The sequence below is a fragment of the Lissotriton vulgaris genome, chromosome 2_1, assembly GCF_964263255.1.
Source record: "Lissotriton vulgaris chromosome 2_1, aLisVul1.2, whole genome shotgun sequence".
NCBI lineage: Eukaryota > Metazoa > Chordata > Amphibia > Caudata > Salamandridae > Lissotriton > Lissotriton vulgaris.
This window is the reverse complement of record NC_141687.1, coordinates 1,664,114,212-1,665,267,644: the sequence shown is the minus strand read 5'-3', so window position 1 is coordinate 1,665,267,644 and position 1,153,433 is coordinate 1,664,114,212. Positions and strand designations below refer to the sequence as shown.

Here is a 1,153,433-nt window from a genome sequence, read left to right as displayed (position 1 = left end):
CTACAGCGCAGGGCGCTGAAGAAGGCAGACTGAGCCGAAATGCATTCGCCGCGCTGTTAATTTGGTGAATAAAACTTGCTGCATTCCCTGAAACCCCCTCTGGCCTCCGATTTCTTTTCTGGAAGAAATGTTCTTTGATGTTATCTGCGCCGGCCAGAGACGCAGTGCGGATGGCCCCACAGCACAAAGAGTCATCGGACTAATTACTGGCACCGGGCTGCTTGCAGCTGGTTTGACCGAGGGATCGATTATCCGATGGACCACCAGGAAGCACGAGACGGCGAGAGCTGACCGAGGTTTTTTAACTCCACAGGGCGGTGTGTCTCTATTTTGGCAGCCCCTGCTCTATGGCGTGTTCATGTGAACTGGGAGCTGCGGACCGAGGGGACTCAAGGGTGCGGCGGTGGACTTCACCTGAATCAGAGGCAACCTATCCCTCCCTCCAGAGTGCTCACACAGACCTACTGTCTATTGTCACCCCCCTACGCCACCTACCCAGCTTGCCGCCACAGTGCCTGATGGGAGTTGAAGTTCCTTCATTTGCCACGAACTTCACCAGGTGTGTCGACTGCATTAAGGGGAGGGGCATACTGTGTGTGAGCCAGTACTTTACAGGGAGGAGCACAATTTTGCAGAACTCACTACAGCGCAGGGCGCTGAAGAAGGCAGACTGAGCCGAAATGCATTCGCCGCGCTGTTAATTTGGTGAATAAAACTTGCTGCATTCCCTGAAACCCCCTCTGGCCTCCGATTTCTTTTCTGGAAGAAATGTTCTTTGATATATATATATATATATATGTATATATATATATTCCCTACTGGTGGTCGCCAGTAGGTAGTTATAGTTAGGACCTAGCTACCATAGGAAATCTGCAACATTCTATTGGGAATAACTTTGGCGCCGGTTGAGGAATTTGCGTGCAATTTTCCAAAATTTTGGCTAGCTCCGCTCCGCTCCTTTCCTGAAAGTTTCGGGGGGATTCATGAAGTGGGGGCTGAGAAAAAAGGGGGTCCCAAAACGTGTTTTCCCCATGCAATTTTCCATAGGACGTTCTGACACGGCTACAGCCCGAACCGCTGAATGGAATTACGTCAAACTTTGCAAAATTGTAGGGACTGGTACGCAGATGTGCCTTTGCTATATTTGGTGAAATTTGCTCCGGTGGTTTTTTTGAAAATTAACTTAAAAAACACATATATATCTATAGGCGCGCTCCGAGCGCTCACCAGTACGCGTACCGGGGAGCGCACCCGGCGCGCTATGGGAGTGCGCGAGCGGAAAGCTGATTGGCTGTCGAATGTCTTAACATTCTAAACAGTCCGGAGAGTCCGCCATCTTGTGTCTCGGTAGAATCGAGACACAAGAGGTGAAAATAAAAAGGGGGAAATGTTTAAAAGGGGGCAGGGTACACACCCTCTGACCCCCTAGGTTTTCTGAGTTGGACCTAGAAGGACCTTGAAGGGTAAAAAACCTTTTTTTTTTTTGCAATTTTCGCGGGGTAAGCGCTGGGTATATGGCTCTTTTTGGAGAATTGGACGTAGTTCTAAAAAGAACTGTTTTTTTTCTTCTTTTTTAGTTTTTTTTTCTTTTTCCGAACGTTTTGAAAAATTTTTGGTATTTTTATCAGAACAAAAACAAAAATAGGGAATGCCAAACTGCTCAACAGGAGCAAAAAAAGGGGAAAAATTAGGGCTGGGAGGGCAGCGGTGTTCTTCCCTTTTGCGAACAATCAGGAGGATACTCTACTCTCCAACACAAAGCAGTTCATTACACTGCTTACAACGAAGGCTGATGTCGCTGAAAACAGGCTGAATGTTGGGATCAGCTCCACTGATCTTCCTCTCCCCGATGTTGTTGCTCCTCCAGTGGATGTTGAGGCGCTACTCTCTTGGGGGATTACGTGCCAGGTCTCTGACACTCTCCCGGGCATAGTTCTGGTGGTGCCTCCGTTGGACATGGCGAATCATTGTTGAGGTGCCAAAACTATATTTTTTTCTAGGGTCACCCCTTGAAAGAACAGTTTGGCAAATTTTGCACTCCACTTTTGGAGCATTAACCTTTTTCTCTCCTGGTGGAATAGTAAAAAATTTCCAGATAAAGTGCTCCTTCACCTTTGGCTGAGGAGTTTCTTCCTCGATAAACCCATCAGAGTCCTAACTGCTGCTAGGTGGTCTTACAGCCATTCTTTCTAAAGTAATGAAGAGAAACATGGAACAGGTCTTGCTCTCTCCAAAGTGAAAGAGGTACTGGAGGAAATGGGTGGGGTTTTCATTAGTTGTAAAAAAAGCTGTAAAGAACCAATGAAAAGTGTTATATTAATGTCACATGACTTGACGCGCTTACGCTGCGCGCACCGGACCGCTTCCGGGGGCGCTTACGCGGCACGAATGTAGGCGCTTCCGGGGGCGTTTACACGGCACGAACGTAGGCGCGCCTAAATGACGTTTTGCTAGCTTTTCGGAAATACGTTTAAAGTTAAAATACGGGTATTAAAATTCCCAAATACTACTTTTAGAAGTATGCCACTAAATGTCTTGCATTATTTTTTACTTTAAATACAAAGTTTTTTTTTCTCGCACGTGGGAATAGCGCTCTCGGGTAAGCTCACCGGTGCGCGCACCCTGAGCGCTCCGAGACAAAATGCTTTAAAAAAAACCTGAATGAAAAATACATTGAAAAATAATTTTAGAAAAAAAAAATAATAATTAATAGTTATAAAAAACAGGTACTAAAAAAAAATTCTATTTAAAAATCGTAGGTTACAAACTCAATATAGTAAGGAATTAGCTTTTAAAAAACCTTTGAAATTCACTGAAAAAACCATAGGTTTCACAATCGTTATAGTTAGCTGAACATTTTACTCATACAAAACCATTGAAATTCCCACGTTATAGTTAGTTGGACTCACTATAACTTGCGCGCCCGCAATCCACCGCTGATGATGTCACATATTACATCATTCATGACATGGTCAGTGACATCACTGATGACATCACTGATGACATCATCCATGTGATAATATAATGCACCTCCTCACACTCTAATCTAACCTTTGATACATCCAGTGTTGAATACAGACTACCATTCCTGAAACCATTGACACACCAATACTAGTTATTACATACACACTCACTGATTCCTAAGTCTACACACACATCCACTCATTCACCCATACAATCACTCATACATACAGTCACTCATCAATACAACACAATCATATACACTCATACACCTATACAGACACTGACACACTGCCACTCATCCATGGAGTTACTCACAAACCTAGTCAGTCATGCAAAGAATCAATCACACTCCCATTTCCTCATCTATACATTTATACACACATAACCTTACTTATTAAAACATATACTAATACATACTTACTCTCTTCTACAATCACTGATACAAGTACACATTGATACTTACGCAATCACAGACTCTCATGTATAGTCATTGATATGTGCCAACTCTCACATGCACTGTGTTTTACATATGTACTTACTTGGACATGTAGCACTGAGATAGCCATTCACTCACCAACACATCCATGCACACAGTCAACCGCCCATACAGCTGTTTCCACATGCACTCTTGAACCCATACACCAAGTGAATCAACTGCTTACACATCTATGCACAGAGTCACACACCTCCCAGCCACTCCCACACACACTCAACCTCACATACAAATACTTGGGCAACCAATCAATAACCTATATAGCCACTGATATAGCTACTAATCAACACATGCAGCACCTTACACAACAACAGACATAATGATGCACACATACAGACAGTTTAGTCACTAACCCATGCATTCAGTAAGACACATTTAATCACTCACTCATACAGTCAGTCACGCACCAACTAAATCCTTCATCCAGACACTTATACATCCACTCATTCTTGAATATGTAAAACATATTTAAACTTTACAGTAACACACAAATGTTGTATAGAACTTTACAGAAACACACAGACACTGGATGATGTCATCAATGATGTCATCAGTGATGTCACTGACCATGTCATGAATGAGTAATATGTGACATCAACAGCAGTGGATTGCGGGCGCGCGAGTTATAGTGAGTCCAACTAACTATAACGTGGGAATTTCAATAGTTTTGTATGAGTAAAATGTTCAGCTAACTATAACTGGTGTGAAACCTATGGTTTTTTCAGTGAATTTCAAACAAAGGTTTTTTAAATGCTAATTCCCAACTATAACAATTGTGAAACCTATGTTTTTTTTAGTATATATATATATATATATATATATATATATATATATATATATATATATATATATATATGAATGAATAAAAATACCAACTATGGAACACAGGGAGAGGGAACTCCCTGTGTCCAAAGGGTCGAGAGGCTGTCTGTAGTGGGAGTACGTCCTCCTGTGTGTAAACACTTCTTCACAAAAAAGTGCACTACACTCTTATGACCAAAGTCCACGAATTCCTGAGGGTGACCCTGGTTAGTATGAGATGAGACAGACCATCTTTTTTTTAAATAAATCTTTTTATGAAACAGTCATCGATATATAACAAACATTACAGAGGAATCTAGTACAGCACATTCAGCAATGGCAGTAATGAATGACAGTTAGTGTAGGAGTGCAATGGGTACAAGTTATGGGGTTGGGGGGTCATCAGGGTCAATTGCAATCGGACGGGTACAGATATGTCCTCTCTAAGCGTTCCAGGGGTCCCATATCCTGTACCACTTTTTGGGGAAGCCATGAGCTGTGAAGACTGTCTTTTCTCTGTACATGCACCAGTCCAGGTCCTCTTTCCAGGCACCCACTTCAGGTGCATGTGTCGCTCCCCACTTCTGTGCTATATTCCTTTTTGCCAACATAAGTCCTAGCGTGGCCCAATGCCTGTGATGAATATTTAGATCAGTTGGCTCCCAAATATTTAAGAGGCATCGCCGTGCATCCGGGTGTATGACCACTGAGGGCACCACGCCCAGAAGGTCATGGCTCCTGCGCCAGTTTGCTTGTAGATATTCACATTCCCATAGCATGTGGAGAAATGACCCTACCCGCCCGCACCCCCTCCTACAATCTCCCGTGTCGGATCTAACCATTCGGACCAGAGTAGGCCCTATAAGGTAGACTCTGTGAAGAATTTTAAGTTGAACCAGCCTAAGTCTCACTGATATTGCTGCTACTCTTGGTGAGGATACTGCCTCCTGACAGCCTTCGTATAATTCGAGGCCATCTCTTACCCATTTCTCACGTAGTGGCCCGTGTGGGTCTGTCATGTTGTTTATTAGTTTTTTTATAGGTTAGCAATATGGCTTTTCGGGTAGGTGTCCGTCTAACAACCTATCTTCAAATGGAGAAGGTGCCGGAGGGGAGGAGCTGGCAGGGAAGTGGGATTTTAGTGCATGATGAATTTGGGTACATCTGAAACGTTCCGAGTTAGCTAACTCATACTGCTGCAGCAGAGAGGTAAATGATTTTACTTTGCCCTTTTACCACACATCTTTAATCAGTGAGATTCTGATAAGATCCCACTTATTAAATCCTTTTGATTTCCATAAGCTGCCAAGTTGCTCAGAGTTACACAGGGGGGCTGCCAGAGTGAGTTTGCGCTCCCAGCCCAGATTCTTGTTAACTGCGTGCAAGATGTGGACAGAGTGGTTAGATGGACAGGTTAGGGGGTATCGCTTGGGTTTGGAATGTATTACCCGGTTGTAGTTCCCACCCGGTAGAGTCCATCTATCCATGGCATAGCCGGGGTCGTCAAGTCGACCACAGGTGCCCTGATTAATGGCTGCAAGGTGTGCTGCCCAGTAGTATTTTTTAATATCCGGGAGGCTGATCCCCCCGCCATACTAGTTAAGTGTGAGTTTGGTCAAAGCGATACGAGGTTTCCTGTCCCACAACAGGTCTCTCTGTAGTCTTTCGACCTTTCTGAAATACCCAGCTGGGGTAGGGACTCACCTCCCCCCCCCCTTTCCTGCACCACCCAGGGAGGATTGTACTCTAAGCCCTGAAGAAAGTCCAGGACCAATTTGGCCAAGATAAGACTGAAACATGTAGGCACTAGGGTCATAGGACCATAAATCTCCTGTTTGACCCCCAGTAATTATTTTTTAATATCCCCGCCAGATCCACGAATAAAGGGAAACTGGGGGTCTGATGGCGGATGTTTAATCTATAACTCCCCCTGGCCATATCTATTTAAGAGCTCCCTGAAATACGGTTGAGCCCACCCTGACTTCTAGGCGTCAGGGTGACCCGATGATTAAGCATGACACTACTAGGGTGTGTGAAGGTAATATAAACATAAGGATGTGTATCCTTCCCCACTTTCTAGTGGAGTTCAGCTCATAACATCGAGAAGGTCCGTCCCATATCATAATATATATATATATATATATATATATATATATATATATATATATATATATATATATATACACACATACATACATACATACATATATATATATGGTATCTCCTTGTTATACCTTAATGTTCCCCCCCTCCCTTCCTTTCCCCTAATGGCATGACCTGTGTCAGAACATTGTAACGCAGAACAACTGTTTGGCAGTTGCTGCGACTTGAGGTTGTGTAAAGGTGCATGTGTAAAGGTGCATATTAAACAACTTTCAACCTTTAACAATTGTACGTTGTGAATTACATCACTGGGGCGATTTTCTAGGCTATGGAGTCGCTGGCCAGGGGACAGCAGCACAACCTAACCCCTGTTCGTTTCGCAATACTACGAAGGCGCTGTTCCAAGCTTCGTGGTCAGCGTACGTGCGAAATCTATGGATAGGTGGAACCAGTGAAGAGTAATTCTGCTTCAGAGGTTACTAAGTTATCGGAACTGTCAAGCAAGTACTTTTGTTTCATATGTGCACCTGGACATGTATGACCTATATAACGTGTGTGAGTGAACCGCACAGCCGAGCTGTTCATCTATGTCAGTCTCTGTCAGTCCGTAGTCCCATACTCCTCCTGCAAGTTGGCCTGACAACTTGCAGGAGGAGTATGGGACTACAGACCATCCCCTGACCTCGATTTTCCGTGAATTTTACGGTCTATAGATTTCTGGCCATTGCGCTTATCTGTTTAAGGCTGAGACTTCCGGCCTTCAATTTTGGACGGCCTTCAAAGTATCTTGTCCGCGCCCAGCGCCCACCTCTGTCTTGATGAAGACCCGCCGTGACCACCCATTGGGGCACCATAGGGTCGAAACGTCTACGCTTTTCATAGGTCCAGTGCCGCTGGGATTCTATACTAGGATAGATAGGAATCCTTGGACTAAACTGAATATCTGGCCTATTCCAACACCTGTATATATATATTACAAAAATATTTCCTATTACATCCGGAGAACCCGAACATACGTGACATTGGACCAGTGACTCCATCAGTAGAGGAACCGCTATCAGTTAGGAATTTACAGGGCCTACAAACCCCGATTTCCTTAGCTAATGAAGAAAGTTCAGAAACTGAACCTACAGTCAGTCAAATTGTTACAGTTAATCAATCACCATCTACGGCCTTTCGGGGAAAATCAACATTTTTACTGCTGATGCCTAAGGATGCTGTTGATGTCTTTAGTGACAGGGTCGTTACAGAACTCAAGACTCTTAACAGGACGGTACTGGGAAAGAAAAAACAATGTGGTTTCAATAATCTGCAGTATACTAAACTTGTCAAAAAAATCCAGGGTAACAATCAGGTAGTAGTGAAGAGTGCTGACAAGGGGGTAAACACTGTATTGTGGGCGAAAATTGATTATGATTCAGAGGCAGCCCGCCAACTTGGTGATCCCCTTTGTTATTCTAAAACCACTAAATTTGCAATGCTTAACAGCCATGAAAAAACCAGAAAGGATATCAACACCTGGTATAGACATGGTTTATTGACAAAAGAGGAGTCAAAATTCTTGAATGTATAGCATCCCATCACACCTTTGTTTTATTTGTTACCCAAAATTCACAAGTGCACTGTCCCAGTCCCAGGTCGTCCTATTATTTCAGCCCAAGGCAGCATGAATGAGAATATTTCAAAATATGTTGATTTTTTTCTACAGCCCCATATGATTTCTCTCCCTTCTTTTCTTAAAGATACCACTGATTTTCTGGGTAAGATTAATCACATCACGTGGGGTCCTGATTTGTGTTTCCTGGTGATGGATATTGAAGCACTTTACACCAGCATCAACCATCTACAGGGTTTGGAAGCTGTCCAGTTTTTCTTGGATTCCCGGGAGGCTACCATGAGAGATCATAATCTCATGTTATTGGATATGATTCGCATTTGCCTCTTTAACAATTATTTCCAGTTCGGCAGGGACTTTTAGAATCAGGAACGCGGGGTGGCAATGGGTTCATGCTTCTCCCCCAGCTATTCATGCTTGCATGTTGGCTGGTGGGAGAGGCATGTTCTTGGTGTCACTCACGCCCGTTGGCTCCCTCATCTGTTGTCTTACTGGAGATTTATCGACGATATTTTTATCGTCTGGAGGGGTTCACAGGCTCTGGCAGCTGAGTTTGTCAATGAGATCAATGTTAACAATAGGAACCTTAAATTCACTGCGAACATTTCAGCCACTTCTGCTGAATTTTTGGATGTCCTAGTTTACATTGATAATAACACCATACAGACAAAACTTTTCAGGAAAAGCACTGCGGGCAATTCCATCTTGCATGCCCGCAGTGCCCACCCCCCTCATACCATCAAAAGCATACCGTTGGGGGAGTTCATCAGAATTAAATGCATATGTAGCAGCCCAGATGTCACCCAACAGTGTCTATTAGAATCCAGAGATAGATTCCTTCGAAGGGGTTATAATAGAGCCGTATTGGATCGGGCATTGAACAAAGTAACAGCACGCCCCCGTGAGACACTGTTATCTCCTAAAAACAAATTGGATACTAATGTGACCAATGTGGCGACAGCTAGATTTATTACTACATATTGTTCCCAAAGTTCAAGGCTTAGTCAAATCATTAGATCAGAATGGCCAATTGTGCTGACAGATGTCATTTTAGGCCCGTTTTTGCCCAAAACACCGGCTATTACTTTTAGGAGAGCTCCCTCCATGAAAGATTCCAGAGCTTCAACTCAAAACCACTTGGCTCAATAAACCTGGCTTCTACAGATGTACTTCGTGCCGTGCCTGCACTTTTGCAGTCAATGGTACGCATTATACATTTGCTTTCAATGACCGTGTTATTTCGATCAGGGAACATTTGACATGTCGCAGTGACTTTGTAGTCTATCAATTAACCTGCACATGCTCTTGGTCTTACATTGGGAGCACAAAGTTTCAAGCACACCACGTATTCTGCAACATATCCGGGCCATAGTTAATTCTGATATGAATTATCCTGCAGCACGCCATTTCAAATCAGTGCATGACAAAAAATTGAAAGACCTTAAATATACTTTGTTGTCCTCTGTGGCTAACCCTGGTAGGGGTGGTGATCGGGAAAAACTTCTCCGCCAAAGAGAAGCCTTTTTTATTCTTTTGCTCGATACCAGATCCCCCAATGGATTGAATGCTTTTGATGAATTACACCATTATCTGTAAAGTCTGTAGTTTTCTTCTAAGTCTTTATTAAATGAATTATGTTCCTTGTATTTTGATGTTTATCTTTGAATTCCACTGGCTTTTGACATTTATACATCTTGATTTTGATTAAAATGATGAAATAGCTGTTGATTAATTATAGATGACTAGTAGCCCTTATAATATGTATATTTATATATGTTTATACGATGTATTTTTTGTATGCATATATTTTTTTACAAAGATAATTATGGTAGGTTTTCATGAGAGTCTTCTGTTGCTTAGTTTATTCCATGTATTTAACATTCTATTCTTTGGTCTATATGTCTGCACTTTTACATACAAGCATTTTTGTGATGATCAATTATTTATCAGGCCAATGTGTTATGTTAAGGAACCTCATTTTGCACTTGCAAGGGATTTTCTTGAGGGGTTCTTAATATTTGTCCTTCTGTTTTATGACGGATTGGACGGGTTGATTGCGTTGCCATTCTTCTTCCAGACACACAGAGAGGGTTTCTTTTATTAATTATGGACTCGTTTCTGTTATTTGAAATGTATTGCACTTGGCCTGTTTGAGCACTATGCTTTGATTCATCTTTTGGCATATGAATTAGGTATGCGTTATTGTTTTGATGTCACATTCAATTCATTGCTTGTTTGTATCATTGTAACACCCATGCGGCCTGTTTCTTTAGGCGCTTGGGCTTTTAATCTCAATTTAACTCACTGCCTACTCCTGACGCGTCATGTGACCAAGCTCCGTTCGCGGAGCGAAACGCGCCAGGGAGGGCACTTGCTCTTGCACTTTTGCACAATAAAATGCACTGCTGACACTGGATCATTGTGCTGGCTGGATGATTTAACATCGTAATTTGCTTTCAGAGGAGTATGAGGTCTGCGCCCTTTTGAACCGCTACCAGGAGCGGTTGGGATCTTGCTTGTCTATATATATATATATATCTTCACTGAAAAAACCATAGGTTATAGACCATATATAGTTAGGAATTAGCTTAAATGTCATGTCATGAATGATGTAATATATGACATCATCAGCAGTGGATTGCGGGTGCGCGATATATAGTTATTGCAACTAACTATATATGCGAATTTCTATGGTTTTGTGCGAGTAAATTAAGGTTTTGTAAATGCTAATTCCTAACTATATATGGTCTATAACCTACGGTTTTTTCAGTGAATTTCAACGGTTTTTTAATAGCAAATATGAAAAGCTGTAAAATGTCAAGTACGTGGTAGGTAAAAACATTTTCGTATTTATGCATGCTGATGTGCTTTGAACGCTGCCCCCCCCCCCCTCCTCTTTTCTTTTAGGAGTATTCTCTCTTTGCAGATAGTGAAGGGTAGGTAACGTAAGCCTTTGCCCCCGTTGTAACCCGTCGTGCCTGCTTCCCTCTACATTTGATTGATTGTTATCCAAGCATTTACTGTTTTAGAATTGGGTGCTCTCATGCTGACGCCAGCTTCAATCTGAAACATCCAGAAACACTGTAGACTACCAATTCAATCAGTTCCGGTGGAGCCCCAACGTGACCCGGTAGAGAAGAACTTGCCCTCCCCTCTTTGACTGATTGTTCTTGTTGCCTGTCCCTTCTCTTGTCATTTAACAGAACTTTTTGGACTGCTGAAAGGGGTTGTATTCCGACCGCTGGTTGGTGGAGACATTTTGACTATATTCTGGACCTGCGTTGTCGCGTAATGCGTCATATGACGCGCCGCGTTTGCGCACCCGGAAGTGCTCCGATGCGCAAGGCGCAGCTTCCCGGAAACGATCCAGAGCGCGGCGCGCAGCGCGTAACGTAAGCATAACAGGTCATGTGACTTGTTAATAAAACTTTTCATTGGTTCATTTTACTTTTGTTATTCTAATGATGAAAGGCTTGGTTATATGACCTAAAAATAACGCTTTTCATTGCTTTCGAACATTTTTTTTTTCACAAATGATGAAAGCCCCACCTTTTTTTTCTCACTCTGACTTGTAAAGCAAAGGACCCAGATGCATTTACAGTTTATCACTAACAATGTTCCAGGCTAATGTATTTTCCCGGGAAATTTACAACTGTCCTGCAAGTAAAATATTCCTTTTTCGAGAAAAGGGCCTTTCTTCGTCCCATCAGGGAGCCGTTGAGCAAAAGAGGCTCGGCCTGCTGTTCTAATCGCTGATAGGCATGAATATCAGATTCTTATCAATCACTTTATGTTGCAGGAGTAGAAAACACAACAGCCCTTGACCATTTTTCTTTACTGCGTTCCTGCGTATTATACCTTTTAACAGTCATGTAATTGGACTGCTTTATTTCACTTGCCTTTTACTGATTCGAAAACAGTGGCTATTATTCAAAACTTTACCAATGTAGGTACTACTACCATGTTTTTTTTAAAAAACCTTTATTGTGAAAATGTCAGTATATAAATACGGGCCTATAACCACGTGGGCCGGCCACGGAGCAAACTGGAATCGTATATGATGAGGGCACATTTACACTGTAGAAGAACGTAACGGGCGACCCATTAGATTTCAAGAACTAAGGTGTCTACCATTTACGGAATCGGTGGACGTACATTTTAGAATTAAAGTACGACAGGGCCAGTTACAATAAAATTATCTAGATATACATTTGCGGGCAAGTACCATGGGTGACGTTAATTCGAACTTTCAATAGTACAGTAATCAATAACACATCAGAACTTCATATCAATAGGGATGTCAAAATGTTCAATCAATTCTCGTCCCTGCTCGCCATGTGCTTCAAAACTGCATACGTATCTCGTGATATCAAGGTTGGGCAACCAGTACACAACAAGGAGTTACGAGTCCCATTTATAACGGCGCCATTTTGGGCGCGGCCGGGCAGGTCCAGGATATAGTCAAACATAACAAATGAGGCTGACGTCTCTGAAGCAGTTGACGCACAGCAGGACATAGCAAATAAACATGAAGTCTCTTAAGCTGTTAACTCACTGCAGGACAAAACAAGTAAACCTGAAACCTGTGGAATAATTGTCGCTCAGAAGAACAACACACAAAACTCTGTAGTGTCTGAGGAAAGTAAAACAGAGAAGGGCACTGTAGTTTCAGACACACTTAACACTAATGACTTAACAAAGATATCGTCTGTCTATGAAGCAGCTGTCATGTTCACAGAATTGACAAAGAATTGTGCAGACACCAATGCTATTAAGAAACACAAGGAAATCCCTAACGCATCTGCATTCTCGGAAGAGGTTGACACAGATGACATCTTAAGGAACAAAGAAAGACAAATTAAGGATGAGGAAGTTGTCACTTTAGTTTTTTCATCAGGTAGCGACAGCAACAAACACATTGTAATGGAGATTAGAGAGGCTACGGATGGGTGAATAAATTATCAAAAGAAATGGCGACTCCCCCCTTTAGCAGATTAGCTAAATCTTTGCGTAATTTGGGCATAAAAGTTATATTATTGGAAGTAGATGGTTATAGTTCTGGTTAATTTCCATTCAGAGTGTCCTACACAGCACCACTCTAGGTAAACACTACTTTATGTAAAACCTGGGACATAGCACTCATTGGAATGTTTGTGATCTTTCCTGTTAAGTTGCATCATAAGTTATTTTAACCATTCCATATAAAGTCATGCATAAAAATGAATACACAGACACAAATAACATGTGTATCCAAAAACAAAATACAGATTTCGGCCTTATTTATTGCCTCTAGTTTTCAAAGGCAAATTTCTGTGGAAAACATGCACATTAAGGGTTGCCTTTCCTTAAACCTTTGTTTTAAAAAAAAATTGGAAGAAACAAAAAGTCTTCCCTTCCATAAATAACCCAAGACTTTTATTTTGTTATGGCAAGGGAACGAAATAGAGAATAAACTATAGTTGGTCACCATGGGGTTTAAAGAAGGGATGGTTCTTCACCAGATTAGATATTTACCCAGACCCTCATTCTCCAATGTGATGAACTAGGCTAAAATTCTTCTGGTGCCTGCACCCTGTCACAGAATATCACCCCAAAACATGGAAGCGCCCAAACACCAGATTGAGTTGAACCCCACAGTAAGCCTTATTTCTTCAGGGCCTCAGAATTTCTTTTGCTTTGCTCATGGAAATTGTGGGATATAGGAGAGATAAGGTGTCACCATTAAGAAAGGGTAGTATTTAAATTTGCATATCAATTATGTTTAACCTTTTAGACATATGATATGCTAGCTTGAACTTATGCTTTACATTTGAAGCCAAATTCAACAGCTTAAGTAAGTAGGTTTTCGTAGTTGTAACTTTAAAGGGTGATCTAGCAAGCTGTAAAGATTTTCTAAAACAGTGGAGCGTATTTAGTTTTTTAATGTACATGTTTATGAAACGATTACACAAATGAAACATTTGTGAGTTTTAAATTTCCGGAGAAGTATAATTCACCAATAGTTTTCTCTGTAGATGTTTTTCCATTAACAATCCCAGTTCCATCACCCGCCCAGGATATCACTACTGTTCCCCATGTCATAAAACCTTAGGATGTTCAATAACTGAAACAGCTAATATGGGTTTACTTACAGGGGACATCTTTTCTTCTGTTTTGTAAAGTAAAACTATTGTGAACGCAAGTATTATACACAGTAAGTATTTAATATAGCATTTGTCAGTCATTGGTTAAGCAGCTAGGACCTGTTCACTCTTGACACCCCAGGTGCTGTGTATGTTGCACTATAGTGCTACATCGGGTACATTGTTCTATTTTTTTCTACAGCACCCTCAGTGCATGAACAACTATAGCAAGAGTAGAAAATATGATCATTGCCTTTTAGTCTAGACTTAATTTTATGTGTTTTGATTGCAAATTGGAGACAGTTTGCATTGATATGCTTTGGCACCAATGTTCTACTTTTTTATTAAAGTTTTTTTGCTGAGAAAAAAAAAAATGTCTCCACCAACCAGCGATCGGACCAGAACCATTTTCGGCAGTCCAAAAATGTTCCGTTAAATGACAACAGAAGAAATAGGCAACAAGAACAATCAGTCAAAAGAGGGGACGTTTTCGTGAATGGGGCCCATGCCCTAGCAGGCAAGCGTTTGAGTTCCAAGTTGTCCCAGGGCCATTTTAGTGGACCAGGCCCAAATCCAAAGAGCTGGCCACCATTTTGAGGGTCCTGTTGCAGCCGGCTATCGCTGCACCACAAGAGTAACCGCAATTCAGCTAGATGGCGGGTGAGTCACTGTACCGCAAGAGCGGGCGGAACTCAGCTGGAAGGCGAGTCAAGCGCTAAGAGGCACCCCACTGCAGATGAGGTGCCTCCACCTGGGGAAGAGGGAGATGCCCGTTTGCGCTGCCTCCCCCCCCCCCCCGGGCACCCCACGCAGTCTTTCGGCGCAGCATTGTAGGATGGCCACACCAGTGAAACTTGCTGGACACCACCTCGGTGCCATCAGGATCTCAGCGTGTTCGAGTCACTGTACCGCAAGAGTGGGAGAAACTCAGCTGGACACGCCGTCTTTTGGGGCAGCATTGTAGGATGGCCACACCAGTGCGGCAACTTGCTGGACACCACCTTGGTGCCATCCGGATCTCGTCGCGTTGTGCTGCCTTCGGCGTACTGTAGCAGCAAGAGTGACTGCAACTCAGCTGAACACGCCGTCTTTCGGCGCAGCATTGTAGGATGGCCACACCAGTGCGGCAACTTGCTGGACACCACCTCGGTGCCATCCGGATATCGTCGCGTTGTGCTGCCTTCGGCGTACTGTAGCAGCAAGAGTGACCGCAACTCAGCTGGACACGCCGTCTTTCGGCGCAGCATTGTAGGATGGCCACACCAGTGCGGCAACTTGCTGGACACCACCTCGGTGCCATCCGGATCTCGGCGCGTTGTGCTGCCTTCGGCCTACTGTAGCAGCAAGTGCGGGCGCAACTCGGCTGGAAGGCGTGTGAAACGCTAAGGGGCGCCGCACTGCACATGAGGTGCCTCCACCTGGGGAGGCGGAAGAAAACCGTTCGCGCCGCCTCCCCCCGGGCACCCCACGCCGTCTTTCGGCACAGCATTGTAGGATGGCCACACCAGTGCAACTTGCTGGACACCACCTCGGTGCCATCCGGATCTCGGCGCGTTGTGCTGCCTTCGGCCTATTCGCACATCGGTCCGCTACTGACGCCGCCTCATGGGCCAACGGGTTTTGTATGCTTTTTAACAGGTCATGTGACTTGTTTATAAAACTTTTCATTGGTTCATTTTGGTTTCCTAATGATGGAAGGCTTGATCATATGACCTAAAAATAACACTTTTCATTGGATTAAAACATTTTTTTTTCTTAAACGATGAACGACCCACCTTTTTTTTTCTCACTCGGCAATCAAAAAAGGTTCCGTTAGATGACAACAGAGGGGACAGGCAACAAGAACCATCACTCAAAAAAGGGGAGGGCAAGTTCTTCCCTACCGGGTCACGTTGGGGCTCCACCGGAACTCATCGAATTGATAGTCTACAGTGTTTCTGGATGTTTCAGACTGAAGCTGGCGTCAGCATGCGAGCACCACCATCTCGTAGCTCCGTCGTGGCCATTCCGCAAGCAATCATGGCAGCCGCTCCCCACCGGAAGCCTGCGGGAGTCGGGGGCCCCCAAGACTTTTGTAGAATCTTCAAGGCTGAGGGGACGCTTTCGAGAATGGAGCCCAAACCCTAGCAGACAAGCGTCCGAGTTCCAAGGTGTCCCAGGGCCATTTTAGTGGACCAGGCCCAAATCCGAAGAGCCGGCCGCCATTTTAAGAGTCCTGTGGCAGCCGCCTATCGCTGCACCGCAAGAGTGGGAGCAACTCAACTACATGGTGAGCGAGACGCTGTAGCCGCAAGAGCGGGCGGTAAACAGCTGAATGGCGGAAGAGGCACAGTGTAGCAAAAGCGGGCGGAATGGCAACTGAAACGGTAAAGGGGCGCCCCACTACAGCAGACGAGCCTCCACCTGGGGAGGCCCATTCACGCCGCCTCTCCCCCCCCCCCCCCCCCCCCCCGGGGCGCCCCACGCCGTTTTTCGGAGCAGCATTGTAGGATACCAAAACCAGTGCGGCAACTTACTGGACATCACCTGGGTGCCGTCCAGATCTCAGCGCGTTCTGCTGCCTTGGGACTATTCGCACAACAGACCGCTACTGACGAGGCACAGTGCAGCAAAAGCGGGCGGAAAACCGCTGAATGGCAAGTGAACCGCTAAAGGGGCGCCCCACTACAACAGACGAGCCTCCACCTGGGGAGGCCCGTTCATGCCGCCTCCCCCCCACCCCCCCGGGGCGCCCCACGCCATTTTTCGGAGCAGCATTGTAGGATACCAAAACCAGTGCGGCACCCAGGTGACATCACCTGGGTGCCGTCCAGAACTCAGCACGTTGTGCTGCCTTGGGACTATTCGCACAACAGACCGCTACTGACCATTGTTGCTTCTGTTTTAATAAAAAAAATGTTAAGGTGTTTACTGTTTTTGTTGCGATGTATATATTTATAAGTTATTAAAGTGTTATAATCCTACTACTTTGTTGGAGTGCTATATATTTTTAATGTGACACATAATTGTGAAGACTTTGATGTACAAAAAGGCATCCCTGGAATCTTCCGCTTCAGGCTCGGTCCCACACACCCTCACAGTGAGAATCCCCTCCCCAATCACAATACAGGATGGTTATCAGATAGTAGGAACGCGTCTGGTGTGACTGATCTCATCGGGTGGGGGCCTTGATCTACTGTAACTCCTTTGAAGAGCGGTGATTCTTTACAGTTGAGGCCATAAACTACATCCGCAGGGCCAGGTGATAGCCTGGGACCGGCCTGGACAATCAGACACAAAGGAAGAGGAATGTCAGAGGGTGCGGTAGTGAATAGGGTGAAAGGGTGGTGTCGGGCGGGCACAGGGTGTGATTCTCAGGGAAGAGCAGCGCAGATGGGGGGAGGTTTATGGCCCATGCATAAGACAGAGAGCGGGGGTGACCAGTGCGTGGGGGAGATGCTTGCGAGGGTGGGGAGCCATGCTGAGGATCGGCGGCGTGCAGAGAGTGGGTCTGGTCAAGGCATCTAAAATGGCTGCCGTGCACGACAAAAGTGTGACATTGGAAAAAAAGCAAGATGGCGCAGACAATGTTTATCAATACGAATTAATTTATAACAATTAGTTTTAACAATATATTTACTCGCAGTGACAAAATGGCGGTCAACACTTCCTGATTTCCTTCGAATCGAACGTTAACAGACGTCACGCAGCAACAAAAAAAAAAAAAAACGCTCACGCGCAGCCGCTGGAAGACAAGTATAAACATATATGAGCCTCCTCAGCCACCCTCAGAAAACATAGGGGGTCAGGATACGTCTCCCGTACCCCCTTATACCCATTTCTCACATTGTTTTTCCTCCATCTTGTAATTTCATTAAATCGAAACACAAAATGGCGAATTCCCGTTTCGCGTCCCGGTTCACTTCCCGGTTCGCGAACCGGAAAGCGCTTCTACCGCAAAAAAATCGATATTTTTTTATTTGCCCCACGGGACCCTTTAATAACCTCAACATCATTCCTAGGGGGTCAAGAAGGGTCTACCTTGCCCCCTTTCATTAAATTCCCCCTTCGTTTTTCTCCTCCTCTTGTCTCTCGATCCTACCGAGAGACAAGATGGCGGCCGCTCCAGACTGTTTAGAATGTTGACAAACACCGGAGAGCCAATCAGCTTCGCAAAGCTCCGTTACGCGAAAAGTACGCGAACTGGAGCGCTATCCGGGACGCTGTCACAGATATATCTGTTTTTTTAAACGTTAATTTCTCAAAATCCACTGGAGCACATATATTGAGACCCAGCAAAGGCACATCGGGCTAACAGTCCCTACAATTTTGCCAAGTTTCGTGTAAATCCATTCAGCTGTTCGAGCTAAAAGTGAGGCCAAACGCCCTATGTAAAAATGAATGGGAAAAACGCGTTTTGGGACCCCCCTTTTTTCTCGACCCGCCCTTGACGAAACCCCCCCAAATTTTCAGGGGCTGATCGGAAACAAAATGTGCCATTTTCCTGAAAATTTCAGCCGATTCCGTCCACAAACGCCAAAGTTATTAGACATAGAATTTTCAAAAGTTCCATAGAGAAAAAATCCTAACTATATATACCTACTGGCTCCGCCAGTAGGTAATATATATATATATATATATATATATATGGAAATGTTTTCACTGTATATATTGTTCACCACTTGAGCACCTTGCACAATCGTCACCCATTCTCACCACCGTTCCACGCAACCACCGATCGACCACCGGTGGCAGATCTTTCTCCCACCTCACGGCCAAGACATGGAACACCCTCCCCATCCACTTGCGACAGACCCAGGACCTGTTGACCTTCAGAAGACTTCAAGACCTAGTTGTTAGAGCAGTAGCAGCATTTCCTCCCCCACCCTTAGCGCCTTGAGACCCTCCCGGGTGAGTAGTGCGCTCTACAATTGCACTGATTGATTGATTTTAGCATGTTTTTGGGGCATTAAACAGTTCAAATTCTTGTTATGTGATCTTCCATTCACTTTAAAGACTTATCATAAACCCTTGACGTACATTTTATCTACCAAAGAGAGGGAACATACCCCTCCCTATTTAGCAAAGTAGGTGTAGGGTCTGGAAGGATAACATTTTAAAATCAACTTCATCCAAGGGAACAGGAATTGTGTGGCTGATTGTCTTTCACGCTTTCCGTGTAAGGGGAGTGAAGTGGAAGACAGAGGCAAGACGGATGATGTTGTGGTATTGATTGATCATCCTGGCATTACTAAGGAGGAGTGGGTTGTATGTTCCACTAATGGTTCCACCATTATTGCTTTAAAATACAATATTGTCAAGGGATGGCCCACCAAATCCAATGGATTGAATAAAGACATCTGTTGTTTCTGCAATGTAAGGCATGAGTTGTTCATTTATAAGGACATGATCATGAAAGGGGAGAAAGGGGTTCCTCCTGAGAAGTTATGGGAGAGAATTATTGATCTGGCACACAAGGCACACCTTGGGCGTAGCATTACCAAATCTAAGGTGGGAGCAACTTACTGGTTCCCTGGTCTGGACAGTCTGGTGGAAGAAAAAGTCTAAGAGTGCATGACATGTTCCATGAGTGAGAAGAGTAAAAACTCAAGGAAAGCGCTGTGGTCTCCTGTGATGATCCCCACCAAACCTTGGGATAAACTGGGACTAGATAACTTGGGCCCCTTCAACCGTTCAGCATGGGCGGGGAAATGTATCATTGTATTGGTGGATTACTATTCACACTGGATTATGGTGAAGACTGTTAGTCACATCACTCCAGAGGATAGGATTGAGTTTTTATCTGACACTTATGACAGAAGGAATACCTGGTTCCATTTGTGACTGATAACGGTGTCCAATTTACATCTGAAAAGATGAAAGAATTTCTCACAAATGTGTCCATTGCACACCTTAATACTGCTTTGTATTGCCCTAAAGCTAACAGTTTAGTGGAAATGGTGAACTGTTTGATAAAGGAGTGTATTCAGTTGGCACAGGTAGCAAAGGTACCTGTGGACATGGCCATAAAGAAATTGTTGTGTTCCTACCACACTGCTCCCAACTGTGTCACAGGGGTCTCACGTTTCATGATGCTTAAAGGTCGCCTGCCTGATACTAAGTTGTTTCCTAGTTGGAGGGGAGGTGGGGAGACCAGATAGTTCTTTGAATCGGGCCCTTGGTGAACCTAACTTACTACAAAATCCTAAACTTACTACCATTTTGGTATTCACAGAAGGCACTTACTCATTCTAACTTTACATCCGCACTCGGGCCGGAGAATCCGGCCCGGTGACGGAGATTCCGGTCCAATGGCGGAATTTCCGCATCTGGGCCGGAATTTCCACCTCCGGCCCGGAAACTCCGTCTCTGGGCCCGAATAACCACATTTTGGCCATTTGAGCATTTCAAGTGCCTACCATCCCCCACCATGCTCCAGCTGAAGTCAATTAAAACTAACTGCAAAACCAGCACCACAAACCACAAATGCTGCACACATTCAAGGACCAGGTTTGGCCACAGAGAGTTCCTGTTTGCTTTGCTGTTCATCGCTACTGCAAAATGTACAAACTGAGGAGGAAGAACTTCACAACTAAGGAGAATACCATGATTGTGGAGTTCATTGTGAGGCACCACAAATGCCTACATGGGCTCCCACCTTACAGCACCAGTGGCACACAGAAGGCAGTTCTCTGACAGCAGTTAGCCACTGCTGTCACAGCAATGGGGGAGGATGTGCGCACAGTCCATGAAATAAAGAGGAAGTGGCAGGTTGAAAAGCAGAGTGCGAAGGAGAAGTACTCCAGGATCGAGCTGAACAGGATTCTCCCTGCTCCACACTATGGAACCCACCTACGTCTCACCCCAGTTGAGGAGGCTATCCTCAGTACAATACACCCCCACCTGATCCATGGGCTGCCTGTGAGTGATATCTTTCCAAAGGGAAGAGAATTTAAGACACCATGCCTTAGCCATGAAGATGATGGCGGGCATGATGAAAGTGATCCAAAGTCTCCCTTCATGGTCAACGTAGGGAGGCGAGCCATCACATCTGCCTGCAGCACATCACACCCACACACCTGTACCACAGACTACAAAGGACCACAGCAAGGGTACCTATCCACCACCACCCCACATCCAGGCACTCCCCCCACTTGCACATCCACCACCACCCCTGAACAGGCACTATCACCACCGGCACAACAACCCCCTGTCCATGCACATACAGACACAATCCGCCCCTGCACATGAACTTCACACTGTACAGGCACAACACCAACCTGCACCTCAGGGTCAACCCAGACTTAATCCCGCACAGTGATCATCACCCCCAAGCACGATCCCCATTGATCACATCCCAGGAACTTTTTGACCAGTGTGAATATGTGTAAATAAAAATAAAATCTGTTCTCAAGTCAAAACTCTGTTGCGTATAATGTCCCGATAGGCTAATGTTCACCAAGTTTGTTGGCGTAGAAATGTGAGGATGTATGTGTGTGTGATACGTGTACATGTGTAACCCCGACATTGCAGAAAGCCCTCCTGTGCAGAGCAGATGACTCCCAAAATATCTGTGCATATTTTGTACAAGACATTCACAATGAAGTCAAACAAGATAGAGAAAGTATGAATCAAAATACGTTTTTATGTAAAAAATATGTGGGTTAGAAAAACAAAAACAGTCCGTTTGGAAGGGAGAAAGGAAATCAAATGATGTCCTTACTGCAGAAGGAGAAGGGAACTTGGATTGGGGTGGGGCAACAAATACAAAACGTCAGGGAACGTCAGGGAAACCTGTCTATTTACGGGAGGGCTGTGGTCCCTCAGGTTCGGAGCAAATGTCGGTGTCAACCTTGCAGTTACGATGAGGGGAACAGATTGCAGGGGATGCAGCTGGAGGCCCCAATGGAATGGGGGCCTCTGGAGTTAGGAAGGGGCTGATGGCAGGCCCAGGTTGGGTAGTGGCTTGCCCCGGGGACACCTCAGCAAAACTCACAGATGAATGGTCCGTGGGAGAATGGCTCTCCACCCCCCCTGGCCAGAGGTGTCCAGTTCATCACCCCCAACCCCATCAATGTCATCAGCTTCCACCCGGTCCGTAGCACCAGAGTTGTCTTCCTGGTTAGTCCGGGTGGGCGCACTCCCCATGCCTCCTGGTATTGAGGGTCCCGCATCATCGTCCTCTTCCTCAGTTCGGGAAAAAGGTCATAGCCGCCGGCTCACCAGAGATGTCCTGCTCCGAACCGGGTCCTCTTGGCCAGCTGAGTCCACTGAAATGTAAGACAAATCATTATGTAGTTGTTGTACATGTCAGGACAAGACACATATCAAGATGAGCCTAGGTCAGACTTTGTTCTCCTCTGATCACACTATAGAGTTGTCAGTGTTTATGAGCTTGAATTATGTGCATGTTCACTGTCATCTCCTGATTTGAGTCTGACATGGACATCTCCCAAGAATATTGGTGTCTTGCACCTCTGAACTGCCAACCCTCAACTATGGCATCTTGTGACCTGTGTGTCCTGTCACTGCTACATGGGCAGGTTCCACAACCCAGTCCACAAAAGGAGATCAGAGAGAGTCCAGATGAAAATAGAAAGGGCCTGTGATATGGAGTGTTTGCACTTTCACGTCTGGACAAATGTTATCTGCTGTGTAGCATTGGATGGGACAACACAAAGGCCAATTGAGGGTAACACATCCATATAGGGTCTGTCCAATTAGGTTTGCTAAGTTGTGAGTCTAAACTTTTGATATCCTCTCACAAAAGCGGACAATCCAGTGCCACAGATTGGCTTTGGAAGCGGATCAGGTAGTGCTGTGCCCTGGTGAACAGTAGTGGTTCGTTGTTACAGCTACCTGTACATGGAAAATGGCATACAAGCTACTGGGGGTAAAACGTATGGCTGTGGACACAATTGGAAACATTTGAAACACTTATGAGTGTGGCAAGGGTCTCAAAGTCTGTCTTGACTCCATGGCACATGATGATCTGTCTTAATCAGAACCCAAACTCACCGAAAGCAATGCAAGTCACAGCATCCAATTCCCATCGGCCTCGCATACACACACTGGACAGTGTCTGTACCATTCCTCATCCAATGCACACATCAGTTATGATTCTGTTGGTTCACTGCTAGTGGTGCTGGCAGTGCAAATTTCATTAGTAATGCAACTGTGTGTGTCAAATCCCCAGCAGTCATGATGACACTACAACTCCCAGAATGAACTCTGCCCTGTACAGTTAATGCGCTGCAGGGAGCTTTTTGCTTTGTGAAGACTGCTGCATAGACACAGAACAGGTGACTGGAAGTATGATGTGAGTGCAGACAGAGCTGTACCATTCTGTGTCCCATGTCTCCAGACACATTTTGCATATAATGCACTCACTAGGGCTCTGCTGCTCTTGCTCCTCCAGCTGAGCATGGAGGATTGGATGAGCTGCACACAGGACCCTCCTGTACGGTGGTGAGAGGCGAGGACGATGCACATGGTGCTGGAAAGACTGGCCCAGTAGTTATTCAGCCTTGATCCAGGCCCAGCGTTTCAGGTCCTCCCAGCACTTGCGCCATGCCCTCACGTTCCTGGTGTGAACGCCCACTGCACTGCAGTGCTCACCAATGTTGGCCCATAATCTGGCCCGCGCTGCATTGCTCTGCTGTTTCTCTGGCCCCCCTTATAGCTAAGGATATTTCAGTATCACCCCCTCAGCTAGGATGTCTTATTCCCTTTCACTGAAAGGGGGAGCTTGCTTTCTCTTCATAACCCTTAGCCATCTTGGGGGAAATAAGGTTGATAAGAGAAGCAGGATCGCAGAGGATCTGATCTGTGAGAGAGGATGACTCAGAATGAACACAAAATGGCTGCCAAAAACATCCTGTGATCTATTTCCCGTCTCCCACTTACTGTATATCATTTCCGGTATGAAATGATAGGTTCCAGTCATTTTCCGAGTTTACTGCCCGAAAACTGAATTTCTGCGACCCCCACATGCGCAGAGTACGCTACTGTGCCGGAAGTTGCGAAATCGACCAGGAACCCATTATTTCATACAAGAAATGACAGACAGGAAATACATCACAGGAAGTAGTTGTCAGCCATTTTGTGTTCATTCTCATTCATCCACAATCACAGAACAAATCCACTACCATCCTGTTATTCTGTAGCAGAGAAACCTGAAATGACAGTGTAAGATTAAATCATAGACATGAAACAAAAAGGGAGAACCGAACATGTTATGAGATTTGGGCTGGGATAAGGGGGGGATGCACATCATCACACACCAGTTTACTTTTAAACTGCATTGCATCATGGTACATGTAGTCCATATTTAGTGCTCAACACAAGAGTTGTCTGTTGTGTTACAGTGTATCAGGGGGTAGCAGTGCTGTGCATCCCAGACACACAGTGGCAGATTCAGCCACAACACCATCACTCATGTTGGGGCCCAACGTTCTTGGTATATGAAATTCATTTGGGGCCAAAAATCAACAATGCTATAGTCATGCACTTTTTAGATACAGACACCCATTGTCAAAAGGTGAGGGAGGGTCTCTCAGAACATATACATCTCATCCTCCACTACGCTGATTGCTGAAATTGGCACATAACCTGATGCACGGTCAATCTTTTGACTCCTATCAACAGTTGTGGTTCACATACAGTTAGTGTGGTTTGCAAAGTAGTCTCCGGATGGAGTTTTTGGACAGAGTCGTAAATATACATTTTTCATCATTGACAACAGACAGCAAACCACATTTTGGCCATGACATAACAGGTTACTCGCGTGAAAAACGTGGCAACCAGCTGATCACGGACTTGCATACCCTGACCTCGGTTATGTGCAATCGCCCGGTTTCAGAGCTAGCCGAGGTTCAAGAGGAATGTGTAAGCCATGCGTTAAAGAGATATTGTGCAAAACACAACAGGCCATAATGATCTTGCACACAACTTTAGGGGAGTACGTCAGCACACCCCCACCTGTACGTCTGAGACATCTGGAAAGCGACTTCAACAGACCAAAAGTACGCTCTATTATGGCTCGAGTTCGGATGTGTGCACGATTGTACCTACGCTGAGGTACAGTGGTTGGATGTCTGCAAGGTGTATGGAGTTGAGGGGAGAGTGCATACCCAGCATCGCCTGAGGAGGGAAGATAGAGCAATAGGTTACATTTCCATCTTAAATTTGAACACAACATGATCTATACTTAGTACATGCAGTGTCTGTTGAGATAGTGTATGTGGCTAGGTGATTCTTATTGTAGAATGGTTGTTGATATAAGGTGGCATTCATTCATTACTGGGCTTCTTGACAGGCCCCTTGCGCCACCAGTGTGTCACTTTTCATATGTGAGAAAGGGACGTACCGGCAGCGCAAGGGGCCTGTAAACGAGCCCTTTCATAAGCACACATCACTCTTTTTTAGTGCTTGGTACTTACCTAGTTCCCACATGTTGCCAAATTCTCCTGCAGCTATCCGCTGGGCAAGAGGTGACATGCGGAAAACGAAGCTGTCATGGGTACTGCCTGGAAACGCTGCATGCACATCTATTAATCTCCCACTGGCAACACAGACAGCCTGCACATTGATGGAATACTATAGGTGTCTGTTGCAGTATATGTGTGCAATGTGGCAGGGTGGCTGAAGGACCACATGGGTACAGTCAATTGCACCCAGCAAACGTGGGAAGCAGGAGATGAGAAAAAAATCCCTAGCTGCCCTTGGTCTGCTGGCCAGTGTATGGGGCATTCCTATGTGAAGATGGGCTCTAGAATTGATGCAGCTCAGTACCTGATGCACGCACCGCGACTGGCTAGCTTGGGAGATGCCCACAACATCACTGGTGACCCTTTGGAATGACCCAGTCACAAAAAAATGGAGAGCAGAAAAGACCTTCGGATAAGCTGGAATGGCATGGGAGCAGCAGGTAACCGAGTCAAGTACCTCCTCCCATTGACATACCTTCTCCAAGATGACTTCTGGAGGGAAGCAGTATCTGGCCCTTACATCTTTGGCGGACATCCCAGATATGGTGATCCTCTGTCTGAAGATTCTCTCTCTTCTCCTCAAGTCTTCTTGCCTAAGCTGGACCTTACGAACAGATCCGCTCCTTTGACTAATCAGGACGTCAGCGACTGACTTGAAGGGCTTGCGAACAGGGGAGGGGCCAAGATGAACATATTGAATCAGCATAAAAAGAATCTACTGGACCCCAGGACATAGCAGGAGCACGTACCCCCATTAATGGCTTTGGGAAGGGGCAGCTCGGACCCGCCCTTTGGTATGCACCGCCGGGTGCTGGGTTTTAGGGGCCCCGGGTTCGAACGCAGCCCAAAGTGGAGGACAGCATGGATCACTCTTCCCCATTTCTTGTAAGGCCTGGCCCGGGGTATGGGGGTTCCCAGGGCCAAAATCGGCCTGGGAGGGGAGACTCACAGCCATCCTACCAGTTTCTAAATCAGCCGGGCCCCAGGGGATGGGGTCTACGGGGCTGTAATCGGCATGGGAAAGAGCCACGTGCCCAACCTAGCCCAACCGGGAGCAAAAATAAAGCACTGGTAAGTGTGCTTGCGTTTTAAACAATTTCATGTGGATCCTCTGAGAATTACCGGGAAAATCTAAAAAGAAAAAAGAAAATGTTTGCCTCGGCAGGGTCACCATGCCTAGGGGGAGTCAATGTATTCCTAGCCTGACCCCTTATGGAGTTTTTTGTCATTCTTTCTTGGGGGTTTGCTGAGTCCAAGTCCCAAGACGGCTGCCAACAGTTCCTAGTTGAAGTGTGGGTAGCCAATCAGATCTCACCAAGAGATCGGTCGGAATTGCTGAGAATTTGCATCCCTGAATATCTAGAAATCTTTTTTCTTTAATAACTCCAAAATTACTGAACAAGTTTATACCAAATTACAAAAAGGGTTCTTTCTGGGCCAAGAGCTAACTTTCTGACAAACTTGGTGTCATTCTGTTCAAAGGTACAGGCTGTAGTGTTCCAAACCCCGATGGGGAAAATGCGTTTTGGGACCCCCCGCTTTTCTTGGCCCCCGCTTGGCGAATCAACCTGAAACTTTCCAAATAGCAGCTGAAGTGAGTTGTACACTTGTATTGAAACATTTGTGAATATTCATCAAATGGCACCAAAGTTATAAGCAAAACAAAAAACGCTTAGTGTACGATAATTGAATATATCCATATATATTCCCTGATCAAAACAAAAGGTTCAAGTAACGTTATAGTTAGGCGATATGTTCAGTAACAATCTGACGTTTTAAAAACTCAAAAACATGTAGATATTCCCCATTTATACTCATCTCGAGTAACTATACCATGAGGTACCTATAACTCGCGCCCCGCCATGCAGCTTTCTCATCAATAATTTGATTGCAAATGTTGCAGTGAGATTATAACTATGTCCCAGGCGATGTCAAGAGTGATGTAATATGTGGGGGTAATTAGCAGTGCATGGCGGGCGCGCAAGTCGTTTGAGAAATTAAGGTTAAAAATGTCTAGATATCTGGAAGGCTGGGTTCGCTGGACTTCAGAGGGAGTTCTGCAAGCATACAACTTTAAACGAGCATTGGCATAGCCAATAGGTCTCGCCTTCGGGACCGTATAAGTTTAGCCATGCAGCAGATTATCCCCTATTAGCATGCCCACACACATGCATGCTGTATTAATGCTGTTGCATGGTGCAGCACTGCTTACTATTTACTTATAGTTGATAGTTAGAGGCTTGCCTGGTCTTGCCCCAAACCCCTTCTGTTTGTTTCTGGATTTTAAGAATGAAAAGAAAGTATATGCGATGCGGAGCATTTAGCGCCATGTGTGCAGTGGAGGTAATCAGTGCCCTAGTGTTATTTCTGCCTCAGAATATGGAGGGGAAGAGTGTCGAACAGTATGAGGGGGTTAAGAGAGAGGAGTAGAGAACTGGAGTCAAAGATCCCAGGGAGGCGCTGCAACAAACAAGCCTTCCCACGCTGTTCACGGAGAAGGATCCACCTCAGACTCATGTCCGAAATGCAAAGTCCGGCGGAAAGCGAAAGCTATAAGCTTGCCCTGATGCCAGGGTGCGCAATAAAAGGGCTGCTTGGCGGGTCAACATCTGGGCGTCCCAGATGGGAGCAAAAAATACCCTGCAGACGGCATACTGTAAAAAGTTCAGGGAAGTCGTCCTCCATCGCCGAGCATTCTGTGCAACCAATTATAAACTGCCTGATTATAAAAGGGCATGAGAAATTTTCTTGCAAACCAGTGTGCTCTGAAACCCACAAACACAATTTTCACAACTTGCCAAATGGTCTAGTTACAGGGGGGGTTCTTATGCCCTATTTCTATGCTGGTGCAGGTGAATAATTCTGAAAAATAACTTCTGTAAATCATATATCAGTATTTAAAGAGCAGTGAAATCAAATTGGCAACAAATCACCAAACCAAAGGAAGCAGCTGAGTCATTACGTTCTGAAATCAAACACGAGCAGGCTGCCCTCTGCTGTTCACAGAGAAGGATATCCTTCAGACTCATGCCCGGAATGCAAATTCCGGCCGAAAGCGCAAGCTAAGATTAGAAGGCAGAAAATGCAGAAAGCAGGAACTAACAAGAGCTGGAAGAGATGGCTGTAAAACAAGAGAGACCCAGAGAAATGAGGACAGACAGAGTGAGCCACAGAGACCAAGCAAGGGAAAAAATAAATAAGGAAGATAGAGAAAGGGAAAGCGGGAGGAAGATAGAATGAGAGAAGAGACGGAGAGAAGGAAAGACCAACTGAAGAAAAGGTAGCAAGAAAGTGAATGGGAATAGGATAGAGGGTGAAAAGACAAAAAGAAACAAGAAGAAAGTAGCACAACTAGAGAGAGAGGCAGTGGGCCAGGGAAAAGATGAATAAGAGAGCTGGAAAACAAGTATTTTGAAAAACAAATGGCCCCTGCGCGCGCTGCTGTTTAAAACAAGCCCAGCAGTGGTGTGTGCGTGCGCAGTCTGCTCTTTTTCGAAGCACTGCACTCGTGCTTGTGGCGCGCTCCTGCTCGCTCCCGCAAGGTGGGTGCCACCACAAGCACGAGTGTGTGCTTAGAAAGAGAGCAGAAGATGGCTAAAGGTCCTCCTATGCAGCGCATGCGCACTGCGTAGAAGAGACCTAAAAATAGAGTGAGCAGATTGGCGGAGAGGGCGTTTTTCTCCGTTATCAACCGCCTCGCTCCTGCATGACCAAGAGATTCTCGCTATAGCTTATGCTCTGACTTAAGAGAAGTGTTGCAGCTGCCATTACAAGGCATGGGACCTCTGTCCTAGTGTCCTGAAAATGAACACAAACTGTAAGAGGACTGGGTAGAGTTCCCCTGAATGCTCGGGCCTTGTGGGACCACATTTAAAAAAAAAAAGTTATTGGGGCAGTGCCGTAATCCTGTGGAGTGCTCGTGGGAGCCAGCATGCCCCTGGAGTTCCCGAGGCAATCTCGTAGGATCACTGGCTTTCGTGAGAGTCTCCTGCAGGATCAGAAAACCATAAAAAAAAGGTTGGGTGTCTGTAGTGGGTTGGCAGTGTATGGGCTGTAGCAGTGTGTGGCGTTGGAGGCTGCCTGTTGAGAAGTGGGTGTAGAACCCATCCAAAGCCTTGCACAGTGGCTTCCTGCAGGCAGATTGGTATGTGGGATGGTCGCAGGCCCTGCACCCATTGGCATAGTTATGTACGGTAATTAAATCTTACTTTAGAAATTCACACCAGATGGGAACACAAGCAACCCCAGAATGTTTTCAGCTTATTTAGGCCTAATCAGTGCAGTGTCCATATGGGTTACGTCTAAAGCCATTAATAGAGCCTGCCTCTCCACAGCCCTCATTATTTTGTTATTGAGATACACTCAGTTCACCCTTTCCATACCACAGTGGGAAACCCTCAACAAAATCTCCTTCGAGGCGCTACTTTTTCTCATCAGGTTTCTAAAACAGCACTCGTGGGGTCCGTGACTGCCGCCGCAGATCCTGTGATGCAGCCTTGGGTGTGGCTGCAGACTTTGTGGCATACGAACGGAGGGCCAAGTGAGTCGACCTGCTGCCCCGACGCAGCTGCTTTGAGGAGGAGTGACGGCCTCTTCATTGTGCCAGAGTCAGACTGGTAAGCAAATCACACTCAAGGTGCTGAACCCTAACTTGGCTGAAGCTTTTCAGTCAGAATATACCTCCAATGGGTGAGTTAGACTTTTGAAAGCTGAATATCATCCTTTTGCTGTCAACAGGCCCACAAGACGTCAGTAAAAAGAATGAGTGTGTCCTTTATGCATGCAAAAGATGTCCCAGGTCCCAGAGAGGCAAGACAGGTGGCTAAAAGTCAACAGCAGCGCCCCACCATGGAACTCTCCAGACAGGTTCAAACAAAGGCGAAATCCAGAACAGGATATGGGCCAATAGGGACATGCTAGGAAGATATCAGTATTTACGCCCGGCCTAGCGCATGCAGATCCCTTCACAGCAGGACAGCTTCAGTCTGCTGTCTCTCAGTGACCACCCCTACAACCACCATTTGCTCTCACAAACTACAAAATTACAGCCACATTTTCGGTTCACTTCCACACTGTCTTTTCCACCCTCACACTGCGATAGTTGTAGTGTAGACTTACTCTGCCACTCGCATAACTGTAACTCAGTCTAACTCCTGGATACTTGTGTATATCTAGCCGTTGTATTTTGTATGTACACTGACAGTGAGGCCGTAATAAGCCATCCCTTCGTAGTAAGCGTGAGAACCCACTGTTACTCTCATCTCAGGTTGTACCACTCTGGATATGCATGATCATTTGACACCACTCGCACCATAACATAGGAAGTTCGCTTTAGGATCAGCCTTTGGTGGCTCTCCTGGCACACTTGATAACCTCTACTCTTTTACAGCTATGGAACAGGAGACCGTGGTTTCACCCACACACATCTCTCATTTCACAACCAATATGTTCACATAATTACACATAAATACATGCACATTGTACAGCTTTGTGGTACCCGCCCTCGCCTCGCTAATTCCCTACCTCATGTTGATCCATTCCCAAGAAAGGATTATATGTTCACATATCTGAACATAACACTGATTTCTAAACAATTATGGGAACTTCCACTTTAAAACTTCTCTTCAGATAGTCCTTATGAAAATTACAAACTAATTTGTATAAGGACTTGTCTAGATGTCCAAACACTTTTATTTGAGTTTTCACTTTCTTTTCTAGTTACACCTTTGCTTGCCATCACACTCCAGCACACATTACATGCACACAATATGCAACCATTTTGTAATGATTCCTGGGATCCGCATTTCTTGTTCTCTTGATCCTTGCCATTGCACCAAATGGACTGCGTTCCTCATCAGCTTCTCTTGGTGCTTCTGGTAATCTTGGGTGGTCTGCACGGCACCAGAACCCATTGGTGTCCATGGTAGGGTGACCAACTGGCATGGGTGCAAATTCAGGAGAGTGAGTGTAAACATTCAGGACAAAGGGTCAAAACTCAGGACAAAAATTCAGGTCAGAATTCAGGACAAAAATTCGGGACAGAAGGTATGCTTTACAGACACATTAGAGGAGGTCGGGCAATATTACATAAGTAAATAGACAACCAACACAAGCACAAGGCAAAATACGTTTATATGAAGATAAGATAACCTTGAACTGCATCTGTTGTGTGTGCATATAAACAAAATAAAAAAAATGAAGAAAAAGATCAAAGCTGAAGGCTTCCCTGATCTTACATGACCCCTCTCCCCCATTGAAAAAAAGACACATGATCAGATCAATCAAAAGTTAAGGGGGCTCGGGGGCCAGGGTAAACACTAAAATAATAACAGCACAAATGTAGAAAGTTTGCACTATTGGAGCTAAAGAAATAAATAATAATGGACATTGTATTTGTATCATTATCACTGCATGAGTAACAGTTTACGAGGCTAACAGTGGATGCACCTGGATAACATGGGCCAAAATGAAACCTCCACATTCCCAGAGCTTGGCCCCTGGTGAGGTGGCAGAAGCCCATAAACAAAAGCAGTTTGCCATGACCTGGTCTCTGGCAGGAGGAGGCCCAGCAAATGCGGTCACTGTGAAGAGGCCCATTATAATTCTGTATGTGATAATTAGGCCGACATACACAATTATAATGGGACATAGCAGCCTGTGCCAGGTCGGGGAGGGGCTGCAGCAGGCCATTGAACACAGCAGGAGCGAGAGCTGGCCCCTGCAATGAGAGTTACAGGAATCTCAGGCTGCTTTAAGGGGTCAGCGCCCTCCAATGTCTGAAATTGGGGACAAAAGGCGTCCATGGAAGAATTCCTCACTGACAAGAGGCCCAAACAACGGGCAGTCGGTGAAATTTACAGACGGTTGGTCACCCTAGTCTACATGAGGAAGGTCAGTTTCGCCCTTTGTGCGTTCGAGGAGTAGGCTGCTTCTCACGGAGAATGGAAGGATGCTCTAAGAGCAGAGCCACCAGGATCATGGAGAAAAATATACTAAGTACAAATGTCTGTCAGAGGCTCAGTGGCAACAAAGCATGTGGCAGCCATCTTTAATTTGAAACTTTTTTTCTCAACTGCTAACCTCACAAACCAGATTATAAAGAAACATGGCACCTATACATTCAATTTCAAAATCATAGGGACTCATCAGGCCAGGACTAGGGCCGTAGTCCCATACTTGCACATGGTATATCAGGTAACGTATAGTTTCTTACCTGTCGGTGAAGTTTTGCAGCTTGTAGAATTTTCTTGATTCAAATGCTGTGCATTATTCCGCCATCTAGTGGTTGGGTCTGAAATTGTAGTATTTCTTTTTTTTTTGGTAGGCATCGACGTACCACCATTTGGTGCCCTTCTGTGACGTCGACAGGCTTCCTCCAGAAGCTCCCACATTGAGGCAATCATTCTTAGTAATTTCCCCACTTTCCTCACTGTCAGGTGATGCCCCCTCTGGTATAGATGAGTCTCCTTCAATACGGCTAATCTCCTCTTCTTGCTTGCTTGGGAATGCTCTCCCTAACACTTTATTTCTGCACCTAGCAACACCTTTATAAGTTCTGGCTCTGGTGATGATTTCTCCCAATGTCTGGACAACCCTAGTTGAAGTAGTGCCTCTATCACGTGTTGTATATGGTGTTTGCATAGACTGTACGAGTTTGCTCTTACTAACAAATCGTCCAAGTAGGGGTAAACTGAGATGTGCTGCTACTGCTGCTAAGCACTTTGTAAACACTCTTGGGGCCGATTTCAGACCGAAAGCCAGTACTTTGAATTGATAGTGTCTTTTGTTTACCACAAATCTTAACAGCCTCTTGTGTCTTTTGTTCATCGAGATGTGTAAGTATGCATCCTTTAAGTCTATTTTGGCCATGTAATCTCCTTTTTGCAACTGAGGTAGCACCTCTTGCAGTGTAGTCATTTGAATCTTTGTGTCTTTATAAATGTGTTTAGAAACATTAGGTCTAATATCTGTCGCAATGTTTCATCTACTTTTGGAATTGGGAAGTATGTTGAATATACTCTGTTCTTTTCTTTGTGTGGTATGTGCTCTATTGCACTTTTCCCCTGAAGTTCCTGCAGCTCTTTCACTAGGTGAGATAATTCTGCTTTTGAATGTATCTTTTGCCTTGGTCTCCTGTTTGGAGGTTGCTTAGTTAACTCTATGCAGTAACCGAACTGTATTATGTTTAAAATGCATTTGTCGGAGGTTATTTCCTTCCATTTTTGCAGGAAAAATCTTATTCAGCCTCCTACTGGAGTGGTGTGTTGGAGGAACTGAAAACTGGTAGGAAAACAACATATACAAAAACCTGTGTTTACCCTCACTGCTGTTCTTCGTGAGTGTACCTTTTCTTGAGTGCAGTCACTTAGTAGAGGTTTGTTGTCCACCTCTTTGTGGCTATCCTCTGCCACTGGGACACCCTCAAAAGGACTGCCTTCCTTGTTGATAGTGCCAGCTCTGCTGCTGTCCCTGCTATGGACTCTTGCTTGCCCCTTGGTATGTTTGCTGGTAACTTTGATGTTAGGTAGCAGGTTGGTTTGTACCTCACCTCACTGGTCTATTTGATAGTGTGCCTCTACACATGCCTTTGAATTGTAGAGCCCCCATGGATCTAGCTGTCTCGTTGTCCTTTTTTAATTGATTGAGTTTCTCATCAACCATACTTCCAAACAGTTGTTTCTTATTGAATGGCGAGTTAATTATGATAATTTGCACTTCTGGCTTGAAGCCCGATATTCTCAGCCATGCGTGCCTCTTTTCTGCGATACCAATCATCATTTGTTTGCTTGATGTTTCTGCAGCATTTAGGGCTGATTTTAAACATGTATTCGCAATGTTTTTACCCTCTTCTACCAGGTGGCTAGCTCTTCTTTGAAAGTATTCAGGTAGATTTTTTAACAACTCTCCTACCTCTTCCCAATGTTGATAAGCATGTTTGTTTAGCAATGCATTGGAATTAGCTATGCGCCATTGGTTTGCTGCACTTCTTTCTACCTTCCTTCCCACAGGGTCCATGCTCTTGCTTTCTTTGTCTGGAGGTGGTCCCACTGTTGTTGGTACATTTGCATTTTTCCTTGCTGTGTAAGTAATAATAGAGTCAGCTGGTACAAACCCTCTGATGTATATAGGGTCCTTAGAGGAGTGCTTATATTTCTTTTCTGCTCCTGGTGGGATAGCCTTGCATGTTGCAGGCTCATTGAATGCCTCTTTCCCTGGTTCAGTACACATGGCAGCATTGGAAGGAATTGATTTCTTGATTGCGTTGGCATCAAAGTCTCTAATGAAAAACACGATTGCAGGTTTTCCTCTTCCAGCTGAGCTCCATAGGTTTCTGCTGCTTTTTTAATCACCTGGTTATACAAGCCAGTGTCATCTGGGGGTGATGGCCTCAAAGGATATATTTCCACAGCCTCCTCAGGTGATTCAGCATCGAGATCTTGCCATTGGAAGTCTTGATTCTCCGAGGTCGCCAATTCAGCATATGTTTGTTCATCATCTTCGACGTCTTCTCCGAAGAAGAATGATTCTTCCTCTTCAATTGGCTCAGGTGTTGTCAGCATTATTAGTTCCTCGGCGAACTTTTCGCCTTCAGTACTTATTATTTTCGCTGTATCTTGAATTGTTTCAAGCTTTCATCCAACTCTTTTATGTTGTAAAATATTAGCCATTTCGGCTATGGGCCTCTTCCTTTTCTTCTCCATCTCGGCCGCACGTGTTTCAGCGCCAAGACTTTGGCTTTCCGATTCTCACTCGTTGATGCTGATCCGGTCGTCGACGCTTGTTTGGACCTCTCATTTTTCGATGCCGAGGCGTCCTTTTCCAGACTGTCTTTCGATGTCTTTTCGAGGGTCTTTGCCGTTACAGAGTCCTTATCCAGGGATTCCACGGTGTGTTTTTGCTTGGATGCAGCTGTGGTCTCCAAATGCTTTGACGCCGAGGCTCCCTTTGAAAGTCTAGAGTCTGATTTTCAAGACTCTTCTGTTTTTTTTCCCAAGGTCGACCACTCTCTTACCTCCTTCAAAGTCTTCTTCTCGACCTCCACGACCTCTGTCCTCGTTGCCTTCTGGCCATTTGTCGATTTTATCTTCCTCCTCACTGGAGAGGCCCAGGTCTCGCACCGATGGCAGTGGTTCTTGGCCTAGTATGTTGCAGTTGGCTTGTGGCTGCCTTTCTCTCATCCCCGGATGCTGATCCTTCTGAGCGTACTTGTGGTGACAGTTCTTGCAAAACTTGAACACTACTGCACACAGAGAGCTCCCTGCATGTGCATTCTCCGGTCGTTGTCGAAGATTTGGTTTTTTACCTCTTGTCGATCACTGGTCCTTTTGGATTTAACCTTGAAAGTCGAAAACGTCCTGTTTTTTCCTTATTTTTGTTGATTCTTCTCTCCGATCTTAGGAGCTCCTGCCATATCGATCCTGACCCAACGACGGGAAAAAAGAATCTGAAGATGGCAACCAAAGGTGGGAGCTTCCGGAAGGACACCAAATAGTAGTACGTCGACCCCCACCAACAACAAAAAAAGGAAAGAAATACAATTCCGGACCTAACAACTAGATGGCAGAATAATGCACAGCATGTCAATCCAGAAAAGAGTCACGCTGCAAAAATATTACGATAAAGTATGTAGATTTAGGACCTGATTTAGATTTCAGCGTATGGGTTACTACGTCACAACAGTGACGAATATCCCATCTGCCGAAATATACATCCCATAATATCCTATAGAATTGGTATTTAGGCGGGCAGGATATCAGTCACCGATATGACGGAGTAACCCGTCTGCCGAAACTGAAATCAGGCCCCAAGTTTGATGTACTTAGTTTAACTTTTCATGAGGATGTTTTTATCGCTCTTACTTATCTACAAACAGAGGGAGGGAGACTATAAAAGAAAAATCCATCACTTGAAGAGTGGAGTGGGTGAGTCTGGCATTGTGTGCATGACATTGTAGGAATTGCAGTCACTTTAAGGTCTAGTTGTTACAGCTCAGCTGTCAAACATTCCTAGTGCTAACATTGTATTTAGAGGAGGCTTTGGGCCCACAGCTTTCAGTGACTGGCTTTCTTCTGCCAGCCTCATTCAGCCACCGGGTTGACACTTGGTCAATCACCTACTGGCACAATTCCGTGAGTATTCATCCCTCACCTAATACTATTGGCCATTTTTATTGTATTCTTCCGCCTCAAATTGAGGACTTGCACTGAATTGCATAGGGGACTGCTTGAGATATCTGGTGGCAGAGCTTTCAATATCTATCAGTGATCCATGAACTTACTGAACAGGACCACGTGCCGCTACTATTAGAGCGGGTGTGAGTGGGTTGGCCTGAGAGTCCTCAAGCTGTGTTGCTCGAAAGAGGAGACTTCAAATTTTGAGAGATAGGCTCAGACGAGACAACAGTACACCCTGCTGTGTGTCATACTTTTGTACTTATTTACACATGTACTTCGTTACCCCATTAAGAAAAATATTAACCAGTTCTGTTAAGGACGAAGAAGTTGTCTAGTGCTGAAGACATTTCTTTAAAGGAGTTAACTGCTGGTCCAATACAACAACTGTAGCATCCTTTGTCTTGTAAAGCAGCAAGTGGAAGTAAAAACCAGCTATTTTACATCTTCCTTCTTCGACTGGGTAGGATCGTTCTAACACCAGTGTGGATTTGCTATATAGTGTGATTTTCGCATCCTCAGAGGAGGAGAATACTTAGATCCCTTAATATTACATACAGTTAGCACTGGATTGGTAACTGCTGAATGCCTGGAGATGTACAGCACAGCAAGGAGATGTGCTTCTTTACTAGGACGAAATGTTAATAATTAATGCTGCAATATCATCTCTAGCCAATTTCCTGGTGTTCCTAGAATCTCTTGTGGGCCTTGTCTGTCCCAAGCCATCTACTGTCATCCACTGCTTAGTCTCTGCCATGTTTCCATTGGACATACTTTTAAAGGCACAGTCCACATGTACAGTCTGTCTGAAATGGTTACTGCTACTTCTCTTATGTTAGCCCCTGAAAAAAACCTGGAACAAAATTGACACTCCCCATTGGCCATCTAAGTAAAGAGGTCAATGATGGAATCTAGTAGCACACAGTGGTCTAGCACACTAATTTTACAAGTATATTCCAATACTTCAACAATAATTACAAATAGAAAAACTATTTTAGTTGTAGTTGATGAAGACAGCAATTCAGTGGAGTTATTTACAGTTCCCTTTATTCCTTTATTTTTCTTCAGATAAAACACTGTAGCAAACGCGTTTCGTCCTTCACTGACTTCTTCAGGGCAAAAAAATTATAATAAAGTTGGGATTTGATCTTTAGCAAGTATCTTAAGTCTCTCCCCAGTGGCATCCAACTTGAATTCAGTATGCCTTGCAAATTCTGTCTTTTCTTCTTTTCATTAAATTCACAATGAAGCAGTTGCCACGGTCCTCCTATATCAAGGGGGCTCCTATATCCAGTTTTTGATCCTATTCTGAAGTCCCTAATATTCATTAGAGATTTCGGGCCGGCTCGGTAGCGTGGTGTCCTCAGTGGATGCCAATGGGGAGAGACCTAAGATACTCGCTAAAGATCAAATCCCAACTTTATTATTATTTTTCTGCCCTGAAGAAGTCCGTGAAGGACTAAACGCGTTGGCTACGGCTACAGTGTTTTAGCTGAAGAAAAATAAAGGAATAAAGAGTGAACTGAAAATAACTCCACTGAATTGCTGTCTTCATCAACTCAAACTAAAAGAGTTTTTCTGTTTGTAATTATTGTTGAAATATTGGAATATACTTGTAAAATTAGTGTGCTGAACCACTGTATGCTACAAAATTGTAAGAAAGACTTTTGTCTTAGGAGATTTAGGGGCTTGTGAATCTCCGGTCCGTGGCACCTAAAAACCCTCACTGAACAGCACTAAGGATAGGTGCAATTGGTTGTGAACCCATTCCCCGCCTTCCTTTTTTCAAATGATGGAATCTAGTTCCTCTCACCCTTCTTGGCATGATTGATGCAGACAGTCTAGAAGCTTACACGTTCATAGAGGGGGTTAGGCTTCAGTACTTCCCATCAGGAATATTTCCAAGCTGGACCCCAAATTTACTGTAACAGAGGAGACCGTTTGCAGTTTAAGTTGTACAAGACCTGATTGACTCAAGGAAACAAATGTATTGCTCCCAGCCATTGTCTTATCTACTCCATGCCACACTGCCCTTCTCCTCCCCCACAACTCTGCAATTTTCAGTAAATCATCTTAATGACAAACGGATTGATGTCAGGAGTCATCCTCATCCAGTCTTCTAGGACTTGTAGTTTTCACTTTGTCAAGGATATCTTTATATGTTTGAGTATGATAGGTGTTGCTGGCTAAAAACTAGGATTGGCTGAACGTGGCCCTTATGATATGTGGTTACTTGTCCATATTTGCAACTGTTCATCGGATTTCACAGCCAAAATGAGCAGGTAAGACCTATCTCCCACAGCCTCCCAATGCATGTCCGACGCTTTGATGATGCAACAACTTACAGCACTAAATTATGTGGTTACTGCGTTCTTGTCAGCTAAGCAGCAAATAGTGTAAGGAGGTGTTTTACCATTATATTGCAGATTTCATATGACACATTATTGCAGCCACCACATCAAAGCCAAGTCTAAATAAGTGAATGTAGAGGTAAGTATGGTAAATATTTACTTACCTTCAAGATGTAGTGGTAAGCAATGCAGTGGATTCAATATTTCTGTAGGTTTATAAAGTGCCAGGCCACTGTACACAAGGATAGCTCTTTTCCACACTTTATTGCACAGGTCACCCTCTTACACGGGTCCATCAGTATATTCATTGCGATTAAACACACTGTTTGGTAACATCAAACTCAGCAGATGGCCCCTCCAGCTCTCAAGTGTAAGGAAACAAACACATAAAAATGAACATGATTTATTGGAATATTTATGAAAACAGTAGATGTATCTTCTTATACATGGATGCTTTAACTTGAAGTCAGGCTGCCATGTTCCTGTGCCAGTGGCAGAGCTTTTTACACTCACACTAACAGACACACACAGAGGCTGGTAGACAGACAGGGAGGCCAGATGAGCCTGGCACTTAACATTGGTCTATATTGCACAATCACTGAAAAAGCAACGGCCCCTATATATTCCGCTCCAACTGCTCAGCACCACTTAGGCTCCTGAATGAGCAAGACTGAGCTCCAAACAATTAAGTGGGGACTTTGAGGAAAATACTAATGAAGATGCTGCGAGACTCTTCCTCACTAGTTAACCAGGTGTGGCGGGTAGGATAAATCAGGATGCTTCATAATTGGCCTGCCCGCCTCCGTTCACATCAAAGCCACCAGTCCAGCTATAGATACTGCGGGAAAGGCCTGCAAAGGCCATTCCCAGGAATCAAAAATATTTTCCTGTATCGTGCCCATGGAGGTAAAGCGGTTTGCTCAATATCACAAAGTGTAAATGGGACAAAACTCAGGATTTTGGTGCTTCTCACTCCATCAGTAGAGAACCTGAGATAAGAAAAGCATCTGTACAGCCAGCGAGGGAGGCCTCGAACTCGAAAGCCAGTTTCCACACCTCTTTCAAGGATCTGACTGACCAATGGCACGGAGACAACATTTCATGGTGAAAGGTGGACATATTATTGAACAAAACTGCAAAATGTGGTCCAGGAGTCACCCTCCAGAGTAACTGCAACCGTAGGGTGCTGCTGCAAGCAATTCCAGCATCCCTGATTGCGCCTCTACTGGATCCTGCCTTGCCTTGTGGAGATTTTCAGGGCTATTCCCAGGAAGGTGGATGCTGGCTTCAGAGCAACTTTAAGGCAAATAGTACAGCAAGAACACAAAAGGCCCGCGCTCAAGCAGACATGCAATGCTGAAAGGCACGAAACGGACTGACATGAATAAGATAAAGGCCAGAAATGGCACAATAAAGCTCTGTCCCCACCCACAGAATGACAGAAAAATTGAGTAGCACAACTTGCAATGTCTGATCGCAGGGCACTTCATTTGAGCTGAGGTGCACTAGCTGGTGAAGAGTGGAGGGATAGTTCCTATAGATGTAAGAGGGCACGTAGTGTCAAAAACAGTTCAAGCACAGTGTGGGTGTCCCTACACTATGGGCTTTTCAGAGACCGAATTGTATGGAGTGCAGTCTCTGCAGAAAGGTGGCAGACGATGAGTGAGCCTGTGGCGTATTCTCTACCTTCACCTGTCAAAGTCAACCCATGTTGCACCAATGAAGATGGTGTTCATTGGGAGATGTTCTCGGTGGTCACCCAAGAGAGTCAGTGTTCACCCAGGCATCTATTTTAAAAAGCCTAATCTACAACGGCAAGATCTGCATGGTCCACACTATCACCCATTCAAAGAGGATGCCCTGAGATAACAAGGAGATCAGTTTCTGTGCTGACACCAGTGAGACACTCCTGGTACCCTTGGCATCACATTAGCCACCTTGGAAGACTCTTGAAATGATGTTTGTCAAGCCACTCATTCTGCAACCACTACAGTCCCACAGAGCAAGGCGTTCATATCGGAAACTAACCAAGCTCAGTGTCTATCCCAAAACGTGGCCTAAGAGGACGCCACAGAGTGCACTGCCACTCCAGATCGCTATTCTAGAAGGCCACCCGGAGCATCGCTAAGTGAAGCGCCCACCCTACAATGCCATGTAATCTGAGAGGGAAGGTAGACAGAGGAATCAATCCTGCCACTTATTTCTAAAGAAAACCCTCAGATAAAACGGATGGCAGTGTACACACTCTGATGCCTCTTCTAGTAGGCTACATTAACAAGGTGGTCACCCGTCAAAACCCCTTGGGCCCCACAGAGTGCATTATCCACATCAACACCGATTCTAGGAGGGGGGTTTAGCTTGGGGATCCATGGAGTGAAGGGATCACCCTGTGACTCAATGGAGCAAGCGTTTCCACATTGGGCACCACAGAATGCAGACTATTTCCAAACAAGTTTTCTATCAGGACCATACTAAGGCACCATGATGTGGAGACCACCAAGTGAGGGATTCTTCTTAGGAGGCCATAGGATAAAGACCGTATACCAGCTCTGCACAGCACATGGTCACTAAAGTTACCTATCACAGTAGGCCCATTCTGAGAGTTACAGGAGCTTCTGTTTACCTGGCACACATCCAGGTGATGGCTATTTTTTTCTAATGCAATATTATGGTGGTATCTCTTGCAGTAAAACTAGACCACTGGTTCTCACAAGACAATATTGGAATGACTCACTCTCAGACCCAATCTTGGATGTCAACACGCTTGCCTGATTTGCATCAGGCTCATTCTGTAAGAGTAGCAGGACTGCTCCTGCCAAACATACCCTTAATGTAATGGGAAGAAGAAGGCTTATTGCTAAGAGCGACATACAGCGAACCCTTGCAGGGAGGATGATACAGAAGGAAAAAGGAGAAAAAAAGCAGAGGAAAGCATAAATATTTAGGGGGTTCCATTGATGACCCCTTTTGCACCTGTGAAAAATAAAAGGCTTTTTGAAGTGATATTAAAAATAAGATGTCCTTCAAAACTTCCAAGTGATACACCACCAGACCCACCTCGTAATGATAATGTAGAGTGAAAAAATAATAAGTAATACATTATTTACAATCCATACATTATTCTTTGGCTATAAATGTAAAAGATAGAAACGTAAAGCAACGAAAACAAAAATAACTGATCCTTGAGGCGCAACTGTGTAGGCATTGCTGCATCTACAGGCTTTTCTACTCCTTGGAGTACATAGGGCACTTTAAGAGAATGGGTTCGGAGTGGGAGCAATGTAGGGAAAGACTGCTTCAAGAAAGTTAAAAAAGGCAAACAATTAAACAGTTAGTACTTTGCGTAGCAACAATTCTGCAGGCCAACCTAGAAGCGACTTTGGGGTGTATAAAATCACACTGCTCTGGAACTAGCTCAGCAGCCGTACAGGAGCATACACAGCTCTGCTCCTGCCCACCCACTTCAACTGTTGCCACAGCTCTTAAAATGGTTGCAGTGTATAAAGGAATATGAAGCACTTCTGTGGGAGAACAGCGGAAATCGTCTCGAGGGACGGAGAAATGTGCAGCCCTAGCAGCATTCCTGCGACAGCACTGAAGCACATGTATTGAATGGACTCCAAGGTACAGAGGAGCACAGCTCTGGAAATGGTTCCAAGTTGTACCAATCTTGGAATGGCTCGAAAGTGCACATGAGTATGTAGGCTTGGTAGGAGCTCCAGGAGGTCTGTGGGATGCGCTGAAGAGCAGAGCTCCAGCCAGGTGGGTGTGCAGAAGCACAGCTGTGGAAATGACTGCAGGGTACACACAAGGACACAGCTCTGGAAGCAAGGTGCAGGTGGAGCACTGGCATTATGACCTCCCAAAGGAGCAGTCAGAGGTCACAAATGGTCCAGAGTGGGAAGCCTTTGCTCAGGTTGGATATTCTTAACCTGGTCTGGTGGAAGAATGAGTGGGCGGGGAATCGCGAGCCAGACCAGGCAGCACTTGGTTCCATGGAGTAAATAAGCAATGTCCTCTTGAGGCGAGGGCAGTTCACCTGCTTTAAGGAGTGCAGCAACACAGTTCACTAGGGTGAGTCAGCAGCAGGTAGAATGTCCTCACCCACCTACCCGCTGACCTGTGGCTCAATATTCCTATTCATCAGTCATCGTTAAAATGCCCAGAAAAAAATCCAAGAAAAAGCAGCTCCATCGAGATGCTGAAGCGTCCGATCCCCACGCTGAAGCAAGTTGGCATATCCAGATCTACTAAAGTGACCTGCCAAGGACCTAAAAGCAGCAAAAGAACCCGCAGCGATCAGCTATTTCCCCAGCACAGGAAGGTTGCTCAGAGCCAGAAACTTCAAAAACCTGCCTCACTGCTGGGGAGGATCCTCAACAATGAGGAACGGTTTCTCTGGCTAAGAACACGAAGAAAATATCCATGCTGGAAAACGGTTACAGATGAGCAAATTACCCTTAACAGAGCAGAGTATTTACAGGCAACTATACTCTGGCCCCTAGTGTGGCAGATCCTCACCCCTTTAGTTTCATTATTGCAAGGTGAAGTATTCACTTTTCTCGTTATCCGTTGGTTCCTGGTGGGGGTCCTGCATTTAACCACTTATCACAGACCCGTTGTCTTCCGTTTGGAACGCTAGCGGTCTATGGTTGTTCACAGCAGTTCCACCATAGTGTCTTCCTACTCTGCAGTCCTGGGAGCGCCAGTCTGCTGTCTACTTCCCTTTTGGGATGAAGGGTTGCTGCTCTTCAGGCTCTGGCTGTGGCCCAGGGTCACTAAGACAGCGCATTAGGCGCTGGTTAATCGCACTATCCCCTGCATCAGGGGTGAAGACATCATCTGTGCCTGGTGATGGAGGTTCCTTTGCAGTGATCACAATGCCCTCCTCCTCGTCATCCTCTTCTTCGGCCGGCAGCCCCTTCTCCTGCTCGTTGATCATATCCACTGACTCCGGTGATGCAGGGTCGATAGTGATGGTGGGCAAGTTAGTGATGGTGGGGAAGTTCCGGGAATTCGCTTTGGGCTCATAGGCCATGGGATCTGGGGGAAGAGAGAGAAAACAAGAGATTCATATTACAGACAAAGTCAAGGATCCACGAGACAACCACAGCCCAACCTCAAAACATTAGGATCAGAGGACCCCTAAAAGCTCTCAATGTGGTTAGGCTGTGAATATTTCTTTACAGGCCTTTTTATTTCTGTTCTCAGCAGTTTCAGGGAAGTCACATAATTGTTCCCTTTCTTTCCAATGTAATGGCCAAACCTAGTGCTTACTTGGAAAAAGATGGAGCAGAATTTTTGGCCCGTAACTTAGACGACCACAGGCAGCACTATCGTAAGTCTGTAGTCTTGATCATACCGTATGCATCTTTCATCCACCACCTGTAACTTCCTATTCCATTCTGTTACTGTTGAAGGTGCTTTTGTATCCCTACTTTTTCTTGGTCACTGTTTTTCGCTTTCATTTTGTGTTTTCTCAATCTTATTCTGGGTCAAAGTCTCTTGAGGAAAGACAAGTGCTGGTGGGCCCCAATGCAGCCACCAGCTCAAATTAAGCACTGGCCAAACCACAAAGCATTCACTACAACTAGTGCATATGTGCTGGAGAATTGCTGTGAAGCGAGAACTGCCTCATTAGTTCAAGGCAAAGGAGCCTTCAAGTAATGGCGTTTGTACTCGTCAATCAACTTTGGTTGGTTGCTCACCTGAAGATATATGTTCTAGGCATCTGAAAAGAGCTCTAGCTTGGCACTCCCACCCATAGAAGCCATGCCACAGTGAGGCGATATATGGAATCCTTATGACAACAGTGATTGCTCAGGTGACAAGTAAGCACAAAAGGGGATGTTCTCAAGCCACAGCTAGTGTAACTTTTATTTGAACATTTAATATTCTCTGAACGTCCTCCAGGTTAGAAAAGGATGTCCAAAGGATATTAAAACATTGGAATGTTGAGCGCTCCATTAAAAACAATGGAGTGCTCCGGATTTCTAATGGCCGGTATAAGCCCGGAGCTCCTACATTCCAATGTTTGTTCAAACTGTTCCTGTGAACAAAGGCCACACAGAGCCCGAGGGGATTTCAATCCCCTCGGGCTCCGTGAGGGCTTTGTTTTAAAAATTAGAACATTCTGCCTCCTCGGGGTGAAATGTTCTAATAGCCTTAGAGCCCTCCATAGCAGGCTCTACCAGCCATTAAAGGCCTGCTCCCTTGTTATAGGCCCTCGCCTTTAACACTGGAGCGGGCCTTTAATGGCCGGTAGAGCACGCTACAGAGTGCTTTAAGGGTTTAATACATTTTCAGAAGGTATTAACAATAAGCTCTATTATTACAGGTAAAGAACTGTTCATTCTCCACGGCCAGAACAAACTATGTCCCAGGAACCCTTTATCAATGGTTTTCACACAAAAATGAAGCAATTGCTGAATGGATGCACACACTTAGGGATACATAAATAGGGGTGCCTCTGAAAATGTATGTGTGCCTTAATTCTGAAGCAAACTTCTTTGCTATAGGTCTTGAGTATTTGTGATGAATTAGAGTTAATAATTTGTCACCACACCCTTCAGTGAATCATGAAGAGAAAGAGGTATTGGAGGCACCTTCACACCTCCTACACCATTACCTCTTTTCTTTATGATAAGTGTACATCAGAGTGGGCAACTGGCACTATAAATGTAATTTAGCACTGGGCATTTGAACTCCTGCTCGCCCTCTCAGTATCTTACCACTGGAAGGATTTATTCTTGTCAATTTGCTCAACACTATATATAAACAAAAAAGGAGTATCACCAAAGAGCCAGGAAGTGGACAATAATAAAAATCCTCGAGAAGTCGGCGGGCAGCATCCAGGCACAACCTACCCAGTCCCTTCCAGGTCGCAACAGATTCTGGATCGCGTCCTGTCCCCGATCTCCAATGTGGCATTACTCACTCGATTTCGAGTGTTTTTTTCTGACCAAATAATTTTTGTGAGTCAGCCCATATTTGACTGTGATTTTACATTCAAACAATTTTTTTCACTTAGCATAGGGTTGGGTGCGCCTTAGTGTGCGCAGACCGCCCAGGCTTATATGGTTCTGACGAAAACCTGACAATCCCGCTCAGAGGTTGAAACATGTAGACCCTTTCCTTTTTTTCCACATAGATATAGTCGGCCATTGTAACCCTCTTTAATATCTTACACTTTGTTTTTATTATTGTCCAGTACCTTCAGATTAAGGTTTTATTGAAGGTATACTGTGTCAATTTTTAAATCACTTTTTTCTGTTTCTTTTACCCCTTCCACACACAAAAAAAATTACCAGCTCCACTGTAATTCAGGTGTCGCAGCACACCTGGATGGCACTCGGCAATCCGGGTGGGCCCCGATGATGAAGCATGTCACCAACCAGGTTGGTGAGTGAGGGGTTTATTAAAACAAGGAACAATTCTCCTTGAGTCTTCATATATTTCCCCATCCCCAGTAGGGCCACTTCCTGGCTCTTTGGTGATACTCCTTTTTTGTTTATATATAATTAGTCTAGGGGACCAGGAGTACCCCCCTCCACTCCTGGGGAGAAACCCTTACTCTCCCATTGTTTTTTGGTAATTTGCTCAACACAACATTGAACTAGTGTCCTTGTGCAACAAATGTATTTGTTAGTTGAAAAATACTGTTCATTGCAATATTTTACATGGGAGACCGAAATATATGAAAAACAAACATTTAGGCACAAAGGGAGTTGGTAAAAAGATTGCCTATTCATTTGTTTAGTACTCCCTCCATTAGTGTGAGATGGTGTGGGCTTGCAGGGGCCGATCTGCTATAGCGCTATTTTAGCAAGATGTAGCTAACTCAATGCGTGACACAAATTTAAATCCAACCAAAAAGTACTACTAGGCTCCCTAGGAAGTACTTTGCTGAAAATTTAAATAATGTATTTGAATGTTCAAACGTAATTAATAATGTACTAATTCTTTTGTAGGTTGCTGAGGGAATAACATGGGTTTAAATATAGTCAATCACTGTATCCCAGATGAGAATTTTATACAGTCTGTATTTGTTTGGTGCTAATAATTTACTCTCTGGAACAAGCAGCCTGTTTACAGGCTCTGGATCTACGGGGAGAGTGGCAGTTGGGTGCGGGAAGAAGATGAAGCGAAATCCACTTCAGCAAATCCCACAACAGAAGGCTGCTAGACCACTTTTATGGCAATTGAGTACATTAAAAGATTTTTAAGGCAAACTGACTGCAGTAAATAGAAACCAACATGCACACGTTTTTTTTCACGTTTTGGGATTCATTTATAATTTGGTAGCTTAAAAGACCACGAGATAATGGCAGGGATCCAGCAGCATCTTACAAAAAGGTTTTTTAATTTGTTTTGGGGGGGGACCATAAATTAAGGAGAGTGTCTGTCCCTTTAAGGGCAATAAAGACACATATTACAAAGTTACCCATTATGTATTGTGTGTGTATGTATATATATATATATATATATATATATATATATATATATATATATATATATATATATATGTTTCAGGAAAGTTATAGTTAGTTGGACATTGATATATATGTTTCAGGAAAGTTATAGTTAGTTGGACATTTCACTCGTACAAAACCATAGAAATTCCCCCATCATAGTTAGTTCAGCTAACTATAACTCGCGCCCCCGCAATGCACTGCTGATGACGTCACATATTACATCATTCATCACTGATGATGTCACCGATTACATCATCCAGTGACTGTTTCTCTAAAGTTTAAATATGTTTTATATATACACCAAGGTGTATTGAAAAATGAGTGGGTGTATAAGTGCCTGGATGGAGGATTTAGTATGTGCGTGACTGACTGTATAAGTGAGAGATTAAAAGTGTCTAACTGAATGCATGGGTTAGTGACTAAACTGTATGAATGTGTGTATCAGTATGTCTGTTATGTAAGCTACTGCATGTGCTGGTCAGTAGCTACATGAGTGTCTATATGGGTTATTGATTGGTTGACTGAGTAGTTGTATGGTAGACTGAGTGTGTGTGTGGGTGGGAGGTGTGTGACTGTGCATAGCTGTGTGAGTGGTTAATTCACTGGGTGTATGGGTTCAAGAGTGCATGTGGAAACAGCTGTATGGGCGGGTGAGTGTGTGTATGGGTGTGTTGGTGCGAGATTGGATGTCTCAGTGGTACATGTCCAAGTAACTACATATGTAAAAGGCAGTGTATGTGAGACTTGGAGTATATAAATGACTATATGTGAGAGTCAGTGACTGTGAGAGTGGCTGTATGGATGAGTGTGTACTTGTATCAGTGATTGTATAAGAGAGTAGGTATGTGTTAGTATATGTTTGAATAAGTGAGGTGGTGTGTGTCTAACTGTATAGGTGAGGAAATGGGCGTATGATTGATTCTTTGCATGATTAACTAGATGTGTGAGTACCTCCATGGATGAGTGGCGGTGTGTGTGTCTGTATGGGTATAGGAGTGCATATGATAGTGTTGTATTGATGAGTGACTGTATGTATGAGTGATTGTATGGGTGAATGAGTGGATGTGTGTGTAGACTTAGGAATCAGTGAGTGCGTATGTAGTTACTGGTATTGGTATTTCAATGGTTTTGAAAATGGTAGTCTGTATTTTATAGTGGGTTATCAAAGATTATATTAGAGTGTGAGGAGGTGCATCAGATTTTGACGTGGATGATGTCATCAGTGATCTCATTTGTGATGTCATCAGTGATGTCACTGACCATGTCATGAATGATGTAATATGTGACGTGATCAGCAGTGCATTCCGGGGTGCGAGTTCTAGTTAGCTGAACTAACTATAACAGTGGAATTTCTATGCTTTTGTACGAGTGAAATGTCCAACTAACTATAACGTCCATGAAACCTATGGTTTTTCTGTGAATTTCTAAGGTTTTTTTAAATGCTCATTTCTAACTATAATGTGCCTGAAACCTATGGTTTTTTTCAGTGAATTTCAATGGTTTTTTAAATGCTCATTTCTAACTATGCCTACAAAGTTAGGACATGTGAAGAAAGAAGAAGAAAAGCGCAGCAAGAAGCAAGACAAATGCAGAAACAGGCAACAGAAGTCCAGAAAGACGAAGAAAAGTGCAGGAAGAAGCTAGAGATGGTCTGAGGGCACACCCCTTTTTACACCTCTCTGCAACGCAGCTTTTTGGCGCTTACTGGAGGTACCTGGTGGGCTAGCTGGCCCCCAGGGACCCTCAGGATTGAAGGGGACTTAATCCCCCAAATTACAATGTGCCAGGGGGTGCATTTGCACACTTGGTATGTCAGGCCCCGCCCCCTCTGTGAACCACTGTGCAAATGCGCGCCCTGGAGCGTTGTAAATTGGGGGATTAATTTCCCTTGAGTCCTGAGGGCCAACTAGCCCACCAGGTACCTCCAGTGAGCGCCACAGAGCTGCGTTGCACAGAGGTGTAAAAAGGGGCGTGGCCTCTAAACACCTCTCTGCAAAGCAGCTCCCGGGCGCATACTTGAGGTACCTGGTGGGCTAGTTGCCCCTCATGGACCCTCAGTATTCAAGGGAAATTAATTCCCCCACCTACAAAGCGCCAGGGGGGGTGTTTGATGAGTGCTGCAGTTAGGGGGCGTGGCCTCCGCTGCAATGACGGCTCTTTTTAATTATTATTTGGCTGTGTGGACCCCCTTTTTCAAAATTATTTGGAGCCCTGGGGACCCCATCCTCCAGGGCCTACATAAAAAATAAAAAAAACGGGAAAGGGATCGCGCGGCCTGCCTCCAGAGGCCAATTTCGGCCCGGGGCATGGCCACATTTTTTTTAATTAAATCTTTTTAAAGGAGGGTTGTGCCTCATTATCATTCATGGAGGGGTGCCGTGTGGCCCCCCTCCTAGGCCGTGGGGGGACACCCAATTCCCCCACGGCTCCCGCCCTGCCATAGCAAACAGGAGTGTCCTGTGGGTGGGAACCCCGGGACACTGCAGGAGACTGGCGGTCCCCAGGACCATGAAGGGCTCCAGGAGGATGGCCCCGTGGCCCCCCTCCCACCTAGTGCACAGCCCAGGGGAGGTGGTGGTCCCCGGGGCTCGGGGGTCTGTAACGGACCCCAACATTTGCATATTAGTGCCCCGGGGATGTAGCAGCCCCTGTGGCGTTTGTGGGGGCTTGAGCCCCCCACACAGGCTTATTTATTTGATTCAAAAGCCCCGGAGGTGGCAGTCCCCGGGGCAGCAGGGGGGCCGTGTTCCCCCACAAATAATTAATAAAAGCCCTGGGGGGTGGTGGTCGCCGGGGCTTGGGGGCCTTTGAAGGCCCCCCACATATTTAAAAATTAGCCCCAGGGGATGGCAGCGTGCCCCCCGCAACTCAAATCAAGCCCCAGGGAGGTGGTGGTCCCCAGGGCATTGTGTGGGGAATTGGGTCCCCCCACACATTTTTTTCAGTGCCCTCGGGACCTGGCCCACCCGCGGGCTACAATAGAATGAAGTGCGGGAGATCGCGCATTGTTTTTTTTTTCTCTGCCGGATTCGCGCACCCAGCGCGAATGTGGCTGATTATTGATTTTTTTTAATGCTTTTTTAGCCCTGGGGGTCCTTGTGGGACCCCCTGAGCAGGCCTAGGGGGTCAGGGTGTTTCTACCATGGCCCCTTTTCTTGTTTTTCGCGTTTGTTTCACTGTTTTCTTGTGACTCGGTTCTACCGAGTCACAAGATGGCCGCCAACACTTCCTGGTTAGGAGTGTTGGCAGCTAATTCGAATAAAGCTCATGGTTAGGAGGGTCCGCGGATCCACTGTGCCACTAGATATCAATATATTTATTTTTGGGATCACTCAGCAACTACTTAACGTATTTACACCATTTAAAAAAAGGTCGCTTTCTGAACCAAGCGCTACCTTTTTGCAAAATTTGGTGGGCTGTAGCTTTGGCTAAAGTTTCCTATGGAAATGAACATGGAGGAAACACTTTTTGGGACCTCGTTTTTTCTCAGCCAGCGCTTGACGAATTATCCCCAAACTTTCAGTATCGGAGCTGACCTGGATAGACTTTCTTTTTGGAGAATTTCGCGAAGATTTGTCAAACACCACTAAAGTAATTAGCAAATCAAAAAATGCTTTTCCTATGGAAAATAGGTTCTAACTATAACTACCTGTAGGTAATGTATATATCTATATGCACATATATACACTCATATATACACACACGCAAAAATACAAAATGAATGGATAACTTAGTTTGTAATGTGGGGCCATTAAGAGGTTCTTGTGGAGTTTAAAAAACGCAAGGCTGAGTGGTTTACAAATGTCACCTGAACTCTGAGATGGCAATGTAGGACCATTTACATATTACTCATCATGTATTGTTTATCTTGCAAGATTAATTAGTTTTTATTATGGTTAAAATTTGGAGTTATCAATTTAGTATTCATTATTTTCCTGAGACTGCAGCTGTGTCTGTCAATTTTTGGGGAAATGTGTATTTTTTGTTGCCACTAATATTTAAAATGTGTCTTATGCATAAATGAGCATTATTAGAAGTCCGATTTTAAATGCAAAGCACATTGTAAGTCAATTAAGAAGTCATTGTAAAATGTTCTTTTCTCATGCAGTACATTGATACTATGAAGTAGGTTTAACAAGACACATATAAAGAAAGAAAAAAGTACAGTGTGAGACTAACTTTTTTCTGACATGGCTGCATTCACAATGTTTATTGTCACACAGTTGGGAGGATTCATGGTTAGATGCTTGATTCAAGTATTAGTCTGCAATAGTGAGTTTGTCATGCTTGCTGATGAATGCTCTCAAAGCAGCTTTAAGCATTTTTAACCAGCATTGAAAGAGACAAAATGCGGCTATAACCAGCCATCTAACTTTGTATTTGTTTAGAGAAGCTAAATATCCTGTCAATTTAATTCAGCACCGTGAAAGATAGGACATCATTCATGAAAAACCTTCATTAAGAAGGCTTAACCACAATCGATATATTTGGAAAATCCATTATAACATTGAAGGGGGTGGGAGGTGGTATGGTGTGAGTATCTCTTCCAATTACATCTCCCACAATCTAAGAGCAAATTCTGTTCTATTAATGAGACCTTTCATTTGATTTCAAGGAGAAACTAATTACAATTTGAGGGGGTGAATGACCATGGGCAATATTTAGGGCCAGATATTAGAGTTTGGTGAGCAGTCCGTCGTGTGTCAGCATGACGAAGGTCATTACCTAAGGTACCGGCTGGACTATGGCCCACCATATTTAGAGATCTTCTCTGGTCCAGCGGAGGTCTCTAGGCCTTCAGAGCAGCGGCTGCTGCAGAGGTCCCCTGAGTTATTCCTAGTATTTTGCCCCGAGCTGTGCCATCAACCATTGCTAAAAAAAATACTTAGGGAATTTAGAACTTTCCTCCAAAATATCCTAGGCCTGGAGTTGGAATACTAAATAAGCATCCTGGAATATTAGGTGGAAAGTTGCTTGTTCCCCAAATATTCTAGGACTGGAGCGAGAATCATAATTTTGACCTTCCAGTGTCTGCCAGGCCCACCACTGCCATTTCAAAGCAAGAAACACCAACAAAACTCCCCTGAAAGCACTTAAAGTATGCTGAGGGGCCACCATATGTGATGCAGCTACTAGGTAAAGTCTTTTGCTTTTCAAAAACAAACTCCCAAGGTGTTTTTTTTCTCAAAAACATACTAATGACTGGCACCAGGGAGTTTTCTCCCAGGCTATGGGCGTCATTTCAATTTGCTTCTCTTCAGTACTGTCAGCCTTTCCCTGGCAGCACCGAACAGAAAAGAAAAGCCCATCTGACACTCGCTGTAAGTAGGTTGGACAGTCTGATGTACTTCTACTGCCAGCCCACACTCCACTGGACCATCAGTGTACAGTTTAAGGTGGTGGAGCCAGAGGACCACTGCCATCACTATCAGGACAGTGTGCCTGACTAAATCAGGCCCTTAGTTTCTAAATGAAATTAACACACTAATGTTTTCTTACCCACCACTTCACTGTGTTACTATACAGTAATATTGTGTGCTCTTATGGTACAGGGTTTTCACCTTCTAGGGAAATGGATCTGCTTGGTACATTATCTCTCATGTATCCAAAAGGTGATCTCAGTTAGCCTTCAGTGGTGGCCTGAGACGCACCACACACGGCAGGAATCAAAGCATTATTTGACCTAAAATCACTGGCATGATTTTCAGTACCTACTTTCAATGCAGCCGGCTACTACAAGGTGTTCTGGTACGTATTACATTCTCTACCTATGGTCATGTCTGCTTATCAGATATCAGTTAAACTACTTCAGGTTAGCGCAATATTTGGTCTTTCTGGTGGTATTGCTTCAGGTCTGTTAGGAGACTCCTAGCCACAGTTATTTTCAGCAGGCAGAGGAGATGCATCACTTCATATTCTCTCCTCCGTCTACGATGCAGACATGAAGGTTAGCAATTTTTGCAAGTATGGATACTAGACTCCGAATGCTTCACTTAACAGCAATACATTTTATAAGGTAGCCATTTTGTTTCACTGTATGGGCACATAGTCTTGCTTCCTTTTTTGCTTCCACTTAGAACGCAGACTGTAGACAGTTCTGTTCGTGATGTTAGAAGTGACGAAATCCCGGAGTTAACCATGCACAACCTGCAATGTCCCACAAGCATGGTTTTCGGTTGGAAAAGTGTTCCGCATGGCATGGTGTTCAATGCTGTGCAATTAAGAACAGTCCTGGTCTAATTTACTCTATTAACTGTGGTGGTGGGGAAAAAAGAGGGTCATGGGAAATGCAGCTGGGGCTCAGGGCCCATCTGGTCCCACCATTGCAAGACTACCCGCTTCAAATTCATGGTTCCCTGCCTCATTTAAAGGTTGAAGAGCCAAAATGTTCCGATGGCCGAGCCTAAGCAGGCTCCATCCTGGCACACCTAGGACCAGCGAGCCATAGGCCATACGGCTGCTGATCTATGCGTATCAGAACAACTGATTTATTTAGGGTGGTCCTTTGGACATTCATTTTTCCTGCACAGCGCCACCCTGAAAGTTTGGTGCACTTGGCAACAATTCCCCTCCCCTAAACATGGCTGGGATCTCTAATTTGGTGGCAAGGCGGTCAGAGATGGGGCCTCCATTGACCCAGTGGGATTCCACAAAGTCTAAATATATCTATATGTCTATATGCGCATTAAGCGGACATGCAATAGTTCTGGAAGAGTTACTGCTGCATGGTAGGTGGAACCACTTAACACTACAAACGGTCACTTATATTCATAGCTCCAAGGACTGTGGACTGAAGTCCTGCTCTTTTGCGCTACCGCCCAAGCAGCCCTGTATGAAGAGCGGTATTAGTGAACCGAGTTGGGGAAAACACCTCTAGTTCCCGAAACGGCAATACCAATGTGGCGCTTTTGACATGCACCCTTTCAGTCACTGGGATAAAACAAGCATAAAGTAAGCAAGCACTCATAGGCTACGTACTCGTTTCGCTTTATCATTTATTGTCATAATTTATCAATAATTTGTCGACTCTGGTAGACACAAAAGGTGCCTGTAGGAAATACATTGATGCAATCTGTGCTAGGAAACAGGGAAGAGTATGCCCATGCAAGAACAGAGGAAAACACTGTTACCGAATACCCCACAATCCTGCAAGAGGGGACTAACCCAAATGGAAATTTGGGGATTTCCACAAGGCTTGTGCCTCTGGAAGATCAGGAGGGCTTAGGAGGCAGCCAACTTTGCACATACCTGAGCCAACCCGGGCGCGGGACATGGTGGGCGAGTCCATCTTGTGCGCAGGAACAGTCAGATAATTGTTCATCTGCAAGAGATAAAAACACCTCTCTGGTTAACTCTGTACTCCTATTAGAAGGGAATCAAGCTCCATCCAATCCAGTTACTCAGTGCGCCATAGGGACGGGGGGGCGGGGTCAATCATTAACCTTCATTAGTGAAACCCCTATATCCCCCTGGGGCTAAGGGGTGAGGGAGGCAGAGTCAATGCCATACCTGCCTCAGACTCTCCCCACTGCACCATTAAGGACTTCATCTAGAAGCGTTGTTGAGGACCACGCCTGCACCACCTCCTTAGTAACATACTCAGCAGCCTCCCCCCAACACATGGAGGTGGAGGCCTGATGAGACTCCCATCACAGCCCTTATCAGGATAGAAGATGCTGAGGGCTCTGTCCATGCCCCCTCAGAGGTACCACCCCTAACCACTTACAGAAAAAAGTGCTCTGGATCTCTCTGCCTACGCTGAAGAGACTCACGCTTGCCACTGAGCCACAGGTGAACGATGATAGCTCCTCCCATTGTGTACCTCAACAGTGAGGCATCCCCTGGTCCAACCTCTCGATGAAAGGATGCCAGAGCTTTGGTCCATGCAGTGCCAACCTCTCAGGTCAGGCCTTACCTTCTGCTCCAGCTGGTGGGCCTTCTGTCTCCTCAGCAGCATCTGGTTCCAGGCCTCCTCGTAGGGGTCCGCCACCAGGGTGTGCCGGTTGTAGGACCGCAGCTGGAAGGGACAGACAAGGGGCAAAGCATTAACCCAGGCTGCCCCTCGAAGGAGCGAGAGCTCAAATCAGATTAGGGCTCCCGGATTCACTCTGCATTTTCCACAATTCCCTATTTATTTAGCCATATTTCGTTTTTGCTTTCTTTTCTGTGCTTATCCGTATTTATTTTGGTTGTGTGAAAAGTTAAGGGGACAATGATTTATGCATACTTGTAATCAATACATGTTCATTCACACTTGAATACCTGCAGTTAGTGACCTTGCAGTCATGACTGACAGCATGGAAATATCACTGAAAGAAAGGCCCACTTTTCATTTTTATCCTTATTTAAAAGTAAATACAGGCTGAGAAAGAAGAGGTGTTTCGGTCTGTAGCTATCTATAAACATGAGTAAAAAACGTAGACCTTAATTCAGACGTACAAGCTTAGAATTATAACAGATAATGCGGATGTAGTGCCCTCTTTCTTAGGTAGAGAACATAAAGGGATAGTCCGCCAAAACGAACAATCATCTTCTGTTCCAAAGACGAATGTGCTTTTAAAAACATCAAATGTACAGAAAACATACACATACCACACTTTCAGACTATATAAGGTGCGAAAAAAATATTCCAGAAAGCCCTCAGAAAAAAGACAATGACAGCTCAGCTCATCAGGTTAATGCACCCACAGAGAAGATCCGTGAATAACCTTAACAGAGTAGGCAGAGCCGGCCTTTTGGTGGGATAGCGCCGTGGGCGTGGCGGAGAGGAACGTGGCGCCCTTGCTGATGGTAGTGAATGCAATGAGGCAGTGGGGGCCCTTTTGTGTTCACTGGTCTGTACTTGGATGAGCAAAGACTGGCCCCTGAACACGAACACCCCCCGACCTCCCCCAGCTCACCTAAAGCACCGATAGCTTAGCTGCCTATCACAGATGATGGTTTTGTTGATGTGTGAAGCAGTGGCCAGAGGGTGATTAGAATGCAAGAAAGGGGTAATGGGGTGTTAAAAAGATCGCCCGCAGTATGATAGCGCAGGACTAAAACCACTGTCAAATCAGGCAGAAACGAGCAGGCAAGGACAAGTCTGGAGCGAGAGTTGAAGGGCGCTGCTGTTGGCATAACCTTAATGCACACGGCTTCGTGACCGGCGCCCCTCAGAAAATGGGCGTCCTGGGCCCAGCTCACCCATACTAAAGGCCGGGCCTGCCTGCGGTGCAGAGAGGACCCGAGAACTACCACATACGCGAGGTAAGAAGTTACTCACCTCCTACGCTGGCTTGGCATCTTTTGAAAATTGACTTGCTTACTACTGCCATCTAGTGTTGCAATTCGGGATACATTCTTGGTGCATCAGCAGAGGGAGTGCATGTATTGAACTGTAATACAACATTTATGTAATACTTACTACCCCTATGTGGGACGATGAAGCACGTGCCCCCACAGGTAGCACAATGCAGGGTGTACGGAAGTGTTACCATGTTGGTTGTCCAGTTAGACATATTTTGTTTAAAGTTTATGGTCTTGGGCAGGCTGGAAGGAGAAATGTTAGAGATCACCTGGGACAGACTTTGTTATTATCATCCCATTTCTGATTGTCACTGCGAGATGCCAAGAAGCACTCATAGTATGCAGCTTGTCGGGGCCTCGGACATTGGTCGAGACCCTGGAAACCTCTTGAATTTGATGCCACCCTCACTTTATGTAAAACCATAACTTAATTTGCTGTGTGTGTGTTGGGGGGGTGGGGGGGGCAAGTGACCCGTAAATCTACCAACTTTCAAAACTAATCAAATCAATCTAGTAGTGGTGAAATAACATTTCGAAGCTGGCAACCATCCTAGATTGCCACACACTCACTGCTTTAATAGGTGTACGTCATAGTATTCTCTCTTTTCCCAGTGTACCTATGCAGTCTAGTAAAAGAAACCAGCAATCCAAGATAATCCAGAAGGGAACCTTTGTAGTCTGAAGCAAATAAGTAAAAGACTAGGCCTCTGTCCAGTGACTCAGTCACCCTTGACTTGCAGTTAAACTTTAAGCTATAGTATTCTCAAGAAGTGGTGGAGTTCTCAGAATATTCAGTTCACTGGCTGAAGTCTGCCAAATTCAAATTACGTGAATGTATTATGCAATAAGCCTCATTGTTTGCATATTGGCAAAGTTGCTACTGTATATTGCTCTGTTAAAATACCAGAGTCTCAACCTGATCATGACGAGTGATTAAAGTAAGTACATCTATGACTGATTCAATGTTGAAGAACCAGACTTGCATGCGAGTAACTCCTTTACTGGATGGATCCTTCATTTTCAGGACTTAAGATATGTCAAGTGATACAATTCACGCAAAATAGGGCTAGAGAGAAAGACTTCCTATATGGAAAGATTCTTTAATAGTATCTCCCCTTTCTAAGTCGCTCGTCAACCACCAGAATAAGAGTATGAATTCCTTGCTAATATATGCACAGTCATAGGCTGCTTTACAGTGTTCCTCTAACTGAGCTGTTCCGAATTTTGCAGCGGCAACCACTCTCTTGCAGAAAGGGCTCTTGAATTTAGTAGGAGTGTTGCACTGCTAGGGGGAAACCCGGCTTCCTGAATGCTACAATCCATTCAAGCAGACTCATTTCCATACAGTATCGTTATATAGAAATAGAACCATTGGGCAGCTCTCTCCAATCATACATTAAACTAAGCAGCATCAGATTGCCCATTGATTTTGGCCTTGTTGGTTCACAGGACCACCTTTTTTTGTCAGTCAGTACAATCCTTGATGGCCAAAATGTGTTTTTTTTTTATTATAAACTGATATAAGCTTGGTGCACAGTGCCAATTACAATGAAAATACAGGGAATGGAGCAATCAATCCAGGTTGCTTCCTAACACAATACATTAATGTTTTGAAGAAAGTTCTAGATTTACAAATAGGCACGGCACAATGTTGCGTACTGATAGTGCAAGAAGGATCAGTTACTCACACAGTGCTGTAGTGCATGCAGCATCGTAGCAACCACATACAAACCGGTATCAATCAGTCATTTCCACCTGGTGTCAGGGATGGAAAACCCAAGGGTCTACTCTGTTCTAGGGAATACCAAACATTGTTTCAGCCACAAATGTTGGCATACACTCCCATTTGGGTTGCACGCCTAAAGATCCTTATATTTGTTGGATGCAAGCGACTAAATAGTTTAATACTGTAATCACAATTTCTCACCCATAGATTAATTTTGTAACTTCATAAAGGGGCATGTCAGTTTGCGTCTTGGGGCAAACCGAACAGACCCCGAGGTTTTAGCACAAGCATCTTCCCTGGGTATAGAGTACGGAACTGAGCAGCTTACGATACAGACCTATGTGATCGCATTTTACACAGTACATGCTCGTGTTGAACAATAAACGTAAGCGACACTGGGCACTAATGTTATAGAAATTAAGATTAAAAAAAAAATGTTTAAACTATCTAGGACTATACCGACAAAAATATAATGTAAAGAAACAATGTGAAAAATCAGTCAGCAATCTAGCTGTACTTTGTTGAATTTATAATTTACAGTAACCACAGTAACTGAGTCGAAACACTCAGTGGAACACCAGTGGGTCTCTAATAGTCAGTATCCATTTTTTTCAAATTTGTATAACTGATTTCACTACAACCTAAACAGACCCAGCAGGACTGAAGCTAAAGTAAAATATGTAGTTTTAGACAGTCTTGGTCTGTCCACCTAACCTGCTTTTACTCATCCCCTCCATCTCCCAGTCGCTGGCTCTTTAGACAATATCCTAAAGCTCTGCAGTGTTAGGGCTGGCAGTAAACTGATGTGTGTGGTAGATTGACACTTGTGGAAAGAGGAAAGGTAAGGCAATTGGTTCAATTATGTGAAAATCGGAAATGGCTTCGTGTGAAAAAGGGCAGTATGTGTTTGAAGAACTGGTTAGTCTCTACAAAACATTGAAGGTTTCAATGGGAACTAAACTTCAAATCCAATCCCTCAGCCGAAGGATGGCTACAAATATCTTTGCACAGACTTTGAAGGCAGTACATTCTGTTGAAATCCAGGAGTATTAATATTCCAGGAAGCAGTTATCTGATAACCTTGAGCATTTCTTTCAAAACATCGATGGACGTATGTACAACTTTCAAAGTAAACAACGAAGAAGGGGGAAGTTTTTTTGTCTTTTTTTACAGCAACATTCTGTAGCCACTAGATGAACTGTAAGGTCCTCATTACAGGCCATGCACAGTGGTATCTCTGTGGAAGGCAGCACAATTACAAATGTAATTGTACTAGTTGTGGAATACACTGTGAAAAATGTAACCAATTTCCACGCACACTGTACTCTTGCTCAAATCAGGAGGAAGATATGTCTGGAAATCGGCCGCAAAGTGGGGACCCCATGCATTAGTGACCCAGTAATTCTGGATCCAGCATGTTATTTCCCATTCCAGACACAGGAACGCGTAATAGCCAGACACTGGTGTGGCGACACCAGCCAGAATCAGTAACTCTTGCCCTGGTAGGACCTCCTCTAATTATTGGCAGTTTCAGAATTGGGCAGAGGACTCGTAACAAAACAGTTGAGCAGCAAAGCTTCCGAAAAGAAGGCCCTGCACACTTTTATTAGCTCTACCAGCCTGGCAGTCTCCTCTACAGTCATTATTCTCAGCCTGAAGTTCTTATAAGTAGTGCATCCAGGCAGCTAATGAACACACTGCTCAACTGTTTGCCACATTCATTCACCAGACAGAGGACAACTTGTAATGCTTGATACAAGTTAAGAGCCTTAAGGTCAGCCTAACCTATAAATACGTAATTAGAACCTGCAGAAACAAACATTGGCCGTGAAAAAACGTAACAAAAAACAATTGCTTGCTTTCCTAAATGACGAAGATGTACAATTTAATGAGTAATGATTCAATGCATTTTTAAGATGTAAAATAGTCCCCGTACTGCAGGAAATCCATAAGAGACGGAATGATGCATCAAACAGCCAATAGCATGAGATGAGAGATATACTCGTCTGGGTGACTTCAAAACCCACTTTTAAAGGATTGGTGACAAACTGATAATAGGTCATAGAGACCACAAATATCACCCTTCAATCACAGCAGTTTAACAGAGAGCGAAAACATTATGCGCAGTCTGATTTTTCACTCAAACAAGCTGATGGACAACAGTATCAGAGGGTTGGTGTAGTAATTTCAGGTGTTTGGGGTGTGATACCTCCTAAATAAATGCATTCTTGGCTTGGTAGTTGGGTCTGAGGACCCTGAGCCGGGTCTGCCCTGTCCGCATCGATTGTTCTGGTCATTCTCATTCCACTAAGAGATTTTAACTTGTTCATTTTTCGGATCAAAAAAGTAGCAAATTTGCACTCATAGAAGTACTCCTTGAATGGATGTAACTTTACTACATTTTAGAATGCACAACATTGCTGTAGCTTCCCAAGCCTACTTGTTCCAGTCTCTGGCTTTTAGGCATAGTACTGGCAATCAAACATCTAAAAGATGATCAGATGAATGCCTGAAAATAGTCTAACCACAGGAAAACACTTGGGGTAGCATTCCAAACCCATTTTATTCCACCCACTATACCACTTTAGACAGAGAACTAGATTTGGGTTTGCCAAACAAATTAAAGGCAGAAAGGGTGGCAGAAGAGTTTCCTGGCTTTACTCTGTGCACCAAATTTAGAGAAGCCCGCCAGCCCCATAGATATCTCTATACATTGGCAGGAAATACCATTGTGGAAGTTACTCTCAATGTAAGAAAAGTTTGACGAACAGCTCCATTAAACAGGATGGCTGGTAGCAAACTTTTCCAAAGGTTTTTTTTTTTTTTTTTATCAAACAATAGTTTTTTTATTTTTCAAAAACAAACTCCCAAGGCAGGAGTTTGTTTTTGTAAAATTAAAAAATACTTATGACCTCGAAACCATGTTAGTATTCTCCCATGGTGTGGGGATAATTTTTCTTTTTTAATGTCGCTCACAGCTAGAATATAACTGGCGGGCGGCATAGGAATAAAGAAAAAAGTTTTATCACGGTTCACTTTAAATAAGGTGGATGATTGGATGGTTTACCTCCAACGGCGCCTGCTGCGTCTGGCCGTCGGAGAAAGGTGAACGACAATGGACTACCTTTTACACCACTGGCGTAAAACTTGTGATTCACCCAAATCAGGCAGGTGGACCTTGAGTTTGGCAGAGAAGATACTCTGTCGTCAAGGCAATGGAATACCTGACTGCCAACCTTTAAACCAGCCCCATCGGTCCGCCTAACGAAAATTCGGTACAGACCCAGCTCCTCAAAGGAACAGTCCATCACAAGCTTGGTCACCTCACCCATTCATCCTGCGGCCCACTGCTTATTTGTGTGCTTTTTTTACAGATAGTCTGTTTATTACTTTTTTGAGTCATGAACATACATCAGAGCAAAATAAAATCTGTCCTCGTTAGTCTCATTTGCCTACTGCTTTTTTAGTTTGGAAATTTGAGAATCCCAACAGCCGAAACTCACAGACTAAGCTACGCCCCTACGGAGGGTGGATTCTAAATGAGATTCTGGAGTTGTGCAGTGGGGATCATCACAGTGTCGCTACAGGTAAGCCATATGCTAGGCATATTCAGCCTGATTCATCAAAGACCCGTTCTGTGAGTCTTTATTAGGGATTCATAAGGAATCGCTATTACAGGCTCAGAAAACGGGATTCATGTAGGAATCGCAAAAAAAAATGCGATTCCTACATATTCCTTATTTGCGATTAGCAAATTGCTAATCGCAAATAAGGAATAACTCCCCATTCATTCCTATGGGCCAAAATGCCCATAGGAATGAATGGGGAGTATTCCTTATTTGCGATTAGCAATTTGCTAATTGCAAATAAGACAGCGATTTAAAGGGTGCCAGGGGTGTCCAAAGGACACCCTGTAGCACCCCTTAAATGCAAATTTAAACAGGTGTTGCACACACATATGTCCAAATGACATGTGTGTGTGCAACATGCAACTTAAATGCTTTTAAAAGCATTTTTCTAAGTTTTCGCTATTTACCACGAGGTTTGACCTCACGGTAAATAGCGGCCATAAATAGCGAATTTGCAATTTGAAAATGGATGATGAATTGCATTTAAGGAATCTCAAACAGAGATTCCTTAAACGTAATTCCTCGCAAATTTGCAAATTCGATATTACAGATTTTTGCATTTGGGATGATGAATCCCAAATGCAAAAATTGCGCAAATTCTGAGAATCTGGCCCTTTGCGAGCGCAATTCAGCTTCATGAATCTGGCTGATTGTTTTTTACTACAATTCGTAAACAATTTCCAGCCTCAACTACAAGGTGGCAGAAGAATCCAAAGCATACTGAAGTAAACGGAACCTTTGAAAAATCTGAATGGCAAATTGGGAGTTTAGTTGTAAAACTTTTCAAAGACCATGTGCCCGGAAACAGTTACACTGTGTCTGCATTCTAGGGGCATGATGTACAAAGCTTTATTGAGGTTGCAAACCACCCAATTACCGGAATCAGGCAGTTTGACTGCAAAAAGGCAGTTTTAAATGTACAAAAGGCAAATTGTGAGTCAATAACTTGTTACCTAACAGCAATTTGCATTTTTTACCCAAATCCGATTAAGTATTTGGAAGGGGTGTGATTAGGGCATCTTTTCCAAATACTGAATCGCAGTGAACTGTATTAAATGTTTTGCGACCAAATTCTGGCCACAAAACAGTAATACTTTCACACTAATTCAAAAAAATAGTGGAAACCCATTCGCAAATGGGAAGGGGACCGGCCCCATTGAACGTCCTTCGCCTTTAAGAATGTTAAACAAAATATTTTAAGAGTAAGCTGTGGTCATTTTCTTTTTGAAACATGGGCTGGATAAAAATTAAAAAAAAGAATTCTGTATTCAAAATCGATCACAGACATGGTGACCCAAACAGGCCACCATCCCAGTAATGGCTGCGATTTCTGGTGGATCGTAAATTGCGACCTATCTTATTAATATTTATGAGGCAGGTCGATTTGAAACCCACTAGGAATCTCTTTTAGGTTTAAAGCATTTTATTAAGGCAAAAACATAGGAGGTAAGGGAACATGAGGGGTAGGGTTACATACATTCAGGCGAAAATAGCTAGGTAAAAATCTAAGAGCGCGATGGTGGACTAGGCCGCTGCAGAGAAAGAAGTCAATTAGCAAAATGATAAGGGCTAAGTACGGTTGCCACCATCAAGCAGATCAGAAAATGAAAGGCAATGATGCAAGAAACCAACCCCACCATCCCCCGGAACCCCTCCCTTCAAACACCCCAACTCACCCCAACACCCTCCCACCTCCCCCCCGTCCAGTACTCGGCCATAACGCATCCTGCCCTCCCGCCACACCCCCCACCCCGTGAGCCCAGATCCTATGTCCTCCTAGTCAGTTGGGATCACCGGTGGTGTTAGTCTCAGGAGTCTGAGGTACCTCGGACAGGTGAGTTCTCTAAATTCTGTGGTTAAAAGCGCATGAAAGGGTTGCCATAACTCGTCAAATTGTTCCACGTCCCCCGCCACCATAAGCGATAATTTCTCCATGCCTAGTACATGTCAGAGCCTATGTAGCCAGCCTGTGATGGAGGGGACCGTGGTGGTTAGCCAATGAATCAAGATGTTCTGAATCGCCGAACCCAGCGCTATCGCAATTTGCCTGCCCCTGCGGGACTTCAGCGGGTACATCAGGCCATTCGGTAGACCCAGCAATACATACGCCGGGAAGCGTGGCAATTCAGTCTCAAAATGAACATATATCTCATCAAGAATCTCCTTCCAGTATTCCTCTAACAAGGGGCAGTCCACATCCCCTCCAGCACTCCTTCCCAATATGCCTATTCATTTCGTGTAGCCTCTCCGGGGTATAATACCAATACGTGGACACCTTGGTGAGCGTTTCTGTGAGACCTGTATGATATGCAGAGTGTCTCGCCCGATGCGCAATTTGATCCCATTCCTTATGACTAAGCGTCCTTCCCAGTTCCCTATTCCAGCGTTCCCTACCCGGATTATAGAAATGAAACGGAGGGGGTTGCAGGAATTTGTAGAGGTCTGTGATTAGCTTAGCATCAGAGGTGCGGGTTACCAACCACCGCTCGTATGGCGTTATCTGGCGATCAGCAGTGCCTCGCACCTGAGATTGAAGCGCCCAGTGCCTGACCTGCATGCATCGTAATCTATCCGTCTCAGGTAGTTGGAACTCCTGCTTCAATTGCTGAAAAGGGACCACTCCCTCAGATCCATATATCTGGAAGAGCGCTCGGCAACCCGCTGCCCTCCAGTGTGAGAAGGCGCCTGGTTCCATACCGGGGGAGAAATCAGGGTTATCCACTATCGGCGTGAAAGGCGAAGGGAATGTGGTGAGTTCACGAACTGCATTGACCGTATCCCACACCCTCAAGGGGACTCGCGTGACGAAGGAAGCATATAGGTTGGGGGGGGGGGGGGCCATGAATCCGTCGCAAGAATGGAACCTCCTGAAGGGGACGCCCCGCCACTGCCTGGTCCTGAAAGAGCCAGTGCTTGTCGGATTCCCACCTACTCCACTCCACCAGGTAGCACAACTGCGCCGCCTGGAAGTATTTCCGGAGGTCCGGGATACCAAGGCCTCCCGCCTCAGGGGCCAGCGTGGAGATAACCCTCTTCATTCTCGGCTTGCGGCCCTGCCAGACGAAGCGTGCAATGTCGGCTTGTGTCTGTCTAATCCAGCCCGTAGGTGGCTGGAGCGGCAAAGCTCCAAAGAGATACAAGATCTGGGGCAGGACCGTCATTTTGACCGCCGCAATCCTGCCGAGCCAGGACAGCAGGCCTTTACTCCAGCGGCCCAGCTCTTCCTTGATTTTCCTACTAAGTGAGGCATAATTGGCCGTTACCATCGCTGGCAACGTTGGCGCTAGCAGAATTCCCAGGTAAGGCACCAGGGATGATGACCACTGCATGGGGAAGAGCCGCTGCAGATCTTGTCTGGTATCCGCGGCCAGGGACACGTCCAGAGCCACCGACTTGCCCATGTTCATCTTAAAACCCGCCACCTTCGAAAAAGCGTCTAGTTCCTGAATACACGCCGGAAGGGCCCGTCTTGGATCGTCCAGGGTCAAGAGGACATCGTCCACATAGAGACTGATCGTATGGACATACTGCCCCATCTTGATCCCAATCGCGTCTGGGTTTTGACAAATTCTCTGGGCAAACGGCTCCATATAGAGAGCAAAGAGGAGGGGGGAAAGCGGGCATCCCTGCCTGGTACCCCTTTCGATCTCAAAGCTGCGGGAGCTGCACCCATTAACTCTCACTGTCGCCGAAGGGGATTTGTAGCAGTTGAAGACCATCGAGCAGAATTTTTCTCCAATACCCATTTTCCGGAGCACCTGCTCGAGATAAGGCCAGTGAACGCGATCGAATGCCTTCTCGGCATCTACCGCTAGCAGCATCCTCTCACCTGGGATCCGCGAGGCTTTCTCCAAGATGTGCGCCACTCTCTTGGTGTTATCGACGGTTTGTCTGCCGGGGACAAAACCAGCTTGATCAGCCTCAACCAGGCCCGGTAGATGCAGGGCCAATCTAGACGCCAGAATCCCTGTGTATAATTTAAGGTCAACATTCAGGAGGGAGATAGGCCTGTACGAGCCGCAGAGGGCCCGGTCCTTCGCAGGTTTCGGGATCACTGAGACCGTTGCCCTTAACAGGTCCGGCGGTATAGCACCCGGCACGGAAAAGGAGTTAAACAGGCGGGTAAGAATAAGAGCTACAACCGGGCAAAAGGTTTTATAAAACAGGGACGTGTAGCCGTCCGGGCCCGGGGCTTTCCCATGTTTGAGCCTGGCTATCGCGGATATCACCTCCTCCACACGAATGCTTCGCTCGAGGTATTCCGCCTGCGCGGAGTCCAGCGCCGGAAGGGCCACTGACTCCAAATAATCCGTTGCATTCTGCGACGAGGGGGGTTCCCCTGTGTAAAGCGCCTCATAAAAACTACAGAATGTTTCTGCCACAGCCGCGTCATCAGAGACCGCCACCCCATTAGAACCAAGCAGTTCCTTCACCACGTTACGCTGATGCGCGATTCGGAGCCTATTCGCCAAGAGTTTGCCACACCTATCCCCACCCGTGTAAAACGCGTGTTTTAGACGCAGCGCCGCGTATTCCGCCCTATCCATGTCCAACGCCGACAGGAGCTTCCTGGCAGCTTTCAACTGTTTCCACACCCTAGGAGCTCCGGTACGGCGATGGACCTGTTCCAATTCTCGGACCTGGGAAGTCAGCTCCTCCCTCTTACGCTGTCTCTCCTTGTTTTCTGCTGAGGAGATGGAAATGAACTCCCCCCTTAGAACCGCCTTTCAGTGCCGCCCACTGCGTCGCTAGCGAGGTGTCCGAGTTATCGTTGTGTGCCTGGTATTCCCGGATCGCTTCCTCAATGTGCTTCACAACCGTTTTTTTATGCAGGAGGGTGTCTCTAAGACGCCACACCCCACGAGAGGGGGGGGCCGTCGGAAGCGCAAATGTGCCTATGACCGGCGCATGATCAGACAACAACAGGACCCCGATGTCCGCCGCCGTAGCGGCGGCACACATCGGTCCGCTGACCAATAAGTGGTCCAGCCGCGCATAAGTCCGGTGTGCATGTGAATAATAAGAATAGTCCCTACTCGTGGGGTGGAGGGTGCGCCAAAGATCATGCAGGTCCATATCAGTGATTCGAGCCTTCCCAGCCTGTGAGAGTTCCCCAGTCTGCGGGTATCGCTGCGCGGACCTGTCGAGTGTGGAGTCAAAAACTATATTCAAATCACCCCCTAAAATGACATGTCTATCAGGGGAGGCAGTCACGTCCACCAGCGCCGAGTCTAGAAAACGCTCCTGGTGGTCATTCGGGCTATATAAGGAGCCAATAGTGAACGTTGTGTCCCCCAGCCTGAGGCGGTACGCTAATAGCCTCCCCTTCTGTTCTGCAAATTTGTACAGCACCTCCCCCCTGAAGGAACTCGCTATCAAAATGGCCACTCCCCCGGTCTTAGATGCAGCAGAGGAGAAAAACTGTGTTGGAAACTTGTTAGAGCGCATCCTGTGACAATCCCGTGGTAGTAAATGGGTCTCCTGCAGGAGGCATATATCCGCCTGTGTCCCCTCCAGCAAAGATAAGATTGCCCTTCGCTTTACTGGGTTGTTCAGACCCTTAACATTAAGGGTCACTACTTTCAGTGTCGACATATCCCCAAGTGACTGTAAGTGCCAGGCCGTGGGTGGTCAATCAGCGGGGGAGGGGCATGGGACAGCAGCGCAGGACAAGCAAAATAAGACAAAGCAATGACATTTAAGATACTGGACGGTACTCCCTCTACCCCTAAACAACCCCCAACCCCCTCCAAAACAAACCCGTGGCAACTAGCCAACTCCCCACCCATGCCCAAACAACCCACTGTCCCAGCCATGTCCCAAAACGGACAAGTCCGTGGAAAGTACAAAAAGTGGACGTCCCACCTCTCCCCCGACCCCCCTTCCAACCTCCAAACCTGTCGTTGCAGAAGCTATGTCCATCTCCCCCCGGAGTGAATCTATGCCGTCATGGCGGCTCCGTTCGTGGCGGCCGAGTCCCTGGCCGCTTCTCTCAGGGCGTTGGCCATTACTGCCCTGATGGTGGGTGAGTCCGGCCTTCCAGCACTAACCGTCGATCTCCGCCTCGCCGACCGCCGTCGTCCTCCTCGATCAGGACGCCTCCAGCCCGGTGTCGCTTCACTCTCTTCCGTGGACGTGAGGCCCAGGACACCACAGACATCTTGCAAGGAACGCAGTTGGTGCAGCACGCCATTCCAGCGGAATATTAGGCGAAAGGGATGTCCCCAAGAGTACGGTGTCTCATTCTCTCTTAGGAAATCCGTCGCGATTTTGAAGGACCTGCGCTTCTGTAGCGTGATGGCAGACAGGTCCTGAAACAACGCCACAGGCCGTTCGCGGAAGGTCAGCGGCTGTTTCTTGCGGGCCTCAGCCATTATGCGTTCCTTCACTGGGAAATCCGGGAGGTAGGCCAAAATGTCCGGTGGAGGTGCCGTCGACTGCCGCTGTCGGCCGACCCTATGGGCCCTGTCGATTCGGATCGGGAAGTCCGCGGGCTCACCCAGGATCTCCCTGAACATGTCCTTCAGGTAGCCCGTCAAATCAGTTCCCTCTTCTGCGGACGGTACACCTCGGACTCTAATGTTATTTCTTCTCGACCTGTTCTCCAGGTCTTCATTGTGTGCCTGAAGTTAGACATGCTGCTCCCTGAGACGGAGAACGTCTTGCTGTAAATGGACAATCTCCTCGTCCCTACGTTGAGCCGCTGCCTCTACCGTCTCCATCCGCTCACCCAGGCCCTCCACCTCCCTGCGGACCTCTCGCACTTCGCTGGCCACCTCCTGCTTTAGTGTCTGAAAGTCAGCCTTAAGCGAGCTGAACAGATCCTCCATGAAGGATCTTGTGACGGGGGGCTCACCCCCGGCCGGTTCCACTGTGGTTCTGGAAGAGCTTGGGGACGGTTGCGCCCTGTCGCGTTGTTGCTGGGCTCTGCTGAGCATGTCCGGCAGGGTGCGGTCCCCCTTCTTCGCTCCCCGGTTCCCCGACATTCGTGCACTATAGACTACCGCACTCTACTCAACCAGATAGGAGATCCCAAGCCACTGGCAGCAGGTCCCGGCGTCGTTGAGTCACCAACGACTGGCAGAGCACCACCGAGGGGAGAGTCCGTTGCAGTAGGGCCACTACGTGTTCTGCACCACTGAGGACAAAATGGCGGGCCAGCTCCGCCGTGGTGGTCGACCCGCACTCCAACGAAAGTTCAAGTCGCTGACCACTACAAAGACGACCCAGACCGCAGCATCCCCTAGGACGAAAGTTCTGTGCAGGGCCAGGGGTGCAGGAGCTGTCCCCAGACGGCACTGTAGGAGGTCCTCGTCACCGTTAAGATAAGATGGCGGCTGGGCGTAGCCGGGCAGACCCTCCGAGCCTGATGGCGCAGCCGAGGCCGTGCAAAGAGTCAGTGCCCCAGAAATGAGCCCCCCCCGGGCTCGCTGAGACGAGGAAGGGTCAAATGACCTGGCCCCCACTCCTGAGCACCGTCCCAAACTGGCGATGGGGCCGGGGCTCACGCAATGTGTCAAGCTACCGCAGCAGATCCAAGCGCCTCCACGGTCAGACAATAGGCATCCCTCTTCTTGGCACCTCGTGGTAGCTACCCATCCGGCGTACCAGACTGCGCACAGTCCGATGCGAGTATGCAAGCAAACTCCGTGCTAGGCCACCAGACACTGGCGCCAGGGTCCACTCAGGCCTCCCGGCCGGTGCTCCGCTCCACTTCGCTTCCATGGCGCTCCGCAGCTAGCTTATCGGCCCCTGAGCGTGCCTCCGCAGAAGCGTTCGGGGCCAAAGTTGTGCACCGATGTGCGCCCCAAGGTCTCCGCCACCCTTCCCACGGCCGCCGAACTCCAGCGGGGGGAGAAAAGCTGTTGAAAAAGGGCTCGGGCCTAGTCGGGCCGGAGGAGCTGCGGGAAGAAGCGTCCGCTCACCCCGCCATCTTGGCCACGCCCCTAGGAATCTCTTTTAAACAAATAAAACTGCCAAACATTAGGAATTGCAATTTCTAAACTGCAATTCAGTAAGAATTCCTATTTGGAAATCGCAAATCCTAATGTTAATACATCTTGCCCTGAAGTTTCCAGACATAGTGAGTCTTCGATGTCTTAGTTGGACGGATATTTCAGCGAGTTCAGTAATATGAAACTAGTTATATGTTTTTCCTTTATATCAGCCTACATTCTGAGTTAGCTCAGAGTGACTGTCGGGCACACTAACAGTATTGTTCTATTACAATTTCTAGAGGCCATATGTAGCTCCTTCTGAAATCTGCGACAAACAGTGGTGGTGTTAGAAACCGTACTGTTGCTCTGCTCGCCCAAGCTTTCCCTTTGGGACTTTTTAGGGCGAGCCCTCGTGACGCACTGCGTAGCAGTGCTCGCATTGGCATGCCGTTTTGTAGGGGTTTTCAAAATGGACCTGGAAATTCCACATGCTCATGCATGTTCATTTCCTAGGTCCAATTTGATTGTGCTTTGAATGCGTGCTCTGTTTTAACAGAACACGCAATAGGCCATAGGCGGTCGCGTAGCTCCGCCTATGGCCTATTGGTGTCTGTTACGCGCACCAAAGCCCATATGTTTTCAATTATCGTGCCCACACGGGCGCGATAATTGAAAACATACGCCTGGCAGTGGCACGCGCGCACCACTCTCTGGCTTTTTTTCGCAAATGGACCTGGCCGGCTTAGCTTCGAAATGAGACACAAATCGCCTTTGTTACTGTAAACTCTGTAGGAATCTTTTAGCTGTGTGCCTTTGCCTCGCTACATGTATAGCATTTTTCTGTTTCCTTTCTGCATTGGAACTTTGATTGAAAGTGTCCAGCTACACTGATTGCCCTTAATGCCTTTCTGGGGCGCATGCAGCCACACAACGTCAATATTGTTCCTCAGAGGCACGCACTGCATTGTCCTCGAGTCTGGAACCATTTACATGGCAAAAGAGTGACATCAAGCCATGATGATGTGCCGCTTGGATTTATTCCTTCCCGCCTCCCCTTAGAAGTGTAGGCACTCTTGAAATGATGTATTTTAGTCCAGCTGTTTATCAAGCTCTGAGACGCGTTGCATTTTGTGGGGGAGGGCAAGAGTGGCTTTGACATTACAGGTGCAGATGTCCCTATGCTGTGCAGGATGCTCAACAAAGTTTCTTACCCGCTTGTTATGCAGGCTGCTATATCTGCAGTTGGTAGGAGAGAGATTTCACGGCAAGAGTGCTTCACCTTTCAATGGGATAGTACCGGCACTTCTCAGTGGAACCCCTATACCTTCACAGTGAGCTGGCGCGCTCCGCCCTGCAGCTCAGCGGTGGAGTTTAATGTCAGCGAGAGCCTGCACCTGGCTCCTGCTGCCACCATGCTGGAATCCAGCGAGATAACTCGGCGGGTTGAGTGCCTGTTGCTGAGAAGTTTCCAGGAGCGGCGAATCCGCCTTTGTACCTTCTGTGGTCGATAACGTGATTACCATTAAGGAGGACAATAGTTCAGTTGTACATAATGCTTTTTTGGTCATATCTAAGGTAACAAAAATGCTTCTGACACTTCTTTGTTTATAATGTACCCTAAATGCTTCCAGAGAAGGAAGTGACTTCATTTATGACGCAATAGCATTCCACAATTCGTTGCCTTTAGCACTAAGCAATCTATTACCAGGTCCTTGGGATCCTGTTTTTGTTGGGTTCAGATGCAGGAGCATGTTTCATGCAGAGGTGCTTTTCTGGTTTTTGTTGCAGTTAATATATAGCGGAACTCAACCTACAGGTATTGGAGTGCTTCACATGAGCACGATGTTGAGCCCATGATAGAAGTCGCCAGCTCCAAAGTCGGCAGCTCTGTTCATTACTGCCGATTTTACTTTTAATTTACAGAGCCTTGGAGCAGCTGAGTTGACCAACGTTTTACAAGCACTTTCACTTTTAATTTTGCAGCCTGCGCGGCTGTCCGGGCATAATAACGTCTGTATCAATAGTGCAATGCAAGAAATCAGAGAAAGATAAAAAAAACACAAAAGAGAAGGGAATACACAGTGGATCTTTTTTGGAAATTATTCTCTAACTTTGCAAAGCTGAAAACAAATCTTATCTCTGCTGTAAAAAATAAGAATGAAAGATTGGCTTAATCTTCTTTAACTTCCTGCCTCTTGGGTCTGGCAGTGTCTGTTTTTGCTAGCAAGTTGGCATGAAGGCTGCAGTTCCATTAGGGTATATTTAAGAAATGAAAGAAGAGGCCTCTGTGGCCCCTGCCTTCTTTACAGGTCTACCCAGCCCTGCTCCCCAGGGAAAATAGCTCTGTGACCCCTGTGACTCCGGGTGCATTTCCTTTTACAAAGCAGTCCTTGTCCACACATAGCATGAGTAGCAGGGAAAAGAAAACATGCTTCAAAATAGCCAGCCTATCTCGCATGTGAGTTTCCAGATGCGTTCATTTTATGTCATGCTCCCAAGTATAATTATGTAGCTAAGAAGCGTGTTCATTTTTTTCATTAGTAACATTCTGAGTGTTAATAAAATACAGATTCTGACTTCTAAAGGACTGGCATTGTTGCCCCCTCTCTGAATGTTCTGCCACTTCTTCTCATGATTCATGGCTGCATTTGCATAAGCATCGTATCATGAAGAGATACCACCAGAAGTCATGGAATCACAGGGCGTAGGAGATAACATTGTAGGGTGAAGTCTCCAGGATGCCTGCTCAGCCTACTTAATGTATTAAGTCAAACCTCTTACATTATACAGAAAGCAATCAGAAATGAGACAATGCAATAAGTATTCGCTATGCTTTATATTTTAGTTGCAGAGTGGAGCTGCATCTCCCTGTGCCTTTCCATCACCAGCGGCAAATCACAGTCCGTTGCAAATAAAAAAGCAAAAGTAAAAAACATTGTAATTTTCAACACCAACAGCTCTAACTTTAACAAATGCGAGACCTATTGCATTGCAAATGCTTGTTTTTAATGTAGCAGATTACTGCGTCTGGTAAGCAGAGGAATCTCCGACTGTTCCCGAGTTTCCAGGAGTTTTCCTGCTACACAGATGTTTCTTCAGTGGCAATAGGAACATTGACCCACCTTCGCCCTGCACACTGCTTTCCACGCTCTCAGCTCACTATGCCACCAGTAAGCTTGCTTAAATATTGCGTTACGGTGAGAATTTCCACGATAAATATGTATACCATTCTATCAACATTCTTGGTAGGGACTGAGAAACTTTGCTTACATCCGAAAAAGCTGCTTTACATAATCCTAGCTCTCATTATGATCCTAACTCTCAGTATGACCCAAAAGTACGCAAACTTTGATTGATGGAAACTGAAGGTCAGACAGTCTGGCTTCATTATTTCCTGCCACACAAGAAGACATCACAAACCGAGATGGGCCTTTGAGAAGAGAAAATAATATTTTCTGTTACTGAAAGAATTACGTAGGCCTTGAAAATGTGTTGAGTAAAGAATATTTCCAAAGGTTTAAAAAGGTTTTAAGTGATAAATATCCAAACGTGCCTGAGATCAGAGCGCCAGGATCTTGCTTACTGGCACCAGAATAAAGAAGGGAGCTATATGCCCCTGACAACATGACGGGATAATGGTACAGTCTTGCTGCCATGCACAGGCAGTGTCAGATTGCAGTCTATCTTGCTATATTGACCCCTTCTTACTTTGATGTTTCCAAATTTTTTTTTTCTAGTCACAATTCTTTTTATCTAGTAATGTTTTATTTTAGTAGAAATGGCTTTTGTTTAAAGGAATAATTAAGAATTTGGCCAATTTACTCTACTAGTGGACCACCAAAACAGGTGTTTATATAATACTGGCTTGTCTGAAGAACCTTATAATTTAAAAATTAAAAGAATAGCTCTGGGATCATGTGCTTTGGTGGGAGCATTCAGTGATTATGGCTTCAACAGAGATTTCCCATAAGGAGACATACTAGATAGAGTAATGCACAGACCGTGAATCCAGAAGGGATTCACATTGCCATCCTAGGATAACAGGTAAGGAACTTTTCCTTGAGCTTCTGGTGAGAAGCTCGACTGAGTGGGGATCTTCTACATGGAAATTCCCCAAGCGTCGACTGCCCTCTGACCCACGTTGCTGAAGACTGGCAGGTTATTATGGAGCCACACCTTTGGTTGACGGACAACCTGCATTCTGTTAGGTGGCACAGAAGGTAGCCTCAACGACCACCACTAATTATTTTGTGGTCCCATTTCTATCTTCAAAGCAATGGCATATGTCATAGCGGTTTTGGCTCGGCAAAACAATATTTCATGAAAGCAAATCCTTTACCTATGGGCTGAGGACACTGATTATTTTGGTGTTGGGATTTCCAGTTATAAAAGTTTGTACTGCGAGTAGAGCTCTTTGTGGCTCAGCTATGCTGTTTTGCAGGTAGATGCTGCCTGTTGCACGCCAATCACTCAGGGCCGGCCCAAGGCATGTGCAAACTGTGCACCTGCTCAGGGCCGCCAAACCCGAGGGGCCGCCACGACGACCGACCGAGCCGAGGATCGGATTCGGATCTATCACTGGCGGCCCCCTGGCAGGATTTCCAAACTCCAAAATTACTTCCTGGTGTATTGTGCTGGGCTTTATTCAGGGGCGTAACAGCCACAGGCCCCCGCAGCCCACGCATTGCGGGGAGGGGGGGGGCCTCGGGGGCGGGGGGGGGCCTCAGTCAGCTTGGCAGGTGGCTGCTTGATTTAATTCAAGAGGAGGCCGTGCACCATTTGATTTAGAAAGAGGCTTGCTTGCTCCAACCAAGCCTCTTTCATAAATTAAAGGATGCACGGCCTCCTCTTGAATTAAATGGTGTGCCCCAGTGCCAGAGTATTTTGTCAGAAAAGTTGATTGATTACTGACGCCCGTGCTGCTGACGTCACATCCTGCTTCCGTTTGAGGCTGGCTAGAGCTATTTGCGCAAAAGTATGGCGCTCGCAGCAGAGCTGCCTGCTTGCACCGTCCCGCCGCATCCTGTTCAGCTATCAGAAGAGCTGCAATTAAAATCAAACAGCCACCCTCCCCCTTGCCCCTCTCGTGCCACGGAAAACTAATTTGCAGAGAGACCGTCCTCGCCACAGAGAGGCCAGTAATCTTCATTCCTCAATCACCTGAACAAGTTGGTTCTACTACCCGTAACCCGATTCATGCCATGTCTGTTCCAGTGTGAAAGACAATGATCTGTCTCCTAGGCTTAAAGACAATGAGGTAACGTGTGTTAATTTTTTTCAGTGTAATAGGGTTGATTTACACTTATTGGGGCATCTGCAATGTCCTTAAAACGTTAATAGTAGAGAAACACTTTAGAAAAGAGTGATCAGTGGTCCATTGCAGGTCTCAGGTTTGTTCCCCTCGCTCACTGCTGAAAATATAGTGTTAAGAGGCGTGCTTTTCTGAATTGACTTGGAATGAAATGCGATCCAGACCGTGGACATTTAAAAATATTTTATTTCAGCAATACTGAAAGCGGGAACGGGATTACCTGTATTTACTGGCAGCCAGGTGCTTTTCGAACAGATTAAAAGTACTAAGGCTGCTGGCGTCAGATATATGTAAATACAGCTGCATATTAATTTCAAATAAATGTGTGCCTAGGGGTAATTATAAAGCGCTCTGATACCCCATAGGGTCTTGTTCGCGCTATACAAAATGGCAAAGTAAAATAAAAGTATACTTGGAGACTGAACCTCACAATGCTAAACTTAAGCACCACCAGGCCTGTTTCGCTAGATAGCCAGACGCCTGCTGAGCAGCAAAAGCCTTAAACTGGAGCGAACAGTCAGAGACAGGGGTCTTGTGCACACAGAGTCAGAGCCATGGGTCTGGATGATAAATTTGAGGGGTGCTGCACAGAGTTTGGGGCCTGGGCGCACTGTATGCAGTCTGAAGCTTGCTGTACACAGACATCCTGTCGCATGTAAGCAGAGTCTGAGAGATGCGGCCTGAGCCGTGATCTCTAAGGTCTGCTGCACCCAGTTATACAGTACACACAGACGCAAGCCTCCTGCACCCATACATCACAGCACACAGTTCACTGTGCACACAGACGCAAGCCTCCTGCATGCACAGAGCAACATGCACAGCTACACAGTGCACACAAACGCAAGCCTCTTGCACCCATACAGCATAGTGCACAGTTCACTGTGCACACAGACGCAAGCCTCCTGCATGCACATAGCACCGTGCACAGCTAGAGTGTGTACACAGACGCAAGCCTCCTGCACCCATAAACCATAGCGCACAGCTACACTGTGCACACAGACGCTAGCCTACTGCATCTATACAGTATAGTGCAGAGCTACACTGGGCACACAGTTGCAAGCCACCTTCACGCAAACAGCCTCACACTCTATGGTTCCCACTGCTACACACAGAATTAACCTGCAGTCTATTATACATAGAAAGTAAGGCCTGCAGCCAAAAGGGGTAGTGCAATAAATGCTGGACGGTTTCAGGCCTTCTGCTCATGGGGCCAAGACCTGATGCGTGCAGTGCTCCGAGTCATACAGAGATCCGAGGGCACACCAAACTCAGCAGTCATTAGTCTGTCTGCAAAGTTGTGCCACTCATTTAATTTACTTTATTAGGCGCGCGTGGATTCTGACATTTGTTTCCCTTGCCTTCATTGCGTGATTTTGCTTGCGAGAAAGTGTCACTCATAGTTGTTGAATGTCACTCATAATTACACTGAAATTATGAAAATGTCACACACGGCAATCTGAAATCTTGGCAGCTCAACAGATGTTTCCTTGTCTGTGCATCTTCTGGGTGGGGCATAGGGTGGGACTGGTGACCAATGCCATACAGTCATGCGCATTGCGCAGCAGCACAATTAAAAGTGCGCGTGAGGAGTGAGGTGAGGCATCCCAGAACCTAGCCAGACTACTGAGAAAGGTCGTCACCGTGCCGCGCCCCAGCCATAATTTAATTATTACTAGCCCCTGCCTGTGTCCTCTTCTGCTGCCCGCTTGCGCTTGCCACTGAAGCTGTAGGCCAGGCCTCAGGTGAGTCTGTCCGAGCCCGATCAGGAGTGGTCCGTGGTGCAGAGAAGCCTCAGTGGGTGGGTGGGTAGGGTGGGAATTAAACCATCCGCAGCTTCTTCCTCTTGAGCCCCTGCACGCCTATTCTTTCTACCCCTTTAAATCCCTATCTCCTTAAACCCTTTATCCCTGTAGCCCCTCTCACTTTAAACATTTTTTTTACCCCCTTAATTCCTCCATTCCCTGGGTAGCCTCTGCAGCCCCACCTTCACCTCTTACAATGATGGCCTTAGATCAGGGTGTAACACACTGTTGCCACATACCTAGGAAGTAGATACTTTGGTGGTGAATGAGGGGGAGGTGGGGTGTGTGCAGTGCAAGTCCTCGCTTGTACAGTACCTCCGAACAACTAAACTAGAACTTGGAGTTTTAGTCCTCCAGGAACTGAAGAACGCTCCCACTGCACCCGTGCCTCTCCCCTTCTCCCCCACCATGGATGCCAAAGCAAAGTGCTAAACACTCATGTATTGAGGGAGGTACAGGGCGCTCCCACAGGGACAACACATTGGGGCGATCACCCAGAGCTTCGGATATGGTCAGGGGTCACAGAGAAACAAGCGCTCCCACAAAACCCTAAAAGGTCTTCCAAACCCCCTGCCTTCAGATTAGTTGGATCAGCCCATAACCTGAACTCCCCTGGTGGTTTCTCTCACCAGGTATCTAGGCCACTCCGTATGCGAATCCCTGTGGGGTCCTTACCACTAGGGGGGACTACCCGCGAGGAGAACGGGGAATCCTCACATTGGCAGCCAGTGCAGGCATGTATATCATGATGAAGGAACCTGCCTTCTTAAGATGGCGGATCTAGGGAATGGGCTACCTGTTATGCCTACTTCTAGGATACCAGTGCCGGTGTTGCCGGGAGTTATTGCAACCACCCCAGAGAAGGGCACTGTGTTGACCTAGTGCTTTGCCCACCACCAGATTTGGAGCAGTGCTTAATTTGCATAAAAAATAAATGCCAGGGCTGTCATCAGGTGGACACTGCACATTGCCCCTGCCAACTGCAGCCAGTGATAGTGACAGCACAAGTACTAACATTCACACTCTTACAAGAGTGACAGTTCGGACTGTTTCAGGCCCCAAAACAATAAGAATTTCTTGGGTGGCAGGAAATATTCGATTTTAATGTATATCGAGTTAATAATTAACTGTTGCTAGGGTCATCTCTAAATTAGCCAGACTGTATGGTATTTCTGAGCTACGTGCTACATAAGCTCAACCCAGTGAGCGCTATTACATGTCTGCATGTGGTGTACATTATTGTAAAGTGTTTTTGGGTGCTACAGTGCACCACAACAGTCATCTGTATGCTCTGTGAGGTGCACATTCAACATACATTTGTAAACTGCTTACAGAGGCTTAGTTTTTTTCTTCTTCCAGTACCCCCTGGGCCCCCACTCTGCCTATTCCTTGCATTTGAAATTTACATTTAATACTGTAGTGTGAGAATGCTTTTCATGAAAAGGAATATAAAGTAGGTTTGCTAAAAGAAAAATGCCAGCTATGTGTTTAAAGAGCCTGGAATGACCTCGTCTTGGCACTAAATAGGGTTATACATAAAAAAGTATGTATTCATTTGTAATGTGACTTTTGTGTCTTTGTTCCCTTTAATTATCAGTCATGGATCTAATCATTCAGACAGCCCTAGAACACAATTAAAGTGCATTCTATTTATATTTGCTGTTCGGAGTACGCATCGATAAGTGCTCAAAATACGGCTTTAGGTGACGACTTATTTTTGTAGGTGGGGCAAAGTAGTAGGTGGTGCGTCGGGCACTGGGGGGCCCCCTCATTGTGCTTTGCAGGGGGGCCGCCTCACGTTTCGTTACGCCACTGGCTTTATTAATGTCTATTCCGACCTCGCTCCAGCCTGTCTCTGGCTGGCTCGCTTTGTACCTCTCAGCCCCTCCCTTTGCCTTCACACGTCTTCGTGTTCCGCTGCTCCCCGCATGGCTGAGCCTTTCACCTTCTAAACCCCGCCTCTTCTGGGGGCCCCCACCTACGCTCCCTGCACAGGGCCACCATGAGCCTAGAGCCGGCCCTGAATCACTAGTTCACAGTCCTACTCAAGGCCTTCAAACGGCACCTTTTATTTTGACCTTGAAGTGCGTACATTCAACGCCAAGGCAGATGGCAAGAAATCAGGTTTGGGGTCTTGGACCCTGAGGGTGCAGAGTTGTGGTACCTTCCATGCCTCTCACTTTAAAGGATGGTTGACATTTTCCCATGTTATCTTTGTGCATCCCTTCCAGGAGTATGGCTCCCTCAAAGAACCTGGTGTCTACCCCATATTTGGCCCTGCTACAATAACGGTCTGTCTTCTTCAGAGCTTTCTATGCAACATTGTTGATTTAAAGAGAGAACAAGTGAGAAGGAAAACATTTTAAGATGCAGCAGTGATGTGCACCATTCCAGGTTTCAGGCTAGTTTCATAAAATAAAGACTATTCTGGACTAACTCGTCGACAGCAAAATCTTGCACTAAAGATCACACTTCATACGCCTTAACGACTACTAGCAACTATTTAAGCAGCAGGTCTAACAAAACCCAAGGGATGCTGGGAAGCAAACTCAGAAGAAGGTGTTGTGGGAGAATAACAGATGAGACAGAGGAGACACTTGGCAGGTTAGAGAATAAAGACTGAAAAGGTTAGACTTAAGCTAGGAAGATTCAAAAACACCACACCCCAGTGGCATCTCTAATGATGGTCAGTCACTTATCTTCTCCAGAAGAACTGACAATTTTTGTTTAAATGCAGATTTTTATGTGTTCCGCATTTGCCAAAAAAAGTCCTATTCTGGCATGAATTTTTCCCACACTACTCAAATTTCAAACAAAAGCAGACATTTCACAGAAAAAAATATCACTGCAACAAGCGCCAAAGAACTGTAACTGCAATGGCACCATGGTGTGTCATGACGTTCCGTTACATATTTTTCTTTTAAAATAAACAGAAAGGAAAATGCTACTTACCAGTATGCATCTGTTCTTGGCATGTAGAGCTGCAGAGTTGCACACTGTGCATAGATCGCCACCTAGTGTTGGGCCCGGATGTTTACACTTGTTTTTGTCCTGAAAAGTTCTTTGGAAGTCACCAGATAGGGGAGTCATCCTTTGGACCACATTGCGCATGGGCATCGTTTCCATCCTCAGATTGTTTTTCGCCATTAGGGAAATGATGGAGCTTTGCAAGAAAAGGAAGGATGTCCATGTAAGCTGTATCTAATTAAGATAATACTGGCACAGATAAAGGTAGCCGGTGAGGCGGGTGGGCGGGTGCAACTCTGCAGCTCTACATGCCAAGAAAAGATGCATACTGGTAAGTAGCATTTTCCGTCCGAGGCATATGAGCTGCAGATTGCACACTGGGCATAGATTGTATAGCAGTACCCACTCTTAGCGGCGACCACCTGTATCTGTTGCAGTAGTTTGAAATAGTGTTTTGAGAACAGCCTGGCCCACAGTAGCTTGTTGTTTAGTTTGCACATCTACACATTAGTGTTTTGTGAATGTGTGCGGTGTGGACCATGTAGCTGCTTTGCAGATGTCATCTAAGGGAATGTTCCCTAAAAATGCCATTGAAGCCCCTATTTTCCATGTAGAGTGGGCTTTAGAAGGAACAGATAACGTATGTTTAGCTTTGTGGTAGCAAATATGTGTGCATTTGACAATCCATCTAGCTAACCCAGATTTAGATGTAGGGTTACCCTTGTGTGGTGGTGAGAAAGACACAAAAAGTTGTTTGGTCTTACGAAAGGGTTGTGTTCTCTCAATGTAGTAGAACAATGCTCTCTTGACATCTAGGGTATGAAGAGCTCCTTCTGCTACTGTCTGTGGCTGCGAGAAAAAAACGGGCAGTTCCACAGATTGATTGAGCTGGAAGGGAGAAATGACCTTGTGAAGACATTTTGGATTAGTACGGATAACCACCTTATGATGCATTTGCCGAAAAGGCTCTTGAATGGTTAGTGCTTGAAGTTCACTAACTCTCCGTAAAAAAAGTAATAGCTACTTGGAACGCAACCTTCCATGTTAAAAACTGTAGTTCACATTTAGGTAAAGGTTCGAAGGGAGGTCCCATTAGCCGTGTGAGAACAATGTTTAAATTCCACACAGGTGAAGGTGGTACTCTGGGAGGAATTATTCTCTTAAGGCCTTCCATAAAGGCTTTAATAGCAGGCACTCTGAACAGAGATAGGTGCTGTCTATTTTGCAGATATGCTGCTATGGCAGCTAGATGTAGTCTAATGGACGTGTAGGCTAAGTTACATCTTTGGAGGTGTAATAAGTATCCTATGATGTGTTGAATAGACACATCTAAGTGATTAATATTGTTGTTGTGACAATATATTATAAAGCGTTTCCACTTTGCTGCATAGCATGCTCTAGTGGTTGGACGACTAGCTTCTTTTATGACGTTCATGCAGTCAGGAGGAAGGTTAAGATATCCAAATTCTAGGATTTTAGGAGCCAGATCGCAAGGTTGAGCTGAGCTGGGTCCGGGTGTCTGATCTCTCCATGGTTCTGGGTTAAAAGTTGTGGAGATAGGAATAGTTTTTGGTGCGGTACTACAGACAGTTGTAGCAGTGTGATGCTCCAACGTGGGTCAGACAGCCTTGGTACAACTAGGATGAGGGTTAGAGAATGCTGCTGTAGTTTGCATACTACTAGTGGCATGAGTGGTAAGAGGTGGAAAAGCGTTCGCAAATCTGCCTAACCAGTTCATCCATATTGTATTGCCTTTGGACAGTTGATGTGGATATCTGGCGGCGAAGCTTGGGCATTTGGCGTTTTTGTGGGTGGCAAAGAGGTCTATCTGAGGTTCTCCCCACGTCTGAAAGAATGGTTGAAGAACTTGCGGATGAAGTTCCCACTCGTGGATCTGATGTGTCTGACGACTTAACAGATCTGCCATGGTGTTTTGTAATCCTGGAACATGCTGGGCTAATAGGAATATCAGTTGAGGTATAGCCCATCGTCATATGTCCTGGGCTAGTCGAGAGAGTTGCAGGGAGTGTGTTCCGCCCTGTTTCTGTATGTAATACATGGCTGTCATGTTGTCTGTGCGGACTAACACAGCCTTGTTTGATATTTGCTTTTTGAATGCTTTTAATGCCATGAATATGGCTAGTAACTCTAGGTAGTTGATATGGAGTAACTTTTGTTGTGGTGTCCACCTGCCTTGCATGGTGTCATGCAGTAGGTGGGCTCCCCAGCCGGAGAGCGAAGTGTCCGCTGTCAAGACTATCTGAGGAACTGGCTCTAGGAACGGTCTCCCTTTGGAAAGGTTTTTTGTGTTCCACCACTGCAGAGAGCGATGAGTCCGACCGTCCAACACTAGATCTGTCAACTGACCTTGAGCCTGGTTCCATTGGCGTGCTAAGCACTCTTGGAGAGGACGCATTTGTAGTCTTACATGGGGCACTATGAAGATGCAAGAGGCCATCATCCCTATGAGCTGCATGAACACTCGCGCTGGAAGGGAGTGTTGCGGCTGAAACTTTGTGAGAAGAGCTTGCATGCTTGCTATCCGTACTGGAGATGGATAAGCTAGCGCTGTCTAGGTGTTTATTGTGGCACCGAGGTATTGTTGTACTTTGGACGGCTGCAGATGCGACTTGGTGTGGTTTATTGTGAACCCCTAGTCATGAAGCAGTTGGATAGTGGCATGAGTGTTGTACAAACTGGTTGTGGGAGCTGGCTTTTATGAGACAGTCTTCTAAGTATGGGAAGTCGTCGATGTGTTGTCTTCTTAAGTGTGCTGCCACTACTGCTAGGCACTTGGTGAATACTCTTGGTGCTGTTGTGACTCCGAATGGGAGTACCTTGAATTGATAGTGCTGACCGTCTACCACAAACCGGAGACCCTTCCTGTGAGCCTTGTGAATGGGAGAGATACTTCCTGTGAGCCCTGTGAATGGGAAAGTATGCGTCCTTGAGGTCTAGAGTAGCAAGGAAGTTGTTTTGTAACAGAAGAGGAGTGTGACCATGTGAAAATGGTCTGACTGTATGTATATTTTTAGGGGTTTGAGGTCTAGAATAGGCCTTAGAGAACCGTCCTTCTTTGGGATAAGAAAGTATAGGGAGTAAACTCCCTTGTTTTGTTGGTGCAGAGAAACTAGTTCTATTGCACTTTTTTCGAGTAGAGCTATTACTTCCTGGTTTAGCAGTAGTAGATGCTCTTGTGACATTGGACGCTGTTTTGGTGGTATGTTTGGGGGGTAGACGTCAGTTCTAGACAGTAACCTGATTGAATAATTAGTCGCACCCACCTGACTGATGTGATGTTGTTCCAGACAGGAAGGAACTATTGTAGTCTTCCCACCACTGGAGTGGAATGGTGAGGGGGAAGTGGAGGAAAGTCATTGTGTAGGGGTGGAGGCAGAGCGGGAGTTGTTAGCCTTGCCTTTGCCTTTGTTTTTATTACTCCTGTAACCCCCTCTTTGGTAGCCCCTAGTGAAGGTGGATTGGCTAGGGGTCTTGTAAGAAGTGGAGGGGCTATCGGAAGAGTAGCCTCTTGTGTTGCCTCTGTAAGATGAGCGACGAAAGGAACGCCTGGGAGCTTGCGACGGCAAAGCTCCCATAGATTTAGCTTTGTCTGTATCTTTTTTCATCTTTTCTAAAGATACATCGACATTAGGGCCAAATAGGTATTTCTCATCAAATGGCTGGTTAAAACCTGAAATACGTAGCCAGGCATACCTACGCAAAAGGACGCTGGTGTTAATTGCCCTTGAAGCAGTATCTGCTGCATCTAGGACACAGCGGATGGAGGTATTGGTGATAGTTTTACCCTCCTGTATGAGTTCATTGGCCCTATTTTTATATTTATCAGGTAGATGCCACCTCATCATAATGTGCCCTGTCATTTCTTGCTCACAGTGCTTGAGTGTTGGCGATACGCCATATGTTTGTTGCCTGTGACGTTGTTTGTTTGCCAGAGGCGTTAAGGAGTTTAGACTCCTTATTTGGTGGGGAGGCCTCATCTGATGTTTGTGAATTAGCACGTTTTCGTGCATTAAAGACTACAAAGGAGTCTAGCGGTGCGGGGCCCCTAAAATAGGCTGGATCTGTAGGGGGAGCTTTATATTGCTTCTCAATCCGGGGGTTGAGAACTCGAGCCCTGACAGGATCCTTAAAGGCCTCTGGTGCATGCTTAATAACCCCCTTAAGCATCGGCAGGATAGAAGTGGACCTTTGTGTGGTGTCAATAGTGTCCATTAAGAAATCTTCCTGCACAGTGTCTGTGTGTTGGTCAACCCTATGGTATTGGGCAGCCCTATGGACAAGAAAGTTAAAACCTATAGTGTCCTCTGCTGGGGAAGGCCTGGAGGGATATATATCATCCTGAGGAATGTAAGGGACATCAGGGGTATTATAAGCATCCCATGGGTTAGGTGACTGAGGGGGGACTATTGTTCCCTGTTGGGTCATCTGCACCCCCACCTGTATCATCAGTGTCTGTATCTACATCATCATCATCATCATCTGGATTAGGGTATGGTGTAGGAGTATGATGTGGTGGAGGAGGTAGAGGAGGAGAGGTAGGAGGAGGAGGAGAAGGAACCCTTAATGGAGAGGTTGCAATGTCTCTCTTCTAAGGCGGAGGTGCAGGCGCCTCTAGTAGTCTTTTCTTTGAATGAAGAGCCAGTTGACCAGTCTATGGATCCTTTACGAGAGTCTTGAGCAGGATCTGGTGTAAAAAGCTCTTCTGTGGAAGGCAGATCCTTCGGAGTCGAAGTTCTCGGTTCCAGAGGCTTTTTCAGCACCAACTCTATAGCTGTTCTAGGGTCTTTTGGCTTGGAACCGTGACCTTTTGCAGTGTCCTTGGCTGGAACGTGCTTTTTCGGTTCCGAAGCATGGGAGTCGGGGCCTTTACATAGTTTTTTGCTAGGCTCCGAGTGCGGTTTTGGCGTTAATGAGCCGGTGTCAGTCTTCGGCGCAGAGTGCTTGGGTGTCGAAGCAGTGGTCGGCGTGGCTGAAGAAGATGGCTTCTTTTTCGGTGTCGGTGAGGAATCGGCACCGAGGGTAGGCTGACTCGAGCCCGAGCTGCCTGAAGGCTTAATAGGCTTCTTTGCCAAGCCTGAAGCCACGGCGTGGGAAGCAGTCTGTTGGTGTGCAACCGGGCCCGAAGGTGAGGGTGTGACCGAAGCCTTTTAGGAGGGTGTCGAGGAGGGTCGGGCCGTGTGTACTTACGACTCACTGAGCCGGAGTGATGTCCTCGACGTCTGAATCTTCAACATCGGAGGAGCTGGCGCTTTCTTCGGCCCGCTGCTGCTCTAGCACGTCGACACCCTCTTTAAAGAGGTCGTCTGGGATCGAAGCGGACGAGCGAGCCATGGTTCTTCGAGCTCGTCGATGCCGAATCGTCTTCTTGGAGCGGAAAGAGGCACAAGCTGAACAGTCTCTAGCCTCGTGCTCCGGTGATGGGCAAAGATTGCACACCTCAAGGAGATCGATGTGGGGAAACTTCGACCCACATCGAGGACACTTCTTGAATGGCGTCCTTTCCATGAGCCAGAAGATAAGGCCTAGGTAAGCCCGAAGGCCTTCGTCGATGACCGGAATTGAAGACTTCGAAATTATCGAGATTGCGTGAAGATGGGGAACGCATTCGAGACAATAACGTCGGGAACGGGTGAGGGATTGCACGCCGAATGAAAACTCAGTTCCAACCGGAGAGCAGGAAACACATCCAAGCAGTTGGCGGAAAAAAACAATCTGAGGATGGAGCCGATGACCATGCACAATTTAGTCCAAAGGAGGAGTCACCTATCTTGTGACTTCCAAAGAACTTTACAGGACAAAAACAAGTGCAAACATCCGCGCCTAACACTAGGCGATCTATTCACAGTTTGCAAGCTGCAGCTCATATGCCTCGAACAATCAGTTCTTTGGCTGAAATTGCAGCTAAAATCTTATGTAGATTTTTCAGTGCTCTGTTCTGAAGATGTGCAGCAATGGCAGTATTCTGGGTCTGAGATCCAAAGGAAAAAGTATACGAGGTGTAGTGAAAAATCGCCACCATCGCGGAAGAGAAAGGTTGGCTCTGTTTTATGCAACCCTTTTCTCTCAACCATGCGTGATGCCAGAGACTAGTTTCCAGATTTTCACTAGTCCACTTACATTAACAGCAATGAGGGCCCAGATAGGTCAGGTAATAGGTTCATTCAGGACCTTCAAAAAGCTGAAAAAAGCATCCCTGGGGACAAGCACTGGTTGGACAATGACAACGATGGTCTGCTCTGCGCCCAACTACTCCACGCAGAAGATGCTCTCACCCTTTGTCGCGTTTTCTGTAGATTTGTGCGAAGGATTTTCCTGATCTCTTCCTCCTTGACTTTCGAGAGGGCCGGAATGAAGCGGTCGGTGGCTTTGGGTTTTGGCTGTATGTTCCTGTGTAAGAGAAGCACAAGATTAACAGAGAATTAAATCCCTGTCAAAAATATCTCCACCTTATCCTATTAACCACAATTCTCAGTTGCCCAATGCTATTCTGCAGCAACAGAACATCAGATGAGCCATCTATCCATTCATTCATTCATCCATCCATGGGATTATGTAAATTAACCCATTTTATCCTAGCTTAATTCCAGCACTGTTTGGTGTTGTTCTAAGCATGACACAAAGACCTATCACCTTGAATAACCAGTACAGTAATAATCTAGACCTTTATTGCGATACCCAAGCCCGTCCTAGAACAGTACATGGTATCAAAGGTTCCTGAATCTTCAGAGCATAGGGTCCCTGCTCATTCAAAATAGACGCAACCAGAAATCACTTCTGCAACTCAATGCATTCTACAGGGCACCCAGGCAACTGCATCCCACCCATCCTCACAACACTGCATCCTGACTGCTAGGACAACCCATCCTCAATCTGTCCAACATACCACATCGCCTACAACCCCCCTCAAGAAGCCGCCGTTCATCCCAACAATAGCACCAACCCATCCTAGACGTACCTGCCATACTAGTCCGACACCGGGCCTACACACAAAACATGGATATGGCACCATATTGTCAAACCTGTTGCCAGAGTCCTTCAAGTTTCCTAGTGCCCAACCACATACAGATTGCCCTGCAAGAGCCCTTTCTATCACTTGCCCAGAAGGGACCATACCCCCATCTGCCTCAGGCACCCACCCAAACATCAAGGCATTTACTCCAACAAACCATGTCCCCAAACTCCCATCCCTTACCTTCAACCCGGCTGCCGCAAGTCACCCATGGTGGAAGTCACTTAACCAAAGCACTTCTCAGGCATGTACACCAATTGCACAGCCACTTGCTATCCAGTCGATTTCAAACATGGCCACTGCAAAGTGTTCTTCAAGTTACCATTCCATCACTTTCCCGAAGCTCCAGGCCCTCAGAGGGTGCGGTGCTTGGGGGATACGGGGTGGAAGGGGGTGAGGAGTCATAATTCCCCATGGCTCTACTCTGAGGGGACTATGGTTTTGTGGCAATCATGTATTCATAGATATTAGAGAAGAGGGAAGTGCTTCTCTAACGAGGAAGCTACAATGGCTAATACCTCTAGACGGTACCAGCTGCTGGATTTGTTATGTTTCTACTTTCCCTACATGAACTACGAAGGACCCAGCTTCAGTTTGTTTACTCCAGTCATGCACGAGCTTCAGATAGGTCTGTGCAAGCCGGTCTACTCAGTGACAGCATTCCTGAGACATCAAACATGCCTACATCCCCACTACCAGCTGCATAATTCTGCCTCGAGCAGGACACCACCACCTTTCCGTTCACCAAACATGTCACATCTACCACCACTTTGCTTCCAAGAGGGGTTCAGCAAGTTTTCTTAAATGTTGGTCCTAGCTCCTACAACGAGATACTCACTGCATGGAGACAGTGGACACAGCGGAGGGGATGCGCCCTAAGCCTCCGCTCTCCACCAGCTCGATGGCCTGCTTCAGCTCCATCTTGTGGTAGAAGGCGATGAGTTGGGGCTCAGTGGAGCGCTCCCCGGCGATCAGGCACTTCTTCACGTACTTCTTATTGAAGCGATTCAGCCTGTGTTGGAACAGACAAGAAACCATGAAAGAAACAAAGCTTGAGGCAGAATTTCGCATGCAACAATGATCCGCCTTCATGCCCCCCACCTGACAACCCCCCACTCAAGTGTGTTCGAACCTTTGGAATGAATGGCAGAGAGGTGAAAGCGCGTATTGCATGTCCTTTGCGAGTCTAGCATGCAGTTTGCTCGGTCACCTTTTCAAAAAATATCCAAACATGTGCCAAACTGTTGCTCAGGTCTCCTGGATTTACATAGGCCCAAATGTTTCTGAGAGTTAGGCTTCATGATAGACCAGCCTGGCTTTTGCAACAGTAATCAATACGGACACCTGTCGCCGGCTTCTTTGCTTTTGGGTTCCAATTCACACTGCAGATATTTTTTTCGTAGAAATGTGCTTTCTTTTCTTTTAAAGGTTGGACTAGAACGGAATTGAGGCCATGCGCCATCACTTACAGCACCACGGAGTGCTATTCCTGGAGACTCCATGGAAAGACCCAGCTTAATCACTCCTACCTATAAATTCAGTCCCTGCTTCTATCCCCACATTAAGCATAGGTAGTGGACATGGCCACACAGAATACTGTGGACGTCTACAACAAGAAGGATTCTGAAGCACATGAACCAGAAAGCTTTGGGATATTCAACACCTGAAACAGAAGTTAGCTGTTCTTCAGTGGGAACCCCTCCCTTGCTTGTCCTTCCACTCCAGAAAGCAGGACTATGGAACTCTTATTTAGTTTCTTTCAAGCAGGAAAGATTTGTTGGGGTGTGCACTCCCCCTTGGCGATGAGGGGTAAATGGGAGCAGGGTATGGGGGTCCCCTTCACTAATTCGGAATGAGAGAGTGTACTGGGATATCATAAGATTGTAACAAGTAATGCCCGGTTTCAACTGATACAAATCAAGAGATTGCATAGAGCTTATTTTACCCCACTTGCTCTCAATAAAATCTACCAAATGCATCCAGGGGAATGAATGCCCACAATATAGACAGCCTGCAGCGGACCTGCGTCACATGCTATGGTCCTGCCCAGTTATTACATAATATTGGGGTAAGATCACAAAATCTTTAGCCACCATCCCAGGGTGGAGAGTGAATTGCTCTCTGAAGCACTGTGTGCAGGGGGGACATCCTGCGTATAAAAAGGGAAAATATATGTGTGTCACTGGTATTACTGTTAGCAAAGCACAGAATCAAGATACACTGTTCGCACCCAGGAGGCCTCCCTCTAGCACGGTGGTTTGGGGATGTCCAGTAATGGATGGTGGCCGAGGAGCTCCGCCATGGGCTGGCCCGAAGGGATAACCGGGCTCAAGAGGATATCCAGACCTGGAGGATGATGACGGACATGCTCCGAGACTCGGATTTTGATCTGCGAACATGGAATCCCAAGGCGCCGAGTCCCCTGGAACTTTTCGTTCAACCTGAGATGGTGGAACTAATGGGGTGGATATGGGCACATGGGGGAGAAATAAGTTATCGTTAGGAGCAATGTGATGACCTAAATGCGGTTATTAAAAAATAGGGATGTCTGGGGGAACTGCACTGTTGTATCTGTTTTACAAAACAAATAAATAAATGAAAAAAACAAAAGATTTGGTGATGGGGTGCAGTCACCTACGTATCTTTTTTAACATAGGTAGCTTTGGTAGGAGGCCCTCACTTACTTGTCTTTCCAATGGTGGTGCCCGTAGTGACCGCAGATGTCTTCAATGCCAGTCAGCAGGTGGTCCAAGAACTGAAAATGAAAAACACAAATTACCAGACTGAGTCTTTACTACCTCAACCTAAACTCAAGACGAAGGTAGGGCATGAGGTGCAATATCATAACACACACACAATTCCTGTTCAACAGGAAGCACCAAAACAACAACTTCAAAAATCTCTTCCAAGCTCTTCCCCACCTGCTGCCAACCTATAAATGGCTGCAACCCAACATGAGTGGCTTCTCACAACATGGAGGGAAGCATGCCAAAAGAGACAGGGGGTGAACAAAGCAGCAGGCATTGGGGAAACAGCAACCAAGCAAAGAAGGAAAAAAACAGGCAGTAGCATGGGCCTCTCACCACAACGGCATTGTGGTGGCGCAAGCAGCAAGGGATGGGCTGCAAGTGTAAACCCACCAACTACCGAGTTATAACAGAAAGAGAAGGACATACAGAGTGGGTGATTTGAAAGTGACCAGCCCATCCAAAAAATAAGACTTCCCAATCTCAAAAGGAAAGATGCAGTCAACATGTCTTTAATCCACTTGTCTACACCTCCCTTATCTGTACCCCACCAATGAAAAGAGTATGAGTTACAAGGGGTTGACCTAAACAGTGACAACTCTGACAGAAATTGGAGGGCAGAGTGGGTTACCTGTCTGTAAGTGTGGGTGTCTGGGTCCCATAGCAGTGTCTTCTCCCTTCCATGGTTAGTTTTGTGTGTGCAAAGAGCCACAAAGAGGGTGTCTGCTCCCTTGCAGAGATAGAGCTTGTAATAGTGAGGGGTCACATACGTGTGTGAGCCTCCCCTCAGCAGAGACAGTGTTTGCAAGGGAGCAGACAGCATATGACTACTAATGCTCAGAGAGATGGTGTTTCTGAGTGTAGGGGGTCCCTTAGAGGGTGTGAACCGGTGTAGGAGTAGGATTTTGAGTTCAAAGGATCACATAAGACTGTCTGACCTCTTGCAAGGGCACTGTGAGCGTAAGGGGTTAACATATGGTGTGAGCCCCCTAGCACTGATAGTTTCAGGGTAAACCTGTGTTCTGTAGGTGTCTTTCTCTCTATCTGAGAAAGCTTTAAAGGATGAGAAGTGTTCCTTGATTGTCACACCCCGCGCACTGGCAGTCTATGGGAGAAATAGGTGGATTTTATATTAGCCCCCTAACCCCAGCATTGAGGCAGCATGGAGACGACAAGGTGACCTAGGTCTGACCCTGCCTTCTCAGTGACAGTGTCCGACCCTGCCTCCTCAGTGACAGTGTCTGACCCTGCCTTCTCAGTGACAGTGTCTGACCTCGCCTCCTCAGTGACAGTGTCTGACCTCGCCTCCTCAGTGACCGTGTCTGGCCTCGTCTCCTCAGTGACAGTGTCTGACCTCGCCTCCTCAGTGACCGTGTCTGGCCTCGTCTCCTCAGTGACAGTGTCTGAGCCCGCCTCCTCAGTGACAGTGTCTGAGCCCGCCTCCTCAGTAACAGTGTCTGAGCCCGCCTCCTCAGTGACAGTGTCTGACCCTGCCTTCTCAGTGACAGTGTCTGACCTCGCCTCCTCAGTGACAGTGTCTGACCTCGCCTCCTCACTGACCGTGTCTGGCCTCGTCTCCTCAGTGACAGTGTCTGACCTCGCCTCCTCAGTGACCGTGTCTGGCCTCGTCTCCTCAGTGACAGTGTCTGAGCCCGCCTCCTCAGTGACAGTGTCTGAGCCCGCCTCCTCAGTAACAGTGTCTGAGCCCGCCTCCTCAGTGACAGTGTCTGAGCCCGCCTCCTCAGTGACAGTGTCTGAGCCCGCCTCCTCAGTGACAGTGTCTGAGCCCGCCTCCTCAGTGACCGTGTCTGAGCCCGCCTCCTCAGTGACAGTGTCTGAGCCCGCCTCCTCAGTGACCGTGTCTGAGCCCGCCTCCTCAGTGACCGTGTCTGAGCCCGCCTCCTCAGTGACCGTGTCTGAGCCCGCCTCCTCAGTGACCGTGTCTGAGCCCGCCTCCTCAGTGACCGTGTCTGAGCCCGCCTCCTCAGTGACAGTGTCTGAGCCCGTGAGCCCGCCTCCTCAGTGACCGTGTCTGAGCCCGCCTCCTCAGTGACCGTGTCTGAGCCCGCCTCCTCAGTGACCGTGTCTGAGCCCGCCTCCTCAGTGACAGTGTCTGAGCCCGCCTCCTCAGTGACAGTATCTGAGCCCGCCTCCTCAGTGACCGTGTCTGAGCCTGCCTCCTCAGTGACCGTGTCTGAGCCCGCCTCCTCAGTGACCGTGTCTGAGCCAGTGAGCCCGCCTCCTCAGTGACCGTGTCTGAGCCCGCCTCCTCAGTGACCGTGTCTGAGCCTGCCTCCTCAGTGACCGTGTCTGAGAACGCCTCCTCAGTGACCGTGTCTGAGCCCGCCTCCTCAGTGACCGTGTTTGAGCCCGCCTCCTCAGTGACCGTTTCTGAGCCAGTGAGCCCGCCTCCTCAGTGACCGTGTCTGAGCCCGCCTCCTCAGTGACCGTGTCTGAGCCTGCCTCCTCAGTGACCATGTCTGAGCCCGCCTCCTCAGTGACCGTGTCTGAGCCCGCCTCCTCAGTGACCGTGTCTGAGCCCGCCTCCTCAGTGACAGTGTCTGAGCCCGCCTCCTCAGTGACCGTGTTTGAGCCCGCCTCCTCAGTGACAGTGTCTGGCCGCGCACATGGGTTACCTGGGTGTGAATCTCTTCATTAATGGAGCGCTTCGTCTCCTGCTTCTTCTTTACGGCCAGCAGCTCCACCAGAGGCCGAATGGTCATGCCCTGAGAAAAACAACACACTGTGCCTTTAGAAACCATATTAGGCCACAATCAGGCCAGCAATCGTTTGCTCTTTTACAATCCCCCTCTGGGCAACAGACTAAACAAGGACAACAGGTTTATGAGAAAAACTCACTCAGGACACTGACTGACATCATAGTCTCACCACTGGGCATTACTTCCCCAACATTGACTCATCTCAGGCTGGGGAAGTACCTACTGCAGCAAGGCGCTCCAGATCACTAGCCGCAATGGCATTCTCAGTAACACTTAAGCAGGATTTATGGGATGCGCAAGTAGATCTACCAAAGCACCACAAATGTGACTGAGCAACATCTGTCATTGTGCATGCAATGATGGAGATCTATTAAAAGTCTTGACTAAGATATTCCACGGTCACAACCTTCCCAGGGTGAATAAAGAGCTACCTATTGCATTTCACAGGAAATCAACACATGGTCGTTTATGATAATCAGTCTTATACTCTATCCCGGTTTGCTCCCAAAAATGTGACCTTTATGCAGGGCCACTGGGATTATGTGGCAGAGGCGGTACAAATTCTGCGGCAGCGTGGTCTAAATTATGAAACAAGTAAAGGCAAATTAGGCAGAATAAAGCAGCACATTTTGCAATTGTACAATTTGATTATTTTGTAATTTTTACAAAAGGCATCACTGTCTGGGCAGGAGTTTAACCTAATTAGTACCAGTTTAGAAGACAAATACAGCAATAAGCAACTGAAAGGTCGCCATTCAACTTTTGCGAAGGCTTCCCTACTGCGTGGCAGCACTGGTTTCTACATTTTTAGTACATTTTAATCTGTTTGAGCTAGAAACACTTTTCTGTAAAAATATGCATGTTACGCAGTAGTTAATAGATTGTATGGCAAATGAGGAAAATCCATATTTATGCAGCAAACTTCGCAATATCGCATACCTACAGTGGCCCTGCCCTTATGCTTCCATTTGACAGATGAGGAAACTGATATGTAGCTGCAAAAAAAAAACCACAACAAAAAACACCTGATAAATGGGAATGCATGTGCATTACAGTTCAAATCTCTACCCCCACCCCTTTTCTCTGCCGCATATGTCTCGCATGAAATTTTACAAGTTTTTATTACAAGTACACTTAAGCTCACGGTCTTTGGTGCATCTCAGAGAGATGAAACACAGATAGCAAACAATTTAAATAAATGTATACTTAGAATCTGTAGATAAGGGGAAAGGCAAAAAACCCATGGAAGGAGGAGATTTTCGGTCTTTAGAAACCGACCATAGGCCTGTTAACATGCCCAAAAGAGTACAGGATAAACACTGTTTTGGCTTATACAGCCTAGTTTACCAAAGGGCCTTTTCATTTAAGGCAAACAATAAAAAGAAAAAATGCCAGTTCTTATGAATACTTCTAACCGCTGATACCTCACCTCTAGAAAATCCCCAGGTGCCAGGCAATACTTGGAAGAGTTTCCGGCACAGCCCCTGCACCAGTCGGTGGTGTCGTGATTATCTGTTTTGACACCACCCGGAAGTGACATCTGGAGCCATATATAGGCGCCACCCAAGCACGTGGACATCAGTTTCTTTACGCACCTCTGTACAAAGAGCTAGGGCCTACATTTCTTATCAGTTGACAAGTTTTTTCTCTCAAAAGTTCTCGTCCGTGTGAAAGGGAACATGTCCCCTCCTAAAACTAAATGTTTTAAGCCTTGTAGGGACTGCCACAAACAGATGTCTGTGACAGACCCCAAAGAGGCGAGTCTCTGGGGTTTGGGCCACAACTCTAAGTCATGAAAGGAGTATGCCTTGAGGCACTCAAAGACCATACAGATATGTGGAACCAAGCTGTACGCTGCCGAACACTGCCGGAAGTCGCATAAGGCCTGCTCGAAGGACACGGCCTCATCCCAGCCTCGCTACTCTCCATCTGAAAAGTCACAAAAACGTCCAGGAGCCCCTCGATGTGGCTCCCTGCCCCCCTAAAGAGGGGCAGATTCCACAGCTGATACAGGTGACTCCTGAATCTTCCGGGCCATCTGCAATGCCACAACAGATTGAGGCACTTAACCCCTTTTGATGCTCATGACGAGCTCAGCTCGTCATGTAAAAGGGGATTCTGTAAATTTCAGCACAGGAGGGGGATCTGCTTAGCACCCAAGGTGTTAAGGAGGCCATGCTTCGCACCTTTAGCACCTTATAGGCTGCCTCTGGTGCGTCTTTGTGTCCCACAGATCCGCCGAGACCTCCAGTTGGGTTGCCTCCAGCTGGTCCGCCCTCAGTACACTCTGTGCCTCCTGAGCCTGACTTCGAATAGACTCTGCCCGGCACCACTATTTATGCTGGCTCCTGCTGTGTTGACACCGGTCCAGATGCTGGAGGAAACTGATCCCATGGTCCTGTCTTACTCCAAAACAAGATTCTTGACCTTTGCCGATGTTGTGTCCTGGTCTGGCGTGCCTTAGGCTAGAAAAGGCCATCCCATGCTTCAACGACTTTCAGATCTGACTCGGATCAGAGTCCGCGAGCTTGTTGGTGGACCTACAAGAGGTCTACGGACTAAACACTTCCCATGACAAGGGGCAGTGTTCTCTCCCTGGCCCTTCCACATAAGAGTGAGTTTCATTCCCACAGTTATCACACAGATCCGCCCTGGGTCACCTTGCCTTCCCGATGCACCACCCTACCCCTCAGCGCCTGGTACTGCAGGCATCTAATAGCAGGGTTAATCCTAAATCTTCAACAAAGAAAAGTCAAGTATGGCATTTGGTCAGGACGGATCATTACCAACTGTTTCAGTTTGGTCAGAACTAGCCTGGTGCCCCGGAGCAACGCATGGATGATTTCCAAGGACATTTCAGGTATTGTTCAAACTTATGGATATTTATCAGATTTTAGAGAGGGACCCCTTAAAACCAGGGGAATAGGGTACTGTCACACAGTATGAATGAGACTATCCCTTGGCTCAGTTCAATAGGTATTGAAGCCCAAATACTAGTCTTGGACACAAGTATAACTACAGGTTAAATCATAAACATGGCAACAATATTTGTATGAAAATATAAAAAATATTTTATTAAAACAATTAACAATTCCGAATTGTGTGAACACGACACTTGATAAAAATAGAGTTAAACAACTCTATGCAGAAGTAATAAAAAACATCACATAAATCTGTTAAAAAACATGAATGGAACATGTATATGCAAAATTACTAACCAATTAATCGAAAGAAAGACCTGCTCAAGTTATATAAAGACATATAGGACAGACATTTGGTGGGAGAGAAATTAAACAAACACAGACAGTCACAATTTGTCATTAGAATATGCACATTAAATATCCAATCTAGCTCAAACCAAAACCCGACTTCTTTTCGATGTTCTTGGGGCGAGTTTGGTGGTTTAATTGTGCACTAGTATGCGTCGACGCGTTTCGATGGCCTTTTTAGATGATTGCCATCTTTATCAAGACTTGTAATCTTGTTTATGACTCTCCTACAGTGGCACTGGATGGTTGCCTTTATGTATAGATCCTGTTGGTAAATACATTTCAATAAGTATATGGCATAAGGTAACATGTTATTGTCACTGTAAAGGTTGCTTTAGACATGATCAGCTTATGTTGGATAATGTTATCGGCATTTATCATTGGCGTTTTTTTTAAGGTAACATGTTATTGTCACTATAAAGATTGCTTTAGGCATGATCAGCTTATGTTGGATGATGGCAACTTATATCTTTGCAGGCCAAGACAGTTTCAAAACACCATCCATCAATTTACAATGCTTAAAGCGTTAAACCACACAAGAAAGATGATTTAAGGTAATTTATTCTTTTGCCGCACCCCCGAATACATAATGGGAGGAACCTCAGGGCCTGTATAAGTGAGGATTCATGTCCTCATGAGTTACCAATATGATGGGTACCCAGTTTGATAGCTTTTGGGCAATCCTTACAACAGAAGCCCACATACTGGTAGGACATATAAGTTGTGATGTGAAGATGTTTTTCCAAAAGTATATGCGTAGACATTTTCTAGGGGTGATACCACAATAAGATGTACTTGATCATTGCTTTGTCAACCTTGGGGATATAACAAATGTAAAACGCCAATGATAAATGCCGATAACATCATCCAACATAAGCTGATCATGCCTAAAGCAATCTTTATAGTGACAATAACATGTTACCTTAAAAAAAATGCCAATGATAAATGCCGATAACATTATCCAACATAAGCTGATCATGTCTAAAGCAACCTTTACAGTGACAATAACATGTTACCTTATGCCATATACTTATTGAAATGTATTTACCAACAGGATCTATACATAAAGGCAACCATCCAGTGCCACTGTAGGAGAGTCATAAACAAGATTACAAGTCTTGATAAAGATGGCAATCATCTAAAAAGGCCATCGAAACGCGTCGACGCATACTAGTGCACAATTAAACCACCAAACTCGCCCCAAGAACATCGAAAAGAAGTCGGGTTTTGGTTTGAGCTAGATTGGATATTTAATGTGCATATTCTAATGACAAATTGTGACTGTCTGAGTTTGTTTAATTTCTCTCCCACCAAATGTCTGTCCTATATGTCTTTATATAACTTGAGCAGGTCTTTCTTTCGATTAATTGGTTAGTAATTTTGCATATACATGTTCCATTCATGTTTTTTAACAGATTTATGTGATGATGTTTTTTATTACTTCTGCATAGAGTTGTTTAACTCTATTTTTATCAAGTATCGTGTTCACACAATTCGGAATTGTTAATTGTTTTAATAAAATATTTTTTATATTTACATACAAATATTGTTGCCATGTTTAGGATTTAACCTGTAGTTATACTTGTGTCCAAGACTAGTATTTGGGCTTCAATACCTATTGAACTGAGCCAAGGGATAGTCTCATTCATACTGTGTGACAGTACCCTATTCCCCTGGTTTTTAGGGGTCCCTCTCTAAAATCTGATAACTAAAGTACAGTTCGTTGAACTGGAGAGTGTGTGCATTAGGACTCTGGTAAATATAATTTTAGTCTAGAGTCCTATAGATAACACCCATTTGGGTGTACGGGGTAAGTAAACAATGGATAAATTTAAAACATTCGGCTTTACCGAAGACCAACTCAATAGATTATTGAACAAAAACCCTCAATCAGGAGGCAAATACGTGACCGATAAAAACGGACATGAAGAACTAATTAAAATCCTAAATTTAAGGAAAAAACTGATAAGGACCGAGCTACATGCCGAATTCCTAACGGGGTATCTAAGAGCAGGAGTGATACCACTAGGCCTCAGGATAAGGAATGAACCGGGGCTCTTTACCGACAATGAAAATTTTTTAGAAATTTGGACCCACATTGCCAATAGATGTAGTAGAGACTGGCTAATTTTAATTATCGAGACAGCACAAGAAGTAATGGTCCTCGAACATAAACAAATTGAAGAATTGGAGGCTAAAATTTAAAGCAATACAACAATAGAGGATATCAAAAAGAAATTAGATGAATTAATACAAGAAACTGAAGGGTACAGAGAATATTTAACAAATAAAAAGGCAACCAAACTAAGAAAAGATATTGAGAAATTCAGTGCAGAAACAGTGTACCAGTTTCTTAATAAAGACTACTACACGAGCAGAAGTGAGCAAAGGTGGGAAAAGCCCCAATACCCGAGACAGGTCTATTCCAGAGGAGGCAACAACAGGAGAGTAACCTTCTCCGAAACCTCAGGCTCAAGTGATGATGAAGAACACATCAATGAACTTGGAGGTAGACCAATGTCCAACTATCAGAGCGAACCCCAACATTTTTTAGGGAATCGCCAGTACAGGGGCCAAAGGAGCTACCGGAACCACTCGAGACAAGAACCCACGAGGAACCCGGCACCTCCGAACCAGACAACCCCCAACTTTCTAAAAACCAGGAATGCCAGATACTGGAGGTAGATGAATTCCCGATAATAAACCTCTCGAACAAAATTCTGTCTAGAGAGGAGCAAGAAGTACTTAAATTAGGTTTTAGTTTTGCACCAACAGCCTACCCAAATAAATTTGAACTAGAAAAAGACACAAAAAGCTTTTTTAGAAAAATCAGACTTAACAGATTCTTCTCTGACAAAGAGTATGTACCGAAACCCAATGTAACTGGTTTCAAACCAAAATCAGTCTTCACACCAAGCCTAAACCAAATAGACAAGAATGTAGAATTATTCGAAAAAATAGTAGAAATTGAAATTAAGAATATAGTTAGTAACACACAGAGACAATGTAACAATTTGCCAAAATGTCAAAGGGAAGCCCTCAAATCACTGCAAGAAGATGAGTCCATAACGATCAAACCTGCCGATAAAGGCGGAGGTGTAGTAGTTTTTAATACAGATGACTACAATTCACGTATGAGAACCCTTTTGAATGTGAGAGAACACTACATCCCAGTCCATAACAATGTGATCAACAAACTTAAAAGAGATGTATCTACATTCTTAAATTTTGGTAAAGAAAATGAATTAATTTGTGACGAAGAGTACAGATTCTTGTACAACAGTGACCCAACAACACCGGCAATATATGGATTGCCTAAAATTCATAAGAATGTAAACGACCCTCCTATGAGGCCCATAGTGAGCAGTTTGGGCTCCATATTAGAACCGCTTAGTAAATATGCGGATTTTTTTCTGCGCCCCATTGTCCAGAAACAGCGGTCATATCTGAGGGACACAGCACATGCGATTGCGGTATTCGAGGGGCAGAGCTTCGACAAGGTGACCCAGATCCTGGTCACCTTGGACCAGTGGCGTCACTAGGGGGGTGCGGGGGGTGCGGACCGCACCGGGTGACACCAGCACTAGGGGGTGACACCAATGAGTGGTGACCGACGCATACCGCAGTGAAGCTCTAATTATTGTATTTACCGATGCAGACTTTCACGCATAGTTTACTTTCAATAATTCTTTCTGCTGGCAATCATTTATAGTTAAGGATGGTTTCTTTCATTAATAGCATTATAGCAGACTCTGCCCCTTGTGAACCCTGGAGTGACGCCTTGAGTGCATGCATGGTCTGATTGGCCAGAGGCAGACACAGGCGGGCGGCAATTTTACTTCTGCTTTCCACGCACGCAGGCGTCAAAACGGCGCCATTCTTACAGGTCTGATCGTATGCGCGCAGGCTGGGGCCTGTGGATGTCCATCCCTGTTTGGAGCCAGTGCTTGCCCGGTCGCCTCCTCCTTCCACGCAAAGGTCACCAGGTCACTAGGCATCGGAAGATTCATGCCGTGTTTGTGCTACTAAAACGGACTCCTATCCCTGATTCAAGGCAGTGATTCATCACGGAACGTGCTGTGTGGTAAGTACAGTGATGTTGCTACCAGAAAAATTAAAGTTTCATGTGCTGATAAAAGGAGCACAAGTACGAGTTAATGTTTGTGCGAATAAATCTGCTGATTGTGCACCTTCTTTTGGAAGCACTAATCTGTTAACACTTCTCCCGATGCAGGGACCTTCCGTGACGAGTCTGCTGCTTTGATTCCCATACTGAGAGTGTAAAATGTGTCTGCAACTTATAAGGCGCACGTGTGCGTTGCTCTGTCTGACGCCACTTAGACTGAGACATCCGCTCCACTGTGTCGTGAGCATCTAAAACCGAAGTTAATGGCTAGCTGCGCCTTTCGATTTGTATAGATGACAAGATGATTCAGAGTTAACACACATTGCTGACATCAGATTACTGGTTCCATTTGTCGGTCTCATCCCATATTATTTAGGTGCTTACAGACCACTGTATGATGCACTATGCAAAATGTTATAATGAGGAGCCACACATTGGATGGGCGAGGTACTGGCCTGAAATGAAATACAAGGTATTTGTAGGCAGGTCAAAGTTGGGAAAACAAAGGGTGGGAGCGACAGGAAGAGGAGACAAGCTCTGAAGAGATGCAACACAACTTTACCACGGGGTTAGGGAATGAGCCAGGGACAGCAGGGTATATAGGGCAGGTAAAATAAGCTCCTCTTTCTGCATCAAACACTGACAGGGGATATGCTTAATTTGTGCTGCTGGTCAGCACCGGCGCTCATTTTTAGCAACTGGAACTTATTTTTCAATATTAGACTTTAAGCAAGAGAGAGCAAGGTAGAAACAAGCGAAATAATGTGAAAGATAAGGATGGGAAAAAGTAACAAAGGGTGAAAAGTCAGATGAAAAGGAACCAGCGAGAGAGAAGATAAAGGAAGGCAGGGTGTGGTGGGAAAAGGGTAACGGCTTTGGTATTTGAACACACCAGCATTCGGCCACCCCAGCCTTCAGGGTTGCCAGCAGCAGGCTCCCAAAGGAAACTTTGAACCCCTGCACTTTTTTTATATAATGTAATCTGTAAACCGGACTTTAGCCACAAAACATTTGTGATCTTGGTGAGGAGGTTGTGTACCTTCATCTCCAGGTTCCCTGACAATGACTGTTCATCACCAGCTTCTTCCTAGTGTTTATACCCACCAGTCCCACATCATGTTTGGTGCATCTGTAACCTCCCAAAACATGCAAAAAGTGTTATGTTTTGTGTGCTGAACTATTTGGTTAGTTTTGTTTCTTAAAAATCAAGACTTGGATAATACAAAATGTAGTATGTATGTGGAATCGCAATGCTAAAATAAGCATTGGTCCTCTACTCTTGTCAATCTCATTTTCTCTAAAGAAAACCTCTAGGTGAGTGTCTTCAAGCAATGTGAGACTTTCGTTCCTTAAATAAGTTTCGTGGTAATCTTTGACAATTTTCTTTTTCAATATAATTTGTGATGTATGGTGTCTATTCCAATATTTTTAGATGAGGCCTGAATAAAGTTGTGCATTGTGGTAGCATGATTCCTCTTAACATACATTGTATATAGCATTTAAAACCAGGGTTTAATTTGAGCTGGCGGTTTCCGATGCTCGGCACTGGCACTTAATTGTCAGCACCAGCACTTGAAACTGTATTCCACAAGATAGCACTGTCTGCACTGTCTGGCTAATTTAGAGATGACAACAACAACAGTTAATTATTTATTCATTATACATAAAATTAACTTCTATCCCCCTTACCGTCCCACCAAGCGATTCTTATAACTTGGGGGGCCTGGAATATTCCAAATTGTCACACTTGTAGGGTTGTAGGGTGATGGTTAGTAAGTGTATTGTCACTATCATTGGTAGCACTGGCATGGGCAATGTGTGGTGCAAGCTGAAGTGGCCTCCTGATGAGAGCCCTGGCACCAGGCGCGTAGCTAGGCACGCTGCCTGCCAACCGTGGCGGACCCTGACTTTTGCCACCACACGCCGCGTTGAAGAGCTGGGGGGGTACTAGAGAATATTTTTGCCGCTGCCCCCAAAACTCGCGCCGCCGGGTTACGCGTCTTTGTTCTATCTCGCCTCGAGGAACAGGAAGCACAGACAGGCCCCACTAACCAATGTTGTGATTGGTTGGCACACAGGCACCCCAGACCAATAGCAAAACTGCAATGCAGCGTTGTGATTGGTTTTGAGCATCCTGGTTCGACGCTCCAACAGGGAATGGGGGCCTGGGAATGTTCTCCATGCAGGCTGTAATGCAGCCTGCATGGAGCACAGGGAAAGAGTGCATGACTTGTGTGAGCGGCCCGAGAGTCATGACCAAACAGTCATTGTGCACTTAGGAGTCGACAAACCACTCCTCCCTTGCTCCAAGAGCAGCAACCTGCAAAGCAGCAGGAATCATCAAATGATAATAACTGAAAGTCTGTTATTACCATGTTATGTTTCTACTTCTTGCACTGCTTGAAAGCAATGGGGCGATGCTCTGGAGGAGACGCCACTGCCACTATGTGCTCTAAGATGTCACTCTGACTATGAGAAATATACACATCACGGGGCAGTGTGCTGATCACATGTGAACCTTACCTCACGCTAATGATAGGACGCAATTTGCAGCATCATTTGACCTGTTTTTTTTTCGGTCTGTGAGATAGGGCGCCAGTGCATGCGTCTTTCTTTCTGTCTCCGTTCCACCATAGTGACAGTTTACATGTATTGAGTGCAACTAGAGATGATTTTCTTTTTTGTTTGTCTTACTAAAACTCTGACTGAAAGTTACTTTTCTGGCCCCCATTACAAATGATGCGCTACTAAGATAGGGAAATAGCAGGAGTTACCAGCTCCAATGGAAATACCCAACCTGCTGTATCACTGTGGGCCCGGTGGGTCTCGTGCACATTCAGCTGCCGCTGTGTCCACTGGCGGACTCGGAGCGGAGGAGGTCCATGCAGTAAGTCGTGAGGGGGTGACACCATGAGTTACCCGCACCGGGTGACACCAACCCTAGTGACGCCACTGCCTTGGACATCGAAGCTCTGTACACGAATATACCCCAGAATGATACAATAGAGGTTCTGGCCTCTATTTTGGAAACTGAAGATCTCAAGGGAGGTAATATAGAGTTTATACTTGGTTGTGTCGAGTTAGTGTTGAAAAACAATGTTTTTCTATTCAGAGATGAACTGTTCCAGCAGGTAAAGGGGACCAGTATGGGGGCCACATGTGCCCCCAGTCTGGCATGCTTGTATGTCAGCCATTTTGAACGGAAACATGTATATAATGAATTGGCACCGTTCTTTGAAAATGTGACCCACTGGCATAGTTTCATCGACGATATTATTTTCGTCTGGAATGGTACCAGTGAGGAACTAGACTCATTCTTAGAATGGTTAAACCTTGGAGACAGGAACCTGAAGTTTACTGCAAATTACAGTAACAAAAGCGTAAATTTCTTAGACATAAAAATCAAAGAGAACGACGGTCAATTAGAAGTAGAGTTATACACAAAACCGACCGATAAAAATACTCTCTTACAATATAAAAGCAATTACCCCAAAGTCCAGAAAAATAACATCCCATTTGGGGAATTTTTACGCTTACGACGCAACTGTACAAATCTAACTGATTTTTATAAACATGCAGAAACCATGGAAAAAAAACTCCAAGACAGGGGTTACCCCAAGAAATTAATTAGACAATCATTAAAATGTGCTAGGTTCTATGACCGGGACAAATTAATTGATATGAACAAAGAAAAGACTAACAAAACTCAAGACAGAATAGTCTTTGTAAGCCAATATTCTAACATAAGTAACAAAATTAAAAATATAGTATATCGGAATTGGAAAATCCTCAACAGTGGCCTACCTGCACCACTACCCAAACCACTTTTCTCGTTCCGCAGAAATAAAACCATTAAAAACAGACTAGTGAGAACCTACAAAAATCCTTGTGAGACCTTCCAAACCACCTTAACAGATAGTGCAAAGGCAAGAGGAAACTAAGTGTGGATCCTGTGCAATTTGTCCTAATTGCATTGTGACTAAGAAACTAATCTTCAACAATAAAACATTAATACCCAGAAGTTTAAATAATTGCAGGAGTAAAAACGTGGTGTACCTGCTAGTTTGTCCCTGTGGCTTAGGCTACGTGGGAGAGACTGGCAGGGAGCTACGAATCAGACTCCTAGAACACAAATCAGCAATTAGGAATAACAAAGAAAATGCACCACTAACACAGCACTACCAGGAGAAAAAACATGGCTGTGAAGAATTAACGTGGTACATACTTGAAAAAATAACTGTCAATAGACGCGGAGGTAGCATTGAGGCCAAAAGAAAGAAACGAGAACAATGGTTCATATGCTATTTGGAAACCATTGAGAAGGGCCTTAATTCTAGGGAGGAATGGATGAAAATTATTTTGAACCTGTAAGACAAACCTCCATTAAATTTATGACACTCCTCTAGACTAGTACATTGCTTATCTTGGTCGACTTAAACAAGGTGTCAGCTTACATGATCACTACACAGGGTCCGACTTGGTTCAATGTAAACAAGCTGTGAAGTACAGTGTGAATCATACAGTGAAGAAATATTATTATTACACCCATGATGTGCAGTTGATAATTACATTAGTTTTTGTATAAATAGAACGGACAGCCCAAGCGTTGATAAATAGATGTGTCCAAAGCAAAGCCCTATGTTAATAAATACTATTTAAACGAGGCTCGCATTCACTGAAAACGAGGCTTGTAACGCGGTAGTATTCCGCCCGCGCGTTCCAGTTTCAAACAACATGGCCCATCAACTCAAAACGAGGCTTGAAACGCGGCATTATTCCACCGCGAGGTATAGACTCAGATAACATTGACCCTGTATAAACTTGAAAACCTGTCCTACAGAGACGTAAATATCCAAAGGACACTTGCCAAGATAAACGAAAATTGTTTCATTAGAATAAAAATTACAGGGCTAGAATGGCCGAGACTCTCGAGCATGATACACAAAGCGCAGCCAAAACGAGGCGTGCTTTAAGCTAATACGAGGCGTGGAACGCGGAAGTAAATCAATCCGCGACGCATCAGGCAGAAACAAGATCCCGCCCTGACACGGACCCCACACAGCTGTTTTTAATTAAAGATATGCCAATTATCTGCCAATAACGGAGTATAAAAAAGACTGCCACCGCCCACGAGAATTAGCACTTTTCACGGAAGACAGAGAACAAGCCAGAAGCCACACGGACGGGCGGGACGAGATCAGACACAGAGAGACAGGTATGGTCCCACAACCTTGGGAGCCTCGCACTATAGAATGAGAGAGCTAACTAACTACTCTCCCCATCTCCATTACTTCTTAGGCACGCCAGGCTTTTCTGAGAGGGAACTAGGCACTCTGCCAACACCGCCCGATCCCAAGACCCCTCTTTTGTTATTAATAGGTAAGATCCCCTGCAAGCTCCTTATTGAGAATGACTTCAGAACATCAGTACCCCTAATACTACCTACATTTATTTTAGAACACGAAGTAAACGGAGGGTGTCCCCTGCTAAAACAGTAAACAGCAAGCGGAGAGGGACGGAAGTACCAAGCTGAGGATAACATTTCTTCAGGTACTTTTGTACATGTAACCCCATAGTGACCAAGAGACCATAGAATTAAAATATAATTAATGACAACACCATTGTAAAATAATACCTATATTTGGTGTACAGGTGTGATTGCATCCATGCCCCCATATCTCTCAAATCAGGAACAAGAATGTTCAATCAGGACTAACATTTTTCAAAGGGGATACTACTTCCAGGTAATCTAAATTTTTCAAATATCAACCTTGACATAGCTCTATAAATAGAATATGTGAATCCAATTTTGGCAACTTATATCTTTGCAGGCCAAGACAGTTTCAAAACACCATCCATCAATTTACAATGCTTAGAGCGTTAAACCACACAAGAAAGATGATTTAAGGTAATTTATTCTTTTGCCGCACCCCCGAATACATAATGGGAGGAACCTCAGGGCCTGTATAAGTGAGGATTCATGTCCTCATGAGTTACCAATATGATGGGTACCCAGTTTGATAGCTTTTGGGGAATCCTTACAACAGAAGCCCACATACTGGTAGGACATATAAGTTGTGATGTGAAGATGTTTTTCCAAAAGTATATGCGTAGACATTTTCTAGGGGTGATACCACAATAAGATGTACTTGATCATTGCTTTGTCAACCTTGGGGATATAACAAATGTAAAACGCCAATGATAAATGCCGATAACATCATCCAACATAAGCTGATCATGCCTAAAGCAATCTTTATAGTGACAATAACATGTTACCTTAAAAAAAACGCCAATGATAAATGCCGATAACATTATCCAACATAAGCTGATCATGTCTAAAGCAACCTTTACAGTGACAATAACATGTTACCTTATGCCATATACTTATTGAAATGTATTTACCAACAGGATCTATACATAAAGGCAACCATCCAGTGCCACTGTAGGAGAGTCATAAACAAGATTACAAGTCTTGATAAAGATGGCAATCATCTAAAAAGGCCATCGAAACGCGTCGACGCATACTAGTGCACAATTAAACCACCAAACTCGCCCCAAGAACATCGAAAAGAAGTCGGGTTTTGGTTTGAGCTAGATTGGATATTTAATGTGCATATTCTAATGACAAATTGTGACTGTCTGTGTTTGTTTAATTTCTCTCCCACCAAATGTCTGTCCTATATGTCTTTATATAACTTGAGCAGGTCTTTCTTTCGATTAATTGGTTAGTAATTTTGCATATACATGTTCCATTCATGTTTTTTAACAGATTTATGTGATGATGTTTTTTATTACTTCTGCATAGAGTTGTTTAACTCTATTTTTATCAAGTGTCGTGTTCACACAATTCGGAATTGTTAATTGTTTTAATAAAATATTTTTTATATTTTCATACAAATATTGTTGCCATGTTTATGATTTAACCTGTAGTTATACTTGTGTCCAAGACTAGTATTTGGGCTTCAATACCTATTGAACTGAGCCAAGGGATAGTCTCATTCACACCAAACTTATGGATATGCCTTTTGATGGGTCTTGCCTTTTGTGCGAGAATATATATAGAGCCACCGTGCTGGCCTGCAGTCTTGCCACACCTGCAAGTCAGTATCCCCACAATTTTGCCCCTTTGGAAGCATCACCAGAGATGTCGCCGACAGGAAGCATCAAGGCTCACCACCCCAACATCAGGCATCCCAGTCCTTTCAGGGTCAGGGTATAGGGTACAGCGGCGGTCACCATAAACAAAGGGTGGTGCGGAGGGTGGGGGCGGGCAGGAGAGAGGCGTCATGCGTGGAGAAGAATACAATATAAAAAAAGAAATGATCTTTTGCCACTGGCCCCCTCTAGCGCTGCGGTGCATTCGCCACCTCTCCTCTTGCCGAGTCCCAGCAGCCCCCAGGCTTCATCCAACCCCCGTGTTGCAGAGCAGAGCTAGGGTTTGGTCTGAGCAGGCAGGAAAGACTCCCTGCTCAGACCAGGGAGTCTGTGGGGTTTCTCCAGCCCGGCTGCTCATTGCAGCTGGGATGGGGAAAATCTAAGTGCGCAAGTGTGTTTGGTCGGCCTGAGACAGCTGACCAAAACACATATGCACCCTTATGGATTGGAGTGCTCGTAGCACTCCTTCCCCCTCCCATGCCTCCGCCCACACCTCCCAACACCGCTGGGTAAGAGCCAGTATCTGTAAAATAAAACAAGAGCATTGTTTTATTTTATATTTGTTGGCTCTGAGCCAGGCAGTGGGGAGACGCTCCTCTGCCATTAAGGAGAATCCGCCACTAAGAAAATCCAACAAACAACATCCAGCCTCGCAGGTCCAGAAGTTTTCACAATCCCCAGCCCCTCCGGCAGCAGCCTCCAAGATGCTTTAGTTTGCCCTTAGCGACACACTACCACCCCCCCATGGGAGTCAAAAATAAGTATTTTCCTCTATGCTTGGAGAGCCGTAACATCAAACATGTGGGTCCTGCCGATAATCCAATGGGACTACACCCTGCCACTACTTTACATCCCACTTCATTTTCCACACCCAGAGCAGTTTTAGGAGAATGATTCATCCATTTTGCTTCAGTTCAGGAGAAAGAAGCCAAAGATGGTCTCGGCCTCGGAGATTGGTACTGGGTGCTACTCCAGTTATTTCTTAGTGCTGGAAAAGGGCCTCTCAATTTCCTCCTAAGAAAGGAGAAATTAAAGATGCACATGCTGCACAGGTTCTAACTGCTCTGGATCCAAGAGACTGGATGGTAGCATTGGATCTGTAGGACACCTGTGTCCATGTTCCTGTCCCGCAGGCCTTCAAACACGGAGGGTCAAGGTGGGCGATGAGCATTTTCAGTCTGCAGTGCTCCGTTTCGGGATCACACAAAGGTGATGGCTGTAGTCACAGCCAACCTCTAGAGCTTGTGGTACCAGTCTTCCATTTCCTTGACAACAGGCTGTTAAATGTAGGCTCGCCACAGTCAGTCGTGGACCACCTCTAAATGATGACGAACCTCCTTACATTGCTGGGATTCACTATAAACGTTCCACAGTCACACCGGACTCCTTTGCAAAGGCTCCATTTATCGGAGTCATCCTGGATACAGTGTACTTTTAGGTAATACCTGCAGATCAAAGAGCCCAGGCTATGATCCTGATGGTTGAGGCCTACGTCAGGGGTCTCAGTGAGGGAGACAGACTTCTTGCCCTTTTTGCCTTCTGCTTGTCGACCCTGCCAAGTGACACATGCAGGCGGTGCTTTGGGTTCTGAAGTATCAGTGAGCCCAACACCAATAGCGCAATTGGGTGTCGCCTACACGAGGTGCCAGTCATCACTTCTGGGGTGGAGTCAACTCGGAGTCACACAACACCACCTACTGGGGCTTCCAGATACAGTCTGGCACCTGGGGATAATTTAAAGGTAAAGAATCTACAGTCAAATAAGAGCATTCACCAGAAAGAGTGTTACAAAAGGTAAATATGTTGATCAGTATAACTATGAAATTGCAAAGAACAATTTTAAAAGAGAAGCTTTTTGGACCAGGTCTTCGTTTCTCCTTCAATATCGGTCAGACTGTCAGCTCCATAGCGGATAACCACAGTCTTTAGCCTGACTTTGTACCATGATACAGGTTTGCTGAATTGTCCCACGCCCACCACGAAGTATTATTGGCGGATCTTGTTTAACCAGGCTAAATTATTTCCGTCCAGTTCTTTCTGTGGTTCTTATTTTCATGGCACTTTTATTTTTGCTTAAAATTTGTTGATTAAAGGTTTTTCATAAAACAAAACAAAACATGGTTTCAGGTTCAAGGCCACAATGCTTACATTTGGTATGGCACGTTGGTGCACTGGCAATCAACAGTATTTTTACAGCCTGTAAATACCCTTTAGAACAGACTTATGCACCAATGGGTAGGTTCATAAGATTCTGAATTGTAATCCAACTCACTCATCCATAAATGAGGTAGGTCATAAATTGCAACTCACTATGACTGAATGCAATCACTGAGAGTGGCCTGCTGGCGTTCGCAGATCACCATGTCTGGGGTCACTTTTAATAAACTTTACCTAAATGTAGTAAATTTTGCTTAAAGGAAAAGGGCTTTGTTTACCAATAATTTTTGTTCAGACTTGGCAGTGGGCCCACGAAGCAATGCTTATTTACCTAACATTTTTTAGATTAACAAATGGGAAGGGGCCCCAATGGGACCTGTTCCTTTTGCGAAGGGGTTACCAACTCCTTGGGTGTTGGTAACTTTTCAATGGTTTGCAAAAGTATTTTGATTGCAAAACAATGAGACATAGTATACAGATTCTGTATTTGGATGGGGTGCCTGCAACTCACTCCTTCCAGATACCAAATCAGTACATAGTTGCAAATACATTTTGGGAGCTGGAAAAACTTGCCTAAAAATAATAGGATCCCTACCTCTGAAAAAGCATTTACACGTTTGTCAATAACAACCATGTCCTACTTCTGGCCCAGGGACGCGCTCGATGGCCCCCTTGGACAAGAGGGCAATGACTTCCTGCCGGTGAAGCGCAAACTGGCCCCCCGACATGCGGGGGAAATGAGGTGACATGGCTGGAGGGGCAGACTCGAAGGGGAGGGAGTAGCTCCTTCGGACGATTTGCAGCACCCACCGGTCCGAGGTAGAGGAACACCAGTGAGGAAGGTGATGGCTTGGGTGATCCTGCGTCAGCTGTTTTGGTGAAGCCATTTGAAGATCTTGAGGAGCACACATAAGATGTGGAAGAAGTTATGGAGTTTACCTGTTGGTCATCACAAGTTTGTTGTCCAGAATGAGTCTGACTTTCTGGCATGGTCTGCAGGGGTGGGCATGGGTCCCAGTCCAGATGGCCACCAGGAGGAGTCCCATAGAGAGCTTCTGTACCCGATGTCAGGACTTCAGGTTTGAGATTTAGGCAGTTTTGGTTTATCCAATTCGTCACCCTGGACATGTAGGTGGCGAAGTTGGTCCTGGTGGTGTTGGCATTTTCTATGAGGGAGAGGATGAGCTGTGTGTTGTCTGTATATGAGGCAATGCTGATTTCATGGGATCTTATGACGTTGGTGAGCGGTGCCATGTATGCTGAAGAGGGTAGGTCAGAGGTATGATCCTTGTTGGACTCTGCAGATAAGTAATTCTAGTACAGGCGAGGTCTTTGAATTCCGGGGTGGGGCAGTCTCGAGACGAGAGTGCTGTGAGAGTGTGTTGAAAGCTGCAGGGAGGTCAAGTAGGATGAATGCTGCAGTTTCCCCCTGTCTATCTATGATGGTCCGGATGTTATCGTGGCTGCAGTAACAGCAGTTTCAGTGATGTGGTATCCTGACCTAGTGTTGTTCAGGAGATGGTGATGTTCTAGATGGTTGAAGAGTTGTCTATTGATGGCTTTCTCCATGAGTTTGGCTGGGAAGTGCAAAAGCGAGATGGGTTGGTAGCTGCTGAGTTCTTCAGGGTCGGTCAAAGGTTTTTTCAGAGTGTTTCCAGTTGTTTGGGAAGGTTCCACTGTGGATGTGGGTATTGAGGATGGTGGGGAGAATAAAGCTGATCAGGGTTCCTCCTAAGTTGTAAATATGGTGGGGTTATTGGGGTGTTGGTGGGGGTCCTGGAGTTGATAGATTTCATGGTTTCAATGGTGTCCTCCGCGGTGAGGGGTTCCAATCCATCAAGTGATGGTCCTTTGTAAGGGTGGCAGGTAGTTGGTTGATGATATCTTAGTGTGCTGGAGGTTGAAGTTGTTATATAGCTCAAGCTTTTGCAGTGAAAAAAGATCTTTTCCAGAGATTCTGTGATGGAGTGATGGTGTTAGTGGGGACAGTGGAGCTGGAGAATTCTTTGATAGTGAAGAGTTTTTTTTTTAAGTTGTTGGGGCTGGTTTCTAATCGCAGTGCTAGGGCTGCTTTCCTGGCTTCTTTCTTTGTGCTGTGTCTTCTCAGCCCATCTTTGTAGAGATTTCTTGCATTGACATCTGGTTGGATCTCCATTTTCTTTCCAGCTGTTTGTAGTAGCATTTGGATTCTCTTAGGTCTTCAGTGTAGCAGTTGGCTTGTGTGTTGCTTCTTCTCATTCTGACCTCCAGGGGGCTACGGTATTAGCACAGCCTATGATCAAATCGAAGGCCCTAATGTTATTCTGTAGGTCTCTGATCTTCACCTCACCTCTTATAGGGGCCTCCCAAGAACACAGTTGATGCATCTCTCGCTACTGTGTGCTCTCAATGTGGAACTCAGAACGGCTTGCCGCAAGTCAGGTTGGTGTCCTTCACCCACAAGTGTAGATCAAAGGCATCCTTGCCCAATACGTGGATGTTGTCTGAGGCGCATCCTCATTGCTGAGTCCACTGAAGGGAGATGGGCCAATGCCTGTCCCACATGTGGCAACAGGCATGAGACACCAGCAGGATCACCAGGAGACCAAGAAGCCTCAGAACCATCCGGACCAGAACACAGGTCGGAGCCAAAAACATCATGTCATATCCTGAAAATCCTAGACTCAGTATGATGGGGTGTAAAAGTTATGAACGCCACTATGTATAGACTGGCCCCTATGAAAAGTAATCCTCTGCACTGGCTGTAGGTGGGATTTCAGCTGGTTGCTTGAATACCCCAGGCAAGACAGCATTGAGATGGTCATCTGCAGATGGCCTGTTACTGATGATCCCTCATTCAACAGTGAGCCATTGAGAAACTGAAACACTTCTACCAGCAACCTACAAAGATGGGTTGCGACCACCACCATGATCTTTGTAAACATCTGGGAGCAGAGGTGAGACCATTGGGCAGAATGGAGAACTACAAGAGTTCCTTCCCTCAATGAAGTGGAGGAGACGCCTGTGGAACTGCAGGACTGGTACAGGACAGTACGCATCCTGCAAGTCTACGGACACCATCCAATCCCCAGGATTAAGGGCATAGAGGAACTGGGCTACAGTGAGCATCTTGATCCTATCATAACAAAGGCAGGGTTAAGAGCCAAAGATTCTTTGGCACCAAGAAGTAACAGGAGTAGCACAATTTGCTCTTCGCCTTCTGGTGTACTCTCACCATTGCCTCTTTGGGAAACAATGACTGAACCTCTTTGGTAAAACATTTCTCCATCCTTCCCAAACTCTTTGTAAAAGTAGGAGGAACTGGAGAAGGAGTTGGCAGAAAGGGAAGAGAGTAACCATGACAAACAAACGGCACAATCTCCAGGTCCGATGTAATTGCATGCCAGCTGCATATATTCGGCCCCATATTTTCCCCAGATGACTTCCCAAGTTTGAAATCACAGTAGCTTGGCAGCAGAATAGGAGCTGGGGACTGAACTTGTTAGTGGCCCCTTCCTCTGCCACCTCCATGCCCCGGCACATTGGGCTGCTGAAGAGGTTGTGATTGCTCCCTCTGGCAGTTAACCAGGCTCCATGAATAACCCCTGAGCTTCAAGTATTGGTGTTGGAGCTGGTGGGCCAGGGGAAGCAAGACTATCTTTCAACTCCTTCAAAGCTCAATTTGCTTCATCTCTAAACAGCCTTGAACCATCAAAAGATGTACCCAGTAGGGAGGCCTGCATATTCCCGGAGAAAATTATGGTGCAAATTTAGGAACCAGCAAATCAAAATGCTAGTGCCCATAGCACAGCCCTAAAAAACAGGAAGGTGTGCACCTTTAACTATGCGGACAACGAACAGCTCATATTCACTACAAAAAATAATACCCCTGACTCAGCATCAGAATTTCAAGCCACAATCTTACATATCCGGGATTGGATGAATAGCAATGAATTGAAACTCAACCCTGATAAGACAGAATTGATCCTATTAGAAGGCACCAATAACCTCTGGAGTCCTCAGTTCTGGCCATGCGAGCTGGGTGCACCCCCCCCCCCCCCCCATAAAGTCTTCCTCAGCAAAAAGTCCTGGGGAGATAATAAACAACGACCTAGCAATGAAAACCCAAATCACATCTGTAACCACGGCCTGCCATCACCAACTTAGCAAAATCAGCAGGTTGCTCACGAGAGAAGCAGTAATACAGGCCGTTCTTGCCATGGTGATCTCCTACTTGGACTATGCCAACTCATTTTATTTTGACATACCATTGTATCTCATTAAGAGACTGCAGTTGGTTCAAAATCAGGCAGCTAGGCTGGTCTTTTAGCAACTCGGGTGAGAACATGCCTCCCCCTTATGAGGAAGTTGCATTGGTTACCCATTCTATAACGCTCTGCTTTCAAAGTGGACTGCTTGATTTTTAAGTCCCTACATGGCCCAAGCCACAAATTCATTTCCAACCTCATTCAAAGGCATGTACCTGTGCACAATTTGCGCTCATCTCACATGAACCTGCTACTCATACCCGTCTATAAGCGGAAGCGACAAGTTGGTTGCGGATTTGCAGTGTTGGCTCCTGGCTTCTGAAACTCCCTGCCACCCAATATCAGAGCATGCAGGGAACTCATTAAATTCAGGAGGCTTCTGAAGAACTGGCTATTTGCTCAAGCCTAGATTAATTCAGGTGTAGGACAGATTAACAGGGCTTCAGTTATCAGCGCCAAGAAACCAATTGGTGAAAGTGCGCTCTATAAATAATTGTCAACATAACATAATCAGCGGTGTCAAGACCTGCCTGTAATATGTATTGGCTGCATCCTGTCCAACAAGAACTGGCTGGACAAAGGTATTTTAGAAGTCATCATAAAAGGCAGACAAAGCTGTGCCTTAATCAACTCCTAACAAGACATTGGCTGAAAGCTAGCTGAACGTTCTCCGTCTTCACGATCAAGGACCAGCGCCTCTGAAGCCAGGGTAGGTGCTGAAGCAGTGGAAACCAGCGTGGTGGTCAGTAAAGGAGTGGAGGCATGCCTGGCGCCACTGGAGAGCCGGGCAGAGCTCTGAGGTATTAGGCACTGGGGAAGTCACTACCTGCAGAAGAAGGACTGTGGGCCCCAGCAGATTTATAGTGCATAAAGGTGCTCCATGTGGACGTGGGATCATCCGAAAAAGTTGCAGCATTGCCTCCTTGAAGTTCTCTACTGATGCAGAGTGAACGATGACCCGTAAAATTTGGAGCACACCAGCTCGGGAATGGAACTGGAGTCAGATGACTGTCAAGGAGTCAGTCAGGTTTTTTGAGTACTAACTGAGGATCTCTCCACTGAGCAAGAGTGATCGAGAAAGGCCTTCCATCTGGTCTTGTGCTTACGTAGAGACTTATCCTTTGGATTTGTGTTGGAGTCCTGGACAGGGACTGGGACTGGGACTTACAGTGGAAGGTGGCTTGGAGTGCAACAGCTAGGCTGTAACCATCATCTGCTTCCTCATGGTACAGCATGACCTGAAGCCTGTAACTTTCCAGAAGCAACACAACCCAAGAACACTGTTTAAAACAAACATTTGAGAGAGCAGTACAACACCGACAAAACTTCAGGGAGCAAAGCTATGGATATGAGCCGAAAAGCATGGATTTTTTTTATAATAGTCCACAGGCTTTCATGCCCTCTCTTTCGGAGGAGAGGCAAGGCTGCCACAGGGTCTGAAAGCACCGCCTACTTGTGCATGGGAGCAATTGCTTAAAAATGTAGATCCAGTCTGGCACCTGGAAAAAAGTAATCTGCATTTAGGAACAGAGCTTTAAACGAGATGAAAAAAGTAGTGGGGAGGGGGTAGTGTCTATCAAGAGGGCGTGGCCTATGTAATTCTGGGTGTGGCATGAACACAAACCCAGAGCTTTCTGTTATTATAGCCAGATACATAACACAACAACTGCCATTCACCTAAGATCAGCAAGGACTATTTGTTTTGCCAACGGTTAGCTGTTTAAGATAAATGAGTGACAATGATTTTGTTTTAAATAATATTGAAAATGTTTCAATTTTGAAAGAGAAACTAAATTAAACATTACTGAAGCCTGTGGAAAAGGAAGCGGTCTCCAGAGTGTCCCAATCACTCCAATTATGTCCATTCTATTTTACACATGTCCGTACTTTCTCTCCACATCTCATCCCTATGCATGTTACACCTCATCTCTTTCCTCTTCAGCGCCAACATTTCAATCTTTCCTAAATTCACATCCTCGCATCTACTTGACTAACCTCTAAATACTAAACACACCCACTCACCTGTAAGCACTGCATTTTCTTAAATTCTCGTCTTTTGCTTTCGCCTTGTCAATATTTTGAAAATTGTGTGCCTCCCTTGACATACATTTGCATTGAATCACAATTGCAACTGGAATGGGTGACCATAGCTCTGCATAAAGGCCAAGAATTGTATGGCCATCGCAATCATTGTCCAATACAAACACTTTGAAGTGACTCAGTTCAAAAGTATGCTCTATACAAGAGTAATATGCAACACGAAACAAAAAGCACAAGTTACTTAACTTTGGTAACGATATATCTGTAAGAAACAGTAGTTCGTATTAGACTCCTTACCTTAGAATACCCCCAGGCATCAGTCTGGATCCGGAAATTTTTGCGTAGCAGTACCCCTGCGCGTGTAGGCATCGTCTGCGGCTCCGCGTCCGTCGTCGGCGCCAGGATGACGTCGCCGGAGTACTTAGACGCCGCCCTCGCGCGCTGACTTCAGTTCTTATACACAGCTTTTCCGTACCAGAAACGCAGAGCCATGGTAAAAACCAACACTGGTGTCATGACACTAGGGCCCTGAAATGTGATGACCTTAACCCTAGATATTGGTTCGCAGAACTGGGAGGATGGGTGGGGCGGTAAGGAATCTAATACTAACTGTTTCTTACAGATATATCGTTACCGAAGGTAAGTAACTTGTGCATCTGAAAGAAACAGGTTAGTATTAGATTCCTTACCATAGAATAGATACCCCAGCAATACCAACCCCGGTGGTGGGTCTGCAAACCAATAATCACACCAGAAAGTCCTAGGGAAAACGGAACGGCAAAAAAAGCCATCTCTCCGGACTTGGCTGTCCAGGCAGTAGTGTCTTGCAAACGTGTGCAGCGAGGCCCACGTAGCGAGGCCCACGTAGCTGCCCGACACATGTGCTGGAAGGGGACTCCCCGACCCAGGGCAGTAGTAGCCGCCGTGGCCCGAGTGGAATGGGCACGTAGCCCCACGGGAGGCTCCTTTTTAGCCATGAGTCAGAAGGGAGATGTCGCCTCTTTGACTTCTTGTGCCTCTTACCCGAGGACTTGAAGCCAGACGAGTGGTGTTGACTCGCCGAGCTGTGAGGACTCCGGCCCCGCGACTAGTCCCTCAACCTCCTTACAAGGTGCTTACGGGACCGCTAGCCTTCGACTTCAAGGCCCGGCAGTCGGGGCACAACTTGTCATCAGGCACCGCGGATGGGGGTCGGTTGCAGTCGGCACAGGGCTTGAACCCGGGCATCCCTACCGGCACCGATGGAGTAGTTTGACTTGAAACTGATCCAAAAAGGATCGAAAAAGCTTAGTCAAAAAGTGACTAAAGGGTACCACTTTCTCCGGACCTGCGCTTGCTGGCGAGGAATAAAGAAGAACTGACGTCAGCGGCGAGGGCGGCGTCCGAGTACTCCGGCAACGTCATCCCGGCGCCAACGACGCAACCGTGACCGGTGCCTCAACCTTCTTACGAGGCGCTTACGGGACAGCTCCGGCCTAGCCTTCGACGTCAAGGCTCGGCAGTCCGGGCACAACTTGTCATCAGGCACCGCGGATGGGGGTCGATAACCGACTTCAGTCTGTTGCAGTCGGCACAGGGCTTGAACCCGGGCATCCCTACCGGCACCGATGGAATAGTTCGACTTGAAACGGATCCAAAATGGATCGAAAAAGCTTATTCAAAAAGTGACTAAAGGGTACCACTTTCTCCGGACCTGCGCTTGCTGGCGCGGAAAAAAGGAGAACTGACGTCAGCGCACGAGGGCGGCGTCTGAGTACTCCGGCAACGTGATCCCGGCGCCAACGACGCTGACGACGGACGAGGAGCTGCAGACAACGCCTACCGACGCGCAGGGGTACTGCTACGCAAACATTTCCGGATCCAGACTGACGCCTGGGGATATTCTAAGGTAAGGAATCTAATACTAACCAGTTTCCTTCAGATAATACAGATATGCAATGTTTGGAAATAGCTTACTTAATCTTGATTTCCAAAGAGTGCTAAGCTTGGGAAATAGAAACAGGAACTAAATCCCCGACATGGATTACTTTGGTTGATATCTAAACGATGAATGTAAAAATGTGTCACGGTATTTGCCAGTAAAGTTAAAGACATGAATACAAGGCATGACAGTTTATAAATACTACCGGGTCAGAGTCCGGGTCTGGGCTTCACATTGTTTTATCAATGGGTATGCTTACTGTACTTACCTTGTGATGCTTTAAATGCTCCTTCACGTTCTGGAGCAGAATTGTGGTGTTGGGTTCCTGTAGTCCAACGAGTCAGTCTCTGTTGAGACCTGAAACCAGCCAGCTGCTTTCAGTTGTGGGCTACAAGTTACAGAATAAATCCTATATTTAACTTCTTTCTTGAACCTGGCCGCTTTCTACCTATTGGTGACGAGTGGTTGTTGACACGGTTCTTCGGCCTACCAACTCTACGTTGTCACTCATTGATTTTGATGGCCGGTGTATTCTTGGAAATTGCGTCAACGGCTATCTTTAGCTCTTCTCAGGTGGGTCAGGAGAAAAGAATCTTGTGCTGCTTGAGTTTGCCATTTAGGCAGCAGCTTTCAGTAAGTTTTCTTTTACACCTAAATGGTGTCGATAAGTGCTTGTATGTTCAGGCATTGCAAGCCTCTACACCACAACCTCCTCCTTACCACGAGCCGCAATAATGTGAGGTCCTCCTCAGGACTCTATTCACTTTGTGTGCATGAGCACAGTGATGCAAGATGTATGTGGCCATCTTAGCTTGGGCTACAATCTTTGGCAAAGTATGAGTGATTATGCAATAAGCTGGTGGGTATTTTAGGTTGAAATACACAAAAGGTGATGGCATGAATGCAAGCAATTTGCCTAACCACTGGCAATCCCTCAGGGAAGCAGCTTCCCATCACCTTCTGTGTGTTTCATGTACCACCCTAGGTGGCATGGGCATGCCCAGTCATGGGTCCCATGCTCTGTCACTGGAACCAAACAGTCCCGGGCTACATGAGCCCTTAACTATGGCGAAACCGGTCTTGGGGTGCTTGTGTTCCAGTTCAGGGATTACCTAATGTGGGAGTTCGGGCTGGACTATTCCCAAGAGGAGCAGGGTCAAGACTGATCTGCATATGGCTGGGTCCAAACTGAGGTGGCATGGAGAGCAAAAGAACAATGGGTTGGAGTGCTAGTCCGAGCTACTGCCAGTGGTTAGACTAACTGCAAGCAGCCTCCCATCACCTTTTGTGTGTTTCATGGTCATCTTAGGGTTACCTTGTGACGTTTTGAATGTTCCTCACGTTCTGGAACAGATAGGTGGTGTTGGGTTCAAGCGCTCCAAACAGTCAGTTGCTGTTGAGACCCGAGAACAGCCAGCTGCTTCCAGTTATGCGCTAAAAGTTAGAGAATAAGGGCAAGATGTACGCCCCAACAATTTCCGACTCGCAAATTGCGTCGCATTTACGACTCACAAATTGGGATGTATAACATTGTTTCAGACACTGTTAGCGATTCATATTGGGATCGCAAATTGCATGCCTCATGAATATTAATGTGGCAGCCGCAATTTGCGACTCCATTAGGAATGGCTAGCACTCCCAGGGATGGTGAGCTGTGTGGTCAACAGACCACCATGTCTGAGACTGCTTTTAAATAAAGCAGTCGTTTTTTAAAAATGCAACCCGTTTTCCATAAAGGAAAACGGGATTCATTTAAAAAAGAAAAATAAAACTTTTCAGTTTCATTTTTTTTAAGGGCAGGCATTATGTACCAACACATTTTCCCCATAGACACAGAATGGGTAAAACCCTTTGATACATCTGGCCCTAAATCATCTATTCAACTTCTTTCTGTTACCGTATCGTTTACACCGGCCCACTTAAAGCCCTGGTTAGAAGTATCCCTCAGAAAGGATTTGTCGACGAACGAGCATAAATGTAAACTAAGAATCGAAACATCTAACACGAAAATTAAACACAAAAATATCAAAACAGCTGAGAAAAATCTGAAGTACAAAGACAGACAAAAACGGGGTACCTTCCATATGGTGATATGCGACCGGCCTGTAACGTGTAATGCGGTAGTGGCCACACAAGTCGATTAAGAAAACCACTAATGCGATTTCAAAATCTTTTAATGCAGTTTCCAATCCATCCACACGATGGCACGAGGATCCCACAAGTTAAGAAAAAAGAAAATATTTTAACAAACGAGTTATAGTTATGAAAGTTGTCGATGAGTCACCTACTTTCAATTTTGATTTTAAAGAACAAGGTCGAAGGTCAGAGGTCAGAAAAGGATTACGTTAATGGTGATAATGCAATTTCAGCTTTCCTTTAATGGGATATTAGATGTCTGCGACAACGCACGTCATTGAGCACAACACAAATGCCAGCACTGTAAACGAGACGAAAAAGGCGTGTTTGTAGCTACCTATGAAGCCTTTCCAAGGTGCGTGGGCAGTGTAATGACGGCCATGGCCTGACACATGAAACTAAAATCCTGTGGTTCACACAGGTGCCACCTGGCCAGTTTAGGAGTTTATTATTCCTTCCAAACATGTCACACAACGCACATGCGTAAAACAAGCGAGACGTATAGGATTTTGACAACTCGTGTTAGCTGAACAATGATTTTGTTGGGAATATTTAAAATTGAAAATGTTTCAGATCTGAATAAAGGAGGCTGTAAAGTAAACATTACTACGGTCTGTATAATCGGTCGTGATCTTAAGAATGTCCCAGACACTTCTTCCCGCCCCGTCTCCCTCTTATTTCCCCGCATTTTCCTGAAATATCTGCATATCTCACACGTTCCCAGTTACACATGGTACATCAGCGACCATCGCTGTGGGTGCTCTGCAGAGAGGCCAATGCCTGGATGAGCATGTAGGCTGCACACCTCTACGACACGGAGAGGCACTCCAGGAAACAAGCATTGCCTACTGCCTCAACTTCACAGATCTCAATTGTGTACCATCATAAACACAGACACCTGGAAGCGACTCGGTTCAAAGTCTGCACTTGCAAGAGCCATGTAGCATGAAACAAGTAGAAACATCTTGAAAGAAAAAAACAACTACTCTTAGGGAAATTCTATTAAGTAAAATGTATTAAATGTAAACAGGATTTCATCACGGACTACCTTAACGGTTTCTAAAGGCATTGTACAGAAATCGATTAGTGTTTTGCCAGTAAAATTACGACATGAAAAGAGCCCGATAGGGACCAGTTTCAAAGAACATTTTTAATTACTGCCGCCCCACTTGAAGCCCTGACAACAGGAAACAACATAACAGGACAAGTCTCAAGGGCAGTCTTACACAAACCCCTACACAAGCTCTTGGCCTGAGGTGGTCGAGTCAGCAGTCCTTCAGTATAGTGGAGGCTTGCTTAAATGAAAAATGGCGCAAAGTAGGGTGATCACCTGGCATGGGTGCAAATTCAGGACGGTGAGTGTAAAAATTCAGGACAAAGGGTCAAAATTCAGGACAACAATCCAGGACAGGTCAAAATTCAGGAAAAAAGATATGTTTTACAGACACATCAGAGGAGGTCACACAATAGTATATAGGTAATCAAATTGACAACCAACATAAGTATAAGTCAAAATACGTTTATATTAGGTTGAGACAATCGTGCACTTCACGGTTTGTCGGTATATGCACAGATTTGAGCAACTGCAGGTCTTTTTGTGGTATTTCATATGATCATAATCTATCTATATGGTTACTGCACTGGGTTGTCCAGTCTAATATTTTGTTTACAGTTTATGATCCTGAGTAAGCATGTTTCGTGAGAACAGCTGTCGGGAAGATCTGCTGTGGACGTTGTTACTAGCATCTCATATCTGAGTGCTATTCTAAGATGTAAAGAAGCGCCCTTAGAATGTAGCTAATTGGGACCTGGAGTGCAGTCTGCCAAGTGGCCTACATTATGTGTCAGATCGCTTCAGGTGTTCCATGTCTGTTCAGCTGGTGACCACTGGTTTAGGGGCTGGTACAGTACCGAGTGATGAAGAAGACCCATAGCATACAGGTCTTATGCAATGGTAAGAGCATTAACCCGGAAAAATGAGTTATTAACCAGCCTGCATGAGCTATAATTGGCTGCAGACTGCTGAGTGTTATGGTATTATTGTGGGCCAAAGCGGTTAGATAGGAGTTATTACTATATAATACCCTGGCGAGCCATTTATCAGCCCTCCTTACTTTACCTGTCAATGGGGAATAGTATACGGTTTGGGCGGTTTCATTTCTGTGAGCTGTAAACTGCAGATTCTCATTGATGCACAGAAGTGTGCAACAGACTAGAAACTGTATACGCTGTTGAGGCAATATCTTTTACATACAGAACATTTTCCATTGAAATAGCATCAAAATACCAACATGCAGTTTTATTGATAAAACTATATAGCACACTAACAATGATGTGTGGTTTCAGCACACATCATTGTTATGTGGTTTCAGCAAAATATGTATCATTTGAACTTCACTAAGCAAATTGTCTTGATTGTTTGATCCTATTAAAACTCTGTTTCCAGCACACTTCTGAATTACAAACAAGTGGTCCATTTGTGGTTTCCTAACTGCTGATCGGTCTTGAAACATTTGCACAGTTGATTTACAGGGATTTAAAAGTTCTTCTGTGTTACAAAAAATTGACAGCTTCCAGCCTTTGTTTTCACACACTCTTTACCGCCACAACAAGGCTGCAGACAAAGACAGAAGAGTAAAGTAGCCTATTTGACAAAGTTAGAGAACGGACAGGTAGGCATTACATGGGTGGTGCATGGGCGTTCCATGCATATCGATGTAAACACATATTTACAAAGACTAATGAACAAGGGTGTGTGCCAAAATGTTGTGCCCATCGGAGGTAGGTATAATGAGAAGAAATATCTTTATTCATCCTCTTCACTTCCTCTTTACCTGTGTGCTGCATACTGCAGTACACATGCAAAGAGGAAATAGCCACAAAGGCACACAAAATGTACTTGACAACAATGTTTTGGCACTAGGTAGCCACAAGTGCCCCAGTACTTGGAGGAAGGAGACGTGCACTATATAGTGGAAAGGCTGCCCCTTCCCCCGCACTGCAGGGGATGCAGAGGCCTTAATTACACCCCTTCACCAAAGACCTCCCTCTGCACAGATTCCCTCACTATCAACCTCCAATAGTTCCCCTCATCTATATATAGACCCTCGCTCATGTGTATTTCATTTCTTTTATAGTGCTACTCAGCTCAATGTAGGGTGCTGAGCACTTGAGCTCACACACATATTGTTCAGAAACAATGACTTATATAAGTGTGTAAATCAATCTAAAGGAAATGCCTCTTAAGCCAAGGAGGGCTGCACAGTGAAGGAGACACGTCATCCATACTGGTAAGTACTATATGCAGGGCCACTGGAATTACACAGCAAGGGCGGGCCAAATTATGCTGCAAGGTTGACTAAATTATTTGGCAACAAAAAGGAAATTATCCAGCGTAATGTGGCAAATTTTGTGTTAGTACGGTTACATTATTTTCTAATTTTTACACTTAAACTGGCACTGAGGTGCAACCTATGCCCAGAAAGTGTTAAAAAAAAATATAGAAATATGCACAAGAAAGGAGGCCATTCAACCTTTACACAGAGCCTTTGCAACAAATGTCACTGCGGTTTTTGTTATTTTTTTAACCATTTGAGCTAGAAACAATTTTTAAATTAGAATCTTCAGATTATGCAGGGGAGGATGAATTATGTGGCAAACCCACGATCATGCAAAAAAAAGTTGACGACGCAGAATCCCATAATTCCACTGGCCCCCAACTACATGTTAAGAGTGCTTGCCCCGGAGAAATACAAACTCACGATTTAAAACATTACATAGTGGTTCGGGTTGTCCCTACTATAAAATATTCATCATTATCCAAATTAATTCTTTGTTCTGCATGTTACATTTTGTGGCTTGCAAGAGGCGCATTATCCCTCTGTGCTTCTTTATGATGAGTCAAAACTGGGATTAGTGAAAACTCAGATCTTTCCAAGAGATACATTAATGACCAGAGTTGAATAGGCATTTTTAGGTCTCGCCTGTCGATGCGCATGCGCATCGAGCAAGCGAGACTATGGGGGCTTATCCACTCTTTATCCAAATTGCAAGGAATCGTGGCGATTCCTTGCAGTGCCCGTGACTTTTAAGCTCAATGCGCATGCGCATTGAGCTTAAAAGTGCGTGCACATCAGTTCCCTCAGCCGCACTAGGCCCCCGCTCCGCCCCCTCCCCTGCCCGCCGTGTCGCATTTCTCCTCCCCCCTCCCCTTATCTGCCTTCCCTCCGTCTGTTCCCTCTCCCCGCTCCGCCCCCTCCCCTGCCCGCCGTGTCGCATTTCTACTCCCCCCTACCCTTATCAGCCTTCGCTCCATCTGTTCCCTCTTCCCGCTCCGCCCCCTCCCCTGCCCTAAGCTACCATGTTTGCCACCTGCCTAACATCAACATTTACGATCTTGTTGCAGTCAGTCACTCTTTCCGAATCACAGACCTGAATCAGTGCCTCTTTCCTCCCTGCCACATTAAGTATACATGTGCCCTGTATTGCTCTCTCTGCCGTGACTTCTCTACAACGCCTCCCCAACCTCTGCTGCAACTCTGCCTCCTGTTCCAAATTGGCACACTTTTCTATCCGACGTATGTCTTCGGTATTTCTAAATCCCTAGCTCTCCTGTACCTCACTTACCCTCCGTTTACTCAATCGGTTAGCGATAACATCCTACGCATTAACTTTCCGGATCCAGGCGGAATGTTCCTGCATGTAAGCCTTACCTGAAAACTTCCAAATGAAGATCACAAACATCCGGGCGTCTCTACTTTAAGTCCATTTCTATTAAACTTCAATTTCCAAAACAAGAGAAGATTATCGGAAAACTGGTGTTAAACAGATTGACAGGACGATAGGCGGAGCTTGGAGAGTCTTTGTGGCTGTATTTTCCAGTTTACCCTGCCATTGGTTAGAAAACACATAACCCGCCCCAAAAAAGGTGGGCCAGCCAACCTTTCTGCAGCGGAAGAGGTCTCTCTCTAGCTGCCCCGGAACTGACCCTTGATTATCAGGAAAGAACGACCCAGCCGCACAGGGCCGGCGCACGCTGAGGTCTGCGCTGCCACGCACCACTTCCTGACGAATGGCCCTGTGGACTCTGGCATGCGGGAGGGCATTGGGCGTTCTTGTATAGAGGTCGATTAACTCACCGCAGCGAGGCCTCCTGTAGTGCACTGGGAGCTGCTGGCTTCCCGGTGCTTCTCTCGTTCCCTCGCTGACATGGTAGCTGGGGCAATAATCCCGTAAGCTCCCAAAGCGTCAGTGATAGAGTGTCTGACTTGGGACTAAGAGCAGTGTTTAATTTATTTTAAAAACAAAGTGTCTATGCCCGAAGCTCTGCTCAGAAGCCCACGGTTGTACGAGTAAATCTCGTCTCGCCTGATATCGAGGCGGATGGTCTTAAATACTGGTCATGACTCATTAATCCACTGCCAGACACCTTACATTCCAACCCTCCCGGTTCAGATCGAAGACTACTGATTTCAAAGCTACCCCCCAAAAACCGATTTGAACCCTCACTCACCCTCAACCCCTCACCCTCACTCTCACTCACCCTCAACTCCTCACTCACCCTCAACCCCTCACCCACCCTCAACCCCTCACCCTCAACCCCTCACTCACCCTCACTCTCACTCACCCTCACCCCCTCACCCTCACTCACCCCTCACCCTCAACCCCTCACCCTCACCCTCTCACCCTCACTCACCCTCAACCCCTCACCCTCACTCACCCTCACCCACCCTCAACCCCTCACCCTCACCATTACTCACCCTCACTCACCCTCACCCTCACTCACCCTCAACCCCTCACCCTCAACCCCTCACTCACCCTCACTCTCACTCATCCTCACTCACCCTCAACCCCTCACCCTCACCCTCACTCACCCTCAACCCCTCACCCTAACTCACCCTCAACCCCTCACCCTAACTCACCCTCACCCTCACTCACCCTCACTCACCCTCAACCCCTCACCCTCAACATCAACCCCTCACCCTCACTCACCCTCACCCTCACTCACCCTCACCCTCACCCTCACTCTCACCCTCAACCCCTCACTCACTCTCAACCCCTCACTCACCCTCACCCACCCTCACTCACCCTCAACCCCTCACCCTCACACAGTGCAATAGGTCTCGGAGCATTTGAGTTAGAGCTTTTAGAAATGTTTATGGCTTTTTTTTGTAATTCTTTAGCATTGGCTACAGGAAACAAAAATGCTAAAGATTTACAAAAAAAACCCATAAACAATTCTAAAAGCACTAACTCTAATGCTGCGAGACCTATTGCATTTCCAATGCTTGTTGTTATGGACTGAAAATTGCAAGAGTGCAGGGCACTCAGAAGCCTTTGCCTTTAATCCTGTCGAACATTTAAAAATGCAGCATAGTCCTCCAGCATAGCTCCCGAACAAAAGCAGAATGCGTGCCCTAGGCCTATTCACGGGGAGCTGGAACAATACAAGGGCCCATTGTCATTCTATATGTGATAATCAGCCACAGTCAGAATGACAATGGGCCTGTACACAGTCTGTTGCGAGGTCAGGGAGGGAATGCTGCAGACTCTAGAGTTTAAAAGAGAAGTGCGAGCTGGCCCAGATTGTGAGAACTTTTTAACTTCTGGGCTTCTCCCTGGGGAACATTACAGCTTGCTGCAATCCCCAGAATTATGGACACAGGCCGTCAATAAAATAAGTGACAGACTACAGATGTAACACAAAAATAACGGACGTTCCTTGAAATTTTCGGCCGGTTGGTCACCCAAGGGCGTAGGCGCACGACTCAACATAAACTCCGGCACACAATTGGTGCAGCACTTCGGTTTGCTGTCAACAAGCAGGAAATAGAAGAACTTCCTTCCTGCTCGTGGATCCCAAATCCAACCAATCCTGGAGCTGCTCTTGAGCTGTGAAAGCAGCTTCAGGGTTGGTGGGAGAAGGCTCACCCTGCACTCATTTTGAGGCGGGGGTCTCTACTAGTAATCCTAAAGCCGCTTCACAGCCTTTGGATTGCAGGGTCTACAGATCACATGTCGGGTTGGCCGTCGCAAGACAGCCGGACAATCTGACATGTGCACTGTAGATCAGTGCTGTCATCCTGCCTTTGCAGGATTCAGCCTGGCCCCCACCCTCCCGATGTACACAGCGTGAGCCAGTACAGTGACAAATAAAATAGCATTGACAAGCCATTTTATTTATTTGTGTTTGCCTTTTGCGCTCGCAGCAGGCGGGGGGATGCTCCTCCAATCCTGAGGAGGAGCCGCGCCTGCTTGACTATATCTGCATTAACCCTGAACGTGCACTAATTCCAGGTTTACAACTAGACTCATCGCCTTGATGGGACCTACCTGCACAAATACAGTGAAGAAGATGACGGTGATGATGGCTGTGAGGAACATGTTCCTCTTGGGGAAATGATGCTCATCAAGAAGGTACCCGAGGGAGAAGGCAATGGCTCCTCGCAGGCCACCGTAGGAGATGATGAACTGGTCCTTGGGGGTGAGCTTCACAATACGGAACCGGTTGATCATACTTGTGAGTCCCAGAACGCCTGACAAGACAGAATACTACAGTGAGACTGAGGTCATCAACCAAACACAGCACTTAAACAGAGGTGCAAGAGTCAGGGCAACAGGCACACAAATGCCACACTGCCGCATACAAGTGGGAGGAGAAGCAATGAAAGCAGGCAGAACCATGAGCACGGCCATCAGAGAAGCAGGCAGTGTCATGATAAACAAGGGCAGGCCGTGGCACACTGTGTGGCAGGAACCAACCATCGCTTGCAAACAATCTTAGGACAGTCCGGGCCCGCACAGGGCAGGGCACAATGTACAGGCAGGACCCACACATCTGCAACAGGGAGAAGTGAAAGTTCAATGGGCGGGTAACAATGAGGAGGCAATAAGAAATGAATGCAAATAAAAATACAGGTTGTATAACACAACCATGCTTTTCTTTCCCACGTGTTCCTTAACGCGGTGGCGGAACAAATGCGTCTGAACCACGCATTCCATTTAGAACGCAGGTCGTTACAACTACTTTCCTTGGGGGGGCACTGGACTTTGGAATAGTATAATTTAAAAATTGCAACTCCATTCACCGCAACAGTAGGGAAAGAGTTGGATTTTATAGTCCATCGCCGTTTTACCTACGGCATGTTGTTGTAACGTCTTGTGTTGTAAATGGAATACGTGGTTCGGACGCATTCGTTGTTCTGCCTGCATTGTAAAGGCAACGTGTTGGTCGGCGGCAGTGGTATTTGCTGTTTCTCCTTCCATACAGACTTACCTAGCACCCTGGCAATGAGGCAGAAGAGTAGAGTGCTCATCACGAAGGTCCAGTTCCACTCATGTGGTCCCGCCACAGTCGACACCCCGAGGAATATGAAGATGAGGGTCTCACTGACGCTGCTCCACATCTTGAGGAAGTACTTGATGGTTGTGTGTGACTTGTGTGAAATGTTGGCTTCCACATAAGGCCTCATCACGACGCCAGAGGCGATAAGCCTGCATGTGGGAAAAAAGAAGAGTTGGTGACGCAGCAAACCACTCGCAAAGAAGTTTCAGCCTGGCAGGGCAGAGGCATAAGGTGCAGCACAATCACCTACGATCGGACTTCATGAAATGGAAAGACCATGCAATCTAATATCACTAATGCACAGCTTTCACCAAGTATGACTGTACATACAATGTAAATAGGTAATATTTTACAGAGAAAAGAGGCTGGCTTCCCCGGATCGGATGGGTTAACGTTGAAGAGACTTTCAATTAGTCACCACGATTCAGACATCTGGAGTTGTTATATGTAGGGTGTGATACGTTAGCCTGGCATATGATGTCCACTAGTTCTAGTGGGCACCTTGCACCAGTCTAATCGAACCTTATTGATGGTGGTTGTAAAGTCAACCTTATAGAAAGCTATCCTAGGGGTCGCATGGACCAGCAGTCAATAGGCTAAGACTTCAGAGAGCATGTGAAGCAAGCTGTTTTACCAATTATAATCCCTTGAATATCAAATGAAAGGACACCACACAAGGTATATACCAAATATATATGTATTTATTCTCAACACAACCCCTCCAGACTCTGTATGAGGTCAGAGGCAAAAGTACATACAAGTTACTTAATTAGCATACGATAAGTTGCACAAATAAAGTTTTGCCCTAGGGGCCTCACAAACCATATACTAAAATAGTGGTATCAGAACCACATCTGGAATAGAAAGTAGGCCTAGGGAATTGCTGGTGCTACACTAAACAACCAAAGGTTAGGAAGTAGGAGGCCCACGGGAGACGCCTCCAGTCTCTAAACACAGCCGTGAGTTACCATTGAATTTCTATGGGAAACGAAGAAGTTACAAAGTTTCAGATTAAGGGCATAAAGGAGTGGATCACGATGGAGCCCTTTCAGACTAGGACACTAGGAGAGTCAATACCCACAGGAGCACCGGAGTACTCGAGTTACCTCACCCAGGGAACCCGGGTGCATAGGTGTCTTTTCGTGTCAGGGTTTGTCGTCGATTCCAATGGAGAGCTGCGAAGAAGTGCTGCAGGCGACCAGAGGAAAAGTTTCCGGGTGGATCCAAGAGTGGATCGAAGATCTGAAGAACCTGACAGCAGAAGGGGCAGAGTCTGGGTCACTAGTCAGTGACCAGGAAGGAACAAGGCGATGTTGAATGAATTCAGGTGAAGTAGTGAAGCTTGTCTCTGCAGCCACGAGGACCTGGAGGCGTCGACGACGACCCGGAGCTGGATTCGAGCTGTCTTACGAAGGATCTAGGTGACTGTGGCGTCGGTATCCGGATTGGACCCAACAAGCCTTGGCAAACGCAATCCACGCAGGAGATGAAAATTGGCTTTGAGTCAGACCAGCAAGCCTGGAGCAACCAGGAAAGCAAGTTGAAATCAAAAGAAGGTCTTCAGGGGGCTCACTAGCCAACGGACCAGGAACCGGGAAGACGCGTCGAGCTGAAATGCAAGAGCAGGCCCCACGCGGCACTCATGGAGTGCTGAGCTTCGGTGCGAATGGTGCTCGGGTCTGGGGCTTCCATACCCCAATGCACAATGGCGAGGGTACCTAGGGAGTCGAGCAGCTAGCAAAATGCAGGATGTCCAGGGGTTCCGGTCCCACGTCTCTCGTGTCCGCTACGGGTCTCAGCTTTGCTGGAGTCGTCGAGCAGGGTCAGAGATGTCTGGAAGTCCGTGTCCTGTGTCGCAGAGTCTTCGGGTTCCGGCGGGAGCCTTGACAATGCAGACCGGCTAGTAACTGGTGGTGCCTGTGCCGCACAGGGTGGTCACTCCTTGGCCACAAGAGAGATGTCTTCCGTCTTCCTGTCCAAATGAAATGTCGAAGGTCCAGGATGTCTGTCTGTTTCAAAGCTTCGTCCAGGGTAATCTGAAGTCCTAGGGACATAGCTCCTATACTTATACCAAGTTAAGGGGTGGGAATACCTGGGAGGTCCCTCCTATGGGTGGACCTGAGAAGGGGGTAGTTACACCCCTTTCCCTTTGTCCAGTTTCAGGCCAGAGCTGGGCTGGAGTGCCCCAGCAACTGGTTTGAACCAGGCTATGCATGGAGCACCTTGTGTGCCCCAGGCAGTGTCTGGAAAAGCATTTCTGAATGCAGCCCTCTCTGCCCCAATACACTAAAGCCTTCTGGGGTGGTGCCAGCCGCACCCCTTGACAGGAAACCTATTGTTCAGGCCTCCCCTGCCGGAGGTTCGTCCAGCAGCAGGAGGCCAAACTTGTGTCTGTGGCAGCAGCATACATTTTGTGAAGCGGAGGCTCTGTTTAACTTTAACCGGGTAAACCAGTACTTACATGTCTTCTCCCTCTAGAAGGGTGGAATGCTTCCCCCGTCGCCAGGACTGAAGGGGGTGGGGGGGGTAGTATTCCAAAGTGTTTGACACCTTACGCAACATGTTTTGATAAAGCCATACCAAAGTTAGCATTAACCGTGAGGATTATAATGCACTTAAGAGTATATGGTATGGCTATATCATAGAACAGCTATAAGGAGATGGTTCTGAAAGCTGTAGAGGGGCTCAGCTCATGCTAGGGCACCTTCTCACATAAAACCAAGCATTCTGCCTCCAGGATTGACAAGGCCTGCCATAGGAGTGACTTATAAGTTAAGGTAGATACAGGTATACTATATCTAAGTAAGGGGTGATTACACCACCTTGCCCAGGCTGTGTGAAGAGACCTGTGGTGTCAGTTTGGAGGGCCAGCCAGGGGTGGCATAATGCATGCTGCAGCCCCTGGTAGGCCTTGGATGCACCTCTGCTCTGGGTACCTATGGTACACTATACAGGGGCTCACAAAGGTGACCCAATACCCAATCTGGTATGCACCTAAAGTACATGGCATCAATTTAGAGAGAGAACAGCTAGGCTGTGGTCCTGATTAGCGGGGCCACATCCAAACTAAAGTCGAAAAAACAGAAAATCACAGCAAAAAGTGGGGTTGACCATAGGAAGCAGACCCTACTCTCCTACATAAGGTGCAACTTGTTCATCTACCCCAGAATTTCTATGCATTTGGGCACTTGTTATCCTGCAATTATGACACGGATTAACAAAACTATAAGCATAAAAATAAAGAAGACAGACAAGAACTAGGTTAACTTTTCACATTTGATCAGAAACATCTGGAACAGACACAGCTCTACCTCAATAATCGCTTTCCCTGTCAACGAGTACCTTAACATTTGCGGGATATTTTTGGAGCACAGGCACCCTAGGTGCCCTTCTAAGGCGTGTAGATACTGACAATCTCCACAAGGGATGAACACAAATTCAACGCGATGAGGAAGAGCAGGAGTTCTGGTCCTCCACGATTCACCAGGCAGTACTGCACAGAGTAACCATCTTCATTATAACCACTTGCTGTTAGGTAGGGCCTGGTTTAGGCTTCCCTGCTCTCTTCTTGAAGAGATTCCATGTTACCTTCCTGCTCCCTTCAGCCACCTACCCACAACCGGTCCAGTAAAGTAGCGCAAGGGTCCTTCCTTGGCCTCCCTACCATTCAATGCGTTCTCAGTTTAGAAGGAATGATCTTTCATAAATATGTCTATTTCACTGAAGTCATGCTCAAAATCGATAGAAACATCCTTTGACACCATCGGCATCCAGAGGCCTGCTCAAATTCTAACGCTGGGTGACATTGAACCACATTAAACTAAACCCAGGCAAGACAAAGGCTCTGGAAAACATCTCAACATCCTGCCCCAGTTATCCGCTCTTCGTCTCGTCCTTGTGTGTCATGCACCAACCTTCATCCAACACCTCAGAGCTGTGTAGCATCCATCACTCTAGACAGCACCGAGCCATGCAGCAACCATAAGTCAATCCACTACATCACAAAAGGTCACAATGAGGCCGCCCACTATGCAAATACCTGGATTATACAAATATCTGAAGGAATGTGAAAAACATCACTTTTGATGCTCTATCCTGTTAAATTTGGTTTTGTCAGGGTCTGGTGATATACATCCTGGCTCTTTAAGAAATATCCTAGGATTTAGAATTCTGGTTTCCTTAGTTTCTATATCCATGTACTCCAAGTTACCAAACAACTCCCATTGATTGGAGCTTGGTGGAGTTCTTTTTATTTTCTCTCGGCCCCACTGCAGCAGATATGCCTCATGCTCTGTATTTTCCTGCTCAGCTGCCTTTCCTTCCTTCCATCACCTGGGCTTTCATTTTGTTGGAAAGGCATCACCTTGTCGTTTCGGATATCTCTGGCCTACTCTAATCAATATAAAGAGTGGTATTTATTAGCCTCACATAAAACATTCCCATTGCCTTCAGAAGCAGCTACTACTCTCCGATAACACCACCATTTGGATATGTGAAGAAATAGTTGCTTATTGAAGTACCATAGAATTAAAGGTAGGTTGATTTGTTTGCATGCAAATATTTCAGAGTGAGCAACACCTTGCCCAGGACACGTACAAAATGTTAGGGTATCTGTATTGAAAGGCAAAGATGAAGGGAAGTGCCATTGGGCTATTGCAGATAAGCAGCACATCACACAAGTTCTATAGAAGTTCCTGTTCTACTAGAGACATACTCACGCCATAATGCCGGACAGGTGGAACAGTTCAGCCGACAGGTACGCCATGTAGCTGTAGAGAAAGACAAAGAGCGGCTCGATCACCCGAATGTGAGAGGTGAAGCGCGAGGTGAAGGCTGCTATGATTCCATAGACCACTCCCACGAACACGCCACCAAGAGCCACTACGAAGAAGCTCAGAAACCCAAGGAGGATGTCTGGGAATGTCACTTGGTCAAAATTGGCAAATTCCTCGAATAGATGGTACAGCACCTGTAGAGAAAAGGCACATTAAACAATACCTAAAGTTTCCAAAAGAAAAAGTTACTACAGTCCCATATGAAGACCCCAGACGTCACCAAACTGGCTCCAACACGACAGTCACCCCTCAAACAGCAGAGGAGACGTAAAATAATATAAAAACACACCATTGGCATGGCTCAGAAGACTGCTGTAGGCTTGGTCTTTCCTCACACATTAGCATCTTTAACAGATTCAGCCTTCCCTCACGCCCACTCAGGCTTCCACAGACCCAGCTTCTCTTCACACACCTCAGCTCTCACAGGCCATCTCCCCTCACAAACCTTCCAGCTCTTGCATGCCAAGGCTTCACTTTATCACCTACAGACCTCCCAAACCCACAGTGCACCGTAAGGTTTATTCAGTGAAGTTGATAATAAAGCCTGGATCAGTCGGTGTCTGTTTTAGCCGGCACACTAACCACTTTCAACTAAGCTGAACGCTTTTTAGCAGCACTGCTGAGCACCTTATGCTTCCATTTCTAACGATAATGGCATTACTCCTAGTCCTACTCCCTCGCCTTCCTTCAGTACAATTGAGGCCCCGCCTCCCACCCAGACCCACCCCCAGCATAAAAACTCTGCCCGCCCCCACCTCCACCTGTACACAAACAAGCCGAGCTAGCACTCAGTTGAACCGCACCGGGAGGGAGGGAGGGTCCTTGAAGGAAGGCGAGGGAGTAGGACTAGGAGTAATGCCATTATCGTTAGAAATGGAAGCATTACCTCCCGTCCCTCCCTCGCCTTCCTTCAGTACAATTGAGGACATAGCAAGCAGAAGAAAACAGGGACGGACAACTGAGTGACAAAGAGATGCCCGTAGGGTTGCAGATGCGCTTTACAAATGATATAAATAAATATAAATAAAGAACACAAAACAGTGCCCAAAACACAGCAGATCAACATCCCTGGCCTCGCAAAGAGGACAAGACACTGAGGCCCGAACCCCCACCAGAGGAAAAGCCACCAAGACTGGGGACCGAAACCAACAACCCCACGGAGCGGGGGAAGGCAAACACCCGAGTTGGACCAAAGCGAACAAACAGAGGCCACCACCCGGAAGGACACCACAACCAGCAGGCACCACAGCAAAAGAGGCCGGACAGCCAAACTGAGCAAACGAGACTCCACAGCCAAGGAAGGAGCAGGACAGAACACAGGCAAAACCACCCCATGACAGAGCGAAAACGCCGAGCCACCGGAGGGACAAGGGACGGAACCGGACCCAAAACCAGCAGAACCATACAGAAGGGAACGCACAAGACAGGGCCCAAACACCCCCAAGCGCCCCGCAGGGGCAACAGCAACCAAAAAACAAGGTCCAAAAGCCGAGAGTCGCAACCCAAGTCCCCAAGGAGCCCAAAGAGCGGACCGGATAGGACTTCCAACACAAGCAGCAAAGACCCCGAAGGGAAGGACACGACGGGGCGGGGAATCAAACACACCAGACCCGGTAAAGAAAACCAGGCAACAGACCCCAGGCAACATGCAAGGAAGCCAGCAGCACCAAGAAGCAGGAAAGCCGCCCCCTGCACCCGCAGAGGAGCCACCGACAATCCCAGAAGAGCCCCAGAAGGAGCGAACCGCTACACAAAAAGGAGGCCAGCACCATGGGAACAACACCAGAGCAGAACCCCGGGCCGAAAGGGCCAGCAAACACCAAGCATAGGACAGCCGAGAGGAGGACCGACGGGAAGCCCGCAAGCCACCGCCAGCCGGCCGAGAACCCCCAACCCAGCCAAGGCCAGCCGCACAACCGCCAGGCAGCAGGGGCAAGCCCCGCACAGAACCCAGGGGAAGGGCACGGCACATCAAAGGGCACGGAACCACAGGAAGGAACCCTCACCGAGCGCAACAAAACCCGGACAGGAGAGGAAAACAAGGAGCCCAAGGCCAACAGGGAGCAACCAACCCCCGAGAACAGGCCCACAGGGCCCGCACCAGAAACGCCCAGAGCAGCAGAAAAGCAGCGAGGGGGAAGGGAAAGGCACACAGAAAAACCCAGAGGTCAAGGAGAGGGCCAGCCGCCGACCACCCCAAGACCCGGGCCCCCGGCCCAGAGACCAGAACCGGGCCACCCAGGTGCCGCAACAGGACCACCACAGGGAGGCCCCAACGACCCCCCAACAGGCCGGACACAGGGAAGGAGTGAGAAACCCCAGGAGGAAGGAGGGACCCAGCACCACAGAACAGCCAGCACACAGGCCACCCGCCAAAGGCAGAGAGCAGACAGCCCCAGCACCCAGACCAAAGTCCACAGACACAGGACACAGGACGCAGGAAACCAAGGATCAAGGACCAGAACCTGGACCAACCCGACCACGGCAAAGGACTAATCCACCGGACGACATACAGAGCCAACACCCACGGACCCCGCAGAGAGCCCCGAAAGGGCACCAGGGCAAGCCCGAATGCCACAAATCCGTCAGCAAGAGGACCCCCGGGAGACCAGCAGGAACCAGAACCGGAACCCAAACAGAACCCAGCAAAGCCAAGAAAAGGCAGGCGACCGAAGCCACCACAAGCGGAGCCGGAGGAGCCAGTGAACACCCAGCCAGAAGGCAACAGCGGCCGAGCCACCAGGAGAGCACAGCCGGGGACGGACCGACAAGGGCAGCAGGGACAACAGACCCCGGAGACCAACCCAACAGGAGTCTGACGGAGAAGAAGGAAACGAGCCCAGGGAACCAGAAACACCACAGAAGCCAGGCGCCCCAGCACCTGCAGCCACAGGACAGCCGAGGAGCCCCCGGGACCACAAGGCCCGAACTAAAGAAGGAAGAGAGACCAGGTGCCCGCCGGACAAGGGACCAGGGCCGAGCAAAGCCAGAAAACCAGCACCGACAGGGGACCAGGGAAGACAAACCCCGGGACACCAAAAACCCGACCACCAGAAGAACAATCCGCAAGAGGACGACCACAGATGGAGGAAGGAAAACCCCGCCGCAAGAAGGAGAGCCACGAGAGCACCCACACAAGCGGGAAGACCCAGGGCAAAGGACTGAGGCTCAAGGGGAAGGACGCCACACGGAACACGGGCACACCCCACAGAACCGCAGGAAACGCAGCAAGAAGCAGCGACAGGGATGCGGAGCGAAGCGCCCCCAAAACCCAGGGCATGCCAGAAACCGCCAAGCAGGGCCTGCAGAAAGACGGCCCGAAGGACTAACACGTGGAAGGGAACGGACCGAAACCAGGAGCAGACCCCCAGGAGCCCCAGAACGGCATAAAGCCGCCGGACACCCCAGCCCCAGAAAGGAGCGGGCCCCAGACCTGAGCCCCACCTGACAGGAACCCAGCAGATGGACCACATGGCAAGCAAACAGGACACCCAGTCCAGCAGAGCCACCCAGCAGGAACCGGAGACAGGCACCGGAGGCAGCCGAACCCCCGACCAGGAGGAACCCGCACCAAGCTGACCCAGCACCCACGACCCACAGAACCCAAGGACCCAGGAACAACAGAAATGGCCCGCCGTCACTGAGGAGGAAAAGCCAAAGACGATCACCCACAGACAGGGAACCGACCTGACAGCAGCGACAGGGACCCGACAGGGCCTGGCACACAAACAAGGAGGCAGCAAGCCAGGGCGAACAAAACGGCCAAAACCGCACCCCTCCGAATGAAGGAAGGAGACACCCATAGCAGGGACGATGGAGAGGACCCAGCGCAAGGCACGCGAGAAAGGCAGGACGCCCTATTCACGGCAAGGCAAGCAGAGGGCCCAACGCGGCGACACCCAGCCACCACAAACAACCGCCCCAAACGCCACGAAACCCTGCACCAAGGAGGGCACAGAAGAAGCAGAGGGCAGGCCAGCCCCCAGCGCCACAGCAGCATCCAAGCACCACCAAGCAGTGCGACCCGGACAGGCACCAACAGCCTAACGGAAGGAAAGGGGCGACTCCCACCAAGAAGCAAAGCCACTGGAGGAAGAGAGGGACTCGCCGCACCGAAGAGAAATCCCCCGACGCAAACCGAGCGTGTAGAGAAGCCCGAAACAGAGGATCCAACACAGCGCAGAAGGAAAATGGAGGGCTGAGGAGAGACCGCACACGGCAGGCCCCACAGGCAACCAACAAGTAACTGTCAGCAGGCCAGTACCACAGAGGACAAAGACAAGCACAAAGCACATACAACCAGTACGAGCAACGCACGCCACTCTCACCGCACCAGCCCCCACCCCGGGACCAAAGGGCCAGGCCAACCGGGAGGGCCGGAAACATTAAGGAAAGAAACCCTCAGTCCCAGCCCAGCAGGAAAGAGGAAAACCCTGCCGACCAGCACAGGAGCCCAGCGACCCACGTCCTGCACGCCCACCACCCTGGAGCCACAGACAGCCCCAGCGGCGGGAGAAGGATCCACAGCATCCAAGCACCCAGAAGGGAATCAGCCGCCCACAGGATCCGCTGGATGAAGAGGGGATAGAAGGCAGCAACAGAACCTCCATACTCCAGAACACAGGACAGAGCAGCCCCAATCCAGTATAGCACCAACCAGACATGAGAGGCAGAACACCCCCCACGGAGCCCAGGCAACCAGGGCGCCCAAAGGGGGACCGGAGTCCCAGCCGCAGAGGAAGAGGACATCAGCACGCCCCCACCAACCCCAAGCGACCCAGTGGCAGACAGCCAAGGCCATCACACACCAAAGAATCAGGAGCACAGGCAGGACACGAACCCTCCAACCAGAAAAACTGCAGCAGTTTAGCAGGCATTACATCAAGAGAAACGCCAAACCACAGGAAGGGGAAAAAAAAACAACCAAAAACGGGCAGAAACCCGTCCTACCTGAGGATTCCTGAGCCACCACTCCGCCCCCATACCATGAGGGAGACGAGGAGAGGAGGCACAGCCAGGAGAACGCTGCAGAGGGCACCGCCGTAGCAGAGAACCAGACCGAAGACTCCCCGGCACCGCCACAGAGAGGAGCTGAAAAGGTAAGTCTCACTAGGGAGACAGAAAAAAAACAGGTGGGGGCGGGCAGAGTTTTTATGCTGGGGGTGGGTCTGGGTGGGAGGCGGGGCCTCAATTGTACTGAAGGAAGGCGAGGGAGGGACGGGAGGTAATGTGGAATACCTCCTACATGCCAACTTTTAACCGTTTCCTTGATTTATCTTAGGTGCTTGAATGGCTACAAACATATTGCTGTGTGGCAACTTCAGAACGTTTTGCATTTATGCTTGTACAATGGGCTAGTGTACCACTAAGGGTTCGCAAAGCCCTGGCGAGATTTTCACTTCACACCATGCAGGTGGAAGACATTTGTTCTGGGGAGAAGAGGCATACCACTATGCCCATTGGTTAAGCTAGTGCCCTTCTGTGTCTGAAGCCCAGATCAAGACTGGAAACGGGATACAGGGTGGGGGAGGGTTTGGGGGGGGGGGAAGAGGGGTAAAGCAGGCAGGTGATAAAGGTCAGGGAGTACAGACAGTACACCCTAGGAAGAGGGCACTAAATCTGGCCAGTGTAAGTAGGAAGAAACTTATCTTAAGTTACTCAGTCACTGCATCTCATGATCCCTGTAGGCACTTGGAGGATTACTAAAGAGTCTTGCAAAGAGCTGCTGGTGTGGCTGTGCTGTCAGGGCACCGGGCTCTGGAAGTCCCTCAAGCAATCTCTACCTCTACAAAGGACGGACTGTGCTTTTATGCCAAGAACATTAGTTTGCCAGTTTGTGCAGGTAGCTTGGTCCCCAGTTCCATAGGACCCGGGACGTGGTGCAGAGGGCACTGAATTCAATGCTAAATTCACCATAGAGCAAGGTTTCATCTAATCTTGCATTTTTACTTGTTGCAGGGGCAGTTAAGATGTCATTTTGGCACTCCAAGCCACTTCATGAACAATTTGGGAAGGTCAGCTTATATTAAGATGCCAAAGACCCTCTGTGGCACTCGCTGGATGGTTTGTGGAAGTGATATGATTTTACATGCAGCAGCCCTTGCTATGGGAAGAGGTCTAGGAGTAAGTGACACAAAGCGCCCAGTTTGTTTAGTCAGTGTAGTGCTGGATCTGCCCTCAGGAATGTGGACCAGGAAACATCTTTGCTTTCAGTACTTCCACGTGGCAGAATATCTTTTCTGGAGCAAAGGAGGCTGCAGTAATTCTTCATCCAGCAGTAGAGATGCCCCAGGCAGTTTGTAATGGTGCCTTGGCGCCCGGCAGATATGAAGATTGTGCAGCCTGACAACTATATCAGAGGGGCACACAAATGGTAAATACCAAAGGGGGGAATGATAAACCCAGAGGTAAACCAACTTGAATGACCCCAAAAAACGAAGCAATTGTGTTTGGGGGCCGTTGAGCCCCTCTGACTGGACAGCTACTGTCCACTCAAAATGGAACCCTGTCCTATCTTGAGAAAAGAGTCCGCAATCTGGGAGCCCACATTGACTCAGAGGTGTCCATCCACCTTCAGCTCCTCATCTGCTCTCCAGATTGTTTAGTCTATATTTCGATGGTTCAGGATAGGTACATGTGGTGTCTATTTGATTTTGCTCACTTTTTGCTCTTTTCCCACCACCATGGGCTTCTTTTTTTTTTTTTTAAATGTTTTATTGCCAGATGATCAGGTTTACAAGCAAATAATATTCACAACATGAAAAGAAGATAAAAAAAACATAATAAAGAAAGAAAGATCGATAAGAAGGAGATGCTTCAAATATACAACAAAGATTATATGTGGAGTACACAATACTATTCATGAAAAACGTTGACAAACTGGCCTTCTTAACCAGTTCCTCCCTCCATCCATTGCTCTATCGGTTCCCAAATTTTAATTCCCATTTTCCTCCTTTTACTGCCTTTTGTCCTATATATTGCTCGCTCCATAATATATCTTGCCAGCAAGCGAGCTTGCCATGAAACAAAGGAGGGTGGGTCTGGGCTTATCCAGTCTTGCGTTACACAGGAACGAAAGATCCCAACAGAAATAAATAACAATTTTTTATGATCATCTGTCATAGCTATGTCAGTAGTTCCTATCAGTACAAGTTCAGACGTGAGTATTACAGGTATTCCAAATAACAAAGAAAAAAAATGTTGCATTTCTGATAAGATTCTACTTAAATGTGGGCAAGAAAAAAACATATGTACAGAGTCAGCTGCATGTAAGCCACATCTACTACAAGCGACACCCACTGAGGAACCCCATTTAGCAATTTTGGCTGGTGAGTAATAGAGATCATATAACACCATATAGTGTTGAGTTCTGCTTCTACCCGACAGCAAGATGGAGTTAGCCAAATAGATTCTTCCATTTTAATTGAGTTAATACCTAGTTTCTCCACCCATAAGTTTTGCCTAAACAGAATATCATCTGGTTGTTTTGATATCAACTGATTATAAAAGTAGCCAATTTTCCTCCTTTGATACAAAGAGTCGATCAAAAAAATTTGTTGTAACGACGTTCGATCTCGATCTGAAAGTGTATAAAAGTAACTATGCCATTGTAAATATTTGAAATGATCAGCATTGGTAAGTTTATATTTTGTTTGAAGTTCGGTAAATGACTTAAGTTTATTATTCTGTAAGAGATCCCCGAGCTGGGTAATGCCAAGGTTATGCCATCTTCTCCCAGTGCTATCCATACCCACAAATGGGAAAATATGAGAGGAGGTCAAGGGGGTGTATCTTGTGATTCTGGGAATGTCAAAGACTCTCTTGATAGCTTTCCAGGCCCTAAAAGCAGCTTTAACAATTTTAAATTTTGTTTTTTTGTAATAGCTGGGCTCGACAAGTTTTAGTAAGCAGCCCCTGGCCTCTGTCCCTAGAACCAGTTCGTAGATAGATGGAGAGTGTGAGTCTAAAATCGGAGCCTTTTCACTGACAATTAAGGGAGCGATGAACTGCAGTACTGATGATAGGTAATAAAAAAAGAAATATGGTGTACCCCAGCCCCCCCTTTCTTTTGAGATTATCATTTTTTGATAGGCTCTACGAGGTCGTTTATACCCCCATAGGAATCTTCCTGTCATTTTCTCCAGCTGTTTAAAAATAAGTGTAGAGAATTCTAAAGGAATACAACGAACTAGATATAAAAACTTAGGGAGAATCATCATCTTCAAAACATTATTTCTACCATATAAAGAAAGATGTATATGATTAATGCGCTCTAGTAAAGTGTTAGATTCCTTTATCATGGGTAAAATATTTATTTCTGGAATCTGTGAGACTGGCGATGTGATTTTAATACCCAGATATGTTGCAACGGAGACTATGTTATTATGTGTTGGGGGATTTACACCTGTACATAAGATTTGTGTCTTAGCCATGTTTAATTTATACCCTGAAAAGGCGCCGAAACGACTAGCCAGGTCTTCTATCCTTGGCATAGCTTTACTTATATCTGTAGTAAGGACCACCACATCGTCAGCATATGCAAGTGCTCTATAATGTATATCTGCTGCTACTACCGGTGTAATATCATATTCTTGATTCAATTTGTTTAAAAAAACATCGATGTAGATTGCAAAGAGCAAAGGAGAAGCAGGACACCCCTGCCTTGTACCCCGGCAAATTGGAAAGGTGGTCGACTTATTTATTCCAATTTTGATGGATGAAATAGGAGTATTATACAAAGCTTTCAATGCTCTAATCATACTTTGACCAAACCCCTTAAATGCAAGTAATTCCCATAGATAGGGCCAGGCCACTCGATCAAACGCCTTCTCGGCATCTAAAAGAATTACTCCCATTGATGTGTTTGTACCTTCAGCCCGATCAAGCAAGGAGATTACTCTCCGAACATGATCAGTAGTATCCCTTTTGGGTATAAACCCATGTTGCCACCGTGATACTATAGTTGAGACTATCACAGATATCCGACTTGCTAGGATTTTTGAAAAAACCTTGCTATCGGCATTTATAAGTGAAATTGGCCTATATGAAGCCGGATCTAAGGGAGGTTTATCCTTCTTTATAAATGCCATAATGGTCGATTCCGCCCAGGATGGTGGTGTTTCTCCTTTCTGTGCTGTCATGAATGTTGTTAATAGATCTTGTTTTATCAGATTTCTAAACATCCGATAAAATTCTAACGGAATTCCATCTGGACCCATGGCTTTTCCACTAGCAAGGGATAGAAGCGCCGAATTTATCTCTTCCCAAGTAATATCCTGTTCTAAAAACTGAAACTGCTCCATGGAGAGTTTAGACACATTGTCATTTTGAATGAAATTTAACATTGTTTCGCTAGTATGGTCTAAGAAATCTTGGGTGTATAGCTTGAGGTAAAATTGTCGAAAGACCTCTAGGATTTCATCAGGTTTAGTATGTATTAGGCCAAGCTCATCTTTAATTGCGCCGATAAAGGTTGATGCCATCTTTTGTCTTGTTCTTTTTGCCAATATTTTGCCAGATTGCTCTCCGAGCTCAAATATCTGTGCTCTCATGACTGCAGATTCTTCTGCTAATTTAACTGCAAACACTTCATAAAGCTTTGCTTTATGAATAGCTAGTGAGGATTTTATGGATTCAATATTTTGGCTGTTCTTTATAGCATTTATTAATTTCTGTTCCCAATCGCTAACTAGCTTGTATAACCGATCCATTTTATCCCGGATACTTTTTTGTTTATTTATTGAATATGAAAGAGTCTCCCCTCTCACACCCGCTTTAAATTTATCCCATACAATTTTCGGGGGGCAGTACCCCTATTAAATTCAAAAAAATCCGTAATCCAGTTACCCATGTGTTCTATATATTTTGTATCCGCCAGTAACTTTCGATCAAATGACCACTGCCTTACATTGATGGTAGAATATGATGTTAGCTCTATCATAATTGGGTTATGATCCGATATAACTCGGGGGAATATCTCAAATGTGACATTGTCGATGAGGGAGGCTTCAATGAAAAAATAATCAAGCCTCACCATCTTCTGATGAGGAGCAGAAACAAAAGTATAATCTGGTGAGTGAGGATTCTTGGCAAATGCTACATCCAACAGACCATATTCTACTATTAAGCCTTTTAAAGCTTTATAAGTCTTTTTCTTTAAGCCCGTATAACCAGCACTGCCATAGAGATCCAGGCCCTTGTGTAAGTGAATATTGAGATCACCACAGAATATCAGAGGAGATGGCCATTGAGCTAACTCTAAACTTAAAAAATTCAGACTTTCGGGATCATCTATATTAGGCGCATATATTGAGCAAATGGTATAGGTTTTATTATGGATATTAATTTCTAGAATAATCCATCTGCCACATGGATCAGCCTTACTGCGCTTAAGAGAACCCAAACCTCTTCTCATGAGTATAGCTACACCCTTTGTAGTGGTTCCTTGACGGGTACAATCCAGTAGATGCATGCCTAGATCGCTAAAGCAATGCCGGTCATTCCACGTCAAGTGTGATTCTTGTATACATAGCAGGTCTATTCGCATAGCCTGTATCATCTGTGCACAAATCCCCCTCTTCCTTTTGTTATTTAGCCCACACAAATTCCAAGAACAAATCCTCAATTTACCCAGCATATCCTTTCAAAAAGATAAACCATAAAACAGGAGAAAACAGAAAAAGCTATAATGCACCAATTATTTTCTTGACAATTCCAAAAACATTTGAAGTTAAGACTGAACTTCAAAACAATGATTATCACATCAAACGTTATAGTCTCTTCTTCCTTTTTAAGAAATTCGCTCTTCACCTGATCAAACTCGCACCCTTTCCCTCCCATTCCCCCCTCTTGACCCCACCCCTCCCCCGTCCCCACCCCCACCCATGTGAAGGCAGAGGGACTACATAGTCCCTCATCATGATGATAATGTGAGATGCAGCTTCATGGATCTCACCACTTATCTTCAGCAAACCATCAGAGTGTGCAAGATCCCCACTTTCTAAAAAAAAAATAAAAAAAAACAAGAGGAGAAAAACATTAGCTAATATACTAGAGAGCCTAGAGGCCTAGAAGTCTTAAAAAAAAAAAAAAAAAAAGAAACAGAAAAATAGCCATGGGTGATCTTACCAAATGACTAAATGTCGCTATCTATGGCACTCTATGCTAGTTGAGTATTTCATGAGGGAGAACTAAATTTGATCATATTAAATCATGTTAAATCACATTGATACCAATAGCTCTTTAGCTGCTCCCTCTGTAGTTAAGAAATGTGTTTTCTCCTTAAAAATAACCTTTAATTTAGCAGGATTAAGAAGAAAAACCTGTGCTCCCTTTGCTTGAAATGTTGGGATTAGTTGTCGCAGTTGCCATCTAAGTTGTACAGTGGAATGGCAATAGTCGGGCGGACGAAGAACTCATGACCCTTCCCCTTGCGCTTTCTATCCGGTCTGGCTAAATCATAAAGGGCTTCTCTTGCCAAAAAATTATTTAGACAAATAAGGATAGCCCTGGGTTTAGAATTGGGACCACTTCTAGGATGTGTTTGGAAGGGGAATCGATGCGCCCTTTGAAGCTCTATATCCCACTTCAATTGTATGAGCTCCGGAAAGGCTTCAGTAAACAGTTCCACTACAAATTTTCTGATATCATTCCCCTCGCTAGCCTCCGGAATACCTAAGATTCGCAGGTTATTCCTGCGTGATCTATTTTCCAAGTCAACAAGCTTCCAATTGATCTCTTCTTTTAACCCCTCTAGTGATGACAACTGTTTATTCTGATGTGACATTGAGTCCTCAATTGCTGATATCCGAGCTTCTGCTTCTACCACTCTTGCTGATGTCTCCGTACAAGTTTTACCAACACGTCGAAGATTATTTTGGAGACGGCGGACTGCACCTTGAGTGCGTAAGTTCTCAGTTCTGGTCTCTTCACGATGCTGGAGCATAACTTGATATAGCATAGCTAATGTCACTTCAGATGTCTCAGGCATATCAGATGGTAATACCACAGGATTAGGGGCAGGAGATAGCTCAGTGGATATGCCTTGTATTGTGATAACTGTGTGTTCATCATCCCCCCACTCAGGTCTCTCTGGAGATTTATCGTTATCATTGTCAGAATCTTGAGGGGAACTATACACACTTTTTCCACTCTCATCATCTTCCCACTCACCGCCTCCTTCTGCTCCATCCTCATTACAGCTGCCGCCGGCTTCCAGTGCACTTGATAAATCAGACATCGAGTAAAATTGTCCTGCTGAGTCCAATGATTCCGCTTCTACATGCGGGTTGATTGTCACTGTAGTACCCATTACGTCTTGGATAGTAATAACTGGCAATGGAGCCAATTCCTCAGGAATCTGCTGTGCTGTGTCAGCCGATCTAGCTGTAGAGAGTAGAGAGTCATTATTAACTGGAGTAGAAACTGGGGTAGAAATTGTCTCTTGCTCCCCTTTACCTTTGTTGATTTTATTTGGTTTTCTAAATATTCCATGTAATTTCGGGGTTGTACCTAGATTGGGACTGCCACTCCCAGAATGCACCATTGAGACATCTGTTTGATCCCGATCTGGAGCAGAAGCGGGAGCGCTCATGTTTTGCTTTGTGATACCTCCCGGATTGCTTTTTTGAGCCGTTGCAGGTCCTGTGTTTTCGCCGGTGAAATCTGCTTCCTGACCTTGAGCTGCTGCGGCTGTCACAGCGCGGGTCTTGGGTTTCGGCTTCGTTTTTGTCTTTACCGGCATATTTTGCATGCCGGATAGAGCGCCACGCTCTGTTGCAGCTGTCCGCTGTGGCCGGTAATTGAAGCTGGAAACTAGCCGAGGTCCGTGACAAGGGCTCCGGGTAATGCTCTCGTGGAAGTTGCACGCTCCTCCTCTCCTTACAGGACGCCAGACCGCTAAACAAACCCGGTAGAGACTTCGATGGACATCTCTCCGCATCTCCGCATCCCCGACTCCCGCCTGCGTTGATTGCCGGAGAAACTGGAATCTTTAGCACGCCATAGCAGGTTAGTCGGTGAAGATAGTGGTGAGGCCACTAACGCCGCTGCTCACACAGGCGTCCTCACGCCCGCCATCTTGCCCACCATGGGCTTCTTGGCATACGTTTTGGCACACATATCCCAAGAAGGTTTCTCCGAGCTAATTAGGTGGAACTCTGAGTTTAATTTTTTTTTTTTTTTTTTTTTTTACACCATGGGCTTCTTGGCTTAAAAAAAAAAATTAAACTCAGAGTTCCACCTAATTAGCTCGGAGAAACCTTCTTGGGATATGTGTGCCAAAACGTACGCTATAGCATAACAATTCTGGATTCACTGGCTACGGGTTTGGCAGGATAAAATGCACCCACGCCACTTAAAATGTGAGGCCAATATTTTAGACACTTTAGCAAAATCCCATGGTCTACTTCCGCATACGCACTGGAGCAGGTTGTATCTCAGGGCTGCCGAAACAAATCATGACAGAGGTACACAATGTCTTGGTGTCCCTTCTTGACTTGCAATTGATTCATAATTACAAAAATATATTTCCAGATATCCACTAGGAGCTTTGTTCCTTTAAGAATTCAAGGGCATTGCTCTTCCATGAGTGAGGCAACCCAGTTCTGTTTTTTGCAACAAGTTGCTATGAGAATCATGCAACATGAACTGTGATCGCATTTTGGACATTACCGAAATTAAAGGCATTCTTCTGGTCAGATTTCAGGTTTTTCACTATTTCATTTTTTTCCCTTAATACTTTATTTCGGCCTCAAGCGTGTTGTCAAGCCACTTGCGGGCCTGCAACCTCCAAATAAAACTCACTGTGAGAGGAGGTAAGGTAACCTGGAGAGAGGACCGTCCTTGAACCCACTGCATCCCTAGCCATGAAATTGCTTCTGAGGGGGTGTGGCCATTTAGGTAGGAGAGGGACTTTGGGCAGGTCACTGCCTGTGAGCCACTGTAACCCCACCTAAAAAACAAACGTAGCCTTCCAAGGGTCCGGCTGATATCCTGGAGAGGTATTAAAGCCCCTAAGGGCAGCAGTTGAGCTTAGCCACACACCATGAGAATTGGAAAGGGGATTTCCAACTTGCATTGTCTGCCGCAGTGTGATGGTTGCTCCTCACCAGGTGAGGATGTGAAAGGAGCCTATACCTTATGACACACGGTGGCGCCGTGTGAGTTGGCAGGTCTGCACTTGACCCAAGCCCTAAATTCAAGAGTGAAATTAAAATCATCCATGCCTTGGGCTTGATGCTGACAAAGTGTGTCCACTCTCCACATTGCAAGGTAATGCCCCACATGCAGGCCTCACTCCAAATAGGTTCATCTACTCTGTAGTCGCAGAAGCAAGCAATACTACAGCAGCAACAGCCATTAAGACGTACGTATTCTTAACAGGCCACAACGCACACACCGCAATGACAGTGCTCGCTGTTAAACCAAAGGCGTGTGCAAAAAGCAGTGATTCAATTTACCACCTAACCCAGCATGATCAGAGGAGTAGGCGAAAGGATACAAAAATGTATTACTCGCTTGGGAAGAAGTTACATCAGAGAGGTAGTGAATGTAAAAGCAGCACACGGTCTTCCGTTAGTGCTGCAATCATGAGGCAGGTTCCCCTTTAGTCACATTGTTCCTCATTCATAGGTCATGTTTCCGCCACATGAAGTAATCCGCTTACTACAAAACCAGTGATGCACGGTGATATCTTATGCAGAACAATTCCAAGGTAAGCAGTCCACGTATTTTCAAATACAGCACCAGACTGTCAGAGGCTCACGCCCAGAACCAGTGAAACCCACCCTTGTTCTCAGAACCCCACATTAAATATGGCGTCTCTCCGAAACCTGGGCCGCTTTCTGAAAGCAGCTCCCTCTTCACTAAATTTCTTCCAAAGCGATCACAAACACCTTCTAAATAAAGACTACTCAAGATAGTTCTGCGATTAGTAGAAGGAAAACAACGCGCTTAGTTCACAGTGGTTCCATTCAGCACCAAATGAGTATCAGGAGTGTTCACAAAAAAAAGTTGGTGATGAGAGCGAGCCGTTTAAAGGAGGCAAACCCGATCTTAAAATGCTTTCAAAACCTTAAAAACAAAACCAACTACAATTGCACAGGCATATCGAATACTAGTTTAAATAGTAGATGTACGGTTACAATAATCGTAACCGTTTTTGCAAGTATATGTCTCCTTTTAGAGGAGAAAGCGCACATATTTTGCCTACTTACAACAGAAAGAGCAGTAAACGTTCCTGTTTCTACATCAACTTGAAGTGTTCCTGTCCACTCCAGTGAATTTAGAGGGATTTGATACAAGCCTGGTCATCTTTCCATCCCAGAGCAGATTTCAACCAGATTCAGGTATACAGAAAGAGCCTGAAACTTTGGTGAGCATAGCAAGTCCCACCCAGGCCTGGTGAATTCCTGCATTTCTGTTCCAGCACACATGACTGCATCCACACTCTCATCGGGAATTACTGAAATTACAGGATGGTGGTAGAATGGTGTCAAGTCCTCGGATGTGACCAGCTCCACTGCGCACTGGTCATGGCAGCGATGTGCTTACACTACTGCATCAAGAACGTGCGTTTCAGAGCATCCAGTCTGAGGGCCTCTCTCCAGAGAGGAGTTGATGTGGAAACATTCATTCAGGTATCAGGGGCACGTGCAGAAAACTAGTAGGGAGGGGTTGAGGTTTTTCAGGGAGGCAACACTGCATGGCAATGTAGCAGGGGTCATGGCAGTTCCATCTTGTTCGAAGTCTATTCTGCTTGAGGGAAGTACACTAGGAAACCAGTGCAGACTAACATGTCCAGTCGATGGGGACCAACATCCGGTTCCTCCATGCTTCTCTGGTGATCATACATCATTGTTGTACTAAGGACGAGTGGATGAGGATTTAACAAAAAGGGTGCCATGCTGACAGAGTATCATCGTCAACACGAGGAGATGATGGACGGAGCGCTAAACATTTTCAGACACTCACTCCCTGTCACAGATCTGGGTTGAATCCATCATCGTTCTTTAGCTCACTTCGCCACCTCAGTTCAGAACCAGCTATATGCAAATGAGTCTTGATCCTATGCCTCATGGGAACAGTCCAGCCCGACCTGCCAAGCCAGGTCCAACATCGCCAATAGCTTGTTCGTTAGAATGCTTAGTTTTTTAACCCTTTCGACGCTGATGACGAGCTCAGCTCGTCATGAAGTACACCTCTCGTACGCTCATGACGAGCTGAGCTCGTCATGAACCGCGGGATTTTCAAAAAGCGCCGCAGCGAAGCGGTTAATTGGTGGCTGGTGTTTTACGGAAGTTGATTACCACCGAATCTTCAAAAGGTGAGTCTTCACATCTAGGTGTCAGGAGATGAAATCTCAGGACAAGCCGAATTAAGAAATTGCTTTTCAAGTGTCTGATAGTCTGCTTCTTCAATCCCACCATTGCACAAAATGGGGTACAAATTCATAATACAAAAGTAAAGTGAAAATGAATTTGCTAGTCCGGTCGTGGACAAAGGAGATGCATTACCTAGATTAACTCACCAAGAGTTTTCTTGCTGCTCATCCTCTCTCCGGATGAGGGGGTCCAGAGATACTACAATACAATTACCCTAATCTTCCTCATGAACGAATGTTAGGAAAGCTAGAGAGAAATTGAGGGCTGTAGGCTACTGTCTCCCTAACTGTGTCTGTGCAAAATAAGGCTGTAGGATATCTTTAAGCGTATTGCATTCAAACTGTAGGTCATGGCAGAAGGTGATACCTACAAAAAATAGTACTTTTTAAAAAAAGGACCCTCTTGCACTCTAGTAGTGGCATACTTCATCATGTGGTCAGATCCTGGTTCCTAAAAACCATATTGGGCTCAACCATGTTCCAGGGAGTGCTATTATGATTGTCTGCCGGGATCTTCTAGGGAATAAAAAGACCTAAAAAAAACAGGTATCTCTTTTAAAGGTGGGTATTTTTGGTGTGGATAAAACAATTTATACCGGGCAACATCGGGGGTGTTGTTGCTCTACACCCTTATTAAAGTCAACCTGTTTTATCCCTCGTTAGAGTAAGGTCCATAAGGGTCCTGAGCTTTCATCAGAACAATGAATGTGTCCCAGGATTACTTGGCCTATTGAGGTCTGTCAATCATCCTAACTCGGTCAGTCTAGACATATGATATAAAACATTCAACATGCAAAGGGGCTACTCGCCCTAGTACTGAATTTGCCACTCCGGATTCCCTATTTGGGATCTTTCTACTGCAACATAAGAGGGGGGTGTCATGCCCTGTAGTCACACAGTCGTCAAGGCTGTCCTGTTGCCTTTCAACTCCTAAATGTACCCCAACTTTTCCTGGCTGATCCACCTTGGTTGGCCAGCTCTGCCATGTATCCTGAAGTCTTTGTTTTCGTGGGTTTTCTTGAGTGTTTTGCTGTGTCTTGTGAGTCCTTTAGTGCTTTGCTGTGTAGTCTGAACAGCTAAGGTGTCCATCTGTTATTGCTATTCTTAGGTGTCTTGAGTTGTTCCTAAGTTTTACGAGCCCTTAATGAAGCTTGCATCCCATTAGTTGTAGCCCTTCTAGAAATGTTCTCTTCAACTTTTCATTAAGCGGTGTGTTACTGGATTCCTGAGGAATAAAATTGGTCTAGAACCGCTTGGCTAACCTTTGATATCTGATTGAGTGAAACTCCACAGAAGAGTAGAGAAAACCATAGTTTGTGAAATATAATCAAGAAAGAATAACCCCTTCTTCAATGGTTGCATTGTTATAGATTACAAGGTATTTCAGGCTACACACAAGATATCCTATATTATTGTTGCATTCTGGTCTTGTAAGAGCACCCAAGGTGAGCCCAAGAGGCCACATAAGCAGCACAAAGGCAATAAAGTCCCGTAAAAGAAAGCATAGGACATCACATAAGATGCAGCAAAACATTTTAAGCCAGCTAATATATGGTAAAAGCCATAGATGGCCTATGCTGCTTTGCTAAGCACCAAGGCTAGCCAAATAAATCATAACAAACTAACCCAAAACACCAAAAAGCTCACCAGACGCCCAAACACATGGCAAAGCACTTCAAAAGAAATAAGACACTGGAAAGCATCACAGGCCGTCTAGGTTTTGGTTCCGTTCTCCAGGCTGGCCAAGTTATGGCAACCCACCTACAACAACCTCATGGAAAAGCCCCAGTGGCTATCAAAGATGATGCAAAGCATTCGGGCGACTAAATATACGCTGGTTTCCTTTTTCCTGCTCTTGAGTTCTTAGGACCCCTATTAATCACTCTTCAACTCTCTTCTTTCTCTCTCCGAGTTTTGAAGCAACCTTAAAGCAATGCTAAATTTGAGCCGATGGTTTAAAGTGCTCAGCACCAGCATTTAATCTCCCTGTGCCTACCATAAATGAATGTGAATGAGTCCTTAATTAGTGCTTCTAAAAAGAGCCGGTGTTACTATTGTTAAGTGATCTGCCCAGAATCACAGGATGTTGAGCCGGCGCAGAGACTCGAACCTGGTTCTCCAACTCTGAAGTCGGCAGCTCTGGACATTACGCCACATCTGCGCTCCACAATCATGGTTAGTAATTGGCTCAGTTTTAGGCGGGGCAAAGAAGGGAAATGGGGTGGTGCAAGTTCCCTCCTGAAGAGAGACCCTGGCCTCTTAAAAAAATATGATTAAACAAATTAACCTCTGCTTTCAAGTGAATCGTTGCTACAGAGCCAACAACCTTAAAGCACTGCAAGCCACATAAGGAATGAAAAGGCACTATCAATCCCCTTAGCCAGAAAAGGCCGTAAGCTAACCAAGATGTGGATAAGGTGGAAAAAAATCACAGTGGGATACCTAGCACTTGGTAAAGTACTTTCAGCCAAACATGGCACATCAAAGGACAGAGAAGGACACTCAAGATGTGGCAAAGCACTAAGGGCCTGATGTATTGAAGGTTTTTCTCGTTCTGTGTCTATGAGAAAATGTGTTAGTACATATGGGTCAAAGTTCCAAAGCTGATACCACAATTATAGTCTCTTCCTCACACACATTGTGCTGTTAGGCAGCGTTTGTGTAAACCCACTTGTAGGCCTGTAGATGGAGAAGTCTCCAGTGCTTTTAACCTCTCGCGATAGGTCATCATTGTTCTTCAGCTTACCAGTGCATTGTTCCTCAGATCTATACACAGTCTGTGTGAGTGAGCGCGAGCCCCAGCACACATTCTTCCGCCTTAGCCACCTGCACTGCAGTGCTGTTCTTAGACATGCGAGGCTGTGAATAGTTTATTCAGAGGGAACAACTGTGGTGCAATGCACCACGTGCTGCTTGCACAACTACGGGAAAGAGGCCAAGAGAGAAACAAACCTCATCTGGCCTTTGCGAGGGACGAAAGGGACAATGAAGGATATTTGCAATGCAAGCAGCCTCCGCCTCTTGGGGAATCCAACAGCCTTCCGCACTCAGGGAGCCCAAGCAAACACTGCAATAGCTGTAGTGGACCGGCAGAACAGAGCAGTCAAGACCACAGAGGGTGCAAAGCCTTATAACTCAAGGGTTTAGGGATTCACAAGCTTCCTTAACGCAGTATGGCCTGTGAATAATGAGGAGTATGTGACAACACTCAAGCCCCTCAATGACATGAGTGGGGCAGTTGGAATATGCACACAAGACCGCTGTGATATACAAGAGATGGAGAAGTGCTCACTGAGGGAGGTTCAAGGGCTCTTTGCAGATGATTGACAGGAGACTGGAGCAAACACAGATTGACTTCAATTTACAAGTGAAATCTAGCATTCATATGGTTAGGTGCAATGACAATATTGCTTGGTGTGAATCATTCAGTTTTCGTTTACAGGCCTCTAGATACTTGAATCAATAAATCAATCAATCAGATTTATATAGTGCGCTACTCATCCGCTAGGGCAGGGGTCTCCAAACCGGTCCTGGAGGGCCGGATCCGTGCCAGATTTTTAAAATTACTACATGTATCTCAATGGGGATATCCAAAACATCTGGCATGGATCCGGCCCTCCAGGACCGGTTTGGAGACCCCTGCGCTAGGGTCTGAAGGCGCTGGGGGAGGGGTCCGTTACTGCTCGAAAAGCCAGGTCTTGAGTTGCTTCCTGAAGGAGAGATGTTCCTGGGTCAGCCGTAGGTGGGTGGGCAGGGAGTTCCATGTCTTGGCCGCCAGGTAGGAGAAGGATCTTCCTCCGGCGGTGGCTCTGCGAATGCGTGGGACGGTGGCGAGGGCGAGGCTGGTCAATCGCAGCTGGCGGGTGGGCATGTAGAAAGTGAGGCGGTTGTTGAGGTACTTGGGGCCTAGGTCGTGGACAGCCTTGTGTGCGTGGGTGAGGAGCCTGAACGTGATCCTCTTGCTGACGGCGAGCAAGAAGTCTGTGCAATTTTCCTATCACCAATCTTGCTACCAAATTATGGAGCTTACACCGCCATATCGAAAGCATGTTGGAAAGCCCAGGTGGGCGTTAATAAATACTGCATCAAAGAAATAATAGCCTGTGAGATTGTTGCATTTTGCTCCAGATACACTGGAAACTGAGCTAATGTTAAGTAAACCCTCTTTTACCATTATATATATGTGTATATATATGTGTATATATATATATATATATATATATATATATATATATATATATATACATATGTTACGTATAGCTCTCAGAGAGCCTCTATCGTTTATTTCAATTTCTGAAAGTCATAACTCCTTCCTAGGACATCACAACAGCTGATAAAAAAACTGGTTACCCACTGTTGTCATGTCATAAAGGCCTTCCCGTCAGGTGACAGGGCTCTATGAGAGCCTGTCAGCACAGCACTGCTGGTCTGCTTGGACTGAAAGCAGAAACTAAGCACAGCTGCAGGGGGGAGGAAGGCAGTGAAGGTCGTGGGTTTTGGTTAAGGATAGCATGCAAGATATTTATTTTTCACATTTGTGTCAGGGAGGAGAGGCCATGTTATCTATAGATCTCCCATTATCCTCTGCCCCTGCACAGTAGTTGAAGGCAGGGGCAGAGGACTTTGGGGGCCATACATAACAAAATTACAGAAGGGCAACTGTGAATTACGGGGATGTTTTTCACCTCAGGGCTCTGAGAGACATATTAAACAGCTCGAGCTTTGCTCTCTTCTATTTGAAGTCACTCAGAACCCCTGGGTGAAAAACATCACCGTAACTCAGTGTTTCTCATCTATAACTATGTTATAGCTCAGTTGTTCTCTCGAGGTCATTACGGACATTTCCAGTGCTGGATTTTTATATGACAGCCTAATGCATTCTGGGCATTACAGTCTTGTTTTCTTCTATTGAACTACTTAGACTAAAATACCTGAAATCAATGACTTCATAGTGGAAGATTCTCTGGAGACTGGTGCCCACAATGACCCAGAGTGATGTGGTCTCTAACCACAACAAGGGCATAATCAACAGGAACTTCCACCCTGGTCTCTTCAATTGGTTGTTATATGGTTTCAATTTTATTCAAATGATTGTTTGGTCAAAATCGGACTATACTGACATGGTCGATAAGACATTTTCCGTGATGCACACATATAAATAAGATGTATACGTACAATATGATTATTTTGTGTTATACTGAGATACTGTACGGTAGTTGGAATAATTATATTTATATGTTAGACCACGGGTGAGGATAACCCACGCTAATACGAGGGACTGGTATTACTCGTATGTCATTTTGATGTTTTACTGTATTGAATTCTGTATATGCAATTATAACTACTGGTTCTTTGAAAAAAGTATATACTTTAAATATACTACATATGTGAAAATCTAATAAACAGATCAAACCAAAAAAAAAAATCAACAGGAACTTCCATTAAATAGCCCTTCTGCACAGTGCAAGGGGGCTTAACCCTTAGTAGCATGCCTTAGTTCCTATTGTAATGATGGTATCCAAGACCTGGGGATCCATTATCTGGAGAGAAGGGTGTCTATAAGTGTGAGAAAAACCACATAAAGCTTACCTTAGCCCAACTCTACTACCTTAGCCCAAATTGTGTTTACAGAAGACATAGAATAAGAGTTCTAAGGAGCAGCAAATCAACCTTCCCAACCTGGAAGAAAGGCTTTTGGACTCCAACTAAACCCTTACCACTGGATTCTCTATAAAACTGAAAAATGCAGGCATTGTTAGCTTAATGTTTTTCGAAGCAGATGCCTTTTTAAGTCTGGCTTGACAGCACAGCCATCCTGATAACCTATTGTTACCAATTTCTTTAAATAGTAAAATATAATATAACTCTGCCTTCACCCAGTGGAGCATACCGTAGCACTTCTTGCTATTGGATGCTTGGTGTATTATTCCACCTTGTAGGAAGAGGTTTCACTGAAATATAAGCTGGGCTACTTTACATCGGAAAACACCACTGAATTCATTTCTTTATCTCCTATGAGGAATCTATTTTAAAAAGAAATCCTTTCGCCACTATTTCCCAGTATTAGTGCCGCAATGATTGAAACAGCATTTATACATGCCTGTGAGTGCAAAATTTACCGTAAAGCCAAACGTATTTGGTTTACCGATGTTTGTTGCATTTGAAACGTTCAGTGGTGGCAGAAAAAAAAGGTTTGTCAAGTCCTTTACAAGGGGTAGGTGGTACATTGTTTGGTGGACAAGTGTGTGATACACCAGTCCTATGAATGCTAATTAAAATCTGGTTTTGATAATGCAAAAAAGGTTTACACTCACATGTCAAATATTGGTATTGTAAGGTTACATTTGCCAATGTTTCGACCCCATAAATTGACCATTAACAGAGTCATCTTCAGGACAGGTGGCTGTTGCTAACCACCAACACAATGTAGCAATGGGTCAAGAAGAAAAATATTATATATATATCTGTAAGTGCGTGACCTCAACTGTGGATGTTAAACAGCGAAATCAAACCTAGGGTACTTTCTCTATAAGAAAAATGTTCCCATCAGATTACCGACCTGTACCACTCTACATTATCTGGGAGCCTTCACCATGAAGGTAGATTGTCGTACCCTCGGTAGATTTGGCCCGGCTGTTGCTAACCACCATCAAGATTATTACAAAGAAACTATGGCAAGGCAAGTGGGGGCAGGTTCAGAAGAAAGGAGGGGTGAGGGAGGATTGCAGCAGCGCTCTGGGCAGGAAGATTCACTTTTTTTTATCTGTATGAGAAATCGAAAGTGGGATGCTTAGAATGCTAATGCTGCTCTGCGAAATAAAACTGCATGTACAATTTAAAAACAAAATTCCATGGCAATTAGCCACCAATCACAGCACTGCCTGCACCCTGTGAAGCACTTGACCCTTTCATTTTGCCACCCTTATAGCAGTGTCAAATGTAAAAGCAGTAATAACAAAAAAGCACCATCAACGTCTGACCACAGGTTCAGCACATCAAATCCCAAGTTTTCATAAATAATAAGAGTCCTGTGCAAACACTTCCAGAGCTTGCTGCAGTTAAGCTCTACTGGAAGCCAGAAACATAATCCTAATGCGAAAGGGAAGGTGCACCAGAAACAGAGTCAATGCCCTCCAAATGTATCCAAACAGTATCCTTTTATTGTTCTTGATAGTAAAACATGGATATCAGCCAACGCGTTTCGTTCCACTGCGGGAACTTCATCAGGGCTCATAACAAAAAGAGGTACAAAATATCCGCGCTCAGAATCAAATTGTATTCAAAGTCGGAGTAAATAGAATAATCCGAAGTCCTCATATATCAAGACGGGGAATGATCTATCCGTGTTCTAAAATACGGTGAGTCCAAGGTAACAGTAAGTTAAAATGATACAAATATCTTGACACGTATGAAACGAGAAATTAGTACACAAAAGGTATCATATCCAGCAATTATGCTCCTCAGAAAAATGGCACTTTAACAGCCAGTATCCTTAATACGATACATACACCGTCAGCACATATGATACCTTCTGTGCACGGATAGATCATTCCCAGTCTTGATATATGAGGACTTCGGATGATTCTATTTACTCCGACTTTGATTACAATTTGATTATGAGCGCGGATATGTTGTCCCTCGTATTGTTATATGAGCCCTGATGTAGTTCCCCCAGTGGAACGAAACGCGTTGGCTGATATCAAATGTAAAAGCATCACTTCTGCATTAAAAAAACAATCAGCCTAACAATAAATTGCCTTTGAAATGGAATGGTATGGTATACTAACCTAGAGTTTTCCGGCTACTGTGTTGCCTTGCAGAACTCGCGCAATACTTCTATTAGCTGCACATTGCTTCTTGAAAGGCCAGTGAGAAGGTTAGTAGTCACTTCTATTGTCCCAATGTTTGAGCTGGGTCTGGTACTAATTTTGAGATGGTTTTATTTAATTTTTTTTAAAGCATCCGTTTTTTTAGTGGTAGTTATAACTGCCTTGCACTTTATTTGCGCTGTTACCTCTTGCGATCTTAGAATTACGAGAGGCAATAAAGGCTACCACACACAAAAGGCAAAGAAATTGCCTTCATGGGATTTGAAAGCATTTGGTAAAGCTGTGTAACTAGATTCCTAGTTAAGCGTTTTTTTCTCTTATATCAAATGGGAAGAACTCAGTAAAATCGAACAATGCTTCTAAGAGGTATTTGCCTTCATTGAACATTTCCAAAGTAAACTCTGCAAGGTTGTTTTTTATGGTTTTGCTAAACAGCTCCAAATACCTGTCAGAGACAGAATTGTATACAACGCTCCACACAGCCAATCATTGCTCAAGATTAGATGGCTTCTGTGTCAACCTCGGTTGCCTTAATCTTAATTTGTTGTTTTCATCCCTTTCTGTGCTTCACCCATCCAGGGAATCTTTCAATTCGTCCTCTGGAAGATCATCCTGCATTGCAACTAAAACACAGAGGCTCGTTTAAAAATCAGATTTCTGCATAAACCTACAGCAGAAGTGTGGAGGATCCTACATTAATATTGACAGACAACGTTTACTACAAAAAAAATAAGTTCTCGAAATGCCAATCGGTCTCGCTTGTATGCAAGGGTAAGCATGACTGATTGGCATTATGCATAATAATTGCTGCTTCTTGGATGCTGCTCTCATTGGTCCTGTAATCAACACAGGTTTCCTTCAGAGTGCAACTTTAATGCATGGGGTCTACTTCCTATTAAAAGGGATAGGCCATAGCCTTATAGCCTGCTGCCAGGCTACACTGGTTTTAAATTCCCTGAACCAGAGTTAAAGGTCCGAGCCGGAGACGAGGGCCTAAAACGAGGGTGAGAGCCTTTAACAGGTATAGAAGGGATAGAAGGCTATTAGAACATTCCACCCAGCAAGAGTAGAATGTTCTAAATTATGAAGGGAGACCCAGAAAAAAACATTGAAATACTGGAGCTCCGGGCTTCTACCAGCCATTATATGCCCAGAGCTACTCCACTGTCTTCAATTGAGCTCTCAAAATTCCAGTGTTCTAATATAGCTTATAACTGCCTGAGAATATCTAGGGAAGGAAGAAGGGGGGGGGGGGTGACTGGAGCAGGCTATAGTTGCTGAATCCCCTTTGTCTATACAGTGATATGCCAGTAAGAACTAGAGTGTGCAGGGCCTTTGTAGGCCTGTGTTTTGTTTATTTACATTTTGTCACACCTAAAACATCATACAAAAGAAACACAATTCACTGGTTTTAACCCACAAAATGAGCTTATGAACCCTGTAAAGTAGATAAGTATTTCATGCATATGCTGTCGGCTAGTCCGTGGAGACAATCAGTCTTGGTAATGAACTGCACAGACTTTAATTAAGATGCAAAGGCCATGCGTGGGTTTGTCAGGTCTGGGGAAGCGGCCTGAAATTGTAACCCTGGTGCTCAGATTCTGTAAGCTTATCCAGTGAATGAACAGGCGTTTAGTGCCTTAGATGCTTCAGGCCTGGGGAATGAGAGGTCAGCATCTGATCATGTACTCACCACAGTGACAGCATCGTTCAGCAGGGACTCCCCAAACACCAGGATATGCAGCAGCTCATTGATGTGGATCTCCTCAAAAACGGCAAGCACCGCCACTGGGTCTACCGCGGAGATGATGGCGGCAAAGAGAAGGTTGGACAACAGGCCCACACCGTTGAGCGATGCGCCACCAATCTGGCAGACTGCGAACATCAGCCCCCCGATGCAGAAGGTGTTCCAGAGGGTTCCCAGCACGGCAAAGATGAGGATGGTACCCAAGTTCTCAGTAAACTGACGGAGCGGCAAAAAGTAGCCAGCGTCCAGGATGATGGGGGGCAGCAGGAAAAGGAAGAAAAGTTCTGTGTCGAGAACCGGTGGCGTCTCCCCTACTCCCTTGATGAGGCCTCCGACCAGCAGGCCAACCACAATCAGCAAGCAGCTCTCCGGCACCACATTGGACACGGTGGGGATGACGTGGAAACCTGTTGGGGAGGAAAACAGAGCCAAGGTCAACCACGTAGCAAGCTTACAGAATTAAAACAATGGCCAGGCAGCTAATCGAGCAATCGCATTCCCTGACTGAACTGTGCCTCTGAAAGTTGAGCATGGCCAAGGGTCAGCCGAGCACAGTGTCACTGGCCTAGCCTTAAGAGTTATTCAAAGGCATTAGTCACTTGCGAAATGTTCCAATATACCAGAGAGCGGCCTGACTCAGACAGATCTAGGTAATGCGACTGCAAAGCTTCAATACAGATCAGAACCAGAATGAATATTCAAACAGGAAAGTCAACAGTGCAGCAGAACGCTTCATATAGGACACAGCTTTGAAGAAACGTGAAACAGGTTCAACAGCATAAACACCACAATTCCTTTGTACAGTGAAATAAGGACCGCAGACTTTGGGTCGGGGAAAATATCCTGAGATTTCGCCTTTTTTGGAAGGCCAAGAGAGTGAAGGTAACCCCGAGTGCAGTTCAACCCTTGTATACCATCGTTATTCTGTGCACAGAGTCATTAACTAAGACAGCGCTCTTTACACACCCATTCTCAATTCAAATGTTAAGGTTGTTTATTTCCATACAGCGTGATTCAAATGCCACATATGTACCAATTGCAGTAAAGAGATTCTGGAAAATCAGATCATTTTAATTTTTTTAATTTAGCATATATAGAAGGCACCCGAGCTCCTTGTGACCCCAGGAATAGATTTGCGTTTAAAAGTCCTGAGCATGAAAATGTTAAGTAATCCATATCTAGCTTTGCCGTCTGTGGCTTCACCTTTATCAGAGTAACCAAAGGGAGGAAATACTATTACCAGCGTCCACAACTTAATCGCGAACACAGTATAATGATCATTTTAGCCATCTATTACACCAGCTCGATTACTACCGGCCTTCACCTCATTAAAGCCTTTGGACACAAATGGAATTTATAAATGTGGCTACCAAGATTACAGCCATTTACCACACACAAACAAGGGGGAGGAGGGAGAACTACTACTTCGACCCCCTCTACAACTATCCAACCACACAAATAGAAGTAGGAGTAGACTAAAACTTGCTTATAGAGACTTATGGAAAAGCTGTCCTAACGAAAGCCATAAAAAACACAACAAGGGGCTGAAACATGGCGACTTATATGCAGAGATGAGGGGTGAACGGTTTATAACTAACCTAGTTGCCACCATCCTCGGTTTCGTTAAATCTTTTCAATCCTGGCAAGGGAATCCGGGAATAAAATAGGGAATTGGATATCCATGAGCTAGTTTTAATATTCGATTTATTTTCAGCACATATCATTAACTTGATCCCTACTCTTCTTTAAGTTTGTATTGTTTCCCCCAACGATTACTCCACCCCATGCATTGGTCTGCGCAGGGGTGTCGTTTAGCAGCCCAATGATGAAGCATGCCACAATTTTGTGGGTGAGGGCAGTTTTTCAAACATATTAACTTTACCATAAGTCTCTAGAAGCAAGTCTTAGTCTACTCCTACTTCCTTTGTGTGATTACCAAGATTACAGCGCCTAAATGTACACCCCCTCAGCATCATGCTTCAAACAATACCCCTCTTCCCAGGCGAGGAACACCATGAACATGGTAAATGCCTCTCGCCAATTTGGAGTGGTCTTGGTCTTTACTCACTCTAAATAACTAAAACTAAGAAAGGGGAGGCAACAACTCCATGACCATCTTTCTGAATCAGCTTTAGTCCACAGAAGGGAGAAGCTCCTCTTTTCCAAAGACAAGAAATCAGTCCTTATCCTACTCCCTATGGTCTACAATACTACCTGCCACATATCACTCCAATTGATGGCCGGTATATCAGGACCTGCTCTGTCATGGCCTCCCATCCCTTCTTTGCAACCTTCATTAAAACAATCGGCATTAGGAAAATAATTCAGCCCCTGGGGTCCTGCGCAGTCCCACTCCTGCTTTTAGTTCAATATGCATGGATTTTCCCTTATACAGTTACTTGTATAGTACCAGCCAAATATGACACAAATTTACTTCAGAGTAGACAACAGGTCCTCTAATCCATCCAATATGACACTGTACTTGAACCTTGTGCTCCAATGGATGAGATCGAGCTTCCCCTCACTGAGCAAAGACAAAAGGGAGATTCTGGCAATGGGAGAAAAAGAGCCCATCACGTTACCCTGGACTCATCCATAGGCCTGGAAACTCCTTCACTTGTTTTAAAGGTTTGAACCTTCTGCACTTTTTTGTACCCAATATCAATGCAATGATGAAACGCATCAATCTCCAGTCCTTGAACTTGAAAACAAATCAATCCACTTCTCACAACCGATCATAGGATGGAGTTGACAGTAGAAGTTGTAACAACAAGCCCGGACTAAGTCAGCATCATTTACTCTGGTACCACTTGGAAACTCATCGCCAGGCTACAGAACTGGGCTTAAACCGGCACAAATAATCACATCAAACCCACACCGAAAGCCATCCGCTGGCTTCCATTAGAATTCAGGAACAAAGTCCAAGTTCTCTGAAACGTCTATAAAGCCTTCTGGGGCAAAGGCCCAAAACAGCTGAGAAACGAACTCCAGACTGCTACAGCCAGAAACATCTCTGCCTCGAGATCCAGGGCAGAGCGGGGAGGGGAGGGGAGGGGGGCTTTAGAAGTGTACTCATGTGGTTGATTGGGACTTAAATGATGAAGTCAGAAAGTACAATCTTTGACCAGCATGAACTGAATAGATGTATTCAAACTTTGCTCCACCACGGTCCTTGTCAAAAAGCACATAGGTCCCAGTCTAATGCGACCACTGACAATCATTGGCTCTTTGTGCTTCTTTGCACAATTCCTCCTTAAATTATTATTTTTAAATCATATCTATGGTTCCAGTCAATAGACTTTTTGTCATTTTGTTTATTAAATCTTACTCTATTTTTCTATTTTGGTTTGGATTTTTATTGTTTTGCATTTTGACATTAGTTTCGTTTTGATAGGACAATGTGTAAAATAATTATGCATTAAGTTAAGTCTGTCTGCTCTGTGGCATAGCTGCATGGGGGTTGAGCACTGGTTAATTTAGTGATTTTACGGGTTCACACTCACAAGGGGTTTGATTATTCCTTGAGGTGGTTATTCACCCACCCTAAATAATGAAGTAATTTCTCACACACTTCAATAAGGCAGATGGGATTATTTGCCACGTTTTGGGAGAGTATCGGTTTGCCATACTTTAAATAAGGCTGTTATTATTTATTCTTCGAGTCGAGGTCCTCTTTAAGCCATTTTTCAGTAACATAGTACATCAGATGAGAAATTTGTTAAAAGGTCAAATACCTCAGTGTAATGCCTGGCCGGTAAGCGTGCATTAAACCTAATTTCAAACAGGTTTTCTCATTAGGAAAATAGGGGTTTTCCATTTCCATGCAAGGCAAGAATTGTTGATGGATAACATTTTTAAAGAAATGGCCAAATATACCGTTTTTTAATCTAAAATAATTTTTTTGCGTTAAAGGGATGACTTTTGTAATAGTGTGCTCAACCCGGCAAAATACACAAAAAGAATACCATTTGATCGGCCTTTCGGCGCTTAACGTTGCCTATTTTGTCGTTTCTTTTTATATAAATTAGTCAAACGTGTAGTTTAATTTGGTTTTTCCGCTGCGCCATAATTGAAGTGATCCTGCCAACAAGTTATGCAACTGTTTGTTTACAAAATGAAAAAGGCCCATTGTTTATTATTCACGGAACGCAAAGTATGCCGGGCAGCCAGCACAAGCTTTAAGGCGTCCTTTATTCCAGGCAACCTACTTGGGCCTCACGCGCAAAACTATTAAAATAAGAGGCTCTTATCCGGAGAGAGGGACGGAGCTGCTGTCTGCGGGGACGACGAGAATTGGATGGTGGTGGCTTGATCTGTGCCTCAGACGAGACGGCCACAGAAAGAAGGGCTTGGCAGCTGAGCGTGGCGCGCGCCTCGGTGCCACCACACTGCCTTCTCCCCGGACAGCCGCGCGCGCGGCCTCTGCCAGCGCTGCTCATCCCTCGTTACCCTGGGAACCGCGCGCTCTCTGGATACCGCTCCCCTGCCGCCTCTTTCCGAAGCGCGTGCCAAGAGCCGGGGCGCCCGTTTTTTTTTTTGTGGCATATTTTATATAGCGCGAACTCGACCCGAAGGTATTGGAGCGCTTTACATGAGCACCATATTTACATTACACATTTAGGCACGGGGAGATGAAGTGATCTGCCCAGAAACACAGGATGTGGACGAGACCTTGAGGCTCGAACCTGGTTTCCATTCTTTGCAGGACGAACCGGCCTTAAAGTAGAGGCCTCGGGGAGCTAGCTGCAGGCTCCTGAGAGGAGGCGGGAAAAAAACGAAATAGAGGGCGCAATATCTTCACCCCACTAACCCCGGATAAACACCCATTTAAATAAAACTGTCCCTCTCATTTATTATAACAGGCCCGGTTCTAGAGGGTTGACCAGGCCCACCCAGGAACGATCCAGGCCCACCCAGAAACGATCCTGGCCCACCCTGGAAAAGCAGGTGCACGTAACTGGGCTGACTTTACTTCAGGCGCACAACTCGAAAGACTGCAGCTTAGATGAGTGCGACTAAGCAAGCCACAGATTCTGGGTCGCCCGAGGAGACACAGCATGCGGTGCACCCCCACCAGTTTCGAGCCTCAGGGAGTAGCAGCTTTTGAGCAGTACAGTAGCAAGTCTTTGGTGGGGGCCATGGGCTGTTGTTACAACAGTCTGCTATAAAAGTTGCGGGTACCTAGTGCCAGCCTTGCTGTGTTTAAAAATCTATGAAGGTAGAGGTTGAGTTTTTAAATCTTATGAAATTCCATCTACTTACGGAATGGGGAAGGTGCTGTGCACACTCAAGAGTGATGGAACTTCATTAAAAAACACTAAGAACTGTAATTACTTCACATGTAAAGAAACAAGACAACAAACGGATAAAATGCAATGCATTTTTTGACAATGTTGCAGTAAAAAACTAATTTACTTTATATATTGGTGCAAAAGTAGAGGTGAAAGCAGAGTTGAGATAAGCAACAGAGGGATTGATAAAAGGAAATGAGAGACTGGGTGGGGAGTAGAGACAAGCAGAGAGGAAAGAGGAAGACAGAATTGAGAGGGAGAAGAGAGGAAAAGATAGTCTGAGGGAAATAATTCTGGATAAGCACATGGAGGAAGTGAGAGATTGAAAAAAGAGAGAAGGAAAAGGCCAGTGAAGGAAAAGGCCAAGGAAAAGATGAAGTCAGGAAAGATTGAGTGAAGAGAAGGGTAGAACAGGAGATTTGTAAAAGAATGAATGCCATGCCGAAGCTATGCCCAAAAGCCTGCAGCCAGTGCCATTACATACTTTGCACCTAATACCAAGGCTTGCAGTCTTAAAACACTCCTGCCACTTTATTACACTACCAGACACTCCCTGCCCTTTCATGTCACTCTTGCAGGTTCCTGCTTTTTCCCTTTCAGGTGTTTTTTCCATCCATCTCTTTCGCCATCTTTCTGATCTCCGAGTTTTTCTTCTCCTGCGCTTCGTAAAATATTGGAGGTAAAAAATGTTGGTCCCCTAAAAATAAGTGCTATCTTGGTGTAGGGTTTCTGTAACCCCCGTAAATGTGAGAGTCAAAAAACCCACACCAATAATGAGAACACTGTCCTGGGCACACGTAATGAGGATATAACAATAGTAGAAATGTCTCGTATTGTACCAATTTCTGTGGTTCACACCAGTATATTGTTCAAAAGTATTTAATAATGCAACAACGTAAAACAACAACCAACACGTGTGTCACAAAGGGAACTATCCTGTGACTTCTTCAGGGCTGGGGAAGATACAAAACATTCATTAAAGTAATGGAAAATCATAGAGTTGGTTGTTGCCAAACCAAAATAAACACAACTAAGAAAATATGGATCGGAATCACCAATATCAAGTGAAAAGGCAAATGTAGAGGTGACATTGTATTTAAAATGGTCCCGTGGTGTAATACTCGTGACTGCGCAATGTAGAAACCATTGCGGAACAACAAGGTGACACAACGAATAGTGGCGAATAGTGGTATAGAGGTGACTTCAAGAAGGTAAATGTACTCAGTAAAAAGACCGGTTCATTGATAGCTCAAACACACTAAGACGCAAAATCCTATGTAATGGGATAGTTCCCTTGAGTGACGGAGCACGTGTTGGCTGGTTAATTTTCGTTGTTGCATTATTAAATACTTTTGAACAATATACTGGTGTAGACCACAGAAATTGGTACAATACGAGACATTTCTACCATTGTTATATCCTCATTACGTGTGCCCAGGACAGTGTTCCCGCAAAATAAGTGCAGATAAAATAGTGGCATTTTCCTGGGCGGCTGAAAGGTTAGGGGTACTGTTTTGTTACTGGAGGCCAGTTTTGTAGAAGAGCAGCAGTTTTAAAAGCACACACTGCACAGTTCCTTGTATATGCAGCAGTTTGCAGGCAACAATAAAAGTGTCAAGATAACTCTGGTGACTAATGTACCTACTAGAGATAGATCAGATTTTTATAGTGGCAGTTTTGACTCATCTAAGGTAGCACAGAGGGTTAAATATGTCTGCTGCAACAAATGTGTACCATGCAGATCACAGAACAGTATTTTATGTGCATAGATCAGTGAGTTACTGCTTTTGTCACATGTATTCTTTTGTTACTGTGCAGTTCATAAGTTACAATTGTAATCTAGCACTCTGAGGTATTAACGGCCATCAAAAAGCAAGATGAAAACTCCATGGTGCAGGATAGAAAGTTTGGGGAGGTGCTTCTTGCCAGGAGTTCGTCGACTGTGGAGGACACTGCGAAAGAAGATACAGGTGTATTGCTGACGGCGAAGGGCTGAACCTGAACTGGTGTTCCATCTGTGTTGCTTTGGGGACGGAGACTGTGTTGTTACAAAGTCGGGACTGCGAGGACCAGCGTGCCTAGCGGCCCCTCACCTGCCGCAGCTAATCCTCTTCCGGACTCCACCTCCCCGCAGGCTTATTACCTTTCGCGGCCCCCGCTACGCGGGAGCCGCTAATTGCCAGGAGTTCGTCGACTGTGGAGGACACTGCGAAAGAAGATACGGGTGAATTGCTGACGGCGAAGGGCTAAACCTGAACTGGTGTTCCATCTGTGTTGCTTTGGGGACGGAGACTGTGTTGTTACAAAGTCGGGACTGCGAGGACCAGCGTGCCTAGCGACCCCTCACCTGCCGCACCTGGTCCACTTCCAGACTCCACCTCCTCCTATTTAGCACGCCCATTACCGCGTTCGCGGGACATGACCGGGCAAAGCCCGGGCCCGTTTTAGCCCGTTCGAGACCGAAACGGGCCACCCCCCTTGGCTTTGTTTTGGGACATTTTCCTACCAACCATAGGGGTAAGACTCTAAAGTTTACTTTGTCTAGGTACTGAAAACACTCTGGTATAACATGGCGGGCCGAGAAACTAGGAGCAAAGCTGCAAACTCTGCCGCCCATACAGTTGGAGCCATGAATAATTTTATTGTCAGAGCAAGCTCACTTCTGACACATGAAATCGCAACCTTGGAGCGTAGACTTTCCCAGGGAATTGAGAATGCTAAGCGATCCTCCCTAGGCCACATAGCCAAAGCCCTGACTCCCACTAGACAGCCAGTTCCTGTGGAGACAAATGTGATAATTAGTACCCCGTCGAAACATGGGAGTGCCGCTGCACTACTGAGGGACCCTCTGCTGAATGTTTCCGTTATTCAGGAGTCGGCCCCAGCCTCGAGCATTCCAGTAGCCTCGCCTGTAATTGAGAATGCCAGGCCACAAAATCAATTGCCCCAAGGGTATAGAGAAGGAGCAATCCCCAAAAGGAAGCGGGGGCCACATACATCCGGGGGTAAAAAGGCGAAGGTTTCTAAGCACCACAACCTTATAGAGAACAGGGGGAGGAACGACGACGTCGAGCCAATACCACTAGACACTAGTGTCCAACATAGTACTCAGGCAGATCATCAGCCTGTACATCTAGTTAGTTCACTATCAGCTAGTAGTCCCCGGGGGGTGGGTGGAGTTGCAGCAGAGCACAACAAGTTAGTTAGTTAGCTAGTTTGCTGGAGTCCTTAATCCATCTGCTAGAAGCTAGACTTGTTAAAATGGAGACTAGGTTGGGCAAAATAGAAGAGGTAACAGGGGCTACCATAGATTACCTTAAGTCAACTAATCTCCAACAGGGGAACACTGGCAGCAACTATGTGTCTGCTAAACCAGTGGGGTCGTCACCTACAATAGTGCCCCCTCTCCTGAGTATCCTACCCCCACCCACCCAGCCCCCTCCTCCTGTCATTCCCCCCATTAATTCTGCCTCTGGTACAAACAGGACCACGGAGACAGAGGGGTGCAACGCTTTGGAGGGAAAAATACAACACAATAAGCGAGCAATACATCTTCCCCCTGAGGCAGCTCCGTTTGTGGTTGTCCAAAGTGGGGTTCCAGAGCTTGTTGGTTCTGTGAATGAAACATTCTTATCCCTAAAAAAAAAAACAAGGTCCTAAGCTGGCTTAATAAATACAGACCCCTCCCCCCTGGGATTAACAGTGAAATCATCCTAGTCAGACGAGTACCGTGGATGGGTTTTACAAGGAAAAACACCATAGGTGATTGTGTTCTAATAAACTTTAGGGACCCGTTGACAGTGGCCCACATTGGTAAATTGCCTCTACCATCCCCAGACACCTTCATTCAGGCCTTGTCACTGTCCGTCTTCTACCCTGACAAACTCGAGCGGTTTGGGGGAGATGTGTATGAGGGATGGTCCTGGGTAACACCCAGAAGACCACGTAGACAGAACTGGTGAAGGCCGCCACCTAGAGTTTGTGGGAGGGGTGATTGGAATACCCCCTATTACTGTGGTCAGTGTAGCCAATTTTCACATCCCAATAGGTTCAGCCGTCTAGATATGGTTGACTGACATCACAACAGGGATGGGGCTTATCAGCGGCGGTCTACTAGCCCAGCTGAGTACAGCAGAAGTGTATACACAAGGGCACCCACTCTCAATAATCCGAATAAAGGCAAGTCCCGAGATGCTAATACTTAATTATTTAACCAAATAGGGGTATGGGAACGATTACTTCCTGGGTCCAATGACAGGATTACTCACCCAGGTGGTCTGAACTGCTCTCAAGTATCCCAAGCTCCACAAGACTTGGATGCAGTTAGGCCAATTACTTGCATTACGAGCGATAAGGGGGATATGGGTTCAATTTCCATTGTTTCCTGGAATTTGGCGGGGCTACCGAACAAACTTGAGTCCCCAGAATGGGGATCATTTATAGACATGCAAGATGTCTGCCTTTTCCAGGAAACATGGGCCAGGGAAGACTACTGGCGTACAGGATTTGTCACTTTCTCAATCCCAGCGAAATGGGGGGGGAAAGGGTCGTCCGTCCGGTGGACTCCATATTTGGGTGGGCTCCCATCTAGGGTGTAAGGCAAGACCCCTTGAGACAAATTCTGCGGATGTTCAATGTGTATTATTGGAGTGGCCAAACGCTCTTAAATTGGCACTGGTCAATGTATTCTCTAGACCAGTGGGTGTAACTAATGTCTCACCTGCAATTGAGGACTTAGCCCTGTTCCTGAGTACTATCCCACAAGGCACCTCCTACTGGTAGGGGGTGACTTTAATTGCCAATTCGAGCTGTTACCATCATTCTTGGAAAGTGCAACCATGGAGGAAGATGACCATTGGGCGATCCCTCCGTTGGTGGGCCCCCCAGTGACGTCTTGGACACCATTAGCCACCCAAATTACGTCCCTGACTCTTATTAATGCTTTAAGGGCCTGTAACAGGCGGGTCAATGGAGACATCCCTCCAAAACCCACCTTTAACAAGCCAGGGCATAAATCCCGGCTGGATTACATCTTAGTGGAGACGTGTGACTGGGCTAGAGTCATGGGTTTTAATGTAACCCTCTCGAGATGAAAGCGACCATAACGCGCGGATTCTAAAATTTTTGGTGCCAGGTGCAACTACTGCTTCCAGTGGGCTGATGATGTCCCGGATCCTAGAGCGATTCTATCTAGTGACAGACGTAGAGTCAGATGGGCAAAAATTATAGGAAATCCCAAAGATATTCAGCGGCTCAATGCCAAAATAGTCCGAGCCTTACAAAAAGTTGAAATTCTTATCACGCAATCTCCGTGCGTGGAGTATTATAACAAACTGGGGGATATTTATTTGGAACTATCTGGCGCCCTGGCAGAGATACTGAACCCCGTAATGCAGAAAAAGATAGGCAAAGGGATGAAAGCTTCATGGTATAATGCAGCCTGTAGGAAGGCCAAAGCTGGCCTCCTGGAAGCCATGAAGCAACAGGACAATATTGCACTGGTTAGGGCTAAGAGGAAGGAATACAAAGAGCTAATCCAAAAGGCTAAGATCGAATGGGATAACGACAACTGGACGGACATGATGGGTGCTCTCAAATTTAAAGACGCCCGTAAATTTTGGCAGATTGTTAAAACCGGTTCTGCTGACCCGACACCAGCAGTCAAAGCTAACATCGCACCAAGTGTGTGGGAGGCTCATTTTCGATTCTTGTATGTCCAAGCCGCTATAGATCAGCTAGGGGACCCAGGTATTTTAGTAGTGGACCCTCCCGCTATTTCCTCACTGGAGTGGGATGAATTTACTGTGGCGGAGGTTGAGGCAGCTATTTCCAGACTCTCAGCAGAAAAAGCTCCAGGGCTGGATAAACTACCAGGGGATTTGTTCAAACACGAACCAATGGTTTGGGCCCCATACCTTCAGGTGGTATTTAATGCAATCTTGGGAGGGATGGCGGTGCCTAGTACTTGGCTGGGGGCAGAGATTGTTCCCATCTTTAAGAAGGGCTCTTCTCTGCTTCCAGCCAACTACAGGCCTATTAGCCTAATCGATGTCCCACAAAAGATCTTTGCGAGGTTGATTCTGGATCGCCTTTTAGTATGGATGCTTGATCACTCAGTCCTGAGCCCATACCAAGCAGGGTTCAGGAATAAAGTTTCAACTATAGATCAAGTTTTCCGTGTGGCTCTCATATTTTGGAAAACGTTTAAATTAGAGGGTGGCAGCCTCTACACCGTTTTCGTTGATCTACGAGCGGCCTTCGACCTTGTACCCCACAGGAAACTCTGGTCTGTGCTTTCTAATTTGGGGGTTCCGCAACACCTACTAAATATAGTTATTCGTTTACACACAGACATTTTTGCACAAGTCAGATGTGGCAGGGGGGAAATCTTATCAAACAGATTCCCCGTTGACAGGGGGGTAAGACAGGGTTGTGTGCTCGCACCAACCCGGTTTTGCCTCTATGTCAACAGGGTCATTGCACATCTGAATGGGGTGGAAAACAGTGATGCCCCAGGTTAGCAGGCAGCAGGGTGCCGGCGATTATGTTTGCGGATGACACCCTGATGCTGTCTAAATCGCCTATGGGAATCCAAAGAGTGCTTGACGGTTTTGTAGCGTTCTGTGAAGAGCATGGTCTCGAGATCAATGCAATTTTTAATGGTTTTTAATCCACCATCAAAATCTTGCCCCAACCCGCATAAGGGTCCGAACCTTTGAGTACCTGGGGGTTACCCTAAATGAGAAAATGACCTGGGGACACCATCAAACAAAATCACAACTAAAACTGGCCCAATTAGCGGGAGGAATTATTAGGCTTACAAACAGAAATAAATCTTCAACTAAGCCGATTGGGCCACTGTTGGAGATTTACAGAGTTCAGGCCAGGGGTGCGGTTATGTATGGAGGCGAACTATGGGGCCACATGTGTAAATGCGAATTAGTGGCAACAGAGAACAAATTTATCAGGCAGCTATTACTACTACCCCCTAGCACTCCCCTGTTGCCAATGAGGCTCGATTTGGGTCTTAAACCCCTTGATGAAGATCTGGGTGCTAGGCCCTTAACCTTCTGGCGCAGGATATGGACCACACCAGAGCTAGTCAACTATAGGTCAGAGCTGCAGGAAATCCTGACCCTCCCAAATGTGGGGAAAATCCCGTGGTTCAATTACATAAAAAATGAACTAGGGCGATTAGGACTAGCTTCCTTATGGTCGGATCCTCTGTCATCCTGCACTAGGGTATCACGGAAGCACTTGGTCAAAATTGATTATGAAAGTAAACTTGGGGCACATACACAAAATAGAGATTTGGGTACCCTGACTGAATCATATGTAAAGGCTAAGGACATGTACAAGTTTGAACCAGTTCTAGATATTATATTCCCAACTACCACCAGGAAATTGTATCTACAATGGAGGTATGGCAGTTTGCCTATCCGGGCGTATACCAGCAAATGGTCTGAGTCCTCCCGAGCTATTGTCCCAGGTGTAAATTAGAGCAGGAAACTGAGCTACATAGACTGTTCTTCTGCCGTGCTTATGCGCGGGCAAGGAGGCACTGGATTGTCCCGGCCTGCAAAAATTTAGGATTTTCTCACTGCTTGCATGCATACAGGGTTTTTAAAACTGATTTATCTGGTATGATTGTTTTTGCCGTAGCCAAATATTTAGAAAGCATATGGCACAAGAGAAGACATCTACTAATCGAGGAAGTTGTATAACTGTTAAAATTGGAATATGTGTTGGTTTTAAAATGTCTTATAGATGCTTGTTTTTAACCTACTATTCACAATTATTCTACCAATCTGTTTTGTATCTTTTATGACAATGTTTTGTCGAAATAAAGATTGTAAAGAAAGAAAGAAAGAAAGAAAGTTTTTTTCCCCAGTATTTTATTATCCTAATGTCTTCAAAAAGGGTTTGTTTGCGTAGAAGTTAGTTCTTATTGGTAAATCCAACCCTAAGCACTGTTACATTCTGAATCCGGAGTTTGTGCTTCTCCAGACCAAGCACTCTTAAAATATGCCTATCAGTATGGATTACATAATAATCCTACAACTTGTAGTTCCCTTTGTCACATTTTCTATACACTGATTTACACACAGGAGTCATTGTCTCTGTATGTATGCGTGATGTATTATTATGGGTTTTCTCAAGAACCCCTTACCAGGTGTATTTCATGTGTCCTCAAGACATCTGTTTAAGGTGCATAGCATACACCCCTTTGTACCCTCAACTCCTGTTGAGGTTTTTATATTAAATGAGTGGGCTAGCAGAGATATGGAGTGCACGGTATTGTGTTTGGTCTGAGCATGTATATTTTCAGGTTTGTTTACTACAGGGCACAGTAGTATTGTTTGCCTGAATATTTGCAATGTTCCAAAACACCCAGAAAACTCAATACTAGCAGCTCAAGCATGCAGTTACTTCTTTCATTAAGGGTGAGATGGGAATGCTGGAAGTGTCACCACTAGTGGGGGAAGGCTAGAATAGACAAAAAAAGACAAAATAAACATGCTTGACTTCAAAACAGATCGGAGAAAGACAGAGGCCCAATAGAGATTGGGTTACAGAAGGAAGCATTTGCACCAGAGTTAAGAGCAAGATCTAGTTTCCACTGTGTTCAAATGAAATGTTCCACCTAATGCACTATACCAAGATTCAGCTGTGGAAATTTGGGAGAATAACGAAATGTGGATGTGGAAGATTTGAGAGGAACATAATGGTCTTGGCTAAGTGAGGGCAGCAAGTCAAGCAGAATGGGTAGTTATGTACAGTAGTGCTGCTAGCTAAATGCTTAGTAGTTACAAGAACTTATAAACTACCCTATAAATGATCATTTGTAGCTGAATGAAAAGAACAAGTCAAGTGGAGTGGGTAGTTATGTACCATAGTGCTACTAACCTAAAAACTAACCTATATTAAGATTTTGTAGCTGAAACTGCTTACAACGGTATACATGGTGTATTGTACTATTTTGCCTGCATTATATCCATATTTGGTTATTACATTAATAGGTACAATTAGCAGACTTCACATTTTCCTGTTGTAATGGCACAAAAAGTTAGCAGTTGTTTGAATGAACGTAAAAAATGACAAACTTAATAAAAATATAATTTTGAAAGATTTCTTTTCATCCTATAAACTATGAAATCCCTGATCAAGGTTCTCCTAACTTTGTGCATGTAACCAAATGTACATCACAGGGTGGTAGCCGGAATGTAATTAACTTAATTTAAATATTTCAAATGTTTAGCCAAAAAATGATTTTGCTATTTATAGGACATACATAACAGGTAACTAACTGTATAATATGCCCCAATGCTCCCATCCAAATGTTCTGGTGAATTATGAGTCCAAAGGCTGAGTGTTATGTAAATTCCACTAGGACACCGAGATGGCAATAGAGGACCATAACATAAGCAGAACTGTTAAGTCTTTTTTAAATTACATGTTTATTTTTGGGTACTTAGGTGGACTTTGAAGACGACAACTTCTTCAAGCTAACAGTGGACTCGGAGTGAATTAGAAAATTTAGGTTTCGTCTGCATTTCTTTAAAACATGGTTGATATAATCATCAGCAATGGTTATGGTCAATAGATAACTGAAAAACAGAGTTATGGTTCTCACTCAAAAGCAGACAACCAGTCAAATTTGCTGCTTATGGTTACTAAAGCACATCATGCTTGACATAATTTGCACCACCCACAATGTTGCTGCCCTTTTCTTTGTTTCTTTTCTGTTGGGATACTTCTTTTGAGGATAACTGGCAGCGTGAGTTATGGTCAGTGTCAAGTGCGTGGTCACCAAAACTGGATTGTTTCAGTGGTTTTCCGTGTTTGTTAGAACCATCAGTTTTTAACTATGGTTTTTATTTAATATATATGCATTGAAAAGGAGGATAAATACTTAAGTATGTATTATGGTATTAGGTGGGTGTGTGTTAAGTAGTTACAGGGCTTACTGCACTTACATTTTTAAACTTCATTACTTCGCAAAGTTGGTAACGTTTTATTTTTTTAAACTTGAAAAGCTGCAAAGGGAACATGTGCAGCAGGAACATTTCTGCTTCTGAACAGGACCAGAAGCATGCTGTAGTCCATCTGTACGCAGCATCCTTCCACTTCCACTAAACCAAAAGCTCAGAAGGGAAAACAAAATATGTACCTCGTTGGCTGTTGGTAATGGTGTTAAAATGTCAAAATTCGACAGCTTTCAGTACCTAAAATATCAGATCTCTGCATTTTTTTTTGTTTAGCCACTGTCCATTCATCTTCGTGGCCCACCCATCTTTGTTCATGGCTCTTCCAATGCAAGACTCCTAGAGCCGGGCCTGCATTATAAAAGGGTAAACTGGGCAAAGATGGAACAACACCTTGACTTCCTGCACCTCCACCTACAGTGCTCTGGCGGAAACCTTTTTAGGTTTCGCCTGTCGAAAGCTGCGCAAGCAGCCTTTCGCGCAGGCGAAATCTAATGAGAACAGTTTGTGGCTTGGTCATCGCCTCTCTGTTCCATTGGCTAGCTCCAGAAATGGAGGCTAGCCATTGGAACAGAGATCTGTCCGTCATAGCCGGAGCAGATGCGTGGGCGTTCCGGCGATTTTTAGGCTTTTCACAAAGTCATGAAGACGTGTCCACTGTGGGCGAGTACTTTAAAAAAAAAAAATTTTAACATGGCTGTTTTTCATCATTTGCTCGATCGTCCTGGTCCCGCATGGTTGTATCCCGCTGTCTGTCCCACCTCCCGCTGTCTGTGTCTTTGTTCGCCCCCCTCGTGACTCCTGCTGTCCGTGTGCCCGTCCCCGCTGTCACACAGGGCACCTCTAGCCGTATCTCAGCCCTCAATCCCAGTCTTGGTTTTTTTATTATTTCATTGCACAGCCCGACCACGCGGCCAATGCTTTTCCTGTCTCGTCCTCTCATCCCTCTCGCTAATCAGGTTTCTTTTCCTCTTGTCTCATGAGCCATATGAAAGTTCCACAGAACGCTCCAAACATTTCCGCAGTCCTAGCCTTGTACTCTACAGATGTTATCATCAGGTTCTATATTTTTATCCACTGATTAAAGAGCTGTTTTCATAACAGAAAGTGGTTTCGTTCTGCCCGCTACTAGCGAAAGGCAGTGTGCCGGACCACACACCAACGAGGCACGCTCTTACAAATCCCTCGTTTATCTCTAAGACTTACGTTAGGAATACGAACAACTAGACCGAAAGCCCTGGGTGAGTCAATGCTCGGAATAGGACCGATTATGTTTAGTCATGCTGCAGGATCTCGGAAACATTCCATAATTACCAACATTATGTCAAAAATTACAATTACTGCTATGTCGTAATTGAGCCCACTCAGTACTGCAGTAGCTGACATGAAAATCACACTCCTGAATACAACCACCCGGGGCGGGGGTCAGTCAAGCTGCCTTGCAATAGGGGATTCAACCTCGGCACACGCTCACTCTCGCCCTCCACGAGCCTGACTACACAGTTTACAATGAACATGGAGGAAGACGGGGAGATAAACGTTTTGTGCCACAAATGGCCCCATACCATGTGGGTGAATTCAGCCATTACTGGCCTCTCAGATTGTAAATGAAACCAGAACCTATAGCCACCCTTGGCCTCAGAGTGTCTTTCCCTTAACCCCACCAGGCACACCCAGTGGACCGCACTGTTTGCTACCTCTTGTATTTTGTTTGGCCACAATTGTAATTTTTGCCTCATCTAACTTAACGTTTGCTTTTGTAATTTGTTCACTTGTAATGTTCTTCTCATGCATCAGTTCTGTTCCTATTGTGAAGCGCTCTGACACCTTTGGGTAAAGTCTGCGCTATATAAAAACGCATAAAATGAAATAAATAAAAATTCAAGAAGTTTACTCTACACAGTCTATATGAAAAACGGTAGTTTGTTTTAGTTTTTGTATGGCAACCATTCGTATGTCTAAAACGTGACAGTCACTCATTTTCTTTTATGGATTAATTTCGGATAGGAGGGAGCTTTAAAAATATCTTGGCGTTCAGTGATGCATTTTAAAGAACACCGAATGTCAGTCATAACCGCAAAACATAGTGCTTTAAGCCGATATATTTGTGTATGAAGTCAATCAATGGTATGCTACTGCTCACAAGGATACCCATTTCAAAAGTTTATGTAGCTCGAGGGTAACTGTCACCAAGAACATTTCCCACGCCTCAACAAGACTGATGTGCAACATGATCTGTAGATAATAAGTTTGAATGCCGATAGCTCATTGTTTAATCCCACTGAGGCCGATAGTGACCTCGCCAAATTTCTTAAAGTACATAGTTATGCCACGGTTTAGAAACAATGCATCTACAATACTTACTTGTATAATCTTTTGTTCACGAATATTGTCCATGCGGTGCCTAGTTTATTCTGCTGGTCTGTGGTGAGTGTTCCCTGCACTCTGCCCGTTTCATGAAACCTCGCTGCGCCAAGTTACCCCCGAGCTTCTCGCCTCTCGCCCCTCCCCCACACTACCATCACGCAGCCTAGCAGTGTGCCATGCAGGTAGAGTTGCTAGTTTCTCCTTCTGTCAGTACAGAAAAAAATGTATATCTGAAAAGATGGTGGGCGTACCTCTATCACCCACTGATAGTAACAACGATTGAAATGAAACTGAAATGCGCAGCTCACAATGGTGCACGGGGGCAGCTCGCTGGGCGCTGCAGCGGGTCCCCGCGGAGCTATGTGGGTGGCTTGAAGTGCTCTTTTGGAATTACAGGTGACCCGGCCCGCCTCCAACTTGTGAGGGTACATTTAGCTATACACCTACCGCCACCCTGTTGGGCTTCGATATTGCAGCTTCCCGGGCATACACAGAGCTCCAAGGTCGGCACATTAACCTACCGAGATTGGAACAGGTGATCCGCTGAGTACACGTAGAACTCCATTGCCTCACTGCGCTCTCTTAGGGGGACCTAGAACTAACCCACACATGCGTTCCTGCAGATCGTGAAGTAACTGTTAAGGGGAGGGGCAGGCTCCCCAAACGTAGCCTCCAGGAATCAAAGTCTTTTGAACCCGAGCTCCTCTGTTGAACCGCTGCAGCCTCTTTTGGGTGGCCGTAGTCACCTTCTCCACCCTTCTCCTGGGGCACTATTACACTGCAGAGGACCACCGACCTCAAAGTTAGGGAACCAGGTTCAAGTCTCGGTGGGGACGCAAAACATCCTGTAATTGTATATAAAACTGCAAAAAGCACAAATTTCAAATGTTATCGATCTTTGGAGGATGAACATCTATTCGATCATACCACCTAATTCCCCTTCACCCACCCAGCTCTAGAGTCAATGAAAATCGGTTCCTACTCCTTGAAATTTATTACAGCAGGATAGCTTTTTCATGGGGAGGGGAGGCAAAATGATGTAACCAATACAATAGGCTCACAGTGCATTATGTAATACAGTTGTTACAATAAGAGCTACCTCGCGGGCAACTTCTGACTCTGGTTTAGTGAGAACTTCTGGTGACAAAGGGCCCTTGATGCCGCCTCTCTGTGGGCAAAAAGGAGGTTTTCTATCAGTGTACCACAGTTCCGGTAAACTTCTGCAGACAGGCCTATATGTATTTAATTCTAAAACATACACAACCAAGCTATCAACAACGTGGGGTCACACACTGGAATGCGGTCATATGGCCACGATCACACAACCGGTCAACTGTAGGCAGACCATGATGGGTGAATGCAAATGTGGTGCGGGGGCCTTTATCTGTACACCTTGTCTGGGTCTCGGTATGTGTGTTTATCGGCATGCGCGCCTGTGTGAGCATTAGTGTGCTTACCCCTGTGTGCCTTTTGTGTAGATTCATGTGTGTATGTCTTTTGTAGTTTGGTGTCTATACATATGTGCGTGGTTTGGAGTTTATGGACGCTGTGAGTTTGTCTTGATGCATGTGGTTCGGCGTGTGTGACTGGTGTGTGAGTTTTAGCGGTCCAGTGTGTGTGGGTGTATGTAAGGACTAGTGTATTGTTGTTGTGCTTTGGAGAGTTTGATATGTGTTGTGGTTCAGCGTGACTAGGGAGTTCTAGGGAGTGCAGAGTGACTGCAGAGTGCAAGGGAGTGCCGAGTGACTGCAGAGTGCTAGGGAGTGCAGAGTGACTAGGGAGTGCTAGGGACTGCAGAGTGACTAGGGAGTGCTAGGGAGTGCAGAGTGACTAGGGAGTGCTAGGGAGTGCAGAGTGCTAGGGAGTGCAGAGTGCTAGGGAGTGCAGAGTGACTAGGGAGTGCTAGGGAGTGCAGAGTGCTAGGGAGTGCTAGGGAGTGCAGAGTGCTAGGGAGTGCAGAGTGACTAGGGAGTGCTAGGGACTGCAGAGTGACTGCAGAGTGCTAGGGAGTGCAGAGTGACTGGGGAGTGCAGAGTGACTAGGGAGTGCTAGGGAGTGCAGAGTGCTAGGGAGTGCAGAGTGACTAGGGAGTGCAGAGTGACTGCAGAGTGCTAGGGAGTGCAGAGTGACTAGGGAGTGCTAGGGACTGCAGAGTGCTAGGGTGTGCTAGGGAGTGCAGAGTGACTGCAGAGTGCTAGGGAGTGCAGAGTGACTGCAGAGTGCTAGGGAGTGCAGAGTGACTGCAGAGTGCTAGGGAGTGCAGAGTGACTGCAGAGTGCTAGGGAGTGCAGAGTGACTGCAGAGTGCTAGGGAGTGCAGAGTGACTAGGGTGTGCTAGGGACTGCAGAGTGACTAGGGAGTGCTAGGGAGTGCAGAGTGACTGCAGAGTGCTAGGGAGTGCAGAGTGACTAGGGAGTGCAGAGTGCTAGGGAGTGCAGAGTGACTAGGGAGTGCAGAGTGACTAGGGAGTGCTAGGGAGTGCAGAGCGACTAGGGAGTGCTAGGGACTGCAGAGTGACTGCTGAGTGACTGCTAGTGAATGCAAAGTGACTGCTAGGGAGTGCAGAGTGACTGCAGAATGCTAGAGAGTGCTACGGAGTGCAGAGAGACTAGGGAGTGCAGAGTGACTAGGGACTGCTATGGAGTGCAGAGTGACTAGGGAGTGCAGAGTGCAAGGGAGTGCAGAGTGCTAGGGAGTTCAGAGTGCTAGGGAGTGCAGAGTGCTAGGGAGTGTGAGGGAGTGCAGAGTGACTAGGGAGTGCAGAGTGACTAGGGAGTGCTAGGGAGTGCAGAGTGCTTGGTAGTGCAGAGTGACTAGGGAGGGCTAGGGAGTGCTAGGGAGTGCAGAGTGACTAGGGAGTGCTAGGAAGTGCAGAGTGACTAGGGAGTGCTATGGAGTGCTAGGGACTGCAGAGTGACTGCAGAGATTACGCTAATGGTAATATAAATGACAATGCCATTTATTTATCTGCTTTCAAAACCAACACATAAATACAAATTTTGTAATTTACAATGCCAATAGCTCTAACTTTTCCAAAGGCGAAACCATTGCATTGTAAAATCTTGTTTTCTCATTGCGCCGCCTGGCCGTTTCACTCCGTAGTAGCCCTCTTCTTCGTGCTGTTTACAGTCCACCCTCCCACCTTGTAGGTAGCAGACTGCGCCTTGTGGTAATAGGCTAACAAACTCTCCAGACAGGAACACGCCTGATGCTGTAAGACTATTTATCTAGCCTGGGCGGTAAATTCTGTTCCGCTCGCGGAATTTGCGGATTTTTTTGCTTGCTCTTGCTTTCAAAATGCATGTTCTCAAGATATTTTTCCCCGAGCACGCAAACAGCATTTGCAAACAGGAAAAAAGTATTGTGAATGGGAAGAACTGGCAATTCTGCGTGTTCGCTGAACTTTTGCACACTCGCAGAGATTTACCATTTCATGGAGCTTTGCGTAGAGCGACTAAGCAGATTCCGCCCACCCCTAATCTAACCCCTGCAGTGTTGTGGAAACGGAGGCCGTGTCTAAAGACTGAAGGTGAATTAGTCCATACTAAAAAAAGCAGGCCCTACAAAGGCTGCAAACTCACCAACACACATGGGGTATTGGTGACATTACATGCCACTGACCCAAATTCACATGAGAGGATGTGACATCAAATGGCCTTTTGCCCTGGTGCCATCGTTGGAAACGTCACGGAAGGTTAAAAAAAAAAAGAAAAAATGTAGTAATAACGAGAAAAAAAATGACATCAAAGTAAATAAGATTGTACTTTGTCACCAACCATAGCCACACATTACATTGGCAGTATTCATGAATTTGTAGAGGGCATGACCACGAAAAAAATATATAAGTTCAAATCATCAAGAAACCCCTCAGACACCCAGGTAAAGCTGACGCCCTATCCAAAAACATCAACATTATTTATTTTAGATGTAGATGTAGCCTTGAATACAGAGTTATAGCGCCAAGAAGCACAGGCAGAATCTCCGCATGCCTACGCCAAACCAATTCATGCCCAGCCCGGCAGACTCCCATACCGCAGTGCTGTCGCATAATCATTAATAGGCTGGCCTGGCCCGAGTGGTACAAACATGTAGGTTATCTTTGTCAGAACCAATCTTTCACAGACCTACTCCAAGGCACAAGTGAGAGCAGCAACGATGCAGAGACACCGTTCACACACAATCCTCTACCCTTTTACATCACAAATGCCTGCGTCCACCATGGGTGCCTATTCTGACGAAAGCAAACTTAGTCTAAGCACGGATTAGTGTGGCACACACCTAACCTGTAAATGCTATCAATTGTCATAGCCTTTATTTTTTTATCTACTGCAGTAGCACCCATCAGAGGCAGGGGTTCTACATCCATAGCAGACCTTTGGGATAACCCCCAACCAGTGCGGATTTGAGCCGATGGTTGGCGAAGAAACAATACGTGCTGGTGGCCCCCACTGGCAGACAAATCCTGAGAGCAGAAGAAGGACAAAACACCCGAGGACGAAGAAAATGGAAAACCCCTCACCAAGGGGGAGAAGCATGAACCTGCAAGAGTGAATAAAGGAGCAGGGAGCGCCTGGAAGTGGATCAGAGAGGCCCGAGGTGAGTTCAGGACTGAGCAGGCCTGGTATGTAGCGCTCAGATATTTATTGGCGCTGGCCAATGGCTTCTCTGTATAGCTTTGGTCACCAGTATTCATTTGACAAATTAAGCACTGCCTGTAATACATAGCTGTCATTTTTAGTACGCGCTTCGCGCGCTTCTCACTTGTCATTGTTAGAATTGTTTACATGTCTTTGACTGCATGCGCACACTTCTAGTTAGGTGCGCATGCTGTCTAGTTATCTTTTAAAGTGTGCCTTTATTGAAATATGCATTCTCGTGCATGTAACCTCTTCTCTGTTGTACGAGCGGTTTCCTTAAACAGATTCTGTTTGGACTGCAGAGAGGAAGAACGCACTCCTGTGTCGTCTTGATTTATATACGAATAAACTACAAGGAACTTACCAGATTGATCTCTTGAAATTATTTATTTGAAAGAAAACTCCTACTTTACATTTGGCGACGATTTTCTACAGTTTTCTCCGACATCACAAAGTTTGTGCCTTTTTCGTCATTCGGAACAGAAGTTCGTTAAGTAAAACATCGGTCGCTCGCCTGTCCATTGGCTTGGGATTTCTTTTCTTTCGCATCGCAAAGAAAGACACCAGTAATGCTGCATTTCCTGTACTAAATGGATGTTTCCGGTTTAGCGCTGAATGTTTCTACGTGACGTTCCTCTCATAGGGTGAGTCTTGGTTTTTGTGAGAGCCTACCTCATTGGTGCATGTATTTAACCACTCCCCTCTACAATTTCAAAGGAATTTGATTGGTTTCTTTGCTACACTTCCTCATTGACATTGTTTACTGGAGCACGATCTCCGTGGTTCCAAGAGGAATTACATTTGGAAAAATAACTAAGTTATTATTTTTTCTTCAGCAATATATTTGAGAATTACTATTTAAGAGACGTATTAATAAGCTTTAAAAAGTTGCACCAGCTTATTGATTTATAAATACTCAAAGGTAATTCATTACCTTTCACCTCGTGACAGACAAGTTAATTATAATTTTATATCATCATTTACAAATACCACATTTAAATGGCTACTCAGCAAAGCTTTCAATTGGATCATTTCCTGCCAAGACAGGGTAAACCAAAAGAACCTTGGAAACTGTGGTTTAAATCCTTTGAAAATTATTTGGTGGCCATAGATGCAGAAGCATATTCGGCTAAGCGCAAATTAGCTATTCTTTACAACTTTCTAGGAAGTGCTGGTCATGAAACTATTCCACCTCCAGGTGAGGGAGATGGATGCAATGTATATTCAGATGCAGTTGACAGGTTAAACAAAAAATTCTTGAAACAACCAAGTGCAATGTTGGAAAGATTCAACTTCATGAAGAGGAAACAAAATTCAGACGAGTCTGTTGAAGATTATATCTCAGTACTGAGGAATTTAGCTTCAGAATGTAACTTTGGAGCACACTTAGACTATTATATAAAAGACCAATTCGTCTACAGCTGCTTTCACAAGAAGATTCAAGAGAGGATACTAAGCTGTAGAGACCCATCATTATCCGAGGTCATTGTCATTGCGAAAGGCATTGAAAGATCAATTATTACTTCAAAATGTTTAAGTAACGAGAATGTTTCTCCCGTTAACTTGATTCAACAGGATTCTCCTATTAACAATATTTCTTTCACTTCCTGTGCAAATTGTTAAAGTTTCTAAGGGATCCTTATTTCTTGGTCATAAAGGCTGGTGGAGTAGGAGAATGTTAGTCAAGTTAACACCTGACCAAGCAAGTGAGATTATTTCAAAGAAGAACATTCATTATGATGATTTACACTTTTCACACTTTTCAGGTGATTTGGATAAAGATAATTCTGAGCTCTATTCTGGTAATGGTCCTCAAACTCAAGTTGTTGGTGCACAAGATTTACACGATTCGTTATCAAACTCACATGATTCCTTATCAAACTCTTTGATTTCTAATGACTATTCACATGTTGATACCATTCCTTCCAACACTAACACAATAAGACCAATTCGAAATTGTTCTTTTCCGTCAAGGTACAAGGATTTTTACTTATCTTAAGTTTTTATTTTATTTTGTTTGTGAAACGGGAAGGGTGATGTAATACGTAGCTGTCTTTTCTGTACGCGCTCCTCACTTGTCATTGTTAGAATTGTTTACATTTCTTTGACTGCATGCGCACACTTCTAGTTAGGTGCGCATGCTGTCTAGTTAACTTTTAAAGTGTGCCTTTATTGAAATATACATTCTCGTGCATGTAACCTCTTCTCTATTGTACGAGCGGTTTCCTTAAACAGATTCCGTTTGGAATACAGAGAGGAAGGACGCCCTCCCGTGTTGTCTTAATTTATATACGAATAAACTACAAGGAACTTACCAGATTGATCTCTTGGAATTATTTATTTAAAGAAAACTCCTACTTTACACTGCCCCAGAATATCCGGACTTGCACTTGGATAAATCTCATTATTTTTCTATGTGAACATGCTGGGCACCTGATAGCCACGTCTCGGCTGTGTATGCACATTTGCCCCCCCCCCCCCCCACACCCCCCCCCCGTTCTCGTGTCCGTCTATAGATCACACTCTTATTTGTACCTAGCCACGTATCGCTTGTGAGTACCTATCCCCTCTGACACATACAAGCCTTATCCCTTTTCACTGTTTGCTACTACACACTCCCACATCACCTCGTATACCTAGCCCGCACCTGCATGTACCTGGCACGCTCTCACCTGTTTGTGCTCTTAGCCCTTCTCACCCGCTTGAACAGAGCTACCCAGGCTACTATGAAATACATGAAATTACGAGACTGCTTGGACCACAGAGCCCCTCTCATTCGACAGCATGCAGCCTCTTGTGAGCACCAACCCCACTCTCACACGCGGATGCAGTGACTGCCTCCCTCTGTGCTTCGAACCTCCAGTCGCATGCTGGGCTTTGGTCGCTCCCACCTGTCCTCACACAGCGCCGTCTATCCTGTATGCAACAACCCCCCCCCCCCCCCCTTCTCACACTCTGCTGATCTCACCCGTAGGCACCAAAGCCCTCGCTGGTGCACATCACAGCGTCAACCCACCTGTGATCACATAGCTCCCCCCACCCCAACTCACCTGGCTGCAACTAGCACCCTTTCATGTGGGCATCTAGCCTCCGTCCTGTTGGCACGGTACCCTCTCTTACCCATTTGAAGTGATTACCCTCTTGCCGGTGCGTGCCCATCTCTAGACTGCCCTCTCCTCTGGGTACTCTGCCCCTTCAGATGGACATCTGCTCTTTACACACATATTCAGAAACAAGCTCCCACGACGGTCACTGTCCGACTTGTACTCGTTACACAACCAGATGCACAGCCTAATGGTAGAGACACGTACGCATCGGAAGTACATACATTGCCACTACAGAATGCACGGTGCAATGCTGGGGCCTCCAGTTTACCATTACATACATTATGAGTAGCAACACAAGTCCCGGCTTGGAAAGGGAAGAGGGCAAACATGCAGGAATGGCTGTAGATGGCACCTGGAACGCCCACCACCAACTCTCTAAAGCGCTCAACTGGTAAGCTCGGGCATCGAAATGAAGCAACTTGAAGAATAGCACAGCATGCAGTGCACTATAATTTATATATCCGAATACGAATCAAAATGTTGCGCGCTCTCAGAGACCACACCAGGAGTTCCAAAACTCGATTTATTACGTCATAAATCGAAACAGTTTAGATTTATGACGTAATGAATCGAGTTTTGGAACTCCTGATGTGGTCTCTGACAGCGCAAAACATGTTGCTTCGTATTTGGATTGGATTTACCGGGCACTCCACTGGTCTACAGGCCACCTCCCTAGGGTCTACGGTTTCCAGTAGGAGCTCATTGGCTTTTGGAGATTTTATATACACCCACACACACATATATACATACATACATACAGTGGTAGAAGTGGGCAGGATCAGAAGGGCACGGCGTGCCCCTACTTTTTAAATTTAACACAGTCCGTTCCCCTACTTCTTTATTTTAAAAATGCGTCCCGGGACGGCAGGGATGGTCTAATGTAAAAAGTATTGCGAGACGGTCCAGCCCTGTGTGATGCAGATTGAGGATGCCTCTGAAGTCGCCACAACCTCCTCCCCCTTCCCCAATGTATCCGGGGCCAGGGGCCTGCCCAACAACACTGTAGGAGAAGTGTTTCACTGGAGGAGTAATCAATCAGCAGCGAAAACCGCATCCTTGGGTGGCCCTGCTGCTGCAGTCATTTACACCTCATTTAGTAACGGCCCCCCCTGCCTACCCCCACTGTGAACAATTCAATAGTCACATCAGACTGATGAAGCCATAAGGAAAGGAAGAGCACTCAAGGTGTGGATTTGTTACAGACTGTGCCCAACCCTTGGCGCTTTTAAAAACAAGCATTTGCAATGCAATAGGTCTCGCATTTGGGAGAGTTTAAGCTATTGCCATTATAAATGACAGTGCCTTTTATTTATGTTTTAAAAAACAACACGTAAATAAAAGGCATTGCAATTTACAATGCAAATAGCTTAAACTCTCACAACTGCAAGACCTATGCATTGCAAATGCTTGTTTCAGTAGGGAAAGGTTTGAGGCAGTTTTCCATTTTACGTCTTAATGATAGTAATAAACAAAACCGTGAGGACCGGAGCTATCATGTTGGATATACCATGCAATACTTTAGTAATTTCTCCACCCTACAGCTAAAGTTGCACTTGCTGCAATCACACCCCCACAAAAATTAAAAGGCTTAACGCTAACCTGCCTACCCGATGAATTAACCTGAAGCAGCGCTTCCCTAGTGCTCTGCAGTGGTAAAACGTTCAGTTCCACAAACCACACTTGCACAGGGTAAAAAACGAGGCAAACCACATCACCTCAGGTGCACTGCTCCTAAAAGGAGAACGCAGGGGTTAGTGCTCCATTTAAAACATGTGCCAGATCGGATGCACCATGGCCATATATAGGATGCACTGCCCCTCGCTGTGCTGTGGCGCACATTAACTGGGAACACCAGGCGCAGACGGCACACAGCGCCCTTACACATTCATTGCGGTGTTTGGAGTGCAGCCACTAACTCACACCTGCATTGTGAACAGCGCATTAGTGAAAGGCACGGCAGACCTGATATTTGAAGTCGCTGGTCTGTCTTTCATTGCAGGTGGGTGCCCAGTCTACATCTCAAAGGGGGGCAGATATTCCCCTGCAGATGGGTGCACTGATGCCACCTGCCTGCAATCTGGTGCCTGGGTGCCCTGAAACCTTCTTGACCCTCTCACAGGGGGCATCTCTTTGCCTTTGTGCCTGTGGCTGTAACATGGCACCTGTGTTAAGGCAAAGGGTACCCTTATTTACATCTGGATGCGCCTTGTTGGGGTCACTTTGGTTCACCTTTAGTGCCTGCAAGATCTAATTAACAAAGGAGGCGTGCAAGTGTCTGATGACCCTTCAGTAATCAGAGTTGGGCGAGCCACTGAAAGCTTGAGCCAGAGACCTGACTCTGGCTCCCTTCTACTCTTTGACCCTTGATCCCAAAATGAGCTCTGAGCTTTGATGTTGCTTCCGCCTGTCACCACACTAACCTAAAGCGCCAAGAATGAAAGAAAAACACATTGACCTCAGAATAAGTACAGAAGGGGGAAATAGATGCCCATCTGGAGGATGAATGGCACAACGTGAAATCAGAAAACCGAGGAATTTTCCTGGCTTCCTCACTTGACCAAACTGTTTGATCCTAGTCAAATATTTTATTTGACAGTGCTTCTTTTTTCCCCATTGCATTTGAGAGCACTCTGAAATACAAGAATTCAGGTATGTATTATACAAGTATCTTTTGTGTTGTATTTATATAAACCACAATGCTACTCAATGTAAGAATACATGGCACATACAGAGTGCACATGACAAAGGACTTGCCTATTAATTTACTGATTGCATGGAAGGGGTTAGAGGGACATCAATATTTTTTAAGTTCATGTTTTAATATTGTCATTTTTAATAAATCTCTCAAGGCAGTGATAAAATGTAATGTGCTAAACTGAAACACGTGTGCATGTTGAAGAAAGGCACTTTTACATTTTTAGGAATCTTTTTCATAAATGTATGTTTTTTACGCAGTTTACTCGCCAAACATTGTAAGGGATCGGCTCGCACTGGGCTACGCTCGGTTCCCCTTGTTAATTTATTGACTCGCACACCTCGATCTGTAAATCTATAGTGCAAAAATCTGTCCCAAACACATCCGCTGTGCCCCGGAGCACTATATCTATAAAATAGCCCCAGTGGCATGAAGCAGCCTGTTTTTTTTAGGTGTATATATTCATTTTTGAGTGCTATTTCTAGACACAATACCAGGAAACCAGGAGGCAACTAATGCTGGCTTCCTGACATATTGCGTGAAACACATAAAAAAATGTAGGACTACAATTTTGCATTGACAGAGAGGCACAGAATGATGTAATCAACAGTACTCCCCAACACGTCGGGTCTCCTGTCATAGAATTTAAAACCAAATTTTATGTTCAGAAACAGTTAAAAAAAGAGAAGTGCTGATGAAAGAAACGGAATGGCTCTGAACCAACTTGGGTCTGGTTCCACTTATAAGCATATTTGGGACATTCTGTGATTGAAAAAGTATCCCACATTGTAAATGTATTTTAATGTCATTTATGCATATATTAAACCTCAAATAAACGTGTATCCATTGGTTGTAATAAATAACGTTCATTATAAGCTGTAACTGGTCAGTGAAATGCCAAATATACTAAAAGTTGGTATATTTTGCTCTTTTTAGCCACACCTCTGACTCCGCCCCTGACACAATCCTCTGTTATTCCCGCCTCCTGATGCTCCGCCCACAGTTCCCCTACTGGAACCACTCACCATTATTCTTAAACTAGCTAATATCAGTTACCACCTCTATGCTGACGACGCACAACTATACTACAAGATCAAATCCCACCATGACATCCTTCTCCTCAATGATACCTTGAATAAAGTCCAAGCCTGGTTCCATCTTAATCATCTCAAACTGAATCCCCAAAAAACTGAAGTCATCCTTTTCACTCCCAAAAACAGTTCTCTGCCTATTCAACTCTGGATCAATGATATCAATGCTCTCAACTGCTCCCTCTCCACCTCTAACTCTGTCAAATCCTTGGGCATCAGCATTGATAAGAATCTTACTCTCTCAGGAGGAGGAGCTACGACGGCAAACAAAATGGCTGCTTAGGTTCCCGGCTCCGCCGATCTCCGTATTCCGCCGCAAGATCCTGTACGATATCCTGATCTCACGCCCAGCCCCTGCTTGTATGAAGCGTTCCTCACTCCGATGGCGAAATCCCGACGTTTTTATCTGCTGATTTAACGAACTTACACCGTGTTGAAGATTGTGGCCTGTTCCGACGGTGAAGCCGGGGCCTCGAGTATCCGCAAGGCGGGGCTGCAGTTCAACAACATCGGCTGGGGACCTTGGCAGGGTCCGGTCGATTGTATTGGAATCTTCACCTGTGCCCGAATTTGGTGGCGATCGTCTTCCTATCCCAGCATCGAGAAAGAGGTGACCTGCTTGCTGACTGAAGGTGGGGTTCCCCGTCCCACGGACCTGGCATAGATTTCTGCGGGGTCTCTGCGGGTCGGGACCCCGGCCAGCGGTGTTACGCTGAGTCACCGTGGCTGTGGATAACAGTGAGTCACCGTTTACGCTTGCCCTCTTGTGATCCTGTTCGCCCCACCTGGAAATGCCAGTTTCACCCGGGGAGCTAATCGAGACTGGTACCGAACTTGATACGATGGATCAAACGACATCAGGGCTGACGTTGAGATCGATACTGTCGGAACTTTGGGCGTTTCACTCGCAAATGGATGAGTCCTTAACTAACATGGATGCATGCCTAACTGGGATTTTGCTCGAGGCCCCGGACTGTGCCCTACGGTTGAATCAGCATTCTACAGCCGTTCATGCAGCGGCCATTTTGCCTTTGTGTGAGGAACCCGTGAGGGAACGAGTAGAGAAGCGAATATCAGAACCAATGGATGGCGCTCTGGAAGATTGTGTCCCCGAGGTCGTGAGTGTGTCATGGTACCTTACATCGTCATTGACTTTGGAAGTATTGTGTGGCATTCCCCCCCCGGAGACCTGTTGTGTGGTGGTCTCTTCCTCCTTTGGAGATTCTACGATCCCGGGACGAGAAACATCGCGACGGCCCAGCGCGGGGAAGGACACTTTCAGTGCTTGAACTTTTAGTAGAGTTATCAGCTACAAGTGGTAATGGCTTGACTTTCGATGGCTTCCGTCTCATTTATGACTTGTATGTGGTCTCGCTGGGGAGGGTCCGTGTGCTGGTTCGGAAGGGTCAGGGTTAAGTTCATTACATCGGGATGATTTGGAACTACTGTTATTGGCGCCTGAATCGCAACTGTTTGAATAATAAGGCTGGGCGGTGTATCACGGTACCCCCTGTGGTCCTTTGTAGGAGTAGCTCGACATCCGTCCTTCGCTACAGGGGGTATCTGTGTTGGGCGGGGGACTAGGGGTCGGGAACATCGTATGACCATGCCCTCCTCCACTCTTCTTCTTTTCCTTCTTGTAGGGTTTAGATTAGTGGGCGACAGGCACGCTGCTAGTGGGGTTAGGCTATAGCCATCGGCAGGGGTGCAGGGTTGGATTTTTTTTATTTTATTTTGCCTTTCTTATTTTCTATGGCCTTTCTTTTCTCCCTTCCCTTTATTCCTTTGGATCAGTATGGCTTGTGCTCTATTTTGCCTTATCGAGATCTGGTATTTAGTGCCTTGGATTTAGGTCTGTTGTGATCTCTGAATCGTACGTCTTAACGCCGTAGTTCCTTCTTTGATTTAGCTTTTTGATTTTATTCTTATGGTCCTGCTTACTTTTATTGATTTGTTATACCTATACACATTTACTGTAAAGCGCTCTGATACCCGTGAGGGTCTTGTTCGCGCTATATAAAACTTTCAAATAAATAAATAAATGTATTGTTCTTTTATCTACATATCCTGATTTCCTGGCCTGTCCCCTGTGTCCTATTGTTCATAATGTATGGCACCTGATCCGTTCATTTAAATAATATAAAATGAAACCTTTATTATCTCCTGTAATGTATCAATGCGTATTAGTACAAGATCCATTCTTAATCGCTGCCATACCTCAGGGTTGTCGGCTGAGGAGCTGTGTTAAATACTGATAAATCAGGTTTCACTTTTGTTTAGCGGCCGGCCCCCGTGGTTTTAGGCCCATACTTGTACCTTATGAATGCTGCAATAAAGGTTTAAAAAAAAAAAAAAAAAAAAAAAAAAAGAATCTTACTCTCATCCCGCACATTAAAAATGCTACTAAAGGTGCTCTCTTCTCCCTTCTCCACCTTAAAAAAATCAACCCTTTCATTCCAGCGGATGATTTCAAAATTGTTGTCCAATCTCTTGTACTTTCCAGAATTGACTATGGCAACGCCACCCGTGTAGGCACCCCAAAAGTCCACCTTGCCCCGATCAAATCGGTCCTCAACCTTGCTGCCAGACTTATCTCGGATTGTAAACGATTTGATCACATTTCTCTTATCCTCAAAAACCTTAACTGGCTCCCAATTGAAGGTAGATCCACCTTCAAGATGGCTTGTATTACTCACAAAGCCCTACACCAAAACACCCCCTCTTACCTCTCTGACAAACTACAGAAAGCTGGCTGCTCCAGGACCTTGAGAAGCACCAACGCCCTTGTCCTCATCCCCCGAGACTCAAATGTACAAAGACACAATCACGTGCATTCTCTGGTAATGTCCCTACGATTTGGAAACTCTCTCCCCAAAGATCTTCGCTGCAACCCCTCCTACCCTCTCCAAAAAAAGACTCCAGGTGCTTCTTCTCAACAAGTATTGGGGCACCTAACGTCTCTATATTGATTCAGTCCTCATTTTCTCTCCTTTCTTTCAACCGTCCCCATCTCCCTTACCCATTCTTTAATTACTCTCTTTCCTCAATTACCTCGTCTAACTGAAATGCCTTATCCCATGCTAGTTTTTATTCACTCTGTAATTTTGTTTTATTTTGTTTCAAAATGTTTATCTTATTTATCTGTCTGTAAAGCGCTCTGATACTCCTGGGTCTAGTAGCGTTATATAAAACCTTTTAAATAAATAAATAAATAAACATCCATACCTGAACCAGCCAAAATAAGGACAATGTCCACCTCTTGAGGATGTCCCAATGTTCAGGTGACTCACTACTCAAAAAAGTGACTATGTGCATGGTCAAGGCCCTCAACAACTTAAGTCAGTCATAACAGGAAGATGATGTGATTTTAGGCTCCCCCTGCACTGCCCTGAAGGAGGAGTGTTAAAGCCAAGTTCGGGCTAGGATGTCAGTGTATGTACTCTTTGTCTTTGTCTCACTGCCCATTAAGGAGAAGAGGCTAAGTCATTTGTTAAGAAGCAAAAATAAAAAACCAAAAGCGATAGGTGCGCACGTGCGGCTTTACTAGACACTGCAGGAAAACATAGTTTGCTTTACTGCATGAATAGAGGCCGCAAACAGCCTGCCAAGACCCTAAGCGGGGTCGCACCTGCGACCTCTGGAGCTTCCTAAAGCACAGTAATGAAAGGTAGGTAGACCGACCGCACTCCTTCCCTTTCAACAGGTTTTGAACGGGTTTGAATGATGCTCGAGGAAGTCTTTGCGTGCAAGCTCAGTGATCCCTGTCCCTTTAGCGCCAGTTGAACAACAAGGAATTCCTTGTGCATCGCCACGCAGCAGTTTAACGTCCCACTGCATATCAATCGTCACATTAGTAAACGATCCAGCAATCTTGTAAATAATCACTTTCATCCGTTTTTGTCTCTTAGATTTAACGTTCAGACAATGTGATTTAAAACGTTGTAATGCTCCAAGAATGCCCCTCCGGGCTTTTCCCGACAGCTCGCTCTATCAGGTTTCAGTTTGAGTAACCAAATTAATTATTTACCTAATGCAATTCGGCCTACAGGTCCTTCGTCAGGGGTAACTGGGATTTGAAAACAGCCCACCAGATACCATTTATATATATTAAGAACCTCCAAATCCATTTAATATGCTGTGCATACTGTACTCAAACGTCTGTTGTACCAAAAACGTGTATGCCTTTTGTCAATTGATGCGAAATTACCTATGCTGAGAATTTGTGCCTTTACACCAAAAAAAAAATTAATAAAGCACGATAAGTCAATAAAGCAAAAAGTAAATAAACCCTGTGCTAAAATCAAACACTGTGAAAAACACATGCACCGAATAGTGCTGCAAGCATCGGCATTAATTCACCTCTGACTCAACCCTACAACCGTCAGTGAAACTACTTTTTGAGAATGAAAAAATGGAGAGATGATATCTCTGGCTCGGACTCCAGTTCCAAGCCCCAGTCCCAGAAAAACTCCTACCCCCAGCAGGGGAGACCGCCTCGCCTGTGGGGAGGAAGCAACCCAGTCTGACCAGAACGTCTCCAAGGGGTGACAACATTTGCGAAGGAAGAAGCCCTGTGAGTGACTGCTGACCGCTCCCTAAAACCAGTCCCGTGAGAGCGACTGTGCCAGCATAGAGGGGAACCCCAGACTGTGACTTGCAGGGAAATCCAAAGGATAATTACTTGTCTGCTGCCAAACACTTATTTAAGCTCAACTTCATAAAAACAAATATCTTCTCATATCCTAATAATAATACGCCCTGCCCACAGCTGGAAACTTGGATTAAACTAATAAGAAATAAAATCAACTATTGATTAATCCAAATCCCTTGGACTTGTATGCAAATCAACTTCAAATGCAAGGACACACCAATAACTGATGGAAAACCTCAAAGGCAATTGTACCCTATTTACAGACTTCCAAACCTCGTCTCAGAACAGGATCTTCTACTTCTAGTTCAATTCTTAATTCTATCCACTCTGGGCTCTGGCACACCCACTTAGCAAATTCCAGCTCGATTTCCAATAAAAGTTGTACAAACATTGGCAGCAAGACAAATCAAGAACAAGAACAGGGCAAAATGCATCTCACCAACCTAAGATCTCAGACTGGCTCTGTTAGACCTGTCTGGCTTTTTGACGTAGTCCCTCCTATTTATTATTTATTTTGTCCCCTTTTTGCCCCTCATACCCTTGATAATTTTTGTCCACTGACTTTTTCTAGGTGTTGGCCAGGGGGATAGGTGTTCTTTCCCCCCCTCATAATTTTTCACCTCAGGCCCAGAGGCCTGTTCTGACAGGAAAGTTGGAACCACACAAAATGGTGGCTACCAACTGCCCTAACTGTCACACTCAGAACTTGGCCATAGCCTAGCATAGGGCGTTCTAGAACCTTCTGGTCCATTCTGGACCACTGAGGGTCAGCCTATATAAGGCGAAATGCGGGGCAGCCATTTTGTCTTGCCAGAGTGAGTCAGCTGGAGGACAGGCTGTAGCCAAGAGTGGGAAGAGGCTAGACAAAGGGTTGACCTCCTGGATTGGGAAGCTTCCTTATTGATCCACCCCCCCTATCCCCCTCTGGGTTATCTGTCCTGCCCCTGTTGTGGAGGGTTACTGGAGACCCTGGGCGCCTGTCTAATCCCTTGACTGGAGAAGTAGGGAAGTGACCAGGAGAAGGAGACTGCAGCACTGAAGAGTGTAGTCCTCTGCCCAGCATAAGGATCCCAAAGAGACTGTGCCAGCATAAGGATCCCAAAGAGACTGTGTCAGCTTAAGGATCCCAAAGTGACTGCTCCAGTATAGGGATTCCAGTGAAACTGTTGCAGCAAGGGCCCCAAGCGAAGCGGGGCTAATCCTAGTGCCCCCCTTTTTTGCTCCGTTGGTAATTGGTTGCTGATCGACTTCTGGGAACCCCCCTTGCGCTACACCCCCACCGAGCCCCTCTTCCTACCTGTGGCAGCGGAGGTAGTGGGACGAGGAGTCACTCTGCTTGGGAGCCGGTGTGTGCGTGCTGAGGGAGCAGAGGCGGCGAGTTGTCAGGCCGTTCTGCCATTACCGGCGCGAGGTGAGCGGCGCCGTGACAGAGTGAAGCCTGAGGTGAGGAGCCGATCGGCGAAGTCTCCGGACTGTTTCCGGGTGGTCGGAGACAAGGAGAGGCGTCCCCAACGCAGCGCGATCTCCGGCGGGAGACACTCTCTCCCCGCGCATGCCTAGTGGAGCCGCCGGGCGTGGTGAGGCGGAGCCGGCGGAGGAGGCGTGAGGGAATCCAGCGCTTGCCTGCGCAGTCCAGCCTCAACGGAAGGAGCCCCGGGGGTGTGAACGGGGGCTAGGCGCCAACAGTGGAGACGTCCCTGGACCGGGAACTGATTAGAAGATTAACATTTCCCCACGCCAGCGCCAAGTCAGCAGCGCGCTGGGCGTGGAGTCGTAAAATCGCCAATTCGGACTGTTGAGGAGCCCCAGAAAAGCAGCGACGCGTGGAGACTGGGAACACCGTCTCCACGCTACAGTAAGGAGAACGTGGGGGTAGTGTTGACTCTGCTCATTGGCCACAGTTGTGTAGAGTGTGGGAGTAGTTTTGACGCTGATCATTGCCCTCAGTTGTGTATAGGAGGTGGGGCCTGCTGAGTAGAAGAAGGATAACAGTTCCTCTTTGGGTCTGCTAATGCCCATGTGGAATTCTTGTGGGTTTGAATCCTCACAGTATCTGCTTAGTTGCTAGGAGGGTGAGAGGAACTGTGGGAGGAAGATTAAGAGTACCTTATGGAAACTAGAGTTAATTAATACTAAAGTCTAATTGCACATTCCAGGAGTATTCACAGATTGAGTGTGGAATAATAATTCTGGTGTCTGATTCAATGCCTTACTGATATAAAATTATTGAAACAGGTTAACATCTCTGAAAGTGGAACTTTTGACATCTAAATGTAATGTACTGAAGAAGCTAATTGATAATTTGCTTAGCAATTGAAAAGGTATAATTGTTATTTCTGAGAAGAACTGAAATGTCTTACACTGTATAATTTGAAACCGGAGGACAGAAAGATTATTTTTATAAAACAGTACTTATTTTTCCACATTTTGGTGTAGCGTTTTCTTTTTGTGTGCTATTGCGGGGTTTTACTGTTGGGTGGTCTGCAACCTTTACACTGTGCCTCTGAAATGTATGTCTTGCCCTAGGCCAGGCTACCCCAGGTTCTAACAGACTCAGAGCAGAAAAGTACTGGGCACTCAGGGCAGCATGCCTAAAACTTACAAAAGTCATGCAGGGTTAAGTCCCCGAACTGCCCACTGTATATCTTAGGGGAAAGCAAACTCCAGAAGCAACAGCGGGCTGGTGCTTGAAATCCTGATATTCAACAAGCAGTAAAGACAGATCAGCCATCTCTGGGGAGGCACCAAGAATATATAAAACGTCCTCACAGAACTCAGCATGCCTTTGTTATATCTTTTTTTTGAGAGGATTAAAAAATATTGTATTTAACCATGAAGCATTCACCAATCCCTCTCACAAGTTAGTCAGTCCACCAATCTTACTAACACGATCACAGTGCTTTACACAGGTTTATTATGCGCACTTTCCAGCTTGAATTTATAAATATGCATGGGAGCGTTACACTTCAATATTTACTTAGTGAAATTGTATTATGTGTTGTGATTCAAAAAATGTTTCATCACTCACTCAACTGTTCATTTCTGTCTTTATTTGACGTGGTCCTTGCTCTATAAAACTTCAAAATAAACAAACCTTGCACCTAGAGTGGAATAGCCTTCAACTTCAGTTTGTGGCCAAGGCGAGGCCTTGCCACGTCCTGCGCCAAGACATCACAAGGCCGAAGAACAGCAGGAACACAGAAGGCAATAGAGGGCAACCTAAACCCACCGTCTGGGAAGTTGCGACCATACCAGGACCACTCTCCATGCCCTTTTATAGTGCCCAATATTTCAACCAAGATTCCTCAATGGCAGCTATTTTTGCACAGCCATTTTGGATTAAGGATCCTCCATTCATATTGTTAACTAAAACCGGAAGTTAGACTGGTTTTGTTTACCCACGAACCCTGCGGAGCATTTAACTTTCTTAGGTTCTAAGGGCAAGCAGAGGTTGAAGTGGACGCGATTTATGGGGAACAAAGTGCCCATACTATTTTAATTTATCAAAAACAGTTACTACTTTATTTAAAAACAACAGTCCCGAACAGTCAATGCAGACAGTTGAAAGGTCTCAGCATAATGAAAGGGAGGGGTATTCTGTGCTCTGAAGCCGACAGAGTAACTGATAGCTAAACAAGAAATTAGCCTGCTCTACAAAGTGCCCCCTGCCAGAAAACAAGCATTTGCAATGCAATAGGTCTCGCATTAGGAAAGTTTGAGCTATTGGTCTTGTAAATGACAATATTTTTATTTATGTTTTGGTTTTGAAAATAGCTAAATTAATAGCTTTGTCATTTACAATGCCAAAAGTTATAACTTTCGCTAATGTGACAATTATAGCATTTGTAATGCAACATGTTTTGTATTTTCGTGACTTAGATGTATTGATATCACAAATAACGATGGCTTTGAATTTTTTTTAATAATTAATACTTAAATAAAAGTGATTGTAATTTATAATGGGCAGGCCACGCTTAATACTTAACTCGCACCCTTTCAGCCATAATAATGAAATCACATACATATATAATTTGTCTATTCTGCTCTCCTCACGGCAATAGTCCGCGGATACAGGTTTTGTTTTCTGTGTAGAATATTTAAATATGGTCTAGATTAAAACGGCAAAAGAAACTGTGTCTTTTATCGGTCTGGAGTTTCATTACACAGACAACCACCAGATGGCATTAGTATGTACACAACGTGAATTTGTCACTAGTGCTCTAAAGCTAGTTATTGGTAAGAAGCAACTTGCCTGCAGCGAGTTTAGTTATGGGTGTGTTTTTTATTCTTTACTATGGCAGCCATTTCAAAAGCAAAGGCATACAATAGCACCGACAACTCACTCTGTGTGAATTGTGCATACAATAGCAACCTCAGCAGGTGCAAAAACACCCACTGAGACACCCACTGCAAGCTTTCTTCACAGCTGCACAAGTCAGGCAGAAAACTGCCGCAAGCAGGAACAACCCAAGGCCCTGCTGCATGATGAGTCGATGGGTACTGTCCAAACAGGGATCGGCATTTCTGACACTATCTACAAAGACAGCTATACAACACTGTACGACTACAGCTGGGACCAGAAACATTTGCTGCCAAGGGACCCGTGATAGAAAAAAGCAGAAGATCATGCCACTGAGCCACAGCTCCTGGTTCGTCCTGAAAAGAGGGGGAGACTGGTGCGAGTTATGAAGACATTAAAGAACCTGCATCCACACACCCTAAATGCACCAAAAGCCACATACACAAGTGTAACATCAAGTGTGGTGCAATGAAAACGGGGTCTCCAAAAAACAATGAGGCAGTAAAACCATAGAAACTTGGCGGGAGAGAGGACCGGGCATGGCCAGTGACCATATTCACTGAATTCTTAGATTTTTGCTTACCACACCCAGAGAAAGTCACCAACAGCCCACATGCTAGGCTAGACACGCACAGACATATTGGACATATTCACCCCCCCTTCACGTCCACCAAAGGCGCCCAGCAGCCCGGGAGATGCCTAAAACGTACCTCCTCTGCCACCACACCGCAAGCAGGAACAGAGGCGCCGCAGAGCAACAATCGCTCACCAGTCCCACACAAAAGCTGCACCCAGTCCGCATGCTCCGCTATGCGGACAGAGAGCCGTGAGCAGCTGGACAGCCTGCACTGAAACTAATTGGGAGCCTGGAAGAAGAGGGCAAGCAGAGGGTGGGATGGTTGTGGGGAAAAACACAAGAGCTAGAGCAAGTCCAGGAGTGGAGCACACGCACGCTCTAAAAGGAATTTTAAAACAAGGTTTGTGTGGCAGAAAATGCCCCGGAAGTCAGGCAAGGTCGCCTATGACGGGGGCGGGGCCGCGTCCGGACCGAAAGAAGAGGCAGGCGGAGTAAATGCGTCTCGCGGCCCGGGGCTCCTGTGAGCGGTGGAGAGCTCCGGGGCCGCCAGCAGGAGTCTGCGCAACTGTTGCGGGGCTCCCTTGACCAAGAGGGAGCCCGGGGAAAGGAGCTGGCAAGAGCCGCAGCGTGAACTCTGCGGAGGGGGCACGAGGCACATGGCCGGTGCCTGCGCATGCTGAGAGCGGAGTCCCCCGAGATTGGCCCGGTAAGTTTAAAAGGGGTATGGGGGCTGGGAGGGGGGGGCTCCGTACGTGCTGTTGCCCTGGCAGACCATGGCCCGGGAGGATCACGATGAAGCACGCATTGCAAGGGAATTGTGGCCTAACAGAAGCGCGCACACACAGCAAGCAGCCAGATGAAAACGAAACTGATGAAAGCGAAACGGACTCCGCACACACAGCCAGCTGCGCGCTCACGCGGTCAAAACTGACACTGAAAAAGCGCGCGTCCGACTCGTGTCTACATTCCCAGAAACGGGTGACAATAGTTGTAGAGCAGACTGCAGCAATGCTTCGCATTGCTTGCGTCTAGGCTCGACCTAAAAAGTGAATGTGTCCAATGCTTTCATCAGCAAATTTAAGGCTGCCTGGGAGCCATTATATGGCTCTATTTGATGGAGTCATTTGCGGCTTCATGGTGGCAAATATTTATTCTTTTTGAGAGATAATGCAAGTTCTGGAGTGTGTTCTTTTAATGGGCACTTACAAAAAACGTTTGCCCTAGGGACAGCGTCACTGCTGGTTACTAAAATATATATTCTGAAAGTACTTCTTTTATTTTAAATGCTTCCTCATTTTGTGCATTTTGAAACTGTTAATCTTATACGGTGCGTAACACAATTTTAATCACTTACAAATTGCCAGTGCTTTCTGCAACAGGGGTGGGACCTCCTAGCACTATAAATACATACGTCACTTTTCCACCACTGTAACATTCATGATTTAATTATGTGATTCTTTGGTTACACACAGATATCTGCAATCAGACCTCCCAGGATTACACGATTTGCAAATCAAATCGCGAAGTCTGCACTTTTGTCAAAATTCTGAGATTTTTACTAAAGTGCCCGCAAAATACGTTAAAAAATCAAAATAAACTGCTGCTCACCCTGTCTTTACTGGCTCTGTGCTGCCATTGAGCCATTAAAGGAAGGGTGAGCAACAGGCAGGCTGCAGAGGGGATACATTCCGCTGTCACCTGCCTTTGAAATACACCTTCCCCTCCTGAGCAATTAGCCTGCAGGCTGCCTCACACTTTTGTGGGCCCCCTGCAGGCCATTTGAAAGCACAATTCTGCAGTATTTTTGTGGCAGGCTCATATTTTGCCCTCCTGAGCAATTAGCCTGCAGGCTGCCTCACACCTTTGTGTGCCTCTGCAGGCCATTTGAAAGCACAATTCTGCAGTATTTTTGTGGCAGGCTCATATTTTGCCCACCGCCAAAATACAGTGAATTGTGAGGTTTTATACCATGCATTTTTCTTTTTTTGACCGCGAAATTTGCTACCCAAAGCCGCAAAATCCTGGGGGGGGGGTCTGTGCAGTGCATCCAGTATATGAAAACAGAAAACCGTAAATTTCCCACAATTTAGTTTAACATGCGCATTTACTTTTCACTGAAGGTGTGTGAATTATTGTGTGTGCAGTTCCCTGAAAGTGAAAGACCAACAAATAGTTACAGATTTGATTCTTAGGAATAAACAGAATGGTACACCCGCAAAGAAGTCCAAAAGAATATATATATATATATCGATTTTTTTCATTTATTGCAAATTTTGATGTTCTTTCATCAAAAACAGCCAACGGTTACAGCCAACGCGTTTCGTTCAGGCAAAGCTAAACTCATCAGGGTTTATTTCTATACATGTTCCGTTATAAATGGTTTCACAATTGGTCCATTCCTATGTTTGCCATCTCAGAATCTTGTGACACGATATTAACCTATTTGGGCTGGGGTCGAAATGTTCCCCAATCGTAACATCTGAATCCGTGTTTTGTCTCCACACTGTCAAGTATTTCCTCACATGGCAACTATATTTGCTGTTGCCATGTGAGGAAATTCTCCCTTGCGTAGAAGAGAACCAATAATCCAGCACAACCCAGACTGAAAAAGGAGAAGGAACAGAGGAAGGAGAGGTGGAAAAGGAGGAGGGGCAGAATTTGGCCCAAGTGGAAGAACAAGTTCAACTTCAAACAGGTACCCACCACCCCCTGCCTCCCTGGGAAGGGGTGTGAGGGGACTAAATCACATGAGGCCCTAGCGGTACAGCTCTAGCAGGAAGAGCAGCACTTGTTCAAGCAGGGCATTTTACAGTGTGTTGTAAGCAAGCCGCCTATATCACATTAGATTCTAAGTCGAGGATGTATTTCGTAATAGCAATGACAATACATTTTTCCTTTCTGAGGCTCTCTAAACCCTTCTGCTACTGCTCTCACTGTTCTTGTAAAGGATGCATTTTGCATGTTTTCTAAGGAGTTTTAATATTATCCCATTAGCAGGGAGATGCTCGCTATTGCATCTAAAAGACAATCTTGCCCTCTCACCCAATGGGGCTGTTTAATAAATAACAGTCCACAAGAAAAAATATGAAAGCTTGGAACTGAATAATTTTAGTGTACATTTCGCAACTCTGGGCTTTGGTACTATGACACAGGATAGCATCATATATTTTTTCAACCAACAACATGTTGCATTGTGGGGCTTATAGGTTTTTGTTCTTTGTTTAACAGTTTCACCATGGTCTCAAAATCTCAGCATACAAATTGTTATTGGCCAAAACATCAGAATTGGCCATTTGTCAGTGGTTTGTAAATATTTTAAATAGCCGACAAGACAACTTTGTAAAATGGTAAAAGTCATCTTGTCAAGCGTTTACAAATTTGGCAAAGTGGACAACTCCATTAAAAAAAACATTTGTTTGACACATGTATCCAAAAGTAATTCTGCTTGTATATTTAGCGAGGGTTTGCTCGTTCACTCGTGACATGCATTAAAACAAGCATTGACAATTGGAATAGTTTTTTCTTATGTGTAGTAGAAAGCTTTATATCGTGCTTCAGAACACAAAGGTAGCAGTAGCACAACCTTTCCAAACAAATAAGGATATGTGACAGCAGAATAAGGAACAGGACAATTCTTACACATACAGGACAGGTACATCACAAGCAGCTTTCACTCTAAAGAGCGACAGGTGATAAAACAACTGCTATGCAATTTCCATAAACATACAAGAAGTACAAAACTCCTGGAAGAAACCACTAAGTCTCTAATGGAATTAACTTCTATTCATGTGCTCCTTTAGGAGGATGAACCATCAACTCCTTAGGGTGGTATGCTTCGTCAGTGGGGCCCATATCTTGCACTGGAAAGCATTCAAAAGTATCACAGATCACTGATTGCACAGATTCCTTGTACGGGTTCCGTAGTTTGGGTGCAGGTATGTTACTTATGTCACAGTCAGACCTACATTAAAATTGTATGTGGGCGAGATAAAAACGTGTTTACAGGTGTGTCTACTACAAAATGTTTAAAAAAAAGGGGGGGGGGGGGTACTGAGCAACAGGAAGGCAAGTTTTAGTGCTCGAATATTGGCACTTGGAGTCGAGCGTCTTTTCAGGTAATATAGGAAGCTCACATCAAATGTTGTTAAACAGTCCCGGCTTCCTAGTCTTTGTTCAGCAGCCTCAGAAGTGAGGCGTTGAGGGGGGCAAAAGAGCAAGTTTCCACTGGGTACACTGCTTGAGGAAGCCTGCTATTGGTGAGTTTGTCCAAACGTGCAGCAGGTTTCAGAGGGTGAGCCACTGTAAGTATAGCACGGGCTCTGAAAAAGGCTATGCCTACATTGCCAAGACACCCTTGCTTTAGACACAGTGTAGGAAGTGGGAGTGCATTGGCCTTTAGACTGCAAACCACACTCCTAACACCAACTGCTTCACTACTAGTGCCAACAGGGCAGTGGTAGTAAGGCATGGATGGCTGGGTTGCATTAATTCTCTGCAGCCTCATCTTTATGGCATGCTATCAAACAAACAGGCTGAGGAGAACAGCCCTTAGCTTATCGGGAACCTCCTACCCGGCTGAAAGTATCACTGGCCGCTACATATTTACAGCTGAGGTTCAACCGTTTGTAAAAAAAAAAAAAACAACAAAAAACGTATTTTTTTAGATTGTTTAACTTTAGCACCGTAGATTAGATCACTGCACCAAGTTTTATGAATGACTCAAGAGACAAGTCAGCTGTCTTGTTTCCCCTGAATATGTTTTTATTTTATAGATGGAGCAACATTATGGTCCATTAACCAATGCACAAGAGAGACTGTTGTACAGTGTGCATCCTGAACTTGGTAAAATCAACAAAGAATACGGAGGGTGAAAAGGAAAAATGGAAGGAGGAACACAGACCAGAAGAAACAGCAGCAACACAGACAATGAGAAAGGAAGAAGCAGCAACACAGACAAATAGAAAAGAGGATGAAATAGGGGTTGGGTGGGTGGGTTTGGAGCTGTACTTTTCTAGTTGCTTGACAAACACTGATTCCCAGGAATAGAACATCAGAATGACACTCGATGGAATAGCTGTCCCTCCCTGTTGGCTGAAAAAAATAGCCCAAATGGTTGTGAAAGTCCCAGATTAAAAGTGACAGAAAAATCAAGACAGGCTGATCATACAGCGCCAGGAGCAGCAAAGTCAGAGTTGGAAGAGGTGTACCCCGGTCACTGGCCTCTTGTCCCAGTTGCCCGTGCACACCTTCCGGTTTACTAAACCAGAGAAGCCATCTTCCCATCAGCCCCAAGAATAAACTCCGCTTTCCAAGCATACACACTTCGAGGCACTTTTAACAACCGAATGGCAGGGCAAGGTAAAGAAGAAAGCCCTACCTGATTAGCAGAAAGAGCTGGGCCCAAAACGTGTACATGGGAGAAGGTAGAATTGCTGGTAGACAGATGCTGGACAAGTGGATGTGCACGTGTGTTGCTGTGTGAGATGGGCTCACTGTCTGACAAAGAACAAGAAACAAGCTAGCCTTTTTCCTTATACTTTAGTATTGAGACAGCGGCATTTAAACACGTGGCGCTGACAGAACGGATAAAGAAGTCTGTTTTAAAGAGATCAGTTTGCTTTAATTGGGATGTTAAGTAGGATTATTTCTTCATGAGATCAGAGGCAAGCAGCATGCTGGAGGTCAGTGGCTGCAACCCCGCAGCTCCGGTCAATCCCTCCTGGGTCTTAAATCAGTAAAGCATTAGACACTGTGGCCTCGGTTGTGCAGAACAGTCCGTGGGCAAACAGCTTGCCACCCCTCAGGGCTTTAAGTGGGATGAAAAAACTGGGGGTCTCTCAAAGAGGCGTGGCCAATGTAATTAAGGGCGTGGCTTTAAAACACAAACTAAAAATCTGTGCTTAGCCTGGTGTGCCGCCCGACAGGTATTTTGCTGCTATTGTCATTGCATCCAGATATACAATTCAAGTAACATTACACCTATAGCAAGCCAAGACTATTGGCTTTGACAATGGTTGTTCGATGCATAGGATAAATAATCAACTATAGATGTTTTTGTATAGAATACTGAAAATGCTTCTGTTCTGAAATAATGAATGTGAAAGTACTATATAGAGCAGGGGTGCTCATAGTACGGCCCGCGGGCCGCCTGCGGCCCGGCAAGCCTTCCTTGGCGGCCCGCGGACCTTGCCGACAATCGTACCTGGGCTTAAAAAAATTATGTATTAGTGTTAGAAAACACCGCCGCAGCAGCGCTTGACTGAGAGGACTCGGAGACTGATAATTACCGCTCCCCCGGCCCCCACAGAGCAGAGGCTTTGTCGTATTTCACCTCTTATCGCCCCTGCTCTGACAATCACTTCTCCCCCGGCCCCCACAGAGCAGAGGGGAGATGCAGGGGCGCTAAGAGGTGAAATACGACAGAGCCTCTGCTCTGTGGGGCCGGGCGACCCCTAGAAGCGCATTCCTGCTGAGATGTGTGAAAGCGTAGTGTTGACACAGAGGACACACTCATTCTTGCACAGATCCGCCCTCCCCCTTAGTGTACTGCTGGCTGTGATTGTGTCTCACTTTGCTTCATTCCGTTCTGCACTGGGTGTTGCGTGGGCAGAGACGCCCACACCAGAGAGACCCGCCACGTCATCGAAAATTGGAAGTGCGCCTTCATTTCTACGTCCAGGAGAGACAGCTAGCAGGAGAAAGCCGCGAGTTCTGCCTAGTCTGCAGCCGAGGCGACAGAATGCCAGTCCTGACTCCTGAAGAGAGGCCATTGAGAACTATTCAAATGCAGAGCCTGCCATTGTCGCGCCGCGTGCACCCCGCCTCCTCGCCATTAGCTCCCAGGGTAATTAATGTGCCCGAGCACACCCTCCTTCAGGCTCTGTCTTCTTTGTCTCAATTGTCACGGAGCTGTGTGCAATAAACATCAGCTGGTACCTTGGGGTAGTGACGTGCGCACGGTGCGCTGTGAGCCTGCCCCCATCCTGGCCACTTCTCTGACCCCCCACCCCTGGGAAGGATAAAATCGGGGCTTCTTCCGAGTTAAGACTGCACCTCCTGTAACTTAAGTGTGCTAAGGGAGGGACCCACTTAAACAATGGAAGATTCCGAGGATGCTAAAGAGCTCTTAAACTGCACATGTGATTAGGCGCTCACACTTATTCACTGACTTACACGAGTGTCTACAACTTTCACTTTTTAGTGGTGCATAGACATATGTGCAGAATACACTGTGGCTAAAGGCACGGGTCTGTGACGTCCTCTGCAAACATTCCCAAAGGCGCTGGAAGTTTTAGGCTTCGCGGCGGTACCTTGCTCTGGGCTGATATCTGGGTAACTGCTCTGGGTTCAAGGGCTGCAAAGCGAAGAATAAGCCCATGTTTGTCGGCACCCCTCTGTGCTGGGGCATGTTTATTTATATATATTTTTCTAGCGCACAGCCTCCTGCCGTCCGGGCTTCAGGGCGCTGTAGAAGGAATGAGGGGCTAGGCGAGGAGTACAATAAGTATGTTTAAGTCCCAGGGAACAGTCACTGCTTGCATGGGGGTACATGTACACATGCATGTACAGAGGGTCAGCAATTTAAAGCAAGCATTGGCATAGCTAATAGGTCTTGTTGGTTTTACTCTTGGTCCTATAATTATAATATGCTTTACAAGTTGGTCTGATTATCAGAAAATCAGATCCATTCTCTAAGTTAGAGGGATCGAGAGGGAGGGCAGGAGGGAGAGAGAGAGGTCGAGAGGGAGGGCAGGAGGGAGAGAGAGAGGTCGAGAGGGAGGGCAGGAGGGAGAGAGAGATGGAGAGTTGGAGAGGGGGAGAGAGGGCAGGAGGGAGAGAGAGGGCAGGAGCGAGAGGGAGGACAGGAGGGAGAGGGAGGACAGGAGGGAGAGGGAGGACAGGAGGGAGATGGAGAGGGAGGGCAAGAGGGAGAGGGAGGGCAGGATGGAGAGGGAGGGCAGGATGGAGAGGGAGGGCAGGAGGGAGAGAGGGCAGGAGGGAGAGAGAGATGGAGAGGGGGAGAGAGGGCAGGAGGGAGAGAGAGATGGAGAGGGGGAGAGGGGGGAGAGAGGGCAGGAGGGAGAGAGAGGACAGGAGGGAGAGGGAGATGGAGAGGGAGGGCAAGAGGGAGAGGGAGGGCAAGAGGGAGAGGGAGGGCAAGAGGGAGAGGGAGGGCAGGAGGGAGAGGGAGGGCAGGAGGGAGAGAGAGGGCAGGAGGGAGAGAGAGATGGAGAAGGAGGGCAGGAGGGAGAGAGAGGGCAGGAGGGAGAGGGAGGGCAGGAGGGAGAGGGAGGGCAGGAGGGAGAGAGAGGGCAGGAGGGAGAGAGAGCTGGAGAGAGAGGGAGAGAGAGGGCAGGAGGGAGAGCGAGGGCAGGAGGGAGAAAGAGATGGAGAAGGAGGGCAGGAGGGAGAGAGAGGGCAGGAGGGAGAGAGAGGGCAGGAGGGAGAGAGAGATGGAGAGGGAGAGAGAGGGCAGGAGGGAGAGAGAGGGCAGGAGGGAGAGAGAGGGCAGGAGGGAGAGGGAGATGGAGAGGGAGGGCAAGAGGGAGAGGGAGGGCAAGAGGGAGAGGGAGGGCAGGATGGAGAGGGAGGGCAGGAGGGAGAGGGAGGGCAGGAGGGAGAGAGAGGGCAGGGCAGGAGGGTGAGAGAGGGTGGGAGGGAGAGGGAGGGCAGGAGGGAGAGAGAGGGCAGGAGGGAGAGAGGGCAGGAGGGAGAGAGGGCAGGAGGGAGAGAGAGCTGGAGAGGGAGAGAGAGGGCAGGAGGGAGAGAGAGGGCAGGAGGGAGAGAGAGGGCAGAAGGGAGAGGGAGGGCAGAAGGGAGAGGGAGGGCAGGAGGGAGAAAGAGGGCAGGAGGGAGAAAGAGGGCAGGAGGGAGAGGGAGGGCAGGAGGGAGAGAGAGGGCGGGAGAGAGAGATGGAGAGGGAGAGAGAGGGCAGGAGGGAGAGAGAGGGCAGAAGGGAGAGGGAGGGCAGGAGGAAGAGAGAGATGGAGAAGGAGGGCAGGAGGGAGAGAGAGGGCAGGAGGGAGAGAGAGGGCAGGAGGGAGAGAGAGGGCAGGAGGGAGAGAGAGGGCTGGAGGGAGAGAGAGGGCAGGAGGGAGAGGGAGGGCAGGAGGGAGAAAGAGGGCAGGAGGGAGAGGGAGGGCAGGAGGGAGAGAGAGATGGAGAGGGAGAAAGAGGGCAGGAGGGAGAGGAAGCGCAGGAGGGAGAGAGAGGGCAGGAGGGAGAGATAGAGAGGGAAGGAGGGAGAGAGATGGAGAGGGAGAGAGATGGAGAGGGAGAGAGAATGCAGGAGGGAGAGAGATCGAGAGAGAGGGCAGGAGGAAAGGGAGGGCAGGAGGGAGAGAGAGAGATCGAGAGAGAGGGCAGGAGGGAGAGGGAGGGAAGGAAGGAGAGGGAGGGCAGGAGGGAGAGAGAGATGGAGAGGGAGGGCAGGATGGAGAGGGAGGGCAGGAGGGAGAGAGATGTATGTATGATTGGTCTGGTAGCTCAGTGGATGAAGGCATCTGCTGCAGGGACCTGTGTGCAACCTCATGGTCACAAGTTTTCGTTTTGCTTTAGCCCCGCCCCCTCCCCCTCTGACCCCGCCCCCACTAGTGCGGCCCTCGGCCACAACCCACACTGTAAATTTGGCCCCCGAGAGAAAGTTTGTGAGTACCCATGATATAGAGTCTCATTGAAGTTACATCAAAGGCAGTGAAGGGTGGAGCTGCTGAGAAATCATTTTCTTTTCACCCCAAGGGTGAGGGCAAAAATGGACAGTCCGATAGGGTCCCTTCTCAGGACCTATTTTTTAGGACTGTCGGTGCTCACCGGCAGGACCCGCTTAATGCACTGCTTCTCCCCGATAGTCTAGCAGAGATAGCTTCTCAGCAGCATCTCACCAACACAGAGCCCAGGCTCTGCATCACGCAGCCAGTTAGAAAACAAGCAATGATTGGGAAAGAGGGTAGGAATATGGGCAAGCAAGGTTGGTGGGGAGAGGTGGGCGGGAGGATTCAGGGGCAGCACCATGGGGAAGAGGTGGGGGGAGGGGAAAGCCGCAACACAAGAAGGGGCAGGAAGAGCAACATGGGCCAAAGTAGTTAAAAAAAAAGAGAGAAAGAAAGTACCTCAATCACAGTGCACTCAGCTGACAAAAACGAATTAAAAGGACTCTGTGCTTGGTCCGTGCACCAATAAAAAACAGGAAGTGGCACCTGGCCTGTGCTGGCCAATTAGGAGGCACAAAGAAGACGGTCACTGAAGCCAACAAATGGTAAATAATGGTCAGGCTTGAAACCCTATATTGTAAACAATAAGGCTTGTAAACGGGAGCACATGTGCTAGCAGGATTAACCTAAAACAAGTACCTCTCTTACTACACAGGACTAAAGAAATACAACTGCTAACAAAATCATAAAATGAAATGTTGTTTCTTCAAAGTTATCAAACGAACAATGATGGCCAGGAGAACATACTATAGTACAGACTCGTGTAGTCTTAAATCTTCAAAAGGACACCGAAACTAGTTTACAATTGCCCACCTCAGAGTATGGTTTGCCACCAATAAACCACAAATATTAAGCATAAGACAAAAAGCTCTAAGAGGCAACATAAACAATCGGAGTATATATACAGCACAAATGCCAAACACAAGCACTTTGGACAAGAGGAAGTCTTTGAATTTTTGATCCTTTATTTCACATCTTTAAGCAAACAGCAAATACAGCCAACGCGTTTCACCCGTGGCGGGCTTCTTCAGGGCATCCAGAAAGGAGAAATACTCCTCTGGAGATACAATATCAATTTTCATGCAAGTTGCAGGGGTGAACGGACAACTCACTGTGTGTATCAGGAGAAGTCCTTAATGTGAACTAATCCAGACAAGAACAAACTATATTGAGCTGACATTTTCAAATTGGCTCTGGTGTCTTAATGACCGAAAACTTGACGGTGTGTTCTAAGATGTGGAGTACAGTTCCACATTCCTAATGCGGTTTGGGCCGTACTTCAGCCAGAACAGGTTCTCCGCTTGAAAACTTGCATTATTGCTGCAATATCGCGGCGTAAATCTATCAATATAGTTTGTTCTTGTCTGGATTAGTTCACATTAAGGACTTCTCCTGATACACACAGTGAGTTGTCCGTTTGCCCCTGCAACTTGCACGAAAATTGAACTTGAATCTCCAGAGGAGAATTTCTCCTTTTTGGATGCCCTGAAAAAGCCCGCCACAGGTGAAACGCGTTGGTTGTATTTACTTTTCGCTTCAAGATTTGAAATAAAGGATCAAAAATTCAAAGACTTCCTCTTGTCCAAAGTGCTTGCGTTTGGCATTTGTGCTGTATATACTGTTTGTTTGTTGCCCCTTAGAGCTTTGTGTCTTATGCTTAATATTTGTGATTTCTTCAAAGTTGCTTCATCTTCCAAACAATGGCATTGTTTTTTTGTTTTTTTTAAGTCATAGTTTGTGGGATTCTGCATTATTTATATTTTGCACAACTTGAATTGCATAACCAGCTTTGTGGATGACTCACAGTGCAAATTCACAACCGCACAGGACTTTTTAAAAGCCACAACCACTCAAACTGTTTAAAACAAGCAACTGGTGCATTTCATAAAGCTGTCACTAACATTTTTAACTCCTCTCTTATGTATATAAAAATGTGTACAGATCTCAAGCGGTCATATCAGCAATACATTTCGCCTTCTTTTTCTGTAGATTGCAGTTCTGTATTGTCACATTCATAACTACAAGTACTAGAATTTAAAGGAAGAAACCTGAAGGTATGACTGGTATAGAATGAAGCTCTCCACTAGGAGTGGGTGAAATATTCCGTTCCGCTGCCAGAATTTTGGCAACTTCCTGTTTGTCTTGTAAAGCGACGTTCTGGCTAAATTCCAACAATTGTCAAAGGATTTTTATTCTCATGCCTCTAAGACTGTAAGATGGCAAGGGAGATTTAGCATTCCCTAGTACGATTTCCAGTCGCTAGGAGGCCATCCGGCAAGATTTTTCCAATGCGTGTGGTCATGACCTCTAGAAGTCAACAGGTTTTCGCTCGAGTAGAAAATTTACTCCAACGGTAGATAAATCAACTCGAGTAGTTGTGCTCCTTTGTGCACCGCATGGTGCAGTTCATGCTGATTTGTCAGCATGTAACACGCTCCTGGCGCAAACTCACAGTATGAGCAGCGCGACGTGCCTGTTTCGGTCCGTTGGCAGAACTTCACGGATTCTTGCAGAGTTTTTATGTAACTACACGAATTCCATGGAGTCAAATTCTGCGAGTTACACCCACCCCTACTCTCCACACAATCTTAGACACAGAGCAAAGGGAATATTTCTCTGTTAAAGAGAGAATATTAAGAATGAGGACACAGTATTTAAAAATGTAAACTCTCAACATTTTAGGGAAATACGCGTGAATAACCGCATGTTTTTATATAGCGCTTCATACCACTTTTCTAAGCACTCTATATAACATGCTTTACTATTACTTAGTTCCAGAGTACTTGTGAGCCTCAAAGAACGAGTTAACATGCTCCAAATTTGTGAGCTGCAGTTCCTACCATAACAGCAATTACCTTAGCCAAAGGCACAGTTGGCCAACATTTGGGATTGGCTGCAGGTTAACATCTTGATGCGAATCTACATGGGAGTTATGAAACTTGGCCTTAGTCCCATACAGGTTACGGAGAACATGACGGTAAACAGGAGGGATCAGGGCCACTAGAGAGGAAATAGTCCCCCAGCATAAAATCACTGCAAATGTGTAAATGCTACTGTGTTTTGTAATGCTGAAAGCTTAGTGTTTCACAGCTTTCTAAAGTGGAAAGAAAGACAGCATCTGAACCATATATAAACCTTAAATTAAGAAAGCGATTATAACAGATCACCAAGAACAAATCAAAAAATGTTTGCTTCCAGGAACTTCCAATATGTAATCTCTACATAACTGGAACTTGAAAATAAATAAGGCACGCTCAAATGCCCACGGATCAAAGCCTCAATGTCTTAGACAAGAATGGCCTATAAAAAGAATGTCGGAACGCTTCAACGTTAATTGGGTTCAGAAAGTCAATAGAACTTCCCAATTATTGAAAGTTGGCAAAACAAAGAACAAAGCTGGAACACATGGCCGCCTGCAAAGCAAAACTGGGCCACAAAGGCCTCAGTAAGGCCTGGCCGCAGCAGCCTCAGAAAGAGCCAGGACAAATGTACGCGACACAGTCAAGCTAGGAAGTTGGACTGCAGGGCGAGCGAAAGAGCAAACCAGCCCAGAGCGGACAATCATGTCTATCTGCCAGAGTCAAAGGCCCACCAAGAGTAAAACCAAGTGTGGATGTAGACTGCACAACTATATCTAAGTTGGGGCGCAGGGGCTCTGCTGCCACAGCCAAACTGGGCAACGGGGCACTGTTGGCAGAAACAAGCTGGACCTCCACCAAAGCCAATCCAGCAAACACAGACTCACATTGGGGCACTCTGATATAACCAAGCCGTCTGGGCCCCAGGCTCACCATCACTTAGCTGGGCCGCTGGATTTCGGGGGGGTAGGGTAGCTAGGATTCTGCTAGCAGAGTAAATTCAGGCAGCAGTGCTCCTAACTATTACTACAAGAGAAACGTGTGGCTACAGGATGACTGCCAATAGAAACAAGTCAGCAAATATAGACGCTAGCCAGAGTCATTTGTGTCACTGACCGAGCCAAACTGGGCTGCAAGCCCAGAGCCAAGCCAGGCTAGTGCCAACAGGAAGTAGGGCCAGGACCCTACCCCGTGCCACACCTTCTCGACCCAATGGGTGAAGCCAATACAAACATGCAAGCTTGAAAATGCTACATTGTCTGGCTAGACCATCGTTAAATAAGGTAATAGCAACACCTACCTGTAGGAAGGTACCTCCCGACTATGGTTGCCCCCAACTTTTTGCCCTGTGTTTTAGCTGGTTTTTGACATAGTCGACCTGGGGCCCTGCCAATCAGGACCCCAGGCCTACTGCTCTCTCTGTAAAATGGATTCCATGTACCCTAGGTGCATTTTCAATTGGTACTGGGCCACCCTATCAGACCCTGTAACTCAGGGCATGGGTGTACCCAGGGCTGCCAGGGGCTGCAGCATGTATTATGCCACCCCTGGCTGGCCTCCTAAATTTGACACAACTGGCTGCATGACAGCTGGGGCAAAGTCGTGTAATCACCCTTTGCTGTAGATATAGTATACCTATATCTAACCCTAAAATGGACACACAGATTCCTATCAGTCACTCCTATGGCAGGCCTTAACAATCCTGAAGGCAGAGTGCTTGGAATCGTGTGAGATGGTGCTCTGGCATGAGCTGAGCCTGTCTGCAGCTTGCGGAACCAAGTCCTAATAGCTGTTCCATGATATCGCATACCATATACTCTTAAGTGCATTATAATCCTCGCGGTTAAATGCTATCTTTGGTATTGCTTTATCAAAACATGTCGAGTAAGGTGTCATACGAATTGGAATACTAACCCCTCGCCAATTCTGGCGACGGGGTTAGCATTCCACCCTTCTAGAGGGACACGACATGTATGTAACTGTGAACCCCGGTTAAAGTTAACTGAAGCCTCAGCTCCACAAAATGGATGCTGCCACCACAGACACGAGTCTGACCCCCTGCAGCTGGGAGTCCTTCCAGCGAGGGGAGCCTGGACAAAGGGTTTCCTGTCAGGGGCGGTGCTAGCACCGTCCCAGACATGGTTTTGTGTATCCTGGGTAGGCAGGGCTTTACAGGAAGGTGACTGCTGAGTGGCACCCCGGTGCTCACTACGCATAGGCCGGTCAGAACCAGTTCCAGGGGCACACCAGCCCCTGGCCTGGGGAAAGTCCGGCATGGCAGAGGGGTGTAACCACCCCCCACCTAGTCCCACCCATAGGCAGGACCTAGTCACCGGGTCAGCCCCCTTTTTTAGTATAAAGATAGGAGCGGGCCCCCTGTTCAAATGAGATCATCTTTGGAATCAAGACACGACTTTCTGCGAAAGACATCAAGATTTCCTTCTTCAAGATTCTCCCTTGTGGCTAAGGAGTAGTCACCCTGCATCAAGCGGGCACCATCCTAAGAACACTGCGGTCTGCTGCAAGTCCTTCTTCACGAATCCGACGACCCAGCTCGACGAGACCCGGCTTCCCTGGCACCTCTGACCTCTACTCACCTCTACAGCAAAGCTGAGAACTGTGAGTGCGACGAGACCGAGGGACCGACGATCGCCAAGACTGCACGACTTCTTTGCAACAAGCCCACCGTGTGCTCCACTGGTGAGTGCTTTGGGGTCCGAGAAGCCCCAACCCTGAGCAGCTCCAGCACCGAAGATCAGCCCTCCAGCATCTCCATGATCTGCGTGGGGCCCTTCTGCTTTTGCGTGCTCACCGCGCTGTGTGGCTACTAGCCGGCTGGCTTGTGGCCTTCTACACGACGCCCGACGACATCACTGCTGCTGGTCTGGTTGCTCCAGACTGGCCCTTGCTTCCTTCTTCAAGAGAGGCACCCCGGACCCTCCTGGTCCACTCCAGACGCCATTTTGAGTCCACCGCGTGGGCTTGAATTTGCCAAGGCTTTGTTGCCCAATCCTGGGTCCAGCGACGCCGACAGCTTCAATCTTCGTGGGACAGCTCGCTCCTCCATCCTGGTCGCCGACAACGCCTCCTGGTCCGTGAGATCTGCGAGCACAGCGTCACCCACTCACCTAGTCGAGGTGACTACCATCCGGTGCCCTCCTGGTGCCACCTGACTACTGGCTAGTAGTCTCGAACTTGGTCCCCTCTGCTTTCAGGTGTCATCTTCCATCGATCCAGGCTTGGATCCATCGAACTTTCTTCACTGGTCGCCTGCCAGCAACTTCTTTCTTCCAGGCTCCTGGTCCGTCTACGAGGATTCCCGACGTCTTTTCAGACATATGCAGCTGCAGCCCCTGGGCTAGGTAACTTCGGCATTTCGGTGCCCCAGCATAGCCTCACTATCCAAGGGTCAGAATCCACTTTCGTTTTCCTCTTACCAGATCGGGTTCGCCCGAGAACACTAACTTTGTCATTACTAGCTACCATAGACTTTGTCCCGCATCCCGCGTGAGAGTGCACACTCTGCACCCGAGTCCCCTGGGTCTCCTAGAAGTAATCTGAAGATTCTATAGTCAAGATCTAGCGATTCCAAAGCCTATTAGTACTGTACTTACCTGCTAGTAATTTCGCATTCCACTTTCAGAGTATATGGTTTTCCGTGCCCCTCGGGCATTTGTATATACTGTGCTAACTTAAGTATTTTCGTAAGAGTTTTGTTTTGTGCTTAGTACCCTGTCCTCATAAAGAGTACAGGGCTGTTGTGATTCTTAATAAATATCTTGTTTATTTTCATAACACTTGTGTGGTGTCCTTTCACTTGGTATTCAAGGGGTATATGTGTGGTATAACAGCTGGCTTAACCCGCCCTCTCGAGTCTTTAGCCTTAGACTGCTCGTATCCACGCTACTAGGATAGCTGGTCTATAAGGTTGACTTACAACCAATCATCAATAAGGGTTGCTGGACTGATACATAGTGTTCACTAGAATAGTGAGCACTGCATATCAGGCCACCTTCTCACACTACCTACTTCACATGATCTCAAACTAGAAACCGCTTTGCGCAAAATAATAATAAACATCGAACGCCCTGCTACCTCTTATACAAACTCTTAGGATGAATTACCTTTCCAATGTCACTGAGGCAGTAGCGCGCCCATGTGAACTCTTCACGGTGGTGCAACAATTTGCACAATGCATAACCTCTTCCATAGTCAAACAACGAAACTATGCAACACCCTAGCAGGTTTCTTTAATGAAAACTAAAGGACAAATAAATACTACAGCACAGCCAATGATAGCAACAACATAAAATTGGCCAGCCATCCTAAAATCAAAAAAATCACTCCGCCCAACTCTACCTCACACCTGTGAACCACGACAATATCCCCCCACCTCCTTCTGAAATGCCTCAAAGGAAATACATTCGCTATGCGGCTTCCCTTGCAGGCATGCTAGTCAACTAAGTAGTGACATTTGTTAGCTACCTCAAATCATAGCAAGGTCACAGTGACGGCTGGTATGGGAAGGGAAGGGAGGGCGGGAGGGTGAGAAAAAAAAAAAACAGCTACCTCTGCACGCCGCCGTCTCTCCTCCCGGAATCAGGAAACCCCATAGCCAATGCCTATGCTGCAGTCACCAGTATGACAGCAGCGTTGTGACTTGTCTGAGCACTCAGACAGACACTGCGAGCCTGGGCTGGATCTCCACCCAGGCTTTACAGCCCGGTGGAGAACATGCTAAGTGCGCATGGCTGTTTGGCCGGCCCGAGACAGCCGGCCAACCTGTCATGTGCACTTCAGTGCACATATTTCCTCCTCCCGCTGTTGTCTCGGACGACAGCCAAGAGCCATCCAGCAAAACTGGATTTAACACGGAAGTATAAAATGATAACAACAAAGTGTTTTTTTTCTTTTTCATTGCTGAAAAGCAGTGGGGTGACGCTCGTCCACCTTAGCAGAGGATCCACCGCTGCAAGGTCACCATCCCTCCAAGGTACTCTTTCATAACATCCCTTTTCAAAAAGCATAATATTAAACTCAGACACCAATAATTACTGCCTGATAGCAGGCATTCCATGAATCTTTAACCCCTTCCATGCTCATGACGAGCTCAGCTCGTCATGAGGCACAGTTGAGCTGACCACACCCGTTTCCATTGACCTTCAGCACAGGAGGGGGATTTCTCAAGCAGCGATGGTGTTAAAATGCTGGAAAATAGTAGTCACTGACCAAATGCAATAACAGTCAAAGGATATACTACACGGACATAAATCCGGTTTCAGACCCAAATATAGATCCAAGACCACCCTGGTACACTTGTGGGCTGATCCAGCGAAAATTAAGTATTGAACAGGGCCGGACTGGCCATAGCAGCACTGAGAGTTTCCCTAGTGGGCCAGAGGTGTGGGGGCCGGTTTTGTCACTGGTGCTCGGTTTTTCAGCAGTACTGCAATATCGGCCCCCTAAAACAAAACCGGGAGACCCCACCCCACGGCAAAACACAGGAGGGTGATGGAGGGAAGAAAGTCACTCTTGATGACATCATGAAAGCCCTGGCAAAGGTACAGACGACAGTTGGAACGATCTCCACGGATGTCACCCTGCTTAGGGCGGAACTTCACAAAATGGCGGATAGGGTGAAAGAAGTGGAAATAGTGACAAAATCCCTGGTTCAGGACACCTCAGAACTCCAAACATCGATGGCCCGCCTGGAAAAGGAAAACAAGATGCCAACGGAAAAGCTGGACGACCAAGAAGGACGCGCTCGGCGCAACAACGTGAGGATTATAGGTATTCCGGAGATATAGGGGGCCCAAACGATGGATCTATATGTGGAAGAACAACCAGGCTACAGCCTAAGGGACTTTCACATTTTTTCTCGGTCGAACGTGCTCATAGAGTGCCTGGAGGAAGGCCAAAGCCGGGAGCCCCACCGAGACCGGTCTTGGCCCGTCTTTTAAACTTCAGGGATAGAGATGCAATTATACAGGCGGCAAGAATCTCCCCCCCTATCCGGATATTAAACTCATTTGTTTCCTTCTTCCCGGATTACACGGCGGCTGTTTCAAGGAGGCGCCGCAGCTTCTACGAAGTCACAAAATTACTCCGGGCTAAGGAGCTACAATATTCTATGCTCTTCCCTGCAAGACTACGGGTGGTGGCTGAAGGGCAGACTTGGTTCTTTGACTCTCCAGAAGCGACTCACGACTGGCTTGAGGGATGGCTTCCGGTGCCTGGAGCGGGCCGAAGACCGAGATCACACCGCCGCAAAGAGGGAGAAGAAATCCCAGACGACCTGGACTCTGGTAGCCAAAAGACCCAACGTGACTTGCCCCTTGAGGAGGAATGACATTGGCAGTGTTGCGGACAATTCTTTGTGCCTGATGCGGAAATTTGAACATTTACGTTTTAGCTGGCTTGTGGTCTTGGACTGGGGCGAGCCTGGTGGGCTCCGAAAGACTGCTGCCTCGTAGGACTCTTTCCCCCGACATGAAAGTATTGCAGCTATGGGAGGGAAGAAGCACTCTGCTGAGTTGGGGTGGCGGGCAGTTGTAGGTTCGCTAAGCAGGGAGGCAGGGAGGGGCGGTGGGACTTGGGTTGGGAAAGTAACTGATATGCTTAATTCTGTTCATTCCATTGCATATATGGTTTTATTTTTTGGCTTTGTTGAACGCAAGCTGGGCAGGACAGTAATGTGGTATGCTACTTTAACCTTATGGGACGATTGTACTCCTAAATGTTTGATACACCTCACCTTTACTAATGGCTGACACGCAAGAGCTGAAGGCTCCACTTACAACCCTCACTCTACTGACCTGGAATGTCCGTGGGCTAGGGGACAAGGTGAAGAGGGTCTGGTACTGCAATATCTGAAACGCTGCGGTCCCGCGGTGGTCTTTTGCAGGAAACCTACCTGGTGGGATCCGCGGTCCAGGCTATGGATCGATGGGGGTACAAGATGGTAGCCCACTCAGAATTCTCCTCGGGCTCTAGAGGCACGGGGATCCTCATTAGGAAAAACTTCCCACTAGTGGTGCAACAAACACGAGTCGACGATCAGGGCCGATTCGCGGCCCCTGACCTGTCAATGGGAAGGAAGGTTACTTAATCTGGTCTCTGTGTTTGTGCCGCCTTCACTCCACACACAAGCCCATGCAGCTCTCACAGTATATCTGCTGACACTACCGGTAGCGACACTTCTCATAGGGGGCGACTTTAATGATATACTTGACGACGCACAGGACAGATTCCCTGTTAGACAGGACACACAGGGTGGGACCGTCTGCTTGGTCTTGTAGACGCCCTGGGACTTACGGATAGCTGGAGATTCAAACACCCGAATGAGACACGTTTCACTTTTTACTCCTCAGTACACAACTGCCTCACGCGCATTGACTATTTCCTGACATCCGCGGATGCCCTACAGGGTGTAGAGGAGGTCACTAAACGCCCTAGGGGCATATCAGATCACTCCCCAATACTGTTAAAATATACCTATCACCAGATCTGTAGGAGACGTATGTTCCCGATTCACGCTGGTTTCCTCCAGGTGGCACCTATCATGTCGAAACTCACACTTACTACTAACCAATTCTTTCAAGAAAATCAGGACTCGGTGGACTCACCCAGTGTGCTCTGGGAGGCATATAAAGCGGTCCTTCGGGGACAGGCAATGGCTTCAGTCACAGGTCATAAACAAGAGCGACGGGCGGACCTGGACAGACTTGAGACTGAACTGGCCTTGGCCACTGCGGAGCAGGAGGCTCGCCCTTCTCTAGGTACCGCACGTGCGGTTCGACTTAAACAAACTGAAGTCCTGACCCTCCAAAGAGAAATGGCACATACACAGATCCGAGCCACTCGGCATAGGGTGTACGAGTTGGGAGACAAGGCGGGGAAAATGCTGGCCTGGCTAGATAGAAAAGAAAGAGCGAAAAAAGTTATTGCGCAACTAAAGTCACCTGAAGGCTCCATGGTCTCTGACCCTGATGATATAGTCAATGTCTTAACTGACCACTTTGAACAAATTTATGCTCCCCGGGCATCCTATACGATTGCAGAGGCATATGACTATATTAAGGAGCTCACGATACCTAAACTCTCCCCAGAGGCAGCGCTTCTGCTGGAAGCGAACATTACCACTGACGAGGCGCAGGTAGCTACCTATGCACTCGCGTCCGGCAAGGTGCTGGGACCATACGGGCTCCCAGTTGAACTGCATAAGAGAACAGTGCAAACGACGGCCCCCTTTTTCCTGAATATGTTATCCGACAGCCTTGAGAAAGGGGAGCTGCCGAGGGATCAGCGGCTAGCCACAATCGTCGCAATTCACAAGCCAGGAAGATCGAAGACAGACTGTGCTTCCTACCGTCCAATTTCTTTCATAAATGCGGAGCCTAAGATACTGGCCAAATTGCTTGCGACGCAACTGACCTCACACCTCGAGTCACTGGTCCACCCAGACCAGTCGGGGTTCATGCCACATCGGAGCACGGCCCCTAACCTCCGCCGGCTCCACGCGGTCCTGGCACGCATCACAAATATCAAGGAACCTGCAGTTGTCATCTCACTAGACGCTACCATGGCGTTCGATACAGTAGAATGGCCCTTCCTATTCGCAGTGCTCCAGCACATGGGGTGTGGCCCAAAATGTTGCGCCTGGATTAGATTGCTGTATACCAAACCCTTGGCGCATGTCACTGCCAATGGACATATTTCACAAGATTTTCCTCTCGGCCAAGGCACGAGACAGGGATGCCCACTGTCTCCGTTGCTATTTGCACTGATCTTGGAGCCACTAGCGATCTGGCTTAGATGGGAGCCCTCTATCAAAGGGCTCCGTTGGACCGATGTATGGGAGGATTGTATATCCCTATATGCGGATGATATCCTTCTATACCTCACCTCCCCCAAAAAAGCTATTCTCGAGTTACTAAATGTCTGTGAGAAGTTTGGTAGAGTGTCTGGTTACAAGATCAACTGGACTAAGTCTATCCTCTATGTTCTCGTAGGCCCCCCACCTGTCTTGCCCCTGAGCTGCACCCTGAGGACCTCAACGACGGCATTCTAGGTATCTTCATTACACCAGACCCTAACGAATTTTACACTCTAAATCTCCGCCCTCTCCTTGAGAGGTTTAAACGCGACGTCAAGGTGTGGCAGACTCTCCTCACACTTTTGGGCAAGGCCACGCTATCCAAAATGATGGCACTTCCTCGCTTTCTTTATGTGTTTGAAAACACCCCATCAATGGTCCCTGTAGCGTATTTCAAAGCAATAGCAGCAACAGTATCTCATCTGCTGTGGAGCGGGAGGCCACCCCGAATTGCGCAAGACAAGTTAACTAGAAGCTGGTATGATGGGGGGGATAGAGTTTCCAAATATTGAACTATATTATTGGGCGGCACATCTCAAGCAGATTAACTTCTGGCTGCACGCCCCGCAAACCGAACCGGCATACCTCGCTGATAAGACACTCTTTGGAGGGCAAGGGACTGCTTCGTAATCTTTACTGCCGCTAACCCCGCCCGACTTGATAGGTCCGACACAGCATTCCGTGCAGTTATGGTACAAAGCCCACAGACGTCTTAAATGCTTGGGAACCATCACCCAAATGACACCTCTCTGGGACTCCTACCAACTGGGCTTCCTCCGTATTAGTAAGGGGATTCAGGCTTGGGACGCCATGGATATATTGGTGGTTGGTGATCTCTGGAAGAAGGGTAAAGTAGTGGAGTTTGCCCACCTTCAAACACAATATGAGATGTCGCAGACGGAGAGGTTTAGATACTTACAAATTAAGCACGCACTGCAGTCGACTATACCAACGGGCACCATCTTGCAGGAGTCATCTCCCCTCGAGGACAGACTCCTGACAGAACACATGCAGGACAAGGCCACTTCCTTTACTTACAGGAAACTCATTAATAACCTCCCAGACGCGACGTACGCACTGAAACAGAACTGGTCCATGGAAGTGGGCTCCTTTAAAGACTCTGAATGAAAAACAATTATCAGAAACCTATAATGTACAGCACTGCAAAATGGCAAGAGCGAAATGGTAAGCAACCGATACAAATAGACTAGCCATTAACTCTTAGCCACATGGCATCCACAAGGGAGGGTTCAAAGAGTCACGGGCGGTGGATGACCAGTGTCAAAAGCTTTTTTTGAGGAGCAGATTTGTTTTTGTTGAAATAAAAAAAACTAAAAAGGGTAAAATGGCGTTATTCTTAGGTGAAAATGTCTAAACTACTGAAATTTCCCACCACTGAAATTCACCAGTAATAGTGATCTCAATTACTGTGACTAGCGTCCTCACAATGCACAGTGTTCCCAGCAATGAAGCATTTTTAGGCGTTGCAATGAGGTTATCAATTACGTCATAGAACATGTCATGAGTGATGTATTCTGTGTGGTAATTAGCAGTGCATGGCAAGGGCACTACTTCTAGTTACTTCAATTAACTAGTACTGGAAAATGTCAGTGTTTTTTAGGTCTTGCCTACACAGTGCGCATGCACTGCATAGGATACCTTTAGCTGTTGTGCAGCTCTTTTTACAAAGCACATACCCGTGCTTGTGGCGGCATACGTCTTGTGGGAGTGCGCAGCGGCGCGCCACTAGCACGAGTATGTGCTTTGTAAAAAGAGCAGACTGCTCTCTCCAGAGCGCAGGCTCTCTCTCCCGCTGCAGCGCGAGGCACGCGCGCTTATTTGTATAGAAATGCTGTTTTCTATTTGTTGGGATGGATTGTAAAGCACAAGCTGACAATTTTTTACCTGTTTTTATCCTGGCGCATATATCCATACTGGAAGTCACACATGTCTCTTTGGAGAGGCTCTCTTGAATATTATCCTGGAGTTTGTTCAGGACATAAATCCAGCCCATGTAACAGAGAATCGCTCCATGTCGGTTTCAGGAAGTGGGCTATCAAGCAAACACATTAACTACCGCAAGTTTGCTGTGCCGATATTTAAAATAAATAGGGCTTTAGCTATTTTAAAGGAGCGTTGTGTTAGCTGGTGTATTCTTTTCTTTACATTACTAGTATTTTTATAGCGCACATCGGCCACTGGTACGGCGACAGTGCGCTTCTTTAACATGAAATCTCCACCTTGTTAATGATCACACATACACAATGTATAACCAGTGCTTTGAAATGGAGTATTAAAAATAATATTTGTATTACTGCATTGTTCCCTATGCATGACGCACCGGTGACTGCACCTGAGGGCACTCTTGGCACACTGGTACTACTGACCTGGAACGTGAGCGGTCTTAATGACCACCGTAAAGTCCACAAAATATTCAGCTATCTCTACAGACATAATGTAGATTTTGCTCTCCTTCTGGAGACTCCTCTTCACCCGGACAGCCCGATTTTGAGCACTAAAGGTTTATTGGGCAATATTCACACTGCTGGCTTTACCTCGCACGCGAGGGGGGTCATGACGTGGGTCAATCCGAAGGCATCGATAACACTGACGCCCCTTGAGATGGATAGGGAGGGTAGATTTGTTCTCTCCAAATGCTGCGGGAAGGGGCTAGAACTTTAAAGGTTTATGGCCCTAACTATGATCATCCAGATTTCTATGGCTGCTTGACGGCGAGGGCACAACCATATGCTCAGGACCACGCTCTGTGGGGAGGAGATTCTAATTTTACCAGTCACCCTGATAGAGAAAGGTCAGACGGCCCAGACAGATGCCCTTCCGCTTCAGATTGGTGGAGACGTCACTGCTGCGGTTCGACTTATGTGACGTATGGCGACACAGGTACCCACACCAAGGTAGTTACACACACTACTCTGCACCACACAATATCCACACGAGAATAGATTACTGGTTCGCCTCCCGACAACTACTTCAACTTATTCGGGCTTGTACGATACTTCCCCGCACCTACTCTGATCATTCTCCACTGCTGCTCACACTTGCCTCTTCTAAGAAACAAATCCCCCCATTTATGTGGCCATTCCTGCCCTATTCCCTACTCGATACTCTCTTTAAGGAGGAATTAGCCATGTCCATCAAGACGTTTTTTGAAGCAAACGTGGGATATGAAGACTACTTTCAGACTTTTTGGGAGGCATTTAGGGCATATATCAGGAGGATCACCATCTCCAAACACGTGGGGGTTCTTAAGTCGATCCGTGATAGACTAGCGACTCTAGAGCGTAAATTAAAGGAGCTGGAGTCCTCGCGCTTGACAGACCAGAATGAAGACCTTACTCGTGAACTGGCACAGACACTCCGGGAATATCACGAGGAGGCTGATGCGGAAATAAAACATCTCGGGAAGTATGCCACCCCCAGGACCTATGGCGAGGGAGAGCATTTGGGGACCGGTCTCGCACAGATCCTTAAACAACGCTGGGATAGAACTGCGGTACCAGATATTAGACAGCAACCAGGGGACCCCCCCGCTCACTAAGACACAGGTGGTGGAGAAGTTCCGGAAATATTATGCAGCACTCTATTGCTCTCGTGGACCCACTCTGGAGGAACGCATTCTCGATTACTTGACCAATATTGAATTACCATGGCTCTCTAACCTGCACTGTGAGTTCCTGATGCGTCCGATAGAGCATGAAGAAATAGGTTGGGCACTTTCGGGGATGAGAGCGGGTAGTGCAAGGGGTAGTGATGGCCTCACTGTAGTCTTTTATAAGGCGTTCCAGGACCTCTTGCTCCCGCATCAACTCACATTGTTTGAGGATATATGTACTTCTGGAACGATGCCCCCGACTATGCGAGAGGCGGTTTTGGTTGCCATACTTAAGCCAGGGAAACCCCCGAAAGATTGCGCCTCATATAGGCCTTTATCTCTTATGAACGTTGACGCGAAAATCTTTGCGAAGCTGCTAGCCAACCGTCTAAGCCCACTTGTCACAATTCTGGTGGCTTCGGAACAGGATGGCTTTGTTACTAGTCAGAACTTAACCTAAAACCTGCGGATGGTATTTGCCGCCATGCAGCATACCCGCCCGGAGGTCCCTGCAATAGCGGTCTTCCTGGACATGGAAAAGGCATTCGACTCTTGTCGAGTGGCCTTTCATGCGACAGGTCCGTAGCCGAATGGGAGTCGGGCGGCCTTCCTTCAACTCCTTGCGACATTGTATTCCGCCCCCACGGCCCGTATCCGGATCGGATCTCTGGTCACTGACTCGATACGTATCGGCAGGGGTACGAGACAGGGAGGTCTCCTATCCTTCATACTTTACGCCCCGATGGCAGAACCACTAGCCTGAGCCCTACGAGAATATCATGGGTCGAGGGGAATTGGGTTTCTGAACTCCCGACTAATCGTATCTGCGTATGCGGATGACACCCTCCTCTACGTTAGGGAGCCTGAGACCAACCTCTCCCCGGTCCTCCGCGAAGTGGTCCTGTTTGGCTCCCCTTCAGGCATTAATGTTAACTGGAGCAAGTCCACCATGTTCCCCCTTACTCCGGCCACGGTACACTTGGATCCGGAATATCCTCTACAATGGACCACAGACGCGGTGTGTTATTTATGCGTCCGACTGCATACTGACTCGGAGGTAGTTCTACGGGAGAATTACGGAGTTGCCATCTCCAAACTGGAGGATGATATTGACAGATGGATTGGCTTACCGTGGTCATTGATGGGAAGGGCATCTCATGAAAAGGATGTTCTACCCCGCTTTCTTTTCCTCTTTACAAACATTCCCATGGTGCCGTCTAATACCTTTTTTCAAAGCCTGCACTCACTGATGGTTCGCCTGGCATGGGCGGGTAAGCAGCCGCAGGTGGCCTGGAAAACACTGACGCTGTCATACGCGATCGGGAGCGCCTAGGCCCCCAATTTCGATTTATACTATAGGCGGCCCAAAGCTCTCACGCACACCACTGGATACATGGACCCCCTGACGTTCCGCATATACAGATTTAAACCATTGTTGCTGACCCCAGACCCTTACCAGCTCTACTATTCTCGCCTAGAGATAGACATACTGGTATATTAGATTCTTTAAATTCGGTCACACACGCGTGGCATTACCTACTGGACGCCCAAGCCGGGAATTTACTGTATGCCCCACTGGCTTGCCTCGATTGGTGCCACTGGCTGGCTCTGTGCAAAGACCAGGGGGTCATTGTAGCGCTGAGATCGCTCAAGATAAATACACTGGGGGACCTCTTCACAAATAGTACTGCCCGCTCCTGGGGAGATGTCACCGAGGGGGAGGAGACGCACTCTACTTTTGCGCAATACCAAGTTCCACAGGGTGAGACATGCGCTCAGGGGACTACTCGGAGACGACATGACAGACCCACCGGAGGTCACGGCACTGATCGCTATTATTAAAGCTAAATCACCAGCCAAATTTGTGTCTAGGTTGTATCGCATAGCGCTCGCTACGATGGACGTAGAATATACCAAGCCACGGCTGGCGTGGCAGCGAGACCTGCAGGTCGACTTGTTGGATGACAAATGGCTGTACTGCTGCTTAAGCACCAAACGAATATCGCTCAATGGATGGCATAGACTGGTCCACTTCATATTTTTAAACAGGGTGTATTATACGAAGGAACGCTTACATCGGTATGGACTCAGAGAGCCCACAATGTGAAAGATGCAGGACATTAGTCGCCGATTTCCTCCATGTGGCATGGGATTGCGCCTTTTGGGGAAAGGTCTACGCTGAGGTTAACCACATCAGGGATATGACGCTATCTCCGGACCTGTTCCTAGCTATACTGGGCTATTCCAAACCACTCCCTAAAGAAAACAGACGGCTGGTGGACATGGCTTTCCTCTTGGCTAAGAGATGTATTGCCCTCTGTTGGCTACGTGGCCCGACACCTAAACTGACACACTGGACCAGAGAAATTATGTACTCCTGCACCCAAACAGAACACTACAGTGAATTATTGCCCCCATGCAACAGACCCAAACATTTCTGGTCCCTTTTTGTGACCAGGGGACCCACGTGGACGACCCCGGAGTGTGCGGACACCATCACACAGATGACGTCCACGACTGATGACATGTGCCCTGACACATAGACAGACCGCCTTCCCCCTCCTATCTAGTCCTTGACCCTCGTGTCTCCCCCTTCCGCGTCTCTACATTTGGACTACACCGGGCTGGGCAAGGGCCTATTACACTTTACAAAGGAAGTAATTTCAGTGCCTCTGGTGTTATTTGATGTATGTCCTATTTTTCTTGCATTGTATAACTGTGATATGGGTGACAGAACTCCTACTAGTAGATGATGTTAATAGAGCCAAGCCAATGTTTCAATGCTGCGGTCTTGATTTGTCATTATTGCTGTGAAAAGGTCAATAAACAGGTTATAAAAAAAGAAATAACAACATTTGTAAATTATAAAAGCAGGGAGATGATAAATTTGTGCAATGTCGACACTCAAAACCACAAGACTTGACAAAACTGGAGCAACCACAGGTCTGTATGTTGTGCATTCTATCTGTCGTGATGCTGGATGGAGGCTACAGTCAGGTGAGCTAACTGATCAGTGCTGGCCCTAGTCCTGTTTCAATAGTATTGATTAGATTGTCTTCTGATTACTACCAAGCAGGGCACAAACACGGGGAACCGGTATGTATCCACCTGATAGCACTGAGATATCTCTGGCTTTCTCACAGTCATTTGTTTTAACAAGCATTTGCAATGCAATATGCCTCGCATTTACTAGAGTTTGAGCTATTGGCATTGTAAATGACAATTCCTTTTATTTATGTATTGACTTTTAAAACAAATACAAGGCATTGTCATTTACAATGCCATTAGCTTAAACTCTCGTAAATGTGAGACCTATTGCATTGCAAATGCTTGTTGTTTGTTTAAAATGTAGTATTTCAACTGGCATTTCCCCCTAAATTATAACATCACTTTAACCTTTGGTTTTTCCAGAGAATTTCTACGGGTGTTTTTAACGTAAAGTAATATATTACTACCATACCTGACTAGGCCTGTCCCATGAGGGCATGTCAAAAGCCATACATAACATGCGGTTGGTGGCAGGGCCTGGCCTATGGGTAGGACCTGTGCCCAGCCCAGCGGGCTGCCAACTCCACTGCAGGTGGGCAAGACGCCATTGCTGGACAACCTCCATGGTCTTACAACACCTCAAGGCCCCACTGACCGTGGCAGGCAAAAGAAATTAATTTCATTTGTTCCTGGGGTGTCCCTCTTTAACGCCCCATCCCACAAGGGCCAGGGTACTCCTACCCAGGACCTCATTGTTAAGTCTTTGTTGTTGATGATATGGGGACAGAGTCCCCGAGTCATAAAAAGGTGGCTGTAATTTCCTCTTCATGTTGCGGCCAACCAATTGTATCTGGTGGTTTGAGCTTGCAGTGCTGCAGTATTCTCCGGTAGTACTGCGCTGCTAGATATCTGTACATTTGGAAACTTAATTTCTCCAAAACTACTGAACAGGTTAACACCAAATTACAAAAGCACTTTGAGTCAACATCTACCTTTCTGCCAAATTTGCCAAACCCTGTTCTACCGATTTGGCTGTAGCTGCGTCTAAACAAGCATTCACAATGCAACAGGTCTCGCATTTACGCAAGTTTGAGCTATTCATATTACAAATAACAATGCCTTTTATTTTTGTTTTCGTTTAAAAAAATTAAATAAAAGGCTACTACCCTTAGCTACCCACAGTGTGGCTCTTGACAGCCCTTTTTTCAGAGTAACTGCCCAACATTCTACCCTCATTTCTGGCATATCCTTGAAGCGACACCTAGTTTATTTCAACAGAAAGTGCATTGAAAGCAGAATGTTTTTCACGGGTGGCACAAAACCAGTGGCATTTGGATCATGTTAAATTCTCAAGAAGAAATACGCCCTGAAATATTTCCAGCAGCAGTGTTCTAAAAAACACAACTACAGCAGATTCGTGACTGATATCATGATGTGTCCTAGAATATTCATGCCGTATAATTCCAGTGGCCCTGCCTATACAGTTCACATACATTTGCAATTAATCACCTAACATGACTATAGCAGCAGAAACGAACAGCTCTGAGGTTACATCAGAGTAAAGTATAAGTGATAGCGCCATAGCATGACGTCATAGTGCAGGCAACCTCTTTCATGCGATCCCCTCATCCCCCAAGCTGCCCGTTGGCATGGCGTCACAGTCGAGGCAGTTTCTTTCATGCGATCTCTCATTCTCCAAAACTGCACCCTGGCATGACATCACATTGCAGGCAGTCTCTTTCATGCAGTTTATCTCATCCCGCAGAGTGCACCCTGGCATGACGCCATACAGTGTTTTATCAGTCTCTCTTATCTTCCACAACCACTCGGTCTCCACAAATCACAGTGAGTGCTGGATGAGCAGCTGTTGCCTCACCCTCTAGTTAATGTTATATTATTAATTGCCCCTCCTCCCCCACCACGTTCCAGACTTCTGCGGTAGGCGAGAAACTGCCCCCCCCCGCATGATCCTGGCATCACCGGAAATGCTCCAGCCCTGCCAGGATGCTCCCAGTTGGCACCGCACAGCGGGGGTAAGCTTCGGGCCTCGGACAGGCCGCTCTACTAAAGGGCTTTACCACAGCCTGCAGCCTCCTCTGCGGTTCCTGCCAAACCTGCCCAAGTACCACCAATTCGGCCCCTTCTGAGTCTCACAAAAGTGACAAGTGTTGACTTTGACAATGCTTACTTTAAACGGAACAGCTGAGGAGGGGAGGTGTGCAAGTGCTAAACCCACTTGAGATTGAAAGAGGTTTGGAGGGCGGCGGTGGCGAGGCTCCCAAGCACAATACCTGCCCCCCCTCCGCTGCCATGCTTCCAACAGGGCCCCAACAGGTCCATGTCACGTCCCCCCTCGCCCCCAGCTCTAGGGGCCCGGATCCTGACACACAAGGCTGCGTCACCGTCCTTGGGGGAGCCAGGAATGCTCAGAGCCAGATCCACAGAAGAATGTGCCATGGTATGTGCAAAAATAACCAGCCTCCAGGGACAGGAGATGTGCACGTGTACGGAGTGCACATCTCCTGTCCGCCCATGCCATCTCCTGTCTCCCTTCCAGCACCAAAGCGGCAACAAGAGTCTCGCTAGCGAAGCAGCACATACGCTGCGTTCGCACGCGAGACCTAAAAACTGCAAGGGCAAAACACATTTTGGGACCCCCTCCTACCCTTACCCCCACCTGTTTCCCAGCCCTGACTTGACAGATTACTCAAAAACTTTCTAGGAAGGAGCAGAGATAGAGGATTTTGATTTTGTTTTTGGAAAGTTTTGTGATCAATCGTCAAACTGTGTCAAAGTTAGTAGCAAACAAAAAGCTCCATTTCCTTTTAGAAAACTGGTCCTAACTATAACTACACAGTGGCAGCCACCACTGTGCACACTGGGCTATATATATGTATGTGTGTGTCTGCATGTATATACACAGTGCTTTAAATGGGCCGGTACTCACCTGTACTGAGTACTGGCACTTCTCAGATTTATCACTCTGAGTACCGGCACTTCTCTTCTGCCGAGGAGAGTACTGGTACTCACAAAAAGTAAGGCTCATTGCCTGTGCTGGTGAGACGGAGTGAAACGTGTCTCTGGCAGCCAAGGAGCCACTTCTGCAGCCCGGATCGAAGCCCCAGCTGAGCTATTCAGCAGGGCTCATTTGAATAATGTCCGTGGTGCTCACCATCACGCTGTGCTTGACAGAGCAGGGTCCATTCAGGCCCTGTGCTGTCAATCACAGTCACACTATCCTGTTCATTTGTGCAAACAAGTGTCAGATGACAGAGGTTTCCGAGGGAGTAGTCAAAAAGAGCATGATACGAGTCACAACTTTCATGGAGAACCTGATGAGGCAATGAACGTTGTTTTGATAGTGTAAATGTAATGGATGGATGAGTGAACAAGAGTGGATGTATGGATGAATGGATGGATGGATGAGTGAGTGAAAGCATGGATGGCTGGGTGAAAGGGGGTGAATGATTGGATAAAAGGGCCGATGATGGGTGGATAAGTGAAAGATTGGATGGATGAATGACAGGGAGGGAGGATGGATGAAAGGGTGGATGATGGATGAGTGGAAGGAGGGATTGAATGAAAGGGTGGATGGAATGAAAGAGTGGATGGAATAAAGGAGTGAAAGGGTTGATAGATGAGCGAAAGGATTAATGAATGAGCGAAAGGGTGGATAAAGAGATGGATGAATGAACGGATGAACCGATAGGTTTGGAGATGGATGGATGGATAGGTTTGAATATGAAGGATGGAATGGTGAAAACTGAATGATGGATGAAAGACTGAATAGACGACACAATGTAAAGGTTAAATGGCGGACATCAGCAGGTAAATGGTAGGATGAAAGAATGATTGGATAGATCTATGGAAGAGACAAGAGATATCTTCTGGGCAGGGTCATGATGATTTGCTTCATTTACATTGTGCCATAAGAGCTTTGGGTCGAAGTGGGGGTATTTTCAGTGGGTGAGTGAGTGGATGGATGAGTGAGCAAGGGTGGATGTATAGATGGATGAATGAGTGAAAGCATGGATTGCTGGGTGAAAGAGGGTGGATGATTGGATAAAAGAGCGGATGATGGGTAGATAAGTGAAAGACTGGATGGATGAATGAATGAAAGGGAGGGAGGATGGGTGAGTGAAAGGAGTGATTGAGTGAAAGGGTAGATGGAATAAAGGAGTGAAAGAGTTGATGGACAGATGAGCGAAATGATTGATGAATGAGAGAAAGGGTGGCTAAAGAGATGGATGAGTAAAAGGATGAATGGATAGGTTTTAAGTTGGATGGATAGGTTTGTATATGAAGGGTGGACAGACGGAATGGTGAAAAACTGAATGATGGATGAAAAACAGAATAGACAACAGAATGTAAAGGTTAAATGGTGGACATCAGCAGGTAAATGGTAGGATGAAAGGATGAATGGATACATCTATGGGAGAGACAAGAGATATCTTCTGAGGAGGGTCATGGTGATTTGCTTCATTTGTTTGGTGCCATAGGAGCTTTGGTGCGACGTGGGGGTATTTTCAGTTCCTTCCTACTCATGTGCTGAAAAATATATGGTTTTGTGCCAAACAACAGCAATTAACAGTATGGCATTAAGAAGGTGCATCTATTGCAAAAAAAGGAAATGTTAATATAATATAGCATTTCTCTTTCATTTTGTGTAATGAGTTAACTTGCTTTGTTTATATAAACGCATTTTTCATGTGTTTTGGTGTTTGCTGCAACTAATATAGAACAAAACACAAGATGGACGGAATGTTGCACAATGGCAAAACATTCCCCCCCAGTCACAGATCTGGGTTTAATCCATTGTTATTTTGCTCACCAAGCCACCCCAGTTCAGACATGGCCATATGCAAATCAGCCTTGACCCCTGTGCCTCATGGGGACAGTCCAGCCTGAACTGCCAAGCCACGTCATCCCTGGACCGGAATCAATCATCCTAGGACCGGTTTCTGACTATCAGCCGTCTTCAGCCAAGATAGCTTGACTCCAGTGGCGTAGTAAGCACAGGACTGGGCATACCCTTCCCACATAAGGTGAACAGCAAAACACACAAGATGATGGACGGAATGTTGCACAATGGCAAAACATTCACCCCCAGTCACAGATCTGGGTTTAATACAGCTTAATTTTGCTCACCAAGCCACCCCAGTTCAGAAATGTCCATATGCAAATCAGCCTTGACCCTGTGCCTCATGGGAACAGTCCAGCCTGAACTGCCAATCCATGTCTTCCCTGAACCAGGAGCAAAAAAACGATGGATTTAGGCCCAGATCTCTGTACTGGGGTGAATGTATGACATTGTTCTGCATTCTATCCAACTGTTGTTTTTGCATTTGTCACCCCCAGTGGGACGGGTATGCTCAGACGTGAATCCCGTGCTCTCCACGCCACTGGAGTCAAGTTATCCTGGCTGAAGACGGCTGATAGCCAGAAACCGATCCTAGGATGCTTGATTCCGGTCCAGGTAAGACCTGGCTTGGCAGTTCGGGCTGGACTGTTCCCATGAGGCACAGGGTCAAGGCTGATTTGCATATGGCCATGACTGAATTGGGGTGGTGTGGAGAGCAAAAAACGATGGATTTAGGCCCAGATCTCTGTACTGGGGTGAATGTATGACATTGTGCTGCATTCTGTCCATGAACTGTTGTTTTTGCAACTAATATAGAAGTCATGAAGTATCATCATTTCTTGCCTTTAGCCCCACCCCTAGCCCCGCCCCCTCACTACACCTCTAGGTCATTTTAATGAGTACCTGCGCTTATTTTTTCCCATTTAAAGCTCTGTATATACATACATACATACATAGACACACACACATATATATGTATGTATGTATACACACAGTTTCTGCAGCCTAGGGTCAGGGAGTTGCACTCCTACCACCAGCTGTCCCCATCCCCCAATGCACTAGCTCAGTAGAACGTATTGAACAAGATGAGGTTGGGCTCACGCTGCAGAAAAGTGCCCTTTAACCTGTATTGTGAGCAATGGAGCCTCGGCCCGCCATTGGGATAATACCAGGTGTGGTGCAGAGCGGGAGAAACTGGATCCCTCACACATCTCCACACCTGAAACTTTCCCACAGCCACAAAGGAGTGTAGTATCTCGGGTAGGGATCACAGCCTGGGAGGATCCGGTGATACTGTGTCAGAGTGCAGGAGAAAAGGGACCGGTTTGACATGAGGCAGACAATGTGTACAGCCCTAGTCTGGCCTCTGCTCCCAGGGGGGCATGAATGAACGTGCATCAAAGCTGGTGTGGCGACGTGCCCAAACTCACACAGGCTGAAGACGCAACGAGACATGGAAAGGGGGTGAGTCTGGGTGTGGGGGGGAATGAGGCTGGGAGGTCGTCAGGTAGTAGAAGGCGCGGAAAAAAATGCTTGAGTACAGAACGCCTGTACATATAGGGTATTAATGCCCAGTGTGCACAGAGACAGTGTACTGGGAGGGGTATGAATACAGACTGAACATAGGGATCCTGAAAACCTGGCTTTTTAATAATTAAACCTTAATCTATAAAGTTATCATTTGAGCTCAAGGCGTGCAAGCGTCAGACAACCCAGGGTAGACGTGCACTTTATAAATTATTTAACATACCATAACATAGCTCTTGTAGAGGGAGGTGTTGGAATGCTCCCTGATCAACCGCTAGGACATATGAATGAGAAAAGCCATGGTGGTGGGTATATATATATATATAATGTGTATAAACGTATACACCATTTTTCAAAAGTAATCACCTGTACTTCGTTCGCAGAAAGATCTTAAAATCCAGGAACACATTGCATTTATCTACACATCTTGTAAACAAATTCTAATTGAAAAAATGTTCTAGCAAGTTCAAGAAAATGAATTAAAAATAAAAACCTAAATGGTTTGTTTGCATTAGAGCTCATGCCATGTAACAGCAATCCTAACTTAATACAGGTACAACAAATTCCCTAAACAAAAATACATACCACAATAACTGGAATCTACCATTATGAAAATTAAAGGAAGTCACACAATTTTGGCATTCATTCAACAGCTCCTGTAGGTTCTCTACATTTAAAAGCCAAGTCTCCCATGGGCACCAAGGAACTTCCAAACGAACTCCGGAGCAAAGTTATGGAAAAGCAGGTAACAGCAGATGGGCATAACAAAATTCCAAAAGAATGGACTATCCCTTGGAGCATGAGCCAATGCAAATTTTAAGAATAAATTCACCGGGACTCTGCCTCGACCATTGCTCCACACTGTATGGAGGAGCAAACGTAATACTAATCAGAAAGGTGATCAAGTAGCCAATAGCAACCAAGAAGAAGCTACAGATTTTTATGGCTGAAAGTGGTCAAAGGGTGCAAATGGCAAGAATCCGACCTGTATCATTCTATGGCAAGAACAAATTAATTAATCAAGAAAACCCACCTTAGATTCTCTAGCAATGTGGCAAAAGTTATATGGCTTGACGCAAATAACACAGATCACCCAAACAGCACTTTACATCTTGGCCTAAAGGTTCAGTGTGGAGTGTGTGGAGCATGGTGGTAACAATATCATGTTAAGGAGGTGTTTTCCCCGACAGAAACCGGGGGACTCGCTCAGATAGATTGGAACACGAATTAAGCAAATTGCAGAAATGTATCGGAGGAAAACCTGCCATGGCTCTGCAAGAAAGTAACTAGAGGGGGCAGGTCACCTTTCAGCCCGACGACCTGAAGCACATATCCAAAGCTGAACTGAAGCGGATAAGGTACAACAAGATTAACGTCCATGCGTGACTCATTCACGGAGAAGTGTGGCTCAATGGTTAGAGCGGCAGACCCTGATGCAGAGGTCTGGCCGGGACCAGGGTTCAATTCCCGACGCGGCAGGGTCTTGGGCTCAAAATTCCACGGACCTGATAATTGTCGCCTCGGTGCCTATTCCAATCATGTAGTCCCACTCTGCAACTGTGGGCAATAGCTTGCTTAATCTCCACAACGGCCCCCACAACGCTAAGGATGCCTGGCCTCCACCTTGGGGGCACAGGGAAAGCCAGGATGGGTTCCACAGCGGTATTCGTACAAGCGCCTTGAGACCCTTGCGGGTGAGTAGTGCGCTATACAAGTATCAATTTACATTCACAGCCCACCCTAAAACCAATCGAAAATGGGTGGCATAATTTAACGTCTGAAAGCCAACAACTCCCAATCAACTTGACAATTAGATCATTTTTGTTAAGGAAAATGGACAGAAATGCTCAAATCTAGATGTACACGTTGGCAAGCAGACTCAATTGCAGACAAACATGATTTAGCCAAGTTTTAATTCAGCGAGATTAAAACGTATCCACTTATGATATTCTATTTTTAATATTCACTGTTTTCACAATGAAAGCAATGTACCTGGTAAAAGGTATGGTAGGTATGTAGGGGAAGAAGCCCATAATTTAAATACTTGACTCTTTAGCATACTAAGAAAACTAAAACAATTAAAGGGTGGAGTGTGTGACTTAACCTCTGCAAATGGTAAACTCTCTGGGCAATATCCAGCCCATCATCCTTTTGCACGCTTTGCCCCTCCAGACAAGATCAACCTTATACAAATCGTGCTTGGTCCTACCTCAACAGGGATTGGCCAGCCTCAACTGCCAGTCCATGTACCCTCCGAATAAGAACAAAAGCAACAGCAGACTGGCTTCAGACTTGTTGGGTCTTACCAGTGGGGTGCAGCTTGAGATTCATGGTAGAGTGAGCATGATACCCAGATCTGGACTTACCCAGCACAATTAGGGCATCACTAAAAAGTGATGGGAGGAGTGCTTGAACTAAGTTCAGCCACTGTTAATCACTCTGGAATTTCAGGTACTTGCACAACAAAACATGATGAAGGTTCAGATGTTGTAGACTTTCTCTAGGCATTGAAAATATCCAGTAATCACGAAGGCGAGGCAGTGGGAAAATAAATGCTTAATACGCACAGAACCAATTTATTTAACAGGGTATGATGGTTTAGGGAGTGCAATTTCAGGTATAGGCGCACACAGCCAAGAGTGGTGTAGCAATGCTCAAGAAGGAGAGCATAAACCCTCAGCGATCACTAGGCTCAGAGGGTGGGGTTTGAGTGCTTAGTGAGCCTAGAGCCTCTAGCCCTTCTGTGTAGAAGGCCCAGGAAAGTGTGTGAACACTTAGTGATCACGAAGGCACGAATGACTGGGTAGAAATGCATGCTGAGCTCAAAGCCAGAGCAAAAGTCTCATGAATCCTTCAGGAACACAAGGGCACAAGGCCCAAGGAGGCGAATACATATTCTACGAACACTGGCTAGGACACCATATTAATATGCTAGGAGCACAAGGCCTAGGGCTGGGGCTGTGTAGAAGCATCTGACAGTCAAAGGTTTGGACATCTGGGTATGTATGCTTAATGAGGACAGAGCCCATGCAGGGGTGGACATGAATGTTTAGTGAGGAGTCTGTGTACAGGCAGCTTGTGAATGCTGGGGGCACATAGCCTCTGTCCAGGGGAGGGTCCTGCATACCAGGTGCTGGATTAGATACGAATGATTAGCAAAAGTCTCACCTAAGGGCAATGTGTAGCAGGCCAGTGAAGCACAGACTGTAGGAAACAGTCTGGGAGTACGTTTTGGGTGGGTACAGTAGGGGTGGATTGACAGGAGACAGTTGTATGGTGCAGTAGGGAGATTAAATATTTTAAATATGGTGGCTCATCTTGTTAAAGGAACCACGAAGCTAAGTCTCATCCTGCTCAATCAAAAGTGAAGAGATGGGAGGGAAATGAGGAGACAGGGATGAAGGGACAAAGCATAAGGTAGGTTTAAGGTGCCTTGCGGTTGGAGTGATCTTACACAGAAGGTATATATCTGAGTAAGTGATGGTGCATTGGGGGCAGCTGGCCTACGGCGTCCGGCTGGCAGATACCAGCATTACATTCCTCCCATCACCATAGGAGCTTTGAATAAGGAACAGCTGATCATACCTTCCACTGCCCAAGCTAGTAAGGGATACAGAGCTCTTGTGCGGGCTTCCCACTATAGAACTTGTTGCTTCCCATTGTCCAAGCCCTTTAAAAACTCTTTGCCTCAATACACAAGCCAAGACTTGGCTGCCGCCTCCATACAAGATGGTGACTGGTCTCAAAGCTCTTACGTTCTATGCCAAGGTGGTTTTAATAGAAGTTATGGGATTCATAAAGACTGGCATAAAATATTACAAGCAAAACTTGTCCACTGTTGAAGTAGTGTCAGTATAGAACCAGGTCAGTACAAGGTTTACTTTGTTACTATACTTGGATGCCTTCGGGTTAGAATTAAGCCTGGGCGGAGTTTGGATTTCCGCTATGCAGAAATCCGCGAAGTGACAATAAAACCCTGCTTTATGCGAAGTTCTGTGAGTGTCGGAGTGCGTTAGGGTCAGGTCGTTCATGTTGATTTGGAGCGCCGGGTGTTTGTCCCGCGCTGTAATATCATTGCAAAAGGCACCATGCGCAGCACAAAATGGTGCAGCTTCCTTTCTGCTGCTAGAGTAGATTTCCTACTTGAGCTGCAGCTTTCTCAACACCAACAGAAGGTTTCTCAGTGAGAGTAGTCTTAACCTGCAGCGACCACTCGGATTGAGAAATCAGACCGCTCTGAGAAATCTCACCGGGAGGTGGATTTTCCCTTCTCGCGCTCGCCAACTTGATGTTGTCTAGCGTGAGCGAGGAAAAAAAGCTGTTCCCCGGAGCAGAGTTTTTGGGGACACTGCATGCTCTGTGGAGTGCATAAAACTCTGCAAACGGACCGGACTTCAACGCTCAGGTGAAGTTAGAATGCTAGAGAAGAGGGCACTGATTGTATTCAGGCTCTTACAAGACTGTTCAACCCGGTTTCTTCCTGGACCACAACTGGCGGTCAAGGGGCTTCTATTTTTGAAAACTTAGATCCGACAGGATCTCTGAACTCAAGATAGCAACTTGAATTCTATTTCGTTCACCACTGGCTGCCAGTGCGAGTAACACTCTGGCCTAGTTGACCCAAAACGCGGTTCTCTGCATCAAGTTCACTTATTTTGAGGGCCCACAAAGCCTGTTACGGTACGTTTGTACCAGTCAGGACACAAAATAGAATACAATTTTATGGAGAAATAACAGCCTTTGACTACATTATTAATTTGCAGAGTCCTGTGAAACAGCTGCCTGGTGTTTTGAATCGGTTTGGTATGAAGACATTTTCCTCTCAAGGACCATGCCATATATACAAGTAGAATGGTCTGAACCTGGGTTTGCGGTTCAAACCCAGAGTTGCTTTGGAGGGGTTCAGACATCCGCACCCCTATACACCACCCACCTCTTCTCAATTCCAAACATGCTATTCACTAAAGAGGTGTCTGTCGATTTTGTCAAAAAGTGGGATGCACAGTATAATGAATGGTTTCACACAGTTGTTTAAATAATGCAGGAGAAGCTTGTGGAGCCCAATTTCTCCCCAGGAGTCACTCTTTAACTGCAAGAAGTACCAGCAATGCTCTTATAGTGAATATGTGTATTACTAACACAGACAGCCCAAAGACTGGAAGAGATGACCAAACTTTCGACTTGGCCCTCGCCGCCTCAAGATTACCTCTCAAACAGAGACAAACCTTCACTAACCACTACTACTTTTCACCATCATCTGGAGATGCTGAAACGCTGGTCAAAGGCACACCATCAACGCGACTCCATTGAGAAGGGCTCTCTAAGATTCGACCCCACTTCTGTGAGGAGACTCACAGGGATAATCATTTGTTCCGCAAACAAACTCTACCACAAATTACCGCGCTACCAGACCACGTCAGATAGGCCTTCACAGGAGTTCAAGTATATTCTCCTGGACTAGGGTAGAAATTACTCACCTTTGACATATTGGTTTATGGATGCAAGCCACAGAAGTGGAACTCAGTATATAGTCTCAAGGGTAGGTAAAGGGTCACAGGGAGACAAACTGAACTGCTTTATCTCTTTGTGGGTATGCCAAATATTTAAACTGCGAAAGCCCGTTTTGAGAAAAAAAAATCCTTTCATTTCGAAACAGATGTAAAGAAACTCAACTGAAAGGAAAAAAACGCCAGTACTATCACCTTTCAAGGGTGGAGATGGGGCTGGGCTGCTTTACCCAGCTACAGAAAGGAAGAGTGTTAACTATTAACCAGGTACTAGAATGGACAAGCAACTGGGGCTAAAACACGATCCATAGTAAAGGAAACAAGTCAGGTGAGGGTGAGATACTGGATAGCAGGAACTTAGCCAGTCCCACATACCAACACCCTACTGATTAGGGAAGGTGGGGCAGAGGAAACCACACGCCGCCCACCAGGCCCCTCCCGACTCACCGGCCTGGCATGTGAAGGGAGGGTCTTTCAAAATAAGTCTGACAGCACCAAACAGAACACTTTTCCACTTGGCAACCCCAAACAAAGGCTTTGTCAACCCATTCAACTTACACACAATAATGGTAACGTTTTCCCACAGATAAGGAACTACACATTAACAGTGCTTGCACGCCAGCCTCTACTCCGGCAGGTCCGCTTGGACCCTAACGCTCTGTCAACAATAACCATAAGCTACAGTGAAGCGATAAGGAAAGCCATTACTGTGTACAATATGAGTAACTGGGCGCCGCATGGAGTGTGTGCTTGGCTTGTGGTCAAAAAATTGTATTCTAGTAGCAGCAAACTAGCCCGAAGGTAGTCTCCCGTCGGAAGTGAAAAAAGCAGGTTATAGGGCTGGTCCAAAGCCAAGCACCAAGATTGACACAGCTGCTTGTGGGAGGTTGCATCAACTTAGAAAAGCAAATGAGGCACCTATGTCAACTAATACATCAGACATGAGGCACATTGAAACTTATACGCCCGCCATGTTGCCTTTTCTCCAGCTAGAGCAGCCGCCTAACCTGATGTATCCCATACTGAAAGGAAAGCGTGCAGTAATCCTGGGTAAACAAGGACCCGCAGATTCATTGGTAACAAAGGTGTTGTGGAAGGTTTACTATAACCTATTTAAGTGTATGACACTAAAAACGGAACAGGTCCCCACTTTATTGGGAAAGACCAAGCGCCTGCCTACCCAATCAGTCTTGCAACTTCTGCCTCAGAGATAATCTGTGACACCACAATATATTTTATTCTCCACCCCCCCTCCCACCAATTTTCGCCCTCTGTTCTAAAAAATGTCAGTATATTGAGCAAGTCTCGGTTCTCAGAGAGCAAGCAAGTTTTAATGTGCTCTCTTAAAGGATTAGTTAGCAGCCTTTATCAGAAGGCATTTTAAATGGCACAAAGGATACGGTTTCTATAAATCTTATTTAAATACTGTTAACACCTATTGACAGTATTTTGAAAACGTTTAGTTTTAGTCCTTCTGTGCCCTGGATCGAGCCAAAATATTTTAATGTCCAGGTTTCCGATTTTCAAATCTGGCCACCTATGTTCATCCGGTCTGTGAGTTTCCTAGCTCTCCCTTCTCCCGTCCTTCTTCTTTCCCCACTTCCATTTTTCCACCACGCTTCCACGGCTGAATGGGACCAAACAAGGAAGGAGGGAAGGCCATGTGACAAAGGTAGCTCTCACGTTAGACATTTCAACTTAATACGTGTTTTATTTATTTCTGGGTATTGCTAAAGTGCACTTTCATATATAAACTCCAATGGCGTTTAACAGGGTACAGAGCCAGGTTTTGAGAAGTTTATGAATTTTAAAGAGATCAGATTCAGAGAAGATGTACAGATGACTCGAATTCCAGAGGGACGAACCCAGAACCTGAACAGATTGTCCTCCCCAGGGCAAAGCTTACATTTCAGAACTGTGGAAGTAGGGTTGGTAGATTATCTCAGCTGCTGGGGGAGGAAAGTATTTCCTGCATTTAACTTCTAGGAAAGATGGAAGAGAGCATGGAATCCTTTGTACACTAAACAAGCTGCTTTAAACTTCATGCTTTTGTTCACAGACAAATTTAAAAAGAATTGATAGACAGAATGCAGAACAATGTCACACATTCACCCCAGTGCAGAGATCTGGGCCTAAATCCATCGTTTTTTGCTCACCATGCCATTCCAGTTTGAACCCAGTCATGTGCAAATCATTCTTCACCCTGTGCCCAATGGGAATAGTCCAGCCCGAACTGCCAGGCCAGTTCATCCCTGAACTGGAAACTAGCATCATAGGACCGGTTTCGGGGTTTCACCCCTCATCAGCCAGGATAGCTTGACTCCAGTGGCATGGAGAGCATGGGACCCACGTCTGGTCATACCCGCCCCACTCAGGGTGACGAATGCAAAAAGAAGAATTGATGGACATAATGCAGTACAATGTCTTAAATTCACCCCAGTATATAGATCTGGGCCTAAATCCATCGTTTTTTTGCTCACCATGCCATTCCAGTTTCAACCCAGACATATGCAAATCAGTCTTGACCATGGCTTGGGGCAGTTTGGGCTGGACTGTTCCCACAAGGAACAGGGTCAAGACTGATTTGTATATGGCTGGGTCCAAACTGGGGTGGTGAAGTGAGCAAAAGAATGATGGATTAAACCGAGATCTTTGTGACTGGGGGCGAAAGTTTACATTGTCCAGCATTCTGTCCATCAACTGTTTTTGCATATGTCGCCCTTTGTGAGAAGGGTATGCCCAGACGTGGGTCTCAAGCTCTAACCACTGGATTCACGCTAGCCTGGCTGATGAAGGGTGATGCCCTGAATCCAGTCCCAGGATGCTGGTTTCCGGTCCAGGGAGGACCTGGCTTGGCAGTTCGGGCTGGACTGTTCCCACAAGGAACAGGATCAAAACTTTTTTGTATATGGCTGGGTCCAAACTGGGGTGGTGTGGTGAGCAAAAGAATGATGGATTAAACCCAGATCCTTGTGACTGGGGGTAAATGCTTGCATTGCCCAGCATTCTGTCCATCAGTTGTATCTTTTGTGTTTGATCACAGACAACCAATTGATTCCACTATGATATAGTGACATATGAAAGCAACATTTTAGACTGAAAACTAGTCTTGCATTGGCATCATCTGTATTTTTGCCCTGGGTATTTACAGGTCAATTGCAGCGTCTATAGTAAAAGTGGACATTGAAATAGAAAATATACCCATTCATGCCAGTTACACTGATGATTGGGGGCAGTAAACAAGTTGAATGAAAGGTTAACCCTCGTGAAAAGCAGAGGGTTGGTTGGGTCTTCCCCCCCCCCACAAAAAATGGGAATGGGCGCCATCTTTGGTTCCGTACATGGCACTGAGTAAAGGCTAGCCCTGATCCCATTTCTAAGCCTGCTTTATAAAGTGCAGGTATTCCTTTATCAAGGCACTTCTTCATTCAAATTCTCTCTGCGCTTGTTGCCACGGCAGTGCAGGAAAACTGCTTACCGTGATGTTTTGGCTTTCCTGGCTGCATGGTTCCCAGATCGGTAGATCCAGTTCACATTTGCGGCGCACGCAACCACGCAAGTCGGGCTGCCAAAAGTGGAAGGAGTGAATAGCAGCCAGTTGCTCCTCAGATATTACATGGGGACCATGAGTTACATTTTCCGTTTTTTCGAGCAAAAAAAAAAAAGTTAGGACTGAGTTTCTGTTTTTCCTGAGACTGAAGAAAGGCATATTCTTAGAAATTCGCCCTTTCAAAGAAATGAGGAAAATGTATAGACACCCTTTGTTTTCGATGCAATTGAGATTGCACAATGTAAATGATGCTTGCATGAAACTGATCACTTTAAAATCAGTTGCTTAGTCACACTATAAGCGTCGTGAGAAACACGCCACTTTGGACATCTTACTCTTGACGTACCGAAGGGCGGCTAGAAGAAAGTTTTATTTTATTTATTATTTTCATTGTAAATTAAGCTAAAACACTGCTTTTTTTTTGCAAGCGCAAAGTTGTAATTATATATGAAATCGCAGAGAAAATGTAATACTCAGGAGCTTTGACTAAATTGGGGTAGTACTTATTTTTTACATGTTCACTAATCTTCTCAAAATAGGCGATTGGGACATTTTTAGGTCTCACCTAGGCAGTGCTTGCTGTCTCTTCGAGACATGCTGTATTCAGGATATGCAGGATGTGGTGTGGGGAGAATCGTCTGCCCACCGAAATGTGCGCACAATATACGCTGAAACACACCGGTTTCTTCACAAAATTCAATTTATTTTCTTCAAGTTTAAACTTTTTTGAATGATTCTTTTAAATCCAATATTTCGTTCAAAAGCTGGTAGCATACATAATAACAATCTTATGATGCAGTCTTCATTTTGTTTCTATAATTTAGTATACCCAATGCATTTCGGGTGAACAAACGAGGATCCTTCATCAGGGGTATGGGACCGGACAACGCCGCGTCTCACTCGAGGTTCAGGAAGTACCCTGAACCTCGAGTGAGACGCGGCGTTGTCCGGTCCCATACCCCTGATGAAGGATCCTCGTTTGTTGACCCGAAATGCATTGGGTATACTAAAGTATAGAAACAAAATGAAGACTGCATCATAAGATTGTTATTATGTATGCTACCAGCTTTTGAACGAAATATTGGATTTAAAAGAATCATTCAAAAAAGTTTAAACTTGAAGAAAATAAATTGAATTTTGTGAAGAAACCGGCGTGTTTCAGCGTATATTGTGCGCACATTTGGGTAGGCAGACTACTCTCCCCACACCACATCCTGTTATTCAAAGGCACGGTCAGACTACGTGCGACAAATGTGGCGCAAACCAGATCATAATTAAACATTCATCAAGAAAATTGCCTGCTAAAAATTGAGTGCACGGGGATAACATAGTTTCTCATTGTATTCAGGATATGGGCATAAAGCTCCACCCACTTTCTGCCCATCTATTTAATTGGCTCCTGTCCCTTGTAAATGGTGGCTTATCATTGGTCAATAGGCTTAGTAGTCCCTCCTTAGTACCGCCTTGTCTCTTCTTGTAACCGCCATGAAGACACAACCTGTTACATGTGTTGTTACTCCCTAGGTTTTAATTTCAGCTTCATTGCACTATTTTCTAAATGGCTTCTGGCAGGGCACACAATGGGTCCTAAGCTAGGCAGGCAGTGGTTACTCCACTCACTAGGACATCCTACATTTATATGAAACCGTCTATAAATTTCCCTTCATTAGCTCCACAAAGAGTACAACCTAATCCTAATATTAATGTAATAATTCTTTTGTCACATTTCAGAACTACTAATTGTATAACATAGCTATTTGAATGTACTCGTAGTAGTGGTCTTGCATGCATTATGGGGAGGGTGGATTTACCATATCTTCTGCAGGGTGCAGTACCATCCATATGTGACCAACAGAGGTCCCCTTTTGGCCACATATGTTACTTCATCCTACAAAATGGCTAGGTAAAAAACACATTGCAACACAAAAAGATGATGGACGGAATGTTGAACATTGTCAAACATTCACCCCCAGTCACAGATCTGGGTTTAATCCATCGTTATTTTGCTCACCACGCCACCCCAGTTCAGACATAGCCATATGCAAATCAGTCATGACCCTGTGCCTCATGGGAACAGTCCAGACCGAGCTGCCAGGCCATGTCTTCCCTGGACCAGAATCAAGCATCCTAGGACCGGTTTTGGGATTTCACCCCTCTTCAGCCAGGATAGCTGGACTCCAGTGGCATAGTGAGCACAGGACCCACGTCTGGGCAAACCCTTCCCACTTAGGGTGAAAATGCAACACAACAAGATGACGGACTGAATGTTAAACATTGTCAAACATTCAACCCTAGTCAAGGTAAAAAAAAAATCAAGGTAAAAAAACAGTGCCACTTATATTGACAATAACTCCAACTTTGTAGACATGCAGTGCTGGTGCCTTGCTCACTAGGGTGCTCTAGGAGCAGCTTGCGGTACTGCACTGAGACATACAATGCTAGTTCCTGGCTCACTATGCAAACATTTGCAATGCACTAGGTCTCGCATTACTGAAGGTATGAGCTATTGTTGTTGAATTGTTATTTGCAATGCCAATACCTCGAACTATCAGTAATGCGAGACCTATTGCATTGCAAAGGCTTGTTAAGTTGTATGGCTGTGACAAGGACCCCGAGGGGTTGAAACACATTGAAACTGAAGGATTGTGTAGTGCGGGGTTCACTTGTCTCATGAAGTGTGACATGCGTCTCATTGAGAATATATATATCTGTTTGCTATTTTATTCCATGTTGTAGCTAAATGATGCCTTATGTGGACAAGGTGTCTAATTTCAGAGGATTGACTACCTTATTGAGTTTGACTGCTTTCCATTTAAGTTGCCTAGGAGAAACTGAAAATGCTGAATATTCCTTGGGACTTTTAAAAGCAATCGGATCTCACCTTAAATAATTGGCTTGGTTTCTTGATGTAGGCCAATGACAGCTGATTTATTAGACCTCTTCAGGTTAGCCAAATCGGCTGGACCATCTGATATTTCATCAGCAACATTGCCAAACTAAAGGAGTGTTTTCCAAATCAATGTTTCCAGGATTGAAGAATGAATGGAATAATAGGTGAAAATCTTCAGCTGACAAAGTACTTGTAATATCACGTTAACAAAAATCTTAATTGGGACTGACTTGACAAATAGCTGGTGCTTGGGGTGGACTTCAATGAAAGTCAGATTATAAATTTGTTACCCCTCCCACCTAAACTCGAGGGACAACTTTACCTGAAAATAAACTTTGGGGAGTGGATGAATGACAAAAATCAATTTTAAGATTTACAAGCAGGATTTGGATTTTTCCCCAACCTTCTCAGTAGTGCGATTATCAGGTAGTTTATAAGCAAGTTTGCGTTTTGACTGCTCTCACTCTTCATGTACAAGAAATAATTCAATCTATGATTGTGTCTAAATCTTTGAGCAAGATCAGGATGTTGAAAGTGTAAGTGTGGTGACATGGTCATGCTGAAGGGCCAGTTTTTGCAGCATCAAAAGTGGAGTTCTTAATGCTTGATAACACAGTATTTATTACCTCTTAAAAGATTTCAAGACTGAGAAGAATAGGTAAAGCGCATTGAAGCCGCAACTGATCTGCCACTATTTAGCAGTAGAATTTTTGGACAGCCCATGAAGATATTCAAAGGCTTTTCTGGACCATGAAACACTAAACGTACTTAGAAATACATCCAAGTCTGTCCTTTATCTAGGTGCAGCAGAGGCTATGAGGGCATACTAAAGAAAGAAAGACAAATATATATTTTTTCATCTGAAAGTCGTATCATATGTGGCACTTTATTGTCCTACCTTTAGATCTCTGTTGAGGTTTCTTGATTAAATATTTAAATGAATGAATTAGAACAATGAAGAGAAAATGGTGTGTTTGTTGGCAGAGTTAGATTAATACTTTTTAACTGTGCCATTTTTGAATTGTGTTAAATGTATCAATAGGTTTTAAATTAGAATACACTTTGTATTCATTTCAAACAATTAGGACACTGAAAGTTAATTTTAAAATACTGTTTGTGTTCTTTTATGAAAATGTAAGATTAATAAATACTGTACAACAAATATTAATTGATTGAACAGTTTACTTAGCTGCTGTTTTTTCTTTGGCATAGTAAGAGTTTATTTCTACGTTGGTAGAAGGGAACTGAATTAGATCTTGGAGGCTAACACCCATTTTGTCATTTTCAAAATATGAAGAGACAGTCTCCTTCCAGGTCTGCAAGTATCTCTCGTTAACGTCTTGTATATCCGCCGTACAACCATGTCCACTTGTGTGTGGTTAGATATGGCCCCAGCTAAAGGTTTGAGAGAAATCCATCAAAAGTATCAGTTGATTTCCAAATCCAAGTTCATTCTAGACTCTAGACATCACCACTTTAGTAAAGGTTTGAATATTATTCAGCGTTGTTTGAATAGCTCCCTTTCCACGTCTCAATCCCGGGCTGTCGCGGTACCTCTCAACAGGTCCTGATACAACGTTCTTCTTAGCGGGGTCAGATACGTTTCCTTCTTTCACACGTTCCTCTTAAAGGCCTCCTTCCACTTCAAAACCACCCAAGCCATTGTCCTTCAAGAGATTTCACAGCCAAAGCCCCAATCACTTCTCCCTCCGAACCTGGACATGTGCTGTCACTAAGAACCTTCCTATCCATTACCCGGCATAGCCACTTCTGCTCCAGTCCAATGTCTGGTATCTTTTCCCATGATACGTCTTTCCCTTTCCCCCCCGGTCTAGTCAGTCACATTTCCACCCCTTCGCTGCCTGTCATCCAGCACAATTCATTTCTACCACTACCTTTTCAGTGAGAAACTGCTTCTGGGTCTAACTAAGCAACAGAAATACTCACTGCATTTGTAGACATTAAATCAAGGGAAGGTAGTGAGGTAATAAATATCTGTCCTATCAGCATGCGTGTGCCAACCATTTGACATACTTTACCTTTTTCCAGGTTGAGGCCTTGCCTGCAACATCTGAGATGCCAGTTACTCCTTTGCTCTCAGCATTCCTCATCTTCAATCTCGTTTTGCAGAAATGTTAGTTATTTTTCATTCTTTTGGCGATCCATTCTTGTGGGTGTCCTCTAGTGGTGAGGTGCTGTGCTGCCCTGTCCCCAGTAAGCTACGGTACCTCTGGATGGGTGCAACATCTCTTGCTACTTTCCACAGACGAGCACTTATCCAAGGCCTCTTGCCTATTCCTACTTTCAACATCTCATCCAGAGTAGTTTTCAAGGTTTTCAGTCTCCGATCCTACGTCCAACCTTTTCCCTGCAGCCTTTGCAACCCAGATTTGAAAGCTGAGGATCGTTCTCTTGGCATTCAGGGAATAAGGACATGATTCCTGTGTTGTGCAGCCAGATGTGTAAAGGAGTGACCACCACAACAGGCTTTCTCGTAAAAGGCCCAATGCAAAATACAGAGAGCTTTAAAATGGTTCTCTTGGCAACAGGCAGCCAATGCAAATTGCTCAAAGGCCCAGTGATGAATAAGCAGGAGGGAAAGCCAAGAGTCAAATGAGGTATGGTGATTTTAATAATCAGAGGAGTAGTATCAAACTAGCAGGAACTCCAGAGAAGAAGGAGCTCTAGTATCCGAGCTGAGATTGTATTAAATATTAAACAGCCTCTTTCTGACAAGCAGCAGCAGGAAGAGGAATAATCCTAAAGCGCATGTGTAAAGAAAGAACTAAGCTGCTGAAATATTATTGATCGGATCAAAAATATATGGGGTCAAAGATGACTCCACAATTACCACCATTGAGCACACTAACTGAAGTCCACCAGGCAGAAGAGAAGACCAAAAGAGGACCACCACACCCGTGGCACCACATTCATGCAGCTACAGAATCTGGTCTGAGAGGCACCCAAACCACTTGGGGGTAATCGGCACAGGACAAGTGAGAAGCCGAAGGATCTGTTCATGGAGGTCAACGGGTGAAGTATAAATTGAGGGTTACAGCGTTATAGAGTTCAAGAGCTGTAAAGCTCTTCCAAACTGCATGAAGAATGGAACTGAGGAAACTGGACTGTCTGAGCTATTTTAGTGAGGAACGTTTAAGCCTGGCAAAAGCACCATCTCGAATGTCCATAAGATTTTGTTAGATTCTGTATCGGATCAAATTTACAAAAATAGGAAATCCCATTCTCAGGGGAATCTTCAATAGAATTTCTCATCTCCTGATACACACCAAGTCCAGCTCTATTAAGGGGTTGTCTAGCTCGTAGGGTATAACCCTCTATAAGTGTTACTCTTTCTTCTACAGGGGACCCATAGCCCTGCAGAATGGAAAGGGGCGACCACTCGGTCCCCCCGAACGTATGGCAGAGTACCACGATCCCCCCGGGAAGCCATCTTGGGCGGGAGGCGAGTCTCGGCTGGTATGCCCGAAGCGGCGTGGGCGGGAGGCGAGTCTCGGCTGGTATGCCCGAAGCGGCGTAGCCGGGGCGCGCCTTTTCCCGCCCTAGAGTGGGTTGGCCTAGACACTGACGCGGCTGGCCACGCCCTAGGGGCAGGCAGGGGCGGGTTTACGCCCGCCCTGAAGACGGATAAAAGGAGAAGCAAGATCCGAAGGCATCCTCTTGTTCCTGTGCTCTGAAGCTGCACCTCCTCGCTGCACGTGAGCTCGAGACGGAACGAAGAGCCAATTTTGAGCGTTGTAATCGTTCTTGTTTGTTTTGCAGATACTCTGTTGGAGAATGCCGAAGAAGGCGGGAAAGCGCATGACTACTGAACAGATGCTGCGTGTTCTCATGAAGGAGATGACCGAACTAAAGAGGCGAGTGGATAAGAACGAGGAAGGGGGACCGAAACGTCCTTTGGCGGGAGCAGCCCCGGGAGGGAAAAACAAGAGGCCCAGGAGGGGAGCAGCGGGAGAAGACATCCCGGGTCCCAGTACCCCGCTCGAGGCACCAACTCCCGTGCCGAATGAAGGGAATCCGATTCCCGGTGTGGTCACCCCCGGGTCCGAGGAAGATATGCCGCCCGAGCTGGCAGCACAATTGGCAGCGTGGTTGGGAAAAGGTAAAGAGGGCGCCACGGCTGTCGACGCACAGGAGCTGATGAAGCAACTGCGTGAGTCACGGGAAGCAGCGAAGGTGTCCACGCCGGCTGCAGCAGTAGAGAAGCCGCAGGGGACGGGTTCTGTAGCAGAGACAACGTCCGGTGCAGGTAAGCGGCCATTGCCGATTGCGAGGGATGAGTCGGCACCCTCTCGTAGGGAAAAATTGGGTCAGCATGTTCCTTTGGCTATTAAGGAAAAGATATGGGCAGGGGAGTATGTAAACATATTCTCGTTGCTTACTGATCACTATGAGATGGAGCATGTCAAGGGCCAGAAGGAGCTCATGCATCCGAGTGTTTGGCGCGCAAAAATGGCCGCCTTTAAGGTAAATGAAAACATTGGCAATTGGGGCCAAGCGTGGGGGGTTTTTACATCGATCTTGGGGGAGCGAAGGCCCGATCTGTTACCCGAATTGCCGATTTATCAATCACGAATCATGGGGTACTCGGTATCACACGAGGGTAATCATTGGTTCTGCTATGATAACCTGTTTAGAAAAGCTAAAGAACACGATAAAAACTTAACATGGGATTGTTATGATTCTGTGTCATGGTCCAAAATGAAGGAGACTGGTATGTTGAAATTGCCATTAGTGGGGAGTATCGTTGGCGAATCTTCCCGCCAGTATGCGGGGACGCCCTTTCGGTCAGGTACGGGTACAGACAATTACTCGAAGCCTGCCGGTAACACAGGGAAAAGGGGGGTTTGTTGGAACTTCAACCGGGGTAAATGTACTAGGCCCCAGGGATCATGCAAATTTAGACATGAATGTAGTGGGTGTGGGCAATCATCCCATCCTGAGTCCACGTGTAGAGCCAAAACGGGTGATAGCGGGGGTAGAGGAGGCGCCAAACAGGTCTAACATAGTCCGAGGGGCGCCTTTACCTACCCCGATTGATACCTTGGCAATGATTCCTTGGCTCAGTGAATACCCGGATCGTGCTTCTGCTGGGGTGTTGCGGAACGGGTTTTCTTATGGTTTCCGCATCCCAGTGGGGGACTTTCAGGGTGCATCGAAATGTAAAAATCAGCTATCGGTCTTTCAGCATACGACTGTGGTACAGAATAAGATCAGGAAGGAGGTTGCTCGAGGTCGAGTAGCCGGTCCGTTTAGTGTACCACCGGTTCCTAATTTTGTTTGTTCCCCGTTAGGTGTGGTCCCAAAGAAGGACTCGGGTGAGTTTCGGCTGATACATAATTTATCAGCCCCACGTGGGTTCTCCGTCAACGAAGCGATAGACCCGGAAGTGTGTTCGGTGCGGTACGCATCATTCGATGAGGCCGTAGCCATTTTGAATCGCCTGGGGCCCGGGGCGCTGATGGCTAAATCTGGTATCGAGTCAGCGTTCCGGTTGCTCCCGGTACATCCAGACGATCAGCGTCTCTTAGGTTTCATGTTTCAGGGTCATTATTACATGGATAGGTGTATGCCGATGGGGTGCTCTATATCTTGTGCCTATTTCGAAAAATTCAGTAGTTTTCTACAATGGGTCTTCACAAGGAAGACAGGTTTCCGAAATGTGATGCATTACCTGGACGATTTTTTGTTCCTGGGGGCAGCCGGGGACCCGGAATGTGGGCAGGCTTTGGCACAGTTTTGTGACTTGATGAATCAGTTTGGCGTGCCATTGGCACCAGGTAAGACTGTGGGGCCTTCCACGTGCCTCGAGTTTCTGGGGATCGAGTTAGACTCCGCAGAAGGTTGTTTTCGTTTACCAGCTGACAAAGTGTCAAAGTTCAGGACATCCCTGCAGATGTGTATAAGGGGACCTAAGGTTAGGCTGCATCAATTACAGCAGTTAGTTGGCCAGTTGAATTTTGCCCTGAGGGTTATACCAATGGCCCGCCCCTTTTCCCGTTCGATCGCTCAAGCCATGATCGGCCTGAAGGAGTGCCATCATCGCACAAGGCTCTCGGCAGAGGTCCGCCAGGACATGCGCATTTGGTTGGCATTTCTGGCGGATTTCAATGGTCGAGTCGTCTGGAACAAACCAGCCGTGTCCTCTGAGGAGCTGGGGCTGTGGACAGATTCGGCAGGGAGCATAGGTTTCGGTGCCATATTCGGCACGAGATGGTCTGCACAAAGGTGGCCGACATGGTGGCATGACAGTGGACTGACAAGTAACATTGCTTTCCTGGAACTTTTCCCCATTTTAGTGGCCCTGAGAACTTGGCCCGAAGGGTTCAGAGATCACTCGGTGGTATTTTGGTCGGACAATATGACCGTGGTCGAGTGTATCAATAGTCAGGCAGCACGATGCAAATGGATTTTGAGACTGCTCAAAGAAATTGTTTTACTTTGTATGCAATTGAATGTGCTATTCAGAGCAAGACATGTCCCAGGGGTAATGAACCAGGCGGCTGATGCACTGTCTCGTTTTCGTATACAGGCTTTCTGGGGTTTCCTTCCCACAGCGGACCCGGAGCCGGCACCCTTTCCCGAAGCTCTCTGGTCTCTCGGTGCCCCGAACTTCGTAACCTCGTGGGAGAGAGTTTAGCACCCAGGACGAGGAAGGCATATGAAGGGGCGTTCCGGTCCTATTTGGCCTTTTTGGGTACTGATAGGGAGGAGCTTTGGGGCCAGGAAGAGTGGGTGGTGGATTTTCTGATGTCCTTACATCGGGTCGGGAAATCGGTGGCCACGGCTCAGAGGCATCGGGCTGCCATTTCCTTTGTTGCTAGGGCTCACGGGATCCAGGATCCGACAGCGTCTTTCGTTGTACAGAAAGCGCTACGGGGGTGGCAACGCCTTGAGGGTCGCAGAGTAGATGAGAGGCGCCCGAAAGGTTTGGATAGGCTGGCCCAGTTATTATCCAGTCTCCCTGCTACGTGTTCATCTCAGTTTGAGACGGTGTTATTCCGAGCCGCTTTTACGCTGGCATTCCATGGGGCTATGCGGGTAAGCGAATTAGTGGCGAGGAACAAGCAGGATGTGACAGGAGGATTGTGCCAGGAGCACGTCCAGATCAGAGGGGAGACGATGACGGTCTCTTTTGTCAGGTCTAAGACCGATCAAAGTGGGATGGGTGACTGCGTAATCATACGCAGGATTCCCGGGTCCTCCATGTGCCCGGTAAGGTGTCTAGAAGATTATTTAGCACGAAGGGTGGCATCATGGGGGGGGACCTTGTTGAGACACGCTGACGCCACCCCACTGACAAAGTTTCAGTTTCAGCGGGTGCTTGCGATGTCGATTGCCGCTGCGGGCTTGAACCCGGGCGAGTTTGGGACCCATTCCTTTCGGATAGGGGCTGCTACAGAAGCAACAGCCAGGGGTCTGGATGTTGAACAAGTTAAACGGGTGGGGCGTTGGTCCTCCAATTGTTATAAGAGGTATGTGCGGTTGCACATGTTGTGAAGCTGTTGCAATGTACTCACGCTTCTTGTTTTTGTTTGGTTTTCAGTTGCGCAAGCCTACGAGGCGGGGCGGACTTTGCAGTCGACCCTACACCGGGCCAGCGGTCAGACATCACCGGCTGTGAAAAAGGAGGTGTGGGTTGTGGGCCACTCATACGTGAGGCGTGCCGCAGACGTATTCAAGGCAGGTGATATGATTCACGTAGCTGGGGAATACGGGTACAGTATGTCCTTCTACGGAAGAGGCGGGCTCTGTATTGACCAGTTTCAATCATTTTTTGAGGGTTTGCTAGGGCGGACGAGGTCACCGCCGTCTGTAGTGATAGTACATCTTGGGGGTAATGATTTGGTCACCACTGGTAGACGACTTCTTCTTGAGGCGATGCTTTCCACTGTAAGTTGGTTAGCGAGGAGAGTTCCAGGGTGCACAATCGCATGGTCCCATATGATCCCACGAAAGTTGTGGCGGGGGGCTATTTCGGTGCCTGCTCTAAATCATTCTGTTAGGAAGCTTAATAACAAAGTGAGTAGGTTGTTCCGTTCCAAGACTGTGCATGCTATTTCCCATGGGTGTATTAATGATGACAGTATGTATTTGGGGGATGGAGTGCATTTGTCTCCGGTGGGGAATGAGTTACTCATAGGAGACTTCTTAGCATGGCTAAAAACGTTACACCATGACCTTTAGGTAGGAGTGTTGTGGGGGGTCTGGATAGCCGGTCAACTATCCGGCCTGTGGCGGTAAGGTCATGATCGGTGAGCACTAATTGGAAGATCCCTATGAGTGGGCGTCACCCAGCACGGATGGGAGCGCTCGGGGGAGGGGGCCATTGGCCCCTCAACGGGGAGGCGGTCCCTTCTAAGGATGGGTCGCCGAAAGAAGAGGAAAGGCGGTCAAGGCCCCTTCCTGGGTAGGAGGGGTTACAGCCCCCTCCTGGGGAATTTCCCGGGGCCAGGACGTCTGCGACGGCAGATATGGTAAGTTGTGTGGGGTTTGGGGGGAGGTCTACGCTACCTTCTAGATACCTCACACGAGTCCTCGTACGACCTCTAAATGGCGACGAGTTTTATTGGGGCCCCCGTCAAGTCAAGGGAAATTGGTAATTGCACTTGAGGTACGCCTCTGGGCCGCCCCTCACAAGTGAGGGCGATATTTCTGGGTTAGGGATCTTGACACCGGTTACGACCTTGCCGTTGGCCCTTAAACGTTAGGATGTACAATTTCAAAATTTCAAGTAAATGTTTTGCAGGATGTTAGTTCGGCTAGGAGAACCTTTGTATTAGAGACTCTGTTAAGGTTAGCCAAACATCGCAATGTGGTAATGAAATTGTACATAATATGAAACTGTTTATTTAATGTTTTAATTTTGTTTCATATTTTAATAAATACGGCCGGGGGGGTTACTCCCTCCCGTCTTCCAAAGACTTCAGAACTGTTTCCGGTTTCCCATCCTTGGGGATTGTGTTGAGAGGGGGTGGCGGGTATCTCAGCCATATAATGTATTTTATTAGGCAAGATCACCTGTCTTCTTATCAGACACGTACCAAAAGGTTTATTTTAGTCTTATACCGTTGTGTGTCACGAGGAACCCTGAAGCCACCTGCACTTTCCACAGCCCCGCTGCCTCCAACCATTTTTCTGCTTTCTGACCGGGTTAGAGCGTGTGATTCAATTTTTAGGACAATATAATCACATCTCTTCTTTTTCCTCCATTGCTACTGTCCAAGGGGTTTCCAACAATGCGGCACATAGAATGCGCTCTCCAGCAAGGTTCATTGTATTAAACTGCTGTTCTCCAGGCCAGTTGGAGTTTGCAGGCTATAGAGCCAAAACAAGGAGGACAATCAGGTCTTTTATCCTTCTAAAGTGGTTATATTGATGCTTTGCGATTTGTTCATCCTTCTTCGGAAGGAAATGGGATACTACCATTAGTTTCTCCTTCTGAGTCAGTTATGAGAACATACAGACATGCGGTCATCGTTCTGAAGAATCTCCATAGAAAAGCTACAATTCATTTATCCTAATTGAGAAGCAAGAACCATCATCTGTTAATCATTCGGAGGAAGGTAGCCGGCATTTGCCATCCACTCATCCTACTCAGGGTGATGGGAAGACCTTTCCAGCGGCTCATCTTTTAGAGTAAGGTACAAAATCATTGGCATCCATTCATCTTACTGAAGAACGCAGACAGCATTTTTCCATCCTATCATCCTTCAGCGCGGAAGACAAGGACCTTTTGCAATTCTTTTATCTGAGGTAATTACTAAGAAACTCGCCTATTGGAAGTAGGTCACATGAGCAGCTGTGCTCGTCTGTAAAGGTTTCCTTTTCATCATGAATTGTATATCCCCAAATCTCTGGGATTTCTAACATTTTACAGCCAGCATAGTTAAGGTATGCAAGAAGGGCCTGCCCCCATCATGTTTAATTTAATGTTGACTGAAACGGAGTGACAGACTCACACTATCGAACTATCACACCTGTTAATAACTTCCCGAGACCGTGCTATTCATGGAAAGAAATATTCAAGAATGCACTAATTTATTTACAAGCATTATTCCAAGAATGAGACATATCTTCAACCAGACAAGTGACTGCTTCTGACTTACTGGAGCCTCACGGCAGCCCTGGTTAGAATACATCAATACACACAAAAGGCAGGGGTTCCCGGAAAAACCACCAGACATAAGAGAATGCAAAAACAAGCATCCAGGTTGTATGAATCTGAAGAAATGGCCCCACTTCATTCCGGCCTTGAGAGTGACATTTAACTTCCTACTGCAGGGATATTCAAATTCAAAAAGCTCAGAACCATTATCAAACCACATCGTGTAAGGAGCAGCAAGCTGACTGCCCTACCCCGATTCAACACCATGCTACTGGGGTTGCTTCAGAACAACTGGCTGGTGATGCAAATTGTGTAACATGCAACAAGCCAGCCCTACACAAATCAATCAAATACATAATAATGGCTTACATGGTTAAGATACAATGTCAAACGGTTTCAGTCTACCCAGTGGGCTGAAGACTGCAGTCCCTCCCCCTGCCTGCAAACACACAATTAGGCAGCATGGGAACCTCACCCTTTAAAATTCTATCTATAGCTTTCCTCGCTGGAGCTAAACCTTGGTATCACTACTCATGCATTATGAGATTATGATTATAGCACCACCCTTTCTGAGGTAATAAGAAAGCACCATTCATCAACACCAGCCAGGAAATTTTCCAATGAGAATAGAGGGGGCGGGGGAGAGGGCAATCGAGTGAAAGCATTTGAACCCTGTAAGCACAAAATCATGAGCAGGATATCCCCTTGTTGTAATGCAAGAGGATATTCCTTGCATTACAACACAGTTTTCACAAGAAATTGGAGATTGCTATTCAGTAAATTTCCGAATGTGTGTAGCTAAAGGTCAGTGTTCGGTCAAGTCTGGCCAGAATAAGAGACGGAATTTAGGAGCCAACTGCTAATGAATGTTCGTTTCTTGATTTAAAAAAACGGCCGAGCTGGACTCAAACACATAGAAGCCGTGACATCCATATCTCCTGAAAAATAAAAAGTTATTTGAGAACCTAAACAATGTGTTATTATTCAAGCGAATGGGCTTCATCCTCGTTAACTGCGCCAAACAGAAGTCTCCAGTTAAAATATAAAGCACCCAAATCCGACAAACACTTACAACCCTTGTTACCATCACCAAAATTATACTAATCCTACAGCTTCGCAAGTGCCCGGTCTTTCTTGGAGGTTTTCACTATTGACTGACCTCGGGCCTGGCCCTTGTAGCTGCCTAAGGGGGGCCTCTGTGTTAACATCATATCTCCTGGCTCAAGCCTGGGTTTGAAAAGATGTTGATGCCAGTGAAAAATATCAATTTTCCATGTTGGACAAAAAAGGGGGCATATATTAGGACCTACCCATTCCGCTATCGGTTTTCCACTCAATTTCAAGAGTGGATTATCATTTGATCAGGTGCTGGAGGGGGTGGCGGGGAGGAGCATGTGTATACAATGACATACATGTTTCACGAAAGCTATGCAATTAACCCTTTCCATTTATCTAGACCACTAGATATAGACCCTTACAGGGGCCCTCGCCCAGTCAATGTACAATAATCGATTGTAATACAGGCTTTTCTCAGAAAAATTATTGAAAGCTTGATCCCGCACCTCAAAGGGTCATGTGAACTAACAATGTTGGAACATGGTGAAAATGTCTTTCCTTTGGAACCTGAAGGGCTTCCATTGGGGTGCATAAAGAACCACAGATCTACGGCAGCCACGAACAAGCAATAGGGCTGTTTGTAAACTCGAAGGCAGAGTTCAAGTGAAATTATACTGAGATGGCATTTAGAATGATACTAAGAGCAATAATTGTGTGCAAACTTTGTGTCAATATGATGGGAGTCCTGCATGCAATATATCACCCTACGCGAACTGGATAGATAAGGACTCAATACAGCAAAAGTAGTCAGGGAAGAGAATGACAACAAGACCTGGACTCCCTGTCCTGGTGTGTGCTGGTCATGGGCTGGTTATTTTCTGGTGAAGTGGTACACTACAGCGAATGCCATTTCCTGTCATGAGAAACATAGAGCTGCCTTTGTTATTAACTACATCTGCCCCTTTTTATGATCAGCATCATTTTCCTTTATATTTTAACATTTCTGCCCCTCTTGATCCATGCTTACTGGGCACCCCTTGAATAAAAGGCAGTATTGTCCGCGGCCAGGACTCCTATAAGATCCTTAAATGTAACCCCTACTTTGTAGGAAAAGGTAGAAGGGGTGGGTAGAAATTTAGCAAGTCCTACTTTTAGGCTCAGTTAATGCCCAAGCGATCACTCTAAGCAGACGTTACTTGAATTCTTTCAGAAGTGATCTGAGTGCAGTGGCACTGCTTGTAAATAACTGCTGGGTTGAAAAAGAGAAGCAAAGATAAATGTGCTAAAGCATACTTACCCTAATCTAACTACAGTGGATTTTCCAGTCAGCAGAAAATCAATAATTACAGGTGTTGGACTTTGCCCTCTCTGCAGGGTCACCCCCAAAAGCTTTGCCTTCACCATTCCTATTTTTCGGAATTTGTTTTTGCTGACATTCCGACTCTGCACTTTACCACAGCTAACCAGTGATAAAGGGCTTGTGCACTCTTTTAAACATGATGAAACTAGCTTACACCCAAAGGGCACATTTAGTTTACTTGCAAGTCTTAATTAAAGTAGTACTAGGGCCTGTAAATTAAATGAGACTAGTGGGACTGCAGTACTCCGGTCTGCCATTGCAGCCTGTGTGTGCAGTTTATAAACTACCATGTCAACCTGGTAAAATAAACATTTAGCCAAGCCTAAGACATCCTTTTTAACTCACCCCTAGGGTAGGCCCTAAACAACCCTTAGGGGAGGGTGAATTGTATTTTTTTTTAATTTACATTTACTTTTAAGTTTTACATGCTCTGGTAGTGACAAACTCATACGTTTTCCACTATTGCAAGGCCTACCTCTCCCGTAGGATAGCATTGGGTTAGCAGATTGCTTTTAAATAAGTAATAACGTTTGTTTGGGAGCAGGTAGGAACATCATGTTTGGTGTCTGAGGAATTGTAATTTAAAACCCTTGTAGTGGTAAAGTTAGATTTTAAGTCACAATTCAGAAATTGCCTCTTTCAGAAAGTTGGCATTTTCTTCTTCTAACCATTTGGTGCCTGTATCCTGGAACACATGACTAGGTGTAGTTGGCTTTTGTGTATTCCTCCTAGACAGCATCACCAAGAGGCTCTGGGTTTTGGCAGGATGGGCCATCCTGTCTTGATGAGGGAGCCGGAGGGGTCACATGCCACACTTGCACTTTGAAGGCACTGGCCTAGCACACACACCAAAGACTCAACACTAGCCTTTTGTGCCCCCAACAAACTGGCACCACGACAGGGACACAGAATTCTAGATACCTCTGTAAGGGAAAAACTCCAGACACTTCTCTCACTTCAAAGGAGTCACCAGGTATAAAAATATGATCCTCAGACTCACTCTCCAGCATACTCTTGGAACTATGGATACTACCTGAAGTTTTGGGGCTCTTAAAGTCAGTGGACGGGCCAATTTGCAGCCAGATCTTACAGCCCACCAACACACAGCTCTGGTGAACCGGACTCTTCACACTACTGCGACCGCCAGCAACAATATGAGATCTGCACTTAGTGCTACAGCATCGACAGCTCGCGATGACCGCCAATGTGCATCTCCAATGACGACAGTCAGTGACGCTCATCAGGATCTTCGAACTACAGTGACGACGATCCAAGAGATGCTCTCCATGCTCCTCACAACTTCCTCTCCTGCAAACCGAACTCTTCGCGTTGAACTATATAAGGTAATTTTTTCAGCAGGACTAACCCTATACCTATATCTGGCCTGCACTCCATCTGATTTGAAAATTTGTAAAGTGCACGAATACCGGAGGGCGTCTAGGCGCTAGTGCCAAAGCGGCCCGGAAAAGTTGCCAATGAAAGAGAAAAAGCATAGTTTTAGTAGACAAAGAACCACATTTTAAGTAATTTTCTAAAAGATAGCAGTGTTGAGCTGTTTTTTATATTAACCGGGAGAGTTTTCCATGTTTTCACTGTCCCCAGGATGAAACTTCTCCCACCCCAGCAAGCTTTCTTGAATCTGGGGATCTGTAAAAGTTTGCCCTGTGACGATCTTAGGTTTCTGGAGGGTTCATACCAGATCAGGTTTTTCTTTAGGCATTGAAGACCAACACCGTGCAATGCCTGAATATGAAGCATTGAGATTTAAATGTTATTCTTTTTCCAACTGGGAGCCAGTGTAGCGTACTCAGTCCATGGGACACTGGCTCGAATCTAGGAATATCCAGTAGCAATCTTGCCGGTGCATTTTGAAGACGCTGCAGCTTAAGTCAGTGCGGCGTTTGAATGCCCACATACAAGGCATTGCCATAATCCAATCTGGACAGGGCTAATGCTGTCACAAGCGTTTTCACGTTGTTCGCAGTATAAAGGGAAGAACTTTCCTGATTATCTTTAAGATGTAGAAGATTGTAGAGGGAAGACTACTGATCTGGTGTTTAAAGGTCAGATTGTCATCAAATATTAAACCTGGGTTCTTCACCTGCTTGACTGAGACTAAAAGATCACCCAGACTAACGGGCCACTAACTAGGTGACCAAAAGGAGGTGTCAGTACCCAACAGGAGGACCTCAGTCTTTCCGCCGTATAACTTTATGCAGTTGGAGCTCATCCACTGGTTCACCTGGGTCACACAGCAGTTGAATTGATCTGCAGTCTCTTCCACATCACTTGAGATTGACACCACTAGCTGGGTATCATCTGTGTAAGAGACAACTGAGAAACCAAACTGCCTGATAGTACATCCAGGGGGGTAACAAAGGTTAAACAGTGTAGGGCTTCGGGAAGAGCCCTATGGTACTCCACAAGGGAGCATGAGACGCTCGTGGTCGGCCTGAACTTGTGACTTTCGCCCTGGTTTGACAAAGGTACGCAGTGCATTGTTAAGTGTAGAAGTCTGGATTGCAACCAAGGCAATACTCACCCATACACAGAGTGTAAAAGTCTGAAATTGAATATTAACTGAGCCAACTCCACTGCTGGTATTTCTGGGTTGATGCCACATCGCTAACTTTGTCACTAGATCAGAACTACTCACAAGCTGCGGCATGCCTGCTTTTTTTTTTTTTTTTAATAGAGTTATATAGCGTGGACTTGACCCGGTATCGGGTATCAGAGCACTTTACATAGCACCAGTTACGTTACATGAGGACACTTTCATTTTTGTTAGGCACAGGAAGATTACGTGATTTGCCAAGAATCACAGGATGTTCAGCTTCATTGCCGAGCCACGAACCCGGTTTCCCAGATTCGAGGTCGACTGCTCTAGCCATTAGGCCAACTCCTCTCCCCTCTCCGCTCATGCCTGCTTATAAGGTAAGCAGAAAGCTTCCCTCATAGCCCGCTTCCAGAGACAGGCCGGGTGTGATGGAGAAGCTCCTGCTACAAATCCATACTGGACAATGGGCCACTGCCGGTCAACTTGTTCAAGAGGTCCAGCTGCCACATTCTAAAAGAGTGTGGTGCCAGCAAACAGAAGCCAGCAGAACATCTTAGGGTGTTATGTCAGCAAGTGGCCCCATACTGCATCCAATGGAAGTGGGATAAATTGAAAAGGCTCAGAGTTAAAGGTTTGCTGATCAAACCCTACAGGTGAGAATCCCAGAAGGGCCGTCTAAGCCTCGGACTCTGCTTGCGAATTTGGTGAAAGGAACACTTCTCTTCTGCAGCTTTCTAAAAATGAAATAGAGCACTATCCCGAGCTGCATAACACAGTGTTCATATATTCATACATCAAATACACACCTCAGAGAACACCGAGCCTGCCTGGGCTAAAATACCCTCCTTTGATCGGATAGTCCTGTAGAGGTTTTTTTTGCAATATTTGAACGTTATTGCTACCCTTATCACCATGTAGCTAATACTGTGGAAGCGCCTATAGCAGAGATAACAGGCAAAATTAAAAACACAAGAGGGAGCCAAGTAGGTGTACACACACTAACAGCTGTTCAATGTAGGTGTGTGCGGAATAGCGTGTGCTGCTAAAGCCCTAGAGTGAGTTATGTTTGTATGAGCACATAAGCACGAACCATTAACAACATAAGGAGCGCTGTCAATCCATATGTACACAATACATACATACGCCTCCTCCAGCCCCTCCCACCACAGTTCTTCACAGAGCGGTTTGGGCACAGATTTGTCATGAGAAGGTAGATCTGGTGTCAGCCCTTGCACGAAAAATGTATGCAGTATTGCACTGAGCAGAACACACACATTTTAGTGCACACATTTTGCAAAATACATTTAAAAAAAAAAAACATTTTTATGGAGTTCTTGTTTAACCCCCTCCCCCCCTTACAATGAAAGAAGGTGCACCAAATGACTATGGCAACGGGTGTGGGGTTCATCATTTATTAAAGTTGCCAGGATACTAAATATCACTCCGGATATTTAAAAAATACAACAAAGTTTGACCATTAATGGACTATATGGGTTGTCATTGGGATGCACATTCAATGGCTGGGAATGAAGACATCAAAATGCCTAACCCACATTTAAAATGGATGGAGGTTGTGAAAATTCGGATTTTGCTCTAAACTCTGGATGTTTGATACTGTGTTTTATACCCATTGGCTTCTGGCAAGGCAGAAGATCTCCGCCAACAACCTGTTAAGTCTCCGCAATGTATGGCCTCAGAAGCTTCCGAACAGTGAACCTACTGAAGTCCATTTTTTGGCGGATGCTGACTGCATGTGGGATGAACAATTCTGTTGAGGGGTGGCCAGGTCCAAAGAGGATGCAGGTGCACCTTACTAATGAGTGGGTGCAGAGGGTCAGGTGTGCAACTCCAAGCAAACTGAGATACAGGCCTCACCCACCCAACAAGTAATAATTGGTCACACATGCCAACCCTGCCAATTCAGACTGGAGACTACCGATTTCAAGGCTGGTGTACCGCCTCCAGATTCCTGAACACAAACTCGATTGGAAGTTTTGTAAAACTGCCACAAATAAAAAGATGCCCGTCATGCACGCTCCAATCTCTAGACCAATTTGTGCAGATTATCAAACTATTCACTGCGATGGAAACAGCCCAAGGCAGATGCACTCCCTGGCAGATGTGTTTTATGCAGATCTGTTCGCTAGGGATTGAGGAACATAAAGATTCAATTCGATTACCCCGACTGGTGTCATCTTGGGCAAAATCGCTTTACCTTCATGTGCTTCTGTTCCCTTTCCAATCAAAATAGGGAGCTTAAGAAGTTGAGCACCAGCATCTGGCAAAGTGAGGGTCTCCGTGCAACTATTATATGGCAACATAAAACCCAGAATTCCTCGGTGCTAAACTACCAGTCTCTTTGGAATCGACAACTTCAGGAGCGAAATTACTGCTTCCGAAATGTCAATCTACTTGGAATGAGTGGATGGAATTAGTCCATGATGTGATCTACCTCTGAAAGGCAACGCCTACACCCAAAGCAAATAGTGTTGGTCTGGATTTTTCCTTGGTGTGGGATTACCTCTGTTAACAGTGCTGCACTTCCCACTAGGGATTCATGCAGAAAACGGAGTTTTGCAACGTTCCGAGCTGTAAAACTCAAGACTTGTTATTTTTCTTCGCAATTCCTTTTACAGGTATTACCTGGTGGAGTGTGTGAGGAAAAATTGGGTCAGTGTGAAATTAGGGCACATCTGGCGAATGCAATTTAGACGCAATACCCCATTTATCTCAAGTTGGCATTCTCCGAATTAAGGCCTAAATAGCCATGTCAGCAATTCCCCTCAAGCAACCAGCCACAATTCCAAATAAACGCTCTGCATTTTCGAGGCGCGCACAAATGAAACATTCAAACTCACCCATGATACGCAAAAGGGTGTCTGTACTTCTTTTAGCCGAGTGAAAAGGTGACAAAAATAGCACACGTACGTTGCGATTTGTATACAAGCTTTTCTGTATGGATGGGACCCTATAGCCCTTTCTACCACCTGTGCCACTACCCCTTAAGAAAATGTTCTCCTTCTAAGCTTGCTCCATGTTTTTTATCTCACCCGCTCGGTTGCCCTATACAAAGGGGCGCTGAAACTCCAGAGCTTCTCAGCAGAGCCCTGGGCCGTGGCTAATGGGGTGGTGGCGTTCCTCCCCTCAATGCAGGCGTATGAGGAATGCGACCGTGCCTGCTCCCTGTAAATCCCCACTCTGACATATAGTGGGTCTGCACATGGGAGAAGATGGTTTCCTCTTCTGCAGCCACACCACTCTCCCTGGGTTCCTGTTATGGTCCAGGTGATCACGAAGAATCTTAGGTATAGGGAGAAGCTATTTTATGTACCTATCATGTGCTCACGTCTTACTACTTATTACTCCTCTACCCTGAATTTAACACATCTAATGTAAGAATATTTCCCAAGAATGAGCTGGGGAAATCCATACCACCTCAAAGAATACGCTCACTATCACTTCCCAGGGAAATCAAGGGCCTAAAGGGAGAAGCTTGGTCATCTATCCGGAGCGCGGAAGTATTTGTGGCCCTGAGACGGTGCTAAATCACAATACCAACAGACGATACTGCCCAGTAAACATGGATTACCACAGTATCCCCAAGCAAAGGCCGCATTAATCTCCTCTGTTGGGGAAACACTACTTTCCTAACAAAGTAAAGAGAGGAAGTCGAATGGGTGCTGCATATATAGCAACATGGCTACTCACCAAGGTGAGCAAAGACCCCTAGAGCAAAGTCAGTACATGTTGTGGTATTACATTCCTGTGCAAAATCTCAGAACAGAGGGAAATTGTGGTAATAAAAGGATACATTTGCTGCAAAAAAAGAGTGCTTCCGAATAATGAATTCGCAGCGGTCAGCATACGGAAGTGCAAAATCATCCTTGCCCGGACAAGAGCAGGCGTATGGGAATCAAATATACAAAAAGGTGATGGGAGGCTGCTTGCAATAAGCAGAACCACTGGCAATCTCTCAGGGTAGCATTCCAAACCATTATTCTTTTGTCCACCATGCCATCTCAGTTTGGATCCAGCCGAATAAAAATCAGTTTTGACCCTGCCCCAATAGGAACAATCCAGTCCGTGCTTCCTTGCCAGGTCCTCTCTGAACCAGAACACAAGCAACCCAAGACCAGCCACCCTGATTGGGGTTCTGTGGCAAGGTGAGCATAAGTACATTGGGTCGGCTAGCTACCCAGAGCTGTTGTAGTGGTTAGACAAATTGCAAGCATTCTTCCATCACCTAGTGTGCGTTCCTGAGTAGGGGGGATCTCAGTAGGCATGTTTAGCTGTAACCCACAGGATAATAGAATCACTTAAGAACACAAATGCACCCCCACTTCAGTGCACACGTTTTGCTTCTCTGCTCAGGTACTGCAATGGGAGGACCTCCTTAGGCTGACAGACTAACACCCCTTTACCAGTGGCTAATGGTGATGCCTTGATCGGAAAAGTGAATGACACTCTTGAAGTAAAGACAGTAGAAAAGTCTTCCAGCAGCTATCACTGCACGTGTTCTTGCTGTTAATGACGTGAGCTCTGCTAATCTAAAAAAATTGGAGCAGTCTTTAAACAGATCTTAAATTATTTTGTTTTAAAAGGGGGGGGGCAGTTTAGAACAGATTATTCTTACTGGAGGAGGAGCAAGGCTGATCTGCATATGGTTGATCTCTGTATAGGGTAGCATAGTGGGCAAAAAGAGGATGGACTGGATTGCAGAAAGAGTAATTACAAGAGGCTGAGATCAATTCCATTATTTTACTCATCACCTTCTGTTTCTTCATGGCGAAGATCTGAAAAAAGAAATCAGAATAGAGTTGAATTTTTCAATGCAGTTTCATATCTGAACCTACTATGGAGTCTCCTTTCAACACCAACGGCTCTTGTAGAAAGTTACAAAATTGTTTTGTTTTTCATTATTTAGTAGATATGCTCTGCAAAGCATTTGCAGGGCTCTTATTTTCAGGTCTCGCCTAGGCAGCTCATGCGCGCTCTGGAAGAGACATGTATCTAAGATATAGGCTTCGAAAAACAACCATCTTTTTCATTGGTTCCTCTTACTGTCCTTTAGAAATTCTGCCTTTTCATTGGGTACTACACTTAGTCCCTTCTTTTGTTCAGCCCTGGAGACTAACACTACTACATGAATCCTTTCACTATGGACCATATAAGTTTTCCTTCAGTACGCTACTTTGTCTTGAACTCTGTTCTCGCTGCTGCTCCCAGTTCACTTAATTTCCGTGCAGTTCCCAGAACACCACCTCCCACTCCTCACAGCTTGTTTGGATCCAAACAGCTGCTCTTCGCTCTCTCTCATGGGCTGCAGCTGCCTCCTCCTCCCTACTCCCTACCCCAGTTAACAGGAGGAGGAAGCTGGAAATTTGTTTTAATCAAATACTTCCTTGCAGAAGTTCACATTCGCCGAGTGATTGTTTCTGGTTTTTGTGCTTTACAAAAATTCTTGAACTTTGAGCTAGGTGAGAAGTCTTATCGAAATTTTAAGTATGATGGATGCTTCGGTTTAATTTAAGTGTCGATTTTGTTTCCTGAGTGAAGGACAGCAGAATCCAGCTTCCAACTTACAAGAAGAAAGCTATAAGTTACTTTCCCGGTAACTTGCATAAAAATCAGGTGGATTCTGTCGATTTTGTGTTCCACTGTGATGTAAAATAGGCTTAACTTGCCCTAGAATTGTTTCTGTTGGGATTTACAGCGAGGCACTAAATAATAACGGGAGCTTGTGAAAATCTTACATTTAGTGTTAATGGAACTGGTGTTTATGTAAAGCACTCCTAATACTATTGTGTACCCAAAAATTTCCATTATGTTGGGGGTAGGGGTCTTTAAACCCCACTTCCCCCTCTTCAGCCTCTGTGTGGTGGGCTGAAATAGCATGCAAGTATTGTTGCATGTATGGCACTGCTCTCCTCTAAAAAAAGTCTACAGTTAATCAAGCATTTATTATGCATGTGCGATAGCGGCTTTCTGTCCGGGAAATGATCATAATTTTTTCATTTTTTTTATCGTCTTCAGCATATGCTTTATGTCGGTTTGCTTATAATTTTAAATTGACTTTTTGTTTTCAGTCTTTACAAATAGTATGGATTTGTTATGGCATCTTTGTATTTACTTTTGGGTCAAAGAGTAAAACACGCCACATAAAACAGCAGATGCTGTTGCTTTTTACTTTTTTAAAATATTTTAATTTGTTTTGGAAAGACAAATAACACATTAAACAAGGCATTAATACACAATGCACAGTAATTATCATTCCACACTTGTCTCATATGGCAATAGTCCGAATGTGACAGCCAATGTAGGTGAATCTGTCAATGAGTTTTAATGAGCCGAGCAGGCATGAAGAACAATCCATAACAATGATACACTACATTCCCAACAGCAGGGACATACAGAACATCATTAGAGGTTCTTCTCCCCATTGTGCTGATACCAATCCCCTCCCTCTGCTTCCCTTTCCACCTCTAGGTCGCAGTGTTTTATCCACGGTGCCCATATCTTCCGAAAATACTGCCGATAGCCCCTCGCCCTATACGTCACTAGTTTCGACACCATATAGAGACAAGACTCGTCCTCCTTTCCTTGAGTGTCAGTATTTGTGGGCACCCCAATATTTCACTATGTCCCGTTTGGCCACCACTAACCCCAAGTTGGCTAGTAGGAGTTTGCGTCTTGAGATTTCCACATCTGTGGGGATTCCTAAGAGAAGAAACAGTGGCTCGAATTCTATTTGGACTTCAAGGATATTATTAAGCTCCCTCACAATCTTTCCCTAGTATACCTGGATCTTTGTACATTCCCACAGAGTATGTAGGAACTTGGCATCTAAGGCATTACGGACTTTCTGCCCTCCATATTGTATGCAATCATGCTCTATCAAAGTAAGTATGATGGAGGATTTTGTATTAGATGAGACGTAAACGAAGTTTGATTGCAACTTATCGTGGATGCATGAGAGTGGCCTCCCAATCTATATTCTCCAGAACACTGGTGGGTGTTGGCCATTTAGGTCAGAGTGGACCCAATTTGTCTAGCATATTGTTGAGTAACGCCTTATAAGTAAATGAGATGGCTTTAGCCGGGATCTCTTCCTGCAGGAGACAACCCTCTAATGTGGTGTACTTGGGCAGTGTCTCCCCCTCCAGCCCCTCTGCAATCCATGCATGTTTCAGACGAGTGTATGGTATGGCGGATACCTGTCCTGGAGTTTGCTAAAAGAGGCCAACTCACCCCTGTCCAAGATATCCCCTATTTTAGAAATGTCCATCAGGTCCCATTTCTTGAAGCCTCTTAGCTTCTTCACTTCGGTCAACCGATTTCATTCCCAAAGAGAGGTTTACCTAGTACACTTCCGATCCCATTACATTTGACGTTCTGAGCTTTTCCATGCCTCCAGTGATCTCTGGGTTTCCTGTAGCAAGCGCCTGCAGCCCTTATATCCACAAATATAGTGAAGGTGCGTGATTTCCCTAAACTGTAACTTTCCAACCAATATGTCGAGTGACTTCCCAGTGCGTGCATCCAGTCATTGATAACTATGAGGTGGGACACTCTATAGTATACCCCAATGACTGGGAGAGCCAAACCCCCATTGTATGGATTCCTCTGCAGTGTTTGAAGTGCCACATGTGGATGTGCCCCTTCCCAGAGTAGCAAGCGCAATTCACTATCTAGGAGTTTGAACATTGTGTCTGGAATTTTAGGGTACGTGTTTTATATCACATAGCAGTTGGGGCAGTGTGATCATTTTGTACATAGCGGCCCTGCCCATAATAATCTTCTCCATCTCTTGACGTCTTCCTGAAAAGTTAAGAGGACCCGCCTAAAACTTCGTATTAGGCTCGCTGCCTCGTCTGTAGTGATGTAGAGGCCAAGATAGGTCCACCCTTCGGTTGACCAGCATAAGCAACCGGGGTATGTTTGGAGCTCCAACAAACCCCTCCTCCCCCCCCCCACTGGATATAGGATTGACTTACTCCAGTTTATTTTTAGATCCTGCATGGCACCCGTAGGTTGTAAACATTTTGTAGGAGTTGCGGAAGCGTCTCCTTTGGGTTAGTTACATAAAGCAGGATGTCGTCCGCATAGAGGGAAATGCATTCCTCATCTAGCAATCGGGAGTCATCTACAAATTCCCCCATGCCTGGGGAGGCTCGAACGACACAGGCAGAAGGTTCCAGAATGAGCGCAAAAAGCAGAGGGGAAAGGGGACAGCCCTGTCTGGTCCCTCTTTGAATTGGCCAGGTTTCTGATAGAGCTTTGTGAACCCGCACCCTAGCCTCGGGCTCCGTATAAAGCAGTGCCACCCATTTCCTAAAACCCGGGCCAAATACAAATTTCTCGAGAACGTGTCCCATAAAGGGCCAATGGATTGTGTCAAACGCCTTTTCAGCATCAAGGAAAAGGAGCAAGTGCGCCTCCTCCCGATCTCGGACAACATCCATACAATTAGCCACTCTTCGGAGATTGTAGCGGGTGCCTCGTTTTTGGCATAAAGCCAGATTGGTCCTCGTGAATCAGGGAGGTGAGGACTGTTAAAAGGCGTGTCACCAGTATAGTACCTAGGATTTTGGTTTCTATATTTAGTAGCGGAATGGGGCGATACGACCCACATTCTTCCAAGGGTTTTCCTGCCTTGGTTATCACCACCACTGTTGCCATAGGAGATCTACAGGGAGTATCCCAATATGTTTAGAAGCTTGAAACATCTTGAGTAGGTGCAGAGCCAGAAGGGCACCATGTTCTTTAAAAAAAAATCCCCCGGGAGGTCATTAGGGCCCAGGATTTTCCCCTTTTACTCAAATTTGATTACTAATGTCTTTGCTTGGAAGGCCTGTTTAACATCGTGTGATTAATGGGAATTTCTAACTTGAGTATACTTGCAAAGTGAAGTGCTTATGTATCAGTGTGCACATTATTGTAAGTGTTTAAGTGTTCTTTATTACTGTGCTACAACACATAATTAGCAGGGGTCCTTGATTGTGCTGGCAATAATAGATCATTTTTTAAGCCCAGCATTCGATATATTTTCCGAACGCTTCTTCTAAGCACTCCCACTTTGGTAGGGAAAACCACAGATGGAAACGTGGATGAGTGATTAGCTAATATTACACAATTTGTGTCCCGGGCTGAAACCAAAATTTAAATCCCAACTTTCGTGTTTCAATAATAATGTTTTAAGGCACGTTATACTTCGTTGTTATTTAACAAAGATGGATGTACAGCTGCTTAATGAAACAAGCCCTGGTAAATTTAATGAATTTCTAGTTTTATTGTACTTGTAACTAGGCCTGGGCAGACTCCGGTCGCGGAGTTTTCTGCACTCCGCGGAGCGCAGAAAACTCCACGTCGCGATGTGCAGCTGAGTTTTTTCCCTGCTCGCGAACGGTAAGTTTGCGATCGTGAACGGTAAGTTCGTGTTCTGCCGCTCGGGTAGAATTTCTACCTGAGCTGCAGGAATACCAGTACAAACTGCAGTTCGGACTGCACTCTGCCACTTGCGGAACTTTGCAGAATTTTTATGTAAACTTTGTAGAATTCCGCGTAGCAAAACTCTGCGAACTACACCCAGGGCTACAAGTTGTAACTTGAAATGCAGGTATATTTGTGTGCACACAATATTGTATTGTATGTACTTAAAAGTTTTTTCTGAGTGTGCACAATGCATAATTAGCAGGAGCCCTGGTTTTCAATATCAACTGACATTTTTTCACGCCCTACGTACAGTCTACTTCATGAAATCTTCTTTTAAGCACCTCCACTTTTGAGGGAATAACGCCAATAGATACGGGATTAGCCAAAATCACGTAATTTTGGTCCTGTGCTCAATTCAAGATTTAAATCCCGAACTCTGTTCTGTACACAATATTTTGTGCCACCCGTTATGCATTCGTTGTTATTTCACCAAGATGAAGGTACGGCTGCTTTATTATTACAATACCTTTCTATATTGTTTTGCATCAAAGGGAAAAACAAATACAAAATAGCAGATGCAATTTTTTACTTACAAATTTAGTTTCTAGCGTCTTGCCATGGAGGCCTGTTTAACACAATGCTGCCTGCTCCTTGTGTGTCTTAGTGTGCAACAAAATCTTGCTCACTGTACTGCTCTCAGCTTGCTTCCTGCACCATCCCCCCCTTGCACTGCACTCCACTGTGCACTCCTGGTCTTTTCTGCAGGGCTGCTTCCATTTGCATTCTGCATTGCCCCTTGACCAGCCTTTGCTGCCCCTTCCCTGTGCCTTGGACTTCTAGTACCAAATTATTTAGCATTACATAGTGAAAAGGTTCACCGAGCTTCACTTACATACAACAAATGCACATTATGGGCAGCAGTAATACAACTTTCCTTAATACAAAGCATGGGTACAATATTTTGCCAGTATTTGATCCTGACAGCTTGCTTTTATTGCAGATACATGCATGCTTTCCTCGATGGGGAATCGGAGCTGCCAACTTTGGAACTGGGGAACCAAGTTTCAGTCTCGGCATCGGCTCAACATCCTAAGATTTTGGCCAAATCACTTAATCTCCCTGTGCACCAAGAACAAAATATATATAACCTAATTTCTTATTACTGCTCTGTGTTCCCTGTAATATCCGTCCCGTCAAACAATGAGATCACCCTTTGAACATGGTCAGTTGTAGATCTCCCTGGAATAAACCCATGCTGACGTTCGGATACAATTTTATGTATAATAGGAGCCAGGCGGGCAGCTAGTAGCTCAGAATAAAAATTTGGAGTCCCCAGTTATCAACGTAATAGGGCGATCAGGCCCTAGTTCTGTAGGGTCTTTATATTTTTTCAGGAAAACCACGATTTTGGCCGAAGAACAGGATCCGGGAGGTCGTCCCCCCTGAAAAATATGTGCGACCAAATCAGACAATATTTTTTTTAACTGTGAAGAAAATTTAACGTAAAACTCAGTAGGAATCCCATCCATACCCACCGCTTTACCTATAGCTAAACTATTTATTGAAAGAAAGATTCCCTCCCACAGCGGAATACCATCCAAACTTTCTTGATCCTCTGTCTCTAATTTTAAAGATTAATCTTGGTCCATATATTCTTCATTTATATCATCTTGTATATCTGTATCCCCATATAGTTTTAGTTAAAATCTTTGGCACACAGCTGTAATAGCGTCGGGATCTGTCCTTAATCCAAGTTCTTGACAACGGTGTCGCCTGCACAGTAGAGCACGTCTTGTTACAAAGCTCCTTGAGCCGCCATGATCGCTCTGTTCTGCACCCTGGGTTGTCCAGCATTCGCATTGCTAGGAAACTCCTGAAAAAGGAAACATCTGAAAAAGGGCTACACACAGTGAGGGATCATGAAGATGTGCACACCTCACAAACCAGCCTTTGGAGAGCCAAAACTATTGCCAGTTTAGCCTGCTACAGCATATAACTAGGATACACCCTTTCCCCCCTTTCACTGACTGGATCAGGAGACTCTCATTGCCTATCCCAACCTTTAGCAAGCATTTGCAATGCAATAGGTCTCGCATTAGGAAAGTTTGAGCTGTTGGTCTTGTAAATGACACATTTTTTATTTATGTGTTGGTTTTGAAAATAGCGAAATTAATAGCTTTGTCATTTACAATGCCAATACTTTTATCTTTTGCAAATGTGACACCTATAGCATTTGTAATGCAACGTGTTTTGTATTTACGGGACTTAGATGTATTGATATTACAAATAACAATGGCTTTTAATTTTTTTAAATAATTAATACTTAAATAAAAGTTATTGTAATGTAAATAAAAGTTATTGTAATTTATAATGGCAATCGTTTAAACTTTTGTAAATAACTTTTGTGAAGATCATGTTCAGTGTATTTTATTGTGCCGAAAATCCAAAAACAGAAGTGAAATATTAACATCTTTTTGTGACATTTGTAATAAAGCTTGAAACATTGAGAGAACATATTTGAACCAGTTGTTGTTGAATGGTTGCACAGATGGATACTGTGGTGGCGCTAAGTGATGTTGTGGTGGTGACGACTGATGCGGTGGCGTTCAGTGATGCTGTGGTAGCGCATAGTGATGTTGTGGTGCCCCTGAGTGATGCTGTGGTCCCTCTGAGTGATGCTGTGGTGGTGCGATAGATAGAGTGAGGGCGATAGATAGCTAGAGGGAGGGCGAAAGATAGAGTGAGGGCGAAAGATAGATAGTGTGAGGGCGATAGATAGATAGAGTGAGGGCGATAGATAGATAGAGTGAGGGCGATAGATAGATAGAGTGAGGGCGATAGATTGAGGGCGATAAATAGATAGAGTGAGGGTGATAGATAGATAGAGTGAGGGCGATAGATAGATTTGTGTGGTTGTGCTTAGACAACACTAGCAACCTCCTAAAAGGTAGCTAGCTTTGTATTACAGATTTCAATAGCCTGATCCAGACCAGCGAGTTGTCTGGCCTGTACTTGCCTAATTAGTGGATTACCTATGGTTTTCCTCCCTGCGTCTCTAACACTGATCCTGATCACGGAAGGTCTATGCAGGATCAGGCCGACTTCCACTGCTCTCATCTGTATCGTCCCACTCATGTTTCACCAGAGCCAATACTGCACTGCCACCAGAGCTGCTGTAATGAGAAGGTTCCCACTCGTGAAGTACTTTTTCTCTGTGTGCTTTGGAAGCTCTGACCACGGATGCTGTGTGTGGGTGTGCCTTTGCATTAACTGTACTGTGTATTTTATTATATTTATCAAATGCTAATTCACTGAGGTATATTGGCGCTAGAACAGACCAGGCAAGTAATCAGTGCAAAATATAACACCCAACACAAAATGTCACTAATCCAAAAAAGTCACAAAATCATAATATATACCAATCTATGAGCTTTAATTAATTGTGGCTCATCCACTTCTGAAGGTCCATGAGACATTGTTTTAGCCTTCCAATGTAGTATCCTAAATTCTGATCAAATTCAAAAAACTGTTTTGTATCATAAGCATACAAAAAAGTAATGAAGGCGCGTGACTTAATCAAATTGTTCAATGATTATGCATTTAGATTAGAAAGTACAGGAAAACCCTATGGCACTCTGCAAAGCACTGAACGTTCATGCATGCTGAATGTCTGCATAGCCACTGACTGAGAGCTGTCTCTAAGAAGCAGAGCACAGTAGGGCCTGGCTCTTACATACAGCTGAATTAAGCAGATATAACAGCAGTGCATGGTTAAATGTATCAACGGTGCTGATAGATCTGCACACTGTAGCTCTCGAGATCTCATGTATTTACTCCAGTTTTATGATGGACGTAGATTAGAAGAAGTAAAAGGAATAGATGTAACATGTGAGCCATTAGTGGGAACCTGTGGCCATGTTAGCTGAATGAGTAGATAAAGAGAGGTTTGAACGTAATTATGAGAGTCCATTGAAGTTTGAAAGGTTTGGGATGAGTAAACTAGTGGAAAAGAGTGAGATTTGGTCGACAAGAATCTGAGTGCTTGCAGAGAGTGGGCGAGAATGGAAAAGCACCACAGCTGCTGACTTTGGAAGTGGGGAACCTGGTTCGAGCTCCAGGTCGGCTCAACCACCTGTGTTCATTGCAAAATCACTTAATCTTCGCATGCCTTAAATAATGTTACTGGTGTTCATGTAAAGCGATCCAAAGTTCCTGGTCGAGTTTGAGCAATATAAAACTGCAACAAAAAAAACCACAGAACATATTTCCCATTTATGCTTCAGGAAATTTGTAGAATAAATAAGAGGTGTCTCTTACCAACAATCTCCCCTGACGTCTAGGTCCCAGACCGAATTGCATGTCCTAAACCTATGTCTGCAGAGTGCCCCACGTTGTCAAAACTCCTAGAAAGCCCACCGTCCTATTTATTGGCCATTAGTTCATCCTAATATAGCTGTAGAATGCAGCACGTGCCATCGTCTGCGTGGATGTGTTCAGTGAGCTCGGCCTTAGCGCACCTCGCAGCTAGGTAAGGGCAGGATGCTAACTAGAGAGAGCTCCACTCAAACTGCCTTCACAAAGCTTCGTACCGTGGGCATATCTCCACACAGTAAGGCTGCAATGTTATGATGTTTCACTATACAGCCTCTCGCATAGGCTGTTTAACCTGATGTGTTGATCCCCCCCTCCACAAACACTGATGTGCGCGGACCAGGGATTTTTTTTTTTTTTTAAATATATTTTTATTGCAGGAATTAGTAAATCGTTACAATATCGACCAGCATTGTATCACAAGCAATATCAACATAGTAAAACCCTCTGGCCCCCCACCGTAAGTTTCGTACACAGCCATCCGGCCCACAACCCTGGGGTCGGGCGGCGATATGCAATGGGGGCTCAGCAGGATGCTTGAGCTGGTCCGGATGATCCACTGTCCGTCATCTGCTTTTCCAAACAAGCTTATAAACCCAAAAGAAAACCCCCACCCTCAAAATACTGCTAACCACAAGAAACCCCACCCAACCCCGCCACCAGCGCCTGGGAGCTACCGCCACAGGATCTGCCATGGGACCCACGGGGAAAGCAATAGGACTAACAGTGCAAATGTTTACCGGGACTCGGGGCGAGTCGCTTCTTCACCTTCAGAGTCGCTGGGGGCACAATAATCCCTGAGGGCCTGCACCAACATTTCCCACTCCAACGCGGCCTCCTGCGCCTTCTCATTACGCTGCCTCCAAGCCAGTTGATATCGCAGCGGCTCTCCCCCGCCGCCCACTTCAAAAGCTCACTGTGCCATCTGCTGCCTGTCGGACCAACTCGTGCCTTCCAGTTCCTGGTCACCTCTCGTTTAGCAAGGAGGAGCCCTAGGTCGATAAATTCACTAGAAATTTTATTCCTGGGGGGTATGGGGGAACCAGTGTAGGAGCCCCACCGCCGCATCAAATGATAAGGATCTCCCCGTCACCTCCTCCAGGGTCTTCTCTACTTCCTGCCAGTAAGATGACAATCCCGGACAGGCCCATAACATATGTAGGAGGTCCGCTTCCTGAGCTGGGCACCTAGGGCATTCCGCCGAATTCGTGGCAAAATACCGTCTAATTTTCACTGGGGTCAGGTACGCTCTATGGAGAACGTAATAGTGGACCAGCTGGAAACGGGCATTACGTGTGCCCTTCCAGGCTCGTCTCACCAACTGGGCCCAGGTCGTCTCCGGGATCTCCCTGCCAATGTCCTCCTCCCAGCGGTTTCTCAGAGTGGTGAGGGGAGCCAACCCTTCGTTAATCAACCTGCCGTAAAGGCAAGTGACCGCCTTCACCGTGCCCGCAGACATCATCACGTACTGGCACACCTGAGATAAGGGGTGTTCCTCCTGCCCGCTCTTCCAGTGTGCCTGGATTGCTCGGACAATGGCCGAGTGCAGCAGAAAATCACCACGGGGATCTCGAAGCGGTCGATAAGATCCTGGAAGGACAAGAGCGCTCCGTCCTCGTACAGATCTCCAACCAGCTGTAAGCCGGCATCCTCCCAGGCCACCAGACGTGACCAATCCCCTCCATGGGGGAGGGCCGTCAGCATCCCCAACGGTATTTCAGGCGCATATGGTGTTCTCAGTTGGCCTCGGGCGTGAGCCCGATTCCAACACAGGCGGACAGTCCGCTCCTCCATCGACAAATCCCGCAGGGCCAAACGTTGTCGCAGCGCTATAAAGGAGAGAACATGCCTGGCCATGCCCGTTCCCCTCCTGTCTTCCGGGCCCCGGAATTCCCTGGCGATCTCCTGGGTGAAGGTCTGGAGCTGCGCCGCTAGATAATACTTTTCAAAGTCCGGCACCGCGAGCCCCCCCTCGTCCTTCGGCCTCATCAGGGTTTTGAGGGCTACCCGCCGGCGGCCCGACCCCCAGAGGAATCCGACCACCATAGAGCGTAACAGTCGAAACGTGGCCGGTGGGACCCAGATCGGTAGAGTCCGAAAGTAATATAATAGCCGGGGAAGCGCCACCATTTTAAGCAGGGCGATCCGTCCCGCCACCGAAAGAGGCAGCGTGGCCCAAAAGTCCATGCAGCCTCGAAGTGCTCGGATGCTGCGGGCAATGTTCCCATCCAGGAGGTCGGGTTGGTCGTGATAGACGAACACCCCAAGGTACTTAAAGCAGTCGGGTTCCCATCTAATCTCCCTATGTAGGGTAGGGGCGGGAGCACCTTTGCGTACCGGAAAGAGACAGGTCTTGGACCAGTTCACTCGGAGGCCCGAAACCTCCCCAAACTCTGTGAGCGCCACCGCCGCTCCACGTAAAGCGTCGAGCGGGTCCTCTAGGAAGAGCAACAGGTCGTCCGCATACAGCGAAACATAATGCGGGCCCGCAGGCGTCCACAAGCCCGTATAGTGGGCTCCCGACCGAAGGTGCAGCGCGAGTGGCTCCACCGCCAGCGCAAAGAGAAGTGGGGACAATGAACACCCTTGCCGCGTGCCTCGTTCTACCGGATACTGTGAGGAAATCAGTGGACCCGCCCGGACCCTGGCTGATGCAGAGGCATAGAGAACCGCGGTCCACCTGACAAAGCCCTCCCCGAGGCCGAATCTCCGCAGCACCGTGCAGAGGTAGTCCCACTCGAGGCTATCAAAAGCCTTCTCTAGGTCCACCGACAAGACGACCGGGGACGGGGCATCCACAAATGGTTCCCCCAGCAAACGGAACAGCCTGCGAATATTCATAGTCGTGTTTCGCCGTGGGATGAAACCAGCTTGGTCTTCATGCACTAGGGAACTCATGTGTCCCAGCAGCCTCGAGGCCAAGATGCTGCTCAGTATTTTATAGTCCACCGTCAACATCGATAGGGGACGGTAAGACCCCGGGTCGGACGAGTCTCGTCCCGGTTTGAGGAGAGGAACCACCAGCGCCTCACACATCGAGCTCGGGAGTAGCCCCAGCCTCTTCGCCTCCTTGTAGACCACCAACAATCGAGGGGCTAGGAGATCAGCGTAAGCTGCATAAAACTCCACGGGTAGGCCATCCAGGCCCGGGGTCTTGTTTCTCGCCATCCGTTTAATGGCCCCGCGGATCTCTCCCAATTCAATGTCGGACCCCAGGGCCTTCGCCACTTCTTGCTCCACTGCGCGAAGCTCCAGTGGACGTAGATAATTATCGAGCCGGGCAGGGTCTCGTGCGGAGCGACTGCGGTACAAACGTTCATAATAATGCCGGAAGCAGCTAAGAATCTCCGGTTGAGTGTGTACCTGGGTGCCGTTTGCCTCACGCATACTTGTCGTCAATTGGGACTGGCGCGTAGGGTTGGCCAACCATGCCAGCAGCGCGCTCGATCTGTCCCCCTCTGCGATGGAGCGGACCGTATAGGCTTTATAATCAAAACAGCGGAGCCGTTCGACCTCTGCCGCTACCTTTTCCCTCGCCTCCGCCGTTCGTACCTGCAATTCCGGGTGTCCAGGGCGGCGAATTTCAAGCTCGCGGAGTTGCTGGTCCGCTGCATCTAAGTCAGCCAGAATAACGCGCCTCATGCCCACTTTCTTAGAAATACAGTAACCCCTCACCACTACCTTAAAAGCGTCCCATTCTAACGCTCGTGTACTCGCGGTGCCGCTGTTGGACGCAAAATATTCCAATATCTTGTCTCCCAGGTCCGCTCTGAAAACACTGTCCTCAAGAATCTCGGGTCGCAGCTTCCAGGTGGGCACCGCCGACGCCCCGGGGAAGCAGCGAAGGTCCAGCAGGAGCGGGTTATGGTCTGAAATGGTTCTGGACAAGTACTCAGATCGGACCGCTGCCGAAACCAGTTCGGGCGACCCAAGAAAGCCATCCAGTCGGACATGCAACTCATGCAGGCCCGAGAAGTATGAATAATCCCTAGATGCGGGGTGATGCACCCTCCAGATGTCCGTCAAACCCCATCGGGTCTGCCAATCCTGACGACCCTTAGCCGTGCGACGAACCGGAGAATCGGGAAGTGGCGGATGGGAGCGGTCAATATCCATGTCCACTACGGAGTTGAAGTCTCCCCCAAGCAGAAGGGGCCCGGAGAAGAAGTGGGCCAACGAGCCCGATAACCTGGAAAGGAAGGCAGTCTGGTCCACATTAGGAGCATACACACAGCAAACGTTCAAGTCCCTCCCTCCTAGAGTGCCCGAGATGGCCACGTAACGCCCCTCTGGATCTATCGCTATTCTCGTGACTTGGAAGGGGACCCCTGCTCTGATCCATATTAGCGCCCCTCTGGCATACGCGGAGTACGACGTGGAAAAGACCTGCCCCCTCCATCTACGCTGTAGCGCCGCCCCTTCCGCCTTGGTCAGATGAGTTTCCTGCAGTAGCGCCATTTGCACTCCCCTACGCACTAAATAAGCGTGGACTTTGTGGCGCCTGGACATAGTATGGAGCCCCCTTACGTTCCAAGTAACACATTTCAAGTTAGCAACATCAGCCATTGTCCCATATTGTTCTCGCACAGTCTCCCCGTCCGGGCTCCCACAAGGAAAAGACATCATCCATCCCAGCACTGATGGCGGCCATTTTCCCCAACCAAAACCGAACAAACCGAACCCCCACCCACCCACCCCAGAACAGGACCCAAACTGCACCATCCAGATCCCATCCAAACCTCGCCTTCTATCAACCCAATAACCCCTACTACTCCTACGGTCGCCACCGTAGGAAGGCCTTAAGGGCCAGGTGCGGGCCGGGCGGAGGCAGTGGGCCCTCGACGCTCAGGCCACCAGGACTAAAACAAGCCCTAAACAGTACCAAAAACCCCTCGGGGCAGAAACAGGGGCACCCCACCCCTCCCTCCCTCTTTGTCAGCATCAATGGACGGCAACCGCCTCCCCCCTGCCGGGCCCCCACCCAAAATAAGGCAGCACACCCCGTTACCCTTGTCCATCCAAAAGGTCCTCCACCGATTTCGGCGTGATCACCGGTGTATGGGCACTATCAGTCACTGAGTCCTCCGATTCCGAAGGTGCCTCCTCATCACCCGGGTTGTTTTCCTCCTCAATGGCTTCGTCCCGTGCACCAGATAACTCCGACAAGACTTCCAACACTCCCCTCCGTTCCGACGACGTCTCTGCAGTTGAGGGCCCTCCCGTGCGGCCGCGGCGATTCCTGATCCTCCTGGATCGCCGTCTCTGTTCCGGCTCATCTGCCTGTTGGGACGAGGAGCCGAAGCCATCTTTCCCTGTCCTGTAAAGCTCAAGCCAGGCACAGACATCCTCCGGGGTGTCGAAGAACTGAGTTTTGTCATCGACAATGATGCGGAGCCTTGCAGGATAGAGGAGCGAGTACTGGATGCCCTCGCTCCTGAGCTCGCGCTTGACCGCCAGGAAGGAGAACCGCTTGCGTTGAGTCTCGTAGGTGTAATCCGGGAAGATGTTCACCTGACTGTTCGCCACTTTGAATGGACCATTATGTCTGGCGGCATTAAGGATTAAGTCCCTGTCCCGAAAGTGCAATAACCGCGCCACCACCGGTCTCGGGGTGCGCCCCTGTTGCGGTGGCCGCGCCGGGACTCTGTGGGCACGCTCCAGAGTGTAGAAGGAGGATAGCCCCTCCGGGGCCACCGTGTCACGGAGCCAGGTCTCCAAGTATGTCACCATGTCGCCATCCTCGATCTTTTCCGGGAGGCCCACTACACGGATGTTGTTCCTTCTGTTGCGGCCTTCCGCATCCTCCGCCCTCTGCTCCAGGGTCGCAATTCGGGATAAGGCATCCTTCATCGTTGCAGCCAAGGTTCGCTGCGCCGGCTCCAAGGTTTTCACCGAGCTCTCCACTTCCTTGACCCGGTCCGACAGTTTACCGTGGTCCGCTCTGAGGAGGCCTAGGCTCGTCGCCACCTGGGCAATGTCCTGTTGGAGGGCCGATCTCGTGGTCGCTATCGCCTCCAGGACGCGGTCGAACTGTTGTTGCATCGTTGCGCCACCAGAACTCTTTGAGTCCCCTTGTTCCTCTTTGTCCTGGGTTTCCGAGTCCGAGGCAGTCGGGGTAGTCCCCTTGGCTCCTCTAGGTTTCCCCATGTCATCGGGGGCACTCCGTGAAGGTCCCGGAGTAGGCGTCTCCGGGTGCAGCTGCCGACCACGACCCTCCCGGTTACTGGTCTTCAAATCAAGTATGGGAGACCTCCTTCTCCAGGGCCTGTGGAGACTTCTCCGCTTCGGCTCACGCCACCGCCACGGCGTCCGAGGGCACCGATGAGGGGGCGGAGACAACCGCCGCCGAGTCGGGCAGGCCCGCTCAGCCGCTAGAGACCCGGGGTGAGGGTCACCAACTCCACCGGATGATTTGTGGCGCCAAAGTGTCGCGCCTCCCATGGAAGTGGACTGGGCAGGAAAACGTAGCTAGGTGCGGTGTCGTGAGTTGGGCCACCGCCTGGATCACAGGGCGTCCGCTCCCGGGGTCCCCTATACCGTGGGCATCTGCCCAGTCACCCAACCGAGTGCAGACTCGTTGTAAAAAGTCCGATCAAGTTGATATCTAGTGCACAGAGCAGCCGGGGATGGCAAAGCTGGGCGCAAGTCGCTGCTCGCGACGCTCCTCCGAATCAGTGGGTCCGACCAGGGGGACAAAGAAGTCCGGGCGCCATGTTGGGTCGCACTCCGCAACTCCACAAACTTCGGTTTCACTCCGGATCAACCCTCGTCCGAGCCCCATCAGGGGCCCCGGCAGGTCTCCGTCGGTCCGCTCAGCAGAATGCGGGGTCTGGGGTGCCCCGCAGCCTCAGATTTACAGGATAATTTTGGGCTCAGTCCCGGAGCCGAGCTCTCAGGCGACCATCGCCATCGGCGCCCAAGCCACGCCCCATGTGCGCGGACCAGGGATGCTGCTATTCCGTAGCTAATGTCTACTCACTACCAACACAGTTAAGACCCGTGAGAACAAGAGACAAAACAGGCCACCAGTTGTGCCCCGTGAAATCGATATTGTACTTAAAAAGTGCAACGAGAGCGCGTACTGTGCATAGATACTATAATTAACAAGAAGCCACAAACCCTGCGACTTCACCGCCGCAGCTCGGGTGACGTGCGAGACACAGGAAACCAGGGGGGACTGCCAGGGACTTGCCTGCTTTAGGGCGGGGCCACCAGCACAGACAGGAAGGGGACGGGAGCCTACCTTACGCTCCTGTGAAGAGAAGGGAGCAACCGTGTGTCCCAGCGGGGCTCCCGTGCTAAGGGAGAGCCCCGCCTGCTGCTGGGCCTGGACCGCTGCTGCGACAAGTCTGGGGAGAGAAGCGGAGGGGGCTCAAGGCACATTGCCGGTGCCTGCCCCCGCCGCCTACTAACTCGTGCAACCGCCACTACTACGGGACGAGAGGAGTCCGACAGACCCGGTGAGTGGGGTAGGGGAGTGTGTGTGCGTGTGTGTGTGTGTGTGTCTGTGTATGTGTGATCCACTTGCTGGGAATCTGGAACAGGAGATGTGCACGGAGCGTGGGTGAACGTGCGCGCACACATTGTGAAATAGCCTGCGCGTGCCCATGCCCTGTCTCACATTCCCAGGAAGTGGATAACAAAAGAGGGTTCGCTGGACGCAGCGCTTAGCGCTGCTAACACCAGCTCGACCTAAAAAGGGGGGGGTTTGGGGTGGGGTGGGCAAACAACAGTAGAATACTTAGCTGCTCTGCATCGTTATAGCAGGGAATTGTGAGAATCCGAAATTGAAATAAACTATAGAGGCTGGAAGAAACTGGCATACAGTCATATTCTTGGAAAAAACAAGGAGGCATGTACAAATTGAAACTCAACGGTAATTCTGGAGGAATTCCAAGAATATTCCTAGTCAAGGATGGCAATCTGGTAGAATAATCATCAGGCGTATTGTAGAACTAAAGCTATTATCTCCTTTAAGGGCCTAGCAAACTTTAATAACAGCTATTAAAGGTACCACAAGGTTTAAAAAAAAATAAAACACCCCCCTCCCCTCCCCAACCCCGCTGATAAATGGACTGAAATCCCGGGAACAAATAAAACATTGGAGATCTCCTACATACTTTCTAAAATATTTTCTATAATGATTAAAAATGTATTTTACATAGCTGGTGATATCAGCAAGAATCTACTCGGTCACATAAAGGGGTGGAAATACCATTTGGGAGACAGATGTGATTCCAACGGATTTGAGAACATTTATGAAAAAAGTGTAAAGATTTCGGCATTAACCATACTCTAGTAGGTCATGTTTTTATTTTTTCCAGAGTATCTACAGTACAATAAAAAAAAGTGCTGAGAAGTGTATGCAAGAATGATTTTATCTACAGTGTTAGATTGAACTAAATGGCCAGCAGACCTTGCCAGGCTGTGTTATTTGAATTGATCTGGGACTGGCAATGTTAGTAAAAGAGCATCCTCCGCTGATGCGTAGATGGACATTTTAACAACGATCTAGCCCTGTGCTGTTCTTTTGCCCTTGGTACAGTGAGGATGGAGGAATGCAAGAATTTATCCTGGTAATACTTAACAAGTCAGCTAATCCAGAAAGGGAAGATCACATGATTTTCTCCCTTTTGGTGCCAGTCATGCACCTGGAAGTATGCACCAACACTGTTAACGTGAACCAGTATTTTGTGACGTTGCAGCATCATGTTCAACATTGTATAAATCTTTGCACATTTCCGCAAACAAAAATGTATGAGCTTTTGTAAATTTGGAGAATCTGATGTGTCATACTGATTCCTATACTTTTGATTACTGGATAGTTTGTTTTATTAATCTTGCATAGCCAGCGTGGCCGTCCCTTTATCTTAGTAATGGAATTATTTCCTTCTGTTGGACCAAAGACCCTGGCAGCCTCCCTTGAAAGTCAAGCGTTGCCCTCCTCTCTTCCAATGCATCGTTTGGATCCACCTATCGGAAAGCTGCACTCCAAGTCAAGCTTGCCCCTCACGGCTTTCTCCTCAATCAGCCACCTCGTTTTCTAATGAAAATCTTGCCCATCAATGTATTCTCTTGTATCCACCTCTGACGCACGCTTTGCCACTGACTGCATGCGCTTGAATCTGCCTCTTTGGCCACCTCTCTCTCCAAGGTAAACACTGCCCCACTAATGGATTGCCCTGGATCCGCCTCCCTGGCTGCCTTGCTCTCTAAAAAAACCTGGGCCATTGGTGCACTCAATTAGATCTGCCTCCCTCATAGTCTAAATCACCACTGCAAACATTGCCTCTCTTCCAATCCCCATGGATTTTTTGGGGGGATTTGCCTGTGTAGCACCCCCAATGTAAGGGTAATCTTGTTTTGGATCCACCTTCCCAGCTGTCTCTCCCTGCCTTTAAGAGACGATCACTCAGAGAAGAAGATTTAATTAGTGTCAAGTGCCTGCCAACAGCCAACGCTTTAAAAATCAATTGCTGGACAAAATTATTCCATTCTAATGCATAAAAACATACGGCTCAGCAGCACTGACAGAACTGCCAGCTGTTATGCCACGCTTAGCAAAAATCCCAATGAAGAAAGGTCAAAATACCTGTATAGTAGAAGAAAGGACAGATAGTCGGTGCACAGAGAATGTACTGTCATTTTGAAAAGCAGCCTTGTTCAATTTGGGGCAAGGGATGGATTTAAAAAAGGTACAGCGATTGGATTTTAGAAACTGAACGAACCTAGTAATGACACACAGACCTGAAAAAAGAGACAGGTCAGGTAAAAATGATGAGTAAGGATTATGTTACTTTGTAAGCATCTGTTCATGGCATGCATTGCTGTAGATTCACATGCTTCGCATACTCCTGCCATCTAGTGTTGGGTTTAGAGCAGAGCAAGTTTTTTTTCTTCGAAGAGGTCTTTGTTCAAGTCACGAGGTAGATTGACTCCTCTTCTCGGTAGTAGTGCGCATGGGCATCGACTCCTTTGTTACACTCTTTTCTCACCTGCCTGTGAGATAATAATCTAAGTAGCGTGTAAGAATAAAGTTGTCCATGCTAGATGTAAAGCTATCCGAGAAGTATGAAGTGTAATTGCAACAACCACAGGGTCGGGGGAGGAGGGATGGCACATGTGAATCTACATCACTACAAGCCAAAAACAGATGCGTACAGGGTAACAATCCATTTGATGGCATGTGTGGTTGTAGATACACATGCACTGCTAGACTGCAAAGCAGTCCCTCCTTAGAAGGGGTGGCTAGTGTGTGGGAGTTCCAGTGGTTTGAAAAAGGGGTGCGTAGCACTACCCACCCTACATTGGCTTGTTGGCGTACTAAAACATACACACAGTAGTGTTTTGTAAAGCAGCTACATTGTCCACCCGCACACATTTACTAATGTGAACTATGATATTTCCTAAAATGGTCCTAGTTGCTCCCTTTTTAGGAGTGGAATGTGCACTGGGAGTTTCATGTAAAGGTCTTTTAGCTTTAATGTAGCAGATTTGAGTGCATTTGAAAATCCATCTGGTATACTAGACTTTGATATAGGGTTGTGCCTTTATGCGGTGGAGAAAACGCAACAAACAATTTCTCTGCTTTTTCTGAATCTTTCAGTTCTATCCAAGTAGAACATGAGGGCTCAGTCACATCAAGGGTATGAAGAGCTCTTTCTGCTATGATATCAGGGTTAGGAAAATAACTGGGAGCTCAATGGACAGATTGAGGGGACACTGAGAGACTACCTTAGGTAGAAATTTAAGATGAGGGTGAGGCAGCAGCTTGTCTTCATATATTTGAAAGAAAGGTTCCGCCAAGGTTAATGCCTGGAGCTCCCTAAAACACCTAGCGAAGTAGTGGCAACAAAAAATGGTAATTTCCATGAACGAAATTGAAGGGGGCATGAGTGAAGAGGCTCATAAGGAGGGCCCAGGAGTCTAGTAGGTACAATGTTAAGGTTCCAAGAGAATGATGGAGGAACCCACAGTGGAATGACTAATTGGAGTCCTTCCATTAACTTGTAAATGACTGGGTTTTTGGACAGCAATAGATGCAGTCGATTTTGGAGATAGGCAGCCATTGTAGCAAGATGCAACATAATGGGATTATGCTAGATTGAACTTTTGTAAATAAAGCAGGTAACAATGTCCTCCAGCGTGGCCTTTATAGGATTAATTTCTGTAGGTGAACAGTAGCAAACAAAGTTTCCATTTTGCAGCGGAACAGGCTCTGGTTGTGGGTCTGCACCCTTGCTTAGGAATGTCCATACATTCTGGTGGTGACTTAAGTAAACAAACTCCATGACCTCAGGATCCAGATCGCTAGATTAAGTATCTTTGGGTCTGGATTTCTGATTTGTCCTTGATCCAGAGTGAGAAGGTCCACCCTGTTGAGGAGCTTCTTGTGTGGGACTAATGAGAGATCTAGTAGTGTAGTGAACCAGGGCTGACGTGCCCAGGTGAGATCTACAAGGATCATGGCAAGAGATGTTTTCCTGAGTTTCTGAACTAGAAATAGAATGAGAAGCATAGACAAATATCCTTGGCCAACTCATCAACAATGCGTTGCCCTTGGATAATAGGTGTGGGTATCTGGAGGCGAAGTCTAGGCATTTTGTGTCTTTGACTGGCGAACAGGTCGCTCTGGAGAAACCCCCACTTTTCAATGTAATGAAGACTGACTTGTGGGTAGAGTTCCAACTCCTGGGTCTGTTGGTGTGTCCTGCTGAGCAGGTCTGCAAGATTGTTGTCCGTCCCTGGAAGATATTCCACCAACAGATGATTATGATAGTGAAGAGCCTAATTCCATATGGTCCGAGAAAGGTGACAGCTGAGAGTACTGTCCCCACCTTCTCTCCTGTTTTTGTAGATAGTACATGGCTGTCATTTTATTCGTCAGGACTACAACAACCTTGTGGGATATATGTGGAAGAAAGCTTTCAGTGGTAGGAAGACTGCCTGAACCTCCAGTTTCTTAATGTGTAGAGATTTATGTTTGACATCTCAAAGACCTTGTATTGCCAAGTCTTATAGGTGCGCACCCCAACCAGTCTCTGAAGCGCCTGTGGTGATGGTGATGTAAGGCACAGGGTCTAAGAAAGGCCGCCCTTTCAGATTGATGGAATTCCACCATTGCAGAGAATGGTGAGTGAGGCGGTCTATGCAAGGTCTAGAGACTCAAGGTGACCGTGTGAGTGAGATCACTGGAGAGACAGACATTCCAATAGCGGCCGCATGTGTCGTATTGTGGAAAACTATGGCAATACAAGATGCCATCATTACCAGTAGATGCATGACAGTCCGAACTGAGTGTTTTGTTTGGCTGGAGCGGAGGTAGAATGGTTTGAAAGTTATGTATTCGAGGGGGATTGGGGTAAGCTAAACCCAACAATGTGTTGAGGATTGTGCTCACAGTATGGCTGAAGTTGAAACGGTTGAACAGGAGATTAGGGAACATTGATGGAAAACCCTAAATTGTGGAGCCGATCCACTCTCAACTGCATGTGTTGCTGACTTTGCTGATGGGTGCTGGCTTTGATGAGCCAATAGTCCAGGTATAGGAATACATGAATGTTTTCTCGTCGTCGATGTGTTGCGACCACTGCCAAGCACTTTGAGGTCACTACCACAGCACACGTTTTCACAAACGGAAGAACTCTGAATTAGTAGTTGTTTCCTGCTATGACAAACCTGAGATATTTGCGATGACCAGGATGTATGGTTATATGAAAGTAAGCATCCTTTGGGTTTAGTGGTGTTGCCATAAAGTCACCCTGTAGTAGAAATGGAATGAAATCCTGTAGAGCACAGCTTTCCAAACTTTTTATGTTGGGAACACACTTTTTGGAGATGCATCATTTTGGGACACAGTAAGGCAGTGTAGCGAGCAAGAGTAGCGTAGCGAGCCCGTACCACCTAAGGAAGGCTTGGGGGGGGGGGGGTTCTCACTCACTCCGTCTGTCTCACTGTATTTCTCTCCCTCTCTCTCTCTGTAACAGTCTCCCTCCCTCTGCCTCCCTCCCTCTCTCTCCCTCTGTCTGTCTGTCTCCGTCTGTCTCCCTCTCTCTCCGTCTGTCTAGCTTCCTCTGTCTCCCTCCCTCTGTCTGTCTCGCTTCCTCTGTCTCCCTCCCTCTGTCTATCTGTTGCCCTCTGTCTCCCTCCCTCTGTCTCCAACTCTGTCTCCAACTCTGTCTCCAACTCTGTCTCCCACTGTAACTGTCTCCCTCCCTCGGTCTCCCTCCCTCTCCCTATGTCTCCCTCCCTCTCTCTCCCTCCCTCTGCCTATGTCTCCCATTGTCGGTCTCGGTCTGTCTGGCTCCCTTTATCTGTCTCCCTCTATCTGTCTGTCTCCCTCTGTCTCAATCTATCTGTCTGTCTCCCTCTGCCTGTCTCTGTCTGTCTCCCTCTGTCTGTCTACCTCCCTCCCTCTCTCGCTCCCTCTGCCTATGTCTCCCATTGTTGGTCTCAGTCTGTCTGTCTCGCTTCCTCGGTCTTCCTCCCTCTCTCTCTGCCTCCCTCTGTCTCCCTCACTCTCCTTGCCTAGGTCTCCCTCCCGCCGTCTCCCTCCCGCCGTCTCCGTTCCTCCGTCTCCGTTCCTTCGTCTGTCTCCCTCTCTCTCCCCAGTCTCCCTCTCTCTCCCCAGTCTCCCTCTCTCTCCCCAGTCTCCCTCTCTCTCCCCAGTCTCCCTCTCTCTTCCCAGTCTCCCTCTCTCTTCCCAGTCTCCCTCTCTCTCCCCAGTCTCCCTCTCTCTCCCCAGTCTCCCTCTCTCGGTCCGTCTCCCTCTCGGTCCGTCTCCCTCTCGTTCCGTCTCCCTCTCGTTCCGTCTCCCTCTCGTTCCGTCTCCCTCTCGTTCCGTCTCCCTCTCGTTCCGTCTCCCTCTCGTTCCGTCTCCCTCGGTCTGTCTCCCTCTCCTTCCCTCTGCCTCCCTCTTCTTCCCTCTGCTTCCCCCTGACTGTCTCCCTCAGTATCCCTTCCTCCGTCTCCCTTCCTCCGTCTCCCTTCCTCCGTCTCCCTTCCTCCGTCTCCCTTCCTCCGTCTCCCTTCCTCCGTCTCCCTTCCTCCGTCTCCCTTCCTCCGTCTCCCTTCCTCCGTCTCCCTTCCTCTGTCTCCCTCTGTCTCCCTCTGTCTCCCTCTGTCTCCCTCTGTCTCCCTCTGTCTCACTCCCTCTCACTCCCTCTCACTCCCTCTCACTCCCTCTCACTCCCTCTCACTCCCTCTCACTCCCTCTCACTCCCTCTCACTCCCTCTCACTCCCTCCCTCCCTCTCCTGCTCTGCCTGTCTCAGTTTCTCCCTCTGTCCCTGTCTCCCTCTCCGTCTCTGTCTGTGCCTCTGTCTGTCTGCCTGCCCCTGCCTCGATTTGTATCGGTCTGTCCCAGTCTCGGTCGGTCTCGGTCTGCATCTTTGTCTGTTTGTCCGTCTCCCTCCGTCTCTCGCCGTCTCCCTCCGTCTCTCGCCGTCTCCCTCCGTCTCTCGCCGTCTCCCTCCGTCTCTCGCCGTCTCCCTCCGTCTCTCGCCGTCTCCCTCCGTCTCTCGCCGTCTCTCGCCGTCTCTCGCCGTCTCTCGCCGTCTCCCTCCGTCTCTCGCCGTCTCCCTCCGTCTCCCTCCGTCTCTCGCCGTCTCCCTCCGTCTCCCTCCGTCTCCCTCCGTCTCTCGCCGTCTCCCTCCGTCTCTCGCCGTCTCTCGCCGTCTCCCTCCGTCTCTCGCCGTCTCCCTCCGTCTCCCTCCGTCTCTCGCCGTCTCCCTCCGTCTCTCGCCGTCTCCCTCCGTCTCTCGCCGTCTCCCTCCGTCTCTCGCCGTCTCCCTCCGTCTCTCGCCGTCTCCCTCCGTCTCTCGCCGTCTCCCTCCGTCTCCCTCCGTCTCCCTCCGTCTCTCGCCGTCTCCCTCCGTCTCTCGCCGTCTCCCTCCGTCTCTCGCCGTCTCCCTCCGTCTCTCGCCGTCTCCCTCCGTCTCTCGCCGTCTCTCGCCGTCTCCCTCCGTCTCTCGCCGTCTCCCTCCGTCTCTCGCCGTCTCCCTCCGTCTCTCGCCGTCTCCCTCCGTCTCCCTCCGTCTCCCTCCGTCTCTCGCCGTCTCCCTCCGTCTCTCGCCGTCTCTCGCCGTCTCCCTCCGTCTCTCGCCGTCTCCCTCCGTCTCCCTCCGTCTCTCGCCGTCTCCCTCCGTCTCTCGCCGTCTCCCTCCGTCTCTCGCCGTCTCCCTCCGTCTCTCGCCGTCTCCCTCCGTCTCTCGCCGTCTCCCTCCGTCTCTCGCCGTCTCCCTCCGTCTCCCTCCGTCTCCCTCCGTCTCTCGCCGTCTCCCTCCGTCTCTCGCCGTCTCCCTCCGTCTCTCGCCGTCTCCCTCCGTCTCTCGCCGTCTCCCTCCGTCTCTCGCCGTCTCTCGCCGTCTCCCTCCGTCTCTCGCCGTCTCCCTCCGTCTCTCGCCGTCTCCCTCCGTCTCTCGCCGTCTCCCTCCGTCTCTCGCCGTCTCCCTCCGTCTCCCTCCGTCTCTCGCCGTCTCCCTCCGTCTCTCGCCGTCTCCCTCCGTCTCTCGCCGTCTCCCTCCGTCTCTCGCCGTCTCCCTCCGTCTCTCGCCGTCTCCCTCCGTCTCTCGCCGTCTCCCTCCGTCTCTCGCCGTCTCCCTCCGTCTCCCTCCGTCTCTCGCCGTCTCCCTCCGTCTCTCGCCGTCTCCCTCCGTCTCTCGCCGTCTCCCTCCGTCTCTCGCCGTCTCCCTCCGTCTCTCGCCGTCTCTCGCCGTCTCCCTCCGTCTCTCGCCGTCTCCCTCCGTCTCTCGCCGTCTCCCGCCGTCTCCCGCCGTCTCTCGCCGTCTCCCTCCGTCTCTATCTCTCCCTTTCTCTACCTCTGTATCCCTCAGTCTCACTCACTCAGTCTCCTTCCCTCTGTCTGTCGAGTCGGTCTCCCTCCCTCTGTCTCCTTCCCTCTGTCTGTCGAGTCTGTCTCCCTCCCTCTGTCTCCCTCCCTCTGTCTCCCTCCCTCTGTCTCCCTCCCTCTGTCTCCCTCCCTCTGTCTCCCTCCCTCTGTCTCCCTCCCTCTGTCTCCCTCCCTCTGTCTCCCTCCCTCCGTCTCCCTCCCTCCGTCTCCCTCCCTCCGTCTCCCTCCCTCCGTCTCTCTCCCTCCGTCTCTCTCCCTCCGTCTCTCTCCCTCCGTCTCTCTCCCTCCGTCTCTCTCTCTCCCTCCCTCTCCCTCCGTCTCTCTCCCTCCGTCTCTCTCCCTCCGTCTCTCTCCCTCCGTCTCTCTCCCTCCGTCTCTCTCCCTCCGTCTCTCTCCCTCCGTCTCTCTCCCTCCGTCTCTCTCCCTCCGTCTCTCTCTCTCCCTCCGTCTCTCTCTCTCCCTCCGTCTCTCTCTCTCCCTCCGTCTCTCTCCCTCCGTCTCTCTCCCTCCGTCTCCCTCCCTCCGTCTCCCTCCCTCCGTCTCCCTCCCTCCGTCTCCCTCCCTCCGTCTCTCTCCCTCCGTCTCTCTCCCTCCGTCTCTCTCCCTCCGTCTCCCTCCCTCCGTCTCCCTCCCTCCGTCTCCCTCCCTCCCTCTCCCTCCCTCTCCCTCCGTCTCTCTCCCTCCGTCTCTCTCCCTCCGCCTCTCTCCCTCCGTCTCTCTCCCTCCGTCTCTCTCCCTCCGTCTCTCTCCCTCCGTCTCCCTCCCTCCGTCTCTCTCCCTCCGTCTCTCTCCCTCCGTCTCTCTCCCTCCGTCTCTCTCCCTCCGTCTCCCTCCCTCCGTCTCCCTCCCTCCGTCTCCCTCCCTCCGTCTCTCTCCCTCCCTCTCCCTCCGTCTCTCTCCCTCCGTCTCTCTCCCTCCGTCTCCCTCCCTCTGTCTCCCTCCCTCTGTCTCCCTCCCTCCGTCTCCCTCCCTCCGTCTCCCTCCGTCTCCGTCTCTCTCCCTCCGTCTCTCTCCCTCCGTCTCTCTCCCTCCGTCTCTCTCCCTCCGTCTCTCTCCCTCCGTCTCTCTCCCTCCGTCTCTCTCCCTCCGTCTCTCTCCCTCCGTCTCCCTCCCTCCGTCTCTCTCCCTCCGTCTCTCTCCCTCCGTCTCTCTCCCTCCGTCTCCCTCCCTCCGTCTCTCTCCCTCCGTCTCTCTCCCTCCGTCTCTCTCCCTCCGTCTCTCTCCCTCCGTCTCCCTCCCTCCGTCTCCCTCCCTCCGTCTCCCTCCCTCCCTCTCCCTCCGCCTCTCTCCCTCCGCCTCTCTCCCTCCGTCTCTCTCCCTCCGTCTCTCTCCCTCCGCCTCTCTCCCTCCGTCTCTCTCCCTCCGTCTCTCTCCCTCCGTCTCTCTCCCTCCGTCTCTCTCCCTCCGTCTCTCTCCCTCCGTCTCTCTCCCTCCGTCTCTCTCCCTCCGTCTCTCTCTCTCCCTCCGTCTCTCTCTCTCCCTCCGTCTCTCTCCCTCCGTCTCTCTCCCTCCGTCTCTCTCCCTCCCTCTCCCTCCGTCTCTCTCCCTCCGTCTCTCTCCCTCCGTCTCTCTCCCTCCGTCTCTCTCCCTCCGTCTCTCTCCCTCCGTCTCTCTCCCTCCGTCTCTCTCCCTCCGTCTCTCTCTCTCCCTCCGTCTCTCTCTCTCCCTCCGTCTCTCTCCCTCCGTCTCTCTCCCTCCGTCTCTCTCCCTCCGTCTCCCTCCCTCCGTCTCCCTCCCTCCGTCTCCCTCCCTCCGTCTCCCTCCCTCCGTCTCTCTCCCTCCGTCTCTCTCCCTCCGTCTCTCTCCCTCCCTCCCTCTCCCTCCCTCTCCCTCCGTCTCTCTCCCTCCGTCTCTCTCCCTCCGTCTCTCTCCCTCCGCCTCTCTCCCTCCGTCTCTCTCCCTCCGTCTCTCTCCCTCCGTCTCTCTCCCTCCGTCTCTCTCCCTCCGTCTCTCTCCCTCCGTCTCTCTCCCTCCGTCTCCCTCCCTCCGTCTCCCTCCCTCTGTATCTCTCCCTCTCTCCCTCCCTCCCTCTCTCCCTCCCTCCCTCCTTCCCTGTCTCCCTCCCTCTCTGTCTCCCTCCCTCTCTCTGTCTCCCTCCCTCTCTCTGTCTCCCTCCCTCTCTCTGTCTCCCTCCCTCTGTCTCCCTCCCTCCCTGTCTCCCTCCCTCCCTCTGTCTTTCTTCTCTGTATCCTTCTCTCTGTATCCTTCTCTCTGTATCCTTCTCTCTGTATCCTTCTCTCTGTATCCTTCTCTCTGTATCCTTCCCTCTCTCCTTCCCTCTCTCCTTCCCTCTCTCCTTCCCTCTCTCCTTCCCTCTCTCCTTCCCTCTCTCCTTCCCTCTCTCCTTCCCTCTCTCCCTCCCTCTCTCTCTCCCTCCCTCTCTCCCTCCCTCTCTCCCTCCCTCTCTCCCTCCCTCTCTCCCTCCTTCCCTCCCTCCCTCTCCCTCCCTCCCTCCCTCTCCCTCCCTCCCTCCCTCCCTCCCTCTCTCAGTCTCCCTCCCTCTCTCAGTCTCCCTCCCTCTCTCAGTCTCCCTCCCTCTCTCAGTCTCCCTCCCTCTCTCAGTCTCCCTCCCTCTCTCAGTCTCCCTCCCTCTCTCAGTCTCCCTCCCTCTCTCGGTCTCCCTCCCTCTCTCGGTCTCCCTCCCTCTCTCGGTCTCCCTCCCTCTCTCGGTCCCTGTCTTCCTCCCTCTAGCTCACTGTCTCCCTACCTCTGCCGGTCACCCTCTGCCTGTCACGCTCGGTCACCTCACCCCAGCTTCCCGGGCACACACAGCTGCACCGGAATACTTCGCAGGTCTTTAAAGGACCATTGACTTGTTAATAGGGCTTTGTTGTGATTCTCCTGGCCCCCTAGAGCAGAGTGTCTCGGAGTCCGCGCTGCTGTGGCTGACTCAGAGACAGTCTTTCAAAGGAATGCCTCCTAATTAGCAATTATGCGCTAAGTGCCTCATCCAGTGACACACCCACCACTTGCAGGCGACACAGTAGTGTGTCGGGACACCCAGTTTGGAAAGCTCTGCTGTAGAGTGACCATATGAAAGTGTTCTGATAGGATGTAGTGGTTAAGAGGTCTAAGATTTGTCTTAGTGACCTGTTTTTAGGAATCAGAAAGTATGGACAATATACGACGATGCCTTGCTGATGAGGGACTGGTTCTATTACCCCTTTGAGAAGAAGGGCTTTGCCCTCTTCTTTGAGAATTGTTAGGTGATCCTGTGATCATCTTTGAGTGTGAGGGGGAGATTGGGTGGTATGATAATTAGCTCCAGACAGTAGTCATGTTGGATAATGGCTAATACCTACTGGTCTGTGGTGTGGATTCCCGCACCGGGTGAAAAAATTGTAGTCCTCCCCAGACAGGTGTTCTGTGGTCGAGGCAGGGGATATTGGGTAGTCACCATTTTGCAGTGGATGTTGCTCCATGTGCGGAGGCACACCTGCCCCTTCCTTTCTTTATTATTGCCACCTCTGAAGTAGCCCCTGAAATAGCCTTTAGTATTGGCAGATGGACTCTGCTTTTGTGGAAATGTCGAGGCATCTTTGGTGGTGGATTTACATCCTGCCTTGTAGCCGGAGCGACAAAAGGAGCCTTTAGGATTAGTAGTTTGTTAGGAACCCATAGCTTTAGCAGTGTCTGTGTCCATCTTCATTTTATCTACGGTGGTGTCTACCTGTGGACCAATAAGATATTCTTTGTCGAAGGGCATGTTGAGAATTGCTTGTTGGACTTCTGATTTGAAGCCAGAACATCGGATCCAAGCGTGTCTCCTAAGGAGCATGCTGGTATTGATACCTCTAGTGGCTGTATCCACTACATCAATGGCACATCTGATGGAATTAATGGTGATGGGCTGACCCTCTGCAACAATTTGTTGTCCTCATTAACGATGGTACTCAGGGAGATAGTGTAATAGCTCCTCCATCTCATCCCAATGGACCCTAGCATAAGGTGCTAGACGAGCCTGGGGATTGGCACTGCGCAAGCGATTAGCTGCCTGTGTTGCTACTCTTTTTCCAGCTGAGACAATACGCTTACTTTCCTGTTCAGGAGGTATCCCCAGCTGCCTGGCTGTTGGCTCTTTTACGAGAACTAGTGGAAACTATTGAGTCTTTGGTACCTAACTCTGTATGAAGAGAGGGTCTGATGGAGCTGCTTTGTATTTTTTATCTACTTGTGTGGTAATAACTCTGGCATGGACAGGCTCTTTGAAGATGTCAGTGTGTCGTAAAATGCCAGGAATAATAAGCAAAACGGTATCTTTGTATGTGGATGAGAGCGTATCGAAGAGGAAGTCTTGTTCCAAAGAATCCTTGTGTAGCGCAACTCAATGATAACTAGCTGCTCTGGCGATGGGTTGTTGAAAAGAACCGAGTTTAAAAACACAGTGGTCCTTAGACAATGGATTTTTCAGAAACATTAATATAGAACCAGAATCAGCGCTATATTTGAAGCTGTCCAGCCGGACAGATATATTTTTAATTCCGAGAATATGATATCGAAACAATGAAGTGGGACACAAGCATGCGTCCTACTTGGTGCACATACAAGAAGAGGACAAAAAACGAACAGGAAAGCTCAGGCAGAGCGGTTAGCTTGCATGATGTACATTTGATTTGGTGCAAGCAGCAATATTGTGAGACACCGTTACACACAAATAATATGCAGTATAACGTGTTTACGGAGTACATATGGTCAACGACGTTTCGATCCCGTTTGAGCAATAGTGGGATCATCATCAGGACGCAAGTGAATCGTAAGGAGAGGGGTTTCTCATTCAGCTTGTGACGTCATAATGCACAGTCGATCACATACGTCATGCTTACAAGTGCTCCTGATGCAAGGAGAGAGTGTCGAGCGAATGTGATTCACCTGCTTCGGCATGCCCTCTCTCCCTTAGTTTTTAAATTCTTCATTAACTGCTTTCCCTGAAATTTCCTGTCCTGTTTGTGTTCCTGTCATGTCTTCCTTTTCAGGCATCCTTTACTCAGGCATGTAAACACAATGTCCTGATAATGATCCCAATATTGAGCCCCACAGTATTTAACATACACCAGGACCCCTCAGTGTTTGATTGATTGATTCATATGGTTTCAAAATAGATTTGTATGAGGATGATTTTCAGCAACTACTTACCGACGCATTATCGGCTTTTAAATCCGGTCTTACTGAAGTACTGCCTAGGATGAGCAAAAATCATCTGCAATGCAACTCAGACAAAACTGTGATTTATCCCTTTGGTCAAGTAAGAGATAAGTGGTTAAATAACCGGTGGCTTAATCTTCTCCCCACCTCCAGCACCCATGAAAATAGCCACAAATGTGGATGTCAAGTTTGATGACAAGCTCGCTCGCCAACCGCAAATTTTTCCCAGAGTAGAAACTAGTTTTGTCCTTCTCCACTCCTTAAAAAAAGTTCCTAGATTTTTTTCTTCACGCAACACACAAGACCGTAGTGCATGCACTTTGAAAATGGACTACGCCAACATCTTAGATCTTATTCTTTCAGAAAAATTGGAAAGTAAACTTCAAGTTGTTCAAAACTCTGCCACAGGACTCATTCTGGACATCCCTAAATGGAACTCAGTTTTGCAGCAACTTTGAGATCTGCATTGGCCTCCTGTCAAAAAAAGAATTATCTTAAAGATTCTCATTACTATTCACCAAGCTTTCTATAAACGTGGCCATAAATATCATAGACAAGTACCTTCTGCATTGGAAACTCAGGTCTGTATCATTCTTGCCAGTCAATACATCGAGATTCCACCGAGTCACAGTGTCGTCAGTCCTTCACAGTTCTGGCACGCAACGACTAGACTAGCTTCCTCAGCCACTATGGTCTGTTTCACATTCATTATCAGTCAAAAAGGCTCTTAAAACTCACCTATTGTCATTATATTAGTAGTCGTTCATGTAGAGTAGCAGTGCGCTTTACCATTTGCCCATTCATTCATCACCCAATTACCTCATACCTATTTTTATCGTCCTTTTTAAACTGATCATTTAATGAGCCATTAGCCTTAGTGGTTCATTGATTCTGGGACTTGTGGGCAGAAAACTTGAGGGCTGCTCTGGTCAGTGTATTTTCGGAATGCGGTCATATAAGTTTGTTTCATTTAAGTCCCAATGGAGTATATGGACTGATGCCAATTTCCCATGCAAAGTCTCAAACCTACAAATAGATATTTTTGGTGGGTTGCATGGAAAGTTCAGGCGACGTCTCGTTTGTGCCCACTGAGAAACCTCAGTAGTTTGTTTTTCAAAAATTAGATTGTGAATCAGAATACAACTGAACCCTTTGAGTTAGTGTCAGCATCAGTGTCTTCTGGCACAGGTATAGGCATTGAGATGAAGTAACTGAACTAGACCAACATCGCACTGTGGACATTGGGAGGGGAGGGGGGGGGCGGAAGGTTGGGAGAGGAGTCAAGGTCAAAGAGGTTTTACGTATTTGCATTGCACATTTTCCATTGCAAAATTAATTAATTACACACATTTACAATTTTGAGGAACAGAGGTTAAGCAAGTTTTTTTGCCCCGAATCGCACGCTATTTTTCCTCAAGCTTCTAAGCCAGGATCGGAAGCATGGCCTCCAGGTTCTAAGGTCCTGCCTGTGAAGAAGCCATCCTTGTTCCAGAGATAGGCAGGGTAGATGTTGTGTGTTTTACCGTTAAATTGATGGCAAAAGGGCAACAAAGCACTGTAGGAAGTTTCATACCAGGCCATACCTGGGAAAGACAAATAGTTTGTCCTCTCTCCATCCCTTCCTCTAAGCCAGAGCTCGGATCCCCCAGTGGCTAGCTAAGAAGGGTCTCCAAAACACCAATGAAACACAGCAGCAATAAATGCAGCTCTGCAGCTACAAGAAACCAACTTCTGTGATAGATATCTTACCGTTCTGGAAACCAGCACTTAGAGACACTTACAGAAAAAGTGGCGAGTCCGGGAGCCGTAGCAGACACTTTAAAAATAGTGACTTGTCCAGGAGGTATCTAGAGAACCTCGCCTCAGTAGAATGTCCATGGTATCCTAGGATACCTTCCAACTTGGAGGCAAAAATTAGGTGATCAAAGCAAGGCCAACAGGAAGAGAATCATCTCGAGATCCCCCTGAGGCACTTTCAGTAACAGAGGAGAATTAATTGGGACTGCAGCTGATGGGCTATGATCTCTGAAGAGAGTCATAGCAAGCAGCCAGATAAAGACGAGGGGAACAAAGAACAGCGTGCTCGATGATTCTTCTGAACTACCTGGGCTTAATGAGCGCACAGTTTGATCCGGAATGACCGATTAACTTTAAACTCCTTTCATCTGCACAGCTGCTGGGAATCATGTCAAATTGACCATCATGGACTAGATGGGAGCTGGCAAAGCATTAAGCTGCATGTACACAAGCTCAGGCACACATGGGGAAGAGGTAAGTGTGCAGTGTGATCCAGTGGAAGTCTGTCCACATGGCGATGCACCGCCTATGCTGTGGCAATCAGGCCTGGTCGTGTCCCTTTGCTTTCAAAAGAGTGCGTCGAAGATAGACAGCTCAGAATGCCCTCAGAGGCCAAGATGTACAAGCAGCCCTGTACATCTAGAATGCTCAGTAATGAACTTCAGCTGCTCAAGGTGCCATGGAGTCCTGGTGCACATACAGTGCAATGTACTCTAATAGTGCTCAATGATGAAATTCACTGGCTCCATATACCCTTTGAAGCCCCAAAATATTCACGTGACCTCTAGTGGGACTGTGCCCAGAGATGAAGTTTGCGGGTTCTCTGTGCCTAAGGTAGAGAAGACGTATGCTCAAAACCCTGTACTCTGATAGCGTCCAGTTATGATGTTCACTTACTCCAAGTGACTTGGGAAAAACAAGATGCACTCATAGGGCACTGTACAGGAGTTTGCTCCTTTCAAATGGCTAGGGAATAAAAAGGTGCCTACCTAGGGCTCTGTACTCGGTTAGTGCCCAGTGATGACTCACTTGCGCCATGTGCCTGGAGGGAGCCAAGGTGCACATAGTGTCCTGAATCTGCAAAGACCACCGCTGGTTTCATGTACCTCCCAGAGTTTTCGTACACACACAGGGCTCAGTGCTGTGATGGTGCCCTGGTTGACTGGCCCAATGCATCTGAGGGACCCTTTGTTGCAGACACCGGGCCATTCACTGGCAGAGCTTTCAGCTAGAACATTCAAAGGTTTCAATCAATTATGGTAAGAGAAGGTGCATGGACGAAAAACTGTACTCCAACAGTGCTCAAAGTCTGAGATGATGATTACTGGCTCTGTCTGCGTCAGGAAGTTGCTGTGCACAGGGCCAATCAACCAACCAGTGCTCAACAGTGAAGGCCAAAGAGTTGAAGTGCATGCAGGAGGAGGGGTGTGCACACAGACATCTGTTCCAAACCAGTGTTTCAGAAGGCAAAATGATCTGTTAGGTTTGGGTCCTCTGTTCGTCGCCAGCGTTCAAGACACACCACACTGGCTCTTGGTTATCAAAAACGGTCATCTGTGGGGGAATCCTGTTCAATCAAGTGGCCTTTATTAAATTCCTACGGAGAACGACAGTGCATGATGTACAGCTACACTCCTGAACTCCCAGCATAGATAAAACTCTAAAGGTGAGAGACACCAGTCCTGGAAATGGCACCCAACGCATCCTTAAAAGAATTCAAGTGACCTCCTTTTCCAATTTTAGAAGGCACTAGAAAAACAGCCCTTCGCTTACGGGTGAAGGTCATTCCTTTGCATTTTGGAGGCAAACAGTGGCATATAGAAGTAGGGGCGGGGGGGATGTAATTGCCGCTGCGTCAGGTCTCGGCCAGAACTGGACACAGAAAGCACCCAGGCTCCCCTGACCAACTGCAACGCTGAAATGAAGCGTTGTGATTTATCTGAGCACTGTGGCTCGACACTCCGCCATGGAATGGAGGCCTGGGCATGTTCTCCACGCAGGCCGCATGGCGAAAATGCAAAGTGTGCATTAATGTTGGGCCGGCCAAGCATTCATGCGCACTTGGAGTGGGCAAACCCCTCTTTGCCTGCCCTGAGAGGAGAGCAGCCCCGCAAAGCAGCAGGAACAAATCAAATAATAACATTCAGTTATCATTTTATTTTTTCCCTTGTTACACTGCTTAAATCTGTAGGGCTATGCTCCTCCGCCTTAGCGGAGGAGCTGCCACTGAAGGCAAATGTCCTGCAGAACAAGTGAAAGGTGGCTTGTGTCATGAAGATGCACCGGTGCTAGACTAGTAAACTGCTCAGAGGTCGGTGACTGTACCTGGACTATCAGTGAATGGCAGAGGAAGTTGGTAGGCGCCATGCAGGCTAGCACATGGTCCTTATTCCAATGAATCACAAAATCATAGTTGGAACACCATGGTGACCCTACAAGTTCTTGTGCTGTTCTGTCCTGCTGTGCTTTTAAGGCACCTCCTGCTGCAGTTGTGCATTAGTGAGTCTGCAGCTGGGGGTTAAAGATGTTTCTAATGTCTTGTACCTTTACTAAATTGGGCTAGTCTCTCACATTTAAGTGTGTTAGAGAGAACTGGTACATGAATGAATAGGTGGACCAGAGAGAGGCAGTGCTCCGAGCTCACCACTATTGAGAAAGCGCAAATGTGATTGGTGGAATACTTGTTTTAATCTGAACCCATTCATTGTATGGTCCTTAAAAACGACTTTGAGCAAGGGGGATTTCACTTGCCACGGTCAAGAATCTGAATAGAGCGACTGGAAGCACACAAAAAAAAAAAAGTTCAGCGCTCTCTGCCTAAACGGTACCATCCAGTGTTTTTTTTTTATTTCTCCCCTGTGAAGGTTCCTTTGCTTTATGATACTTTTATCAGATGGGTTTCTGCCTGGTCGGGGAAACCCTCAACACTTTGACCTCCCGGCAAAAAAAATGGTAAAGATCTAATTTGAGGCAACAAGATTAAATGGTTTGAATACAGCCAATCTAAATCCCTGGAGGTTGAAACCTACCCGCTGCCACCTGTGGGTAAAATCTACTGTGGTGACCTAGCTTCTAATAGAGTAAGCATAAGATAGAAAGAACAGGTCTCGTTTTAAGAGAATGTTAAATGGTAATGTGAAGCATTACAAGTAAATAGCACGAGCATTAATACGCATATTTGTAGGATAAATGGCAAAATAATATTGGTGTGGTTAAAATGTCTAGCGAAAATTGCACTGTCAAGACAGCCCGGACTCCCCTCCACTCATCTGTGCAGATGAGAGAGAAACATAAATGATCTAGTTATCCAAGACACTTTAATAGCATTACAATGTCAAGTGTGGGCCTCTGAAAGTCCAACTCCAGCAGCTGGATAAATAAGAAGGATAATCATAGTTGTTTGGAGCGCAATCACTTTGTGGAAGCACACCACTTCCGCCCAACCAAAATATGTATTCCTGGGTCCCAAAATGAGGGTGGGGTCAAAGCTCCTCTGTAGTAAAGCTCGCATACAAGTCTGGCGACTGCTGCACTGGAGAGCCAAACCATAAAAAGCGAAACATATATTCACCCATGGCAGAGATGATACTTCATCTGTGACCTTGTTCCGCCTACAGGTCCGTGGCTGGAATATTATGCTTTTCTCTGTCTTGGGTGACTGGTTTACTTCATCTTACTCATACCCTCAAAAACAGCATCTTCTGTAGGGCCTTGTATCAGACTATGGTCATGCCTGCCAAAGAATATTATGGTGCCATTCAGCTCTAGTGTGCACCAATTCAACAGAGCCATGTCCGTGGAAAGACCAGCAGAGCAGTCCTGTACCCAAATCATTTGAAGGCAGAAGCTAGACCTACTGGCGTCGGATCACTTTCCCACCCTCCTACAAACTGAATAATGGGCAGATTCGTGCAGTACTTTGAAGAGCTACAAAAAATCCCTCTACTTCCAGATGACAACAATCTCGGAATAAGCTCTGTAACAAAAGACAGTCTGGTTTCTAAATGCATGTTGATGAGCTGAGTGAAAGCAGAAAAGTACCCTCAACGCCGACAGTGTTGGACAAAAGGCAGTGGAGGAGCAGCTGCAGAGACCCCAGCCATAATGATATGGAGGAGCAGCTTTTGTTTTGTGACCTTGCTGGATGGCCTTGCTCCCCCTAACCAATCACAAGTACCTTGCCTGATCACGCCACTCCTCCAGGGAGCCCCAAAGTATATATCAGAGACCCACTCCCTGCCCCCATATTGCTTGATGTTGGACACAGAACCAAGATATCCCTGGTAGAGTGAGGAAAAAGACGCCTAGGGCCCCTGATATTCATTAAAGGTTCAATGTTGGTGGTCTCAGATGATACGCTAGTCACTCTTTTTGCCTAAGAAAGCTAAAAGGTCCCTGGTGTCCACCAATTGCTAAAAGTGGTTTACGCTCAAATGGAGTCACCTTTGAAAGGTTTGGTTGACCACAACTGGTGCTTCAAGGTATCTGCCCTCAATGTTTGCCTGTAGTTCTAACTGCCTGCAACTAGCTCGATCAAGGCAAAAGCAAGTGAAGATATTGGTACACCAAGGGCAACCACAACCAGCAAGTTTGGGGTAATAGCCTCTGGAGTTTATTCACTACCCCACACCATGAACTGTGAGCCGAATGGTGCTCTATAGCAGCAGTAGACCTTTCAGCAATCATGGACAATGCCAATAGGCCTGGCTTTAAAGAAATATTGTATGGTAGTGTGAAGACTTACAAGAAAATAGCATCAGAATAGATCTGTGCGTGTGGAAGCAAAGAACTGTAGAATAATACTTGTGTAGGTTGAAAGGTCAGGTGATAGTTCCACTGTCAAAGCAGACCTACACATCCATGTAGGTTAATGACTGCCCTCCTCCAATCTATGCTGCTGCCAGAGAAAAACACACATTATATAGTTATCTAAGACACTTTATAATAGCATTCCAATCTCCTGTGTGTCCTGAAACTCCAAGCTTAGGCAGCTTGATAAACAATATGGCCACAGTTTAGTGGAGGGCAAGCACTTGGTGGTAGACAGACTTGTCTGCCCAATCAAAACATGTACTCCTGGCACCCAACATGTGAGCGGAGCCAAAGCCCCTTTCTATTGATGCTCACATAATTGTCTAGCTGCACTGTCAAGCCAGACCACAGTAAGACTACAGCAATAACCAAACGTCTTTTTTAACCACAAAATTGGTCTTTCGCAGTTTGCTTTAACTGAACTTCAGTCCGAGTCCGACACAAACAGACTTAAGCGAATTAATTTTGGCGCACAAATTTAACATGTTGGTGAAGATTCTTCAAGAACTGTTTTACAGACAGCTTTCACAACAACCCTAAGTGAAAACTGCGATTTACTGAGCGGTAACTATTGCGTTGTATTAGCTCAAGCTCAACGACCTATGAGGAAAAACATTGACTGCTCACCCACAGCTACCACTAGCGAGCCAAGGAAACCCAGGGAATCTTGGCTAACCTTTACAATCAAAATTTCTGTGCACCTATAAATGAGGATCAAACAGTACATACCATCAGTACTCCCGATCTACAAAGAAGCACAGGAAGACTGGCAGATCTGCTCATGAATCTTCACCGACCAATGACGATTTCTTTTAACCCTGCATATATAGACATGCCAGGTCAACCCTTGTGGTCCGTAAGGCACCATGACGATCTTGTTGCCATTGTGCTAAACACAGCTCATTGTGGAGCAACCTTGTTCTCCGCTCAAGATACTTTCTATAAATGTTGCCCCTAAACTAAAAATGGCATCAGGCATGCACTGCTGTTGTTCACTTATCCAGTACTAGTGCAACTCATGTGGTGCCTAACTCCAGCCAGACTGTACCCCTTAGGGAGCCTTCCAATCCAATGGGGCTATGGGTCACAACAAGCGCTCATCCCTTGCAATGGTTCATATACAGCAGGACTTTGGTAACTTTAAAGAGGAAGAATTGAGGTACTGCTAGACTCAGAATCCAGGGGTGGACAAATAAGGATTGCACCTGCTTAACCATCTCATACTGCGGGAATGGCCAGATCAGGAACTGCACCCATGAAATGTGTGGACAGAGCTTGCATTCCAATGGATATACCAGTTGCATATACTCCTGTGATCAGGGCTTTAAGTGGGATGAAAACCTAGGGGGGTAGGGGGTGGGTCTCAAAGAGGTGTGGCCAATGAAATTAAGGTTGTGGCTTAAAAACACATAAGCTATAAAATTTGAGTTTAGCATAGTGTGCCGCCCGACTTGTATTTTGCTGTTTCTGTCATTGCATCCAGATAGAAGATACAACAAGTAACATCATACCTACAACAAGTCAGGACTATTGGCTTTGTCATTGGTTGTTAGTTGCGTAAGATAAATAAGCAGCAACTATGGCTTGTATATAATACTGAAAAATCTTTCACGTAAAGCCCTGGTGATACCACAACATTGTTGCTGCGCCGGAATTCCAAAAAGAGAAGGGAAATCCAGAGAGAAAATTGCTCATTAGAGAATTTCCCGTCCCCTACAACGCTCACCTGGCATGGCGTCATGCTGCAATTTCTCCACTAGTGAGAAGTGAGCAGTGTGAGCACGCGCACATTATGTGCCTGCTGTCACTGTAGTCGGAGGAAAAAACGCACCACCTGTGCCAGGGCACAAAACAGAGGCCGATAGAGACCCGTTTCGAGGCCGCCTTTAAAAAACTGCGGGTGCTTAGCACCGGTGAGACCCCGCCCATTAAGAGCCCTGCCTGTGACACACATTACAAGAACTGCTCTTATCTGCCTAGCACACATACTACTACTGGGATGGACAGAGCAGATGTACCCATCTCAAGCAAGCACTGCTAGAAAGGAAACATGTGGCACTGCACTGAGTCTATCTGCCTCGTGTATCCCAGGGGTAGCCTGCCTCATAAGAGCGAGCATTGCTACTCCTGGGTAGGCTGGGTCAGTGCTGCAACAGTCTTGTTCACTACACCCATGAACAGAGCTAGAACCAGCCCCACTGGATCATAATCCTGGGATGGACAAAGGGAGCACAGCACCAAATGTACCCATCGCATGTGTATTTTGGGTGGACACTGTCCCTGTCGTGGCCACAGGCGCGGTTCGTCCATTGGGGCGTGGGGGCTACGCCCCCCCTGCCCAACGCCGCCTGCAGCTCCCTCATGACAATCATGTCAATTAATCAACATGACGTCAGACCGCCGGGCGGGCGTCATGTTGATTCATTGACATGATTGTACAGACGACAACACAAGTACGCATGCGTGGGGACGGAGGGTGAATTTTTACCCGTGCCCACGCATACGAACTTGTGTTTTGGCGGCGTTGCGTATGCCCATCAGGAGCCCTAATGGGCGTGCTGCGGGCGAGAGGGTACCTGTGCCCCTGGCGCCAGGATTGGCCAGGGGCGCTGTGAGCCTGTGACGTGTGCGGGACCGGCAGCAAGGTAAGAGTGTGTTTTTCGGTGTTCCAGTAAACTAGCTTGCACAAATGACTTGTGATAGTTCAGTGTGTTAAAGCATCTGCTGCAGAAATTTGTAATACATGAATGATGGATGGATGGATGGATGGTGGGTGCATTAATGATTGTTCGGTGGGTGGATGGGTGCATGGATGGATGCATGATGGGTGGGTGGATGGATGCATGAATGATGGATGCAGGATGGATGGGTGGATGCATGAATGAATGATGTATGGATGCAGGATGGGTGGGTGGATGGATGGGTGGATGCATGCATGATGGGTGGATGCATGATGGATGGGTGGATGGGTGGATGGATGCATGAATGATGTATGGATGCATGGATGCATGCATGATGTATGGATGCATGGATGCATGCATGATGAGTGGATGCATGATGGATGGATGGATGGGTGCATGAATGATGGATGGGTGCATGAATGATGTATGGATGCAGGGTGGATGCATGAATGATGGGTGGATGCATGATGGATGGGTGCATGAATGAATGCTGTATGGATGCAGGATGGTTGGATGGGTGGATGAATGATGTATGGATGCAGGATGGTTGGGTGGATGGGTGGATGCATGAATGATGAATGGATGGATGGATGGATGGATGGATGGATGGATGGATGGATGGATGATGGGTGGATGCATGATGGGTGGATGCATGATGGGTGGATGCATGATGGGTGGATGCATGATGGGTGGATGGGTGGGTGCATGAATGATGGATGGGTGGGTGAATGGATGGATGCATGAATGATGTATGGATGGATGCTTGCATGATGGATTAATGCATGATGGATGGATGGATGGGTGGGTGGGTGGATGGATGGGTGGGTGGGTGCATGAATGATGTATGGATGCAGGATGGTTGGGTGGATGGATGGGTGGATGCATGAATGATGTATGGATGCATGCATGATGGGCGGATGCATGATGGATGGATGGGTGGGTGCGTGAATGATGTATGCAGGGTGGGTGGGTGGATGCATGAATGATGTATGGATGGATGGAAGGTGGTTCGGGCTCGCTCGCTGCGCTCTATCGCTGAGGTGCAATATGCAAATTAGTTTACGCCTCACCACTTTCAAATGTCACCAGCCGCCCCTGCGTGGCCACACTATGTACTCATGGCATGGACCAACGTGTGGGTGTACATCGAGAGTATTCTCATCAGCAGAGCTAGCACTGCACCCGACTCACGCACTACTCATGACAGATGCAGCAGCTCCTTATTGACTCCTATGGAGGGCAGGGGTAAAGGTATAGCAGTCCCCAATCCCCGATAAGGACTCCTTGGGTGGACTGGAGGAGCGGGAATACGAGCACGCGCCCCCGCCTATTGTTTCCGGGATGAGGATAGGCCTTGCTGCTAGCCGCCACCTTCAGGACACGTGACTGCCTGCTGTCAATCTCTGTTCTGGCAGCGCCTGTGAATTGTCCCCACTCGCCCCCTCCACAGGCGTCAGCCTTTTCTGCTGGAGATGCCGCTGAGCGAGACTCGCATGTTCCCAAAATAGCACCGGATGGCGTCAGCCTCCGGGTACAGGTGCCAGGTGTGCGTGCACTCAGGCGAGCTGTTTGGGAAAGACTCAGAACGACAGGACAAAGTGTGAATATTTTACCGCTACTGCCCCTCCTCCCCCACCTCCGTGCTGGAATTGGATAAAACAAAAAAGGTACTCTAGGAACCCATGAATTGGGTGCCAAGGTGTGGCAGAGTAAAGGGGTGGAGTCACGAGGCTGACAGTCAACTTGCTAACAAGGACATGTGTGAGCTAATATGATCTAATTTACTTCATTGGTCAAAAAGAGGCTGCATATTAAAATATCTTATAGGGTTAAGACACCTGCTGCAGAGATCTGTGGGCCAAGCTATTTTCAGGGGGATTACAATTGTGGTAAGATAACTCTGGTGGCTAATGCAATTCTAGGAGAGTTTTGCGTTTTGTCCAATCATAGCTTTGACTCAAAGCAGCACAGAAAGTTAATCTGCCTGCTGAAAAGCATTTCGTGTAACATGCAGTTCATGTATTTCTACTTTTTATGTAAATAGGTAAGTGGGCTACTGCTTTTAACACGGATATAATGTTGTCACTTCTAGTTCATTAGCTGCTATTCTAACATAGCACATTGTTCTATTTGCCGACATCAAGGGGCTGCATCAAACTGCAAGTCATGGGTTTAGATCCTTCTTGGTTTTTGGTCAATCTGTTGTTTCTCTAAAATTGAAAAGAACTCCACTAGGAATTAGTAAGGTCTTGTTAGTGGAGACAACTCTAATCACTGGATTTGGTTTTATATCTTGGCTTAGAGTTTCTCCTGACTATGCACTCTTAACCCCTTGCCCGCGGGCGGAATTCCGCTCCTGTGTGGCACATTCCAATCACGGGCGTGGTCATGACGGCTGGGAGCAGTCATCAGCACACGAGCAATGTATGCCATGACGGCTCCCAGCCGTCATCAGCATCGAAGGGGTTAACATTTTACAAGTATAAATGATGTGATTACTACACCTTATAACCTCATTCTTTTAAGTAACATTTACATTACTGTACCCTGGGGGCAGCGCATTCACGTGAAATACGGGCCTGCTGCTTTAACGCAGCTCCATGTTTAACAGTGCAGGGGACAACCCGCCTTTAAAAGGAGATACCCTTGCTGGCGAGTGCAGTCAGTGACTGCACCCGCCTGCAAGGATATGTCTGGGGGGGGCATAGGATCCCCTTTGCCCCTGCAGAGGGCTGCTCTAAGGAGGAGCACTGACAGTGCGTCAACTTTTAAATGGCACTCTCAGTACACCTACTGAGGGCTTCTTTGCCTCTGCGACCGAGTTGGCACTACGGCACGGGCACAGAGGCAAAAGGATTCCCTCATTTGCATGGGACACACCCCATAGAAAATAGCGCTGGCGCTTTATGTACGCCAGCACTTTCAGTATAACAGTGGGGGTCGCACAAGTGTCTATAATACTAAAGTACCCCGGGGGTGTGCAAAGCGGACGCAAATGCCTGTTGCGTTCCAGGGGCACTTTATGTAATACGGCCCCAGGACAAATTCAGCTTATTTCTCCGGGTCAGCCAGATCCCAGATCTCAGCTTGAAATAGCTGCCGAAATCAAGATCCGACGCAATCGCCCTAATTTCTAGCACTGCTATCCCTTAAGTCTCCCTCCGGTTGCTCCTCGGTGTATATGCAGGGCTACTCGAATCATGTGACTCTGCCGTTGTGTGTTTCTTATTATGAGTACCGCATTCAACACATAATCCATCACCCCCTGGATAATCTGCAGATTTTAACAAAGAGAATGTTGTTTCCAGCGGAAATGGGTCAATAGTTACTAGAACGATGGTGACACGTGTTCCAGCGCAGTGAAAGGCCCTTCGCAAAGGTGGACTGGTCATCTTCATGCATATTGTTGCATTTGGTTATTAAACATAGTACTAATGAGGCGAAATCTTATAACAGTGTTGCCATGTGTAAAAAAAACATAATGAAGTAATCCCACCATAAAAAAAGTTCTGAATTACGTACGCTGCATAATTTGCCTTTTCTTACTGCATAATTTAGTCAACCCTGCCACATAATGTGGTCCTCTTGTGCTGCATTACAGTAGTTGCCCTGTGCATAGGCTATTTCAAAAACATTAATGCTATGTTATTAGATAGACTACTATGTAGGTACAGATGTAAAGCCCTCTATCACATTTGTCTGGAAAACACTAGAAGACTAATCAGTAAAAGAAAAATCTTAGTCTCATAAACCCAGACTACTAAATCTATGATAGACTACCACGTGCACATACCACTGAGCACAGAAGTGGCACAAGAACTACCCATGTGAAGCACTAGTTCAAGAGGTCAGCACTGTACACTTACCATACACCTAAAAGAGGAGCTGCGGCCCACGCACGGCACTTACATAGGTACACCACAACCAGTGGCCACATGACAGACTGGGTGACAAAGTCTCTTACACACGCCTAATATTTCACACCCCATGCTCATGCATAGGTACAGCAACATAAACCAAGATAAGCACACAATTCTGATTCTCAGACCCACAGCATCTCAAGTACCCACATAGGTCATATAACAGACACAAATATCAAACGCACTACCACATCACTCGTCACTCAAAGTGCTTCAAAGCCTTGTCAGGGGTAGGAAGCGCGATATCTAAATGCCAAAGAATGGCTCTAATTACTCCTTATTGGTCAGCAGTCTACTACCCACAAGAAAGTTTCTATTGCCAGTGAGGGTGAGGGGGTCAGCAATGTCCACTACTCACAAGGCAGACGGTTGGCCATATATAGGTCACCAATGTCCACCCATCAAACCACACCAGAGAGGCCCTAATGTCCATGTGTCTATTAGCAATGCCCACCATGCATTTGAGCGGGTTATGCTAGCCTGGTCGGGATCAGTAACGCCCACCACATGCCAGAGTCAATCCGTCAAGCACAGGTCAGCAAAGGCCACACACCCAAGAAGCTATTCTGGCCAAGTATCGGTGTGTAATGGCTAGCGCGGAAATGGCTATTCTGCCACCCCTGAAGGCAGCAGCAGGCTGGAGGGCTCCTTTCAGAGCAGGATGGACGGCCATGACCCAACGTACTGCCGTGGTCCCAATTCTGTCACGGACTGCGGCAATGTGGGGCAGGTGTGAACCTTTGCCTGGGCAGAGTTTAATTTCCAGGCCTGTCTTGGTAATGTCCGTCCTTCGGCAGAGCGCCCTGTAGAGTCACCCACACATCAGCAAGGTGCACCACGGATGCAGGAGCAGCCCCTCTGGCACTATTTGCTACTTTGCACCCACTCAGCAAACCTCAGCTGGTGCCACCGAGTCGGTACATTGGCAGGCGCAGACGCAGCACCTGCAGCTGGTGATTAGGGGCAGCCGTGAGCTCAGACTCTACCTATAATTTGAGGTGGAGAGGCGAGACTGCCCGTGCCAGGGACAGAGTCGAATCCCCTGGAACAATGACAGGGTTACAGCGCAGCCTCTTCTGGGCAACGCGAGATATGTATTTTTTGTGACCACAACACTGTCCGCCAGTTGCATCACCCACCGTCAGCCCGGCATGCACAGATCAATCGGACCATTGTGCAATGCGGAATGGCTGTCCAGAAGCAGAAGAACGCATCAGAACATTCATCTCTGCTGCTGACACCAGGCAGAGCTGGGGCACTTGCTTAGATACACCCCTCAGCACATTTCTTCAGGTGCTTAGGTAGGGAGGGGCAATGGGCAGCATCAGTGATGTGTGCAGTGGCCGGACCTCACTGTCTCGGGGCAATGGATGCTTTCGCTTGCAAAGTTTAGCCAAAACTGTCTCCTTGCGTCCCAGGGTGCACCTGGGGTCGAGTAGTCAAGACGTCCTCGAGGAGGAGATTAGATGAAACATAGCACAAGGGTTCATCTTCAGCCAGAGAGATTTCTCGGTTAAGCACACAGGACATCTCAGGCTAATACAGACCACAATGGAGAAACCCCGAAGATCCCAGCACTTGCTGCTGAGGAGTGACATCCCTGCGGATGAATTAGCGTTCGTCTCAATGCTCGAACTGCATCTCAATGCTTCGCCCAGAGAACATCGAAACTGTCTCGCGCCTTCTGCCCTGACGTACACAGCAGAATAAAGCGCTGGCACGCGCGGCACTGCAGCCCTTGTGTTCGTCTGTTTATGAGCCTCAGCAGAATGTGGCACCTCCCACACTGGACACTAAACCCAACCCGTGCTCCGCGAGCAGCTATGGATTCATTGAGACGGAGAGGGCTGGGGATCTGTTTTTAAAGAATAGATTTCTCTTCTTCATACAGGAGCAATTCAGGCTCTGACGGGGGCAGTTCCTACTCTATGCTGGACTGTGTATGGGGAATTTGGCCTTTTTCCCACCATACAAACCACAGTAGCACATAGTCGTCGACAGTTACTGGGACTAGCGGATAGTCACGCTTAATAACACACCTGCACCTGGCTTTGGGAATTGATCGATGGGAGGGCTCAACTCATCACTGTAAGCATGCACTGGGTGTTCAGAATGGAAGAGCGCTTGTGAATAGCCCAGGCAGGTGGCCCCTAACGCCAGATTTATGCTGATAAAATGTCACTATTTACATTAAGACCTACCTGGCGGCAGCCAAACTGACGGAGATGTATCTGGCTCACTCAGTTGCTTGTGAAAGGCGCAAACTCCCCGTTGCCGATTTTTCCCCCCTACATATGACAAGTACTTATCCACAACTGACAGATGGTGCTACATGCAATGTCGCATATTTTCGGGGAACTGGAAGTAGAGAGCTCTGACAAACTGGGTCTGCTGAGTGGGATGCAGCTTCGGAAACACTTTCAATTTAAAGTGCTAATGTTGGCCCTTCGTAATGTGCAGTGGAGTGGTCGGAGGAGAATTGCGATACATTCGGTAGCGTCTAGAGCCCCAGTAGTAACCTGCATGGAAGGCGGACTTGTTACAGTGGGCAACGGCAGATGAGCATCATATAATACGTTCCAGGATAGATAATAAAGTGTTTGGGGACCTAGTGATCTGGGGAGAAATGCTCGCAAAGAAAATGGACCAGCCCAATGGTAGACCACCATGAGCAGGAGAGAAGAGCCCACTGCCAAGGTCTGCGGATGGAACTGAGGGGCTGGGGAGATGGACTGCCTGCTGTATTAGGATATTGGACTATGTGTCAAGGTTTTTGTCTGCTCGCGTATCTATGATTTTGGTCTCCGTACAAGTTTGAAAACAAAAAAAAAACAAATAATAAAAAAAAAGATTAGAATGGTAAGGAGGAACTAGGGGCTTCCTACATAAGTGGCCTATAAACGCTTCCCTTTGCTGCAGTAAAACGGACTAAACTTCTGAGGTTAGGGCTTTGATCTGGACTGTTGGTGGTACCCTTTTTCTGGTGCTCCCAGGTTACAAAATAGACCACGTTCAAACTCAAAGCAGTCTGCTCACAATTCATGCATTTTGCAAGCCTGGAGGTCTAGTGCTGCCCTATGGTTGGTGAACGCAAGGTATACCAGGAAAATATACCCATGCATCTGAAAATCACCAAAAATAAAGTGTATTTTGTAGATGGTCCTTTTTCAAACAGGGGCTACTTTTATGATGAGTTGCACGGATCCAGAGATAAGGCATCTTGGAGCTAACAAAGGGTATAAAGAAATCAAAAATGCACAGCATTCTCAAAAATGCACAGCATTCTCTCCTAAAGGCCTGTGGGGTGAACATAATGTCTCCAGCCAATGAGGCTTACATCCCACCAGGGAAGGAGTCAGTCAAAAGGCTTAATATCTGGCATAGAAAAAGGGGGGGGGGAGATCTGTGGCAGAGGGTAGGGAAGCTTCCTACAGATTTACAAAGAGGTTTTTGCAGGTGCAGCAAGTTCATTTAGTGGGTTGCCAATAAAATACCAGATAACCTGCACTTAGTAGTTGTAGAAGTTCACTTTTGCACTTCCCTGGTCTTACTCATGCAGTAGTGACCTCCTGAAGGGTGGGACAGGTCAAAGTCATAAAGCTTAGGTGATTCTGGCTCTCCAGGCAACTGTTCAGTTTTTTAGGCAGGCGGATCTTTGTCCCAACTGGAAATCAGACACAAAGTCTGCATTCATTTAAAGGCTGAGCACACTCAAGGCCCGCCAATGAATGTCCTTTTCATGCACTTCCATCTTCAGTTAAGGAGAACCCAAGGCTCATACGTGGGTAGGGCTAACAAAACCTCTTATTTAGATTCAAATGTAAAGCAGTGAGCGTATTCTCCAAGGAGTATCATTTGGTTCCTTCCAAAAAGATTAGCAAGTGCCAACAAAGTACATCAATAAAAAAAACATTCATTCCAAAAAGGTATATGTTCCTGGTTCTGTAATTTTACTGTTCTTCCAAAATAACAATGTTTTTAGCCAAAACGTGTTTCAAGCATGCAAGCCTAGGGCTTTTTCAAGGCTGTGTACTCCATACATGTCTACTGTAGAAATATTCTACGATACCCATAAGAATTTAAACTCCCAGATCTTATGGTTTCCATTTGGAGACACGTGAAGTTGATGCTTACAGACTAAAACTGGGCTATTAGGTGGAAGTCAACGTTGCGTTTTGATCTGCACGCTAAATAACGACACCTGTGTGGACGACCCACGCATGCAAAAAATTGCACACTGGTCCTAGTCAGATTAGCAGGTCTGTTCGAAAACTGTGTGTGGATTTCCATATAATTTTGAAAGTTTCACAAAATTACACAGCAGCACTTTCAGAGAAAAATGGGTTTGCCAGGAACTCGTGACATTAAAAAGTCTCAAAGATACCATCCAGATACGGTTAATGAGAAAATGTCTCCAGTGACACGTTTTATACACAAACAAATCTCCCGATGGGAAGAAAAAAAAATGGTGGAAAAAATAGCATTATTTTATACCAGCATAGTTAAAATGTTGACCAGACACTATTAATAGGATTATAGAGTAGATTCTGCGCTACACAGAGGAGAGCTGAAAAGGCTCCAACTACGTCTAGCCAGCACTACGCTTCAGCAACTATTAATGTTCATTATTTATTCATCACCCCCAAGGGCACTTTTCTTCTGCACGATCTTCAATGAATCTGACAACTACAGGAGCTGTGAGCTGGTCAGAGACTCTGGAAGCAGTAAACATACTAATAAAAACACATATATAAAGTGCTACGCTTTAACCCGTCTCCTGACGTTTGACTAATTGGAGGCGCTGTGACCCAGTTCAACACTGCTCATCTGTTGACCTTCAAAGATGAAAGACCGAGTGGAGATTTGTAAGTGTGGCATGTAGGTTGCAGAAAGAGGTCAGCTGCAGCAGCAATCAAGCGCCTGCAGGATGTAGGAGGGCAGCTGTGTTGTATATCCGAAAGATGCAAATATTCAAGAATTGTTCAGTGAGAAGTGTCCAGAAGTTCATTACATCATTTGGTTTTAAGTTGAAAACCAGACAATAAAGAGCCTTACACAACTAAAATTTCCTGATATGAGCAAGTTTGACACAAACCCAACTTCCTCTCATATCAGAAGCCCGAGTAATGTCGTCTAATGTGGAGGGAGTGGAGGTATCTGCAAAAAAAAAAAAAAAGTTTCAAAAAAGAACCCAACTCCAACCAAGAACTGGTGGTAACTTGAAAGTAACCGGTCGGGAAATGCGAATTGGACATCACAGAGTTCCTCCTCACTTATGTGATCTGGTATATGGCAAAGACTGCAGACATGGAGCAGGCCGGGCGATGCCCATCCTTCATCAGAACGCTTTCGTTTATTTTCACTGCCTGGTATGACCTATGACAGACTGCAAAAAGCAGACTGGAGGGGTGAGGAGTATGCCTTGCCTCAGGGTACCTCAGCTTGTTAGCAGTTGATCCTACAGCCCTGATGAGGCCAACAGAGCACCACAGTTTGTCACCTTTGGTGTGGTCCGGCCTATGACAAAGATGTAGGCAGGGAGAAGATTATCTCGACCCTTAATGTACCACAGTTTGTCATCGCTGACAAAAAACAGGGCGAGGGTGTATCCCTTTAATCAAAGCACCTCAATTTTTTTTAAATCGCTGGCCTGGCCAAAGCAAGGGTGACATCACACGGTCCACCAGTGGCAACTTCTTGCAATGCAAGCTCAATCCACAGGGAACATGCAAACGCTTCCCAAACCTACATGGTTGGCACTCCAAAGAAAAGCTTCTCCCACTGCCTACCAGCCAGAGCTTCACGTTGCTAACCAGTGAGGAGTAAGCTTCACATATCACCCATAAGTGATTCTCACAGGGCAAGTTTCCGCATGTCAGGGAGGGGGTTCTCCTAAGGCAAGTGTCACACTGCCTACCAGAAACAGCTTCTCATGACGCAAGTTCAGTGAGGGTAGTCTCACTACAGTAGCTCCACACAGCAATGAGAGCTGGTCACCACGTTTAGTTTCCACACTGCACATTGAAGCATCCCTCAAGATGGAAAGCTATCACAACAACCACTAAAGTGAGTTTGTTGATGCAAACTTCTCCCACTGCGAATCAGCAAGCTTTTAACACCAATCAGCCGTGTTTCTGGCACTACAAGCTTCCTACCCCACACAACAATACGCTTTTAGCAGTGCTTTCGATACTATTAGTTCATGTTAACTTTCCTCAGAAGAGTGAAAGAAGGAAGTTGAGGGGAGGGCAGGGCAAGGCCAAAATCCCCCATTCCGACTTCAGAAAAGCACCTAAGCTCCCTTCCATTTCTGATGGGTTAATATTGGATGTGCATAATGCTGCTCCTGTTAAGGGTACTAATACCACTGATCCTGTTAGCGTCCCAGGGGATAATTCACCTAATATATCACCCCCTGTTACCTCTATGGGGAATATAGAATTTTTACTTAGATCACTGCTTCTGCCCATCAGTGAGAGCTTCAAGAAAGTGGAGATCAGACTCACTATCTTGGAGGCAACTATAAGTAGCCTGAAAACCTCGGCTATTAAACAAAGCAGACCCCTTGAGTCTAATCCCCCTCCTAAGTGTCCCCCTAACACTCAAAACCTTTCAGTTAATGCGGGACCTCCTTTGGTTATTGCTGCTGCCCCCCTTTCCGCAACCACTCATGGCCAACTTAGCTCCAACACCATTTAGCAAACCTAATATTCCATCTCTACAACCAGTAGGCCTAGTTCCCCCTGTGACTACCTTTGGGGCTATACCAAATGATAGCATTGCTCCCCTACTCCCTGAGAAGCCGGCCCCCAGACCACGGAGACCCGACTTGCCGCCTGAGGCTAATAGCTTTACGGTGGTTATGGCGGGTGCTCCTCCTCTTGAAGCGGATGAAGGTGAGTACTTCCACTCACTTAAAAGAAAAATTATCAAATGGTTGAACTGGAACAGACCCCTTCCGGCCCATTTCAACAATTAAATTATCATGGTGAGAAGGGTACCTTGGCTGGGGAAAGCTAGAAAATCAATAATAGGGGTCTGTATCATGGTGAGTTTGAGATCCTAGGACAGTTTCACACATATGTGCTGGGTCAAACAGATCTCCTGACTCTACCATACAGACTTTGCCAGTGTCCTTTTTCTTCCCCCCTACCCGTATGCATCACAATTTTTCACTAGGCAATTGGACGAGGCTTGAACGGAGAGCTAGATATCAGGGGTATGCTGCACGTCCGGTTTATCGACCTCCGGAGACACCTTTTTATGACTACAACCAATTTAATTGTCTCAATGGACTGGACGGGGTTGATTGACTGCCCTCAGCCCTTGATTCAAACCCAGTCACTTTTGAAAATGGTCTTGGTGTAACATCTGGCATCAGACCTCCTCTTATTCCCCCTCTTGTAATCCCCCCCCCACTGTTGCTCCGGCGCATCCATCTTCCCAGGGAATGGGAACCATTATTATTAATAACCCAGTTGTAGATATGGGCCAATGCTTAGCAGTTAATTCACTAAACAGGGAAACTGTTAGCATAATGTTCTGGAATGTGGCAGGGCTCAGGTCCAAATATCGAATCCCATCTGGTTAAAAACAATAGAAGAGATTGGGATTCTCTGTCTACAGGAAACTTGGACCTTAGAACCCCTCCATCTTCCAGGCTATAAAACACTGTTTACATCTGCAGTAGAGGTTCACCACGGTAGGGCTAAAGGGGGACTAACGACGTTTGTATCTAACTCCTTAAATTGTAAGAAGATCCACTTTTCTGCCTACAACCCACATTACCAGCTAGTGCGGATTGATGCAAGCAAGGAACTGTGTCTTTTAATTATAAATTTTTATAACAATATCCCTTCTGCTGACCTGGAACTGACTTTTAAGATGCTAGGTAATGATTTAGTTAAAAAAACAGATAAAAATGCTAGGGATGTTTGGGTTGTTTGGGGGGGTGATTTTAAAAGTACCATATGTAAAAAAAGCCAGAAAGGAGTGTGTGGGCTTATGTTGGTCCCGGATACTGACTTAACACACTTTAAACATTCCATCTGTGGAGACCTATTAAATGAGATTCTTCACTCTGAAGATCTAGGGTACGCAAATGAAATTGGTCAAATAGAGCTCCCCTTTGCCCCTACGTTTAATGGCAGGGGTGTTTTGTCCATAATAGATTTTGAAATAACTTCCGTTAGGCACAGACATATGGTCAAAAGGTGTTGGACCCTTGATACCCCTCTTAGCGATCACTACCCGATAATTATGGAGATTATAAATCCCTTTCAGGCAGTGGCTACAGAGGGGAGATCTGTGCAGAACATCTCTGATATTAGTATGGCAAAAAAATGGCTACGCATTAAAGTGGGATAGGGTGGTCCCAAGTGATTTTCTGCGCAACCTGGTAACCGAAGGTTTGCCTAGCTTCTTGACTATTCTGGATGAAAGTGCGACTAGTCAGGAGATCCTTAAACAGTTTGAGGTTATTGCTTCTCAAATTAAGGGTAACCTCTGGGTGGTTTCTAAATCAAGTAAGGAAAAGACGAGAAAATGGTTTGACCACACGTGTACAAAGGCCCACTCTGAGCTTAAGAGAGCTTTACATGCTGTTCCCCGTAATCCTTTATGGGTTAGGGTGGCGCGGAAATCTTATCAGAATGCATTGAAAAGAAGGAAGTTGGCAATTAAAACTGAAGCCTGGGAGAAGCTCTGTGAGGCTCTGTGAGGTCTCATTGAGTAAGGATGTCTGTGCTTTTTGGAAAGCAGTAAATGCCCCCTTCTTTGATTCAGGAAAAGCACGTATTGAAATTGCCATTACTGAGGACTCTTGGGTGGGCCATTATTCCAGCCTGTATAGTACCTCCACCGACGAGCAGATTCCTCCGGTGCAATTACCAATACTTGATCAGGGGGAAATGAGAGCGAATGGTTTGGAATTAAAATTTAACCTAAAAGAAAAAACTGAGAGCTTCAAAGCAACACGGGGCGGTAAAGCCCCAGGTCCAGATGGCATACCTCCAGACCTGTTTAAAAATAATATTGACCTGTGGGGCCCACTCTTAGTGCAAGTTTTTAATGCATCCTTAAAGATGAGCCTACTCCCATCATGGTTTATGTCTGTTATTGTTCCAATTTTTAAAAAAGGGGACAGGCAAAACCCTATGTGCTACCGCCCCATCTCCTTATTGGACAGCACTGTAAAGATATTAGGAAGAGTAATGCTAGGTAGGCTACAAAAATGGTCGGAAGACAACTCTATAATCAGTGACCTTTAATACGGGTTTCAAAAGGGGCAGGGGACAGTAGATCAGGGCCTAAACGTATTTATCCTCCAACAGAAATATACCAAGGCACGACGTGAGCCCATTTACTTCACTTTCGTTGACTTGACGTCAGCGTTTGACTGGGTCTCACACAGCAAATTAAGGGACATTATGGAATCTCTTGGTGTAGAAGGAAACATAATCGACTTTCTTAAGGACTTGTATTCGGGTGCCATTGCAACAGTGCGTTATGGTAAAAAAGGTGAATGCACTAGATTTTTTGATATTGGACGTGGGGTACGCCAGGGTTGCGTTTTAGAAACCTTTCCTATTCCTGGTATATATAAATGGAATAGAGAACGCTCTAGTGGAAACAGCTTGTGATATGCCTAGGGTAGCTAAAAGACCAATTCCTGCGTTACTATACGCAGATGATGCGGTCTTAATGGCTCGCACCCAGGTGGCTCTGCAATGTCTTGTAACATCTTTTAATGCATTCATGACTAATCTGGATTTGAAAATCAACTGCTCCAAGACATTCTCTATGAACTGTGGCCCTGGAGCTACTAGAAGAAGGAGGCGGATGTTTATCAATGCAACCCCCATAGACTATACTGCCACCTTTTCTTACCTTGGTATTTTATTTCACGAAGCAGGGAACTGGATAGAGGCGATAAAAGTAAGGAAAGCCCTGTTCTGCAAATCTATCACTGCCCTTAAAAATTTCGCAAAAAAGATGGGGGAAAAAACCAACTGTAGAACTTTTAAAAATTTACAATGCCACCTGTGTCTCTATTGCGGTCTATGGTGCAGGACTGTGGGGGTATGAAAATGTCAAACCTATACAAGTGGCCGAAAACAAGTTTCTGAGACACATCTTAGCTGTACCTGAGAGTGCCTCTAGTTACCTTTGTCACACAGAATTGGGCCAATGTTATATTGAAGACATAATCAGAATCCAACCAATAGTGCTGTGGCATAGGGCCTGGACTAGTGATGGATGTGTATTGAACCGTGCTATCCTAACTGATGGACTAAGTTTGGATTATGCTGGGAGGATAAGGTGGTTCACGTACATTAGGGACTTCCTTGGAGGTATTGGTTGTATGGGCTATTATGATAATCCCTTGTCCATGTGTAACATCACACGAAAGGCACTAAAAAGAAAGTGTATGAAACACCTGGAAGGACGTTGGATGACAGTGGAACATGAGAAGAAAACTGGCTTAGCCCATCTATCTGTATCAACACAAGGAAAAATCCAACCATACTTAACCCTTTCTTTAACAGAATTTTTGCGGTTCATTTTGACCCGATTTAGGTTAGGCATCCTCTTTAGGGCCCTAAGCTTCCCCGCAATGAATTGTTGGTCCTGCAATCTCACCAAATGCCCATGTGATGACCAATCGGAACAGTCTGACATCCATGTCACTTTTTTCTGTAAATATTATACGTTACCCAGGAAAAGATTGATTATTCTAAGGGAAATGGGCGTGAGACGTTGTAGGGTTGCCTTCCTGGAACTCCAGAAATTAGATGTTATTTTTAATGTTGCCTGTATCTCGGAATTTTCTAGCAATGTTTTTAGATTACGTAAATCAATTTGCACTTAAATTTAATTCATGTTTAACTTGTATATTTCTTCCTGTTTGTATGATGTATTGAGTATGACACTGTATTATTATGAACAGTTTTTTTTATTATGTACTTTTATGGTTATTATTCTTTTAACCGAATAAAGTCATATTGAAGTTCACACTCCATGCCTACTCAAGACTGACTAGTGTGCCTAATTAGTGGTTATGGTCATCGTGATCACGTGACACATGAAGAGGCTGTGCATAGTGATCTAAGAAAGACTACACTGGATAAGAGACACACATAAGTGACACGCAGCAAGCACTAGTCATTTGCAAGGAAGGGGCTTGGGGATAAAAAGATGAGACAGGGCCCAAGCCTATCTGACAACACTGTTTAATGAAGAAAAAAAGCCTAACAAAATCTCAGTTTAATTACCACTAACAGGGAAAACGTGAAAGTAGCAGCTTTCAAAAATGTGGCTAATCGGGTCTTGTGGCTTAAAATGGTCATGATTTTTATTAGCCACTGTTCCTCAGACTTAGCATATTTACAGAGCCTCAGCAAATGAGCTCACACAATACTTCTGCCGACAACAAAGCTAATAAGTGCACATTTTATGCGGAGTCCTAAAAATCACACAGGTCAGGTCAGGTCAGGTGACGCCCCGCCACGTTACAAAGTTGGAGCACATACGTGCTCATTACATGAGGTACGTTTCATTGAACAATGGAATGGTTTTGAAACCCGTAATTCATACATGTGACATCAGTAATGTGAATTACAGGTCATTCCCACGTGTTAGTGTTCCCATGAACTACAGTTCTGACCTCTACTTTTAAATACAAAAATCTTAAATGCAAGTGTGATTTCATTTTAGTTGTCCAGGTATTAAAATAGTCACGTTGCAATTTATAAAGCAAAAAATAAATTAAGTTTAGTAAAAAAAAAAACACTTATCTTTTTATCTACCGAATAACCACAGCGTGAACAATAAATTGAAATTTACAGTGTAAATAGGTATATAAAATGTATTAAACCACATACACGAGTAATTTTGGGAGTGTGGCTTCTAAGGGTCTGGTAAAACCTACAGAAAACATTCAACATTTTGATCCCGTGGTTTATCATGTTATCAGAAGCACGAAACGGCCTTATAGGACAATACTTCAATGTTGCTATTTATACGACCCACCCCCACCCACGCACCGGGAGCAACGCCAATGGATGTATATGACTAAGACACGCTGCCTGGTTCCTAAATGCACAAGTTAGTGAACAATGAAGGAAATGTGGGAGGGAAACTCGAGGTCGTATTAACTAGCATGTCATTTTCTTCGAGCGCCTTAAATCGGTCTCCACCAGAGCTGCGGGCGGAGGTGAATCAGCAGTCTTTCCTCATCTGGGAATAGAACTGGGGCGGTTCCGGGGAGTCTCCCAAGGCTCCCTGGAAACACAGGCAAGCACAATGCGACATGCTACAGTTAGCAACTTCGTTGAGCTGCAGTGTGGGACAAATAAGACAGCACGGCGTAAGCATAGGTACCAGAGCTACAGAGAGTGAGGATTTTAAAAAGACTTCCAACTGGCACATTGACTGCACCCAAAGGCGCAAGAAAGAGCAAATCCAGCAGGAATCAAAGAAGGCACCCAGCACCGGAGGTGCTCAGGCGCTGCGGAGTCACTTCCTACGAGTGGCGTCTCATGACAGGATTTTTAGAGGGGAGGGCAACAGATAGCAAGCATTGGCAGAATCTCGCCTATGCAAGAACAATTGGCTTGCCTGTACCAATGTGTTTTAGCCATGTTGTACACCAGGGTAGGTGCTGTTCAGCATAGCTAAAAGTTAGTGGAGTAGAGGAGCAAGGCATGAAGTATCGTAGAGTTGTGTTTCAGGGTGTTGTGTATTGGAGTGGCAAAGGGTGGCATACAGTGGAATAGAGAAGAGTGGACTGGTGTAGAGTGCATTGGCGTAGTGTTGCAGATCACAGAATTCAGAGGCGTAGAGTGCAGCATCATAGAATGCAGTGGGGTAGATTTGAGTGTAGATTTGAGTGTTGCACAGTAGAGTGCAGTAGCGTAGAGTGGTGCACAGTATAGCGGCATACAGTGCAGTGGCGTAGAGCGGCATACAGTGCAGTGGAGTGCTGCAGAGTACAGTGGGGTGGAGTTCAGTAGGGTAGAATGCAGTGTTGCAGAGTAGAGCGCCATAGAGTGCAGTGGTGTAGAGTGGCATATAGTGCAATGGTGCAGAGTAGATTTCATTGGTGTAGAATGTTGCAGTGTATAGTGGTGTAGAGTGCAGCGGCATAGAATTCGGTGACGTACAAAGCAGGTCATAGAATGCAGTCACATAGATTAGAGTGCCGTAAAAATGCAGTGGCGTAGAGTGGTGCAGAGTAAAGTGGCAGAGTGGAGTGGAGTGCATTGGCACAGAGGGCAGTGGTATAGAAAGCAGTGGCACTGACTACAGTGCTGCAGAGTACAGTACAGTGGTGTGGAGTAGAGTGCGGGGGTAGAGTAGATTGTTGTGGTGTAGAGGTGAGTGGTGCAGGGTACAGTGCTGGCATAAAGTGGTGTAGAACGCAGCGGCAAAGAGTGAAGAGTAGATAATAGTGGCGTACAGTCGAGTGACAAAGAGTGCAGGGGCGTAGAGTGCAGTGGACAGAGTAGAATGCATCAGCGTAAAATGCCGTGTTGCAGAGTGGAACAGAGTGTAGTTGAGCAGAGTGGAGTGGTGCAGACTACCATCATTTGCCCATTATATCAAGGTGTTAATAATCAATATCTATAATTTACCATCTACCAAGATAGCACTGGATATAGAGCTTAGAAGATTCTGCAAAAAAAATTGTCACAGTGGTCCTTCTTGCCAATAGTCCTGCTAGTTGGAGATTTCAACCTACATCCTTGGGAGACGTGCTGAGGAAAGGAAGGATCAGGGACATTTAGAGGGATTAGAGCGGATTCATTTTAAGCACTCAGGCCAAGGTGATAATCTTAATCTTTTGGTCTCAGAGTTAAACCTTATTAATCTTTTATCTAAAGAAGAGTATGACTCACCCATGGCCATCCCGACTTTCAAGGGAAGAAGTAATAATACAACTATAGATAATATTTTGGTACCTGCACGCCTGCTTCAGTCTTTGGTAGATTTTAAGATAGTATGGAATATTTTTAGTGATCACAACCCAAGACTTCTATTATTTATTTATTAAGACCAACTTACACTTACATCTAAAGGGAGACCTATTAGTTGGGGGAGGGGAGGGAGCGTGGGGGGGGGGGGAGGGGGGGGAAGGGGGAAATATTTTGGAGGACTTTCTAAGAAATTTGGTCCAGAAGTATAGCCGTAAATTTGAGGTGTTTCTGAATATTGATGCACATGACCACCCTACTTTAGATTATTTTTCTATTATTAGCATTGAGACCCAGCGAGCCCCAACTATACATAGCAGCAGGACAATTACCCCAGGACCTAAATGGTTTAATAAGAGCTGCTCAAGTCCCTATAATAGATTCAAATATAGCCCTTAAGTTAAAACCAAGGCAGAAATGCGCTGTTAAAGCTGCCAGGAGGGATATGCGTTAGCTCGCAGGGATAGATTAAGCGCCCTGAAGAGGGAAACCTGGACAAGGTTAAAGAGGCATGTAATATAATGAGTAGTGCAGACTTCTGGAGAGTAGTTAGTCAGCCCTTATTCTATGATGGCACAGTACCAGACTTAGGTGTTACCATACCTGTGCAAAAATGGGAGGATAATTTTGGTTGCTTATATGCAGGTGACAGTGATTTCAATAATATTACTTGTCCTCCTACAGGAGCCATAGTCTAATTTGAAGTGGAAGAGGTGAGGAAAAGCATAATGGAACTGTCATCTGGGAAGGCGCTGAGCCCAGATGGGGTTCCAGGTGACCTTTTTAAATTGTGTATAGATTTGTGGGACCCATTGATCACCCAACATCTGAATGTGGCAGTACGAGGTCATAGTACCGATTTTCAAAAAAGGGAATCGAGCGGATCCAGCCCCCTACCGCCCGATTTCTTTGATTAAAAGCAGAAGTAAAAGTGCTGGGTAGAATCTTGAAGCATCTAACAGACTGGGCTAATAACAATATTTTGTCAGAAATTCAATAGGGGTTCAGGCCAGGACGAGGCACTGTACAACAGAAATTGATTTATAGCTTTTAATTAATAAATACACTGTGGTTAAAAAAAGAAAGTATACATTTAACCTTCATGAACTTCAACTTAGCCTTTGATACAGTGGTGAGTTCTAAGCTGTGGGGTGTGCTGAGGGACATTGAGTGGATGAGGCCTTAAGGTGTTTGCACACAGGACTTGAATCATCGGCAAGATATACTCAGGGGAATGCACTAAGCACTTTCAGTTAGGGAAGGGGGTCTGGCAGGGTTGTGTTTTAGCAATAAAAAATAAAAGAAATCGATTAGATCAGTTTAAGGGCACACTGTAAAGATGTCCCAAGGATAGGACATAGAATAGTCCCCGCTTTGTTGTACGCTGATGTTTCTGTTCTTATCTCCTGCACAACTAATGGGCTGCAACTTATATTATGGTTGATTTTATGAAAAATCTGGGACTAAAAATAAAATTTTCTAAATCGTATATCATGACCATACGTCCAAGAGGTACTGTGACTAAAAGCTATGCAATAAAGGACAACAACATGTACTCCGGTCCATACGCAACCGGTTAACGACTCCCGAGTAGGAAATAGGAAGATTGGAGGGGACACTTGGTGGAGGCGGGGGACCCCATGTAGCTTTGGACATTAAACAAAAATCGTCAGAGTTCCAGGACACGGCAAACAACAAGCTTAAACATATGGGAAAGTTTGCTACCACACGGCGCTATGGGGAGAGAGAGAGACCAGGTGACACACTAGTGGGGCTCTGGATACCTAGGAGGGATATAGACAAAATGACAGGCATGAAAGATAACGACAGGCTCCTTTTACACACACCTGAGGACATAGTGGATCAATTCCGCTACAACTATCAGACTTTATACACGTTACAAGAGGAGCTCAATCAATGCTCGTCATATAGACCATTGTCCCTACTGAATGGGGATATGAAGATCTATGCCAAGATCTTGGCCAATAGGTTGGCCCCACTGTTAACAGGCATTATCCGTCCGGAACAAGTGGGGTTTGTCCCAGGCCATGACTTGACGCAAAATCTAAGGACACTGTTTGGTGTAGTGCAGTGACTGAACCCAGAAGTCAAGGCTGCCGCGGTTTTTCCTCGATGCTGAGAAAGCCTTTAACTCCGTGGAGTGGGGGGGTTCATTATTTCTGTCTTGCGCAGGATCGGGATTGGAGACATGTTTTTTCGCCTGGTCTCAATCCTATATACATCGCCAACGGCTAGGGTGAAAATTGGAGATATTGTCTCTGATACATTTAGCATCACACGGGGTACCAGACAGGGGTGCCTGCTGTCTCCCCTGCTGTATGCAATAGTTGCTAAACCACTAGCGTGCACAATCCACTAATATCATGCGCACGGAGGGTTGGGATTCCCAGGTTACACTCTTAATATATCCGCATATGCAGTCAAAACACACTACTCTACATTCGAGACCCAGACAAGCACCTTACCCCTCTATTGCGAGAGGTGGTCCAGTTTGGCTGGCATTCTGGGTTGCGTATTAACTGGGATAAGTCTATCATTCCCTCTAACCCCACCCACCACAGCTCCTGTGTCGAAGTTCGCCTTGCATTGGACCACAGATTTGTTGCGATATTTGGTCATCAAGGTCTATACTGACTCAGCAGTGGTTATTTGGGATAATTACGGCACGGCCACACAGAAATTGACTGGTGATGGTGGACCTGCCAAGGTTTCTCTTCCTATTACAGAATATACCAATTCCGTTTCTGCAAACCCTCTTTAAACAATTGCGCTCACAGCTTACCAGGTTAGCATGGGCTGGGAAGCAGCCTCGCTTCAGGTGAGATTCCCTCATGTTACCTTACAATATGTGAGGGCTGGGGGCCCCTAGACCTTGAAAAGTACCACAGAGCAGCACATACCACATTCGCACACTACTGGGTACACGGCCCAAACAAGTTGCCATACTTCAACTTCGAGGGGAACGCGGCGGATCCGCTCGCCCAGATTCAGACACTTTTCCACCCATTGCAAAGGCGGTACCAAATATTTGATTCCTTGGCCATTACATCACAGGCGTGGCAGGTGTTATTACAAATGCAAGTGGGAGCGCTGCTGTACTCGCCAGAGAACCCTCCGAGCTGGTGCTTATGGTTTCTATTGGGATAAGATTGTGGGGCAAGGTAGGCACTTCAGACTATGGGCATCCGAAAAATGGGAGATTCTTCAAAAATGAGTCGGTATGTGGCTGGGATGGTCTACAGGGTCCAGAAACACAGCCGTCAGGCACAGCACAGTTTCACTTCTTCAGGGTCAGACACACTTGGCACACATTCCTAGGGGACAACATGATAGAGCAACAGGCAGTGACTGCCCTCACCACTCTCATTAAAGGGAGTGACCCTTCCAAATTGATCACTACATTTTACTCCAGCATGCAGGAAACCCGTCGGACGGAAGTGTTGAAAGTCAGGCGGGATTGCAAGCGGGAACTGGGCACCCTACTGAGCGATAAGGAGTGGCAATATTGCTGTACTAAAACGGTCTCGCTGAACAGGAGGCACAGGCTCATTCACTAGAAGTTCCTGCACAGGGCCTACTGCACCCCTGAGAGACAGTTTTGATACGGGTTATCAGATAATTCTAAACGTCATAGATGCGGTAGCAAGGACGCAGGATTTTGGCACCATGCATGGCAATGCTCCGGGATTTATTTGCTCTGGTGTGCAGAGTTTCACGAGTTAGGAGTCATCATAACTGCAGATTTAGAGCCTGACCCCAAGATGGCTCTGCCTGGTTAGCACCGCGGTGTTGGAAAAGCAGCGTGCCCCTTGGTGAGCATTGGCCTTCTTCTGTCCAAACACTGTGTGGCAATCATATGGGTGGGTGGTCCACTACCGACATTAAAAGAGTGGCATGCTGACATGCTCTATTGTGATACATAGTTGGAGGTGTACAATGAATCGCTCCCTCCCACCAGCCTACCCAAATGCAGCTGGGGTCCCTACCAGACATATCTCCTCAGTAAAGATTCCAATGTTGTTCCTAATGTAGCGGACATCGCTGAGCCACAGGATTCTGGGGTACAGGTTAATACTGTATAATTTGGTGATTGGTGTACTTTAGGTATAGAGGGCTAATATGTTACAGCAACAAGGTGTATTGCTAGAAAGGGGAATGTAATCAGCGAAAGTTAACTGCAGTAATGCTGGGTCGCTGAAATCAAGATTGTATCCTTTATGTTCAATTTGGAGGTTGCTCGAATCCAGCTCTCTCACTGTGTACCTCGCTATGACATGTATCAAAACGACCAATGTATTCTGCACTGTTATGCCTGGTCACAATACATCTGCTTGCATTTTGTTTGTCTACTGAAAACTTTCAATACAAAAAAATAAAAGGACAACAACATAGGTAAGGTGGAAAAGTTTAACTATTTAGGCATTCTGTTGGACCACAAATTGTCCTGGGAGCCATTATTAAAAACACATAATCGTTTAATATGGTTGCCTTTAGCACTGATGCTTTTTCCATGCGTTTAGGCTACAGTCACATAAAGTCTATATTACACCTCCATAATGCCAAGTGTGTTCCAACTGTAGCTTTTGGAGCAGAGAGTTAGGGTTACAAATCTTCTGCTTCTATACAAATGGCAGAAAATAAGCATTTAAAGAAAATTGTTACGAATCCCAGAGAAAGTCCCTGCAGAATTAGTACACAATGAGATAGGGGCAGGTTTTATAGCCAATTACATATATTTGCACCCTCCACTTTTAAGGTGTTCGATATGGACCAAAAAACATTTAGAATTTAACAGAATAATATTGAGGGACTTTTTGAACATGGACTACAGCTTGCATATACCCTGGTTGAGTTACATAAAAGTGCCCTGACAAATTAGGGATTACCACATCTTTAATTCGCCAGAGCTCATCTCCAAATCAGATATTGTAGGAGTTAAGATGTATACAAAAGAAGCTAGAATCCTAGACTCACAGCGCAAAGATTGCTATACACATTATGCCATGGTTAAATATATAGATAAATTGGAATTCTATTTAACATTGGATATGCCGGTCACTCACAGAAGACTTAACATTTTTGTTTGAATACGTTCCCTCAACTAGTAGCAGGCTGGCATAAGCCACTAGACCCTCCCATTTTCACATGTACGGGTAAGGTGTTCGCCGCATTAGATACTTTACATATTGTTTCACTTTGCCCCAAATGAACCAATCTGCGACATAAGTATGTTCCCCCTCTGCTCGTACCTTTGAATTTTAACCAAGCAAGACCAGCTCTCTTAGATCTTCAATTTGTACACAATTTTACAGTTTGCTGGTATTTATCCAGATTTTTATCAGACGTGTATTTGGCTTATGTTTGCTTCTGAACCTTCTATTGGACTTTATATTATCGAATGATACTTATTGAGGTTTTATTATACTTTTATGATTGCTGATGCTAATTGACTAAAGTAGATATTGATGGATTGACTGCAATGGTGTACATTAGAGTTGCACAGAGTGCAGTGTTGTGGTGAAAAATAGAGTGCAGTATGCACGGTGCGGTAGTGCACTGCCATTACAGACAACACATTTTTAATTGAAATGACCATTGTATTTGCACAGACAGTTTTACTAATAAAATACAATGCACAAGCGAGAATGTGTGGAAATGGCATAACCTAGTGAATTGATTTGATCACATTAAAGTATTTGTTTCGAACACACTTCAGAACATAAATATGTGCTTCATTTGTGCTTTACTAATTCGGATATATTTTGAAATGCTGGCACAGTGCATTTAAATGAGTGCTATAAAACAATATTTTTACAACAACAAAAAATTCCTCTATCCCCGGTATCCAGGAACATTGTCACATAAAGCCTCTTACAATAAAGTCAGAGAAGAAAAAAAAGGAAATACCAAGCTCCCTCAGAAGGCAGAGCCTAACATTTGACTTCTGTGAATGGACAGCAAATGAGACAAGATAAGAACATGAAGTGTGGATACTAATAGTGTCAAGCGAAGCACTGATTAGCAGCAGCCAACGGGGTGCCCCAAACAGAAGCAGGTCACTCTATACCTCTGCAGCTGCTTAAGGTTCTACCTAATAAGCCAGTAAGATTTCTCAGTGACTTAAAGACTTTCTACTGAAGTCTGCTGGACACACTGCGCAAGGGAATACCAACCCCAGTTGCGTAAAGTGATTAATATACATAATTATATAAAACATGAAGAATTGATCTCTAGCTAGAGAATTCCATGTCAAAGCAACAGACAGGTAGTACAGAATAATCCACCAGCCTCCTAAAATGGATTACAACAATGCCACGTTATCGGTGTTCTCCAGTTACAACTAGTAAAAGATTACATTCAACATGCTGCAGCCAACTGGACAAACCTGACGAGTTCACTGATGTCCTATGCTCTTCACATGGACTGTCAGAACCCAAAGAATGTCCTCTTTTGACCTTCCTAGTATATAAATAATTCAATAGATGGGCCCAGTCTTTTGGATACAAAAGCTGGTGAAATTATCTGCAGCCCAGTCCTTTAGCTCTGCCTCGCAATCGCTCTTCAAGGTTCCAGCCTTCTTATTCAACTTGCCAGAGACTGCATTTTTTGAATCCAGGCATTTCAACTCTGGAAATGTCTCAGTTTATTTTAGGTCTCAAACTGAAAAAGTACGTTTTTAGACTTCTGAAAATGTGGTCTTTGATTCAAAATATTATGTTAAGATTTTATGATAGATGACATACATGTGAGTGCATAAATGAACTAAATATTACATAACAAGAAATATCAGATATGCTAAATTGTGGAGGGGTGGATAAAACAAAAATATCATATGGACCAAAAGAAATACAAACACAAAAAAAGTGTTGCTGACAATCAATAGGTGACCACCAAAATAATTTGCTTGCATCAAAGTTGTTAAAAAGGATATAAGTGAGGACCAGTCCGGGTTTAGGCCGCTACGCTCTACTAGTCATAACATACGACGAGTACATAACGCAGTAGCTGAAGCCCACCGAATGGAACGCCCAGCGACGGTCCTCCTTGCCGACATTGATAAGGCTTTTGACTCCCTGGGCTGGACGTACCTTTTAAATTATTGGAGGCGGTGAACCTGGGACCTCGCTTCAGGGCCTATGTTAAATTGCTATACACGGACCTGACGGCCTCTGTGCAGGTGGCCGGGCATCGTTCGGATCCCTTTTCATTTTGTTGCCGACATGGATAAGGCTTTTGACTCCCTGGGCTGGACGTACCTTTTAAATTATTGGAGGCGGTGAATCTGGGACCTCGCTTCAGGGCCTATGTTAAATTGCTATACACGGACCTGACGGCCTCTGTGCAGGTGGCCGGGCATCGTTCGGATCCCGTTTCATTTCGGAGGGGGACGCGGCAGGGATGCCCTCTCTCCCCGCTCCTCTTCGCCTTAGCGAGGCCTGGTCTGGTCCCCGGAATGTGTGGACAAAATTGCATTATATGCGGATGACGCACTCTTCTTCTCCGACCCGTGGGTCACTGGCCCAAGAGTTTTGGAGATTCTACAGGTGTTTGGGGAGACGACGGGGCTCCACGCAAACCCGTCCAAATCTACGCTCTTTCCGATATGCGGTGATCAGGGTAACCAGGGCTGGGCCGCGCAGCTGGTCATAGCCCGGGAGGGGTTTCGATATCTCGGAGTCCACATTACCAGATGCCCCACTATGGCGTGGTCGCTTAACATTGCGCCTCTGCTTCCGGTGGTTCGCGATGAGACGACTGTGTGGTCACATCTTCCTCTGTCCTTATATGGCAGGTCCACAATTTTTAAAATGGTGTCCCTAACACAGCTATTTTATCGTCTGCAAAATTACCCATTCCCAATCCCGGCGTCGTGGGTCCGCCAAGTGAACGTGCTGCTAAATGGCTTTCTCCGGGGGGGATGGGGAGGGCGGTTTGGGTGGCCCTGGCGACCTGTGTCCTGTCTACGTACTGCAGGGGCATTGTTGCTGCTGATATGCGGTCCTACTTTTGGGCTTCCCAGCTGCTCGTCATTAATGACTGCTGGCACAACCCCCAGAACGACCCGGCGTACGCGGTAGAGAGAATCTTTTTCGAGGTCCACCCCCTGCTTGATCTCCTTTACAGTAATTCTACTTTAGGGGCCCTTCCTCCGGCCTGCCGCACAGTGATACAGATTTGGCGGAGTGCTTCTAAGACCCTGGGTTGGTGGGGCATGCTTACGCATGAGGCCCCCCCTCTGGCAGGGCACGTACCTGCGACCGGTTGCGACCCTGCCTGGGTTACGCAGATGGGATGATATTGGAATTTCAACTTTGGGCGATGTAATGCGCGGGCCCACACTTAAATCTTTCCAACGGCTGCAGGAGGAGTTCGACCTACACAAGTCCCAATTCCACAAATACCTTCAGCTTCGCCACGCCCTGTCTCCCCTGATCAAGGACCTGACGTCCTTGCCAGAATTCCATCCATTGGAGGGTAGGCTGTTGATGGAGGACCTCGGGGAACATAAAATTCGCCAACTCTATCAGACATTGACCACCCATTCCAAGACAAACCTGCATCGGACAAGAGCGGCGTGGGAGGCAGACGTGCCGACCCTTTCGGATGACGATTGGTCAGAGGCCCTCGCTAGCCCCAGGGGTGCTGCGGTGTCATCCAGGCATCGCCTAATCCAGTTCAAGTACTTGCATCGGGTGTATTACACCAGACTCCGACTCTGGAAAACGGGGGCTATTGCGTCCCCTACTTGCTTTAGATGCCACTCTGCTGACGGCACATTTCTGTCTGGGAATGCACGGCCCTGCAACATTTTTGGTCGCGTGTGGTCCTGCCAGGGGCGGGTGCTGGGATGGGACCTTCCTGCTGACCCTCGACTGACTCTTCTCCATAGCACGGACGACATTGGTGGGGGGGGGGGGAACATCTACAAATGTCATCTGTTATTTTTGGGACTCACTATGACCAAGCGCGACATAGCGCAACAGTGGAAGTCCTCCTCCCCCCGGGGTGGGGGCCTGGAAATCCGCCTTAGAGAGGTTTATGTCGGCTGAAGTGGCGGTGTTTCAGGCTCGGGGGTCCCCGCTGAAGCATGGGAAGATCTGGAAGGCGTGGGCTGCCTATAGCGGCATAGACCTCTCCACATTATCACCACAGGTGGAGTCAGACCCAATAGACAGAATTACTATTTAGTGACTCTCCTCCTGCAGAAGTTAGACCAATTAGGAGATATGCTCGTTTGTTTTTAAGCCAGTATAATTTTTTTCAGTGATTCAGTGAGTAATGCGGTGCACGGGGTGGGAGGGGGGTGTTCTAGGCTCAAAGTAATATTGCTCCTTAAATGTTGCATACATCAGCTGTTTGTAACCTATGTCTCGCATGAGCTATGTATGCCCGGGGTCCTCCCAGTTTGTTGCAAAATTTCAATAAAATATTTTGTCAAAAAAAAAAAAAAAGAAGATAAGTGGGTCACACCTCTTTCTGTAAAATGTACAATCCCCACCAAGTGCAAATGAAGTCACTGTAATATGACCTTTTAAAATGCCAATTTTTCAAAACATACATTTTACTGGCATAACGGTTTTTAAATGTGGTCTTTGGCCACAGGTGGAGCCTAGCAAACACAACAAGATGATGGACAGAGTGCTAAAACGTATTAACCACTCACCCCCAGTCAAGAGATCTGGGTTGAATCCATCGTTCTTTTGATCACTATGCCACCCAAGCTAGGACCAAGCCATATGCAAATCAGTCTGGACCCCACTCCTCATGGGAACAGTCCAGCCCGAACTGCAAGGCCAGGTCCTCCTTAGACCAAAAACAAGCATCCTGTGACCAGTTTTGGCACATCACCCCTCATCTGCCAGGCTAGCTTGAATCCAGTGGCATAGCGAGCAAGGGACCCATGTCTGGGAATACACTTGCAACATAGGGCGAACATAGCAAATTGGCTGGGTCCAAACTGGAACAGTGTGGCAAGCGAAAAAACTATAGATTGAACCCAGATCTGTGACTGGGGTTGAATTTTTGATTTGATAAGCATTTCGTCCATCATTTGTTCTTTTTACATTTGTCGCTGTAAGTGGGAAGAGCATGCCCAGACATGGGTTCCGTGCTAGCTATGCCACTAGATTCAAGCTACCCTGGCTGATGAGTGGTGAAACCCCGAAACCGGTCCCAGAATGCTGGTTTTAGGTTTAGGGAGGACCTGGCCTTTCAGTTCGGGCAGGACTGTTCTCATGGGGAGCAGGTTCAAGATTGATTTGCATATGGCTGGGTTAAAACTGGTATGGCAAGCAAAAAAAAACAATTAAACAATGGAATGAACCCAGATTTGTGACTGGGGTGGATGTTTGATTTGCTTAGCATTCTGTTCATCATCTGTTCTTTTTGAACAGGTGGAGCCTATCATGCTTCTTTCCTCAGTACTCTGATTCCACTTGGATAATTGCTTTATAGATGAAAATTCACACCTCGAATCTAGTGTACGGTTCAGGCCTGACAAGACCTTAACACTACTGAAAATCTAATTTTACAAAAAAAAAAAAAAGTAGATTTGGCTACTAAATAATAACTCCCTACTGAGGAGTTAGAACGAGCTCTTCACGGGGTACCTATACATACCCTAAATAAGAAGTGTGGCTCAGGGGTTAGAGGCAGCAGACCCGGAAGCTGAGATCGGTCCTGGACCAGGGTTCAATTCCCCGCCTCGGCGGGTCTTGGGCTCAAAAATTCCACGGACTCGATAATTCTCGTTCCGGTGCCTACTCGACTCATGGGTTCACACTCTGCGACTCTGGGCAATAGCTTGCTTAATCTCCACTACGGCCCCTCGCGGCGGGATGCCTGGCTTTCACCTTGTGGATACCCTGCTGGGGTTATCTCACAGGGGAATACCAGGACGGGTTCCCAAGGCAAGCGCCTTGATGCCTGCGGGTGATACGTGCGCTATATAAATCCCAATACATTTACATTTACTCCTACGCCAACACTTGACTTTCTTTAATGCCATTCACCAAAGCATACATCTGAAGAGACCTCTGGGTATAAGACACAGATCAGCACAACATCAGCAGTCAGAATGTGCTTTTATTCCACCTCTGCGGTCCCAGCTGACACATCTATGTATTGGCCCATTATGATACAGTGTGTCTGCAAGTGTTCTATCTTGTGTTCACCATCTTCGGGTCGGCCAAACCAACCCCCCCTTACAAAAACACAAAATTAAGACTCGTGGATAGGTACTACTATATTAAATTCACTCATGAATAAAATAAATTATGCATTGGCTGGTAAAGTTCGCTTCAATACAAACATCCACAACAAAAATAGGGGCAGCGCAAACTGAGAAAGCATCATACGTAAACATATATTAATCTACAAGAGAGGTTCCAAAGAGTGTACATACTAAGACCAAGCAACTTTACTTTTCAAAAGGTTTTCTTATCATAATAATTTTTCATTTAAAAATAGATAATGAAATAGTTCTACTACACATCTTTATTTGTAGCCCTGCAGGTTCTGCTTCAGAGACTGAGCAGCCTATAAAATAATCTCAACACCGTGGGGTCTTCCAACGGCAAGCATAAGTGGCCTTCTAGGGTTCTGCCTCTGAACACGTAGTATGGTTGCTTCGGTCAATAGCATGCGGGCTAACAAAAATTGCTTGTGCAGCCAACCACAAATCAGTCTTACCTTGACATATGGATACATTTACACCCACCCTATTCCCTTTTCAGTGGCATCTGCTTGATAAGGACTGGTCAACATATTACTACAAATCAGTCAACCTTTGCGCTATTTTATGGCTCTTCTATACTGAATAAAATCCCTTTAAATAAGACCACTGTCGTCTAACAAGGAGTAGCGAAATGGCAGTCAGAAACCAAGCACAAGTACATGACCTGGAATAGAAAATATGCGCCACCTACCCAGCTTCATGAGCGAGGCCAGTAGGATCCAGAGAGAGATCTCAAAGGGGTTACGGACATGTTTGTAGTCGAAGCCCAAAACAGGGAAGAGCTTGCGGTATTTGCCATGGCCGTCAGCCGAGTGGTTGCTTGAGGTGTTCGCTGTTGTGTGGATGGCCACTGTCGGTGCTGGGGTGATTCCAGGGAATTCACCAAAGCCTATGGTGGCCAAGGTGGCATCAGGCTTTGAGGCAGCGACCCCAATGGGCCAGAGAAGAATGCCCAAGAGCAAACCAAAAAAGAAGAAGGAACCCCAGGGCAAGAGAGGACCACAAACGGAGTACTGCAGGCGTTTCTCTGCCATTATCAGGTCACTTTACTGTAATGGAAGGATAAACAAAATGCTGGATCACATGCAGTCACTAGCTTTGAGAGTCACAAGATGAGCCCCGGGCACTGGCTGGCATGGCTGAGACGTTTAAAATAGAGTGAAAGGGAACTGTAGTGATTACAAAAAAAGAGGGAAAAAGAGAAGAGGAAGAAATATTGGTGAAAAGAAAAGTGGACTTTAAAAACAAAAACATCCGATCCCAAAGCAGAACTGGGGTCCCATGGATAGCTGGAAAGTCCAAATATTACAAAGAATTGAGAGAACGTTGCCTCAAATCTGAAAACTGACAGTAAGCACTCAGAGAGCGGGAATGAAAAATGCAGGCGACAGGATGAGTGTGGAAACCAAGGGAAGAGGAAGTGGGAGATGGTAGAACGAGGGGCTCAAAGGAGGAATGTGGTACTCAAAACAGGTACGGGAGATGTGAGCTGTTAGGAATACAAAATAGGGAGAATGTAAAAGAATTTGAGCGTCAAGAACACAAAGCGAAGACTATGTAAGTGTAGTCAATTAGGAGACGTGGGAAAGGTAGGGTATTTCATACATGGTGGAGTGTAAAAGACGGAATGTCGGATGCAGGGAAAAACGTGGGCGACTCCGGAAGACAGCACTATAGAGGAGAGATGCCCTGAGTCACGGGGAAGTCTGGGTGCGCAGGGGACGTAAGAGGTGACCCTGTGAAGGAAAGGTAGGGCAGAGGATGTGTTGCTTCCTGCCTGTCCTCCTTTTGCAGTGTCGCTTCCCAGGCTGGGTTTGCCTCAGCCCGGCGTCCTCCAGCTGACCCCCTTGCCACCGCCCGGAGTCCCCCTGAAGCACTCCGAGACTTGCACTGCCCGGGCGCGCTCAGCCGCCTATGGAGCTGACACGCCTGTATATATAGCTGCGAACAAGGAAAAGCGCGACAAGCAAGAGGGGCGTATCTGACCAGAGAGAGCAGCGCCAGTGGGCTAGAACACACACCTGTGCAATTGAACCGCAGCGCCACCTGCCGGAAAAAAGAAGAAATGCGCTATTGCAGAATAGGAACTCAAGTGGTAATTTACTCTTCGAGAATAAAAGCATACCTGCTGACTCACAAAATACAGGCGAAGCCGGGGCGATCCCATTAAGGTAGATGGAGAATGAACACTTTTGTGGAAGCTAAAAAAAAAAAAGCTTGGAAAGTCGGTGCGCCCCATTAAAGTATTTGGAGGCATTTGTCAAAGAAATAATTTGTATTTGTAATATATTTCTAGAGAGCTGCTCTTACTTAAAAGGCACCCTTGCACCAAGAATCGCTATCAGCAACTTTACGGCCCTGTATGAACATGTATTGGGCAAATAGCCAGTTCTTTAACGCTACTCTGAAAGGTAATAGGTCCTTGATTCCTCCAATCTTATGCAATAGGCTGTTCCAAATTTCAGACACATTACAAAAATAATTCTGTCTCCCTGTAGTATTGGGGAATCTCTAAGCGTCTAATAGCCAATCAGAGTCCCAGAACAGCATCACACTAGGAACTGGGGGCACTGCCTATGACTGCCAATGAGAAGAGAGAGCCGGGAAGAAGCTGCTTTGCACGCCCAGGCTATAAATACAAGTGCCGGGCGCCCCGACTTTATTCAACTTTTAAATTATAATCAACTAGGGACAATCAATGATTTGACAGGAATGAGAGAACCTGAGAAATCTATCTAGGCAGTAATGCTAGAATTCTTCTTACAGATACGATGATAGGCTCGAAAGATAAGACACAGAGTCTTGAGCTTAATTCTAGGTCAGTCCACGGAGGCTCAAATTATGCTTCTCTATCTTTACAGACAAATACAGCAGCAGAAGAGTTAAACTTTAAACAAGCATAACCCGGAAGTACAACCCCTTTCCAGGTCTGCACCAATAGCATCACAGTAATAAGTATAAATGTCTTAAATGACATAGGCACTTCCTCTTTCTTTGCTGCTGCAGCAGCGAGATAAGTGCTTTTCCTTATTTCCTTGATTATTCAATATTTAAATGCTTATTTGTTCATGACTTTTGAGCGCGCTGCCTGTGCTACACGCGAGCTTGCGCGTCTCTAATTGGTGTCGGGAGTAGCGTTTTGCTTCCCGTAACTTCCTTATCTAGTTTTCACATGCACGTTTCCAATAGTCTGTAGCGCTTCTTCGTGCTTTCTTTTGGAAAGTTTTTCGGTCGCTTACTTGAGTGAGGCTTCGGTGCCCCTCCTTGTTGTTTCTGGCTTCAGGGCTGTGGCGAGGGAGCAGAGCTACGCACTTCGGTGCGCGAGGGGAGCAGGCTCTGGCTAAGCCCCGCCTTCGTGTTCTGCGCATGCGCGAGGTGCCGGTGACTGTTTTGAAGCCCAGCTCGTCACGCTGTGTGTGGCACTCGCCCGTCAAATCCCTAGCTCACATTTGAACGCTGACTGGATCGCTTTCCAGATTAATGCCTTGCATTAGGGCAGACTTTTAAGAGCTTGCTCTTGCCACTTATATATATTGTTTTTTGACCCGTCTATTCTTTTTGGCTGTTAAGAGGTCTTTTGTTCTCCCCCCTAGAACTCATTCAGACCTCCTGTCATTATCATGGCATACTACGCTGAGGAGGAAGACAAGTGAGTGGAATATAATGAGTACGGAGAGTATCAGGAACCTTATGATAACACTATGGAGGAGCAACCTACTGAAACCCAGGATGTCCACGTCCGGGTTTTTTTTTAATAAGGCGCTTCTTAAGGCACTGAAGCCTTTAGCGAAGGCTTTAAAGTCTTCTGGTAAACGAAAGTCTAAATCTGCAAGCACTTCTTCCTCTTCCTCTTCCTCTCGGACTTCGGCTGAAGCCCTGTTGAATGTGGCAAAGAGTGTACTTTTAGACGATGGTTCCTTGGCTGACAGGGATGTGCAGGACGATTCATCTCCAACTTCTCCTGATACTTCGGATTCTGATGAGTCAATTAAACACAAAAAGAAGGTCAAGGAGACCAAGCACACGTTTTATGATGCACAAGAAGAGATGCAACCTAAACATTTGTTATTTAACCCTCAAAATTTAATCCATCCTCGTTCCACAGAATGGCAACCTTGTGTAGAAGTGGCACATTATGTTCAAAATAATCTTCGTCAAGGTTTTGAGAACCAAGTCAGAGCCTCCCTACGGTCTGAGTGTCCTAGACTATCTTTATTAGGCAAAGTGACTGATACACCTGATTTGGACCCCAATATGGCTACCTTTATGCGTAAATTCGCTAAGGACCCCAAAAAGGGTCTAGATAGAGCCTGGAAGGGATGCCAGGATAAGCTTTTGGACATCTCTGGCCCACTAACTAAAATTTTAGACGCTGCAGTCGTCTCTAAGGATAAGGGTACTCCTCTAGATCCTTCTGAAATTATGGAGTGGGTGCAACGCGCCATGTGTTTTTTGGGCAATGCAAATGTGGCATTATCCACTGAAAGGAGAAGATCCTTTTTGATGCGTATTGACCCTCAGCTGGCAGAAATGGCAACCACAGAACCAGGTTCCTTAGCCAATGGCATGCTCTTTGGTGAAGATTTTGTTAAGAAAATGGGAAAATATGTGGCAACTTTTTCAGCTTTAGATAAAGCACAAGCCAATATCAAAAAAGTTTTTCACTCTGGTGTTTTTAATAGGGCCGGCCGTTTCAGAGGTCGCAGCTCGGCCGAGGAGGGAATCAGACCTCTAGAGGTTCAGATCAAAGGGGCAGAGGAGGTGCAGAGAGGACCAAATTTTATCCCATCAGAAACAGAGGCGACAGAGGCCTGTGGTCAGCGCGGCAACTATCGAGGCCAGCAGTTCCAGTCTGGAGAATCCTCGTATTCAGGTACCCATTTTGCATTATGGGGATCACATGGTGGGAGGTCGTCTGGCACAGTTCCATCCCCGGTGGGAGGCCCTGTCTTCAGACCCTTGGATCTATCAGACTGTTCGGGGTTTCCAGATAGAGTTTTATTCCACTCCCAATCAAACAGTGGTTCTGAGTTCCCTAAGTTTTTCCCCTGTAGAGATGAGTTTCATCAACGAGGAAATTCAGTCTTTGTTGATCAAAGGAGCTATTGTGCACACGGATCTTCATCCGCACGGTTTTGTGAGTACAATTTTCCTAGTGCCCAAGAAAGACCTTGGCTTCGTTTAGTTCTGAACCTGAAGGACTTCAATGTGGTTGTAGTGTACCGCCATTTCAAAATGGAGGGCATTCATCTCTTACGAGACATGTTGTTGAGCCATGATTGGATGGTTCGGTTAGATCTAAAGGATGCTTACCTAGCAGTTGTCATTTTTCCTCCTAATCGCCGCTGCCTCCAATTTCAGTGGCGCAATCAATAGTTTGAGTTTATGGCCATGCCCTTCGGTCTTTCCTCCGCTCCATGGTGTTTCACGAAACTCATGAGACCGGTTGTTTAGTGGTTGAGAGAGAGAGGAGTCAGACTAATTATCTATCTAGACGACATTCTGATCATGGGTCAGTCGGTTAAGATAGTTCAGCTGGACTATTCTAATAGTCCTGGACTATTCGTCTCTGCAGCGACTCCGGATGCCATCATCGAGTCCGATGCCAGTCGCTGGGGCTGGGGGGCTCGTTGCGTAACATTGGAGACCGGTGGTCGGTGGTCCCAGGAGGAGTTGCGACTTCATATCAACTGCCTAGAGCTGTTGGCTGGTTCTTTTGCTATTCGGACTCTTTCTCCTCAGAAGGCAAGTTGTTGTATACTTCTGCGCATGGACAATGTGTCCGTGGTACGTTACATCAATCGTCTGGGAGGTACCAGGTCCCGACTCTTAGTGGAAATTGCCAAGGATTTTTGGCATTATTGTCTGGACCATCACATCTCAGTGACGGCGGAATACATTCCGGGTTCCTTGAATGTGGTGGCAGATTGGAATTCCAGGTTTCTAAGGGACACCAGCGATTGGAAACTTCTTCCAAGTGTGTTCCAAGCATTGAACTCCAAATGGGGCCCGTGTGTTCTAGATCTGTTTGCGTCTCGACTCAACAAACAACTTCCCCTGTTCTACAGTTGGCGTCCGGATCCGTTGGCGATCAGCTCGGACGCCTTCCTTCACTCATGGACGACGGGCATTTTGTATGCATTTCCACCTTTTGTAATGATCCCAAGGTTGCTAGCCCAGACTTGCCGACAGGGAGCGGAAATAATCCTTGTGTCACCTTGTTGGAAAGCCCAAGTGTGGTTTCCGGGAGCTATGACTCTTTCCTGTGCCCCTCCGATTTGGATCAGGTCCTTTCCGGAGTTGTTAACCAATCCAGTCTGTCTTCTGCATCCTTTGGTCCTACAAGGCCAATTATCTCTCATTGCGTGGAGACTTTCCGGCGATGCTGGCAAGTGCCGGGAGTTTCGCAAGACACTCTCTTCTTTCTCTCCCAGTCTTGGGCACCCTCCACTCACAAGCGTTATGAGTCCGCTTGGCGTCGATGGGTGCGTTGGTGTGGTGAACAACAAAGTGATCCCTTGGGATCTCGAGTCTCTGTGATTGTGAATTTCTTGTCCGAATTAGCCAAATCTGGCATGGCTTACAGAACAGTCAACAATTTTAGATCAGCCATTTCGGCGGGGCATCCTCATATAGATGGTAGACCTTTAGCGGAACATCCCTTGGTCTGTAAAGTTTTGCGCGGTATCAGGTTGGTAAATCCCCCTCAATCTAGGTATCAAACGTTATGGGATGTTTCCATAGTTTTGAGATTTTTACAATCTTGGCCGGCTAATGAAGGTTTGTCGAGCAAACAATTATCGGCCAAACTCACTCTGTTGCTTTGTCTTATTTCATGTAGACGTGTATCAGATGTTCGAGCTCTGGATTTAGCAGGTAGAGTATTTACTCCCTCTGGAGTTTCTTTTACGATTTCTCGTCGTACTAAAACTAATTCTAAATGTGTTTCTTATCCTGCTTTTCCACATCCTAGCAAACTTTGTGTTGTGCAATGTTTGAAAGCCTATGAGGACTGTACCAGAGAATTTAGAAATGATGTAGCAGGTCAACTTTTAATTTCTCTTCAGAGACCTTTCCGCCCAGTCTCTTCAGCTACTCTAGCCAGGTGGGTTACTTGGCTATTGTCCCTAGCTGGTATTGATTCCTCCATTTTTGGAGCACATTCTGTTAGAGGCTCTATGGCTTCGAAAGCCCTTCTCACAGGGTCTAGGTTACAGGATATCATGACTGCGGCAGACTGGTCTTCTGAGTCCACTTTTAAGACCTATTATCACAAACCTATTGTGGATATTGCGTCTGTTGTAGTGGAGCAACTTTAAACTAGCATAATTTGAGCCTCCGTGGACGGACATAGAATGAAAAATTGTCTAGCAAACGCGACAAATAATTTTCAATTCTATTAAGGACACGGAGGCGAGAATTATCCCACCCAGGATGTCTTATTGTATTTTGTATATGCTTTGTAATTATTATTGACATTGACTGCATTCCTTGATGCTATGTTTGACTTCTTATTTTTTCCCCACCCAATTCTCTTTTGTGACTGTTTTCCTCTCAGTCCGGCATGGGTGTTATGGCTGTGTTTTCTTTTTTCAGGTGATCGAGGCACCCAATTCTGAAGGTTGAGCTGTCCTGACGATCTGTTACCAGACCTCTGAGTTCTAGGAGGATACTTTCTGATGTGTTCTACGTCAAGTTCACTTTGATCCTGATTCAGTTTTATGGACATTGCAAAGAAAGAGGAAGTGACAACGTCATTTAAGACATTTATACTTATTACTTTGATGCTGTTGGTGCAGACCTGGAAAGGGGTTGTACTTCTGGGTTATGCTTGTTTAAAGTTTAACTCTTCTGCTGCTGTATTTGTCAGTAAAGATAGAGAAGCATAATTTGAGCCTCCGTGGACTGACCTAGAATTAAGCTCAAGACTCTGTGTCTTATCTTTCGAGCCTATCATCGTATCTGTAAGAAGAATTCTAGCATTACTGCCTAGATAGATTTCTCAGGTTCTCTCATTCCTGTCAAATGATTGATTGTCCCTAGTTGGAGACGATTAGAGATTCCCCAATACTACAGGGAGACAGAATTATTTTTGTAATGTGTCTGAAATTTGGAACAGCCTATTGCATAAGATTGGAGGAATCAAGGACCTATTACCTTTCAGAGTAGCGTTAAAGAACTGGCTATTTGCCCAATAAATGTTCATACAGGGCCGTAAAGTTGCTGTTAGTGATTCTTGGTGCAGGGGTGCCTTTTAAGTAAGAGCAGCTCTCTAGAAATATATTACAAATACAAATTATTTCTTTGACAAATGCCTCCAAATACTTTAATGGGGCGCACCGACTTTCCAAGCTTTTTTTTTTTTAGCTTCCACAAAAGTGTTCATTCTCCATCTACCTTAATGGGATCGCCCCGGCTTCGCCTGTATTTTGTGAGTCAGCAGGTAGGCTTTTATTCTCGAAGAGTAAATTACCACTTGAGTTCCTATTCTGCAAGTTTAACTCTTTTGCTGCTGTATTTGTCAGTAAAGATAGAGAAGCATAATTCTCGCCTCCGTGTCCTTAATAGAATTGAAAATTCTTTGTCGCGTTTGCTAGACAATTTTTCATCCTCTATGCCACAGATAACCAATGACCTCACGTGCTACTGTTTGAAGCCTGGATGGGCAGCAGGAGGCATTTGAAACTGGTGAATAAAGGATTCAGGCGCAACCATTCTGTCTCCGTGGTGATTGAACATGAAAGAACATTGACAAACGACTGTTAAACAAATTTGGTACACTGTGATAAAAATGGTGAATTTTGGAAGAAGTGGTTTACCTTGAGGGATTATCCCCATTCAGCAGTGCGGCAGTTGGGTGCGCGAATGATGTGCCCTTTTTGGTAGATTTAAAGTTACGCTGAGACTTGGGACGTTTCTCAGACAACTGTTTGCACGCACTAGAATAAACATGCATACTTTTATGGACGAATAAAAGAGTAAAGGGAAGGTGTGCACTTTCACACTCATCATTGTTTGCTTAGCAATTTTTCGTCCCAATGAGAGTTGCACCCCACGCAGTTTGAAACTTGGTTGGTTTAAAAATTAAGAGAGAATCGAACACCACAGAGACAGTGGGAAAAGGAAGACTTGGAGTGGATTTCAAGGACGTAACATATCCTGTGTGAACAATAATACTGGAACAGTGAGGCAGCTGCACTTTGACTGCTCGTGTGGTTTTCATTAACAACTTTTTCAACAACGCTGGATTTAATTATGAACTTTTAACACATCATTGCAGTTTATTAGAATGACTTTATTTTCACAGATAACTTGTTATTTTGATGTTTTGGGTCTGACTGGGGTGAACCGTGTATTTTGTTTGACCTGATTTGGTGGTGGCAGCGCAGAGCATTGTTGGATTTCGAGTTTTTTAATACTTTTCTTTTGCATACAGGCACAAATATAGGAGGAATATGTGATTGGCTTGGTTTGAATTAGCGTATTAGAAGGGAGTAAGTGGCACACATGGGCAGAACACACCTGACATAACGGCTTGAGTAGCAGGGAGGGTGAACTGGTTGGTACAAACTGAATGAAGTTCACGGGATGGTCAGGTTGCTGACTGAGGCTCTGCAGAGGTAACTTGTTTAAGCTTAGATTTTTAGGGACACGAGGGAATCATGTTGTTATGGAAAGTGGGATTCAGTTAATGGCGGCAGAGGGGTAACCATGATGGGAGTGGTTGAAATGGGTTTTGTATTTTGCATTTTTCTTTTATGTCTCTAATCATTTCACACATTTGTTTTGCATAATATGGGTTTGGGGTTTTGAGGGATTGAGTTTGGAGGGATCTAGGATACAGAGGGCATGGGAGGGATTGGATGTTGTAGTATTTTACAGTATGATTGAATTGAGCCGTAAGTGGAGTTGTTTTTACATGTAGCAGTGACCCCTGACGAAGAGCCAGCATGGCTCGAAATGCATTGGGTAATAAACAAAGAGCCTTCTTTGAAATATGGTTGACCTCACGTGCTACTGTTTGAAGCCTGGATGGGCAGCAGGAGGCATTTGAAACTGGTGAATAAAGGATTCAGGCGCAACCATTCTGTCTCCATGGTGATTGAACATGAAAGAACATTGACAAACTACTGATAAACAAATTTGGTATACTGTGATAAAAATGGTGAATTTTGGAGGAAGTGGTTTACCTTGAGGGATTATCCCCATTTAGCAGTGCGGCAGTTGGGTGCGCGAATGATGTGCCCTTTTTGGTAGATTTAAAGTTAAGCTGAGACTTGGGACGTTTCTCAGACAACTGTTTGCACGCACTAGAATAAACATGCATAATTTTATGGACGAATTAAAGAGTAAAGGGAAGGTGTGCACTTTCACACTCATCATTGTTTACAGATAACCAATGAAGCATATGTAGAGCCTGAGCAGATGGCGCATGTCGAGGTAGCTGAAGTGGCAACTTTGCTGCCAAATTTTATATTCCATGTAGGCGGGCCATGACACATGCAGGAGCTCCTAAGTAGAGAGCATTGTTATCATCTAGGCTACTTATGATTGTTCCACAGGCATTCACATATTTGCTGGTATTTACGGTAATTTTTTCCTCAAAAACCTAAGTAGCAGAAAATAGTTAGATGATAGCTTATCTCCTAGACTGTTTAAAGAGAGATTAATGTCAAACTGAACCCTCAGGATTAGTACTGGTCTAGGGGCAGGCCCCGATCTGGTTAGTCACCATTCATCTGGTAATTGAGGTAGTCCTTTTGCTTCAGTTACCATCAAAACATGTCTGAATTTAATTTTAATGAGTTCAGAGCTAGCCATTTCGAGACCGCTATCATGCCTTCCTGAAATTTAATAATAAAGCTCAAAGAATCGCAATCAATGGAAAAAATAAGATGGGTGTCAACAGTGTCATTCTTAAATGACTACCCAAAAGAGTAAATCAACATAGCCAACAGGGGAATATAGATGTTAAAGAGTATGGGGCTAAGTGATGAACCCTATAGCACCCCTCGTATCAAAACACCAACTTATATGTGGCCAGTCGTAAAGCCTTATCTCTCCCAGTCATAAATTAAATCCACCAGCCATTTCAAAGCAAAACCTTTGGAGTAGCGCAATTTAGACTGCACCCGTAGATGTCACAGAAGTGCAATTATATACGTGCACCTGACATTATGTACATTGTGTGCCTTCATTTTATTAACACGTGTGAAGCATTTAAAAACATTACTGAAATGTATTCACTGTAGAAACTAGAGATTCATGTATGTGTGTGCACTGATGTTTAGTTTAAACATGAAGAAATGTGTTTCTTTATTCACATTTTCATTTACACTTCAACAGATATTTGCATATGTAAACATGAAATATTTTGCTTAAAGTTATGCATGTGCATGTATAACCATGTATTTGAAAAGCTAAAGTTAGCCTGACTAAAAACCTAAGCTGAAATACTTTTTGCCTCACCAGGATGTTTTCTTTTTCTTGCAGGGTTATTATCATGATTTACGTTAGCTAGAGAAAGGTTTATTGTCTGTATTAGATGGCTGATAGAGAGGCCTGAGAGAAAATTGGCAATGAACGCGGAGAAACAATTGCCAAAAGAAGCCCTCTGTTCATCATGCCACCAACCATGTGAATGGACCAACAGCTACATAGAAAAAAACTTTGCAACTGGGGAAATGAGTAAGTGACTGGCTCATGCCCAGCCTATTTGATGGAAGTAAAGCAAGCAATTCAAGCAACATTCACTGCTGTTCTATGGTCTCAGTAAAATGTATAATTGTATTGTATTTGGATGTTGGGCAAATCGTTTTCATACTTTCATTTTTAAGATCCAGAGGAAGGAATTTTAATTGCATAAATGTAGTTTGAAAATAAAGGGAGGAAAGCATTTACAATTCTTTAGAGTTCAAAATGAGGTGCTTTTTTAAGTGGTTGATGTTGTCCATGTAAACAAAATGATCCTGTGAGTTGTGCTTGTGAAAAATGCTATCACTGGCATGTTTCCTTTACGGGGAGAGATTGTGACTACTGCCAGAGCTGCCGACTTTCGAGTGGGGTACTAGAATCGAGTCATGGCATCAGCTCAATATCCTGTGAATCTGGGTGATTAACGTATTCTCCTATGCTTATAGAAAATGAATGTGTCTTTGTTTAGTGTAACTGGTGCTCATGTAAAGTGTGCCAGTACCTTCGGTCGAGTTTGTGCTATATAAAAGCTGGCACCCCCCCCAAAAAAATATAGGGTGAGAATGTCAGAACTGACTTATTCAAAATTAATTTAATGTTAAGTTTTCACCACATTCAGATATTCCTTCACAACTGATTTGGGGGTCATACAACTAGATCTGAAGTCTGGAAGGCACTGTATGAATTAGTTTTACAGGGTTTCCTTCTCTTTTTGAGCAAATAACACTTGCATTTGGTTTCTCCACAAAGTACCTTTGATTAATCATGAAATTCATTTACACATCTCTGTTGAAGCTTTTACCTGTGCCATATGGAGTGCAGAGCATGCATGATAGTTTTTTTTGCACATGCAATGTCTTCTCAGCAGGATGGTGGTACCTGGCTGTTTTACCAGCCACCTAACTAAAATTGTCTATTAAAAGGCTTTCATTTCAACTGAGATTTTTCTGCTTCTGTTCACCACGACTGTTGTTGTGCTCAATTCCTTGCTGATTTCCTTTAGATTTGTTTTGCTGCAATACAGCAATCTGCCAAATAAATGGCTTCCATTAAGCTGGGAACCACTGAAGTTAAAAACAGCTACTGTTTTTTTTGTCTTTTCATTAAAAAATGTAATCTAATGTTTTAAAACAAAATTTGAACTCCTACCTTTCCAACACCAGCCCCACAACTATCAAACTTCACCATCCACCACTGCAGCTTACCTTTTGTATTGCTGCATTTACTAAATGTGTTTTTTGTTTGCTTATATACTGGATTGATTCACAGTCCGAAATAAAACTCTTTAACCATATTCAGTGATTTTTGGTCCTCATTGTGGGATAACACTGGCTTTACAAGTTAGAAATGTATTGTTGATTTTTGCCCCCTTTCAATGCTTCAAGTCTGCTAATAAAGGTCCATATGCCCAATGAGGAAGACTCTTTGACAACCTGACTAAAAGAGTACATTTCAGGGCCCAGTGCTCCATCAGATGATAGCTTGCCAGATGTTTAACTACTGAAGAAAAGGGAGTAAGTGTATCTTTTGTAGAAATTCTAGACGTGCCCAAACCCAGCCCCAACCCTTAAAGCTCAATTTGGAGGATCAAAGGAGTTCCAGCAGTTCAGAAAAGGGTTGTAACAGCGGAGGAGTATGTATTAATAGGCTTGCACATTGTAGTTGTTAATGTCAAGCTTGTGGTATTTTGCTGAGATTGCATGGTGTGATGTGACGATGTTTTAGTTCTGATATAGATGTGAATGCGCTTAATGTTAAGCAGCTGAAGTTGTTATCGGGCTGGATGTAGCCTGAGATCCCAGGATAGACATATAAAGTTTGCCATACACTAGATTGTGATTTGTCTGGTACGTTTTGTGATGTTAGTTGTGAGGTACCGATGGCTGTGCAATAGAGACAGGGGCCTATACATTTGTGTGAGTGTTAGGTGTGGTTGGTGTAGTGAATCCTGTTTGCGCAAAGCAGAAGCTGCACTGATCCAGGTGATTCCCACTGGTCATGATTTCACTCGAATGTGTGTCTGAATAGGTCGTAAAGTGTTGCTCTGGACCATTTCTTGTGTGATTGAATACTTTGATTTTTTTAGTGAAGCCGACAAAAGTTATTTGTTGAAATTATTTTTGCGTTTTGGTTAGTGCGTGCTTAGTGTTAAGGAAAGAGTGTGCTTGTGAAAATTGTAAAAGAGGGTGAGCCGTAGCAAGGAGTGAGAGATACGTCATAATGTGCTGCGCTAAGATTGGTCAGTTGGTGTTTGTGCCGCATTTTTATTCATTCATACATCATTGAGTGTCACACAGCTATTGATTGTTGTGGCCGAACGGGAACTGTGGGTAAAGAAATTAATTCCTGGTTTGAAACAAAAATTTTACTTGTGGTTGTTGATATTATTGATGAAAAATGAAATTCTTTAAAGGTATACAAGATTTGTTTAGGGGTGCTGTGAGAGTCCCTGTTAGAATAGCAGAACAGGTGCCAACAGAATGTACGGCAGGTCATCATATGCCATAAATGTGGGGTTTCACACATGGATTTGGTTGAGTCACTAGCATAAGATCACTAAGAAAGACGGTGCATTGATGTTTTCATGCTATGGGGCATTTTATTCTAGATTTATTGAAAATCTGAGACAGGTATTGTATGGGATGAAGCCATCTCCTAGACCAGCAAAGTTTGATGTACTTAATGCCTGGATGTGGATTGCCGAAGCACTCTATATCAAGTGAAGGATTGTACAGTGACAAAATTATCAAGAAATACAAACACCAAATTGACAGAATTGAAAAAAGTTCCAATAGATGAGTAAATCTTGGAGTCTTTAATGAAGATTACAGCCAGCCGACACGTGTTTCATCGCCTTCGCGATTCCTCAGGGCTAGATGGCCGTGTCAACGTCAGAAGGTCGCTCAGCTGGTGATATTTCCGACCCAGCCGGGCCCTTGACCTGTTGCACTAGTTCGAGTGCGTCCAGCAGCAGTAAAAATTCTTTGTTTCAATTTGACTTTTCTGTGCGTGGATACCGGTTGCGGTTCCAATTCTGGCGTGTGCCAAGCCGTGTGCACCCACCGGACACAATCGGGAAAGCCGCACACAGCTTGGCACACGCCAGAATTGGAACCGCAACCGGTATCCACGCACAGAAAAGTCAAATTGAAACAAAGAATTTTTACTGCTGCTGGACGCACTCGAACTAGTGCAACAGGTCAAGGGCCCGGCTGGGTCGGAAATATCACCAGCTGAGCGACCTTCTGACGTTGACACGGCCATCTAGCCCTGAGGAATCGCGAAGGCGATGAAACACGTGTCGGCTGGCTGTAATCTTCATTAAAGACTCCAAGATTTACTCATCTATTGGAACTTTTTTCAATTCTGTCAATTTGGTGTTTGTAATTTCTTGATAATTTTGTCACTGTACAATCCTTCACTTGATATAGAGTGCTTCGGCAATCCACATACTAGTTAGTAGTAAGTCTCTGCTTATAGGAGTGGTTTAGGTTTACCCACTCGCCGATTAGCACCTAAGAAACTCAGAGTTATAATCATATGCGTATAAATTGGCAGTGCACCCATTCAGAACTGGTCCAAAAACCTTCATCTCTTTACTTAATGCCTGGAAACAAGTAGCTCATGTCAAAGAAAAAGAGAAATATCAAGGTAGAGTCAGAAAGGCAGTACGTACTTGTGCCAAAGCTAGATGGGCTGCTAAACAAACAAAAAAAAACTGACATGATTGAAGGAGCTAAGTTACACCCTGTATTAATGAGTGAGGAACCTCTTAATCCCAGCAGAGTGATGAATGAGAATCAAGTTCAAAATTCAGGGTTTGTACAGAGACAGGTTAACCGCCCCGTACAGCTACAAAATGTGAAGAGACAGAGAATGCAAAGTTCAAATGGGCAACATGTCCCAGTGATGCAAGTTCCTCAACCCTGATTCCACAGCAAAATGTAAATGGCTCCAGACTTAATTGTAACCAGGTCCCTAATTTCAATCAGAATTCCTTCCAGAACCAAAACTAATTTCAGTATTTTTCCATGTTTGACACACTTCAGGGTTATTGTTCAGTGCTGTCACAATGACGGTGCCTGAGGGAGGAGGAAGACTATGTGCTTGGCGCAATCTAAGAGGTAGACCAGAGTGGTCCATTCATAGAAGGCGAGGTGAATGGCCGCCCAGTATAATTTCTGATTGAAACCGGTGCTACCCGTTCCACTGTTAGAACAGCGAAAGTTCCAAACCTACCCTTCTCTGGATAAAGAATCCAAGTTTTAGGAGTTGCAAATAAACAAATGACAGACCTAGTAACTAGAGAAGTGGAAATTAAAATAGCGTCCTTTGATAAGAACCACCAGTTTGTGGTGTGTGACTCTAGTCCTGTAAATGTTTTAGAATGTGATTTCCTGTGCAACTTAAATTGCACCATCTACTATAGGCCAAAGGGAATGGAGTTTCACACTCATGATGAAAACATCGCTTTTAAATTGGCGAGTCAAAGGCCAAATATTGGATTACCCTTTAATGACAAATTATGATTTGCTTCCAGATCTTAGACATATGGTGAAACCTGAAGTCTTGAACTTGTCAGGAAAGAACATAGGTCTCTAAGGAAGTTGAGCCTAATGTTACGTACAAGTATTTAAGAACCCCTCATTACTATTTGACTCCTGAAAAGATTGCTGGAATTACGCTGGTGATTGAGTCAATGATACAGCACGTCATTTTGAACGAAATAATGGGAAGTACATATAACTCACACATTATGGGCTTGCAGAAGCCTAGTGGTAAGAAACACATAGTTCAAGATTTAAGGAAGATTAAAAACGTTGTTGTTCCCTGTTGTCCTGTGGTACCAAATCCTGCTGTGATTTTATTTCAGATTCCAAGTGAGGCTGAGTGGTTCAGTGTGATTGATTTGTGTCAGACATTTTCTATATTCCCTGGCAGGTGGACAGTAAGTGCCTTTTCTCTTTCTGGTTCTATAACCCTTTTTTTTGCATGGTGCTGAGTCCTACAGGGTTATACAGAAAGCCCTTCAATTTTTAATCAGATCCTTAATAAGAACCTTGAGTCTTTAATAATGCCCTTTAATTCAGTCCTAGTGCAATACATTGACAACCTCTTGCTCACATCAGATACCCAAGAAGCATGTAAACAAGACACAATTGCTCTGTTGAACCATTTGGCTGTGAATGGACCTAAAGTGCTCCCCAAGTAAGTTAAAGTATTGTCAAAAAGAAGTTCTGTACCTCGGTCATCACATTAAGGAGCGAGGAAGGTGTCACAAGAAAGAATCTCTCCGATTTTGAAAATGTATCTGCCAACCACCCAGAGAGAAGTCAGGATGTTTTTGGGAATGGTGGGCTACTGTTGACTTTGGATACCCCACTTTTACCTATTGGCAAAGTCTTTACAGAGGCTGACACACAAGGATGTATCTGATCCTGTACCATGGGATAACGACTGCTTGGTTGCCTTCCTAAAGCCGAGAAAAAGTCTCTGACGAGCACCGGCACTGGAAATGCCAGATTATAATAAAGCTTTTCCTCCTTTCAGCAGTGGGAGGGAGGGCTGCACTCTCTCAGGGAAACAGCCATTACAACGCAACTAAAACAACGCACTACCATTACAACGAAACTTTTACAACGCAGGATCCATTACAGCGCATGCCATTACAACGCAGCTGCTATTACAACACATGCCATTACAATGTAAGTATGGGTAAGTATTTAATTACATTTTAACCCCTACACCATCCAACACTTACCCTACTATTACGCCTCCCTGGAGTTAGAATAGTAATTTTAACCCCTACACTATCCAAAACTTACCCTACTATTACAACCCCTGGAGTTAGAATAGTAATTTTAACCCCTACACTATCCAACACTTACACTACTATTACATTCCCATTAATTAAAAAAAAATACTTACCCATACTTACGTTGTAATGGCATGCGTTGTAATAGCAGCTGCGTTGTAATGGCATGCCTTGTAATGGATCCTGCGTTGTAAACGTTTTTGTTTTAATGGTATGCGTTGTGAATGTATGCATTGTAATGTCATACATCCTCTCTCAGTGCCTACACAAATGCATGGAAATGCACAAAGAGGTTTATTTTTCTGCTACCGTTGACCCTGTAGTCACAGGGCTGCCTGGATGCCTTAATGCTGTGGCAACTGTATTTGTCAGCATAGAGCGGTTTGAAAGTATTGTTATGGGTCATCCCCTTACTGTATTTGTTCCCCATTCTGTGGAGATCTTGTTGATGTATACGCACACTCAACAAGTTACCAATAGTCGATTGACTAAATATGAACACATTATTTTTGCAGCTGTGAACGTGACCCTTAAGAGGTGTGCTTCTTTGAATCCTGCTACACTGTTACCTTTGTCTGAAAATGATGATGGGGAAGTAGAATGTGACTATCTCGATGTCACAGAACTGTGCACAGAGCCAAAACAATATACACTAGATGAAACACTGAATAAGCCTGATTTAATTGTGTTTGTTAATGGGTCCTGCCTGAGAGACGATGAAGGAACCCTAAGAGCTGCCTATGCAGTCTGTTCAGTCACAGAAGTAGACGAAACATCCTGCCTTCAAGGAGTGATATCCATACAAGCGGTTAAATTGATCCCTCTTACTAGGGCTGTGTTTCTGAACAGCTGAAAATGACAATTTTCACTGATAGTCAGTATGGAATTGGTGTTGTTCATGACTTCAGTCAGCTGTGGTCACAGAGGGGATTCATGACTTTTGTCAGGATCTCTAATCGGAAATGGTGGCCAGGTTACGATTTTGCTAGGAGCACTGCAACTGTCTACCAAATTTGCAGTTTTAAAGTGCTCTGCCTATCCGTGCGGAGACAACTATGTGAAATTGGCAACCAAAATGCTGATGAGGTTGCAAGATATTGTGCTCATGGGGCCCAACCATTCAATGGTGAATATGTAAATAAATCTGAACATGAAACTAATTATAACCTTGTGTTAATGATAGTTGATACTTGGGAGAAGTGAAGAGGTTACCGGATGAACTGCAAGAGGCAGAACAGCAACAATGGGTCAGAGCAAGTTGTGTCAAAAGAGATGATGACATTTGGGTTTCAGCAGATGAAAGCCTCGTATTGCCAGATAGCTTGTTGTCTTCCATGTTTAGACATTTTCAAGGTTCTGCACATGTTGGGAGGGATGCAATGGACAGATTATTTCAACAGAATTGGTTTAATCCCGATTTAGGTTGATGGTTGAAGGATTGTGTCACAGATGTATTGTGTGCTAACAGATGAATGTTGACACTGAGCCACACAGGAAGATCAGGTGGGCCATTCAACAGAATGCAGTTGGACTTGATCGAGATGCCTGTGTGCAACAGGCTGAGATATGTCCTGATGATTGTGTGCATCATCTCCCGTTGGGTTGAAGCCTACCCAACCAGAAGAAATTATAGTTTCACAGTAGCTAAGTTGTTGTTGAGGGAGCTCATACCCAGGTTCAGTTTCTTCGATGGAGTCAGACTGAGGGACTAATTTCAATTATGAGGTCCTGAAGATGTGAGCAGCATTACAAGTGGAGCAAAGACTACATTGCAGTTATCGGACAGAGGCTTCTGGTATAGTGAAGCAGGTCATCAACACTTTGAAATAAAGTTCTCGATTGACCATGGTAAACTGAGACAAAAGTCTAACTTTACGACTTTCGGTATTCACAAAGGGTATTTATGAGTAGAAAAGTTGGACATTTGTCTAAGTTTAACTTAAGCTTGCACTTAGTTAGACTTAAGACCAAAACTTAAGTTAAACTGAGACAAAAGTCTAACTTTATGACTTTTGGTATTCACAAAGGGCATTTTTGAGTAGTAAAGTTAGACTTTTGTCTCAGTTTAACTTAAGTTTGCCCTCATTTAGACTTAAGACCAAAACTTAGGTTAAACTGAGACAAAAGTCTAACTTTAATACTCGTAAAGGCCCTTTATGAATACTGCAAGTCGTAAAGTTAGACTTTTGTCTAAGTTTACCTTTTTGAATCGGGCCCCTAGATTGGCCAAAGTGTGTGAGTGAACGTCTTTGAAATGGCCAGATTGTTTGCCTCTTGTGTTAATGAGTCTTTGCAGCAGTTTCTGATTGGAGTAATGGACTGTCCCCCCATGAAAACTTCAAGGGCGGAGCAATGAGACTGCCAGCAGTACCTGCAAATGTGCTTGTGAACATTACAGATGACATAATTCTTGATTACTGCAAAGGACTAGCTGATGTGGCGCATTCTGTGTCTCACCAGATTGGAGCTGCTACCCCCCACCGCATCAGCAGCAGCGCCTCGATCTCAGTTCCGGCAACTTGGTCCTGGTGAAGAAACACGTTCAAAAAACATGTCTGGAACCTCCATGCCATGGACCTTATCAGGCTATCCTCATAACGAACACTGCTGTTAAGTGTAGAGTTCTCCCTAACTGGATCCCGCTGCTCAAACCCACAATGGTGTGACAGTACCTTTCTCAGAAGTGCAAACTGCAACTGAAAGGCAGCGGGAGGAGGTTAAGCAAGTCACAGGAAATCGTCAAGAGCCTGAGACAGCATAAGCCTGGCCTGAGGGGGATCTTGATAAGTCAACAGCTGGAATTGAGACAGGAGTATCTCGTCCTGTGGCACTGAGTCAAATTCCAACCCTGGCGAGGGGCCTAGTGCTGTAGCAAGCTGAGTGGGAGCTGGAGAAGTTGGCTGAGAAGGCAGGAGGGAGAGAGAGAGAGAGAGAGAGAAAGAGAAAGAGAGAGAGAGACTGAGTCTGCCTACAGAGCATGTACCCCACACTATTCCAGAGGATACTGATCATTCTGGTCTGTGTGACAGTAAGGACAAGCAGTCTGCACTCAGGAGATCAAAGACAGCTAGAGTACCCTGTCAGAGGTACTTATCCCCTGAATGGATATATTTTGCCGCAAATTACCATGAGAGAGAACTTTGGGATTTGGAGGATAACAGTGCAATTTCAGTTGAACCTCCATGAGCTAAAGATTGTGGCTGAACTTCGTTATGTGTTTGTCTTGCACTGAATAGGTGCCATAGCGGCACCACCAGCATATTACTCAACCTGACCTCCACCACCACGCCGAAGGATTGTAGATCACCAGTGGTCGCAGCATTCCTGTGGCAGACCGACCACCACACATGTAATACTGCAGGCGGGCCCACAGTGTGGCAGTGGTCATATCGCTGTAATAAGGCCTTATGTCTTACACTTTATAAAAAGTAAAAGCAAGTCTTACACTTTATAAAAAACTTCGTCTTGACACCAAAAAGACATATTTTGGAGAACAGATCAGGAAGGCCAAATCCTTCTCCAAAGAACGTATTAAAACTATCACCAAACTTATGACTGCCATTAACCCTAAGACACATAGCAACCCAGAATTTTGTGAAACACTTGCCTTCCTCTTTGTGCAAAAAGTGGAAACCATCTTCTGCTCCTTTACTCATCAGCCAATAGAGGTTAACAAGGTCTCAACTATGGGGCAGCTTAAGGACATCAAACTCATTCCCACACTAAACTGCTTTATGCTACTGGATTCACAAAGTGCCATTAAACTTTTGTCTGAGATTCAAACAGGATCCCCTTTGGACCAGTGTCCAGCATCTGTGATCAATCAGGTCTCAGACATTATTGGGTCGGCCCTTACCCCTTTGTTTAACACCATTTTCAACTCAGGCCATTTCCCCAAATCCTGGAAAACCGTATCGATCCTTCCACTATTAAAAATATCTAACTTGGATCCAAAAGACCCAAACAATTACCCACCCATTTTGAGTCTTCCTTTGCCGGCAAAGATGATTGAGAAGGCCATGACCGGCCAAATCAGCACATTTCTTCAGACTAATTGTCTGCTGGACCCTAAGCAGTTTGGCTTCCGTGCTGAACACAGCACTGAGCTGGCTCTAATTAAATCCACAGAGATGAGAGAGGCCTTGGACCAGGGAGGCTCCACAATATTGATCATGCTGGATCTCTCGGCGGCCGTTGAAATGGTTCATCATGATGTTTTTGGTGGACCGTCTATCCGAAAGGGGGGGTCTAAGACAAGGCCTGGGATCTCCTGAAGTCCTTTCTTACTGATAGGACTAAAACGGTGGACCTGGGCAAAGACAGATCCAGGCCTTTCTCTCTTCCGTGCGGGGTGCTGCAGGGGTCATCTCTTAGTCCCACATTATTTAATGTGTATGTATCACCATTGGCAGCTCTGATTAGATCCTTGGGTTCCAACTGACCTAGTATGCGGATGACACACGAATTGTGCTGTTTCTTCAGCGTGGTAAAGAAGTGGAGACGTGATTAAAATGCCATGATTGCATGCAAGCCATCGCGCGCTGGATGTCATCAAACTGCTTGAAACCTAATGCAGGAAAAACGGAGGTTATCATATTTGGTAATATCACAAATCTCTGGATGCCTGATTGGTGGCAAATGTAATGGGCATGCCTCCAGCCCCTACTGAGAAGGCCAAGAATTTGGAGGTGATTGTTGATTGTAAATACTCTTTTGGTGACCAGATAAGCGGGGTTGTTTCAACAAGTTTTTACCTCCTCAGGTTCTTGAGGAAAATAAAATTCCTCCTTCCTGAAGATAGCCTGAGGACAGCAGTCACAGCGGTCATTTTGTCATGACTGGATTACTGCAATAGTCTCTATTTGAACATCCAAAAGAGACACTTGAATAGACTTGAATAGACTCCAGTTCGTAAAAAAATGAGGCAGCCAGGCTGCTAACAGGCATACTCAGGTCTGTCTCTGTGAGGAAGGGGCTTCAAGATATTCATTGGCTCCATGTGAAACAATGTGCACAATTTAAGGCCCTTTGCACCATTTTTAAGGCCCTAAAGGGCATACAATGGTACATTCCTGGCAGAGCGCTGCGCTCCTCAGAAGCTAAACAAATTATCGTTCATTGTGTCAAAAAAGCCAGTTGGGGTGGCAGGAGTTTTCTCTATTGAGCCACAAAGGCTTGGAACAGCTTACCCTTGCACCTCAGAAATTCTACCAAGCTCCAATCCTTCAGGAAGGGGCTGAATACCTAGGTCTTCTCTTGAACGGTCTTATCATTTCTATAACCATGTAGGCAGTGCTCAGCACCAGGACACCCTAGGGTAACAGTGCGCTCTAGAAGCTCTATTAACATAACATAACATAACATAACATATGTGTTTTTTGAAATCCCTTTGTTCAAACATGTGAATACCCACCCCAAAGCTTAATAGATGAAAACAGCTGATAGTTTATTTAAACTCATTCTAACGTTAGACACTGCTTATGCTCACCGGCGGAACAATTGGACTTGTTTCTAAATTATGTCAACACACATTTTTGGATTTTGTAGAAGACAGGAAAATATCAATAGATGCTCGTGGGAAAACGGTGGGATCAGAGGTATACAAATGAATGGGCTAAGGTGGAGTTAAATCACCAACAGTCAGGAGTTATGCCTGCATTAAATTTAGATTGGAAGCAGAAAGGAAAGTTGTGTGTGCAAAAACTCAAATCTGCAGTTAACAATAGAAATATGAGAAGAAGTGATTAAGATCACATTTTTGAATGTGAAGAAAATTGCCCATTACTTATGGGAGGACAAGACCTCGTTATTCCTGGAGTCTATTATGTTTGCGGAGATCAAGCCTATTTTACACTACCAAGAGTTTGGTATGGCAAGTTACTTGGCAATAGTCGTCCTAAAGATTTATCATGTAAAGCATTTAGATGATCCTATATGGAGTTCACATACGAGATCCAGAAGAAGCTGTAGTGGTGCTGAAATAGCAGGAGATATTTTGGGTGCATTGATTCCTCCTGTAGGAGTAGTGCTGAATGATATGGAAATTAGAAAGTTGTCTACTATAGTTGATAAGGTACCTACTAGTACTGCAAGTTCATTGTTAGCTATGGATACTGAAATGATAGCAATAAGGTCTATGGTAATGCAGAATCGTCTTGCATTAGACATCCTTCTCGCGAAGGAGGGTTGAGTCTCCAAGATGTTAAAGGTTCAGCAATGTTGCACCTATATACCTGACAAGAATGAAGAGGTGAAGAAATATATCAGGAACCGCACAGACTTTTATAGGAGATTTAAAGGAGTTGGAAGATACAGGTTCTTAGGAAGCAATTGGAAATGGGTTTGCTGCAATTGGAAATTGGTTTCAAAACCTTGGAAGTGGAAACGTTGGTTCTAATTTGGCATGGTGACTCGCTTTTCGGAAGGGACACCCCTTCCTAATAGCGAGAGTCAGTAATGCTATTTTACGAGTCAGTGACTCACAAAATAGCATTTGTACATGCCTGGAACCTTTATTGCGATCGCAATCGGGCCAATATCCCGTTTGCAGCCGCAACTAAGGGCTGTACATCTGGACCTTAATCTTTTGCTCACGTTGCAGTTATTTTAAAGTTACACATATGCATGCATAACTATGTATTCGAAGTGCACATTAAATTCTTAACTAAAGTTAGCCGGACTAAAGGCCTCAGCTGAAATGTTTTTTGCCTCACCAGCATGTTTTCTCTTTTTCTTGCAGGTTTATTATCGTGATTTACATTAGCTAGAGAAAGGTTTATTATCTGTATTAGATGGCTGATAGAGAGGCCTAAGAGAAACATGGCAGTGAACATGAAGAAAGAAGACAAATTCATTCTAGGCGACCACAATCCTTACCATCAGAATGTGGGCCTCTGGAAGCGCTATATAGATGACATCCTAATGATCTGGGAGGGAGATCAATCACAACTATCTGGTTTCCACACCTGGCTGAATCAACGATCATCGGATATCAAATTCACTATCCACTCAGACTCCAAGAAAGTTGATTTCCTCGACCTTACTATCTATGAGGAGGAGGGCTTTCTACTAACCACTCTACTGGAAGTTGGCAGAACGCAAATCGCTCCTCCAATACAAAAGCCATCACCCCAGAGCCCTCAGAGACAATTTACCTTTTGGACAGTTCTTGCGTATCCGCAGGAACTGTTCAACCAAACAGCATTACATGAAACATTCAGGAATCCAAATGGATGTTCCATCTGGACTCAGTACTACATACAAGGCCTTAACGAGAATGACAGCACATTCAGCCAATTAGCTACCCTAAGCTAGCGGTACCTTTGTACAGTCATCTGACATCTGACATTGTAATAACATTTGAACATCCTACAGCTTAGAGACATGTCCAGCCCACAAAACCATATAGCATCCAATGGGGCGTTTTAATCATTTTTTTAATCATGTTTGTTAAGGTTGCCGGTATCCAGATATATGTATATATTGCTAAGTTATTCCATTTCCATCAATACTATTGGTTCCTTTATGTAAGTGTTCTAATGGATCATTGATGCGTTCCCAGGACTATGTAACACTGTGGTGTCATTTTACCATCATGTGTGATAGGTACACCATACCCAGATGTACTGGTGGACATGTTTTTCTCCTAAGCTGTGATGCTACATCAATGCCCATTATTTGACTGCCTGATCTCACATGTACTTTTTCTACTCGTAATTGACCAACCCAGCAATGTAGTCATTTTACCATGCTCCCTCTACCATGTTTGCCTCCACCAAGCCATCTCCGATTTTTTGCCATCCATAGGATCAGGTCTGATGTAAGTTAGTTGAGCCCCCGGCCGATTTTTACTATGTCAACTTTGTCTGACACCAGACTTTGCCATTAGCATGCAAGTCTTTCTTCTCTGCCGCCTACACCGTGCCGACTCACTTCCGGGTCATGTGACTCCGGTTGCTATGAGACCGCACGCGAGCGCAGTGCCGGACACCATCGTGGACCGCGCTTCGACGGAGATGGCTCCCCGTTAACAGGTATGTCCTTCCCTACGCTTAGCTTCTCAATTTCAGACCCAGCACACTCCTGTGTGAGTAGCGGCTAATGTTTTGCTGGCCCGCTTATATCTCCATAGATTTCGGAACCAACGGGATTTACCGGCCACTCCCTGTTGCACTAACAAGCAGGTAATGAACGCGCCACCAATGCGCGGAAACAAGCCATCCTTATTTTAAACTCCCCTTGATGGTTTGCGGGCCTCGGCCCCCACCTTTTTGTGTTTTTCAGTTTCCAGATCCAATGACGTGATCAAGTCTTACTTATCAGCACGCATTTATCGTGGGCTCATAAATATACTGAGGCGTATCCTCGAGTATACTTTTGCACAACCAATGTAAGTCCAAACCCACCGTATTTGCCATGATTTTACTGTACGAATTACACGTCCTTTCACAATGCATTTTTCCATTAAAAATTCTTTTAATTATTTGTCTTTACCCCCCTGTAGTCAACACGCTATGATGTTCCTCGACCAAATAGGAGATACCTACCATGATCCAAGTACTCCTCACTTCATGGTAACTATAACATCCCCCCTTTTTCAACCACATTGTACGAATTCCATGATTAGGGGCCTGATGTAGGTCGGTCGGTAACGGCCAAAAATCGGTATTTTCGGCCGTTACCGACCGGTATTCAAGAATTGGCATGAAGGGGCACAATTTTACAGAATCGGTAAATTTACAGAATCGGTAAATTTACCGATTCTGTAAAATACTGAATCGGTATTTTTACCGATTCGGTAAATCTCAGATGTAGGTGGGACTCTTCTGAATCCCAAAGGCCCTACAAAATCGGTATTTTACCACACAATCCTATTGTGTGGTAAAATACCGAATTCAGGTGTGCATGCACATGTGTGCATGCACACCTAGCCATGTGACAGACAGACATGCCCTTAGGGCATGTCTGTGTGCCACATGGCGCACATGCCTATTTGTGGGGTGCCAGAGGGTGTCAAAGTGACACCCCCTGCACCCTTGCAAAATTCGGTATTTACCGATTCTGTAAATACAGAATCGGTATTTCCCATTGATTCCTATGGGCTTCAAAGCCCATAGGAATCAATGGGAAATATTGATTCTGTATTTACAGAATCGGTAAATACCGATTGTTACAGATTCGGTATTTCCACATCTGGAAATACCTACATATCCACCCTTTAGATTTACCGATTTTTAATTACCGAATCGGTAAAATTCGGTAATTAAAATTCGGTAAATCTAATTTACCTACATCGGGCCCCAGATATTCTATGACCTAAGTCCTCATGTTTATTCAACCCCTTCTTTAGGTAATACGCCCCACCCCGGTCCTGATGAAGACCCCCAAGCAAGGCAGTACCAATTGCCTCAATAACTCGTGGGTCGAAACGTCGACAGCCTTTCCATTTTCAGCTTCCATCCATATATGTCATTAATTGCATTTTTTCTTTGGAAGCATGATGTACAGATAACATTTTCGAACCGTTGGTCCATGTTTTGTGAATTAAACTAGTGTACTGTATATTAAGGTCGATTGACCGTTGTTTATGTCACTTTTCTAAACTACCCTACACTCTCTCCTACACCATCACTCCCCCCTTCCTTTCTGGGGCACGCGATACGTTGAATTTTATTTACCAAATGATCGTGTGACGTAACGTACTTACACATTGTGATTAAACAACAATGTTGTCATCATTTTAAGACTTATGCTCTTAATTATTACATGTATATACTCTCTCCCATTTTTGTTATTTTTGTTTTCTGGGACCCCTCTTCTCAGTACTACGTTCACCCAGGTCCCAGTGACTATAGTTGGGTATAACCCTTGTTTTCTAACACTACACCTAACCTGAGCCATAATTGTGACCCAGTCTCTGATTTGGGACGAACAAGAGGGAGATCTAGGAAACAACCATGAGGGAATATAATGTCACTGATACATTACATTGAAGTGGTGGTATTTTGAAGCAGAATAAAGCTAAAACGGAGCCACTGTTTTTGTAAAACAAATCAGAGGCTTCTCACCCTTAGAGGAATATTGACTTGTATGAACTTGGGCTCTTCCTCAGTTGGCAGGCACTGGGCAGGTAGGTCTGATTTGCCAAATAGTCTCCCTTGAGCCAACAGTGCCACCGACCACCTCACACTGCCATCATGCCTGAGTTGACCTGTCCCACTGGCATTCCACACTGCAGGAGTGTGTGGTGGGCTCCGCCCATTCCCCACTTTGATTCAAGTTATAAGGCAGTGACGTGGATATTTTGTTATGCTCTGTTTACAAGCAACAGCTCCCCCTCAGATTACCATCTCTGCAGCCTTATTGAATGCTTGTTCTGCTATTACGAACAGACCAGCAGTAAATTCCCTTTTCAAAGATCGCAATCGTCAACCGCTGGCTGTTATAGCACCGTTGGGGTCTGATGACTGCTTCCATTAAGTAGATTTGATTCCTACTATTTTCAAATTCTTTAAACATGACAGAGCTGACAGGAGATTTGGGGGAGGGGGGGGGGGGTGATGCTAATCTACCATGATAAACTTTCTATTAACTTACAGTTGTTAATGTTTTTCAGTTTTTTTAAACTTTCAAAAAAAAAGTCCTGTTAGGTCTCAACCTTCATCTTCCTATGTCCTGACGAATTGGTGACACCCTATTCTGCTTCACGCGATCGTCTTAGATGATTTTAATATGTGAGCAGATGATATTTAATGCCCTAGATCGAACTTGAGATCCCTCCTACAAATCATGAAGACATCTGATCTTATACAGAGGATATAAGGCTCCTCACACAATGCTGGTGATGGAGCAGGATTTCACTTAGAGAAACCTGCTCGAATGAATACCCCCATAATACGTACTAACAGTAAGTAGTAGTAGAAAACTACCGTACACCTTACATAAACACAAGGGAAATTGCTTTGCACATGCATAAACTAACACAAAATAATAAATGAAAGACTTAAAACTGTAATAACATTTGTGCATTGAAAGAAACGAGATATTGCACGACTAGGCCGCATGTGTATCAGTAGTTTGCATACTGCATTTTGCTTTGAAATAATAAATAATGCCGGTTGTTCATAAAGCTATGCTAGAAAAGACAATAACAGGGAATAGTGCAAGGGTGGGAGGTAAACAGTGAAAAGTGCATTATCATATAATTAATAAACGTCTGTATTCCTTTTTTGCTATATAGAGCAGGATGAAACCGACATCTTCCTTAAATTGGCCACAGAAGGGAGGGGTCAGAATGAGGAGGGAAAATGTCATGACAGAGTTGTCACAAGTGCTGAATGCTGCAAAGTATGGGCACATGTTGAAGGCCAATGTGGTGATCCTTTGCCAAGAGACGTACTTGACAGTGGGACAAGAAGAACTCTTCGGTGGGCACTGTTTAAAGTCATGTGTATTTGAAACATATAATAAAAGATGTAAACAGAACTATTGTAATTCGTGGGAAAGGGTGTAGAACAATGAATGTGCATAAAGAGTTAATGAAGTCACCGTGGTGTGACAACACCACCTCCCAAACCCACCAATCCCCTTTCGAGTTACGTGAAATGTTGCAACAAATGTGGGACAGACATTTAGTTTTTAGGATATAATTGGGGTGCATTAAGGGTGTGGTTTTAGGCTTAGGCTTGCAGGAGAGAAAGAGGGGAGATGTGACGCTGTCCGTCGGTTTGTAGAGAGTCCTAGCTGATCCTGACCTCTCCTGTTACCTGTCCCTTTAATCTTTGCTCCCTGATCCTATTTTAGGGAACCCCACCACCACCTAGGCCAAGGGGGTGGTTTTCCATTGACCAATAGGTTGGTATCTATTCTGACTCATTACTGAAAACTAAATGTATTTTGTTTCTGGAACTTATGTCTCTTCACCTATCCACTCCGTTATAGGTATATTGATATGTATTATTTAGATGAAACTATTGCCTCTTCATCTATCCCCTCCGTTAGGTGTATTTTGTTACGCATATCATTTTGCTGAAACTTTTGTCTCTTAATCTATCCACTCCTTCATTGCATAAAAGTCATTGTTTGTATAATGAGTCTGTAATCATTGGAAATCGCACATGTCTTCTCTACTTTTGTGAGTTTCATTGTTTGCATTTTGTGACCATATGCAGTTGAGCATTAACCATATAAATGAGATAAAATATTATGAACTTTATCAAGAGTCTGTGAATGTTTAGCTGACTGAATAGTTAATTAGATAGTATTATCATAACCATCAACTATTCACCTAATTGGTCCACCGACCAAATGGAAGGAAAGTTGATGTATAGTTAGAAATGTATCCAAACATGTGACACATGAATCTATGAAAGAAAAAGGAAAGAACGATTAAATAAATTGACCCCAGCGCATCAGGGATTCTGGGTGAATGTGTATGGGCCATTGTCATATGATGTTATTGAGTATTGATCCCTGATCAATTATTGGTTTTGCGCTGGATCACTGGTCATAGAATATATATTCTCTTTAGTGCGGACAATAGACTTTACCTTGGACAACCACTGCCTCATTATGTGGTCTGACCACTACCCCATTGCTGCTTGCATTAATGACTATCAAGAGAGGCTGATAATTTGCAGCAAACGTGTTAAGTCTGCTACGAGGCCCTTAAAAAATCTATATTTATAAGATTTTGCATACCTTGTTACATACAAGTCCTCTATAAACCAGTCCAACTGCAACGATACTTATATCTCTCTAATATTAAGGACCTTCAGCCAGCCATTGGGATACTCTATGTATTCTTTAATTGTAACGGAAACAAAAGTGGTTAAACTAAAAATGCTAATTTTTCCTTGTTTACCCCTTCATAAAACAGAAAAAGCCCTGCTTCAAAAGGTGGAAGCACATTGGCATTGGTAATGTAACAAAGAAAATTAATTTTGTTTTCGAAGACAAATTTAAAAATGTCACCCCTTAGTGAGAGCTGAAAAAAGAAGGTTAATCGTTTCAAGACTGACTCAGTTGCTCACTCTCCAAAAGAACTCTTTAAGACAATCACTATGATCACACATCCTAGGACTTCAGAAACATACATATTTCCTTCCCAAGATCTCGCAGACTCTTTTGGCATCATTACGATGTTGAGCGGACGTTACGGTCTCGGGACCGACACCTCAATTACAAGGCGACCACACATGGTGCGGTCACAAGCTCTCATTTCACTATGGGGGCTTGTGCTGCGGTCGGAAACCGGCCCGTTTGATTCTGACCTCCGTCAACAACCTTGCTCCAAGAGATCTCCCTGGGGCGAATGATAGATAGATAGATAGATAGATCAAAAAGTCAAGAAGTGCTCGTGCAGGCACTTGCATTTCACAACTAACCTGCCTATGTGTCTTTATTTCAGCAGTTGTTACCACCACACATGCCCGTCTAAGCGCAGAACAGAACACTGGCAATGAGCAATAGCATCTCACCTGGCAGTTGTGCCACCTGAAAGAAATGAGAAGAGCAAAACTTGGAAGCAAGTAAAAGCACTTGTACTAACATTGAAAAAGGACAACTTTGGAAGCTGTGGTCAGTTAATCAGGAGATCAGCAATAGAGAGTGTGACCAATCAGATTACAACAACTGTGTGGGTAGGATAAGAACGTGTACAGAGCCAGTGTGATCAGCACCAGTTGTATGCCGCTATCCTGCATGTGTTTAACACGCATGTCATTACAATGACTTGCCTAAGGGAGGGGGTGCTGTACTTTGGTATAGTATCTGTTACTATTCCAACTCCAGTCTGCGCAGCAGTAGGGAAGGTGTTGTACTTAAAATATCCAACACCACTCCACCTAGGCGTCCCCTTAAAGCAAGTTATTGTAACGACTTGCGTGCTAAGCGAATGCGTGCTAACGTCACGTTCGTTCTATTGCCGGCATTGTGAAGGTAAAGTGTGATTCCAGCTTTGTTCTAAAGGATGCCACCCACCACAGACATACATGTATGCATGGATGGGGCAAAACCCATAGCAGTGGTGAGATGGACTTGTAGTCTCCCTAGGCCATGACACAGACTGGAGCACATGTGCCAACAACGGCAGACACAACCTTGGCTTCAGTCAGCTTGTCCTTGGGGTGTTATTCGGTGGTATGTTTTCTCATGTATTTTATGTATTAACTTTATACTGTAATGTCCTCTTCCTTTTGGAATGTCTCTAGTTGCCGAGAGACATTAGAATGCACATAGTTCACTTGAGGTTGTGTCTGTTGGAGCTAGCTGTCTTTAAGCTGCCTCCGCTTCCATGTAGCCTACAATAAATCTCCTCAAGACTATCATCGCTTCTGGCTTCTTTACTACATTTGATTGGCGACGATCCTGGCTACATGGACCACCTAGCGTGCAAAGCATCTCATGGCTTAGATCTACCTACAATCAAGTTCCAGTTCAAGCCTCAATTCTACCTCTTTTCACCTCCACTTCGTTAATATTTGAATTTTAGTTGTTAACATTGTTGATATAATTATTATTCTTTTTTTAAAATATAGTTCGCAATTTTAAGTGATTTCGTTTTTAGGTCTCGCCTGAGCCAGCGCATTCATTGCTCTGCAAGACATTTAGTTAGTGGCTTTTCAAAGTGCTACTAGAGGCTTTTGCTGGCCTCAAGCTTGCGGTTACGTGCGTGTGCACGAGTGCAGCCTCCATCTGCCTTTCTTTCATGGCTCATTAAGCCTTACAGCATGCTCCTCCACCCCCTTGCTCTCTGCTCTCACTACCCTCTCCCATGCAGCCCTCCTCCTCTTTAGCATTCCCCTTCCCTGCCTAGCCTTTCCTCACAACCAACGCATAAACACACAACCCTGTCCCCTCCCGCACACACACAACCCGCACCCCCTCCCGGCCACTCACTACCTATCAGCCTCCTCTCAGCCAGGTCCCTCAGAATACACAACAGCGCACTCAGTTTCACTTACACGGCCGCGCGGCCAATGCTTGTATAACTGGCAGAAAAGTAGATCGAACTTCTAAGGTATTTTGCTGACAAAACCCAGATAACGACTATCACTAACATTAATTACGAAAAGTTTGTGTGGCATGACTAAAAGTGATATTTTGGTGTGCAATAAAAATACTGCAAGCACAATTTTAATTAGTTATTATAATTCTGTATTATGTGCGTCCCTTTTAGAGGTCAAAGCAAAATGAGATCAGGGGTATGCAGACAAAATATTGATTTTTAAATATCGACATACAATAATGTAGATGTTTAAAATTCGAAGGGACATAATATAGAAGGTAAGTTATATCGATAGATTTAATATCGATATTAGTAATATCGATGTTTTATATATCGATGTTAGTAATATTGATGTTAATAATTTCGATGTTACTAATATCGATTATTATATTATTTTTATGTATATTATTATGTTTTTTATTTATATTTATGTAATTTAATTAAGTTTTGTAACTTAGTACTGTAGCGGGTTGTGGATTTATAGGGGAATAGGATGGGAAGTAATTTAATTATACTAAATGAATTATTAATTATTAGGAATTATAAATTAATTTAAATTAATCGGTAATTAATTGGTAATTAATTGTTATTAATTGATTAATTGATAATTATGTTCTGTAGCGGGTTGTGGGCAGGGGCGTAACAAACGTCCCCGCAGCCCCCGCAGTGCGGAGGACCTCACACCCTTCATTAAATAAAGGGGGCCCCGGCCCCCCTCAGCTCTTCTGAGGGCTGTAAGAGAGGCTTGCGCTGAAGCAAGCCTCTCTCCGTCTCGTCTCGTCTGTAGCAGGTGCAGCCTGCAGCCTGCTCAGATCCCTTCGCCCCCTCCCTCTGACTGAAGAGAAACAAAGTATCAACATACATTGTTTCTCTTCAGTCAGAGCGGCGAGGCCCGGAAACAGGATGGGGTGGGGGCCCCAGAGAGCAGGAGGCAGCACCGAGCACTGCTCAGGGCCCTGACAAGGGTGGGAGTGGGGGCTCAGAGAGAGCATTCCCCACAGATCAAGATTTCAGGGACACTGAGCGACTGTGGGGCAAGGCATAGCCAGCGACTGTGGATAAAAGCCATTTCCAAGAATTGGGGGTGAATACTCCCAGGATGTCTGTGGGTTTTAAGTCCCAAAATTTGTAAATCTCTGCAGGTATTTTACAAAAACTCTTCCAGCCATTTCGGACAAGCAGGCCAAAAAAACCTGCGATTTCTTATTCTTCCAGTTTGAGGGGACATGGCCGGGCAGATTGGGTAGAAATGCCCTGTTCAGGCAGGGCCAAGGCTGATTTCTTTTTTTTTTGAAAAACCTTTATTGTAGCATTCAGTAAAAATACAGGTATGGGCCTACAACCGCGGGGGCCGGCCGCTAGACAAATTAAAATCTCCGATATCACAGTATGACACAGCTCATCAGCCGACAACCCAGAGGTCCGGCAGCGATTCAGGATAAAACTTGTATTAGAATGCACAACTGGGTTCCAGGATGAGACAGAGGTTTCATTTTATATTTTATAAGAGAGGATCAGGTGCCATACAATCAAACAGAATGCGGGGGACAGGGCAAGAAACAGGATATGCATGCAATAACCACTATAATGGAGAATTGGCGCCAGAGCATATAGATTGGTACAAAAGAACACACAATATACATTCCATGTTGCGCCAGTACTCGGAGCCTGCCAGCCCAGGAATCATGATATCATAAGAGCATAAGCACGAAATACAAGCACACGATAAGAATCCGAATGATTCGTAGCTATTCTGATCCTTTAAGAAAGAGAGAGAAGGAAAGAAAGGCCATAGAAAATAAAAAAGGCAAAGTAAAAAACCCCCTTCCAGCCCCCCACCCTGCACCCCTGCAAATGGCTACAGTCTAACCCCACTAGCAGCGTGCCTGTCGCCCCTAATAACTAAAACCCCAAAGGTAGGAGAAAGAACGGAGGAGGGCATATCCATGTGGGCTCCCAGCCCCTTTAGGCCCCCTGCCTGAAACAGCCACCCCCTATCACTAAAAGAACAGTTTAAGACAACAATATAGAAGAAATTAGAGGGTACCGTGAGACACCGCCCAGCCTCTTAGAGCAAATAGTTGCAGGTCCAACACTTATGAAAGCCACGCCAACCCTTCTCGACCCAGTCGATCTTAACCTTGGCCCTTCCGAACAAGAACACGAACCCCTCCCAGCGAGACCCAAAGGCACACAAAGAAGCAATAAAGAAGAAGAGAGTCATCAGAAAGCAGCCCATGGCTACCGGCAGGCAGTGAGTCCACAGGAACTGTAGACGCAGATGAACTCTCTCTCCTAGTTGAACAGCCCCAATGTGTCTTGCACAGGAGTCGTAGCGTCACCAGGAAAGGAAAAAATGACCACAAAATTAATGAAAAGTCACAAACAAAAGTCTCTGGGAGGGGAACGCCTGACGTTATATCCAAAGCCGGTGGTGGTGGAAGGTTCAGCAATACCATGACATCCTCGGGAACACCGTCTCCCAGGGCACCATCCGATGGTTCCAATACATGGTTCCTCACGGGGTTCTCGCACGGAGTCAAAATGGCCGCGGTATGAATGGCTGTAGATTCCTGTTCCAACAATAAGGCTGGGCCCGGTTCCACCAGGAGCATTTCAGATAGGCGCGTGTCCAATTTGCTCAACAAAGTTTCCACATGTGAGCGAAATGCCCAAAGTTCTGCCAGTATTGACCTCAGCGATGGCTCATGCACCGTTCGATCCACATTCTCATGCCCGATATCAGTCACAATCGCCTCCCCGGGTGAGTCTGGCATCCTCGGGGTGACAGACAGGACCACGAACGTGCAAATGCGAAGGGTGACCAGTCTGTCCGCAGCCACGGTCAACCCAGTTAAGGCCGCAGGCCAGAGACCCCGAACCACCGAACCCCAGTGGGCGCAAACCGGGTCCGCGGGACGGGCCCCCCACCCGCAGCCGGCAGCAATCTGACTCACCCCTCGGTCGATGCTGAGCAATGAAAACTATCGCTGCCAATTTCGGGCTGAATTAAAGCCTCCACTCCGGTCGACCGGACCCAGCCCGATTCCCTGGCCGATGTTGTTGCACTACAGCCCGGCTGTGAAAGTACTCCAGGCCCCGGCTTCACTGCTGGAGTAGGCCGCAAACTCCAACTCGATGGAACCTCGTCAAACAAGCCGATAAAAGTTTCAGAATTTCACCATCGGAGTGCGGAACAGTTCATGCACACAGAGACTAGGCGTAAAGTCAGGATAATGTACAGGATATCGTGGCGGGTTACGGAGGTCGGCGGAGCCGGGAGCCTAAGCAGCCATCTTGCTTGCTGACGTAGCTCCTCCCCTGATTTCTGTACGACTAATCCTTGTGTATTATGGCACAGATGGAGCTAAAAACGACGGAATAGAATTCAACGTGAGTTATTACCAGTGTTTTTAGTGAGTCAGAAGACCATACATTAACTACATCTCTCATCAGCCAAACATATGCTACTCAAATACAAATACTTTTATATAGAAAGATAGATATTCAACATATGTGGAATGTAAAGAATGTGCCAAAATTAAAACCCTTCTAAACAGATAGAATGAATGAAAGGCTTAAAGTGTCATCCCTTCAATAAACAGAATACACATTAAACAAATCTCACACATCGCCTACTATAAGTTAATGTACTCATGTTAAATGTAAACTATTTTCCACTTTATACTTTGTGTCATACAGTGTCTTAAATGAAGTCTCTTGTTCAGGCTTGGCCATAGCTTACTATTTCTCCATTAATATGTTTTTCAAAAAAAAACTCAACTCTGAAAATGTTTATAGCCACAACCTTTCTAATGATAAAACAATTCCTCCATAATTACAAAAATTCTGATCTTCTCTACCCTTCCAAACGGTAAGAGCTTTCCAACTCTTCCTTCTTGAAAAATAAGTCTGGTCATTAACAAGCCACAGACAGGGGCGTAACAAACGCAGCCGCGGTGGTGGGTGGGGGGGCCACTCTCTTTGGTAAATGAAGGATGAAAGGCGGAGGGGAGAAGGGTGCAAGGCAGAGAGGAGAAGGGTGCAAGGCAGAGGGGAGAAGGGTGCAAGGCGGAGTGGAGAAGGGTGCAAGGCGGAGAGGAGAAGGGTGCAATGCGGAGAGGAGAAGGGTGCAAGGCGGAGGGGAGAAGGGTGAAAGGCGGAGGGGAGAAGGGTGCAAGGCAGAGGGGAGAAGGGTGCAAGGCAGAGGGGAGAAGAGGAGGAGATTGCAGGGCAGAGGGGAGAAGGGTGCAAGGCGGAGAGGAGAAGGGTGCAAGGGGGAGTGGAGAATGGGGCAAGGCAGAGGGGAGAATGGTGCAAGGTAGAAAAGGGTGCAAGGCGGAGGTGTAGGGTGGAAGGCAAAGGGGAGAAGGGTGCAAGGCAGAGGGGAGAAGGGTGCAAGGCAGAGGGGAGAAGGGTGCAAGGCAGAGGGGAGAAGGGGGCAAGGCAGAGGGGAGAAGGGTGCAAGGCAGAGTGAAGAAAGGTGCAAGGCAGAGGGGAGAATGGTGCAAGGTAGAAAAGGGTGCAAGGCGGAGGGAGAGAAGGGTGTAAGGGGGAGGGTGAGAAGGGTGCAAGGCAGAGGGGAGAAGAGTGCAAGGGGGATGGTGATGAAGTTAAGAATGTGCCCCCCCCCCGAAACATTTCTGCGGACACCCATGGCAACGCACACTACTTTGTGAGAGAGAGTGGAGTGAGAGAGATAGTGGAGTGAGAGAGAGTGGAGTGAGAGAGAGTGGAGAGAGGGAGAGTGGAGAGACAGTGGAGGGATAGAGAGTAGAGAGAGAGAGTAGAGAGAGAGAGTAGAGAGAGAGAGTAGAGAGAGAGTAGAGAGAGGGAGTGGAGAGAGAGAGTAGAGAGAGAGAGTAGAGAGAGAGAGAGTAGAGAGAGAGAGTGGAGAGAGAGACAGTGGAGAGCGAGAGTGGAGAGCGAGAGTGGAGAGAGAGTGGAGAGAGAGAGAGTGGAGAGAGAGAGAGTAGAGAGAGAGTGGATGGAGAGAGGAGAGAGAGTAAAGAGAGTAGAGAGAGAGAGTAGAGAAAGAGAGTAGAGAGAGATTGGATAGAGAGAGTGGAGAGAGAGAGGAAAGAGAGAGTGGAAAGAGAGAGAGTGGAGAGAGAGTGGAGGGAGACAGTGGAGAGAGAGTGGAGAGAGAGTGGAGAGAGAGAGTGGAGAGAGAGAGAGTGGAGAGAGAGTGGAGAGAGAGAGAGAGAGAGAGTGGAGAGAGAGAGACCGAATAGAGAGAGTGGAGAGAGAATGGAGAGAGAATGTAGAGAGAGGGAGTGGAGAGATTAGGTAGAGTGAGAGACAGTGGAGAGACAGTGGAGAGAGAGACAGTGGAGAGAGAGAGAGAGAGAGAGTGGAGAGAGAGAGAGTGGGGAGAGAGGGAGTGGAGAGAGAGGGGGTGGAGAGAGAGAGAGGGGAGAGAGAGAGTGGAGAGAGTAGAGAGAGGGAAAGACAGTGGAGAGAGAGACAGTGGAGAGAGAGTGGAGAGAGAGAGAGAGTGGGGAGAGAGTAGAGAGAGTGGAGAGAGTAGAGAGAGTGGAGACAGTGGAGAGAGAGACAGTGGAGAGAGAGTGGAGAGAGAGTGGAGAGAGAGAGAGACTTGGAGAGAGAGAGAGAGTGGAGAGAGTAGAGAGACAGAGAGAGTGTGTGTAGAGAGAGTGAGAGACAGTGGAGAGACAGTGGAGAGAGAGAGACAGTGGAGAGAGAGACAATGGAGAGAGAGAGAGTGGAGAGAGAGAGAGTGGAGAAAGAGAGAGAGTGGAGAGAGAGTGGAGAAAGAGTGAGAGTGGAGAGAGAGAGAGTGTAGAGAGAGAGAGAATGGAGAGAGCAAGAGTGGAGAGAACGGAGAGAGAGAGCGGAGAGAGAGAGAGTGGAGAGAGAGTGGAGGGAGAGAGTAGAGAGAGAGAGAGAGAGAGAGAGAGTGAAGAGAGAGTGAGGAGAGAGAGAGTGGAGAGAGAGAGTAGAGAGAGAGAGAGTGGGGAGAGAGTAGAGAGAGAGAAGGGAGAGAGAGTGGAGAGAGAGTGGAGGGAGACAGTGGAGAGAGAGTGGAGAGAGAGAGTGCAGAGAGTGAGAAAGTGGAGAGACAGTGGAGGGAGAGACAGTGGAAAGAGAGTGGAGACAGAGACAGTGGAGATAGGGTGGACAGAGTTGAGAGAGAGAGTAGAGTGGAGAGAGAGTAGAGACTGATTGACTCAGAGACTGAATACTGACTGACGGAGAGACTGACTGGCTGAGAAACTGACAGAGAGAGAGAGAGACCGACCAACTGACTGACAGACTGACAGAGAGAGAACGAGACTGACAGACTGACTGACTGACAGACTGACTGACTGAGAGAGACTGAATGACAGAGAGAGAGAGACTGATTGACTGAGAGAGACAGACTGACAGACTGAGAGAGAGAGACTGTGATGGAATTTGGGTCAAAGTGTGTATGAAGCTATGCAATGCCTCTCAAGATTGCTATTGTCTACTAATAAAAATGTATTATCAAAATGTGCTCTTTGTAGTTACATCTGCTTTTGAAATACTGCATTGTTGCATTGTCTAATGTTTTAAAACGGAAAGGAGAAGGAGCAGTGGATGCGTTTTTGTCAAAACTGAACGATGAGTGGGCCCGATGTTGTATATCATGACAGGAGTCTGCATCAGGAAACTAGCCTAAAATTGGGCAAACTTCCCCGGCGTACTGATGGCAGGGACCCTGTAATGAAGGGACCACCACCTATGATAGCCTGCTGGCAGACTACGCCCAACCTTTAACTCCACCATCCAGTGTTACTTATAACGGCTGTATTGGTGACAGTGGCGTAACAATAGCCCGCATCCCCTGCAGTATGGCGGGTCGCTGGCCTGATTGCTCTAGACTGGCATGGAGGATGGGAGGGGGGCCCCCTCCATGTAGTTTGCAGGGGGGCCCCCTCAAGTTTTATTACGTCACTGGTTGTGGGTTTATAGGGGAATAGGGTGGGAAGTAATTTAATTATACTAAATTAATTATTAATTATTAGGAATTATAAATTAATTTTAATTAATTGGTAATTAATTTGAATTAATTGGTAATTTATTTTTATTAATTGATTAATTGATAATTATGTTCTGTAGTGGGTTGTGGGTTTATAGGAGAATAGGGTGGGAAGTAATTTAAATGTAATTAAGTAATAATGTTTTTTAGTTAATTGTTTTGTTAATTATATTATTGTTAATTAATTATTAATTGTTAATTAATTATTAATTGGTATTTATTATAATTCTTTTAGTTAATTATTTATTGCTAATCATGTTTTTAATAATTATGTATTGTATTTGTAAATGGTTTATATTTATTTAATGGTTACATTTTTATTATTTTAAAAAATTAATGTATTTATAAGTATGTTATGTTTACCCCTACGCTATCCAACACTTTCCTTACTGTTGCATTCTCTGGAGTTGGAATAGTAATTTTAACCCTACGCTATCCAACACTTTCCCTACTGTTGCACTCTCTGGAGTTGGAATAGTAATTTTACCCGTACGCTATCCAACACTTTCCCTACTGTTGCACTCTCTGGAGTTGGAATAGTAATTTTAACTCTACGCTATCCAGCACTTTCCCTACTGTTGCACTCTCTGGAGTTGGAATAGTAATTTTTACCCCTACACTATCCAACACTTTCCCTACTGTTGCACTCTCTGGTATGGGAATAGTAATTTTTACCCCTACGCTATCCAACACTTTCTCTACTGTTGCACTCTCTGGAGTTGGAATAGTAATTTTAACCCTACGCTATTCAACACTTTCCCTACTGTTGCACTCTCTGGAGTTGCAATAGTAATTTTACCCGTACGCTATCCAACACTTTCCCTACTGTTGCACTCTCTGGAGTGGGAATAGTAATTTTAACTTTACGCTATCCAACACGTTCCCTACTGTTGCACTCACTGGAGTTGGAATAGTAATTTTTACCCCTACGCTATCCAACACTTTCCCTACTGTTGCACTCTCTGGAGTTGGAATAGTAATTTTTACCCCTACGCTATCCAACACTTTCCCTACTGTTGCACTCTATGGAGTTGGAATAGTAATTTTTACCGCTACACTATCCAACACTTTCCCTACTGTTGCACTCTCTGGAGTGGGAATAGTAATTTTTACCCCTCCGCTATCCAACACTTTCCCTACTGTTGCACTCTCTGGAGTTGGAATAGTAATTTTAACCGTACGCTATCCAACACTTTCCCTACTGTTGCACTCTCTGGAGTTGGAATAGTAATTTTACCTGTACGCTATCCAACACTTTTCCTACTGTTGCACTCTCTGGAGTTGGAATAGTAATTTTAACCCTACGCTATCCAACACTTTCCCTACTGTTGCACTCTCTGGAGTTGGAATAGTAATTTTACCCGTACGCTATCCAACACTTTCCCTACTGTTGCACTCTCTGGAGTGGGAATAGTAATTTTAACTTTACGCCATCCAACACTTTCCCTACTGTTGCACTCTCTGGAGTGGGAATAGTAATTGTTACTCCTACGCTATCCAACACTTTCCCTACTGCTGCACTCTCTGGAGTTGAAATAGTAATTTTTACCCCTACACTATCCAACACATTCCCTACTGTTGCACTCTCTGGAGTGGGAATAGTAATTGTTACCCCTACGCTATCCAACACTTTCCCTACTGCTACACTCTCTGGAGTGGGAATAGTAATTTTTACCCCTATGCTATCCAACATTTACTTACTTTTTAAAATTTGTTTTATATTTTTATTAATTGTTACTTATATTATTATTTTATGTGTATAAATGTATTTGTAATTTATTATATTTGTATTTATTTATAAGTTATTAAAATAATTTTTAGAGTTATTATTAATGAAGTATATACTCTGTATTATATCTATATTAATATTTGTTTTTTAATTATTTATTAATTTTAAATATTATAATATATTTTTAACTATGTTTATTACATTTATAAGTATTATTTTGTTTACATTACTTTTTTTTTAAATTAAAAAAACTATATTTTTTTTCAAACAATATTTTGGACACCAATATTTTTTTCCGATATTTTTGTACTTACCTTGTTAGAGATAGGATGTCGATATTTTTGTAATCGATATTTTTGATGCAACATTTTTGTAGGTAGATATTTTTGTAATCGATATTTTGTCATAGATCCGAGATCAGGTAGGTCACTTTTGCTTTGAGGACTTTGAAGGACACTAACAAAAGGAGATGCGTTCCAGTAAGTTTAAAGGGTTCCATTTCATTCTTTGTACTGTCCGAAAATCACTAGTGAATTTGCTTATCAAATGTAACAGCAAAAGCAACAGAGAAACACAGTCTACAGGTGCATATTGGTGCTGGTATTTTTCATTACAGATTCACTGGACTCACGAACCCAGCATGTTGAAATACCCATCTTAGTCAAAACTTATTTTCTCTAAGTTCTTGTCAGTGCTTTTTTGCGCAGAGAAATCACCCAGCCTATTTGGCATATTTTTACCCTTCCCCGTCATTTATCCAGAAGAATCCTACTAACGCCTCTCCATATGCTCCCTCTTTCTTGAAACATCCAATCTGCACCTGTTCTAATCCTTCTCCCTCCGCATTACCTTCCCTCCAAAACTTCACCTCATCCTTTCACTTTATAGTTTTGTATACTTTTAATTCTTTTTTTTACTGTCGAAGTCACAAGGGACATAAAGGTGGTGGGTGTAGTCAGAGAGAAAACTAACGCTATCCACTCGTGAGTTAAACACCAATTCTTTTATTTTTATATTTGCTGTTACAATTTGTAAAACTTCTCCCACTGCCCACACTATTCTCAAACACGAATCTCATTACCTCTAAACATTAATAAATCCTCAATGCCCTGAGAAACAGAACTCCCAGACAGAGGCGGAGACAATTTTTCTTAAACAGCCACATGCATGTTCACCCGAAAATGATATTCTTAATATTTTTGAACATAAACAATCAAGGAAAGTGAAGTATGCTCTATTCAGTAGCACTGCGTCATCCTTGTAAAGCAGGACTGGGACTAAGCGGAAATCCAATTTGGGAAAGTCCTTCCCCACTCTTCACAAAAAACTTTCCAAAACGTTAATATAAAGCAGAAACAGGAATGGGCCACAATACAGTCCTGAGCAACACCCAAGGTTGAATTTATTTGTTGCCCACGTCCACCCTTGTTCCCAAACCAAACCTTTGTAGGTGTATGCCAGTGTAAAAGACACAGGAGAGGGCTATAATGTATGGTCCCTCCATTTGTCTTAACGTACTTTTCTGTGATGAGATGTAAATTCATACACTGTTTAATCGGCGTGAGCCAAATTGCACTTTAGACTTGGCATTATTCGTAACCACTCGTTCTTCTACCCTGGACTCTTCCCAAGATCTTAACTGTGCTATCAAGAAGAGGAATAGGATGATAGCAACTGGGTTGGGACTTACATCCCCTTCCTGAAGATTGTGACAATTGCCTCTCGCCATGTGTTGACCGGTAAATCAGCAACTGCAGCCCTCAAAACATTGGTAACTAAAGGGACCCAAAAGGAAAGATGTTCCTTAAATAAATCCATTGGGAAACCATTCAGGGCATGCGCTTTGCCTGAAGGACTACCATTGATTGCCAGGACCAAATCCTTAATATTGATGAGCTCACCGAGGCGGTTGGCGGCTTCCTGATCATAAATGACATCCTCAATGCTTATTTGACCATGCTTCTGGCTCACTGAGTCAGAGATCCTAGTAAAGTGCTTGCCCCAGGTGTGGACTGGGAGGATAAGGGACTCAGTTTGCGGTCTCTCATAGTCTGAAATAAACGGAAAATTAACAATTTTCCAAAAGGTCGTGCTATCTTTTGACTGCTCTGCTTAGTACAATTCCTCCCATGCTTCTACTCGGATTTCTGCCTCTCTTGTAGCCAAAATATTCTTGTACGCCTTTCTGGAAATGGCAATTTTATTCTCATCTTGTGAGCACTCCCTTAAAAACGCTTTCAGTTGTACATGCGGGTTGAACCATCCAAGTTGCTGTTTTCCCAAACACTTAACCATTGTTAACCTACATGCAATGTACACGCAAAGGGAACGAAACACAGGTAAAATGGCTTAGGGATCTTCCCCGTATTGTGAAGCCAGAATAAAATCCTGCTGGTTATCGCTCATTAAATCGCATAAGAATTGCTCTTTATAAACCATCTCCCCTTTAATTCTAAGCCCATTTTCAGAGCAAATCAATTTCCCCACTCCAAACCTGCACACCTGGTTCCACCATGTCAATTGCAAGATAAGGGGGTAACGGATTGTGATCACTAATACAACTGGCAGTTTCCATGTACTTTACTAAATTCGGGGCAGGATCCAAGAAAAGGAACATGAAATCTATATTACTACAGTTTTCATTTCCTTTGTAGGTTGGAGGTAAAGTGGTTAGTGGCAACTTATATTCACAAACCCGGTAAACCGCAGGTCAAGGAAATGCTTGGGTTACAGATTCTCATATTAAAATCGCATACTCACAAGATCAAACCTTCCTGATTATGTTTTTGCTGGAAGTCTATGATGTGTGCCTCGAGGTCAATCATAGTGGTTTTAGAAACATCACAAATATTGCACTAGGATAGTGTCTTTATAGATCCTAGGATATAGTCTTGAAAAAACGATATCCTTTCAATGCCAGCAGACAATCAAAGACTTGCTGTCTAAAAAAACAAGCTTTGGCATAACCAATAGGTCTTGCCTTTGGGACCTTATAAGTGCTTAGTCTTGCAACAGTTGATGTTGTTGCACCAAGGATATTGTGCTGCATAGCTAAATACTTATAAGGTCCCAAAAGCGAGACCTATTGGCTATGCCAAAGTTTGTTATTAATGTTATTGGTGATTTATAGTGTCATAGCGAGTTGTTGAGTCTGTAGGGGGACAGAGCACAAAGTTATTTAAATTAAAAATATGATTAATCTGTGAATTTATTTTTAATTGATAGGTCATTTTTAATTAATTATGCAATTGTAAGGGAGGACGTGGCTAGGTAAAATGGCTGAAAGAGCGTGAATCCCTGCAGCCCCTGCCGGCCTGCCTGTAATCCTGTTTTATCCTGTAGTCGCCCCAGCCCTGGCGGGGTGAAAAACTGCCTAATGAGTCCCAGTGATTTCGTACCAGATCCTTGGCGTCTACTGAGCGGCGGGAGCACGAGTAGCGGTGCGGGACACAGGGGCCCGAGTCAGATCCTAGCCAATGGAAAGGCACACTTCTTTGAGAATCCTGAAGAGGTTTGGGACTGAATGGAAGTGTGGGACAAGTACCTGCTCGAAGCATGGACAGTGGGGGTCACCCAAGGACACAGCAGGAGTGGGGCATATGGAGGAGCCGCTTCAGGAAGGACAGATCCCGGAGCCGTGCCTCATATGTGCAGAGGTACACAATTCAAGAAGATGGTACTATGCAAGTGGCAGGGGCAGGAGATTGCCGGGCCCCGGGGGAAGCAGAGTCGCAGACTAGTCTTCCCCCGGGGTCTTTCGCGCAGGGGATAGGCCAGGTAGGGGAAGGGGAGGAGTCAGGGGGTGGGTATTTAAGCGCGGGGAAGGAAGGGAACTTCCTCTTTCTGTGCCTGGCACCATCGGGAGGGAGATCAAAAGGAGGTTAGTTTAGGGCTAGTTTTTTTAGTTTACCGTAGCGTCAGGTTTGGGTAGGAGTACGTCCGGAGCTGTTTCACGGCAGCTGGGTTCTTTCTGTACAAGCCTGTAGCGTGGTTTTTGGCGAGATGTCGGGGGTATCCGCGGAACAGGTCCGGGACGCCTTGCTGTTGCTCGCGAGGGCCGGTCGGAATGACCTTATCCAGCCGGGGGTTTTGGACCAGGCCTGGGTGGGGGCCACCAGGGGCTCGCGCGCTGCCTCGGCCGGGGTTAGGCCGCAGTGGTGGCCTGCCAAGATGACGAGCAGGACGCTGCGGGCCGGATTGACGAACATAGGGGGGGCGGAGTACCCAAGGACCCGGCGAGAGGCGGGAAACGCAGGAGCTTGCCCCCGCGGGCCTTCCCTCCGCTCGAGTTTTTGCCTGGGGCCTCGGGGACGCCCGTGAGGGCAGAGCCCCCGCGCTTCCGCCCCAAGGGGCTCTGCTGATGCCGGCCGGCGCTACGCAGGGGGAGGGGCAGGCGGACAGCCTTTCTGGGCCTGCCCTGGAGCAGGTGGGGACCCCGGGTGGGGGGGGGGGCCCTGGGTTTGCCGGGCAGCCGGCTCTCAATGCTCCTGGGGAGGGTGTGCCTGGGGACCCCTTGCGGGAGTCGGAAGGGCTGGAGGAGGAGGCCCCCATTGACCTGTCCACCGGCTCTAGGGCTGGCACCCCGGCCATAGCGAGGCAGGTGGCGGTGGGGGACCTGGGGGGCCGGAGTGGGACCCCCACTCTGGTTCCCATTGGTGGGCCTGGCTGGGTTCCTGGTTTCCCACAGGTGGGTTTCTTCCCTCCGTGAGCTGAATTTTTTGGCTACTACCCGCCCCCTCCCCCTCAGATCTGGGGTGCCGCTTCCTGGGAGGACAGGGCCCGGGGAGAGAGGATTTTGGAGCAGATTCAGGAGGTCAGGTGGGCCGAGGAGACACGGGCCAGGGTGGGAGCTGTGTGGGGCCATGAGGTTGAGGGCCCTCCCACCCCGACCTCTGAGGAGGAAAGGGAAGCGGAGAGGGAGGAAGAGTCTAGGAGGGTCAGGGCCAGGAAGGCAGTGGAGGTCCACCCCCCCGGGGGGGTATGGCAGGTGTAGGGACGGCCAGGACGGCTTTGAGGCCCGATGGTGCTGGGGCCCGCTCAGGTTCGAGCGACCTGAGGGGTGGGAGGGGATCCAAGCCGGCGGCTGTCGGCAGAGGCCGGGGGTGCCTGGCGGGGCGCAAGATGGCTCCAAGACGCAGGACGGAAGCAGTAGGGCAGTCCGCGGCGGCTGTCCCTCCACCGAGGGCTCGGGCACCTGCAGCACGTGGCGAATCTGGAGTGCGTGGGCGGGGAGGTGTGCAGAAAGGTGTGAAGCGTGCGGTGAAGGAGGTGGACAATGTGGGTGTGGATCTGGAACCGGTGCTTGAGTTGGATTATGGTGCCGAGAGTGATGAGCTGGAAGACGGGGAGGTGCGGGATGACTTGGAAGGCGTAGGCGGCGCAGCGGACAACGGCGACCTTGGTGTATTACAGGTCAAAGCGGCGGCGAAGACAAAGGCCGGATCGGCGGCGGTCCAGGTGACAGAGTCCAGAGGACGGCCCCGGGAGCGGACCTCGGCACTCACAGGTGAGGGAGCCTGGTGGGCAGCTTGGGAGGACGCTCCACGGGGGGGGGGGGGAAGGACGGAACAGGACTTGCAGGTCGGTGGGTGTGGGGGGACGGTTCAGTGCGGGAGGCAGTGAGGCCATTGGGCGATCCACCCGGGGATGGTAAGGAGGTGCATGGTAAGTCGGTGACTTTGGGGGTGCAGACGGACAAAGGGGATGGTAAGGAGGAAAAGGGAGTGAAGGTGCCTGAGAAGCTCCCATATATGGGGCTGGCGATGCCTCTGGGGTCGCATCTCTCGGAGAAACTCAAGGAGCGGATCTGGAAACATGAGATTGTAGATGTCTTTAAGTTGCTTCTTAGGGAGGTACAGGCTAAGGAGGGGTCTAAGGAGGAGGAGTGGGAGCTGACGAGGCGCCCTAGGGTACCGGTGACAATGGAGAATTGGACGTCAGCTTTCTTGATCTATGCCAGCGTTTATTGCCAGAAGTATTTGGACAGGGCGATTGCACTTTTTAAGTACATGGATATCATTCGCAAAGCACAGATGCAGTTTGGAGGTTTTGCTTGGTTAAGCTATGATGAGGAGTTTCAAGCAAGGGTTAGCGCGAATGCCGAGAAGTGTTGGGGGGAGGTGGATCAAGAGCTTTGGATGCAGTGGATGGCGTCTTCGCACTCACACGGCCAGTGGCCTACCGGTGGTGTATCGGTCTTTTCCACCGCGTCCCGCCCAAGGCGGGGCGGGGGGTGGAACAGTGCCCAGCACCATTGTCTCGGGGCAGCAGTCCAAGCAGGGGGGTTATTCCACGGGGGCCTGTTGGAGTTACAATAGGGGGTATTGTTCCAGGTATCCCTGTAAATTCAAGCACGAGTGCTCGAAGTGCGGCGGGAAGCATGCCCTTACGCAGTGACTCACGCTTGCCACCCCCTCGGAGCAATGGCGGAACGCCAGGAGGCGGGGCCAACCTGGACCGAAGGGCACCTACACCGGTTAGGGTGGAGGCGATGGCCCCGTGGCTCTCGTGCTACCCGGATCAGGAGGCTGCGGCGCAGCTCTTCTGGGGTTTCACTGAGGGCTTTAGGGTGGGCTACCAGGGTCCCAGGGAGCGCCGTTGGGCCGAGAATTTGAGATCTGCCAAAGAATTGCCGGGGGTAGTGTCTGCTAAGTTGAGGAAGGAGGTTGAGAAAGGAAGGGTGGCTGACCCGTTTACTGACTGGCCGTTGCGGGACCTGATCATTTCCCCGTTGGGGGTGGTGCCGAAGAAGGAGGAAGGGGAGTTCAGGATGATTCACCATCTGTCATGGCCGGAGGGCCAGTCAGTGAACGACTTTATTGCAGTGGAAGATTCGAGAGTGCTCTACGCGTCGGTGGACGATGCGATCCGCCTGGTGAGGGTGTGTGGGACGGGAGCGGAATTGGCGAAGTGTGACATCAAGTCTGCTTTCCGTTTACTCCCTATTCACCCGGTGGATTTTTCGCTCTTGGGAATACAGTTTGGGGGGGCCATCTACGTGGACAAGGTTTTGCCCATGGAGTGCGCCATCTCCTGCACTCTGTTTGAGCTTTTCAGCACTTTTCTGCAGTGGGTCTTGGTGCGGGTCAGTGGGTGTCGTGAAGTCACTCACTACTTGGATGATTTCCTCTTCATGGGACGGTCGGAGACCGGGGATTGCGGCAGGGCCCTGTCGCGGTTCCAAGAGATGGCCTCGGATTTTGGGGTGCCTCTGGCGCCCGAGAAGACGGCTGGTCCCAGCTGTTGCCTCACCTTCCTGGGAATAGAACTGGATTCGGTGCGGTGGTTGGCGCGCCTTCCTGCGGCCAAAGTGAAGGAGATTCTGGCATGTTTGGAGTGGGCTGTGGGAGAACGGCGGATTCCTTTGAGGGCAGTGCAGAAGCTTCTGGGTTTCCTTAACTTTGCGTGTAGGGTGGTGCGGGCAGGGCGGACGTTCTGCAGGCGGCTCGGCATGGCCATGTCGGGGGCAGTGCTTCCACATCACAGGGTCAGGATTTCCATGGGGGTGAGGACAGACTTGAGGACATGGGTTACCTTCTTGCAGGACTTCAACGGTGTGTCTTTGGACTTTGACAAAGAAAGGGCGGTCTGGCAATGCCAAATTTACTCTGACGCGGCTGGGTCAGCGGGGTTTGGTGTCTTCTGGGACGGCAGGTGGTGTGCGGAGAGCTGGCCGGCCTCCTGGATCAAACAGGGCAGGAGCATTGCCTTCTTGGAATTCTTCCCTTTGCTGGTGGCACTGGTGGTGTGGGGGGAGGAATTTCGAAATAGGTCAGTGCTCTTCCACGTCGACAATATGACGGTGGTGGAGCTGGTGAATCATCAGAGGGCAAGGGACCTGAGAGTGCTGCGACTGTTGCGGAGGTTCATGTTGGCGTGCTGCAGTTGAATGTGGTGTTTCGGGCTAAGCATGTCCCTGGGGCGAATAATGACATTGCGGATGCTTTGTCTCGTTCGCAGTGGCAGCGGTTTCGACACCTGGCACCGGGAGCGGATACGTGCAAGACCGAGCTGCCGGCCGGCATCTGGGCCTTGGGGGTGTGAGGATGATTGGTCTGGTGGAAGGTTCGCTGGCTGCGACCACGAGGAGGACTTATCGTTTAGCATGGTCTGAATTTAGTGCTTTCATGGGCTGGATGGTGGATGGTGTTGTGGGTGGGGAGTCGACTGTGGTACAAGGGCTGAGAAGTTACGTGTTGGCTTGCATGGATCGGGGTTTGACTGCTGCTACGATATCTGGAAAGTTGGCAGGGATATCGTTCTACTGTGTTTTGTTCCTGGGCTTTGACCCAACTAAGGATGTGATTCTGGCCAGAATGTTGCGGGGTTGGGGCAGGGAACGTGGGGTTGGGGGGGGGTAGGCTGAGAGAGGCGGTGACGTTTGAGTTGTTGGTCAGGCTGGTGGGGGTGTTGCCGGAATGCTGTTATGACCTGGGTGAGGTGGGTCTTTTCCGCTTGTGCATGGTGTGGATGTTTTTCGGGGCGTTCCGGGTGTCTGAGCTTTTGGGTACGAGAAGTGGGGCTGGGAGGTTGTTTGAGGAAGTTCGTGTGGATGAGGGGCGCTTGGGTATTTGGCTGCGATGCTCCAAGACTGATCAATTGGGCAGAGGCAAGTGGGTGTGGTTGAACGAGTCTGGCGGGGCGGTTTGCCCAGTGTTGGAATGGCAAACTTTCGTGGGGACGGGGGGGGTGCGTTGTGGGGAAATTTTTTGTCACGCATCTGGCGCGAGAGTGACGGCAGGCCAGTTGTTGGCCGTGTTGCATAAGGCCTTGAGGCGTTTGGGCATGGATGAGGCTGGTTTTGGGACCCACTCTTTCCGGATTGGGGCTGCGACTGCGGCGGCCAGGTTGGGTTGGTCCTGGCATAGTATTAGCAGGATTGGGTGATGGAAGTCGCGCTGTTGTGAGAGGTATGTGAGGAAGTAGGTTGGTCCCAGGCAGGATGTTGGTTGTTCGGACTGTTTTTCTTGTTCTAACATCTTTTTCTTCGTAGGTTGCGTGGGTGGACCGGGCGGTAGGACGGTGACTTGGATTGTTGGGCACTCCTTCGTGCATTGGGCATCCAAATATGTGGAGCAGCAGGTTTACGGCCGTAACCTGGGACTGAAAGGACACTTGCACGAGGTACAATGGTGGGGCAGAAGTGGCATGCGATGGGGGGCACTACTGCCCTGGCTCGCGAATATGGTCCCACAGAGGGGATGCCCGGATTTGTTGATCATTCATCTGGGGGAGAACGACCTGGTGCAACTGTCTGGATTGGCATTGTTACAACTCATGCAACGGGACCTGGAGGTTTTGAAATCGAGGCTTGCGGGGACCTGCATTGCCTGGACGGAGTTGGTCCCCAGGAAAGTGTGGAGAGGGGCTGTGAAGCATGGAGCCATAGAGAAGGCTCGAAGGAAGCTCAATAGGGCTATGAGACTCTACTGTGCGGACAAGGACATTAAGGTTATTGCACATGGCGGGATACGACTGGAGGAGCCGTTAGTTTTCAGGGATGACGGGGTGCACTTGTCCCAGCTGGGCAATGCGTACTACATGATGGAGAGGAGAGATGTGGTGAGCAAGTTGTGGAATGAGGCCATCTGGTGTCGCAGGGAGTGAATGGTGAGTGTGTGGTGGATGGGCGGCCCTGAGGGGGGGTGGGGCAGTGAACCACCCTACAGGGGGTTCACTGGTTGGCAGGATTTGAAGGGACAAGGGGGTCAAGAGCGGGCACACCCATCCCTTGGGGGGGGGAGTTCGTAGGGCGGATAGAAGCGTGAATGGCATGACGCAAGGAGTGGGGCTGGATGACTAGTGATTGAGGGGGAGGGGCAAGAATAAAGCGTGGTTGGAGCCTCTAGGGCTTGGTGATGAAGCGGGACGAGTGAAACGAATGAGGGGGGAGTGTGAGTGGGGGTTTGTTGTTATTATTATGTTGATGTTACTGTTATGTACAGATTCGCAGTTCTGGTCTAATAAAATGGCCTTTTACGCTGACACTGCGTGGTCTGTTTATTGCGCGATGCCGGGCCCCGGGGGAAGCAGAGTCGCAGACTAGTCTTCCCCAGGGGTCTTTCGCGCAGGGGATAGGCCAGGTAGGGGAAGGGGAGGAGTCAGGGGGTGGGTATTTAGGCACGGGGGAGGAAGGGAACTTCCTCTTTCTGCGCCTGGCACCATCGGGAGGGAGATCAAAAGGCCACCCACCCACCCGGCAGCTGGAGGTGGTTTTGGGTCGGTCCATAGCGTTGCCAGTTTAGGCCAGAGCTGCTGTAGGCAGGATTTGAAGGGACAAGGGGGTCAAGAGCGGGCACACCCATCCCTTGGGGGGGAGTTCGTAGGGCGGATAGAAGCGTGAATGGCATGACGCAAGGAGTGGGGCTGGATGACGAGTGATTGAGGGGCAAGAATAAAGCGTGGTTGGAGCCTCTAGGGCTTGGTGATGAAGCGGGACGAGTGAAACGAATGAGGGGGGAGTGTGAGTGGGGGTTTGTTGTTATTATGTTGATGTTACTGTTATGTACAGATTCGCAGTTCTGGTCTAATAAAATGGCCTTTTACGCTGACACTGCGTGGTCTGTTTATTGCGCGATTGTAGGCGACTGAGCTGGGTCAGCAAATACCCACAATGGAGCTCCTGGTGTCAGACACTCAGTCTACACATATCAGTGCCATTCTGGACATGGACTAAGGATAGAATGATCCTGCACAACTGTGTTGTGGCCTGTTCAACAGGGGCTGCGGCATGATGATCAGCTTATAGACATGCAGGCGTAATGCAGATTCCTTGATTCCTTGGTTTCTTACGGCATAGGTGGTGCCGGCTGGGAATATATGTCTTTACCACGAATACAAATACTCCGCATGGCATTACCACGCAAATTTTACTTCGCAAGTGGCTTTACCACGCAGCTTTTTAGTACGCAGGTTCCAACATCGCATTTAAAAAACGTTACGTTCAGCAGCTCTTACTTCCATCCACCATGGAAATATGCGTGAAAACATGTCCACTAAAACTAACAAGCATTTGCAATGCAATAGGTCTCGCAGCATTTAAGTTTGAGTTACTGGCATTGTAAATGACAATGCTTTGCATAATTTTTGTTTTTTGGTGTCCGTGTGTGCATGGCAGTGGTGGTGTCTATGTGTGCATGGCAGTGGTGGTGTCTGTGTGTGCATGGCAGTGGTGGTGTCCGTGTGTGTATGGGAGGGGTGGTGTCCGTGTGTGTATGGGAGGGGTGGTGTCTGTGTGTACATGGCAAAGGTGGTGTCCGTGTGTGTGTATGGCAATGGTGGTGTCCATGTGTGTGTATGGCAATGGTGGTGTCCGTGCATGCATGGCAGTAGCGGTTTCCCTGTGTGTATGGCAGTGGTGGTGTCCGTGTGTGCATGGCAGTGGTGGTGTCTGTGTGTGTATGGCAGTGGTGGTGTCTGTGTATGTGTATGGCAGTGGTGGTTTCCCTGTGTGTATGGCAGTGGTGGTGTCCGTGTGTGCATGGCAGTGGTGGTGCCGTGTGTGCATGGCAGTGATGGTGTCCGTGTGTGTATGGCAGTGGTGCTACGTATTTAAGTGTGCTTGGCCTGTGGCCATAGATTAGACTAAGGGTGTGATCAGAGTGTGTGAGTGTTTTGTTTGAGGGGGCAAGTGTGCGTTTCTGTGAGTAGAAAGTGAAGTACGCAGTGTTGTGAATAGGCATGAACATTCGTTCATTTGAAAATACATTTTAAGCCTTGCAGGCATGATTCATCAGCCATGAGCTAAATAAGGCAATCAGTAATGAAGTGCCTTTTCAGCCATTTTATCAAATTGGCAAAATCGGATATTTGAGATCAATAACTTTAATTGAACTCCGATGGCCCATTTTTGATGGATTTGGTGGTTTCTCTGTGAAAGTGAGCACCACTACCATGAAACTGTGTGCGTGTGTGTGTGTGTGTGTGTGTGCGCGTGCATGTGTGTGCACACGCATGTGTGTGTGCCCATGTGTGTGTGTGTGGGGGGGGGTCTGTGTGTACATGTGCATATGTGTGCGTGAGAATGGGTGCACACAAAAGTACTGGTAAAAAGATCACTTTATTGTTAATGGGCTATGAAGGGGGGCAGCGTGGTGCCGTGGGGTATTGTGGCTTGATGAATAAGCTTGTGCCGCACAGACGTTTGCGAAGGACACACTCATGTGAACTCCTACAAGGTGCTCAAAGAAAAATAAATAGTTTGCTGATGTGAGCCATGGAAGGATACAAGTCATCAACTGAATATGAAGATAAAAAAGCCATGCTGCAGGGGCGGGACAAACCCAATAGTGATGAAAGCCAACAAAACAAAAAAACAAGCCATTGTAATAGACATTGGTGAGACCTATTTGCATTGCCAAAGCTTGTTTAATATATGTCCTCCTACTGCAAAACAATTAAAAACTGAAAAAAGTATGGTAGATATATGTAACCACTACGTTTCCTGCTGATGCAAAAGCGAGGGCTACTGCATGTTTCTGCCCTAGGATTCTACTTACCAAATAGTGCATTCTGGGACTTGTAGTCTCAATGTGGTTCAATAGACAATAGCACCTGAAAAAACAATTAATTGCAAAAGGAAAGGGTGAAGACTATAAATGCTGAGGCACTGAGTCACAGAAAACAAAGCAGCAGCGACTCTTCAGATGTGGGTACGGGGCACAATGAGGTACGGGTTGTTCTGTAGATCTAAAACAATATGGACTCCCAATCAGAACAGTAAAGTGAGTTAGAAATGTGCAGAGTATGATTTTCATTCAAAGTGAAAATATTTACACCAGAAAGTGCAGCCGCAATCAAACATGTCGGAAGGTTTAAAGCTATGTCGGCACACGGAAACGACAGGACACGTAAACAAGAAAAACAGAAGACGGAAAGAATCCACGGACGGAATACACGGAGGACAGAGAAATCAGCAGCAGCATCCTAAATGCCCCCGGAAGTCCGCCGCGGCCGCCCCGGAAGTCAGGCACGGTCGCCTGTGACGGGGGCGGGGCCACGTCCAGACCGGAAGAGGAGGCAGGCGGAGTCGATGCGTCTCGCGGCCCGGGGCTCCTGTGAGCGGTGTGGAGACCCGGGGCCGCGCTAGCAGGAGGTTGGGCGCCGCGTGCTGAGAGAAGAGTCCCGACATTGCCCAGGTAAGTTTCAAAAGGCTGGGGGGGCTTGGTGCACTTGTGTGTGTGTGTGCGTGTATGCTCGTGTGTGTATGCGACGGTGACGGCGGGGGAGGGGGGGGGCCTCGGTGCACTTGTGTGTGTGTGTGTGCGCGCGCGCGTGTGTGTATGTGTCAGGGGGGGTGTCTCTGTATGTATGTATGTATGTATGTGCGTGCATGGGCGCTTGTGTGTGTGTATGCGCATGCGTGTGTGGTGCTTGCGCTTCCCAGGAGACAGCGCCTGGCTACAGCGCGCGTTCCCGTTTCAAATCCACTCCAAGGATGCGCGCGGCCGAAACTGTCTCCTGGGAAGCACACTCGCTAACAAAAGATCTCTAGCGGAGACACAGCGCTGACGCTGTGAAAAGGACTACAATTTTAACGTACACTGCCACGTCTTTGGTGCGGCTCTTTTCTTTTACTTTTTAATGACACGCTAGTGCGTTTTTTTAATGTATGTAGCCTGCTCGTTTTTTTTTTTTTTTAATGGGGGGGGGGAGACCCCCCCTACCCCCCCAACGTCACGCAGAACTTACAAGCAAGGCGACCAAAAGGAATACCACTTAAGTGGTAAAGACGGTCGTGGAAGGCACCCGCGTTGAAGAGACGTTTGCGGGGTAAGTGGATCGTTGATAACGTCATGCGTGGAAAAGACTTCGTTGTAAATGATGTTTCCCGCCGGCTGGTGGGTTGCGGGGGGGGGGGTAACTATGTCGGTTGGATAGACTGGGGTACTTATGTGAGCTCCTGGCACATGTGAGGTGGATTTACGCAGACTTTTCTTTTGCTACGTTTGTCCGGGGGAGGTGGTAACTATTTTCTGTTATTCGTTATGGCAGTTTTGGTTCTTATTATTGTGGATACCCGGTCTGATTGTATTGTATTGTCTTGGGGTATATTTATGTGTTGGCGGCATAAATCTTGACCTGGAATGTCTGGGGACTGGGGACGTACATCGAAAGAAAAAAAGTATAGTCCTTTTTGAAGAGCCACAAATTGTCCTTATCATGCCTCCAGGAAACGCACCTAAGTGAAGAGGGAATTGAGAGGGGGCAGAAGAAATGGAAGGGGCAGGTGTTCCACACGTCCTATTCCATTTATGCTAGGGGTGCTAATGTGGGTGGACCCAGGGACCCGCTTTGCGCATACGTATGGGGAGGCAGACGTCGAGGGGTGATATACGTGGTCCTGCAGGCTGGATAGGAGGCCTGTTCTCTGCGCTAATTTGTATGCCCCCAATGTGAACAATCCCAGATGTAATTATAAACTTCAAGAAGCAATGGGGGTGGAGCTGGACGGTCCTATGTAGTGTTTGGGGGATTATAACTATGTCCTGGATGGAGAAACAGACAGGTATCCCCTTGGCTTGACACAAAGCCTCAATATATCGGAGGCATTGAGAGAGCTGACGGATAATTTAGGGCTTTGGGATGCCTTGGAGGGCCCGCCGGCTGCAATATGGGGGCTTCACCTGCAACTCGCTTACACACAACACTTACAGCAGGTTGGATAGGATCTTATTGGCTGATGTGCAGCCACCCGAACTGTGGGTGGTGTGTTTTTTGACGGATCATTCAACGGTGTGTTGTGAGCGGGCTCTAGGGAGGTCGGAAGCGCTGATGGGGTTGTGGAAGCTCTCGGCTGACATGCTAACTGATGTAGTGGGCAATGGCACACTGTCGCAAGCTTTGACGAACTATCTGAAGGGTAAATGGGGCATGGCTGGATTTGTGCCAAGTAGAATGGGAGGCCATGAAGGGAGCGATGAGAAGCTGCTTTCTGATGTTGACTGTTGGGGTGCGCATGCAGCTTCAGCAGGTGTTGTGTCAGGAGGAGATGGAGCTAGATATGTTGCAGGGGTGGACAGCGGTGGGCCAGTTTACCCAGCGGTGGAGCTGCAGCTTCGTAGGAGCATTGTGGGGAAATGGGATAGGCTGTACACATTTACACGCACCCAATATAGGCATATCTTGCACCATGGGGAGGAATTAGTTTGGTAGACTTTTAGCCTGGCTACTGCTTAAGGAGACTTGTGTCCCACCATTTCTTCATCTGAGGGATGAGGCGGGTGCGCTTGCGAGCATTCATATGGCTGTAGTAGAGGTGTTTCAGTGTCATCTGGAGAGGGTGTACTGTGGTGGCACCCATAGCGAGCCGGATAAGGTTTGGGCCTATCCCTGCTGACGAGGGTTGAAAACCCAAAACACGTGTCCAGGGATGGCGAAGACAGCGAAGATAGCAAGATCGAAAGATGATGCATCGCGAACACTCTACTACAATGAGCAGAGTCCTTAGGGGCAACTTCCGCCGGTGTGTGAGTAGTGTGCGACCCCACCCCCTTTTTGTAACTTAAAGCTCCCTTGAGCAGCGGGCTGACGAGCCTGGGATCCCGCACCTACGCACCGGAGTGGTACTATACCTGGCAGATATTGGCAGCCATCGGCGACCCCAGAACACTGCCTATCCCTGCTGACGAGGGTTGAAAACCCGAAACACGTGTCCAGGGATGGCGAAGACAGCGAAGATAGCAAGATCGAAAGATGATGCATCGCGAACACTCTACTACAATGACCAGAGTCCTTAGGGGCAACTTCCGCCGGTGTGTGAGTAGTGTGCGACCCCACCCCCTTTTTAGGGTTTGGGCCTTCCTGGTGCCATTGGAGGTCCCTAGAGTGGGAGCGGTCCGGTCATGGCAGAAGAGTTCAAAGCAGGAATTATGATGCAGGAGCTGTGGGTGGCACTACAGATGCTTCCGAGAGCTAAGTCTCGGGTCTCGGGAGGGGGGAGGAGTGGAGGGGTTCACAGTAGAATTTTATCAAGAATTTCCAGCGGTGCTCACTCAGAAATTGGGTGCGATGTTTTCAGAGACTGAGGAGATTGGACAGTTTTCATCTACTATGAGAGAAGGGCTCATTTGCATGATGCCTAAACCGGGAGGAGGGGTTGGATAGTTCAGACCCTGCAGCGTGTTGTCCACTGACGATGATCTGATATCAAGATTCTGACGGTGATATGATATCAAGATTCTGTGTAAATTGTTGGCCAACCGTTTACGTACTACAATATGTGGATTGGTCCACTCGGATCAATGTGGCGAGTGTCCGTCACGAAGTGGAGGGTGCACGGGAGGAGGTGGCCCCCTCCCTGAGCCTTATTAGGCACTAGGGATTCCATCCCCCAGGGTCCTATGTATTTTTGTAAGGAGATAAGTGGCCCCCTCCCACGCCCTGTTAGGCCCTGTGGACCCCATCCCCCAGGGCCACCCCCCAGACAATTTTTTTAAAAGTGGAGCCAGCCTCCCTCCCAACCCTATATGGGCCCCAGAGAGCCCATTCCCCTGGAGCCCAAAGTGCTGATTAAGGGGAAGGGGGCAACGTCTTCCAGTCCCAACCCTTAAAAAGGCACTGGAGACTCCATCACCCAGGACTGTGTTTTATCAAAGAGGAGGAGGACCATGCACCCCTAAGCCCTAAAAAGGCCCTTGGGACCCCATCCCCATGGCCATAACTTTGGTTTGAGGGAAGGGGCATGCAGCTCTACTCCCCAAGTCTTCTCCAGGCCCCGGGGACCCAATCCCCAGGGGTTCTACCCAGAGCATTCACCATACACTTGTTGAGGGTCATGGTGGGAGCCCCAGGGCCCGCAGTCCCAGCTGGCTCCCCACCACCGGTGGTGTAGCTACCCACATCTGTGGGGGCAGGGAAACAGATCAAAAGTCTGTTTCCAGCTGGCAGGAGCATTTTGAAACTTCCATCCTCTTGGAGAAGACTATGGAGCCCATTATGATGGTGGGCGGATTGCCCCCGCCATCATCTCTAGTTTCCCCCCCGCCATATTAGTATGGCGGGGGGGACCTCGGTGGACGGAAAGACCGTCCGCCGCTTTTCCGCCCCAGTCGCCTGGCAGCCGGGGCGGAAAAGGAATAATATGGTGGCGGTGTCTATCAGACACCGCCAGCCATATTATGATGCCCAAATTTCAATGCCTTTCCGTGGCGGCAATGCAATGCCACCACGGAAAGGTATGCGGACTTCACTCTGGGGGCCCCCTGCGGGCCCCCAGAGTGAAGGACAATAGGGGGGTGCACCGTAGAGGTACCTGTGGTACCCCCCTGCATTTGCATAATCAAAGCGGCAGGCACCGCGCAGTGCCTGCCGCTTTGATTATGCAAATACATCACAAGCATTAATAGCATTGCGGCGGGTGCTGGTGTGAAAACCGCCCCCGCAATGTTATTAATGCATGATGCGCCTGCCACAGTGGCGGGCGCATCCTAATGCCCACATCGGGACCCCCGCCCTTTAGGCAGGCGATCCCGTTTACCGCAAGGCCCCTATCTGTTTGCTTCCACATGGCGGGAGATTAAAAAATGCTCTGGCCAGGGGGGGGCAAACACAAGTGTCCCTGCCCGCACTGGTGAGGGCAGGGAAACCGCTATGTGCCGAGGATGGGTTCCCTGGGGCCATAGAAGGTTTGAGAAAGGTGGCCATGTGGCGCTTTCCCAATAAAATGTACATAGCAGCCCCCTCTCCTTTTAGGAGCATTTTGGCTGTGGGGCTGGGCTCCCCAGAAGGACAATAGGGGGGTGCACCGTAGAGGTACCTGTGGTACCCCCCCTGCATTTGCATAATCAAAGCGGCAGGCACCGCGCAGTGCCTGCCGCTTTGATTATGCAAATACATCACAAGCATTAATAGCATTGCGGCGGGTGCTGGTGTGAAAACCGCCCCCGCAATGTTATTAATGCATGATGCGCCTGCCACAGTGGCGGGCGCATCCTAATGCCCACATCGGGACCCCCGCCCTTTAGGCAGGCGATCCCGTTTACCGCAAGGCCCCTATCTGTTTGCTTCCACATGGCGGGAGATTAAAAAATGCTCTGGCCAGGCGGGGGCAAACACAAGTGTCCCTGCCCGCACTGGTGAGGGCAGGGAAACCGCGATGTGCAACCTTTAATATATATATATATATATATATATATATATATATATATATATATATATATATATATATATATATATATATATATATATATTTCCCAAAGTTGCTTTGCATTCAAAAAGCACTCCGTGAGCAGATGGTTTCAAAAACCTTTATTAGCAAAGTGGTGATGTCAGCACCTCGTAATTCAAGTCCTTCACCTGACACATTTCGGAGCTCTTCTCACTCCTTCCTCATAGGCAGACATACATTCACAGATTTTCTGGCTCCCACAATACCCTGCGAGTCACAAATTTATCGGCCTCCGGTGTGCCTTATCTGATGATGTTCATGTTCATTCTGGTGCATGCCGGTTTTTGTGGTTTAATAGCCCAATTAAAACCCTTTGGTGGGCTCTGTGATTTGAGTTGGATGTCTTTTAAAATTTGACAATATACAGAGCCCACCAAAGGGTTTTATTTGGGCTATTTGTTGAAATCATTAGAGAAATTGCAATAAACAGAACTCACGAAATTGTGGGAGAAAAAAAGCCTGGAAAAGTACAAGGAGGTGGGTCGAGTACCTCGTTGTCTCAGAGTATTAATAGCTCCATGGAATACAGCTAGGAGGTTTTTTGTGAGTATTCCAGAATAACTAGGCGCACAACCTGAGTAACCGCAAAGTAAAAGATCACAAGAAATAATTGGTATAGGCAATAGGGCGAGCGGTAATACCTCACAACCGCTCAGGGTTGGACCAAGAAGATCCACACAATTAGCAAAAAACAACAAAGCCCCTGCACTATACAAAGTTAATCAATACTTGGTAATGTTCATGTCAGTTGAAATGGTTGACTGAGCACATCCAAACTTTCGGAGTGAAACTTCAAGGATAAGAGAACATCAGTAGATACATAAAAGTTCAAGAGACGTTCTGTTCTTGGTGTGGTACGACAGTTTAATGTTCCTTTGTACAGGCCAACACGTGTTTCATCGCAGGGAACAGACTGCGAATCTTCAGGGCTGGATAGAAACATAAAAAGTACATTTGCGAAAATGTTCTATTTGTGAGCATGTTGTGGTGGTGACTTTATCGTGTGCACCATGGTGAAATACGGCATGCCATACAGTGACTCTGTGTCAAAGTGACTCAAGATCACTATCTAGGTGACTTTTGTGAGTTGTGTTGTTTCTAAGTGGTTGGTTAAGCCAAATTTATTTTATTACTTAATCTACTTATTTCTCATTTTTCATTTTTTATATAAGTACAAGAAAAGACATGTATACATACACTGACCGGAAGAAAATAAAGGTGACAAAGTGAAAAGGGGTGTTTATGTGTTTAAAGAGGATGGTATCCCAAGTGACTCCAGTGATGACGCTAGATGTCTAGTACATATCACTAACAACCAGTTCTTTATGTCTATGACATAGTACTCCTTTTGATGAAAAACTGCTATTTCAAAAGTTTACACCTCAATTGTATTTAGAGAAATATACACACTAGATGAATGTGGAACTATGTATTGAAGATTCACTGGTAGTTGGGTCTCATTCTAAGTGGCTAATCAGAGGTATATGGTTATCTGTTTGAGCAAAATTATAGGGACGATGCCAGTCAGTGAGTAAAGTCCGCAATATAACTACAGAAAAATTTACTAAGTTAAATTCAGAAAAAACGGCAAGGGGCGAAGAGAAGAGGATTGGATTGTCAGAAAATCGAACACCAACTAAATTGAAGTAAAATGCAAAAAATATAAATAGAATAGACTGGAGTGTATCACTTGGCACATATTCTGGTTACATCTCGATATATAACGTGAAGGTCAAAGTTCCTAAGCATGCAAGAGCACAAAAGCTCACCCTCATGAGATTTGGGCGTGATTATGTTGGTCACAAAACCACCTGGTTGGGGTGATGTCTGGAATCTTCTATACGGAATTGCAAATCATGCGTATTCGCTGTCTGCGTGATCTGTAGTGTTTAAATGGTATAATCGCATTAATTCTCATTTTAGTCTTAGTACATGTTCATAACATCGATTCACCATCCGTATCTTATCTTACCTCAATGTAAAGCAATGGAGCTGTTACCGGGAGGAGAAGAAAGTTTAGGACGAGATCCAGTTAGGACGGTAAAGTTCGGCGAAGCAATAAAGGCGGGTACACCTAAGTAGGAAGAAAAGGCAAGGGGAATGTGGGTTTGAGGTATTGTGGCCGTCAGAGAAGGTGGATGTTGGATCTAGGGTTTTGACCTGTATACGGGAGCTCGCTTACCTTATTGCTTTCACTCCCCCTCCTGAAGTTCCCGGCGCCGTGAACTTTTATGTATCTACTGATGTTCTCTTATCCTTGAAGTTTCACTCCGAAAGTTTGGATGTGCTCAGTCAACCATTTCAACTGACATGAACATTACCAAGTATTGATTAACTTTGTATAGTGCAGGGGCTTTGTTGTTTTTTATTAATAGCTCCACCATTCGAGAAACCCAATCCATTAATGCTGAAAGAGGGGGCCAACAATAACCTGGAAGCATCCATGAACATGGTGTCAATTTTAATCAAATATGCTGAAATCGATAGGCAAGAGATAGTAAAAGAAATCAATAAATTGTTTATCACACTGGATGCTCATGATCAAAAGGAACTTATTAAAAAAGGCCGAGACGATATTGATTCCAGACTCAAAAAACATGAAGACACCATCAAGACACGCAAGATCTGGAAATTCGCTAGGGACAAAACTGATGATGAAATGGGGAGAGCATTCACTTTCTCAAAAAAGTTTGATAATGCAAAGAGGCAAGCTTTGGTCCCAAGAGCAACAATCAATTCTGTTTCAGCTCAAGGTAATATAGATCCATCAAGTTCAGAGGCCAGCTGCCTGAGTAGTAATTATGAATTGGATGACAGCAGCTCAAATAATCTGTTGGCCAAATTACCCACTGTCATTCTCTGCGCTCATACAATCCAATGAGGAAAAACGGCGACACAACAACAGCAGGAGAAAACAAATGAGAAAAATCCATAGGCAGAGGAGGCAGGGAGAAGAAATGGCCACCCCATTAAGTGAACCTGAGACCCCTGACAGAACGGTGATCAACTTATCAACTTATCAAATGTTGAATTAACCACTGCAGAACTCCAGCTCCTATCATTAGGTTTATCCTTCTGCCCAGGCAATGACTTTAAATACCCCCAAACTCGTGTGGATGTTCTTAAATTTATCAGGAAACTGAAACTTCAGAAACATTTCAAACTCAATAAAGTGAATGAATCTGTGAACATACCTAAACCTACCACTACACTGGATGAACTTGTTCAAAATTGTGATATTCCACTACTCCGCTCTCTGCATGCTCTAGCCCAAGACGAAAGTGACTCTACAACTTATACACAAGAAGATCTGTCAGAACTAGGAATGCGTTCTAATTTAAGCACCCCAACCCTCTTCAAGCCACTGTCATCATTTATACCCATGATGCCTAAAGATGCAATTGACATTTTTAGCGCCTGTGTCATAGAAGATCTCAAACAACTCAACAGAACAGTATTGAAAAAAAACAAACAAAGAAAATACAAGGAAAAGCAATATTCCACACAGATGCGCAAATTGAGGAATAATGAGAATCTTGTGATTAACAAATCGGACAAGGGGGAAATATAGTTCTGTGGTCCCGTGAGGTCTACATGCAGGAAGCGGACAAACATTTGAGTGACTCAGAATGCTACAAAAAAGGTGCATTCAGCTATCTAAAAACGTGTTAAAGAATCTGTGTTCAAAGATTTGTCACAGTGGAAAAGAATGGGCCTTTTGAGCAAAAATGAATTTTTTTTAAATGACTACCCCACTACCCATGTACTTAATTTCATCCCTAAAGTATAAAAAATACTACTCCAGTACCAGGGAGGCCCATAATATCAGCGCAGAAGGGGTTACTAGAACCCACGTCAAAAGATGTCGATTTTTTCCTCCATGATGATGTAGAAATGTTACCTTCTTATATTAGTGACCATGGCCACTTTTTATCTAAAATACAATCAGTAGAATGGAAACAAGATTATGTTTTGTTGGTCATGGATATAAGCTCACTCTACACCAGTGTTAGACATACAGATAAGGTAGCTGCTATCAAATACTATTTATCTAAACACTCTAGTGAATATTACCAACACAATGAAATGCTTCTTGACATGATTAATATATGTCTGACGAACAATTATTTCATCTTTAAAAAAGAGGTGTATCAACAGCTACGTGGTGTGCTGATGGGGGTGTGTTTTTCCCCCAGTTATGCGTGTTTACACTTTGGCTGGTGAGAGGAGCACGTCCTCAGAACCTCCCACAAAAAAACAGTTTGAAACACATGTAAAACAGAAGTGGCGTTTCATAGACGATGTTTGTGTCATCTGGGAGGGGACTAAAGAAACAGCATATGAGTTTGTTAAGACTATTAACTACAATGACCTAAACTTGAGTTTCACAGCAGAAGCAAGCAAGGAGAGAGTACAGTTCTTAGATGTGGATATTTATATAAAAAACAATGCTATCCACACTAAAATACATAGAAAGAGTACTGCAGGTAATGCGGTGTTACACGCCAGTAGTTCACACCCTAGGCACCTGATTAAAAGCATCCCCTATGGGGAATTCTTGAGGATTAAATGCATCTGTAATTCAGATGATGATCGTAAGAACTGTCAAACTGAGGATTTTCAGAGGTTCATAAGTCGAGGAAATAAAGAAAAGGATCTAAAGGTGGCCATGAATAAAGCTAACACTGTAACTACTGGGTAGGAAACCACTGAGCACATTGAAGTAGCCAGTACCAACACAAATGAGTCTCCTAAAATTGATGACATAGTAAGACTTATAACATCATATAGTCAACATGAGAAACAGTTCAGAAAGATCATCTACAAAAATTGGCCCATTATTAAAACAGACCTTACCATGTCTCAGATGATGCCAGAATTACCTAAGATTACTTTTAGATGTGCACCCTCTATGAGGGATGCACTTGTTAAGACTAGCCCAGAAGTGAAGGAAAATTCAAACTGGTTATCTAAGAGAACTGGCTTTTTTAAATGTAGTACATGCAGAGCTTGTAAATTTGGTAAAAATATGAGTGAGATAACTACAGCATTTGATGCCAACCCTATGAACATTTCTAAGCTGCTAACTTGTCGCACAGATTTTGCTGTTTACGTTTTAGAATGTTCGTGCAAACTGAGATACGTGGGCAGCACCAAATTACAAGCTTTTAATCTCATACTGCAACACGTGCGAGCCATAGTGAACTCCGATCCCAGTTACCAGGTAGCTAAACACTTCAAACATGTACATAAGAATGACTTGAAAGAACCATGTCATTGACTCAGTGCCTGGATCCATCAGGGGAGGACACAGGGAAAAGAAACTCAGACAACTGGAGTCACACTACATTTTAACTCTCATCAAGATGCCCAACAGTCTGAATAATGGGGAAGAACTGCACTACTTTTTTATAAATGTATAACTGTTTTACTATTTCTTATATATGTAGCATTTGTACAATTTAGGAACTGTGTATATATATCTTATCTCTGCTTTTATCTTTCTTTTTTAGCTCTCCATTTTTTATTCCATGGTTTTTAGTCCGGTTTTTTAACAGGGTTTTTTCATGGGTTTTTATCTGGAGAGATTCGATTTTTACCTCTGATCTTACCAATCTTTTTACGGGGCAGGAGCCGGGGATATTTATGAGGGTTTTTTTAGAAAGATAATTCGTAAATTAATGTTTCTGTTGAGTTTCAGATTGATTCTATTCTTTTCTTTTGACATGTTGTAGCTGGGGTTATTAAGTTCCCCCCATGAAATAGTTTTTAGAACTTGCTGATGATTTAAGGAAGATCTTACCAAATATCCAACAATATGGCTTATATATGCCAGGCTTACATTATATGCGATAAATACTCAATATCTATATACCTGAATAGGTATGTATGGGTCATATAAGTATAACAATCATACTGGAAGAAGTATATGCATCGCACAGACTTCTCTGATGATTTTTACTTTAAAAACAACTATTATGCTGTAACAATAACCGGTGAACATTTAGGAATGTGAAATATGATTTTTTGCACTAGCACTTTATTGCACATATTTATTTATTTATTTACTGCAATCTTTGCACATATTAAGTCCTTCTAATACTATGTATTTTACTGGTATTCATATGCAAAATGTAGAAGTGTTTCTTCTATTTCTATGATATGTTTGAAAAAGAGCGGGCAATGTGTAACACGACGATTTTATTCACCTATTGCACTTGTATTTAATGCGGATTAGCCCTGAGCACGTCATGTGATCAAGTCAGTGTTTCACTGTCGAAACGGGTAATGCTGGGCACTGGTCATCTCAATATGCTGCATATTTGAATGCAATAAAACAGCACTTTGACACCTGAACAACACGTTGTGGTCCGTACTTGTGTCTTGGGGGATCCCAAGACACAAGTAAGCAGAATTGTGGAATCTTATATATATATATATATATATATATATATATATATATATATATATATATACACACACACACACACACACATATATATATATATATATATATATATATATATATATATATATACATATATACATATATACATATATACATATATATACATATACATATATACATGCATACTGGGAAAAAAGTGAAAGTAAAATTAGGTGTGCGAATTTCAGCGAACTGAAATTCCTAAGTTATACTATAACTCATACCTTAGGTAACTATAACTCACACACGCGCCATGCAGTTTCCTCATCAATAATTTAATTGCAAATGTTGCAGTGATATTATCAATGATGTAATAGAAGATGTCATGAGTGATGTAATATGTGGGGTAATTAACAGTGCATGGCAAGGGGGCGGGTTATAGTTACCTTAGGGCCCAAGTTATAGTTATCAGAGCTTACTATAACTGGTGAAATTCAATGGTTTTGTACATTTAGAATGTTACTTTGTCACTGAAATTCTCACCTAACTAAAAAAGTTACTTTAATCTTTGCTTTTTTTCAGCGAATTTTCAAGATTTTTTAAAAATGTAACATAAAACACAATAACAATTCCTAACTATAACTTCACATTAACCATTGTTTTTTTTAATTCATTTTTCGTTTTTTTTTTAAATGTAAAGTAATATTGTGTTACACTACTTAGAGCCAACCCTTAAAACCCAGGGAAGGTTGAGATATAGACGAGGTTCAAGTGGCAGCCTCAGGCCTTCGAACATTGGCTGTCAGTGGCTCCATTTCTCTCCAGGGAAGTGCCCGATGAGCTTAATGGTCAGTCTGGCCCTGACCAAGCTAATTCTTTGTTTTATAGGGATATAAAATACAAGTCCCTCAAGAGACGAACACCTGCAAGGCACCAAAAGGACATTCATTTGGAAGACATAAATGGAAGAGCACAGAAACCTTTTTACAAATATGTTAGAGATAGAAATCAGCATTACAAATTAAGTAAGCTAGGCCTGTGAGAACAAAATTAACAACAATGTTAACTCCACCTAAATAAATACCAGGGTCGAAGCCAACGTGAAAGGTAAGACGAATTCTGAAGACTCCTTTGTCAATAAGGAGAAAATGTTGAGTGGTCCAACAAATGACAAACTTTGACAGAACGATAAGAAAGATCTTCCTTAAACTTTTCAGTCTGAAAGTTAACTACCTCGGAAAGTGTATAACTACAGTGGTCCTGGTTCCCATCCAGGCCCCAGCTTAACTAAAATTGCTGTGCAGATTCATACTGTTGTCTAGTGCCAAGAGCCCACGATTCATGGATAAGTAGGCAATGGGAATTGAGCATTTGTATGCTCCCAAATATATGCCAGGCAGATGTGAAAGCTGGTGTCATAGTACCAGACCATAGTCAGAAATGTGCCACGTGAAAGTCATTATCATCATCATCATAACTTTATTTCATTCACAAGGGTCTTGAAAAGTGTGCCTAAATCTGAAACAGGAACACAAACATTTTCCATTGACAGATAAAAAATAAAAAAAATACTAAAAATATAACTATTTGAGTAAACAGAAAAAACATTAAAATAGCATTTCAAAGATAAAACCATATAAAAATACATGACTTTATCAAGAGATATAAATTATTAAATACAACATGCAAAAAATATTACACAAGGCACTTTGAGCGTCTATTGCACAATGCACTTCGCACGTCTAATGAGGATCGGACTAGGAACAGCAACCAGCCCTGGCAGATTGCTGCTCGGCCGGCCCTGGGAGGGGGCGGGGGAGTCGGGTGCTGGCAAGAAGCACTGCTCCTGATTTTGTTACAGGGGGATGATAAAACTGGCCCCATCCCTCCAGTCCACTGGGAAATGCCTAGTTCTCGCTACGGCAAGTCCGGACCTGCGTCTAATCCATAATGCCAACAAATATTTTACTAGGCCAAAAACGACTACCCTCCTAGTATCAGTGCTCAGGATTCTTATCACTTCCAAGTAATACCCACGTCCATGAGCCTACACAATGGGATAACCCACTTGGCCCTTAGGTTCTTATAATGCAGACAGAAGAATAACAGGTGGACTAAAGAATCTGGGCTTCCCTTACAGGACGGGCATGTTGTGTAGTTAATATAAAACCTATACAGGATCTGCACGTTCGAACAGCATAACCTGTAGGATTGGTGTCAGACTGTTTCTGAACACCCCCACTGGGTATGTTGGCCTTTTGTATCAGCTAGCTCAAAGTGCCACTAGCAACTCCTCTTACCAAGGAGAGAATAGTTCTTGGCAACTATCGAACATGACAACCCTGATCCCTCAGGACCGTGGAAACAATATACTACTTTTCGCTCAGTCACTCGTGCTCACTTAGTCTGTCTTAGAGAGATACACAGAATAAACAGGCCGGGCGTTTTCAATGCGTATTTATTGAACAGTTGTTATTCTGGTGTAAAATAGAGGAGCTGCAGCAACCTTTAGACAGTGGCAGATATATAGGATTAGAAACACTATAAAAGTAAACAGATGGTACCATTTTGCAGTAATCATGAATACATAAAAGTACATAAAATACATGAAAATAAAAAGATGCTTACTCCTACGATGTCTTCCTAACTAGATGTGCCTAACTGTACCTAGCATGTGTGTAGTTGTTAAGCCAAGAATCCCTCTAGGATAAAGTCTACCCCATTATCTGAAGTGAGAGACTGTGGGACCCCGTCTTGCTCTCGAGTTGGACACCCCACGAGGGATGTTTAGACCCCTGTGAGCTGGAGTGTCCGCATGCAGGAACTTCAGCATCTCTTGTCAGTGTGTCGGCTGGGAAGTCCTGATATCCTCTAGCTATCTTAGCAAGATGTGATGTATACAGCCTGGACTGGCCATAGCGGGCGCTGGGCAATCCCCTGGTGTGCCGCACGGGTGCGGGCCGGTTTTGGGCCCCTGGGGGTCGTTTTTGTTACAGATCCGTTTTTGCAGCAAAGCTGCAAAATCGTCCCTGTACCAAAATCGGACGAAAACCGGCCCCGGCAAAGAGCTCAGGTGCACCTCCAACCGCCCTGGGTGGGGAGGAGGGTGGGGGGGGTCAGCCGAGCATTTTGCCAGGGCCGGTTGTGGCTCCCAGTCTGGCCCTGGATGTATATATACCGATTGGTCTCCCCAGGGGTCCTACCTTGCTGTATTACTGTGTTGGACTAAGGATGACGTCAGGCATGAACTTTATACATAGATATTATACAGGAGATGGTGGTCCTGCTGTGCTTCCAAGAATCTTCAAGTATAATGTATGAGATTTCGAACTAGGGAAAACCCGCATTTTGAATGCAGTGTCGTATCTAGGTAAAAGGTCAGTCCCTGTAAACTGTTATAAATGTAATGTAGGAAAAAATGTATGTGAAGGGTTATGAAGTTACTTGGGCCTATATTATGGTACCTATATGGAATATAACAGGCATATAACATCCTGGGGTACATAATTACTCCATTTACAACAAAACAATTTTGTGGAGGAGTCTTATAGCGGAATTGAAGGAAAAGTTTCCGTGCAAGTGGTGGGACAATTTCATCAACTGTGGTCTCAAAGAAGGTGAATGAATAAAAGCTACAAACTCTTGTGTTAATGTGCCCATAGAGTTTGACACATTCTTTACCACAATGAACTCCCAATAGATAAACTTTACCCTACTCTTCGAGATCAAACATAGCTTCTCCGGATTAGAACCAGGGAATTTTGCTAATCCTAGGTTAGGGGGCAAGCTCCTGAGTTGACCATAGGTGGTGCCAGAACAATAAGTGTTTGTAATCTATCTTTTTTTTTTTGAAAACCTTTATTTCGATAAAAGCAATACAGTTGCAGGCCTACAACCACAGGGGCGGATCACTGACATAATATAGAATGACAAAATATAGACTTACCAAAATATAGTCACCAAAATATAGAATGCCAAAATATCGAATTCCTATCTACAAACAGGTAAGTACAAAAATATCGAATCCAAAATATAGTCTGTAAAAAATATAGTCAGTCAAAATATCGAATTTTTTTAAATGTCTTAAAAGTAATTTAAAATTATTGAAATAATAAATATAATTAACTAAAACATACTTAAAAATACTCAAATAACCTTAAAATTAAGACATAATTAATTTAAGTTATTAATAAAAAATGTACAATATTTTACCGTAGGATAGCAGGAGGGTAACATTTAATATTACCACTCCAGTGAGTGCAACAGTAGGGAAAGCGTTGGATAGCGTAGGGGTAAAAATTACTATTCCCACTCAAGAGAGTGCAACAGTAGGGAAAGCGTTGGATAGCGTAGGGGTAAAAAATACTATTCCCACTCCAGTGAGTGCAACAGTAGGGAAAGCGTTGGATAGCGTAGGGGTAAAAAATACTATTCCCACTCCAGAGAGTGCATCAGTAGGGAAAGCGTTGGATAGCGGGAGTGTGAAAATTACTATTCCCACTCCAGATAGTGCAACAGTAGGGAAAGCTTTGGATAGCGTAGGGGTAAAAATTACTATTCCCACTCCAGAGAGTGCAACAGTAGGGAACGCGTTGGATAGCGTAGGGGTAAAAAATACTATTCCGACTCCAGAGAGTGCAACAGTAGGGAAAGCGTTGGATAGCGGGAGGGTGAAAATTACTATTCCCACTCCAGTGAGTTTAACAGTAGGGAAAGTAATGATTTAATATATTATTAAAAATAAATTAAATATCAATCCCAATAAAACATTAATTGAAATTAATAACCAATGTAATATTATGTAATAATTAATTAGAAATACAACTACATATTAGTTATTAAAAAATTAATAACCTATTCATAATTATTTAACAACTAATTCTTTTTCAATAACAAAAACTAATTAATAATACAAATTAATACCAATTAAAAATTAACAGTAAATTAATTATCAATACAAAAAAAGTATTTTTAACATGTAATTAATTACAATTACATTACTACCCACCCTATTCCCCTATAAACCCACTACAGAAAATACATTAATACAATTATCATAATTATCAAATATTTAATTAATACAAAATAATTACCAATTAATAAAAATTAATTGCCAATTATTAGAAATTAATTACCAATTAAAAATTAATTAACAATAAATTTAAAATCAATACCAATGAATGAAAAAAATGATTTACTTAATTACAATTAAATTACTTCCCACCCTATTCCCCTATAAACCCACAACCCGCTACAGAAAATACATTTAGAAAATTAACATAATTAACAATGAATCAATTAATACAAATTATTTGGCAATGAATAAAAATTAATTACCAATTAAAAAATAACAATAAATTCAAAATGAATAACAATAAATAAATAAAAATATTTAATTAATTACAATTAAATTACTTCCCACCCTATTCCCCTATAAACCCACAACCCGCTACAGAACTAAAAAGCAAAATGTAATTAAAAATTAATAATAATTGCTAAAAAGTAATATTTAATTTAATATAATTAAACTACTTCCCACCCTATTCCCCTATAAACCCACAACCCGCTACATAATTAAATTACGCAAAAATTAAATAACATAACATTCAGTACTTAAAATACATTAAACATACATTACAAAAATTAATATACACTTTTCACACATATGCTAACATACAAAACACTTTAAAAAAATGTATATTATTAAAAAATCGATATATTTAATGCCTATAATGTATACTTCGATATTTTGACTTCTATAATTTGAAAATCGATATTACTTACCTTAAATTCGATATTTTTAACCACTATATTGTGTCCATTTGATATTTTGTCCATTCTATAATTTTACTTCGATATTATGTCCATTCTATATTTTGGAATCGATATTATGACTGTTTACCCACAGGGGCCGGCCGTTGCTAAAACAAAACGGAAACTCAAAATTGCATTGTTACACAGCTCTTCAGCCGACAGCCCGGGGGCCCGGCAGCGATTCCGCATATTATTCTGAAAAGTCCTGTGGTGGGATGCAGGATAAATTCGAGGTTTCACATTTTACATATATATAAATAAACAATGAAAAATAAACTGAAAAAACTAGCGAGGCAAAAAGAGACTATACGGTGAGTGTCCGTCCCAGGGGGGGGGAAAGCCGTATCGGAAAATGATATATACAATGTAGGTAGATGAGATCTTGGGAAGGGGGGGCGGGAGCGAGTGATAACAGCATCAGCACGAATATACACTAAAAAAGGAATGTGCGCTTACGGGGACAGAGGTATTTCAGGGACATCTACAAGAGGAGGAGTACAGATCTCCCCGCGGTATAGGTTCCATTGGTTCCATATTCTCCCCCACTTCTTAGGTCTACCACGTGCAACATATATGGTTTTCTCCCTAAAAATGCACCAATCCATGTTTTCTTTCCAAGCTGAAATCGTAGGCGCTCTTTGGGATCCCCATAGTTGTGCTATGTCCCTTTTAGCTACCATGTTTCCAAGGGTAGCCCATTGCATCTGTGCCACATTATAATCGTTTGGTTCCCACACATTCAGTAAACAGCGTCGGGCCTCCGGCAACAACAAAACTCCTGTAACCTCTTCCATGACAGCATGCACACGATTCCAAAACACCACCACATCAGGGCACTCCCATATGATATGGAGGAAGGTAGCAATCAAACCACACCCACGCTTGCACAACCCATCCACAGAATAACCCATACGCAGCAGCCGGGGACCAGTGATATAGATACGATGTAGGATTTTTAATTGCACCAGCCGGAGACGGGCCGGAATCGCGACCTCTTTAGGAGAAGATATCGCAGCCTGCCAATCTTCATCATCCAACTCCAGTCCATCGCCAGTCCAAGCACCCCAAAGCTGCAAAAGCAAATCCGATCGATCGTTAATAAGTTTTTTGTATGTTAGGGAAATAGTGCTATCCGGGGCGTGCCCGTCAAGCACTCTATCCTCGAGAGGAGAAGATTCCGGGATAACGGTCCCGGCGGGAAAACCGAACCAAGCGCGTGGCGGATCTGCATATAACGGAAATGCTCCTTATCACTAAGCGCATATTCCGACTTAAGCCCGTCAAAAGTCTTGACCCTGTTCTTGATCCAGAGATCCCCGACCCTACTAATACCAATGAGGTCCCACTTCTCGAAGCCCTTCGTAGTCCAAAGACTACCCAATCTCTCCGCAGCGTAAAGCGGGGTCGCTCTAGTCAATCTGTCCGACCACCCCATAGCTGCGTTTGCGCTACACCACACCCGCACCGCGACCCCGGTGGGTCCAGTCAGTTTCTTTCCAGTGGATTTAGAGTATAGCGCCCTGTTATAGTTCCTTCCCGGCAGCTGCCATTTGTCCATTTGGAATGCAGGATTTGGAACGGGGCCGTACATTGCATGATTAATTGCACTCAATTGGGATGCCCAGTAATAACGTTTAATGTCTGGCAGCGCGATGCCCCCATCGTACCAGGGCAAAGTCAACTTCGCTAGGGCAATGCGGGGACGCCCACCCCATATCAACTTCCTCTGTAGGCTCTCAATCTCGCGAAAGTAACTGGCTGGTACAATATCAAGCGTATTCTGGAGGGCATATAGGAATCGGGGTAGGGACATCATCTTAAAAAGAGCTGCCCTCCCGACCGGGGACAGCGGCAGGCCGCACCAAGCCGTCACGTCGGATTTAAGCCGAAGAAGCGGAGGAAGCAGGTTCCGTTCATACCGAGCCGTGGGATCTAGTGATATAAAGATCCCCAGATATTTAAAACCGGCCTGTGAGATCGGTATCGGGCAGACACGTGGCAAGGGGGGTACTTCCCCGGTGAGTGAATAAATACTAGATTTAGCCCAATTGATAACTAGACCAGAGTTCTTCCCGAACGAACTAAGTACATCAAACAGTACCCCCAGTGACTTCCGAGGGGAAGTGAGATATAGCAGAATGTCATCTGCGTATAGCGATATGCGTTCTTCAAAGTCAGGGGACCACCTAATGCCTTTAAGCGACGGTTCCCACCGCAGCCAAGCAGCAAGGGGTTCTAAAGCAAGCGCAGAGAGCAATGGAGATAGAGGGCACCCCTGTCGCGTACCCCTCTTAAGAACAAAGGATTCCGAGACCCTGCTGTTAACCACCACCTGGGCCAATCCGGAGCCAAAACCGAATTTCACGAGGACCGCCCACAAATATGGCCATTCCACAGTATCGAAGGCCATCGTGGCATCCAAGGAGACCAAGATGGCCGGCTCGCGCAACGACACCGCTCTCGCCAGGACGCCATGGAGACGACGCAGGTTAAGCGCGGTGTTGCGATGGGGAATACCGATCCGGGTGTATCAGGTCGCCGATCACCTTTATCAGCCGGTTTGCCAGAAGTTTTGCCAAGATCTTAGGTTCGGCATTCAAGAGTGATATCGGTCGCACATAGGTCCCGGGGTTTCCCTTCTTTATGAATAACAACAATGGACGCTAGTCTCTGATCTCGGGGAAGGGACCCGACATCTCGCAATTCTAGAAACATCTCACGAAGGTGTGACGCCATTTTGTCGGGACACAACTTATACAGTTCGATGGAGATGCCATTTGGGTCAGTAGCTTTCCCCGAGTGAATGGAGCGGATAGCGAGCGCTATTTCATCGTTAGAAAATTCCGCCTCCATAAGCTCTTTGTCAGAATCAGACAAGCAAGGCAATGCGATATCTCTGAGCAACAAGTGCGAGTCCTCCTCTGGTCTGTCTGAGACTGGCGCATACACCTTTTGGAAATGGTGTGCGAAACCCTCCACTATCTCAACAACTCGCACTCCATCCACTCTCTCAATAAGAGGTACAACACAATTCAGTCTTTCCTTTTTATCCAACCAGGCAATCAGTTTCCCCGCTTTATCTCCAACATCATACAGTCGCCCCTGTTGCTCACGGCTCATAGCCTTGGCCGCATCAGTCACCAGAGCTCTATAATCAAACTGTTTGAGGGATAAAGCGTGTGATTTATCCTGTGTGGCACCAGATTGCAGCTCTTCTTCCAAGTCAGTAAATTCAGTCTCCAGTCGTACAACCTCCTCATTCTTACTTTTCTTTGCACAAGCAATCAACGACAGAGTTTGGCCACGGATTACCGTCTTGAAGGCCTCCCATAGTGAAATGGAGGAAGACACCGACCCTACATTTTCAGCGAAATAATGATCCATAGACTTAACCACACCAGCCCTGGTTCTGGGATTGCAAAGGTGCCAGGGATTAATCGGAGCCACTCGACCCTCCGCTCCCAGCTGTATATCAATAGAGAGCCACAGTGGGGAGTGGTCCGAAATACCCCTGGCTAGGTGTCTAACTTCTCTCACCGAGATGGCCTGCGCCGACGGCACAAGGACATAATCAAGCCTAGCAAGGCTCCCATGTGCGCCCATGTGAAAGGTGTATTGTGCCTGTCCGGGGTGCAGCAGCCTCCAACAATCCACCAGACCCAGTGTCTTCAGGAAGTTACCCAGCCAAGATTGTGATCTCGCAAGATCCCTGGGGGGCTGCGGTCCTCCCTACCACAGACAACAGAATAAAAGTCTCCACCCACAACCAAAATACCTTCGGGGGAACCCCAACACCACTTTTCCCAAATCAGAAAACGTCGTAGTTTGTAAACCTGGCGGGACATACACAGAGAGTATGGAGATCCTCTTCCCCTCCCACCTGCCCATGATAGCAGCATATCGTCCCCTATCGTCTGGTATAGTATTGTCTATTTCCAGGGGGAGGGAGTTCCTGACAAGAACGCCAGCCCCCCTCGACCCAGTAATGAATCCCGAATGCGCAACCAGGCGATAACCTCGCCTATTCATTGCATGGCATGTGTTCCTTATCAAATGTGTTTCCTGTAGCAACACTACATCAGGGGAAAGACGTTTCAAGAACTGCAATACTATCCTCCGTTTTATCCTGTCCCCCAGACCGTTAACATTCCAACTTAGTACCCTCAGCCCCCTACCCCTCATCCCAGAGATGAAGACAGATTCCCTCCCACAATGAAACGGACACCAAAGTCAAAATATGCAGTAATACGTAGCCTCGAAACAAAGCAATGTAAAACAAAGTTCCCCCCACCACCCCCAAAGAAATTCTTCGAACACCCCCCCACCCTGCACCCCTGCGTTAGACCAAAAAGCCACCCCATCTTGCAGTGTGCATGTCGCCCAAACATGAAACTAGTCTACAAAAAGAGAAAAGACCCCCTGAAGGAGGAAGAGTCCCGGTTCCCCTACCGCCTCTGGGTATTTACGAATATATATACAAACTCAAAAAGTCATCGAACCACTGCTGCAAAGTCCATACAGCACGCATGCCGGTCGTCACTCACTCCTCCTGTTCCAATGGGCCACCGTCAGCGCCCCCGATTGCTCCGGGCGTTCTCGATGCGTTGGTAGAGTATCAAGCCAGTCGCTAACAACCTCGGGCCGGTCAAAAAAGAGCGCCCGTTCATTGTATTCAATGCGTAGTCGAGCAGGGAAGAGCATAGCGTATTTCAAGCCCATGTCTCTAAGTCTCCGTTTCACCCCCATGAATCCCATCCGCTGCTTTTGTACAGACTGTGTGAAGTCCGGGTAGAAACCAATAGTCACATTCTCAAATTTCGTGGGGCCATTGGCCCGCGACGCCTGCAGGATAGCGTCCCTGTCCCTGAAGTTGAAAATCCTGGCTATTATGGGCCGTGGAGGGGCGCCCGGTTTATGCTTCCCACCTGGGACTCTGTGAGCACGCTGAACCGCAAAAAAATTACAGAGGCCCTTTGGGGCCAGATGGTTCAATATCAGGTCCTCTACAAGGAGATCCGTCGTTAATTCAGTGGACTTCTCCGGAACCCCGATGATACGCACATTGTTGCGCCTAGCTCAACTTTCGAAGTCATCCAGCCGACGGGCAATCAAATCATTAGAGGACCGCAGATTACGAACTTCTGTTTGAAGATCGGACATGTCGGTCGTGAGACTGGCGGTCTTAGTATCCAAAGACTTGACCCGCTCATCGGTCTTCGCCAGATCAGTCCTGATAAAGTTGACATCGATAGCCACTGTGTCAAGCTTTAAAGCCAATGTTTCATATTGCTGGCCCATGGATGTCTTCATGCTTGCAATGGCGCCCATGACGTCTCGCAGGGTCCATTCTTCCGTCGCTGAGGAGCCATCTCCAGTCTCGTCCAGAGCTTTACCAACACCACTGGGGGATCCTTTTGGACGAGTGTAGCGATCCATGATGTTGGATTGGATGGCACCCCCTTGGTGCGTGACTTTGGTGGTCCGCTTCTCGCTGTCTGGCTTGCTCGCCATATTGAGCGACGCGCCCCGGAGGGGCCTTTGGGACCTGGTTTGAATGACTCCTCACAAATCTGACTTGTAAAGTCTAGAGACGAGGCGCAGAGGGCAAGCGCTCAACCAAAGTTAAACCATGGGCCAACAGAGTCAAATGGCGCCTGGTTGCGACAGACAAGGACCAAAAACGAAACCGAAAGTACTTCAGGGGCACCAGTCGACTTCCACCGGCCGTTGTTGTTCAATTGCCACATGGGTATCTCAGGGACTCGAGTCCCGGGCTGCTCATCGGTGTAGGCCGCCAACTTTCGAAGTGGAGTAAGTCCGGTTCCCGGCAGCCAAATCGATTTCTGAAAAGAGCTTCTATGTCAGCAGGATAATATCCATAAGAACCCGTCGTCTATATCAGGATCAGTGACAGGATATATGCGGGAGGCGGCGAGGGTCTCGGGAGCCCTGTGCTCACGCAACCATCTTGGATGCGCGCTAAGCTCCTCCCTGTAATCTATCGTATGGGCTATTTTCCTTTAGGTCAGATCTAAAAAGATGGGGGTCAGCAGAGTGCTAGCTGGCACATTAAAAAGTGGTCTTATAAAACAATGTTCAGTCACTGAAAGGTGATCGGTGTTCTCACTCCCCCATATTTCAGCACCATACTTAGCTGCACCTAGGGCTTTTATGCTATATATTTCTAGCGCTGGAACTACTCTTCTAGATACTATGCTTCTGTGAATCTTAGATATGTTAACTGTCAGCTTGATCAAAGACAGGTGAGCTTTCTATGTATGGGGAGTCCAACACAAGTTCGGAGTTAGAGTGTGCCATGTGAAAGTCAGAAAGCCATAAAACCTGAGAAGTTACTCACTGTGAAGAAGAGATAAACTGCCAAGGCTACTGGAGTTAGACATCATCACACAGACTAGCTTATTCAGTCAAGAGTCAAAAAGATCTGGATCCAAAGGAACCCAAGTAGGCAAAAAAACTAAAACATGCCAATGCTTTGTAGACTTGGTAAGGCTTGTCAGGCAAAATGATTAGAAAGTTGGATCCCTCTGGGCAGAAGTCATAGAATGATCACATTTATTAACCATATTTTCCTAGTTTGTTTAAGTAGTGAACTGCTGTGACAGTATACAAGTTAGGAACAATGCAGTAATGTGGCCTGACCCTTGCTAGGTTTGTTATGTATATGTAACATCTTTGCCTGTACATGTAGAGCACACATTTACCCCTTGGAGCATCATGGCACTGAATGACAGACTTTTATTGTTACCTAGCGTATTGGTTCTCATTCTGTCAACCTCAGATAGAAGACTCAGTGGATCCACTTGGCTGGGAACCTTGGGCCATGAGGTTAAACAGATTTCTGGTATGGATGCATTAGTATACTGAGCCAGCAGAGCCTGCATGAGTCATTAGTATGGCAAATTATTCTGTTAACAATGCTTAACAATTGAGGTAGAGCACTGACTACTCCTTCAACAAAGAGATTCCAGATTTCAGGGGCATGAAAAATGTCACTGCCTTTGGTGACTTAATATGATTCTTGTCTAACTAAAGGCATCAGAGGAACCCAGGGCCTTGGTCATAGTGGACTTCAAAAAGGCCTTTGACTTGGTCCACTGACTATTTATGTTTCATAAACTGAAGGGTGCGAACTTTGACCCTCCCTTCAGGAAGTATGTCCAGATTCGGTATAACTGGCCGCAGGTGAGACTAAATTGAGTAATTATAGGCAGGCCTAATACACTTGACCGCAAGATGGCGATCTTGGGATTGATGGATGAATGGGGAGACTGGCGGGCATGCAATGTATGGTGGCTATGGGAATGCTAATTGTTAAAATATATATTGCCCGCTATTGGCATTCGGACAGGGCTACCCCTGTGGAGTAATGGACTTGATGCATGGACTGTTTTGACAGGGCTAACGAAACTGTTTATAGGGCTAGGGGGATCCCCAGAAGCATTGGAAGATACGGAGGATCTGGTGGGAATATTACCAAAGAATGGATCCATGATTGGCTAATTTATGTCATGAAATATAAGCCCATATGTTTATGCAAGTCAATGATTATGACTTAATTGCTGTGTATCTGCCATACAATATTTTCCACTGTTAAAATATATAAAAAATGATGTAAAAAAACTAAAAGTAATCACAGTTTTCATCAAGTTTCTCCCCCAGTTTATCTATATAGCCGGTCAGCAGTTGAAAGTGTTCCTGCCAGTTCCCATTTAGATGTGGGTTAACCCTCAGTTTACCTTCCCTCTTGAATCCTGATCCACCAGTAAAATAGTAAGAGACATAGCTGATCCCTGATGAAGATCGCCCATCTGTGAGAGAGGTATTAGTCCAAGGGACCCGGAAAGATTGTCTCAATAAAACAAAACAGGGAAATTATTATTTTAGGAAAGTTCATCACAGGGAGCCTCAAGGGTAGATAATGTACATAGTTCTTGCACTGATCCAGATGATTTTATTTCTAGATATTTTGGATACAAGATTTGGTAACTATTATTTCATCTGAGTCTGAGGAGTCTGAAAAATGAGGATACCACCACTGGAGCTCAAAATTCTCAAAGTTGATCAAAGTGAGGGGCAGTGGATAAACGTCATTACAAGCATTACAATTACAGTCTGAAGGCTAACTAACAATACCATCAGTTTTAGCTCATCAATATCACCAGGGCAACTGGGTCTACGGTGGTAGTATAGGCCAGATCATTTTAGAGGCAAGCCATTTCTTGCCACTTGAGAACCACAGAGAGGTATACTTTCACGATGTTGAGTTCTAAATATTGTCCTACAAAAATATCAATGCCAGAATATTGACTACCAAAATAGCATGACCTTTGAAAGTAAGTTCCTCCAAGGAGCAGCAGCAAGGGCTTTGCAGAGAACACATTTAAATGAGGAAGAACACAATGAACAGGAAGTTATGTAATTACAGTTATATAGTGCTTATTAGTATTACCTCTGAAGAGGCGTTGATGTGGAAGCAACAGTCGGTGTGTGCGGGGTCCAAGTGCTACCAGGACACAAGGGGGAGGTTGTCGGCGTTTTCTACAGAGCGCACTAATCCATATTTCTGCATACTTTCAATTTGAGACGATGGAGAAATTTTGAAAGAATCAAGTATTTTAAGCCAAGTGACAAAGGTGGGGCTAGAACCAAGACCAGTAACTTTCATGGCCCAACCACAGATATACTGCACTTAAAGCTGACACATGATAAGCCCTCGAAAGAGGCTGCGTTATGCACAAAACTGCTATGTAGGGGACGTGCAGTCATCAAAGATTAATCCCTTCATGCCACATGTACCTAAAGTGCAAAAGAATGCATTACCACCCATTAGGGCACAAGTCGAGGGTACATGCGGATAGACGGCGTCAACCGCTCTTCACAGGGTGGACGCAGGGCTAGCACTGCAACTGATGCAACAGTTGCATGCACTACACCAAAGGACAGAGCTAGAACCTCATTGGAACTTAATCCTGGGATGGACATAAGCAGCACAGCACTAAATGCACCTACCTCAAGTATCTTTGAGGTGGACACTGTCCTAGCTGTGCCCACTTTATGTACTCCTGGCAAGGATCGATGGTGTATCTGTGAACAGGACACAAGATGAGGATAAATACGGGTAGATGGCAGTGGCAGAACACAAGCCCCCGCAGCCCCTGCGGTGCGGGGGCCCCCAAGCTCCAGAGGGCCCCCTCAGCAGAGAACTCTGTCCAGAGAGCTCCTGATTTAGTCTGGAGGGGGCCCCTCCACATGCCTTGCAGAGCGGGCCCCTCAAGTTTTGCTACGAAAGTGGCGTATACTCACTCTTTTCACAAGGTGGAAGCTGTCTACCCTGCCCTGGGGTTGGACCCCGCAGAAATATTATAAACATGCCCGGTGAAATTTTCAGACACTGGGACACATTCAGCAGCGCCTGCACATTGTCTGCTTTTGTTCCAAGCAGCAACATGCAGGCGAGCAAGGGTCTAATCAGAATCCATCTGGGCCTATAACAAGGGCAGTAGTTCAGGGGCCAACAGACATCCTTTTGTTGATGTATCCTGGCTGGGACCTGTTGGCATACTCACACCTAAATGCAATGGAGGTGAAACAAAGAACACAGCTTATAATTTCACAGGTACTTAAGAGAGGCATGCTTCTGACTTCGCTTAATCCCAGTATATAAGAAATGTGCATGCACTGTAAGAATGTCAGATGTGTTGGTCTGTCCCAGTATTTAGACAAATAACAATTTAAATACACCTATTTTGTTTTATTTCTTTTATAGAACTATAGTGCTACTCATCCCATTGCATGGTGTCAGCTTTTCATCACACGTACACATTATACATTGACAATAAACCATATGTTTAAATTAAAGTACATGATGGGTTACATAAGACAGTAAGGGTAACAAGCTGTATGAGCTACTTGTTTTTCATAGCTCACTGTGCTATATTACAAGGACTACAATTTGTGAACTGCAAGTAACAAAAGGATCTCTGTATTAAAAGCAGCGACCTACTCACCCATTTACATAGAATAAAAAACTGTCATCTGCGTCTCACATATTGTGCTTTGCTGGAGACATATTAACCCTCTATGCTACTTTGATTTGAAATCGGGACTACACAAAACAAAGATCTCTCCTACAAATATGTTAACCTCCAGAGTTATCTTACCATTATTATTATTCCCTGAGATTTACTTGCCACACAAAGATCTCTGCAGCAGGTGCCTTAATCCCATAAGATATTTTAAAACACAGACTTTCCCGCCTGTGGCAACTGCTAAGCTTAGAACGCATGTCTGATATATCTCGAGAGGACTTTAAGAACTTTGAATTCTGGTGGGGCCCTTTGGTTTCATTCCTCTCGAAAGGCCTGCCGTCGGCGGTTTGCCCTCCCACAATCAGGGCCCTTCATCTATTCCAACTCTGAGGAACACCATACGGTTGAAACTCTATTGTATGCAACACCACTGAGGAGGGGGGTGGGAAAGGGAGTTTGGAGGAGGGGGGGGGTAGGGCATGTTGGGGTTTTTAATATTTGATTCTTGGTATAGTATCCACTTTCAATTTTCGTTGAGCTCTTGAGGGGCAATACTTGCTAAGTACACATGCTGGCAACTGGTCAGTCTGGAGAGCATAGAGGGAGTACTTAATGCAGAGACACTCACGGATGTGACACTGCTCCTTGTGATTATCCCTTGTGGTTGATATTGTGACTGTACCCATTCTTCCTCGTTGCTGAACCCTACAATTGAGCTGCGGATAAGCCTTGGGTACACTATGACTATGGGGAGCTCCGACCCCCCTACTTGTCTGTGATGTGAATATTATGCTTTGAATTTCGGGGAGCCCCTGCCAGGGCTTATTGGCGGATTGTGCCTTGAATCTCTGTTGTGGAAAAAGCAATAAAAATGTCTTTGACAAGAAAAACACAGACTTTGCCACCAATTAAGCAGAACATATCTACTGTCCAGTTTCTCATTGCTGTCAATTTCTTTGTGGCAGAGGTTTAAAATATAAATGTATGAGCTGAGGCCCATTGAGGTTGTGCCACTTTTTTGGCACAACCCTGACAGAAAATCTAATTTGTTAAATATTGTAATGCGCTTAAATGTACTCGTGATTGACCTGCTAAAAATATGTGTGAGGTTTTAAGATCTGATTTCACGTCTTGTGATGTCACTTCTTGGGAGGTCATGGGTTGTGATGCTACTTCCTGTGATGCCACGTGCAGTGACATGCACTGTGATGTCATGGGCTGTGATGGCACGCGCCATGATGTCACTTGCATGCTACCTAACATGGTTAGTCCCACAACTTCTATTTTTAGGAGTTGTGTCCTGCTACTCAGGCACAAACATCAGCATTGCAAACACTACACCCCCTGACTTGGGAATTGGGCTCAGTCCTGTTATGGCACGAGTGCAAATGAAGCCCAGGCTGGCACATGTTGTTACCTTCCTTGGGACTCAGAGCGTCGGCTTCCGCCGCAATCAACTCACTTTTAAACAACCATTTCAAAACCCACAGCAGGCTATTAATGAACCGCAGCTTACTTAACATAAATATATTCGCTTTTATAATGGGTCCATTAAAAATGCAAATGCAAAGTGAAGTCTTAAGTGAGTGCCTGCCCTACTCAGAAAGGGAGATTTCTTCTGGCCAGCCGGGGACTGAGAAAAGACGGCTTGGCTGGATATAATCATTGCAACATTTCTGGCACGCAGCCCAGTTCTGGGAGTACTGTGTTCTAGCTGTGAGCGATTGCTGCAGAGATCTATGTACACCTTGCATAGCATTCATGCCAATAAACCCAATTTAGGCGAAGGACTCTGGATTTTTTAAGACCAAAATTAATTCTTTTTTCTGTCTCCCACCAAAAATTGCTTTTGTTTCTAAACAGAGGGCGAAAAGCATAAAAAAATAGGAATAGGGCCTGTGGTCCTAATGAGGGTGGGGTCAGAGAAAATGGTGGTGAGTTCAAAGGCGTGGCTAAAAAGAACAAAATATTCTGTAACTATTTTGTTGATCTTTCACCTTCAAGTAACTGCATATAAAATAATACACACCTTAAATGAAAAATAAATGCAAGTTAAACTAATTAGTGAGAGATTCACTATTTTACGTTGTAAAAACTCTACTGCAGTGTTTACTAAACTGTGGGTTGTAGCTGCTGCTTTTTGGTGGGTCGCTAAATCCAGGCAATGAATAAAAATACCTTTAAATTCTGCATTTTTCATGTTGCGTTTGCTGCGCTTCAAAGTCAGAGGTCAAATGTCAGGCTATGTTTTCTGCTGCTTATTTTTTAACACAGAGACTCTCACTTTACAGTCAGAGAAACAAAAATAAAAGTGAAATGTGTGACAATCATCCAGGGGTACATGAAGTAGGAAAGGAAAGCTGGAGGATCTAATTTTTTCCTAACACACAGCAAAATGTAAATACCTGTTAATTACCTGTATGCTTTCAGCAGTTGGGAAAGCAACATTTAACACTTTTTTGTATTTCTGAAGTGTGATGAAAACAAAGATTTACGTACGATCAGATTAAATCAAGACACTTTACTTGGTGATGCACAAATAATAAATATTCACTGACATCCAATTTCCACACACATTTTAATTTCTATGCAATATAGTTTTATCTATAAAACTGTATGTCTGTGCAAATTTAGTGACCATTTCAATGAATTTGATATCTTCAAATAACAATGCACTACCACACAATGCTTTATTACATTAATAAATCACCTGCCTCATTCCCATTAAAAAGTTTGTTGTACTAAAAAGAGGGTCATGGTTCTAAAAAGTGTTGGAAGCACTGCTCAATTAGTTAATGCGATCACTGCAGATATCTCTGTGTTTGTAACCAGAGAGCCACACAATATATTCTGGTTGGTGCAGTGGGGAGTAGTGACTTGTGTGTTTTTAGTGTTACATGGTCCCAGCACTGTGAATATTTATGTCATTATTTTAAACTTGCATTACTCGCAACATAAGATATACGGCCACAACATGCACAAAAAGATTTAGATTTAAGATAAAAAAGTGCTTCTAAAATATAGATCTAAAATCTAGATCTAAGTAATATGCAGACTGTACCTAGTGAAAACATTTTATAAGTCCATTAAAAGCACACACTCCACAGCTCATCATGTCACCTTACATTGGTCTGGACACTGCTCTAAATAGGAACAGTACAGCCCAAACTGACAAGCAACCTAAAACCGGTTTCACAATGATTGGGGCTCTTCAGTCGGATGTAACTTAGCTCAAGTGGCCCAGTGAGCATGGCTGAAGATCCCCTATCAGAGTGAAACCAGTCTTCGGTTGCTTGTGTTTCAGTTCAGGAAGGACCTGCCTTGGTAGTTTGGTCTGAACTCTTCCTATTGGAGCAGGCGTCAAGATTGATTGCATGTTGCTGGGTCCAAACTGAGGCGGCATGGTGTGCAAAAGAATGATGGCATGGAGGTCTGTCCCGAGTGATTGCCATTGTTTAGACTTATTGCAGTCATCATCCCATCACCTTCTATGTGTTTCTTGTAATTCCCTAAGTGGGCATGGGTGTGCCCAGGCATGGGAACCTTGCTCACTGTGCTACTTGAACCAAGTTGCACCCAACTGAAGAGCCTCAATCAGAGCAAAACTGCTCTTGAGTTCCTTGTATTCCAGTTCAGGAAGGATCATTCCTGGCAGTTCAAGCTGGACGGTTCCTATTGGAGCAAGGTAAAGACTGATTTGCATATGGCTGGGTCCAAACATGGCTGGCTTGATGGGCAAAAGAACGATGGGCTGGAGTGTTCCCCAAGCGATTGCCAGTGTCTAGACCTATTGCAAGCATCCTCCCATCACCTATTTTGTGTTGCATCCTAGAACTCGTCAGCTCAACAACTAAACAAGGAGCCAAACATTATAAGGGTTAGGGAGAATAGTGCCTGACATACCATGTGTCTAGAGATACAAGCACTGGCTGCACCAACAATGGTGACTACTAAAGATTTTTAATAAAGTGAGTATTTTCCTAAACTGCATTTACCACAATGCATGTGGGTGAATTGTGTGCTGGTATGCCAGGCAGAATGCCCCCTCTCCCTTTAGTTGTGATTCTTCTTCCCTAGTCCAGGCTTCATATGTATCCATCCAGTCGTATTGACAAATGTTAATGTAAGACATACTTTATTTCCTGAAAGAAGGTTTCAATCTTAGCTTAGCTATTTGTACCTTACAAGCTCAGCGGGCAGCAGTAAGAGCCTTCAAAAACCTGGACTGTGAACCAATAGCCCCGGTAATTATGAGATTGTTGAAAAGTTATTTTTCTTAAGAAACTGGATTTTAAATCCACAGTCTCACATTGGGGCTTACCTTTGGTGTACAAAGGCTTAACAAAATCCACCATTTGAGCTGTTAGGTCAGGTAAGACTTATAGATGCTTACAGTCAAGGTGATATTTCTGGTTGCCATCACCTCTGCTAGGAAAGCAGAATAGCTGAGAGCTCTTCTGTGCTCTGAAATTTGTCTAAAATTTTTTTCCTAATAAAGTGGTGTGATGCGGCATCTTCCCTTACCACGCTTGGGCCGCATCTCTTCGGACAATCGCCCCTCCCGGAAGCCGACCCCGAGGCGTCCCTGGATACATCCTTAACAACCAGAACCCCACCACTCTGTCCTCTTTTCCAGGAACCAATCGGGAATGTCCTCTCACCGGAAGCACCCCACCATGACCCCGGAAGTCCCTCCTCAAACCCGGACCCGGATGCTGAGAAAGCCGGAAGCAGAGACCAGACCGGCGCGGAGCAGCGATCTCGTGGCAGGAGACTCAGAATGGAGCGGTGGCAGAGAAGGCGACAGAAGAAGAAGACGTGTGGAGCGAGGACTGGTGGAGTACGCAGGAGGTGGCTGGGGAGTGGCCGCAACTCACTGGAGAGTTGCGGCGGAGCGTGTGAGTACCCGAGTACAGCCCCGGTAGCACACTAGGTGCATTGTATATACATTCTCTTTAGTATCACCCTGCCTCGCGCTATCACTGTAATTACTTGTATAGCACTTATTCACCCTGTACAGCACCTGTAGATATAGCGTCTCCCCTCACGAACCCCTCACAGGACACCCTTTCTCTCTGTACTTCCGCCCTTCCTTATCCGGACCTGACCCTTCCTCCCTCCCTCACGATCGTTTCTAAACCCCTCACCATAACCCTGGTGTTGGTTACGGTTCGCGCTCAGTAAAGTCCGATCGGACTAACGGCTCCTCTGTTTTCTTCTTTTCTCCCAATAACCTCAGAGGACCACGCCAGATCCGGACCTCCTCGAAGAACCAAGACCCCAGTGTGACCCCGGACCAGACCGAGACGTCGTCCAGTGGAGCCATACCTTTGTTTCCTCTGCCTTTCCTTACACTACTGAGTGCATCCTTTGAAATAAAATACAGTAATTGCCCACTATATCCGGCCTCCTCGCCTGTTATTCCGGCCTGCTGTCACCCCACGTCCACAAGTGGTTATTAGAACAGGTCCTCACTTTATGCTTTTCACTTTTTTGAAGATTCAGTGCTCACGGTTTTATAGCTATCTCTGGAGTCTGAGGAACAGAAGATTATCCATACATTAATTGTCAAACGAGCAATGTCAATTTACCTAGCTAGGACTGTAAAGCTTTGGATGCATTGTTTAGAACATGTGGCATAGCATGACAAATAATAAAACATACTAAGGCAACTTTTAGTATATGGCTTAAGTGGGCCATCATTGAAGCCTATGATACAAGGATAAAATCTTGCCAAATGGAGTCCACAGAAAATGACAAGATGTTTTTAGGTGGCATTTAAAGGAGCCTCAATGTCAGACAACTGTAATGCTGCCACTTGGGTTTCCCCACACACAATGTGTGATGTATCACAGTACTGAGGGTGGAAACACTTCTACAACTTTTGGTATTTCGTTTTTGAATTGCCTGAAGGAACATTGATGAGGTTAATCATCATAATGATTGCGATTGAATGAAGAAACTTGCATCATTTTTTAGAGAAGTGTTCTTACTGGAGCAGCTGATATGCTTGGCTGTCAGCACAACGAGTAATGGAAGCATTTTTTATTTTTACTTTGTGATCTTTCTGGCAGGAGGTGCCTTCGCTCATAGTGCAATGACTGTGTGTCATTGATTTGATTTGATTTATGATTTATAAAGCGCCTGATTCTCCCCCCTCACCCCCAAGGGGTATCTCCGCGCTAGCAAACTGCTTTTGTAGGCCAGAGAAAAGGAACAGATTAAAACAATGTAGTCTTCAGAAGCCTACGAAACTGTAGATGATTGGAGCACTCCTGTAAACGGGAAGGTTATTGGTTCCAGAAGGTAGGGGCTAAGTGGAAGAATGCTTTACCACCTAGCTGGGATTATTTACAGCGTGGGACCACTAGCAGAGATTTGATCCCTGAGCATAATGCCCTATAAGGCTAGTATTTTGTGAGTTTCTCTGCCAAATATCTGGGGCCTTTACCGTTTAGAGATTTATGCGCAATGCAGCATATCTTGAAACTGATCCGCTTCCACACTGGCAGCCAATGCAATCTCTGCAAGAGGGGAAGGGAGGGAGTAAGGGAGGGAGTGTTGAAGACCAGTCGGGCTGTAGTGTTTTGGACAACTTGCAATTTGTTCAATGATGCTTCACTAACTGAGATCAGCAGAGCATTACAATAGTCTAGGCGACTTAGTACTAGTGTCTGGATATGAGTTTTCCGAGTGGACAAGGGGAGAAATGGAAATACTCTTCGCATAAGGCCTGGGGCGTGGAAGAAGGCGCCAATGGTGCTAGAAGCCTGTTCCTTCAAAATTAATTTCTGGTCCAGCCGGACACCTAGATTTTTGACTTGGGTGCGGATCCAAATTCCATTGCCATCATCTAGGAGCATCAACAAACAGCATAATTTCAGTTTTTCCCGCATTGAGCGAGAGAAAATTGTGCCTCATCCAGCTAACAAAGAATTTCATACCTTTTATACCTTCTGCAAAGATAGACTGAGCATTGGGGTTGTGTTTGTCGAAGGAAAGTAGGAGCTGAGTATCATCAGCTTAGGATATAGGTATAAAACCTAACTTCCTAAGTAAACCTGCCAAAGGAGCAACATAAATGTTAAATAAAGTGGGACTGAAACAAAATGCCTGGGGTACTCCTTTAGTCAGTTTGTGGTCTCTGAGCGGAAGGGGTCTAAATTAATGGTCTGAGTTCTATGCGAGAGAAAACTCAGCATCCATTGTAAGGCTGTTCCTTGAATACCAATTTCACTGAATCTCCTGAGCAAGATCTGGTGTGAGACAGTGTCGAAAGCCGCCGATAGGTCAAGCAGCACAAGTAGAACTGCCTGTCCATTGTCCAAAGACTGTCTGATGTTGTCCATGACGGGAATCAGGGCTGACTCTGTACAATGCCTGGTTCTAAAACCAGACTGAGATAGATCAAGACAGCCGGAGGCCTTGACAAAGTCAGAGGGATGTTTAGTAACATGTTTTCTCTAAAATCTTGCTCAGGAGAGGTAACGGTGAGATAGGTTGATAGTTGGTCAGGTCATTCATAGGGGCCTTAAGGTTCTTACCTATAGGAATTATTTGTGCTGCCTTCCACTCAGAAGGGATTTGACCTTTGTTTAGCGAGAGATTAGGAATTGAACAGATAGGGGTAGCAAGCTGTTTGGACAGTAGTGAGGTGATCCTTGCGGGGATAATATCAAGAGATGAGCCTGTTTTGACTGTAGCGAGTAAGGACTCTACTCATCGAGCGTGATCAAGGGGAAATATTCCAGCTTCTGCACATTAGTCCGAGTGGGTGAGAGGTCAGCAGATAAATCAAATTGGTACCTTCCATCTCGGGTAATATTGTTGTAAATTAAATCAATATTCTTTGCATAGCTATTTTGTTGCATAAGGCTTGCAAGGGTGCTTGCTCATCATTACATGCCTCTGGATGAGTAAAGGTTTTAAGTATCATATATAAGGTTTTGGGGGCATTCCCAGCCTGCTCCAATTGTAGTACAATATGAGCTTTGCGGGCATTTCTTATATTTGTATGATATTTATAGTGTGCTTTATCAAGTGCATTATGGGAGAGATGCCAGCGTCGCTCCAGTTTCTTGCAGAGACTCTTTTCTGTTTTGAGGATGGAAGAGAACCAGGTTAACTGAAAGCGCCTGTCTGAGCTTGTGCAATGCTTTAGAGGGGCTAAGTGATCAATGGCCATTGTTATAATGGACTTGTATTGGGCTAAGCCGGCCTCTATGTTCCTTGTGTCAAAATTCTATGATGTTGGAATTAAGTCCTGAAAGTTATCAGGAGTGATTTTGTGCCACTGTCTGAGCCAGCTCATATAAGTTGAGTACTGAGCGTTATGTGCCCTAGGACCTCTGAGTTTGAACTCAATCACAATTGACTTGGAGTAATGAAGATTACCGGTAAGTAACTGTCTATTCCCAAATGGTGGTTATACCACACTTACTGGTAACATCAGAAACAGCTTCTACAGCAGTATAAGACAGAGTCTTGTGATCCATCACTGCTTATGCATGTGTGTGTTATATGCTCCATGACCCCCTCCTGTGCATGCGCGCCTTTGACAATTGTTTTTTCTTTTGAATTGTTTGGATTGTAACTTGCTTCTTTGGCACCCAGTAATTTTTCTCATGCATGTTCGCACTCAAATACCTTGCAATTTCTTTTTTTAACCTTGATTTCTGAAAGGAATAAAGTGGTAACCTGTGGATAAGATCAATTTAAACATTCCCTCTATTGCTTTTTGTGCTATGTCAATCTCCCAAACTGGGGAGGATATGTGCATTTGTAGGTCCTGAGCTTCATTGTGTTATGGATTGGAACTCACAATGCACCTCACTGAGGAGGTCCAATGGCCCGCATGAAGAATAAGGATGCACTGAACCCTTAAGAGACATAGGATTTCATCAAGTACAAGAGTCAGTAGGTACATTTAAGAGGTCAACCAGCACAGAGCAACCGTACCCTGATGATGTTCTGAGATATCCTTTAGGGGCCACCCCCCTCATATATGGAGAATGGCCTCAGTAGCCCTAGACAAGTGGTGAAAAGAACCATGGGAAGGTAAAAGCATCTGGGTGAAACACCATTTTCCCCAGTCCTGATGACATATATCAGCTGAATCTGTTTGTCATGGTCCAGCAGGAAGCCTTGATGTACTTAGGAGCAGCAGAACATTTTGGGGTCTAGTCTGCCCCCATCACAGCTGCAGCATCAAGTCAAGACCATCTCCTTGTGCCAGTGTGAGTGTTCTGTCCCACGGATGCAATAGTGAAGTCAGTCTCTTTGTCTGGGCACAGTGCTGCAGGTCTTTTGCACTAAGAGACAGACTGTGTATATTACTCGAATGGGCAGATCAAGGTCTTCTCCCATTTCAATTAGGTCAGAGACCTGCTCTATGGAGATAAGCACATTTACTTCAGTTTTCAGTCTCTGTCGTCTCACTAGCCTGGTAGCTTAGATACATCTAATGGCTCCTCTTCAGCTCTGAGTCCGGCATCCATGTCAGTGAGTGGAGATTTTTGACATAAGAAGACGGGAAAAAAAAACCTCTCCCAGTGTTCAGATGCACCCTGAAGCCATTCTGATAAAGAAGAGGCTGAAGAAGCACTGAAAATAACGTACCTGCCCTGCTGAGCTTGATCACCTGGACATCAAACTGCAAAAGTCCTTACAACTCTTGAATCTTGAGGCATATAGTACTTACTTATTTATTTTATTTTATTTTGAAGGTTTTATATAGCGCGAACAAGACCCTTGTGGGTATCAGACCGCTTTACACATGTTAAAGAACAGAGACATATACAATCACTAAATAAATCGCCTTCACGATAGGACAGAAAGTCAAAACAATAAAATAACCAGTGAGCCATATTATGAAAGAAGACAACAGGTTCAGTTAGGCTCAGCGAGAAGAGTTCAAAGGACCTAGGGCAGAAATGTGTTTCTGAGTAGTAATTTAACTTCTTTCTTGAAGGATACAGTTGAGCCATTTAGTCTAGTTTCGGGGAGGGGGAAGTTCCAAATTCTTGGGGCAATGGCAGAGAAGGCTCTATTGTAGGGTTTCTTTTCGGAAAAAATCTCTGAGGTTTCATCTGTAAAGTGCACGAGCTTCTAGAGGATCTGGAGCCCCCAGGGAGTACAAGCTTCTTGGGGTGTTGAAGTGTAGGACTCTGGGGTTAATGCATACTTAGGTGTACATAACTTTCCTGCCTGTACAGCTGACCTACATCATTGCAGAGAAAGAGTTGTCACTTTCGCCCCAGCTGGAACGGTTAGGCTCTCTGTATATCCATCACCAGCAACCTTTCTTTGGGCAGTCCCAGCAGATAACCCCTGATTCTCCTTCCCCTGTGGACTTTGTGGTGGACAAATCAGTCGTTCAATCCTGGGGATCAGGAACAGCTGGACCACAATATACTGCACTCAATGAGCCCAATCTGGCTCTAGAATGTGCCCCCATGTCACCCTCGGTACACAAAAGTGAGCAACCCAATATACCCTTGAGGGTTTGGGCAATAGATATGTTATGGTAATTGAACCTTCAAGGGTTTTAATTGTCTTAATGTTTCGAATATTATTTTAAATATCTACAATTGTACGACCTGATATATTTGATGCCGTTAATGCACAACAACTGTGACAAATGTCTTTTTAAGTTAATTTCTGTTTGTCACTGAACAGTGATCTTTTTGAGACAAAAGAGAGCAAGAGAAAGGGTGTATATGAAAGAGTATTCGGATTTAATATTTGTTACAAGGGTACATGATAGATAAACAACGTTGTAAAAGAACATACAAATAAATTGATCTATAAAAATTCTCTATACAACAATTGCAAAAGCTTTTCTACCTATTTACAATCTAATTTATTATCCGGTAGAAAAAGCAATCGTCGACGTTTCGGTCTCTATTCTTGCGTTTCCGAAACCATCCTCAGGACATAAAAAATCATATCTTGGGAGACCCTCAATCACGAAAATTCTGAATATGGTGGTAATGTGCGACACAGCATAAATCAAAATGATTGTATGTCTCTTAGTAGAATAACCTGTTTGAAGTCCTTATTCGCCTGACTTCATAGATGTATAGAAAAGGAATTGGGCAGATAAGATATCTAAAAAAATTGGTGAAAATCTCCTATCGTATTATTCTGGCGTTTGTAGTTACAACGTTGAGTCTATCACAGTCAGCTCTCAACAACTGAAATTAATTTGCTGCAGCCCGTCACTTCCAAGTCAGTTCAGGAGCATGTCACCCTCAACACTGTAATTAGACGCCCTTCTGGATTCCGTAATAGCAAAGATGAAGACAAGAGAGATACCCTGAGTTCTGCCTCAGGTCCTGGTTCAGCTCCTGCAGTCAGGGGATCAGTTCATTGCAACAACCTGCTGGACCCGCTTGCACTACCAACCTCCATCTAAGCATGGCTTTGACTTTGGGCCCAGTCGCACTGACCTGCCCTTCTGAGATGGCCGATTCCTCCATGGATCCGCCTTCTAGAGCCCTTACATTAAAGACATGCATTGATCCAGATACCAACTACTAGACCCATAATGGGGATCACAAGGACCTGCAATTCAAGTGCTTAATCTGTCAATAAAAAAGAAAGAAAGGAAAGAAGAAACATTGTGGCTCAAAGTTTTTCTTAGGGGTCTGCCACCGGCTTTGACAAATGCTGGGTTCAGCTCACTCTTGCAGGTTATTTTTCATCCCTGTTTTCTCTCTTTGCACGTTTTGCTATATTTCTCTTCCTCCTTCTTTCCCCCTTTTCAGCTTTTTCCTTTCTTGCTTTGGGTCATAATTCAAGGACGAAAAATAAGTCTTGGTCCCCAAAAAAGAGTGCCTATCACCAGCACAAATTATTCCATGATATCAGGCTGCCATGGCCAAGGCTCATGGCATCTTCACTGAGTGGCAAATCAACATATTACTATTTGGAAAACAAGTCTAAGTTTCTTGATGCAAACAAGACGATGTACCAGTCAGGTGGTTTCTCCTTCTTTAGCTTCCCACTGTAGACAAATTTGGTCTTCACCTCTGAGACAATTTTGATTGATAAGTCTCCTTGCTTCCAGACAAATTGTTAAGGAAGAGTGCCATGTTATACTTAACCTGCGTAAGGACGCTGTGTAGCACAAAATGCTGATGTCAGTGACTTTATCAACATGGACACTAGGATAATTTACCACCAGTATTGCCATGCAGTGGAAGTCATGGTACAAGTTCTCAGATCTGAATCTTGAATCGCAGGAAAAAGAATCAGCAACCTCAATAGATGAGGTCCTCCAGTACAACACAGAACTATTTGTGGCCAAATCTTGGAATACCATGAAGCTGTACCATCCTGACCTCTGCTTCTCTTCTAGTTGGCAAAGATCTTCCAGGCTTTCAAGGCAACAGAGTATCTTTCACCTAAAACTCCAGAAGGAGTCTTTCTTCTGCAGCCGGTCGGTAGGCGAAGGGGAGGTGCTTTTGGGAGAAGAGCAAGTCTGATCCCGCAGCCTCAGAGAAGCTCAAGGTTCTGGTGACTGCAAGGACGTCGTCCATGAGATCCTAGTATGTTAATGTATGATATGTATATTAAATAGGACTTGTAGAGCTCACTATCACCATGAGGTCTCTTGGTGCTAAGACAGTGTAACAGAAAACCTGAGCAAAAATCAGATAGTGAAATAGATGTAGTTTCATTTTTTTTAGAAGAGCAGATGGAAAGTAGTAGTGCAGATCTCCAGAGTAAGGCCATTCCCTGGTGGAAGCGTTAATACAGAGAATAGGCTCCCTTGCAATTGAGACAGATGGAAATGAAGAACATATAGAAGCTGCTGATTGGCATAGAGAAGTCTGCAAGTGGGGGAGTAAATGTACAGACGCTTGGATACAAAACTACGATTAATGCCGCCGATGGCTCTGCGGTCTAAATAGAGGACTTTAAACTAGATTCTGATATGAATGGAAGCCACTGCACAGGTTCTAGAATGGGTTTGGTGCTGCAGAACCACCAGACAGATGTAAGGAGGCAGGCCGCATGGTTGTGAATCATTTGCACTGATGAAAAAAGAATAGATTTGTGGCACATACTCAAACGTTTACAATACTCAAGGATGGACCTAATGAGGGCAATGTTGACTGAACTGTGGCCTTCAAAATTGAGGCAATGGAGAATGTGACACACATGCTGTAGGTGGAAGATACAGGAAGAGACACTGAGTAGATCTGGTTTACTAAGATTGGTACCTTTGTACTCCTAGGCTTTTAACACACTTGGATGGCGTGGGGTTGGACCAAGTTCCATTGGCAGATCAGAGACTTCCAGACAGCCTTCTCAGTGGCCACAACATCAGGTAAGCACATAAGTGAGCTTCCAGATCTTTGAATTTTGGAGGCCGTCGCAATATTCCACAAGGACAGGGTCGTCATTGAAACTCACCCTCTATTCCTTCTGAAAGAGATTTGAGAGTTTCATCTGAACAAGAAGGTCATTCTTCCAACTTTCTTACCACATCCCCATGCATGGTTATCTGAGAATATCCAGCTATATTTGAATGTAAATTGTGCCTCAAAGTATTATCTAGAGAGAACCAGGGAACGGCATCCATATATTTTTGTATGTTGGTCGCACTGATGTCGGCCCTGCAGCTGCTACTTCCGATATTTAACACCATGCATCACCAATTGCACACTATTCCTAGAGCCCCAACAGCAATCCCACCCAACGTGCACTCTCTGTCACAACCTTACACTCTGATACCCTAGTATTTCTCTCCTATACACCATTATACCCTTCTATTTCTTTTGTTTTTAGTCTTTCCCTCTGGTCCTCTCTTCACCTTGTCTCTTCAAATGGCCCAGCTTGTGCAGCACCTGGCTCCTTTGGATTGGCCCCATCCTTAGTGGTCCATTGATGTTGCATGGAATACTATTAAAGACATCCACTCTTGCTCCCTCTTTCCCATTTGGTACCTGCCCCCTTGGCTAAGTAATGGCCTTTTCTATTCTAAATTTATTCTAGTAGGAAATGTGACTTGAGATCTTGCATTATTTAAAACAACATTCCAAGAGCACGTGGTAGAGTGGCCGTCTTTATTGATGTACTGTAAATACCATTCCACAGCCAACCCCTGGTTGCTTGGCTTTGTTTCCAGTCCAGAAAGAAATCTTCTGTTGGGCTCCTGCTCAAGAAACTTACCTGTGCATCGGCCACAGTCTTCGTTGACAAACTCCTCTTCTTGAACCTGCACATCTAGAACTCCAGCTGCTTATGAAAACTTTGCACCCCGATTTGACAACCTGTAAGGAAAGAGAGAGATCTGGAACAATGATTCTGACGCAAAGTTAGTGCACTAATCAAAAAGCACAGATACTTGGCAAACACCCTAGACTTATTGTGTTGATATTGCTTGTGAGGAAATTGAAACCAAGACCCATCCTTAAAAAGCTCAGGACAAATTGTTAGTGTTCTAGGGGGAAATAAAATGAATTTATGATTTGGAAACATTTAAATTTGAAAAATTGATGATCAAAAGAGTTGTCAATTTTTTGTGAGCAAGATAAAGTGAAAGAATGCTATTAAACTAAACTCTGTTATTCTGAACTTTAGAAAGGCATGTATGTTCAAGCTCTTAAAATCCTTCTCTTTAATTAAAGTAAACTTGAAGAAGGTGGATCAATCTTCTAGCAATTCTCCCGTGGTGAAGCCAGGAAAAACAAGTGACACGCAGAAACAGGGATTCCTAGACATTCAATAGAAGAGGAGTGCTCCTCTCTTCCCTCCCTCTTACCTCTTGAGGACTTAATGCCGGTGCCCCTGTCAGAGGAGTGTGCTGAAAATAAGCCTTTGAGGGGAGTGGTGGAATGATGGTGCTCCTGTGGAAATCCTGTGGTTCAGGTGAATGGACCTTGACAGTCAGCAAGGATTCAATCAACTCTGGGCTCTAAGGTTTCATCCCAGAAGAAAGCAAAGATGAGCCAGAAAATTCTGCTAAATATATTCACAAGGTCTACACTGCCCAACACTGACCTTCTTCTTTCCCTTTCTACATTGCAAGGGATCTGGAATCTACCCACAGGATGAGAGTGGAGAAGAGCTAGGGTGTAAAATTAGTTTTCATCGATAAACTCTTTCTCATTATCAACTCACTCCCACAAATACCAGTCATCGGTTAGAAAACACACACTGATTAGCTCCTTTCATTTTCTTAAGAAATGTTGTTGAATTAAACTGTTTTGCATTTATGACTGACTAAGGAATAAACACAATAAATCTCTTTATTCTACAACATGTCCCTCCGCACAGCCAGTGATCCCCTTTACATTCTTATAGGACCCATCTTATGCTATCCCACAGAATTCTTTGTATCTTGTACACATCAATTTTCGTTGACTCCCACACCCTCTTACAGGTTCTATCTCTTTTCACGAATCATCTGTGTTTCTTCCATAGTCCTGATATCTTGTCAATTTTTGGGACAACCATTGGCCTTATGTAGCGCCTTTTTCTCAATCATGTACTAGTCCATGTTTTTCCCCATTCATCTCGTTGGTGGGTGTTTATTTTGTCACATTTTTCAGCAATGTTTCTTTTTGCTACCAACTTGTCCAGATCACAGAAAATTCGTTAATATCTGGGTAGAAATTAACCTTCCATAAGCAAAGCATTACCAGTGCCACATGCATTCAAAACCTATTTCAACTGTTCTCCGAATCTGTACTTTTACCCCTTTTCAGATAGCTGCTTCCTTAAATTGAAGAGAACTGGTGAGGACTTGCGTAATCACAGGGATGGGGCATACCAGTTATGGCAAAGTCAAGCAGTACCAATGTGCAAAGCTCTACATCAAATATTCATAGTTCATCCTTTGATTCAACGCCTATTAGATTCCCCATTTGACTCATGTTTTGATCTGTTACCTTCCTTTCCCTCAAATTGTAAAGCGCTCTGATATCCTTCGGGATCAAGTTCATGCTATATAAAACCTTATAAATAAAATAAATCCTTTTAACACCAGCCCCATATTAGGTGTCATACCCTTTACAAAACAATTTGGTGTACTACTACAACATCAAGTATTTAACATAGTCCAGCATCAATATTGAGTGCAATATCGACTACGGCTTAAAAGTCAAACTAAGCATAAGACAGAAATTTACTTTTGTTAACTCCACATCTATGTATGTCAACTATATATATCTTCAAGGCATGTAGAAGTGAAGGAATGAATAGTAAATCTACACTTACCTTGATGACATAGTGGTAGTTAGTGTCCTAGTTCAAGTCTGGATAGGGTTGGAATTCCTCGGCCCACTTAGCCTAGAAACCAGAACCTGGCCTCCAAGACTATCGCAAGGCTGATCCTGAAAAGATATCTCATTGCACTTATTGATTTATGTTTAATAATGCAGATTTAACCCATAGTAGGTCTTGGTCACCTGCTAAACGGGCAGGTGACTGTCGAACCAGCTGCCTCTGCATTTTGCCTTGTGCACGGAGACCTGTAGTATATCTGTCGACCTTGAGTCAACCCTGTTCATAGAATTTCTACTTACAGCCATAAACTCAACTATGTGGCATGGCCCCGCAGATTAAGAGCGCGTTGAAGAACTAAAAATTCCTGTTTAGGTACTTACCCTCCCATCTGCCTCAGATGAGCTGAAGGAAATCCCCAGGGAGAAGCTTGAATGAGATAAATTCAGTCCCTTCGCTTATAGGGCAGAGCTTCGACAAGATACTCTAAGGTAGTAGTCTAGTGTGCCCCTCCCAACTAGAGTATGCACAAATAGAGGTGTGGTGTCCTACTACTGATCAGCCTGGACCTCAATAATCGCAAAACAGAGCAAATTGGCTGATCAGAATTATTGATAGCAAATTATGAAACAACACAGCCAGACTGTACTGTGTAGCCAAGAGGTTGTATATTTCCAAACATATTTATTGTATTCTAGGAATACATTTATATTATTTCATCAAAACACATGACACCGAAAGAGACATTCCATCAAAACAGTTAGTGCAAAAACATGGAAGAATATATACAATATATACAAAAATATTACAATAAAGGAAACATACACTTAAGGAAAAAACTCAGAATTTTTGGTGACACCAACTACTATGCTTCAAAACAAATTAAATAGCACAATAATTGCAATGTGTACAATTTTTACAATTTATGAGTGAAACAAGCCAGTCCTTTGGTAACAAAACCAGTGAGCCAGGCGGATCTAGGATGGATTTGCCTGCCTGTCACACAACACCTGTGGGTAGTGATTTATAAGAAATGACAGAAAGGGCCCACATGAGTGGTCTGAATTTGTCCCTAATTGCACCCTTTGTTCTTGACACAGGCTGGGGGTCAACGCGTTTCGAACCTTAGTGAGTCTAGGTTCTCCTCAGGACGAGGACTGGGTAAAAGTGTACCTGAAAGGGAATTTGGGAAGGGTGTCAGCAACTGTATATATAGTATTTTTTAAAAGAAAGAAGAATACTGTCTGACTTGCTACCCATAAGTAAATTGGTTTACCTTCTCGGCCGACACAATGGCTGCGTGGGGAGAAGTAGAAAAAGTCACCGGAATGTGTTCTGCAAAAGCAAGGGTGGAGGCTGTCAATACAAGGGTGTATACGGTTTAATGGGGCGTAGGGACGGAATAGGTAAGGGTGAACCAAATACCTGGATGCAGTGTCAGTGATGCCAAGATCCGAGGCGCCCTAGGCGAGATGTGTGATTCGTTGAAGACTCACATTCTCTTTTTTTGTAATTGAGGAAGGCTGCGGGGCAAAACACACAATGCAAACATCAGGCTCTATCGCAAGAATGGCACTGCGTCGAGTCATTAGGGAAATACATCACAAGGAGAGCGTCTCCTACCTGCACCAAAAGTGTGCTTGTTTGGAGAAAACCGGGCCGCGGGAGTTCAAAGCGGCGGGGCGGGAATCAATCTGCCGCAACCAGCTGTGGAGAATCGGAGACCGAAGGATTATTTTTTTGGACACGTTAACCAGGCGGCGTCAATAGATAGGTACAGCCTGGGGGCCACTTACTTGAGACCTTCAGTGAACGGAGTCAAAAATTGTTCATGCCTGGAAAACAGATCACGAGTGAACGCCACCCTCGTAGGGAAAGAAGTACACGCACGGGGGCGTAGCGATGGAAAACGGACAAAGACATGTCCCCGGGGTTCTTGGTATTCGTAGTCCACTAATGGTAAAAGGTGCCGGCTGCGGGGGGGGGGAGGGAGCGTGAGAGCGCAGCCCTTACCGTACCGTGGTGTCGCTTCTGACACGGTACATAGATGATTGATAGTCGGCCATGTCCACATATAGCAGGGACGTATTTGTAGTGCTTGGACATTTAAAACGTGCACACCAACTGGCTCACAGAGCATAAGTATTGGAGTTACTTCTTTTTTTTTTTTTTTTTTATAAAAAAATTTTATTTGGAAAACCTCAAACATTACAGCATGTGCAAAGCAAGTATAGGCCAAGGGACCACCAAACAATATAATTCCAGATGTCGAAATGTCGTGCAACAAAAGGAAACAATACAGTGTACCCCGGCCCGACCAGCCACATTAAATCAGGATCGACGTGCAAAATTGTCCACATTATTACAGGATATGGGAGGATTCCAATTTATAATAGAGTTGAAGGATCAAACAGCAAGCAATAGTACGACGTCGCATATCAATCAAAGCACAGGACAGGATATTAGCCTTTAGTCGAACACAGCATTGGGAGAACAATAGGAAGATATTAAGCCAAATACGATCAAACTGAACCACAGTGCCCCACTCACGAAAGCGAGCAATGACAGCCAAAATCCGTAGCTTAAAAGGACACAAGCATTGGTCCTCCCAAGGGACCCGAACCCCCGCCTCCAACTATAAAGAAATATATAAGAAAGGAAGATACACCAAGTGACGTAAATAATTAATTTACTCTCTTAATTTCTATGCAGGTAAGTACTTAATCAATAATAACTCAATCGGAATGAAAAAAGACAGAGTCCGTGGTGTTAGAGTTTCTAAGGGTTTTATTCCTCATAAAGGAATGGTCTTGACCAGGATATCATGTTCTGACCACCACAGGGGTGTCAGAAGGGATAGAGCCAACTTTATTGACATTACATAGCTTATATACTTAATTCACATCATAAGTAATGGTGCAAGAGGCGTAACAGCTGAGAGAAGACAAGATAACAGTATACACGTGGTACTAGTACGTAATCAAGAGGCGTGAACTAGGCGTGAACCAGAGGTGTGTGCTAGAAACGTCACTGATAGGTGACGCAAGTGGGTGGCACCAAGGGGTGGTGCTAACAGAATTGTTGCAATGTCAGCAGAAATCGGAAGCTTGGATGCGCGCGCAGCTGCATGACGTGTGATTGACGGGGTGCAGGGGACTTGACATTTACACTGACGGAAAGAGACAGAAGTCTGGCATGTCAGATCAACTTGTACTTTTATCGTATCTGATATCTGATGTTTAGGAACCATACTATCTGGGCGGAAAGGTCTCTAGGGCAGAAGCTATTCTATGCTAACTGTGGATGCGTGTATAAGCGCCTAGGTGTCTGCGTGAGAAGCGTGGGGGCACGGGGCCTTCCATGGAAGCATGGTAACAGAGGCTATGAATTACTTGCATTGAGACAGGTCGGCCCTTTGGCTCTGCAGCTGGAGAGGATGTTTACTGGAGCTAGTAGGCAGGAATGCATTCTCGAGGAGCAGAACAGATAACTCGAAGGTTATAGTCAGTCTTGGCAGAAAGCAGGCTGAGCTGAGCGCGAGGGGCCGCGCTGAAAGTAAGTCAGAGTTCATGGGTACAGAGGTAGCCTGAGCAGAGGCTGTCAAAGTCAGGAGCCAAAAAAGAGGTTCGATGGCAGAAATTCAGGGCCTACTCTGCTAGAGCAGGAAAACATGTAAAGTGTACTACAAAAAGACGGTGGCATAGCATACTTAGGAACGGACTATATAATCCATTCATGGTGGATCTGAAAGAGGACAAGTTAACGTTGGACGCAAATGTATTTGCGTCTTCATAGCTGGCACAGGAGGGAAGTTACATTCAAGATGAGGGGTGGTTTGCCTTGCCTGAAGTATGGCGGATTTGTCCTCGTCACTTTCCCTGTGACTGGATTGCAGACAGTGGTCTACAAGCCGTGGCATTGGCCGATCTCTGTGTAACGCTAACAGCGTTTATTTATAAGTACTTTAGGTATACTGCCAGAATCCAGGCAAGTGGGATCGGACGGGACCTTTTCACTTTCTACCACAGCCCACCAGTCACAGTAATTTGGGTGGGGTGGCAGGCTAGTGAGCAAACCAACTCAACCATGTATATTTCAGCTATATAGATTAGGTGCAGTTCTTGCTCTCCCTCCTGCCCCATCTGTATCTCACTACTGTGTAAACCTATACCGAACAAAGGGATCACTACTGAATCAGGTTATAGCCGTAGATTCTAAATCCCAGTCAGTGCTTTGGGATTTATTCTAGATTTGTATAGCTGTGCTAGGTAAATGTACAAGTAGTGTACAATCCAATGTAGTGTGGGCAGTCATTCATGCCTGGCTGACTTGAACTGATTCTGAAGTGTGTTTTGGAAGTAGCACTCGGATAAACAATGGGCCCCAGATTTGGAAAGGATACACTCTGTGCAGCTGTGGGCTATGGTGAATGCCGAGTTAATGGAAAATTTGAGCTTGTGTTGTATTAAATAGAAAATTGGGTGACAGATGCTCCTAGGAAAATTAGATGTCTTGTACAAATATGTACGCAGCGCTAATTGTGTAGCACAGGCACTGACTAAGGGAAAGAGCCTGAGGAATGATCTGAACATTTTCAACACACCGTCACACCCCCACACACCGTCACACCCCCTCACCCCGTCACACCCCCGCACCCCGTCACACCCCCTCACCCCGTCACACCCCCTCACCCCGTCACACTCCCGCACCCCGTCACACCCCCGCACCCCGTCACACCCCCGCACCCCGTCACACCCCCCCTCACCCACCCCTGCCATTATAAATTACAATAACTTTTATTTAAGTATTAATTATTGAAAAAAAATTAAAAGCCATTATTATTTGTAATATCAATACACGTAAGTCACGTAAATACAACACATATTGCATTACAAATGCTATAGGTGTCACATTTGCGAAAGTTATAACTATTGGCATTGTAAATGGCAAAGCTATTAATTTCGCTATTTTCAAAATCAAAACCTAAATAAAAAAATTGTCATTTACAATACCAATAGCTCAAACTTTCCTAATGCGAGACCTATTGCATTGCAAATGCTTGTTTCCAGAATGATTCTCATACTATGTAAGGAACCTAAAGCCAGAATTAAAACGGAACTCTATCAATCAACTTATAATGAGAATAACGCAGAGGTGTCCATTCTCCCCCTACTCTATCTATTTACCATGGAACCACTCCTTCTAAAATTTAGAGCGATCTCTATCCCAGGTATCCCATTATCTGCAGGCTCACAAAAAGGTGGCAGCATATGCAGACAACATTCTTCTACTCACAACACAAGCAGACTATGCGATACCCTACATCATGTCAACCATTAAAGATTATGCCCAAGTCTCGGGTTACACTCTAAATAAGGACAAAACAGAGGTCCTGCCTTTAAATTCCCACTGCAATAGCTCAGTCTTTGGGAGTCACGACCTCGAAAGGGCTCCTGACAAAATAAATTACTGAGGCATTTAGTTTAACAAAAACTTTAGAGAATCTTTTGACCATAATGAAAAACACTCTTTATAAAATAAAGGATATACTAGATAAATGGTCAACCAGATTCATCACCTGGTGGGGATAAAAATGATGATTTCTCCTCCCATTGATTTCCTATTTAGCATGTTGCCGCTCCACTTTTCAGACACCTTTTTTACCTAACAATTTTTGTTGGCAATCCAAAAAGCCAAGAATCGCTCTAAAAATCACTACGACTTCATAAAAAACCTTGGGGGCCTAAACCTCCCAGACTACGGCAGATTCCAAACAGCATACTTAGCGAGACAAGGCCTCTCCTGGTTTTTCTTGCCCAATATCGCAACCCCCATTTGGCTCTCCATTAAGAACAATCTTGCCCTTCACACTCTCTCATCTCATTTATTGCAACCAAGAGGATAGTGATGGAACACTCCTCAATCATTCTTTCCGGCAAACCACAGACCCTGCGGAAAATTGACAACAAACTTCACAATAAAATAAGATACTCGGCCCTAGCCTCACTATGGCATAACAGTAACTTCAAATCAGAAGGTAAGACAATATTCCTGGAGAAATGGGCACAAAATGCATCCTCTTAGTAGGAGACCTGGGCTCTCGCTCAAACCATATACCATTCTCTCATCTCAAATCCAAATTGGAGCTAGAGTAGTTAGACTTTTATCACTTTCTAAGGATCAAAGCCTTCCTCGCTAAACATAGACCCCTGAGAGCACTTGATCTCCCAAGCACAATGTGGATCCTAGCTAGAGAGGGAGACATTGATTCTAAATTCTACTCTGTTCTGTCATCTATATCTACCTCCCTACCAAAATGAATTCAAAGTAAATGAGAATCTATTTTGGGAAAAACAAACACAAAATATGACAAGACTTTAAACTGGTAATCTACTTGGTCTAACGGAAGACTAATATGATTACACCCCCCAGCACAATGTAGACTTTGGACTGCATACATGGCACACTCAACCTCCTCTAAACTCTGCAAACTAAGACAGCTGCTGGAGTCGCAGAAAAGAGACAGGAGATCTACAAAATATGTTCCTCAAATGCACTTTCTCTAATAAATTCTGGTCTGCGCTTGGAGTTACCATTTCACAGATCCTACATACAAGCTGGAACCCTGATCTCGCCTTTATAGCATTGGGTGCCCTTCCCCTAGAAAAATCTCATCCGCTAGACAATAAGGAACGTATTTTATGGGAAATACTAGTTTCAATCAGTCTTAAATCCTTCCAGTCGGAATGGAAAGCCCTTTCCAAACTATTGTCCCACACATGCTGGGAATGGGTACAATTTACCAGGGGGATGGATAACTCTCTAAACACTTACTTGAAAACCTCATAAAGAAAAAAATGGTCAAGACTAGACTCATACATCTCTCATCACTAACCAACGTAGCCACCCACTCCCCTTGCCCCCATCCTTTCCCCATCAGAACCCTCCTCAAGAAACCCCCCTCAGATCTCAGCGAACTCAAGAACGACCACCCAATCTCTCTGCACCCATTCCCCGCCAAAGTCCTCAAGAAGGCCATCAACCATGAACTCACCGATCACCTGGTGTGCAATAATCTGCTGGACACCTACCAATCTGTTTTTCAAGCCAACTACAAGACAGAGACCGGCCTAATTTCTGCCACCGGCGACATGAGATCTCTCCTCGACTGCAGGTGGGCAGCAGTCCTGATCCTCCTCGACCACTCTGCAGCGTTTCACACCGTATTCCACCACACCCTTATCAAAAGACTCAGCCACATGGGGACTGAGGAAGACGCAAACACAAGGAGATGATGGACGGAGCGCTGAAACATTTCAGACACTTTCCTCCAGTCACAGATCTGGGTTGAATCCATCATCGTTCTTTAGCTCACTTCACCAGCCCAGTTCAGACCCAGCTTTATGCAATTCAGTCTTGACCCTGTGCCTCATGGGAACAGTTCAGCTCGAACTACCAAGCAAGGTCTTCCCTGGACCGGAAACAAGCATCCTGTAACCGGGTTCCGGGTCACACCCCTCATCAGCCAGGCTAGCTTGAATTCATTGGCAAAGTAAGCAAGGAACCCACGTCTGGGCATACCCTGCCAACTTAGGGCGAACATAGCAAGTAGAAAGACTCCCTCAAATCATTTGCATCCTTCTTCACAGGAGGAATCCTAAAGAGCCGCTTACCACCCTTCACCCCAGAACCCAAGAGCATCATCTGCAGCGTCCCTCAAGATTCATCCTTCACTCAGACCCTGTTCAGCAGGTACATGATGCTCCTGGCCGATATCGTCAGAACCCAAGGCCTCAACATCATGTGCTACACAGACGACACCCAGCTCATTCTATCGCTCTCAGATGACCCCTCAACCACCAGGACCAACTTCCACATCTGAATGTTAAGCATAACCGACTGCATGAAGACAACTGCCTGAAGTTTAACACGGACATAACAGAAGTGCTGAGTTTTGGAAACAACACCTCCCCATGGAACAACACCTGGTGCCCCTCCCAAACTTGGACCCACACAAACATCGCCAGACCACGTCCACAAATGCTGGATCATGAGGGGCGTGGCTTGGACGCCGATCGGGATGGCGGCGTGAGCTCGCAGCTCCGCGCGGAATCCCGCTAATTCTCCTGATTTCAGCACCCTGGGCGACCCGTGGTCAGCGCTCCTGCCCTGCGAAGTGTAGGGGGTCCACTGGGCGTTGATAGAAAGTTGTCGGGGGACTGCTGGCCCCGTGGAGACCCAGTTGGGCGACGGCTGTGGTGTCGCCGAGAGTGAGAAGAAGATGGCGGCGGAGCGGCCGGGCAACTCCGGACATCGACATTGAGCTGACTTGGTGCCCACTGGTGGAGGGCTCTGTAGCTGAGAGATCGAGGCGGCAGGGACTGCGGCGACAGTCCTGAAGATCGGGGGACAAAGGACCCGACCCCGCTCGGGCTTCGAGGACATTTGCCGGCCGCTACCCTTCCCTTTCCCCTTCCTCCTCCGGGCTCACGTGGGGTCGGGTCGGACAGAGCTCACCCGCTTGGCCCTTGGAACTACGGGCACCGGCGGTGGCATTTGATCCTGTTCAATACTGGGAAGGTTGCACCGGCTCACGAGTGCCGGGACCGGACGGGTTTCCTGGCCTGTGACGTAGTACCCTAAGATGGCGGCCAAGGGAGGACCGGTGGCCGTAGAACACGGACAGGGGGACCTGGCGGCGCCGTCCCAGATGGGCGAGACCTCCCCGAAGGAGTTGGACCAGGAGCAACGACTGAACCGACGCCTGGATGCCATACTAGATGCGATTACCTCGACCAAGGAGGCGTTGCAGCAGGACATTGCGCAAGTAGCCACGGGGCTGGGGCTCTTGCGAGCGGACCATGCGAAGCTGGCGGATAAGGTCAAGGACCATGATCAGCTGCTATTGGACCTGAAACCGTCGGTAGTGACCGCGGAGCATAAAATCACGGACATCCTGGCCCGGCTGGACTCGCTGGAACGGCGTGCGGAGGATGCTGAAGGCCGCAATAGGAGGAACAACGTGCAGGTCGTAGGCCTGCCGGAACGAATTGAGGGGGAGGATGCGGTGGCCTACATGGAGGACTGGTTTCGAACTGTGGTGGCGCCGGAGGGGCTTACTCCTTTCTTTACGTTGGAACGAGCCCACAGGGTGCCTGCTCGCCCGCCAGGGCTTGGCCGCCCCCCCCGACCGATGGTGGTGCGGCTCCTCCACTATAAGGACCGGGACCTCCTCATTCAGAAGGCTCGGATGTCGGGCCCGTTTGAGGTAGAGAACAGTAGGGTTACAATCTTCCCGGACTACACCCAGGCGGTCCAGAAAAGCAGAGCATCGTTCCTGGTGGTGAAGAAGGAGCTGCGAGAAGAGGGCATTCAATACTCCTTGCTCTTCCCGGCCAAGCTGCGGGTTATCCTGGATGAGACTACGCACTTCTTTCAGACCCCGGACGAGGCATGGCAGTGGCTGGAGTCGTATAGAGCGGGGACGGATCGGTCCCACAAAAGTAGGCGAGATCGGTCTAAACAGCCTCAGGTCAGACAATCGCAACGCATCCGTTCCCGTAATAGGCGCCAGCGGGAGAAACGGGAGGCTCAAATGGCTGCGGAAAAGAGGGATGCGCTCGCAGCGACGGCGGCCATCACGGGGTCGCAGCAGGACAGTGAACTGGTGGAGACGGACTCCGGCGGAGAGGGCAGCAGGACAGGAGAGGACCTTTCGGAAGCGGAAAGCCCGAAGGGGCCGGTGGTGACCCCCCAGACTTCTGATGGGATATTTCATGGTTGAGACTGTGCTGAGACTTGGACAAGAACTGATGGTAGGGTGGTATCCTGTTGGCGATGGGTGGGTTGCCGGATAGGGTGCCACGTCGGCAGGATGGGATGGGAGCGCGGGGCGTGGGCTCCGCTAGCTGGGGTCGGCGATAACTTACCCCCCTAGGGCCCTTAAGGCCTTCTGTGGTGGAGACCACAGGTTAGGGGAATGTGTGGTTGGACCGAGGTTTGGATTGGGGCTGACACTGGGTTTGTGGGCTCTGTCCTGGGGAGTGGGGTTTGGGGTGTTTTTCTTTTCAGAGTTTGTTTTGGGGGGGGCAACTGCTTTGGGGGGGTTGTGAACTGGTGTAGTTTGACCTGGACTAATTGCTGCTGGTATGGGGAAGTTACCTAGCTTAAAATGCCTAACGTGGAATGTCCGGGGGCTACGTACCATGGTCAAGCGCCACAAGGTGCACGCATATCTGGTGCGAAGGGGGGTGCAGATTGCTATGCTACAAGAGACCCATCTGACAAAAAAGGAGTGTGCGGCGTTGCAGAAAAGATGGCGGGGCCAGGTGTTCGGCGCCACTTACTCAGCATATGCCAGGGGGGTGTTGATTTGGGTTAGAGCAGGGATACCGTTCCAGGTGCTGAACCAAGTGGTGGACCCTGATGGCAGGTTTGTGGCGGTGGAGGGGAGGCTGTATGGTAGAGATGTGGTTCTCTGTTGTGTGTATGCGCCAAATACTGACCAGGCCCGATTCTTCGATGGCCTTTCTGGGTCCTTGGCCTCTTTCCTAGCGGGCCCGGTGGTACTGGGGGGGGATTTTAACTCGATTACGGATGTGGTATTGGATAGGTCTCACCCCCCCCTTGTGGATTCCCCGGTACGTAAGTTGGCCATGCACAGGAAGGACTGGCAGGACAGGTGGGGGTTGCTGGATGTGTGGCGGGAACAGCACAGGGACACCAGGGACTATTCCTTTTACTCAGCTCTCCATGCACTACATGTGAGGATAGATTCAGTGCTCTGTGGCGGATCCCTGGCCCCATTGATTTCACACACAGAATACTTGGCTAGAACCAAGCGAAGGAGGTGGTCGCCACAGAAACGGAACGGTTGAGGTGTTACGATTACAGGCAATACGCCATCAGAGCGCACGCTGAACGGGATAAGGTGGGCACGCTCTTGGCCAGACTCGCTACCCCCGAACTTAGGGGCTGCCCGGTCCTTAGCATTAACAACGCACTGGGGGAGACGGTGTATTCTCAGGCGGCGTTGTTGGAGTGCTTTCGGGTGTATTACGAGGAATTGTACCAGAGTCAGTTGGGAGTTGAGGCTCTGGAAATAGCGGAGTACCTAGAGGCGAGGCAGCTTCCGGTCCTTGATGAGGAGGACGCGAAGGAGTTAGGCGGTCCGATCACGCTCACGGAAATACGGGTGGCCATTAAAAATATGGCTCAGAACAAAACGCCGGGGGTGGACGGGCTGCCAGTAGAATTCTACCAGCAGTTTGTAGACAGCTTGGCGCCCAGACTGCTGGTGGTTTACACGGAGGCTTATGAGTCAGGGGGTTTGCCTGGGTCCATGAGGGAAGCTTTGATTGTGCCGCTCTTAAAACCCGGCAGGGATGCCACAGATGTGAGGTCCTATCGCCCGTTGTCCATGCTGACAGTGGACTACAAAATCCTGAGCCGGATTCTGGCCGCCAGGCTGGCCCCACACATGACGGGCCAGGTACATAGAGATCAGGCGGGGTTTATCCCCACGAGGAGCACGGCGATGAATATTCGTCGTCTGGTTGGGATAATGGACGCCATTTTGGACGAGGATGGGACCCAAGCGGTCTTGTCCGTGGACATAGAGAAGGCGTTTGATAGTTTGGAATGGGTTTATCTGGATGGAGTGCTGGAGAGGTTTGGCATAGGTAGGCTTTCCTGTTTTCAGTTTCTATTTTTGGTAAATTCTGGTGGGGTTTTTTCAGTGTTTTCCAGTGATTTCAATACCTTAAAAAAACAGTGATTATCAGTGGTTACACATTTCCGCACCATAAAAAACAACAGAAACAGTGTTTTTCCGGTGTTTATGGACCGTTCCTGCACTGATAGAGCATGGTATGTCGACATTAAACGTACAGTGTATATGAGGGTCAAATAACTTATTGTAGTACACCATACAATACTTCCTCAGTGAGTCTTCGGTCTTGTGTGCTCGCTCCTTCCTTCCCATGTAAACTTTTATCTGTGAAAAGGCCCTCTCAACATTGACCATCAAATAAGGGCTTCGGCAAACTGTGGCTGAGTTCAGACCAGGGCACATGAGAAGGGCAGGGGCAAGGAGAGGCCCTTTGTGTGCACAAATAGGCTGCCCTACTCAATTGATGTCTGTTCTGCATGTTTTACCAAATTTATTTGCTCCTGTATTCTCAATTTACTTCTCGATTGCAGTAATATTATTACTGCATGGGGGCCCTACCCCCCAAAGTTAAAGCTCAACTGTAGATTAGGGCCTCAGTAGGGTCTGCCTACAGCAAGCACCTCTACCAACCCTTGCGGTCACACACAACAGAGTAGCTACTTACTTGACCCACCAGAAAGCACCTTGGGGCCTCTACAAGATGTAGGAGAGCACTTCAGCAATTCTACAATACAATGCAGGCGAGGGTCTGATTAAAAGGCCTGGAGGCCATGATTTCCAGCAGCCTGGATCTGTCAAGCTCTAGGTGTCCATCGCCCAGAGGACGTGCAGATGTCCTAAGTGCTAGGGTGGTCCAGTATCAAAGCGGGTGCTTGGGGGGAGGGGTATTGGACCAACAGAAGGGGCACAGAGAAACTCAAAACTTATTTCAAATACCCCAGCAACAACGGCCTTGTATCCACTCACACTCTTTCAAATATTATAAAACACGCATACACATTCTGCGGATCTAACAAATGCCCTTATTTTTGTGGATTGTAAAACAGCATGCATGGGAAATCCTCTGTATCTCTGTGTCTTTATCCATTAATAGATGTGAGTTTATCTTTGCATGCAGGTTGAGGTGATTAGAAACATAAACACAGGTACATTCTAGATTGTTCCTGCCGCAGCGGCTAATTTGCCCTCATCTTCTCAGTACAAAGTTAACTTTTTGTGCACATGCTTCGCCGTTTCCCAGCTCCGGACATGCTGAGTGGGTCCCAAAACTAAAAATATCAAAAGAAAAAAAGTCTTATGTGAAGCTGAAGGACTCAGGCCTTCCTTCCTCACTGCCCTTTGTAGAAGCTTTTTTTCTTGCCAGTGTGAAAGACATCACCCACTTAACTTAGCTAATTTACTGCATCTTTGTCCTTTTACATTAGACACACTTAAGACATTGAGTCTGGGCCCTGGTTTTAACCAGAGTACCTACGCCATGATGTAATGGGGAGGTGGGTGGGAAGATATAATCACGAAAATAATAGATTCAATTGGTTGTCACTTATTTTAATTTCCTAAATGTACAAACTAGAATGTGTGGAACAAAAGTGATGTACCCAGGATTACACAATTTGTTTTAAAGTTCTGAATCTGGCATTAGGGATCTTGGCCGACAGTATACAGTCATCATTGGTACATTTTAGATTTGCTTCCAAAGATCTCAAATCACTACATGTAATGTGTAGGCAGCTGAGCCAATTCTGATTTTTTTTAACTAGAAAAGTTAGTGTTCTTTAGCCGATGGATGTATGAATATAGCCAGGCTTTACTTATGTGCTGCGTGTTAAACCTCCTGATGTATGTCACAACTACTTTGTGACTCTGTTTGCCACACTGTGGCCTTTTGTCTTGAGAGACACTTGTTGTCTGATCTGGCTTCATAGGCAACACCATTATGGAACGTGTTGTTTTACTTTCAAAATAAATACAGGCTGAAAAAAACAAGTAAGCGTAGTGCTAAGGGTTTAGAAGTCACGAACACCTTATGCTATGGTACCATATTGTGAAGTCTGTATAGTTTGCAGTACTCCAGCAGGACACAAAGTTACAAGCGATATCTTCCGCCAGTCCTGAAGTTTTTCCCAAAAGCAAATCACATTCTGAAACATATAGCTTTGCTTGTAACAATATAAGTGTGGGCTTACAAATCTTCAGCATAAGCACATATGTTTTTATAAAGCGCTTTGTAGACTTTTACTGTATCTCAGCACTGCACATAATGACACAGTCACACAACTGAATGTAAGTAGTGGTATTGTGCTGACCTACTGGGAAAAGAGACATGTGCACAGAAATAAGTGGACCTAGCAAAAAAACGTGCAGAAAGGCATAAGGGGCCCTATTTTGAAGTAAAAAAAAGAGATTTACACAGCAGTAATGGGGCCTGCCTAGGGGACATAACTGAAGTAATAGAACAGCTTTATGCGGGATAAACTGACCTGCCTATGGCAGTAAAATAGTGACAGGCGTAGAAATAAGGAGACATACCCCGGAAGTTTAAAAAAAAAGCAGCTGTCTACACGGATAAAGGGGACTGCTTGAGAAGTAAAAGAAAACAGTCACAAGAAAAGGGAAGTGAAAGAGAACTGTACACAGAAAATAGCAATTAATGAAGAGAATTTTTTTTTCAGGACACAAAAAATATCACTCTTTCATAGGAACTACTGCGCCATTTATGCATGAGGATTTTCATTTACAAGATTTAATGGTAACAGTTGTTTTTGTCAATTATGTAAAAGTCTAACACCTCTTCAAATTAAGCCGTTTGTCGAGAGTGAACTCAAGAACACACAGTTTATCAGAAGCATGAGAGACCAAGTCATCCCTGCTAACATACCTTTGCAAAACCTTCTTTTATGACAGATTTCTGAGCAACACCCTTCATCTTAGAGACATAAAGGTAAAAAAGAGTAGGCATCATATTAAGTGTGTCGCGGGGGGGTGACTTGAAAACCCTGTGGGACTAAGGCAAAGATTTTCACGAGCCAGTCTGTGTATGGAGAACACTCACCGCGACTCCAGTTGCACAGACATGTCAAAACGTCTCCCTGTTCCTCTCTGTAAGGAAGTCCTCTTGTGTTTGCATCAACATCGTTGTGAGCGTCTAAGAAACTGTAACGGCCAGATCTACCGACTTTGATACTGGGCTGGAGAACCAGGTTTGGGTCTCCGCAGCGGCTCAACATCATGTGATTCTGGGCAAAAAAGTTAATTTCACTGTGCCTACACAAAATTAATCTGTCCTGTCTGTAAAGAAACTGGTACTCATGGAAAGCATTCTAAAGCCTCTAAAGTCGAGTTTGCGCATATAAAACTGCCCAAAAAAAAGAAATACGGTACAGAAACACACGACAAGCAATCATTATATACAGCCAGATGCAACTAGAGCCAAATTTCGGTGTGGGGGGGGGAGGGTATTTTTAAGACAAAATTTCGGGGGATGGGTGCTAATTCTTAAAGCAATCGGCAGAGTGGAGATGGTGGGGCGCTAATTAGGCGTGAAAACAAAACAAAGGTTCCTGAATAAGTAGATGGTCTTTCAAAGACCTGCGAAGTGCTTGCTCGGGTGCGGCTGTGTGTGTGTCCGGGGAAGCTGAAACACACGAAGTGGGGGAGGGAAGCTGAAGCCCTTTCAGCACAAGGGGACAAAAGAATTGTACTTTAGAGTTTTAAACCCATCAAAGTCTAGCATTGGGACGGCTAACAAAAATGTTATGCGTCTGACTCATCTACTTGATCCCAGTAGAGATGTAAGTCATTGGGGCTCGAGCTCTCATGAGCGCGGTCGGTGCACTAGCTCACTGAGCTGCTTTACAATTCGCGCTGCCTGCTAATTGCCTGTGGTGAGACTGCAGAACCTACAAAAGATTTTGGTGTATCCAGTATTTACTTCTAGTGTTGGTGTTTATAGCGTACTAACTACTGTGCTTACTCATAACAAAAGCAATGGTACTGCTTTTACCAACCTCCAAATGATGGACAGGCGAGTCAGCCCCACCAAACTTCAGGCAGATTTCAGCACCTGACTGACTAACCCACTGAGCTTTCTTGCGGAATGGATGACTCACACTGGCCTTTCAACTGCTTGGATGGGAGGGCCAGGGTAGGGCTGCTGTAACTTCTGATTGGCTGACGGGGCCCAGCCCCTCAGAGGAGTCCCAGCACCAGTCCTTCCGTCGGAGTCAGAGGACGGAAATATAATTACGTAATGGGCAGAGACAAAGAGGTGGTGCCAAATCCAAATACGTCACACGTATCATTTTGCTGGACTGGAGAAGAAACGCTGCTGATTTACGGAGCCTGATGACACAAAGGTAGCGTGCTTACACCCGGCTCATATCGCCAGAATCTCCGCTGCAGGCAAGGCTGGCCTGTGTGTATTTTTGTTGGCAAGGAGATAGCAGATGGGAGGGTGCACACGGGGAAATCGGGCTAGTCCAATCCAGCCTCTCCCCATTGAGTTCGAGGGAGGGCGGGGGGCACTCGGGTCCTCAGCTGCTCCGGAGTCTAGATTGCACGGCCGCAAAATCAGTGATAGTCAGTTTAAACCGGCTCAGCTCATTTTCAGCCGGTAGTGTATTGTCGTTTGCAATCGGTTTAAACCGAATTCCGAACAGCCTAGGCATAGGTGACGGGTTCCGCCGGTGGACGAAGGTCTTGTACTCCTCGGTGACGGCGCGAGTACGTCTGGGTGGTTTGGTGTCGGTAGCATACCCGGTGGGTAGGGGCACGAGGCAGGGGTGCTCCCTTTCCCCCCTCCTGTTCGCCCTGGCGATGGAACCCTTGGCGGTCCACGCTAGGTCGGTGACAGATACACGGGGATAAATAGCGGCGGGCGGCTACATCACATCTCGCTATATGCGGACGACCTGTTGCTATACCTAGACGACACGGAGCGGGCACTGGAAGGAGCGATGGACTTGTTATCAGAATTCGGCCAGTTGTCGGGCCTCAAGGTCAACTGGGCGAAGACCTGCGTGTTCCCGCTGAGAGCGGAGACGCCCGGCCCTGCTCGTGACTTAGGGGTAATCTGGGAGCCATCTTGTTTTACTTATCTGGGAGTCCGCATCTACCACGTGACTGCGGACCTATTGGAAGGCAACATTGGTCGGTGCATTCGGGCGCTGAGGGGCAGTATGTCTTTTTGGTCGACCCTCCCGCTGACGGTACTGGGTAGGATTGCTCTCTTGAAAATGGTGGCACTCCCCCGCCTCCTGTACTACTTCCGGACGTTACCCATCTGGATTCCTCAGAGGATCTTTAGGGATCTGAGGACGATGATTATTGGTTTCCTGTGGGGACATGGCCGCCGAAGAGTGGCTCTGACCACATTGCTGCGCCCCCCAAGATTGAGGGGGGGATGGCTGTTCCTGATTTTGAACTGTATTACTTGGCGGCGCAGCTCCAGATCCTTACGCAACATGTGGCCCGGGTGTTTAGGGGACCAAAAGGTGACCGAGAGCTGGGGATACAACGCCATGTACTGTCTTATATCGTCATGCAGCAAAAGCTGGAGCTGCGGGGCCTCACTATGGAGGAACGGACGCTCAGGCTATGCTGGCAGAGGAGTCTTAGGAGAGCGAGGGCGACTCGACCTTATGCGCCGGAAATTCCGATAGGCATGCTAACGGCCCTGCCACATGGGGGCGATTGGTCCCCATTGTTGGAATGGGAGGAAGCTGGACTTCAGGTGGTGGGAGATCTGTATGTCGACGGTACCTTGGTGCCCTTCGGTGTGCTTCAGGAGCAGTTCGGGCTGTCTGACGGGGGGTTTCTGTTGCATGCGGCGGTGGTAGCGGCTATACAGAAGCACTGGAAGGGAGGGCTCATAGAACCGGATACCACTATGGCTTGCCAGTATGTGGTGATGGCAGCGGGCACCTTTAAGGCTGTGACCTGCCTCCATAACAGGATGCTGAACGAGGGACTGGAACCGCTCCAGGGGCTCAAAGTTAAATGGGAGGAGAGTGTGGGCAGACCCATTCCAGACACGGTGTGGAGCCACATTCTATGGCGCACATGGAAAGGTACGAGGAATGCGCGTTTCCAACAAGTGCATTTCTTTGTGCTACATAGGGCCTATCTGACTCCGGAAAAAATACGGCGGTACTTTCAGGTGCAGGACGCACGGTGCCCGAGGTGCTCGTCTCCGGAAGCGGACATGGATCATCTGTTCTGGGGTTGCCCGCATTTGGAGGCCTACTGGGCAGAGGTGGGGGACCTTCTAAACGAAGTAACCGACAGGGAGGTGGACTTCGACATGGCGGCGTGTCTGCTACTCTGGTTCCCGCATACCAAACACACTAAGGTGACGAGCAAATTTATTGATACTGGCACAAAGGGAGATCTCATGGCATTGGAAGTCCAGGAGCGGGCCGTCGGTGAGGAGGTGGAAGAATGAATTGTTGCGGTGGTCTGATTGTGAGAGTGTGCTCCGAATGAAACAGGCTGTCAAGCTTGGTAATGAGAAAGCCTTGGATGCGGCGCGTGCATGGGAATTGGTGGTGCAAGCCTTGCGTGACTCTTTAGTGGAGGATGAGGACTGAGTGCAAGGGACCTGTGGACACCGCGAGGCGCACTAACTCGGAGTCGTCATTGACACTGTAGCGAGATCCATACTACATTTACGGACGGGACACACACCATTAGCAGTTGCCGGGGGGGACACTGGGGGGTTGTTTAGTGGGAGTTCGGGGTGGGTCGGAAGCCAGGAGATTGGTTGATCGCGATGGTGACACTGAGCTGCGAGGGCCTGTGGAACGTGGGTGATGAGCGGGAGGTGGTGCAGGACCACGGGTTAGTTATGGGGGGCCCTACAGAGCACGGGGCGGGTCGGGAAGCGGCTGGTAGCATTGACCTGCGTAAGTAGGATGGCTGACGGTGTTCGTTGTTGTGGGTGGGGGGGTAAAATGCGGATACGTAAAATGACCTTTCGACCATTGTCCCAGTGGGACACTCACCGTGATGCCTTCCTGCTATTTGAGGTACTACGCCGCCCGGCCTCCGGGATGCGGGCTGAATGGCTGTGTATGTAATACGTTTTAATGCTTGAACGGGGGGACATTACGAGTGGACTGGTTGAGCCTTTGTATTCTGTGGTTTCTAATTCTGCAATAAAAACAAATTTAAAAAAAACAAATGCTGGATCATCCTGGACAGCAAACTCACCATGAAACACCAGATCAACGCATTCCTCGCACCTGCTTCCACACCCTCTGCATGCTCTGAAAGATCTACAGATGCCATCACTCAAGCCCTAATCACCAGCTGGTTGGACTATTGCAACATGCTCTAGGGCAGGACTCCCCACCCAACTCCAGGCGATATAGAACTCAGCCTCCAGATTCATTCTCAAACTCACCAAACGGGACCACTTCACCCTTCACCTCAGAAACCTCCACTGGCTCCCCATTCAGAAAAGATGCCAATTCAAGATGTTAACATGAACTTCCACCAACCAACTCTCCAGACACCTGCGCTCAACCTCCCTTGCACACAATAGCCACATTCGCAAAAGCAACAGTGGAGGATGCTCCTTCTCCTACCTTGCCGCCAAGTCCTAGAACGACCTCCCCTGCACCTCCGTACATCTTCCTCGCTCCCTGAATTGAGAAAGTCAAGTCAAGTCAGGGACATTTGTATAGCGCACAAATCACATCTGGGGAGTTTCATGGTGCTTGAAAAGTACTCAAGACCCGGCTCTTCGACTGATCCCAGTGCCTTGATATCCTCAGGGGTGATTAGCCGTGCTATATAAATCTGAGTTGACTAATTAAATGATCAACCCCTCCCTCTTTCCCTTACCTTCCCCATTCCCTCTTCCAATCTACAACTCACCCATCCCATCTCACCCCTCTCCACCATTGCTATCTTCTTTCTACTATATCTGTTGTCTCATTTCTCTTTCCCTTTTACTTCTAAATGCCCCAATACTAGACTGGGGTAATCCAACATATAGTACATTGTCTATATACTTACAATGTCACACAAATTCTTTAGCCTTCCTATAATGGTTGCAATACTATGACTCTACAGCAAAACTTTGATGTACCCTATCCCAATCGTCATACCCCAATATGTGTTTAATACTCATTCGTCTCCCGCTGTACTGCTTGCTTTATTAAATCTCAATAAAAATGACTTGAAATGACAAAAACACCACAGAGGGAGAAACCAAGAAGCTTTGTGAGTCAGATAAAAGGGCAGGGAGTGTCTGGTAGTCAATTAAAGAGGAATGAGGTCGATTCAAGACTACACAACCTTAGTGTTTGGTGTGCCAACATGTAATAGTGTCAGCCACGGGCTTCTAAGCAGAGCTTTGGGCACCAGCACTCATTCTTTCACAAATTAAGCACTGCGGGTAAGTATAGGTTTACATATATGCATCATGGCAATATGTATTTCTTCAAGATATGCATATATGGAGTTCAGAATAGTAAATCTGTACTTACCTATATGAACTTACTGTCTCGATATTTTAGTCTGCAATATTTTGGCAGCAATACTTTGGTAGCACAATACTTTTCAACATACAACTGGCTACTGCCATGAGCATTGTCTGTAGCTTTGCTGCTCTGCTAGGTCTTTAAATATCATCGGTCCCATAGAAATACTGAAGCTTCAAAAAGAGAGGTAAGCAAGAGGAGAGCACAATGTCAGAAAGGACAGCTTAGGAACTCTTTCCACGCTGTGTCTGGCAGATTTATTGCTGCCAGCAAATTTCAAAGGGGTCACAAGTCACATCCAGACAGCATCAGCTAAGAAAACATGACAACTAAGCATGACTAAGCAACTTACCTGCAAAAATCTGATGCTGAATCCAGTTAGTGCCAGATATGGATGTGGACTAAGAGGAGGGCTGTTTAACTAAATAATGATCATTATATTTATTTATCCCTGAATGCAAAAGAATGATGTCACCTAAAGTGTGCAGCGTGAGTAGGCAGGAGTCTCCTCTCTATATCCTTTCCTTTTAGTTGCCTCGTTTGGGCCTTTCTTGGACGATACCCCATCTCCTTCTCTTGACCCCACAGATTTGCTTACATTCTTGATTGTGGTTACTTTCACTTGACTACATTAAGTACACAACAGGCGATGAGCGGAATGCTTGCAAAAAGTCTCACCCACCACTGGCATTCGCTTGGTAGCATTTCAACCCATTTTTCTTTTGCCCACCATGCCACCTCAGTTTGGACCCAGTCATTTGCAAATCCGTCTTGGCCCTGATCCAATAGGAAGAATCCAGCCTGAACTGCCAGGCAGGGTCCTCCATGAACCAGAACACAAGACCAATTTCAATCTGATTGGGGCTCTTCAGTCAGGTGTAGCCCGGTGAAACCTGCTCTTCACAATGACAATGACTGCCGGCGGCGACTGGCCATGCGAGACATGCACTTTGCTCTACAGCAAAGACAGCCTGCGATACCCGACCAGCTCTTTACGTTACAGCAACAACTACCTGCAGTGCCCAACCTCCTCCTCATGCTACAGCGACGACTGTCCATGACGGTAGCTTCCAACATGAATGGAAGTGTTTGCGCTGGACTTGAGAATGGAGCTCTTCAGCAGGACTAACCTGATCCCTGTATCCAGCACACAAGCCATTGCGGTAGGCCTAAACTTGTGACTTTCCCCCAGTTCAGCAGAACCAGATAACCACAATAGCGCTTCCTGCTTCTTGACGCTATTTTCATTTCACTAAAAACTTTAAAATTAAATATCTCCACTCTGCGGATTGGATTTTTGTCGTTCTGGAATTTGTTTTTTTAAAGATCTGTTTTTTATTATTTGCAATCAACACAATAGCATATAAAGCAAAGCATATAACACCAAATATGACAACCATCATATACATTACTTTTGGGAATTCAGCAAGACTTCGCACAGCAGCCCAGCCGGCCGCAGAAAAGACTGTAGATAGTGAGTTGTACACCTCCCACCCACATTTCTCATAGATCTTCATCAGAACTTTCTTCATCATCATCAGGCATAGGCTCACAAATGTTCCCCCGATAGGTGTTCCATGGTGTCCATATTTTGGTCAATTTTTGAGGACAGCCCCGTTTAATGTAGACTGTCCTTTCGGCCATCATGGCTAAGTCAATATCTTTACACCAGGCCGCTAAGGTGGGTAAGTCTCCGGCTCCCCATTTCTGCGCTATATTGCGTTTGGCCACCAGGAATCCCAGCGTAACCCATGTTTGCATCATGCGTGAGAGGTCATTAGGCTCCCATACGTTTAGTAGACGTTTCCGGGGCTCCGGAACCAGTGACACCCCGGTGACCTGCGACAGTGTTCTCAGCACCCTCCTCCAGAAGTCAGCTATCTGGGATCCCACCTCCCCATAACCACTCAGGCAGTATGGATGTTGAATTCTGCCCATTTTGTGCAGGGCACTCTGAGTGTGGTATGTGCGGTGCAGGATTTTTAATTGAACTAGTCGTAGCCATGCTGGTATCCCCACCTCTCTGGGAGAGGCTAGTGCTTCCTGCCATTCTGACTCATCCATGTCCCCCACCTCGTCCACCCATTTGACTCTCAATGGTGTTGTAGGGTCCGGTAGGTTATTGATAATTTTACGGTAAGTGAACAATGTGGCGCGTTTCTATAAAAAGTCTGTAAGCAGCCGGTCTTCCAGAGGGGAAGCCTCAGGGACCTCCGTACCCTGCGGCAGTGCCGCCAATAGTGCGTGCCTAATCTGTGTATAACGGAAGACCTCAGAGGGTGCAAGGTCGTATTGTTGTCGGAGCTGGGTAAACGGTATCACATCACCCTTATCCCATAGGTTGCCAATTGTGGAGATGCCTATGTTGTCCCATTGGTCGAACCCCTTGCTGTTGCGCAGGCGTCCCAATGCTCTGGTATCCCACAGCGGGGTAAGCCGGGTCAGGGTCCCCTTCCACCCGAGTCTCGTCTGCGCTGCATGCCAGAGTGTGGTTGTGTGCCTCGTCGGTCCTAGTAATTTCTGAACCTGGTCTTTGTTGTAGAGCACCTGTTGAGGGGGAAGGAAAGCCCTCTGGGGTGTGGTCACGAGTCACAACCTACAAACAACCCTGCTGTGGTCACAAGCCGTGGTCACAGGTCACCGACGCACACTTCACTGAGGAACAAGGAGCAATGATATGAGGTGACAAAGATCACATTTAAAGTGGCATTTTATTTGTTAAGTCTTGAGTACATCAGAAAAACGCATTTATTAGTTGATCAGCCTGAGCAATGAAATGTTTGAAAGTCTGACTTTAATCTGTCAGGGTTAAAACAAAACGCAAGTTCACATTCAGAATACATTCAAAGAAAACATAGCGCCTACAAAGGTGCTTTTCTGAAGAGTATTACCCATGCAAGTTTTTACATTCCAAAGAGATCCAAGGTGCAAAAAGGACTGGGATCTTTTAAAAGGCACAATAGAAATTAGTTAGGGAAAGCAGAACACTCTATAAAGTCTAGTGCCTTGAAGCACTTTAACTATGAAGACTATCCCAGCAGGGCCTAGTAGTTTAAGGGAACCTAAAAAATGCAAGGAATTGGGTGTGAATGGAAAATACAGAGCAAGGACAGAGATTTAAAAAGACAAAAGTATTATCTGGCTTAGGAAGTCTACCACCTGAGAGAGAGGATTTGAAGTCCCAAGTCAGACAATCGGCTAGCCGGAGAGCTTGCATGCAAAGGTCGCATCAGCAGAGCTCTGGCTTTAGATTTGACGGGCTGAATCTAATATACCTGAAAAATGCAGAACTAACACTGTTCTGACGCCTTTTCTGACGCAGGTGGCTTTGACCGCATTGTCCTAGGACAGTGGGAGTGGTCAGGTGTCCCAATGGTTGGTTGGCCCTGCTTGACCCCAGAACATAGACAAAGACTTCTTGTCCTGTACATTTCTAAAAATATATGTGCGAGCGGAACTTACGTGTTTCAGTGGAAAGTCCCTGAAATGTGTCAATCTGCCTCTGCACCAGCTGAGTCTCGTGTACGTGTGAGAGTGGGGTGTCTTGAAATGGCGCTTGTGAAAGGCTACTGTACTTTTCCAAAGTTGCTCAAGTTACCTCGCTGTGTCCTGCACACTAAAAAGGCACGTTTTAAAAATGATTTAGGCCCAGTGGATTTTGCTAACATAAGGTGTGACCTTTGGCCTTTCGCTTGGGCCCATAAACCTGAAATTAAGGGAATCTGTGGGATCCCATTTGCTGATTATACATAGCATAAATTGTGGGATTTCAAGCATATTTTCAGATTTACTCTAGCAGGGCCAGGTAGGGCCTTCAAGCTACCAGGGTTGATAAAAAGGCCCCTCTATCATCTCCCTGCTCTTGTTCATTCTATGAACACTCTTTTAACTGAGTATCTCTGTGACCCTTCAGCCAGTGGCGGTATCCAGGGCATGTCATTAACATAACACTTAAAGCTACCTTGTTGTTGATCTATTTCATTGGCTTTGTCTTCATTTGGCCTAATGAGTATTTACGCATACTCTGCAACTTGCTCATTAAGCAGGCGTTCATATTGGGCTGCTGTTGGGCTCTTACTCAGACAGTCTCTACCTGGGAGAAGTGGAGGAGCTATTTGTATTCCATCGTGGGTGCTAGGTGCTGCTAACTCGCTCATCTCCATTCGTATTCCAGTCCCATCCCAATGAACACGATCTTTGTCCTCATACTCAGCTATCTGTAAATCCCTATGCTAGTGTAGTTTGTCCCTACTATCTTGGTGCTAACTTTCTTTTCCTACAATGGCACTCATCTGCGGGATGCAACACAAAAAGAAACAGCAAAAAATAAAAACTTTTTAGAACTGCCACAAAGGTATCCAGTCAAAGTTCAAGAAATCTGTGGCTCTCTACTATGGCATCTCCTCCAGCAATCCATTTCCTTTCTATCTTGTTCAAGTTGTTGATGGCATTGGTCAGTTGAGCCATGTTCTTCGTTGTTAGTAATGTACAGCTCACTCCTTACCCAAAGGCATACTCTCCTCTTGGTATTTCGAAGCCAGAGTCCTTCTGCCTTGGTGTGGAGCCTCACAATGATGGTAAAAAGAACTGGACTCTGCTCAACCAGCAAACCTCTTTTGGTGGGACTTTGAACACTGTCCACCCTTAGAACTGAGCACACTGCTCTTGTCCGTGGAGCCAGATAACAGAGCCAGAGATGGGCATCGATGTTGGAGATATTTGCTGGTGGAACCATCATGGAGACTTGGTGCAATGTTCTCTTGAGCTCAGGCTGCTTCTTCGTTAGGGCTGTTGGAGATAGAGCCATTTTCTGCAGGCCCAGAAAAAGTCAATTCGGTCAGAGATGCCATATTTATTGTCTGAAAAAACTGCTGTTTTTAATTTGAGTGTCGCCCCACAGGTAACATGCCATTCTAGAAAAGAGAGAAGAGGTGTCTTTTAGTTTGAAATCAGTTCATGCTTTTGGACATTTTTATTTTATACACCCTAAGTGGACAACCTGTCTATCTTATTTTATAATCCTAGTCTACCCTATGCTGCCCTTTATACACCCTAAGTGGACAGCCTGTCTATCTTATTTTATAATCCTAGTCTACCCTATGTTGCCCTAAGAGCGCTTCTTTATACCTTAACTGACCTCGGGCACTGAATTTTGCCATGGGCGTAACTTTTTGCGAATAACAACAGCGCCGTTCTAATCTGTTATGGGCAATGTAGGGTGTGGCGGATGGAGCAATGATAGTCTAACAGATGCCCTGCTATCATAAACCTATTGATGCTGCAAAAAACTACACAATGGGCCATACCATGAACAGTCATCTAAAAAAGCCTTGTGCTTTCACTTCTATTCTGCATGTGTCAGTGATGACCTCATGCATCATTGAGGTGGAGGAGTTGTCCCTCCCTGTTCTATGTATAAACACTTTAGAGACAGTGGCCTCAATAATCTGACATTAGTTTGTGTATCCTGCAGGAGGTGTTCTATAGTCTGTGGTCGTATCTTCCTAGGTGAGAGAAGCTATCTGTTCTCCCTGCATGGGGAGTGTATGAGTCATGTAACAGTGCCTTAGTCTTCTGTCTACCTATTGTTGTCATCTGACTGTATCTCATACTCTGCAGAGAATCGTGAGCAGGATGCTGTCTAGCTGCTTGGGCACTATTTCTTATTATTGCATTATTACTTCCATCAGAGGAGGGCGATGAGGACACATGTTGCAAATACACTTATTCTGGGGTGCTAACTGTGCTGGTAGAGGGGGTGTTGCACCTTTCTGCATGCTTGCAAGGGCTATTTACTCCATGTGCTAACAGATATATTGGAAGTGACTTTGTTGCTATTGGCAACTTCAAAGATATGAGCAATACAAGTCTTCCTATTAACACAATGAGACAAAACCAATTCAATTTTCCTAATGCCACTTCTGTCAGTATTGCAAAATATTATAATACAAAATACATAACTTTAGATAAGACACTTCTGTGCGGCAGGTGTTGTGGTTACGTCTGAATCCATAAACGACCAAGCTGTCAACGCCTTCTTCCTCTTGGAGAGTCAAATGGAAACAAGTTAGTCTTCTCTGATTTGCAGAGTTGACCCTGAAGTCTGTTCCGTTATTTCTTTCCTCTTGGCAAAGGGGACAGCTGCTGGTTAGTAGTCTATTATTTCCAAAAAGTCTTTGGGCCAAGATCTGTGTTCCATTATTCATATGTCGAAGCCCAGAACTGATGTGGCCCCACTTCCTGGAAACCTGACTTTGAAAGAAACCTCGCAGTGCATGTTAGTGTATACAAACTTTTGTTATTTTTAATATTTTTCATTATTTCAGAAGATTTTTCACTTGTGTTGATGCATTCATAATAATTTTGTGAAACCTTAGAACATTGGTTCTCTGACCGGGAAATACACTAAACACCTAAAACATGATACTGTCATAATTCCAGGGTATTTAAACTTTTAAAGCAGGTAAAAAATATGTACAACCATCTGAAGTCTGCAACTGTACTTCAACCGGCCTGGCAATAGTGGTGCTATTCACTGCTGTATGTTGTGTGTTGGCTAGCTGGGGTATGGAGGGAACTCCAAATGAAGGAAAGAATCTGGGAATTATATTGCCTTTTTGTATAAGTTACTTTAAAGAAAAATCCATTATCTAAAAAAGGAACTTAAAAAATGTTGGGCTATAGCTTGTCTCAACGTCAAACATGTTTGAAAATCTCTGTCACAGTGACACCTGTTCATAACCTGCCCCAGGCTCATAAACCGAAATTCTAAAACATTTCACTAAACTACTTGAATCAGGAACGTACCATTTCTTTGCAGCATAAAAATAAACAAGCCTTGCCAAATCCAGTACGCCTCAAACATTTTGTTAACCTTTTGGCTTTGTCAATGCACAATCAGTATTTCAGTCCCTGGCTTATGTACTGCTTAAAAGCATTTTAGCACAGTCGCCGTACAGTATCTCCTGCAATTTTGAAGAACCTAGAAAAAAATTATTAATATACCTACATATTACTTCTGTTATGCACATATATATATATTTGTATATATACATATGTATATGTTTCTCATTTTGTGTGATCCTGCGATCATCGACGTTCCAACTGCCTCGTTACAGACCACAGGAAATGTATTTCCTGCCTGGCTCAATGCCCAGAATCTTGTGGCTGGTTAAATCCAACGGCAGAGAAAGCCTGTTAACTCTTTTGTCACCTTGTAACATCTAAAAACATGTGCTTTTTTAATTGTAGGCTATGCTGACCAGAATATTTAACATCACATTAAACACAGGCTCATGTTCTCTGTATGTCGTGCACGCTGAGTAAACGCCGTATATTTCATTCCATCATTTTATCCCCCTATTCTCTCACTATTTCTGTGCATAAGAAATTGTGGGAGATTCTTTTATTTCATTATTATCTGCTCCGACATCTACGTTGCTCTAAGGCCAGTGGCATCATTCAACTTGAACGCAAGCCAAAATTTCACAAACCCTATTTTGTAATGGCGAACATCAACTGTCAGTGCCCTGTTGTAACACCCTCCCCGATCTGTTCCTGCATTCAGAACATTGCTTGCCTACTTAAACTGGGACTGAATTCGGATACTGGTACGAATAAATTATTTTGTATTTAGTACCTGGGTGCTGCAGCATTTTTTCCTTTTTGGGGCATTATTTTGTGTATAGGTGTCTATTGTTGCTGTTGCATGGGAACGTGCATTCACAGGAACTATTGTTGGACTTGGGCCACATTCATAGGGGCCATAGGGGCTTAGTCCTTGTTGGGCTGGACTCATAAGTTGCTGGCTTTGGTCTTGAAGCCTATTGCGGCACTGTCTTTGCATGTGACCTATTCTGTGGCAATAATAACAAGTGCGCTGTGTTGGCTGTGATGGGAGCCTCAGTTGCACCATTCCATTTACTCTTCCCTGTATACCTGATTTTCTGGTGGCATTCTTTCTGTTATTTATATAATAATTTTGTTGGTCATTTCTGTAGGCATGTTGTGCTGCTATGTATGGTACTGAGGGCTGTGGCTGTATGTACTGATCAGCTGGCTGTCGTTGGGCCTGAACGTATTGTGCATATTGTTGTGGCTGGGTCTCTAAGTATAATGTGGCAGGCTGTAATGGGGCCTGGATGTATTGCATGGTGAGCTGTTGTAGCAGCGCAGGCGGTATGTTGACTGCTGTCATTTGATTGACAGGTGCAGCTATCATGACAACTTATTAGTTTAGAATGACTATTTAAAAGTTCAAAAGCAATCAGTCAGAAATCCCTAAATGCAGAATTTTTAACCGTGCACGAATTTACAACTTTAAAGCACATACAAATGCAATGAAAGGGTGAACTGTCATGTTCCTGTGGCACTAAACCAAGGCTGCTTTTATTTGAGGGGGTGCTTTGCAAATTTATGACATAAATAGATGTGCACGTTATAGAGAAAAGACCTCATTTATATGGTAGAAGAACTGTTTTCAACATTACACTGGGCATCTGGCAAAGTCTTGGCATTTACATGCACATTTCTAGAGTGCAAATCAGACTCATTCAAATGCAAACAATAATATTTTAAATCAATGGAACTACTTAAAAATGTAACCTACAATGAAAAACACACTACATGCTCATGTCAACCACTACTGCTTTGTAATTGCAACAAGCTTTTCCAACCAGTAGCTCTTGAGCTACTGGTAGCTCTCCAGTATGTAGTTCAATTTACGAAATTAAAACCTATTTAGTGTTTTGTTAAATTAATGTATGTATATCAAAATTGAAACGCATATATTTGATATAAAAGATTGGTATATTCTAAACGCGCAATGTTATTTTTGAAGAAACAATTTTTGAATTTGCCAATATTTGTAAAGCTTATTTTAGAGTAATAAATCATGCAGCATTGGGAGTCTTATTCCTCATACCATTTCCTTGGTGCTAGGGTCATTGAAGCTTTAGCTGCTATTTATTGCCCACCTAGAAGCATTCCATGTTAACCCCCCCCCAGTTAAATGTATAAATGCAGGATAATCTTTTAATGGGGGTCTATGGTGTGACACTCTCTGCCTATACTCTTCCTTCTTAGTTGCTGTAATTGAGATCTTGTATAGGTCCCTCTTCTACACCCTTAATGACACAGGGGTATAGACCGTCTTATAATTCTTGGTCCTGTGCAGCGGCGCAACCAGGGTAGTGGAGCTGGCTGCCACAACTGGCATAGGCAATCGTAGACTGACATGGGTATTTTGTTCAAAAGCTTGATAGAACCAGCAGTCTTTCCCAATTTTCAATTTTAAGATAAAATATATGTCAAAGTCAGTAGGTATTCTTATATATAGTAGAACTCAGTATCTTATTCATAGGGACACTAGTATCTGTGTTGTTCACTGTGAGCCTGTGAGGAGAAATGTTATTTGCTTGCTTGGGTGTGCCCTGCTTGTATCTTTATCCTAGATGTTGGGAAAGTTGGGGAATCGATCTAGTGTTCCTTTCTCAAACACTGCCTGAAGCGTCCGCATGGGGCTATTTGTCTTGGTGGTGACGAATGGGTGGACTTACAACAGACTGCGTAGAATCTGATGAATCTGTTGAGTCTTCCCCATCAGTGATGGCAATGGAGTTTGAGCCGTCTGAGAGACCGGAATGAATCGAATGAGTGGAGTGGGACGTGGGTAGGGCGTCAGAGGTAGACGAGTTGGCTGAGTTGCCAGGCCAAAGTAGGGCAGGGCAAATGGTGTCTGGATATAATGGGCAGAATAATGTATGTGTAGCAGCAAATATGTCAGTCAAGGAAAGTGTATAGATGTGAACCTGGGAGTGAAGATGACCCCAGAAGGTCCGAAGCGGTGGCTAGGCTCTCTTGGCGCTTGTTATCAAGGTCTGTTACTGTGTTAAAAGTGGTGACTGAGATAGGGACGTCATGCACCAGATGGATAGAGCAATTTATAGTACGTGGGGTGGTGTTGGACATCACGGATATAGAGGATGTGATGAGGACGTCAAGGAGCTAGGAGGAATACTTGGATACACGTCCCCCCTTTTTGGCTATCAGTCGCTATAGCTAATGATAGACAAGAACCCTCGTTATTCCAGAGGAAAGGTGAAGCAACGTCAGTGCGTATCTTTAGACGGCTAGCCACCTACCTAGCAGGGCAACCCAGACAGCAATGGGAAAGGGAAGGCCGGGTAGGGCACCTGGCAGCTGTGGGAGATGGTGCAACTAGGACTGAGGCGCTATGTCACTGGACGCACAGAGAAGCACCTTCAAAGCACAACTACTACACAGAGCAAAGCAATGGACAGTTTACATGGAACAAAAAACAAATATCCACCATGACAATACTTTCAAAGACAAATCAAACAGCAAGGCAAAAAACAAATATCAACCATGACAACATATTCAAAGACAAATCAAAAAGATATAAAGATGCATCATAAAAACTGAAAGCACAGTAAAAAGGACCTAGATATTAAATCTCACTAAACACGGTGGAGCACCATGGTGCGCAAGAATGGGCGAGGAAGGAGGGGGGAATCTGAAATTACCACAAGTGACTTCCTCTTTCTGTACCTTCGTGGAACGAGAGAACAAGGCAGCAACTGACAAAGCCAGTCAGTAAAGCAGACTAAAAGTGGAACTGAACAAAAGATATGGACACCCAAACCTTGCTAAAATAGATCGTAAGGAGAAGAAAGTAAACAATGGAAGGGCGTGAAGGCAGCACTCATGGATGAGAACGTAGGGGCACAAGTGGCAGAGGAAGGGCGCAGGAGAGAAGAATGGGCAACAAGGAAGTGCGAAGATGAGAACTGAACAGACCAGAACAGAGGAAGAGCACAATATGCTATGTAAATAGGCAATAAACCGTTTGGAGAGAAAAAAGTAAATAAAAACATACAATATGCAAAGTAGTAATGTGTTATCAACCTAGAACATGGCACAGAACAAAATGCGATTGCACGTCAAACCATAATGCAACAATGGAGAACTAGGGGAGCCTTCAACTCCGACCCCGGACACAGAGGCTCCGGGGGACACCCTGCACACAGACTTGAACTGGAGAGGGATCATAAACCTGCCCACAGATTTGAACTGTAGAAGGGGAGACTCTACCTCCGACCCCGGACACAGAGGCTCCGGGGGACACCCTGCGCACAGCCTTTAACTGTCGAGGGATCAAAAACCTAGAACCATTGACGCTATAATCATTCCCTCCGGACCGGAACCGGCAGGGCAAACAAGAGTGCAAAACAGGAAAACCACCAACCTTGAAGGCACAACTGTTATGAACCAATACGCAGCAGAAAAGCCTATACTGACCTCTGACAAGAAAGTGACAAATCGTGACCTCACAAAGACAGAGAGAGAGAGGGTTCAAATCGTGACTAGAGATAGTGCAGCAGGGGACAGGTGGCAGCCAGAGACAGTCCAAAAAGAGTCAGTCGCACCCTCAGGCAGCAGAGACCCAGGACATTTCAAGGAAAAACAAAAACCTTGTCTTACCCGTGGTCTCTGCCGCAAAGGAGCGGAGCCCGGACCCCTCAGGGACCTGTCGTGGATGTGCACCGGATCCGCTGCAAACAGTAGGTAGTACGATTTTACGTTTGGGCGCCAGCTGTTGAGGGGGAAAGAAAGCCCTCTGGGGTGTGGTCACGAGTCACAACCGACAAACCACCCTGCTGTGGTCACAAGCCGTGGTCACAGGTCACCGACGCACACTTCACTGAGGAACAAGGAGCAATGATATGAGGTGACAAAGATCACATTTAAAGTGGCATTTTATTTGTTAAGTCTTGAGTACATCAGAAAAACGCATTTATTAGTTGATCAGCCTGAGCAATGAAATGTTTGAAAGTCTGACTTTAATCTGTCAGGGTTAAAACAAAACGCAAGTTCACATTCAGAATACATTCAAAGAAAACATAGCGCCTACAAAGGTGCTTTTCTGAAGAGTATTACCCATGCAAGTTTTTACATTCCAAAGAGATCCAAGGTGCAAAAAGGACTGGGATCTTTTAAAAGGCACAATAGAAATTAGTTAGGGAAAGCAGAACACTCTATAAAGTCTAGTGCCTTGAAGCACTTTAACTATGAAGACTATCCCAGCAGGGCCTAGTAGTTTAAGGGAACCTAAAAAATGCAAGGAATTGGGTGTCAATGGAAAATACAGAGCAAGGACAGAGATTTAAAAAGACAAAAGATTTATCTGGCTTAGGAAGTCTACCACCTGAGAGAGAGGATTTGAAGTCCCAAGTCAGACAATCGGCTAGCCGGAGAGCTTGCATGCAAAGGTCGCATCAGCAGAGCTCTGGCTTTAGATTTGACGGGCTGAATCTAATATACCTGAAAAATGCAGAACTAACACTGTTCTGACGCCTTTTCTGACGCAGGTGGCTTTGACCGCATTGTCCTAGGACAGTGGGAGTGGTCAGGTGTCCCAATGGTTGGTTGGCCCTGCTTGACCCCAGAACATAGACAAAGACTTCTTGTCCTGTACATTTCTAAAAATATATGTGCGAGCGGAACTTACGTGTTTCAGTGGAAAGTCCCTGAAATGTGTCAATCTGCCTCTGCACCAGCTGAGTCTCGTGTACGTGTGAGAGTGGGGTGTCTTGAAATGGCGCTTGTGAAAGGCTACTGTACTTTTCCAAAGTTGCTCAAGTTACCTCGCTGTGTCCTGCACACTAAAAAGGCACGTTTTAAAAATGATTTAGGCCCAGTGGATTTTGCTAACATAAGGTGTGACCTTTGGCCTTTCGCTTGGGCCCATAAACCTGAAATTAAGGGAATCTGTGGGATCCCATTTGCTGATTATACATAGCAAAAATTGTGGGATTTCAAGCATATTTTCAGATTTACTCTAGCAGGGCCAGGTAGGGCCTTCAAGCTACCAGGGTTGATAAAAAGGCCCCTCTATCACACCGAAAGCATAGCTCCCGTGCCCAACGGGGCCCTATCTTCCCTATAGGCTGGGCTGTCCTGCGGGGCATGTATGCATTGATTAACAATTTTGAGGTGAGCTGCCCAATAATATAATTGGACGTTAGGGAGTGCTATTCCGCCGCCATACCAACTACGATGCAGTTTAGCCTGCGCCATACAAGCCGGCTTATTGCCCCACAGGAGTGTGGAGACCTGTGTTGCTATTTGCTTGAAATATTTTAAGGGCACAGGGTACGGCGTGTTCGCCAAGGCATATAAAAAACAGGGTAAGGCCATCATTTTAAATAAGGCTGCTCTCCCCAATAGCGTATGCGGAAGCTGTGCCCAGTGTACCACATCCAGTCGTAAACGCTCCAGCGGGGGCGCCAAATTTTTAGTGAAGAAATCTGCAGGTCCTGTTGTGATATGGATACCCAGGAACTTAAATGTATCATGGGAAACTAGAAGCGCACAGTCGCCAGGGAGACGCGGCGAGGGCCCCCGTAGCACGTAGAAGACCGATTTGGCCCAATTAATAGTGTAGCCCGAGACCTTCCCATAGTTGTCGAAGATCTCAAGGAGCATTGGCAGGGAGTGTTCAGGGTCTGACAAGTATACCAAGATGTCATCGGCATAGAGGGACAGACAGTCCTCCCAGCCTTCCGTCCACTGGATACCTTTCAGGAAGGGGTCGCCTCTGATTCGTGCAGCCAGGGGCTCCAGTACTAGCGCGAAAAGGAGTGGTGGCAGGGGGCACCCCTGGCGCGTCCCCCTCGACAGGGGTATGCTGTCCGATATGTGCCCATTGGCCGTCACATGTGCTCGTGGGTTATGATACAAGAGGCGGACCCAGGCGCAGAATTTGGGGCCGAATCCTAGGTGGCCGAGTACTGCAAAGAATAAACTCCACTCTCTAGTGTAGTTCCTAGTTTCCCACTAGGCCCTGCGCATTGGAATAACATAAACAGTAGTATCGACGTGGAACTGCGGATATTGCAGGCCTCCACTGACTATGCTAAACTTAATTGGGTTGTGTTACCAACTAGCTCAGAGGTCACTGGAAACTTTCTTCTCTTATTATTATTATTATTATTTATTTTTATAAAGCGCATAGTCACCCGGAAGTATCCCAGCGCTGAGGAACCTAAGAGACATGACTGAGGACTGAGTTAACGGGAGGAGCATAAGGGCTAGGGGAAAAGATGTGTTTTTAATCGTTTCCTGAAACGGAGGTAGTGGGGTTCCAGACGAAGATCTCGTGGGAGGGAGTTCCAAAGACGGGCCGCATGAACCGCGAACCGTCTTCCTCCTGATCGTGCTTTCCTAAACCTTGGGGCATTGATAAGGTTTTCTGCATTAGAGCGAAGGGTTCTTGTGGCTATGTAAGGGGTAATGAAGTTTCGGAGAATTGGAGGGCCTTGGTTATTCAGGGTTTTGTGCACCAAACACAGGGCTTTAAATTTAATTCTCTCCCTTATGGGGAGCCAATGCAGGAGTTTGAGGGCAGGCTTGGCCGAAGATCTGGCCGGGGTGTTGGTAATGATCCGAGCAGCGGTGTTCTGGATCCTCTGCAATTTAGTCAATGTTGCTTCCGGTGCACCCAAATAGATCGCATTACTATAGTCCAGTCTAGATAAAATAAGACCCTGGACTAAAAGTTTTTGCGATTTCGGAGGAAGAAGGGGCAGGACTTTCCTCAAGGATTCTCTGCATAGGAAGTGATCAGCTTCCTTGGCACAGACAAGAAGGGATTCAGCTTTCCAACAACCGTGCAACATGACAACTTTGCTCCTCAGATCAAGAGTCAATCTCTAGGGTCGTGTGAAACAATAGACATAGATTTCACTCAGTCAGTCTAGTGCAGTTTACTTTCACGAGATGTAGAGAATAGAGAGACGGGCGTTTGTCAATAAAGGGTTAACATTTATTGAACAGTCTTTCTTCTCGTACAAGAGAAATGTATTGCCACAATTGCAATAATTGTTATTATAAAAAGTACGTACAGTAAGATAAGTATTGCGAAATAGAACTGTAAAAGCATTGATATGGTTTCTTAGCCATACAATGGTTTAAAAGTAATAAAACATATATACAGTCATATATACATTAGGCTAACATACTCAACTGGTGCTTCTAACTAAGCCTACCCCAGTGTGCCTGACCTAAGCCTAACACGTGAAAGGGGAGTAAGTAAGTAGCTTTAAGTTAAGTTGGTTTTGCCAAGGTTTGTTTCAAGAATTCTCGTCTAAGGGTTTAGTCAACACCATACCTCTGAATAGAATGTTGGAGGATTGGTATCTCCTTCAGGGGTCTCTCTCGATATCCCAGTCACCCGCGAGGGTAAACCGGAAGCGCCGGGACTGGATTTCTCTACACGAGAAAGGCAGCGGCTTCTCTTCAGCGCGTCGAGGAAGGAGGGGGGGCAGCGTCCGCGGGCAGCTGGATCTGCTGGATGTCTTCGCAGAGGGACGGCTGTTCAGCTCCTTAAGCGTACTGCACCATAGGTCGCGCTTTAGCGGCGATAATGGTATCAGCAGCTTCACCACCACAGGATAGCAGGCTGCAGCGACAGAGTGCTAGAGTTACCAACACAGGGTCGTGCAGGCAGCTGGCTTCAGTAGCTCGTACAACAGGCATTGCTTAAGGCAACGTTGGTAATATTTATACCTGACAGGTGCCGGGTTTGACGCAAGTTTGCTGGACATAAGACGTCAATTAAAGATGTCACTAGGAAGTGATAGTTATCAGTTGCTCATTAGAGTTCCATTACTAATCAAAACATAGCAAGCGGGGATTTCCAGGTTTGCTGAGTTTTTATCTTGTTGAAGAACTCGGAGTGTTATCTAGGAATATCAGATAGTGACTACTGCTCTGTCATTGCACTAATTGGTCGCAAAGGAAGTGGCAGAGGGAACTATGCTGGAATGTGGCTCTGTTCGTGTGAGGCCAGAGATGACTTTTCAGAAAATCGCACTTGAACGGTTATGCCAATATAAGGAATAAATGGATTTATAGCCGAATAGGGGCATAAGGTCACAGTATCGATCAGGAACCTAGATAAACACGCAACACCCACTCCACGGGTTAATGTCCATCAAAATTACTAAAACTAAAGCAATTAGATGCATGTGTAACATTGCCCACCCCAAAATACATAAATGCATTCGAAATAGGCGTACCTGTAATACATGGAATTTAGGTACTGAACGTTTTTTAAAGCATAGAAATCATTCAAAAAATTATTGCATATGAAATCAATGAACGATTATGCAAAAGGAATTACACATGAAGTATCTCTGACAGAAGAAAAGCGAGATAAATCATCACATAAAAATGCATTGTAATAACATGTGCTAGAGGCTGGTGTAATGTTGTTATGTCTCTAGATGAGTTTAGAAATAGAAGTGTGAAGCTTCTGTTCTCTAAGAATAGTTTTTACGTTAAGCAAAGAATTGTTCGTGCCAAAAAGGTCAATATTAGAAAAATTGTCCAATTCAAAGAAAATTGCTTGAACGGGGAAAAATAGATTTCCAAAGCTCTTGGCAGTTTTTTGTTGATCGAAACTGAAGGCCGAATTCAGAGTTCATGGGAACGCTGTGTGTCGGAAAGCTTCTCAAAAGTTATTGTTTCTCTGTGGGTGAGAACATCGTATCAGACAGGCTCTCAAAGAATTGGTCTACAAATTCAGGTGATAGTTCAACCAAATTAGATAGCGCTGTAACTTGGCAGGTGTGAGAATGATTGCTGTCATCGAAGGCAGGATCAGCAATGCTCACAGAACGTTGTACCTGGATGATGTTGCTTTTGTCACTCGCTCCACTGTTACCACTTGGCTGTAGTACAGGAGTCTCCACGAATGCAGTCATCAGGATTGGTAGCCGCTGGGGACAACACAATGCGTGAGCCGTTATTGGACTGAGCAAAGTATCGACGTCCATTGGTACTGCTGATGGAAGTGAAAGACAGATGTCCAACACGCATTCATCGCCGCAAAGCATACACCGTAGCACAGGTAAAATGCAATTTTGCCATATCGGTCTGAATGAAAGGAACCAGGTCATGTTTAGATCTCTCAGCCTGGCCAATCCGAGGACGTTAGTTATCCTGTCCCGGTAGCGCATTGCTAGGATTGTCTCTTCCATTCCCATGGGAGCTATGTCTGAGCCGAGGCTTGCCATAATGTAGCAGGAGGGTCAAAAATAGAATCCCTGCGACGAGTCCCAAAAATAATGGTATGCCGCCAAAAATGGAGTGCACAAAATTAGGAAAGATTCCCAAAATTGCCTGGAAGGGTGTTAGCAGTCCCGTAAAGACTGTCTTAAATATGCCTGGGATGCTTGTAGCACTAGACATGTTAAGGAGTTGGCTGAACATTTCTACGAAATGCACGGGGCAATTTGTTGATAAAAGGTCATGAACCTCAGTAGCCGTCCTTGCGACTAGAAGATCATACGTCTCTTTAGATGACGTTATAGGCACTGTTGTCTGTAAAAGTACAGATTTCATTTTGCTTAATGTATCAATTCGTATAGAATAGAGATTCAGACGAGGCCAGAGGGGAGTCACTATGTCTGGAGGCCCGCTCGGGAACAATGCTTGCATACAACATTTGACCATGGACGTAACTTGTACTAGATAACTTTTCCCTGGCGTCAGGCCACAACATCTGTGATCCGTTCTAAGAATGTAACTCCCGTTTGCGAGTTGCATAAAGAAGGGCTCTATCTGAGTTGCAGGTGTGACTAGCTGGTGGCATGAAAGGTTGTTTGAATTTCCATCACATGCTCCGTGTAAATTAATACCCTGACACAAAAGTATACCGCTTAGTGAATGTTTACAATTCTCACCACTAAGAAATACATTTTTGTCACTGTCACTATAGCAAGAATGAGTGTATGGTAATTTCCATTCGGATTTTACATATCCTTTACCCAATTGTTCATATTGGCCAGCAGGTATGTACTCAAGGCACTTTTTAAATCGGAAAGTTGTTATCGGAATTGTGATAATTCTGTGTATTATCCATTCAATGACAGGACTCTCTGACATTGTCAATGGTAATCTCTCGAGTTTTTCGATGCTCAGGATTGTATAGTCTGCTCCTTTCTGTGCCAAACTGATCTGTTTATCAGTAAGGTTAAAAATGGAAAATAATGACGTTGTGTTGATTAAACGCCAAGGCACATAGCCTGAACGAAGATTTTGCAGCGTCCAGCCTAATTCTATAATAGAGCGTAATTGAGATTGGCCATGTTGTAACATTAGCAAATCTCTGTCTATCACATCAAAGGCAGAGGATACAATATTGTCCAAAGAATATATTCTGGAAGACAGAGTCGTTAACCCATTGTCTACCACAGAAAGTGATTTCTCCAAATTAATACGATCAATTTCTCGTATTTTTTCAGCAGTTTCAATTTGCTTTACTTTCCAAGCCTCGTTGTAAGCAGCATAGATACTGGTCGCTATGAAACGCTTTTGACGCTGTTTGCGTGGTCCAAGAATGAAGTCGCGCAAATCAGCACCATCTTTTAATAAAGACAAGTGTTGCTTAATTTCAGCCAGTGTGGATGTAGTTAGCCATTCTAGGCAGAGTTTCCCTACACTGTATGTTGTTATAATCCCTGGATGTTGTCTCTGGGAATATCTCGAGTCTAATCTGGTCATTTTTAACCCCTGTGTTTTATTCAGGAATCTATCTTGACAGCTATTTGTGTCTGTAGGCCAGATTAACCACTTTTTCCAATCAGGATGTGTTCTGTTGAAATGTAAAATTTGTGACACGTCTAACTCAATATCAGCTGTTGCATTTTCTGGTATTGGCTTCGGTATAGACGGTGTTTTAAGGTCTTTGATCTTAGCTAGGCCAAGACAAGATGTTTGGTGTATTGTGTCATTTAAAAATAACATTTGTTCAGGTATCATGCAGGTTCTAAATAGTGCTTCTATGCCTTGCACCTGCCAATCTTTTGTACCCCAAATTGTTTTCGCTTCAATATTATTTTTCCAATAATCAAAACCAAATGTCATCATTTTGTCATAAAATGCTTCTGAATATATCAATTTAGAATTTGTCAGCATTGTTTTCATTCCTGTTTTATCTAACAGTTTATAATAAAACGTTTCTTCATCACTGGTGTTAAACCCTGAAAAGTATTTGAATTTCTCAAAAAATGCTTTAGAACTGCTTTTAGGTGGTGTAGAACAATGTTCCCATTGATTATACATAAAAACATTTCTAGGCTGTGCAGATTTATGCAAGTAATGATCCCCATAATGGGTGTAACAGAATAACTGCTCATAACTAGATGAACCTTGTAAATAATCATGATCTGTGAATCTAGCTGACATTACTAAATCAGACATCATGTCGTTAATACTGTTAAAGTCCCAATCATCAGAGAATGTACTTGGTGTCACAAAGTCACTTAAGGAAACCTTTAGTTGATGAGGATACTTCAGGATTTCGACCGGACCATAGATCTCATAGTCTGTTTTCTCCCATACTACCCCACCAGGTATTGGAATTGCTGTGACATTTACTGTTGACAGTTCTCTTTTCTTCACGTGGGATGATCTGTGTGGTTTCAGGACTAGGTTGATGTTCTGACTTGCTGTGTCCATTCAATTGTAATGAACTTTCCTAAAATTAAAACTAAAATTAGGCATAGTAGGAGTATGAATACCCCTGAGATAATCCAATGCTCAATCAACGGTGAATCCAGATATAGTTCTTTGATTTGTTGAAGGAGTCCTGTTGTATTTTCTTTAGAATACTTTTTTGTTTCTGGCATCACTTCGGGGTCATTTAAATCTTCAGAGAAGTTGTCGAAGTTGATGAAATAACCAGAGGCAGTTCTGTCAATTGATGGGATTGTTCTTTCAATCTGTCTCTCGGTAGCACTTTCTGATGCTACATCATTGTAGACTGGTGTTGTTTCTTGACGAACTGTTTCAATCTGTGTTTCAAGAGGCACGAGTTCCATGGCATTATTGCATAGTCCTTCATTGTGCACTGCAGGCTGATCGAATGTGATTAGTCTTTCAGTTTGAACCTCTTGGATTGTTGCAAGTTTGGGTATTCTGTTGTTTCTTGGGAGTCCACTGGGCCTACTGTTGATTATAGGCCACATGCTTGTGGTTTTACCAGATCGATAGACACGACTCTGTTCTCCTTTTTACCAGCAAGGGGCGGTAGCACAACTGATCTTGTTCCGGTGACTGCTAAGACAGGTACTGCTTTTCTGTAAGAAGGCCCAAATTCCTTCTTAACCGCGATCTTTTCTCTGACTAGATCCCCAATCTTTGGAATCCAGACAGGCCTTGCTGGGGCTGTTGCGGGTGGTGCCTCGTCAGTGGTACTTGGCTGTTGCTTTAACTTTATGTTGCTTAATGATTTTCTTGTTTCATTCAGTTCCTGTAAAACAGCCAAACGATCTTTTACATCAAAGTGCGTTGTTTCTTCTTGTACCACTGACATCTGACTATCGAGGTCCTGAACTCGCATTCTAATTCCGAACAATAGTTCGTATGGGCTGAAACCTTTTAGAGAATTTCTTGGCATGTTGTTAAGACTAGTCTGGACACTTATTAAATGTTTGACCCACCCAGCGCCTGAACCTAATACCTTCGCTGTTATAGATTGCTTTATGTCACGGTTTTTTCTTTCTACCACACTATTCCCTTCGGGGTGCGACGGACAAGAATACCGCAACCCAATTCCCATGCTGGCCATGGCCTCCTTATAGGCTCGAGAGCTGAAAGCAGGACCCTGGTCAGAATGGAACGTGGTAATTGCGTATGTGCCGATAAAGACTCGCAAATCTTTTATAACCGTTCTAGCGTCAGCCGAGCGCTGGGGGCCTCATTTTTTTAAGTGCTTTTCGTCTTAATGGTGTACACTGGGACGCGCTTCTCTTCTTTGGTTGCGCAGATAGACCGCGTTATGCAGTCTATCAGGATTTCTGAAACTATACTTGCCGGTTCATCACTGCGATCTCTGTCGCAGTCTGGACAGTTCTGAGCAAAACATTGAATATCTATACTCATTCCTGGCCACCAGTACTCTGATTGTAATTCTTTCAGAGAGGCTTTGATTGTTTGGTGTCTCAGACCCAACCCCATGTGTGCTTCCAGTAAGAGGAAGCCCCTCCTGCTCCTGTTTGGAATTACTCTGTCCCCCACTCCAGGGATTCGAGCAAAAGGAACAGAGTTTGCATCGATTATGTATGCATAATTGAGTGGATAGTTCACAGGTAGTGCTGCACAGTCGCCTTTTACGGTCGTTTTTACTGCCAGCATGGTTTCCCCGTCTATGTATTTATCTGTACGCTTTTTTGTGGCTACGGAAGCCGGTTTAGTTGCTTCCGCTTTGGCTGTATTAGTCAATGAATTCCCTGCAACGTGAACGCCATCACGTCGAAGACTCTGTGCGTGAATCACGTGAGTCTTTTGTAGTTCTTTGTATAAAAGAGCTACCTCGTTCCAGAGCAATTTATGCTTTATTGTGGCACCTGTGTCATCTTTGTAGTCGTTTTCGATCCAACTCTGCAGTTTATTGTTGTAAGAGTTGACGCAAAAATGAGAATCGCACACTATTAGTATGGGGAATTCGCGATCGGTATTTTCTAGCGCCATCTTAAATGCTACTAATTCAGCTCGTTGAGCCGAGCAATCTCCTAGAGATTGTGTTTTAGTGACCAATGGTCTAAATTTTCCTTTGTGCCAGCGACCTTTAACAATTGCGCACGCAGCACTGTAAGCTTGCTTACCCCCAACTGCGGGTTGTGCTGATCCGTCAGTATATATAATACTTCCGTATTCTTCGAGAGGCAGGATTTCAATTGGCAGAGGACATTCATATTCATATTGTAAAAATTCCTGTGTTTTTAAGTTAGGATCAAATTCGTAAACTACGTCTGTTGCAGCAAGAGAATTAACCCACTGAATCCATCTCGGATGCAAAGCTTTAGCATTAGGAATGCTTGCTTTAGTTACCGCTTCTAAAGCCGGTATAGGAGTTACGATTATTATTCGTTTACCTTGTGCTAGGGGCCTTTCTTTCGCTACAGCAGTCTGAACCGCAGTTAGAATTTTCTCAGTTGAACTGAATTTTATTTCAGCCTTTGTGTACAAATGTGATTTGTAAGCTATTGGTACCTTTTCTCCCTCATTAGAGGTTAGGTATGTGAATCCGCATCTTCCTGGGATGACTCGGATTACAAGATCACGTGTGTTGTCACGTGTATCTAATTTTGTTTTTGCTAACATGTCTGTTTGCAGTGATCTCAAAATTTCTGTGTGTTTTTGAGTCCAATTGATTTGTTTAAAATCAGGTTTAATTAGTTCGTAGAGAGGTTTAACCCTCTCTGCGTAATTTAGAATGTAAGTTCTTCCGAAATTCAGAAAACCTAGAATGGATTGTAAATTCTTCAGCGTTTTTGGAGCTTGGAGTACAGCGCACTTCTCTAAGAAGTTGTCCGCTAGGCTTTTCCCTTCACTTGATAATTCGTACCCTAAAAATAGCACTGTCAGATGGGCAATTCGAGACTTTTTAAAGTTGAATTTGTAACCCTCTGCTGCGAACCCAAGTATAATGGTGTTCACTCTTTTCAAGTGAGTATCCAAGTCGTCGTCTGTGAGATAAATATCATCTACGTAAGATAATGCTTCATCATCATAGATTTGTAGTAACTCTGTTACTCTAGCTGAGAATAGTCCTGGGCTGTTCTTGAACCCCTGTGGGAGTCGACAGAATTTTTTCTGTGACCCAAATGCAGAGAAAGCGGTCAAATATCTGCTTTCTGGTGCAATGTTTTGACGAAAGAAACCATTAGAAATGTCTAATGTCGTTTTGTATTTTTTCCTAACTATGTTATTCATTAGGGCTGCACTATGCGAGTTTTGTACTGCGAAAGTTTTGCAACATGTATTAAGGTGTCTGTAGTCCAAAACTAGACGATATGAATTGTCTGGCTTGGAGACAGGAAACAAAGGATTGTTCATTTGAGAGGTGCATGTTTCAATCACCCCCTGGTACTCAAGTTGATCTAAGATCTCCCTGACTTGTTTTTTAGCTTCTTGCTTTATGGGATACTGCCGTTGGGCAGTTGGTTCACTTTTTAGTTGGATTTTGTGAGGAGGTGAATCCTCATCCCATCCTACATGATTTTTATATAATGCAGGTGCCTGGGCTACTGCCCATTTCCTTGCATATGTATATTTTTTGTGAATCGGAATGTGATTCGAGAAGGCAGGCATAATTACTTCTTCGCCACGAGGGCACTCCCTGACAAACTCTGGGGGCCAATCTTTTTCAGCTAACAGAATATCAGCCTTTTGAGAGCTTATCCCAAAATAGACCCTTAATTTTCCTAGTCTTATCACCCTCCATACGCAATGTTATTTCGTATATTTTATGGGGCTCGCTAAGTCTGGCGTCGGCAGTTTCAACTTGAATGTATTCATTCGTGTCCACTGTCTCCAGATGACTCATCAAGATCTTGCGCGCTATACTGATTTCTGCTGCACTGTCCAACATTGTCAATGCCCACTCCCCGTTTTTCAACTGTGTCCTCAGTATTCTCGGCATGGTTGATTACTCTAATACTGGCTACTTTCTTTTTAGGAAATTGAGATTTCTTATTTTGAGCAGGTTCCTTGTCTTTGGACTTGGTGTGCTCTCCTGGGTCTGACCGTCCTCTTCTTTCCGAATTCTGTGGAAAAGATCGAGAGGGACGTGTATCAATACTTTGATATCTATCAGGTTTTTTCAGATTATCCCTATTTCTAAGGTTATATCTTTTCTCAGAGGGCTCCCTCTGGGGAGACTGGCGTTCTCGAGTCGGAGTTCTTTCCCTCCGTCGAGGAGACCTTCCTCTGGACTGGAAAACTTTTTCCTTGGGAGTGGATTGTTTATTTCCATCCCAGCTCTTTTTAGGAGTGTTTGAATTATTTTTAATAAATAATTTTACTAACTCTCTATAAGCTTTTGTTAATTCTCCTATGTTAACTAAGAGATCTTCCTTTGACATTTTTGCAATGTCCGGATGTGGTGTGTAGCTGGCTAGAACCGGCCACGTGGCTCCTGGTCTACCTAGTGGACCGAGCCTAGTTATGTGATCAGTATGTTTTAGGGCGCCATTAAACCAGAGCAGGTGCTCTTGAAATTTAAGTGGAATTTCAATCTCCTCGAAAGGAGCGTACTCTTCCGGAGGTTTCTCTATTTTGTAATAGTGAAACTCTTTTGTTCTAGCGTTTACCGCTGGAAAGTTTATCCATGAATAGAATACCTCTGTCTGCCGATACTCGTGAGCCTCTATCACGAAAATTACTGTACCACCTTGAGGTGTCAGTCCGTTTTCTATAAGTTTTAACGTTACAGATCTTCTTAAGTGGACCGGGATGATATTAGCATCCGGGTCTGCCTGTAGGAGACTCGAGTCCTCCTCTATTAGTATGGAAGCCAGCCTAGCTGCTTCCCTTTCTTCTTCACTGTCTGACATTTAAAAAAATGCAGGCTTTGCAGAGTAGGTCTCCAAGGAGACAAAGATTAGGTGCACAATATTTTGGAACACTGTATCCTTCAACGTTGAATAAACCAGAGCTTTACATAGGAATCTCTTCCTACTAAGGTCGGGCGGATTTTAACCTTTCACCCACTCCAGACGTCTATTGGAGTATTTACGGGAGAAAGGGGTGTGAAATATGCACGACTGAGTTACTCTAAAAGTCTTGCGTTAGTTTATCGCCTTACCAAACGTTGGGCGCCATGTAGCGTAGTTCCTAGTTTCCCACTAGGCCCTGCGCATTGGAATAACAAACAGTAGTATCGACGTGGAACTGCGGATATTCCAGGCCTCCACTGACTATGCTAAACTTAATTGGGTTGTGTTACCAACTAGCTCAGAGGTCACTGGAAACTTTCTTCTCTGCATAGGAAGTGATCAGCTTCCTTGGCACAGACAAGAAGGGATTCAGCTTTCCAACAACCGTGCAACATGACAACTTTGCTCCTCAGATCAAGAGTCAATCTCTAGGGTCGTGTGAAACAATAGACATAGATTTCACTCAGTCAGCCTAGTGCAGTTTACTTTCACGAGATGTAGAGAATAGAGAGACGGGCGTTTGTCAATAAAGGGTTAACATTTATTGAACAGTCTTTCTTCTCGTACAAGAGAAATGTATTGCCACAATTGTAATAATTGTTATTATAAAAAGTACGTACAGTAAGATAAGTATTGCGAAATAGAACTGTAAAAGCATTGATATGGTTTCTTAGCCATACAATGGTTTAAAAGTAATAAAACATATATACAGTCATATATACATTAGGCTAACATACTCAACTGGTGCTTCTAACTAAGCCTACCCCAGTGTGCCTGACCTAAGCCTAACACGTGAAAGGGGAGTAAGTAAGTAGCTTTAAGTTAAGTTGGTTTTGCCAAGGTTTGTTTCAAGAATTCTCGTCTAAGGGTTTAGTCAACACCATACCTCTGAATAGAATGATGGAGGATTGGTATCTCCTTCAGGGGTCTCTCTCGATATCCCAGTCACCCGCGAGGGTAAACCGGAAGCGCCGGGACTGGATTTCTCTACACGAGAAAGGCAGCGGCTTCTCTTCAGCGCGTCGAGGAAGGAGGGGGGACAGCGTCCGCGGGCAGCTGGATCTGCTGGATGTCTTCGCAGAGGGACGGCTGTTCAGCTCCTTAAGCGTACTGCACCATAGGTCGCGCTTTAGCGGCGATAATGGTATCAGCAGCTTCACCACCACAGGATAGCAGGCTGCAGCGACAGAGTGCTAGAGTTACCAACACAGGGTCGTGCAGGCAGCTGGCTTCAGTAGCTCGTACAACAGGCATTGCTTAAGGCAACGTTGGTAATATTTATACCTGACAGGTGCCGGGTTTGACGCAAGTTTGCTGGACATAAGACGTCAATTAAAGATGTCACTAGGAAGTGATAGTTATCAGTTGCTCATTAGAGTTCCATTACTAATCAAAACATAGCAAGCGGGGATTTCCAAGTTTGCTGAGTTTTTCTCTTGTTGAAGAACTCGGAGTGTTATCTAGGAATATCAGATAGTGACTACTGCTCTGTCATTGCACTAATTGGTCGCAAAGGAAGTGGCAGAGGGAACTATGCTGGAATGTGGCTCTGTTCGTGTGAGGCCAGAGATGACTTTTCAGAAAATCGCACTTGAACGGTTATGCCAATATAAGGAATAAATGGATTTATAGCCGAATAGGGGCATAAGGTCACAGTATCGATCAGGAACCTAGATAAACACGCAACAACTCCACCACATCAAAAGCCATCCTCGCATCCAAAGACAGGACCACCGTTGGTTCTGTCAGGGTCTGTGCTTTGGCCAGTACCCCGTGGAGGCGTCGGAGATTTAGCGCAGTGTTTCTGTTAGGCATGGAACCCGATTGATCAGGGTGTATCAAGTATGGGAGGTGTGTCACGAGTCTGTTAGCCAAGGTTTTGGCCAGGATTTTGGCTTCTGCATTTATCAAGGAGATAGGACGGTATGAGGTGCAGTCGGTCAAGAGATTTCCAGGTTTCGGGATAGCCACTATAGTAGCCAACTGTTGATCCTGCGGCAACAAAACTTTTTCTAGACTGTCGTTATACATGTTTAGTAAATGGGGGGTGAGAACAGCCGAAAACTGTTTATATAGGTCTATTGGGACCCCTTTGCGCCCCAGTGCCTTTCCCGACTGTAACAAACTTATTACAACGCGCAGCTCATCCTCACCAAGGTCTGCCTCCAATTCTGCGGAGGCCTCCAGAGTGAGCTTGGGCATTGCAATGTCGCCGATGGAGGCCGCTGCTTCCTCCTCTGACACAGGAGACGTTGACGAGTAGACGTTGCGGAAGTGGGGTGCCAGAGTGTCCACTATCTCTCGCGGATCTGAGGTCATTCGTCCCTCAGTCGCCCGCAGTTGCGCAATACTTCTAACACTGTGCTCACGCCTATCGAGCCATGCCAAGAGCTTTCCAGCCTTGTCACCAACGTCATATATTCTATGTCTAGTGGCGGTAAGATTGGACACGGTCTCTTTCCGTAGGTAGTGTCTGTACTGTTGTTGTTTAAGGTGTAGTGCATGTGCTGAGGACGGGGAGGGATCTGCTGAGTGCTGCGCCTCGACCGAGTGCAGCTCCAGCTCCAAGTCAAGTAACTCTGCCTGCTTGTCGCGCTTATATCCAGTGATGGATGCTATGGCCTGTCCTCTAATGACTGTTTTAAAGGCTTCCCACAGGATCGATGGGGAGCCGGCGGACAGGGTGTTCTCTGCAAAGAAATAGTTCACTGCTTTTTTGATGTCCTTGCGTATTTTCGGAACCTGCAGATAGCCGGGGTAAATGGGGTATGTCCGCTTGCGAGCCATGTGATGTGATGAGAATGTCAGCACTATTGGGGAGTGGTCAGAGATGCCTCTAGGCTTTATCGTAACATCCAACATGTTGTGTAGGTTATCAGTGGAAGTCAGGAAATAGTCTATCCTAGACAGGGCATTTGAATGAAATGTGAATTGTCGTGTCGTGCAGTGTTGGTGTCTCCATATGTCGATCAGTCCAAGAGCATCTGCGAAATTCTGGAGACAAGAGATGCCAGGTGTCTGTGTTCTAACCGGGTGCCTGTCCAAGTCAGTGTTCATTGTGGCGTTAAAGTCCCCCCCCAATAATCAGGTCACCCTCCGGCAACGTAAGTATAAACTCACTAAGGGCTGGAAGCGCCACTGCGTGCAGTGACGGGGGAATGTACATTAATAGTCCTTCCCTCCCACTGACCCCGCACCGCTGCAAATCTCCCCTGATCATCCTTTTTTGTCTGTAGCATTATGAAGGAGGAAGACTTCCGTATCAGAATGCCTACTCCTCTAGAGCCGGAGGAGAACTCGGAGTGCACTGCCATTTTGTATCTCCACCTGTCTAGTGCTTTACACGCCGTGCCTGTGAGGTGTGTCTCCTGTAGGAGTGCTAGCGTTGGTGCTTGACGTTTGAGAGCCTGCATTCCCAGGCCCGCTTGATTTTATCACCCAAGCCATGCACGTTCCACGTGAGCAGTGTCAGAGGGGCAATCTGTGTGGTAGGGGTCACCTCTGGGGTGCTGTTAACCAAGGTGTGAGCCGCCATGGATGCTGTAAGTAGAGTGCGTGTACATTGCATTAGTTATGTATTGTGGACGTCCAGCCGCCGGTTGCCGCAAGATGCGTGAGTCATTGCCATAACATATAGAAAACAGAAAACAATTTAAAACCCCAACCATCCACCCTTTTGTCCACCCCCCCTCCCTGCCTCCCTGCCCGACGGACTTTGAACTGCCCGACACCCCAACATAGCAGAGTGCTCAATCCCAAACCCAAACAGTGTACTTGCATGAGGGGGGTAAGAGGTCCAGTGAGAAGCGAAGTCCTTCCAGTTCCCCCTTGGACTGCCCCATCCCAGTGCTCAGAAGCGGCTGAGCTGCAGTTTAGTCCAGGTTCGTGCTCTATGTTCCAGGATATCCTCGAGCTGCCAGCACTATCCGTGACCGAGGCCTTCGTCCAGGGTGTGCTGCAAGGCGTTGTCGTCTGGCCGCTGCTGTTCCTCCCTGCTCACGTCTGCACCCTCTCCACGGCGGCGTTGGTTTCCGGTCTCGCGTCGTGGTCCCTCCGCGTGGCGCCAGCCCTCCAGCCAGTCTGACGTCTCTTCCGGTGTCTTGAAAAATCATGTTTTGTCCTTCGCTACCACTCTAAGTTTGGCTGGGAACAGCATTGCATAGGGAAGACCTTTGGCTCGTAGCACTTTCTTAACTTCTAGAAAGCTGCGGCGACGTTTGGAAACCGCTGTCGTATAATCAGGGAAAAAGGACACTGTTGAATTCTGGACGCGGATCAGTGGGGCCACTCTGGCCGTCAGCAAGATGGCGTCTCGATCGCGAAAGTTAAATAGGCGGGCAAGCACTGGTCTGTGGGGGTGCTCCCGGCCTGGGTCGTCCCCCTGGCACCCGGTGGGCCCTTTCCACTGAGAAGAAGGCAAGAATCCTTTAGGTTGTAGCCAGGTCTTAATAAGGTCTTGCACATAGAGATCCATGGCCTGCTTCCCTTCACTTTCTGGAATTCCGATGATGCGGACGTTGTTTCTTTGTGAGCGTCCTTCCTAGTCGTCCAGTCTTTCCGCCAATAATTTATTCTCTGTTTCAAGCCGGGACACTGTCTTTTGCAGAGAGGCCGTGTCAGACGTGAGGGTTTTGGTGACCTGCTCAACGTCTGTGATGCGGGCCGACATTTTCTGAAAGTCTTCTCGCAAGAGGGAGACGTCCATGAAGATTGTGCCCACCGTTGATTGAACACTTGTAAGAGCTGCCATAATCTCCTCCAAGCTAACTTTGGTGGAGCCATCTCCCCTGGGGACTATTCCTGAGGAATCATTCTTCTCCGGCAGGGGCGGAAAGTCCTTATTGTACGCATATTTGTCTAGGCGCGCTTGTGCATTTTGGTTACGTGGGCCCCTGCCCGTCATGGCGCCTTCAGTGTGTGGTGGGGTACCCTGTCGCGACACGCTGGGTTTGCCTTCAGGATAGTTGGGCACCGCTACCCGATCAGCTTCTCAGGGCCTCTGTGGAGGGTCAGGCCGTCTCTCAGATCAGGTGTTGCCAATAGGAGTTGGGGGGGGGGTTCCGTCGATGTTCAGGCCAGTTACCCCCGGTCCCAGGGCCTCTTCCCCTATGCACGCCGGTGTTCACTCCTACACCCTGTGAAGGGGGGCGCCGCACTGCCTGGCCCCCTGGAGTGGTTGATGTTGCCACTCCCGACCCCCGCCGGGGCACGGGCCGCCGTTCCTCAGTAGTGGTGGGGTCCTGGGGAACCCAGGAACTCCAGTCCTGGGTCGCCCCACTGATCACAGGCCTCACCTTGGTGGTAGTTCTTCCAGGGACCCCACCACGGGTCCCAGAGTTGGCGGTGGTCCTGAGGCGCCCTGAGCCACGTCCCGGTGTCCTCTGGCCCGCCTCCGCAATATGATTCGGGTGCTGGCCGTAATAGAGTCCCCGGCTTCCGCTCGGCCTGTAGGCCTCAGTCAGTCAGCTCCTGCCGCGCACGAACCCGGCTTCGGATTAACGCCGGAGTTTCTCGCGTAGCTGCCGCTTGGCCCTAGGCTGCAGGTCGAGGCCTCGGGGCATTTGAATGAGCGGATTCATCCCCGGATTGATGCGGAAGGCTGCCGTCTCACCGGAGCTCCCTCAGGCGGCAGCCATTTTCGACTGCCGCTAGCCCCGCCCCCCGCCGTTCTGGTATTTTATTAATTAAAATTTACACTATTTTTCTAAATTGGTTTGGGATTTTTCTTGTGTTGTGTTTTCACTTTAATAATGTTTTTGTGCTTCAAAAATGCTTTACACATTGCCTCTGACTTAAGCTTGACTGCTTTTGTGCCAAGATACTTTCTGTTGTTAACCCTGACAAGGATTGTGGTTGCTGCCTGAGCGGGGCTTCCACGCTCCTCCTCCCAAGCCAATAACCCAATTTCTTACAGTAATTATAATGCATGAAACACACTTTCTTTTTCTCCCATAACTCTATAAACATTTGCATGAATTCCAAAAACTTCAAGTTCGCACTGACTCAACCAGACCACATGCCAGGTCTGCACCCTACCCAAAACTTTCTAACTAGCACATTCTACAACAATCCACAGACGCAGCGATGGCACTTTTTGCCCATAACTTCTGAAATTGTGGCAGTTACCCCAATATAGATAACTACGGCCATTATTTTGAATCACATAGAATTATTTTGTGGTAAAATATCATTTGGAGGTAATACCATTGCCACACCCTAGGCGAGGCGATTTTCTCATGCCTTTCCAAGTTAAAAAGGTCAGAATGGAGAATAAACACCAGATCTAGTTTTGTCGTGCACAAAATCTCTTCATTTTGCCCATTACTTACCTCTTTTGCCAGTGGAAAATCCACCTAGTAATACCTTGGTCATACCTTGGTAATTCTGTCACACTTATGACGAGGGCCTAAAACGTTTTCAGGAAGATCAATTGAGTTCTGGGTTGGACACACGAAATAAAAAGTAAAAATAAAACTTTCTACAGGAGTCTAAAATCACTTTGGAATGAACTCTCCAATGGCTTAAGCCATTTGCTGCAAATACTGCTGTTTCTCCAATGCCCATTACCACATTAGACAGAGATGTAGGACTAGAAGGCAGCAGTTAATCACTGCTGGATTAGCTGTATGTTTTATACAGAGATCATCTTGGAATGGGCACTTGAAGCTGTCACAGTTGAATCCCTGGCTAACCAACCTAGGGCACAGACGCCTCTGCATGCTCTGAAGGACCTATGTCATGACACACAATGCTCAACAATGAAGCACCACAATTTTAAGCTGAGATCTCAAACCCACCATGATGTTTTAAATGGCATGTAGTGGGGGTGTGGCCAAAATTGCGGACGGGTGAGACACACTTTTTGCTCTCTCCACTACACGCTGCGGGCCTGGTCGCCTGGAGCCAAATTGCACAAAGTTGAGCCCCCAATCAGCACACCGCAGCTTTGGCTGCCGTGGGGCTCTCTCCAGAGCTGGTTTGGAATCGCTTGCACTTACCTCTCGGACCCTGAAGGCCGAGCAAAGCTAGAACGGGCAGCGGCCTGCTGATCCAGAGCCTGTCGGGCCGTGGGATCACTGTCACACGACCCGGCCTGGCCTGGGAGATCTGGCCACGACTAGAGGAGGAGTGAAACTGGGGCTGGTTGGGACTCGACAGGCGGACCTTGGAGAGCCTGGGGTGTGACGCTGCTGTGGGCCAGCACCCCAGCAGATGCCAGCATCGTGGAGGAGCCTGGCTGTTTGCGGCTGGTTCCCCTGGGCCTAGGCCCTCACTGGGAGGAGCCGCAGCCCGTGACTGAGGAGACAGCGCATGGCCGCGAAGAGGAGGTCAATTAGGCTGCTGCACTCCTGCACACAGAGAGGGGGTGCCTCCTCAGTGACATCTGGGGGGCACAGAGATGTTCAAATCAGACAAATTTATGAAGGAGCTTCCTTGCCCCCTTGGCTCAATCGTCGGATACCGGGAATGTTCTGAGGGTGAGGAGCCCCGCGGACACCGGCCTCAACTTCCTGACAGTTTACTGCATCCCCCTATAGCCTGCTCAGTTCAACTAGGCCTTGCCTTGCAGGTGGCGGAGCCCGAACACCCTGGCCTCCTTTGCATCATTGAACCTGGATTAGGACCTGGTTGGGCGGCGTAGCTCTTCCCTTGCTTTCACCCCGCTGGGCCCTGGCTAAGGCAAGTCATTACATAATATAGTTTCCATTGTGTCTATATTTATTCCGCGCTTGAAATTCCTTTATGCATGAGACCACTGTTGTTCTCATTAATATGTTCCCCGAGGTCCTGTGCTAACTCGATTGGGTGCCCTTGTTGTTTTTTATAATTAGATTGCGCAATCGGTGGATTGCAAGGGCTTTCTTTGTCCTTCCACTTCTAGGAGCGTCTGTCCGGCTGGGCAAGTCAGTACATAATATAGTTTCCATTGTGTCTATATTTATTCCGCGCTTGAAATTCCTTTATGCATGGGACCACTGTTGCATTAGTTCATATCGACCCCCTTGATTGGCCTAGACCGTTGACCTCCGAAGGGAACGGGTGCAGTCTATTGCTTCTTGAAATGGCCACCGGAAGGGGGAAGAGGTACTGGACCATCAAGGATATGCTCCTCAAAACACCTGGGGCCCAGCCCGGAGATTCTGCTGTAGCCGAATGCAGAAGGGGCGCTGGATTAAGTGAGCCCAGAGGCGCCCATTACCTGACCCTATCTCGATGTTCTGTTTGCCTCTTTGCGCAAGGACCTCCAATCATTTAAGGAGGAACTTGCTGGGGAGCTGAAGGAGACCTGCCACGATATAGATGGACAGGGGGACATGGATTAGAACCAAGAGAATCACGAATCAGGTAGAGACAAAGAAATTGAACAGCTCCAAGAAGAAATCCTACACCTAAGAGATCAGCACTTTGATTTGAAAGTCAATGCCGAAGACCTGTAGAACAGGTCCTGTCGCAATAACATTCACATCTGCTGCATTGCATCTGGGGCAGAGGGATCGGACATCGCCTCCTTCATGACAGAGTTATTCCAGTCAATTCTGGAAGCACCCTTGATATGGAGGTCAAGCTTGATCGCATCCACAGAGTTGGCACTCTGAGATCGCCCATTGCTCCCCCTTCAGATACATTAATTTGTGTTCATGACCCACACATAGTGGAGACTTTCTGCTACTTTTACTGGAATCAATACACTGCGCAGGATCGTCAGCCTGATGCTGTGACAGCATACCTCAAAGAGGCCGGTACTGTCGCCCTGACGATGGGACAAACGACCAATTTAGATCGCCCCGTCCAACATAGCTCGGCAAAAGCCGCCAAATCTCCAGACCTGGATGGCTTTCCTGCCTCCTTTTATAAGGCCTTTTGTCAAATCTTGGCACCTCTCCTCACTAGATTGTTTAATGCAATAGGGGATTCCTCCTCTCTCCCCCCTCCATGATCATGGCATCTATCTAGTAATCCTCAAGCCTGGGAAGGACAAAATCCCACTGCTCCTCATACAGGCCCATCTCCCGTTTGAATGCAGAACTTAAGCTCTTTATGGGCATTCTAGCTGCCCACCTTAACCCCCTTACTCCCAGGTCTTATTGACCTGGACCAAGCTGAATTCATGCCACAGTGGCAATGTAGCGATAAAACAAGGCAAATCCCCCACCTCATAAAGCTCAGAGATAAGGCCAGGAAAGGATGCTCCTGGCTGTAGACACTGAGAAAGCATTTGACAGGGTCCACTGGCCATACCTAGTGGCCCCCCTGGCGCATTTTGGTCTTGGGGACTAACAGACACTCCTCCACCCCATTCTCCATTGGCAGAGGTGAGGTACCAGGCAGGGGTGCCATCTGTCGCCCTTGCTATTTGCCTCTTTACATGGAGCCAATGGTGCACAGAGTCTGCACCAACCCTAAAATACAAAGGATTCTATTTGGGGGAGAACAACACACTATAAGCAGATGATGTCCTGACACCCCTCGAGGAGTCTTCCACCTCCCTACCAGCCTTCCTGGATGAGCTGGAGGCTTTGGCCTGGCAGCAGGCTTCAAGCAAATATTAACAAATCACAGGCCCTCACCCTGACCCTTCGGCCGCATACACTAGTTGCCCTTCAACAGCCCTTACCCCTTCAGTGGGTACCAACATCTATTCCCTACTTGGGACTCCATATCACGCCCACAATCGCAGAAACTGTTGCCCTTAATTATCAGACCATTACTCCCCAGTTCAAATCCAACCTACGTCGGTGGCGACCCTACTCACTACCCTGGTTTGGATGAATCACAGCAAATAAAATAATGATGATCCTCCCTAGAGCTCTGTTCCTTTTTCAGGTTCTCCCTGCTGAACTGCCCCTAGGACATTACGGTCCAGCCAGCAGGAGCTTAATCAATTTGTATGGGCCGACATACGGCTTAGTCTCCGTAGAGACCTCAGTTACAGATCCCTAATTGAAGGAGGTCTAGGGTTCCTAAACCTCTATCGCTATTATCAGACTACACGAATGAGGGTCTTTGTGGAATGGTCTTGCGAAGAGTCTGAGAAGTGCTGGCTGTTTATGGATATGGCACCGGCAGGACAGCCCCTGTGGAGAATCCCCTTTCTCTACAAACATGCTCGACCCAAAACCCTTTATCTTTCTCTCATAACGAAGTCATTGTGGGCTGCTTGGAATGGATTGGTGGTACAGGGGGGGCTTACATCCTTCCCTTCTTTGATAACACCTATAGTTGAGAATCCAAACTTCACCCCGAGCTTACCCGACCCTGCATTTCGCCTTGGGAATCAGACTGGCTGTAGATCTATTGGCCACCTGCTTGATCTAGATAATCCAGTCCCCTTCGAATCATTACACACAACCCATGCATTTTTAATGTCTCAGCACTGGCATTACACTCAGTTTCGCCATTGGGTGATGTACCCATCTGTCCGCACTGAAGCTGAGCAGCAGTTCACCCGCTTTGAGTGCTGGCTGCTCTTTAAGACCTCAGATAACCACCTCATTTCAGAGTTATATCGCATGATATGCCCTACTGCAGAGTTTTACAAATTCACTAGCTGGAAGCCCTGGGAGTCAGAAATAGGTAGAGAGTTGATGCTGAAAGAGTGAGAAGACATTTACAACTGTGCACGACACTCTGCTCACAATATGGCTTGTATCAAAATAGCTACAAAAATCATCACCTATTGGTATTCACCGAGTAAATAAATGTAACCCATTTATATCTCCTGAGTGCTGGCGCCAGTGTGGGTCCCCTGGCACCCAATTACATGTCCTTTGAAAATGCCCAAAACTCATGACTTATTGGTCGCAGATACTTAAGGTCATCGATAATCATTTCAACACGGAACTCCTCAGATTCCCTGCCTACTTTATCTTGGGTCTCCCCACTCACCTTCCCACTTTAATCTCGTTGAGACAGGCAGTTTGGACTGGCACTGGGGAAGGCCTTGCAGAATATTTTGGCACACTAGAGTATGGGGCATATTCCCACATACTTAAGATGGCTGAACCGAATGTAATACAGACTAGGGATGGAACACATAACCCTCACTTTGTCTAACCAGGGTACGTCATTTCCCAAGCTGTGGGGACCATTCTTGAAGTTGCTGATGTCCGAATTTCCCACACTTACCTGCCCAAAATACTTAAGACGTCTCCACCTGCCTGAGGCTCTCCCCGCCACTGCTTAAGGAGCTTTAGATTAAGCATGAGCGGATTTTGCGGATTGGCAATCCGCAAATTTGCGGATTTGCGAATTTGCGGATTGCCAAAATCCGCAAAATCCGTGCGGATTTTTTTTTTTATGTTCGCACGGGTTTCTGCAAGTTCGCGAGGGTTTTGTACAATTTCGCAAATTGCGAAATTGTACAAAACGCGTGCGAACTTGCAGCAACCCGTGCGAACACAATTATATGAAGAGAAAGAAGCTCCTGGTCACAGGAACAGCACGGGGATTGCGCTCATGAAAGTCAAGGATGCAAAGGCCTCTACCCAGCATCACAGCTGAATTTCCACAGTAGATTTGGGAAGAGGCACACCTGTCCAGCCTCGAAGACGCTCATGATTGTTTTTGGGCTAATGAATGAGTCACTGATTTTGAGCATCTACTAGTTCGAGCGACCATGCAAAGGCCGCCCTCTACCCAGCATCACAGCTGATTTTCCACGGTAGATTTGGGAAGAGGCACACCTGTCCAGCCTCGAAGACGCTCATGATTGTTTTTGGGCTAATGAATGAGTCACTGAATTTGAGCATCAACTAGTTCGAGTGACCATGTGTGTGTTACTATGCAATCGCCCTGAAGGGCGCAGGGGTCCCTTGAGTGACCTGTGTAAGGCTGTAACTATTTTACAATGGCGCCAGCAAGCTGCCAGCGCCGTTGTAAAATAGTTACAAAGTTAGCTTGCACAGGAAGCACCTGCTTCGTTTTATCTAGTGGTTCCTGTGCAAGCTAACTTTGTAACTATTTTACAACGGCGCTGGCAGCTTGCTGGCGCCATTGTAAAATAGTTGCATGAGTGGGGGTTCAACTTTTGAACCCGTTACGCTCGCGGATTTTTTTTTGCGGATTTTGCGGGAAATCCGCAAAATTCGCGGATTGCGGATTTCCCAAAAATCCGCGAGCGTAACGGATTTCCCGCTCATGCTTACTTTAGATAGGCTATCTTTGTGACAGCGCTGATTTTGTTTTCATGTGCAACTGGGTCCAGGGTTTGGGGGGAGGGAGTTACGGGGTTGATACACAATCCAATGCTCTGTGGCCTGAAAGAAACCAGGCCTTGAATAGCTGATATATTCTGTTTCATGCTAATAATATTAATAAAGAAATGTAAAGCATAATTAGCATTTAGTGTCATTGCGGAAGCAATGTTTTCTACCCCAAACGAACACTTTACATAACCCTAAAACTGTAACCTCTAGACTAGCCCTACACCTCTCCTATTCCCTAACCCTTATTCCATGCATTTCCTTCAACTATCCATAGTGTTATTCTTTTCCTGTCACTTAACTATAACACCACCATAGAGCTAACTCTTAATTTCACACTTTCTCGAAACGTAAGCCTTAGCTTAATCCCCACCTGAACCATTACAATAGAGTAATTATAAAATATCTATCCTTACCCTAAACCTAAACTTTACAGCAGTGCCTTATCCCCCAACAGAAGTGTAACTTGTTTAGGTTGTGAAATGTGAAAGACATATTATGGGCTTAAAGCCCATGTGTACAGAGGCTAAGAGCCCACCTGTTGCTTACTATCGTCTGGCTTTATTGTCACTCCCCTTTGTTGCTGGTTAGTTGATGGCGTTCCTTGTACATCTTGTGTTTGTCCCTCCTCTAGAGCACAGCCTCTTTACCATCCTCTTGATTGGCTGACTTGTGTCCTATCACTGCTCATGTTTAGGCAACAAACACTTTCTTTTTGGTTAAGCACACCATAAAGGTGCATGTTTTCCAGAACTTTCCCTTTTGTGTTTAACATCCAATGGACGGAACACTTCTTGTAGCAATGCCAGATAAATCGCCTCTGGGTTGCCATGCTCAATACCAGTGTACCACAGTGTACCACATCTGCATCTCTTCTCAGTCTTTTGTGATCCTGCTTGGAGAGGAAATCACTTCTGCTGAGTGTGAGGGTCATCTACCATTTTAAAGATGCATTCATCTGAGGAGATAATGAAATTAACTTCTGCAAACTCATAAATGCTGGTTTCCAATATTTGAGTAGATGAATTAACAAAGATCTGAGGTGCAATCTGGCCAAAGGTGCCAGAAATACACATGATGGTGTAATACAAACTTTTTAACCACAGACGAGCAGGTGTTTGTTCCACAGAAAGAAGTTAAGAGTGTAGTTCTCAATTTGACTGCTCTTGCCACGGGAAACATCACTTACAACGCATTTATTACAACGCACTACCATTACAACGCACTACCATTACTACGCAAACCATTACAACGCATTGCGCTGGGGGGCGCTCTAGGATAGGGAATATATTTAATTTACTATCCAACACCTTCCCTACTATCCACGGGGACTGGAGTTGGAATAGTAAATTAAATAAATCACTATCCAGCGCTTAAAAGCACTATGCGTTGTAGTGGTATGCGATGTAAAAACCGCGTTGTAACAGCAGGCGTTGTAATAGCCTGCGTTGTAACGACACCAATCCCTTGCCACAGGTAGAAACACAATTCTGATGTCTGTTCTTAATTGTGCCTCAATAAAAGTCATGTCCTGTGCTGGAACCAATCAACGCTTCAAGAAGTTGGTCAACAACTCATGACTCTTGAAGACAATCCTCATTACCATCCTACCTTCCAATGCCTTGTCTCTCGAGAAACTTCAAGAAGCCAGTCATCCAAATATGGAAAGATGTTCCATCCCCGCAAATAAGACTACACAACTTGGGGAGTCATTGTCTTTGTTAACACTGTCAGGGCAAGTCTGAAGCTAAAGGGCAGAACCCAAAGCTGAAAGTGTTTCCTGAAGAAAGAGAACCTCAAATACTTCTGACCAGCTGTTGCCACTCAAATATGGAAGTATGCACTAATGAGATCCTCAGTTAGGAACACTCCCTCCAGCATTAAGGGAGTGTTTCCTTTTTTAGGTACCGCCTACGCAGCACGCATGCACTGCATAGGAGACCGTTAGCCGTTGTGCAGCTCTTTTTCAATGCACATACTCGTGCTTGTGGCGGCATACAGCTTGGGGGAGTGAGCAGTGGCGCACCACAAGCACATGTATGTGCTTTGAAAAAGAGCTGAATGGGCACGCGGGAACACACTGCAATCGCTTTTACTTTCGTGGCTGCCTCGGCCGCGCGCGCAACCACACACACGCGATTGCTTTGACTTTCCGATGCTTGTTCTCTTTGTTTCATGCACACACACGCGCGGTCGCTTTTACTTTCCAATGCTTGTTTTCTATGTGTGCACATGCCGTTTCCCTTGCTCCCCCACCCAACCCTGCTCATTGTAGCTCCCTAGCACCATTCAGTATGGCCACTTTTAAAAACCCCAGATCCTTTGCTGCTTCATCTCACTCCCCGCCCTCTTATCTGTTCTCTCCCATCACCAACCAGTCCATGCCGGCCATTTGAAAAGGGCAGCGTGTACTAGTGTCATAGCCACTTTGCTAAAAGTTCAACAACATGTAAAAAAAACTTCTGAAAGCTGGTGTACGGAAGAGAAGGCACATACCAGGTCTTTTTGATCCCTCAAGCACCCAAGAAACCCCTTTGTGGCAGAGCAGTGTTTGTATGAATACTAAGTCAACCTCCACCTTCTTCTGTGACTGTCTGTGTGTGTCTCCCTTTTGTCCTAAAGCAGCGCCTACTCCAGGACACCAGTGTTTACTTTTTCTCTAGCCTTGCTTGACACAAACAGACAGAAGCAGCAGCACATTGAACGGAAGACGAGCTATGAGCGAGGAGCAAGGATTTTTAATTGGAGAAACGCAGCCTTGAAAATGAAGAGTCGGAAGTTAACTAATGAGCCATGAAGCTTAAACCGTGTTATGAAAGCATATTTTGGTAACATGTTTCTCCAAATTGTCAGAAAGGTTGAGCAACCTCCACCCCATACCTCCTGGAAAGAGTTTAACTTGACTGCTTATTGCAATATGTGGTATTTAAGGTGCAAAAGCTAACTAAATCACCCCCAAGCACAAGTTCAGACAGATAATGGAAACAAGGTAAACCATTAAACCTTATTTTTTCAAACTCCTCAGCGGTAAAGCGTGAACCTCTAATACCTCTCATGTGGTCCGATTATTATCTGATTAAGTTTCAGAACCCAAAAGATAATTCGTTTGTTAAGACTAGAAGAGTGGCCAGCAGAGTACAGAGGCAATGGAAACTAGTCTCATTGGATTCTTTCTCCAAAGTTTTAAAACCCATACAGAGCAATGATATGAACATGGCTCTTGCCAACTATCACAACTCCCTGACACTGGTGTTTGATAAGATTGCCTCATTTAAGCAAGTACCTACTATCTGAAGCAGAGGCCAGGCTCCCTGGTACTCTGCTGAATTAAGAATTGAAAAAGCAAGCTACAAACAGCTTGAACGGAGATGGCGCCAGACCAAATCCTCTTCAGATAAAGAAGTTGACAAATCAATGCTCAACAGCTACCATAAAAATATTAAATCACCTGCATAAAACAAATAACCAATAAAATTAACCAAGTTGGCGAAAGAACATTTTATAGCTCTTAATGAATCCATTAACCCTTTCGATGCTGATGACGAGCTCAGCTCGTCATCACCCACGGGTGTCGTGTGCTGATGACGAGCTGAGCTCGTCATAGAAGCACCAAAATCGTAATTTGCAGCACAGGGCAAAAATCCCCGCAGCAGCCATGTGGTTAAACCTCGAGCTTGCAATCAGGCCATCCCAGTTTCACAAGGTTTATGTGATTCGTTGGCTGATTTCTTCAAAGAAAAATATCAACACAATTTTTAAGAACTTTCATACTAATCATGGGCAGCTAGAGGAGGTAGTCAATTTCAACTTGCGTCCTCCAAATTCAATCTCCTTTTTAGTTGTTGTGCTTAGTGTTGCAGTGCGCAGCACTGCTTGCGCAGCGAGAGACCTCTTGTAAGGGGGTTTTGAAAGCTGGCCACACGCTTGTGCGTGTGATCAGGCTTTCGCCGGCAACCTTTGGGTTTCGCGTGTTTTTTTTTTAAAAGGCACACAATTGGGAAAGGCGGGCGCATGTCCTGCCTTTGCTCTGCCCATTCACGTCCGTGGCTAGCACACGCAGCAGCGCGCGCTCGCCTCGCTCCCTCACCCCCGCACCTCTGTGGTGCACGCACACCACTGGTTATAGAAGTCCAAGAATAATGCAGCCCATGTATGTTTATCCACAAGAGGAAGTGAGAAGTCAGAACGAAGAACAACTGCATGAGGGGAGACTGTGTGTGATGTCAAACGCCCCAGCTCTGTGAATACATGTAGAATGAGACAGTAGTGTGTGAGTAGAGGCGCGCAGTGGCTTTCTATGTGAGGGTGAATAGCTGGAGCACTCTGTGTGAGGGTGGCACGGTGAAGCTCTCTGCGTGTACCACCCACAGTCCTCGTGAGTGAATGTGGAACACTATTGCCGAGTGTGAGGGTGAGACACCGAGCACATAAGAGTGTGAGAGGTTGATGCTCCCTGTCGAGTATTTCAGTATGAAGGCGAGACGCTGATGCTCTCTATGAGATGAACGCACAGCCTCTGCGTGAGATGCTCAGCCTTTTGAGAATGAGATAACCAGTTCCCTCTGTGCAGTGGAATCTGTAGGAGGGCGGAAGTTAAATGGTCCCATGCCCACCTCTAGTTGTCCTGCCCCCACCCGGTGCCCGACCACCACACAGCTGAATGTGCCAGGTGACACAGAAAAACAGGCCCTGCATGTTGCCGCACATATGGATTTCTTCAACTCCTTTTTCATTACAAAGCAATGTTGTTCGCTTGAAATGTTTAAGTGTGTATATAACTAAATAAGTGTGTGTGTGCAAGCGTGTGTGTGTGTGTAGACAGATATCAGTGGTAGCAGGTAGAGCTTGAAAATGGTGGGGTGTAAGACCAATTAGTGAAATTGGGTAGGAGAGCAAGCTGGGTTTTCTGTTCCTGGGAATATTTTTAAACCTTGGTGTGAAATGGTGCATTTTCCAGCATAATTTCTTTGAAAATGCGGTAAGAACTGTTCTTTTGTCAATTTTTAAAAGGGGAATTCATACATTGACTAAATTCTGTGATCCTTGTGCGATTAACATGCAGAATTGTTTCAGGGTAGTGCAATGCGCTATTCAGGTGCCAGTGGCCAAAGGCACCCAGGGCTGCAATTGAAAATGACACTCCAGCGAGTCATCAAGGGGTGGGTCTGAAGACCACTAAAACAGTAGACCTAGGTTGGGAACAGGCAAGCCCTTAGCCTGATCGAAATACATTAGTCAAAGCCACGTGCTTTGCTGCATGACCCACGCCAAAGCAAGGATCAGGGAATGAAAGCCAGCCAATATGGCATTGTCCTTATGACAGTGGATTGCCAACTTCAAAACTCATTTAAAAATGTCTTCTTTAAAATTTAGTGTTAAAGAGGACAATACAATACCGGTTACAATAATGCAGAAAATAGGCTGGGCGGAGCCCCAACGCGCTGAAACAGCAGATGGGGAGGGGGTCAGTCTGTGTGTGCGCACACATATTTATAAATGTAATTTTTGTAGGAGGCCCTACCAGTTGTATCTGTTGCCCCATGTGTGAACCTCCGCCCCCATAAAATTCAATTCCAGATGCGCCACTGCCCCCGTGACTCATGCCCTCGGCTTGCGTTTGTGGTACTCCCGCACCTTTCGCGTGACCGAGAGATGCTCACGCTGTCTAAGCGAGTCGACTGCTCCATGTGCGCGAGGCAGGCATGTTCACCCTGTGTGCCACAATGTATATATCTGGTATTTGTAAAGCGCAAACTCATTACCCTTAGGGGTCTCAAGGCGCTGGGGCAGTTGGGGAGATTAAGTGAGCTATTGCCCAGAGTCACAGTGTGCTGAGCTGAGCTGCCGCTAGAGCTGGGGATCAAACCTTGACACAGGCTCTGCATGATCGTTCGTGCTTTGGGATGTGTGATTGTGAGGCGCCAGGCTCGTTGTCTATGCTGTTTGTCAGACTCTACTTTCCCCTAGGGCCTAGGCACTTACTCCTGTTCTTATGTGTGTAGGGTACAATGTTAGCCAAATTGTAGTAATTGTAATTAAATCAATGTCACAGTAATTTTTTTTACAATTACCTCCAGAGTGTGGCTCCAACAGCATCACTCATAACTGATATAAACTTCACGCTACGGATTTTTCCTTTCAACCCGGTCATGTATTCTTTATCAATCAAACTGCTCTAAATACGTTAACATGTTTAGATCTTAAAAAAATAGGATACTGTTAGAAATGTATTAGTTCTGATTTTGAGCTCCCATAACTAAAAGGAATTGATTTATTTGTCCTTCTTCCAATGATAAGTAATTCCCCTTCCTGTGATAGGCTATGTTCCCCACCCAGCAATTTTATGGAACTGTCTGGTTTAATTCTAGTGGAATTGTCAATATTTAAATACAGTCTTATTTACATATGGTTAGCACTGTGACAGTGACTTATTCCTAACAACGTCATTTCTTTGAAAACATCACCACAGTTGAATTTCAACCAGATGACATTCTTTTAGACTTACGTCCCCGGAGTACGTTCATGGCTCCCATCAGCCACAAACTAATAGATACCTTCGAAAATCTGGTGAAACAAGATATAGCAACCCTACAGTTCCAGACGAAATTGAAGCACAGTAACTTGACTGTCAAAGAAAGAGCTCTCTTGACAAAGATAGCTGAAAACAAAGACAAAGTCTGTCAAAATGCAGACAAAGGCGGCGCCCTGGTCATAATGGACCGTGAATTCTACAACTAACAAGTATATCTTCACGTCACGGATACCACGACATTTGCACCGCTTGACAGGAATCCCACAGAAGAATTCAAACAAACATTAGAATCCATTCTTTCCAGAGCTCTGGCAGAGAACATCATCACAGAAAAAGCTAAACGGTATTTAACCCGGGAATATCCTAGAACTCCTTCATTATACATGCTCCCGAAGGTGCATAAGGATTTGAGGAAACCCCCATTCAGGCCAATTGTCTCCACAAGGGGCAGCATTCACGAACCTGTGGGAAAACTGCTGGATAAACACCTTCAACCCCTTGTCATTAAAACACAGACATACATACGAGATACTACCTATTTCCTCAATGAACTTGCAAATGTACAACTATCAGACTCTGAAGAATACTGGCTGTGCACTGTTGACGTTAAGGCGCTATACACATCCATTCCGCACAACTTGGGAATTGAAGCCATCGAAAACGCTATCTTGAACTCAGATATCAATCCTGCATTTCAACCATTTCTTATGGAACTACTTGGATTCACACTATATCAAAGTTACTTCACTTGGGGAGAAACATGCTACCTTCAACTCAACGGAACTTCGATGGGCAATTGTGCTGCCCCTGTCTATGCCAACCTTATCATGCATTATTTCGAACAAAACAACATCTTGAATTTACCAGAATGGGCACAATCTGGGAAAATGTACATTCGTTATATTGACGATATTTTTTGTTATGGTCAGGATCGGAAACTAATTTACTACATTTCTTGGAAACATTGAATACCCTCAACGATCGTATACAATTCACATGGACCTATGACAAGAAAAGAGTCAACTACCTTGATGTACAGGTGACAATGGAGAACCAAAAATTTCGAACTACTGTTTACAGGAAAGACACGGACCGCAATAGTACCTTGCATTATAACAGTTTCCATAGGCAAAACCTGAAGAACAATCTTCCCTTGTCTCAACTAATGAGGATCAAACGCATTGTATCCAATGATATGGATGGTGATCAACAAATGGATGTCATGTGTCAACGGTTTAAAGATCGTGGATATCCTGATACCATTGTGAATAATGCCAGATCCAAATGCCAACAGATGAAAAGAGAAGACTTATTGAAGTCTAAACCCAAAACCATTCAAAAATGCATGACTGTGGTCTCCAAATACTCTACCCTGAGCAATAAATATCAGAACATCATCCTCAAACATTGGTCACTATAGCAAGGAACCTGATTTTAGGGGACTCTTTGAAGAAAAACCTATCTTTGCATACACCCGTGGACCCAACATCAAGGAACTTTTAACAACTTCTAAACCCGCAAGTTCACTACTGAAATACAATGGATTACAGCCCTGCTACAGTTGTAGCAATTGTAGCAATGTGATCAGAGGCAACGGGTTACATCATACGATGAAAGGCCACAAAATTAAACTCAAAGTAAATGCGACATGTAACACGTCTAATGTAATTTACCTACTGAAATGCCCGTGTGGCTTATGCTATGTAGGACACACCGAAAGGAAAATAAGAACCAGAATTCTGGAACACAAAAGTAATATAAGAACAGCCAACACCAAGTCATCTGTGGCTTCACATTTTCTTGATCGAAGACACAATGTAGCTCAGCTACAGTTTATGGTTCTTGAGAACGTTTTTAACCAGGAAGGCATGAACCCTAAAAACAAACTATTACAGAGGGAGAACTTCTGGATACGTTACCTGAGTACGATGCAGCCAACGGGGCTGAATGATCGCATGGAATTTCTTTGTTACCTGTGACCTATAATGTATCATACTTGATGACACTGAGATCATGGTTTATCTATTGACTGATTGAGATACGCTTTTTCATTTGTTTTCACATTTGATGACACTATCTCCTTGTTTATGTCTTATCTGATATGGATTTCAGTCTGTTTCACACTTGATAACCCTGTTTCATTTCGTGGTTTGACTTTCCCAACACCTATTTGTTTGTTTTCTTTCACATATATTCACTTTGCCTCCTCGTATTTTACATTGATCTCTTGGCTCTACTGCATGCTCTATTCAGATAACGCACGGAATCCTTTCCCGTCAGCCTACCCCGTTGTTCACTGTGGTTTCCACCGTTCTAACATGGCCCCCGTTCCGGCTTACACTCTTCGGACTATTTTGAGTCTGTTATCTCTGTTCATTATCTGCCCGGCCGGGTTGCTTTTAACTCAAGCACACGCCGACCGGCTATACTGATGCACCCTGAAATCTTCTGACCGGACCGCACATTTAACACAAGTAAGTGCCGACATGTGCTCTCACCCTGAATACTCGCTGCTTGTTCACGAGTCGTGCACATTATAACACTCGCTTTCCCGAACTTCGGCAAGATTAAGTTGGATGTTTTGATAATGACTAAGTCATGAGCAATCCTAGTCTTCTATCTTCACCCTGAAAACCCGCTGCACGTTTATTAATCGCGCACCTTACAACACTTGTTTTCTCGACCTCATTTAGTGCACAGTTCGGTGTTTTAACAATAATAATATCACGTTTAGATTTCTAGCGTCGCTAAACTCGTTTCCTTGTTATTTAGGCTGGTTATAAGCTTAGACCTCGCCACATTCTGCATGTTTCATTCACTTTTGAAGTACGTCATTTGGGCCACGGTTTATTCTTTTGGATGTTATTATTTATTTCACGCGAACATGAGTATTTACAGTCATTGATGATACACAGTGCATGTGTTAACCATTGCAATGTCACATACAATTTTTTTTAACACTTTAAATTGTGTTAGTATGTGGAGAAGTCTTCTCGAAATTTAGTTTGTTTTATTCTTTTGATTTACAGACCCCTCCCCTGACGAAGGGCTACACCAGCCCGAAATGCATAGGGACTGTTGGGATTGATGTTGAAAAAATGCGGATGTATTTTTCTGATGCTTAAGAAATTCTACATTTAAAGCAAAACGGTACTGGAGTTACCTTGCACTGATTGAAAATCACAAAAATTACAACTGATGAACAAATGAAAAACAAACTTTTGTCTGTTTGAACTTTATTATACCTGTCGGTATTACTTAACGCGGTGAGCTGGGGGACCATTCCCATTGGGAATTTGCTTCTCTTGGTATTTATCTCAACGCTGTATTGTTCAGACAGCGAAGCCCTGGCTTGCACGCAACAACCTTTTAATTTTTCAAAGTGACACGTTTAAATTACGGTGCGTGCCTTTCCCAATACACTTATTCCTAACAACGTCATAATACACCTTAAAGATAATTCTACTAAATGAAGCTACATTCGGGGGGAACAAATTTCAGACATTTGCATGCATTTTAAAGTGAAGGCTTAGACCCCCTACCAAAGAAAAGAGATCACATGGTCTTTGAGTCCTTCCAACCTTTTGAAATCAGATCTCCTATCCCGGCTCCTTGAGTGGTGCCTTTACACAAAGAAAGGGAAGGCCATATTAGCAATCATCCTTCAGAAGGGATGGAGCTGAAAAGTTTAATAGAAGGTCTGGAATAACTGTGCAAACATTGATATTCACAAAACCCTTTGAGAACAATGGTTAGACAAAGCAAAAAAAAGACTGCAAGCGAAGGGCAAAAAAAACAAGCCTTTGCAATGCAATAGGTCTCGCATTTGCGAGAGTTGGAGCTATTGGCATTGTAAATGGCAATGCCTTTTATTAATTTGTTTTTAAAACCTGCAATTGATTCATAAACACGCACTTTGAACGTATAGTCCTTGCTTACGAGAAGTAAGGCTGGCAGTAAAAGAGACTGTCAACCTTGCTTCTCATAAGCATGGACCATAAGTACAAAGTGCTTGTTTACGCACAGCTTGTAGGTTTTCAAATGCATAAATAAAAGGCATTGTCATTTACAATGCCAATAGCTCAAACTTTCGCAAATGCAAGACCTATTGCATTGCAAATGCTTGTTACATAGGTCAGAGGTTTAAACAATGCTGAACCAGATTGAACTGCAGAACGCCCCACCCCACCCCAGTGCCCTGAGATCCTAACTGATTGATTGACGCACCCTTGAGTAAATTAAGGGGCTGTTATCTCATGCCAAATCAGGCCCTCCACTAGATTTATGCCCTTCTAGCATCACTGCCTGCCTATCCAACTCTATTGCACTTTCCATAATAGCCCTTTTTAACCTCTCCTCGGACCGAGCTAAAATGCCAGAAGCCTGGAAATCAGTGCAGGTTTCCCCAAATTTGAAGAAACCAAACGCCACCCCGGAAAACCTCTCCAACTATCGTCCCATCTTGCTGCTTAATCTTTTAGGGAAAAGCTTAGGAAGCATTATAAATAAACAGCTAGTTGTTTTTCTGGAGTCAGAGGATGGCACAGCACAGAGACCATGCTGGTTGCAGTCACAGATACCATCAGATGGTCCCTGGACCGCTAGCTTGTTGGATGTTGGACCCCTCGCCACACCTTACAGGTGACCTTTAGGTTTTATATGAAATCTAGCGGTCAGGTTTGATGAAACACTCCTTTTTACCTCAGAGAAAGTCATATCCACATGTATTCAACAATATTCTAGTTACTTTTCCGCTTGTAGTCTAAGGTGGAAGGCACTGTGTAAATTTTGAGACAACCAGGAACTGGAAGAGATGCTCAAATCTCTTGAGGATGTTCTCAACCTGGGAGTCGTCTATATGTTTTCCGAAGTATACCAGGCCTGGGTTTTCTCCTGTGTGGCAACTGAGCAGAGTCCTACCTCCTTCAGTGGTAACATGAAATAAGAGGTCTACAGATTTTCCTCTGTGGTGCTCTTTGCCTTTCACAGTCCCACCAAGGGGCAGTGGTTTTTAGCTCTCACAAGCGCAGATCCACGTGCAGGTATGGTTTCTTTTTAAGTGGGGCTTCAGGGTTTGAAACTGTTGGTAGTACATCATATTCACTGATTCCCCTGTGTCAACTAGAGCTGTAATCAGCATCCTCAGAACCTCAATTTGGCACACTGACTGTGGTTGGCTATTTATGACCCTATCCCTGCATAGAAAATTAGTAATATGTTCACTTCTAATGAACCCACTGTCAGCTGTGGTGTCTAGTTCAGTCTTTGCGTGATGGCTTCCCTGTGCAGTGATGTGCCACACATGTGGGCGGCGCTTCTCTGTCTCAAAGGTTCTGACTCTCTTCCCCCTGCTTGGTATACTTGTTCAGTATAATTCTTTTTCCGAAACTTGCCGCATGTCTTGGATTCTACTGGGCATCGTGATGGAGGGTGAGGGTCTAGTCCACAACTGCTGCACAAGTTTGATAAGGCGGGCCCACTGATGTTCGGGGTGACCTCCTTTTTACCCAATCAAAAACTTTAATTTCCTCTTTCACTCTTGGGTTATAATTGGGTGTTGCTTTACGGATATCTTCGACACTGCCACTTCCATTTATTCTGTTTAGCTATTCGATAGTGCTTGGGAGCGAGCCGGCACCAGCACGTCCTCTAGCTTCATTCCGGACCAGTTACCGCAGCACTGATAACCTGCATCCTTGGATTATCTCAGCCCGGATCTCTTTCACTGAGTCATCATCAGAAGGAGTGCTGGCCATCTCATGCAGGCATGCATAAACTAAGTATATCCTTTCGCCCTCCTGCTGGCAGGTTTTCCGTAAATTAAATCTTTCTCAAGTCCGCATTAATTTATGGATTAAAATGTGCACTGGGGATGGCTACGGTACCCTCGTTGTCGTGATCATCTACAATGTTAGGAAGGTTTTAGAACATATATAGACTTCTTTGCAAAATGGAGAAGCACTAACTTCTTCACAGTCTTGTTTGTTTCGCAAATGGAGCCATGAGTGGACCCACTCATGTTTATATATTATTTCGGGTGTGCAGGGCCTCCAGGTAGGGTTGCCACCTTTCGTGGAAAAAATACCAGCCATTCGTTTACATCTTCCAATTCAGCAATAGTCCACAGCTGGCAAGACAAGCTGGCAAAAACAAATTACGAAAAATTGTCAGTATTATTTTTCAACTGAATTATTCCTCTGTTATGTCTGGGAATTGTTGTGAAAAGTCTTAGCTCTCACATACCTTCAAAATGATTTAGTTATATCTTTGTTAGTTCAGGTTCTAAAAGGGTAAAAATACCTGATTTCAACATATTTGTCAGGCAGGACATAAAAATACAGGCCAGGACGATTAAAAACAAAAAAAAGCATCCAGGTGGCAACTGTACCCCTAAGCGTGTGAAGATTTCCTACTTGTGGCTGGGTGGTTCACTACTACTACAGGATAAAGTGTGGGGGGTAAGTCTCGTTAGTTTCGGTCTATGTCTTTGGGGTCACGTGTTAACATAACATTTATGATGTTATCATTGACAGTTATCAGCTTTAGACCCTTGGGTGCAATTGAGGAGGTGGCTTCCCTGTGGGGGGAGGGGCTTGGGGTTGTTGTAACTTCAATCTGGCCCTCGGGGCAGAAAGCCCACTAGCATCCAAGGAATTAAAGTAAATTTAAAAAATGTGGGACAGCCCACCCTGACATAGACTTTTTGCCCCCTCTCAGGGATTTCTTTCTTTTTCTTTTGAGCAAAGGGATGGGGTCAGCCCACCCTGGAATTTGGAAATGCTACCACCCCAAAGGGGGCGATAAAGTCCTTTTGCCCTCCCCTGGGAAGAAAATTGGGAGGACTAGGCACCATGGAAGAGGAAGTAAGCCACAACCTACAAACAAGCATCGACAAAGCCAATAGGTATTGTCCATGCCATTGTGGATTAGCCATGTTGTACACCAGTGTGGCTGTTGTTCAGCATGGCTAAAAGTTAGTGACATGGGATAGGACGGCCTAGAGTGGGGTAAAATGGAGTGAGGTTTATTGGGGCCGATTGGTGTGCAGATTAGCTGGTAGACTGGAGTGGGGTATATTGAATTGGGGTAGACTGGGGTGGAATGGACTACACTAGAGTGGAATGGGGTAAACTGGATTGGGATATATTGTGGTAGAGTGAAGTGGAGAAGAGTGGACAGTAGTGGATTTGAGTGGGGTAGATTAAAGGGGTAGATTAGAGTGGGGTAGATTGGAGTAGAGTGGGGTAGAACGGAGTAGAGTGGGATAGATTAGGGTGAGATAGGAGTGGGATAGATTGGAGTTGGATAGAGTGGTGTGTGGTAGATTGGGATGGGTGTGGTAGAATGTTGTAGATTGAAATGGGGTAGATTGGAGTGAAGTAGACTGGACTAGAGTAGATTGGGGTAGACTGGAGTGGGCCGATTGGATGGGGTAGATTGAAGTAGGGTAGTTTGGGGCTGGAGTGGGGTAAAGTAGGCTGAAGAGGGATGGTTTTGGGTGGATTGGGTTAGATTGACGTGGGGTAGATTTGAGTGGCATGTGGAAGTATGGTGTGAAGTGGAGTGAGGTAGAATGGGTAGAGTAAAATTAAGTATGGTAGATTGGGGTAGAATGGAATGGGGAAGATTGGGATAGAGTGGAGTGGGGTAGAGTTGGATAGGTTGGAAAGGAGTTGAGATTGTAGTGAGACAGACTAGGGAAGAGTAGAGTGCAGTGGGGTAGACTGGGTGAATTAGAGTGGGTGCATTGGAATGGAGTGAGGTAGATTGAAGAGGGATGGTTGGAAGAGGGATGGTTTGGAGTGGGGTAGTTTGGAGTGGGGTGGTTTGGAGAGGGGTAGATTTTAGTGGGGTAGATTGGGGTGGGGTAGAGTGGGGCGGGGTAAAGTTGGGTAGAATGTGTTAGAGTAGATTGAGTGGCGTAAACTGTGGTGGGGTAAATTGGAGTAGGATAGATTGGAGTAGAGTAGGGTGGGATAGATTGAAGTGGGATGGACTAGTGTGGAATGGGGTAGATTTTAGGGGAGTGTGGTCGGTTGGAGAGGGTTAGATTTGGGTAACGTGGAGTGTGGTAGAGTGGAGTGGGATAGACTAGGGAAGTGAGGTAGATTAAAGTGGTGTGGGGTAGACTAGAGTTGAGTGGGTGTGGACGTGGGTGAAGGGACGACCGTGACACCAACTGTAGGATTTAAAGAGGGTTTTATTTTGATAGCTCTTAAAGGTTTAGTGACCAACGTCTTTCGTGTCCTGAATGTTAGTCTTTCCCGTGCGAAGGTACTGGGGTCCGTGGCGCTGCTCGTCTAGAGGTTCTTTCCCAGGAAGATGAGTCCTCACTTCGGGCACCGGGGGTCTCTCCACATGAAAGAAAGAAGACCAACAAGGCGGAAAGCCGTTAGGACACAGACCTCCAATGGGGTTGCACCAGGGGGACCCAGGGAGTGTGAGGTATACACCCAGTAAATATATCTAATGACTGCCGTGCTCAGTGTAGGAGGTACTGGGAATAGACGGTAAAGGAGGGTAGGGTGCGGGAGAGGAAAGGTAGGACAAAAGGATAAATGCAGCGGGAGGGGAACACACAGTTGCGCTCTAAGCACTAGCGTTACGCTAGCCTATCCAAGCCGCCAAACGCCGCCGTACCTGTGTCAGCCACACTCCTCCCTCGGGAGTGTGGCACGGGGGTCCGCAGGGTCGTTGGCCTACTGGCTCGCCTCGTGGGTCAGCTTCTCCTTCGGTTCCACTGTAGGCTCCCGCTTCGGTTCTTCGGGTCCCGTCTTTGGTTACACTCCGCTTCTTCGTCTCTTCCAGTTCCGCCTTCTTCCGCGCGGTGTTTCCACACCCGGCGTACAAGACTTCCCCTGTTTTAACCAATCTGGAGTCAGCAACGTCATGGAGGGTCGGGGCTTCCCCCTCGTATGTCGACGCCCACTTAAAGGGCTCGTTGTCCTCGAACTCGCTGGTAGTGTCGTTTCTGTGCTCCCACTCGGGATCCTGCGGAGAAGCCGGAAACGACAGATCAGTAGCGGTCGGGTTCCACCATTCCCGACGGGTAAGGTCGCTGGCTTTACAGTGGGGTAGATTGCAGTGCACAGGACTAGAGTGGAGTGGGATAGATTAGGGTGGAGAGGGGTAGATTGGAGTAGGGTAACAAGATTCGGTGGATTATAGTGGGGTAGATGGGGTGGAGAGGGGTGAGTGGAGTGAGATAAATAGGAGTGGGATAGTCAGGAGTTGGGTAGATTGGAGTTGGGTAGATCGGGGTAGAGCGGAGTGGGGTCGATTGGAGAGCAGATGAGTAGATTGGAGTGGGGTAGCAAATAGAAAGGCAGAAAGTGAGAGTTACAAACCACAAAGCCAATGGAAAATCAACAAGCGTAATGCATTCCTAGTCCAGCTTTCTGAAAGTCCCCAAGACGTCTTCTGCAAACCAGACAGCTGCGCTATGTTCTAGGCTGTGACCTAAAACGAGGGTGGCCCACCAGACTTATGGCCACCCCCCACCTCAAAAGGCACAAAGACAGTCTTTCTGCCCCCTCAAGAGGCAGATTGTGGAGTTTGGCCCAATCTGCAACACAGGGGAACAGAATGCCCACTTGACACCAGAGATTTTTTTTGTTTAAAACCAAGTGGTGGCGGGCCATCCTGGTATTGGGTCATGCCCCCACCCCGGTACAGGACCATGCCCCCAACCCGGGATAGGACCATGCCCCCAAAGCCATGGGTGCCAATATTGTATTTTTACGTTCCTTGGGAGAGGTTGGAGGGGGCAGATATGGCGATTTGTCCCTTATCTCTCCCGGCAGGGGTAGAGGGGTGGTGGCCAGAGAAAGCTCACTAGACACCAGGGATTTTAAACGAGGCAATAAAACACAGACATTGGCAAAGCCAATAGGTCTCGCCTTCACAAACTAATGTCTGTGTCAATATGTTTAGCCAGGTTGCCCAGCAGCTTGGCTGCTGTGCAGCATGGCTCAACATTTTTCAGAAGCCCTAGGATGCGCCCTTTTGTCACAGTGCTTTTTAAAAAAAAACTTTCAGAGACTTAGCTAAAAACATTGACAAAGCCAACAGCACGCAAAGGCGGGACCTATCTATTTTGCCATTGCTTTTAATCTTCCCAGCAACTGCCCACACCCAAAAAAATTTAAAATAATGTTGGCAAATACTTAACGGTATCAGCTATTTAAAGATACACAAAGTTACACATAACTAAGGCTCACTGTTTTCCATTTTTACAGATAAATACAGAGGGAAAACCATTTATTTTCTGGTCTATTTATTTTTGCATTTCGCTAAGAATAAAAATTATGTTGTTTTATCAGTGAATCTAAATGCGATCAGTCATGACTGCTAAGCCAATAACGGCCGTGCGAATTAACAGTTAAAGGGGTTAAAAAAAGAAACACATTTTAGTAATGAGGCTTAACCAGCATTAGATATGCACAAAGTTGGTACTAAGATTTGCAATTTTTCATATACGTGGATTGTTTTATCATCTTTGAGTGTTTGTATCAATGAAACCTGTCAGGCATCCAAGTACGAGTGCTCATTAATTGTTTAAATAAATGTGAAAATCTACTAATTGCAACTTCGTCTTTTCACAAAACCAAAAATAAATACAAATAAAATTAACAAAAAAGAAATATGGAAAAATAAAGATGGAAATGTCAAAAAAATACCCTAACACAGGAGCTCTACATATAACACGAAAATATGTCATCACATGCTCCTGTCTCCTCTTGTTTTCAATAGCTGTTCAAGAAAGGTCTTATTTTTAACAAGAATACCTGATCAATATCACTGCCGTTCAGATAATACTTTTTCCTTTATTATTTTAGTCTTATTTCTAGTTCTAGTACGCAGATTAGGCACAAGTTGTCACAGCACAAGATGTACAACGTGCGAACATATATCTTCGACGTTTGTTGTGCGAGTCAGCCATGTAGGAATTAAAAATTTGCAAACATTCATGACAAGAATTTTCAATTCTATTAAGGACACGGAGGCGAGGATTATGCTTCTCATTTCTTCACTGTTTACTCACAGCACACAATCTTAAGACAGATAACCAAACATAGAGCATAGCCCTATATAAGCTCCAACCAAGGTATCAGTGTCTTCTTTCTTTGGATAACCATCCAACAGTTAAGTCAGCTCAACCAAGTAACTTGATCGAGTTGATTCATCTTTCACTAGATAACTCCTCATGAGGAAAGAACTTGTGGCCCAACGGAGCTCAACTCTTGATCCTGCGCTTGGACCCAACGAAGTCCGGTAACAGCCTTGAGTACAGACATTTTTCTACCGCAAACTGCAGAGTATGGTCATCGCAAAGTTGTGATTCATTACGCATTACTTGCCATCTGCGCCTGAAATCGTAAGAGGATAAAACCATAACTCTGGTCTTACTATACATGACTCAACAATCACGATAATCAGAAAAGCGGAGGCAGAATATAGGAACAAACGTATGCAATATATCAATATAGCGTTGTGATGAGGGGGACCCGGACTCGGGTCCTCCAGGCTTGCCTATTCATTTGCACAGCACACGGACTCCTGGAAGACCACGGACGTGGACGGCTGCCATCCCTTGCTGAACTCAGAAGACCCGTGTTACTTTAATTGGGCGGACCCGGACCTGGGACCCGCCCTCCGGACGTCGGTAAAACCCAGCCCAGAATACACACAGGTGTGTGTTACACCCGGAGGAGGAGAGTGGGGACAGGAGAGCGAGGACGGAGCGGAGTGGAGGAAGAGCGAGGACGGAGCGGAGTGGAGGAAGAGAGAGGACGGGGAGGAGTGGAGGAAGAGCGAGGACGGAGAGGAGTGGAGGGAGATCGAGGAGCGGAGAGCGAAGGGGAGAGACCAGGCGGACCAAGGAGCCGAGAACACCGGAGAAAGACCTGAGGAGGAGCGAGACTGCAGCGACACGCCAGGAGGCCGACGGGAAGGCGCATCGCCCAGCCACGCTTCCCGGGAAGTGTGGCTAGGACAGGTACGGTCTCGTTTCCTGGGTTGGGCGGGACGTAAGCGGGACAAGCCCCCTTGACCCGTACTGTGCACAAAGCAAACCCCCTTCCCCTCACTTTCCCTCACAAGTAGCGGGGTATCTAACGTGCACGTGTGCCTCCTCACAACCCCTTCCTTACCTCAGTTCTTCTGGACAGCCAAAGTAATATTGGTTTCCCTTTTCTTTTCTTTCTGCTGTCATCTACTGGCCCTCGTGCAACAACGGCGGAAGCCCAGACTACACCTCCCAGACGACACCGGGAGTTGAGACGGCGGGGAGTTATACGAGAGGTTGCGGAGGACGCTGCCAGTCCTCTTCCATACTATCGAGTCCTTGTTCAAAAACGAAGGCTTTATAAATCAATAAAACCTGCCCTACCTACAACCCCGTTATCCGTGGATTTGTTCGACGATCCCCCTGAGTCCCCACAAGCGTAAAGACATTTAAACTGGGATGGATAATCCTCGCCTCTGTGTCCTTAATAGAATTGAAAATACTTATCACAAATGTTTGCACATTTTTTATTCTATGTTAGGACCGGAGCCTTTGATTACGCTTGTTCAAACCTTAGCCTCCACTACAGAAGCCACATCAACAGTAGGTTTATCATAAAATGATTTAAAAGTGGTCTCTGTTGACCAATCAGCCGCCTTCATGATGGCCGACTGCCAAGGAGAAAGATTTTGAGGCCATAGCCCCGCGAGCTGAGTGGGCTCTAAACTTAAGACACATCAATGCCTGCTTCGCCCATGAGCCAACGCACCCATCTTGACAGGGTGGCTGGGGTCACTGGGCTGAAAGGCTTTTGTAGCAAAATCAATAACTTTTCTCTCATGTCTGAACAAAATTCGGCAGTACTCACCTCGTACTCCTTAAAGCATAGTACAACACACATCTTAGTATTATCTGGAAAAGCTGGATATGCTAAAGAAGAGGTATTATATTTAGTTTGTTTTGTGATGGAAAAGGTAACATCCTCCGTTGAAAACCTGCGTCTTACTAAATCCAAAGCACGGACATCAGACACGCATTTGCATGAAATCAGGCACAACAACATGGTTATTTTGGCAGATAGTTGCTTCCTTGATCAATATTTATTGGAGGGCCATGACTCCAAAAATCTGAGGACAATGGACACATCCCATAAAACAGAGTATCTAGGGCAAGGAAGTCTGACCATCCGGATACCTCTGAGCAGCTTGCAGACCAAGGAATGCTCTCCCACTGGTTTTCCATGCACCGGATCGTATCCAGCCGATATAGCCAACTAGAAATTGTTTACAGTCCTGTAAGCCATGCCAGAAGAAGCCATGGAGGATAAAAAAAATTAACAATCAAAAAGAAATATGTGTTAAAGGGATTAACCTCCCATTCAGTGCACCAGCCACACCATTGTTTCCAAGCTGATGAGTATCGCTTGCGGGTATTTGCTGACCAGGCCTCGCTGATAAATCTGTTAGCGTCTCTCGAAAGGCCAGGGACCTTCCATCCGTCGCGGAAAACCGCTAATGCACCAGAGTGTTGCTCCGACTATCAAGGGATGAGGAGATCCCTGAGGGTCCAACAACAGGTTCCACAGATGTGGAAGGAGGATTGGAGATGCACACGACATTTCTAGAAGTACTGGGAACCATGCCTGCGCTCTCCAGAGAGGGGTAATCAATATTAACTTTGCTCATTGCCGGTGGGTCTGCGCCAACACTCTGGGAATCATCATAAAAGGGCCAAACGCACGCATAACACAGAGTTGTTGGCCAGTTCTGGAGAAAAGCGTCCAACGCATTCGCCTCCTGATCTGGACGCGAGCTGAAAAAGGCTGGAATCTGTCTGTTGAGGCGTGAAGCAAACAGGTCCAGATAACAGGGACCTCAAAGACGATTCAGCTCCTGGAAAATCCGAGGGTGGAGTCTCCAGTCGCTGAAATCCTGTAGAAAACGGGATTGCCAATCTGCCACAGTGTTGTGGCGAACCGGAAGGTATTTCGTTACTACAGAAATTCTGTGCTATAGGAAGAAGTGGCAAAAATCCTTGGCGATCTCCGCTAACACGTGGGACCTCGTCCCTCCCGGCTTGTTCACATATTGCATGGCTGACACGTTGTCCATGCGAAGCAAGATACAACAGTCTGTCTTCCGTGGGGAAAGACTGTGAACCGCAAATGAGCCCGCTAGGAACTCCAGGCATTTGATATATAATGATTGTTCTTTCTGGGACCAACGACCCCCAGTTTGGGATCTGTCCGGAACGGGCTTCCCAACCCCAACGGCTGGCATCCGACTCGATAACCCCTTCTGGAGTGGAGCCAAAGATGGCTCTGCTGTTCCAAGCCTCCATGTGGTTTAACCACCACAACATCTTCAACCTTGCCCTCACAGAGAGAAGAATCTGTTCAGCATAACTGAGGCCTTTCTGGAGATGCTGAATTATTAATCTTTGATGTGCCCGATAGTGAAGGGGGCCCGAAAACTTTGCTTGTATTGAAGACGCCAGAAGACCAACCACTCGGGCTACTGATCTCAATGATACAATCTGCTTGTTCGGAATCCATCGCAATTCTCTCTTGATTAATCTGACCTTCTCTGCTGGTAGGAGTAACTGACATAGACGGGAATCGATCTGAAAACCTAAGAACTCTATCGGCTGTGATGGAATCAGGATCGATTTCTGTGTCTTCACAATGAACCCCAGACTCTGCAAGAGGCTGATCGAACAGTCGAGATGGGAGACTACTTTTTGTGGGAACTTGCCATGATTATTATGTTGTCTAGATAGACTATTAGACGTACTCCTCGAGCTCTCCATGACTACCACTAGACAAAGTAGTTTTGTGAAGCACCATGGTGCTAATGAAAGACCAAAGGGGATAACCTTGTATTCCATTAAAAAATCCCCTGCCAGAGGAACTGTAGGAAGCACCGATGTGGCTCGAAGATGGGGACAGATAGATATGCGCCCTTCAGGTCCAAACGGACCATCCAATCCCCTTCGTGGAGAAGATCGCGCAGAAGATCGAAGCCCTTCATCTTGAAATGACGATAAACTACCCAAGCATTGAAGTCCCTGAGATTTAACACAAGTCTGGATCCACCCCCTTTCTTTTCGACTAGGAAGATACTGCTGATAAACCCTCTGGGGTGAGGATCTGTGGCGACTATGGCCCCTTTCTTCAACAAGGATAGAATTTCAGCAGAGATGAAATCCTGCTCTTGTCAGGAAAAATACATTTGTAGAGGAGGAGAACTCTGGTTGGGGGAGCTGTACATCTCTAACATCCAGCCCTGCACTGTTTCTAGAACCCAAGCATCCTGTTAGATTGTGCGCCATATGTGCAGAAAGGACTAGATCCTGCCCCCCTACATTACTTCTGAACATAGGATCAGTCTCACCTATGGTTCCAGCATCCTAGTTTCCACTCTGGTTTCCTCAGTATCTACCTTATCGAAAGCGATTTTCTGGAGCGTCGGGTTGGGTAAAATGATGAGTTACCATTGTTGGGGTCTTGATAGCCTGCGCATTGTTGGTGATATTGACCACGTGGGGCGCCCCGATTATAACCTCGGCCGAACGATCGCCTTCTATATCGTCTGGCGTTGCCGAAAATCGGTCGGAAGGCTTGTCATAGGGCCCCGTGCTTTATTCAGACCGCTGAATGTAGCGACAAACTTGGTGAGTTCCTTAAGAAAAGCCTGGCCAAAGAGAAGGCCATGAGCTAAGGGACCAGCCTCTGAAGAGGAAAGTTCAGCCAACTTGGGATCCAGCTTAACAGAATAGAGCGCCATCTCTCACTGGACATTGCGCAGTTTGCGTTTCCATGCTGACAAATCGCTTGTTGAGCCCATCCTATTAGTTTCTCAGGGTCTTTAGCTTTGAATCCGAACTCCAAAATGTTGGCCAAAGGGCGTGCCATGTCTAGAAGCTTATCTTGGCACAATCGCCAAGTCCTGCATATACCCTTCTTGGGGTCTTTCGAATACTTCTTTAAGTAGGTCAGCATGGTGGAGTCTACCTCTGGTGTCTCTGCCACCTTACCCGGTAGATTTGGCCATGGGCACTTGGATCGCAGTTGTGCCCCAATGTCCTTGTCAAACGCCTGTATAAGGCGAGATTAGACATACTCTGTCACCTCCTAAGGTGGTAACCAGGCAGTAGAGTTACGGTGGATAATCTCTGCTGGTTCGAGCGTGTGCAGCTTGGGCTTGGAAGGGATCTCCATGTGGCGCTCCTTTTTTGTGCTTTTAGAGGGTCTGGGGGCTTCCTCTAGGTCCAACGTGTGCCATAAGAAGGTTTCCTCTTATCCTTGAGGAGGGGCTCCACGGACGCTGCCTCCGGCAGGGGGGGCGTTATAATCCTGTTCGCTGGACATGATCTTGGCCAGGTTGGCGAAGTCAGCAGTGTGGGTTTTTTTGGTACCTATCCCACTGGGTATGGATCGAATGCTAGGGAAAGGGAGGAGCCAGCCTTGCTGTTGGGTGTAACCGCAAAGGTGTTGCTTCAAAGGCTTTATGGCTCGGATATAGGGCTTTATAAACAGAATGTTGCACCCCTGCATCTAGTAACGAGTTCTTGCTCCAAGGACACAGAGGGTTCCTCTTCGAAATATTACTCCACATAATAGTATTCAGCCATATTATATACTGCAGTGCAGCTGTATATCACACAGGAGGATTAATGACCCCCTTATGAGGGGATAAACCCCAGCTCAGGAGCAATTATATGTATAATATAGTACTCAAGGGGGAGTGGAGCCAATGAAGCCAATTCACTATTACAATATATGAGGTGGAGGGGTGGGCTTGCTAGCACCCACTCTTGGCAAGGCCAATGCAAATGATACAGCCCTGCCAATCAATCGTGCCGGGCATCTCTGGGAGTTGTCACTACATATTAGGATTTGGGATAGACGCTGCTCCCGCGTTCGTTTCATCTCTGTAGGCTAAAAGCCTCCAAAATGGCGGCTGCGCATGCGCGGTGCGAGCAGCTCGTGTATGTAGAAAGAGGACTGTGCATCTATGTGAGGCGCGTCCTCACTCCCCTTCTCCCTCTCCACCGTAAATTGACTCTGGCGCCAGGCACTCCGTTGGCAGGCTGTGCGCTCCCAGGGAATCGTGTTGCAAGTGGTACGCTAGTTTAAAAGCGGGCCGACCTCCAAGCCCGAAGAGCAAAGAAAGAGGACACTGACACCTTGTTTGGAGCTTCCATAGGGCTATACTATATGGTTAGTCAGGTGTCTTGAGAGTGTTCATGGGTAATGTAGTGTTTATAAAACTTTTCTTTCATTAGCTACCATAAACAGTGAAGAAATGAGAAGCATAATCTGAGCCACTGGTCCTGACATAAAATAATGTATTTCTGAGTATGGTACGCCCAAATCTATTGCCACAAATTGCTCCGAAAGTCTCCACTGTACAGTTCATACAGGTATTAATTAAATTGGTTACAGCATTAAATTAATAATAACAGGCATTACTTTAAAAAATGTGTTTTGCGCACAATCCACTCTGAAGGAGTGGCATTAATAAATTCATAAGAAATCGAGCATGAGGTTCCGTTCGTTCGTGTGAATGTCGAAGTACACTGCACTTCTCAGTTACATTTAATAGGATCTTCCTTTTCAGCAAGAAAAACTCAGCTGCGAAACGTCAACCACTGAAGTACCTTCAAGGGGACACATTGGACTGCCATTCTAAGTTCGAGCTCATAAGTCGACGAAGGGTATTAGCAGGCCTTTAAGTGGGATGAAAAAACAGGGGGGGGGGGTTCTCAAAGGGTCGTGGCCAATGTAATTAGGGGTGTGGCTTAATAGCAGGTCAACTAAAAATCTGTACTTAGCATAGTTTGCCGCCTGACTTGTATTTTGCTGTTTCTGTCATTGGATCCAGATATATGATACCACAAGTAACATACCTATAACAAGTCAGGACTATTTGCTTTGTCAATGGTTGTTAGTTGCATAAGTTAAATAAGCAGCAACTATGGCTTGTATATAACATTGAAAAAGCTTCCACTTAAAGCCCTGGTGACACCGCGATGATGTTGCTACTAATGAGTTTGAAAAAGAGAAGGGAAATCCAGAAAAAATGACTCTTTAAAGAATTTCCCTTCCCCTACAATGCTCACCTGGCACGACCTCATGACATGACTTCTCCACTAGTGAGAAGTGAGCAGTGTGCGCACTTCAATGTGCCTGCTGTCACTGCAGTCCCAATGTGCCTGCTGTCACTGCAGTCCGGGGACAAACGCATCGCCTGTGCCAGGGCTCAAAACAGAGCCTGATAGAGACCCATTTCGAGGACCCCATTAAAAAACTGCCGGCGCTCATCGCAGGTGAGACCGGTTCACTTAAAGCCCTGAGTTCAAGTCTGTTGTGAACTCAGTGGAGACTTCAGAAGGGTTGAATGAGTTCTTTATTGCAATATTCACCAGCACAGGCTCCGCAAGGTAAAGTGCTGCACGCGTCATCAGCGGTCAACTGTCACTTCTCAGGTGGCGGTGCCAGCTGGTGAGGACACGAGCAGGACGGTGTCTCAGAGGGGACAATAACAGGGGGCACATATGGTGTAATCGCAGGGACACACTAGTGCCTTAAGCCTGCGTCGCTTTGATTCTATGGCATGCTATTTTTTATTTGTTCCATTCCTGTAACAGTTCTCTCATGTAACGTAACTGGTTCTATTGTACAGTGCTGTGACACCTTCGCTTTATAAGAATGCATTAAATAAAACAAATAACAAAGTCTCTCTTTATAGCGCCTCAAACAGAAAACTACAAATCCCAACTGGTTCCGCACACCGTAAAAGTATTTGTAAGAACGCAACAGCTGCGGACCCTCCTAGCGTCTCCTGGGTATCAAGCGATCCTATTGGTTACTCACCCGCTGGGCCCGCCTGCGAGAGAAGTAGGGATCCTTTCATTGGCTATGAAAGTCCTTGTCCCGTGCTCGGTTGTCAGAAGAATCACAGCAAGTTCGAGTGAGACACTTTTGTAGAGGAGGAGGCTTAAACGTCAGCAGGGAAGAGTTGGCAATAGATTTAGTAGCACAGGTGAGAGGGCAATGATGCTGCTTTTGAGCTTGAAAGGGGAAGTAAGTGCGGAGTTTAACGGCGAGTGAGGCAAAGTGGGAAGACTTGGGATAATTACCAGTGCAGACAAACTCTGATCTTAAGCAACACCGAAGCCTGGCAGATCTGTAGGCGCTATGCTGCAGAACGTGAACTACCCCGTGTTTTCCTTATGACATTACTTGTCTGATAACTAGGCCACGTGATAGTTGAACTGTATCCGTTGTCTCGGAGAAGAACCCGCCTCACTCATGAATATTCAGGGATCCTTAAATGCTTCATTATAGACAGTTGCTAAACGCATATGTCACCGACCTGAGCAGAGTCGGAGAAACGGGGTCAGCTAGGTGATCTGGGCCAACCCCTCGTCTTTTTTCAGTTGTGAGGTGCCCTTCAGTTATCCTATTTCGTTTGTATTGTGCACCTGTTTCATACCGCCACAACACGCCGCTCCACTCCAAAATAGCTGGTAAGTGGCAGCAGGGCCTACACGAGCTGAAAACAACTATGACCGCCTTGCTCAATTTTCTCCCTAATCAACGACAGACTCACCGTGGGTGCCCCCTTCTAAACAAATCCAATCCGCATGGTGCCTGTCTACCGACTCTCACAGTGTGTGTACACAACACAAGGCCACGCGTGGACTCTTAACCAATGAGCACCTCGGGATTGTTTCCTGCGCACTAGGATTGGTTGATATGCCACCAATGCGCCATTCCTAGATCCCCTTACACATTACAAGACCCTCCCAGTGCCAGACAACTCTAACAATATGCCCAGCCATGGAATTGGCTGTCATGCGACCCGGAAGTACTGGCATGGAAAAGTAATGTCATCCGTTAATAGACCAACAACGGGCAACCGACTTTAGACTGAATTCACGGATGTACCTTGTAAGTAGTGGTCAGTTGATCGTGGCGTCTTAGGTTTTTACTAGCTTGGGCTGTAGGGAGGCTTTAATAGCAATGGCGTGTGTTGGTATGTGCAGCTTTATTGGATATGGTGTGGGACTTATAAGCCTTGGGTGATAGGTTGGATAGGGGTTGCAGGGGACTTGTGACAGCCACAAGTAGTTGGTTGCCATTGTGCATGTCATTGGTGCAGGGACATTTTTGCGGTAGCCGTGGGACAAGAGTGGAATACGTGAAAGCCGCAGGTAGAGGTTACTGTAGTAATAGCGCTTGGGGATTTGGAATGTGTGTGTGTCATGGGGGTAGATGGGGACTTTGGCAGACGTATATGGCGAGGGAGTAACCTATGGTAATAATGAGTGGAGGCAAGGAGGCCTGTAGCGATCATGTGTGGAGCGAAGGTGATATGGAAGAGGCAAGAGGCTGTAGCATTCGGGGGTGAACAGAAGAGTGTTGTTAAAGTCAGTTGGATACGGTGTGCCTGGAGTTCTGTTATTGCTACGGTTAAGAGTCTCCGAGTTGATTTTGATCCACTAATAGTTGTCGGTAAACTTGACCTCCTTACAAAGCCCATATTCTGAGACCTAGTGAACAGCCCCCCCTGTTTAAGATGAGAACTACTGTAACTCCAGGGGTAGAGTTAACAGGGGTTACACGAGAGCCAACGAATGGTGTCTTCGAAATCAAGAGTGCTTGAATAATGTGTAACTCTGGGTCTGATTATTTTTTAATTGCTAATTTCTACGCAGAGTTTCACTTGGAGAATGAAGCTCGTTTCGGCAGATTTGCAACAGAAGTCAGTTCACCGATTGCATTAAGAACTGCCTTATGAACCACCATGTTATTGTATCTCTGTAATATCACACGGTATAGCGTTGCCTGCTCATAGGGTAGCACACTGGGAACTACACTCTGTCCCTATGGGTTATTCTCCGTGACACATATCTTCTTACACATGATTATGAGTCACCTGGGGATTCACAATGACATTCCCTGTGTGGGCACCAGGGCTTTAAGTGGGATGAAAAAACTGTAGGGTCTCTCAGAGGGCCGTGGTCAATGTAATTAAGGCGGGGCTTAAACACAGGTAAGCTAGAAATCTGTGCTTAGCGTAGTGTGCTGCCTTACTTGTATTTTGCCGTTTCTGTCATTACATCTAGATATGATACAAGAAGTAACGTCATACCTACAAGTCAGGACTATTGGCTTTCTCAATGGTTGTTAGTTGCATGTGACATCACAACAATGTTGCTGCTCCTGAGTTGCAAAAAGAGGAGGGCAATCCAGAGAGAAAATGGCCCTCTTTAAAGGATTTCCATTCCCCTACAACACTCACCTGGCATGACGTCATGCCGTCACTTCTCTGCTAGTAAGTTGTGAGCAGCGCACAACGATGTGCCCATAACAGCTGAGCATGGAAGGTCCAAGGATTCCAGAACTATATCTGTTTTCACAAAAGTTTTTACGAGGACGGAGGAAACATACTCAAAAACTCTGGACCTTTAAGAGTTTTAAGAAATGAACAGTTTTTAGAAAAGGAGTGTATGTTTTCCAGGTTTATGTGCGTAGTGTTTTGAGGTTGAATCCTGTAATCATTGATTCAAATTTTCACTCAAAAAATAGGGTCGATCCAATTTTAGAGAAGATATAGAATTTTATTGATGCAAGATTGAACATTGACAACCGACACGTCTTTCGCCCTCTATGGAGAGTTGCGCCAGGGCTTTCTCAAGGCTAAATTCAGTTTCTTAGAGACATTCTGTCAAATTCTCTAGTGTACATCATAATGGGTATATCACACAATAAATTCCTTGAATATTTCAGTCTGCTTCCTTCAAAACGCATCACCCTCCGCCTCAGCTCCACAACGATGTGCCCACTGTCACTGCAGTTCAGAAAAAAATGGACCGTCTGTGCCAGGGCACAAAACAGAGCTCAATAGAGACACGTTTCCAGGCCCCCTTTAAAAAAAGTGCCGGTGCTCAGACCCAGTGAGACCCAGCCCACTTAAGGCCCTGGTGGTAACGCATCCCTCCAATCCTCCCGATTATTGGGAACCAGTAGGAGACACAGTCGTTTTGCTGCTTGTCTAGTTTGGGCAACTCCCTGTGGTTAAGGGGGCTGCTCTTATAATGTTTTTTCCCTACCCTGTTCGTTTATTCCTTTCTCTATCAGTTGCAGGGGCCACTCTGGGGGTGCAGGAGATGATGCAGAGCATATCCGATTCGTACTCCAAGGTATAAGCATAGGCAGAGATACATTTTATTTCCTACATAAATCACTGCCAGGATGGATCACATGATAATCACATGGAATGTGCAGGGTCTCCGCACGCCATCCCGCAGATATGAAGAATACTCATACCTTAAGAGGCACAATGTGCTTAAATTGCTCATTCAAGAAACACATTTAAATGCGATGCAAACAGTTAAATTGCAGCGCAAGTGGAAGGGTAAAGTAATTGCCACAGATAATACTTTATTTGCATGAGGGGCCCTAATCTGGATTCTCCCAGGTACGCCTTTGAAGAAGATGAGGTCATTACTGACAAAGAGGGTAGATATGTACTCCTGAAGGGCAGATTAGATGGACGCCATATTCTGATGGAAAACGTATATGCACCTAATCTAGACCAGGGCCAGTTTCTTAGCCTGTTGTCCCAAGAGTTGAAGAAATGGTGCGAGGTTCCATGGGTAATCGGAGGGTACTTTATAGTGTACCTTACACTGGTATGGACAGATCCTGCCACCCGCTCAGAAGTTCGACTGCCAAAGCCAATTCCACGGTGCTCAACGGGTGGTCGAGTGGACTTCTCAGTTCCTCATGAACTACATGTACTCTTAAACCATTTCACCCCCCCCCCCCCCATCTTTATTTCCCAGGCTCAGAGTATTTAACAGGCTCAGAGTATTGAGAACGCACACACTCTGATCACAATCCACACTGTCACACTGGCCTGGCAGAATGGCATTCCTGGTGTCTCTACGTGGAGGTTACAACCAGCGATGCTCGAAGACCAAATCTTCCGGGAATCGATAGGGGAAGCTATAGGCGAGTACTTTACACTCCACTCTGGGACTGCTTCATCCTCAATGGTGGAGTGGGTGGTCATGAAAGTCACGCTGCAAGGGAAGTGTCTGAGGCTGGGCAGTGGGCTGCGGGGGCAGAAAGTCAGACCTGCTCGCAGAAGAAAGGGAGCTGCTGGCACTAGAATCTCAAGTGGTTGCAGACACTGCACCCTTGTTAGAGGCACTTGGGAAACCTGCAGAACTCTTAGAACGGCAGCGATGTCTAAATTTTGCAGCACACTCCGCGTCTGTGCACGCTAAGGCGGACCGATCAGGCCTCTTCTTGCCTGGCTGGCCAAATGGCCAAACAAGAACAGTCAATGGGACCAGGGTTTTTAGTGGGATGAAAAAACTGGGGGGTCTGCCAAAGGGGCAAGGCCAATGTAATTAAGGGTGTGGCTTAAAAACAAATCCGCTAAAAATCTGTGCTCACTCAGCATAGTGTGCTTCCCGACTTGTATTTCGCTGTTTCTGCCATTGCATCCAGATATATATTACAACAAGAAACATCATATCTACAACAAGTCAGGACTATTGGCTATGTCCATGATTGTTAGTTGCGCAAGATAAATAAGCAGCAACTATGCCTTGTATATAATTTGAGAAAGCTTCCACTTAAAGCCCTGGTGATACCACAACAATGTTGCTGCTCCTGAGTTTCAAAAGAGAAGGGAAATCAAGAGAAAAAATGACTCTTTAAAGGATTTCCCTCCCCCTACAACGCTCACCTGGCATGACGTCATGCCGTAACTTCTTCACTAGTGAGAAGTGAGCAGTGTAATCACACGCACATGATGTGCCTGCTGTCACTACACTGCGGGCAAAAAAACGGACCGCGGATGCCAGGGCGCAAAACAGAGCCCAATAGAGACCTGTTTGAGATCTCCTTTTAAAAAACTGCCGGTGCTCAGCAATGGTGAGACCTGGCCCACTTAAAGCTCTGAATGGGACCCATCACCGCTCTTCAGTCTCTGGTAGGGGGCTTAAATATACTGTACACGAAATACATAGTGAACTGACCACGCATTTTACACAACTATATAGATCTGCCCTGAATGTCCCTGAGGCAGCGATACAGGAGTTTGTGGATGACCTTTCCCTTCCAGTCCTTACACCGGAGCAGCGTATTGAACTGGATGCCCTGCTTACACAAAGAGATCAGAGGTACAATGCGGGCTTTGCCGTCTGGCAATGTGCATGGGCCAGACGGTTTCTACCACAAATTTTATAAAACATACGCTAAACCTTCTAAGACCTCAACTATTTAAGGTATATACGGAGGCGCTGGATGGCCATTCCCTCCCGACCTCTATGACCAATGCCACCTTGATCACGCTTCCTAAGACAGGTAGAGACCCTACGTACACACATGCTTATTGCCCTGGTGCTACCGAATGGCGACTATAAAATACTAGCAGGGGTTCTGGCGGGCAGACCGGCACCCGTTATCCCACATTTGGTCCATCGAGGACCTGAACGGTTTTGTGCCAGCACGAAGTTCGTCTCTTAAAATTCGCAGGTTATTTCGGGTGAAGAGCAGTGTCGCATTTTAACTGCCCGACAGCTGGCTGTGTCGTATTGGACTTAGAAAAAGCGTTTTATACAGTCGAATGGCCGTACATGTTTGAGGTACTTCATCGCTTCTGGTTTTGGGCCATACATGATGAGCTTAATTAAACTATCTTATGGGGCACCTGCAGTCAGGATCCGTATGGGAACGGTGTTTTCCGAACCCAAATTGATAGAAAGAGGGACTAGGCAGGGGGGCCCACTTTCCCCATTAATCTTTTCCTTAGTTGTAGAGCCACTGGCAATAGCGCTGCGGCATTCTGCAACAGCCTGTGGGCTACACCTCTGGGACGGTCACCATGCAGTCTCGCTGAATGCAGACGATATTCTGCTTAATGCTAAAGACCCACAGGCACTTCCAAGGGTCATCCTAAAACTATTTTTTTCACTACCCGGCCTGGGTGTGAACTGAGGTATGTCTTATTTATTTCCCTTTGCCCCGGAACAAACGGATGCTTCTCACTTAGAGGTGGATGGGACTTTGGTGACATGACAACCAGTGGCGTTTAGATATTTAGGCATACGTATTTATCACGACTATTAGAATCTTCTAGACGGCAATATACTAAGAGCAGTCATAGCATTAAGATCCCAAATTGAATTTTGGAAAACACTCAACCTCTCAGTCATAGGCAGGGTGGAGTTGATAAAAATGGTAATGTTGCCACCTCTACTTTATTACTTTGCTAACCTCCTGATCTACCTGCCGGCGTCCTTCTTCCGGTCACTGGAGGGTAATATAAGTGACTTTATCTGGAACAACACACAGTGCAGGGTAGCACTAGCAAAGTTATATTTGCCTTGGTCACAAGGAGGACTGGCTCTACCAACATGGATCATTACTATTTGGCATCCCAGATACACAGGGTGTCAAAATGAGTGGCAGAATTACACCTGGCAGACACAGCAGAGCACGGGCCTTCATATGCCCTGAATAGGATTCTTTTTCTCTTCCATCCATGCAATAGATCGCACGAGTCCCTTCCTCTTCTGGTGCAGGTTGCTCTGAATGCTTTTGCAGGGCACTACGCCTTACTCAGCATGTTGCACCATATGCGCCAGCTATCCCATTGGGGAGATGTGTCTGGGGGACGGACCTTGCTGACTGGCAGGGGGCAGACATATCTACATTGGGTATTTGTACATGAAGGGTGCGCTGCGGCCATTCCTCTCTGTCTGAGGAAAAGGATGTCCCTCGGAGAAATTCCTGAGCCATGCTTCCTGGTTGGCCATGTTGACGCGGCAGTGGGGAAATATCTTGCAGGAACCCCTTACACATCTCCCAATGCAGTATGTACATGTGATGGGGACGGGGCGGCGACAACTCATAAAATGGTTTGCAGAATCAATCCAGGAACACACCATGAAGGATTTGACACCATTGAGAAATAAATGGGAAACAGATATGGCGTGATAATCCACCGCTAACCTCTTCCGTGCGTCGGACGTCCCCCGGCCATCTGACATCACGGTGGGCATGTGCGTCGGCCAGCTGGAGGCTGTCCCATTTGCTCATGCGTGGAACTCGCCCGCACAGAGGGGGAAATGTGCACCGCATCGAAGCTGTTAAAGAAAAGTTCATATTATTGGAAAGTCCCAGACAGATCCCCAGTAATGCACTTTTTAGGCTGATCCAATTTTATGTTGTGCGTAAAGCATACCTATCCCCTGATAAGATTTAATAGATATTTCAATAGTGTAGATTCATGTTGCCCGTGATGTAAAATGGTTGATGCTGATTTGCTGCATATGCTGTGGTCCTGCCCCAAGTTGCAAACGTAGTGGGATGAGGTGATCTAATCCCGGACTACAAGCAAGGATAGAGAGTTACCGCAGACATGGGAAGCGTGCCTATCTTGGATATTCCCTAGAAGCAAGAAGCATAAAGCTCTTCTAGATTTTTGGACCTGGGTTTGGTCGTGGCTAAAAGGCTTATTACACACCGATGGAAGGCAGAAGACCCCCTGTGATAAAGGCATGGTTACACTCCATGATAAACTGGGCCAAGGCTAAAGCAGTCTTATTAGTAATGGAGTACATGTTAGGGCTCCGTAAATACCCAATTTCCATGGCATGGAATACAATGTTGTGCCGTCTTCCACGGATGGTTATCTCAGATGACTCGTCTGACATTCCTAACATTGACTAAAATTACTCTAAACGAGTGATGTAATGTGTTTCAAATTACGGTCTGGAATGTGAAATGTGTATTATACACCTCAGCCAAACTGTATTAATATATGCATATAATATATACATATGTGCGAATGTATAATTGATAAAACTGCAATGGTCACTGTCCGCTTTGTCCCCCACTCATATAGGCATTCCTGCTTTCTTTCCGTGTCCTTCCACTTGGTTGTTTTATTGTTTCACTGTTATTTAAACAATTGTTTTGTCGAAATCTAGACGTAATCACATGGTCGAGTGGAGCCCTCCAAATTGTACATATGAAACCAATATGTACATGCACAGTATGCCTACTGTGTATTATAATAAGGAAACGTACCAAAATTGGAATTACTTTACTTATATGTTAGACGAAGGATAAAGATAACCCACGTCAATGAGACAGATCGATACTTTTCTGAGTTAATTTATTGCTTTAATGTGTTGAATTCTCTGTTTTGAAGATTGCCTACTGGTTCTTTTGAAAATGTATACACCTGTCAGATATATTGTATATGTGAAAATCGAATAAACCGATCAAACAAAAAAAAGTGAGGGCATCCAGGTGCTGGCAAGGTCCATATTAGCCAAATAGCCAGATCTTCAGGGACTTTCAGAACTCTGGAAGAGAAGGGGAGGTACGTAGATGAACGGGCTCAATTCCATTTGGATTTTAAAGCACAGCTTATCACCCCGGGGGCTATCCAGGCGCTGGGGACGTGCAGGTCTGTCGAACAGCCTGGCCATGAGTGCTCTTCTGAAATCTCCAAGGGTGGTGGAGGTCCGGAGGTGGAGGAGAAGTTTGTTACAGAACTTGGCAGAGAGGTAGGAGAAGGAACAACCCCCCCCCCCCCAATCTCAGGCTCTACTGATGTGTGGGACGTGTGCGAGGGCTAGATGGGCTGAGCGGAGTTGTCTGGTGGAAGGTCAGTTGGTGGTTGATGTAGGCAGGCCCTATGTTGTGGAGGGCCTTGAAAGTGTGGGTGATTTAGTCTTCTTGATTGGGATCCAGAGTAGGTCTCTGAAGTGGGGAGGTTATGCTTGATCATTTTGGTAGATGCAGTATCAGTCTTTCGGATGGCCTGCAGTCGTGTCAGTAGTTGGTTTGTGATTCCGGCTCAGTGTGTTGCCGTAGTCCTTTTGACTGGTGATAAGGTCCTGTGTTACTATTTTTCTGTCGCTGGGTGGGATCCACCAGAAGATCTTATGGAGCATTTGGAGGATGTGGAAGCTGGAGGAGGGACCTGCGCTCACATGGTTCTTCATGGAGAGCTCACAGTCCGGTATGATGCCTAGGTTCCTGGCATAGGTGGTGGGGGTTGGTGCGGGTCTGACGTCATAGGGCCACCAGGAGTCGTCACAGGGGAGGGGATTTGTACAAGGAGGAGCACTTCCGTCTTGTTCGTGTTCAATTTTAGGCAGTTAGATTTCATCCAATCCGTGATGTGAGTCATGGCAGTCTGGAAGTTTGCTGTGGTGATGGAGGTGTCTTCAGTGAGAGAGAGGATGGGTTGGGGGGTATTTGGCGTATGAGATGATGTTGAGTCCGTAGCTGCGGACGATGTTGGCCAAAGGAGCCATCTAGCTGTTGAAGAGGGTGGCGCTGAGTAAGGAGCCCTGGGGGATGTGGAAGATGGTGATTTTGGATTCGGATGTGAACGGTGGGAGGCGTATTCTTGGAGTATGTCCTGAGAGAAAGAAGATAAGTGTGAGTGCATTCCCGTCAATGTAATGTAGTCTGTTGACCAGGATGTGATGGGATATGGTGCTGAATGCTGCGGGGAGGAGGATGAGAGCAGTTGAATCTCCGCGGTCGAGGATGGTCCCGATGTCATCCGTTGTACCTACAAGGACTGTTTCGGTGCTGTGGTTCGAGTGGAAGACTGATTGGGTGGTGTACAGAAGGTTGTTTATCTCAAGGTGGTCTGTGAACTGGTAGTTGATGGCTTTCGCAAGGACCTTTGCTGGGAAAGGGAGGAGAGAGATGGGGCGGTAGTTCTTAAGGTCGTTTGGGTCTGCAGGGGTTTTCTTTAGTAGGGGTCTTACTTTTGCATGTTTCCGGGAGTTGATGGCCAAGTTGAGGATGTGTGCGAGTAGAGAGCAGATCTCCTCTTGTCCTAGGTTGAAGGCGTAGTGTGGGCAGGGGTCCGTCGGGCTGCCATAGTGTAAGGAGGTCATGATGGGCATGGTGGTGTCAGTGAGGTGATTGTGCTCGGTTTTCTTGGGGGACGTGGGTGGAGTGTCGAACTTGATGAAAATGTCTATCTTGTTGTGGAAGTAATTTGAAAGGGCGTCACATAGGTCCTGGGAGTGAGGGGTTGTGTTTTCGATGGCTGTTGGGGTGGAGAAATCCCTGATGATGATAAAAAGTTATTTTGCTTGGTTGCTGCTGTTCTCGAGGCGAGTGGCCAGGACAGCTTTTTTTGCTTCTTTGAGGGAGTGGTGATAATTTCTGACGACGTATTTTAGAGCAGAGTGGTCTGTAGGGTTTCTGCTAGAACCCAATCGTCTTTCTAGTCGTTAGCCTTCCCTATTTGATTTCAGGAGTTCTGGGTGATACTTGTTGGGTTGTTCGATGATGGTGATGCTGTCAGTGCTGGAGGTGATCCAGTCGGAGAAATTTTGGGCTGTCTGGTTCACGTCGTCCGTGGTGCGGAGGGTTGTGGTGCTGAGGGCGGTTGTCCATTGGTCTTGTGTAACTTTATTCCAGCTGCATTGCGCAGCGGCATGTGGTGTGGCTGTGTGTTGGAGTTTTTCTGCAATTGTGAAATGGACAATGCTGTTGTTTGACCAGGTGACGTCTGAGGTATGGCTGAAACAGATTTTTTCGCTGGTAGTGAAGATGGTATTGGGGGTGTTTTCCAGCACTGTGGGTAGGGCTCTTGACGATTTGTCTCAGGCTGATGTTGTACATGGTCTCTAAGAGGTTGGTGGCGTGGGTGTCAGTTGGGTCGAAGAGGTGGACATTGAGGTCCCCCCCCCCCCCCCCCCCCCCCACCCAGGAAGAGGTTCTTATTAGATTTGATGGCTAGGGAGTGATAATTTCTGTGACTGCATTGCCGAATGCTGAGTCTGAGCCTGGGGGTTTGTAGGCGAGGGTGCTCCAGATAGTTGTGTTGGCATTCACGTGCACTTGGAAGTTGAGATATTCCATAATAGGGGCAGAGGCATCCTGTGTGGTGATGAATCTGATGGACTCTTTGTGGATGATGGCTATTCGTCCTCTGGGTTTGAGTGGGCGGTCTTTGTGGATCCTTTTATAACTGTTTGGGTTTGCTGTGGATATGTCTGGGGCAGAGGCTTGCTTGAGCCAGGTTTTGGTGATGAAGACTGCGTCTGGTTTGGCGGTGGTGTCCCAGATTTCCACGGCATGCTTGCTGAGGGATCTGACGTTGATTAGCATTCAGTATAGCAGTTTCTGTGGTTGTTGTTGTTGTTGTGGAAGGTGTGACATGAGAAGCTCCGTGTCGGCACACGAAGGGACCTTTCGAGTTTCTTGGTGTCTGGGAGCAGCATGCGGTGTTCGGTCCTTTGAGATTGAGGGACTTGAGTGCGGTGCTGGAGTAGCTGATTCTCTGGTGTGGTGCAGAAAGGCTTGACTTTGGTGCGCCTTTAGCGGGCATCGGCGCCCCGTTGCCCACGCCTGCTGCGTGGCTGCACATGCCTGCTGCATGGCCGCTCAGCGTGCTTCATTTTATGGAAGTTGGGCTGGTCAAGGAGGTGGGTGAAGCCTATTGGGAGGGTGGAAAAAGAGGCAAGTGCAACCGAGGGACGCTGAAGGCTCTGACATGGGTCACTAGGCAACACAGGCAAACCGCTACACCAGTCAAGGATCGGGTGGCAGAATTATTAAGCTGTTGGGGCTGAAGAAAACATAATCCGGCAGTCAGGCTTGGGGGTTGCATAGAGCAGTTGGGGGAAGTGGCTGCTCGGTCCTGCAGGAGTATCCACTGCGGGTGCGCAGCGCACTTCATTTATGGAGGACGTGCTGGTTCGGGAGCTGTGCAGGGCCTGGTGGGAGGACGAGAAAAGGAGAGTGCGTCCGAGTGACGCTGATGGCGTAGATTGCTAGGCACTACCGGCGAACAGCTATGCCAGAGTCGGGATCAGGTGGCAGAGGATTCAGGTTGTTGGGACTGAAGAAAACAAAATCCAGCAGCCTGGCTTGAGGGCAGCAGAGAGCAATCTGTGGAAGTGGCTGCTCAGCCCGACAGAGAACGGGAGTACTCGGTCCATGCCTACGGTCCTTGGTAGGAGAAAGAGTGATCTCCGAATCTGTTTTGTTGGATGCGGGGGTGAGGGCTAGAGAAAGGGATGTGGAGCAGAGGTGTCTGGTGGGCAGATGGAAGTTCAGGCAGTGATTCAAGCAGGTGGGACTGCAGTTGTGTAGGGGCTTGTATGCATGGGTCAGGAGCTTGGACTGTCATCGTTTTGATACAGGTAGCCATTAGAGTTCCCTGTGGTAGGGGGTGATGTGGGCTTGTGTGGTCTGTAGTTGTCTGAGGTGAGCTGCTATTACTGCGTAGAGCGTTGCCTTAGTTCAGTTTCCTGGAGTGATGGTGCGTCCTGAGCTTTGGGGTAGCCTTTTGAATAACTTGCAAAGCATGCAGAGGATGAAGAAGCAGGAGGACAAGAGCTGTCATGGTTAGCTTGTTGTCCAGAATGTTGCCTAGGTTCCTAGCGTGGTCAGTGTGTGGTAGAAGTAGGTTCGAGTTTTGAGGGCCGCCAGGATGTCCCATGCAAAGCTTTTGTTTCCAAAATTCTGTACCTCCGTTTTGATCGTGTTGAGCTTCATGCATTTGTCCTTCATCTAGTTGGCGACGCCTGTCATGCAGTTGTAGAAGTTGGTCTTCGTGTTGATGGTGTCTTCGGAGAGGGAGAGGAGGAGTTGTGTCATCGGCGTAGAATATTATATTGAATCCGTGTATTTTGTCGATGCTGGCCAGAGGTGTTCTATAAGTGTTGAAGAGGGTGGTGCTCTGTGAGGATCCTTTGGATACTCCACAGATGACCTCCTTGGATTTGGAGGTAAAGGGTAGACTGGTGTGGTAAATATTTGATTTACCGTCCTAATTTCTATGCAGGTAAGTACTTAAACAAAAATAACTCAATCGGAAAGAAAGACGCAGAGTCCGTGGTGTTAGAGTTCTTAGGGGTTTTATTCCTTAAAAAGGAATGGTTCTGGTACCGGATATCGGGTTCCTGACACCACTAGGGTGCAGGAAGGGATAGAGCATACTTTATTGACAAGACATACCTTTTATACTTAAACCATATAATGAATACCAATACAGTAGGCGTAACAGCTGAGAGAAACAAGATAAGAACACACACGTGTTAGCAATACGTAATCAAAAAGGCGTGAACTAGGCGTGAACATAGAGGTGTGTGCTAGAAACGTCACATGTAAGTGTCACAAGTAGGTGGGTACATAGCAGAATTTCGCAATGTCAGCAGAAATCTGAGGTCTGGATGCGCGCGCGGCTGCATGACGTGTGATTGACGTGGGGCTGGAGGGTGCAGGGGACTTGACATTTACACTAGCGGAAAGAGACAGAAGTCTGGCATGTCAGATCAACTCGTACCTATATCATATCTGATATCTGATGTTTGGGAACCATATTATCTAGAGGGAAAGGTCTCTTGGGCAGAGGCTATTCTATACTGGCTGTGAGTGCGTGTATAAGCGTCTACGTGTCTGCATGAGATGCGAGGGGGCATGGGCCTACCATGGTAACAGAAGCTATGAATTACTTGCACGGAGACAGTGAGGCCGGGCCCTTTGCTCTGCAGCTGGAAGGATGTTTACTTGAACTAGTAGGCAGGAATGTATGTTTGAGGAGCGGAGCAGATAATTCGAAGGTTGAATACAGTCTTGGCAGGCAGCAGGCTGAGCTAAGCGCCGTTAGCCGCGCAGGGAGTAAGGCAGAGGTCACGGGTACAGAGGCAGCCCAGGCTGAGGCGTTCAGAGTCAGAAGGCAGGAAAAGGCTCGATGGCAGAATTCAGGGCCTACTTCGCCAGAGCTGAAAAACGTGTAAAGTACACCACAAAAAAACGTTGGCATGGCATACTTAGGAACGGAATATTCAACCCGTTCAGGGTGGATCTGAAAGAGGACATGTTAACAATGGACGCAAATGTATTTGCGTCTTCATAGCTGGCACAGGAGGGAAGTTACATGCACTTTAAGCTCATACATGGAGACGGTGGGGTACACGTTAGGGAACATTTCTTGACCATAAAATTTATATTTCCTCATTCCCTCCTTGTTCCCTACGGACCCTTCATGATATATCGATCCTCATAAATCGATCAGTCTGTTCTTGTAACACCATTTGCTCTTCTTTCTTCTTTTCGCGTTTTTAGTGAAAACTGGTATGTGGAATACATGATGTGGCGCACAGACCACAAATCGCTGGCCCACACTGTAGGCACAGGCAGCAACTGAATACTATAACAAGGGCAATGCCTAGGAAGGATAGGATCTTCCATCCCCAAGCGGTCAACGTTGTCCAGAACCAACCGGACCAAGTCCAGGTGCCTGGATTCTGATGTATCAAACTTGCAATTTTATGAAGACGTGTGATAGCTTTATATACTGTTGGCGCGTTTTCTGGAATGAAAACACAGCAACTTGACCCGATGACCTTACAAGCTCCGCCCCTATCGGCTAGGATGACGTCAATAACAAGACGATTTTGGAGAACAACAACCCGCATGGCAGATTGCTCCTCTGTTAAGTTGCCTAGAGCGGAGGTAGTTTCATTCACTACTGCTCCGAGGGTTCGAGTTAATCTTCGTATCAGTTTACTATTAAAGACAGTACCTAAGTAGGGGAAGAAACCTTTATTGAAGTCTGTGTATTGCTCCCATGCCGTTTCAGTATAGTCGACAATCGGGAGATCTCTTCGGAGTCTATTCTTTACTAGATTTGTATTTCTGTGATAATCAGGAGGGGCTAGGAAAACAGGTGGTAAAAGAAATGCAATGTAACAGGTACCATCCCAATCTGGAGGTAAGCGTATGTATGCGGTATGGCCACAAACAAAGTAGGAATGACGAGTAGCTCTAAATGAAGACTTGCCTTGATCACTGAATTCGACCACAGTGGTACATTTACTATGGCCTAAGTGTACTGAACCCTTCTTTCTGACACATAAGTCACCTGTGACTGGTAATACTGACATAGCAGGGAGAACTGGTGCAGCTTCGGATTCAACAGTAAGAATCATAAGGTTAATTGTATAATTACCTAATCCATATACTTCATTTTCTAGATCAGTTCCTATTCTAGTGGGAAGTCCCTTCTTGTCAGGATAACAGGCGTTAAACAGAACTAAGTTCAGGTTTCCCCAAACCCAATTTCCTTCGAAAACAGCAATATCAGGATCTAAGGAATTAATTATTCTAAACCATGCTCCACATGAGCCATTGTGAGTGAACGGGTACGGAAAGAGGGGCAGAACTCCCTTGTATTTCTGATAGGGAGGGAGTCGGCCACATATCCAACAGTTTGTAGCATTATTAGTCTGATGGGAGTGATGTAACATACTAATGAATGTGTTGTTGCGCAGCGCAAGTCTATAAGATAACTCATGAGGGGGTAATTCGCTAAAAGAATGTTCGGCAGTGACATTGTAAGCAGATTGTTCACGCTTGAAGATAGGGTAATATATGGGCAGCAATATACTGGCAACAATAATCAAAAGACTTAGAAAAAACATAACCAATAATGTCACTATACAGTGACTACGGAGTGATTTACAATATGCATGTTTCTTGAATTTTCTCTCTCTCTCTCTATCTCGGTCTAGGGGATACATGTCAGAAACTAATTTAACCGATTCACCTAGGGGAGGACTTAAACAATTACACTGTCTGACTTGCTAGACCGTAGTTTCTTTTTATACTCCTCTTGGGGATTTTTCTCTCTCTTGGGAACTTTAAAGTCACTAGTATCGAGGCAGTCCTTTGAGGGGGTGGAAGAGTCAGTCTCTGGCAACAGTTCATTACATTTTTTAATATGACTCGTGTGGATCCACCCCTTTCGGCCCTCAACTTTAATTGCCGTCCTCGTGGTCAGAAGGACGATCTTCGGCTCCTTCCAGCGGGGCTCCAGCGGGCTTTTCCTGTCGAAGTTGCGAATCAACACAGTGTCACCTGGACGGACGTCGTGTGGCTTTACATCCGTGTTGTCGGGAAAGGCTGCGGCAACCTGTGAACGACATGATTGGAGTGCAGACATCAAGGAGGCAAGGTAATCTGTCAGCATATTACAATCAACATCGGTTATTTTCTTAGGCATGGGCGTCCCCCACATATTTGGTGGTCTGCCAAAGACCACCTCATACGGGGATAGTCCTGATCTCGAATGGGGGACCATTCTCATATAGAACAGTGCAACTGGCAGGGCGACTATCCAGTCGACCCCTTTCTCTTTACATATTTTGGCAAGGCGTGTTTTCAGTGTCTGGTTATGTCTTTCTACAAGGCCAGCTGCCTCGGGATGTCGGACGCAATGGAATTTCCACTGATATCCTAGCAGAAGAGAAACCTGCTTCATGAGCTCGGATGAGAATGGCTGTCCGTTATCTGAGTACACGATACGAGGCAAGCCGTACCGTGGGAAGAATTCTCGAACCAGCTGCCTGGCAGTGGTCGGGGCAGTGTAATCTGGGACTGGATATGCTTCGGTCCAACGGGAAAGTGCACAAACAACTACGAGGACATACTTGAATCCTCGACAACGGTCCATCTGGATATAATCCATCTGGAGGACTTCAAAAGGGTGATCGGGAGGATGAAATCCACCTTGCTCTACGGGGACGCTTTTACCTGGATTGAACTGACAACAGATCATGCAGGTACGCACTTTCTGTTTTGCGGCTGCTCGTAAATGTTTGTTGTACCAGAGATTCTGTAAACTGTCTAACATAGCTTTTTCTCCTAGGTGTGCTGGACTATGTGCTGTATTTATTATGACTTGAACCATAGAGTCGGGGAGAAACCATGTAGATTTTCCCTTCGTCATCCATCCCTGATCTGTCTGGATCCCTCCTAGTTCAGTCCATTTCTTGATTTCATCTGGAGTAGCATGTGTCTGAATATCGATTACATCTAGTGTGGGATCCCTAACCGTCATACAATGTGTCGGCACTATTGTCTTTGTCACATCAGTTGTCTGGGTGTGAGTCGATGCTGTATGTTTTGCTGTTTGATCTGCCAGGTCGTTACCCTGGGAAATGGAATCTGTAACTTTAGTATGTGCTTTACACTTCATGATGGATATGCCTGAAGGCAGATGTATTGCTTCTAATAGTGCTTGAATGAGGGGACCGTGTTGGATCTTGGCACCGTGAGAGGTCAAGAAACCTCGTTCTTGCCATAACACTCCGAAGTCGTGTACGACTCCGAAAGCATAACGTGAATCTGTGTATATGTTAACATTTCTGTTCTTGGCTAGTATACAGGCTCGGGTCAGAGCGATGAGCTCTGCTGCTTGAGCGGACAGTGTATCAATACGATATGTTTCTTTGACTTCAGTTTCAGTGGTCACTGCATACGTGGCCACTAATTCTCCTGTGTTTGTTCTCATACATGAACCGTCCACATAAAGTGTCAGATCTGGATTTGTCAGTGGAACATCTGTTAAGTCTCGTCGGGGCTTTGTTACTGCATTAATGATCTCTATACAATCATGCGGGGCTGAATTTGTCATAATCGAAGGTAACAATGTTGCAGGATTCAGAATGTTACAGCGTCTGATTTCTATGTGTGGCTGGAATAGCGTCAATTCATAACCTGTCAGTCGTGCTATAGTCAAGTGTTGAGTCTGGGTTCGGTTTAAAAGAACCTCTACAGAATGTGGAACTTGTACTGTTAATGGATGTCCTAATACGATTGAGTCGCTCTGTCTGATTGCTAGGGCTGTCGCTGCAACTGACTTTAAGCACGCAGGGAGTGCCTGGGCTACTGAATCCAATGTACTTGAAAAATAAGCACAAGGCTTATGTGAACCTGCTTGAGCTTGAGTGAGGACAGACAACGCTGTACCATCACGTTCTTTAACAAAAAGTGTAAAAGGTTTGCTGTAACATGGTGTCGCTAAAACTGGTGCTTGACATAAAGCTTTCTTTAATTCCTCAAAGGACTGTGTATGTTCCTGAGTCCAAGGGAGAACAGTCGAAGTCGCTGCTTCCTGTGTTGTCAACTGAATGAGTGGTTTAGCTAGAAATGCATATTGAGGAATCCATTGTCTGCAGTACGAGGTGAGGCCTATAAAGGCCCGCACTTCCTTTTGTGTCTGGGGTTCTGGCATATGTATAATTAACTGGATGCGGTCAGGTGTGAGCTGTCTCCCCACTTTGGACAGCAAGTGACCCAAGTACACAACTTGCTGAACACAGAATTGTAGCTTCGAAGGAGACACCTTGTGTCCCTTGTCGGCCAGAAAATGTAAAACTGTCAGTGATGCTTGTTCACATTCGGGTTCACTTCGTGCGGTGATCAGCAGATCATCGACGTACTGTAGTAAGGCGGTATGAACTGGCATTTGGATACAATCAAGTTGTCTTTTCAGTGCTTGACTATAGATGCTGGGGCTTTCTGTGAATCCTTGAGGTGCGCGTGAAAATTTGAAACTTCGTCCATTTAAACTGAATCCGAAGAGGTATTGGCTCTCTGGATCAATGGGTACACTGAAGAAGGCGTTCTTGAGGTCAATTACAGTAAAGAACGTTGCTTCTGAATCAATAGCGGTCAATAGGGATGAGATGTCGGGAACCACAGGGTACTGTGGAACAATGCATTTATTCAGTTCTCGTAAATCAATCACCAGCCGATATACTGGCGGTGCATTGGGATCAGTACGTTTAAGAATCGGAATGATAGGGGAATTACAGATATTGGAGTCGGTTTCTACGACCACTCCTTGGGCAATGAGCTCTTCAATGATTTCCAGTAAAGCCACTACAGCATCGGGTGGTAACTTGTATTGTCTGATTCGCGGCAAAACAACTCATGGTTTGAGTGTAACACGGTATGGTGTGATGTGCATGCAACCTACGTCGGTTGGGCCTTGTGCCCACAGGTGTTTCGGTACATTTTTCAATCTGACATCAAACTCTCGTAATACATAGTGACCCTTAAAGTCACGCAGGAAAAGTATAACTCCTTCCGGAGAACAACATATCACTGCTCCTAGAGCCTTCAATGTTTTGATACCTAACAAGTTTTCTGGACATGACTTCGTGAGTAACAAGTCTGTAACGCGTGATAATGGACCCACAGCTAGGGGGACTGGTTTCGATGCCTCATTTACAATAGGCTGTCCTGAAAAACCAAGGGAAACATTCTGTGAGCCTGAGAGGGGTGCCCCTGGGACTTCATTATGGCTGATTGTTGTGCGGCTTGCCCCTGTGTCAATTAAAAACTTTCTGTCTTTTCCCAATACTTGACTGTGTACATAAGGACCCTCTTGATCTACAGGAATCTCAATAAGGGGCAAGCCAACCTCCCTCTCTAGGCTGTTTCATGTGTATCGCTGATAATCGGGATAATCAGATTGGGCATACTGGTTCATCTGTCGTGAAACTTGCTGTGTCGCGGCAATGGGCTGTGGCTGTGGCTGTGATGCAGCTGCGGTCTGTGCTGTATGTGGTGAAGCATGCATAGGTTGGGAATTCTGTGAAGTCTGTTGCTGGACCTGGTCTTGTCTAGGCGGATGCGGTCTTTCTTTAGTTTTACCTGTTGCTATATTGTGTTTCAGGACTGGACATTCATGTACGTAGTGACCTGGCTGCTTGCAATAGTTGCATGTCCCTTTAACGGGAGCTGCTGAATTACCTGTCTGGGTCGTACCCTTTCTCTGGCCGTCGGCTGGAACCGACTGGGCCACTAACATTTTCATTTTCGTGTCTTTCATACGTCTCTGTTCGCGATCCTGTTCTTCTCTAATTCTGTTCTGGTGGTATTGTAACATTTGTAACATCTGGGATGGCGTATTTGCTTGCCATGTACTTTCAACTTTATATACACGGTTCTTAACTGATGTCAGGGAATTCTCGACTAACTTTGTTACAAAAAGATGCGGGTACGACTCGCTACCTGGTTTTAGGCCACTATTAATAATAAAACATTTCTCGAATCTTGAATAGAAGTCACTGGTATCTTCATCATGTTTCTGTTTACATGCTGAGATTGCGTCCCAGTCTTCCTTTTTAGTTGTCAATAATCTTGGCAAGACCTGTACTATTAAACCTGGTAATGCTTTAGCTTTATTCCCAAGGCCTAGCCCTGGGGTACGACCTTTTTCCTCGTCTTCTATTTCAGTCCATATAATCCTTTTTATCTCCCACCTCCCATTCTTTTTCCTTGAGTTTCTCGTAGATGCCGGTGGGCAGCAGTACTTTTAACAATTTCATAATGTCTGTATACGTGTAATCTCCCATGAGTAACATGTCCTTAAGTTCTCGATGAAAACCTGCAGGGTCTTTATCATGACAGGGTACTAGTTTCTTCATTTCTAACAATTCTAACTTTGTTAAAGGTGTGTACACAAACACACGTTCCAAGGCATGATTGGCATTCATAACTGGGTGTACTTCTCGTAAAGGATTCTGCCTGTCAAAATGCTCAAAATGACACATTTTTCTTTCTGGTGGCTGAGCTGAAACATATTGTGGGCCTAAGAAAGCGTTATATTTGCGTCGTTGTTCTAGAATTATTTGAATTAATCTGGTACTTAGGCCTCTCCATCTATTCATAAATAGTGCTTCTAATGTATCAGGTAAGGGACCTGGATCAGAATGTTGTTGTCTGTATAACGTGATGAGATGCTGAATCATGTATACACCAGCTAATTTCTGCTCGTCTGGGGAAAGGTTCAGAAATGTCTGTGCTACTGTATCATCATTGTACGTGTTAGGATTGTCAGCCCATAGTACTGCTGACCGGGCTAGTTCTTGTTCATCCATAGAATTGAGTACATGGTACCCCATTTGTTCTTGAAGCATTTTATCGGTAACTTGAAACAGATGTTCAGGAGAACTTGGTTTTGATATGCCAGAGAGAAAAACTCTCTTGCTTTCCGGACGAATGCCTTTCCTAAGGTAATTTCCCTTAACTACATACGCTATCATTTCTTTAGTCGTTTCTGGTTCTTCAGGTTCGTCCTCCTCGGAGGAGTTGTCATTTTCTTTTTCCTTTTCTTGTTCTTTTCTGTGTATTTCTATTACTTCCTTTCTGATTTTCTTGTACATACTTGCTATACAATTCAGTTTATCATGCTTTCCGTCGGCTATATTTTGACCCCACTTGTTTAGTGCTTCCATTTCTTCCTGGTCTACCCCAGGCCTGTCTCGGTCTCTTATTAAGCAGTTTATGAAAAAACGTAATACATATGCTTGAGTGTCAACTTTCTGGTGTGCCAGGGCCTCCTTAATACTTTCGGGATTTTCCCCAGTCTGAACAAAATGATATATTCTATCTAGGTGATCAGCCATCCCTGGGAATAACACTAGGTAATCTGTAGCTTGTCGCAAGCATAGTGATGCTATCAACATTCTATCGTCTTTACCGGGTACTGGATCGTATCTGCAAATTGGAAGGGGTTCTTTGAGTATGTCGAGACGGGGTGATTGGGGTGTATGTTGCTTCAGCATGTCCCTTAAGTTGAATCTGTGTGTTGCTGGCGGGGTCTGGAGACCCCCTGTCGCACCTCCTGAGCCAGAAGCTTGAGCATTATTTCTCTGTGGAGTCTGTATGTGTACCTGAACTTGTCTCTTACTGGGATCAAGCGCAGTCGGATTCGTTATATTAATCTTAGGTGTGGGAAGTGGTGGAGGTGGAGGAACAAGTGTAGCAGGCTGTCGGTCGGGTGAACCTTGTTGCGGCAATGGCGGGATATGGTCTTGAGGCGGGTTGCCACCTCCGTCACCGTCACCGTCAGTAGGCGGGACGCGGGCACGTGGATTGGTGTAAGCGGGTGCTACATCGTCTAGATAGGAAGCAAGGAATATGTCTTTGGTGGTCCTGTGATTTACTTTAGTCGGAACCAATGGTGGCGGCAGATTTTTCGGTATTTCCGAAGTGGCTTCAGGCAAACCCTCGGCCACTAAGTACATGCCATTTACAAGATTGTTTCGCATGCGGTCTACTTGTTCTGCTTTTACTCGGATCCCTTTGTTAACTAATTCGTTTTCTCGGACTCTATCCGACTCTTCTCTATGTCTGTCTTCTTTACGGAGTGCTCTTTCAGCACGTTTGTGATTCTTTACGCCAAAATTCTATGGCGTCTTTCTGAGATTGTCTGGCTTTCTTTTTCCATAGCGCTTCTTCTACCCTCATGATGCACTCGGCATCCCATGTTCCTGTAACGGGCCATCTGTGTCTCTCGTCTAGGTGCTTGGTATAATCGGCCCATAAATCTAGATACAGTATGGCATCCAAGCCATGCTTATGGTACATAAAATTTCCAGGAGTGTCCCTAGGGGGGATAGGAATTTCTTCCTCTAACATCCCTTTCCTAGTTCCTATCTGTCTTAGTTTATTGAAAAACGGCATCTTGTTACTTAGTACTGGATACTCGATACTTGTTACTTACTCTGAACACAGCTAGTTACACAAAAACACAGTCATGTACATCAAACAGTCACTCATACCACGACATTAATCACATGAAAAACATTTTGAACATATATGACTACCTTGATACTAGATGTGCCGCTAAACAGCACAGATACACTGTCGAGAACAGTGCAAGAACTTGAATGCTTGATATACTGCTAAACAGTACAGATACACTGTCTAAAACAGTGCAGACCGCGTTTGTGTACCCAAACCCGTCTTTACCGGATACATAATAATGCACCCGTCTAGATACGTCCCAGCAATGGTACTCACCGGGAAGCACGGAACAGAAGGCCTCGGAAAACTCGACTGGACTGGACCGGACTGGACTCGACTCGACTCGACACGTGGATACTTCGGAAACTGGTGGGCCTCTTGACAGCTCGGACCTTGCTTCTTTCGACTAGGCTCTGGTCGGGATCCTCCGCACTCCTCACCGCCTCGTCTGGGTGCTGATCGCAGTCTCCGTCACCTCCGTGGGCCAGAGGGAGATACAGGAAATCCTGCGGGTACGCGTAATTGTCCGTCTTGACTTATGGCAGGGGGCAAAGGTTGTAACGCACCAACCGGCGCGTAAGGTGGGGGAGGGGTCCCTGTTCGGGCGCCAAAATAATGTGGTAAATATTTGATTTACCGTCCTAATTTCTATGCAGGTAAGTACTTAAACAAAAATAACTCAATCGGAAAGAAAGACGCAGAGTCCGTGGTGTTAGAGTTCTTAGGGGTTTTATTCCTTAAAAAGGAATGGTTCTGGTACCGGATATCGGGTTCCTGACACCACTGGGGTGCAGGAAGGGATAGAGCATACTTTATTGACAAGACATAACTTTTATACTTAAACCATATAATGAATACCAATACAGTAGGCGTAACAGCTGAGAGAAACAAGATAAGAACACACACGTGTTAGCAATACGTAATCAAAAAGGCGTGAACTAGGCGTGAACATAGAGGTGTGTGCTAGAAACGTCACATGTAAGTGTCACAAGTAGGTGGGTACATAGCAGAATTTCGCAATGTCAGCAGAAATCTGAGGTCTGGATGCGCGCGCGGCTGCATGGCGTGTGATTGACGTGGGGCTGGAGGGTGCAGGGGACTTGACATTTACACTAGCGGAAAGAGACAGAAGTCTGGCATGTCAGATCAACTCGTACCTATCTGATATCTGATGTTTGGGAACCATATTATCTAGAGGGAAAGGTCTCTTGGGCAGAGGCTATTCTATACTGGCTGTGAGTGCGTGTATAAGCGTCTACGTGTCTGCATGAGATGCGAGGGGGCATGGGCCTACCATGGTAACAGAAGCTATGAATTACTTGCACGGAGACAGTGAGGCCGGGCCCTTTGCTCTGCAGCTGGAAGGATGTTTACTTGAACTAGTAGGCAGGAATGTATGTTTGAGGAGCGGAGCAGATAATTCGAAGGTTGAATACAGTCTTGGCAGGCAGCAGGCTGAGCTAAGCGCCGTTAGCCGCGCAGGGAGTAAGGCAGAGGTCACGGGTACAGAGGCAGCCCAGGCTGAGGCGTTCAGAGTCAGAAGGCAGGAAAAGGCTCGATGGCAGAATTCAGGGCCTACTTCGCCAGAGCTGAAAAACGTGTAAAGTACACCACAAAAAGACGTTGGCATGGCATACTTAGGAACGGAATATTCAACCCGTTCAGGGTGGATCTGAAAGAGGACATGTTAACGTTGGACGCAAATGTATTTGCGTCTTCATAGCTGGCACAGGAGGGAAGTTACATTCACTTTAAGCTCATACATGGAGACGGTGGGGTACACGTTAGGGAACATTTCTTGACCATAAAATTTATATTTCCTCACTGGTTACGTTCTTCTGGTGAGTAAAGAGGCAATCCATCTGATAGCGGCTCCTCGGATGTCTGTTGGGCAGCCTTGTAATGATTATGTGAGAGACCGTATTTAAGGCTGTTGAGAGGTCTAGGAGGATCAGAGCTGCAATCTCTCCTCAGTCGAGTAGGGCTCGGATGTCATTAGTAGCTGCGATGAGGGCTGTCTCTGTGCTGTTGTTGCTGCAAAATCTGGATTGGGATGAGTCGAGTGGGAGGTTCCATTCCAGATTTGAGGAGAGTTGTTGTTTTTTTTTTGTGTGAACCTTTATTAGTAGTATAAGCAATTACAAGTATGGGCCTACAACCATCCCGGCCGGCCGCTAAGTTAAGCAAGAGTACAGCAATCAATATGCCCGACCCCACCCATCACCCCTACACCTAGGGAAATCCCAGAAACGAAGTAGTACAGTAAAGCAGAACATCAAGGCCCGGCCATAACAGCGATGAAATCCCGGTCAAACATACCCACTGCACCGTCTGTCAAAAATAAAGCCAATAGACTGTGAACCACATCATCCCTGACCCTGTCTGGCAATGGTACCGCCAGAAGGGCACTCGTCAATCGGTTTACAGAACAGCCCGAAGGGTCCAAACAATCTGGGCGGGTCAGGTCGGGCGTAGCCATAGGAAAGTACAACCATCCAAACCCATCCAAGAATCGACAGCGGAGATCCGGTAATATCGACGCTGACCCCGGAAACTTCCCAGAGTTCACACACAGTAGTACCATCCAGGAAAGGAGAGTCACACAGTCCAGCAAGCACCACGACATAGCTGGGACAGTCCAATAAGGAAAATAGCGTTTTGTCCCCAGCCGCCAGTTGATCATGTGTCCCAAAGAGACATCCACATGTGTAACCATGTCGGCCCGAGCGGTCATGGGAACCGGGTCTTTCAGCGGCTCTTGGTACCTAGGCGGAGCTGGGACTCCCTCCGTGGACTTAGCTGCAGATTCGTCGGCTGTCCCTTGGGATCGGACCGTGGCCGCTAGAGACGGCGAGACAGCAATGGCGGCCATTCTTCTACCCAGGTCCCGGGCCACACAAATCAGGGTCTCGTGCAGAACAGTTAGGGCAGCCAATACATCCTTGGATGTGGGCTCCTGCGTACGTTGCAAGCATCCCGGCCCCATCCGTGTGACAGCCGTCCGACATGGACATGGACCGTAGAGGAGGGCACCAGCCGCCATCATAGTCAATTTGGCCCCGTCCCTCTTCACCTCACTCAGGGACCAGGCCCCAGTGCGGGGCGCCACGGGGCTCAAAACTGTGACGCGGGCTCCCCGGAGGAAAGTCACCAAAAGGCTAAAATCCCTGCCGCACCCCGGGAGTCGCCAGCCTATATCGGGGGCAATCCTTGGTTATGCCCGGGCAAAGAGTTTGGGGAGGGGGCAGGAGTCATGCGCCCCCTCTGATCCTGTTTCGCCACACTGCCCCTCAAGGGTCACCGCCAAGTGGACCGGGCCTTAACCGTCATCAGCGGCCCTTCAAGTCAACGGCACCCTCCGGCCGGCTCCTCACCGCCCCCAACGGCCGTTGTTGTTGCAGTCGCGGCCGGATGCACGTCCAGGTCAACGCCCCGGTCTCATCACCACGTGGGCCGCAGAGCAGTCAGGGACCAGTTCTCAGGGACTGCCACACGCAGGAGCCTCAGGAGCAGACGGTAAGTGCTCTTTCTCCTTCTCCTATTAAAGTACGCCTTCGTGGCTCAGGATAAACGCCAGGATATACGTGTGGGGTGAAAGGGCTCACGGAGCCGAGCGACTATGCAGCCATTTCGAATGCCTGCTTGGCTCCTCCCCGGAGAGTTGTTGGTTGATGGCTTTTTGGGAATGCTTTGACCAGGAACATGAGCAAGGAGATCGGTTGGTAGTTGTTGAGTTCACTTTGGTCTACCAATGGTTTCTTTAGTAGGGTGATGATTTCTGCATGTTTCCAGTCCTCCTGTAAGGTGGCTGTGGCAGTTGAGGTGGTGAGTATATGGCTGATTCTGGCTTTGCCTAGCTTGCAGATGTGGTGTGGGCATGGATTGCTTGGGGCCCCTGAGTGAACCAAGTTCATGATCGACGCGGTGCCCTGTGGGGCGAGCTTGTTCCGTTTGGTTTGGCCGATGGCTGTGCTGTTGTTGTGTTGCTTGAAGAAGTTGGTGGCCTTGGGCTAGTGTATGAAGTTTCTTTAGCTGTTGGCGATCTTGCTGTGGAAGAAGTTTGCAAGGTGGTGGCAGAGTTCTTCTTAAGAAGTAATGTTTTTGTTGCAGCTGAGGGGTTCGAGAATTCTTTGATGTTGAAGAGCTTTGAGCTGCTATTGGAGCATGATTCGATGCATGAGGATAAGGCCTTTTTCTTAGATTCTCTCAACTGTCTATGGTAGAGGTTGAGGGCGGTCTTGTCGATTGTGATCTTACTTGTGCGCCATCTCCTTTCCAGTTGTTTCCAGTGTCGTTTAGAGGAGAATATACACTTGGAGCAGCAACGGGCTGTAACAAAAGCATTTTGTTCAGAGTATACAAAGTCAGTAAAGTGCCGTGGACTGCTCATCCTGTACCATCCGCTGTTAGCTACTACTGGCCAGCAGTATGTAAAGATGATCACAAATGGAGAGGTGCACTTGTGTAAATTCAATAAAGAGTCCAATTTATATGATCAAATACCAATTATTTATTATATCCTCTTAAATCCAAAAAAAAGACAAGGTCCACCCCATCCCAACGCGTTTCATTCCAAACCACTTTAGAACTTTATCAGGGCTCAATCGTGTTGAATACTAATGTATCAAGATATAAATGAAATAAGTAAAAATGGTTCCATCCAATATCCAACAGTTTGTCAAAACACGGGCCAATAAGTATTAAGTCATCAAACTCCGCTGTCACGCTATATATCAATGAAAATTCGCCACAGGCACCTTGATAAGTGTCCATGCGTCCTGTAAACACTGTCCCGGTCTATGGACTGGGACACATTTTCTGCATGTGTGCTTGAATAACTCTCTAGCCTGAACAGTTGCATTATTCGGTGAGCAGCCTTTACAACGCGGGCATTACCACGCTCTGCCATTACTACGCTGCTTTTACAACGCAAGTCGTTACAATGACTTGCGCTGGAGGGTGCTGTTGGATAGGGAATAGTTAAATTTTCTATTCCAACACCTTCCCTACTGTAACGTGGGCTGGAGTTGGAATAGAAAATGAAACTATTCCACTATCCAGCACTTAACAGCGCAAGTCGTTGTAACGACATGCGTTGTAAAAACAGCATTGTAATGGCACGCGTGGTAATAGCCCGGGTTGTAGTGTCATACAACCCATTATTCGTTTTTCTGACATAGTATGCCCACAATATGCAAGTTCTCATTTTGTCTACTTGCTTATGGGTTGCTTACTTATGTTGTGTGTAGTGGGATTGTTAATAATGTAGCACTAGGTTTGAGGTGTGTTTTATGTATGCAGTTACGGGCTTCAGGGGAAATATTTCACTATGTTTCGGATTATAATGTTTTCCAGCGGGTCTCACTTTTTGTTCTCCTCTTGTATCACAATATCTCTTTTAAAGGCACTCCTTGTTTGTCCTGTTTCTTTTCCTGTTTGTTTGGCAGAGTGACCTTCTTTTTTTATTTTTTTATTTTATTGACAATAAAAAAGGAAAATATAAACAAACAAGGCAATGTTTGTGGATACCTGTTCAAGGGAGGGAAAAAAGTGCACATTACAATTTAATACAAATCATCAGTGCAGAAAAAAGGGGGGGGAGCAGGGGGAAAACAGTCACAATACCTTAGGACTAGACAACACTAGGATTGTCGGGCTAGGGGGAAGGAGTCACAACCGGAGTATTGGTGAGGGGAGGTGTGCAAACATCACCCCGGTACGAGTTCCACTGGCCCCAAATTTTACCCCACTTCCTCGGTCTGCCGCGCGCCACATACAGTTTTTTCCCGAAACATACACCAATCCATATTCTCCTTCCATGCCGAGATAGTGGGCGGTCTCTGGGACCCCCACAACTGTGCTATATCTCTCTTGGCGATCATATTCCCAAGGGTCGCCCACCGAGTCTGCGCCACATCATAATCAGTCGGTTCCCAAACATTCAGCAAACAACGCCTGGCTTCAGGCAGCAGCGGAACACCCGTTACTTCCTCCATCACTGCATGCACTCGATTCCAAAACAATACTACCTCCGGGCACTCCCAAATTATGTGGAGGAAAGTACCAGTTAAGCCGCATCCACGCTTACACAACGCATCTACTGAATAACCCATACGAATCAGGCGAGGGCCAGTCACGTAAATTCGATGCAGGATCTTGAGTTGCACAAGTCTGAGGCTGGCTGGAATCGCGACCTCCTTGGGAGAGGATGTCGCAGCTTGCCAGTCCTCATCATCCAGCTCTAAACCGTCACTGGTCCAAACCTCTCTGAGGTGTACCAGCACGTCTGTACGATCGTTGATCAATTTCTTATATATCAGAGAGATAGTGCTGTCTGGAACTTATCCGTCTAGCACTTTATCTTCGAGTGGGGATGATTCCGGGATAGCGACACCGGCAGGAAAAACCGAGCTCAATGCATGGCGGATTTGTACATAGCGGAAGAACTCCTTGTCACCTAAGTTCATATTCTACCTTCAACTCCTCGAAGGTCTTAATCCTATCTTTGGTCCAGAGATCCCCAACCTTACAAATACCAATCATATCCCATTTCTCAAAGCCTTTCGTCCTCCACAAGCTGCCCAGTCTTTCTGACACGTAGAGCGGAGTCGCCCGGGTCAATCGGCCCGTCCACCCCATTGCCGCATTCGCACACTGCCACACTCGCACTGCTATCTTAGTGGGTCCCGAGAGTTTCCCTCCAACCGATTTGGAGTAAAGCGCCCTATTATAATCTCCACCCAGCAGCTGCCACTTATCCATCTCAAACGCAGGGTTTAACGCGGGGCCATACATAGCATGATTAATCGCTCCCAGCTGGGAGGCCCAGTAGTATCGCTTGATATCCGGAAGTGCGATGCCGCCGTCATACCAGGGAAGCGTCATTTTGGCAAGGGCGATACGCGACGTCCACCCCATATCAGCCGCCTCTGCAGACTCTCCACCTCCCGGAAGCAACTCGCTGGAACGACCTCAAACGTGTTCTGAAGCGCGTCCAAAAACCGTGGTAAAGACATCATTTTGAAAAGAGCTGCACGCCCGAGAGGGGACAATGGCAGACCACACCAAGCCGCAACGTCAGATTTTAACCGCTGGAGCAGAGGAAGCAGATTACGCTCGTAACGGACAACGGGGTTTAATGAAATAAAGTCCCCCAAATATTTAAATCCCATCTGCGTCACCTGTATGGGGCAGACGCGTGACAAAGGGGGGAGTGTCCCCCGAGAGTACATAAACACAAGACTTAGTCCAATTAATCACGAGGCCAGAGTTCCTCCTGAACGAGTTCAACACGTCAAACAATACTATCAACGACTTCCGAGGCGACGTGAGATACAGCAGAATGTCATCTGCATAGAGTGAAATTCGATCCTCAAAATCAGGGGTCCACTGAATACCCTTAAGCGATGGTTCCCACCGCAGCCAAGCCGCCAGGGGTTCCAAGGCGAGGGCAAAAAGTGGGGACAACGGGCACCCCTGTCGTGTGCCCCTCCCCAGAACAAGGACGTAGAGACCCGACCATTCACCATAATCTGAGCTAGCGGTTCCTCGTACAGGAGTTTTACCCAGCCGATGAATCCAGGACCGAAACCAAACTTTGCTAGAGCAGCCCAGAGGTATGGCCATTCCACTGTATCAAAGGCCATTGTAGCATCGAAGGAAACCAAGATGGCCGGTTCATGCAACGACGCCGCTTTCGCCAGGACGCCATGAAGGCGCCGCAAGTTCAATACTGTATTACGATGTGGAATGAAACCAGATTGATCCGGATGAATCAGATCACTGATCACCTTTATCAATCGGTTTGCCAACAATTTTGCAAGGATCTTGGGCTCTGCATTCAGGGGCGATATAGGCCTATAGGATGCGCAGCGATCCCGCGGTTTCCCCTCCTTATGAATCACCACAATGGTCGCAAGTCGCTGATCACGGGGAAGGGAACCGATGTCTCGCGATTCCAAGAACATATCACGAAGATACGGTGCCATTTTGTCAGGACGCAGCTTGTAAAGCTGGATGGGGAGACCATTGGGGCCCATAGCTTTTCCCGAGCGGACGGAGCGAATAGCCATTGCCACCTCGTCGTCCGAGAATGCTGCGTCCTTCAGATCCCTATCTGGGTCCGACCGGCGTGGCAGCGCAATGTGTCTTCTCTTAACAGCAGATGTGAGTCTTCCTCTGGTCTGTTGGAAACTGGGGAATATACATTTCGAAAATTTTCAGCGAAACCCTCTACAATCTCAACCGGGTCAGTCACAAGCACTCCATCAGCTCTCTCAATCACAGGAACCACACGACTCACCCTCTCCTTTCTGTCCAACCAAGCAATCAGCTTCCCAGCCTTGTCTCCCACATCGTACAGCCGTCCCTGCTGCTCTCTGCTCAAAGCTCTAGCAGCGTCGTTTACCAGGGCCCTATAATCAAGTTGTTTGAGACTGAGGACATGCACTTTATCATGAATGATACTTGACTCCAATTCCCCTTCCAGCTCAGCTATTTCGGTCTCCAGGCGGACCGCTGCCTCATTTTTACTTTTCTTGGCGCCAGTGATTAACGATAGCGCCTGAGCACGGATAACCGTCTCCCACAGCGAAACAAAAGAGGACACAGACCCCACATTTTCAGCAAAATAGTGATCCAAAGACTTAACCAACTCCTCCCGGGTTTTGGGGTTACGGAGATACCAAGGATTAATCGGAGCCACTCGACCCTCAGAACCCATCTTCATGTCCATCAAAAGCCACAGTGGAGAGTAATCTGAAATACCCCTGGCCAGGTGTCTGACTTCCCTAACCAAAGAGGCCTGTGCTACTGGCATCAAGACATAGTCAAGCCTAGAGAGACTACCGTGGGCACCAGAGTGAAAGGTGTATTGCGCCTGTCCCGGATGCAGCAGCCTCCAACAGTCTACAAGTCCCAGCGTCTCCAAAAAACCACTCAACCAAGACTGTTATCTCGTGAGGTCTCTGGGGGGCTGCGGTCCTCCCTACCGGAAACAACAGAATTGAAATCCCCACCCATCACCAGAATGCCCTCAGGGAGCCCCAACACTACTCTCCCCAAATCAGCAAAGGTCGTAGTCTGCAGACCAGGTGGAACATACACAGAAAGAAATGAGATAGTCTTCCCTTCCCACCTACCAGTGAGCGCAGCATAACGTCCCCTATCATCAAGAATTATGTCGTCCAACTCCAGGGGGAGGGAATTCCTAACTAGGATACCCACCCCCCTAGATCCAGTAGTAAATCCAGAGTGTGCAAGTAGACGATACCTCGCCGATCCATGGCATGGCATGTATTTCCGATCAGATGTGTCTCTTGCAACAAAACTACTTCGGAGGAGAGGCATCTCAATAGCTGCAACACTACTCCTCGTTTTATCCTATCCCCCAACCCGTTACCATTCCAACACAATAACTTCAATCCCCTACCCCCCATCCCGGAAGTAAGTGCAGAATCCACCCCACAGCAAACACAACACCCAGATCAAGATGGAAAATAATGCGTTGCCTTGAAACAAAATGGAACACACCGAAACCCCCCCACCCCCCCAACAAATCCCGGAAACACACCCCTCCACCCTGCACCTCTGCGTTAGACTCAAAAGCCACCCCAACTTGCAGTGTGCCTGTCGCCCTAACATTAAACTAGTCTACAAGAAGAAACCTGGAGGAGGGAGAGTCCCACCCCCCTCGCCACCTCTGGGTATAACACCATAAGTATCGCAAAATGCAAAAAGTCATCAAACCACAGCTGCCAGTTCTGTACATTGTCCGGAAACCAGTAACCACTCCTCATTCATGTTCCAACGGGCCACCTTCAGCATCTCCAGAATGTTCTGAGCGATCACGCTGTGTAGAGAACGTATCGAGCCAGTCACTCACTCTCTCGGGCGGTCAAAAAAGAACGTCCGAGTTGGAAAAAGCATCGCATATTTCATACCCATGTCTCTCAGTCGCTGCTTCACCTCCTGGAACCCCATCCTTTGTTTCTGAACGAACTGGGTGAAATCCGGGTAGAAGGTCACCGCCGTGTTTTCAAACTTCGTGGGGCCACCCACCCGCGATGCCTGCAGGATAGCGTTTCTATCTCTGAAATTGAAAATTCTGGCGATTTATAGGCCGTGGAGGGGCACCCGGCTTCGGCTTCCCACCCGGCACTCTGTGTGCACGTTCCACAGCGAAAAAGTTGCTCAGGCCTTTGGGGGCAAGATGGTTTAAGATGAGGTCTTCCACAAGGAGATCTGTGGTTAACTCTTCTGATTTTTCAGGGACCCCAATGATACGCACGTTATTGCGTCTTGCCCGACTTTCAAAATCCTCCAGCCTGCGAGCAAAGAGATCATTGGAGGATCGTAGGTTGCGAACCTCCGTCTGTAAATCGGACACATCGGTCGTAAGGCTGGAGGTCTTCAAATCTAGGGATTTAACCTTTTCGTTAGTCTTTGATAAATCTGCCCTAATCAAGTTGACATCGATTGCCACAGTGTCAAGCTTTAGAGCCAGAGCCTCGTATTGTTGGCCAATGGAGGTCTTTATGCTAGCAATGGCGCCATGACATCACGCAGTGTCAAATCATCCACTGCGGCTGAGCCGTCACCCGCATCCTCCAGAGACCTACTCGCACCAACGGGGGACCCTTTAGGATGGGTATAGCGATCCATAATGTTCGATTGAATAGTCCCCCCTCGGTGAGTGGTTTTGGTCTTCTGTTTTTCGCTGTCGGGGTTGCCCGCCATGTTAGATGTTGCGCCCGAGGGTCCTTTGAGACCGTGTAAAAATGACTCCTTTCGACTCACCCACAGAGATATCAGAGTGTGAGTCTCACCAGGAGATCACACGACCAGGAACACTCGGCAGTTGGCACACGGTGAAGTTGCGGGGTCCGGCTCACGGACTGCCAGAGTGGTGTGGAGATAGGAGAAGGCAGAAGAACCAAAAACGAAACCGAAAGTCAACTCCAGGGTCTAGAGCAGGACCTCTCAGGCCGCTGTTGTTCAACTACCACCTGGGCACCACAGTGACTCTAGCCCCGGGCAGTACCATGGAGCAGGCCACAAAAGTTCCAAGTATCGTAGTTTCGGTTCCCGGGGTCCAAATCGATTTTTGAAAACAGCTATTATATCAGCTGGGTTGCGTTGTCAATAACCCGTCGTCGTAGTCAGGATAGATGCGGGAGGTGGCGAGGGTCTCGGGAGCCCTGTGCTCACGCGACCATCTTGGTTGCGTGCGAAGCTCCTCCCAGAGTGACCTTCATTATCTTCCCCCATTGGGGTAGAATACAAGATCTCTTCTGATGTTGGACTCCAAATAGCTTCTGTAATATCTGATGAGTAGTCGGCTGTATTTCACAGTGGCAAATGTCATTGCATGAGTGAGATGATACTTATTGTTCAGATGTCTGCATCAGTCTATGGATTTCTTGAAAGGGAAGTCCTTCTGTCCGTCATGTTTCACAAATACAGTTCTGTTAAGAATGTTAATTGCATTGTTGGAATGTTCAAACCCGAGCATTATAGAAGAGAGTAAACATTGTTAAAATATGCATGAACCTGCTCTACTGAGCCATATGTGCCACCCCAGTTAAGGAATATATTGTCTTTGTAACATAGACCAGTGATTTCTGGTGTTCAAGGACTCCTCTTCCCCCTTTATCATGAACGGTTCTGCACATTGTTGAGGTGTACATGTGGCCCATGATCTGCTGAGAGTATTAACTTGTTTTGCGTTCGGATGAATTCAGTGAGTTTTGTTATGTACTAGGCATTTTTATGGCACAATTCTACCACTAGTGTAGTTTAGGCCTTGGTAACGGGCAGAGAGTCATGCATATAGGAGAGTGCTGTGGAAAGTTGTCCTAGATGGGAACCATTTGATGATTGTGTCTAACGTTCTTAAGAGAACTTAGAATAAAGTACACAGACTCTCCACATCTGCATGACTGTGTCTAAACCCATGAGGAAGTCAGATGTAAGTGCATACATACTGATTCATCTGAATGTTGCCTGTGCAAGTAAAAGGATTTTGTATTTGTTAGGTCATTGTCAGCTTAGCAAGGGTATGCCGTGGGCTAATAGATGATTGTGGACGGCTCCAGACTTTGGTGTTTTTAAATTTGAGTTGATGCCCAGGCTGGGTAGGGGTTAGTTGTGATATAGTAAATGGTCACACCCTCTCTTAATCACTATGCTTTGCTTTGATGTTAACTTGTCATCCTAAATGGCGGTAATGTAGTGATGGTGCCTTAACAGCTGGCTGGAGGAGCCAAGGCCTCTTTGGCTCCTCCAGCCTCCTGACCATGTAGTTCGGTTGATTGAAAGAGACATATTTAAATTGTTTGGCAAACGGTTAAGATGGTACTTTTCAAAATTACTAAGCTTTACTTATTATAGCTACGAAAAATTCGCCTGTAGTAGTGTTTTCAAGTATTATAGTTTAAAAATATACATCTTCGATTTTTGACCTGAGGCTCCTTTTGGCTCTGCATAACCTGAATCTGGTTTGCGATGAGTGCAAATCTATGTCATTAATAGCCTTATTTGTGACGCTTGGTGCGTTGACAGATGTTTATGTCCAAACTAGGCACCAATATAGTGTTGTAAGTGTGGTGAGATGAAGCAGTCAATCTCTGTCTGAAACACCAGGTTAAATAGACTGCAATTGGTGGGGAGATCCCATATGTTATTCCCCTAAATCTCTTATCGTTATTTTCCAATTATCTGAAATACTGGGGCCATCTGAATTGGTAATTCTGGGGTAGGCAAATAACTGGGATTAGTCCAAGCCACTCATAATCAGAGCCTTTATACCAGTTATGTTAGGCCTCAAGAAGTATTCTCTTAGCACAGTTCAATCTGTGAGAGTGAAGGTAGCCTCTACATGTTCCAGGAACTCAAGAAAGGAGGAGTTTCTTCATAGATGAATGATTTGTTTACTGCATCCGCTTGCAAGGCAAAAGAGATTTGATTAAAAATTCAGATTTTTACACTAGTGATTCCCTTGGGTGATTTAGCAAATTACTATTACAAAAGTAAATGAAGCTCATTTTCCACATGTAAAGATTTCGATTTTGGAGAGGTTAAGATAGTTATCGCATATAGTGTTGTGAATGCGCCCTTCTGTGTGCACTTTTCTGTGGGAATCTCCCACAAACTGCAGCACTACCCTTAGGTGATTTGGGGTGGTTGTTTTCACATTTGTTGGATTTACTGAGAACACCATTTGCATTTAAAAAAATATATATCTTTTTATTAAACCATCAAAACAACATTTCCATTCAAAATTTGACGAAATCAATTGCGTTACATGATCATAATCAGTCATCACCGTTGTACATTATATGGCTGGTACAGTAATTTAGTGATCTCTATGGTGTTACAAGATCTTCCAAAGAGAAAACTGGGGGTTCACATATATTACCACGGTAGTTATTCCATTTGCTCCATATGTCAATCCATTTTTTAGGGCACACATTAGAAACATGGACTGGAGTATGCTACGGGAGAAATATGTGTACTTCCCTCCCTTCAACCGTGGGCGGCGTTGTGGCCCTCCACAATTTTGCCAGGTTTCTTTTTGCGACCATCTGCCCCAACGTAATCCAAATGCGGCCCTCCACAATTTTGCCAGGTTTCTTTTTGCGACCATCTGCCCCAACGTAATCCAAATGCGATCTTTCCTACCTAAATCTGTGCGCTCCCAGACATTTAAGAGACATCTCTTAGCCTCAATCCCTAACACTAGTCCGAGGACCTCCCCCAGACAGGCATGTATTCCCCTCCAGTATCTCTGTATATACTTGCACTCCCACAGGATATGCAAAAGTGTGCCCTCCTGCCTGCATTTCTCTTCTGCACATGCCCTCTTCCGCCCTCCCGATACTAACGAGCTGAGTCCCAGTGATGTAGATTCTATGTAAGATCTTTAGTTGGAGGAGGTTGCCACTTCCCGCGGGCAGGCCACAGCCTTTTGCCACTCTTCGTCCTCAAGTTCCATACCATCATTCCCCCAGCGTTTCCGGAGCACCTTGAGAGGGTCTAACGCATTATTGACCAGTTTCTTGTATGTCAAGGACACTGCCTTCTTTTGTAGGTACCCGCCAGGCAATCTATCTTCCAACGGCGAGGCATCCGGGAGGGATGCTCCCTTCTGCAAATGCTTCATTAATACATGTCTCATCTGTCAATACCGAAAGTATTCTGTGCTGGCCAGTTCATATTCTTGTTGGAAAGTGGCAAAGGAAATCATATCTCACTTTTGCCGTAGGTCCCCAATTTTCGGGATCCTATTAGGTCCCACCTATCAAACCCCTCTGAGCGCCTCAGTCCCCTGTTGCTCCGAGTCCCACAAAGGAGTCGCCATCATGAGCTTGCGTTCCCACCCCAGGTTCCTATTACTGTGCGCCACACATGCACTGAGTGTCTGGTTGGTCCTGTTAGGGGAATTTTCTTGGGTCTAGAATAGAGGGCAATGTTATAGCTCCCCCATGGCAATAACCACTTGTCCATTCTATAACCTGAGTCATCCCCCTGTCGATATAAATACATTGGTTTATGTCTGGCAGGTGAGCCACCCAATAATACTTCCTGATGTCTAGTAGCCCAATCCCCCGTCATACCAACTCAAAACTAGCTTGGGAAGGGCTATGCGGGGGCGGCCATCCCATAGCAATTCCCTCTGGAGACTTTCCACCTCCTTAAAATAGTTTGGAGGGGGATTCTGGAGCGCATATAAAAAAACGTGGTAGAGGCACCATTTTGAATTATGACGCCCTCCCCAATAATGAGTGGTAAGGTCTTCCAATTGACTACAGTATGCTTCAGTCTTTGCAGCGGGGGAATAGATTCCGATCATAGCTAGCTTTGGGATCTGTTGTAATAAAGAATCCCAAATACAGGAAGCAGTCTTTCTCTTCATTCATGGGACACCCTCTAGGTAGTGGAGTATCTCACCACTGAGTAAATACATCAGGAATTTACTCTAGTTGATCGTACATCCAGAGTACTTCCCAAAGTTGTGAATATATTAAGAAGTCTGTGGATTGACGACTTTGGGGAGGGGGGGTGCAAGAAACAGAATATCGTCCGGATAAAGAGAAATGCGGTTCTCCCACGTTTTAGCCCCCAGATTATTAGATCTCCACGAATCCAGGCCGCCAATGGTTCCAGTGTAAGAACAAAGAGGAGGGGAGACAGAGGACACCCCTGTCGCATCCCCCGGCTCAGCTCGAATACCTTCCTTTTTCTTATTAACGATCACTTGCGCCAGAGGCCTTGCATACTAAAGGCACACCCACCCGATAAAAATTGGATCCAAATCCCATTGTGGTCAAGACTGCAAATAGATACGGCCACTCTGTTGTATCGAAGGCCATCGTGACATCCAGCGAGACTACGACTGCATCGTCTTGAATTGTGCCCTGCGCCCCAACACGCCGTGTAGTCTCCTCAGGTTCAAGGCGGTAATCCGGTGGGGCATGAAGCCCGATTGGTCTGGGTGTACTAGTTTATTATCTGGACCAGGCGTCTGGCCAGAATTTTGGTGAGTATGTTGGGGTCGGCATTTAGCAGCGAGATGGGCCTGTAGGACGAGCATGCATCTCTAGGCTTGTCACTTTTATGTATGGCGACCAATGTGGCAACCCTTTTGTCTAGTGGGACCAGCCCCAATTCTCGACTTTCTTCAAACATATCTCGCATGTATGTGGCAAGTAGGTCTGGCTTCAGCTTGTAAATCTTGATTGGCAGGCCGTTGGGGCCCGAAGCCTTACCGGGCTGGAGGCTTCTAATCGCCTGGGCAACCTCGTCATTAGTCAAGTTGCTTTCTAGCAGGTCTTTGTCATCAAATGTCAAGGAGGGAAGCTTTATATCTCTAATCGGGGCTTGCGAGTCCTCTTCTGTGAAGGAAGAGCTCGCACTGCATATGGAGCGATAACAATCAGCAAACTCAGTAGCGATCTCTTGCGCGTCCGATACAACTTCCCGGATCTCTCCAGTAGTTCCGGGACCAGTCTGCTTGCGAGTCCTCTTCTGTGAAGGAAGAACTCGCACTGCATATGGAGCGATAATAATCAGCAAACTCAGTAGCGATCTCTTGCGCGTCCGATACAACTTCCCGGATCTCTCCAGTAGTTCCGGGACCAGTCTGCTTGCCAGCTCTTCTTCTTTTAAAATTTTTTTTTTTATCCAGCCATGTCAGTAATTTCCCGGTCTTATCCCCCTGGTCATAGAACCTACCCTCTTTGTCTCTACCCAGTGACTTTGCCATGTCAGTCGCTATGGCTTTATATTCAGTTTGTTTAAAGCTCCAGGGTGTGCAGCCTGTCTTGTATCATTGGCTCCCCGCCACCGTCTTCAAGGCAGAGGATTTCATCTTCCAAGCGAGTCAAGTCCTTTGACTTTTCCACACCCCGCTATTAGCGAGAGTGCCTGACACTGCACCACAGTTTTGAAGGCTTCCCAGAGGGTTTGAGATGAATTCACTGTTTCCCTGTTATCTAGGAAGTAATTTTCAATAGCTGCTACTACCTTGTCTTTCACCACTGGGTGTCCTGAGGTACCACGGGTTGACAGCCGCCACTCACCCCACCCTCCTCTTACCTATGACAACCTCTGCCCACAGTGGGGAGTGATCATATATACCTCGGGCGAGGTGCCTGATTTTCCCGCTTGGTGTGCCGGAGTAAGGAGGCAGTCTATTCGAGATAGGCTGTTGTGAGCCCCGGAGTGAAAGGTGTGTTGAATGTGACCCGGGTCGAACACCCTCCACGTGTCCACAAAGCCCATAGCTTCAAGAAAGTCTGGGAGCCAACTCTGTGAAGGGCTGAGGGTACGGGGAGGACAGCGGTCCAGAAAGCCTGACACTACTGAATTAGAATCTACTCCTACGGCCAGACAAATCTTGGGGAATGACACTATTTTACCCAGATCTCCAAAAGACTGGCCCTGTAACCCAGGTGGGATATACACTGATACCAACGTGAGTGCCTTACCCTCCCACTGCACAGAAATTGCTGCATATCTACCCATCCTGTCAGTCCACATGTTTTGTATTGACATTGGGAAGGAGTTTTTTTTATTAAAATGCCTACTCTCCTGGAACCCGTGGTGAAACCAGAATGCGCCACCAGACGGTAGCCCCAACTGCTTATGGCCTTGCAGGAGTTGCCTAGAGAAAAACTACCTCTGGCGTGGCATTTGACAACTAACACTCCGATACTAGGGCCCGTTCACATTCCAACTTAGGAGCTTAAAGGTCTTTTCCCAGTGCATCCCCATGTGTAGGTTCAAAGATTACATATCACTAAAAGAGAGAGGAGATACGTAATGTCGCTCTGTCAAACAAAACCTATAACAACCCCACTCCACCCAAACTCCCCCTCTACGTGCTCCCATGCACCCTGGGCCTAAAACTGCTCATGATTCAACTATGCAGAGTGCCTGTCGCCCAAACTGGAACTAAAAGTAGAATATAATAGGGGGTGGATGCTCCACCACTCCGACCCACTTCTATGACAAACAATACTGTGTCCTGCCAGATTGGCCCTTTCAACACCAAGAAAAAGGAATACATGGGACATTCAATTAATGCAGTCAGACGAGTGTGCGTCACATAAGTTCCGCCCTCGCTTCAGATCAAAGCCACCTCCCGGGCGAGGCGCAGATACCTGCCTCCAGGCATCAGGCTAAGCCCGCAGATGAGCCGGCCTGATCAGCCACCTAATGGGCCTTTTGATCCTTCGCAGCTCTCCAGCCTTCGAGCCAGTCCGCAGCCGCCTCTGGGGCATAAAAAAAACCAGACCCTGCCCTCTGCTTCAACACAGAGCAGGGACGTAAACAACATAGAATATTTTAAACCTTTGTCTCGAAGACTCTTCTTCACCTCGTAGAAGAATTGTCATGGTCGATGTATGTTCAAAGTGAAATCTGGAAAAAAGGTGAAATCTGGAAAAAAGGATATCATGGAGTTCTCATATTTCAAGGGGGGGCTTGCACGTGAGGTCTGCAGATTAATATCTCTGTCTCTGATATTTAAGAGTCTTGCCAACATTGGGCGGGAAGGTGCCCCAGGTTTCGGACTGCCCCCCCCCCCAGGAACTCTATGCACCCTTTCGACTACAAAGAATTTTGACAGTTCTTTGGCCTGAAGATGCTTGAGGATGAGTTCTTCCACGAGTATGTCCGCGGCTGGTCCCTCCGCCCTCTCCGTCACGCTTATGATCCTCACGTTATTCCGTCTGGAGAGTCCTTCATAGTCCTCAAACTTGTCCTCTGCAAATTTGCGAAAGGCTTGCAGGTTCTTGATGTCTTGCTGCAATTGCGCTTTGTCTCCCATGAGGCTAGCAGTGATAATTTCCATTTGTTTAACTTGCTCTTCAGTTTTAGTCAGGTCTGCTCGGATCAGCATCACTTCAGATGTGATTGTGTCCTTACTCTGTTCAAGGGATGCCCGCACACCAGAGATGACATCCATTATATATATTTTTTTTTTTCACAACAAATTATCCATTATATCTTTTAATGTCAGGTCCGGAATTTCCCCCTCAGACCCAGGCATCTTTTTCCCCTTATAGCCATGTTCAGGGTCGGCCTGTCTTGGCAGCGCATATTTGTCAAGTTTAGTTTGCTGCGTTACTTTTGCGCCCTTGGCACTCGACGTTTTTTCGGAAGACCAGCAGGGACAGCCCTCATGTGAGTTCAAGGTCCCTCACGCCTAGGCTGGAATCCCTTCTGCTCTGCAACGGCCAGTTGCGCTTCGCAGTTCACTTAGTGTCTCTATACTGCTGGCGTCCGGGTGGGGGGCACACACACTCCCAGGCACCGCGCGATAGTGACTTGCGCCTCCGGTGTTCAAGGCGCCCTTGCTGCCTTCTCCGCCGCTATACTGGGTGCAATAGTTCTGGGCTTCTGAGATTGTGTGGTCAGTTGGATTTTCAGCCAGTTCCTGGCTCTCCACGCGTACTTGGGAAAGCCCGTGCAGTAATTCCACCAGGCACTGGCCAGCCCTCTAAGGGCCGATGGGCTAAGTTCAAACTTGGCACTCCGCAGCACCAGCCCCCGCTTTGCCATCTCTATGCAGCCTGATATGGCACCTCAGGTCGTCTACTACCTTGCAGCAGCAGAAAGGCCAGCGTATTGGCGCCCGGGATGCCGCAGGGTCCTGGGCACCGGACCGGACTTCCCCTGTACTTCTCCCCGTGGCTACCTCCTTGGGCTTTAGTGGCACAAGCCTGCCTGGACCACTTCCTCGTCGGTCGCGGGTGATCTGACCGCGACCACCCACGTCTGGGACAGGATTCCAGGAACCGGGCAGACTCGTCTCCCTGCACAGGCTCAAGCGCTGAGTTGTCCGTGGACTCCTGTCCAAGATGGGCTGGATCTTCAGGGCACCACGCCAACCCCCTCGATACAGCAGCTCCCGGCCTTCGATCCCGTGCAGGCCACTGCCCGGGACTCCGGTTTCTCTGCTTTCTGGGGGTTGAGCGAGTCCCCCTTTCGACGTTCCGGCTTCAGTTTTGATTTTGGTGGCCTTTCCCCTGCAAGGGCGGCAGATTATTAGGCGGATATACGGAAGGCTGTCTGATGTGCTACAGAGCTAGATTAGTTGGTGGCAATTGCGTTCCGTGGCGAAGCCATACCCCCAAACCATTTGTATTTTTGATGAGGATTTGAAACCAGGCAATTTTAAATTGGCTTCGAGAAACTTTTTTTGGTGTTTTTTTTGTTTGTTTTTTGCTCAAGAAATGTGTTTACCCGGATATTCTGGCTTGCGTGTCTTCAGGTGCAGATAGGAAGTTCTTGGAATAAAAGTTTAGAAGACTGACTTCTGCCGCAAGCTTTGGAGATTGGTAGACAAAAATACAAGAGAATTTCAAGTATTCATTTATATTTCTTCGTGAGATTTTTGACGAGCTGTTGTAGTTGATCTTCAGTCGCTGATTTCATTTATTATCCCAGCCGATTTTACTAGTGCACCATTTCTACTAGATTTACTGCAGTTTGTGTGTCCATTTTGAGATTTGTAACTCTTCTCTCTGATATACACTTGGTTACAAGTTTCCTTTGTTGGTTGTATGAAAATGGTTTATAGCAAGGTTCTCCAAACATTTATGTAATAGGAGCTAGTTATCTTCAATGAAAATCATCCAGAGCTACTAATATTATTAGCACTGTATTATTACTGTAATAATGAGCACATCAGACAAGATCACATTATTGGCCACCGCAGGCAAGATTGGTAGCAGTGACCACCTCCGTGCATTGGGCAGGGGTTGACAGCAGTAACGTAAACAACAAAAAAAACTATCATTTTGGAATGCTTTTATATGGCTAATACTTGGCAGCCATAGCTGCAATGCCCCTGGCACGAAGATAATATTAGTAATAAGTATCTCCAGAGCTGCTTCAATGTTTGAATAATAAATGAACTTCAAATATATTTTGGAAAATGAAAAATCTTTCTCTAAACATCAGCTAATGAGTTTTGAAAATGCACACCTTTATTTCTCAAATACAGGCTTTTCAGTTTTGGTATATGTATATAAATTCAGCACAGCATGTGTCTCTGAGTAGGATGGGCTGCACCCGGGAGATCTACTTATAAGAAGCTGAAGAGCTACCAGTACGTCCCAAACTCCTTGTTGGAGAAATCTGGTTTATAATCTTTGGGCAGGGCGACTAGAATTATGCAGCTGCGGAGAAGCATGCTGCAGGGTTGTCTAAATTATGCTACAAGAAAATGCAAATTATGCAGTGTAATGTGTCATATTTTGCAATAGTACTACATCCTTATTGTTCATATTTTTAGATGTTAACACGGACCGGGCACACCATTAGTACCAATTTAACACCAAAATACAGCAACTAACAAGTGACCAGTCAAGTTTTGTGAAGGGTCTTCCACTGCGATGCAACACATCTCTCCGGTTTTTTAGGTCTCGCCTACGTAGGCACATGCGGTGCATAGGAAAAAGACCTTAAGCTATTGCTTCGGTTTTTGTTCTTTAAACGTGCACGCGTTCCATTGCCTTCAATGACCACGCGTGCACGTTTGGCGATGCCCTTGCGGGAGCGGGCTTGACACCAAATGTTTGTAATTAACTTACAAACACATGGTGCCCCTGGCGCGCTCCCGCAAGGGAAAAGCTTTGGCTGCACTCCTCTCAACTCTCCCACTTTTAGCGCGGGGCGCTTGTGCATGTTTTAGTTATTACTTTCGTTTCTCGTCCTTGTTTTTTCTTGCTGGTGCACAGTACAACCAACTGGTAAACAGCGCTTTATAAGCATCACATTCATAATTTTGACAGTGTGTATGGTGAGGTCCTACTTTTGTCACGCCGTAACCCTTGATCTGCAGGTTTGAATTCTACTTTCTATCACTTTAGAGTTAGACACTTTTTAACGATTAAAGAGACTAAAAGGCATTTGCTGCTAATTATGAAAAGCCACAACAGACCAATTACTTCAACACTTTTTGCATGATCAATGTGGAATCAGGCCTATAGTGTCTGCCTCTTATCAGCCCCTTTAAAGCGACAGCCGCCATAAAGTAATGGTTTCCCAGACACAGATCTTGAATGGGAGCTACTCACCGGGGCAATGGCAAACAAGGGTGTCATTTTGCAGCTGGTCAGTGCACCACCATGCAATCTAGGTGAACGGCTCTAGAAAAGCTTCTGATCCCAGCCGTCCACACGAGGGGAAAATGATTTTGTACCCGTGTTGCGCTCTTGCCCGTTTTCATAAGCAAGAGTACGGCAGTTAAGTCATTGTACAGTTAAGTAGTTGGTTGCCGACGTGAACTAGAGTGCCGGCTGTACAGGTCTTGGCAAAGTGGCGTTGTTTGCTTCTGTCTTTGAGATTATTTGAGGTGCGGAGCGTGCCAGTTTATGGATGTTCGCTCCCCCACAATCCCGCTCTGTAAATCTTATAAATGTGTGGGGGCGGAATGTGTAGTAGAAAAGTTCATGGCCCTATTTTGGGCCAGCCCATGGAACGGTTTGTGTTTCCTGGTATGTCTTTAAGTCACACAGAGACCCAATTCTCCGAGTTCACAGTGGTCGGGTTACAAAGGAGTTGTTGACCTAAAGCCACAGCAGCCGCATTTAGAACCTCGGATTCAAATGTGAGCATTCTCATTTACTCAATATTCTGTGATTATTGGCAAATCAGTAAATCACCCTGTTTCTTAAAAATAAATCTTAACGCATGTATTGTAATCGATTGCTCCAGGATGGAATAAAAAAAAAAGCAGTCTGCATTTAAAGAGGAGTACCTAAAATGTGTAAATATCGAGTAGTAATTTAGCAATTAGGCGCCCTCTGTGCATGCGACATCAAATGAAGCTCTTCTCGAATGTGACCTAATGGTATGTTGTACTGAAGAAGGGATTTTTAAAAGACCCATTCTGCGCAAATTAATTGTGCTCTTCTACAGGTGTGCTGCTGGTATCATAGTTTTATTGTAAAGAAAAAAACTTTATGGGAAAGCGATCCCTCTATAAAACCCCACTCCCTTCCCCCATGCCCTCCAAAAATACTTAACCACTTTTAAGCAAACCCACACATTAACATTCTACCTCTCATAACTCTAAAGATATAGTTTCTTTGTGAGCCGTGTCAATGTCGAGAGAGATGTGCACACGTATATAATAAATTAAGCGGTTTGAAGTAGCTGATGAGTTACACGCAGCGGTTATAAAACATCAGAAATTTATAAATTGACCTAGATAACTTTTCTCCTTGGGACAGTGTTAGATTGATGTTACGAAAGTCACTGCCCAACGACCAGAATGGTTTATGTTGCAATGAGTAGTAATTGTTTGGTTTAATATGCTTTTGTTTCTCAAGCACATCCTCATGGACATGGCGCTATAAAAGCCAAGCACTAGTACATGAGGCATGGTCAGCCGAGGCAAATAACCCTTCAGATGCTGCGGAAATGTATTTTGTATTAGGAGGAGGCGGATTCTTGCAGGGAAGAGCCAGCCAAAGGTGGTTGCTCTGAGCGGGGCAGGGTAGGGGCAGGCACAGACGACTTCAAGAGAGACGGCTCTTCAAACAGACATGGAGCGCCTCACGATTTAAAGAGTTGTAATGACTTGCTAAAATGCAATTTTTAAGAGTATTCGATGGTCGGAGAAGCACAGGGTATGCCGCCAAGGCCAAGCGACAGCTGGACGAGGGTGATTGGGGGAGAGGAAACAAATCAATATAAGGACTTGATTTAAACCATCAGCTGAGCACGTTCGGATGGCCAAAAAACACAACAATCCTAATAAGCGAGCAGAGGCAAAAGAAACAAGCATTTGCAATGCAATAGATCTCACAATTACATTAATTTGAGCTATTGACATCGTAAATGGCAATGCCTTAAAAAAATTAAAAGGCATTGTTATTTACAATACCAAAAGCAACACCTATTGTATTGCATAGTGCGGTGTCCGTGAAGACGGCGCCGGGCTTATTAAAGTTTTTTTTTTTAAAGTGTGTGTTGGGAGGCAGAGAGCATTGGCATAGCCAATAGAACTCACTTTTTGGAACTTATACGTTTTTAGTTATGCAGCACAATATCCTTGGTGCAACAACTGTTGCATGTCCAAACACTTATAAGTTCCCAAAGGCGAGACCTATTGGCTATGCCAATGCTTGTTGTACCTTTTGATGTGTACAAAATGAAAAAGTTTTTGTTAAAGTCTGTAAATTATGCAGCAAACAATAAATTATGTGGAAAATGCACAATCATATTGGGAAGACTGCTGCTGCAGACTTGCATAATTCCAGTGGCAGCGTCTTTGGGCGTTCTTGTCATCTAAAGTACTCTCCCATCTCTCCACAGAAGCCAATGCCATCACAGTACACTTTCCTGGGGCATTCTTTGAGTCTAAAGTACTCTCCCATCTCTCCACAGAAGCCAATGCCATCACAGTACACTTTCCTGGGGCATTCTTTGAGTCCCCTAAAAGCCGCCAGTGTCTTGGCTGTGGTCAAATATGTGTTTTGAGAGTTTTTCCTCAGGTAAATAAAGATGTAATGTATGTTGTACCCAGTTGTTGGTTTCCAGGTTTTAACTTGTGTTAACTTTTGTTGGTGTGTTTGCTCTTGCATAGCTGAAAGTTTATTTTCCTGTTAAAGAATGTCTTCCCTTTGTATTTTTGGTAGTCGTCCAACTTGTTGTTGAGGTTAAGTGTTTTATGTTCTAATTGGTGGTTCTTCTAGGCATAAGCTCCTAAAAGTAACTTTATTAATATGCATTCCGCTCCATCGTAATGGGATATCGATGTGTACAACGTATTTATGGAATGTACTGTATCTGGTAACTGTCCTGCTTTTTTGGGGAGATACATTCAGTTTATGTAAACATTCTCGAGGTGTGTACGGAGAAAGGGAGTATTCTACCACTCGTTTTAAATCGGTCTTGGATTTATGTAAATGTAGAGCAGTCTGTTATATCTCACAAAAGCAGGTTATTGAAGAGGATATAATATTACAAACAAATTATAGAGAACCTTAGATAATACATTGTAAGGGTCTGTGGCTGTGCCAAGACCCAGTTTACATGGTGGTAGCCTTTTTAGGTCTCGCGACCTATTGATGCGCGCAAGCACATCGAGCGGAGCGAGAATTCAAGTGGCGAAAATCATCGTCAAACCAGGGGCTTTCAGCCCCGCGGTTTTCATGCAGTTCTCGTGAATCACGTGATTAAACATGCACGCGCATCGGCAGCATTTCTCCTGCAGGCTCGCTAAAGGCTCTCCTCCCTCCCCACATCAAAGTCATCAATCACCCTCCCACAGGCTTCCCTAGCGCTGCCCCGCCCCCTGCTTCACGGCCAGGCCATCTGTTCCCTGCCAGACCTCTCACACCTCCGTCACAGCATGCCTGTGTACTTCAAAGGCTTTCAGTTTCGTCTCCTTTTAAAACTTGTTTAACTTGTTCCCTGCTTGCCTCTCCCCCGCCCCCGCCCCCCTCCCCCACCACAGCAATGCCGAGGGCTGGTTTCACTTTCAGCACGAAAGACTTGCCTGCTTTGCCAATGCTTGTTTTTATTTTTTCGATGGTAAGTAAAACACTTCTCAGCTTCTTTGCAACCGAGGCATGCCGGAAATTGTAGTTTCTTAATTTTGATACGCCCCGTTACACAACACTGCTGGAGCATGCATCAGCACTCTAGGTATTGTAGACTAACCACGAGCAGCACCGTAACAGAAGACGGCGTGTAACCTCACTATACTCTAAGCCAAAAGTTATCTCTGAAGAGAGACTCGCTACACAATGGCATACATCTATTGTGGCAAATGAATAGACAGTTTCTTCTCTAGCAGTGAACCTACCGCTTCGCAAGGCCCTCTGGGAAATGTATGCCGGACATTGGACATCGCCTCCAATCTGAAGGTGAACCTTTTTGAACACGAAATGTGATCGCTATGCCCTCTGTGGTCTGGAGGCATAAGTGTTCCTAGACACTCTCTTCGACGAGGTCTAAAGTGCCCGCTCTGTGGAAAAGTAACTCAGAAGAAGAGAACAGATCATTGTTTTCTCTTCCCTGAAGGATAATTTTGGCACTAACAATCACTTGGGAAACGTAGTCCACTGTATCATTGCAATCCAATTGGGAGATGCAATCCAGACATGGGAGAGCGCCTTTCTTAAAGTTAATGCGTCGCACTGGCCAGAATAAGGAAACTCATGCGTTGAAGGTGTATTATGAGAGCGCATGCAACTTGAATGTATTAGTTAATACTTGAAATTTTCTTTCCTCTCTTCAAACCTCAATCATCGGCTATGATGAGTTGCTGCCAAGCGTACCAAATGCCACGTGTAATACCTTCAACTAGTCCCGGTATTTTAAATAACTGCGTTGCGCATCATAGGCTTTTAGTTTGCCTTCAACCTTTTACATATGAACCACAAAATACAAGCATGCATGGTCCTTTTGTATAAAAGGTGTGACATGTTGCAGGGAAGTGTAGCGTCTTACCAACCCAGGAGCTTTCAGATGATTTACACCACACAATAACTGCTATTAAGCATGCTGTGACGGAGGTGTGACCTCTCACACCTCCGTCACAGCATGCCTGTGTACTTCAAAGGCTTTCAGTTTCGTCTCCTTTTAAAACTTGTTTAACTTGTTCCCTGCTTGCCTCGCCCCCTCCCCCACTCACCCACGCAACGCCACTCACCCACGCAACGCCACTCACCCACGCAACGCCACTCACCCACGCAACGCCACTCACACCCACACTGTGCAGTGCACAATAGGTCTCGCAGTAGGAAAGTTGGAGCTATTGGTTTTGTAAATGACAAAGCCCTTTATGTTTTTAAAATGAAAACAAAAATAAAAGGCATTGTTATTTGCAATTGTAATAGCTCCAACTTTCCTACTGCGAGACCTATTGGCAACGCCAGTGCTTGTTTTCTGTTTGATATTGCAGTTTGAGCTAGGGTGTATAGCATAATCTACTACAGCAATGTGCAGGAACTAAGGTGGGCTGATACCTTGGCTATTTCTCATCTGTAAGTATTTAAGGTGAGTATAGGTTATGCATTGGAAACGAAGTGTCTATGTGGAGACTTGATTTTCAGGTCCAGGGATCCGCCTCCTTTTGAGTAAGGGTACTACTGCCTCAGTTTGCGAGGGCTTAGGCTGGGAAAAGCCTCTGCTGCTGGATGTCCGCATCTATTTTGAACTATTTTCCTTTGTTATTGGTATTGCCACAATTTATAGGAGGTTATGGCCAATTAAAGCGTTGTTGCTGGACTGTTTGTCCTAGGATTAACCCAGTTTGTATTCTTTGGTACCTTTCAGTCTCAGGTTCTAGAGCACAAGTATGACCAGTTCCATAACGACGGAATACATAGCCTGCCATTTCATGGCACAACTTCCACTCTTTCTTGCTTGTGGGTGAAAGAAGCAAGTGTGTGTCTTCCATTGCCTAGGACAATACTTTTAACCCAACAATCAGCAGGCTTCTATTTACAACTACTGGATATGGTGTTGGCCACGAAATTGGCGAGTTACGAGCTTTATAAAGAATCAGAAGTAAAAGAACATTATTCAGCCTTCATATCAGAAGTTGTTTTGTTAAGATACTTTGATAGGCTTTTGTATTTTTTGACAGAAGGCTGGCTTTCCCCATCATTGCCACAAAAGACACATTTTCTTCTGGAGCATCCGCGGGGCTCTCCCTCGGGCATTGGAGCCCCGCGTCACCACTGCTCCTCTGGGTCAGCCACTCCGAGGGCGCGGGCTTCAGAAGACGAAAGTCCCGCCCCATGACAGGTTTAGTCAGTGCACGCTCACGTCTTGTTAATACTTGTTCCTTTATGCTTCCTCTGTTCTGTTTGTTATGTGATTCACTGTATTTTGTGTTCTTGAAAACTAGTGAAAGCAATGATGCTATTAGACGCCGTATGAACCCAGGTCTCTCGGTTGACAACATGATCCTTTTATATACTAGATTGGGGAGGGTAAATCGATATCTAGGAGGCACCGAGGGAGCTAGTCCATAATTAACCTATTTTAAAGGAAGACTGGCATGACCACATTCTTTGTCCCACTGTGTTCCCTTCTTGGTTCGAATCTTGGATTCTGGTGTGTAGCAAATACTAGGCACAGAAGGGACATGCAGCCTTGATAAGTATGGAATTCTGTAGTCTGGTGTTTTTTACTGCTTGCTTTATTGTGTCTTCCTTTTTAGGTCGAGCCTACGGCATTGCTTTAGCAATGCTTGTTGGCGAGATTATAGTAGGCGACCTAAAAAGTCTAACAAAACTGCGGATCGGACACAGTGCATGTGAGCACAACCACGTGCTCGTGCCCGCGCACTCCGCTCCACCTCTGCTGCCACTTCAGCTCACCAGGCTGCACACCCCCTCACTCGCCAATGTCCCTCCACACTTTCTTTGATCTGATCCGCCAGTCAAATCACACACCACCATTTGTCTGTGCCTCTGCATCAGACTTCAAAGGCTGCCCCCCCCCCCCCCCCCACCACCACCACACACACAGCAATATCGAGAGCTTGGTTTTTTTTGCATCCATTTCGCGGGGAAGCCGTGTTTTGTTCGGCGTTCTCTGAACCTTTCTCGGGTTTTTTTCTAAACGAAAGTGAACAATTAGCGTGCATGTTTACAGTAGCCTTGCTCCTCAAATGCTGTTGCTTTGTTGCAATCTCTCTAGGGACACTCACCTTTAAAACACTCGACTTGCTAGCTGCAATGCTACATCCGCTATGCTGTACCTCTAGACACGTTGATCCCTCGCAGACTTTGCTGACTCTGCCCCTCCTGATTCTGAAACTGACCAACGCAGTCACCACGCCATCTCTTCTCTCTGTCTTATGATGTCTGCCCTGCTACCCTTTACTTCGGACCCTCACACACCTCCTCACCCTCACACACCCTCTCACCCTCTCTCACTCACCCTCACTCACCCTCACCCCCTCACATCCTCAAACCCCCTCACCCCCCTCACCACCCTCACACCCCCTCACTCTCACACACCTCCTCACCCTCACACACCTCCTCACCCTCACACACCTCCTCACCCTCACACACCCCCTCATCCTCACACACCTCGCCCTCAAACACCTCCTCACCCACCCTCACACACCCTCTCACCCTCGCCCCCCTCGCCCCCCTCACCCTCCTTCACACCCCCTCACCCTCCTTCACACCCCCTCACCCTCCCTCACACCCACTCACCCTCCCTCACACACCCCTCCCCCTCACACCCTCACAGACCCTTTCACCCTCACAGACCCTTTCACCCTCACAGACCCTTTCACCCTCACAGACCCTTTCACCCTCACAGACCCTTTCACCCTCACAGACCCTTTCACCCTCACAGACCCTTTCACCCTCACAGACCCTTTCACCCTCACAGACCCTTTCACCCTCACAGACCCTTTCACCCTCACACACCCTTTCACCCTCACACACCCTTTCACCCTCACACACCCTTTCACCCTCACACACCCTTTCACCCTCACACACCCTTTCACCCTCACACACCCTTTCACCCTCACACACCCTTTCACCCTCACACACCCTTTCACCCTCACACACCCTTTCACCCTCACACACCCTTTCACCCTCACACACACCTCCTCACCTTCTCACACACCTCCTCAAAAGGAAATAAGTATAAGCTAACAAGCTCATCTCATCCCTCACACACCCTCTCCCCCTCACACACCCCTCACACCCCGCTTCTACGCTCTCTCACCCTCTCACACCCTCTCACACACCTCAAACCTCTCACCCTCACACACCACATCACCCTCACACACCCCCTCCCTCCACACCCCCTACCCACACCCTCTCACCCTCACACACCCCCTCACCCTCACACACCCCCTCACAGTCACCCACCCCCTCACACTCACCCACCCCCTCACCTTCACACACCCCCTCACCTTCACACACCCTCTCACCCTAACACACCCTCTCACCCTAACACACCACCTCACCCTCACACCCCCTCTCACCCTCACACCCCCTCTCACCCTACACGCCCTCTCACCCTCACACGCCCTCTCACCCTCACACGCCCCCTCACCTCACACGCCCCCTCACCCTCACACGCCCTCTCACCCTCACACGCCCTCTCACCCTCACACGCCCTCTCACCCTCACACGCCCTCTCACCCTCACACGCCCTCTCACCCTCACACGCCCTCTCACCCTCACACGCCCTCTCACCCTCACACGCCCTCTCACCCTCACACGCCCTCTCACCTTCACATGCCCTCTCACCCTCACACGCCCTCTCACCCTCACACACCCTCTCACCCTCACACCCCCCCCCCTCACCCTCCCTCACACACTCCCTCACCCTAACACACCACCTCACCCCCTCACCCACCCTCACACCCTCACTCACCCTCTCACCCTCACTCACCCTCTCACCCTCACTCACCCTTTCACCCTCACTCACCCTTTCACCCTCACTCACCCTTTCACCCTCACTCACCCTTTCACCCTCACTCACCCTTTCACCCTCACTCACCCTTTCACCCTCACTCACCCTCTCACCCTCACTCACCCTCTCACCCTCTCACCCTCACTCACCCTCTCACCCCCACACACCCTCTCACCCCCACACACCCTCTCACCCTCACACACTCTCACCCTCACACACCCTCTCACCCCCTCACCCTCCCCACACACCCTCACCCTCACACATCCTCACACACCCTCTCACCCTCACACACCCTCTCACCTTCACACACCCCCTCACCCTCCCTCACACACTCCCTCGCACCCCCTCACACACTCCCTCGCACCCCCTCACACACTCCCTCGCACCCCCTCACCCACCCTCGCACCCCCTCACCCACCCTCGCACCCCCTCACCCACCCTCGCACCCCCTCACCCACCCTCGCACCCCCTCACCCACCCTCTCACCCCCTCACCCACCCTCTCACCCCCTCACCCACCCTCTCACCCCCTCACCCACCCTCACACCCTCACCCCCTCACCCACCCTCACACCCTCACTCACCCTCTCACCCTCACTCACCCTCTCACCGTCACTCACCCTTTCACCCTTTCACCCTCACTCACCCTTTCACCCTCACTCACCCTTTCACCCTCACTCACCCTTTCACCCTCACTCACCCTTTCACCCTCACTCACCCTTTCACCATCACTCATCCTTTCACCCTCACTCACCCTTTCACCCTCACTCACCCTTTCACCCTCACTCACCCTTTCACCCTCACTCACCCTTTCACCCTCACTCACCCTTTCACCCTCACACACCCTTTCACCCTCACACACCCTCTCACCCTCACACACCCTCTCACCCACACCCCCTCACACCCCCCACCCACCCTCACACCCCCTCACACTCCCTCACCCTCACACCCCCTCACACTCCCTCACCCTCACACCCACCCACGCTCACACACACCCTCACCCTCTCACCCACCCTCTCACCCCCTCACCCACCCTCTCACCCTCTCACCCACCCTCTCACCCCCTCACCCACCCCCTCACCCACCCTCTCACCCCCTCACCCACCCTCTCACCCCCTCACCCACCCTTTCACCCCCTCACCCACCCTTTCACCCCCTCACCCACCCTTTCACCCCCTCACCCACCCTTTCACCCCCTCACCCACCCTTTCACCCTCACCCACCCTTTCACCCTCACCCACCCTTTCACCCTCACCCACCCTCTCACCCTCACCCACCCTCTCACCCTCACCCACCCTCTCACCCTCACTCACCCTCTCACCCTCACTCACCCTCTCACCCTCACTCACCCTCTCACCCTCACTCACCCTCTCACCCTCACTCACCCTCTCACCCTCACTCACCCTCTCACCCTCACTCACCCTCTCACCCTCACTCACCCTCTCACCCTCACTCACCCTCTCACCCTCACTCACCCTCTCACCCTCACTCACCCTCTCACCCTCACCCTCCCTCACACACTCCCTCACACACTCCCTCACCCTCACATCCCCTCACACTCCCTCACCCTCACATCCCCTCACACTCCCTCACCCTCACATCCCCTCACACTCCCTCACCCTCACATCCCCTCACACTCCCTCACCCTCACATCCCCTCACACTCCCTCACCCTCACATCCCCTCACACTTCCTCACCCTCACATCCCCTCACACTCACCCACGCTCACACACCCTCACACTCACCCACGCTCACACACCCTCTCACCATCACACACCCTCTCACCCTCACACACCCTCTCACCTTCACACACACCCCTCACACCTCTTCACACCCTCTCACCCTCACTCGCCCTCACGCCCCTCACCCACTCACACCCCATCATCCTCACACCCCTCACTCCCACACATCCTTACACGCCCTCACACACCCTCACCACTCTACCGCCCTCACTCTACCACTTTACCAGCCTCAATATACCGCCCTCACTCTACCGCCCACACTCTACCGCCCACACTCTACCGCCCACACTCTACCGCCCTCACTCTACCGCCCTCACTCTACCGCCCTCACTCTACCGCCCTCACTCTACCGCCCTCACTCTACCGCCCTCTCTCTACTGCCCTCTCTCTACCGCCCTCACTTTACCACTCTACCCTCTCACATTACCACTCTACTGCCCTAACTCTACTGCACTCACTCTACCTGTCTACCGCCCTCACTCTACCGCCCTCACTCTACCGCCCTCACTCTACCGCCCTCACTCTACCGCCCTCACTCTACCGCCCTCACTCTACCGCCCTCACTCTACCGCCCTCACTCTACCGCCCTCACTCTACCGCCCTCACTCTACCGCCCTCACTCTACCGCCCTCACTCTACCGCCCTCACTCTACCACTCTACCGCCATCACGCCCTCACTCTACCGCCCTCACTCGACCGCCCTCACTTTACCACTCTACCGCCCTCACTCGACCGCCCTCACTCAACAACTCTACTGCCTTCACTCTACCGCACTCACTCTACCTCTCTACTGCCCTCACTCTACCGCCCTCACTCTACAACTCTACCGCCCTCACTCTACAACTCTACCGCCCTCACTCTACAACTCTACCGCCCTCACTCTACCTGTTAGACATGAAACCTGAGGGTCGGCCGAGCAAGGGGGGAGAGACCTCCTGGCGAGGGTCCTCTCCTCAGATCGTACGGATGGCAACCACCCCCCACAGATGAACGCCACACAAAGATAGGTTCTCAACACTTTTATCAGTATTCTAGGCAGGTTATCGTAACGATACAGGAAGAACAGGATACTGGGATCCCGGCAATTCTAGTCTCTGTGGGAAAGGGGTAGCGGGACAGTCTCGGTACCGGTCTGGTACAGGGGTATCGGGCGGACAGCTCTCAATCCTCGAGCTGGATGGTTCTCTGGCAGGGGCCGCGGCAGCGCCAGCAGGCTTTCAAGGATGGTTCACGAAGATGAGCCGCGGCAGCGCCAGCAGGCCTTCAAGGATGGTTCAGGAAGATGAGCCGCGGCAGCGCCAGCAGGCCTTCAAGGATAGTTCACGAAGATGAGCCGCGGCAGCACCAGCAGGCCTTCAAGGATAGTTCACGAAGATGAGCCGCGGCAGCGCCAGCAGGCCTTCAAGGATGGTTCACGAAGATGAGCCGCGGCAGCGCCAGCAGGCCTTCAAGGATAGTTCACAAAGAGGAGCCGCGGCAGCGCCAGCAGGCCTCCAAGGATGAGTTTGTCTCGTGTTTCTCGACTCCAGGATACAACTAACTTCCTGCTCTGGAGCTGCCCCAGTTGTAGGTCTGGTGCCCTTTGATGTCCGGACCCTCGCACTTGGAGGTCGGGGGGTCCGGGATGAGGGAGTCCAGACACCCAGCAGGGGGGTGGAGCCAGCGCCCAGGGAGGCCGGGGGCGATCGAAACCAGGCGGATGGGAGCCATCGACACTCCTTCTCCCATTGACTCGCCAAGTGGTCTCTTTACCCCCTGGGTGGATGGTGGTGCCTCGATGTCGGGGCTTGGCTGGGCCTGAGGCTGAGGTCGACCCAAGGCCACGAGGCCTGGTCGTGGAGGGTCCAAGATGGCGGCTGGGCCGGGGACGGTGGTCCGGGAAAAGGGTCCGGGCCAGCCGAGAAGGTTGCGGATAGGAGTTGGAGTTCCGTCGGGGAAGAGCCGGAGGGGCGGAAGGTGCGGCTCTTGTCCGGGGAACAGGGGTAATGGTAGTCCGGAACCCGCCATGCGGGAGGGGTCGGACCACGCCACGAGGCCGGGTCCAACATGCGTCCCCCCCCCCCCCCCAGCTGAAGGCAGGGAGAGTCACCCATCTCCTTGGGTATTCTCCTTGCCGAGGCGGAAGAAGCGGGACAGGCCGTCTGTGTTGGCGTGGTCGTTGCCTGGGCGATGCTCCACAGTGAAGTCCATCCCTTGCAGGGAGATGGACCAACACAACAGCTTCGGATTCTCCCCTCGCATCTGCATCCGCCATTGCAGAGGTTCGGTGGTCCGTTTGCACCCGGAAGTGGGTACCGAAGAGATAGGTTCGGAGCTTCTTGAGGGCCCATACCACGGTGAAGGCCTCTCTCTCAATGGTGCTCCAGCGCTGTTCTCGGGCCAGCAGACGTCGGCTGATGAAGGCTACCGGCTGGTCAACTCCCTCTGCATTGATTTGGGAGAGAACGGCTCCGATGCCGTGATCGGAGGCATCGGTCTGTACCACGAACTCCCGGCTGTAGTCGGGAGCTTGGAGCACTGGCGCGGTGCACATCGCTGTCTTGAGGGTCTTAAAGGCGGTCTGACACTCGGGGGTCCAGTGTACCTTCGGGGGGTGCTTCTTTGACGTTAGTTCTGTGAGGGGCCCACAATGCTGCCATAGTCCTTGTTAGACGGGGACCCGGAGGGTCGGCCGAGAAAGGGGGAGAGGCCTCCTGGCGAGGTCCCTCTCCTTCAATCGTACGGACGAGCAACTTCCCCCCCTCCCCCCCCCCCCCCACAGATGGAAACCACACAAAGATAGGTTCTGTACACTTTTATCGGTATTCTTAGGCAGGTTAACTTGACGATACAGCAGGACCAGGATACGATGATCCCGTCAATTCTAGTCTCTTTGGGGAAGGGGGTAGCGGGACAGTCTCAGTACCGGTCCGGTACAGGGGTAGCGGGTGTGTAGCTCACAATCCTCGAGCTGGAGGGTTCGCAAGTAGGGGCAGCGGCAGCGCCAGCAGGCCTTCAAGATGGTTCACGAAGAGGATGAGCCGCGGCAGCGCCAGCAGGCCTTCAAAGATGGTTCACGAAGAGGATGAGCCGTGGCAGCGCCAGCAGGCCTTCAAGATGGTTCACGAAGAGGATGAGCCGCGGCAGCGCCAGCAGGCCTTCAAGATGGTTCACGAAGAGGATGAGCCGCGGCAGCGCCAGCAGGCCTTCAAGATGGTTCACGAAGAGGATGAGCCGCGGCAGCGCCAGCATGCCTTCAAAGATAGTTCACGAAGAGGAGCCGCGGCAGCGACAGCAGGCCTTCAAAGATAGTTCACGAAGAGGAGCCGCAGCAGCGCCAGCAGGCCTCCAAGGATGAGTTCGTCTCGGTGTCTCTCGACTCCAGGATACAACTGCCTTCCTGCTCTGGAGCTGCCCCAGTTATAGGTCTGGCGCCCTTTGATGTCCGGACCCTCGCACTTGGAGGTCGGGAGGCCCGGGATGAGGGAGTCCAGACACCCAGCAGGGGGGGTGGAGCCAGCGCCCAGGGAGGCTGGGGGCGATCGAAACCTGGCGGAGGGGAGCCATCGACACTCCTTCTCCCATTGACTCGCCAAGTGGTCTCTTTACCCCCTGGGTGGATGGTGGTGCCTCGATGTCGGGGCTTGGCTGGGCCTGAGGCTGAGGTCGACCCGAGGCCACGAGGCCTGGTCATGGAGGGTCCAAGATGGAGGCTGGGCCGGAGACGGTGGTTCGGGAAGGGACCTGGGCCAGCCGAGAATGTTAGGGTTATGAGCCGGGGTTCCGTTGGGGAAGAGCTTGGGGTTGACCCGGCGGGTTGCAGGTGTGGTTCTTTTCCGGGGAACAGGGGTAGCAGTGGTCCGCGACCCGCCATGCGGGGAGGGGTCGGGCCTGCCACGAGGCCCGTCCAACATGCGTCCCCCCCAGCTGAAGGCAGGGAGAGTCACCCATCTTCTTAGGTAATCTCCTCGCCGAGGCGGAAGAAGCGGGACAGGCCGTCTGCGTTGGCGTTATCTTAGCCTGGGCGATGCTCCACAGTGAAGTCCATCCCTTGAAGGGAGATGGACCAACGCAACAGCTTTGGGTTCTCTCCCCGCATCTGCATCAGCCATTGCAGAGGACGGTGGTCTGTTTGTACCCGGAAGTGGGTGCCGAAGAGATAAGGCCGGAGCTTCTTGAGGGCCCACACCACGGCGAAGGCCTCTCGCTCTATGGTGCTCCAGCGTTGTTCTCGGGCCAGCAGGCGCCGGCTGATGAAGGCCAACGGCTGGTCAACTCCCTCGGTGTTGAGTTGGGAGAGGACGGCCCTAACACCATGATCGGAGGCATCTGTCTGTACTATGAATTCCCGGCTGTAGTCGGGGGCTTGGAGCACGGGGGCGGTGCACATGGCGGATTTGAGTTTCTCAAAGGCAGCCTGACACTCAGGAGTCCAGTGTACTTTCTGGGGGTTCTTTTTGGACGTGAGTTCTGTGAGGGGCCCCACAATGCTGCCATAGTCTTTTACGAAGCGCCGGTAGTACCCGGTGAGCCCCAGGAAGGCTCGGACCTCTGTTTGGGTTACCGGGGGCTCCCAAGCCTGAATGGCGGCGATCTTGAGCTGGAGGGGGGCCAACAGGCCACTTCCCACCTGGTGCCCCAGGTAGGTCACGGACCCTTGGCCGATTTGGCACTTGCTGGCCTTCATTGTTAGTCCTGCCCGTCGGAGGGCGATCAGGACCTCCCGGAGGTGTTGGAGGTGTTCTGCCCATTGGCGGCTGTACACGGCAATATCGTCCAGATAGGCGGCGCTGAACTCCTCTAGTCCCGCCAATACTTTGTTTACGAGCCTCTGGAAGGTGGCGGGTGCGTTTTTCATTCCGAAGGGCATTACTTTGAAGTGGTAGTGGCCATCCGGGGTGGAGAAGGCGGATCGCTCCTGGGCACCGGGGGTGAGGCCGATCTGCCAATAGCCTGCGGTCAAATCAAAGATGCTCAGGTAGCGGGCGGCCCCCATGCGGTCGATCAGTTCATCCGCTCGGGGGATGGGGTGAGCGTCTGTCCGGGTGACAGCGTTCAGGCCCCGGTAGTCCACACAAAACCTGAGCTCTGGGGCGACTCCAGGTGCGGCGGCCTTGGGGACCAGTACGACCGGACTGGCCCAGGGACTGTCGGAGGGCTCGATTACTCCTAGAGCCAGCATCTTGAATACCTCCGACTGGATGCAGGCGTGTACTCGATCAGGTACTCTGTACGCCCTGTGCCGGATAGGGGGCTATCCCCGGTGTCGACATCGTGGAGGCACCAGGGGGTGACCCCAGGGATGAGGGAGAATAGGTCGGCAAATTGATGTAGCAAGTCTTGGCAGTCTTGGCGTTGTGCGGTGGACAAGGCATCGGAGAGGTGGACTCCTTCCACGGAGCCGTCTTTTTCGAGGGTCCTCAGGAGATCGGGGAGGGGCTCGGAGTCCTCTTTAGCCCCACTGTCGGTAGCCATCAGGAGGCTAAGTTCAGAGCGTACAAAGTGTGGCTTAAGTCTGTTGGTGTGGAGGACACGGAGAGGGTTCCGGAGGGACTCCAGGTCCACCAGGTAGGTGACGGGGTCCTTGCGCTCCACCACCTTGAAGGGTCTTGTCCATTTGTCCTGGAGGGCGCAAGGTTCGACCGGGGACATGACCCAGACCTGTTGTCGCGGCTCGAACTCGATGGATGAGGCATTTTGGTCATACCAGCGCTTCATGTCCTCTTGGCTGGCTTCGAGGTTGGCCTTGGCGAGTTCCCTGAACCGCCGAGTCTGGTTCCGGAGGGTCAAGAGGTACCTGTACACATCAGGAGGAGTTTTCTGGGGGGTCACCTCCCACCCTTCCTTGACCAGGCTGAGGGTGCCCCGGACGGGGTGCCCATACAGGAGCTCGAAAGGGCTGAAACCCAGGGACTTCTGGGGGACCTCCCGGTAGGCAAACAGGAGGCATGGGAGCAGCACGTCCCATTGGCGGTGTAGGGGCTCTTCCAGGCCCATGATCATACCCTTGAGGGTGCGATTGAATCGTTCCACTAGTCCGTTTCCTTGCGGGTGATAGGGGGTCGTAAATTTGTAGGTGGCCCCACACTGTTGCCATAGGGACTTCATGTATCTGGAGATAAAGTTCGTGCCCCGATCACTGACGACCTCTCGGGGGAAGCCCACCCGCAAGAAGATCCCCATCAGGGCTCGGCCCACCACGGGCGCTGTCACGGTCCGGAGAGGGATGGCTTCGGGATAGCGGGTGGCATGGTCCACCAGGACGAGTATGAACCGGTGACCTTGTGCTATCCGGGGCTCCAGGGGCCCCACAATGTCGATTCCCACCCGCTCAAAGGGAGTGGTGACGATGGGAAAGGGTTGCTGGGGGACTTTTAGTTTTTGGCCGCTCTTCCCGCTGGCCTGGCAGGTGGGGCAGGCCCGGCAGTGGTTCATTACATCGAGATGGGTCACCAGGCGGCTGTAAGTCTTGTCCTGCCCCAGGTGCCCGGCAAGAGGCACATTGTGTGCCAGGTTCAAGAGGAAGTCTCTGAATCGGAGGGGGACCACCAGCACCCGGCTGGCTCCCAGTTCGGCAATCTTTTGCTCGCTGTAGAGGAGCCCGTTGTCCCAGTAGATCCAGTGGGCCCCCGAGGCATCCCCTGCGCTCTGGGCTATGGCTTGCTGTCGGAGCCCCTCGAGGGAGGGACACGCTCTTTGTTCCTGGCGGAACTGTTCCTGAGTGGGGCCACCTTCTTGGCGCCACCGGGCCAGCTCCGGGAGGTCTCGGAGTGGGTCAGGCTCTTCGTTGTTGGGCCCCGGTGGACCAGGCTCAGGGGTGGTCTCTTCTGTGACGATCGGCGGTGGAGGTTCGGGCCACTCCGGTTCTTCCGTGGTGGGGATGGCGCGGGCGACCATGGATCGGGTCGTCGCACAGACCCATTCAGGGAGGCCAAGCATCCCCAAGTGCTCTCTTCGCTCAACGGCTGCCCAGGGGGAGCTCTCGAGATAGTTCCCCAGGAGGCAGTCCAAGGGGGCATCGTCTCGGACGGTCACTTTCAGCATGCCCGACACTCCCCCCACCACCCCTCCCCCCCTCTTCCCCCCCCCTCTTTCTCCCCCCCCCCCCACTCGAAGGGGACGCGGGCCATCTGGCACAGGCTTTCGGAGTTTTCCGCAGACCTCACTGGACAAAGCACGTTGGGTAGGATTTGATCGGGGGTCACCAGATGGCAGCGGACTGCGGTCACACTGGCCGCCGTGTCACGGAGGGCTTCAGCCCGGTGTCCATTAATGGTGACCCACTGGCTGTACTTCTGCGTGTTGGCGGGGATGGGGGCCCGCGGGACCAAGTCCCTTTCCCCTAGACAGACCAGGGACATGGCGGCGGGTTCCCACTCGGGCTGGTATTGTTCGCACTCTTCGGCTTCTACTTCGCCTTGCCCCTCTCCTAGGGCGACGGCGGTGATCTGGCGGTTCACCGGACTCTGGTTTCTCGGACAGTTTGGATCATTGGCGTAGTGGCCGGGTCGCTGGCATTTGTGGCAGACCAGGTTGGAGCGGAATCCCGGTCGTGCCGGAGTTCTTCCTCTTCCGGCTGGGGACGGGGGGTTGCTAGTGGGGGGCACCGTGACTGTGTCCCGGCCCCGACCCTGGCCTCCTCCTCCCCCTCGCGGACGGTGGTGCCCTTGGGATGCTCTGTTCTGTTCGCCCAGCCAACTCCGGGGGACCCGTGTGCTTTCCCATCGATCTGCTTCTATGGCGAGTTTCCGGGGTTCGGTCAGCTTGCTATCGAGGAGATGCTGCCTTAGTTCTACGAAACAATTATTAGAGAGGTGCTCCCACACGATGAGGTCGAATAATTGTTCGTAGGTGGTGACCTGGCTGTCTTTGATCCATCCCTCGAAGGCTCGGCTAAAAAAGTTCACTTATTCCACCTAGGTGGTACCGGGGATTCTTTTATAGTCTTGAAATCGCTGCCGGTACATCTCGGGCGTGAGCCCATAGCGAGTGAGAAGGGTGGCCTTCATGTGTTCGTAGGATGTTATTTCGTGGTCGGGGAGTTGTAGCAGGGCATCTCTTCCTTCGTTGACTAATCTCCCCCACAACCCAGCTCCCCAGTCTTTTCGCGGAATTCGGTGGGAGATCATGGCTACCTCGTAGGCCTTGAACCATTGCTGGATATCGTCGTTCCGGTAGTATTCTCGGACGACGTCCTTGGGAATGTGGACTTTGGTGTCCGTAGGGGGAGCGGAGCTCTGGTTCTCTGAGACGCTGAGGTCTTTGTTTTGTCGTCGAATTTCTAGCTCTTTTAAATTGCGCTCAGGCTCGTACGCTAGTCTCTTTTCTTCCAGCTCCCTCTGGCTCTTTTTCTCTTCTCGTTCTTCCCGGAGCCGTAAGTGTTCGAGGGTTATCTTTTGTTCTGCCAGTTTTAGTTCTCCATCTAAGCGGAGTCGAGCCAATTCCAACTCGTGGAATCTCCCGTTCTCGGGCCTCCTCGGACGAGAGGCCCGCTCTTCTTTCTTCTATGGGGGTGGTAATTGTTTCTGTGGTCTCAATGCTTTCGTTTTGGGGTGGGGACGCTCCCGTCTCCACCCAAGACTCCAAGGCGTGCTTGAGGTCATCTTTGGTGCTCAGTCCCGTGGTAGCGATGCCCAAGTCTATGCAGAATTGTTTCAACTCTTTGTGGCTGTATTCTTCCAGCCGTTCCATCTGAAATTTTGCGGTTGTTCCACTCTCTTTCGTCGTCATTGCTGCTGTGTCTCGTGGGGCGAGTTACTCTCCGTACGATTATGCGTCGGCTCGGATCCTGCCGCTGCCACCAATGTTAGACGAGGACCCGGAGGGTCGGCCGAGCAAGGGGGGGGGGGGCCTCCTGGCGAGGGCCCTCTCCTTCAATCGTACGGACGAGCAACTTCCCCCCCACAGATGGACACCACACAAAGATAGGTTCTGTACACTTTTATCGGTATTCTTGGACAGGTTAACTTGACGATACAGCAGGACCAGGATACGATGATCCCGTCAATTCTAGTCTCTTTGGGGAAGGGGGTAGCGGGACAGTCTCAGTACTGGTCCGGTACAGGGGTAGCGGGTGTGTAGCTCACAATCCTCGAGCTGGAGGGTTCGCAAGTAGGGGCCGCGGCAGCGCCAGCAGGCCTTCAAGATGGTTCACGAAGAGGATGAGCCGCGGCAGCGCCAGCAGGCCTTCAAAGATGGTTCACGAAGAGGATGAGCCGCGGCAGTGCCAGCAGGCCTTCAAGATGGTTCATGAAGAGGATGAGCCGCGGCAGCGCCAGCAGGCCTTCAAGATGGTTCACGAAGAGGATGAGCCGCGGCAGCGCCAGCAGGCCTTCAAAGATAGTTCACGAAGAGGAGCCGCGGCAGCGCCAGCAGGCCTTCAAAGATAGTTCACGAAGAGGAGCCGCGGCAGCGCCAACAGGCCTCCAAGGATGAGTTTGTCTCGGTGTCTCTCGACTCCAGGATACAACTGCCTTCCTGCTCTGGAGCTGCCCCAGTTATAGGTCTGGCGCCCTTTGATGTCCGGACCCTCGCACTTGGAGGTCGGGAGGCCCGGGATGAGGGAGTCCAGACACCCAGCAGGGGGGGTGGAGCCAGCGCCCAGGGAGGCTGGGGGCGATCGAAACCTGGCGGAGGGGAGCCATCGACACTCCTTCTCCCATTGACTCGCCAAGTGGTCTCTTTACCCCCTGGGTGGATGGTGGTGCCTCGATGTCGGGGCTTGGCTGGGCCTGAGGCTGAGTTCGACCCGAGGCCACGAGGCCTGGTCGTGGAGGGTCCAAGATGGCGGCTGGGCCGGAGACGGTGGTTCGGGAAGGGACCCGGGCCAGCCGAGAATGTTAGGGTTATGAGCCGGGGTTCCGTTGGGGAAGAGCTCGGGGTTGACCCGGCGGGTTGCAGGTGTGGTTCTTGTCCGGGGAACAGGGGTAGCAGTGGTCCGCGACCCGCCATGCGGGGAGGGGTCGGGCCTGCCACGAGGCCTGTCCAACAGTCCTTCACGAAGCGCCGGTAGTATCCGGTGAGCCCCAGGAAGGCTCAGACTTCTGTCTGGGTGACCGGAGGTTCCCAGGCCCGGATGGCGGCGATCTTGGGTTGAAGGGGGGCCACCTGGCCACTTCCCACCTGGTGCCCCAGGTAGGTCACGGACCCTTGGCCGATTTGGCACTTGCTGGCTTTTATTGTTAGTGCTGCCCGTCGGAGGGCGGCCAAGACCTCATGGAGGTGTTGGAGGTGTTCGGCCCAGTGGAGACTGTACACGGCAATATCGTCCAGATAGGCGGCACTGAACTCCTCGAGCCCCGCCAGCACCTTGTTCACGAGTCTCTGGAACGTGGCGGGGGCGTTTTTCATCCCGAAGGGCATCACCTTGAAGTGATAGTGGTCATCCGGAGTGGAGAAGGCGGATCGCTCCTGGGCGCCCGGGGTGAGGCCGATCTGCCAGTAGCTCGCAGTTAGGTCAATGGTGCTCAGGTAGCGGGCGGCCCCTAGGCGGTCGATCAGCTCATCAGCCCGGGGGATGGGGTGAGCGTCTGTTCGGGTGACGGCGTTCAAGCCCCGGTAGTCCACACAAAATCTGAGTTTGGGGGCGACGCCAGGGGCGGCGGCCTTGGGGACCAGCACGACCGGGCTGGCCCAGGGGCTGTCGGAGGGCTCGATCACTCCCAGAACCAGCATCTTGGACACTTCCGACTGGATGCAGGCACGTACTCGATCGGGCACTCGGTAGGCCCTGTGCCGGATAGGGGTGGCTATCCCCGGTGTCTACATCATGGAGGCACCAGGGAGTGACCCCAGGGGTGAGGGAGAACAGATCGGCAAACTGCTGTAGCAAGTCTTGGCAGCTTTGGCGTTGTGCTGGGGTCAGGGCGGAAGAGAGGTTGACTCCTTCCACGGAGCCGTCCTTTTCGAGGGTCTTCAGGAGGTCAGGGAGGGGCTCGGAGTCCTCTTCAGCCCCACTGTCGGTAGCCATCAGGAGACTACGTTCGGAGCGCACAAAGTGAGGCTTAAGTCTGTTGGCATGGAGGTCCCGGAGGGGGTTCCTTGGGGACTCCAGGTCCACCAGGTAGGTGACGGGGCCCTTGCGCTCCACCACCTTGAAGGGTCCTGTCCATTTGTCCTGGAGGGCGCAAGGTTCGACTGGGGACATGACCCAGACCTGTTGTCCCGGCTCGAACTCGATGGACGAGGCGTTTTGATCGTACCAACGTTTCATGTCTTCTTGGCTGGCTTCGAGGTTGGCCTTGGCAAGTTCCCTGAATCGCCGAGTTTGGTTCCGGAGGGTCAAGAGGTACTTGTACACATCAGGAGGAGCATTCTGGGGGGTCACCTCCCATCCCTCTTTGACCAGACTTAGGGGACCCAGGACGGGGTGCCCATACAATAGTTCGAAGGGGCTGAATCCCAGGGACTTCTGTGGGACCTCCCGGTAGGCAAATAGGAGGCAGGGCAGCAACACGTCCCATTGGCATCGTAGTGGCTCCTCCAGGCCCATGATCATACCCTTGAGGGTGCGATTGAAGCGTTCCACTAGACCGTTCCCTTGCGGGTGGTAGGGGGTCATAAATTTGTAGGTGACCCCGCACTGTTGCCATAGGGACTTCATGTATCGGGAGATGAAGTTCGTGCCCCGATCACTGACGACTTCTCGGAGGAAGCCCACCCGTGAGAAGATCTCCATCAGGGCTCGGCCCACCACGGGCGCTTTCACGGTCCGGAGAGGTATGGCTCTGGGATAGCGGGTGGCATGGTCCACCAGGACGAGTATGAACCGGTGACCTTGCGATGCCCGGGGCTCCAGGGGCCCCACAATGTCAATCCCCACCCGTTCAAAGGGAGTGTTGACGATGGGAAAGAGTTGCAGGGGGACCTTCAGTTTTCGGCCGCTCTTTCCGCTGGCCTGGCAGGTGGGGCAGGCTCGGCAGTGGTTGATCACATCGTTCCTCATCTTGGGCCAGTAGAAATGGGTCACCAGGCGGCTGTAAGTCTTGTCCTGTCCCAGGTGCCCAGCGAGAGGGACATCATGAGCCAGGTTCAGGAGGAAGTCTCTGAATCGAAGGGGGACCACCAGCACCCGGCTGGCCCCTAGCTCGGCAATCTTCTGCTCGCTGTAGAGAAGCTCATTGTCCCAATAGACCCAGTGAGCCCCCGAGGCATCCCCTGCGCTCTGGGCTGCGGCTTGCTGTCGGATCCCCTCGAGGGAGGGACACGTTTTTTGTTCTTGGCGGAACTGTTCTCGAGTGGGGCCACCTTCCTGGTGCCACTGGGCCAACTCCGGGAGGTCGCGGAGTGGTTCCGATACTTCGTCGTCGGGCCCCTGTGGGTCGGCCTCAGGGGTGGCGTCCTCAGAGGTGACGGGCGGTGGAGGTTCGGGCCACTCGGGTTCTTCAGTGGAGGGGATGGCGCGGGCGGCCATGGATCGGGTCGTCGCACAGATCCATTCAGGAAGGCCAAGCATCCCCAGGTGCTCCCTTCGTTCAATGCCGCCCAGGGGGAGCTTTCCAGGTCGTTCCCCTGGAGGCAGTCCACGGGGGCATCGTCTCGGACGGTCACTTTCAGCATGCCCGATACTCTCCTCCCCCCCCCCCCCCCCCCCCCATTCGAAGGGGATGCGGGCCATCTGGCACAGGCTTTCAGAGTTGTCGGCAGACCGTACTGAGCATAGTACTGGGGTCACCAGATGGCAACGGACGGCTGTTACGCTGGCTCCGGTGTCGCGGAGGGCTTCGGCCCGGTGTCCATTGATGGTTACCCACTGGCTGTACTTCTGTGTGTTGGCCGGGATGGGGGCCCGAGGGACCATGTCTCTCTCCCCTAGACAGACCAGGGACATGGCTGCGGGTTCCCACTCTGCCGGGTATTGTTCACACTCTTCGGCTTCTTCTTCGCCTCGTTCTTCTCCGAGGGCGACGGCGGTGATCTGGCGGTTCAGCTGACCCGTGGCCTGGCCTGGCTGGTTTCTGGGACAGTTGGGGTCATTGGCGTAATGACCGGGTCGCTGGCATTTGTGGCAGACAACGTTGGTGCGGAATCCCGGCCATGTCGGAGGGCTTCCTCTTCCGGCCGGGGACGGTGGAGTGCTGGTGGGGGGCACCGTGGGGGTGTCCCGGCCCCGACCCTCGCCTCCTCCTCCTCGCGGGCGGTGGGACCCATGGGAGGCTCGGCCTTGGTCACCCGCCCAATTCCTGGGGACCCGGGTGCTTTCCCATCGATCCGCTTCAATGGCGAGTTTCCTGGGCTCAGTCAGCTTGCTGTCGAGGAGATGCTGCCTTAGTTCGACAAAATAGTTATTGGAGAGATGCTCCCACACAATGAGATCGACTAATTGTTCGTAGGTGGTGACCTGGCTGCCTTTGATCCATCCCTCTAAGGCTCTGCTAAAAAAGTTCACATATTCCACCCAGGTGGTACCGGGTATCCTTTTACAGTCTCCGAATCGCTGCCGGTACATCTCGGGGGTGAGCCCATAGCGAGTGAGAAGGGCGGCCTTCATATGCTCGTAAGAGGTCATCTCCGCGTCGGGGAGCTGTAGCAGGGCATCTCTTCCTTCGCTAACGAATCTCCCCCTCAATCCGGCCCCCCAGTCTTTTCGCGGGACACAGTGGGAGGTCATGGCTACTTCGTATGCCTTAAACCATTGCTGGATGTCGTCGTTCCGGTAGTACTCTCGGACGACATCTTTGGGAATGTGGACCTTGGTGTCCGTAAAGGGAGTGGAGCTCTGGTTCTCGGAGACGCCGAGGTCCCTGTTTTTGTTTTCTAATTTCTAGTTCTTTTAACCCGCGCTCGTGTTCGTACGCGAGCTTCTTCTCCTCCAGCTCCCTCTGGCTTTTTTTCTCTTCCCGTTCTCCCTGTAATCGTAAGTGTTCAAGGGCTATTTTTTTCCCCGCTAGTTTCAGTTCCCCATCTAAGCGGAGTCTAGCCAGTTCTAACTCGTGGAGCTGGCTCCTTTCTCGTTCTCGGGCCTCCTCGGGAGAGAGGCCCGCGCTTCTCTCTTCCTCGGGGGTTGCAATGGTTTCTGTGGTCGCCATGTTTTCGTTTTGGGGTGGTGATGCTCCCGTCTCCACCCAAGTCTGCAAAGCGTGCTTGAGATCGTCTTTGGTACTTAGTCCCGTGGTAGCGATACCCAAGTCTATGCAGAATTGCTTCATTTCCTTGTGACTGTACTCTTCCAGCCGTTCCATCTGGAATTTTGCGGTTGTTCCGGTTTCTTTTGTCGACATGGTCGCTGTGTGTTTTTCGTTTGTAGTGGGGCGAGTTACTCTCCGTACAATTTGCGTCGGCTCGAATCTCGCCGCTGGCCACCAATGTTAGACGGGAAACCTGAGGGTCGGCCGAGCAAGGGGGGAGAGACCTCCTGGCGAGGGTCCTCTCCTCAGATCGTACGGATGGCAACCACCCCCCCACAGATGAACGCCACACAAAGATAGGTTCTCAACACTTTTATCAGTATTCTAGGCAGGTTATCGTAACGATACAGGAAGAACAGGCTACTGGGATCCCGGCAATTCTAGTCTCTGTGGGAAAGGGGTAGCGGGACAGTCTCGGTACCGGTCTGCTACAGGGGTATCGGGCGGACAGCTCTCAATCCTCGAGCTGGAGGGTTCTCTGGCAGGGGCCGCGGCAGCGCCAGCAGGCTTTCAAGGATTGTGCACGAAGATGAGCCGCGGCAGCGCCAGCAGGCCTTCAAGGATAGTTCACGAAGATGAGCCGCGGCAGCGCCAGCAGGCCTTCAAGGATAGTTCACGAAGATGAGCCGCGGCAGCGCCAGCAGGCCTTCAAGGATGGTTCACGAAGATGAGCCGCGGCAGCGCCAGCAGGCCTTCAAGGATAGTTCACGAAGAGGAGCCGCGGCAGCGCCAGCAGGCCTCCAAGGATGAGTTTGTCTCAGTGTCTCTCGACTCCAGGATACAACTAACTTCCTGCTCTGGAGGTGCCCCAGTTATAGGTCTGGTGCCCTTTGATATCCGGACCTCGCACTTGGAGGTCGGGGGGTCCGGGATGAGGGAGTCCAGACACCCAGCAGTGGGGAGGAGCCAGCGCCCAGGGAGGCCGGGGGCGATCGAAACCAGGCGGATGGGAGCCAACGACACTCCTTCTCCCATTGACTCGCCAAGTGGTCTCTTTACCCCCTGGGTGGATGGTGGTGCCTCGATGTCGGGGCTTGGCTAGGCCTGAGGCTGAGGTCGACCCAAGGCCACGAGGCCTGGTCATGGAGGGTCCAAGATGGCGGCTGGGCCGGGGACGGTGGTCCGGGAAAAGGGTCCGGGCCAGCCGAGAAGGTTGCGGATATGAGTTGGAGTTCCGTCGGGGAAGAGCTGGGGCGGCCCGGAGGGGTGGAATGTGCGGCTCTTGTCCGGGGAACAGGGGTAACGGTAGTCCGGGACCCGCCATGCGGGAGGGGTCGGACCACGCCACGAGGCCGGGTCCAACACTACCGCCCTCTCTCTACTGCCCGCCCTCTCTCTACTGCCCGCCCTCTCTCTACTGCCCGCCCTCTCTCTACTGCCCGCCCTCACTCTACTGCCCGCCCTTGCTCTACTGCCCGCCCTCACTCTACCACTCTACCTCCCTCACTCTACCGCCCTCACTCTACCACTCTACCTTCCTCACTCTACCGCCCTCACGCTACCACTCTACCGCCCTCACGCTACCACTCTACCGCCCTCACTCTACCGCCCTCCCTCCCTCTACCGCCCTCCCTCCCTCTACCGCCCTCCCTCCCTCTACCGCCCTCCCTCACTCTACCGCACTCCCTCACTCTACCGCACTCCCTCACTCTACCGCCCTCCCTCACTCTACCGCCCTCCCTCACTCTACCGCCCTCCCTCACTCTACCGCACTCCCTCACTCTACCGCACTCCCTCACTCTACCGCACTCCCTCACTCTACCGTACTCCCTCACTCTACTCACTCTACCGCACTTCCTCACTCTACTCACTTTACCTCACTCCCTCACTCTACTGCCCTCACTCACTCCCTCACTCTACTCACTCTACCGCACTCCCTCATTCTACTCACTCTACCGCACTCACTCACTCACTCTACCGCACTCACTCACTCTACCGCACTCACTCACTCTACTCCCTCTACCGCACTCACTCACTCTACTCACTCTACCGCACTCCCTCACTCTACCACCCTCACACCCTCTACCCACTCTACCGCCCTCACTTGCCCTCACTCACTCTACCGCCCTCACTCACTCTACCGCCCTCACTCACTCTACCGCCCTCACTCACTCTACCGCCCTCACTCACTCTACCGCCCTCACTCACTCTACCGCCCTCTTTCACTCTACTCACTCTACTCACCTTACCACCCTCACTCACTCTACCGCCCTCACTCTACCGCCCTCACCCACTCTACCGCCCTCACCCACTCTACCGCCCTCACCCACTCTACCGCCCTCACCCACTCTACCGCCCTCACTCACTCTACTCACTCTACCGCCCTCACTCTACCACTCTCCCGCCCTCACTCTACCACTCTACCGCCCTCACTCTCCCACTCTACCGCCCTCACTCTACCACTCTACCGCCCTCACCCACTCTACCGCCCTCACTCTACCACCCTCACTCTACCGCCCCCACCCTCTCTACCGCCCTCACTTTACAACTCTACCGCCCTCACTCACTCTACCGCCCTCACTCACTCTACTCATTCTACCGCCCTCATTCGCCCTCACCCACTCTACCGCCCTCACCCACTCTACCGCCCTCACTCTACCACCCTCACTCTACCGCCCCCACCCTCTCTACCGCCCTCACTTTACAACTCTACCGCCCTCACTCACTCTACCGCCCTCACTCTTTCTACTCACTCTACCGCCCTCACTCTACCGCCCTCACTCTACCACCCTCTACCGCCCTCCCTCACTCTACCGCCCTCCCTCACTCTACCGCACTCCCTCACTCTACCGCCCTCCCTCACTCTACCGCACTCCCTCACTCTACCGCACTCCCTCACTCTACCGCACTCCCTCACTCTACCGCACTCCCTCACTCTACTCACTCTACCTCACTCCCTCACTCTACTGCCCTCACTCACTCCCTCACTCTACTCACTCTACCGCACTCCCTCATTCTACTCACTCTACCGCACTCACTCACTCTACCGCACTCACTCACTCTACCGCACTCACTCACTCTACCGCACTCACTCACTCTACTCACTCTACCGCACTCACTCACTCTACTCACTCTACCGCACTCCCTCACTCTACCACCCTCACACACTCTACCCACTCTTCCGCCCTCACTTGCCCTCACCCACTCTACCGCCCTCACCCACTCTACCGCCCTCACCCACTCTACCGCCCTCACTCACTCTACCGCCCTCACTCACTCTACCGCCCTCACTCACTCTACCGCCCTCACTCACTCTACCGCCCTCACTCACTCTACCGCCCTCACTCACTCTATCGCCCTCACTCACTCTACCGCCCTCTTTCACTCTACCGCCCTCTTTCACTCTACTCACTCTACTCACCTTACCACCCTCACTCACTCTACCGCCCTCACTCTACCCACTCTACCGCCCTCACCCACTCTACCGCCCTCACCCACTCTACCGCCCTCACCCACTCTACCGCCTTCACCCACTCTACCGCCCTCACCCACTCTACCGCCCTCACTCACTCTACTCACTCTACCGCCCTCACTCTACCGCCCTCGCTCTACCACTCTACCGCCCTCACTCTACCACTCTACCGCCCTCACCCACTCTACCGCCCTCACTCTACCACCCTCACTCTACCGCCCTCACCCTCTCTACCGCCCTCACTTTACAACTCTACCGCCCTCACTCACTCTACCGCCCTCACTCACTCTACTCATTCTACCGCCCTCATTCGCCCTCACCCACTCTACCGCCCTCACCCACTCTACCGCCCTCACTCTACCACCCTCACTCTACCGCCCCCACCCTCTCTACCGCCCTCACTTTACAACTCTACCGCCCTCACTCACTCTACCGCCCTCACTCTTTCTACTCACTCTACCGCCCTCACTCTACCGCCCTCACTCTACCGCCCTCACTCTACCACTCTACTGCCCTCACTCTACCACCCTCCCTCACTCTACCACCCTCCCTCACTCTACCACCCTCCCTCACTCTACTCACTCTACCGCCCTTACTCACTCTACCGCCCTCACTCACTCTACCGCCCTCACTCACTCTACCGCCCTCACTCACTCTACCGCCCTCACTCACTCTACCGCCCTCACTCACTCTATCCCCCTCCCTCACTCTATTCCCCTCCCTCACTCTACCTCCCTCACTCTACAGTCCTCACTCACTCTACCGCCCTCACTCACTCTACCGCCCTCACTCTACTCACTCTACTGCCCTCACTCACTCTACTCACTCTACTGCCCTCACTCACTCTACTCACTCTACTGCCCTCACTCACTCTACTCACTCTACTGCCCTCACTCACTCTACTCACTCTACCACCCTCACTCACTCTACCCACTCTACCGCCCTCACTCCCTCTACCGCCCTCACTCCCTCTACCGCCCTCACTCCCTCTACCGCCCTCACTCCCTCTACCGCTCTCACTCCCTCTACCGCCCTCACTCCCTCTACCGCCCTCACTCCCTCTACCGCCCTCACTCCCTCTACTGCCCTCACTCTACCACCCTCACTCTACCACCCTCACTCTACCACCCTCACTCTACCACCCTCACTCACTCTACTCACTCTACTGCCCTCACTCACTCTGCCGCCCTCACTCACTCTACTCACTCTGCCGCCCTCACTCACTCTACTCACTCTACCGCCCTCACTCACTCTACTCACTCTACCGCCCTCACTCACTCTACTCACTCTACCGCCCTCACTCACTCTACCGCCCTCACTCACTCTACCGACCTCACTCACTCTACCGCCCTCACTCACTCTACCGCCCTCACTCACTCTACCGCCCTCACTCACTCTACCGCCCTCACTCACTCTACCGCCCTCACTCACTCTACCGCCCTCTCTCACTCTACCGCCCTCTCTCACTCTACTCACTCTACCGCCCTCACTCACTCTACCGCCCTCACTCACTCTACCGCCCTCTCTCACTCTACCGCCCTCACTCACTCTACTCACTCTACCGCCCTCACTCACTCTACCGCCCTCACTCACTCTACCGCCCTCACTCACTCTACCGCCCTCACTCACTCTACCGCCCTCACTCACTCTACCGCCCTCTTTCTACCGCCCTCACTCACTCTACCGCCCTCTTTCTACCGCCCTCACTCACTCTACCGCCCTCACTCACTCTACCGCCCTCACTCACTCTACTCACTCTACCGCCCTCACTCACTCTACCCACTCTACTGCCCTCACTCACTCTACCCACTCTACTGCCCTCACTCGCCCTCACTCCCTCTACCGCCCTCACTCCCTCTACCGCCCCCTCACTCCCTCTACCGCCCCCTCACTCCCTCTACCACTCCCTCTACCGCCCCCTCACTCCCTCTACCGCGCCCTCACTCCCTCTATCTATCACCCTAACTCTATCTATCCCCCTCCCTCTCTTCCACCCACCTCCTTCTCTAACTCCCTGTTCTCTTTCTCCTGTGCTGATTTGCTGCTCTCTTCCAACCCACCTCCTTCTCTAACTCCCTGTCCTCTTCTGCTGATCTGCTGCTCTCTTCCACCTCACCTCCTTCTCTAACTCCCTGTTCCCTTCTCCAGTGCTAATCTGCTGCTCTCTTCCACGCCGCCTCCTTTAACTCCCTGGTCTCTTCTCTTCTCCTGTGCTGAACTGCTGTTCTCTTCCACCCGCCTCCTTCAAGTTATCTTCTGTGCTGATCTGCTGCTCTCGTACACCCCAACTCCTTCTTTAACTCCCTGTTCGCTTCTCTTCTCCTGTGCTGATCTGCTGCTCTCTTCCTCTCCACCCCCTTCTTTAAATCCATGTTCTCTTCACCTGTGCTGATCTGCTGTTCCCTTCCACCACCTCCTTCTCTAATTCCCGGTTCTCTACTCCCATGCTGATCTGCTGTTCTCTTCCTCCGCCTCATTCTCTAACTCCCTGTTCTCTTCTCCAGTGCTAATATGCTGTTCTCTTCCACCCGCCTCTTTCTGTAGCTCCCTGTTCTCATCTGCTGTGCTGATCTGCTGCTCTCTTCCACCCACCTCCTTCTTTAACTGTGTTCTTTTCTCCTGTGCTAATCTGCTGCTCCCTGTTCTTTTCTCCCGTGCTGATCTGCTCTTCTCTTCCACCCACCTCATTTTCTAACTTCTTTTGCCTGCTCCTGTGATGATCTTTTTGCTCTCTTCCATCCGCCTCCTTCTCCAACTCCCTTTTCTCTTCTCAGGTGCTGATCTGCTCGTCTCATTCACCCCGCCTCCTCCTCTAACTCCCTGTTCTCTTCTCCTGTACTGATCTGCTGTTCTTTTCCACCGCCTCCTTCTGTAACTCCCGGTTTTCTTCTCCTGTGCTGATCTGCTGCTCTCTTCCACCCGCCTCCTTATTTAACTCTGTTCTTTTCTCTTCTCCTGTGCTGATCTGCTGTTCTCTTCCACCCGCCTCCTTCTCTAACTCCCTGTTCCCTTCTCCTGTGCTGATCTGCTGTTCTCTTCCACCCGCCTCCTTCTCTAACTCCCTGTTCTCTTCTCTTCTCCTTTGCTGATCTGCCGCTCTCTTCCACCGCTCTCTTCCACCCCACCTCCTTCTTTTTTACTCCCTGTTCTCTTCTCCCGTGCTGATCTGCTGTTCCCTTCCACCCGCCTCCTTCTTTAACTCCCTGTTCTCTTCTGCTGTGCTGATCTGCTGCTCTCTTCCACATACATCCTTCTCTAAATTCGCACACACACACATATACATACAGCCACACCCACAACCCCCCACACACACAACCCCCCACACACACAACCCCCCACACACACAACCCCCCACACACACAACCCCCCACACACACAACCCCCCACACACACAACCCCACACACACAACCCCACACACACAACCCCACACACACACAACCCCACACACACACAACCCCCCACACACACAACCCCCCACACACACAACCCCCCACACACACAACCCCACACACACAACCCCACACACACACAACTCCACACACACACAACTCCACACACACACAACCCCCCACACACAACCCCCCACACACAACCCCCCACACACAACCCCCCACACACAACCCCACACACACAACCCCACACACACAACCCCACACACACAACCCCACACACACAACCCCACACACACAACCCCACACACACAACCCCACACACACAACCCCACACACACAACCCCACACACACAACCCCACACACCCACAACCCCACACACCCACAACCCCACACTCACAACCCCACACTCACAACCCCACACTCACAACCCCACACTCACAACCCCACACTCACAACCCCACACTCACAACCCCACACTCACAACCCCACACTCACAACCCCACACTCACACACAGCCCCACACACACACACAGCCCCACACACACACACAGCCCCAGACACACACAGCCCCAGACACACACAGCCCCAGACACACACAGCCCCAGACACACACAGCCCCAGACACACACAGCCCCAGACACATACAACCCCAGACACATACAACCCCAGACACATACAACCCCAGACACATACAACCCCAGACACATACAACCCCAGACACATACAACCCCAGACACATACAACCCCAGACACATACAACCCCAGACACATACAACCCCAGACACATACAACCCCAGACACATACAACCCCAGACACATACAACCCCAGACACATACAACCCCAGACACATACAACCCCAGACACATACAACCCCAGACACATACAACCCCGGACACATACAACCCCAGACACATACAACCCCAGACACATACAACCCCGGACACATACAACCCCGGACACATACAACCCCGGACACATACAACCCCAGACACATACATCCCCAGACACATACAACCCCAGACACATACAACCCCAGACACATACAACCCCAGACACATACAACCCCGGACACATACAACCCCAGACACATACAACCCCAGACACATACAACCCCAGACACATACAACCCCAGACACATACAACCCCAGACACATACAACCCCAGACACACCCAACCCCACACACACCCAACCTCACACACACCCAACCTCACACCCACCCAAATCTGTCTATCGCCCTCACTCTAGCTATCTATCGCACTACTACAGCATCACTCAGAGCCACCACAACATCACTATGCGCTACCACAGCATCACTGAACGCCACAGCATCACTCGTCGCCACAACAACATCACTCAGCACCACCACAGTATCAATCTGTGCAACGATTCAACAACTGGTTCAAATATGTTCTCTCAATGTTTCAAGCTTACAAATGTCACAAAAAGATGTTAATATTTCACTTCTGTTCTTGGATTTCCGTCACAATAAAATACACTGAACATAATCTTCACAAAAGTTATTTACTAAAGTTTAAGCTGTTGCCATTTTAAATTACAATAACTTTTATTTAAGTATTAATTATTTAAAAAAATTATAAGCCATTGTTATTTGTAATATCCATACATCTAAGTCAGGTAAATACAAAAACATGTTGCATTACAAATGCTATAGGTATCACATTTGCAAAAGATAAAAGTATTGGCATTGTAAATGACAAAGCTATTTCGCTATTTTCAAAACCAACACATAAATAAAAAATGTCATTTACAAGACCAATAGCTCAAACTTTAGCAATGCTTGTTGGCGAGATTATAGTAGGCGACCTAAAAAGTCTAACAAAACTGCGGATCATGTGGGGACAACCACGCGCTCGTGCGTGTGCGCTGCGCTTCACCTCTGCTGCCACTTTAGCTCACCAGGCTGCACTCCCCCTCGCTCACCAATGTCCCTCCCACCCTTCCTTTGATCTCCGCCGTGAGTTTTACAGGCTCCTCTACGCCCCCTTCCTTTAATGTCCCTCCCCCAGCACAGAGCGCGCATCGCTTGTTTTTGGGATGGCTCCCCTTTAAAAAGCCACTTACAGTACGGATACGTATTCCTATACGCTAAGGTGAATTGTTAGTAAGTGAAAAAGCACTTCTACTCTAATTTGCTGCGTTTTCGCTAGATAATTGTTTTCCCGACCTTCTGCAGCTTCTAGCGATCTCTTCATGTGATCCTCTGTGAACCTTTCTATTGCGTGCTGTGCTCCAAAGCCTGCTTTCCTGGTTGGTTTACACCCATTTAAGTAGATGATGTATGATAACACGCACTACACAAATGTTACTCTGCGGAATAATTGTTCTTTTAAACATGGCGGCAGCTAGCTTAGCTGTCGCGGTGCTCTGACCTGCGTTCCTGTCCATAATAGTTAGCGTGTGAGCCTCGGCTCACAGTGCAGCGGTTGAGAGTGTGGGCGTTCTCCGGCTGTGCATCAATACTCTGTGAGCCTACAAATCTTGGACGTCTGAGCACCTGGGCGTTCGATGTGTGGAGACTGGGAGAGCCTGATCAGATCGGGGCTCAGTACCGGAGTAGCTGCCTCTCGTGGTGAATCTGCCGCCGGGTGTACTACAGCGAGTGTTGCTGTGCTTACTCCGCCCTCTGACCCCAAGCCGGCTGTAGGGTGGAGGCGGCCGAGCTTGTTGCTCGACTTTCAGGCATTTCGGTCAAGACCGTGGCAGGCTGCTCCCGGCTTGCAGCTTTGGAGCTTGGCAGTGCTGGAGCTCCGTCGCGTGTGGAAGATCCGTAGCCTTCTTCTGGGACCTCGAGGAAGTTTGGTGGGGTCCTGCTCCGGCATAACTTCTGTATCTGGTAGGAGGCGTAGGGGAGGGGTGGAGGTGGAGAAGGACACAACGGAGGCACTAAGGGGTATAGAGCCCTGCGCAGAAACTGTTACGGCTGTTGCGGTAAAAATACTAGAGGGGGCTCGCAGCAGGTTGGGGAGTCTGGAGGTACATAGGGCAATTCCAACACCTGCAAATCAGGAGGCCCCAGCCCCAGCCCTGGCCCAGGCCTGCTGATTTCCCCAGAGAGTGGTTTAAAAGTGAGCACCCCAAATACAAAAATAAAGCATACAGCCAGAAGGCGGGGAGGGGTACTCTTAGCCGAAAAGCCAAAACTGCTGGGGGGGGCCAGTATTGATCCTGGTTTAGAGTTGGACTTAGAACTGGAGCCCAAAGGTAATGGTCTCCTGACACCGGACTTAAGCCAGATAGCACAGAAAACAGTCTCCTCGTATTTATCTGGTGAGGTTAAAGTTAAACATGCTTTTACATGTAAAACAGCAAGGGGTCCCAAAATCACAAAAAACGTCAAGGCAGTTAGCAACGCAGGGTCGAAGCGTCTTTGCGGTCGTATTTTAAGGCTATCCCACAGATCCTGCGCCTTTCCGACCAGCAACTACTTGAAGATACCTCTCCTTTGATGGCATCACTGGAACACCCTGAGTTTACTGTGCCAGCTACAGATTTAAACACTTCTACCATAGGACCTGTTACCCCTACAGCAGACACTCTGCAGAATGTAGTTGAGGCTGAGGAGGTGGATATAAATACAGAGACAAACACAGTTGCTACTATAAAGGAGCTCTGTGAGATAAAGGTGGCTCATTGTGGTTGAGAGGCCGGGGCTGAGGATGGGGATGAGGTTAATGGGATGGTTGGTTCTCCAGCCCAGAGCGTGGGCCCTCAGGGGCCACCGATTGTCATCCCCCCCGACACCCCTGTACAAAACCTAACGGACTCATCGCGTTCCATGGAACCACCAACTCTCTTGTCCCCTTCAACATACCTAGTTACAGCGTCATTGACACCGACGCCTAATTCAGTGTCACTGTCATCAGGGTTGTTATATAACACTGTGTTACTGCAGGACTACTTACGGAGGGCTACGCCCTCTGATACATATATAGATAGCTGGGTTAATCCATCTCTGGCCTCATATCTTCATTCGATGTTCTCATCCTTGTCGGCAGAGATCAAGAAAGGCTTTGAGACTTCGACCACTATCCAGTCTGAAATTCGGAACTTTTGTGAGGCTTTAGATAGCAAAGTTGATAGCCTTGTCACGAACAGAAAGATTGGAGGATACAGTGACAGGCCATTCTCTGCACCTGGACGCATTCTTAATATCCCGGAAGGCAGCGAGGGGTCGGATATCAAGCAATACATCACTTGATTGTTAAAAGAATCCCTGAGATTGGATCAATCGGTCGAGGAGTTGTCTCTGGACATCCAACGTGTCCATAGAGACCCCTTCAGGAGGAACCCCCAAAGGACAAAGCTGAGGAAAATACTAGTAAACTTCCACATTTACACTCTTAAAGATACCATCTTGAGTTTGGCCCTTAAGCAGAAGTCATTGAATGGGAAGGGCTTCATCTTCCAGATTAGATCCGACCTCTCAAGGGCCACGCTTGATAAGCAGTGGGAGTTTGGGAGGAGGTTAGATGCCTTTAGGAATCTAAGGGCAGTAGCCCAGCTACTGAAGGTTATGCACAATAATACAATGCATAATATTCGATCAGTACAGGCAGCTGATGAACTGTTGATCTCTATGGGGAGGGTAAAAGATAAGGATAAAAACAAGGGGACCTCAAGTTAAAACAGTGGCGTATTCCGCCTGTGGGAAAAAAAAAAGTATAGCTATAGCCATGAGTAAAGTTAAAGGTGGTGGGGAAGGGAGGAAAAAAAAGAAGTGGCTACAGGTTAGCATAGGCAAAAGAGGTTATTTGGTGCTATTATAGTAACTAATAGTGATAAAACATTGGATTAAGAAACCTGTAAAAATTTAAGAATATTGTAAAAATGTGAAACTTATGTCCTGTTTCCCTTCCTGTAGGGTCACTTATTCTTTTCTTCTGTTTTTTGTCTCTCTCACTTATGCACATGTAAAAGGTAATGCTTAGTTAGGACAGGAACTCAGTAGGGGTGCTATCTTCTGGTAATTCCAGATAGAGCAAGGGTTTCCCATGGGGTGGGTGAAGGTTCAGGGGGGCACGAGGGGGGGGTGGGTGCAAGTAAAACATTTTTTAAAAGTCCTCATTTTTGGCTCGGTGTTATCTTTTTGGTTATGGAGAGGTATAGGTATAGGTTTCGAGGTAAACGTCGGCATTGGTATTAGAGTTTTTTTTGCCTTAGTTGTTACTACTCGGGTGGGGGAGAGTGGAAACTGTTCCTATGGATAAGCTAAAAGTCCTTTCCTGGAACATAAACGGCCTGCGTTGTAGTCCAAGAAAGTGGAAGATAATGCAGTACCTTCGGGACTCGGATGCCCAGGTAGTTATACTTTAAGAGACCCATCTAACAGATAATGAGATGCTTTCTCTCGTTAAAAAAAAATAGGTGGGGCGATTTCTACCACACAAAACTCCAACACCAGATGAGTGGCGATCATTATTGTAAAATCTTTAAAAGCAAGGCTAGTTGATAAACTCGCAGACTCTGGGGGCAGGTGGCTCATTGTCACTGTAGTTATAGCTGGGGCTCCAGTGACGATAGTGGGCTACTACGGGCCTAACCAGGATGATCCTTCAGCTTTGAGCTCTGTGTTTTCTCATCTCCTCCTCTTCCCGGAACCGACTATTCTGGCAGGAGATTTCAATGTGGTCTTGGACCCTAATTTGGATAAATCCCTGTCTAATAGACCAATACTTCCATCTAAAACTAGGCCCCTTTTCTCGACAAAATGAGGGAGTTTGGTTATGTGGACATATGGAGACTAAGATCTGGGTTAAAGAAGGGCATTTCATTTCGTAATTATAAGTATCACCATCAGTCAAGAATAGATCTAGCTCTGGTCAGTCAGAAATTAGTTAAATTGGTGCAAAATGTCTCCTATCTTCCTTTCCATCTATCTGACCATGCGGCTATTTGCTTGGAACTGGTTGAGCTGTTAAAAACCACGTCAAGAACATGGTCGTTCGACTGCTCTCTCCTCAATGCTCCAGATGACATCACCTCTTTAAAATCTGAAGCTCAGAGTTTTTTCGATAACAACATCAGGTTCGCTTCCCCGGGTTGCGTCTGGGATGCATTTAAGGCTTTTTTGCGAGGCCTAATCACTAACAAGGTCTCGTATAAAAGGAAGATATATAGAGAAACGGTCACCTCGCTGGAAGCCGATATGGCTAAGGTGCAGGAGAACATCTTGTTAAATCCCGCCGCTTCACCAGAAATGTTGAAATATTGGCAAAATAAGCTACTCACATTAAAAGGGGAACTGGGTTCAGTCCTGAATGCATGAGCTCTCCAGGGATGGGAGGCCAGTAAGCTGGCCCATTTTGAATATGGAGAATGTGCAGGGAAGCTTCTGGCTTGGAAAGTAAAAACAGATCGAGTCAGAAATAACATAGACCATATCGAGCTAGAAGGAGTGGCTTACTCAGCAGACAGCGATATCAGAAGTGCCTTCCGTGATTTTTTAAGGACATCTATCATGAGGACAAAACTATCGAGGCGAGGCAAGTTGACGATTGGTTGATCAGAGTATCCCTTCCTTCCCTTTCGCCCGACCAGAAAGCTACCTTAGACAGACCTATTACAGATGAAGAGGTTATTAGAGCCATCGCAGATAGTAAGAAGGGCAAGGCATCAGGACCCCATGTCCTCCCTTCTTAGGTCTATCTGGCCTTATTATTATTATTATTATTATTATTATTATTATTATTATTATTTTTTTTTTATTTATTTATTTTTTTTTTGAAAAACCTTTATTTATAGAAAAAGTACACCGCTATTCAGCCGTACATCCCGGAGGCCAGGCAGCATTGCGATAACAGGGAGGCTCATGTACAAAACAGTGCGCAAAAAGCAGTCAGGTTTAATTTTCAAGAACTAACAACTTGGAAAGGAGAACCAAAGAATAGAAGGGCCCCGGAAGGCCACCAGAAAACGAAGTGCCTGGGCACGAAGGAAATTATAAGAGAGAGAAAGAAGAAGAGAAGTGGCCGAGGACAGTACATAAGTATTTGAAGGGGCGTAGCGGGAAGGGGTCAGGGGCCGCACATCCAACACAACTCAGAATATCAGTTGCAGCAGTAAGGTATGGGGGAGTATCGCACCAGGATGTTCCGTCCGGAACCACGGGAAGGGTTACTGTCTATGGGGAGGACTGGACGTCCAAATCCGGCACGAGCGGGGGTTCGCACAAATCGCCCCAATAAGAATTCCAGGCTCCCCACACTGATCTCCACATTTTGGGCTTACCCCTGGCCACATACACCGTTTTCTCCCGCAGCATGCACCAGTCCATGTTGGTCTTCCAGAGGCTAAGGGAGGGGGGAGCGGGCGCACCCCACTTCTGGGCAATGTCCCTCTTGGCCACCATGTTGCCTAAGGTGACCCATCGGGTCTGGGCTACGCTGTAGTCATTCGGGCACCACACATTTAGAAGGCAACGGCGTGCCTCGGCCGGCAGGGCCACACCAGTCACCTCCTCCATCACCTCATGCACTCGCCTCCAGTACCGGGCCACACCAGGACACTCCCAGATGATGTGCAGGAAGGTAGCAAGCGCACCACAACCCCGCCGACACAGGCCATCCGTGGAAAGCCCCATATGGATGAGCCTGGGGCCGGTGACATACACTCTATGTAAGATTTTCAGCTGGACCAGCCGTAACCGCGCCGATATGGCCACCTCCCTGGGGGAGGAGGCCGCCGACTGCCATTCCTCCTCGTCCATTTCTATGCCATCATTCACCCAGTGCATCCTCAGTCGTTCAAGCAAGTCCACCCGCACGTTGATCAGCTTTTTATAAGTCAGGGAAATGGTGCTGTCCGGCATATGGCCGTCCAGCACCCGATCCTCCAGGGGCGACGACTCAGGGATAGCACCACCATCAGATACGTGGGGGGAGAGGGCGTGGCTGAGCTGGGCGTGTCGGAAATATTCCGTCGACGCCAGCTGGTGCTCGAGTTGTAGCGTGGCGAACGACTTGATCTTGCCCCGTGCAACCATGTCTCCAACTTTAGATATTCCGATGGTGTCCCATCGGTCAAAACCCTTGGTCTTCCACAGTTTCCCCAACACGTCCGAATCATACAGGGGAGTGGCCAGAGTGATCTTGTCCTTCCAGCCAAGGGTGTCGGTGACCGCGCGCCACACGTGCACCATCGTTCTGGTGGGCCCCGTCAACCTACGGTCCAACGACCTGGAGTAAAGAGCTCTGTAATAGTTACCGTCGTTAACTAGCCACCGATCCACAGCGTAGCCCGGACTTAACGCAGGGCCATAAAGGCCGTGGTTAACCGCCGCTAGTTGGGATGCCCAATAATATCTCCGCATATCCGGCAGTGCAATACCACCGTCATAGCAGGGAATAGTCAATTTGAGCAATGAGATCCTCGGGCGCCCATCCCACAGCAGCGCCCGCTGCAAGGATTCGATCTCACCGAAGTACTTGGTCGGGACCGGGTCTTGGGAGTTCTGCAGAGCATATAGGAAGCGAGGCAACGCCATCATTTTGAACAGCGCAGCCCTGCCCATCAAAGAGATAGGCAGTTTCTTCCAAATCTCGACATCCCGCCGTAAGCGCTCGAGCGGTGGCAGAAGATTACGTGAATACCGGGCGCGGGGGTCGCGCAACACATAGATGCCCAAGTACCGGAAGCCCTGTTGGGCTACCTGAATCGAGCATCCACGGGGGAGGCGCGGAGTATCTCCACACAATGTGTACAGTGAGGATTTAGACCAATTAATCACCAGTCCCGAATACGACCCAAAGGTACCCAGCAGGTCAAAAACCACGATAAGCGATCGACAAGGAGAGGTGAGGTAAAGAAGGATGTCATCCGCGTACAGCGACACTCGGTCCTCAACCCCAGGCGACCACGCGATCCCGGAAATATCGGGGTGCGTTCTAATCTTTGCCGCCAGGGGCTCCAGTCCCAGTGCAAACAAGAGCGGCGAGAGCGGGCAGCCCTGCCTGGTGCCCCTGTGCAACGTAAAGGAGGCCGAAAGTCTGCCATTAACAGCCACATTAGCCAGCGGTGCAGAGTATAACAGTCGGACCCAACCAATGTAGGATGGCCCGAAGCCCAGTTTGGCTAGGACTGCCCACAAGTAGTCCCACTCTAGGGAATCGAATGCCATAGTAGCGTCAAGCGAGGCTAGGACCGCCGGATCGCGAAGCAGATGGGCGCGCGCCATAACTGCATGGAGCCTCCGTAGGTTAAGCGCCGTGTTCCGGTGCGGTATGAACCCGGACTGGTCCGGATGTACCAAATCCGCGATCACGCCCACCAGCCGGTTGGCCAACAATTTCGCCAAGATCTTGGGTTCGGCATTTAACAGCGAAATGGGCCTGTAGGACCGGGACAAATTCCGCGGTTTCCCTTCCTTGTGGATCACCACAATGGTGGCGAGCCGCTGGTCCGGGGGAAGTTCACCCTGCTCGCGGGCCTCGAGGAACATTTTGCGTAGCGGTGCGGCCAGCGCGTCAGCCCTTAGTTTGTACAATTCGACCGGGATCCCGTTAGGACCCGGCGCTTTGCCGGAGCGCAGTGAGCGAATCGCCAGGGCAACCTCGTCGTCAGTCAGATCTCGATCCATGTCCTCACGTTCAAGATCAGAGAGGCAGGGGAGGTCAATTTCATCCAGAAAGGAGGCCGAAGCAGATTCCGGGAGGGGAGTCGCAGAGGTATAAACCCCCTCAAAATATTCAGCGAAGGACCCGGCTATAGCCGCCGGGTCCGTCAAGGTTAAACGGTCTTCACCCGTCAGTTCCGGGACGACCCGGGACGCCAAGTCCCGCTTATCCAACCAGGCCAGGAGCTTGCCGGCCTTGTCGCCAGAATCGTAAATTCTGCCCTGCTGTTCCCTACTCAGGGCCTTCGCTGCGTCAGTGGCGGTGGCCCGGAGTTCGGATTGCTTAAGCGAGATGGCATGGACCAGGTCGGGAGACGGACCCAATTCCAGCCGGGCGTTCAAGTCTGCGAGATCAGTCTCCAGTCGCACCACGTCCTCGTCGCGGCGGCGGCGTGCCTCCGCTATCAGGGAGAAGGCCTCGCCACGAAGAACAGTCTTGAAGGCCTCCCAGAGGGAGACTGCGGAGGCAACGGAGCCGGTGTTTTCGGCAAAGTACCGGTCCATAGACTTGGTCAGGAGAGATCGGGTCTTCGGGTCGCGGAAGTACCACGGGTTAATGGGGGCAACACGCGAGGATGCGGGGACCTGGAAGTCAAACGAGACCCAGACCGGAGAGTGATCCGAGATACCTCGAGCCAGGAGACGCGCGGTGGAAACAGACTGGGCCTGGGCCGCCGGGGCCAGGACATAGTCCAGTCTAGAAAAGCTACCGTGAGCACCCGAGAAGAAGGAGTACTGTCGCTGAGCAGGGTGTAGCAAACGCCAGCAATCAATCATCCCCATGGAACATACAAAATCAGGCATCCAAGACTGGGAAGGGCGAAGATCCCTAGAGGGAAAGCGGTCCAGATCCCCTGAGACAACCGAGTTGAAATCCCCACCCACCAGCAACAATCCCTCGGGAAGATCCAAAATGGCGCCACCCAGGTCCCTGAATGTAGTCTCCTGCAACCCCGGGGGAACATAAACCGAAACCAAAACCAGTGTGCGGCCCTCCCACCTACCCACCAGTGCCACATATCTGCCTCTGTCGTCCGCCCGCACAGACTCCACCTCCAACGGAAGGGACGCACGCACCATGATGCCCACCCCCCTGGAGCCCGAAGTGAAACCCGCATGTGCCACCATTTTGTAACCCCGACTATTCAAGGCCTTGCAAGCATGTCCCACCAAGTGGGTCTCCTGTAGGAATATTACATCCGGCGAGCAACGCTTAAGCATTTGTAAAACAACGCCCCTCTTAATACGATCCCCCAACCCGTTTACATTCCAGCTCAGCAAATGAAGTAATTTACCCCCCATCATCAAGGACGCATCGCGTCCCCCCCCCCGCCCACCTCAGCGCCCAATGCAACAAGATGACATACCAAAAGTTCCTCAGCCAGAATAAGAGGCAAAACAGAGAGAAAGTACAAAAAAACACACCCCAACTACCCACCACCCTGCACCCCTGCATCAGACTAGAATACACCCCAACTAGCAGTGTGCCTGTCGCCCCTTAACTAACCTACAAAAAGCCCACGAAGGAGAAAGGAGGCATCCCATCCCCCCCGTCATCCCCCATATCAATAACAAAATGAGTCAATGAAAGCTACAATGTCAAAAGCCGAAGCACCTCACGGCTTCCCCAGTCTCAGAAGACGATCAATCAAGTAATCATTCCTGTGCTGCCACGCCTCCGGTGGTGTCCTCCGTCTGGTCAGTCGATTCAGGCCGTTCCTGGGGCAGGGTGTCGAGCCAGTGTCCCACGTCGTCAGGAAAGTCGAAGAAGAAAGTCCGGTGGTCTCGTTCAATGCGAAGCTTGGCAGGATAGAGCATAGAGTACCGCAGGCCCATTTCCCTAAGTCTCCGCTTCACCCCGGTGAAACTCTGCCGCTGTTTCTGAACGGCCTGGGTGAAGTCCGGGAAGAAGTTCACTTCAGAGTTCTGGAAATGGAGAGGGCCCGCGGTCCTCGACGCCTGCAGGATAGCGTCTCTATCCCTATAATTTAACAGCCTCGCAATGATGGGGCGTGGGGTAGCCCCCGATTTAGGCGGCCCACCAGGGATCCTGTGGGCCCGCTCTACCGAGAAGAACTTGCTCAGGCCCCCGGGTTGTAAGTTTTTCACCACCAGTTCTTCCACGAAGAGTTCAGTTGAGTCCTCCTCGGCCTTTTCCGGTACTCCGGTGATGCGAACATTTTGGCGCCGCGCGCGGCCTTCGAACTCGTCCAGCCGTCGCGCCAGCACGCCATTAGCCATTTTCAAGTTGCGCACCTCCGTCTGGATGTCAGATACATCCGTGACCAGGCTGGACGTCTTAAGGTCCAAAGATTTCACCCGGTCATTAGTTTTCCCGAGGTCCGTCCTGATGAGATTAAGTTCAATTTTCAGGGAGTCGACCTTGCTGGACAGCTCCTCGCGAAGTGTGTGTACCTCCGTCCTCACCCCCGATATCGCGCCCATGACGTCCCTGAGCGTTATCTCGGAGTCATCCGGCGACTCATCCCTCCTCGGGTCTCTAGTGCGAACCACCTGCATCGGTGACCCCTTAGACTGGGAGAAGCGCTCGGGAATAGTAGACTGGGACTGAGATGGCTTCCTGGTAATCCGCTGAGTCTTGCCCGCATCCGAGCCACCCTTGCCCGCCATGTTGGCAATCACGGGACGGGGGGGAATACCAGGGGCGAGAGAGTCCAGCTGGGTACGTCCAGTGCACACCACAAGGTTAGCAAGGTCCAGAATCAAGAACGTCCAGCAAGGCGATCGGAGCTCAGGAACACCCTGCGGGTCTGAGAGGCTCTGGCAGGGAGAAACTCCGTAGGGACACCGCTGCTACCCGCCCTGGCACAGGCGATGCGGGAGGAGCCTCCGGGAGTCGTCGACACAACTAAGGCTAGGAATGTCCAATTTTCATTCCGAAAACGGGTGCCGCATCAGGCCTGGCTTAACAACCGATTCCCACCATCGTGGGACAGGATAGGAAGCAGGATTAATTCGGAAGATCGGGAGGTCTTCGGAGCTCTGAGCTCACGCGGCCATCTTGGTTGGCAGCGAAGCTCCTCCTCCCATTATTATTATTATTAATATTATTATGTTGTTTCTTATATAGCGCCTGAATCGACCCCCGAAGGGGTATCTCCGCGCTTGCCTTGGGAACCCGTCCTGGCTTTTCCCTGTGAGATAGCCCCTACAGGGCATCCCCAAGGTGAAAGCCAGGCATCCCGCCGCAGGGGGGCCGTTGTGGAGATTAAGCAAGCTTAATGCCCAGAGTTGCAGAGTGTGAACCCATGGTTAGGTCAGGCACCCAAGCGAGAATTATCGAGTCCATGGACATTTGAGCTCAAGACCCTGCCGTGTCGGGAATTGAACCCTGGTCCCGGGTCTGACCGCTGCTTCAGGGTCTGCCTGCTCTAACCAGTGAGGCACACTTCTCCCCTTCCTAACCCAGTTGTTCAATCAGATCTTCCAGGAGGGGTTGCTCCCTCTCGACTCATGGAATGACGCTTCAATTACTCTGATATTGAAGCCAGGTAAACCAGCCGAGAGCTGCGGCTCATACAGACCGATTTCCATTCTAAACTCGGACTACAAGCTTTTTACATCTGTCCTTGCCAGAAGATTGGGAGAGGTGGCACCTTGTATTCTACATCAGGACCAGCAAGGCTTTGTGAAGGGTCGCCAGCTCTTCGAGCTGACTTATGATCTGGTGGGAGCCATCGACATAGCGACTGCGGACTCTTTGCCCCTAGCTGTTATCACGTTGGATGCCACCAAGGCCTTCAACAGGGTGAATTGGACATTCCTGTCGGGGGTCTTGGGGAAATTCAACATTGGGGATGGTTTCCGCAGAGCGGTGAACCTACTGTATCGGAACCCCACAGCTTCTTTGTTGGTCAATGGTGAATCGTCTGACCCGTTCAACATCACTCTGGGTACCAGGCAGGGCCGCCCCCTCTCCTATTTGATTTATGTATTGAAACCTTTGCCCAACGGCTGAGGGACAACACTAACATCAAGTCTTTTATCTATAGGGGATGGGAGAGGAAAGTAGCCCTGTACACGGATGACATTTTCATCTTCACCTCAGATCTGCGTTCAGCACTCCCCTCTGTCTAACTATGGTGAGATATCTGGATATCAAATCAATGCATCCAAAACGGAGATGATGCTGTGGAATGGGGCGGAGCCGGTGGCAGGGGCTCAGCTAAGTCATTCTATGCGCTATCTTGGTTCTCACCATTGTTAAGGATATAGACAAAATCGCTCTGCTGAATTTCGATATTGTGGAGAGAGATTGTAAAAAACTTTTGAAGTCTTGGTCTTCGCTCCCCGTTTCCATTCTGGGTAGAGCTAACCTGGTTAAAATGACTATTTTACCCAAAATCTCCTTTTTGTTTAATACTGTCCCGCTGCATTTTGAACCTTCTACCCTAACAAAACGTCAAGGCCACATTCGTTCTTTTATCTGGAATGATCGCATCCCTCGAATAGCATGGAAAAAGATCAGGCGCCAGAGAGAAAAGGGGGGTCTGGCAGCGCCTGACCTACAGTTCTACGCTTGGGCTTTTCAATTCTCCTATGCCAGGATGCTGCTTAAGATGCCGACAAACGTGGGAGTAGGTAGCATGTTTGCTGCATTACTTAGAGGAGAGGGAGTAGGCCAGCAGGGTTTTTTGCTTAAATTTGGGGATCCTAAGTTTTTTAAAAAGGTTAAGTTGAAGATTTTGTTGGGATTCACAGAAACATAGTTTAAACTAAGAGGTGCCACCAGGTAGGTCGCCACTGTGGGATGCCCTGGGTTGTCCAGTGTGGCTCCTTGATAGCTTGGCAACACCCTTGAGAGAGGCTGGCCTGGAGGTTTGGGGGGATCTCTTTTTATATGGCTCCTTGTTACCTTGGGACTACTTATCAGCTAGAGTGGGGTTAGGTCTCTCTAGATTTAAACATCTACAGATGGCAAGCTGGGCCCACACACAGAGCTCTGTCAGGGGTAGATTCCAAATAGGAGGCAATAGCAGTATATTGACCTTGATGATGGACAAACCTCTGGTAACTTATGAGATCTCGTTCTGGTACAATTTGTTACTGGAAGAGGTCGACGGGGATTTCATCCTTCCCGCGACATTGTGAAGCTCTTCTTTTATTGGAAAAGACCTCGAACATTTGGTATTCCTCCTTTAAGATCTTGTGGGATACTGTGAAGCCGGCGTGGTTGCATAGGAACCATCTTTTTACGCTATATAGGGCGTACTACTCTCCACAGCGGCTATCGAAGTTTGCAACTGATTCCATTGTGGCATGCCCTAAGTGTGGGCTGCTTGCAGCCTCTGATCTACACATGTTCTTCGAATGTCCATTACTGCTACCTTATTGGGACTCTATCAGTACTCTGTTGACAACATCTTTGGGTTTTGAAATCCCAATCAATGCATTGCTCGTAATTTTCGGAACATCGTTAGAAGTCCAAGATCCTGTCAAAAAACTCTTCTATTGTATCCTATTGGCCAGGAGAGAAATTTGAAGGAAATGGAAGGAGCCACTGCCTCCCACATTATTAGACTGGCGTATCTCAGTCCTGCAAACGTCTAAAATTGATCTAGCAAGATCTGGTAACCCTGATAAACGTGACTTTTGGCACCTTTTAAATTGGGTCTAGGTGATTTTTCTTCTGACCGTGGGTTTTTTTTTTTTCCCCACTGTCCGATGATTAACTGTTTGGTCTACTCTCCTACTCTCCTCCTCAGATTTACCTAATGTCAGGGTCCCCCTGACCTTAATGGGTTCTGAATTGTAGCAACATGGCTCCTTCATGGTTATCATCTCGCGGCGCTTTTTTTGAGAGGCTGAATAAAAATGAGTGCCAACACTGCATCAGTCGGTTGACGGCACTACCAGTTTACCTGTGACAGTATAGTTCTTTCCCCTCTCCTAGTGCTCCTATGTGATCTACCAAGGGCGAAATGAGGACACACAAAAAAAAAATGCTACTCTGCTCTCAATAACAGAGGCTTGAACAACAGAGGAAACGAAAACAAATCCGAAACTGGAGTCACAACTGAACACATCCATTGCAAGCGAAGGTGTTTAAAGACAAACTATCACACTGTACTTGTTTCCTGTGAATATATGGGCGTGCAAGGAGGCTCTCTTCCTAAGCAGACAACTCCCCCGGCCAGATGCCAGGCAGTGACGCCCTCACGCATGGCTGCAGGCCAAGGTGTCCACACCGGAGTACTACAAATCATTTGCGCGCACACACACACACACAACTGGATCGCATACACGGGAACAGCCACGAAGAAAAACAAACACTCCAAAAGTCGAGTGTTTGAATGGCTATTCCCCATCAGCAGCGGTCATTGTTGCAGTGACGCACCAACACCGCACTCACAGGAACCGAAACTCGAAGTACCCTCTGCGTTATACCTCGAAACGAGCACACACACACTCTACCTCACCTCTAAGAAAATAATACACTGTGGTGCTGTCCATTCATAGCAATGGATGTTGAAATGTGCACACTCACACACTTCGCACTCGCACTACTTTGGGCCACACACACTCTGCGCACTCGCACTTTGCTCTCTCACACTACTTTAGGCCACACACTCTGCGCCCTCACACTACTTTGGGCCACACATTCTGCACCCTCACTCGCTCTGCACCCTCACACGCTCTGCACCCTCACACACTCTGCACCCTCACACACTCTGCACCCTCACACTCTGCACCCTCACACACTCTGCACCCTCACACACTGCACCCTCACACACTTTGCACCCTCACACACTGCACCACATAATGATATGCTACATAATTACACTGCACTCAATGCAACATACACTCCAAACAATACCACAGTGCCACATAATTACATGCCACACAATTACTCTACTGAATACAACATACACTCCACACAATACCACTCAGTGCCACATAATTATATGCTACATAATTACACTGCGCTCAATGCAACATACACTCCAAATACCACTCAGTGCCACATAATTACACACCACATAATTACTCTACTGAATGCAACACACACTCCACACAATATAACTCTGTGCCACATAATTATATGCTACATAATTACAATACAACATACACCTCAAACAATACCACGAGTGCCACATAGTTACACGCCGCATAATGACACGAAACTCAATGCAACATACACTCCAAATACCACTCTTTGCCACATAATTACACGCCACATAATTACACTCGACTGAATACACCATACACTCCAGACAATACCACTCTGCCACATAATTACACTGCAATCAACGCAACATACACTCCAAATACCAATCAGTGCCGCATAATTGCACTGCACTAAATGCAACGTACACTGCAAATACCACTCAGTGCCACATATTTATTTATTTATTTTTAACATTTGTTAAGCGCGAACAATTGCCCGCAGGCGTCTCGGCGCTGTACTTTGTATGCTCTCCTGTGCGGTCTTACGAGGTTAGAGGTTGAATAGCCATGTCTTTAGTTTCTTTCTGAAGGACATAAGATTTGGGCTGGATCTTATGGATTGCGGGAGTGTGTTCCACAGTTTTGGGGCGGCAACTAGGAAACGTCTGTCTCCCCAGTTAACCAACTTAGTTTGTGGTATAACCAAATCGTTCAGTTTGGCTGAACAAAGTGTCCGAGAAGGAGTATATGGGACAAGATGGTTTATCAGAAACTGAGGTGCTTGGTGATGTAATGATTTATAGACAATGCACCGTGTCTTGAATTTTATTCTGTTCCTGATAGGGAGCCAGTGAAAACTTCTCAGCGTCTCAGTTATAGGCATGAATTTGGGAATATCTGAGAGCAATCTGGCTGCTGGATTTTGGACTGTCTGCATTTTCTTGATTACCCCGACTTGGGCATTGGCAAATAGGCCGTTGCAGTAGTCTAATGCAGACAGGACAAGGGCGCTGACCAGTGTCTTGCCTACATTTTTGGGAAGAAAGGGAAGGATTTTCCTAACCAAGCGTAATTTGTAAAACGCTGTGGTGGCCGTCTGGTTGGCATGAGCCATAAAGTTTAACTTGTCATCGAAGATGACTCCCAGGTTTCTCACCTTAGTGGCAGGTTTAGGCAAGGCTCCAAAGGATGATGGCCACCAAATTGGGGACCAATTAGGACTGAGGTGGCCAAAGGTTACCACCTCAGTTTTGTCGGAGTTTAGTTTTAAACAGTTTGCTGCCATCCACTGTCCGATGGCCAGCATACCTGTTTTAAAACTCTCCGCTACTGTTTCCCCATCGTTTCTGACAGCCAGAATCAGCTGGGTGTCATCCGCATATGAGGTAAGGTTCATCCCATGCGCTTTGATGGTTTTAGTGAGGTCCGACACATAGATGTTAAGTGTCGGACTAAGGGATGAACCTTGAGGTACCCCACATGGCAGCGACAGCTCCGCAGACTCGAATTGTCCCAGGATAACTGCCTGGGATCTATCCGTCAGGAAAGATGCCAATAGTTTTTTTGCCAAGCCTTGCACGCCCATCTTTTCGACACGGCCGACTAAGATCTTGTGGTCGACCGTGTCGAAGGCGGCCGATAAATCTAAGAGCACCAGTAGTGCAGCACCACCTTGGTCTCTGATTAGTCGGATGTGGTCCGCCGCTTTGATGAGCGCTGTTTCAGTTCAATGAAACTTGCGGAATCCAAATTGCGTTTCGTCGAGCAGATGGTATTGCTCGATGAATTCCGCAAGTTGAGTATTCATGGCTTTCTCAACTATCTTGGCAAGAAACAGGAGATTGGCTATAGGCCTGTAGTTTTTCAATTCAGTTTTATCTAGGCCAATTTTTTTCAATAGAGGCTTTAGCAAGGTCTTTTTTAAAGGGTTAGGGAAGACGCCTGTACGGAACATTAAGTTGCATATTTGAGTTATAACAGGAATCACAGTATCCATTAATGAGCGGAGGGTGTTCAGGGGACAGGGATCCAGTGCAGATCCAGATTTGATGGTTTTAATGCTGTCCTGGATTTGGTTTTCTGTGACCTCTGCAAAATGAGATAGGTTATTACTTGTAAGTGGAGTGGTTGTATTTTCAGTGTTTTGATTATCACCAGAATTGAATGCAGAGAAAATATCATTCACTTTGGTGTAGAAAAAAGATGCCAGTGAGTCACAAAAACTTTGTGAGCTAGGGGGGGGGGTCAAGTCAGGAACGCATCCTGCCAGCTGTTTGGTTATTTCGTAAAGCTTTTTATTAGAGTTTTTTGTGCTTTCGATTTGCTCGCTGTAGTACTTTTTCTTGGCCTCTATAATCAAGTGTTTGTAATGAGTTAAAAGTTCCTTATACGTCTTTCTACTTTCGTTGTCGTAATTCTTCCTCCAATGTCTTTCTTTATTTCTGCATTGCTGTTTAAGTTTTCTGAGCTCCTCAGTATACCAAGTTGCTGATGGGGAGCTTCTATTCCTAGACATCCTTTTTACTGGTACTAAATTATTGGCAGCCTGGTCCAGCCATGCTTGGTATTGCTCAGCAGCGATTTCTGGGCCATTGGACAGAGTGGGTTTTGAGATGTCTAATGCGTCCCTGAGTTTAGGTATATTGATATCTTTCCATACCTTAAATGTTTCCTGTTTGGGGTCAGGTGTTATGACGGAAGGGGTTTTGCTAATTTTTATCATGGCCTGTACCAAGTAGTGGTCGGTCCAAGTCATCGGCAGGACGTCGGTCACTAGCAGATTCTCTAGATTAGTGAATATTCTGTCTAAAGTGTGTCCTGCATTGTGGGTAGGTCCCTTCACCAGCTGTGATAGACCGAAGACCTCCATTTCTGACTTTAGAGACATGGTGTCTTTGTCTTCGCTACATTCAAGATGGAAATTAAAGTCTCCTAACAGTGTAATGGGTTTATCAGTTGCTGAGGCTTCTAAGATAGTGGCGATTTCTGTAAGAAATTCCGACCGAGTTTCTGGTCGTCTGTATAGTAGAACGCCTCTAAAGTTGTAGGAGGGGGACAGGTAAATGTTAAATTGAAATGCCTCACATGCTGTGGAGGGAATTGCCGTGGTATGGATTTTGAAAGTATCTCGGGCAATTATGGCTATCCCACCTCCTCTTTTGCCAATTCTGTCCAGCCTGTAGGATTTGAATCCTTCTGGGACAGCTATTACAAGATCTGGATCCGATGCTTTATCCATCCAGGTCTCTGTCAGGAACAATATATCAAGGTTCCTGTCTAGAAGTACTTCAGCAATTTCTTGCCTATGTTTAGCCAGAGAACGCACATTAATGAGGGCAATTATACAATTTTGTGTTGTCTGATTTGTGTTGTCACTTCCCACTGGTTTGTTTAGTAGGGGAATGGACACCTGACAGTGCTTGCAACTTAATATAGTAGTTGACGATGTGGAGTCTGGGCTATATCTCGTGCATCCTTCCTTGATTTGGGGGCGAAGGTCAGTTAGCACGGAGTGAGAGAATGTTGGTAAGCGGGCGCATTTAGTAGAGCCAGGGGTAGTGGCCCTAGGCCCGTGTCCGGCGCAGACGGGCTTGCCTTTGGCGCGCCCGCTGCGCCCGCCCGCTGCGCGGACGGAATGGCCTCATCATTTTATACTCCGCAGAGGAGGGTGGGAGGCGTCCTGCCACTGGACCGCCAACCCTTCCTCCCTCCAAGATGGCGCCTTTTCCCCGCGTTGTCAGCCCCTAATCGGCCGCGCCGGGAGGAAAGGTGAGAGGAGTGTGCCTCGGTGCAAAGCAAAATCTTGCACACGAGAGCGCGGTCATGCAGTGAGAATTAAAAGCGCTACTGTTAAAATATATACAATTTTTAAAAGTTACCGCTTGTATCACCACAAAAGGAAAGAAAGTAGAGCCCCCGGCTTTCCGCCTCAGGGGAGAGTAAACTAGTATAATTATGTGGCGTAATTACACGCCACATAATTATACTGCACTCAATGCAACATACACTCCAAATACCGCTGAGTGCCACATAATTACATGCCACTGAATGCAACATACACTCCAAATACCACTGAGTGCCACATAATTACACGCCACATAATTACACTGCACTCAATGCAACATACACTCCAAATATCACTTAGTGCCACATTATTATATGCTACATATTTACACTGTGCTCAACGTAACACACACTCCAAATACCACTCAGTGTCACATAATTACCCGCCACATAATTACACTGTCTATCGCCCCTCACTCTATCTATCGCATCACCACAGCATCACTCGGCACCACCACAGCATCACTCGGGGGCACTACAACATCAATATACACTACCACAGCATCAATCTGTGCAACCATTCAACAACAACTGGTTCAAATATATTCTCTTAATGTTTAAAGCTTTATTACAAATGTTGCAAAAAGATGTTAATATTTCACTTCTGTTCTTGTATTTACAATAAAATACACTGAACATAATCTTCACAAAAGTTATTTACAAAAGTTTAAGCTATTGCCCTTATAAATTACAATAACTTTTATTTAAGTATTAATTAAAAAAAATAAAAGCTATTGTTATTTGTAATATCAATACATCTAAGTCACGTAAATACAACACGTATTGCAGTACAAATGCTATAGGTGTCACTTTTGCGAAAGTTATAACTATTGGCAATGTAAATGACAAAGCTATTAATTTTGTGATGTTCAAAACCAACACCTAAATAAGACATTTGTCATTTACAATACCAATAGCTCAAACTTTCCTAATGCGAGACCTATTGCATTGCAAATGCTTGTTTGAGTGTTGCTACCCCCGCCCTCAAAATGGCCAGTGCAATGCGCCTGATAACATGCCAAATTTCCCTTTTTCTCACTGTGTGATAGCTATCACCTTGCCAGATTAAACACTGTTGTGAACAGAGCACATCTGTAATGTTAGCACTCAGGGTTGAGTTTCTCTGTCAAAGTGTAGTGCCTTGTAAGCAGAACGCTCAGCAATGTTAGCACTCACACTGGTGTTTCCTTGTGATTTAGGTAATGTCTCTTTGGTGGAGTCAAGCAACGATGGAATACCGTCATACACCGGAATTGGTATAGCATCCTCTTACCTGCCCCATTCAAGATGGCAAAAGTAAACATTGCACAAGACCTCATCAACCGGCAAATTAAGGTACTCCATTTTTTAGTCTTCATCAGTATAAAACCATGTTGTCATTTTCCGTAAGATAACAAAGACATTTATAAAGTTTATTTGTGTTTGCTTAAGAACTGACTCGTTGATGAACAGGAAGCATATATCTCTCTGGATTCAAGATCATTTGCTGTCATAAGCCTCGATCAAGTGGACTTCTTTGAGCATTACCAAGCCAGTCCATGTAGTCGGACCTAAAAGTTAAGAACTTCCGAGTTGAATATTAGGTTAGGTTCTCATTTGGTTTCATCTTCCACTCAAGGTGCCTTTAAGCAGGTGTGGCAGGTGCAAATGGGGACAGCGCGCCCCTCTACAATGAATGCCTTTAGTGAAATACAGAAATGCTGATTCACAGCTGCTCCATGGTATTCTGAGCATGCGGCAATCCGCATGCACTTTAAAGAGGGGTTATAGTTTCCCCTGCAGGCTGGTGCAGTGAGTGACTGCATCTGCCAACAGGGGGAAGTCTGGGGGGTCCGTCGGACCCCCTTTCACCCTTCCACAGGGCTGCCCTCAGGGCGCCCACTGACAGTGCACCAGCTTTTTGTGGCACAATGCCAGTGTGTCTCCAAAAGGGTATTTTCCCCACTGCACCTGCATCCATAATATGGTGCAGGTGCAGAGTGAAAGGGATTCCTTCGGTTACATGGGGCCACACCCCCACGCAAATGAGGAACACACTGTGAAGATAACGCTGGCCCCAAGTACTTTAAATGGGCATGTATTGTCTTGTACGGAGTACTTGCACTTCTTTAATTTGAAAAGAGTATCTGCACTTTTCAGCTCGGCTGCAATACATTTAATGGGAGAGTACTGGCACTTCTCACGAGCAAATAAGTACTCTAAACATACAATACCAGCACTTCTGTATTTCCATTTAAGCACTGTCTGACGCTGCATGTACACCAGCACTATCAGTATTACAGAAGGGGCCGCAAAAGCGCCTGTGGCCTGTTCTGTAATAGAAATGTGCCCCTTGTGCGCACATGCCCGTTATGCCCCAGGCCATGTTCCTTAATATGGCCCCATGTAGTTCAGTTTAGAAATGCAGCATAAGATTAATGGCTTGAATGTCCAGGGAATTTCTGGAATGCATTTTCCATTAGAAGCAATTCCCGATTTAGATCATGAAAGGGGTATATTTTACATAATTATCCCCATTCCAACTGCTCCACGCCTACAAAGTTGTAACTGAGAGCTACAATCTCACCAAAATAGGGTTGTCTTTTACCCTCCGCCTTTCTGCTTTTTATCTAATCTTAAAGGCCAAATTAAACTATGCCAACGTCGGGTCATCACAAAGAGTTAAACACTGGTTGCGAAACATTACACACAGCCCTGTTCAGCATTGCACATCTTGCATACTCTTAAGCGCTGTCCCTGAAATTATTTATCTTATTGTACATATGCATGATTAGCATTCTTAGGCCTTTATCCTTAGAAAACTAAGGTGAGGTGATGTATAGGAGTTTGTGGTCTCTCAAACCTGCCTGAACTTCAAGTTAGCTGTTGGAGCAGACAAGGGGGGAAATGTAGTTATTCTAAACACCTCAGATTACCTGCTAGAAGCACAACGTCAACTGGATGATAATACCTGCTACCAAGTTTTGGAAAAGAATCCCACCCAATCAATTCAAGAAAGATTATCTACACTACTCGACCTATGGTACGAAAAAGGCCTCCTCAGTATAGAAGAAAAGAACCTTTTATACATTAAAAAACCAGTTGTACCAACCCTGTACCTGTTACCCAAGGTGCACAAACCTGGACGAATACCTAAGGGAAGACCCATAATTACTGGAATTGACTCCGTTTGCTCCAACCTAGGAGCTTTCATAGACGCAGAGCTACAGCCTCTAATGAAAGCCCTGCCGTCATTCATCAGGGACACAAAGGATGTACTACAAAAACTGGACAATATAACATGGCAGGAAGATTTCTTTCTCATCGCAATTGACATTACCAGCCTATACACCTCAATAAAACATTCAGATGGTATAGCTGCCACCAGGAAATACCTGCAAACCCGTTCAGTACACCTAACGGCACGCAACAGAATGATTCTGGACTTCCTTGAATTCTGTTTATTTAACAACTATTTTCTCTTCAATGGGAAATACTATCTTCAACTGCGGGGGACGGCAATGGGGGCAAAATTTGCACCCCCATATGCCTGCCTCCTGATGGGAATGGTCGAACAACATTGGCTGTGGCAGGAAAGACCAGAAGAAGTGACAGACAACATAATAATGTGGGGTCGTTACATTGACGACATCCTAATGATCTGGCAAGGAACTGAGGACAAACTAAGATCATTTATCAAGTCCATGTCACCTAACCAATGGGGTATCGAAATTACTTATAACATCTCCAAAACAGAAATCGAATTCCTAGACTTGACTATCTACATCTCAGAGAATCAACTCCACACCAAAATGTACAGAAAACCAACGTCTGCAAATTCCATCTTACATGCCACCAGCAGCCACCCTGCCCATACCATCACCAACATCCCAGGAGGGGAATTCAGACGGGCGCGCATGAACTGTAGCTCTGTGGAAGAATATGAAACTCATTCAGCGAACATAACTGAGCGTCTAAGACAAAGAGGTTACAAAGAGAAACAACTTGCCAAAGCAGTCACTAAATTCAAAACATCTGACAGACAGAGCTTATTGCACAACAACCAACCACAAGAGAAAAAACAAACCATTCGCTTTACAACTGAATACAACAGTGGGCAACAACATATACGTAAGGCCTTACAAAAACACTGGCATCTGTTGAAAGACAATCCAACTCTGTCCGACACATTACAAGATAAACCTCAAATGGGCTTCTCACGAAGTAAAAATCTAAGAGATATGATTTGTCCATCCTTTCTTGATATTCAACCAAAACCAAGAATATTTCCACCGCAGACCATAGGCTTTTACACCTGCATGAACTGCTCGATCTGCAAACTGGGGAAATCCAGAACCAAAGAGGTCCTAATCAATGGCACCAAATACAGGATCAGAGATCTCATTAACTGTGAAAGCACCTATGTCATCTATCTAATAACATGCCCGTGTGGACAACATTACATTGGCAGCTCGAAAAGACCTTTGAAAGTCCGGATACAGGAACATTACCGAAATATCCATGGCACGGACACCAGACAGTCCCTTGTAGATCATTTTCTTCACCATCACAAAAACAATCTGAATTTCACGTTTGTTGGTTTAAAAAAACTGAAAACTCCCAAACGAGGTGGAGACTTGGAACAGATGCTCCGTCGAGAAGAGAGTTCACTAATCATCGGAATGGAAACTGTAACAAAGGGACTCAACCAAGAATATGAGTGGCATCACTGGCTGTAATGGACCCAATGTTGTGTTCTGAGAGGGTGATACCCCACTCTCTTTACCACACACAAGGGGCTGCATAAATATGGGATTGCATAAATGGAAACGATCCATAGACTATAACATCCCCTTACTTCTAGGCATATGTGAGACACTGAAATAACAGCATGGATTTTACCACTCACATATGAGACAAAATACATATAGACATCCGGGGATATATCCTTTGTTTTTTTCTTGCAGTTGTTATTCTGCGTGACCATGTTTTCCCTTTCTTTATTTTTTTAGGCAGATGCACCTGCATAATGGTATAATACATTATATATACATGACTAAGTGTGCCTTAATAAGTTAGAAGGTCACATCAATCTAAAAAAATACCCAAAAAAATAAATAAATCTAGAAACATAACTAGTAATGAAATTCTGAATGTTCAAAGAATTGTGCACCTTAATTCTAGCATCCAATTTTTAAGGGTAGGACATCACCTCTAGACACTTGATGAAAATAAAATCCATTTATGACAGCACACCCAGTGTCTCGGTACAAATCACCTCTCTGGCCATTCCAAACAAATATATGACTCCATGAGCATATTTAAATCTCGCAGCATACCAGCTGTCCAAAATTTTACGGTTGTCTTTCCTTCTTCTCACCACTCACAAATGGCGTCCGCTCTACCGAGCCGATGATTATACTCTTTTTAACCAATCTCCCCAGCACAAACAATATTATTGATAATGATACACCCTTGTTACACTCATTAATCAAAATAAATTGGGGAAGTTTTGCATGCCCATCATACCAACAAAATTACCCCAAATGCAACATACCGAAGAACTGTCCATAATTTACACTTTGCCTAGAGTGGTATTCCACCACTTACAAATGGCGCCCGTCTTACCGAGCCCATTCACACACCTCTAGGAGCGTCAGTTTCAGCACAAATACTCTCGCTGTATCTAACTGCCGATCTTTCTCTTATCTGGTAAAAAAACCCATACGGCCAACCCTTTCATGCTCATTAAACATTTTAAGTAAGGATAATACAATCCCAACAAAGTTTATCAAATCAATACCAATTTGCGCAGCATACTTCTTTTACTTCCGGGTCCTCCCCTTTAACTCCCGGATCCCGCGACTGCGAGATGCGGAAGGACACGAACGAGGAATCGCCATGCTGGGAGGACCTTGGGACTGTAGGCATTAGCCTAAAAAGTAAGTCGGACTTGCCGTACACTTTTACCGAGCCTAACTGCTTTCTGTAAACTCCGCACTTAACGCGGTTGATCCCTTTATACCCGTTTTCCCTGCAATAGTAAACGCTCGCATTTCGTTTCGGTTTCCCTGCAATGGAAACGCTCGCATTTCGTTTCGGTTTCCTAACATTGTGGCAGTCCATCTACCTATGGACATTGTGGCTCGCCAGCCGGTTTAACAGCAACCCTGACAGTATGCCCCCGAACTTGGATCTTATGTGGTTTTAAACATCAATATGATCGATGGCATCCCAGCCAGTCAGCCACATAAAACGGGTGATACATACAGGACGCCCTTGTCTCTTTTAAACACCATAACTTATGCCCGGGCACTAGACTCAATACCTAATACCATTCCCCTCTGTCCCACATTAAAGTACATGAAATAATCACGCTGTGCAGCAATCATGAAATTAAACGGTCTCAATCATGTGGCAAAGGTACTAGATTGTGTTAAATGTTAGAAAATATTGATGTGCCGGCAATAGATGTGCACTATCTTTTCCAGGCGTCGCTCTGAACACAATTACCAGACACTGCTGAAAGGAGACTGTCATAGCCTTTTGTAATACAAATGTCGCAGTCCAAATACAAACTATTAGGAATACCAACATGCTTGAAGTACCTGGTGATATATGAGCGTTTGGATGTTTCGTTTTCTGTGACAAAAGTAGAATACACATTTGTTATTATTGTCAATGGGGCAGACTAACTTCATGTATTGATAGCATGAATCTGGACATCTCAGTTGCAATTCTGTTTCCTTTTAGATCTTGACTCCACATAGTGAGAATCTGCCTGACATTATGTCCTATCTAAACATGTTGTACATATGCTTGGATGTCAACACAATTGCATTCATGAATTGCTTTGTTTAAATTAACAGGAAATGTTTTATCACTGAAGAATTGTAATTTTATACCACGGATAACGCACATACTTCTGTAACAGGAACTTTCGACGTGAATTAACTCATCTAGGTATTATGATTGTATTTTATTGACTGCACTGTCACTTGCCTGTCCTTCAACTTTCCTTTGTCTTAACACCTTGGGATTCTCTGTTTGACCATCTGAACTTAGTGACTTTCCTCTTTACATTCCCATTCACGCTTATCTAAATCCTGCGGTGGGTTTGTACATCAATACTTGATAACTCACTCAAGCGGCTCTTGCCTGATATTTGTTTTTGAATTCTTCTGATCACTGCACTGTACTCAGGCACCATCATTTTCTGGGCACAGAAACTAACTTTTTAGGTTTTTTGCACCGAAGAATCAATCTAAGCACTTCCACACACTCGGTGTCCTCTCTGGTTTCTCTTGGGGTCATTTGCTTGTAGTTCACTCGAGTTTTAAAAACTTTCTTTTACTCCTTTCAACAGCCTTGAGAAAGCCCCGGCGCAAATCGCCAAGAGGGGGCGAAACACGTGTCGGCTGTCCTCATCGTATGAATTAAAATAAAGTAATTTTTCTACAAACAGAAAGATTTTTTGTCCTTCATATCAAGAGCTGAAAAAACGGATATTAATCCTGGCAAATAAATTCAATCTTACGTGGAGATCACACTCACAACTTCTTAAAGCTGTTGGAGTTGAGCAATTATGTGGCTCACCAACTCCCTCTATCACATTTTCTTGTCACTACTAATGGATCCAAATTATGGCCTGTGCAGCGTAATTGGTCCACTTTTGTGAGAAATGCCACACCTATTTCAGTTGAAAAGCCTCCTTTATTTTGTCATAAAATGTCTTGCCTGCCCCAGAAAAGGTAAAACATATGTCTTATCGTTGTTACATTGTTTGGCTGGGTTTGCAGTATGAGGCTGGTATTTTCACAGCTAGGGACTCCTTTTGGCTCAAACAATTATTTCCACTTGTGAACTTTAAATTCTTGTTTCAATAACACGTTATTTTAGAATGCTTAATTGGGACATAATAACAAAGGTTCTACTATTCAGTATTGCCTCACTTCTCTCAACACAGATGGTATCCGACTTGAGTAGTTTGGCCTATTATGGCGATATCAAAATTTTCACCATGATAATGGACTCATTTGGCGATGTGGGTAGCAGTGGAATTTGGCTGGGGCGGCTCCTCCGCTAAGGCAGAGGAGTGTTGCCCCACTGCTCTTTGAGCAGGGGAAAAAAAAGATAATAAAATAAAATTGTAACATAGTTATTATCAATTTATATTTCGCAGGTTCGGGACTTGGTTAGGGTGGGGCTGGTGCCAAAGGGGGAGGAGTGGTTTGTACACTCCAAGTGTGCATGTCAGCTTGGCCGTCCGTCTCTGGCCGGCCAAACAGTCATGCACACTTTGCATGTTTGCCACCAGGCTGCATTAAACACCCTGGTGGGGAACATGCTCAGGCCCCGAGTTCTGGAATATACAGGAATCCAAAACCGCAATCCTACTATCCAGTGTTCACGCACTTGTCCCTTTACAGCAGTTTCTGTGCTGCACAGATCTGTGCTTGTGGGGCAGAGTTATGCCACCAGAGAACTGATCAGTAAAAACAGACTGGGGCCATACGTTTTCCCTTCGTTGCCTAGACATCTGGGCACTGTTAGACACATTAACCCCTTCCATGCTGATGACGAACCCCAGCCGTCATGCACTACGGTGCTTGTGTGCTGATGACGGCTGGGGTTCATCACGGCCCGCCCCTGTTCGTGTTGTTTACAGCACACCAGGGGAATCGCAGTCGCATGGAAGGGGTTAACTAACGAAAAAAATTTAAGTTCATGCAGGAAGCTCTTCTCTTGTTTTCAGATTTAAAAAAAAAGTTTTAGCAAACATAGCACTGGTACAATTTGTAATTCCATCACAATGCCCCCGACCCCCAGCCCCCTTCACCCCTGAATGTTTGTGCTCATCCCATAGATAAAGGCTGAGTGAATGGTGGTAGGAGCTGCAATCTTTGTGTAATTGAACTTTACATTGTGAGTGTACAACTATTTTAAATTGCTTTCCTTCCTCCAGGCACTGCACATTAGTAAGCTTAGTAAGCTTAATGCAAATTTGCCCCCACCCCAACCACTCAAGGTAAACAAAATGGACAAATAACCTGAAAACAAACTCTAGCTTGAGTGTGTAGAGAGTATTTTAATCTGCTTTCTGGTGGGTTAATAGTGAGTTTAGCAACTCATTTTGGGGATGAAAGAGCAGGTTTTCGAAGTGCACGAAAACCTAGTTTAGTGACTTTAAAGTGGGCCTCACCTGCAGATTTTGAAGATCTGGAAAGTATGTATTGAGCCAGACTGTAACCAAGGAGATTGTGAACTGAAGCAGTAGCCCCCCCCCCCGCTTGCCCCCCTCAGTTTTGAACATCATCTGACTCCGGCCTAGTGATTGGGCCTGGGCACAGAGTCAGACTAGCAGGCCTCCATTCAGCTTGAGGTTACATGATCTGTAGACCAACGACTTTTATTGGCTTTTTACAGGGTTTCTGATTCACCCCTTGTGATAGGCTTCACTGGTCATTGGGGTTTAGTTACTGATTGGTCGCTATAGATAAGGTTTTGATTGATTGATTGATTGATAGGGCTAAGGTTCCTGCTGGCCTATAGTCACATGATCACTATGGCTATTTAATCCTTGGGCTCAGGGTGCCCAGGTAAAGGTCTGCAGGTTAAGGGTATTACTTTTTGGCCTGAACAGTTTGGCCAGAAGCTCCACCATAAGAATTTTAGGTAATAAGCCAATTGTTCCCAAAATCTTAATCCATTAATTCTACCTAATCCCCACCTATACTAAATAAACACCCCTCACATAAAATTACTGAGTGACTTTAACTACTAATCTCCCCATCACCCATCTAAGTTTGTCAGAGGCAAAAATAACCACACCACCACACAACCTATCGCAAACAATGCACCAATTCAATAACCACAGCACAGCTAGCTTAAAAACATAATGTCACTTGCTAGTAGGAGACTAAAAATCAAGGGACGGCATGGACCTATAATTAAAAGGGGCATTTTTTCAGGAAGATGGCGGACTGAGGACGCCACGGAGCAGCAGCTAGTCGGAGGCTCCTCACTTACCCTACCCGGTAGACTGCTGTGATGCTCTCTTTGTCCTATGCTTCTACGGATTATTGAAATCACATGGATTACGCACTAGATGGCGACCGATTAACCAATTAAACTTTCCCTCCGCACTACCTTCTACGCTGGGTTGAGACTAGGAAACTCGGCCGACTCAGCAAAACCTTGCTTGGGGAAATAGTCGCACAAACTACTGACGCCGACCCGCCTGGTAGTCATCGCGGATGCAGCGGAGGCTTCGTATTCCTTTGCTGTCTGCCAGGCAAACAACTCTGTGGCTGGTAAACAGCTCGACATTCGGCTGGTCTGGTCTTTGGTGCTGACTGGCTCTGCTTGCACCGTCCACGGCAGAGGATACAACGCGGGCACTAATGGCTCCCAAGAATGTGCCGAGATCAACCCGTGTGAACAAGAATGCCGCTGTGGAAACAGTGGTACCGGCGACGGTAATGGTGGTGACGGCTGTCACTGCTTACTCAGTGAATACTGCAAGATCAGTCTCTGCCGCTTCTTCCCACCCGGCGGCTCCAGGGGATATGCAGACATCTGTGGGAGGAATCACTTTAACCCCATCGGGTAAGCACATTCTTCGGCCTCCCGTGCTTGTTGTGTCAGGGGCCTCTAGTATCCCTAAAGACGAGACTATGAAAGGTAATAAAAGAGTGGTGGTAGAAGAGACTGTTGACCAGGTTAATACAGGGGCAGAGGCTGAGGATGAGATAGATGCCGCAATATCGGTTTCTGGCTTGGATAACAGTACCAGCCCCCCTCAGCCAACTGAACCAGCGTCTTTTGCACCATGTACCTTAGAGAAACCTGAGACCACCTCCGATGGGCTGTTAAAATCAGGAGCTGCGAACGCTATGAGCTTGAGTTTAGCAGTGGATTATGTAATTTCTGAGGCAGCAGGGGCTGCTGTGGCAATCGAACATGGTGATATACTTACTGATATACCTGCTGACTGCCCTGACTGCCCATTGATCATTGGAGAAGATGCCTCTAATGAGGAATATGAGGATTTAGTAGACACTGGCTCTCCACTTGATACGGCTAAATATCTGATTGACAGAAGAGATAAAGCCAAACTCAAGTCAAAATCCAAGAGTAAAAAAGGGAATTTACTCCGCTTAGTAAATGCACCATCTCTAATTACTGCTCCACTACCGCGATTCCCTCAGCGAATACAAAATGCAAGTAAAAACAGCCCAGGCCACATATTTCTCCAATAGTATAGTGATGGCCAAATCGAAACCAAAGGAGATTTTTCACATTATAAAACAGCGAACGAAGCCTCCCCCCGCCCTGCAGGTCGATAAGTCCACCACCCACTGCAACAACGTTGCTGAATTATTTTACCAAAAAGTAAATACCATCTACTCAGCCTTTCCCTCCCTTATCAAAAACAGTACCTTTCCGACCCATCCCGATAAATCCACAGTACCTTACCCCCTTCCCCCCCCACCTCCCCAATCCACTTTGACTCACTTCCCCCTACTGGACCTCACAACTCTTGAATCCTTAGCAAAGAGAGTCAAATCCGGGTCTCCGGATGACCCAGCTCCCCCAGATATAATTCTGGCCGCCTCCCAGGTTACCCTACCTATAATTAGGGAGGTACTAAATGCTTCAATCATCTCTGGGATGGTCACGGCCATGGTCAGAGCTCTACTAAAAAAAACTTCCTCTAGACCCTACTGACCTGGCCAATTATCGTCCCATCTCCCTACTACGCTGGGTGAGCAAAATCTTAGAGACTCATGTAAACCATCACCTAGTAAATCTTTTGGAGAGTTTTCACCTGCTAGACCCCACACAGACGGGCTTTAGACCAAAACATGGGACTGAGACCGCTCTCCAAGGAAGCGAGAACAATCCTGGATCAAGGAGGATCAGTGGCAGTGATCCTCCTTGACCTAAGCGCAGCGTTCGATACGGTCAGCCATGACACTCTGCTGTACCGTATGTCCTGTGCTGAGATTAAGGACAAAGCCTGGTCATGGTTCAAGTCCTTTCTAGAGGACAGATCCTTTAGAGTCTTCGAGGGTGAGTCCATTTCTTCTAGTAGACCTCTGAAGTGTGAAGTCCCCCAGGGTTCCTCTCTGAGCCCCACACTTTTCAATCTATACATGAGGCCACTGGCTGAGGTCGTCCGCCCTTTCGGGATTAAGATCATCTCGTATGCGGACGACACGCAGCTGGTGGTCTCACTGACGCAGGATGATAACCTTCCTGTGTCAGGCGGGCTCAGAGAGTGCCTTGAAGAGGTGAAGACTTGGATGTCCTCCTCATCCCTCAAGTTGAACGGGGACAAGATGGAGCTGATGCTCCTAGGTCCCCCGGATCTTCGTCTCCCCGATGCCCTATGGCCCCCGTGTCTGGGTCCTCCACCATCTCCCAAAGAAAATATTAAGAGCCTCGGAGTTTGGCTGGACAGATCCCTAACATTTAATACACAGGCCACGAAGCTGTCAGCTACCTGTTTTGGCATCATGAGGATGTTATAGAAAATCTTCCCCCTCCTCCCCATGGAAGCCAAACAGGTGGCTATACAAGGGCTCATACAATCACGCCTTGATTTTAATAATGTGCTCTATCTCGGCGCCCCAGACCACATTCTGCGCAGGCTGCAGACAGTGCAGAACTGCGCAGCCCGCTTATTGCTGAAGATTCCTCGTAGACACTCTGTAAGGGCCGGACTGGTTAGCCTCCATTGGTTACCAGTTCTCAAAAGAATTCACTTTAAGGCAATGTGCATTGCCCATCAAGCCTTCTGGGACACTGGTCCAATTATTTCTCGTAACCTAGTCACTCACTACACGCCCAATAGAAGTCTCTGCTCCAGCCAGACCTTTCTAGCTGTGACCCCTAGAATTAAAAGATCCAGGTGTGGCGGCAGGACCTTTGCCTACAATGCCTCCAGGACGTGGAATGCTCTTCCACTTCACCTCAGAGCTGATTCTAACCTTACCTCATTCCGTAAACAGCTTAAAACCTTCCTTTTTAATTCACCCCTTTAACCCCGTACTCCTCTCCCCTCCCCCCCCCCCCCCCTGTGTTTTCCGGCTGGTTCTGGCTATCATCAGCGCTTGGATGCCTCAGGGCAGCAATTCGCGCTCTACAAATATAAATACAATACAATACAATACTTACAAGGAAATTTCTCCCCGCGGAGAAAAGCCCTCTTACGAAATGGATACAGGCAAAAGGGCTGGTGAAAAATATGACACTGAGACTTTCCGGTACGAGCCTATCAGATCACGACTCCACCAGAGATTCCTCTGCTTCACCAGACGATACCTCTTCTATCTGCAATATACCACAGCTACCAACTATTAATTCTTTATCTTAAACGGTATCCCTTGACATTGCTTCAACAGTTACACCCTTTGGTCCGACCCCTTCAACTGAGATCACATCTTTAAATCAAGCAGTCCTAAATGATATTAACCCTCACTCTAGCTCAATTTTATTAAATCCTCCGACCTCACCTTCATTAACTTCTGTGGTACCACACTCTCCAATTATTATTCCTGGATCTACTATGCCAAGAGTACAAGAAGCTGTTAGTTCTTCTCTTGATATTATCTTTCAGACTCTAACCAATCACCGGCAAGAAGCACAAGAACATTTCCTACAATTGCGAGATGATAATAGCAAACTGCAGAACTCTTTGCAAGAGATCACACATAAAATGGGGGGTCTATCACAAGAAATGGAGGATCTACAACACATGGTGGTTAACATCGAAGAAGGGTCTTCTCGCACTGAAACTACTATGGATCAACATGAGGCCCAGATTGTGTCTTTACAATTAAAAATTGAAGATTTAGTAAACCGTCAAAGACTATCAAATTTGCGACTATTTGGTATTCCTGAGGGTGCAGAGGGATCCTATCCCAGGGCATATGTTAATCTATTTCAGAAAGCGTTCCCGGAGTTAGCTGTTTGGGATTGGGACTCCCAACTTCAGAGAGTCCATAGATTACCACTTGTTCTGCGGAACAAAAAAAGCAAATTCTCCCGCCCTTTTCTTATTTATTTTGAGAATTTTTTACTGAGACAGGCTGTTTCACTCAAAGCAAGGCCTAACTCCCCTGTTACAACTGAATCTCTATTTTTTTTGTACGGTCGGATCTCAGTAAAGCCACTATGGACAGGCGCTGGAAGCATGCTTAAGCTTATCGACCTGTTTAAATCCCTCGGCGGGCAAGTGTTCCTGCAGGAACCAGCCCGCCTAAAAGTTATTAAGGGAGGTCGTACTTATTTTTTCACCGACGAAAGGGAGGCTGAGAGTGTGCTTTTTACATTCGTTTAATTCCGAGAGAATGAAAATTTAGTTTTCTAAAATTTAATGCTCACTTTTTTCTTTTGTTATCTGTTTTTTGTAATTAGTTTTTTTCACCTATCTCTCTGATTATATATCTCCGGGTAAGGTAGTGGGTTGAGCCCCATGCTGCTTCCTAGGGTAGCTGCCAATTCAGCAGCAGCAGATCGCTGAGGGGTGTTCCCTCCTGAGTGAGGTGAGGGAGTCAGGGGAGGGTGGGGCAGTTTTTGGTTTAAAAAAAGCAACTCCGGTAGGGGTTTTGATGGATGCACTAGGGAGAGGTTTATTTGTTTTAATCTGCAAAATGGAAAGAGATATTTTAATTTTTTTGAATGTTACAGCTAAAATGTTTGGCTTGGAACTTTGCCGGTCTCAATAATGAGAATGAAAGACGCTTAGTTCGTGAAGAGCTAGTATTGTACGACCCAAATTTTGTTTTTTTATTTGAGACCCACATTGCTTACAAAGACAGGAAGTTATTGGGACAGCTTGGCTATGAGGTTATCATTTGTTCTACCTTTTTTTTGTATTCGAATCATTTTTATTTGAAAAATAGAAGGAAAACAAGACCATACAATAAGGTGCAATAAAATACAGTAAAATACAATAAATGCAATTCACTCAATACAAGACACTGATTATACTAAAAACAAAGCAATAGTGAAAAGAACGTAAAAACATGTGGTGATCAATACATATACGTATACGGTTGCATCTTCTACCTTTAACGCCTCAATTAGGGGGGTGACCATTCTTAAAGATCGCCGCCTTAGAGTAGAAACCCATAAAACCATCTGTGATAAAAGCGTACGATGGGCCATTGTGCAATTAACAATCGAAAGATGCAAATTTGTATTCTGTGTGGTTTATGGCTCTAATTTCGATGATTCATATGTGTTCGATCAACTGAATATTGAACTTCTGGATTGGGAGGGAGAATTAGTAATTATGGGCGATTTTAACTGCATTATGGACTACCAATTAGATACCACTAGACACAGTGCTTTTCAACGCATGCGCAGGTCCCGAGCTACCATTCTAGAAATGGGACGTATTCATAATATTAAAGATGTTTGGCCCAGTATTCACCCTAATGTGGCCGGTTACACTTATTACTCTGCCCCTCACAAACTTTGTTCCCGCATTGACATGGTCTGGGCATCTGATAATGTATTGAATACTAGCTCTATTGCGCTTTGTCCCCGAGTCACCTCTGACCCCTATCTTGCTTTTGTTTAATATCCCACAAATTCATACAAGTCCTAGGATGTTTTCCTTCCCCAGGCATTTATTCACAAATACAGTGTTTACTTCCCAACTTAAGACTCATATCACAGATTTTATTCAAAACAATCTCAATTCTACTTCCTGCATTATTGTGTGGGATGCTTGCAAAGCCAGTATCCCGGGGTTCACCCAGCAATTTCTCTTTAGACAAAACTCTGAGCGCCATGAAACCAATAGAACTCTAACTAATAATATCCTCTCAGCCAAACTTTTATTGGCCGACGCTCTACGAACATGTTCCCCTAACGCGCTGGAACTTGGGCTTAAATTAGGACATTTAAAAGCTGCTCTAAAATCAATACTCTAGGGAAAAAAGTGGTATAAAATTATATAAATCCCACATTGCTCAATATGAAAGCGGAGACAAAGTAGGCAAACTCCTAGCTTATAAAGCAGCCGATAAGAGAGCTAGCACTTTGATTAAAAGTTTAAAAGGTCCCAATAATGTTACACTTGATCAACCCTCACAGATACTAGAACAGTTTGTGGAATTTTATAAGAAACTATATACGCCAGAAAATTTTCCTACCCAGGCTAGTATCCAGGCTTACTTGTATCGACATCTTCCCTGTAGGAAAAAATTAAAAACTTTACTCTTTAATTACTAGTTATCTGGTTGGGGAATTAAGATATATGACTGGGCCTTTTTTGCTCTCAGATGCTGCCGAAGGCGCGGAGATACTCCTCAGGGAGTCGATTCCTAGCGCGGTACAAGCTTGCAAATAAATAAATATTTCAGGAAAATTTGACCATCTAGGCTAGGGTTTGATCAACACGTTAGCCTATTAGAGATACGGCAAGCTATTTTGTCTTTACCATCCAGAAAAGCAGCTGGGGAAGATGCTTTACCCTTAGAGGTATATAAGACCTGTATCGGTGAGCTAGCGCCTCTCTTACATCAAGTTATTAGCTATATTGGTGAGAATAGGAAAGCCCCGAATTCCTGGAACACTGCCAAACTGATTTTTTTTTTGAAAAAGGATAAGCCGGCCAATGAATGTTGTTCATATCGCCCTATCTCGCTTATATATACAGACGCAAAGGTATTTGCAAAAGTGCTGGCCACGCGGCTGGCTCCACTGATACCTAAGATAGTTAATCCACAGCAGCATGGGTTTGTAATAGGTAGAGATACTACAGCTCATATTAATATGGCCATTACTGCCTTCGATATAGCAGGGACGAACCCTTCCCCACGCGGTATGATCCTTCTGGATGCGGAGAAGGCTTTCGACCGAGTAGGGTGGGATTATCTCTGGTCGGTAATAGCAACTATGGGCTTTAGCGGTCATTCCTTAACATGGATTCAATCCCTATATGATAACCCTACTGCGAGAATTAGTTACGCAGGTTTGACTTCAGCTACCTTCTCCATATCTCGGGGCACCCGTCAAGGGTGTCCCTTGTCGCCTCTACTATTTGCTCTTTCGATGGAGCCATTTCTCCATGCTCTGCAATTACAATCTTGTATAACACCTTTTAGCTCTGGCCCTCACTCACTGAAAATAACGGCGTACGCCGTTGATATTGCTATTTACTCCACCGATATTGCGAAGGCTCTACATGGAATAACTACGGAGGCTAGCAGATTTGGCGATGTCTCGGGTTACAAATTAAACCTAAATAAAACTCAAGTCATTGCTAACTATAAACCAACAACTATAGTACCGCGTCTATGTCATACGGCCACTTATTTAGGTGTCAAATTATCAGCCAAAATTACAGAGATAGTTACAATTAACTAAGATACTTTAGTTAAATCTAGTATTGTCCAATTAAAGAAATGGCATAAACTTCCCTTAAATATTATTGGTCGGATTAATTTAATTAAAATGAAAATACTCCCCAAATTTCTTTATTTCGGTCGATCCCTCTTTCCCTTAGTAACCTTTTCTTTTTTAAAAACTCGACAGAATATTTAGTAGTTTTATTTGGGGATATCGCAAAGCCCGTCGATCCATGTCACTACTTAAATGCTCCCTAGATAACGGGGGACTTAATTTCCCGGATTTTAAATTATATTATTGGGCAGCTTCATTGGTCGTCTACGATGCTTACTTAACACTGATAATCAACTTTACTTTCACATTTTTATGTTAAATTCGGATGCTAATATGTTTTTACTAAGAGTTAATGACCCCAACTATTTCAAAAAAGTTAAATTTAGACTGCCAGGGATACGGTTAAGATATGGTTTAATATATTGGCCTTTTGTAAAACCTCTTTTTTTTTCATCCCAGATTGGTACTGTGGGGCAATCCCGGACTTCCTGGGATATTTAGTGACAATATGACAAATATCTGGTGCACCCATGGCATAAAGACACTTGGGGACCTATTTGGCACTCATGGTTTTCTGAGCTTTGAGACACTCCAATTTCTATATAAAATTACAGAAACAATGAGATTTAAATATATGCAAATTTATGATTTTTTTTTTCCGTAAGATGAGAATACGAGAAATATTTGACTCTGACATTTGGGATTGCTTTTACTCATTTAAGAATGAATCTTTAATCAGTAGTGCTTATAGATGTCTCATTACTTATAAAGCCAGCGACTGCTCAAAACTAGCAGATAAATGGAGCGCTAAGCTAGGACTTAATATCACCCCCACCATGATTACCTCATCTCTCCATAATATTAACCATTTAGTTCCGTCCTCAAGCCTAAGGCTACAGCATGCTTTATCACACACCAGATAGGATATCCAAATGGGCTAATAGCATCCTGTTTAGTGACCGAACTAAATGCCCAAAATGTGGCCTTGTTGACGCGGATTTGGAACGTATGCTGCTCTCTTGCCCAGTTTTATCCGAGTTTTGGTCTACTTTGGACAAAATTTTGAAACTAAAATTGGTTTGCCCTCCGCCCCTTACAGCATCCTCTGTATTACTTGATATTCATATAACACCTATTCCGCAGCAAACTGTAGTAACTATTGCACTATCGTGTGCCAAAGTAGTTGTTGCACGTGCTTGGATCTCTCCTAAACCCCCACATATTATGGAATGGTGGATAATGATCAATGATATTTACTCTATGGAATTGGCCTTGGCTAAAGTAAGATGTACTCGCTCTTTAATGAAATGTGATAAAATTTGGGGTACATTTATCATTTGAATGGTTTTGGCACTTATCCTGATGAACTTGCCTGCAACGCTATTTGTGTTTTGTATTTTTTCTCTTGCTTTTCATTGCCATGTTTTGTATTTGTTTTTGTTTCATTCTGCTACTTTGTCATTCCTCTTCCCCGTTTGCTATGCATTTTATTTTTCCTCTGTACCGAGTTGTGAATAAAATACTTTAAAAAAAAAGAAAGTCAAAGCAAGGATAATAAAAAGTTACGGAGTCCCCCCCTCCCCCTCCCCCAAAAAGGACCTATAATTAATAGGTTCCCTAATTGTACCTTCCCACAGCATTTCCCCACCCTCCACCCAAATTGCCACACACACAACACAGCAGTTACATTACCCCCCACTAAAAGCCCTCACACACACAAACATATCTCAAATTGCTCAGATCTCTAACCAAGCATTCCCCTCTTCCACCTCTACCAAAGCACAACCACAAAACACCCTCAAACCAGCCACAATAAAATGCTCTTTGAAGAGGAGGGTTCCCCATGGCAAGTGCATTTGGCAGAGGCATTAGATTATTGGACATCAACATCCAAAATCTGCATAACCCTGACATCCCTTTAACAGCTTGGAGGAAAACAGTGAATACTCAGGCCAAGAAAATATCTTTTGAAAGGGCCTTGGAAAGCCTGCATCACCAATTGAATCTCTCCTCGCTGGACTCCTCATACACTATGGGAAAACTGCAGCCCTACCTGGAGCAAGCTCTGACAGTCCTGGCTCTGGGAAGAATCTCTTACATGAGACTGCTCTCTTTGCCCATCATGGATTTTAATTCAACTTGGGCCCGGCAGGATAATTCAGTGGCTTGCCGACTCTTCAATTACCACTGTGAATCTTGGCTCCATCTGTTGTGCTGTTGCCCAAAGCTAGTCAGTGAGCGGCAGCGCTTGGTTCTCCCATCTGCACGTTGCTTGGCATACAAAGTTGCAGGTAAGTTTCCGACCTGTGCTTCTCTATTAAAATACTTCAAATTGTGGCCCGACTAGAGAAATTCACCGACACAATCCGAGCCAAACTGAACTATAACAGTACTTAGTCGGCCATCAAGCAAGAGAGACTATGATAAAAACGTTTTCTTAAATCCTACGCACAACACTTCATTGCTAGATAAGACAATAATTATAATAAGTTATTTTAAATCTTTTTAAATGACTACTTCATTCTTAACTAATTGTGTGAGTTCTTAAATAAGTTATTGTTTTATTGACAGAATATTGTAACAATTTTAATTAATTGAACAATAAAGATTCATTTCATTAAAACATTTTTTTTTAAACGCCCTGTGCCCCTCCACGCTCCCCATACTTCACCATGCATCTTCCTCAAAGTACCATGGAATTAAGAAAGAAACACATGTTAAAATTCTTACTCCTCAAGGTAAGCTCCATGAACAAAAATCGCTTATACATGTTTGACCTAGTCTCAAACACCAGACCTCACCTTCATTACAGAAACGTGGCTCAGCGAAAATTCTATACCTACATGCCACAAAGCCACCCCACTTGATTTTTCGCATCATAAACAAAAATCATATTGGCAAAATTAGAGGAGGCCTGACTATCATCCATAAAAAGACACTTCACAACAATTGAAAACCTTACCATGGATGGCTGTGAATCCTTGATAATACGTCACCCCACATGCCTCAAAACCATTAAAATGTTACTAGACCTGCAGGTCTCGTAACTTACATAATCTACTCAAACCTATTTGCAATGCTCTTGACGCATAAACATGTTTCAAATAATGTGGGCAAATAATTTGATTCATTGAGCCGCCATTTTCTTCATTCTCTCATACGAGAGCACCTTCAAATGTATGAGTTCAGCATGTCTGCTGTACCAAAAACTCTTTTGTTTGATTTAATAGACTAAACTTTCTTTCCATATGTAATACAAATCTAGCCTCTTATATGATGCATAAGACCCCTGACTGTCTCTTAGTTCTTTAACAGCATTTTCATCGGGGTGGGGGCAGGAATATTTTCAATTCATGTTTAAAAACTATCACTTATAATAAATACATAACTAATGCTTGAAGTGGTAGCACACTGTTATTTGTAATTAGCAGATTTTACATCGAAATTGCGACAAACTTTCCCACTGACATGTAGCTTTACTGATAAAACTATATAATGTACAAACAATGTTTGGAAATACTTTCTGCAAATATGTGTCATTCGCACGTCGCCAAATAATGTTATCGTTTATTTTGCTCTATTTAACTCTTTGGTTGCATCACACTTAATTAAAAAAATTCCTGATATATTTTGAAATATTCGTAACATTAATTTACAGGCTATTTATTGAAATGTTATATTTTAGAGAAAAATAACTGACCTCTTCAGACAGCTCACGTGACAAAAACTTTTAACTCTAGTAAGAGAGAGAGGAAAAATAAACCTAATTTTCCAAGCAACAATTAAAATACAAACTGACATTTGACCCTTTCTTTGTTCCTAGGCGTGGTACGACAGATCATACCAGTAGAGCGATAACTTTGTTTGATGCCCAGGAAGCCGTGGGGGGAGAGATAGCCATGATCCTGCTCGATGCAGAAAAAGCTTTTGATCGAGTGGGGTGGAGCTTTCTCTGGAGCATTTTGTCCGGGAGAGGTTTTGGTCCAAATTTCATCAGGGCTATCAAAGCTATGTATATAGATCCAGTGGCAACAATTACGATTATGGGGGAGAAATTAGATCAGTTTAAGATAAGTAGAGGGACACGGCAGGGCTGCCCCTGCTCCCCCATACTATTCGCCCTGTACATTGACCCTCTTATTCAGAAAATCTTAGAGTGCCCTAGAATAGCTCCAGTGATCTATAATGGCTACGAAAACAAGATCTTAGCCTACGCTGATGACCTGGCGGTAATCACAACAAACCTGCAGCAGGCACTCCCGGAATTGGTACAGATGGCTAAAGTCTTCGGTCGAGGCTCTGGATATCTTTTGAATTGTAATTGTAATTGTAAATAGATTTGTTGAGCGCGGTTGCTGCCCACGGGCATCCAAGCGCTGAGTAGTAAACAGAGATGGGGCGGAGCAGAAGAGTTAGGCCTCGGAGGATTTGGCAAACAGTAAAGTTTTCAACTGCTTACGGAATGAGAGCAGGTTCGGGTTGGACCGGAGTGGTAGAGGTAGAGCATTCCAAAGCTTAGCGGTGTTCAAGGAAAACATCCTACCACCGGCCCTGGCTCTCTTTACTCTGGGAATCACTGCCAAGAACGCCTCCGTGGAGCGAAGGTTCCTATTTGGGTGGTAGGGGATGACTAAATTGTCGTTAATTGCTGGGCCTGTCTTCCAGAAGGCCCGATGCGCAATGCATAGTGCCTTGAATGCCACTCTCTGCCTTACTGGCAACCAATGTAGGCTTTTTAGTCCAGGTCTGGCTGACTGGGTTCGCGGAATCTGTAGCAGGGTACGGGCAGCGCAGTTTTGTACCACCTGCAACTTCTGAAGAGTCCTCTCAGGGGCCCCTACATATAGGGCATTGTTTGAGTCTAGGCGGGACTGGATGAGGCCTTGTACTGCCACCTGTTTGGCTTCCAGTGGTAACAACGGAAGAACCTTCCTCAGGGTTCTAAGTAGGCCAAAGCAAGTGGCGGACAACTTAGTGGCCTGGGTAGAGAAAGAGAGCTTTTTGTCCAGCCATACTCCCAGGCTCTTCACATTTTCCTTAGGGGCGGGGGGAGGGCCCAGACAGGGGGGCCATAAGGAAGTGAAAGGCACTGGCGAGGCTGGACCTAGGAGCATGAGCTCTGTTTTATCTCCATTTAATTTGAGGGAGGAGTTAGTCATCCACTCCTTGACGTCCTCCAAACATTTTTGCAGACCTTCCGGGGATTGCCTGTTCTCTTGTGCCAGCGAGACCACTAGCTGGGTATCGTCGGCGTACGATATGATTTTAATACCGTACGGTTCGACGACCCCAGCCAGTGGTCTCATGTATACATTGAATAGCGCAGGGCTCAAGGAGGAGCCCTGCGGTACTCCGCAGTTTAGTGGTTTGCTGGATGACACTGTGTCACCGTCAAAGATCTGAAAAGATCTATTGGTCAGGAAGGAGTCAAACCACCTCAGTGCGTCGCCTGCTACTCCAATGGTATAGAGACTGTTCAGCAAGGTGGCATAGCTGACCGTATCGAAGGCTGCACTTAGATCAAGGAGGATCACTGCCACTGATCCTCCCTGATCGAGTACCCTTCGAGATTCTTCGGTAACCGCTAACAGGGCGGTTTCAGTACCGTGCTTCGGTCTGAAGCCTGTCTGGGACGTGTCTAGTAGAGAGTTGTTCTCTAGGAACTGGACCAACTGAGCGTTAATATATTTCTCCAGAACCTTGCTAGCCCAGGGGAGGAGTGAGATGGGGCGGTAACTGGAGTGATCGTCAGGATCCAGGTTGGTTTTTTTTAATAGCGCCCGCACCATGGCTTGTTTCCAAGCGGTGGGCACTAAGCATGCGGAGATAGAGGAGTTTAGTAGCTCCCCGATTTGACTTGGCGTGCCACTTTGCCAAGGGTGTCAAGGTCAAGAGGAGGGAAGTGCTCAAGCGTTGGCTGGTCCGGGGGAAGAGGGGGTCTTGGGGGAGGTAGGTCAGTTGAGTCAGGAATTGTGGCTGCTGTTGGAAAGGTGGAGTAGATTTTGGAGACTTTATTGTGAAAGAAGTCCGCAAGCTCGTCACATTGTTCCTGGGGTTTGGCCAGAGGGGGAGCAGTATTGACACTGGTACATTGTTTTATTATGTGAAAAATTTCCTTGGGCTTAGACTTTGCTTCCAGAATTTTGTCCGAATAGTAGGTTGCCTGGGCCGCCCTAACCCCTTCTCTGTAGGCCTTGATTGCCTCTTTATAATGAACCTTTTTTTCCGGTTGGAAGTCTAGTCGCCAAGCTCTCTCTCGTTGCCTACAAAGGCGTTTTTGCTCTCTTAGAGAGTCTGAGAACCAGGGTGCTGATTTCTGCATTCTCTTTGAGGAGGACCTACGAAGAGGGAGGATCGTGTCTAGAGAGTTGGTGATCCAGCCTACGTAGTTTTTGTTTGCGAAATTGGGGTCTTGGCAAGGGGGTGGACGAGTGGCGTCCAGGTTGTATGTCCACGATTCCAAGGGGAGTTTTGTCCAGTTCCTCCTTGTTATGACTTGGGGGGACAACTGGGGGGTTTTGTATGTAACCCAGGTGAACGGAATCAGAAAGTGGTCCGACCAGGGGAGAGGGGTGGGTTGGTCTACAGTTAGATCAGTGCAATTGCTAAAAATTGGATCAAGTAGATTACCCTTTTCGTGAGTCGGGGCTGTAACCAGCTGGGATAGTTGAAGGGCTCCTAGGTCATCTATTAGTTCCTTAGCAGTGTGATCTGAAGAGGAATTGAAATGGAAATTAAGGTCCCCTAAGACCGTATGGTTGGCAGAGGTCAAAATTCTTTTTGCTATTATCTCTGGGAGAGACCTATGGAACAGTTTTGCTGGCTCAGGGGGGCGGTATATCAATGTGCCGGAGAATGAGCTATTTGCATTGAAATCTATGCTAAATTCTACACTCTCGCACTCAGGGATAGTTTCCGCTGTAGTTCGGCAGCGATACTGGTCCTTTAGTATGATTGCCAGACCTCCACCTCTCCCTTCTGGCCTGTCCAATCGAAGGATTTGGTAGCCAGCGGGTAAAGCTGAGACTATATCTGGCTCAGATTGAGCTGTGAGCCATGTCTCAGTCAAAAACATGGCATCTGGCCTGTGCTCCTCGAGCAACATGGCGATTTGTGTGCTATGCTTCGGTAGTGATCGGCAATTTAGCGCATACATACAGTATTTCTGTAACGTGGCCGACGGGGTGGTGTTGCGAAAGGAGTATTTGCAGTCAGGGCAGCGAGGGGGGAGCTCCGTTGGTGCATAAATGTGAGTGCACTGGACAGCAGCTGTGCTTCCTATGTTGTGGATGGCTGCCGAGCTGTATGTCCTACTCTGGATTGAGGGGGGGCCAGGGTTTGTGGCCCCTGGGCCCGTGTGGGCGCGGACGGGCGCAGACTGGCTTGCATTTGGCGCGCCTTCGGCGCACCGCCGGCGCGCCCGCTGCGCCCGTCCGCTGCACCTCCGAAACCAGCACATCCTTATATGACGGATTAAGGGGGGGGGGGTGTGGCCTGTTTCAATGGGCGTGGCCCGGGGGTCCCGGCGATTCGCCTGCGACCCGCTGCAGCGCCTGACTCGGCTGCGCGGGGAGGGAGTCACGTGGGGAGCCAAGAGGTAGAGTATCGTAGTTAAAAAGTACACGGTATCACAATAACAATTTTAAAAGCAATCTTTAAAAAAGTCCTGCTCTCGGCTTTCCGCCTCAAGAGCTCTGCTTACAACAAGCGCAGGTGAGGAAAGCGCGCTTTTGTAGTGAAGGGGGCGTGGCCTGTTTCAATGGGCGTAGCCCGGGGGTCCCGGCGATTCGCCTGCGACCCGCTGCAGCGCCTGACTCGGCTGCGTGGGGAGGGAGTCACGTGGGGAGCCAAGAGGTAGAGTATCGTAGTTAAAAAGTACACGGTATCACAATAACAATTTTAAAAGCAATCTTTAAAAAAGTCCTGCTCTCGGCTTTCCGCCTCAAGAGCTCTGCTTACATCCAAAACCCAAATAATCTGCTCCAGGAATATACCAAGACCCGGTTTAAGGTATGTCGATTATGCTATATATTTAGGGGTAAAGATTAATGCTTCAGTGGGTAAGATAGTGGAAGAGAACTACCCCCCCCCCCCCTTATTAAATCCATAGAGATAGAACTGAAAAGGATGGATGTACTTCATCTCTCTGGTTGGGAGGGTAAACGTCTTATAAATGGTGATGTTTCCTAGGGTGCTATATCTATTTGGAGCCATTCCCCTATATATTGAGGAGAAAATTCTGAAGAAATTAGAGTCTGCCTTTATTCGGCTCATATGGCAGTATGGTAAGGTTAGACGATCAACGACCCTTATGTCCCTTCCGTGGGAAAGGGGTGGGATGGCACTCCCAAACCTGAGATTGTACCACTGGGCTTGTCTCCTGATCCAGATGTCAATTCTGTTTCAATGCGATACTGACGCGACTATTGTAGACAGTCAGGGTCCCCCTCCAATTTTTAAAATGCTGATGGGGGGAAAAACAATGGGCCTATTGCTGACGGAACTAGAATATAGGTTCTATAGGAAGGCACAATTTAAGACCCTACTGGGGGCATGGCAAGTATGGAAATCAATCTTAAAATTATTTCATGTCCCTAAAATTAACCCTTCTCCTTTTGGAAAATTCGAGTCTTTTTCCTCAGCTAAGTAATGATAGGAACCTACAAATTTGGAAGGGCTTAGGGGTTAAGACTATAGGAGACCTAATGGTAGGAGACCAGATAAGTGGGTTTGAGGACATGCAAAGAAGATATGGCCTCCCTGAAAATCAGTGGCTTATATATGGCCAAATATCTGGCATCATTCAAGCTTGCAGGCCAAAACTTAAACCCCTGGTAGACTTCCCTGTGGTTGAGGTCATTGGAAGAGGATGTAGGAAGATGAAAGAGGTTTATAACATGCTGGCGTCTAGATTACAGGATGATGTAGGAAAAGTAGAAAGTGACTGGGCAAACAAACTGGGAAACCCGGATGTAGATTTGGACCTAGCATTATGGTTAAATAAAAAGATCTTTTGGGCTTCCAACCTACGGGCACAACATTTTAAAACAGTTTTTAATCTGTATCACACACCGGCCAAACTATTTGCCTGGGGTGTTAGGAATGATGATTGCTGCCCGAGATGCAATAAGGGGCAAGCAGACTTATACATATATGTATATGTTTTTTACTTGTGAAAGATTGGCCCCTGTCCTGGATGGAATAACAAAATTTTGGGAGGGGCTGCTAAGTCTATCCCCAACACTGATGTTATTTGGCTCAGATTCTAAATTGGTTTTAACAGAGGATGAGGCAGCTTTGGTCTTTATGTCGGTCCCTGTGCTTAGAATCTTAATCTCGGCCGGATGGAAAGATGTTACAGCCCCCTCTTTTCAAATGTGGGTCTCCAGATTTGTGGGTATTTATAATATTGAGTCTTGTCTTTATGAATTCAAAGGTGTTAAAAAACGAGAGATGAGAAGACGATTATGGGCCCCGGTTAAGAAATGGCTGGAGGACAGAATAAGAACTTGAAATTTACTATATTGTTATATTTATTGATTGATCCTCTGTAGTATTTTTTATCCCCACGTCAAATAATGTGTTTTTAGCTGCTTATATCTGAGTGATTATGTAATTGTATTAGATGTTCTTATACCTTGCTTGTGGTTAATTATGTATTTTCTCATTGCACCGTGAACTCCAATAAAATAAAAGAAATAAAAAATAAAAATGAAAAAACTAATAAATAAACAAAAAAATAAAAAAGGAAAAAAATACCCTTTCTTTGAATCGACAGCAAATGTGTCAAGATAAAAACAAGATTTAATGACATCTTTGTTGCTCATTCACTTTCTGAATGAACAGAACACCTGTTCCTTTCCAGCCTAACTTTACTTGCCAGATGGGGCTAGTAGGTTCTGAAAATAGCTCTACCTGATAAAATGTTACTTGGAGTTGTGAGTGGGCAAGCAGATTTTTCAAGGCCTGCCCCACTCAAACTAGAACTTATTCCTTCCTCTTAATATATAGACCACCATGCAGCAATGCCAACTTTAATAATACAAAAAACACAGTGGATGGACAGAATGTAGAACAATGTCATACATTCATCCCAGTACAAGGATCTGGGCCTAAACCCATCGTTTTTTTGCACTCCACACCACCCTGGGTTAGACACTGGCTATATGCAAATCAGCTCTGACCCTGTGCCTCATGGGAACAGTCCAGTCCGAACTACCAAGCCATGTCTTTCCCAGACCGGAATCAAGCATCCAAGGACCGGTTTCTGGCTATCAGCCTTCATCAGCCTGGATAGCTTGACTCCAGTGGTGTGGAGAGCCTGGGACTCATGTCTGAGTATACCCAGCACACTCTGGGTGAAAAATGCTTGATTCCGGTCTGCGAAAGACATGGCTTGGTAGTTCGGACTGGACTGTTCCCATGAGGCACAGGGTCAGAGCTGATTTGCATATAGCCAGTGTCTAACCCAGGGTGGTGTGGAGTGCAAAAAAACAATGGATTTAGGCCCAGATCCTTGTACTGGGGTGAATGTATGACATTGTTCTACATTCTGTCCATCAACTGTGTTTTTTGCAACTTTAATAATACAGCAACCAACAACTGTCAGGACCACCCAAATATATTCGTTCTAGGGGGCTTCAACATATGATTTGACAAGCAGAACCTAACCATACCACAGCTATCACAACCAACCTTGAAGACTTCAACATCCAACAAATCGTTTATGTGCAAACTCACTGCACATGACATAACCCAGATATCCTATTTGTACTCATTGGACAAGCTACAGCGTCAGGCAACTCCCTCATAAGCTGGAGCGACCACATCATCACTTTTGTAAATTTACACACCTCAATGGCAACACTTCTAAGATCCCAAAACCCAACCACAACAACAAACGTTAGTCCAAACTAGACAACCTCCATGAAAGGACGCTAATAAACATGTGGCTGAGAGCCAGTCAAACATTCTACAACTGCTTCTTCACTGAACAGAACAAACGGATACCAATAAAAGCTATCTCCACAAACAGAATACTACATTGGTGAAAGAGCATCAAAAGAATGGAAACGCGACTCCACGTGCTACAATGCAAGAGGAGAAACACAGCAGATGAAATGGACAAAAGCACAGTACACAACTATGGCAGAGCTTACAAAAGAGCCATCAGAACCACAAAGAAACCACTACTCCCTACGCATAACTGTAGCTGACTGCCTTTCTAAAGAACTCCATAAAATTCTAACAATTTCCCAAGCCAGAGTGTCAGAATGCTGAAACAAGACTTCTGTGACAACTTCCATTGAATTGATCTCAAAAGTTCGAAAGATTGAAAATTAAATTGAGAATGCACACAACACGTGGCCTAACCACCATAGAAAGAAACACAATAAATAAACATCCATTAATGCTTACTTTCAGTTCTCTGTCACAAAAGGATTTCCTCAATATTACCAATGCAGCCAGACCATCAGGATCCCCTTCAGACCCAGTACCGCCAAAAATCTTTAAACATATCCTTTGTTCAACCGGTGCATGGTAGGTGGCCATATGCCTACGCAACAAGTCCCTGACTAGTTCTCTTCCCACCTGAGCTGAAAAGCTTCTACTTTGGACCTCTCTGCAAAAAGAAAAACCTCGACCCAGCAAATTACAGGTCCATATCAAATGTACACCACCATCTCCGAATCTGTAAAAATGCTCATAATGGATTAATGCTTATGGCACAGAGTAAGTGTAGCCTATCTACCACCTTTCACATCACTTCTTCACACACAGCACTGGTGTTCCTCAGGGGCCAAAAAATCTACCTAATCCACTTACCAAATCTGATTAAATGATACAGCCTCACCTGTTACAGCAATACAGATGACACCCAAATCATTTAAAAAATAGATAGCCCAAAGGACTCCACAATTCTCAACTTGATGACTGCCTCTGTGTCATAAACACATGGATAATGAATAATCATCTTAAGCCCAATATCACAAAGACAGAGATTATGACTGGCAGACAATGACAAAAGGACCAGCCATCGCCATATGACCTAAGGAACTAGAAGCCCTTCCAAGAACATCAAGAGAAGTTAGAAACCTAGGATTTACTATGGATTCACATCGATCCTTGATAATGTGAACGTCCCAAAGAGTGCCTTCTACACAATGAAAATCCTGCGTTGCATAATCCCATACTTTGCACACCACCATAAACTGCAAGCTATCCTCACGCCCCTAATCTCCAAGCTTGACCATGCCAACAGCCTACTTTGGCACACCTGCATTCATCATACTCAAAATGAAAATCAACCAAAATGCTGCTGCAAGGCTGCTTCTCTTCCTTCTCCGACGAGAATACATGACTACTGTTCTGCAATCGCTCCACTGGCTACCTCTAGCTATAAGGGAAATGTTCAAGACAATCTGCATTGTCCACATAGCCTCCCAAGAAAAAGGACTACTATACCTAGAAGTTAAATTCAAGCTATACAAACAAAACCAAAAAGTGTGCTCCAGACTTGCAGCACTTATCATAACAACCTACCATAAGAAATCAATGGGAGGCTCTGCTTTCTCAGTACAAGCCGCTAAGCTCTTTAACTCTGGTTCTAGCCTATACAGAAAGCCTGCTTCATGTAATGTCATCCGACATGCGACCAGTGCACACCTTTCTATGCAAATCAAGACAATACCATATGGGGAGATGGTAAGACTCTGGTTGCTTTTGCAGTGATGAACAGGATTTAATCTTGGAACTCCAGTTACTGTAGATAGCTTTTTCACCAGGAGCTACTCTAAGGAGTTACTTTATAAATCGAAACATAGAATCATGAGGGTTAAACAGAATTTCATCTTGGAACTCAAGTTACTGGTAGATTTTTTCACTAGGAGCTACTCTAAGGAGTTACTTTATAAATCGAAACCTAAAATCATGAGGATTAAACAGGATGATTATTGTGCAGTAAACGGAAACACACTGATAATACAATATATATTTTCACCATATAGTGCATATAGTTCACAGGTCTACAACATTCTTTGCTAACACTGGCATCTATTTCAACTGGATAGTGTCCTGAGAAATTCCATTTCTGTGAAATCAAGTCTCACACACAATAGGGGGAGAAGGTTTGCTTTTATTCAAGCTACTTGAACCCATACTGATTTCAGACCAGTGATACATGGTAACGGGTACAACCGAGGCTTCCACAAATGTGAACATTTCAATCTCTGCCATTTTGCTTTCAAAAAGGTGAACCTAATTTCAGTACAAAATTGGACAATTCATTAATTGCAACACCAAATATGTTGTGAACTGTGTGATTTGCGAGTGTAGTCTTATTTATGTAGGTATTTACATCAGACGACTTAAGTTCAGGATCCAGGAGCAAATTAGGCAATCGGGAACAATAACCACAATTATCCTTTTGCTGTGCATTATAACATGTGCTATTCAAAGTCTGAATTGATTAACATAACTTACCGTGGAATAGCAAAACTTGAGCCCAGCCCCAGGGGACGTAACAGAACACTTGCCCTAAAGAGGTTTGAAACCAATTGGAACATTCAATTAAGAGCGGCTGATGTGGGTTTGAACGTGGACAGAGAACTACATGTATTCTTAATGGAGTGAATGCACTATGGCCCTAGTACTGAATCTGTTGATACAATTGGTTTACCTTTGCAGCAACTAAAGTTGTTCTCTTATTTGCTCGCTTGTTTTGAGAAAATGGATTTCAGCAGCTTACGGGGATGCTTTGCTACATAGGACATGACCTGTGGGGTGTTCTCACAACCTGTGGGTTCTATATAGTCGGGTATTTATTTACCTACTTTATTATAATAACTGTCAAAGTTGATGGGTCGCGGAATTGCTCTCAATTCTATTGATGCATACCAGTTCAATTCGTGGAGCCTCATTAGCTCAGTTTTAAGTACTTTGTAGCCTCTTATTACATTATATGATATAAAGCTGGCAAAAAATTAACCCTCTTATTTTTGTTTGAGATCGTAAATAACAATTATTATATAGTGACTGATGTATACATTCTCTGTCTGTTTGAATTCTATCCTGTTCTCCAGTGGAATATGGTTCACTGCATGGGACTTGCTTTTTTGAAAGTTTACATATTCTGACCTATGTATTCTGATGTATAGTATTATTTATAGTTTGGTGATGGTACTTTGCTTTTTCACTCTGTTGGTCTGAATTTACACTTTTTATTTATCAATTACTATTTTTACACCTTTTAACACTCTGCCAGGGTTCACCTGACTGATTGCTTCTGCCATTATGAACATGATATTAGGACACTGCCCTTCCAGCTTTGTTTTCAATACTCCTTCTTTGGCGTGATTTATTCTATGCTTTTGTATGCACTCCTTCGATATGGAGGCTCCTTTTTAGTCATCTGTTTATACATCCATATTTACACTTCTGTAAGCGTCCAGGTTTTGCATGTACTTCTCCTGTTCTCTTGAGCAATTTTGTTTTTGCTTTAAATTTACTCCTTCGATATGGAGGCTTATTCGTAGTCCTCTGTTTACTCGTCCACATTTACGCAAATATGCGCATTCTGAGTTTACCTGTTAAGTCTTTTATTTTATGGGGGTGCGTACAAAACAGCTTTTGATATTTTTCGGTTGCTACATGCTTGTTAAGCCTTGGCCTGACTAAATTTAAACATGGGTTGTCCACAGTAACGTGAGGTTCTTTGTGCTTTGTGGTAGGCTAAGTTTCAATATGTTGATATCGTACTTTTTCAACATGGAGGAACTCTGCTACTCCTCTTTTCTAGTCTACGTCTCTGCATGCACGCTATTTCAGCGTTCACGGTGCACCTGTACTCACTCATTCACTTGGTGCAAGAGGAGGGAGACTCTGGAAAGGGGATGAGCATATTTCTATATTTTAACTTGTATGAGTGCTTCCTATGCGTTTGGTTTTAATCGGACTGATTCCTATTACTTTGTGTGTATTACTTTTGGTGAATCATGGCCCACTTGATTAGACCTAATTTAGACTTTGAGTGATAATAGTGTACCACTAACATTTGGAGGAAACGCTCGTTGCTGTGTCCGCTATGTTTTGCTTTGTTCATTGAGCACAGTTTTTAGGAGAGAGTATTGGATTAGTTTTTTTTTAGGTCCCTAGATAATACTTTTCTTTGATTTACAATTACTTATTTTCTAACTTTGTAGACTCAGTACTTGCACGTTCAGGAACGCCACAGTATACTTTTGTTTCACAGATCTCTTTTCTATGGGCAGTGTATACCTTTACTGAGGGGGTATGTTTATCTGGTGGTAATGTGTAGTAGGTTCATATACTTGTTAGTTTGAGTTTTTTCTTACTATGTTTTGGTCCACAACGGCCTCGTTGGATGGATTTATTTTGGCCATGTTAAACACCGATATTTCGCAGATTGTCGTTACACGGACATTACATTGGCCGGTACTTAACTTGTCATAACTTACCTGTCCACTCATTGCTTAGTTGCCTATCGTAGTAATGTAGCTGACAACCTTTACCCAACCCAGGAGTATTTTATATGTACGTATACGTTGTGGGTGACTTAATGTGACCTCTTTCACTTTGGTTACAGGCTTACTGTGACGGTGTCTGAGCGATTCATTCGGATTTACGAGCATGGAAATTTCATACAATTTTTAAAAACCGCTCTGCCTTGAAACTTAGTGAGGGGAATCTCCAATTTCCACATGTCTTCAGGTTAATAAATCTTTGCCACTTGTTAAGCACAACCCAAAAACATGTCAAAATAATCATTAACTTAGAGCATTTAATGTCCAATCAATGATGAGAGGTTTGATGTAGTTTTTTTATTTTTATTCAAGTTAGACAGATACATCAGTTACAGAAATATTTAGTTAGAAAAAATTATTTAGAACAAGCGTACTTCATGTTCCATAAGAATTAGTCCCTATCTTAATTTAAAGGACCTAACCTAACTCACAAGAACCCATAAAGAGTTCTTTTGGAAAAGATCAAGAGCAGTTTGGAGCAGTGAGCTAATGGCTATAGAAAAGAGTAGTTCTGGTAACTCAGCTGAGTTCCCTAACCGCTGCAGAAGCTTCCATTAAAACCGGTAAAAGGAATTAATCACAGCAGTACCTATGATCAGCATGAAGATAGAAAGTCTCCTGACAAAGCATAAGGAAAACAAAGAAATCACCAGTTAGCAGTAGTTTAAGCCTATTCGGGCTAGCACAACAAAGTCCCACGGGACATGGGAGGGTAGGGGTGCACAGAATACATCTCTTGAGTGCCAAAAAAAGGGAGTCTCTTCTCTAACTAGGAACACATACTGTACAGAAAGCACAAAACATGTTACAAAACAGGAGGTTATGTCATTTTATAACCAATGAGGAAGGATTTTCTGATGGTCAGTCGTCTTTGCCCTTGACTTCGATGGTAAACATCCATGTCCGCATGCTATTATCGAATGCGGCTACAGCATATTGCACAAAAAGATACATCTAGGAAGGTTCTCATGAGAACCATTGCAAGCCTACCCTGTTAGTTGTTCAGTGTTCCATTGTGTGACAATGGTCTGCTCTATGAAATGAAACCTTAATATCCAGCATGTCCTGGTTAGAACATGGAATTCAAATCTCTAGCAAGCATTTTCTCTCTTTAATATACTTGTTCATTATAAACATGTGGTAGAGAAAACTATCTAAATAGGATGAAATCAAATGGCGTGAGGTAAAAAATACATTTTGCATCAAACAATACATTTCACAAAGATGTCTAATTTTGCGTTTCAATTCTAACGTTAATGTAGGCTTTACAAAAAGGCACTTATTTTATTAAAAGTATAGTAAATAGTAAGAATATTTTGAGTCCTAGCAGTGAAAGAAAGATAGAAATGGGAGCTTTCTGCAGAAATAAGCAACAGTTCTCTTTTTCCACATTTTAATAAAGGCCAATTTTTCTTTCACTATATTGACAAGTATTTTCTATTTTAACTTTAAGAGACAAATCTACATTATGTGGTAAATTTATGTAACTCTTTTCATCTGCCACTATTCCCCATCTCATGATTTTATTAGTTGTCGCATATCTACGTTTTCTATTCTGAGTCCATGCCAGAGAGTACTTTCGTCCTCAGATGAGTCATGTTTTTTCCTTTTCTGACCTCAAAAATTCAAAGAGTTAATTTAATTGTCATTCAAGATGCTAATCAAACCCAAATCCTTCTCATACCATTTCTTTTCCAACCTTTCCCTCTTCTTGTGAAGCATGTATCTACAGCTCAAAAACTGTGCATAAAGAATTATTTGACAAAGCACCACTATTACTATTGTCATTAGAATAACCTGCAGTGTCCCATTCCCTGCTCAGTAATCTGGGTATGATGTGCGGGGTTTTGAAGGCCATCCCGTCACTATTGCTACCCTTCCTCGCGCTCCAGACCCTAGATTTGTCCGTCAGCATCCTCCGCTTTTGTGGCCTGTTTGTACGCTTTCCGCCCTGCCTGGGCTTCCTGAATTGGGGGCAGCGCCGCGCTGCATTATTCATGGACGGGGACAAATACCCTGTGTTTCCTGAGTCTTCGGACATGGAGCCCACGGAGAAGAAACTACTTCGCGCCATAATCTACTTGGCTTTGTCCGCAGCCGCTGTGGTGCTTCTATTTCTTGAAGTGTGTCTGGCGCTGCTACAAGTTCCTGAAGGCTGACCGTAGCGAAGAAAGGCAAGTGGACGTTTCGACCGTCAAGCTGCCCGAGAAGGGGCTGCTTCTGCCCTCCTATGAAGAGGCTGTTGCACTGCCGGCCAAGGAGCCACCGCCCTGCTTACTCCGTGTAGCTACCGTGGCTGCTACTTCTCCGGGGCTGAGGAGGGAAGTGCTGTGCTCCGAATGGTATTCCAATCAATGGCTTTTCTATTTCGTATCAACTTTATCCTTTTGTGTTGATTGTCTCTGACATGTGTTGTCCAGATGGATCGCCGGTATTTAAAAAAAAAAACAAACCTGTGACTCGAAATGCTGCATCTCACGAGTCCGATCCCACAGTATTTCGCAGAACTTTAAACCGTACTTCAAAAGGAGGGATTGTCGTTTTCTACCACTCATTTGCCTGGTGTTGAACCGAGTCTCTCATTCTTCCTAAGGGACCTGTGTTCAGCATTTTTGTTGTTGTTGTTGTTGCTGGGACTGTTCCAACCTACAGCGTGATGCTCCATTTCCACCCGCGATTATTTCTAGGTCTGATCTAGCATCACATGTCAGCTTATTGTCACCCCTCAGTACCATCTAATGCTCCACGACGGGCTACCAGTATCACAGTACCGATGCACCTAAGCTGCATGACTGCTCTTCAACATCAACTTTCAGAGGTGCCCATAATATCGGTCAGCTACTCTAGCCTGCCGGTGTTCCGTCTTTTCCAGCTCCCTGACTGTATGTGGCACCGTCCCCAACGAAACACTATATAGCTGTTCAACACTCCGTCTTCACTATTATTTGCACACTAACTGCCTCAAGATCTCAAATGCGTACTCTGGAAAGAAGGTTCCATTCATCAGATGCTCGAGGGCTATCAGTGGTCACCTTGATGCTTCATTGCAACCGGCACACCACAGTTCGATTACTAATGGGTGGGCTATGACACATTCTCTCTCCCCAAATACGAGAAGAGCTGGTTTCAACAAATATGTCCTATCCTTTATTAGACCATGCCACCTTACGAGTTTTGGGGGCTGCTCCCTCAAAGTACAGTCGTAGTCAGAGCACCCCTCACAGGACCCACTGCAGCAGGACAGCCGGGGGACCCGCAGATATCCCAGCTCCTCCAAACTTTACTGCAGCCTCGGGACCCGCAGAGGCCTCTGCAGAGTCTGGGGGTACCACCATCAGCAGGCCAGCCTCAGCACATGATGGCACATGATGGGCCCCTGCCCTTAGCACATCCTGAGTATGAAAGAAAGGTGCAGCTCCCATGCCCCCCACCGTTGTGAGGTGTAAGCTGGTCCTCATGGGAAAGGTGCATTGTGGGAAGACTGACATGCTACAGTTGATGGCCAAGGACTGCTATCCAGAGGTAAGTGTGCAGGGGCGCGTATGCATGCAGAACATTTTACCCATACATCTACCCTCCACCCCCTCTGACTCATCACCATAATCAGACCCTCGTTCAGGCCATCTGTAACAACATATTTTTAACCACAGTGCCTTAGCCGCGTAGACGCAGACCTCCTTAATCAGCCTCCTATTTAACCCGTCTGTAACCACACCGCTATACCCCCTTTTACTCCTTATAAACAGGCTACCTTCCACAGACCCCCCTTTAACCCCTCTGCAACCAGATCACTTCAGCCGGACCTGCAATGTGACCACCTTGATCAGGCCCCTTTAAAACCAGGCTCCTTTAGCCAGACCACCTCAACTCTTCCTCTTGTACCACCGAATCAGACTAACTTTAGGTTTTAACCTGTCTGTAACAACCAATTGAGCCAGGTCTCTGTGCCCCTTAAGATCAGACCACCTTGAACCCCTCTTTACTCCAGACAACTCCGACATCTATGTCTCCTTAACCCCCTCTCTGAGTCCCCTTAAATCTCTTCACACCAGACCATATTTTCCACCCCTGAAACTGTCCCAGATGTCTTTAACCACATCTCAATAGCGCCCTACAGCCGGACTGCATCATCTGTGTCCAGGCAACCTTTACAATTCAGTGTTTCCGAAGTTACTAAAAGTCGAGCAGCACGTGTTGCTGCTCCATAGAAGGCCCCTACCAGAGCTTGACTGGTCACCTTGCGTTGCTTATTGCTATATTCCATGGTTAAACTTGAAAAAATGAGGAGCAACCAATGCCCAGGTAGTTTAAGCAAGTGTAAACATGACAAAATAATGGCATAATACTAGCATAAAGTGTGCTGCATTACGCCACATAATTTGGCTTTGCCTGCAGCATAATTTACTCATCCCTGCCGCAGCTGTGTGTGTGTGTGTGTGTGTGTGTGTGTAGCTCTGTGTGTGGCTGTGTGTCTGTGGCTCTGTGTGTCTGTGGCTCTGTGTGTGTGGCTGCGTGTGGCTCTGTGTGTGTGTGTGGCTGTGTGTGTGTGTGGGTGCAAATGCAATGGGTCTCGCATTTGCGGGAGATTAAGCTATTGGCATTGTAAATGACAATGCCATTTATTTATATGTTTTAAAAACAAAAATAATGTCATGAGCAATGCCAATAGCTCTAACTTTAACAGATACGAGACCATTGCATTGTAAATGCTTGTCTAAAATAGTTTTCTTCCTTCTTCCAAACAGTCTCTAAATCATTGCTATTTTTGTCAGTGGTCTGTGTCATGTTCGTGCATCTTTCTTCTAAAGGCATTATATAAGCCTTCTCTGTTGGTCGCATTAGACCAGTTAAATTGTTTTTGTAAGCCTTCACATTATCATGGGTCTATAGGGATGGAAATAATACCAAGCTATGTCCATTTCTTTTGCTTGTGAGTGTAAGTGCATGCTTTCTGTCAAAGGCACTAGAGAAAGTACTATATCATAATTAGAATGTAAGTATTCAAAATACCCTTGCCTATAAACTGACAATAGGATGTGGCAAAAAATAGCATAAGATAAAGGCATGTGGTAGTAGGAAACTTCTTCTGAAACTGAAGTAGGTAAGTGTGTGCATATATGCCAGTCTTTTGCATCCATGATGTTAGTGGGTTTTTGTACTAATTTAGAATAAACTTTAGTAGAATAATAACTTTTCTTATAGCCCACAAAGGAGTAACTAAAGTGATCCCCCTCCCTAAGATCATAAATGGGTGAATTGGTAATGTTCTTTGCTTTAGGCTCTGACTCCGGTGCTAGGTAAAATCCTATTAGTACTATAGTGATCATCTTTACTGTTATTACAAGAATTGAACCCATGATATATTCACACTAATTTCTAATGCAACACATTCTCTTAGTCAGTTCAAAGCATTTAGTTCAGTAGCTTGTCGCAAGTTTAGTACTTGTTTGTCTTTTTTTTTCTTTCTTTTTTTAGTCAAGCTTCTTACCAGACAATCCTTAACTCTACTCTGTGATCTCCTAAAATGTTATCCCTATTCTTCTGTAACTATCGGCTTCGCCCTAGGTTGATCTTCTATAAAACAAAAACGTAAAACAACAAACCTCTAATAAGCACAGTTCAAATATTTTCTTTAGTTTTAGCTTCAAGTTTTCCTTCAGATTATTTCCATCAGTCTAATTTTCTCTTTTTCAAGGGGGTTCAAATAGTTCAGGGTTCACATTGCACAAATCTTCCTATGTAACATTCAAAGCAGAGTTTACGAAGCATGACCATTCAGGTCCCGAATATCTACGACCGGGCACTCCTGATGTTTTTGATCTTCTTAGTTTTTGCTGATTTGGATGTAGGCTACCTTCATTACTAGACTCAGCCTCTTCATGTATAGTTTCTGGGATTGGGGCTATGGAAGAGCTTCTCCTAGGATTTTTATGTTCATATCTCTGTGTCCATTCTGCTTGTCCATTCGTTCTCCTTGTTTCAGTGCTCGTTCCTTCGCCTGGATCTTCTTACCTCAGTACCACTTCGGCAGCACTTTTACATTGTAATTCGTTCTCTGCTTCTTTGTCGTTAGATATCTCCATGCCACTCTGGGTCACTTCACGCACTTGCACTTTTCTCCCTCCTTACTGACCTTCACCCTTTCTTCCTCCTGCTGCTGGACTGGCAGCAGTGCTGTTGGTCTGGGTGGTCTCTCAACTGGTGGTGCAACCACCAAGGTTCTTCATTCAGGATCATAAATCAAAGGCACTGATCCTGGATTGCTCACTCTTTTGGTGTGAGAGGCATGAATCCAGTTTGGAACTCCAGCACATTTAACAGCGGTGTGCATTGTCTGAATTACCTGCATGTTGCCTTTTCATCTGGGCTCAAGGCAAGTCTTCCGAACGTAATTCTTGATCACAACTCAATCACCAGAATTGAGGTCGTGGCACAGTTTTTTTTTATATAACTCTTTTTATTAAACGTATTCATTGACATGCAATATATGAAAGAGACAGATTACACTTTACAACAGGTACAGATGCTTGTAGATTCATGATGCAGTACACAACAGGAACAACGTTATGGGGTAGGGGTTTCCTCCTGGGCAGCACACAGGGGAGGGGGGTACAAATGTCCCCACAGTAACTATTCCAAGGACTCCCTATCCGAGACCACTTTCTGGGACAACCCTGAGCCACATAAACCGTCTTCTCCATGAACCTACACCAGTCTAGATCTTTTTTCCAGGCTTCAATTGTAGGTGGTTGCGAGACTCCCCACAGTTGTGCTATATTCCTCTTCGCTAACATTGGTCCCAGTGTGACCAATTGTTTGTGGCAGGCAGAGATGTCAGTGGGTTCCCAGACATTCAATAGGCATCACCGAGCCTCCAAGTGCAAATCTAGTGTGAGCCCTTAACTGAAGATGTTGTGTATGCTACGCCATTATGCTTATGATGTCACACTTCCTTAGTGTGTGCATGAATGTACCCTCCCTTCTACATTGTCTCCTACAATCACCTGTCTCTGCTCTACCCATTCCGACTAAACCAGGCCTCATAACATAGGTTCTGATGAGAATTTTGAGTTGCACCAGACTTAGTCTAGCCTGTATAGCCACCTCCAGCGAGGAAGACACTGCCTCCTGTCATTCCTCATCATCTAGCTCAAACCCATCACATGTCCACTTTTCCCTGAGTGACTGAAGGGGGTCTGCCATATTGTTGATTAATTTTTTATAGGTCAAGGAGATGGTCTTTTCAGGTAGGTGGCCATCTAGCAGCCTGTCTTCTAGTGGCAATGCGTCTGGTTGAGATTCAATGGCATGGCGTATCTGGGTTTATCTGAAACATTGAGAATAGGCTGAGTCAAATTGTTGCTGCAAGGAGGCAAACTATGCCATTTCGCCTTTGACCCATACATCTCTGACATGTGAGATCCCAATGAGATCCCATTTATCTCTGACATGCGAGATCCCAATGAGATCCCATTTATCGAAGCCTTTAGTCCTCCACAGGTTCCCCAGCTTTTCGGAGTCCCACAATGGGCTCGCTAAAGTGAGTTTGCGGTCCCAACCCAGGTGTCTGTTAACCACGTGCCAAATATGTACAGAGTGTTTAGTTGGTCCTGTAAATAAGTGCTTCCGACGTTGTGAGTAGAGTGATCTGTTATAGTTTCCTCCTGACAGGAACCACCGATCCATGGCGTACCCCGGGTCATCAGGGCAACCGTAGGTGCCCTGATTTATTGCTGCGAGATGGGCCGCCCAGTAGTACTTTTGAATATCTGGAAGGCTAATCCCTCCATACCAATTAAGTGTCAATTTAGCGAATGCAATACCAGGCTTTCAATCCCACAAGAAATCTCTCTTCAGGCTTTCAATTTCTTTGAAATATGACTCCGGAACAGGATCCAAAGAGTTCTGTAATGCGTATAGAAAGTGGGGGAGTGGCATCATTTTAAAGAGGGCAGCTTTGCCCAGTAATGAGAGCAGAAGGGTCGCCTTTTAAAACGTAGATGAGAGACTTGCCCAATTAACAGAAAACGCAGCATATCTCCCAAATATTGCCAATACATCGAACACTGCTATGAGCGACGACTTTGGGGAGGCTAGGTAAAGCAATATATTGGCTGCGTAGACTGAATTACGATCCTCCCAGTCAGGGGACCAATGCAGACCTCGTATGACAGGGTCTCTATGTATCCAAGCAGCTAGTGGCTCCAAGGCCAGGATGAATACTGTCGCTATTTTTTATTTTTTATTTATTATTATTATTATTATTATTATTATTATTATTATTATTATTATTATTATTATTATTATTATTATTATTATTATTATTATTATTATTATTAACCACGACCTGGGCCAAGGGGTTCTGAATAAAGTAGCCTAATCAATTGTATGAAACCTGGTCCAAACCCTAGCTTAATTAGGCCTGCAAAGAGATATGGCCATTCAACAGTGTCTAATGCCATTGTCGCATCTAGGGACACTATTATTGCTGCCTCTTGGATTGTCCCTAACACACCATGTATTCTTCGCAAATTCAGCGCAGTTTTCCGATGTGGCATGAAACCCGACCAGTCTGGAGGGACCAGGCCACCAATTACCTTCACCAGGCAATTTGCTAGGAGTTTAGCTAGGATTTTAGGTTCTGCGTTGAGCAGGGAGATAGGCCTGTAGGAGGCAAACTCTGTTTTCGGTTTGCCCTCCTTATGGATAGCGATTACAGTGGCCACCCTTTGGCTGTATGGTAGCACTCCCAGCGCCTTGCTTTTCATGAACATGGCTCGGAGGTATGGAGCTAGTTTATCAGGTCTAAGTTTATATAACTCAGTGGGAATACCGTTGGGTCCTAGGGCCTTTCCTGAGTGGAATGTTCGGATGGCTTGTGCAATTTAGTCATTGGAGAAATCACTTCTAAAAAGTGGCGATTTTCTTGTGTCAGAGTTGGAAGTGTAATGTCTCGTAGCAGTGACTGGGAATCCTCTTCTGTGAATGCCCCACTAGTATGGTAGATCTCCCAGTAATGGTTGGCAAACTGATTCACTATGTCCTGTGGATCGAGTATGGGTGTGCTGGCAGAAAACCACGATTCCGGAACTATTCTACTAGCCCACTCCTTTTTGTCGAGCCATACAATTAATTTCCCGGCCTTATCCCCAAAATCAAATACTCTGCCCAACTTTTCTCTCCCCAGGAGATTAGCCCTATCAGTGGCCAATACTTTATAGTCTTCCTGTTTGAGTTGCAGTGAGTGGAGTGCGTCATAAGTGACCTCTGATTCTAGCTCTGCACCAGTCTGAGAACCTCCTCCTTAGCTTCTACAATTTCCTTCTGTCTCTTTTTTTGCACCCACTATTAGGGACAGAGCTTGCCCTCGTATTACTGATTTAAAGGCTTTGAGGGGTCTGGGAAAGATGGCTTGAATCGAAGAAGAAAGTAAGCCCAGAAGTCTGTCCAGCTCCCGGAGAGTGAGGGATTCCTGTTTCAGAGTGAATCTGATCTCCTTCCGGATTTAGGCGATTTTCTTTTTGGGAAGAGGAGACATTTGGAGGTGTCCACAGTGAAACCTAGGAACTCTAGAGATTTGGAAGGGGAAAGATTGGATTTTTCCCAGTTTATAATGAAGCCACGGTCCTCTGAGATTCATGGAGATCCCGAGATCTTCCAAGTGCTGGGAATGAGTTTGTGACATGATGAGAATGTTGTCTAGGTAGATAATGAGCCGAATAACTTTCGCTCTCAGGACGGAGACAATTGTTCTCATGACCTTGGTGAAGCACCAAGGGGCGGATGAGAGGCCGAAAGGGAGGGCCTGAAATTGAAAGAGGTGCCCGTCCTATATAAATTGAAGAAAGGGTTGATCTATTGCCATAGGGATCGTAAAATAGGCGTCTTTTAAGTCCAATTCGACCAGCCAATCTCCCTGAAGGAGAAGGTCTCTGAGAAGATGGATGTCCTCCATCTTGAAATTTCTGTAAACAAGGTATTTGTTTACTTCCCGAAGGTTTATCACCGGTCTCCAACCTTTGTCCTTCTTCTCGACTAAGAAGAGCGTGCTCACAAATTTTCTTTGAGACCAAGGGACCTCGATAATAGCACCTTTCTGGAGCATAGAGGAAATTTCCTCTTTGACAATTTTTAGGTGTTCTAAAGGAAGAACCAAAGGTTTTGGTGCAACAGTCTGACATGGGATATCTACAAAATCTATTCTGAACCCCGGACTGTCTCGAGAACCCACGGGTCTTTTGTCAATGATTTCCAAATGTGATATAAATGTCTGAGCCTTCCCCCAACCCTGGGAGGGGAAGAAGAAAGAGAAGCACTTACTTTGAGAGTTGTTGTTGGAAGCTCCACGGGAAGGGAAGCATCTGCCACGAGAACCTCTTCCTCTTTGGGGGTAAAATTGTCGGTTGGAGGGGTAGAAGCCTCTGCCAGTGGTACCTCTTCCTCTACAGGATGAGAAGGGCCGGAAGTTTCTGCGGCCGGAAGAGCTGCCTCTTCTTCCGGCCCATCCAAAAACGTTAGTAGGAAAGACACGTCTCATATTATTCTGTGCCTTATCCAGAGCGGTGAAAGTTGCAACGTACTTTCCAATGGTCTTAATCATATCTTCTCCGCAGAGGAGACCCTTGGTTTATTAGAAGGTTCCTTCTCGGCAAGGTCACCTAGTTTAGGATTAATCCTATTAAGGATTGTCTTCCTCCTCTCAATATTAAGTCCAGAGTTTGTGTTGCGTGTTTATCTAGGTTCCTGATCGATACTGCGACCTTATGCCCCTATTCGGCTATAAATCCATTTATTCCCTATATTGGCATAACCGTTCAAGTGCGATTTTCAGAAAAGTCATCTCTGGCCTCACACGAACAGAGCCACATTCCAGCATAGTTCTCTGCCACTTCCTTTGCAACCAATTAGTGCAATGACGGAGCAGAAGTCACTATCTGATATTCCTAGATTAACACTCCGAGTTCTTCAACAAGATAAAAACTCAGCAAACCTGGAAATCCCCGCTTGCTGTGTTTTGATTAGTAATGGAACTCTAATGAGCAACTGATAACTATCACTTCCTAGTGACATCTTTAATTGACGTCTTATGTCCAGCAAACTTGCGTCAAACCCGGCACCTGTCAGGTATAAATATTACCAACGTTGCCTTAAGCAATGTGAGCTGAGAGCTGTCGTGCTGTTGTAAGCTGCCGTGCACCCTGTTGTGCATCCCATTGCTGCTGCAGGCAGTACGCTGCTGCTGTCCCTTGGTGGTGAAGCTACTGATACCATTATCGCTGCTAAAGTGCGAACGATGGTGCAGTACGCTTAGGAGCTGAACAGCCGTCCTTCTGCGAAGAAGCCCAGCAGATTCCAGCTGCTGCGGACGCTGTCCCCCGCCTCCTCCTCCCGACGCGCTGAAGAAGAGCCGCTGCCTTTCTCCTGCAGAGAAATCCAGCTCCAGCGTTTCCGGTCTGCCCTCGCGGGTGACTGGGATATTGAGTGCCCCCTGAAGGAAATACCAGACTTCCATCATTCTATTCAGAGGTATGGTGTTGACTAAACCCTTAGACGAGAAACCTTGAAGCAAACCTTGGCAAAACCAACTTAACTTAAAGCTACTTACTTACTCCCCTTCCACGTGTTAGGCTTAGGTCAGGCACACTAGGGTAGGCGTAGTTAGAAGCACCAGTTGAGTATTTTAGCCTAATGTATATATGACTGTATATATGTTTTATTACTTTTAAACCATTGTATGGCTAAGAAACCATATCAATGCTTTTACAGTATTATTTCGCAATCCTTATCTTACTGTACGTACTTTTTATAATAACAAGTCTTGCATTTGTGTCAATCCATTTCTCTTGTACGAGAAGAAAGACTGTTCAATAAATGTTAACCCTTTATTGACAAACGCCCGTCTCTCTATTCTCTACATATCGTGAAAGTAAACTGCACGAACCTGACTGAGTGAAATACATGTCTATTGTTTCACACGACCCTAGAGATTGACTCTTGATCTGAGGAGCAAAGTTGTCATGTTGCACGGTTGTTGGAAAACTGAATCCCTTCTTGTCTGTGCCAGGGAAGCTGATCACTTCCCATGCAGAGAAGAAAGTTTCCAGTGACCTCTGAGCTAGTTGGTAACACACCCAATTAAGTTTAGCATAGTCAGTGGAGGCCTGGAATATCCGCAGTTCCACGTCGATACTACTGTTTATGTTATTCCAATGCGCAGGGCCTAGTGGGAAACTAGGAACTACACTACATTAGCGTTACCAAAGAGGACGATCGCCCTCTGGCTCCAGCCCCTAATTAAGTTAGTGTTGAGGGGTGAATTTGAGATATGGGATTCCTCGGCCAAGTCGAGAATTCTAGTAAGGGGGCCGAGAACATCAAGAAGGCGATCTTGACAAGCCTTAAGGGCCCTCTCAAGGGCCTTCCTGGGGTCCTTACCCAGTTTGAATAAAAATTTAATGAGGTCAGGATCTAGATTGGGGGTCTGGCAGACCTTGTCTTCGATGCATGGCCTAAGACATTCTGATCTCATAGTATTGCGTGTTTCTCTCTCTAGAGAGTTTCTGAGCCATTTAGTAATAAATTTGGCGACATGGTCATGAGGGAACCATCTAGAACTGTTAGGGTTGGAGATGTTGTTTGGGGAAAACATTTCGCCACCCAGAGGGTCAAAAATTGCGTCTTTAGAGGAGGGGGAAGAGTCTGCCTCTGAGAGGGCATTAAAATCCAAGTCGTCCAGATCATGGTCATTCAGGTCAAGGACAAATTAGTCATAAGGGCCGTTGAAGATCTCGTCTTCATCTGAGTTAGATTCTGTGTCAACACGTGCACTATCAACAATTGTGCCGTTGAGGGCATCTGGCAAATCTGTGCCGCCTGGGACACCCAACCTGATTGTGCCGCGAGGGGCACCATTACCTTTTGAGGCGCGAGGGCCTCCCATAGTGTATGAGGTGCTGGGAACTCCCAGGTCAAGTGAGGTAGCGCAAACTCCAATAGTGCTTTCGCAGTGTTTGACTTTCTTATAGGGCTTAGAGTATGCAAATTCAGGATCACGAGGAGTGTCGCCATTATTTACCAAGGACCTTTTATGCGACATGACCTCTTTCAGTGTGTCCAGCATACATGACCTCATTTCCTTCTGTAGGAAGGTTTTAAAGGAATCATTAGTGTGGTTAGGGGAGCTAGCCACAGCGTCATCTGACTCCATGTCAGACATGACATGACTCGTAGTTAGATACGGTAAGTAGTTGAGAGAATTAATCATGAATATATATAAAAAAAAATATATTTTTTTTTTTATGGGAAGATAGCTAAAGTAGAAGAGTATAAGTATAGGCAATTATATGTAAATTAAGATATATAGGTATATGCAATTATATGTAAAATAAGATATATCTCCCCTTTTTTTATGGGGAAAAAAAATGGGTAAAGTATAGTTAAGGTAAAATATTGTGCAAAACTAGGGAGTGCGCGGTTAAACGAGGGGGTATGGGGGCCCAAAAGATGATGTGTAGCTGCTGACCGGCAGGTAAGATTTTGCCGTGAGGAGAGAAACGCAACTGACCCGCTCAAGGCAGAACTGGTTGAGGAGTGAACCTAAGGAGGCAGGGGGCGTAACGCCACCGCTGCCAAGGTTCTTTCCTCTACATAGCACAAGAGGAGAGAGGGACGCGCTCGCGCTGGAAGCGAGTGCGTTCGTATGCCGAAAAAAAAGAGGTTTACTTGGAAATAGAGCTTAAGCAAGGCTCAGTAGTCTATTTTAAACGAACCTCAGAAATATTAAATAAATAAAGCTCACGGACAGAGATACGCTGCGAAAAAGAGGAAGGGGGGATGTTTCGAAGACTGAGCGTCCGAGGACAGAGAGGAGCCCACAGAAGTCACATCGGTGAGGAAGGTGGTGGGCGGGAAACGACAACCATAAATTGGAAGTCGAAGAGAGGGTGAGAAGTTGGGGAAGGAGCCAGAGTAAGTCTGGTGAAAGCTCACAATTAAGACAGCAGGTTTTAGTAAACAATCACAGTAAGAGCAATAGAGTATATAGTAATATCAGTCAATTTTAAAATCAATATTTTGTAGCTTAAAATAATGATAAAGGAAGAAAAGTAGAGTCAACTTATCTGTTTGCAAGCCGCATTTAAAAGAGGCAGCTCTACTCTTGCTCATGCCTTATATTGTTGCCATGCTGTCATCATATTCTTGTTCTTGTCTTTATGATGTAAGCGGCTGTTTGTTAGTTGCATTAAAGGATTAATGCGTAATGTTAGCCTCCGTGTGTTTAATGAAATCCAGATTCTCTGGTCATGTTAATAGGATAATCGCAATTTAAAGGCTTCCCAGAGGGTCTCAGCCAAATCCACTGAATCTTCGTTTTCATGGAAGTAGTGATCTACAGCTTGGAGTAAAGCTTTCTGGATTACCGGGTCGCGGAAATACCACAGGTTGATGGGTGTAATCTTTCCTACCCTTGTACCAGGCATGGACACGGAGGTACTGAGTATTGTACCTCAAAACTGGACAGACCATCATCTAGTCTTTTTTCAAATCTTACTTACAGAACAGATGGGACAAGCTACCTGTGGCTCATCGGGTAGGAAGGGAATGGGCGAAGCTGGGTAGGTTAGGTGCCACATTAACCCCACCTACAGACAACCTCTTTTGTGCTTCCGCCTCAGTCGAGGCGAACTAGAACACCTATCAGAACTATATTGTGGATGCTTTGGATCAGGTAATCCCAATAAAAAAAAATCAGAATAATAAATAAAATCTCAGCACCATGGTATAATGACGAATTGAGACACCTACGCCTGCTGTGTAAATAGGCGGAAAGGAAATGGAGGAAGGGATATTCAGAGGGGGACAGGCTAGAGCTGAGGGCAGCACAGATTGTGTATAAGCAACATATTCTAGATTGTAAGGCCCATTTCTATGCCAACTCTATCTCACATGCCTCTAATGGAACTAGAGAACTTTTTAGGATAGTCAGAGACCTATCAGCTCCAACATGTCTGAGCAATTATGTGTTGGCCTCCCAGGGATTATGCAATGATATTGCCTCGCATTTCCTGGATAAAGTGGGGAAGATTGTTAGCTCATCGGGGTGCATATCACTGACACCCAGATCCCTATCTCACAGGAGATGGAGGGGGCCCGAGTCAGTCATACACCCTTGATAGTTTTCAGGCCCTCTCTGACCTCGCCTTTAACGATGTGGCGCAAAGTATATCTTCAGGGTCCCCTTCTGACCCTCTGCCACAGAAAATATGGAAAACCTATGGCCATGCGACTCTCCCCTGGCTTAGACAGATATGCAACCAGTCTCTGGAAGAAGGCACCGTCCCGGGGGAATGGAAGCAGGCGGTGGTGACACCACTGATTAAAAAAAACCCTCCTTGGACCCCACAAAGCCGGTCAATTTTCGCCCAATCTCTCTGCTCCCCTTTCCTATTAAAATCTTGGAAAGTGCTATAAGCAGGTCTTTGTCCGACTTTTTGGAGGAACATCAGTTGTTGGATAAGGATCAGTTTGGGTTTCGGCCGGGGCATGGGACGGAGTCTGCTCTCTCGACTATGATGGACAACTTACGAATACGGGCCGACAATGGAAATGGCGCAGTGTTGGTACTTCTCGATATGTCGGCCGCATTCGATACTGTAAGCCACCCAATCCTCTTAGAGAGACTGGAAAGGATGGGGGTTAGGGGAAAGGACTTTCAATGGCTATGTTCTTATCTGACAGGAAGAAAACAGACTGTCTCCATGGCACCATTTACCTCCTGCAAGTCATCGGTCACTCATGGGGTGTCCCAGGGATCTGCCATCAGCCCTATTCTTTTTAGGTTTAAAGCATTTTATTAAGGCAAAAAAATAGGAGGCAAGGGAGCATGAGGGGTAGGGTTACATACAATCAGGTAAGAAAAAGCTGAGCATAAATTTATGAGTGCGATGGTGAACAAAGCTACTGCAAAGAAAAAAACCAATGGCAAACAATAAAAGCTGAAGCCCTATTCTTTTTAACTCTTACCTGCAGCTGCTATTTCCTATTATTAAATCGTTCGGGTTGACTTGGTAAACTTTGCGGACGATACGCAGCTGGCATTCTCCTTGGAAGGAGAACAGGCAGTTTCCTTGGAGCACTTCCAAGAGTGTATGCGCCAGACGGCAGATTGGCTGCGGAAGAACTCTTTGCAGTTCAATGGTGGAAAAACTGAGGTGCTCTATTGCTCTCCTGCAAGGCCGTCCACATACTCCCTGTCGGAGTTTAGACTCCGGAGGAGGATCCACTGACCCCGGCCAATACGGTGCGGAATCTGGGGGTCCTAATAGATAAGAACCTCCAGATGGAGTCGCAGGCAACTAATACAGCTAATGTCTGCTTTGGCTTGTTACGCCTGCTACGTCGAATACTTCCCATCCTACCAAGGGACTTACGCCCTTTGGTAGTGAGCTGCACAGTGTTGAGCAGACTGGACTACTGCAACTTCCTATATTTAGGAGCCCCCCAGTACATCTTTCAGGGGCTGCAAAGAGTCCAGTTTGCAGCGGCAAAACTGGTGCTGAGTTTGCCACGCCATTCGTCCTCTACTTCCGCATTGAGACAGCTTCCCTGGCTACCTATCAGGGAAAGGGTTCATTTCAAACAACTTTGCCAGGTGTTCAGAGCCTCACATGAGATTGGCCCAATTCCATTACAGGAAAGATTTTCCTGGTACCTTCCTCAGAGACGGCTCCGGTCCTCGGGTACCGGTTTGCTGGCAGTTATAAAATGTAAACGCTCCCAGATGGGGGGGCGGGGGGGGCTTTCAGCGTGATAGGGTCACAGTTATGGAACAAGCTGCCACAAAGGATCGGACAGAGTGTTTCACTAACCGAATTCAAGAAAAGCCTGAAAACGTGGCTATTTCCGAAACTCTGATCCTCACGCTCCATCCTTCTGTTCACCATCAAGCTGACCAAGTGTTTTGATATCTGAAGCGCCAGGATACCTGTAGGGTGGCAGTAGCGCTATACAAGCATAGATACAATACAATACAATACCATCTAGGACTATAGTTGCCTTTACCGGAGAGTGGTCGAGATTCTCCTTGCTAGCTGTTTGATCTCATGGATATTGGCCACCTGAAACGCTGAAACTAGGAGATAGTCTATGTGTGAAAGGCTATGGTATGCCCCATAATGGAACGTGTGTTGAACTCTTTCTGGGTTGAATATTCTACACGCTCCACTAAACCCATTGCCTCCATGAAGTTAGGCAGCCATCTGTGAGAAGGGCTGATCTCATGTGGTGGATGACGGTCCAAAGTGCCTGATACCACAGCATTAAAGTTACTCCCCATAACGTGAAGACCCTCCGGAAGGGAGAGAAGGATTGTACCTGTGTCTTTAAAGGTTTCGTTCTGTAGGCCAGGAGGCACATAGATTGGCATAATTGTCAGTACCCTCCCCTCCCAACTCCCCAAGACACCTATATATCGTCCCCGATCATCCCGGTACGTGGAGTCTAGAAAGAGAGGGAATGAGTTCCTAACCAGTATGCCCACTCCCCGGGAGCTGGTCGTGAAGCTGGCATGTGCTACTAGTCGGTAGCCCCATATAGAGCCTTACAGGAATTGCCCACTAGGTGGGTCCCCTGAAGCAGTATAATATCTGGGGTCTGTCTCTTAATATATTGTAGGATTACACTATACTTGATCTTGTCCCCTAGCCCGTTGACATTCCAGCTCAGGATTTTGGCACTTTTATCCCACTATGTAGTCATTGGCTCTAATATGGCTTCCTGTCTCCCCTATATTAAGGCTGATCCGATCTTTCGACATAGAAACTACAACAATGAACAACTGTGAATCCCAAACCCAACCACCACCCTCCCTACGTCCCTGCACTCTGGGATATGAGGGTACAAGGTCCAGTGTATGACCGCTGCGCTGGATATGTGACAGACAGTGCCCCTCTATGTGAGCACGTTCGCAGCCACTGAAGTCACTCCAGGCCCCGGCTTTAGTGCCCGGTGTAGGACACAAACCGCTGTGCTTATAACTCCAGTTTCCGACGGTGGATCACTTTCGTTCTTTCGGGGGTAGGATCTTCCCGAAATCAACCTCACTAATCCTGAATCTCTGAGGCCCAGGAATAAACTACTGGCTTTTCCGCTTATTTCTCAAACAGAATTTGAAATAGTCGCACAAGGCATCACTTCCGGATCCCCCCTTGACCCTCTGCCGCCGAAAATATGGAAAACCTGTGGGCAAGAATAGTTTCACACCCTCCGGATGATTTGTAATCAATCCCTGAGCTGCGGCGTCGTTCCCCGCTCCTGGAAGCAAGCGCTTATAACCCCGCTGCTAAAGAAACCCACGCTAAACCCAGATTGTCTGTCCAACTTCCGCCCCATATCACTCCTGCCTTTCCCGGTGAAGGTGCTCGAACGCTGGGTCAGTAAATGCCTCTCAACCCACCTCGAGCAGCACCATTTTTTGGACGAATTCCAATTTGGGTTTCGCCCAGCCCATGGCACTGAAACCGCGGTGCTCACGGCCATGGAGGAGCTTCGAATGCGCGCAGACAGGGGCCAAGCTGTGGCCCTCATTTTACTTGACTTGTCTGCCGCATTCGATACTGTCAATCATAGGATCCTGCTCCAGCGGTTGAGAGCAGCAGGAATCGACGGCACGGCCTTGATCTGGTTCCACTCCTACCTCAGTGACAGAAAACAGGCCGTTTCCCTCCCCCCTTTCCAATCGGTCTTCTCCCCGGTCCCTCACGGTGTTCCCCAGGGTTCCTCCATCAGTCCGATTCTTTTTAATGTTTACTTAAAACCTCTGGTCACGTTAATCAAGTCACACAACATGACCACAGTAAACTATGCGGACGATACACAGCTCCTTCTCTCGTGGGAAGGCGAAGACTCCATCCCCTTGCAAGCCTTCCATGACTGCCTACGAGACACGGCATGCTGGTTGCACCGGAACTCACTTCAGTTCAACTCCTCGAAAACCGAGGTGATGTACTGCCCTGCCAATCGCATACCCCGCCCTCTGCCCGCTGAGTTCTGGCCCCCGGAAAACTCCAACAACCCCCTACCAGTTACCACCGTTCGCAACCTGGGCGTCATGCTCAACCATCAATTAAGCATGGAAACACAGGTCTCAAGAACAGTCGCCACTTGCTCTGGCCTTATGCGCTCACTGCGCAAAGTCTTGCCGCTACTTCCACCCTCCGCCAGAGCACTAGTAGTCAGGTGTACTATTCTTAGTCGCCTTGACTACTGCAACGCCCTGCTGCTTGAATCTCCTGCGACACTACTGGACAGACTCCAACGAGTCCAGTCGGCAGCAGCCAAACTGGCTCTGGGATGGACCAGGAGATCCTCGGCCACTGCCGCACTGGCCGAGTTGCATTGGCTGCCTTTGAGGCAACGCATTGCCTTCAAGGCCCTCTGCCTGGTCTTCAAGGCACTACATGGAATAGGACCCAGACCTCTTCAACGTCTGTTCTCCTGGTACACCCCCACCAGAACACTCAGGTCCACAACTGCCTGCCTCGAGAGAGTGCCCAGATGTAAGAAGGCCAGGATGGGAGGAAGATCGTTCAGAGTAGCTGCAGCCAAGCTATGGAACAGTCTACCTGTCGACATTCGCCACATCCCCCATCTCCTCCCATTCAGGAAACGTATCAAAACTTGGCTCTTCCCCCTGTCCCTATAAAAATCGGCCACTTCCAGTTCACCCCCGTCGATAAACCACAAGAGTAGCTACCAGCGCCAGGATACCTGCCAGGTGACAGTCGCGCTTTATAAATATTTTAAATAAATAATTAAATAAATAATCTGTGCACCCTCCGGTCACAGGAACGTAACTCAGTTTAAGGATTAATGTGGCGGATGGTACACAGGGGGGGGGGTCCGTCTGGACGGAGCTGGTTCAGGCAGCAACCATCTTGCTACACTGCGTAGCCATGCCCCAAGGTTGTGGCACTGTTGATGCGGGTCTTGTGTGGCAGCTGAAACCTGTTGAGAAACAGAACGTAACACATCAGCCAATCCTTTACAATAGTCTAATATAATATCATCAGTGATTTACAGAAGAGCATTGGCAGGAACTGTAGATAATCTTATTGTTCTGCAAAAGACACAGATGATGGTCGGAATGCAGAGCAAATCAAACATTAACCCCAGTCAAGAGATCTGGTTTAAATCCATTGTTCTTTTGCTTACCATGCCACTTCAGTTTAGATCCAGCCATATGCAAATCATCTTGACACTGTCCCTCATGGGAACAGTCCAGCCCGAACTGCCAAGCCAGATACTCCCTGTATTGGAAAAAAGCTTCCTGCTGGCGGTTTCGCTGCATCACCCCTCATCAGCTAGGCTGCAAATTATACCTCTTAATTTCACATAAGACATATTTGCTATGAGGGTTGCCATTATCAGCACTGTATAGCCCAAAGAACAAACCTCACAAAATTAACAGGCGTGAATAACTGAAGGGATCTGTCAAACATTGCTGGATATTTCAGTAGACTTTGATATATTCTACTGCAGGACCCAGATATCTATACAATCTGATGGGCTTCTTTGCATCTCACAAAGACAGACAGATGTGGGAGGATAATGAAAATTTCGATTTCAGCAGATCTCTCCACTTCTCTCTCCCACTCCCCTCCACCCTGCTAGCTCAGGACCAAAACGGTACACAAAATCTCAGATTGGGCAACCCAGTGCAGTATCCAGCACAAATACAATAAGGATACCTGCAGACTTGTTCAAAGGTACCAGCATACTGAAAACCATAAAACTGCATGTTACTCACACTTCATTATCCACCTCACTGCTATGCATTTTGCCACATAACACAATAACTGCTCCTTGGTGGTCCTCATGCATGCTATAGAAAGACTTCCCACATAGGATTTAAACAAAATAATATCCTTCCAACCTAATATTTTGGGTTAACGATGTTTCGAGCCCTGCACGAGCTCTGATCCATTGATGTAGGTTACCCAACCACCAGATAAGTTCCTATTTTCTAAAAAGTCCAATCCAGTCCAGTCCAGTCCAGTCCAATGGAGAGCTTAAAAAGTATCCTCACAATAATGAATATGACACTTTAACATATTTATTAATACGAAACATACTCTTGCTTTTGGCAGCATACACCCTGCGGGAGTGTGCAGCAGTGCGCCACAAGCACGAGTATGTGCTTAAAAAAACAGTAGACTGCATGCACGCATCATTTGCGGGCTCACCTCCTGCTCCCCCTCTCACAATTAAGCACTGCATTACTCCGGTCTCCGTCAAATTAGCCTTCCTCTGTTCCTTACTCCTTTCCTTCTTCTTTTCTCCTCCTTCCTTTCTGCTGCCTCAGACCCTCGCCTTCCCTGTCACTTCCTTCCGTTCGGCACTCCCCAATCCCTCTCTCTCCACCTCGCTTCAGGTATCCTTTCCTATTGCCAGGCATTTTACATATTTTTCCTGCAGGATCGTTGCCGCTTTGCCTGACGACAGCAAGAGCGACGCGTGCCAATTTAAACAATACATCTTTTTTGAGTGAATTCCACCCCCCCCCCCCCCCCCCCCCCCCCCCCATGGAAAGCCTGGAAATTTCACATTAACATGCCATTGATTTTCTTCTAAATATATTAAGCAGCCGCGCTGGCACGGGCAGGTATAGGCAGCTAAGTGAGATGGTTTGTACTGGATGATGGCGGGAGATGAACGCAGGAGGAGACGAGATCATGGAAGGGGCAGTGAGCCCCGTATTAGCACGTTCCACTCAGCGGCGAGAGTGTTTTAGAACCAAGCATTGCAAAGCCAACAGGCCTGGCCTTGGTATGCTGGTGCAATCTACATTTCTTTTTACTGTAAGCATATGTCACATAAAAATAAAGAAAAGAGGCCACACATATACGTGGCCACGAAAACTAAAGAAAACTGACTGCCAAATAAAACTTTCATGCAAACGTTACTTTAATAAAATAATTAATTGATGTGGAGGACCTTTTTTTTTCTTAAACAAGTTTTTAATGTGTGCAATGCATTTTACCTCTACCTTTATGAAGGCAACCACAACAAAGTATTACCCATGGAAGCACTCAAATTGCAGGCAGCTGTAATGTCACAATGTCACTTAAACACCTTAAAACAGCAATTTTAAAAACAAGCATTGGCACAGCCAATAGGTCTCGTCTTTGGGACCTTATAAATGTATAGTTATCCAGCCCAATATCCTTTGTGCAACAACAAACTGTCGCATGGCTCACTTATAAGGTCCCAAAGGCGAGACCTATTGGCTATGCCAATGCTTGTTAGTATGAGATGTTGATGCAGGAATGCGTTGCCAACCATTGCCATCATCTTTACTATTACCATCACTATAATGTCTACCACCGTTCCCACCACTCTATCAACACCACTCTCTACCAGCACCGCCATCCTCACCACTGCTTCAAACACCACGCTCACCACCACAACTCCTAACTCGATCAACAGGGTCACTACTTACTCTATCACAACCGTCAATACTCCATCACTACCTTCCTATGCCACCACCTGCCCTAGAAACTGTTGTCAGCCTCTTGTCTGGCAAATGTCTAGAGGGTCCAACCAAATAAGAGGACCTCTGTTCCCCTCCCGCCATCACCTGCTGAGCCATGACGCACTAGATAGTTTTGTGGCACAGCCTCTGCCTCACAGCCTGACACACCTCTGCATACCAGCTTACACCCAATGTAGACTCTGTACCTGGCCCACTAAACCCGCAAGCTAATCCAGCATGCCAGCGATCTTGGAGTGGGAATGGCAGGCCAGGGCTGCTACTACCACAGTCCTCACTGTCCTCGTAAAAGGTTTCACCTTCCACATCTTTGGAGTTTAGATGTGAGAACTGGTGTTTTTGTCCTCCAGGCCGACTGCATGCTCTTCCTTTGGAAGCTGCACTGTCCTTGTTCTATCTCTGGTGTGTGGTGCAGTGGGGTGAAAAAAGTCTCCACCCCTGTACCTTGCACTCACTCACTCACCCCTGCTCTATCCTGACTAGGCACTTCCTCTCCATTGCCCTTGAACCCCATTACCGGCAGGGCACTCTTTCCCGAACAGCCATGCACTACAGTTGCTTCCTGCTATATCCTCCAATTCCTTTGTGCTCCCCAATCTCTTACTTGCTCCGCTGTGGCCCTTCCCTGCTCGTGTCCTCTTCTTCCCAGCCCCGAGTCAGAGTGCGCCTGTCTCCTGTGTTTGTTTGTGGTTCTCCGTCCTGCCCTCACTAAGCTGGAAAAGGTGCCGTGCTCCACCCACTTCTTCTCTACAAGAGGGAAGGCTATCTTCTCTGCCTTCAGGAAGGCCTGCCTTCAATACATGTGCAGCAGCTGCCCAGAAGCTAACGCACAGAAAGTGACACTCCTACAAAGAAGTAAAGTTCTGCTACTGAGTGCACTCTCACACAAAGCCTGTTAAACTGGCACTTCTACGTTTTCATCTTCAAACGGATACATTGTGACACTGCTACACGCCACTGTTTACACTGCTACACGCCACTGTTTACAATGCTACACGCCACACAACTACCCCTAATCTCACTCTTAAACATTGGGGAAACTTCGTTTTTCTGACTGTCTAGAATGGAAGGGCTTGTGACTAATACATTTAGACTTTATTTGGTGACTGCTGGATGTTCCTGTAGCTTTAAAGCCTTAAAGATAACATTCTTGATGGGAAACTAGTACAGTTTAGCCTAAGAATGCAAGATGGATGTTCTTGTTAGACATTAAAGTTGAAGTGCAGCGACCTTCTACCCCACCCGAAGCCTGCGAAGTAGATAGATCGGATGACCTGGGCAGGAGGTGCTTTAATCCAACCTTGGATCAAACTGCTGTATTTAATTTGCTCCTAAGTTGTTGTCTTTGGTATCAAACGAAGTTACTTTAGGAGGCAGCAAAGCAAGGCCTGTGTTCTGCGTATTTGTCCCGTTAAATGTTTGCTTCAATGTAAAAGTAAACATTTGTAACTAAAGGGAAAATTCCCTGTGCTCGCCAGCCAGAAGGTAGAATTTCATGAGTGAGAGAGAGAGAGACCTGTACTCCAGCCACAAGAACTTATACTTTGTCAGAGTTGAGCTCAAGAGAATTACCTTGCATACAACCCAACACTTCCACAGTAGTCTCTGAAAGGTTCCGAGCAGAGCCTGATTTGAGTGTCAACTGCTTACATACTGTAAAATAGCCAGATGTTCTTTTAACGGTGGCCACAGGTTGAAAGTAGATTTTAACGATTCCAGGAGTTAATAAAGATCCCCAAGAAACTCCTTGTTGTACCTTGTTTGTAGAGGGCATAACATGCTCACAAATAGTGTTGGTTACCTGTTGTATAGGAAGGAGGCTAGTGATTGGTGCACCTGTTCTATGTTAGTTGGGGATTTCAGGTTAGTCAGCAGCAAGCCATCACTGCCCTGAGCGAGTCAATAATTTTACTGCAGCACTGCCACCAAAGCCAAAGATCATACAAAATCACCGAGGACAGATACACGCACTGCCTCCGTTTATCTCAATGGCTGGAAGCCAGCTTGAGCTAAACTGTCATGGCGTTTTAAGGTATTCTGATGTTTTTGTGGGGACCCATTTCTCTTTCATTTTAATTGGATTAGGCACCAAAGAAATCGGTGGGTAGTTGAATTAAACTTTAGGACCGAAACCCAATATATTTAGTATGTATCTGACTGGATTGTTTAAAGATATCTGTAACTGTACCCAGTGTCAGTGCTTGATTGAGTGATCATGGGGCTGCTAGCATTTTGTTAAATCTGTGATTTGTGACTAGCCTCGTGAGCACTTGGACTTGCTTAGCAAGAGAAATGTGTGAACACCCATTTAGTAAGGATTGCATTGGCAGGCCTCCAGAGAATCCAATCAAAATCGGTCTGGTGGGAATCTTTGATATTTTCCTAAGTAGTTAAACCAAATATCAGATACTTTGACAAAGTGAAAGAATGCAGCTCACAAACTAATCTGCTTGTAAGGTGAGGTAAGAGTCCATACGGGTGCCTTCAGTTTGTAGTGACAAAGATGTAATGACTTTCCTCCATTCTACCCATGGGTGTAAAGAACGTTTAACGGTTTATTGTGCACATCCCATGTGAAGTGATTGAATAAAATGGCCTTTCTATTATTGGGCTTGAGAAGCCAAGTGGTTTGGATAAATTACTGCATGTTTTATCATACGTGGTCCTATCTAATCTTCTAACAGAGGTGAAAGAAGGTTTATGATGCTACTTGCTCTCATCATACTATTATTCTTTGCACATTTGTCGAGCAGGAGACTGGAGCAGTGCGCTTTGAGCGCTACTACCATGTCACGGACCCTTTCGTCCAACGCCTGGGCCTGGAGGCTGAGCTGCAGGTGAGGTCTTAAAGCATAATCTGCTTTCCTGTGCGTTTGTTTTGCGATTTTGTTCTTTTTATTCCTGATGCACTATTTCAAATATATTTATGTTTTATTAATCTTAACAGTGTCATAAATTAAAAGAATGTGTGGGTCATATTGGATGGAAGCTTAGTTGTGGGATCCCAGGGTTTTATGCCACTGAGTCTCCTGCCCAGTACACCATACACAAGTGATGCACAGTTTTTGTGTATTTTAAAATATGGAGGCATAACTGAACGCAGGGTTAATCTTCCTTGAAATGCATCAAATATCTTAGCTAAAGAATGTGTTTTCCTGGGCCAATATGAGTTGCACTTGTGCAGACGTTGATATCCCTGTCCAATTGCAGGTAATAACTTTGTTGCACTGGTGTAAGGTCTCCTGTTCCCTGTGGTGATATTACTGAAGCACAGGCACACAAGCACTGCAGGGATTTGTTATAGGACTGATGACCGTGGAAAGATAAAAGTGAGGATGAGGCTGAAGGGGACGGGTAGCGATGCACAGGTTCAAACTCATGCGATTTCCTGAAAGTGGCATCAGTGCACATGTAGAGAAGACAAGGGGCCCAATGACTGATGTCCATACCGCACAAGTGCAGTAGTTTTGAGGCCTTTTGAGTATAATTTAACTTATGATCTGGTAGTAGAAAGGGCAGTCCCTGATGGTGATGCACGTTATACACAGGTAAAGAGGTTCGAGAAGATCTGCAGGGTGCATCAATGATGCATATGTTCAGTACACAAGATGTAAATGCCCCTATGGATACTGACCATGCCTTATTTAGAAAGTGCAGGTGTCAAGTTATCTGTCCTCCTACTTGAGAAAAGGAGGTTTGCGTTCTTTTCCCCTGAATATATGTTTATCGTTCGTTGGGGAACTGCTTGCTTGCTTTTTTAGATGTGGATTTAGTGCTTATAAAAGATGTGAGTTAGGAAGTATTGGAGCCCGAGGTCCTCCAAAATGATTTTAGTTTCTCAGTGCCTGCAAGTGTCTCTCACACCTGCCCAGAAAAGCAAGTAGATTTATATATTCCATTCCTGTCCTATCTTTGTCCTCTGACTGCCAACAGGGATTCTATGTCGGGAACGGAGGCAAGGATTATGCTATCCTTTCTTCACTTTATTGAATAGCAGCCATTTCACACCACTTTAACAACTACCATTCCCATGAAACCTTGGGAATGCCATAATAAAAAACAATGCCCAATGGGAGAACAATCCCCAAGCTCCAGCCACTCTGGGCATCTCAGTCCAGATGGGCATCTCAGTCCAGAACATTGTCCATCTTCTGTGTCCTCTCAGCCTCTTCCTTCGCTGCACACAGCCGAGATAAGTGGTGTTTTTCCTTCCCGCTTACATTTCTGTGTTTGCGCTGATAATTCATTGCTACTTCCAAGGTGCTGATTGTACGATACGTTTATACTTTCTGTGCTGCACATTGGTTAATTATTTCCGCTTTATGAGCAGTTTCTCGCTTCGGCCATGAGAACGCTTGATGCTCCTTTGCGACAACTTATGGTGTGGCTCTGCGTTGCAGTCCTCCCGCACCTAGGTGGCCCTTTCATTCCAGCAGAATCGGAGCTGCGCACCACGGTTTTGGGAGCCTTGTCGCCTGATGAGCTACGCCCGAAGTGGGGTCGGAACTGCCCGATTGTGCCATTTTTATGCTTCTCTGACGACCTGTTCAGAGGGTCTGTACTCTGCGCGGTTGTGTCCGACCCCCCCTCCACAGGAAGGGGGTCTGTAATTGATTAGTAGGTCATTGACCTGTGGGGACATGCGGGACCCCTTAACATTATTGCAGCAGGGGTGTTGTGTCACCGGACCTTGACCCAACAGCAGTGAGGTTTGCCCACAAGGAATTTTGGGCTGACACCCAGCCTTCCATATCTACAGCGCTCATGATGTACTGTGCCAATTTTGCGCCCCATCACTTAGTAGGCCCACTTTGGGTGCAGTGCCCTGTCTCCCATAGCCTTAGGGTGTGTATGTGGGGATTCTCTCCCAAGTGATGGAACCATTTGAGGATTCCCACAGGGAGAAGGACCCCCTGGTGGTACTTTATCGGGATGATGACTTTTATGATACAGTTGATGCATCAATCTAACCGGCAGTTTTAGAAGCCATGGCTCCCATGGAGGAGTGCCTATCACTCTAAATCGCACAGACATGTTAAAAAATCGCAGGAGCCCCATCAGGTCCCGCAGCTCCCCAGACGCTCGCTTGGAACTCCCAGCCCCCTGAGCCAGACCCTGTACGAGCAAATTGTAGTTTCAAAACTGGGGTGATCTTGATGCGTTTGACAGGCTAAAGCAGGTCTTCTTAGCCAATAGTGCCCCTTCCCCACCCCCCTTCTTTGGATCCCGCTAGGTTGTTCAGACACCCCTGCCCCTGTGTCCCCTGCCACTCCAGCAGCTGATAGTCATAGGGACACTGATGAGGTTGGCCCCTCCTGCCCCTGGCTGCCCTCCTCTAATCCACCGGTAACCAGGAGATCTGCTCTGTTGGATTCTGACAAGATCCTTCATTCAAGGTCTTCAAAGTGGGCCCTGTCGGAGAAAGTGGCAATCTGTAGCAGGCAGCATGTGGAAGAATCCTGGAGAAGGAATCCCGCAATTGCCTTAGTGCACAATGCCCCTCCCTAGAAGGGAAGGTGGCTCTTACATCGGATATAGATCCCAGAAAGACCACCTTCCTACAAAAGGTCATTAAAGATCCACAGAAGGGTAGAGAGAGGTCCTGGTGGGCATGCCAGGACAAACTCCTGGGTCCCCTCACTAAGATCTTGGACATGGCCAAAGAGGCTGAGTCCTCCGGTTCTCTAATCTCCCCAGAAACTTTCCCTGCTTGGGCGCAATGTTCCATTATTTTTTTGGGAAACGCCAGCTGTGCGTTCTCTACGGAGAGGCATCGCTCTTTGTTGATTAGGTTCGACTCCAAGCTCCCGGACTTGGCTGACTGTGAGGCAGGGGCTATAGCTCAGGGAGAGCTGTTTGGAAAGCCCTTTATTAAAGAATTAGGGAAGTTTGTTAATACTTTCACCTCCCTGGACAAGCCTCCGTCCTTAATTGAAAAGTATTTCCCACCCGGGTTTTAAATGGGGCCAGTCGAGGTAGGGGCTGCTCGACCTGCCCAATGCTCAGTACCATCCCAGAGGGCAAGGCCTGATTCACCAACTTTCATCCCACCAGTTGGAGACGTGGCAGAGCCAGAGGAGCCAGAGGCATGGGCACCTCCACCAGTTCTGGTGAGTATTCTCCCTTGAAAAAGTAGGAAGCCTGACTTGGACTTTCATCACAAGGGATGCATGGGTACTGCAGATGGTGCAAGGATTTCAAATAGAATTTCACGGGTTTCCCAGGTAGATCGAGGTCCCACGACCCATCCAGGTTTTGGTGGCCGAGACCGCTTTCCTCGGCGAGGAGGTGGGTTCCCTCCTAACCAAAGGGGCTATTTAAATTTCGACTCCATACACCAGGGGTTTAATTGGCAATATCTTCCTGGTCGACCAGACCAATGGGGGTCAGGCGGGCGGTCGTCAACGTGCACAAATTCAATGAGGGGCTTGTTTATCGCCACTTCAAGATGGAGTGGATTCACCTACGAGATGTTCTAAGACCTCTGGATACAATGGTGCACCTGGATCTCAAGGAGTCCTACCTCTCGATTCCTGTTTTCCCTCCTCACCAGAGGTTTCTGCAGTTTGTGTCTCGGCTGGACCTAAGAGTTTACCACTCTGCCTTTCGGCCTATCCTCTGCCCCATGGTGATCCTCTGCCCCATGGTGTTTTACAAAGGTTCTCAAACCGGTCCTGGAACACCTGAGAGCACAAGGGATACGGCTCATCGTCTACCTAGACGACATCCTGATAGTGACCCAATGCCCGCACAGGTTGTCACTCCAGCTTCATACGGAGTACAGAGCCTGGGCTTCGCCGTCAATTAATCCAAGTCCCTGTTGGTCCCTTCTCGGGAGGTAATCTTTAAAGGTTTCTTGATAGAATCCGTCAAAGCTACCTTGTGTTCAGTCTTGGAAGGTGGCGAAGATTCATCCTGAATTGCGGTATTCTCTAGCCAGGCAACAAGTCTTACTAAGGCAAGTTGCGTGTCTGGTGGGCCTTCTCTCTTCTTCCATCCAGGTCATCTTGCCGGGGCTTCTCCATTATTGTGACTTGCAGCGGTTAAAGGCCATCTACGCAAGAGTCTTTCGTACTCTCGAATGGTGAGGTTTTTTGAGGAGACACAAGGAGATTGACTGGTGGGTAGCTAATGTTGATGCTTGGAATACACGAGTAATCTTCGGGTCCGCCCCCAGATATCGTCATAGAGTCTGATGCCAGCAGATCCGGTTGTAGTGCCAGATGTGGCAAATTTTCCACCGGAGGGTTGTGGTCGCCTCTCGAACACAGGTTGCATATCAATTGCCTGATATTGCTTGCGGGGGCCTTTGCAATCCAATGCTAGACCAAGGATAACATCCGGTCCTGTCTGCTTCTCAAGGTGGACAACGTATCGGCAGTTCGATACATCAACCATCTGGGCGGCACTCTGTTGAAGGCTGTCTCTAACCTGGTCACCCGTTTCTGGCAGTATTGTCTGAATCGTCAGATTTCGGTCACGGCGGAGTACTGGCCAGGTCAGACCAATCAGGTGGCGGACTTTTAATCGTGCAACTTCCGGGACTCAAGACTTTGCAAACTCCATGCTGGAGTGTTTTTAAACCTGCAGTAGAGGTGGGGTCTGCTTTCAGTGGATTTTTTTGCATCCTGGCTAGACCAAAAAAATTCCCAGATTCTCCAGTTGGAGGCCAGACCCTCTGGTGGTAGCCACAAATGCCTTTCTTCAGGTTTGGAAGCTGCAGAAGGGTTACGCCTTTCCCCCGCTCGCCATGATCATGAGAGCCTTCAGCTCAGGTCAGGCGCCCGAAGGCGGAGGTGGTGATGATCACTCGGAGATGAAAGTCGCAAGTTTGGTTTCCAGTTCTTCTGGAACTTTCTTGAGATTTTCCAATCCAACTCTCCCTATTTCCAGCTCTTCTGCTCAATCCGGACCAGAGACCTCATCCATAGATCCTAGGGGATCGCTGTCACTCAAGGCATGGCGGATTACAGGGGACAATGGTCGGTCCAAAGTCTTTCATTCGCAGCTGAGGGATTCTTGTCCAAGGCCTGGGCCAACAGCACAATCAAACATTACAAGTCCACCCTGCTTTGATGTACCCGATGTTATTTGCGACCGTCTTGATCCCCTTAATTTCCTGGCTACCTTGGTAGAGGACGGTTTGGCGTATAGGTCAATCAATACCTTCCGGTCTGCTATTTCAGTGGGACATGACCCGGTGGATGGTTCACCACTAGTGGAGTACCCTTTTGTGTGTCGCCTCCTGAGGGGAATTAGACTGTCACTCCCTCCAGAACCAATGTATTCAACACTCTGTGATGTCAACCAGCTGCTTAACCTATTTTGTGGCTACCAAACCGTTTTTTGTCCAGAAAGGAACTCTCAACGAAACTGGCCATGCTGCTTTGTCTGATCTCCTTTGAACCCTGGATATCATGGGGTGCACAGTTTCACCCTCTGGACTAACATTCACAATACACAGTAGGACGAAATGTATCAAAGGTCTTTTCATATCTGGCCTTACCTGATTCTCCTAAGTTGTGGGTTGCCTGAAGGCGTATGAGATGTCCGCCGAATTCAGTCCTCTGGGCTTTTCTTTGATGAAACCTCATAAGGTGGTGTCTTCCCCCACTCTTGCCCGTTGGGTAAGGTGGGTGATGCAAGAAGTAGACCTTGATCTGCACATTTTTGGACCTCAACCGGCGTGTTGAGCAATGGCTTCAAACGTATTCGATTTAGGTGCTCATTTGAAGGATATCCTCAATGCAGCGGATTGGTCTTCGAACTCTACCTTTAAAAGATTTTAATTTGAACTGGTGCTGGATATGCCTGACTTGGTGGTAAGTAAGCTTTGAACTAGCATAATCCTAGCCTCCTGTCCTGACTTGGAATGAAAAATGTCCTAGCTATCGAAATGCAAAGTTTCAATTCTATTAAGGACTTGGAGGCAAGGATTATCCCACCTGGGATTCTGAATAGGATTAACCCTCCCCATGACTAGTAAGTACTAAGCCTGTGTATTTCCGTGAAGTCAGTTGGCTCTCGGGTTCCATATCTATTCTAAGTTTGCATTTTTTTCTAGATGTCTGGGATCATTGCTTTGTTTACAGGCTTAAACCTTAACCATGGGTTGTGGCTAAAATATGTCCTTTGGTTGTAGGATTGGATGCGAGTAAGCAGGAAGCGTGAAGAAGGTGCAACGACTGGACTTGCGTGGCAAAAGAGGCAGAGAGGACACTGATGACTAACTATATTCTGGCCTGAGATGCCCTGATTGGCTGGAGCTTGGGGACTGTTCTCCCATTGGATATTGTTGGTTTTTCTTTTCTTATGGCATTCCCAAGGCTTCATGGGAATGATAGTTGTTAAAGTGTTGTGAAATGGATGCTCTTCAATAAAGTAAAGAAAGGATAGCATAATCCTCGCCTCAGAGTCCTTAATAGAATTGAAACTTTCCGTTGCGATAGCTAAGACCTTTTTCATTCCACCTGTGGGATGAAATATTTCATGATTTTGTGCGAACGATAATTTAAACAATGTGCAGGGCTGTAAACTCTATCCTTTCACTCTGAATGTGTACTTAATGTTTCTGGAATCTGCTGTAAACGGAAGGTGGGAGGGGGATGCAATGGTGATGTGTAGAGACTTCTTAATACTCTTGCCTTTTTTTTTTTTTGCTAAGGGTCACTCAGGATGCGTTAACTGTTTGCAGTGGAACCAAAAAGGAGAGTAAGTTGCTCTTAAGCACCCTCTTTTTAGTTCTCCCTTTTCCCCCTGGCATTTGCATGTTACATCTCTTTTGTGCTTCCCTAAACAGTACTCTGTTCATCTCTGCATTTAGTCTCAGCTGTGAGTTACTTGCCTATGCCCATTTTGGCACATGATGTTCTTAGCTTCTTGCACAATGTATTTATCTACTTTCAGCTTACTGGCCTCAGGTTCTGATGATCAGCACATTATCGTCTGGGATCCTTTACTCCACAAGAAGCTGCTTACCATGCACACTGGCCATACAGCCAACATTTTCTCAGTCCAGGTGAGCGACATTGATGGGCTCCTTGCCCATATATTTACTGCCCAGGTGAGCAGCAGCAATGCGCTTTGGGGCAATCTTATGTCCCTCAAGGTTACTTCATTGTACTTAAAGTATCCTAATGCCTGATCCATTTGAGACTTATGGGCCTTACAACAAATGTATTGACATTTTTTGATGAGCTATACTGTCGCGCCTTGGAGGACTTTGCAGTGAGACCATTTGTTAGCTGCTCATTCGGGCTGACATTATAATGTACTATCCCTTAAGGCAGAGTATGCCGGTCTTGTAGTGTGGTGTTCCTCAAAAAATGGCAGTACTGTCTAGAAACCGGAGATTGCTGCAGATGTTCCATGTCTCTTTATCTTCATCACGTGAGTTTTGATTTCCTGTAGCATCACCCTACCACATTGCTGGAGATTATAGGGGAGCTCCCGCCGACTTCTGTGTTACAGCTAAGATCTCTGCGCAGGAGGACTCTCTTGTTTACATTTGAATAGATCCACAGGCATCTCATCAGTTGGGTTGAGGATGATGGCATTCTGCGGACGATTACAGAGTGCAGCCACACATTTCTCACAACTTGAACTAAATAAACTGCTCTTTGGGGTTTGAAAAGCAGTTACATAGATCCGTTTTCACGTGACTGTGTTGCCATGCTCTTCAAAGAGCTTTTTTATCATGTTGAATTCATGCACAGATGTATTTTATGACTCCCACATAGTGCGTTGGACCCTAATAAAAACAGGTTACAGTCTGCATTTCCCATCATACCTATGCTTCATCTTGGGTGTCAAGTCTCATCATCCCTCCTGTGTTTGTTTTGCTTTCAAACAACTAAAACTTTCTATCATTTAAATATACTGGTTAATCTTAGTGATTGGCAAGACATTGCTGTAAGTTTCTGGTCTCTATGCTTCTCGTATTTGTGATATCTTGATATAATGCCACCTTTTAACTTCTCTTACATGTGAATCTCTTTTATGTGAAGCCAAAGGTCTCCCTAAAGAGTTGTGAGGCGTTTATATTTTTGTGCATTTGCTAAGGTGTGCTGCATGTAGAAAGGTTTTGAGAAGTGCCTGGAGGCTTTGTAGGTGTTGACTAAGAGACCATGTCTGCCATTGAGAGAGTGATAAAACCAAGGGCTTTCATAAGGAGGGATATGACATGTGTTTGAAAATGTGGGATATGGTACTATATTTTTTTCTGTTCTTTTATGAGCCAAGTGCTCAGAGGTTCCCTACTTTTGAAAAACGGTTATTTATGGCTGTTGGATTAAAAGGATTTTGAACTTTAATTTACATGTAAACCGATTTAGTTATAAAGTAATGCCATCATGTACTAGACATTTGTCTGCAGGATAGTGGAGCCTGGGGCAGGTGAGATAGTGGGGGCCTGATTGAGACGTCGGGCGGACACTGTCGCTGATATGGGTCTGACCGACTTATGTTAATAACTCATTTGCTACGGCTACTGTCCCAGCCAGGTGGAAGGAGGCCTGGGTGTCACCTATTCTAAAAAAAAAACACTTTAGACCCACTAAAACCAGAAAACTTCAGGCCCATATCTTTGTTACCTTGGGCGGCGAAGATTGCGAAGTCTTATGAGAACTCGGTTCTTACCAGCGTTCTGAGTGCAGGTGACATTTTGGATGACACCCAACATGCCTTCAACGTATCCAAAACTCTGCTGCTAGAGCATTAATAGGCTTGCCTCGCTTCAGTCCAACATCGGCCACTATCCGCAAACTTCATTGGCTTCCTGTGGCCCAGCGGATACAGTTTAAAACTTTGTGTATCGCTTTTAAAATCATTAGACTATCCACTCCTAAACAGGCCCACGCGGCCTTTGCGGTCGGCAGGACAAAATCTGTTGGTTGTACCTCGGTTTAAGCGCAGTAGAGCAGGAGGTCGTTCCTTTCGGTTTCTGGCGGCTAAGCTTTGGAACTCAGTTGCTGCTAAAATTCGGGAGATAAAGGATGCACTGCAATTAAGAAAAGCCATTAAAACGTTTCTATTTCCGGAGAAATAGTGTCTTCCCCGTCCTTTTTTTTTTTTTTTCTACCTCAGCTATGTTTCTTCACTTGAGACTAGCGCCGGGACGCCCCTTTGCTGGGGCAGCTGTGCGCTTAATAAACTGTATAACATAACATTATGCTCGGCGGTCCCAACCGCATAATTGCGATGCGACTGCACATGGTGCTGTTGTATACTCCCATTTCTGTAATCCGGTCGTAGCACAAGCTCCCGTAGTGAAATGGGAGGTTCAGTTCATCCCTGCACTGCTTGGCAGGCACCTCTGCGTGCCTGCCACATGATGCAGTGATTAACAAGGGTACACCATAGGTGCCCCCAACTGGAGGCTGTAAAGAGAAGGGGGCCCTGCTAGGGCCTCCAAACTCTCTTTCCGACAGGCCTTCCATGTTAGAAAGCCATGCATGGTAAGCCTGCCGGTAACAGAGTATCGTAATCCGGACAGCTTAAAACGCCATCCATATCGATTATGAGCAGTCTTCAACTGTCCGATGTGCTCCTTGAGCCCATCTGATTCCAGCCGAATGTCTGGCCGGTTTAACTTCCGACTTAATTATAATTAGGCGGTCGAAAGTGAAACGGACTATCTCGGTCGGAAAGCTTCCGACCTAAGAAGATTTTAATTAGGCCCTTAGTATTAGAACTTCATATAGAATATCCACTGCGAATATTATAGATTCCTATTCTTATTGTTCTGCACAACCATTACTATTTTCTATACCTTGCAAACCAATTAGGCACAGGTTTATTTTTATATAGCTATAAATGGGTGAGTGGGGCAACAGTCTTTCTGCCTGCTTTGGGGGGCTGATTACCACAATTACTTCCAATCTGACACGAAAGGCTCTAAAGTGTTTTGTGGTGAGATCAGCGTTTGGGTTAGCTGCCACATTTTGGGCTCTGCTCGACGTCAACCATGGAAACCTACCAACCATAGACATTTTTGAAAAATAGACAACAAGGGTGGTGTGCCTTGCATGAATCCAATGAGTTTTTCTTACCCACAAAGACCTGCAAAACTCAAACTTTGCCTGAAATTTCGCATTTTCCTTACATTTCTGTGATACAAATTTTGCGGGTTCTGGACAATTCTAACTCTCTGCATTGCTTCACTTGTGCTGATAAAAACACTACGCGACTTGTGTAGTTGGGCCTACTGCTCGCAACAGGAACCGATCAAACCAAGGTCAGTAGGAGTCCCCATGCAAGGGCTCCCATTGACCTTGGTTTGATCCTAACCTGTCGTGGGCACTAGGCCCAGCCACACAAGTGGAGCAGTTTGTTTATTGGCATACGTGGGGTAATGCTGGGTGGTAGGAATTTTGTGGATTCCTGCATATTCTAGAAGTTTCTATCACAGAAGTGTAAGGCAAATGCATCTTTTCTGGCACAGTTTGAGGTTTGAAGGGCATTGTGAGTAAGAAAACTTCATGGGATCCACACAAGGCACAACACCTTGGATCCCCTGGTTGCCTACTTTTAAAAAATGTACATGTTTGCTAGGTTTCCCAACCTGCTGGTTGAGCTAGGGCCCAAAATCCACAGTTAACCACTTTGCAAAAAAAAGGGTCAGTTTTAAGTGGAAAAATGTGATGTATCCATGTTGTGTTTTGGGCCGTTCCTTGTCGCAGGCACTAGGCCTACCTGCACAAGTGAGGTGCCATTTTTATCAGAAGACATGTGAGAGCATGGATTAGTAGGATATTTGTTATTGTCAACTGGATTTTGCTGCATTTGTGCCGTCTAAATGTAAGCCAGTGTGGAAGAAAGAAGACATTTAACAAAAAATCTTTCTAAATCATATACTTTTAATGGCACCCACAAATTCAGTGATATGCAAATAGCCCCGGCCCTAAACTCCATATCTTGTGGCCATTTCAGAAATGCATGTTTCCTTAATACCCATTTTTCACTCTACATATTTCGCCACCTGAATTGGTCTATACTCTGCACACAATGAAAATCCATTGTACGATGCAGCTCAGTTGTTGGCTCTGGGGACCTTCGGTTCTTCAAAAACTTACGAACCCTATATATATTCGTAACCAGAAGGGCCTAAGGAACGTAATGGTATACTGCTTTTTTAAATCAACCATTGTGACAAAAAGTTACAGATTAAAGGTTGTCGAAAAAGGCCATTGTGTTCTACTCATTTTCAATATTTCTTGATTTCAACAGCTAGTATTTTTGGGACGATCTTGACGGATGTACACATATGGCCTCTTGCTGAATTCAGAATTTTGTCTACTGTTCAGAAATCCACAGCTTTTCGGCTCACCCGTGGGTTTCACACTGGTTTCCAACACAAACTGGTAGTAGGTCGAGACCACAAAAAATAGTAAAAATGGGTTACCTCTGCATGTACCTGAAAGCTGGTGACTTTAGCACAGCAAACCATTATTTGATGCCATTTTTAGGGAAAAAATAAACTCTTTTATCCAGAGCACTTTTTTCCTATTCTCCCCAAAAACTCAAAAATCGGCTATTATTTTGCCTATTTTCTCCGTCCCCTTTAGGGGAATCTACAAACCCTGCGTACTTTTATAATCCCCATGAAGTTAAAAATGGACACAAATGTAGCTTAGATAGTTTATGTGGGAAAAAAGTATGGTGCCCGAAGCACTAACTAACTCCCCCAAATAGCCAAATAATGGCTCCGCGCCGGGGGAAAATGCCCAGCATCTAAGAGCTTAATACTGAAGTAAAAGCAAATACAAATAAATTATAAATGTAATGTGTATTCGGATATTCAGCCACCAACATGCAAACTTAACAATGCGTATATAAAGTATTATCGCACCTTAGTACAAATACTTGTTGGCACCCTTTAAATCAATGTATTTTTTCATGGTGGTCCGTACCTTGTGCAATTTAAAACACAACTGACGGACGCAGAGTGGTGTTTAATATTTTTTTAATTGGTATATTTTACTGTTAACAAAGAATGAAGTAATTTATATGTATTTCATAAGCAGCTACGTTAAAAGTTTGAAAGGAAATAGCTAAAAAACGTGGTACTGAGAAATTAGAACAAGACGCAGGCTTCAAGAAGGCCGAACAAGAGTGGCAAACTTGATGATTTTTGTTTGTTTGTTTGTTTGAAAAAAGTATTTGACTTGTGAGCCTGAGCCCAAAAAGACTTTTTGCACTCAGCAGAGAAGTATGAACAACATCTTGAAGTGTGACCACTTAGTGTAGAAAAAAGTGTACACATGATGTGTGTGGACCTAAAGCAGACAGATGGAGTTCTCTAGCACAAAGTCTGAAGTGTCAACCCAGTCCCTGGAACTATTGGAGTCCTGAGTGGTTCTTTGAGTATCTGTTTTGCAGAGGAGGCATTACTGTATTCAGTGTTCTTGCTTTTTAATGTGTCTCATGCTGCTTCATTGGAGTTGCGGCGAGAGGATCAGTTCACACTGCTGAAAAGATCTGGTCCGGCTGAAATGTGCAGCAGCACCTGATAGCCACTTGCTATTTATACCTAACGTCATTGCATTGGTCTTTTTTTCTCTTCCTTACTGTTGGGTGCCTGTTGTTGCTCCTCCTTCTGGAGTTCACTATGGCATTCCTGGACGGACAGTTCATGCAGTATAAATGATTGTGTCCTGGATTGCAGATTCGTCTTCTGCAGATGTGTGGCTGAATACAGATGTGCAGTTTTTTTGCTTTACTTTGAGAAGAATACTTTGAAAGTGCCTATATGCTTGGAATAGCCACTTTGGGTATGCATTTTAAAGATGTTCCATCTGTCAAAATGGAAAACCGATATGAAGTAAACTTTGTGTTTTCAAGGAATATATGATTATACCACGATTTCAATTACCACGCATGGCTTTACCACGCGAATTTTACATCGCAAGTGGCTTTACCACGCTGGTATTTACAACGTAGGATTTTACTACGCGTAGAAACGTCTTACCTGCACGACTTTCTCTACGAGCCCTTACTTCCATCCTCCATGGAAACAAGCGTCAAAACACGTATACCAAAATAAAAAAAGGACTGCTTTTTTGACGTACACGGCACGTCTTTGGGGGAGGCTCTTTCCTTTTTCTTCTAAAATGATGTTCGTTTTTTTTAAGTAACCTGCTTGTTATTTTTTTGGGGGGGAGACCCCCCCATCCCCCCCCACCCCCCTCCGAGCCCCCCCCCTCTGCCCCCCAAGCCCACGCAGAACGACTTGAAGGAATACCACGTCCCCCCCCCCCCCCCCCCCCCCCAGCCCGTGGTAAAGACGTCGTGGAAGGCACCCTCGTTTTAAAGACGTTTGCGTGGTAAGTGTCACGTGGTAAACGTTAGTAGTGGTAATGCCTTCGTGGTAAATGATGTTTCCCGTTTTCAAGCCTCCTATGTCAGCGTGTTAATTTGCCATCATTCTATTTTATAATAATGTATAGGCAAAATAAACTGCTTCCGCTTAACTCTTACATCACTTGAAACAAGCAGCAATTACCTTCAGCCCAAATTGATGTGGGACTGGTGCAAAGGCCTAATTTGTCTTAGAAAAATCCCATTTTTTTCTGTATTGCTTTGCACAATATGCAGTAGTGGTGCACACGAGTGTAGGTAATTCTGTTCCACTGTGTGTCTCTGACCCAAGAAAGTTGTTGAAGTTTTACCTACTTCTGTTTCTCGATTAGAACGTTTCTACTACTCCTTCTCACTTGGAATGCTTCTGTTAGAAGTCAAGAGTTTTATTATCTTTGTCCCCTTGCACGAGATTTATTCTAGACTGCTTAGGCCAAGGATACCGATGCACTCTCACCCAGAGGTCTGATGATCACACTCTGTCGTCTAGAGCTCCAGAGGAGGCACCCTACATGTTTGTGAAATGGTTAGGGGTCATTTGGATGTCCGACTCCACGTCCCCTGCTCAGATTGGTTCTCTTCCGGTTCCTTGTATGTATACAGGTGGCAGTGTTAGGCAATGAAGAGACGTAAATACTTGTTTTTTACATCCCCTCCTTTACCAGCCTCAGTGTATCTATTGATTAGAACATATGATTGTCACTGCGCCCTCTTTAACCAGCTCAGTCGTGTTCAGCATATATGAATTCCTGGTATTCAAGCTAATGGTAGTCTCTCAGACTAGCTCCATTTCTTCACTATGGGGGTTGCTATGCAGGCCATTTTGTTTCCGTTTCCTCAAAGGTCCGTCTAAAACGTTCAGCCAAGCTTCCATCCACAGCCCATTTCAGGTCCATTGAGGGGATTTTGCGAAATCACACTTTCGAAAGTCGTTATTATAGGAACTGTAAAAATAGAAATCATTACTTATCGATTTAATTCTCCTGCGTCTTAAAATCCCTACTGTACAGCCTCCGAATGTATTAGAATTCGAGGGTCCAAAACTGCATCCAGCACCACCTTGTTTTCAAGTTGAGGAAGATGAGGGAGTGTGTTTTATGGCCTCCAACGCCATCTTGGAATTTGGAATGATAATGTGGAGATCACCCTCATATGGCTTAATCTCCGAAGAAATTACATATAATGCACATAGTACTACTCAAGACAGACGTGGCTACTACACATTTTGATAGAATATGTTAGTTACCTCACAGGTAAATAAAACTATTCCAAAGTAAATGTAAATGTACAGGAATTTATATAGCGCAAATCACCGAGCGGTTTCTAAGCGCTTGCTTAGGGAACCCGTCCTGGTATTCCCCTGTGAGATAAACCCGGCAGGGTATCCGCAAGGTGAAAGCCAGGCATCCCGCCGCGAGGGGCCGTTGTGGAGATTAAGCAAGCTATTGCCCAGAGTCGCAGAGTGTGAACCCGTGAATCAAGTAGGCACCGGAGCGAGAATTGTCGAGTCCATGGACATTTTAGGACTCAAGACCCTGACGAGCCGGGAATTGAACCCTGGTCCCAGGCTGACCTCTGCTTCCAGGGCTGCCGCCTCGAACCAGTGAGCCACACTTCTCCACTAATCAGTGTATATGTCCATGAATATAAAATAAATCTCTAAATACGGCAAATCTCAAAGCACAGAAAATCGCCAGTATAGTAAGATCATTCATAGATTTATTGTATACACTCTTAATTCACATAAGTAGGTCACAATTAAATCTGTTTGTAACAGTAGCCTCCCCAGACCTAGTAATACAAAAAACAAGATTTTATTAATGACAAAGGTAAGAAAAAATATAGAAACTGTTAATTAACTACTTGTACTAGGAGTTCCTGACCATGTTCATTAACTTTGTAGATTCGGTTTACAACGTTCAGTAATAGAAAATAGTATGCAGCTATACCCCCTGGACCTTTCTGTATAGAACTGTAAAAAACGTTTATCACAGGGGCTGAGGAAGTATGCACTGTTAATTGTTGTTAGTTGTAGTGCTGCTGCAGTGTTAATACATTTTATGAATCTAGACATGACGTATGCAAGTTCTCTTTTTAAGCAGAATTTGATTTCTTGGTGACCCATCCAATTATTGAATTGTTTAAACGGGTGTAACAGCCATTTCCTGTGCTCTTAGTTGCGAGCTGGGCAGGTACATTGTATGTGGGCAAAAGTTTATAATTTGTAGTCCGAGTCAGCAGTTTTTATACTTGGGGTGGAACCATTTTGGAAAAATGTCTATACTTGGAAGGATCGCAGACCTCACCTGCTTTAAGTTTTGTTTCTAGTAAATTAAATGTGTATCTTTGAGATTTTTGTGGGTGTGCCTGATTGTATGAGTTAATAACCATCCAAGCAGGTCTATTTTCCAGAAATCTGTTTTATCTTGAAATATTTTTAGTGGCTTTGTTTATCATTGATGTAATGGCTGTAAAGGATAATGGTAGTTTTCCAAGCTCCTGAACTTCCAGAGACCCCAAGGCGGAGTTTAAATATTGACTCCAGGTGCTTTCCTTAAAATTATTTATATTGATCTCTTTGCCTATGTAATATTTCAAACATTTTTTTTGGGGTGACAGTCATTAGTTTGAAACAGATCTTTGCTAAAGCAGATTCCAACACATATGATGGATTGGGTAGGCCATGCTCCTTTCATATGTGTCTGAGAAAAGCAAAGTGAAAGCTTAAACCGAGATCTGTACAGATTACATTGTATGACTTGTCCTGGGAAGGCTTTGCCCTATAGGCCAATGAGGGGTGTTAGCTTAGCCTTTGAAACTGCAAAAAGTAGCATAAGTGAAGGGTTTTTGATTGCCCCTGCAAAAGAGCAGAGGGCAAATCGTACTGAATTTGCTTTCTGTTTCAGAGAGGAAAGGTGTTGATGACAGCTGCCTCGTTATTCAAACCAAATGCCTATATTTTTATAGCTGGCTGTTCTGTCAGCTGGATTTCAGACCAAGTGTCTGGAGCCAGGTTTTTGGAGTTTATTTCCCCAAATTAGTTTTTTTTCGCAGATACCAATCATATGATTTGGCAAAGAGATTGTGAGACTATTAGTCTCTGGAGGCCCACTTCAGTGTAATTTAAGAAGACCATATTGTCGGCGTACTGTAAGGATGTTACATGCTGGTTCCCGATTTCCATGGTGTCAAGTTTGCACTTTAGCCAGTTATATACAAGTTACAAAGCAAAGGGGTCGGTACACACCCTCGCTTCAGTCCTTGAGGAGGCATCCTTATTTGTACCTAGCTTGACCTCAACCCAGTGGCACACAAACCGTGGAAATCTAGCCCATTAATGTTGTTTTGCCATAAAGGGTTTCCATGTATTCAAGTAAATGCTACTTTAAAGTTGTCAAAGCAAGCGTATAAAAGAGCTTTACTTTGAACAGTATTTTTAGCCAGGCTGGATAGAGCCAGGATATTATCGGATGTGCTGGCGACTGGTGCTTTCGAGATGTCCATTGTTTGCTAGATGCAGACCTAGGGTCGAGGGCAGACTTTCCTTGTAAAGGGCACTAATGTGAGCTACCCATTAACATGGCTACATTATTACCCCTTTTGTATGGTGGCTCCTTTTCTATATATAATGATCCAAAACCTCCGTTAGATTCTTTCCAAAATACAATAAGGAAATGGGAATTCCTAATGTATGAAACTCATTGAGTTTCAGTTAGGGATTCCTTGTGTGTTGCATTGCGACCCATTAGGAAACAGAGCCATCACAAGGATGGTGGCCTGCAGAGGTCTGCAGACCTTCATGTATGTGATTACTTTTTAATAAAGCAATCTTTTTTTAATAAATGTAGCCTGTTTTCCTTAAAAACTGTGGGATCCCTGCCTGCTCTTAAAACATATTTTTATTTACATTCTCAAAGGGGATTGGATCCCTTGGGGACCCCTCCCATTTGCAAATGGGTTACTTCCAGTTTTAAACTGGTGGTAAATATTACAGTTATCCAGTATTAGGGGTGTCTTTCATAGATTCACATGCCTGAATCATTCCCCGTCGTCGAGACGGGAGCCTCCGGTACATAAAAAAGTAATGTCCTATAGACATACATAGAGAAAATAGGCCTAAGGGTCTCCCCTTAGTAGCCTTTCTTTGTCCTTATGTAAAAAGGACCAAACTCTCACAGTCGGCCAATCAGCTTCGACCTCCCTCTAGAACCTTCCTGGGAGGAGCCTCAGTCCCTCAGATTTTCTACCGCACGTTGTGCTAGGGAGTCTCCAGCCTGAGCTCTCCTCAGGATTCCTTCAAAATCATCTAACTTTCTTTGAAAGTGATTATTCTCTCTGAACTCTTCAAGGATTACTTCACTACACTGTTTTGCAGTAAGTGTTTTCTTTCCACTGCTTTCTTCCATGTCTGAATCACAGAAGAAAGCCCTTTTCAGGGCCTGCTCTTCATGTGGGAAGAAAAGGATCCATGTGGATGATAAGCATGACCTGTGCTTATGTTGCCTTTACCCGGACCACGTCCCTGCAGGCTGCAAAATATGTCGGTCTTTCCCTAAAAAGACCGTGAGGGACAGGGAAGGTCGCCTTCTCATCTGGCTTGACAGGCTTAAGGACAGAGACACTCTGGAATCATCTGAGGGCAGTGTTTCCAAGACCTGAGAAGTCTCTCAAAAGAGGCCCAGGGTAACTTCCCCTGGCCCCTCAGACACTCCTCCTAAGAAGGCACACAAGAAGTCTTCAGAGGCAAGATCTACGACATCTTCAGTGTCTGTTCAGGATGATCAGACCTTTAAGAAGCCTGCTCCGTCATCTACCAGACATGCCCAGAGGACTACCTCAGTCACAACCACTGTGTCAACGACATCAGCGTCGTCTCCTTCAGCGTCGACGACGACTACTACATCCTCGTCGTCATCAGGTAGACCTATTTCCTCTGTTATACTACTGAAATCGTCGTCGACGACGAAGACCTTGTCGACAACGAGGACTACACCGTCGACGACGACGTCGTCGTTGACGAGCCCATCGTCGTCGAAGACGTTGCTGAAGAACCCACCGTCGTCGACGAGGGCGTCGACGACGAAGATGTCGACTACGAAGGCACCGACGACTAAGACGTCGACGACGGGCTCGCCGTCGACGAGTGCACCGACGACGACAACATCGACGTTGAAGTCGTCGTCGACGACCAAGATGCCGTCTACGGGGATACCGTCGACTAACATCCCACCGTCGACGAAGACACCGTCGACGAGGGACTCGTCGTCGATGGCGAAGACACCGTCGACGGAAGACTCGTCGTCGACGATGGCACTTTCTGAGCCATGGAAAAAATCCAAGCTTGTAGAAGGGTCGTCCCTCACGCTACCGCCATCGACGACACCCTCGACGACCACAGGATCAAGTGCTACGTCTGGCAAGACTACCAAACTGCAAATTACCCCGGAAACAACCTCTCCGAGCAAAGTGGAAATGCAGCCACCTTAGGAAATCTTCCAAAGTGAGGAATCTGAAGAGGATGACCACCTGGGTCCCGCTACTTCCATCTCGGACCTTAATGTCAAATGCCAAAGTACTGACGAAGAACAGGAGGAGTTCACTTATCAGGAACACTCCGTCCACACTAGTGTCCGCACGGAGGTCACCCCCATGATATGCCTACCGGCGACTCTTGTCAATGACCTGAGATTCCTTGTACAGGATTACAAGCTACGCTTCCCAGAGGCAGACAGTGGGAATCAGACGCCTGCAGACAGTGGGAATCAGACACCTATGGTACATGCACCAGGGCCAGCCCCTGAACAGTCTCAACCTCTCCCTCAAACCCACCGTGAGAAGGTCCAACCTCAGGTAGTGGTCTCATCAGACGAAGATGAGGATGAGGAGGAATTGGAGGAAGGAGAGGTCCAGGAAGTCCACTCGGACCAGGATGACGAGGATGAGTATGTGGCCTCATCCCCAGCTTCACCACAACCACGCCAAGCGGACTCACCACCTGTAGACATTGGCGGCTTCCATAAAATTGTGGAAAGGGCGGCAAAGCCATTCCATATGGTTATGGAATCTACTGAAACGGAATGCTTCTTGCACGATTTCAAAGAACAGACGCAGAAGTCAACTAAATCTATTCCAATCATAGAGTTCTTGTGGGAGCAAGGCAAGAAATTAATGCTGACACCCGCTTCCGTACCTGCGGTTGTTCCACGCCTGGACAAGAAATACAAAGCCCCACTTGCAGAGGCGGCTTGCCTCAACGAACATCCCAAACCTGATTCGGTGGTTACACAGGCGGCCCAGAAGAACTCCCGCAATCCTTCCTCCCCGCTGTCAGCTCCTCCGGACAAAGAAGGCAGGAAGCTTGAAACGATCGGAAAAAGATTCTCAACAACATCAGCCATGACCATCAAGGTGGCCAACTCCATTGCTTTGTTGGGACGTTACAATCGCCAACTCTGGGAGGACATAGCCCCTTATGTGAAGGAACTGCCGGACACAGTCCAAGGTGAGGTCAAGGCTCTCCTTGTGGAAGGTCAAACTTCAGCAGCGGAAATAATTGGCTGTGCTATTGATGCAGCCATGACTGGCTTCCGTCAACTTGCGGGGGCTGCTGTCCTGCGACGTCAAGGGTGGCTAAAAGCGACGTCGTTCCGCCAGGAGGTGCAATCGAAGGTGCTGGACATGCCCTTCGACGGCCAGCACCTTTTTGGGGACAAAATCGACGAGGCACTGCATACCATTAAGAAGGACACCGATACTGCCAGGGCACTGGGCGCTTTGCAGTCGCGGAACCAGTCCTTTCGAGGCAACAGATCCAGAGGTCAGTCCTCTTATCGGGGTTCCTATCAGAACAGGTCCTCGTATTCCTACAATAACAAAAATCAATACCAGCACAAACAACAACAAGGTCTTCAATCTTCGTACGGAAGATCTAACTTCAGAGGCAAGAATCCAAAGAGGGGCACTGGCGGCCGCCAGTGACCGATTACTCCAGCCAGTCCTAACACCCTCTCCATCCTTTCAAATTGGAGGAAAATTGACCCATTTCCTCACCAATTGGCAACACATCACCACAGACCGGTGGGTTCTCCAAATTATACGATTCGGCCATTCTCTCGAATTCACCACCATCCCTCCCAGAACACCTCCCCGCAGGCGGACGCACAAACACCTACGCCTGCTTCTCCAGGAACTTTCTGTGATGCTGAAGAAAGGAGCAATCGAACGAGTTCCAACATCCCTAAAGGGGAAGGGGTTTTATTCCCACTTCTTTCTTGTACGCCAGAAGGAGGACAAGTGGAGGCCCATTCTGGACCTCCGGGCGCTCAACGCTTTCCTACGGAGCCAATCGTTCAGGATGGTGACACTTCAGGAAATTCTGGGCATTCTAGAAAAAGGAGATTTCATGACATCATTGGATCTCCAGGATGCCTATTACCACATCCCCATCCTCAAGCGTCACAGAAAATTCCTGAGGTTCGAGGTTGCAGGCCGGCATTATCAGTTCAAAGTCCTGCCGTTCGGCCTCAAATCCGCGCCGCGGATTTTCACAAAGTGCATTGCACCGGTGGCAGCTTTCCTGCGTCAACTGGGTCACCAAGTCTTCCCCTACCTAGACGACTGGCTGGTGAAAGCACCCTCAGCAGAAGACGCAGCCGAATCCCCCAACGCCTGCACCAATCTTTTTCAGAGGCTGGGATTGACTCTCAATCTCAAGAAATCCTGCATTATCCCTTCAACAAGAATTACCTTCCTCGGGGCAACCTTGGACACGGAGTGCGCAAGAGCCTTCCCCTCGAAGGAAAGGACAGACAAAATATTATCTCTGGCCACGGTGTGGCGACAAAGACACACCTGAAAGTCCGGACTTACACATCCCTCCTGGGAATGATGTCTTCCTGTATACTCCTCATCCCTCACTGCAGACTCTGGATGCGCCCGTTGCAGGAAGCACTCACGAGCCAATGGACTCAAAGTACCGGCTCTTTCGAAGACATTGTAAGGATAACACCAAAAATATCCAGGAGTCTACAATGGTGGAGGCGTCGCAAAAACCTGACCGTGGGACTACCATTTCTCCTTCCGGCAACACCTCTGGTGGTCACCACGGACGCCTCCCTGGAAGGATGGGGTGCTGTCCTCCAGGACCTTCAGATCAGCGGCAAGTGGGACACTCAGGAAAAACTGCTCCATATAAACCTTTTGGAGCTGAGAGCTGTATATCTAGCTCTACAGGCCTTTCTACCACGCATCCGTAAACTCCCCAGTGCTAGTCACAACGGACAACACCACGACGATGCACTATCACGCGAATCGCAGAAGATCTGGAACTGGCTGGTACTGCACGGAATCACGCTCAAAGCGGACTATGTACCCGGGAAGGACAATACCATCGCGGACGCCCTGAGCAGGCAAAGATCCCTCTCCCACGAGTGGGAACTGAGCGAAAGCGCTCTGGCTCACATCTTCTCTCAATGGGGAGTCCCACGAATCGACCTGTTTGCCACCAGGGGGAACGCCAAATGCCCAAACTACGCAAGCTGGCATCCCCAACAAGGGTCACTGGGAAATGCTTTTTCCATCGGTTGGTTCAGCGTGTTTGCGTACGCTTTTCCTCCGTTCCCGATGATCCCGAGGTTACTCAGGAAGATGAAGGCAGAGCCCTGTACCCTGATCCTGATTGCCCCGTTCTGGCCGAGACAACACTGGTTCTTGGATCTGCTTCGACTCCATCAGATCACCGATTCGTCTGAGGCAGCACCCGAACCTCCAACGGACAGGTACAGCACCCGAACCTCCAATCGCTCAAGTTATCGGCCTGGCTCCTGAGCACAGAGAGCTCAGTAGCCTGAATATCCCGCAGGACTGCAGGGATGTACTGGCTAAAGCGAGAGCGGACAGTACAAACAAAACCTACTCTCTCAAATGGAAAAGGTTCTGCATTTGGTGTTCAGACCAGGGCCTGCGACCACTCACCGTCACCCCTGAACAGATATTACCATACCTCCTGCATTTGGCACAGTCAGGACTGGCACATGCATCCATAAAAGTTCACCTGGCAGCTATCTCAAGGTTCACCAGAACTTTCACAGGACCTTCTCTGTGGTCCAGTAGGCTAGTCAAGCAATTCCTAAAGGGACTCTACAGATCCTTTCCGAGGCCTCGGAAAGTCCCTCCGTCATGGCAGCTGAATATGGTACTCAACCAACTCATGAGACCTCCTTTTGAACCCATTCATCGAGCATCTATCAAATAAATCCCATGGAAAACGGCGCTCTTGCTCGCTTTAATATCAGCCAGGAGAGTTAGCGAGCTACAAGCTCTGTCCATTCAGGAACCATATATGCAGTTCAGACAGGACAGGGTGGTGCTGAGACCCAACCCTAAATTCGTACCAAAGGTGCCTTCGGACTTTCATCTCAATGAACCGATTGTCCTTCGGTCCTTCTTTGCGAACTTTTCCACTACAGCAGAGAGAGCACTACATTCTCTGGATCTCGAGATGCCTAAAGTTCTACCTGGATAAAACAAAGACTCTCAGGAAATCTTCACAACTGTTCGTGGCATACAGCAGCCCAAGATTGGGCCTGCCTCTCACGAAACAAAGCATCTCGAGATGGATCTCCTCGGCGATTGCATTCTGCCATGACAAGGCCGGACGGCCTTTAACCGATCGTGTTTCTGCCCATTCCACCAGGGCAATGTCCACGTCAGCAGCACTGTTCGCTGGAGTACCAATCTTGGACATATGCAGAGCGGCGACCTGGAAGTCACCGCACACCTTCTCCAGACACTACTGCCTGGATATCGAACTTCAGAAGGATGCGGCCGTGGGCCAGGCGGTGCTTCGCCATCTCTTTCAGTGAGGTGAGCCTTCCTACTTCCCGCCATCCAGGTATGCACATTCTTTGCTCTTGTGATATTCTGATTATGCTATCATTCCAGGTTATGTGATAATATATGCATTGTCTAACATGACTGCAGAACGACATTACATCACAAATGTGCATATCTGATTGCTAGCTATTCTGATTCAGGCATGTGAATCTATGAAAGACACCCCTAATACTGGATAAGAAATGTGTTACTTACCTGTAACAGCAGTTATCCAGTATTGGTGTCTTTCATAGATTCACATGCAACCCTCCCACCTCCCCTGGAAGGACTCACATCCCTCTCTAACCATATTACGCCAACCTAGCTGGGTGCGTATGAACATCTGAGGGACTGAGGCTCCTCCCAGGAAGGTTCTAGAGGGAGGTCGGAGCTGATTGGCTGACTGTGAGAGTTTGGTCCTTTTTACATAAGGACAAAGAAAGGCTACTAAGGGGAGACCCTTAGGCCTATTTTCTCTATGTATGTCTATAGGACATTACTTTTGTATGTACCGGAGGCTCCCGTCTCGACGACGGGGAATGATTCAGGCATGTGAATCTATGAAAGACACCAATACTGGATAACTGCTGTTACAGGTAAGTAACGCATTTCTTTTGCGACTGGAATTAGGCCGCAAAGCAGTAATACATACCATACCTATTCAGTATTGGGAAGGGACCCCCTAAATGTCCCTTCCAAATACCGAATCACAAATGCAAAATTCGATCCTGTAACAAGTTACCGATTCGCATTTTGCACAAATGGCCTGATTCTGTGAAACTAATTTGTGACTGGAAAAATAATTTGTATATCTGACCCCATGTCTCTGAAATGGAAGTTGAAATCCTCCATCAGGACAGTGATGCAGGCTGTGTCTAAGGAAGTCCTCTCGATACTGTAGGCGTTGGTTTTGGTGAGAAGTTCAAAGCAGGAAATATTTGTGCCCAATAAAGTCATCTCTTTGGCCAGACGCTTTTCTCAACTTGGCCCAGTCAAAATTTCTACTTTTGGAATAAGTCTCTTTTTCTGAGCTCAGAATTCTCCAGCTATAGCTGCAGGCTCTATTCCAATTAGGCCAGATACCTTGTCACTGAGTGGCTGTTTCAATGGATCTGCTGCTACAGAGAAGCTCCAAGCGGTAGAAACCTGTTTCTACAGTCCAACAAAGTTGCTCCTTTGGTGGATTGTCTTGAGTGGTTGGTCCTGGTCCTCTGGCGGCTGTAAGTCAGAGTTTTTCTAAGTTCCATAGATTTTTCAGAGAAGTCCAGTTAGATAAATCAAAGGGTCCGTGGCCCTCTGTGGCATCTTAGTTGCCCGGACTCAATCCGCAGAGGCCACCCACAGGGTGCAGTCCAGGTGCAATTTGCCAGATGAGCACTTCAGGAGAAGTCCTCTTGCAGTCCACTTGTTAGTACAAGTGGGAGTAGTACCAGCCCTTCAGGTCTCACAAGTCTCAAACAGGAAATGCAATTCATCCTCTGTTTGTTTTTCTACACATCCAGGAAATGCCCTGAGAGTGCCTTAGAGGTAACACATTTATGGTTAGCACTAGTAATGGGTGGGGGTGACGGACTCCTCCCTAACCAATGTAGTGAAAGTCCCCACTAGCAACTCTACCCACTTTTACATCAGTTCCTGTTTGCCCTAGTGCAAAAGATTGTTGCAGTGTACCTTACGTCTATAATCCAAGATGTGGAAACCAGTTCTCCCTTGTGCAATGCCTATGTGCCCACCTAGAGCTATGCCCCAGGCAAGTAGTAGGCCCCCCTATGTGGTCACTCAAAATTGCATCTGGGGATTAAATTCCCTCTCACTGGGTTTTGAGCCAGCCTGGCTGATGGAGCGAAGATTTGCCTTCCCAGGGTGTCATCTGACTTGTGAAAGAGCAGGCCGTTTACAAGTAAATAGAGTTCCTGGGTCCACTCTAACCGATCTTCCTGCAATGGTAAGAAAAAGACTCCCATTTGGGCCATTGTCTCTGCTCTGAGTAGTTTTCACACCTCATTGTGGTCAAGCACTGGTTGGACTGCTTATGCAAATTTGCCTCCAGAAGCTTCAGGCAAATTAAAGGTAACTTCCTAAAAGTAACTTTTTCTAAGTATTTATTAAAAACCCAACTTCCATTGAATTGCGCTTTAAATAGACATTAAAATAGAGGTTGAACTATTTTTCTAGCTGGTCCCAAACGCACAATAGCAAAATAAACATTTTAATCTGTTCTCCAGTTTTGTCATAGGACTTTCCACAGTGAGAGTAGCTTTTGGGGGCATGTCACTGTAGGGACATGATAACATTAAATTCCTACATGTTCCACTCCTAGGCTCCCTACTATGTGTGCTACAAGACCTACATAGGGTCGCATTCTAATTTTTAATAACGGTTAATAAGTTTTTCCCCTATCAAAAATGTTATTTTGACTGGTCGGGTTGCAGGTTTAAACTGTAGTAGTCAGGGCGCAGTAATGGGCCTGAAGCCTTGTTTTTATGTGTCACACTAGTGGATGGCACAATAGGTGCCACAGGGGACACTGAACATTCTATGCCATATACTATGACCTTATAAGCAAGTAATATGTGCCAATCGGGATTACCCAGTTTCTAGATGATTTAGGTGTCGGAGCACATACACTGGGCGCGGTACAGCAGTGCCCCAGTGTGCGGAATCTGAACAGCAGTAAATAATTAGGGTGTCCACACAAAAAGGGTAACTTACTCTGACGATCTCTTCTCAGTCGTTATCATATTACTGACTGAGAAATTGGGCTGTCATCCATCCTACTAAAAAGATGGAAGTAGTTGTCTTCCGTTCCCCTCTAAGAAGTTTTCTAGCAAATGGTGGAACCAATCTATCCAAAGTAGCTCCTCTCAACACAAAAGGCATGCATCTCAATTGGGTGAATAGGTTTGCGTATCCTCACAGTCCCCAATAGTTCTGATTTGTGTTTGCAGTGACAAGTGGAGTCAAGGTGCTAGCATTCATGTCAAAAAGAGAATAAGTTCAAATGCAAGTACACCTTATGGAGGCAAAGTTATCAAAGTCATGAAACAAATGGAATGCTTGTCGAACTATTGCCTCCATAATTTGTTTTTGTGTGTACTGCTTCTGATCACAGCTGCTGTTTTCAAGTGCTGTGAATAACAGGTGTTGCTTTTATAAATTTGCCGCTGCATTGAACTCATTTGAAATAACTAAAGGCGCCGGTGACTGTGGAGGGACTCAAACTTGTGACCTTCAGAGACTACCTTTCTCATTGACAATGTTTAACTCACTGAGCCATATTAACAGCTTTGCTCCATGCCCTTAAAAGCTTAGCCTGGAAGTACCAGTGGAATTTTTCCTTTTACCTAACATGAAGGATGTCTCACTCTATTGAGATAGGCCAGAGGTTATGGCCATGATTTGTCCACCTTCAGGCGTGCGATCAAAACTTTTTTGTTTCTCGCTTCCGAGTAGCTGCCCCTTTCTTCTTTTTCCCTTTGTGTGTTATGTTATAGTACCTGTCTAGCGCCAGGACGCCCCTTGGCTGGGGCATCTGTGCGCTATAAAAATATAATTAACATAACATGTGGACGCTGCAGCCATTATGGACATGTGGACGCTGCAGCCAGAGTAGTCTTGGATTTTCCTTACAGAAATCAAGTGTGCCTCAAGTCTTCTCTCTTTACCCAGAATGCACATGATAGAAAGCTACAAATGTTTTTTTATTAGACCGTGCAAGGAAGGGAACGTGACTGCCAAATCCCTTTCAGTCCACTCTTCAGAAAGATCAGCCAGAGCCATTTCTGCACCACTATCTTAATTTATCACCAGAAGGGGATAGGTCTTCCAGCCCTTGTCAAGGACTTCCCTGCTAAAGTTTTGTTCCTAAGGTAGAGTAAGAACAAATTCCCCTCCTAGTTGACGCATTCAAAAAAACACACCAACTCTCCTTCACTCGTGATTTGCTTCCTTCACCAGCACATGGCTCACACTCCTGTTGGGAGCTGGGGAATCTGTTGACATAAGTTCATGGCATAAATATGATGCTCATTTGACTATTAATGGGTAAAGAATGCACATCAGGGAGCTTAAATGTAATGTGCTGCTACAGTGACTGTTGCATTGGTGATTTCTCTTAGCTCAGAATTTAAGCAGAAAGTTACAAACAGTAAGGATATGGAAGGCTCATCACAACAGAGGAAAAGATTCTTGGTTATAGTGCTTAATGGAAACCAGTTGCACAGATCAGTCCTCTTTTTGAAGCTATGCAAGGATCTTGTGTCCACCTGATCATCTTGAATTTGTCTCAAGAGAAGGAGGTTTGGTTGGTTGTAGGTTTGCAGTCCTTTTTAGGTCTCGGCAGCGAGACCTATTGTTGTTAAAAGCCTCTGAAGGGAGAAAGACAGGTGCACGAGCCGCTTAGGTTATGTGGACGCGCTTTGCTCGCGTGCGCACACACACAGCGTTACTGAAGGCACGCACAAATGGCATACACACAGCATACACACAGACGCGCGCACACACACACCGCCGCCGCCACCCCACGCGCGCGCACACACACACGCCGCCTCTCCCCCCCCCCCCCCCCCCCCCCCCCCACAATTAAGCCCCACTTACCGCATCAGCGGCCTCAGCCGCCACTCCTGGCATCTGCTGCCACCGCGGGGGCTTCTCGCATAAGAATGTAGAACTGGATGAGATCCCTCGACTCTGGGAGCACCCTGCAGATCCGAAGCGTCCGCCATCCATGCGGTCGCTGCAACTGCGGCCTGCATCGGGCCTCTGGCCGGTCCACACCGCGGGGGCTCCTCGTCCTCTCAGACAGGGGCTGCGCACTGCTGTGCACGTGTGCACACCCCTGGCGATGTGTGCGCCCCTGGCGACCCTCGCGCTCAACCACAGGTCTGCCCGGTAGAACGGCGCTCACTTCGCCCCTCTGTGAGGCAGAAGGTTGAGCTGGTTATGTTAGGGTTTGAAGCATGTCCTGCAAGTTGCACAGGGCCTGTGCTGTTGGGCACCCAACCCATTGAGCTGCTTTACCTCTGCCAACCACCGTGAATGCATTTGAACCAGGTGTGCACATATTTTATAATAAGGATTCCACTCTTCGCCGCTTCCCACGGGGCGTTGTAAATGTCAGAGCCAAGAGCAGAATTGGTTATTGTGGTATTCGAGTATAAGCGGTGCCGTGTGGGCCTGCTCCGGCCGCTCCTCTGCAGCAGACCTGACACTGTGCCGTGACGTGTTAGCACTCCACTGTCCGCAGCATGTCAGGGAGTGACCCCAGTGTGGTTAAGAAGCCTGGAAATTCGGTCCAAGAGCTGCACAGGGAGATTCGAAGCGCTACGGGGAATGTGGGGATCCTTAGATATGCAAGTTGGATGTAGTGCGCAATATCTGCATGTGGCTCTTGTGTAACTGCTCACCGTTTTACCAAGTACTGGGGTGAGTTTGATGTATATTGCAGGGCGACAGTATAGGACCCGGAAACATGATCCTTGAAGGCTGATTCCTGCGACTGTCCTGAGGGCCAGGAGTGCAGGGATGGAGGATGGCGGCATGCAGGCACTCACGAGAAGTCAAGGCCCGCACATCGCAGGGCCATGTCTGTTCTTGGGTACTGTACCTCGGAATTGAGGTGCACAACGTTTTTGGTGGGCGAATCGGCATATGTTTGCTTCATCTCTTTGAAGCACAAACAGAAACGGTGGTATGTGTAGCAGAAATGTGACCTACAGAGAAGGGCATGGCTATATAGGAGTGTGTGTATATGTATGTGTTTTATTGAACTTTGACTGGTTCACTCCAAGACAAACTCACTTGAGGAATACTGCACATGTGCAGCTAAGACAGCCAGAAGGCTATGGGGGCGGCCAGTGCCGGCCACGCCCACTGGTGCGGTCTGGAAGAGTTTACATTCATCATACAATGTTGTCCTGCTGCTCCGTCCATCACCACCCCCTTTTGTACCGCTTTCGGCCGCCATAAGTGTGGCAGGGTATGCTCAGACGTGAGTCCCTTGCTCACTTTGCCACTGGATTCAAGCAAGCCGGGCTGAAGACAGCTGGAATGCCAGAAACCGGTCCTCGGAAGCTTGTTTCCGGTCCAGGGAAGACATGGCTTGGCAGTTCGGGCTGGACTGTTCCCATGAGGCACAGGGTCAGACTGATTTGCATATAGCCATGTCTGAACTGGGGTGGCAGAGTGGGCTAAAGAACGGTGATGGATTAAACCCAGATCTTTTGACTGGGTGTGAGTGTTTGATTGATTCAGATGCTCCGTCCATCACCACCCCCTTTTGTACCGTCCTGCTGTTTGAGCATCACACCAATGACTAAGGGTTATAAACCCGATCCGCGTCTGGCAGAAAGACGAAGGGTGATCAGTTCTCCGCCTTAACCTGACTGCAGCCTTCATTAATAAAGAACAGGAGTAAAACTTACCTGCGTGGCGTAACCTTTGTTTGTGATGTGTGCGTGCCCGGGAGTTGTCTGAGCCCGGGCTGCCACACACGACAGGGGCGGCGGTTGAAGCCCTTTGATTCCAATGGGTGTTGCGCGCCTGATATATATATATATATATATATATATATATATAATAGATCAGTTCTTGTCTCTGTCACGTGTTGCTACATTTACACATACATTGCATTTCTCCACTAAACTTCTTGCTACAACAGTTTGCAAATTCTCAAAAGGAAATAAAAAAGTACACAAAGCTGATAAGAAAATAGCTTTATTCAGACCATACAAACATTTACAGCACTGCACCGTGCCAGTGTGATGTAGTTTTTAGGGCTCGGCCTACATCCCACGAAGTGGGTGTGGCTTCAGAGTCCTTTTGAGAGGACTTCGAAAATCTAACCTACGAATTCCAGAGAAGCGCGTGAATTTTGTTCCTTATTAATGGCAGCTGCATGGCAATTGGCCCTCGCATGGCTGTGTTTTTTACAAGCCAGCACGCAATAGGCCAAAGGCTGTGGAGTTGCTCCGCTTCCTGCATATTCCGTGCGGAGACGCGCAGCAGAAGGCTATATTTTATCAATTACCAGCTGTCAGGGGCCGTGGTAATTGAAGCCAGATGCCGGGCGCGCATGCCCCATTCTTTGCTGTGTGCTCCTTCACCGTGCATTTTTTAACAATAGCGATAGCGAAAGTGATCGCTTTCAATGCTGCTTTTTTTCATTATGCGTAACTATTGAATTGGGTGTATAATGGCACACAGGTACACGCTAAGCTGCTCTTGATTTGTTTTAGGCTCTGTAAAGAATGTCAGCCCGGATTTGTACAGGATCAAGTAATCTTTGTAGTTTGAATGCCCCCTCCCTTCTCAGCCGGGACAAGCCCCTGCCCTCGGAGCACACTGTGTTCACTTTGTTGTGCGGCGTCCAAAGGGGCACTGAACCGCTGGTAACTGGCAGTGCTGGAGTGTATTAAACACACAGACCCTTGGTTACAGGACATAAGGATTATTATAGTGTGAGTGCAGAGTGCGCACAGTTCAGAGTGCAGAGTGTGAAGTAGTAAGTGCAGAGTGCGCAGAGTTGTGAGTGCAGAGTGCGCAGAGTTGTGAGTGCAGAGTGCGCAGAGTTGTGAGTGCGCAGAGTTGTGAGTGCGCTGTTGAGCGCTGTGTGCTGTTGAGTGCAGAGTGCTGTGTGCAGGCAATGTAATTGACAATGCCATTTATTTATGATTTAAAGAAAAAAAAGAAATGTCATGAGCAATGCCAATAGCTCTACCTTTAATGGTGTCGAGACCATTGCATTGTAAATGCTTCTTTCCTTTGCGAAGAACTTGAGTAGGAAATGGAACAATCAACACATAGCAGTGTCTAAAATGGTAAATTGCAGAGGTCTTGAAAAGAACCTCTAGGGAATTTGATGCTGTGGAGTAGGGAAGAGACCATGAGGTAGAAGAGCGAGCCTAACACAATCACTCTCTATAAATAGAACCCAGACATTTGTTTATTGATCCTTGTGAAACTAGACTTCTGCTTTCTGCAGAACATTTAATCATGTAAAGGTGAAAGATGAATATCACAGAGGTAGTAGAAGACACATGTATTTTGGAATAACGATGAGGAATGCGAAGTCTATAGTGGCGTTTTAACATGCTAATTCTGCTCAGCTGAAAAGATGGCGATGTAGTAAACTAAAATTTTGGGAGAAAAACACAAACCGCCACAGGAATGTGTTAAGTAAAACTTTAGGATATGCGCTCACAAATGTCATTGTCTGGACTATCCTGACTTTTTGTTTTGTGTCAAAACACCACTGGTGCAATGTAATCTATTGAGTGAAGACAAAGTCTACTTCTGCTAGACCTCTGCCTGTTATGATTTGTGGCATTTCCTTGTGTGTGTAAAACTGAAAAAATTGGTCTACTATCATGGGTGAACATAAGTTGTATTTCTGATGGATACATCTGCCAGTGGATTCCTCACCTTGTGAATATCCCCTGCATTAGCAATATTCGGAAATTTTTTCCTAGCTCCTAACGCCGACGTGAACGATGTCACTGAAGCACAGCATCGTGCGCGCCTCTGCTGACGTCACTGAATCCATAATAGGACCCCGTCGGCGTGATGACATCAATTCCCTTTTTACCGCGTCGTCAACGCTAACCTTTTTTCTTGGGATCTTCAGTAGCTCGTTTTGGTTACTTTGTTACTGATACTTGTTTCGTGTTTAATCTTGTTTCCTGTATGTCATCGAGGAAATCTGGGTTCAAGCCCTGTGGTGCATGTGGAAAGTTAATGTCAATAACTGATCCGCACGAGGACTGTGTTTGGTGCCTATCGTCGGACCACGACGTCCAAGGATGCTCCAGCTGTAATAAGATGAACCCAAAGGCGCTGCGAGAGAGAGAGGCGAAGCTGCTCGTAGCAAAATTGAAGGAGAAGAGAGGTAGAAGGTGTTCGAGGTCTCGCTCGAAGTCGAGATCGGATTCGAGGTAGTCTTCGGGGCATGCTTCTCGTTCTAAGAAGAAGCACAAGAAGAAGCATGGGTCCCGGCGTCACTCTGGAAGAGAGTCGGATCCGAAGTCGAAATCTCCAAAACATCGACATCGGAAGGACTATGTCTCTCCTTCGACTGTTGCATCGAATCCGGAGTCGCAAGGTGAGCCTTCTCCTGTGGCTTCTCCGGAGCATTCCCCGGCTCCAGCTTCAAATCCTTCCCCGGCGCGAACTTGTGGATTTTTTTATTTTTGCGTGTTCGCGGGTTTTTTTTTTGTGCCAGACCGCGATGCGCCCTCTGGTTCATCACTGCCACCCTCTCGTTTTTTGTGCCCTTCTGCCCTCTGTACCACTCCTGTTTGTGCCCTTTTGCCCTCTGCCCAACTCGTTTTTGTGGTCTTCTGCCCTCTGCCCCACTCGTTTTTGTGCCACTCCCTCTGCCCCACTCGCTGTTGTTCCTTCTGCCTCTTGCCCCACTCATTTTTGTGCTTTTCTGCCCTCTGCCCCACTCGTGTTTGTGCCCTTTTGCCCAACTCGTTTTTGTGCTAATCTGCCCTCTGCCCCACTCATTTTTGTGCCATTCTGCCCTCCGCCCCACTCGTTGTTGTGCCCTTCTGCCCCTTGCCCCACTCGTTTTTGTGCCTTTCTGCCCTCTGTCCCACTCGTGTTTGTGCCCTTTTGCCCTCTGCCCCACTTGTTTTTGTGGTCTTCTGCCCTCTGCCCCACTCGTTGTTGTGCCCTTCTGCCCCTTGCCCCACTCGTTTTTGTGCCTTTCTGCCCTCTGCCCCACTCGTGTTTGTGCCCTTTTGCCCTCTGCCCCACTCGTTTTTGTGGTCTTCTGCCATCTGCCCCACTCGTTTTTGTGCCATTCTGCCCTCTGCCCCACTCGTTGTTGTGCCCTTCTGCCCCTTGCCCCACTCGTTTTTGTGCACTTCTGCCCTCTGTCCCACTCCTTGTGTTTTATTTTAGAATGGCGCCGGCAAGCTGCCAGCGCCATTCTAAAATAGTTACTAAGTTAGCTTCATCATGAAGCACTAATAGATAAAATAAAGCAGGTCCTCGAGTTGGAGCTCAAATTCAGTTAAACTCGAGCACCTGCTTCATTTTATCTATTAGTGCTTCCTGTTGAAGCTAAGTTAGTAACTATTTTATAATGGCGCTGGTAGCTTTCCGGCGCCAATCTAAAATAGGTACAAACACTCAGCTTGAACTTTTGCCCCCCGGATCCGTTCTGCTCGCGGATTTGCGGATTTTCGGCAAATTCGCGGGAATTCGCGGATCGCGAATTTTCCGAAAATCCGCGAGCGGAACGGATTTTGCACCCATGCTTAAAAGGTATCAAGCAGAGGAGATGGAGGAGAGAGAACTGCAGGAGTCTGAGGACTTGTTTGAAGAGATTAAAGAGGCAAGTGGCCTGGAGTTATCTCCGGAGTTGGAGCTTTCTTCGACTCCTGATGTCCCATCAAAGGTTGTCTCACCATACCACACGGTCATTAAAAAGGCGGCTGGGCTGTTGGATTTGAATTTGCCTACACCAGAGTTTAAATCTAATATATTAACGGAGGCGCTTCATTCTCCCTCTTCGGTTGTGGAGCTGAGGCTGCCATTTAATGAAGCTATTACTGAGCCAGTAATGGAGGTGTGGCATAAGCCCTTTTCGTCTCCTGCAGTATCAAAGGCTATAGCAAGAGGGTATAGGGTTGCTCCTGGGGATCCGGACTTTTTGTCATCACATCCATATCCTGAGAGTCTGGTAGTTCAGGCATCCTGCTCCAAGAAGTCTACAGGGGTCTTCTCTCAAGTACCAAGTAATAGGGAGTCAAAGAGATTGGACCACTGGCAAAAAAGGTTTTCTCATCGGCCAGCATGGCCTTAAAATCTACGAATGCGACATGCCTTCTGGGGCGTTATATCCACGTGCTTATGGACTCCGTGAAGCAGTTGGTACCAAAGATACCTGAGGAGGACAGGCAGAACTTCAGTGAGGTTCTAGCAGATACGCAGGCTGGCGCTCGCCAGAAAATCCAGAGCGGTTTGAATACGGCTGACTCTGTGGCAAGGGTCATGGGATCATCTGTTGCCACCAGGAGGGCTGCTTGGCTGAAGACTTCTGAGTTTACTCCTGATGTGTAGGCGACTTTGATAGATCTCCCTTTTGATGGTTCGTGTCTGTTTGGCAAGAAGGCAGACGCAGCCTTGGAAAGGTTCAAGGAAGGTAAGGCAACGGCTAGGTCTCTGGGTCTGCAAACCAGAGGTTCTTCGAATAAGAGTTTCAGAAGATTCGGAAGGTCTTCCTTTCGCTCCTACAAACAGTCACAGCAGCAGCAGCAGAATTACCTGTACAAATCCTACAGGAGCAGAAACAGGGGCCGTGCTCGAGGTCGTCAATTCTCCTCTTCCTCCACCTCCTCCTACTCTTCCTCTTCCCACCCCCCTCCTGCCACAGCAATGCAGCCCTAGATCCAACATTCTGGATCATGTTGGTCCTGTGGGGGGTCGACTTACTCTTTTTCTGCAAGATTGGGAATCGGTCACAACAGACCTTTGGGTTCTCAATCTTGTAGAGAATGGGTATGCTCTTCCCTTTCGGGAATTTCCCCCAAATTACCCTCCTTGTCAAGGATTTTGCAGGGAGGACCACCTACTTCTCCTGCAGGAGGAAGTTCTGGCGTTACTGAGGAAAGGTGCGTTAGAGGTGGTTCCGGAGCAAGAAAGGGGTTAGCGATGCTACTCCCGGTATTTCTTGATACCCAAGAAGGATGGCAGGCTTTGTCCAATCCTGGACCTCAGGATCTTTAACCTTTTTTTGAAGCAAGAGAAGTTCAAGATGCTCACCCTTGCGCAGGTTCTTGAAGCGCTGCAGCAAGAGGACTGGATGGTGTCGATCGACTTGCAGGATGTGTATTTCCACATTCCAATCCTGAAGTCGCACAGGAAGTATCTCCGGTTTACGGTAGGATCGCAACATTACCAGTTTGCGGTTCTTCCGTTTGGTCTTAATACTGCACCTCAAGTCTTCACCAAGGTGATGGCGGTGGTGGCAGTCCATCTCAGAAGGTCGGGGATACCAGTATTCCCTTATCTGGACGACTGACTGATCAAAGCAGAGTCGCCAGAGAAGGTGCCCCATCATCTGCAAATTCCAACTCAGTTGTTGTATAGGTTGGGTTTCTCGATAAACGTTCCCAAATCTCACCTAGTGCCCTCTCAGCGCAACCTGTTCATAGGTGCGGTACTGGATACCACTGTGTCAGGTATTCCCTCCTCCACAAAGGATTCTCGACATACAGGAAATGATTCCTTTATTTTACAATGGAGTGGTCGTTCCAGTCCTGAAGGTCCTTCGTCTGCTCGGTCTGATGGCTTTCTGTATTCTGTTGGTCAACCATGCACGCTGGCACATGAGGGTACTCAATTGGTGTCTCCGCAGGCAGTGGTATCAGCACAACGGAGATCTCAGGGAGTCAATCAGGATCTCCAGAGAAGCTGCAGCGGATCTGTCTTGGTGGAGGGCAATCTTTCTCAAGGAAAGCCCTTTCATCTCCCTCCATCGGTGGCCAAAGGGGAAACGGATGCATCCACTCTAGGGTGGGGTGCTCATCTGGGGGACCTGGAGATCAAGGGTCTTTGGTCTCCAGAGGAAAGGTTGCTTCACATCAACCTTCTAGATTTACGGTCTATACGTTTGGCACTCAAGGCCTTCCTCCCTTCCCCTTGCGGTCAGTCGGTACAAGTCCTGACAGACAACACTACTGCGATGTGGTATGTCAACAAGCAGGGAGGAATGGGGTCGCATTGCATTTGCAGGACCATCAGATTTGTCTCATGGCAAATCATCTGGCCGGAGTTCTGAATGTACGTGCAGACAATCTCAGTCTGCAGTTCTCAGCCGACCACGAGTGGAGGCTTCATCCAGAGGTAGTTCGTCACATCTTTCGGATGTGGGGAACCCCTCAGGTGGACCTGTTTGCCACTCAGGAAAATGCTCACTGCCCGGCGTTCTGCAGTCTCCAGTATCCGATGCAGGGAGCTTTGGGGGATGCATTTCAGTTGAGTTGGGACTCACAACTCCTTTACGCATTTCCTCCCATACCCTTGATTCCTCTGGTTCTGAGGAAGGTTCGCCAAGACCGAGCCCAAGTCCTATTGATAGCTCCAGATTGGCCAAGAAGGGTGTGGTACACAGATCTTCTCCACCTCTCCTCATGCCCTCCGCTCCGTCTCCCTCCCAGGGCAGACCTCCTCTGGCAGTCGCAGGGGCAGGTTCTACACCCCCACCTCCAGAGCTTAAACCTTCATGCCTGGAGATTGAATGGGGCAACCTGAATTCTTTTTCTCTCCCACCCAACGTGGTGGATGTTATTTTATCAGCCAGGTGGCACTCCACCAAGTCTGGCTATTCTTATAGGTGGTCCAGGTTTGTCTCATGGTGTGGATAGAAGTCCATTGACCCCTTGAAGGCTTTCTTGTCCGACATTCTTCAGTTTGCTCTCTCTTTGGCTCAGCAAGGATTTGCTGTAGCAACAGTGAAAGGTTATCTTTCGGCTTTGTCGACATTCCTTTGCCTGCCGGACCAGCCGTCCTTATTCAATCACCTATTGTTTTAAGGTTCTTAAAGGCTCTTACGAATACATTTACTCCCACTCCTTTTATTGTGCCTCAATGGGACTTGAATCGTGTCCTTCCTTTCTTAATGGGTTCACCCTTTGAGCCCTTGCACAGGTGTCCCTTGAGGTTTTTATCATTTAAAACGATCTTTCTGATTGCGATTACCTTGGCAAGGAGGGTAAGTGAGCTTCAAGCTCTAAGTTCAAAATCCCCGTTCTTGACTATTCATGCTGAAAGAATGGTACTCAGGACCAGGGCTGCTTTTCTGCCTAAGGTGGTAACTCCCTTCCATCTGGGGCAGTCGATTACCCTTCCTACCTTCTATCCTCCCACTCACCCTTCCAAGGAGGAGGAAAGACTTCACCGTCTTGTCCCTAAGAGGGCGGTGAGCTTCTACCTTGACAGAACCAGGGAGTTCCGAATTGATGAGCAACTCTTCGTGGGTTTCGTTAGCTGCAGGAAAGGCAGAGTGGTGCACAAGCGCACGCTGTCTAGATGGATTGTCTTGTGTATCAAGATATGCTACTCCCTGGCCGGTAAGGAACCACCAGAAGGTTTGAGAGCTCATTCTACTAGGGCAAAGTCGTCTACCTCTGCCTTGTCTAGGGGTGTTCCTGTAGAGGACATTTGTAGAGCGGCAACTTGGGCCTCCCTCCACACTTTTGCAAAGCATTACTGCTTGGACTCCGAGGTGAGGAGGGATGGCCATTTTGCTCGTTCTGTTCTCCAAAACTTTCTGGTATAGAAGGGTTGACACCCTCATCCGGGAGTGGGACTGCTGTGGGAATCTATTCACAAGGTGAGGAATCCACTGGCAGATGTATCCATCAGAAGAACAAGTTACTTACCTTCTGTAACGCTTTTTCTGGTGGATACAGTATCTGCCTGTGGATTCCTCACTGACCCACCTGTCTCCCCGTTGTCCACCCTTGTATACCTAGAATAGTTGCTATTGCTATTGTGCATGTTGTTTTTAAGGCAATGTCTTGTTTCGTTTTGCTCTTCTGCATTGTCCTCACACTGTGTGTGTTACCTTGATTATTTTGTACTATGTACGTCCGTGTGCCTCGAGGGCACGAAAAAAAGGGTGGAACTGATGTCATCACACCGACAGGGGTCCTATTATGAATTCAGTGACGTCAGCGGAGCCGCGCGTGATGCCGTGCTTCTGTGACGTCGTCCACGTCGGCGTGAGGAGCTACGAAAGAATTTCCGAATGTTTCTGACGCAGGGGGTATTCACAAGGTGAGGAATCCACAGGCAGATACTGTATCCACCATAAAAAGCATTACCGAAGGTAAGTAACTTGTTCATTGCAACTTTGTAAGCTAAATACATTTGTTTGATAGACATGTCAAACAGTTGATGTACTCTTCTGCTAATCAATTGTGAGTAGTCATGTTGCTTTGTTTAAAAAATGTCCCGAAATCCTATCAGACCTATTTTTTTCCCTCTTTCCCCCTCTCTTCCTCTCCCACTCACTCCAAGCATTTCCTGAAATTAGAGCCCCTAGGGAAATGGGATTTAAGATATAGTCTCATTCCTAATCTCCCTTCTAGATTACCAACCAAAGAGGGCTTGCTCTTTTTGCTAGAACTTTTCCTAACACTTGATTCATTCACTTCCACATCCACATCATACACCCTTGGAAGCTGAATAAATGTAAACCTTAATTAACTTAAGTGTTGAACCCTAGTGAAACCCTGCAATGGATAGTGACTGAGGAAATTAGGTCACTGGAACATGAAGCTCTGACTGCTGGACCAGAAGATGCCTATATGTGGTCAGGCAGAAAAGCATACTGAGACTGAACAGCGAACACACTGACAGTGAGACTTGGCCACACATCTTTTGCCATGTGGATACTATTCTACTGGTGCAGAAGTGCATGCACAATGGAATGGTGAAATACGTACACCTGGACAAGAAGCTGTGCCCACTAGACTATAAACTACACTTCCACCTGGAAACCCAGATGCTAGAAAAGGTTAACATGAACACTTGAATTCAATCAACACCTTACTAAATGTACAAGACATACTGACCGCAATGTAACAGAAAGAGAGACATTTCAAAAATGGTACATTAAAAGCTACAATGTACAGTGGGATAAATACAGTGAATCAGGAATATATGAACAAATGGTACAGGGAGATGTACACTGGGACAGGGTTCTGGTACATTGAGTGGGGGAGTACATGGACCCGGGTATTGAGAATATACTAAGACTAGGGCAGCCAGTGAGCTAACACTGCGCCAGAAAAATATAGGCACAAGTGCTAGAACATGGAGATACTACTATGACTTGTAGACTGGGAGATACAGGCCCAGGCACTGGGATAGACACACCAGGTTGCTCCCTGAGAGACAGACAGACACTGGTACCGGGAGGCACAGAGACCATGATGAATAAGGTGATTTGGAAATTTGTATAGGGAATAAGATCACCCTGTCCACTGGGATATGAAAACATGTAAGCTGTAATAAACACACAAACTTACTACCTCTCATGCTGGAGGCACGACATTTGGACTGGGAGAATGTGACCAGGTACAGTCCTTAAATAGTCTTGAAAGTGGTGAAAACAGTTCTCCACTTTTGTGGATCTGAGGCCATTTGTGGGGCTCATGAGGCATGTTAAAATTCGCCCAGATTTTGTTCCTTTTCATACTTTACACCCTACCCTAAAGTCGGGGGGGGGGGGGCTATAGAGTCCGTTCTAGGTGGCTGTTGCATTAACCACCTGATGGTACATTCTGTCAATTTTGAAGATGAAAGCCTGTGAGATGAAGAGTGTAGGTGGTAACAGGAGAGCAGAGACATGAGAGCAGATGCATGTGCAGTTGAAATGAGCCAGGAGGTGCTGGAAGAAGCAAGAAACACCAGAGTAGTAGAGGCGGAGAGATGTAGAGGGAGAAAGGAACATAGGAGACGGAAACATGAGAGCTGTGAAAGTGCTGAGCCAGATTGAGACTAAACTGCTGGATAAATTCTCTATATATCAGTTATCAGCGCAGTAGCTACCTACATTCAGTCTGCGATTTGACACTGGTGAGATGGGGTGAAGAGGTAGAGACGCTGAGGTTTTTTTGGCAAGTACTTAAGCCCTCCTGAGATCATAGTATGGGTGCAGTAACCTCTGGGTTTAGTAAGAAGACCATATTACTCTGGGCTTACATTACTGGTTGCATACTTGCAGGGAATATTAGAGATGAAGTTACACATAGGTTACTTTGAAGCACAATTCTTAACCTTTGGCTGCTATTTTAGTGCTTTCCTGCCCTTTTTTCTGTACGGGGCGGTGAAGATTCCAGGGCTAACAGGTACTGGATATGAATAAGAATCATTAGTGCTCATCTTTGGGGCGGAAATGTCCTCTGCATGTAAATGTAAATGTATTGCTATTTATATAGCGCACGTATCACCCGAAGGCATCAAGGCGCTTGCCTTGGGAACCCGTCCTGGTATTCCCCTGTGAGATAACCCCAGCAGGGTATCCACAAGGTGAAAGCCAGGCATCCCGCGGCGAGGGGCCGTAGTGGAGATTAAGCAAGCTATTGCCCAGAGTCGCAGAGTGTGAACCCGTGAGTCGAGTAGGCACCAGAACGAGAATTATTGAGTCCGTGGAATTTTTGAGCCCAAGACCCGCCGAGGCGGGGAATTGAACCCTGGTCCAGGACCTATCTCAGCTTCCGGGTCTGCCGCCTCTAACCCCTGAGCCACACTTCTCCTCCGCATGGTAAAGGCATATACCCCTGCCCTATGTGCCAAACTGTATTGTTGTCTGGTCCCTAATGCAGATTTATTTTTTCTGTCGTAGGCAAGTCGGATCATGCGTGTGCGACATGGCATAGGCCTGTCTTTTGGATTGCGGTCTTGTTGGACCGGGAGGGGTGCCCAAAGCGCTGCCCTCATAGGGATGAAAGGCAACCGCCACCACCAGGAGTTAAACAGCATGAGCACGGTGATGGAAGCATACCATGTAATGATTAGTAGTGACCGGCCCTTTTTACCCTGAGTCGCCGGAGTGAGGCCTAAAGGCTCACTCACCTTTTTATGTCTCGCCCTGGCGAAAGCATGCTCTCGCCGCGAGACTATAGCTGTCGGCTCAGCCGACAACGAGGGGAGACCAGAACTGGCCACGCGCACATTGAGGAGCATGGGCGAGTCGGATTCCATCACGCGCCTTGGGATTGGGTCGCGCGCGTGAGCTTGTTTCCATGGCACCTGGTTCGGGCCCCTCGCTCCTTGTTTATTATGTTAGCGGGCATGCCTTATTTTTTACTTTTCAGTTTTACCCAGAACGCATACCTCACTTTATGAATAACACGAGCGTACACTTTTAACAATGCGCTCGTGGCTCTCAGCCAGTCACCCCCATCCCGCCCCCGGGCGCCCTCCTTAATGTTTCATTCGCCCGCCTCCTTGCCTGCCTGTCCGGAGGTAGTCATACTTTTCAGGAGACTCACAGCCTTGGCAGCTGCTGCGATGGTGGGCGCGGGAGAAGACACAGGCAGGAGAGGAATAAAACTGCGCAGCCGGGCCGGGCATCTCAGAGAGGAAGAGTGCTGCCAGCTCCTACGACCTCACTGGCAGAGCATTCCTTGTGTGGGCAGCAGAAGCACCTACTTAACTTGCCCCTCTGTCTGGTCAGCAGAGGGTGAGGCTTGCGTACACACCTCCTTGTCCAGGCAGCGAGGCTCAGGTTTTTTATTTTATTTTATGAGTTTTTATATAGCGCGGACTTTACCCGAAGGTGTCGGAGCGCTTCACAAAATGGTACACAATTCCGTCCCCCGTCCCCCTCCTCAGGTCTACACAGGTTCAGGGACGGCTCCTGTGATGCACAACTCCCAGTCAGAGGTGTGCGACGGTCCACGCGAAGGCACAGACACCTCCACAAAACTGGTGCAGTGGTGGGTGTCTGTCTTCAAGCACAAGGACCACAGCGCAATGTACGGCTCGTTGCGTGGGCCCTTGTCTGTGCACTGCTGCGGTGTGTGCCCGTGCAGTGCAGGTCTCAGCACTGCCCGAGGATTGTTAGTATCGGGCAGGGAGTTGTGCAGCTGGTTTAATGGTAGTGATCACCACTATGTGAGGGCATTACATCAGAGCTCTTCCTGCTATGCGCAGAGTCACTGAGCCTGACGGAAGAAACATTCTCTCCCAGCCCCAGCAAGGCCAGCAGGCAGGTTACCATCTACCGGGTGTTTGTTAAAATGTCAGCGCACTCTCCTGTTGCCCAAGTGTTAAATTCCAGGCTGCGCATCAGGCCAGAAGGCTTCGACTTGTTTTCCTTGCTTTGGTACTTGCTGCCACAGGTTTTTGATGGCTAGTAAGGATTAAAAACACCAGCAGACAAATAAACTAATTTGAACTGGACGAGTTACTCGGACACGGAATCAGGAAACATGAGAGCCCTGAAAAATCACCAAATATCCCAACGGCTCTTCTATTTACAAGACGAATGAGTAAATGATCCGTGGTAAGAGTGAGGTATGCCTCTAATCTTTTGATTATTTTTTGGAAACTGAAGATGTCAATTAATACTAATTTGCCTCCGTAGCAGAGGAAAATAAAGTGTTTTCAAAAGCAGTACTCAGTACTCACAGTTACCCTTCATTGAAGCATTTACAATTTAGCAGATACGGGGATAACTGCGAAACAACAAAATAAAGTAGTCTGCTCAGGATCACGCAGTTCGCAGACCTCGCAAGTGCTGGTGCCATAGCTGAAGCACTAACCACTGGTTCACATCTCTTTCACCGAATGCAAAACCTCAGTCTTGATAGCCTCTGTTTACACCCATTATAGCCTTGCCGCAGCATCAAAGGCACAGAGGTGCTGGTGATACAGTTGGGGCTCACCGCGGTCCCCGCTTTGGGGTGCCCGTCTGCCATCACGAGAGAGAGTTCTCCAACATGTTGCCTGCCTTAGAAACCCTGCAGGAGTCCAGCTGGAGAAGTTGTAGGATGGGAGAGGTTTTCCTGTGGTTGAGGACAGGCACAGGGAGGTGGGTCTCATGAGATGGACTTCCCCACCTCCTGAAGGTAAATATACTCCAAGAACGAGCAGCAGTAGTGGGAGGGCACAAGGGAAGCCATCATTTGATCAAAGGAACGAAGATGAGCAAGCCATTAGCAGCCCTCAGCAGCGGCACTTTACTAAAAGCTAAATTTTCAGCGCTGACATTAACTAATGTGTGTGGATTAAAACCAAATGCTTTGTACTGTTGCCCCCAGTTATTTCTGCTCCGCGTGCTGGTTTTCACGGACAGGGACCTTGTGTTGCGTAAAGCCTGATATACCTATCGCATCACCACAGCTTCACTCAGCTCCACCACAGCATCACTCAGGGGCACCACAACATCACTATGCGCTACCACAGCATCACTGAACGCTACAGCATCACTCGTCGCCACCACAACATCAATCAGCCCCACCACAGCATCAATATGTGCAACCATTCAAAAAAACCTTGTTAAAATATGTTCTCTCAATGTTTCAAGCTTTATTACAAATGTCACAAAAAGATGTTAATATTTCACTTCTGTTCTTGGATTTTCGTCACAATAAAATACACTTAACATAACCTACATAAAAGTTATTTACAAAAGTTTAAGCTATTGCCATTAAAAATTACAATAACTTTTATTTAAGTATTCATTATTAAAAATAAATTAAAAGCCATTGTTATTTGTAATATCAATACATGTAAGTCACGTAAATACAACACATATTGCATTACAAATGCTATAGGTGTCACATTTGCGAAAGTTAAAACTATTGCATTGTAAATGACAAAGGTATTCATTTTGCTATTTTCAAAACCAACACGTAAATAAAAAATGTCATTTACAATACCAATAGCTCAAACTTTCCTAATGCGAGACCTATTGCATTGCAAATGCTTGTTTAAAGGTTCTGCTGCTATGTGTTTAACTCGCCCTTGGCCTACATCAGGTTGATGTAAAAGTGCATGCATAGTGAAAACATGTGCTGAGTGCATGCAAATGCGCAAGACCTACTACACAGGGTGCAGTGTGGAACAGTGTGCACATTGTAAACGTGTGTGCAACGGCAGAGGGTGTTTAAAGTAACATACCATGAAGCAGTACAGAAATACTGTAGTATTGAATGTATGCGGAGTGCAGAAATGCCTGCACTGGTACATTGCAAGGAGGATCTTTGGTTCCATTTTGGGAAGCCCAGGTCTGCCTGGTGAAAATACGAGAAGTAGAGGAATCTCCCCCAGACAGAATTGTATATTGCTGCATTCCTGGAAGCTGGGTGGGACAAGCAGTAGGTGACTACGGGGAGCCGGACTCCATGTGCATTTCAAAAGGCTCTTTGATTTAATGACAGATCACAAGCAAAGAGTCTGGAAACAGCTCCGGAAGAGTGGGGTGGGGCTGATAGGGGAATCCTAAATGGTAGGGCTGTGGGCCCGGGATTAACCTTTGATGCACAGATCACTGTGACTGACATCCAGGTTTGAATTTTGGTCGCTCCTATGAATCATGTGGGTTAATCAGTTTCGAAGTTCTGCCTGCTGTAATAGACCTTTTTCCAAAGGAAGTATGAGGGGGAGAGATGGCCATGTCAAAGAAGTAGAACCCCAACATAAATCGTCAAAGGTTCAGACCCTATATCGCAGTTTGTGTCTGGAAAAGAAATACAAGTAGGTGAGTCTGAGAACCCATACTTTGTCATCTGCCGAGCAGCCAGCTGGGCTGCATGTGGAGGGGTGCTTTGCAAGACTTCTGACTGTGACCAGGACTGGGGGCCTAGACTGCTAGTCTCCTGCTGGGGACCTCACTCAAAACCAAGATGACCTGCCCTGGAAGCTGGAGTATCAGTACCTGAATGCTTTCCAAGACGGGTGTGCCCGTGAGGAAGAGAAGGGTGTTGGAGGAAGCCATATCCAGAGTGGAACCGAGACGTGTGGGGCTCCACAGGGAGGTGTGAGGAGCTGTGCCGCACCGATCATGTGGTTACCCGTGTACGGTGTTGTAAAGTCTGGTGACCCTGTATGGTAGGAGGGGCTACCGTGCATCAAGGAGTGTGCTGCACCAATCGGGCCATTGCCCGTGTGCAGCGTTGTGGAAGTTTGCGACCCCGTATGCCTGGAGGGTCCGCCGTATACCAAGAAGCGGTGCTGCATCGAGCTGTCACCCATGTGTGGGAAGTTTACGCACCGCATGTGCCAGGAGGGGCCGCTGAAGAGGCAACCTGTATGCCATGAGGGGCCACTAAAAGCGCTGAGGCCAAAGGTTCGGGTCATTGTCCGTTACCCAAATTGCTGCTACGACCTATACAAGGAAGGCTTTGTATCCTCGGAGCCCCGAGGACAGAGGAGACGCCATCTGAGCCCCACCGGAGCCAGGAGACTGTACCCATCCCTGAGAGAGAACAAGACTTACTGCATGTGTCTGGAGTTGGAACAAAGTCCGATCATCAGGACGCTAGTAAGCGCAGCTCAGAGAGAGCTGGCACCTGCCAGGAGCTGTGTGTGCAGCCTGACTTTGCCGATTGGGCCAGGAATGCACTGCACTACTGCCAGGGTTCGTACCACCGGAGCGGGTAAGCTGAGAACTAGGCCTTTGGTTTTTGCAACCCTACTTGAATTTTAAGTGACTACACCTTATTGACTCTGTCCCAGAGGGGGAACCCAGTAAACAGGGCATAGTAGTTTACATTCCATGGATGTTGCTTCATGTGAGGAAGGAATAACACCACACCAGTTACATGGCAACATGGTAGCCCGGAGTTGGCCTGACCTCTAATAAGGTGCCTACCTCAAGGGGGGACTGTTATTGTTTTATTGAAAGTTGTTTGCCTTTTGCATGTGTAGAATTAGAATTGAAATACTTTTGTGCAAAATAAGTATTTGACTAGACATTGATTTGTGTGTGCTGCGTGCATATTGAATTAGGAGTCATGTTCACTGATCTGTATCTACACTTCCTGCCGAATGAGCCTTGACTGCTCGTGCTACACTACCTAACAGAGTCGGTGCAGAAGGGGGTGCTTGGCCCAGTTGAGCAGGATTCATAGTATGGTGGGCCGGGGACATCAGGAGCAAACAGCCTCAACCACCTCGGTTGGGCCCAGTAACCCCTGCTGGCCCTGTGGCCCTCTGACCCTCTGAACGTGGTTTGAGCACTTACCTAACGTTAAGAAATATTGCACACTTTACCCAATAGAATCTGGGGAAACATTCAGCTGAAGAGCCCTTCTGCCATAGGAGTATTTTTGTAAGACCTAACTTGAAATAAAGACACATATGAGTCATAACAACCAGCTTGTTCTTAAGACAGTCTCAGAGACGGTAAGGCAAGAAGTGGGAAATGTGGACATGCACTGGGAAGGGAAGGCCCAGATATTTGTACTGCTACAGAGATCCATACATGCACACTCTATCTTTTGTTCTGGGACAAACAGACCCTAACCATGGACACTTAGGAGGAACAGACACAGTTACACTGTCATTCACTGTGACAGAAAAACATTCTCACACAACACCCCCCACCACCACTCCCACCCTCTCTCTGTGTTTAATTCTAAAATAGGGAGACTGTTTCTTAGGTAGGAGTGACATACAAAACGTAACTGAAACACAAGCATCACAAACATTCATTGATCACATTTCATAAGTTTGAGAGGAAATGTATCTTAAGTAGCTCATCACTTGTTTTCTAGCTCCTTCTGTCCCACAAACTGGTTTCTTTAAATCTTATATTTTCCATTTGAACCTGTAGAAACACTGAAGTAGAGTCTTTTGTGTTATTCAGTAAGGCGTTTCCAAAAAATGGTATTGCTGCTAATGTGTATTCAAAACCAGCAACTGTTTTGGCTTTGTTTATCATTTTGGTAGATTTCAGCCATGCTAACTAGTGACGTTAGGCTGGTGACTTGTAAAACTCTGTCCTTAGTTGCTTTACTTTAACTAAAATAATCTGCAATCTTCAAACAATGTTGGCAGAGTGGGCCCTTCATGGCAGTCTGCAAAGTATCAATTGGTCCTGTGGACTAGTGCTTTGTTTCTTTTAATAGTGCTTTTTGCCATCAAGCTCAAAGTATTTTGTCCTACTTTGCTAATCCTGCCTCAGGAGGCTGGAAAAGCAATCAAGTTTTTCTGAAAATGAGCTGTGGGGTTGCAGTTTATTTCAAGGAATCCCCATCGGTGCGGTTGTTTGTGTTGATAGCACTTTTTGAGTATACTTCAGACAGCCATTCTAGAGCAGAGTCTTACTTTTCCAAATCTATGTTGAAAAATTATTTGGTTACTATTAAAATAGTCATCTTGGGTTCTATACTGGGCCATTCTGCTTGAACGTAGTCCCACATTGTGAAGAAAAAGCGTCTTGTAGGTGAGAATAAATTGCTCACAGTGCAACTTCACTACTATTAGTTCTGTTCCCCTACCATTTGTTCTGCCTATACTGGTATATGTATACTACCCTGATTGGTAGAGCTATGCAAATCTCAGGAAATGAAGCCAAGCAGGATTGTGGTAATTAAAGCTACCCCTGCATTCATTCTTCATTATTTAGTTCTACGGCACAGAATCCGGCCCTCCATCAAGAGAAGTATATATGATGTATATGAAGGAAAATGATGCTATGGATGAACTGTATCTAAAGTGCTTTGCCAAGTAACTTATGTTTAATTTAAAGTTACATTGCTACCGAGACCAACTTTTGAGTCTTGCCCATTGCATGTTAGGGAATAGAAAGCTATTTTCCTATTGCTGCTAGCAGGTAAGCAAATTAGATTGGCCATATTTGGTGTGGGATTTGGGGGCATGGGGGTGCAACCAGAACCCGTCATTTGCAATTTGAGTCTGGAGGGAAGGGTCACTTTTGGTTACACCAGAAATTGGATTATTGTACCCCAGATATGGAATGAAAGTTTGATAAACTATGGGGATCTGTGCTTAGCTGTTGCAACACAAATTCCAGAGGTCTGGGTCTCTCGAAGGAATAGTGTGCTGGGTCTTCTGGACAAGGATATCTGCCTATCTTGATTCAAAGAGGGCTTTGAGGACATGAAACCGTAATAAGTGGTACAGTGAGACGAAAATATCAGAGCTTTATTAGGAATATGGGGGTTTGTGATGGACTCAGAAGTGACAGATGAGAGTTGTGCAATGGACTTTTCAGAAGGGAGGAGTTAATAGGTGGATGTGTCAACATTCCATTGGGTTATACATTTAGTAAAACATTAATAAAGACGAATAGAAACCCGAATGAATGTTACCCGCCATTAAAAAAAGTGATGTTCTGTTTGACTCAACAGCCAGGTTGATCTTAAATCAAATGTTTTTTGGGTCCTCCCATATTTGAAAAGCCGAGCTGTATGCCTTGAAATGTGTTCCAATATACAGATATATTACTGCCTAGGCCTTTATAAATTCCCAAATCTGTTACTCATTAACTTGTGCAGCCATATAGTTCCTCAGCAATAAGGACCCTCATCAGGGCTTCTTTTGATGGCCTACTTCGAATAAAGTAAACCTTTTACATTCGGCCTCTGCCTCTGTACCAGTCTTTTGTTTCTCTTGCCTGCTCTGCCCTTCGTTGCACACGTATTTAGTAGCTTGAATATCAGTTTTTATTTTGAGCTTTCTATTCTACAACCGGGCAGATATGTGCTGGACCCATTCTTTATATGTTATGACCCTGAGTTTGTCTGCTTTCTGATTCCCCCAGTTCCTGCCACAGACAGATGACCGCATTCTGATCACAGGGGCTGCAGACTGCAAGGTACATGTACATGACCTCACTGCCAAGGAAACCATTCACATGTTCGGTGATCACACGAACCGAGTGAAACGCATCGTCACAGCACCAATGTGGCCCAACACCTTCTGGAGCGCTGCTGAAGATGGTGTAGTCAGGTGAGGCCTATTATGTTTCTTCATGTGAGTGTTGATGTCGGCCGAAAAGGCTGGGCAATTAAAGTATTTTATGTGCCTGGGATGGGCCTCCTTGTTCGGTTCCACTGCCATGTTACTGCATCTGGAGCATCCAGGAAACTTCTGCTCTGCCTCATACATGCCGGAATGGGATTTGATGTTTGGAATTGGTACCACCTTGAACTTGCAGGCTGAATTTGCTCCACTTGCAGGTACTGAAGGGGTCTACTGGGTTGACTGTAGTTATGAAAACAATGAAAGGAAGACATTTAAAATGATGAGATTGTGGATTTATTAGCACAGGTCGTATAGTGACCGAGTGGTCTGATTGGGACAGTTATGTAGGGTTCAGCACCCTATCCTTCTAGAGCGGACCTTTGTCTTTTAAGCCTATGTTTTTTAAATGTGGTTTGTTTTTCACCCAAAACCAGAATCTTTTTATACCCAGGGTTGGTTCACTGCCCTCGGTAAAACTGCCCCGCTCTCTACAAATACGGGGCAAATCCGTGTGGAACAAGATTAGATCACTTGTACCCCTGAGGATAGGCCTGTCAGTTTAGAGCTCTGTAAATATGGTTTAATCACAACATCTTTGTCCTGCTGTACCTGATTTTGTGGCACTCCATGAAGAGTGTCTGGTTAGCTATGTTTGCTTATGTGTACATTTGTTTTGTCTGAGAGACTAGGGAGCCAGTGTCATTTCCTGGTGTCTGATTTTGTAGCAGTGTTCTGAATAGGTCTTAGCATGCCCCTAAGAGTTGGGCTCCTCGAGCGAGAGCTCTTTTCTCCTGTGTGGCTACTGTTGTGGTGTACCAAGGATGGTTCCCTGTGAGAAAACATTGAGCGGCACATGAAGATGGCCTGATCAGGTGTGCAGTGTTGTATTTTTAGGTCGAGCTGGTCCAGCGAAGCCTCTTTTGTCATCCACTTGCTGGGAATGTGAGACAGGGGATGGGCACGCGCATGGCCGTCGGCGATTTCAGCATGTGTGCGAGCACGCACACCCCCGCGCTGTGCCCATCTCCTGTCCCACTTCATGTAAGCCAGCATGCAGTTTAACTTTAACTTATTTCTTGTAAAAAAAAATTCACCCCATCGTTAGACCGTCCGGCAACGGCGGGTCCGCTCAGGAAATCAATCTGTACTCTGCCTTCATCGGCACAAGCATTAGAGTAATGGAGAATCCCCCACTCATCCAGTCTGTGGGGGGGGGGACACTCCTCCTCAGCAGCAGCTGGCTGCTGCGCTTTTCAGGAGCACTCTAGCTTCTCTGCCAGCACGATGCGGGGCTCTCCCCTTAGGCACGGGAGCCCAGCAGTGCTATCACCTGGTCTTCACCCGGCCCCCTCCTGGGACCCGGGACTTCATCTCCAGCACTTTGCTTTGCTGCCGGGGCTCCCTCTCCACCACGAAAGTGACAAATACTGCGCATGCCTGGGCAGCCCCCGCCCTCCCAGGCCCTCCTCCCAGCCCGGATGTGCAGCTGCTTTCTGTTTTGCTCTTCATGAGACTTGTTGTGGTTTCTGCTGCCTTGCAAACAATGCATCAAACTGTATTGAGGTCCGGAATGTGTCATGGCTGTTTGTTAGTTCTCAACTTCTTAAGAAAACCTGAAAGTTCAAATATACAAATTAGTGGCCAATTGTGAGGGTACTTTGTGTGAGTTTATTCACAATGGACAACTGAGGGCCAGCAAAACCCTTATGTCTAGATGATTTGAGCCCAACTTTTCTATTATGTTGCACACAAGAAACCATGGGCCGGTTTAAATAAGTTCTGACTGAGTGCATATTTAATCTATAATTTCCATGAGCCATGTGCACTAATTCACAATGTGCAGAGCAAATTGTGGGTGGGCAGTGAAAACTGTGCAGGCTGCCATGCTCCGTGAGAATTGAAGGAAGACCATTTCTTAGTCATAATTTTGGTTTCTGTTGATTGTCTTGCGCTGCCTACACCATGCACATGATTATGCCAGCCATTAACCTTACTATGGCTGAATCTTTCCATTAGGGCCACACCAAATGTTCGTTCTCTGCATAATATGTAACGCAAGTCCTCGTTAAAGAAATTGGTTTTATCAGCTGTATTGGTCAGCCTTGATTAAACAGTTTTTAGGTCTCGCTGAAGCCATCGTGTTCGCAGTGACTTGTTTCATTTTATTTACATGAAATCACAGCTGCTGTGCGTCTCTCGCAACTTAATGGATTTTTTATAGCTGGTATTTACCTCTGTGTTTATTTTTTATATTGCCATGCAAACTCCAGCACGTATGTAATGTTTCCCAATATTCATTTTCCCATAGTTTATATTCCCTGGAGACTCACCCTGACACACACCGCACCCTCTCACACTCTGCACACTCTGCACCCTCTCACACGCTGCACCCTCTCGCGCGCTGCACCCTCTTGCGCGCTGCACCCTCTTGCGCGCTGCACCCTCTTGCGCGCTTCACCCTCTTGCGCGCTGCACCCTCTTGCACGCTGCACCCTCTTGCACGCTGCACCCTCTTGCACGCTGCACCCTCTTGCACGCTGCACCCTCTTGCACGCTGCACCCTCACACACTCTGCACCCTCACACTCAACACCCTTACACACTCTGCAATGGAACATACACTCCAAATACCACTCACTGCCACATAATTACACGCCACGTAATTACGCTGCACTCAATGCATCATACACTCCAAATCCCACTCAGTGCCACATAATTACACACCACATAATTACACAGTACTCCATGCAACATACACTCCAAATCCCACTCAGTGCCACATAATTACACGCCACATAATTACACGCCACACAATTAAACTCTACTGAATACAACATACACTCCTCACAATACCACTCAGTGCCACATAATTATATGCTACCTAATTACACTGCACCCAATGCAACATACACTTCGAATACCACTCAGTGCCACATAATTACACGCAACATAATTACACTGCACTCAATGCAACATACACTCCAAATACCACTCAGTGCCACATAATTACATGCCACAAAATTACACTCTACTGAATACAACATACACTCCCCATATTACCACTGAGTGCCACATAATTACACGCCACATAATTACACTCTTCTGAATGCAACGTAAATACACTCCACATAATACCACTCAGTGCCATATAATTACACACCTCATACTTACACACTATTAAATGCAACATAAATACACTTTATCTGTCTATCTATCACCCTCACTCTGTCTATCGCTTTCACTCTATCGCATCACCACAGCATCACTCAGCACCACTACAGCATCATTCAGGGGCACCACAACACCCCTATGCGCTACCACAGCATCACTGAACGCCACAGCATCACTCGTCGCCACCACAACATCTCTCAGCGCCACCACAGCATCAATCTGTGCAACGATTCAACAACTACTGGTTCAAATATGTTCTCTCAATGTTTCAAGCTTTATTACAAATCTCACAAAAAGATATTAATATTTCACTTCTGTCTTGGTTTTTCGGCACAATAAAATACAATGAACATAATCTTCACAAAAGTTATTTACAAAAGCTATTGCCATTTTATAAATTACAATAACTTTTATTTAAGTATTATTAAAACAATTAAAAGCCAATTTTAATTTGTAATATCAATACGTCTAAGTCCTGTAAATACAACACATATTGAATTACAAATGCTATAGATGTCACATTTGTGGAAGGTAAAACTATTGGCATTGTAAATGACAAAGCTATTAATTTTGCTATTTTCAAAACCAACACTGTTGGACTTGGACCTTTTTCCCTGAACATTTTCGCTTTTCGATCCCCTAATTCAGGATGTCCCCTCATCGTAACGAAGTTGTATAGGCCCTGTGAGGTTGAGATGCCCTGTGTAATGTTAAAACCAATGCTAAGGTGCAGGTGCTCTCTACTTCAAACATAGCTGCCATAGGCCCCTGCTACTGCAGCGTGGCCTTTTTAGTAGCACCCTAGTTGCCAGGAGCTGGCTGGAACCCTTAAACATTGTTGCAATACCAGCCTGCTTTGCCTGCCCATAGCTAGAGTAGGGAAGCTCCTGGAACCTTCTAATATAGGGGTGGAGTCTGCTTTTGCCGTCTTAGAGGGTGGTCACCTGACCTGGGCCTATATAAAGAAAGGAGGGAACATTTTTAGTCATTTGGGGCTTCACTGACCGGGGGGAACCTACGCAGGAGACTTAGGGGGTAGGGCCTAGTCAGGAACCTATGCCACTGGGGGTGACAGGGTTTAGGCGCTGCCCACCAAGCTGTGTGAGGAACACTGAACTAGCCCACTGATCTGGCCCGGCGGGAGGGGAACCCAGGGACCACCTGCGGTGACCTGCTGAGGAATCCTGTCAGCAGCCTTCAACTCAACCCCCCCCCCCCCCTTCAAGGAACCAAGAAACTAACTACCAAGTGTGCAAAACCACCAAGCGCCGAGAAGCCCACTTTTTTGTGCCACCAGGACCACTGGGGACCAACCAGGTACCAGGGCTGTATCCTCTCTGCGCTCCCCTGCTCGACCTGTGCCCCCCTGTGTAGCCCTGACCTGTTTTAACTGAACTGAGCTACCTTCTAAGCGCTCCCTACTTAGCGCTAGTGCCCTGATCTGCCACTGTTGTGTGGCTTGGCCTGCCTAACTTCCCCTCAAGCGCTCTCTTGTGTGCCCCCGGAGAAGCGCTGGCCTCCCCAGAACTGCGGCGCCCTTACAAGCGCTATATTTCGCCCCCAAGCACTGGACTGTCCAAAAGTGATTTGAATTGAACTGCGCTGCCAAGCGCTCAGCTCTTAGCGTTGGAGATCTAACCTGCTGACTGCCCCCTAGGCGCTATATCCCCCAAGCGCTGTGCTGCCCTGAGGCGCTGCAAAGGTCGACCGGGCCTGAAGCGCTAATCGGCGAGGGTATTCACCGCTGCTGTCCCGGGTCATCTGTGTGCGTTGGAGTGCTGCGTGGCTAGGCGCTGTGCTGGAGAAGCGCTAGCGGGCCCTCTCACCGCCGCGGCCCTTGCCCGTCTTGTCAGGGCACCGATTTGCTGATCGCGGCAGTGGCGCGGCACCGAGGCGCGCCCGAGGCCGTCTGACTCCGCAGCGGCCCGGGCCTCCCTTGGTGGTGCCGGCGCCGTCCTCACTACCCCCCTCGGCGGCCCCCGGAGCCAGGAGAGGGCCGCCGTCCCAATCCTGCAAGGCCGCACTAGGCCCAAAGCTGCCATCACCCCTGTCACGTGGCGGGGGACGCCTGCCGCGTTACCGGCCACGCCCCCGTCCAGCACCGCGCAGCTATTGGCTGCCGCATCCCCAGGGGCTGCTCCACCATTGGCCGCTGTGGCCCAGCCCCTCCTGCGCCGCCTCCTGATTGGTTCCCGGGCCGTGGAAGCCACTGAAGGCCCGGGAACAGCCTGCTTGTACCGGAGGGCCCCGAGACAGTGCGAAGGCCCCAAACCAGCCAGCGCAAGCCCCGGAGGGGCCGAAAGAGATTCCCAGGCCGCGTGAGGCCTCCGGGAGGGCCGGAGCCCTCCCTTCCCGCCATAAACCACCGCAAGGGCTCCCGGAGGAGCCGAAGCACCAGGTAACCCCTGGGCGGAAGGTTGTTGGGCCATGTTGGCCCCAGTTAGGCCCATAAGAGTACTGTGGACTGGTCAAGAGCCTGGAATCGGCCCCTAGAGACTGGGGTGAAGGAGGAGCAACCCCCAGCTGGGGTGGTGTTCTTTACAGCTTGTTCTCAGTCAGGGTTCGAGGCATGTGGGCTGCTGAATTCATATCTGTGCATAGTCCGCCACCTAGTGTTGGGTCCGGATGATTGCACATTGTTGTCCTGGAAGAGTCTTCGAAGTATCACGAGATAGGTGGCTCCTCCCCTGGACTACAGTGCGCATGGGCATCGCCTCCATCCCCAGATTGTTTTTTTCCGCCATCGGGTTCGGATGTGTTTTCGGTTCCCTCTATCGGAACCGATAGTTGTTCAACTTTTACTCGAGACCAAAAGGTCTTTAGGCTGGGCGTCGGTATAGTTGCGTTCGGGTTTCTTACTGACTCTCAGCTCAGATCTCCTTCTGCCCTTCCACGTGCTTTCGACGCGGACAGGCCTACACTACACCCTTTGCTATGGAGCGGACTCCATTCAAGAAGTGTCCGCTATGTCACTCCAAATATTCGCACCTCGACGTGCACCCCGTGTGCAATACATGCTTGTCACCGGATCACCGTGAAGACACCTGCATGGCGTGTTCAAAATTTAGGAGTAAGAAAACTTTGAAGATTCGCCGGGCAAATCGGCTCCAGGCTCAATTGTCGGCTTCGGCACCCCCACCTGATGACATCTTCCAGGAATCGGTCGAGGAAGAAGACGACGTACAAGGGTCGGACTCTGGCCCCGCGTCCGAGGAAGAGACCTACGACGCGGATGAGGAGGCCTACGACGAAGTCTCCGGTGAGGTAGGGGACGACGAACTGGCTTGTGCCACGATGGGAGATAGCTCAGAGGATGAGCATCCCCAAACAGACTCCGGGGTTACTCCCCGTCATACGGCCCAGGTCGAGGGATCGCCTTCGGGCCTTACCCAAGATCTTACTATGAGTCCTACGTCCCCGCCTCCGGGCCCGGTCACGGACATTTCTAACAAGAAACCGAAAGTGAAGCCAACTGGTCTCGCACCCTCGGATGCGAAACCGAAAGCGAAAGTGGCGTTGGTGAAGAAGGTTCTGGAGGCGTCAACTTCCACGAAACCCAAAATGGCCGACTTGAAGAGCCACGCCAAAATGGCCGACCAGAAGAGCCGCGCCAAAATGGCCGACCCGAAGCCCTCTGGGTCGGCGCCGAAAGTGAAGGCATCCGACGCGGCTGCGTCGGCACCGAAAGGGGGCGCGGACCCGAAGACGGCTTCGAAGAAGCGTCACGCCGACGGTGCGCCAGGCCATGGGGCGTCGGCGCCGAAAAAGAGGCCTACCGGCGAACGGGCTCTCGGAACCGAAGAGTCGCTCGAGACGGTTCAGCCCTCGGCATCCCTTACAAAGAAGGTGGGAGAATCCTTAAGGCGGATCCAACAGTCCACTGTCGTTCCCAGCCAGGACACTGTAGTGCCTAGGCCCACGCCGAAGCCTGCCAAGGAACAAACGCCCATTCGTTTTACCCTTCCTCCCAAGTCGGCGCCGAAGGCCTTCGCGCCTAAGCAGAGTGGACACTCTCAGGAAGTATTGACGCCGAAGGCTGCCTTGGTGGTATCGAAGCTTCGGCTCCAGCCGCTTGCGGTGGAGGAACGTCGTGAGGTGACCATCGACGCCAACACCGGAAAATTGTCGCTCCTCAAACGAAAGATTACGTCGGAGCCGGCCTTGGAACCTTTTAGGATTCCACTCAAGAACAAAAGATACTCTGCGGACTCTTCGGCTTTGATGGAACCTCTGTCTCCACAAGCCCTGGAACACTCGCCGGCCCATTCCCCCGTGCCTGATGTGGACGAGGAAGAGGCCGAGTACAACTATCCTGCGTACTCGGATCCGGAAGAGGAGCAGGTGCCCTGGACGGCAGGAGGCGACAGACGACCCGCAGTCGGGCCAGGACACTCAACTTTTCGCCGCTAAGACGTCCCCGACAGAGGACTCGGCGGCATTTAATGCTTTAATAGAGAGAGCTGCAGCGAACCATGACGTCGAACTGCACTCAGACCCCGTGGATGCGGACTTCTTGGTCGACACCTTCTCGGTAGCCGAAAAACAAGTCAAGACACTGCCGATGCTTAAAGGAGTGCTGAAGCATGCACAGGAGGTATTCAAGGAGCCCACCCGGGCGCGGGTTGTCAATCCTCGCATCGACAGGAAATATAAGGCGGCGCCCACGGATCCCACGTATATTAAGGGACACTTGCCATTGGACTCCCTGGTGGTGTCCAACGCTCGGAAGAGGGCGAATTCGCAGACTACTGGTGATGCTCCTCCCCCAGACAAAGAGTCCAAGATCTTTGAGGCATCAGGCAAACGCATTGCTGCACAGGCAGCGAACATCTGGAGGATCTCTAACACTCAAGCCCTGCTTGCACGTTATGATAGGGCCCATTATGACACATTAGAGGCCATCCTGCAACACTTGCCTGACCAATACAAGGAGGCGGGGGAGATGCTTATTCAGGAGGGTAAACTCATTACAAATGCATCCATCAAATGTGCCCTAGATGTAGCAGACACTGCCTCCAGGGCTATCAATACAAGCGTGCTACTTAGACGCCATGCCTGGCTTCGAATTTCTGGGTTCAAACCCGACATACAAACCACAATACTGGGTCAAACAGTGAATCCTGACCATCTGTTCGGCCCTGAGGTGGATGCCTCCCTAGAAAAGATGAAAAAAGATACCGAAACTGCCAAGTCTATGGGGGCTTTACAAAGTCAGCAGTTTCGGGGTGGTTCCTTTCGCCGCTCCAATTCAAGAGGCACCTCAAGAGGCCAGGCATCCCAGTCCACGCAATACTACAAGGGTAACACCCAGTCCTCGTATAACAACAACAAGGGCAGGGGTGGCTACAGAGGCAATAATATCAAAGGCAGGGGACGTGGAAACAATGCCTCCAGGTCCACCACCTCCAACAAGCAGTGACGTCTTGTCACTTCCCCCCGATCACACAACACCTGTCGGGGGGAGACTCCAGCAGTTCCTGCCGGCGTGGAGGTCCATCACCACGGACAGGTGGGTGAGGTCTCTTATCCAGTACGGGTACTGTCTAGAACTTACGTCCATTCCACCGGACATACCGCCAAGAAGCCGTGCTATGTCCGACGAGCACTTGACCTTGTTGCAGCAAGAAGTACTTGTCATGCTGCAAAAAGGGGCGATAGAGCTCGTTCCATTGCAAGAACGGGGAACGGGAGTTTACTCCCTGTATTTTCTGATCCCCAAAAAGGACGGATCACTCAGGCCGATCCTGGACCTCAGGCCCCTGAACTGGTACATCAACTCGGAGCACTTCCATATGCTCACATTGCAGCAGGTGCTTCCCCTGCTTCAACAGGGGGACTTCCTAGCGACGCTGGATCTGAAGGATGCCTATTTTCATATTCCCCTGCATCCTTCCCACAGAAAGTATCTCAGATTCACGATCCTAGACCAGCATTACCAGTTCAGAGTCCTGCCGTTCGGGGTCACCACGGCACCGAGAGTTTTTACCAAATGCCTAGCGACTGTGGCGGCGCATCTCCGTCGCCAGCACGTCCATGTCTTTCCGTACCTAGACGACTGGCTTATTCAGGCAAAGACAGAACAGCAGTGCGTCGACCACGTGTCACGCACCATTCACCTCCTGCACGATCTGGGATTCTCTCTGAACTACCCAAAGTCCCATCTCCAGCCCGCCCACGTGCGACAGTATCTGGGCGCGACAATCGACACTCTGGCAGCCACTGCGCAGCCGAGTTCAGTGAGAATCGCCAGTATCCAGGCGCTGATCCAACGATTCAGACCCCAACACTCGCCTCCAGCGAGGGTGTTCATGCAGTTGATAGGCATGATGGCCTCCTGCATCTCCATTGTCCCGCACGCGAGACTACATATGCGTCCGCTTCAGGAGTGCCTGGCACGTCAGTGGACTCGGGCTCATGGGCAACTGACAGACCTAGTGTTGGTGAGCGGTCGGGCGTACAACTCTCTGCATTGGTGGAATCCACAAAACCTTTGCAAGGGCCGACCATTCCAAGAGCCTGTCCCACAGATCATCCTGACAACGGACGCCTCTCTCCAGGGATGGGGAGCGCATGTACTCCACTACACTGTGCAGGGACTATGGACACTTCAGCAAAGGAAGATGCACATCAATGTGTTGGAACTGATGGCAATCTTCATGGCCTTAAAGGCGTTCAAAGTACATCTGTGCAACAAGGTCGTGTTGATCCGGACGGACAACATGACGGCCATGTACTACATCCAGAAGCAGGGAGGAACACACTCTCCACAGCTGTCTCATCTGGCTCAGAGCATGTGGAAGTGGGCCATTCAGAGGAACATCTTCCTCATGGCAGAACATCTCCCAGGCAAGGACAATCAAATGGCGGATCTGCTCAGCAGGCACAGCCATCAGATGCACGAGTGGGAGATACATCCATCAGTACTCCAACCGTACTTCCAAAGGTGGGGTCATCCAGAGATAGACCTGTTCGCCACAAAGGAGAACGCAAAATGCCAAAACTTCGCCGCCAGATTCCCACACCCCCAATCACAGGGCAATGCGATGTGGATGAACTGGTCAGGCAGATTTGCGTACGCTTTTCCCCCAGCACCTCTGATACCGCTGGTGGCACGCAAGCTCAGGCAACACTCGATGACGCTCATCCTGGTTGCTCCAACGTGGGCTCGCCAACCATGGTACACCACGTTTCTGGAACTCTCCGTGGTACCGCATCAAAGGCTTCATCTCACTCCCAGCCTTCTGACGCAGAGCCATGGCGACATTCAGCACCCAGATCCACAACAGCTCAACCTGGCGATCTGGCTCCTGAAGTCCTAGAGTTTGGCTACCTCAATCTTCCTCCCGATTGCATGGACATCATTCGGGAGGCAAGAAAGCCCACTACTAGAGCTTGTTATGCGGCTAAATGGAAGAGGTTTGTCGTCTACTGCGTGGAGCACAGCATTGACCCGCTAGACGCTTCCATTCAAAACATCATATGTTACCTCTTTCACCTGTATCGTTGTAATCTAGCTTACTCTTCCATTCGCATTCACCTGTCGGCTATGGCAGCATACCTCCAAAATAGGCAGCACCTGTCCCTCTTTAAGGTCCCTGCTATCAAGGCTTTTCTGGAAGGACTCAAAAGGGTCATTCCACCAAGGACTCCACCAGCTCCGGAATGGAACCTCAATGTGGTTCTTACAAGGCTGATGGGTCCTCCCTTTGAGCCACTACACTCTTGTGAGCTCCAGTTTTTAACTTGGAAGGTTGCGTTCTTAGTAGCAATCACATCGCTACGGAGGGTTAGCGAACTGCAGGCGCTCACCATACAAGAACCTTTCTTCCAGGTACATGCTAACAGGGTGGTGCTCCGCACTAACCCTAAGTTCTTACCCAAAGTGGTCTCACAGTTTCACATAAACCAAACAATTGAATTGCCGGTGTTTTTCCAAAACCCAGAGACGCTGGCGGAGCGTATGCTCCACACCCTCGATGTGAAGAGGGCCTTGATGTACTATGTGGACAGGACAAAAGATTTCCGCAAAACGAAACAACTTTTTGTTGCTTTTGCCACACAACACAAGGGAAATGCAATCTCCAAAGCAGGAATCGCTAGATGGATAGTAAAGTGCATTCAGATCTGCTACGCTAAAGCTAAGCGCACTCTCACTATCCCACCAAGGGCCCACTCCACTAGGAAGTTGGGGGCCTCTATGGCTTTCTTAGGTAACATTCCCTTAGAGGACATCTGTAGAGCAGCCACATGGTCTACCACTCATACTTTCACTAAGCACTACTGTGTAGACGTGCATTCAAAACAACAGGCAGCTGTTGGTCAGGCTGTTCTAAAAACACTTTTTCAGACTGCTGCAGCTGGCACGGGCGGCCGCCGCTAATGGAGGGACTGCTATGTATTCTATGCACAGATATGAATTCAGCAGCCCACATGCCTCGAACTGCAAATGCTACTTACCAGTATGCATCTGTTCTTGGCATGTAGGGCTGCTGACATTCATATCGCCCACCCTCCTCCCCGGCGCCTGTAGCAGCTGCAGTATGTATTCATATATACACATATGCTCATAGCATGGTCATCACTCACTTCTTCACTCCATCTCTGCCAATGGCTAAAAACAATCTGGGGATGGAGGCGATGCCCATGCGCACTGTAGTCCAGGGGAGGAGCCACCTATCTCGTGATACTTCGAAGACTCTTCCAGGACAACAATGTGCAATCATCCGGACCCAACACTAGGTGGCGGACTATGCACAGATATGAATGTCAGCAGCCCTACATGCCAAGAACAGATGCATACTGGTAAGTAGCATTTGCATTATGGTGCATATTGACCTGTGAGAGTACGGGAACGTCCATCCCTGCTTAGTGAAGAGGTTATTCCTGAGGAATGAAATGTTTTACTTCTGCTGATAAAATGGTTTACTCTTGGGTAAGGAAATGTTGATGCATATCTAATGAACTGACTTATTTTACCTAAGGAAATGTTGGTTTTGCATATGGACATGTTGCCTGATCACTCCTGCTTAAGGAAGTGGCTCCTGAATGCCTCTAGATACTCCATTGAGGCGTTTACCCCTCTAATGAAATGAGTAATGCGGAGTCACCAAATGTTAAGTGCCTAATGAAGTGTTTGGTTTTATCCTAATGACATGTTGACTCCTGCAGAATGCAAGGTTGAGGAAATGTCCACAAGTAATTCTTGAATCGCTCCTTTAATGCAATGATTGAGACATGTTTCCTCAATTCTAAAAGATTAGGACTGCATGAGGTTACCTGATGAAATGTTTACCTTGGTTTACTGAGGAAATGTCGCCTGTGTTTTAAGGGGATGAGGATACTAATGTCTTCCCAATGAGATGTTGCCAATGAATTAATTACCTATGCCTATTCGGAAATGTTACTCTTGCTTAAGGAAATGTTTATCTCTGCCTAATGAGATTAATGAACTTATCACTCTGCTCTTTTGAGGAAATATGGTCCCTTGAGTTAATGCTACAGTGATTAATTGCCTACATTGAATGATTTTCCACTCCTGAACCCTGATCTAGATAAAAGCTATTTGATTTTTACTCAAACTCACTGGAGTGGCGTCAGTCATTGCGTGCGTTTTATTGTCTCAGTGGATGAGTGTGCTGTATGGTCACTTTACACCTAAGCTTTCGGGTGCCTACCTGCTTGGGCCAAGGTACCCCCCGGGGAACTGGTGACCCCAGTTCCGACAAACGCATAAATAAACAAGCATTTGCAATGCAATAGGTCTCGCAGCATTTAAGTTTGAGTTACTGGCATTGTAAATGACAATGCTTTGCATAATTTTTGTTTTTTGGTGTCCGTGTGTGCATGGCAGTGGTGGTGTCTGTGTGTGCATGGCAGTGGTGGTGTCTGTGTGTGCATGGCAGTGGTGGTGTCCGTGTGTGTATGGGAGGGGTGGTGTCCGTGTGTGTATGGGAGGGGTGGTGTCTGTGTGTACATGGGAAAGGTGGTGTCCGTGTGTGTGTGTATGGCAATGGTGGTGTCCGTGCATGCATGGCAGTGGTGGTTTCCCTGTGTGTATGGCAGTGGTGGTGTCCGTGTGTGCATGGCAGTGGTGGTGTCAGTGTGTGCATGGCAGTGATGGTGTCCGTGTGTGTATGGCAGTGGTGCTACGTATATAAGTGTGCTTGGACTGTGGCCATAGATTAGACTAAGGGTGTGATCAGAGTGTGTGAGTGTTTTGTTTGAGGGGGCAAGTGTGCGTTTCTGTGAGTAGAAAGTGAAGTACGCAGTGTTGTGAATAGGCATGAACATTCGTTCATTTGAAAATACATTTTAAGCCTTGCAGGCATGATTCATCAGCCATGAGCTAAATAAGGCAATCAGTAATGAAGTGCCTTTTCAGCCATTTTATCAAATTGGCAAAATTGGATATTTGAGATCAATAACTTTAATTGAACTCCGATGGCCCATTTTTGATGGATTTGGTGGTTTCTCTGTGAAAGTGAGCACCACTACCATGAAACTGTGTGTGTGTGTGTGTGTGTGTGTGTGTGTGTGTGTGTGTGCGTGCGCGTGCATGTGTGTGCACACGCATGTGTGTGTGCCCATGTGTGTGTGTGTGTGGGGGTCTGTGTGTACATGTGCGTATGTGTGCGTGAGAATGGGTGCACACAAAAGTACTGGTAAAAAGATCACTTTATTGTTAATGGGCTATGAAGGGGGGCAGCGTGGTGCCGTGGGGTATTGTGGCTTGATGAATAAGCTTGTGCCGCACAGACGTTTGCGAAGGACACACTCATGTGCACTCCTACAAGGTGCTCAAAGAAAAATAAATAGTTTGCTGATGTGAGCCATGGAAGGATACAAGTCATCAACTGAATATGAAGATAAAAAAGCCATGCTGCAGGGGCGGGACAAACCCAATAGTGATGAAAGCCAACAAAACAAAAAAACAAGCCATTGTAATAGACATTGGTGAGACCTATTTGCTTTGCCAAAGCTTGTTTAATATATGTCCTCCTACTGCAAAACAATTAAAAACTGAAAAAAGTATGGTAGATATATGTAACCACTACGTTTCCTGCTGATGCAAAAGCGAGGGCTACTGCATGTTTCTGCCCTAGGATTCTACTTACTAAATAGTGCATTCTGGGACTTGTAGTCTCAATGTGGTTCAATAGACAATAGCACCTGAAAAAACAATTAATTGCAAAAGGAAAGGGCGAAGACTATAAATGCTGAGGCACTGAGTCACAGAAAACAAAGCAGCAGCGACTCTTCAGATGTGGGTACGGTGCACAATGAGGTACGGGTTGTTCTGTAGATCTAAAACAATATGGACTCCCAATCAGAACAGTAAAGTGAGGCCGTTTCCTTTAGAAATGTGCAGAGTATGATTTTCATTCAAAGTGAAAATATTTACACCAGAAAGTGCAGCCGCAATCTAACATGTCGGAAGGTTTAAAGCTATGTCGGCACACGGAAACGACAGGACACGTAAACAAGAAAAACAGAAGACGGAAAGAATCCACGGACGGAATACACGGAGGACAGAGAAATCAGCAGCAGCATCCTAAATGCCCCCGGAAGTCCGCCGCGGCCGCCCCGGAAGTCAGGCACGGTCGCCTGTGACGGGGGCGGGGCCACGTCCAGACCGGAAGAGGAGGCAAACGGAGTCGATGCGTCTCGCGGCCCGGGGCTCCTGTGAGCGGTGTGGAGACCCGGGGCCGCGCTAGCAGGAGGTTGGGCGCCGCGTGCTGAGAGAAGAGTCCCCGACATTGCCCAGGTAAGTTTCAAAAGGCTGGGGGGGCTTGGTGCATTTGTGTGTGTGTGTGCGTGTATGCTCGTGTGTGTATGCGACGGTGACGGCGGGGGAGGGGGAGGAGGGGCCTCGGTGCACTTGTGTGTGTGTGTGTGTGCGCGCGTGTGTGTATGTGTCAGGGGGGTGTCTCTGTATGTATGTATGTATGTATGTGCGTGCATAGGCGCTTGTGTGTGTGTATGCGCATGCGTGTGTGGTGCTTGCGCTTCCCAGGAGACAGCGCCTGGCCACAGCACGCGTTCCCGTTTCAAATCCACTCCAAGGATGCGCACGGCCGAAACGGTCTCCTGGGAAGCACACTCGCTAACAAAAGATCTCTAGCGGAGACACAGCGCTGACGCGCTGTGTTCGCTACGAGACCTAAAAATTTGTAATTTACAAGACCAATAGCTCAAACTTTCCTAATGCTATGGAGGCCAGATCATGTAATCTTAGAGTGTGAAAACCTTTAGCTGGTACTTGCTGTTTCCTCCTTTGTGTTCTTAAATTTCAACGCACCCTACGAAGATGGATATGGTGAAATTAATTATCTAGCATGCCATCTTCCGAACTGTAAGCTCAAGACTCTCTTGCAGCATCTTAAAAAAACGTTTTATTGTAAAATGTATTTAAATGTATACAAAAAACTCAACTCTTTTAGGTTCATTACCTTGCTGGCTCTCTTAAGACTGCATTCAAATTTTTTGGAACTCTTGTTTTCCACTTACCCCTGCATTCCAAAAGATGTGTCCCTCATTAGTGAAGGATGAGTTGGGAGGTTTATATGGGAATATGAAATTGGTGTCCAATCTGTCTGTCTTGTGTCTTCCAACTGACCACTACACAGACTAAAGCAGGCATTTTGGGACAGTGGTTTTGAGGTTGTTTGGATAAACATTGACAAGGATTCTGGCAAGCGAAAAGGTCAGCCTCTAAATAATGTGACTCATTACCAACATCCAGTGGCCGGTGACCTCTTCCTAGTGGGTTCTTCACCAATGATTCTGAGGGCAGAGAGCTGGGCTGCACATCTACGGGGTGGCTCCTCACATACTCCATTCACTTTCTAGGTTCCGACCCCCAACCAACTTCTGAGGTTTGATTTGATTGCCTCATCAGAATTTTCAACCTGTTACCCTCTTATGTTCCAGGTTCTGTATTAAGCCACCTTCTTTCTGAAACCTGTTCCAGATTCAGATCAAGAACAGTATTCTGGTGTTCAGAGAGTATCGTGTTTGAGAAACCTCTCCACAATAGCGAGATCTCTGTGTTGGATAGAAGATCTCGGAGCAGTAGCAAAAAGCCATGAAAAGGCGGGGTGGGGGGTTTGGCGGTGGGTTTGGGGGGGAAGAAGAAACTGATACCTTTTTGATGTTGCTTTTATTCGTATCTGGAGAAGACCTGGCCAGGCAATTCAGGTTGGTATGTTATTTTTGAGGCACAGTCAAGACTGCAAATGACTGGCTTGTCTCTAGAGTGTGTAATTGCCTGAAATGCATCCAGAGTAATTTCCAGTGGTTAAGATTAATTCAAGAATTCCCCCAATAACTTTTTTTTTGTTTTACTATGAGATAACCTTCTTCCCTATTGTGGAGAAAGATCTCCTGGAGTCAGTGGTTTGCTCTTGATTTCAGAAGAAAGTGTTCTTAATGTTGGTAAAAAGCTTGACGCTGTATGAAAGCTCCATAATACTGGGCAGATTCTATTTATGGTGGGATGCTGTCCATGTTGGAGCCCTCTTAATGCTAGGTAAATATCTTGTGATAACTTTTCAATATAATGGATACTTTCTCAGCATTTAGAGGTCCCATTAATAGAGCAATAGATTGTCCAGTTCACAAGGGAGCATCAGAGTAGCAGAGTCCATGAACACAATGTTTTTCAAGACGTATTACCTTGATACTCTGATATTCCAAGAGTGTATGAAGAGGGAGGTACTAAAAGATTTTGCCTTGGATAGTGATTTTTCACCTAAACACCGGATCTTTTTTTCAGAGGACTCCATATTGTAAAAGCTATGACAGTGCCTTTCATTACTGTCACACTGATCCGTGACTCCCCTCTGACCCACCAAGCCATACCTGTCTGGGAACATTTTGTGCACAATGGACGCATTTACCTCGTGTTCTATTGTTGTTATTGTTGTTTAGAAGTCAGACTTAAGATGTTGTCAATACTTTCTTCTGAATTTGGAGTGCAGGCACATTAGGCAGCTGGGATGTTCAGTTTGTGACCAATTGCATGGACTTAAGAGCTGCATATGAGGTAGTCCTTCTGGGTGGAAAGGATAGACGGGCCACGGGAGGGGTATAGTAAATTAAGGAATATTTACCTGAAAAGCCTTCTCATCAAGCTTTACTTTTACTGGAAGAAATGATGCTCCTCTTTGCTGTAAAAATATCTGCCTCATGCTTTTTTTCCTATGGTCGAAGACCTTGTTAAGAATCTCAAATGAATCAACGTTTCCTTTTCTTTTTTCTTTTTCAGATGCAGGAAAATTAGTTTGCATTTGTGTTATTAGAAAATTGTTTGATTTTTCAAACAGTATTTGTGTACTTAGCAACTGACTGAACATAGGAGTGTCAACAGTTGTGTGGTTGCATAACAGCATATGGATGATCCATGATAATTTGACTGGTGACACATGGTTGAAGAAGATGCACCATTGCAGGCATCACAAGCCTCTAGAGATACTCATTGTTCATTATATAGCTAATTATATTTTTGGGAATGGAGGAGAGCTTGGGATTGGGTTTCCATGGCATGGTTTTGCCAGCTTAAGTGAATGCCACTAGAGGTTGCAATTAAACTCGGTAATGGAGTGAGTGTGACCCTGAAGTGGGAAGAGTTCAGAGGGTATACCAAAAGGGTTCGACCTCTGCAGTAGTCTGTCTGGCCAGGCAGCATCATGTATAACAGTGAGGATACCATGAAGATATAGCTCATAAGTCAATACATCTTTTCAGTACCCTACTCGCGCAATGTGCTGTTGAGATACGGGGTGTAGAAGAGTAGGGTCTGCTTCCTATGGTCACCCCCACTTTTTGCTGTGATTCACTGGTTTTTTGACTTTAGTGTGGCTGTGGGCCTGCTAATCAGACCCATAGCCCAGCTGTTCTCTCTCTAAATTCATACCATGTACTTTAGCTACATACCTAATTGGAAATTGGGTCACCTTTGTGAACCCCTGTATAGTGTACCCTAGGTACCCAGGGCATAGGTGCATCCAAGGCCTACCAGGGGCTGCTGCATGAATTTTGCCATCCCTGGCTGGCCATCCAAACTGACACCACAGGCTGATCACTCAGCTTGGGCAAGGTGGTGTAACCACCCCTTGTTTAGATATAGTATACCTATATCTAACCTTATATATAGACACATATGTACCTATAAGTCACTCTTATGGCAGGCCTTAACAATCCTGGAGGCAGAGTGCTTGGTTTTATGTGAGAGGGTGCTCTAGCATGTGCTGAGCCCTTCTGCAGCTTTTGGAACCATGTCATTATAGCTGTTCTACGATACAGCCATACCATATACTCTTAAGTGCATTATAATCTTTGCAGTTATTGCTAACTTTGGTTTGGCTTTATCAAAACATGTTGTGTAAGGTGTCAAACACTTTGGAATACTACCCCCGCTAGTCCTAGCGGCGTGGGTAGCATTCCACCGTTCTTTTAAGTTTTAAAGAAGTTTTTATTGAATATAAAGATTGCAATAAAGAAATTTACGATACAAAATCAATATAAGATGAAATGCAATCAAATAAAAAAAATACAACGCAATATTGAGAAGAAAAAGAAAAGAGAAAGAGAGAAGAAAGAAAGATGGAGGAGGAAAAGCAGTAAATAAAGAACAATCTTTATATAGGATGCGTAATAAGCATAAACATGTAAAACTTCCTAGAAAAACGTCCTATAATAATCAAAAAAGGAACAATTATTACAACAAATAAATAAAGTTATGAAAACAGTATCAAGGAGGTTTGGGTACTTCAATAGGAGGGGTATACATTGGACGGGATTGAGCAGATACATCTAAAAAAGTAGTAATTGGTAGCCATAACAAATCAGGTTTAATAGCAAGTTTAACAGGATATACATAAGCTCTATCTAGTCTATGATTAAAGCAAACACCATACCACCAAGCTTGAAAAGAGACGTTGGATGCATTTTTCCAAGATTTAGTAATTTGTTGAAAGGCCACAGCTAAGAGAAGGTCGATAATGGAGGTGTTAGAGTCCAGGGAAGACCATATGTCAGAAAGACTACCTAGAAAAATGTGGGCGAGTGAAAATGGAAATTGGGTGGAAAAAATAGTATTAATCTGTTTCCATACTTTGGACCAAAAAATATGAATCAGAGGACATGTAAAAAGCATATGTTTGAGATCCGCGGATGTACTTGAGCAGGACCAACATGTGGAAGGGATAGAAGGATCTCTAGTGTTCAATTTGGAGGGAGTGATTAAAAGTCTATTATAGACAAAAAATAATGTTTGAGTAGTATTAGCTGCTCTAGATTTCCTTAATTTATTCCATATATTGTGCCATAATGAGATGGGAAAGAGTCTCCCAAATCAGATTCCCAATCTTGTTCTGTTTTAGACTTCTCTCTAGGAACAGGTGTGTCTAGTAATTTTTTATAAATTTGTGAAGCTGAGGGAAAATATAAGAGAAAGGGAATATTAACCACATGACTGCTAAGCTGATTCCTCTCCTGTGCTGGAATTTGTTATATTCCATGGTTCATGAAGAGCTCAGCTCGTCATGAGCACACGACCAGTGTACTGCATGACGAGCTGAGCTCGTCATGAGCAGCGAAGGGGTTAAGAGAACAAGATGTAGTAGAGGGAGAGGAATCAGTAAAAGAGTCATAGGTAGTCTGAACAGCAGAACACAATAGGAGATAATTAGGAAGAAAGGAGGGAGGAAGAGAAAAACAAGATTGGAGAGACGAGAAGGGGATACAGATACCATCTTGAAAAAGTTGATGAGTCCAAGTGAGACCAAGAGATTGCCACTCTTTCCAGAAAAAATCTTATTTTTGATTTTAATAAGAGGATAGTACCAAATAGGAGATTGTAAGAAACAAGCCCGATCATCAAGACCCTTCAGGAAAAGAGGAAGAAAGAGTTTCCTAGAATTTTTAAGAATAGGAAGAGACATCGTTTGTGGAACATGTGATGGAGAAACAAATTCAATAAAGGTAAAGGGCTGGAAAAAGAAGGATTCAACCTTAACCCATAACGGAGAAGAGGGAGTATCTGATATAGATTCCGATAAAAAAGAAACTGAGTGGGAAAGAAAAAATGAAGTATGGTAAGAGAAATCTGGAAAATTGACTCCACCTAAATGTTTAGGGCGTTTAAGTTTGGAAAAGGACATCCTAGCTTTTTTGTTTTGCCACAAAAATCGAGATAGAATAGAATACATGTTCTTTTAGCAAGACTTTGGAAGATTGACAGGAAGATTAGAGAGAAAAAATAAGATTATCTGAACTTGCATCATTTTAATAGAATCCAACCTACCCCACCAAGACAAAAATAGAGGATGCCATCTAGTCGTGCATTCTAGTAAAGTGGTTTGCAAGTTTTTGACATTTAGAGCTACTGTATCTTTAAGTGAGGGAGTAAACCAGAGACCTAAATCTTTTACTTTAGAGGGACTCCAATGAAAGGAAGAATCCAAAAAGTCAGTGTGAAAACAAAATTTATTAAGAGGGAGAATTTCACATTTATCTACATTGAGTTTATAACTCGAGACCGTTGCAATGGATGAAACTTCAGATAAAAAAGCTGGAATAGAAGTCTGAGGGTGAGAAATAAATAGAAGAATGTCATCTGCATAAGCAGAAAGCTTTAGTTGGTCCTCCCCCATAAGGGAAACCCGTAATATCATTATTCAATCTGATCTTTGACAAAAATGGTTCTAATGCTAAAATAAAAGGAAGAGGAGAAAGAGGACATCTCTGCCGAACACCTCTAAAAAGAGGAAAAGAAGAAGACACAAGACCATTAGCAAAAATAACAGATCTAGGAAAAGAATACAGTAATGAGATATAAGAAATTAATTTGTAGCCGAAACCAAACCATGAGAGAGTAGAAAAAATAAAGGACCAATTAACTCTATAAAAGCTTTTTCAGCATCTAATGCGATAGCTAAGGATTGATTCGAAGTATGGGATTTACTAAAAACATTAAAGAAAAGGCGAGTATAATATGAAAGATGACGACCCTTAATGAAACCTCATTGATCTCTACCAATGAGTTGGGGAAGAATTTTGTCTAATCGCAGTGCCAATATTTTGGCAAAAATTTTGTAATCAAGATTGATTAAAGAAATAGGTCTAACATTTTTACATAAAGAATGATCCTTGCCATCTTTGGGGAGAAGACAAATCAAAGCTTCTTGAAAAGAACCTTTGGATTTCTGAGAAGCTATAAAGAAAGAAAACAACTGATGGAGCTTAGGAACAAGTAAAGTGGAGAAATGAGAATAAAATTCTATGGAGAACTCATCTGGACCAGGGGCTTTGCCTTTTTTAAGGTCTTGAATAGCTTTCAAAATGTCTTTGGGAAGAATATGCTTTTTTAAGGAGGAAAAATCCACATCAGACAGCGGGGGGGGGGGGGGGAGGAATAGAAGATAGGTAATGATCAATGTCCGAGGATAAGGGACGGGATTCCAGGGTCTAAAGATGTTGGTAAAAATTGGTAAATTCAGCCAAAATATCTTCATCTTTGTGGAGAGTAGTATTTGAAGAGGAAACAATAGTTTCGATTTTTGTTCACTCTTTTTTAACCTTAAGATAATTAGCAAGTACGTTACCAGCCTTATTTTGTGTAGAGTAAAATTTAGCACTAGATTTAAGCAAAAACAAGTTGGCGGAGTTAGTTGATCATTTATTGAAAAAATTTAGCATTAACAAGTTGAGTAAGGTCAGAATGTGATTTAGTTGAAAAATAAGAATGTTCTAATTGTTTATTTAGAGAGGTTAGAGAAGATAAAGACTGACTTGCGAGGCGTCTTTTCCTGGCAACATAGGAAATAATGAAATCTCTAGAGGCAGCTTTAAAAGTGTCCCAAATTAATTGAGGCGATGAGTGTGGAGATTCATTATCTGCAAAAAAGTGGGAAGCAAAGTCAAGGAAAGTAGAGGTAAATATTTTGTCCAAAAGAAGGGAGTTATTAAACCCCCACCTTCGAGTTCCTTTAACAGGAGGGAGTAGATCCAGACATAAGGACACAGGAGCGTGCTCGGAAATTAGTATAGAACCAATTTCTGAATGAGTTATGTGTTGTGTCAAGGCCTTGGAGATAGAGATAGTCGATTCGTGATTGGGATGAATGAACAGGCAAAAAATAAGTATATTCTTGTAATGTAGGGTTGCAAAGCCTCCATGAGTCAACAAGAGATCTTTGAGATATAGTGGATGTAAATTGAGTATGGACATGCGAGGGAGAAAAACGAGAGTTGGACTTCCTATTTAGAAATGGATCCATAATCCTATTACAATCCCCACCTAGAATAAAATAATCATCAGTGTATTGCATTGTGGATGAAAGGATTTGAGGCCAAAATAATTTATCTTGTACAGTGGGGGCATATAAGTTAAAAATAGTTAAAGGAATTTTGTTGACTAATAATGATACAACCACCCATCTACCCTCTGTGTCTGCATCTTGAGTGATAAGTTGAATATTCAGTTGTTTATGACAAAGAATTGCAACTACATTGCGTTTCACCGAGCCAGGTGAAGCAAAAACATGGTCAACCCAATTACGACGTAACTTAGAGACTTCAACATCTTTGATATTAATTTCTTGCAATAACACTGTCTCCTTTCAAATGGGCTAAATGAGAAAGAACACGTTGTCTCTTAATAGGAGACCCCAAACCTTTAACATTCCAAGAAATTATATTAATTGACATCTAAAACTTTAGAGAATATCTAAAAATATGAAAACTGTACAACATTAGCATGAAGAATTAGTAAGAAAAAAAATTGTAACCAGAACAAATATAAGCATGAGAACAAGAAAAGAAAAGAAAAGGAAGAGGAAACAACGAAGACAACTGAGGTAAAGGTGTAAAATAGAATAAGAGATGAATGCAAGATAAAAAAGGACAGAAGGGTGAAAAAAAGAGAGGGATGATAGAGAAGAATATGATAGAGACATTTAAGTGAGAAATGCAGGAGTGAGAAGATAATAGAGGGAAGAAAAAGTGAAATACTGTAAAATTTAGAAAAAAGGATAAAATAGATAATGGAAAAGAGAAGAAAGAAGAGCTTTGAGAGAAAAAAAGATAGAAAGGAAAGTAAGGAGGATAGAGTGAAAAGGAAATGATTGAAAAAGAGAAAGACAAAACAGAGGAGAACAAAATGAAACGAAGAAATGACAGTGAAAGATGAGGTCAAAAAGACATACCAGAAACCAACAATATGACTTAGGGTGGTGGAACCACATAAGGAAGATAGCCCACCGAACCAGGGAGTCCAACAGAACGCAATGGAGAGGAACAGACTTCCGGGTGGAGCAAAAAAGATACATAAATTCCAAGGCTCACAAAAACTGCATCTGAAAAGAATTTCAAATGAGAGATCATTAATAAAAATAGATGCAACAAAAAACAAAGCACAGAATACATAATACATTAGGGAAGATAGATGAACAAAGCAATCATCTTAATGGAGATAGCATTTAATATAGAGAGACAGCGACATCCAATAAGACTATGGAGGAATGTCTATAGAGGCATGTGAGCAGGAATCCAGAAATCGTTGAAGCAACGCTGGATCTTCATAGGTCGTATTCCTGTTATAAGTAATGGAATAGGCCAAATCGAGCATTCAAGGAACGTAGAGCAGGTCTCATCTCCAAAAATTTCTTGTGTCGATCAGCAGTGGTTTTAGCATAGTCTTGAGCAAAGGAAAGGTTAGAGCCATTCCAAGTGATCCTCCCTTTTTGTTTGGCAGCATGAAGAACTTTGAGAAGATCTGTGTATTCTAAAAAGTACATGATCACTCCTCTAGGTTTTGTGGAAGAAGATGATGACGCAGTAGATGAACGAGAGAGAGCCTAGACGATGAGCGCGTTGAATGTTTTAAAGGAGGTGATGTTGGAAGGCCAAGAAGGGTAGGCAAAAACTATTGAAAAAAAGAAATGGGATTTGATCCTTCAAGGCCCTCCGCAAGACCATAAATGCGTAAATTATTACGCCTATTTCGATTTTCTAAATTTTCAACTTGTTGTCTAAGACTCTCCACCTTTTTGTGAACACAACGAATTTGATCCAAGACAGTTTGTGCTGAGGCAAATTGTCTTTCAAGCGTGTCAACCCTTTGCTAAGTGTTTGACCAATTGACTTCTAAATTCTGAAGACGGGAGTTTGTTTCAGTCATATAGGGTTTGAGCACACAAATTTCCTCCAGTAACAACTCCATAGAGATGGAAGGTGATGTGTTGGTAGGAGAGGGAGGATTCGTTTTGACTTTTTCCTGAAGTTGGAACAGAAGAGGAGGGAGCTTTGGTAGAGGGCTTTGAATTTGAGCTTGAAGAGAGAGGAGAGGAGGACTTTGTAGTAGGCAAATCATTTGGTGCGTTGTCAATGGTATCTTGCAAAACACCAAAAGGATTGACATCTTCCAAAGGTAAATTAGTTCCAGTTCGTTGCTGAGAAGCATGACGATTGGTGCGTGACATCGCCATATTAAGTCCGTAGAGGTAGGAGGGAGTAATATGAAACAATAACTGGAGAGGGCAGTTCAACAAGGCTCAGCAATATGATTAATACGGTAAAGAGTTCCAACTATCAAAAGTCATGTAAAGATGAGAAAAAAGCAATATGTTCCTTGTGTACACGTGAAAAAATTCCAGAAGAATAAAGTCAAGTAGACACCAAAGTAACACTCATTCAAAACGTCGCAAAAATGCAGAAAAGTCTCCTTCCTCCAAAATATGACAAAGTGATCATCCTCCAAATTAAGATAGAAAATATGCTGTCTACAACATATGAAAAAACATGCTAGTCCATAATTCAGCAGCAGTCATAGGAAGTAGCATAAAAAGAAGGAAGACTGCAAAAAATTACAAGTGATTTTGTGTTCATAAAAGAGTTGTCAACACCAAAACAATAGTGAAAGTGAGGAAAAGTAACTGGAATGTACATGGCTGAGGAACTTTTGGGCAGGCAATTACCTCAGGAATATACCACTCTGCAAAAGCAGCATAAAATCTGCAGGTTATTATAAGGAAATAAAAGTATTTTGTTGAATTGTGCCCATACTGAGTAACCGGTCCGAGAAGCAGGTCAAAGAACCCTCAAAGTGCAAAAAACAGATTTGGGGACTTCAAAATAGCGGAAATCGCCTCAGAAGCGATCCGCCTAAAAGAGAAAAATAAGCATGTGTGGCTTACCCCGCAGTTCCGGAGAAGGATTTCCTGAAGCCGCCGAGGTTCTGCCACCCGAATTTGTAAGAGGAGGGAGCCAGAGACTCCTCTGAAGACCCGGAACGTCTCCTGTCACATTACAGACTGACGGAGCTCACCGGGAGTGTGGCCATCTTCTTCGGCGCCAAAGCCACGCCCCCAGCATTCCACCCTTCTAAAGGGAGAAGACATGTAGCTACTGCTTTACCCCGTTAAAGTTAAACAGAGCCTCAGCATCACAAAATGGATGCTGCTGCCACAGACACGAGTCTGACCTCCTGCAGCTGGACGAAACTCAGGCAAGGGAGGCCTGGACAATAGGTTTCCTGTCGAGGGAGGTGCTAGCACCTCCCCAGACAGCCTGTAGTGTATTGGGGCAGGGTGGGTTCAATAGAAATCTGCTTTTCCAGACACTGCCTGGGGCACACAAGGTGCTCCATGCATAGCCCAGTTCAAACCAGTTGCTGGGGCACTCCAGCTCTGGCGCAAAACTGGACAAAGGGAAAGGGGTGTAATCCTGCCCCTTAGTTTAGTATAAAGATAGGAGCTGTGTCTAGAGACATTAGATTATCCTGGAAAGAAACTCTGAAACGAAACTCTTGGACCTTCGACATTCCATATCGACTGGAAGACTGAAGACATCTCACTTGTGGTCAAGGAGTGACCACCCTGTACAAACAGGCACCACCAGTAACTTGCCGGTTTGCTTTGTCGACGCTCCCGCCGGAACCTGAAGACTTAGCGACTCAGGAACTGGACTTCCAGACTTCTCCGACTCCCATCCACATCCACAACAAAGCTGAGACCCGTGGAGGTCACGAGAGACTTGGGACCGGACACCCTGGACTACCTGCTCTTTGCTAACCGTGAAGCTTCTGAGGTACCCTCGAAGTTGTGCATTGGGGTTTGAGAAGCCCAAGACCCGAGCAGCATTTGCACCGAAGCTCAGCCCCCCACACTCCACGAGTGCCGCGCGGGCCTGCGCCTGCATTTCAGCTCAACGCGTCTTCCTGGTTGCTAGACCGTTGGCTAGTGAGCCCTCTGAAGACTTCTTTGTGAAACTACACTGCATGCCTGGTTGTTCCGGGCTTGCTCCAGCTTCCCTGCGAAGGAGAAGCTCCCCAGACCTTGCTGGTCTGAACTGAAGCCAATCTTCCCATCCTGCGTGGATTGCGTTTGCCACGGCTTGTTGGGTCCAATCCGGATACAGACACCGCAGTCGACAAGATCCTTCGTGGGACAGCTCGAATCCAGCTCCTGGTCGTCGTCGACGCCTCCTGGTCCTCGTGGCTGTAGAGACGAGCTTCCCCTCTTCACCTGATTGCATCTCGGCATCGCCTGGTTCCTTCCTGGTTCCTTCCTGGTCACTGGCTAGTGAACCAGACTCTGTCCCCTCTGCTTTCAGGTTCTTCACTACTCCGATCCACCCTTGGATCCACCCGGACACTTTTCTCCTGGTCGCCTGCAGCACTTTTTTGGAGCTCTCCATAGGAAACCGCGACGAAACCAGACACAAAAGAACACCTATGCACCCGCCTTCCCTGGGTGCGGTAACTCGAGTACTCCGGTGCTCCCGTGGGTGTTGACTCTCGAAGTGTCCTAGTTTAAAGGGGGTTTCTCGTAGTCCATCCGGAAGTGTCCAAAATCTACAACTTTGCAACTTTTACGTTCCCATTATAACTCTATGGTAACTAGTGTGTGTGTTTAGACACTGCACACGTCTCCCATAAGCCTCCTACTTCCAATCCCTTGGTTGTTTAGTGTAGCCCCAACAATTCCCTAGGCTCTAGGCCTATTCACCTTTTTTGAAGTGGTTCTTATACCACTTACTTAGTATATGGTTTGTGAGGCCCCTAGGGCAGAATTGTATTTGTGCAACTTAAAGTATGCTTATTAAGTAACTTGTGCTGTATCTCGATCTCTGACCTCATAAAGAGTTCAGAGGGCTTGTTTTAGTAATAAATACATATATATTTTATATATACTTTGTGTGGTGTCCTTTCATTTGATATTCAAGGGATTATTATTGGTAAATCAGCTGGCTTCACATGCTCTCAAAAGTTTTAGCCTAAGACTGCTTTGTCCATGCTACCACTAGGATAGCTGGTCTATAAGGTTGACTTTACAACCATCACCATAAGGGTCGTTTATTTACCAGGCTAACTTCTCACACGGGGGGTGCTCAAAGGCTGCTTCTGAGCGGGAAAAGAAATATTGAGATATGTGTATGCTTTCTCCATTTATTTTTTACGTCAGCCACTCATCCTTCCACCTTTAGACCAAACACTCCCTAATCTACGAATTTGGAATAAAACTATCAATGCAGAATCTTTGCATTTGGGCATAATTTATGAAAAGTATTGGCCGTGTTCCTTATGGTGGTAGCTGCAGAAGTGGGCAAGAGAGTATCCAATTTAATCAGTGTTTATGCATTTGATTTATTGGAATCTCCAACCAGTGCAAGCCTTCTCCCCAGGGAGCATCAAAGGACATGTACTACAAACTGTGTCCTTGAACATAGCCCCTTGGGTTGTAAGGTCTCCACATTTAGATCTTCTGCCAGACTGCATGAAAATTCCTTGGCACAAGTCCTGAATTTGATGGCACAAATTGATGGCCTGTCAGATTTGCATTGGATTATGCTAATCATTATTCAGATGTGGTAGAAGAAGGGGATCTTCTGTAAGACATTTGGCCTTGAAGTGAGTCGAACATAGTCCAAGAGCTGAACCCCCCCTAGCCCCCCCCCCCCGACCCCCCCACCCCACCATCTATGGATTTGCCACCAAATGACATCATCGGGTTTCATGTCCTCACTTAAATGGCATCTAAGAAATGTGAACTACCAATTATGTGCACAGAATGCATCCTTTAAAGTTTTAACGATCCAGCCCAAAAAATCAGTGAAGGCCATATCAACTATAGATAACATCAGGCAAGAGGGACTAAAACTGATGCAAACACCAGTGATCGTAGCTGCACTGATTTCAAGGCTGGAAAAGAATACTAAGTGCCAGAAAACACTCAGGTGTGCCTGGTAGGGCACTCCCAAGGCAGATTATGTCATCATGCAAGTTGCTCAAATGAGACCAAGCACTCAGGAAACACACTAGACAGCCACCCCCAAGACAAAAAGGGCAGGAGAATGGGTGACTTTAGAAAGAGCTTATTTTCTATGGCTGTCACTCAAATGTAAGGTGCAAATGTCCTTGGCATCATAAGTAGATCTGATTGTCAAATGTGGTCTGGTATAGAACCCCAAATCAAGCTTTTGCCTTACGCCAAAAAGCAGAAACTGAAGATTATTCTTCGCGAATGGGAGAAAGTATTGCCAGCCTCTTAGACTTACGATGGAACTAACTTTGGATTCAGCAGCTAGCAGGGGCTGCAGTTCTTCGTAGCTGGGGCTGGCTAAGAGAACGTCTTTCAGGCCACAAGTTCAAAATCACATACTTCATATGTCCCTTGTTAGAGTCTGTTTGGTGAATATATTGACAACGTCCTTATATACACTGATACAGACACTGCCATCGCTCTTGGTGTCTTACAACATTGGCATCCTCAGCCCATTTCACAGCAACTACATTGTCAGTGCAGGAATCCAGTCAAAATCGCAAGACACAGGCCTTTGTCAATTACGCTGGCTATTACTTCTGTTTCACAACCAATTGACCCCATTGCTGAAGGATACTGGCCTGTGGGTCTAAATGGGTGCAAAAGTATCTGACGGATACTGAATTCTCATTCACTTCGGCTATATGCCCGCATATAGCCAACGTCCCCCACAGGCACTGCCGCCTATGATCAGGCACAATCGTCAGTGCTTGCTGAATAGTGAATCCTTGTGTTGGAAAAGAACAATCAAATTAGGTCTAAAACATCAACAAAACGTAAGCCTGTACTTAAGGTTCTTTCTAATCAAGAAAAAAGTGTCAGAATGGCAGCTTACCCTAGAACTACATCATCTAATTTCTTCTTGAGACAATCTTTCTGCATGGTCACTGCAGGAGTTGTCGTACCTACTAATGAAAAGTGAATACCTAATATCATTGGACCTCCAATAAAAACATTGGAATTAAGATTTGAAGTGTCCAGTCACCATTACTAATTCAGAGCTCTCGTATTTGGCCTCACATCCTCTTCGAAAATATATACAAAGTATATGGCACCAGTGTTATTGTACATGACAACAAAAAATGACCAGTCTTATGTGTTGCTGTACTAGTAACTGAGAAAAACAGGACTCATGCAAATAGTAAAGGAGTTACAACTGGCTGAGATATTCCCATCAGACCACCCTTTGGCGGAGTCTCATCATATGGGGTATTTGTTTAATCCATCCAACCTACCGCCCAAGCCATCAAATGATGGTGCGGATATGGATGTGGAGTAGAAACTCTAGCCAAGTTGTTACTCAGAGGGTAGTGCTCAGGGTGTGTAGTGCAGTGCTGTGGTGACTTAAAATTAACGACTCAGACAAGAAACATATTTTAATAGGATTTGTCTGAGTGCCAAGGTTAAAATCACGCCCGGTAGTCTTAATATATAACTACACTGTGGCGCTGTGCAGGACGGTCGACATTTTTCAGCCAAATGGGAAGTTTTTATCCGGCTTTCGTCAGGACCTAGATGATAAGCTACTGCAACCTACAGGTTGTTTAAAGCGTACCACGTGACATTGTGGAACACACCCTGAGTTAGTGCATAATGACAACACAAATCCAATATAGGACCTGAGAGTGGTGGACTGGCAACTGCAGTTCTCAGTGGGTTAGGTGGAAAGCGAAAATCAACTGTAAACAGAGATAATACTAAAAGAAAACGGACTGTCATGCGCAGGAGAATAATAGTAGAACATTGGTACAATCATTTTGTAATGAAAGGTATGTCTTACCATACCACAGTTCACTTCCTACACCATAGGACAATTGAGCCGTACAGACTACAGAAGTCCATGAATGAGATTACCATCACTTCGTATCAACTTGGGACCTAAAACATAAGGTCATGACCATCACCATGAAGTAAGTAGCCATCAAGGATGAGTGTCTGTAGGTACACTGGCGGAGTATAGCATGAGCAGCATGAGTCAAGTGAGTCAGGTACCGTCACCAGAGGCGCTTGATGTGGCCGTATCCATTGAAGATTCATCTTGGTAGTCAAGAAATTTCTTCAAGTAGGCTGGATCCGTGAATATTTGCGGCACCCCTTGGATCAGGACCCGGAATCTTGCAGGACCTACAAAACCATATTGATAATTAAGCGTGCGGAGCAGTGGGCGGAGGGCCAGGAAGTCCTTCCTTAGAATGACAGTCTCCTTGCAGTAGTCCTGAGAGATGTATAATTTGTTGGTTTTTCACAATATGTGGTTATGTTTGCGCATAAACGCCAAGATTTGCTCCACATGTTGATACCTGAGAGGTTTACAGACAATCGGTCTAGGCCCCCTTTGACCTGATGTGATACGAGCAGGAACTCTGTGAGCTCGATCGAACTCCAACGGGTTGCTGAAGGAGAGGTTGGTGGCCTGCGGAAACCAAGCTTCCAAGAAAGCTATACATGATCCATCTTTATCTTTTGCACCTTCCGGAACGCCAAAAATACGCAAGTTTCCCCTGCGATTTCTATCTTCCAACTCAGAGAGGCGCCGTGACATGAAGGATGTTGATATTGATAGCTCTTTGAGGGATTTGGTCACCTTTACTTCCGAGTCTTCGAGCTGACTGATTCTGCCTTCTGTTTCTGAAAGCCGGATATTTGTGTCTTTGATGTCCTGCCTGACCGCCGCAATCTCATCTCAGGTTGATTTAGCGATGTCATGTACCTCGGCGATTTTTAGTAGTATTGTGTCCAGCGTTGCGTTAATATCGCGCTTCCCTTTGTTTGGAGACTCTGGGTTCGGTGATTCTGCTTTCAATCTTTTAAGGTTTTTGGCCTAATTTTCCCCCATGTTGCGAGATATTAGAGCTGCTAGGATAAGTTGACTGGGCGTAGTTTAACACAACGGCAGTACAGTGTCAGTACTTGATATGATGATTGATTAGTGGTGTTCAGTCACAGGAGCGCTGTCTTTGGGGCGAAAAAGCAGTAGATGAACTGGGAGAAGAGGGTCTGGATGGCCTGGTGAGGTCGTGAATCGTTAGCAAACATTGAAATTGTGTTCAGTTACCTGAGATCGGCTCCAGTACCACTACTAGTAAAAGGCTGCAGAGAATGTCCAAGTCAGCGGCCATCTTAAGGTCAGGCAAGGGTGGTAAATGGAGAGGAATCAACCCTTCATCAGTGACATGGCCAATTAATAATGTGCCTCATGGACTCCAGGTGAATAAAGCTGCATGAAACATATAGCAGGTTGGAAGCAGCTAAGAGCATACAACAGGAGAGGCTGAGGAGAAGTGATGTGCCGGAGTATGGCAGCCCTAGCGAGGCACAACAGCGTTCATTGAAACAGTGAAGCCAGCAGGTTGAGGTAGCGGTAGGGAGCAAGCGCACACGGTAGATCGGTCACTGCTTCATTATAAGCGCGTGACCGGCAAGTGGAGGCAGATGGAGCGTCCGCGACGCGGGATCGGACCGAAGTAATCTCGGGAGGCCGCCATTTTGCGCGGGGCTGATCGCGGTACCTGAGTTGCAGGACAGACAGACTCCGCGCTTCAAGGTGGGTCCGCAGGCATCAGGTGGGCATCAGGTGGCTCATGCAGGCCGCACAGTCCGTCACGGCATTGGGGAGGAAATAGCACTAGGGGCCGAGTGGGCCGCTCGGAGAGGGCTCATCTCAGCGCCAGTGTGAAGTAGCCAGGCGGGTCTCGTAGAGGGTCTCAGACGGCCACAACAGTCGGGCGGTCGTAGCAGTAGTCGGGGTCGTCCACAGGTCTTCGCGGTAACACCGTTAGGCTCTACAAGTGATCCGCTACATTACTGCTCCATCGGGTGCGATATGCAGTGGCAGGGAGTCACCGAAATTGTCCCCGATGTTGGCGTCACAGGAGGAGAGAGAGGCTTAAGTCGCCATCTTCTCCAGCGTCCAAACCACGCCCCCAGTGTTATTGTACCTTTGATGCCTGTGTGTTTGGTTATGCCCATACCTCGATAATTGGTTGTAAAAACTGGATTTTGTTGCAGTTCTCCCCCCCACTTATTACTCATCTTTAGCTACTAGATGCTGGTTTCAGTGCACTGAGGCCTGCTATCCACACCTCAGTGCAAGTGCTCTTTCCTTAAAACAAGATAATGTCCAATTGTAACACAATTGGCAAAGGACTTTAGCACTCCTCTAAGTTCAGAGGGAAATGGTACCTAGGGCATGGGTACTAAAGAGGGCTGCAGCACATCTTATGCCACCCTAAGGGACCCACACACAATTTCTACACAGTTGCCATTGCAGGCTCCGTGACATGGTGCAAACCACGTTTGAAAATATGACATGGCACACTTGTGCCATGCCAAAGACACTGCATGGGCTGTATGCAAGTCATACCTACAGAAGGCTTGGAGCCCTAAGGCAGGGTGCATTATAGCACATGAAAGGACATAATCTGCATTAGCAGATATGCCCTTGTAATGTCTAGTTCCATTGCTGGAAGTTACAAGTGAGCATGCGATCCATCTTAAAGTATGTACTGGACACTGGTCTAAACGAGTTTCCCAGCTACATAATGGCTTCACTGAAATCTATGGTGCTTGGTATCAACCACCTCATGTTAATAACCCCACGCTGATTCCAGTGTTGGATGTATAAATATCTGCACGGCATCGAACTCTGGGACCTCCTCGACACTACAGCACCGGACATCGCCTTCCTCACGGAAACCTGGATGAACACCTCCGTAGCCCCCGACATCGCCATAGCCAGCCCGGACGGATACAAGATCATCCGGAGAGACCGCGTCACCCAAACCGGAGGTGGCATCGCCATTGCCCACAGAAGTACCATCCGCATCACGACCAACACCAATGACACCCTCTCCGCCGCAGAGCACCTCCACTTCCAGATACACACCAACCCCAAGACCACCCTAAGAGGTACCCTCATCTACAGACCCCCGGGACCACGAGCACAGTTCAGCAAAGCCATCACATACTTCATCAGCCCGCTCGCTCTCGCCTCCGACTACATCCTCCTAGGGGACCTCAACTTCCACCTGGAGAACAACAAGGACAACAACACCACCTCCCTGCTAGACAACCTCGCCAACCTCGGACTCAAGCAACTGGTCAACACCCCCACCCACCGAGCCGGCCACACGCTCGACCCCCGTCTTCTCCTCCAGCAACCACACCTCCTTCAGCCACTTCACCGAACCCCACTGGACCAATCACAGCTGCGTCCACTTTAACTTCAGGAAAACGACCCACCACCGCCCACAACAAGCCCCCCGAAGATGCTGGAGCAAGATCACCACCGACCAGCTCACCGCCTCCTTGAGCCAAAACCCTCCCACCAACACCACTGACCCCAACGAGGCAGCCCGCAACCTCACACAGTGGATCACCGACTGCGCTGATGCCCTTGCTCCAATGAAGAACCCTCCAAGCAACCCCGACAGCAAGAAAGTCACGTGGTTCACCAACGATCTCAAATACTCCAAGAAATCCTGATGTGCCTTCGAGAAAGCTGGCGCAACAACCAGTCAACAGAAAACATGACAGCCCTCAAGGATGCCATCCGCAAACACCACCAGCTGATCCGCACCACCAAGGGGTCATCTTTCAGCAAGGAACTCTTCAACATCGTGAAAGAGCTCTCCAACCCCAACACCAGCAACAACGACATTGCGCCATCACAAGACCTCTGCAACTCCCTCGCCACATTCTTTTACCGCTTGATCGCCGACATCCACGACAGCTTCGGCGTTCAGAACACACACCCAACCACCGAACCGACACCCCCCACCACCACCCTACACACCTGGACACCGGTCAGCACAGCAGACACCGTCCTCACGATGAACACCATCACTCGGGTTCCCCAGCCGACCCCTGCCCACACCACATCTTCAACCGAGCCGACTCCACCATCGCACCCCTACTCCGGGACATCATCAACAACTCCTTCGCATCCGCCACCTTCCGGTAGAGCTGGAAACATGCGGAGATCAGCACCCTTCTGAAGAAACCCCATGGACCTCAAGAACTTCCGCCCCATCTCGATCCTTCCCTTCCCTGCTAAAGTCATCGAAAAAACAGACCAACGGCTCCCTCGACCCATCACAGTCCGGATTCCGAGCGAAACAAGGCACCGAGACCGCCCTCATCGCAGCCACCGATGACATCAGGACCCTGCTGGGCAACGGGGAAACTGCCGCCCTCATCCTCCTCGACCTATCAGCCGCATTCGACACAGTCTGCCACCGCACCCTGACAGCCCGCCTCCACCACGCCGGGATCCAAGGAAAAGCCCTGGAATGGATCACCTCCTTCCTCTCCGACAGAACCCAGAGAGTCCGTCTCCCACCCTTCCGCACAGAAGCCACCAAGATCATCTGGAGGCTTGATTCCGGTCCAGGAAAGACATGGCTTGGCATTTAGGGCTGGACTGTTCCCATGAGGCGCAGGGTCAAGGCTGATTTGCATATGGCTATGTCTGAACTGGGGTGGTGTGGAGTGTAAAAAAACGATGGATGTAGGCCCAGATCTCTGTACTGGGGTGAATGTATGACATTGTTCTGCATTCTGTCCATCAATTGTTGTTTTTGCACCAAGATCATCTGCAGCGTACCCAAAGGCTCCTCGCTCAGCCCCACCCTCTTCAATGTCTACATGAGCCCCCTCGCAGCCATCGCACGCAAGCACAACCTCAACATCATCTCCTGCGCAGACGACACCCAACTGATCCTCTCCCTTACCAACGACCCCACCACCGCCAAAGCCAGCTTCCAGGACGGAATAAAAGACGTCGCGGAATGGATGAAGCTCAGCGCCTGAAACTGAACTCAGACAAAACTGAAGTCCTCATCCTCGGTCCATCCATCTCTGCCTGAGACGACTCCTGGGCACCCCCCTCCCCCCCCCCCCAAACCCACGGACCACGCACACAACCTGGGCTTCATCCTTGACTCCTCCCTCACGATAACCAGGCAAGTCAACGCCGTTACATCCTCCTGCTTCAACACCCTCCGCATGCTCCGTAGGATCTTCCGCTGGATCCCCACCCGAACCAGGAAGACGGTCACCCAGGCCCTCGTCACCAGCCGGCTGGACTACGGGAACGCCCTCCACGCTGGGACCACGATCAAACTACAGAAAAGACTCCAGCGCATACAGAACACATCGGCACGTCTCGTCCTGGACATCCCACGACACAGCCTCATCTCCGCCCACCAGAAGGACCTGCACTGGCTCCCCGTCAGCAAGAGGATCACGTTCAGACTCCTCGCCCACAAAGCTCTCCACGACCTGGGCCCCGAATACCTGAACAACCGCCTCACGTTCTACACGCCTACCTGCCAGATCCGCTCCGCCAGCCTCGCCCTTGCCACCGTCCCACGGATTCGCAGATCCACCACCGGAGGAAGATCCTTCACCTACCTAGCGGCCAAGACTTGGAACACCCTCCCCACCCACCTACGACTAACCCAGGACCATCTCTCCTTCAGGAAGCACCTCAAGACCTGGCTGTTCAAGCAGTAACCCCCCCCCCCCCCCTAGCGCCTTGGGACCCTCACGGGTGAGTAGCGTGCTCTATAAATGTTCTGATTGATTGATTTGAAGCAGTGGGCTCAATATCTTGTTCTTTCTTTTGGCAGCCAACGATGAGAAAGACTGATCATGGTGCAAGTCACTGAAAAACATTGGAGTAGGCCTGTTGTATCTTTTACCTCGAACCATTTTAGTCTTGACTACAGATGCATTGATGGCATGATTGGGAGAACTATCGTCATGAACCTAGTCAAAGGGTGGTGATGCATACACGATGCGCATTTTAATTTTTGGGGAGGGGACTGAGGGCTATTAGGAGAGGCTTTCAGTCTTTCTTTCCAATATGGCATTTGTTGGTGTTGATTCAAATGGACAGCATGATATTGATATTTTCTATCCACAAATACTACTGTGTACTTTGGATGGAGGCTCAACATTTGTGGCATTGGGCCATAAGATGCAAGATATATCCTAAAAGTGGAATAAAACTACCTAGAGCAGACCACAACCAATTTAATTCCCTCAGCCACACGTTGGAGAGTTGACATGAATGGGAACTCAATGAGAGTCTGCTGACGAGTCCCTGTGATGAATGATTAAAGACAACAATCACACTATTCACACATTTTCATTGTTGTGGATTTGTGGGCATTCTTTCCCCTTCTTCTATTGTTCACAGGAGTCCTGCCAAAACTCAAAAAGGGACCTTGATGGATCATCCTAATGGCCTCAACCTGGCTTGGACAAAACTCGTTTATAGATCTCCTGCAAAAAGCAGTATGGTCACTGTTGTAACTTTAGCTTCCCAGTGGTATCTTCCGTCCAGCCCTTCCCTTTGGCCCCAGTTGGTATCCCCCACGCTGATGCTGACAATGGAATGTTGGTGCTCTCTTCAGTGAGGAGAGTGGATGGTCAATAAACAAGTCCTGAGTTATCCTGGTGTCCTGTCATCTCTTTTGGAATTCCTACACTGGCGACGAATCTGCGCAGGGGGCAGTCTTGGCCATCTCCCCTTTGTGTACTCTCTCCACACGAGGAAAGTAATAGAAAGGAAGACTTTCATAAGTTACAGAAAATAAGAGGTATTGTTGTGAGAAAGGTATTCCCCTTGCGGCAAGCGTCGTGGGGACGTTCAAGCAAAAAAAAGACTGGAACTAGAGTAATTTCGAGTGAAATTTGGTGAATAAGGAAGACTGGAATGTGTGTGCAGCTTGGGAAACGCATCCCGTAAGAAAAGAATTGGGACGAAAGAAAGTGGAATAATATTTGAAGCAGTGTCATCTGAGGGACTCGGGAAGAGTACGTTATCAGTTTCATCCCCTGCGTACTTCGTTATTCCCTTGGAATTCCCTAGGTTAAAGATAAACGAAGTTGTGCGCTCGTCTAAAAGCAGTGAAAGTAGCAGCGCATTGACGCTTTTTGAGGATTGACTTTGCGATGACCAAGGGTGAATGTATCGGCAAAAAGCGGAATAAATAACACCATTGCCACGTACCTGTCATCTCTGCCGGAGGGAACCTTGCCTCATTGTGGTGTGTGTGTGAAGCATCAGGAGTTGTCAGTCGGAATCCAGGCACGTCCGGGGGAAGAGTTGCGATATAGTTTCAGGTGTTCGAGTCAGCGGCACAACGTTTTTGGGGAAGCAAGCCACCGTCATAGTCTCCTCATCGGGTCTCAGTTTCAGTCAAGTTAGTCAGGCAGGCGTCGACGAAGCGTGTGGAAAGTGAATCCTGTCAGCAGCCATAGCGTTCTCCAACAGCTGAAGTTCAGTCAGGATGTTCTAAGGGTCAGCTGACTGAAACCGGATTCAATCGACGTTCCCGGCGCACCAGCCACTTAGAGCTGGGCGTTTTCAAAACCAGGAAGCAATTTGTGTCGGTGACAACAAAAAAGTGAATCCAGCTTGTCTTTGGGTGTTTGCTAAGGTAGAAAATTTGCGGGCAAGATGTATATGGTCACTTTAAGAAATAGCTGAGTTACCCTAACTGGTACGTACTTATATTCAGCTGTATACAAGGCGGTGTGTGTACGGCATGAGATCTGACCTTGTGGTAAAGAAATACTGTTAAGTGTACCCTCCTTAGGTCAGGAACTGTAACTTTTCCATGGGACCTGCATTAGGATTATTTGAGTAATTGAGAAAGCTCTTTTGGTTCATAATTGAAGTAATGTTGTGAATCGCACGGTTCCCATATTGCATGTGTAGTTTGAAAAAGGTGTATAATTTGTTTTGCAGAAATTATCATATCTTAGCCTGCCTTTGAAAGCCTTAAGTGTTTTGAGTCCATCCTCCGTTTACCTATTTATCCAGGTGAATCATGGCGGCAGCAAGCATGAGTCAACCCCCGCCCTTTTTGAATGATGTAGGTGAACCAGAAATTAGTTGGAAGGAGTCGGTGAAATTGTTCGAATCTTATCTAATAGCGGTAGGGGGTGAGAAATACAAGGCAGAAAGGACAAAACACATTTTACTGCATAATTTGGGGCATACAGGGGCGCAAAGTGTATGAGTCACTGCCAATGCAAGAACAGGAGGGGGAGGTGGAAAGAGACATAGATGTTTATGAGCAGACCATGAGTAAATTGGAAAAACATTTTGGTGATAGGGTAAATGTGGTGTTAGAACACCACAAGTTCTTTAAGAGATGCCAAGGATAACAAGAGCCAGTGCAGTATTACATTGCATCGCTGTGGGGTCTTACTCAACTATGTGAGTTTGGTAATCTAACTGATTCCCTCATTAGGGACCAGCTTGTGAGGTGCACAAATAACCCACGCATCCAAGAGAAATTACTGGCAAAAAACCCAGGGTGAAGGGAAGCTATCGAAATTACTAAATCCGTTGAGCATACTGCTAGATGCATTAAAGAAATGAAACCTAGCAGCGAGGTTGTGGCTTCTATTAATGATGAGGAGGACAGGAATGATGTGTACAAGGTGAAGTTAAAAGAGAACAATAGCATTAGAGGAGAAACCAAAGAGAAGGGTCCCAAATGCTACAGGTGTGGCAGCAATAACCATTTTGCAACTTTTTACCAATGCCCTGCCAGGTATGTTACCTGTAAAAAATGTAATAGGAGAGGGCATTTCGCGAGAGTATATAGAGATGGGGAACCGCACACCAGAGATCAGGAGAGGAACATGGAGAGGGGCGCAAGTAAGGAAGTAAAGTGCATAGAGCAGAGAGGTGGTAAGATAATTTTGCAACTAAAGGATCTTAATGGTACTATAAACTCTATATATCCGAAGTGCTATGTGTTCATAGATAACAAGTGTGTAGAAATGTACGCTGACTCATGTTCACCTTATTGAACAAGGATGATTTTGTGTCCTTGTGTAATTGCAATGTGAATGAATAAAAAATGCCTGACATTTCTCCCACAGGATACAACAAAGGACTTATACCCCTGTTAGGCATGAAAAATGTACAGTTACGTTTTAAGGACAGGAAAACCTATGAGACAGTGTATGTGGTGAAATCAGGGTCCAATATTCTGGGGTGGGTCCACCAGAAAGAGCTGGGTATCATCTTAGACCCTAATAGTGTTGAACAGGCTTTGCTCACAGACAGGTCCCAAAAGAGTGAAAACATTGTGAAGAGTTCAAACAGCTATTTAAAGAGGAGCTAGGGTGTTTGCACAAGTTCCAACATAGGATCAGGTTGAAAATCAATGCGAGACCAGTTGTACATAAACTACGCCCTGTCCCACATAAGTTAAAAATTCCCTTGGAGGAAGAGTTACGCAAGCTATGCGAGTTGGACATAATCCAACCTGTAAACTGCTCAGAATGGTTGGCACCGATTGTTATCGCGGCCAAGTCCAATGGGGAAGGGATTCGTCTCTGTGTGGATTTGCGCAGTCTCAACGACAATATATGGGTGGAACGACATCCATTGCCAGTAATAAATGAAATGCTGAGCACCATGGGTCCTGCAAAATACTTTAGTGTGATAGATCTATCCATGACATTTCACCAAATTGAGCTTCATCCAGTGTCGAGACCACTCACGGCGTTCATCACCCCTGTAGGGGCATTCATGTTTAAAAGGATGCCTTTTGGGCTGGCGTCCGCAGCAGCCATATTTCAAAAAGCTATGCAGAAGATCTTGGAAGGTGTCGAACGTATAATGTGTTTCCAAGATGACATACTTGTCTATGGTCAGACCGAGGATGAACACAACAGTGTAATAAGACAAGTCTTCGGAAGACACATGGATGCTGGACTAACTGTAAAAAAGGAAAAATGCAAAATAAAAGTAAAAGAGGTAGAATACTTGGGACATTCGATATCAGAAGATGGGTTCAGACCCAAGAGCAGTTTGATGCAGGCGGTAAAAGAGGCTCCTGTCCCAAGAATAAAGAGGAACTCAAGTCTTTACTTGGACTTATGGAGTATATGTCTAAGTATGTTGACAATTTTGCTGCCAAGTGTGAACCGATGAGAGAGCTCTTGAAGAGAAACAAAGATTTCATATGGAATGAAGAACATGACGCGGTGGCGAACTCCTTAAAGGACGATTTGATAAACTCACCGGCGTTAGGTACCTTTGACGCATTCAAGAGAACAATACTGGCTACAGATGCTTCCAACAATGGCCTGGGTGAAACCTTGAGACAGAAGGATGGGAAGGATGAGAAGATCATCGCCTTTGCATCCAGGAGTCTCACAAATCTCGAGCGGAATTACTCGGTAATCGAAAGGGAAGCCTTGGCATGTTTCTGAGCTGTAAGACATTTCAAGTTTTTCCTGTGGGGCTTAAGATTCACCATCCGAACTGATCATAAACCCCTCACCTTCATATTTTCAGTGAAGGGGCTAGAAAATTGCACTCCTCGTATCAGCAGGTGGATTCTGGGACTGGAACATTACAACTTCAAGGAAAAATATGTTCCGGGCAAGGAAAACAAAATTGCGGATTTCCTGTCAAGGTCACTATTACCAGAAGTGGAGGCTACAGAAGAAGCTCTTGACAGTCCCATATTAATGATGGAGATACCTGCTATCACAGAAAAGGAATGGGAGGAGAATATGAAGAAAGACAAGGAGTTAATTACCCTAAGAGAATACATGGAAAAAGGATGGCCGAATAAGAAGAATGAACTTGAAGCCAGCATTGGGGATTATTGGGAAGTCAGGAACGAATTAAGTGTCATTGGAGGAAGAATCTATCGCAATAACAGGGTGGTACCACCCATGAACCTCAGGATGAAAGTCATTGACTTGGCACATGAAGGCCATCTGGGGCGTAGCACTACCAAAGCCAGAGTAAGGTCAAGTTTCTGGTTCCCCAGGATGGATGCCATGGCTGAACAACTCGTAAAGGAGTGTGGGGCGTGTGCCAAAGTGACAAATCCAAGGCAGTGCAAAAAGCACCTTTATCCCCAGTAAAAGTGCCAACCAAACCGTGGAGCAAGTTGGTCATGGAATTAGGAGAAAGGAAAAGATTCATGCTGGTCCTGATTGACTACACAACACATTGGATCAAGCAGAAGTTTGTTCACAGTATCACCACTAAGTTGGTAATTGAGTTCTTGAATGGTGTGTTCTGTGAAGAGGGTATACCTGCGACCCTTGTTACCGACAACGGGGTGCAGTTCACCTCAGAAGAAATGCGAGAGTTCCTCAGGAAGATGGACATAAAGCATCAGACTACAGCTTTGTATTGCCCGAAGGCCAATGGCTTAGTGAAGCGTGCAAACAGGATCATCAAGGAACATATCCAGTTAGCTGCCACCAATGGACATGACATAGAAGGTTCACTTAAGAAGTGTCTGTGGGCATACCACACCTCACCTAATAAGGTCACTGGCATTTCAACTTTTGTGGCTTTTTGTGGTAGAGAACCTTGCACTAAATTGAATCCCAGTTAGTTAAGTGGTGGTGAGGCTAGAGAAGTGGATCAGGAGGAAGTAGGAGAAAAGATCAAGCAACACCAAGACAACTACAAGCAGTGGTATGATAAAAAACATGGGGTGAAGGGTGGCAAGTGGGAGGTAGGTGACATGGTACAAGCTAGGAAGAACATAAAAGTGGGGGCCACTCAAATGAAATACTACTCACCTTGCAAAATTGTTTAATAATGTGGTTCAACTTGAAAATGGTCAATGGTGGAGTTTTGATAACATTGTAAGTGCACTTGTGTAATGTACTGTTTCTGGTTAACCTCCTACCACAGTTCCTTTGCAATTTCCTTGTTCCCATAAATCTGGGTACTGTCTTGTTTTTTCATTGTCACCCCATATGGAAGGGAGATGTGTTGTAACTTTATCTTCCCAGTGGTATCTTCCACCCACCCCTTCCCTTTGGCCCCAGTTGGTATGGGAACTCAATGACAGTCTGCTGACGAGACTCTGTGATGAATGATTAAAGACAACAATAACACTATTCACACATTTTCATTGTTGTGGATTTGTGGGCATTCTTTCCCCTTCTCCTATTGTTCACAGGAGTCCGTCCAAAACTCAAAAAGACCTTGACGGGTCATCCTAATGGCCTCAACCTGGCTTGGACACAACTCGTTTATAGATCTCCTGCAAAAAGAAGTATGGTCACTGTTGTAACTTTATCTTCCCAGTGGTATCTTCCGTCCACCCCTTCCCTATGGCCCCAGTTGGTATCCCCCACGCTGAAGTTGACAATGGAATGTTGGTGCTCTCTTCAGTGAGGAGAGTGGATGGTCAATAAACAAGTCCTGAGTTATCCTGGTGTCCTGTCATCTCTTTTGGAATTCCTACAGTCACCTACTCGATTGGGGCCTCTGCTGAATCTCCTCATCAGGAACCACAGGAAGATTCTGCTACCTGTTAAGCTTTCATACTGCTTTTGTAGGTTACCTTGGGCTTCCACCACAATGGTAGGGAATGATTTGAGCATGTGACTCTATGAAACACATCAGCGCTGGAAAACTGTAGTTAAGGTAAGTAGGCTGCTGCGTGGATTTTTTCTCTTCTGTAAGCACTACTAATTAGATGCCATGTCTTGCGTACAGTTGGAGGTGACATGTAATCTTTTTCAACGCCTTTGTTGTACCTGTTTTTTCCAGATATAGCTCACTTAAGCTACACTGGCTCCTTTTGGCATTGTGAATAGAATGCTAAAAATAACACTCTCAATTTATATTATCCTTTGGCACCTTAGCTACAAAAGGAAAATAAGTCCAACGCTCAGCTCTGCACTAAGGCAAGATAATTTGAAACTCGTCAAAGGATTATTTAAGTTGAAGGTGCTACAATGCTTTTTATAATTTACGATTGCAATACTTTGTATTAATAATGCCTACACTGTGCCAGAAGATAACACATTTTACCCCGGAGTCTCATTTGGTTGTCTATAAATCTGATGGTAAAGGCATGTACAAACCAAAAACATGCACACTGCTGCTAACGTAAACCATTGTCCACACCCAGACTTTTGAATGTTACTTTTGTTGCTTGATTAATCTTTTAACTAGGGAACTGCATATGTTCAGACCACAGTACTCATGCCAGGCTCGAGTACAGTAATGTGCAAAATAAACTCTCCCCTTTCATTTAATCTTCAGTTTTATATTACAGGTCAGTAATATACATTTTATATCTGATGAACAATTACAGATCTTGGTTTCTCACTGAGAACAAAGCATATTGATAAGCAAAGTCTTTACTCAATTAGCAGTATATTGATGAGTTTTGTAAATCTTTACATGCATGCCTGTTTTCCCTGTGTGACTGTGGTGTTTGTTTCCCAAATGAAACTCCTTGGAATAGGAACAGGAGACCTTTCTCTTTTTATTTTTACCCTTTCTACACCATCCCTTCAGTGTCACCAGTTGTATCATCAGTTTATCCCTCTGGGCGTTCATAGGGATGACTTTGGTTCTTCTGTGCTGTATACTGTTATGAATCCTTGCAGTTAAAACAAATTTCTAGTTTTGAGAACTCTCTTCCAAATCTTTCTTCGATGAAGGAGACTCTGATTTCTATAAAATTCTTGGCAAATTTAATAAAAGATGAATCTCCTCCTTTACATAGTCTGGGTAGAGCTTACTAAAAGCAGGTGATGCTGACAGCAGAATTATCCAGTATTTGGGTGTCTTTCATAGATTCACATGCCTGAATCATTCCCCGTCGCTGAGACGGGAGCCTCCGGTACATAAAAAAGTAATGTCCTAAGGACATACATAGAGAATATAGGCCTAAGGGCCTCCCCTTTTGGGGCCTTTCCACGTCCTTATGTAAAAGGACCGAACTCTCATCGTTAGCCAATCAGCTCCGACCTCCTTCTAGAACCTTCCCGGGAGGAGCCTCCGTCCCTCAGATTTTTCTACCGCACGTTGTGCTAGGGAGTCTCCAACCTGAGCTCTTCAGGTTTCCAAAATTCGAAGTCTCAAACTTCACCGAAGTTCACTTTGTACGAAAAGGATTTCATCCTAGCATCGACTACATGTCGGAATCTAATAAGAAAACTTCGTCCATGGCGGACTCACAGAAGAAAGCCCTGAGGGCCTGCTCCTCCTGCGGCAAGCAGCGGATTCAAGCGGAGGACAAGCACGACCTGTGCTTATATTGCCTGTACCCTGACCACGTCACTGACAAGTGTAGGGTGTGTAGAGCCTTCCCAAAGAAGACGGTTAAGGAAAGGGAAACTCGCCTTCGCGAATGGCTCGACAGGCTTAAGGTCCGAGACACTCTGGAATCTTCCGAGGGTAGTGTCTCCGCGACCTCCAAAGTCTCCAAGAAGAGACCCAGGGTGCAGTCCCCTGGAGAGACAGACACTCCTCCTAAGAAGGCGCACAGGAAGCCTTCGGAGGCACGCTCCACCACCTCCTCCGTGTCTGTTAAGGATGGCCAGAGGTTCAAGAAGCCCGCTCCATCTACTAAGCGGACCACCTCAATTACGACCACTGTGTCGACTACTACGGCCTCATCGCCCTCCACGGCGACCACGACGACCACCACTGCGTCCTCAGGCGCACCGGTCTCCTCGACCATTCCTCTGAAACCTTCATCCAATACGAAGGCCGCCTCTTCGTCACCTAAGAGGTCTAAATCTTCAGGTACGCCTTCGCCGAAAACACCTCATACCGAAGGCTCGTCACCCAAGCCATCGAAGTCAAGTTCGTCTCCTAAACAGTCGAAGTCAAGTTCAAGAACCACACCTTCGACAAAGATAGCCCAGGTCCACGACCCTAACATCAGTAAGGCGGCGAAACCCTTATCCCCGCAAAACTTGGTACCATTAACCCTGACGGAGGTGCCCAAATCACCGGCACGCTTGGCGGGAGCGCCATCTTCACGCACGTCGTCGGAAGAGACCCCGGCGCCATCTTGGAAAGAATCGAGACTGGTCGAAGTCTCTATTCACTCGAGTCCAACGCCCTCGGTTCTCCCAACGGTGGAGTTGGCACCCGAGGAGGAACAGGACACACTACAGAGTGAGGAGTCGGACGAAGAACAGGAGGTTCACGAAGAACACCAGGACGTCCAAGAGATCCGGGACGGAGTGACGTATCAAGGCAGCTCCCTGACCGTAGACACGGTGAAAACCCCGATGATCTGTTTGCCACTGTCTCTGGTCAACGATTTGAAATCCCTGGTGCAGGACTATAAACGAAGGTTCCCGGACGCAGACAGCGGTGCCCAGGTTCCGGTCACCCAAGCGCAACCGTCGGCCTCGCACCCTTCCGCTCCCCCGGCCCGTCCTCGGAGCCAACTCCGACCGCAAACACAGGCGGAGGATTCATCGGAAAGCGAGGAGGATGACACGGACTTAGAGGAAGGCGAGGTGCAAGACGTCGCCTCGGACCACAGAGACGACGATGCCGATGCTGCGTCATCACACCATTCGTCTACCCCGGCATCCCCGAGACCACGCCACTCTGAAGCAGCGGACGTGGGAGGTTTCCACAAACTGGTGGACAGAGCTGCAAGGAGGTTCCACATGGCGGTGGAATCCGCGGAAACGGAATGCTTCCTCCATGATTTCAAGGAGCACACACAGAAATCGACCAAGTCTATTCCTCTGATAGACTTTCTATGGGAACAGGGCAAGAAGCTGATGCTCACGCCTGCCTCGGTGCCGGCGGTGGTTCCGCGCCTAGACAAAAAATATAAGGCCCCGAACTCCGCACCTGCCTGCCTGACCGGCCACCCCAAACCGGACTCGGTTGTCACTCAGGCGGCCCAAAAACAATCCCGAAACCCCTCCTCGCCGCTGTCCGCGCCCCCGGACAAGGAAGGAAGGAAGCTGGACACCATAGGCAAGAGGTTCTCCACCACATCCGCCATGTCCATCAAGGTGGCAAACTCCATCGCCCTCCTGGGCCGATACAACCGCCAGCTATGGGAAGACATAGCTCCCTACCTGCAAGGCCTGCCGGCCACGGTCCAGGACGAGGTGAAAGCTCTTCTGGCGGAAGGACAAAACTCCGCGGCTGAAATTATCGACTGCGCCATCGACGCAGCCATGACGGGATTCCGCCAGTTGGCAGGGGCTGCCGTGCTCCGCCGCCAGGGCTGGCTCAAGGCGACGTCTTTTCGGCAGGAGGTCCAATCTAAGGTACTGGATATGCCGTTCGATGGGCAATTCCTCTTTGGGGAGAAGATAGACGAGGCACTCCAGGCCATCAAAAAAGACACCGACACGGCGAGGGCTCTGGGCTCCCTCCAGTCCCGGAACCAATCCTTTCGGGGAGGCCGCTCCAGAGGTCAGTACTCCTACAGAGGTTCCTACCAAAATCGGTCGTCCTATTCCTATGGCAACAGGAACCAACCCCAACAGAAACAACAGTCCCGACAGTCATCCTACGGGAAATCGTCCTTCAGAGGCAAACCCGCCAAGAAGGGCGCTGGCGGCCGCCAGTGACCACTTACTCCGGCCAGTCCCACCACCGTCTCAATCCTTTCGAATTGGGGGAAAACTGACCCACTTCCTCCACAATTGGCGAAAAATCACTACGGATCGGTGGGTACTACAAATAATTCAATTTGGACATTCCCTCGAACTGGTCAACACCCCTCCCAACACCCCTCCACTGAAGCGTACTCACAGACACCTGCACCTCCTTCTCCAGGAAGTCGCTGCCATGTTGGTCAAAGGAGCCATCGAAAAGGTCCCGGACTCCCAGAAAGGGAAGGGTTTTTATTCCCACTTCTTCCTGGTCCAACAGAAAGGGGACAAGTGGAGGCCGATCTTAGACCTCCGGGCGCTCAACGCCTTCCTACGGAGTCAATCCTTCCGGATGGTCACAATCCAGGAGATCCTGGGTGCACTGGAAAGAGGCGACTCGATGGTCTCCCTAGACTTACAGGACGCCTACTACCATGTCCCCATCCTCGTCAGGCACAGGAAATACCTAAGGTTCGAAATAGCGGGCAGACATTACCAGTTCAAGGTCTTGCCGTTTGGCCTCAAATCTGCCCCACGTATCTTCACAAAGTGCTTGGCGCCCGTGGCTGCCTTCCTGCGACAAAGGGGTCACCAGGTGTTCCCCTACCTGGACGACTGGCTGGTGAAGGCTCCTTCCCCGGAGGACGCGCTGGCTTCCTTCAACGCCTGCAGCGCTCTTTTCCAACAGCTGGGTCTGACGATCAACCTCAAAAAATCATGCACTACTCCGTCAACGAGGATCACCTTCCTAGGGGCAACCCTGGACACGGAGCATGCGAAGGCTTTCCCCTCAGAGGACAGGATCTGCAAAGTACTGTCTCTGGCCACGGCGGTGGCCGAGAAGCCTCGCATCAAGGTCCGGACGTTCACCTCCTTGCTAGGGATGATGTCTTCATGCATTCTCCTCGTACCGCACTGCAGGCTCCGCATGCGCCCCCTACAGGAAGAGTTGGCGAGACAATGGAAACAGTGTTCAGGCTCATTCGACGACATTCTCACAATCACGCCGGCCATCATAAAGGCCCTGCTGTGGTGGAGAAACAGGACTCACCTGACGGCCGGATTGCCGTTCCTCCTGCCGCCGGCACCACTGGTCATCACGACCGATGCCTCACTGGAAGGCTGGGGCGCAGTACTGTTAGACCTTCGAGTCAGCGGCAAGTGGGACGCCCAGGAAACTCAACTACACATCAACCTCCTGGAACTGAGGGCAGTGTACCTGGCTCTACAGGCCTTCCTGCCACGCATCGGCTCTTCCCCTGTGCTCGTCAAAACAGACAACACCACGACGATGCACTACCTGAACAAACAAGGGGGAACGCGATCTCTCTCTCTCTCACGAGAATCGCAAAAAATCTGGAACTGGTTGGTGGCGCACGGCCTCTCCCTCAAGGCGGAGTACGTTCCAGGGAAGGAGAACACTATCGCGGACGCCCTCAGCAGGCAGACCTCTCTCTCCCACGAATGGGAGCTCAACGGCGACACGGTGGCCCACGTCTTCTCACAATGGGGCACCCCGAGGATCGATCTCTTCGCGACGGAAGAGAACACCAAATGCCGAAGCTACGCAAGCTGGCATCCCCAACGGGGGTCGCTGGGAAATGCTTTTTCCATCGGCTGGTCCAGCGTGTTTGCGTACGCTTTTCCGCCGTTCCCGATGATACCGAGGCTCCTCCGGAAGATGAGGACGGAACCGTGCACGCTGATACTGATTGCTCCGTACTGGCCGAGACAACATTGGTTCTCGGATCTTCTTCGCCTATCCACCAGGCCCCCGATTCACCTGCGACAACTCCCGAACCTCTTGACAATGTCCGGAGGCCAGGTACACCACCCGAACCTCCGTTCGCTCAACTTGTCGGCTTGGCTCCTGAGCACCTTGAGTTCGGGGAGCTAGACATACCGCAGGACTGCAGGGCAGTACTGGCCAAGGCGAGAGCGAGCAGCACGACCAAGACCTACTCGCTGAAGTGGAAGAGGTTCTGCGTGTGGTGTTCGGAACACGACTTACACCCGCTCCGGGTCACCCCAGTACAGCTGCTACCATACCTACTGCACCTGGCTCAATCGGGGCTGGCTCACGCCTCCATTAAGGTTCATCTGGCTGCGATTTCTAAGTTCACCAGGACCCCATCGGGACCCTCCCTCTGGTCCAGTCGACTGGTGAAACAATTTCTAAAAGGACTTTACAGATCCTTTCCGAGGCCTCGGAAAGTTCCTCCAACCTGGCAGTTGAACTTGGTGCTAAACCAATTGATGAAACACCCATTCGAGCCCATACACCGGGCATCGCTCAAGCATCTTTCCTGGAAAACGGCTCTCCTGCTAGCCCTGACGTCGGCCAGAAGGGTCAGCGAACTTCAGGCGCTGTCCATTCAGGAACCGTATCTCCAATTCAGGCACGACCGAGTGGTACTCAGGCCCAACCCTAAATTCATTCCTAAAGTGCCGTCAGACTTTCATCTGAACGAACCAATTGTCCTCAAGTCATTCTTTCCGGACCCTTCCACGGCAGCGGAAAGGGCGCTGCATTCCCTGGACATTAAAAGGTGTCTCAAATTCTACTTGGACAGGACCAAAGACGTCAGGAAGTCTTCTCAACTCTTTGTAGCCTACAGCAACCCGAGAATGGGGCTGCCCTTGACAAAACAGAGCATCTCACGCTGGATTTCTTCAGCAATTGCTTTCTGCCATGATCAGGCCGGACGGCCTTTGACAGGCCGAGTGGCTGCCCACTCGACCAGAGCGATGTCAACGTCAACAGCGCTCTTCGCTGGAGTGACGATCCTGGACATCTGCCGAGCGGCGACATGGAAGTCCCCGCATACCTTTTCCAAGCACTACTGCCTGGACATCGAACTGCAGAAGGACGCTGCAGTGGGACAAGCGGTGCTGCGCCATCTCTTCCAATAAGGTGAGCCTTACCTCGTCCCGCCATCCAGGTATGCACATTCTTCATGGTTTTCTCTGCTATATGCATGACTGTATATTACCATGTTTCTCTCATGTTGTCTGTAATCTATGCAGGCCTGCTAGATGTGAGAATGTGCTTTACCACTATGCATGTATAACTGCTGGCTACTCTGATTCAGGCATGTGAATCTATGAAAGACACCCAAATACTGGATAAGAAATGCGTTACTTACCTGTAACAGCAGTTATCCAGTATTGGTGTCTTTCATAGATTCACATGCAACCCTCCCGCCTCCCCGGTAAGGACTCACGTACCTCTATGTCTACATTGCGACACCCTAGCTGGGTGCGTACGAAAATCTGAGGGACGGAGGCTCCTCCCGGGAAGGTTCTAGAAGGAGGTCGGAGCTGATTGGCTAACGATGAGAGTTCGGTCCTTTTACATAAGGACGTGGAAAGGCCCCAAAAGGGGAGGCCCTTAGGCCTATATTCTCTATGTATGTCCTTAGGACATTACTTTTTTATGTACCGGAGGCTCCCGTCTCAGCGACGGGGAATGATTCAGGCATGTGAATCTATGAAAGACACCAATACTGGATAACTGCTGTTACAGGTAAGTAACGCATTTCTTACCAAGGAAAGACTTCTTTTGACCCCAATCATTACAGACCTGCTCCCTACAATCCGCACAGACTGCATCTTCTGACAATACCCCGAATACACTAAGGGGGAGCACTATGCAGAACACTCACGGGATGGGGCAACGTGTATTGGCTGGTCTACTCTACTATAGGACTACAAGATGATTGATTGAATGCAATGATGTTAAAACATGACACCTGGAAAATAACCTATATGGAGAGCAGAGGTATGTTTCCATTAAATCATTTGTTAGAGAAAAGAACAAAGACACCAGGTTTTAGTGTATGTGTGTGTTATGGACTTTGTGAAGCTTAACTAAATGCTTTGGTTTATGTGTTGGTTATGGAATTTAAGCCCACCTAAATCGAAAGCACAGCTCTACAAGGTAGCAGAACAAACAGACACTCCACCACCTTAAATTAGGGTTGGTAGCCGAAACTGCCTCAGAAATATTTAACCTGGAACTTAGATCATGGAACAAGACGCTGGTTCTCCCTATTTAGATTCAATCTCCTACCGCTAAATGATTTAACAGCATCCTGGTCCCAGAATTCAAAAAATGGAAAAAATTGCTATTTTTGTTAACTGAATATCCAAAACTTGGACCATGTTTTGTTCGTTTGTCCGGCACTGACCTTTTATCGTTGTTACTGGCTTAGGCCGAAGTTTTTGCTAAATGGTGTTAAGGACGTAGCTTCAGCTCGCAACTTTCTTCTTAATCCCAAAAATGAAGCGGTGTGTGTAAAATTGTTTAATTTCTTTAAGGAATATATGTACATATTTTAACTGTATATTTTCCAAGTGGGATTTAATTTCTGATCAGCTGACCCTCTTTTTAGTCATTTTATCCTTTCTTGATTACGAATGTATTTTGCACTATTTGGCCCTCATTTTAAAGGCTATTGCTTATTTAATTTTTTATCCCAAATTATAAACCTGCACATGATTAGGCTGCTTTTATTTGTTATTTGCACAGTTCAGGTTATGCCCTGTTCTCTCATTGTTGGCTGCTAATTCCAAACTTTGCTTCATGAAAGAGCGTAAAATATTGTCTTGGTTGCTTTCTAATTGCACAACTCTGGATATGCCCTGTTTCCTCATTGCTGGTTGCTAAATTCCAAACTTTTATCCCTTGAAACTGTTATATGTTGAAATGTTTTACTGTCTTGTTTCCACTGATGGTTTTATTGCATTTTGTTGGAGTTCTAAAACTTTAATAAATTGAATTGGGTTGATAGCCATGTGTAATCTCTTGAAGTAGAGCCAAGCCTTCAACATTTTCCTAAATCTCAGAAGAATAGCTCCTATTTGAAGATTTTCAGGTAGACCATTCAGGCAGTTTTTTTCCTCAACAGCGATTGAAAAGGCTCTGCCACCTAAAGAGACATGCTGGACTCGCATGATTACTAAATGTGACTTATTGCTTGATCTCCGAATGTATTGGGGTTTCCCACACAGAACGACGCTTACAGACATTTTGTCTTGTCGAATGCATGATTTTATAACCATAGGTTCTCAGGCGGAGCTTCATGAAGGGAAGCCAATGCTTTGTGATGTATGATCTCTTTAGATCAAAGACCAACCCAGCTGCAGACTTTTGTATCAGTTGCAGTACTCCTTTTTTCTACTAATGTCATATAGGAGTCTACTTTGACTCAAAAGTTCTTGATGCATAGTGCTGAATCTATGGAAATCGGACAAAATTACATTACAGAAAGAAGTACATTTTAAAGGACAATGGCTCTGTTCGTTAACCATATATTGAATGATGGCCCTGTATCCATTTCTTCGACCATAGCTACACTCTCAGAGAGTTGAAGTGCCATAACATTAAGATCCTTTGAGATTTTTAACCCATTCTGCACTTTGTCTACATATTTTAACAGATTGACAGTATGGGGTCATATCCTCTCAGAAAAATGGCCATATAAATATTAAATAGCATAAGTGGATAATATTAATCCTTGCAACACACTAAAGGAAACCCCTCGTCTTACCATAATATATACATGCATTAAGTTAAAAAACTGTTTGTGCTCAGAAAAGTTCATCCTTTACGTATCACTTTTATTTAATAGTTCTTTAAGTTTCATTTATCATAATATTGCACAATTTATCCCAAAATATACTCACGATGTATAGTTAATAGTAGTTTGAAGATCTCATTACAAAACAATGTTTCTCCAAAACCACGACACCACACTCACTACTGTTCATCCAACGCACCAGCTACCCCCACCCCCATTCATGACATGCTTCCACTTTCATAAAAACCTACACATCTTGTATATAGCATTTCTCATTTGGCAGGAATCAATATGTTTATATTATACAATTACTTCAATATGTTGTTTCTGAATATATAACTTGTGTACATTTTCCTTAACCTTTCCTTTAATGATTGTAAACAATATACATTTGTTCAGTGGCTATAGGGTTAACTCTCAGTGGCTATAAGGTTTATCCAATCTGTGTTTCATTGGAAAACTCCTTCATCAGGACTGCCACTTTTCATTTCGGCCAGAATTGGCCTTCAAACGACTTGCAGAATTACAATTTGAGATCCTTCTGAGCAATCACAAAAATGAAATGAAATAAGAGCCATATTTTTATACAAGTTGTATATGTTTTTATGAAAGTGGAAGGTTCTAATGAATGGGAGAGCTAGTTGGTCTGTTGGATGAATGGTAGTGGGCGTGGTGTGGTGGTTTTAGAGAAACTCATTTTTGGTAATATCTTCAGATTACTATTAATTATTCATTGCAAGTATATTTTGAGACAAATTGTGCAAGATTATGATATCTGTAATGAAATGGGAAAAATTATTAAATAAAAGAATGAGCTGTTCTGAGCGTAGTTGTTTTTACTTACTGGATGTATATATATCATAGTAATACGGTGGGGGTTCGGATTGATATGTTGAAATTTCTTCGCCCTCTTATTTATGATTGTAATATTGATCCTTGAACACCACAACTTTTTGGTTGAGTTGATAACTCTCCCATGTTCGCCATGAAAAAGACCTCTTTGATCTAATATATATATTTTTTTGTTTAAAACCATTAATGAACCCAATCCCACGCCAAACACTCAACAATGCTCCTGTCGAAATCCACAGATATGTCTAACAGTGCCAGAGCTTGGCGGCAGGCAGTCATCAGCAGTGTTTTACATCTTCCAGAGTAACAACCACTGCCTCTGTACTGTTGCTTGGTCTGAAACCTGACTGGAAAGGATGCAGTAGGTCATTTGATTCCACATAGGTTGGGAGCCTTCTCTACAACAGTTTTGCCAAAAAAGATGATCAAGAGATGCAAACATTGCTGCATCTTTGTTACCTTCTAGAGCCTACTTAAGAATTTGGATGAGCACTGGTATGTTATTACTAACATATTTTGATTCTAACCTAACATTTTTCCCTGGTATCTGTATAAAAGTAATAATATACCCTTAGCATATACAAATATAATCTATCTTGTGCTGGGGCCCCTTTTTTTTCAAAGTTTATTGATCTGACTGGGTTAATGGCAACCCCACTTGGAACTAGCTAGCATCCCCTTACTCATTGGATTACTTGTATGAGAACATTTGGAGAAGGCTCCTCACACCTGGGCCTTTCACTTTCTCTAAATAAAACAAATGTTACCTCAAGGCTAGATTGCATAAAGGCATCTACAGAACAGAGGCTTCCTGGCTTTTGCCCGTCCTGGGTTACTTTTCCTTTGGTGCTTTTCTTACGATTCACTCTCTTCAGTTCCTCCTTGTAAACACCTAAAAACTTACTTTGGCTCTAGCTTCCTGATTAATTCCTCCTCCATTTTCTCACCTTGTGTTCCTGTTGCTCCATGTGATAATGTTGCTTGAAATAGCATACATAAACTAAAATACAACTCATAACTTCCAGCTCATTCCTCCTCACATCAGAAGCAACATATAATTAAATCTTCAGCACTATAGCATTTCTGCTGAGATCGATCACACAACAGATTGACAAAGATTTTAAATGAGCCCTGATATAGTCCTTATTTCAGAAAGTACACTAATGTTTTTTGCGCAATGGCATTACTTCCTCCTGTGCTACTAAACTGGTGACTCTCACGTAAATTAAATTCCCAGACACATTTCTATACACAATCTCTGACCTTCTTACAACATACTCAAACCTATGCATCCTGGAAGACCTCAACTTATGGTTTGACAAACCCAGTATGCCACACCCAAAAACCCTCCTCACTGGCATAGACACACACAACCTACAGCAACTCTTTTCTTATCCTACACAAATCACTAGACACACATTAGATAACATTGTTGCAACCCAAAACTAGTTGCACTCCAAACAATTACTCCTGTCTCATTGTCCGACCCCTTCTTTGTTACCTACCAAGATAAGCCACCAAAACCCACAACAACTAGAACCATCTTACCATCAACTCCATACCGACGGTGGATCAAGCTGAATTTGGAGGATCAAGAAAATCTGCTTACCTCCAACACAGATCTGGTCAACATCAATTCTGTACAAACACTCAATGGATGGCTCTGGAGAACTTTTGATCTCCTTATCACCCTGAAGACATCTAAGCATAACAAAAGGAAACCCGCATCTTGGATGATGACAGAATAAAATGAGATCAAACCACAATATGCTAAGCTTCAACTCAAATGGCTCAAAACTAAAATCCCTTGAAAACAAGTTATCCCCACACAGCCGCAACAGAATATTCTACTTAACAATATTAAAAAAATATATATCCTTTTCAAACTAAATCCACAATGCAAAGTGTGCCAATAAAGAATTCTATAAAGTGTTCACTGAATTCTGTAAACCAAAATGCACAGAAGCTACCGATCCCAGTTCTCAAAATTTTTGTGACAAACTTGCTAACCATTACAAATCTAAAGTAAATATGTTGGATACCTACTTAACCCCTTGGGCGCAGCCGCGATTCTGCGGCACATCCCGATCGCGGGTGTGGTCATGACTGCTGGGAGCCGTCATCAGCACACTAGCACTGTGTGCCATGACGGCTCCCGGCTCCCGGCCGTCATCAGCATGGAAGGGGTTAAAGAGCAAAAAAACTAACTGCCTACACCCATTTATGGCAAACCTCTTCAGCTTAAGGCAAAAACTGCAATTACGCTCCTTCAAAAAACTATCATCAAATAGAATTCTGAATCTTGTAAAAGCAAGCACACCCCCTGGCTGCCCCTATGTCTCCTCTTTTTCACCTCCAATCTTCAGAAACCTCCTATCAACTACCGTGGCCATCTGTAATGGGACAAGAGATACAAGGCCCATGAGGTTTAATATTGTTACTTGAATTTATTGTGTTTCGTCCAACTGAAATACAGTCTCTCCTTGCAGGTCTTTGGGTCTTTAGTTCGTTCGCTCACTCCCACTCCATCTCTTTGGCGTCAACAGACTCTAGAAATATAAATACAAGGCTGTTAATAACCAGGCTGTCCATCTGTAGATATCTTTCATCAAATTATCATCTTTGTCCAAGGAATGGTTGGTTCATGACTGTCAAGAGCACCCCTTTCTCTTTAACAAGAGATACTCAGTCCCACCACCTAGTGCCCAAAGCAATAACAAAATAAACACTGGTAAAACTACTCCATATGGTGGGTGAAATTGATTGGTGCAGTGTCAATTCAAATATAAACAAGTGACTCTTGATTTACACAACGCTCTGTTCCCTGGAGAGTACCAGCTCCCACAGAGACATAGCTGCATATATCGCAAGCCACACTCCCAGCATGCATTTGCTTGCCAAGTACACTTATCTTAAGCTGTGACCCTGAATAAGAGTCACGGCAGCCCCGTCCAGCATGCCATCCCTCAGGTGCTTTTGATGAAGCCCGGCGGTTTCCATATCACTATTCCCGTCTGTCCTCTGGCTTTTGGGGACTGCTAACCAGAACTTGGTGCTCGTGCACGGACCCTAAAGTGTATGTTGAATTGACTGTACCCAATTAAAAATGGTTAACTTACCTGTAAGTCCCAGGTATATGATACCCTAATGCCCAAGGACTTTCAGCACTGGTTGTGCCCCAAGTAAAATGAATCCCCCAGTCCACCACTGCAGACTGACAGAGCAGTCATTCACCGCTAGCCCGACTTTGCCATTGAAAGCAATGTCAAATCTTCTACTTCCCTGTTTATATGTCAAAGTCACTTCTCTGGCAGGTCTAACAAGCCCAAGGCAGAGTGCAACATATGACGTCCTTCCAAGCTCGCGCCAAGTCTCTCTTGGCCACCACCAACCCTAGGAGCAGCAAATGGCGTTTGTATATGTTCCCACCAACCCCCTCCAGGATGTGCAGTAGGCCCAGGCGATAAGTACGGGGAAGAATCCAGCCCAGCACCTCAGACAGGCAGCCCCACACTCCCCTCCAGAAGCCAACTAGTCTAGGGCACGACCATACCGTGTGAAGCAAAGTGCCCACTGCAGCTCCGCATCGCAAGCATTCCGGGGACTCAATCAGGCCTGCTTTCCACAGACGCTCACAGGTGTAGTAGGCCCTATGGAGAATTTTGAATTGGATTAATCTAAACCGTATGGCAATGGCTGCCACCTAGGGGACTCCAGGGCTTCCCTCCAATCATCCTCATCTAAGGGACCAATATCAGCTTCCCAAGCTGTCTTCAAGGGAATGAGGGTGGAGGAGCAATGAGTGACCATTGTCCGATAGATACGAGAAACTTTTTTATCCCCCAGGTCGCCCATAAAGACCTTCGCCTCAATCGGGCTAAATTCAGGAAGCGAGTCCAGGTTGGCAATGCTGGAAGTTAATGCGTGCCTGAATTGCAAGTACCGAAAAAATTGGGACTGAGGCATATTGAATTCCGTGCTGAGCGCTTGGAAGGACTTGAGCGTCGTCCCGGACATTACATGTCCCAGCTGCGAAATACCGATCGCATCCCAGCCATCGAAACCTGATAAGGCTGATAGTTCAGGTAACAGACCATTATGCCACAATGGCGTTTCGGCTGTCAGCCTACCCCACCAACCCATGCGGCGTAAGGCCTGCCGCCATACAGCAAAGACTAGTCTCGTGACCCTCGGTAACGTCCAGCGCAATCGGGCTGAATATAGAATTGTGTGGAGCGTATTGTCGCCCATCAATGTGCGTTCCAGGGCTTAGGCCGGATCCCCACCGTCTCCATACCACCATTCGTTCAGGATTAGCAGATGAGCGGCCTGGTAATAGGACAGCAGATCTGAGGTGGCCAGGCCACCACAGTAAGTGGACAGGAAGCATGTACGCAGTGCCACCCCGGCTTCTACACCCCGGCCCATAAAAAGCGGCCCAGGACCGAGTTAACCTGTCGAAACCACTGAGGTGCGATCGGATAGGGATGATTCTGCAATTGGTAGAGGAGGCGCGGAAGTGCGACCATCTTGAAAATTGCAGATCTGGCGAAGATAGACAGGGGCATCCGAGACCAAGTTTTAACATCTGTCTGAACTCTGTCCCAAACGGGTACCATGTTGCGTTCCCAGGCCGTGCACGCCGATTCCGATAGGAACACCCCCAGATATTTCAGACCGTCGGTAGCCACCTGTAGTTCCGATGTCCAGGGGTCCGCCACAGTGCTATCACCCAGTACCCATAGAGTAGACTTACGCAGGTTCAGATAGAGACTTCCCCAAATATTCGCATAATTTCCAATACTCTCGGCCCCGAGCGCTGCAAGTCAGTAAGAAAGAAAAGGACATCGTCCGTATAAAGCGCGATTCTATCCGACAGGTTACTGTTCCACACAAAGCCCCGCATCTGTTCATCTATACGCACCCAGGCAGCCAGGGGCTCCATGACTAAGGCGAACAAGTAGGGGGAGAGCGGACACCCCTGTCAGGTCCCCCGTCCAACGTGAAATGTCTCCAATACCGCCCCCGCAACACGTACCGAGGCCGTAATATCAGTGTATAGTAGCCTGACATAGGACAAGAAGACTGGGCCTAGATTGAGACGGGGCAGAAGTGCAAACCGGTATTCCCAGCTGACCGAGTCAAAGGCTTTGGTAATCTCAGCCAGCAACAGAGCTGCTTGTTCTCCTGTGGCGCTCATGGCATCAATCGCTGCCTGTGCGCGCCGGATGTTATGTCGTGTCGCTCTGTGAGGCATGAATCCGGCCTGGTCCGGATGTACAAGGTCTGTGATGTGCGGGAACAACCGATTTGCTAGGGCCTTGGCCAGGATCTTAGCCTCAATATTAAGTAAAGATATGGGACGATACGAGTCATGTCTGTCGGGGGGGTCTACCTGGTTTCTGAAATACCACAATTTCAGCGTGGCGCCAGTCCGGGGGCAACCTGCCCAGCGCACGCGCTGTCTCAAGTGCCCGGCGATAGTGGGATCCCAGTTGTACGTGAAACTTTTTATAGAACTCGCTTGGGTAGCCACTCGGACCAAGGGCCTTCCCGGCATTAAGTTGCCCCAAGGCGTCGCCCAGTTCCTCTGCTGTAAGTGGTGCATCGAGAGCCCTCCTGGTCTCGTCCGACACCGCTTTAGGTGGCCTATCATCCAGAAAATTAGACACGTCATCTGCCGACAGCCGGTCGCACGGGCGTATTGGGTTGTGAAGTATGTGGCAAAACTCGCCGCTAACTCGACCGGGTCAGTAATGACCACTCCGTCGTCTGACGTGAGACCCGGCAGCGTGATCGGTTGGAGGTTGTGCTGGCAGAGTCTATGGAGCATCGTACATGACTTGTCCCCCCATTGGTATATTCTGCTACGTGTAGCCAGCCACGCCTGTTTGGCCTCATCAATTAAAATAGAAGCATAGGATTGCTGTGCCTGAACAAGCGACCGCATCCCAGCTTCATCACTCCCCTCCCGGTTCTGCTGCTCTAGAGTTTCCACCCGTGTGGCCACTTCCGTGATCCGTTCCCAACGCCTCCTACGGGCCGCAGTACACCACGCGATGTCCACCCCCCATATAGTGGGTTTCATGGCCTCCCACACCACCCCAGCGTCCATGTCACCTACTAGATTTTCTCGCCAATAGAGGTCGATCGCTTCATGCAAGTGTTTCACATAGGCAGGCTGCTGGAGATGCCACAAGGACATCCTCCATCTGAACGGCTGGCGTTTTCGACGGAGTTCTACCCTAACCGACACTGGGGAGTGATCCGACAGGCCCCTCGGCAAGATGTCGGCGCTCTTCACCCTGCACAAGCATCCCCTGGGCACAAACATATAATCCAACCGTGAGAAGGAGCCATGCACCGCCGACACATACGTATACTCGCGTGCTGTAGGGTGCATGTGTCGCCAGGTATCCATCCAGCCCATTCGATCAGTCATAGCATGCAGTCTGGTCAGTAGGGAGGTGGGGAGGGCGGTCTCATCTACCTCCTGGCGCCTCCGGCGATCCACACACACGTCCATCACATCGTTCCAATCTCCCCAACCACCGCTAGGGATTCAGGTATGTCTTCCCACACTGTGAACAGTTTCTCAGCCAGGGCCCACTGCAAGGGGGGGGGGGCATAGACACTCCCAAACACCACCGACTCAGTGCCCACCATGCCCTTAACAAAAATATAGCGACCCTGTGGGTCCACCCACTGCTTCTCATGAACATAGGCCACTCTGCGATGTATCAAGATGGCCACCCCTCTGGAACCCCGGGAAAACCCGGCATGAAACACCTGATAGCCAAATCTCTGCAGACCTAGTACCTTCGAGCCCATCATGTGGGTTTCTTGGAGCAAGAGCACATCTGCAACCTCTTTTCCCCCAGCGCAGTACCGCCCCACGTTTAATCTTGTCCAGCATCCCCCTGACATTCCACGTGATCACTCGTAAAGTCTCCTCGGGGAGACTATGTGTTGTTTCAGCCATAGTCAAGTGGGACCCACCAAGCGGGCCCTCTGCGCCAATGCCACCCATCGCGCACTATATGGAACACTCTCGCAAGTAACACGTGCAGTCCTGCCCACCCACCCTGGTACCCCAAAACATCATGATAAACAGCTCCCGCCCTCCCCCCCCCTACCCCCAACCCCCAAACCAACCATCAACTCTTTGTCCTCACATTCCTGAACGTGTCCCGGTCCCAACTTGGCGGCTTCAATCCTGGCCACCCTATCCCCCCCTCACCCCCCCCCCCTTACCTCAATGAACTATGAAGTATCTGTCGCGGCATGGGTAACCCCGAGCCCAGAACAGAGGGCTCAGGACCAGCCATGCCAATGGATCCCAACTCCCCAGAAAACAGCAAACTCATCCCTTCCCCCTTACCCCCTCCCACATCAGTAGGAGAACAATAGCCCCTAATATGTAGCCCCCGAACCCTACCCCACAACCCCACTCATAAGCAGTGATCAGCCACTAAGCAATCCCGAGGCAGCGACGATGCATCCAGTCCACTGAGCCTCAAGAGCTCTGTCGCTGGTAGCCAGGACCTGAAACACCAAGTGAATAACAGGGGGGCGCCGAGTCCTCATAGTTGTCCATGATCTGTACCGGAATGATCAGAGTCCTCGGTTCTACCATTGTCCTGCGTGCCATTAACGGAAGCCGACCGCTTCCGTGAGTTAGAGCGCCGATTTCTCCTGTTCTTAGTTGTCTGACCTCCCCGTTCCTGCGATGATCCCCTTGAAGAACCTGGGTTCAGTCCCGGCTGAGAGTTCGGCCTGAGTCTCACTGTTTCATCGGTCCATTTAAAAAGGTCTTCAGGAGTGTCGAAAAACAGTGTCTGTGATTGGAAGATCACCCTCAGCCGCGCCGGGTACAGCAGGGAGTACTGGAGTTTAAGACCTCGTAGCTTCACTTTCGCGGCCGTAAATGATTGGCGCTGTTGCTGCACCAGCTTCGTATAGTCAGGGAAGATCATTATCTTTCGATTCTCGTAGAGGATAGCCTCCCTAGACCTTGCTTCTTTCAAAATGACGTCTCGGTCATGGTAGTTCAGAAGCCGAGCAATGAAACAGGTATTTTTAGTGTGGAAAGACTTGGTCCCCCAATTGGCGAGTACAGAGTTGCACGCTGGCTAAGTCCTGAATGTTGTGACCAAAGTGGGCACTCCAGGGTACCAAACAATTTGTTACATTAAGCCTGATTTGTTTAGCCCGACTTGTATCTCATGTAGCAATTAATGTAATTTGTTGCAGTGTGCAGCTTTTTTGTAAAGTTGCCACCGTGCTGCCTTTAAATCTCCTGTACCTTCCCTGGCACTCATGGAGCCTGTTCCACGAGGCATTTTTCTGCTCTCCTGGAGAGACGTGCCAGAAACTCTCAGGAAGGAGATCAGTGAGGAAATTGCAGGCCAGGGCAGTGTTATCTCCCTCCTGCAGGAAGCTATTTGAGTATTAACCTCAAAAGACAGGCTTCAAATAAGAAGCCACCTTTGAAGGGCAGATGTTTTTCCACCGGGAAGGATAGCTGCCATTGTGTAGGCAGACAGTCTGCCGTTGGGAGCAAAGGGAGGAAACTAGTTGCCAAACAGTTTTCCCCAGGAGCGTGTAGCCCTGAGGTAGCCACACCTCAAGGGTGGGCTGGGGAGGTCTGAACACCGGAAAAGGGGTCTCACCATCTTGACAGTGGGCAGAGTGGTGCATCCTGGGATAGCCAGATGCCACGCTCCACAGGAAGGGATCACCAGGTGGGAGGGGACCTGGTAGCCCATTAGCTACCAACTGCATCCTGCCCTGAGGGCATTTTCAGAGGATATTAAGGCCATCCCAGACACCCGGACCTCCGATCTTAACCGACTTGTAAGAAGAACCGAAGGACTGCCCTTCTGCACCAGCAAAGAGAGCTTGCACCGTTGAGGACTGCACCTGCTGCACTTGGTGGCTCGCTGTAGGAAAGTGCCCCTTTTGACATGCTAACCCCCATTGTTGCTTGGTATTTGATGTAATTTTGCCAGAAGTGCACTGGGTACCTGCTGGCCATGTCCCCAGTGCCAATCTTTTTCTCTAAAACTGTACAACTGTTCACCCAATTGACCACATCATTAGCACCCCCTGTAAGTCCTTAGTAAATGGTACCCCTGGAACCTAGGGCACGGAGACTAAAGAGGGCCCCCAAGGGCTGCAGCAGGTATTGTGCCACCCCTCACCACTCTCATGCAAACTGCCATTGCAGGATGTGTGACGTGGTGCAGAGAAAAGTGAAGACACATTGTGGCGACCTCCTGTGTGCACACCTGCAGACACTGCATGTAATATAAGTAAGTCACCCCTACAGTAGGCTTTACAGCCCTAAGGTAGGGTACGTAATTTTACATGTGAGGACAAATCTACATAAACTGATATGCCCCTGTGATGTCCATGTTGATTCTTGGACATTGCCATTGAACAGGGAAGCCATCTTGAGTATAAGTACTGGGCACTGGTGATTAAGAGTTCCCCAAAGCTATATGATGGCTTTACTGAAACTAAAGAGGTTTGGTATCAATAATTTCATATTATTAAGCCTACACTGATTTCAGTGATGGTTTTATTAACACATGCACCCAGAGGGCACCTTGGGGGTTCCCCCTGAAAACCTACCGACCTCTAGTGTACTGCATGACTTATGTAGACCAGCTTGCCACCACAGAGAGGTTTCTGACCATCTGTATGTGAGAGCCCATGCTCTTTGAGGGTAAAATGCCTGCTTCGGCTAGAGGCGTGGTCACCTCCTCCAAGCAATATGACTAAGTAATCAGCATATCAAGGCAGGAGGTTTCAAAGTCATATGCCGCCTTTTATATGCGACCCCGGCTTCCCCAGACGTGAAAGATTCCACCCGTTGTCCTGAGGCAAATTTGGCACCAGGACAGGCGGGAAAATTAGCTAGTCAAGAGGTGTGTTCCCTATCAGGCTAGTACCACACCAAAATTAGAATTCCACTATCTTGGATTTGGTGGAATTAAGCTCACTGGGTCAGGGTTACGCCTACTGGTTATATAGGTGATTAAACCCAGATCAGTTGACTGGGGGTGAGTGCTTGCAATGTTCAAGACTCCGTCCATCATCCCCTTTGATTTTGCTTTGCTTGCCCTAAGTTGGCAGGGTATGCCCAGACATGGGTCCCTTGCTCACTTTGCTTCTGGATTCAAGCTAGCCTGGCTGATGACGGCTGATTAGCCAGTAACCGGTCCCAGGATGCTTGTTTCCGGTCCAGGGAAGACATGGCTTGGCAGTTCGGGCTGGACTGTCCTATGAGGCACAGGATCAGACTGATTTGCATATGGCAATGTCTGAACTGGGGTGGTGGAGTGAGCTAAATAATGATGATGGATTAAACCCAGATCAGTTGACTGCGGGCGAGTGCTTGCAATGTTCAACACTCCATCCTTTGGTTTTGCTTTATATAGGGGGTATAGTCACCCTAAAGGTAGTTAGTTAGCCCATTGGCTAATACCGGTCACTCCCCTTAACGCCCCTAGGTTGAGTATTAGGTGGTACTCCTGATGCCAGGAACTTATATTTGACGGATCCAGAAGAAGAGGAAAAAGAAGAGCCACAAGAGCATGAGAACTGAAGACTGTTGTGGACTTTTGGCGCCAAACCCTGCATTAAACACAATAAATCAAGAGCACAGTCCTAACCAACTAATGTACAGGGAAAAACTACTAATCTTGGGTTCCAGAGTAATGTGCTACTTGTTGAAAGCATAGTTTCAATTTCTTGTCGGTGGTCGTAAGCAATATATAAATACATTTACAATTACTATAAATTACACATGGATTACTTAGTATTTTGCTTTAATTATTGTTGTTGTTCACTTCTCTTTCCACAAAGTGCACAAAGTGTTCTTTAAAGCTTTGGCTTTTTGTTGGATTCTGAACCTGCGGGGGAGCTCATTACTTTGAAATGAAGTTACTGACATTTGTTTTCCAGCATGGTTCTTTCTGAGATCAATAAAAGATTTGTCACTTTTTTTTTTAGGTCTTGCCTGAGCCAATGCGCTTGCGCATTGCTCCGGCGAGATTATAGTAAGCGGAAAAGAAAAGTCTTCCAAAACGGCTGCGGATTGCATACAGTTCATGTGATCTATGCACCTGCACACCAGCCACATAACACACCACCATTTGTCTGTGCCTCGGCATCAGACTTCAAAGGCTGCCGCTCCCTAGCCCCCCGCGTGCACATCGCGCACCACCATTTGTCTGTGCCTCGGCATCAGACTTCAAAGACATCGGTAGTGAATACGTGCACTGCTATCGGCTCAGTGTGTTTGCTTAGCTTGTAACACTTCACATTCACTGGTTATTAAAGAAGTTTATTATCCTAACAAGTTTACAGTGAACCGCTACGGTGCTGCACAAGGCATTGCCAACGTTACGTCCTTATCCGTGTACATCTCTCCCCCACTTGCGCTCTATATTTCTCCCACTTGTATGCTTCGGTGATGTTCACTCTGCGTTGTGCTCACCTCCCCAACCTCCACTGCCCGCAGTGTGCTGTTTTTTTCCGTTTCCCTCAATGCTCCTACATTACGACCGCTCTACCTCACACCAGCTTTTTATTTATTTTAATTGTAACTTTTGTGCTAAAAAATATTTATTTTTCTATTTGACGTCTTCCAAACTGAATTGGAAAATAAAAAAAAAGAAAACTGGAGCAAAACGCACCTATGTAATCTCAGTGAAGTGCGCATACATTCTGATGCATGCGTTCGACAGTGGAAAAACTGCACAGCCATTGTGTGGGCATTTTTTATTTTTTGTTATACATTTTTATTTTGATGATTGTGGGCAGCGTCTCAATGCTTTGCAGCACCACCAAAGGCAATTGGCAAAGCTAATACGTTCCAACGACCTGACCTTTTTGCTCTACCAATGCTTTTTTCCAGTTTACCCTTCTAGGGATTTTTGTAAGACGTATGCACAGACCCAGTCTGATTGTAGTGATCGGCTAAAAAATGTCTTAAAGACATTGCTTCTAGAAGTGTATATGTTCTTAATCTATTTATATCACGGATTACGTTTTATGCCCACACACACCCTCACCTCACACACACCCTCACCCACCCCTCACCCTCACACGCCCTCACCCTCACACACCCTCACCCTCCCTCACTCTCACCCCCCCTCACCCTCACACACCCCCTCACCCACACACACCCCCTCACCCACACCCTCACCCACACATACCCTCACACCCCCTCACCCTCACATACCCATCACCCTCACACCCCTCACAACCCTCTCACCCCCCTCACACCCCTATTTTGATGATTGTGGGCAGCGTCTCAATGCTTTGCAGCACCACCAAAGGCAATTGGCAAAGCTAATACGTTCCAACGACCTGACCTATTTGCTCTACCAATGCTTTTTTCCAGTTTACCCTTCTAGGGATTTTTGTAAGACTGATGCACAGACCCAGTCTGATTGTAATGATCGGCTAGAAAATGTCTTAAAGACATTGTTTCTAGAAGTGTATATGTTCTTAATCCTTTATATCACGGATTACGTTCTATGCCCTCACACACCCCCTCACCCTCACACACACCCTCACCCTCTCACACCCCCTCACCCCTCACACCTCACCCTCACCCTCACACACCCCCTCAATATTACACACACCCTCACCCACACCCTCGCCCTCACACCACCTCACCCTCACACACCCTCACCCACACATACCCCTCACCCTCACACCCCTCACCCCCCTCTCCCCCCTCACAACCCTCTCAGCCCCCTCACAACCCTCTCACAACCCTCTCACTCCTCACAACCCCTCACCCCCTCACACACCCCCTCACCCTCACTCAACCTCGCACCCTCACACCCCACATCCTCACCCCCAACCCCGTCGCCCTCACACACCCTCACCCTCACACTCACTCACCCTTACACCCCCCCTCACCCTCACAACCCTCTCACCACCCTCTAACCCCTCACACACCCTCACACCCACTCACCCTCTCACCCTCACACACCCTCACCCCCACACACCCTCACTCAACCTCACCCCCTCACCCTCACACCCCCTCACCCCCTCACCCAACCAACCTCACCCGCCCAACTCTCACCCTCACACCCCCTTCACCCTCACAACCCTCTCACCACCCTCTCACCCCGTACACACCCTCACACCCCCTCACCCACCCGCACACCCCCTCACCCACCCTCACAACCCTCACCCTCACACACCCTCACTCAACCTCACACCCTTCCCCTCACACCCCCTGACTCTCACACCTTCACTCTCCCAACCTCACCCTCCCAACCCCCTCACCCTCACACCACCTACCTTCACACCCCCTCCCCCTCACACCCCCTCACTCACCCTCACTCACAAAACAAAACATAGCATAGCATAACAAAAAAAGCATAGAATAGCAAAACAAAACATAGCATAGCAAAACAAAACATAGCATAGCAAAACATAGCATAGTAAAACACAACAAAGCATAGCATAACAAAACACAACAAAGCATAGCATACCAAAACATAGCATAACAAAACACAAGACATAGCAGAACAAAACATAGCATAATATAACAAAACATAGCATAACATAACAAAACAAAGCATAGCATAGCATAACAAAACATAGAAAAACACAACAAAACAGCATAGCATAACAAAACAAAGCATAGGATGGCAAAAGAAAACATTGCATAACAAAACACAACATAACAAAACAGCAAAACACAACAAAACATAGCATAGCTTAACAAAATACAACACAACAAAACAGCACAGCTTAACAAAACATAGCATAGCAAAACAAAACATATAATAGCACAGCAAAAAATAGCATAGCATAAAAAAACATAGCATAGCAAAACCAAGCATAACATAATAAAACACAACAAAACATAGCATAGCATAACAAAGCAGAGCAAAACATAGCTTAGCATAACATAGCATAGCATAGCATAATAAAACATACCAAAGCATAGCACAGCATAGCAAAACATAGCACAGCATAACAAAACATAGCATAGCATAACAAAACACAGCATAGCATAGCAAAACAAATCAAAGCATAGGATAGCAAAACATAGCATAGCATAATAAAAGAAAACATATGATAGCAAAACAAAACATAGCGTAGCATACAGCATCACTCAGCAACACCACAGCATCACTCGGGGGCACCACAACATCACTCAGCGCCACTACAGCATCAATCTGTGCAACCATTCAAGAACTGGTTCAAATATGTTCTCTCAATGTTTCAAGCTTTATTACAAATGTCACAAAAAGATGTTCATATTTCACTTCTGTTCTTGGATTTTCATCACAATAAAATACACTGAACATAATCTTCACAAAAGTTATTTACAAAAGTTTAAGCTATTGCCACTATAAATTACAATAACTTTTATTTAAGTATTCATTATTAAAAAAAATTAAAAGCCATTGTTATTTGTAATATCAGTACATGTAAGTCACGTAAATACAACACATATTGCATTACATATTCTATAGGTGTCACATTTGCGAAAGTTAAAACTATTGGCATTGTAAATGACAAAGCTATTAATTTCGCTATTTTCAAAAGCAAAACATGAATAAAAAATGTGTCATTGCCAATGCCAATAGCTCAAACTTTCCTAATGCAAGACCTATTGCATTGCAAATGCTTGTTCATGAGTGGTCATTTGCTTGCATTTTAAAATATTTGAATGAAGATGTCCCCTGTGGAGCAAAGGGTTCTGGGACCCCCTCTTCTTTTCCCTTCCAGTAAATCTCAGAATTCTAAAGTGGTGTAGCAGTGGTAGGGTTTGAAGACAGTTGTGCTATTTTCAAACTTTCTTTGAAATAGATTTTGTTTCTCAAAAGATTCTGATCTTTAGAAAGTATTTTGAGGTTGTAAATATGGATAAAATGCACTATTTGGAGAATTTTTGTTAAGCATGAGTAACGTATACATCGCTATAGTGGTATGTCCTCTTTAATACTTCAGGCCTTCAACAATCGGTCTTCTTTCTGGGCTTCTAAAAGCCACTAGAGCAAGATTGTTCCTCATGAATTATTGGGTCTCTTGAGAAAAGCTTTGTTTTGATTCTTGCAACTGACCCGTAGTTCTTTTTAATCTGTAACACTTCTCTGTTGTATTCTCTTTAGGCAGTATGACCTCCGGGAGAGCAGCAAACGTTCTGAGGTTCTCATTGATCTTACAGAATACTGCGGCCAGCTGGTGGAAGCCAAATGCCTGGCCGTAAATCCCCAGGATAACAACTATCTGGCTGTGGGTGCGAGTGGCCCCTTTGTTCGGATCTATGACATCCGCATGATCCACAATCACAGGTGAGGTCTGGTGTGCCACTGTATATGCTGGTACAAGCAATATCTGTTTTTTTTAGCCAGATCAAGGAAGACCTTGCTGCAAGCATGGGCTGAAACATTAATTGTACAGATGAGTTTCAAGGTGCACTGCAAGCGTGCACAAGGAGTGAGCACTATATGCCCTGGACAGAGCAATTGCTTATTGCTTCCATGGAGTGCCTGCAGTATCTTTTTAGCAATATGAACCACGCAGTCATCACTCTTGAAATCGAGGTCTATGAAAGAGGTTCCGAAAAGTGCAAGCAATGCTGCAGCAATAGCCCACTCTACAGGCTTATGAAAGAGAACATGTGAAATGAAATGAAATGAATGAAACTTATATAGCGCACGACTTACCCTGGGGCATCTCCGCGCTTGCTTAGGGAACCCGTCCTGGTATTCCCCTGTGAGATAACCCTGGCAGGGTATCCACAAGGTGAAAGCCAGGCATCCCACCGCGAGGGGCCGTTGTGGAGATTAAGCAAGCTATTGCCCAGAGTCGCAGAGTGTGAACCCGTGAGTCGAGAAGGCACCGGAGCGAGAATTATCGAGTCCGTGGAATTTTGAGCCCAAGACCCGCCGAGGCGGGGAATTAAACCCTGGTCCAGGGCCGAACTCAAGCTCCAGGTCTGCCGCCTCTAACCCCTGAGCCACACTTCTCCACTTGTAGATTAGTGCACTCATGCAGCAGTGATGACCAGATGCAAGCCAAGCCATACTGCAGCTAGAGAGCAGAAGCTACCAAATTGTGGTGGACGCCGTTGTCGAAGTGGAGATCGGATTGATGCATCTACCATCCGGGAGAAAATACTACATGTACAGTGAGGGCCAAAGTGTATGCTGCAGCCATGGATTGGTTGGATTGTGCTCTCGCCAAAAGTGAGGAGGAAGTCATGATGGGTGAGGGCAGGAATATGCATGATAAACATAGGTGAGGGAGGGACTACATTGGCTTCATAAAGCAGAAGCTGTTGAAATTAGATTGTCAGTTTACTGGGAAGAGGGGGTGATGTGGACTGGTGAGCGCTACTTCCATAAATTCAGACCTCTTGGGAGAAGATTAACACTTCTCCCAGAAGAGGAAGATGATTTTACAGCAGTCATTCCGTTCTGCTACATGCAACTTAGGCGGCAAGGGTAATATTTGCTTTGTCTTATCTCTCAGCTCTTCTAGTATAGCAGTTGCTCCAATCATTGGTTGATAAACCTGGCCTCTAGAGTCTCTTTTCTCAAGGTCTTGCTGGCTTCATACTTTAGATGGTATTTCCATATTGCACCCCTCTGTGACCTTTTGGTACCTTTGGAACAAGCTTCCTCCAGTTTTATTCCTTGGTGCTTGCTGTGGCTGTGGACAGCACCTTGGAGTTTTTAAGTACCTGGGGTGTTTTGCCCTGTCCCACATTACTCCATGTGAGTTAAACATGATCTTGGGGATTGGAACACACCTCCAGATTGCCTCCATTTGGACCCTTTGGAGATCTGCTTTTGGACCGTCCCTACACACACACAAATTGTGCACAATTACCAGGAGGTAGTCTATCGGAAGGCTTCTCTCTTAGAGGTCGGTCAGTTATTTCCTCAGCATTTACCATAGTCAATGGTAGAAGGATGGCAGACAGAATAATCAAATAATACAGTACTTCGAGTATGCTGCAATATGTCTTAACATCTCAGAGACACTTTGTTTTGGGGAAGGAGAGGTTGCTATAGGAGTTTGATCCCAGGCTGCTCAGAATCGATCTGGTAAACTACGATAAAGAACAGTATGTTTTCTAGGCCTGGGCGGTAAATTCCGTTCCACTTGCGGAATTTGGGTAATTTCGCGTTCCGCAGAGAATGCAAAATTACCCAAAATTCTGCGTTCCGCGACTTCGCAGAATATTTTGCTTGTTCGCGTTCTCAAAATGCGTGTTCGCAAGATATTTTCCCCCGAGCACGCAAACAGCAATTGCGAACAGGAAAAAAGCATCACGAACCTGCAATTCCGCATGTTCGCGGGATTTGTGCGTGTTCGTGGAGATTTTTTACCGTTTCGCAGAGTTTTGCATTACGCAAATTCCGCCCACCCCTAATGTTTTCAATATTCTAATGTCCCCCAACTATGCACCAATTGGGATTTCCTTTAAATTGAAATTATACATTTTGTGGTGCCAAAAACCTGGTTCACAATCATACTTTCAGTCTCACTTCTTGAGTTTCCTCCAGGTACCGGACTAGCCAGCAGAGAGAAAATCTCTCCAGTCCCAGGAGGGGTGCCTTCACTCAGATTTGTCATTGGTACCACCATAGACACTATGCCACAGAGCTAGTCTAGAAATGTTGCAGCTGAGCATGCTGATGTCAGTTACTTTTCCCACACCTTTTGACGCAGATCCAGGCTTTTCTCTCCGTTTCAGTTCCTTCAAAAAACTTGTGCAGTGTTAATTGGGACATGTCACTGACAAAGGTGTCAGGATTTCTGAGATGCAACTCGAGTGATAAGCAGGTGTCTGTTTTCACACCTGTTTCTAGAGCCTGGGTTATAAGCATCACTCTAAGCCTGCAACTAGTGCATTTGCATGCATGCCATGACCATCAATAAAGTGAATCTTGTTATGGAGTGGACTCGCTTTGAAAACATCTGGCGGACATATCTCCAGGTTTATTATCCTGTTCCACTCCTCCCTTCTGGTAAATCTTCTGATCAATATCCATCAAAGGAGAATAACATATGCAACAAACATAATTGGCCAGAAGAGTTCTTCCTAGATGTCCGCATTCGACTCTATCCCCATTTTGGAGGCTATGTACCTGGTAGCTGCCTCCATTCAGGCTTTGTGCCTGGAGCTGCCACCCCTGCTTCCCGGCTTCAAATCATGCGCAAGAGGCGGTCTTTAATGAGGCTTCACTGGTAATATTCTGCTCTCCTTTAGCTTCTCTGGTGCGTTCTCAATTGCCTGCAGGTTTTCTGCAGTGTACCAGCTGATGGGTACATTCCCAGCATCAGTCGAACTTGATTCAGCTGCTGGCATGATGCTGACAGACTATAGTGCTCTGCCAAAGGTCTTTTGGTTCCACTGGTCCAGACACCGATGTTGCTGCCTTTTCTGATTTTATGTCTGTCTTAGGATTGATCTAAAATTTCGAAAATCATTTTCGATTTATGTATTACACAAAAATATCACCATAGCTTTGTTGAATACCAAATTTTACAAGGAACAAATGACTACATCATTAAGTTCCACAAATTTCATAAATTCGTAATCATTTCTCATAGTCAATGCTGATAATTACCATTGTTGCAAAGTCATAAAAACTGTTGAAAATATGTTAAACAATTCATCACTAAGCATTAAATAGTAGGGTAAGCATTAGAAATACAATCTGCATCAAAATCTTAGTTAAAAAAAAGTCATCAGTGCCGTATAATCTGCACATGTGAATAAATCTGCAATAAACAATTTTAAAAGTGTTATTCATTCCAAGATGATTCAATTCAGGCCTGAAAGGGCAAGGTATAAGTAATGGTTCTTTTAGCCCTTGACTTACAAAAAAACTAGGGGGCAAAGGTAAAAATGTCCTTAGAGGGAAATCTGTTCCTTAACTGAGGGCATTCTCCTCATGTCAGTTCATGTGCTACCTACCCTCAGTAGTTGATTGGTGTTGACTCGTTTCGACTACTGACATGGGGATTTCCTCACAACATGGACCTATCACAAAAAGTTGTTATAATTTATTTGAACGGTTTTATATATAGCGCTGGCTAGACCGAGAGGTATCAGAGCGCTTTACATGAGGACAAACGATTTACAAAAAGGGGGTGGTGATGAACAGAGTGTCTGAGTTAAACAGACCACTCTTACCCAGTCCAAAGATCAGGGCTTGATCCATCACCGTTATTTATCTCACTGCCCCATCCCAGCTCAGAACCTGGCTATATGCAAATCAGTCTGTCCCTGGCCCAGTGCATCATGGGAACAGGGCAGACTAAACTACCAAGCCAATTCTTCACCAGAAAGGAGACAAGCTACCGGGGACCGGTTTCTGGCATTTCAGCCTTCTTCGGCCCGGCTTGCTTGAATCCTGATGGAGCAGTGAGAAAGGGACTCATGTCTGAGTATACCCTGCCACACCTATAGTGGCCAAAAACGATTTACAAAAAGGGGGTGGTGATGAACAGAGTGTCTGAGTTAAACAGACCACTCTTACCCAGTCCAAAGATCAGGGCTTGATCCATCACCGTTATTTATCTCACTGCCCCATCCCAGCTCAGAACCTGGCTATATGCAAATCAGTCTGTCCCTGGCCCAGTGCATCATGGGAACAGGGCAGACTAAACTACCAAGCCAATTCTTCACCAGAAAGGAGACAAGCTACCGGGGACCGGTTTCTGGCATTTCAGCCTTCTTCGGCCCGGCTTACTTGAATCCTGATGGAGCAGTGAGAAAGGGACTCATGTCTGAGTATACCCTGCCACACCTATAGTGGCCAAAAACGATTTACAAAAAGGGGGTGGTGATGAACAGAGTGTCTGAGTTAAACAGACCACTCTTACCCAGTCCAAAGATCAGGGCTTGATCCATCACCGTTATTTATCTCACTGCCCCATCCCAGCTCAGAACCTGGCTATATGCAAATCAGTCTGTCCCTGGCCCAGTGCATCATGGGAACAGGGCAGACTAAACTACCAAGCCAATTCTTCACCAGAAAGGAGACAAGCTACCGGGGACCGGTTTCTGGCATTTCAGCCTTCTTCGGCCCGGCTTACTTGAATCCTGATGGAGCAGTGAGAAAGGGACTCATGTCTGAGTATACCCTGCCACACCTATAGTGGCCAAAAACGATTTACAAAAAGGGGGTGGTGATGAACAGAGTGTCTGAGTTAAACAGACCACTCTTACCCAGTCCAAAGATCAGGGCTTGATCCATCACCGTTATTTATCTCACTGCCCCATCCCAGCTCAGAACCTGGCTATATGCAAATCAGTCTGTCCCTGGCCCAGTGCATCATGGGAACAGGGCAGACTAAACTACCAAGCCAATTCTTCACCAGAAAGGAGACAAGCTACCGGGGACCGGTTTTTGGCATTTCAGCCTTCTTCGGCCCGGCTTGCTTGAAGCCTGATGGAGCAGTGAGAAAGGGACTCATGTCTGAGTATACCCTGCCACACCTATAGTGGCCAAAAACGATTTACAAAAAGGGGGTGGTGATGAACAGAGTGTCTGAGTTAAACAGACCACTCTTACCCAGTCCAAAGATCAGGGCTTGATCCATCACCGTTATTTATCTCACTGCCCCATCCCAGCTCAGAACCTGGCTATATGCAAATCAGTCTGTCCCTGGCCCAGTGCATCATGGGAACAGGGCAGACTAAACTACCAAGCCAATTCTTCACCAGAAAGGAGACAAGCTACCGGGGACCGGTTTCTGGCATTTCAGCCTTCTTCGGCCCAGTGTAAGAATTGGCTTTTGTAGTTTGGTTTGCCCTGTTCCCATCATGCACTGGGACAGGAACAGACTAATTTGCATACAGCCAGGTTCTGAAACTGGGATGGTGCAGTGAGCTAAAAAACGGTGTTGGATCTAGCCCTGATCTCTTGACTGGGTGAGAGCTTTCTGCTTAATTCAGAGACTCTGTCCCTCACCACCCCTTGTTGTAAATATTACATGAGGACAAGCATTGTTTCATAGCATAATTCCAACGTTGCAAGATACAGTTTCAGAGCATCAATACCAGTTACTGGAGTGCAGTTGCATGCGTTAAAAACGAATACTTAAGGGAAAAAGCAGGCAAGGGGAGAGATTCTGGGGAGAGAGGATAGGAGCAGGAGAGGGAGACCAAGATTGAAAGAGGGAAAGCGGGCTAATTTAGTGGACTTTGTGAGATGGCCATTGTGCTTAAAGGGATTTTTTGTTTTTTTTACTTCTATGGAAATATTTGAGGCAAGTTTTAAGACTGAAAGGAATTAAATGAATTTAAGAATTATTTAATGCTACGGTCTAGCAGTGGAGAACATTTTTCAGTAAAAATGTGGTAGTCTACCTCCTTGCATGTTCGCACAATATGAGGGACTGATCCTGTTGCATGAAAAGTGATTTGAATGTATTTACCTAAAAATATCAATTGTGTACTTTTAGTAAAAAAGAAAAAAATTAAAATGGTTTCTACTTGCACTAGATGCAAGCCTTGTGTTTGTAACAGTTTGTATTGAAACTGATTTTTTTTTTCTCTGAAGATTTTCCAGGTGAGGTGGAGCCTGCACTTTAGCAGTGTCATGAACTATAATGTAACCGTTCTGGTCCAGGCCAAGAAGGTTCAGGCCTGATCAAATGATGAGCCTCTGCCTCACGCTTAGCATGTTTCATATCTGGATTAAATTTTAGGGACGGATTCTGTCTTTAGTCGGATGCGTACAATTGTCCACCATAATGAGTGTAACAGTAGTGAACAGTTTACAGCAGTGAACACGCCTTGTGAAATGACAGTGGCCTAGACACCTTGCAGGAAGTTGACATTGACTGTCCTTCTGTCCCACGTACAGAGAAATTTGCCTCATTTACCACACACTTGCAGAAGGCATTTGAGGCCCGGGACAACCAGAGACTTATCTACATCAACCATCGCCTGACCTTCCACTAACTCTCCAGACAACTGCGCTCCGCCTCCCTCTCCCCGCATCTGCCAAAGCCACAGCGGAGGTCGTTCCATCTCCTACCTCGCTGTCAAGTCTTGGGACGACCTCCCACTCCGCCTTTGAACCACAACTTCACTCTGACTTCAGAAAGTGACTCAAGACCTGGCTCTTCGACAGAAGACCTGCAAGACCTCCGCGCCTTGATATCCTCCGGGGTGATTAGTACCGCTTTATAAGTGCTGTTTGATTGTTTGATCTATAAGTATATACTGTAGCAAAGGAAGGTAAAGTGTACCTAGCTTTTATGGATCTGAGCTCGTCCTTTGATTCCATCAGCTGGTCAATGCTCTGGGAAATCATGACGGATTTAGGGGCTGAGCCCAGTATTCTAACCGTTTTTAGAGAGCTCCATCTGGAAGTAACTGCCAGTGTGAGGTATGGCCCAAGGGAAATAACTGAAACCTTTAAACTTGATTGTGGTGTGCGCCAGGGATTCATATTGGCCCCTTACTTTTTTCACTGTATGTCAATGGTTTGGAACAATACTTGTTGAATTTTAATTTAGATTGTCAAGGGGTCGGCAACTTTGATTGCAGCGATTTATTAGATAATTTCTGTGCCTTTATGAACAGCTTGGACCTTACGGTAAACCAAATCAAAACTCATATAATGCTGTTTGGATTCCGAGTTGAGAAAAGCAAGGCATTTACTGTTAACTGCATGAATATCAGCAAGGTTTCGTCATATCCTTACCTGGGAATACTTTTTGATGATAGACTCACCTGGGGTACTTTGAAAGCTGGTAGGGTTGCCGCATTAGCAAGGAGTACAGAGGCGGTCGTAGATCTTGCAGCGAGAATGAGTAGCAGGCCGGTCAAAGAATTGGTAACAGTCTATTAGGCTAAGTGCTGTCCAGGTGCCAAATATGGAACTGGTGTATTGGGCTTCTGTGAACAGCCTGGGCTGGAGAAGGTAGAACATGTGTTTTTTTAAATTTTTTTTTAAGGCTGCTAGCTTTATTAAAGCCTGCTAGCAACTATGTATGTAATTCTGAAATTGGACGAGGGTACCTAAGCAACACTGTGAAGTTGAAACTGCTTCTGTTGTGGTTAAATATTTGGATCAAAGAGGAAACCTTATTGAATCGCTTAATTATAGTGGGGTGTCTAAAACTGGAAAAGGGCTTAAAAATCCCTTGGATTACGTACGCAAGACCTGACATTGACTGGACCTAAGTGAATTGTATAGAAATCCGTGTACCTTCTCACCCAGTTTTTCTAGATCATTGACGAGACTGTTTTTAGCCAAATGTGCAGAGGTGAGAATGCAGGAAAGCCCACTGTTGCTGCTCATGCTCAAATTCGTACTTGTCTTGGCTTCAAGCCTTATTTAATAGGGGTCAATAACTTGCATCTTAGATTTTTGCTGACTAGACTACGGTTGAACACTATTTACTTCCTTGTTGCACACTCCAGACAGGGTATGTTTGCTGCTAATGTGCCTTTCTGTCCGTGCGATGGATGCACTAAACAAAGCACATTGTACTTTATTATTTTCTGTAAATTGTATTCCTCACCAAGGAAAACGCTTATTTTACCTTTTTCTAAAGCAGGCAAATTTCAGTCAGTGCAGGGATGCCGTGGAGATTTTACAGATCTTGCCATCAGTAAGGATATGCTTTTTAACTGCAAATTGTATACAGCATGCTGTATGCAGACAATCCACATTGGCATCACGAAATGTTATCCTCACTTGCTATATCCTGGTTTTATGAATTTATGATTTTACATAAAACTACACTTTTTTTGTACTGATTTTAATGTATTTTGTGTGATTTTATTGTATTATGATTCTTAAATGATCACTGGATGACGAATAAAGATTAGATTGGATTGGGGAACATCACACATTCATTTGCAGTAAACATCAAAATTCTCTATATCAACATGGCCCCAGAATATGTGTCCCAGTGCTAACGTACACAATGACCAGTCACATGATCAATTAAAAGCAGCGGTTATTCTCTGCAGGTAGGGTAGGCAGTTAGCCAAAAAGTGCATCTGCATATTTCAAATCCACTACACAGAGTTCTGAACTGAAATGCTATTGTCCACCTGAAAAAAACCTGTAAATGAGCCCTGCAGATACTTGCTAATGGAATTTGTTGGCAAACTGTCCCTGATATCAAGACCAAAATCTCATCACTATAAGTTTTGAGGAGATTCATGGTCCCACACTGCTTAAAAGATCTTCTATTCTGTATCACATAATTGGGAGTGTCTCTCTACAAATTGTGCATCATCTCCTCACATATCTGTCATTGTGCCTTTTTACTTTGAACAATCTTGTAACTGGTATGTATTTCTTTACCTGGGTTTTTTTCACAATATTTTCACCCCATCACACTAAACCTTGAGGTTCAACCGGATTCCATTATGCTATTTTTTTAGATAATTGACTGTGCAGTACTGATCAGACCCTAGACTATCCATATGGGCCAAAACATGTCGCTGCCTAGGGGGAAACTGGCTAACACATAGTTGTTGACCTGTCTCAAAAAGTGCTGCCATGGAGTGAATGATCGGTTTTATTTTCTATTTAAAAAGAAATTAAAATAAAAAGTATTCATAAAAAGGTTTGCCACAGTAAGTTTTGGACTTTGAACAAAACCCCACCCGATAGCACATTTTTACTGCTGTCTTGTTGATTCATTTTTCTTGATTATATGAAGTTTGTATATGCTTTTTTACTCCATTTTACACATATCTTATCCTGTTCTTGAATACAACCATATTACCAATGCAGTAAGACATTCACCCAAGAGATTCTACTTTAATTTCTCTGTTGCTGTTTGAGTAAATACTATATCTATAATATTGTATGCATACCAAAGCCTAGCTGATTGTTAGATTACCACGAAGTATGTATGTATTGATTGATTGATTGATCCAAAGCTTTTAATAATGCCTTTATCTTTATTCAGTGAGTAACAGTCTGGGTATTTTTTCCCTTTTGAACTAATTTTATCATGCATTATCCATTTGTGTTTTGAGGTATGATTTGTACAAAATAAAGGGAAATAAGCTGGCATGTGTCAAACGTTTGAAAAATAGTGCAAGCGACAGAATACGCCCACTACTTGAGTCGTCCCCTGCCTACACGCTTCTAAGGAAATTGTCTTGTCTATTTTAAATTGGCAGTTTCTGACTAAAATCACACCAATTGAACACAAGTTTTTGTTTTTGCCAATTCCATTAGAAGGTCCGCAATGTAGTATATTTCTCAAAAAATGTAACATTCTGAGTGATGTAAATAGTTAGATAAATGGATGGTCATTGGTGCGCATGATATTTTCAAAACTCTGTGGAACTACAACTTGTTACTTACTTAACACATTAATGTTACTGCCTGAAGGCATTATGGAGTCACTTGCTTTATATATTGCTACCATGAAATGGTCAATCAAAAAAAGGGACCCGAAATTGTGGGTAAAAAAACAAGGTTTGTATTGTGAATATTGAAAGTGGGTGTTATTGTGTTAAATTCTCCCTCAGTATGTGGACCATCCTGTGCCTGACTTCACTATGTTCGGTGGTAATGTGTGACCTCGTATCTTATTCCTTTTTGTTAGGAAGTCCATGAAACAAAACCCCTCGACCGGGGTGCACACGTTCAGCAGTCGACAGAAGCCCATCCCGGACGGAGCTGCACAGTATTACGTGGCAGGTGCGTGCAGCTGACCAAGAAAGGGCTAGGCAGCATCATGGCGTATTTGCAGGCTTGAGCCAAGGGGTTTCTGTGGGGATAGAACTTGTGGCATGGTGGTGGTCGGAGCCCCTGGCACAGATATTTTTCAAGACCCTAAATACTGGGCAGGTAGTTCCGCATGGGGTCAGTGCTCTTGGAAGATAAAGTTGCATGGTGTGTAGAACTATAGCGGGAATCAAGTTCTGTATTGAGAGGGTTCTGCAGGTGTTCACATTTTGCAAGAGAGATCTCTGCAAACAGATTCCTGGACACTTGATCCTTAATGGGGTTAGGGCACTTGGTCAAGGCGCCTGTTTGGGCGACAGAGACTTGGGTAGAGAGGCCTGCAAGGTTGCGAGTCATAAGCCTGCTAGCGATCCCAGCTCGGACAAGGCCGTATAACAGAGATGCCCAAGTGTGTTTGCTCAGACCTTCAGACTGAAAGGGTTGTCTGGGGACTTTGTAGCATGACCGGTGCACATGTTATATTTACTCTGTCAGTTTTAAAGGTTAAAGACAGCTCAGTAATAGCAGTTGAGCCAGAGCAGAGACTAGCCATCTTTGGGTACCTTGCTTTGTTCTCTTATCTTGATTCATGTCACTCTTTTTTTATCTTGATTTATGTCACTCCTTTTTTGTTTTTAACTACAGGGCATCTTCCAGTAAAACTGCCAGACTACAGCAATCGACTCCGTGTCCTGGTAGCAACCTATGTGACCTTCAGTCCAGATGGAACAGAGCTATTGGTAAACATGGGAGGGGAACAGGTAAGGAGGCCCTTCTGTGCCTACTGGCAATGCTTTGTGTGAATTTGTTACCAGGTAGAAAAGCTGTGGTGGGGCATTGTCTGCCTCTGCAGAGGTGCTTACATTAAAGAACACTTTTCCCGTGAATTGCAAGCCTTCAGTGTTGAAGCCCCAGTTGATTGTAATCCTTCCTTGTATCATAGCATGGAATGTAGAGCATCCACTGTAATTCCTCTTTCCCCTCTATCAAACCACAGAATAAACTGCATTTCTAGACATTCCTAGTATTAGATCTCATTATCCATAAACGTCATGAAGAACATTCCGTGAAGTTTCTGTAGTTTTATCTCTGCATGGAGTGAAGAGTACTGCCTCTCAGTTCTATGATTTAACTACTTTTCATTGCATGGAATCCAAGTATCACCAGGCATTGGTTTCTTTACTCGACCATTCACTACTTGAAATAAAGTGCATTTTACTGTATTTCTGTTCATTGTTACCTTAGTGCATCATTGCTGCATAGTATGAAGGACACTTAAGTCATTTCCATCCATAAAATAGCTGGGAGACATTGCCATTCCCGCTGCTTTCTTTAATGTGGCTGATTCCTGATGTCTGCTTCTGTGTTTTTTTGTGTTTCTAGATCTGTTGCTACCTTGTTCGTTTTCATGGTTTGGGCAGTGATGATTTCTGTTGAGACTTTCTTACTGGGATGTGTTTTCTGTAAATTTCACAGGTTTACTTATTTGATTTGACATTCAAGCAGCGGCCGTACACATTCCTCCTGCCAAAGAAGTGTCATTCATCTGGTGGTAAGTAAGAAGTGTCAAGCAGAGTCCGTTCAATATAACTTCATGCAGTTTAACAATTTGTATTGTATAAGCATGCATGTCTTTTATTCTTCCGAAGGGTATTCGCAGCTTTTGCAGCAGGAATCTTCTCTATATTCACATGCTGTGCATTTTTCTGCCTTCTAATGGTTGGGACCAGAATTGTATTTTTCTTTCTCTTTATTTACGTAGGAGTAGTCGTTGACCTGCTGTGTCAGTCTTCTTATGACATCAGACGTGCGCCTCATAAGTTCCTGTGTGTGTTTGCGATCTTCAGATTCTTTTGTCCGCTTTTAAGTCTTGAAGCAGAACCGATGAGCTCCTACGATCAGAAGATTGTGTTAATGGTTCTTCGATTAAAAAGCTACAGAAAATGAACGAAAGTTGCATGCAATAAAGGAAAAAGCAGAAATAGGGCTAAACATTCTCAGGCCCGAATTTCTTTTGAGGGACCATCAGGCACTTACCCACTTGGTCAGAAACCATTCGCCCAGGTACTTCCCTGGGCTTCAGTGGAGATGGAAAACAATCTCTTTATGTTTTGTCCTCCGTATCACCACAAGTTTGCACAAAAGGATAATCACAAAATGTACTGTTTTCCTAAAGACCTTGGCAGTTCGGGCTGGACTGTTCCCATGAGGCACAGGGTCAATGCTGATTTGCATATGGCCATGTCTGAACTGGGGTGGTGTGCAGTGCAAAAGAACGATGATGTTGTTCTGCATTCGGTCCATCAACTGTGGTATTTGCATTCCTAAAGACCAGTGCGCCGAAGGGTGCGAATCCTGTGCCAAATTTCAGCCGAAAACCTTGAAGGCTAGACAAACAATGGTGAGCACACTGTGACCATGCAATCACAGCAACAAAAAAAATATCACTTAAAGACATTGGGTAACCCAACGAGGAAGACGGAAATCCCGCTCAAGCAGAACTGGAACAGGGAGGAAAATCTGACACTGAAGAGTGTGGATCATCAGCCTTGAAAGGGTGACTGTGGTAAGGAAAGCCGTGAAAGAAGCGGATGCCAAAGACGCTAGCAGTTAAACACCCCCAGCCCCTTCCCCAGCAAAGATGGACTAATTCTCTGAAAAACAAATCCCTACCTATTGGTGCAAACTTAAGGATGCCACATGAGGCAAACCCTCTGTGACCACTTGACGCCAAAGAACAATCAAGAGAAATTGAGGGAGAGGGAATCGAAGGACTATGAGTCTTCGACATCTAAGACAACTATGACCCTCAATGTAGTACAACGTGCCAGCGAGGTGGACCGCAAAAGTTGCTGATTTGAGGCAGAAATGGTGGCCATTTTGCAAAATAAGTGCTTCAAGTCTTTGAAGATGTTTCAAATCCCATTGAAACTCCAGGTACATGGATGTGATGGATGAAGAACTCGAGGCACCTTATACGTCCGGAGCCACAAGATGAGCAAAAGGAATTCCTTCACACCAAGGAAGGAAACTGAGGAAATGTCCTATTAATCGGGGTATAGTACACAAAACGAAGAGGTGTGGCAGGATCTCAAAGCTGACTCACCAGCAGAAGCAGTGGTTTTGTATCCCTTGGTACCTTTACTGACAGACAACTTAAACTATCTAATAAAGCAACCTGCAGACAAACATGGAGTGTAGCTCTAAGAGGAGGATTTGGAATTGTGCTACCTCTTCCAAACGTTCATACCGAGCTAGAAAAGGTACTTCTCCCTCCCAATGCTCCAAACCTCTTGGGCTAGAAGGAGGCATTTGGAGAGCATATTTCCAGGTTAACCATTGAATCGAGAAGCCATGTAAGCACTCAACACAACACCCTGTTTATTAGGGGTAATGCAGGGTCTGACTCAATCATTCTCTCAACAGCCAGGAAACAATGCAACAACCAAACGTCTACAGGCCAAACCCAAACGGGGAGAGTGAGATGCTGGCGATAGTCGTCAAGAAGATGGAGAAAGAAGCTGCGACCCAGTGGAGGAGTGCAAACTCAAGCACACTCTTAAACCGCATTTGGCCATCTACAATGGGAGGAAATCGAACACTTGCTGCAGCGTGTCTCCGAACAATATCAAGACTGTGAATGCTGCCATTCTAGAAGGCAAGATAATTGCAAACACTTGCCTCAAATCTGCACTTGATGCAGTGAACACCTCAAGCAGACTGATATGCACAGGAACAACACTAAGGATGCATGTTAAGTTCGGTGTGTCACGTTTCAAGCCAGAAAAGCAGGCATCTGCTGTCAACATGCTGTAAATGCAAGCAGTCATCAATGACTTTAATGTTCATGGTGCCATAATGGGCAGGGCTGACGTGGTTTTCAAACCTCATAGAGATATCCCAAGGGGAAATAATAAAGTTACTTTAACGACGTCCTCACAATGCAGAAGGCAAAATATGCACCAGGAATGGGTAAGCCTCAGGCTGTACGTGTGTCTCTTGAGGACCTAGATTTTGGATACCTTGAATCCTCTAGGAGAAGCATGGATATTTTGAGGGAGGCCAAGTCACCTGAAAAAAGAAAAATACTACACTTTTAAGTGGAACAGATATGCTCACAGGTGTGACAGAAAAAGGTTCCTATACACTAGAACACAAGAAACAGTCATTTAGTACCTAATATACTTCTTGTAGCTCAAACTAAATATGCCTCCATTAAGGTACACTTGGCGGGCACCGTCACATATACAAAGGGACTAGAGGGTAGAAGTCTCTTTACTGCACCCATAATGAAGAGAATCCTAGAGGGAGTAAAGAGAATAGCCCACCACGGACCTATGTAGAAGCTAAACTTGGTGCTCAGCCAGATAATGAAGGAACCTTTTGAACCCAGGCATAGGGTGGAGCTCAAGTATTTGACGTCAAAAAACATAATTTCAGTGGTGATCACCTTGCTAAACAGTCACTGAGCTTACATCCCAGATTGCTGAGGAACCCATATCTACATATACTCAAGGATGGGTTGGTTATGAGAACCTACCCACACTGCCTTCCAAAGGACTTCTCACATTTCCAAGTTCACCATTCTGTTCAATTACCAGTTTTTTTTTAGCATCTGATGACACAAATTGAAAGTGTTGTGCGCTCCCTGGATTTAAGGAGTGCATTGAAGTACTACTTGCAGGAAACAACCCTAATCAGAAAGGTAACATATTCTTCATACCAGCTTACAGGAGTTTATGCATGTCCAAGGGCACAATGGATATCACGAAGAGGACAGACAGTTTGCAAAGGTGCAGGAGTAGCATACAAGGCTATAGGCCCATTCCACATGGAAGAAGGAGGCAACACTTGACTTCCTGGCAAACGTCTCCATGCTGTACATATAGAAGGCAGCAACATGGTCCTGCATACATACTTTCACAAACACTATTCTGTAGACATCTAAGCCAGAGGTGAGGCAACTGTTTGCAAACACTCTCATTTCTCCCCACCCTGCGGGGGGAATAACTGTATACAATTGAATCGCAGCGTGTGAATCCAGAAAAGGTTCACTCTGCAAAAAAAAGTGGTTATTATGTGTAGGAGTAGTTTTGCATTCTGATTCACTTGCGACCCACTCACCTACCCGAAAATGAGAGTGATCAAACAGGAAAGGCCAACAATACATCAGAAGGAAGGGGAAGTTCAAGAATCAACAAGCTGCAAGGGGGGGGGGAATCTGAAGATGGCGACCATGCACAGAACTTTCAGTGCGCACACATGACTTCACAAGGGGACTGACACACTACCAAATGGTGGTTGATGTCTGTTGAAAAAAAGTCCATTCCATATCCAACCACTACTTAGTGGAATAATGCACAGCATGTGACTCCAGAAAACTCAAGCTGCAAAACTACTACTACAGGTAAGTAACTATTTGTTTTATTTAATATATTTTAGGCAGCTAAGAAATGGTTAGTCTTCAGTGGAGTATTATTAAACTGGACAGTTACCTTCTGAGTGTATTGAAGTTGGATTAATGTGGTGCAGTGTGTTATATACCTACATCTTCAGTGATACTTGCTTGGAAAAGGACAACTAATGTTCTCCCCGTAGGTATGCAAAGCATTGTTCCAACATGCCTTGCCTCAGAAATGAGATTATTTACTTCCTCCCATTTGTGTAAAATTGTAATCCACTTTGAGATGCTAGGAGTGTTGGTTGAGATGAATTGGATAGATTGAGAGAGTTCTGGCTAATTATTCTAACTATATACATCCCGACCTGGGTTGTGTGTGGTCCTGGATCCACACAGTTTGCTCCATGTGGTCCTCTAGGCAGTGGTTGACCAGTTGTTGAAAGTCCGTAGGGACTTGCAGTGTCCACGCCATCTTGCTTTGATATCTTGGTTACTTTGTCATCCTGGCTCTGAGCTCCTTTTCAGCTGGTTAACAATTACCTGCAAACCATGCAGGACGATAATAAGAATTTAAAAAAGAGTGCTATCACTTTAGAAATTATGTGAGTGGAGTCAGTGCTAGTATCGCTTCCTTCAGACATGGACCCTGCCCGCTAAGTGAGCATCACCAATGGTCCAACACAGTTTCTATTAGTAGGGAAGTGCCCTTTTCGACATGGACACCTCCACTTTTTGCCTGGTATTTGATGTGATTTTGACTGGAAGTGCACTGGATTCCGGCTAACCAGGTCCCCAGTGCCAGACTAAAACCACTACAAATAGTTGTTTAATTATTTTTCTATCTAGTCCTAATCCTGAGCTACAGTATTAGGATTTTAATACGCACTCTGGTTTTCTACATAGAACAGCTAGGCGTGCCACAGTGAAAAATAGATTTTGGGTTCTAGTCACTATAAGAACGCGTTCATATTCATTTTATTTATTTATTTATTTATTTATTTATTTATTTATTTATTTTAAGAATTTGTAAAGTGCGACTGTCACCATTGCAGGCATCCTGGCGCTAACAGAAATCCAAACCAGATAGAATCAGAGGCATCAGAGTAGATCCGGGGAGAAAGGCTAGCCAGGGTAGAGCCAGGTTTTTACCCTCTTCCTAAACTGCATACGTTCATTCATAGCCCTAATCTCGATGGGGAGAGTGTTCCAGAGTCTGGCGGCAGCCACCTGAAAGGATTCTACTTGACCTACTTCAATATACTAGGTGCCCTTCAATGTTGGTGACGAGGTCTGCATATGGGTGACTTTATGTTTATATGGAGGTTTTTCCCTGCCAAAATGGTTTATTTTGACAAGTCAATTTGCAGTATTTAAACTGATGAAGTCGGGCTACAGTGGTAGTTCTGAAGCCATGTTCTACACTGCCACTGCAGTGAATGACATGCGTGCTGCAGTACATTAATGATATTTAACTTTCAGGCCTTGAGTACGTTTTCTAGCATATATTAGGGATCTAAAGGAAGGTTAAATACACCAATGAGGAATGTGCTAATTTAATCATGTTTAAAGTGAGAACACTTTCACTTTACCACTGGTTAGCAGGGGTTAACTGCCCAGAGTTCTGACTGCAGCAAATATATGGGATCCAGTAAAAGGTGAAAAATACAGGGTGCCCAAACAGAAAAGGGGGGTGTCCTACAGACAACAAAAGTAATACTTATTTGTGAGAGGTACCTCAACTCCTCTATTACTGGAGCACACGTCTCCGAGCAAAGTATCTCTAAATCCTCCTCAAGGTCTCTTTGATACAGAGGAGTCTGAAGTTTACAGAATCTTTGCGCCAGCATATAGTCCCATGCAGCTTAATGTAAAATATCAAGACCCGGATGATGATGACTGTGGAAAGGATGCACCTGCATATCAGTATAAAAAATAAAATGAGTCTGGAGTCCCTATAACCAGAGTTCATTTTGAAAGGTTGGCTGTACAGCAATGACCCTTATGAGGGTAGTACACACATTTCATGCTAACCATTGATGGTGGTAACATACAACTAGTTAAAGATCTGTGGGTAATTTCAGCAGATTTATTAGATTATTACACCCGCTTTCCTGAACCAGTGTCAGATGCGCAAAGAAAGCTGCCAGTTTTGTCTCCGGCTGCGAGTCTATAAACTAAACACAGCCCTTCTTGCCAGCCCATTAGTACTCCACACAGATTGAGTTCACCACAAACTCAAAATGTGTCATTCATCATCAGCATCCCACATATACTGCCTCTGGGACGACATAACAAAGATGACACCTATCCTGATGAACATCAAGAAGAACTCCCACCCATTTTTCCAGGGGATACTAGTCCTGAAGGGACTGAATACATAGCTCTAGTGGAAGGCGATACAGCTCCAAATCCAGCAGGCTTGCCTCCTAACGATCTAGATGGCTTCCATAGTCTGATTGATAGAGCGTCCATTGAAAGAAACTGACCGTTTATTATACAACTTTAAAGAACCAATAAAAAACAGTCAGAAATACCAAAAATTTACCATCTAGTTAGGTCTTAAAATGATGAAGAACCCAGCTACAGAGGCAGCGGTTGTTCCCAGGCTCGACAAGAAGTACAGGGCCCCAGATGATGCACCAGTTTGACCTATTGGTCACTCATGTGCAGGTTCAGTTGTGATGCAAGCTGCACAGAGAAGATGCCAAATACCTATATCTCTTGGCTCTGCCCTGCCAGATGGAGCATGAATGAGGTTTAAAACATCAGCAAAAACTTTTCAGTGACCACTGTAATATATATTAAAGCTTCCTACTTGTGGTTTTAGCCTGCTATGCCGGGCAAATGTGGTCAATAGTGCATTTTATTTGAAACTCCTACCGGAAGTTAAAAAATCTAAATTGAAGGCTATGTTGCTTGATAGTAAAGGAACCTCCGCTTCCATCATAGATGCCTCCGTGGATATTGCGGCTACCAGGTTTGACAGTTAGCCAGTGCAGCAGTATTACAATGACGAGGGTTGTTAAGGTCCACTTCGTTTCATCCTGAAGTTCAAAATGAAATGTTAGACTTGCCCTATGATGAGGAGTCTTTATTCCGGAGGCATGTGGATGAAGCACTGCAGTCCATAAAACCAAACATAGCAAGGACTCTAGGCTTATTACTGGAATGTAAGCCCCACTCCTTTTCGATGAGTTAGATAAAAGTACCAGTACCCTTATAGCGATGGGTACAAATAACAGCCATACCAACGCATCAGCAGGTCTATCTTCAGCAATATATTATTTAACAGGTGCCACTAACAGCGTCTTATTAAAGACAGGCCTTCGTCAGAATGGCGGCTACCAAGCCAAAGGTCAAAAATGCTCCAGAGGTTAGTGATAACTTTTCAGCGACGGCCACACTATATTGGGAAACACATATGCATGTAGGTAGGAAGATCTCTTTCTAAAGCCAAAGGGAGACAATGACAACAGATTGATGGTTCTGGGTTGCCTATGTATCGGCCATACCTACAAACACCTCCACTTACTGCCATCCAAAAACCCCCATCAACATATATGGTTGTTGCAAACATAGGTTTCCATAATGATAGAGAGAGGGGCTGTATAACCATTCCCTAATTTCTAGTGAAATAAAAGCTTCTAGATTCGCTTTTTTATAGTAAGAAGAAAGCGAATGGAGACCAATCTTAGATCTTCATCAGTTGAACAAATTCCTCAAGAATAGATCTCAGACATTTTGAAAGGTGAAAGTGCAAGACATTCTCCAACTATTAAAGGATGGATACTGAAGGTCAAACTTAGAATTACAGGCCACATACTTCCATGTCCCATCTATCCCAAACACAGAAAATATTTTGTATTCAAAGTTCTTCTGTTTGCCCTCAAATCAGCCCCAGGAATGTTCATGTGTACGTCCCAGTTGCAGTACATATGAAAAACAGGAGCATAATGTTTGTCCCTCACTTGATGACTGGTTAGTCAGGCAAAAGTCATCCAGAGCAGCAGAGAAATCTGTGAAGCTGTCAAGATTTTTTTCAGCAATCGGGTCTAAAGTTAAACAATATCAAATCAATTTTTCAAAAACACTATATGGACAGTGGACCACTTTTAGCACCCTATAAGCACCAATCCATCTATTACCAATATATACATTTAAGTTGTCTTTCAGATCGTGTGCAGTATTCAGAATACTCCCTGTCCGGAGAGTATATCCCAACAGCTTTGGGAAACACAATGTTTACAACAAGTTCCGAAATGCACCACTTCGACAGTCAGATTTACACCATGTGTCGGTGAAGGAGTCTATGTTCAAAAAGAAATAATCCAAATAAGAGAACGCTGAGTCCAAAATTGCAAGCAAGTGTTCAGGGTTCCTTTAATATTCCAATTGAAAAGCCAGCCAACGCGTTTCGTTCCCTCAAGCGGAACTTCTTCAGGGCAGTGATGGTAGTTGACGAGTGTAGAGATTTTCTGAGCCGGGATCACAAATTGCCGTAAATATCTGTATCCTATGTCTGGATGTTGGTGAGTAAATGAGGTCACCAGATGTCAATTTCAGAAAGGTAGTTGCCTTGTATCTTCCAAAAGGAATGCTCCTTGTGAAAGCCTTCCTGCTGTTTTTTCTATTCTATTATTTCTTATTTTTTCATTTCTTCATCATTAGTGACAATAGGCTGTGCAGTTTATTGCTGGATAATAACCTTAAAGTGTATGGAAGGTTCGTATTATTCACTGTCACTTGTTCGGATTCGTAGATCCCTAATCGACTCTGGCGAAGTAGTCACGTTCAGGTAGTTACCTGTAGGGGTCCCATTCGATGTCCCCAGTCGGCGTTTCCACGGTACTCGAGCCAATTGGCCGGAGCGGATTTGGCGCGAGTACCGTGGAAACGCCGACTGGGGACATCGAATGGGACCCCTACAGGTAACTACCTGAATGTGACTACTTCGCCAGAGTCGATTAGGGATCTACGAATCCGAACAAGTGACAGTGAATAATACGAACCTTCCATACACTTTAAGGTTATTATCCAGCAATAAACTGCACAGCCTATTGTCACTAATGATGAAGAAATGAAAAAATAAGAAATAGAAAAAATAGAAAAAACAGCAGGAAGGCTTTCACAAGGAGCATTCCTTTTGGAAGATACAAGGCAACTACCTTTCTGAAATTGACATCTGGTGACCTCATTTACTCACCAACATCCAGACATAGGATACAGATATTTACGGCAATTTGTTATCCCGGCTCAGAAAATCTCTACACTCGTCAACTACCATCACTGCCCTGAAGATGTTCCGCTTGAGGGAACGAAACGCGTTGGCTGGCTTTTCAATTGGAATATTAAAGGAACCCTGAACACTTGCTTGCAATTTTGGACTCAGCGTTCTCTTATTTGGATTAATTCTTTTTGAACATAGACTCCTTCACCGACACATGGTGTAAATCTGACTGTCGAAGTGGTGCATTTCGGAACTTGTTGTAAACATCAAATCAATGTTAGCACCCTATAAGAATATACAATTCATGGGAGCAAATTCAGTCACAAACCTTGGCTAAGCCTTTAAATCCAAAAAGCGACTAACACTCTTAACCAAGTTAACACATATCCGTAAAGAGAAATGATAGTCACCATGAGACTGCAGAATTCTCTTTTAGGAATGATCTCCTCCTACATTCATTTAATCCGTAAGTGTGCATGCTTATGCAACCTCTTCAAGAGGAACTATAGACAAGCCATGTTTGCAAAGCCAATGATCGTTTGACCACCTTGTTTTCATAACAACAAAGATGAGACCATTCATACCATGGTGAACTCCACTCCAAAACAGCAGTAGGGGTTAACCTTTTGTCAGTGAAATTCCTTTTTTGTCATGACCACGGATATCTCTCAGGACAGCATCTACAGAATTTGGCAGATGAAGCTAGACTTCACGTCAGCCTTGTGGAGATGAGCCCTAGGTTTAAAGTCTGTTTTTTCAAGAATATAAGGAAGTTCTGTATTTTTCTGCAATTACAATACAAATCTGTGTATTACCTGAACAAGGGGGAACTCTGCCTCTTCCGCTGTGTAGAGTAGCTCAAATTAGGAGAACTGTCATCAAATACCACTTTTAATATACAGATGCTTGACACCAAGCTGGATTTTCAAGAGCATACCAAGAAGATCGCGGGCTCTTGCTTCGGTCTCCTCCGAGGATTACGACCTTTGCTTGGTTTCTTTGATCCTCCCACCTGCCAGCTGATAGTCCAAGCAACTATTTTGTCCAGGCTGGATTATGCTAATTCTCTTTTATTGGGAGCCAATAAGGCGGAAGTCACGTGCCTTTTAAGGGTTCAGAATGCTGCTGCCAGAGTCTTTTTGCGGCTCCCTAGAACGTGTTCTGCGATGGGTGCCCTGCGGCGCCTGCACTGGCTGTCTGTGCCCCGAAGGATTGATTTTAAGGTACTTTGTTTGACCTTTAAAATCCTAAGAAGGTCCTTCCTGAGATTCAGTCTAATTTGCTTATCCCCTATGTACCTACACGCCAGCTGCGCTCGGCCGAGCACTTCTTTGCCACGGTTCCCCGGGTGAAGCGGCTTAGAGCAGGGGGTCGGTCCTTTCGGTATCTTGCTGCCAAACTATGGAACTCCCTCCCTGTGCACATTCGCTGTCTTGACTGCCTTCTGTCCTTTCGTAAAGCGATCAAAACCTTCTTATTTTCCAGGGCCTAGCCTCCTCTTCTCGGGCCTAGCTTCTGCAGATTATACACATAATAGCATGAGTGGGAGCTACAGCAAAGCCAACTGAACAAGATGTCCTTGCACTGGGGCAAGCCGAATTTAGACAAGCTTGCAGACAAGCTTGCAGTCGATCCGAACAGGAAATATTACGTCAGTAGGCATGCCATACCGAGGTTGTGGTGAGAATGCATTTCAATAGTTTGGTCAGTTAGCTTTGCTTATGCTTTTCCTCTTCTATCAATCCCAAAGGTTCTGAATAACATAAAGCAAGATCACTGTTGATCAGTACAGGTTTGCCACTGGTAGCCAAGGCAGTACTGGTTACAGAGCTTCTTCTCCTATTTGAGAAATTGCACATGCCTTTGCCACCTTGGCCGAGTCTTTTTCGCATCAAGGGTCAAGTACTGCAACCGGAACCAGCTTCACCAAGTTTATTGGTATGGCTCCTGAATACTGAGAGTTTTACCTTTTAGATCCTCCTGCTGACTGCAATGAACTATTGCTAAAGCCAAAGCTGTTTCAACAAACCTTAGGGAGCCAAATGGAAAGCTTCTGTACTTAGTGTAATCAACAGAATGTGCAGTGAAATTCGTCTGCTGCCGATCACATCCTTCTTTACCTTCTGCTTTTAGCACAATTTCTTGTTAAACGAAAGCAGATAATCTGCCTACTCTTATGTAACCGAATTATAAAGGAATTTTTGCAAGGAGTATTAAGATTTGGTCCCCCTGTGAAACAGCCACCAATTCCTTGGCAATTCAATATGTTACTTTCTCAGCTTATGAAAAGTACTTTGGAGCGGGTACGCAAGGCAGGCTTAAAAGTTCTCTCTTGGAAACTGCCTCTTCTGTTGGCTTTAACCTCGCAAGGCGAGTACGGGAAATTCAACCTTTCACAGTAAAAGAACTTTACTTACAATATTGTGACAAGAGTTGTCTTAAAAACAAATCTAGACTTTATTCCTAAAGTGCCACTGGATTTCATTTAAATTAACCTGTAATTCTTAAGCCTATCTTTAAAATTCCCAGCACTACAGCAGAAAGAGCACTTCATACGCTGGAAATTAGGCGGTGCATAAATTTCTACATGGTCAGATTTCCTGAAATGGCTAATTCTGTTTAACAGCTGATAGCTTAGGGTCATCCCAGAAAAGTGTCAATCTCCTTCAACAACAGAACATGTAGCTCGCTTGGTGTCTTCTGCTATAGTATACTGCCACAGTAAAGCTGGCAGTATACTTTGAAAGGCAGGCTTGCAGTGGATTAGACGAGGAGTGGATCTACATCAACCGCCTTGTTCGCTGGAGTATCGATAGTGAACATTTGCTGTACAGCAAACTGGAATAACTAGCACTTGTGCATATTGTACTATTGCCTGAATTCTACAGGAGAGAGGGGGTCTTGTAGTCTGATAAGCAGTTCTAACCCATCTTTTTCAATAAGTTGACCCTCTTCTTCAATCGACTACCAATCATCTGCAAAAAATCTTGTGGTATAAAATGACTGCTTGCTAGTCTGATTCAAGTGTGTGAATTTATGAAAGATCCTGCTTTGGAGAGGAAAAACGTTGTCTACCTGGTATTGTAGTTATTCAGGTTTGGTACCTTTAATAGATTCACATACGACTCGCCCTCCTCCCCAAATGCATGCTCACTGGTAAATACCTCTCCAATTAGTACTAGGAAATCTGAGGCATGGTGGCTTCGTGGAGAGTAGTGCTCTTTGAGCTTGCTCCCAATTAGCTAGACTTCACTTCTTTTTAAGATGATTTGAATATTTAACTGCTCTTTAAGACTACTGTGGGATTCCCAGCTCAAAGACCAGAATGATTTAAACATGTGAAGCTATGAACTATACCAAATCTGGTGAACATTAGTCCTAGGTAAGTAACTTATTTCTTCGTGCTCAAGGTAGTTAGCCTCTTTACATCTTGGTCAGTTTATGACGGTTCCTACCTTCCACCCTGCCACCACATCCCACCAAGGAGGAGATAGTTACACTGACTAAATCCCAGGAGGATCTTCATTTATTATGTTAACCGCACAAAGGAGATCAGGTCTGATCATCTATTTTGAGGTGTGGCGGCAGAAAAAAAGAGAAAGGCGGTCCTGAAGAGGACTTTACTAGATCATTCTGAGCATCAAAATATGCAGTGTCCTTTCCAAAAAGGGAAAAAGATTCCAATCTAGTTGTTGCGTTGCACTGCCAAGATTTATTTATCGTGGGCTTCTCTAAGTGCACAGAAAAATATGGACTGGGAATTGAATGTCTGTGTATCTAGGGGAGTGCCATGTGGCTTCGGTGATGTATTTTCATGATGTGAGTGGGCAAGTGCGCATTGCCAGTATAGTAGAGCTATTAAATGTTTACGGATCCAATCTGGTGCCTTGATATATTGAACAGGTGAGGAATCTTCAGGTAGATCGTGTATTCACCTGAAAGATTGTTAGCAAAGGTAACTGAGTTTCCATGGGGATGCTATAGGCCGCCGTGGTGTGGCTGTGCCATTTGTGTGTGTTGAAAATCCTTTTGGTGCTTGCACCAGAAGGATTTTCATTTTTTTGTTTTACTAATTCCTGGGATGCAAAGGAAGGACATTTTTTATCAGTTGAAATCTGGTATACTATAGCTTTTCTTTGGAAACACAATACCATATTTTTGGGCTCATATCCACTTTATACACCTTCCTAATTCTAATTTAGGAATGTCTTCTGTTCAGGTGAAATTTTACTTTTCTTGTTTTTTTTTTGTAAATCTTTTTATTGAAAGTAAAAAACAAACAAGGCAATAGACACCGTACAATAGGATATCAGTCCGAATATGGAAGGAGGAATAAGTATCATACAACAAAGTATACAAATCATATTAGGGGGATGGGAGCAGGGGAGAAACAAGTACAAGGCTGATTACATTTATTACATTACGAGGAATGGAAGGTCAGGGAGAAAGTGGAACTTCAGGTATATCCATAAAAGGAGGAGTGCAAATATCTCCCTGGTAAGTGTTCCAAGAACTCCATATCTTGCCCCATTTCCTGGACCTCTGCCTCGCCACATAGTCCATTTTTTCCCTGAACATGCACCAATCCATGTTTTCCATCCAAGCCTCGGCCGTGGGTGGCCTCTGGGATCCCCACAGCTGCGCTATGTCTCTTTTAGCCACCATATTTCCCAGGGTTGCCCACTGCGTCTGTGCAACATTACAGTCAGTCGGTTCCCAGAAATTCAGGAGACAACGTCTAGCGATGGGAGGTAAATCAATACCAGTAGCCTCCTTCATCTTATTGTGTACCCCAGCCCAAAAGGCGGCTACTGCAGGACACTCCCAGATTATATGTAAAAACGTCCCTAGCAGCCCAAAACCACGCTTACAAAGACCATCCTCTGAATAGCCCATTCTAATCAAGCGTGGGCCCGTCACATACACTTGATGCAGGATTTTAAGTTGCACAAACCGGAAACGGGCCGGAATAGCGACCTCCTTGGGAGAAGAGATCGCAGATTGCCAGTCCTTCTCATCTTATTCAAGACCATCTCTGGTCCATTTCTCCAGGAGGAGCACTAACCGGTCAGTCCTACCATTGATCAGTTTTTTATAGATCAAAGAGATGGTACTATCTGGCAAATAACCATCTAGTATCCTATCCTCAAGTGGGGAGGACTCCGGTGAGGTTCTGTGACAATTGTAAGTGGTGTTTTCGACTCGCTCGAATATAGTCGAGTCTGGTATCTATGAACCGCAAATGACGAGTTTAGTAAGTGTGCGCAGTTTCGCTGTGCTAACTTAAACCGTTCGTTTGTTATGTGGGTTTTTCATCTGTACCCACGGGTTCCATCTTAGATACGGCATCCATTTTGTCTCTTGCCCTCAAGTAGCCAGCGAACGGACGCTGTCCGCTTCGCGACCCTGGGGTTGCTACTGTAAGGCAGATGGCGCCGCTCGAGGCTCATCTTGCCGCACGGACTTATTGTCTCAGCCGTGCATCTCCTTAGGCACGTCCCTTTGATGCCTGTATCTCGTGTTTTCCCGATACCTCCCCTTTTACACCCTTTCCGTTCTCCCCACTGTCTCCGTCTTCCTCTGCACCTGTCTTTGTTCCTATTTCGATCTGTTTTACTGCTGATTGGAATTTGCTAATGGTGGGAAGATGGTTTTTACAGTTGGGAACCGCCAAATGTTTCCGCACTTATGTTCCGGACCTCGTGTGTTTCAAAGTGACCAAAGTGACCCCTCTGGGGGATAATTGTGGGAACCGGGTTGTAAACTTTTGTGTTCAATGTTATCCTATGGGTAAAAACTGTATAAAAGGAGCGATCCACAGAACCAATTTGAAGCAGTCTCCCCAAGTTGCACGTGTTGTACTTGTCGTGACTTCTGTGTTCCCTGCAGCAAATAAACCTTGAATCTTTGACGCCGAAGGAAGTGTCCTGTGTCTCTGTGACTTGTACGCCGGAGCAGGTTACCCACGAAGGTTTCAGGTGTTGTGCCCTGGCACCGCTGGGTCTTAAAGAACCCAGTCCTTCAGTTGGCGCCCAACGTGGGGCTGCATCAGTGGTACCGGTCCAAGCCCGACGATCGTGAGGAACTTCGTGTGAAATCTCCGAGGGAAGGTGCACTCCGCTTCATCGATCCTGTTGTCGAAATAAGTGGCCCGAAGACTTTTCCCGCGAAGATTCCCGCCTCCGGACGGCTGCGACGGACTGCTGCCCTGACTGTAGACCTGTTTTGGCGCCTGGCGTAGACCTTGGTATAGCGAGACGATTGACGGGCCTTCCTGGAGACGCCATTGATTTTTGAGTTAAGTATTTGTGGGTCGCTCCCATAGTTCTTGGTTGTTGACACTTTAGCGAGTGTCTTTGTTGTTAACGCTGTGTGAGTGTTTTTGTCGGTGACACTTTGCTAGCGTACTTTGTTGTGTTGTTTGACGACTGCAGCCGCCAAAAACCGAGGGTTTTGTTCTTTGCTGGGACTTGGTAAATCCCGTAACCCTTGAAGTTTGTGAAACTCGGCTAGTGTGCAAGATGCCTGGTCGCAGTACTTTGTTCAGTTGTTTTAGACCTTGTGGTGCGGATTCCCGACTGGAGGACTCGTGTCCGATACCTCCGGTTGGGACTCCTACTTATGACTTGTATAGCAAACATGGGCTAGGCCCGATTACCTTTAATGATTATTGGATTAAATATACAAAGAAAGACGGCGACCTTCGTTGGCCACCTCACGGTAGCTTCGAGGCGTCGATCTTAGATAATCTAGAAATGAAGTTGTTCGAACGTAAATCAAGGCCGGCCATGTTTGATGCCTTTCGGTTGTGGCGCAAAGAAGCCCGGCAGAAAGAAATCAGACAGAATAAACGTAGTCAGCGAGATAATGTTGCTACCATAGTGAAGAAAGCAGAGCAATTTCAGCGAGATAAGGAGGTTAAGGATAAGGAAGTGTTTGACCGATTACAGCGTATGACTGTAGATAAATGTTACCCCGCTTTACCAACGGAGTCGGAAAAGAAGGAAGAGCCAGTTGAGGATCCCTTAATGTCTTATCTTATGAAGTCGCCACCTCCGTACGTACAGGGTACCGCAGCTCCTGTGGTCCCTGCCGTACCTGTTCTTCCACCTATTCCTCCTCCGCCTGTTCCTCAACCTGCACCCGTTCTTCCGACTGTTCCTGTTCCTTTGTCTGTTTCTATTCCTACTGCTCCTCCGCTTCCATATACTCTTGTTCCCGCCACTACTCTTGCTACTGCTCCTGTTTTGTTAACCCCTGCTGTTGCTACTGTTTCTACTCCTTCTCTTGTTAGTCTTGCGTCGTATGCTTCTCCTTCTACTCGTAGTCGCAATTCTCCTCTTGCGGCTAGTTTCTTTCATTCCCTTGGACCTGTTCATGGGTCCGCTGGTTCTGATGGTCCCCAGAGACGTAGTCAGCTCCCTGGGAACAGAGAACGCGTTGCGTTATATAATATGGCGATGGGTTGGATGGTAAATCCTCAGAGAAGTCCACCCCGTGTTGTCCTCGACACATTCTGTCAATTCAATATACCAACCCAAAGATATGTGTTTAATGAAATGTGTAAGTTCCTTTATGATCAAATAGTGGCCGATGCGCCTGACGAGGTGCTCGCCGCTCTGTCTGATCTTCAGCTTCAGTTCGCGAATGGGTTGATAGTGGATACCAACGTTCGACGTGCTGTTGAGCGATTGCTATCTCTTCGTCCTGCTCCCATCCCTCATGCATTGTTTGTTGAGGATATTGAAAAACAATCAGACGAGTCTGGCCAATATCCTATGCGTGAAGTTCCGCCGGTTTGGGTACCGGCTGATCCTAATGCTAATCCTGCGACAGCGGCGCATTTCCAGAGAGTGTGGATACATCTCCCATGGAAACGTTCGGAAGTGCTACAGGTGAAACAATCTTTGCCCGATCCTCGCAAAAATCCTACTGGGTATTACAAGGAATTATCGCAGCTCGTAGATGCTACGGTAATGAATCTTGCCGATATCGACATGTTGTTTGGCAACGTCGTACCGCAACCGGTATGGGCTAAGATTCGCCAGCAAGATCACGCAAATGAATTAGGCGGTGATTGGGCTGCCATTATAGCGGCAGATGCTGGACAAGTGGCTGCTACTAAACCCGACCAATTGATTACTGCTCTTCCTCAGCGAATAATAACATTAATGAAGACTCTTATGCCAGCTATGAGGGTAAATTGGGACAAATTGTCAGCCTGTAAGCAGAAGAAGGACGAGAGTGTTTCCGACTTCTTTACGAGGTTTGAGGAAGCATTCATTGACCACAGTGGACAGGATATGGGTACTGAGGGTGGACAAAGGTTGTTTGTGGATAAATTTGTGTCGAACTTATTGCCCGACTTGAGCAATAAATTAAAGAATTCAGAGAGTGCATGGGCCGTTTCTACCTCAGCTCAGATATTGGCTACGGCACAATATTATGAGAATAGGGAGAAAGAGGAGAATGACCGTGCTGACAAAAAGACGAAAGAATTGAAAACTAAAGTGTTGTTGCAACAAGCGTATCCCCCGCGTTCTAATCAGAATACGCCCCAACAGAATAGATCGCAGTCGCAATCGAATCGATCGCAGCCGCGAAATGATTCCTCCTCCCAAAGATCCTCGTTAGGGTACAATCAATGTGCTTATTGTAGACAGGAGGGACACATTAAATTCAATTGCCCTGTTTTAAACGAACGTAATAGTGGTAACTCGACTAGAGGAGGTCGTGGTGGTTCGCAGCAAACGTCACGAGGTAGAGGCCGTGGTGCTCAGAACGATCGCTCAGATAATTCATCCAATTCTAATAATTGTTTCGATCAACGTGGATCATCGCAAGGACGATCTGCGCAGTATAATGTAGACGATTATTACGTCGATCAGGGAACTGACGACAGTAATTACTAGGACAGCCAAAGACAAGGAGAGGGAGTGGTATCAGTTCCGGTTGATCAGAGAGGGCCTTACGTCGCAGTTGCTACATCGGGCGTCGTTGAGCCTTTTCTGTTGGACACTGGTGCAGCGAAAAGTTCTATCATGTATTCGAAACTCCCTGGCGCACCTTTGTCTGGCTTAACAAATGTTTCCGTTGGATTCTCTGGCGCCCCTGTTAGCAATCCAGTTTCGCGCCCTTTGCCCCTTCAAATTGGGCCACGTGAGCTAGAAGCTCCGTTGATTTTAACCACAGGTTGTGGCGAAAATCTTTTGGGCCTGGATTTGCTTAAACGTTTGTACGCAACTTTGTATTCTCCTGCGGGTGTAAAGCTTACGTTAGGAGAGAGGGTAGTCTCTCCCATGTATTTGTCCCTCGATAAGCTCCCACCGGAATTGAGTTCTCTTCCTGCGTCTTTGTGGGCAACAGGTCCAAATGACGTGGGCCTGCTTGACATCTCCCCTTATGTTGTTCAGTTGAAATCTAATGTGCGGCTGCCACGTATTCCCCAATATCGTATCTCCCTTGATGGTGAACGAGCATTGTTGGCGATCATCTATGATTTGATCGAGAAAGATGTTATTGAAGAGACTCGGGGAAACGTGTGCAACAGCCCTGTACTGCCCATTCTTAAACGTACTGATCCTTCAAAACCGCCTGTTTATCGTTTTGTTATCGATTTACGGGAGGTAAATAAAATTGTGGTTCCTCAATTTCCTGTTGTGCCTGACATCACGGCGCTACTGACTCTGATTCCAGCTACTGCATCATGGTTTTCGGTGATTGACTTGAAAAATGCGTTTTTCAGCATCCCGATTGCCGAAGAGAGCAGGGACCTTTTCGGTTTCTCTCTCGGTGGACGCAGCTTCCGGTTCAAACGCGCTCCTCAGGGCTACTGTGAAAGTCCATCTATTTACAGTCAAGCCTTGAAGGGTCAACTGGATGCATTTAGGTTGCCGGTTGGCGCTGCTTTGATCCAATACGTCGATGACTTATTGGTGGCTGCTGATACTCAGGACATTTGCAAAATTGCTACGGTGTCGTTGCTGCAACATCTCTGTGAGTTAAATCACAAGGTGTCACCTTCTAAACTCCAATATTGTTGTCAAGAAGTAACCTATCTAGGTCACTTATTGTCAAAGGAGGGAAGGAGATTGACCCCAGAGAGAATTGCAGCGATTGCGCGAATGGCTGTGCCAAAAACCCAAAGAGATGTGCGTGCCTTTCTAGGTATCACGTCGTACTGCAGGCAATGGATTCCTAACTTTTCATTGCTAGCGAAACCATTGGTGGCTCTTACGTGCAAAGATGTTTCAACTCCTTTACCATGGACGGAAGAATGTCAGAAAAGTTTTTCTGAACTGCGTGATTCATTGTGTTCGGCTCCTGTGTTAGGTACCCCTGACTACGGTAAGCCGTTCACGTTATATGTTCACGAGAGGGAAGGTTGTGCTTTGAGTGTTTTAACGCAACCTTTTGGTGGTAAGCAACGTCCATGTGCATATTTTTCCTCGACCTTGGACCCAGTAGCTAGAGCATTGCCGAGTTGTTTACGAGCAACAGCGGCAGCTGCGGTCTCCATCCGACAATCAGCAGGATTGGTCATGGATAATATGCTTACGGTGATGGTTCCGCATGCAGTCGATACTCTTTTGAATCGAACGAAAACTCAGCACTTGACGAGTGCGAGGTTGTCTGGGTACGAATTGACGCTCTTGGCAAGCCACATTCAGATAAAACGTTGTAACGTTTTGAACCCGGCAACTTTGTTACCAATTAGCACAGAGTCAGATGAAGTAGCAGAACATGACTGCTACTTGAGGACTGAAGAGGAAACGAAAGGTCGAGTGGACCTTAAAAACACCCCATTGGAAGATCCGGATGGCACTCTGTATGTGGATGGGTCATGTTTTAAGTTGCCGAATGGCGATGTGACTACTGCTTATGCTGTTGTAACATTGAATACTGTTGTTGAGACTGCAAGGTTGAATCAGAATTCTGCCCAAGCTGCGGAGCTGATTGCTCTTACTAGAGCGTGTGTGTTGGCGAAAGGGAAACGTGTGAATGTTTTTACCGACAGTCAATACGCGTTTGGTGTTGCTCACAGTTTTGGACGATTGTGGAGAGAGAGAGGTTTCTTGACGTCACACGGTACGAAGATACAGCATGGCCAGCTTGTGAACGATCTTTTGGATGCATTGACTTTGCCTACGCAAGTTGCGATTGTTAAGTGTAGTGCGCATCGTAAAGTGACGGATGATGTCGGTCGTGGTAATGCGTTTGCGGACGAGACTGCTAAGGAGACTGCCCGGAACCTTAGCACTCGAATGTATGTGACGAGTTCGGTTAGGTGGCCCACAGAATCGAGTATGTGTGAAGATACTATCGAGAGCGTGAAAGCAATTCAGAATGAGGCCACTGAGACTGAAAAGACGAAGTGGAGAGAAAGTACGGGAAAGTTGGATGCGAATGGTTGTTGGATTGATTTGTCGGATCAGAAAAGATGGATGTTGCCTGATGCGTATGTGCTGGTCGTTGTGACAATGGCACATGGGTTAGCACATATTAGCGCGAAAGGTATTTGTAAGTTGCTGGCTGCTGTGTGGAAGAATGATGGCATTACGAAATGTGCTGAACGTTTGGTGAAGAATTGTATGGTGTGTATAATGTACAATCCTGGCAAAGGAACCCCAACTCCCCCTGGCAGTTTTGCTCCTCCTTCGTATCCCTTTGAGGTGATTCAATTGGACTTCATCCATATGGAGCGATGCAATAACCTGAAATACGTTTTAGTTGTGGTTTGCGCATTCTCCCGATGGATCGAGGCCTATCCCCTCAAAGACAATACTGCTTTGTCTACTGCGAAAATCCTACTGAAGGAATACTTTCCTCGGTATGGAATGCCTAGAGTCGTGTGGTCAGATAACGGAAGTGAGTTTGTTGGAAGTGTGATGAAGAGTGTGTGTAAGGGCCTTGGAATAAATCAAAAATTCCACAGCGCCAATCATCCCCAGTCAGCTGGATTAGTTGAGGGGTATAACGGCACCCTTAAACTAAAGCTAGCAAAGATTCAGGCTACGACTGGTCTTTCGTGGCCTGATGCTTTACCTCTAGCATTACTGTCAACTAGGGCGACTGTACACTCTCGAGTAGGGCTTAGTCCCTATGAAATAGTGTTCGGCCGTCCTGCGAATGTGTGGGGGGTTCCTAGGCCAGGAATGTTTTCTGATCTTGAGTATCCAATGTTGATTGACTATTTACATGACTTGACTGCTAAACTGAGGTTAATTCACCAACAGGTTTACGACGCATTGCCGACGCAGACGGAGGGTCCAGGCCACCAGCTCCAGCCCGGAGACTGGGTGGTAACACGAAACTTTTCACGCAAGAATAATCTGGACCCGAGGTTCACCGGACCTTACCAGGTGCTCCTGGCCACGAGGACTGCCGTTCGTCTTGAGGAGCGTAAAAACTGGGTGCATGCCACCCATACTAAGCGAGTCCCTATCCCTTTGCCGGCAGACCCGTGGGTAAGGAAAGGCATTGCGTCAACAGAAACAGAAACATTGCCGGCGTTTGTGCCTTTCAGCGACGCACAGCCTGTTGAAGAATCCTCAGCGCAGCAGAAAGCCACTGTTGACAAATTGTTAGCAAAAGACTCAAGACCAGAACAATCAACTGATCAGCAGGACGCTGTCCCTTCGACGGACCCTTTGTTCGACGAGCAGACACGTCCCGGGAAACACCGATATTCTTTGCGATCTCGCACTAAGGACAAATAAAATTTTTCTTGCTTTGCTGAAATTGACAACTGCATTATCCCCGTTTCCCGTGATCAGTTTTGAACTTTCGTATCACTGTAATTATTTGTGTACATATAGATATTGAGCTTCCTCCCTTGTATCTTTTTACTTCCACAGCCGAGAGACTTTGTGCTTGTATATACATATTGTGTATTGAAGGCCGTAGGGCCGCGCGCGTACTTCCTTCTGGATAGTAGGTCTTGACGCTAGGTTAAAGGCCGTCGGTTCCTAGGAACTCCTAGGGATTGACTATTGCTGCACAGAACGAAGTGCGTCAAGAAACGTTGCGGACGGTCGTAGGGAATGGCATTCTCGAAGCTGAATGATTTGGAGGGAGCTCAAGTCCATAGATTCAAGCTGCAGCAACTCAGTCGTACCAAATGCTTCATATTCCAACTGTTTGTATTGTTTTTGACTGCTTCTGCATTATTGGCGGGTGGGGTGTATTACACGATGTCTTATTTCTTACCTGCTACACCTACTCCTACTCCTTACCCTAACCTTACCTCTACTGCTTCTCCCCATTCCTTTCACATGTTACCGGAACACGAGCAGGCTAGACGTGTAGAATTCCGCAACAATTCCTTTATTCAGCTCCTCCATCAGCATCAGTTAGTGGTTAACACTACTAATTGTTGGGTGTGTGGGTTGATGCCACATACTACGGATAAGGGAATTCCATATCTGGTGTTACCGTATAGTTCCCAAGGGTCGGCTCGAGCATTCCAAACGATGTTTCGAAGCGCACTGGGTTTCCACCCCATTCGAGAACCACGTTCCCCCTACTCTGGTCCTACCTCGTACCAAAAACCTTTGTCGATAGCAATAGAGGATTTAGATAGTGAGATCTATGATCCTTCGCTTATTCCCGAAGAAGAGGTACAGGCCTATAGGGTCCTAAGTAGAGGTGAATATAGTGTGTTCACTAGCGAAAAGCAGCTTAAAAGCTCGCCTCCAATATGGGTCGTACCCCACACTGGTAATTTTTGTCTTATGGGTTGTGGCCGAAGATCACAAGCCCGACTTGGAGCAAGTGCTTGCACTGAAAATTACATTCTGCCGATGTCCTCTTCCCCTGTGTTCCTGGCTGCCAAGGGTACATACTTTATCTGTTATGATCGTGCATACACATGGTTGCCCGCAGACTTCATGGGCTCATGTTTTATTGCAAATCTGTTGCCTCCGACGTTCACTGTAGATGCCGATTATCATAAGACTAGAGTTGTGCGAGGCGTAATTAGCGAAGAGGATACTGCCGGTCAAGAGGCAGGAGACTTTTTCAAGGGTTTCCTCCCGTTTTGGGGACCTATGGTCAATAGTAGGAACCTGAGACAGTTGACTCGAGTGGTAGAATCGACGGCTAATATTACCGCCAGTGCCCTTGGTAATATCACCACAGAACTTCAGGCGGAGAGACTTATGACGTTACAAAACCGTATGGTTTTAGATGTCATCTTAGCAGATCGAGGTGGGGTATGTAAGGTGATCCATTCGAGCTGCTGCATTTTCATTCCAGATAATGCTCCTACTGTCTATCAAGCCATCTCGAGGTTGCATAAGATCTCCGAATCCATACACGTGGATGTAGGGGATTGGACGCTACTTGGATGGTTTTGGGGCCTGATGTCGACTTGGGGTTGGAAAATTCTGATGATCATTGGAGTTGTGGTAGTGTTCCTGTTCACGTGTTGCCTTTGTGTACAGTGTGGTCCTGCCTTATGTGGCCTCTGTGCTACAACGTGTATGAGACAACCATCTGTTACCAAAGGGACTCGGTTGGACAGAGCTATGCTACAGCAACATCTCGATGGTCTGATGAATATCGAATATGATTCCGACTAGTGCTTGCCTACATGAGGGCAAAAGGAGCGTCTGAGGTTCCGTGACAATTGTAAGTGGTGTTTTCGACTCGCTCGAATATAGTCGAGTCTGGTATCTATGAACCGCAAATGACGAGTTTAGTAAGTGTGCGCAGTTTCGCTGTGCTAACTTAAACCGTTCGTTTGTTATGTGGGTTTTTCATCTGTACCCACGGGTTCCATCTTAGATACGGCATCCATTTTGTCTCTTGCCCTCAAGTAGCCAGCGAACGGACGCTGTCCGCTTCGCGACCCTGGGGTTGCTACTGTAAGGCAGATGGCGCCGCTCGAGGCTCATCTTGCCGCACGGACTTATTGTCTCAGCCGTGCATCTCATTAGGCTCGTCCCTTTGATGCCTGTATCTCGTGTTTTCCCGATACCTCCCCTTTTACACCCTTTCCGTTCTCCCCACTGTCTCCGTCTTCCTCTGCACCTGTCTTTGTTCCTATTTCGATCTGTTTTACTGCTGATTGGAATTTGCTAATGGTGGGAAGATGGTTTTTACAGTTGGGAACCGCCAAATGTTTCCGCACTTATGTTCCGGACCTCGTGTGTTTCAAAGTGACCAAAGTGACCCCTCTGGGGGATAATTGTGGGAACCGGGTTGTAAACTTTTGTGTTCAATGTTATCCTATGGGTAAAAACTGTATAAAAGGAGCGATCCACAGAACCAATTTGAAGCAGTCTCCCCAAGTTGCACGTGTTGTACTTGTCGTGACTTCTGTGTTCCCTGCAGCAAATAAACCTTGAATCTTTGACGCCGAAGGAAGTGTCCCGTGTCTCTGTGACTTGTACGCCGGAGCAGGTTACCCACGAAGGTTTCAGGTGTTGTGCCCTGGCACCGCTGGGTCTTAAAGAACCCAGTCCTTCACCGGAATTTCCGCACCATCAGTAAGAACCGAATGCAGAGCATGATGGACCTGAGCGTATCGGAAATATTCCCTGTCATTAAGGTTAAACTCAACCCTTAATTCCTCAAAGGTTTTAAACTTGCCTTTTTCCCATAGGTCACCTACCTTACTGATACTGATCATATCACATTTCTCAAACCCTTTCGTTCTCCATAAGTTACCCAACTTCTCGGAAGCAAAAAGTGGGGTCGCACGAGTAAGTCGATCCTTCCATCCCATAGCATTATTTGCACAGTGCCAAACCTGTACAGCAATCTGTATGGGCCCGGAGAGCTTCCCTCTTTCCAGTCTAGAATAAAGCGCTCTATAATTATCGCCCCCCGGCAACAGCCACCTGTCCATGGCAAACGCAGGGTTCAATCCGGGACCATACATTCCTTGATTAATGGCCCACAATTGAGACGCCCAATAATACCGTTTGATGTCAGGGAGAGCGAAACCGCCGTCATACCATGGGAGTGTCAACTTGGCGAGAGCGATACGCGAATGCCCGTCCCAGATCAACTTCCTCTGGAGACCCTCAATAGTCCGAAAATAACTCGCGGGAATTACATCAAAGGTGTTCTGAAGAGCATACAGAAAGCGTGGCAATGACATCATCTTAAAGAGCGCTGCACGGTCAAGCGGCGAAAGTGGCAGCTTGCGCCAGCGCACCACATCCAGCTTAAGCCGATTCAGCGGCGGAAGCAAGTTCTGTTCATATCGGGCAGCCGGGTTCAATGATATATAAACCCCAAGATACTTAAAACCCGTCTGAGTAACCTGGATGGGACAATCACGCGGTAATAGAGGGACATCTCCCGAGAGGACGTACAGATAAGACTTAGCCCAAATAATGACTAGACCTGAGTTCCTACCAAAGGAGGCGAGGACATCAAACAGAACAATTAACGACTTCCGGGGAGAAGTCAGATACAACAATATATCGTCCGCGTAAAGCGAAATACGATCTTCGAGGTCTGGGGCCCACTGTATACCCTTCATTGACGGTTCCCATCTAATGCAGGCTGCAAGGGGCTCAAGGGCAAGAGCAAACAAGATCGGAGATAATGGACAACCCTGTCTTGTGCCCCTTCCGAGAACAAAGGGCTCAGAAACCTGACCATTCACCACCACCTGCGCCAACGGTTCCTCATAGAGAAGCCTGACCCAGCTAATAAAGCCACGACCAAAACCAAACTTAGCGAGTACAGCCCACAAATATGGCCACTCAATCATATCGAAAGCCATCGTGGCATCCAGAGAGGGCAAGATGGCCGGCTCACGCAATGACGAAGCCCTCGCGAGAACACCATGCAAACGTAGTAGATTCAGGGCCGTATTCCGGTGTGGGATGAAACCGGACTGATCCGGATGAATCAAATCACTAATCACCTTTATTACACAATTGGCTAGCAACTTAGCGAGAATCTTGGGTTCCGCATTAAGCAGTGATATTGGCCTATAAGAAGCGCAGCGGTCCTTGGGCTTCCCTTCCTTATGAATCACCACTATGGTCGCATGGCGCTGATCACTGGGAAGGGAGCCGCCATCTCGCGATTCCAAGAACATATCGCGAAGATATGGCGCAATTTTATCGGGGCGCAGTTTATAAAGTTCAATGGAGAGTCCATTAGGACCCATCCCCTTTCCCGAACAAACAGAGCGAATAGCGAGAGCCACCTCTTCCGCGGTTATTACGGCATCTAGTGACTCTCTATCAGAATCAGATAAGCAGGGCAATGCAATGTCGCGCAGCAATAAATGTGAGTTTTCCTCAGGCCTATCAGATACGGGGGAATACACTTCCCGAAGATGTTCCGCAAAACTCTGGACGATCTCCTCCGGTTCAGTCACACACACACCATTCACTCTCTCAATCACAGGAACCACACGACTAGCCCTCTCTTTTTTTTTTTATCCAACCATGTAATCAATTTGCCGGCTTTATCTCTGACATCATACAACCGGCCCTGCTGCTCTCTGCCCATAACTTTCGCGGCATCCGTAACCAACTCCCTGTAGTCAAGCTGTTAAAGTCGCATAACATGTATCTTCTCACGGGTAACGCCCGACTCCAGCCCACGCTCCAGCTCGGTGATTTCTGTCTCAAGCCTAACCACCTCCTCGTTTCTACTCCTCTTCGCACCAGCAATCAACGATAACGCCTGACCTCGGATGACCGTCTTAAAGGCCTCCCAGAGTGATACTGCAGAAGACACTGATCCCAGGTTCTCAACAAAATACTGGTCAAGAGATTTGACCAACTCCGTGCGAGTCTTAGGGTTAGGGAGATACCACGGATTAATTGGGGCTACCCGCCCCTCCGAGCCCACACGCTCGTCCATCCGAAGCCATAGTGGAGAGTGGTCGGATATCCCCCGTGCTAAGTGACGAACCTCAGTTACGGAGGTGGCCTGTGCAGCTGCCATCAAAATGTAATCAATCCTAGAAAGGCTACCGTGTGCACCTGAGTGGAAAGTGTATTGAGTCTGGGCAGGGTGCAGCAGTCTCCAACAATCCACCAACCCCAGCGTATCTACAAAGCCACTAAGCCAATTCTGTGTCCCGGTGAGGTCCCTGGGTGGGTGACGATCCTCTCTACCAGAGAAAACAGAGTTAAAATCTCCGCCCATGACCAGAGTTCCCCCAGGAAGTCCCAAAACCAGTCCCCCAGGTCCGCAGAACGTTGTCGACTGCAGACCCGGGGGGACAGAAACAGAGATCAAGGATACAGTTCTACCCTCCCACTGTCCAGTAAGAGCTACATACCGCCCCCTATCGTCCAGGACCATAGCATCTATATCTAATGGGAGAGAATTCCTAATCAGGATACACACCCCTCTGGATCCGGAGGTGAACCCCGCATGAGCAACCAGGTGATACCCTCTCCAGTTCATGGTGTGACAAGTGTTACCAATCAAATGCGTTTCCTGCAACAACACCACGTCAGGGGAAAGTCGCTTCAACAACTGTAACACAACCCCTCTTTTTATCTTATCCCCCAGCCCATTCACATTCCAACTCATTAGTCTCAATCCCCTACCCCCCATCCCAAAGGTGAAGGCAGACCTCCCCCCCCGCCCCCCCCTCGGAACTCAACATCCCAATCAAATGATAAATTAATACGTTGCCTTGCATAGAACCAAAACACACCCATTTGAACACCCCTACACCCCTACACCCTCAAACCTGAAACCCGTTACAACTCCCCCCACCCTGCACCCCTGCATAGACTAAATATCCACCCCAACTTGCAGTGTGTCTGTTGCCCTAATATCAAACTAGCCTACAAAAAGAAACCCCCAGGGCGGAAGAGAGTCAACCCATCGCCCTGCCACTCCCAGGTAGGGCGCATCAAGTCATACTGTAAAAGTCATCAAACCATAGTCAGGGTTACCAGTAAAGTTCAGGGACCGGAAACCATACTCCTATTTCTGCTCCGTCGGGCCGCCCTCCGCTCCTCCAGAATGTTCCTCCCGGCCACGTTGGTGCGGTAAAGTGTCGAGCCATTCTCCTGCCACATCCGGGCGATCAAAAAAATATGTTTGTTCCTTATATTCCACACGCAGCCTGGCTGGAAATAACATTGCGAATTTCAATTCCATCTCTCTGTCGCAGTTTCACGCCCATAAATCCAAGTCTTTGCTTTTGGACTGCCTGTGTAAAGTCCCGGTAGAAACTTACAGTGGTATTCTCAAATTTAGTAGGTCCACTCATCCGTGAGGCCTGCAGGATAGCGTCTCTATCACGGAAATTGAAGATTCTGGCGATGAGAGGTCTCGACGGGGCACCCAGCTTCGGTTTACCACCCGGTACTCTGTGGGCTCGTTCAACTGGGAAAAACTTGCTCAGACCCTTAGGACCGAGGTGTTTGGTGATGAGATCTTCCACAAACAAATCGGCTGCCGGATCCTCTGATTTTTCCGGGACCCCAATAATGCGTACGTTGTTACACCGGGCCCTTCCTTCAAAGTCCTCCAACCGGCGTGCAAAAAGATCCATCGAGGTCCGCAAGTTGCGGACCTCAGTCTGCAAGTCTGACATATCACCCGTTAGGCTGGAAGTTTTCAGATCTAAAGATTTGACCTTCTCATTAGTTTTCAATAAATCCGTACGGATCAAATTAACATCAATCGAAACCGTGTCCAGCTTGTAGGCGAGAGTCTCAAATTGCTGGCCGATGGACGCATTCATCCTATCAAGGGCACCCATGACGTCTTGTAAAGTCAATTCTGCCGTCGAGGCCGGGCCCTCTTTAGTATCCTCTAGTGATCTGCTCGGACCACCAGGGGATCCTTTAGATTGGGCATATCGATCCATATTATTTGTTTGGGTATAGCCACCTCGCCTAGTGGTCTTGGATTTTTGCTTGTCGCCATCAGGTCTGGTCGCCATCACAGACAAGGAGGCCCCCAAAGTGGCGTATCTCGAGAGAAAGTGGCCGCACCGGGAGCTGCGATCAGAACAACAGCGGCAACCAGAGGGCACAGACAGTCGAGGCAAAATGTGCGCAGCAGGATACCGCATTATGATCGCTGAGCAACCAAATAGCTTCTGTTAGTTGCAGTTCCTTTCTCAGATAGGATCAGGTTGGAGCCTCGAAAACGAAAGTGAAAGTGCAAGTGTCTCTTCATGCCGTTGTTGTTCAACTAATGACCGGGCAGTGTACCAACTTGAGCTCCGGGCATCTCCGAGGGGCAGGCCGCAATATTCAAATCTTTGTAAGTCCGGTTCCCGAAGTCCGATTCAAATTTGGACAACGGTGTTCGTCTCAGCCATGGCTCGTCTTCAATAACCCGTCAATGTAATCAGGATAATTTTCAGGGGAGACGTGGGAGGCTGCGAGGGTCTCAGGAGCTCTGTGCTCACGCAGCCATCTTGGTTGCGCGGGAAGCTCCTCCCGTGAAATTTTACTTTTCAATGTTTTTCCATATGGATTTAGGATATGTGATTCAATCCGTGTAGAAGGACCTTCCACCGAAAGGGTTGTACCCCCTTCTCTGTTACTGTATTAATCATAGTCTGGTAAATGCCTTTCCAAGCTTTTTCCATGTTGATATGTATAGAAGAGAGGAGTCCCCTTGCTCAGAACTACTGTAATCATAGAGTTACAAGTTCCCATCTTGTCCTATTTTACTTAAAATCTTATTAGGGTAGAATGGATAACGTTAACTTATTACTAAAAATGTCTTCCCTTTCAGGCAGTACCTTGGGATTAGCAGGTATTCCATCTGGATCTTTAGTTCTGAGAGGATTTTCAGTGATATGTGCTACAATTGCCCACCTGTGTTTAATTAAAAATATCTAATTTATTTTTAACAATTCACAAATTTTACCTCAGTTTGTCATAAATCTCCATATTTAACATAATCTTACATCCAAGTTTTAGCGTGCGATTTCTCATAACAGTTCATATTTCAGTACTAGAGTTTTCGGTACCCAACACAGTACAACATTGCGGTTTTTGCTTATCAAGTACTGCTGTCGATTATCTAAATACAGCCTTGGTTATAGTTGTGTCAAGCTGGGAGTATAAATTCTTTAATATTTTGCTATGATGAGTCATTGTTTAAAATGACCACGTTCTTTTTAAAAGCGTTCTGATTATGCTTGTGTTGCAGGCAATTCCCAACCAATTGTGAATTTAGGAGAGCTAGAAAAAGAGTACCTTAATAAGAGTAAAAGTCACTTTTCTTTGGCAGAACCCTAGTTTCATATTGCATCCTCCTTGTCCAGTTGAACTCAACGAGTTTGAACTTGATATGTGACTTCCTAGACCATCTGCTGTATGTGGTAGGATTTTCGCTTGGCAAGTTATGATTTTTTTGTTTCTCACATTTTTGTGCAGAGCACTAGCCTACTAAGTCTTTATGCATGGTTCTAGGTGAACAGATCCTCAAATTAGCTATTGCCATGTATAAACTTAGCTTTTTCAATGCCCAGAGCTGAATACGAGTGATTACTGCATCTCTACAAAATCTGTCTGTTTGAACAAATATGCTCACAATCCAGGTTCTAGTGGCTAATTGCCATAAAACTAATTGTTTCAGATGTGCCATGATTACAGGATTTTGAGTTTCTTGGACACGTTAGGTTGTCTACCAACAAATGATTAGCAGAATCAATGCCCATGGTATCTGTATAGTAAAAATACCTCTGAGCCTTGTTGTTTGTCAGCCTCTGATGCCTCATCCCAAAATGATGGCATACATGTTTCCTGAGGTGTCAGGCTGTATATTCTTGGCCAGGCAGTAGGGAGCCGTGCTTGTAAATAGAAAGCAATGTGTTCGAAGCATGTGTGCTGTATATCACATGCTTTGCATACTCCTGCCATCTAGTGTTGGGTCCGGAGTTTTGCAAGTTGTTTTTCTTCCATGAAGTCTTTGCAGTCACGAGGTAGGTGACTCCTCCTTTCAGTGATAGTGTGCTTGGGCATTGACTCCATTGTTTTTTTTCAGCCATCGGTTTTGGACGTGTATTGCTGCGCTCCGCTTCTAAACTGTTTCTTCGGGTTCCCCTTGGTGCGCAATCCACTCTACCCACGTCGGTATTGTTTCGAATTTGTATCCAATTTCTCTGCGTATCATATCTGTCTATTAAAACCTCTATTTTGATCGAGGCTCTGTGGGAAGGCCATTCAGCCTAACCGCTTCGGCCCACTTGGCAGTCGATTCAACGGATTCCATTCAAAATCTGCCCTCGGTGCCTCACCAAGTATCCGCACACCGACTCACACGAAGTGTGCAGCTTGTGCTTGTCTCTGGAGCACTATGAACAGGTCTGGAACGCGTGCAGATCATTTAGAGCGAAGAGAATGTTCTGTGATCATCTGGGTCGAGGTCGCGAAATCCAGAGACAAAACGTCAAATACACGCGGGACATCTTCAGTGAAGGATCAGAGTACGAATTTGACGCACAATGGGGCCGAGGAAGAACAGGAAGAACTAGTCTCCATTCCAGTATCGGACTTCGAGATGGAAGAAGACTAGTCACAAGGGTAACGACCCGTGAGTATCGAACGCCCCTTGACCCAAACTCCAACTCAACTGAAACAAAAGGCATTGGTCCCACCCCCGCCTTCAGGTCACAGTCTGCTCCGAGAAAATGTTTCTAACGTCCGCCATTCTCACCCTCTGCGGGAAAACAATCTAACAATGCAGTCGATGCCCATATGCACTATCTCCGAAAAGAGGAGGCACCTCTGGAAAGACCTGGAAAGACTTCTTAGAAGAAAGAGGAGGCACCTCTGGAGAGACCTGGAAAGACTTCTTAGAAGAAAAACAACTTGCAAACATCCGGAAACAACACTTGATGGCAAGAGTATGCAAAGCATATGAATCTACAGCTCTACAAGCCAAGACCAGATGCTTACTGGGTAAGTAACATTATCCATACAGTGCAAGGCGATGTAAGCCATTGTTTGCTATTCTAGAAGTTGGAAGGCAGTATATGCTGTACTTTAAGATGGAAGGTAGTACATGCATTATTTACAGATGAGGCAGCGGAGGCTATCTGCCAGTTCAGACCATATGTGCGGTCTCAGGTGTACTCTACCAAGCATATTTGAGCAGCAGTGTTGTTCAATGAGGTACGAGGTTGCATAGGATATTCCAAGAGATGGAGAAGGTCTTTGATGTGCTTTCTACTCTGTGGCAGTGTGTGAGATACTTTTTTAAACTATCCAAAGAGCTTGGGTCTGTGTATGCTGTCTTAATCTTTGTGTCGAAGTGTGCGGTCTGCGGTTGTTAATGTTCTCTCCTGAAGGGGTCCTCGTTGAGCAATTCAGATTGACAGTTCCCAGGAAGAACAGGGTCAGTAATGATGTACATGTGATGGATCTAGAGTGGTACAGTATGTGAAAATCTGTGTTTTGGAATGCTACCTAGCACGAATGCCACTTTTTAAAATTATTTTCAAGACATTCTCCCATTGCCTTTTGTGTGTTTTTAAGTGTGCGTTGTGTCAAATGTTGGAAGGCACAGTATAAACTGTGGCAGGAGGAAATAAGCTCTCTGGGATGCACTGTTTGCGATGCATGACAACTATGTATGGTTTGTGAGATAATGTGTCTCACAGAGATCTGTGGCTGTGGGTGTTGTGGCAATGGACAGTAGGGAGTGTACATTGTGCCAAGACATCGGCAGAAGTATATGCTGTACCTGTGACAATAGGCAGTGTATGCTGAACAGCTTACCCATTTTTCTTTTCTTTCATTCCCCAGAAGTGCAGAATGGAAAAACATCAACTAATGGCATATCCAATGGAATCCATCTCCATAGCAACGGTTTCAGATTAGCTGAGGGGCGAGCTCATATCAGGTACAACAACTGTCCTCTTTTCAATCTCTGCGCAGCCTCCAGTCTTTGCTGCAGCCCTTTAGTTCTACCCTTTTAGTGAAGAGTTCCCTGGTTTCCTGATCCTACTTCCACCCTCCCAACACACAACACCTGTCATTCCTGCTCACTGCCTATCCTTACAAAGTGCCCTGGTACCTGGCTGCTCATTTACTTTCATTAAAAAATCCATCCAACCCTTTGCTTCTGTCCCTCATCCTCTATCCCCGAATTCAGGCTGTTTATGAATAAGATCACACCTTCATGCCTCTAGAGATGACAGGTGAGGTCCTACACTGGGTTTTTATACAGGTGTCACAGGGATTCTGCTCCTACACAGAACTGTGCATAGAGACTTGGAGCCTCAGTAAATTAGGGTGTGCCAAAACTCACCTTAGTATACAAAATCTCCTACCAGACTAGCAATCAGTGTCTCATTGGTTCTTCCATCCCCCAATGATTAGACAACCCAGAACATGAACTTAGAATACCTCGGGTAACGTGGAACACACAAACACTCTTTCGTTATACTATCATACCAGTCCAAAACGAGGAGTAAATGAAGACACGTGCAAGTTTGAAATATTTATTTCTAGTGCCGTGTTCTCAAGCGCAGTATCTTAGCTAATGCAAGCATATTATAAGGAACAAGGTTATCAGCATAGTTACTATTCCATAGAATACAAAGGGAGAAAGCATGTTAAAATGCTAAAGGGAAGAAGGCTAAAATACACCTCAGTCTTACCCTCCCTTGCTAGTATATTATATCTACAGAAGGTCTCTTTGGGTTTACAAGGACGGCCCCATACCTCTGGTCCTAGTAGAAAAGTATCACATCATTTTCTACACCAGCACTCTGCATGCAAATGTTCTTCAAGTGTGTGTGCATGCTTTGCACAGTGCATTATTAAACGCGCCAAAATTAGAGGTGGCCACAGCTGCATATGCGTTATGTCTAGGAGGTGCGCTGATCAGACCGAACAACAGCCAGTGTGTTGAAATAACCTTGAAGGCCTTGGCACTCACTGTTCAGACATAGCTTACCAAGCAAAGCTGATACAATAAGAAAACATTATTCTCGTGTGAAGCAAAATATTCTGCTAGACTCTAAACATTTATAATATTGTATGCCATGTGTAAAAGAAGCAGAATGGAAAAATGGCGTTTAAACTTCTAATAAGCTCATGCTAACTTAACACAGTGTAAAGGCAAATCCAATCTCCATGACACAGGTTTTCTTATTACTCGATATCGAGAGAGGGTCTCAATACAGAGAATGATACATGGCTGTAATCTCCTCCCTCTTCCAGAAAAAGAAACTTAACTGATATTTATGACATTATTACATGTCTCTATTGATGCGAGATCTGGACATTTATGAACTAAATATTTATTGATTCACAAATTATTTGTTTTACCACCACTTTCTCTTCTACTATGGTTTCTGTGCCTGATACTCTTCTGTAGGAAGGTCATATGTTGATTTTTGCATAATACCAAATACAATGTTCGTGGCTGCAGAGGAGATTAGAGAAACTGGTAACTTGTTGAGCTGTTAGTTTTTGTGTCCTACCAAGTGCATTTTTTGATACAAGGAGCCAAAGCTCTCTCCGTGTATGGGTATACAGCCATCACAGTTCAGTGTAGAATCTCCTCAGAGAAAGCTGAATTTTACTATGGTTGGTGGGACTTCATCCAGCGGGTGTCACTGCCTTTGATATTGCTGGAGCAGTGAGTATGCCTGTGCCCATAACCAGTTGCGACCATCTAGAAACCGGTATTAATAATGGCTTAGAATGTGCTCTGCAGGTAGTAGCTAAACTCAACCAAATGTTTGTAATTGATATTTTAAAAGTGGATCTATATGAATCATTGACTACAATTGGTACTGCTGTTACTTCAGTTAACTTGAAACTACAGCAACATCGGATTATGTTTGTTGTACTACACCCCTGAAGTTATATCCAAGTGGACGCCGACAAATGTTTCTTCAAGGATACGCTGCCCGAAATGTCAGGAATACACGGCTGATCTTCGACACATGTTCATCACGTGTCAAAAGTTAAATACGTTTTGGGCTGAGGTTACCCTAGTTCTGAGTAATTTAGAAGGTATAGATATTCAACTCACTGCGAAAGAAATATTATTGGGGATAATAAATGACTCGGGTAATATATCGAAGTCGCTAGTTTCAATTATTTTAGCTTGTTCCCGCCTTTGTATTGCCAGAGCGTGGATCTAGACCACCTGCCCGAAAGTTACTGAATTTTGGGTACTACTTTGAGTATCTATGAATTAGAACTGCCCTTAGCTAAAGTCAGGGGTCCTAGATCAAGAGTTACATTTGAAAGGATCTGGTCAAGTCTTCATTGGGATTAGTTTAGATAATGCTTATACTACTTAGGTATGTGTTTAATTTTTCTTTTCTTTTTCTTGTACTTTTGTGGCTTTTCTTTCCTTCTTTGCCTCAATATTGTTAGAGCATTTTGTCCCTGGAAATTGAACTTTTATTTGTGTTATTAATGATGGCATTTATCCCTTTAACTCTATTGTGCAGTGTCTTGTTTTGCTTTTTTTGTATGCAACTGATGTCTAATAAAATAAAAAGAGAATGGGCTCGAAATTGGAGAATTTAAAAAATCACTAAAGATCTTCGACCCCAAGATTTCAAGCCATATGTTAAGTTTGGTAGTTCTCGGGCAAGAACTTCATTAAAATGTTAAGATGTCCTTACCCAGCGATACCTTGATGGTGACCTTGTAAAGTGGGAAGGGGTTGATGTCCTCTTTAATGTCTGTAACGCATTAACAAAAGATGTTTTCCCTTGATAATTCGAAGAATGGTAATCTTTACCTTCCCCTCTTTGGGATCACCTTTATATATCACTTCTTGGCGTTTGTGAACTCGCAGTTCACAGCAGAAGAGTGATGAACTGTAGGATAGATTTCTAGCACTTCAGTTGTTTAATTTGACTCTTAGTCATGGTTTTCTGCAGACTGAAAGATTTAGTATGTCTCCTTTATTAGACTTCTGGCTGGAGGCATAGTCTTCTGGCCAAAGGTGTGAGGGTTCAAGTAGGCATCTGCTCCAGGATAAATGTTTCCTTCACGTTTTTGGCCACCATGTTCTCTTTGGGAGTACCAAATACAGATTACATCCTGGCTTTTTAACAGTGCTATTTGCCAGCTGCAGGCACCTGACGTTTGAATGAAGCTGTAAGAAACCCACATTTGTGTAGAAACCCCTATTAAAAGCAGGCTGCCCTGTAAAAGTGCTTTTTAACAATAACTGTTATGAGTACAAGCAAGCTTAAAGTGATTTCTCAGGGGATCATAAATAAGAACTGAAAGCTAGCTGCTACAACTGACCTGTGGATTACAGGCTCAGCTAAGAGCCTTAAAAACGCACTGCTTTTTTTTGCTTTCCAAGAAAGGCTATGTTGCCTTTCTGAAGCTTTCTTTTTTTCTGTTTTAAAAACATGGGGAATGTTAGTAGCTGTTCTTAGCTTTTGCTTGTTTGATGATTTGATTGAGAACTGCAGTGGAGACAAAAATACATTAACATGTATAAATTCAGTGAATATTCTCATAGTCTGTGCTTCATTTGTTAATAGATGCCAGGAACCAAAGGTACTCTTAGTAGCCAGCATCCAATGCTGTCTAGGGACGTTTTCATTTGTTAAGGAACTGTGCAGCATATGGTACGATGATCGACACCCTCCATGTCAGACTTGGGGAGGGGGTGAATCCAGATTCTCATGAATTTATTTCCTAGCAGGCACTTAGTCCTCCTGAACCGTAGCCATGTAGTAATTACTTCTGAAAACAAACAGTAAGTTTCCTTGAATAGCCTGCAGCCACTCGCCTAAGGGCTGGGTCAGACTTCTTAATATGTGCCCCCTCCCAGAAATACATTCTTATCAATGCCCACAAAGATGCCAAGACTTGGAGTTGTGGGAGCAGTGAGTCAGGATCTGTTCACAATAGTTTCTGTCTTGTAAAATAAGTATGAGCGGGGGACCACTGGAACAAATTAAGTACTGCACAGAATGAAGAGTTGGTATTACACCTCAGTGTCTTAATTAGTCTGTGTTTAGTGCAGAGTCTGTTAGACTCATTCCTAGAGGATTGATTACTTTACAAAAACTTGAATGAGATAATCATAAGAAAAGTATACGGGGTAGAGCATGTGCATTGTTGGGGAATGATCCCTAAGTGTTTTATTTTGCCTGCTAGAAGAGAGGAGTCGAATGGTGCAAGTATCATGACTTCACAAAGCAGTCGGTTTCTTTTGAACATACTTCTTTGCTTTTTTTTTTTTTTTTTTTTAAAGTATTTTTTATTTTTCAACAATAGTACAATGTCCAAACAGAAGAAGATTACTTAATTACAACTACCCCCTCCCACCCACCACCCGTCAAGGCCTGTAAAATCGTTAATGTATTGAGATTAAGGAAGGCGCAAGACACTGCGAGTAGAGCAAAAGAAAAAAAAAGAAAATAGAAAAAAGAAGAGAAAACACAAACGAAGAAGAGTAGGATGAAAGAGGATTAGGCAGGTATCAAGAGAGAAAAAATAAAAAAAGAGAAGAAAAAAAGAATTCTTTAAGGCATCGCTAGCTATCTGCCCGGGTCATGTTGCCCTTGTTGCTCAATCCAGGTAGAAAATTTCCCCCAAACCTCAGTGCCTATCTTCCTCTTTCTTCGTCCTTTCTTGGTGTATATTGCCTTTTCAAAATGGAATGTGGCAACCAGTCTGGCCAGCCATTGTGCGAAAGAAGGGGAATCAGTATCTAACCAGCCGGACGAGACACAAATCCTCCATATTGCCATTGCTATAAAAATCAGCCCTTCCTCCTTAATCCTTGGTTAATCAGTTTGGGTCCCCAGAAGATGGTCGTAGGGTTTAACACAATTGGTTGATTAATTATTTCGCTAAGTAGGTTTTGTATTTTAAGCAAGGTTGGGGCTAGTTTTGGACAAGTTGCGAAAATATGTATTGAGTCTGCCCCTACTTCGGGGCATCGCGGGCATAGTGTTCCTTTCCCGGATCCCCCATTTAATAATTTTACTTGGTGTCATATAAAGAAAGAAAATTGTTTTAAAGTGTTGTGCTTGTAATTTAGCAGAAATTAATATCTGTTGTGATAGAAGCATAGAATTATAAAAGAAACTTTGAGGCGTCTCAAGTTTGACATGCCATTTTGTAGAGATGGATTCTAGGTCATCTGGTGTTTGCCTATTGAGCATTTGGTAGATACTTCCGATACGAAGGGTGGTAATATTGCGTAGAGCATGTAATAGTTCAATTTCGGCAAACCCTGTGGTCCCACCCACCCACCTTCCTGGATAGATAGCCTTGGATAGACAGGTATTTAAATAAGTCTTGATTTTTTTAGTTTGAATTTAGATTGTAAATTTGTGAAGGATTCAATCCCCCTGGTTGTAATCAGGTCCCCAAGTTTTACTATTCCGGCCCTGTGCCATTCGCAGAAGTAAGAAGGACTGAAAATATCTGGTAAGTTGCTGTTATTAACTATGGGAGGATAAAAGTTAAGTCTGCCAATTCCAAATATTCTCCGGATATGGCGGAATACTTTAAATGAATTCATTAATGTCTTGAATTTTACCCGGTTGTAGTACCCATATGTTGTTTCGCGAAGTAGGCAGCCCCAATATTGATCCCCTAGTAAGAACCGGAAGGGCGAGGGTAGAGATGGCCCGATTGTTGAGTCGTAGGTGGGTTCTCTTACTAGTACTGAGCTATATTGTAATACTGCCGCCCAGTAGTATAAAGTTATATTCGGAAAAGACCAGCCCCCTCTTTCTTTTGGGAGAGTGAGTTGTTTCAGTGCTCGTCTTGGCTGGGCATAGGCCCAGATGAACTGAGTGTAGATCTGCTGGAATTGGAGAAGTTTTTTCTTGCTAAATTCAAGGGGTATACTACGAAAGAGGTAGAGTAGCTTTGGAAAGTATGTCATTTTGATGACATTGCATCTGCCCACTAGTGTTAAATGGAGGTTGTCAATCTGTTTTAGAGCCTTCTTGGTCTGCACGGCGAGGGGAACCAAGTTATCTGTGACTATGTCCTCCAGTTTGGGTGAGATAGACACCCCCAAATATTTAGCCTTGGGTACCACCCTGTCGTCAGACCAAGTGATTTTGTTATTTACTAAAATCTGTGTCTTGTTTTTATTGAGGGCATAGCCAGATAACCTCCCAAATTTCTGGGCCTCGCCTTCCAGTGCGAGTATGGTGTTAGCAGGGTCTGGAGAGGTGATGGCCAGGTCGTCGGCATAGGCCAAGATTTTGCAACTATTGTGAAAGCAGATTACTGGGGTGATGTTGTCATTTTTCTCTATCTGTTTGATGAAAGGGTCCAGATAGAGGGCAAACAATAGAGGCGAGCAGGGACAACCCTGCCTGGTGCCCCGAGAGATATTAAAGGGATCGGTGAGATGTCCATTTATGGCAACACTGGCAGTTGGATTTGTATAAAGTGCCTGCGTTGCCAATATGAGTTTATCCCCAAACCCCATTCTGCACATTACCCCCCATAGGAATTGCCAGGAGACCCGGTCGAAGGCTTTTTCAGCATCGAGTAACGTGAGCGACATCGGGTCTCCAGCAGCTTGTGCAGCATCGAACAGGGTGATAACTCTCCTGATATGTTCCGTAGTCCCTTTTTTGGGTATGAAACAGTGCTGCCATTCCGAGACAAGAGATTCCACTACTCGGTAGATTCTGGAGGCTAACACCTTGGAGAAAATTTTAGAGTCACAGTTGATGAGGGTTATAGGTCTGTAGGAGCTCATATCCAAAGGAGACTTCTCTTTTTTTAGGAAGATCGAAATTCTAGCTCTAGACCAGGAGGCCGGAGGGGGAGTCCCGTTGAATATAGATGTTATTACCTCAGTGAATATGGTTTTAATTTGGGGAGTAAAGACTTTAAAGAATTCAACGGGGATTCCATCAGGGCCTGATGCTTTTCCGCTCGGAAGGCTGGTGAGAGCATCCAGAATTTCTTCCCACGTGGGTGTAAGATCTAGGAGCTTACTATCTTCTGGGCTGAGTTGCCTTAATTCGATCTCGCTGAGATAATTAGAGATTTCCCTGTCTAGAGCTTCCCTATTAGAAGAGTTTTCTTCCATGTATAATTTGGCATAATACTCCTGGAATTCCTTCCGTATAAGACTAGGGTCTGTGATCTCCGAGCCAGAGGGTATTCTGATTGAGTGGATTTCGCTGTTAGTAACCTGTTGTCGTGTCCTAACAGCTAGATGATGGCCGATGTTATCACTACACTCGTAGTTTTTTTTCCCTTGCTGCTGCCCACTTTACTGCGATTTTTTCCAAAAAAATAGCTCCTATTTCAGCTCTGACCACAACTGCTTCTTGTTGAATAGCTTGGCAGTCTAGTCCTGCCTGGATAGATTGGGTTAGCTTAATTTCTATGTTCCTTAATTTTTCTTGTAGATCCCTGATTAGAGTTTTTTCCCTTTTATTTTTCTGAATAGAGAACCTAAGAGTCTCGCCTCTAATCCCTGCCTTCAGTGTGTCCCAGACTATCATTTGAGAAGCAGATCCAATATTTCTCTCCAGGAATTCTTGAATCCATCCCTACATATGATTTACGTAACTACTATCATACAGTAGGGCTTTTTCAAAACTCCACTTAGTGGTCTCTTTAGGTTGTCCAAGCCCCTTGAAAGTGATAATGAGAGGGTTATGGTCAGATAAAAAGCGAGGTGCGATATCAATTGTGTAGTTGTTGGTAAGTGAGGCAGAGATAAAAAAAAGTAGTCTAATCTAACTAGGATTTGATGTGGGGCAGAGTAAAAAGTATAGCCGGGATGTGAAGGATTTTTAGTCGCCCAGCTGTCTATTAATCCATGTGTCTGAATAAGGTTTGTTAAGGCCTGAAAAACTAGGGGCTTCCTACCTTTGTATCTCCATGTTGTGTTATTGGCCCAGTCACAAGGTAGATGTATATTGAAATCCCCGCAGAGCACTATGGGAGTGGCCAGTGCGCTAGTTCACCGGAGACCTGGTTAATAGCCCCGGGATCGTCGGCGTTGCTCCCATATATTGAGCAAAGGGTAATAGAAGAGTTATTAGGGAGTTGAATCTGAGCAATGACCCACCTCCCCAGTGGGTCGGATTTGACTCGTGGGTTGCCAGTAACAAATCTTCTGTCAGCTAGAACACCCACTCCCTTTGTTTTAGCCCCCTGCGTGGTTGCGCCCACTACTTTGAACCCAAGGGTATTCAGTAGATGTTTTTGTGATTGTTCTACGTGGGTTTCTTGTAGGCATATAATGTTCCCCCCAAGTGTTCGTAAACCCAGAGACACTTTCTGCCTTTTAGAGGCGTCATTCAATCCACAGATATTAGCTGAAACAATTCGTAGTGAATCTAGCTTAGCCATTTAAGTGGTGTAAAGGTAGGAGCCTATTGAAAATCAATAAAGTTGTTTTTAGGGATATAGTAAATTTTTCAAAAGAGTGTCGTGAGTATTTTGCACCCATGTGTAATATCTGTGTGCCTTCCCACCCTTCCCACCCCTTCCCCCCGCCTCCCCCCCCCTCCACCCTCGCCACCCACCCCCTTACGTGAGCAATCAGGCCAAGCCTGAATGATGGAGGTCATACATGAGCCTCGGCTGCTGGTCACGCCGGCCAGAAACATAAATAATCTTAATCTTGTGATCGGATATTAAGCCTACCCAGTGCTGTGCAGAGATTAAGTGCAGAATATTTTTTTTGTTAAAAGTGTATGAGTGCTTGTTTTTTCCCATTCTCGCCCTCACTACCCCCCTTTCAGTCAGGGCTCACCCCTGCTTAAGTGCCCCCCCAAACATGTAAAAAAAAGACTGTATGCATAAGAGAGATTGCATTTTGGCGGTGAGGTTACTCCCCACTGATTGGAGGAGTTAGTTACCAGTAGGTTACAGTAGCTTCAGAAAAAGAGAGAGGAGAGCGGCAGCACCCCTTTTGTTTCCCTGTCTTTTTTCCCCAGTCTTAAGCTTTGTGTCCCTTTTTAAGCTTTACTTCTTCCAGGTACTCTTTAGCTTTGATCTCGGACAAAAAAACCTTGGTAGTGCCGAACAGAATAACCTTCAGCCTTGCCGGATTCATGAGGTATACCTCAGCGCCTAGCTGCTGGAAGGGGGAAATCAGTTGTCGTAGGTGCCATCTTCTCTCCACGGTCTGGTGACAAAAGTCTGGTTTGGCGAAGAAGGTAATTCCGTTGGCCCCTTTTTTAGAGTTGGGGCGAGCTTGGTCATACACCAACTGTCTTAGAAGGAAGTTGCCAAAGTACACAAGGAATACCCAAGGCTGCCCTTCAGTAGGCTTCCCATTGTTATATTGCCGTTTCAGAAAGAAGGGGAAGCGATGAGCTCGCTGCACTTCACGGTTCCAGTCCCAACCTGGATGTTCCGGAAAAGAGTCTTGTAGTAACTTGACTATAAATTGTCTCGGATCTTCCCCCTCCTTCCCTTCCGGAATACCAAGCAGGCGGAGGTTGTTCCTGCGTTGTCGATTTTCTTGTTCTTCCATTTTGACCATGAGGTCTGTAAGACCAGCAGAGTTGGACTCAGTCAGTTGTTTAGTAGCTACAGCTTCGGTTTCCAAATGTTCCGTCCTAGCCTCAACCATTCCAACCCGATCGCTGATGTCTGTACAAGTTTTGTTCAGTCTTCTAAGCCCGCCCTGTAGTTTTTTTGCTGCGTTCTTGGCGGTCCGATTGTCTGCTCTAACCTCCTCTTGGAAGTCTTTGATGGAGGCGAGTATAGCCGTCAATGAGGGCTCTATTGTCTCGGTTGTTTTGCTTTGTGGCTTTCTCGGGCTGTGCCATTGTGGTTGAGTTACTTCATCTTCCTCCAGATGGTAAGACATCTGCGAGTCTGAATAGTCCCATTTGAGTTGGCTTCGCCGCTTAGTCTTGTTTCTTGATTTTTTAGGGCGCACGACTGTCTCAGGGTTAATACGGGAGGCCTCGCTGCTCTCCTCGCTGGCGCTGTTGGTGTTGTCCTCTTCTTCCGTCCCCCCATCCGCTGAAGAGCTCGGGGTACTGTCAGATACATACTTCTTTGCAAGTGGCTCTTGAGAATTGATTTTTGTGGCATATGTTGCTGTAGGTACACATGCTGTGCATACTCCTGACAAAGGGAGAATCGATGCCCCTTTGGGGTGTGGTCACCTCAACAGTGGTCACGGGCCGCCGACGCAACTCTTCACTGAGGCATAAGGAACAAAGATATGAGATGACTAAGACTCATGTTGAAGTGGCACTTTTATTATTAAATCACAGGTATATCACTAAATGCATATCATTTCATGTATCTAAGCAAAACCATTACGAAAATCTGACTTCACTCTGTGAGGCATAAATGCTAGATGACAAATACTCTAACTTTTATAAGGCAAGCTGGAATAAGGATCCATTAAAAGACATGTTTAAATCAGCTAGAGATTCAAAAGGGCACAGAATACATTCCATGAAAATATAGCGCCTAGAAACAAGCTTTTCTGAAGAAAATTATCCATGCAGTTGTTTTAACCTTATAAAGAGACCCAAGATGCAAGGGACTAGGATCTTTAAAAGGCACACTTGAAATTAGTTAGAGAATACAGAACACATTCTATAAAAATCCAGTGCCTAGAGACAACCTAACTAGGGAGACTAGCCATACAAGATCAAATGGTTTAAAGAGACCTTAAATGCAAGTAATTGGGTGTGGATGAAAAATACCGAGTATAATCAGAGATTTAAAAAGGCAACAATATTATCTAGTTTGGTGGGGTACCACCTGAGAGAGGAGGCTTTTGAAGTCCCAAATCAGATAAACAGCCGGCTGGAGAACCCATGCTCGTGCCAAGCACTTGCAGGAGAGTTCTGGCTTCTAATTGTGGTGTTGGATCCTTTATACCTGAAAAAGCGGAATCCTTCACACTCTTGACGCACTTTCTGACGCACTTTCTGGTGCAGGTGGCTTGACCGCATGTCCTAGGACACAGAAATGGTCAGGTGGCTCAATGGTTGGTTGGCCATGCTCGACCGCAAAACATAAACAAAGAACATCTTGTCACGTACATATCTCTAAAAATATATGTGAGAGCGGAACTTAAGACAGGTGCTACTATTGCAAGATGTTGTGGCTTTTATTTCGTGCAAGCTGTCTTTCAAAATAATATTTCAGCAACGGTCCAAGATGTACCAACTTGTACCAGCTGGGTCTGTGTACGTGTGTGTGTGGGTGTTGGTCTTGAAGCTGTGGAAAATTACTGTACTCTGTGATTGCCCAAATTACCTCGTTGTTTTCAGCGCAACAGAAATGCATGTTTTGAAATCATCAGGGCCTAGTGGAGTTTAATATGAAAGACTGATAACATAAGATGGTGGCCTTTGGTCTTTGGCTTAGGCCTATATGTAGAGGGTTGCAGAATCTGTGGGCTTCTATTTACTGATAGTATATGGTAAAAATTGGTCATTTTAGCATATTTTCAGATTTTGTCGAGCAGGGCCCAGACCTTCATTCTATCAAGGTCGATCAAAATGCCCTTTTTGGCAATTAGATGGTAGAACATGACCCTCCATCACTCCTGCCATCTAGTGTTAGGTTCGGGCATGTGCAAATTTGTTTTTCTACACAGAAGGGTTCATATCACATGGTATAGTGACTCCACCCATTGCTGGTAATGTGCATGAGCATTGGCTCCAATATTAGATTGCATCTTTCTGCCAGCAAGTTTGGACGTGCATCCACTGAGCTCCGGGCCAACACCCTCTGCTGTTCGGTACCGGTACCCCTCTCCCCCCTCCCCCCCCCACTGTTTCTTCCACCCCGACCAGCTTGAATCGGGCTTTTGCAGCTTCGTCTCTTCACTCAACTTCGCCATCCAAGTCCTTCTAGCACCCCCTTAGGGCTTTTGCTCCCTTTTGGGGCCCTCTTCTCTGCCTTTTCCACTAAGAATGCAGAGTTCATAATGCAAAGAACCCCTTTCCGGTGCTGTTCACAGTGCAATTTGGAATACCGCTAGTCTGATCATCATCTGGTCTGCAACTTCTGTCTCTCTCTGGAGCATGACAAGACATCCTGCACTGCCTGCCTCGCCTTGTGTTTGAAAAAGACACTCCATTACCATTGAGATCGGTGCCTAGCTCGATGTACCATGTCGTACCGTTAGGAAGACAACACCCCTGATCTTTTCAGGGACCAGGATGTCTAGGAGAAGCCACAGCCAAAGACTTTGGGCCTTCAGGCCCTCCGCTTCAGCCTGAAATTGAGCTCACACTCCAACTGAGAGAGAATGTGGCCTAACGGCTAGGGCGGTGGACCTCATATCTGGGGAACCGGGTTCGGGTCTCCGCAACAACGCTCAACATCCCGTGATTCTGGGCAAATCACGGAGGGTCAGATGTACAACCGTATTTTGAGTTGCATTTGGCCCGACTGCGACCGCAAAAAAAGGAAGCAAATGTACTAACCCTATTTTGTGAGTCGCTAATCTATTAGCAGCTCACAAAATAGGGTTAGCGACCGCTTTTAGGAAGGGGCTATCGCTGATTTGACAGCCTCATTAATATTCATGAGGCATGCAATTTGCGACCCCATTGGGAATCAAAAACAGTGTCTGAGACCCTGTTGTACATCAAATTTTGCGACTCGCAAATTGCAACTCTCAATTTGTTGTAATTTGCGAGTCACAAAATTCAATGGTCGTACATCTGGCCCTTAATCTCTCCATGGCTAACAAAAACATGTATGCGTCCTTGTGTAACGCAATTGGTGTTCATTTAAAGCACTCTGATACCCGATAACTTCGGGTCAAGTTTGCGCTATATAAACTCAATAAAACAAAAGCTCTGAGGCGGAAGAACTGCCTTTCGCTTTGCAGAAGATGTTGAGTGTAAATACCACACCCCTCGTCTACAGCGACGGGTGTTGAGCCCTGAAGTCTGTACTCGACTTCCAGTGTGTCAGTTCCAGAAGGCTATGGTTTTCACCAAATAAAGGCCTCGGAAATTAGTCTGAGCCAAACTCCAGCATCAAAACCGCCACTCGGGCCCTCTATGTCGACAGCACCTTTGAAGCCAGCACTGAATCCTGTTTCAGCACCCAAGACTCCTTCGGCTCCGAAGAGCCACTCAACACGATATCCAAAAACCTAGATCAGTGTTTAATCATTTGGTGCCCAAAGCTCTATAGGCGGCAGGTCGGAGGTCCAGGGGCGACCCATCCTGCTTCGAGTCCAGAACGAGATTGATGCCAAGCACTTTCCATCCACCCTCCGGCAGGAAGAATTATTCCAAGGCCGCCTCGGAAGGTAAGATGGAAACTAACTGTGAGTTACCTCCTGCTCCACCTAAGTTTAGGAAACATTGTGACAGGGGCACTGGCCCAACACCACCTCAGCACCCTGCGCCTTCTCCCCCTCTTCCTCCACTAATTCTTCAGTCACACGCACCACAGGAACCTCTGCATTCCTCTTATGAGGGAGGTAGCTGAGTGTCCCCTTAATCCACACGAGGCACGGGTTGACCTGGAGACTGGGGAAGACCTATGGGACAATTATACAATCATCCCACCTGCAGACACAGACCGAGACCTCTGTCCTGGAAACTCATTGCCCCCTAATGATTCTACCTTGTACCACAAGGTTATAAACAGAGCTGCAACTGGAAGGTAGTGCTTCACAAAGAAGCAGTATCTAGTCTTGCTAAAAGGCATGCTAAGAGCCATAGCTGATACCTGTACAGATCCTGTGAGGGTTAGAGTGTTAACCCCCAGGGTTGATACAAAAAATACAAGGCTCTACCCCCCCAACCCACTGTACTTTTGACTCCTTGGTGGTACATATGGTGCGAAAATGTGCTACTGCACAGCCATTGGTGACGCCCCTCCACCGGATAAATAGAGTAGAAAGGTTGATGCAGGAGGCAAACCCTTCGCTGCCCAATCGGCAAACCACTAGAGAATTGCCAACCTTATTGGCCTTCACTCACGCTATGATCATGCTCACTGGCATGAGATGGAAGAACTCCTCCAGCTTATTCAAGATGAGTACAGAAAGCGGGACCTGAGCTTGTCTCGGAAGGGAATGCATGTACCACACTATCCTCTGTGCCTTGTATGCAGCTGTACCTTAGCACGGAGCATTCTCTCTAGTGTTCTCGTTCGCCAACACGCCTGGCTGCGGCTCTCCAGTTTCAAACCAGAGATGCACCATCTCAACCTGCCCTTCGAGGGGGTGCACCTCTTCGGACCACAGGTGGACAAGATGCTGGAAAAGATCCAGGACTCAAGGACCCAGGGGTCAATTTTTAGGGGGTCCGGGGAGGGTGTTCTGTGAAGCGTCGCACATAGCCCTTCGGACTTCTTTTCAGTCCACATATTGTGAATACATTGCGGCCCCTAATATATAATCCTATTATACTGCATCCCATTTGCAGATTAATAATTAAGCCTAGGCGGTGAACTCCGCTCCATTCGTGGAGTTTGCAGAGTTTTTTGCACTCCATGGAGCTCAGGGAGTTCTGAAAAACTTGGTTCCACATAGCTGAGTAAAGTTTTTTCCCCACTCGCCTACGGTAAGTTGGCGAGTGCGAGTGAGGGAAATCCAATGCTAGACCACTTTCCAGCAAGATTCCCGAAAGTGGGCAGTCTCGAATGGTCGCTACTGCTCGCGTTGAGAAACCTTCCGTTCGCGTTGAGGAAGCGTCTGCTTGCGTAGAACTTGTACTAGAGCAGCAGAAAGAAGCAGTGCTCCCTTGGACTGTGTGAGATGCCGTTTGCACTGATTTTACAGGTGGGACAAACACCTGGCACTAAAAATCAGTGCAAACTGTGCAAGGTAACCCATTCCACCCCTCGTAGAACCCCGGGTAGACCCAAACAGCTCTACAAAGAGAAGCAACAAACAGCATCTTGCAGGCAGGTTTTTTATTAGTGTAATCTTAAGTGGAGTATTTCATATGAGGAATTTAAATGAATAAAAAGTAACTTTACTACTAAAAGAAATATTAAAAGCACAGTGAAGATAATAAGAAAAATAGGCAAGACTAGCTGTCCACCCGAATAAATAAGTGTGAAATGAGTTGATGAACAAATCAACATTATCTTGACCTATATAAGAGGACAAACAACTTACAAGAATAATACAAATATCAAAACATAGTAAAAAGTTATTCAAATGTTGTTCCATTGCTTGAAGGTACACCTACCTACAACAAAAGACAACCTCAGTCAAGGACAAGCTAGTAAAAAGTTATTTAAAAAAAACTTGAAAAGAAAATATCAGCATGGTTATTACGAAATTATTTTTGAAAGTACAAAGCTTGCACAATTGGAGTAAATACCAAACTGTTCAAAAAAAGAGAAAAGAACACGAAAAGAGAGAAAACACATAATAATACCATGCACAAGCAGATATGTGGTGTATATTCTAACCAGCCATTGCAACCTCAAATAAATTTGAACGCTTGACTTGTTGCCTGACTAAAAGAATGACAGAGGTTATGTAATGGCAAACCTTTGTGAAATAAAACAGAAGAGTAACTGGAAAGTACTACAATTCTATTGAGCAGATGTCTCCAACATTTTCTGTCAGACCCCCCAGGATATTGCTGCATGGATTAGCAGATTTTGCGGCACAAATATCGAAATTTAGCGGCACAAATTTGAGATTTTGCAGCACCTTATTTTGCTGTTTTGCATGAAATAATATCCACCTATGGCCCGTCACATGCCCCATTTCCACTATGATCACCTTTCATCCCCCTGCTTTCCGTCCCCCACCCTACTGGCATAATCGCAGCCCTCAGGCATTCCTTTTGTAATAACAGAATAAAGAATCTTGTTGTATCAATGACTTGATGACTACAGAATTTTAACTCGAAGCAACGTGTGCAGAGTTCACTAGAAAATAGGAGGAAGATTGTAAATGATGGCAGCAGATTTAAAAATAGCTACATATGATTACTGATTGAAAAAACTAAATGTGCGCTATTGGGGTGTCCTACATATAATTGACGTATGCTACACAGCTGTGTTGCTACGACAAAGTATACCCTAGCTGAATCTAGATAACGTGCTCCACACTCATGTAACTGTGGCAAATAATACAATAATTACCCAGCCTTGAAAGTGAGTGCTGTGTTCAAATAACAGAATGGGTCTATGTAACAAGTTAGCATTTTGAAAGTCTGGACAATTAAGGCCCGAACTTCAAAATGGAAAAAAATATGAAAACCAAGATACCAAATATTAATCAAGAGAAAAGATCTAAGCAATATGACAATGCATTCAAATTCGAACTATATGAACAAAGCAAAAACTATGAAGAGACTGAGCTTCCAGCTGCAATCAATTAATCTACGGCGCGAACAAAAAAAAAGGACATTAGGCTCATTGGTTCAGCATTTCCAATCAGGTGATAACATACAGGCGTGTATTTGAAGCGTAACATCACTGAAATACAGCTCTGCTCAACAAGAAACAGCTGTCGACAATACGTCAGTCAGTAAGAAAAAGCGCCTGTAAGGGGTGTTGATACAGATAAGGCCAGCGTACATCAAAGTGTACTCACCTGGGGTAGTTCCTACATTAGCTGAGGTAAGGTGCCACCCAATAGTAGTCTGGGATTCCAATACCATTATTAAATGATTTTGGATATTCGTGCCACTCATAAAGAGGATAGAAAGAATTGCGCTGCTGCTGAAGACGCTGGGCAAACTGACGGTTCGGTCGGGCGGTGGGGAAGGCAAAAGTTTGGGCATTCTCCACATTTTGTGGACACTTATGTAAAAAGCGCTGCCTTTTTACAAAAGTGCTGGTTTTGCAATTTTCTTGCAAATCGCGAAATCCTTGAGGGTCTGTGTACTAAGAGCTACTTCTGTTCATTGAAAATCATGCTGCACTACTAATGATTTTACTGTGGTAATAGTGAGCACGTCAGTCACGATTACATTAGTTTCTACTCCATGCAATGATACCTGCAGTGATCACCTTGGTGCATCAGTCGGGATTACCAGCAATTATGTGAAAAAAAGCTTTATCGATATGGAATGCCTGTACATGAGTACATAACAGCCATAGCTGCAATGTCCCTCACACCAAGGTAATCATATTAGTAATACTTGTCCCCATTGTCTCAGGGTTTATCATTAAGATATCAGCTTTAAATAGATTTTGGAAATCCTAGCAATTTTCTCCAAACATCAGGTTAAGTTCTGAAAATGTACACATTTTTGTCTCAAATGCATGCTATTCAATTTTGGGATGCATGTATTTATGCAACCAAGCAAAAGCTTGTAATTTAGTAGGCTGGCCTGCATACAGGACAGCATCTTACAGGTAACTGGAGAGCTACCAGTAGATCATGAGCTACTCGTTGGAGATGCCTGTGTGTGTATATAATCAAAGCACAAGAGGAGGAAACCAATAAAGAAAAGTTCCACCAGTTGGAAACAATACATTGGAGGCATATGAGCTGCAGATCACACACTGTGCATATATCGCCATCTGGTGTTGGGCCCGGATGTTTGCACTTTGTTTTTGTCTTGGTAGAAGTCTTTGGAAGTCACGAGATAGGTGACTCCTCCTGTGGACAATTGTGCGCATGGGCATCAACTCCATCTTCAGATTGTTTTTTTCCACCATCGGGCTCGGATGTGTTTTGTCGCGCTCCAGTTCGGTGTCGTTATCGATCTACCTTTCGATCCTTCACCCATTCTTCAGTATCGTTTTCGATCTCTTTTCCCATTTGATGCGCATCTCTACAAACTTGAATTTCTTCGATTTCGGTCGTCGGCGTAGGCCTTAGGCTTTTGAAAGGCTCATGGAAAGGACTCCCTTCAAAAAGTGTCATCAACGTGGATCCAAGTTTCCACACCCTCATCTTCCCGAGGTGTGTAACCTCTGCCTTTTGCCGAGCATGAGGCTAAAGACTGTCCAGCTTGTGCCTCTTTCCGCTTCAAGAAAACAATATGGGATCGTCGAGCTCTAAGAACTATGCCTCGAACATCGACACAGGACAATATCTTCCAAGAAGGCATCAATGTACCAGAGCAGATCGAAGAGGGCAACTTTAGCGCCTCCGGAGCTGACGACTCCGACGTAAAAAATAACAAGCATTTGCAATGCAATAGGTCTCGCATTAGGTAAGTTTGAGCTATTGGTATTGTAAATGACAAATTTTTTATTTGTTTTGTTTTTGAAATTAGCAAAATTAATAGCTTTGTCATTTACAATGCAAATAGTTTTAACTTTTGCAAATGTGACACCTATAGCATTTGTAATGCAATATGTGTTGTATTTACGTGACTTACATGTATTGATATTACAAATAACAATGGCTTTTAATTTTTTTTCAATAATTAATACTTAAATAAAAGTTCTTGTAATTTATAATGGCAATAGCTTAAAGTTGTGTAAATAACTTTTGTGAAGATTATGTTCAGTGTATATTATTGTGACGAAAATCCAAGAACAGAAGTGAAATATTAACATATTTTTGTTACATTTGTAATAAAGCTTGAAACATTGAGAGAACATATTTGAACCAGGTGTCGTTGAATGGTTGCACAGATTGATGCTGTGGTGGCGCCGAGTGATGTTGTGATGGCGAGTGAGTGATGCTGTGGCGTTCAGTGATGCTGTGGTAGCGCATAGTGATGTTGTGGTGCTCCCGAGTGATGCAGTGGTGGTGCAGAGTGATGCTGAATGCTATGCTATGGTTTTTTTTTTTGCTATCCTATGTTTTGTTTTGTTATGCTATGCTATGTTTTGATATCCTATGCTTTGAATTGTTATGCTATGCTATGCTGTGTTTTGTTATGCTATGCTATGTTTTGTTATGCTATGTTTTGTCATGCTATGTTTTGTTATGCTGTGCTATGTTTTGTTGTATTTTATTATGCTATGCTATGTTTTGCTATGCTATGTTTTGTTGTGTTTGGTATGCTATGCTATTATGTTTTGTTTTGTTTTGCTGTTTTGTTGTCTATGCTATGTTTTGTTGTGTTTTGCTATGTTTTGTTATGCTATGTGTTGCTGTGTTTTGTTATGCTATGTTTTGTTATGTTATGCTATGTTTTGTTATGCTATGTTTAGTTTTGCTATCCTATGCTTTGTTTTGCTATCCTATGCTTTTTGTTTTGCTATGCTATATTTTGTTGTTTTGTTATGCTATGTTGTTTGTGCTATGCTAAGCTTTTTTTTGATATGCTATGCTATGTTTTGCTATGCTTTGCAATGCTATGTTTTGTTATGTATGCTATGTTTTGTTATGTATGCTATGTTTTGTTGTGTTTTGTTATGCTATGTTTTGTTATGTTATGCTACGTTTTGTTCTGCTATGTTTTGTTATACTATGCTATGTTTTGTTTTGTTATGCTATGCTTTGTTTTGTTATGCTATGGTTTGTGTTTTGCTATGCTATGTTTTGCTATGTTTTGTTTTGTTATGCTATGCGTTGCTATCCTATGCTTTGTTTTGTTATGTTTTGCTATCCTATGCTTTTTTTTGTTATGCTATGCTGTGTTTTGTTATGCTATGCTATGTTTTTTATGCTTTGCTATGTTTTGTTATGCTATGTTGGTGAGGGTGTGTGAGGGTGAGGGTGACGGTGTGTGAGGGTGACGGTGTGTGAGGGTGACTGGGTGTGAGGGTGTGTGAGGGTGAGGGGGTGTGAGGGTGAGGGGGTGTGAGTGAGGGGGTGTGAGAGAGGGTGAGGGTGTGTGAGGGTGAGGGTGGGTGGTGGTGAGGGTGAGGGTGGGTGAGGGGGTGTGAGGGTGAGGGTGTGTGAGGATGAGGGGGAAAACCACCTGGAGATAAACAGCGACAACAACACCACCACCCTGCTCGACAACCTCGCCCACCTCTGACTCAAGCAACTGGTGAACACCCCCACCCACCTCGCTGGCCACACGCTCAACCCCATCTTCTCTGCCAGCAAATAAGTCTCCTTCAGCCACTCCACCGGACTACACTGGACCGACCACAGATTCATCCACTTCACCTTCAAAAAGATTACATCCCACCACCGAATGCAACTGATCCCCCGATGCTGGAGCAAAATCACCACAGACCATCCCCTCTCATCGCTGAGCCAGAACCCGTCAGCCAACACCGCTGACACCAACGACGCAGCCCACAACCTCGCACAGTGGATCACCAACTGCGCCAACGACCTCGCACCACTGAAGAGCCCCCCAGGCCGGATCGGTAGCAGGAAAAACTCATGGTTCACAGACGCCCTCAAAGAATCAAAGAAATCCTGCCGAACCCTCAAAAAAACCTGGCGCCACAAACTAACTACAGAGAACATGACAGCCCTCAAAAACACCACCCGCGAACACCACCAGCTGATCCGCACCTCCAAAAGGACATCATTCAAAGAGCGACTAGATAACAACACCCACAACAGCAAGGAAACCTTCAACCTCGTCAAAGAGCTCTCCAACCCCAGCGCCAGCAAAGACATCACACCATCACAACAACTCTGCAACTCCCTCGCCATGTTCTTCCACCGAAAGATCGCAGATATACACGACAGCTTTTCTCCAGACTCCGCCTCCAGTCACCGAACCAGCGACCCCCACCACCACCCTCGGCACCTGGACCCCCATCAGCACTGAAGACACCACTAACGTCATGAGCTCCATCCACTCCCCCTCTGACCCATGCCCCCATCATATCTTCAACAAAGCAGTCACCGTCATCGCACCCCATAATCCGTAACGTCATAAACATCTTGTTCAAGTCAGCCGCCTTTCCCGAGAGCTGGAAGCACGCGGAAATCAACGCCCTTCTGAAAAAACCCACAGCGGACCCCAAAGACCTCAAGAACTTCCGCCCCATCTCTCTTCTTCCCTTCCCGGGTAAAGTCATTGAGAAAACCGTCAATAAACAGCTGACTGCTTACCTCAAGACAAACAACTCGCTCGACCCTTCCCAGTCAGGATTCCGAGCCAACCACAGCACCAAGACTGCCCTCATCGCAGTCACCGACAACATTAAGACCCTGATGGACAACGGAGAAACAACCGCCCTCATCCTCCTAGACTTATCGGCAGCTTTTGATACCGTTTGCCATCGCACCCTAATAAACCGCCTCTTCCACACTGGGATCCAAGGAAAGGCCCTAGACTGTATCACCTCATTCCTCTCCAACATAACCCAGAGAGTCCGACTCCCTCCCTTCCGCATAGAGGCCACCAAGATCATCTGCGGCGTACCCCAAGACTCCTCGCTTAGCCCAACCCTCTTCAATATCTACATGAGCCCCCTCGCCGCCTTCGCAGGCAGGCACAACATCAACATCATCTCCTACGCCGATGACACCCAACTGATACTCTACTTCACCATAGACCCAGCCACCGCCAAAACCAACCTCTAGGAAGGAATAAAAGACGTTGCAGAATGGATGAAGCTCGGTCGCCTAAAGCTGAACTCCGACAAGACGGAGGTCCTCATCCTCGGACAGTCCCCATCCCCCTGGAACGACTCCTGGTGGCCCACAGCACTGGGCTCCGCACCGACACCCTCGGACCACGCACGCAACCTGGGATTCATCCTGGACTCCTCCCTCACGATGACCAAGCAAGTCAACGCCATCTCGTCCTCTTGCTTAAACAACCTGCGCATGCTCTGGAAAATCTTCAGGTGGATCCCCACCGAAACCAGAAAGACCGTCACCCAGGCCCTCGTCACCAGCCGACTGGACTACGGAAACGCCCTATACGCAGGAACCACTGCCAAACTTCAGAAACTACTTCAACGCATACAGAACCCCTCCACACGACTCATCCTTGACATCCCTCGCCACAGCCACATATCCGCCCACCTGAGAAACCTGCACTGTCTCCCCGTCAACAGGAGGATCACTTTCAAGCTCCTCACCCACGCACACAAAGCACTCCACAACATGGGCCTGAATACTTCAACAACCGCCTCTCGTTCTACACTCCCACCCACCAGCTCTGCTCCGCCAGCCTCGCCCTCGCCACCGTCCCACGGATTCGCAGAACCACCACGGAAGGAAGATAGTTTTCCCACCTGGCAGCCAAAACATGGAACTTCCTCCCCGCACAACTGCGAATGACCCAGGACCATCTCACCTTCAGGAAACACCTCAAGACCTGGCATTTCGAGCAGTAGCAGCAACCCCCTCTTCAGCCCCTTGAGACCCTCACGGGTGAGTAGCGTGCTCTATAAATGTTCTGATTGGTTGATTGAGGGTGAGGGTGTGTGAGGGTGAGGGGGTGTGAGGGTGAGGGGGTGTGAGGGTGAGGGGGTATGAGGGTGATGGGGGTGAGGGGGGTGTGAGGGTGAGGGGATGTGAGCGGGTGTGTGAGGGGGTGAGGGTGTGTGAGGGGGTGAGGGTGTGTGAGGGTGAGGGTGAGGGGGTGTTGGGGTGTGGAGGTGTGAGGGGGTGTGGAGGTGTGAGGGGGTGTGGAGGTGTGATGGGGAGGGGGTGAGGGTGGCTGAAAGTGAGGGTGGGTGAGAGGGTGTGTGAGGGTGGGTGAGAGGGTGTGTGAGGGTGGGTGAGAGGGTGTCTGAGGGTGAGGGTGTGAGGGTGAGGGTGGGTGAGAGGGTGTGTGAGGCTGTGAGTAAGAGGCTGTGAGTAAGGGGGTGTGAGGGTCAGGGGGTGTGAGGGAGGTCCAGGGGGTGTGAGGGAGGTCCAGGGGGTGTGAGGGAGGGTAAGGGGGTGAGGGAGGGTAAGGGGGTGAGGGAGGGTGAGAGGGGGTGAGGGAGGGTGAGAGGGTGGGAGGGTGTGAGAGGGTGGGAGGGTATGTGAGGGTGAGAGGGTGTGAGGGAGAGGGTGTGTGAGGGTGAGGGTAAGAGGGTGGGTGTGTGTTTGAGGGTGAGGGGGTGTGAGGGTGAAGGGGTGTGAGGGGTTGTGAGGGGTGTGAGGGTGAGTGAGGGGGTGTGAGGGTTAGGGGGTGTGAGGGTGAGGGGGTGTGAGGGTGTGGGTGGGCGAGGTTGTGGGTGTGTGAGGGTGGGAGGGTGAGGGGGTGTGTGAGGGGGTGTGAGGGTGGGTGAGGGTGAGTGAGGGTGGGTGAGGATGTGAGGGTGAGTGAGGGTGGGTGAGGATATGAGGATGAGTGAGGATGTGAGGGTGAGTGAGGGTGGGTGAGGATGTGAGGGGAGGTGAGGATATGTGAGGGTATGTGAGGGTCCGAAGTAAATGGTGGCAGGGCAGACATCATAAGACAGAGAGAAGAGACTGCTTGTTGACTGCGTTAGTCAGTTTCAGAATCAGGAGGGGCAGAGTCAGCACAGTCTGCGAGGGATCAACGTGTCTAGAGGCAAAGCATAGCGGATGTAGCATAGCAGCCAGCAACTCGAGTGTTTTCAAGCTGAGTGTCCCTAGAGAGATGGCAACACAGTAACAGCATTTGCCCCAGTATTGGAACTTTCATAGATTCCCATGCTTTGTATCATTCCCCCGCTTTGTATCATTCCCCCGTCGTCTGAATGGGAGCCTTGGTAAATAAAAAATACCATAGCAGTAAGTACAAAAGAGAAAACTAGGTCTAAGCCTCATCTCATTTTGTAGCTTGTCTACCTCTTTTTGTAAAAGAGACCAAAAATTCCACAACAACCAATCAGAATAGCCTCACCCCTTAGAACCCTCCTGAGAGAGCCTCAGAGCCTCAGATTTTTCTACCGCACATTGTGCTAGGGAGTCTCCACTGAGCTCTGCTCAGATTTCTCTTCAGAGTGGATTCTTTTCCATTTCTCCAACTTTAATATGTCTGACAAGGAGAAGAAGGCTTTATTTAGAGCTTGTGCTACTTGTTCTATGAAGAGGCTGTTTGTGGAGGACAGCATGAGGACTGTATCTACTGCTTGTACCCGGACCACAAGGCCACAGATTGTAAAATCTGCAGGACATTCTCTACAAAGACCTTGAGAGACGGGGAAGGCCGCTTGCTGACTTGGCTCCAAAAAATGAAGTCACGTAAGGAGGTTTTGTCATCTGACAGTGAGGATTCTTCCTCAGCTGCGTCCTCCAGAAGATCCAAGAAGAGGGGTAGGTCATCCCCTTCAGCATCTACTGAGCCCCCTGTGAAAGCCTTACAAAAGACCGCTGATAGGTCTGAAAGGGCTAGTCCCATAAAATCTCCTCACGAGGTGTAAAGGAGAGGCTGGGACAGACTGACGAGACAAAGACAGCTAAGAAGGTGAAGAAAAGTGTATCTGTTACTTCATCATCTGAAAAGGAGAAGGGAGGTAAGAAACCTTCTGCTGTCCCTCAGAACGGAAGATCTGACAAAAAAACCACGTCCGTCGACGATGAAAACAGCTGGTACGTCGACGACGGCTTCCAGAAAGGACTTAAGTTCAGGTACGGCTTCGTCGACTGGCCTGTCGACGGCAGCTTCGTCGACGATGGCGGCATTGATATCTTCGTCGATGTTTAAGGTACCTGTTACCTGCTCGTCGACGATGGTGTTTACATCTTCGACGTCAACGGTAATGACTACGAAGATAGTGTCGACAACGAGGACAACGTCGATGAGGGCGGCAATGATGAATATGATGACGAGCTCGTCGACGACTCAGTCGACGATCAATCCTCTGTCGACGACCAACCCTCCGTCGACGAAATCCATCTCTCCGTCGACGGTCCCGTCGACGACGATTTTGCCGACGTTTCTGTTGACGAGGAGTCCGTCGACGAAGTCGTCCACGTTTCAAATGGTCCGCATATCTATAAAAGGCAGCAAATTACCCCAGAGATTACATCTCCTCTGCGTGTAACACCTTTGCCTCCCACTTTGCTTCTGGATGAGGAGTCTGATAACGATGAGGATGGTCCTTATGGGGACACTTATAGCCCATCCCAACTTCCGGTGAAATATCAGGATTCGGACTCTGATGAGTGCTATACTGAAGAGCGCCAGATGTTCCGCAAGAAAGGCCTCCACAAAAAACACTTCAGGATATGGTAGCAATGCCGTCCTCTCTTATAACAGACTTGCAATTGATGTTACAAGACTACAAAAAGAGGTTTCCATCGCAAACTGTGGAACAGCAGGAGCGTCCTCCTTCTCCATCCATTCCTACTACTCCTGCAGTGGCAGTGGCAGTGGCAGTGGCACCTCTGGTTACTCTGGTTTCGGGACCGGAACCCAGAGAGAGCTGTCGGGAGGTTGCGACAGTTAAGGACGATGATGTCTCATCTGATGGAGACCTTCAGGTTGATCCTTCTCATGACCCGGATAGAGGTTGGGACGATGATGTCAACCAGGATCCTGATTCACCAGTGCCGGATACTGCAACCTCCCCTCCAGCTGACATTGGAGGTTTCCATATGGAGGGGGCTTCCAAGAGATTTGGCCTTCCAATTACAACGGTGCAATCAGTCTGTTTCCTTTACGACTTCAAGGAACCTTATAGAAAGTCCATTCGTTCAATTCTTATAATTGAACATGTATGGTCGGAAGGTACTAAAGTGATGAAGAATCCTGCTACAGTTATCCCTGTTCTTACCCGGCTGGAGAAGAAATATAAAGCACCGGACGGCAGTCCCGCTTGTCTGACTGGTCAACCGAAGCCGGACTCAGTCATTTCCCAAGCGGCGCAAAGCAAGTCCAAGAATCTTTCGACACCACTCACAACACCGCCAGACAAGGAAGGGAGGCACCTGGACAATGTGGGAAAAAGGTTTTCTACTATGGCCAGCCTCCTGGTTCGAGCTGCTAATGCTCTTGCTATCTTGGGCAGATATGATCGCCAGATGTGGTGTGATTTATCCCCGTTTGTGGACCAACTTCCGGATGGAGCGAAGGATGAAGACAATGATGAAAGGGGAGCGTTACTCTTCAGAGGTGATAGATTGTGCTATGGACAAAGCAACAACAGCTTTCCGTGCATTGGCGGATTGAGTAGTTTTGAGGCGCCAGGGCTGGCTACGGGCAACCTGGTTTCGCTAGGAAGTCCAAAATAAGATCTTACCTTATGACGGAGAGATGCTTTTTGGAAAGCGTGTAGATGATGTCCTTCAAGGCATCAAGAATGACACGGACACGGCAAGGTCCTTGGGTTCATTGAATTACCGCAAAGTTCCTTTCAGAGGTGCAAGAGGGAGAGGTTTTTCCTCGTACAGAGGTAGCAATCAACAACGCTACTCTTCGTACTCTCAGTCCTCTCAAGCTTACAAGCTGTAATACTCACAGCGCCAAGGTCTATCGGCGTCTTTCTCTCATCAGCCACCAAGAGGGCGTCAAGGGAGAGACAATACTAAAGGACAATAGCGGCTTTATGGCTCCTTATACTGTTCCTACCCCTCCGATAACATCAGTGGGGGGCAGGATGTCTCATTGTCTACGCAGCTGGAAGGTCATTACATCAGACCAGTGGGTTCTGAATATCATTCAGGGTGGCCACACTTTGAAGTTTCAACAACTTCCTCCAACCAAAGCTCCAGGCGCCAACGAGTCAAAACATCTAGGACTTCTACGGCTCGAAGCCCACCAACTTTTCATCAAGGGGGCAATAGAACCTGTACCTCACTCCCAGAGGGGGAAGGGTTTTTATTCCTGGTTCGCAAGACAAAGGAAAAGTGGCGTCCAATATTAGATCCAAGGGAGCTCAACACCTATCTCATAAAGCTATCATTCAGGATGGTCACCCTTCAGGATTTTCTACGTCTACTGAATCCAGGGGACTGCATGGCAACGCTGGATTTAGAAGATGGATGCTTCTATGTGCCGATCCACCCAGCTCACAGGCAATACCTACGCTTCACAGTAGGCAAGAGCCACTTTCAGTTCAGAGTGCTTCCTTTTGGTCTCAGGTCTGCACCAAGAATATTTACAAAGGTACTGGCTCCGGTGGCTGCGTTTCTCAGAAGACAATCTCTAGAGGTCTTACCCTACCTAGACGATTGGCTGATAAAGGCTCCATCTTACCAGGCAGCTACCAGAGCGGTCTCAAGCTGCATTCAACTTTTCAACCAACTGGGCCTTCAACTCAACAAGGAGAAATCGATCCTTCTTCCATCCAGGTCGGCAAAATTTCTAGGCTCTATTCTGGACACAAATCGCTGCAAGGCCTTTCCATCGGAGGAACATCAGAACAAACTTATTCTGTCAGCTCGTCTCTTGCAAAAGAGGAAGTCTCTGTTGGTCCGTCTGTACAAGTCCCTGCTTAGATCGATATCATCTTGCATGCCATTGATTCCGCACAGCAGGCTTTGAATGCGTCCGCTACAAGAGCAACTGGACAGACCATGGTACCAGGCGGAAGGCTCGTTCGACGACAAGATCACAGTGACATCAGCAATGAGAAAAGCAAGCAGCTGGTGGTTGGTAAAAGACAACATCTCAAAAGGCTTAACCTTCATGCTTCCCCCATCACCCATGGTTCTAACCACGGACGCTTCACTAGAAGGCTGGGGAGCAGTACTACAAGAGTTGAAGGTGAGTGGTCATTGGGATACAGATCAACGCAAGTTCCACAACAATCTATTGGAACTCAGAGCTATTCGCTTAGCCCTACAGGCCTTTCTTCCAAGGATTCAGAATTGCACAGTGCTGGTTCGCACGGACAACACAACGGCCATGCACTATATAAACAAACAGGGCGGGACAAGATCCCGGGCTCTTTCAAAAGAAGCTCAGGAAATTTGGAACTGGGCGATTCTCCACAACATTGCTCTTACGGCAGAACACCTCGCAGGCTCGCTCAATTCAACAGCGGATGCGTTGAGTCGCCAAAGATCAATCCGTCATGAGTGGGAATTGGACCAGACCATTCTCGAGGAGATCTTTTCAGTTTGGGGGACCCCAACCATTGACCTGTTTGCAACCCCAGAAAACACCAAATGCCAGTTCTACGCAAGCAGGGATCACTAGAGGGGGTCCTTGGGGAATGCGCTTTTGATAGCTTGGTACGGCGCATTTGTCTACGCCTTTCCTCCAATTCCATTGATCCCGAGGCTGATCAGGAAACTCAAAGCGGAACCTTGCAAAATGATTTTGATTGCACCAGCGTGGCCCCGTCAGTTCTGGTACACGGAACTCCTACTTTCTCAAGACCAACCGATTCACCTACAGCCTATTCCATCTCTGTTGACAATGTCTCAGGGTCAAGTGCTCCATCCAGATCCGAGCTCACTCCAATTGACAGCGTGGCTCCTGAGTACAGAGAATTCCAAGATTTGAACCTCACAGAAGAGTGTAGAGATATTCTGTCTCAGGCCCGAGCTCCGAGTACAAATAAGACTTATCGGGCGAAATGGAAGAGATTCTGTCTCTGGTGTCAGAGGCAGAATATTCATCCATACACTTCAGCTCCGCATCAGCTTTTACCATATATTCTTTCTCTGGCAAAGTCAAGTTTGGCTCATTCTATTGTCAAGGTACATCTAGCAGCCATCTCTAGATTCAGGCGGACGTCTTCAGGTCCTTCACTTTGGTCCGCTAGGATTGTTAAACAATTCCTGAAGGGCTTGTTCAGGTTGTCTCCTCCAGTCCGGACTCCTCCACCAGTCTGGCAGCTTAATCTGGTTTCGGCTCATCTGATGAGAGCTCCGTTTGAGCCCATTCACAGAGCAGATCTAAAATTTGTGTCATGGAAGCTGGCTCTCCTATTAGCCTTAACATCAGCCAGGAGGATTAGTGAGCTCCAAGCGCTAACAATTGTGGAACCCTTTCTTCAGTTCAGAAACAATGCTCTGATTCTAAGGACAAATCCAAAATTCATCCCGAAGGTCCCATCTGAATTCCATTTGAATGAGCCTGTGATTTTGTAATCTTTTTTCCCACAACCTACTACACCAGCGGAGAGGTCTTTGCATTCTTTAGATGTTCAGAGGTGCCTGAAATTTTATCTGGGACGAACAAAACCATTCAGGAAGTCTTAACTTTTTGTCTCTTATAGTGCCCCGTGGAAGGGTTTTCCTCTTTCAAACCACAGTATTTTACATTGGATCTCTAATGCGATTCAGTATTGTCATCAGGAAGCGGGCAAACCACTTGAAAGACTAGTTCGTGCTCATTCAACAAGATCTGTTGCTTCATCAGTGGCTCTATTCTCAGGAATACCTATCAAGGACATCTGTAGAGCAGCTACGTGGAGCAGCATCCACACCTTCACGAAGCACTACTGCTTAGATTCTTTCATGTAGGAAGATGCAGCGGTGGGTCAAGCAGTCCTGAGAAATCTTTTTCAATGAGAGGTGAGCTTTCCCTACAATCCCTCCTTCCTGTATTGCACATTTTTTATCGATTTTATATTTTCTTCTCTGTGGTAACATGTTTATAATTTGTTTCCTATGAGGAGATCTATGTGCTTTCATGACTTACTGCTAGCTACTCTGATGCAAAGCATGGGAATCTATGAAAGTTCCAATGCTGGGGCAAGAAAACAATTTACTTACCTGTAACTTTGGTTCCCCAGTATTGGTAACTTTCATAGATTCCCATGCACCCACCCTCCTCCCCTGGGAAAGCTCGGCCTTTTTTTTAATGAGATAGTTGCTGTTACAAAACGGCTACGAACAATCTGAGCCCCTGAGGCTCTCTCAGGAGGGTTCTAAGGGGTGAGGCTATTCTGATTGGTTGTTGCTGAATTTTGGGTCTCTTTTACAAAAAGAGGTGGACAAGCTACAAAATGAGATGAGGCCTAGGCCTAGTTTTCTCTTTTGTACTTACTGCTATAGTATTTTTTATTTACCGAGGCTCCCATTCTGACGATGGGGGAATGATACAAAGCATGGGAATCTATGAAAGTTACCAACACTGGGAAACCAAAGTTACAGGTAAGTAACTTGTTTTCTTGAGGAGCAAGGCTACTGTAAACAAGCACGGTTGGCTTTCACTTTCATCCAGAAAAAAAATCGAGAAAGGTGCAGAGAACGCCAAACAAAACATGGTTTTCCCGCGAAATGGATGCAAAAAAAACCAAGCTCTCGGCATTGCTGTGGCGGGGGGAGGGAGGCACGGGAGCAGGAGCGCATTCCTTTGAAGTCTGATGGGTGAGGGGGGCAGGGGAGCGGATTCCTTTGAAGTCTGATGCTGAGGCACCGAAAAAAGACAACCCCAAAGAGAAACCATTGACAAGCCAGCCTACCTTTGGTACCGAAACCATATCACCCGGCACAGAAAAAAGACAAACCCAAAGAGAAACCAATGTCTTCGTCCGCACCGAAGCCTGATTTCAAATCTGCGCATTCAGCACAGAAATCCACTGGCACTGAACCTTCGGCTCCGAAAAAATCATCGGAACAACCGGTTCCAAAGAACCCAACGAAACCTTCGGAACCCAAGAAAACTCCTGATTCCAAACCTAAGGAGCATAGAACAACTCCAAAACTTGTGCCACACAAACAGTCGGACCAGAAAAAATCTGCGCCGAAGCAAGACTCCACAGGAGGAGCTTTTTAAGACCTGATCCAACACAAAAAACTCTTCAAATAGATCTAACAACAGGTCACCTTCTAGTCAGTCTTTCCCATGAGAGGAAAATGGACAAACCTGCACCAGCTCCACTCCCTTTGAAGAAAAGAGACATTGCTACTTCTCCTTTAAGAATTCCTTCTCCATTTATCATATTAGTCCATTTACTGGGGTGGAAGAAGCGACAATGGCGTAGCGTAGACGAAGCCCTCTTTAAATTGTTTAGTGAAGTAGCTGCAAAAACATTCTGAAATGAAGTGCTGTTCACAAGCAGCAATGAGTGTGAATGGAAGCCTTTAGAAGGAGTTATGGATTTGATGGGTGGTGAGTGTTTAACGCGGACCTGACTACACAGAACAGTTGTGCAGAATATACTTATTTACAGGCCTAATGCAGCCCTTGTGCATGTGTGGCGTTTACCTTGCGGGAGCGAGCAGCGGCGCCATCTGTTAGCAATTATCGCACTCGCTCCTGCAAGGGAAACGCTGTATTGAGCCTCGAAGCCGTGCCCCTGCAGCATATTTATGTATTTACTGTGTTGAGACAGCCGGAGTGTGCTGTGACCACTTCTGCTTTGCTTTTTAACCCCTACGCTTAACGCAAATGTTAATTTGCCCAAACAAATCAGCATTCCACATATCTCCTCTCTTCTAGTCTAAGAAGTCACTGCTCGAAACAAAGCTTTCTGTTACAATATGCATGTATACTCGAATCTGCCCCCCTCCCCTTGCAAAACTGAAAGAACAATTGTTGTATCTATATCACGTTTGCTGTAGTTGACCTTATGAAGTTCATACCCCATCTCTGAATCCAATAAAATTGGAAAAGCGGAAACTCACGGCAGCTCTTGCTGAAGGCACTACTGCGCTAGAAAGACCTCAAAGAAGGCATGCCTTTTTAAATATCAAAATACATTTTCCGCTATAAAAATCATGTCTTGGACACGTAGTAATACAACCCAACCGGGAGAGGATGAGGCCTAAGGGCCAGAGTTGCCGACTTTAGACCATTCGAATCACGTCGGCTCAACATTGTGTGATTCTGGGCCAATTGCTTTATTTCCCTGTGCAAACCAAAAAAATGTATATATACACCTGTAATGCGACTGGTACTCCTGTAAAGCGATCCGATAGCTGTGGGACGAGTTTGCGCTATATAAAAGTGCTCCTCCCCCTCCCAAAAAACAGACCATCCCAGAACCGTGCTCCGCAATCATTACCCGATACCTCCTGCTCGTATAAAGAATCTCCAATTATTTTGTTTGCCAAATCTAACCTCAGCATTCCAGATAACCAGGTCGCCGAAACCACAAAGCAATCGCCATCTCTAAACCCCCAAAGATCTCAACGGCTCTCACTTGCCCTTTCCATCACAATGCTCGCCAAACATGGCTTTCCTCCTGCAGAACTTCCAGCGTGACCGGAAGTGCGTAAGTAAAGAATCTGCCAGTCCAATTGCTCCTGGGACGAGTGCTTGTGAAAGGATGCGGAAATCCGTAGCTGTGGATTTGGCTATGTTTGAGGTGCTTGTTTGAGCTGCATTTCGGGCACCAAATAAGCTTCAAATGTCCCCTTTCTTCTTATCCGTATTGTATTATGGGACATGTAGTTTCAAGTGTAGCACAACGTAACCAATACTAAACCATGAAAAACGACGCTGGAAAAGCTCCGATGGAAATAACATAATTGCTGAGTTGCTAAATATTTTTAAATCTTATGCCAAAACATGATGTTGATAGCTTTTTAAGTATGTGCAAGTTTTATTTTCTGCACGTTGTATGTAGCGAAAACGTGCTTTACTTGAGCACCAGAATTAACAAGCATTTACAATGCAATAGGTCTCGGGTTAATTAAGTTTGAGCTATTGGCATTGCTTAATATTGCAACACCAATTGCACCAAAAGTCTATAAATTGTAGGCCAAAAAAATGTGTATTTATTTTTGTAGCAGTGGTGGCATGCTGCGCTTTAGATGAATATGTTTGAAAGTAAAGTGCGCCATACTGCGATTGCTACAATAGCTATTTGTGGATGCGTTAACAATTGATGTGTGCACTGATGGCTGCTGGTGTGTGTGCCTGTAGAAATTGTGCACTGATGGCTGGTGGTGTGTGTGCCTGGTGGAAGTGTGCACTGCCGGCTGGTGGTGTGTGTGCCTGGTGGAAGCGTGTACTGACGGTTGGTGGTGTGTGTCTGATGAAAGCGTGCACTGACAGCTGGTGGTGTTTGGGCCCGGTAAAAGCGTGCACTGATGGCTGGTGGTGTTTGTGCCCAGTGAAAGCGTGCACTGACGAATGATGGTGTCTGTGTCTGGTGAAAGTGTGCACTGACAGTGTGGTTGTGTGTGTGGTTGTGTGTGTGTGTGTGTGTGTGTGGTGGAGCATGTGGTGGTGTGTGTGTGTTTGTTGTTGTGTGTGTGTGTGGCTGTGTGTATGTGGCTGTGTGTATGTGGCTGTAAGCACTTGAACTTGTTCACCAGCTACACGTTGTTCAAATCTGCTCCCAAAACTTTGTTGATGACAGCCGTAAACGAGATCAGAGCCAACGTTGAGTTTTGATCTTAGCAGAGGCGCTGTTTTCAGGAATGCCGGTTAATAGGGTGCAGTTTCTGATTATTGTTGGATTGGTGTTGATGGCGACAACCCTGTATTAGCACATCAGTTACTGAGCGATGCACACAAGCAAATGTTCACAACCAGTCCACAATCTGACGCAGATTAACCAGAAGTGCAATGAAAATATACACGCAAAAGTCTGCAGAATCCAGAGCCCTGATTTCATGGGGCTGCCCAAGACCTGTCAAAATTAAAGTCACTCTCAAACCACACTCCTTACATACCAGCAACTGGAAAGCAACAGAAAATCACCTCTACAAATCAGCCTTCAACTTGACAACCCCTCAACCCGACTTCAAATCTCAGGGTACACACTGCACTCCATCACTAGCTAATAAAATGTAAATGCCCATAACCCACTGATTTCATTCCACAGATACCAGTGTAGTGCATTACATTGCACCTTAAAAAGCTACACTGAACAAATAAGTTGTCTTTGTTTTGAAGTACTAATGCACAAATCGCCAAAAGACAAATTGCTTTCATATTGTTCTCAGTCACGACTCTAGGTTGAGACTACATCCTCTCCTGATTTTTCCATGTCTGATGCTTGCTTACTATAAGGCCAGATTGGAGAGAAAACCCCCCAGCTGTTGTACTTAGCCCTCGAGCTAATATAATTCAACAAATTGGGCGGCAAGGGCCTTTCCTATCACATAGGGAGAGAAGAAACCCCCGCAATTGATTAGAGGTGCTGTGTATTATACAGGGGTTTCAGACAACACAGCAAAAGAAGCGATGTAAGAGGAAATTAATATTACGTGTTTTATCACATACAAGTAAGAGTTCAAACAGATGCCCCATATGCTATAAAGCCATTGAGGTGCTGACCCCATCTTAAATGTCCCTGCGTACCACTAAAGCAGAAACTGCGTAAAGGTCTTTACTGCCATCAAACTAAATAAGACTCATCAATGCAACCCTTACAATAAGGTATTTTAGAATATAAATTAAGAGCATACGATAATTAGCACCTTCCCTTACATTAAAAGAATTCCAAAGGCAGTATTTCAAATCGTATGGGGGCTGTAAGTGTGGAGACATGTTATGAATGCTGATTATAGTGGGGTTAATGAAGAGGCGTTTTAAGTTTCCATATCAAACTCAATGAAAATATGACAAAAGTGTGCGCGCCGTTGTTACAAAAACGCTTCCTGCGGGCCTGTGCAAGGAACTGCTTCTTGTTATGTCACCCTGATTCACCCACCAACAACATGTACATGCGACTAACAGCATGAAAAGGCAGCAGCGAATCCTGACACGACCTGATTTTCTGCTGGTTCTCCCTAGGGGTAAAGGATGTAGAAGCATTGCATGCTCAGTACGGGTCCCTTTCTTGGGATGCGCGTTGGTTAGGAGAAGGGTGAAAGGACAGGAGGAGGAAGTTTCAGGTCATCACCAACTGACAAGACGACGAAAGAGAAAAAAAAATCCAAGCAAAGAATGGGAGGGGGCTGCTCCACCCTAGGAGGGCCTTAGACCGCAGCTGAGGGAATGAAGACAGGATGGGCAGACAGGCAGACATTAACAGCAACATGTACTTATTTACAGTACGCTTGCTTCAGGATGAGGGGGGACACATTAAAGCGAAGACTTGCAGTAAACCAGAGATCATTCAAAGAGGTACGGTTTAGAGCAAAGGTGATGAGCATTTTGGTGGCACTGCACAGAGAGGAGTGGCGCACAGCGAACGTGTGCATTAAACAGTAAGTGGTAATTTGTAGGGAGGGACAGAGCATTTGGAAGGTGTACTGGGACGTAAACAGGGAAGAATAATGGCATGGGACTATAAGGGGGCGTACAGTACACAGTGAGGAGAAACTATACACTGGGAGAGACACGGAACAGCGATAATGCACTGCTTAGGGTGGGGACATGCAGCTTGAGTGGGTACGGGGAAGTGGAAAGGAGAGGAGTGCATAGGCTGGGGGCAGCAAAGGAGGTCAGTGGAGAGGGGAAGATAAAGGTCTGAAAGGAAGGGCAGTGGAAGTAAAAAGGCATACTGCACGGAGGAAGTGGATGTGTAATGTACAACAGAGGGAAGTGGATGTGCTGTGCATAAGGAAGTGAATGTGAAGAGCATGAGGATGTGCATATGCGGTTCACTCTCATAGACTGTCAAAAGCACTTATAGGTCGCAGCAAAACACCCACCATAGCAATATTTACAACGCTGAGCTCCAACCGACCTTAACACCACAGCCCGCACAACTTATGATGGATGGGGAAGGGGGCGGCTGGACGCAGAAATGGTATCGTAAAATGCCTGACACCATCCCCTCCTTCCGTTCCCCGTGCCACTGACTGTGTACTCACCCATGGTGTCCCCCCGGGTGGAGGGCGGCGTGCAGAGAGGGCAGCAGAGAATGGCAGCGGCTGGGAAGGAGAAGGAGGCGGTGTGTGATTACTCCAGGCTCTGCTCCTGCCTCAGCTGCGGGGTCGCGCGCCGCCATGGACGGCGGCTGCACGCGAGCACTGGCACGCAATCCCATCATCAGCTGAGGGCGAGAAGCTCCAGTGACAGGGCGAGGAGAGCGCGCACGTACGGACGCGTGAGAGGCAGGGGCGGTACGCGACTGGGGCAAGCCTGGTGTGTTCGGTTGAGAGAGGGTGCCCCTCCTTAGGGGCTTGGCGACTTGTTGGGGGCCTGTAGACGACTGTGCACCTGCCCGTCCTGGTGCAGGACAGTCTGCCCAGTGCTCACCCTCATTTGGCGAACGTCACCATATTTAAACAAGGGAGCGCGAAGACATGCCGAGACGAGGTAGGGGATGGCGGCGGGGGGGAGGTGTTCTGTATGTGTGTGTGTGAGTGTGTGTATGCGTGGCGGGGGGGGGTCTGTATGTGTGTGTGTGCGTGCGAGTCTGCTTCCAAGGAGCCATGTGAGACAGGAAGCGCACGTGACCTGATCCGTTTACGCGCGCATGCACATCACTTGTCTCCTGTCTCCCTTGACTCCTTGAAAGCAGAAATGATTGCAATAGAGTCTCGGAGCAACAATCGCTTCGCGATCGTTTCTCTAGGCACGGAGATAATAAATGATTTGCTCTGAATGACAACGTGTTAAGCTTGCGCCGGGATTCAAATCTGATCAGGTTTGGCTTTCGTGTTGGTGGTGCGATACTATTTGTTGGCGCCCTTCACCGGCGAGAGTCTTTAGGAAGGCCCTCGTTATTAAAAGCTCTAGAGTTCATGCTTTGGAATTAGGAAATTGAGCTTCTGGGAGGGGGGGCGTGTCAGCATCTGAATGGTGTTAAATAGGCCCTAGCACATTCTGGATAGAGGCGAAGGGACACTAAAGAAACAGATCGTATAGGGGGAGGAGTTTGATATAGTTCTGAGAGAATGACACAGTCCGGGGCAGACAGAACTGAGGTTTAGGCAGTTTGTCATGGCCGATGCAGGCAGTTTCAGCTGGCACAGGCAGAGATGTTTGAGGCAAGCAGACTTGCATTTGAGGTAGCCTGAGTAAGCAGAAATGTATGGGGGAAGCAGGAATAGGCGCAGCTAAGCCAGCAGCATTTTCAGACGAGGAGAACTGCAGATGAAGGAGATAAGATCACATTTGTGGACAGGAACCTGAGGCAGTGAGGAGGCTGGTTGCTTGAGCGCCATCTGCACTAGCTCTAGGCAAACTATTTAAACAGTTCACTCGAATTTCGTGAACAAGCCGGGGCATCACTGCTCTTTGACAGAAGTGCATACACTCACACTTTGCTGTTTTAAAGGACGTTACAGGCATGTTGTGTGTTCGTGAAGTGCGTTGCAGCTTACAGAGGGCCTCAGTCTGAGTGTTGAAGTAACTAAACTCTCACCTCACCATCCCTTCCTCTCTATCCAACTCCCCATTTTATCTGTCTTCTCCACTATAAGTTTGGTTCATTTTCTTGCATTCACTTATTCTCTTTTTCTCTCACAGCATTATCGCTTCAATATTTACCTACCTCTGTCTCTTACATTATTTCATCTCGCTGTTCCTTCCCTTCATCTTTCTCTCTGTACACCACCGTTTTCCTTTCTCTCCCTCCTCCCCTTATATTCTCTCCTAATTCCGAAATTCCATTTCTTTTTTTCTTTTTTTTTTTTTTTTTAAAACCTTTATTTATCAAATGCACATTACACAGCTTCTGCCTACAACCCTTTTGGGCCGGCCGCTATGACAATCGGTCAAAGAGTAGAACACATTATACTGCGAAGAAGGCTGCATCGCGCTTCTTTATGGTGTAGTGCATAAAGCAACAATTAAAGGATATTAAAGGTTCAATTTTGTGATTTTGTCGAAATTAAACAAACAGCGAAAAACAAACACATGGTAGAGCAGTAGCAAGTTCACAGGAGGGGAGGAAAAGCGGGAAACAATATACAAGAATGGAAGCAAGTCTACTAGGGGAGGGGAAGGATGAACGGGAGTGAAGGATGGAAGGTAATGAGAGGAACGTAAACTATGGGGAGGAGGGAATGGCGTCTGCGTAATCAAGTGGTGGGGTACAAATGTCACCCCGGTATTCATTCCATTGCGCCCAGATTCTATTCCACTTCCTAGGGCGACCCCGAACCTCATACACAGTCTTCTCCCGAAACATGCAACAATCCATGTTATCTTTCCAGGCACTGAGTCTAGGCGGTCTGTTGGAACCCCAAAACTGTGCTATGTCCCTTTTGGCTACCATGTTGCCCAGGTGATCCAGAAAGTATGAGCAGCCGTACAGTCCGTAGGCTCCCACACATTAAGCAGGCAGCGCCTTGCCTCAGGAAGGAAGGGGACCCCAGTAACACGTCCCATCACATCGTGGACCCTAGACCAAAAAGCAGAGACAACCGGGCATTCCCACAAAATATGAAGAAAAGTACCATTCATACCAGAGCTACGTCTACATAATCCATCTGTCGCAAGCCCCATTCGTACCAGACGCATACCAGTCACATACACGCGGTGGAGGATCTTTAGTTGCACAAAACGGAGCCGAGCCGGAATAGCCACCTCCTTGGGGAAGAAATTGCCATTTGCCAATCTTCGTCATCCAGTTCGAGCCCATCCGCCACCCAGGAGGCCCGAAGCTTCTCCAGAAGGTCAGCTCTATTGTTAAGTGTTTTATAAATTAAGGAAATCGTACTGTCCGGGACATGGCCATCAAGAATACGATCTTCCAACGGAGACGCCTGGGGGATGTCAGTCCCGGGGGGAAAGGCGGAGAATAGGGCATATCTCACCTGAAGATATCGAAAATGCTCCTTATCATCCAATTGATATTCCACCTTTAGGGCTTCAAAGAATTTCACTGTTCCTCTGGCCCAAAGATCCTCCACCTTGCTAATCCCAATCATATCCCATCTATCAAATCCTTTCGTCCGCCACAGGTTGCCCAGCCGCTCAGAATCATACAGCGGGGTCATACGCGTCAATCTGCCGCCCCATCCTGTAGCCTCATTCGCATCCTTCCAGGCACGCACAGCACATTTCGTGGGACCAGTCAAAAGACGGAGTGGTGACTTCGAGTATAGAGCTCTATTGAAGTTGCCGCCCGGCAACAGGAATTTATCCATAGCAAAAGCGGGAGCGGGTCCCGGGGAATACGTCACATGGTTAATTGCACTTAATTGTGAGGCCCAATAATAGTCTGATGTCGGGCAGAGCAATGCCGCCATCATACCAGGGAAGCGTAAGTTTTGATAAGGCAATACGGGTGCGTCCGTCCCAAATCAATTGCCTCTGTAGGCCTTCAATCTCACGGAAATAGCGAGCGGGGACAGGATCAAAAAAATTCTGCAAGGCATATAGGAACCTGGGAAGCGACATTTTTTTAAAAAGTGCCGCTCGTCCCAATGGAGACCAGGGCAATTCATGCCATCGCCGCACATCCTGTTTGAGGCGACGAAGGGGATCGTAAAGATTACGATCGTATCGCACTGAGGAGTCCTTGGAAATGAAAATCCCCAAATATTTAAAACCATCCTCCACCACCTGGATAGGAAACCTACGGGGCAGCGGAGGCAATACCCCCGCTATAACATAGACACATGACTTGGTCCAGTTGATAACGAGCCCGGAGCTCTTACCAAAGGAGGTGAGAACGTCAAAGAGCACGTTTAAAGACTTCTGGGGTGAGGTGAAATATAGAAGGATATCGTCCGCGTAAAGCGAGACGCGATCCTCCAGATCCGGTGCCCACCGGATCCCTTTAATCGAGGGCTCCCATCGAAGCCACGCTGCAAGGGGTTCCAATGCCAATGCAAAAAGAAGTGGGGAGAGCGGGCACCCCTGACGGGTGCCACGTCCCAATGGAAATGAGTCGGAGCCTCTGCCGTTCACCACGACTTGGGCTAACGGTTGCTCATATAGAAGCCGCACCCATGCGATGAAACTAGGGCCAAACCCTAACTTGGAAAGGGCCGCCCACAAATATGGCCACTCTATGGTGTCGAAGGCCATTGTAGCATCCAGGGAGGCCACCACTGCAGGCTCAGTGAGAGTTCCAGCTCTCGCGAGAACGCTGTGGAGTCTACGAAGTTTAAGAGCTGTGTTTCAATGGGGTATGAAACCGGACTGATCCGGATGGATCAAGTCACAGATTACAGACAATAGACGATTAGAATGGCCAGAATTTTGGGCTCGGCATTGAGCAATGAGATGGGGCGATAAGAGGTGCAACGGTCACGAGGCTTGCCATCCTTGTAAATGACCACTATGGTAGCCAAGCGCTGTTCAGACGGAAGGACGCCCGCCTCAAATGCATCCAGAAACCTAGTGCGCAAGTGGGCAGCCATTTTGTCCGGTCGGAGTTTATAGAGCTCGATAGGCAAACCATTGGGTCCCATCGCTTTGCCCGATCGCAAGGACCTAATGGCAAGAGCGATCTCATCCACTGTAATAGGAGCCTCCAGGGCCAATCTATCCTCCTCTGAGACACAGGGTAGTGCAATGTCACGCAAAAGTAAACGTGAGTCGGCCTCATCACGGTCACTCACTGAACTGTACACTGTTCGGAAATGATCCACGAAACATTCAACAATCTCACCGGGATCAATCACACATTCACCAGTCTCACGGGTGATAACGGGCACCACGCGGTTCATTCTTTCAGCCTTGTCCAGCCATGCCAGGAGTTTACTAGCCTTGTCACCCACATCATACAAACGGCCCAGCTGATTCATACGCATCACCTTAGCAGCATCAGTCACAAAGGCTCTATAATCTGCCTGCTTCAGTTCTAAAGAGTGCAGAAGTGCAGGCGTATCATCTCCTCTCCACTTTCGAGCGTAGTTATTTCGGTCTCAAGGGCCAATACAGCCTCCCTCCTAGCCTTCCTGTCAGCTGCAATAAGGGACAGCGCGGAACCCCGTATAACAGTTTTGAAGGCCTCCCACAAAACCGTAGGGGAAGCAACCGAACCCACATTCTCATCAAAGTAACAATCAATCGCCTTAATCAAATCCGAGCGGAGCCGAGGGTTCCTAAAGTGCCAGGGTGGAACAGGGGGAACTCTGCCTCCGGAAAGACCTCCCACCGAAACCTCGAGTAACACGGGGGAATGGTCTGAAATACCCCTGGGGAGATGACTGACTTCACGCACCAAGGATAAGTTAGCAGTCAGCATAAAAAAATAATCAATCCTTGAGAGGCTGCCATGAGCTCCAGAGTGGAAAGTGTATTGGGTTTGTGAGGGGTGCAGCGACCGCCAAACATCTACCAACCCGAAGGTTTCCGTCAAGTCAGTCAGCCACATCTGTGACAATGGCAGAACTCTAGGGGGCAGCCGATCACACTCGCCCGACATCACTGAATTGAAATCCCCACCTATGATCAGGAGTCCATCTGGAAGCCCCAGGAGAGTCTTACCAAGGTCAGCATAAGTGGTAGCCTGCAGTCCCGGGGGAACATAAACAGCAACAATTACAATCAGCTTCCCTTCCCATCTCCCCGAGACAGCAGCATAGCGACCCCGATCATCAAGGGTGACATCGTCTATTTCAAGGGCCAAAGAGGATTTCACCATTATACCAACCTCTCGGGAGCCGGATGTAAAACCAGCGTGAGCAACAAGTCGATAACCTCGGCGGTCAAGAGCTTTACAGGCATTCCCAATCAAATGGGTTTCTTGGAGTAAAACAACATCAGGGGAATGACGTCTTATAAATTGCAACACAATACCACGTTTGATCCTGTCTCCCAAACCATTAACGTTCCAGGATAGAACCTTCACGTCACCCCCTCCCCCCCCCCCCATCCCAGAAAGAGTCCCAACCCACCCCCTCCCGGAACCTCAGGGCAAGGATGCATACAAGCGATACAGTACCATGTGAAAAGAGAAACATAGAACACAAAACATAACCAAGTCCCCACCTCCCACCCCCCAACCAAGAACCCGTTACAACACCCCCCACCCTGCACCCCTGCTGACTAAGAAGCCACCCCAAACTGCAGTGTGCCTATCGCCCCATCTGAATCTACACAAAGAACCCCTGAGGAGGAAGGGAGAAACTACCCCAACCCGCCCCACCCCGGGCATAAAGGTGAAAGCACATGATAGAAGTTACTCTGCAAAAGTTACGGTCCAAAATCGGACCTCAGGAACCAAAGTTATTCCTGCGCTGTTGCACCTCCGTCCGCGCCTCCGGGGCCCCCGCTCTCGGCATCGTCCTTTGGCAACGAGTCCAACCAGTCACTGGCACTGTCCGGTTGATCAAAGAAGAAAGCACGTTCCCTGTATTCGATACGTAGGCGAGCGGGGAACAGCATTGCATATTTAAGTCCCAAATCTCTCAGGCGACGTTTCACACCCAGGAATCCGGATCGTTGCCGCTGTACTTGAGGAGTAAAGTCAGGGTAGATGGAGATGGAGCTGTTATCGAACTTCAGCGGGCCGTGCTTGCGAGCGGCCTGAAGAATGGCACCCCTGTCCCGAAAGTGAAACAGCTTAGCAATAATAGGCCTCGGGAGTCCCCCCGGCTTAACCTGTCCACCTGGGAAGCGGTATGCAAGCTCGACCGCAAAAAACTTACTGAGGCCTGCGGGAGCAAGTTTAGCAACAATTAATTCCTCGACCAGTAAATTGATCGAGGCAGCACCACTGTCCTCCGGCACCCCGACCAGGCGGATGTTGTTTCGTCGGGCCCTGTTATCGTACTCCTCCATACGTCTAGTTAGCAGGTCCTGCGATGACCGCAGATTCCCAATCTCAGACTGCGCTTCCGCCATATCCGTCACCAGACTGGTAGCTTTCAGGTCCAATGCCTTGACCCTCTCGTTAGTTTTAGCTAAATCGGCTCGAATAAGGGTAACATCGACCGCCACCGTGTCTATCTTGGACACGATGGCCTCGTATTGCTGACCCATATCAGCCTTGAGTCCTGCAATGGCGGGAAATTCCATTTCTATATTTTTGTTTGTTTCTTTGTCATTCATTCTCTCTCGCTCACTAATTATCTTACTCCCAATTTCTATCTCTCTGTCTCTTTCATTTAAATATTTATTGGGATACTTTCCACACACACACACTCTTGGATCGAAATAGGTCGTGGAATTTGGTGCACATACTCTATGCTAACTTGAATAGCCCCGGTTGCCCCCATGCCCCCATGCCCCCATACGATCCAGACTCTCCTTGGGTAACAGAAGTTTGTTCCCTTTGGGCATAGAATGAATAGCCATATGTGTGATGAGTGTACAGTTGGGTTTAGCTTCCCTTAAAAAACAAGCATTGGCATAGCCAACGGGTCTCTCCTTTGGGACCGTATGTGTTTAGCCATGCAACAGTTGATATTGTTGCACCAAGGGTATTATGCTGCATAACTAAATACTTATAAGGTCCCAAAGGCGAGACCTATTGGCTATACCAATGCTTGTTCTAAACTGCTACGTACTGAGTATTCCGAGCCTGACAAAAGGGAATATTCACAGCATGAGACTCTATGAAGGATACCAATGTTGCTATGGTTACAAGTAAGTAACAAACTTCCTCTCAGGAAACTAAATAAGAAAACCACTACAGAGAGATTGAAGATGGCATGTTATCAGAGGTACTAAATATTGCTCTTCCAGAGGGCGTTCTTTTCACCTTATTCTCACATAAAATGTTTTGAATGTATTAGTGGCTGCCTTTAGTCCGAACCAGAATTGTTCTTATTGTGGCTCACAGATGGAAAAGTTAATTTGATGACATTTACATTTTACCTGGACAAGTGGCTCAACCGATATTTTCTATGACTATGCTTATGAATTCTCTTGCTAGATCAAATAACTCCTTCTCGGGCTTCTTCACGTTCATTGAGATAAGGTGTGCCTGGTTCATCAAACTAGAATATGTCTAGGTATTGAGAAAGAACTAACTCAACTTTACCTCCATGTAGCGAGATTTCTTGCACTTGCACAGAGCCCGAGCTAAGGACCAAGACAACATCTATTAGGTAACTTTGCTAACTAAATTGATATCAGCCAGTAAAAACGTGGTTGTTTCTATAGCCTGTGGCTTGACAATTGGTTAAACGCACTTCACTACCCCTTCATGAAAACCAGGACGAGAGGAAACACCCTTCATTCTGTGTTTAAAAACAGTCGATTTTTTTTTTTCCGAACAAATTTGCCTATGAGGTGACTGACTTCATCTGCCAGTCATTGCAAAGTGGGATCCAACTTAGTGCTGATATCTTTCCTAAAAAGAAAATGCCTGATAAATGCAGTCCTTGGAAGAGAGTTGGGGTGTGTTTTGATGATGTGGACTGAGTTTTGTAGCTTGAGCCTTCTCCCATGTTAAGCAGACAGTAAAGTCATGAATAATGTTAAACGCACTGTAAAGTAGTGAAGATCTATTGTAACATGAAGATTTTAAAGGGAAGCCTGACTGTGACAGTAAAACATTCTCAGTTGGTGAATAGGAGCATCATGGCTATGCTGGGAAGCAAATGTTGCAGATAGGTAACTTTTACTTTTTCAGCTTTGTTCAAATTGCTGGTGGTCTTATTGTCAATTATTTTCTTCTTTTTCTCTTGATCATCATCTTTCCTCTCTTACATTTTCCCATCCTCTCATTTTGTCTACTCTCCCCCGACCCACCCTTCAAACTCTCCACATTGTTGGTCATCACCCCTTGTCTTTTTTCCTCCATTCTACCATCTCTTATACATAGTCTTCCTCTTAATTCCATTAGTGCGCAGGTGGAACTACCACCATTTCTGGAGAAGGTGAAACAAAGGGCCAATGATGCATTTGCCCGCCAGCAATGGAGCCTCGCCATCGAGCTGTATAGTCAAGCCACACAGAAAGCCCCTCGCAACGCCATGTTATATGGCAACCGTGCTGCCGCCTACATGAAGCGGAAGTGGTAAGAGTGCTTGGGTGGGGTAGCAATAAAAGTCCTGAGGGTTTAACAGTACACTGTATGTTGGTGAATACATTAAAGGGGGTTGAGGTGATCCACCCGAACTGAGCCCATAATGCTGTTAGGAGAAGCACATTTAGGGGAAAAGTAGTACCTTGCTTGTTAATTATTCTCTAAGGAGGATATGTTGAGGACTATGAGAACCTGAGGCACTGAAACCATAACAGAGGGTGTGGTCTAGGGAAATGTCGATTAGGTGGGAGCATGTAGACTATGGCGTGATGAATTGGCTATGAAAAACAGTATATTATGTTAGATAGGATGTTGAGGCATACATATATATTTGTATGCATATATTTATATAAGTTTTTATTTAATTAGGGTTATTAAAAGAACAGGCAGGTTCAGTGTTGGACTCTTGAACAGATTGCTTGAGATATTGTATATGATTTAATTAACAATTGAAGCATAGAACAAGTGTCATCTGCAGTTTAACTTTTACAATAAGGGATTGACTGTTAGGAATCGGGTAGTCCCTTGTTTATGATCATGCCTTGTGATCGCATGACTGGGAAGTAGGATAAAAGGTGGTCCTACCTTTAGCTCGATGCTTGATATCTGCCAGTGTTTGGATTTCTACCCTGGTTGTTGGCTGTCGTTTTGCTGCTGGATCGAGTTCTTCCCTGCTGATTGAATCCCTCATTCCTTTTGGGCTGTGTCCCTTTTTTCCCCTTCTCACGGGCTCGTGAGAAAGCTTGCCGTTTTTTCCCCTTCATTGAACTGTTCAACCCCCAGCTTAGTTAGAAAGGTGTCCTGGGTTCCCCTCCCGTCCCGTTTTGTTTTCATTTATTCTGCCTTCTCGTTATTTTTCTTTTTGCACGTGTGTCCGGGGGCCCCCGCTCACACGAGCGTTGCACTGAGACATTAATCTCGTCAGAGAAAAGCAACGCGGAGTTCAAACGGAGCGCCGGCTGTTCCAGCGCGTCTTCGCTGGTGCCGCTCTCCGCTTCGTTTTTAGCGGAAGTGACGTTTTGGGTCACTCCGCGAAGGCAGCGCTGGGTTTGATTAGGACTCGGCGTGAGTTGTAATTGTGTCCTCTGTTCCTTGTAGAAGATTCGAAGGGGTTTTTTAGGCGGTGTCCTTTTTTCCCCTTCTTGGCCATTATTCTTTTGTTTATTTTTCTTTGGCTTAGCGACGACAGCGTCCTCTCCTCCCCTGCAAGTCACATTACCATTATTGCAGGAACTGGAGTGCTGTGCCTATTTAAACTGAACTCCTATTCTTTACGAAGCAAAGCCTGCACAGTAAAGCGGTAAGAGGGGATTGACTGTTTTCCAGGGCATGATCATGGAGGGTTGGTGGTTTATCTGTCAGCAGTGATATATGAAGGGATTGTTTTGTTTCTCCTATTACAGTTTGGTGCAGAAACGTAAAGCAGGAGGGAGCTGTCTTCTTTTTGTCGCCAAGGGTGGAAGACTTGGTGTCTTTTCAACATTACCACCCTCTTTTCGGGTCCCCTGGTGCCCACATAGTGTTTGACCTGTGGGGGTCCACGGGGCTGGTAAAGGGGATTGGTGCATGCTACGTCCCTGCAGTGCTTGGGCCAGTGGGAATCTAACATTGACAATGTTTGAGTCCAAAATATACTTTGTATGTATATAGCACAATGATACACTTGAGTGTATTGCTTTTCAGGTGGCGTTAGCTGTTATTTGCATGTATTACTCTATTTATGGATGTATTAAATGATTTAATGGATGCCTTTTCTTCCTTTTATGCCACAGTTTCATGTTTTTAAGAGAGGTAGAATGGATGAATCTGCTACCCTGGCAGAGGAAATAATGGTGTTAGCCTGAAAATTGACAGCATAAATTAAAAACACGTGGAACAGAGCGGAGTACTTGTCCATGTTAGTGAATCTAAATGTCAGATGTCTACTTTTTTTTGGGAACTGCTCATCCCAGTCAAGTTGTTCATGTTTCCACAACATCAGAGAGAAAATATAGTTGGTACCTCTTCCTTTCGAATTGATCTATGCTTCAGAGGAGTAGCCTGAACACATCTTAACAAGCCAGAGACAGCTGCCATTAGCTCCTTAAGCCCTGAGGCTTCCCACCGCCCCAGTACTGAGCTCTTTTTAGGTCTGGCAATTTGACTAAATCTATATACAATATATTTATTGTGGCTTTCAGCCATCCTGCTTCATCTATTAGTCTGCTATTCACCATATTTTCTCACTTAATTATGCTTTGTATAATCCCACAAAAATTCAAAAACTACATCAATCATGGTCATCAACATTTTACACCTCCTTAATAACAATAATACTGCACGTAATCAACATAGTCATTTCATGCTAGTGCACATTATATTCTGCACCTAGAGAAGGTTGTTGCTGTGAACCAATGGAGCGCAAGTGGGCCAAAAAACAAACTTATCTCGAATTGCAATAATTCCCGCCATCTTTAAATGTGCATATTGTGATAATTCAACTTAGACCAAATAATCATAAGGTGCATTTATTAGATCATAAAAAAATATTGCACCACCTTAAATGGAAATAAAATGTCACCAAAATAAATCTACTCATGCATTTCTATTTACTGTAATGTCCATTTCACTCAGACTCTGTACAGCTATTCCAATACATCAATGAAGCCCAAGTAGGCAAAATTACTTACCACAGTATGTTCACTGCCTTCCAAAACTACTTTGTAAATGAATTAGTCCATCCTGCCTTATCTCCATAGTCCTCTCTCCCAGGCTAAGACTGTAAAAAAAAAATATTTTAAAAAGTAATACAAAAGCAAGTTAAAATTAAACATGAACAACAAATATATGGCAGTTAAATATATTGCAGCTACAGATTGAAAAAATCACAGGTGCATATACATTTCTTCATCAATATTCAAACCAAATGGTTCCTTGGAGTCCATCTCCAGAATATACCTAGACTCCAACTTTCTAAGATCTTTTTTTCTGTACCATCTCCCCACCGCCGCCCCCATACCCTACTCCATCCCCTCCTAATCTTCAGTGGTACACTGTCAATACCAGTATATTTCACAGGGCTGAATGAAATTACTCAGAATTTGGCAGAAAGCTAGACCTCTGTCCAGAAGGTGTGCTTTTTTGTAATTTGTTATAAAATGGTTAAAAATGTATGTAGATTTCATACAGTGGCGGATCTGCAGATCCTTCCTTGCTGTGATTGGTTGACTGTGACTAATTGCGGTGGGTGTGCAAGGCTAACCATGCGTTCTGATTTGCTGGTCGCATCGTGAATGAAAAGTTGAGCCTACCATCTTAGGATTCTGGACTCTGTTCCTGAGTCCTAAAAACAAAAGTAAACAAGGCAGAAGTGACCCCCTGGGCCTTGTGCGAGGTCCCAGAGGGACAACCCTGGCATCAAAGTTAAAAATAGAATATTCTTTTGCCTGTTACAGGGATGTGCTGATCCACCACTCATCGGCGCCCCATGCAGATTTCCAGTGGATCTGCGAATCCGATGGACAGCAAGAAAAAATAATCAAAGCAGGATGTTGAGCTCTTGTGGCCTTAGACATCCTACTTTACATTGAAAAAAGTCGAATTTCACTGAAACTTAATGTTTTAAACAAACTAAACCACTGAATTCTACCAGTTATAGTTATCTCAAGTACCTATAACTCATGCCCTAAAGTAGCTATAACTTGCACTGTTTATGCCTAGCAATGGAATTAATGAAAATAGAGCACAGTATTTGTAAACAAAAATATGGTAATCATTCAAAAATGAAAATTTCACGAGTCACTGAAAGAGAATGGAGACCTCTATAAGTCATGTGGGACTCTGCAGAGTTGTATTAGCATCAACAAGCATGATCAACTGCAATTATGGAACACCAGCTGTTAGACATTAAAGGATTCTAAAGGAAGAAATGACTACACTTTGATGCAGGGCACACTTTTTGAGATAGCACTGTGACTGAGTTGTGTTCTGACCTGTGACCGTTTGATTATAGTGTACAGGCATTTCCCCCAGTGCCACTTGAAGAGTAACATCCTCCTCGGAGACGGCGGTGCCGCCTCAACACCGTCACTGCCCAGATCGCTTCATCCTGATAGACCCGCCTTCCCAGAGGGGTTTGATGAGGAGGGCTGTGGCCTCCTGAAGGAAAAACCTGGACGAGGTGCTGGGTGTTGTCATTGCTCTGGACACCTCTGGGTCCTACCACAGAGAAAAAGAGTGTCTTTCGCTGTGGTGATGCGAAAAGCAGAGTTCCTTGACCTACAGCTACCCACTGAGGAAAAGCCAACGTCTTGACGGAGGTGCTTCAACCAAGAGTAAGCTCTGCATAGCTCCTGATCCCCTTTAATGAGGCCCTCACTTATGTTCTTCTAAGAGCCTGGGCTCATCCCTGCATGGGGGCTCCAGTAAACAGGATGATTGCCCATCACAATGGCACTTCCCCTGAAACCCTGCCTTCCTCACCCAGCATCCCGCTGAGAGCCTAGTGGTGCAGGCCTCGACTGCTAAACCTAATGCAAGTGCATTACCTACCACTCTACTAGACAGGAAATCAAAGAGGCTGGATGCCTTTGGGAAGATGTTCTTTTCTTCTACCAGCCTGGCATTGCTGTACTCATACCTTTTGGGAATTGGTTGCGCAGCTGCTTCCCGAAGAGGGCTGAGACATCTTGAACCAAGTGCTGATAGATGGCCAGGAGGCAACAGAGTTCACCATTCATTGTGGTCCAGTAACCACTGACTCAATAGCCAGGACCATGGCTTTAACTGTGGCACTCCGACACCATGTCTGGCTGAGATTTATGGGGTCTTCAGGGGATTTCCGATCTTCCATAATAGACATGCCCTTGGACGGCTCCCACCTATTGGGTAAAATATCAGACCCGGCGCTGGAGCGCTTTAATGATAATTGTGGATCCCACAGAGGACTTCGAACCCACACCAGAGTACTGTACAGTACTCTGCCCCTCCGGCTGCCACAGCTTCCAAACCTCTTTTGGGGTTCCTCAACACAGCACACCTATCCATTGGTACATGATCAGGCACCACCTGCTCTAGTTGCAAGCAGTAACCTCTGACAACTGGGTGCTCCAAATTGTGCAGCAGGGTTATGCCCTTCCGTTTTTGGAAACTCAGCCTACCTAGCCAGTGTCCTCTGAACGGCTGCTAGAGCCAGAAGAGATGGTGCTCCGTCAAACGCAGACTATGCTGGCCAGAGGAGCCATTGAGTGGGATCCAGCATCGGAAGTAGGGAGTGGTTGTTATTCCTGCTACTTTCTGGTTCTGATGACCTGATGCAACCTGCAGGTAAGGCATGCTCAATGGCATAAGCGGGCTCTGCAGTGGCATCTGAAGTCTCAGGTGGGACAGTTGAATCTCTTCGGCTTGGTCCAGGTTTCGGAGAAGACTGCAAAAGATATGCAGTGGTGGTTGAAGAACCATGTTTGGATCAGCGGCAGACCTTTCTCCCTTTTCCACCCGGAGCTGACAGTGGTAACTTGCTCACTGCACCATCTGGATTCAAGCAAGCTGGGCCGAAGACAGCTGTAATGCCAGAAACCGGTCCCCGGAAGCTTGTTTCCTTTCCAGTAAAAGAATTGGCTTGGTAGTTTGGTCTGCCCTGTTCCCATGATGCACTGGGCCAGGGACAGACTAATTTGCATGTAGCCAGGTTCTGAGCTGGGATGGTGCAGTGAGCTAAAAAACGGTGATGGATCAAGCCCTGATCTGTTGACTGGGTAGGAGTGTTCTGCTTAATTCAGAGAGACTGTCCATCACCACCCCCTTTTCTGAATCATTTTGTCCACCATAAGCGTGGATGGGTATACTCATATGTGAGTCCCTTGCTCACTGCACCATCAGGATTCAAGCAAGCCGGGCCGAAGACTGCTGTAATGCCAGAAACCAGTCCCTGTACGCTTGTTTCCTTTCCAGTAAAAGAATTGGCTTGATAGTTTGGTCTGCCCTGTTCCCATGATGCACTGGGCCAGGGGCAGACTAATTTGCATGTAGCCAGGTTCTTGACTGGGATGGTGCAGTGAGCTAAAAAACGGTGATGGATCAAGCCCTGATCTGTTGACTGGGTAGGAGTGTTCTGCTTAATTCAGAGACTCTGTCCATCACCACCCCCTTTTCTGAATTAGTGGTAACCAATGCATCACTTCTGGGTTGGAGCAGCCACCTGTGAGAGGTGGAGATCAGAGATTCGGGTCCCAGGAGAAATCTAAGCTCCCTATCGATCTTAGGGAGCTGAGGCCCATCCGCTTGGGATTGAAAGCCTTTGTCCTATAGAGCAAGGAGAGACTGGTTCAGGTGTTCACGGACAACGCCCACCACCACCGTGTATTGCATCAAACCAGGCAGAGTGGAGTTGTGGACACTGTGTGAGGAGGTTATATGACTCTGGACTTGGCTGGAGCACCAGGACATCTTCATGGTTGTGCAACACCTGGCGTAATCTCTGAAAGCCAGGGCAAATAAATTCAACCTTTGATGCCTTGCAGATCACGAATGGCATCTACATTCGGAGGTGGCGTAATATCTCTTCCGAGAATAGGGAGAACTTTGGCTTGATATATTTCCTACTGCTGAGAACATGCAATGTCTGTGCTTCTGCACATTGGTGTTTCCAAAGCAGCTCTTGCTCAGATACGTTCTGCTTACACTGGAAACTGAGACTCCTGTAGACCTTTTCACCAATATCGCGGATCCCACCCTCCCCCCCAGGTTCTCAAGAAGATCAGGATCAACTAGGTCTAAGCCATCTTAGTGGGTCCGGACTGAGCAAGAAGCGTTTGGCATCTATTCTCTGATAAGGCTACTTCTTCAGGAGAACGTTCTGTCACAGCAGCAGGGCAGTGTCCGTCTCCTGAACTTGCACACAATCTATCTTAATGCCTGGAGATTGAGTGGCGACAGTTAAATGCCTTTGATCTTGCTCGAGATTTATGATGTTGTCTTGGCAGCAAGGTGTACCTCGGTAAAAACTGTACACACCTGGCTTTAGGACAAATTTGTGGCTTGGTGTTCCTCACAACATGTTGATCCACTTTCTGTCTCTTTGTCAGAGGCACTGTCGTTGGCGCAGCTAGGCCTTGCTTTGGGCACCGTTTAAGGGTCTATTTCTGCAATCACTGCATTTTCTGTGGTTGCTGGATCGGCCCTCACGGTTTAGTCAACTGTAGTGACACGAGGAATCCAGGAGAAGGCACTAGAGTGGATCATCTCCTTCCTCGCTGGAAGGACACAGAGAGTCCGCCTTCCACCGTTCAGATCTGCAGCCACGAAAGTCATCTGCGGCGTTCCTCAGGGCTCCTCGCTCAGCCCCACCCTCTTCAACGTCTACATGAGCCCCCTTGCGGCCATCGCACGCCAACACAACCTCAACATCGTCTCCTACGCCGACGACACCCAGCTGATTCTCTCCCTGACCAACGACCCCGCCGCCGCCAGAACCAACCTCCACGAAGGGATGAAAGAAGTAGCCGAGTGGATGACGACCAGCCGCCTGAAACTGAACTCCGACAAGACGGAAGTCCTCATCCTGGGTTCCTCGCCCTCCGCATGGGGCGACTCCTGGTGGCCCCCCGCCCTGGGCACCGCACCCAAACCGACAGACCACGCACGCAACCTGGGCTTCATCCTGGACTCCTCCCTCTCCATGACCAGACAAGTCAACGCCGTCTCCTCGTCCTGTTTCAACATCCTGCGCATGCTACGGAAGATCTTCCGGTGGATCCCCAACGAGACCAGGAAGACGGTCACCCAGGCCCTCGTCACCAGCCGACTGGACTACGGCAACGCCCTCTACGCCGGAACCACCGCCAAGCTCCTGAAGAGACTCCAGCGAATCCAGAACGCCTCAGCCAGACTCATCCTCGACGTCCCCAGACGCAGCCACATCTCCGGACATCTGAGAGACCTGCACTGGCTCCCCGTCAACAAGAGAATCACCTTCCGTCTCCTCGCCCACGCACACAAAGCCCTACACGACCAAGGCCTGAGCTACCTCAACAACCGCCTCAACTTCTACGCTCCCAAACGCCACCTCCGTTCGACCAACCACGCCCTCGCCGCCGTCCCCCGCATCCGAAGAGCAACAACAGGAGGTAGGTCCTTCTCCTACCTGGCCGCCAAGACCTGGAACACCCTCCCTACCGACCTTCGCCTGACCCAAGACCACCTCTCCTTCAGGAAGAAGCTCAAGACCTGGCTGTTCGAGCAGTAGCGGCCCCCCCCCCCCCCCCCAAGCGCCTTGAGACCCTCTGGGTGAGTAGTGCGCTTTATAAATGCCTTGATTGATTGATTGATCTTGAAGGATTGCAACATTTGTCCCTCCTTCCTTTTTCATTATGCCCCAGTAGGACCTTAACACCTTCACTGCGGCGGCTATTCCGCCACAGTGCTAAGGGGGTGGGGGGGGGGGGGGGCGGCAGGCCCATGCTGGTGACGGAACCGCTCGGTCACCGGTCGCGCTGTGCTCATGAGGGAGCGGTTCCGTCACGGCCCGGCCCGCTCAATGGAACGCTCAGCGCAGGCGCCGAATCCGCGCAGGCGTCCCGAGCGGGCCGTGACGGAACCGCTCCGTCATCAGCACAGCGCGACCGCGGCTGATGACGGAGTGGTTTCGTCACCAGCAGGGGAGGGGTTAATTTGGTCCTGAGATTTCTTTGGACTCCCCACTCGAGCCCATACACAGCTGTCATCTGAGACTTCTAACTCTTAAGTCGGTCTTTTTTGTGACCATTAGATGAGCCAGGAGGGTGAGTGAGTTCCATTCTCTTTCAATGAACCCTCTGTACACTAGCTTTTATCTGCATAAACTGGTTCTTCTTACTCATGTCTCCTTCCTACTGAAGTTAAGGACTCATTCCACGTCTGTCAATACATTATGCTGCTGACATTTTGCGATCCACCTTATTCTTACAAGGAAGAGGAGAGGCTCCACTGTGTAAATCCAAAATGAGCTCTGTATTTTTACATTGGTCATACAAAGACCACCTCTCTTTATCTTATTCACATCCGCCAAAAAAAGGCAGGGCTGTGCAAACGAGAACCATCTCTCAAATGATTGCACTTTGCATCAAATTCTGCTACACTCTAGAGGCTTGTGGGCCTAATCCCCCAGGGCCAAGGCTGCTACTACTGGGTTAACAAACAGAGTACCTGTCCGTCAGACACATATCCTTCCTTCAGAAATGTGACTCTCTCCAACGAATGTCATTCAACAGTCCGCATAATCTTCTCACTTCTCGGTTCGATGGCCTACTGCTTCTTTTTAACTCCCAACGCTCGCCTCCACATGCACCCTCTCCAAGTGTGTCTGGAGGACCAGTTGTCAGGAAACATGGAAGACCGGATGACTATATCCCTTCATGCCACCAGGTCACTCAAGTGGTGGTGTTCTCCAAGCACCCTGCAAGGGATGGCAATTCACCAACAGGATCCAACATAGACCATTGTGACGGATGCATCCGGTCTCCTGCAAATACAAGGCTCATGGGGTCCGAAGAAGAGGACATACCACATCAATCTCCTCCAACTACACGCAGTTCACCTGTCGCTCAAGGCGCTTTACCTCTCGTTCACAACTGACAACCTGATTCTTCAGAGGAACAATACAACCACCATGTACTACCTGAACAAGCGGGGGAAACAAGGCCCAGAGCCCTGTCACAACAGGCCCAGATGATCTGGCACTGGCTCCTCGCCAGTAAGCTGAAGGCACCAGCCACTCACCTTCCAGGCGTTCAGAATGTCCAAGCAGATGAGCTCAGAAGGGCGCTCATCGAATGTTGAACTAAGATGTTGTGCAAGATATCTTACACTTGTGGAGCACACCTTCTTCTGACCTTTTCGCGACCACAGAAAACCTAAAATGCTGCGACTTCGCTGCCAGGGTTTACCATGCAGATTTGTTGGGGAATGCCCTATGGATCGACTGGTCCAACAAATTTCTCTGCTTTTCCACCTACTCCCCTGATCCTTGCAGTCCTGCTCAAGCTTTCAACCACAACAACCAAGATGATCCTCATTGCACCAGAGTGGCTGAGACAATTGTGGTTCCCTGACCTTCTTCACCAGTCGCTCTGTCCACATCTCCTGGTACCATGCAGGCCAGACCTCTTGACAAAATTCGGAGGACAAATGTTACACCCCAACCTCTCCTCCTTGAATTTGACTGCTTGGCTCCTGAGATAGTACTGTATGGCCAAATAAACCTTCTTTAAGACTGTATGGAGATTCTGAAGGAGGCAAAGCGGCCATCCACTCAGACTGCATATGCCTTCAAATGGAAGAGATTTTGTATCTGGTGCTCATCCAGACAGATGGACCCTACATCTTGCCAGGAGGATGTTATTCTCCCATATCTTTTGCACCTTGCTAAATCTGGCCTGTAATTCTCTACCATCAAAGCCCACTTCCCTGTTCTCTCTGCATACAGGAAAAGTCCTTCACAAACCTCTTTCTTTTAGATTCCGGTCATCAAAGATTTCCTGGAGGAGTTAAAGAAGTTCTTTCTCACTGTTAGGCACCCCTCCCCTCAGTGGGAACTCAACCTGGTTCTTTCATGTCTAATACTACCACCTTTTAAGTCCATACATAAAGCATTCACGTTAAAAACTGCTTTACGTGTGGCAATAACATCTGAGTGTAGCGTTTGTGAGATATAGGCCCTTTGTGCTCATGAGCCATACAGTCTTCCACTATTCCAAAGTAGTGATGAGGACCCATTCCAAAGTCCCCCCTAAAGTTGTCTCTGATTTTCATGTAAACCAGATTATATCTCTACCCACTTTCTTTTAAAATCCATCTACTCCAGCAGAGAGAGCACTTTACTCTCTGGATGTAAAGAGCGTTTTAAAGTTTTATCTAGATAAAATCTAAATGTATTAACAATCACAACTATTGTTAATCAATTATGACCCAGTTCGCACAGGTCTGGCTACCTCCAAACAGTCAGTTTCCAGGTGGATTGTCTCTTGCATCCTGTTATGCTATCAGCTAGCTAATAAGACTCTTGCTGGCAAACCCAAAGCACTATGGGCAAGGTAGCCACTACTGCCTTGATGAGAAATGTTCCCTTGGCAGATATTTGCAAAGCTGTTACATGGAGGTCAGTCCCCACATTCACTTGGCACCACTGTCTGGACTCTGATGATAGAATGGATGCTCAAGTGGGACAGACATCCTTCAGAATTCCATTTGCTTAGCTATGTATCTCGCTATTGTTTCTGTCTGCTCCACCACTTCGGGGGGGATTGGGTTGAGTTTGCTACTCTATTCGAGGACTATACATGGAGATTCCCTACATGAGAAGGTATAGTTTCTTACCTTTAACTCCTGTGCTCTCGTAGGGGTATTTCCATGATAGTCATAAGCAACTCTCACTCCTACCCAGTGGATTAGACACTGTCATGTTCTGCTATTATTCAGCCTATAAAAAGAACTGAGGTAACTGCCTCTGGCTGAGCATTCATTATGGGATATTGGAAGTCACACAGTTCTTAAAGGGACAGTCTCCTTTTTCTTCCCTAATAATGGCAGCCTATGGGCTACACCGCCCTCCAATTCTTCTTCATTTTCTCCAAAAAAAAAGCATTTGTGAAAGATTTATTCTGTTAACTTACAAAGTCTTTCATGCATTAGTTGCTTGTTTCCATGGATATTCCCCTTTTGCTACTACAAGATGAAGAATTGTGACCACTGTAGCCTAATTCTATAGGCTGCATAATGACTTTCTTAAATGACTATTGAAGGCCTTCCTGACGAAAGGCGAAATTCAGCACTTAAGAAGATTATTGGATAAAGTGCTCCCGGGTCTCTGCGGGCGGGTGGGACTAGTCAACATTTATGAAGATCTTGGAAATACCCCTACGAGAGAGCAGGAGTGACGGGTAAGAAACTATACCTTATCCCAAAACCAGGATGATCTTCATCGTCCTGGTGGTTGTACACAGATCTTTATCCCCTGTCAGAGTGACCACACTTGAGATTTCTGTATAGTCTGCACCTTCCTCACTAATCCATGCATCAGATTCAAAATCCCAGTCTTGCATTACTGAGGTTGAAATCTTGGCTCCAGAACATGGTCATTTGAGCTTTCTGCAAAACTATATGGATATTCTATCTCCGAGAAGCAAAATACCCCTCCACCACGGCATCTTATTCCTTCAAATGGAAGATTTTCTGCATTTGGTACATTGAGAGAGCCATTGATCTCAGTAAGTGCCAAAATAAAACGGTAGTGTTTTACTTACTCTGTTTAGTTAAGTGAAGTAGCAGTTTTCCTCCAACAAGATACATCTTGCAGGCATAACAGCATATAGAAAATGTCCTCCAAAGGCCCCTTTTTCAGAATCCTAGTAGTTAAGAACTTCAGAGAAAGTCGTTACGTTTTTCCCCTCATAGGGAAAACGTCATCCTCCTGCAAACTTTGTGATTCTCTCGAACCTCATGGTTCGTCTTTTCAAACCAATTCAAAAACCTTCAATTTAATATATGTTATGGAAAAAATGCTTTTCTAGTTGATGTCACATCTATCTATTGAATTAGCAAGATTCAGACCTTTTGTTCTTATCAGAAAGTATTCCAAAAGAATAAAGTGATCATTAGAATTTACCTGTGACTACTTCCTAAAGTAGTCTGGAATTCCATGTTAATCAGGGCATATTGCTCCCGACCTTTTTTCAGAATCCCTCCACTCCAGAGGAAAGATCTCTGCATTTACTAGGTGTTAAGAGTTCTGAACTTTATCTAGACAAGAAGAGACATTTGGAAATTGTGTGGGTATGGTCCTGTTTGTACGAGTTTATCCCATTCCAAACAATCTTTCCCAGATAGATTGTATTGTTTAATTTATTCTGTTATTAGAAAGCCAACAAGTCTTTGCCAGGTAGTCCTTAGGCTCACTCTGTAATAGGCAACTTTGCCACTACTGCTTTTCTAAGGAACATCCCTTAGCTCAAATCTGCAAAGCAGCCTCCTGGAGGTCAGTCCGTACTTTCATAAGACGCTACTGTCTTGATTCTGACTCTAACCTGGGCACTTAAGTGGGTTAGAGCTCCTTGAGAAATCTGTTTGGATAAACCGTTTGAGGCTTTTTCGTATTCTCTTCTGCTGCTCTCTAAAGAATGGGCTTGTGTTCAGTTCAGTGCTTGAACTTGCCAAAGAACATCCTCTGAAGGAGAAGAACAAGTTACTTGCCTGTAATTCTAGTTTTCCTTCAGGGAGCTCTTTATCGCAATCATTCGCAACCCTCCCTCTTCTGACTCCAGAATAAAGATAATGATGACCTCTGAGGAAGGGTCCTCCACCGCAATGCAAAAGAACTGAGGCAAGTGGCACTGAAAGGACTTAATGGCTGCAACCAACTTGGCTACATTAGCTTGTTTCCCCCACTCTTTCCTTTGTGAAAGAATTTTTTTCCTATCTTTTTAAAATCTAGTGACTATTTTGAGTAATAATTGTATTTAAAAAAAAAGAAAATAATGGATAATTGTCCTGTATTAGGATTTTATGAAATGTTGGATTATTATCTTACGTGGATTTTTTTAAAAAATATATATATATTTTTGTAATGAATGTGCTGGAATAATGCACAAGGCTTGACTGTTCAGTGCTTATGATTTAAATGGAGATTCACCTGAAAGTCAACTTGGATTACAGATAAGTAACATTTCTGATAGACACTTTTAGCGGTATCTCTGCACACCGTTAGGTGGCGCTATGCCGCTCTACACTGATTCAGTGTTGCTCTGGAATTTATGTCCTGGGCTTAACTAGGCACCACCTGGTGCAATGACGGCCGTTCCTTTCTTTCTGTGCCATCAAATGCTGATCCAGAGCTACCTCTCATATCTTTAAGACCCCATTTCAGACAAAAATATTCACTGTGTAAAGGAAATGTTCTCTCTCAAGACCACAGGATTCAAATCCTGTAAGTACTGGTGCAAATAAATATCTGTGACAGATCCTCATCAGGATTGCCTATGGTGCCGTGACAAGAATGCTCCAAGTTGAAAGGCCAGACCCAGTCCACAAGTCGTTGAGCTCCAAGTCGTCTGGTAAGCTGAAGAAAAAACACCAAAAATCCAATCAGGACTCTGTCCCTTTCTGGCATTCACATTCACTTGAGAATGGATGAGGACGCCATCATGCCTCATGATCATGCTCCTGAAGCCATTCAACATCTGAGCCTTTCATGCAACTTGTTCTGGCACAACCCCAGCTTTCATAGCAGTCTTTTGATACAGAAGCAGGTCGAAGAGTTCCACTAGCGCAGCCATGCTCTGACTCTTCAGATCTTTGCCAACTCCCTCTGGTATACTTTCAGGCCACCCCCATCTGGAATACTATGGACAGGTTTGCCCTCTGTGCCAGGTGAACCCTCCGCGTCCACCACTGGGCCACTTCTGGCTCCAATTCAGACTGTGACTCTGGTACCAGGCTTCATGTCTCTCTCCCAACCTTGACACCGATGCCAACTGGAACAATGGCAAATGACGAAGTGCCTATTGTGCTCTCTGACTCCGTCTGCACCATTGTTACCTTGTTGTAACCTCGACCGTGGCCAATCTCTACTTCCATCAGAGTGCCACCTCAGTTTCTTGACATGCAACCCCCACAAGGATGGACACATACATTGCATTCCTTATTTGGCACTGATTCGGACAATGATAAAAAAAAATTTTTTAACATTTTATTGAAGATTTATCATCATACAACGTCATATGCAACACATCATCATTTACGAAATATGTCTTCTTTTATAACCCAACATTTCTTTACGCCCTGATTGGTGCGGGCATGTAACTTCCAAACCTCAATAACACATGTTACTCAGTTAGCAGTGGTACATTCTCTACTTGTTGTAAGGTCTAAGCATTACACTGATAATCTATGCGCCCCAACTCTCATCATCTTGTTGGAGGTCTAGTAAGGCCTGAACTAAGGCCTCCCACGCCCTTGCTTGATCCAAGGCCCTCTCCTGATTCGATCGTTGGGCCTGTTGCATCCGAATCGTACTCTCACTCCTTGCCCATTTCAAAAGCTCCGCCCTCCAGCGCCTGTGTGATGGTCCCTCCCTCGACTTCCAATGCAGGGTGATTTCTCTCTTCGCTAAAATAAGCCCCAGATCTATACATTTGCTTGTTATCTTCGTCTGGTGTATGGGGGAACCAGAGCAGCACACACGTGGCCATATCGTAAGATAATTCCCCCATCTTTCCTGCCAGTTCAGTCTGCATTGTGCCAATCTACGTACTGGTGAATCGGCCAGCGGAGGGTGTGATCTATCAAGCCCAGTATCCGTGAGTGAGTTAAAATCCCCCCTTCCAGTGTCGGGTTGGTTAAATAATGTGCCAGTGCGCCCGATAAGTGCTCAAAAAAGTGTGTCTGATCAGTGTTAGGTGCGTATATGCTGCAAAGTGTGATCTCCCTCCCGTGTAATCGTCCCTCCACTGCCACATATCAGTGGAGTCCACAACATGTTGTATAGCCTGAAAGGGCACTCCAGCCCGCACTCAGATCAGTGCCCCCCTAGCATACGCTGAGTACGATGTGCAAAAGACCTGGCCCCTCCGCCTATGCTGCAACGCTTGGCCCTCTGCTTTGGTAAGATGAGTTTCCTGCAAGAAGGCTGTCAGAACTCCCCTCCTGACCAAATAAGCGTGGACTTTGTGTCGCCTTGTCATTCTATGTAAGCCACGCACATTCCAGGAAATGCAGACCAATTCAGGTAACGTCCCCATTGCCCATGAACCAACCCTTCCTGACTGTTTCCAAGCAACTGCCCGCATCAACTTGCCCCCGTATCTCAACAACGTCCCCAACTGGCATTCCCTTCCAGCCCCCCAGACCAGGACCTAATAACAATCTATCAGCCCCCATCCAAACCATAGAAACAAAAACACTCAACTATGTCCCGCAGTAGTCACTGCCGTTCCGCCTTAAGGGCAAGTGGGGCGTGATCCTGGTCCGACAGGTAGCTACTCCAATCCGCAGCCCCTATGCGCCACGACCCCATATCGAGAGGCCTCAGCATCTGGACCCATTTGTGTATGTATAAGACCACCCTTTACTAGCCCCAGTTAACTTCAACGTTTCAACATCAGGCACAGTCCTTCCCCTCCTAGGCATCCAATACACCATCAGCAGTCCTCGTGTGACCGTCAGGCCTCGCACACTGTCCGTTTCCGACATTTCAGTTTCTGAACAGGTTTTATGCCCTTCCGATTCAGTTCCAGGTGTTGACTGGGTCAGTTGCGCCCCGAGAGCGCCAGCACCGCCTGTAGGGCCGCCTATCGTTCCTCATCTGTTTGAGACGAAATGGTTTCTTCGACTCCTGTCGTCTCCGCCGGAGTCGTTGAGATTTACGCACTTGTGGAGCCCTCTGTGGAGCGGACTCCCGGTTACCCCTGCGGTCCATGCCATGTCCATGCTTCATCCATTTCCAGCCATGTCCATGCTTCATCAGGGGTATTGAAGAACTGCTTGGTGCCGTCCATTATGACCCTCAGTTTTGCCGGAAAGAGCATTGAATCCCCTCGGTCCTGAGTTCCCTCTTAATCGACAGGAATGACGCTCGGAGCCTCTGAGTCTCAAGCGTGTAGTCCGGGAAAATATTCACCTTACTGTTACCCACCGAGTAAGGCCCCGAAGTGTGTGCCCTGTGGAGTAGCAAATCCCTGTCCTTGTAATGAAGTAGCTTTGCAACCACTGGTCTCGGCGGGCGACCCGGCAGTGGAGGTCGCGCTGGGACTCTGTATGCCCGCTCGAGCGTGAAGAACGTGGACAGGCCCTCCGGGGCCACTACAGACCGCAGCCAGGTTTCCAGATAGCTGATCATGTCTTCCCCCTCCTCTTTCTCCGGAAGATCCACCACGCTTATATTATTGCGCCTATTTCTGCTCTCTGAGTCCTCGGCCCTCTTTTCCAGGTCTCTTATACGTTCCAGGGCATCCGCCATTTTACCCTCGAGGGCCGCCTGGGCTGGTGTCATCTCTTGGAGCGTATCTTCGGCTATTTTCACTCTATCCGCTAATTTAGAACGATCCGCTCGCAATAGACCCAACCCTGTCGCTACCTGAGCAATGTCCTGTTGTAGGGCTTCTCGTGACTCTGCGATGGCCTCCAGAATGCGGTCTAGCTGTTGTTGCAGATCAGCGGTCACCTGTTTCGTCTGGTCTGGCGTTTCAGAGTCTGTGCCCCCCTCAGTTTTCCCTTTGGGTTTACCCATAGTCGTGTGATCTTTACCACAGGTTTAGACAGAACAATGGGTCCGTATATAGTCCGCAGCTGGCCGTGCGTTGCCTCGTTTATGGAGTGCTAAGTATACAGCCGGGCCAAGAATGCCCCCACGCGTTTCAATTGGGCGGGCCCTTGTGCAGACCCAAGTTCTCCTACTTGTGTGGCCCTGGCACCGGCTATCAGTCACATAAAATCCGTGCTTGTTCCAGCGGTCTAAAAGCCCCACTTGCTCCTACACCATCCCCTCCGGTTCACTCTTGTTCCAACTACTCATCCGTCATCAGCTCGGGCCCAGAACCAGGGCAACTATAATAGTCTCTATCGCCACTATTATGTACGTGGCAGCTTTATGCACTATACTCTGTGTTTGGTCCCTTCAGAGCTCCATCCCAGGCGATCTCCGTAGCAGCCAAAATGCACTGCGCTATCTCCCCTTCGTGGTTGCCCCTGTCTTCGGTGGTCGCAAGTGTTCCCACTGGTCCCGCAGAGCCCTCGCCTGTCTCCGTTGGTCCTGCTATCCCTCTGCTTGGGCCTTCCACCTCCAATACCGCCACTTGAAAGCCAGACCGCGTCTGGTCACCGCTGAGAATTGCGCTGCTCACTGCCGCTGCTTATTGCACATCCCGCTCCGTCCCAGGCTAGCAGGACGCAGCTCGCCCGCGCCCCGCATCCATCTCCACAGAGCGGGGTCCCTGGTCTACTGCGCCCCACTTACCCGGGTCACTGTCAGCAGGCCAACTCAGCGCGGTTCTCCTCGCCTCGATCGCTGCTCCTCTACTCGTCTTGGCCTACAATGGCGGGGCCCAGCCAGTTCGTAGCTCCGACCTCTGTACCCCCTACACCTGGCACGGTGAGCAGCTACGCGCTCCATGGCGTCCTCGGGAGTTAGGGACAGCCACCATTTTAGGTCCCTCTCCTCAGGTTCGTTGTCGCGGTGCAGAGGACCTCACAGGGGTCATGGAGGGTTTCTAGTTGCGCTCAGATCTGCTGCTTCTCTTCCCGCACCCTCCCGACAACTTTCGGGCCGAAGATGCGGGTCCAAAGCGTGATTATTCAGGATAAATCAGGGATCTGGTGCGGAGCTCTGAGCTCACGCCGCCTCTCCCATCGGCGCCCAAGCCACGCCTCCTTCGGACAATGATCATGACGCGAGTGATGAAGTAGGGCAACCGTCCACCAAGGAAAATTGGTATGGTGACTTGCAAGAACCCTGTGCCCTTGACACTTACCATGAGTCAAGCCTTCTCTCTCCTTGCCCTGCTACTGAGGAGAACACTTCTTGCGCAATAGCCATGCTTAGTGCAGCGGAAGGTCTTAACCTCCAGCTTTCCACCAAAGATGTCAACACTGTTTTTACGAAGGTGCTACAGTTCAGGCAAGCATCCACAAAGCCCCTCCTGCCCTTCATTGGGGCACTTACGGATATCCTTTTTCAGGCTTCGGCTAAACTCCGTTCTGACCCCCCTGTCAATCGCCAAATTGTGAGACTCCACTGCCCAACTCTGGGTAGCCCTGCATTTTTGTCTCCGCACCGCTCCTCTGAAAGCTTCACAGTGCAAGCATCTATAAGTCGGACAAACCTGAATACATTCTCCTTCTACCCCCAACTACACCCCTTCCCCAACCAATAACCAATAATAAAGTCCAAATGTGTGGAGACCCTTTGGAAAAGAGAATTTTGCCACAGTATTGGAACTTTCATAGATTCCCATGCTTTGTATCATTCCCCCGTCGTCGGACTGGGAGCCTCGGTAAAAAGAAAATACCATAGCAGTAGGTACAAAAGAGAAACCTAGGCCTCATCTAATTTTGTAGCATATCCACCTCTTTTTGTAAAAGAGACCAAAAAAGTTGCAACAACCAATTAGAATAGCCTCACCCCATAGAACCTTCCTGATAGAGCCTCAGATTTTCTACCGTACGTTGTGCTAAGGGAGTCTCCTTTGAGCTCTGCTCAGTTTTCTTTCTACAACTCAAATTTCAACCTTTTTTCTTCAAATGTCGAATAAAGAGAAGGCCTTGTTAAAGGCTTGTGTTACCTGCTCAAAGAAGAGGCTATATGTGGAAGACAAGCATAAAGATTGTATTTATTGCTTGTACCCAGACCACAAAGCCACTGAGTGCAAGATCTGCAGGACCTTCTCCACTAAAACATTGAGGGACAGAGAAGGAAGACTTCTGACCTGGCTGCAGAAGGTGAAGTCCAGAAAGGAGGTTGTTTCCAGCGACAGTGAGGATTCCTCCTCCGCTTCCTCCTCGAAGATCTAAAAAGAGGGGTAGGTCGTCCCCTTCAACATCTACTGAACCTCCTTCTAAGGCCTCTCAAAAGACCGCTCATAGGTCTAGTAGGTCTAGTCCCCAAAAATCTCCTCACCGAGGTGTAAAGGAGAATTAGGGATTGGCGTCTGAAGCGATTTTGAATCAGAAGGGGTCTCAATGGCTTTCTGTTGTCTCTCCACCGCCTGGGAAAACAAAAGGTTTTAAGGAACCTGTTCCCCTACCTCAGGAATTGAAATCTGAGAAGAAAACCCGCTCGTCGACGGTGGTTTCTTCAGGTACGACAACGAAGATGGCGAAAATACATCAGACGCCCATTTCTACCTCGTCGATGGAGCCGTCGACGACTGCTTCGACGACGACAGCCTCAACGACTACTTCGTCGGCGACCTGAATTGAATTCTCTTTGTCATCGACGAGATTAATATCATCAACGTCGACGATGATGATGCCGACGGTGGTGTCGACGACGACAAAGACTACGATGGCGATGACGACGGCTACATTTATATTGACGACGAGCTCGTCGACTATTTCTCCGCCGTCGACGATGACTCTTACGACGACGACTCCATCGCCAGCACAGTCGACGACGACCCCGTCAACGGTGGCCCCGTCGACAATACAAAAAGTGATAATTTCAATAAAAAGACACCGGATATGACATCCCCAGGGAGGGTAACGCCTTTTCCTCCGGCCTTACTTCTTGATGAGGACGATTCTGAGGATGAGGATGATGAGGATGGCCCATATGGAGATGCTTACAGCCCATCTCAGCTCCTGGTAAAATCCCAGGACTCTGACTCAGATGGCTATTACGAAGAACAGCGTCAGCCTCCTCCTAGGGAGAGAATACAAGAACAGTCTCAACAGGGTATGGTCTCTATGCACTCCTCTTTGATAAATGACCTGCAAGCCATGTTAATGGATTACAAGAGAAGATTTCCTACCCTCCGAATCCATACAGCCACCTCCTCCACCACCGCCTCCTTCCTCTTCAGTTACTGAGTTTCAGCCAAGGGTACAGGAACCAGCAGAAGAGAGATAGGGCAAGGTTTCAGGTCAAGTGTGTGCTGATAATGAAGAAGATTCCTCTGATGATGGACGAGATGTAACAGACGTCCCAAACCCAGATAGGGAGTGGGACGATTACATTATTCCAGATCCACCGTCTCCTTCACCGGATCCAATAGATTCACCTCCAGTTGACATTGGAGGTTTCCATAACCTCATGGAGAGAGCTTCTAAAAGGTTTGGCCTTACAGTTACGATGGTTCAATCGGACTGCTTCCTCTACGATTTCAAAGAACCATACAGGAAATCCATCCACTCTATTCCCATCATAGAGTATGTGTGGTCTGAAGGTGTGAAGGTCATGCAGTCTCCAGCAACCGTTATTCCGGTTCTACCGCGGATGGAGAAGAAGTACAAGGCCCCTGATGGTAGTCCCGCTTGCCTGGTTGGCCAACCAAGGCCGGACTCTGTGATCTCCCAGGCTGCAGAAAGGAAGTCGAAGAATCCATCAGCTCCTCTGGCTTCCCCACCGGATAAAGAGTGTAGACGCCTGGACAATGTGGGCAAAAGGTTTTCGTCAATGTCAAGTCTACTAGTTCGTGCCTCCAATGCACTTGCAATTTTGGGACGATATGATCGCCAAATGTGGTGCGATATGTCTCCGTTTGTGGATCAGCTACCGGAGAGTGCTAAGGCAGCGCAAGGAAGATTTTAGAGGAAGGGGAGCGATCTTCCTCGGAAATAATTGACTGCGCCATGGACATCGCCACAACTGCTTTTTGTGCCTTGACAGGTTTGGCTGTCCTAAGAAGACAAGGCTGGCTTCGGGCTACCTGGTTTCGCCCTGAGGTGCAAAACAAGATTTTAGACTTGCCCTTTGATGGTGATATGCTTTTTGGGAAGCATATAGATGACGCCTTACAAGATATCAAGAAGGACACTGAGACAGCCAAGTCCTTAGGCACTCTACATTACCGTAAGGTACCATTCCGTGGGGCAAAAGGCAAGAGTTTTTTCAACTACAAAGGAGGATATCAACAGCGATACTCCTCATATGCCCAATCGTCACAGACCTACAAGCCACAGTATTCTCAAAGACAAAGCCAATCCTCTTTCTCGCCAACCAACAAGAGGTCGACAGGGTCACCAGGGGAGAGATTCATCTAAACGACAATAGCGGCCTCTTGGCTCTTTCTACTGTTCCTCCCCCTTCGGTAACATCAGGTGGGGGCAGGATTTCGCATTGCCTACGCAGCTGGAGTATCATTACATCAGACTGGTGGGTCCTAAACATCATCCGCTTTGGCCACACGTTGGAATTTCAACAGCTTCCACCATCCAGAGCTCCCCGCGCCACTGTGTCAAAACTTCTGCGTCTCGAAGCCCATCAATTATTCATCAAAGGGGCTATAGAACCTGTGCCTCACTCTCAAAGAGGAGAGGGATTCTACTCCAGGTTCTTCCTGGTTCGCAAGACGGAGGAGAAGTGGCGTCCAATATTAGACCTAAGGGAGCTCAACACCTATCTCATAAAACTGTCATTCTGAATGATATCCCTTCAGGATATTCTACGTCTTCTCAGTCCAGGAGACTGCATGGCAACTCTGGATTTAGAAGACGCGTATTTCCATACACCGATCCATCCAGCTCACAGGCGATTCTTACGCTTCACAGTAGCGAAGCGCCACTTTCAATTCAAGGTACTTCCTTTTGGTCTCGGGTCCGCCCCACGGATATTTACAAAGGTCTTAGGCCCGGTGGCGGCATTTCTCAGAAGACAATCTCTCGAGGCCTTTCCCTACCTAGATGATTGGTTGATAAGGGCTCCATCCTTTCAAGCAGCTACAGCAGCAGTCAACAGCTGCATTCAACTTTTCAATCAACTGGGTCTACAACTCAACAGGTCCAAATCTGTCCTCCGTGCATCCAGGTCGGTCAGATTTCTAGGTTCCATTCTGGATACAAATCGCTGCAAAGCTTTCCCTTTGTAGGAAAGACAGAAAAGACTCATTCTCTCAGCTTGTCAGCTTGTCTCTTGCAAAAGAAGAGATCTGTCGGTCCGGCTGTGCAAGTCGCTCTTAGGATCGATTTCATCTTGCATACCATTAATTCCGCACTGCAGGCAACGGATGCCTCCGCTGCAGGAACAACTAGACAAGCAGTGGTGTCAAGCGGAAGGCTCATTCGACGACAAGATAACGGTGACACCAGTAATGAGAAGGGCAAGCGGCTGGTGGACGATAAGAGACAATATCTCAAAAGGTCTCACTTTTACGCTCGCTCCAGCTCCCATGGTTCTCACCACAGACGCTTCGCTAAAAGGTTGGGAGCAGTGTTGCAGGATTTACATGTGAGCGGTCATTGGATGCCCGAGCAGTGCAAGTTCCACATTAATCTGCTAGAACTCAAGGCCATTCATTTAGCTTTGCAAGCTTTCCTTCCAAGGATTCGGAATGCCACAGTGCTGGTCCGTACGGACAACACGACGGCCTTGCATTATATAAAGAAACAGGGAGGAACAAGATCCCGAGTCCTTTCAAGGGAAGCCCAAGAAATATGGGATTGGGCAATTCTCCACAGTATTTCTCTCTTAGCGAAACACCTGCCAGGTACACTCAACACGACAGCCGATGCCTTAAGTAGTCTAAGATCAAGTTGTAACGAATGGGAACTAGATCAGGGCACCCTTGACGAGGTCTTCTCCTATTGGGGCTCTCCCATCATAGACCTGTTTGCGACTCCAGAGAACAAGAAATGCCAATTCTACGCAAGCAGGGATCACCTTCAAGATTCACTGGGGAATGCTCTTTCGATAGCCTGGTCCGGCACATTTGTTTACGCCTTTCCTCCAATACCCCTGATTCCAAGGCTGATCAGGAAACTCAAGGCGGAACCTTGCAGAATGATCCTGATCGCATCAGCGTGGGCTCGCCAGTTTTGGTTCAGAGCAGCTTCTACTCTCTCAGGACCAGCCAATTCACCTCCGGCCCATTCCATCTCTACTGACAATGTCTCAAGGTCAAGTGATACATCCAGATCCAAGCTCACTCCAATTGACAGCGTGGCTCCTGAACACGGAGAATTCCAGAATTTGAACCTCACTAGAGAGTGTAAGGAGATACTATCTCAAGCCCGTGCACCAAGTACGAATAAAACTTACCATGCTAAATGGAAACGTTTCTGCGTATGGTGCCAGCGGCAGAATCTCCATCCGTACACTTCAGTTCCTCACCAGATTTTGCCTTACATTCGTTCTCTAGCTAAGTCAGGTCTGGCCCATTCCTCCATCAAGTTGCACCTGGCTGCTATCTCTAGATTCAGGCGGACGTCCTCCGGTCCTTCTCATTGGTCTGCGAGAATTATCAAACAATTCCTAAAGGGCCTTTTCAGGGTTTTTCCTCCAGTCCGGCCTCCGCCTCCAGTCTGGCAACTCAATTTAGTTCTGGTTCAGCTAATGAGAACCCCATTTGAGCCTATTCACAGGCCAGATCTTAAATTTCTGTCATGGAAAGTAGCTCTTCTTTTAGCCTTAATGTCAGCGAGAAGGATAGGTGGAGCTCCAAGCTCTCACTATTGTGGAACCTTTTATGAGGTTCAAGAAAGACACTCTAATTTTTAGAGCAAATACAAAATTCATTACAAAGGTCCCATCCGATTTCCATTTGATTGAGCCAGTGGTTTTGAAATCTTTTTTCCCTCGACCATCTTCACCAGCAGAAAGGTAATTACATTCCTTGGATGTCCAAAGATGTTTGAAATTCTATCTGGAACGCACAAAAAGCTTCAGGAAATCTTCCCAACTCTGTTTCCTATAGTGCTCCAAGGAAGGGGTTTCCACTTTCAAAACAAGGGATTTCTCGTTGGATTTCCAATGCAATTCACTTTTGTCACCAAGAAGCGGGCAAGCCGCTGGAAAGACGTGTTCAAGCTCATTCGACGAGATCAGTCTCATCATCTGTGGCTCTATTCGCTGGGGTCCCGATCAGAGACATTTGTAGAGCAGCTACATGTAGCAGTACCCACACGTTCACGAAGCATTACTGCCTGAACTCTTCAATGAGAAGTGAAGCTGCAGTTGGACAAGCAGTCTTGAGGAATCTTTTTCAATGAGCAGTGAGCTTTCCCTAAAATCCCTCCTTCCTGTATTGCACATTTTGTATCACATACTGTTTTCCTTTTCTTTGGTGGCTTGTTATGTTTGCTTCCTATGATAACTAGTATAATAGGATGTATTGATACTCATGTAACAAAATGTACTGTTTTTGCTTAATACTAGCTACTCTGATACAAAGCATGGGAATCTATGAAAGTTCCAATACTGGGGCAAGAAAACAAGTTACTTACCTGTAACTTTGGTTCCCCAGTATTGGTAACTTCCATAGATTCCCATGCGCCCACCCTCCTCCCCTGGGAAAAGCTCAGCCTTTTACAGATGTTACTGTTACACAACGGCTACGAAAATCTGAGGCTCTGAGGCTCTCTCAGGAGGGTTCTATCCGGTGAGGCTATTCTGATTGGTTGTTGCAACTTTTTTGGTCTCTTTTACAAAAAAAGGTGGATATGCTACAAAATGAGATGAGGCTAGGCCTAGGTTTCTCTTTTGTACCTACTGCTATGGTATTTTCTTTTTACCGAGGCTCCCAGTCTGACGACGGGAGAATGAAACAAAGCATGGGAATCTATGAAAGTTACCAATACTGGGGAACAAAAGTTACAGGTAAGTAACTTGTTTTCTTCTTCTACTAGGTTGGTCCTCAGATCTGTGAATGGCGGCTGCCTCCTTTGCTGCTGTTCCTATGTTCTTTGAGATTAGTTGCTCAAGTCCTCCCTAGGTGTCCCAGAAGATCTCAGATCTGGCCCGATCTAATCCATCCATGACTGTTGTGATGTGGCCATGTTCACAATTCATTGTGGCTTGGACACCACCAAGTCCATCGGTGGATCATTGGCAGTAGCATCACCATCTGACTGCACACCTGGCTGCAGTCCACTGTTTTTTCAGGCGATGTACACTCGTAACTTATGATCATACTCTTTGATGGGACTTGCCTATTTGAGAATAAGACACATTCTGTTCTGGAGTGGTTCAAGGAGAGCAAGGCCACTGCTCACTCACTAGTCTTACCTGCCCCACCTTACCAGCTGCATCAGGCCTACCATTCCTTTTGTAGCTTTGGTAGAGGTGTCCAATACCATCGGCCAAAGCAAGCTGCACAGCAGTGTTGCGGCTGCGGCGCCACTGCCCCCGTAGTCAGCCAGCAAATCGGCCACTGACTCTCCTGCCAAACCCCTTTAGCATGCCCTTGGTGGAGTACTTCCACCCAGTTAGAGGCAGGATCTAATGAATATTGCCCGGTTGGCATACCATCACTTCAGACATGTGGGGCCTGCAGATAGTCCGGAAGGAATACACCTTGCCTTGCTCCTCCGCCACACCTTCCGCTGTCCCCAGAGCAACTGACGGGAGACCATTTGTTCATTTTACTACAGGAAGTGCTAGCCATTTTGGCCAAAGGGGCTATCTAGAGGGTTCCTGCACCAGAATTTGGTTATGGTTGTTATTCCTGGTGCTGAAGGACACAGAACAATTGCCAATACTGTTGTCCTTACTACCTGTTATTCATCACAGCACATTGGAATGAAACCAAAATGGGTTATAAGACTAATAGTTCAGTCTGATTAAATAATCGTTTTGTTTTGTTTTATTCACTTTAAATGCATATGTCAATTATTTTATGCAACTTGTACAAATCATTAAATCCCTGCGATCAAAAACATTATATACAATAAATACAAATGTACACGTTCCAAAACAGTACAACACATTCATTATTTCCCAATCAATCCACACATTCCACATTCACCCAGTCACTCTCATACTCATGAAACAAATTTTCTATGTACACGAGGCATTCAAAACACCATAAACAATACTTTTTTTATGTTTGCATTTTTAAACAAAAATGCAAATATTTTGAGATCATATGGTGTGTAAACTAGCGGTCTACGCGTTTCGAACTCCAAATAGGTTGGGAGTTCTCATCAGGACCTCATGACTCCTATTGAAGAGGAGCCTCTAAAATCACTCCGACGAGGGACGAATTGCCCCAGGTCATGTAAGAAGTAAGCAGTTCTTTAATGTAGTGGATGGAAACTCTCAGATTCCTTGATCGCGGTATCTCTGTTGAATGGCACCGTGTTTGTGAAGCAGCGTAATGAATCACGCTCTCGTTATGTCCTTTCACGAGAAAGTCTTGGCGTTACGAATTCAACGCGGAAGCCATTGCCAGAACGGCACTGGCTTCCGCGTTGAATCTGAGAGTTTCCATCCACTACATTAAAGAACTGCTTACTTCTTACACGACCTGGGGCAATTTGTCCCTCGTCGGAGTGATTTTTGAGGCTCCTATTCAATAGGAGTCATACCACGGGATACTAGGTGGGCGATGAGCTTTTTGTTGGCGTTTGTTGTGGCAAAAAAGGCAAGGATTTGCAGGAACCTCTCCAGTACTCTGCATCAATATCTGCTTTCATTGGCCAAAAGGCAGCCTCCAGAAGGTCTGTAAGCCCTCTTGCACAAGGGCTAAAGCTTCTATGTTGAATTCCTGTCCTGGGCATCTGCTAGGTGAATACATGGGCATCGCTCCATATGTTCACAGAGCACTGATAGAGCGCGCAGGTCACCCGACTAAACATAATGCACACTTGGGCCCATAAAAAATAATTTTCATATATACTTCATAAAAATTTGATCAGGTAACCTACACACTATTATCAGTAATTCAGATTTTCTTCTTTCTATTTCCGTCTACCTGACTTACCAATCCTCGAAACAGGTACCTAAGATCACAATGGATCAGGAGCTAGCTGTGGGATTAAGTAGACCGCACCAAAATACCATGCAACATTGAAATAACGGTTTGTACTTTATAATAACCACAGACGCAAGAAGTTTTCAACACCTTTATCTAATTCTCTTCATCATCTAATGCCATGAGCCACAAATTTACACAGATCAAACTGTCTATAACTAGAATAAAAATATAGTATAGCTATGAATGAGAGTAAAAAACATTTAGAAATCGAAAAATAAAGAGAAGGGAGAAAATGAGGAACACGCTATTTTAGATCTACAGACTTTCACAACTTCACTAAAGGCGGGTAAAGAAAAGGAACATACTAATCAAAGCAGACTTTCGAATTTCTCTAACGGTTCATAAGAAACTAAACTTATGCAATTTGACTTATCCAGATGTGCTTATTCTCTAAAGGGGCGGGTAAGAATGGAAAAAACTATATATGCTAACGGTTCTGTGTTTGTCTAAGGGTAGGAAGAAAGTGGAACATGCTAATAGACAAGTTTGCACGAAAACCTTATTTATAGGAAACAGGGAAAGGACGTAGGCAATTATGCTTTATTCGGGACAAGAGAGAGAAGTTTAGATACACCCACACTGTTATCTGCAAATACCTCGCAGCAGCGGCGCTTCCTTAGCGAAACACGAGGCAAGGACCATCTTTTTTCAGCATTCTTATTTATTTAGCCATTAGACAGGTAGTCATAACGCGTTTCGGCCGTCCCAGCGGCCTTGGTCACACGGCGTTACAGATTGCTTTTGCCCTTTTTAAAGTGATATCGTGCAGTCACATGTTCCATTGATGGACATAAACAAAATACTACTTGTATAAATACATATGTTATTTCTCTCTCATCCTTACCATTGCAAATGATAGTTATTAACTGTATAAATACATAAGTTAATCCTGCAGTTTTTTGAAAATACATTTGCAATTTTTAATTCACCTATGGGAATAGGTTTTTAACTTTTCAAACATATACATAACAGCATAAATACCTTTAACTCCTCAAGGTAGGGAAATTTTTTACTGAAAGAATTATATCAACCTTGTCCATCAAATAAGTTAATATCTATAGTGCATAATCAGTGCTCACCAACGTGTATTAAATCATAATACAAAAAAATAATAATAATCTCTACTATTTCATAATAATAGAGAAAAGAAGATCCAAAAAAGAATAAACTTTATCTATAAGGACCATACAACAAAGGATGAGTCCATAATGAACATTAGTCCAGCCACTAAGTACTTGGATGAAGGGGTTATAATGCCACTTGATATTATTTAGTTCTGTAGATACATTCTCACCTTCAACCATATTATTGCACATATTATTAAAGTGACTTCGTGTCAATAGAAAAAATATATTTTTTTCCATAGTGACATCGTGTCAAAAAAGTGCAATAAGAATAAAGTGACTGGTGCTAGGAGGTTATAATGGAATGAAATGGTATAGGGAGGGGAAAACTTAACACTATTCAACAAGAGTTATAATCATTAGATTCAAGACAAAATATAGTCATACAGTACCAATGAAACACATATAGAAAAAGTCACACCATAAAACCAATCTATAAAAAAGGGAATCGGTGACATGACTAAAATCAGCTATCATAAAAAACATTAGGATAAAAAGCTACCCCAATATTTAAAAGACGGCTAAAATCAATCAATTCATATATATACACATACATCACACTATATATATAAATTACACACAATATATCACAGTATAAATACATATGTGCAAAAAGTGCAAGGTATGATCCAACTCCTCTTTTACTATGGTTTACTATGGTTTGGTGATGTTAACTATATGGCTGTAGTACGGCATTTACATAGGCTGGTCATAGGTATGTGTGGAGGTCTTCCGTGGTGTTGAGACCTCCCGGCCACTTGGAATTAAACTCGAAATGTATTTGGTTTCAAACCTGCGCATACACGCCTCTCTGTCACCTCCTCTTTTTGTAAGAGGGATAAATTCTATGGCAAAGTATTTAAGACACTGAGGCTTACTATTGTGACATGCCTCAAAGTGTCTAGCCACCGGGTAACTCTGGTCTTTGTTAACAATGGCGCGGAGGTGCTGTAAAATACGCTTGTGGATTTGTAATTTACTACTACCAATGTATTTGAGTTTACAGTCACATTCCAATACATACACACAGTATTCAGTTCTGCAGGTTAGATGCTGTTTTATCTCCCTGGTAGTTCTTGGAATTACTGTAGTGTATTTTTTGGTGTTGACACCATGTTGGCAAGCCTTACATGCCAGGCATTTGTAGAAGCCCCTGCTAGTGGGTCGCCACGGCTCTTTACCTATGTGTTCCTCACTATTTTTTGAGAGGATGGAGCCCATGCTTAGACTTTTACGAAAAGTTATTGAAGGGTTTAGGGGCATCACATCACCAATAGTGGGATCATCTTTAACAAAATGCCAATTTCTTCTGACTATACTCCTGATTTCTTTTTCCTGCTTGAAGTATGTCAGTACTAGTCTGACTTCATTGGTTTTGTCACATTGCTTTATTTTCTCAGTCAACAAATCACCTCTGTTTTTAAGCCTGGATTTCCTTATAGCAGTATTCAGTATCTTGGCACTGTAGCCCCTATCCACAAATCTCAGAAAACTTTCATGTTGTTTAACAATCATGTCATCATTGTTGCTGCAAATACGGCGGATGCGTAGCATCTCGCCATAAGGTATTGATTTGATTAGATGTTGGGGATGGGCACTCGTTGCATGTAAAAGAGTGTTACCTGCTGTCGGTTTCCTAAAAAGGGTACTGGTAAGAATATTGTTAGATATAAAAACCTGTACATCTAAAAATGTCACCGATTCCCTGCTTACATCAGAGGTAAAATGCAAATTAAGATCATTTTCATTGATTTCATGTATGAAATTTAAAACACTTTCCTCAGAACCACGCCATACAATAAATAAGTCATCAATAAAACGAAGCCAACAGGTTATATTGGTGGTGAAGTATTTTTCAAATTTACGCTTGAGGACCAGTTCCTCCCACCACCCTATAAACAGGCACGCATAACTGGGGGAGAAACTGCCCCCCATTGCTACACCCTGAACCTGTTGGTACATTTGTCCGTTAAAAATGAAGAAGTTATTATTGAGGCAAAATGTTAGCATTTCTAGAAGCATTTTAGTATGTTGGGCCAGTTCGATGGGCCTGCGGCTCAGATAGTACTCACATGCACGCAGGCCATCCCTATGCTCAGTTATATTTACCTAGGATAGGTTGAAGACTAACCCTGGCCACGGGTCAGTTGGAAAAGGCGGGAAGGGACCCTCAAGGACTTAGGCTGCCAGTAGGCGAGCAGGTACAGCTCATGGACAGTCAGGACAGGATAACCCAGGATTTGGATCAGGACCGGGCTCACCAAAGGGTACGACCAACACCTGTAGCTTCGGATGCAACGCCTGCGCTACCCCCTCTCTGCAAGGAATCTGCCAATAACCCTGATTGGGTTCTCGAATCTTCCAGCAAAGTGCTTCGCCAGCACTTAAGGTTTCCCAAACCCCGACTGAGTCTGTGGAAATTACGGACAGAGTGCTCCACAGCTCTCTGTATCAATCACCTATAGAATTCGTTGGGTCAGTGACAGGTCAGCTATTCGGACAAGTCTGACAATTTCTCTAGCTAAACCTAGGCTAGTTATACTGTTTTCTGATCAGGGTACCACCCACCAATGTTGCAAGTGAAAGGTTCCCTAAATTCTGATTGGTCAAAGGAGGAGGTTAGGTCATCACATTACCTAAAATTTAGACTTTCTCAGGCTTAATATTCATTTTCGAACCCACCCCTTACATTCCAGTTCCCATGTCATAAGATTTATAGAATACAATAGGGTACACAGTAGGTTTAATACAAATGTTGCGAATGCAGGTACAGTTCAGCTTCGTCTTGCTGGGTAGCAGGTCGTTTCTCATGAACATCTTAGCCTTGGCTGCCAGCTGGCTGATTTCCACTGCGGCCAGGTTAATTTCCCCCCCTCACGTGACTCGGACCATAGGAGCTTCAAATATGGAGTAGCAAGCGCCTCCCAGGCCCACGGAGTGTGATACATGAAAAGTAAGCGAAAACAATTTAGAAACACAGGGAAAAATGAATACACTGTATACCGTGAGTGGCTATACTACACCCCTTACTTTATAATAACTATAGCATTGGGAGTTAAGCAGAACAGACAGCTTTGCAAAAGCGGCAATGCAAGTACGGAGCATGTGAAAAAACAAAAGCGGCCATTTTAGCAGTACTGCGCATGAGCAACAAATTCCCTCCAGAACTGCGAGTGCGTCACATCACATGGGTATGACCGACGCATGCGCAGACTAAATTCCCGCAAAGCAGCGGCCATTTTAGAGGCAAGCGTTATTGCTGTTTAGTAAACACATAGGCAAGCGTCACTGGGACACCCCGTGTAGTGTAAAATGTGCAATATTAGTAAGACAAACAAGTTGAATTAATTTATTAACATTATTTGAGGTTCTTGATACAAGCAAGTCGCTTAACGTGCAAATACTTGCTCCATCAGCACTACTGCCTGGACATTCAGGTTCACAGAGAGGGACCTTTCGCCCGTTTGTTCCTGCAGCACTTCTTGGTTTGAGCCAATTTGCAGACCCATCTCCTTGTGAATGAATATTAGCCTTATAAAGCACGAACTTTACCCAGAGGCGGCAAGGCGCTGTGGAAAGGGCCACCAGACGAGAATACGTAAAGGCTCACAGTGATAAGTTGGTGAAGAGCCAAGTCTTCAGGGCCCTACGGAAGAGAGAGTGAGACTCCATTCCAGAGATTGAGGAAGGAAGGGAATTCCAGAGCCTAGCTGCAGCACAGGAGAAGGCTCTTGCTCTCTTAAACCCAGGAACTGCCAGCAGATTTTTACTGCCAGATATTAACTGCTTAGCAGGAGCGAATCAGTTACAGTTACTGCTGTGATATCTTTTCAAAAGGTGAGGAGTCTGGGTAGAAGTCTCTAATAGAACAAGTTACCTTCGGAAATGCTCTTCTGGTAGAGACCCTATTTGACTGCAGATTCCTCACTGTTCTGTGAAATGGCCTCTATCCATTAATAAGATACCACGTCTAGGAATCTGCACAGTGGTCAAAGCCGATTTGCTGTTTGGGCTCTGCATCTGGGGCACTGACCGCCTCGAAAGCAGCTAATGTCAGTGCTTGGCTGTGGGGCCTACGTGTGCCTGCATGTCATTCCTGTAGCAAAATGGCTTCCTCGTGTAACCTCACAGCAACACCTGCTGGCCTGCAGTGGTACTGCTCATAAGTTTCCAGATCCAGTCTGAGACCTTAGGGAATGAGTATTCAAAAGGTGAGTAATCTCCAGTTAGTGTCTACCAGAAAGAGCGTTACTGAAGGTAAGTAACTTGGGGAGGTTTATTTGGAAGCATATTGCAGGTGTTGCCTAGCTTCTAACTCCTGCCCCTTGAAGCACCAATTATTTGAAATTCTATATTAAAGTTGTGCTGTTGCAGTTAGTTTTATGTCACAGCCCTAGTGCAGTGGTGCTGTGATATTGCTTGTTGTGTTTATACTGTCTATTGATGTTCTTCTTTTTGTAGGAAAGAAATGCTGTACGGGCCGTTCTAACCAATAAGTGATGGCTAGTGCAGGTGTATGAGAGTATTTGCATGTGGTGCATGGGCGTGCCTCAGGGCCTGCTCAGTGTGTCAGTATTTTCCCTGGGACCTGTAACGTGTATGCTCTTGTGCAATAGCGGCTCTTCTTATGCCAGTGAGTGTCTCTCTCTTGTCATTCTTCAGGGACGGGGATCATTATGATGCTTTGAGAGATTGCCTGAAAGCCATCTCCCTGAACCCTCTGCATTTGAAGGCCCACTTCCGCTTGGCCCGCTGCCTCTTTGAGCTCAAGTATGTCAGTGAGGCTCTGGAGTGCCTGGATGACTTCAGAGGAAAATTCCCGGAGCAGGCGCACAGTAGTGCTTGCGATGCCCTTGACCGCGACATCAAGGCAGCACTCTTCTCCAAAAGTGACAGCTGTGAGTAGACAAAGGTCCTGATATCTTACATTCTGAGAGTTTGTATATTCTTTGATAACAGACTGTAATGTCCGCTTTAGGAAGACTGTTGGGCAGTATCAATGGGCCAACAGGCAGACTGTGGCCTATCTAATTCTTAATATTTCTCTGCATTAAGGTTCAAGCCGTGAGCTTCTGAAGCTCTTCCTCTTTCTTTCCTATCATGGGGTTAGCAGTAATTTGGCTCCAATTTGCAGTGCAGAAAATGCCATTTCGTAATCCAAACCTCTGGGATAATTGCCCATTTAAACAATCTGTCACATTTTAAAGTCTCTTGTGCATCCAAGTCGAAGAAAATACCCCACGCCACCCTATCTCTACTGTCAACCCTTCAGAATCTGCTATCCTGACCATAAAACTTAGTGACCTGCTGCCAGCCATGCCCTTTGAGACTTCTGTGTTTTAATATATGTGCTTCCTTGTAGCGGATGATAAAAAGGGCAGCGCCCCTATCCGGTTGCGAGCCCCTGGAAGAAAGGACTCCCTGTCAGAGGATGAGATGGTGCTGAGGGAAAGGAGCTTCGACTATAAACATCGTTACTGTGGTCACTGCAACACCACCACTGATATCAAGGAGGCCAACTTTTTTGGCAGGTAAGCTACCATAAGAACACAGGGTCCAAGATAATAGAGGAAAAAAATGTCGCTGATGGCTACTAAATTGTGGGTGGACACTCTGGAGCTTGACATCTGAAGCTAGCTCGAGCGCATAATCACTAGCTGATTGTCCTCTTGTTTTTGTCTAGTGATGCTTAGCATTTAAAGTAGTTTTAAGTAATTTCTTTGCTTTTGTGAGCATTTGATTATTCCATTTGTCAGCTGTTACTGGCTATCCTTGGTATGCAGGTGGTCCTTTTGCACTTGACTCCTATACTGAATGCTCAGATTATCACCAGACATTCCCCTTTAATGTATTCATAAAAAGAACACGATGACAATAAAAATACCCAAAAAAACCTAAATCCAAGGTGTAGCGCTTCGGGTTCGCCCCTACTCACTGGGGTCGGTGTATGCGATGCTAGATTCTCCTCAAATAGACTTACGGACACAGAAACTTTAGGTAACGCAGGCTTTATTAACTTGAATGTCCTTTTCCTGTGTATCGTTTTTCTGTAGTAGGGCAGGGGGCTTTCGGACTCCTCAGTCTGTCTGTGCTGGCGCTTCTCTACAGCGGTCCGGCGGTCGTCCCGGTGTCTTCTGGGACTTGTGGTCCGGGCCTCTTCCTCCACGATGTCGTGAAGTCTCGTCGATCCGAAGGAAAGAAAAGATAGCACCGTTTTAGTCTGGTGTGCTGCCAAAAGGCACAGGGAAGCGAGTGAGGGAACACACGTGCACGAAAAATCGACTAGGGTCCACAGTGCCGGGGTAGTGAAGGAGGGGTAGTGCACAGGAGGGGTATATGGTGCCTTTACGGGGGTTTAGCCCACTTGAATCCCGCCCAACCTGAAAGCCTTGATCGTACCTCTGGTAGCCACACTTCCCTTGAAGTGTGGCTGGGCGAAGCGCCTTCCGGTTGGCCTCCTGGCTTGTTGGTTTCGTCTCCTCGGGATCGTCCGATTCCGCCGCTCCTCCGATGGTCTCTCTCCTCCTCTGGTCTCCACTCCGCCTCCGTCCTCCGATGGTCTCTCTCCTCCTCTGGTCTCCACTCTGCCTCCGTCCTCCGATGGTCTCTCTCCTCCTCAGGTCTCACCTCCGCCTCCTGACTCCGCTTTCGTCTCCTCTCCTCTGCTCCCGCCTCTCCTCCGACTTCGTCTCTGATCTCCACTCTGCTCCGCACTCTTCCTCTTCTCCGCCTCGCCTTCCGTCGCTCTCACCACCGTCGCCTCCAGGTGTAACACACACCTGTGTGCTTTCTGGGGCTGCCTTTACCTGGGATACGGGGGCGTGCCAGTTGACGTAGTCCTGGTCCAGCTCCGCCCAATTAAAGAAACAGGGCTCACCACTTTCTTCGGGCTCCTTGTCGCCGAGGATATCCGTGTTTCTCCAGGCCCCTGTGTGCTGGTTAGAAAGAGGTGAAACAGGTAAGCCTGGCGGATCCGGGTCCTCCCTGTTACACAAGGTAAATAGAGACCATAAATGCAAGGATTCTTGCGAGTTCTAGGGGGCTTCTTTGAATGCAGTGATGGTAAAAATAGCAACTGAAACTAGAAGCAGGCCAAAAACCTTCAAGAGGATCAGACATATGCAAAACATACGATAAATGCATCTGAACAAAAATATACTTGTATAGCAAACAACTTGCAGAAATACATTTGGTAAAATGCTCTACCTCTAAAAATACAAGTGGGTTGCAATTAAATGGTACAAAGCCTAGAAGTTAAAAGTACAGTTGTGCAACATTTGAAAGCGACTATTAAGAGTGTACATGAAATGCTCCGGAAGGACATCCATCATTTGATCTTTCATACATTTACATGCTTAAATTGTTACCCATTGTCGGACTAGCAACCTTTTATAATCAACTAGCAGCCCGCCCCAACGTTGCCTGGGGCAGAAGGGGGCTGGGGGCTGCATTTTTACCCCGGGGCAGAAGGTGGCTGGGGCAGCATGTTGTCGAGCGGTGCACCCGCCGACTCCCGCCCGGACTCCAGCAACATCCAATTTAAGTTAAGTAGCAGCCCGCGCGGTGCACCCGCCGACTCCCTCCGGCCCCGCAACATCTCCAGCAACGTACCTCTCACTGCTCCTCCGCTTCCCGCCGCTCCTCCCCGTGCTGCCACTGCTCCCCGGTTCTCGCCGCTCCGCAGCTCCTACCGGCGCTGTTGTTCTCCGCTCTTCCTGGTTCTGGTGAACACCGCTCCTCCCCTCACGCAGACTTCGCGGCCGGCGCTAGTTGCAAGGGACTACTTTTTTTCATTTATTAATATTTTAAACAACGTTTTATTTTTATTTTTATGTAGCCTATGTCCTTCTGCTTGCCCTGAGGTTTTCTAAGATGTCTTGGGTGTGTAGATTGGCGCTGTGGTTCCCGAGATTACCTTGCCCACCCAAAGGTGCAAGTTCTCTCTTTATAATAGTAGTATAGATGTTAACCATTGTACCAGTGCACCATTACAATCAGTAACATTGAAATTGAAATAGACATAGATGGCATACAATTCTGTGGAAGCGTTTCCACTAATACCTCTCCTGCTCCAAGTTCTGGTTAGGGCGCAGAGAGTATGTTATACCGAACTCTTGGGCATGAACATATGTCCTTTGATCAGGCAGCACCTTTAACAGGATCTCCTGTCACAGCAGTAGGGCAGGGTCCTGTATCCGAACGTGCACTCTCTCCTCCTCCATGCTTGGAGACTGAGCTGTGACAGTTGAGGACTTTTGATCTTTCTCCAGAGGTTGTTGTCATCTTAGCAGCCAGGTGTCCCTCAACCAAGTCTGTGTATGGCTGCCACTGTGACAAGTTACTGACATGGTGAGCTGCCAAGCAGATTGACTCACTTCATGATGAGTTGTGGAAAGGGCTATTGTTTGTGTTGTCCTATTCCAGCAAGTACTTCCTATGGGCACAGTTAAACAGTGTTTGATTTTTCTTCATGCCTTTTTGCTGTTGCCGGACAATTCCTCATTGCTTGAATCACCAATAGTTATACATATTTTGAAGGGTTAACTATGTTTTTTCTTTCTCCATTTATTATACTACATGGGATTTAAATTTGGTCTCACATTTCTCATGTGTGCTCCCTTTCTTAGGCTACTTATCTCAAAGACTGTATTGTGACCATAACAGTGGCAAGACAGATGAGCGTGCAACAAGCCATCTCCATCACCCCTCCTTGCTCCACTTTCTACTTAGACAAACTGGTTGGTTCTACAGACTCAAGCCTTCTTTCTTCTGAATCATGGAGTCTCCATTTCATGTCGGACAGAACATCACTCTTCAGGTGTTCTTGGCTCCACCGCACCCATCTTAGGAGGAGGAGAGACTCCACTGATTAAAGCCAAAAAAGGCTCTTAGTTTCTAGATTGATTTTACCAGAGGCACACTATCAGCTCTTTAGTGCTGAAAAGGACCATATCTCACTGGATCGTTCTGTGCATTAAGATCTGCTAGGTTTTGGTAAAAAAGCATCCCCTGGAAGGTTTGCGGGGTTACTCAACCAGAGCCAAGACTGCTACCACTGCAATGGCACACGGGGTGCCTGGCCTGTAGCTTTACCAGGTTGCTATGTGGATGTCCCTCCATAAGTTCAAAAGGACTGTTTTGGCTGGCAGTTCTGTTGTGAGGGGCATTTCAAATTACGCTTTGCCCTGAAAAAGTCCCTTTATGGTGGGGAAAAAAACGGTTGGCTGTATTTGTATTATATGAAACGGCTATTAAAAGAAAGACTTCTACGGATATACAAATCAAGGGTTTCTCTCTCACTGATATATTGGTTTCTGTTTTCATGGATTTATGGACATCCAATGAAATGTGACTTTAGGAACGTAACTTATGATTCTGATTAACTAAAAAAATAGAATTGTGCTCCTTCTACTATTATTAGTGAGAGTCTCACAGACAACACCACTGATGTGGTTGCTGCAGCAAGCGATAGGTGGGGTTGGGGCCTGGTTCCTTTGCTAGGAGTTTGTACACCTCTGGTATTTTTCTGATGCTACACCACCTAGCAGGATCTTTGAATGCCATAGTGGACAAACTCTGCAAACCATGCAAATGAGGTTACACCCAGAGGTGGCGCAGGGCATCTTCCAGCAATGGATAAAACCCTGGTTCTATCTTTTCACCACTGCCAAGAATGTGCTTTATCCACACTTTTGCTCACTGGAGTAACTAAGAAGGCTCTCACTAGGATGCATTCCGTATGAACTGGAGCATGGGACTTGTGTATGCTTTTCCCCTATTATCTCTCCTGCCCGAGTATTGAAGAAGATCAGGAATGACTGGGCCCAAGTTAGGCAAGGAGAGTGTGGTTTTTGGAACTTCTGGGCTTGAGCATCTGTCCTCCGATCACACTGCTGCTTTGACAGGACCTTCTGTTGCACTGGCAGGGCAGGGTCTTGTACTCAGGACTGTGCAACCTGCACCTGAATGCATTGAGATGGAGCGGCAGCAGTTGATCTTTCGATCTCCCTCTTAAAGTCTTTGATGTCATTCTAGTACTCTGGCACTCTTCCACAAAATCTGTGTATGCTTGGAACTGGGATAAGTTTGTGACTCGGTGTGGTACTTTCTAGATTACCCGATTGCAGGCCAAACTGTCGGATGTATTGTTATTTATTTTGTCTTTGGCCCTGCAAAGCCTTATTATGGGCACTGTTAAGTTATTTATCTGCCCTCTTGACATTTCACATTTTTTTGGACTTGCCATTCTTGTTTAAATCACCGGCTGTGATGTGTTTCCTAAAATGTTTGGTGCCACAATGGGACTTAAATCTGGTTCTCACTTTTCCCATGTATACCCCTTTTGAACCAATGCACAATGTTCCATTGTGCCTCTTCACCTTAAAAACATTTTTCTGGTTGTGATAGCATCTTCATGACTGTTGAGTAGGCTTCAAGCCATCTCAGTCGAGCTTCCTTGTACCACATTTTTTTCTGGGAAGACTGGGAGTAAGGACTCTAGCAGCATTGGTACTGAATGTGATGATGCCCTTTCACGTGGGATACGCCATCTCTCTTCTGACCTTCTGTTCTTCACCTCATTCTTTGAAAGAGGCTCCATCACTTGGACCCCCAAACGAGCAGTGAGCTTTAATATTGATCATACTACAACGGGTGGATGATCAGCTGTTTGTGCAGTTCTCTGGTGCAAAGAAGGACAAGGCGGTGCAGAAACACCATCTCATGCTGGATAGTCCTCTGTATGTATTTAGGTTCAAGGGATTAATTTACCTTTGGCACGTGGAATTCCTGTCCTTAATGATCTGTGAGATGGCTCCTTGGGCATCAGTGCGCATGTTCACAAAGTACTACAGCCATGACCAGTCAGTTGTGCTGGGATGTGCATTTTTCTCCTTTGTACTGCATGACTTTAGTCTGGGCCATCCCACAGACTCACCACCTTGAAAGGGTTGCTTTGGCATCATTTCATCAGGTGATGAATCTGCTGTGTATGTATGCATCAAAAGAAGTTACTTATCTTTGGTACTGCTCTTTCTGGGGGACAATTTACCTAACAGCGGATTCCTCAGCGCCCTCCCACCTCCCTTTCTGTGAAACCGTCTTTTTCCATCTGACAAAGTTTTTAGGAATCTGGACTCTGGTACTTTTAACTTGCTGAAAGGCTCTGTGGCTGATGGTGTGGACTAGCCTATAAAAAGAAACTGACTTCAGTGCTCGTGGCCTGCATTTCTATGCAGCTTTGCTCGTTACTTCTGGAGCGGAAGAGAGTTGCTGTATAGTCGCACAGCACAGCCTACTGGCATGCAGGCGCAATTCTTTCTGAGTTTTCTAGATCCAGTCTGGTGCCTGGGGATATTTACATTCAAGTTAAGGAATCTTCAGTTAGAGTATCCACCATAAAGAGTATTAGCAGAAATAACTAACTTGTTCAACAAGGCCATATTCTAGAATTCTTATAGAAACCACCATCTCTTCATGAAAGGAGACACACAAGCATCTAAAATAACTATACTTAGAGATTACTAGGTTCCTAGAGAAAATAGCCTTGAAAAAAGTGCAATTCTCTGATCAACTGCAGTATTTTAATCAAGGTTCTTACTTACACTGACAAAGTCTGATGTGTGGTGAAGCAGGTCGGCATTACCAATTCAAAGTGAAGTAAGGAAGGAATGACATGCATCCTGGTGTTGTGTAAGGCACAGATAACATAATGTGGTGTGATGAGAGTTGAATGAACAGATCTGAAGAGACATACTCAAACACGCTTCTTTGCCAGTGTAGTTTAAAGTGACCGGGACATCATTCCAGAGTTTAGTGGAAAGATAGGCAAAGGAGCGACCGCCTTTCCTCATCTGCTTGATACTGAGGATTATTAGCAGTCGTACATTCAACGATCTCAGATACTGAAGGGGAGAACTGGGGGGTGGGTGTATGGGGTGGTTTAAGCCAAGGTATAATGAGTTGGCATACCCCATTCTTGCAGTTGTTGGCGCATGCACAAATGTCTTTCGTACTGGGACAGCGCAGATATACAAAAATGTTTTTATAAGTCGAGGCAAAACGAAATAGGTGCCAGCATTAACAACATGAGGACAGAAAGACAATTCAGAGTCAAATGTGACTCTCAAGTTTCTAAGCTGCTCAGTCAGGCAATGGCTGACTTCCGATTCCCTAGGCCTCACAGGCCTCAAGTCATGCGACCAAATAGATAGAGAGCCACTGAAAATCAGAATCTTGGTTTTATTAGAGTTTAATTTCAGACAGATGGATTTTATCTACTGGACCACCTTGATGATTCATGATTTGAAACCTTTTTGGGAAATTGATGGATTATTATCAATAGAAAAGATCAACAGTGTCTCATCAGCGAACGAAATCAGCGAACGAAATCACACTGAGGCCAGAAAACTGAATGTTCGCTGCTAAAGGCGCCATATAGACATTAAACAGGGTGAAGAGCTCTGTGGCACTCAGTTTTTACTCTGATATGGACCTGAAAGTTTCCAGAGTTATTGATTGGCTTCAATTGGACAACAAAAACATTTTATTCAGCTCAGGACCAGCCCACAGGCCCCAGCACTAGCAAGTCTTTCAAGCAGAGTGTGATTCAACAGTGTTGAATACTGCAGGTACGCCAAACAGTACCAGAACAATAATGTCCTTGAGCTAGAATTCATATATTGGACAAATCAATGCTGATTCAATGCTGTAAGTTGGGGAAAGCCTGTCTGGGCAATCAGAAGCCTGTGCTGTTCCTGATAGCCAGAAAGCTGGTAATTAACTATGTTTTCACACATCCTTGAGCTGCTAGTAATAACAATATCTGGCACAAATTCAATAAGATGTTAGACTCCTCTGTTGTTTTTTTTTTTTTTTTTTGCAAGATGGCAGGGACTGAGAGTTGTGCTTTTCGTGGCCCCTAACCCCCCACTTGAGGGATGGGGTTGGCAAAAATGGGCACACATCTCCTGACTTGATTTTCCTGCCAATTCTCCTACCTAGTGGAGGTCGGAACCGGTGGCAGTTACTGGGAGCAGCAAATGGCTGGAGTAGCTCACAAAGGCTGCAAGCATTTGAAGCTCCCCTTTCGTGGACCCTGCCGATCCTGGGGAGGGGGCTTGGCACCTCGTCCAGAAACATGTCTGGTAGTGGCAGCTGGCTAGCAGCCACTCAGCCAGAACTCTAAAGTTATATCGTTTTTCAATGGCATCTCTTAGATGGCCTCTGAGTGCATTTTTCATTCAATCCCACACTGGCATCTGTGTGGGTTTAATTTGCTGAGAAGTTTGATACCATACTTCCCAGTTTTCAGTAATGCCATTATGGTACTGTGGTGTTTGGAATGACAAACTCCCAGGACCATACTCTAGGAATTGACTTAGACACTGTAGGAGCACAGGGCTCATGCTCTTGTACCCTCATCACTTGTATAGTGCACCCAGCTAGAGGGGTGGCTTACCTATGCCAGGGCACTGGGTTGTAGACATGGCACACAGTGATGTGTGCCATGTGGACTCTTCATTTTGTTCTGCACCAACACACACAGCCTGTAATGGGTGGGGTGGAGTAGGGAGGGGTAGGGTGGTGTGTGTGTGTTTTGTAAAGGTACAGGGCCTCCAAAGTGATCTTCCCTAGTCAAAGTGCCATTGGTACCTATGGTACCTTTTACGAGGGACTTGTGGAGAAGTGTGGCTCAGGTGTTAGAGGCGGCAGACCTGGAGCTTGAGTTCGGCCCGGGACCAGGGTTCAATTCCCCGCATCGGCGGGTCTTGGGCTCAAAAATTCCCCGGACTCGTTAATTCTCGCTCCGGTGCCTTCTCGACTCACGGGTTCACACTCTGCGACTCTGAGCAATAGCTTGCTTAATCTCCACAACGGCCCCTCGCGGTGGGATGCCTGGCTTTCACCTTGTGGATACCCTGCCAGGGTTATCTCACAGGGGAATACCAGGACGGGTTCCCTAAGCAAGCGCTGAGATGCCCCAGGGTAAGTCGTGCGCTATATAAGTTTCATTCATTTCATTTCACTGTGCCAGTTCCTACCTTAACTCTTGAAATTATCCAGTTCAGGAGTCTGTTATGCCTCAATCAAAGTAAACATCTCAAGGTTCCTTATATCACCTAATAAGACTCGTATTCTCATTACGGCTCAGTAGTGCATTCATGAGGTTTATTTATGATCTTTCTTCGAAAAACAAAGTTGTTGCCCCTGTGGGAGCTAAATACTTTAACGGTGTTCGGGACCATCCTTCCAACCTATTCGTAGAGCTTCTGTTCAAAAAATTTCATGTAAAACTACCTTTTTATAAACAATAACATTGGCTACAACAGTACGTATGAATGTGTCCTTGTGTAATGAAGCTGTTGCTCATGTAAAGCGATCCGATACCTGATATCTTCGGGTCTAGTTCGCGCTTTATAAAACTAAAAGAAAACCTTGATTGCAAACCATCTTGTTTCTCCAATGACACAATGAGATTTTCTATGAATTGTAGATTCATACCTAAGATTCCAATTGCTTTAAATCAATATTACTCTGCCAAGTTTTTTCCAAATACCAGCACAGCAGCAGAAATAGTTCTGCACTCACTAGACAAAAAAGATGTTTTAAATGTTATCTTCAGAGTACTAAGGGTTTTCGTCAACCCGATCAATTATTCATAGCTTATAGTTCCTCTTAAAAGAGTACGCCTATACCATACTAATCTCTAGCCAGTTGGACTGTCCTGTATAACGCTGGCTCATGTAATTATGAACAGAACCTTTTGGTAATGCTTTCTCATAAGGAACTATGGCAACAACGACTACTCTTTGCTGGAAACTCGCACGTAATTTTGCAAAGCATCGACATGGTGAACGACTGCTGCATTCACGAAACATTACTGTATTGATATACAAACAAGGAAAGAAGCAGCAGTGGGACAAGGAGTGCTTAGAAAACTCTTTTTATAAGTTGAGCCTCATTCCTGCCTTCCACTGTTTACTGCTTTGTTTTGATAATCCTGATTCAAACGTGCACCAATGAACGATCCAGTGCCGAAGAATAAAAGTGTTACTTTCCTGTAACTGAGATTCTCCAGCACTGGTATATTTTATATATTCGCATGCAACCGTCCTGCCTCCTTTTTTTAGGTCGAAGCCTGCATTGCAGGGCATGGCCCTGCTGCAGGCAAAGACCTATTGTGAACAGGGGGATTTCAGTACTGCATGAAACCACGCCCCCTTTTTTCATTGGCAGGCCTCTTGGACCGGAGGCCTGCCATTGGAAAAGGCTCCTGTTTAGAAGATTTGTCTGCTCTGGATCCCGCCTCTCGAGGACTCCATGACCTGCCTTAAGGTAGCACGGCAATATTTTCAGAAATATTGCCTTGGCAACCATGAGGCAGGCCAGGGAGTCCTGGAGGGGCGGGAATCAGTATCGTGCACCGCAAGTAACACTTATAACAGTATGAGACCCCACTTATCACAGCATGTCAACAGGCACCCAGGCTGCTGGAGCAGTCTACTATAATTAATGTGCAGTTGAGTGCTCCAGCAGTTTGGGGCGCCTCTCTGCATGGTGTGATAATTATCACTTTGGGGCCTCATGCTGTGATCATTAGGGCAAACAAAACAGGTGATGGACAGAATGTGGATCAATGTCACACATTCACCCCAGTCCAAAGATCTGGGCCCAAATCCATCGTTTTTTTGCACTCCACACCACCCTGGGTTAGACAATGGCGATATGCAAATCAGCTCTGACCCTGTGCCCCATGGGAACAGTCCAGTCCGAACTACAAAAGCCATGTCCTTCCCATTATTATTATTATAATTAGGGCGGCATGCTCTATTTGCAGCACTGAACATTTTCAAACAAGGCAAAGCAGCGACATTCATTGGAGACACTCACCCTCACGCCCTCACCCCCCTCACTCGCCCTCACCCCCGCACACCCCGTGACCCCTCACACACCTCCTCACCCTCACACCCCCTCACTCTCACACACCCTCACACACCCTCACCCTCTCACCCTCACACACCCTCTCACCCTCACACACCCTCTCACCCTCACACCCCCTCACCCTCACACACCCTCTCACCCTCACACACCCTCTCACCCTCGCACACCCTCTCACCCCCCTCACCCTCACACTCACACTCTCACCCTCACGCCCCTCACATACCCTCACATACCCTCACTCACCCTCACTCACCCTCACACTCCCTCACTCACCCTCACACCCTCTCACCCTCACTCACCCTCACATCCCTCACCCCCTCACCCTCTCACCCCCTCACTCACTCTCACACCCTCACACCCCCTTCACACCTCTCACCCGCACACCCCCTCACCCTCTCACCCTCACACCATCACCCTCAAAAACCCTCACACACCCACACCCCCTCTCACCCCCTCTCACCCCCTCTCACCCCCTCTCACCCTCACTCACTCACCCTCACTCACCCTCACTCACCCTCACTCACCCTCACTCACCCTCACTCACCCTCACTCACCCTCACTCACCCTCACTCACCCTCACACACCCTCACACACCCTCACACACCCTCACACACCCTCACCCACATAGCATAACAAAACATAGCATAGCATAACGAAACACAGCATAGCATAGCATAGCATAGCCTAACAAACAAAAACATAGGATAGCAAAAGCACAGCATAACAAAACAAACCATAGGATAGCAAAACAAAACATAGCATAACAAAACAAAACATAGCATAGCAAAACTCAACAAAGCATAGCATAACAAAACACAACAAAACAAAGCATAACATAACAAAGCATAGCAAAACAAAACATATAGTAAAACAAAACATAGCATAGCATAACATAACACAACAAAACATAGCGGAACAAAACATAGCATAACATAGCAAAAAACAAAGCATAGCATAACAAAACATAGCAAAACATAGCAAAACATAGCATAGCATAACAAAACAAACCATAGCATAACATAACATAACAAAGAATAGCAAAGCAAAACATAGCATAGTAAAACAAAACATAGCATAGCATAACATAACACAACAAAACAGCGGAACAAAACAGCATAACATAACAAAACATAGCATAACAAAACAAAGCATAGCATGACAAAACATAGCATAACAAAACATAGGAAAACACAACAAAATATAGCATAGCATAACTAAACACAACAAAACATAGCATACATAACAAAACACAGCATTGCAAAGCATAGCAAAACATAGCATAGCATAAGAAAACACAACAAAACATAGCATAGCATAACCAAACACAACATAGCATAGCATAACAAAACAAAGCTTAGCATAACAAAACATAGTATAACAAAGCGTAGCATAGCATAACAAAACATAGCATAGCAAAACAAAGCATAGCATAATAAAACACAACAAAACATAGCATAGCATAACCAATCATAGCAAAACACAACAAAACATAGCATAGCATAACAAAGCATCGGGTAGCAAAACTAAACGTAGCATAGCATAACATAACAAAACAAAGCATAGGATAGCAAAACAAAACATAGCATAGCATAACAAAACATAGCATAACATAACAGAAACATAGCATAACAAAACACAACAACACATAGCAGAACAAAGCATAGCATAAAATAACAAAGCATAGCATAACAAAACAACAAAACATAGCATAGCATATCAAACACACAACAAAAAATTGCATACATAACAAAACATAGCATTGCAAAGCATAGCAAAACTTAGCATAGCATAATAAAACACAACAAAGCATAGCATAACAAAATACAACGTAGCATAGCATAACAAAACACAACACAACACAACACAGCATAGCCTAACAAAACAATGCTTGGCATAGCATAACAAAACATAGCATAACAAAACATAGCATAAAAAAGCATAGCATAAAAAAGCATAGCATAACAAAGCATAGCATAACAAAGCATAGCATAACAAAACAAAGCAGAGCATAATAAAACAAAACATAGCATAGCATAACACAAAATAGCATAACATAGCATATCAAAACACAACAAACCATAGCATAGCATAACAAAACAAAGCATAGGATAGCAAAACAAAACATAGCAAAACAAAACATAGCATAGCAAAACACAACAAAGCATAGCATAGCATAACAAAACACAACAAAACATAGCATAACAAAACATAGCATAACAAAACAGCATTACAAAACAAAGCATAACATAACAAAGCATAACATAACAAATCATAACAAAACATATCATAGTAAAACAAAACATAGCATAGCATAACATAACACAACAAAACATAGCAGAACAAAACATAGCATAACATAACACAACAAAACATAGCAGAACAAAACATAGCATAACATAAAACAAAGCATAGCATAACAAAACATAGCAAAACACAGCAAAACATAGCATAGCATAACAAAACAAACCATAGCATAACATAACAAAGAATAGCAAAACAAAACATAGCATAGTAAAACAAAACATAGCATAACATAACATAACAAAACATAACATAACATAAAACAAAGCATAGCATAACAAAACATAGCATAACAAAACATAGCAAAACACAACAAAATATAGCATAGCATAACTAAACACCACAAAACATAGCATATATAACAAAACACAGCATTGCAAAGCATAGCAAAACATAGCATAGCATAAGAAAACACAACAAAACATAGCATAGCATAACCAAACACAACATAGCATAACAAAACAAAGCTTAGCATAACAAAACATAGTATAACATAGCATAGCATAACAAAACATAGCATAACAAAACATAGCATAGCAAAACAAAGCATAGCATAATAAAACACAACAAAACATAACATAGCATAACCAATCATAGCATAGCATAACAAAGCATCGGATAGCAAAACTAAACGTAGCATAGCATAACATAACAAAGCATAGGATAGCAAAACAAAACATAGCATAGCATAACAAAGCATAACATAACATAACAAACCATAGCATAACCAAACACAACAACACATAGCAGAACAAAGCATAGCATAACATAACAAAGCATAGCATAACAAAACAAAGCATAGCATCACAAAACATAGCATAGCATAACAACACACAACAAAACATAGCATACATAACAAAACATAGCATTGCAAAGCAAAGCAAAACCTAGCATAGCATAACAAAACACAACAAAGCATAGCATAACAAAACACAACATAGCATAGCCTAACAAAACAACGCTTGGCATAGCATAACAAAACATAGCATAACAAAGCATAGTATAAAAAAGCATAGCATAGCAAAGCATAGCATAACAAAGCATAGCATAACAAAACATAGCAAAACAAAGCATAGCATAATAAAACAAAACATAGCATAGCATAACACAAAATAGCATAACAAAGCATAGCATAACAAAACATAGCATAACATAGCATAGCAAAACATAGCATAGCAAAACATAGCATAGCATAACAAAGCATAGCATAACAAAACATAGCATAGCAAAACAAAGCATAGCAAAACACAACAAAACATAGCAATGCATAACAAAGCATAGCATAGCAAACACAACAAAACATAGCATAGCAACACAAAACAAAGCATAGGATAGCAAAACATAGCATAGCATAATAAAACAAAGCATAACAAAACATTGCATAGCATAACAAAACATAGCAAAACAAAATACAACAACACGTAGCATAACAAAACATAGCAAAACACAACAAAACATAGCATAGCATAACAAATCATAGCAAAACACAACAAAGCATTGCATAGCATAACAAAACAAAGCATAGGATAGCAAAAAAATAGCATAGCATAACAAAACAAAGCATAGAATAGCAAAACAAAGCATAGAATAGCAAAACAAAGCATAGAATAGCAAAACAAAACATTGCATAGCATAACAAAACATTGCATAGCATAACAAAACATAGCATAACATAACAAAGCATAGCATAACAAAACACAAGAACACATAGCATAACAAAACATAGCAAAACACAACAAAACATAGCATAGCTTAACAAAACATAGTATAACAAAGCAAAACATATCCTAGCCTAGCAAAACATAGCATAGCATACCAAACACAACAAAACATAGCATAGCATAACAAAATATAGCATAGCAAAACAAAGCATAACACACACAAACACACACACAACCACGCACACACAACCACACACACCCGCACACACAACTATCTATCTATCTATCTATCTATCTATCTATCTATCTATCTATCTATCTCTATCTATCTCCCTCATTCTATCGGTCTATCTATCTATCGCCCTCACTCTATCTATCTAATCGTCCTCACTCTATCTATCTGTCTATCTATCTATCGCCCTCACTCTATCTATCTATCGCCCTCACTCTATCTTGCTATTGCCCTCACTCTTATCTATCTATTGCCCTCACTATCTATCTATCGCCCTCACTCTGTCTATCTATCTATCGCCCTCACTCTATCTATCTAATCGTCCTCACTCTATCTATCTATCTATTGCCCTCACTCTATCCATCGCCCTCACTCTATCCATCGCCCTCACTCTATCTATCGCCCTCACTCTATCACTCTATCTATCTGCCTCACTCTATCTATCAATCTATCTATCTTTTGCCCTCACTCTATCGCCCTCACTCTATCTATCTATCGCCCTCACACTATCTTGCTATCGCCCTCACTCTATTGCCCTCACTATCTATCACCCTCACTCTATCTATCTATCTATCTATTGCCCTCACTATCTATCGCCCTCACTCTATCTATCATTCTATCTATCGATCTATCTAGATACTGATCGCCATCATTCTATCTGTCTAGCTATCTATCGCCCTCCCTCTATCTATCGCCCTCACTCTATCTATCTATCGCCCTCACTCTATCTATCTATCGCCCTCACTCTATCTATCGCCCTCACTCTATTTATCTATCTATCGCCCTCACTCTATCTATCTATCCCACTCACTCTTTCTATCGCATCACCACAGCATTACTCAGCACCACCACAGCATCACTAAGGGGCACAACAACATCACTATGCGCTACCACAGGATCATTGAATGCCACAGCATCGCTAGTCGCCACCACAACATCACTCAGCGCCACCATAGCATCAATCTGTGCAACCATTCAACAACAACTGGGTCAAATATTTTCTCTCAATGTTTCAAGCTTTATTACAAATGTCACAAAAAGAGGTTAGTATTTCACTTCTGTTCTTGGATTTTCGTCACAATAAAATACACTGAACATATTCTTCACAAAAGTTATTTACAAAAGTTTAAGCTATTGCCATTATAAATTACAATAACTTTTATTTAAGTATTAATTATTAAAAAATTAAAAGCCATTGTTATTTGTAATATCAATACATCTAAGTCACGTGAATACAACACATATTGCATTACAAATGCTATAGGTGTCACAAGTTATAACTATTGGCACTGTAAATGACAAAGCTATTATTTTTGCTATTTTCAAAACCAACACATAAATAAAAAATGTGTCATTTACAATACCAATAGCTCAAACTTTCCTAATGCGAGACCTTATGCATTGCAAATGCTTGTTTCATTAGGCTTCAGCTTGTTCAATGGTACACTTTAACAAGCTAGAAAATCTGGTAGTTGAAAGGCTCTTTGAGGGGAAAAGGCTATGGATCATGCCAGTTTATTGGTTTTGAGTTAGGGTCACATATAAAGATGTGGGTGAGCTGTTCGTACTCCATGTCTATGTCTATGTTGTTGAGTATAATGGTGCACTGCTTTGTTAACATTGATTACCAAGTGTTCTTAGCCTGATGTCTGAGAATAACTTTAAGCATGAATTTCTGTGAAATTTACCTGTGCTGGAGAACCGCAGTTACAGATAATTAACTCTTTTTCTTATCTACACCAGTACTCATTTGGCATGTAAAGTAACTGAGCATCATTTTTGATATTGGGTTATTGTGTTGCTGTTTAGCTGCTATCAAAAATTATGGTGTCAAACGTGCACTTTTTTGTTTACTTTTCAGAGCCAGTTGTCCTCACAGTGGGAGTAGCATTTGTGTTCTAGCTGTTTCCTATGCACTATTGTGCCTTCGTGACACACAAACCAGCAATCAAAGATTTTATGGCAAGACCAGAGGCTAACATTATTGCAGTCTCCTTTATTGCCACTATTCACAGCAGCCCCTCTAAAGAATACAGAATGTTAACAAAATTCCATTCTCAACAAAAGGCCCGAACCCCCAGCCATCTTCCTTCTTTTTTGCTGCTGCTCGCATACATAAGTACTTTTTCGATTTCATGTTCTAAGCGTATCAGTAAGGAAGTGATTAAATACAGTTTTGGTTATCTGATATGAGTGTTTTAATTATGAAGTTAGTGTGGGGCAATTTTGGGCTTCAATTCCTGTTATGGTTTTAGAATGTGTTTATTTAAGAGCTCATTGTGAGAAGTGTTGTTTATCAAAACAAATCTTTCCCACGTTGGGCATTGGATTTATTTGAGTAGAAAAATTATAACTGTGCTTTCAAAAAGTAATAGGGAAATTAATGTAATCATTTAATGTGTTTGTTGGTGGACATGCGGCTCCATTGCCGCGTGATCTTGACCGAGTGAGTGTGAGGCTTGGGAAGTGCCGAGCTCGAGTAGGTTACAAAGGCTCGAGCTGGGAGTGCGTGCTCAGCGTAGGCAGTTGGAGGCTTATGCGATACATGTCGGCAGTTGGAGGCTTAAGCGATACATGTAGCCTGCAGGCGGTACATAAATTGTAATAAAAAGGACGTTTACACAATTCAGTTTTACAGCGACATAGGAGTTATGGCTTGGCCATTGTGAACTCATTTTCGCTGATCACTGTATGCCATCAAGCAGGAAGTAAGTTGGCAGCCTCATTAGGAAGCACTCGTAGAGAATGAAGAAGGGCTCGTTTTGAGGTAATCGTGCACACAGCTGCCATTTTAGACATTTTGGGATCGGCTCAATGATAACAAATGTAGAAGTTAAATTACAGTTTGGGGGTAGGAATATCATTTTCAACTGTTAACTGCTGTTGTGGTGTGTTTTCCTCAAAGCAGGTGGCAGATAGCTGTCAGGATGTTAAGGGCTTGTTGGAGGTAGTGAAATACAACTATTAATTTGTCACGAAAAGAGAACTGAATCCATAGCCAACCCCAACACTATGCATTGGTGTTGTTGGAAGAATAAAGTAAGTGGTATTTAGAAAGTGGTTCATAATTTCTGAACATAAATAAATATGTTTGAGGGAAATGTGGTGGAGAAAATTGATGTTTCCATAGAAGATAAAATGGGCAGTATGCTGAATAAACTATCAGCAGATTTAAATAAAAAAATGGAAAAAAGGAGAGATCATTTGTAACAAGCTAGAGGGTTTTCACATAAGGAAGAAAGATTTTGGTCAGCTGGAAAGGGGCCAGCACTTCAGAAAGGAGGTAAGGTGAGCAGGAAACGTAAGCACCTGGAGGTGGATCAGGCTAAAGTAAAGAAGAGTAAATATGCAGTGGCAGACCTTGGGTGTTGTGACCACACAAAAGGAAGTGTCGAGGACACACATGGGACCACAAAAAGGGTCCAGAAAAAGCTAAAAAAAACAAAAGCCATTAGGTGTGTTCAGGCATACTACTTTATTATTATTATTATTATTATTATTATTATTATTATTATTATCGAGTTTTATATAGCGCCTGGTTACCCTTGGGCATACCCGCGCTCAACCAGAAAGATACGCTACCACCATAGGCACAGGAACTAGACAGGGAATAGATACGTTTTTAAGAGTTTGCGGAACCGTAGAAAACTCGCTTCCGAGCGTAAGTGCAGAGGGAGGGAGTTCCACAGGGTGGCCACATTTATGGAGAACCTTCTGCTACCGGTTCTTGCCTTCCTCACCCTCCAAACCTGCAACAGGTGTTGGTGGTCAGAACGAAGAGAGCGGGAGGCCTTGTGAGGCTGAACCATATCCCCCAGGATAGGTGGGCCTTTCCCCTGCAGAATTTTGTGGGCGATACAGAGTGCCTTAAATTTCACCCTCTCTCTAACAGGGAGCCAATGTAACGCCTTCAACGCAGGGCGAGCGGACTGACGCCTAGGAAGACCCGTCAGGAGCCTGGCGGCCGCGTTCTGCACTTGCTGCAGTTTATTCAGGGTGAATTCTGGAGCACCCAGAAATAACGCGTTGCTAAAATCCAACCGCGAGATGATAAGCCCCTGAATGAGTAACCTCCTAGAGGCCACTGGGAGGAGGGGTAGAATCTTCCGGGCTGACCGGAGCAGGCCAAAACACACGCCTGCGGTCTTTTTTGCGTGCGTTTTAAAGGAAAGGTCCTGCTCGAGCCACACCCCCAGGCTCTTGATCTCCTGCTTGGGGGTGGGTACCGGTCCCAGGCAGACGGGCCAGCTACTAGGAGATAAAGATGGAGAGGAATTCCCCAGCAGCATCAGTTCCGTTTTGGAGCCGTTCAATTTGAGGGCTGAGCTGCACATCCACGTGAAGATCTTATCCAGACACGTGTGCAGCCGGTCGGGTTGGTAAGCCGACTGGGAAAGGCCTACCACCAGCTGAGTATCATCAGCGTAGCTGATGATCTTGATACCCAGAGGCAGTACCACACTCTCCAGAGGGGCCATATAAACGTTGAATAAGGTAGGGCTCAACGAAGAGCCCTGTGGCACACCACACTGGAGAGGTACTGCAGGTGATTTCTCGTGGCCTTCCCACACCTCAAATGTCCGGCCTTCCAAAAAGGACGCAAACCACTTGAGGGCCATCCCAGAGACCCCCACCCCGACAGCCGTTGGAGAAGCACCTGATGGTCTACGGTGTCGAATGCAGCACTGAGGTCCAGGAGGATCACTGCCACCGATCCCCCTGAATCCAAAATGCTCCTAGCATTCTCCACGACTGCCAGCAGGGCAGTGTCGGTCCCCTGACAGGGGCGGAAGCCCGTTTGGGAATCGCCCAGAAGGGAGTTGGCCTCCAAAAAGCCCGATAGACGGCTATTCACCAGCTTCTCCGCCACCTTAAAGCCGGGGAGCAGGGAAATGGGCCTAAAGTTGGCAAGGTCGGCTGGGTCCAGGTTAGGCTTCTTCAAAAGAGCCTTAACAACCGCTCCTTTCCAACTGGGGGGTACCACTCCTTGGGTGAGAGACAGGTTTATAAGGTCCGTCACTGGGCCGCCGATGGTAGGGGCTACCTGCCTCAGATATTTCATGGGTGCAGGGTCTTTCGGAGAACCACTTTTCATGGTCGTCAAAACTGTGAGAGCTTCCTCCACAGTGACAGGACCAAGAGAAACCAACTCTACTGATCGCACCCTAGGCTGAGGACTTAAGCTTCCTCCAGAGGAGACATCCTCGGATAGTCGGGGAAGAGAAGCAAGGATGTTATCAATTTTGGTTTTAAAGAAGGAGGCCAGTTCTGAGCATTTCTCACGTGGGTCCTCGTGAGTGACCTGAGGTAAGGGGTTTTCAGAAGTTCTTTAATGACCCTAAATGATTCTTTCAAGGAGTAGGCCGCCGAGCCTATTCTCTCCTCAAAGAAACCAGATTTTGCTACCCGAATAGCAGATTTGTAGGTACTCCGAGCCGCCCGATATTCTTTGCGGCTCGTTTCGCTCCAATCTTTCCTCAAGGTCCGCTCTAGCCTCTTGCAGCCCTTCCTCAATGTTCTCAGCTCAGATGTATACCAGGGAGCTGATCCCACTCTCTTCCCCCTGGTGAGTTGTTTCTTTTTGGGGAGAAGGGCATCCAACGAGTTAGTGAGCCAGATGTTTAAATTCTCATCTGCAACTAGCGGGTCAGACCCAAGGGGAGGGCGAGACGCTTCCAGATGTGACGCCCAAGTATCCACTGGGAGCCTAGACCAGGCTCTTTCCACTGTATGTACCCTCGGAGCCAGCGCAACTGAGATAGAATTAAGCTGTATGTCCGGTTTTGATTATCATTTTTATTTTATAAACAAGTTTTTATTGATTTACAGTAAGTATACACCAGCCATTCAGCACTACACCATGAAAATCTTGGATTACGTAAAGGAATTTGCGAATCCCAGTTTACAGACACTAGTAAAAGCAAGACCGCAAGAATTTGTACAATCCCTTTGTGACTAAATCACACCTCCCAACCATTTCCCCCAGGCTCTAAGATATTTCTTGGGACACCCACGTGCCTCATACATGACTTTCTGTGTGGCGCAACAGTCCACCCCAGTCCGCCATCACCCAACACTCAGGGATTCAGGGCATTTCCAGGAGGCCGCAATGTCCCTCTTGCCCACCACCATAGCTGTAGTGAAAAACAATTCTCGTTCCGAGACCCATCCAACCCATCGGGGATGCCCAGGATTGCGTGTTTTGGGTCATGGGGGAACTCCCACCCTAGGACCTCGGTGAGGCCCATAACATATGGAGGAAGTCAGCTGGGTCGTGGCCACACCTGGTACAAGCTGAGGTAGGGCAAAACCCACCCAATGAAGGTGCACCGGGTGAGGTATGCGGCGTGTAAATAGTAGAGCTGCACCAGGCGCAGCGCAGCAGATGCGGTGACGGTTCCGGGGGCCATGAGCGTGTCACGCCAATCCTCTTCCTCCAAGGGGCCCGCCCAATCTTCCCACTGAACCTGCAGCCGGTCTAGGGAGGTAGGGGTATTGTTGTTAAGTGTACAATAAATGCTGGAGATACCACCCTTCCCCAGGTCCCCAAACATAATCTGAGCCTCAGGGAGGCTGTGATCAGGAAGCTGTGTACCTGTTGTAAGCTGCGTGTGCAGGGCATGTTGCAGTTGCAGATACCTGTAGAATTGTAATTGATGCAGTGAGTATCTGTTCTGGAGCTCGCTGAAGGAACGCATGTGGTCTCCCATCCATACATCGCCCAATTGTGAAATACCTATAAGGTCCCAAGCCCTGAAGCCCTGCAGCTCATTAACGTCTTTGAGCTAGGTCCCTTGCCACCAAGGTGTACATTGGGTCAGTGTGTGTGTCCATTTGTTCTGCCGCAGTGCAGCCCGCCAGGCCAGTAACACAGAGCATGTCACCTCTGGTAGCCGAGAAGGAATAGGGCCCCCATACAACATGGATTGAATCTTGGCGCGGCCCAACTCCCCCAATTTGAGCTTGTAAGCCGGGTCCGACCATCCTCCATTGAAAAGTTGCAAGATAATATAAATAAACGGGAGTCATCCCTAGACCTCCATCAAACAAGGGGATCCTACAGACATTTAGTGCCAGCCAGGAACTACCTTTCCCCCACAGAAACCTATTAGCCATGCTGTCCAGTTACGGAACCAGGCCCTGGGAAAGCACATTGGGGTGTTTTGAAGAACGCAGAGGAAGCGGGGAAGCACCATCATTTTAAAGAGGGCCACCCGCCCCATGGGGTTCAGGGGCAAAGACTGCCACTTCTGGAGGTCCGCCTTGGCCCGTTTCACCAGGGGAATGACGTTGAGGGCTTGGTTAAGCTCGGGGAGCCGGGTCATCCATAACCCCAGGTATTTGAAGGATTGACGGCGAAGAGGTATATCGGATTGCCAATCGAAACATTCACAGGATTGCTGGAGGGGAACCAGAACCGATTTGTCAGGGTTCAACTGGAGGCCAGAGGCCGTGTGGAACAGAATGCACAATGCGGAGACAAAGGGGCCCTGACCGGGCGGGATCTGCCAAAAAGACGAGGACGTCATCCACATAGAGAGCAATTTTGTCTGGCTCAGTGCTGGGCCATTCCCATCCTCGCACGTGTTTGCATTACCTCATCAGGGACACCAAGGGCTCCCATCACCAAAACGAAGGGCAGGGGGGATAGGGGACATTCCTGAAGGTCTCTGACAGCACCCCATTCACCAAGTCACGAGCCCGAGGGATGGCGTAAAGAACCTTGACCATGGCCCGAAAGCGGGGGCCGAGTCCCATCATGTCAAGAACATCCTCAAGAAACCCCCAATCCACCGAGTCAAAGGCCTTCTCAAAGTCTACAAGAAGAATCGCAGGATACAGGGTGAGGAGATGGTGGTGGGCCATGGCTATAATTCTTTTTTTCATCTGTTTTTATCGATTTTCAAGTTTTGCATTATGACAAGTTATACATAAATTTCACCTATGCGTCCAATTGGGACTTAAAAGAGTTTCCTCTATATATACATTAGTTGGTCTATTCTGCTACATTATGAACACAGAGTGTGAGTATGTTAATGAGTTTATTGCCCAGTGTGTACAAGGTCTGTTCTTGTTGGCCCTTTAATCTTGCCTGTTTAGCGCTGTTATGCGACTGTGTTATTGATCTCTGTGCTTACACTTTTCCACTGCTGCTCGCTTGTACATTTTTGCCATTGCTGCAATATGGTTATGCTTGCTAACGGAATAAACTGTGGGGAAGGGTTGTAATATAACCAGAACGAGTGATACGTGATAGTTTTCAAAACTGGGCAATAAGTGTTGTCGCTAGAATACCCTGTTTTTGTGCCACTTTGTATTGTAGGCGTGCATGGCTAACATGTATGTTGTGGCGTCTGTTGGACTGTGTGGGGTGGTTTGTCCAGTGTTACCAGTTACTTATCTGTTTTGTTTTTGTTTTTTTATCCAGCTATACGTCTAGGTCCTTTCTAGTTATGTCGCTCTGCTTATCCCGTCATTGCTGCTGCTCGGGTGAGGGAGGTTCGTCAGTTCGAGGCATGTGGGCTGCTGAATTCATATCTGTGCATAGATCGCCGCCTGGTGTTGGGTCCGGATGATTGCACATTGTTGTCCTGGAAGAGTCTTCGACGTATACCTAGATAGGTGGCTCCTCCCCTGGACTACAGTGCGCATGGGCATCGCCTCCATCCCCAGATTGTTTTTTTCCGCCATTGGGTTCGGATGTGTTTCGGTTCCCTCTGTCGGAATCGATAGTTGATTAACTTTTCTGACTCGAGACCAAAAGGTCTTTAGGCTTGGCGTCGGTATCGTTTTCGTTCGGGTTTTGTCTGTTTCTCAGCTCCGAACTCTTGCTACCCATCCGCGTGCTCTCGGCGTGGACGGGCCTACTCGACGCTCCAGACATGGAACGAACTCCGTTCAAAAGGTGCCCGGTGTGCACCTCCAAGTATTCACACCTCGATGTGCACCCTGTGTGCAACAAATGTTTGTCACCGGACCATGATGAGGCCAGGTGTATGGCCTGCTCGAAGTTCCGGTGTAAGAAGACTCTCAAGATTCGTCGGGCCGCTAGACTCTAGGACCAAGTTGTCGGCGCCCCCGCCGGACAACATCTTCGAGGAATTTGTTGAAGACGATGATGTCCTACAGGTTTCGGACTCTAGCCCTGCGTCCGAGGGGGATGCCTACGACACGGGAGACGAGGAGTTTGACGAAGCCGGCGACGAGGTAGGGGACGACAATGGGGCCATTGCCACCGTGGGGGATAGCTCGGAGGAAGAGCTTCCCCAAACTGACTCAGGGGTCAACCCCCTTCATGCGGCCCAGGTCGAGGGATCGCCTTCGGGCCTTACCCAAGACCTCGTTACTCGTCCAGCAGCCCCGCCTCCGGGCCCGGCCACGGACATTTCTGATGCGCCACTCCCGTTAACGAAAACGAAAGTGAAGCCATCGGGATCCACACCTCCGGTTTCAAAACCGAAAGTGAAAGCTGCACTGGTGGGACAGAAGGCTCTGGAGGCGTCGATGTCTAAAAAATTCAAAATGGCCGACTTGAAGAGCCGCGCCAAGATGGCCGACCCGGGGACCTCGGGGTCGACGCCAAAGGCGAAGTCAAACGACGCGGCCGCATCGGCGCCGAAGATGGTCGAGGTCGATGACCCGAAGAAAGCTTCGAAGAAGCGTCCAGGCGATTCCAGAGCTCTGGCTACGCCGGCTCCGACCGTCGGGGCCAAGGATGGTGATGTGTCGGCTCCGAAGACGGTGCCTCTCGCCGACCCGACTCCCGAACCGGGGAAGTCGCTCGAGCCGGTCAAGCCCTCTCCAGCCTTAACGAAGAAGGTCGTGGAATCCCTGCAAAGGATTCGGAAGGACGCTGTGGTTCCCGAACCAGAGGTTGTGGTGTCGAAGCCCACACTGAAGCCGACAAAGGCGCAAACGCCTATCCGCTTCACCCTGCCGCCGAAGTCCACGCCAAAGGCTTTCGCTCCGAGGCATGGGGCAGGCGTGCCCTCGAAGGAGGTGTCGACGCCCAAAGCGTCATTGGTGGTGTCGAAGCCTCGGCTCCAGCCACTTGCAGAAGAAGAGCGTCGAGAGGTCATCATCGACGCCAATACCGGGAAACTGTCCCTCCTCAAAAGGAAAATCACCACGGAGCCGGTGTTGGAACATTTTCGTATTCCTCTCAAACACAAGAAGGACTCTGCGGGTGCTTCGGCCCCTATAGGGCCGGCATCCCCACAAGGCCTAGAACGTTCACCAACGCGTTCCAACGCGGGGGATGGTGACGAAGAGGGGGTCGAGTACAACTATCCGGCGTACTCGGATCCGAAGGAGGAACATGAACCTTGGTCTGCCGGAGGCGACCCAGAGGACCCGCAGTCGGGTCAGGAACCGCAGCTCTTTGCGGCAAAAACCTCACCGACGGAGGACTCTGCAGCCTTCAACGCTTTGATCGAGAGAGCTGCAGCTAACCATGATGTCGAGCTACATTCAGATCCTGTGGATGTGGATTTTTTGTTTGACACTTTCTCAGTGGCTGAAAAGTCAGTCAAGACATTGCCAATGCTCAAGGGAGTGCTAAAGCTCGGGCACGTGTCGTCAATCCACGCATTGACAAGAAATATAAGGCAGCGCCCTCGGATCCAACATACATCAAGGGACACTTGCCACTGGACTCTTTGGTTGTATCCAACGCTCGCAAGAGGGCGAATTCACAGACCACTGGTGACGCTCCTCCCCCAGAAAAAGAGTCAAAAATATTTGAGGCCTCAGGGAAACGGATTGCTGCACAGACAGCTAATATTTGGCGCATCTCAAACACGCAGGCCCTACTTGCACGCTACGATAGGGCTCATTACGACACCCTAGAAACACTGCTGCAGCACTTGCCTGACCAGTACAAGGAGGCAGGGGAAATGTTAATTCAGGAGGGAAAGCTCATCACAAACGCTTCCATCAAATGTGCGTTGGATGTGGCTGATACAGCCTCCAGGGCGATCAACACTAGTGTGTTGCTAAGAAGTCATGCATGGCTTAGGATATCAGGTTTTAAACCGGATATACAGACAACCATCCTGAACCAAACAGTTAATCCTGACCACTTGTTTGGCCCCGAGGTGGATGCGACGCTTGAAAAAATGAAGAAAGACACAGACACTGCTAAGTCTATGGGGGCCCTACAGTCTCAGCAGTTTCGGGGTGGTTCCTTTCGCCGCTCCAATACCAGAGGCACCTCAAGGGGTCAGGCATCGCAATCCACACAGTACTATAAGAGCAATACCCAAACCTCATACACCAACAAGGGTAGAGGTGGCTACAGAGGCAACAACATCAAGGGCAGGGGACGTGGAAACAACAGCTCCAGGTCCACCACCGCCAACAAGCAGTGACGTCTTGTCACTGCCCCCGACCACACTACACCGGTCGGGGGGAGACTCCAGCAGTTCCTGCCCGCGTGGAAATCCATCACCACGGACAGGTGGGTCAAATCTCTTATCCAGTACGGTTACTGTCTGGAACTTACTTCCACTCCACCAAACATACCTCCAAGAAACCGTCCTATGTCCGGCGAGCACTTGCGCTTGTTGCAGCAGGAAGTTCAAGTCATGCTGCAAAAAGGGGCAATAGAGCTTGTTCCACTACAAGAAAGGGGAACAGGAGTTTACTCTCTGTACTTTCTAATCCCCAAGAAGGACGGATCCCTCAGGCCCATCCTGGACCTCAGGCCCCTCAACTGGTATATTCTCTCGGAGCACTTCCATATGCTCACGTTGCAGCAGGTACTCCCTCTGCTTCAACAGGGGGACTTCCTGGCTACGTTGGATCTAAAAGATGCATACTTTCATATCCCCCTGCATCCTTCCCACAGGAAGTACCTCAGATTCACGATTCAAGGCGAGCACTACCAGTTCAGGGTCCTGCCTTTCGGGGTCACCACAGCGCCGAGAGTCTTTACAAAGTGCCTGGCGACTGTGGCGGCGCATCTGCGACGCCAGAACGTCCACATCTATCCCTATCTCGACGACTGGCTCATTCAGGCAAAGACAGAACAGCAGTGCGCGGACCATGTGTCCCGCACAATTCACCTCCTGCACGATCTGGGATTCTCGCTGAACTATCCAAAATCCCATCTCCAGCCCGCCCATATACGGCAGTACCTGGGCGCGACAATAGACACTCTGGCAGCCACTGCGCAGCCAAATTCAGTGAGAATCACCAGTATCCAAACGCTGATCCAACGATTCAGACCTCAGCACTCGCTTCCAGCGAAGGTGTTCATGCAGTTGATAGGCATGATGGCCTCCTGCATCTCCATCGTCCCGCACGCGAGACTACATATGCGTCCGCTTCAGGAGTGCCTGGCACGTCAGTGGACTCAGGCTCATGGGCAACTGACAGACCTAGTGTTGGTGAGCGGTCGGGCGTACAACTCTCTGCATTGGTGGAATCCACAAAACCTTTGCAAGGGCCGACCGTTCCAGGAGCCTGTGCCACAGATTATCCTGACAACGGACGCTTCTCTCCAGGGATGGGGAGCGCATGTACTCCACTACACAGTGCAGGGACTATGGACACTACAGCAAAGGAAGATGCACATCAACGTTTTGGAACTGATGGCAATCTTCATGGCCTTGAAGGCATTCAAAGTACATCTGTGCAACAAGGTCGTGTTGATCCGGACGGACAACATGACGGCCATGTACTACATTCAGAAGCAGGGGGGCACCCACTCTCCGCAGCTGTCTCATCTGGCTCAGAGCATGTGGAAGTGGGCCATTCAGAGGAACATCTTCCTCATGGCAGAGCATCTCCCGGGCAAGGACAATCAGATGGCGGACCTGCTCAGCAGGCACAGCCACCAAATGCACGAGTGGGAGATACATCCATCAGTACTCCAACCGTACTTCCAAAAATGGGGTCATCCAGAGATAGACCCGTTCGCCACAAAGGAGAACGCAAAATGCCAAAGCTTCGCCGCCAGGTTCCCACACCCGCAATCGCAGGGCAATGCGATGTGGATGAACTGGTCAGGCAGATTTGCGTACGCTTTTCCCTGAGCACCTCTGATACCGCTGGTGGCACGCAAACTCAGGCAGCACTCGATGACTCTCATCCTGGTTGCTCCAACGTGGGCTCGCCAACCATGGTACACCACGTTTCTGGAACTCTCTGTGGTGCCGCATCAAAGGCTTCATCTCACTCCCAGCCTTCTGACGCAGAGCCATGGCGACATTCAGCACCCAGATCCACAACAGCTCAACCTGGCGATCTGGCTCCTGAAGTCCTAGAGTTTGGCTACCTCAATCTTCCTCCCGATTGCATGAACATCATTCGGGAGGCAAGGAAGCCCACTACTAGAGCTTGTTATGTGGCTAAATGGAAGAGGTTTGTCATTTACTGTGTAAACCACGGTATTGACCCGCTAGATGCTTCCATTCAAAACATAATTTGTTACCTGTTCCACCTGTATCAATGCAATTTGGCGTACTCTTCCATCCGCATTCACCTGTCTGCTATGGCAGCATACCTCCAGAATAGGCAACACCTGTCACTTTTTAAGGTCCCTGCTATCAAGGCTTTTCTGGAAGGACTCAAGAGAGTCATTCCACCAAGGACCCCACCAGCTCCAGAATGGAACCTCAATGTGGTTCTTACAAGACTGATGGGTCCTCCCTTCGAGCCACTGCACTCTTGTGAGCTTCAGTTTCTGACTTGGAAGGTTGCTTTCTTAGTAGCGATTACATCGCTACGGAGGGTTAGCGAGTTGCAGGCGCTCACCATCCAAGAACCTTTCTTCCAAGTACATGCTAACAGGGTTGTACTCCGCACTAACCCTAAATTCTTACCCAAGGTTGTATCTCAATTCCATATGAACCAGACAATTGAGTTGCCAGTGTTTTTCCAAAACCCAGAGACGCTGGCGGAGCGGATGCTCCACACCCTTGACGTTAAAAGAGCCTTGATGTACTACGTGGACAGGAGAAAAGATTTTCGCAAAACCAAGCAGCTTTTCGTTGCTTTTGCCTCACACCACAAAGGAAACGCTATCTCCAAAGCTGGGATCGCTAGGTGGATCGTGAAATGCATTCAAATCTGTTACGCTAAAGCTAAACGCACTCTCACTATCCCACCAAGAGCCCACTCCACCAGGAAGTTGGGGGCCTCTATGGCTTTCCTAGATAACATTCCCTTAGAAGATATTTGTAGAGCAGCCACATGGTCTACCACACATACTTTCACTCTACATTACTGTGTAGACGTGCACTCCAAACAGCAGGCAGCTGTTGGCCAGGCTGTTCTCAAAACACTTTTTCAGACTGCTGCAGCTGGCACGGGCGGCCGCCGCTAATGGAGGGACTGCTATGTATTCTATGCACAGATATGAATTCAGCAGCCCACATGCCTCGAACTGCAAATGCTACTTACCAGTATGCATCTGTTCTTGGCATGTAGGGCTGCTGACATTCATATCGCCCACCCTCCTCCCCGGCGCCTGTAGCAGCTGCAGTATTCATATATATATATGCTCATAGCATGGTCATCACTCACATACTTCACTCAATCTCTGCCAATGGCTAAAAACAATCTGGGGATGGAGGCGATGCCCATGCGCACTGTAGTCCAGGGGAGGAGCCACCTATCTAGTGATACTTCGAAGACTCTTCCAGGACAACAATGTGCAATCATCCGGACCCAACACTAGGCGGCGATCTATGCACAGATATGAATGTCAGCAGCCCTACATGCCAAGAACAGATGCATACTGGTAAGTAGCATTTGCATTATTGTATGTGCTCAGGATGGTTGCTAGGATCTCATCCCAGCTGTTTGCGATCTGTTTTTTTCAGAGCCCTAATGTATCCTTTCTATGAAGTGCTACACTTTCCGTTTTTGCCCAGGTGCTCATTGAGTGTCTCCACATTGTAATGTTTGGGGGGAGAGAGGTTTCCCCATCTTGGTAATAAGTCCCTTTGCCACCGCTATTCCTAGATCCAAGAATCGGGAAGTAACTCTGTTATTTTGATTCCTGTGATATAGGTGCAGATTATGTGGGCCAGTCTAGGGAGAGGTCTCTGTGCAGCGTGTTAGGTCTGTCGTTACTGCGGTCTAATACTCGGTTAGCGTGGAGCATCCCCAAAGCATATGCAGTAGGTCTGCGTCTGCGAGTGTGCATCTAGGGCATTTTGCGTCATGGTTATGAAAGTATTTGTTGATCTTTGCAGGCGTGAGGTATGCTCTGTGCACAATGAAGAACTGGATCTGTTGGAGGCGTGGGTTTCTGGGAGTATATATAATGGACTCTGTAATACCATATTCCATTCTGTATTTGTGAGTTGTTGGCCTACCTCAGCGTCCCAGTGCTGTCTAAGGAGTGATAAGTCGGCAACCATGTGGTGTCTCAGCGAGGGCGCAAAACATTTCGTTAGATGTCCCCTTTGACCCATGATGTGTATATATTGTATTATGTGTTTCATGTCTGGCTCTGGGGATGGGTCACCTCATGTGGTGGGTAGTGCCACTATGAGAGAACAGTGTAATAGAAATTGCCCAGGGGGCAATTCCTCCTCTCCTGCGAGTGTAGTATATGGACATGGTGTCCCGTCTGGGTACAGATCATCTAAGTCCTGAATGCCTGCGTTTCGCCATTGTTGCAGCACAGCTGCTGATGTTACTGTGGATCCTTGAAAGGTTCCTTCCAATGGAAGGGTGGGGGCGTATGGAATAGACGCTCAGGTTATGTATAATCTTGTGCGGAAGCATTTATACGCTAACCCCAATAGTAACGAGTTTAGGGTATTGGCTTTGGTACAATTATGAAATAACTTAAGCAGTCTGGGAGCTTCGCAGGAGGGATTGTGGTCGCTGTGTCCTCCCTGTGTCTGTCTGCTAACCACCTGACTATCCATTGCAACTGGGCAGCCAAGTAGTACTGTTCTAAGCTTGGGACGGCTAGGCCCCCTTGGTCTGTGGGCAAGTATAGCTTTTTGATTGACACTCAGTGTCTTGAGTTTCCCCATATGAGGTCCTGGGCTAGAGCTTCTAAAGGGCGGAAATCAAATGGGGGGGGACATACAATGGGAGGTTAGCAAAATAATAGAGGTGTCGGGGGAGTATTACCATTTTGTCAGCGCCACCCTTCCCGTGATTGATGGTGGTAGTGTCTTCTAGAAAGCCGTTTGGGACCTAATTGCTGTTAATGGCCTTGCCTAGGTTTCTGTCAAGCAAGTCTGATGGGTTGCTGTATATCCGTATCCCTAAATATCAGAATGTGGTTTTGTGCCACTAAACTCGCTCTCCATTTAGTGCGTAGCCAGGGTCTGTGTTGTGTTCGCTAAAGGAGCACAGGCCAGATTTAGGGACATTCACCTTAAGTCCTAAAATTTTGGAGAACCTCTCAAGTGTAAGGGACAGTTGATGAGGTATTCTGGCGAATGTCTCATATGTTCAAAAGGAGGGCATCTTCATATAATGACACGTGTGTGCCTTCTCTAGCCTCTGCTCTGAGGGCCTCTACCAGCGGCTCAATTGCCAGAGCAAATAAGAGTCGGTAGAGGGGGCACCCCTGCCTAGTCCCCCTACATATCTTTATCGGCTCCTACATGTCTTGATGACCAAGAATATGAATTACTTACACGAGTGGCAATTGCTCTTTGAGTTTTGCCACTCGAACCCAGATAATTTTATGTTTTATTGTGCTACCCTTGGAATCATGATAATCATTTTGAGTCCAAAAAACTAGATTGTCATTGTAAGACTGGACACAGTAGTAAGAATCACTCAGAATTAGAGTAGTCACACCAGGATCCGCGTACTCCAATGCAAGCATCAGAGCACAGAGCTCTGCCAATTGAGCAGTACAGTCCCCTAATGTCTGAGTATGTACGACATCGGACTTGAATTCACCATTCACTATAGTACCAACCACAATAGCACAGGCTGAGACATATGCGTGCTTAGACCCGTGCGCAACTTGCGCAGAACCATCAGTGTAAATGACACAATGGAATTCCTCCAAAGGCCACATAGTCAGAGGAGCAGGATGAACAAACTAATACTGCAAGAACTCCTGCGTCTGTAAGGAGGGGTAAAAAATAAACGTGACATCAGGAGACGTCAGAGACGACGCACATTGTATCCACCGTGGGTGTAAGGCTTTTGAATTTGGTACACTGGCTTTCGTCACTGCTTCCAGGGCAGGATACGGGATAACAACCAACATGCGTTTTCCCTGCGACAGTGCGCGTTCCTTCAGAATCGCCATTTGCACTGCTGTCAACTTTTTCCACAGTGGAAACCCGCATTTCAGCCGAAGTGTACAAGTGTGACTTGTAAGCGATAGGTACTGTGTCCCCTCATTAAAAGTAAGATACGTGAAACCCACCGCCCCAGGTACGATTCTAATCACCAGGTTGGTGTGGTTATCACGAGTCTGCAAGAATTTAGACTCAAGTAGATCAGCCTGCAAAGATTGCAAGATGGCCGTATGCTCAGGCTGCCAGCACGATTTGGTATAAGTTGGTTGTATCAAGGCATATAATGGCTTGATACGCTGGGCATAATCGGGAATGTAAGTACGCCCGAAATTCAAAAATCTCAGCAAAGATTGTAAGTTCTTCAGTGTTGATGGAGGGAGCAATAGTGGGCATTTCTCCAAGAAGTTTGGAGCGAAGCATCGGCCTTCATTGTTGAGTTCATAGGCCAGAAACAACACTGTATACTCTGCCATGTGTGACTTTGCAAAGTTGAATTTGTAACTGAAGTCCGCAAAATAACAAATTATGCGGTCAACGCGACACATATGCACCCACATTTTGTTGCCCGTGAGATAGATGTCATCCACGTACGAACACGCTTCTGGGTCGACTCCCTCTAAAAGAGAGACAATGCGGGCAGCAAACACGCCACGACTATTCTTATAGCCCATAGGTAAACGTTTGTATTGGCGTTGTTTGCCACCACTTGTAAAACTGGTCCATTGACTACTTAAGCCGGACATATTGTGGGCAAAAAAAACATTGGATATGTCAAGTGTGGTCTTAAACCTCTAACGCACAAGACCATCCACTAGAGCAGAGCCGTGGGTATTCTGTACTGCACAGGTATGGCAATGCGAGTTCAAATGCCGGCAGTCCAATACCAAAAGGTACAAACCATCCGGTTAGGTCACAGTAAAAAGTGGGTTATTCATCGGAGACGCACAAGTTTCAAGTACACCTTGATATTCCAATTGCTCAAGGATTTCTGCCACGGAAGCCTGAGCTTCACGTCGCATGGGATATTGAGGTTGAGGCTGTGGCATTGACCGCAGGGGAATCTCGTGTCGGGGGGGGGGGGGGGATGTATCCCATCCACAGTGAGTACGGTACAAAGCCGGCGCAAGGGCCATAGCCCACTCTCCTGCAAAATTCAGCGCATGCTCTTTCGGCACTGTGTGCGCAAAACTAGGGAGTATTACCTCCTCCTCTCTCGGAGCAGCGAGAACAAAAGGTGGGGGCCAGTCAGCATCCTCTAACAAAATGTCATACGTTGTGGTTAGATTTTCCCAAAATACCCCTTTTATGGTACATTGTATGTCACCTTCAATTAAAAGTTGAATCTCAAAAAGCCTATCAGGGGGAGCTACTCTAGTGTCAGCTGTCTCTCCAACAACATAAGTATCAGTCGATGTCACCTTCAGTAGTGGACGGAGCGCCACGCGTACTATGGTAATCTCCGCTGCGCTGTCCAACAGCGTCAGCGCCCATGTATGATTCCAAAGCTGCGTTCTCACTATCTGTGGCATATCTCGCTGTTAATGCGGCGACTTTCTTTTCCTGAAACTGGGGTCTTTTCGGTGTAGAATCGTCCTGCTTGCCTTTTCCGTCTTTCGGGCGGGGCTGGTCACTACTCTGCTGGCTACCTCTACTGCCTCCTCCACCACTGGTCGATGAGGCCAATAAGTCCTGAAAAGAATGAGGAGAGCATTGTTCAGACACCTGAAAACGATCAGGTGATTTTATTGTCGTGCGGTCGCGCAAGTCATAAACACGTTCTGTAGACGCAGGCACGGGAGATGCAGGACGTGGCTCCTGCTTCTGTTGTTGTTTACCCTGTTTTTTGTTCTTAGACCAATTTTGCTTTTTAGATTTGGGTTGTTAATCTTTTTCGGACTTTTGTCCTTGGGGTTGCTTTTTCTCCTTAGTAGAGAATGGCTTGACACCCAAACTATTGCGGCCCACGGTCTTCTAAGCCGCCGTAATAATTCTCGGTAACTGTTGGGGTTTATCAGCATCGGGAACAGCCTGCAAAGCATTAGACACCTGAAAGCTTACCGCATCTCCCTTCACATTCTCAAGGACGAGATCGGAATCTACGTCAAAACTGCCACATGGCCTCATTCCCAATTCAACCGCTGCCTCTGGTCCGTGCTCATCTTGAACACGCTTAATGACCGAGGGAAGGACAGTCATTGACGGAGTGCTGAAGCACCTCGTATACGCTGACGCAAAAGTCTTACCCCATGACACAGTCACCAGCTTCCGGTATCAAGTCTTAAGGCATACTAATTGTGAGAATCCTGTGTTTTTCAACAGGAGTTGTGTTAGGAAATACTGCTTCCAGCTGGTCACATTTCTCAGCAAGCCAGAAAGGCATATCATCCTTATCTTAGGGACGCTTGCCCATTACTGCATTAACCATTACAGGACTAAGTTTCATTCCACGCCGCAACACCTGGGGCCCCGCCCGGGAGATTGCAGGTAATGTATTGTACCAAGGACCTAATAACGCTAATCGCTACAGTATGTAAGGGTCTTAGATCTGCAATGGGAACCGCTCCTGCTTGAGGATGCAGTGTAAATCCAGCCAAAACAGGCAAAGTAGCACCTGGAATGGACAAAGGACCTAATCTAGTTGTCGTTAAAGAGTGGGGAAGGGCACCATTAAACCAAACTTGGTGCTGCCAAGCATTTATTGGAACTTCTTGTGTCCTATGAGGAACATATTCTGCGGGCACGGCTGTGTGAGTATATGTGTGGAACACACCTGTATTTGCTTTCACAGCAGGGAAGGTCACCCACGAGTAAAAGATCTCAAAAGGGTAAGCTACTTCAGCACTCACAACTAAGATTACTGCCATGCCCTCCAGTTCGTTATATGTTTGCAAATGATTGCGAACCGCTATGCGACTATGCTGCGGTATGTCAACGTCACCCATAACGACACAGTAAGAAAGTGGTACAATGAAGAATCTAGATTCAAGCTTGAAAAGACCTATGTAACTATAGGTAGGTTTATCCGTCAGTACCGTTATCCGGAAACGATAGTGAGGGGGTTAAGACTGATATAAGCACTACTCAAGCGCCTTGTAAATACGACCAAACCACGTTGGGCGCCATGTTGCAGGGATTCTGCTCCTACACAGAACTGTGCATAGAGACTTAGGACCTCAGTGAATTAGGGTGTACCAAAACCCACCTTAGTGCACAACCCCCCTACCAGACTAGCAATCAGTGACTCATTGGTCCTTCGTCCTATAGTAAAAACACCAATGATTAGTCAACCCAGAACATGCGACTTAGGATACCTCAGGTAAGGTGACTAACAAGAGCACTCTTTCGTTAGTCTTACACCAGTCCAAAACAAGGAGTAAATAGAGACACAAGCAAGTTTGAATTGTTTATTTCTAACGCCGTGATCTCATGCGCAGTACCTTAGATAATACAAGCAAACATATTATCAGAAACCAGGTTTTCAGCATTGTTACTATTCCATAAAATACAAAAGGAGAAAGCATCTTATAATGCGAACGGGAAATAGGTTTAAAATATACCTATATTCCACCCTCCCTAGTTAGTTTATAACTAATGAAGGTCTCATAGGATTACATGGGTGGCCTCATACCTCTGATACTCAGCAGTAGTGGATCACATCGAGTTCTGCACAAGCTGTCAGGATACGAAAGTTCTCCAAGTGTGTCCGATCATGCCTGCCAGTATCAGAGGTGGCCACAGCTGCATATGTGTTATGTCTAGAACGTGCGCGGATCATTCCGAATAACAGACACAGTGTCCAAGATAACCTTGACAGTCTCGGCTCTCTAGGTGCAGACTAAATTAGCGAGGCAGTTTAGAAATGTAGCATAACAAGCTATTCTCAGGTGAACTAAAATATTGAGCCTTCTCTAAACAATATTGCAAGTGCGTGTCATGTGCATAGCAGAGCAGGAAAGCAAAAATGTCGTTTAAACTTCTAATAAACCCATGCTAACTTAACACTGTGTAAATGTACGACACGCCCCCACTACAAGGGCTAGTTTTTACCCTTACTGTTGGTGCATCATATAGCAGAGAGACCATGCTAGTGAAGCAATCACCTAGGTTGTATTTGTTTAAAACCACGAAGAGAAACCCCATTCCAGTGAATCGAAGGCCTTCTCTAGGTCTAGGACCAGGCACCCCACATTTGGGCAATGACTTTGTGAGTAGGTGCCTGGCCTAAAGAATCGTTTTAAGTTTGATGAGGTGCTCCTAGAGGGTATAAAACCATTCTGGTCTGCATGTACTAAGGAGGGTATTATTTGTGTAAGTCTGTCGGCTAGTAGTTTTGCTAGTATTGTGTAGTCTTTGTTTAGGCGGGCTAATGGTCTTTAAGCTCCTGTATTTGTGGGGTCCTTATCTGGTATAAGCAGAGATACTAAGTTTGCTTCTCGCATAGATTTAGGGAGTCGCTGTACACTGGCTGCTTCTGTGTGTAGTGTGTGCAGATGGGGGACTAGTGCTGCAGTGTATGCATTATAGAACTCTGCTGGTAGGCCGTTTAGACCAGGGGTTTTCATGTTGGCTAGAGCCACAATTGCACTTCTGATTTATTCGGGCATGATTAGCACATTCAGCTATTGCCTCTGATCCAACGTTGTTCCAGGCAATTGTATCGAGTCTCGGAATTCGGAAAGTAATCTATTCAACGGGCCGGGAGATTGGTACAGTTTAGCATAGTGTCTGCTTATTGCGTCATGTATTTCGTGTTGTGTGTAGACTAGTTGTCCTGTCTCAGTACTTAAGGCTTCTATGCGGCGGCTAGCATGATCTTGGCGCAGGAGCCACGCTAGCAGTTTGCATGCACGGTCCACGGAGGCGTGCGTGCGCGCTGAGTGCACTGCATAGTTATGGCATCGTAACCGCTCTAGTAAATCTGTATGGTCTGATTTCAGTGTGTCCAGTTGCCTAGCTTTTGGGATACCCGCTGTGTGTTTGGTGGCAGGTTTTGATTCTCATGAAGATGATGTTGGCACTGTACAGTGGAAAGGACAGGTAGAAGGGGTTTTATGTTTGACCCGATGCTGTTAAAGCATCCACTCCTCCGTCCATCTACCCCCCACCAGTGGTCTCCGCCACCTCATGTGGCAGAATGTGTGGAGATATGGCTGCGTAAGCAGATCTCTTAAGATGTGACTCTGGACCTTGATGCTAGTATTTTAGCATTCATTGGTAAAGACAGACAAGACCCTAGAAAGGGTTTGGACAATGGTCTAAGAATGTGCCAAGATAGATTATTGGACCTCTTGGGTCCACTAACGAAAATATTTGATATGGCTTAAGTGGCATATATTTCTAAGAAGGCTCTGGATGTTGAGGAGTTGTTGGTCCAGAGGGCAATGTGTCTCTTAGGAAATGCGAATACAGCCATATCCGTGGAGAGAAGAGTGTCCTACTAAAAATAGACCCAAAGTTAGTTGAGCTGGCCAATAAAGAGGGGGGCTAGGATGCAAATGGAATGCTTTTGGTGACACTTTTAATAAGGAGATGTCCAAGTATGTTGGGGCATTTAGTTCCTTGCAGAAGTCTCAGCCTAAAATTAAAAAGGTCTTTGAACCGGCATGACTTTGGTGGCGCTGGGCGAACTAGAGGTCAATTCCCCAGTCGTGGACACTGTATCAATAGCTCTTCGTATTCACGCGGTTACTGGCCCTACCAGTACCAGACCTCCTACCAACCAGGAAATTTCTATCTCCAAGACAAAGTACAATGTCTAGAGGACGCCGTCAAACCTGGGGATCAGGTAAGACCAGACTCTTCTGTTATTCAGTTAAAATTGGATGGCACACTTGCTCAATTTCTGGGACAGTTGGACACAAATAACAAGAGATCCAAGGGTTCTAGAGACTGTGTTAGGCTACCCTATAGATTTTGTGGAGGAGCCAGTTCAGTTCCGGCTTCCATAAGTTATCAGATTCCGTTCTGATCTGGTGTGCCGGGAGGTTCTAGATTTGGAGAGGAAAGGTGCGATTGTGGAAGTGAGAAACGATCTGGAGGTATTTGTGAGCTTTTCCTAGTTGAAAAGAAAGACAAAGACATGAGGCCTATCATAAATCTAAGGCAGGGTTACTCATAGTACGGCCTGCGGGCCGGTGGCGGCCCGGCAAGCCTTCCCTGGCGGCCCGCGGACCTTGCACACATCATACCAGTGTTTTCTTTTCTTTTATTTTTTAAAAGAGTGTCTGCAAACTAAGGTACAGCAGCGTGACTCGGAGACTCTGCTGCTCTGTGGGGGCCGCCGGGCGATTCCTGCCATAGTTAGAGTGGAGCTGCAGCGGCGCTAAGAGGTGAACAACACAGCCTCATTAACATGCTAATGGTCTTTTAAAGACCTGTTAATGCACTTGTGCGGCTGTGTGTGTGTGTGTGTGTGCAGGGTAAGATGGCAGAGGGAGAGGGAAGGAGAGAGAAAGAAAGGGAGACAAAGGGAAGGGAAGGGAAAGGGAGACCGGGAGAGGGAGTAAGAGAGGGAAGGAGGGGGAGGGAGGAAGGGAAAAGGAGGGGGAGGGAGGGAAAGGGAGAGAAAGGGATCTGAATTTTATTGCAGCATTGTCAAAATTGTGAATCGATTATTATTTGCAATTTATATGCTCTTTAAAAAACATTCACAGCCTTGGGTGGCTACCCCCAGAAGTCTGTGACTTGAGGGAAGTGGTGACGGCAAGCCAAAGGTATGCAAATCGTGAGTCACACACAATTAAACAGTGTAAAAGCCTGCACGCAATTTGCAAATCATTTAACCTGCAAGTTGCCATTTTAGATGCCAGATTCAAGCACCTTTTTATAAATGATTCACAAATCGATTGTGATTCACAAGTTTTGTGTGGTGAAAATAAATCCACAGGCAAAGGGAGACACATTCATGAGTTTCTGACCCCAAGGCATAGGTGGTTGGAAAACACAAGGCTGCTGGCAGCAGTTTGGCTGTTGATGAGGTTAGGTGCAGGGCTGGTTGCAGCCCAGGCCCTATACCCAACCCCACTGTGTGCAACCTGTGGCCGTGTGCAGAAGGGGTTGGCCAACTGCAAGGTTTGAACCCTGCGCCCACTAGATATCTAGCTAGGTAGACAGCAGACAGACAGATTTTTTTTTAGAGCCGCAATGACCCCACTTCTAACTGTGGTCCACCTGCTCTATTAAAATATTTCCACTTTATTAGCATGATGTTTCAGTCGAAAGCGATTTCATCAATGTGGCAGGAGCGCTTTTTGAGAAAATACATATCTGTTAAATCCAGTGGCGTAATGAACCTTGAGGGAGGGAAAGGGAGACCAGGTGAGGGAGTGAGAGAGGGAAAGGGTAGGAGGAAAGGGGAGGGAGGAAGGGAAAGGGAGGGGAAGGGAGGGAAAGGGAGTGACAGTGAGGGTGGAAGGGAAAGAGAGACAGAGGGAGGGAGTGAGGGAGGGAAAGGGAGACCGAGTGAGGGAGGGAAATGAAGTGACAGAGTGAGGGAGTAAGGGAGGGAAAGGGAGATAAAGCCAGGGAGGGAAAGGGAGACAGAGCGAGGGAGGGAAAGGGAGACAGTGTGAGGGAGTGAGAGAGGGAAATGGATACAGGGAAAGGGAGGGAGGGTAAGGGATGGAGGGAAAGGGAGTAACAGAGTGAGGGAGTGATGGAGGGAAAGGGAGACAGAATGAGGGAGTGAGAGAGGGAAAGGAAGGGAGTGACAGAGTGAGGGAGTGAGAGAGGGAAAGTGAGGGAGGGAACGGGAGTGACAGAGTGAGGGAGTGAGAGAGGGAAAGGGAGACAGAGGGAGGGGGACAGAGTAAGGGAGAGGGAGGGAGGGAGACAGAGCGAGAGAGATATATGTATGCCAGGTCTGGTGGCTCAGTGGACGAAGGTGTCCGCTGCAGGGGTCAGTGATCAACCTCATGGTCAGTTTTTTTTTATTGCTCTAGCCCCGCCCCCTCCGCCACTGACCCCGCCTCCACTGGTGCGGCCCTCGGACACAAACCACAGTGTAAATTTGGCCCCCGAGAGAAAGTTTGTGAGTAACCATGATCTAAGGTATCTGAACGATTGGGTACTGCACCATCATTCCAAGATGGACGGAATGCATATGCGGAGGATGTCTTACAGGTAAGCGGTTAGATTTGAAGGATGCTTATCTGTCGGATCCAATATGGAAACCACATCAGAGGTTTCTTCAATTCAGGTGGGTGGGGAAAAATGGAAATTCAAACTATCCTCCGCCTCTTGTTTTACGAAGGTGCTTCATCCTGTGGCAGCATTTTTAAGGGAACAAGGAATGCGTCTGATAATCTATTTAGATGAAATTTTGATAGTGGAACAGGACAGTTCGAAAGTAGAAGAGCACACAAGAATGGCTGTGTTGTTTCTGGAGGATCTTGGTTTGATGGTCAACAGGCAAGTGTTTAATACCGAGACAGGAACCCAATTCTTGGGGTTCCTGATGGATACAGTGCAATGACATTTGAAGATGCCCAAGTGAAAGTTAAAAAGAATAGGTAAAGAGATTTGAAAGGTGTTGACTATGGAAAAGATTTCTTTAAGAATGCTAATGAGAGTGGTGAGTCTGTCTTCCACGATTCAGGCTATTTTTCCCAGACCTTTGAATTATTGTGCTCTTCAGAGGTTAAAAGCCAGGCGCTTGAGAAGTGATTTTAAGTTTTCAATGCTGATTGTGCTTACAATGGAAGCGAAAGGTGAGCTTGTGTGGTGGTTCAGGAATATGGAGGCTTTGAATGGGAAAGCTATCTTTGGAGAGAAACCGGAGATGATGATAGAGTCAGATGCAAGTTTGGCAAGTTGGGGAGCTCGCTGTGGTGCAATTTTAACAGGAGATATATGGTCAGAGGATGAAAGAAGGCTCCATATAAATTGTCAAAAGCTTTTGGCAGGTTCCTTTGCAGTAAGGAGTACTACAAGGGACAAGGCTCAGTGTTCAGTACTCCTGAGAATGGACAATGTGTCAGCAATGAGATATGTTAACAAGTTGGGGGGTGCGTATTCGAAGGATTCAGCAAATCTAGAAACAATTTTCTGGGTTTACTGTTTGAATCAGAATGTTCTAGTGCAGGCGGAACACATCCCAGGGTTGAAGACTATGAAGGCAGATTGGTATTCAAGGAATTACTGGGACTTCAGAGATTGGGGACTGCACAAGCCAGTTTTTACAAGGCTGATGGAGATTTGGGTTCCTTGTCAGGTGGATCTGTTTGCGAACAGGTTGAATACCCAACTAGTGAAGTTCTTCAGCTGGCGTCTGGATCCAGAGTCAGCAGGAAGTGATGCTTTCAGACTGGATTGGAGGGGTCTCCGTCCTTATGCTTTCCCTCCATTCTCAAGGATTACTCCTGTAACTTTGATGATGTGCAGATAGAAGGAGACTGTCGTGTTGGTGAATCCTGTCGAAGTCACCGGTTTGGTATCAGATTCTCCTGGAGATGTCGGCAGATTTACTGATTCTGCTGCCTGCATTTCTGCAAATTCTTTTGGGACCATTCGGAGAAATGCACAAGTTGGTAATGACAGATCAGTTGGGTGGTAGCTTGGAAAATGTCAGCCATATCTGGTGGTGCCAGCACTTTCGCAGGAAGCTTGTCAGCCATATCTGGTGGTGCCAGCACTTTCGCAGGAAGCTTGTCAGCCATATCTGGTGGTGCCAGCACTTTCGCAGGAAGCTTCAGATCTTACTAGAGGATCCTGACCTCTGGGCACCAAGAAGATGTATATATTGGCATGGCAGAAATGGGTTTGCTGGTGTGTGGAGAGGTATTGTGATCACTTTCAGTGGATGTTGTAATGGTGGTTAACTATTTGTCTCATTTGTTTAAGTCCGGTCTGACTTACAGGACCATTAATGTGTATAGATCTGCTATTGTTGCCGGACATGTATTGTTAAATGGCGTTTCTGTAGGGTAGGATCCTTTGGTTAAGCGTTTGAGGAGTGTAATAGTTTCTAAACCTCCAGTTACAAGATACAATTCTGTTTTTCGGATGTATCCAAAGTGCTTAACTATCTGGAAAGATTAGAGGAAAAAGCTGAGTTGAATTTGAAGGATTTAGCTGACTATTTTGTTGTGTTTACTTTCTTTTAGGAGAGTTTCAAATGTAGGAGCATTGGATGTTAGTAGTAGAATGTTTAGTCCAGAAGGAGTATGCTTTTATTTGAATAAATGGACCAAGACAAATTCTGAAACTATCTTCTATCCACATTTTGAGGAGTATGAGAATTTGTGTGTGGTTTGTTGTGTGAAAGAGTATGAAAGGAGATCTTTACAGTTAAGCTTCTTATCAGAACATCAGTTGTTAATATATTTTAGACATCTGCATAAGGCACCTACTCTTGCTCGTTGGGTAAAAGAGGTGATGAAAAATGGGAGTGTGGATGTAAGTTTGTTTGGTGCACATTCTGTAAGGGGTGCTTCTGCATCAAAAGCATTTATGCTGTGGGTGCATTCCAGGACATTTTGAGGTGTGCAAATTGGTCAAATGATTCAGTTTTCAGGAGGTTTTATTTTAAACCTTTTGTGAGTGCAGCATCTTGCTTATGGAGAGGCTTTAAACCTGCAATAATGTTAGCATCTGGGCTTTCCATAAAATGTAGATTTTCCCCAGCTTTGAGGGTCAGAAAATCTGTATTTTAAAGACACATGGGCTAATATTCCTCCCTTTTGCCAAACCCTGTATTTATGGTTGTCGGTTTTTAGGTCTCGGAACTGCGAACTGATTGCGAAGCAATCTGTCGTTCCGAGACTCTACTGCAATCATTCTGGCTTTCAAGGAGTCAAGGGAGACAGACAAGTGAGGTGCACGCGCAACCTTGGAACTGGGATCAGGTCGCGCGCGCTTCCTGTCTCCCATGGCTCCTTGGAAGCAGACTCGCACGCACACACATACAGACCCCCCCCCCCTCGCCACACATACACACACTCACACACACACATACAGAACATCCCCCCCTCACCGCAGCGCATGCGCACGCACACACAGAGACACCCCCCCCACCCCCTCCTACCTCGTCTCGGCGTGTCTTTGCGCTCCATGGTGACGTTCGCCAAATGAGGGTGAGCACTGGACAGACTGTCTTGCACAAGGACGGGCAGGTGCACAGTCGTCAACAGGCCCCCAACAAGTCACCGAGCGCCTAAGGAGGGGCACCCTCTTTCAACAGGACACACCGGCTTTCCCCAGTCGCGTGCCGTCCCTGCCTCTCAGATTGCGTGCCAGTGCTCGCGCGCAGCCGCCATTCACGGCTGTGCGCGCCCCCCGCAGCTGAAGCAGCAGGCCTAAGGTCGCCGGTACGTAGGGAGAAGCGGGTTGCTTTGCTAATTGTGCCGGTGCTTTCTGGTGCTTAGCACCGGCACTTACCTATCAGGGCCGGGTCTACGTGTCTACTGCATGTCACATTTATTCACATGCTATTTATTACCTCACTGACTGTTGTTCTGGATGTCTCCCGACTCCTGGTGAAGAAGAGTGACGCCTGAGCGCCGGTTCTGCTGCTCCCGTGGCGCTGCTGCTTAGTGCTACAATATTTACTCTTTTTACCCCTGCTGGCTGCATTAATTGAAATACCGCACCCTCGTGGCGTGGATGTCATGTCCTTGGCATAAGGCTCAGGAATGCGGTTCGGGGGGGATCACGGGGCGGGGGGGCGGGGGGGGCCACAACAAGGTATAACAAGCCTCAGGGTTGATATATATACAACTATCAATACCTTTATCATGCCTAAGACTCTTTGGTTTGTTGACTGGAACAGTCTAGGATTTAAAGCGCTGAGTGCTATATTCGGGCTGATGCTCTGGGGCTGACTCACCCTGGTTGTACTTGGTGTCACTAGCCTGGGCATGGCCCGACAAAACAGCCAATAAAGCTATGGGCGGGAGAATGGGCTCTAGGTCACAACGGGAGGGTCGCTCTACTTGCTTGCTACAACCTGCTTGCCGAGACGTGGTATCGTTTAGAATCTGCATTCCTCCATTAAATTGTTTATTGTGCACTGCCCTGGGCGCTGCTTCGCTTGGCTTCCGCTGCATTAACTGTATCTTGTAAACGCGATTACCCCCGGCGCTGTGCTCTGCCCTCCCCCCCGCTGCCATTTTGTTTGTTTTGATGTTGTCCTCGTCCTCGTGAGCCCGCCCCGCCTCCCAGCTGAGCCGCCCTCCCACTGTCTATATACAGCGCTCCCATATCTGGAAGCGCTGTGATCCCCTCATCGCTCCGGTGCTGAGAGGTCGCTCCACAACCTGCTTGCCGAGACGTGGTATCGTTTAGAATCTGCATTCCTCTATTAAATTGTTTATTGTGCACTGCCCTGGGCTCTGCTTCGCTTGGCTTCCGCTGCATTAACTGTATCTTGTAAACGCGATTACCCCCGGCGCTGTGCTCTGCCCTCCCCCCCCGCTGCCATTTTGTTTGTTTTGTTGTTGTCCTCGTGAGCCAGCCCCGCCTCCCAGCTGAGCCGCCCTCGCCCCTCCCCCTTTCCACTATCCATATATGACCGATGAGCTTCCGCGCAGCGACCGCGCCCCAGTCGCGCCGAAGGTGCGCCAAAGGTAAGCCCGTCTACGCCCGTCCGCGCCTGGACCGCGCCAAGCGCCAGACCCCCTGGCCCTCGTACCTCCCACCTCCCCCACATTACTTAGGATGCCACCACCCTCCTAGCCCTTAACCCCGGTCGTTCCCCCAACTGCGTCCAAGCCGCTCCTGGACACACCCATGGACCCTTCTCTTGCTACTCCTGCAAGTTCGACGGTACCAAAACCAACTCCTCATCCACCGACACCAAGCAGAGACCCGACACCAACCACCTAAAATGCATCCTGCTCAACACCCGCTCAGTCCACAGACACGCCATCGAACTTTGTAATCTACTAGACACCATCTCTCCCGACGTCGCCTTCCTGACAGAAACATGGATGAACGCCTCATCAGCCCCTGACATCACCATTGCCATCCCGGAAGGATACAAGATCATCCGTAAGGATCGCATCGACCAAACAGGAGGAGGCATCGCTATCGTCCATAAGAACTCCATCCGCATCTCAACCAGCTCAGACGTCAACCTAGCTAGCGCCGAACACCTTCACTTCCAGATCCACACCGACCCCAAGATCACACTCAGAGGCACTCTCCTCTACAGACCTCCAGGACCCCGTGCAAAATTCAGCGACGTTATCACCGACTTCATCACCCCACACGCCCTCCCCTCCGAGGAATACATCCTACTGGGAGACCTCAACTTTCACCTGGAAAAGAGCAACGACAGCAACACCACCTCCCTTCGGGACAACCTCGCCAACCTCGGACTCAAACAACTTGTCTCTACGCCCACCCACATCGCAGGTCACACACTCGACCCCATCTTCACCTCCAGCAAACATGTCTCCTTCAGTCACACCACTACCCTCCAGTGGACGGACCACAGCTGCGTACACTTTTTCTACAATAAAACCACCACTCACAACCGACCTCAACCTACTCTACGAAGAAACTGGAACAAAATCACCATCGACCAGATCTCCTCATCGCTTCTTCAAAACCCACCTGCCTACTCCTCAAACCCCGACCAAGCAGCGTTTAACCTCACCCAATGGCTATCCAACAGCGCCGACATCCTAGCACCGCCGAAAAAACCTCAAATCAAACTTGGCAGCAAAAACGCCTCCTGGTTCAATGATGATCTTAAGAAATCCAAGAAACTCTGTCGCTCCCTGGAGAAGGCCTGGAAAAAAGACCCAAACACCAGCGCCAGGGACGCCTTCAAACACGCCACCCGCATACACCACCAACTGATCCGGACTGCCAAGAAAGCCGCATTCAAAGACCGACTAGACAACAACGCCCACAACAGCAAGGAACTATTCAACGTCGTCAAAGAATTCACCAACCCCTCAGCCAACTCCAACGACATCACCCCCTCTCAAGCCCTCTGTGACTCCCTAGCCTCATTCTTCCACAACAAAATTGCAGACATCCACAACATCTTCGACATCCAACCCGGAGACCATCCCACCCAATCTTCTGCCGTACCTGCACCCCCCTCGAACATCCTTAATAACTGGAACCCAATCTCCACCGAGGACACTATCCGCCTGATGAACTCCATCCACTCAGGATCCCCCACAGACCCATGTCCTCACCACATTTTCAACAAAGCAGACTCCATCATAGCACCACACCTCCTAAACGTCAACTGCTCCCTCAACTCCGCCACCTTCCCGGAAAGCTGGAAACACGCCGAACTCCGCGCCCTTCTGAAAAAACCCACAGCGGATCCCACCGAACTCAAAAACTACCGCCCCATCTCGCTCCTACCATTCCTGGCCAAAGTCATCGAGAAAGCCGTCAACAACCAGCTCGCCGCCTTCCTCGAAAGCAACAAATCCCTCGACCCTTCACAGTCCGGCTTCCGAGCCAAACACAGCACGGAGACCGCTCTCATCGCAGCAACAGACGACATTCGAACTCTACTAGACAACGGAGACACAGTCGCCCTCATCCTCCTCGACCTCTCCGCAGCCTTCGACACAGTCTGCCATATCACTCTCCTACAACGCCTCAATAACATCGGGATCCAAGGAAAAGCACTGGAATGGATCACCTCATTCCTCACCGGAAGAACCCAGAGAGTCCGCTTCCCACCATTCAAGTCCGAGGCCACTGAAGTCATCTGCAGCGTACCCCAAGGTTCTTCACTCAGCCCCACCCTCTTCAACGTATACATGAGCCCCCTCGCGACCATCGCTCGCCAACACAACCTCAACATCATCTCCTATGCAGACGACACCCAACTGATCCTATCACTCACCAAAGACCCCAACACCGCCAAAACCAACCTACATGAAGGCATGAAAGAAGTAGCAGAGTGGATGAAGCACAGCCGTCTGAAACTGAACTCAGACAAAACAGAAGTCCTTATCTTAGGCACCTCCCCCTCCGCTTGGGACGACTCTTGGTGGCCAGAGGCACTTGGAAAAGCACCCATCCCGACGGACCACGCACGAAACCTGGGCGTCATCCGGGACTCCTCTCTCTCGATGAACAGACAAGTCAACGCAGTCTCATCTTCATGCTTCAACATCCTCCGCATGCTCAAAAAAAACATTTCACTGGATCCCCACCGAAACCAGAAAGACAGTCACCCATGCACTGGTTACAAGTCGCCTGGACTACGGAAACACCCTATACGCCGGTATCACCGCAAAACTCCAGAAAAAACTCCAACGCATCCAGAACGCATCAGCCAGACTCATACTAGACATCCCACGCAAAGACCATATCTCTAGCCACCTGAAAAACTTCCACTGGCTTCCCGTCAATAAGAGGATTACTTTCCGACTCCTAACTCACGCTCACAAAGCACTCTACGAACTTGGACCCGAATGCCTCAACACATGACTTTCCTTCTACACCCCCCCTCGCCAGCTACGATCTTCCAACCAAGCCCTTGCTACCATTCCTCGCATCAATAAAACTACCATGGGAGGTAGATCCTTCTCCTACCTCGCAGCTAAAACCTGGAACTCACTCCCCACCCAACAAGGTTACTGACCAGCATAACAGCGGGCGTCAGGCTGTTTAAATAGTAGTACAGACCCCTGTACAGACGCACGTTTGGCAGTATTGGAAAACAGACAATAGCGCTTCCCTCGCGTTGCAACGAGACGAGGGGCACACGCGCTGTTAGTGCGCCCTCTGTCGGCTCCCAGCCGCTACAGCATTGATGCCGCCCGAGACGATTACTAAGTACCGCTGGAGCGATGAAGAAATGCTCCCGCGGTGTCACTTAACCACCAGAATCAAACTGAGCTGAAACACGGGTTACTTAACTGCTGGCGAGCGGGAAAAGAAAGATGAACACTGACTCACTGCCCAATAGTATGGAGACCCGGGCAGTGGTTATGTGTGTCGTGGCTGTGACCTCGCATCCTCCTCTGGAAGGAAGTGAGGTCGGGTATTCAAAAAGTTGCTGGACCCGACTCAAGGGAGTGGTGTGCTCTTCACGTCCTAGCATCCGGCAGCAGTAACGAGGTATTCTGGTGACAACCAACACGTCTGATTGCAAGTAGGTTCCATGCACACGTACACCACCACTGCCATGCACACACAGACACCACCACTGCCGTGCACACACGGACACCACCACTGCCATGCACACACGGACACCACCACTGCCATGCACACACGCACACCACCACTGCCATGCACACACGCACACCACCACTGCCATGCACACACGCAGACACCACCACTGCCATGCACACACGCAGACACCACCACTGCCATGCACACACGCAGACACCACCACTGCCATGCACACACGCAGACACCACCACTGCCATGCACACACGCAGACACCACCACTGCCATGCACACACGCAGACACCACCACTGCCATGCACACACGCAGACACCACCACTGCCATGCACACACGCAGACACCACCACTGCCATGCACACACGCAGACACCACCACTGCCATGCACACACGCAGACACCACCACTGCCATGCACACACGCAGACACCACCACTGCCATGCACACACGCAGACACCACCACTGCCATGCACACACGCAGACACCACCACTGCCATGCACACACGCAGACACCACCACTGCCATGCACACACGCAGACACCACCACTGCCATGCACACGCAGACACCACCACTGCCATGCACACGCAGACACCACCACTGCCATGCACACACAGACACCACCACTGCCATGCACACGCAGACACCACCGCTGCCATGCACACAGACACCACCGCTGCCATGCACACAGACACCACCGCTGCCATGCACACAGACACCACCGCTGCCATGCACACAGACACCACCGCTGCCATGCACACAGACACCACCGCTGCCATGCACACAGACACCACCGCTGCCATGCACACAGACACCACCGCTGCCATGCACACAGACACCACCGCTGCCATGCACACAGACACCACCGCTGCCATGCACACAGACACCACCGCTGCCATGCACACAGACACCACCGCTGCCATGCACACACGCAGACACCACCACTGCCATGCACACACGCAGACACCACCACTGCCATGCACACACGCAGACACCACCACTGCCATGCACACACGCAGACACCACCACTGCCATGCACACACGCAGACACCACCACTGCCATGCACACATGCAGACACCACCACTGCCATGCACACGCAGACACCACCGCTGCCATGCACACGCAGACACCACCGCTGCCATGCACACAGACACCACCGCTGCCATGCACACAGACACCACCGCTGCCATGCACACAGACACCACCGCTGCCATGCACACAGACACCACCACTGCCATGCACACAGACACCACCACTGCCATGCACACGCGGACACCACCACTGCCATGCACACGCGGACACCACCACTGCCATGCACACACGGACACCACCACTGCCATGCACACACAGACACCACCACTGCCATGCACACACAGACACCACCACTGCCATGCACACACGCACACCACTACTGCCATGCAGAATAGTGAGTAGTGAGTGCAGAGTAGTGAGTGCAGAGTAGTGAGTAGTGAGTGCAGAGTAGTGAGTAGTGAGTGCAGAGTAGTGAGTAGTGAGTGCAGAGTAGTGAGTAGTGAGTGCTGAGTGCTGAGTAGTGAGTAGTGAGTGCTGAGTAGTGAGTGCAGAGTAGTGAGTAGGGAGTGCAGAGTAGTGAGTAGTGAGTGCAGAGTAGTGAGTGCAGAGTAGTGAGTGCAGAGTAGTGAGTGCAGAGTAGTGAGTGCAGAGTAGTGAGTGCAGAGTAGTGAGTGCAGAGTAGTGAGTGCAGAGTAGTGAGTGCAGAGTAGTGAGTAGCGAGTGCAGAGTAGTGAGTAGTGAGTAGCGAGTGCAGAGTAGTGAGTAGTGAGTAGCGAGTGCAGAGTAGTGAGTAGTGAGTAGCGAGTGCAGAGTAGTGAGTAGCGAGTAGCGAGTGCAGAGTAGTGAGTAGCGAGTGCAGAGTAGTGAGTGCAGAGCAGGGAGTGTGCAGGGTGAACAATTCCAATCCATACCACATAATTCCATTACACACCACATGCATACACTCCATAACACATGGCTAAAAGACATTGCCATTTACAATGCCATTAGCTCTAACTCAAATAAATCCGAGACCTATTGCATTTCCAATGCTTGTTTATTATAGCTCATGCACAACAATAAGAAGAAGATGGAAGAAGTATGGATCTACTGGACATAAAGCAGTTGCGAATTCAGGAGAATGTTGTTTTAGCTTGGGTCAAGTTGATATTTGAAGGTGTTTTGGAAAAGTTTTATTATTTATTATGTTTGGCAGTACACTAAAAAGGAAGATTGCTCAGGGTTCTGACCTTTTATTGAGATTGGAATTTTTTTAAAGTTCTGGATTCTTTAAAGGGGCTGCTGTGAGTAGTGGCAATAAAGGAGATTGCAATAATATTGACGTCTGTGTCGTAAATAAAATCCAGATTTTCTGACCATCAAAGCTGGGGAACATCTCCGTTGTCTGCTTATGATGCACTACCACTGTACCAGCTAGTGTGGGTGGAGGAGCTTACTTCTACTACTGTCTTTTACTAACTACAAATTTAGAGAATATGGTCTTTGAAGGAGTCTTTATACCATAAGAGAATGCTGGAGTGGAAAGTGGTTTGCCTTTTCCCTGAAGTCTTTGCTGACAGACAAATCTGAAAGAGACACGTTAGTGATAGATTCCTTACCTTAGAATAGCCCCAGGCGTCAGACTGGATCCGTAAATTTTTGCTTAGCAGTACCCTTGCGCGTCGGTAGGCGTCGTTTGCGGCTCCGCGTCCGTCGTCTGCGTCGTGGGCGCCGTGATGACGTTGTCGGAATACTTAGACGCCGCCTCCGCGTGCTGAGGTCAATTCTTTTTTTTTTCCGCGCCAGCAGTGCAGATCCGGAAAAAGTGGTACCTTAGTCACTTTTTGACTAAACTTTTTTGAGATCTTTTTGCTTATTCTCAGTCTTCGACTCCGATCGGTGCCAATATGGATGCCAGGTTTCAAGCCCTGTGGGGACAGGGACCGACTGATGTCGGTCACCGACCCTCACCGTCGATGCCTCCACTGTCTCGGCATCGATCACGACTACAAGGCCTGCTCCAACTGTCGGGCCTTAACCTCGAAGGCTAGGCGGGAGCGGTCCCGCAAGCGGCTCGAGCTCCGGCAGTCGGCCCCGCGCCGTGAGAGGTCCCGGTCCGAGAGGTCGAGGGACCGGTCACGGGGCGGAGCCATCACAGATCCGGGAGTCGACATCACTTCTCGGGTTCAAAGTCGTCCTCAGTTAAGCACAAGAAGTCGGAGAGACGTCATCGCTCTTCCGACTGCCCCCCCCGACGCTCGCGCGATGCGGCCGGGGGTTCGGGTGACACCGCCCACGCGGCTCCTTCGGAGTCGCGGACGTCGCGACCTGCCCCATACCCTTCGGTCCCTGGGCAGCAAGCGACGCCGGAGGAGATCATGGCCATGAGGTCCCTCACTCCTCCGGCGTGTTCCGCAGCGCCTTCGGGCCCAGCGGACCCGACTGGGGGTCCTAGCGGGTCGGGTGCTTCGGCCCCGACGCCAGCGGTTGCTCCGGCCCCGACGCCGCCGGCGCCTTCGGGCCCGACGCCGCAGGGCCCCCCTGGATCCGCTTCCGGATCCGGATTGTCGCCGGTCGACCTGACTACCTCACTGGTGCCGATTCCACAGGTGTCACCTCCGGCGCCGTCCTCGGGCGGCGCCGTCCCCAATACCTCCCTCGACCCGGTTCCGGCGCTCTCAACGCCGCTTGGGGAGTTCTACTTCAATGAACCGGCGCCATCATTTGTCAACCCTGAGTACCAGGAGATGGGTGATGAGGAGGAGTATTGGGAGGGGTCTGAGGACCCTCTGACATGTGAGTGTCAGTCCCAGGAGGACTGTACAGGTGGACTTGGGGATGCCAGTGGTCTGGACACCTCGCCAGACACTGGTTGTGTCTCGCCTCCTAGCGTGGCTACGGAGGCGGGGGCAACCTTCAGTGTGGTGTTGACGCGGGCAGCCAAGGCCTTGGGCCTTGAGCTCCCCGTCGCGGCCGTGAGGACTAATCTCCTCACTGAGGTCCTTAAACTGCAGTCAAGCTCAACCGAGCCTCTGCTGCCATTTAATGAGGCCTTAACTGACGTTCTTTTGGGCACTTGGTCTAGGCCCGCTACAGGTCAGCCTGTAGATGGGAACGTGGCCAGACGCCTTCGCCCGGCTCCGGGCGACCCTTGTTTCCTGTCCACCCACCCCACCCCTGAGAGCCTGGTCATCCAGGCATCCAACTCCCAGACCGCATTCCCGTCGGCTCCGCCGGACAGGGAATCCAAGAGGTACGAGCAGTATGGTAAAAAGATCTTCTCCTCCCTTAGTCTGGACTGCGGTCTTCCAACACCGCATGCCTCTTGGGCCACTACACCCACTCTCTGTGGGATGCGGTTGCGGAAGTGCTGCCAGAGTGTCCGTTGGAGGTACGGGCCAAACTCGGCCAAGCCCTTGTTGAGGGTCGAGGTGCGGCACGTTTCTAGATCCGGTATGGGCTGGATACCACCGACTCACTGGGCAGAGCGATGACAACGACGGTGGCGATTAGTCGCCACGCCTGGTTGAGGTCCGCCAACTTTTCAGCGGATGTCCAGAATACCCTGATGGACATGCCGTTTGATGGCCGTCGCCTCTTTGGCGACAAGGCAGACCATGCGCTTGAGTGCTTTAAGAACTCCAGGGCTACGGCCAAGTAATTGGGCCTCTCGGCCCCTCGCCAGCAAACGGGTGCCTTTCGCTCCTTTCGTGGCCAAGGAAGGGGCGCCCCCACACGTGCTGCCAGCCACGCACCGCAGACAAACATACAACGCGGCGGCGGCCGTGGAATCGCCGTGGAGGCGGTCGGGGACAACGGCGAGGCCAGTCCACACCTTCCCCCGCAGCATCCGCCTCAAAACCCTCCTAGTCCGTGCTTTCAGGCCCATGTGATGCCAGTGGGGGGCAGGGTTCACCATCACCACTCTCACTGGCGCACTGTCACATCGGACAGGTGGGTGCTGCAAATCGTCCGAAAGGGCTACTCCCTCCCCTTCGAGACGACCCCTCAAGCCATGCCACCGCAATACCACAGCATATCGGGGGATCATATGCGGCTTCTGCAGGAGGAAGTTACGGCCCTCTTGGCCAAGGGGGCCATCGAGCGCGTTCCTGGGCCAGAAGTAGGGTGTGGTTGCTATTCCCATTACTTTATGGTAACCAAGAAGGGCAAAGGGGGCCTACGCCCTATCTTGGATCTACGGAACGTCAACGGCTTCCTCCGGAAGGAGAAGTTCAAAATGATGACACTGCCTCAGGTCTTAGCTGCCCTGGACCCAGGAGACTGGATGGTAGCGTTGTACTTGCAGGCGCTTATTTCCACATCCCCGTCCTGCCGGCCCACCAGCGCTACCTGTGGTTCATGGTAGGCCACAAGCACTTTCAGTTTACCGTGCTCCCCTTCGGCCTTACCAGCGCCCCACAGGTGTTCACGAAGGTGATAGCGGTGGTCGCAGCACATCTGCGCAGGTTAGGGGTTTCTGTCTTCCCCTACCTCGACGACTGGTTGTTGAAGGCGGGCTCGCCCCAGACAGTCGTCAGCCACCTCCAGACGACGGCGGATCTCCTGCACCTGCTGGGGTTCTCCATCAACGTGCCGAAGTCACACCTGTGTCCCTCTCAAAAGCTCCTCTTCATCGGAGCGGTTCTCGACTCGGCGCAGTTTCGGGTTTATCCCCCGAGCAGCGGGTTCGGGATATTCAGGCTCTGATTCAGATCTTTCAGCCTTGATCCAGAGTCTCGGTCAGGTTGACGCTGTGGCTTCTGGGGCTGATGGCTTCCTGCATCCTTCTGGTGCATCACGGCCGTTGGCGGATGCGGGCTCTGCAGTGGGACCTGAAGTTTCAGTGGGCCCAGCATCAGGGCAACCTGTCCGACCATGTCAGCTGCAGTGGTGGCTCACGGACCGCGATTGGGTCAGCGGCAGATCCCTCTCCCTTCCCCAACCGGAGCACGTAATTGTGACGGACGCGTCCCTCCAGGGCTGGGGAGGCCACATGGGAGATGCGGAGATCAGAGGCCTCTGGTCTCCGGCGGAGTCCCGGCTCCATATCAACCTTTTGGAGCTGCGGGCGATTCTTCTTGCACTGAAGGCATTCCTCCCCTCTGTCCGAAGGAGTGAAGTGTAGGTGTTCAAGACAACACCACCGCCATGTGGTACTGCAACAAACAGGGCGGGTAGGGTCGTGGACCCTATGCCAGGAGGCTCTGCGGCTCTGGCAATGGCTGGAACATCAGGGCGTGACCCTGGTGGTTCAACACCTGGCAGGTTCTCTTAAAGCCAGGGCGGACGAACTCAGCCGTTGGTGCATGGTGGATCACGAATGGCGTCTGAACTCAGACGTGGCGCAAGGCCTCTTTCAGCAGTGTGGAGAGCCCTGGTTAGATCGATTCGCCACAGAAGAGAACGCGCAATGTCATCAGTTCTGCGCTTTGGAATTTCCAAGGCGGCACTCGCTCGGAGACGCTTTTCGTCGCGAGTGGAGTTGCGGTCTGTTGTATGCCTTTCCGCCTATACCACTTCTGCTCAGAGTGTTGAAGAAGATCAAACGCGACCGGGCCCAAGTCATCCTTGTGGCTCCGGACTGGGCACGAAGGTACTGGTATCCCGAGCTAATCAGTATGTCAGTCGATCCCCCGGTTCATCTGCCTCATCAGGAGGACCTTCTGTCGCAGCAGCAGGTGACGGTTCTCCACCCGAACCTGTCCAGTCTCCACCTCCATGCTTGGAGATTGAGCGGCGACAGTTGAGGCCATTTGACTTGCCTCCTGAAGTCTGTAACATCATTCTGGCGGCCAGGCGGCCCTCCAGTAATTCGGTATACGCCTGCAGGTGGAACAGATTTGTGGCATGGGGCACAGCAAAGGCTGTGGATCCTCTCTCTGCCCCTCTTTCTTAGGTTCTTCTCTTCCTTCTTTCTCTTGCCCGGCAGGGCTCTGCTCTGGGCACTATCAAGGGCTACCTTTCTGTCCTTTCAGCCTTTCTAAGGCTGCCTGATCAACCATCTTTGTTCAAGTCCCTTATTGTAAATCGTTTTCTGAAGGGCATCACACACATGTTTCCACCTGTTCCCTTCGTGATGCCTAAGTCGGACTTGAACCTGGTTCTTACTTTTCTGATGTGCTCTCCCTTCGAGCCACTTCACAACTGTCCTATCCGCCTTCTTACTCTGAAGACTACTTTTCTGGTTGCCATCACTTCTGCCAGGAGGGTGAGTGAGCTCCAGGCTCTATCCTCTAAACCTTTCCTTTCCTTTCTGTCCATCCAGACAAGGTTGTGTTGCGGACAAAACCCTCTTTCCTGCCCAAGGTAGTCACAGCCTTCCACATCGGGCAGTCCATCACCTTGCCCACCTTCTTTCCGCCTCTGCATCCCTCGAAAGAGGAAGAGAGGCTCCACCGTCTGGACCCAAAATGTGCGCTCTCATGCTAACTGGATCGCACACTCCAGTTCTGGGTGGATGACCAACTCTTTGTTGGTTACGTGGGTGCTATGAAAGGACGGGCGGTGCACAAACGGACCATCTCTCTGTGGATCGTGTTGTGCATCCAAGCGTGCTACTCTATGGCTAAAAAGGAACCTCCTGTTGGGTTGAGGGCCCATTCCACTCGGGCCACGGCGACTACTACTGCCCTGGGCCGAGGTGTCCCCTTGCAGTACATTTGTCAGGCAGCTACGTGGGCCTCGCTGCACATGTTCGCAAGACACTACTGCCTGGACAGCCAAGTCCGGAGGGATGGCTTCTTTAGCCGTTCCGTCCTTCAGGACTTTCTGGTGTGATTATTGGTTCGCAGACCCACCACCGGGGTTGGTATTGCTTGGGTATCTATTCTAAGGTAAGGAATCTATCACTAACATGTCTCTTTCAGATGCACTAGTTACTACTTGTGTAACAATATATCTGTAAGAGACATTAGTTAGTGATAGATTCCTTACCGACTCCGTTCTGCGAACCGATATCTAGGGTTAAGGTCATCCCCTTTCAGGGCCCTAGTTTCAATGACACCAGTGTTGGTTTTTGACATGGCTCTGCGTTTTTGGCGCGGAAAAGCTGTGTCTACGAACTGACGTCAGCACGCGGAGGCGGCATCTAAGTACTCCGACGTCATCACGACGCCCACGACGGACGCGGAGCCGCAGACGTCGCCTACCGATGCACAAGGGTACTGCTATGCAAAAATTTCCGGGCCCAGTCTGACGCCTGGGGATATTCTAAGGTAAGGAATCTATCACTAACTAATGTCTCTTACAGATATATCGTTACACAAGTAGTAACTTGTGCATCAGTGTAGGCTTAACCAGACAGCACAGTGACATCTGAATAGTTGGGGAGGAGCTAAATCGATAATCCCCTAAACAAAGGCTCAGGTCATTTAGCATTGAGTACTTGCTTAGTGTTTCCTAATAGTGGCAAGCCTTCTCCCGGAGTGTAAAAGTATTAGGCCAATACATTGAGCAAGGTTATATCAGAAAGTTTCAGATGGGTCATCTACAGCATAGTTCTCAAACCAATTTTCTATCACTGGTGATAACCGCTGGTAGACCTTTTTTGCTAGCACTGAAGATGCAGACAAGAAAGACTGCACATTTAGGTATATGAAAGTTGGTTCGAAGACAAATGCTTTTTTGATAATTTAATAAGGTGTCAGTTCGACGTGCTAGTCAAACTTAAATGCCCAAAGCAATAATTTTCCTGTTTTCCCTGGAGTAATTAATCTGTTATCTTGACTTCACCTGGTCTATCAATAACACAATGCAAGGGCATGCATCACAACCCCAAAGTCTCTGAACTTGACAGTGTGGCTACTAAATACCTCTACTAGGGGCAATGAGGTTTGCAACTGGATTCAGAGACATTCTAAGTGATTGAAATGTTTTTCTACCAGAATATTTGATATACCGTATTCACACTGAAGATATTCTGCATGCTGTGTTTGAGGAAGTCCATACACAGAATGATGTGCCAAGAGGAGACTGTGTATCCTACCTCCTTTAGTGGGCAAAATCGGTTTAGCTGTTTTCTTCAACATAATTTAATTACTGTCATTTGGAATTTAAATATTGTTTTGATATGCCCACCTTTTGAGTCCATATGCAAATTACAGTGGTGAAAATGAGCATTCTTTGAGGCCATTACTTCAGCATAGATTACAGGTTAGATGCAATCTGTAGTCTCTGCTTAGGATTGTTCGGAAAACCTGTTGATACCACCCTCCCCCTCAAAACATAACTGGTATCCGATTTCCCTAGAATGAAAGGATGTTACGTCCAAAACATTTTCTGTATGGGTCCTTTCTTAAACACAGCCTTAACATTCTTATTATAAAAATAGCTCCCTACTGTTACCTAGAGAAAACTAAAAAATGTTTGGAAGACCAAAATCATGTTTGCCAATTATGACTCTATCTTCAGAGTTGACCACATAAACCCAGTTTTTTATTTAAAAAAAATATATTTTTTATCTGGTTTTCATTCAGGTGTATGTATTATAAGATAATATAAACTGCTTCTAAATGCATACTGCCAGGGCTATCATCACATCGTTTCCAATCCACATTTGAAAGTCCAGGGTCGGATGGGGAGTCCTAGAACTTCAACAGGGAAATGTATGCATGTATGCATGTACTGAGGACCCACCAACCCCCTACCCAGCTCCTATCCCACTGCCCTCCTGCCTCTCCTCATGAAGACATATCTTCAGGACTTCTCAACGGGCCTCAGACGTTTTCAAACTTCTGGGGGTATCCCCTTGCTTGATGATCTAACCTTTCAGCTCTCCTGCACCAATCCATGTTGCCCTCCCAGTTATGCATAGACACCAGTCTTGTTCTCCCGCAGTATTTAATCAGATCCTGCCGTGCAACCATCAGGTCCACGTTGCAGAAAAGAATAAAGGTAAGGTCAAGGTACTGTTCTGTCCGTGCACCTAGGGACACCAGTTGTGGGGTGAGATCTATTGCTGCCGAAATTCTGCGGCCCACTCTTGGGCACTCAAGCACTCCCAAATAGTATGTAACAGGATACCTCTCCGACGACAACCTCGAAGGCAGAGATCGTTGTCAATCTTCCCCAGACAGAATAACCTGGTTCTTGTGCTCTGTGGAGAAGCCTCAGTTGAATTAACTGAATGCCCGCACTTATAGACATTTTCCCCTGGTAGTGGCATGCCACCCACCAACCGTAGTTTTCCACTACCCAAGTCACCCTCCCATCTCTCTCTTAGGATGTCTAATGGAGGGAGGCTATTTTGCAGTAGATTTCAGATGTCACATGGCTTGTCGGAGGCCACCAGCTCCCTGTATTCTAATGAGGATTCCTCTGCAATGTCTGTCAGTAGGGCCTCATGGTTGCGCAGAATGTGTTTCAGTTGCTGGTAATGAAGGAATTGCCTCCCTGTTCATTCTCATTCCTTTTTTGGTTCAGAGAAAGGAAATCCTATCTCCATCTCGCTAGACGTCACCCAGCTTAGAGCGTCATCACAGTTGATAGCCCACTGGATTGAATCTTGTGTAAAACATGGTGAAAGTTTGCTACCCTCACTCTTCAAGCAACTACTACAGACAAACATGGAGATATTCCATTAAATTAATTATGTAGCAGAACTATCTGGTGATAACCCTGCATTTCTCTCTAGACTCTTGTCTCCAGAGCAGATGCCTGTATGAGCCAAGCTTTTATGAGAAGGCTTTTGGGTTACTTTGCAATTATCTTTTTATTCTCCTATTTTTTTCATCACTGTACCATACTTTATATCAGCAGTGAAGTTGCTGTTTTGTTTGCAGTTTGTTTATTAATGACTGTTCATGATTAAGAGAGAAGCTACTTCTCCGGATCCATAGACAATGTTCCTTGCTCTCTGGGAAGTGTGACCAGTTTATTAAGCACCTATTGCGCACACTTTGCCTCATATTGTTTTTGAAATAGAAGGCCTGACTGACTGGCATAAAGTAACTGTAGGTTTTCCACTCTTTGAAGGTGTACTGCCTCTCTGCTCACTTTATTTAATGTTTATCTTTCAAAACTGGGGATAAAATTCTGAAGCCCCTAAATTGTGCTTGTATAGAAATAATAGGCTAAAAAAAACCTTTACCTAGCATATGTGCTGCAAACTAACAAGAGACTAATTGTTATAAAAATGTTTTTAGGATCCTGCATGTAGGTGTTGTTAATTCATTCAGTGTCGAATCCTGTTATGGCGACCTAAGATTTTGAGTTTGTTTAATTTGTCCAGCATTGTATCTTTAATAGAGTCACATGCTTGACTTATTCCCCACTGTCAGGCTGGAGGTCCTTGGTAATCAGTGTTAACATGGCGGTGTATCTTTACAATCAATAACGTTAAACGCAGCCATAGACTACATGCAATCACTCAACCTCATTGTGACCTGCTCTTCGGCCATTACAATGTCAGGATCCACAGCTCTCCCATTACCACTGTACGATTGTCTACCACAAGTTCAGCACTAGACAATCCTTTGTCTCCATTTGAGCTTTTCAAGTGTTTTTACCTGGGTGTCAAAAGTTTCTATTTCATTTCTGCTTCCCAGCAGTCAAGGAGTGTAGTGCCGTCTTATTCCTCTGACAATCTTTCCACATTTTTTTGCTTTTGAGATGGCAGAGATTTAAGAGAAAATAATATCTTTTAAGGCCTGTGGAAAGAGGAATATTTATATGGAGTGGTCTCATACTAAATGGGTCTACTGCTTACATCTAGGGCATGATCATAAGCAGTGTGACATATGCAGAACTGTTTATAATATGAGGAAACGGAAAAACATAGTGAGAATGTTGGCACTGGCATCCTGAAAGAAAAGGCAGAGGCGTCCTCTTCTGGTTTGCATACACAGGGAAGGAAATCCTTCTCGGATGTAATAACCTCAATTTCCACTCATGCTAAATGGCCCTTTTACACTGCAGAAAAAGGTCCGATTAATAAAGATGCTTGAGGGATTAATACATTTAAAATATGTAAAGTGTGCTGCTACCCAGTTGATGTCCTGACAAATGCCAGTGTATGATGATGCAATAAAGTGCCTATGGTAAAAAGTGATCTAGTTAGAGAAGACAAATGCCTCTGACTTGCTTTGGGTGAACTGGTTTCTTATTATGGGGGGGGCTTGTCCGAGAGGCAGAGTATGAATTGCATGCTGTCTGCGTAGGAGAGGATGTTGAGGTGTGTGCGGATGACGTTGACCAGAGGGATTATGTATGCTTTGAACCTTGATGCACTCCGCAGATGAGTTTGCAGACCTCCGAGGAATAAGGTGCCAGGCTTACAGCTTGTGTTCGCTCCGTTAAAAAGGAGCAGATCCATCGGAGAGCTGGTTCTTGAAATGCCAATCTTGCTCTGGCGCCTGATGAGAATGAGGTAACAGTCCATGATAAATGCTGCAAAGAGATCCAGGAGAACGGGGGTTGAGGAGGGTGGTTGCTGAGGTGGTCAGTGAGGCATTGGTTGATTAGTTTCTCTAACAACTTTGCTGGGTATAATAGGCGGGATATGGGTCTGTAGTTGGAAAGTGTAGCTGGGGTAGGGGATGGTTTCTTGAGCAGGGACATGACGGTGGCATGTATCCAGGTGTCTAAGAATGTGGCAGAGTTGATGAAGGCGTTGAGGATGGGTTTTAGTTCTTCGCTAATCAGAAGGAGTCCTTTGACGAAGGTGTGGTGGGGGCAAGGTCGAGATGGAGCCCCGAGTGGATGGTCTTCATGGTAGAAGTGATTTCGATGGTGGTGACTGCTGTCAACTGCCTGAGTGGGAAGTTGAGGTGCAACAGTGACTGAGTCTGATTGATGGTTATAACTGCTGTATATAGAGGTGATTTCGTTACAGAAGAATTCCTGGTGCTTGTTGCAAAGTTCTTTGGAGGAGTTCATGTTGGTCAAGGTGGCAGGAGACGTGGTGAAATCGTTGATGGTGAAGATTTACTTACTGCTGGAGTCAATGCGATCTGCAAGAGATGTGCGCTTGGTGTTTTATATCTGCTGGTGGTAGAATCTTAGGGCGATTTTGAAGAAGTTTGTATCTGCGGTGTATTAGCCTGAGTTCCTCTGTATCAGGTGACCTGTGGTTGAGCTCTTGCCATTGGGTTGTGCTTGAGGGGAGCCAGGGTATTGGCATATCCGGTAATCCAACTGTTAAGGTTTTAGATGGCTTTTAGCAGGCCACTGGTGTGCTCGGGCCGGTGATTGTAGAGGGTGGAGGATCACTTCTCTTCTGAGATGCTTTTCCAGCTGTAGTGGGTGGTTCCGGTGGTGGTAGGTCTGTGATGGCGCGGGAATAGAATTCTGAAACAGTTGAGATCATAGTCTGTTCCAGTCATAAATTCTGGCTTGTTGACTGTGATGTTGCTAAATGAAGGGACAATCTGGTCAAGTAGATGTCTGGAGGTGTGGGTGGGTTTGATAGCATGCTGGGTGAGGCTAAGGTTTTCTAGAAGGGCCGTAGAGTTTGGGTCAGTGCGGTCTTCTAGGTGAAAGTTAAGGTCTTCGTGAATGAAGATGGTACTGATGATGAGGGGTGCAACAAAGTCTGTAATGTCACTGGTGAAATTGGACCTTGTGGTCTGTATACAAGGGTTCCGCCCAGGAAATAGTTGGCTGTGATGTGAATCTTGAATGGACTGTGTTCCATGTAGCTGATGGTGGTGTCGTGTAGATGGTGAAGCTGATGGTATCTTTGAATATGATAGTGTAAGAAGTTGGCCTGGTATATGATGATCACTAATTCTAGTGAGCACCTTGCACCAGTCCAAACGACCCTTATGGTGATTGGTTGTAAGTCAACCTTATAGACCAGCTATCCTAGGGGTAGCATGGACAAAAGCAGTCTTAGGCTAAACTCAAGAGGGCATGTGAAGCCAGCTGTTTTACCATATGCAATCCTTTTAATATCAAATGAAAGGACACCACACAAGTTATATATTATAAAATATATGTATTTATTAGTAGAATAATCCCCTATACTCTATATGAGCACAGAAGCACAAGCGTTAAACAAAGAACTTCATATAACATTCAATAAGCTGCACAATTATGGATAGGCCGGGTGGCCACTCAAACCATATATTAAAAAAATTGTATAAGTACCAAGTCACGAACCATGGTAAGGCCTAGGGCCTTGGTAATCGCTAGGCCTACACTGGACTAACGAAGGTCAGGACATAGGAGGCCCACAGGGTGCGGATGCAGTGTCTATAGGCAACCGCGTTTGTCATACAAGTCAATGGTGCGTAAAAATTCAAAAGTTATAGGTTTGGGAGTCTTCCGACTGGACTAGAACTTAGCCACTTAAAACTAGGACACTAGAGGTGTAAACCACTACAGGAGCACCGGAGTACTCTCGTTACCTAACCCACAGGAAGCGGGTGCATAGGTGCCAAAGTGCGTCGGGTTTCGTCGTGGAGTTCTATGGGGCCTGAAGGAAAAGATGCTGCAGGCGACCAGGAGAGAAGAGTCCGGTTAGATCCAAGGGTGGATCGAAGATGTGGAGTACCTGAAAGCAGAGGGGACAGAGTCTAGGTCACTAGCCAGCGACCAGGATGGAACCAAGAAGGAACCAGGCGATGTCGGGTTGCGATCAGGTGATGTTGAGTAGTTTGTCTCCACTGCCACGTGGACCAGGAAGTATCGATGACGACCAGGAGTTGAACACGGGCTGTCCCACGAAGGCTCTCGCCATCGGTGGTGTCGGTTCTCGAATCGGAGTCAACAGGCCTTGGCAAATGCAACCCATGCAGGACTTCTGGATCGGACCAGCAAGATCAGATCGGTGGCTCCTTTTCAGGGAAGGTAGGGCCAGTCTGGAGCAACCAGACCAGCAGTGTGAATTCGAAGGATCGTCATCACAGAGGCCACTAGCCAACGGGCAAGCGACCGGACAAAGCGTCAAGCAGGAAAAGTGCAAAAGGGCCCCATGCAGCACTCGGTGAGTGTGGAGGGGTGAACTTCGGTGCACGGGCTGCTCGGGGCTGGGGCTTCTCAATCCCCAAAGCACAGCCTCGAGGGTGCCTCGGGAGCTGCACAGGAAGCACTTCGCTGGCTTTCCAAGATGGCCGGTCCCACGTCTCACGTCTCCTCCACGGGTCTCAGCTTTGCTAGGACTGTGGATCGGGCTGTTGGAAGTCTGGAAGTCCAGGTCTTGTCGGTCTGTCGTTCGATCTCCGGCGGGAGCAACGGCAAAGAAAACCTTCGAGCGCTAATGGTGCCTGCTTGCACAGGGTGGCCACTCCTTGACCACAGGGGAGATTCTTCAATCTTCTACGTCGAGTAGGATGTTGAAGGGTCCAGAGTTTTGTATCAAAGTTTCAGTCAGGATGATCTGATGTGCTATGGCACAGCTCCTACCTTTATTCCAAATCAAGGGGCTGGATCACCTGCTAGGTCCCTCCTATGGGTGGGACCTAGGAAGGGAGTGGTTACACCCCTTTCCCTTTGTCTAGTTTCGCGCCAGAGCTTGGGCTGGAGTGCCCCAGCACCAGTTTGAACTGGACTTTGCATGGGACACCTTGTGTGCCCCAGGCAGTGTCTAGTTTCATTCAGCCCTCCCTGCCCCAATCTACTATCTCCTGTCTGGGGTGGTGTAACACCTCCCTGTGACAAGAAACCTTTTGTCCAGGCCTCCCCTGCCGGAGTTTCGGTCAGCAGCTGGAGGTCAGACTTGTGTCTGTGGCGGCAGCATCCATTTTGTGATGCTGAGGCTCTGGTTAGATTTAACCGCGTTTAAGGAAAGTAACATTTCTTCTCCCTCTATAAGGGTGGAATGCTACCCCCATTGCCAGGACTGGCGAGGGGGTAGTATTTCAAAGCGTATGACACCTTACAAGACATGTTTTGATAAAGCCAAACCATAGTTAGCATTTAACCGGGAGGTTCATAATGCACTTAAGAGAATATGGTATGGCAATATCCTAGAACAGCTATAAGGACATGGTTCTGAAAGCTGCAGACAGGCTCGGCTCATGCTAGAGCACCATCTCACACAAAACCAAGCACTCTGCCTCCAGGATTGTTAAGGCCTGCCATAGGAGTGACTTATAGGTGCATATGTGTCCAGATATAGGTTTAGACATAGGTATACTATATCTAAGCAAGGGGTGATTACACCACCTTGCCCCAGCTAAGTGTTCAGCCAGTTGTGTCAGTTTGGATGACCAGCCAGGGGTGGCAAAAGATATGCTGCAGCCCCTGGTAGGCCTTGGATGCACCTATGCCCTGGGTACCTATAGTACACTGTACAGGGGCTGATAAGGTGACCCAATCCCAATTGGAGCTGTACCTGGGGTACTTGGAGTCCATTTTAAAGAGAGAGCAGATAGCCTGGGGCCCTGATTAGCAGGATCCCAGGCCAACTAAGTCGAAAACCAGCTAAACACTAGGCAAAAAATCTGGGGTAACCATATTCTGGTATCCACCTTCCTACAGATAGTGACTCCACCTCTGGGCTTGTGTTAACAGTATGTGGGAATGGGTGCAGCAATGTTCTGTGCCGAGGTTGGGTTTAGCTATGTTTCCGTGAGAAAGAGAAGGTCAGGAGTGTGGTCACGCTGTTGGTCGCATATCTCTGTGGCATGTTTGAGCAAGCAGAAGTTAAAGAGCTTGCATGGAGTGTGATGTGTTGTTTGGATGGGGTTTGATCTGTGTGGAGTGAGTTGGTGGCTGGTTTGTGTGAGTGAGTGAGTGGAATGCTGGGTGCTAGTGTGGGGGTGCTGTGTGGGAGAGTGCATGAGAACTTGCAAGAGGCACATGTGAACACTCCTGTGTTGTGTGGCAGGGTGGGAGTGTCGGGGAGGGCCTGGGTTTCTGGCGTGGGAGGTGGTCTAGGTGTGGACTGGTGCAGACGGCTTGACTTTGGGGTGCCTTTGGTGGGCCAGCGGCATACCCATGCTGCAGCTACCATTATATGGGTCATGAGAGGAGGGAGGAGCGCAAAGTGAACTAGTGAAGTTCACGTAAATGAGAAAAGATAAGATCATGTTTTTAATCCCTAAGAGGACATGAGTGGAAGGGTTTTCAATTATTTGGATTCAGTGAATTCGTTTTTAGGAAGTCCCAAAACGATTGAGCTTACCATATTGCAGCCTAGATACGGTGGCTTGGATGATATTTTTCCAAAAGCCTTATGAAGAAATGGAAGTGATTTTCTTAAAGCATTCTGTAAAAAGAAACTGCTTAAAAATGCTTTTGAAATGAGAAGTTGCAACTGAAAATAACCAGATTTTTGGCAAACAGGATAGCGGCCACATATTGGACTCCCAGATGGAAGGTTCGCTGAATACCAAAACTTCATTTTTATATTAATAAAGCCGGAGTCAATTTGAGTTCATCCAATCTGCTATCCTGGACATACAGTGCCTCAATCTAATTTGCAGAGAAGGCAGATCACCTTCCAGCCAGTGCTCATTTGAGCTAGGGGTTTCCTGTGCTTGGCACCGGCACTTAATTGTCAACACCAGCACTTACGACAGTCTACCACATAGTGGCAGTGTTTATATGATTTGGAGATCTAATTCAGTATACATTAACCCCTTCCCTGCGGCGGCAATTCCGCCGCAGCGCTGGGGGGGGGATCACGGCGGCGGCCGCATGCTTGTGACGGAGCCGCTCCGTCACGAGCCGCGGTTGCGCTGTGCTCATGACGGAGCAGTTCTGTCATGGCCCCGCCCGCTCAATAGAACGCGCCGCGCAGGTGCGAAATCCGCGCCGCACAGGCGCGGCGGCAGGGCCATGACGGAACCGCTCCGTCATGAGCACAGCTCAGCCGATGCTCATGACGGAGCGGCTCCGTCATGAGCATGCAAGGGGTTAAAAATGACTAATACCCGTCGTACAAGCTATTCTTATAGCTGTGGGGGCCTGGACAGTCTAATTTGTAGGAGTGTGACCGTAATTGTGTTGGTTTCGTCATTTGAAGCACTTGCAGGGGCAATGGGTGGTGCAAGCTGCAGTAACCTCCTGATATGGGCCCTGCAAGTATTTATTTTTATTTATTAAGCACTGTTTCCAGCGCTATGAGTTAAGTGTCATCCTTGTAGGAAAAATAGACAAGGCCAAGGCATAAATATCTGAAAGAGACACGTTAGTGATAGATTCCTTACCTTAGAATATCCCCAGGCGTCAGACTGGATCCGGAAACTTTTGCGTAGCAATACCCCTGCGCGCCGGCAGGCGTCGTCTGCGGCTCCACGTCCGTCGTCGGCGTCGTGAGCGCCGGGATGACGTCGTCGGAGTACTTAGACGGCGCCCATGCGCGCTGACGTCAGTTCTTCTTTTTTCCGCGCCAGCTAGCGCAGATCCGGAAGAAGCTCTACCCCCAGTCACTTTTTGACTGAACATTTTTGATCCTTTTGATCTTCTCTTTAGTCGACTATCTCGACTATCGGTGCCAGGGATGCCCGGGTTCAAGCCTTGTTCGAAGTGCGGCCGACTCATGTCGGTCACGGACCCCCATCGCCGGTGCCTGAAGTGCTTAGGCCTCGACCACGACGATCGGTCCTGCTCCGACTGCCAGGCCCTGACGTCGAAGGCTAGGCGGGAGCGGTCCTGCAAGCGTCTCGAGCTGAGGCAGTCGGCCCGCGCCGCTCCAGGTCCCGGTCCCGGTCCCACGGGAGGTCAAGGGACAGGTCGCGAGGTCGGAGTCATCGACGTTCCGGGAGTGGACACCGATCGTCTGGTTCCAAGTCCTCAGGTAAGAGGCATGAGAGGTCGGAGCGACACCATCGATCCTCCGACCCCCCCCGGCGCTCGCACGATGCGTCCGGGGAGTCGGGCGACACCGCCCACGCGGCTCCGCGGGAGTCGCAAGCGTCGCCGCCTGCCCCACACCTTCGGGTCCCTGGGCACGGCGCGTCGCAGGAGGAGGTCGAGAGGTACCTCATGGCCATGAGGGCCCTCCCTCCTCAGTCGGTTCCCGTGGCGCCTTCGGGCCGATCGGTTCCGTCTGGAGGTCCTTCCGGGTCGGGCGCTTCGACCCCGACGACGTCGGGTGCTTCGGCCCCGGCGCCGCTGGCGACTTGGGTCCCGGCGCCGCACGACCTCGCTGGATCCGGCTCCGGATCCGGGACCTCACCGGTCGACCTTACGACCTCGCCGGCGCCGTCCCTTCAGGTGTCGTCCCCGGCAGCCGATGTGGTTGCCGCCCCCAATGTTTCCTACGGTCCTACTCAGGAGTCGGAAGGGCGCCGCTGGGCAATGGGAGGGGTCCGAGGACCCTCTGGCACGTGATTGCCAGTCGCAGCAGGACTGGACATATGAGCTTGGGGAGGCCAGTGGTATTGACACCTCGCCAGACACTGGATTTACGTCGCCCCCGACTGTGGCTTCGGAGGCGGGTTCTGCTTACAGCGTAGTGTTGACGAAGGCAGCTAAGGCCTTAAACCTTCAGCTCCCCGTCGCGGCCGTGAGGACTAATCTCCTCACCAAGGTCCTCAAACAGCAGTCAGGCTCCGCGGAGCCCCTCCTGCCGTTCAATGAGGCCTTGTGTGACGTTCTTCTGGGCACTTGGTCCAAGCCCGCCACAGGCCCCCCTGTGGACAGGAACGTGGCCAGACGCTACCGCCCGGCACCGGGCGACCCATGCTTTTTGTCCACCCATCCCACCCCCGAGAGTCTGGTCATCCAGGCCTCAAACTCCCAAACCGCATTCCCGTCGGCCCCGCCCGACAGGGAATCCAAGAGATATGAACAGTTCGGGAAGAAGGTTTTCTCGTCTGTGAGCTTAGGGCTGCGGTCTGTGAACACCGCCTGTCTCTTGGGCCGCTACACCCACACCCTGTGGGACACGGTTGCGGAGGTGCTGCCTAGATGCTCGGAGGAGGTCCAGGCTAAACTCAGCCAAGCCCTGGCGGACGGCCGAGATGCAGCACGCTTTTCTATCCGGTGTGGGCTGGATACTACGGACTCACTGGGCAGGGCGATGGCAACGACGGTGGCGGTTCGACGCCACGCCTGGTTGAGGTCCGCCAACTTCTCGGCCGATGTCCAGGCCACCCTCCTGAACATGCCGTTTGATGGCCGTCGCCTCTTCGGCGACAAGGCAGACCATGCGCTGGAACGTTTCAAGGACTCCAGGGCCACGGCCAAGTCCTTGGGCCTTACGGCCCCACGCCAGCAATCGGGTGCCTTTCGCTCCTTTCGTGGCCACGGAAGGGGCGCCCCACCACGTACCGTCAGCCACGCGCCGCAGAATGTACAGCAACGCGGTGGCGGACGTGGGAACCGCCGTGGCGGTGGTCGGGGCCAGCGGCGAGGCCAGTCCACACCTCCCTCAGCAGCCCCTGCCTCAAAACCTTCCTAGTCCGAGTTTTCAGGCCCATGTGACGCCTGTGGGAGGCAGGGTTCGCCATCACCTCTCCCACTGGCATACAGTCACTTCGGACAGGTGGGTGCTGCAAATTGTCCGAACGGGCTTCTCCCTCCCCTTCGAGTCATCCCCTCCATCCATGCCACCTCAATACCACCGTGTGTCGGGGGATCACTTGCAACTTCTGCAAGAGGAGGTTTCGGCCCTCTTGGCCAAGAGGGCCATCGAGCTCGTTCCTGGGCCAGAAGTAGGACGTGGTTGTTACTCCCACTACTTTCTGGTACCTAAGAAGGGCAAAGGGGGCCTACGCCCTATCTTGGATCTGCGGAACGTCAACGGCTTCCTCCGGACAGAGAAGTTCAAGATGCTCACTTTGGCTCAGGTCCTGGCTGCCCTGGACCCAGGAGATTGGATGGTAGCGTTGGACTTGCAGGACGCCTATTTCCACATCCCCGTCCTGCCGGCCCACCGGCGTTACCTGCGGTTCACGGTAGGCCAAGAGCACTTTCAGTTTACCGTGCTCCCCTTCGGCCTTACCAGCGCCGCACGGGTGTTCACGAAGGTGATGGCGGTGGTCGCAGCCCATCTGCGCAGGCAGGGGGTATCAGTCTTCCCCTACCTCGACGACTGGTTGTTGAAGGCGGGCTCGCCCCAGACAGTCGTCAGCCACCTCCAGACTACGGCCGACCTCCTGCACTTGCTGGGGTTCTCCATCAATGTGCCGAAGTCACACCTGTGTCCCTCTCAGAAGCTCCTCTTCATCGGAGCGGTGCTCGACTCGGCGCAGTTTCGGGTTTACCCACCCGAGCAGCGGGTTCGGGATATTCAGGCTCTGGTTCCCATCTTCCAGCCGTTATCCCGGGTCTCGGTCAGGTTGACGCTGCGGCTTCTGGGACTGATGGCCTCCTGCATCCTTCTGGTGCGTCACGCCAGGTGGCGGATGCGGGCTCTGCAGTGGGACCTGAAGTTTCAGTGGGCCCAGCATCAGGGCAACCTGTCCGATCATGTCTTGATCTCGGAGGGCACTGCGAGACAACTGCAGTGGTGGCTCACGGACCGCGACTGGGTCAGTGGCAGACCCCTCTCCCTACCCCAACCGGAGCACGTAGTTGTGACGGACGCGTCCCTCCAGGGCTGGGGAGGCCACATGGGAGAGGCGGAGATCAGAGGCCTCGGGTCTCCGGCGGAGTCCCGGCTCCATATCAACCTTCTGGAGCTGCGGGCGATTCGTCTAGCACTGAAGGCATTCCTCCCCTCTGTCCGGGGTAGCGTAGTGCAAGTGTTCACCGACAACACCACCGCCATGTGGTACTGCAACAAGCAAGGCGGGGTGGGGTCGTGGACCCTCTGCCAGGAGGCTCTGCGCCTCTGGCAGTGGCTGGAACATCAGGGCGTGACCCTGGTGGTTCAACACCTGGCAGGCTCTCTGAATGCCAGGGCGGACGAACTCAGCCGCCGGTGCATGATGGATCACGAATGGCGTCTGAACTCGGACGTGGCGCAAGGTCTCTTTCGGCAGTGGGGAGAGCCTTGGTTAGATCTATTCGCCACAGAAGAGGACGCGCAATGTCATCAGTTCTGCGCGTTGGAATTTCCAAGGCGGCACTCGCTCGGAGACGCTTTTCGTCGCGAGTGGAGCGGCGGTCTGTTGTACGCCTTTCCGCCTATACCACTTCTGCCCAGAGTGCTGAAGAAGATCAGGCGCGACCTGGCCCAGGTCATCCTTGTGGCTCCGGACTGGGCACGAAGATACTGGTATCCCGAGCTACTCAGCATGTCAGTCGATCCCCCGATTCGTCTGCCTCTTCGGGAGGACCTTCTGTCGCAGCAGCAGGGGACGGTCCTGCACCCGAACCTGTCCAGTCTCCACCTACAAGCTTGGAGATTGAGCGGCGGCAGTTGAGGCCATTTGACTTGCCTCCTGAAGTCTGTGATATCATTCTGGCAGCCAGGCGTCCCTCCACAAAGTCGGTATACGCCTGCCGGTGGAACAGATTTGTGGCATGGTGCACAGCAAAGGCTGTGGATCCTCTCTCGGCACCCCTTTCGGAAGTGCTGCTCTTTCTTCTTTCCCTTGCCCAGCAGGGCTCTGCTCTGGGCACTCTTAAAGGGTACCTTTCTGCTCTATCAGCCTTCTTGAGGCTACCAGATCAGCCTTCTTTATTCAAGTCCCCTATTGTAAGTAGATTTCTGAAGGGCATCACGCACATGTTCCCTCCTGTTCTCTTCGTGATGCCCCAGTGGGACTTGAATCTTGTTCTCACTTATCTGATGTGTGCTCCCTTTGAGCCACTGCATAACTGTCCTCTTCGTCTCCTTACTCTGAAGACTGCCTTCCTGGTTGCCATCACCTCTGCCAGGAGAGTGAGTGAGCTCCAGGCTCTTTCTTCTTCTCCACCTTTCCTGTCTGTTCATCCTGACAAGGTGGTGTTACGTACACGACCTTCCTTTCAGCCCAAGGTTGTTACGGCCTTCCACATCGGGCAGTCCATTACCTTGCCCACTTTCTTTCCGCCTCCGCATCCCTCGAAGGAGGAAGAGAGGCTCCACCGTCTGGATCCAAAACGTGCGCTCTCCTACTACCTAGATCGCACATGCCAATTCCGGGTGGATGACCAACTCTTTGTTGGTTACATGGGCGCAAAGAAGGGTAAGGCTGTGCACAAGAGGACCATCTCTAGGTGGATCATCTTGTGTACCCAAGCATGTTACTCCATGGCGAGGAAGGAGCCCCCGGCTGGATTGCGGGCTCACTCCACTCGGGCCACGACAACGACAACTGCCCTGGGCCGCGGTGTCCCCCTGCAGGACATTTGCCAGGCAGCTACGTGGGCCTCGCTGCACACGTTCGCAACACACTACTGCCTGGACAGTCAAGTCCGGAGGGATGGCTTCTTTGGCCGTTACGTCCTCCAGGACTTTCTGGTGTGATATTGGTTCGCAGACCCACCACCGGGGTTGGTATTGCTGGGGTATCTATTCTAAGGTAAGGAATCTATCACTAACGTGTCTCTTTCAGATGCACAAGTTACTACTTGTGTAACGATATATCTGTAAGAGACATTAGTTAGTGATAGATTCCTTACCGACCCACCCATCCTCCCCGTTCTGCGAACCGATATCTAGGGTTAAGGTCATCCCCTTTCAGGGCCCTAGTTTCATGGCACCAGTGTTAGTTCTATCATGGCTCTGCGCATCTGGCGCGGAAAAGCTGTGTGTCAGAACTGACGTCGGCGCTCATGGGCGCCGTCTAAGTACTCCGACGACGTCATCCCGACGCTCACGACGCCGACGACGGACGCGGAGCCGCAGACAACGCCTGCCGGCGCGCAGGGTTATTGCTACGCAAAAGTTTCCGGATCCAGTCTGACGCCTGGGGATATTTTAAGGTAAGGAATCTATCACTAACTAATGTCTCTTACAGATATATCGTTACACAAGTAGTAACTTGTGCGATAGTTGTTAACTGGGTAACCTAAAGGTTGAATTAAGTGGAACTCTGTGCAGTGGCGTAACGGGAACTTGAGGGGGGCCCCCTGCAAAGCACAATGAGGGGGACCCCCCAGCGGCCCGGCCCACCACCTACCACTTTGCCCCACCAACAAAAATAAGCAGTCACCTAAAGTGTATATTCAGCATTTATCTGTGCAGTCTTGAAACACCAAATATAAATAGAATGCCCTTTAATTGTGTTCTAGGGTTGCCTGAATGATGAGATCCATGAATGATAATTAAAGGGAACAAAGACAGAAAAGTCATATTACAAATGAATACATACTTTTTTATTTATAACCCTATCTAGTGCCAAGACAAGGTCTTTCCAGGCTCTTTAAACACATGGCTGGCATTTTTCTTTTGGTAACCCTACTTTATATTCCTTTTCATGAAATGCATTCTCACACTACAGCAGTAAATGTAAATTTCAAATCCAAGGACTTAGGGACCAGAGGGTACTGGAACCAGAAAAAAAGGAAGATTCTGTAAACCGTTTGCAAAGGTATGTTGACTGTGCACCTCAGAGCGTACAGCTGACTGCTGAGATGCACTGTAGCACCCAACAACACCTTTCAATAATGTACATCACACGCAGACATGTAAGAGCGCACACTGGGTAGAGCTTACATAGCTCAGAAATACCATAAAGCTGGATGGCACACAGCTCCCAAGGGCAATTTAAGTAGTTTAAAACACATGCAAGCATCGAACAGAACACACTGGACAGACCTTGCATACACCCCACATAGCGCAGATCTACTATACAGCTGGCTGCAATATGGCCCCGAAGAGCACTTTTCAATCGCATGGAACACACACAACCAACCGTCCAACACAACACATTAAATAGAAAATTTCACTTACATTTAACTAAGCACAGACATGGCATTTTGGCCGTGTGTCATATTTTCCATAGAATGCATTATATAAACATAAAAAATGTACCATGACATGTAATTGCTGCCCCTATAGTTGGGTAGATCTATCAATAACCTGGTCATCAGAATGTGCTACAACAAAGACGATGATGCTGGGCTGGTAAACAGGAGAGAGGGCCAACCCATCTTCACTATTGGGAGGCTCAGAAGCGGCATGGCCACATTACTGATATGATGCAAATGGTGCACCCATGCTGCAGCTGCACACTACAACTACTGCGCTGATGGCCCAAGCTCTACGCCACTCTACTCTGTGCCACTGCACTTTTCGGTAGAGGTGCATCAGTAAGTGAGGTGCCCCAGGACTGGGCTAGAAGTGGCAGCTGCAGATCAGAAATAATTGGGCACATATACAACGCTGAGTGGATCTCTGTACTGGAATTGCAGAAGGGGGATGTCCTACAGGCCAGACACATACTGGGAGAGTGGCCAACTAGGCGCTGAGCACAGGGGTTATCCCTAGAGTGCAAGTGTCACAGCCCAGGCACATGCACAATGTTTTGACTTTGGTCCTCACAGTGCTGGATTGTGTGCGTGAGTTGACAATATATCAGTGGGCTTCAAGGACAGATCCTCATACCAGTAAAAAACTGTTTTTTGTGTTTAAAAGTGCTGTTTTTCCCCCAAATGTTTTAGTCCACAAATATTCACATCTGAAAGAGACACGTTAGTGATAGATTCCTTACCTTAGAATATCCCCAGGCGTCAGACTGGATCCGGAAATTTTTGCGTAGCAATACCCCTGCGCGCTGGTAGGCGTCGTCTGCGGCTCCGCGTCCGTCGTCGGCGTCGTGAGCGCCGGGATGACGTCATCGGAGTATATAGACGGCGCCCATGCGCGCTGACGTCAGTTCTTCTTTTTTCCGCGCCAGCTAGCGCAGATCCGGAAGAAGCTCTACCCCCAGTCACTTTTTGACTGAAAACTTTTTCGGTCTTTTTGATCCTCTATTTAGTCGATCCTCGACTATCGGTGCCAGGGATGCCCGGGTTCAAGCCTTGCTCGAAGTGCGGCCGACTCATGTCGGTCACGGACCCCCATCGCCGGTGCCTGAAGTGCTTAGGCCTCGACCACGACGATCGGACCTGCTCCGACTGCCGGGCCCTGACGTCGAAGGCTAGGCGGGAGCGGTCCCGCAAGCGTCTCGAGCTGAGGCAGTCGGCCCCGCGCCGCTCCAGGTCCCGGTCCCGGTCCCACGGGAGGTCGAGGGATAGGTCGCGAGGTCGGAGTCATCGACGTTCCGGGAGTGGACACCGATCGTCTGGTTCCAAGTCCTCAGGTAAGAGGCATGAGAGGTCGGAGCGACACCATCGATCCTCCGACCCGCCCCGTCGCTCGCACGATGCGACCGGGGACTCGGGCGACACCGCCCACGCGGCTCCGCGGGAGTCGCAAGCGTCGCCGCCTGCCCCACACCTTCGGGTCCCTGGGCACGGCGCGTCGCAGGAGGAGGTCGAGAGGTACCTCATGGCCATGAGGGCCCTCCCTCCTCAGTCGGTTCCCGTGGCGCCTTCGGGCCGATCGGCTCCGTCTGGAGGTCCTTCCGGGTCGGGCGCTTCGGCCCCGACGACGTCGGGTGCTTCGGGCCCGGCGCCGCTGGCGACTTCGGTCCCGGCGCCGCGCGACCTCGCTGGATCCGGCCCCGGATCCGGGACCCCGCCGGTCGACCTTACGACCTCGCCGGCGCCGTCCCTTCAGGTGTCGTCCCCGGCAGCCGATGTGGTTGCCGACCCCAATGCTTCCTACGGTCCTGCTCAGGAGTCGGAGGGGCGCCGCTGGGCGCCGATTCCGTCGGCCTTCGGAGAGTTCTATCTCCACGAGGAGGCCCTGGCTGTTAATCCTGGTCTTCAGGAGCCGGGTGACGAGGAGCAATGGGAGGGGTCCGAGGACCCTCTGGCACGTGATTGCCAGTCACATCAGGACTGGACATATGAGCTTGGGGAGGCCAGTGGTATTGACACCTCGCCAGACACTGGATTTACGTCGCCCCCGACTGTGGCTTCGGAGGCGGGTTCTGCTTACAGTGTAGTGTTGACGAAGGCAGCTAAGGCCTTAAACCTTCAGCTCCCCGTCGCGGCCGTGAGGACTAATCTCCTCACTGAGGTCCTCAAACAGCAGTCCGGCTCCGCGGAGCCCCTCCTGCCGTTCAACGAGGCCTTGTGTGACGTTCTTCTGGGCACTTGGTCCAAGCCCGCCACAGGCCCCCCTGTGGACAGGAACGTGGCCAGACGCTACCGCCCGGCACCGGGCGACCCTTGCTTTTTGTCCACCCACCCCACCCCCGAGAGTCTGGTCATCCAGGCCTCCAACTCCCAGACCGCATTCCCGTCGGCCCCGCCCGACAGGGAATCCAAGAGATATGAGCAGTTCGGGAAGAAGGTCTTCTCGTCTGTGAGCCTGGGGCTACGGTCAGTAAACACCAACTGTCTCTTGGGCCGCTACACCCACACTCTGTGGGACACGGTTGCGGAGGTGCTGCCACAATGCCCTGAGGAGGTCAGGGCTAAACTCAGCCAAACCCTTGCGGACGGCCGAGATGCAGCACGTTTTTCTATCCGGTGTGGGCTGGATACCACGGACTCACTGGGCAGGGCGATGGCAACGACGGTGGCGGTTCGACGCCACGCCTGGTTGAGGTCCGTCAACTTCTCGGCCGATGTCCAGGCCACCCTCCTGGACATGCCGTTTGATGGCCGTCGCCTCTTCGGCGACAAGGCAGACCATGCGCTGGAGCGTTTCAAGGACTCCAGGGCCACGGCCAAGTCCTTGGGCCTTACGGCCCCACGCCAGCAATCGGGTGCCTTTCGCTCCTTTCGTGGCCACGGAAGGGGCGCCCCACCACGTACCGTCAGCCACGCGCCGCAGAATGTACAGCAACGCGGTGGCGGACGTGGGAACCGCCGTGGCGGTGGTCGGGGGACAGCGGCGAGCCCAGTCCACACCTCCCTCAGCAGCCCCTGCCTCAAAACCTTCCTAGTCCGAGTTTTCAGGCCCATGTGACGCCTGTGGGAGGCAGGGTTCGCCATCACCTCTCCCACTGGCATACAGTCACTTCGGACAGGTGGGTGCTGCAAATTGTCCGAAGGGGTTTCTCCCTCCCCTTCGAGTCTTCCCCTCCATCCATGCCACCTCAATGCCACCGTGTGTCGGGGGATCACTTGCGACTTCTGCAAGAGGAAGTTTCGGCCCTCTTGGCCAAGAGGGCCATCGAGCGCGTTCCTGGGCCAGAAGTAGGACGTGGCTGTTACTCCCACTACTTTCTGGTACCCAAGAAGGGCAAAGGGGGCCTACGCCCTATCTTGGATCTGCGGAACGTCAACGGCTTCCTCCGTACGGAGAAGTTCAAGATGCTCACTTTGGCTCAGGTCCTGGCTGCCCTGGACCCAGGAGACTGGATGGTAGCGTTGGACTTGCAGGACGCCTATTTCCACATCCCCGTCCTGCCGGCCCACCGGCGTTACCTGCGGTTCACGGTAGGCCACGAGCACTTTCAGTTTACCGTGCTCCCCTTCGGCCTTACCAGCGCCCCACAGGTGTTCACGAAGGTGATGGCGGTGGTCGCAGCCCATCTGCGCAGGCAAGGGGTGTCAGTCTTCCCCTACCTCGACGACTGGTTGTTGAAGGCGGGCTCGCCCCAGACAGTCGTCAGCCACCTCCAGACTACGGCCGACCTCCTGCACTTGCTGGGGTTCTCCATCAATGTGCCGAAGTCACACCTGTGTCCCTCTCAGAAGCTCCTCTTCATCGGAGCGGTTCTCGACTCGGCGCAGTTTCGGGTTTACCCACCCGAGCAGCGGGTCCGGGATATTCAGGCTCTGATTCCTGTCTTCCGGCCGTTATCCCGGGTCTCGGTCAGGTTGACGCTGCGGCTTCTGGGACTGATGGCCTCCTGCATCCTTCTGGTGCGTCACGCCAGGTGGCGGATGCGGGCTCTGCAGTGGGACCTGAAGTTTCAGTGGGCCCAGCATCAGGGCAACCTGTCCGATCATGTCCTGATCTCGGAGGGCACTGCGAAGCAACTGCAGTGGTGGCTCACGGACCGCGACTGGGTCAGTGGCAGACCCCTCTCCCTACCCCAGCCGGAGCACGTAGTTGTGACGGACGCGTCCCTCCAAGACTGGGGAGGCCACATGGGGGAGGCGGAGATCAGAGGCCTCTGGTCTCCGGCGGAGTCCTGGCTCCATATCAACCTTCTGGAGCTGCGGGCGATTCGTCTAGCACTGAAGGCATTCCTCCCCTCTGTCCGAGGGAGCGTAGTGCAAGTGTTCACCGACAACACCACCGCCATGTGGTACTGCAACAAACAGGGCGGTGTGGGGTCGTGGACCCTTTGCCAGGAGGCTCTGCGCCTCTGGCAGTGGCTGGAACATCAGGGCGTGACCCTGGTGGTTCAACACCTGGCAGGCTCTCTGAATGCCAGGGCGGACGAACTCAGCCGCCGGTGCATGATGGATCACGAATGGCGTCTGAACTCGGATGTGGCGCAAGGTCTCTTTCGACAGTGGGGAGAGCCTTGGTTAGATCTATTCGCCACAGAAGAGAACGCGCAATGTCAGCAGTTCTGCGCGTTGGAGTTTCCAAGGCGGCACTCGCTCGGAGACGCTTTTCGTCGCGAGTGGAGCTGCGGTCTGTTGTACGCCTTTCCGCCTATACCACTTCTGCCCAGAGTGCTGAAGAAGATCAGGCGCGACCGGGCCCAGGTCGTCCTTGTGGCTCCGGACTGGGCACGAAGGTACTGGTATCCCGAGCTACTCAGCATGTCAGTCGATCCCCCGATTCGTCTGCCTCTTCGGGAGGACCTTCTGTCGCAGCAGCAGGGGACGGTCCTGCACCCAAACCTGTCCAGTCTCCACCTACAAGCTTGGAGATTGAGCGGCGGCAGTTGAGGCCATTTGACTTGCCTCCCGAAGTCTGTGATATCATTCTGGCAGCCAGGCATCCCTCCACAAAGTCGGTATACGCCTGCCGGTGGAACAAATTTGTGGCATGGTGCACAGCAAAGGCTGTGGATCCTCTCTCTGCACCCCTTTCGGATGTGCTGCTCTTTCTTCTTTCCCTTGCCCAGCAGGGCTCTGCTCTGGGCACTCTTAAAGGGTACCTTTCTGCTCTATCAGCCTTCTTGAGGCTACCAGATCAACCTTCTTTGTTCAAGTCCCCTATTGTGAGTAGATTTCTGAAGGGCATCACACACATGTTCCCTCCTGTCCCCTTCGTGATGCCCCAGTGGGACTTGAATCTGGTTCTCACCTATCTGATGTGTGCTCCCTTTGAGCCACTTCATAACTGCCCTCTTCGTCTCCTTACTCTAAAGACGGCCTTCCTGGTTGCCATCACCTCTGCCAGGAGGGTGAGTGAGCTCCAGGCTCTTTCTTCTTCTCCACCTTTCCTGTCTGTTCATCCTGATAAGGTGGTGTTACGTACACGTCCTTCCTTTCTGCCCAAGGTTGTCACGGCCTTCCACATCGGGCAGTCCATCACCTTGCCCACCTTCTTTCCGCCTCCGCACCCCTCGAAAGAGGAGGAGAGGCTCCACCGTCTGGATCCAAAACGTGCGCTCTCCTACTACCTAGACCGCACTCGCCAATTCCGGGTGGATGACCAACTCTTCGTTGGTTACGTGGGCGCGAAGAAGGGAAAGGCTGTACACAAGAGGACCATCACCAGGTGGATCATCTTGTGCATCCAAGCATGTTACTCCATGGCGAGGAAGGAGCCCCCGGCTGGATTGCGGGCTCATTCCACTCGGGCCACGGCAACGACAACTGCCCTGGGCCGCGGTGTCCCCCTGCAGGACATCTGTCAGGCAGCCACGTGGGCCTCGCTGCACACGTTCGCAAGACACTACTGCCTGGACAGTCAAGTCCGGAGGGATGGCTTCTTTGGCCGTTCCGTCCTCCAGGACTTTCTGGTGTGATATTGGTTCGCAGACCCACCACCGGGGTTGGTATTGCTGGGGTATCTATTCTAAGGTAAGGAATCTATCACTAACGTGTCTCTTTCAGATGCACAAGTTACTACTTGTGTAACGATATATCTGTAAGAGACATTAGTTAGTGATAGATTCCTTACCGCCCTCCCATCCTCCCCGTTCTGCGAACCGATATTTAGGGTTAAGGTCATCCCCTTTCAGGGCCCTAGTTTCATGGCACCAGTGTTAGTTCTATCATGGCTCTGCGTATCTGGCGCGGAAAAGCTGTGTTATCAGAACTGACGTCAGCGCGCATGGGCGCCGTCTATATACTCCGATGTCGTCATCCCGGCGCTCACGACGCCGACGACGGACGCGGAGCCGCAGACGACGCCTACCAGCGCGCAGGGGTATTGCTACGCAAAAATTTCCGGATCCAGTCTGACTCCTGGGGATATTCTAAGGTAAGGAATCTATCACTAACTAATGTCTCTTACAGATATATCGTTACACAAGTAGTAACTTGTGCTTTGGTCCTATGTATGACATTCAAGACTTCCCAAGTGGACTAGAGTCTGGAACAGAAAATACACAATTGATAAAAGCCATAGCATGAAAGAGTGGATTTAGAGGCAAAGGAACTGAGAGTGGTGAAGGGAACCCCTGGGTGCAGAGGGAGTGAAGGGCGGAATCACTTGGATGCTGCAAAGCCGTGGGATCCCAGGCTTGTCAGAAGATATTGTGGGACCCTGGTAAAAAAAATACTATAGGGCCCTCTTTCCTTCATTTATGCCAGGTGGCACAGGAATGAGATTCAAAGTATTAAAAAAAAGGTGCTTGACCAGAATAGAACAGGTATTGCTGGTTATTATACATGATCTCTATTGCCAATTCGATGTAAGCTGCCTCATCATTAATATTAAAAGAAATATCAGGCTTGCTTTATAAATCTATAAATCGATTTAGAATCAGGAAAGAGTGGCCCTGCAAAAATGCAGGACCTGGGGCATAATGGGGCAGTGATATGCGTGGCCCTCAAGAATATGGAAATGTGGGGTCCCTGTGGGGAGGGAGACTGTGAATGTTGTGATAGCTTCATGATGGGGCAGAAGAGTGTGACATCGTAGAAGCATAGGTGTGCTGTGTAGTCTGGGCTCACTGAAGGGGTAGTACATTTAAGGAGCCTAGCGGGATAGATGGTACAGTTGAGCACTGGGTTGCCGTTGGGGGAAAATCCCTGCGGCCAGTGGTGCATAGAACGCTAGATCTCCATGCATAGGGCTGCGAAGAATATATGACGTTATACTCATGGATAACTTGTCTCCAGTCCTAAGCATTCATTGGCTCCATTAGTGGATTCTGGGAATTGCAGTCTTGAAAACAGTGAGTTTTTAAGGGAAAAATCACGCTGGAAAAGAGGTATTCTAGTGACATTGGGTCACATAACAGAACCTGGAGGATGATCAGTGGTGATTGGGATCCCTGGGGTAGAAGAGCGATCAGTTGAGTGGAGATCTCTGGAGTCGGAGGGAGGTACTGATGAGATTACAAAGTGAGTATATGATCCCTTGCAGGGCAGGTCTAGGAGGGGTGGAAATTTATTTCTGTGGGTGGGGGGGGGACTGGGTAGAGAGTGCAGATGGAGTGTGTGGGATACCACGGGTGGGATGACTATGAAGAGCAGTTCAATGTAGCTGAGTGCGGGACGCATGGAGTCTGAGAATCTGTGGGGGTGGGGGGCTTGGAGTGAATGATGCTCACTGTGAGGGCAGTGGATTTATTTTGGACTGCCCTTGGGTGCTGTGGGATGCAAAGAGTATACAAGGCAACACCCTCACTCGCCATGAATGATTTGATTGGATCCCTTCCCCTCACTTAATTAGCCCGGGTCCATCCCCGTCTCCTGAAACAAGTGGAACACACTCGGCATCCATCCTAATGTATTGCAATGACACCTGTGCGGCGTAGGAGCAGAGGAACTGCGTTACATGTCTGACATGTCGAGAGCTATGCAGAGTTCAGTGGGTGGAGGGTGAGAGGTGAATGAGCGCAAAGGAGATGAAATGTGCTTAGCATGCACACTGTAAATCACTTAGCTCATAGCACAAAAGAGGCGCCCTGCATCAAACCCTCCTTCACTTCCTTCTCACGACATTAACACTTCCTTCTCTCCCAGTCACGCTGTCTTAAATCTTTCTCTCTCCCTTCCATTCCTCCCTTCCTAGAACTGTTCTTTCTGCAACTCCCGCCTCTACTCCTTGGCTTGCTGTCTTCTTTCTTCTCGAACATTTACCCTCTCTACCATCTATATCCTCATCTTTTCCTCCCCTCGTTCCTCCTTTCAATTCTTTCGCCTCCCTTCCTTCCCCTATTACTTCCGTCCATCTACTGTCCTTTCTATCACCTCCGTGCTTCACCACCCTTGCCTGTCTTACTATTTGGGGCCCCTCTTTCACCCTCACTTCCTTCAAAGCAGTTTCCCCCTTCCTAATCATCACTTTACCCCTCCTCTCCCACAGCCTTCTCATCCCTCCCCCTTCTTTCTGCATCACTTCCCACCTTCAGTCCCAATGGTGCCTACCTTTACATTTCACTCTCTCCTTTTAACTTAGTCTCAAGTGATGGTTTCTTCTTTTCTCACCAATTATTTCTCCTTCCTCATACCCTAGCCATCCCGCCAACCCCCCCTCCCCCATCGATCTTTACAACCCTCCTTATTGTCCCTGTCCATGTGCTGCATTGATTGCCTTTTCTTTTGCATCCTCTTGGGCTTTCTCCAAGAGTGTTACCACTATTGGAGTCACAGCTGAGATGGCAATGTGTGTAGGCGCATGGACCCTCAACCCCACACTCACTCCCAAACAGAGATAATGGGATTGAGACCAATGGCTGGGAGCACTGGTAACACCGCTGCTCTAAAATCTTACATTGTACAATAAACAGCTGTTATTCAGCGCAAAGATACCCTTAAGCGAACCTGCGCTATACAAATACACAGTATGTTATGTTACTTTATATTATGTGCAATAGCCACAATACCCGGGCACTATAATTAGTGCCTTGAAGGGTCACTTTTCATGGTGCACTGAGGATGGAAACCTACTCGTATCACTGCTACGCTTGCTTTTCTCAGGAGTGTCTAGTTTGTGTGCACTAGGGCTGGACCGATGCCAGATTTTCAAGCACAACCTTTTGCAATGACCACACAGGCAGTTCCCTTTGGCGGGAAGTCGGCCCCGGAACCCATTGAAAAAAGTTAAAGCTAACATTGGTGCCGAAAAAAGGGTAGGTGGAATTGGTACACTTCACCAAGCCAAGATAACTTGAGACTTCCTTATTTCCAGGCTAATCACTTACAATTCAAATTAGTCCTGTTTAAATGGAATACTCAGAAATATTTTTAATGAATATATACTTTGAAAATCTGACAAAGCCCTCCCCACCCCCAGCATGGATCCTTGTTTGGTATGCATGTCCTATGCTGCCTTGCCTACTATGCGATGCACCATTTAACTGGAGGAACATCCCGCTTTAGTTTCTGCCTCTGGCCTTACACTCCCTGTGCCCAGTCACCCTTTGCTATCACAACTTCTCTCTGCTTCTAGAGTGCCAGCAAATAAAATCATATACACTGTAGGAACTAAGGAACGCTAGCCTTGAGTAAAATTCTGCCATCTTTACACTCTCGCGCCTCACCTCCCATCGACTGATACTTGAGTTTATTATACAACTCTTTTTATATAATTTAGTGTCATTTATTAGAGCTGTGGGGAATGGCTGGGGAGAACTCCTTTCATGTGCTAGAGCAGCCAGACTGGAGCCCAGGATGGAATGGTATAAGCTCCTGTCAGCATGTGAATGCAATTTTAAGTTAAACATGAAATTTAAACAGAACTGTTCCGACATTGATTACCTCAAGGGCCTGCCTTCACTGGCCTACAGTCTTCACTGCACTGTTAGATGTTGTGTGGGCTCGGCTGCCACTGCGTCACTGCTCTGTCGCATCAGTCTTCCGTCCTGGAGTAAAGAGGGATTAGCACATAAAAGTAAGCACCTCGAACTCCAGCCGGTGTGCCGCCAGGGCAGCTCGTGCTGCATGTGGCCCTCCATTGGACAAATCCTTAGTCACTCTGTTGGCCTTACGTCACGTGAAACCAAATGCTACTTGGACGGACCAGGTAAATGTATCTAGAGTGGATAGAGCGCAGCTGAGTCAGCCTCCTGCTTTTGCTCAGACACTACAGCAAATTACTGTACTGAGGGAAGTGCCGGAATGCATGATAATTATTTAACACAGTGATGCAGAGGATGATCGTATCCCAACACCACTGATGCAGTTTAACCGTCTGCAAGCCCCATCGGAAAGACACCCCTTCCCTCCCACAATAAGGTAGAAAAGGAAAAATCCATCGCTAGTTTCCCCACTTCCACCCGTTAGCACAAACTCCTTAAGCAACCTAGACTAGGAAAGGCAGAAAGAGAGGGGCATTAAGCCTCGCCTCTCTTCCACGCTGTGCGCCTAGAGACCACTTCGTCTGTGAACTGGGCGCAACAAATCCGTTGCAAAGTTAGTTAATCAATACACAGATCCGTCACCAGACCGTTTACCGCCACCGCCAAAAGTGCAACCAAATACCACAGTGGTCCCCGCATCCCCAATCTGGTCCCTGTGTAGACAGTTTACTCACAGCGCACGCCAAAAATAAAAGGGGAATGAAAATCACATTTATTTACCGAGCCAGGTGTCACAGCTCCAGGGACCTGTTGCTGCTTCTGGAGCGGCGGAGAGGACACCCTTGCATGAGGGAGGCACCCACCTGCTTGTCCTGCAGCGTCAGCTACACGTCCAGCATGCAAATCCGCACTGGCTGCACTAGCGCCTTCTGGGACCTCTTAGTCCTCTGGCGTGGAGCTGGCTACCATTTGAACCCTGTTTGCTCACAGGAAAGGCCTCCATGCTGGTGCCATGTGCGGTGGGTGTGTTACTGGTTACCCTCCTTCGGCCAAGAGTGCAGCCCGCCTGAGCTCTCTGCTCCTGGGCACACGCCCCCGGTGAGTGCCGCTCAGAAGCTAGGTGTCCTCTTGCCTGCAGCGGCTGGGAGGGGCTGGGGGGTCAGTGCAGACTGGGGTGCCCCTGGAGCACGGGGGGCCCACCCACACCGCAGGGGCTGCGGGGGCTTCTGTTACGCCCCTGACTCTGTGTCGATGCCGGCAGTGCTAATTTTGCTACTTTGTGAAGCTGGAATGGAAGGGTTAGAGGCAAAGAGCCCGGCTATGGTTTGAAAGAAACAAACTAATCAAGAGCATGGCTTACCACCATTGCTCCATAAACCAATGGATTAGTTTGGAGTGAGATACCATAACAAAGGTGGCTGGCAGATGGAGAAGAATATGGATGGCGAAGATGCCAGAATCGAAGCAAAGATCTTTTTTTAAGGTGCTCATTAGGACATACTCTGTTGCTTAAGCCCAGTGAAATCAAGATCGTTGAGTCATAGAACTGTGAGGATTCAAGAAAGAAAGACAATTCCATGGGTAAATAGGATTTTAATTGGCAATTACTTAGTTGAAGTGTTTTCCCGCAGGGGAATCCACCATCCCTTTGAAGGATGGTTCAACGAAGTGTGCTCTGTTAATCCGTCATCTACGAGTATCAATCTGTTCTGTCATTTAAGGCATTCATAGACTGCTTCTGCTCTGTCTTTGATGATACAGTCATCAGTGGTGGTGATTTGCATTTGGCTGGTTCTGAAGTGAGTTAGCATGCTACCTTGAACGATTGCCAGTGTTTAGACAAATTGCAAGCATGTCTCCTATCACCTTTTGTGTGTGATGTAATGCCCTAAGTGGTAAGGTATGCCCAGCCATGGGTGCCTTGCTCGCTGTGCCACTGAAGCCAAGCTATACCTGACTGATGAGCCCTAATCGGGGTAAAACTGGTCTAGGCTGCTTTTGTTTGCTGTTAACGGAGGACCTGACCTGGCAGTTTGGGCTGGACTGTTCCTATTGGAGCGGAGTCCAGACTGATTTGCAAAGGAGTGGGGCCAAACTGAGGGTGCATGATGAACAAAAAGAACGATGAGTTTGAGTGCTACTCTGAGCAATTGGCAGTGGTTAGACAAATTGCAAACATTCTTCAGATCAACTTTTGTGTATTTATACAGCCATTGGCGTCAGCCCATTTGTCAACAAACAAAAGTTCCCTTATTGGCGTACCATCCAAATTACAGTGGCTGATTACCAGTCGTTTACAGTTAATTTATTTTCTACCATACCTTCGACAATGGCTTTTTTGTAGCCCTTTCCTTCGTTCACTGTACCACCTGCATGTTCACCAAACTCCTCTCTGCCTGCCATTAATCCACTTCAACATCTACAGGCAGATCCAGTTCCTTTGCATTACCCAAGGATCATTTTGCAATATGCTCCTTCAGGTAGGGTGGTAGATTGTACACAATGATTTGGACCTAGATTACATTTAGCCATTCTTTAGTGAAGAGTAGGATCATATTGAGAACTTGGATTTCAAAGCTTGCTTTTCTGCGTAGTCAGTATGTAGATTCAGAAGTATAGGAAAGAAAGCATAGGAAAGGTTCTGTGTTCCCAGGCATAAGCATCCAATAGCAACACCTCCAATAGTGCTGTAATGTGTACAAGAAGATCATACTGGTTTGCCTGTGGCACACCTGTTTATGGTAACTCTTGAACTGTTATCTACCCCACAGAGCATCATTCAAGATACATACCGAAGGTTACTCTGACTCTTGCCCTACCAGAGCCTGACTTTGTATCTACTCCACAGCCTCCTACTCTGTACCCAGTACCTCCTCGGCACCTCATGGTCAGCAAATTCAACCTCATCAGCCACGTAAAGCTATAGGATGGAAGTGCTGACGGTGATAACTAGCACAAAGGGGGTTTCATGGAGTACAGTGAGAATGATGATAGAATTCCAAATGCTGATGAACCATGTTGAAGGCAATGATGATGCATAATAATGTGCCGACCACCAGTCTTTGTGAGCTTCAATCATATTAAGTAGAAAAATAAACCAACTAATACTGCGTCTGCCTTGATTCTTAAACAGGTTAACACTGAATCATTTGTCTAAAACACACCAAAGGTGATGGGTGATTGCTTGCAATAACTCGAACCACTGGCAATAGGTAAAGTAGCACTCCAACCCATCGTTCTTTTGCTGTCCATGCCATCTCAGTTTGGGCCCAGCCATAAGCAAATCAAACTTGACCCTGCTCCTCATCGAAACTGTCCAGCCCGAACTGCCAAACCAGTACCTCCCTGAACCAGGGCAAAAACAACCCAGGACCAAGTTAGCCCTAGTTATGGGTTCTTCAGCCGGGTACAGCTTGGTTCCAGTGACACAGTTAGCACGGGAACTACCTCTTGGCATACCCATGCCACTTAGGGTGGTACATGAAACACACGAAAGGTGATGGGAGGCTCCTTGCAATAAGTCTAACCACTGACAATCGTTCGGGGTAGCACTCCAACCCATTGTTTTTTTGCTCTCCACGCCACCTTAGTTTGGACCCAGCCATATGCAAATCAGTCTTTACCCTGCTCCTCTTGGAAACCGTCCAAACCAAACTGCCAAGCCAGGTCCTCCCTGAACTGGAACACAAGCAACCCAGGACTGGTTTCGTCCTAGTTATGAGCTCATCAGCTCGGTACACCTTGGTTCCAGGGGCACAGTGAAAAGCAGAGCAAAGACTGATTTGCATATGGCTGGGACCAAACTGAGGTGGTATTGTGAGCAAAAGAATGATGGGTTGGCGTGCAACCCCAAGCTATTGCCAGTAGTTAGACCTATTGCAAGCAGCCTCCCATCACATTTTGTCCGTTTCAAAAGATCTCTGGAAGTTCAAAATCATTGGGAGTGGGCTATCAAAAGCAGTGCGGAGTTTCAGCTCAGCATTTTCTGAGTATGTAGAACAACTTAATGAATCGTCTTATCAGACAGAACTCATAACAGGAATGGGAGATAGACAGCAGGCAATTGGAACTGGTATTTTGAAGGTTGGCAATCCCCAATTGGATATATTCGTAACAGACAAAAACACCTAATGCCCACTGTTTGTAAGAAGGTAGCCCTGCCCTGGATGTCAAGGGAAGAAGGGATTACGATGAGCTGGACCAGAATTGTTTTTCTTTACACGTCCATCCATTTCCCTAGCTCTCAGGTTGCTGTGCAAGATCAAGAGAAACCAGTGGAAAGTAATTCTAGTGAGCCCCACTTATAAATGGCAGGATTGGTACATGGAGGTGTAGAACATGCCAACCCAAACACCAATTCAAACCAATGTGCAGCTGTTGTCTAGGAGCAAGGGACAAACACTTCACCATACCCGTAATCACTGTTGGCAAATACTCAGATTGGGTACAGTGCCTTGCACTATTAAGACTTGTGCCTCAAATGGAAACCTTTCCATCTATGGGAAAGAATGGAGAGCAAGGACCCTATACACGTCTTCTAGCTAAATCAGGTCTAGATAACACTTGATTAAAGTGCACCAGGCAGCAACTTTGGGACACTTCAGAAGACATTGTCAGTCTTTGGCAAGGCTGGTTAAGGAGTCCATTAGGGTTTATTTCGAACTTTCCGTCCAAAGACCAGACTGTCGCTGACATGGATGCTCCACACTGCCGCTCTAATGAGAACAACATTTAGGTCAATTCATAATGATTCTTTATAGCATCTTTCAAAGAAAACAGCTTTTTTTAAATTAGCACAAACTTCGGACTGTGAGTGACTTACAAGCACTATCTTTTAAGGAGCCATATTTACTTTTTTTCAATGACTAGGTATCTATCCGTGATTCCAAGGTTCATGCCTCAAGGTCATATGATATATAGTTTCAATCAGAATATCTGTTTGCCCTCCTTCTTAACAGTTCCTTCCACTGCAACATAGAGGACATTTAAACCTTTTCACGTTGAGACCAACGCCGTTGGCTGCTTCCACACCCACATCCTACGCAAACGCAAGACCTTTAAAAGGAACCCCCTCGAACACAGAAAGACCGTCACTCAGGCCCTGGTCATCAGCAGACTCGGCTACAGCAACTCACTCTACGCCGGAATAAACAAAACCTCTCACGCAAGCTACAGAACATCCAGAATGCTGCCGCAAGACTGGTCCACAACCTGCCAAGACACTGCCACATCTCCCAACACCTGCGCACACTCCACTGGCTCCCCATCTAAGTAGTCACCTTCAAGATGCTCACCCACGCTCGCTAGGCCCTCCACGACACTGGACCAGCATAACTGAACAGCAGACTCAAATTCCACGCACCTCAAAGGACCCTACGATCAGCCCAGCTCTCCTATGCCATGGTCCCCTACACCAGAAAGACCAGATCAGGCGGCCGCTCCTTCTCCTTCCTCGCGGCCATAGCCTGAAACGCCCTCCATCTCCACCTCAGACAGACTACATCTCTCCCCATCTTCACAAGAAACCTCAACAGACCCGCTCCTTGATGGATTGGAACCTGTGAAACCCCCCTCTCCCAGCGCCTTGAGACCCTCACGGGTGAGTAGTAGCGCTTAACAAACGTGTGATTGACGTTTTACCTGCAAAAGACCAAGAATTTACATAAGGAGTTTTTTTTTTAGCTGATAAGGGAAGGGCTTCAATAAAGCAATCTCTAGTCTTACACAAGCTTGGCGATACTAAAGCTAATAAAATAATAGCCCTGGTTACTGACATAATCATTCCAGTAGAGGAAAACTAGGATTATTTACAGGTGAAGCTTCCAACTTACAGTCCCCTCTGTACTCCCCACAACCCAAACCCACACGCAGCAAGACCGATTCTTTTTCAATTGTTGACCCATATACGATACACTTTAACACAAATTCTTTAAAAACTAACACCAAGGAATGGCGAGGGTTAAATTTGAAGTAAATTATTTAGCAGTATGATATTGTGAAAAATACTTATGGTAAAAATGCTCTAAGTTTAAATAACCATCTAGAAAAATATGTGTTCTCTTTACTAACTGGGACAGTAAATATCATGATGTACTATTTTGTTTTGTATACTCCAAGGAAAGCAATAAAAAAATATATTTTTTAAAGTATGGGAATCCGTGAAATACACTAAGCTGTAAATTTAGTGTCCCACTGCTTCTTGATACCTGACCACAATAGGTCTGACCTTTCCCATTTTCCTCTTACAGCAATGCACAGTACATAGTCAGTGGCTCGGATGATGGATCCTTCTTCATCTGGGAAAAAGAAACTACTAACCTAGTTCGGGTGCTACAGGGGGATGAGTCGATCGTGAACTGCCTCCAGCCGCACCCCAGCTACTGCTTCCTGGCCAGCAGTGGCATCGACCCCGTTGTGCGGCTATGGAGCCCGAGGCCTGAGGTAAATGGGAAATATTGTGAGGGCCGATGAGGTGCAAAGTAGATTGAGAAAGGATGAGTTGTGAGAAGAAAGGCTAAGGTTATAGACCCGAACACTGTAAAAGTCTCAAATTCTAAATTACTAGATGAGAGGACTGGCAGGGTGTTTTTCAGTTTGCCTGGATCCAACACATACTGAGTGATTCCTGATCAGTAGTGGAAGTACAGTGCCTTCCCTAGTCTTGCCATGTAGTGTCACCAATGGTAGTACAATGCCTTCTGTAGTACTGCTCTGTCACTAGATACAACAAATCTGCCTCTCCTATTCTGCATGGAGTGTTTACATTTATACAGCATCCCTCTTAAGCTAGTGTTGTAGGGTCAGCAGTTGGACATGGCATTCCCATGTCCCCTGCCCTGTAATGTCCCAAGTAGAGCTGTGCATTTGTTGGTCCTGCCTGCAGTGAGAGCATAAGAACAGTGCATCTGGACCTGCCCATGCTCTGTCAGCAATTGAAAGATAGGTCCTACCCTATTGATGACCTACACTGTCCGCATTCAGACAGCGCATGACCTTAGTTCTGCTCTGCAAAGTCTAACAGTGAAAGGTGTGAAAAACCCATAGCCCTGACAAGCAGTGTCTGCATTTTGACTGCACTTAACCTAGTCCCGACCTTCAAGATCCACCGACCCTCCTGCAAATATACAATTAAATGCTTCCACAGGCAACGTCAAACATACTGAATGTCTGATACATTGATATCTGTTATGCTACAACTATTAAGGGACTAAATGAAACATGAACCGCCGGTGGTGTTTCCTCTTCATTTGTGTTTGACAATCCAATTGAATGCACGGTTGAGATCGAAAAGTGGTATTTGTCGAAATAGTAATATGCTTATTGCTTCCATTACTTACACTGTTAAAACTAAAATAAAATAACCAAATGAAACCAAAAAAATCATGGCCGAGGCAGTTGTGGGTTACAGAAATTCTACTCTCGGAAGCACTGGAGATCCTGGTGGAGCCATGGCTGGACTTTCAGACCAGAGCTGACAGTGAAATCCAACATAGACTCCGCATCTCTAAAGTCTCTTGTTTGGCTTCTGAACGCTATGAATATTTTAGTACGAACATATCCGAAGTCTGCAGAAAATTGCGCAGGCGAATTCTAGTCGATAAATAGAACCTGCTGTGCTAAATGGAAATGATTTTGGTCCTGGTACGAATTACAGGACTTAGATCCTATGTCCACAGTGTCACATCAGAATCTTCCCTATTTACCTAGTCTCGCTGAATCCGGTCTGGGTGGGCATCAGTCAAACTGCAAGTAGCAGCTATTTCTTGTTTCAGAAGAGATCTTAAACTTAACAAACCCTTTTTATGTAGTAATTGACTGATTAAGAATTTCATGAAAGGACTTTTCAAGTCTTTTCCTCCTTTAAGACCACCACTGGTACTCTGTCAACTCAACTCAGTCCTGTTACAACTTGTGCGACCACCAATTGAACCTGTCCACATGGAATGAATACAGTTCATAGCTTGGAAGGAGGCTTTACTTACATCATTTACATCAGTGTGGAAGATCAGTGAAATACTGGCCTACACAATTAAAGAGCCCTACTTCAAATTTCGCAGTGGTGGTTTGAGAACCACCCAAAAGTTTATACCTAAAGTGACTTCAGACTTCCATTTAAATAAACCAGCTTCACTAAAGGCTTTTTTTCTAAGTCCAAGCACAGTTTCAGCGAGAACCTTACACTGGCTAGACATAAAAAATATGCCTGAAATTCTACTTGGACAGGACTCTGTTTTAGGATGTAAGATTCGTTTTTAATTTCATTTAAGAATCCGCATAATAGAGAAGCCATTTCTAACCAGGGTATAGCCGCATAGGTTTAATCTGCTATTTCATTTTGCCCACCCAAAAAAAGCAGGTAGATTACTGCACAGTAACTTAACTTCTCATTTTTCAAGGAGTGTTGTGCACCCTCAACTCTTGTTTACTCAAATGTCAATGAGAGACTAATGCCGAGCAGCTACATGAAAGAACACCTTTACAAAACATAGAAGAGGCAGTGTAAATGGAAGCATCAGTAGGTCAAGCAGTGTTGCATAATATTTAATTTCGTGAGCCATATTTCAACTGCCTTCCATCCTTAAATACAGTTTGTTCTGAATGCTATGTACTGCTTGTCAAAATTTTCAATGCTAAACATTGTTGACGACATCCACCACTCACTTGACAATGGCGAATCTAGCCTTCTGATCCTCCTTGATCTCTCTGCAGCGTTTGATACTGTTAACCACTCTGCTCTACTCAATGTTCTTCGAGATCGATTTGGCCTGAATGGTACGACACACAAATGGTTTGTCTCATACCTACAACACCGTTCTCAACAAATCAAAGTCCAAAATTGCCTATCTAACCCTACCTCCATCTCCTTAGGAGTTCCACAAGGATCCATCCTCTCTCCCTCTCTCTTTAACCTTTTCATGGAACCCCTCACAATCATTCTTAAACAAGCCGGGATCAACTACCATCTCTATGCCGACGACACCCAACTCTATTATAAGATTAAAACTCATGCTGACATCCTTCAGCTCAACAACACTCATCAAGATTCAAGCCTGGTTCCACATTAACCACCTCAAACTCAACCCTAAAAAAACTGAAATTATTATTTTTTCCCCTAAAAATAACCAGCTCCCCATTCAGAATTGGATCCCAGACCTTAATGCCATCAACTGCTCCTTATCTTTGTCCTCCTCATTCAAATCACTAGGGATCTCTCTTGACAACTTCCTAACCCTCAAGGTACACACCAATAATTCTGCCAAAGGAGCCCTCTTCACTCTCCGCCACCTTAAGAAAATTAAGCCCTTCATCCCTATCGATGATTTCAAACTTGCAGTCCAATCCCTTGTTCTTTCTCGCATCGACTATGGCAATGCCATTCTCACCGGAATTCCCAAGATCCACCTAGCACCTCTTAAATCTGTGCTTTACCTTGGAGCTAGGCTTACCACAGACTGCAAGCGGTTCAACCACATCTCCCCTGCCCTTAAAACCCTTAAATAACTCCCCATTGAAGGTAGTTCCACTTACAAAACAGCCTGCATTACACACAAAATTCTCCATCAGAACACTCCGACCTACCTCGCTAGCAAACTCACTAAAGCCGGCTGCTCTCATTCCTTGAAAAGTACTAACACCCTCCTTCTTACCCCCCCTTCTAAAAAGAAAACCACTCAGTCACGATCCTTTTCCGGAAACGCTCCTTGCATTTGAAATGTCCTTCCAATTGACCTTCGCTGCAACCCTTCCTATTCTAGCTTCAAAAAAGAACTCAAACTACATCTCCTCAATAAATACTGGGGACCCTAATCCCTATCTGTTCTCCTCCCCCAGCCACATCTGTCCGACCCTAGATGTATCTGCCCTCTGTTTATCAGCCTTACTCGCCCTTCCTCCTCGTCACTTCCCCTTCCCTGTTTACTACCTTCACTTTTCTTTGCACCCCCCCTTCGCTTGTCCACCCTAGGCCCTCATCCCCTCCAAACCTACCCACTTCTGCCCCTTCCTCTCTCTTCCTTACCAACCTAACTGACCACTAACCTCCCTATCCTGACTCTGAAATTTTTCGGGCTCTCTTTTCAATTTGTGCCTTATGATATTTTTGATTATCACTTCTTCCACATTTTGGTGTGCTTATTTCCCATATTTATCATTTTGAAATCTGTCAGGTGGAGACTTGTATGTTGTATATATACACTGGTGCTATGTATGTTCCCTGTCTTATTGACCTTCTTGTCTCAAAAATGTAAAGCGCTCTGATACCCCTGGGTCCAGCCAGCGCTATATAAACCTCTAAAATAAATTTATGAAACATCCAGTACTAAAGAAGAAAACAATTACAATTACTTGTAGTGGCAGTTCTCCGGTATTGCTGTCACAGATACACATGCGGACCATCCTCCTCCCTGCAAGAGGCTTACCTAACAGTAATGGTCCTTCACACACATGCTATGAAATCTCTAAGATGGCCTCTAAGGGTGTGTTCTTTAGTCTGTTTATCTTTGATTGGCTAAAGTTTGGTTAATTTAAAACGAAGTAGCTAGGCTACTTAAGAGCTTTAGTTACAGCCTCTAGGCTATGGTTAACATTGGACTACTGCCATTGTAATGTTACAGTGGGACTTCTGAACTTGTTGACTGCGGTGATTCCAGCATGTGAATCTATTAAATATATTAACACTGGAGTACTCCCATTACAGGTAAGTAACATTTTTCTTCTCGTACACAGAGCAGCAGCTCATCTTAAGGACAGGAGTGTAGTAAAGTTGTTTAACTTCCCATTCCACAGCAGTGAAGTATCTCACTAAGAACCAAAGACTGAGGACAGTGGTGACTGTAACATGCCAGACCCACGGAAGGATCCAGTAACTAGCAGAAGGCTGCTTATCTCAGGCGGCGGTGGTAACTGTCAGGGGTGATGAGAGCATTATTGCGCTGTTATGGCACTGCAGAAGAGAATACTAGGCACTGGAGATGTGAGCAGATGGCAAGGCAGTAACAGGAGCAGCTCTGGCATGGGGCCTGAGGCTTGATGCATGTCCAGAGACCAGCATCGGTAGGGAGGCATCTTGTGGAGATTCAGCACGCTTCTGCAGGGAGGAGTGGACCCATGTTGCCAATCCACAACACTTGACGGCTGTGTTGGTAACGAGCAGCACCAGGTAGTGACCACACCAGCAAGGCTGCAGACAAGACTTTCTCTAATGGACTGAGATGTAGATCCAGTTGCCAGGCTGGAGGATATGGCAGATTTCATTTGGACATTCACATAAGACTAGAAATGTTCACTTATATCTAAGACAGCTCCCTGGTTTAATTCCACCTTGCTGTCTTCGAAAAGGAAATGCCTCAAATGTGAAAAGAAATTGTACACTACCTATAGTGAGGCAAATAACAGTTTGTACTGGACAACTAATGAAGCACACCACAAACCGTCGAGGCAGGTCACCCATGAGTCTTTCAATTCTGCTTGTTTTGCCCCTCTTTTAGATAATGTGCAGGATATAAATTCTACCTTAGCTTTGTTCCAACAGTTCCTCTCCCAAGCTCTAGATAAAGTTACTCTATATAAACAACATATCACCAAACCCAGCAGACGACATGCCCCCTGGTGCACAGCCAAATTAAAGCTTGTCAAATCAAGCTGCAGAAAGCTGGAACAAAAATGGAGGGCCTCAAAATCAGGTACTGACAAAACAAACTAGGACTGTGTGCCTATCGCAACAAAATCAGGTGAGCACGTAGACCATATATCATCAACAGGATTGATCAAGTCGGAAAATCCACAAAATAACTATTCAAGGTCCTAAATGATTCACTAAACCTTTTGTATGTCTTTCAACCATTCCTGCCTCTCATGCACTATGCGATACCTTGGAAATCCACTTTGAAGCAAACATCTGAAACATTTATTGGAACTTTCCTATCGGTGCTACACCTACCAATGCATGCCTTGTACATCTTCCCCATGGTGACTCGTGGGCAGTGCTTGAAAGGTTTGAGCCAATCTACCAATTGTTAGTTAAAGCCAAATCTGGCTCTCCCTACAATCTCTACCCTCCACATGTAATGTCCACTCTAGCCACTCTTCTCGCTCCCATCATTCACATCATTGTGTAAACTATCTTTGATCCTAGCAGTTGGTCCCTGAGAATGGATATCTGCCCATGCCACGTCCATCTTAACAAACAAAAACAATGAAGATCCAAAGGGGCCAGCCAATTATCGCTCTAAATCGATACTTCCTCTGATGAGCAAAGTTCTTTAGTCCTATGTTAATAATTAGCTTTCCTCTTACTTGGAGACTGCCATTTCCTGGATGCCTCACAATCAGGCTTCTGAGTCTTCCATAGTAGAAAAACTGCCTTACTAGCAGCAGTAGATTCATTCAGACTATCTCTGGATGCTGGAATCCCAGCAATGCTGGTACTTCTTGACCTGTTGGAGGCATTTGATACCATCTCACATTCCATCTTTATTCTATGTCTCCATGAGATATGTATCCAGGAAACTGCCCTTTACTAGCTCAGACTTTCTCAATTGTACGACCCAAATGGTTTTCATGTGCACCTTCGAGTCTAAGATCCTCTCCGAACAATGAGGTTCCTCAAGGCTCATCCTTAAGTCCTACGCTTTTCAATATCTATGTAACACTCCTTGCCTAGATAGTGAAGTCCTTTGGTTTTGAAATTGTTTAATATGCAGAGGATACCCAATTAGTTGTCTTTTTTTGCTAGGTTTATGTTTTATATTTGTACAGAACTCCTAGGAGGTCCACATAATATTCTTAAAATACAAATAGTCACAAAAGTAACAAGAGTGCAATTTTGTACTTATGAATGTATAAAAACCTGCCGTACCATTAGATCCAGTGTTCTTATTAAGAGTATCCAGAGTTTAAAATACATGTGAAACAAGATCACATTATACTATAAAATATTGCACCTAGGAGTGCATAAAGTGGCTATAGTGCCTCTAGTGTAAAAAACTTCATTTGGAGAAAACCTCCTGCATTAGCACATGTCAAAATATAAACAAAGAGGTAATAAACGAAATTCTAGCTTAAGTGACATTGTCATCCTCAATAACATTCAAACAGAGCATCATTAATATAACTTTAAGAAACACTTTAAAAAGTAAAAAACGGTCGCAAAACATTTCATTCAGAGGTGAATAAAGAGACTGAAGAATGGTTGAGGCTAAGAGAATAGACAGCTGCAAACATATAGGCCTCAGCTAAGTCTGCCTACATGATAATAGAGCAGGACAGACAAATAGCACATGTTCTGATAGATACATCTGCCGTGTGGATTCCTCACCTTGTGAATATCCCCCTTGCGTCAGCAACATTCGGAAATTCTTTTCGTAGCCTCGTGCCGACGTGGATAGGACGTCGCAGAGACACGGCTCCGCTCGCGACTCCGCTGACGTCATCGACGCCTATAATAGGCCCACGCCGGCGTGATGACATCAGTTCCCTTTTTTCCATGTCGTCGACGCTAACGGTTATCGGGAATCTCTGTAGCCTACTGGTACATTGTTGCCATTTTGTTGCATATTTCTGCTTCTCTGTATCCTGTCTCTTCGACAATGTCATCCAAGAAGACCGGCTTCAAGCCCTGCAGGGAGTGCGGTAAAATGATGTCCATTACCGACCCCCATGATGACTGCATCTGGTGTTTAAGTTCCGACCATGATGTGGAGGATTGTTCTTCATGTCGGAAGATGAATCCGAAGGCCCTGAGGGAGAGAGAAGCCAAACTTCTGGTTGCTAAGGTGAAAGCTGGAAAGGAGAAGTCATCGAGGTCTCGTTCTCGAAGGGCGAGGTCGAAGTCCAGGGCGAGGTCGAGATCTGGTTCTCGAGAGAGGTCGTCTTCGAAGTCGGCGTCGGATCATGTTTCGAAGTCGAAGAAGAAACACAAGAAGAGGAGACATGAGTCCCGACATCGGGCTCGAAGTCGAGGTCACCGAAGAAGGTACGTTCGAAGGTGGTTACTCTCGAAGTCTCTGAGCCTGAAGATGAGGCCTCACCTTCCGAGTCGCATGGGCGCTCTCCCACTCCGGCTCCGGTACCCTCTCCGGCTCCGAATCCGTCTCCGGCGCCGTCCTCGGCCCGTGAAGAGGAAGAGGCTCGGGAGGTTGTGGATTCTGCGCCTGTTGAAGAGCCGAATCCGATCCCTCCTCAGGACCGGCCTGATGGTTTTCATGCTGCCCTTTCCTGCTCCAGGCCAGGACCCTTCAGCGTTTCTTAACGCTATGTATGGCGTCTTCTCAAGGGCGTGGTACCCCTCTGGTGCACCTTCGGGTCCCATGGGTCCTTTGGCTTTCAGCCTGGGAGTTCCTCACTCCTATCCTCCTGCTCCGTTCATGCCTTACATGCCGGCTCTGACGCCGCATTGGCAATTTCCGGCTCCGCCGAAGTCGTCGACGCCGATTCCAGCGTCGCCTGCTCCAGATCGTCCTCGAGGGCATTCTTCTGTGCCACCGGATTCGATACTGGTGTCGGCCCCGAATCCATCGGAGCCGCAGGTGGATCCGGCTGCGAGGCGTGTAAAGGAGAGATCCAGAAGGGAAGCTCAACGCCTTTTGGAAGAGCAGAGGTACATGGATTCACAATCTGATGTTGAAGAAGGTGAATTGGAGGAGAGCTGTTTTGAGGAGTTGGCGGATTCAGGAACTCTTGATTTCTCTCCAGAGTGGGAGTTGCCCTCAGGCTCTGGTGCTCATTCTAAGGATATCCAACCTTACCATCTAGTTATGAGGAAGGTAGCTGAACTTCTTCAATTGACTCTGCCTACAGTGGAGTTCAAGTCCAATATCCTCACTGAGGTCTTGCATTCTCCGAATTCTGTGGTTGAGCCCTTACTTCCATTCAATGATGCCTTGACAGATCCTATTATGGAGGTGTGGAAGAAACCTTTGTCGGCTCCTGCGGTTTCTAAGAGTGTTGCGAGGAGGTACAGGGCTGCTCCTGAGGACCCGGCTTTTCTGTCTTCTCACCCTTCGCCGGAGAGCCTGGTCATTCAGGCTGCCTGTTCTAAAAAGAGTCTTAGTGCCTTTCCTCAGGTTCCTTGTGAAAAGGAAGCAAAGAAACAGGACCAGGTTGCAAAAAAGACCTTTTCATCGGCGAGTATGGCGTTGAAGTCAACTAATGCCACTTGTCTAATGGGAAGGTATGTGCATGCCCTGATGGACTCTTTGCGTATCCTGGTTCCAAAAATTCCTGATGCCAACCGGAAGGATTTTGAGGAAGTGATTTCTGATACTCAGGCGGCAGCTCGCCAGGTTATTCAAAGTGGTCTGGACACTGCCGACTCTGTGGCTCGTATTATGGGCACTGCTGTCGCCACTAGGAGGTCAGCCTGGTTGAAGTCATCGGACTTTTCGGCTGATGTTCAGGCGACTTTGCTTGATCTTCCTTTTGATGGATCAGGTCTCTTTGGGAAGAAGGCGGATGCGGCTCTTGAGAGATTCAAGGATTGCAGAGCAACAGCTAAGTCTTTGGGTCTCCAGATCAGAGGCACTTCTTCCAACAGGAGGTTCAGGGGCTTTGGTCGCTCCTTTCGGAATTTCCGGCAAGGCCAACAGCAGCAGCAGCAACAGCAGCAGCAGCAAAATTCAGTGTACAGATCGTACAGGGGAAAGCAAAGAGCGCGTCCTCGTGGACGTCAGCCCTCCTCCACCTCTTCAAACCCCCCTGCCGCAGAAAAGCAGCCCTAGATCCGCTATTCAGGATCATGTGGGTCCGGTTGGGGGTCGGCTTACCCATTTTCTACAGGATTGGGAATCGGTTACGACAGATCTTTGGGTTCTCAATCTTGTAGAAAATGGGTATGCCCTTCCCTTTCGGGAATTCCCCCCTGTTTACCCTCCTTGTCAAGGTTTTTGCACCGAGGAACATCGGTCTCTTCTGCAGGAGGAGGTTCTAACTCTGTTACGAAAGGGTGCAATAGAGGTGGTCCCAGAGCAGGAAAGGGGTCAGGTATTTCCTGATCCCCAAAAAGGATGGCAGGCTTCGTCCAATCCTGGATCTCAGGATCTTGAATCTCTATCTGAAGCAGGAGAAATTCAAGATGCTCACCCTTGTTCAGGTTCTTCAAGCGTTGATGGAAGGAGACTGGATGGTGTCGCTCGACTTGCAGGATGCGTATTTCCACATACCAATCCTGAAGTCGCACAGAAAGTATCTCCGTTTCACGGTTGGGTCGCAGCACAACCAGTTTGCGTTCCTTCCGTTTGGTCTTACTACTGCGCCTCGAGTCTTCACCAAGGTGATGGCGGTGGTGGCAGCTCATCTTAGGAGGTCGGGGATACCTGTGTTCCCTTATTTGGACGACTGGCTGATCAAAGCGGAGTCGTCAGAGAAGGTGCTTCATCATCTGCAAGAGACAACTCAGTTGTTGTTCAGGTTGGGTTTTTCGATAAATGTACCCAAGTCTCACCTGATGCCCTCCCAGCGCAACCTGTTCATAGGTGCCGTACTGGACACTACTGTTTGTCGTGCATTCCCTCCTCCTCAAAGGATTCGCGACATTCAGGAAATGATTCCTTTATTTTACAATGGAGCGGTCGTTCCAGTCCTGAAGGTCCTTCGCCTGCTCGGTCTAATGGCTTCTTGCATTCTGTTGGTCAACCATGCACGCTGGCACATGAGGGCACTCCAGTGGTGTCTCCGCAGGCAGTGGTATCAGCACAACGGGGATCTCGGGGAGTCGGTGAAGATCTCCAGAGAAACTGCGGCGGATCCGTCTTGGTGGAGCGTGGAAGGCAATCTGTCGCAAGGAAAGCCTTTCCATCTACCTCCATCGGTGGCCACGGTTATAGCGGATGCATCCACTCTAGGGTGGGGTGCTCATCTGGGGGATCTGGAGGTCAAGGGTCTTTGGTCTCCAGAGGAAAGGTTGCTTCACATCAACCTTCTAGAGTTGCGGGCGATACTTTTGGCGCTCAAGGCCTTCCTCCCTTCCCTTCGCGGTCGGTCGATCCAAGTCCTGACAGACAACACGACCGCAATGTGGTACATCAACAAGCAGGGAGGAGTGGGGTCGCAGTGTCTCTGCAGAGAGGCTCTGCGTCTCTGGTCCTGGGTTCAGGACCACCGGATTTATCTGATGGCAAATCATCTGGCCGGGGTTCTGAACGTGCGTGCAGACAGCCTCAGTCGGCAGTTCTCTGCCGACCACGAGTGGCGGCTTCACCCGGAGGTGGTTCGTCGCGTCTTTCGGACGTGGGGGACTCCTCGGGTGGACCTATTTGCCACTCGCGAGAATGCTCACTGCCTGTCTTTCTGCAGTCTCCAGTATCCGATGCAAGGAGCCTTGGGAGACGCGTTTCAGTTGAGTTGGGGAAATCAACTCCTTTACGCGTTTCCTCCCAAGCCCCTTGATTCCTCGGGTTCTGAGGAAGATTCGCCAAGACCGGGCCCAAGTTATATTGGTCGCCCCGGATTGGCCAAGAAGGGTGTGGTATACAGATCTACTCCACCTCTCCTCTCACCCGCCGCTCCGTCTCCCTCTCGTGGCAGACCTCCTCTCTCAGATGGAGGGGCAGGTTCTACACCCCCACCTCCAGACATTGCACCTTCATGCCTGGAGATTGAACGGGGCAACCTGATTTCCTATTCTCTCACGCCTGACGTGGTGGATGTCATCTTGTCTGCCAGGCGTGACTCCACTAAGACTGTCTATTCATGTAGATGGTCTAGATTTGTCACTTGGTGTGGTGAGAATGAAATTGACCCTTTGAGAGCCCATTTGTCAGATGTGCTCCGGTTTGCTCTTTCTTTGGCACAACAAGGGCTTGCAGTTGCCACGGTTAAGGGCTATCTTTCGGCTCTGTCGGCTTTTATTTGTTTGCCTGACCAGCCCTCTCTTTTTAAGTCTCCTGTAGTTTTAAGGTTTTTGAAGGGTCTTGTAAACAAGTTCCCTCCTACTCCTTTTATTGTACCTCAGTGGGACTTGAATCTTGTCTTGACTTTTCCGATGGGCTCTCCTTTTGAGCCTCTTCATAAATGTCCTATGAGGCTTTTAACCTTTAAGGCAGTTTTCCTCGTTGCAATAACCTCGGCAAGGAGAGTGAGTGAGCTTCAGGCTCTAAGTTCCAAGCCCCCGTTCCTGACCATACATGCTGATCGGATGGTTCTAAGGACCAGGGCTGCTTTTCTTCCTAAGGTGGTGACTCCTTTCCACCTTGGTCAATCCATTACCCTCCCTACCTTTTATCCTCCCCTGCATCCTTCCAAGGAGGAGAGGTTACACCGTCTGGACCCTAAGAGGGCGGTGTCTTTTTATTTGGACAGAACTAAAGACTGTCGCTTGGATGATCAACTCTTCATTGGCTTTGCTGGCTGCAAGAAGGGAAGAGCGGTCCATAAAAGAACTTTATCAAGATGGATCGTTCTGTGTATAAAGATCTGCTACTCTTTGGCTGGTAAGGAACCTCCAGAAGGTATTAGGGCTCATTCCACTAGAGCTAAGTCGTCAACCTCAGCTTTGGCTAGAGGTGTTCCTGTGGAGGACATTTGTAGGGCGGCAACCTGGTCTTCCCTCCACACTTTCGCAAAGCATTACTGCTTGGATACCGAAGTGAGGAGGGAGGGTCACTTTGCGCGCTCTGTCCTTCAGGATTTCCTGGTTTAGAAGAGTGGACACCCTCCTCCGGGAGTGGGGACTGCTGTGGGACTCTATTCACAAGGTGAGGAATCCACACGGCAGATGTATCTATCAGAAGAACAAGTTACTTACCTTCGGTAACGCTTTTTCTGGTAGATACTATATCTGCCTGTGGATTCCTCCCTGACCCACCCGCCTCCCCGTTGTCCACTCTTCTTTACCAGAGTTATTGTATTATATTGTTATTATATTGGATTGTTAAGGAGTTGCTTTATTTGCTTTCTTGCATTTGCTCCACACTTTGTGTTTTCTCCTTGGCAATTGTTTATTGTGTATACTGTGTATATTGCTTATGTCATTGGTCCGTCCGTGTGCCTCGATGGCACGGAAAAAAGGGCGGAACTGATGTCATCACGCCGGCGTGGGCCTATTATAGGCGTCGGTGACGTCAGCGGAATCGCGAGCGGAGCCGTGTCTCTGTGACGTCCTATCCACGTCGGCGCGAGGCTACGAAAAGAATTTCCGAATGTTGCTGACGCAAGGGGGATATTCACAAGGTGAGGAATCCACAGGCAGATATAGTATCTACCAGCAAAAGCGTTACCGAAGGTAAGTAACTTGTTCGTTAAGATCATGACGGCCATTTTAGCACAGATTATATAGACGACCGAAAAGCCATACCGTTTGGCCAGGGAGGAGATTTCTTTTTTTTTTTTTTTTTATGGGAGCAAACCCTCCCCCTGGAGTAACCAAAAGCGTCTCAATCCAAGGGACAAATTCCAAGAATTATAAGACTGCTTTATTCAACATATAGGAGTCTATAGAGAGGTTACATCCCTTTTTTAATACAAGCCTCCCGAGCCATGCAAACTCAAGGCCCATGTGGCTTGGTTTAGACTAACGTTTAGTTTTTACACTATTAAGGTGAAATTCAAAGATGGATTGAGTTGTAGTAAATCTGCCACAACCACAACATTTCTGTGAATTTGAAAATTCTTTATTAGGCCAACCGAAATGTCTTTCACTATACATGACCTAATGAGCCCTCTTCTCTAGGCATGCAACCCAGCGTACCACACCTACCAGACCCTGGATGAATGCACTTCTTCTCAGACCAAATTCTAGCCTTAAAGCCACCACAGGGAAAGCTGTATTGACTAAAGCTAAACGTCTGAGGACTTGACCTTCCATCATATTTAGAAAACCCCACTTAGATACATCTATCTATTCTATCAGTACAACAAAGAAGCAGGAATTTTGGCTTGATAAACCTCAAATTAAAGCAACAAATGCCTTCTTTCAGTGGCTCTATAAAATGGCCACCATTCATTTTGCCTGAGAATTGGCTTTACTTGTATTATTTTCCATATGGGTGTTTTACCTTAGATTCCCACACATTATCTTCCCCAAGAAGGTGTATGATTTCACAGTTTCTAACTTTTGGGCACCTAGTGACCATGTGAATATTCCGAATTTCTGCTGTTTTCTCCCATGAAAGCACATGACTTTGCTTTTTGTTGAATTGATCTTTAAATGATGGGCGTCAGCTAAATGTTGCAATGCCAGCAGGCGACTATTTAACCCACCAGGTGTAAGGTAAAAAAATGATTATATCGTCTGAATATAGTAAGTAGACCATAGGTGACAAAACATTGCAGTGCCTGCAGGTGACTAATTAACCCTGTGGAGTAAGGTAAATAATTAAACAAAGCAGATAATGGACGGCGCGCTCATCCCCAGTCACAGATCTGGGTTGAATCCATCATCAGTCTTTATCTCACTTCGCCACCTCAGTTCAGACCTAGCTATATGTAAATCAGTCTTGACCCTGTGCCTCATGAAAACAGGCCAGCCCGAACTGCCAAGGCTTGTCTTCCATGGACCGGAAACAAGCATCCTGGGACCGGTTTCTGGGTAACACCCTTCATCAACCAGGCTAGCTTGAATCCAGTGGCAAAGTGAGCAAGGGACCCATGTCTGGGCATGCCCTGTCAACTTAGACTGGAAACAAGCATCCTAGGACCGGTCTCGGGGTTTCATCCCTCATCAGCCAGAATAGCTAGACTCCAGTGGTATGGAGTGCACGGGACCCATATAGCTGGGTCTGAACTGAGCTCCCTGTCAGGAAAGGAGCACTGTTCAAGCTGCTTTGTTTGACTCTGAATTCCTGATTGGCAAATGACCTAATCAGCGGAATTAAGAATTATTTCCTGGGAGCATCATATAACTTTCAGAAAAAGTACAGCATAGACTGCACTGAATAAGAGTCACAGGGGCACTTTGAAGGGCAGAGTCAGTGTAAACATTGCTTTTACATCTGTCAGACTAAGGCGCACCGAGTGGATAACCTACTTTTTGTGTCTCTTTCTGGTGTGGACCTAAAAGGCAGTCCAGTAATGCTTTGGTGTGTATTCAAGAGGTCTGTAATCTACAGATAGCAGTATCCATCGGAAGAATAAGTTCTTTACCTATGGTAACAATGTTCTCCAGTATTGGGGTATCTTTCTACATGCACATGCTTGAATCTTTCCCCGTCGTTGAAGTGGGAGTCCCATGGTATCATAGCAAGCAGTATGTATCAATATTTTAGGCTGTAAAGGGAATGCACTGTTCCGTTGAATTAATAGCCTATCTATGTCCTTTTCCTTTTTTTTTTTTTTTTTTTTTTTTTTTAAAAGGAGCAAAGTTGAACAATGACAATTTAGCGACTGCACCCTTCAAACACTCCCTACAGAGGCATCTTCCCTCAGATATTCACTGCACGTCGTGTTTGAGGGAGTTTTTCTGAGCTCCTCTCAGTTCTGCTCACAGATTTGGTACCTTCCAAATCATTTTTTCTCTATTCCAGTGTGTCAGAACTGGTCAACAAAGGACTCTTCAGACCTTGTGCACCTGTGGTAAAAAAACGCTTCATTCAGAAGACCCTCATAAGGAATGTATTTATTGTCTTCATCCATACCACAAGGTAAAAGACTGCAAGATATACAGATTTCTTTTTACAAACCCTCAAAGACATTGGAGGAAGACTTTTATTATGGTTGCAGAAACTTAAAATCAAGACTGCCGTTGTTTCTGAGGAAGGTAGTGAGCTTTACTTCTCCTCACAGATTTCCAGAAACAGGGAACGGTCTCACCATGAGTTCCCCCACAGAAGCAAGAAAGCCTTTAAAAAGACCCACTATGGATCTACACAAGGCTCCTCTCATGAGGAAAGACAAAAAAGGACTTCCTCAGACTCTAAATTTGAGCTTTCTGCTCCATCTATAGCCCTCCCATTGAAACCTAGATTCTCCTCTGAACCGGATTCAAAGAAGACCAAGCTCACAAAACAAATGTTGATGGCATCAACTCCGTCAAAACCATGGTCCATGGCACCTAAACGCAGAATTTCAATGATGACTGGTAGTCCATCAGTGCTTTCAGTATCTACATCCATTCCATTTATGATGAACACTCTATGGGCGACGACCACTCCGTCGACGATGTCCACCTAGTTGACCAAGACAGTTACATCAACGAAGACTTTACCAACACCGTCGACGACCACATCGGTGTCAGTACCATGGTCGACGAAAACCTCGTCGACAATGCAGCCATCTGAAAAGTCCACCTCATTGGCAAAGTTCTAACAGAAGAAACCACCAATCTTGCTTTTGCCAACACCGTTGAAACTACCATAGACTAACTACCTTGTTGAGAATTTTTCCATCTCCTGAAAGTATTCTCCTTGAATACAGATCTCTCCTGGCAAAGTGTCCCCACTCCCAAACAGCAACTTGTTGGATCTTAAATAATCTGAGGAAGACGATCAAGGAATGTTTGGTGCACCACAGAGCCCCTCAGAGTTGCACGTTGAATATCAAGATGAAGAGGATTATTATGAGCCTGTTTATCAAAGCCCGCACTATGTGGAGCAATACCACCCTTATGCTCCTCCTCCACCACCACCAGGCATGGTCCAGGTTCCGGCTGCTCTGGTGCAAGACCTGCAAAGCATGCTTCAGGACTACTAAAAGCGCTTCCCAACACCAGCTGAAGCGCAACAACCACCTGCAGTGGACCTACGCCTGCACCTAAATTACCGGACCATATGCCTCCTCCATCTACACCAAGAATAAAACCACATTCCAGCATCGATATGCCTCTTCGAGAGGATCGGTCTACCACAGATGATGATGGTGATGGGAATAGAGAAGGCAGCAAAATATTGGACAATCAAACCATCACCAATGAATGGGATGATTGCCTCATTTACTCCACCTCCCCATCCAGCTCCACAACCAGTGGGTTCTCCACCAGAAAGTATTGGGGGTTTTCACACTCTAATGGAGAGAGTGGCCAAGCGTTTCCACCTCCCCATTACTGTTAAACAATTGGACTGTTTTCTGTACGATTCCAAGAAGCAATCCAGAATTACAGTGAGAGCAAAAAAAGATTGTTTATTGTATCTGGGAGGAGGGAGTAAAAATAATGAAAACACCAGTGACCGTCACAGCCAGTCTCCCTAAGATAGATAAAAAAATATAAAGCTCTATAGGACTCACTTGCTTGGTTGATCTGACATCCAAAACCTGATTCGCTCATTACTCAGACTGCACAACGCAGGTCCAAAAATCCTTCCACTCCAATCTCTTCTCCGCCTGACAAGGAAGGCAGGTGACTAGATAATATCAGAATGAGATTCACAGTGATGTCAGGAACAACTGTCCATTGCCAGATGTGGTCAGACATCGCCACATATCTGGGCTTCGTGCTGGAAGACAAAAAAGCTGAAGCTACCTGCATTTTATAGGAAGGCAAAAAGGCAGGATCTGAAATTGACTGCACAATGGATATTGCATCCATATTCTTCTCGCAGTGAGCAGGATCTGCTGTCCTTTGGGAGCGCCAGGGTTGGTTCAAGGCCACATCATTCCGGCCAGAAGTTCAAACGAAGATCCTTTATATGGCCTTTGACTGTGACTCTCTATTTTGAAAGCACGTCAATGACAGCCTGCAGATCCTAAAAGCAGACACTGAAACAGCATTAACCTATCAAGCACTGCCCTCAGCAGCTTATTCTAAGCAGCAACCAAGAAGGAGACAGGCTGCTTCCGCCAGATATGTTGCAAGGAAGCAGTGATAACCTCAAGGTGCTGGCTACACCCCCAACGCATCTGTTGATGGGTGGCAGAATTTCCCAATACCTGCATCACTAGAGCAAAATTAGTACGGAAAAGTGGGTCCTAAATCTAATAGCGCATGGCCATACCCTGGAGTTCACTCAGGTTCCACCTCCGACTCCACCAACAAAATTCCTCCCATGTCACCTTCATAAGGAGGTCTAACAATATTGTCAAAAGGGTCCATAGAACAGATTCCACACACTCAAAAAGGAATTGGATTTTACTCCTGTTTTTTCCTACTGAGTAAGAAATCAGGGAAGTGGCGCCCCATTCTCAACTCAGAAAACTCAACAACCACCTGAAGAAGCAATCTATCTGTATGATTTCCCTCCAGGAAATTCTCCACCTTCTCAACCACAAAGATTTTCTAACCAGCCTTTATCTCCAGGATGCCTATTTCTATGTTTCCAGGCATCGCATTTTCCTGAGACTCACAGTAGCCGGTACTTATTACCAGTTCAAGGTGCTCCCCTTTGGTCTCCTATCTGCGCCCTGGATATGTACGAATTGTCTCGCACCAGTGGCAGCCTACCTGCGGCAAAAAGGCCTTCAAGATTTTCCATACCTCGACGACTGACTGATTAAGATTCCAACAGGGGTTAATGGATACTTCCACATGTCTTCACCTCTTTCAAACCCTGGCGCTTACAATCATCTTTAAGAAGTCTCTCCTTTTGCCTTTCACGAGAATAACCTTTCTGGGAGCAACTCTACACACATTGTTCAGCAAGGCATTCTTGTCCGTAGACTGGCAACAGAAAATCTCTGTTTTGGCCCGCTAACTTTCAAAAATAAAGTGTGCTTTAGTTCGTCTGATCAAATCTCTACTTGGCATGTCCTCTTCAGCCATTCTCCTAGTGCCTCATGCTTGTCTCAAAATGGGTTCCATCCAAGAAGAACTAGACGCACAGTTGCTCCAGTTTGAAGGACAATTCGATGACATCATCCAGATCACACCTGTACTGAAAGCAGCTCTTCCCTGGTGGACAAGCTCCAGCAATCTGCCTGTAGGACTGACATTCCTGCCATCCCTTTCAGAATAAGTTGTTACAACAGATGCTTCTCTATAAGGGTGAGGAACTCACTTGCAAGCCCTACAAATTCAGGGCAAGTGGACTCCATAATGCATATAAGCTTCCTGCAGCTCAGAGCAAACTCACTGGCTCTTCAGGCTTTCTTGCAGAGGATTCAGTGGTCCTCTGTGTTAAGAACAGACAACACGAGTATGCATTACCGCAACAAACAAGGAGGTACAAGGGCCAGGATTCTGCTTCAGGATGCTCAAACTATCTGGCAATAGTCCCTACGTCATTAAGTGACCATAAGGGCAGAACATTTCCCACAAGTGTAAAACTCTCTAGCAGTCACCTTGAGCAGAACGAGCCAAAGTTGTCACAAATGGGAACTGAACCAGCTGGTCCTGAATGCCATATTTCAGCGATGGGGGCAAGCCCAAAGTGAATCTCTACGCATCCCGACAGAACACAAAATGATGGTTTTACGCCAGCAGATACCCTCAAAAGGGTTTCTTGGGGAATACCCTTTTGATGCAATGGTCCAGAATGTATGCCTATGCCTTTTCACGGATCCCACTTACTCCCAGGGTTCTCAGAAAAATGAAAAGGGATGCATGCCAATTAGTATTCATCGCTCCACGATGGCCCAGACAACACTAGTTTACAGAGCTCCTCGGAGGACAACCACATTCAACTCAAGCCCTAAGTAGACTTGTCGATGAGCAAACAGCAGGTCCTTCATCCAGACCAGAGTTCTCTGAATTCATCCTGGCTCGTGAGTAGCATGAGCTTCAGCACCTAGTCATTCCAGAGGATTGTAGAACTATGCTTACAAAGGCCAGAGCTGATTCTGCTAACAAAACATATCACTTAAAATGGAAACGGTTTTGTCTTTGGTGTAAGAAGTCTAACGTACATCCTATCCCATCGCCTCCCAAATAAGTGTTGCCATATTTGTCAGCTCTAGCCAAATCCAGTCCTGTGTATTAATTTTTAGGTCTCGCCTAGGCAGCGCGCATGCGCTGCGTAGGAGACCCTTAAGCCGTCGTTCTGCACTTTTTGAAAGCACATACTCGTGCTTGTGGCGGCATACAGCTTGCGGGAGCGCGCAGGGGCGCACTACAAGCACAAGTATGTGCTTCCAAAAAGAACAAACAGCTGATGCTTCACACGTGCGTGTTCAGAAGCATTCCCAGGGCGTCTCTTCTATTCTGTGCACTCCCCTCCCACTTGTTGTTCATTGCACTTCTTCTAATTGGCCGTCTATTGTAAAGTAGACTCACTGGTCCTTTGAAGGCATGCTGCCCTCTCCTAGTTCGCAATTGATCTTCCCTAGATTGTCCCGCCCTGTGTCTTTTTCCTTCTATCCGGACTCCTCCTTGCTCTCTCTAGATTGTACACCTTTGTTTCCGTGCAATTATTTGACTTGTTATTACAAAGGAAGCACTGGGCCTGAGAAACTTGCAGCCTTGTCCTTAGCCTTCATTTTCACTGACAGTCAAGCAGGGAATCCCCGAGAGAGACCGCCGTACTATCAGAAGTGCTACGCACTGTTAATGCAGGCAGGCAACGAACGCAAGGCCCAAGGAGTCTCCCATGAATATTCACACACACTTTATCTACCAGGCAGGACCCTGACTCCTACCCCTCCCCGTAGTGACATATTTGCATAATTGAACAGGCTCCCGCTCGTCCATTCTCCGCGTAACAGCATCCCCGAGTGAGGATACCACACTGACCTTTGCCGAACGTGTGCCTGGGTTAATTGCATCAAGCCGCTAGCCTCGTATGGAAAATTGGATTTACTTGGAATTTGAAGTTATCTTTATTTATAAAATGTGCTCATGGTGTTAGTTAAGTGAGGACAAGAGTATATTTTTACACTGTCTGCTTTGTATTTCTCTCAAGGAAGTGATATTTCTGAGCGTAAGGTGTAACCACGCTGCTTCCAGGCAGCCATTCCCCTATTAGCTTCAGTAAAACTGACAATCAAAGAATGTAGCTTGATTTTTTTTTTATTGTTGTTCATTTAATTGCCGGATAATAGAACTCAAGTGAAATATTCATTCCAGAATGCATGGCATTTGAGTACCCTTATCAGCCAGAATACTCAACCGGGGACACAGGAATGTGAAATTGACTGCTCTTGTGCTTACTGTAATTTTTACATGTGCTTCCTGCTTTTGGTTGAATAATGGGGAGAGGAGTGTGGCGTTATAGCCAGAGATGCCAACTCGGGAACTAGGTTATAGTCACAGCATTAGATCAAAATCCTGTGATTCTGGGCAAATTACATTATCTACCATGCCTAAACAATTAACATGAACTTGTGTAGTGTAAACAGTGCAAATGTAAAGCGTTACAATACAATTGGGTTGCCTTTGCACAGTATAAAACTGGAAAAAAGCACTGTACCTCGGGATGCTTTTTTCAACTTGCGCAAAATAGCGCATTTGCATGTCAAAGTAATAATCACCTCAAGCTCGTTTATTTTGTTGTTCCTTCCACATAACATTAGATATGTCATTTGAAAAGTTCTTCGTATGAGTAGTATTTTGAAACTTTGCTTGCCAAAACAAGACCCTGGTTCAGTTTACCCACTTTGTCTGCAGTGGGGACAATAGGGCACGGTACTGCGGAGTTGGGGTGCATTTATTATAGCGATTCTGTGATTGCCTGCACGTGGAGACAGACTGGTGTGCATTTATTAAAGGGACACTATTATTGCTGACATGCGGAGACGCTCTAAAGAGGTTTGATTTATTGCAGCTCGCTTCAGTGTCAGCATTTCACAGTACTTGCAGATTGTCGCAGACTGTGTAACAAATGGCATAGGCGCATCAAGGACTCCTTTTCTTCCCACAAAGGAAGAAAGCTTCCAAATAATTAAAGGAGAGTGATGCGGAGGCCAAATCATTGAAAACTGAAGGCCTGGGTGATGACAATCGTATCTGTCTTCTATAGACAGAAGAATGTGTCCCATGGGCAGCCATGCATCACCACCGCCAGTGATGTCCCCTCTCAAATCCCAAAGACTATCTGAAACAGTTGAACAATAATGGTCCAGTTAGGCTGGATCCTTGACACCTTTTGAGGATAATGGTGATTTACGTTGAAACAGTTTGATTTATTGTATATGAATGGATCTTATGTGAATATTCTCAATCGCTGGCCCTCTTTGGCTTATGTTGGACACTCCTCGTCTAATGCTAACCACTACCCCACTCAGTGAACACAAGCATTAGCCAATCCTACAGGCCTTGTCTAAGCAAGAGCTGTTGGCTTTCGTCACTGTTTTGCTTATCCATGTTGTACAGCAGCAGAGCTGCTGTGCAGCATTGCTGAAAGTAATAAAAAAAACAAGCATTGGCATAGTCAATAGGTCTCGCCTTTGGGACCTTTATAAGTATTTAGTTATGCAGTACAATATCCTTGGTGCAACAACATCAACTGTTGCATGGCTAAACACTTATAAGATCCCAAACGCGAGACCTATTTGCTATGCCAATGCTTGTTTAAAATGTATCTGGCTGCTATTTCAAGGTACAGGCGATCTTTGGTATCTCCTTCCTTGTGGTCTCAGAGTAATCGTCCAATTCCTTAAAGGAGTCTTCAGAGCTTATCCTCCAATAAAGTCACCACCACCTGCATGGCAGCTTAAAACCATACTATCCCAACTGAGTGAAAGTCCATTTGAGCTTATCTAAAGGGCTGAACTGAAGTTCCTTACCTAGAAAGTGGTGTTGCTACTAGCTCTTACTTCTGCTAGAGGAGTAAGCAAGGTCAAAATGTTCACTATTAAGGAACCTTTCTTGCAATTCTAAGGCACCATGGTAACTCTTTAGATGATTTCCAAGTTCATACCAAAGGTTCCCACCGATTTTCATCTAAATCAACCAGTTATGACAAAGACTTTCTTCCCCAATCCTCAAACACCAGCGAAAAAAAGTCTTCATACTCGATACCTATAGATGTTGAGAGTTTTACTTACATCGCACAAAGCATATTCATACTACTGATTAACTTTTTGTGGCCTATGGCAACAATAATAAAGGTGGACCAGTGTCCAAGCCCACCATAGCAAGATGGATTTCAACAGCCATCCAGTTCTTTCATTCTAAGGGAGGCAGGCCTTTAAGACAAACCATTAAAGTGCCCATTGAAAGTATATGCTGTGCTGCAACCTGGAAGAGCAGGCACACTTTCACGCAACACTATTTTCTGGATTCGACGCAGAGCTCTGATACAGCTGTGGGTCAAGCAGTACTATTGCACCTTTTCCAGTAAGGTGAACCTGTTGCCATACAATGTATAATGTTGTATCCCCCATCTGCTGTCATAATCATGTGTTATTTTATTGCTCATGTATTGCACTGCTAATCTTTTTGATTCAAGCATGTACATCTATGAAAGATACCCCAAAACTTGAGAAAGAACTTGTTACTTACCTGTAACTCCTGTTCTCTAGTATTGGTATCTTTCATAGATTCACATACTACCCACCCTCCTCCTACCGGAGGCTCTCCTTCTTATCCAGTATGGACAATCCTCTATTGGGATTATTCTAAGGGTGCTGTTGCCTGATTCGTCATTGTTAAACTTAGGCCTTTTTTTTAAAAAGGACATAGGTAGGCTATTAAGCTGAATCTTGCATTCCCTTTACAGCCTATTCTATTGATACATACTGCTTTCTATGATACCGTGGGTTTCCCAGTTTGATGATAGGGGATGATTCAAGCATGTGAATCTATGAAAAATATCAATACTGGAGAACGGGAGTAACAGGCACGTACAAAGTTCTTTCTTGGTAGATTCTCAGTCTAACTGCAGTCAAGCCCATTATCCCATTCTGAGGAATTGATTTAGGTCTACTAATAAGGCCCAGTTGGAGTATCCAACTGGAAGATCAATACCACAGGGAAGTAACTTTGTTTTCTGGTTGCACTTGACCACCTTGAAGACTGACATTCAACTGAAAATTTGCAATCTCCCATTTTCTGGCTCCCATTTGTTTAGTCAGCACACCGAAAAAGAAAAGTGAAGCTAAAAAAACCAGCTAATAGTGGTTGGTGGTATCTGCAGCAACAGTAGCCATAAGATCAACAAGATCAAAGCTGCCCTTATCAAAGGAGAGGTTATTCACAACCAGCCACCTCTTCCGGACAGTAGCTCTCTAGAGGTTGCCAGTGACTTTAAACTCTTCCCCTCGATTAGCCACTCCTGTAGGGAAGAGAGAATATCATCTGGAGGAGTGGGGGAACATCATGAAAGATAAGTAGATACTGACTATTGTAAGAAATGGTTATACTCTACGTTTCAAGGCTTCTCCACTCCCTGTTCGACCAAAGCCAGTTTCAAAATTCCAACTAACCATCCCCTCTCGTTGCTGAGGATGCATCCAATACGACCAGTCATTGCTCCTCACAGAGGATAAGGCATTGATTCAAAATATTTATGGGTCAGAAAAAAAGAACAGAAGGAACCAATACTGGATGTATGAAGAGCCAACAAGTACTTCAAAAGGGGCACGTTGTGCTAGTCCTTCATCAACTTTCCCCCATTTCAGGCAAGAAGATTGTGTGTGCTGCAGATTGACAAGCTATTTGTAGTTAGAACATCAGATCTGAAAGAAACCGGTTAGTGTTAGATTCCTTACCTTAGAATATCCCCAGGCGTCAGGCTGGATCAGGAAAGTTTTCGTCAGCTGTACCCTTGCGCTTCGGTAGGGGTCGTCTGCGGCTCCTCGTCCGTCATCTGCATCGTGATTGCCGGGATGACGCCGTCCGAATACTTAGACGCCTCCCTCGCGCGCTGACGTCAGTTCTTCTTTTTTCCGCACCAGCTAGTGTAGATCCGAGAAGAGCAGTAGTCTTAGTCATTTTTTGACTAACTTTTTGGTCTATTTTGGATCTCTTTTTTGAGTCGACTTAGACTCCTGGTACCGTAGGGATGCCTGGCTTCAAACTGTGCGACGCCTGTCACCGCCTGATGTCAGTAACCGACCCCCACCATCGGTGTCTCTACTGCCTCAGGGCCGACCACGATGACAAGTCGTGCCCTGACTGCCGGGCCTTGACTTCGAAAGCTAGAAGGGAGCGGTCCCGCAAGCTACTAGAGTTCCGGCAGTCGAATCTGCGCTGCTCGAGGTCCCGGTCGAGGGACCGGTCGCGGAGATGCAGTCGTCGCTCATCGAGTCTTTGCCAGCACTCATCTGGCTACTAGTCCTCCGGTAAGTCGAGGCACTCAAAGAAGAAGTCGAAGAGGTGACATCACTCTTCATATTCCCCTCGCGCGCCGCGGATGAGAGTTTGGGCAACACCGCCCGCGCGGCTCCGTCAGAGCCGCAGGCGCCTCCTCCAGACCAATACCCTCCGGTCCCTGGCCTGCAAGCGACACCGGAGGAGATTCGTGATTTCCTCATTGCCATGAGGACTCACTCCCCTCCGTTGAGGCCTGTCGGCGCGACTTCGGGCCCCGCAGACCCAACCTGGGGCCGAGGCGGGCCGGTGGCTCTGGCCCCGGCGCCGTCGGGTGCTCTGTCGTCGACTTTGGTCCCGACGCCGCTGGTTACCGTGGGATCCGGAGTGGTGTGGCTCACTGGTTAGAGGCGGCAAACCCGGAAGCAGAGAACGGCATGGGGCCAGGGTTCAATTCCCGACGCGCCAGGGTTGTGGACCAGGGTCAGCGGACTCGATATTTCTCGCCGCGGTGCCTACTCTAACCAGGGATCACACTCGGCAACTCTGGGCATTAGCTTGCCTCATCTCTACAACGGCCCCCCACATTCGCTGGGGATGCCTGGTTTCACCTTGGAGATACCCAGTAGGGACCATCTCACAGGGATAGCCAGGACGGCTTCCCCAGCGGTCTACAGCGCCACTACGCCTCAGGGCAGCAGTGCGCTTTACAAGACCACATACATTACATTACATTACATCCGTCCCCGGATACCGGGTGACGCCATTTGACCTTATGGCTCCTCCACTGGCGCAGACCCCCATTGTGTCGCTCCCGGCGCTGTCCTCTGACGACGTCCGCCCCAGTTTCAGCCCCAGTCTGGATTTGGGTCCGGCGTCGGGACGGCGCCGCTCAGCGCCGACTCTGGCGTCGATGGGTGAGACCTTCATCTACAACCCGGCTCCGTCATTCCAGCCTGTTTACCAGGACACGGATGAAGGGGAGGACTGGGAGGGGTCTGAGAACCCTCTGGCACAGCAGTGCCAGTTGAGCCAGGACAGGGCAGACGAGCTAGGGGAGGCCAGTGGTCTGGACACTTCACCCGACACTGGATTCATCTCTCCTCCCTCCGTGGCTACGGAGGAGGGTGCCACTTATGGTGTGGTGTTGCGCAGGGCAGCCAAGGCCTTGGCTCTTGAGCTCCCTGCTGCGGCTGTGAGGACTAATCTCCTCACTGAGGAGCCGCCAGTAAGCTCCTCGGAGCCTCTACTGCCGTTCTGTTGGGCACCGGGTCCAAGCCCTCCACAATGCCCCCTGTGGATCGGAATGTGGCCCGACGCCACCGCCTGGCTCCGGGCGGCCCTAGCTTTCTGTCTGTGCACCCCAACCCGAGAGCCTGGTGATCCAGGCCTCGACGTCCCATACCGTATTCCCGACCGCACCCCCGGATCGGGAATCCAAAAGGTTTGATCAGTTTGGGAAGAAACTGTTCTCCTTATTGAGTTTGGGGTTGCAGTCTATCAACACTGCTTGCCTTGTGGGCCATTATATCAACTCTTTGTGGGACACGGTTGCGGACGTGCTGCCCCAGTGCCCGGAGGAGGCCCAGCTCGCCCAAGCCCTTGCGGAGGAGCGGGATGCGGCGCGTTATTCCATCAGGTGTGGACTGGATACCACGGACTCACTCGGAAGGGCGATTTCCACGACAGTGGCAGTTCGCCGCCACGCCTGGCTTAGGTCTGCCAATTACTCGGGTGATATCCAGGCCATGCTGATGGAAATGCCCTTTGATGGCCGTCGCCTCTTTGGTGACAAAGCAGACAGTGCGCTGGAGTGTTTTAAGGACTCCAGGGCTACGGTCAAGTCCTTGGGCCTGTTGGGCCTTCGCCAGCAAAGTTCTGCTTTTCGCCCCTTTCGTGGCCAAGGAAGGGACACCCCCACACGTCCTGCCAGCCACAGGCCGCAGAACCAGCCTCAACGCGGCAGCAGATGTGGTAACTGCTGTGGCGGTACCGGGGGACAACGGCAAGGTAAGTCCACATCTGCTCCTGCAGCTTCTGCCTCAAAGCCTTGCTAGTCCGGCTTTTCAGGCCCATTTGACGCCGGTGGGGGCAGGGTCCGCCATCACCTCCTCCACTGGCGCTCCATCATGTCGGACAGGCGGGTGCTGCAAATCGTCCTAAGGGGCTACTCCCTCCCCTTTGAGACGACACCTCCAGCCATGCCACCGCATGTCGGGGGATCACTTGCAACTTCTGCAGGAGGAAGTTATGCCCTCTTGGCCAAGGGGGCCATCGAGCGCGTTCCTGGGCCAGAAGTAGGACGTGGTTGCTACTCCCACTACTTTCTAATACCCAAGAAGGGCAAAGGAGGCCCACGCCCTATCTTGGACCTCCGGAGCGTCAACGGCTTCCTCTGGAAGGAGAAGTTCAAGATGCTGACTTTAGCTCAGGTCCTAGCTGCCCTAGACCCTGGAGACTGGATGGTAGCGTTGGACTTGAAGGACGCATATTTCCACATTCCCGTCCTGCCGGCCCACCGGCGCTACCTGCGGTTCATGGTAGGCCATGAGCACTTTCAGTTTACCGTGCTCCCCTTCGGCCTTACCAGCACCCCTCGGGTGTTCACGAAAGTGATGGCGGTGGTCACAGCTCATCTGCGCTGATCAGGCGTTCCAGTCTTCCCCTATCTCAACGACTGGTTGTTGAAGGCGGGCTCGCCCCAAACAGTTGTTTCCCACCTTCAGACTACGGCCGACCTCCTGCACTCGCTAGGGTTCTCCATCAACGTGCCGGAGTCACACCTGTGCCCATCTCAGAAGCCATTTTTCATCGTAGCGGTTCTGGACTCTGCGCAATTTCGAGTTTATCCTCCCGAGCAGCGGGTTCGGAATATTCAGGCTCTGATTCCGATCTTTCAGCCTTTATCCTGAGTTTTGGTCAGGTTGACGCTGCGGCTCCTAGGGCTGATGGCCTCCTGCATCTTTCTGGTGCATCACGCCAGGTGGCGGATGCGGGCTCTGCAGTGGGACCTGAAGTTTCAGTGGGCACAGTATCAGGGCAGCCTGTCCGACCATGTCCTGATCTTGGAGGGCACTGCTAGTAAGTTGCAGTGGTGGCTCACGAACCGCGATTGGGTCAGCAGCAGATCCCTCTCCCTACCCCAACTGGAGCACGTAGTAGTGACGGATGCGTCCCTCCTGGAATGGGGGGGCCACATGGGAGAGGCAGAGATCAGAGGCCTCTGGTCTCCGGTGGAGTCCCGGCTCCATATCAACCTTCTGGAGCTGCGGGCGATCCGTCTTGCACTGAAGGCATTCCTTCCCTCTGTCCGGGGAAGTGTAGTGCAGGTGTTCATGGACAACACCACCGCCATGTGGTACTGCAACAAACGAGGCGGGTGGGGTCGTGGACCCTTTGTCAGGAGGCTCTGCGTCTCTGGACATGGCTAGAACACCAGGGCGTCACCCTAGTGGTTTAACACCTGGCGGGTACCCTGAACGCCAGGGCGGACAAACTTAGCCGCCGGTGCATGATGGATCACGAATGGCGTCTGAACTCTTACATGGCGCAAGGTCTCTTTCGGCAGTAGGGAGAGCCTTGGTTAGATCTATTCGCCACCGAAGAGAACACGCAATGTCATCAGTTGTGCGCGTTGGAATTTCCAAGGCAGCAGTCGCTCAGAGACGCTTTTCGTCGCGAGTGGAGCTGTGGTCTGTTGTACACCTTTCCGCCTATACCACTTCTGCCCAGAGTGCTGAAGAAGATCAGGTGAGACCGGGCCCAAGTCATCCTTGTGGCTCCGGACTGGGCATGAAGATACTGGTATCCCGAGCTACTCAGCATGTCAGTCGATCAGGGCTCTGCTCTGGGCACTATCAAAGGCTACCTCTCTGCCATTTCAGCCTTCTTGAGGCTTCCTGATCAGCCTTATCTTTTCAAGTCCCCTAGATTCTTGAAAGGCATCACACACATGTTTCCTCCTGTTCCTCTCGTGATGCCTCAGTGGGACTTGAACCTTGTACTGACTTATCTGTTGTGCGCTCCCTTTGAGCCACTTCATAACTGTCCTGTACGTCTTCTGACTCTTAAAACTGCATTTCTGGTTGCAATCACCTCTGCCAGAAGAGTGAGTGAGCTCCAGGCTCTATCTTCTAAACCTCCTTTCCTCTCTGTCCATCCGGACAAGGTTGTTCTGTTGGGTCGTCCTTCTTTCCTGCCCAAGGTGGTTACAGCCTTTCATATGGGGCAGTCCATCACCTTGCCCACCTTCTTTCCGCCTCTGCATCTCTCGAAAGAGGAAGAGAGACTCCACCGTCTGGACCTAAAACGTGCGCTCTCCTTCTATCTAGACCGCACACGGCAGTTCTGGGTGGACGACCAGCTCTTTGTTGGTTACGCGGGCGCTAAGAAGGGACTGGCGTTGCACAAGCTTCTTCGGTGGGTCGTTTTTCCTTGGCGAAAAAGGAGCCTCCTGTGGGGCTGCGCGCCCATTCCACTTGGGCCACGGCTGCTACTACTGCCCTGGGTCGGGGAGTCCCCTTGCAGGACATCTGTCAGGCAGCTACTTTGGCTTCACTGCACAGGCACTACTGCCTGGACAGCCAAGTCTGGGGATATGGCTTTTTTGGCCATTCCGTTCTCCAGGACTTTCTGGTGTGATCTTGGTTCGCAGACCCACCATCGGGGATGGTATTGCTGGGGTATCTATTCTAAAGTAGGGAATCTAACACTAACCTGTTTCTTTCAGATGCACAAGTTACTTACCTTTGGTAACAATAAATCTGTAAGAAACAGTAGCTAGTGTGAGATTCCTTACCGCCCCACCCATCCTCTCAGTTCGGCGAACCGATATCTAGGATTACGGTATCTCCCTTTGAGGGCCCTAGTTTCATGACACCAGTGTTGGTTTCTATCATGGCTCTGCATTCCTGGTACAGAAAGTTATGTACAGAACTGACGTCTGCACGCGAGGGCGGCGTCTAAGTACTCCGATGTCATCCCGGCGATCACAACGCCAACGACGGACGCGGAGCCGCAGACCACGCCTACCAACACGCAAGGGTACTGCTGACGAAAACTTTCTGGATCCAACCTGACTCCTGGGGATATTCTAAGGTAAGGAATCTAACACTAACTACTGTTTCTTACAAATATATCGTTACCGAAGGTAAGTAACTCGTGCATTACCAGTATGTTTGGTTTGCTGTCCTCCCTACAGACTTTTTCAAAATGCAAAGCAGTAGTGGCAGTCCACAGTTAAAATCAAGGAATATTTGTCTACCCTTTTCTAGACTATTGGCTGATAATGGCTTGCTGTCCCAAGTGGGGTAGGACCTTTGGACAGCAAAGTTTCTTTTACTCGGTCTAGGTGACAGATAATTGTCCAGAAGTCAGTAACATCCCTCTTTTAAGTTCTCTAGGCATCTTTGAAATAGTGCAAGGAAAGTGTTTCTTTTGGTGAAGAGAGTTTTTTAATCTGGGAGAAATATCAGCGCCTTCTGAAGGCTTCCAGTCAATCAGCCCAACAGATCTCTTCCCTGTTAGAGTCCAAGGCTTCCTGCATTTGTATTGTCCTGAATGCAAGACTACATATCAGGCCTTTCCAGGTATTTTTGATGGCTACTTCTTACTGCAGATTCCTCACAAAGTGAATATTCCCCTAGAACTTAAACTGAATCCGGAAACTTTAGTGTGCTGGTATGTGTTGTTGTGCACGCTCTGACATCATTCCACTCATCAAGTGATGAGCAGGGAAGCAAATAAGTGCCACCCGGGCTCACTGACAACAGATTCTTTCTTTTCGCGAATTAAGCCGCAATCCGAGCTTACTCCTCACTGAAAAGCATTTTTCTCCTATATTTCTATGTCCAGTATGAAAGGAACAATGTCCCTTCCCAAAACTACAAAGTGTAAACCTTGATGGGACTGTTGCAAACAGATGCCTGTGACTGATAGCCACAAGGTATGCTATGGGCCCTAGGGATAGCGCATACATTTGATCCCGATGCTACCCAACTTTCTGGGTCAGTCTGCAACATTGCAGCATATAGAGACCAATCCAGTTTAGTTCAAAATAATTTAACAATGGTGCAAAGTTCTATACGTTTTTGCTTAAAGAACAGTGGTTGTATAATTGCAGTGTAAAAATCATTCACACACTCGGGGGGTACAATGCTAATGCTGTTAACTTTTTGAGTTCAAATTGAAGTTTATCTGCCTTATAATCCGGTGCTAAGGATGTTTTTTGTATTTTTCACCAAATGTCTTGTGAAAAATGGAAACCAATATCCCTGAATGTGTGTACTACACTATGGTTTGTTTATAGTGTAAATCATTGACCGTTCAAAATCAATTATAATTTTCATAGGACTTTGTTTTTAATGACCTCAATTCATAGTCTGTAGCAAAGCTCTTGTAAGGTTGTAAAGCATACACAAGAGGTATGGTGTTTTGTTGAAATTGTGCAGGATTAGTGTACATTTGGTTGAATGGTGTGATGTGAATGTGGTGTTGTCTTGAACATCCCATTCATCATTCAAGTATCACTATTCTTGAGTGGCCATCAGTCAGGATCATGCAAACATCTTCGCTCTCAGTGCCAACTGTGCCTCCAGAACACACATCCTGTTCCGCTGTAGCTTCGGGACAGACTTCGGTTCTGGTGCTATTCTCTGCACCGGTTAATTTCTCATTAATTCTGGTTCCGATGCCACTAGCCCCATAAGAGGAGCCATTACCTATCGTAGTCTCCGACTTCGAGCCAGCTTCAACTTGACAGAGGCCATGCCCCAAAGCCATGGGGGCGCAGTCTGTTGCCAGTCCTTCTGACTCCAATAATTTGCCATTATCGTGCGGCGAGTTCATACCTTACATCTGACCTTTGGATAAGATTCCAACTATGATGCGGAGGACGAATTTGCCTATGAATGTGATGCAGACCATTGGTATGCCGAACTCTTGTTTGCCAGTGGCCCGGGCAGTTCACCATACACTGGGGTTGTCTCTCCCGTGGGACTGCCACTGAGGAGAATGTCTCTTTTGCTGTGGTCATGAGACAGGCTGCAGAGGTCTCCTTCACCTGCAGCTCCCTGCAGTGGAGGTCAAAACTAATGTCAGGATGGCGGTTATTCAGCCTGGCCAGTCACTTACTGAACCGCTATTGCTGTTTAATGATACCTTAATGAATACCATCTATTGTACTTGGGCAAAGCTATGCTCTGCGCTGCACTGACAGCTTATCGCCACAGAATGACACCATGTGATCCTGACTTTTTGGCACAATACCTTTCACTTGAGAGTCTGCTGGTCCAAGGGTCCGCCAGCAGTGTCAACCCTAATGTCTTTCCCACAACTCCTCTTGACTTTAAGTCTAAGAAAATATACAATGTTGGCAACTACCTGTTTTCATCGGCCAGTCTTGCCTTGTGCTTAGTCTGTGACAACTGCCTTGTAGATTGCTGCAATCATGCTTTATGGGATGCAGTGTGCAAATGCTTCCAGTAGGTCCAGAAGTCCTGGGGGCGTCTTTAGCCCAAACTATACAGGATGCTAAAATGTGTCAAAATTTGTTATATGGACTGGACTCTACACAACTGACTGCTTGCTTCGAGCAATGGACACTATTGTGATGCTTTTGGAGCATGCCTAAATGAGGTCCACAGGCATCTCTGGAGATGTCCAGGCATCTGTAATGGTCATGACACTGATGGTTCTCACCTTTTTGATGAAAAATCTGACTCTACAATTGAATGCTTCAGGAGTCGGGCCTCAGTGTGTTCCTGGGGCTGTTTGCCCCTACTTGATCATTTCCTCAGGAGCTTCACCCCTTTCGTAGCTACACTATGAGTTTTCAAGACCACGATCTCTAGACCCCTCTACTGACACAACAGTCTGCTCCACCGTGAGACAATGTTCAGTGTATCCAGGACACTGTGCAACTCAGTGCCTCGCTCTCACTGCAACCACAACCACAAAACAGCTTTACTTTGTCCATTTTGTACCCTCCACCCTTCAGGAGTCTGGATCAATCCTTTCCTTCAATATATTCAGATGCATGGGTTCTCCAACTTGTCAAGCAGAGCTTCACCCTCCCATTCCTTACTACTCTTCTGCCTTGTCACCCCCATCAACGCAGCTGTTTTGCAACACGATGTGCAGACTCTTCATAGCCATAAAGAGGGTTCCAGTCTTGAAAGTAGGAACATAGTGTTACTCCTGCTATTTCCTTGTGCTGAAGCAGGCTGAAGGGCTTTGTCTGGTTTTAGATCTCTTCTCTCTAAATGCCTTCCTGCAGAATGATAAATTCAAGATGCTCATTCTGGCCTGGGTCTTGGCTGCTCTGGTAGTATTGGACCTCCGGGACACGTATTTTCATATTCCCGTCCTGCAGGCCCTCAGGAGTTACCTGCAATTTATAATGGGCCAGGAGCAGTCCAGTTTGCTGTGTTCTTACTATTGCTCCTCGGGTGTTCACAAAAGTGATGGCAGTAGTCCCAGAGCATCTTCGGAGGTCAGGTGTCTTTGTCTTCCTGTACCTTGATGGCTGGTGGTTCAAGGCTGGCTTACCTAGGCAATCGTGGACCACCTCCAAAGGACAGGGTACATCCTAACATCATGGGGGTTCACTACTAAAGTATCAGTCACACTTCACTCCTTCACAGACAGAACATTTATCACAGCTATCCTATATTCAGTGAGGTTTTGTGCATTCCCCTGGAGCGGAGAAACCAGGATATTCAGACTATGATCACAATGTTTCAGCCTCTCTCCTGGATCTCAGTGAAGATGGCATAGAGACTACTGGGACTCTTTTCTTTTGCATCTTTCTTGTTCAACTCGCCAAATACCACATGTGTGCACAGCATTAGGATCTGAAGTCCCAGTGGGCACAGCACCAGGGGAACCTTTCAAACTGCATTCAGGTTCTGGAGGAACCTGCAAAGGATATGTAGTGTTGGTTTCTAGACCATCATTGGGTCAGTGGCTGGCCCATCTCCTTATCCAGAACTGACAGTAGTCACAGATGCAGTACTACTGAGCTGTGGAGGCAATCTGTGAAAGGTGGAGGTCAGAGGGCTCTGGTCTCCGGTGGTGACCCACATAAATTTGTTGGAGTTGCAGGCGATTCACTTGACGTTAAGGCTTTTCTACCATCCTTCAGGGGTAGATTAAAACAGGTACTCACAGACAACACCACCACGATGTGGTACTGCGACATGCAGGGTGGATTGGTGTCTTGAATGCTGTGTCAGTAGGCTCTGCATCTCGAAGTCACTGACTTGCCAGGACATTTCTCGGTTAGTGAACCACCTGGGGGATCTCAGTCTAGGAAAGTTCAGATGGCCAAGGGCCTCAAACACGGCTGCGTCCTGGTCCGACTTTATTCAACCTCTTAGTCAGGTACCTTCCCCCGAGTTACTGCAACCCCTATGCTCCTAAACTGGGTGGTTTTAACCTCTCAAACGTACTTTACGCCAACAATATTGCCCTAATAAGTTGCACACCGATTGGCCTACAACATTTGATTAACACAACGTACAGCTACTCAGCTACAAATTGATTAAGTATAAACTTAGAGAAAACAAGGGTGATGAGAATACACTTGAGGAGGTTCACACACATATACCGCTGGCTACTAGGAGGTACGTTCCTACAACAGAAAGCAGCATGACTTCAGGATACTGCTTGCTACACAGATTCCCACATACTTCCAAGAATAAGATTACCAGTAAATTTCAGGACCTGGAACTAATACTAGCGAAGTCACTGGAAGGCAAGGGGAGGTCCTAGAATAGGTAGGTGGAGTTTGTGCGGTGGGCAGGATGCAAAGGAACAAAATGGCTGAGGAACGCCAGGCACAATGGGAATGAGAAGATGTTAGACGTTAGAAGCAGCTATGGCATGGGAATCTCTGACAATACACCTTGAGCAGCTCAATGACATTTTAGAAGAGGGACACAGGGAGAGTGAATCATAAAATACATTGGTATGAATGCATGAGAGAGAGGTAACGGTGTAAGGCGAGGGTGAGGACTACCCAGCTAGCGGAAGTACTAAAGGGAAGACAGAGACCACGATGACTGGATGGTGGTCCCTGGAGAATAGCCCTGAAAGCTGCCTAGCCGCATTAATTAGAGACATGCCTGGAGGAGGGGGGAGGGAAGAGAGGATGGGAGATGCCAATTAGCAGAGAGCGAGGAGTTAAGTTAACCATTGTGCCAATTGTTGACATATGATTTGAGTATAGCTAACATTATAGCTCTTGAGGAAACATCTAAGTAATATAGATATTGGTACCAAATAACTACAGACTATGTAGAGATTCAAAAGAGAACATGCTACACCTGCTATGCATATGCAAGAAATTGGATAAGGAACAAAGATGCATACTAAAACCTGCTTTGTAAAAAATGGGAAAAATGGGAATAAGAACATGCAGGCAGGCAGTTAAGGCATGCCTCGAAAGCGAGGAACTTCAACTAGCCTGCCGCCTTAACTAATTTCTAGACAAAGCAGAAAAATGTTACTCTCCAACTTGCAGACACTTGGTGGGGACACCTTACAATTCACCTAAGTGTAATCCGCCTTGGCACCATGGCCTAATAGAATCAGTACCTGCTCGTCTCTGCTACCTGGAGCTATGCAGCATCCTAATGCCAGCACTATCTAAAACTTCACAAATGCAATAATCTTAAAACTTTTAAATTACTCTCTCTTTTTAACAGATCGCTTGTAAAACCTGAGATTTATGGATCGGCACAAGTTGCCACGCATATAAGGGCTCGAACTTTAAACAACTCAGCTATCATTGTTTTATTAAAGCGTATTTAAAAATGTGGTCTTATCATATCGTATAATTTGATACATTGTTTTATAGTTGCAACGGTTTTTAGTAATCCTGCAATAAAGATTGATTGATTGACCTAGGGGAGCTCTAAACTCTAGGGCAGATAAACTCCATTGCCACTGCCTAGCGGATCATGTATGTTGTATAAAGTAGAACATGGTGTTTTCCAGTGTAGCTGGGACCCCTGGTTCGATCTTGTCGTAACCGCTGAGAACATGTAATGATGGCGTTTTTGCATACTAGAGTTCCAATGAAGTCTCCCTCTGAGGTGCCTCATGCCTAGACCATGCGCCTTTCTGCCTCTTGGCTCAAGTCCTGAAGATTAAAACCAAGCGGGCCAAAGTCATTCTGGTGGCCCCAGATTGGACCAGAAGGGTGTGGTTTCCAGAACTCCTGGACATTGACTCCCCTTAAAGACATTTGCAAGATTGCCACTTGAAAACCTGGCCATACTTTCAGAGGGCACTTGTCTTGATTCTGAATCTAAATCATACTCTAGTGTTGGTCAAGCTACTATGAAGAAACTTTTTGTTTACACAATATTTAAATTACTTTTAGCTTCCCTAATTACGTACAGTTTTTATTCCAATGCCCAAGCGCTACTAGGGGTATTACCTTTTAACATGCTATTCTATTTGAACAATTATGACTATCAATGAAGACCTTCCGATGCACAAGAGATAGTAATAGTTACTTGGTCCTGCATTGTAGGAATCTTCGTTGAAGTCCTAAACTACCCTTCCTCCTCCCTGATTTATTTTCTTGGGTATTGAGTAGAACATCTGCAATTTGATTCTAGTCTTTACTGTTCACTTAAAAAGAATAACTATGTGAGGCAACTGCCAGAATGAGGCCTCCTGAGTATTTGAAGCCTCTGATCCGTAAAGGCTTTTTTGTCTTGCAAGCATGTTTCCTCATTGCTTGGATATGTAGGCAGCTGTTTAGGTTATAAGTGTTGCAATGTAGTTTTGAGAAGATGCCTTTTAGTACCACATACAGGTAAAATATAGAAGACCATGTCCTTATAGGGTTTTGGAAGGTACTCTGCGATATTTTGGGCATGTTGAAGGTTCACCTTTTCTATGGATATATATGTTGGTGTGTGGGGTCCCTGCTTGCAGTGGGTAATTTTTTAACTTGTATTACTTCACTGATGATTCCTAGGATGCAGAACGAACCAGGATTACAAGCAAGTAACTATTCCTTGTTTGCTATTCAAAGTCAGCAGTGCTGCTGTCTTTTGTAACGTTTTTCTAGTGCCTGGTTTGTTAGAAGCACCCTGCAGATTCCCCGGAGGCACATTATGGTACTTTGCTCTTGTTATCCTTCAGAAGTATGGAACCCAATATGAAGAAAACCATTCAGGAGATGGACTGTGGCCACATGTAGAGCATGATCTTGAAATACCACTGTATGTTCAAAGTTAATGCCTCACCACCTTGCCACGCATAGCTTTTGGTATTTTTTTGCCTGAAAATGAATGCTGACCAAAGATGACCTTTGTCAGATGTTAAGTTTTACTTGGATATGTAGCGTTGTTTAAAATATATTTTTAAGGTGTCGTTTTAATATCAGATATTGTTGTACTCTGAGTTCATTTAACAACTCAGACTATCAAGCTTACAAGGTGAATATAACTTTCTGTGAAGTGCTTTGGGATACATGCTTCTGGCAAATGTCTGTTCTCTTTCTGCAAACATTAACTATTCCCCTGTTCCTTTAAAGAGTGAAGACGTCAACGGGCGTGTGGTGGAGGACATGGAGGCTGCTTCCCAGGCCAACCAGCGACGGATGAACGCTGACCCTCTAGAGGTTATGTTACTGAACATGGGGTACCGGATCACAGGACTAAGCAGTGGAGGGCCTGGGGCTTCGGACGATGAAGACAGCTCGGAGGGGCAAGTGCAGTGCCGGCCCAGCTAGATCCCAACAGATGACCCATCGAGCCGGTGGGAGATTTGTAGTCTGCTGCTTCCTATAAGCTCTGGATGGGCAGGCAGTGGCAAGAGACTGCACTGCCTCATGCTATGCACAGTTAGTCAAGGTGGCTAGAAGTCCAGGCGGGCAGCAACGGCATCAGAAGGAAAATGCCGATCACCTCACTCTCCTCCTGCACCATTTGGGAGGCCCTCTTTGTACTTTTGTACCCCAAGCCTTTTCCATGCACTACAGAACCGTAAGGCGGCACAAATAACTTGCTTGAACTCACTGATGGATCCAATGGTCTATGCAGCACAGTGCCAAGCTGTTACTACAGAGAGCAAGATGGCGCCCTTTCTGTATGGTTAATAGTAGAGTAAAACTGTAATGTAAAGAGGGGTGAGATGTGATTACACAGCATAACATACTGCTTTAGTCCTCTTCAAAAATGCTGCAGTCGTTAATTGGCGCCATTCTCAGCTCCTGGAAGAGACCTTGAGGGGCCAAGAATCTGTGGACAGGTTTGATCTCTGCTCCGTCTTTCCACCTGCTGCAGTCCCTCCTAGCCTTCTTTGGATTTGCTGCAGTGCTTTAGCAAAAGTTTCAGCGCCTGTGAAATCTGAGACCATAACTCTTTTTGGCCTTGAATCATCTCTGGCATTTTGCTGTAGACTTTTTATTGTGGAGTGCCCTATGAGGGTCCTGCTGTTTCAGGGGGAGTGAAGGCAGCTTGAGGTATTCACAGCCTCAGCCATATTGCTAGCAAAAAAAGATTGGCTATCAAAATATTGCGCTGACATTCTAAATTAAATGTTCCAGCAAGGGATTACTGTACCTTTCTATTCCTGTCCGGATTCTCTACTTATGCTTTTTCCTCTTCCCTCTAGCATATGTTTTCCGCGCCCCCCTCCAGTTACCCCCCCAGGGGTTTTCTTCTCTATTTTCAGTCTGCCTCCTTACGCTTGTATGTCTATCTTGTTTGTTCTCTCACCCTCATTCCTTTCTCCAATTTCTCATTGTCTCTTCTCTTGCATATTTCACATTCCTGTTGTCCGTTGCTTCTTCCTTTTGTCCATTCCTCGTCCCTCTCATTTCTTCTTCCTTATTCCTCTTATCCGTCAGTTTCTTACTCCTTTCTGCCTCTCACCCCTTTCTAGGACCTTCCTCACTCCTTTCTTGTTTCCTCCTCTTGTTCATTCCATTCTTTGTTTTTTCTCTCTTCTCTTCTCTGTTGTTTTCTTCTCTTGTAGTTACTCTCTCCTCTTGTTTGATACTCTCTTCTCTTATCCGTTCACCTCACCTCTTGCTTATTATCCCCTCCTCTGGCTTGTTGCTTTTGACCCCTATTGCTGGCTTACTTCATTTACCCTTCATCAGGAGCACTGCAGACTGGAAACGATATGAGAGATCTAGGATTTATTCTGGTTGGAGCGATTCCACTTGGTACGTTTTTCATCGGATTACAACTTCCATTTTTTTTTCTGATACACCCTGGGGAGTGTACGACCTTTCCAGTTCTCTCACCTACTCTCCATTTTCAGGGCTTGCTTATGAGTGTGATGAGCATGATGGGCTCTGTTTCCCCAGTAACACCATCCCATTACACTTTTATCTTGGTTGAGAGTAGTCCGTCTCCATTTGAGAGACTCCTGAACACAGTTGGTTCCCCTTTTGATTTCTGAGATGTTTTGGCCAGTAGCTCTGTTTTTGATGGTGCCAAACACAATTAGACATCGTAATGAAAGCCAGTGCACCAGTTTCCCAGACTGGGTTGATCTGGGATACTCCAGCTTCGCTATTTTGCCACAAAGCAGACTAAGTGGTGTTAGGTGAGATACAGTGTGCATTAGCTTCTCACTCTGGACACAAACTCCTGCTCAGAGGCTCTCTGACATGCACTCGCTTAGGATCCTCAGAAGGTGTTCAGCTGTGGTGGTCTACATTCTTCAGTGCATACGAATGTCCTTGCTACAGTCTGCCTGATTTTTAAACCACCTTCCAGAACTTTGTGTGCTCTCAGACCATAAGGGCTAAATTGTTCCTAACCTGGCCTTCCTGTATCTTGCGTAGTTTAAGCTTTCTCTACTATGTCTGCTCCGAGACAACCGAATGCTATGATTGCCAATGTTTGGGTGCAGGAACAGTTGTATAGGTTCCATTCTTTGTCTGGTGTGATTTGAGTTTGAATCAGTTCAGTTTTGGAACTCTTGAATTAGTCTTCCTCCATTTTGTAAGACTCATTGGAATCCTAGCCACAAGAAGATATGGGCCACATTGATGTTGAGCTTAAGGGATTACGAGGAAAACTGGTTGATTTCTTGATCAAGACCTCAGATTTGCAGTCAAAGTACCCATGAGTTCCTACCTTCGATACCTACTTACACACTGTGAGATACTTTCTTGAACTTGGTACCATCATTTGCCAGAGTTGCTTAAATGTGTCCTTGAATCTGACATGAAATGATATGCAGTCAACAGGTGTGGCAGGCCTGTGGAAAAGACAATGCCTCAAACATAAAACACAACTCTTCGCTGTTCCCCTGCAAGAAAAGGATGTTTTTTCATCAGGTCTTGTCTGGGCAGTAGTGGAATATGAAAGCCAGTCAACACACTGAGTGTGACTCTGTGACCCTTTTTTCTTTTTCCTGCAAGAGGCACACTTGTTTATCGGGGAATAGGGAACTTTCCCTACAGGGTAATTTGTCCCTATTCACCACAAGGGGTCGGCGAAGATGTGGCACCCAAAGCAGCTCTGCTACAAGTAAGACCTAGATGTTTGTGTCTAAGCCCTCAAAAAGAAAGCTGTAGTCCTAAGAAGACGTTTGTTATGTGTTGCTGCAAGGGTGTGTATGATGTGTGCAAGCTTTGAGGAGAGGAATTCCTTTTCTTTAGAATTTGGTTGGGAAATTCTGCCATGTGATGCCGTCCAATGAACAAGCCTTGTACATTTTTTTGTTATTCGAAGGCTGAACAATACAGTAAAATCACCCTCCACAAAGCCTTCTTTTGAGTGCTGTGGGAAGCTCTGTGCTACTACAAGGTGATACAGGTGCTGGGATTGAGCTTTGGAAACTGGGCTGCGCAGCAGCTTGTGCCTTGTGACCGTAGAATTTGAAGACCTCTTTACTTATGAGGAGTAATGGGGAAAAGATGGTGAACAATGAACATAGGGTAGCTGCAAGTTGGTCCATTATCTAAAGAGGTTATCAGGATGGTGTAAGCTGGAAGGGCTTAGTGGCATTCTTCTCTTTAGAGAGATTAGTGACAAGGCCACTTGAGGTTGGCACCATCTGGCTGCAGCACAAGATCTCAAAGTGTGTGGTAGCCGTTTAGGATTTTTTTTTGTTTTCAGATTTGTACACCAGGGGACCTGGTATTCTCAAAACTGACAGTATGTGAAGATGCCTTTCAAGTCCATCTTCCTTAAATTGACTTTGCGTGTATGTCTTCCCATAGGGCAGATGGGTGATGCAGTCCTGTCTGCTCTTTGTAGCTCTCCATCGAATTCCTTAACAGAGTGATCACATATATTTTTTCCAGCATCGCCCCCCTCTCTGCAGTTGGTGGGTGTTCTCTTGAAGAGAGGATTTACTGAAAAGTATTTGGTGTAAAGTGTTGAACATATATTCGATGCAAATCGAGAAAGCACTGTCCTGCAAAAATTGGGTGACAATAAAAATGCATAAAAATGTTTTAAACCAGTTTTGATTGCTTTCATTTATGTTGAAATCAGCAGTAGGGACAACAAAATGGCCATTGGTGGAAATCATTGTGGATAAAGTGAGTAGCACGTTCTGGTTTTGGTCTTATGAGCAAGAGTGTCATCCTCCTTTCCCTTCCACTGATCCCTTGTCCCTCCTTTGGCTGCTACCGTGAATGCTTTGAAGTTTACACTGTGACTTGTAAGGATACAACTCTCCAGTCCCACATTACTTTGGAGCAGTTGTTGCTATATTTTTTTTGCTTAAAACCATAATTATAATGGAACCTTCGGGTCATGGATTCCTCTTTAGAGAAGTATACTCCGGGATCAGACTTTATTGAGAAGGCTTCTAGCAGGAGATTCCTTCAGAATTTACCCCAAGCATCAGACTGGATCCAGAAGATTTTTCTTGGCAGTACCCATGCGCTCAAGTAAGTGATGGTGTTTGGCTCCACGTGGCATTGTTGGCACCATCCGCGCCGCATGGGATGTCTGCAGTGCCCAAATAGGTGCCACCCAGGTGCGCTGACATCAGTTCTTTTCTTTCCACCCCAGACAGCGCACTATTTGACTAAACTTTTTTCGATGTTTTGAGGTCTTACCACCTGATGTCATAAAAGAAGGCTGGCTTCAAACCCTGTGGCGCCTGTCACTGATAGATGTCGGTGACTGACCCACTCGTGTGGGTCTGTCACTGACATCTATCTGTTTGCTTACGGTCTCTTTAAGGAGAGCATGACTCAAAGGCCTGCCCCGACTGCCGCACCAAGTATCCGAAGGCCTTGAGAGAGTGATCTCAAGCTTATGGTGGCTCTATGCCACGACTTTCGAGGTCAGTCATAGAGGTTCTGGAAGCTGTTGTGGAGTCCAAGGTAGTCGTCCCACTCCAAGTCATCGAGCCGTTCAGGTAAGTCAAAGACACAAGAAGAAAAAAGTCGAAGCATGCTTTGACTTAACCTCATCCATTGGCAGACGAGGCAGCATCCCTTGAAGCCTGGCTCAGCAGTTGAGCTAGTGCCTTGGCCGACTCCACACCTCCCGTCCCCCCTACCCCCAATTACAGAAGCTGGTGAGATCCCTGATCAAATACAAGAGCCATGCGCCTCATATTTGAGCTGCCCATTTCCTCTGGCGCTCTTTTGGGCCCGTGGGTTCTGGAGTGGTCCCTACTGGAGCAATGCTGGCAGCTCCTGGGCCAGTTGTTCCTCAGGGATCCACAGATGGATCTGGATCATCGCCAGTTGTGCCATGTTGACCTTCTCCAGTGCCAGTCCCAAGGTCACGCTCTTGGTGCCACCTGTGCCATACCAATTCTCATCCTTACTCTCATCTCTGACTCCGACATAAAGCTGAAGGGTCATCGTACGACACCAGAGCCAACTGGAGCCATGCCTTCCAGGCTGGAGCCTGACCCTATTCTTATGGGCTGGGACTCAAGAAAGAATTGGAGTGGTCGCTGGACCCTGAAGAATACCAGCCTTTTGACTCCTTGGACTGGTGTGAGGAGCTGGGTGAAGCCAGCAGACTGGATACTTATCCAGATACTGGCATGCTTTCTCCCCCCTATCATGGCCACAGAGGAGGGTGCATCATTCGCAATGGTGGTGCGTAGGGCGGCTAGGGTCCTGTGCTTTAGCTTGACCTCTGTGACTATCAAGACTAATGTCTTGACGGAAGTGCTTCAGTCGGGAGTCTCCTCTTCTGAACCATTTCTCCCATTTAATGAAGCACTTTCGAATGTTCTGCTTGGGACCTGGTCCAAGCCCAGCACGGGGACCCTTTGAATAGGACTATTACCTGCCTCCACCTCCCCTCTCATGGAGACCTCAAATTTCCCACGGAACACCCTATGCCGGAGAGCTTGATGGTTCTGGCCTTCACTTCCCATGTAAAGCCTGGCTCATTTCCAACTGCCCACCGGATCGGATATCCAAGAGGCTGGACAATTTATGCAAGAAAATGTTTTCTTTCACCAGCCTGGTATTGCAGTAGGTGAAAACCGCATGCCTTTTGGGCTGCGCTTCTCACGTCCTTTGGGATATGGTTGTGCAGGTGCTGCAAACGATCACAGATAAGGCCCAAGCCTCTACTGTTCCAGGCTATTGCAGACGGGAGGAAAGCAGCTAAGTTCACCATTAAATGTGGTCTAGACACCACGGAATCACTAGGCAGAGTGGTTTTGTCGACAGTGTCCCTGTACCTACTGTCTTTTTGGGGATGTCCAGACTTAATTCATGGACATGCCCTTTCATGGCTCACATCTCTTAGGAGACCATGCTGATTCGGAGCTGGAGTGCTTAAAGGATAGCAGGGCTATGGCCAGGTCCTTGGGCCATTTTGTGGGCGCTCGTTCCCTTCAATCCACCTTGCGCGCCACGGAAGGGGCATACAACCACTTCCTTACCTGCCCAGCCACCATGGTGCACAAGCTTTCCAGCCTCTGCGTGGCCATGGATGTGGTACCTACCGGCCTTATGTGTCTGGTGAGCAGCGGTTGGGTCAGTCCACCCCCCTTCCCCAGAAGCCAAAGCCTTCAAACCCTCCTAGTCTGCCCATTTACCCTCATGGGCACCTAGCGAGCGGCAGCATTCGCTATCACCTGCCCCGCTGGCAGTCCATAATTTCGAACTGGTGGGTTCTGCAGATTGTCACAGGGGCAACAACCTCCCCTTCGAGACTACACCTCTCTCCACCCACCTATTTACGACTGGCTGATGGAGGACAACCTATCTCTTCTCTGCCAGAAAGTGACAGCTCTTTTCCCCAAAGAAACCATCGAGTGTGCCGATGCCAGAAGTAGTTTATGGTTGTTACTCCCGCTACTTTGTGGTGTGGTGCCCAAGAAGGACGGTGGCCTTTGTCCTATCCTTGACCTGCACTCTCAACATCTTCCTCAAGAAGAAGTTAAAAATGCTCACTCTTGCTCAGGTTCTATCTGCCCTTGACCCAGGAGACTGAACTTGCAGGACAAAAATGTCCAAGTTCCCGTCCTGCCTGCCCACAGGCGTCACTTGCGCTTCATGGTGGGCCATGAGCACTTTAAGTTTGCTGTGCTCCCCTTTGGCCTCAAAGTGCAGGTGTTCACGGACAACACCACTGCCATGTGGCAATACAACAAACTGGGCAAGTGAGGTTGTGAAACCTTCGTCAAGAGGCTCTGCATCTGTGGACATGGCTTGAGCAGCAGGGCATTCCCCTGGTGGTTCAACACCTGGCAGATTCTCTGAACGTCCAAGCAGAAAAACTCATCCGAAGATGCCTCGCGGATCACAAATGGTGTCTCCATCTATAGATGGTGCAAGGTCTCTTTCAGCAGTGGGGAAACCCTTGATTAGATCTGTTCCCCACGGATGAGAACACGCAATGTCAGCAGATCTGTGCGCTGGAGTTTTCAAGGCGGCTCTTGCTCAGAGACTCTTCTTCTCGAGTGGAGCTCAGGCCTCCTGTATGCCATTCTCTCCAGGTCACTCCTGCCCAGAGTTGTCAAGAAGATCAGAAATGACCAGGCCCAAGTTATCCTTGTGGCTCCCGAATGAGCACAGAGAGTCTGGAATCCCGCGCTGTTGAGCATGGCCATCGGTCATCTGATCAGGCTGCCCCTTGAGGAGGATCTTGTGTCGCAGCAGGGGGAAGTTGTCCACCTGAACCTGTCAACGCTCTGCCTTTTTGCGTGGAGATAGAGCAGCAACAGTTGACAGCTTACGACCTATCTCCCGAAGTCTGTATGTTATCTTGATAGCCAGGCATCCCTTCGTCAAGGCTGTTTATGCCTGTTGTTGGGGAAAAAAATGTTGCATGGTATACAGAAAGACAAATTGATCCGCCTGCCTGCCTTCCTTTCTCAGGTTCTCCTGTTCATCCTTTCCCTTGCCCAGCACGGCTCTGCTCTGAGCACTGTTACAGGATATCTCTCTGCCATCTCTGCTTTTCTTCGGTTGCCTGACTAACCTTCCTTTTTCCAGTCCCCTATTGTAGATAGGTTGTGAAAGGTTTGCAACATATGCATTTGTAGCATGTGTTGGCCGTAGATATATATGCTTAGCGTATCCTGCCATTTAGTGTTGGGCTCGGACGTTTACAAGTTGTTTTTCTTCTAAGAAGTCTGAGTCATGAGCCATAGTGACTCCTCCAGTGTATATTGCAAAGGTTCCTCTACTCCTTTGTTAGATTTTTTTTTCTGCCATCGAGTTCGGGCATCGATCTCAGAACTCCGTGACCAAAGCTAGCTTGCAGAATCAAGGCCCTTGCAGCGCCCGCTCTTTTCAACTGTTGACTACATAGACCATAAAATACACTGGCTAGTGTTAGCTCAACTATTGATCTGCCCATCCGGGCTCTGTCCCGGCCATTAATCATCCTCTTCTAGATAACAAATTCAATGGCGACAAACTCCATACACCCGATGACCACGAGGGATGGAAACGATGCACTTTAGCTTCTGCTACAAGTGTCATGCCAAATATTCCCAGAAGGACCAGCACAGGATGTGTAATCTGTTTGTTCCTGGAACACAACATAGGGTCGTGTGAGGCATGTCTGGTGTTCCACTCCAAGAAGACACTTTCTGCAGCAAAGAGAACTTTGTTCAATCAATCGGGGATTTATAGAGCACACTAATCTCCCGTAAGGGTCACACGGTGCTGGGGGGGGGGGGGCAAGGGAAGGGCAGGGGGGGTTGTTCAGGTAGCTCTGAGGTCATCTGAAGAGCCAGGCATTAAGGTCTTTTCTGAAGGCTTGCAGTGTAGGGCTTCGCCTGATGCTGAGTGGGATTTTGTTCCAGGTCTTGTCTGTGATGTAGGAGAGGGATCTGGCTCTGTGGATGCGGGGAATTGCGGCAAGGTCTAGGTCGGTGGAGCGGAGCTTTCTCTTGGGGGCGGGTAAGGAGATTCTTTTATTGAGGTATTGGGGTCCGGTGTTATGGAGGGCTTTGTAGGCGTGTGTGAGCAGCTTGAAGGTAACTCTGTTTTTGACGGGGAGCCACTGAAGGTTGCAGAGGTGCTGGGTGATGTGGTTGTGTTGGGGGATGCTGAGGACGAGTCTGGCTGCGGCATTCTGGACGCTCTGGAATTTGTGAAGGGAAGATTTGTTGATTCCAGCGTAGAGAGCGTTTCCATTGTCCAGCCTGCTGCTGATGAGTGCATGGGTGACGGTATTCCTGGAGTCAGGGGTCCATTTGAAGGTCTTGCGGAGAATGCCGAGGGTGTTGAATCATTTGGAGGATATGGCGTTGATCTGTTGGTTTATGGTGAGTGAGGAGTCGAGTATGATGTTGCGGGCGTGGTCCACGGGGGTGTTTCCGAGGGCGGGTGGCCACCAGTTGTTGTCCCACGTGGCGGGGGTGGATCCAAGGATGCGGACTTCTGTTTTCTCGGAGTTGAGCTTAAGGCAGCTGCTGCACATCTAGGATGCAACTTCCTTCATTCCTTCCTGGAAACTGTGCCTAGTGATGTTGGGTTCCTTGGTGAGGGAGAGGATGAGCTGGGTGTCGCATAGGATACTATGCGAAGTCCATGTTTTCTGATGATGGTTGCAAGGGGGTTATGTAGATGTTGCAGAGCATGGCGCTGAGGGAGGATCCCTGGGGTACTCCAGATCTGATCTTTGTGGGTTTGGAGTGAAAGGGCAGGAGTCTTATTATTTGTGTTTTGCTGCAGAGGAGAGAGCAGATCCAGTCTAAGGCAGTACCCTGTATGCCGGCATTGTGGAGTCTGGCAGCTAGCTTGCGGTGGAAGACTGTCGAAGGCTGCTGAGACGTCTAGTAGAATGAGGAATGCAGTGTGGCCTTGATCGAGGAGGGTACGGATGTCGTACGTGGCTGCTAAGTGGGTGATCTTGGTGCTGATGCTGCGGAATCCGAATTGAAATGAGTTGAGGATGATGTTGGTTTCTATGAAGTGTGTTAGCTGGGTGTTGACGATTTTCTCGATGACTTTTATGGCGAAGGGGAAGAGAGAGAAGGGCCTGTAGTTCTTGAGCTACGTCTGGTCTGCGGAGTGCTTCTTGAGGAGAGGTTTGACTTCGGTGCATTTCCAGTAGTCGAGGAGCAGGCTTGTTTTGAGGGAGCAGTTGATTATCTGTTGTAGTTTTGGTGCTGTGGAAGTTATGCAGCGGGAGGGGTCAGTGGGTGCTCCGGAGTGGATGCTCTTCATAGGCTTTGCAGTGTCTACTATGGTGACAGGGGTCCAGGTGAGGAGGTTCGGCTGGGTGGCGTTGCTGATGGATGGGGTTGGTTTGGATCCTTGGTCTTGGTCGTTGAAGTTGTCTTAGAGTGTCCTAATCTTGTGATGGAAGAAGGAGCTGAGTTTGCAGAGGTTCTGGGAGGGAGGTACGTCTGTGGTTTTGTTGGGTCTGGTGAATTCTTGTATGATGGTGAAGAGTTCCTTGGTGTTGTGGGATTTGGAGAGGATTCTGTCCTGAATTAAGTTTCTCTTTGTAGATCTGATGAGTCATTGGGCCACCTCCACATTACAGAGGCGTATGCCCGACGTTTTCAGCAAACATTCGACAAAGCTAGAACAAGAAGCCGAAGACACCTAGGCACAGACTAGTCCAGTGGACATCTTCATACTGCTGGCTGGTAGTGGTGACAGCTCTGATTCTGAGCCTGATCAATCCACGCAAGGGGGCATGAGTACATCAGTCAAAGTTTCCTGTAACCCGACAAACACTGCTAAGACGCCTTCTGGAACCCAACTGCCCTCTGGTAGGGTGACCATATGTCCTGGTTTTCCGCGGGCAGTCCTGGTTTTTAGTGGACTGTCCCAGTGTCCCGACACAATTCTTCATTTTGAATAAATGTCCCGGTTTTTCTGGAAAAGCTCAGGTATTTGCAACTGTAAGGAAAACCAAAAGTATGCTCTCCTTACATGGGTGACTCAAAAGACTGAAAAAAATAAAGCAATTTATTCTGTTTGCATCAGGCAGAACAGGAGGAGTTGGCTTCATGTTCCCAGCAGTGGGGAGACAGGGTGGAGAGAAGGGTAGTGGGCATAGGTCCTACCATGGATATAGTTAAATAAACATGGACTTGTAAATGTATGTATGTGCGTGTATATATATATATGTTTGAGGCATATGAGCTGCAGATCGTACACTTCGCAATAGATCCCCACCTGGTGTTGGGCTCGGACGATTGCAGGTTGTTGTCTTATTGGAAGAAGTCTTTGTAGTCACAAGATGGGTGACTCCTCCCTTGGGCAATACTGCGCATGGTCATCGACATGCACAGCCTTCCGATCGAAGAAGGCCCTTCGGGATCGGAGGGCCCGTCGACACGAGATGAGATCAGCGCCAGCACCGGAGGTTATCTTTGAGGAGGAGATCGTCGGAGAGGATGTGAGAAGTTGGCCTGATATATGATGCTCACTACTTCTAGTGATCACCTTGTATCAGTCCAAACAACCCTTATGGTGATTGGTTGTAAGTCAACCTTATAGACCAGCTATCCTAATGGTAGCATGGACAAAGCAGTCTTTAGGCTAAACTCTTTTGGCATGTGAAGCCAGCTGTTTTACCACATATAACCCCTTGAATACCAAGTGAAAGGACACCACACAGGTTGTTATGAAAATAAACAAGTATTTATTAACTAACATACACCTCTGAACTCTTTATGAGGTCAGAGGGCTAAGCACATGACAAACTCTTTGGAAAAATACGTTTAAGTTGCACCATTTACAATGGTGCCCTAGGGGCACGACAAACCATATACTAAGTAAGTGGAATGTGAAAGTCAATCAAAGGAATGGAGCTGTCCAGAGGCTGTAGGATCGCTGGGACCACGCTATACTAACTTGAGGTAAGTAATAGGAGGCCCACGGAACGCGTGTGCAGAGTGTGAACTCACACGCGAGATGCGTACAAACGTCTATGGACAGTACAGTTTTAAGAAAAAGGTGAGTACGGACGTCCCTGACTAGATAGGACTAAAACGACTGTGGAACTGGACACTAGGAGAGTCAAGCTACCCTTGAGCACCGAAATGCTTGTGTTACCTCACCCACAGGCTGCGGGTGCATAGGTGCCAAGTCGTGTCGGGTTCCGGCGTTGAAGTCTATGGAGCCTGGAGGAAAAGATGCTGCAGGTGGTCAGGAGGAAGATGTCCGGTGTGATCCAAGGGTGGATCAGTGAAGAGTAGAACCTGAAAGCAGAGGGGACAATGTTTAAAGTCACTAGCCAGTGACTGGAGTGGAACCAGATGTCGTCGTCGCGAACAGGTGAAGGTGGACGCTTGTCTCTGCAGCCACGTGGACCAGGTGGTGTCTTCGACGACCAGGATGGAGGCACGAGCTGTCCCACGCAGGCTCTCGCTGCCGGCGGTGTCTTCTCCGGATTCGGGTTCAACAGGCCTTGGCAAAGGCAACGCACGCGGTGAGTGGAAACGGCGTCTGGAGTGGACCAGGAGGGTCCGGGGTGCTCCTCTTTTGGAAGGGAGCAAGGGCCAGTCTGGAGCAACCAGACCAGCAGCAAAGTTGTTTGAGTTTGTCGTCTAGGAGGTCACAAGCCAGCCGGCAAGTGACCAGACAAAGCGTCGAGCAGCAAACAGGCAGAAGGGCCCCACGCAGATCTCGTGGATGCTGGAGGGCTGATCTTCGGTGCAGGAGCTGCTCGGGGTCGGGGCTTCTCAGTCCCCAAAGCACTTGGACGAGGATGCCTCTGAAGTCGTGCTGGAGCGAAGTGCTGCTTCTTTCAAGATGGCCGGTCCCACGTGTCTCGTCGCACCCACGGGTCTCAGCTCTGCTGCAGATGTGGGTTGAGGTCGGAGAGGTCTGGGAATCCGGGTCTCGTCGGGCTCTGAAGTCTGGATCCTTGCAGGAAGACGACAAAGTGAAGCCGCTGTACGCTGATGGTGCCTGCTTGTGTAGGGTGGACACTCCTTGCCCACTAGGGAGATTTTCTTCAGTCTTCTGTGGGGCAGAACGTCGAAGTCCAGAGTTTCTTCTTGTAGAGTTGATCAGGATAATCTAACTTGGAATGGGACCAGCTCCTACCTTTTATTCAGCTAAAGGGGGCTGCACTACGACTAGGTCCCTCCTCTGGGTGGGACCAGGAAGGGGGGTGGTTACACCCCCTTTCCTTTGTCCGGCCTTGCGCCAGCTCTGGGGCTGGAGTGCCCCAGGAACTGGTTTAGACCTGTGTATGCACAGGGACACCTTGTGTGCCCCAGGCATGTCTCATTCCTTTCAGCCCTGTCCTACCTAATACACAAAATCCTGTCTGGGGTGGTGCTAGCACCTCCCAAGGCAGGAAACCCTTTGTCCGAGCCTCCCTCACTGGAAGGACTTCCAGCAGCAGGAGGTCAGACTTGTGTCTGTGGTGGCAGCATTCATTTTGTGATGCTGAGGCTCGAGTTAACTTTAACCGGGGTTCACAGTTACATACATGTCGTGTCCCTCTAGAAGGGTGGAATGCCACCCCCGTTGCCAGAATTGGCGAGGGGGTAGTATTCCAATTCGTATGACACCTTACTCGACATGGTTTGATAATGCTATACTAAAGTTAGCATTTGACCGCGAGGTTCATAATGCACTTAAGAGTATATGGTATAGCGTTATCATGGAACAGCTATTAGGACTTGGTTTTGCAAGCTGCAAACGGGCTCAGCTCATGCCAGAGCACCATCTCACATAATTCCAAGCACTCTGCCTTCAGGATTGATAAGGCCTGCCATAGGAGTGACTGATAGGAATATATGTGTCCATTTTAGGTTTAGAAATAGGGAACTATATCTAAAGCAAAGGGTGATTACACCACCTTGCCCCAGCTGTCGTGCAGCCAGTTGTGTCTGTTTAGATGGCCAGCCAGGGGTGTCTTAATACATGCTTCAGCCCCTGGTAGGCCCTGGGTACACCTATGCCCTGGATACCTAAGGTTTGCTGTACAGGGACAGATAAGGTGGCCCAGTACCAATTGGTAAATGCACCTAAGGTGCATGGTTGTCGATTTAGAGAGAGAACAGCTAGGCTGTGGGTCTGATTAGCAGGCCCGCAGCCAGGGAAAGTCGTAAAAGAGTGAAGCAAAAAGCAAAAATCGGGGGTGACCATAGGATTGCAGACCCTACTCTCCTACAGAGGACGTCTCCGGGGATGAGGATCCACTCAAAGATATCTCAGAGGACGAGGCTCCACTTGTCGCCGAGGAAGACTCGCCTGATCTCCAGATCATATCGGGGGCAGAGGACTCAGATGACTCGATTCCATCTCGGCAGCCCGTGAGTACCCCTGCCCAACATACACTACCCAAGCCAAAGGCAGCGGTCGGCACTCCGCCCATGGGGACCAGTTGAGACAGTAATCTACCCTCAGACGCCCCGCCTTTGGGCTCGGCTCCGAGGAAAAAGACTACGCCTTCCAGTGCCTCGGCACCGAAGAAACCACATGTGCTAATTCCACCTCCTCCATTGGCACCGAAACATCCTTCGACACTGAAGCCAAAACGCCCTTCGGTGACCAAAAACAAAGACCCTTCGGCACCCAAACCAAAAGACACATTGGTGCCAAAGCCAAAAACTGTACTGGATCCGAAAGCTTCGACTTCGAAACCTTCCGGTTCCAAAAACGAAGATAGAAAGCCAGAGACTCCAAGGCCTGATACAGAGACGCCTAAACCCTCTAACAAGCCTACCAAGCCGAAACCACCTTCGGCACCGAAAAATTTGCCACAGGACTCAATAACTCCTCCTAAAGCAAAGAACACTAAACAACCCCAATCGGCACCGAAAAAATCGACGCCGAAGAAGATTGTAGAGGAGAAAGAAATGTTTAGACCAGATCCTAAACAGAAAAAGGTCTATATCAATCCAAAAACTGGAAATGTGGAAGCAATTCCTTACAAGAAAAGACCAGCAGACACCACTTCCACCTGTGGTTCCTGCCAAAAAGAAGGATTGTGCAACTTCTCCAATGCACCCTTCCTCTCCTTCACCTTCTTCCTCTCCTATCCCTCCTTATATTGAACCTATAGCTTCTCCTGATCAATCTCCTGCATCATCACACCACATTGACTAGGAGTATGATCTAGGTGGGGGGAAATGACGTACCAGAGCCACATGCATACCCTTTAGATGAGGATGAGGAGCCAGACATTCCTGATCCTCAGTACTACCCAACAAAACCTTCCCCTCCAGAAGATAGTATTGGGTTTAATCATCTAATAAATAGAGCTGCCCTTTACCATGGAGTTCCAATGCACTCGGGTGCCATTGATGAGGATTTTTTACTGGACACATTTGAGCAGTCACAAAGGTCTACACAAATACTATCCATGATCAAATGAGTCATTAAACATGCTCCAGACATATTTAAAGACCCGGTACGATGTAGGGTGTTAAATCCCAGAATAGAAAAGAAGTATAGACCAGCACCATCTGATCCAGTCTATATTAAGGGACATCTGCCACTAGACTCTTTGGTAGTGTCTAATGCACGTAAAAGAGCCAATTCCCGGACCTCTGGTGACACACCCCCGCCTGATAAAGAATCTAAAGTTATTGATGCATAAGGGAAACTGATTGCTGCGCAGGCAACAAACATATGGTGCATAGCAAACACATAAGCCTTACTCTCATGCTATGACAGGGCTCACTGCGACCAACTAGAAACACTAATGGAGCACCTCCCAGATCAATACAAAGATCAGACTGCAGAGCTCTTACAAGAAGGCAAATTAATATCCAATGCCTCAATTAAATGTGCACTAGATGTAGCTGACACAGCATCCAGAGCAGTCAATACTAGTGTTATACTCAGACGTCATGCGTGGTTATGCATTTCAGGTTTCAAACCAGCGGTACAGACTACCATCTTGAACCAGCCCTTCAATCAGAACCAGTTGTTCGGGCCGGAAGTAGACAACACACTAGAAAAGATGAAGAAAGACACGGACACAGCTAAGTCTATGGGTGCATTACAATCCACACAGACTAGAACTTCTTTTTGCCGCTCCTTTTATAGAGGAGGCTCCAAGCAGAACGGCACAGATCCATCATCTTTTAAGACGCACACACAGACCTCCTCTAACAAAGGCTACTTTAAAGGAGGATACAGAGGCAACAATAATAAGGGAAGAGGTAGAGGTAATAACAATAACCGCTCCTCTTCTACTCCCAAACAGTGACTTCCCTCTGCTTCCCCTACAGCATTCCACTCCTGTGGGTGGCAGATTATCACAGTTCCTACCTGTCTGGAATTCCATCACAACAGACAGGTGGGTAAGACAGATTATCCAACATGGCTATTGCCTAGAACTCACAGCAACCCCCCCAAACATACCACCCAGACAGCGTCCAATGTCCACAGAACATATGACTCTGCTTCAACAGGAAGTTCTAGCACTTCTACAAAAGGATGCTATTCAAGTAGTTCCTTTAGAGGAACGGGGAACAGGAGTTTACTCCCTGTACTTCCTAATTCCCAAGAAAGACAGGACATTAAGACCAATTCTCGACCTCAGGCCCCTCAACCATTACATACAATCAGATCATTTTCACGCGATCACTTTACAATAAGTACTCCCACTACTACAACAGGGAGACTTTTTTTTTTTTTTAAACTGTTTATTTGCAGGATAGTAAAATTGCACAATCGTTACAGCACATGGAGTCACTTGTCTTACATCCCTTTGAAAGACATAAGTTGTACCGTACTCGCTCATGTTGCCTTTTCCTATTTTCAACCTGTTACACTATTCCCAACTCAACCCCCCAACCCCCCCCCCCCCCCTCCCAATATCCCTCCCCCGGCACTCCTATTCAGGCATAGTATGGGTTCAGACATGACGGTACAGTATGTACCCTATTCCTTGTTAATCCACCCCTTTGTCGCTATGCCATGCAGGTCCATATAAAGGGCATCACAGCCCAATTTGAGTTCTTCCTGTGCAGTGCACCTGTGTCCTTGTATGGGTCACTGTCACATGACATTCGGGTACTCGGGGGAATCCAATGAAGCGGTGACCCCAAAGCAATCAGCTCATTTCAATCACTCAAGGACGACCCCACAGAGGTAGCATCCTCATCCAACAGTTCAAAAGATAACATAATAGTGTTCCATTCGAGGGATATAGGAATCCTTCTCAAGCCTTTACGCTCTTCGGTCTGTATTGCCATTCCCTCCGCCTTGCCCCACCTCACCACCTCCGCCTTCCACATCTCCGGGTCAGGGGGCCTGCTCGACTTCCACCTCATGGTAATGGTACGTTTTGCCAGTAGCATTGCTAGGTCAACAAACCTTGTGGCCACACTTTTCTTGCGTTCTGCAGGTCCCAGTCCCAGTAAGCTAGAGGATATAGTGTTGTGTTGTCTATTGGGGGACACCCTGTGTAAGGCGGTGTGTACCGTTGCCCAAAAATAACCTAATTTCGGGCACTCCCATAACATGTGTATTATCCTCGCATCTTCCATGCCACACCGGGGGCATGAATCCAGTGTGTTGGGGAACATTACGTGCAATCGGTGGGGTGTGAGGTATGCGCGGTGTAGGATCATGAGTTGGATGAATTTAAATTTTGGGTTCCGCGAGACTTTCCTGGGGAATGCAAGGGCCCGCTCCCACTTTTTATCTCGAAACACTCGACCTGCATCCCTCTCCCACGCCTCGCGCAGTGGCTGCAACGACACCGCCCTCCCTTCACGTATACCACTTGTAATCCATTTTGTTAAATGGCTCCCTGTACCCATCAGGTATTGCATCGTGTGTAGTGGATTTGTATTTGGTTCTATGCCGTCCGGTGCCCAGTGCCGTGTGATGTAGTCGCGCACCCCTGCATGTAGTAAGAACATTCCCCCAGGCGTATGGTGCACCGTGCAAAAGTCCTCACAGGACATCATATGTCCATCACTAAATAGGTCGCCCACCTGTACTACCCCGGCATCAGTCCACGTAGCGAGTGCCCTGGTAGACAATATGCTTGTCCCCAGCGGGATCCCCAGCAGTGGTATCGTTGGGGCATAGGAAGAGGCCGGGGACGAGTATCGTACGGCCCGCCTCCAGCAGGTAATGGCCAACTTGAGCAGGGGGGGAGATTGCCCAGGGATCGCAGCGTTAGGCAGCAACAGGGTGTGTATGACTCCTCTTTCCCTATCCGCTTCGGACATGCCTATTTCATGCAGGTTGCGACCCGCTAGCCAATAGGCCAGCCATTGTAATTGGCATGCGTAGTAATATGCCACGAAGTCCGGGACTCCCATCCCGCCAGCCGTTGTAGGCAGCTGTAGTTTCGCCAGGCTTATGCGCCGTCTGCCCCATCCCCAGACCAGCTCCGTTAGCATGGTGTTCAAGGTTCGGAATACAGCAGCTGTCGCCAAGAAGGGCAAGTTCGTAAAGTAGTAAAGAAGTCTTGGGAGCACTACCATCTTAGAGATGGCCACCCTGCCCGCCACCGATAATGGCAGCGTGGTCCAGAATTGTACCTGCGACCTCAGAGCTGCCACAGCGCGGCCCAGATTACCGTCAAGCATATCTGCCGCCGTCCTATAGATCTGTATCCCCAGGTAGCGGAAGGTTGTTTCCGCCATTTCAAAACTGTGGGGCGGAAATGGTAGGGGGGCACTCGTGTCGAGGGCATTAAAGCAGTACCCATACGACTTAGATTCGCTTATCGTGAGGCCGGAGAGTGCACTGAAGTCTTCAAAGAGCCCAGGGATGGGGTCCAGATCACCGTGCAGGTCTCTTAAATAAAGGATGATGTCGTCGGCGTAGGCCGACACCACATGAGTTACGCCTCCCCTCGTGATGCCCCTGTGTTGCGCTCGAAGCCTAAGCTTGCACAGCAGTGGCTCTAGCGCTAGTATAAACAATAGCGGGGATAGAGGGCAACCCTGCCTCGTACCCCTCGCTATGTCCAATTGTGGCGATATGCATCTGTTCGTGCGGACCCTAGCAGTGGGGTGAGTGTACAGAAATCGGATCCAATCGATAAAGCCAGCCGGGAGCCCAAACCGTGCCAGTGCTGCAAACATATAATCCCACCGGAGTGAGTCAAATGCCTGACGCAAGTCCAATGAAATACAGCCCTCAGCTGACGTAGGTAAACGCTTGTGTAACATGAGCTGACTGAGCCTCCTCAGATTCATCGCAGTGCTTCGACCGGGCACGAAACCGCACTGGTCCGGGTGGATCAGGCACGGAATATGTTGTGCCAGTCTCAGTGCCAACACCTTGCTCAGCACCTTGTGATCGGTGTTTAATAGGGATAACGGTCTATAATTAGCTGGCCGTAAACAGTCCCTGCCCGGCTTAGGCAACGAGACAATCAGGGCCTGCAGCGCGGACTGCGGTAACCCTTTGGTTTTCTTTGCTTCGTTAAACACCTCATATAGCGGCGGGGCCAACAGGTCAATAAACGCCCCGTAAAATTCTGCCGGTAGGCCATCGGTACCCGGGGTTTTGTTTCTCGGGAGTGCCCGTATTGCCTGCCTGATTTCAGTAAACCGTTATGGGCCGCGCTAAGTCCTCACTCTGGGCCTGCTCTAGTCGCGGTAGTTCCAGTCCCGTCATGAACTCTTCGAATGCCTCGTCCGACATGTGTCGATGTGGACCATACAGTGACTCGTAATAGTCACGAAAGGCGGTATTTATACCGATCTGTGTCACAGCCAGCCTCCCAGTTTGGTCCAGAACCTCCAGTATTGGAGTGGGGGCAGGGCTATCTTGCAGCAATCGGGCCAGCAAGGGCCCAGATTTGTCAGCGTGGGCATGTTGCCTACATGTATATTCCTTGTAGTCCAGGACACGCAGTTCCTCCAACAGCTCGGCGTGTTGAATGTGCGCCTCCTGCAAAGGTGTAAAAGGTAAGTTCGTGCCCGCAGCCTCCATCTCCAGCATGGCCAGGCTGCCCTCCACTTTATTAAGCTTCTCTAAGACCAGGCGTCTCATGCCCGAGCGTGTGTTCATTGCATCCCCCCTTATGGTCACCTTAAAGGCATCCCATTCGATCTGACACGTACTAGCCGTGCCGCCATTAAAATGGAAATGTTGCGTGATTGCCTCTGCTATGGTTGCCTTAAAAACAGTGTCTTCAAGCAGTTCCGGGGATATACGCCATGTCGGTATCGGTGTGGGTATCGTGCCCCATCTCAGCGTGACTTCCACTGGGTTGTGGTCCGAAAGGGTCTTGCCCATGTGTTCTGAGGCCACTACCCCCCCCCAGCAATGTTGTGCTACAGAACATGTAATCTATTCTCGTATGTAGACCATGGGGAGGGGAGAAGTAGGTGTACTCTCTATCCGTCAAGTGCGTGCATCGCCAAGTATCCGCCAGCCCCCAGCCCATTGCCCACTGCGAGAGTGCTTCAGCCTGCCTTCTACTTTCAGTAGCCTGCAGTGGTGGGTGCGATCTGTCCAGTGATACGTCTAGAACTGCATTAAAGTCCCCTCCAATAATCCACACACTCTCCGACCATTCAGTTAATACTCTGTTAAGCGCGGTCAAGAAAACCGGCTGACCCGTATTTGGCGCATACATGCTACCAAGCACAACAGGGGAACCATCCAACAACCCCCTTATAAGCACATACCTTCCCTCTGGGTCGATCCTTTCTTCCAGTATTTTAAAAGGGACAGAGTTCCTGATCCATATCGCCGCCTCCCGGGAGAACACTGAGTAAGTAGTAGCAAACAGCTGCCCCTTCCATTTCTTTAGCAGTTTCACACCTTCATCTCTATTCAAATGCGTCTCCTGTAAGTATGCCACAGCAACACGCCTCCTATTGAGCTGCGCCAGCACCCTATGCCTTTTTTGGATTGAGCCCATGCCTCTTACATTCCAGGTGCACATTTTGTATTCACTAAGGGACCCCATGACTGTTAGCGACAATTATATTCAGCGTGTCCCACCCTATTCCAATTAGTCTTGCGAAGGTTTCCATGAGTGCCCTAATTACAAACAATCCCAAAACATCAAGGTCCCCATTCAAAGAACTGTGAGGTCCAAACACTTGCACCCAACTGGGGTGCCAATTGAACAGAACCATTGCTGCGCCCTGGGGGGTGTGGGCCCGCTCTCCCTTGTCTGGGCCCCGCCGGAATCCCTGCGGCGTGCCCTGACAGGTGTTCGTACCCCCAGCCCCAGTTGACCCGCCCAGAGTCTCACATGCAGTCTGTACATTACCAGTCGGAGTCTTCCGAAGTCCCTTTAAAGATCATTAGCTTCCTGTGCGGTTATTTTCGGAAACAGTTGCAGGCTATCCGCAGAACCAGACACCTCTGTCCGGGAATCGGAGGCGCTATCCAGCACCGTCTCACCATCCGCGTTGTGTGCAGCCAAAGCGGCCTCTGTCAGCTGGGACCTCTCCTGTGATACCCGCATCCCAGCCAAGGGATCCGGACCGCTCGTGCCCGCCTCCTCCTCGTGTGTGGCACTCGCTCCGGGCTGCCGCTCCTCGCCATTCGAGCGTCCTTCCCTCTGTCTACCCTCCTCAAATGGATCTTGCGAGTTGGGCGGCGTCAGCGTCACTTCCATCCATTCCGCCGCCTCCTCAGCCGTGTCAAAGAAGAGTGATTTGTTGTTATGAATTATTTTCAAGCGGGCTGGAAACAGCAGGGCATATTTAAGATTCCTGTCGCGCAGGCGTCTCTTCACACCCATAAACGTTGACCTGGCCCTTTGCACCGTCGGGGTGAAGTCTGGGTAGATCGAGATAGTTTTGTCCTCAAAGCGTATCGGCGCCTTCTCTCGTGCCACTCTCAAGACTATGTCCCTGTCTTTGTAGTTAAGCAGGCGGGCTATTAAGGGGCGAGGTGGTGCTCCCGGCTTTGGTGGTCTAGACGGTATCCTATGTGCCCTCTCCACACTGTAGAGTGGCGTAAGTTCCTGTGGCCCCGCAAGTTTCTTCAGCCAATCCTCAACAAACTGGGTTGGGTTCCTCCCCTCCCTGCGCTCCGGAACTCCTAGGATGCGCACGTTGTTGCGGCGAACCCGCCCTTCCGCTTCGTCCATCCTCTCCCATACCAGCTTCATCTGCTTCTCCATGTTTTCCATTTTCGTGGATTGCTCCGTTTGCTGCGGTATCAGGTCGTCCAGAGCCAGTTTGTGTTCCGTGACCTTCTCCGCCAGCTTGTTATGGTCGGCGCGTAGTAGAGACATACCCGTTGCCATACTGTCCATGCGCGTTTCAAGCGCTTCTCTTGAAGCCCTTATCTCAGACAGAATAAGGTCTAGTTTGGCCTCTTGTGAAGTCTTGCCCGTCGGAGGCACCATCTCGATGTTTGAGGAGGCCAGTGGGTCTTCCGAGCCTGTAGACTGTAGAGTCTGGTCGGCGCCCCTCTCAGGCATCTTGGTCCTGTTCCTGCCCATGTTTCTGGACGACAGTGCGGCGGTGGTTGTGTCCCCAGGGGGTCCCCTTCCCTGCGTACAGTAGGTCAGCCTCAGGTATCCAACGTGCACTGGGCTCAACTCTTCAATCACCAGTGACTCCGTGCGGAAGCGAAGTGGCGTATTCCATCCTTGTCGCACCTGGCCCCCCGAAGGTATCGCCTATCCCTGCTCGGGGGGGGGGGGGTGCACCCCAGGCCACTGTGTTATTCAGCTGCTCGGCGTCCAGTGAGGTATGCTAAGCAAGGTCCGTTCCCTTATCAGGGTACTGCTCAGAAGAGGGTCGGCGGGCCCAGTGTGTCCTCGTTAGCGCTTCCTCAGGCGTGTCCGTGCAGACTGACTGCACCCCTGCAGTGTCCACCCCCTGCCAGAGTCTCTCCGTTAGGCGCTCAGGGGAACTTACGCCAGTGTGTGTGGGTCCTCCGCCCGCAGATCCTGCAGCTCCCCACAGCCGTAACGAGCGGCTCCCTTGTTCCAGTGACCCCTGCAATGTGCAGTACTCCCGGCGTCAGTGGTGTGAGCTGCGCTGCCGCCAGAGTCACCAGGGTAGTGCTCCAGGTGCTGCGTCGCAGTGAAGGTCCCCCGCCGGTAGGCAATATGCTTACCGCCGGATGCCTCCGCAGTGGCTGGGCCCCCTTTCCGACAGTGTGACGTTCCCAGCAAGTTTGAGGCTCTGCTCGTCTGCGGCGGCTTCCCTATTCCTCCAGTGTGGGCCGTGCACAACACCGGGCCGTCTCCTGCACCCCGGGGCCCACAGCGTGTGACAGCGATACTGCAGGATGCCCCAGCCTTCTTCGTCCAGGCCGCCGCAAGTCGGGTATGGCGCGGGCCTCAGTTGTGGCCGCCTGGCATCTCCGCCTTCCCGCTGCACTTCGTCCCCGGCCAGGCCGCCTCTCTCCGCTGCGTGTCTGGCAGGTCCGCGGTTTCCCTTCCTCCAGTGGGCCCTAAGCGGGAGAGGAGCTCCCGGCGTCTCTCCGGCCAGTTGCACCAGGGGGGCTCATCAAGTGTGCTAACGGGGTCCCGGGGGGCCGGTGTTGGCACTGCTCTTCCTCCGTAGGCGGTCCCTTGCCCACTCCACTTTCCTTCAGCTCGGCGCCCCCAGGCAGGTCGCACTCCGTACGGGCTCACTCTCCACTTGAGGCCGCGGCTCCCGTCTTCCCAGCAGGCCTCCCCCGCGTCGGATGTGTCGGCGACGTGCGAAGTGTTACCTCGGTCACCAGACTCCGACCGGTCCGCTCAGCAGTGCCTCCGCAGTTTTCAGACCCGGGCGGGTCGTCAGGGCCGTCAGGGTATCAGGGTGTTATGCTTGTTTTACCGGGCAGAGGACGGAGCTAACTCAGCAAGCGTCCGCCATGCTCGGCTCTCGGCCACGCCCCCCCAGGGAGACTTTCTTTCAACACTAGACCTAAAGGACGCCTATTTTCATGTTTCTATACATCCTGCGCACATGAAGTATCTAAGGTTTGTCATACAAGGTCAGTTCAAAGTCCTTCCATTCGGAGTCACAACAGCACCACAAGTGTTTACAAAGTGCTTAGCAGTAGTAGCAGCACATCTCAGAAGACAACAGATACATGTCTTCCCTTACCTCGACGATTGGCTCATAAAAGCAAAATCTTTCAACCAGTGTGTACAACACACAAAACAAACAATTCAGGCATTGCACGACTTAGGGTTTCAATAAACGACACCAAGTCGCACCTAGAGCCTTCGCACGTTCATCAATATCTTGGAGCTACCATAAACACATCTACAGTTCTAGCGTATCCCAGTCCAGCCAGGATACAGAGCATTCAGACCTTAGTCTCCCTTTTTCAACACCAGCAGTCTCTCCAAGCCAGAGTGTTCATGAGACTAATAGGCATGATGGCGCCTTGCATCGTCATAGTGCCTCACGCAAGACTGCAAATGCGCCCATTACAAGAATGTCTACCACAACAGTGGAATCAGGCTCAAGGTAAGCTCACAGACCTGGTGTTGGTAGACAGCGGTACATATCGCTCTCTGCAATGGTGGAACACCAAAAACTTGCCAAAGAGACAGCAAGACCCTGTTCCACAGATAGTGCTCACGACAGATGCATCCCTCACAGGATGGGGAGCCCATCTCTTGCATTATACCACACAAGGCCAATGGAAGAACCAACAAAGACAGTTCCATATCAACCATCTAGAGCTGCTAGCAATTTTTTTAGCACTCAAAACGTTTCAGGTACAAGTACGAAACAAAGCTGTCCTAATCCGGACGGACAATATGACAGCCATGTATTATATACAAAAACGGGGGGGGGGGAGGGGGGGCACTCTCTGCAACTGTCCCAGAAACGTTTCAGGTACAAGTACAAAACATAGCTATCCTAATCTGGACGGACAATATGGCAGCCATGTTTTATATACAAAAACAGGAGGGGGGGGGGGGACACTCTCTGCAACTGTCTCAGCTTGCACAGAACATTTGGAGATGGGCCATTCCTCAAAACATACACCTGACAGTAGAACACCTTCCAGGAATTCACAATCAGATAGCAGATCTGTTGATATGTCAGTCACGACAGATTCACGGATGGGAGATACACCCACAAGTACTTCAACCATTCTTCCAAATGTAGGGGCATCCACAGATAGATCTGTTTGCCACCAACGGAAATGCAAAATGCCCAACCTTCGCCGCCAGGTTTCCACACCCACGGTCGCAGGGGAATGCGATATGGATGAACTGGTCAGGCAGATTTGCGTACGCTTTTCCGCCTCTCCCACTCATTCCACTAGAAGTACGCAAGCTCAGACAACAGTCTCTCAAACTAATACTAGTGGCTCCCACATGGGCATGTCAGCCGTGGTTCACCACACTATTAGATCTCTCACTGGTTCCACATCAGAAATTATGGCTCACGCCATCCCTGTTAACACAGAACCATGAAGAAATAAGACACCCAGAACCAAGCCAACTGAATTTGGCGATCTGGCTCCTGAAGTCTTCGAGTTCGGTTACTTAAAACTAACACCAGACTGTATGAACATAATTAAAGAAGCTAGGAGACTCGCTACCAGAAAATGTTAGGCCGCTAAGTGGAAAAGATTTGCAATATATTGTAACAATAATCACATTGATCCACTGGATGTTTCCATCCAAAATATTATTTGCTACCCTCTACACCTACAAAGGTCCAATTTGGCTTATTCTTTCATACGCCTGCATCTGACAGCAATTGCAGCCTATTTACAGAATAGGCAGCATCTATCTCTCTTTAGAGTACCTGCAATAAAAGCATTTATGGAAGGATTAAAACGAATAATCCCACCTAGGTTACCGCCTGCTCCAGTATGGAACCTAAATGTGGTCGTTACAAGACTAATGGGACCCCCTTTCGAGCCTTTACATAAGTGTGAATTGCAATTCCTAACATGGAAAACTGCTTTCCTTGTTGCCATCACCTCTCTCAGAAGAGTTAGTGAAATACAAGCATTCACAATACAAGAGCCATTTTTTCAGATACATCCTAACAAAGTGGTTCTTAGGCCCAATCCTAAATTCCTGCCAGAAGTTATTACTCCTTTTCCCCTTAACCAATCAGTAGAGCTACCAGTGTTTTTTCAAAAACTGGACTCTGTTGCAGAAAGGGCTTTACACACCTTAGATGTTAGAAGAGCTCAGTTATACTACACAGACAGGACTAAATCCTTCAGAAAGACAAAACAACTATTTGTATCTTTCTCTCCCCCACACAAGGGCAATCCCATCTCTAAAGGAGGAATTGCCAGATGGATTGTAAAGTGTATACAAATGTGCTATCAAAAAGCTAAACGTACACTAACGGTTCCTCCTAGAGTGCACTCCACTCGCAAACTAGGAGCCTCTATGGCTTTCTTAGGAAATATACCACTAGAGGACATATGCAAGGCAGCAACATGTCTACAATACACACCTTCACTAAACACTATTGTGTTGATGTGCAAGCCAAGCAGCAAGCTGCAGTAGGCCAAGTTGTCCTTAGAACACTATTTCAGTATGCTGCAACGATACAAGCGACCACCGCTAGGGGAGACACTGCTGCACAATCGATGGGTAGTGTACGATCTGCAGCTCATATGCCTCAAACGGAAAATGCTTCTTACCAGTATGCATCTGTTCTTGGTATGTAGAGCTGCAGAGTTGTACACGCCCTCCCACCTCCCCGGGACTTGTATCCGTTCCAGTACTCCTCTTACTTAGATGAATACGCATGGACATCCTTTCTCTTTACTTCTACTAACTCCATCATTTCCCATCATGGCGTAAAACAATCTGAGGATGGAGTCGATGACCATGCGCAGTATTGTCCAAGGGAGGAGTCACCTATCTCGTGACTACAAAGACTTCTTCCAAAAGACAACAACCTGCAATCATCCGAGCCCAACACCAGGTGGCGATCTTTTGCTAAGTGTACGACTCTGCAGCTCTACATGCTAAGAACAGATGCATACTGGTAAGTAGCATTTTCCATATATATATGTATGTGTGGCACGCATATACGTTTGCAAGTCTACCTTACGTATAAAGCCACATATTTACAAGGCTATGCAAAAACTGGGACTGGCCAGATATAGAAGTAAGACTAACCGCTTTAGTTCTACTTTTATTTCTGGCATTCCCTGGTTTTTGGTTCTCAAAATTTGGTCACCCTACCCTCGGGCCATGGTAGTCTCTGAAAACAAGCTCATGAACACACCTAAGTCACTCTGCCTGCAAAACACTTGGCAAATGTTGAAGTTTATAGCCCTAATATTCTCCTTGGCGACGGTACCAAAATGACCAGGCGCGCTGCCTTCGAAGCAACACAAGATGTCTTAGCCGATGGCAGCCAACATTGGATCCAAAGCAACCTTCAGCACTGAAACACACAAGAGAAGCCATCGGGGGCGAAACGCCATTAACCAAAGCCGACATCAGGGTCGAAGTTTAACGTCCAAAACACCTTAGACATCGAAACACACAAAATAAGGGTCAGACCATAAAATAAGGCATGTTCAACCAATTCTTGAGAAACCTCAAGATAAACTGGACAAGCAACAAAAAACCTTGTTTATTCACCCGGACACTGGAAAAGTATTGGCAAAATCGCCCCTACCTTTATCTCTCACACTTCCTAAATGGAAGAAGGCTTTCAAAGGGGAGCTCAAGAGACCCGAACCACCCAAGCCCCCAAAAAAGAAGAGAAGAGACTGAGGTACTAGCCCTATATGTTTCCCTCTAGCTCCTCCTAAGCCTCAATCTCCTCCATCTACACGCCAATAATACAACCACTGGCGATAATGTCAGTGCATCCGCAGTCTCCAGAACATGTGCCATCAGAGCAGCCACACACATCACCTGCACGGTCATGTACAGGTGACATTGATACTGGGGAGTGAGTACCATACAACACACCTTATTTTCACAACCCCCAACGGGACCCAGACAATACACAAGACCCATGGGCTCTCTATAGCGCAGATTTGTTGAAGATACAGATCCAGACCTCTATCCATCAAAGCACTCGCCACCTGATGATGCCACATCTTCATACTTTAGAGAGTGAGGATGATTTCTTAGTGACACTAAACAGATCACACAAAAACGTGCAATCCTTCCCATGTTAAAAGGCATGCTGAAGTTCAACCCCTAGAGTGGACAAAAAATATAAACTGTGTCCATCAGACCTAGCATACATCAGGAGTCCGATCTTCCCTGACTCTTTAGTGGTACACACTGCTAGGAAAAGGGCAAACTCCCAGGGCACTGGGGATACTTCGCCCACAGGTAAGGAAAGTAAAAAATATGATGCAGCAGGAAAACGCAGCCAATGGCCTACGTGTTTTCAAATTCTGTGGGTTTACTCTCCCGTTACAACAGAGCCCAATAGGATGATATGCAAGAAAAATTGCAACACCTCCCAGAGCAATACGGCCTTAAGGGGACTCGTTGGTTGAGCAGTGTGCATTGGATTGTGTGATACCAGTTCAAGAGAAGTAAATACTAGTATCCTCATTCAACGTCATGCATGGCTTAGATTTTCTGGGTTTAAGCCGGATGTATAGCAACATCTCTTGAAGCTACCTTTTGGTGGCCAAAGTTTATTTGGGCCACAAGTGCATGAAATGCTTGGAATGCTAAAAAAAAGATACAGATACGGCTAAAGCCATGGGGACCCTCCAAAATTTCCCAACATAGGGTGTTCATTTCGGAGGGGACAGTATAGAGGCGCAGCAAGACCTGGAACATCCACAGATTCAGGTAATGCCCAAAAACAGCAAGTTTCCTATCAGACACACTGGAGGTGCATACTATAGGTCACACTATAAAAGCCATAGAGGAAGGGGTCATGGTTCCACCTAAAAATCTACCACACCTACAAAACCGTGATCACCTAAGCCTCCCCCTCAACATATGACACCAGTGGGGGGACAGCTACAACAGTTCCACCAGCAACGGATAAAAATCACCATATATCAGTGGGTTCTCTCTATCATCAAGGGCTGGTATTGTTTAGAACTCACAAATACCACCAAAGACACAAAATATTTATGTCTATGTCACTAGAACTTCTTACACCTTAAGACGAAGTCCAACCTCTCCTTCAAAAAGAGGCTTTAGAAATAGTCCCAAAATAACACCAGGGACACTAAGTGTACTCCATACTTCCTCTTTCCCAAGAAGGTTGGAATTTTAAGGCTTATCCTAGACCTCAGCCCACTCAACAGTTACATCTCCTCAGAACATTTTCACATGGTCACACTACAAGACGTGATACCATTACTACAACACGGAGATTTCATGACCGCATTAGACCTCAAAAGCCCTTTTTCATATTCCCATACATCCAACGCACCGTCACAAACTACTTTTCCAAATCAACGGACAGCACTACCAGTTTAAGGTGTTACCATTTGCAGTAACTTCAGCTCCATGGGTATTTACAAAATGCCTCGCAGTGGTAGCAGCTCATCTTTGAAGGGGGGCATGTTTTTTCCCTATCTAGAAGATTGGCTCAAAAGTCCATCCAAACAGCAATGTCTACAGGACACACAGCAGGTAATCAACCTTGTACACAAATTAGGGTGTTATAAAGTCTCACCTCCAACCTTTGCAGGTACATCCTTTTCTAGGCGCAACATTAAACTCCGTCAAAGCCAAAGCGTGCCCCAGTCCAGAAAAGGTACACAAGTTCAGGCTAGCATTACCTCTTGATTTTTTTCGACCTCACACTCAGCTCACTGTAAAAATACTCATGAGTTTTTTAGTAATTATGGTGTCATGTATAGCTAGAGTACCAAATGCTGAACTGAGTATGCGTCCCCTTCAACGCACTCGTCAATCACAATGGTCTCAAGCATAGGGGAATCTTCAATATCTAGTGTTGGTAGGGCCAGCGATCCATCACTCCTGCAGTGGTGAAACAGCAACAATCTGTTGCAGGGTCAACCTTTCAAAATCCCAATTATGCAGATCACCATCACCACAGACTCATCTCTTCAGAGTTGCGGCACACATATGCATAGCCTCACAATACATGGTGTATGGTCAACACTTCAGAAACACCTCCACACCCATCTGAAGCTTTTAGGAATTCAACTAGCCCTGAAAGCTTTTCACAGACATCTTCTCAACAAGGTGGTCTTGATATGTACAGACAATAAGACTGCAATGCTTTGTTAGAAAATGGGGGGGGGGGGTGGGGTGGCACTCATTCCAGCTCTCCCTCCTTGCAGAGAAAATCTGGCACTGGGCAATATATCACAAAATCCACCTCCTAGCAGAATACCTACCAGGGGTGGACAATGACTTTGCAGATATGCTCAGCAGAACACATCAACAAGTGCACGAGTGGGAAATCAGTATAATACTGCTACTTAAAACTGTGGTGAACCCAAGAGAGGGACTTATTTATAACACAACACAATGCAAACTGACAAAATTTCACCTATAGGTTTTCACACCCCTAACCAAAGGCAATGCCCTATGGATGAACTGATCAGGGATATTTGCTTAGGATTCCCCCCCCCCCCCCACTAATTCCATATGTGATACAAAGGCTAACACAAATATCCTTCACAGTAATCCTAATTGCCATGTCAAGCATTGTTCACAACCCCACTACTACTATCAGAAGACACAAGAAGTTACCTCTTTGGCCACATCTGACTTCTGATCAAGCGAGAGTAATGCACCCAAATCCCAAACCGCTCAATCTTGCGATCTGGCACCTGAGATCCTAGAATTTGCACACCTTAATCTACCACAGGAATGTATGGATATTCTCAAACATGCATGTAGACCAACTACAAAAGAAAGCTAGTAGCAAAATGGAAAAGATTTGTACGTTACTGTCTAAATAAACAAATCCAACCTCTATCGCCAATAGTGCAAGACTTTATTGGTTATCTCTTCCATCTACAGCAAGCAGGACTTGCTTATACATCAGCCAGGTTACACTTGGCAGCCTTGGCTGCGTATATGCAAAACAGACAACATATGGCTGACCGGGATTCTGATAATAAGGAACCATGGTGTCTTGCTTTCGCCTTTCAGATAGTACAGCACCCACACAATGGCTCAACACTCGGCGAAGCAAAAGACATTAACATCAAACAAACAACACCTTTAGAAAAGGTTTTATTTTACAAAATGCAAGGACTCTCTCTTTTAAAATAAGGCGTGGGGTTTTATTTTACACAATGCTCAGATGCCAAATGTACAATATTAAAATACACAAAGACATATATATGTTCATATGCAAGCAATAATCATACACTTGATAAATGCAGCAGTTAAATGCATGAATAATACCATGAATAAACAAGCAGCAAATAATATGAAATAATATGCTGGACGTCCTGCAAGAGATCAGAAAGATATATATATATACATCAAATGATTACTTTGGATGTGAACCTCAACTCACTCTCACATCACAAAGAAAACACCTCCAATTATCAAAGCCACTGGCCAAACATCACAAAGGCAATAATCAAAGCTCAAGCACCTCAAATGACCACAGCCACTGGAACAATGCATCACAATGGCACTAGTCAAAACGCAATACTTCACCTGGTGCAAACACTGCATCTTAGCCCACGCCTGACTGGGGGAATTAAACAGCCGCGGCTAAGAGCCTCAGCAATCAGGGTCCCGAGTGGACGCGTCCATCCCCGTTGAGATTCCAAACTCCCCGGTTTCTAAGTCAACAACCCTCCGCTTTATCATTCAAAACACACTAGAAGGTTTGAGAGAAACCTCCCCCACGCCAGAGGAATCTTACCGAAACTGGCCACTTCTAAGAAAGCATTCCCTGGCTGGAAGGAGTTCCCACGTTCCCTTCTCCAATCTCACATGTTCCAACCTTTATCTTGACAAACCTCACAAAGCCTTAAACAATCTCTCTCAAAACAATCCTTGAACATGATTAATCCAAAGAACTTGCAAGCGCTGCTGTGCACGCAGAAAAACTCAAGCAAGGCAGAGTTGGAAAACAGGATGACATGAGACCATGTCAAAGCCAATAGCAAGAACTTCATAATACTCATCAATGTACAACACAATGCACATTTGTGCACAACCGCTTATAGATTCACATATACATCATCTCTCAATGTACACCACGAGCACATTTGTGCTCACATCACTTTACTTCGAGACCAAAAAGTACATTCCACACCTCCACCACTCATGCTTTCAAATGAACATCCCACACGCTCTGTTCTTGGCAAGGCTGTCCTACTCCGTGGCAGCTCCCACTGAAAGACTGCAAGATTACAAGAGAGAAACTTTTAAGAAAAGCAAGGCATATGGAGGCCATCGTACATTCAGGCTCTGATAAAATAACACACCAAAGTCAATTAAAATAATGGTAGTCAAAGGTCATCACAAGGTGTCAGACCACAAGAGTGCCTCTAGCACTACACATGGACAGTTGCAGCTTCCAACCCTGGAACAACGCCTGACAAGAGCAGCTTCGTGAAGACCCTACCAAATGAGCCAACACCAGCCCCTGCATCTCTGTGCTCCTAGCACACCGCCCCAGAGGGAGGAGGCTCTATCTGTGTGCTAATACCTGAGAGGAGCGCTCCTTAACAGTCTGGAGCCACACTCAGGTGGTTGAGAATCGACCAGGCTGAAGGCCCTTTGTGAGAAAGAGAAAGGTAAGGATGCTGGAGCAGAACATTTGATTTCTCCTCTTTCATGCAAGGGATCATGGGAAACTCATTCCAGCAACCACCTCAACTGATTAACTCAGCCAACATCCGCCAAGGTGAAGCATATGATGCCAGCAATAACCTTGGTGAAGAGGGCGGATATACACCGTATGACACAGGGTTGCAGCAAGGCTTTAACTACTCACCGCCCACAACAGAAGATCGTCCTTCAATCACAAATGTTTACTCACCAGCAATCAACGTGTTTGAACATCAGGTGAAATACCAGACATTCTAGTATCCCAATGGATCGTCCAATGGATATGGTGCCAATAGGAACTTTAGTCCTTCTGAATATCACCACATTGATAATTCAAATATTAAATCAAACTTGCTGAAAAACCTTGCCCACAGCTGCTGACATCTTCTCCGTCTCCATCTTTTTTTACACAAACAATGATTCATAAGACGACTCGCTCTCCCGAAATGAAACACAATATACCTACAACTATTTTAAATTCAAGGAACTGTTTGAATCCTCTCCATGTGGGCATCTTTTAAAAGAAGTGCAGTCAACTGAGTACATCAAAAGACGACATGAAAAGTGAAAAGAAAAAAGTAAGCTTGCATGTGCTCCTTCAGAAGAACACAGGGCGCACAAAATTCCAGAGCTGCAAGAGGCCCAAGAAGAGATACCTATGCCTTCAGTTGAAGTGAAAACTGGAGTCTGGTTTCAGGTTGGAGATCTTGTCTGGTCCGAGGTGGGAATAGATCATTGGTGGCCATGTATGGTTTCCTGTGATCCAAAACTTAAAAGTTCATAGCAAAATTAACTCAGGTATTCGTGAATACCATGTGCAATTTTTTTATTTTATTTCAAATAACATAATAGCAGTAGCGTAGTTACATCAATTATAACCTGCACTTATGCTCATATTACAATGACAACTGATACCAATTCACTGCCAGCTAGTACCTTGAGAGAACATTTACAAGCTTTTGTGTTTCATGGTGTGATCACAGTATTGAAACATAGTATGTTATTATCTCTGGCGTTTGCTTTCGGTTCACAGTTCACTCGTTCCTTCCCGGTGTTTGACATATACATGTGAGGGGGTGTATATATGAATGTCAATATTTGATCTTTACAATTATCTCACTAGCATCCCTCTTGGTCCTTTTGTTTTTGCTTCCCCCATCAATCAATCAATCAGAGTACTTGTAAAGCGTGCTACTTACCCGTGAGGGTCTCAAGGTGCTATGGGGTGGGGGTTGCTGCTACTGCCCCATGTATTTGTATTTATGACAGTGTAGTTAGTAAATACATTTTCAGCGGGTCCCAGATATCTTTTGACCTGGAAGAGAGTGGGAGCAATTCTGCATAAGTGAGCCATTGTTCCTGCCAGAATATTAGATCTTGGATCCATTCCTTGAATTTAGGAGCTCGCCATCTACAGGCAACTCTGCGTTTAGCTACTAACGACCCCAGCGCTTCGTATTTCTTATATGCGGGCGCTATTTCTTCTGTATATATAAAAAAAAATGGCAGTGACTGGTGATACCTGTAGGGGAGATCCGATCATTTCTGCCATTGCATTAATTATCTGATGCCAGTATCGGTTGACGACAAGCCATTCCTACGCCAAACGTAGGAAATCTGCTACTTCTCTAACGCACAGTTCGCATCTATCTCTGTCTCTTAGCATTTTGATTGGGGTATAGTAGAGAAGTGCAGAAACTTAGTGTGTTTCATACGCAGCCCGCTATTTGCAGTTCTGTTCCCCGTCTGCCTGCAACAGAACTCCCACTATTTGTCTAAAAGGGTTGTTCCGAGCTCCTCCTCCCAATGTATGCGTGACATCAAATGGCAAGATTTGCGAGATGTTTGTGTGCTTTGATAAATAAGGGAGAATACATGCAGAGGCAGTTCCGATTGTAATATCACATGCAGAGGGGGCAGAGTCTGCAGGTTCCTGCGGACACCCTAGAGTGGCAGCCCTAAAACTTTGCCTGAGCCTGACATACATGAATAGGTACATTGTTGTGGGTGTCATCCCACGGAAAAATTGCTCCTTTGTTCGAAACATACCATGGTTGTATAAATCCCCCAGTCCTGTATTTGTACTTTATTCAATACTTGTCTACATGCTAGTTCCTAAGTTACTTTTAGATCCGAGTGATACCTAAGGAGCAGTCGGGTGAATATAGCATCAGCATGTCAAGCATTGCTGCCAATCTTCGCAACGCCACCGTAGTGCATGCTACTGTGGTGGGGTCAGTGTCTCTGATTTTAGGGTGTAGCGCAATCACTCCATTCAGTGGAACTGGGTCCATATATCACGATTCAACTGCTAGGTGTTGCATGTATGGAGGGGTGAAACCAATATATAGCATAGTGTGCCTGTGCGCAGAAGTAATATAATTCTAATTCGGGTGCTTCAAACTCTCCTTGTGAAAAACGGAGGGTAATTACTTCCCATTTCATTCTGGGCTGCTTACCACCCCAAGCTAGCCAGAAAAGCTGTGTTTTCTTGGCTGCAAAAAAATGATAGTCCTGAGTTATAGGTAATGTTAGTAAACAGGTATAATAATTTTGGTAGTATCATCATTTTTATGAGGGAGTTCAGCCCTGCCATGGCTAACATCATGGCTGTCCAGCGTGTAATGGAGTCAGCCAAGGTATCTAAGGTTGTGCAATAGTTAATACACAATAGTTAATACACAGTAGTTCAGTTTTATCTCTGGTAATCTTGATACCTAAATATTTAACTTCATTGGGACACCATTCTATTGGATAGTCTAACGTATATTGCAAAACATATCGGGGAATATTTGTGATTTACTCCAGTTGATGTGTATTCCGGAATGTTTCCCGAATTTAATAAGTTCATGCAGGATTGGATTTAAGTTTTTCTGTGGATCTCTGAGGTAAAGCATAACAGCGTCAGCGTATAAAGATATTAGAATGTGCCTGGTGGGGTACTGGAGGCCCCGATATTTATGATGCTGCCTCTGTTTAGCTGCTAAGGGTTCATTTGCAAGCGCGAATAAGAGTGGGGATAATGGGCATCCTTGTCTCGTACATCAAGTTATCGGGATTAGTGATGCGCGTGATCCATTAAGGAGAACTGTGGCTTGGGTTTGGCAATAAAGTAGTTCAATCCATTTAAGAAAACTAGGGGGCATTCACAAGCGCCTGAGTGTTCCCAGAAGTTAATCCCACTCTACAGAATCAAACGCTTTTGTGGCATTTAAGAACACTGCTACTGAAGCTATTATAGGATCTATATCTTTTATAATCAAGAAGAGTACGTAGATTATGTGACATTGGACGTCCCAGAATAAATCTGGCCTGATCGGGTAGTACAAGGGTCCCCATTAAGAGATTTAGTCTATTAGATAAGACTTCAGCTAAAATGTTGGTATCGCAGTTAATTAAGGAGAGCAGTCTTTAAGACTCACACTGTTCTGCTGGCTTGCGAGGTTTGAGTAAAGAGGTGATTGAGGCTTTTCTCAATGATAAAGGCAATATTCCAACCTCATTGGCTTCCTCAAACATTTTTTTAAAAATGGAGACTAGAATATCCGCATACGTTTTGTAAAATGCGACCGGGAGGCCATCTGAGCCCGGGGGCTGTCCCGATTTCATTTGCATAATCGCCGTTCGTATCTCATCGGCTTCCAATGCCGCAGCCAGGAATTCTCTCTGTGTGTCACATAACCAGCCCAGTGCAATATAATCTAGGTACGGGGGGAGGTCAAAAGGTTGTTTTCTCCGTTTAGTGTACAATGCGGAGTAATATGTTGTGAAGATTCGTAAAAGCTAGGGGGTGTCTCTACAAATGCTACCATTGGGTTCTTGTATTTCTGTAACATAGTTGAAGAATCGGGGTTTACCTGGTCTTACCCCCTCCCCAAAGTTACGTACTCTATAGTGTTTGCTCCTAAACATACATTCTCTCTTTGCTGTATCTATATATACAGTTCTTTTGTCGCTAAGAGCCGCTTTTTTATCCCCATCAGTAGATAATGTTACTTCTTATTCTACATTTTTTATTTCGAGTTCCAGTTGTTTGAGTGAGTTCTCGATATCTTGTAAAATACACAACCCTCTCATGGTGACCTTAAAGGCCTCCCATACTGTTGATGTTCATAACCGACCCTGTATTGCACTGAAAAAATCATTGTATTTCTTGCCCCATTTCTACTCTGAACGCAGTATCTAGTAATGTCAGTAGGTAAATGTATGGAGTTTTAGCTCCAGGAGGGGCCAACATCAATTTTATCGGGGAGTGGACCAAGTACATTTGTGCAAGGTGCTCTGTTTGTTCCACCCAGTGCCCCATTCCTCTAGAGACTATCCAATAATCTAATCTGGACCATGTTGAGTGTACTGCTGAATAATGTGTGTCCTCTCGGGTGGTGGGGTGACGGTGTCTCCAAGCATCCAATAGATGGTTATCTGCTATAATGTCTAGTAACTGACCTTGAGCGGCATTGTAGTGGTGGTGTTCTGGATGCAATCTATCTAGCGTAGGCATCAAGGCTATGTTGAAGTCTCCTCCCCAGAGGACATAGGGGAAGCCAATCTCCAACACCTTGCCCCGTAATGTGGTAAAGAACTGGGTGTCACCAGTATTGGGACCATAACAATTAACAATGTTCACCATGTAGGATAGTAATCTTCCCCACATAATACTGTTCTGGCCTTGCAAGTTTTGCAGAGATCCTCCAATAACAAACAGTTGTTTTTTGTTATTAGAATTGCAGTACCTCTAGCGTAGGTGGAATAGGATGCATAGCAGCAATACTTTGCCCATCTAGTTGCAAAGGCCGGGGGTGTTAAGGGACTGAGGTGTGTCTTCTGTAGGCGTTCAATGTGAATTTGGTGCCTATCTAGGTAAGCGAGAATATGCCTACATTTGTGCAGGTTGTTCAACCCGTGAACATTCCAGGACATGAGGTGGATTTTAGAAGGTAGCTGTGGTCTCGTCATTCACGCGTAAGGGAATTATGATGTATATTGTTAGTAGCATGACGGTATGTGCAGAACACCATCAGTAATTTTCTATAGAATTGAGAATGATTAATATGCTGCTTCTGATCCCTTCCTGAACCTCCCTCAACCTACACTGACATCCCCAATTTGTCGGAGACAAATTTCCCTCCCCCATGAACGTTTAATACAAGCAGAATAAGAGAGCTGCTTAATCTGAAAAGGTACCACAAATTAGGGTGGAATTAGGGTCCTCTTTATGAGGTATCGCCAGGGGCCCACAACTTTCCTCCTCTCTAATGTGGCCCATTCAGTGGGATCAATAAGGCTGTCATATTCAATTTTCCTTTTTCTCTGGCAAGTCAGAGAATTGTGTCCCTATTTTGGTAATTCATGGGTCTGGCAATAGTATGTCTGGACGGTGCACCCATAGGGTGCCTTGGCCCTAGTGATCAATGCACTCTTTTGATTACCAGTTGTGGAGAGAGAACCTAAGCACCAAACACCCCAGTGAGCATGTGTTCAATATAGTCCTCCATGTGCCCCATGTTCGTGCTCTCCGGTACTCCTAAATTTAGTATATTATTGTGCCTTGAGCATGACTCCAAATCTTCATTTTTTGCTTCAGTTACTTTCAACAGTCGATCCATTTGTAGTAGTTGTTCCTTTCTGCCTTGTCTTCCAGTTCAGATATCCTGCTCTACGCTTCTGTGATTATGTGATCGTATTTTTCAATCTTATGCACTATGGTATCCCTGCATGCTGACATGGTATCAATTTTGTATTCTATGGACGGGAGACTATTTTTCATAGTAAGGAGTAGAGATCTCCAATCCTCGCCTGGGCCGTCCAGGGGGCATCCGCACCAATCTGATCACCATCGTCTTGTTCCAAACGTGGAGTATTCCATGCCTCGAAGGGCAGTTTAGATTGCTTCCCTTCGGTTCTGCCCTTTTTTTTATGACCTATCACGCAACGGTTTATTAGGTAGTCTTTTTAGTAATGGGGAAAGCACCCCGTAACAAACAGGTAAGCAGATCACCCTCCTCCTGTTTGCAAGTTATTATATTCTTTTTATTATTATCCCAGGTTGTATGGCCTAAACAGATACTTTGAGGTACTGCTCGCGAGTCGCGCTGTTCTCTGGGCTTTTATCTTGGAGCTCCTGCCTCAATTGTTATTGCCTCTGTACGTGTTTTTTTTTTTTATGTACCAGCAGGGCCAGCGGGGGGTACCGGTTAGCTCAAACTGTGAGGGTGGCAAGTTGTTTCGCAGGACCAGTAGTTTCATTTGTGTAGCAGCATTGTGACACCATGGGATTGGGGTCTATTACATCATCTCCATTATATTCCATCCAGTATCAGCCTTTTCCTGCTACCAGGGCCTGACAATCTTCAGCTGGTCTTGAGGTCTGTTGGTGCTGCGCAGCGCCTAAAGTGTGGAGTGTCGAGGGTCTGCTATGCTGGTGCAGGTATATCGTATCTGGAGGGACCTTCTCAGCAGTGCTCTGGCTATTTTTCCCCCTTCTCACTTGTTGTGGCTTACATGTATGGCTTTGCCAGAATAAGGCGCCTTGGGCTCGATGTGTGCTGCAATGTGCTCCTTAATTGCTCTGCCACACCTCTATGTCACGTAGCGACGGGGGAATGTCGGCGTCTCCTCCAGCCGTGGGGCAAAATATGGCAGTCTCCTGTGCCTCTCCTCCTTGTGGTGAGTAGCTTTCTTTGCAGGTATGACCCCAGAAAGTTCACTTATGATGTTACAACCAGGTCGTAGTCAGACAAGAGCCGCAGGAACCGCAGAACCTCACACACGGCACTCTGTATGTGGTCGCGGCCTTGTTCACACTCCCCGCACTGGCCTGGAGTTGTGCGTGAATGCGCCGTGCACCCTTCAACCGCTCCGCTTCTTCAGCGCTCACAGCTTACATTGGGAATTACATCTGCTGTTTTGGCTTGCGGGATTAGTCGTTACTCTCATCAGCTCTCCGCTGCTCTAGGGAGTACGGATTGCTCTGCGAATGCAGTTGATCCGTGCACATGTACGGACAATTATGGATTGAATGCTCTGGGCTGCATGAGCCTCAACACTGTACGACCATCTTGCATGTGCGCCACCCTACTATGTACAATTCTTCAGCAGTGAGCATGAATGGGTGTGGATTCATAAGAAATGGTTTAGAGAATATGGTGGCTATGAACAGTATGAACAGTTACTTGGTGAGGCTTCGAAGCAATCATGTAACCAGTCAGAAAAAGAAAAGATGCGAAAACTAAGACCTCAGCGGGAGAAGGCACAGTGGGAGATCAGCATTGCACATGCTGAAAAAGCTCTAAAAACTAGCATAGAAGAGATAGAGCAGTATTCCTTCATTTATGTGGATGAGAAGCCAATACATTTGCCTGAACCAAAAATGACTCCGGCTGCTAAAGTGGAGTCTGAAAGATATCGAAGGTCGAAGCCTGTTTCAAGCAGTGAGCCAGAATAGGCGAACTTTGAGGCAGCAACTATTCCATCTTCTGGTCCGACACCTGAATCCCCACTGTCACCCGCTTCTCCTTACTGAACATTGAGGTGCGGAGACAAAGTCTGAGGAGACTTGTGAGTGTGGAAGAAGAGCTTCTTCCTGTTAAAATAGCATGGTAAACAATTGCTGCTCGTAAATCTCTGCCTCCTTCAATCATGATGCACAAGGGGGGCCTGGACCTTCAGAAAGGTAACATGTCTCTGGTGGTGAAGATGTATTTGCTCTTCAAAGTGCTGCAGGGGATGGCAAATTCATTGACCAGTTTGTTTACACAACTAAGGGAGTGGGCAACAAAACAGATATTGGTCAAGGGACAAGATAAGATTATCTTATAGAGACTTCTGGCTGCAGATTCCTTACCTTTGAATTTCCCAGGTGTCAGGCTGGATCTAGAAACTTTTGCTGAGCAATACTCCTTGCGCGCGCCGTTGGTTGGCTCCATTCGGCTCCACGTGATGGTTTTAGCGACAGTTATGATGTCGCAGTACCTATATATTCGCCACCCAGGCACGCGGACGTCAATTCTTTTCTTTCTATGCCAGTAAAGCGCTGATCCAGGAAGAGCTACCCCTCTGTCACTTTTTGACAGTTTTTTTTCCTCTACTTTTTGTCAAATTCCAGATGTTTTTCCATTGGGGCGAAGATATCGTTGAGGAAGACAGGGTTTAAGCTGTGCCGGGCCTGTCCCTGCACAATGTCAGACACCGATCCCCACCTCGTCTGTCTCTGGTGTGTTGAGTGTGACCACGATCTGAAGTCGTGCTCGGAGTGTTGGGCCATGGCTCCTAAGACCTTACGATAGCGGGCTTTAAAGTTACTTGCGGCCCACCAGCTGACAGTCCAGTGAGACTTTGCAGAGGTCCCGGTTCCAATCGAGGAAGAGGTCTTCACTGGACCGCTCTTGGAGCCCAAAGTTCTCTACTTCCCACTTGAGAAATGGGACACTCAGGGAAGAGGCAAAAGAAGAAGTCCAAGCAAACCTCATCTTTATCTCGACTCTTAACTGTTGACGGAGTAAGGAGCACCGACAATCTAGGCATGGTTCTATGGAGCCGGAGCCAGGGTAGACTTTTTGCCTCCCTCCTTTTCCAGGAGCCGGAGCAACCCCCGCTCAGATCAAAGAGTTCTACGAGGCCATGCATCACGTATTTGAGAGGGCCGACGCCTCTGGTGAGCCTTCAGGCCCTGCGGGGTCAAAAGGGGCCCTGTCAGATTCCAACGCCATCTGCTCTGGCCACGGCGCTGGTGGGGCCTCAAAGATTTGACCTCAGATCTGGGTTGACGGCTGTCATGCCACCACAACCTCCCCCGGTGTCGGACCCGAAGTAGGTGCTGCCGGTGCCCATCGGCCGTGCAAGCCCGATCTATATCCCTGATGACCCTGAGTCGGAATGACATTGCTCGACGTCGATACCGATGTCGATTGAACCCAGGGGTTCTATGTTGCCGTCTGAGCACTTTGTGGATGTGTTAGGTTTAGGAGAGGAATGGGAGGGGTCAATGGACCATCTGGAACACCAGGATGACTCTGCAGAACAGTTGGACTGGTATGAGTAACCTGGGGAAGCTAGTGGACAGGATTATTCTCCAGCTACTGGCATGATCTCTCTGCCAACTGTGTCTATGGAGTAGGGGGCATCTTATGCCATGGTGGTCAAGAGGGCAGCCAAGGTCCTTGGACTGGAGCTGCCCTTAGTGGAGGTCAGGACTAATCTCTTGACTGAAGTGCTTCAGCCTGGGGATTCCACCTCAGAACCCCTTTTGCCCTTTAATGAAGCACTTACTGATGCCCTTCTAGGCACGTGGTCCAAGCCTAGCATAGGGGCACCTCTGAATAAGATAATTGCAAGCCACCATCGCCCATCGGTGGTGCAGGCCTCTCTCTACATCACAGGGCGCTTTCCCTTCTCCTCTGGATAGGGAATCCAAGAGGCTGGATTCATTTGAGAAGAAAGTATTTACTTCCTCCAGCCTGGCATTGCGGACGGTGAATACTGCATGCTTATTGGGCCATTTCTCCCACACTCTTTGATAGACGGTTGAGCAATTGCTGTGCAGAAGTCCCGTAGGAGGCCCTATCGGTGCTCACTCAGGCAGTTAAGGATGGGAGAGATGGAGCAAAATTCATCAAAAGGTGTGGCCTTGATGCACAAGTTACTACTTGTGTAACGATATATCTCTAAGAGACATTAGTTAGTGATAGATTCCTTACCTTAGAATATCCCCAGGCGTCAGACTGGATCCGGAAAATTTTGCCTAGCAATACCCCTGCGCGCCGGCAGGCGTCGTCTGCGGCTCCGCATCCGTCGTCGGCATTGTTAGCGCCGGAATAACGTCATCGGAGTACTTAGACGCCGCCCATGCGCGCTGACGTCAGTTCTGATACACAGCTTTTCCGCGCCAGATACGCAGAGCCATGATAGAACCAACACTGGTGCCATAAAACTAGGGCCTTGAAAGGGGATGACCTTAAACCTAGATATCGGTTCGCAGAACGGGGAGAATGGGTGAGTCGGTAAGGAATCTATCACTAACTAATGTCTCTTACAGATATATCGTACACAAGTAGTAATTTGTGCATCTGAAAGAGAAATGTTAGTGATAGATTCCTTACCTTAGAATAGATACCCCAGCAATACCAACCCCAGTGGTGGGTCTGCGAACCAATAATCACACCAGAAAGTCCTGGAGGACAGAAGGCCAAAGAAGCCATCCCTCCGAACTTGGCTGTCCAGGCAATAGTGTCTTGCAAACGTGTGCAGCGAGGCCCACGTAGCTGCCTGGCAAATGTCCTGCAAGGGCACTCCTCGGCCCAGGGCAGTGGTAGCCGCCGTGGCCCGAGTGGAATGAGCCCTTAGTCCAACAGGGGGTTCCTTCTTAGCCAAGGAGTAACACGCCTGGATACACAAGATGATCTACCGCGAGATGGTCCGCTTGTGCACCGCCTTTCCCTTCTTAGCGCCCACGTAACCAACAAAGAGTTGGTCATCCACCCGGAACTGGCGTGTGAGATCCAGATAGTAAGAGAGCACACGTTTTGGGTCCAGACGGTGGAGCCTCTCTTCCTCTTTCGAGGGATGCGGAGGCGGAAAGAAGGTGGGCAAGGTAATGGACTGCCCGATTTGGAAGGCCGTGACAACCTTAGGCAGGAAAGAGGGTCTCGTCCGCAACACAACCTTGTCCGGATGGACAGAGAGGAAAGGAGGTGTAGAAGAAAGAGCCTGGAGCTCACTCACTCTCCTGGCAGAGGTGATGGCAACCAGGAAAGCAGTCTTCAAGGTAAGAAGACGGAGAGGACAGTTATGGAGTGGCTCAAAGGGAGCACACATTAGGTAGGTAAGTACAAGATTCAAGTCCCACTGGGGCATCACGAAAGGAACAGGTGGAAACATGTGTGTGATGCCTTTCCAAAATCTTTTTACAATCGGGGACTTGAACAAGGAAGGCTGATCAGGGAGCCTTAAGAAAGCGGAAAGGGCAGAAAGGTAGCCCTTGAAAGTGCCCAGAGCAGAGCCCTGCTGGGCAAGAGAAGAACCTCGGAAAGAGTGGCAGAGAGAGGATCGACAGCCTTTGCTGTGCACCATGCCACAAATCTGTTCCACCTGCAGGCGTATACTGACTTCGTGGAGGGCCGTCTGGCCGCCAGAATGACATTACAGACTTCGAGAGGCAAGTCGAATGGCCTCAACTGCCGCCGCTCAATCTCCAAGCTTGTAGGTGGAGACTGGACAGGTTCGGGTGGAGGACCGTCGCCTGCTGCTGCGACAGGTCCTCCTGAAGAGGCAGACGAACCGGGGGATCGACTGACATACTGAGTAGCTCAGGATACCAGTACCTTCGTGCCCAGTCCGGAGCCACAAGGATGACTTGGGCCCGGTCGCGTTTGATCTTCTTTAACACTCTGGGCAGAAGTGGTATAGGCGGAAAGGCGTACAACAGACCGCAACTCCACCCGCGTCGAAAAGCGTCTCCGAGCGAGTGCCGCCTTGGAAATTCAAAGCGCAGAACTGATGACATTGCGCATTCTCTTCTGTGGCGAATCGATCTAACCAAGGCTCCCCCCACTGCTGAAAGAGGCCTTGTGCCACGTCCGAGTTCAGATGCCATTCGTGATCCATCATGCACCGACGGCTGAGTTTGTCCGCCCTGGCGTTCAGGGAACCAGCCAGGTGTTGAACCACCAGAGTCACGCCCGGATGTTCCAGCCACTGCCAGAGGCGCAGAGCCTCCTGGCATAGGGTCCACGACCCCACCCTGCCCTGTTTGTTGCAGTACCACATGGCGGTGGTGTTGTTCGTGAACACCTGCACTACACTCCCCCGGACAGAGGGGAGGAATGCCTTCAGTGCAACTTGGATCGCCCACAGCTCCAGAAGGTTGATGTGGTGCTGGGACTCCGCCGGAGACCAGAGACCTCTGATCTCCCCCTCTCCCATGTGGCCCCCCCCAGCCCAGGAGGGACGCGTCCGTCACAACTACGTGCTCCGGGTAGGGTAGGGAGAGGGATATGCCACTGACCCAATCGCGGTCCGTGAGCCACCACTGCAACTGTCTGGCAGTGCCCTCCGAGATCAGGACATGGTCGGACAAGTTGCCCTGATGCTGAGCCCACTGAAACTTCAGGTCCCACTGCAGAGCCCGCATCCGCCACCGGGCGTGATGCACCAGAAGGATGCAGGAGGCCATCCGCCCCAGGAGCCACAGCGTCAACCTGACCGAGACTCGGGATAAAGGCTGAAAGATCGGAATCAGAGCCTGAATATCCGGAACCCGCTGTTCGGGGGGATAAACCCGAAACTGCGCCAAGTCCAGAACCGCTCCGATGAAGAGGAGCTTCTGAGAGGGACACAGGTGTGACTTCGGCATGTTGATGGAGAACCCCAGCAGATGCAGGAGATCGGCCGTAGTCTGCAGGTGGCTGACGACTGTCTGGGGCGAGCCCGCCTTCAACAACCAGTCATCGAGGTAGGGGAAGACTGAAACCCCCTGCCTGCGCAGATGGGCTGCGACCACCGCCATCACTTTGGTGAACACCCGTTGGGCGCTGGTAAGGCCGAAGGGGAGCACGGTAAATTGAAAGTGCTCGTACCCTACCGTGAACCGCAGGTAACGCCGGTGGGCCGGCAGGACGAGGATGTGAAAATAAGCGTCGTGCAAGTCCAACGCTACCATCCAGTCTCCGGGGTCCAGGGCAGCTTAGACCTGAGCCAGAGTCAGCATCTTGAACTTCTCCTTTCGGACGAAGCCGTTGACGTTCCGTAGGTCCAAGATAGGGCGTAGGCCCCCTTTGCCCTTCTTGGGTACCAGAAAGTAGTGGGAGTAACAACCACACCCTACTTCTGGCCCAGCAACGCGCTCGATGGCCCCCTTGGCCAAGAGGGCCGTGACTTCCTCTTGCAGAAGTTGCAAGTGATCCCCCGACACGCGGTGGAATGGCTGGAGGGGTCGCCTCGAAGGGGAGGGAGTGGCCCCTTCGGACGATTTGCAGCACCCACCTGTCCCTGCCATCCACCGGCGTCACATGGGCCTGAAAGCACGGACTAGGAGGGTTTTGAGGCAGGTGCTGCGGGGGAAGGTGTGGACTGGCCTCGCCGTTGTCCCCGACCGCCGCCACGGCGGTTACCACGGCTGCCACTGCACTGTTGAACATTCTGCGGCACGTAGCTGGCAGCACGTGTGGGGGCGCCCCTTCCGTGGCCACGAAAGGAGCGTAAGGCACCCGTTTGCTGGCATGGGCCCGAGAGGCCCAAGGACTTGGCCGTAGCCCTGGAGTCCTTAAATCGCTCAAGCGCATGGTCTGCCTTGTCGCCAAAGAGGCGACGGCCATCAAACGGCATGTCCAGGATAGTGGCCTGGACATTGGCCGAAAAGTTGGAGGACCTCGACCAGGCGTGGCGTCGAACCGCCACCGTTGTTGCCATCGCCCTATCCAGTTAGTCCATGGTATCCAGCCCACACCGGATGGAATACCGCGCTGCATCTCGACCCTCCGCAAGGGTTTGGGTGAGTTTTGCCCGTATCTCCTCCGGACATCGTGGCAGCACATCCGCGACGGCGTCCCACAGGGTGTGAGTGTAGCGGCCCAAGAGGCATGCGGTATTGACTAACCGCAGTCCCAAACTCAGGGACGAGAACACCTTCTTCCCGAACTGTTCATACCTCTTGGATTACCGATCGGGCGGAGCCATCGGGAATGCGGTCTGGAAGGTGGAGGCCTGGATGACCAGGCTCTCGGGGGTGGGGTGGGTGGACAAAAAGCAAGGGTCGCCCAGGGCTGGGCGGTAGCGTCTGGCCACGTTCCTATCCATAGGCGGACCTGTGGTGGGCTTGGACCAAGTGCCCACAAAAACGTCACACAAGGCCTCATTAAACGGCAGCAGAGGCTCTTTGGAGCTTGTCTGCGGTTTAAGGACCTCAGTGAGGAGGTTAGTCCTCATGGCCGCGACAGGGAGCCCAAGGTTTAAGGCCTTGGCCGCCCGCGTCAACACTATACCATAAGCAGCCCCCTCCTCCGTAGCCACTGTGGGAGGGGAGACAAATCCAGTGTCCGGCGAATGGCAAGTCCACTGGCCTCCCCAAGCTCATATGTCCAGTCCTGTGGAGACCGGCACTCCCGTGCCAGAGGGTCCTCAGACCGCTCCCAATCACCCTAGTCACCCATCTCCTGTAGTTCAGGGTCAACAGATGGGTCCTGTTCATGGAAATAGAAATCTCCAAATGCCGTCGGAAGCGGCGCCCATCTGCGCCGCAACCGGACCGAGGACAGGATCAGGGACGGCGCCCATAGCAGGCGCAGGGGGCGACTCCCGCAGGGCCGGCGCCAGTGAGGTCGTGAGGTCGACCGGCGATGACCCGGATCCGGAAGCGAATCCAGAGAGGGCCGGCGGCGCCAGGACCGAAGTCGCCGGCAGCGCCGGGGCCAAAGCACCTGACGGCGTCGGAGCCGAAGCACCCGACCCGCTAGGCCCTCCAGCCGGGTCCGTTGGGCCCGGAGGCGCCAAGGAACCATGCTGAGGAGGGAGGGACCTCATGGCCATGAGGTACCGCTCGACCTCCTCAGGCGTCGCGTCTTGCCCAGGGACCCGAAGCTGTGGGGCAGGTGGCGACGACTGCGACTCCGTCGGAGCCGCGTGGGTGGTGTCACCTGAACCCCCGGCCACATCGCGCGAGCGTCGGAGGAACGATGATGTCTCTCCGACCTCTCATGCCCCTTACCTGAGGACTTGGATCCTGACGACCGATGTCCACTCCCGTAGCTGCGAGGGCTCCGATCCCGCGACCGGTCCCTCGACCGGCGCGGGTCCGACTGCCAGAGTTCCAGTCGCTTGCGGAACCGCTCCCGCCTAGCTTTAGACGTTAAGGCCCGGCAGTCGGAGCAGGTGCGGTCGTTGTGGTCGAGGCCTAAACACTTGAGGCACCGGCGATGGGGGTCGGTAACTGACATCAGTCGGTCTTACTTGGAACAGGGTTTAAACCCGGGCATCCCTACCGGCACTGTTGGAGTCGAAGACTCGAGTAGAGAAATGATCAAAAAGATCAAAAAGTTTAGTCAAAAAAGACTAAGAGGTAGCGCTTCTCCAGATCTGCGCTAGCTGGCGCGGAAAAAAGAACTGACGTCAGCGCGCATGGGCGGCGTCTAAGTACTCCGACGTCATTCCGGCGCTAACGACGCCGACGACGGACGAGGAGCCGCGGACGACGCCTGGGTATTGCTACGCAAAATTTTCCGGATCCAGTCTGACGCCTGGGGATATTCTAAGGTGAGGAATCTAGCACTAACTAGTGTCTCTTTCAGATACGATGGATTCGCTGGGCAGATCGGATTCCACAACAGTGGCCTGGAGGCGCAATGCCTGGCTTAGGACAACTGGGTTCTCAGTTGTTGTACAGGCAAATTCGATGGACATGCCCTTTGATGGAACTTGCCTTTTTGGGGAAAAGGCAGATTCGGCCCTAGTGAGGTTCAAGGACTCTCAAGCTAAGGCCAGATCCATGGGCCTCTCTTCTATTTCTCATGGCCAGTCTACCTTTCACCCCTTTCGTGGCAATGGAAGGGTTTTCCAGCTGCGTAAGCCCTATCCCAGCCACCGTCCTGCGCACGTTTCTCAAGACGTGCAGGGGCGTCGACTTGGTTCATTTCGACCTAGGAATGGAAGCAAGAAGTTGTTGGCCACCTTGCCCTCTGCAACCGCAGCCTCAAAGCACTCCTAGTCTGACTCTGCCAGACCACACCACTCCAGTTGCCGTGAGAATCCATCATCTCTCCCACTGGAAGTTCATAACATTGGACAAGTTGGTATTGCAGATCATTTAGGAGGGCTATTCTCTGCATTTCCTTTTCCTCCTCCCATTCTGCCAAATCCGGAACGGCTGATGGAGGATCATTTAAAATTGCTCCAGGAGGAAGTTACAGTTCTCTTGGCCAAGGGAGCTATAGAAAGGGTCCTGGGTACAAAAGTAGGCAGTGGCTGTTATTCCCGCTACTTTCTGATTCCGAAGAAGAACAATTTTAGATCTTCGGACCGTTGATCTCTTCCTCACAAAGGAGAAATTCAAGTTGCTCACTCTAGCCCAGGTCTTGTCTGCCCCGGACAGAGAAGACTGGATGGTAGCGTTGGACCTGCAGGATGCGTATTTTCACATCCCCATCCTGCCAGGCCACAGGCTTTACTTGCAGTTCAAGGTACGCCGCGAGCACTTTCAGTTTACCGTGCTCCCCTTCTGCCATACCTGTGCCCCTTGAGTGTTCACCTAGGTGATGGTGATGGTCACAGCTCATCTGCGCAGGTTAGGGGTGTCAGTCTTCCCCTACCTCGACAACTGGCTGTTTAAACCATCCTCGCCCCAGGCTGTCATGTCCCACCTTCAGACTACGGTGAACCTCCTGCATTAGCTGGGGTTCTCCATAAACGTGCCAAGTCACACCTGACTCAGTCTTAGACGCTCCCTTTCATCTGAGCTGTTCTGGAAACTGTACCGTTTTGGGTCTATCCTCCTGGGCAGCGAGGCCAGGATATTCAGGTTATGATTCAGATGTTTCAGCCTAAGTCCTAGATTTCGGTGAGACTGACTCTGAGGCTGTTGGGCATCATGGCCTCCTTCATTCTAGGTGGTATATGCAGGCTCTGCAGTAGGACTTGAAGTTCCAGTGGGCACAGCATCAGGGAAATTTCACTGATGTGGTTCAGATCTCAAAAGGAACTGCAAATGATTTGGAGTCGTGGTTGACAAATCGCGATTAGGTGAACTGTAGACCCCTCTCCCTTCCCAAACCAGATCACACAGTTGTGAAAGATGTGTCACTACTGGGATGGGGCGGCCATCTAGTAGAGATGGCGATTAGGGGACACTGGTCTCTGGCAGAGTCAGGGCTTCACATAAATTTGTCTGAGCTCCAAGTGATTCGATTGGCATTGAAAGCATTTCTTTCCCTCTGTCAAGGGGACGCTAGTGCAGGTGTTCATGGACAACACCACTGCCATGTGGTACTGCAAGAAGCAGGGTGGGGTGCGGTTGTGGACCTTTTGTCGAGAGGACCTGCGTCTATGGATATGGCTGCAACAGCAGGGCATAACCCTGATGGTTCAGCACCTGGCAGGTTCCTTGAATGCCAGGGTGGACGAACTCAGCCGTCGATGCCTAGCAGATCATGAGTGGCGTTACCAATCAGAGGTGGCGCAAAGTCTCTTTCATCCGTGGGGAGAATCTTTTTTTTTTTTGGGGGGGGGGGGTTCAAATCTGCTTTATTGTAGAAGATGAATCGTAATACACAGCTTTTTGTGCCCACAACCCAGAGGCCGGCAGCAGAGCAACACGAACAGTGCACAGCCTTGTGACTGGCATCCCGGGGGCCCGGCGGCACTGCATATATGTGGGTAAAGATAGTAACACAACCGGTGTTGCAGGGCAATTGAGGAGGAGCAGCAGTAGAACAGTGTTTTTCGAAAAATGTTTTTTTCTTTTTCCAATGTTCATAACAGTTAACGAAACATCCCAACGAAGCAGTAACTAAGAGGCAATACATGTCTGCGCAATAGGATAAGTGGTAGTGATCCGGTGTGGCAATCCAGGCAAGCAGAGGTGTGCATAATACTGTGGTCGCAGCACAGCCGTCCTAACATTGGAACCATCAATAGCTGGAAGTAGTGATGTGTACAGAGCCCTGGAGTGTCGTCTAACAGAGGGTGTAGTAGCATATGGCGGGTATGGCATAGGGTATACATGTACAAAAAAGGAGGAGTGATAGGCTATCTAAGGGGGAAAATCTACAATGTCAAGTATTGCGTGGGGGCCCAGGGGGTGGGTAAAAACACCACAGCCAGGGGACAGGGGGTCCCTGCAAAAATCGCACCAAAAGGAAGTGTGTGTACTTAAGTAGTGTCTGTGGTTAGGTCCAGAATACGAGCCAGGGCACTAATTCGTGACAAGTTGGTCTTCCGACTGAGCCCCGTTGTCCGATCGTGCGAGCAGATAGCGCACCAGCGGATCCCAGATGTCGCTGGGACGACTCGAGAGGGGCAATAGTTCAGCAAATGTTGTATGTTGATCTTGGCAGTAAGTCAAGTCCGCTAGTCAGTCCTTAAATTTGGGCGCTCTGCTTCTGCCCCATCGGCATGCGACACGCATTTTGGCCAAGAGCAGCGCGGTGTCGATGAATTTCCTGCAATCTCTAGGAAGATGAAGCGTGTACCCAAGAAGGGTCACCAATGGATCCATGGGGACTGTCTCCCCCGCCATCTCCCCGAGAGCATCCGTCACCTGCCGCCAGTAGCATGCCACCTGGGGACATTCCCATGCCAAATGAAGAAAGTCGGCATGGTCGGTGCGACAGCGCTCGCAGCGGTCATCCTCCGCCAGCCCAAATCTTCGTTTCCGCACCGGTGTGTAGTACACCCGCTGTAGGAATTTATAGTGGATGATTTTCAATCTGCTACTAGCAGAGATGCGGGAGGTGAGCGCACAGCAATGGTGCCATTGCTCGTGTGATATGTCAGTGGCAAGCTCAGTAGACCAGCGTAGCCGAGCACTGGATTCCGGCATCGGAGCAGCCCCTCTAAGCTGGCGGTAAAGGCCGGAGACCAAATGTGCCCCGTCCTGCGAGCACAATAGGAAATGTAGCGGAGGCAGGACCTCGGGCTCATCGGGAAACTCGGGTAGGATGTCTCTCATCCCTGCGCGCAGACGTATATAATAAAAGAGCTCGAGGGGAGTGCGGTCATGCGTCGCAAAGAATAGGTCCGCCGATTTAAAGTGACCGTCGGAGAACAAATCACCCCAGCAGGTGATATGAATTTTAGCACAGAGGTTACGGAAACCTGGTTCCCACAAGAGGGTGAGATTAGGGTGATAAGTAAGCGGCAGTCTGGGCGAGTAAAGTAATTGGCAAGACAAGCTCTTGGTTATACGGCGCCACGCATCCAAAGTACAGGAAACCAAAGTATTCGGCTTGGTTATGGATGATTCAGGGTAGTGCAGCAACCCATTGAGCGGGAGTGGATGTACTATCCAGTCCTCTACCGCTATGTGTGGCATGAAAGGGGTAGGAGCCATCCAGTGGTAGGCGAAATGCGCCTGCGCACACTGGTAGTATGCTTCAAAATCAGGGACATCAAATCCCCCCCTGTCATAGGGAAGGGTCAGCGTGGACCACTTGAGACGGGGGCTCTTGCCTCCCCAGAAGAGCCTGCGCAAGTCCATCCATAGAGTCTTGAAAAAGAAAGCACCAGGGAAATAAGGTATGTTCAGGAAAAGATAGAGGAAGCGGGGGAGTATCACCATTTTTATGAGCGATGCCCTTCCGGCCATGGAAAGTGGCAGCGTGATCCATCGGTCTACAGAGGCGGACAATTTGGTTATTGCCACTCCGTAATTGGACCGCAATGTCTCATCCTTGTCACAAGAAATGCGGATCCCCAGGTAGCGGAGATCAGACCGACACCACTCCAGTGGGTAATCAAGAGGAAAATCAGTCACCGCATCTGTTAAGGGGAAAAATTGTGACTTGGACCAGTTGATGTGGACTCCTGAAACCCGCGGCAAACATAACAAATTCTCTGAGTAGGGGATTGAGGTGCTTAACATACAACGTGATGTCATCCGCATAAAGGGACACATCAATTTGACGCTGTAGGCACTGCACTGCTCCATCTCGGAGCAGTTGACGCAAGCGACAGGCAAGAGGCTCAACCGCTATGGCAAACAACAGGGGAGAGAGTGGGCATCCCTGCCGTGTGCCTCTGGTGAGTGCGATAGGTTGCGACAGGCGACCGTTAATCAGTACTCTTGCCGTGGGACGAGTGTAGAGTAGGCGGACCCAAGACGTAAACAATTTAGGGAACCCCATACTGGCTAGAACCGAGAAAAGGTAAGGCCACTCGACCGAGTCGAAAGCCTTAGTGGCATCGAGGAATACGGCTGCTACAGGTGTGTCAGGGTGAACTGTGCGGAGCAAAGAGAAAAGGGTGCGAAGGTTGTGGGAAGTAGACCTGCCCGCCACACAGCCAGATGGATCAGGCAGCACAAGTCTGGTCATTAGTAGCGACAGCCGGGTGGCCAATACTTTAGCAAGTATTTTAACATCACAGTTTAAGAGGTAGAGTGGACGATAAGAATTGCAGGATGTGGGGTCCTTATATGGCTTTAGGAGTGAGGTGATCACCACCTCGCGCATAGAACAGGGAAGCACCCCGTCGGAAAGGGATTCCGTAAACACCTCACGGAGCACAGGGGCCATTATGTCAATGTAGGCTTTGTAAAACTCCCGGAGCCTTGCCATTCCTGAGGGACATGATGGCCTCGCGGACCTCATCTAGTTCGAAAGGCGCCGCAAGGAATGCCCTGTCTCCATCGCTGAGCCAACACAGCGCCACGTCGTTGAGGTATTCAGCATAGGATGCGCCGGGCCCCGTGGTGGAGGTGTAAAGCGAGTGGTAGTGCGCTGTGAATGTGTGTAGTATCTCATCCGAGTCCCTGACAGTAGAGCCGGAAGTGTCGGTGAGTTCCAGTATGATATTATGCACTCGTGGAGATTGTGTGAGTGTGGCGAGCACTTTCCCGGGCCTATCACCCTCGCAGTATTTACGGGCTAGCCAATGTTTACCACGGAATTTTGCTTCCCTGACAGCCTCCTCTTCATACCTCGATAGCGTCTCTCTGAAGGCAGCATGTAGTTCGGGGTTAGTCTCAGACACCATGCGGAGTTCCAGAGCCCGCAGCTCCTTCTCCAGCGCGCTGATCGAGTGTAAGATATCGCGTAGCACCCCATGGCTCTTGGAGATGCAGTATCCCCTAATAGTGACCTTAAACGCCTCCCATATGTGTTCGACCGAGTCTACTGATCCCTTATTTCTATGAAAGAAGTCCTCTATCTCCTCTCCCAGTTCAGTGCGAAACAGGCTGTCAAAAAGGATGTCAGGGCGGAATCTCCACTGCGGTCGCGGGCTATTCCACCCAGGTGAACGGAAGTGTAGCAATACAGGACTGTGATCAGAGTATGTTCTCGGCAGGTGATCCACCCCCACCAGTTCCACAGCTATACCCCTGGTGACCAAGAAATAATCTAAGCGTGCCCATGTTCCAGTGTGCGAAGTGAAGTGTGTTCCCTCCCTCCCATGAAGGTGCAAGTGTCTCCAGGCATCCAATAGTCCACCCTCCTCGATAACTCCCGCCAATGCCTCTCGTGTCCTAGGCTTATAGGAACTCACTCCATCCGCCCTATCTAACTGAGGTACCAGCGCCAGGTTGAAATCCCCACCCCAAACTACGTGTCGTGACCCAACAGACATAATCTTGCCCCATAGAGTAGTAAAAAATGCAGGTGTATCGACATTAGGTGCATATGTGGCCACAAATGTGTACGTGTCGCGGCCTATCCTGACCCATAACAATGCATAACGGCCCTCTCTGTCGACCAGCTCTCCAAATCTCTGAAATGGCACATTACGGGCGATGAGAATGACAACCCCTCTCGCATAAGATGAATATGAGAGAAAGTGCGGCTCCCAGCCCACCTGCTCGCGAAAGCGGTGCCACCCTGTGTTGACAGATGTGTTTCCTGCAAAATGGCAAATTGTACATGATGTCTATCAAGATAGGCAATGACATTATGGCATTTTTTGGCATTGTTCAACCCTCGAACATTCCAGAACAAGCAGGTCAATTGTGTGTTTGCAGTCAATGCAGCCATGGATAGAGCAACAAGAAGCACAGCAGTGCCAGAGAAGGCAGCGAGATAGGGCCACCTCCGCCCCACCAACACCAGTGCACACACCAGAACAGTGTACACGCACAAAGTCTAGTCGATGAATGTCTCTTGGAAACCCCCCTCCACCCACTCCAGCATCCCAATCATGCCAGTGGCCAAGCATCCCCACCCAGCAGCCCCCCCTCCTCCCTTCCCCCCCAACTTTAGCAATACCAACAACAGAAACAGCAGCAGGGCAAAGGGGATCACCCAGTAGGGGTAAGACATAGAGTACGCACAGCCACTTCCCGGTCCTTAGCTCCAATACTGTACCGCCCTTGGTGGAGACTAGGGCCAGGAGAGTGGTCCTTTGTTTACGTTACCACAGGGGTGTAGAGTCCGTGCAGGTCCATCGTTCACAATTCCCCCAATGTCTGCGCTCAGATCTATAGGGAGAGTACAAACCAGTGTAGATAAGGCGTATTTTGCAGCTTATGTGGGTAGTTAGTCGTCGTGTAGCGCCGGAGATAGGTCTGCATCTTCCCGTTCTTCTGCGGCCTCACGGTCCCCCCTGCGTGCCCTCCGGAGCAATTTCAGGAAGTCCTCCACTTTCTGCAGGTTGGTGAAAAACCTTTGCTTACCCTGATGTGTAACTCGAAGCTTCGCAGGGTACAAGAGCGCATAGTCTATCTGGGCCTCCCGCATCTTTTTCTTTACTGGGAGAAACTTGCGCCGTTCCTCCTGAACCATTGGCGTGAAGTCCGGGTAGATGGAGAAAGTGATACCATTGTACTGCAGCGATCTTTGAGACCGGGCAGCCCTAAGGGCAGTGTCTCGGTCCCGGTAGTTCAATAGCCGAGCAATGATGGGCCGTGGTGGAAGTCCAGGTTTGGGCACAGGCGCCAGGGAACGGTGGGCCCTTTCCACGATAAATTAAGGTGAGAAGGCATCCTCCCCAATCGAGCCCTTAAGCAGTTTCTCAATGTATAATTCCATCCTACCCGTGTCTGTGGATTCTGGCACATTGGTGACTTGTATATTGTTCCGGCGGCTGCGGGCTTCCAAGTCCTCATTTTTAGCCGCTATGACCCTGAGTAGGTTTTCCATCCTGGTCAGTTGCGTCGTATGAGTCGAGGCGACATCCGAGTTGTCAGATATACGTTGCTCCGCAGACGTGATCCGTTCTTCGTCAAGGTCGACCTTGTGCACCAACGCGTCCAGCCGAGCAGTGACTCCATCAACCTTCTCGACAACGGTGGCGAAACCTTGTCTCATCTCCTGAATCAGGTTGGTCAGGTCGATGTCTTTAGCAGGAGGTATGGCAGCCTGTGGGGACGGCGCGCTGGGCCCAGGATCCACCTGCGTCGATTTCGCGCCCTTTTTTGCGCTATCAAAACGTAGCTTTGTTTGGCGGTTCTCAGGCCGCACCATGGTGGCGATTGGATTTAGCTCCCTGACGCCGTGGAGCGTATTAGTACCGCAGTCTGTCACAGAGGGATGCAATTGTACAATCCTCCTAGGAAAGGCACAACAATCGCCGGTCAGGGTAAAGCACCAGCAGGTCAACAGGGGCCCAACCAAGGGAGATGCAGATTTCTAGCAGGTCCGCGCGTAATTCAAGCGCTATGATGGTGAGGGGGCGACAATGTCCAGACAGAAACGGCCCCAGAGCCTCCCTACTCGGCGCCGGCAGGTCACAGGTGCGGCCACGTTATGCCGCGGCAATATAGAAGGCCCAGTCGAGGAGACTCAAGGGGTGGCGGAGCTCCACTGGGCTAGGGTGACGCGGGGATCGCGCCCCGCAGAGGCGCAGTCCAGGGCCCCCTCGCACAGCACAGTCACAAGGGGAAGGATCAGGCTAGAGCAGTCTGGGGGGAGGCAAGGCCACACCGTCCGTGATCCCTGGAAGTGCAGCGGTGAGCAGGGGCGCCCTCGACTTCAAGGGCAATGCCGGAGCGTAGTGACCGCAAGAGTAGCATGCAGCGGCGCCGTCAGCCACGGGGGCCCAGGCTCGACCCCCGATCTCACTCCGGGCAGCTTACAGGCCCGCGTTGGCCAGTCGAGAGCGCCAGCTGGGTGGGGGCTTTTCTGAACGTTCGGGGGGTCGTCCCGCGGCGTCCACTGATGTGCAGCAATCAGCTCCCCCGTAGTACCAGCGGCGGGAGCCAGCAGCAGCAGGGGGGGGCCCTCGCAGGAGAGAGAGCGGCAGTCGCTTACCTCCGTTCCGGGCCCCCGTGCGTTGTCCTCCGGGGATTCCGACGGCCACGCTGTTCTGTGGCCTAAGCCCTCGTGGTCATCCCCGGAGTCCCGTAGACAGCCACAGCCGGCCGGTCACGCTCGTCAGCTCCAGAGCGATCGCAGGGCATTTTTCAACAGCTCGTAACTCCGGACTCGAGCCTCGTAGCGCCACCAGACTTGGACCGAGTGTAGGCAATGATGTCCTGCGACAGATCAGGGAAGATTGAGTCGATTTAGCACCCCGTGGCAGAGGATTTGTGAAGGATAATCTACCAAGGAGCGGGAGCTACGCACCTAGGCAGCCATTCCGCTTGTGCGCCCTCTAGCGCCCATCAGTGGGGAGAATCTTGGTTACATTTGTTCGCCTCCGAAGAGAACATGTAGTGTCAGCAATCCTGCGTGGTGGAGTTTCCAAGTCGGCTATTGCTCAGCAATGCCTTTCATCGCAGGTGGAGCTTAGGCCTGCTGTACGCCTTTCCCCCATAGCACTCCTGCCCAGGGTTCTGAAGAAGACCAGGAGCGACCGGGCCCAAGTCATTCTTGTGGCTCTGGACTGGGTGATAAGAGTCTGGTATCCAGAGCTTCTGAAGATGAGCATCGATCCACCGGTCAGGCTGCCCCTTCAGGAGGATCTCCTGTCAAGGCAGCAGGGGAGGGTTCTCCACCCGAACCGGTCAACTCTGTTCCTCCATGCGTGGAGATTGAGCGGCAGCAGTTGGTGGCTTTTGACCTTCTTCTGAAGTATGTAACGTTATTTTGCCACTGGGCGGCCCTCCACTAAGACCTAATACGCCTGCCGTTGGCAGAAATTTGATTATACTGTACAAAAAGGTCCATTGACCCTCTTTCTGCTTCTCTTTCCACTTTTCTTTTATTTATTCTGACCCTTGCCGATCAGGGCTCTGCTTTGGGAACTCTCAAGGGTTACCTCTCTGCCCTGTCTGCTTTTTTTGTGGCTGCCAGACAAGCCTTCTCTCTTTAAGTCTCCAATTGTACACAGGTTTCTAAAAAGGCTGGCTCCTTTGTTTCCACCCACGCCCTTTGTTATGCCACAGTGGGACCTTAATTTGGTCCTCCCCTACCTTCGGGCCTTTACATAACTGTCTCCAGTTGACCATCAAAACAACTTTTTTTAGTGGTGATTACATCTGCCTGGAGGGTGATGGAGTTGCAGGTGTTATCCTGCACGCCTCCCTATCTGATGTCTTTTCCAGACAAAGTGGTGCTTCGCACCCGGGCTTCCGTTTTACTAAAGCTTGTGACCCCATTCCATCTGGATCAATCCATCACGTTGCCCACCTTATTTGCTCAAAAATCAAAAGTAGTGGTGTTGTTCTACCTTGACAGTACAAAAGAGTTCCGGGGGGACGACCAGCTCTTTGCGGGGTACGTGGGAGCTAAGAAGGGAAGGGCAGTGCAGAAAACCCCATCTCTCGCCGAGTCGTTCTTTGCATTAAGATCTGTTGTGCCCTGGCAAATAAGCAGCCCACTGAGGGATTAAGGGCCCATTCCAACAGGGGGAAGTGTGCAACTACAGCCTTGGCTCAGTGTGTCCCAGTCCTGGACATCTGTCCAGCAGCAACGTTGGTATCTTTGCACACGTTTGCCAAACACTGCTGCCTGGACAGTCACTTCTGCAGTGACTGGCCTTTTGCTAGTTCGGTCCTGCAGAACTTCCTAGTTTGAGGTATTGGTCCGCAAACCACCGCTGGGATGGTATGGCTTTAGTATCTAATTCAAAACTATGGAATCTGCAGCTAGAAGTCTCTATCAGATGAGCAATTACTTGCCTTCGATAACGCATTATCGGGTAGAGAGTCTATCTAGCTGCAGATTCCTTTTTTTTAAAATTTTCAAAAACCTTTATTCTTTTGTAGGATACTTTACACAGCGTGCAGCCTACAACCCTGGGGCCGGCAGCAGATTTTCAGGGAACATTCCCGCATGACCATTTACTTCTTACACAGCCAATTAGCCGACATCCCGGAGGCTCGGCGGCGTTCGAATATCATGTGACGCATTGACCTCCAGTTTTATCAACAGTTCCTAGAAATAATACTCTTCTCGCGCTCCCTGCAAATGCGCAATCTCACACCAACTAGCAATTATCACGCCAAGCCCAGTAGGCCATAGGCCAAAAGCAGTTTCTATATGCAAACTTAATTCTTAAGACCTACCCGAACAACCCCCCCACCCACAGCACGCCAGCAGTGCGCCCGTTCGACCTAAGTCCCCGGAAGTATATAAGCAAGCCACTTCTCCTTATGTCTATTAGGGGTAAGCTAACACCCCGCCTGGGTTCTAAACCTCTACATCAGTTCTGCAGTGCCGCTCAGATCTCCCCCCGACCTGCTCCTCTGCCATTATTGCTAGATAGAGGTGTGCTCCCCGTCCCTGTACTCCCTACCGACTACTAACATTACTTTCCTGATTCCTACTATACTTTGTGCTGTCCCCACTCCCAGCAAGGGCCCCTGCTAATCATGTTCAGTTTGCTCTACAAGCGCGTCGGGGTGTCAATGTCCTCGCCTTGTTCCGTCTCCTCCTCTTCGCCTGCGTGGACATATGTCTGGTACAGACCCCAGAAATTCTTGGGACGACTTTTAGGCGGAAGTAATTCACTGTATGTTTCCGATTGAGTACAGCAATATAACATGTCCCTAGCCCATCTCCTCTTGGTTGGCAACGGGCCCCTCATCCAACAAACGGCAACAACCCGCCTGGCTATTAGCAAGGCGATATCTGCCAGGCGTCGCAGTGCCACCGGAAGTGTCTTCGAATATCCCAGCAGAGCCAGTGCCGGGTTGGCCAGTATCTCTGTGTCTAATATCTGGCTAAGTTCCGAAAAAACTTTGTTCCAGAATTTGTTAATGCCAGGGCAGTTCCATGCCATATGTATAAAATCTGCTACTGGCGCATGACAGCGTTCACATTCCGCTGACTGTCGAAGCCCGTACCTGTGCAGTCTCTCCGGGGTATAGTAAGCACGTTGCAGATATTTGAAATGCACCAATCTGTGTCTTCCGTTTAGAGACAGTTTTCTAGTGGTGGTGCAACAATACTTCCACATCTCGTCTTCTATCTGTATCTGCAAATCACGCTGCCATTCTGTCCTCGCCTTGGAGTATTGAATCTGCTTATGCTGCACTCCTAGCTTATTGAGGTTCGTAACCAGTTTGCAAGAAGACACCGTCTTGATCACATACGTAAGCTCCGGTGGCTCTGCCAGATCCGGGCCTAAGCGGTCTAGTAGCGCACTTCGGACCCTGTGAAACTGGAAACGTAACAATAGTGAGTGCTCTGTCTGCAAGGGGAGGACCTGTTCCCAGGTTTTCACCACCCCATCAATGAACAGGTCATCCAACTTTGTGATTCCCAGTTTGTTCAGAGCCCTCGTGACTCCTTTCTCTCTCAGTGGGGGGAGCCATACCGACTATTCTATCTGCATTAGCGGGGAATACAGCAGTTCGCAGCCCCGTGCCTGTAACAACGCGTGCCAAGCATGGTTCGTAGTCATGATTGAGTCCAGCCTACCAATGCAGCGGTCTACCGGAAAACAGATAGTATCCGGCAAGGGAAAAGGGTCTGCGAATAGTCGTTCAAGGATGACCTGAGGAATGGTCGGATTTCCGGTATCCACGTATGCAGATGAGCTGCCTGTGCTACCCTGTAGTATCTTTCCATGTCCGGGGCGCCCAGGCCCCCCATCTCATACGGAAGAATTAAAACCTTCCACTGGATTCTGGGTTGTTTTCCCCCCCATGCAAGCTTAATAAGTACTTGAGTCAATTGTTTGAAAAAAGCCATAGAGAGGACCACCGGGATATTATTGAACAGAAACAAGAATCTTGGCAAGACCACCATTTTCATGATGGCTATCCTTCCCATTAATGATAAAGGGAGCTTGCACCATGAATCAACATCCTCCACTAGTCTTGTATACGCAACCCCGTAGTTCTCACGTATCAGCATGTCTGGGTCTGTGTGTAGTTGTATCCCCAAGTACCTAACTAGGTCCATAGACCACTGCAGCGGATATTCCATCTCAAACGGCAGTGTAACTGGGGTTAACGGGAACACAACTAATTTGGCCCAATTTACTTTCAGCCCTGAGAGGGCCCCAAATCGCACCACCTCTATCAGTACTGATGAGAGGTTCGTTTCCGGGTCACGAACATACAGCAGAGTGTCGTCAGCATACGTGGAAATACCAATTTTGTATGTTGGAAAGCTGACACCCTCCAGACTCTGGTATTCCCTAATCGCACATGCCAGGGGTTCCGCAACCAGCGCATATAGGAGAGGTGAGAGCGGGCACCCTTGTCTAGTTCAACTAAACAGAGAAGGGGGTTCCCCGTGGGTGTCTTAGTGATGTAGGCAGGTAATGAGGGGGAAGAAACCAATTATAGAAAAGGAGAGAACCCTGCCTCAGGATATATAGGCCCTAGCTATGGGGTCCTGACTGATACATATGGAGGGGTGATTAACCAAGGGGTTGACGGCACATAGCAAAATCACATGGTCGAATCAAGGGGACTAAACAGCTTCATTTTATGAAAATATATTTTTATTTTTATTTTTATTTCATGATACAAAAAATACTCTTTTTGTGGAGCAATATAGATTTAGTTAGGATATATCACAGGTGCATATAAAAACAAATAGATTTGAAGGCAAAAATGTCACAACAATTCATCCTACCCAGTAACAGCCTCAATTCATACACACATACTCATTCATTTTAACCCTACTTGCACTCTCTCTCCTAGTTACATACACCAATCGCTCTCTCATTCATTCTACTTTCCCTTGCAATTATAGCACATAGGTGGTCAAGTCGGGATGTTCATCCGGGTAGTTGGTTTTAGCTACGGGTCCTGGTGTTATGAGGGCAATAGCTGTATTCCAGGGGACATACGCCGACGCGCGTTTCGGTGACCGGCCAGTGAGGCCGCACCTTCGTCAGGGCAAGGGGCAGTATACTGGGGCGGGCACAAAGGTATAAAACTCTGGTTCTTTATTTAGTTCTGCTGTTCAAAGAAGGCAGGCTTCAGAGGACCTCATCGGGTACATAGGCGTTTACGCTGTAATAGTTTCGTAGGACTTAATATTTACTGAATATTAACAGTTAGATTCCTATTTAGGTATAGTGGTGTTCAAACTGGTTTCTGGGAGGCAGTTCAAGACAGCAGTTGACTGCAACAGGGCCTTTCAGAGTTCAAGACGGAGTTAGAACTCTAGAATGCCACTCATGTTCAAATATAGATATTTTATCTCTCAGTGGGTTCCTGGAGCGTAGGGATACACGGTTCCAGTAGGTGCCTATATGCCTCTTTGTAGGCGGGAAGACATCTCGAAGGCGGTTTCAATATTATTCAATTTGCCTGCTATTTACAAGAGCCTTTCACGCAGTTCCGGGCCGTTTCCAACAAGAGCTGACTGCTACATTGCCTTATTCCAGGACGCCTGTATCCTCAAGATGGGGTTCCGCCGACTCAGTCCGTCGGCCAGTTGAGAGATGCTACTGGGTAGGATGAATTGTTGTGACATTTTTGCCTTCAAATCTATTTGTTTTTATATGCACCTGTGATATATCCTAACTAAATCTATATTGCTCCACAAAAAGAGTATTTTTTGTATCATGAAATAAAAATAAAAATAAAAATATATTTTCATAAAATGAAGCTGTTTAGTCCCCTTGATTCGACCATGTGATTTTGCTATGTGCCGTCAACCCCTTGGTTAATCACCCCTCCATATGTATCAGTCAGGACCCCATAGCTAGGGCCTATATATCCTGAGGCAGGGTTCTCTCCTTCTCTATAATTGACCCTTGTCTAGTTCCCCTGCTTATTTCGAAAGCTTCTGTGACACTGTCCCCTATCTTCAATCTCGCCGTGGGCTCGTAATACAATGCCCCCATCATCTGCAGAAAGGGTTCACCCAATCCCAGCTTTCGCAAGACTCTCCGCATGAACGGCCATTCCACGGAGTCAAATGCCTTCTCCATGTCAAGGAAAATTGCAAGCGCCTTGTTTTCCTGCCGCACATGTTGTATAGTCCCCAGTACCATGCGGATATTATACGTAAGGGACCTATCTTGGACAAATCCGGCTTGCTCCGGTGCCACTAGTTCCGGAACCAGCAGTGCTAGATGTGTAGCCAATACCTTAGCATACAATTTGGCGTCCACATTCATCAGGGAAAGTGGTCTATAAGAAGCGCATGCATTGGGAGGTTTCCCAGGTTTTAAAATAATGACAAGCAAGGCCTCTCTCATTGAGGCCGGCATATTACACTCCGCGCAGATGTCATCAAAGAGGGTTATCAAATGTGGTACAAGTTTGTCTTTAAAAGCTTTATAAAAGCCCACTGTGAGGCCATCCGCCCCTGGGGCACTTCCGGAACGCATTCCTTCCAACGCCTCCAAGATCTCATCTTCTTGTACTGGCATCATCAGAAACTCCCTTTGTGAATCGGGCAAGAAGGGTATTTTAATGTAGCTAAGATAATCATCAATTTCCTCCTCCACTTGGGAGGATCTTGACTTACATAAATCAGCATAATAACCTCTGAAATTTTCGAGAATCTCCGCCTCATCAGTGATCACGTCACCCGTAGTCGTTACCAGCTCATCAACCACCAGGGGTCGTCTGTCATTACGCATTATTCTAGCCAATAGGAAACTAGGTCTCTCCCCTTCCCCATTCGTTCGAGCTGTGGCATACTTGCCCATGTGTTGCACTTCCCTATCCGCCTCCTCATTATAGTCAGCGAGTAATGTTTTTAGTTTCGCTGCAGCATCAGCATCTGGGCTGCTCTGCTGCCGTCGCTCAAGGTCCATCAGTTGGGCCTCGAGGGGCTTCAGTCTTTGTCTTATGGTCTTAAGGACACTTGAGTGTTTAGCCATGGCCATCCCCCTGACATATACCTTGAATGTGTCCCATATTGTCTGGAACCTGTCCACAGAACCAAAATTTGTCTCGAAGAAGCTATCTATATCTTCTGCCAGTTCACCTCTGAATACTTCATCTAATAGGGAATAAGGAGGAAACCGCCACGTAAATGGCGGGATTCTCTTCACAGGGACCGCTAGTGTCAAGAGCAATGGGAAGTGGTCCGAGAGAGTACGCGGCTGCACCGCACATTTCCTAATACAGTTAAGTATTGGCTGAGATGCTAGTAAGTAGTCAATTCTTGTGTGGACATTGTGATAGGCTGAGTAGTGTGTATAACCGCCCTGTGTAGGGTGCTTATACCTCCAAATGTCCACAAGGTCTAACTTAACCAATTCAGCCTGCATGTGAAGGGCCGCAGCAGCTGGTCGCCGGGGTAGCAACACAGATCTATCTATATCCGGATTGAACACAAAGTTGAAGTCTCCCCCCCACACCATTCTGGAGGAAACATAGGATCTACAGTGTGCAGCCAGAGCAGTGTAAAACTCAGGGTTGTCATAATTGGGTCCATATACATTGACTACTATGAGGTCATGTCCTTTGCCAACACATCTGGCGATTAAATAGCGTCCTTCTGGGTCTGCTTCAATCAGCGTTAACTTGAGTTTAGACCGAGGGTTAACCCATGTGACCACCCCCCTGGAGTGTGTGGTGAATGCTGCTGCAACACTGTTACCCCCTAATCCCTTAGCAGACAGCATCTTACTCTTGAGTGGTAGGTGAGATTCTTGGATAAGGGCGAGGTCAATGTGATGCCGGTGGAGATAATTTAACACCTTTCTAAGCTTGCGGTAGTCATTGAGCCCTCTCACATTCCAGGTCAATACCCTCAGCGAGTCAGGATCGCTCACAGTGTTCGTTCCACTCGTGTCTGTCATCCCAAGGGTGAGATTTGATAGGCAACAAGCAGGGCACTCCCAGCCCTGCAGAACATTCTCTGTAAAGCCATATCTATAGCGGCAAGTCTTTGACAAGGAAAATCGGTTAACATAATGCTTGGCGTAACTTTCAGCACCCCCATTTCAAAATCAAAACATCTCCCCAAACTCGCTCCCCCAACCCACAGCCGACCACCCCCAACCTAGCCAGACAGATCCCCCGTCCCTCTACCCTCCTCCCACAACAACCCACCCCCAACCTGGCCTGACAGTTCCCGGTCCTTCCCGCCCTCCTCCAACTGTTAGAACCTTCCTGATCATCCCCAAAAATCGCCCTCTTAGGGGCGGTTAGAGCTATAAGCGCAAGGGCAAAGGTTGCCAACAGAATCACACAACAGTGCTTCAGTATTGTACATTGCGTAGTTGCCCCACTCGTTATCACCCTCATCAATATCCATCAACGTTAGGCTGGTCAAGTGCTAAGTGAGTTTCAAAAGAAGCATCTCCCAATTGGTCCCCTCCCCCCCCTCCACAGCACCCTCCGCATAGCAAAGTACTAAAACTATGTGCATTAAATGTTATGCTGATACCATTTCCCCAAATAGTCTAATTAAGGTCACTTGACTATCATCAGGTATATTTATAATGGAATGATCTCACCCAGCTGCAATGCCGCAGCCCATTCTCAGGTCTCTACGCTCTCTCGCCCACAGCACTTCACCCTACCCAGGGGGCATAGCAAGGCGAGGTCCCGTCGGTATAACACCGCTCAACTCCCAGTGGGTCCGAAAGTCAGCAGACCGGCAGCCCACCAGTCAATCTATTCCTGCTCGTCCAGGTGGATGTTCTCTTCCTGCTCTCCAGTCTGGCCACCTGAATTGTTCCTCTGTTCCCTGGACCACTCCTTTAATGACTTCTGAAGTTCTCTGGGGTCCGTGAAAAAATGTGAGTGGCCCCGTTTATTTATCCGCAATTTTGCCGGATACAGCATTGCATAGTCCAGGCCAAGGTCCCGCATTTGTTTCTTATATGGGGCGAAGTGGCGTCGCTCCTCCTGAACTTTCGCCGTAAAGTCGGGGTACAAGGACACCTCCATGCCTTCATATTGAAGCTTCCCTTTGTCTCTGGCCACCTGCAGCGCCGTATAGTTCAGCAATTTTGCTATTATCGGTCTCGGCGGCGCCCCCGGGCGCGGTCGCGGTCCCAGCGAGCGGTGAGCTCTTTCTACGATAAACATCGGTGAGAAGACATCCTCTCCCAGGAGAGTGGTCAGAAGTTTTTCTACGAAGAGTTCCATCTTCCCAGTTTGTGTTGTCTCCGCAATTCCCGTGATACGGATGTTCGAGCGCCTCGAGCGGGCCTCCAAATCCTCGGACTTATCCTGTATGACCTGGAGCAATCTGGAGAATTGTTTGCGGTCTTTATCCCATTCTGTCTGCGCTTCTTCCACCTCGGTGAGCCGTCTCTCTGACATGTCTAGATGCTCCGCGTGTTTATCCACCCGCTCCGACATGCGATCCATACGGTAGGTGAGGGCGTCTATCTTCGAACCAATTGACGTCATGCTGTCTTGCAACCCTTTCTCCATTGATACGAGAATGTCTTTTATGTCCACATACATTGTGCCTTCTGGACCTTTGCTCCCCGGGGACAGGTCAGGCGCCGAGGCTTCCGGCAACTTAGTTCTCCGTTGGTCGAACGCGACCTTGGTCTGGGTCTTATCGCTCTTGCCCATAATGAGCAGCTAGGGTCTTTGGTGTCCTGCCTCCCTGTGCCTGAACAGGGATAATTACCGTAGCAGGGGATGGCTCCCGTGTCGCAGCATTGCGCTCACAGTTCAGTGCGTGCTGGAATTACCAAGCGCCCCTCTTGGCCTGTTACACTCCAATCAGCGCCCGTCCGCGCCCCCAGTGCGCAAATATCACAGGCCTGCCAACGGCTTCGATTGCCTGCCTCTGCGGAACGCCAGGGCCGCCTCAGTAGATTTCCGTGATGGCGCCGCCAGGGTGAACACAACCGTTAGTTGCTGTCGCTATTCTGGCCCAGTATTTGCAAACTTATATCTTTTCTCCCCGAACAGTCGATAGCAGGGCCACTCCCTTGTCTCACATCAGTGGTGGCAGCACTTATCGAGCACTCGGCCAAGGGTCCGGCCACTTACTCCGAGTCGCCAGGGAGCGGCATCGTCACAATTTCAGCAATTAGCCCTTATGAGGGGTGAACGTGTACAAGTCCTCAAATCCAATTCCCCCAACTGCTTCTCCTAGGGCGGAGCGCTCACGCTTCTGACTCTTTCCACTGTGAACGCACTGGCGCCACGCCGGTAGAGGCCATCAAAATGGCGCCCAAGTGCTGGCCTCAGCTGCTAACCTGCTGGCCACGCTGCCCGTTTACACAGCCACTCAGTGTCTGGGAGGGGGGGGGGAGATATCCCCTATATCACCAGCAGGATACAGCATGCAGCGGGGGTGCTGTGAAGGTGCCTGCGTCTGCCTGCTCATCACTCTGGGCACCACCTCCCCATCTCTGTCCAAGCCTTCGCCCTCCACCAGAAAGGTACTCCCAGGATCGTGATACCGCGAGTGGAGGGGGCACCCGGTTCAGCTGATTCACACGTAGCCCCCACAGAATGAGCCTCACTTCACGTCCCCACGATGTGAGAGGGGGAACCCAATTCAGGCGATCTGGCGCTCAAAACACGCCGACTGTGACCAAGTCTCAGTAGGGAGACCACTGCCGAACCGCCAAAAAGGAAAGTAATGCGCGGTTATATATCCGCTTCGTCCTCCGGGGCTCCCGCGGATGAGGAGACGTTCCCACAGCAGTCCGGAGCGTGTAGCACTGTGTCTCACCTCTGTGCACTTGGATGTTTCTCCGCCTCACCGTCCGGTGTGTGTGTGCCTCTGAGGTGTTTCGGTGATCCCCGGTCCGCAGCTCCCCCACTGGCCGCACGTAGGAGCATGCACACCAGCCAGCTGCCTAGGCGAGTCCGCTGCTCTGGGCCTGGTCCGTCAGCAGCTCACGTGTTTCTCAGCCTCTCCGCTCTTTGTCCGGGTTAAGCGAGCGGACCCCCAATCAGTCCCAGCGGGGTTCGGATGATATAGTCTCACTCCAGCAGCTCGCAGCGTCCGTTGTTATAGGATAGTTTACAGGATTTTTCGGGTGATAGCGCGGAGCTCAGCTCCTGCATGTCTTACATCGGTGCCGGCAAGCTCCGCCCCCCTAGCTGCAGATTCCTTACAGCCCCACCCATGGCCCCCGCTTGGAGTTCTGATGCTATAGGGCTAGGGTTACTCCCCTTTTCAGGGCCCTTGTTTTGCACACAGCTACTTTAGTTACTTCATGGCTCTGCGCTTCTGGAGTGAAAAAACAAAAAGTACTGTGTGCTTGGGTGGCACCCATATAGATACTGAGACATCATAACTGATGCTAACGTCACGTAGAGCCAAATGGAGCTGACGGAGCGCGCAAGGGTTATTGCTCAGCAAAAGTTTCCGGATCCAGCCTGATGCCTGGGAAATTTAAAGGTAAGGAATCTGCAGCTAGATAGTCTCTACCAGACAGTGTGTTACCGAAAGTAAGTAACTTGTTATTATTGCTACTCAGAGCCTTAAACCTGAAAAAGCAACACTTTAGTATGAATCTTCCAATGAAACCACATCATGGTCCACAGCTGCCTTAAAAAAGAAACCTTTGCGACTATCAAACAGAACACACTCAGACTCTGAGAGCTCAGTAGAAGCTACCCCAAAGAAAAAAATTAGAAAAGAACAGGTAGATATGGTGCCAGAAGCAGCAGCTGGACTGAGGTACAAAAAGGTTGCATAGAGGACAATGAAGTAGATAGCCACTCCTAAACCTTGGACGCTGAAGACAGTAACTCTGTATCAGCAAGTGTGCGTATCACCAGTGGCCTTCCAAGCACGGCCAGCTGTGCATCTGGTGAGAACCTCAACAACCACAACTCTCCTAATACCTCCAGTTCATGATGCAAAGGACATTCACTCTTCCTGTCCTGGAAGGTACAGAACAGGTGTTGATTTAACAAGATCAGTAAAAGTGTCATCAAATGAATTGCAGCACCTACATCAAGGTGATGGCTTGCATGTGTTTTAGATGCCTGGAGCAAGGCATGGTAATTGGGGGAAAAACAGGGGTGTGGCATAACATTGCAGGATGTACTGGAGGAGAACTTGGCGCAAATATCCTTATTCTTGGATTTGCAGAGAATAGGGTAGTGGTGAAAAATGGGATTCAGAAAGACTCAGGGGCCGATTCACAGAACTAATCTGAGACAAAATCCTAAACTTACTACTTTTGATATTCACAGAAGACATATAGTAGTAGTAATGTTGGGATTGTGTCTTAAATTAGGATTTTGTCTTAAATTAAACTTGAGACAAGTTGAGACAAACTTAAGTTTAACTTAAGTTTTGGACTTCAGACAAAATCCCAATATAAGACAAAATCCTAATTTAAGACATAATCCTAATTTAAGACATAATCCTAACTTCAGTACTAAGAAATGCCTTCTGTGAATACCAAATGTAGTAAGTTTAGGATTTTGTCTCAGATTAGTTCTGTGAATCGGCCCCTATATGTCTAATCTAGTAAACCCACCAGTATTGAATTGCAATTAAACTGACCATATATTTTCCGAACTGCCTATGCTATCAGTTTAGCAGAGCTATGCCACTGTTTGTTGTATCGTATGTAATTTGGGTCAGTTGCAGTAGAACCTATGTAGGTGGTGTGCACTGACACTCCGGGGCTGATTCACAGAACTAATCTGAGACAAAATCCTAAACGTACTACTTTTAGTATTCACAGAACGCATTTAGTAGTAGTAAAGTAAGGATTTTGTCTTAATTTAGGATATTGTCTTAGGTTAGGATTTTGTCTTACGATCAAAAATTAAGACAATCTTAAGTTTAACTTAAGTTTAATTTAAGACAAAATCTTAACTTAAGACAAAATCCTAACTTTACTACTACTAAATGTCTTCTGTGAATACCAAAAGTAGTACGTTTAGGATTTTGTCTCAGATTAGTTCTGTGAATTGGCCCCTCGGTCTTGTTAAATTGCAGTTCTGGATATAAATCAAAAGGTACTCTTGGATGATTCTGCTGTAGCGTTAACTGCAGTTTAAGATGCTAGTGAACTGTTTGAAATGAAGCATGCAGAGTTCAGGGAGAACCAACAACAAGTACTAAATAAACAGATACCATATATATGCATAGTCAGGACCTTATAGACTTAAACCAGAGTATATAACATGCCATAATAGGATATGTGTATATCTATATAAATCTGTCACTGCAGCTTCCCCAACAATACAGTTTTGTAGAAACCCTGAAAAACAAGTGAAATCCAGGCTCTTAAATTAGAAGAACCATTCTTCCATATATTTCCAGGAAGATTAGTACTTTGTACTAATCCAAAATTCCTACCAAAGGTAGATTCAGCTTTTTTCACAAACCAAACTATAGAGCTACCTGTTTCCTTCCCTAAACCAGATTCAGTAGCACAAATAGCCCTACATACACTTGATGGTAAAGGGCATTAATGTTCTACATAGAGAAAACCAAGTCTTTTAGGAAAACACAATTCTTTGTTGCATTTGCAATTTCACAGCAAGGTTCTCCCATATCCAAAGGCAGGGCTAGCCAGATGGATAGTTAGATATATTCAGACTTGCTACCGCGAAGCAAAAAGGGTACTGGCAGTACCTCCAAAAGCTCACTCTACATGCAAGAATGGAGCCTTAATGGCCTTTTTTTAGAAAACATCTCATTAGTTGTTATCTGTAAAGCAGCTACATAAAATAATAACCCACATACTTTCACAAAACATTATTGTGTTGATGTCTTAGCTAATAAAGAAGCTAGAGCAGGTCAAGCTGTATTAAGAACACTTTTTCAAACATCTACACCAACCAATGGCTGACCACTGCTTAAGGGAGCAATGTTTTATATTTGATGCCAAGAATGTGTATGTGCAGCCAACACATGCTACGAATGGAATATGTTACTTACCCTGTCAACATCTATTCGTAGCATGTAGTGCCAAAGAATCCTATACATCCATCCTCCTCCCCGATCGCTATTGGTTGACGTATGTTCTTACCTGTCGAGCATGTTATTTGCTATACTTATATTTACTCGCATGTTTATATTTTCTGTCACTATATGGCTCCTATCCTAAAGCTTACATGATGAGCAAGAAACAGTCTAATAAAGGAGCCGAACAACATGCACAATACACACTAGAGGAGAAGTCGCTATACCTCTTGACCCGAAGACTTCTTCAAAGAAAAACTGCTTGCAAATGTCCAAGCCCAACACCAGATGGCAGGATATGCTAAGCATATGAATCTACGGCACTGCAAACTATGAACAGATGCTTACAGGGCAAGTAACATATTCTTCCTCCCTCTTCTTTCATTATACCTGATTGTGACCTTAATCTGGTCCTGACGATCCTGATGTGCACTCAGTTTGAGCCCTTACATAACTGTCCTCTTAGGCTCCTTACCATCAAGACAGCATTTCTAGAGGCAGGAACATCTGCCCGGATGGTTAGTGAGTGTCAGGCCTTGTCCTCCAAACCTCCTTATCTTAACATCTACCAGACAAGTGGTGCTTAGTACAAGAGCTTCCTTTCTTCCGAAAGTTGTCACTCCATTTCATGTAGACCAAATTATCACTATCTACTTTTTAAGCTCTGCCTCATCCCTTCAAGGAGGAGAAGCAACTTCACCGTCTGGACCCAAAAGAGCTTTGTGATTCTATCATGACCACAAACAGGAGTTCTTGGTGGGCAACCAACTCTTTGTGGAGTATGTCGGAGTGAAGAAAGGGCGGGCTGTACAGCTGAGTACCATCTCACGATAGATCCTTCTCTATATGAAAATCTGCTAACAATTGGTTAAGAAGCAACTCCCTGAAGGTTTGCATGCTTATTCCACTGGAGCTAAAGCTGCCAAAACTGCATTCGCTCATGGAGTTCCGGTCCTGGACATCTGCCAGACAGCTCCCGTGGGCTTCCCTGCGCATGCTTAACAAACAATACTGTCTTGACAGTCAGGTTCGTAGGGGTGGGCACTTTGCCCTTTGCAGGACTCCCTTGTGTGAAATTTATCTGCAACCCCACCTCCGGGAGGTATTGCTTGGGTATCTATTCTAAGGTAAGGAATCTGCAGCTAGAAGTGTCTAGTAGATGAACATGTTATTTACCTTCTGTAACGCTTTATCTGTTAGAAACTATCTAGCTGCAGATTCCTTACTGACCTACCTATCCCCCTTGCCCGCAAATGGATTTCAAGGGACAGCACTTTCCCCTTTCAGTACCCTAGTTTTCCATACCAGTAGTCATTGTATTTCATAGCTCAGTGCTTTTGGTAGGGAACATTGCAAAAAATAACTGACATCAGTGTGCCTATCTAGGAACCGTGGACATCACTTATGTCGCGGATGACACCAACAACACCACACAGACCCGAATGACGCCACCTACTGACACGCAGGGATCCTGTTCATGAATAAGTTCCAGATCCAGTCTGACGCCTTGGAATAATTCTAGGGTATGGAATCTGAGGCCAGATAGAGTTACTGAAGGTAATTAACTTGTTTATTGGTGCAAGAGATGGCAGAGTGAATTTGTCCATAAAGCTGATGAGTACCACAGGGTATCAGTTCACTTTTTTTCCTTTTAATCCTTTTAAACCCCTCTGGCGCTTTCAGAAGTGGTCGCTCCCCCACAAGAGCTCCTGCCTGGTATCGTACTGCGCTCCCTGCCTCCTACTCTAACTTTGCCAAAAGCTGCATAGCGCCTCATAATTGATTAGCGCTATAGCGCGAGTGCCTCTAGATCGCTATTACACCATTTTGCATCGCTTTTAATAGTTTTACCGCTGCGCTGTGCCTGAAGCCCGCATTATTTGTCTATTTATTGCATTGAGTGTGTCTGTTTGCATACTGTATACTGTACTGCACGCCGTATTTCCTTATTAGTCTGCAGCCATTATTGTGCATTTGGTGACCCTGCCTACCTCGAGTTTACGCGAGGGCCGCCATCTTCATTGTTGTTGTTGCCTCGTAGCACCTCCTCCACAGCCCGCCCCGCCTCCCAGCTGACCCTCCTTCGCCCCTCCCCTTCCACCATCCACATATGACAGTTGCTCTTGCGCGCAGCGTTCACGCGCAGCGATCGCGCCCCAGTCGCGCCGAAGGTGCGCCAAAGGTAAGCCCGTCTACGCCCGTCCGCGCCTGGACCGCGCCCAGCGCCAGACCCCCTGGCCCCCTTCCCTCCCACCCACCCCGCATTACGTACGATGCCACCACCCTCCTAGCCCTTAACCCCGGCCGTCCCCCCAACTGCGTCCAAGCCGCTCCTGGACACACCCATGGACCCTTCTCTTGCAACTCCTGCAAGTTTGACGGCACCAAGAACAACTCCTCATCTACGAACACACAACAGTTATCCGACCCCAACCACCTACAATGCATCCAGCTCAACACCCGCTCGGTCCACAGGCACGCCATCGACCTCTGGAATCTACTAGACACCATCTCTCATCGAAGCAACAGACGACATTCGAACTCTACTGGACAATGGAGACACAGTCGCCCTCATCCTCCTCGACCTCTCCGCAGCCTTCGACACAGTCTGTCATAGCACCCTTTTACAGCGCCTCAGAAACGTCGGAATCCAAGGAAAAGCACTGGAATGGATCACCTCGTTCCTCACCGGAAGAACCCAGAGAGTCCGCCTCCCACCATTCAAGTCAGAGGCCACTGAAGTCATCTGCGGCGTACCACAAGGATCCTCACTCAGCCCCACCCTCTTCAACGTATATATGAGCCCCCTTGCGACCATCGCACGCCAACACAACCTCAACATCATCTCCTACGCTGATGACACTCAACTGATCCTCTCACTCACCAAAGACCCAAACACCGCCAAAACCAACCTACATGAAGGAATGAAAGAAGTAGCCGAATGGATGAAGCACAGCCGTCTGAAAGCTGAACTCAGACAAAACAGAAGTCCTCATCCTAGGCACCTCCCCCTCCGCCTGGGATGACTCTTGGTGGCCAGAGGCCCTTGGAAAAGCACCCATCCCGACGGACCACGCACGGAACCTGGGCGTCATCCTGGATTCCTCACTCTCGATGAACAGACAAGTCAACGCCGTTTCTTCATCTTGCTTAAACATTCTTCGCATGCTCAAAAACATTTCGCTGGATCCCCATTGAAACTAGAAAAACGGTCACCCACGCACTGGTCACGAGCCGCCTGGACTACGGAAACACCCTATACGCCGGTACCACCGCAAAACTCCAGAAAAAACTCCAACGCATCCAGAACGCTTCAGCCAGGCTCATATTAGACATCCCGCGTAAAGAACACATCTCTGGTCACCTGAAAAACCTCCACTGGCTCCCCGTCAATAAGAGAATTACTTTCCGCCTCCTAACCCACGCACACAAAGCACTTTACGAAATTGGACCCGAATGCCTCAACACACGACTGTCCTTCTACACCCCCTCCCGCCAGCTACGATCCTCCAACCAAGCCCTTGCCACTGTACCTCGCATCAACAAAACCACCATGGGAGGCAGATCCTTCTCCTACCTGGCAGCTAAAACCTGGAACTCACTTCCCACTCACCTTCGCCTTACTCAGAACCACCTAACATTCAGAAAGCAACTTAAAACATGGATATTCGACAAGTAATTCCCCACCCTTCTTCAAGCGCCTTGAGACCCTATGGGTATGTAGCGCGCTATATAAATCTCTTGACTTGACTTGACTTGACTTGACTATCCTGGATTCTGGAGCTGTTGTGGCCTTGTGACCCTTTTCCCAAACTTTACCTCAGTTCTTTGCTGTTTTTCATCGAACACCAGAGGAAATGCTAGTAACACATCTCTAAGACCTTCACAAGCACTGCATGTAGTGCTTCAGTATAGTATTGTGTGCTACCAGTTGTGCCAGAACATGTGCCACAAGCTAGTCCAAATACTCTGTATAGATGTCCCATTGATTAAAAAGAAGTAGCAGCAGCACAGGATGTCTTATGAAATGTCCTGCCCTCGATACATTGATGGCCATGATTTTTGGTCTTGGACCTGGTCTAGTGCAGAGGTTCATGGCCATAGAAACTGCACAGTTCTTTCAAAGTTCAGAATTCTGGATCACTTTATGATATATTATTTTTTAAACCATCATTTTTTTGCGATAAAATCCTTTTTTTTCAAGACTTGTATAGATAATACCAGCGGTACGTTATACCTATTTATATTGTGTATAGCTGACATTGGTAACGCCTTTTTTAAGTGCTATTGTGGGCTTATTGTTGTCCATCTAAGTCCTGTATCTTTGCAATGATGGATGTTTGTGGGCACTTCAGCACCCAACTATGTGACGTCCGCGATATGTTGTTTGTACAGAATTCTGTGTAAAATGCTCTGTGGCAGGTTGAGCTAATAATTAGTTCTATTGAAGCCCCAGGCCCAACATTTAGGGTATAGCTGAGCTGTATTGGGTGTGTATGCTTTGTTCTCTTCAATGTGTACTATTGGACCAGCATGTGAGCATTTTATCGGGCTGATACAGGGAATCCAAGCCCCACCCATCCTCTCTTCCCGGGGCATGTCCCCACAGGTACAGCAAGACAAGGTCCCAGCAGTTTGTTCATCCAGACCACCCTACCATCCAGATATAGTGAATACAGAATACAGACATCCTGTACGCCCAGTCACGATTGTATGAAGCTATTGTGAATGCAATCAAGTGATTTTATAGCTGGTTGATTAAAATCAGTACAATAAGAGGCTAAAACAAATAACACAAATCATATACAGAAAATAAAATGATGTTAATTTCCCACTGCAGTAAATTAAAACGGCTTTTTTGGCAAAACATAAAGGATTAAAAAAACTATCTGAAAGAGACACGTTAGTGATAGATTCCTTACCTTAGAATATCCCCAGGCGTCAGACTGGATCCGGAAACTTTTGCGTAGCAACACCCCTGCGCGCCGGTAGGCGTTGTCTGCGGCTCCGCGTCCGTCGTCGGCGTCGTGAGCGCCGGGATGACGTCGTCGGAGTACTTAGACGGCGCCCATGCGCGCTGACGTCAGTTCTTCTTTTTTTCCGCGCCAGCTAGCGCAGATCCGGAAGAAGCTCTACCCCCAGTCACTTTTTGACTGAAAATTTTTGATCCTTTTGATCTTCTCTTTAGTCGACTATCTCGACTATCGGTGCCAGGGATGCCCGGGTTCAAGCCTTGTTCGAAGTGCAGACCCCTCTCCCTACCCCAACCGGAGCACGTAGTTGTGACGGACGCGTCCCTCCAGGGCTGGGGAGGCCACATGGGAGAGGCGGAGATCAGAGGCCTCTGGTCTCCGGCGGAGTCCCGGCTCCATATCAACCTTCTGGAGCTGCGGGCGATTCATCTAGCACTGAAGGCATTCCTCCCCTCTGTCCGGGGGAGCGTAGTGCAAGTGTTCACCGACAACACGACCGCCATGTGGTACTGCAACAAGCAAGGCGGAGTGGGGTCGTGGACCCTCTGCCAGGAGGCTCTGCGCCTCTGGCAGTGGCTGGAACATCAGGGCGTGACCCTGGTGGTTCAACACCTGGCAGGCTCTCTGAATGCCAGGGCGGACGAACTCAGCCGCCGGTGCATGATGGATCACGAATGGCGTCTGAACTCGGACGTGGCGCAAGGTCTCTTTCGGCAGTGGGGAGAGCCTTGGTTAGATCTATTCGCCACAGAAGAGAACGCGCAATGTCATCAGTTCTGCGCGTTGGAATTTCCAAGGCGGCACTCGCTCGGAGACGCTTTTCGTCGCGAGTGGAGCTGCGGTCTGTTGTACGCCTTTCCGCCTATACCACTTCTGCCCAGAGTGCTGAAGAAGATCAGGCGCGACCGGGCCCAAGTCATCCTTGTGGCTCCGGACTGGGCACGAAGATACTGGTATCCCGAGCTACTCAGCATGTCAGTCGATCCCCCGATTCGTCTGCCTCTTCGGGAGGACCTTCTGTCGCAGCAGCAGGGGACGGTCCTGCACCCGAACCTGTCCAGTCTCCACCTACAAGCTTGGAGATTGAGCGGCGGCAGTTGAGGCCATATGACTTGCCTCCTGAAGTCTGTGATATCATTCTGGCAGCCAGGCGTCCCTCCACAAAGTCGGTATACGCCTGCCGGTGGAACAGATTTGTGGCATGGTGCACAGCAAAGGCTGTGGATCCTCTCTCGGCACCCCTTTCGGAAGTGCTGCTCTTTCTTCTTTCCCTTGCCCAGCAGGGCTCTGCTCTGGGCACTCTTAAAGGGTACCTTTCTGCTCTATCAGCCTTCTTGAGGCTACCAGATCAGCCTTCTTTATTCAAGTCCCCTATTGTAAGTAGATTTCTGAAGGGCATCACGCACATGTTCCCTCCTGTTCCCTTCGTGATGCCCCAGTGGGACTTGAATCTTGTTCTCACTTATCTGATGTGTGCTCCCTTTGAGCCACTGCATAACTGTCCTCTTCGTCTCCTTACTCTGAAGACTGCCTTCCTGGTTGCCATCACCTCTGCCAGGAGAATGAGTGAGCTCCAGGCTCTTTCTTCTTCTCCACCTTTCCTGTCTGTCCACCCTGACAAGGTGGTGTTACGTACACGACCTTCCTTTCTGCCCAAGGTTGTCACGGCCTTCCACATCGGGTAGTCCATTACCTTGCCCACTTTCTTTCCGCCTCCGCATCCCTCGAAAGAGGAAGAGAGGCTCCACCGTCTGGATCCAAAACGTGCGCTCTCCTACTACCTAGATCGCACACGCCAATTCCGGGTGGATGACCAACTCTTCGTTGGTTACGTGGGCGCGAAGAAGGGTAAGGCTGTGCACAAGAGGACCATCTCTAGGTGGATCATCTTGTGTATCCAAGCATGTTACTCCATGGCGAGGAAGGAGCCCCCGGCTGGATTGCGGGCTCACTCCACTCGGGCCACGGCAACGACAACTGCCCTGGGCCGAGGTGTCCCCCTGCAGGACATCTGTCAGGCAGCCACGTGGGCCTCGCTGCACACGTTCGCAAGACACTACTGCCTGGACAGTCAAGTCCGGAGGGATGGCTTCTTTGGCCGTTCCGTCCTCCAGGACGTGTGATATTGGTTCGCAGACCCACCACCGGGGTTGGTATTGCTGGGGTATCTATTCTAAGGTAAGGAATCTATCACTAACGTGTCTCTTTCAGATGCACAAGTTACTACTTGTGTAACGATATATCTGTAAGAGACATTAGTTAGTGATAGATTCCTTACCGACCTACCCATCCTCCCCGTTCTGCGAACCGATATCTAGGGTTAAGGTCATCCCCTTTCAGGGCCCTAGTTTCATGGCACCAGTGTTAGTTCTATCATGGCTCTGCGTATCTGGCGCGGAAAAGCTGTGTGTCAGAACTGACGTCAGCGCGCATGGGCGCCGTCTAAGTACTCCGACGTCATCCCGGCGCTCACGACGCCGACGACGGACGCGGACCGCAGACGACGCCTACCGGCACGCAGGGGTATTGCTACGCAAAAGTTTCCGGATCCAGTCTGACGCCTGGGGATATTCTAAGGTAAGGAATCTATCACTAACTAATGTCTCTTACAGATATATCGTTACACAAGTAGTAACTTGTGCTTTATGTAGCTTTCAACATGCCTTTGATGATACTGTCCATGAAGGTAATCACTTTTCAAGTCAACACCAATTTCTGCCCACGAAATGAAAGGGGTACTGCCTTCCTACTCTTACAAACAGTAGATTCAATATTTTTCGGTTGGTCTGAAAGTGTGAGCAAATGCAAATAACGTGAAACAAAGTTTACTTGTGTTTTAAACAAAACAAATATTCATTTGGGGCGTAAAGGTAGCCCGCCCAGACCAGAAAAAATTCAGGCCGGTCTCCCTGTCAAGTGCGCTCATACGATAGGGCACAGGTAAGTCCAAGCCATAGCCATCAACAATATTGTTAGTCCTCATTTTCTTTAAAGGCTTCAAGGTCTACAGTGCTGGAGGATACCATTAATGTTTATTTCTTTAAGAGCATTTGGTGTAACATGACCCAAAAGCTCGAGTAGCCCAGTAATTTTAAGCGGTCCTGAAAAACATTTGTCCAATGATTTTTCCGCTTTTCAAAATTGCTTATTTCTGCATAGATTAAAGTTGATGTTTAGTTTTGATGTACCTGGGGAGGCCTCTCCTAGTTGGAAGCAAGCTACCAAAAATGGCTCTTTTCATTGAAAATGTGTTTAGTTGTTTTGTGCATTTGTAAAGTGATCAATCACTCGGGAGTGTATGATTGTCCTGCGTAGGTGTGTGTGCGCCTAGCTCTACTTATGGTAGATTGGTTAATTGAAAAGCCAGGTCTTCAGCATCTTGAAGAATTCAAGAAGAGAGCAGGAGGCTCTGATGTGGAGAGGGAGGTTGGTCCACACTTTAGGAGCGATGTGAAAGAATGCTTGTCCTCATCTTGTTCTGGATTTGCTTGGGATGGTGGAGAGTAGGAGTCCTGCAGAGCAGAGGTGTCTGAAGGGTTGGTGGAAGGAGATGTAACTGCGCAGATAGGTGGGGCCTGAGTTGTGGAATGCCTTGAATGTGTCTATGAGGAGTTTGAATTTAGCATGCTTGTGAATTGGAAGCCAGTGCAGTTCCTTGAGGTGTGGTGTAATGAACATTTTGTATGGGAGGTTGAGGATGAGTCTGGCTGCCGAGCTCTCGATGGTCAGTAGTCTTCTAGTGAGTTGCTTGGTGATCCAGACGGGCATAGAGGGTGTTCCCATAGTCCAACTTGCTGTTCACTAGGGCGTGAATGAGTTTTTCTTGTGTTGCTTGTGAGCCACTTCAAGATCTTCCTTAGCATCTTCAGGGTTTGGAAACAGGATGCAGTGATGCTGTTGGCTTGTGCAGTCATGTCCACTTTGATGTGGATGATTACTCTGAGGTTCCTGGCGTGGGGTCTGGATGTTGGGTCCGAGTTCAGCCTGCCACCAGTTGGAGTCCCATGCTGAGGTGTTCTTGCCAAATACCACTACTTCTGTCTTTTCAATGTTGAGACAGTGCTGTCAGCTTGAGATAGTTGGCTTTCATCTTGTTAGTGAGGGACTTCGGTCATACAGGCAGTGAATTTGTTTATTTTGTTAGGGGTCTTGTCCAAGAGGGAGAGTGCGAGTCATCTGTTGTCTGCATAGGAGAGGATGTTGATGTCGTGTGCATGGTTGATAATGTCCAGAGGGATCCTATATGCGTTGAAAAGGGAACCTTGAGGGACTCCGTAGATGAGTTTGCGGGTAAGGGGTAGGGTGCTAGGTTGACAGATTGTGTTCTATCCACTAAGAAATCGCAGATCCATCTGGGTCCTTGGAAGCAAATCTCATGCAGGCATCTTATGTGGTTGGGATGTGACACTGTGTCAAATGCCTCAGAGAGATCCTGGAGAATGAAGGCTGTGGCCACTGGCATAATGAAACTTGGGGGGGGGGGATCCCTGCAAGGCATGTGGAGGGCCTCCCCCCTCAACTCAATCAGTACACCTATGGCCAGAGTACTGTGCTGAGGGGGGCCCTCAGAGCTTGGGGGGGGGGGGCACCACACCGTGGGGGCTGCAGGGGCCTGTATTACGCCACTGACTGCCGTGTCTCCTCTGTCAACAGTCATGTAGATGTAATTTTTGGTGGCCATGAGTGCTGTTTCAGTACTGTTGTTGGGCCTGGATCAAGACTCCACAACATTGAGGAGTTGTTGGTTGCTGATTTAGTCGGTGGGGTGTTATTTTTTTAGTTTCTCTAAGACCTTTTCCGGGTATGGTAGTAGGGAGATGGGGCTCTAGTTGGAAAATGTAGCCGAGTTTTCTTGAGCAGCGGTGTGTCAGTAGCATGTTTTCAGGTGTCCAGGAAGGTGGCCGAGTCGATGGAGGCATTGAGGATGGGTGTTAATGCTTTTACTGATTGTTAGGAATCTTTTGATGAAGGCGTGGTGGATTGCAAGGGTCAGATGAAGCCCCCAAATGGATGCTCTTCATGGCAGAAGCGTTTTCAATAGTGGTGATAGCAGGCCACAAGGTCAGGGTTCATTTACATTCTAGTCTTTATGGTTTTGAGCTGTGGTTTGTGAGTTATATTAAGTATAAGGCAGAGCGTTGGATCTTATTAGTCAAGCTCTGTGACCATCAAGTGGAGTGGGGATTAATTTTGAAGAGGCCACTATCAAACGTTGAGTAGTCGTAGGGATTTTAGCTAATAAACTAGTAATTTTCGTTTTTAAAATGGACAGATGTTTTTTAAAATTATTATTATTAAATAATTTACAGAGCGCAACTATCACCCTGCGGGCATCTTGGCATTAATATACTGTCAGTATAGAGGAGAGTCTGTGTTTAGTTATATAGTACTGGTTTGGTAAAATGTAATTTCCAGGGAAAGAGCCAGGTTTTTACGTTTTTCCTAAAACTCAACAGATTGGAATAATTTCTTAGGGAGAGTGGAAAATCATTCCACAGTTGAGCTGCTCCGACTTGGAAGGCTCTGCCTCCAAGTCGGAGCAGCTCAAGGTTTGTGCTAGTCTAAGGAACCCAGCTTTCTGTTGTAAAACATGGCTCCCTAGCCATTTAATGCTTTATGCAATATGCAGAGAGCCTTAAAAATGCACATTTTGTTTACAGAAAACAAATGAAGTTCCTGCAGCGTATCGGTTGCTGAATCCCATCTCCCTTTATTTAGCGCTAACTTGGCAGCCATCACCTGAACCCTTTGAAGTCGTTTGAGTAGATAGTCTGGACTTTCTAAAAGCAATGACTTACAGTAATCCAATCTGCTCAGTACAGTAGCCTATACAACTATTTTCCTAAAAGGCTGTGAGAGCAAAGGAACAAATTTCTTCTGATTTCTTCAGAGTCCATGGCATTCAGCTACCGTTTTAATGACGTGAGCCGCCACAGAGAGTATATCGTCAATTTAGACTCCAAGATTTTGCACAGAATCTGTTATGAACAAATCGGAGATCTTTACCACAAAGGTTAGCTGGAAGCTGCAGTTGTGGATTTTCCAGCGAGCAGCACTGAAATTCTGTTTTTATCACCATTGAATTTTAATATATTCTCATCAAGCCATTGGCCCAGCTCTTTCAGGCATACATAAAGATTGTTTACTTGACTTGAGTCCAATTTACCCAGTGATATTATTAGAGTGTTGTCTGCATAGTTTACAAACAATATCCAAAGGATTTAACCAGAGTCAAGAATGGTCTTAAGTAGACGTTGAACAAGATGGGAGTCAGGGCCGAACTCTAAGGTACTCCATGCCCAATTTCTTTATATTCAGATACAAACGGGGGAAGATATATTGCTTGCAATCTTCCCGATAGGTTGGATTCAAACCATTTAAGGACTGTGCTTTCTATCCCAATCTCTTTCAAACGTGTAAGCAGAATTTGGTGGCACTGTGTCGAAGGCGGCGGACAGGTCCAGCTAGATCAATACAGCCATTCTAAAACGGTCAACTTTCATATTTAGTTCATTAGTGGCTAAAATGAATGCTCTCTCTGTCTCATAGGCTGGCCTAAACCCCATCTGTTTCGGTTCTAGAAAATTGTTATCTTTAAGAAAGCCTGCTAAGATACTTTTCAAGTATCTTGATTGAAAAAGGAGCTCTCAAAATGGTGCAATAGTTACTCAGCTCTTGAGTGTCTACCAGGGCTTTTTTTAACAGTGAGTTTACCAATGTCTTCTTCCAGGCCGTTGGTACCACACTGTTGTCAAGGTATTGGAAGTAGATCATTCGTGGAGTAGGAAGGAGTTTGTCTGATCTATCTTTCCTGATAGGAATGGGATCTAGCGGAGAGCATGATGAAATTGAAAAGACTTCTGAAGTCTGCCTCACTTAACAGATCAGTCTTCTCCAGGGTTATCTCTGTAAATCGTCCCGGAGTTGGGTTTAACAGTTTGGCCTTGTTGCCAGATTCATTCTTTTGATCTCAATTAACCTTATTTTGTATATCAGCAATGATCTGTTCAATTCTATTATGAAAATAACCTGAGAAGGCTTGGAGATGGCAAGGGCTTGGGAGACAATAGTACAGGCCTTGAAGGACTATCTGACAGAGGATGAGGATTAGAGGGCATCCAGAGAGGGGGTTCCATGGGGCATGTAGGAGCGAATGCATAGAATCATCAGGTGGCGAACTCTTGAGTCAGAACATACAGGTACAACCCACATCAGCAGCAGTTGGGGAAGGAGGGGCGGAGGGGGGATTACTAGGCAGTGGCGTCACTAGGGTTGGTGTCACCCGGTGCGGGTAACTCATGGTGTCACCCCCTCACAACTTACCGCATGGACCATCTCACTCTCTGCCTGCACCATATCCCCTCTGCCTGCACCATCTCTCCCTCTGTCTGCACCATATCCCCTCTGCCTGCACCATCTCTCCCTCTGTCCACACCATCTCCCCTCCGCCTGCACCATCTGCCTGCACCATCTCTCCCTCTGCTTGCACCATCTCTCCCTCTTCTTGCACCATCTCTCCCTCTGCTTGCACCATCTCCCTTCTGCCATCTCCCCCTCCGCCTGCACCATCTCTCCCTCCGCCTGCACCATCTCTCCCTCTGCCTGCATCATCTACCCCTATGCCTGCACCATCTCCCCTCCGCCAACTCCCCCTCTGCCTGCACCATCTCTCCCTCTGCCTGCACCATCTCTCCCTCTGCATGCACCATCTCCCTTCTGCCTGCACCATCTCTCCTCCGCCATCTCCCCATCCGCCTGCACCATCTCTCTCTCTGCCTGCACCGCCTGCACCATCTCCCCTCCGCCATCTCCCCATCCACCTGCACCATCTCTCTCTCTGCCTGCACCGCCTGCACCATCTCTCACTCTGCTTGCACCATCTATCCCTCTGCCTGCACCATCTCCCCTCCGCCTGCACCATCTCTCCCTCTGCCTGCATCATCTATCCCTATGCCTGCACTATTTCCCCTCCGCCTGCACCATTTCCCCTCCGCCTGCACCATCTCTCCCTCCACCGCACCATCTCTCCCTCTGCCTGCACCATTTGCACTCCGCCTGCACCATTTCCCCTCCGCCTGCACCATCTCTCCCTCTGTCCGCACCATCTCCCCTCCGCCTGCACCATCTCACCTCATGCATGCACCATCTCACCCCATGCATGCACCACCTCACCCCATGCATGCACCATCTCACCCCATGCATGCACAATCTCGCCCTCCGCCTGCACCATTTCCCCTCCACCTGCACCATTTCCCCTCCGCCTGCACCATTTCCCCTCCGCCTGCACCATTTCCCCTCCGCCTGCACCATTTCCCCTCCGCCTGCACCATCTCTCCCTCCGCCTGCACCATCTCTCCCTCCGCCTGCACCATCTCTCCCTCCGCCTGCACCATCTCTCCCTCCGCCTGCACCATCTCTCCCTCCGCCTGCACCATTTCCCCTCCGCCTGCACCATTTCCCCTCCACCTGCACCATTTCCCCTCCACCTGCACCATCTCTCCCTCCACCTGCACCATCTCTCCCTCTGCCTGCACCATTTGCCTTCCACCTGCACCATTTCCCCTCCGCCTGCACCATCTCTCCCTCTGTCCGCACCATCTCTCCCTCTGTCCGCACCATCTCCCCTCCGCCTGCACCATCTCACCCCATGCATGCACCATCTCACCCCATACATGCACCATCTCACCCCCTGCCTGCACCATCTCACCCCCTGCCTGCACCATCTCACCCTCTGTCTGCACCATCTCACCCTCTGTCTGCACCATCTCACCCTCTGCCTGCACCATCTCACCCTATGCCTGCACCATCTCACCCCCTGCCTGCACCATCTCACCCCCTGTCTGCACCATCTCACCCTCTGCCTGCACCATCTCACCCCCTGCCTGCACAGTGCAGGCAGGGGGTGAGAGGGTGTAGGCAGATTCCTAAAGATTGTCACTCAAATGGGTACGAAGAAAACTCCATGATCTATCGATGCGCACAGCAACTAGCCCCTAAGGTTTCAACACAATAATTATTCATTTAAAAATGAATTCAACAAAGACTCTGTGAATCAGATTAGTAAATACATGTTTTGAATATATTCACAATTAAATCTTTGCGACAACAAAACAGTACATGATTGAAGAATCAAATCAGATTGTACAATATTATCAAAACATGATATAACAAATCATTGATTCGTTATATGATGTTTTGATAATATTGTACAATCTGATTGGATTTGTCAATGCCCATGGCCCTAACGTTCGTGGCTTAAAGTCGAGCAGTTCTTATAAGAGACAGAAAAGAGAGGGGTGAAGATTGCAAACAGGACTCTTGTGGCGGCCAGTGAGTTCCTATGACGTTTGTCAGTTACAAGGATCAGTAAAAGAATGTTAACAGTTAACTAGCTTTGCCCAGAGGTTGTCTGCAGGGCTTTAAGTGGGTCGGGTTCTGCAAGTGCTCAGCACCGGCAGTTCTAAAAATCACATGCTGTAACAGGTCTCTATCGGGCTCTCCATTTTGCCCCTCAGCCCTGGTTTAAAAAAAAAAAATCTTAACTCAACAGCAGTACCACCCTTCACTGCCTCTGTTGTAACTTCAAAGAGGCTCGCTATAGTACTTCCAGTCTCATCATTTCAAAACTGAAGCATTTTCAATATTATATGCAACTGAGCCATAGTTGCTGCTTTTTTTTAATCTTATGCAACTACCAGCCATTGACAAAGTCAAAAGTCCTGGCTTGCTGTAGGTGGAATGTTACTTGGGGTTGATTGTGTGTACGTGCATGTGTGGTTTTGATTCAGTGCTGGCCTTCATAGCGAAGAAGAGGGGTCACATGCCTGAGCCCGTGTATGGGAGGGGTTTCCATGCTCTCTGTGAATTTTTGTCCCAAAGAACTCAACATCAGATATTGTTATATTAGTGCCTCCTCCTGGTTGTTCTTTATAGCTATAAAATAAAAGCTCCGATACACTTTACTATGTCCCATGAACAGATATTCATTATTAACAGGTCCATGGAATCAATCAATGTTTTCAGTTGCGTATTTTTCAGTGACCAAAATGCAAAGAGCTATATCAAACGAGGATATCCTCTGGAAAAACTGGATTCTGCCAAGGACTGCACAACTCAGAAAGCCCGGCCGCAAATATTTTGTATCATCGACATAACGATCCAGAAGCAAAAGAGAGACGTTATTGTGTAGAAGTTCTCTCACCAGGTTGCCAAATTAGAAAAAAATAATTTCACGCAAATGGGAAGTCTTGGACCAAAAAGCCTATTTCAAAACTGTTTTCACACACAACCCCTTATTCGTGCACACACGGTATAAGAATATCAGAGAAATTCTGAAGATAAAAGTTTCTGTGGCACCACGTATTTATACCTGCATTAATGTGGGAACGTGATACTTGGCAACACATTTTTACATCCACACACAGGCAGTCCGTGTGGACTCACTCACGACGCACATCACGTACAGAGAGAATCCGAATTACTGACCATAAAAGTGTCAACGTTTTATTAGGCCCAGGGTTCATTATAAAGCAAAGCAGAGCAGAGGTGAGGCTGCAGCGTAACGGTGTCACCCCATGAGATGGTGTCACCCGGTGCGGTCAGCACCCCCCTAGTGACGCCACTGTTACTAGGGAACCGCTATAGCAACAGGAGGGATGCCCGCAGAGGGGACTCGTGGTTATAAATGAAGGAAAGAACATTCGGGCCATGACACTTTGTACACACATAGATTGGCTCACGATAGATCCCGGAGAATACCACCACGGGAGGGCTCTAGAATATGGCTGGAAAGAGCGGGCTCTGATAATATTGGCGTCACTCACAATGGGTGGTTGGCTATACTTGGCGGTGAATTTGAGGGGGGAGTTTGGGTGGTATAAAATGCAGGTACTAAATTGTGTTGTTGACCGGACATCTCTATGAGGTGGCCTCCATGACATCTTTGATGGAACGTACTGGTATGCCGCCCAGCCTCCGGGATGTGGGCTGAATGGCTGTGTGCAATTTCATGAAAAGAATGTGCTTTAAGATGTCAAAGTGAGAAGGTTGACCTACTGCAATGCTTTGTTTATGAATCTGCAATAAAAACATATTTAAAAAAAATGAAAATAACCTGAGAAGCTACATAATTCAGGTGAGGGTTGGCTAGTTAGTCTTATGCAGTTAGAGGTGGTTAGTTCTGTTGAAATAGCAAAGACTTTCTTTGCCCTATTGGTTGCTCCAAGAATAGTGACTGAGAAAAAAATCGATTTGGCCTCCCCATACCTGTATCCATAAGCCTAGGTAGTTATATTTAGGACTGCATTCTATGATAGGCCCACCAACTCACAATATTACTTTACTGCACACCTCCAGCTGTTTTGTAAAATAATATTTCCAGATACATTTATGGAGAGTTATTAATGAACATTGTGTGTGTTATCTATTAAAATAGTGTTGTTGGCCTACTGAAATACAATAAAGGCACGAGGACCTAGTTTTGATGGAAACAACCTGATACCAGAAATGTTTACTGTCATGTCAGTAGTAGGAATGTGCCCTTTTTGTATGGTCACCCCACTCACCTTTTTCTCCAAATGCTGATGGTTATGACTCTGATGATGCACTGGAGTCTGCTGCCCAGACAACAGCACCTCTACTTTGTCCCAAAACGGTTATGTTCAACTTGGTAATGCGAAGATCCTAGTATGTGATACCAGGGGTTCCCAGGGCATAGGTGGTAAATGGGCTCCCAGGGCTGCAGCACGGTCTTGTGCCACCCTGTGTGAGCTAAGTATACTACTGACAGCAGACCTGCCATTACAGACTACTGGAGCAGTACAAACTGCTTTAACTAGACTATACCCTCACCATGTGTGGCACTTCTAAGGAAGACCTCCTGAGCCAAGGACGCAGGGTGCATTATATTAAAAGTGAGGACATAAAAGTGCAAGCCTATATGTCCCTATAGTGGTGTTCCCCCATTGAAAACTAGTAAAAGTGTTAGCAGTCCATAGGAGAACACGGGCATTCTCGAGGTTGGCAGTTCCATTATGGTACCCCTAAAATATGTCATGTTTGGTATCAAACAACTGCCTTCTCACCCCTGATATGAATCTCAACACCTGGGTGATGTGGCATGCACCCAGGTGACTACTTTAGAGGTTGTCCACGTGGTTGCCCCAGCTTCTCTATGCTCTGGCTGCCCAGCCTGCGCTTTTTTCCGCATTAGCTGCTGCCAAGACAGTATTCTGACCTCCTGTCAGGCAGTGTTAACACTCTGAGGAGTTAGGAACAAAGGCTTGGGCAGGAAGGAGGTCACACCTCCCACCTCCCAACAGGCTAGTGAAGTGGCACATCAGGGTTGTGAGCTTCAAAAGCTGCAGTGTCTGATAAGTATCATGACTGACTCCCAGTTGAGGAAACGGCCATCCCCCTGCCTCAGGCATAATTGCACCCGAGCAGGCAGAAAATTCAAGAAGGTGTTCACCACCCAGAAGGCTAGCCACACCTCCAGGGTGAGCAGCCCAGTCTGTACACTAAAATTATAATTCTGGCGTCTTTAGGAGTGGTAATATAGATGGTTGTGGCTTGAAAAAGTTAACTACATCCCCGCATGTGGTCACCTCAGGGGCAGACTAGCTGCCCATTGGTCACTGACTCCCACACCCCAAATCCCCTAAATCTAGGATTTAAGGGACACCCCTGACACCAGAACTTCGTTTCTGAACAACCTGCATTGAAGAGGTCAGTAGAAGAGACCTGTGTCAGCGACCACAAGATTTGCACAAAACAGAGGAGGGATACCCCGCACCTGTGTGAATGCTTTTGGATCTGCCTGATCAAGACTCGTCGTAGGCGATCTCTCATATCCCCAGACAGTGGGACCACCGTGGAAGCCTGAAGCACCCTCAGACTCTCTGAGACTAGTGGCACTAGTTCTCTGCAAACTGCAGGTAAAACAACACTCAGGATCCGAAGAATCGCTGGCCATTGGGCTCTCCAAGGGATCACCCAAATGCAGTTGGTCTAGTCCATTGTGGGAACTGTAGCCCTGCCTTCCATAAAGTTACAGGCAGTTGCCACGTTCCCCTGGGCCAGCAGGTGTCAAAGTTACTTTCTGCTCTACTTACCGCTGCCAAGGCTTGTTGGTTGCCAGTCCGGCACCCGACCTTTTTACTCGATACTACATTAAGGGGAATTCGATCTGACTTTCAACCAATGTCAGCAGCCACTCTGTTGTCTTTTAGAATTTTTTCCCACCGCAGCACTGTTTAAGTGGTAAAAGCAGGTCTCCAGCATCTCCGATTCAGCGCCAGCAACAGCCAGGACAACTCTGCACCCAGGCTCCACGGGCCCGGTAAAATTGAACTGGCTGTCAAACCTGGGACTCGCATCACCTTTACCTGGCGAGGGTACAACACAACTCAACCTGCACGTGACCAATTGTCACTAGAAGTTTTTCCCATTGACTGCAATGTTTCATTTTCACTGTATTATTTTTGCATTGATTTTCTATTCTAAAATCTATAACTCCGGTTGTATATATAAAATTCTGTTCCATTTGGTATTTAAATTAAGATAAAAATACACCATTTTTATAAATTGGTGTTGGGTTTCTCTCGAGGTGTGTCAATTACTTATCGTCATGTTGGTACTCTGAAATGATTAACACATGTTCCTCCAGTAAAGCCTGGCTCGTCTTTGCTGTTCTATCAGGACTGAGCTAACGATTTATTAGTGTGAATCCAAGGACCACTTATGGGGTATTGTCATAGTATTACATGGTGAGGACTTAACCCAACATCGCATAATGCTCCACTTTCCTAAAAGTGTAGTAGCTAACAAAAAGCAATGCCGATATGTTCCCCTGTTTCAGTCCTCAATTGTTAAAGAGTTTGCCTGAGGAATGGAAATTTTGAGCCAGTTTGATCCTGACCCAAGTCCTATTCTAAGATTGATTTGCTTTCAGTATGGGAGCTGTAATCTCACGTTTCTGAAGTTTTTCCCATATTGGAGCCACATCAACTCCATCAAAATCGGTCTTAAAATCAATAAAACATATATAGGTTAGATATGTACTTGAACATTTCCCAGCGTACCAATAGCCCCAACTTTAAGCTGTATCGTGTTCTGTCACAGTTTGGCCTTAATCCAGCCTAGTAGTTCTTTTTAAGGCCCTCTATTTGAGAAGCTTTAACTGACGTCGGGCAAACACCTTACTTGTTTGTCCAGTAGTGCAAGAAATCAATAGTTAACAAAGAAACTGGGATCACCTCTTTTAATGTATTTATTTATTTAAATACAAGCTGAAAAGTGGACAATATCCAAGATGAAGGAATTATTTGTATTTGAAACGATGCCTTAAATAAGGGCAGTGGCCCAGTGTCCCACTATATGTGGTCCTCTCTATAGAGTTTATTTTGTAAACCGGTTGGGTCTGGTGCACCAGCTATGTATAATTCTTGAATGGTGTTAATTATATCAGTTTCTGCAGATGTACCACTGGCCGGGCTTCAAAGTAGAAAACGTTTTTCGCATATAAGTTATTAATATGCTCTATCCAAGTAGACCCAGATAGAATTTCCTGATTAACCTAATTTTGCATGTGTTCACATAATTGATTGTTACAGAATTCCTTGAAGCCTCCACCTTTCACTGATTTAAAAAGATCACCACCAATTCTCACTCCATGTACACCTGCAGTTGTTCCCACAAAGATGTCCTATACACTTCAAATGGGTGTTCAAATGGTCACTGGCCCAGAAATGGGGCCACTGCTGCAACGACTGCACTTCCCACTCAAAGTCCTCTTGTAAGTCCAAGTCTAAACTTATGCATAAAACGTGAAGGAAGACTCCACCTCATTCTGCCACTGCCAAAGAGAAAGCATGAGGGTGTCAGGATGCCCATTGCACTCCATCGAGGTCACCACCACCAAGAGAACAGATGCCTCAGGTAATGCAGATGCACCCAGAGTTTGCCAGGCAATCGTCGACTGCACAGCACATTGAGGCCTTTTAAGACACCATGCTGCAAATGTTCAGTCTATTTCCATCTCTTGGCGATGCATCTTTGAGCCCCATGGAACCACAGGGGCTCCAGTCGGGTTTCCTGTCACAGTCTGCCTCCTCTGGACCCTTTACTAGGCCCATGCTGAATTTGGTACAGGCCTCCACTCTTGTCTCTAGATCCATGCTGGTTTCTGCCACTTGATGGCCTAGTGGATGACCTAGTGCTGACACCCGTGTAAGATCCTGAAAAGACATCGGCAACTGATGTTGCAGAATCAGGCTATAAAAGTGCGACCTATTGTCATTCACCCTGAGTCTAAATCTGTGCCTCCACCACATTACATTTATCAGCAGATGTTCCATTATTTTTTGGCTCTGATTCTGACACTGTGCCAGAGCAGAGTACAACCCAAGATATTGATGATGGAGGTGAGGTGAGAATGGCTCGCCCCTAAACACTGGTGATGCCTTCTACTAATTTATAAAACTCCAGTGGGCATGATACCTCCCCGGAGACAGTATCACTCGCTACATTGACTTCCAAGGCAAGAAAGTACCTCCTTTGCAGTGGTGGTTCAGAGGGCAGCTGGACTGTAATTTTTTTTGCCTTTCTATGGGACTAAGAAAAACATTTTGATGAAAATACTACAGTCCGGGATGGCAACTTCTGAGCCCTTGCTCCTGTTTAATGATGCTTTCACAGATACTCTTGTGGCTTCCTGGTCAAAACCATGTTCTTGATCACCTGTGAGCAGCCAGGGGGGCAGACGTCATAGACTGGGGCCTGGTGACCCAAATTGTCTCACCAAGCACCCCATTGCAGAGAAACTTATTATACAGGTATTGACCAGTAAGGTGAACCCTAATTCATTTCCTGCCAATCCTCCAAACAGGGAATCCAAAAGGATTGACGCTTTTAGTAAACTTATGTGTTCATCTCCCAGCTTAGTATTATGGTCTTTAAACATTATCTAGCTGTTATGCCGATATGCGGGCACACACACGAACCAATTTGGGGCATGGCTGGTGAGATATTGCTGGCTGTCCCAGAGGATCTTGAGGCATCTTTGGCTCAGACAATACATGATGCAGCCATGTATGCTATCCAAGCAAGTCTGGATACCATGGATTGCCTCAGCAGTGTAGTCAGTACCAGTGTTGTCCTACGTGGACATGCATAGATGAGGTCCCCTGGGTTCTCTGGTGATGTACAAGCTAATGAACTGGCTGTCTGATGGGTCTTGCCTTTTTGGAAAGAAGGCGGACTCTACTTTGGAATGCTTTAAAGACAGCAGAGCAACAGAGCTACAGAGTGTTCCATGGGGTTGTTGACCCGTGCTAAATAATTTCCATCCCAGGTCAGGTAATTTAGAGGCTCTTCCCAGGGGCTGATTATAAACCGAGAGACAGCCTTCCCAGCAAGTGATGAAGAAGACAACTCATTCTTTTTTGTGGTAACAACAGCCAACATGCAAGACTGTAGGGCCATAGGTCTTCTCACTCTGTATCCTTAGCTAGTGATTAATCAAGTAAGACTAATTATACAAGCAAGCTACACCTTACTCTTTCACTCTTTCCCTCTTTCCCACCCAATATTCTGCCCACACAAGTACAAATCTGAGCAGAACATCTGCTATAGGAAGGGAGACTCTTGCTCCCAAGGGTGCGATAAAGAGGGTACCGGACTGAGAAAGATGGTGGTCGGTATTTTCGCTATATCCTTGATCTGAAGAAGGATGGGGCCTCTGGCCATTCTAGGACCTCCAATCCCTGAACAACGTCTTGTGGAAGGACACATTTAGAATGCTCACTTTAGTTCAGATTCTATCTGCTTTGGACCAAGGAGACTGAATAGTGTCCTTGGACTTGTAGGATGCCTATTTGCATATACCCATCTGCAGTCCTACAGGTGGAACCTTCTCAAAGTGAGCCAGGAGCATTTTCAATTTGCCATGCTGCCCTTCGGTCTCCTTAGATCCCCTTAAGTGAATACTGGCTGCTGTAGGTGAGTTTGCCAGAGTTAGTCGTGGACCACCTCCAGACGACAGCTGAACTTTTAACACTGTTGGGTTTTACCATGAACAAGCCGAAGTCCCACCTGTTTCTCTCACAGAGGGTTCCATTCATTGGGGCGATTCTGGACATGGATTTCAAGGTATTTGCCCCAGAGCAAAGAGTCCAAGACATTTGACTACAATCCTAAATTTCAGGCTGGATCTTAGAACCAGGTGAGGGTTTCTCTGGGACTTCTAGGTCTCTTGGCTTAATGGATCTTCCTTCTCAACCACACAAGGTGGCACATACAGGCCCTGATTATGAGTGAACTGCAGGCACTGTCAGTGCAACCACCCTGCACCACGATTTTACTGGACATATTGGTCCTGAGGACTCGGGCTGCCTTCTTACCAAATGTGATGTCCATGTTGGGCAATCCATCACTCTACTAGCGTTGTTTGCTCCTCCTCCCCCTCGAAGGAGGAGGAACATTTTGTGGGATCCTTGTCGAGGTACATAGTCCTCTAAATTAAGATCTGTTATGCACTGACCTAGAAGCAGCCCCTGGAAGATCTTAGGGCCCATTCCACCAAGGCTAAAGCCACTACTACAGTGTTTGGGTGAGAAGTGCCTGTCCTTGACATCTGCCAGTCTTCATCATTGATGCTGGTGCACAGTTTTACGAAGCACTACTGCCTTGACAGCCAGGTCCAGTGGGAAGGACATTTCACCCACTTGGTTCTGCAAGACTCCTTGGTCTGAGCCTACTTCAGTGCCCGCCATCTTGGGGAGGTACTGCTTTGGTATGTATTCTAAGGTGAGGCTACTATATCTAACCACAGATTCCATACTGGTCTTCCATCTCCCTGTTCTGTGGAGTGGCCTCTTTTTAACATTTGAAAAGGTCCCAAGTTAGTGTTCACCACACTGTTACCAACAATTGTTCAGGAAAAGGGAAAAGACAAAAAATTAACATCAGCATGCAGGGGTGGAACTTATATGTGACTCTGCTCCGTCACTTCTGGAGTGGCCTGGAGCCAACACAGAGTATCTGTGAAGTCTGTGCCATCTAGTTTAAGAAAAGGTATGAGCCATCAGATGAAGATGCCCTGGTCCTTGGTGTGGATTCACACTTTGGTTTTGTCTTTGTTTAGGCAGTCAGAAACTCACTTGCTGTAACTCCAACATCCACTGTCCCTCCAAACAAGCCTCAGTTGGCAGGAATACATTTTCCAATTCCACCACATTGCTTGGTGCGAATGAAAATAAAAACTTTTTTATAAAGAAACTTCTGAATTTGATCAGCATTCTCCTGGAGGAGAAAGAGCATTACGGGTAGGTCACTTTTTCTCCCTCCTAAATCACCCATCTGCTTTGGTACTGAGCAGCGGTGTGTGGCCCAGACTCACTTACTCTTGCTCAGGATTGTGAGCCAGATTCAGATTAACATGGTGTGCAAATATATTTAACCCTTGATAACCAACCAGTTGCAAATTCTCCAATAGCCATCTGTTGTGGACATCTTACATTGTGTCCCATTAAATTCAACTACCTTCACATAGCTTTGGAGACGGTCCTATTTTTGATTCATTTCATAAGAGTAAGTTCAGGTTTTCAAATATCCATGGCCTCTGATATTGTTAGTTCATGTGAGCTAGTACCTAAGCCTCTTCCTAGTATACAATGCTTATGATAGCCAGCTGGAACCAAATTCATTTCCCTCATCCTTAAAGTGACTTGTATCAGGAACATTTCTAGCTCCCTCCCTTACTTTGCCCCACGCAATTGGAAGGTCATATAGAGAATGTATCTGTGGAGATTTCCATCCTGAAGCCGTTTCAAGGTCATGGCCTTTAGCAAAGGTGGAGGAGGAGATGTGCATTCCAGATTGTTTTATTGGATCAATATCTAATATTGGGGCCACGAAAACCAAGGGGTATCTATCACACTGCACTCTAGAAAAATATTCTCAAAAACAAAACTTCCTCAAATGCACGCAGCCACTGCTTTATTTATTCACGTTGTGAGGTATGTGTTGGTAAGAATTGTATGTGTATTAGATTAGCCGTGACTATGCTGTGCCTCCTTCTAAAGGCATATTGAGAGGTAAAGGAAAGCTCCAGTGTTAAATAATCCATTACAACTTCTTGGATTCCCTCTGGTTCCCCTTGCTCAACAATGGCCTCCTGTCTCTTAAACTCCATCAGCTACCATCATTAGATGAAGGAGGCTGGACAATCTAGGCAATAAGATGTTTTGTTCCACTAGCTTGGCACTGCGGTCCATGAACACTGCGTGCCTTTTGTGCCACTGTTTCCAATCTCTGTGGGATATGGTTGCACAGGTGCTGCCAAGAGTACCGGAGGAGGCCTGGGCCGTACACTCCCAGAATGTTGCAGACGGAAGGGATGCAGCTAAGTTCACCATGCGTTGTGGACTGGACACCACTGAATCACTAGGCAGAGTGGTTTTGTTGATGGTGACCCTATGGTGCCACATCTGGTTTAGGACCATGGGCTTTTCTGGGGTTGTCCAAACATCACTTATGGACATGCCCTTTGACGGCTCCTAAAAATACTACAATTGGTTCTGTTGGACAGAACAATTTCTTAGTATGCCATATTTAATATGATTAATTCAGAGACAAGGCAAATTCTGTGCTGGGGCACTTTAAGGTCAGCAGGCTGACAGCCAGGTCCTTGGGCCTTTACATAGCCCCTCACCACCTCCAATCCACATTTTTTCTCCTTCTGTGGCCAAGTAAGGAACTTCAGCTGCATCGGTACCCACCTAGCCACCTCTGAGCGCAAGCTTCCTAGCCTCTGTGTGGCCGAGGATGCGGTACCTATAGACCCTGTTGATGGGGCAGCCAAAGGTCATGCCAGTCCACCACTCACCCAACAGCCACAGCCTCCAAACCCTTATAGTCTGTCCTCTTACTATCTAAAGCACCCAGTGGGGGACAGGATCTATAGGTCTATAACATCAGACCAGCGGGTTTTGAAGATCATCCAAAGGGGCTTCCCCTTTCTCCATGCCAGCTACTTATGACAGGCTGATGGAGGACCACCTATCCTTTCACTACTAGGTAGTGACGGCTCTTTTGGTCATGGAAGCCATATAGAGGGTGCTAGTGGCAGAAGTAGGTTGTGTTTGCTATTCCCACTATGTTCTGTTGCCGAAGAAATTCGGAGGTCTTCATCCTATCTTTGACCTGCACTCTTTCAATTAATTCCTCAAGGTTGCAAGTACATGAAGAGGCATTCGAGGCTGGAGTATTGCCCCCGTCAATGCATGAAGGGGAAGTTGTTATGCTTCTCAAGCCAGGGAGGAATGATCAGGACCCCTCCTCATACCGACCACTGACCATGATAAATTCAGATGTAAAAATACTGTGCAAAGTTTTAGCGGCCAGGTTAGCCCCACACATGGTGCACTTAGTGCACGAAGGCCAATGCAGATTCATACCCACCCGCAACACAGGCATGAACGTTAGGCGGTTAACGCACATTCTACATGAAGTACGGGGTAGGAATGATGATCTAGCCTTGGTCTCCATAGATTTGGAAAATGCCTTTGACTCAGTGGACTGGGGGTATCTGTAGGAGGTGCTCAGAGTGGCGTGCTTTGGCCAGTGGTTCAGACGCTGGGTTCAGATTCTGTATACAGCTCTCACCGCCAGGGTACGGGTTGGACATAGCAGGTCGAGCGAGTGGCCCCTGTCTGCACTGGCAATAGAGCCACTGGCAATATGGTTGCGCAGGGACATGGGTCACTGGAGCATCAAAGTAGGCAAGACTTCTCACATCATATCTTTATATGCCGATGGCGTTCTATTCTATGTCTCTAACCACAGGAGTCGGTCACAAAGCTCCTAAAGGTATTGGAAGAGTTTGGTAGTTACTCGGGATTGCGGCTCAACAAAACAAAATCATTGATATTCCTCCTCGCTCGCTTGGTGAGCGGTCCTGTGTATTCTCTCAAAGCGTGGGGTTACGTTGGACCCAAAAAGAGTGTTGTTGTTTTAACTGAAATGCATACGAGAGTCCCAGTTGGACAACCAACTCTTTGTGGGGTATGTCGGATTAAAGAAAGGATGGGCCATACAGAAGAGGACCATCTCTTGATGGATCGTGCTCTGTATCAAATCTGCTAGGCATTGGCCAAAAAGCAACTTCTGATGGTTTCAGTCTGCCAGAGCTAAAGCTACCACCACTACATTAGCACATGGAGCTCCGATTCTGGACTTCTGCCAGTCAGCAACATGGGCTTCCTTGCAAATTTTTACCAACCACTATTGTCTGACTCTCATAAGACTCAACCAGCCTATGGAGATAACATTGGAGATGATAAGGATTATTTCCCCCAACACTATGATGACAACTTGTACAAGGACTTGCAGGAGGTTAATGCATTGGATACTTGTGGAGACACTATGTTGTGTTCTCCTCCTTGATCACCAGTGGAGGAGAGGGTCTCCTTGGCTGTGGTAATGAGATGGGCAGTGGAGGTATTGGTTTTACCATTGCCAATTATGTAAGTCAAAACTAATTGACTGACAGTGGTTTTGCAACATGAACAAACTTAATTTGAACCTTTACTTCCATTTAAAGAAGCCCTGACTGTCATTCATATGGGCACTTGCGCCAGGCCTTTTTTAGGCTTGCACAAGATGACTCTGATTTCTCGACACAGCTTTCTATGCCAAAAAACGTGGTGGTTCAGGCTTTCACCAGCAGGGTGAACTCCAAATCATTCCTTTCGAAATCTGCAGACAAAGTCATAAACAATCGAGGCATTCAAGAAACAGACTCTTTTTCTCCGCCAGTTTACCCCTCAAGTTAGTTAGTGCTATCTGTTTACAGGGGAGATTTACCCATGTTGTAAGGGACATAGTTGGTGACATCTTGCCGGAAGTACCTTGTGAATTTTGGGGCAACCTGGCTCTGACCGTTCAAGACAGTCTGGATGCTGCAGAATACATTACCCATTCTGGGCTAGCCTGCTTAGGTAGAGCAGTAGGCACTAGTGTGCTGCCCGACTGAAAATCCACTGGCTTCTCATGAGATATGCGAACTTCTCTGATGGACATTCCATTCGATGGATCTTGCCTGTTTGGTGAGAAGGCCAATTCAGATCTGGAATGCTTTAATGAGAGTTGGGCCACCAACATTCCTTAGACCTATATATCTCTGCGAGACATGGCCTTCAACAGTTCTGTGCCTTTCAAGGCTACTCCAGAGGTTTGGAGCCACTGGCAACGACAAAGGCCACTGCAACAGGCACCCCAATTCTTTCAGGACTAGGGATGAGGATCAAGTAGAAAATGGCCACCCTACCTGGAGTAGTGAAGTTCCTAGTCTCCAGCCCCTCTGACATCACCCTCCAATCTGTTTTAGTTTGCCCTATGTGGCACACGACCACCCAGTGGGAGGCAGGATCAGACCTTTCCTCCAAAGGTGGCAAAAGCATCCACATCAGATGCGTTCTTCAGATCGTTTAACGAGGCTTGGCCCTGCAATTCTTTTTCATCTGTCTGCATATTCCACCTACATCAGAACATCTTTCACTTGCCTTTATTTGCCTTTTTTATTTGCCTTTTTGCTTATCCTTTTGAGTTGCCTTTTTCTTTGCTTCTTCTCCTCTTTTTGCTCATTTCGTGTTTCCCCTTTTCTCTTCTGCCCTTCACTAATTTTTCCGCCTCGTTTTCCTTCCATCTGTCCCGCCATCCCCCTACTTAATGGTGCTGTTGGCATGCCCGTCTGTGGTCGTCCATGACCCACTCGCGACCAGCGCCAGGAACCCTGGTCATCCTACCCACCAGCGCTACAACTCAGCCACCCTCCATGCACTCAACCCCGAAAGAAACAACAACTGCCAGCTGTTGACACCGAACACCACCCAAGGCCAGTTATCCTGCTGAAACTGCCGCTGCACTGTCACCCTCCTCCAGACCCCCACTGCCACCCCCAATCCACCGGACGCCAGTGCACCCAAAGCCCTAAGCTGCATCCTCCTCAACGTACGCTCCCTGCACAGACATGCAGTCGAAATCTGGAACCTCCTCAACACCCTCTCACCCAACATCATCTTCCTCACAGAGACTTGGACCAATGCCAGCTCTGCACCCGACAACGCAACTGCCGTCCCCAATGGATACAAGATACAGAGGAAGGACCGCCCCAACCACTCTGGAGGCGTACTCGCCATCATACACACACACTCCCTCTGACTCACCACATCCAGCACGAACGAATCCTCATCCCCCATGGTACACCTCCATTTCCAGCTCCAGATGAACCCAAGGACGACTGTATGCAGCACAATAGCTAACTGCGTGCAACATTCACCACTACCATCACAGATTTCATTGCACCTCACGCCCTCACATCCACGGACAACGTACTCTTAGGAGACCTGAATTTCCACCTAGACAGCCCCAGCTACCCCCAATGCCACGGCCCGCCTGGACAACCTCATCAACATCAGACTGAGGCAGCTTGTCACCACCCCCACTCATAAGGCAGGACACACCCCGATTCACTGGAGGACACAACATTCGCTTCAGCAATACCACACAACCCCTCTGAATGGACCACCACTGCGTCCACTTCTCCTTCTCGAAACCCACTGCACACAGGCCTACTCCTCTCCTCATGCAGGCACTGGAGCAAGATCACTGAAGAGCACCTCAACTCTGCCCACGACACCAACTCTGCAGCCAACGCACTCCTCAGATGGATCATCGACTGTGCAGACACACTCGCACCCCTCCAGAACTCCAACAGACAACGCACCATGAAAGCTACTGGGTTCACCACCGATGTCCAAGAATCCAAGCGCACATACCGATGAATCAAGAAAGCCTGGAGGAACAGCAAAACACCTGAAGCACGCTCCGCCTACAAAACTGCCACGACCGAACACCACCAACTCATCAGAACCACGAAGAAGAATTTCATCCAGAACAGAATCCTCACCAACTCCCGCAACTATAAGGAACTCTTCAGAATCATACAAGATTTCTCCAAACCCCCCAGCGAATCCTCCAACGTCCCTCCCTCCCAAAACCTCTGCAACAAACTTGGCTCCTACTTCCATCTCAAGATGAGGACTCTCTGCAGCAACTTCGATGACCAGATCCTAGGCACAGACCCTGCTCCTTCAACTAACAATGCATCCCAGCCTACCATCACCGCCTGGACCCCTGTCACCACAGAAGACACCGCCAAGACCATGAGAAGTATACACTCAGGAGCCCCCTCTGACCCCTGCTCGCCCCACGTCTTCCACAGAGCTGCCTCCACCATAGCACCTGAACTACAACATACCATAAACTGCTCCCAGACAACTGGAAATGCGCAGAAGTCAAGCCCCTTCTCAAGAAGCCCACCGCAGACCTGACGGACCTCAAGGACTACCGACCCTGCTCTCTCCTCCCCTTCGCAGTCAAAGCCACTAAGAAGATCGTCAAACAACCAGCTCGCTAACTTCATAGAAGCCAACTCGATCCTCGACTCTTTCCAATTCGGATCCCGCAACAACCACAGCACTGAGATCGCTCTCCTAGCTGCCACAGATGACATCTGCACCCTCCCTCCACCAGCTCTGCTTGGGACAACACCAAGTGACCTACCGCCCTCTGCAACCCTCCCACAACCACAGACCATGCCTGCAACGTTGGCATCATACTCATTTCCTCCCACACCATGAACCAACAGATCAATGCCCTATCTTCCCCATGCTTCAACACCCTCCGCATCCTCTGCAAGATCTTTAAATGGACCCTCTGAATCAAGAAAGATTGTCACCCACACACTCATAACCACCAGACTGGACTACGGGAACGCCCTCTATGCCAGCATAAACAAATCTCTACTCCTCAAACTTCAGACATTCCAGAATGCCGCAGCTAGACTGGTCCTCGGCATCCCACAACACCACATCACCCAGCACCAACGATAACTCCACTGGCTCCCTGTCGAAAAGAGACTCACACCTACAAATCAATCCACACATCAGACGCCAATAGCTCAAAGAAAGAATCTCTGTCCATGCACCGAAGAGAAGCCTTTGCTCCATTGATCTTGCCCTGGCCGAAATCACACGCATCTGCAGATCCAGAGCAAGGGGCGATCCTTCTCCTACATCACAGCCAAAACCTGGATCGAACTCCTACTGAGCATCAGACAAACCCCCACACTGCAAGCATTCCGGAAGAGTCTCAAGACCTGGCTCTTCAGATGAGACGAAACTGCTCGAACCCCCCGCCACCCCTCCCAGTGCCTTGAGACCCTCACAGTTGAGAAGTGTGCTTCACAAACCCATGATTGATTGATTGATTTCAGATAAACACCTGTCCATGTTTCTCCAAGACGTGCAGGCCTTTTTCACTAAAGGAGGCATACAGGGATTGAGCTTGTGAAAGTCAATAATGCAAAGGCCTCCATCAAGCATCATAGCTAATTTTCGACGATAGATATGGGGAGAACGCACACCTGCCCAACCTCGACAAAACTCACATTTTTGGGCTGTAACTATTTTAGGATGGCGCCGGCAAGCTGCCAGCGCCATCCTAAAATAGTTACTAAAGTAGCTTCATCAGCAAGCACTAATAGATAAAATAAAGCAGGTGCTCGAGCACAGGGCAGACTAAACTACCAAGCCAATTCTTCACCAGAAAGGAGACAAGCTACCGGGGACCGGTTTCCGGCGCCATCCTAAAATAGTTACAAGTTCAACAGGCTTGAACTTTTGCCCCCCAAATCCGCCGCTCGCGGATTTTGCGGATTTTCAGTAATTTCGCGGGAGTTCGCGGATCGCGGATTTACCGAAAATCCGCGAAATCCGCGAGCAGAACGGATTTTGCGCTCACCCTTAATGATTACATCCCCCATCTGTCTGCAGTGCTGAATCGCCAAGGGCACCTTTCTCCACACAATTTGAGAATGTACTGCTCTATCGTGGTTTTGGCGTGGAGTACTGATCTGTCTCTCTGAGGTGTTGGGGTGGGATATTCCACAGTCGCCATGTCTAACTTTGCTTCACATTACGGAGGGCATTGGTGTTAACAGATACAAGAGACATTTGCTATTTCTGAGGCTTCCTCTTGATTAGCGTGACGTTGCTCAGGCTTGGATGGTGATCTCACCGCCATCTATAGGGGCCTAGAAACGGGGCCTTGTCCATGGGGTTAGAAATACCGATTTTCTTGGCACGGGATGGCCCCAGAAACACTAGAAGATTTGGAAGCAGTGGGACGATTATTGGGGTCTGTATCTTGAGCCTATCCCTTCTGCGATATGTAATGAAGATCTGCCATAACGACCGAATACTAGGTATTTATTTCATGAGTGATTAGATCTGTACTTATACGTTACGATTGGAGACTGTACGACAATCCATGTATGGACTATGTGACACCGATATTTCTAGTTACTAATGTTTATATGGGGTTAATTCAGTTTATTGCATATTCCCTCCTGCGACAATTGTATATTGTAAACGTTGACATCTATATCAATGCTATGATACGTATACAAATGCTGCCCTGGTACCACCCGGGCATATTTTGTCTGTCAACAATAAAATATGTTGTGAACAAAAAAAAGTAGGATGGGGTTGAGTTTGTGCCTCCCGTGTTAGGAGGCTCTTCACCTCTGGACTTTGTCTGACTGACAGGGCATTTCCCAAGTTGTGAACCACCTGGCGGGATCTTTGAATGCCAGGGCAGAGGAACTCAGCTGCTGACACCTAGCGGATCATGAGTAGCAATTACATCGCTTGGTGGCACAGGGACTATTAGAGCAATGGGGAGAATCCTGGCTAGATTGTTTTGCCATCATTGAGAACGCACAATCTTAAAATGTTTGTGTGCTAATGCTTCCATGAAGGCTCTCTCTGAGACAGATTCTAGGTAGAGTGGATCATGGGACTCCTATTTGCGTTTTTGCTGTGGGCTCTTCCAAAGCTCTGAAGAAGATCAGGAATGACTGAGCCCAAGTCATCCTAGTGGCTCTGGATTGGGCATGGAGAATGTGATACCCAGAACTTCCAGGCATCAGCTGTCCTCCGATCAGGCTACCGCTTCTGAAGAATCTCCTGCTGAAACAGTAGGGTCCTGCTCAATCTGCATCTTCATGCATGTAGGTTGAGCGGCTGCAGTTGACTGCATTTGACCTTCTTTTCTAAGTTGTGGATGTCATCCTTGATGCCAGGTGGCCTTCTACAAAGTCTGTTTTTCCAAGGCGCTGGGACAAGTTTGTAGTCTGGTGTGGCATCTGCAATACGGACCAGTTAAAGGCAAAACTGTTTGATGTATTGTTTGTTTTTATCTCTGGTCCAGCGAGCATTTGCAGTGGGCACTGTTAACGGTTATCAGCCCTTTGGCCTTTTTGCATTTGCCAGACTAGCCGTCCTTGCTCAAGTCACCTGCTGTGATGCGATTTTTCATAAATTTGACGATTCCCCTCAAAACATTTGTGATGTTATGGTGGGACCTTAATTTGGTCCTTACTTTCTTTATGTGTGTGCTCCCTTCAAAACAATGAACAGCTATCCTCTACATCTCTGACTTACAATGTGGTGACCTCACCAAACGTCAGGTCTCAAGGTGGTGGGGGGTGACCCTGCTGTAGGGGGATGAATGTCAGGAAAAAGCCCAGAAGAAATTCCGGAAGGATCAGGCATTTATAGGGACACACGGAGATCTGTTTTGATTGGGCAGGAGGTTAGCCAAGAAATTACCAGACCCAAGAATCCTGCTGGGGTGGGCTTTCATCATGCTACATGGAACCCAACTTCGACTCACCCAGTTCTTGAGTTTGGATCAAGGATAATGCCACGGAGAGCTCACAGTTTATGATTCCTCTAGGTAAGAACATTTTTGGGTGGGGACATCAACAGAAAACTGCGTTTCTCTCTGGCAGGCATGTTAATTCCTTGCTCGTGAAGAAAGGGTTGGTCAAAGAGTTTAATGGAGAGGGGTTTCGAGAGACCCATGTCAGGGAACACCAATCCAGAGAGAAAGAGAGAAGAGACAAGACAGACTTTAGAGAATTAGTGTCACCAAATAAGAACGAGGGAGGATTCTGGAAGTGGCAAAAGTCTATGCAAGGTTTGCCTCCCAGTTCCTCAGCAGATGCTCTGGGAACTGGAATGGTGATCGCATACTTCCTTGTATTTACAGAGCTCAGAAGTTAGCCCACCTGACCAAGGGAGATCCCTGCTGGATGGAGGCGAGTGCTATTGGCTTAGTGGACATTTTGGACAGTCCATGTGTGTGAAGAGGCTCAATAATTTTCTCAAACTGCCCAGGAAAAAAACTGTGATTAGACTATTGGGGGTAGGAGTGAATTTGCCTTGGGAACACATCTTCAACCTCTATGATGTAATAAAAGACAAGAGGGTCCATTGCACTGAGTCTTGTTGACTTCTTAAGAGTTCAGTACCTATTTCCCCTCTACTTCCCCACTCATTTCCAACCTGTAGTACCTTATTCAGGTGTTCCAGATCTTTGTACATTTCTTGGGATACCCTCTCGTTTTGTATGCCACTGTTTTGGCAACCATGTAGGGGTCCATACACCTCTTCCATTAAGTGATTGTGGGGAGAATTGGGAAGCCTCAGTGTATGGCTATGTCTCGTTTGGCAACCACTATTCCTAGGACGAGGGAGGTCTACGTCGGCGGGAATACCGAATAGGATATGAATGGAGTCTAGTGCTAACTGCATCTCCATAACGTTGTTCAGCTCGTCTATTTTCTTGGACCAGTATTGTTTGATGTAGTGGCAATGTATGTATGCATGTGCTTCTCTCCATCTTACATCGCAGGCAGGTCGGTGAGCTTTTTGTATTGTTATGCGTTATTAAAAAGCTGATAGGTCCTTACCTGTAAGCCATGGGCTCAGTCCAAAAGGGAAAAGGTGGATATTCTGCTTTGATGGGAAATATTCCTATTCCTGGCATTGGAAGACTGCCACTTGGAGATTAGTCCATTCTTTTCCTATACAATATATATCAGGAATTGGGACTACTGTACAGATACTGTAGTGGGCCAGGCTTCTCTTCATTGATTATTTGCACAGGTATATTATATTCTACTGCACTTTTAAGGGTGGGTTAGCGTGTTACTGTATTGTTCCTTTTATGACTATGAGAGAGATCTCCATGGTGAAGTAAGCAGTGTTATTTACCTGTAATCCTAGTTATTCCCTCTAGGTATTCTCTGTGAATTTATTACGGCCCCACCTGCCTCCTCGCTTTTAGGCCCATGGGTTTTGAACTGGTGTCTGTATATCTATATTGTCTCTTTATCTCAAACAACAACCTAAGTGATGCGCCACTGGATAGTGCAGGCTTCCAAGAATCTTAAAACCGGTTTTAGCTCCTATGTTCCCCCTTGTGGCACCATTTCCTCTTTCTTTTTTGGTTCTAATTACTAGAGTGGTGTTTTCAGCCAATGTGCCGTGTTTTCCTATAGTTTGTCTACTAGGTAAGAAAAAAAAGCAAATGTTGCTTTTTCTGCATGTTTTCTGTTTATGTTGGTTGACTGGGAAACATTAACAATTAAAAAAAATTGTGTTCAGGGTTCTCACACGTGTGCAGAGATATTCTACCTTTTATGAATTCAGAGAGAATGCCCATGGTGAAGAATTAGAATTACAAATAACTAGCACCTTTCTATACCATCACTCTATCCAACCATATATTTGCTCATCTAGGCATGATAATTCCACTTGTTTGTTCTGAGGCTCGTTTACTGTTTAGGGGAGTGGGAGTTTCCTTTTGGTCTTTCCCAGAAAACGTTTAGGGAGATATTTTATATTGATCCGGTCTCATTACTGCCTCCTTCACGTGGTTTCTGTGGTGGTTCTCCTTCTCAGGCACTGAGAAGTTAGCCTGGCATATGATGTCCACTATTCTAGTGGGAACCTTGCACGAGTCTAAACGACCTTCATTGATGGTGGTTGTAAAGTCAACCTTTTAGACAAGCTATCCTAGTGGTAGCATGGACCAGCAGTCATAGGCTAAGACTTCAGAGAGCATGTGAAGCAAGCTGTTTTACCAATTATAATCCCTTGAATACCAAATGAAAGGACACCAGAAAAGGTAAATATCAAATATATATGTATTTATTTCGAACACAACTCTTCTGCACTCTTTATGAGGACAGAGATCGAAGTACAGCACAAGTTACTCAATTAGCAAACGATAAGTTGCACAAATACAGTTATGCCCTAGGGGCCCCACAAACCATATACTAAGTAAGTGGTATAAGAACCACTTCAGAAATAGTGAATAGGCCTAGGGAATCGCTGGGGCTACACTAAACAACCAAATGTTAGGAAGTAGGAGACCGACGGGAGACGCGTGCAGTGTCTAAACACAGTTGCGAGTTACCATTGACTTATAATGGAGAACGAAGAAGTTACAAAGTTACTGTTTAAGGACACTTCCAGATGGACTACAGTAAAACCCCTTTAAACTAGGACACTTCGATAGTCAAGACCCACGGGAGCACCGGAAGTTACTGTTTAAGGACACTTCCGGATGGACTACAGTAAAACCCCTTTAAACTAGGACACTTCGATAGTCAAGACCCACGGGAGCACCGGAGTACTCGAGTAACCTCACCCAGGGAAGCCGGGTGCATAGGGGTCTTTTCGTGTCTGGTTTCGTCATAGTTTTCTATGGAGATCTGCAAAGAAGTGCTGCAGGCGACCAGAGGAAAAGTGTCTGGGTGGATCCAAGGGTGGATCGGTGAAGTGAAGAACCTGAAAGCAGAGGGGCCAGAGTCTGGGTCACTAGCCAGTGACTAGGAAGGAACCAGGAAGGAACCAGGCGATGTCCCGATGATCTTAGCTGAAGAGGTGAAGCTTGTCTCTGCAGCCACGAGGACAGGAGGCGTCGACGGCAACCAGGAGCTGGATTCGATCTGTCCCACAAAGGATGTAGTTGACTGCAGTGTCGGTATCTGAACTGGACCCAACAAGCCTTGGCAAAGGCAATCCACGCAGGAAGTGAAGATTGGCTTCGGGTCAGACCAGCAAGGTCTGAGGAGCTTCTCCTTTGCAGGTAAGCTGGAGCAAGCCTGGACCAACCAGGAAAGCAGTTTGGTTTTAAAGGTTTGTCTTCAGGGGGCTCACTAGCCAGCGGGCTAGCAACCGGGAAGCCGCGTTGAGCTGAAATGCAAGAGCGGGCCCCACGCGTCACTCGTGGAGTGTGGAGGGCTGAGCTTTGGTGCAAATGGCGCTCAGGTCTGTGGCTTCTCATACCCTAATGCACAACTGCAAGGGTGCCTCGGTAGTTGCACTGTTAGCAAAATGCAGGATGTCCAGGGTGTCCGGTCCCACGTCTCTCCCGTCCGCCACAGGTCTCAGCTTTGCTGTGGATGTGGGTCAGAGTCAGAGAAGTCTGAGAGTTCAGTTCCTGTGCCGCTGAGTCTTCAGGTTCCGGCGGGAGCGTCGACAAAGCAGACCGGCAAGTTACTGGTGGTGCCCGTTTGCACAGGGTGGTCACTCCTTGACCACAAGGGAGATGTCTTCAGTCTTCTAGTCAAAATAAAACGTCGAAGGTCCAAGAGTTTCGTATCAGAGTTTTGATCCAGGATAATCTAAAGTCCTGGTTGACACAGCACCTATCTATATACTAAGAAAATGGGCTGGATTACCTGTTAGGTTCCGTCCTATGGGTGGACTTGGGAAGGGGGTGGTTACACCCCTTTCCCTTTGTCCAGTTTCGCGCCAGAGCGGGGCTGGAGTGCCCCAGCAACTGGTTTGAACCGGGCTATGCATGGAGCACACATGTCTTTTCCCTCCAGAAGGGTGGAATGCTACCCCTGCCGCCAGAATTTGGCGGGGTTGGTGGTATTCCAAAGTGTTTAACACCTTACACGACATGTTTTGATAAAGCCAAACCAAAGTTAGCATTAACCGCGAGGATTATAAAGCACTTAAGAGTATATGGTATCGCTGTATCATAGAACAGCTATAAGGAGATGGTTCCGAAAGCTGCAGAGGGGCTCATCTCATGCTATGGCACCCTCTCACATGAAACAGAGCACTCTGCCTCCAGGATTGTCGATAGGAGTGGCTTATAGGTGCATATGTGTCTATATATAGAAGGTAGATATAGATATACTATATCTAAGTAAGGGGTGATTACACCACCTTACCCAAGCTGAGTGATCAGCCTGTGGTGTCAGTTTGGATGGCCAGCCAGGGGTGGCATAATATCTGCTGCAGCCCCTGGTAGACCTTGGATGCACCTATGCCCTGGGTACCTATGGTACACTATACAGGGGCTCACAAAGGTGACCCAATACCCAATCAGGTATGTACCTAAAGTACATGGAGTCCATTTTATAAGGAGAGCATATAGCCTGGTGCCCTGAATAGCAGGATCCCATGCCAACTAAGTCGAAAACCATCAAAACACTAGGCAAAAAGTTGGGGTAACCTTATAGTCAGATATCCACCCTCCTACAGGCACCTTTAGACATTTCTTTCAGGGAGATGTTAGTCAGTTGTTGCTTGTTGGGATGAGTGACATCATCTAAAACGTGTTCTTTCCCCACATCTTTTCACTTGAACGTCATTTTGGGGAGTCCAATGGCTGTTTCTCAAGATGCTTCCTTGTTGCAATACCTCCTAGTGTTCCTCATTACCTGCTCTTCCTGCAGTGGTCTGACAGTGTGTTTGCTGGGCTCTCTTCGCCCTCCTGCGGTACTCTGTTTTTTTGTTTTTGCCCTCTCCCACATCGCAATTTGAATTGGAGACTCTGAACAACCTCTTAACTTAGCTAAAATGTCAGAACTGGGTTAGACCCACCTATTCATCCCTGGTTCTAGGTGGGTGTCCTCTTAAGTAATCCCCGGGAGGAGAACTATGCTCCGCCAGCAGAGTTTATGGAGTTTTGCCTACTCCGCGCTCCGTTGAGAACGCAGAGCCCAGACAAAACTCCGACTCCGTGGAGAGCAAAGTTAGCCGCTCCTCCACCCTCCCTAATTTGATTATTTTTTTTAAAAAGGCACTTACCTGCTGTGGTGTTTCTGGGCTGCCTCCTCCTCGCCATGGTCTCTCTCTCCTCCTCGTCCACGCAAACCCCTACGTTGTAGGAGGGTGAAGCAGAGCGGAGTACCACTGAGTTTTTTCCCAATTCTGTGGAACTCCGCGTAGTGGCACTCCACCAACTCCGCCCGGGCTTATTCTTGAGCACCTCCGTTTCTGTGTTAATGGAAACTTCAGCCATGCAGTAAGTGTCCTCCGAACCCCTCCCTGAAGTGGGAGAAACAATTGGTTGTGTTCAGTTGAATCCACATGTTTCATGCCTATAAGCGCCAAAAGATCTCGGCATTTTGTCAGGACCAAAGTAGAGCCAAGTCTACGTAATGGATATTTTTATGTTCCAGTAAGTTTAAGCAATTTGTTATAGTGTCCCATTGACCTGAAAAACAAAGATAAAATAACAAGCAAAAAGAAAAATGATATACATATATTTAAAACTGTTTAAATTACAGGCCCATGCACATATATTTACCGGTTCCCAAGACATGCTACGTTGATATTTAATCTTGACACAAGTACTCGCAATGGATAAAAAGTCTAGAGGGAGTACCCGCAGCCAATTTTTATTCTCTCATATTTCCTATCTACCTCCTGGAACCATCAACTCATTAGGTTAGTAACCTGTGCTCTGGCAAACACCAGGCCAGAACATAAAAAAGAGCTCACCCAAAGAGTCCCTTTTACTTGGGAGCCCGCTGGGCAGCAAGGTGCAAGCCGAATGATGAAGCAAGCCACTTAGGTGGGTGAGGGCAATTATATCCTTGGAATAGGAAGCCTGTACCTATGAAGTTTGAGTGGACCATGGACTAGCCTAATTCTGTGGTCACATAGCGAGTGTAACAGCATACTAAGTTTTTTGCATATACAATTAAATTGTGGAGAGTGTATGCTGGGCCAGGTAAAATTATTTCTCTCCATTACCCTTGTGATGGCGGAAGAACATTGCCATTCCTGGTATGGCAGTGCTAAAATCACCAGTCCTAAGCTCTTATAACCAGGCATGGTCTATAGTTTGCTCTAAAGTTTTCCTGATGTCAGTTTCTCAGCTAGTCCGTTCATTGTTCTTAGTAGCCACGACTGTCCCTAGCTGTAGGCATGAAGGATAATTTACCATATTAGCTGGGGTTGTTTAACTGTGGAAGAACTTTAGAATGGCAAGGAGCTATAGGGTAACGACAGGAGAAGGTTTACCTGTATGTTTCTCCCTTTGTGAATCAGCTCGAGGTAGATCGCTTTTGACCACTTTCTCCCATTGGGATTCTTACTCTTTTTGTTCTCTGGGTAGGGGTGCCTTTTGGTTTCTAAACAATGGCTTCCCTCCAAGCAGGGACTTGAGAAGAGGGAACCCATTCATTGGCATTTTTGTTTTCTTGTACAAAGACAAGGTGGCACAGATCTGATGCCTGACTTGACCTCTCCCCTACAAAGTCTGACAGTGGAAGCCTCCTAAGCCCTCACCAGCTCGTTAGGGGTTATGGTCAGTACTGCCATATCCTTCCTGCCTCTTTGGGTTTTGAGGCACCAGTGAGCTTCCAGTTTTCATTTCGAGTCTGTAGCTCCAACTTAAATCTTGTGGAATGGCTGGGGTTTTTCTATGGTGCATTTCCTGGAAATTAAAGATCATCTAGAACTTGAACTTCCTTGTACTGAGCAGGTATTCCTATTCAGGAGGATGTGGTGATGGACCATTTGCGATTTCAAAGGCTCCCTTCCCCCCAGTCATGCAAGACCAGGTGGATTCCAGGTTTCAGGATGCACAAGCACAGCTAGTTTGTTTTTCCTCTCGGCTGTGTCCAATTTTGAAGAAGAGGTTTTCCATTCTTCTCCCCTTTATTAAGGTCCTTGGCTGACCTTGAGATCAGCTCTCATACTGGCCTTTGTGGAATATGCGCGTTGCTGATACTCTTTGCCTCTGTCGGAAAGAGTCCATTGCCTGCGAGGAATCGGCGGTCCTGTCTCTCCCCTTAAGGTCATGGATTTTGTCCTAAGTCTTGAAGGCAGAGATGGCAATGTGCCTCTCCCTTGCCTATACTCCATGGTAACTTGGCTTTCATGTCAGGGGCGGAGGGCCTCCTTGGCTGATTGGGAGTACTTTCTGGTTGTGAAGTCTCTTGTACAAGCTTTGACTATTTTATTCAAAATCACTGTTTCCTGGCCTCTTTATTGGTGCACCTGTCCCTTTGTGTGGATTTTCCTTAGATGCTCAGCTGAACCTGTCTTTGAGGCCGGACTGGAGAGTGAGGTCTTGTTTTGTTGATAGGGTGCTCGTTCAGAAAACATGACCCCTTTTTTCTGATGTTCTGGATTTGATATAAGCCCGAAAGTTTCCTCTTGGAATAGTTTTCTTCTTCCCATAAGCCTTTACAGTTAAACGCCTCTCTTGCTCACAGTGGCCTTCATTCTGAACATTTTCGTCTGAAATTCATGTTTTGTATTCTTCCTTTGTGTGTGGAAGAAGCAGGATTGTTGTCCAGCTAGATACACATATTTTAACAACCCAGTCTCTTTGGGAAGATGTCCCAAAAGTGGATGCTATTGAGAAAAAGTGCCTGGACTAGCTTGGAAGTCTACGTACTTGATGTGCTCCACCACCTTCTGCTGCGTTGCTACCTCTCTCCGTGCTCTTAAAAAATAAAAATAAAACACCTACTGCGCATGCAGAATCTTATCCCTTAGTTGTGCTTTCTCCTACGTCACCCCTGAAACCTGGAAGGACCTGCCCCTGCACATTAGAACCACCTCCTCAGTTGTTGAACGCCACAAGAATCAGAAGACCTGCTTCTTCACCTAGCCTCAATCCTGGCTCAGCCCAATCAGCTCCTGCATCAGTGCCTGGATACCCTCCTGGGTGAGTTGTGCGCTATATAAATACACAGAATATAACAAAAGGTAAGGGCAGTAGAAGACAATGGAAGCAGCACACGTATTTATTCAAGCTCATTGCATACATCATCCTCCAGAGAGTAGTTGGGAGACAATGGTGAGTTCCTGTTCGTAGTGTCAACTGAAGAGGTCAATATAGGTGGTGGTGGGCAACCATCTGACACAACCCATACTTGACAATGCAGCATCTCTCAAGCTCACATATATATTTGAATATCCATGAATGAAGAATACACCACCATTAAGAGCCGCAGATGTGTGCATGTTCACGTGGACAGCACCTTAATCTCGAGGTAGGGGGGCCTTTCCGGTACCACCATCAGGCATGAGACCAAGATAGCAAAAGTCTCCACCGATGGTAAAGCCAGTCGTGCACCATCAGACATTCTTCACAGTCTATACCCGGCAGAAGAGTGATCTCAAGGCTTCGCGTGTTTGATGACAGTTCAAGAAAAAACAGGACCACAGAAATGCAAATACCAAACCGCCAGGAGAACCTTCAAAATGTGGCCGTCCAAGAAGAACAAACACTAATCGGAAGCCTTTGTCTCCCAATCTTTGGTAGCAATGGCAGAAGTCACAAAGGAATCCAGTGGCAATCTCACATCAGCGAGTGACACTAGTTGACAGTACATTTCTAAGGACCACAGCTGACAGGTGTTTGAAAAAGATAAGGAGTTCTAGCTAGTCAGGTCCTTACAGGGACTCGTCACCCTGGGCACAGAAGTAGCGAGGCGCGAGATGCTGCGGGACCTGTGAACAAGGCAAACTCCAGAGAGCTGCAGGAGCATGGATACTAGAGGATCAAGCCACACTCTACATCAGCAGACACATCCTTCTCAAGAGTTCAGGGACAGCCTGAGTGACGCCATCTCAGACGCACCCTGCGAATCCAGAAGCAGGAAGACAAAGCAGGGTCTTGCAGGAAATCGAGAAATGAAAAGAGGGAAAATGTAGTGATGTATCAGCAAGACCCTGGAACGCCGGATCCTTTCAGACTTACCTTTCAGAAACTGGAGACCACTTCCTGTCTCTAGAGATGAGCAGAAAGTGAGAGGGGCAGTGAGACATCACAGTTGGACCACGTAACGACAGCCTGGTGGAAGACAAGTTCCTCTTCAATTAGATGAACAATATGACATGGTGCAGGGCTGTAAAGGAAGAGATTAATAACCGATCCTTTCATCATAGCAAGCATTCACCATTGATCTAAAAGCACATTCCACACGACAAAAATACGCAACTGCTGTTATGATAGGCCGCGTGTCGTTGGATGAGACAAGTAAAGCCACATCATGGAGTTCTGTGCATACATTAGCCAAGTACATGAAGGGGATGCGTGGGATTGATTCCCTAGAATTTGGAGTGGGCGAACACAGGGGGCAACGGTAAGGGGACCAGGAGGAGGGAAAAATCAGCCTCCCGGCCCATCCTCAGCCCTACCCTGCTTGCCGCCTCCAAGTCAAGCTTCATGCAGCCTATATTTAAAGTTCAAGGTTATTCGACAACGCAAACCCCGGTCTAACTACATTCAGTTTTCAGTTCATTAAAAGCATGGGGACTGAAAAATGAATTATGTTTAAACAGAGGCTGCTGAATTAAATTCAGCATGCCTCGTTTCACAAATCCAGGTACGCAAAGCCTATTTCACTTTAAGTGCTTTAATCCTTCTGCCCCGCCCATGTCCAGTGCTTTAGCCCGGGCGACGGCAGCTCCAATGGCAGAGGGGATTCTTCTAACTGGTGTATGTGATGGGCTGCAGTACTTCACAGGTAATACAAAGGCTTTTTAAAAGTAAAGGAGGCTTTTTTGATGGCGCGCTTCCGCAATGCTAAAGAGGCCTTCAGCGGCCAGCAGGTGTGAGCGCTGGCACAAGATCACTCACACGACACAGTGTGCTGGTGACGGAAGTAACGACCCGAGTGAACGCTTCCATTTAATTTACCCCGCAGGCCACACCTGGCCTGCGGATGACGTGCGGGCTCCATAAACAACTGGAGCGTTAACCATTACATCCCTTCTCAACTCAGTCTTTGAAAACAACACATTTAATAAGTCTTGGTAGTGTGCACCCAGCTTGGGATACTTGGATGCGTTGCAGCATTGCTGGTCCTTGCATCATCAGCAGGCGAAGTCTCGTAGGCGTTGATTTGGGCGAGGATTGGACCGCAGGTTATATCTCTGAGAACAGCTTCGTTGTCGCGTGCTCTCAGGTGATGTTCTGCTTGGAGACAGGCTAGTGGGTGGCGAGATGTTGATTTCCGATTCCCTTGCGCCGTCGTCGTTCCCTGATCCTCTGCGGGAGTCTTCTTGAGCTGTGACGGTTGGGCCAGCTGGTCGGTCCTTGATGGGTCCAGTCGGACGATCAGCCGGAACTTCCTTGAACCATGAGATGTTTCTGGAGGATACTTCTTCACTTCCTTTCTGCGCCGTTACCATGGTACCATTGCTGGCAATGACCTTCCAGGCGCCAGGTTCGTGGTTTGTTCTGAACTTTCCTCCTGGCCGGTGGTCTTTAAGATGGACTGTTGCCCCTGTTTGGAGTGTTCGCAGTACCACACGGCGTTGGGTGCTTGCTCGCATGTTCTGATGTGTTCTCCTGTTTTGTGTTTCCTTGGTTTCTAGAGGAGGTGATGTCCACCCTGGACAGGTGGGGAGGAGGTCTCTACTTGGACCGTGTAGCATTAGCGACCAGGGACTCCTCTGTGTGGTGCAGTGGGGAGTGCTTCTGTATTCTCTGAGAAACTCATGGAGTCAATTCTCTGGGTTGACCAGTTCTACCACAGCTATGCGAACCATCTTGTTTCGAGTACGCATAAACCTTTCGACATCGCCATTTGCTTGTAGCCATTTAGGAGTGACTCGGCGGTGGTGTATTCCTCGTTGTTTTAGAAATGTGGCAAAGTTAGCTCCTTGGAACGGCGGCCTATTGTCACTACGGATCTCGTGGGGAAACCCAAACATGGCGAATATCCTTTCCAGGGCAGGGCCTACGTGGCTGAATGCGGTTGATACAATGGGTTCTACGGGGGGTACTTTGAGAAGGCATCGACGAGCACCAGAGTGTGTTTCCCTCCGGGAAAACTGCTGAAGTCTATGATTACTTTAGACCATGGGGTGGTGCATGTTTCTTCGGTGATCACCGGGGTCGGCCTTGCTGGAGCGCTTGTCAGTTGGCACGGCAAGCAGCGTCGAACAGTCGTCGACCATTTTCTCTAGCTCCGGGAGCAAAACCTTTTCCCTGTTCCGTGCTTTCATTTTCGTTGCCCCTTGATGGCCTCCGTGCGCTAGTTGAGTTCTTGGTACTTCAGTGCTTGGGGTATTACTAGCCTCGATCCTCTTAGCAGGACTCCGCCTTCTGTGGCGCTGAGCTCATTCCTTATCCGCCATACCTTGTGAGATTTTCTCTGTCTTCCGGGTCCCAGGTGTTGGCTTGTCGTAGGTAGTCTGTCCACGATCCTTCCTGGACAAGTCGGAAGGTTCGCATGTACACGGCGTCCATGCTGGCTGACTCTTTGATGTCGTCCAGAGTCATGTTCCTTGGGGCATGCAACTGTCGACAGCATGTGGCCGTACTGTCCGGTCCCTTCGGTGTCCTCTTGTGGCTCTTGCGGTACCGGGTGTCTTGACAAGAAGTCAGCTGGTTTCTTGGCCCGGGCCGGTAGATTATCTCCATCTCGTATGACTGCAGCTGAATTGCCCATCGCTCAATTCTTGGAGGGGGGTGAGGTGCAGGCCCTTTCAAGAGAGGAAAGAGGGGCTGATGGTCAGTGACCATGGTAAAAGGCTGTCCTGTTAAGTATAGATAAAAGTGGCTACAGGCCCACTTTATGGCTTGCGCCTCCCGCTAAATCTGGGCATATCGCATCTCAGTGGCAGTGAGTGACTTGCTGGCAAACGCCAAGGCTGCCCATCGGCCGGGTTCGTGTTCCTGAGCTAGTACTGCTCCTAATCTTACCGGGCTAGCATCGACGAGTACTTCAGTTATCTTGGCCGGATCGAAGTATGCCAACGTGGCTTCTTCCAGTAGTGCGTCTTTTATCCCTTGGAACGCCTCTTCCTCTTTCCTCTTTCTGACCCATTACCATTTTGTGTCCGTCCGGGTAAGGGCCTGAGTGGTTCTGCTCGGCTTGCTACCACTCGGGTGACAAATGCAAAAACAACAGTTGATGGACAGAATGCAGAACAATGTCATACATTCACCCCAGTACAGAGACCTGGGCCTAAATCAAACTAGGTACACACCAGGCTGGCTGAGGTGAGCAGGCAGTGGCAGCAATGAAAAGATGAGCCAGTGTAGAGGCTGAACTAGCTAGGCAGGGCTGAGGCCGGCAAAACCCGCTGGTAAGCAGTGCAAGATGATTGGTTGCTGTGCAGATCTTGTGCTGATCCCTGTGGGGGTGTGGCTTATGCACGTTAGAGGAGCTGCAGGCACTGAGGCAGGGAAGGTGCATGGCAGCTCAATGTGTTCCTCCCTGGGTCTGTGGACAGCTAGGCGGCAGGGTGCACTCCCCCTTGATATTTGGAGCGCACGTGTGCGCGATGGTATGCGGCTCGCAGAGTCACGCCCAAGCTGATGCGCGGTGCACCCGGCTGCAGCGGGGGAGTGGTCGGTGGAAGGAGCGAGGGCGCGGCCCCCCTCGTCGCCAGTGCTGAAGAGACCTGCAGTGTCCAGTGGGCGTGAACGCTGGCACGAGATCACTCACACGACACAGTGTGCTGGTGACGGAAGTAATGCCCCCGAGCGAGAGCTTCCATATAGTTTACCCCGCATGGCCTGTGGATGACGTGTGGGCTCCATAAACAACTGGAGCGTTAACCATCACATCTTTATTTTTTTATTGCTTCTTGTGCCCCCTGCAGTCCTCTCTCTCTTCAGCCTACTTGCAAGGTGTCAATTAAAGACTTGATGGGGACAGACCAACAGAGAAGGATGGCTCTATTATCATACGTCTCCCCACTGACAAATGCACTGCACTAGTACATTGTCACACTCTTTTATACTATCAAGGGGTGGGGATGAAAGCTGCTTTTAATGTAAACGAGCAAGATCATTATGCTGTCATTTGTGAAGCGCTTTCTTAACCACTGTTTGTCCCAAGGTGTTGTTGCATGAATATTTATGACATTAGAATACAAATATTAAGGAAGTGTTTTTAAAACTTTTCATAGCACCTTGAAACCATTCATAACATAAGGCACTATTTTACCGGAATCTTTAATGAAAAAAAGTTATATTCTGTCATCAGGTTCTATATTAATTTTATGTAATGACCCAGCCCTCCGTCTGTCTCTGCTCTTCTCATTCCAGGGAATTGTTGCCTTTAGCAAAGTGGTAGTAGTAGTAGAATGAGCTTTATTCGATAAAAAATATCATAAAAGCATATACATTAAAAATTCAGATACTAAAAAACATGTGACAAGATAAAAGTGCATCACACTGTCCATTACAATATAAATTGCATATAAAAATCCATACATTTAAAAAAAAAAAAAAAAGTAAAAGAGGGCAATCCATTTCACAAACTAATAATATTGGATCAGAACCATAAAGGCTATTGCACTAGACATTGTTCACTCAGAGCCTTGGTCTTAGTTTATCTATCAACAATGCGCATCAAGGCTATTGGGGCATGTCACATTTTTTGCCTGTATCTTTTTCCTTATCAACCATGCACATCCCAAAAACTTAGCTACTCCACAAAGCAATATTGGTGAAGAAGTGTCAGTTCTTAAGATGCGAAGTGCGGCACCGGTGATCCATTAGGCCTGCGATTTTACAGACTGGTTTGAGCCATTTGGCTCTAGCCATTCTGTTGGCCGGACAGGCAAAGAAAAAATGGGCAATAGACTCATTGTGGTAGGCACAGCCTGGGCAGGGCACTAATGTTGGATAAGGCCCTTTCCAAGATGCTATCACACTATTGAGGGGCAGGGTCCCTAATCTCAACTTCATATAGAGGACCCTGTCCCTAGGGACCTGTATAATGTCTAGGCAGTGTTCCAATCTGCAGATGGATTTGTGATTGAAAAACCCCTCAGTGAGTTTCCCTATTTTTGGGTTAGAAAACTCTTGTGTCTGCACCCAATCCCAATAAATACTCTTCAGATAATGCTTTGAGGGTGGGATCTGGCTAACACAAGCCTCTTTAAGTCCAATGTCTATTAGAAGCTGTCTAAGGTCAGCTATCCATTTAATCCTGCTGCCTGTATCAGCTGATACCAATTCATCGAGGGCAGCCGCATATTTGGACAATTCAACAGTCCTTCTTATGCGCGCCCAAAAGAGAAGTGGACGAAGGTGTGCAATATCCTGAATGGAACGCCATCCCATATCGTAAAATAAGGGCTTCAACGGGGTGGAGATAGGGAGGGAAATAAGGTCTCTTAAAAACGTATTTTCCGATTTGGCAAGCTCGCTAACATTCTCGAAGCCCCATAATTCAGCCCCGTATAGGGCCGAAGGTAGTGCTTTACCGTCATAGACCGCAAGCGCTGGGGCAACTGGCCTACTCTCAGATTGGTGTTGATCTCTGACGATGGCCCCAGACACTCGCTTATGGCTTAGGAGCATTTTGGCCAGATGGGGACTCCACCTCATGTTCTTAGAGACACGAATTCCCAAATAGTCAAAAGACTCAACTGTGTCTAAAGGGGTATCGTTCAGAGTAATGCCATTTCTAAAACCTTTTGATGGGTTGATGGTCATTAATTTGGTTTTGTTTGTGTTGATTGTCAACCCCGAGTATTACAAAAGAGGCTAAATTTATTTAAAGTTTCTGGAGGCCTCCCGGTGGCTTGGAGATTAGGAGGGTATCATCGGCGAACCGGAGAGTTGGTGTCTTCTCCCCCGCCAAAGTGGGAGCGTCAGCTGGTTCCTCTTTAAGATGGTCTACCACCCCGCTAATGAATAATGAAAACAGGGTGGGGGCCAGGACGCATCCCTGGCGAACACCCCTGTTCACCACAATCCTCTCTGTCAGTTGCCCCTGTGATCGCCTCCTAATTTTAGTATAAATCAACAGTTATCAATAGTTTCAGAGAAAAAAGAAGAACCAAATTAAAGTCTTTCTCTTTCACAGTTCTTTGAACAGTTCCTTTTTATTTTCTTTTTTCTTTTTTCTCTTTTTCTTTTCAATTTGTTAGATCGCCATTCCAATTTTCATAATTCATACAGTTCACATAGAGTGTAGCCAATAAACAGAAACAATGCCAACATGTGTTTCGTCACGGGAAACAATCACCCGATGACTTCTTCAGGGCATAAGGAAAATTCTTTCACAGGTACACCAGTGTCATTCCAAGTTATTTTCTATTACTCATGTAGTACTATATCATTAAATTAAATTATTCTGTGTATGTGGTAATTTATATCCTTCATCAATACGCACAATCACTCAGTTTGACTCCACAGATCAAGGTTTTCAAAGGGAATATTAAAATTATGTCCGGGAGAGTACTCCCATCATCATCACCACTTCGGATTCCGAGATTGTAATCTCGGAACCCGAAGTGATGATGACGGGAGTACTCTCCCGGACATAATTTTAAAATTCCCTTTTAAAACACAGAATAATTAAATTTAATGATATAGTTCTTCTTTCAACATATTAAAGGATTTAATTCCCTGAATAGAGTAGAAATCCCCTAGTTGTTATTCCTAGATTATACCATTTGTTTACATAATTGTCCTTAAACATTATTGGAGGAAGAATAGGATTATTCAAAACTAGAGTATAATATGAGATTGGTCCTATTCCTAATATTTTCTTTACGGCCTTCCATACTTTAAAAATACTATAAAGTGTCTTAAATTTGACTTTTTTGTGGTAGCTGTCGTGAGTGTGCCTCCAAAAATAACCATAGCTAGAATTCCCCAATCAAGCATTGTTATGGGAGTAATGCTAAATTGGTTAATATGGTTACTTCACATATCTGTGTGTATAACCGGTTGATGCACTGTGGGCTAGTGACGTGTGTTTATAGACCTATGAGGTCCCAGCTTGAGAGTGAAAGCAGTGTGAAGATGGAGGCCAGTGCAAAATATAAATTACAGGCTGTACACAGTATGAGATAAACTGACAGAAAATGTGCAGAAAGACTCACTGGGAAATTTACTAACTTTTTCAACCAGGTTTGTGTCACCAAAAAAGTGGGACAAAGCGTTGTGCTGGAATTTACTTTCCAACACATCCTGATTACGTTAGAAAATTGTGGCAAGTGGTCGTTCCATATGTTGTACATGGGCATGACAAAACAATTACCTATGGTTTATGATGCAAACCTTTATCTACTGAAAAGGGTAGACCGGACTTTGTGCCAAAAATGTGAGCGTCCTCGACGCAGGCATAACGTTTGAGAAAGTTGTTTTCTTAACTTTCCAAACTTCACACACTTTACTTTACGACATACATACAGTGGTATAAATATTAAACTATGCCAAAGCATCGTTTTTGCGCTAGAATGGTGTCCTTCCACTATAAAAACCTATACTTGCCATCACACGCACTCCCATGCACTAAATGGCATGTCTGTGTGCATTGGCCTGCCGGGTGTTATGCATTTTTTTCTGAGCTAAACTCCGAAGCTGAGCATTGTTTCTGGAAAATATCAAATGAATCAACCCCCCTCCCTTTCCCTCAATCGCCTCCGCCTCCCTTACCTCCACCTCGCCTCCTCCCCCAATTGTTTACAGTTTTCCCCGGCTTGTGTTGGGCATTTTTAGGGCTCGTCCTATTAATCCCGCAAGGGATAATAGGACGAGAGTTTAGCCGTCAAATCATCGGCCGGATTTTCAAGAGTGCATGTGCTCATGCACGAGCTTGCCATTTGCTTCCCAGCCTCCTTGCATTCTCCTTCCCAGCCTCCTTTGAGTCAGTCGCTCTCCTACCCACAGCCCTCATGCGCTTTTAGATTTAACACACATGATTGGGCTCTAGATCATGCCCGTTTTACTTTGATATTTGGCCTCTCACTATCTACCTTAATTATTGGCGTGGCCCTCGTCCTTAGCACAATGTGGGCAGGACCATTCCTATCTAATTTCTAAGCAATATAACTGACTGACTCATGTCACTACTCTATTCTTTAGACCCATCGGGTCAGTG

General features: G+C 46.9%; 2 protein-coding genes and 1 pseudogene across 9 annotated transcripts; 2 read left to right on the top strand and 1 right to left on the bottom strand.

The window, feature by feature from the left end:
• Positions 1 to 39,475: 39,475 nt before the first annotated feature.
• Positions 39,476 to 334,295, bottom strand: SLC9A1 (solute carrier family 9 member A1). The gene is made up of 12 exons (XM_086957609.1): positions 333,012 to 334,295; positions 158,853 to 159,313; positions 132,833 to 133,083; positions 128,046 to 128,263; positions 127,103 to 127,305; positions 92,636 to 92,725; positions 89,937 to 90,007; positions 88,091 to 88,264; positions 86,516 to 86,630; positions 55,478 to 55,579; positions 54,811 to 54,883; positions 39,476 to 44,131 (listed from the first exon to the last, which is right to left on the bottom strand). Exons 1-12 carry the CDS (start codon positions 333,352 to 333,354, stop codon positions 43,806 to 43,808), a joined length of 2,427 nt encoding a protein of 808 aa, XP_086813735.1. The 5' UTR covers positions 333,355 to 334,295; the 3' UTR covers positions 39,476 to 43,805.
• A 178,303-nt stretch (positions 334,296 to 512,598) lies between these two features.
• Positions 512,599 to 1,037,110, top strand: WDTC1 (WD and tetratricopeptide repeats 1). Of its 8 annotated transcripts, XM_086957608.1 has the most exons (18): positions 513,546 to 513,625; positions 558,980 to 559,086; positions 561,878 to 562,081; positions 609,230 to 609,365; positions 666,278 to 666,361; positions 673,189 to 673,235; positions 673,431 to 673,542; positions 715,009 to 715,196; positions 783,686 to 783,868; positions 794,133 to 794,227; positions 794,900 to 795,015; positions 795,731 to 795,806; positions 828,597 to 828,693; positions 872,880 to 873,053; positions 906,262 to 906,497; positions 906,962 to 907,130; positions 995,928 to 996,120; positions 1,033,218 to 1,037,110. In XM_086957608.1, exons 4-18 carry the CDS (start codon positions 609,318 to 609,320, stop codon positions 1,033,413 to 1,033,415), a joined length of 2,016 nt encoding a protein of 671 aa, XP_086813734.1. In that variant the 5' UTR covers positions 513,546 to 513,625; positions 558,980 to 559,086; positions 561,878 to 562,081; positions 609,230 to 609,317; the 3' UTR covers positions 1,033,416 to 1,037,110. The 8 variants fall into 8 exon arrangements, with proteins under 8 accessions (XP_086813732.1, XP_086813727.1, XP_086813730.1 ...); XM_086957607.1 differs by lacking the exon at positions 561,878 to 562,081; XM_086957602.1 differs by lacking the exon at positions 561,878 to 562,081 and having other exon boundaries at positions 872,859 to 873,053.
• Positions 1,037,111 to 1,065,612: 28,502 nt separating this feature from the next.
• Positions 1,065,613 to 1,073,433, top strand: LOC147733042 (histone-lysine N-methyltransferase NSD3-like; annotated as a pseudogene).
• The last annotated feature ends 80,000 nt before the right edge of the window (positions 1,073,434 to 1,153,433 follow it).

Excerpts from the sequence above, each read along its gene's own strand:
- WDTC1 (XM_086957601.1), top strand. The coding sequence starts at position 609,318 with ATGGCAAAAGTAAACATTGCACAAGACCTCATCAACCGGCAAATTAAG. Across the intron at positions 794,228-794,899 it reads TGCACAGTATTACGTGGCAG|GGCATCTTCCAGTAAAACTG; the intron begins GTGCGTGCAGCT and ends TTTTAACTACAG. Across the intron at positions 795,016-795,730 it reads TAAACATGGGAGGGGAACAG|GTTTACTTATTTGATTTGAC; the intron begins GTAAGGAGGCCC and ends TAAATTTCACAG.
- SLC9A1 (XM_086957609.1), bottom strand. The coding sequence starts at position 333,354 with ATGGCAGAGAAACGCCTGCAGTACTCCGTTTGTGGTCCTCTCTTGCCC. Across the intron at positions 133,084-158,852 it reads TGAACGATGCTGTCACTGTG|GTGCTGTACCATCTATTCGA; the intron begins GTGAGTACATGA and ends TTTTCTCTACAG. Across the intron at positions 86,631-88,090 it reads GTGTCCACTGTCTCCATGCA|GAACATACAGCCAAAACCCA; the intron begins GTGAGTATCTCG and ends TCTCTTACACAG.